A 1,006,427-nucleotide genomic window follows, 5' to 3' on the forward strand; every position below is an offset into this window, starting at 1 on the left:
ATCTTGAGGTCTGTCCCCCTACGCCTTATCACGAAGACCAGACACCATTTTAGTAGCCTTCCTCTGTACCGACTCCATCCTTTTTATATCTTTTGAAGGTGCAGCCTCCAGAATTCATTCTCACATGGGGAAGCTAGAGGCCTGGAAGTTTACCAAAAGGTATCAAATGCCCTTGCACAAGCCCTTCATAAATGGCCAATGCACAAAAATTCTGGCTCACTGTAAGAGTGTGGAATGACTAAATAAATACAACAAACTTTAGCTAAGTATTCTCATGATGGGTTTGTGGCATCCACTTAACTCAGGGGTGTCAAAGTCCCTCCTCGAGGGCCGCAATCCAGTCGGGTTTTCAGGATTTCCCCAATGAATATGCATGAGATCTATTAGCATACAATGAAAGCAGTGCATGCTAATAGGTCTCATGCATATTCATTGGGGAAATCCTGAAAACCCGACTGGATTGCGGACCTCGAGGAGGGACTTTGACACCCCTGACTTAACTTAAGGAGAGCCTTTTGTTGTCCTAGGCCAGGGTTAGGCAATTCCGGTCCTTGAGAGCCGGAGCCAGGTCAGGTTTTCAGGATCTCCACAATAAATATGCATGAGATAGATTTGCATCTCAAGGAGGCAGTGCATGCAAATCCATCTCATACATATTCATGGTGGATATCCTAAAAACCTGACCTGGCTCCGGCTCTCGAGGACCGGAATTGCCTACCCCTGTTCTAGGCTAATTGGGTAGTTGACAAGGTATTGCCAATGAATACTGGTGGTGCCTGGATAACCCCCAGACCAACCCTGGCACTAAGTGATGCTGTTAAAATAAAATACTGAACATATACAAAACGCACAATGTCTTTTCCAAGATAGAAGAAAACAAATTCCAATTTGTTTTGAAAATTTTCTTAGCCACATAAACCTAATTTACATTTTCACAATATCATTATAGAATTCTGGAGGCCGCACCTTCAAAAAGATATAAACAGGATGGAGTCGGTCCAGAGGAAGGCTACTAAAATGGTGCATGGTCTTCGTCATAAGGCGTATGGGGACACTTAAAGATCTCAATCTGCACACTTTGGAGGAAAGGTGGGAGAAGGCAGATATGATAGCGACATTTAAATACCTACGTGGCATAAAAGTGTATGAGGCGAATCTCTATCGGTTGAAAGGAGACTCCAGAATGAGAGCATAGAATGAGATTAAGAGGTGATAGGCTCAGGAGTAATGTAGGAAAATACTTCTTTACAGAAATTGTGGTAGATGCGTGGATTAATCTCCCGGAAGAGGTGGTGGAGACAGGGACTGTGTCTGAATTCAAGGAAGTGTGGGGCAGGCAGATGGGATCTGTTAAGGAGAGGAGGAGATAGTGGATGCTACGGATGGGAGACTAGATGGGCCATTTGGCCTTTAGCTGCCTCCAGGTTTCTATAACCATAAAGCTCTGTAGCCTCTCAAAGCAAGTGTTAAGAGCCTCACGCTTATAACAAAATGCTCCATGATGATTGAGTTGGTATAAACATGTGCCAGTAACATAAGTAGGATGATGGATTATGGCATAATCATGCCGGTATTAATAACTTGGTATTGTAACATCACCACAGAGCTCCATGTATATCAGTATAGAGCTTATATATCTTCACACATCATAGAAGCTCTATGCAACTCTGTATGGCAGGGGTGCACAGCTCCGGCCCTCGTGGGCCAAACCCTATCAGGTTTTCAGGATTTCCCCAGTGAATTTCCTCATATTGAGATCTTTAAGTCTGTCCCCCTATGCCTTATGACGAAGATCACTGACCATTTTAGTAACCTTCCTCTGGACCGACTCCATCCTTAGACCTGGTTTTAGATCACCTAAGTCACAACATATAAGTTCCGTCCAGGCAGTCTCGTAAAACATTCAATTATCCCTGCAGTATGACTAAGTCTAGGTCGGCCCACGTCCCACCCCTCCAAAAATGCCCCTTTCAGCTCTAGGCGCACAGCAGGATTCAGAGGCCTAGAATGTCCCTGGATATGTCTAAAAAGTCATTTCAATTATTGGCACCTGGCCGACCTGTTTTTTTAGGTTGTCCAAGTGCTGACTTGGGCAGGTTTTTAGATATATTTCTGTTTCAATTATGAGCTCTATAGCCTCCAGTTCTTTTCCAATGCCTGTCATTCTCACACTGGCAATGCAGTGCTCCTCCACCCTTCATTACAGATTTTCTGAGTCCTCACTGTCCCAAGTCCTCATTCAATTCCCTATTCACAGTTCTTTCCCTTCCTTTGTATGGACTCTACTTTTGGAACTCCACAGACGCCATTGCTGTTCCTCCTGCCTCCTTTGTCCTCTTTCTTCCTCATTCCCACCCCCTAAATCCTTTCCCCCACTTCTCCTTTTCCTTCTTGAATTTTCCCCTCGCTTGCTTCATTTCCTCCTCCTTTCTTGCCCTCCAGAACATCTGAGCCAGCAACTGGAACAGCCAAACTCTTACCCTGATGATCCACCATTCCCCATAGGGCCCAACCAGATCAGCTGCTTGAACTGCAGTGGGAAGAATAAGGTTGACCCATCCATTAGATGGGCTACGCGGTTGTGTAGGGCTGGAAACGTCAGGAGGTGGCACTGTGGGACAGTCAGCAAGACAGCAGCAGAACACTGCCGTAAGCTGCTGTCAGCATGACCTTAGCACCCATGCATGTACTCTCAAAGCCTGCAGCTCCAGCATTCTCTGAAAGGAAGTTTGCATCGGAGGGTTTGGGGGCCTTACAGGCCATGAGGACTACATTATTGAAATTCCTGCTGCCAAGCTGTTTACTTTTGATGCAGGCTGTTGCTCTGGAGAGGGGGGGGGGGAAGGGAGGATGTCAGTGGAGAAGCAGTACTGGGGGAAGGGAAGGGGGTAGAAAATGACATGGACAGGGACAAATTTTTCCCTGTCCCCGCAGGAACTCATTTTCCCTTCCTGACGAATTCATTTCCTGTCCCTGCCCCATTCCTGCAAGTTCCGTCCTCAGCTACACAAGCCTCATACACTTTAAAATCATAAGTGTTTATGTGGTTAAGGCAGAGCTTATAGGAATGGGGCAAAGACAGGGACTACGACGGGGGTGGGACAAGGGAAATTGAGTTCCTGAGGGGACAAATTTGTCCCCGTGTCATTCTCTACTCCACATCATTCTCTTCTTGGTTGGGCTGAGAACTTTTCAGTGGCTCCTTGTATTGTGATGTCATAATGCCTCACTCCACCAATGCCTAAGAGCCAGCCTCATCAGTGATGTCACAATGGCTTGTTTCCCTATACTTGTTTCCATTTACTAGTGTGGAATAACTTGTAAGTTTCATGGCTTCACCTCATTCTCTTCTTGTTTGGGCTGAGAACTTTTCAGTGGTCCCTCATTGTGTGATGTCATAATGCCTCATTCCACCAATGCCTAAGAGCCAATCTCATCGGTGATGTCACAATGACTTGGTTTCCCTATACTTGGGCCCATTTACTAGATGCATTTGCCTCACTGAAATGAAAAGTGTGGAATATCTTACAAGTTTCATGGCTCCACATTAAAGAATGGCACGGGGACAAATTTTTCCCCGTCCCCACAAGAACTCATTTTCCTGTCCCATCCCGGTGAGTTCTTTTCCTGTCCCTGCCCCATTCCTGTAAACTCTGTCCTCATCTACACGAGCTTCAAACACTTTAAAATCATAAGTGTTAGAGGCTTGTACGGTTAAGGGAGAGCTTACAGGATCAGGACAGCGACAAAACTCACCGGGATGGGACGGGAAAATTGAGCTCCTGTCATTCTCCAGAAGGGGGTAGATGCTAGACACCTGGAGAGATAGGAAAAGGAAGGGTTGCTGCTGGACTATAGTGAACAAAGGGAGTGAGGGGGGAGTGATTTGCACTTTGAGCCATTATTGGTAGAAGGTTCAAACTCAAGGCCCACGGGCCAAATCCGGCCAGCCTGGCCGTTTTATGCGGCCCACAGTCCGATGCCCCCAGTTTCTGGCCGGCTCCCTCCTCCTCACAGCCGTAGTGTGCAAGGAGCCGTGAGCAGAGACTCCTCACGTGTCCTACACCTGAGAAAGAAGGCTTCCGGTTCAGGAGCAGGACGCATGAGGAGCCGGCTCCGTGCACACTATGGCTGTGAGGAGGAGAGCCGGCCACAAGATGACACCAGGGGGCATCGGACCACGGGTCGCATAAAACGGCCAGGTTGGAGCCGGCCAGACGGTTAGACACCCACCGGAGGGAGGCACAGCATGGAGGGAGGGAGACAACAAAGGTAGGGGAATGGTTTTATTTTCAAGCTAGTGTTTGAATTGAGTTTTGAGCATTTTAATCTGCTGCTTATCTTTTGCACTGCTCAGGAAGAAATACATTTGTTTCTTTTTTCTCTAGGGGTTGTACTGCATACAGAATCTTGAATCTTAGGGTGCTTTTTTTTATTATATTAGTAGTTTTATTTTTGGTCCCATATTTGCATAGGTGTTATCTGTGTTCTGGTAGGAATGAATGTTGAGAAGCATACAGTGTGCTTTGTGTAGTTTAATTTTGTGGTTAACCATAATGTATTGTTAATAAGATTATATTAAAAAGGAGGATTGGAAGATAGCCAATGTTACGCCCATCTTTAAAAAGGGATCAAGAGGTGACCCGGGGAATTACAGACCGGTGAGTCTGACCTCGGTTCCGGGGAAAATGACGGAAGCGCTGATAAAAGACAGCATCGATGAGCATTTTGAAAGAAATAAACTTCTAATCACAAGCCAACATGGCTTCTGCAAGGGGAGATCGTGCCTAATGAACTTACTACACTTCTTCGAAGGAATTAACAAACGGATGGACAAAGGGGACCCCCATAGACATCGTATATTAGATTTCCAAAAAGCCTTTAACAAGGTACCCCATGAACGCCTACTTTGGAAACTGAAGAACCATGGGGTGAAAGGAGACGTACATAGATGGATCAGGAATTGGCTGGCGGGTAGGAAACAGAGGGTAGGAGTGAAGGGCACACTACTCAGACTGGAGGAAGGTCACGAGTGGTGTTACTGCAGGGGTCGGTGCTCAGACCGCTGCTATTCAATATATTATAAATGATATAGAAACAGGGACGAAGTGCGAAATAATAAAATTTGTAGACGACACCAAACTATTTAGTGATGCTTGGACTAAAGAGGACTGCGAAGAATTACAAAGGGACTTGAACAAACTGGGGGAGTGGGCGACGAGATGGCAGATGAAGTTCAATGTAGAGAAATGTAAAGTATTGCATGTGGGAAGCAAAAACCCGAAGTACAGCTATACGATGGGAGGGATGTTATTGAGTGAGAGTACCCAGGAAAGTGACTTGGGGGTAATAGTGGATAAGACAATGAAGCCGTCGGCAAGTGCGCAGCAGCCGCTAAGAGAGCGAACAGAATGCTAGGTATAATCAAGAGGGGTATTACAACCAGAACGAAAGAAGTTATCCTGCCATTGTATCGAGCGATGGTGCGTCCGCATCTGGAGTACTGCATCCAATATTGGTCGCCGTACCTTAAGAAGGATATGGCGATACTCGAGAGGGTTCAGAGAGCGACACGTTTGATAAAAGGGATGGAAAACCTTTAATACGCTGAGAGATTGGAGAAACTGGGGCTCTTTTCCCTGGAGAAGAGGAGACTTAGAGGGGATATGATAGAGACTTACAAGATCATGAAGGGCATAGAGAGAGTGGAGAGGGACAGATTCTTCAAACTTTCGAAAACTACAAGAACGAGAGGGCATTCGGAAAGGTTGAAAGGGGACAGATTCAAAACCAATGCTAGGAAATTTTTCTTCACCCAACGGGTGGTGGACACCTGGAATGCGCTTCCAGATGGCGTGATAGAACAGAGTACGGAATTAGGGTTCAAGAAGGGATTGGACAATTTTCTGAAGGAAAAGGGGATAGAGAGGTATAGATAGAGGACTACTGCACAGGTCCTGGACCTGTTGGGCTGCCGCATGAGCAGACTACTGGGCACGATGGACCTCTGGTCTGACCCAGCAGAGGCACTTCTTATGTTCTTATAACATAACATAGTAACTTTATGTTCTTATTGTGTGTGTATATATATGAAAAATGAATAGGAAAAATGGTGTTATAATCAGTATTATTATGGGGGCGGGTTCTGGGGGCGGAGATTGGGCGTAGTCTGGCCCATGACTTAGTCTGTGTTTTGCATTTTGGCCCCTTAATAGGACTGAGTTTGACACCCCTGACCTAGGGCATCAAATACCTTTGCAGGGTGGGGAGTGGGGGAAGAGCCCAGGTGGAAGTCAGATCCTTGGTTCCAAAATCCCGGTGGGGGGGGGGGGGTGGATAGGGTGGTGGATGATAACAGAAGCTCTTTGGTGACTCTTGCACGCTTCTTTCAGATCCACAGATATCACCGTCTCCAGCAGCAGCAACAGCCAGATCAACCTGGCTCTGTAGAGATGCTTCCTTTTAATAAACATGCTCAACACATATGTTACAAGTCAGTTCAGGTCTTTGGCTTTGCAGGGATTACGGTTAGGGCGTGTCCGGACTCTCCCCGGTTCCTGCACTAACATCTGCTCAGACAATTCTCCTTTCTTCAGAATTAAGCTTGGATTTACACATCAGTACACAAGAGCAGAAGCAGCAGGGTCCAGCCCAGGCTATATTACCCTTCATAACCAAAAACTTAACGCCATTGTGTCAGTTTAACAGGGGTGGGAGGGAAAGCGACTTGTATACTGCCTTTTGGGGGTTACACATTCAAAGTGGTCCTTATTTTGTACTCAGGGCAATCGATGATGTCTTCTAGACAAATTTAACCTGTAAACTGTATCACGTATACAGCAAAACCTTGGTTTGCGAGCATAATTTGTTCGAGAAGCATGCTTGTAATCCAAAGCACTCGTATATCAAAGCAGATTTTCTCATAGGAAATAATGGAAACTCAGACGATTCATTCCACAACCCCAAAACTTTAATACGAAATACTATACGTACCCGTATTGCAAGATGTCGCTCGTTTAGAACAGTCACTACACTCCCGCAGCAGCATCAGAGAGAGAAGAACCATCGGCTCAGTTGTGATGACGTGACGCGTGTATACCGTATGTACTCATATTGCAAGACCTCGGTCGTTTAGAACAGTCGCTACACTCCCGCAGCGTCAGAGAGAGAAGAACCATCGGCTCAGTTGTGATGTGTGTATACTGTATGTTCTCGTATTGCAAGACATTGCTTGTATATCAAGTTAAAATTTAATCAAGTTTCAAGTTTATTGGTTTTTAATATACCGACCATCAGCAAGTATCTGGCCGGTGTACAATAAAAGTAATATAAGAAAATTGAATAAATATGTAGTTTAAGAATATTCTTAGTGCACACTGAGGACATAACTAGACTAACTTGAAAGTGAGGCAAAATGGGGAGGGTGGGGGAAAGCTACATGTTAAAAGAAGAAGAAGGGAGAAAGAGGGAAGAGGGGAAAAACAAATGGGATGGGATCGCTTTATAAAAGCGGTTGGTGAAATATAGAAGAAGAAAAAGAAAAAAAAGGTAAGGAGAGGAGAAGAAAAAAAAAAAAAAAAAAAATTTATATGTGTTTAAGGTGAAATCTAAACACAAGAATAAGCATCGCTAAATAGGAAGGTCTTCAAGTTTTGCTTGTCTTGCAATCCAAGGTTTTATTGTATTAGTATTACATGTAGATCCCTAGTATGTGTCCAGTTAGGATAAAAACTTGTTCACCCTCCCTAAAAAAACAACAACAATAAACTTGTACTATAACTATGGCTAATTATAACCTGTTAGCTGTAAATTATATATGTTAACCTGTAACCCTTTTTGAGCTCTTTGGGGAGGTCGGGATAGAAAACGAATTAAAATGCATAAATAAAATTAAGCGACTGGCTCAGGGTCCCAGGGAGCAGCGCTGGGATTTGATATCATAACCTCAGGCTGCGGAGGCCACAGCTCAGGCGGCCACTCTTCACCTCTAAGCAGGGCAGGATTAATTCGTCGAGGGCCCCTAGGCACCCAAGTACACTGGGCCCCCTGCCCCGCCCCACCCCACCATGCGCCCAGGCGGAAACAGGAAGCTGCGTCAGAGGGAAGCTTTGGGCAAGCAGCACCGCTTGCATAATTACAGTTCCCGTTGCCTTTCTTACCCACATTGCATGCTTGTCTTACTTTCCATCGATGGGGGGGGGGGGGGGGTTCCGCGTTGTCGATCGATGCTGGAGGGGCCCATCGCCATTTGGAAAAAACAATGTTGATGCCCTTCTTCATTGGGCCCCCCTGACCATTTCGGGCCCTAGGCACGTGCCTACTTGGCCTATTGGTTAATTCTGCCCTGCCTCTAAGAAAAGCTCTCTCCTCGCCTGAGCCAAAGATATAATTATCAGCTTTCTGTAGCATTGCAGAATCGTACGTGCCAGGAAAACTCTTTAAAAATACAAAATGATGCTTCAAAAAAGCCCTACGCTTGTGTCGGGAGGGTTAAAAAAAAACAACCCTTTAGCGTTGCATTTTGAAATTATTTTAACCTGTCAGTCCAAGGATCATTTTGCAACCCACCAAAGAATGCATATGTGATTACGAGTAACATAATCCGTGCCAGGTTCCAGGCAGCCCCTTACCCCTCCCTATCGTGTTGTCTAGCAGAGCGCACTCGATGGAGGGTGCCGTCAGAGCCCGGCTGTCTCTCCCTGTCCCCTCCCCCTCCCCAGGCTCGGTTGCTGTCGGTACAAGTTGGAGGGATTCCTAAACTTGCTCAGAGACTCCTCCTCTCGGAGTGGCAGCTTGGGATGTCCAGTGAGGCTGCAGGTTAGAGATATGTTTGCTGTATTGATTTTTGTAGACTGTTGCATGTGAGGCTGACAGCTGGGAGTCATCAGAGGAGTCCGACGAGACAGACTTCAAAGGGTAAGTGTGAATGCACAAGAAGAATGAATTAAACTTCCCTGCATGCTTCTGTTAATTTCCTCCTTCTTACTGTAAAGTGTGTATAGACTTTTAATTTTAGGGTCGATAGTTTACAAGTGCACCACAAAGTGGAACGTGCATGAGCCCTCCAGGCCTCTTTGGGATTTGCAGTGACCAGTGAACCAGCACAGCAGTGGGGAATCTTTGGACTGGATGCCACTATGCAACCGCGCTGGTCTGTAGAGGGTAGACAAGGCTTATGATTGGCTCCAGCACATGTAGGCTTTCTGATTTTAGGTTTTAACTGATAAAATATCACCAATGCAAAAAAACAAAACCCTAAACTTACTTAAACTAAGTGTTAATTGGATAAACTCTGGAAAAACACTACTTCCCTAGTACTCTCACCCCTCTCTGGCTCCTCCATTCAGATTCAACCAATTTGTAACCAAGTCCTCTTAAGCCCTACCTCTCCATCTCCATCCGAATTGTTCTCAAGTTCTCTCATGCCTCACCTCCGTATCATGCTGTCCTGTATTTTGATGATCTTACATTGTACCTATATTCGCTGATTGTCCAGCTCTTCTTTGTTGTAAACCGCCTCGAACTACCACGGCTTTAGCGGTATATAAGAATAAAATTATTATTACTATTATTATTTCATGCTTGTTCTGCGCTGACTCCTAAACCATACAAATAATTCACATTAGAGAATGACACGGAGACAATTTTTCACCGTCCCCATAGGAACTCACTTTCCCGTCCCGACGGGTCCCTGCCCCGTCCTCATCTGCACAAGCCTCAAACCCTGTAAAATCATAAGCGTTCGAGGCTTGTGGGGTTAAGGCAGAGCTTACAGGAATGGGGCAGGAACTGGGACAGCGACAAAACTCAAGGAGACGGGACGGAGAAATTGAGCTCCTGCGGGGACGGGGACAGATTTGTCCCCGTGTCATTCTCTAATTCATATTCAATTTCAGCTGAACAACAAAATCAACTATAAACACCAATTTTTATACCCCCCAAGGGAGACCTAATTAAATCCCATGTGTCATACTGTATCTGCTGAAGTGCTTTCCCTTCCTTTGCTTTAGGAAAATCCTCACAAAAGCTGGTACTTATATATCTTGCTTTACATGGCCTTGAGTGAATTTTGTTCAAAAAGGTGGCAAATTAATCCTAATAAATAAATAAATAGATAAAAGTTATTTTTTTTTTTTTAATCTACATTTTGTTTTACTTGAAACTGTCTCTTGGGGGCAGTATCTGCAAATGAGTTTGCCTTGGGCATACTGTAACACTAATGAACCTGACTATGCCAAGGTATGATGGGTACAGCCTTAGTGTCTGGTATTCAATGCAAGTGTTTCCCATAATGGTTGTACTATGCCAGGGGTAGGCACTTCCGGTTTTGATTTTGGTTTTGAATTTATTGAGAGAATTTTAGTGATGAAGATGAGGAGGCGTGGCATTCCAGAGCGTAGAGGCTGTGGCGGAAAAGATTGTATTTCTGGTGTAATAGAGTTCTTTGATTGGAGGAACTCTATTGGCCACCATGAGGATGGGCTACCGGGCTAGATCAGAGGTAGGCAATTCCGTTCCTCGAGAGCCACAGGCAGATCAGGTTTTCAGGATATCCACAATGAATATGTATGAGATGGATTTGCATATACTGCCTCTTCATACATATTCATTTTAAGAAACGTTTGGACGAGTTCCCGGAGTAAAAGTCTATCGTCTGCTATTGAAACAGACATGGGGGAAGCCATTACTTGCCCTGGACAGGTAGCATGGAATGTTGCTACTATTTGGGATTCTAGAACCTTGTTACCCTCTGGGATTTCGGAATCTTGCTGTTCTTTGAGATTCTGTATGGAATGTTGCTACTTTTGGGGGTTTTGCAGGGACTAGTGACCTAGATTGGCCACCATGAGGATGGGCTACCGGGCTAGATCAGAGGTAGGCAATTCCGTTCCTCGAGAGCCACAGGCAGATCAGGTTTTCAGGATATCCACAATGAATATGTATGAGATGGATTTGCATATACTGCCTCTTCATACATATTCATTTTAAGAAAGGTTTGGACGAGTTCCTGGAGTAAAAGTCCATCGTCTGCTATTGAAACAGATATGGGGGAAGCCATTACTTGCCCTGGACAGGTAGCATGGAATGTTGCTACTATTTGAGATTCTAGAATCTTGTTACCCTCTGGGATTTCAGAATCTTGCTGTTCTTTGAGATTCTGTATGGAATGTTGCTACTTTTGGGGGTTTTGCAGGGACTAGTGACCTAGATTGGCCATCATGAAGATGGGCTACCGGGTTAGATCAGAGGTAGGCAATTCCGTTCCTCGAGAGCCACAGGCAGATCAGGTTTTCAGGATATCCACAATGGATATGTATGGGATGGATTTGCATATACTGCCTCTTCATACATATTCATTTTAAGAAAGGTTTGGACGAGTTCCTGGAGTAAAAGTCCATCGTCTGCTATTGAAACAGACATGGGGGAAGCCATTACTTGCCCTGGACAGGTAGCATGGAATGTTGCTACTATTTGAGATTCTAGAATCTTGTTACCCTCTGGGATTTCAGAATCTTGCTGTTCTTTGAGATTCTGTATGGAATGTTGCTACTTTTGGGGGTTTTTCCAGGGACTAGTGACCTAGATTGGCCACCGTGAGGATGGGCTATCGGGCTAGATCAGAGGTAGGCAATTCCGTTCCTCGAGAGCCACAGGCAGATCAGATTTTCAGGATATCCACAATGAATATGTATGAGATGGATTTGCATGCACTGCCTCCTTGAGATGCAAATCTATCTCATGTATATTGATTGTGGGTATCCTGAAAACCTGACCTAGTTCGAAGACCAGAATTGCCTACCCCTGCAAAAAAGAGCTTCTTTTTAGAGTTCATAGGATGCAATAAATATGATATCAAGGTATCTCGGAATTTCTTTTCCATCAGGCTAGTGGCACCCTTTACAGTTGTGACTATTCCTGTATCTTTCTGGTATGTTTTCTTAGGCCCTCTTTTACAAAGGCACGCTAAGCATTTTAGCGTGGATTTAGCACATGCTAAATCAGGGGTCTCCAAAGCCCCTCCTTGAGGGCCGCAATCCAGTCGGGTTTTCAGGATTTCCCCAATGAATATGCATGAGATCTAGGTGTATGCACTGCTTTCAATGCATATTCATTGGGGAAATCCTGAAAACCCAACTGGATTCGGCCCTCGAGGAGGGACTTTGGAGACCCCTGTGCTAAATCAACGTGTGTGCTAAAGCGTCCATAGGATAACACGCACTAAAAAGCTTAGCGCACCTTTGTAAAAGAGGGGGTTAGTCTCTGATTCGTTGAAATTTGGGGGTTTCTTTCTCTCTGTACATTGTACAGAAAAATCACTCAGCACTGACCCTTCAATTAGTAATAGCAAAACTGGTCAAGTGTTTTTCTCTTTTAACCCTTTCTCCTGAGGAGTCTTAACTGATCGAGCAGGACACAGTGATGGAGCACGAATAGTCAGGCCTTCAGCCTTTTGCCCCCTCTATTTTCCAGTCCCTAATCTGCCTCTGCCCTCAAGATATCATAGTATTTGAAAATCACTTGCCGTTCCTGCAGCAAATAGTACACATTGATCTTTAGCTGTCTGTTTCTGTTGTTCCCTGCTGCCCTAGGCAACCACCTAGTCTTGCCTAATGGTTGTGCCAGCCCTTGAAGGCATGCCTCTTTTGCATCTGGATATGTTGCACAAAGTTGAAGCAGCAAAGGCCTGATTCGTTCCAGTTGCAAACACTGTGTTCCATAGTTTGGCACCAGAAGCAGTGTTTTGTCATCTTAACAAGAGATTACATTACATTACATTACATTACATTACATTAGTGATTTCTATTCCGCTTGTACCTTGCGGTTCAAAGCGGATTACATAAGAAGAAGCTGGACATTTCCAGGAGGGTACATGACATTTAGGGTAAGACATAGTTACAGAATGAGTATAGACTTGGTAACATTGGATGAGAGCAGTTATATTACATTACATATCAAATCTTTTTCCGGTTTTTGGTCGGTTGAGGATTTGGTGTCAGGGAGTGGGTAACCTGGTCGGTGTATGTGGAAGAGGAGATTAGGTGTTATGAATATGCTTTTTGAAAAGTAGCGTTTTGAGTTCTTTGCGGAATGCTTTGAAGTCAGATGTTGAGGTTAATAATCTGGTTATGGAGGGTTCGAGTTTTGCTGCATGCGTTGCTATGAGGTTATCGTAAAGCTTTTTACGATGAGTGCCGTTGAGTGGTGGGTATGAGAATGGTGTCAGTGTTCTTCTTATTCTGGGTGGAAGGTTCCGGTGTAGGCGATCGATTAGATAGGCAGGTGCTGTACCGTTGAGTACTTTGAAGATTAGACAGTATAGTTTGAATTGGATTCTGGCTCTGATCGGTAGCCAATGTGAGTCTAGGTAGGCGTTAGTTATGTGGTCATATTTTCCGAGGGAATAGATTAGTCTGAGAGCCGTGTTCTGAATGGTCTGTAGTTTTTTGATCATTTTTGTAGGACATGGTAGATATAGGATATTGCAGTAGTCCACAAGTCCTAGTACCAGGGATTGAACAATGATCCTATAGTGTTCTTTGTCGAAGAATTTCCTTATTTTTCGTAAGTTGCGCATTGTGAAGAATGCTTTTTGGGTAGTTTTGTTGATTTGAGTCTGCATAGTGCAGCATCTATCTATCAGCACTCCCAGGATTTTGAGGGAGGTCTGGATTGGGTATTTGGTAGTTTTGATTTCCAGGTCTGATATGGATGGGATTTTGTCCATTTCAAGCATTAAGAATTTGGTTTTATCCGAGTTTAGTTTTAATTTGTGGTTTGTCATCCATTTTTCTACTTCGTCCAGTATTGTTTCCAAGTGTCCAGTAGCGGAGTTGTCTTGGGTTTCGAAGGGGAGGAGGATAGTTATGTCGTCTGCGTAACTGAAGGATGTTACGTTTAGGTTGTCTAGAGTGGTGCCAAGGGAAGAGATGTAGAGGTTGAATAGAATGGGCGAAAGTGGAGAGCCCTGAGGGACTCCACATGGATTAGACCATGTGTTGGATTTCGTGTCGTTTATTTTAACTCTGTAAGTTCTTGTTTTAAGGTATCCTTGGAACCAGTTGTACACCACCCCTGAGATCCCTATTGCGTCAAGTATCTGGAGTAGTATGGTATGATCAACTAGATCAAAGGCTGCGGAAAGATCTAGTTGGATAATTAGGATCCTGTGACCTTTACTGAGGTGTTGTCGGGCTATGTCCAGTAGTGTTGCTAGTAGAGTTTCCGTGCTGTGGTAAGATCTAAATCCTGATTGGGATGAGTGAAGTATATTGTGGTCTGCTAGGTAGTTAGAGAGGTATTGAGCCACGGGGACAAATTTGTCCCTGTCCCCGAAAGGAACTCAGTTTCTCCACCCCCATCCCCATGAGTTTTGTCACTGTCCCTGCCCCTGCCCCATTCCTATAAGCTCTGCCTTAACCGCACAAGCCTCAAACACTTATGATTTTAAAGTTTTTGAGGCTTGCACGGATGAGGACGGAGCTTAGCCATTGGTGGAATGAGGCACTATGACATCACAATCTGATCTCTAGAATGTTGCTACTTAGGATTTTAAAGTATTTGAGGCTTGTGCAGATGAGGGCGGAGCTTAGACGTTGGTGGAATGAGGCATTATGACATCACAATCTGAGCTCTAGAATGTTGCTACTTATGATTTTAAAGTGTTTGATGCTTGTGCAGATGAGGACGGAGCTTAGGCGTTGGTGGAATGAGGCATTATGACATCACAATCTGAGCTCTAGAATGTTGCTACTTATGATTTTAAAGTGTTTGATGCTTGTGCAGATGAGGACGGAGCTTAGGCGTTGGTGGAATGAGGCATTATGACATCACAATCTGATCTCTAGAATGTTGCTACTTATGATTTTAAAGTGTTTGAGGCTTGCACGGATGAGGACAAAGCTTGCAGGGATAGGAAAAGAGCTTGCCGGGATGGAATGAGAGAAAGACTTCCCACGGGGAAAATTTTCTCCCCATGTCATTCTCTAAATTTAACCTTAGACTTTTTTATTGTGCTTGGTGGGGTTTTCTAATTTATGTCATGGTTTCCTTTGGTTTGGTGTTGTAAAAAGATTCCCAAGCGTGGACTTGCTCAGTCCTCTGATCTGGCTATAAATCTCTTTAGCTCTCTCTTCTTCAAATTCTGAAATCTGATGTGCCGAATTAACAATCGTCATTTGGACTGTAAAATCTTTGGGAAAAAAGCATCTTATGTAACTTGATTTCATAGTGCCAAGTACTTTGTCAAGTTTAAGTCTCTGGAGTACTATATTCTCCTTAAGAGGTTTGAGAATTAGGAATGCAGCTGACTGGATAAGACCATCCTAATTCTTTCTGAAATGTTTGAAGAGATGCCTGTGAACATATTTCATTTCAATTTAACAAGTGTTTTGTTTGCACAATTCTCTCTTTTTTTTTTATTTTTATAATCACCCAGAGTTGACTGGAAAAATAATAGGCTTTGGTTTTGTGGTAAATTTAGCATGTGCCTCCCCAAGTTTCGTGCTAGGATGCTGTGCAAATTCTGTTTTGGCAGTTATGTATTAATTGCCATTATAGAATATTGGGGTTTCAATGATGACACCTAGATCCGTGAATGACCGGGGGAGCACTGTATAAATAGAGTGAAAAGTTTCTATCTCTGGTAACCAGAGCTGATATTGTGATGCCATAATGCCTCAGTCCACCAATAAGATCCAACCTCATCAGTGATGTCACAATGGCTTGATTGTCCTATACTTGGCTCACTTTTGCTACATCATGATTTCTAGAGTGGCGTAGTGGTTAAAGCTACAGCCTCAGCACCCTGAGGATGTGGGTTCAAACCCACACTGCTCCTTGTGACCCTGGGCAAGTCACTTAATCCCTCCATTGCCCCAGGTACTAGTTAGATTGTGAGTCCACTAGGGACAGACAGGGAGTATCTGCATGTAAACCACTTTGAGTGTGATTTTAAAACTACAAACAGGCGGTATTCAAGTTCTAATCCCTTTCCCTATTTTAACCCTTAGGTGCCTCTGTAGTCATGGTTCCGGTGCTGTCTTTTTTTATATATATATAATGAGATTTAAATTGCTTTTATGTTCAAATCTGGTTTATTTTGAACGTGATAAAAACAGAGCAAGATATATCACAAGACCAAAGGAACCAACATCCATCCATACACAATTTTCAGAATCAGTTCAAAAAGCAAGCCCAACCCCCCCCCCCTCAGACCCTTCCCCCCCAACAGTGCAACTACTCCACCGGGGTCCCCCTCCAGCAATATACAAAAACGACCAAAAGGTCTCTCGGATGCCAAAGGCCCATACTCCTGTGGCCCCTGGGCTACGTCAAGAGGAACCCCCCCCCCCCCCCCCAACAAACATGAAAAAAAAAGAAAGAGATAGGCAGTGACTGACCAGGGGAGCAAGCACAGGGAACACTAGTGAAGCTTAAGCAAGAGAATTCAAGATCAATTATTGCATCGATTAAAGGCAATTAAACCGATTAAAAACAGCACCGTTAGGGCGCCTAACGGTGTCTAACTAGTGGCTCCATTTATACAATTTGGGCCTAAGTGGCTGAGATACTGGAAAAGCATGCAGGCAGATACAGAGATCTAAAATCAAAGACAGGAAAATAGAGAAAGCCTGGGACAGAGAAGGAAAATAAAATACTTACCTGATACCCAATTCTGAGGATAGAATTAAGTCTATAGAGTAGAACCTGAAAGACAGAAGGTGGCAAAATTTCAAGTGTCAAGATCCAAACTGAGCTAGTTTAGTTGAGTCAGTTTGCTAAAAAGAATTTACCCCCCCCCCAACACCTTATACAAAACTGCGCAAGAAGTTTTTAGCGCTGCTTTGACGGTCATAGAGTTCTAGAAACCTCTTGCGCAGTTTTGTAAAAGAAGGGTTTAGCTATTTGATTGTGTCACTTATCTAAAGCATCGTGTACCATATTTAGAGTTCTTGCTAATACGAAGAAATATTTTTAAAGTTCTATTGAGGAAGCACAAAAAACATGTGTTGCCAACTGGAGCATCTTCTTTGTTTGGGTAAGCTCATAGCATCTGTGGTACTCTTTACGCTTTAGTTTAAACAAAATAATGCTAAATATTCTGGCTAGTCTCAAATTTAATTGGAGAAACAACTGTGACAATGTAACATCTATTTTCTTAAGTGCAATACCAGGTGTCACCACCAGGGCATTTACATTAGGCGTCTGTATCTTCCAGTTTTTCTTTATACCAGTGGTTCCCAACCCTGTCCTGGAGGAACACTAGGCCAATTGGGTTTTCAGGCTAGCCCTAATGAATATGCATGAAGCAAATTTGCATGCCTATCACTTCCATCATATGCAAATTTCTCTCATGCATATTCATTAGGGCTAGCCTGAAAACCCGATTGGCCTGGTGTTCCTCCAGGACAGGGTTGGGAATCACTGCTTTATACAATATTTTATTTTGTGTTAGTACAAAGGGATTGGAACCACAAAGAAGAACCGAAATACAAAAAAAAAAACAACTTTTACTAAGTTATGAGTTCTTGGAACTTGGACAAACATCTACACGGTTAGGGGGTCTTTTACTAAGGCGGACTAGCATTAGCATTTAGCACACACCAAATCAGCTAGCGTGCCTTAGTAAAAGACCCCCTAACCACGTAAATGTTTGTCCAAGTTCCAAGAACTCGTAACTTGAGGTGAAGGTCAGATTTAAAGGACAGAAGCAGAAAACCTTCAGTCTGCATGATCTTGTGGTTGTCTTTCCTCAGGTATCTAACGGATTGTATAACATAGAAATATGGCAGATAAAGGCCATATGGCCCATCCAGTTTACCCATCCTTATCATCTGTGCTATCTCTTTCAACCACTATGAGATCCCACATGCCTGACCCATGCTTTCTTGAATTCACAAACAGTCCTTGTCTCTACCACCTCCACTGGGAGGTCGTTCCACGCATCCACTACCCTTTCCGTGAAGAACTATTTCTTTAGATTACTTTTGAGTCTATCGCCTTTCAACTTGATTTTATTCCCTCCTGTTCCAGAGCTTCCTTTCAGTTGAAACAGACTTGCCTCCTGTGTAGTTAGATTTATGCAATAGAGATATTTAAATGGCTCATTCATATCTCCTCTCTCTCATCTTTCTTCCAGGGTATAAAGATATTGTTGACTTCTCCCGCTCAGTCTTCTTCTGACCTTGAACAAGTCATTTCACACTCCCTCGCCTCTGATCGTGAGCCTACTCAGGCAGGGAAATAACTTATGTAACTGATTGTAATTCACCTTGTGATAGGGTTTGGAAAAAGTGAGTAATACGTCTGAAGCCCAAATCCCAAAGTGTAACGATGGGGAGAGAGAGAGAGAGAGAGGCAAGTTTCAGTATACCTTCAGTTTGCACTAGAGAAGCTGTTGACCAGGTCAACCCAAAGACCACTCTTGTACCAGATGCTTCTAAAAGAAAGAATTCCAGATTTTGATCAGCCGTGAGAATGACTGTGTGGTGAGGCCAAGCAAATACGAGGACTTAGAGCATTGGACCTTTAGCCCATAAGTAGATTTCCTAAAAGAAAAAGGATTTGATATTCTGCCTTTCTATGGCACAATCAAAGTGATTTATGTATTATAAGCAGGTACTTTTTATGTTGTTGCCCCTAACAATTTAAATTTTTGTACCTGGGACAATTAAGTGATTTGCCCAGGGCCACAAGGAGCTGCAGTGGGACTTGAACCTGGTTGCCCTGTCTCTCAGGTCACTGTACTAACCACTGGGCTACTACTCCACTCCAAGGTAGGAGCATTAACCATTAGCATCAACACACAAGGGTAATCCAGAACATAATGGCCCGTATTTGGAATTAGGGGGCAAAGTAAAACAACAGTTTATTGTCTATTGAAAGGTTTTACCCTGCTACTAATGACTGGGTAGTCAGTTCAGAACAGTTTACATGAGCTTCCGTAATGGTGTTACAATACACGAGCTCCGACGAACTTCAGTAATGGTGCTACAATACCAGTTGTATGTAGGAGAATTTACCATTGGAGGGGACACTCGTACTAGGTTTGATTCCGGAGTGAGAACCAGACTGCAACTTGTCCAGAAGAGGGGGCAAAAATGTATTGTCACAAAGATTCTACTGAGATGGGGGTAGTGGAGTAGAAAATACTCTAGGAGGAACTGCCACCGAGGAAAGAATTTAAATGAATGGGAGTTATATATGAGAACTATAAAGAGATCGGCAAAAAAAGCTCACGGTTTAACCAATTCTGTTGTCTTTTTAAATAATAAATGTATTCCATGCATGGTTTTTCTGATGAACCCCCCTCACCTCCCATGCATTCTTCCCCCACCCCCAGCCGTCAGAGAACAGGAACACCACACAAAGAACTCAGTGATTTAGCGTCCCCGCAGGCAACATTTTTTTTTAAGGTCTAGTATTTGCGCAACAAGGTTAATTGTTAGCAGATTGGATTTAACAAGAAACATACAATGAATGCTGGTTCCAGAGCTTATGCAGCAAAAGCCCCTTAAGTGTACAGTGATTTGCAAAGATGTACAAGGGATCTTCAAAAAAGTTTTTCGCACTTTTATTTTTTTTCAAATATTATTTATTAACTATCTCAAAAGCAAATTACATCACCTTCCCACATGATCGCTCTGTCTTGCGATACATTTTTCCGATGACATTCTTTGACACGCCCTCTGACCACTTCCTCCACCCCAGCCAATTCCCGTGAAAATTTTTTGAAGAACCCTCATAGTTATATAATATAGAGAGAGTTGAATAGTTTGGTTATACTGTAGAAGTCTTCCTTCTGGTTCTCGGTCTACAGAAAATTTGCTACTACTACTATGTGCTTTGTGCAATGGAGGATTAACGGGCAAATTCTATAAGAAGCGCCCAAAAGTTGGGCGCCGATATAGGCACTGTTCAGCGCGATCCAAGCACAATCGGGTGCTGTTTAGTGAATCACGCTGAGCGGTACCTATTTTGGAGGCACCCATTAAATAGGCCAGCTCTAGGCACATTTAAAAGTTAGGCGCCCATGCGAGCGCTTATGCACGCTTAAGAGCAGTGATTCTGTAACAAGGCGCCTAAAACGAAGCCCCGCCCACGCCTAACGGGCATGGCGCCTATTTTTTTGAAGGCCGCCTACATTATCAGAGGCGCCTTGTTACAGAATTGCGCTTTCTTGATAGGCGCCTAGGTTTCAATCAGTGCTGATTAAAAAGCTTCATCGAGCTTGTTCTTCAATTTCGATAGGCGGCTATCTAGGTGGGCGCCTCTGAAATAGGTGTCTAACTTTGGGCACTGGTTACAGAATTTGTGCCAAAGCGACTTACCCAGGGTCGCAAGGAGCTGCAGTGGGAATTGAACCCACTTCTATAGGATCAAAGTCCACTGCATTAACCGTTGGGTTACTCTTTGATCTCATAGAGGTTAACAACAAATTAGGTCCTTGTAGTATGTGTGTTGAAGGCGTGTTTTATCCGTGCCTGTTAACAGCATAAAATATAAAAGAGAGGGCAGCGAAAAGGTGGGGCCAATGAGAAGGCTAAAATTTTCTCTCCTCATGATTAAAATATGTACAAGCTGGTCCAGAACTTTATACAGTACATAGTAACATAGTAGATGACAGCAGATAAAGACCCGAATGGTCCATCCAGTCTGCCCAACCTGATTCGATTTAAATTTTAAAATTTTTTTCTTAGCTATTTCTGGGCGAGAATCCAAAGCTCTACCCGGTTCTGTGCTTGGGTTCCAACTGCCGAAATTTCTGTTAAAACCTACTCCAGCCCATCTACACCCTCCCAGCTCTTTCTCTCTCTATCTCTCTCTTTCTCTATCTCTCTCTTTTTCTCTCTCTCTCTCTCTTTAGTAACATAACATAGTAGATGACGGCAGATAATGACCCGAATGGTCCATCCATTCTGCCCAATCTGATTCAATTTAAATTTTTAAATTTTTTTTCTTAGCTATTTCTGGGCAAGAATCCAAAGCTTTACCCTGTACTGTGCTTGGGTTCCAACTGCCAAAATCTCTGTTAAGACTTACTCCAGCCCTTCTACACCCTCCCAGCCATTGAAGCCCTCCCCAGCCCATCCCCCACCAAACGGCCATACACAGACACAGACCGTGCAATTATGCCCCGCATTTGCATGGTCTGCTGTTACCTCTCCACAAAGCATCAAGGGATTGCCCTTGCTGTACTGTTTTAAAAGCACGTGAAATACCAGCGTTTGTTAGCCGTGTGCGCTTGTGCTCCAATGGTCAACATTATGGACGGCGGTTGTAGGCTCTGATTTAAGCAGGCTGCCCTTTCCCTGGGAGGAAGAGGAGACGATGATGGCGACTGAAGGAGGGAGGACCAGCTGCCACGGAGCAGTCTGATATAGCAAATCTGGCAAATGCGTATATTGTCGCTGTATCAACTGGACTCTTCTGTACACGTGTGAGAGTCGCTCTCACAGTGATCGATCGGACGGATCGAACGGAGATTATGATCGACCTCCGTGCAAATCATTTGAATGCAAACTTGTTTGAGCATCGATCGCTGTTTTGGAATCAGCCCCCCCAAAAAAAATCGATCCACAGCAATCCACACGGTCTTACTGATCGTGTTTAGTGCATCTAGCCCTGAGGCCTCGATTTACTAAACTGTATTAACTGTTTGATGGGGCAGTCCGGACCCACTGTGTGGAAACTGATATTGTGGAGTGTGGCATGGACAGGGACTGCGTCTTAACAGCTAGCACGAAAACTGTTAACACAAAGGCCCTTCTTTTCTCTTTGCTAACTGTTTGGCAGCACATAAAAAGTGGGGACGTGCCAAAATGTTAACACAGAAGTTCTGCATTTCCCCTGGGTTAATTTTGTCAATTGTTGCATGAAAGCTACAAAACCTTTTCGTATTTTTATAAACAGAGGACTTATCATAGGTGGTGCAGTGGTTAAAGCTGCAACTTCAACACCCTGCGGTTGTGGGTTCAAACCTGTGCTGCTCCTTGTGACCCTGGGCGAGTCACCTAATTCCCCCCATTGCCCCCAGGTACATTAGATAAATTGTGAGCCTGCTGGGACAGACGGGGAAAAGTGTTGGAGTACCTGAATAAATTCATGTAAACCGTTCTGAGCTCCCCTGGGAGAATAGAAGAGAAAATTGAATAAATATGATGTGGAGCCATGAAACTTACAAGTTATTCCACACTTTTCTTGACACTTTTTCCATTTAGTAAATGGGCAGAAGTATAGGGAAACCAAGCCATTGTGACATCACCGATGAGGTTGGCTCTTAGGCATTGGTGGAATAAGGCATTATGACATCACAATACGAGGAACCACTGAAAGGTTCTTAGCCCAACCAAGAAGAGAATGGGGAGAATGTGGCACAGTGGTTAAAGCTACAGCCTCAGTGCCCTGAAGTTGTGGGTTCAAACCCACACTGCTCCTTGTGACCCTGGGCAAATCACTTAATTGCCCCAGGTACATTAGATACATTATGAGCCCACCAGAACAGACAGGGAAAAATGCTTCAGTACCTGAATAAATTCATGTAAACCATTCTGAGCTCCCCTGGGAGAACAGTAGAGACAATTGAATAAATAAATATGATGTGGAGCCATGAAACTTACAAGTTATTCCACACTTTTCTTGACACTTTTTGTTTCAATGAGGCAAATGCATCTAGTAAATTGGCAGAAGTATAGGGAAACCAAGCCATTGTGACATCACCAATGAGGTTGGCTCTTAGGCACTGGTGGAATGAGGCATTATGACATCACAATATGAAGCATTGGTGGAATGAGGCATTATGACATCACAATATGAGGGGCCACTGAAAAGTTCTCAGCCCAACCAAGAAGAGAATGGGGAGAGTGTGGCACAGTGGTTAAAGCTACAGCCTCAGCACCATGAGATTGTGGGTTCAAACCCACACTGCTCCTTGTGTCCCCTGGGCAAATCACTTAATCCCTCCAAAGTGACATAAGGAGAAAGCCTATAAATGATGCTTAAAAGTGGACACTGAAAAAAACCAATGCCCAGTGTGTGTGCCCCTTGAAGAATAGCATTTAGCACCAATTTCCACACCCAACTATAGGCGCATTGAGACAGTGTTCTATAACGATGCATGCAACATTTGGAACCTCTTCGACATGTTGGTGGCCACTCCCCTTTTGAGTTACATGTCAGTAGAGTTAGGCACTATGCCTTGTAGAATAGTGCACTGCTTGTTAGTCAATTAATTTGTGCACACATCTTGGGCGTGCAAATCTGGGTGCCATGTATAGAATCCGGGGGCTATATGTAAATACAGAAGGGCCTATGCATGGATGGAGCATGGGCAGGGCTCTCACTTATACATGCAACCTATAGATAATTGTATGTTACATGTATCCCTGTTGCCAGTGGCATAGTAAGAGTGAGCGGTGCCCCCCTACACTGCACACCCCCTTCTCTCATACCTTTGTAACTTCTCTGGCATGAGCAGAATGCCCACGTCGGTGATGGCTCGCCCTATGACATCACTTCCTAGGCGTAGGTCCCGGAAGTGACATCAGAGAGAGCGCCGATGCTGACGCGGGCAGCGACTTCGCAGCAGGGAAGTAAAAAACGCTATGGGAAAGGCAGGGAGGAACGAGGGTGTCGCGCCCTTAGGAAGATCGCACCCTGGGTGGACCACCTTCGTCCCTCCCCCACACGGCAACCCCGTTACTACGCCACTGCCTGTCGCATTGACATGACTGCAGTTAGCCAGTCCTATGGTGGTGTAACTATATAAATGGAAGGGGCACCGTGTCAGATTTCACTTCTATTCTATAATGAAACCTGGGTGCCCAGATGCTGTTATAGAATAAGTTCTTACAATTTATTTATTTATTTTTCCCCAATATTAATTTTATATATGATAAATGTACAAATATTAAATAAAACAAGAAACAAATCATATGTGCAAAACAATAAATACAAATACAGATATTAAATAAGACAAGAAATAGATCATATGTACAAGTCATTACATATTTATATATACTGTATATATATATCTATATAATTACATAAAATGTATATATCAAATGAATAAGGGGGACCAGCACATATATTGTCGGCATATGATACACAGCAATCATATTAAAATATAATGGAACTTTCAAGAAGCATCATCAGCTAGATAAATTAAGAATAGCAATATATTATGAAATTCTGTTTGTCAATGGTCTAAAGCGCAATAAGTTTGAACAGGGCTCCATATTTTGAGCTAGTGGAACGATGTTTTCCTGCAATTAAACTTTCATATTTGTTAGTGATACATACAGTGTTCCACCATGCCATGAACTCTACTTTGGATAGATTCTTCCAACAGTGCAAAATGTTTTTGATGGCCATGAACAATAGTATGTTAACTACTGTATTTTTCGCTCCATAAGATGCACCTGACCATAAGACGCACCCTAGATTTAGAGAAGGAAAACAAGAAAAAAAATATTCTGCACCAAATTCTCTCTGCCAGGCTCTGCACCTAACCCCACACTCCTTGCCAAGCTCTGCACCCTGTCCCCCCCTCCCTGCCAGCTCTGTAATCTGTCCCCCTCTGGTGGTCTAGTGGTAGGCTGGGACAGGGCGCAGGGCAGGCAGGCAGGGCCCCCCCTCCCGTACCTTTTTAAAATCCCAGCAGGGCTCCCCCCCCATACCTGTTTTTAGGTTAAACAATTTTTATTGATGATAATAAAACAGCAGAACAGCATGCTTTAGAAGACGAACAAACATACCAAGAGATTACAAGTCAAACAAGCAGTAAACAGGGAAATCCAGATCATCAAGTTTTCCATATTAACAAAATCCAACCCTCCTGCCCATCCCGCTCCCCCTAGCAGAATATTGTACGTTCCATCTCCAACATGGGAAACACTCCTTAATACCAGCAGAACAAGAATGAAAAACCAAGGACCCCCCCAAAGCATAGAGTAAAGAACAACAAAACAGAACAATGAATGCAGACATCATCAGTATCACAAACCCAACCTCTGCCCACCCCAAGTGCCCCCCTCCCCCCAAGCCAGAATAAAGCTATACAATATAGTATCTAAGACTATACCTAGCACACCAGTGCCCTGGATTCTGATGGGCCCTGGAGACTACAAACCCCCCAGCCCTCCCCACCTCTACAGACCCCTCCCCACCTCTACAAGCAGCCCCTACCATTCCTAGGCATGCCGGGCAATAGAATAAGGAAATGCAGCATGTCGAAGAAGTCAGCGATCTAGCGGTAGAATGAGAATTCCGGTGCTTCCCTCGCTGGACGGCTGCAGCAGTGAGAAGCAGAGCAGTGAACAAGGCGCCGGCCTGGTCCTACGCGCCTGCCTGAATGGCAGGAGTCGCGAGAACTACCTGCAGCCATTCAGGCAGGTGCGCGGGACCAGGCAGGCGCACCTGCCTTGTTTGCCACTCTGCTTCTCACTGCCGCAGCCGTCCAGCGAAGGAAGCCCCGGAATTAAAAGCAAGTACGAGGGATGGTGGCTCACTGCTGGAGGGGGGGCTCACTGCCGCAGCTATTCAGCGAGGGAAGCGCTGAGATTAAAAGCAGGCACGGGGGTGGCGGCTCACTGCCGCAGCCGTCCAGCAAAGGAAGCCCCGGAATTAAAAGCAAGTATGGGGGGTCCTGCCATGATTAAAAACAGATGAGGGCTATGGTATTCGCTCCATAAGACGCACCCTTATTTCCACCCACTTTTTGGGGGAAAAAAGTGGGTCTTATGGAGCGAAAAATATGGTATTTATTTATTTATTTAACACATTTGTATACAGCCTAAAATCTAGGCAGTTTCCAATATCGAAAACTTTCATAAAATCAACAAATGTAGACAACATTCATTATCTGCCTATCTATAAAGTCCATACACATGAACAACATTTGCTGTCTGTGCATATATGGCAGTCAGATGCCCTGAACAGCATGGGTATTATTCCTGGAGGGCTGGCAAGGTTTTCCTCAGGTGATTGGAAACTTCAACCCAGATTGTCAGCAGTTGCTCGCGCAGGAGGGGGAGGGGAAGGATCAGCTATAGTGATGGGAGGTTCCTTTGGTAACATATATAAGACTCTGGTGAGACCTCAGTTAGAATATTGTGAACAATTCTGGAGGCCACACCTTCAAAAAGATATAAAAAGGATGGAGTCGGTCCAGAGGAAGGCTACTAAAATGGTGTGTGGTCTTCATCATAAGGCGTATGGGGACAGACTTAAAGATTTCAATATGTATACTTTGGAGGAAAGGCGTGAGAGGGGAGATATGATAGAGATATTTAAATACCTACGTAATGTAAATGCGCATGAGTCGAGCCTCTTTCATTTGAAAGGAAACTCTGCAATGAGAGGGCATAGGAGGAAGTTAAGAGGTGATAGGCTCCGGAGTAATCTGAGGAAATACTTTTTTACAGAAAGGGTGGTAGATACGTGGAACAGTTTCCTGGAAGAGGTGGTGGAAACAGAGACTCTGTCTGAATTCAAGAGGACCTGAGAAAGGCACGTAGGATCTCTCAGAGAGAGAAAGAGATAATGGTTACTGTGGATGGGCAGACTAGATGGGCCATTTGGCCTTTATCTGCCGTCATGTTTCTATGTTGTTACATAGATGGTAGCATGATGTCAAATGTGTTTTTATAGCATTATTCTTAAAGGGAGAAGATAATTAAGATTGTTTTTTTTTGTACATTTTCCAAAGCTGGGAGGAAGAAGAGGCAGAAACTTCTTTGGACCCATGCCATGGATCTTTTAAATTCCTTGCAAACAGATAGGACTTCTTTTTGGTGAACCCAAGTCAGTAAAGAAGGTTTTGAAAGGCACCGTTGACCCATACAACAATGGTAACATAAAATTACCATAAACATGATACTGTATTAGAATGCAGTAACCCCTTTCCATACTTCATTCACCCCATGTACCGAATGGTAACGCCATTATGCTCCTAGACATTAATCGTTGACCTTGTAATTACAAAATCTTTGATGATAGCTTTCAAATGAAATTTTATTTTTTAAGTAGAACCCCCCAGTTTTATAGCTCTTTTACTGCTGGCTGACAAAATGTAATGAATGACCTTTGAGACCCTGAAAGCTAATGACCAATAGCATCTGTGCAAAGCTAACTTCTTGATGGCCCATTAAATAGCATAATACAAAAAGACATTTTGGTTTATGGCAGAATGATTAGAAAGAGAAACAACAACTTAATTGACATGGTTTTGGCGATAACAGAAGAACTGCAAATCTGTGGGGATACAGAACTTGTAATATATATTATAAAAGAATTTCACCAACGTGTGATGGACACCTGGAATGCGCTTCCAGAGAGCGTAATAGGGCAGAGTACGGTACTGGGGTTCAAGAAAGAATTGGACAATTTCCTGCTGGAAAAGGGGGTAGAGGGGTATAGATAGAGGATTACTGCACAGGTCCTGGACCTGTTGGGCCGCCGCGTGAGCGGGCTGCTGGGCACGATGGACCTCAGGTCTGACCCAGTGGAGGCATTGCTTATGTTCTTCTGGGAGAGGAGGAGATAGTGGATGCTGTGGATGGACCATTTGGCCTTTATCTGCCATCATGTTACTAGGTTTCTATAACCATAAAGCTCTATGACATCACAATGCAGGTGCAAAGAGCCTTAGCCTATAGGAAGAGGAGATGCAAATATTAAGAGCCTTAGCCAATGCGCTTCCAGAGGGCGTAATAGGGCAGAGTACGGTACTGGGGTTCAAGAAAGGATTGGACAATTTCCTGCTGGAAAAGGGGATAGAGGGGTATAGATAGAGGATTACTGCACAGGTCCTGGACCTGTTGGGCCGCCGCGTGAGCGGACAGCTGGGCACGATGAACCTCAGGTCTGACCCAGCGGAGGCATTGCTTATGTTCTTATGCTCTTAAGAACTGCATAATAACATGCAGGCCGGTATTCAAAGGATGCTGAACACTTGAGCTCGATTCCTCAGTGTTATGGATCTAAAGTTTGGTGAAATTTCTGCTGATCTTAAGTTGCTGAATTATAAGAGTTTAGGTCCTAATGCTTCCAACTTATAATACACTATATCTGTTTCTCAAAAAGGTACAGAGAAGGGTGACAAAAGATGGGATGACTTACCTATGAGGAAAGGCTAAAGCGACTGGGGATCTTCAGTTTGAAGAAGAGATGCTCGAGGGGTGATATGAGAGAGGTCTATTAAATACTGAGTGGAGTGGAAAGGGTGGATGTGAATCGCTTGTTTACTTTTTCCAAAAATACTAAGGGCTCCTTTTACAAAGGTATGCTAGGGCCTTAACGCATTAGGAGGCGGTATATTTTTGGCTACTGCTTGCTATAGCGCACGGTAATTTTGTGCGTGCGCTAAAAACCCTAGCGCACCTTCGTAAAAGGAGCCCTAAGACTAGGGGCACTAAGGACATAGGAAGGGGCACTAAGGACATAGGAAGGAGAGAGGGAATAGAAAGGGACAATTGTTGGGCCTGAGTGCGGAAAGAAAGAAAGAAAGGATGCACAGCTAGAAGGAAGTGCAAGCAGAGACTCATGAAATCACCAGACAACAAAGGTAGGAAAAATGATTTTATTTTCAATTTAGTGATCAAAACGTGTCAGTTGTGAGAATTTATATCTGCTGTCTATATTTTGCACTATATTTGTCTATTTTTCTATAGTTACTGAGGTGGCATGTTGCATATTTGAAAGTCATCTGCCTTGACATCTTTGAAAAATCCCCGAATATAAATGATAATTAACATTTTCTCTGCGTACAGTGTGCTTTGTGTTTGGTTTTTTTATTTTATGGTTAACCATTATGTGTTGTTAATAAGATTACATTGCATGTATATATGAAAAATGAATAGAAAAAATGGTATTACAATTAGTACTATTATAGGGGCGGGGTTTGGGGCGGAGCTTTCAGCCCCACTCCTCAACAAAAAAGCATTCCGCTGCCTATTTACTGTATCTTGCATAAATTATGTATATATAGGCATCCCAATTGTGGCTTAATTTTTTAAATTCACATGCTAACTGACCACACCAGTTTTCAGCCAATCAAAAAAAAGCAATTTAAAAGTTTGGCACTGAACTCGTAGGCACCTCCTAAGTGGAGGTGCAATCCAATGCCTAGGGACACCTAACAATGCCTATGTTAAAAATTAGGTTTGGTTATGGGCGGAGAATAGGTGTGCTTGACTTAGGCGTCGTTAGGCATCTAACATAGGTCCCGCCAAATTAGACGAGTGAAAAGCTGGTCTGATGGAGCAGTGCCTATGTCAAGGATGCCTAGCGATTCCTAAGTCTGCTTAGACACCACTAGGCATGATTCTATAAATGGTGTATGTAAAAATATATACAGTAAGGGGTGGAATTGTCCTAAACAGATTGATGACCACAAATTATTGAAAAAACGTCCTTTTACTCATCCAATTGTTCAAATGACTTTATTCATCCAATAGCTCAATGACTCGACATGTACATGTTTCACTTCAGGAGTCTTGAGAGTCTTCTAAATTATATCGAGTGTAGTTTGAGAAACTGTTTAGGTTCTCAAGTTAACGCTACTGTGTGATCTTCCATGACTAAAAAAGTATCGTGGCGCTGATTATAGATCTGGCTCTTAATGCCTACTTAATGGGCGGCAGTAGGGTCTCATGCACTAAGGGTCACACATTAATGGGAAAATTAGCCTCTGGCCATTAATAGGGAAAATAGAAAAAATCAGCCATTTTACCTTGGACTTAGTGCACAGAAAAATACCTGCCTAAGGGCACACTTTTTACTGCAGTTTGGTAAAAGGGCCCCTATATATTTAAGTGTTGATTTGGGTGTAAAAGACAACACAAAAATAGTGGTATATGCAGATATATGACATCACAGCTCAGCAGAGATCGGTTCTGACTCAGCTGGAAGCCCAAAGGAGCCAGAGGAAAACACAGGATGAAAAGGGAACCCCCCCCCCCCCCAACATTTTAAGGTATACTTCAACAAAAGTGGGGACATTGCAAAATCTTATAACAAAGTCCAAAAATAAGGGGGTGGAACCCAAGTTATGCAATGGGAAGAACTGAAACAAAGGGCCTAATTGATCAGGACTTGTGCCCAGAGATGCACAAAGGAAGAAAACCTTTCTGTCAGCAGTCAGAATTTCCATTAGTTTACCTGGGCCTCTGCCAGAACTCAAACTGCTGAACTTTAAATTCTTTCAGTGTAGTAAACAGCAGAACATCACCATATTTCATGTCATAGCCTAGATCAGTGTTCCCAACTGTGTCCTTAGGGGGAATTTATCAATAGGAGCATAGAAACAGTGGGGTACGTAGCATATTTCACACCTCTCTCCTCTATATTAAAAAATATATATCTTTAGTAACAATCCACAAGTCACACAACTGGGGTGCACCTAGGAAAAAGCAGCATTTTAAACACTACAGTGAGCACTAGAGGGAAAAGAAGGGAGCATCACTAAGCAAGCCAGATTAGTACAGATTGATCCTGCATAGTAAGTGTTAACAGAAAACCATATCTTTTTCATACACATAGAACACAGATACACCCTTGCTCAGTATGGTATAAGATATCACAAACTAAAATTAGAAATATGTAGACAAAAGTTAAACTGAAACCACCAAGAAGCCAGACTCTGCATACAGTGCAACACTACAGAAATACTGTGCAAAATATAACTATAAAGTCAGCAGATGTAAATTTGAAAAAAAAAATGACAAATTTGTTACAAATTAACAAACCGAAGTAAAACAAAAGATGGAAAATAAGAAAACCATATTATTGGACTAATATATTTTCCAATTAGCTTTCAGAGGCCAAAACCTTCTTCCTCAGGTCAGTACAGTATATTGCTGTTATGGTATCCTGTCCTGACCTGAGGAAGGAGATTTTGGGTTCTGTTAGTAAAAAAAAAAAAATGTATTAAAATTAGTTCAATAAAAAGATTACCTTATTTCCATTTCCTATTTATAAATGTTTATCTAAATGGCTACAATATTACTTTATTCTAAATTAAGAAAAATATATACGGTATTTTTTTCTACCTATTGTCAACTCTGATTTCTGCTTTCTTCATCTTCACTCTCTTCTTTCAATCCAGTGTCTGCCCTCTTTCTCTGAAATTCCATCCCCTGTCTGCCCTCTCCCTTCCAATCTCTTCCCCTTCCATATTGCATCTTCCTTCTTTCTATGTCCCTTCCATAAACTGTCTATCTTGTGCCACTTCTCTCTTTTATATATAATTTATTTCAGCTTCACCTCATCTCCATTGCTGTCTGTCTCTACTCACTCTCCTATGCTCCAGAATCTTTCTCTTCTCCTTTTCTTCCTTCCTTCCCACCTCACCTCATAATCTAGCATCTCTGTCTTCTTCCCTTCCTTCCCCCATACCTTGGCATCTTTCTCCTCTCTTACCCTTCTATCTCTCCCTCCTCCTCCATGCCCTGGCATCTCCTTTCCTTCCTTTCTCTCCCTCCCCCCTTTCCCCCTGGTTTGGCATCTCTGTCTCCTTTCCTTCCCTCCCCATGCCCTGACATATTTCCCTACCCCTCCATACTCTGGCATCTCCTTTCCTTCCTTCTTTTCCCTTTCTTCCTCCCTCCCTTCCCCATGGTCTGGCATCTCTCTTCCCTCTCCTCTCTGTTACCTGGTCATCCTTCTTCCTCCCTCTCCCTAATCGGATGCAACATTTCTCTCCCCCTCCCTGACATTGACAGCGCAGCCTTTACAACTTGCTGCTCTTGCCAGCTTCAGGTCTTCCTCTCTATTGGGTCCCGCCTACTTCCTGTTTCCATGAAGGCAGGACCCAGCAGAGAGAAAGGCCTGATGCCGGCACAGCAATGAGTCATGAGGCTGCCACTGAGGGGAAGAAAATGACGATGCTGGCCTTTTGACCAAACCATAAAGATTCTGAGGGTAACACTTGACAAACACCTAACCCTGGAAAACCACACAAACCTACTGTTTAAAAAATGTATTTCGGTCCTCTGGAAACTTCGCACTATTAAAAAATTTTTCGATGAAAAGTCCTTCCGTTTACTAGTACAATCATCCATCTTAAGCACCCTAGATTATTGTAACATCATATACCTAAGAGCTTATAAAAAGAACCTCAACAAGCTGAGATTAATTCAGAACACCGCGATCCGACTAATCCACGGTTTAAAAAATGGGAACACATTTCCCCTTATTATCAGAAACTCCACTGGTTACCCGCAGAATCCAGAGTCCTCTTCAAGTTTGCTTGTTTTTGCTACAAAGCTGTCTTTGGGATTCTTCCAGTTTACCTAATCTCCCAGTTTTCCCCCAACGAGTCCAACAAGAGCACTCGCAGAACAAACCTATTTAATTACCCCTCCTTGAAATCTTACCAATACAAAAAATTTCTAGATAGAATGTTATCATTCCAGGCAGCTAGGCTGAACATATGGCTTGGAAAGCCCATACTTGAGGCCACTACATACGCAGACTTTAGAAAATCCCTGAAAACTCGACTATTTAACAAATTCTAAATTCCCATACCCAACTCTTCCTCGCCATGACCCTTCCACCTCGCCCCCTAATTCCAAGGCCCGAAACTAATTATACTTTCCACCTTGAATCTCATGTATTGACATAATGTATCTTTATGGTAACCCACCTGTATCCCTTACACTGACAAAATGCACCTTGATAGTAAACCACTTGTATTGTAAACCACTTGCATCCCATGTACTGACTAAACGTATCTTTATTGTAAACCGTTTCTATCCCATGCACTGTCAAATGTATCTTTATTGTAAACCGCTTCGAACTTCACGGTATAGCGGTATATAAGAAATAAATTATTATTATTATTTTGAGCATTCCCTTAAGGGTTGCAACTGGGGTGGACCGCCTTTCCCACTACCCCCCCCCCCTTCCTTTGGTACTCTACTGCATAGGACTATAGAAACATGATGGCACATAAAGCCAAATGGCCCATCCAGTCTGCTTATCTGCAGCATCCATTATCTCTTCTTCTCCCCAAAACATCCCATGTTCCTGTCCAATACTTTCATGAATTCACACACAGTCCTTGTTTCCACCACCTCTAATGGGAGACTATTCCATGCATCTACCACACCTTTCTGCAAAAAAAAAGTATTTCCTTAGACTACTCCTATGCCCTCTTCTTCCAGAGTTTTCCTTCATATGAAAAAGACTCACCTCATGTATATAAGCACAATGGAGATATTTAAACATCTCTATCATATCCCCGCTTTCCCATCTTTCTTCCAGAGTATACATATTAAGGTCTCTCTGTTTGTCCCCACCTCCATCCTATTTATATCTTTTTGAAGATGCAGTCTCCAAAATTGCACACATTATTCCAAATGGTGCCTCACCAGAGACTTATACCTCCTTTTTCCTACTAGCCATTCCTCTCTATATGCACCCAAGCATCCTCCTGGCTTTGACCATTGCTTTTTCTACCTGTTTTATGAGTCTGAGATCATCAGACACAGTCACCCCCAAGTCCCACTCTTCTTTCGTACACAGACGTCTTATTTTACCGTTGAACTCAGTTATTAGTAACTAGAGATAGGGATAAAATAGCATGTCTTAGAAGTAGTTCGTGTTGATACTTTCCCCCCTTAGTGTGAAGAGCTTCGGTCTCTGGTAACCAGAACTGATAATTGTGATGTCATAATGCCTCATTCCTCCAACTGGCTAGGTGTGGGTTTAGGAGAGGGTTGGGAAACACTGGCCTAGATCTTTAGATTATCTTGAAAGAAAAGCAATGTTTAATGACTGGTCTGTCTTCTTCTTATAGCCCTGAGACCTAAACAATGAGTTCATCTGTGCAACTATTCAAAAACCAGTGCTATCATGAACTCAAGCAACAGTGTGTCCGGCATAAGCAGCTGTTTGAGGATCCTGAGTTTCCAGCAGAGGATAGCTCTCTTTTCTACAGCAGATCTCCTCCAGGAAGAGTGGAGTGGAAACGTCCAAAGGTAAGTCTCTTCACTCTACCATCCTATGGAAGTATGAGTACAGTAAAAGGGTCAGGGTTATTGCTGTGAATCCTCTTCTACAGTCGATACTCAGAGCCAATTACTTATGGTTAGTGTATAGTACTCCTCCGATATTCACGAGGGTTCCGTACCAAGAACCCCCGCAAATTTCGCGCCAGTGAGTGAATAAAATCACTCGCGGTATGCTCTGACCGCCTCTTCCTGTTACTAAAGTAAGGCTGCACCAATCAGGAGCTGCTTTGACACGCAGCTCCTGATTGGTGTAGCATGACTTTAGTACAGGAAGAGGCGGTTGGAGAATACCGTGAATTAGTGAGTCTGTGAACCGCGAATTCGCGGGGGAATACTGTATTGTCTGCTCCACGGCCCACTTTAATCCTGTTAGCTCTGAGGCAGATTGCATACACTGTGAGTAAATGGTTCCATGCAAAGAATTATATATATGATAGAGATATTTTTACGGGTTTGAGATGCAGCTTATTTGCTATCATTACAATTGAGAAACTGTCTGAATTCTATTTTTTTCTCTTCACTCTCCTCTCCTGACCTAATGGTCCACTTATTCAATTTTTTTCAAAATATTTATTCATGGAATTATCCATCATGAACTAGGACAACTCATGGAAGATGGCCGCCTTATATCAGGCTGCATTGGTCAGATGCAGACAAACTTAGATTCTATCCACAGCAAGATGGGGGCATCTTTGTTCCTTTATATATTAGTCTCCTATCAGGTGCCTTCCATGTACTAATTATAGTATCCTGTTGTAGAATCAAAGTTTTCTTCTATAGAGAGATAAACTCAGGCCTTCGAGCTGCAACTCCTCTTTCTTTGGAGAATTGATATTTATTTAAGAGACTTATAGCCCACTGCAAATAAAGACAAGCAAGAAATCAGGGCTGGAAAACACAGTTTCTTCAATGTTCAATATCTGCTGAAGGGCAGTGACATGTGGTCAGGGCCTTCAGAGGATTCTCCCTACCTGTAAAGGCCCTGAGGGCATTGCTCTGAATTTGATTGAGTTCTCTCGGCTGAGGACTAGTCTAGATTTGATCATTATTCTGAAGTGTGGCATTTCCATGCATGTTTGTACACATCTGCAAATAGATGCTGATATTCTAGTCATTCACACGCATTCATGATGCATAAGTGTTGACGTCCTCTGCATGGAAGTCTCCCAGTAATGCAATGACAGGCTTCATCTTGTCTCTTGATTAAGGTTTCATTTGGTTCTGATTTCTTCTCTGCTTTTCTGTTCCTGTCAGTCCCCACTTTCTGCTTCCATTTTCTTCTCTTGCTCCATCACATGCTCATTTGATTATATATGCAACTTTGGTATTAGTTCACGCCTTAGTGGCTCTCATGGTCAGATAAAGAGTCCCTGCTTAGTACTAATCTTTGTCAACGGAATTATAGGCTGGGCTCCGCTGTCAGGCATTAATTAGGGAAATGGTTTTCTTAAACACTCATGAAGGGATAACAAGTTATGCAAAATTCTGATGCATGTTACTTCTGCATACTGAAAAGATTCACATTCTTTTAGGGAAATACTGACCTATTTTGCTTATACATAAGAACTGCCGCTGCTGGGTCAGACCAGTGGTCCATCATGCCCAGCAGTCCGCTCATGCGGCGGCTCATGGGTCAAAGACCAGTGCCCTGTCTAGCCTTACCTCCGTACGTTCTGGTCCAACAGGAACTTATCTAACCTTTTCTTGAATCCCTGGAGGGTGCTTTCCCCTATAACAGCCTCTGGAAGAGCGTTCCAGATTTCTACAACTCTCTGGATGAAGAAGAACTTCCTTACCTTTGTATGGAATCTATCCCCTTTTACTTTTAGAGAGTGCCCTCTCCTCCTTGGAGAGGGTGAACAATCTCTCTTTCTCTACTAAGTCTATTCCCTTCAATATCTTGAATGTCTAGACTAGAAACAGAGAAATATGATAGCAGAAAAAGGCCAAATGGCCCATCTAGTTGCTCGTCCTCAGCATCCACTATCTCTTTATGCTGGAGAATTCTGCCTCCCACAGTATTCAAACCATCTTTGAATACTGTTGGAGGCAGAATTCTCCAACTGGACACAGGAAAACCCACACTCCATTCACGCACCCTCCAATCAAAGAAGTCAAACGGAAAAAACTATATGATGGCCTCCTAGCCACACAAGCAGCAAAACTCGAAGGCCCAAATCTCCAGTCTACTAATTATGACCCCAGACTACAAAACATTCAGAAAAGAAATAAAGAGTCTACTCTTCAAGAAATTTCCTGCAAATGACTTAATAACGCTAGTTCCTTCCACTTCCTAATACCACTTCCCAATACCTTCCCGATTCCCCCAAAGCACCTATCTACTCTTTTATCTCCTCTAGAAATTACCAGATATCTTCTCCTTGTTTGTTTTTTTTAAAGTATCTTTATTAGCAACTGTAACGGGAACATACAACCAATAATGGAATGAGCAGAGAAAACAGAACAAGCACAGAAACAACAAAGGAAACTAGGACAGCAGATGGTTCGTAAGGCAGAAACCCTCGTGGCTGGATGCCCCGCACAGTTGACATTTTATGTGTAATGTACAAAACCCCCGAAAACAGAACACACTAAACCGCAAACACCCGGCCACAAGCCACAACAGTCAAACAACAAACAACCCACAAGCAAACCCCCAAACATCCATCCCATCCAAACACTCCCAAACACCCACGCTCATGCAGCCACCCAGGGGAGTAGCAAAGAAAGAAAGAAAAAAAAAAAATATTAAGAGAGAAACCGTCTCCAGCTCAAAAAGAAATCAGGGTATGGAATCTGTGTGCTCCGACTCCGAGCCAGAACAGAAAGTTAAAGCCCGCCGCCAGAGAGCATGATACCCCCGGAGGGCAAGGGTCCCAGGTGGCAAAGAAGCTCTTTTTGCACCATTGGGTGGTTGATTCAGTGGCCTCCTTTCCACAGTGGCTTGCTCGCCTAGCGGAGGTGGGGCGGTATGAGATATCTTCTCCTTGTAATACGTTTTTTTTATAATTCTTTTGTAATCCGCCTTGAACCGCAAGGCAATGGCAGAATAGAAATCTCTAATGTAATGTAATGATGACACACAGTTGTTCAAAGTTGTTCAATTGCAAGAGGACTGTGAAAAAATGACAAAAAGGATCTGTTTGAGACTTGGAGACTGGATATCAAAATGGCAGATTATGTTTAATGTGAGCAAGTGCAAAGTGATGGATGTGGGGAAAGAGGAACCCGAACTATAACCAAACCCTTAGCTCAGTGTGCAGCGTCAGCGACTAAGAAAGCAAATACGAGAATGAATGTCAGGAATTTTCAGGAAGGAATGGAAAACAAAGATGAAAAATGTTATATTGCCTTTGTATCGCTGGTATGACCGCACCTTAAATATTGTGTGGAATTCTGGGTTGCTGCGTCTCAAAAAAGATTTAGCGAAATTAGAAAAGGTACAGAGAAGAAGAAAATCTGAAGTGGATAGGGCTGTTCAGCTTGGAGAAGAGATGGCTCACGTCTATATAATACTGATTGAAGTGGAAAGGGTAGATGTGAATCGCTTGTATACTCTTTCCAAAAATACTAGGACTAGAGGGCATGTGATGAAGCTACTAAGTAGTAGATTTAAAACAAACCAGAGAATAATGTAATCTCTGGAATTCGTTGCTGAAGACTGTGGTGAAAGCAGTTAGCTTAGCAAGGTTTAAAAAAGGCCTGGATAATTCCCTAAAACAAACGTCCATAAACTGTTATTGAGATGGCTTGGGGAAAATCCACTGCTTATTCCTACGATAAGCAGTATAAAATCTGTTTTACTACTTAAGATCTTGCCAGTTACTTGTGACCTGGGTTGACCACTGTTGGAAAAAGTACAATGATCTTGACCATCCTTCAGTCTGTCATATTATGGCAAATCTTATGTTCTTATGCACTTTGACATCTTTCTTGGACACCAACCTCGGACACCTTCTCGTGCCACGTCTCCAAATAACCTCCATGGGTTATCAATGCCCCCCACCCTGTTCCCACCCTACTGTCCACCTAATGCTTTTCTCCTTGGTCCTTGTCATACACCCATCCCATTTCAGATAACCTCTACTTCACCACAACCCATTCCGGATACATGTATAATCAAACAAGATCTACACCTCACAACCTTCTTACCATCCCCTCATTGAAACATATGAGCACAATGAGGACTGCAATTTTCTCTGTTAGCGCCCCCTCTCTTTGGAACAGAATCCTAAATTACTTACGTGAAGAATCAACTCTTGCCAATTTTAAGGAGAAGTTAAAGACATTTCTCTTTCTCGATGCTTTTGTAACTTAAACTGTCCTTTTAAGGGCGACTTAGATTCAAGAAAGGTTTTTACCTTCAGTTCCCCCCTCCCTTTGTTATTCTTCCCCTTGCGTGTTCTCTTTCTCTCTATCAATTGTAGTTCTAACCCTTCTTTCCTTTTGTTCCCGTTTGTCAATGTCTTTAAAAATTGTCATTTCCCCTGGTCTGTTTCTGTTTAAAATGTATTGTATTTGGCACATTGTTTTGGCGTCTTTTTACACCGCCTAGTAGGCTTGATTGGGCGGTATAAGAAATTTTAAATAAACTTGAAACTTCTTAGAAAATCACACTCCCTTACTGTTCCCCTGACATACTGTACATAAGTCCCCACCATCACCACATCAGTATCTCACCCACTGCAGACAACCTTCAACACACCCTTACTGTCCCAAATATCCCATATACATTCCACATGTCCCCCTATCCTATACACTATACCTCCCACACACTGTATTACCCTTCCCCACATACATAATTGTGCTCCAGATACCTACCCGTCCACCTTCTCTCCCTTAATATCAGCTTATACTCATCCTGCTGCAGACACTCAATCACCATACCTCACGTCTCTTTTCCCGCTCCCTGACTAGAACTTTGAGTGTGACTCCCAATTCAAACTACATTCCTCACTCAATATTCATGGGGGTTAAGGGCAGAGCCGGCCCGCAAATATTGAAAATTTGCAAATAACTTTTGGGCCGACTCTGTCTCACCTCCGCCTCCCTCCTGCCTGCCCCATGCAGATCACTCATCCAAAATGGCTGCCGTGAGTTCCCGTAGGAAGATTGCTCCTGCCCCGAAAGACCGCTAGATCACCAGGTAAGGTCCGGGGAGGTCCAGGAGGCGGGGGTGATTCCGGTTTTAGGAAATCGTGAATAATCGAAATTGTGAGTCCTAAAACCGTGAATCAGGAGGGGGAAGTGTATTTTTTTTATTTATTTATTTATTTAGTCAATTTTCTAGCCTATGTTCCCAGAGGAGCCCAGAACAGGTTACAATTTTACATATACAGTGGAAGGATTCACACATAGCAGATATACAGAACAACCGATAGAGAGGACGAAAAGCAACAGTGAGATAATTCCTATGTACTGCGTGTAGGATTGAATACATGTTTAGGGGGTTGAGCACAGTAGCAAGGCGAAGAATAAGGCAATATAAGTATGGCAGTTAGAACAGGGGTGGGCAACTCCGGTTCTCGAGGGCCGGAATCCAGTCGGGTTTTCAGGATTTCCCCAATGAATATGCACGAGATCTATTTGCATGCACTGCTATCAATTCATATTCACTGGGGAAATCCTGAAAACCCGACTGGATTCCGGCCCTCGAGGACCAGAGTTGCCCACTCCTGAGCTAGAAATACAATACATTCCATGCAAAGGACAATTTTAAGGCACTAGGGAAGGTACATGTAGCAGGGAGACAAAATCTTGTGTAGTCTAGAATCGGGCAGATGGTATTCTTGGGGCCCGCCTTAATTCCTTTACAAGGGGTCCATCCAGTCTTCACCAAGCCACTGACCCAGTTGTATCTGGTTATCAAAATATCTGTACTGAAGCATGTCAACTTTAGTTAAATCAAAACAGAAGAGCAATTATCTTCAATTTCTATAGAAGCTCATAAAACTGATGTATTTAGACATCATGTAACAATCCTGCTGAGTGTATTATCTTTGCATTTCAATTACTGATGACAAATAGCTTGATTTGGTGTTGTAGGAAGAATATGCCAGTGCATGGTAGAGAGATGCTGCCAGGGAATGTAGGAACAGATGCAATCTGCAGGCCATTCCACAATAAAACACAGGTAGAGATTTAGGGGCTGATATGGCTCCCGGCCAGCTAAGTAGCACATAGTCGGCTATTCACTGACTAGGTCAATAGGCCAGGAAAGTGCCTACTTTTAGCCGATTTTATAGGCGCTTATCTGCTGGATTCTGTATAATATTGGGTGTCAATCCAAGACTACACCCAAATAAATTGGTACCCAAATCCCAAAGCGCCCAACCCAAAAGGGGGCATGACCTTGGGAGATGCATAGGTAGCTCATCCTCCCTACATTCAGCCAGTGACGGTCAGCGTTTAAAAAAAAAATGCTTACTATTGCTGGTTCATTAGCCCCTAATATTCAGTGCCAGGCCATGTATGGGGACATATTAAATATTGGGTGATAAGTGTGAGCTTATGTGGGCCTGACCGATATACAACCAGGGCTGCAATAGAGTTATGCAGGTCTTGGCTGAACATCGGGCTGGCACCCACATAACTATTTTTCCTTGTAAAAGCTCTCCTAATGCACCTCCTAGCTTAATACCCCCTCCCCCTCCAATACTCTGTTCCCCCCCCCAAAAAAAAAAAAAATGAGACTGCCACACCTCCTAAATCCCCTATGTCTAGGTAGACTCCCCCCTGGTGGTCTAGCATGGGGGTCACTGGGGGCAGAAGCGCAGTCCCCTCATGTCTGCCCCTTTTCAAAATGGATGCCGTGACATCTTGCAGCAGCTTGCGGTTCTACACAGCTTTTGAGCTGTCCTGAATTAGGCTGCTTAGCTATGTGGGTGCCGAAACTGAATACTGCCAGCGCCCGCATAACCCCAAGCTCCACCCCAGTGCCGCCTTCATCGCCAACCCTGGCTTGCCCACATTTCGATTAGGCATTCTGTGGGGATATTCAGCAGCATTCTGCAATTAAGTGAGCTGAATATCTCCTCATGGGCAGCAGGAAGCGATTTAAGCAGGCAGGAGGGGTTTGCTTTAAACATGAACCTGAATATATATCGGTAAAGGTTTTTTGAGTAAGAATGTACAACCAAAAATAAGAAAACTGTGGATACGAGGTACTTGATGTCAAAGTTTATTGTTGTAATTCTTCATAAATACTCGAAACGGGGCAGGTAGTAAAAAATCCATACAACACACATCAATGAATAGTGGTGTGGACCCAACACGGTCTGCGTTTCGGCTGTGAACGCCTTTTTCAGGGGTCCAAAGGAGATATGTGTAAGTATAAATGCAAGGATTAAGTGAAAAAAGAGGGTGAATGTGGATGAATGTAAAAGATTATCGTGAAAAATATGTGTAAAGTGAATAATGATTATAAGACTTGCAGTAAAAAGTGTGCTCTGAGATAGATAATATCTGGCATTTAAAAATGTACACTGAATATAGTAGAACTGGATGAGACTTCTCAGTATACAAATAAGCAAAATATATGTCTGGCTTATAAAGTAAGTAAAGTGTTCACATACACTCAGAATTGTGAAATTTGACCAAGAGCGTTAGCTCCTGTAGCCAAACCCACCGCCCCATCACTGTGTATGACTTATTTTGAAAAAGAGCTTGAAAAGGACATACTGTTCAAGTGCTCAACTAATTTTCAATGGCAAAAGAGAGAAAGAAGTTCCCACTTAGCTTTCATCTGTGTCAGCAGGTCCCGATATGGACCATGTTTTGAAAGTCTTTCTCAAGGGACCCAGATGTAAACTGCTCAAAATGCCAAGAAAATAAGGGTAGTGTAATACAGGCAAAACACCTTGTAATCATATATATAATGTAACTTTACTTCATATGGGGGGGTTTATCAATGAAGAAAATACATTTATCTATTTATTTCAGTTTGGTTAGTCTCTAAACAAAAATGCTCAAGGCCCCATTTGACAGGTATAAAGACAGGCTTTTCATGATAATGACAGGGAAATTGGAAGAGTTCTGATACTTTAAATTTTCCTTTTTGGTGGGCAAATCTGTGTTCTAGTTACAAATGTACTGTTTCTCTGCCTTCTTCTATTCTGTGTCTATAGTCTAATTAATTATTTCTCTCAAGTACTTTAGCTAGATTGTGAGCCTGTACTTTTCTTCATTCAATTAATCTTACTTAATTGCATCTCTTTTGTATCTTTACTGTAAACCGCTTTGAACCTCACGGTATAGCGGTATACAAGAAATAAAATTATTATTTTTATTATTAAATATGAAAAAATGAATACAGAATTTATGGGGAATAATAAGGTATTGAAGTTCGTGTGGGGTCCATTAGCAGCTTTTGTTGCATCTATTTAAGATATGTAGTTATATATTTATGGCTTATATCTCTTTTAAATTAGGTTTCGTTCCCATACACATCCGGGGGAGTGGAGGGGGGATACCGCATATATATTTGATGTATGCTTACATTTCTGAGTTATACAGGGTTGGGGGTAATGATGTTTTTTAATTTCTGTGGTTCAAAAGTGCTTTGTAATGGTTTGATATGTTTCAGGCGTATATATTTATTATTGCACTGTTCATATTGGAAAATAATAAAAATTTATTTAAAAAAAAAATTAATAAACAAAAATGCCCCTAGCAACAGAAAATACAAGAAACATTTCAGTATTGCTTGAACGAGCTCAGAAGGTCAATCACAAGTTCCCCAGATCTTTACTTTATAAAAGCCCAAAACATTCAATAAACTGATTTGTTAAATCAGCAGTTTTGCTAATTCCATCATTCCACAGCGGCGGCCATAAAAGCTGTAAGCTAGCCGTCACGAAGATGTTGTCTGCACGCTGCGTTTCAGAATGGACCGGCCTCGATGGGGTTAATTTCTCTGCACACTGATCCAGCTGTTGGCTACCTCCCCACCTCCCAGATACTTGTCACAGCAGTGACTCAAGGAAAGCGCTCGCCAGTTGTGTAACCTAGCAACCGCATACGCACGCAGCATCCAACAGCCCCGAGATGCACATAGAAATCCAGAGACATTCTCTTTCAATGAATAAATTGCATTTTCTTCTCAGCCCTAAGGGGCGATGACTTGGTGAAGCAGGTCTTTTTCATACACTGAGGGGGTTTAGGAGAGGAAATCTGCTGTCACATCTCAGGGATTCTTCTGGGAACTGGTGGGCAATTTTGCGGTTATAGACTCACTCTCCTTTCTCCTTATTGTCTCAAAAGAGATCTAGAGGAATGAAACTTAAATGACTTCTGCCTCCTGTACGCTCCTGATGGACTCTATAATCTGCTTATAGGGTAATATGATATACAGTGGAACCTTGGTTTACGAGCATAATTCGTTCCAGAAGCATGCTCGTAAACCAATTTACTCGTATATTAAAGCGGGTTTCCCCATAGGAATGAATGGAAACTCACTTGATTCGTTCTACCTCCTCCCCCCTTCCTGTGGCCACCAGCGCTGCTCTAACTTACTCCTCCCCCCCCCCCCCCCCGAGGCCACCAGCGCTGCTCCACACCTGCCCCCCCTGCGATCTGGCATTCCCCCCACTCACATCGCCCTCCCCTCCGCCATGATATGGCCTCCCCCACTCACCCACCCACTCAAACACATTTGCTTACCTCCATCTGGCACCGGCACCAGCACCAACGCACAGGATATGCCGGTGCCCGAAGATCTTCCCTCTTCCTTGTGCTGGGCCTTGAGCATCTGCGCATGCTCAAGGCCTTCTAGTTCTCGCTCTCTCCGAGATTCTCCCGGGATGCCAGATCGCAGGGGGGGGGGGATGCCGGATCATGGGGTGGGGAGGGCGCTCGTAAATTGAGTCAAGCTCGGTTTCCGAGGCACAGATTTTGCAAATGTTTTGCTCGTCTTGCAAAAACACTCGCAAACCACGGCTTTAGGCTTGAAGAACTCTACCCTCATACATAGCGCTAGAGACTGGGGACGCAAACGAATCAAAGACAGCTGGGAAAATAGGATATAGGATTTTATATAAGTGTGTGTGGGGGGGGAGGAGGGGGGTTCTCCGTCTCTCCTAACAGTTTCCTCTCTCTGGTTGCAATGGTTCATAGACAGTAACACGGAAGACAAAGGCGCGCGCCGACAACTGAGCGCAAGACGGAGGCGCGTGCCGAAAAAAAGACTGTTTTTAGGGGCTGCGACGGGGGGGGGTTTGTTGGGGAGGCCCCCCCCCCCCACTTTACTTAATACAGATCGCGGCGGCGTTGTGGGGGGTTTGGGGGGTTGTAACCCCCCACATTTTAGTGAAAACGTAACTTTTTCCCTAAAAACAGGGAAAAAGTGAAGTTTTCAGTAAAATGTGTGGAGTTAAAACCCCCCAAACCCCCAGAACGCCCCCACAACACGGCGCGATCTGTATAAAGTAAAGTGGGGGGGTTCCCCCCATACCCCCCATTTTGGCCCCTAAAAACAGTCTTTTCCTTCGGCGCACGCCTCCGCGCTGCGCTCAGTTGTTTGCTCGCACCTTTGTCCCGGCGCGCTTTTGACCTGACACCGGTTGCAATACTGGGTCACCAGTTCCTCCCTCCTTCTGAAAGAGGCTTCAAATTTTAAGTGCTCTGCCCAGCAACTACTGATGTCAGTCGCAAGGCCAAATTATACTGCTTTAAAAAGAGGCTCTGTGAATCTCCATGGGAACTCCTTCTTAGGGTTGACAGATTTTACGATTCTAAAATCCAAACCCCCTATTCCCGCCCCCAGGCTTGCCCATCTCCACCGCCCACTGCCTGCTTTAGTCTGGCAGGAGACAATCTGCGCATGCGCGGATTGCCTCCTGCCCAACACGATTGAGAGGAGGCTTTTCAAAAGCCAAAGGGCCAGGTTTTGAAAAGCCGTCCGGACACCCAGACATGTCCAGGGAGATCCAGACATCTAGCAACCCTACCCATACTGCAAGATCCCAGGGTAGGGCTTCCAGGTTTACCTGAACATTTCCTCTATTTAGAGAACTCTCCGGGTGTCCGGACGGTTTCCTGGACTGGCAGGAGTTTATCTGGGTTTTGGACTCACTCTCTCCAGTCCAGCCCCCACCTCTGAGTCTCCCTTATCTCCACGTACCTCCTCCAGCGCTGCAGTTTCCAAAACTTTGGGCAGCTGACAGCAATTAGCGAGTGATCCTGCTGCCGTCGGCCTGCTCTGGAAGCCTTCACTCTGCAGTGCCCACCTACGCGGGAACAGGAAGTGCTCCAGCGCAAAGGTTTAGGTTTATTATCAAAGCGGTTTTACAAAATATTATTAAAAATAAAAAAAATACACTAAAAACGATTTTCAATACAGCAACAGGAATACCCACAGACAAACGACTTACTGGTACGAAATGTAACTGAGCAGAACTACAATATTTAGATTGAAAAGTACGGGAAGGGGAAAAAACAAGGGGAAGGGAGAAGCAGGCCCAAAGGCTTCCGGGGCAAGCCGATGGCACCAGGATCACTCGCTAATGCTACCGGCTGCTCAAAGTTTTGAAACAGCAGCGCTGGAGGAGGTACAAGGAGACTCAAAGAGCCATCCCTGACTCCAGGGTGGGCCAGGTGCACTGGGGGTGGGTGGGGTGAAACTAGGGGAGACAAGGGTGGGCCAGGGCACTGTGGGTGGGCCGAGGGTGGAGAATGGATGGGGGAATGGGCAGGGTATGAATGAGGCTGAGGGCAGAGTCAGGAGTCCTCTTTTTTGACTTACCAAAGCTGGTAACCTTATTCCAATGGTCCTATGTAATTATTATCTTTTTTTTTTTCCATGAATTATATGATCTCTTATTTTCTAATGTTTAGTGTGTTGATAATAGCTGGATGGGTGATCCTGGTTTGGACGCTCCAACCTTGTAAGCTGCTTTACATGACTGTGAATGATGAAACAATAAAGTATGTTGAACCGAAGCGGAGCCATGACCAGAGTAAGTTCCTGAAGACGCCTGGTGGCGAAACACGGAATCGCGTCGCGCTTGATGACCATGATATATGTGTGTGAACTGGACATTATTTTCTATAGAGAGATCAATTGGACACATGCGAATGAAATGATTGACGAGCATCTATAAGTCCAAGCATGGCTTGTGCTGGCTGCTGCTATTAATGTTTCCTGGTTGCTGCTATACCCGGGTGATGGGTGAACATGTTATGAAATTTTTAAAAGGATTATTTTATTGATTGTAACAACTGGGGAGGCTCTGTGTGTGTATGAATTATGGGTAGGTTATGTGAGATATATATAGGAGTATTTTATAACAATTATTTCATACTAGTCTCTAAGCCCGTTATATTAACGGGTGCTAGAATAGATGTGTCTGTCTGTCTTTCTTTCTGTCTCTCTGTCTCCTTAGCCACTGCCTGTCTGTCTTTCTTTCTTTCTCATACTTATAACTTAAGCATAAATTCAGCCACCAAAAAGTAAAACTAAGGCGATCCCAGTTTTTCCGATTGCGAGTAACCATTTGCATGGCTATCCCGGTCATAATAAGGAAAAGCCGACATTTATACCTAACTAATGAGGGTTTAAGATGCAATATCATCCCACATATGACAACTTCATACGTCAATGGAATCGATGATTCCAATATGGTATTAATCTGTCCCATATTGACTTCCAAAAGTTGAGTATCAAAGGCCAATAGAACAGCAGATGATCCAGTGTCCTTATATCAAGATGACATTGCCAGCATCTATTAGATTTAAAACGGTTTAATTTCTGCAAACGAATAGGGGTTCAGAAAAAACCATGTTTGTCTCATAGATGCTGACGCCGTACATCTCATCCTCCAAGTCCAAATTCATGGCCATTGAGACGCAGAAATCTGCTGCTTTATCTCAATGCTCCAAATGTCTCTAAGACTAGTTTTTGGTTTCTTATTCATATAACCAGATATTAATTTATACCACTGGGCGGCCTGATGCCCTAGGAAATCTGTCTGGAAGCAGAAGACCTGCAAGCTATACTGATTTTTTTAAAATTTCGCCAATCAGGGAACCCCTTCTGAATGGCTTGCTTCAACTGCAACCACTTATAAATTTGAGACTTTGAAATACCAAAAGATTGTTGCATGGATAATTCATCGACTTGACCAGAAATAGCTAAAAAAAAAAAGGCATCTACGAACAGCTGTGTCTTAAGGAATTCTCTAAACCTGCCTTTTTCACAGCAATTTCGTATATGTTTCTTCAGCTCTACCTTCACTATATTGTGGACTGCTTATGGTGATACTTTCATTTTCTTAAGTTTGCTTCTTTAATTCTATAGGTTTCTATATAGAGAATGACACGGTGACAAAATTCATCACCGTTCCCGTTCCCGCAGATAACCGCGGGAAACCATCTTCATGTCATTCTTTAAGGAGAGAGGGAAGAATCAGAGTATGAATGGCCACAACCACTGACCCTCAAGCTTTGCTTTGAAGAATGCTGGTGTAGAAGGACTGAGGTTGAGATAGACACTACAGAATGACAGTCTCTGGTATCCAGAGCAGATATTGTGATGTCATAATGCCTCATTCCACCAGTGCCTAAGAGCCAATCACATCAGTGATGTCACAATGGCTTCATTATCCAGAGCAGATATTGTGATGTCATAATGCCTCATTCCACCAGTGCCTAAGAACCAATCACATCAGTGATGTCACAATGGCTTCATTATCCAGAGCAGATATTGTGATGTCATAATGCCTCATTCCACCAGTGCCTAAGAGCCAATCACATCAGTGATGTCACAATGGCTTCGTTATCCTTGGCTCACATAAAAATCAGAGTATGAATGGGCACAACCACTGACCCTCAAGCTTTGCTTTGAAGAATGCTGGTGTAGAAGGACCGAGGTTGAAACAGACACTAGAAAATGACATGGGATTATTTCCCGCGGTTATCCGCGGGGACGGGATCGGTGATGAATTTTGTCACCGTGTCATTCTCTATTTCTATATTCAGATCATTTTTTTCTAGCCAAAAAAGGTACAGGGACTGAATTGCCAGGCCATCCTTTAGGGGTGAGGTGATCGATGAGGACCCTGCCTCACAACGACTAGACCTCCTGCAGTCAGTCACTGAATCTATGAAAAGGTAGAATTGGTTTGCAGAGCCTGGGCTCATTCATTAGCATTTGGGGGATCCTGGATCATTGTTAGCAGGCAATGGAATAGGTGATGGTACTTAGTACCCCCTGGAAAAAAAAGGCCCTGTCTATATTATACCATATTTTCTGTATAAGTGTTTAATGCTTGATTATTGTTATTCTAAACTTTTCTATAATACATTTTAAAAATGGAGTAGCCCAATAAGGAGCTTATAAAAGACGCTGGGCTGCAGTATTTTGTGGACTTGCTGTTGGGTTAAGGAAGTTTGAGTGTGGCCTTTTTTTTAATTCTTTATTTATACATTTTAACTTTTTGACAACCAAAAAGAACAAAAAATAATACAATACTAGTATTTTCACAGATACAAAATATATCTTCACAATTTTAACAAAGAACTAAGTACCCCGGCTTGTATACTTAGTCCCCCAAGTTGCAATAATTCAAAGAACATAACATTAAAGCTTGGGTATGTATAGTGGGATAGCAAGGGTAGGAGGCACCCAGGGCGTTGGCGCCCCCTGCACCCTTCTTTCCAAACCCCTCCCCCCCCCCCGCTCTTTCTGCGCTCCACGCCACACTCACAATCTCCCTTCCCACCCCCGTACCTCTTTAAATCTTTCCCTATGACATCACTTCCTGGCCCCGTGACCTGGAAGTGATTTCAGAAGGAGCCAGGCCTGCGTGACCAGCAGGTTAGGTTAGTTGCTCATGCTGGTGAAAATTTTAAAGAGGTATTGGGGGGGTGGAAAGTTGCTGGCACCCCCACCAAGACGGCACCCAGGGTGATCTGCCCCCCTGCTATACCACTGGGTAAATAGTTTTAGATGATTAGGAAGGAAATATATATATATATATAATTTTTTTTGTTATAAAGGCCGGATCTGCAATAACATTTGGAAAAATAATGATGGTCTTTAAACTGTACAGACCCTAATCCTAACTCATTTCGACCTCCTGTTAATTGTTTTTCCTGTGAGGTTTCTTCACAGCTGCTTCATAGATTGACTGGAAGGAATCTTTGTATCCTGCCCTGTCTTATCTCTCTTTTTAAATTACTGCTTAATTAGCTTTATGTTCAATTACAGTATATTAACTGGCAATAAAGGCAAACGAATCAGGGAAGTATATGAGTTTATAAATAATGAAAGAACTGGACTCTGTTTGACGAGCTCCTTTTTCTATGGAGTGGAGCCATAAGAGCTTGGGCTCTGCTTGTTATGTTGGGATTTGTTGATTCTATTGCTAAGATATTTCGTGTATTTGTTTCTTCAATAAAAATTCTTTGAAATAAATATGAAAACACTTTTTTTTTATGTAAATGGCGATCTGCAGACGTCTGACACTCATTTTCTCTCCCCCTGTCCTCAGAACACATCCAGCCAGTGAGGTTTTCAGGGGTTAACCTGTGAAAACATATCTTAATAATAGCATAATGTTAATATCCCCACCCCCAAGGTATGTGCTATTTTTCAACCTACTTTTACTTAAAAGACTAACAAACCAGAGAAAAAATTTCTTCATGCAACATGCAATTAAACTCTGGAATTCATTCCCAGAGAATGTGGTGAAAGTAGTTAGCTTATCAGGGTTTAAAGAAAGATTTGGATAATTTCCTAAACATCCATAAGCCATTATTGAGATGGCTTGGAGAAATCCACTGCTTATTTCTAGGATAAGCAGCATAAAATCTGTTTTCACTCTTTTGGGTTCTTGCCAGGTACTTGTGACCTGGATTGGCCGTTGTTGGACCTTTGATCTGTCCCTGTATAGCAATTCTTATGTTCTTACGTTTCTTGAAGTGGTTATTCCAGTTATTTGAACTCCAAGTTAAAGTGATCCAGCTACAGTTTTGAGCAATTAAACTGTGTAGACCGCATTACTGCTTGAGAGAAAGGATGTTGAGTGAGTGGATTCTGTATCTGCTGGCTTTCTAGTTTGGCTAGGCTTGGCTCAGCCCTCAACTAGACCACAAAAAATATATTTCTGTTGCCCATCTGATCTTATACCTAATCCAAATTTACGCTACAATGCCAAAAATTTCACTTCTCAATAAAACCATATAGTTCATTAGTTATATTCTGCCTTTAAAGGTTAAAGCGGCTTTGATTCTTCAGCTTGGAGAAGAGACGGCTCAGGGGAGACATGATAAGAGGTCTGTAAAATATGGAGTGGAGTGGAAGGGGTAGATGTGAATTGCTTGATTACTCTGTCCAAAAGTAAGAAATTGAATGGCGATTTCTGCAGAAATATGATCCTCATTTTCTCTCACCCTGCCCCTCCCCCAAAATACATATACTGTATACACACACACTCTATTACTCTGTTCTAGGGATTCTCAACCCAGTCCTCGGAACACATCCAGCCAGTCAGGTTATAAGGGGTTAACAGGTGAAGAAACACATCTTAACAGTAGCCAAATATTCTACTCCGTGGTTTACCAATGACTTAAGAACTAAAAAAATAAAAGAAAGAAAGAAAACTAAGGAACATAAGAACTTAAGAATAACCTTACTGGGTCAGACCAATGGTCCATCAAGCCCAGTAGCCCGTTCTCACGGTGGCCAATCCAGGTCACTAGTACCTGGCCAAAACCCAAGGAGTAGCAACATTCCATACAGAATCTCAAAGAATAGCAAGGTTCTGGAATCCCAAAGAGTAGCAACATTTCATGCTACTGATCTATGGTAACCAGAGGCTTCCCCCATGTCTTAATAACAGATTATGGACTTTTCCTCCAGGAATTTGTCCAAACCTTTCTTAAAACCAGCTATGTTATTCGCTTTTACCACACCTCCTAGTGCAGGGGTGTCAAATGTCGGTCCTCGAGGGCCACAGTCCAGTTGGGTTTTCAGGATTTCCCCAATGAATATGCATTGAAAGCAGTGCATGTAAATAGATCTCATGCATATTCATTGGGGAAATCCTGAAAACCCGACTGGACTGCGGCCCTCGAGGACCAACATTGGACACCCCTGTCCTAGTGGTTGTGAGAGATGCTTTTATAGATTCCATCCTTCTTCTCAACACCTCTCTACAAACAGACATAGCGCCTGCAAAGTGGAAGTCATCAGTCATCAGGCCGATCTTGGAAAAACCCACTCGACCCTAACTTTAGACCTGTCCACTAACCAGACAACCATCTAGGTGAAGTTAGGACGGAATGAAAGAATGAAGACCCTTGCCAGCTCTAGGTCTCTCTGCATCTTCAAAAGGATGTCTCCACCTCCGATCCTCATTGGGGTTGAGTCCCTGTTGGTACACTGCCATCGCACCTTCAGCTCTTCCTCCTGCCCCATGCTCAAACACATTCTGTCGGTACAAACACACTGACAGAACCAATCCTCAACCGTAGTCACTTTTTCGTCTTTGAGAAATGGTCCCTTTTCTTCATTGGATGCTGGAGAGAAAAGTTCCTGGGGAAAGAGCTTCAGCAGATGAGTCTACTCAGAATGTGATGTGAATGTGATGTGATGTGTTGTGATGTATTGTGTTGTGATGTGTTGTGATGTGATGTGTTGTGTTGTGATGTATTGTGTAGTGATGTGTTGTGACGTGATGTGTTGTGTTGTGTTGTGTTGTGACGTGATGTGTTGTGATGTGATGTGTTGTGTTGTGACGTAATGTGTTGTGTTGTGACGTAATGTGTTGTGTTGTGATGTGTTGTGTTGTGATGTGTTGTGTTGTGACGTGATGTGTTGTGTTGTGATGTGTTGTGTTGTGACGTGATGTGTTGTGTTGTGACGTGATGTATTGTGTTGTGATGTGTTGTGACGTGATGTGTTGTGTTGTGATGTGTTGTGATGTTATGTGTTCAGAATTTAGGCAACTATGGCCAGTTTTTCCCTTTGTCGATGCAATAGATAGGTTTTTCCTTTCTCTGATTTTTCTCACTTCATGTGACTTTTTCCTCCATTTTGTGGAGTTGAGCGCTACAATGTCTTTTTTTTTTAGGGTGGTCCAGTTTTTTTTTAAAATTTGCCTTTATATAGGTTTCTTTAATCATGTTGAGATTTTTTTTTTCCCTGTCCAGGAATGCTTATGATTTATTGTTTCAGTGGTGAAAATGGCTCTGGGGCCACATTTATCACGAGTGTAGAACAGATGAGGTTCTTTTACCCTCTCAACCCTGTGTCAGTAAACAGAAAAAAATATTTCAGGTTACTGCAGACCAGTATCATCTCTTGAGCTCTTTACTATTAATAAAGTGTTACAATCAATTGTACTGTAGATCAAAGTGATTTATGACATGAGATTCATTATTATGTTAGCATGCACAACAAGGGTGACTTTTATATTGCATCCCACTGGCACAAATTGATGTCTTCAGACATTAGAAGATAAATAAAACAGACTCAAAACCACAAGCTAAACAGATACGATGAACCCAGGCAGGAAAATAGAGTTACTCCCATTTTTTGCAAAAGCCTTAACCCTGAAGGAAATTTTAAAACCTGAAAACAGGTCAGTTTACAAGTCAGGGAGGACTGAGGTTCCAAAACTGAATTGGTTTAACACTTGACTTAAGTATGGGATTTAGTGATATTAGGTATTAGTTGTCTATAGTGTGACTATCAGGCCCAAGATTTTTAACAGTTCCATAAATAATACTATTACTTTATTATTTTTATTTCTTAATATTCCTAATATTCATAATGCTGCCATGCAGAATATACTGGGCGACTTCTTAATATGAAATAAGGGCTTCTATCTGTACGAAAAGTCTGAAGGAATTTGTGTCTTCCAGTATCCGGTTCAGTTGCCTCTTTGAATTTCAGACACATGAATCAGAGCTTGTTGTTGAACTGTTGACATCCTTCCCTAAGAAAATGGCTCGTCTATAGTGCATTGAGCCCTGGGGAGATGAACTGAGCCAGAACTGGAATCTGCACAGCTGTTGAAACATGTGTCCATTCAGAATTGTTCTCCATTTAGTTCACTAATGGTTTCCTGCCAGGCTAATGAAAGGGAAAAGAGCTCCAGTCCATGAAAAGCTAGTTCAAAGATTTGCTCTTTCCTTCGCCATCCCTATTGTCAAAGCCTGAATCTACTTTTCCTTCCAATAAAAATGTCTTCAGTTGCTTGCACAGATGTTTACTCCTATAACTGGATCAGTTTTACAAAAAATAGTATGGGTCGATATTCAGGGCTAGATAATTGGGTAGGAGAGACTCCCACCTGGTTGATTAACACTGACCAAGACCAGCCATGACATTAGCAGCACTCATAGAGATCTTGGACAACTCATTGCTTGGGTGACTTTTCCCTTGGAATCTGATAGGAACTAGCAGTGGCATAGCTGGGATTCAGTGGGCCCTGGGCGGGATGAAGAAGACCAAGAAGGGTCCTGTCCTCACCCTTGGGTCTTGGTCTGGTACACCTTCCCATAAGAATAGCCTTACTAGGTCAGACCAATGGTCCATCAAGCCCAGTATCCTGTGTCCAACTGTGGCCAACCCAGGTCCCAAGTACCTAGTAGATCCCAAGTAGTAAAACAGATTTTATGCTGCTTATCCTAGGAATAAGCAGTGGATTTCCCCAAGCCATCTCAATAATGGCCTATGGACTTCTCTTTTAGGAAATTATCCAAAACTTTTTTAAACCCCGCTAAGCTAACTGATTTCACCACATTCTCCAGCAACAAATTCCAGAGTTTAATTGCATGTTGTGCAAGGAAATATTTACTCCAGTTTGTTTTAAATCTACTGCTTAGTCGCTTCATAGCATGTCCCCTAAACCTAGTATTTTTGGAAAACATGAACAAGCGATTCACATCTACTCTTTCTATTCCACTCAGTATTTTATAGACCTCTATCATATTATCCTCTCAGCCATCTCTTCTCCAAGTTGAAGAGCCCTATCTGTTTTGGCCTTTCCTCTTAGGAAATTCATCCCATCCTTTTTATCATTTTCATTGTCCTTCTCAGAACCTTTTCTAATTCCGCTATATCTTTTTTGAGATATGGTGACCAGAATCACACACAGGATTTGAGGTGCAGCTGTACCGTAGAGCAGTGGCGTACCTAGGGTATGTGGCACCCGGGGACCATCATTTTTTGACACCCCCCCCCTATGTAAAAAAATATTTTTTGTAATGACCATGAAACAGAATAAATGGTCAGAATAGAAACAGGCAGTGAAAATTTTCTTATATTCCAAACATAACATAACATAAATTATGTCTGAATTGTCATGACATCAGAAGTACATATGGAGTAGTTGCAGGTGATGCTTGGGACAGTTCTGATTGTGTTAGTTCGGTTTTATGTGTTTTTTGAATAGAAGGGTTTTTATTTCTTTTTGAAGGTTTTGCAGTCTGTGGTTGATATCAATTGGTTGTAGAGTTGGGGGTCGAGTGTTGCAGCTCGAATGGCTAGGAGGTTGTCGAACAGTTTTTTTCTTTTGACGTTTTTGGTTGGAGGGTGTGTGAATGGTGCGTGAGTTCTCCTATGTCTGTTTGAAGTGGATTGAATTATTTAGCTGAAGAAATTAGTTACCCCCTCATCCCACACACATTAATTCTCTTCCATTTTTGTTCCCATTATAAAAAACACTGATAAGTTCCCAGAAAAAAAATACATTAAAATAAGAAGTGAAAACAAAGGCCCCTACAGATGAGAACATAACATAAGAATAGCCTAACTGGGTCAGACCAATGGTCCATCATGCCCAGTAGCCTATTCTCATGGTAGCCAATCCAGGACACTAATACCTGGTCAAAACCCAAAGAGTAGCAACATTCCATGCTACTGATCCAGGGCAAGCAGACACTTCCCCCATGTCTTAATAACAGATTATGGACTTTTCCTCCAGGAATTTGTCCAAATCTTTCTTAAAACCAGCTACACTATCTGCTTTTACCATAACTTCTGGCCACTTCATTTTTAAGTTTAGATCTTTCCTTTCAAACAGAGACCTTGCTAGATGTCAAATACAGCACAAGGTAACTTCACATGGACTTAGCTGTGCAGGAAATGTGAATCTCCTCATACACCCACCATATAGTGCAAAAATGTGCAAAGGTCTGTTTTTTTCTTTCAATCACTACATAGCCTAATGCCACACAAGCAGCGCTGTTACAAACATATTCTGTATGTCAATGCTAAGGATAACAAAGTTTCCTTCCTTGGACCAGAAGGAGATAAACCACTGGAAGAGATTCCAAAACAACACCCAAAGACCCACTCAGTGTGTGAACCAGTTGAGTGGAGTGGACTAACTGGGGGATGGAAATGGGCCCGGAGTTTGCTCAGCAGAATTTCCCAGACCACCTCTTCCTCTCAACACATTGACACGCTGCCACCATCACCACTAGGAACACCTCACTGGGTAGGCCAGCTATGCTATAAACTTTATAAAACACATTATTATATTTTCTTATAAAGCACATATTTTAACTGACCTCTCTGACATCCTCAGCCTTTCCATTCACAAAAATAGAAGGAAGAAAAGTTCCCATTTCCTGCTGTCTCATGTCCCCGGCCTATACAATATTTTTTTTCTGCAGACCCTTCAAAAGTCTGACCAAATCCTCGTTTCACTTGCATTATAAAGTACTGAAGATGCCACCTCTCCCCAATCCCAGGTCCTAAAGTCTAAGACAGTAGCGCAAACTAATGCTGCCAGATACAGGAAAAAAAATTTCGATTCGATTCAGCCCTATTGAATTGGTTTTTCAATTCGATTTTCCTGCCCAGTTGGGTGATTTTTTTCAAAACTCCTGGGGGGTTTTATAGCTTTTTCACCCCCTTTGGCTTCTCCTAACCACACTGGCACTGTGGTGTAAATAAAATAAAGAAACAAAAAGGACTTTTCCTCTCTCTGTTAAATCCTAGCTCACGTTTGCAGTCCAACACCAGCTCTGGCAGGATACACATTTCAAATCTGACATATTATAATCACAAAACAGAAAATAAAATTAATTTTTCTACCTTTTGTTGTCTGGTTATATTTCAAATCTTGTTGGTCCAAGGCTCTGGTTTTCTTCTGATAACTTGCTTGCCAGGGTCTCCTTCTTTCTGCATGCTAACCATCCATCTGCCAACTCTGTCCTCCCTTTCCATTTCCCTTCCCTTCCCAGGAAGTCTGGTATCTTTCCTTTTTTTCATCTCCTTCCACAGATCCACCTTTTCTTAAATACCCTTTCATCCGGCATCTCTCCCTCCTTCCCCACCATCCCAGAGTCCACCATCTCTCCCTTTCTTTTCCTAATTACCCTCCTATCCAGTATCTCTATCCCTCCTCCACACCATCCCTTGTGTCCAATTTCTCTCCCTTTCTGTTCCTTCCCTCCCTAAATCCCATGGTCCATCATCTCTCTCTCCCTCTCCTCTATTTTCAGACCCATTATTTCTTCCCCCCCCCCCAAAGTTTGGCATATGCACGTCTCTTTGAACACCCCCTTCCCTCCGTGTACTTCTAAATCATGGTCCCCCCCAAAGGCCTGTCCCCCCTTAAAGGTCTGCCTGTCCCCCCTTGAAGGCCTGTACCCCCCTTGAAGGCCTGTCCCATCCCCTTGTAGGCCTGTCCCCCCCTTGAAGGCCTGCCTGCCTGTCCCCCCCCTTGAAGGTCTGCACCCCCCAAAGGCCTGCACCCCCCCCGAAGGCCTGTCCCCCACTTGAAGGCCTGTCCCACCCCCTTGTAGCTTCTCCCCCCCTTGTAGGCCTGTCCCCCCCTTGAAGGCCTGCCTGCCTTTCCCCCCCTTGAAGGCCTGCACCCCCTTGAAGGCCTGCACCCCCCCCCGAAGGCCTGCACTCCCTTGAAGGTCTGCACCCCCCCCCCGAAGGCCTGTCCCCCCCTTGAAGGCCTGTCCCACCCCCTTGTAGGCCTGTCCCCCCCTTGTAGGCCTGTCCCCCCTTTAAGGCCTGCCTGCCTGCCTTTCCCCCCCCTTGAAGGCCTGTCTCCCCCTTGAAGGCCTGCACCCCCCCTTGAAGGCCTGTCCCACCCCCTTGTAGGCCTGCCCCCCCCTTGTAGGCCTGTCCCCCCCTTGAAGGCCTGCCTGCCTTTCCCCCCCCCTTGAAGGCCTGCACCCCCTTGAAGGTCTGCACCCCCCCAAAGGCCTACACCCCCCCCCGAAGGCCTGCACCCCCCCGAAGGCCTGCCTGCCCCCCTTGAAGGCCTGCACCCCTTGAAGGTCTGCACCCCCCTAGGGCTGGCACCCGGGGCGCACCGCCCCCCCGCCCCCCCCTTGGTACGCCACTGCCGTAGAGTGATACAAGGGTATTATAACATTTTCATCTTTGTTTTCCATTCCTTTTCTGATAATTCCTAACATTCTATTTGCTTTCTTAGCCTCTGCCGCACATTGAGCTGAGGGTTTCAATGTAACCTCAACAATGACACCTAGTTGGCCCTATGTCAACTTTCAATACAATTAAACATATTAAGAATTGGGAATACAGAGACAAGATGGGTAGGACAAAGTCATCGAGAAAAATGAGTGCTTCAGTCAGGGCCGGATTTAGAGGAAAAGAGGCCCTAGGCTATTCCACTTATGAGGCCCTTTCACCCCCCATTTTTAAGTTTGTAAATTACATGAGAGATAATAAAATACATCATTACTGTGATATATATCAATATGTTAAATGAAACATGTTGTTATTGGTACTAACCTTTATAAAAAATGTGACATGGATCTTGAGGCCCTAGGCTGAAGCCTAGTTATCCTATAGGAAAATCCGGCCCTGGCTTCAGTTGAAGGTAAAATATGTGTACTGTTAAGATATGTGAAAGTGGTCTTAGTTATAGTGAATTGAAATGATGTGATAAGTTGAGCACAAACTCCTGCTATCTAGCCAGTCCACTGAAGGGTAATGAAGGGCCTTTTCAGAAATCCCCTACATCCGTATAGTGTGTTTGCTATTTATTTGCTGAACATGAAGTTCTCAATTACATGGAACAAAAGGTTACGTGGGAAGGGAGGAGTGCCAGATATTCCCAGCCCTCCCCAGGAATGGAGTGTTCTTGGGAAGGACAGCCGAAGAGCAAACGTTCCAATTCACTTCACTCATTTTTCTATGCAAAATTGGCATTTTGCAAAATCTTTGCCTCCATGTGTCCTGACATTAATCCCCTGTGATATTTCTGGCCTAAATCGTGCCCCTCATAAATCAAACACTGATATCTGGTTCTATTGAAAAATGATTTTGAGCTTTGAGAGTACACTTTCCGGTAAAGCAAAGAAATAATATGTTTACAGACACATTCCGACCAGAGTTCAAGGTATAAGTTTCAAGTTTCAAGTTTTATTTATATTTGATTAATCGCTTAATTAAAATTGTTTCTAAGCGAATTACAATATATAAAAGTGACATATAATTAAACATAATACTAAAATAGGAAATAACATATAAGATACTATAAAACTAGCAATTTATACAATGAATACAATAAAAAAAAGGGAGAATTTACATAACAAATATATAATGAGCTAATAAATTTATACAATAATGAAAAAGATATCAACATAAAAAAGAATTAGGAAAAGAAGCGTGGAAAAGAAGAAGAAAGGGAACGAGGAAGAGCTCAGAAGTAATTTATAAGTTAAAGGCATCCTTGAATAAAAAGCATTTTAAATTCTTTTTAAAATCGCTTAAGTTATTTTCATCTCTTAACTGTAAAGGTAATGAATTCCAGAGTTGCGGTGCTGATACAGAGAACAGATCTTGTCGGCGGGTTCCAATAACTTTTAAAGAGGGAATCGTTAAGAGTTTATGGTTGGTTGATCGTAGAGAACGTGAGGTACTATATGGAATAAGTACTTTATTTATGAATTGGGGCTCATTAGTATCAAGAGTTTTGAATGTTAATAATAAGATTTTATGAGTAATATTCCATTGGAAGAATGAGTGGGACGTCGAAGTTACTTCCGTGTGAACCTGAAGTTCAATAAGGAGCAAGAGGAATCTGCTGGCCAAAATATCACCAAACATTCAGTGAGTGAGCATTGGCTAATGGACTGTTTGTGATTTAATGCAGAGGCTCCTGTCCCTAATGCCAGTCCCGTGCAGATTTCCATTTTCAGTATTAATGGATCTAGATGGGCTGAGATGGTTCATCTATTCAGGCTTTGCCCTCTACGTATTAAGCAGATTCGTTCTAAATCTATTCGTGGGAACTAATATAGACACCGCCCAAATAGTCACGATCTGGAATGGACTTCTTTTATTTATTAGGGCTGTGTTTTCACTCTCTGAATTTCAAAAAGCTCTTCAAACATCTATTTTATTTATCATGCGGGTCTTGAGAGACTGATTTGTAATTGCGTTTGATCATATGCAGATTTAAAGTTATTATAATTCTTAACAGAAAAATGTTAGCCTGTTAACTTGAATCATTGTTCAAATAGGGTGGAATATAAATACTGGACTGGATTGGATAGGCAAAGCAGGCAAATGTTTCTGGTGCCAAATTTTGATTGGTGCTAGACCAGGGGTGGGCAAATCTGGTCCTCGAGGGCCGGAATCCAGTCAGGTTTTTCAGGATTTCCCCAATGAATACGCATTGAAAGCAGTGCATGCAAATAGATCTCATGCATATTCATTGGGGAAATCCTGAAAACCCGACTGGATTGCGGCCCTCGAGGACCGGAGTTGCCCACCCCTGTGCTAGACTGTTGCTACCGCTGCCCTTGTGCTGCCACCATCCTGTTGAGCAGTGTCAGTAACAGGGTTGGTGTTCTGGGGGCAAACACCTGAGCCCCAGAGCTATAAGGGGTCCCCGATGGCTTGGTGAGGTAAGCTTCCCTCCCTTTAGCTCACTTGCTGCCCTCTCTCCCGCCACTGACACAGCCTGTAAACAAATTTAACACATGCTGCAGGCCTCTAACACTGTGCGTGCCACTAACAACTTCCCTTCTCCTTCTTCACCTCATGACATAACTTCCTGTTTCTTAAAGGGAGGAGGAGGGAAGCCGGCAGTGACACGCAGCATGTTAGAGACCCTTAGTATGTGTTAAAATTGTTTACTGGCTGCAGCAGTGGTGGGAGAGAGGGCAGCAAATGAGTCGACAGGAGGGAAGACTACCTCACCTCTCCAGGCCATTGGGGGGCCCTTGTAGCTGTGGGGCTCAGGAGGAAGAGTAGATGAAAATTTGACAACGGGGTTGGGGGATGGTACCAGAGGGGGCTCCTTACTGCTGGCAGCTCACTGAGTGCTCCTCGAGCTTTGGAGCTGGCAGTGGGACATGCTAGGAGCAGCCTATTCCCTCCAGTAGCAACAGCTTCCTTCCTCTACATGTAGAACTGGAGCACAGCTGGAGAAGCAGCTGGAACTCGGACCATAAAGACACGAGAGGGGAGTAGCTGGCTCTGGAGAGATTTAATGAATATGCATGAGAGGTGAATTGGTCTCATGCATATGCAATGAGCTTACTCCAAATACCAGCCCACTTGGGTGGGCTCAGCAGGGAACGCCACATGCCAGGGTCATGATGTGGGAAAGGAAAAAAAAAGTGGGACAGGAGCATTGGGAAAGAGGCAGGTGATGCTGAATTTAGGAGGGAGGGAGGAAAGACAGACAGGGTAATGCTGAGGATGAGAAACAAAAGGGCATTGTAAATGGGGAAAAAATGGAGAAGATGTTGGATTGAAGGAGTGTAAGAGAGGGAGAGACAGAGGTGATCCTGGATGGCTGTAGTGGAAAAGAGGGGGGGGGGGGAGAGAGAGAGGAGATTCTGGATGGAAGGGGGGAAAAGGGAGACATGGGATGGAAAAGGGGCGGCACTGAATGACAGAGGAGAGAGAGGGGAAACTGGAAGGAAGAGAGAGAGAGGAAGGAGATGCTGGATGGAAGAGGAGGACAGAAAGGATGGAAGGAGAGGACAGGGTGAAATTTTGAGAAATATGAGGAAGAGGAGGTTCAGAGTGAGGGAAAGAGATGGAGACGTTTTAGGTAGATGCAGTAAAAACAGGGAAATTGAAGACTCAAGTAGTCATGAAATCTAGACAGAGGGTCAGAAAAGTAAATGGAAGAAACTGAAAGGAAAAGATCAGTGCTGGGTAGGGATCCTGATAATTGGTCTCATCTCAGTTTGTCTAATACTCAATTAGTCTAATGACAATAGGTCTAAAATTCAATTGGGCTAATAGGACAACTGTATTTAGACCAATTGGACCAAACTCGCTGGAGATGGATGTAATGGAGGAAGTGAAGAAGACAGGAGAAGAAAGAAGGACAAATGGACAGGAAACCCTGGCAAGACAGAGTTAAGAGAAGACAGAGGAAGGCAGAAACTGGAAACTGGAATCAACATGATTAGAAAAATTAAATGACCAGACCACATAGGTAGAGAAAAGAATTTTATTTTTAAATTTATGATAAAGTAGTGTCATAGCTGTGTTATTCTGCTCTAAAAGGTTAATAGATAAAAATACAACATATTTAGATGACAATTAAATGGAATCCTTAAGAAGCCAGACACTGCACACAATGCAGCACCACAGAAAGAGAAACAGTGACTTGTGTCCTCTTGTATTGTAGAAAATATAAAAATAGCCAGTGTAAATTTATTTCTCCTAGGACAAGCAGGATAGTCAGCCACATATGGGTGTTGTCCCAACAGCTCCCAATTTACGGATAAGCTCTCCAATAGCTCAGAGAGATTTTTTTTTTCTCTCTCTGAGCACGTGCAGTGCCCGGGCACCACTGGGCATGCCCGAGCCCTACCCATTTCCCCCCTGCTTCCCCCTAATCCCCAGTCTTTAGTTTCCACCCGTTCCCATCGGTCTGATTTTTTCCACAGCTCTCCACTTTTTCTACAATCAAAACTTGTTCTACTTACCATCTTGAAGATGCCAGAAACATCTAAGAAATGTCCGGGATGCAGGAAAAGGATGAGCACACTGGACCCTCACGACCTGTGCGTTCACTGCTTGGGCACAGCGCACGAGGAACAGTGTTGCGTGCACTGCGTCCGTCTGTCTCCACGGGCACGCAAGCTGAGGAAGAGGGCACTAACAGACTTCTTGAAGAGAAGTGAGACCCGAGAATCTTCCTCCAGCAGCCATCCTTATCGGAGTGTAGGAGCGGGGGATCTTTAATGTAATGTGGCAGAGATTAGTTATGGGACAGTCTGAAGCTAAAGAAATTCTTGCAGGAAATATGGAATGGACTGATTCACCACCTAGTAAAGGTACTCTTTGTGCTCTGTAAATTTGCCATATACAAGTACTCAGTGAATGAAATGAAAGTCCAGCTCCAGTAAATTTTACTTTCTTTGGAACACAAACTTCTGAATGATGTGGCTGGTTTATAAACAAGTGCTAGTTCTCACCAAGCAGCTCTTTTCTTTTTATAAGAACATAAGAATAGCCATACTGGGTCAGACTAATGGTCCATCTAGCCCAGTATCCTAAGCTAAACTAAAGGTGACGGGTCTTAAACGCGCGAGACAGACGCTTGCCGACAAACGAGCGCCGACAATTCAGCGCAGGACTTCATCGCGCTGAAGAAAAACCTTATTTTAAAGGGCTCCGACAGGGGGTGTTGGGGGGAATCCTCCCACTTTACTTATAGGGATCGTGCTGGCGTTGGGGGGGGGGGTGTAACCCCCACATTATACTGAAAACTTAACTTTTTCCCTAAAAAATAGATAAAAAGTTAAGTTTACAGAATAATGTGGGGTTACAACCCCCCCAAAAACCCCAACGCCTGCACGATCACTATTAAGTAGAGTGGGGGGGTTCCCCACCAAGACCCCCCATCGGAGCCCTTTACAAGAAGGTTTTTCTTCAGCGCGATGAAGTCCAGCGCTCAATTGTCAGCGCTCATTTGTCGGCGCGTTTCTGTCTCACGCACTTAAGACTATGAACCAAACTAAACCTTAAGTTTGTATACCGTATTATCTCCATAAAGATAGAGCTCAGCACGGTTTACAGTGGCCAAGCCAGGCCAAAGTACCTGACAAAAAGCCAAATAGCAGCCACATTCCATGCTAGCAAACCAGGGCAAGCAGTGGCTTCCCCCATGTTTGTCTCAATAGCAAACTATGGACTTTTCCTCCAGGAACTTTTGCAAACCTTTTTTTTTTTTTTAAACCCAGCTATGCTAACCACTTTTACCACATCTGCTGACAATGAGTTCCAGAGTTTATTCTTTGAATAAAAAAAACTATTTTCTCCTATTTGTTTTAAAAGTATTCCCATGTAATGTCACTGAGTGTTCCCTGGTTTTTGTATTTTTTGAAAGAGTGAAAAACTGATTCACTTTTACCCGTTCTATAGCACTCAGACCTCAATCATATCTCCCCTCAGCTGTCTCTTTTCTAATTAGTCTAATAGAGTGTTTCTCAAACTGTGTGCAATGGCACAGTGTTGTGCCCTGAAAAGATTCCGGGTGTGCCACGAGAGATTCCACAATTTTACTTTATTTTAAAAAATTCCCTTCATAAGTATACACTAGAATAGATGACATGTATGTCACCTACGCAAGAATCTGTCAATGTTATGAGCGTCTGTGTGCGTTAAGGATACAACTGCCCAGACAAGCATCGTTCTTTGGTGTAATTGGTCCTTGAAAACTATTACTATATTTTGATTTTTTTTTTATGCAGTAGTTATCCTAACTTGAGCAACAAAGCAATCAAGGCTTTGTTACCGTTTAGATCTTCTTATCTTTGCAAACTTTGATTTTCAATTCTGACAGAAATCAAATTTTAAAAAAAGAGAACAACTGCAGATGGTGGCTGATGAAATGCATATTTGCTTGTCAACTGTCGAGCCGCATTTTGAGTTAATTTGCACTCAAAAACAAGCACATCCATAGCATTGAGTAGAAAATTCTATTCCATCTACTTTAGTTTCATCGTTGTTACAATTACCCATACATAGCTGAAAGAACTTTAAGGGCCCCTTTTACGAAGGCACATTAGCGGTTTAACGCGCGTAATACCGCGCGCTAAATCGCCGGGACGCACTAGCCGCTACCGTCTCCTTTTAAGCAGGCGATAGTTTTTAGCCAGCGCGGGGGTTAGCGTGTGTTGAAAAGTCGCGTGCGTTAACCCCGCTAGTGTGTCTTTGTAAAAGGAGCCCTAAATAAATAACTCTCAAATTTAATTTTTTATAATGTGCCAGAACTAAAAACATTTGCTTCAATTAATGTACCAGAACTAAAAATGTTTGAGACACACTGGTATAATAGGACAAATGGGCTAATGTACAGTTTGTCTTCTAACAATTAGTCTAATTCAGTTTGGTCCAATTGGTCTAAATACAGTTGTCCTATTAGACCAATTGCATTTTAGACCTATTGTCATTAAACCAATTGAGTATTAGACAAACTGAGATGAGACCAATTATCAGGCTCCCTATCCAGCACTGATCTTTTCCTTTCAGTTTCTTCCATTTACTTTTCTGACACTCTGTCTAGATTTCATGACTACTACACGGTCTCACTGCAGAGAACCTCACGGCCTTTTGTCACCAGATTGCTCTCACTGCATGAACCAATTTCATAATGTATTGAATTCCTTTTATATCCTGTCCTCCCCAGAGAGCTCAGAACGGGTTACAAGGTAGCATACGTAATAATTTAGACAAAACGAGTTACATTTGATATTCCACCAGAGCCAATACTTGCTGATGGTCGCTCGAGGGTTATTCTCATATTGCTGACAAAACACCTCTCTTCACTTTTGACAGGTGGCTTTCATTGAAAAACATGAAATAGGGAAATAAATAAGGAAGTCACCATTTTTCTTTCTTCGTCATACAAAACAGACTGTGGCAGGAGATTTCAGAAATCCTCTGAAACTTGCCTAATAGATCTCTCAAGCTCACTCAAGGACATTATGCAAATGAAATTATGGTGGATATCCAAGAGGAGAGAGCTTTATTGGATGGAGGTGATCAACATAGGAGCAGCTGCGGGAACCAAGAATTCATAGGTAGGGAGGTTGCCTGGCACCTTGCATAAACCAGTTCATTGTCTTGTCCATTGTTATCTGTTCTTGCTCCTTCCTGGTTTTTAGATGAGTCTTTTGATAGGATATAAGCCCAATCCTTGAGCCACAAGTGAGATGACAGACGATGAAGGTGTAAAAATGCAGTTGACGAGCTTGTAGAGTTGGCATCTCATCTCTCATCATTTTCTTTCGTGCATGTGTTCACTTGATTTTGGATGGGCAAAGCAGCAAAACAACTTCCACCTGATTCTGTCCAAGACCATGTGCTTTCATGATGATAAGGTCAACACCTCAGGTTTTAAGGCTCTTGTAGAGGGTGTCTTTGAATTTTAGGTATGGTATTCCCTGTGTTGTATGCCTAAAAAGAACAAATTTGGGAATTCTGGTTTCCTTCATCTTTATGACATGGTCTTCCCATCAAACCTGAACTTTCTTCACCGTTTCCTGTGCTCTAGAAATTTGACAACTTTTGAGGTCTTTTTTCTGTTGGATTTCTTGACTCGTCACCTCAAATTGCGGACCGATTTCAGGGTATGCTGGTGGGACGGTGAGTACTGCCTGGTACACTTTTATTTTGGTAATGTTGATGCTTCTAAGATAAAAGTTGTCAATTGACTTCAATCGAATGTCCTCAATGAAAACTATAGGTTTTGAGGTAGGACGTAGATGAATCTCCATATTTTTCAGACTAATGGTGAGCCCCTTGTGTGTAGCTGTCTTGGCACCTGGGCTATGATGACCCGGACAGTCTCCTGTAAGTGGGCTACTAGTGATGCAGTTGACGGGAGTGTGTGGCGCAGTGGTTAGAACTACAGCCTCAGTACCCTGAGGTTGTGGGTTTAAATCCCATGCTGCTCCTTGTGACCCTGGGCAAGTCACTTAATCTCCTGTTGCCCCAGGTACAATAGAGTGTGAACCCACCAGGACATATAATAATAATAATAATAACAGCTTATATACCGCAGTACCGTGAAGTTCTATGCGGTTTACAAAAGATTAAGCAAAGATACAAATTGATTGACTTCAAGAGGGGTAGAAGAAAGAGAATTAATAGGACAGGAAATTCATTGTTGAGGAAAAAGTGATCATTAGGACAAGTTAATTGCTATTGGGGGGAGAGAGATGAGTGGATCAATTGTCTAGATGCTTTAGGAACAGGTGTGTTTTCAGACGTTTCCTAAATTCCTCATAAGTAGTGGGCGAAAGCAATTGTTCTAGGTCTACCCCATGATGCTGCTTGGTATGAGAGAAGGTGTTCATGGTGTTTTTTCAGTTTACAACCTCTCACTGGGGGGGGGGAAACGAAGTTGGAATGTGAGCTTCTCTTGTGTCTGTTGGCTGAGAAGGAGAAAAGGTCAGTTATGTATTTAGGGGCAAGTCCATATAATGCTTTCAAGCAAAAACAGGTGAATTTGAACTTTACGCGTGCCTCCATAAGAACATAAGAAGGTGCCTCCGCTGAGACAGACCAGAGGTTCATCTTGCCCAGCGGTCCGCTCCCGCGGCGGCCCATCAGACCTATCGCCTGAACAGTGGTCCCAGACTAGTTTTGTAACTTACCTCTAATCCTATCCTTATAACCTACCTCTACTCCATCGGCAGCCAATGCAACTGCCGGTAGTAAGGTGTCACGTGGCCAAATTTCTTTAATCCAAAAATGCTTGAGTACCTGAATGTAACAATCACTTAGACTAAATGTGGTATATAAATATTTGAATAAATAATTTTTTTAAAATGATGTATTTGGAATAAATTACTATTACTTTTACTGGGTTTTTTTCCCACAACAACAAACTTATCTTCACCACTTATTTTATATTAAAAAGCATGGAGAAGAAAATCATGAACATTTAATTGTTCTTTGGAAATAGAGCAACGTTCTCATTGTCTTGGAGCAATCCATAATGGCCTTTGATCAAACTGTATTCCTATCGGTCTCAAACATGCCTTGATACCGGAAATGGTGCAAATGGCCACGGGCTTTGCCAGCATGTCATTCCTGCTGCTTTCAGAATGAATTACTAAAACTTTCATGTGGGCTTTAGGCTTCCTTAAAAGGCTGTGATTTCACAAATTCACCAGGCCTACCTCAGTTCCGAAGCTTGTTTTGACCTTTGCTGACCTTTGACCTTTGGGGATCTGTCCATCTTTTTCTGCTATAAGCCGTTGACATCCTCGTCATCCCTGAGCGGTTTGGACATTTTATGAGGTTTGTTGTAGGAGTATATTTACCACTTCAATTTTTGCTCAGATTCAGAGGAGACTACAAGAAGAATATCGCTGCCTTTCCGTTCAGGGATTTGTAGATGTACAGCTTGAAGCTTTAAGAGCACTGGGATTTTGAAGTCACTGACGGTAGCTTTTAGCTCAAGAGCAAGAGCTGCGTTAGGAGATACAATGATTAATTTTCTTATTTGTGGGCATCACAGTTAGGGTCTTGGTTGATACAAAATCTTTGGCTAAATTTACTGCTATTGTTTCGGCTTTAAGGATAAACAAACCCTCTATACACAGAGGATGTCAAAAATGGACATCTATTGTAAGCAACAGCCATTGTTGGGAGGGTTATTTCCTGGAAGTAAATGTTCCGATCTTTACATTTAGGGCTTCTTTTACGAAGGTGCGCGCACCGGATTAGCACACGCTAGCTGAAAAACTACCGCCTGCTCAAGAGGAGGCGGTAGCGGCTAGCGCGCGGGGCATTTTAGCGTGCGCTATTCCGCGCGTTAAGACCCTAAAGCACCGTAATGTTGACGGACAACACATTCAAACAGGGAGCACAATTGCTCATACGAACATATGGAAAAATGGTGACGGGACTAAATCGCGCGAGACAACGGCGCGCCGACAACTGAGCACAGACAACTGAGCGCAAGGTTGACGGCGCGCCGATGAAATGCACTATTTTAAAGGGCTCCGACGGGGGGGTGGGGGGAACCCCCCCACTTTAGAACCCCCCCACTTTACTTAACAGACATCGCGCTGCCGTTGTGGGGGTTTTGGGGGGTTGTAACCTCCCACATTATACTTAAAACTGAACTTTTTCCCTAAAAAGCAGGCAAAAAGTTCGGTTTCAAGTATAATGAGGGGGGTTACAACCCCCCAACCCCCCCCCCACAACGCCAGCGCGATGTCTGTTAAGTAAAGTAGGGGGGTTCCCCACCAACACCCCCTGTCGGAACCCTTTAAAATAGTGCTTTTCTTCGGCGCGCCATCAACCTTGCGCTCAGTTGTCTGTGCTCGGTTGGCGGCGTGCCGTTGTCTCGCGCGATTTTGTCTATGAACCGGAAAAATGCTTAAGTATCTGAATAAACTCATGTAAACCGTTCTGAGCTCTCTGGGGAGAATGGTATAGAAATCAATGTGGGGACAAATAAATATAGTTTTAGAATCGGATATTCCATTAACGTATGAAATAATAATCCGTGGTATCATGTTACATGTTACAAGTCTCCTTGATAAATTTAAAAGCCGTCTTTTCTTGATTTTGACTGGAATCGCGATTCAGTTAACATAGAAACATAGAAATAGACGGCAGATAAGGGCCACGGCCCATCCAGTCTGCCCACCCTAATGACCCTCCCCTACCTTTACTCTGTGAATAGATCCCACGTGTCGATCCCATTTGGCCTTAAAATCAGGCACGCTGCTGGCCTCAATCACCTGAAGTGGAAGACTATTCCAGCGATCAACCACCCTTTCAGTGAAAAAGAATTGGAAAGCCACGATAGATTAAATTATACATTTTGGTGGACAAATGTATGTAATACATATCAATATGAGAGGATGAACGCGGAATGTTTAGGATTTAGTGCTTTATTTTTAAAAAATATGGAGTCCATTGACTTTATTTGTTGCTTCACAGTAAAAAGATAATGTATTACCTTCTGAGTCTTTTCATTACACATCCGGGGCGGGAGAGGGGGAAGGGAGGGAAAAATACTGGAAAAATGGATATTAAATCTTTTTTTATTAAAGTAATAAAGCTGTTTAGTATTATCGATAATTGATGGAAGGGGAGGTATAGTTATATTTCTATATATTATTTATATGAAATGGTGTATTCTCTGTAACAATTTGCTATTTTTAATCACATGTATTACACTGTTGTAATTTAATAAAATAATTTAAAAAAAAATTTTTTTTAAAAAGAAAATTGAATAAATAAATACAAATAAATTGTTGGAACATTTTCCTTTTTTAAAAAAAAATAAAAAAATGAATCAATCGATTTCCAGCGGATGGCCACCAGGATGGTCTCGGGGCTAAAGGGTCTCTCGTACGAAGAAAAACTGAACCAATTGCAGCTCTATACTCTCGAGGAGCGTAGGGAGAGGGGAGACATGATTGAGACATTTAAGTACATCACGGGACGGGTCGAGGTGGAAGATGACATCTTTCTTCTCAAAGGACCCTCGAACACAAGAGGACATCCGCTCAAACTCAGGGGAGGGAAGTTTCGTGGAGACGTCAGGAAGTACTTCTTCACGGAACGAGTGATAGAGCATTGGAACAAGCTTCCAGTACAGGTGATCGAGGCCCGCAGTATCCCAGACTTCAAGAATAAATGGGATACCTATGTGGGATCCCTACGAGGGTCATGCCAATGAATAGGGTCGCTAGGACATAGACTTAATAGAGCAGGTCAATAGAGTTAAGGGGGCCAGTAGACTTAAAAGGGTGGGTCAATGGTATGGGCAGACTTGATGGGCTGTAGCCCTTATCTGCCGTCATCTTTCTATGTTTCTATGTTTACTTCAGCCAAGTAATTCTTTCATATCTATCTGTTATGTAGCTCCCATTTGCATTGTCTCCTTGTCTACGCGGAGAAAGAAAATCCAACATTGTCTGCAGTCTGTTCGTTGTTTTCTGGTTGCTCCTTGTCTTCGCTACCTTCTTTGAAAGGTGCATTTATTAACCCTTAATTGGCTTTCTTAAAGACGAACTCCACTCATGGTTGACCTATGGCGCTTTTCGGAAAGAAATGAAGACTCCATTGTTTGACAGATTTATTTCCTAAACAGAAGTTATACTAAGGGCTCCTTTTACGAAGGTGCGCTAGCGTTTTGTAGCGCACGCACTGGATTAGTGCGCGCTAGCCGAAAAACTACCGCCTGCTCAAGAGGAGGCGGTAGCGGCTGGCGCGCGGGGCATTTTAGCATGCGCTATTCCGTGGGTTAAGACCCTAACAAACCTTCGTAAAAGGAGCCCTAAATTTAATAATTGTATACTGACTATCTTTGAGAAATATGTTATACTTTTACTATTTGTACTTTGTAAATTACTGATTGTCCAGTTCTCTTCAGTGTAAACCGCCTAGAAGTCATATGATTGTGGCGGTATAGAAAAATAAAGTTATGTCATGTTATGTTACATGAAAAGCTTAGTAAAGAAAAAGAAATCTTTATCACCTTCCTAAAGTCCATCAAAGCCATATAAGAACATAAGAACATAAGAAGGTGCCTCCGCTGGGACAGACCAGAGGTCCATCTTGCCCAGCGGTCCACTCACGCGGTGGCCCATCAGGCCTATCGCCTGAACAGTGGGTCCCAGACTAATTTTGTAACTTACCTCTAATCCTCTAATCCTATCCTTATAACCTACCTCTACTCCTATCTGTACCCTTCAATCCCTTTGTCCTCTAGGTACCTATCCAAACCTTTTTTGAAGCCCTGTAGCGTGCTCCTGCTTATCACTTCTTCTGGTAGCGCGTTCCATGTATCCACCACCCTCTGTGTGACAAAGAACTTCCTGGCATTTGTTCTAAACCTTTCCCTTTTCAATTTCTCTGAGTGCCCCCTTGTATTTGTAGTTCCCCATAATTTGAAAAATCTGTCCCTATCTACTTTTTCTACACCTTTCATGATCTTGAAGGTTTCTATCATGTCCCCTCTAAGTCTCCGCTTTTCCAGGGAGAAAAGCCATAACCTTTTCAGTCTGTCAGTATATGAGAGGTCCTCCTTTAATCACTAGTCTTATAGCCCGTTACATTAACGGGTGCTAGAATATATGTGTGTGTGTCTGTCTTTATTATTTATTTTTTTTTTCTCTCTCTCTCTCTCTCTCCTTAGCCGCTTTCTGTATTTCTGTCTTTCTTTATTTTTGTCTTTTTTTTTCCTTGGCTGTCCACCACCACCCCTTGCCTGCTCCCCCTGTCCATTCTCCCTTCCTTTTACCTCCCCTGTGTCCTTCTCTGCTCCCCTTATCCAGCAGCACACACACATTCTATTGCCTTGCCTGGTGGTGGAGATGGCCCTGATCACCAAGTCACTCTCATTTGGAAATCAAAATATCAGAAGGTCTATGAGCCAAAATACCAAAGCCACCCGTGAAAACTGTTTCTTCATAGGTAGGTGAGTGGCTCAGTACCACACTACATTGGCCGTGCTACGGATTCTGCCTCCCAAGCTCATCCCATACTGAGTCTGCAGTTGTGCACCATTTGATGTAATGTGAGAATGAAAGTAGCTAGAAATATCATCCATGTCTTACCATCACTCGGTTGAGCAATGTGATTCATTATGTAATGCCTTGATTACCAATTCCCACCAAGCATACCATAGATACGTAAAAGTAAATACCTTTAAATTTATTTATAGATTATGCCTTGACCGGGAAGGGCCGCGGCGGCCTGTAGGCGCCTCAAGCCACTGCGGCCTCCTCCCGGCAGCCGCCGCTCCACACCGCCTTTGCCTTAGCGTGCATGCGCACTCAGTGCCGAGGCCGGGGCTTGCGGGATGGTGGGGAAGCCGGGGTTGTGCGGAGCAGCAACGGCAGAAGACATTGCCGGGTTCGGGCATGGACCTTGTGCCGCCCTGGCCGGCTCCTCACTTTGCTCGAGGAGGCGATCGGCGGCTGGCTGGGGCGATGGTAAGCCCGATGCATGGTAAGCATGCGCATGCGCACTCTTGTCATCGCGACGGATCAGGGAACACGACTTTAGAGTGCGCATGCGTGCTTACCATTTTATTATTGATGATGATGATGATGATGATAAACCCACTGGATGCAGAGATTTGTTTGTTGGTTGCTACCTTAAAATAAAGCATTTTCCTGGAAAAGAGGCTGCCCAGGGTGGAGGTCAGTTACGGATCACCTTTAATCTGTATTGTGATCCTTCACCAGAGCTTGTCGGAATCACTTTCCCGGACATGAGTCACATGACAGCTCTGCAGCCCAAACTTGAGATCAAGTCAAAGCGACCTTTCTGCCAGGCCTTTAAAAAGGTGATTATGCTGACCCGCTTGCTTCCATACCAGGTACCATCGGTAGGGCGCTGGAAACCAGTGGAATTCTGTAAAACATGATCCTGTCACATTTGTATTCTGCTACAATCCACACTGATCTTATGAGGGTTGTATCAGCATATAAGTGTGCTTTTAAATTAAATTCTTTTTTAAATTAAATTATTTTTTAAATTAAATTCTTTATAATTAAATTTAGCATTCAGAGCTGCGTCATTCTGAATTAGTTAAAATATAGACTTCACTGTCAGTTCACTGCAAAAAGCATTACTGTAATTCAGTCTCCCTAAAAGTTTTCTTAAACAATATTACCAGTTTTGCTTTAGCTGCAAATGTTTTGGAAAGTCTTCACCAATTAGACACGTATATTTACCTTTATTTGGTTATTTATTTAAATATGTATATACCACATTTAGCCTAAGTGGTTTTACATGCAGGTAATCGAGCATTTTTCCGGTTGCATCAGAGGAGAAGCTTCCGCCCACAGACACGCGCGACTGCAGGCAGACTCCGGCGGCTTGAGCAAGTTGCTTTCTAAACAAAACACGCCACAAAGGTAAGGGGGAGGAAGGGAGATACAGAAGATAGATTCGGCCGGTAAGGAGGGAGGGGGCACGCACGATCGGTGACCGCGCATGTTCCCTCCCTTAACTGCGAGGACAAGGCCATTCACTGCTCCACAGGGCGGTGGATGGCCTTGTCCCCATATCCGCAGTGAGCACTTTTTCCCCCCTCACCGTTTCGGCGGGTTACCCACAGCTAGCTGCGGGTAACTGCCACCGTGTCATTCTCTACTCCAGAACAGAACACGTGGTGGAGAGGAAAACGGTGATGGAATTTAAAAAAGCATTAGATAAAAATAGAGGATCTCTAATTAGAAAACAAAGGATGTAAATTAAAGAGCTAAGGCCGGTACTAGACAGACTTGCACGGTCTGTGTCCCTTATGTGATGATTTGGTGTTGGATGGGCTGGGGAGGGCATCAATGGGAACTCCACTAACTCGGAAAATGAGGATGTTACTGGCCAGATTTTACGGTAGATATCCTGCAAACAACGGGACGGTTGGATAGGCTGGAATGAGCTTGGAAGGCAACTTTAGCATTTGGAACCTAAGACAATACCAGGTGGACTTTACAGTCTATGATCCAAAAATATCAAAGAAGAAACAAGTTAATTTAATCATGTTTTTTTAATGGATATAACTAATGGGCAGACTGGATGGACCATTCCGGTCATTATCTGCCATCATTTACTATGTTACTATGTTACCTGGCAAAAATCCAAAGAGTAGCAACATTCCAGAGCTGAGATTGTGATGTCATAATGCCTCATTCCACCAATGCCTAAGAGCCAACCTCAGCAGTGATGTCACAATGGCTTGATTAGATGGAATCTAGGACAATGCCAGGTGGACTTTACAGTCTATGACCCAGAAATAATATCAAAGAATAGACAAGTTAATCTAATCATGTATTTTTTAATGGGTATAACTTATGCAGCCCCTCAATATTTATTTTAAAAATGTCTTTTCCACTTAATAACTAAGTGGATAACAGTAAAACATGCATATTTAGATGCATACAAACATAGCAAAATCAGTATCATAAGAACCATTTTCCATATAAGAATATGCTTAATCTAATCTAAACCTTAGATTTATATACCGTATCGTCTCCTGAAGTAGGGGGTCGACTCGGTTTACATAAGACTTCAATAAAAAAGGAATCCGTTTAACTACCATGTGAATTACTAAACAAAAGACAATTAACATGCCTTAGTACCATTTCCCAAAAACTGTTGAAATAGCTTTCACAGTAATAAGCTAATAAAAAGCCTTAACAAATAAAAAGGTTTTTAATTGCTTTTTAAAAGACATTTTCTCCACACTTATCCTCCATGCCCCCCCCCCACATGAACTCCAGTCATCCAGTAAGTCCCTCCTATCCGTACCCTTCTCCTCCTCTGCCAACTCCAGACTCCGTCCCTTCTATCTTGCTGTGCCGTCTGCATGGAACAGACTTCCTGGGTCAATATGTCAGGCTCCGTCTCTAGCAGTATTCAAATCCAAGCTAGAAGCCCACTTTTTCGATGCTGCCTTTAACTCCTAACTCCCACTGCCCAACCCCTATATGTCCTGTCTGTCCAAATTAGATTGTAAGCTCTTTAGAGCAGGGACCGTCCATTGCATGATAGATGTACAGCGCTGCGTATGCCTTTCAGCACCTCAAAAATGATAAATAGAAGCAGTGGCAGTGGTAAATCTTTAGCTACTTGAGCTGCCAAAGATTGAAGAGACTGAAGACATGATGCATGAAATGGATCACGCGGAGCGCCCTGGAAATGGGTCTTATGACCTCCAGGACCCTGGCTAATGTCAACATCTACAGAGCTGAGAGCTCCGGGACTCAGCTCAGTCCTTGGACAATCAGCCAAGCTTTTTGCACTGAGTATCCTCAGACAAAACAAACTTACGAAGCCTCTTAGCATTTAATAACGTCTGGATACGTGACTGGTCATTTTTTAAAGAAATTGCGCTAACCCTGGGAGGACCCTTTAAGTGTGCCAGAACAGCTGGAAATTATTACAGGACAAAATGTTTCCTTGTCTCGGGCAATTCAATTGTCTGTTGATTCAGGGAATAGCTTATAATTGGTGCTTTTTTTTTTTCCACTTTTTACTTTAATGCAAGAACCTTATAAACAGCAAATATTCATTATAGCTGCTTTGCTGTCCACTCAGTCTGTGTTGCGTCTGCTTCTGTCTTTCCTCTCCCCTCTCCTGATGACTTTATTCCTTTTCCTTTCTCTGCTTTTCTCTTGCCTTCTCTCTCTCCTTTCAACCTCTGTTGTATTAGATTTTCTCTTCCCCTCTTTTTCTGCGTCTCTGGTCCCTGCTCTTCCTATACTGTCTCTGCAATTCTTTTCTCTCCTGCACAATGAATTGAGAGCATCAGGTTGGAGCCAATATTTATTTATTCTGTTTTCTATACCGTTCTCCCAGGTGAGCTCAGAACAGTTTTACATGCACTTATTCAGGCACTCAAGCATTTTTCCCTGTCTGTTCCGGTGGGCTCACAATCTATCTAATGTACCTGGGACAATGGGGGGATTAAGTGACTTGCCCAGGGTCACAAGGAGCAGCGTGGATTTGATCCTACAACCTCAGGGTGCTGAGGCTGTGGCTTTAACCACTGCACCACTCTAGAAATCAAAATATAGCAAAAGTGAGCCAAGTAAAGGACAATCCAGCCATTGTGACATCGCTGATTAAATTGGCTCTTATTGGTGGAATGAGGCATTGTGATGTCACAATCTCAGCTCTGGTTACCAGAGACAGTAACTTTTCACATTATTTAGCTTTCTCTATTGTTCTCCCAGGGGAGCTCAGAAGGGTTTACATTAATTTATTCAGATACTCAAGCATTTTTCCCTGTCTGTCCCGGTGGGCTCACAATCTATCTAATGTACCTGGGGCAATGGGGGGATTAAGTGACTTGCCCAGGGTCACAAGGAGCGTGGGTTTGAATCCACAACCTTAGGGTTCCCAAGGCTGTAGCTTTAACCACTGCGCCACACTCTCTCTTATCTTTAACTCTGATAAAATGGGAAAATACCCTAAGTCCTAGGTCAGTTTAATGTGAATGTACCCTTATTCGTATGCATCAATCCTATAGCAATATAATGTGATTGTACCCTATGGCAATGTACTGTGAATGTATCACTATTCGTAAGCCTTGAAATCTTTGTGCATATATCAGTTACCCGTTCTGAGCTCCTGGGGAGGACGGGCTAGAAATCTAAGGGGGGTCTTTTACTAAGGCGCGCTAAATGCGAGCGGGTCCATAGAATATAATGGGCGCGTTAGCATTTAGCGGGCACTAAAACACCTAGTCCCTTAGTAAAAGACCCCCTAAATAAATGAATAGGTGTCTCGAATTTCCTATTCTCATTCTTTTTCTTCACCAAATCCAATCTACTGCGTTCTTTTTGATTTTCCCCGTCTTCTTTTCTTTTACTTTCCATCTATGCCAGTCTTAGGAGGATGTGAAGACAGCTGGGATTAGGAGGAAAAAGTTGACCTGGAGGCATTAAGAACAAGAACATTGGTTTTCTGTCATGTAGCATCATGTGAATGGAAGGGATGGCAAAAACAGGGGGGAAAAAACAAAACCACAAACTCAAATGTGCCAAAGGCTGAGTGGAATAGTCCAGATCAGAATGATGTGCGCTAATGAAAGTGTCCTCCAGTGCATCTGATAATATAGGATTCTTTATTCATCCAATGCCATAAAAATACGTCCAACGACTCAATGACTCGACATGCACATGTTTCGGCCAACAGGCCTTCCTCAGGAGTCTTGAGAGCCACCAATGTGAATATCTAGACCAGTGGTTTCAAACACGCGGTCCGGGGGCCACATGCGGCCCGCTAGGTACTATTTTGAGGCCCTCGGTATGTTTATCTTAATCACAAAACTAAAATAAAAGTTTCTTGATCATATGCTACAGGGCTTCAAAGAAGCTTTGGATAGATACTTGGAGGACAAAGGGATAGAAGGGTACAGAAAAGAATAGAGGTAGAGGTAAGTTATAAAATTAGTCTGGGAACACTGTTTCAGGCAATAGGCCTGATGGGCCGCCGCGGGTGCGGACCGCTGGGCAAGATGGACCTATGGTCTGCCCCAGCGTGTTATGTTCTTATATGACTCTTTAGCTATAAATGACAATATTATTATTAAGACTTAGCCAAAAGGAAAGATTTATAAACAATAAAGAGTTTTTACTCATGCAAAATTGTCATTTCTTTAATAAGACATTAACTATTTTTTTCTGAGGCCCTCCAAGTACCTACAAAAATCCAAAATGTGGCCCTACAAAGGATTTGAGTTTGAGACCACTGATCTAGACTATATTCCTACTCTGATAGGTCTTACCAGACTTCGAACAAAAAAGAAAGACAACTAAAGCTTCTCAAAAAACGAGTAGAACATCAGGTAACAAGCGTATCGCCACTAGGTGGCGCCCAAGACTCCTGAGGAAGGTCTGTTGGCCGAAACATGTGCATGTCGAGTCATTGAGTCGTTGGATGTATTTTTATGGCATTGGATGAATAAAGATTCCTATATTATCAGACGCACTGGAGGACACTTTCATTAGTGCACATCATTCTGATCTGGACAATTCCACTCAGCCGATGGTAGGGATGGGCCAGAAACATTGTGTGTGTGTGGTTTTTTAAAATATAGATTCCAGAATGTATGTTTGTACTCTTTTTGAAAGAGGCGCACTCCTTCCCAGTGACATACACATGTGCAAGCTATCATGCGTGTATGAACGGTTGCGCATGCATGCACTTCACAGATATTGCACACTTTTTAATGAGAGCACCCTCCGTGCACATACCCCCTAATTCTATAAACCTAAAGCTCAAAGTTGTGTGCACAAGTTATATAATAAGGGCAGTTGTGTGTATAATTTAATAGCTTAATTGGCTGCTAAGTGGCAGTAATCACCAATGATTGGCTCTATGTTAACCTGGCCCCTCCCAATCCATCCCAGTTTGCACCAGGCAGGACCGGGTGCTGCCATTTTGACAGGGGAAGGAGGGAGGTGGCTTTTTTCCTGCCTCCAACTACAGGTACAAGGGGGGGAGGAAGGTACAAGGAGAAGGGGGGGAGGGTTTTCTCTAGGCCACCAGGGCAATGCGTTTGCTAGGGGGGTCGGCCTGGTTCAGGTCTATGGCGGGCTCCGTCTCTGGCAGCGTTCAAGTCCAGTTAAAAGCCCACCTCTTCGACAGTGCTTTCAACTCCTAACTCCTTTCACCTTGGGTTCTGCATCCCCAGCCTTATATGTTGTGTCTGTCCAAGTTAGATTGTAAGCTCTTCTAAGCAGGGACCTTCTATTAAATGTCAAAATGTACAGTCTTTCAGAGCTATAGAAGTGATAAGTAGTAGCAGTAGTAGGGGCTCCAGGTGGTGGGGTCATGTCAGTTGAGGGCTGGGGGGATCATAGCTGTCCACTGGACCACAGGGGAATTTTCAAGGTTGGGAAGGGGGTTGGGGGATCCACTAGACTACCAGGGAATTTCAGGCCTCAGAGAGGGATTCGGGGGTCCACTAGACCACAGTTCTTCAACCGCCGGTCCGCAGGAAATTTTTGCCGGTCCGCGCAGGGCCGGCAAGATTGACTCATTTTAACTTCCTGCCGGTCCGCGCAGGACCGGCAAGATCAGCATCGGAAGCATGCGCTGGGCCGGAGAGATCTTGGGGAGCCTCCGACAGTGGCTTTCTCCCCTCTCTGCAGCTCTCCTTTACTTCCCAGCGCAGCGATTCACGAAGGCAGCCTTGGGGCTTTTGCTGAGTCGCGGCTGCCTCTGATGATGCAACTTCCTCTTTCCTCAGAGGCGGCGTGACCCAACAAAGGACCCGAGGCTGCCTTCGTGAATCGCTGCGCTGGGAAGTAAGAAGAGTTGCTGGGAGGGGAGAAAACCCCTATCAGAGTCTGGGAAGCTGCTGGGCAGGGGATAAAAGGGACAGCTGCTACTGGAGAGGGAGAAGGAGAAGGAGAGATGCTTCTGGGAGGGGAGGAGGGAAAGGAATCTGGGAAGCTGCTGGGCCAGGAAAAAAAAGGGACAGCTGCTACTGGAGAGGGAGAAGGAGAAGGAGAGATGCTTCTGGGAGGGGAGGAGGGAAAGGAATCTGGGAAGCTGCTGGGCCAGGAAAAAAAGGGACAGCTGCTACTGGAGAGGGAGAAGGAGAGATGCTTCTGGGAGGGGAGGAGGGAAAGGAATCTGGGAAGCTGCTGGGCAGGGGATAAAAGGGACAGCTGCTACTGGAGAGGGAGAAGGAGAAGGAGAGATGCTTCTGGGAGGGGAGGAGGGAAAGGAATCTGGGAAGCTTCTGGGCAAGGAAAAAAAGGGACAGCTGCTACTGGAGAGGGAGAAGGAGAAATGCTTCTGGGAGGGGAGGAGAGAAAGGAATCTGGGAAGCTGCTGGGCAAGGAAAAAAAGGGACAGCTGCTGCTGGAGAGGGAGAAGAAGAAGGAGAGATGCTTCTAGGAGGGGAGGAGGGAAAGGAATCTGGGAAGCTGCTGGGCATGGAAAAAAAAGGGACAGCTGCTACTGGAGAGGGAGAAGGAGAAGGAGAGATGCTTCTGGGAGGGGAGGAGGGAAAGGAATCTGGGAAGCTGCTGGGCCAGGAAAAAAAAGGGACAGCTGCTACTGGAGAGGGAGAAGGAGAAGGAAAGATGCTTCTGGGAGGGGAGGAGGGAAAGGAATCTGGGAAGCTTCTGGGCAAGGAAAAAAGGGACAGCTGCTACTGGAGATGGAGAAGGAGAGATGCTTCTGGGAGGGGAGGAGAGAAAGGAATCTGGGAAGCTGCTGGGCAAGGAAAAAAAGGGACAGCTGCTGCTGGAGAGGGAGAAGAAGAAGGAGAGATGCTTCTAGGAGGGGAGGAGGGAAAGGAATCTGGGAAGCTGCTGGGCATGGAAAAAAAGGGACAGCTGCTACGGGAGAGGGAGACAGAGACATGCTGCTGGGAGGGGAGGAAGGGAAGAGAGTTACTGCTGGACAGGAGGAGGAGGGAAGGGAGAATGAAAAAAGGAAGGAAACAGCTGGCAGAGAGATTAGAGGAGGAGAAGGGGAGACACAGACATGAGAAAGTAGAGAGATTGATGATAGGAAGGGGTCAGCAGAAAAATAAGCAGAAGGACAACGATGATAGATCTGGTGTAGGAGAGATAAAAATGAAGAGAGCAGTGAAGCTGGAATGAATCATGTAAAAAGGAGAGAGGGGGCACAAGCTGGATGGAAAGGGGAGAGGGACATAGAAAGAAGACAGATACCATATGGAAGGGGGAGAGGACAGACAGTGGATGGAAGGGGCAGATGCTGGATTGAAGAGACAGAGAGGGCATACGCTGGAAGGAAGAGAGTGAAAAAAAGATTGAAAGCAGAAACCAGAGACGACAAAAGATAGAAAAAAATAATTTTATTTCTATTTTGTGATTAGAATATATCAGATTTGAAATATATATCCTGCTAGAGCTGGTGTTAGACATAACTGGGGACTGCAAAACCCAGGCAGTGCTTCTTTAGCTTCCAGCTGGCTTAGGGCGCTCTCTGACCAGGGGGCAGTTGCCCTAGTTGCAATCCCCTAAAACTATTCCTGTCATGTGTTACTTCAGTATTCTGTTAGCATGATATTTCTGTGTAGCATTCTGTAATAATTTGGCTTGTTCAGTTTTCTTGATAGTAGAGGGGATATATGTGAAGGGGAGGGGAGACAGGGGTTTTGTTGATCCTTGCTCTGAATTATTTGTATTTATAAAATGACAATTCTACAGAATATTGTTTCTTTTTATACTTTAATAAAATACATTCAATATAAAATCATAACTGAGGCTTGTGTGGATGGGATCAGATGATTTTTGGGGACCGAGCTCGCGGAGATGGGGCGGAAACGGGGTTTTTAAATTTTAGTCCTAGTAGTTTGCCGGTCCACAAAATAATTATTTTTTTTCTGCCGGTCCACAGGTGTAAAAAGGTTGAAGAACACTGCACTAGACCACTGGAGAATATTTTTTAGAAAGATCTAGACTGGACATAAGCAGTGAAACTTGTAAGCATATGCCAATTAGGCTTGGACCCTTTCACAGACCAAAATTTAACACTTAACAGTGTGCATATGATTTGCACGCTGTTACCCCCCTCTTTTACGAAACCGCGATAGCAGTTTCTAGTGCAGAGAGCCGCGCTGAATGGCCCGCGCTGCTCCCGACACTCATAGACACTCTATAAGCATCGGGAGCAGCGCAGTCCATTCAGCGCAGCTCACCGCGCTAAAAACTGCCATCGCAGTTTCATAGAAGAGGGGGGTTAGTGTTGAGTTTTGCTCGCTAAATACTGTTCCTCTATAGCGTCAGAGTTTTGTGAATCTGCCCATCTGTGACAGAATAAACCAGCCCCCCCCCCCCTTTCCCTCCTGTGCTTGTTTCTTGTCCAGCTGTGTCTGAATAAGCAGCGATTGCGCATGGTTCAAAATGCGATGGTCAGGCTGATTTTTAAGTTGAAGAAATATGATCACATAACACCCTCCTATCGAATACTGCATTGGTTGCCAATGGAGGCGCAGGTGAAGTTCAAGTTTGGTTGCTTCTGTTTCAAGGCTCCGTTTGGTTGATCTCCCAAATATATAATTAGAAACATAGAAACATAGAAGATGACAGCAGAAAAGGGCTACAGCCCATCAAGTCTGCCCACTCTGCTTACCCACCCCCTGTCTATGCCCTAATGACCCAATTTCCTTATCTTGACCCTCGTAGGGATCTCACATGGGTATCCCATTTATTCTTAAAGTCTGGCATGCTGTCTGCCTCGATCACCTGCACTGGAAGCTTGTTCCAATGATCAACCACTCTCTCTGTGAAGAAATACTTTCTGGTGTTGCCATGAAATTTTCCGCCCCTGAGTTTGAGCGGGTGCCCTCTTGTGGCCGAGGGTCCCTTGAGAAAGAAAATATCATCTTCCACTTCGACACGTCCCGTGAGGTACTTAAATGTTTCGATCATGTCTCCCCTCTCCCTACGTTCCTCGAGAGTGTAGAGCTGCAATTTGTTCAGTCTCTCTTCGTACGAAAGACCCTTGAGCCCCAAGATCATCCTGGTGGCCGTCCGCTGAACCGATTCAATTCTGCGCACATCTTTACTGTAATGTGGCCTCCAGAATTGAACTCTTCTCTTTTGCAACCAGTAGACATAAGAGAAATTCGCATTTCAATTTTGTTTTTCCGCCTGTTAGAGGCTGTAAATTTAAAAAAACATCATCACTATCTTTTTTCCTATCAAGCAGCCTTATGGGGTAAGGACTTGGAACATCTGATTATGCTTTCTGATTCCTATGTGGAATTTAGGAGACATTTAAAGACATATTTGTTCATGAAACACTTAGGGCTCCTTTTACGAAGGCGCGTTAGCGGGTTTAACGCACGTGACTTTTCGTCAGGCGCTAACCCCCCCGCGCTAGCCGAAAAACTACCGCCTGCTCAAGAGGAGGCGGTAGCGGCTAGCGCGGCCGGCGGTTTAGCGTGCGCTATTACGCGCGTTAAACCGCTAACGCGCCTTCGTAAAAGGAGCCCTTAGGCAGTTAAATGGCAAGGACTTTGGGCTCCTTTTACTAAGCTGCGCTAGCGGTTTTAGTGCGTGCTTAGCGCGCGCTACAATGCCCTGCGCGCTAGGTGCTAATGCCTCCATTGAGCTGGCGTTAGTTTTTCCGCATAGCGCAGGGGTTAGTGCGCGCTAAAAACGCTACCGCAGCTTAGTAAAAGGAGCCCTTTGTAATGAACCATCGAGATCATTATAGCATTATTTCTAATTGTTTGGTTATCTAACTTTTTCAGTTTCGTATTGTGCACGGAAACCAGTGTCTTATTGACTCCCTTTGGGTTCATTTCAAAGCATCTGATTATTTCAAGATCAGATGTCTCCTTCGTGCATAGTTTGGGATTTTCTTTTCTTTAAAGTCAGGGTATCTAGTTTGGAAAATTGGTTTCCATGGATGTTCTCTTGGTTTTCTGTCACTCACTTTGAACCTCTGAAGGTTTATTCCTGAATTCAATTTCTAGTTGGTGTAAAAGAATTACTCCTTCTTTTCATTTCCTATGTGATGATTATTTTTCTTACAAAATACCGATAGAGATTAACCAATCATTTTTATGTTGTTCACATCTTGGCCCACTTTTGCCAACTTGATGTAGAGGTGCAACTCTTAAAGAATCTAATATAATAAAACGCAAGGCCGCGCATGCGCACTCCCATCGCGTGGGTCCGTTTTCCGTGAGCTGTAGCGACCCATAGGAAGTGCGCATGCGCAGCTTACGGTTCTTTGAAAGACGCAGCGGTGGCTACTCTCACGATCCCTGCCTGCGTCGGACTTTCGACGCAGGCGGGGATCATGAGAGGAGCCACCGCCGCGTCTTTCAAATTTAAAAAAAAAAAAAAGCAAGGCGGCTGTTGGCGGCTGCAGGCCGCGGCAGCGGCAGCCCGCCGCAGCCAAGCACGGAGACGGGCCGAAGTTTTTTTCAATTTCTCAAAGACGCTGCAGCGGCTCCTCTCACGAGCCGCTCCTGCGTCGGAGAAGGCAGCGATCGTGAGAGGAGCCGCCAGGAAGTTACACTGCTGGGGGCTCGGGCTGTTAGGTTCGTGCAGGCTCCTCTCGCGGTAAATAGAGGGAGAGGGAATGCTGCGGCTGCTGGACAGGGAAGTAGGGAAGGAGATAGGAAGAAAGACACAGGGACAGGGGCAGGGAGAGAGAGACAGACAAAGGAGGCCAGGGAGGGAGAGAGACAGAAAGAAAGACAGCGGGAGGAAGAGAGACAGAAAGAAAAAGACAGGGGTATGGAGAGAAACAGAAAGAAAGACAGACATATATTCTATCACCAGGGGGAGGAAGGGAGACAGAAAGAAAAGAAGAAAGACACAGGGACAGGGAGAGACACAGAAAGACAGACAGACAAAGGGGGCCAGGGACAGAGACAGATAGAAAGAAAGACAGCAGGACAGAGAGAGAGAGAGACGGAAATAAAAACAGACAGACAGACATATATTCTAGCACCCGTTAATGTAACGGGCTAAAATACTAGTAGGAAATAAAGTATAAGCACATTTAAAAAGCACACACCATGTGTTTTCTATATTCTGCACTGCCCGGGCTTTGGGTGAGTAGCAGGAGTTAGGAAAATGTGGCTTGCCACCTTCCTTTTTTAATTGTTATTACTTTTTTGATGGTTATAGTGCAAAAATATTTGGCACCAAAATCCAAAAGTGCAAGAAAAGGAAAACCAACCAGGGTTGGTGTCTTCTGGGCAAACTGTTTGGGCTTCAGGGGTCAAGAAGACAATGTCATATAAATATGCCTAATTCTTAACTAAAAATACCTCTACTACTGCTTGACACAGCAAACCGCTTTCTCGCGTTTTACAATGGTGGTTTACTCTGTCAAGCAGTAGTGGAGGTATTTTTACTTAAGAACTGGGCATATGATTTCATTCGTCTTATTAACCCCTGATGTAGGTTCATTGAGCTGAAACAGTTGGTCCTGCGGTATATAAACTGATTATTATTATAATCTGAAATGTATTTTACAAAATCAAAACGAAGCAAAATTTATAACAACCAAAAGAAAAAAAAAAAAGATAAAATCTGCAAATGACAGAAAATAAAACAATTTTTTTTGTCTGCACATCCGTATATACCTATTTATTAGTGAAGTTTTTTTTCTCCTTATCTGAATGTAGAGGTATTTGAGAGGCCTATGATAGAGTTTTTTTGTTGTTGTTTTGTATCTTTCTGTTTATTAAAACTTTTTATAGCATCATCCATTTGACTAGTTTTCCCTAGTTATGCTTGAATTTCGCTGCTTAAAACAACACATGGATGATCGATCTCTCTTTCTTTTGCAATAATCCTCTAATGGTGTCTCATGAGCCGTGTGGTCAACTTTTCAGCCAAATGATTGATGCAGGAATAAATTTTTCCAAAGATCTTTCAGTATGCAGTTGTCTAGAGAGTATTGTAGAATTTGTGGATTTTATTCTTTGACTCCAGAGGTGAATGAACTTGAAAATCTATATGGGTCGTAAGACTCCCCCATGTGGAAGTTTCATAGAACAGAATATAGGAGAAAAATTAACAACATTCCTCTTTATATAAAAATTATGGACCAGATTCAGTAAATGAAACCCAAAATTAGGCACCATTAAGATCCAAGCTAAACTAGTATTCTATATAGGGTGCTTTGCTTATAGCGTTTTTACAGATTATTAGTGTAACATGCTTCCTGTGCGTAACTTTGGGTGTGAGGAACTTATATACCTGCCAAAGCTGGTGCAAATCCTTGCATCCAACTGATGGAAGTTAGGCGGGCAAATGCAATTATTCTATAACATTGCATCTAATGTCTGGGAATGCTCCTGACACACCCCTCCCATGGCCACACCCCCTTATGAGTTGCATGCTATAAGATTTAGGCACTCTTGTCATAGAATAGGGCATAGGGCAGATGCGCAGGTAACTCCTAATTAGTGTCAATTAAACCTAATAATTGATAACACCTAATTGACTAATTACATGTGCATCTGGCACTGCACTCAAGTTTATGTTTCTGTTTATTTAAGATTTATTTAAGACTGCTCCTGCATTTTACTGACCTAAGCAGTGTTCAAAGTATCAAACTAAAATTAATTAGGTACTTGAGAAAAACGACCCTATCTGTCCCGAAGACTCACAATCTAGCTAAAGTACCTGATAAACTAAAAATATGTAATAACAACATATAATACATTGCCAAGATCAAAAATCAAAGAAAGAGAAAATTAAAAATAAAATAAAACAAATTTAAGAGAGAGAAAAGCCTCTGAAGCGGCCTGATAGCAAACAGTAGTACTGCCTGATTTCCGATTCGAATCGATTCACAGATTCACTTTGAGTGAATCGATTCGAATCGATGTGTATTTTTTTAAAAATCGGCATCTTCGATTCAAAGCCCAATCCTCCTCCCCACGCCGCTAACCTAAAGCTGCCGCTCCGGCTCTTGGACAGTTTCTGTCTCTGAGACAGGAGACTGCAGTGCTCTCCCTAGCGCTTTTTAGCTGGGCGCGAATCCTGCTGCCCACCATTCAAACATTTTTTAAAACCCGTCTCACCAGCTTGAGGATTCCCCGACCTGACTCGGCCCTTCCCCTTCCCGACTCGGCCTTCCCCGGCCTGACTCGGCGATTTCAAACCCTCCCCATATCACTAGCCTGGACTAGCATCAGCACCGCTCTCTCCTTATTGTAATTTGCCTGACTGCTGCCGTAGCTTTAGCGAGTCAATTCCCTCCAGCAGCCTTGGGGCCTCTGCTAGGCCATCCCGCCTCCAAGGAAGAAGGCAGTTGCATCATTGGAGGTGGGGCGGCCTAGCAAAATCCCTGAGGCTGCAGAAGGGAATTGATTCGCTAAAGCTACGGAAGCTGTCAGGCAAATTACAATAAGGAGAGAGCGGTGCTGATGCTAATCGATGGCAAGTTCTCACAGTTCATTCTGGGGCCTCCAAAAAGAACTAAGCATGTTGTACAGCCTGAGAGCGGCTGAAACCCACTAAACAGAAATGAGAAGAAAGATCGGCCAGGCAGCTTGCCCCCTCCCTGCGTTTCCTGCTCACTTACTGAAGACCATTTTGCATCCTGGGCTTGTTCCAAACCACTGCGGAGAAGGGAGAGAGAGAGAGTACAGAAGATACTGTTTAGAAAAGAGAAAGCTGTGAAGAAAGAAAGGAGAGAAGATAGAATGAGGAGAAGAGGGAGCATGGAAAGGAGTGAAAAGGGAGAGAGAGAGAATAGCAGAAAAGGGGGAGAAAAAAGATGAAAAGGGAGAATGGAGAGAAGAGGGTGAAGAAAGGGGAGAGTGGAGAGTACAGGAAGGGAAAGGCCTTCCGGGGGGACAGGCAGGCCTTTAGGGGTGGAGTGCAGGCCTTCAGGGGGAGGTGCAGGCCTTCGGGGGGGACAGACCAGGGGATGGGGGGCCGTGGTGTAGAAGTACATGGAGGGAGGGAAGGGGGATTCAAAGATACATGCATATGTCGGACTTGGGGGGGGAAGAAATAATGGGTCTGAAAATAGAGGAGAGGAAGAGGGATGATGGACAATGGGATTAGGGAAGGAACAGAAAGGGAGAGAAGTTGGACACAAGGGATGGTGTAAAGGGGGGGATTGAGATACTGGATAGGAGGGTAGTTGGGAAAAGAAAGGGAGAGATGGTGGACCCTGGGGTGGTGGGGTGGGAAGGAGGGAGAGATGCTGGATGAAAGGGTAGTTAAGAAAAGGTAGATCTGTGGATGGAGATGAAAAAAAGGAAAGATGTCAGACCTCCGGGGAAGGGATGGCAGATGGATTGTTAGCACAGAGAAAGAAGAAAGAAGGAGACCCTGGCAAGCAAGTTATCAGAAGACAACCAGAGCAGGGGATCAACAAGTTCTGAATAATGACCAGACAACAAAATGTAGAAAAACTAATTTTATTTTCCATTTTGTGATTACAATATGTCAGATTTGAAACGTGTATCCTGCCAGAGCTGGTGTTAGACTGCAAACGTGAGCTAGGATTTAAGAAAGAGAGGAAAAGTGTTTTTTGTTTGTTTATTTTGTTTACACCACAGCGCCAGTGTGGTTAGGAGAAGGAAAAGGGGGTGAAGAGGCTATAAAAAGGGCAAAGAGGCTATAAAATAAACCCACCAGGATGTTTGAAAAAAACACCCAATTGGGCAGGAAAATCGAATCAAAAAACCAATTTAATAGGCTGAATCGAATCAAAATTTTTTTTTCCTGAATCGGGCAGCACTAGCAAACAGTCATATTATAGTGCAGGTCTTACTACAACTCCCGGCACAGATCCGTCTCTGGCAGAGCTTGAGAGCATCAAAGAAATTAACATTTCTAAAACATATCCAGTAAAACTGTTATGTGAAATAAATCAATCCAAATCAACACGAATCAGTACAAATTAATACAAATTAAGGCAGATTAGGGGCCCCATTCCATTATTCAATTCGGGAGAGCCATTTAAAAAAAATGTGCTTTTGAATGTCAATTAAAATTTTGAAATGATTCTTCCTTCCTTAACTCTACTGGTAAATTGTTCCACAAAATTGGAACCAAGTAGAAAAATGCACCATTTCTGGTTGAGGCCAGGTGAGCCTTTGAGATATGGGGAACAGCTACTCTGTTGTCATTTAAAGATCTCCACAAGCGACTAGGTGGGTAAAATAACACTAGATATAATGGTTGTAACTCAAAGAATGCCCTATGTGCCAACATCAGGATTTTAAATGTAATTCTAAATTCCATTAGTAACCAATGAAATTTCAAATATAATGGAGTTACATGATCGTAGATATGTGTGCGACCTAACAGCTGAGTTGCCGCATTTTGTACTGTTTCTAAACGTTTCAGTTGCCCAACTGTTATTCCAAGTTATACCAAGTTGCCATAATCCAATTTAGATAAAACAAAAGCATGGATTTAAGTATGTAACTATTTCTAAATCTCGAATAGCTCTAAGTTGTCTTAATGCCCCAAATCCTTTCGCAACTGTAGATGAAACCTGCTTCTGAAAATTCAAATGACAGTCAATTATAATTCCCAAATACAGTAAAACCTTGGTTTATGAGCATAATTTGTTCTGAAAGCATGCTTGTAATCCAAAACATTCGTATATCAAAGTGAATTTCCCCGTAAGAAATAATGGAAACTCCACAACCCAAAAACTTGAATACAAAATACTATACGTACTCGTATTGCAAGACCTCGCTCGTTTAGAACAGTCACTACACTCTTGCAGCGCCAGAGAGAGAAGAACCATTGGCTCAGTTGTGATGTATACTGTATGTCCTCGTATTGAAGACTTTGCTTCTTTAGAATAGTCACTACACTCTTGCAGTGTCAGAGTGTGAGTATGAGTGAGAAAGTGTAAGTGTGAGAGAGAGTGTGAGAGAGAGTGAGTGAGAGAGAGTGTGTGTGAGAGAGAGTGTGAGTGAGTGAGAGAGTTTGAGAGAGAAGAACCATTGGCTCAGTTGTGATGGTGTGACGCGTGTATACCGTATGTATATCAAGTCAAAATGTAATCAAATGTTTTGCTTGTCTTGCAAACCAAGTTACTTGCAATCCAAGGTTTTACTGTACTTGAAAACTATCTACTATCTCTATACGCTGATGGTGTAATGAAAGATCTAGTTGTGGTGTTACCTTGTCACCGGAAATACAACATGCGACTGTTTTTGACATATTCTATTCTAGTCCACCCACTTCTGCTCCTGTGATCTTGGGCAAGTCACTTTTAAAATCCTAAGTAGCAACATTCTAGAGCTCAGACTGTGATGTCATAATGCCTCATTCCACCAATGCCTAAGCTCCGTCCTCATCTGCACAACCCTCAAACACTTTAAAATCATAAGTAGCAACATTCTAGAGCTCGGACTGTGATGTCATAATGCCTCATTCCACCAATGCCTGATCTGTCCTCATCTGCACAAGGCTCAAACACATTAAAATCATAAATAGCAACATTCTAGAGCTCAGATTGTGATGTCATAATGCTTCATTCCACCAATGCCTAAGCTCTGTCCTCATCTGCACAAGCCTCAAACACTTTAAAATCCTAAGTAGCAACATTCTAGAGGTCAGACTGTGATGTCATAATGCCTCATTCCACCAATGCCTACGCTCCGTCCTCATCTGCACGAGCCTCAAACACTTTCAAATCCTAAGTGTTCAAGGCTAGTGCGGTTAAGGCAGAGCTTACAAGAATGGGACAGGGACAGTGATCACATTTGCGGGGATGAGACGGGGAAATTGAGTTCCTGTCCCCGAGTCATTCTCTATCTCAGATGCAAACTTGGCCTGTGAGCTCGCCAGGCAGAGGCAAATATATGGTGTACCTGAATGTAACTGACCTTGAGTTACTACTGAAAAGCTATGCGCTAAACTCAGATACTAATAATTTAGAAAAGATTTCTCTCCTTTTATACATCAAGCCCTTTTATCTTCCAGAGCAGGGCCTTCTGTGGATTAAACACAGTACTTGGAGTGTTTTCCTTGTTCAGAGCTGGGCTGCTCAGTTGTTAGACTTTACGAACTACTCTTGTGTTAATAATTCAAATTGTGGCATGTTTTCTGCTCTTGTCTGGATCTGTGCCGCATGAATGCTACGAAATCTCCTATCATTGGGAGTAGAGTCTGAATGCCACTCTGACATTTTGAGTCTTTGGTGAACTTTGTGGTTGGCTGAACCCACTAAACATTCCCCCCCTCCGATTCAAAAGGGAGTGGAATGGATTTGATTTTATTTTTAAAGGCAGAGGTTAAAGAGCTATAATCCCCCAGCATTTTAATTTACAACGTGGCTGATCCATGTCTCCCGTGCTGTTCCATCATGCCTTACCACTTTTGCCATTTTTCCAGAGAAAGGAAAATGGTAAAACCAGAGGACATCATTTGAGGTTGAGGGGTGGTAGATTCAGGGGCAATGTTAGGAAATTCTACTTTACGGAGAGGGTGGTGGATGCCTGGAATGCGCTCCCGAGAGAGGTGGTGGAGAGTAAAACTGTGACTGAGTTCAAAGAAGCATGGGATGAACACAGAAGATTTAGAATCAGAAAATAATAGTAAATATTGAACTAAGCAAGAAACAAAAGGAATTGACCCCAAAATATCCACAAAAAAGAAAATCCAGAGAAAACCAAAAAAACTCTGTGGAGTGACGATGTTCCTAAATGGGCTTTATTTGAAAGTGTCAAAGTTCCAAAGGTCCACTGAAATCATCCACATAAAATAATCCCATCCACATAAGAGCCTTAAAGGATCTAGTCCGCTAGGGATACAGGCTCTTATGTGGATGATTTATTTTTATATGGATGGAATTATTTTATGTGGATGATTTATTTTTATGTGGATGGAATTATTTTATGTGGATGATTTCAGTGGACCTTTGGAACTTTGACACTTTCAAATAAAGTCCATTTAGGAACATCGTCACTCCACAGAATATCGAACTAAGGCCAGTACTGGGCAGACTTGCACGGTCTGTGTCGGTATATGGCTGTTTGGGGGAGGATGGGCTGGAGAGGGCTTTAATGGCTGGGAGGGTATAGATGGAACCCAAGCACAGAACCGGGTAGAGCTTTGGATTCTTGCCCAGAAATAGCTAAGAAGAAAAAATTTAAAAAATTTAAATTGAATCAGGTCGGGCAGACTGGATGGACCATTCGGGTCTTTATCTGCCGTCATCTACTATGTTACTCTGTTACTATGTTGCCAAGTCATGTCAAACTATGTTTGCCTTGCTACGTCTTACCATACCGTGTTTTGTCATTTTATATTTTACCATACTGTTAACTATTTGCCATATCTGTCAAACAATGGTTTCCGTGCTACCATGCTATAATCTGAGAGTGTGGTGCAGTGGTTAAAGCTACAGCCTCAGCACCCTGAGGTTGTGGGTTCAAACCCATACTGCACCTTGTGACCCTGAGTAAGTCACTTAATCCTCCACTGCCCCAGGTACATTAGATAGATTGTGAGCCCATCGGGCCAGACAGGGAAAAATGCTTGAGGACCTGAATAAATTAATGTAAATCATTCTGAGCTCCCCTGGCAGAACAGTAGAGACAATTGAATATATAAATAGTGTGAAAAGTTTCTGTCTCTGGTAACCAGAGCTGAGATTGTGATGTCATAATGCCTCAGTCTACCAATAAGAGCCAACCTCATCAGTGATGTCACAATGGCTTCATTGTCCTATACTTGGCTCACTTTTCCTACATTTTGATTTCTAGAGTGGCGCAGTGGTTAAAGCTACAGCCTCAGCACCCTGAGGATGTGGGTTCAAACCCACACTGCTCCTTGTGACCCTGGGCAAGTCACTTAATCCCTCCATTGCCCCAGGTACTAGTTAGATTGTGAGTCCACGGGGGACAGACAGGGAAAAATGCTTGAGGACCTGAATAAATTTATCTAAACTGAGCTCCCCTGGGAAAAGAGTATAGAAAAATTGAATAAATAAATAAAATCTCAGTACCAAGTTTAGTTCAGTGGTGGTATCCTGGAGCCTCAACTGCAGGTTATCCAGGCCACTGTAGAGAGTTACGCGGGGACAGAAATCTCACCCATCCCCGCCCGTCCCCCACCAGAATCCTCTCCGTCCCCACCAGGATCCTCTCCGTCCCCACCCGTCCCCATCAGGATCTTCTCCATCCCCACCCGTCCCCGTCACGATCTTCTCCGTCCCCACCCGTCCCCGTCAGGATCCTCTCCATCCCCACCCGTCCCCATCACAATCTTCTCCGTCCCCACCCGTCCCCGTCAGGATCCTCTCCATCCCCACCCGTCCCCAGCAGGATCCTCTCCGTCCCCACCCGTCCCCTTCAGGATCTTCTCTGTCTCCACCCGTCCCCGTCAGGATCCTCTCCATCCCCACCCGTCCCCGTCAGGATCCTCTCTGTCCCCACCCGTCCCCATCAGGATCTTCTCCGTCCTCACCCGTCCCCATCAGGATTTTCTCTGTCTCCACCCGTCCCCCTCAGGACCTTCTGCAACCCCACCCGTCCCCGTCAGGATCCTCTCAGTCCCCACCCGTCCCCGTCAGGATCTTCTCCATCCCCACCCGTCCCCATCAGGATCCTCTACGTCCCCACCCGTCCCCATCAGGATCTTCTCTGTCCCCACCCGTCCCCGTCAGGATCCTCTCCGTCCCCACCCGTCCCCGTCAGGATCCTCTCCATCCCCACCCGTCCCCGTTAGGATCCTCTCTGTTCTCACCCATCCCTGCCAGGATCCTCTCCGTCCCCACCCATCCCAGTCAGGATCCTCTCCGTTCCCACCCGTCCCGGTCAGGATGCTCTCCGTCCCCACCCATCGCCGCAAGGAATTACCTCAATTCCCGCCCGTCCCCATAAAAAGCAGCAATTCCACAGTTTCTTATGTGTTTGCGCTGCTGTTTTCCTTGTGGAATCTCTTTGGTGGAACCCTTTTCTTGTTTTCTGTTCAGGTAATTAACTTATAAACCCGTTCTTTTACTAAGGCTGACGTGTCCATTATATTATATGGACGAACCCTGCTTCCAAAGCCTTCCATCCCCGTGGGAGTCCCATTGGCTAGAGGGGGGTTCCCGTGGGAGTCCCGTGGGCCAGAGGGGAGTCCCCGTGGGAGTCCCGTGTGTTAGGGGGGATTCCCGCGGGACCCGCGGGATTCCCTCGATCCCCGTTCCCGTGCAGATCTCTAGGCCACTGGTACTTTGGGAACTAGATAGAGGCTGTCTCATCCTCTACTGGAAATTTGAGGTCAGGGGAAATTAGCTTCAAATAAGGAATCTTCACTTTTCAAAAGTCCTTGTTAACGAGATTCCTTTCAGCTGAAGCATCATTGAGATACTTTAAGGAGGTGCTAAACCTTCTTTACCCTGAAGCTGTTTCTCCTTTTGAAGTGTTCCTTATCTAGGAATGTATGTTTGGCAAGGAGGGCGCTCAGCCTCAGAGCTTGCTTTGACAGGTTTTCCCGAAACCTCTCAAGAAAATGGTTAAGGCCAAAGCTTCCAGCTGAGAAGGCTAAAATAAGCATATTAAAAGTTTGCTTTACAAAGAATAATAATAATAACTTTATTTTTCTATACCGCCGTAATCTTGCGATTTCTAGACGGTTCACAGTGAAGAGAGCTGTGCAATCAGCGAATTACAGCGTACAAATAGTGAAGGTGTCACTGAGCAGTCAGTGATTATAGAGTACAAATTAGCAAGAAAAAGATATTACAGTATAATCTTAACATGTTACATTAATGGGGCTGGAAAGCTAGCGAATTACAAAATACAATTGGTGACACTGAACAGTCATTGAAAACAGAATACCGTTAGATGAAGATACGTAGTATCAGCATGAAGAGTGAGAGCTTTTTAACAAGAAAGGGGGGCGTTTTTTGACTAGGAATTAGATCTATTAAACAGAGCGGTCTTGATTTCTTTCCGAAAGGCGCCGTAGGTTAACCTGGCTCTGTCCATGAAATTGCCTAGCCAGGTTTGCTGTCTACCAGCTTGAAATTTGAACTAAACTAAAACTAAACTAAACCTTAAGTTTATATACCGCATCATCTCCACAGAAGTGGAGCTCGACATGGTTTACAGGAATTAATAAAGAAAGGAACTCCAATGGAAAGAAGAAGTTCTATCCAGAAAAGTTCTATATTTGCAACCTGTGATTTTCGGGTAGGCAAAGAGGTTGCGATTTCTGGTTGTCCTTGTGGGTGTGTAAAGTTCGAAGTGAGGTGATAGATAATTGGGGGCCATTCCCTACACCAGTTTATAGCAAAAGCAAGAGAACTTGAATAAGATTCGTGCCTCAATTGGCAACCAGTGTAGCAATTTGTAGTAGGGACTAATGAGTTCACTTTTCTTTAGTCCGTAAATTAAGCGGACGGCCGTATTTTGCACTATTCTTAATCTTCTCACGTTTTTTTTTTTAGGTATACCCACATAAATGATGTTGCAGTAGTCTAGGGTGGATAGAATCAGTGATTGTACCAGTAGTCTGAAAGATAGAGGGTCGAAATATTTTTTGATAGTTTTTAATTTCCAAAGTGTGGAGAAGCACTTTTTTGTCATCGAGTTCGTGTGTTCGATCAAGTGGGTGTCTTAGGTGACTCCTAGAATTTTTATGGTTTTAGATATTGGGTGATCGTGACTATTTAGGTGTATTGTTGTAGTGATTTTTTCCTTTGGGTTTGCCAAGAAGATTTCTGTCTTTTCTGAGTTTAGTTTCAGTTTAAAATTGATAGTCCACTGTTCAATTTCAGTCAGATTCTTTATTTTGTGACTAGCATGTCCAAAGGCTCCTTTTACAAAGGCGCTAGCCGCCGCCGCCTCCTCTTGAGCAGTCTTTCGGCTAGTGCGGTGCGTGCGCTAAAAACACTAGCGTACCTTTGTAAAAGGAGCCCCAGGTGTTTCCTGATGTGTTGGGAGTTATCCAGATGATAGAAAAGCCTTGAAAAACTACAGCAAAGAGTGGACAAATTAGAAAACAAAGTGCTGGATGAAGAAAAAAAAAAAAAAGTCTGAGGTTTTGGGAGCACAAAATCAGCTCCTAATTAAGGAAAATGGGAATGTTAACTTTAAGACTGAAGTTTTGGAGAATATAATGAGAAAACAGAATTTAACATTAATTAATTTTCCTAAACTACCTACAGTTACAGCAATAGACAGACTTAAATGATATATTCTGGAGGTTCTGAAAGCCCCACAAAATTCTTTTCCGCCTATCTCAAATATCTACTATATTTCCTTGGGAAAGAAGAAGTGTCCAGAAGATCAGCGAGAACCACAAATAGATTTACTGGACTTGACAAATATACTTGAAACATCAGAGTCAGAACAAATTAGTGTGGCAACCCTCTTTGTTCAATTAGCGTTTGATTCAGAAAGAGAGTGGTTACTAAAAATGTTTTTTAAATATAAAGATGTTACATTTCTAAATCAAAAAAATTAGAATGTACCTAGATGTTTCTAGAATAACGCAAAAAAAGAGGAAACAATTTTTGCTTTTGAGTCCTCAGGTCTTAAAATTGGGTGCAGCTTTTGTATTAAGATTCCCATGCAAGTGTTTGGTTAATTTTAAAGGAATTAGATATATTTTCTTTGAGTCCACACAGTTATCTAGATTTATTGTAGACAATTCAGTGGTGATAGCGAGAACCCCTATCAATAGACAAGTGTAACGCTTGCAATTGGGAATTTTGGGTCCAATTCAGGCTGTCTTTCTTTTTTTCCTTATTTTAATTATGATGAAGTAACAATATCCGACTAATTGTAAACTCCTTCTCCATTTATTGTTGGCTAATGTATAGTGGAAACACATTATATTATCCTTTGTATTGTCTTAAGAAAATAATTCCTGTAATACTGCTATTTTCAATATGACTTGTGATCATAAAAAAGTTGAAATTCAACAAAGAATAAAGAAACAAAAAAAAAGAAAAGTCTTGGTTTGAAGGGTAAGATCTTTGCTGTGGGAGCCACTTGTCTTAAGCTCCCTACAAGTACTTCATTGTCTATGAGGGTGGCAGTGACAATTTTCAGGATTCTGGTCACCTGAAAAGATTTGATAATAAGAAAAAAAATTGCTTGACTAGAGTGATGGAGAGAACTTAAGAACATAAGCAATGCCTCCGCTGGGTCAGACCTGAGGTCCATCGTGCCCAGCAGTCCGCTCATGCGGGGGCCCAACAGGTCCAGGACCTGTGCAGTAATCCTCTATCTATACCCCTCTACCCCCTTTTCCAGCAGGAAATTGTCCAATCCTTTCTTGAACCCCAGTACCGTACTCTGCCCTATTACGCTCTCTGGAAGCGCATTGGCTAAGGCTCTTAATATTTGCATCTCCTCTTCCTATAGGCTAAGGCTCTTTGCATCTGCATTGTGATGTCATAGAGCTTTATGGTTATAGAAACCTAGAAACATGATGGCAGATAAAGGCCAAATGGTCCATCCACAGCATCACTATCTCCTCCTCTCCCATAAGAACATAAGCAATGCCTCCGCTGGGTCAGACCTGAGGTCCATCGTACCCAGCAGTCCGCTCACGCGGCGGCCCAACAGGTCCAGGACCTGTGCAGTAATCCTCTATCTATACCCCTTTATCCCCTTTTCTAGCAGGTAATTGTCCAATCCTTTCTTGAACCCCAGTACCGTACTCTGCCCTATTACGTCCTCTGGAAGCGCATTCCAGGTGTCCACCACACGTAGGGTAAAGAAGAACTTCCTAGCATTCGTTTTGAATCTGTCCCCTTTCAACTTTTCTGAATGCCCTCTTGTTCTCTTATTTTTCGAAAGTTTGAAGAATCTGTCCCTCTCTACTCTCTCTATGCCCTTCATGAAGTAGGAATGGACAGCATGTTATGGTTAAATTGAAAGTAACTTTGAAGATTTTGACAAAACTCTAAACACGTTGTCCTGAGCTACTGGCTTCACTAAACAATTTATTCAAAACGAGCCTCAGAGACACAGGCAACGCACTTCAGTCCTAGCCAGGCACTTCTCGGCCGCAAAGGCTAAAGACCATCAATCATAGGCTCCTCTTACACCCGGCGGGGGGAGGGGGGTAGACACAGACTCGTGCTACACCCGGTTGCAGAGTATAAACACAACAGTGCTCCAACACAAAGCAATGTTCAAAAACGTGGTAAGACAAAACAAAATACCAAAACCCAACAATAAGCCAAGTACTTAGCCGAAAACAGTTGGGGCATCACTTGGAGAGAACTGCCCACCGGCACTGCTTTAACTGGCCATTTTGACGCTTCGAGATATTCTTAGATTTTCTTACATAGTTCTTTTTCTTAGATATTTCTGGCCCAGAGCTCTGCCCAGTATTGTGCATCTACTGAAGTCTCCGTCGAAGTTCGTTCCAGCTCATCTAAACCATCCCAGCCCATCCTCAACTGAATGGCCATATACATAGAAACATAGAAACATAGAAATTGACGGCAGAAAAGGGCTATAGCCCATCGAGTCTGCCCATACCAATGACCCACTCCCTGATTCTTACTCTCCTAGAGATCCCACATGAATATCCCATTTTCTCTTGAAATCTAACACGCTGCTGGCCTCAATCACCCGCTGAGGCAGCTCGTTCCAATGATCGACCACCCTTTCGGTGAAGAAGTACTTCCTAGCATCACCCTGAAATTTCCCTCCCCTGATTTTCAGCGAGTGTCCTCTGGTTACCGTGGGCCCTGTAAGACTGAAGATATCATCTTTCACCTCTATACGTCCCGTGATATACTTAAAGGTCTCAATCATGTCCCCCCTCTCTCTTCGCTCCTCCAGCGAGTACATCCGCAGTTTTTTTAGTCTTTCTTCATATGTGAGATCCCTGAGCCCCAAGACCATCCTGGTAGCCATTCGCTGAACCGACTCAATTCTCAACACATCTTTCCGGTAGTGTGGTCTCCAGAATTGAACACAATACTCGAGATGAGGTCTCACCATGGATCTGTACAGTGGCATTATGACTTCAGGTGACACAGACTGAGCAAGTCTGCCCAGTACTGGCCTTAGTTCTTCAATATGTACCATTATTTTCTGATTAGAGATCCTCTGTGTTCATCCCACACCCTTTTGAACTGTCACCTTCTCCTCTTCACCCCCCCTTGGGAGTGCATTCCAGGCATCAAACACCCTTTCCATAAAAAAAGAATTTCCTAACATTACTCATGAGTCTACCGCCCTTCACTGCCCTTAATTTGCCATATCAGAGTGGTAGTGAAGGCGGGAAATTTGAGAAGGGCCTTGGACATCAAATGACATTGGAAAGAACATAAGAATTGCTATATTGGGACAGACCGAAGGTCCATCAAGCCCAGTATCCAACAGTGGCCAATCGATTGTCCTATACTCAGCTCACATAAGAACTTAAGAGCTCTCCCTCAGCCGATGTTCTAGCAAAATTCTTCAATGATAAGGTTTCTTCCTTGAGATGCTCTTTCCCTCCTTCAGTCTCTTACAACTCCCTAGTGCCCACCGATTCCACTCCCACCCTAATGTGGATTCCACTCCCACCCTAATTGTGGGAGAGTGTGGCGCAGTGGTTAAAGCTACAGCCTCTGCACCCTGAGGTTGTGGGTTCAAACCCACGCTGCTCCTTGTGACTCTGGGCAAGTCACTTAATTCCCCCCATTGCCCCAGGTGCGTTAAATAGATTGTGAGCCTGCCGGGACAGAGAGGGAAAACTGTTTGAGTACCTGAATAAATGCATGTAAACCGTTCTAAGCTCCCCTGGGAGAACGGTATAGAAAAAATTGAATGAATAATGGTCTCCAACCTTATCCCAGCTGACAGATCCTGGACCACCTTTGAGCGCGTATCTGAATCCCTGGTCCTCAAACTGAAATCCTGTAATTGCTCCTTGGACCCATTCCCCTCCTACCTATACGAGAACATTCCCGCTCAGGCTATTTCTTCTATCACCATTCTCCTAAACTCTGCCCTTCAGTCAGGCCATTTCTCCCCAGAAATGGGTCATATTGCCTTGACACCACTACTGAAAAAATCTGACTTGACCCTTCCATACCATCCAGCTATCACCCAATTGCAAATATCCCTCTCCTAACCATCATTTCTTCCCAACTCTCATCATACTTAGAGAGATTCTCTATTCTTTTACCCTATCAATATGGCTTTCGTCCTAACTTCAGCACCAAATCCCTACTGTCTTCCCTGATTTCAAAGGTTCAACAACTTCACTCTCGAAACAAGTTCGCCGTCCTCCTACAATTTGACCTTTCCACTGCTTTCGACGTTGTTTACCATGATATTCTTGTTTACCAACTCCCTGAGATAGGTATCAACTCCACAGTCCTAGGTTGGTTCTCTAAATTCCTCCGTTCTCGTTGTTAACATGAATGGCATCTCATCCTCTCCCTGGAAACCGAATTGTGGAGTCCCACAAGGCTCTCCACTATCCCCTATCCTTTTCAACATCTATATGTCCTCTCTAAAACTCCTCCACCTATCCCCCCTTGAAACAATTTACACTTATGCAGACGACATCCTCGTCCTCCTCGAGACCGATTCGAACCTCACCGACCTGTCTAAGAACATATCCTCTTGTATAATGAACCTACAATCCTGGGCCCACACTGTGCAAATGAAATTGAATGAGTCCAAAACAAGACTTCTTTGGCTCGGTCCAAAACTAGATCACCTACCCACCTCCATCCCACTACCCTCTGGCTCCTCTCTGCAGCTTGAGTTCTCGAGCAAGGTCTTGGGCATCATCATTGATTCCACATTGTCCTTCAATGACCACCTCCAATCCTTGGTAAAAAAATGCTTTTTCAGCCTTCACATGCTGAGGAAAGTTAGATCCTGCTTCCATCAAAAACATTTTACCCTCCTTGTCCAATCCATCATCCTCTCCAGATTGGACTATTGCAACTCTATCTACTTAAGCCTAACTAAGAAAATCTTCCACAGACTCCAACGGATTCAGAATGCCGCGGCCAAGCTCATCTTCGCTAAAAGTAAATTTGACCATGTCTCCCCGCTCCTGGCCAAGCTCCACTGGCTTCCGATAATCGCCAGGGTCTACTATAAATGCGCCTGTTTAACTTTCAAAATCCTATATGGTATCCTCCCTCCTTTATCCCTCTTTCTTGGAATTCCTCATAAGAGGAAAACCCTAATACCACCAGATCCTCCCACAAATTAAAACTATCCTTCCCCTCGCTAAAAGGCATTTCCCACACAGGAAAGCTAGGGACCTCCCTCCACTTCAAAATCACTGAGCTCTGGAACAACCTTACCTCCCCTCTTCGGAACTTGAGCTCTCTCCAAGTTTTCCGCAAACATCTGAAAACCTGGCTTTTCTCAAAAAAATGTAAGTCTCCCTCCAATTTAGGAATCAAGGAAACTCTTATATCTTGGCATCCCAAGTCCTCTAAATTTTCTTCACATTTCTACCTCTAACCCTCTGTTGTAGTTCCTTCCTATTTCTCCTACTGTAAACCGCGTCGAGCTCTACGAACGTGGAGATGATGCGGTATACAAACCTAAGGATTAGATTAGATTAGATTAGATTAAGAGCTGCCATATTGGTACAGTGCAATAGTGGCCAACCAGGTCCCAAGTACCTGACAGAAACCCAAAGAGTAGCAACATTCCAGAGCTGAGATTGTGATGTCATAATGCCTCATTCCACCAATGCCTAAGAGCCAGCCTCATCAGTGATGTCACAATGGCTCGATTGTCCTATACTTGGCTCACATAAGAACATAAGAGCTGTCATACTGAGATATACTGAAGGTCCATCAAACCTAGTATCCTGTTTCTAACAATGGCCAATTCAGGTTCCAAGTACCTAGTAGATCCCAAGTAATAAAACAGATTTTATGCTGCTTATCCAGGAATAAGCAGTGGATTTCCCCAAACCATCTCAATAATGGCCTATGGACTTCTGTTTTAGGAAATTATCCAAATCTTTTTTAAACTCCACTATGATAACTGATTTCACCACATTCTCCAGCAACAAATTTGAGTGGGTTTTTTTTTTGGGGGGGGGTTTTAGTTCAATCATTTTTATTGACATTTTAAAGCATATAACAATCAGGCAGGAATGACCAACAATGTAGGTCAATGGAAACAGCAAGAACTCAGTCTGTCAATCATGCCCTAAAAATACAACAGTAGGAAAACATCCTACAAGTTTTAATGCATATTGTGTGATGAAATAATTTCTCAGGTTTGTTTTAAATCTACTACTTAGTAGAGTGAACAAGCGATTCGCATCTGCCCTTTCTGCTCCACTCAGTATTTTATGCAGGTATCCTGTGCAAAACATGGCTTCAGACCTCACAGTTTAGTGCAGTGTATCTCAAACTGTGTGCCAGGGCACACTCGTGTGCCTCTTGAGATTCCAAGTGTGCCGCAACACACTGAGGAGGAAGAGAGGCGCCTGCCAGCTGACTTCCCTACGCGGTACACCGCCAGCGCTGCCCGATTCGCCAAAGGCCTGCATGTTTCCCCCTTCTCTCTAGCGTCCTCCAGCTTCTTCCCTGGCCTCCTGGTCTCACCTTTAAAGCTAATGACAGCAGCCTGCAGAGGTTCGCCAGTAGGTAAAATGATTTTATTTTCAATGTAGTGATTGAAATGTGTCAGTTTTGAGAATTTATATCTGCTGTGTATATGAAAAATGAATGGAAAAAATGGCATTACAATTAGTAAAGGGGATGCGATCTAGGGCAGAGCTTGGGTGGGTCTAGGGAGGTCTGTGGTTGGGGTACTCGGTTGATATTTATTAGGCTTAGGGGGTACTTGGCTCAAAGTCATTGAGAAACACTGCTGTAGGCAATCAGCTGGCGCCAGTGCCTCTCCTTCTCTCCAGCCCTCTTCCCTGCTGGCACTCTCTACTGGCGTCTCAGGGCCCATCTGGAGGACCTCTGCACATTTGCTCACATCGATGTGATGATATCGTGCATATGTGTGATGTCATCTCGGCGACGTCCGCGCACTTCTGGGTGCCTCAAGCCGTGGCCACTACCTTTAGTGTGCCCTGGCTCCTGAAAGTTTGAGAGATACTGGCTTAGTACATCAGGCTGTATTTCAACGACACTCTCTGCGCAATGATTGTGAAGAGACACGAAAATTGGGAGTGCAAGCAGTACCCAAGAGTAAAACCTCTGTAAACATAACTTGAGTTAATGCTCCTTTCCATTTTGCATTTCATTAATAATTATTTATTTGCTTGTAGGAACTGTGTGAAGATCCCCAGCTGATTGTGGATGGAATCAGTGCTCACGATTTGCACCAGGGGAAGCTGGGGAACTGCTGGCTTGTGGCCGCTTGCTCCTGCTTGGCTATCAAAAAGAAACTCTGGGAAAAGGTCAGTAGCAGCTCTTGCAGGATCTTTGCGATTCAGTCAGCTGCATGGGAATGACTAAGGATCAAACGATGATTTTAAAACTGTTTGTTTCAGTTCCCAGTTTGGCTCTTTGTTTCCCTGGTCTAAATGAGAACAGGGAGGCTGTACTCACATACCCTAGTGAGGGAGGAAGTCCCGGCTATCACTCGGTGGTGACACCTAGTGGTTGAACTCGGGAGCCAATGATCGCAGAGTTCCAACGGATGTCTTTGTGTCTGGCCCCTGGCCAATGATTGTTAATGGAATGAGTGGGTTAAACCTGTTCAGAAGTGGTTCTAACAATGATTGGGAACCAGAGCTCATGGTACAGCCGCCCAACCTGGTCCAGTTACAGAAGGAAGCAAATGGAAAACTGCTGAACCCCCCTAGAATGGGCTTCATTTCATTATTTCAGAACTTGTATTTGTTTGGATTTTAGGTCACATCTTTTTCTGGAAGGTAAAGTACAGTATGTTCAGGGTACATTCCCTGCAAGTAGGGCTACCCGACGTCCGGATTAACCGGGACCAGGCGTCCGGACCGGCTTCTCAAAACCTGTCGCTTTGTCCAGGTTTGGAAAAGCTTTGAGCTCGGGGCCGCGTCTGGAGGGCATCTGCGGATGCAACGCGGTGACGTCAGACGTCATGCTAGGAGGCCTTTCAGATGTGGCCCCATATAATGTCCGTTATCGTGCGGGAAGATATGACGGTTTCACCTTGTCTGAAGTTGATGTTTGTCCATCCTTGTTATGAATGTTTTTATTGTAAGCCCATAGGAATTGAGTGGATTATAAATATTTTAGATACAATCAATTAATAAGCTGTTAAACAATCGATTATTGGAGTTCATTTGGATTTACATGCCTGTCTGCCTACGTACTATTCTGTAACGCTGTGTGCGCAAAAGGGGGTGTGGCCATATGAGGAGCATGGGTGAGTCGCGGGTGTTCCAAACATTGAGGCGTAACGTTACAGAATTCATGAGTTGCGCACCAGGTTTCAGCCAACATAAGGCCTTGCGCCCAAAGTTGCGTGCAGAAATTGACGCTAAGTGCTACTCTATGAAGGGCTTTTGGTGCAGAGTGCGTTTAAAGAACATGAGTTTGGTGTGGATCGTTCCAGTGCTTAAATTTGGGCCCTAGGTGCAGAAGTGGAACGTGGGCGAGACGTGGGCATGGCCCCCACTTACATGTCTACCTTAAGGAATACCGTAAGTTGCGCATAGCCTTGCCAAACATAGGTCAATTAGTTTCCTGCAGTCACTTCAGGGATAATAGTTGAGACACAGGTGAGTCAGAAAAATAATAACTGAATCACCAGAATTAAATCTGACTTCACTAAAAATACTTAAATGACCAGGCTATGGAGGGTGATCAAGAAAATTCCTATTGATTGCTCAGAGATGTGGAACTCTTCAAGGAAGATTGGAAACCTCCTAGTGGAACAAAGTTCACCTTCCAGTCTTTGTAAACGTTATGAACAATGAGCACGCTCCAAGCCAAAAGTCATTTAAATAGATTGAATAAATAGAAAATCAAAAGATGCAAAACATCTTGTAATAGTTTAACTCAATGTTTTTCAACCTTTTTACACCTATGGACCGGCAGAAATAAAAGAATTATTCTGTTGACCGATGGTTGAAGAACACGGGGCTAAGTCGTGGGCCAGACCCCGCCCATCTCTACCCAATCTCCACCCCAGACCCCGCCCCCATAATAGTACTAATTGCACCTTGCACGTCCCGTGCCTCATCTGGAAGCCTTCCCTCTGACGTTGCGACGTCAGAGAGAAGGCTTCCGGTTCAGGCGCAGGATGCCCGTAGGAGCCACTGCCCGTGGCTTTGTGCACTCAATCAGTTAGGAAGAGGGAGCTGGCTCGAAGATAACGCTGCATCGATCGCACCGTGGACCGGCGGTTGAAGAACACTGTTTTGGGCCTGATGCACGTGCTGGCCCTGTGGACCGGCAGGAAATTTCTGTGGACCGGCACTGGTCCATGGACCGGTGGTTGAAGAACACTGGTTTAACTTATCTTGTGAAAAAGACCCCCGGATCTTTTTCACAAGATAAGTTAAACTATTACAAGTCAATATTCACAACGTGATGATTGCTCTATAAGTCCATAAGAATTTAAGAAACTACTTTTTATGAGTGTTTTGCATCTTTTGATTTTCTATTTATTCAATCTATTTAAATGACTTTTGGCTTGGAGCGTGCTCATTGTTCATAACGTTTACAAAGACTGGAAGGTGAACTTTGTTCCACTAGGAGGTTTCCAATCTTCCTTGAAGAGTTCCACATCTCTGAGCAATCAATAGGAATTTTCTTGATCACCCTCCATAGCCTGGTCATTTAAGTATTTTTAGTGAAGTCAGATCTAATTCTGGTGAAACATAGGTCAATGGATGCTACAATTGTAGGTCCAAGATTTTAGGCAGAATCTAAGCACCCGGAAGCCGTTATGCAAAAGATTCACACTACCCAGCATCAAGAGTGTCTGAAAGGAGTTGCTCAGTTTTAGAATTGACCCTAAGGGTCGGATTCTCTAAACGGCACCATTATCGGCAACCGCCTTCAAAAGCGTTTGCTGATCGCACACCAGTCGCGCAGTGGCACCATCTTGAGAATCGCATCTACGTGAAAGGTAGACGCTGGAAATGTAGGCCAGGGTTTCGAAGACCTGTATTCCCAAAGCCTACTTTTCACATGAAGAGCGCCAAAGGAGGCGCCTAACAGTGCCTAAGGCCACTTCTGGCGTTAATCCACGCCTGCAGTGGCCTTAAGCGCCTCAAGGCGCCTCCTTAGACGGGACAATGCGCCATTTTTAACGGCGCTGTTAGGTGTCTTCATTTTTTTAAAACTTTTTCATTGTTTTTTAATCGGTGCAGTCAATTACGGCGCCAATTAAGTTAGGCAGTGGTAGGGCGCCTTCGGCTGGCTAACTAATTGGTGCCGTTTTGAGAATCTGAGCCTAAGTGTATATGCGCTCAATCTGGGAATTTTAAGTAGCACTAGCCCCAAATTCTATTTATCAAGCCCAGACTTCTGCGCCCAACTCTGTGCACGCATCAGAGATGCGCATGCAAATAAATTGACTAATGAGCTCAGAGACATCAGTAATTGGGAGCTAATAACCAATTATTGATTTTAATTGGCAGTCTTAAAACTTTGTACACACATCGCTCTGTTGTTGTTCTACAAAGCATGGTGCATCTGAAAAGAGGGCATGGTCCGTGGCATGGTATGGGGGACCGTGGGGGTGGGCCACCCCAGCTGCCATCTTCACGGGGGCGCCTGCGCCTCTGCACCTCTCTGCCCCTCGCAAATCTCTTTAAACGTTTGCTAGTGTGAGAACCATCTTCCACCAGCTGCTCGTGCCAGCCTCGGCTCCCTTCTGATGTCATTTCTGGTCGCTGGACCAGGATGTGACATCAGAAGAGAGCCGAGGCTGGCATGACAAGCAGATGGAAGATGCTGCTTGTGCCGATGAACATTTCAAGAGGTAGGTAGGGGGCACATGGCAAGGTGATGCCGGGTGCCACCACCCCAGGTGCCAACCTCCCTCGCTGCGCCATTGGGTGTGTCCAGGGGCGTGTCCAAAGTATGACAAAACAATTGCATGCTGATTTACAGAATTTGCCCAAAGCATGGCTAAGTTGGACTTTGGCACTTACACCTGCTTTTCTTAGCAGGCATAAGTATGGTGTCCCAAAGTTAGGTGTGAGATCCGTGCCAAATGCATTTCTATAAAGGACATGTTAGAATAGTGCTTAACACTCAGATTTCTCATTGCGTAAGTCAGTTACACACATAACTAGAGATAATTGACAAAAAATAGTAGTTAACGCCAATTTGCTCTCTTCTATAACTGCATGTCTTAACTTTGAGCAGCACTTATAGAATTTGGGGACAAATGCAAAAATAGTGGTCTCAAACTTGCGGCCCGGGGACCACATGCGGCCCGCCAGATACTATTTTGAGGCCCTCTGTATGTTTATCATAATCACAAAAGTAAAATAAAACATTTTCTTGATCATATGTCTCTTTAGTTTTAAATTACAATATTATTATTAAGACTTAGCCCAAAGGAAAGATTTATAAACTATTAAGAGTTTTACCTCATGCAAAATTGTCATTTCTTTAATAAGACAATAACTATTTTTTCTGAGGTCCTCCAAGTACCTACAAATCCAAAATGTGGCCCTGCAAAGGGTTTGAGTTTGAGACAACTGGTGTAGATGATTATACCCACATTTTTTAAAATATTGCAGCCAGCATTTTTGAGAAATGTGGATTGCGCAGTTTAAATATTGATCTGCAGGTTGAAACCTAGTGCAAGGGAGAACAAAGTGACTGGCCCGAAGTTACAAGGCATCTCTGTGGGAGAAGCAGGATTTGAACTCTGAATTTGCTAGTTCTCAGCACACTACTCAGTCCACTAGGCCACTCTTACACGCAACAAAAAGATGGGGTAGATTTTCACATGCGCACAAACTTCGCTGGAAACGGTGCATGCTTCAAAAATGGATAAATCTTGGTTGACATACTTGAACACCTGTCTTTGTCTCAACTTCGAGAGGGATGCCTTAGGGGAGAACAATATCAGGCCACCCGCCTCTTTTGCATCCTCGTGGATATTAGCAGATGACCTCTGCTCTTCACACAGGTCCTGGTAAACTGGAAAAGCCAAGAGTGGAACCGAACGAAGCCTGAAAAGTATGCTGGGATTTTCCACTTCCGCTTCTGGTGTTTAGGGAAATGGACCGAAGTTGTTATAGACGATCGACTGCCAACGATGGATGGAGGACTCATCTATTGCCATTCCAATATCAAGAATGAGTTCTGGAGTGCGTTGCTGGAGAAAGCATATGCAAAGTGAGGGCATCGATTTATTAATGTGTTTACTGTTATTTGCTGCTTCTCTTGGCCGTATTTGTACCAGTTTGCATAATAAAAACACCCATAAAATAAGACTTGCGATGCAATCAAGTTTCAAGTTCAATATAAATTTGATTGATCGCTTATTCAAAGTTCTAAGCAATGTACAAATCAGTAAAATTACAAAATTTAGGGGGTAACAAAACAGACGACACAAGCTAGATCTTGTAAGACATATTAAAAACTAATATTACAAACATATTAAAACCAAAGGAAAGAAAGGGAAGAGAAATACAAATTGTTTGATAGTACATGAGACCTATATGGGAAACTACACTGGGAAGGGAGAGATCGTGTGCTTCAGAGAAGTAAAGAAATGCAATTGAAATAAGGTTACTAGTCAGGCTTTTCTAATTAACAAAGAAAGCTTTTTAATTTGCTCTTAAATCTGTCCAAGTCACGTTCTTCCCTTAAATAGATAGGGAGTGAGTTCCATAAAACACGGCAGTGTTCGATAGAAAATCAACCGATATCAACCCCAACCACCCTTTCTTACTCAGTTCTCGATACTCATAGCCCCTTTCAAATGGTGTATCCATCTGCCTCTTCCCCAAGCCAATAGCCACCCCTCTTCACAGTACCTAAGTAGCCATGTCTTTGGTCTTTCAAAAACTCGGAAAACAGAAGCAACCACAAGTTCCTATTGCAGAGAAAGCTCGCTCCCTAACGGAGGAGTGCGAAAAGGGAGAAAAGAAAGAAGACAGGTCTATGGGATGTGTCTACCTGTGGAAGGAGTGCACACAGTGGCGTAGCGAGGATGAGAAGTGCCCGTGGCAGTGGCGATCCTCCCCTGCCCTCTACTCCGCCCCCCCCCACCTACCTCTACACGCTCCTACCCCGCCCCCTCCTGCCATGAGCGTGCCGCTTCCCTTCCCCTGTATTTCTGTAACATTCCTGGCACGAGCGTCGGCTCTTCCTCTGATGTCGCTTCTTGGGCGCGAGCCCAGGAAGTGATGTCAGAGGAAGAGCCGACGCCGGCGCCACAGCAGGTTGGAGGGTTGCTGCTCGCGCAAGGAACGTTACGGAGGTACGGGGGTAGGGAAGCAACGTTACGGAGGTACGGGGGTAGGGAAGCATAACGCACACGCAGCAGTGGGGGGGAGGGGCAGGGAAGGAGCATAGGGACGGAGTGGAGGACAGGCGTCTGCGCCCTCACCAAGATGGTGCCCGGGGCAGACCGCCTCCCCTCCCCCCACCTTACTAGGCAACGGAGTGCACACACTTGTTTGCTTCTTCACAAGAATCCAGTGTTGGTGCAACAGGACATCTAAGGCCCTCTTTTACTAAGGTGCGCTAACCGATTAGCGCTCACTAATCGCTAACGCGTGCATGTTAGTCTATGGATGCCTTTGCGTTTAACACACGCTAGTTCGATTAGTGGGCGCTAATCGACTAGCGCACCGGAGTAAAAGAGGGGGGTAAGTGAGAAGTCCAAAAAGCAACTCAAGGTAAACTAAGCTTCTAGAACCAGCTCCGAAGGCACCCACGTTTACACTTGCTCTGAAACAAACCCCCCCTCTTCCGTGAAACTGCGCTATCGTTTTTTAGTGCAGAGAGCGCGATGAGAGCCGCACTGAATGGCCCGCGCTGCTCCCGACGCTCATAGAGTTCCTGTGAGCGTCGGGAGCAGCGCGGGACATTCAGCGCGGCTCCCCGCGCTAGAAACTGCTAGCGCAGTTTTGTAGAAGAGGGAGAATGTGTACATGTGTGTCTGTGTACATTTTATAAAGTATGTTTGAAGATCACAGCGCTGCCTCCACTCTGCCCAAACAAAACCCAGGAACACCTATGCTTAGACTGTGTAAAAACAGCTTTTAAAATTACCCACCCTGCTGCAGGCCAGAAAACTTGAGAATGATTTAAGTGTATATAGGGAATATCATGAAAGACGTCTGCTCTGTCCTTTCCAAACACTGCAGCCTATACTGTGCCTACGGTATATCAAGTTTTCTAGGGGAGCTGGGGGTATGTTTTGTTTTCTAGGTTGTCTGGATCCTACGAGGCTCTGGACGGTGGGAACACTGGCGACGCCATGGTGGATTTCACTGGAGCAGTTGCAGAGCACCTTGACCTAACGCAGGGTAGATACAGGCAGGACATGATCGAACAGACCAAGCTCTTTGAGGATCTTCATAAAGTCCATTCTAGAGGGGGATTAATCAGCTGTTCAATCAAGGTAGGACCCTATCCACTGATCCGACTGTGTGCCATCCTAGTTCCGTTATTAATCACTTTGGAAGAACACTGACTGATAAACAGTTGCGGATTCATGATAACTTTTATGCAACGTTGTACTCTTTTTATCGAAAAGATATAAGACGACATCCCCTTGGCAAATGGCGTTTCTAGGTTATGAAAATAATATTATTATTTTCAAAACCTTAACGTTGGTGTTCAAGGTCATTTACCATGGGACTCCTTGGTATTTGTCACAAACCTATCGACCGCTCTGAACTTTGCGTTCTGAAGGCGCAATGTGTTTGTCATTGACGGACTTCTCAAAAATGCACTATGAGAACACAAGAACTTCTATTTCCATCATGAGAGCAACTCTGTGGAACAAATTAACTGGACCACTGAGGGCTTTATCTGATATTCAGAAGTTTAAAAAATACTTAAAACTACATTATTTTTTTTTGAAGCATTTCAATATTGTTGTTTAATGTTGGTTTTAGGATAAATGGCACTGTGAGGATCTATGAAATCTGGGTTGTTTTTTGTTTTGTTTTGGGTTTTTTATTAATATCTTTATTAGCAATTGCAAGATGCAATTATTCATTTGTAATTTAAGATATTTATATCAGTCTTGTATGTTTTATTTTATGTATGTTACTTTTGTAATACCGCGTAGGAATAGGCGGTTGATAAATTTTTTAAATAAATAAAAATATTGCCCGTTAGGGCATCAAGTGTTGCACTAAACATGGAGGTCCTTGAATCCCATAGAAGGCTGTATCCGTATCAGGGAAGCAATGAGAAGTGTTACTGCTCTTGTAGGACAGGTCATTCTCCGTATCCCTGGTCCTGGGCCCTAAAGAAGCCTCGGCTCCATGTCCTTCGGTTGCAGGACTGCTGCTGCAGTGCCAGGACATGTAACCATAGTAACGAAAATGCATTCATGTGACTTATATTGAAAACGCCAAAGAATGAAGGGAACCACGTGTTAACGTGCTGAACGTGCTCATGGCCTTCGTTCGCCAGGCACCATCTAGGGGCGCGCTGAGTTGTCATTGTGCTCAGTTATCGTTGCGCTCAATTGTCTCACGCTCAGTTATTCTCGCGCTCAATTGCCTTGCGCTGAGTTATCCTTGCGCTCAATTGTCTCGCACGCTATTGTCTTTGCGCCGAGTTGTCTTAGCGATTTTGTCCGTGCGCGATTGTCTTGCACGCAATTGACATGTCACCCCCTTACGGGACCTTAAGAAAGAAAAAGCCCTGGTCTCCTGTGAAGGGAGGTCCCTGGCTGCTCAGCGTCAAATGCCCCTTGCCAGGGAATGGAGACGACGCAGGTTTTGATTGGGTCAGAAGCACTAAGGGCTCCTTTTACGAAGTGGCGATGGCGGTTTTATCACACACACCAGATTAGCGCGCGCTAGTCGAAAATCTACCACCTGCTCAAAAGGAGGCGGCAGCGGCTAGCGCATTCAGCAACTTAACGCACGCTATTCCGTGCGTTAAGGCCCTAGCGCACCTTCGTAAACGGAGCCCTAAGTTGGCCAGAATTTTGTAAATGAACAAAAGGGAATGGGGGCTTGTATACTGCCTTTGGCATTTCAAAGCTGTGGACACTGGAGGGTTAAGTGACTTGCCCAGGGTCACAAGGAGCAGCACCGGGATTTGATCTCACAACCGCTGGGTGCGGAGGCAGCAGCTCTGCCAGTGAGCCACACCTTCAGTCTGTCTAATTTGGTAATTCTTATGTGAGCTGAGTATAGGACAACCAAGCCATTGTGATATCACTGATGAGGCTGGCTCTTAGGCATTGGTGGACTGAGGTATTATGACATCACAATCTCAGCAATGGAATGTTGCTACTCTTTGGGTTTCTGGGTTGGGCACAGGATACTGGGTTTGATGAAAGGGAATGGGGACTTGTATCCTGCCTTTCTGTGGGTTTGGCATTTCAAAACGGTGGACACTGAAGGGGTTAAGTGACTTTCCCAGGGTCACAAGGAGCAGCACCGGGATTTGATCTCACAGCCGCTGGGTGCGGAGGCATCAGCTCTGCCAGTGAGCCACACCTTCCCTTTGGTTCCTTTGTGAGCTGTAGTCATACCCCCAGTGAACCCCCTGTGGATTTACAGACCTACAGAACATTTGTTTTAATAGGTCCTCTTCCCCAGAAAACTGCAACAAGCATGATGCCAGCCACAGAAACCTAAGAGAACATTCAACTTCATTATTTAACAAGCCAATCTGCGCTGATTGTAACTGAAGTTAACTGGAAGCTATAGCGCATTTTACGAAGTTGTGTGCGTCGCACTTCCAGTGCGTGAATCTCAAAAGGGGGCTTAGCCAGGGGAGGAGCATTTGCAGATCATGGGCGTTCCTAAAAGTTACATGCACTGTTGTAAAATATGCCCGTATTTAGGCCTGGTTTCAGTGGGTGTGCCTAAATTTAAGTGATGCGTAAGGCCGCTAAGCACGATTCTACGCACTGCGCAAAACTTTTGTAGACTCCTGCTAAGCGCCGTCCATATTGGCTCCAATTTCTTTGCTGCTACATAGAGTCTAACCCAGACATGTGCAAACTAGGGCCCATTTAGTTTTTTAACCTGGCCCGCCGACCATTCGAACCCCGCCAACCGCGAGCCCTACATACCTCCCTCCAGAGCAGCGTTGGGCTGGCAGCACTCTACACAGGATGCTTCGTGGCCTTCTCTCGTCGGGGAATTCCCTCTGCAACATCGCTGATGATATCATCAGTAACGCGGCACACGGAAGGCTCCGACGAGAGAAGGCCGCGAAGCAGCCTGTTTAGAGTGCTGCCGGCCCGACGCTGCTCTGGAGGGAGGTATGTAGGGCTCGCGGTCAGCGGAGTTCGGATGGGAGGGAAGGATAGAGAGTCAGCGGGGGTTCGGCTGCGTGGCGGGGGCGAGTGCTCAAGCGTTCTGCTGCACAAGGGATGGGAGGGAGGGAGGGAAAGATAGAAGCTGGGCAAGGGTTTTGCTGCACAGGATAGAAAGATGCTCTTGGTCCGGCCCTTCTGTCAAATTTAAGAACCCATCGTGGCCCACGAGTTTGCCCATCCCTGTTCTAAGCTCTTATAAAATGCTATGAATACAGGAAAGCATTCTCCAACTAATAAATTTCACTAGTAAACCCTAAGAACAGCATCAAAAGTTTTCGGCTTTTGTGAACTGCTGTTTTCATAGACTTAAAAATGAAGACTGTAAATTTTTCCTGATTAAATTTCAATGGGACTGAGCTCTTTGAGATGAACCATGGGAAAAATAACAAGTTGAATAATTAAACTAGAAAGTGCTATGCATACTTGCTGACAGTAAATCTTATTCCCCCCAAGGTACAGTTCTAGTTCATGAAATTCATTAAATAAAATACATATTGGTTTAAAAAGCAGTCGAGAACGGAATAACTAATGTTGTGCCTCGTGGCTATGCTAAATAAACACTATTCTGTGTCCCGCTGCGTATTTAGAGCTGTGATGTAAGGGCATAAATCGCTCATTTGTTCAGTTACTTACAAATGAGATGGTTTATTTCCTAGGTTACCCTAAATCCTGGCACTTATGTAAGCTCTCTAATGGCTCTTCTTACAAGCCGGCGCTACCGATTTGCAACACGCAGAATGCGACGAAGCCCACGGGAATAGACCTGGGTTTCTGCGCAATCGGTGCACCGCTAACTAGAAACGTAGCTTTTAAAAGGAGCCCTAAATTTCTTCTTTATTCGTTCTTGATAGACCGCCCAAAGGGCCTGAGAGAGTCGTCACTGTGGTTTGCGGGTTTCAAATACAATTACGATTCAGTTGCAAGTTACGGGAGATCAAAAGGCAAAGGCGAGGTAAAATAATTAAACACAACGCTAATTTCAGGGTGATAGATTAACACAGGTGGGAAGAAGATAAGTTAGTGTTGTGTGACTGAGAAGGTAAACTGCCAAATATTTGAATGGAAAGGTGAGGTTTAAGGGCTAGATTCACTAACTTTTCCGTGTCCGACGAAATGGGGACGATTGTTGGCACACCCCCCACCCACCGCACGGATCGCTAGAGAGCGATCCTTGAGCATGTGCAGACCATCTTCCTTGCCTGTAGATGGTCTGTGCATGCTCTCAGTAGGAAACTTTGTTTTTTGGTTTTTTTTTTTGCAAGCCCGTGGTTTTAACCTGCTTTAAACTTGCAGGTCAAAACCACAGGCTTACACTGTGGGGAAGGGCAGGAGAGTCAGGGCGGCAGGAGAAATTCGGGGCTGAGAGCAGGAGATTGTGGCAGGCAGCAGGTCGGGGCTGAGAGCAGGATATCGGGGCAGGCAGGACATCAGGGCTGTAAGCAAAGAACATGGCGGCAGGCAGGAGAATCGAGGCAGAGAGCAGGGCGGCAGGCAGGAGAATCGAGGCAGAGAGCAGGGCGGCAGGCAGGAGAATCGGGGCAGAAAACAGGGCAGCAGGCGGGAGGTCAGGGCTGAGAGCAGAGAGCAGGGTGGCAGGCAGGAGAATCAGGGCAGAGAGCAGAGCGGCAGGCAGGAGAATTGGGGCAGAGAGCAGGGCGGCAGGCAGGAGATCGGGGCTGAGAGCAGAGAGCAGGGTGGCAGGCAGGAGAATCAGGGCAGAGAGCAGGGCGGCAGGCAGGAGAATCAGGGCAGAGAGCAGGGCGGCAGGCAGGAGAATTGGGGCAGAGAGCAGGGCGGCAGGCAGGAGATCGGGGCTGAGAGCAGAGAGCAGGGTGGCAGGCAGGAGATCGGGGCTGAGAGCAGAGAGCAGGGTGGCAGGCAGGAGAATCAGGGCAGAGAGCAGGGCGGCAGGCAGGAGAATCAGGGCAGAGAGCAGGGCGGCAGGCAGGAGAATCAGGGCAGAGAGCAGGGCGGCAGGCAGGAGAATCAGGGCAGAGAGCAGAGCGGCAGGCAGGAGAATCAGGGCAGAGAGCAGAGCGGCAGGCAGGAGAATTGGGGCAGAGAGCAGGGCGGCAGGCGGGAGATCGGGGCTGAGAGCAGAGAGCAGGGTGGCAGGCAGGAGAATCAGGGCAGAGAGCAGGGCGGCAGGCAGGAGAATCAGGGCAGAGAGCAGGGCGGCAGGCAGGAGAATTGGGGCAGAGAGCAGGGCGGCAGGCAGGAGATCGGGGCAGAGAGCGGCGCAGCAGGCAGGAGATTGGGGCTGAGAGCAGAGAGCTGGGCGGCAGGAAGGAGAATCGGGGTAGAGAGCTGGGCGACCAGAGCAGGAGAATCAGGGGTTTAAGCACAAGCGACTGGTCCTCACCAGTCGCTAGTTTTTTGATTGGCCAGGCAGTCGATAAGTTTAGTGAATCGCGTCTTTCTTGCTTTGCATGCCGATTCCCTTCATTTGCATGCACGGATCGGGATTGGATCGGGAGGAGAGGTTAGTGAATCGGGTCGGAGGGAAATCGGGTCACAAAGGACTCGCGATCCGTTCGGTACACGATCGGTTTGCTTAGTGAATCTAGCCCTAAGTGCTTTCTTAAATTCCAGGAAGGTCTTGCTATGTAACAGCAGATCGGTCTACAGTTTAGAGCCTATATAAAGGAAGTCTGAAAACCGAGAGGATGAAAGTCGAATTTCAGATAGTGATGGAAGAGACAATAGGTTAGTATTATCTGCAGAACGGAGGGCACGGGAGGGAGTGTATGGGATACAATGCAAGGGCACAGAGGGGGGATTGCGATTTGTAAAATTAACCATTTACACTCCCAAAACATCCCAACATACTGCCCCCAAATATCACAGGCAAAGAACAGAAGTTACACTTGATCCTCAGTAAGTATAAGTCAAAATCTACTCGAAAGAGTCCAGAGAAGAGCGACTAAGATGGTTAAGGGGTTGGAGGAACTGCCGTACAATGAAAAATTAGAGAAACTGGGCCTTTTCTCCCTCGAACAGAGGAGATTGAGAGGGGACATGATCGAAACATTCAAGATTTTGAAGGGAATAGACTTAGTAGATAAGGACAGGTTGTTCACCCTCTCCAAGGTAGGGAGAACGAGAGGGCACTCTCTAAAGTTGAAAGGGGATAGATTCCGTACAAATGTAAGGAAGTTCCTCTTCGCCCAGAGAGTGATAGAAAACTGGAACGCTCTTCCGGAGTCTGTCATAGGGGAAAACACCCTCCAGGGATTCAAGACAAAGTTGGACAAGTTCCTGCTGAACCAGAACATACGCAGGTAGGGCTAGTCTCAGTTAGGGTGCTGGTCTTTGACCAGAGGGCCGCCGCTTGAGCGGACTGCTGGGCACGATGGACCACTGGTCTGACCCAGCAGCGGCAATTCTTATGTTCTTAGAAAGATTGTATGGCTGAGTCAGTTTTGATAAGATTTGAACACAATAACCAAGAATCAATCAAGCTTTATCACTAATACCGACTGAATATTGACCTCACTGATTTTATCACCCAGGATCGTAGATGATTTCTGGTTTACCACTATTTCATATGATTGTACAAAGAGTATGAGAATATTTTGTATTGTGGCTGATGCTAATGTGTTCACAGACTTGTACGGTCTGTGTCTGTGCATGGCCGTTTGGTGGGGGATGGGCTGGAGAGGGCTTCAATGGCTGGGAGGGTGTAGATGGGCTGGAGTAAGTCTTAACAGAGATTTCGGCAGTTGGAACCCAAGCACAGTACCGGGTAAAGCTTTGGATTCTCGCCCAGAAATAGCTAAGAAGAAAAAAAAAAAAAAAAAAATTTAAATTGAATCAGGTTGGGCAGACTGGATGGACCATTCGGGTCTTTATCTGCCGTCATCTACTATGTTACTATGTTACATCCACATTAAATACTTTTGCAAAAGTTCCTTATCACAGCACTTCTGGCTTGCTAGATTATTTTCTGGGTGCCCAACCTCCTGAACACAGTCCGGGTTATCGTAGATGCTTTAAGGTGGATAAAATAAGAAGCATGGAAGGCATGTGCTTATCTGTTTGATGCTTCTCTTTCTACACTTGAAGCACTGTGGTTTTATTAAAGAACCGTTCGCTAATAATTTAGAAGTAGGGTCATTCCCTTGATTCTTATATCCCCCAGGGAACCATTATAGGAAGCTGAAAGGCTGCTTTTCTTCCTCTGTTTGTATTTGTTCCAGCCGATCTCATCTGCTGACACCGAGGCTGTAACCGACCTGGGTCTGGTGCAAGGTCACGCATACTCCGTGACCGCTGTAAGGAAAGTGCGACTAGGACAGAGGGCCTTGTGCTCTTCAAAGTCAGAGAAGCTCTTCATGATTCAAATGAGGAATCCCTGGGGAAAGAGGGAGTGGAGCGGAGCCTGGAGTGACGGGTAAGTCTTCTCTGTGCATTTTGCCTGTTAAAAGCTGCATTTTTGAGAGTTCAACCGCAGCCGAAAGCTTTCAACCACTGAAGGCTCTCAAGTGAGCACTCGGAAATATTTGGGAGGGAAAGTTCTCTGTTTCAGTTCTTATGGGAATCTGTACCTAGAGGCCAGGGGTCTCAAAGTCCCTCCTTGAGGGCCGCAATCCAGTCAGGTTTTCCCTGATGAATATGCATGAGATCTATGTGCATGCGCTGTTTTCGATACATGTTCATTGGGGAAATCCTGAAAACCCGACTGGATTGCGGCCCTCAAGGAGGGACTTTGAGATCCCTGCTAGAGGCAATCCAACAGATCTTCTACAATCGCAAGACATTTATGTTATGTTATGTTGTTATTTTATATTAATCAAGTTTTCTGTTCCACCTTTACCTATACAGTTCAAGGTTGGATTGGATTACATTACAAGAGGTTGGGTCAGTTACCCGGGAAGTTACAATGTGCACTTTGACACTGACATTCAATAGAGTTGTTAGTATAGGTAGATCAGTCCAGTTACTAATACAGTTAGGTCATAGTTACAAATACATTCTGGTAGCTCTATCATTCACTGTTGAATCAGTTGAGCACTGATCTCAAGGAATTTAAAACATGTACCAATGGAGGAGTTGCCGTACAGTGAGAGATTAGAGAAACTGGGCCTCTTCTCCCTTGAAAAGAGGAGATTAAGAGGAGACATGATCGAAACATTCAATATAATGAAGGGAATAGACTTAGTAGATAAAGACAAGTTGTTCACCCTCTCCAAGGTAAAGAGAACAAGAGGGCACTCTCTAAAGTTAAAAGGGGATAGATTCCGTACAAACGTAAGGATGTTCTTCTTCACTCAGAGAGTGGTGGAGAGCTGGAACACTTTTCTGGAGTCTGTTGTAGGGGAAAACACCTTCCAGGGTTTCAAGACTAGGTTGGACAAGTTCCTGCTAAACTGGGACGTACACAGGTGAGGCTGGGCTCATTTTAGAGCACTGGTCTTTGACCCGGGGGCCACCGCGTGAGCGGACCACTGGTCTGACCCAGCAGCGGCAATTCTTATGTTCTTATGTTCTTATACCAAATCATCACATATGGGACATCACTCATCTTTCATTCATATTTAATCCATCATATTGCTCATAATCCTTTATTCATAGATATCTTTCCCAAAAGATTTATGTTCAATCTTAGGACCCTTGAGGAAAACGTGTGAGTTGAAACACGGCCCGTGCTGGGTCTGTCCTTTTCAAAAAATATGGATACTGTATAAACAATGTTGACTCTATATAGATCTACATCTGTTGTGTGATAAAATCCGGCATCACGAACATCCACGCCGCAGTTTTCCCGTCTCGCTTCTTGTTTGCATCACTTCACTGCGGATCCGTTGGACTGACATTTTGGCTGCATAAATTGTTGCATGCAAATTGGACGGGGATCTTTTATGAATACACCTGACCTAGCCATGCCCCTTCCATGGCCACGCCCTCTTTTGAGTTGCATGAGATCCAATGTAGGAGCCCATCGGTACAGAATAGCGTGTACCCAGATCAGTGCCCAAATCATAATTGATGCCAATTATGTGCTTGGTAGCTTCAATAATGAAATCATTGGAGTATATTAACTAATGTTATAATGCCATTGTATCACTCTATGGTATAGGCACACCTCAAATACGGTGTGTAGTGCTGGTTGCGGTATCTCAAAAAAAGATACAGCAGAATTGGAAAAGGTATAGAGAAGGGCGACAAAAATGATAAAAGGGTTGGGATGACTTCCCTATGAGGAGAAGCTAAAGCGGCTAGAGCTCTTCAGCTTTGAGAAGAGACAGCTCTGGGGTGATATGATAGAGGTCTATAAAATACTGAGTGGAGTGGAAAGGGTAGACATGAATCACTTGTTTACTCTTTCCAAAAATATTTGGACTAAGGAGTATGCGATGAAGCTACTAAGTAGTAGATTTAAAACAAACCGAAGAAAATATTTCTTCACAAAACATGTAATTAAAATCTGGAGTTCATTGCCAGAGAATGTGGTGAAATCAGTTAGCTTAGCGGGGTTAAAAAACAAAAAAAAAAACCTTGGTTAATTTCCTAAAAGAGAAGTCCATAGGCCATTATTGAGATGGACTTGGAGAAATCCACTACTTATTCCTAGGATAAGCAGCATAAAATCTGTTTTACTACTTTGGATCTAGCTAGGTACTTGGGACCTGGGTTGACCACGGTTGTAAACTGGGCTTGTTGGACCTTCGGTCTGTCCCAGTATGGCAATTCTTATGTTCTTATTCTGCAAATATTGTATAACTTGAATAGCGTGTAGGAGGCGGTGCATGAAAAGGTCATATATACGGCTCCCACTTAAGCACATAACTTATAGAAAACCGTAAGTTACATGGACTCTGGTGGCAGAGAGAAAACCCAAACGGATCTCTGGTGCAGATCGGGGCAGCAAGGCTCTTTCCTTCCCAGCAGCAAGGCTCTCTCCTCTCCTTCCTGACCAAGCAAAAGCGGCAGTAGCGAATGCAATTCACTACCCTGCCGCTACTCTGGGCATCTTCTCTCCATTCGGCCGCCCAAGCGGAAAACAGGAAGTTTTCACTGAGAGCGGGCTGCAGTGGAGAGAAGACACAAGGAGTGGTGGCAGGAGTGGCTGCCGCCACCAGCAGACCTCTTCCCAGATGCATCCCTCCTGCCGGATTCTCTTTGGGAAAGGTGCATGGGTGTGGTGGTGGTGGTGGCTTAGGAATGGAGAGAGAGGGGAGATGGGGAGTTGGTGGACTGGAGGAGAGATGGGGAGAAGATAGATGGGAGAAATGAACTTGGTGGAGGGGGGAGCTGGACTTGGGGGAGATCATGGAGAGGGGCGATGGGAGGAAGGATAGAAGAAATAAGGATCTAAAAACAGGAGAGGGAGATAGATGGTGGACAATGGGATTTAGGGAGGGAAGGAACAGAAAGGGAGAGATGTTGGACCCAAGGATTGGTGCAGAGGGGGGGATAGAGATAGCTCTGTGGCTAATGTGTCTGTTAGGCATGCCAATACTGGATTACGTTAGTAGTCTATAAAGGAACGAGGGGACCCCAGTTCCAATTATAGAATAGTTTCCTAGCACATGTCTTCGGAGCCCCTAAATTGAGGTGCCCAGTTGTAGAGTCACCTCCGTCAAGTTGATTTGTACCCATTAAAAGAAACTTTATTAACACCTATCTAAAAGTACAAGGTGACCACATTCCAAAAAGCCCAAAGTCCACAAAATGAACCGAAAGTTTTTCCCGTTGTATATCCACAGGTAGGGTTCACTTTCTCAGTGTTTTTAACAGAACGATCATCTCGTGCACCCTTTGAAAAGTGTTCCAGTTTCATTCAGGCCAAGAAAACCGATGTGCTGAAGACTGAGGGCGTTATTACTATAACCTATATTTTGAAGACAAACGGCTCAACATTCCCAAATTCACTAGTTAATTAAATATTTTAATCCATTCACTAGTCATATCTTGTCTGGATTATGGCAATGCCTTATACCATGGTATTACCAAAAAAGAGTTAAAACGTTTACAAATAATCCAGAACACAGCAGTAAAAGTCGTCCACAAGGCCAAAAAATACGACCACGTAACTCCTCTTCTGATAAAAGCCCATTGGCTTCCCATCCATCACTGTGTTACTTATAAAACTCTATTATTGACTTTTAAAACAAAAAACACTGGACAGCCAGAATTCATTAATAAATTTTTGATACCGCACACGACATCGTGTTTTCTTCGTTCTTCGGAGCAAAATTTATTAGCAAATTCCAACTCTGAATCATATCAACATTAGAAGAAACTCTCATCTTTTCAGTAGTTGCCCCAACACTCTGGACTTCAGCACCAAATCTTGAGAAATTTAATTTTTTTCTTAAGACATTCCTTTTTAAAGATGCCTTTCAAGTATAAATGTCCTTTTAAGGATTTTAAAAAATTTCTTTATTTTTTATGAGTCCATTTGTATTGGACTTATTTGGGTTTTTTTTAACCCCTCACTTACGTTTATACTTTTATATCTTACTTTTCTTTAACCATTGTAGTTCTACCCTTTCTTCCCACTTGTACCCGTTTGTCTAGTCTAGTATGTTATATATTATGTTATGTCGAGTATGTTTTTTTTTGTTAAAGTTATGTTAGTTTGTATTAATTGTTTTTACCCTATTTTAAAATGAATAACCGCCTTGAAATAAATTGATAAGGTGGTACATCAAATTGTATAAACTTGAAACTTGACATAATTCACCACATTTTACCCATACATACTTTATGAACCAAGCTCTTAATTTCACTCCTGGTTTCCCATAAGGTCTGAAGAATGGAAAAGAGTGAGCCAGTCGGAACGGAAGAGAATGGGCCTTACTGTGGCAGATGACGGAGAATTCTGGTAAGGAACTGTCATCTTTTTCTGCAGGCTCACTATTACCAGGTTGAAAAAAACCCCAATCAGAATCATTCTTCAGAAACCTCCCTATTTAATACAAGGAATTGATATCATCGGTCTACTGCTCTATCATCAATCATTTCGTGAAGCAGTTGTCCTGCAACCTCAAAGCAGTTCCACTTTCTCGGTAGTGAATTCTTTTGCTTGGAAAGGGAGAAGGCTGTTTTTCAAGGTTCATAGACAACGGCGCGAAAGACAAAAGCGCGCGCCGACAATTGAGTGCAGCGCGCGCCGCTCTAAATTACAGTTTTTAGGGGCTCCGAAGGGGGGTTTTGTTGGGGAACCCCCCCCCAGTTTACTTAATAGACATCGCGCTGGCGTTATGGGGGGTTTGGGGGGGTTGTAACCCTCCACATTTTACTGTAAACTGAACTTTTTCCCTAAAAACATCTTGCTGATGCTGACTGATATATTATACTAGAGTTAGCACTCATCGCATGGCATCTAGGCATCTAAATTGCTGCATCTAATTACAGAATTGCCCTCCCAAAGTGTTCAACTAACTATATCTTTGCTCAGGATGACGTTTGAGGATTGGTGTAAGAACTTTACCACAGTCGATATTGGCCGGATGATAAACACATCCTATTTCTCAATCCACAAAACGTGGGAGAAGGAACTCTTGAGAGGAGCATGGAGCCGAAACTCGGACCCGCTCTTAACTCGTTCCGGCGGATGCTACAATAACAAGGTCACATTTCTGCAAAACCCACAGGTGAAGGTCTCATGTCAAGGTTGAGTCGCCGCGACTGTAAGACAGATGTGCAAAATTTAGTAGTTATGATGATGATTTTTGTGTTCACAACTGAGAAATGAGGAGAAAATGAATAATCCCTATTAAGTTAGGAATATAATTTAGAGAATGACACGGTGACAAAAGTCATCACCGTTCCCGTCCCTGCAGATAACCGCGGGAAACCATCTTCATGTCATTCTTTAAGGAAAGAGGGAAGAATCAGAGTATGAATGGCCACAACCACTGACCCACAAGCTTTGCTTTGAAGAATGCTGGTGTAGAAGGACCGAGGTTGAAACAGACACTACAGAATGACAGTCTCTGGTATCCAGAGCAGATATTGTGATGTCATAATGCCTCATTCCACCAGTGCCTAAGAGCCAATCACATCAGTGATGTCACAATGGCTTCATTATCCTTGGCTCCCATAAGAATCAGAGTATGAATGGCCACAACCACTGACCCGCAAGCTTTGCTTTGAAGAATGCTGGTGTAGAAGGACCGAGGTTGAAATAGACACTACAGAATGACAGTCTCTGGTATCCAGAGCAGATATTGTGATGTCATAATGCCTCATTCCACCAGTGCCTAAGAGCCAATCACATCAGTGATGTCACAATGGCTTCATTATCCAGAGCAGATATTGTGATGTCATAATGCCTCATTCCACCAGTGCCTAAGAGCCAATCACAACAGTGATGTCACAATGGCTTCGTTATCCTTGGCTCACATAAGAATCAGAGTATGAATGGCCACAACCACTGACCCGCAAGCTTTGCTTTGAAGAATGCTGGTGTAGAAGGACCGAGGTTGAAACAGACACTACAGAATGACAGTCTCTGGTATCCAGAGCAGATATTGTGATGTCATAATGCCTCATTCCACCAGTGCCTAAGAGCCAATCACATCAGTGATGTCACAATGGCTTCATTATCCTTGGCTCCCATAAGAATCAGAGTATGAATGGCCACAACCACTGACCCGCAAGCTTTGCTTTGAAGAATGCTGGTGTAGAAGGACCGAGGTTGAAATAGACACTACAGAATGACAGTCTCTGGTATCCAGAGCAGATATTGTGATGTCATAATGCCTCATTCCACCAGTGCCTAAGAGCCAATCACATCAGTGATGTCACAATGGCTTCATTATCCAGAGCAGATATTGTGATGTCATAATGCCTCATTCCACCAGTGCCTAAGAGCCAATCACAACAGTGATGTCACAATGGCTTCGTTATCCTTGGCTCACATAAGAATCAGAGTATGAATGGCCACAACCACTGACCCGCAAGCTTTGCTTTGAAGAATGCTGGTGTAGAAGGACCGAGGTTGAAACAGACACTACAGAATGACAGTCTCTGGTATCCAGAGCAGATATTGTGATGTCATAATGCCTCATTCCACCAGTGCCTAAGAGCCAATCACATCAGTGATGTCACAATGGCTTCATTATCCTTGGCTCCCATAAGAATCAGAGTATGAATGGCCACAACCACTGACCCGCAAGCTTTGCTTTGAAGAATGCTGGTGTAGAAGGACCGAGGTTGAAATAGACACTACAGAATGACAGTCTCTGGTATCCAGAGCAGATATTGTGATGTCATAATGCCTCATTCCACCAGTGCCTAAGAGCCAATCACATCAGTGATGTCACAATGGCTTCATTATCCAGAGCAGATATTGTGATGTCATAATGCCTCATTCCACCAGTGCCTAAGAGCCAATCACAACAGTGATGTCACAATGGCTTCGTTATCCTTGGCTCACATAAGAATCAGAGTATGAATGGCCACAACCACTGACCCGCAAGCTTTGCTTTGAAGAATGCTGGTGTAGAAGGACCGAGGTTGAAACAGACACTACAGAATGACAGTCTCTGGTATCCAGAGCAGATATTGTGATGTCATAATGCCTCATTCCACCAGTGCCTAAGAGCCAATCACATCAGTGATGTCACAATGGCTTCATTATCCTTGGCTCCCATAAGAATCAGAGTATGAATGGCCACAACCACTGACCCGCAAGCTTTGCTTTGAAGAATGCTGGTGTAGAAGGACCGAGGTTGAAATAGACACTACAGAATGACAGTCTCTGGTATCCAGAGCAGATATTGTGATGTCATAATGCCTCATTCCACCAGTGCCTAAGAGCCAATCACATCAGTGATGTCACAATGGCTTCATTATCCAGAGCAGATATTGTGATGTCATAATGCCTCATTCCACCAGTGCCTAAGAGCCAATCACAACAGTGATGTCACAATGGCTTCGTTATCCTTGGCTCACATAAGAATCAGAGTATGAATGGCCACAACCACTGACCCGCAAGCTTTGCTTTGAAGAATGCTGGTGTAGAAGGACCGAGGTTGAAATAGACACTACAGAATGACAGTCTCTGGTATCCAGAGCAGATATTGTGATGTCATAATGCCTCATTCCACCAGTGCCTAAGAGCCAATCACATCAGTGATGTCACAATGGCTTCATTATCCTTGGCTCACATAAGAATCAGAGTATGAATGGCCACAACCACTGACCCGCAAGCTTTGCTTTGAAGAATGCTGGTGTAGAAGGACTGAAGTTGAAACAGACACTACAGAATGACAGTCTCTAGTATCCAGAGCAGATATTGTGATGTCATAATGCCTCATTCCACCAGTGCCTAAGAGCCAATCACATCAGTGATGTCACAATGGCTTCATTATCCTTGGCTCACATAAGAATCAGAGTATGAATGGCCACAACCACTGACCCGCAAGCTTTGTTTTGAAGAATGCTGGTGTAGAAGGACCGAGGTTGAAATAGACACTAGAAAATGGCAGTCTCTGGTATCCAGAGCAGATATTGTGATGTCATAATGCCTCATTCCACCAGTGCCTAAGAGCCAATCACATCAGTGATGTCACAATGGCTTCATTATCCAGAGCAGATATTGTGATGTCATAATGCCTCATTCCACCAGTGCCTAAGAGCCAATCACAACAGTGATGTCACAATGGCTTCATTATCCTTGGCTCACATAAGAATCAGAGTATGAATGGCCACAACCACTGACCCGCAAGCTTTGCTTTGAAGAATGCTGGTGTAGAAGGACCGAGGTTGAAACAGACAGTAGAAAATGACATGGGATTATTTCCTGCGGTTATCTGCAGGGATGGGAACAGTGATGAATTTTGTCACCGTGTCATTCACTAGAATATATCAAGATCCACAAGGGTGGAACTTGGAATTATTCCTTTTCTTTACTTATAAATCTTGATTTAAAAGTTTAGTATGTCTCTCCATCTATGTGGGCTTGAAAAGGACTTATGTATGGAAATGATTAAGGTAAATATGCTTAAGAATGCCTTTTTGTTATTATGACAAATGTAAATGATTGAAAAGTATAATAAAAATTTTAAAAAGACAGATGTATGTGCAAAGATAGCAATTTAGTCTTTGGAAGCAGCTTGGCCAGTCTAATTTTCAGATTATCCATACAAAATATCTATGAAATCCATTTAGAAACTTCAACCAAATTCTTAGTCCTAATCTCGTATTCGTGCACATCCATTACCTGAAAACCAGAGAGGCTAAGGTGCTTCCCAGTGTCAAATGGGGAAACACGCCATTAAAATAACGAGCCACAAATGCAACGCCTAAGAAGACTTTACTTTGGATCACGCTAGGAAGATCTCATATGCTTAGAACAAAATCTTTTCCAGAGAAAGGAAAATGGTAAAACCAGAGGACATAATTTGAGGTTGAGGGGTGGTAGATTCAGGGGCAATGTTAGGAAATTCTACTTTACGGAGAGGGTGGTGGATGCCTGGAATGCGCTCCCGAGAGAGGTGGTGGAGAGTAAAACTGTGACTGAGTTCAAAGAAGCGTGGGATGAACACAGAAGATTTAGAATCAGAAAATAATATTAAAGATTGAACTAGGCCAGTTACTGGGCAGACTTGTACGGTCTGTGTCTGTGTATGGCCGTTTGGAGGAGGATGGGCAGGGGAGGGCTTCAATGGCTGGGAGGGTGTAGATGGGCTGATTTCGGCAGTTGGAACCCAAGCACAGTACCGGGTAGAGCTTTGGATTCTTGCCCAGAAATAGCTAAGAAGAAAAATTAAAAAAATAAAATATATTTTCTCTTCTCATGTTCTAAGTAAGCTAAAAGCTTCAGCAGTTTCCTGTGTTATTTAGAGTTAAGGTACAGACCAGACCGTTCAAAATCATTTAAGAATATAAAATATCTTGCAATAGGAGTTGACCGGGCTCCAAATCTTCAAATGATCTTATCTCATAAAAAAAAGCTATGCGGATCGGGATGGTGCAGACAAGTTTGGAAAGGGGGGACTTTTCTTGAAGCAGCCTAAAGGCGAAACATGTCGAAATGACAGGTCCCTTCCCGATGAGATAAAAGAATTAAAGAAAAAGACAAAACTAAAATAAGTTTTTAAAATTAAGTTATTGATGTTGCACATAGCACTTTATATAAAACACATGAAGAAAAAAGGAATATAACGGGGCTAGTGAAGAAGCCATAGCCATAAAATATATTTGGCAGCCATGAAAAGTGTTTTGGTGACCAAATGGTATATCTGAAGCCCGGATAGAATATAATGAGAAATTAAGGAGGTTCAAATGACATTGAATAACATATATTGACTCTATAAAGTATCTGCACACAATCTGTTGTGTGCAAATTCTAGGGGGCGTGGACATGGGAGGGGCATGGGAGGGGCATGGGCAGGTCAGAGGCGTGCCCAGGGTTTGTATGTGCAGGTTATGGAATGCGAACACTTACCTGCTCATGGGTCACGGGCACATAGGCCCAGATTCCCTAAACAGCGCCGTTCTCGGCGGCTGCCGATCTCGTGTCAACATGCGACAGTGCCGTTTAGAGCATTGCGCCTCTGGTAAAGGTAGGCACCAGACACGCAGAACAGGCTTTTCAAGGCCCACATTTCCAGCAGCTAACTTTGATGCGAATTGTATCTACGTAAGCACTTTACAGCGCCTAACTTCACTTCCATCGTTAGCCACACCTACATTAGCATAGGCTAAGGAGGTACGATTCCGGCACTGGTTTTTTAGGCGCCTTGAAAATCAGTTTAAAATGTCATTTATACGGTGTTTTTAATTTAGCTTAGGCGCCAGTAGGGCGCTTACCTACACCTCAAAAACCAGCGCCATTTACAGAATAAGGGTCTTAGTACTGAGCTGGTATAAGTATTCCCGTCTAGTTATGTGTTCGAATGGGCACTTAGAGAGCAATTACGTCATTGCTATTAAAGATATATGCACTTAAGATATATTCTATCACTTTAGGCACTTAAGTGCATAAAATGTACAGATTCCTGATCTACCGTCTTCATCTACGATGTTGATGTCTAAATGACTGACGTTTTGAAGCTCTATCAAAATGAGGAGCTATCCCAACTGGCTCGGTTCGTAATTGTCTCCGTTTGCTCTATCAGTACGTGTTTGACATAAAGAAGGCAGAAGATAAAGTGTTGGTCTCCTTACAGCAGAAGGATCAACGGATTTACAGGAAGGAAGGCAAAGGAGACAACTTCATCATCGGCTTTGAGATTTTTAAGGTCAGTCACTTTAGAGTCCTTGGAACCGATATTCAGAACGCAGAAGACAGCCGGATATCTCCTGTAGTCAATGGTGAAACTAGAAATTCAGTGCCGGAGACGTATTCGGCAACCAGCATTGAATTTCCAGGGTTTTTTGGCCGGTTGAGACACAGCTTGCTAAGCCGATATTCATCAGTTGGCCTGCCAAATCGTAGCACACCTGCTTTTTAGGTGGGTCGATCTGGCTGCTGAACATAGCCAATGAAATGATGAATTTTGGCGTTGACCAGCTATAGTATGTTGCATGACATAGCCAGTCATTAGTCAATCTGTCGAATGGGATATTCAACAGGAGATAGCTGGCCATCTCCCACTGAATATCAGTGAATAGCCTGGACCTGTTCCTGCCAGCCAAATAGCACTGAATATTGTCCAGCTTGTGTTTTACAGGGACTGAGCCTGAGAAAATGCTCACTGTAAAGGTCATTTGGAGGTTCTGGAAATGCCCAATTGCATGTTGGGAATTGCAGTTCCAACTGTGCTGGGAAAGTAGGATTAGAAGTCCATATCTCCAGGAAACACATAGCCATCTCATGAAGACCAACAACCCCCCCCCCTCTTGTCTCTCTCCCTCCTTTCCTCCCCTTTGGTGGATAAATGTAGTTTCTGGTTGCTTGAGAGTTACTATTAAAAATAGGCCTAACTAATACTGTACCCCATACTATGTCATACCATAAACTGTTCCAGACAAACTACTGGACATGTGGTAGGCAAAGCGTGGGGATACACTTAAGTTTACACTTAAATTTCCACCAGAAATTGATTTTATTTTCATTATTATTTAAAGTTTTACAATATTTCTTCGATTTTTTTTCTGGTTGTTTGAGAGTTCTGGTTAATTGAGTTCTGGTTAACAGAGAGCCTACTGTACATATCATAATCTCAACAGACTGAACAAAAATAAGTAAGGAAATGGAAACATGACGGCAGATAAAGGCCAAATAGCCCATCCACAACATCCACTAACTCCTTCTTTCCCTAAGAGATCCCACGTGTTTTCCCCAATGAGAAAAACCAGTTAACACTCAAGTTCTTCTTGTTCATAGAGATTTTTCAGGAAAATAATAATAATAAAAACAATAACAGTTTACATACCACAGGGCCGTGAAGTTCTATGCAGTTTACAAAGATTAAACAAATTGATTGAACTTAACAGAGGTAAAAGCTAGTGATTAACAGCTCTAGGGATCAGTTATTGTGGAGAAAGAATTGTACGGGTCAGCTGCCTAGATACTTCAGGAACAGATATGTTTTTAGGCGTTTCCTAAATTCCCCATAAGACAAAAAAAACAATCTTTCTCAAAGAAGAAAACACAAAACAAAGAACATTACGAGACACAAATCAAATTCCATGACTTTATCTAACTAAATACCCGTTACAATGAGGTTGCAGTCAAGATGAACGACACGGTGACCGTCAGAACTCGCAAGTTCATGACAAGTAGACTTCCGCAGCGCAAGCCAGATGCTCATTGATGGTCTTCATCCTGGAAAGGCCACCGTCCCCAAGACCGAAATCCGAGACAAGCTGGCAAAGATGTACAAGACAACTCCAGATGTCATTTTCGTGTTTGCCTTCAGAACTCATTTTGGCGGTGGCAAGACAACCGGTTTCGGCATGATTTATGATCCTTTGGACTTTGCAAAGAAAAACAAACCAAAACATAGACTGGCCAGGCATGGTCTATATGAAAAAAAGAAGACTTCCTGGAAACAACATAAAAACGTAAGAACAGGATGAAGAAAGTCAGGGTGTTAGCCAAGGCCAATGTTGGTGCAGGCAAGAAGGAGGATTAAATTGTCCTGGAATGATATCAGATATCAAGGTTCCTTTCTATCTTTGCAAGCCCCGAGATTTTTCCCAAAAAAACTCCATAATAGAACCCAAAGCTTGAACTTAAAATAAGGGGTTGGGTACAGGTCACCACTACCCAGTGAGTTTTAAAGAACAGAAAAAATTCAGAAATACTCACAAAATACCGGTGATATCATCTGCCCATCGCGGACAAGCCCCCAACTGAAAAGGATTCAGGTCCCAATTCCTGCCCCATACTTTCTCTGTCTCTGTCATATGTAAGTCAGGTACCTGGGGACACATCTTAAAGACCAGAAACCATCTTTCAAATATGTCCGTCTTTTATTATGAGTTTCACATATTTATACGAATCAGGTTTGCCAGCATGTGTCAGCATGTGACGTAAGGTCACATGAAACTTTAAACACATCAGCATTTTTCCTATCTAGAGATTGAAGTCCAAAAGGTAAGAAAAAGCCTTGACCAGCAGAGCTTCTTAACTAAAGCTGTCTGTAAATACGGCTTAACAAAACAATTGAATTCACTTCACTACAACTCTGTTTAAACATTCATGTCAAAGAAAGAAAGACAAACATAGATGTCCTTATACCATCTTCAAAGAAGGGAAAGATAAACAGGGCCTACCTTTGCATCTTTAAACAACATATGCCTAAGGACACTTACTAAAGTTCTGATACGTGTCCGTTCAGTGCTTCTAATAAAATACATAAAAGTTGAAAAAAAAAACCCCAATGTAAAATATCTAATGCAATCACCAAGGCTTCTTATCTGCTCTTTACTTAAGGTGGAGCTGAACCGAGAGCATCGAATACACAAGCTACATACGCAAGAAAAAGTAGCCACGTCTACGTACATCAATGTGCGCACTGTGTTCCTGAAGAAGGTCCTTCCACAAGGGCGATATGTTATCGTTCCAACCACATTCCAGCCTGGCGTTGTTAGTGAATTCATTCTGAGGCTCTTCACTGATGTACCTTCAAAACTCAGGTACATTCCGCTCTGCAGCGTCTTCATACAAACCTATTGCTTCTGGGTGCACGCCCAGAGCATGTCTCCCTCTGGGAATGCTAGGCACAATGCCTGGAAATCTTGTCCTGCAAAATCCACAGGGATAAGTGGTGTGGCTGATTCTCTACTATAAAAAAAAAAATATCAGTGCAAGATGTATGTCAAATTAATTTATATCTAGTACCACATCAGGTTGACAGTAACTGATGGTGATGATGGTAATCAGTCATCTGAATGCGTGAACCCGAAATTAACTTCCTGACAAAGCCGATAGTCTTTGGCGAAACGGGTCCCGTCGGACATTGAATTTGGGCAGCTACTATCTACAGCTTTTGGAGCCTCATAGCGTTAGATAAGTGGCTTGTTTTTTGATTTATGCAAGGGACATGTTTTAAGTTCGTGGCAATGAACTGTTGATCTACAAATTCTAATATCAACTGGATCCCTTGGGTAGTCCTTGCTTAGTAATCAAGGCTCATAAGTGCCTGTTGATTAAAAATGTAATAATACTTTGAGCAAAGCAAAAATAATTACAAAAAGTTTTTTTAAAAAAATTTTATATATAAAAAAAAGTTAAACGAATTAATAAAAGGTTAGGGTGGAGGTATTTTGATCTATGAAACAGACCTATCATCACTTAAAAAACTATAGGAGAACGATATACGATCCCAACATGATGTTCTGAGATCTTTTCCTTCACTTAGGCAATATAGTTACTGTCAACCTGATGTGATTCTCTACTATACTCATGGAAATAATAGGGCACTGTATTTTATTAAGAGAAAATTTTTGAGGAAGTAATGTGATTTCAGTTTTGCAAAGATGTACATATGCAGTAAAATTTCTCTGTTCTCATACTTTTCCGTTCCATCCCTCAGGGCCTGTTCAAAACAGTGCATTAAAATCTCCCAAATACAGGGAGGCATCCAGGCGCCATATGCCTGGAACAGGTTAGCTGAATCAATACGTCACGCTCCGTCCCTGGCAGTGTTGAAATCCCAGCTAAAGGCCCACTCTTAACTCCCCCTCTCTGCTGTCAGATACTTATACCCGCTATAATCTCCCAGACCCTGCTGCTGTCAGATACCTATACAGTGCTCCCCCGCGAATTCACGTTCGACGGTTCATGGTCCCGGTATTTTCCGACCGTGAACCGTTGACCAGGAGAGGACAACTGGAGAGGCAGGAGAGGGCAGCCGGAGCGCTGGCGAGTAGTAAAGGAAATCACTCGCTGTATGCTCCGACCGCCTCTTCCTATACTAAAGTCGGGCCTCACCAATCAGGAGCTGCTTTGACACGCAGCTCCTGATTGGTAAGGCCCGACTTTAGTACAGGAAGAGGCAGTTGGAGCATACAGCGAGTGATTTCCTTCACTTGCCGGCGCTCCAGCTGTTCTCTCCTTCCTCTCCCGCTGCCCTCTCCAGTCTCCCCCACGAAAAACCGTATTCACGGTTTTTCAAGATTCACGGGAGTTCCTGGAACGGAACCCCTGCGAATATCGGGGGAGTATTGTACCCACTATAACCTCCCCAACCCCTGAAATGTCTTGTCTAAATTAGATTGTAAGCTCTTCTAAGCAGGGACTGTCTATTGTATGTTAGCTGTAGTAGTAACTTGTGCATGCTTTTGTTCTTAGGTGGAATTCCTATGAGCGTCGGAGCTGTTACTGCAGCGGCCAGCGCTAAAAACCATGCTACAGTTTTGTGAAAGGGGAAGTTAGTTACTGTCCAAATTCCGTTGCATTTTTCTCGCAGAGAGCTGGAGCTGGACAAGCCTGAGCTGACGTGCTGGAGCCGCCTGTGTGGTTACCCTCGGAGAATCACTCAGATCGTGGTTCACAAAGTGGAAGGACTTCAGCAGAGAGGTACGGTACAGGATCCCCCTGATTCTACATTCTGGCGCTCACATTTTCACCCTCAGGACTAGATTCAGTAAATGGCGCCGAAATGAATCCGCGTGGAGTGCGGTTCAAGTTTCAAGTTTATTGTTTGTTGATAGCCCGCAAATCACGTGAGTAACTAGCGGCTTACAATCAAATTATGAACAGTAAATTAAAATTTAAAAGGAATTTATTTATTTAAAAATTTATATGCCGCACAACTATGCGGTTTACAGAATGACATGCATACATATTAACAAACGCCAGACGTGTTTCATCAGGACAAACACAGGAAGACATTAGCAAACGGCTGCAGAGGGTCAGGGTAGGGTTGCCAGATTTTGTATCTGGGAAAAGAGGATGTGTGGCCCCGCCCCCTTCTGCTCCCCAACCCCGGCCCCACACAAACCTCATCTTTTCAGGATGTGATGTGATGACGTTGCAGGCATGCATGCACCATTGCCGCGTTGCATCCACGCAGGCGCTGATGCACTCCATACTCGGCCCCGATATCAATAGCTTTTTAAAAAAAAACGGACAAAGTGCCGGGTTTTGAAAAGCCGTCCGGACAGTCCTCAGGAAAGAGGGCATGTCCGGGTAAATCTGGACTTCTGGTAGCCCTAGTTCAGAGAGGAAGCCAGAAGCAGCAGCCGTGGATGGTGTCCGAGTTTACTATGGTTGTCCTGGAAATAGCAGAATTGGGGGGGGGGGCAGAATGGAAAAACGAGTACTGGCTATGTGTTCTGAAGGGAGCAATCCTGACTAAGCCATGAGCCAGTCACATGATGGGGCTAGCAAGGGAGCAATGAAGGGACTATTAGAGCATTTCATTGGAACAGAGCGGAGCTACAGGCTTAGGGCTACCAGATTTTCCATCTGCGCGAAAAGGGTGAGGTGGTGGATTCCGGCACCTCCACCAGATTTCCCAGGTGGGTGTCCTGCGTGGTCCCACCCTGTTACGCCCCTGGGTCTGCCCCAAACCCAGCCCTACACCTTGTCTCTTTGGGCCGGGGCTGGAGTGCCCCGATCTCAACAGCTTTTCAAAACCTGGACAAAGTACTGGGTTTTGAAAAGCCATCCAGACACCTGGACATTACATTACCTTACATTAGTGATTTCTATTCCGCCATTAACTTGCGGTTCAAGGCGGATTACAAAAGGAGTTATCTGGCCATTTCCAGAGGAATTGTAGAGTGGGTTGCTTCAGAGAAGTGGGACGAGTCTTGTGGTGTTAGTTTGTCTTCAAGGATTTCTTGAATACCGTGGTTTTTATTTCTTTTCGGAACGATTTGTAGTCTGGGGTCGTTATCAGTACATTGGAGAGTTGGTGGTCCAGTTTGGCTGCCTGTGTGGCTAGAAGGCCATTGGACAGCTTATTTCGTATGACGTCTCTGATTGGGAGATGCGTGAACGGTTTGTAGGTTCTCCTATGTCTGGTTGAGGTAGTTTGGATTAGGTGGTTTGTTTAGGTAGGCTGGGCTATCTCCGTTTATGGTTTTAAATAGTAGGCAGTAGAATTTGAATAGTATTCTTGCTTGTATTGGGAGCCAGTATGAGTCGAGGTATGCCGCCATGATGTGGTCGAGCTTCCTCAGTGAATAGATAACTCTTAGTGCTGTGTTTTGAACTGTTTGTAGTTGTTTTATCATGGTTGCGGGACAGGCGTTCTTCAACCACCGGTCCATGGACCAGTGCCGGTCCACAGAAATTTCCTGCCGGTCCACAGGGCCAGAACGTGCATCAGGCCCAAAACAGTGTTCTTCAACCGCTGGTCCACGGTGCGATCGATGCGGCGTTATCTTCGAGCCAGCTCCCTCTTCCTCACTGATTCAGTGCACAAAGCCACGGGCAGTGGCTCCTACGGGCATCCTGCGCCTGAACCGGAAGCCTTCTCTCTGACGTTGCAGAGGGAAGGCTTCCAGATGAGGCACGGGACGTGCAAGGTGCAATTAGTACTATTATGGGGGCAGGGTCTGAGGTGGAGATTGGGTAGAGATGGGCGGGGTCTGGTCCACGACTTAGCCCCGTGTTCTTCAACCACCAGTCCACAGAATAATTCTTTTATTTCTGCCGGTCCATAGGTGTAAAAAGGTTGAAAAACATTGGTCTAGAAGACCTAGGACTAGAGACTGGACCAAGAGCTGGAACTGTGTTCTGTCGAAGAATTTTCGAACTTGCCTTAAGTTTCTCATGACCGCGAATGATTTTTGTATTGTCCTCTAAAGAGAAATCCGGACGTCTGGTAACCCTACACAGGCTGAGCATGTGGCGGTGGGGGTAGGGAGGGGCTGAACACTCTGGTGGAGATGCTGGAATCCACGACCTCACTCTTTTCACGCACCTGCCCTACTGTCTTCTTCCCCCTCTCCTCTTGGTTTTTTCTTCTATTATTTAAAGGTCGGAACAACTGCACGTGAGCCTGAGGAATCAAACAACAGCTGTTATCTAATAGCTGGAATAAAAAGCTGTGGTATATATATTATTGGAAATCAATTCATGCAATTTATACCTCCAAATAGAGAGCAGACTCCATATTTACATGTTTTGCCTCTAAGGGCCCATGGTCATATCTTCAACAGACTTCAGTTGAGTGCATACCTACCTGGGGACATTTAGTGTGTGGGTTGGGGGGTGGAGGGGTGGATTTGTGGGTGGTTTATTCCTTTGGGTGGGAGGGGGGTGGCTGGCTGTGAGGGGTTGTTGAAAACTTGATGACGTGTCGTTTGGTTTTTCTCTATGCCTGTGCTTGACATATAACGTTGCTGAGATTTCTTGTTTTTGGTTGGTTGTATTGCCTTTGTCATCAATAAAAATTGTTTTAAACTCTATTATTGGAAATTGAGAGCTGGCGTATAAGAGCTTCTGCTCCTAGTCTCCCTCCTTGAGAAAGGTGGTGGAGTCGAGAATGGCCATCACAGCCTGCAGGATTCAGCTTTAGTCTGGGTGCTTCCGGCCACTTCTCTGTGTTTCCATTCTGACTTTTAATTGGTTCTTGATTCAGAGCATGATTTAGATTTTTTTAAAAGACAGGGATTGGGGGTTGGTCTAAATAAGCTCTTCCCCCATAAGAGAGTAGCATAGATTATCCCTCAAAATTCTTTCCCTGGCTGTTATGACTCCTCATCCTGGGGGAACACTGTTTCATTTAATTACTTCCCCCCCCCCCCCACCCCGATCTTTCTTCTTAGTCTCTTTTTCAGTGACTGGATTCCAGAAGTGACCACAAGCATGTAGGCCATAGGGGCTGTGGCCCATCTCCCCAGGATCCAAGGACGATGGCACAAAGTCCAAAGCGGAAATTGTAGCATGGGAAGAGAGAAGAACATTCTTTGCCATGCTCATAAAATCAACTCTTTGATCTTATTTTTCTCTTGAAACACATTTTTTTAAAAAAGTCTGTAAGTAATTATTAAATGGGGATTTCACTCTCTGGCACAAAGCAGGGTACGTAAACAGATTATAAATGTCCACTTTTCTGGTTAAATTATACTTTTCTGGTTAAATTATAAAGGTTAAATTATACTCATCCTTTCTCCACAATCAGAAGCCCAAAGCAGAAATTTAAGAGAAGGTCCGAACTAGGGAATGACAAATATGTCCCCATCCCCCCCCCCCCCACAGGATCTATTTTCATCCCTGTCCCATTCCTGCAAGTTCTGTCCCTGTCACTGCCTCTCAGTGGCGTATTAAGAGTAGGGGGGGTTTCCACCCTGGGCGCAGTCTTGTTTGGTGTGCTGGTACCCCTCCTGCTCTCCGCCCTCTGCCGTGCGCACACCCCTTCCCTTCCCCGTAACTTCGGGATGCGCAGCCACCAACGTGCTGCCCACGTTGGCTTCAGCGCTCTCTCTGACGTCACTTCTGGGACCCGCGCCTAGGAAGTGACGTCAGAGACAGCGCCGAAGCCGGATAGGTGTGTTGGCCTTGCAAAGACTGCTGTAGGGTTTTGAGATGTTTGGTTTCCCCGGACAAAAATCAAAATAGAAAAGCCACCCGGACTCCCTAAGTCCTCAAAAAGAGGACATATCCTGGGAAACCTGGACAACTGGTAACCCTATACTAGAGCATAACTCAAAAAGGATTTGGTCATAGATGTATCAAAGTTGTTCCAAAAAGTTGCAAATGTAATTACAGAGTTCTGTCTAGCTTGGGAGCCAGCATTTACACCAGGTTTAGCAGATGTAAGTCTGCCACCTACAGTCAGGTATGGGAATTGCGCTAAGCACCATTTTTAAAAATTTCATCTAGGGTACAGGAGTGGAGGCTGGAGCTGGTGGGGGAGAATGGTACAGATAAGAGAGACCTATTAGATAAACAGAGCTCCAGGCAGGGCAGGATTAACCAGTAGGCCAAGTAGGCACGTGCCTAGGGCCCGAAATGGTCAGGGGGGCCCAATAAAGGAGGGCATCAACATTGGTTTTTCCAAATGGCGATGGACCCCTCCAGCATTGATCGGCAACGCGGGCCCCACCCCGATCGGCAAAGCGGGCCCCCCCCCTATCAACAAAAAGTAAGACAAGCAAGCAACACGGGTAGGAACATCGGGAACTGTATTGTGCAAGCGGTGCTGCTTGCCCAAAGCTTCCCTCTGACGCAGCTTCCTGTTTCCGCCTGGGCGCATGGTGGGGTGGGGTGGGGCGTGGCAGGGGGGCCCAGTGTACTTGTGTGCCTAGGGGCCTTCAACGAATTAATCCTGCCCTGGCTCCAGGGGAGAGGTGTAGGAAGAAAGATGAGAGGAGAGATAACTGAGGAGTTGTACAATGAATGCACTTGTGAGGTTTGAAGTGACACCTATTTTGCTGGCTTTCCCTTAGAGATAAACCCCTACCTGATTATTAAGTGTGAGAAACAGAAAGTCCGCTCTCCTGTTCAAAAAAAGACTTCCAGTGCTGTCTTTGATATCCAAGCAGTATTCTTCAGAAAGAACATCAACCAGCCCATCGTAATTCAGGTAAAGAAGATTCCAGCTGTTCAGTCACTGATGCCGTGTTCCCAATTCAAACCTTTATCTGCCCTCTCAAACTAGTGGATTTTACACACCTTATGTTAACGGAGGAACTGGAAATTCTGCCATCCTACTACTAGACTGAGGTGCTGGTTTGGGATAAATATTATGTGGAGTGACGATGTTCCTAAATGGACTTTATTTGAAAGTGTCGAAGTTCCAAAGATCCACTGAAATCATCCACATAAAATAATTCCATCCACATAAAAATAAATCATCCACATAAGAGCCTTAAAGGACCTAGTCCGCTAGGGATAAAGGACCCAACACGGTCCGCGTTTCGACAAAAAGTCTTCTTCAGGGGTCCCTGGGGGTCCTATAAAGGTGAGTACGTGGGAAACAATTGTGTGGTGAGCCGGAAGTGAGACCCTGCTTGCATTTGCCACACAATTGTTTCCCACGTACTCACCTTTATAGGACCCCCAGGGAGCCCTGAAGAAGACTTTTTGTCGAAACACGGACCGTGTTGGGTCCTGTATCCTTAGCGGACTAGGTCCTTTAAGGCTCTTATGTGGATGATTTACTTTTATGTGGATGGAATTATTTTATGTGAATGATTTCAGTGGACCTTTGGAACTTTGACACTTTCAAATAAAGTCCATTTAGGAACATCGTCACTCCACAGAGTTTTTTTGGTTTTCTCTGGATTTTCTTCTTTGTGGATATTTTGGGGTAAATTCCTTTTGTTTTTTGTTTGGGATAAATATTGCCAGGCTTCACATGCACTGTCAGGTTCTTGTGATGATTTACAAATTTGTTCTCACCTCTGAAGTTCCATGTTTGCAGATGGTCTCTCTTTTTTAACACAACCTGTAGTAACCATAGAACCTGAAGGATACATAAAGGATGAACAGCAGTATGAAGTCAAAATTAATGCAGAAGGATTAGAGATACCTAGACTATTACAGAAGGTAAAAATGGCAAGGCTCCCCCATTTCCCCTTCCTACAACTATACCCCTAATACGCAGTTTCAGGGGACAAGGCTATGGAGGTCATATTGATAGTGACATACCTAGTATATTTGATACCCGGGGCCAATTGTTTTTTAACCCCCCCCATATAAAAATATTATTTTTTAGTAATAATCCACAAGTCACACAACAAGGGTGCAGCTAGGAAAAGGAAGTATCTAGTGCTCACTGCAGTGTTTAAGAACGACAATACACCCACTATAAAATTAGACAAGCCAGATTAATACAGATCGATCCTGCACAGTCATTGCTAACAGAAAACCATGTCTTTTTCATACACACAGAACATGGATACACCCTCGCTTAGTATAGCATAAGTAATCACAAATTAAAAATAGAAATATGTAGACAGAAGTTAAACTGAACTGCCAAGAAGCCAGACTCTGCATGCAATGCAACACCACAGAACCAGAAACAGTGATATGTTCCCTAATACTGTGCAAAAATATAAAGATAGCAAAACGGAAAAATACCAATCACCGCTTTAGAAATAAAACAAAAAAATGGAAAATGAGAAAATACCATTTTATCAGAGTAATCCATTTTTCAATTAGCTTTCAGAAGCCAAAACCTCCTTCCATAGGTCAGCAGTATACTGCTTTTACAGTATCCTGTCATGATCTGAGGAAGAGGGCTTTAGTCTACAAAGGTTAGTAAAAAATGTATTAAAATTAGTCCAATCAAAAGATTACCTTTTTTCCATTTTCTGTTTATCCATACAGCTATACTACTACTTTATTCTAAAGCAACAACAAAAAATCTTTTTTCTAACTTTTGTCATCTCTGGTTTCTGCTTTCCTCATCTTCTCTTCACTCTCTTTTCCATCCAGCATCTGCCCTCTTTTTCTGCCCCTTTCATTCACTGTCCATATTCTCTCCCTTGTGTATGGCATCTTCCCTCTTTCTATGCCCCTTCTATAAACTGTCTATTCTGTGCCCCTTCTCTCCTTTATACATGATTCATTTCAGCTTCAGCCCCTCTCCTTTTTTCTCTGTCTCTCCCATGCTCTAGCCCCTCTCCTTTTTTCTCTGTCTCTCCCATGCTCTGGCATCTCTCTCTTCTCCTTTCCTTCCCTCCTTCCCCACTCCACCCCACAGTCTAGCATCTGTCTGCTTCCCTTCCCTTCTTCCTCCCATGACCTGACATCTTTCTCCTCTCCTTCTCTTCCATCTCTCCCTCTCCTTCCCCCTCCATGTTCTGGCATCTCCTTCCTTTCCCTCCCTCCATTCCTTCCTGATGCCCTGGCATCTCTGTCTCCTTCCCTCCTATCTCCCATGCCCTGGAACCTCTCATCTCTCCCTCCTCCTCCATGTTCTGACATCTCTTCTCTTTCCTTTCCCTCCCTCCCGCCCTTCATGATGAACTGGCATCTCTGTCTCCTTCCCCTCCCTCCCCCATGTCCTAGCATCTCTCCTCTCCTTCCTTTCTATCCCTCCCTCCCCCTTGGTCTGGCATCTCTGTCTTCTTCCCTTCCCCCTGTGCCTTGGCATCTCCTCCCCTTCCTTTCCCTCCCTCCCTTCCCCATTGTCTTGCATCACTCTCTCCTCTCCTTTCCCATCCTTCTCCCTCCCCCCTATTGAGCAGCTTTCTTCCTTACCCCACCCCTCCCCCCTTATGGGTATCCCTCTCTGTCTCTCTCATCATCATCGGCAACCTTCACAATTCACTGCTCTGCGGGCGTCAGACCTTCTTCTCTGCTGGGTCCCGCCTAATTCCTTCTTCCATGAAGGTAAGACCCAGCAGAGATGAAGGCCCAACCCTGGCAGAGCAGTGAGCTGTGAAGGCTGCTGCTCCTGGAAGGAGAAGTTCTGGGACTTCAATGTCGACCCTGGGAGCATCTGTACCTGGGGCGGACCACCCACTTGCACTCTGTTGGTACACCACTGGATATTGATGCTTGATAGGGTTGGGGGTGAGGCCAAATAAGAATGAATAGCTAGAATAATTGGAGGCAGTGCTGCCCTCTAGTGGCATGCACTTGTTAATGCACCTTAAATTGATGGCATGCTGAATTGATTTAATGCACTCTAATCGACTTTGCACACCATAATTTCTCAGTATTGCCATTTTAGCACCCACTGAATGTTCTCTATTGAAATAAAATCAGCCAAAAAGTTGATCCCTTGAATCCACAGGAAAACGAAAGTCCAACACAAAATAAACTGTAGAGCCTGATGTTGCTGCCGCAGACTTTATTATATAAAAAAAAAGCATAATCTACATTTGGAATGAAGAGGGTCCGGCTTTTACAATAGTAAAATCTGGTAACCCTGTATATGAGATAATGTTACATGCTTTACTTCCATTGTATGAAAATCTGTCTCATGTGTATTCATTGTGGGTATCCTGAGTGTGTTTCAAGAACTGAGTTGAGAATCACTGCTCTGGGATGATCCTCTTCATTGAATATCATTCATACTGTAGGTCTGGGCCAAGAAGACCTTGTGTGATCAATTCATAGGACAGGCCCTCATAACTGCGTCACCCAGTGACTCCAAGGAGCTGCAGACTCTCCAGCTCCAGGATAAGAAACGTCAACCAGCTGGTGAACAGCCAGGCCGCGTTTGTGTCAAGGTCATCTCCGCCGATAATCTCACAGAGCTGTGAATGTCAACACTCCAGAATCCGGACTGCTCCCAGCAAGAGGCTTCATCTGTGCTTTCACAATGAATGCTACATCACAGGATGCACAAACCCTAATAACAATATTCCCTTAAACGCCCCCAAATGCTCCACCAGAAAACAGTACTTTAGTGGCAGGTAGTCTATGGTGAACAGCTTATATGCAATGTAAGCAGATGAATTATTGGTCTGTAATTGTTAAGAACATTACCTGGATCTTTCTTTGGAGCAAGAATGGACCTTCTGGCACCCCGTATGAAAAAAAACCAGTGGTTTGCAGATTGAGATAAGTTCCTGCTTTTTAGCCATTTCACTTACGGTCTAAAATCGATAAGGCTTAATATCTCATTAGCTTTTTGATTGAACATTATATAGAAGCGTTATTGAATTGTGCACTTTAATTCTCATTTAGATTATTTAGACACCAGGGTTTTGGGCGACTGATAGTTTTTGTAATTAAAATCACGTTTAAAAAAAATGGAAAAAGTAGCTTTAAAAGATTTTATAAATGGTATATCTTTAGATTAGCTTAGCAGAGTGTTTTAAAATGACGCGAGTGGGTAATGTCTGCTAGGCACGCCAGTGGTTTTTTGGCGGTAAAAATCCATCACACAAGTTCCCACTTTCTGATGTAACACTCTGTACTCAACATTTTAGGAATATTTGTTTAAGCAGTTCGGTCAGCCCTATTCCCTACAAGAGTCTGGAGAATACAGAGTAGGTCTTATTTTGTAGTTCTGTGTTATTTTGACCCCTCTCGTTTGGAGTAAGGCCCTCATTTCATAGTTTTGCCTTCTTGGTATTAGCCATTGTGGTGAAAATGCTAGCCACTTGGACTAATCGATTCCTGCAGTTGGCCAACTCTTGGTGGAGTAAAGTTAACTGGTTCAGGCAAAAATCAGGTCAGGACATCTGGGCTGGAACTTTACTGGTCCAATAAAAATTCCTTTAAAGCTCTCCTATGAATATGCTCCATCGGAAAACCAGTTCGTAGGTTACAGCTGGCCACCCAGGAAGAGCTTTAACTTTTAAGACCAGAATAATAAACTGAACCAGCTATGCTGGAAGCGGGATTTGTTAATTCTGTGGCTACGCTGAAGCGGAAATTGTCACATCAGAACATAGGCCCAAATTCTGTAACCAGCGCCTAAATGTTAGACACCTTTCTCGGAGGCGCCCAACTAGTATGGCGCCTATCGAAATTGAAGAACAAGCGCAATGAAGCTTTTTAATCAGCGCTGATTGAAACCTAGGCGCCTATCAAGAAAGCGCGATTCTGTAACAAGGCGCCTCTAAAAATTTAGGCAGCCTTCAAAAAAATAGGCGCCATGCATGCTAGGCGTGGGCGTGGCTACATGTTAGGCGCCTTGTTGCAGAATCACTGCTAATTCACTGTATGCAGATTTACCTTGGCTAATTCAAGTGTTTAGGAGGCCTGTAGCATAAGCAACGAATCTGCACTACAAAATATGGCACTGCAGTGGAAAGAATTGGCCATTTTGAAAGAACTCCACAGCACCTTTTCCCACTAGGTGTGTGGTTATCAGTGAAATGTGTTATTGTATGGTTCACGCCGGTTATTAGTAAGTAGGTCTCTCATTGCATAAATTGAGACTTACCCCCCTCGCTCATAGGATCTCGATGAACGTCGCGAGCGGCATGGGCCATTCAGTGCGGCTCCCCGTGCCAGAAACTGCTATTGCGGTGTCATAAAAGGAGGCCTTAGTGTGAAGAGTTTCAATCTCTGCTAACCAGAGCTGAGCTTGTGATGTCATAATGCCTCATCCCACCAATAAGAGCCAACCTTTTCAGCCTAGACTTGGCTCACTTTTAGCACATACAGTAAAGCAGTGAGTTTGATTTCTAGAGACATTTCTGTTTTCTTAAAGGGGAGAATTGAACATGGCTTTTATCCATGTTATCTTACTGTTAAGCCCCAGTTATTAGTAACTAGGTTGGCGATGACAACGCAGCTCCTGATTGGCGAGGCCCGACTTTAGTGCAGGAAGAGGCGGTCGGAGCATACCGCGAGCGATCCCCTTCACTCACCGTCACTCCGGCTGCCCTCTCCCGGCTCTCCCGCTGCCCTCTCCAGTCTCCCCCATGAAAAAAACGTATTCGCGGTTTTCAAGATTCGCGGGGGTTCCTGGAACGGAACCCCCCGCGAATATCGGGGGAGTAAACATAGAAGATCATGAAGGGCATAGAAAAAGTAGACAGGGACAGATTTTTCAAATTAAGGGGATCAATAAGTACAAGGGGGCACTCAGAGAAATTGAAAGGGGAGAGGTTTAGAACAAACGCCAGGAAGTTCTTTTTCACACAGAGGGTGGTGGATACATGGAACGCGCTACCGGAGGATGTGATAAACAGGAGCACGCTACAGGGGTTCAAAGAAGCTTTGGATAGGTACTTGGAAGACAAAGGGATTGAGGGGTACAGATAAGAGTAGAGGTAGATTTTAGGGATGGGATTAGAGGTAAGTTATAAAATTAATCAGGGACCACTGTTCAGGCACTAGGCCTGATGGGCCGCCGTGGGAGCGGACTGCTGAGCAAGATGGACCTCTGGTCTGACTCAGCGGGGGCAACTCCTTAGGTTCTTATGTTCTTAGAATATGACGGCAGAAAAGGGCCATCGGCCCAACAAGTCTGCCCACTCGAAGAACCCTCCGAGTGGGCAGACTTGTTGGGCCGATGGCCCTTTTTTGTTGGGCCGATGGCTTTTTTCTGCTGTCATATTTTATGTTTCTATGAGTACTGTACACTTTTGAATGATTCCTGTATGTATCAAAATGATTACACGGATAGTTTTATAGCAGGGTGCCTAGGCAAGGAAGGCACATATGCAAATGCATCTGTTGTATCAAAGCAACACATGTGCTTTTCTGCTCTTATAAAATACCCTATTAAAAACCTCTCTGTGCAAGTTATAGCTACTGCCAGGCAAGAGTAACCTTGTTGTGTGCGTGTGCTGGCAAAAATCGGTGTGAATACACAAATTTTGTACAATGCGTGCCAAAGTGCAGATCCCGTCCCCATGACCACCTACATGTATAACGCATCGATGTTCACGCCGAGTACTTTTAGGTACATATCTAGGGTTAGCAGATGTCGGGATTTCCCTGGACATGTGCTCTTTTTGAGGACATGTCCGGGGCGCCGGGTGGCTTTTCAAAACCCGGCACTTTGTCCGGACTGTGAAAAGCTTCCCGACAAACTCGCCTCGTGAAGAGGCATCCACGCAAACGCGGATACAACGCGATGACATCACGTATGCGCAGATGCCGGCTGGGGAAGCGGAACAGGGCAAGACAGAGGCGGAACTGGGCGGTCCGGGGGGGCGTGGCCATGGGTCCGGATTTTCCTGAAGGAAAATCTGGGAACGCTATACATATTCTCTCAAGTCATTTTTGAAGCACCTATTTAGAAACATAGAAACATAGAACATGACGGCAGAAAAGGACCACGGCCCATCCAGTCTGCCCACCCTAATGGCCCACCCCCTAACTACCTCCATGAAGAGATCCCACATGCCAATCCCATCTTTTCTTAAAATCTGTTGGCCTCGATTACTTGTATCGGAAGCTCATTCCAATGATCAACCACTCTTTCGGTGAAGAAATACTTCCTGGTGTCGCCATGAAATTTCCCGCCCCTGATTTTGAGCGGATGCCCTCTTGTGGTCGTGGGTCCTTTAAGACAGAAGATATCATCTTCGATACGTCCAGTGATATATTTAAACGTCTCATAGAAACATAGAACCTGACGTCAGAAAAGGGCCACGGCCCATCTAGTCTGCCCACACTAATGACCCACCCCCTAACTTCCTCCATGAAGAGATCCCACATGCCAAATAGAAACATAGAACATGACGGCAGAAAAGGGCCATGGCCCATCTAGTCTGCCCACCCTAATGGCCCACCCCCTAACTACCTCCATGAAGAGATCCCACATGCCAAATAGAAACATAGAACATGACGGCAGAAAAGGGCCATGGCCCATCTAGTCTGCCCACACTAATGACCCACCCCCTAACTTCCTCCATGAAGAGATCCCACATGCCAATCCCATCTTTTCTTAAAATCTGGCACGCTGCTGGCCTCAATTACCTGTTGTGGAAGATTATTCCACCGTTTCGGTGAAGAAATATTTTCTGGTGTCGCCATGAAATTTCCCACCCCTGATTTTCAACAGATGCCCTCTTGTCACTGTGGGTCCTTTAAGGAAAAAGAGATCCTCTTCCACCTCGATACGGCCCGTGACATATTTGAACGTCTCGATCATGTCTCCCCTCTCTCTGCGTTCCTCGAGTGAGTACAGCTGCAACTTACCCAGTCGTTCCTCATACGGGAGATCCTTGAGTCCTGAGAGTGCCTAAAGGGGGTAATTCATTAAAAATGGTGCTAAGGTTTTATTGATGATTGCACATGTGCATGATTAAAATAACGGGATTCAAGTATGTAATACTAATAGTCGAAATACTGCCGAAGTGCTTTTATCAAGCTATGGTAAGCACTGATGCATGCTTAATACAGCTTGAAACCGAGTACTAGCACCAGAAGGCTTGCTGCGGTGTCCTGCACTACTGTTAACATGTGCGCTAGCTATCAGCTCACTAAAATATAAAATTTATTTTTTTGCCGATGGGATGCATCTGGGCAACTCCATTACTGAATGTAGGACAGTGGCGTAGTAAGTGTGGGAGGGGAAAGGCGGAGGGGGGACTTGCGCCCCTCCGCCACGCCATTGCTCCCCTCCGTGCCACTGTAGATCTTCGCTAGCGTGAACGACTTCTCTTGCCTTTTGCTTGTGCCAGCCTGGTTCCCCTCCGAATCACTTCCAGGTCACGGGGCCAGGAAGTGACATCAGAGGGAAATCCAACGCCGGTGCGCGGAGCATGCTAGAGAAGCCACTCGTGCCGGCGAAGATTTAGAAGTACAGGGGGGAAGGGAGAGTGCAAGTGGGGGGTGGGAAGGAGCAGAGGGCTTGTGAGGATCAGGGACATGGAGGGGGGGGGCGCAGGGAGGGTTCCACCGCGCCAGGTGCCTCCTACCCTTACTTCGCCACTGATGCTGGATTAGCATGCGATCCCTTACTACCCACAAAATAAGTGGCATTAAGGGCTCATGTGCTAATGTTGATTAATGGTAACATTAGCGCATGGCCGTTAAATTGGATATTTTCCAGCTGCGGCAAAAAGCGGCCTAAGCGCATGGGAAAGACCTGTCTAAGGGCGCGCTAAGACCATACTTTTTTTTTTCTTACCAGAGCTTAGTAAAAGAACCTCTAAATATTTTCACTAGTGTGTATTGTACAGGTAGGTGGGCACATGGGCGGAGTCTGGATGGCGTGTGGGTGGGCATACATACCTTACGTGTAGAATACTATAAATTATGCACATATCTCTGCCATTCACTATAGGTGTGTGCATTTTCACTAATTCTATGGCTGGCATTAAGCACTTGCAAGCAGGGCCAGTGTTGGACATCCTGGGGCCCAGGGCAGTAATTAAGGAAGGGCCCCCCCCCCTCAATTCCTCTCCTCCCTGCCCCCTTCCCTGATTTCCCCATCCACCAAATGCAGTCCCATCCAGCATCCCTCCCTTTATTTTAAAATCAGCTGCTCCCGGGGGTCCGATGGACTGGAATATCCTTTCCTTCTCCCCACCCTGTTCCGAAGCCCCCCCCCCCTCACCTGTAAAAATGCAAGGAAGTTGCCGACGTGACAGTGATTCTCTAGCTCTGCCTCAGTCTCTTCAACCCCGTTCGTCTGCTGCGGTTCGGCCAAATGGAAACAAGGAGCTCCATCAGAGAGGGATGGACCAGAACAAAGGGACAGGTCGAGGAGGCTGTACGCAGAGCTAATCACTGACGTGCCAGTGACCTCCTTACAGGTGAGGGGGCTTCAGAACCGGGTGAGGAGACAGGAAGAAAACAAATGGGACACAGTACTACAGGGATACAAACTGTATAGAAGAGATCGAGTAGGGCAGAAAGGTGGAGGTATTGCTCTATATGTTAAGGAGGGAATAGATTCTGTTGAAATGGTTACAACAGAAATGAAAGAGAAGCTTGAGTCACTCTGGATCAAAATTCCTGGTCAATATGGTGCAGATACGAAAATTGGCCTTTACTATCGTCCCCCAGGACAGGCGGAGGAAACTGACTCAGAAATGATGGAGGAAATCAAACAAGAATGCAAGACGGGCAATGTAATTATATTGGGAGACTTCAATTTCCCAGGGATAGACTGGAAACTAGCAACCTCCAACTGCGGCAAGGAAGCCAAGTTCCTGGAGGTGCTAGGGGATTGCTTCCTGGAACAAATGGTAAAAGAGCCGACAAGAGGCAACGCCACCTTGGACTTGGTCCTAAATGGCCTCACGGGACCGATAACAGAAGTGGAAGTCATGGTTCCACTGGGAACGAGTGATCACAATGTAATCAACTTTAAACTTGACATCGGGAAAGGGAAACATGCCAAAACCTTAACCACCACCTTGAACTTTAAAAAGGGTAAATACGATAGCATGAGAGCCATGGTAGAAAAACGACTCGAGAAGATGGTGGACAAACTTGAAACGGTTGATCAGGCATGGACCCTACTGAAAAATACTATCACAGAAGCACAAGATCTCTACATTCCGAGGATTTCCAAAGACCAGAGAACAAAGAGAAAAAGAGAACCGGCATGGCTTACCATACAGGTGAAGGAAGCCATAAAAGAAAAGAAGGACTCTTTCAAAAAATGGAAATGCATAAAGACAACCGAAGCCTGGAACAAACATAAAGATGATCAGAAGAAATGTCACAAGGCGGTGAGGGATGCAAAACAGGAATATGAGGAAAAAATAGCCCAGGAGGCCAAAAACTTCAAGCCCTTCTTTAGATACGTGAAAGGGAAAAAACCTGCAAAAGAGGCAGTGGGACCCCTGGACGACCAGGGAAGAAAAGGGTACATCAAGGAAGATAAACAAATCGCAGACAAACTAAATTCCTTCTTTGCGTCCGTCTTTACGAAAGAGGACACCTCAACAATACCTGAAGCGGAGAAAGTGTTTGCAGGAGAAACAGAAGACAGCCTCACCACAGTTGAAGTGGACTTAGACCAGATATACTATCAGATCGACAAACTTAAAAGTGACAAATCCCCTGGACCGGATGGGATTCATCCGAGAGTCTTAAAGGAATTGAAGGTTGAAATCGGAGAGTTATTGCAAAAACTTGCAAACCTGACAATCAGAACTGGACAGATACCGGACGACTGGAGGATAGCGAACGTCACCCCAATTTTCAAAAAAGGATCGAGAGGGGAACCGGGCAACTATAGACCTGTGAGTCTTACGTCTGTCCCCGGCAAGATGGTTGAAGCACTGATCAAGGATAGCATAGTCCGGCACTTGGACGCACACGACTTGATGAAACCCAGTCAACATGGATTCAGGAAAGGGAAATCATGTTTGACGAATTTACTCCAATTTTTTGAGACCGTGAACGAGCAAATTGATAGTGGGAAGCCGGTGGACATAATATACTTGGACTTCCAGAAAGCGTTCGACAAAGTTCCACACGAAAGACTTCTCAGGAAACTACAAAGCCATGGCATAGAGGGGGATATACAAAGATGGATAGGCAAATGGCTGGAAAACCGAAAGCAGAGAGTGGGCATAAATGGGAAGTTCTCCGACTGGGAGAAAGTGACTAGTGGTGTACCCCAGGGCTCGGTACTTGGGCCGATCCTTTTTAATATTTATATCAATGACCTGGAGGAAGGAACATCCAGTGAGATCATCAAGTTTGCAGACGATACAAAACTATGCCGGGCGATCAGATCGCAGGAGGATAGAGAGAAACTCCAGAGCGACTTGTGTCGGTTGGAAACATGGGCAGAGAAATGGCAGATGAATTTCAATGTGGAGAAATGCAAGGTAATGCATTTAGGCAATAAGAATAAGGAATACGAGTATACAATGTCAGGTGCAACTCTGGGGAAGAGTGAACAAGAAAAGGACCTGGGTGTACTGATAGATAGGACCCTGAAGCCGTCGGCACAATGCGCGGCAGCGGCAAAGAAGGCAAATAGAATGTTGGGCATGATAAAGAAAGGAATCTCGAGTAGATCGGAGAAAGTTATAATGCCGCTTTATAGGGCAATGGTCAGACCCCACTTGGAATACTGCGTCCAACATTGGTCTCCCTACCTAAAGAAGGATATAAAACTGCTGGAGAGGGTGCAGAGACGAGCAACAAAACTGGTGAAGGGTATGGAGAAACTGGAATACGAGGACAGACTTATAACACTAGGATTGTTCTCCCTTGAGAAAAGGAGACTGCGTGGGGATATGATCGAGACCTTCAAAATACTGAAAGGAATCGACAAAATAGAGCAGAGAAGATTATTTACATTGTCCAATTTGACACGGACTAGAGGACATGTAATGAAGCTAAGGGGGGACAGGTTCAGGACTAATGTCAGGAAGTTCTGCTTCACTCAGAGAGTGGTTGACACCTGGAATGCCCTCCCAGAGGAGATTATGACGGAATCGACCGTCCTAGGCTTCAAGAGCAAACTAGATGCATATCTCCTTAAGAGAGGCATATAAGGATATGGTGGACTATAAATTAAGCCAGGTGTACACCTGGCAGGGCCTCCGCGTGTGCGGATCGCCGGACTTGATGGACCGAAGGTCTGATCCGGAGAAGGCAGTTCTTATGTTCTTATGTTCTTATGTTATGTTCTTAAGGACGGCCAGGCTCACGAGGGCCTCTGGAGTTGTAGGACCCAGGGCGGCTCCCCAAACGCTGGCTCTGCTTGCAGCTAAGTTATAGGCACATCTATAACCCGTCGCAATCATATTTTATATAGGAAAGGCAGCGCCTATGTTTCTTTAAGTTAATAGGTACATTCTAGGCTTCTAAACATGGGGCTCCTTTTACGAAGCCGCGCTAGCAGGTTTAATATGCGTGACTTTTAATCGCGTGCTAACCCCCCCCCCCCCCCCGCTGACCAAAAAACTACCGCCTGCTCAAGAGGAGGCGGTAGTGGCTAGCGCGTCCGGTGGTTTCGCGCACGCCATTACGTGCGTTAAACCGCTACCGCGGTTTCGTAAAAGGAGCCCATAGACACACTGCTATAGAGTTACTGCTACTATGAATTATTTCTATAGCGCTACCAGACGCACGCAGCGCTGTGCAGAGTCACAAAGAGTAAGAAAACAGTCCCTGCACGAAAGAGCTTACAATCCAAATAGTTGGCCTCAAAATGCTGTTCTGTACACTCAAATCACTTATTAAATTACCTCCTTAATGTATTTCACTTCTGCTAATTTTATATCCTTTTATACTGATTTTTTATAGCGTATGCAATTAATCTGGTTAATTTTCAGTGAGTTTCCCATTAATAATAATATAACAAAAAAAAATTGCAGTGACAAGATTATTATTGTGATACCTGATAGTGTCAGATCTTTCAAAAATATTTCATGCCACATTAACATTCTCATATCTTTTTGTACTGACCCGGTTAAAATCATAAATCTGTGTATGTATACTGTACATGAAATGATGCATATATACTGTGTAGTTAGCATGTGGTCCGTATTCTACTTTCTGTAAACATTATTTCACATCTGTAATTTGACTTCGACTGCAGAACTAGTCATACATTTAACTGGGTGAGAATCTTACTACAGATGTGGGTCGTCTGGACTCAAAAGCTTTATTTTCGTTCTGGGATTATACAGAAGTGTCCTTCCGTTGAGAACCCAGCACAGCTGGACATAAAAAGCATGGTCTCAAAGCAGTTGAGTTTTAAGCTATTGCTATTGACCGTGCATACAAGTTTTGACTCAGCCTGATCCTGAAGGACAGCTCAGGCAGTCTGATTTTCTGCAAGTCCAGACAGAGTAAAGTTGAGTCAGTGCATAAAAGCATCACATGCAGATTGAGAGCAGTTCTATGATTGGGCATCTTCAATCCTAATACAGTATATGATTTATGAAGCTGTGCTCAGCACTATTTATCAAATATTACCAAGCCTACAGCCAACTTAAGCATTAGAAAATGATCTTATACTAAATACCAAAAACCTGTAGGAATGATTCAAATGTGCCCACAAAACAAATGGGACCACTTCAGATTTAAAATTAATCTCTTATATCACACCCCTCCTTTTAATAATGTAATCATCGCACAGTTATTTCCCACATACAAAACAGGATTTCTTTCACTCTGAAATGTGCACTAGAGAATGACACGGTGACAAAATTCATCACCGTCCCCGCGGGAAACCATCTTCATGTCATTCTTTAAGGAGAGAGGAAAGAATCAGAGTATGAATGGCCACAACCACTGGCCCGCAAGCTTTGCTTTGAAGAATGCTGGTGTAGAAGGACCGAGGTTGAAACAGACACTACTGAATGACAGTCTCTGGTATCCAGAGCAGATATTGTGATGTCATAATGCCTCATTCCACCAGTGCCTAAGAGCCAATCACATCAGTGATGTCACAATGGCTTCATTATCCTTGGCTCACATAAGAATCAGAGTATGAATGGCCACAACCACTGACCCTCAAGCTTTGCTTTGAAGAATGCTGGTGTAGAAGGATTGAGGTTGAGAATGACAGTCTCTGGTACCCAGAGCAGATATTGTGATGTCATAATGCCTCATTCCACCAGTGCCTAAGAGCTAATCACATCAGTGATGTCACAATGGCTTCATTATCCTTGGCTCACATAAGAATCAGAGTATGAATGGCCACAACCACTGACCCGCAAGCTTTGCTTTGAAGAATGCTGGTGTAGAAGGACCGAGGTTGAAATAGACACTAGAAAATGATATGGGATTATTTCCCGCGGTTATCAGCGGGGACGGGAACGGTGATGAATTTTGTCACCGTGTCATTCTCTAATGTGCACATCAATGAACTATTTAAAAAAGTGTCCAAAACCTCTCAACTTATCTTGTAACAGAGGATTCTGGGGTCTTGACATGAACCCCGTTTCGCATTCGCTGCTTCAGCAAACCCAAAAATAAAAATGCTTGCAAGTACTCTGCGAATTCCCCCCCCCCAAAAAAAAAAAAACTTTCACTTCTCCAGTGATAAAGAAGACATCCTGACTTCTTAATTTCCAACAAAAGACTTATTTGATAGGAAGAGCCGACATTGAAGAATCATAAAGCGACGTCGCTATGATCGCTTGGCCTCCACAAGCCGGTTATCCCTGTGGTATCTTTTCTGGCGCCTCCTGCTTAAAATCCAAAAAGTCTAAGGGATCGTGAGGCCCCACTTTCACGATCTATATTCATACTGAAAATCAAGATCGAGTAAGCTTATGCCCTTCTGCTCCACAGGAGGTTTCTGTCCTCCCCGAGCTCGCCTTAGGCAATCACATAAACAAAGAACTTACTAAGATGAAATGAAATTAAGAGCAACCGTGAAGGTCCTGGCTCTGTACAGCTATTATGAGCCTTTCCCTGGATACTTTCATGGAATGTAGTGTGAAAAGAAAATACATTCTTGGGGGTCCGAGGGAAGATTTGTCGATAGAGTCAGCTCAGAGCTCTGTGTCTCAAAGGGACATTTCTGACCCCAAGAGAACACTTTTCCCATGATGTCCTTTTTTTAAAGGTGACCAACTGGGATCCAGACTGCGTCATGAGTTTGAAGGTGGACACATGAAGAATTGAATAAGAGGAAAAATTAACCACAAGTGCCACACCTGATCAAAGATTAGCCTGTGTCAGCTAATATAATTGCATGCCACAGGGTGGCAGTATAACACAACTGTAGAGAATAAAGGCTTCACAGACAGCACAAGAAAGGTGTGCATACGGGTTTTTCATAGAGCATAAGAACATAAGAATAGCCTTACTAGGTCAGCCCAGTAGCCTGTTCTCACGGTGGCCAATCCAGGTCCCTACCCAAAGAGTAGCAACATTCCATTCAGAATCCTAAAGAATAGCAAGATTCTGGAACCCCCAAAGAGTAATAAAAGATTCTGGAACCCCCAAAGAGTAGCAATATTCCATGTTACCGATTCAGGGCAAGCAGTGGCTTCCCCCATGGTTCGCAGTCAGCGGTTCACGGTCCAGAGCTTAACTATTCAGTTTTATTCAAGTTTATTATTAAAAATTTGATGAAACGCTAATCAAAATTTCTAAGCGTTTTACAGTAAAGATTTAAAAAGGGGTTCAGTTAAACTATTAATAACATAACTTTACTTACATGAAACAATAGGTTAGTGGGGAGAAATACAATTTGAAAGAAAGAAAGAACAATTAAGGACAATAACATAGGGAAAGGGAGAAATCAATTTTAGTATAGAAAATAAGCTTAGAAAGTCCCTTAGATCAATTAACAGTCATATACATCTTTAAACAAGAAGCCTTTAAAGCCACCCTTGAATTTATCTAAATTCTGTTCGGACCTTAAATATAATAGTAACGAATTCCATATTGTTGGAGCAGTTGTTGCGAAAGAAAAAGCCCTACGGGTACTAATGATTTTTAGGGATGGGACATGAAGAAGATGCTGTGATGCAGATCTGAGTGAAAAAACATTTGGTAGACTTCCTGGCCCAACAAATGATTTCAATATTCATGGAGAAGGTTACCAAATGTCTTTCTTCTTTTCAAATACAGTAGCTGTTTCCTTGTCCCTGGAGGGTTCACAGTCTAAAACGCATGTTAAGCCCCTAACTCATGCTAACAGGGGTGACAACATTAAGGGATTCTATGATAATACAGTGTTCCCCCGGTGATTCGCGGTATTTTCTGACCACGAACCGCCGACAAGGAGAGGATAGCGGGAGAGGCAGGAGAGAGCAGCCGGAGCTTTGACACCCAGCTCCTGATTGGATAAGGCCCGACTTAGTGCAGGAAGAGGCAGTCGGAGCGTACCGCGAGTGATTTCCCGCACTCGCGGCACTCCTGCTGCCCTCTTCAGGCTCCCCCATGAAAAACCGTATTCGCGGTTTTTTGAGATACGCAGGGGGTTCCTTGGGTTTTTGATTCACCTCTTGGATTTAATTATCTTTAGTGCCAGGCTTTGTTTTCCGGAGCGGACCAGTGATAGCATTGTTAAACTGTCTTGTGGAGTTTTTCGACTCCAGGAGTTATATCTTCTGGCTTTTGAGGTCCATGTGACAGGTGTTTAGCTTGATTGGTGACAAGCCGACATTGAAATAAGACATCTAACGTTAGCAATTTCTTACTACATTTTATAGAAACACGCATAAGTTTAAGGTATCATAGACTGCATAATGAGATGCAAAACACCTCACTATTATGCACGAAATAACAAAGTTTGTGTTGAACTAGCATGTAGTTTGAGCTCTCTAAGAGGGAAGTAAAATAAAACTGTGGTCCAGGTCCTTCCTCCCTGGGAAAGACTCCCCCCCCCCCAACAGAACATATGAAGTACAATGTGGTCAAGCCTCACCCAGACAGGCCCCTTGAACCCCATGAAGACCTTCCCAAGACACATGAGTTATGAAGTATTTATGCTGTGCCCTCATCCTGCTTTGGTCCTCCACAGACCTCCTGGGCCTACATCAAAAAACTGATGGTAGTCTAGGGGTATGGGGCAGGAGCAATCCCTAGTTGCTCCTGTCTGTGCTGGGTTCAAAATGGCACCGGTGACGCCTAGTGGTAGTCTTGCAGTATTACCACTTGGCATCTGACTGCCATACTTCCTTTAAATGGCAGCCTGACCCCTAGTAGTAGCACCACAAGACTACTGCAAGGTCATGGGCTCCGTTTTGAACACAGTGCTGAAATATTTGGATAGATCCTGCAGTTATCTAGATATTTCCTTTTGAAAATTGGGCTCTTGGCTTTTTAATACATACTTTGATGAATAACACCAGGGTGTCATGTGGAAAGAAATAAAGGTAAGCTTGCAGTTAGGGTTCATGGGGGGGCCTATGGGTTTTAATATTCTATGTACTGTAGCTGCAGTGGCTTAGTAAGGGAGGTCAGACTGCCCTGGGCGCTATCTTGGTGGGGGTGCCGGCCCTTCTCCTCCCCACCCCTCCCTGCCCTGGAGCTTAGTGATGTCAGAGGGAGAGCAGAGGCTGGCGCAGGCAGAAAGTTCGAGACGCTTCTCACACTGGGGAAGAGGTACGGGAGAAGGGAAGGGGCGCGCAGAGGGGTAGCGAAGAGGATGGGGGGGGCACCCTCTCTACGCCACTGTGCAGATGAGTAGCTTTCAACCCAGTCCTCAGAGACCACCTGGCCGGTCTAGTTTTCAGGATGGCCACCGTGAGTATGCATGAGATATTTGCATTCAATGGAGGAGGGCATGCTAATACATCTCACGCATATTCATGGGGGCCATTCTGAACGCTCAACTGTTGAAGATTATAAATGGTGATTTTGTGATGTTGTTCTCCGCTTTGCAAAAGCTGAATAAAGGCAATGATATTAAATTGGATTAATTTAGGGGTTCTTTTAACTAAGGCGCACTAGTGCGTCTTAGCGAGCGCTAAATGCTAAGGCGTCCATTATATCCTACGGACGCGTTAGCACGCGTTTGCATTTAGCACGTGCTAATTTTTAGCGTGCGCTAAGATGCACTAACACGCCTTAGCGTGCACAAAAATTAGCACGTGCGCTAAATCGATTAGCACATTTTAATAAAGGGACCCCCTTAGTCCCTCCCAAGAAAAGAGGCTGACTACAAATAGCCTTCTTTAAAACATCACCAACGTCTACGGTAGATTCCAGGAGCTGGAAGCCGGTCCTGTCAGTTCCTGCGAGTGTCCGAGGATCGAAGATAGAGAAAGTTAATCCAGCTCAAGCAGCACAGAACACAAATTAAAAAATGGTATTTATTACCTTTTATTGGAATACTTTAGGTCCAAGTTTCAAACCGCACAGTCATGCACAATCCATAATTCAAGTTTCTATTGCTTCAACCACAATTTAAAATAATTTAACATTGGAAACAAAATCATTTTATGGAAATAAAATAATTTTTTTTTAAAAAAAAAAAAGCCTACCGTAGTCTGAAAGAAGAAATCAGGCCCTCAGCACAGATGCAAAGTAAATAACTTATGAAAGACATTTTTATAAAAACCCGAAACAAATTCTTAAGTACCTCTTCATCCAGTTACAGAAGTTTCACTATACAGTTTTTTGTACAGATAAACGCATCCTAAAAAGGCAAAATGAGATATAATTTACATAACGAGGAATGTGGGAGTCCATTTTTATTTCTCCGAGAGAACGCTTGGGAAAATTCCAGTCGACAGTACAGGGGTCAAAGCGAAACCAGTTCTAAATACCAAATTGTTTTCTGCGACTCTCGCCGAGTTCCGAAAGTACATCTGCGTGACGCACACCGTGCATCGAGCCACCGCTACAACCCCTTAGACTTGCGATGGGCATTTCAAAGATCGCACAGCTACAAGAATAAGCCAGTCTCCCTCTATGAAGGCACGAGTTTAACGGCTCCCCTTACACCATATGCACCCTCTCGCCCACTGTGGTCTTCCCAGAATTCACTGCTTCATTTTGCCTTCGCTTAGCCATCCCCCATGAGACAGCGTTCAATTATACAGGCCCTTAACTCAGGAAGAACCTCTCACTTGATAGTAGATCACTATTTTCCCATATGCGTTTTAAAACGCTCCTCAAAATCTGGTTATTCGCATGAACTTTTTTCTTTTTGTTATTGATTGTAAATTGCCAGAATGTATTATTACAATTGGTGGTATATCAAGCATCAATAAAAATAAATATACTTTCTTTGTCAATGATAGCAATCCAGACACAAGAGTCGTGAGGAAAAGATATCAACCGTACAGCAGTGGCACAGTGGTTGAATCTACAGCCTCAGCACCCTGGGGGTTGTGGGTTCAAACCCCGCACTGCTCCTTGTGATCCTGGGCAAGTCACTCAGTCCTCCATAGCCCCAGGTACATTAGATAGATTGTGAGCCCACCAGGACAGATAGGGAAAACGCTTGAGTACCTGATTGTAAAAACCGCTTAGATAACCTTGATAGGCGGTATATAAAATCCTAATAAACTTGAAACTTATTTAGTCAGCAGCATAGAAGCCTCTCTGGCTTTTCGCTCCTGTATGATATCGACCCACTACTGCTTCCAGAGCTTCTGACAGAGGGCTGTCCCCCTTAACCCTTTCAGGACCATAAGGATCGTAGGCCAATTTTTGTGGTTTTGACGACATTTTTATGGTAAAAAGGGCTTGCAGATGGCAAAAAATTGATTTTTTTTGTGAAATATCATTATTTTTATTTAAAAAAATCACACTTCTGGCTTATGGACAGTGTGGCAAGTGAATCTTCTCGTCAATCTGGCAACGACGCTAATGAATGAATGTCGGAACCAGTTTGTTTACATAAAGGCAGTATCCTATGGGATCCGTACATATCAAATTTAGAACTGTAGACTATCCCAATCAAAATGTATAGGATTTTAAAGTTAGGGGACAAATAGGTCTCTTGGTCCTGAAAGGGTTAAAACGGCCACGCGGCCTCCACTTGCTCTAAGTCTTAGGGCCCGTTTTATAAAGCTGCGCGGCTTCGTAAAGCAGGCCCTTACTTTGTAGAATCAGAGCCCTTCTGTTTTTACTGTCATTCCTTACGCACAGAAACCTTACTGTCGGTTCTAGCGGCTGCATCTCTGCGCACGTGCACAGAAATATTTATGCTGCAGCCAAGTAAGGATGCTCGCTGGAGCCGCAGCTGAAATGAATGGCATTACACGTGTACATACAAAGCAGATGCGCATAGAGGGGCTGATACAGAAAGCAATCGCAGACTTACCCCTCTCTTTTACTAATCGAATTAGCGCATCTTAGTAAAAGTGGGGTTTAGTCGCAGGGTTACGAGCAGAAGCTTAACAAGGGTAGGAGGGGCCCTGGGCGGTGGCACCCCCCCCCCCTCCCTGCACCTTTCTCTCCACTCACCACTCCTTCTGCGCCCCCCCCCCTTCACACGTGCACTCTCCCTCCCTCTGTAAATCTTTGCCAGCTCGAGTGGCTTCTCCAACACGCCGCTCGCGCCAGCGTTGGGTTTCCCTTTGACGTCACTTCCTGGCCCCTTGACCCAGAAGTGATTCAGAGGGGGGACCAGTTAGCAACAGGCAGGTGACGTTGCTGGTGCTGGTGAAGATCTACAGAGGCATGGGGTGGGGGGGAGGGATGGCGTGAGCCCGGCATGGTGGGGTGGAGAGGTGCCGGCGCCCCAATTGAGATGGTGCCCGGGGCAGTCCGTTCCCCTGCCTCTCCTCCCCCCCTTATTACGCCACTAGTTATGAGGGTTGAATGCCGGTTCTACATGCCAAGCAACGCAGAGGACTTGGGTGGAAGGCACAGCTACAAGTATTTAAAAAGCTCATTAGCATACATTTTAAATATTCTGTGCTATGCAGAGAGTTTGCTGCCTATTTCTGACACATGCACAATATGAGGAATTGTCTGCGAGGGTCCAGGGTGGCACAGAAGATTTTGAGGATCATTCACATTTGAGTGCTGGTTTTGTCTTATTATGCAGGCTGAGTGGTCAGACTTGATGGGCCTTGGCCCTTTTCTGCCGTCACTTTTCTATGTTTCTATATCAGAGTGTGATCTCTCACAGGGTAGTTAGAATGGTGGGTGGGTCAATAGAGTGGGCAGACTTGATGGGCCTTGGCCCTTTTCTGCCGTCACTTTTCTATGTTTCTATATCAGAGTGTGATCTCTCACAGGGTAGTTAGAATGGTGGGTGGGTCAATAGAGTGGGCAGACTTGATGGGCCTTGGCCCTTTTCTGCCGTCACTTTTCTATGTTTCTATATCAGAGTGTGATCTCTCACAGGGTAGTTAGAATGGTGGGTGGGTCAATAGAGTGGGCAGACTTGATGGGCCTTGGCCCTTTTCAGCCGTCACTTTTCTATGTTTCTATATCAGAGTGTGATCTCTCACAGGGTAGTTAGAATGGTGGGTGGGTCAATAGAGTGGGCAGACTTGATGGGCCTTGGCCCTTTTCTGCCGTCACTTTTCTATGTTTCTATATCAGAGTGTGATCTCTCACAGGGTAGTTAGAATGGTGGGTGGGTCAATAGAGTGGGCAGACTTGATGGGCCTTGGCCCTTTTCTGCCGTCACTTTTCTATGTTTCTATATCAGAGTGTGATCTCTCACAGGGTAGTTAGAATGGTGGGTGGGTCAATAGAGTGGGCAGACTTGATGGGCCTTGGCCCTTTTCAGCCGTCACTTTTCTATGTTTCTATATCAGAGTGTGATCTCTCACAGGGTAGTTAGAATGGTGGGTGGGTCAATAGAGTGGTCAGACTTGATGGGCCTTGGCCCTTTTCTGCCGTCACTTTTCTATGTTTCTATGTTTCTAAGGAGGCTTGAGCAAGTTTTAAAGGCAGATAGTGAGAAAGAAACGTGCACATGTCCGAACAAAACAAAGTGAAAGCCTGTGGCTCTGGGCCTAAAATATGAGCCTCTCAAAACTTTCAAATGCAACCAATCTGCGCAAGGCCCATATTTAGGTGCAGAAAACCAAGCTTTCGTTTTAGGTTGGGACTCGCGCACAAGAAGTCCCGCTCACCGCAAAACCTCATGCGTCCAACATACGATCCCCCCCCCCCCTGGCATTTGCTGCAGGGTTGCTGTGCACAAAAATTTGCATGCAATTTGTTTCTTGCACACGCGTGGGAGAAACCATGCAGACCTGCACGTGAGGCTCTTCCAGACATGGGCAACTCCGGTCCTCGAGGGACGGAATCCAGTCGGGTTTTCAGGATTTCCCCAATGAATATGCATTGAAAGCAGCGCATGCAACTAGATCTCATGCATGTTCATTGGGGAAATCCTGACAACCCGATTTTCTGCCTCTCCCTCACACAAAATATGTAGACACGTGCAGTAGTGGCAAAAATCTATAGGTGATTTATCACATAAAGTGTTCCTACATGGCATAGTGGAGCAATTCTATTCCAGGTCACCGATACAGAAACACCCTTACTTAGCATGAAAGGAGAACAACGTGCTTATGGGTGTAAAAGTTCTTGTACGTCCATGTTTTATATAGATAGAAGAAAAATGGGGATTGAAAGGATTTAGACAAAGGATCACTTCCAGGTCATGGACCTGATGGGCCGCGGCGGGAGCGGACTGCTGGGCGCGATGGACCCCTGGTCTGACCCAGCGGAGGCACTTCTTATGTTCTTATGTTGGAGACCTGCAGGTCAATTACAGTATTTTATTAGTTATATGGGTTCAAGTCCCACCGAGATTCCACCTGTGTGTATGCCTACTAGTAGAATGCACGCTATGTAAGGTGTGCGTGTGTTTACAATGTAGGGCTTAGGCACTTTTTTGGCATACATATCCATACTTGGATGTGTACATGCCGCTAGGCTAAACATTTACATGTGTACCGGTAATTGGCATTTAATTGTTAGCAGAAAAAACCAAAATAAGAGACCAGATGTTCCACAAAAGCGCAAACAGCAGACGGAAAGAAAGGTGGTGCGATGAATCTGGATAACCAAAAGTGCGTCGACTGGCTGTGGAATAAAAATCACAAAATGAGTCCATGCCGCAGAGAAGGGCGACAAAAGTGATAAAAGGGATGGGACGACTTCCCTATGAGGAGAGGCTAAAGGGGCTAGGGCTCTTCAGCTTGGAGAAGAGACGGCTCGGGGGGTGATACGATGGAGGCCTATAAAATCCTGAGTGGAGTGGGAAGGGTGGTTGTGAATCGCTTGTTTGCTCTTTCCCAAAATACTAGGACTAGGGGGCACGCCATGACGCTACTAAGCAGTAGATTTAAAATAAAACAGGAGAAAATATATTTCTTCACACAACGTGCAATTAAACTCTGGAATTCGCTGCCAGAGAATGTGGTGACATCAGTTAGCGTAGCGGGGTTTAAAAAAAGGTTTGGCGAAGTCCATAGGCCATTACTGAGATGGCCTGGGTTGGCCACTGTTAGAAACAGGATACTGGACTTGATGGACCTTCGGCCTGTACCAGTATGACAATTCTTATGTTAATATCACACTGAGTTTGTGATTCTGTAGACCAGCGGTAGAATAAGACTTTTGGCCATCCAGATTCGTTGCTCCATGTAATTGTTAGCACCCACTTTGGGAAACATTTCCAACATCGGGGGATAATTCTGTAGAGTGACCTATTCGCCGTACACTCTCATTTTGTTTTCTGTGCACTAAACCAGAGCACGGTAACACAAAATTGCACGCTCTGCGTTAGCGCACGCCAACGTGAAAACGAAGAGCTGAAACCTCTTCCCCGGCCCACCCCGAACGTGCCCCAGTCATGGCAGAGGACTGTGCCCCAGTTCTGCATCAGGGCTAGCCAGAGTTCGATTCTGACAGAACCGGAATAATTCTCTCGTTCTCTTTTTAGCGCCACAGCCCACCCCCCATCCCTTTCTTGCAGCGTCGGCCTCATGATGCAAGTTGAATAAAGCATGATACTTGAATATCCATTTCAGACTCCAGCAGCAGCCGTCGTTCTCTACTGCAGTGTTTTTCAACCTTTTTACACCTATGGACCGGCAGAAATAAAATAATTATTCTGTGGACCAGCACTGGTTCGTGGACCGGCGGTTGAAGAACACTGGGCTGTCGTGGGCCAGACCCCGCCCATCTCTATCCAAACTCCACCCCAGACCCCGCCCCCATAATAGCACTAATTGCACCTTGCACGTCCAGTGCCTCATCTGGAAGCCTTCCCTCTGACGTTGCAATGTCAGAGAGAAGGCTTCCGGTTCAGGCACAGGATGCCCGTAGGAGCCACTGCCCGTGGCTTTGTGCACTGAATCAGTGAGGAAGAGGGAGCTGGCTCAAAGATAACGCCGCATCGATTGCACCGTGGACCGGCGGTTGAAGAACGCCGTTTTGGGCCTGATGCACGTGCTGGCCCTGTGGACCGGCAGGAAATTTCTGTGGACCGGCACTGGTCCATGGACCGGTGGTTGAAGAACACTGCTCTACTGGAATCTAATCTAAAATGGACAATTCGATGATGCAATAGTGCCACTTTCTGAACCTTGCAGTTGACTTCATAATGTTTCTGATGGTTTTTTAAAATGATGTCAATCACTACCACTGTACATATTGCTGAAACCGAAACATGCGTATGTGTTGGGGGGGGGGGGCTTCAAACTTCCTCACTGCTCTTCCTGGATAGGTCATAGCATTTCTGCAGCCTGTCTAAAGTTCCTTCCTACCTCACAGAATGTGGGTGACGAGCAATCCGTTTCTTCAGAAGAGGGGAGCGTGAATATTTGTTCTCACAATTAATGACATAGCTCACTATTAATAGGCAGTGTAGCGACAAGCACGCAATGCACGATGTGACAGGCTATACACTCCGTCACAAAGGATGTGTAACCCTCCAGGAAAGACAATACGCTAAGACCAGCTGGGTTTGAGTGGGAGCCATAAGGCAAAGTGAAGAGAATCCTAATTTGCATGTCATTTAGATGAGATGTAAAACAAGAGAAAAGATGTGATTGGAGAAAAGAAACTTATACCTTACCATTGTGGTCACCCAAGTGACCAGAGGTGACCGGAGGCTGGAAGCAGGGCCGGATTTTCCTTTAGGCTAACTAGGCTTCAGCCTAGGGCCTCAAGATCAAGAGGGGCCTACATTCAAATTGTTAGCAAAATTAAAATTACACTATTCTAAAAACAGTGAACACTAAAATACTGAACCGAAAATAAGGAGAAATTCTACGCTTCGGGATTGGAACCGGCTCCGGCCGCAACAGGGCGCCGACTCGGCTTCTCCCTTTCTTTTTCTCGCCCTGGGAGGAGGATCAGGGAGGGAAAGACGTCAGTCCGGAAACAGCTGGGCAAAGCCCAGCCCCGCGGGGAGAGAGGCAAAACGTGGATCCGTCAGGACAGGGCGGCCCAGACTGGCATCGGGGGTGAGGTGGAGTGCGGGGTTTCAGTGGAAGGGGGATGGAAGGCAGGCAGGCTGGCATCGGAGGGGTGTTGGGGGGGTTCAATGGAAGGCAGGCAGGCAGGATGGCATAGGGAGGGGTGGGGTGGGGGGGTTTCAGTGGAAGGGGGATGGGAGGCAGGCAGGCAGGCATGGGGGGGTGTTCAATGGAAGGGGGATGGGAGGCAGGCAGGCATCGGAGGGGGGTGAGGTGAGGAAGGACGCACTGGGGGCACTATGGACATAGGAAGGGGCATTTTTTATAAAGGTTAGTACCAATAACAACTTGTTTCATTTAACATATTGATATATATCACAGTAATGATGTATTTTATTATCTCTCATGTAATTTACAAACTTAAAAATGGGAGGTGAAAGGACCTCATAAGTGGAATAGCCTAGGGCCTCTTTTCATCTAAATCTGGCCCTGGCTGGAAGTGACCCCAGAGTGACCAGCGGTGACCAAAGACCGGAAAGGCCCCAGGCGGAGCCTAAAGCAACGGGATGAATCGCCTAAAAAGAAGACTCGACCAATCAATCATCCACACACACACAAACACTCTCTTCTTCTTAACCTAGAAGCGCATGGTTACCAAATGACACAGACGTAGGAAACCATAAACCAGACTGCACGCAACAAAATGCATGAAATTTGTCTTTTTCTTACAAGCGTTGAATCAAACAGAAAGAGGGGGAGGAGGATTGACTTATGATTAGCAGGTGGATATTTGCAAAAAAAAAATCAGGTCAAATTTCATTCGGTTATGGCTTTCCAGAAGATCACTGGCAAAAAATGAAAAGTGAGAAGAGCTACGGTGAATATGCAAAGATAGCCTTAGCTCAGTCAGGATTGTTTTTTGTGACGAAATAACACGTGGTTTATGATTTATTAAGGCTTCAAGCCAGGCAGACAGAAGAACACCTCGCCTTGAAATATAAGCAGTACAAGAAAAGGCATGGAAGGTGTCTTTTCAACCAATTACTGTCTTTATTAGTAATCAATGACCACTGTTTCTAATGAAGACTTTTGTCATTGGTTGAAAAGACACCCCCCTTGCCTTGTCTTATTAACCCTTCATGACATCTGGAAGCAAATTCAGAATCTTAAGTATTAGGTGGGCTATGGGGCCAACCAAGATGGCTGCATGCCAGTGTACCTCCGTGCTACCCTGGCCTTTAAGGTGACTTTTCAGCGGAGTGTGTGGCACGGTGTTTGAAGCTACAGCCTTAGCACGCTGGGGTTGTGGGTTCAAACCCCCGTGCTGCTCCTTGTGACTCTGGGCAAGTCACTTAATCCTCCATAGCCCCAGGTACGTTAGATAAATCGTGAGCCCACCGGGACAGATAGGGAAAATGCTTGAGTACCTGATTGTAAAACCGCTTAGATAACCTTGATAAGCGGTATATCAAATCCTAATCAACTTGAAACTATAGCTGTCCCATTTTACTTTCCTGTGAAGTTTATAGAGCGGAAGCAGCTCCAATCCTATTTTTGGATGAGCATTCAGATCCCGAGTCTGGATTTATCAAGTTTTTGCCTACGTACCGAAGGAGAGGCCTGCAAAACGCTTGGCTATGTTGGCGTTGAGTAAGGAGCAGGCGGCTGGAGCTTTGGCTGAAGTTCCGCCTTTGGACTCTTCCCTTAGTGTTCCGGACGCTGTAGAGCCGACGCAGGAGGATCCTAGCCGCGAAATCTACGCTTGGACGAAAGAGATTCGGTCGGATCTTAAAGTGGTGCGGGCGGATGTGGCTTCTCTTGGGACAGTACTAAAGGCAGAGATCGTGGAGGAGATGGAACAGCGTCTAGATGAGCATGCCGAGTCTTCGACCATGGTAAACAAGCATTTAGTTACCCTACGTGAAAACTGTACTGCCCTGCAAGACAAAATCGAGGATTTGGAAAATCGCACTCGTCGCCACAATCTGCGCTTTCAGGGTCTCACTGAAGTTCCGACATATAATAACTGGGTAACGGCGGTGCAGCAGATTGTTGGCGCTCTGCTACAGGTAGAAGCAGACGCCGTCCTTTTGGACAGAGCGCATCGGGCGCTGGGCCCGGCGCAGGTCAATCGCGCAAAAGATATTGCGGCTTGCTTTACTAGCTATCCACTTAAAGAGCAAGGGTTACAAGCTACCCGGGAAAACAGATAATTTCTCCTGGGACTCTTACGCTATTGAGGTTTATCAGGCAGAATTTTAAGTATTAACCCTTTCAGGACCATAAGGATCGTAGGCCAATTTTTGTGGTTTTGACGACATTTTTATGGTAAAAAGGGCTTGCAGATGCCAAAAAATTGATTTTTTTTTTGTGAAATATCATTATTTTTATTTAAAAAAATCACACTTCTGGCTTATGGACAGTGTGGCAAGTGAATCTTCTCGTCAATCTGGCAACGACGCTAATGAATGAATGTCGGAACCAGTTTGTTTACATAAAGGCAGTATCCTATGGAATCCGTACATATCAAATTTAGAACTGTAGACTATCCCAATCAAAATTTATAGGATTTTAAAGTTATGGGACAAATATGTCCCTTGGTCCTGAAAGGGCTACACTGAAAACACAGGCGATCAATGCTCCTTCTAAGGATTGGACGGGTGCAGGCAAACCTTTTCTCACGTGAGCCACAAATTCTAAAAACCAACAATTTTCCAGATTTGCGAGTATTTTGTAAAATCGGTGTGCAACGCTCCTAGAACGCATGAGCAATTGCTCAAGCGCTCCGCTTAGAGGGAACATAGTAGTTGACGCTCCCTTGTTGAATTTGCGCTATTGTTAACAGTACGACTCCCACGTGTAAGATGAGAACTAACGACTTCTTTTGCTTGCTTTTGAAAATGTATCTCAATAAGCATTAACAAGGAGAAACACGACTAAAGAGAAAGGGGTGCAAAATTACTCCCCATCCATTGTCTCACCTTTGGTGGCCATGGCACGGTGAGTGGGTTGGGACACTAGGGGGGGTGTTGCACAGGGCGTGATTCCGGCTTAGGACACGCCTGTGTCAGACATCATACCACTTCTTACTTACTACGTAATTAGGAAGACCGACACACTCCACTGGACCTATTTCACAGCCCTCTCTCTCGGTAAAGGAGTTGGGGATGCCGACAGATAAAGCAGGGCAAAAAAAAAACGCTGATAGAAAATGTCGAAGCAACGGAGAGACAGTACAAGCACTCTAATCGGCCTGTCAAAAATATACTTCTACATGGTTACTCAGGGTTATGCACTCAATGGGCTGAAAGTTAACACACATTTAAATGTTCGAACGCATGTTAAAAAAAACATATTTTTATTAATGTGTTAAACTAAGCTGAAGAAATGGCCAACAATTGGGGGAAAGGTGCAGAAACAAGCTGAAAAATGTTTATACACTTCTCCCTCCGTATTCGCGGTTTCGATTATTTGCGGTTTTTAGCTTGCTGGCTCCTCCCTTCCCCTCCCCCCCCCCCATTACATCAGCTTGCATAGAGAAATCGCTGATTCCAAGCGTTTACAGATAAAAATTGTCGATTCCCGGCACTTTCTTCACCGTGTTTTGCTTCTCCTTCAGGAACAGGCCAGTTTCCCACCATGTTATTTGCAGTCTCACCATATTCACGATGGTTTTTCATAGAAAACAGCAAATAACATACGAAAAAGTTATTCGCGGTTTTTCTGTATTCACGGGACTGTTAATCCCCTATCATAACAAATACAGAGGGAGAAGTGTATGCACCCCCCCCCCCCCAACGGTTACAATCCTTGAAGTGTGCAACGGATAAGACAGAAAACCAGCAACTATTTGTGCTGAGTAACTGCTGGATTTAATTAAACTTCTTGCTTGAAATGTATATTCAGACACACTTCTGAGCAAAAATCATGTCCCAACTTCCTTTGTTCCCCGTAATAACCAGCACACTCTAATCTAATCTAATCCTTAGGTTTGTATACCGCATCATCTCCACGTTCGTAGAGCTCGACACGGTTTACAGTAGGAGAAATAGGAAGGAACTACAACAGAGGGTTAGAGGTAGAAGTGTGAAGAAAATTTAGAGTTTCCTTGATTCCTAAGTTGGAGGGAGACTTACATTTTTTGAGAAAAGCCAGGTTTTCAGATGTTTGCGGAAAACTTGGAGAGAGCTCAATTTCTTCAATTCTACCGTACTCTTCAACATCATGTAACGTTTATCGACACATCACATCAGAGACACCACACCATACCTCTGTGCTCAAACAATCATGGCGGGGGGAGGGAGGGGCTGGGGGGGTTGGGTTACAGATTTTTGGATGAAACCTGTGAAACTGATTCTGCAGCGCATTTACTGGGTATGGTTTACGTGCCCTCAGAATATGCATTATCTGTACATTGGAATCCCTCAAGAGGCAACATGCCCGTGTCTTGCTTTCAGGAGCTGAACAGATGTTCCGCAGACTGTGAGTGGAGGCCTAGTGGTTAGAGCTCCTGCCTCAGCACCCTGAGGTTCTGAGTTCAAGTCCCACTGCAGCCCCTTGTGATTCTGGGCAAGTTCCTTCTTCACCCAGAGAGTGGTAGAAAACTGGAACGCTCTTCTGGAGTCTGTAGAAAATCTGACCGATGGGAACGGGCGGAAACTAAAGACTGGGGATTAGGGGGAAGCAGGGGGAAATGGGTAGGGCTCGGGTATGCCCAGTGGGGCCCGGGCACTGCACGTGCTCAGAGAGAAAAAAAAAAAAAAAAATCTCTCTGAGCTATTGGAGAGCTTATCCGCAAATTGGGAGCTGTTGGGACAACACCCATATGTGGCTGACTCATCCTGCTTGTCCTAGGAGAATAGGGGGAAACACCCTCCAGGGTTTCAAGACAAAGTTGGACAAGTTCCTGCTGAACTGGTGAGACTGGACTCATTTGGAGCACTGGTCTTGACCTAGGGGTCGCCACAGGAGTGGACTGCTGGGCAGGATGGACCACTGGTCTAACCCAGCAGCAGCAGTTCTTATGTTCATTGCCCCACGCAGACCGTTTTGATTGTGTAAACTACACAGAAAAAGCAGTATTTCATCCCATCCTCTTTACCGGTTCTAGTCCATTCATACAAGTACGAAACAAGTTAGTGCAAGTACCTGAGCCCTTCTACAAACAATGATCCAAGGATGTCAGCACAACCTTCTCCCACATTTCCCGTCCCTCATCTACACGCGGTGGTGGTCACACTCATTTGAAAGTCCCTAAGAGAGAACAGTACTGCGGAGAATTCAGATTCACCACTGAAAAAGAATTAGTATAACCACACTTGTTCTGGTTGCCACTGGTTATGTGGTGGCTGAGCTGTAATTTGTATTATTTTGGTGTGGCTTTTAATTGTGATTGTAACTCACTCCAAGTGTAATTTTGATGGGCTGTACAGCAAAACAGAAGTAAATAAATACATATACAAAATATAAAAAATGAACCAAAGAGGACAGCTACTCATCTAAACCAGATCAGCCTCTTAATTCTATTTCTCCATCAACAAACTTATGAAGTTGCCATGTTATTCCACCTAGATAAGTGGAGATTTCTACCTATTAATTAAGAACTGAAGTCTAACTTCTACAGAGTATCTACTGTCCCACTGCATTGTGTAACCCTCCACGTCTCCTCCTTAGCATCCATGAATCAACCACATTACTAAACACGATCCACTGATCCCTAGGGTATTTCCAAAGATCGGTCACAGATGTAGAATAGAAGGCCTTTTAAATATAGAGTCCTTTGTGGCAGCAGCTAAGAAAGCAAATTGTCAGGAAAGGAATGGAAAACAAAGATGAAAATGCTATTAACGCCCTTGTATCGCTGTGTGGTAAGGCCACAACTTGAATACTGTGTGCAGTTCTCGTCACCGTTTCTCAAAAAATATAGAGCGAAATTGGAAAAGGTACAGAGAAGGGCAATGAAAATGATAAAAGGGATGAGACGACTTCCCTATGAGGAAAGGCAAAAGTGCCTAGGGGATATGATAGAGGTCTATAAAATAATGAGTGGAGTGGAAAGGGTTGATGTGAATTGCTTGGTTCACTCTTTCCTAAAATACTAGGACTAGGGGGCATGCGATAAAGCTACTAAGGAGTAGATTTAAAACAAACTGGAGAAAATATTTCTTCACACAACCTGTAAACTCTGGAATTCGTTGCCAGAGAATGTGGTGAAATCAGTTAGCTTAATGGGGTTTATAAAAGTTTTGGATAACTTACTAAAAGGGAAGTCCATAGGCTATTATTGAGATGGCTTGGGGAAATCCACTGCTCATTCCAGGATAAGCAGCATAGAATCTGTTTTGCTACTTGGGATCTAGCTTGATGCTTGGGACCTGTTGGCCACTGTTGGAAACAGGATACTGGGCTTGATGGACCTTTGGCAATTCCCATGTGATCCAAGTATAGGACAATCAAGCCATTGTGACATCACTGATGAGGATGGCTCTTAGGCATTGGTGGAATGAGGCATTATGACATCACAATCTCGGCTCTGGAATGTTGCTACTCTTTGGGTTTCTGCCAGGTACTTGGGACCTGGTTGGCCACTGTTGGAAACAGGATGCTGGGCTTGATAAGAACATAAGCATTGCCTCTGCCAGGTCAGACCAGGGGTCCATCGCGCTCGGCAGTCCGCTCCCGCGGCGGCCCTCCAGGTCCATGACCTGAAAATGTTCCCTACCTAACCTAAAAAGTCCATACCCTATTTGCTCAGTGTCCTGTGAGGTAAACCTCTATCTGTACCCCGTTATTACCTTTGCTTCCAGGAAGTCATCCAGTCCCTTTTTGAACCCCAGAATTGTACTCTGGCTTATCACCTCTCCGGGAAGCGCGTTCCAGGTGTCTACCACCCGTTGAGTGAAGAAGAACTTTCTTGCATTCGTTTTGAATCTGTCTCCTCTCAGTTTTTCTGAGTGACCTCTTGTTTTAGTTGCCCCTGCTAGTTTAAAGAATCTGTCCCTTTCCACCTTCTCTATGCCTTTCATGATTTTATAAGTCTGTATCATGTCCCCTCTCAGTCTCCGCTTTTCCAGGGTAAAGAGCCCCAGCCTGTCTAACCGTTCGGCATATGAGAGGTTCTCCATACCCTTTATCATCCTCGTTGCTCTCCTCTGGACCCTCTCGAGTATTGATGGACCTTCGGTCTGTCCCAGTATGGCAGTTCTTGTTTTCTTAAGTTTTTGTTGATGTATTTTGTACTATTGGACCAATAGTTTGAGTTTGCATTGGTGACAGTATGAGAACATGCATTCTTTTTTTTAATCCACTTGGAAAGTGTGTATGACCACTGCCTCCAGCAAGGCCTGCTTTATAAATTGCTCATTAATCATGACTTATTCCCTTAGGGAACAATTTATAACATCAACGCAGATTCAACATTATCCCAAGCGCTTAGCCAAGTTTCTGAAAGAAGTTTCTACCCTCACATGTCGAATCGCTCCTGCACATTTCTCTTGGGTGCTCAATATAATCAGGCAGGTTCCTAAAAGAGTGAAATACGATCCTAGGGAGACCGGCTGCCCCAAATATTCCCAGTGGCGTTCAATGCAGTTTACAGATGAAGAATGGGGCATTCATAGGACTATCCAAATATTTCTTTCATGAATGCAAACTTCAGAAGCTAGATAAAACATATTTTTTGAAAAAAAAGTTTTAAGTGAAATAATCTATGCTGAGCCAACGCTCTAATCTTAAGGGGTAGCAAATTCTAGCATTTAGCTGCCTGGAATTGAACTGTTGCAATGAGAACTGATTATACATGACTCTTTTAGGACTAGGATATGTACAGGTAAGTTCCAAATACCACTAATTATTTCTATAGCGCTACCCGATGTACATAGCGCTGTACAGAGTCACGAAGAAGGCAGTCCCTGCTCAAATGAGCTTACAATCTAAACATACAAAACAAACAAATAGGATGCCACGGATACAGTTAAGGGAAATGGTTAATTGATGGCTAGATTTGTGGGCAGTGGGGAAAGGGGTTATGGATCGAAGGCTATATAAAAAAAATAAAATAGGTTTTCAGGCTGCTTTTAAACAAAGGAAGGAAAGGGGCTTGGCAGACAAACTCAGGTAGCTTATTCCAGGCATAAGGAGCAGCTAGATGAGAGGAACAAAGTCTGGAATTGGCAGTGGAGGAGACGGGTACAGCTAAGAGCGGCTTATCTGAGGAACGGAGTTCTCTGGGAGGTGTATAAGGAGAGAGAAGCGAGGAGAGATATTGAGGGGCAGAAAAAAGCACACTTGTAGGTCAGCAACAGGAGCCTGAACTGTATGCGAAGGCAGTTAAGGAGCCAGTGAAGTGATTTAAAGAGAGGGGTGGACAGGAGTGTAGCGAGGTTGGTAGAAGATGAGTCGCGCAGCAGAGATTGAAAGGGAAGAGGTGACACTGCGGGAGACCAGTTAAAAGTAGATTACAGTAATCTAAGCATGAGGCTACGAGAGTGTGGACAAGGGTCTGGGTAGTGCGCTCAGAGAGGAAAGGGTGAAGTCTGGAGATGTTGTAGAGACAGAAATTTCAGGCCTTAGCAGTTTGCTAGATGTAAGTAGAAAATGAGAGGTCGGAATTTACAGAGACGGAGAATGGAGGGAGAGGAGCAGAGGGTTTAGGAGGAAAGATATATATACTGATCATATATTCTGGATCACCACAGGAATGATCCAGAGATGGCTTTACTTTTACTTTTTCTCCAGCCGAATCATTACATTTGGGGTAATTCTACAAACTGGTGATTGAAAGGTAAGCGCCACTCAGGTGCATCCTAGGCTTCATTAACTGCCTATGGAGCCAATGTTTAGACCGCAGGAAGTAGCCCGGTTACCTCTATGGTTGGTGATGAACCTGGAAATTCAACGCCAGGTCCGTTTGCAGCCGCCAGCATTGAATTTCCAGATCTAAGTTTAGCCACAGTAGATATAGCCAGCCAAGTCAATATTCATTGGTTAAATCAGACCTGCTATTTAGACGGGTCTATCTGGCCACTAGACTTAGTCAGTCAGGCAATGAATATTGGTGCTGACTGGTTATGTCATAAGAACTACCACTGCTGGGTCAGACCAGCGGTCCATCGTGCCCAGCAGTCCACTCACGCGGCGGCCCTTAGGTCAAAGACCAGAGTCTAACCTTACCTGCATAAGCTCTGTCTCCCGTTTACATACGTAGTTTATAGAATACTACAAATTAGGTGCATCACTTGGCATGCGCTGTGTCTTCAAGGGCCTTACACTGGCCTACAAAAACTTCCACCACAAGGCATCATGATACGTAGCCGCCAAACTGCCTAGCCATTCCCTTCGCTCAGTAAAGGAGAAGCGGCTCAGCATACCCCTAGAAAGAGCACGCAAGTGCTCCTATATCCACTTGCTCCTTAAACTATGGAACTTGCTGACCACAAAGATCAGGTGTCTGGACAGCCTAATGGACTTCAGGAGAGCAGTAAAAACCTTCCTCTCCCAATGCCCCAACCACAGTGCTGGGACTCTAAATGTGGACTAAAGACCTACGTGTGAACTGACTCATGCATGCATTCCCCATGATCCTTCACTTGTCTTGCCTGTTTTGCTCTGCTCCTATGTGTGGTAGATACTTTCAATAAACAATGGGGAAGTCATGTATGTTATCTTGTAACCCATCCTGAGCTTTCCGGAAGAATGGGATATAAATCGAAATAAATAAACCTTTGCCTTCCATTGACATGGCATACAAGAGCACGTCAAAACACAGGTGTGCCAATGCCAACTTATGCTCGTAATCTAATCACCAAAATGCCACCATGGAGTAGGAACTAAGTGCAGAGCATTGAGGGGCTTAAGCCAAGATGCCAATTGAAAGAGCTGCCCTCACAGTGATTTGGTTGGCTGTTGGGTTCTTTTGCTTTTGTTTAGGAGGCATCATCGAGTGTGTGGCCCACCATATTAGGTGACCCGTCAAATGCGCACACGACAATAGCGCCCTGACATTTGCGTGCAAGACAAATGCGCACACTGAATGGGAGGTGGCCCGTCAAATGTGGCCCGATGGTGGATACTATTTTGTCTTTTTGAGGGTTACAAAGTAAACCTCTTTTTTGAGGGGAGGGCCTCTCCTCCCACCACATACACACACACTACACTTAAAAGATTCACTTGCTATCTAATGTTAGGGTAAGGTTTACATCATGATTATGGGAACCCTTTAAATAAGTGGATATCTGGAAGGCCCTGATTTGCTCAGACTCCTCAGGCCCCTCCCAAGGGACGGGGCCTGAGGAGTCTGAGTAAATTAGGCCTTCCAGATATCCACTTATGGCAGATTCAGTCCCTGAGCACAATTGTCTTGCATGGATTTGTCAATGTATCCCATATTAAGGCAAAAGGGCACTGCTTTGAAAGGAGCTCTAAACAGCAAAACAAATCAAAAGAACAGATATACCTGCATATGTGATCTGATGTGGCTGTCCAGCAGCCAGACGTGGAAAAGATTATGTGCAATGCATATTTACAGGAAGATCACAAGCCCAGCAGGTCAAGAGACGGCCTCTGCTCAATCCTGTGCTAAAAATATAGGAGAAAAAGAGTCTGAGGGCGCCAACCGTGCCTCAGCTCCCGATATCTGGGGTCTTCTCGATGACTCTGTAGAGTTATTCTGCAGTTATTTCGTAGATTATTTGCACAGCATAAGCCTGACAATGTTCTCTGCTGGAAGGGGCACTAGGAAATCTGAGATCCAATGCTGGTAGTTAGGCCAGGCGATCGGATGCATCTGAGTTGAGAGAGGTAGCTTGAGTTGGTCAAGACGTCAGCATCTAATATAATAAAGCCCTAAGCGCGCATGCGCACTCCCACCTGCGTGCTCCCGTTTTCCGTGCGCTGTAGGGACCCGCAGGTAGGAATGCGCAAGCGCGCAGCAGCGCAGAGCCTGTCGGCCGCAGCGGCTCTTGCCGTCTGAAGGATGTGAACTGGCCAGGGCGACGTCAGCGGTGGCCGGAACAGACTTTAATTCCTGCCTCCCAGGCTTCTCCTCCTGCTCCGGCTGGGCCAGCATGACAAAACCCAAAACCCCCAGAGCTTGCTTCGGGTCCCGCAAGGGCTGCGGGTCCTGAAACCTTCCGATTCAAGCAGCGTCTACAGCACTCTACAAACGCCGCTTCAGGGCCTTCTACTGCCCTGATTTTCTGGCAGTAGAAGGCCCCGAAGCAGCAGTGTGTAGAGTGCTGCAGACGCTGCTGGAATCGGAAGGTTTGTCGGGACCGCTGCTGCACAGGAAGTGGTGTGGGGGGAGGGAAATGTTGGGGGACGGAATGCTGCTGTGGCTGCTGCACAGGGAAGTGGTGGGAGAGAAATGCTGCTGCATAGGAGGCAGGGAGAGAGACAGATAGATAGAAAGAAAAGAAGAAAGACACAGAGGCAGGGAGAGACACAGAAAGACAGACAGACAAAGGGGGCCAGGGAGAGAGACAGAAATAAAGACACACAGACATATATTCTAGCACCTGTTAATGTAATGGGCTAAAATACTAGTGACTTATAATTCCCGTTATCCTAAAAAAAAAGGCAAGCCTACTGGCCCCCATGAGGACTATGAATAGATAAGCACGCACTAGTCTGTTTTCTCTCATATCCTCTTTTCCACTGTTAAAACCGCAATGCAAAGCACAGGCCCATTTTTAAAAGAAAATCTTGCACAAGTGACAAGAGTTGAGCAATCACTGCGGTCCTCCACTTCCTGCCCCCACTCCTCCTCACCCTACCCCAAATGAGTTAGACTTTATGGAAGCAATTTTCTCTTTAGCTAAAGTGATTTGAAATATATCTCCAAAACAGATTCCACATGTGCGTAAACAAAGAACATTCTGAGATATCACACAGGACTGAACTGGAAACGTTTCAGCAAATTGGCCATAAGAAGGGTCACAGATTTGATAGAATGCCTTTCTAAGGTACAACCATAGCAGCTTACATATATTATAAGCAAGTACTTTCAGTGGCATAGCAAGGGTGAGCCCCCCCTCTTCCGCCTCCTCGTCCTGCTCCTTTCTGACCCCCCCGTCACACAAACGCCCCCTTCCCTTCCCCCGTACCTCTTTAATTTTCCCAGTGTGAGCAGCATCACGAACTTGCTGCCCGCATCGCGTCGGCTCTCCCTCCAACATCACTTCCTAGGGGCAGGACCCGGACGTGACATCGGAGAGAGCCGACACCGGAGCAGACAGGAAGTTCGTGATACTGCTTGCGCCGGGAAAATTTAAGAGATACGAGGGAAGGGGAGCGGTGGCAAGTCAGATGCGCGCAAGACAAGTGCGCGCAAATACGCCCAGACATTTCAGCGCAGGACAATTGCAGGCGACACAATTGCGCGCAGGACAAATTTGCCGCAAATACAATCACGCGCACGATAACTGAGCGTAACACAATCGCGCGCAAAATAATCACGCCATGAACCAAGGGGAGCGCGTCGGGAGGGGTGGAGAGGAAGACAGCTGCCGATGCCCCCACTAGACAGATGGCCCCCCCACCCACCACTGAGTATTTTCTCTGCCCCTAGTGGAATCCCAATCTAAGTTTTACTGCCTAGGGCACTGGAGGGTTAAGTAACTTGTCCAGGGGTCACAAGGAGACACACTGGGGATCAAACCCAGTTCCCCAAATTTTCAACACATTCCAAGTACAGGCCAAATAGAGAACAAGAGATGTGAATGGGATGAAATTAAGTTTGGAAAGGTAGATTGTCGACTATGCATGCTAGGATCGGAGCATCAATGATATTTGCGGCTGGCGTAGAACTATGGGATGCCTTGCCTGGTATCCTGCGGTTTTATATGGTGAGGATGAATTTTAAGAAAATGCTGAATAACTCAATTATTTGCCAATGCCTTCTTACGCTAAGGGATAGTTCAGTTGATAATCGCCTTTTAGAATTTTTTTTATTTTTTTTTTACAGCAATGTATGATTTAAAGCTTGCTTGTATTGCTTGTTTCCTTATACTTATCGATTTAAGGTGTAGGGAGGGGGGAATTTTATTATTACATGTTTTATATGATGATGGAATATAAGGGTGGTTGGGATGGGAAAGGGGAAGGGATATGTTTTTATGTAATATATCAATGATTGTTTGTAAGTGAGGAAGTAAATGTTAATCTGAATGAATATTTTTAACACTTAATGTAATTTTGAAAATGAATAAAGAATATTAAAAAAAAAAAGCTTGCTTGTATTTCTGAATTGATTGAATTTGCGCTCTATCCCTATTTATAGCGATTAATGATGTTGTTTAGACATGTCTATGTTATATGTGATAATCGGAGGGATTCAAAATTTTATGTATGTAATATGGAAACTGCATAGTTATTATATGTGGTATATAATTTTTTTTTTTTTTTTTAAATATAATTTTTATTGTAAAAGCAGTCAAATACAATAAATAAATATCCCTCCTGCTGAGAAAATTTATCAGGAATAATGAGAAACAAGCCTCCAAACAGGAAAAGTAATTATGCTCTCAGACAAAATTATATTTTGCACCTAGAAATTATTTGCAGAACTGTTACTGTACCATCAAAGCCATTTAATTCTTGGGATTAACCGTCTTTATGAAGAGATTTTTAAGATCACATGGTGGCTTTAACTTTAGCCCTGCAGCAGCTTTCTGAAACAATTCTTAAGTCTTTTTAAAGTTTTGAGAAGAGTGTGGAGCAATATCACAGGCGAGAACGCCCGCGGTGGTAGGGCAGAAGTTCCTTATATGGCCGGGCACTCCTGCAGTGACGTCGCAGCCATTCCACGTGTGGTATGGCACCCCTGCACCGACAGCGCCTTCATTTTTCTGATTTTGCTTAAAAAGGGTCTGGTGTTTTTAGGTGAAGACAGGGGGCAAGAGAGAAAATGCTGGAGAAAAGCTGATGCAGTTTTTGCACTGGAGAAAAACTAACCAAACTTTTGCTAAATCAGCTCCAGTGTCTTTTCAGGCCAGCGGCTTTGCCGTTAAAACACACGTGGGCAAGGGCGTTGGAGCAGTACTTAAGATAGTCACGGGAAAAATGCAGCCACAGGAGACCCTGGGATGGTTAGAAGCTTCCAGTAACTCAATTTTGAGGAACACAGGTTGATATGGATACCTACATCTTTTTCAGAGGCTTGGCAGTTCAAATACCTAGGAGGTACACTTCTCCCTCCATATTAGCGGGGGTTAGGAGCAGAGCTGGCCTGCGGATATGGAAAAAATTGCAAATAACTTATAGGGCCGACTCTGATCCACCCTCTTGCCTCCTGGACCTTTCTGGTGGTCCAGGAGGCAAGTGGGGCAGAAGTGATCTTCCTATGCTCCTGCCCCGTGCAGAGCCCTCAACAAAAATGGCTGCCGTGAGTTCCCGTAGCCTCACGAGACTACAGCAGGAACTCACGGCAGCCAATTTTGTTGACGGCTCAGCACGGGGCAGGAGCATAGGAAGATCTCTCATGCCCCGCTTCACCGCTGGGCTACCAGGTACAGTGTGGAGAGGTCCAGGAGGCGGGGGCGGGTCAGGGTTTAGAAACTCACCAATAACCGAAGTCATGAGTTCTAAACCCGCAAATTTGGTGGGAGAAGTGTCTATTAAAAGCAAAATTATCAACATTTGCAGGTGGCAGTTTTTCAGTAATATTAAACCAGTCTGAATTTTTACAGCAGAATTTCAGTGCCCCCCTCCCCCCTCCCATGTGCTTAGAGAAAACTACATAGTAGATCTGCCCTGGACAATTTAAATATACAGGAGGGTCATAGCCCACTGGGCATTACACTGCAAAAGAATTCATTGCTGAGTCCTTGTGTGTCCCTACTGCGATTGAAAAATGCCTGGGATACTCAGCCGCTGTTTCTAGAATGGCCGCGCTTGCTATATCCAGCACAGAAAGCAAGTGGTATTCCCAAAACTGGCTATCTTGAAGTTTCTGAGCTGGATGTACCTGTAGTGCTAAGATGAACTGCTTGGTTTTTGTTCTTGCTTGGAAAATCCGGACGTCTGTCAACCCTAGACTTTGGACTTTGGTGTCCGTTTTGAGAATTTATATCTGTTGTCTATATTTTGCACTGTGGCCCCTTTTTACTAAACCGCAATAGTGGTTTTTAGCGCAGGGAGTCTATGAGTGTCGGGAGCTGCGAGGGGCATTCAGCGCAGCTCCCTGCGCTAAAAAACGCTACCGTGGTTCAGTAAAAAGGGAGGGGGTATATTTGTCTATTTTTGTATAGTTGTTACTGAGGTGACATTGCATGAAGTCGTCTGCCTTGTCCTCTTTGAAGAAAAAACCCGGAATACAAATGATAATTAGCATTTTCTCTGCGTACAGTGTGCTTTGTGTTTTTTTTTAAATTTTATTGTTGGTAGATCATTTTGACTTGGTCATTTCAAAAGTAGCTCGCAAACCAAAAGTGTGGGCAGCCCTGCTCTACAGATATATTGGCCTACTCTTTGCCAACTACACAGAACTGTAATGTTTCTCATTTCTCTGACACCAAGCCACCAAAAACGTAAGGAGATTGTAGAAAACCTTTGCGGCTGCCATTTTAACATTTTGATTAACAGTAGAGAATGACACGGTGACAAAATTCATCACCGTTCCCGTCCCCGCGGATAACCGTGGGAAACCATCTTCATGTCATTCTTTAAAGAGAGAGGGAAGAATCAGAGTATGAATGGCCACAACCACTGACCCGCAAGCTTTGCTTTGAAGAATGCTGGTGTAGAAGGACTGAGGTTGAAACAGACACTACAGAATGACAGTCTCTGGTATCCAGAGCAGATATTGTGATGTCATAATGTCTCATTCCACCAGTGCCTAAGAGCCAATCACATCAGTGATGTCACAATGGCTTCATTATCCTTGGCTCCCATAAGAATCAGAGTATGAATGGCCACAACCACTGACTCGCAAGCTTTGCTTTGAAGAATGCTGGTGTAGAAGGACTGAGGTTGAAATAGACACTAGAAAATGACATGGGATTATTTCCCGCGGTTATCCGCGGGGACGGGGACGGTGATGAATTTTGTTACCATGTCATTCTCTAATTAACAGGAATTATAAGTAACATGGCATCTTGTCTACAACTCAGAAAGCCTGGCAACGTAAATTCGCTGATATTTTGTGTATTTTCTCTTTTCCAAAAAGTAAATGCTTCTTGGGCATCGTTTGAAAGAAAGACTTTCCATTGTGTTTCCAGCTATAGGCCGCGCTAAGACCAGCATTTCCCAGGGTCTTCTACAGTTTTCAGAAATCAACTCCATACCACATGCTTGTAAAGAGAGAAAAGCTTGCCTGGGAGATTACATATCCCCCCCCCCCCCCGTCACAGTCTTTACTCCCTAAATCAGACGAACACACTCTACACACATTAACAAGGCCAAGAAATGTGCAACATCTTGTGACGGAGGTCGAGAACAGCCGAGATTCAAGTTATTTCGGGTGACACTTTCATGACTTGTGGGGCCAATATTCAGCCGGTCAGCATTTCTTGAAACACTAAGGCCCTCGTTTACTAAGGCGCGCTAATCGATTTAGCGCGCGCTAAATGCCAACGCGTGCATGTTAGTCTGCGGATGCGTTAGCGTTTAGCGTGTGCTAATCGGTTAGCGCACCTTAGTAAAACAGAGGGTAACTAACGCTGGCTAAATTTGACCTGGGTATTCAGTGAGGCCCTATCTGAGTATGGATGATATTCGGGCAAACCTGCTTAGCGATTTGGGCATAATTTTATTTATTTTTTATTTAATTTAATTTTTTTTTTTTTTTTATTATTTGAATTGTTATATTGAATTTTTTTTTATTTAATTTTATTCTTTTTATTTTTTAAATTGTTATATTCTTTACTATTTAATAATTGTTTTCTCAGGTAACTTAGCTAGATTGTGAGCCTTCGGGACAGTTAGGGAAGTTGTAAGTGCCTAATTTGATTTTATTGTAACCCGTTCTGGGCTCCTGGGGAGGACGGGTGATCAAAATGAGCAAATCAATCAATAATTAGGACTGCTTTTTGAACATTGCCAATGCCTGCATAACTCTTGGCTCTTCTCCCAGACTGGAGACTGCTCGGGCGGTCACAGAAGATACTCGGCTGTACTGTCCAACTCCTGGGCCAGCCCGTGCCATTCAACTAGGCAGAAAACTCTCTTGCCTGGTTAAAAACCATTTTGAATACTAACCTCTTTATTTTAACTTTTATTTAATAATTTTTTTTCGAAAAAAAAAAGCATCTTGAGTCACCCGCCCCTGCATCCTGCTGCTGCATCATTCTCCTCTGCACAGAATTGTACTGGAACCCTGAAAATGCCATTTACATATTAATCTGTTAACATAATTGTGTGCTTTTGTGTTGGAAAGCTTAAGAGGCTCAGTTTAAAGACAAGTACGTCTCTTCTCGAGAGGTCTTGATAGCATGCATGGCGATACACCATCCTCAGAGCAGACTAATCGTGAACAGCCTTGGTAGGGGGAGGAGCCAGGGGAGGGAGGAGGGCTTCTTCCTTCCTGAATTGTTTTTTTTTTTATTGTTTGCAAAAACAACAAACGGAAGAAATCACACCAAAGTAAAACATCGGAAATAGCTATACAGAAACCAGGATGACAAAATCCACCGAGTCATGGCTTGGATGCCACACTGCACCCCTGTGATCAATATTTCCCAATGCACTTTTCTGTGCTTGTGCTGAGCAGCAGAGAGTGGTACAAGGCTAAGAGCTCTGGGGGAGTTCTTAATAGTTACTGTGCCACGTCCCGGTCTTCAAGATAAAGTCTGTGGTTAGACATTCCTGATAGAGTTCATGAAATCACAGTTGAAGGAGATTCTCTCAGTACCGAGGTCTCTACTTTAAAATGTACTTATTCAAAAAGGCAAAGGACCACCTTGGAAAGGGCTTGTGCACCCAATCACTGGAAAGATTGCGCTGAAAATGTTTGGTTAGCTTTGTATTACCTTTCTCTATCTTCAAGACAGTCAAAGGTGATGGCCTGCATCCTACGCTTCCGGTTCCGTGTCTGCAGCTAGTCTCAAGGAGTCTGGAGACGCGAGAAGAACACGTTTGGAGAGACACAGCAATCGGGCCGCTGCCATTTGCTGTCCGTTCTGGTCTGCCTCTCTGCCACGTGGGCGTTGAGGTTTGACAGAATGTGTCCAGTCTGTGGGCGCTGGAACGGGGTAAGGCTCTGTGTGCTAACGGCTGCTGTTCTTAATGGCTTCCTTTGCGGCAATGATCAAGGGAGTGAGGCTGGAGAGAGGCTTGGCTAATTTTAAAAATGAATGCTGGAAAGAATAAAAAAAAAAGAAAATTAATTATTTCCACCCAAAAAAAACCACCACCCAAAATATGCTATTTCATCACATTCTCATCAATTTACAATCTTCACCAACTGTGCGTCTGAACCGCTTGTAACCCCGCTCAATTGATGTAAATCACTTGCAACTCTCTTTTAATTAATGTGAACCGCCTAGAATTCTTATGGGTATGGCGGTATACAAAAATAAAGTTATTATTATTATTATTCTGAAAAGTTATCCCACTGGGGGAGGCAGGTATCCGACTATCCCGCAAGATTTCTGTCCCTTTGAATAGTGTGGCCATATGGCTCCAGAAAAAAGGGGACGGATTGAGACATCCGGGTTTTACTTCCATTGAAAGCAATGGAAGTAAGGAGAGCAGATTGAGACATCTAGGTTGCTTTCAATGGAAGTAAAACCCGGATGTCTCAATCCGTCCCCTTTTTTTCTGGAGCCATAGGGTCACACTACCTTTGAACCAAGTCACGCACTTCCTTTTCCTGTAGATTCTTCCACAAGAACCAATATACAGAAAGTAAGGTTACCAGTCGTCCGGACTTCAACGGACATGTCCAGGGGTCCAGATGGCTTTTTAGAACCTGGCACTTTTTCCGGGTTTTGAAAAGCTTCCAACAAATTGCCGTCGGGCAGGACATCCACGCATGCCCAAATGCCACGCGATGACGTCACGCGTCACGTCCACGCATGTGCAGATGCCCTCTTGCCCGATGAGAGCAGGCAGAGGGGGGTGGGGCTAGGGCGGGATTGAGGGCGGGACTGGGGCGTAACAGGGCGGGGATGAGTGGAACTCTCTAAAGTTGAAAGGGGATAGATTCCTTACAAGTTCTTCTTCACCCAGAGAGTGGTGGAGAGCTGGAATGTTCTTCCGGAGGCTGTTATAGGGGAAAACACCTTCCAGGGATTCAAGACTAAGCTGGACAAGTTCCTACTAAACTGGGACGTACACAGGTGAGGCTGGACTCATTTTAGAGCCCTGGTCTTTGACCCAGGGGCCGCCGCATGAGCGGACTGCTGGGCGCGATGGACCACTGGTCTGACCCAGCAGCGGAAATTCTTATGTTCTAACTGGGTGGTCCTGGGAGGGTGGGTCTAGGGGGTCCGAACTTTCCATTTGGAAAATCTGATAACCCTAAGAAAGAGTTCATACTGCTCTCCACATGGGTTAGCTTAGGGTTACCATATTTTACAAAGGAAAACCACGGACACATAACACCACCCCGTTCCACCTCCAACACTGCCCCATTCCACTCCAGCCCCACCAGGTTCTGTCTCAAGCCCCGCCCAGTTCTGCCTCTGTCCCTGCCCAGTTCTGCCTCCGTCCCCGCCCCCCCAGCAAATCTCCTCTTTCCTGCGACGAGCTCCGGTCACGTCTGAAGGGCCTGGAGCATGCACAGATGTTTGTGACATCATCCACGCATGCCGAGAGGCCCTCCATATGTGGCCGGAGTTCGTCGGGGCTTTCCAAAACCCAGACAAATGCTGGATTTTGAAAAGCCTGTCCGGGAGTCCGGACAATCCTCTAAAAAGAGGACATACCCAGGTTTTCCCAGACGTCTGGTAACCTTAGGTTAGCTTCCTGCCCAATCGACCGCACCCTCAACATTCCTCTTAAGGTGGCTGAATATGTATTGTAAAAAAGCAAAAGCAAAAACAGGGGAAAAAAACAAAACCACAGACACAAATGTACCAAAGGCTGAGTGGAATTGTCCAGATCAGAATGATGTGCACTAATGAAAGTGTCCTCCAGTGCGTCTGATAATATAGGAATCTTTATTCATCCAATGCCATAAAAATACATCCAACGACTCAATGACTCGACATACACATGTTTCGGCCAACAGGCCTTCCTCAGGAGTCTTGAGCGCCACCTAGCAGCGATACGCTTGTTACCTGATGTTCTACTCGTTTTTTGAGAACTTTTAGTTGACTTTCTTTTTTGTTCGAAGTCTGGTAAGACCTATCAGAGTGGGAACATATTCTAGATATTCACACTGGTGGCGCTCAAGACTCCTGAGGAAGGCCTGTTGGCCGAAACATGTGCATGTCGAGTCATTGAGTCATTGAATGTGTATTGTTCCATGATGCACACAACACCCTCTGCCATGTTGAGGGGAGGTGAATTTTCAGACACATAAATGGCTTTGAAAACATGCGCTCTCTTTGGGGTATGGTAGCTTCTCTACACTGTATTTTTTTGAAAACTTCTTTTAAAAACACTGGGGGACCCCATGTGTGTTGGACAGAAGGCAGTGCCCTCTGCTGGTTGGAGAGCTAGTAGGAGCATGGGAGGACTGGAGAAGGGCGGATGTGGTCCCTCTCCACAAAAGTGGAAATACGGAAGTAGGGAATTACAGGTCGGTAAGTCTGACTTCTGTGGTAAGCAAATTAATTGAAGCGCTTTTAAAACAGAGAATGGTCAAGTTTCTGGAATCCTGTGGATTACAGGACCGGAGGCAACATGGATTCACCAGAGGTAGGTCTTGTCAGACAAATCGGATCAATTTCTTTTACTGGGTGACCAGAGAATTGGAGTGCACTAGATGTGGTGTATTTAGATTTTAGCAAAGCCTTTGACAGTATTCCACACAGGCGTCTGATAAATAAACTGAGTGCCCTTGGGATGTGTCCCAAAGTAACGGGCTGGGTCAAGAATTGGTTGAGTGGAAGGCGACAGAGGGTAGAGGTCAATGGAGATCGCTCTGAGGAAAGGGATGTTACCAGTGGTGTACCTTATGGTTCTGTTCTTGGGCCTGTTCTTTTTAACATTTTTGTAAACGATATTGCTGAAGGGTTGTCGGGTAAGATTGGCCTCTTTGCGGATGATACCAAAATCTACAATAGAGTAGACACGCCAGATGGTGTGAATAACATGAAGAAAGACCTGGCAAAGCTTGAAGAATGGTCTGAAATTTGGCAGCTAAAATTTAATGCTAAGAAATGCATTTGAGCTGCAAAAACCCAAGGGAAAAGTATAGTTTGGGGTGGAGGGTGAAGAACTTATGTGTACAACAGAAAAGCGGGACTTGGGTGTCATTGTATGTGATGATCTTAAGGTGGCCAAACAGGTTGAAAAGGTGATGGTGAAAGCTAGAAGGATGCTAGGTTGCATAGGGAGAGGTATGGCCAGTAGGAAAAAGGAGGTATTGATGCCCCTTTATATGACTTTGGTGAGACCTCATTTAGAATATTCTGTACAATTCTGGAGGTCACACCTTCAAAAAGATATAAAAAGGATGGAGTACAGAGGAAAGCTACTAAAATGGTGTGTCCTCTTCGTGATAAGGCGTATGGGGACAGACTTAAACATCTCAATATGTATACTTTGAAGGAAAGGCGGAAGAGGGGAGATATGATAGAGATGTTTAAATACCTAAGTGATGTAAATGCGCATGAGTTGAGTCTCTTTCATTTGAAGGGAAGCTCTGGAATGAGAGGGCATAGGATGAAATTAAGAGGTGACAGGCTCTGGAGTAATCTAAGGAAATACTTTTACAGAAAGGGAGGTAGATGCATGGAAGAGTCTCCCGGAAGAGGTGGTGGAGACAGAGACTGTGTATGAATTCAAGAGGGCCTGGGACAAGCACGTGGGATCTCTTAAGGAGAGGAGGAGATAGTGGAGGCTGCAGATGAGCAGTTTGGCCTTTATCTGCCATCGTGTTTCTATGCTTCTAAACTAGGCCGGCCCATTGTCGGCTAATTAAAAAGTTGGATAACAAGGAATATGTTGAAATTGCACAGAAAAATGCATATTTCTAGTACTGCAATTAAATAGAAATAAAACAGACCAAAAGGATTAACGGTAAAACCTTTTTTATTGTACTAAAGTGCATTGTTTGATTGGCTTTCGAAAGTAATTCTTCAGATCAGAAATAAGCAAATATCAGCAGGGTCTCAATAGCAAAGCCAAAAAGAGGCAGGTGCTGCCCTTCCACTGAATCAGACACCCAGAAAGTGGAGAGAAAAAAAAAAAGCTGAAAGGATGTCATCGCGCGGGGGGGGGGGGGGGGGGAGGGGGGAGGATGGGTATTGTCTTTTGGATTTCTCGAATAACCAAGACCCTATTATATTATGTTTTGACTTTCCTTTACACTGGTCGAAGAACAGGAAATGGACTGGGGAATACAGAATGAGGAGTTACTTTGCATGCATTAGCAAACAGGAAATATTTTTTTTAATGAGCTTCACAGTTTTTCTTCTTGTTCAGTGGAGAAAATGGTGTAACTGAATTTATTAAGCAACAGTTTCCCTCTCTTGTTTCCATCGAGAAAATGTAATTCCTTGAAAGTTCCCTCTAAGGCAGTGGTCTCAAACTTAAACCCTTTGCAGGGCCACATTTTGGATTTGTAGGTACTTGGAGAGCCTCAGAAAAAATAGTTAATGTCTTATTAAAGAAATGACAATTTTGCATGTGGTAAAACTCTTTATAGTTTATAAATCTTTCCTTTTGGCTAAGTCTTAATAATAATATTGTAATTTATAGCTAAAGAGACAAATGATCAAGAAACTGTTTTATTTTACTTTAGTGATTATGATAAACATACCGAGGGCCTCAAAAGAGTACTTGGCGGGCCGCATGTAGGCCCTGGGCCGCGAGTTTGAGACCACTGCTCTCCTTCCTCCCCCCCCCCCCCCCCCACCCCACTACGCTACATCCAGTGAATCAGAGACTGATTTATTTCAGCCTGCTGTGCTGGCTTATGAGATCATCTGAATGCACTGTGTTCTGTGCCGAAATGCTTGCCTTGCATCTAAAAAAGACTCCTCGCTGTGACCCTGGCACTGTCAATCTAGCGACACATCTGGCTCAGTCCAGAGGCAAGGATAATTGCTTATTCAGCCCTAGGCTTCTAGGGACATCTGAAATGACATCAAGACGGCATCATCCTTTTCTATCTGATATGTGTGGTTTGTATGGTTGATCAGTATAATACGAGAGGGATGTCAGATGTGTCTGTTTCTCTAGATTTAATGCCATTATTTACACAATTTATGTCAATCTGCAGCAGGGGGCATATCATAGTTGATTTGCACTGTGTACAGCACTGATGACTGCAGTAGCCTGCAAGATTTCCCATACGTATTTTCCCTGCGTTCCTGAAGGACCTTACGCTGTGCTACAGGTCCTCGCCATCTCCGTTAATCGTATTGATTAAAAACCGCATTAATCTCCCACCTGCAAAAGCTCCTTGGCGGACCCACGCCTTTCCACGTCCATCTCAAGGCAGCAGTTCAGGAAATCTCTGAAAACAGCCGACAGTCTCTCAGGATTCTGGAGCTCTGGAGTTCCGTTCGTGGCTATCAGATACAAGGCCTGAGGAAATTTAAAAAAAACAAAAACAAAAAACACCCCAGGAGGAGATCAAAGGCTTCACGTCTTCTCTCTCAACATTTTCAGCACCTGCTGGCTCATTGCTGTATTCTACAATGGGTCTGATATTCTAAATTATTTAAGTGAACAGGAGAGGCTTCTGCCTGCTGAAATCACACTGAGCAGGTTGAAAAGGGGATATCCAGCTGCACTTATACAAGGCAGTGCCTGCTGTCACTATATTCCCCAGTTAGTGTAGGGGCAAGTTTGGGGCAGAGGAAGAAGTGCTGGGAGCTACTTGAGCAAGTGATATTCAGTACTGATGCCTGTATACCCAACCAGGCCGTAGGACTGCATAATGGAAGATTAGGTTTTCACCTTCGATAATCTTCTTTCTGTTAGTCCCTGGAGGATTCAGTACGCTAGGATTTTTCTGGGTGGATGTGGCGGCTCACTTTGGGGACCTCGGTGTTTCAGGCAGACTCTTCTGTGCCTCCCTAGACGCTGCCATTGCTTTGGTATATCACCTAGCACAGGGGTAGGCAATTCCAGTCCTCGAGAGCCGGAGCCAGCTCAGGTTTTCAGAATCTCCACAATAAATATGCATGAGATAGATCTGCATCTCAAGGAGGCAGTGCATGCAAATCCATCTCATACCTATTCATGGTGGATATCCTGAAAACCTGACCTGGCTCCGGCTCTCGAGGACTGGAATTGCCTACCCCTGACCTAGCATACTGAATCTGGAAGGGACTTAACAGAATGGACAATTAGATTTTCGCCTTCAATAATCTTCTTTCTGCTAGTCCCTGGAGGATTCAATATGACCCGCCCTCTCACTTGTTCTGAATTGCTTGCTTTCTGCCTCGCTTAATAATTCTTCCAGGCTTCAGGATCTTCCAAGCCCTTCGACGGATCCTGTGGGAAGTTTTCCACTTCTGTGAGTATACATTACTGAAGGCTGTCTCATATGGGTGCGCATGGGACATAGCAGATTGGTTCTACATTGTTCCTCAAAGTTTTTCTGTGTTGCCTTTGTGCCTATTTATTGCTTGTTTTGCAGAGCAGACCAGTTCACAAATTGTTTATGTTGCTGGGGAGCTTCCCTAGTACCTCCCGTTCCTTATCATGGATTTGTTCAGGTATGTTGTTTGGTTTTGGGACTGACCAGCAGGGGGCTCTAACTCTCTCTCTCTGAGGTGGGCGGAGAATGTGCTCAGAAAAGTGTTTGGATTTCTGCAACTCCCGGATTGCAGGAAAAGATTGAACAAGAACTGGAAAACTTCCCACAGGATCCGTCAACAGGCTGGAAGATCCTGAAGCCTGGAAGGAGAATAAGTGAGGCAGAAAGCAGGCGATTCAGAACAAGTGAGAGGAAGGGCGGTACTGAATCCTCCAGGGGCTAACAAAAAGAAGATTATCAAAGGTGTAAAAATCTAATCTTCGATTCTGTTGCGTCCCTTCCAGATTGAGTACGCTAGGTGACATACCAAAGCAATGGCAGTGTTTAGGGAGGGACAGAAGAGCCTATACAACACCGAGGTCCCAAAAGCGGCATCAGAGTGTGTCACCACATCCACCCAGAAAAAAAACTAGTGTACTGAATCCAGAAGGGATGTAACAGAAAAAAGGAGTTATATTTTTACTTGATCATCTATGTGGGTACCAATACATAAGAACATAAGAGTGTCATTCTGGGACATATCGAAGGTCCATCAAGCCTAATATCCTGTTTCCAACAGTGGTCAACCCAGGTCACAAGTACCTGGAAAGATCCCATAGAGTAAAACAGATTTTATGCTGATTATGGACATTTAGGAAATTATCCACACTTTTTTAAACCCTGCTAAGCTAACTGCTTTCCCCACATTCTCTTGCATCAAATTTCAGAGTTTAATTACCCATTGAGTGAAGAAATATTTTCTGTGGTTTGTTTTAAATGTACTACTTAGTAGCTTCATCACATGCCCCCTAGTCCTAGTATTTTTGAAAAGAGTAAACAAACGATTCACATCTACCCTTTCCCCTCCACTCAGACCTCTGTTATATCTCCCCAAGCTGTCTCTTATCAGAGTGAAGAGACCTATCCACTTTAGCCTTTGCTCACAAGGAAATTGTCCCATCCTTTTTATCTTTTTTTTTTTTTGCCTGTCTTTGTACCTTTTCTAATTCCGCTATACTTTTTTGAGATGCGATGACCAAAATTGCACACAGTACTGACACTGGCTGGCATTTGGGGATGGGTACCCATGGGGCAAGGATGGGGACAGAGCCCATGGGGATGGATCAAGGACAGAGCCCACAGGGACAGGGTCAAACTTTGTCCCCGTGTCATTCTCTAAAAACTTGAGACTAATATCAATATGTAAAAACTTAACCCATGTTACTTAATTGGCAACTGAATTCAATAATTTAAAAACCTGCAGAAGCTGTTTTTGGATTTCAATGAATTACGGTTAAATGACGTCATTTGTGTCTTGCCTGCCATCTGCAATGTCCTTCCATCATGTGCCCAGCTGCTCAAGCGTCTTACTGTTACTGCAACAGATTCAACTATCTATGCTGGCATCAAGGAACATTTCTAACATTGATTAGACACTTATTTTCCTGTTCATCCACTACACAGTTTAAGTTCTCTTCTACACCCATGAAGAAGGACATGGTACCACTCGAAAGGGTCCAGAGAAGAGCGACTAAGATGGTTAAGGGGCTGGAGGAGTTGCCGTACAGTGAAAGATTAGAGAAACTGGGCCTCTTCTCCCTCGAACAGAGGAGATTGAGAGGGGACATGATCGAAACATTCAAGGTACTGAAGGGAATAGACTTGGTAGATAAGGACAGGTTGTTCACCCTCTCCAAGGTGGGGAGAACGAGAGGGCACTCTCTAAAGTTGAAAGGGGATAGATTCCGTACAAACGTAAGGAAGTTCTTCTTCACCCAGAGAGTGGTAGAAAACTGGAACGCTCTTCCGGAATCTGTCGTAGGGGAAAACACCCTCCAGGGATTCAAGACAAGGTTGGACAAGTTCCTGTTGAACCGGAACGTATGCAGGTAGGGCTGGTCTCATTTAGGACACTGGCCTTTGACCTAGGGGCTGCTGTGGGAGCGGACTGCTGGGCACGATGCACCACTGGTCTGACCCAACAGCAGCATCTCTTATGTTCTTATGGTGATCTCCCGTTGAATACAGGTAGATAGTTAGCTGCGTGCTATTTAGCTGGCTGGGAGTCGGTCCTGGCCCGCTAAATAGTTCTATATCAGGCCCAAGGACTACATCCAAATTCAAGAAGGTCTGAAATGAACACAGAGCACCCCTGAGTAGGGTTACCATATTTTGCTCTGTGTAATCCCGGACACGTGACCCCCCACCTTATTCGATCTCCAGCCCCGCCCTGTTCCGCACCAGTTCTGCCTCTAGCCCCACCCCATTCTGCCCCCAGATCCACCCCCCACAAAGCCTCCTCTCTTCTTCCATATGAGCTCCAGCCACATCTGGAGGGCCTGGAGCATGTGCAGATGCGGCCGGAGCTCGCCGGGTTTTAGAAAGTCCCTTCGGGAGCCCAGACATCTGGTAACCCTACCCCTAAGTAGAGCTTATATACGAGTATGGATGGGCAGAGAGAAAGGCTGTTCCCCCGCACACGCATATTTATTGTATCTGTATTCGCTGACTGTAACATCTCGCTGATTGACCTGCCCTTCTCTGTTGTAAACCGTATTCGCTGATTCTTTGTTGTATCTGTATTCACTGATTGTAACCATTCGCCGATTGTCCAGCCCTTCTTTATTGTAAACCGCCTGGAACTACTACAGCTTTGGCGGTATATAAGAAATAAAATAATAATAATAATATCATCTTTGTGTGTCATTGCTTTCTGTTTCTTTCGGTTGCCTAATTCTTTCATTTTCCAGATGTTCTCATACTACCACTACACGTGATCCTGCACCTTTGATGGCATCTTACACTCGCGCAAAAAAATCACTTACGTTGGGTTTTATTAAACGGCGGTAGAAGTTTCTGTCGCGAGCCGGTGAGGTAAATGCTCCCAAGCTCCTCTAATTCGTAGGTGTCAGAGCATTTATCTCACCGGCCCGTAGTAGAAACCTCTACCGCCGTTTAGTAAAAGGAACTCTTTCTTTTTAAAGATGCATTTGATAGCTAGAAAGCTCGATTAGGAGCCTCAATTGAATCCTATTTCCCAACTTTTTGGAAGCGGCCTGCTCTGCCCTCCTATTGTTTTTTTTCCCATACGTGTCTTATTTACTATCAACAACTTGTATTTCTCGCCCCATCTTTTTCTTTTGTTTAATATGTTTTGTCAGGTTAGCTCTATTCGTTTGTTTTGTTTCCCCCCCCCCCCCCGAAATTTGTAATTTTATCGTTTTGTACATCGCTTAGAATTTTGAATAAGCGATTAATCAAATCTATTAGAAACTAGAAACTTAGGGATTTATTAGCCCGAGTGACCTCAAGAGCAGGAATCCTCACGGGTGAAACCTATTCTTTGCCAATCGCCACACAGAGAATTTTACATTTATTGGGTCACTTAGGCCCAAATTCTGTGACCAGCGCCTCAAGTTAGACACCTATTTCGGAGGCGCCCAACTAGATAGAAATTGAAGACCAAGCGCAATGAAGCGTTTTAATCAGCGCTGATTGAAACCTAGGCGCCTATCAAGAACGCGCGATTCTGCAACAAGGCGCCTCTACAAATTTAGGCGGCCCTCAAAAAAATAGGCGCTATGCACGTTAGGCGTGGGCGTGGCTACAGGTTAGGCGCCTTGTTGCAGAATGGACGCTCTTAAGCGTGCTTAAGCGCTCAGCTAGGCGCCCGACTTTTAGCTGAGCCTAGAGCCGGCCTACGTCTTGGGCGCCTCCAAAATAGGTTTCGCTCAGCGCGATTCATTAAACGGCGCCCAATTTTACTTGAATCGCGCTGAACGGTGCCTAATTAGGCGCTTCTTAGAGAATTTGCCCTTTAGATTCCACTTAAATCAAAGTGGATTACAATAAAAAACACACCTAAAAATCATAAAACCAACAAACAATCATGCAATCTATACCTTTTATCATATCACTCATCTCTTCCTATAGACCGAACTACATGTTCTCAGCTCCATGGCCAAATATTCAAGAAAATAAAGAAATTTATTAGAGAACCCAGTGGCATTATCTTATGATACTGTGATATTTGGTATGGATATGAGAGCAAAAAGTCAGATTTCTGCGAATAACAATAAATTATTACTAATAATGACAGGGGTTGCCATTCAACAAATCACATATAATTGGAAAGACTGGAGAAGACTAAATTATAACTTTTGGTGGAATTGTTTATGCCATATCTATAAAATGGAAAGATTTATTGCGTTACAAAAGGGATATTTTAAGAAATTTCAGGATGTGTGGAAACCATTAACAAAATATTGTCAGGATTAAGTAGAAGTATTTCCCTTATGTTTATCAGTTTATGAGGTAGGGAGGGGGGTATTTTATTATTACATATATCATACAATAATGGAGTATATGGTTGGGGGGATGGGTGAGGGATAGGGATAAGAATATATGTAATATACCAATGATTGTTTATAAGTGATGTATTTATTGTTACTGTGAATGAAAATATTAACACTTAATGTAATTTGTGAAAATGAATAAAGAATTAAAAAAAAAAAAAAAGAAAATAAAGAAAAAACTGCCCAAACTTCTCTCGTTGCATGGACTGGATTTTTCTCTGCACAGCACTTACCCTGAGAGGATTTTCGTTAAGGTACGGGGGTTCTCCTTCCACCATTTCAATGGCCATAATCCCCAAGGACCAGATGTCGACTTTTGGGCCATAGGCCTTCCTGGTCACCACTTCAGGGGCCATCCAGTAGGGTGTCCCGACCATTGTGCTCCGTTTACTCTGCTCAGGGGTGATCTGAGCACAGAAACCAAAATCAGCTGGAAAGAAGAGGGCACGGTTAAGATGAACCGAACTAGGCCAGACAAGTCTTATTTCGCTGCTTTGAAATCAGAGAACTTTACGTAACGTTACACAAGGCGAGGATGATGTGAACTGACTTAGCTTTTGTACAAGCGACAAAAAAAAACAACAAAAAACGGGAGCTAAGGTTTGTAAATTTTACGAAGGTGCTCTAGCGTTTTTAGCGCTCACACTGGATTACTGCGCGGTAGCCTGAAATCTACCGCCTGCTGAAAAGGAGGTGGTAGCGGCTAGCGCAAACGACAATTTAGCGCACGATTTTCCGCGTGTTAAGACCCTAGCCCATAATGTCAAAGGAGCCCATAATGTGTCAATCCCCAGAGCTCTTCATTTGTCTCCAATATCCTATAAGTCCAGGTTTCATATTACTTAAGCTTTAGCACACGCCTTTTTCAGTAGTGGAAACGGCAGTGGGATTTGAACCGGGGACCCCGGGATATCTAACCCCTAAGCTGCTCCTCTGCAACATTATATGCATGGCTTTAAACAAACAGGGAAACATTCAAGTGCCATAAAAAAAATCATCATAATTCTGGCACACACATTGCTATCGTTGGACATTAATCTAATCTAATCTAATCTAAACCTTAAGTTTAAGGGCTCTTTGTCCTAAGCCGCGTTAGCGTTTTTAGCGCTCGCTAAACCCTCGCTACGCGGCTAGAACTAACGCCAGCTCAATGCTGGCGTTAAGGTCTAGCGTGCGCTATTCCGCACGTTAAAGCCCCAAAGCGGCTTAGTAAAAGGAGCCCTAAGTCATTGGTCCAGATTCTAAATCAAGCACGCCTAGCTGATCCATCTGCCTAACTTACCCCCACTTTTATCAAGTTGCGCTTTCGAGCAGCGCGAGCTAGATGCCGAGCCGCCCATTCTAATCCTATGGGAGGGTCGGTATTTAGCTCTAAAAAAGGGTGGGGGGTGGGGGGGGTTATTTAAAAAGCTTAATCGGCACTGATAATTAAAAATTAGCACCTCGTAATTGATACAAATTAGTAGGCACCTAGTCCAGGGCACCTGCCAGAAGGTAGGTAGGGTAGGGGGTGCATTGTGGGGGTGTTTTACATGTAGGCCACGGGGTCACGTGTTTTGGACAAAGGCAACAGTATTTATTAATTTTATTTATTCATTTAAAAAATTTCTATACCATTTTTAAACCAAAACGGTTTACAAAACTGTTACCTAAAATTTTAAATGAATTAAGACAACTTTCAAATACAAATTAAAACAAATAAGGGCAGAAGGATTTAATTCTTTCAGGAAATCAGCAGCCAAAGAAAAATTAAGGGGGTCCTTTTATCAAGCCACACTAGCGGGGTTAACGCGTCAGACATGTCATCACGCCCTAACCCCCGCAGACGGCTAAAAAACTGCTCAAATGCAGGCGTTAGCGGCTAGCGTGGCAGGCAGTTTAACATGCGGTATTACGCACGTTAAACCCCTACCACAGCTTGATAAAAGGACCCCTAAATACTTAAAGGAAGGCATTGACAAATAATTGTGTTTTAAGTAACTTTCTAAATACCCCCCTATCACTGCATTTCCAAATTTGCCCTACAAGGGAATTGCACAATTTTACTCCGACGCATGAAAAAGTCATCGCATTGGTTTCCACATATTTTGGGTTGACTTTTAGTCTTCAGCGGCGCAGAAAATTATTATTATTTTTTTTTTAACTCTTTATTTAGGGCTCCTTTTACAAAGGTGCGTTAGGGCCTTAATGCGTGACAAATTGCCCCGTGCGCTAGCCGTTACCGCCTCCTTTTAAGCAGGCGGTAATTTTTCGGCTAGCGCACGCTAATCCAGTGCGTGCACTAAAAACGCTAGCGCACCTTTGTAAAAGGAGTCCTTAGTTTTCAAATTCAACAAAAAAGTGCAATACATACAAATAATCAGATAAGCACTTATAATCAATCAGTATTAATACAAAAATAAAACTCCCTCTCCCATCCAACATTTTCCATCGGAGAATAATACCAAACAAAAGATACACCCCTCCCCTTCCACCCACCCACCCTCCCTTGGATGTCAACGGGAAATAAAGAAAAGGACAACTATAACAACTCTACAAAAGACGTCAATGGACCCCAAACTAATTTTAATTTCTTAATATGCCCTAGCACAGGGGTAGGCAATTCTGGTCTTCGAGAGCCGGAGCCAGGTCATGTTTTCAGGATCTCCACCATGAATATGTATGAGATGGATTTGCATGCACTGCCTCCTTGAGATACAAATCTTTCTCATGCATATTTATTGTGGAGATCCTGAAAACCTGACCTGGCTCTGGCTCTCGAGGACCGGAATGGCCTACCCCTGCCCCAGCATATCAGCATTCATTTTCTCATACTTATAACTTAAGCATAAATTCGCCCACCAAAAAGTAAAACTAATGCAATCCCAATTTTTCCAGTTACGAGTAATCATTAAAATTTTAAAAAAGGAAACATACCTAGCCAAAGCCAGCACATTATTCTTTGAAACAGGATACTCGTCTCCTAGCGTATGGAGTAAGCACCTAACCTAGGTTTACTCATTTAAGCCAAGAATACCCTGGTATAAATATGAGCGTCGGAGCTAATACCGCCATAGTTGGCTATAAAAAAAGCCTAACGCGGCTTTATAATAAGGGGGGGTTGAAATGCTGTCAAGATTTTTTTCCTATTGAATTATGGTCTGCATTCTCCCCATGATGTGGACTTTAGAACTAATTTTGTTTTCTGGGTAATTCCCATGAAATTTGAACTTTGTATATTTTATTTTGTATATTTTGCATACTTGACATGTATAATTAAAATATAAAAATTTTGTATATTTTGCATACTTGACATGTATAATTAAAATATCAAAATAAAAAACAGGTGCCTGAAAATAGTAGCTCGTTATAAAACTGCTCTCCATACGCTAGGAGAAGGGTATCCTGTTTGAAAGAATAATGTGCTGGCTTTGGCTAGATATCTTTCTTTTTTTAATTTTCTCAGCATCTATTTTGAACCAGGCCTCAAGGTTCTCATTGCTTTGGTTTTAAGCAGCGCGTTCTTCACGATTCTCCGTGTATTTATTATTCCACAAATCTACTACCATAGGACTTTCAGGGACCCCTGAAGAAAGCTATCTTGTTGAAACGCGGACCTACGCTCTCACAATAAATAATCTGAATAAAATAAAAGAAACCATCATATACCGCCATGGTCTTTAACAAACATATCCAATGGGCTCCAAATGTCATTAAATGCCCAGAACTGACCAGTTCGTTCATACCAATAATACAAACACAGTGACTCCCACCAGAATGTGAAGTTTAGACGATCCCAATTTTATAACAGAAAATTTTCCAAAATCTTCAATCAGCTGGAGCAAAGATGGAATACTTTGTTCAGGATCGGTTAAATGCAATAAAATATCATCTGCATATGCCAAGATTTTATACATTTGACCTGCATATGCATATGGAACTTTTACATTTTCAATAAAGTCCATTTCAGGAACATCGTCACTCCACAGTGTTTTTTTGGTTTCTCTTGGATTTTCTTCTCTGTGGATCTATGTTAAGACCATTTTGTACTAGAGTGGCCATGGCCAATACCCTGTATATCAGTGTCTCTCAAACCTTTTTAGCTCCGGCAAACTAGACAGAGCAAATGTTTTTTGCGGCACATTATAATTGAAATTATAAAATTGCAAAACCAACAAAATTTTAATTTGAGAACTACCGGGAAAGATGGTAGAGGCGCCGATATAGACCGCGTCATTGATCACCTTGACGGACACAATCTGATGAGGACCAGCCAGCACGGCTTCAGCAAGGGGAGATCTTGCTTGATGAACTTGCTGCACTTCTTCGAGGGAGTAAACAGGCAGATAGACAAGGGCGAGCCGGTCGACATTGTATATCTAGATTTTCAGAAGGCGTTCAACAAGGAATCGAGGGTGAAATACTCATGTGGATTAAAAACTGGTTGGCGGGTAAGAAACAGAGAGTGGGGTAAATGGACAATACTCAGACTGGAAAAGCGTCACGAGTGGAGTGCCGCAGGGTTCGGTGCTTGGACCCGTACTCTTCAACATATTTATAAACGATCTGGAGTGAGGTGATTAAATTTTCAAACGATATGAAGTTATTCATAGTGAAGATGGAGAAATTAGGTTCTTACCTGCTAATTTACTTTCTTTTAGCTTCTCCAGACCAGTAGAGGTTAACTTTACGATTGGGTATATATCTAATCATGACCAGCAGGTGGAGACTGAAAACAAAACTTTGGGACAGTATATCCTAGCCCCTCCTCTCTATTTCCCTCAGTCTGCCGAATAGCCAAGCAGAACCAAGAACTGGAAAACAACAGAGAGAAAAAACAATACTCCGAAAGGAGTAACAAATAACATACCCAAAAATGCTGTTGGAAAATGCAGAGGAGAAATTCCCGAAGGAAGAAGGTCCCCACAGCTCGCCAGCTAAGCCAGCCGAGCCACAGCCGCTGTTCTTCAATTCTCCCCGGCCCTAGAAAAATACTAGAACCCGCAGCAAAAACCAAAAACTGCCCGCGCAACAGCCCCAACAACAACAACAACAGACAGGGTGGGGACCTCTACTGGTCTGGAGAAGCTAAAAGAAAGTAAATTAGCAGGTAAGAACCTAATTTCTCCTTCTTTAGCACTCTCCAGACCAGTAGAGGTTAACTTTACGATTGGGACGTACCAAAGCAGTCCCTCTCACGGGCGGGACCCCCGAAGGGCCGATACCAGAACACGCTCACCGAACACCGCGTCCCGACGCGCCTGAACATCTACCCGATAATGCCGAACAAATGAATGCAAGGAGGACCAAACCGCAGCCTTACAAATATCCACCGGAGGCACGAGCGACGACTCAGCCCAAGAAGCCGCCTGACCCCTAGTGGAATGAGCCTTGAGAAACTCCGGAACCGGCTTCTGACTCAGAAGATAAGCGGAAGCAATCATCTCCTTGATCCAACGCGCAATAGTAGCCTTAGAAGCGCCAGCCCCCCGACGAGGACCCGCCAGAAGCACAAAGAGATGATCGGAGCTCCGAAAATCCCGGGTCCGCTGCACATAAGCATGGAGGACCCGACCGACATCCAACTTGCGCAGCTGTCGTTGCTCAGAAGAACCCTCCCGACTACCCAAGACCGGGAGGACCACCGATTGATTGACATGAAAAGGAGAAACTACCTTCGGCAGAAAGGAAGGAACAGGCCGCAAAACAACCCGCTCCTTCGAAAACTCCAGGAAGGGAGCCCTACAAGAGAAAGCCTGTAGCTCAGACACCCGTCTAGCGGAAGTAATGGCCACCAAAAAGACCGACTTCAGCGTAAGGTCCTTCAACGAACAGCCATCCAACGGCTCGAAAGGAGGGCGCACTAGAACAGAGAGAACCAGATTGAGATCCCAAGAGGGAATCGAGGGCCTTATGGGAGGCCTGATCAACTTGGCCGCCCTAAGAAAGCGAATCACATCAGGAATGGCTGACAAACGCTGACCTGTCACCAGCCCCCGAAAAGCCGACAGGGCCGCCAGATGAACCCGAAGAGAAGACCAGGCCAGGCCCCTATCCAGGCCATCCTGCAAAAACTCTAGAATGTTAGGCAGAGAAGCGCGAAAGGAGACCACTCCCCGCGCTCGGCACCATTCCTCAAAAAGACGCCAAACCCGTACATAAGCCCGAGAGGTAGAAAGCCTCCGGGACCCCAAAAGTGTAGAGATCACCTTGTCGGAATATCCCTTCTTACTCAGGCGGCCCCTTTCAAGAGCCAAGCCGTAAGACAAAAGGGAGACGGGTCGAACATGGGAATGGGACCCTGCGTCAGAAGATCGCACCCGAGAGGCAGAGGAAGAGGATCCGCCACCAGATGCCTCACCAGATCCGCATACCACGGACGACGAGGCCAATCCGGAGCCACCAAGACCACCAGCCCCGGATGGCGAACAATGCGAAGCAGTACTCTGCCCACTAATGGCCAAGGAGGGAACACATACAACAGCCCCTCCGTTGGCCACGGTTGGACCAGAGCATCCAGACCCTCGGCCAGACCGTCCCTGCGACGACTGAAGAAGCGGGGTACTTTGGCGTTGCCACTTGTAGCCATCAGATCCATCAGGGGCTGCCCCCAAGCACGCACTAGCAACTGAAACGCCTCGGCGCCGAGACACCACTCTCCCGGATCCAAGAAGTGACGACTGAGGAAGTCCGCCTGAACGTTTTCTACCCCGGCAATGTGAGAGGCCGAGAGGTCCAGAAGATGCGACTCCGCCCAAACCATGAGCCGAGCCGCCTCCTGCGCCACCAGAGTGCTCTTGGTGCCCCCCTGACGATTGACATAAGCCACCGCCGTGGCATTGTCCGACAGGACTCTGACCGACTTGCCCAACAAAAGGGAGTGGAAAGCCAACAGCGCCAGCCGGACCGCCCTGGTCTCCAACACGTTGATCGACCAGGAGGCCTCCTCCGTGGACCAGGTTCCCTGAGCTGAGTGACCCAGGCACTGGGCCCCCCAACCCAGGAGACTCGCATCCGTAAGGAGCACCGTCCACTGCGGAAGATCCAGACCCACCCCCTGAACTAGGTGAGGGGTCCGGAGCCACCAACGCAGACTGCAGCGCGCCAAGCCTCGCAGGGGAACCGGAACATCCATCCCGTGCCTCTGGGGAGACCACTTCCGGAGCAGAGCATACTGGAGAGGACGCATGTGGGCCCGCGCCCACCTCACCACGTCCAGGGACGCCGCCATCGACCCCAGGACCTGGAGGAAATCTCGCGCCCGAGGACACCGGGACGCCAAAAGCAGGCGAATCTGAGACTGCAATTTGCTCACCCGGGCCTCTGGGAGGAAGACCTTCCCCAAGGAGGTGTCGAACAGCACCCCGAGGTACTCCAGACGCTGAGCCGGAACCAACCGACTCTTGGAAAGGTTGACCACCCAGCCCAGCGACCGGAGAAACTCCACCACCCGAGCCGTAACCCGGGAGCTTTCCTGCAACGACTTGGCCCGAATTAACCAGTCGTCCAGGTAGGGGTGTACCAGGATGCCCTCCGACCGCAAGGCTGCCGCGACGACCACCATCACCTTGGTGAACGTCCGGGGAGCCGTGGCCAGCCCAAAGGGAAGCGCACAGAACTGATAGTGCCGACCCAAGATCGCAAAGCGCAGGAAACGCTGAAGAGAGGCCCGAATAGGAACATGCAAGTAGGCCTCCGTCAGATCGAGAGAAGTGAGAAACTCCCCCGGCTGAACCGCCAGAATGACCGACCGCAGCGTTTCCATACGGAAAGAGGGAACCTTGAGAGCCCTGTTGACCCCTTTCAAATCGAGGATGGGCCGAAAAGTCCCCTCCTTCTTGGGCACCACAAAGTAAATGGAGTACCTGCCCGTGCCCCACTCCGGGGGGGCACCGGAACTACTGCCCTGAGATCTAGCAAGCGCTGAAGGGTCTGGCGAAACGCCAGCGTCTTCCCAGGAGTCTGACATGGAGAAGCGAGGAAAAAATCCGGCAGAGCGCGGGCGAACTCCAGGGCATAACCGTCCCGCACCACCTCCAGGACCCACTGATCGGACGTGATCTCGGCCCATTTGGGAAAAAAGTCGCGCAGCCGGGCCCCCACCGGAACCAAGGGGGGCGCCGGCAAGGCGTCATTGTGCAGGACGGGAAGCGGGGGAACCGGCGGAGGGATTCCCTGCCCCCCGACGGGCCCCCCGAAAGGGCTGCATGCGCTGGAAGAACCGACCCCGGGAAAACCCCGGAGACTGGAAAGAAGCAGCCCCACGCCCAGGGCGATACTTGCGAAATTCCCGCAAACGCCCCCGGGCCGCACCACCCCGAGACGCCGGGCGGGCACGGTCCTCCGGCAAACGGGGAACTTTCGAGTCCGACAGAGTCTGAATCAACTTATCCAAGTCCTCTCCAAATAAAAACGACCCCCGAAAGGGAAATTTAGTAAGCTTAGCTTTGGACGCAGCATCCGCCGCCCAAGCGCGCAGCCACAACACACGCCTTGCGGCCACGCCAAAAGCCATGGACTTAGCCGAGATCCGCACCAAGTCATACAGAGCATCCGAGAGGAATGAGGCAGCCATCTCAATCTTCGCTACCTCCTGATCCACCAGAGACCAGTCGTCAGACTCTCGATCCAAGACCCGCTCCGCCCACCGAAACACGGCGCGAGCGACCAGTCCCCCACAAATAGCCGCCTGGACCCCAAAGGCAGAGACTTGAAAATTTTGCTTAAGGATGGTCTCCAATTTGCGCTCCTCAGAGTCCCGCAAGGCAGAACCGCCCTCAACAGGCACGGTATGCCGCTTGGAAATAGCCGAGACCACCGCATCCACGACTGGCGAAGCTAACGTAGCCCGATCCCCTTCAGGAATGGGATACAGGCGAGCCATGCTGCGCGCCAGCCGAAACGGCGTCTCCGGCGTTTTCCACTGCTCAAGAATAATATCCCGAATATCCTGATGCATAGGAAAAGAGCGGGAAACGGAACGGATCCCTCGTAACAGAGGGTCCCCCACACGCGGAGTCTCCGGCGGCGCGTCCTCAAAACGCAAAGCCGAAGAAACCTGTTGAATAAGGTCAGGCAGCTCATCTCTCTGAAAAAGGCGCACCACGGACGCCTCGTCACTGGAGAACGGGAAACCCGACAACCCGCCGCCAGCTTCCGTCCCCTCCAGAGGGTCCTGGAATTCCTCAGAAGGGTCCAGGTCCTCCTCCAGACCGACACGTTCCTCCGACCACAAATCCTCGTCCCACGACACCCGCGGACGCTTGGACAAGAGAGGCGGCGGAGGGGACGTCACGTCAGACGAGAGAGGTAAAGCCGCAGGGAGCGCGGAGGAAACCCCACCCCCCGAGACCCCCTGGGCGCAACCGGGACCCCCAGCCGCCTGAAAATAGGCTTTGCATAATGAAAAGAAAAAATCAGGGGAAAAACCCCCCGAGGGTCCCAAGGGACTCCCTGCCACAGCAGGGGACCCAGCAGAAACCTGCCCCTGCTTAGCCAAAACAGGGGGAAGGTCACCTGAGGTGGAAGACAAAATGGAGGGGCCAGACAGAGAAGATGGCGTCTTTCCCGCCAAAACAGCTCCCTCCATAGCCTGCAGCGGCTGAGAGACCTGAATAGTCTCAGCCGCTAAAACAGGCAAGCCGGCATCAGCTGTCAAAAAATCAGCTGAGAGGGAATCCTCTAAAACCCGACCGTCGGCGGCTCGGGGAATCCCTCCGTGGGCGGACGGAGAAGACCGGGCTTCTCCACCGTTCCCTGCCGACTCGCGAGGCACCATCGGCGGGGAGCTCTGGGCGCCTGCAGCCGCTGCCGACGGAGCTCCTCCACCGCACCGGCCTGAACACCGCTTGCACAGGCCGGCCGCGAGTGCCTCGCGTCTGGAGCACAATGAGCACTTTTTCCCTTTAGAAGTGCTCATTGCTCCATACGCGACCTAGCTGTAAAAAAGTGCCGGTTAGTTGAAAAAATACAGTAAAATACAGTTTTCTTAAAGGGATACAACCCTCCAGACCAGCACTACCTCAGGATTTTTTTTTTTTTTTTTTTACAGAACAGACTCCACAGGCTCTCGAAGCAATATGCCTTGCTTGATTTAGGGGGCAAGGCTTACTGCTGAGGCTCCTCTAAAAAAATATGGGGAGGTGGAGGAAGTGGGGGGAGGGACCCCGCTCGTGACCCGCCGGGTTTGACACCCCCGAGGTCGGACGAACCCCCAAACAGAGTCCGTCCAAGCTCCGTCCGGCTAAAAACAGGGACAATAAACCTCTAAACAAATTCCAACAGCCCTACCAAGGGAGATGGGTACAGATCACTCAACACCTGCTGGAGACTGAAAGAAGACTGAGGGAAATAGAGAGGAGGGGCTAGGATATACTGTCCCAAAGTTTTGTTTTCAGTCTCCACCTGCTGGTCATGATTAGATATATACCCAATCGTAAAGTTAACCTCTACTGGTCTGGAGAGTGCTAAAGAAGCAGGATTACGAAGACCTGCAACATGACATAAACATGCTCGAGAAATGGACCGCAACATGGCAAATGAGGTTTAATGTGGATAAGTGTAAGGTGATGCATGTCAGTAATAAAAATCTTATACACGAATACAGGATGTCTGGTGCAGTACTTGGAAAGATCCCCCAGGAAAGAGACTTGAGAGTACTGGTTGACAGTCAATGAAGCCATCTGCAAGTCAATGAAGCACAGCGCTTTGTCGTCAAAAAGGGCGAACAGAATGCTAGGAATGATTAAGAAGGGGATCACGAACAGATCAGAAAAGGTTATCATGCCACTGTACTGGGCCATGGTATACCCTCAACTGGAATACTGTGTCCAGCACTGGTCGCCGTACATGAAGAAGGACACGGTACTACTCGAAAGGGCCCAGAGAAGAATGACTAAAATGGTTAAGGGGCTGAAGGAGTTGCCGTACAGTGAGAGATTAGAGAAACTGGGCCTCTTCTCCCTTGAAAAGAGGAGACAGAGGGGACATGATTGAAACATTCAAGATAATGAAGGGAATAGACTTAGTAGATAAAGACAGGTTGTTCACCCTCTCCAAGATAGAGAGAATGAGAGGGCACTCTCTAAAGTTGAAAGGGGATAGATTCCGTACAAACGTAAGGAAGTTCTTCTTCACCCAGAGAGTGGTGGAAAACTGGAACGCTCTTCCAGAGGCTGTTATAAGGGAAAATACTCTCCAGGGATACAAGACAAGGTTGGACAAGTTCCTGCTGAACCAGAACGAATTCAGGAAAAGCTAGTCTCAGTAAGGGCGCTGGTCTTTAACCAAAGGGCCACCGCGTGAGCAGACTGCTGGGCACAATGGACCACAGGTCTGACCCAGCAGCGGCAATTCTTATGTTATGCATGGGTAATTGTCAGAACGATGAAAGTAAAGTAGATAGAACAGAATTGCTAATCGATGTGATGGATACACTTGTTTTTGAGGGCAAATTAATTCAAAGCTCCATAGTCAATAAGCAAAGACGAATTTCACCATCCACCATCTGCAGTCATTCTCTTTTTTTCTGTCTAATTCCAAATTTGCAACGATAAGAAGATCCAAACGGTAAGAAAGCCTCGATTGCTTTGTTGCTCAAGCTAGGATAACCACTGCATATAAAATCAAGCTAAAATTACTTGCTGTTAGTTTTCAAGGACCAATCGGGTCAAAGAATGATGCTTGTCTGGGCGGCTGTAGCCTTACGCACACGGACGCTCATCATTCAGAGACTTTTGCCAACGCAACGTACACCTCATCTACTCTAGTGTATACTTAGGAAGGGAATTTAAAAAAATTAAAATAAAATTCTGGAATCTCTCGTAGCACACAGTTTGAGAGACACTGCGGAACCTCATTTTGCAATGAATACCACACTGTGTGCAACACAGGACAACCACTAACCCAAAATATACCTACTCAGTTTGACAGAGCCATCCATGCCAAGGAGAATATTATCACTCTTGATGTCTCTGTGGATCACCTGGTTCGAATGCAAGAAATCTAACGCCTGGAGGCACTTGCGTAAAGAAGAAGACAGAAGACAATTAATACGGGACATCAAATCACCTTGAACAGGTCAATTTACTGTACGATGTGGTGACAAGTGGATTAAACTGCTGCTCAGACCCTTATTAGGAAGCTTTTTAAAAAAAAAAATGGAAGATACAGTGGTACCTTGGATTACGAGCATAATCCGTTCCAGGAGCATGCTCGTAATCCAAAATGCTCGTATATCAAAGCAAAGTTCCCCATAGACAATAGTGGCAACAGCAACGATTGGTTCCAGAACCCAGGGTTTGTACCTGTCGGGGCCGGGTGCTGCAGCGCCGTCTCCTCCGTCCGTCATCGGAAGAAGAACCCCACAGTGCCGCTTCGGGGGGGGGGGGGATGCGTGTAATGTCCGCCAGCCGCCGGAGAATCCCGCAGTGCCTTCAGAAGGATGCCTCCTCCATCCGCCCTCCACGTCGGATGCCCCTCACATGCTGGAGAGCCCCCACCCGAGCGCCGCCCCACCCGCACGCCGCACACAACGCCAATGATTGACGCTGTGTGCGTCACACACAACGCGCAGGCGGGACGGCACCCAGCCGCGCAGGCCCAGACAGAGGTCCTCCAACCTGTGGAAGGCACCCGACGTAGAAGGCTGGCCAGAAGACGGAAGAGGAATCCCCCAAAGCAGCGCTTCCTGGACTGTAAGTGCTCGTTTATCGGGGCAGTACTCGGTTTGCGAGTCAAAAGTTTGCTGAGTGTTTTGCTCATCTTGCAAAACACTCGCAAATCGAGGTTCCACTCTATAATGAAGATATTTATTATTCATAGAGACTCTGCAGACACCTTGAGATTTCAGAAGCTAAGCAGAGGCAGACCTGACCAGTGCTTAATGGGACATCTCTGAGGCAGACGGATGTTGCAGTGAATAGTGTCAAGAAAAGTTAGGGTGTCAGGGTTATATGCACCTGGCAGAAACTCAAATAGTAGCAAGATTTCATGCTACTGATCCCAGGGCAAGCAGTGGCTTCCCCCATGTCTATCTCAATATTCAGCGCCAGCACCTGGATAAACAATAAAGTTTATAAATTAAGAACATAAGAAGTTGCCTCCGCTGGGTCAGACCAGGGGTATGGAATGTTGCTACTCTTTGGGATTCTAGAATCTTGTTACTCTCCGGGATTCCGGAATCTTGCTATTCTTGAGATTCTGTATGGAATGTTGCTACTCTTTGGGATTCTAGAATCTTGTTACTCTCCGGGATTCCGGAATCTTGCTATTCTTTGAGATTCTGTATGGAATGTTGCTACTCTTTGGGATTCTAGAATCTTGTTACTCTCCAGGATTCCGGAATCTTGCTATTCTTTGAGATTCTGAATGGAATGTTGCTACTCTTTGGGATTCTAGAATCTTGTTACTCTCTGGAATTCTGGAATCTTGATAGGCTGGTATCTTAATGCATTCTGCTCCATTTTTTTCAATCAAGTTCCTTAGATTCAACTTGATGTATTTTATCTGTTCTATGTATCACTTCTTTCCCTACCGTGCCGGTATTTTCTGCATTATATTATAAATGCTTTCTGGTTTTTATCTGTTTTTAAGTCCATTATTCTAATTGTATTTTATCTGTATCCCATGTATTAGCTCACCTTGTTGTGAACCGCCTAGAACTTTTTCGGTATGGCGGTATATAAGAATAAAATTATTATTATTGACGTGCGAAATAGCATGCGTAGCCGCTACCACCTCCTTTTGAGCAGGCGGTAGATTTTCGGCTAGCGCATACTAATCCAGTGCGTGCGCTCTAACGCTTAGCACACCTTCGTAAAAGGACCCCTAGGTATTGCTACAGTGGTATTTCACTGTTTGAAACCAGCCAAGAGCACTTAACTCCTCTCATAATCCCATGTCAAACCTGACTGTGGTAGCACTTTACATTGACTTTCCTGGATGGAAAATACTAACTTGGCAGATCTCTACATTTTTCTTTTTTCTAAACATGCATGGGATCACCCTGGAAGCTTTGTCAGTATTTTCCACACTAGGGTTACCATATACACCAGTCACACGACCCTGCCCCATTCCACCTCCAGTCCCCCCCCCCCCCCCAAGCCTCCTCTTCTTCTGGATGAGCTCCAACTGCGTCTGGAGGGCCTGGAGGATGCACAGATGCGTGTGACGTCTTCCGTGAATGCTCAGAGGCCCTCCAGATGTGGCCAGAGCTCCACAACAGGGCTTTCCAAAACCCAGACAAATGCCGGGTTTGGAAAATCCATCCGGGAGCCCGGACAGTCCTCTAAAAAGAGGACATGTCCGGGTTTTCCTGGACATCTGGTAACCTATTCCACATCCCCTTCTCATAATTTGGTACAACACAGAGAAAATGAACCAAGATGAGTTCTATCCCAACATGCACCCTGCTTCTTACCTCTCTACAAACAGATGCAATCTGTCCCTCATCCATACACGTCTCTGTAACAACGTCCGTCAAGGAGCCTCCAGCCAAGTATTCCATAACTACCCAAAGTTCATCACCTACTAGGTAACTGAAGAGAGAAAAATAAATATGTTAACATAGGTCACTTGACTATTCTTTATAGAGTCTAGCTAAGACCTTCTCTGATCTGTCCTGGTGATGTCCCAGCTTCATAGGAAAAACAAGATATCCATAGAAAGAAATTTGCCAATGTCAGATGTGTAGTATATGCAAATTTATATCATGCAGTGTGGACGGTGTCAGGTCAAAAGCACGCCGGGACAAAGGCGCGCGCAGACAATTGAGCGCAGCGTGGAAGTGCGTGCCGCAGAAAATTATAGTTTTTAGGGCCCCGACGGGGGGGGGCGTGGGGGGGAACCCCCCACTTTACTTAATAGAGATCGCGCCGCATTGTGGGAGCGTTGTGGGGGGTTTGGGGGGTTGTAACCCCCCACTTTTTACTGAAAACTTCACTTTTTCCCTGTTTTTAGGGAAAAAGTTAAGTTTACAGTAAAATGTGGAGGGTTACAACCCCCCAAACCCCCCACAACGCTCCCACAATGCGGCGCGATCTCTATTAAGTAAACTGGGGGGCTCCCCAACAAAACCCCCCGTCGGAGCCCCTAAAAACTGTAATTTTCTTCGGCGCGCGCCTCCGTCTTGCGCTCAGTTGTCGGCGCGCGCCTTTGTCTTTCACGGGGTTGTCTATGAACCGTGTGGACAGCCTGAAAGTCCACTTGATTTTGGAGTACCAAGGAAAGGTCTGGGAGGCCCCGGTCTAAGTGAAGTCTAAATAAACATTTTCTAGGCCACTGTACGCAGCCGGAATGCTTGAGCCCTCCGGAGGATTTGGCAGGATATAAGATCCCGTATAACATAACATTACATAATTTGGGATGCGAGTCTGAGGTTCCAAGCCAAACGCAGAACAGGATTACATTTTCATGCTAATAATTGACTTAGTTCAAGAAGACTGCAAATCTAGAAATGTGTTTCCCTGAATCATCACTAATAGAAATCTTCCCTTTTATTTCATGGCTGTAAAAAACCAATTGCTTGAGCAACTCTTTCCCATGAATTCTTTCGATATCTTGTTTTCTCTAGGAAGCTTGCTCGGCTGTTGGGAAACGGTGAGCTGAAATTGGACAAATCGGGAAAGCATGCAATAGGATGCCATCATGAATGCTTCCCAAAACATCTACAGAAGGGTTAGTGGAAGGCTTGTGGTGGTGGCGTGTTTCAGGGAAATAGGAGCAGAGGACGTTTGTGGGATTTTAGAAGACTGAAGGGGTAGTGTATGTGTAGATATGCATATGTTGTTGAGGATGAATGTGTGCATGATGGGTATGTACGCAGGTATAGAAGTGTGTAGGTTGTGGGTATGTACACACACATGTACAATGTATGTATGTATATATAGGGGTGTAGAAATATGTGAGTGTAAGTATGTTTGGGCAGAGTCGTCAGCCGGAAACATGCCCCCTAAGCACTCAAGTCTTGTACCTGCATCACGGCTTGCAAGGGAAGCCAATGAAAGGGGTGATTTTTTTGTGCCCCCGCCTCCCATGCAACATGTTAGCTAGCTACGGTCCTGCATGTGGGTTTCAAGTTTATTAGGTGTTTATATTCCGCATATCAAGGTTGTCTAAGTGGTTTTACAATCAGGTACTCAAGTATTTTTCCCTATCTGTCCTGGTGGGATCACAATCTATCTAACGTACCATATACCTCGGTTTACGAGTGCACCGGTTTGCGAGTGTTTTGCAAGACGAGCAAAACATTCACAAAATCAGCGCCTCGGAAACCGAGCGCGCTTCGATTTGCAAGCGCCCCCCCCCCCCCTGCGAACCGGCACTCTCCCCCCCGCGATCTGGCACCCCCCCCTGCCGCCATCGGCCCCCCCCCCGCTGCCATCGGGCACCCCCCCCACCGCGACCTGAGATCCCCCCAACCCACCCGAACCCTCTTCTTACTTTTCTGTAGCCTCCGCAGCGGCACCGGCACCAGCATGTCCTGTGCGTGGTGCCGGTGCCTGAAGATCTGCTTCCTGTGCAAGGCCTGAGAGTTCACGTCGAACATGAACTCTCACGTCGAACGTGAACTCTCAAGGCCCAGCACAGGAAGCAGATCTTCAGGCACCAGCACCACGCACAGGACATGCTGGTGCTGGTGCCGCTGCGGAGGCTGCAGAAAAGTAAGAAGAGGGTTCGGGTGGGTTGGAGGGACCTCAGGTTGTGGCGGGGGGGGTGCCCGATGGCGGCAGGGGGGGTGCCAGATTGCGGGGGGGGGGGAGGGTGCCGGTTCGCGGGGGGGAGGGTGCCGGTTCGCGGGGGGGGCCTTCGGGGGGAGCAATACCAGTTCTCGTGGGGGGGGAGCAGCGCTGCGGCCTCGGGGGGGGGGGGGTGGGTGGTGGGAACATATCAAAGCAAGTTTCCCTTACTTCCTATGGGGAAACTTGCTTTGATATATGAGCATTTTGGATTACGAGCATGCTCCTGGAACGGATTATGCTCGTAATCCAAGGTACCACTGTATATATATATATGCACTGAGTATAGAAGCCTAGGAATGTGTGGGGATATATGGATTGGGGGGGGGCAATATAGGGTTGTGGACGTAGGAATGTGATTTTAGAAGGGTGGGGGGAGAGATGTTTGGTCTGCCTGTGATGGAGGGTGTTTGGAATGGAGCAAAGTCACAATTCTCCACCTTCTGTTTCTCATCAAAAGCAAGGGAGATTTTTCTTTGCAGTCTTGCTGGCCCAAGGTTTCTGCTTTAGAAACACATCCACGATAATTCTATTTTTGTTTTGGGTGAATTTTGGTCCCCATTGTAGAGAGTTACGAGTGCTGAGCTCACGGACAGACACTAATCTCCTTTCTACAACACAATGCTTTCCATCGTCCCTTTTGTTGGGGGAACATAAGAACGGACAACGCAAAATGCATTTGCTCATTTATAATGAAGGCAAAGCGCTCTCTCTTACCTGTCTAAATAATTGACAATATTGGGGTTCTTATTTTCCCTCATGACCAGGATCTCATTAATAATTAATTCCTTTTTGGGCTGCTGTTGCAAGTTCATTTGCTTTATTGCCACCTGAAATAACATTTCAAAAGGTTAGGTGAACAGCAGAACCTGGGATAAGATTCCAGGAGAGAACAAACGCCAGACTGCAAGCCGAGACGCCCTGATTCAGTTTCCTCTTTCTGCTCCTTGATTTCGAGTACACTGTTTCTTCGGGAAGAGGACACAGAACCCATGTCGCTGACCGGCAGGAGGTAATCCGCCTATCTGCGACAACTACCCACACTCTGCCTTTTCAGAAAAAGATTAAAGACATATCTCTTCCCATTCCTCTTCATCCCACAGACTGCCATCCTAAAACCAACCTGGCAATGTTAAACTCACTTATCTCTAAAGCTATATCACAAATGTGACTCGTCTTGCTGTAAGCCGCAATAATTCCCTGCCAAAAATTGCGAGATATAAGAAGTTGTGTTGTATTGTCATCACCACTAGGAATCGACAACATCAAAACAATATTTTTACATCAAGAAGAGAAGACTTCCACTACTTCCCACCTTTTTGATATAGCCTTCAATCCTTAACTCATCTCCTCTGCCCTCCAACCCAGCCAGCTGATTAACCATTCCCCTTAACTATATCCATGACATCCTGTTTGTCTGTCTTGGCGGTTTAGATTGTAAGCTCTTTCAAGCAGGGACTATACAGCGCTGCATGCGTCTGGTAGCGCTATAGAAATAATTCATAATAGTAGTAGCCGTGTGAAGAGTTTCAGTCTTTGGGAAGCAGAACTGAGTCTGTGATGTCATAATGCCTCATTCCACCAATAAGAGCCAACCTCATCAGTGATGTCACAATGGCTTGATTGGCCTGTACTCCCCTCTGCCCTCCAGATTAACCCTTCCCCTTAACTGTATCCATGACAACCTGTTTGTCTGTCTTGGCGGTTTAGATTGTAAGCTCTTTCAAGCAGGGACTATTCAGCGCTGCATGCGTCTGGTAGCGCTATAGAAATAATTCATAACAGTAGTAGCCGTGTGAAGAGTTTCAGTCTTTGGGAAGCAGAACTGAGTCTGTGATGTCATAATGCCTCATTCCACCAATAAGAGCCAACCTCATCAGTGATGTCACAATGGCTTGATTGGCCTGTACTCCCCTCTGCCCTCCAGATTAACCCTTCCCCTTAACTGTATCCATGACAACCTGTTTGTCTGTCTTGGCGGTTTAGATTGTAAGCTCTTTCAAGCAGGGACTATACAGCACTGCGTGTATCTGGTAGCGCTATAGAAATAATTCATAGCAGTAGCACTAAATCCCACATTTTATAAACCCCCCAATTCTATAAAAAGCGCTAAAAAATTGTGCGCACAATAACTGGCTTAACAAGCAATTATTGGGGCTAATTAAAAGCAATTATATGCTATGTGCTTTGATTTTACACCTAAGCCAAAAAAGGGGGCGAGTCATGGGCAGATCAAAAGTATTTATTTCAGTTACGTGCTTTAATTATAGAATTTGGGCATCCACACCTAGATTTAGGATCAAATGGCCATGCCTAAATTTAGTCCCAGTTCCCAGGCGTAAGCACTAGTCTATAAACCGCGCCTAACTTTAAGCAGAGCTTATGGATTCTTTAGGCACCATATATAGAGCTTAGCCCATAGTGTGGATGAGCTACATTCAAACCTGCTTTCCCAATTTTAAAGCCCTCAAAATCCTAAAACATGAGTCAAGTAAATAAAACCAACCAGTGGGCAAAAGGTCTGAATACATTTCTTGGCAAACACCAAGCGGCGGCAGTAAGTCCCGGTGTGACAAATGCGACGCGGCCCTTAGGAACTGATGGGGTGCGTTGCATTTGCCACACAAGAAATCACTCCCGCAGCTTTGTAAAAGGGGCCCCACGAGAACTTTAGGAGGTTTTACTCCTCAGGTTTCTTTAACTCAAGGAGAGGCTCAGAATGTACTAATTTGATCCTGCGACGCCTCTTCTTAATGAAGCTCGTTGGCTTCCAATTGTTCACAGAAACTCCTACAAATTAGCAATATTAACATTCAATATACAGTGGTACCTTGGATTACGAGCATAATCCGTTCCAGGAGCATGCTCGTAATCCAAAATGCTCGTATATCAAAGCAAGTTTCCCCATAGGAAGTAAGGGAAACTTGCTTTGATATGTTCCCCCCCCCATGAGGCCAGCAGCGCTACTCCCCCCCCCCCCCACGAGAACCGGCATTGCTCCCCCCGAAGGCCCCCCCGCGAACCGGCACCCTCCTCCCCCCGCCGCCATCTCAGGCCCAGCACAGGAAGCACATCTTCAGGCACCGGCACCACGCACAGGATATGCTGATGCCGGTACCGCTGCGGAGGCTACAGAAAAGTAAGAAGAGGGTTCGGTTGGGTTGGGGGGGACCTCAGGTCGCGGCGGGGGGGGGTGCCCGATGGCGGCGGGGGGGAGGGTGCCGGTTCGCAGGGGGGGCGCTCGCAAATCGAAGCGTGCTCGGTTTCCGAGGCGCCGATTTTGCAAATGTTTTGCTCGTCTTGCAAAACACTCGCAAACCGGTGCACTCGTAAACCGAGGTACCACTGTATTAACAACTAAAGCTCCATCATTTTTAGAAAGGTACATTATTCCATATATTCCTACTAGAAGTTTGAGATCAGAGGACAAAAACCTTCTAGTAATTCCACCACTTAGTATAATAAATACAAGACAAGATAAGATCTTTGCAGTTACAGCGCCCAGAATATGGAATTCCTTACCATCATTTATTAAAGAAGAAAGATCACTAAGTAAATTTAAAGGACTGTTAAAATGCTGGTTGTACAAGGATGCTTTTGAGACCTAAGTATCGGAGTCTCTATTGATCCCATTCGTTGCTTAAAATCACTTGTCCTCTGTCCTAGGCTCTGAGAAATTGAATTAAAATTTTTTGTAAAAAAGTTTTTAATTTTCTATTATATTTTTATCAATACTTTTAAAATTTCTTACCCTCCGTTTGTAATTTTCCTTTTATGTATCCTTTTCTATACTTATTGTAGTTCTCCCTACTTCCCTTATGTATTGGTACGTCATGTCCGTCGGTGTTGGTTTTAGTTAATAATTAAGACCCTGTTTTAATGGTAAATCGCTTTGAATTAATGATATTGCAACACATCAAAATTTTAATAAAACTTGAACTCCCAAATTCTGTATACTGCGGCGGGAAAAATTCAGCGTGCAGATCTGTGCACACTGCCAATCTGTGGCGATGATAGATAGATAGATAGATAGATAGAGAGATAGAGAGATAGAGAGAGATAATATACTCCTAAGCCATTTCCTTTCATGCAATTCCTGAAAGTGGGAAAATTTCACAATAAAAGCATGGGAAGGAGGTGATATATCCCATGCTTTACATTTAACATTTTTAGAGGCCTACAGTTCTCTAAGAATTGCTTCATCTTTCTATGTATTATTTTTCCACTTCCATAGTACAGGGCATAACATCTTTGGGTGAAAGTCCTGATTTCAAAATGGCGCCAGTAAAACTGACCCACAGACCTTTGTCTCTCTTATTTTTTGTGCTACAATCGCTCATTTGCAGGCAGCCGTTCAGGTCTTTGAAGATGGGGACCCCTACCGTACACTGCCATGTGGCAAACATGGTAAAGATGGTAAAACACCTTGAACTTACCTCTTGCCCTGTGGCGATGTCTATTGCCGTGTAAACAATACCTGAGGCCCTGTAACAAAAGCAAAGTCATAAGTGTAACCAACCCTCCTTCACCAGAAACATTTAAACTTCCACACCAAATGGCCAGTCGGGATTTTCAACAGCATTTATCATTTCTGAGGTGTGACACATTGTAAATCCAGGATGAAAAGGAAAGACAGATTTTCCCTATAATTGACAGATTTACCCTATAATTGAGATGAGAGTTTGACTTGCCTCAGAAACAGACTATGAATAATGAACAAAAGGCTAGATTCACTAAGCAAACCGATTGTGTACCGATCGGTTTGCGACCCCGATTTCCCTCTGACCCGATTCACTAAACTGTGTCCTGATCATCCTTCGATCCACGCATGCAAATGAGGGGGAACATTTAAATGATGGCAGGCAGCGATTCACAAACAAGAACTGACTGGGCTGGCTGATCACAAACAAGCGACTGCCGAGGACCTGTCCAACTGCCCTGCATTCTGCCGCCCTGCTCTCGGCCCTGTTTTTCTGCTCTCTGCCCTGAACTCCTGCTTTCAGTCCCGATCTCCCGCCTGCCCCAACTCTCCCGCCTGCCCCACAGTTTTAATAATAATAATAATTGTATTTCTTATATACCGCTGTTCCGTGAAGTTCTAAGCGGTTTACATTAACCCGTGGACTTAAAGCGGGTTAAAACCACGGGCTTGCAAAAAAGTTAAAAACAGTTAAAAAACAAAAAATTCTTTGCCGGGCTCAGATGGTCTGCGCATGTGTTGGAATCGCTACAGAACGATCCGAGCAGGCGGTTGGGGGCGTGATTCCGATCGCCCTCCTGATTCGTGAATCAGCTCCCCGGACACGGATCGGATCAGATCCCTCGTGGATCAGATCTGTGCCCTTAGTGAATCTAGCCCAAAGGCTTGAACTGGAGGGCACCCTCTTTCGGATTTTTTTTTTTCAAAAGAAAAGCCCCCAATAGCAGGGTGTTTAATCAGGATGCCAGAGCAGAAAGAGCTCTATGCCAAAAGCAGCCTTCCTAAACAAGAAAAGGAGCTGCTTGTTTGAACATGTGAAGCACATTAGATAAAACCCCTGAGGAAGCCAGATAACGCGGTGAAAAGGAGGCCTTCGTTGCCTTTGAAATAAGATAAGTTCTTAGCTAGTACACAGCTCACTCTTTGGTGATGGTTATAAATCTGAAACTGATTTACATGAATTACAAAAAATTACTTAACGATTGTTTAAATGTTATAAATATATTAGTCACTTGTAGCATCACATCATAAATACTTTGGGAGTTTTTTAGACCAATGAATGAAAATTGAATCGCTTTAGAGACAAAAGAAAAAAGTTACATGAAGGCATTTTTGTCTTGCAGTTTCTGAGGTCTTTTTTTTCTCCCATTCAGATTCATCTATATTGACTCTCAGACCTTACTGGAGGCTTGAGATCTCTATCCACCAATCGTAACAATCTCTAACGCAGGAATCAAAGCAAAGATCCCGAGAGCCCTGCCAATTCAAAGAAGCATCAAAGGAAAACATTACCTGCAGGAAGGGGGAACAATTTCTCAAATAACCCACACACCTAGGAAAATGACACATACTCGATGTCTCGGGGAGGAGGGCAGTTTAGAAGCATGAAAGTTAATTGAGTGGGTAAGAGGGAGGTGGGACAGTGAGGGTACCCAATACCCTGGGCTCACCCTGGCCCCAACAGTATGCCCTCTGTAAGCTGATGCCCTAAGAGAGGAGAGCCAGGCCCAAAAATTGTCCTCAAAACCAAGGAACCAAAAACTAACAAGCGACTGTTTCAAAAGCTACAGAGATGAAGGACAGCAATCTTCCTGATCCCTCTCCCAGAAAACACACGGTCTAACGGCGATCCCATATAGGTCGCCTTAAAACCTAGTGTCGATTAACGCGGCACTAAGGGCGATTTTAGAAAAGTTAGGGGCGCTGTATAGAATCACGCTTAGCACTGTCTAAGTGGTGTGAGGCGTTGCTGGGTTTCCTAACTTTACATTTACCATATTTATGCCAGGGTTTTCTAGGCCTAACTGCGTGCATTTAAGGCACAACGGCAGCTAATTCACAAACGGGCAGCTAATTGGAAAACATGCCCACAATCCACCCCTAACCACACCTACTTTTAGGTAAGCACTTTGAACTAGGCGCCTACTTTTTCAAGTTATGTGCCAGTTAATTCACTTCAATTAACAGCAATTATGAGGTGTTAAGTGCCAATTAAGCCCATCAATTAACTTAGGTGCATCAATGTAGTCCCCCCAGGTCCACCCCGCTCTGCCTGAGTCACGCCCTGTTCCACCCCCAGCCACGCTCTCTCAACCTGTTCATTTGTCGGGAGGGCGCAATGGCAGTGGGAACACTAACCAATAAAGTGGGGGGGGGGTTGCCACCCCAAACCCCCAGTCGGAGCTCTTTAAAAATTATTTTTTCCCCCCGCGCGCTTCTGCCTTCTGCCGAATTGTCGGCGGGCTGGCGTCTGGCGCGCAATTATCCCGTCACCCATCTTTTGTTAACCGCATTGAACTTTAAGGTAATTGCGGTTTAGAAATAAATTCTTATGTTATGTTATGGATAGACATCCAATCCAGATAATTTGATGTACTGAGACATTTTTCCCATGCCGTGTCTACAATGAAAAATCCCCGCGTGTTTGGTTCCAGAAAGATTGGCTGCCCTTTGAACAGTAAAGCATATCATATGTATTCAGGTCTTCAAAACACTGGCTAGTACTTACCCTTGACCGATTTTTTCAAATCGTGTGTATTTTTTCTTAGGGTCACCAACGCTTACAATGCTTCCTGCAAAGAACGAACATGTCAGAACGTGACTCAATGGATCAGGATTAAGCTACATTTATAAACATTATAACGGGCTGCCTTATTTGTGCAGCCGATTCTGTTCAATGTATTATAAACCGCTTTGGATGAATCTCTTCAAGAAAAGGCGGTTAATGAATCCTAATAAATAAATATTATAATCAATCTGCAGGGAAAAAAACCCCCCCAATTACACTATGGGGCTCATAATAAAAAAAAAAAACCATCTAAAAAGTGGCCTAAATGGGTACTTGGACGATCAAAAAGCCTGATCGTCCAAGTACTCATAATCAAGGCTGGTTTTAGACGTATCTAAAACCAGCTTAGGCCTTTCCCCTGCCTCTAAACACATAGAGCGAAAAGAGGCGTTTTTAGAGGAGGGGGAAAGGGCGGGAGGTGGGCCGACCTACACCCAGGCATACAGCAGGCATAACCAAACCTTTTGACAGGTTGCCTAGTCGGCACTTATATGTTTTGACTTAGACCAAGTGAAAACAGGTATAAGTGCCAAAAAAGGGTCCACTGAGCTGATGGCGGCTGGTGCAATCAGCTCAGCGGCCCAGCAACCTACACCCCCCTCTCCCCCACCACAACCATCACAGCAGGAGAGATGGCTCATCTCCCCTGCCGCGATGCGATCACCCCTCTACCTGAACTGCCACGACCCGTGGCAGGAGAGATGGCGAATAGAATGCTAGGTATAATCAAGAAAGGTTATTACAACCAGAATGAAAGAAGTTATCCTGCCGTTGTATCGGGCAATGGTGCGTCCGCATCTGGAGTACTATGTCCAGTATTGGTCGCCGTACCTTAAAAAGGATATGGCGATACTCGAGCGGGTCCAGAAGAGAGCGACACATTTGATAAAAGGTATGAAAAACCTTTCATACACTGAAAAATTGGAGAAACTGGGGCTCTTTTCACTGGAGAAGAGGAGACTTAGAAGGGATATGATTGAGACCTATAAGATTATGAAGGGCATAGAGAAAGTGGAGAGGGACAGATTCTTCAAACTCTCGAATACTACAAAAACGAGAGGGCATTCGGAAAAGCTGAAAGGGGACAGATTCAAGACCAATGCTAGGAAGTTCTTCTTCACTCAATGCGCTTCCAGAGGGCGTGATAGGACAAAGTACGGTTCTGGGGTTCAAGAAGGGATTGGACAATTTTCTGAAGGAAAGGGGGATAGAGGGGTATAGATAAAGGATTGCTACACAGGTCCTGGACCTGTCGGGCAGCCGCGTGAGCGGACTGCTGGGCACGATGGACCTCTGGGCTGACCCAGCAGAGGCACTGCTTATGCTCTTATGTTCTGGCCAGCTCCCTCCTCCTTCCAGCCACAGTCATTTCTCTGGACAGCGATTCCTACGGCGGACCTGGAAGCCTTCCCTCTGATGTCAGAGCCTCCGATGTCAGAGGGAAGGCTTCTGGGTCAGCCATAATAGCTGCGTGTAGGAGTCGCTGCCCGCGGCTTTTGTGTTTTAAAACTCTGTATGTAATGTTATCAAACATCGCAAAGTTTTAAGAGATGCATACATTTTTTACGATAAATAAATAAACATAAATTCTGTGCATAATTTGCCAATACAGAATTTGCACTTAGCGCGTAGCATCCCGACACTGGTGACCTGAAGAGAATTATCCCCTCCGTGTCACCTTTCGTGACTGCACTAAACGTCAAGTATTACCTACTGCGTTTACGAGCGATAGGATTCGGAACCACAGCGGAAAGGTGCAGTCCATCTCCATTCCCCGTCCCCTTCACTGCAGGAGTTTAGCGCATGCTAAGTGTCAAAGCCTCCACATTAACTATTAGTACAGCATTCACTAATTCCTGCGTTAACTGCTTAACCCTTTCAGGACCAAGGGACATATTTGTCCCATAACTTTAAAATCCTATAAATTTTGATTGGGATAGTCTACAGTTCTAAATTTGATATGTACGGATTCCATATGATACTGCCTTTATGTAAACAAACTGGTTCCGACATTCATTCATTAGCGTCGTTGCTAGATTGACGAGAAGATTCACTTGCCACACTGTCCATAAGCCAGAAGTGTGATTTTTTAAATAAAAATAATGATATTTCACAAAAAAAAATCAATTTTTTGGCATCTGCAAGCCCTTTTTACCATAAAAATGTCGTCAAAACCACAAAAATTGGCCTACGATCCTTATGGTCCTGAAAGGGTTAATGCATTTTAGGACAGGGTTCCTTTTGTGTTTATTAAGAAAAATGCATCCCTTCTCTGTTCTCAAAGGGTTCAATACTTGGAGAAACCAGAGCAGTGCAGAGCAGCTAAAATGCAGGGGCAGAAAATAATTTTTTTGTAAGAAGGCATTTACCTCCTGCTGTTCTCTGGGGTGATGATATACTGCAATATATATCCATGCTTTCAAACTGAAATAATGACTCTTAGTCCCAGCTGAGCTGAAAAGCTTAAGAAAGAAAAACAAAAAACAAAACCCTCAGCCCTTTGTGTCATTTGCGGTATTTGGAGCATCAGAGTGACAGAGTGATATCTACTAAGCATCAAATAGAGCGTTGTTTTTTTTTTTAAATCAACTTTATGGCAAAGTCATTCTTGGGTCACTTTTAAAAGGCTTTCCTAAAGCCAGCTATGCCAACTTTGCCACTGTGGTCAATAAAGCTGGTTGCAGGAATTCGTCTACCTCCGCTCTTAAAATCAGGACGTTGGCTCCCCGTAACTCGCAGACTTACCCACAAAATTCTACTTCTAGGGCTCCTTTTACAAAGGTGCGTTAGGGCGTTAATGCGCGGAATAGTGCGCGCTAAAATGCCGCGCTCTAGCTGCTACCGCCTCCTTTTAAGCAAGCAGTAATTTTTCGGCTAGCGCACACTAATCTTGTGCGTGCGCTAAAAACGCTAGCACACCTTAGTAAAAGGAGCCCCTAGTGTCCCAAACCTGCCAGTCCCGATCTCCACCTTGTCCTGATCAACTCCCGATTCTATACCGCAGCATGAGTTGCGTTCGGCCACTCACGCTGATCTCGTTATATCAAACGGTGAAACCACTGCGATTGCCTGTGTCTTAATAATATGTTTTAACGCGCGAACCCTTAGGCGCGGAATAAGCTCCCATGGTACATACGACAGCAAACAAATTTGAGCAATTTTAAGAAAATGCTGAAAAACCATCTTTTCTGTAGGATGAAACATGGGACCTAAACTGGTACGTGTCTAAGGGGAGGCGTTGGTAGCCTCTTTGTGGTTTTGCGATAGCCTCTTTGTGGATTTAAAAGCTGTTCGTGCTGAGCTGGCTGCTTTGGCATTGGACCTTCGCAGTGAGTTTCTGACACTGGGGAGCCAGATGGATATCTCTGAGGGCCGTATTGAAGACACCCAGCATACGGATTTACAAAACACTCAGCTGTATTTACTCAACAAAATCGAGAACCGCAGTTGGCGGTCCAATATCAGGATCCGAGGCATCCCTGAATCGGCAGATTATATGGACTGTGCTGCGGTGGTCCGGCGTATTGTCAGCAAACTTCTCTCAAAGGTTTTATATTATTTGTGGGGTTTTATATTATTTGTATATGTTATGATGTTTGATATTGTTGAAATGTATGTGGTTTTGATTACGCCTCGGGAAAGGCGGGTTAAGAATAAATAAACTAGAAACTGTATCTACCATCGCGTACTCTTTGATCTTTACAACAGAATCTGCTTATTATTCCATTCTCCAGACAAATTACTGGCTCGGAAAAATTATTCCATGTGTTTCATCTTATTTTTCTTTTAGAAAATTGGTAAAAACGCAATTATTTGATAGATTTGAACCTAAGGGCTCCTTTTACTAGGGTATACGCTAGTGTTTTTAGCGCACGCAGGAAATTACCACGTGCTACGCTTCTAGAACTAACGCCAGCTCATTGCTGGCATTAAGGTCTAGTGCACGTGGAAATGTAGCATGTACTATTCCATATGTCAAAGCCCTAACGCGGCTTAGTAAAAGGAGTCCTATGTTTTTCTTTATTTTTTTTTTTAATGATCTGTATAAGTTGCCGATTGTTCAGTTTCCTCTTGTTGTAAACCGCCTAGAACTGACATGGTTTGGCGGTATATAAGAATAAAGTTTATTTTAAGTTTTTTTTAGAACTAGCTCAGGGACAGGAATTCTCTCCCCTTCAGCTGGAGTCCTCATTGGAAAGATTTAAAAATGACCCTCAAAACATTTCCGTATAGAGATGGCTTCAAATAACAGCCTCCCTCCTACATTAATTCTTTCTGCCTCTTTTCCCCTTGTCTAGGTTGTGGCTGTGATAGTAGCCTGCAAGCAAACAACATTATACGTCCTTCTTTAAGGCCTATCATTTTAGGTCCTCTCCTCTCCTGTAATTCCGCTAATTTCTTTTACCTCCTTCTAACAAGTTTCAAGTTTAAGTTTCAAGTTTATTCAAATTATTTGATGAAACGCTTTTCAAATTACAAAGCGTTTTACAAAAATAAAAATGTGATTTTAAAGAAATCACTGATACATAATATTTATAACTAGACCAACAGGGGTAATTAAACTTGAGAAACAATAGGAATGGAGGGCAGAAATACAATTTTTCGAGAAAAGTACATAAAAGGGAAGTACATTGGGAGGGTAAGAGAAAGTAGAAAGTGGTTATGAGAGATCGAAAGAGAGAAATACTGGTGAACTGATTTCGTGAATGAGATAGATCATAAGATGATGTCTCATGATATACTTGGTAAATTCAATTGAAGGCTTCTTTGAAAAGTAGACACTTTAAACTACTCTTGAATTTCTGCAAATCTTGTTCAAGTCTCATGAACAAAGGGAGAGAATTCCAAATCGTTGGTGCTGTTACTGAAAAAATAGAGGCACGGCGTGTTCCGATAATTTTCAAGGAGGGAACGTTAAGGGTAGACTGAGAGGATGATCTAAGAACTCTCAATGAACTATATGGGATCAGGAGCCTATCAATAAAAGCCGGTGTATTGGTCTTAATTGTTTTAAAGACTAAAAGAGCTAACCAGCTATGTCCCCTGTGAGCTGAGCACATGAGTAATCATTCATAAATTCTGGGAGCGTCACCCACAGATTTTACATGGTCGTTCACAAAAATACTTGCAAATCTGGAAAATTGTTGGTTTGTAAACTTGTTGCTCACACAAAATAAATTTTTTTAGAAGGAAAATCCAGACCCCTAGCCATAAACATAAATTGAGCTAACACATATGTAGCCACAAGCAACTGGGGACCTTAAAAAAGCCAAGAGGTGACAGAGGCAAAGCCAGTGTTACCATAATGAAAATCCGGACCCATGGCTCCGCCCCCCCCAGGCCCGCCCAGTTCTGTCTGGTCCCGCCCTGCTCCACCTGAGCCATGCCCCGTTCCGCCCCCATTCCGTCCCCAGCCCCGCCCCTCAACCTGGAATGACACAATGAAATCACGCGCCTGCGTGCGATGCCACCGCATTGCATCCGCACATGCCGTCCCGAGGTCGCTGCTAGCTGAAAACTTTTCAAAACCCAAAGTGCTGGTATTGAAATGCCGTTCGGACCCCCGGACATGTCCTTGAAAAGGAAGACTTGTCCAGTGAAATCTGGATGTCTGGTAACCCTAAGACAGGGGTAGGGAACTCCAGTCCTCGAGAGCCGTAGTCCAGTCAGGTTTTCAGGAGTTCCCCAATGCATATGCATTGAAAGCAGTGCATGCAAATGGATCTCATGCATATTCATTGGGGAAATCCTGAAAACCCGACTGGAATACGGCTCTCGAGGACCAGAGTTCCCTACCCCTGCCCTAAGATAAACGCATCCCTGCAGCCTAGGTGAAGAATTATTGGCAGACACTGTTCTGATTTTGTAGAAGAGAGAAAAGTGTTGTTCAATTATTGATTGATTCTTTTTTGTCTAACAGTGAAGACAGAACTAACATAAGACCCGATATTTGTGGCCTAGCTGTAGCAGTAAGAATTATATATAACCTAACAGTATCAGTAAGAGAAGGTTAGGTGCGTTATGGTGTAAGACAAGACACAAGAATGTTTCCAAAAGTGAATTCAATTTAGGGCCATTAAGCCAAATTTGAATGCGAGGGGACAGACTCACTCTATTTCTTCAGTCCAGCACATATAAGAAAATGTTCTTAAGAACTGCCATACTGTATCCTGTATCCTGTTTCCTACAGTGGCCAACCAAGGTCCCAAGTACCTGGGAGAAACCCAAAGAGTAACAACATTCCAGAGCTGAGATTGTGATGTCATAATGCCTCATTCCACCAATGCCTAAGAGCCAGCCTCAGCAATGATGTCACAATAGCTTGATTATCCTATACTTGGCTCACATAAGACCATAAGAGCTGTCATACTGAGATATACTCAAGGTCCATCAAGCCCAGTATCCTGTTTTCAGCAGTGGCCAACTCAGGTCACATGTGCCTGGCAAGTTCCCAAGGAGAAAACCAGATTTTATTTTTCTTATCCTAGGAATAAAGCAGTGGAATTCCCCAAGCCATCTCAATAATGGCCTATGGACTTCTCTTTTAGGACATTATATAATCCTTTTTTAAACCCTGCTAGGTTTAAATAATCATAGCTTCACACAAAAAAAAGAAGGAGAAACTATTTGCCTTGTTTAGGGCTGTCCACACTTTAAAATGCAGATAGTGAGAAGGTGGTATCCCATGATCCTTCTTCACACAGTATTAATTAAAAGGCTGAGAGACAAGCAGGGCAAAGATTCCTATGACTTACAAAGCACTTCACTCTCTAGAAGTAAGTATTGAAAATGAAACTCACTCAGTTTTTCTAGGATCTCCTCATCTGTCATTTTGGATTTCTTGCGTTGCCGGTCTGTGTTTCTATACAGAGTGCTTGAATTTTCAGGCTGCGAGGACACTGGGGAGGTTGGGGTCTCCTTCACCGGTGCTGGTAACGCAATGGGTTCAATTACAGAACGTGTGTAGACCTGAAAAAACATCAAGTTACTGAAGCTATATTCGTCTAAACAACCTATCACTATCTACTACCTGCTATCAATTTCTCCTGGAAAAGTCCAGACTAACAATTGTAACTGGACACACTCTTGATTACATGTACTGCAATGCTACTGGAAATGTCCAGTCCTCTAACTTGTAATCCGCTTAGAACCGCAAGGCACAAGCGGAATAGAAATCACTAATGTAATGTAATGTAATGTATGGGGTAGAAGAGCTGAGGGTCGAGGGGGAGTCTGGAGGTCAATATTCCAGAGATGATGCCTATCCTTAGCAAACTGGTTTCATCTTACATTGTTTCTGCACTCGAACATGTGAGTGTCTCTATGCCCGAGATGCAAACATGTAATGAAGCCTATGCTCATAGTTTTATACAATACCATCTGAACCAGATATATACATATGGTGGCATACCGACAAAGGTTGGCACCCCACATCACCGCGCCTTGCGACTCCCACTCTTCCCTGCTGCTTGGGCACCCCTCCCACTCTTCCCCGACAGTTGAGCGCTCCACCCACTCTTCCCCGCCGCTTGAGGGCCCTTCCCACTCTTCCCCGCCGCTTGAGCGCCCCTCCCACTCTTCCTCCACAGTTGAGCACTCCACCCACTCTTCCCCGCCGCTTGAAGGCCCCTCCCACTCTTCCCCGCCGCTTGAGGGCCCCTCCCACTCTTCCCCGCCGCTTGAGGGCCCCTCCCACTCTTCCCCGCCGCTTGAGGGCCCCTCCCACTCTTCCCCGCCGCTTGAGGGCCCCTCCCACTCTTCCCCGCCGCTTGAGGGCCCCTCCCACTCTTCCTCCACAGTTGAGCACTCCACCCACTCTTCCCCGCCGCTTGAAGGCCCCTCCCACTCTTCCCCGCCGCTTGAGGGCCCCTCCCACTCTTCCCCGCCGCTTGAGGGCCCCTCCCACTCTTCCCCGCCGCTTGAGGGCCCCTCCCACTCTTCCTCCACAGTTGAGCGCTCCACCCACTCTTCCCTGCCACTTGAGGGCCCTTCCCACTCTTCCCCGCCACTTGAGCGCCCCTCCCACTCTTCCCCGCCGCTTGAGGGCCCCTGCCTACCTCTTGAAATGTTTAACTTGTTGCTCACACCAGACTCGGCTCCCTTCTGACGTCAAGTCCTGGTCCCGCAACCAGGAAGTGATGTCAGTAGGAACTAAGGCTGGCGCGAACAGCATGTGGAAGGTGCACATGTGGTGGAGGGAGGTGTGGGAAGGAGTGGGCAGGGTGGAGGAGGGATGCTGGGTCCCTCACCATGACGGCGGCCAGGGCTGCCCTCCCCCCACTCCTTATTTTACCACTGGCCACAGGGACTTATCAAGAAGACTGTTAATTTTCCACAACAACTGAAGGCCTGTGTTAACTTTAGTTTGGTTTATTCAAATTTGCTATACTGCTTTGCCAGGAGGATTGCAGCGGTGTACAATGAAATTTAAATACTGTACTAGAAAATAAAAGAAATAAACTGGGGGTGGACAATTTTGAGCATTCACAGCGACTGCGAACTGTTAATTGTATCATTCGAATGACTTCATTTTACTGTGTTTTACCTTGAACATTTTCAACAGGCAAAAAATTGCTAGGTAGTAAGACTAAACTGTCAGTAAAATCAACATAGCTTATAAGAATTAGATGATGTTTAATAATAAGACATAAGTATGATGACTAAATAGACATAATTTCTCACTGAAATGGAAAGCGTTTGCCGAGAGAATGGCAAAACGCTCCGGGGAGTACTTTTTTCTGTCTCACCCCATAGGTACACCAGGGCCGTGTGGTACGTACCTATCCTATAATGGAATCTAGATGCCTAGGTTCCACTATAGACTATAAGAGTCAGCTGATATCGGTGCACAAACATTTGCACGCCAGCAGTGGAGCTTGCCCAAGTGCGGGCATCTAACTTAGCAGGGACAAAGGTAATTGACAGCATTCGGTGAGTGGGAGCCTCGTCTAAGCCCCGCCCCCTTTGCAAATAAATACACACTATTGAGTATTTTCAGACTAGCGCTTAGGTGCCCTGCCAGCACTTAAGCAGGTGGGTGTGCACATGCGTGTCTGAGTGCTAGTATTTTAAACACAAACGCAACATGAGCAAAGTCAGAGCCCAGTTTATAAAGTAGAGTCACCCTCATAATGGCTCCATCTTAATCAAAGTAGCAAGAAACACAGAAAAGGCTTGAGGACCCAATATCCAAGGATTTACGCTCCTAACTTAGCGTTATGCTCATAAACCTAGGGTTACCAGACAAGCCTCAAACACTTTAGAATCATAAGTAGCAACATTCTAGAGCTCAGATTGTGATGTCATAATGCCTCATTCCACCAATGCCTAAGCTCCGCCCTCATCTGCACAAGCCTCAAACACTTTAAAATCATAAGTAGCAACATTCTAGAGCTCAGATTGTGATGTCATAATGCCTCATTCCACCAATGCCTAAGCTCCGCCCTCATCTGCACAAGCCTCAAACACTTTAAAATCATAAGTAACATTCTAGAGCTCAGATTGTGATGTCATAATGCCTCATTCCACCAATGCCTAAGCTCCGCCCTCATCTGCACAAGCCTCAAACACTTTAAAATCATAAGTAACATTCTAGAGCTCAGATTGTGATGTCATAATGCCTCAATCCACCAATGCCTAAGCTCCGTCCTCATCTGCACAAGCCTCAAACACTTTAAAATCATAAGTGTTCGAGGCTTGTGCAGTTAAGACAGAGCTTACAGGAATGGGGCAAGGACAGGGACTGCGACAAAACTTGGAGGGACAAGACAGGGAAATTGAGTTCCTGCAGGGACGGGGAAAAATTTGTCCCCGTGTCATTCTCTAATCAGGTATTTACTAATCAGGAACTGATCTGGGCTTTCCTTATGACTTCAAGGCTAACAAAATCATTTTATGACATTGGTGTATCAATTCTCTCTCTCTCTCACTTACTCTAGGATTAGCTATGAGCAATGGCTACTACCAGCTTACTGATTTTGTGTGCTCGGGTCGAGGTGCAATAACAGGTGGCAGCTCACTGTCATCCTCTTCCTCCTCCTCTTCCTCATCTTCTTCTTCTGAAACTGGGGGAGCCAATGGAGGCTCCGATGCCGTCTTTGTGCTCTGATGGGTAGGGGAAAAGAGTCCAATGATTAGTCAAGGTTTTCTTTAAAAGACCCACCCATGAGATTTTAAACGAGGGCTGAAGCAGAGGATTCACTTGAAATCCATCGCTGGAGTCTGATCAACGCAATCAAACATCCCTCAAAGAGTACTGAGAGGAGAGGAAAATAGGACATTTCTCTAGTCTTTAAGTCCTTTACATTAACGGGTGCTAGAATAGATGTCTGTCTGTCTTTCTTTCTGTCTCTCTATCTCCTTAGCCACTGTCTGTCTTTCTTTCTTTCTGTCTCTCTCTCTGTCTGTCTTTTTTTCTTTGTCTCTCTCTTTGGCCGCTGTCTGTCTTTCTGTCTGTCTCTATGGCTCCCTGTCTGTCTGTAATTCCTTCTGTCTGTATCTCTCCCTGGCCCCCTGTCTGTCTTTCTTTCTTTCTCGTTCCTTGGCCGCTGTCTGTCTGTCTGTCTCTTTGGCCCCCCTATCTGTTTTGTCATTCTTTCTGTCTGTGTCTCTCCCTGGCTCCTTGTCTGTCTCTCTCCCTGGCCCCCTGCCTATCTCTCTCTGACCCCCCCTGAGCAAACCATGATTGCTGCCTGCCCCCCAGCACACCCCATCCCCCCAAAGCAGCCCCTTTTCCCTCTCCCCCCTCCACTTCCCTGTGCAGCAGTAGCAGCCGGACGCCTCGCAGCACCTCGAAGGACACCTTCCTGGCGTTGCTCTCACCGCCGCACGTGCCGCAAGCCCACGCATGCTGCACACACCGCAAGCCCACACACGCCGCATGAGCCACAAGCTGCAAATAGAACACGGCACGAAAGCACAAATCACGGCAGCAGGGATAACGCCGTTTCAACTGCGCATGCACAGGTAAGGGTTTTATTATAGAGGATTGTCGTACAGCTCATCACATAACTTTGATTTACTGCTATTTTAACTGGAAAGTGCTGTAGAGTCTTTATTATACACCTGGCGGATGCTTAAATAGAGCACATTTGGACCTTGGGGAAAAGAAAAAAAAAAATATCCCCCTCCTTTAATCTGAGAAAAGGGGCCGGTGGGGGGAGGATGTAATGTAATGTAATGTAATTTATTTCTTATATACCACTACATCCGTTAGGTTCTAAGCGGTTTACAGAAAATATACATTAAGATTAGAAATAAGAAAGGTACTTGAAAAATTCCCTTACTGTCCCGAAGGATGTCACAAAATAACTGGAAGGAGAATTAGATGGCTCTGGGGAATGGTCAGGAGAGATGGAAAGAAGGATGGAGCAAGGGGAGATTCATCCAACAGCCAGACTGTACAGTTAGGATGGTAGGGACCGACACCAGTTAGTTTCCTCAGCTATGAATAATTCTGATGCAGGATGAAACCCAAGGTCCTTCGTTATTTTTCTTGTATTTATTCTACACTTCTCCCTCCATATTCACTGTGATAGGAGATTAACAGAGCCGCAAATACCGAAAAACCGTTAATAACTTTTTCATAAGTTATTCGCTGTTTTCTATTAAAAACCATCGTGAATATGGTGAAACTGCGAACAACATGGTGGGAGACCTGGCCTGTTCCTGAAGGAGAGGCAAAACACGGTGAAGAAAGTGCCGGGAATCGGCGATTTTCTCTGTAAACGCTTGGAATCGGCGATTTCTCTATGCAAGCTGATGTGATGGGGGGGAGGGGAGGAGCCAGCAAGCTAAAAACCGTGAATAATCGAAACTGCGAATGCTGAAACCATGAATACAGAGGGAGAAGTGTACCAAAATTTAAACAAATTAGTCTCCTTAAGAGAGGCATATAAGGATATGGTGGACTATAAATTACGACAGGTGTACACCTGGCAGGGCCTCCGCGTGTGCGGATCGCCGGACTTGATGGACCGAAGGTCTGATCCGGAGATGGCAGTTCTTATGTCTTTATTCCCCAGAACTAACAGGGCCTGATCCACAAAAAATTTCTTTCTATCATGTGCATTAATAGACTGGAATCTTTGATGAGACCCAATTTCTTCTATTTGTATGCAGTGCCCTGTGTCTCCATTTATTCAATTTTCGATGCTGCTCTCCCACGGGAGCTCAAAACAGTTTACACAAATTTATCCAGGAACTCAAGCATTTTTCCTGTCTGTCTCAGTAGACTCACAATCTCCCTGAGGCAATGGGGGGATTAGGTGACTGCCCAGGAGTCACAAGGAACAGCATGGGTTTGAACCCACAACCTCAGAATGCTGAGGCTGCACCTTTAACCAGTGCACCACACTCTCCTCCAATATCCAGCTTAAGGAAACAGGAGCCTAAAGGAGAACTACTTCAAAGATAGTTATCGTAACATCTCAGCATCCATTTAGAATAAACAGCAAGAACTAAGCAAACTCTTGGGTCTATCCATATTGTCTACTAGCCAACTCAAAGCTTTTCAGAGTACAAGTATTGACTAGGGTTTAATAATGTCTGTACTGAAACCATCCCAGGAAATGCAAACTTTGTATTGTAACACCTTTACAGAAGCTCATGTATTGTAACGCCATTACAAAGCTCAAATAAACCGCTCTAAATTGATTCCCCCAGTCATTAGCAGCGGTATAGAAGCTTTCAATAAACAATAGAGAGGCTGGAAATAATTTCATGAGACATGCTCTAAGTACTTTCCCTACTGCAGCGCCCCCTGCTGGATTGCCTCTTAATGATTCAGATGGGAATTTCATTTTCTTTCTTGTAAGTTCTACACTGAAACCTAGTGGCTGAACTGAATAGCTTTCTTAATGGTTGCTACGTATATTATTTTCACTTATTATTACATTTATTCTTTCACTATAGAGGAGACATTATGATGTACGGGGTGAACTGATTTAGGTCACAGCCATTAGGTCAGTCAAGCATGCTGCTAGCTGATTGATCCATTGCAGTCTCTCTCTCTTCTTTCATTGGGGTTGTTTGGTTTTTTTTTTTTAATACTTTGCTAAACCTTTTCAGTACTCTCCCCATTTTGGCCAACTCAGTGAGGGCTTCGGCCCTTTCTAAAATCATTGCTGAATTTTTGAGTATTTTGTTAAATCGGTTTTAGCAATTTTAGGTTTCGTTTTCAGGCTTTTTGCTACTTATCGTGACATCTAGTGACTGAAACCACCTTAGCACTGGTTGCCATAATGGTTTCATACACTACCACTCGCAAGTTTGATTATTATTCTTTCCAAACCATAGTAACATAGTAGATGACGGCAGATAAAGACCCGAATGGTCCATCCAGTCTGTCCAACCTGATTCAGTTTAAATTTTTTCTTCTTAGCTATGAATGTTTCATGGTTCCTGCATTCTTCGTATCTCATCTTAACCCATTACTACCTAATGTGCTTCCCTTTTGATGTTAAATTCTAATACATAACAAAATTGTAACTTTCCACCCTCCTCCCCACCCTTTCCTGTTTGTTCAAATTTGTCTGTCTTTTGTTTCTTATTTGTAAATTAAATGTATTACCACATTCTGATGGCTTTTAAATTGTACATCGCTTAGATACTGTTATAAGCGATTAATCAAATGAATATTAAACTTGAAACTTGAATATTAAACTTGAACTGCTCCACGCGCACAAGGGTAAGAAAGAATTCCACGAGCCGCACTCCACATGCTCTCTCTGCTTGTTATACTATGATATTGAAAGCGGGAGCGGAGTACCAGAAAGGAAAATTCAGCCAAAGAACATTAGGGAGATCATTTTGGAACAGTCTGGGGGGGGAAGCAGAAAACCTGACCTAAACAACTAGAATCTTCCCTTGCCAAAAGCTGTTAAGAAGCTCGACAGCCACGACAGCAATTACTGTATGCGAACCCAAGCTGCAAAAACAGAGGGTCTTTTCTTTTTACAAGTCAAAACATTCCCATTGCCAGCAAGCCTATAAGATATACAGTGGTGCCTCGCACAGCGAACGCCTCGCACAGCGAACGCTGCGCACAACGAACTTTATGTCTTAATTCGTACAACGGACTTCGTTTCACACAACGAAGTCCGGGGTTCCTGCGGGGTTGGATCGCAGCGGGGTTGGTCGAGCCGCGAGGGTAGTCTCCTTCTCCTTACCTGCCCTGTCGCAGCACACAGCCGAACGGAAATCTTCCCGATGTCAGCGCTGACGTCGGAGGGAGGGCTTAAGCAAAGCCCTCCCTTCCTCCGACGTCAGCGCTGACATCAGGAAGACTTCCGTTCGGCTGTGTGCGGCTGCGGCAGGGCAGGTAGGAAGAAGGCAATGGCGAACGAAAGAGGGGGGAGGGGGCGGTCCGCCCCGAAGAATGTGCACAGCTGGTCAGGTCCCCCGATCGACCGACAACAGGCCCGGCCGACAAACCTCCCTGCCCTGTAGCCGCGAATCTAAATTACCTCTTACAGCAGCTTCAATAATCCAGCTGCTGTAAGAAGGTAATTTAGATTCGCGGCTACAGGACAGGGAGATTTGTCCGACCGGGCCTGTTCTGTTGTCGGTCGGGTGCAAAAGCGCCACAAAGGTGGAGGCAGGGAGGGAGGAAAGGTGGAGTGGAGAAGAAAAGACGCTTAAGGGGGGAGAAGGCCGCTGAAAGCACATGTTGGAGCAGGGGATGAGAGGGAGGGAGAGAAGGGGAAATATTGGACAAGGGCAGAAGGGATGCTAAATCATAGGGTGACAGGCAGAGAGAACAACAGGAAAAAGAGTGGAAGCAATCTTGAACCCTGAGGGTGAGGGCAGAGAGAGGTGGTGAGATGATTGATCATGGGGAGAGGGACAAAAGGGAATAGAGATGGGATAGGAAGATAGTGGAAGTAAAAGGACAGGGAGATGTATGTTTTTAGATGTATCTAAATAAAAATAATAACAAAAAATTTATCTTTTTTATGTCATCTTAGCATATTTTATGCTGCAGAACGAATTATTTTTTTTTACATGTATTCCTATGGGAAAACGCGTTTCACATAACGAACGTTTCACATAACAAACTTGCTCCTGGAACCAATTAAGTTCGTTGTGTGAGGCACCACTGTATATTTAATGCACACAATTGCCCGTAATTATTAATAAAAATCAAGATGATCATGTCGCAAATGTTACGTTAGGGTCATATGCTGTGATAAATAATGCATACGTGACAATGTTTATTTAATATTATTCCTAATTGCAGATTTAACATAGAAACATAGAATATGACGGCAGAAAAGGGCCGACGGCCCAACAAGTCTGCCCACTCAAGAACCCTTCTTCCCTGGAGTATCTATCGTTTGAGCATAACTCTGTAGTACTCCCACCTGTTTGTCCCATCGACTCTTGAAGTCTAGCACCCAAACTAATTTGCTTGCTGTCTCTCAAATCAGAGCGCACGAGGGATTTAAATTATATTTAGTTGGGCAAAACCCAAGTGTTAAAGTCTGAGCATAGACAAAGGAGCTGCAAGTTTTGTACTGGAGTATAAAGCCTACTTCAATACACGTTCTAACAATGAAGTCATCTGAATTCTATTCTTGAGTCTTGACGACATTCGATTGCCAATTTATTTTCACCATTTCTTGAGTCTCTTCACATCACAAAGAAAGGTAGTTCTTCACAGTTTGATACGACTGTGGCTGCAAGTAAGCTTGCTTTTACACACCTCCAGATATCAGAAAGTGTTGCGTCAGGCTTCCAAGATACCTTGCATTCTACAGCAAACTTGCAAAAGGTCAAAAGTAAGTCATCGAACTCAAATCTTGAGTCAGCTGAAGAAAATGCTTTCAAGAAGCAGGTCCGAGTTGTAATTCCTCCCATGAATCTATCAGATATAGTAGCATACCAAAGCACTATGGAGAGAGACAAAATACCACAGCTGGTGCCTCATGATCTCAGCTTGATAAATGGGGCTCCCAGTAACCCCACAGATATGGGAATTTGGGGGCAATGAAGAGGTGGTGAACACCAGCATACGAGGTCATCTCCATGAACGTTCAGTGCAAAAATCAAATATAATAAAACCCTAAGCTGCGCATGCGCACTCCCACCTGCGTGCTCCCATTTTCTGTGCGCTGTAGGGCACCGCAGGTAGGAGTGCGCATGCGCACGAATCTCTCTCTCTTTCTCTCTTCCCCCGAGGCAGATGTCGGCCGTGGTGGCCGTGACGGGCGATCACAGAGCCACCAGCAGTGGGTGGCGGTCAGCCCAAGAAAACCCTGACCTACAGGCCGGGCCGAAGTTTCTGTTTTAGCTTAAAAGACGCTGCAGTGGCTCCTCTCACAAGCTGCTCCTGCATCGGAGAAGGCGTCGATCGTGAGAGGAACCGCTGGAAAGTTACACTGGTCGGGGCTCGGGCTGTTCGGTCCGTGCAGGCTCCTCTTGCGGTAAATGGAGGGAGAGGGAATGCTGCGGCTGCTGCACAGGGAAGTAGGGAAGGAGATAGGAAGAAAGACACAGGGACAGGGGCAGAGAGAGAGACAGAAAGACAGACAGACAAAGGGGGCCAGGGAGGGAGAGAGACAGAAAGAAAAAGACAGGGGTAGGGAGAGAAACAGAAAGAAAGACAGACATATATTCTACCAACAGCAGGTGGAAGGGAGACAGAAAGAAAAGAAGAAAGACACAGGGACAGGGAGAGACACAGAAAGACAGACAGACAAAGGGGGCCAGGGAGGGAGAGAGACAGAAAGAAAGACAGCGGGAGGAAGAGAGACAGAAAGAAAAAGACAGGGGTAGGGAGAGAAACAGAAAGAAAGACAGACATATATTCTACCAACAGCAGGAGGAAGGGAGACAGAAAGAAAAGAAGAAAGACACAGGGACAGGGAGAGACACAGAAAGACAGACAGACAAAGGGGGCCAGGGAGAGAGACAGACAGAAAGAAAGACAGCGGGACAGAGAGAGAGAGACAGAAATATAGACAGACAGACATATATTCTAGCACCCATTAATGTAACGGGCTAAAATACTAGTTCCCCTATAACTAGCACAGATATCATGAGGGAGGAGTCTAACCAAGATGGAAGCCATTTTCAAGAGGAGCTGTACTATTCTGGGAACTTTCCTGTACTTTAAGAATCTTCCTTTGAAAATACTCAGGGCTTCACAGTGGGTCTTGTAGATGCTCAGCTGTATGCTCCTGCAGCTCATTCCCCTAAGATGGCTCTCAAGAGGAAGTTAGCTATGCATTGATATCACCTTTAACTTTGAGGACTAGATTCTGCCAATACTTCTCTGGGTGCTTCTTTGTATTAAAGAAATGGAGATAGGTTAAATTTTTGCCATTTTAATTGCATTTGGAGAGCCCTGGATCAGTAGCATTGAATATTGCTACTCCTTGGGTTTTGGCCAGGTACTAGTGACCTGGAGTGGCCACCGTGAGAACGGGCTACTGGGGTTGATGGACCATTGGTCTAACCCAGTAAGGTTATTCTTATGTTCAAACAAGTACCCTAGATGTTGGTTGATCAAGGAGTGTGGTACCATCTAATGTCATACTAGTCCCCAGTCCAAAGTGAACGCTCTGATACATCTGGAGTTGATGGGGGACAGTGATGGCAGGCTGTGGATCAGATTTCTAAACCTGCTCCTAGCATAGCCATCCTAGATTGTTCATCCTTGTAAAGTAAGAGCATCCACGATCCTCTTAACGCGCGATGATTTGGGCAACTCATTGATTTGGGTCAAAGGAATTCTGTCTGGGTATGCCGTTAAAGTTTGCAAATTCTCCTGAAAGGCAGCAGCTAATTTGGTATGAGTACACTCAGTAAGTAGTAACTCATGCTCCTCAGATGGACTCATTCTGAACTGGCTAATAAATCCCTTATAAAAGATAATATTGTGTTGTAGAATCATTTGGATGTTATGGAGGCCTTTGCTAGATATAGGGGTCCTTTTATCAAGGCGCGGTAGGCGGTTAACGCAGGGGAATACTGCGCGTTCAACTGCCTGCCACGCTAGTTGCTAACACCTCATTGACGAGGCGTTAGTTTTTTGGCTTGCCGCAGGGGTTAGCGCGTGATGAAATGTCCGACACTAACCCCCGTAGCGCGCCTTGATAAAAGGAGCCCATAGGAATTTAAGGATTTTGAATTTTCTCGAATGCCTGCTGAGATTTTGATATTGCCACAAGCAATTCCACCCGTGCGTAGGGTGTATTTTTTTTTTTTGCAGCATCAAAGTGAGCTTCCACTGAGATAGAGGGAACCCCTGAGGTATCGATCCCTATTAAGGCCTTTTTTATGAAGTTTCTAGCATGGGGAACCGCGCTGAATGACCCGCACTGCTCCTGACGCTCAGTGAGTTCCTATGGGCATCGGGAACAGCACGGGCCATTCAGCGCGGCTCCCCGTGCTAGAAACTGCCATCGGAGTTCCATAAAAGAGGGGGTAAGTCTCCTAATTTTTTTCTGACGGAGACTCGAGATTTCTCAAGAGCACATTTCTACTCTCTTTAAGACTCGTGGTATTTTATTGGTTACATTTGCTTCTAAGATGAGCAGAAATTTTGTCTAAAGACCATTCTTTAGGAATTCCAATAAATTGCTTTAAGGTTAAAAAAAAAAGTTTTGCTGAGTTTCTTGGGCAATGCAGTTAGTAAAGAAAAGTCTTTGGCAAAATTTAAATCTCAAGTTAGAGCCATAGGAGCAATTTTTTTTTTTTAAGATTCCAGCAAAATGTATTATTAACGCTCAGAAGCATCTAATATAATAAAATGGTAAGCCGCGCAAGCGCAGTTCCTAAGTGTGCGCCGCTTTTCTGTGAGCTGTAGCGACACATAGGAAGTGCGCATGCGCGGCTTACGGTTCTCTGAAAGATGCGGCGGTGGCTACTCTCACGATCCCCGCCTGCTTCAGACTTCCGACGCAGGTGGGGATCATGAGAGGAGCCACCGCCGCGTCTTTCAACTAAAAAAAAAAAAGTCAAGACCAAAGTTTTTTTCAATTTCAGAGACGCTGCAGCGGCTCTCTCTCTCTCTCTCTCTATCCGGTCGGCGTCGGCGTCTTCGTTCCTCTCCCCGGCACACCCGAACCCCTGTTCAGCCTCCCATCCGACCCTACCTTCGGCTCCCTTAGTTCCTTGCCGCCGCTCCTCTTCTCTTCCCGCCCCGCGGTTCCAACAAACGACCTTACTCCACCAGGGGCCGCAGCACTCTAAACACGCGGCTTCGCGGCCTGCTACTGCCCTGATTTGCTCTGCCCGGCAGAGCAAATCAGGGCAGTAGCAGGCCGCGAAGCAGCGTGTTTAGAGTGCCGCGGCCCCTGGTGGAGTAAGGACGTTTGTTGGGACCGCGGGAAGGGTGCGGCAAGGGACTAAGTTGGCCGGTAGTGCTGTTTTTCCGTGATGGAGGAACACGCGAAAAGAAAACAAAATAAAGAAAACGTTGGCCCCCGCCGAAGAAGCGGAAGGTGGAGGAGGGGTGCGAGGAGCCGGAGAGCTGTATGTAAGTGTGTGTATAGCCGAGGAGGAAGTGCAGCAGGAGCAAGGAGGTGGGGGAGAGTGGATTTCCCCTACTTGGATGTCAGACATCAAGAGGATTGGAGTAAAAGCTTTGGTCCTGTGATCCTCACTTTTTTCCTGGGGCTACTGCTGGACAGGGGGGAGCAGGACATAAAGGAGAAGAGCTACTGCTGGACAGGGGGAGGAGGGAATGGGAGGGGTGCTGCTGGACAGGGGGAGATAAAAGGAGAAGGGCTACTGCTATATGGGGGGGGGAGGTGTTGCTGGACAGGGAGAAGGTAAAAATAAGGGAGAAGGGCTGCTAGCACCCGTTAATGTAACGGGCTAAACAACTAGTAAATATATATTTTTATGATCCACAATATCTGAAGCAGTTTCTGAGTGAAAAAAAACCCACATTATTTCTCATCCAACTGTGCACTATGGGCAGGGGTGGGGGGGGTGATAAGAATCCAGAATAGTTTGCTTTCGGTCCTTACTTGGTGTTTGCAACCCTTCTCTCTTATAATGGCACCAATATCTGTGTCATTCCCTCTAGAATCCCGTACCCTATCCGCCTCTTCAGTCCTCTTGTAAATCCCTACCTAAGCAGTATGCATAGATTCACCTTTTGTCCTGTGTGTCCGTTTTAATTAGATTGTAAGTTCTTTTGAGCGTGGACCATCTCTTAAGCGTTTAATGCACGGCGCTGCATGTGTCTGGTAGCACTATAAAAATAATAAATAGTAGTGGTAGCAATTGCATTATGGGAGGAATTTATCAGAGTACACTAAACGCTAAAGAAACCCATAGGAATATAATGAGCGTCTTTAATGTTTATCCCTTGCTAACGCGGTAGAACCCTTTTGACGAATTCCCCCCTATATTATCATTTCATTATCAACATTTGTTGAAGGGTTTTTAATGTTTAATGTCACATTCCTTTGTTTTATATCGCGTTGTATTAATGTAAGTCTCATCAGCACGGATACCTTTGGGCCACCATAACCTCACACATTGTACGAATACTCACCAATGGATGGGCTGCTATATATCCATGTGCACTTTTATCTGAAAAGTGAGAGATGAAATTAGTCAGGTCTAAGTACAGAAGGATGGCATCGAGAGAACCCGGATCAACAAATTATTCAGGTTTCAGCATACGCATCCTATCACCATTATCTGCTGGGCTTATGCATACAACCCTTGAAAAAGGTTTAGTTAAATGCTATGTTTCAATAGTCCCAAATAATTCAGTATGCCCAAATTTGGAACATATTTGCACATTTTTGAAAGACAAAGGGACAGTACGCAAAAGCAGGCAATTTTCAGGTCAAATATTTCCATGCTATAAATTTCGATGGATTTACAAGTATTCTTTTGAAGAAAACTACTTTCAAATGGAGGAATAGAGCGGGGAATACTTTGCTTGCTGCGGATGGCAAAATATAAAAGTTTTGCAAAATTAAGCAACAGGGGGATCAGATGTGGCTCGCCAAGGATAAGCTCATGAGACTGAGGCAATGCTATGCCAATCTGCACTCCAGACATGAAAACAGAAGCAGACCAGGGAGATTCAAGGGAGGTAAAGGGGCATCAACCATTCTGCAAATGCAACCTAGCAATAGTTTTCCATTAAAAATAAACCAGTTGATATTCAAAACCATTTAAAAGGCATGAGAACTTTCTATCTGTTGAAATCACTTGTACCGACCCACTTGCCATTAGTCACCAGCCATGTCCCAAGAGGGCAGATCAGAGGCATTACAGGGGATGGAGACAGGAGTTACGCGGGTGCCAATGATATTCAACGCTGGTATCCGCATAGCTAACTAAGTATGCAGGACTCTATAAAAAGTAGTTCTAACTTTGTCCAGTTAGCTATGCAGCTGCCAACACGAAATATTGGCCCAACGTATGCGATCGATACGGAGAACTGGAAAGCCTGAAGAAGCAAGTCAGACTCCTGGAGGGCAGAATACTGGAACTGGAGGCACTTCAAGCAGTGGAGGAGGAAGACAGAGATGCAGAGATCATCAAGACGGAGGACACCATCGAGGAAGAAATCCGGGAGCTGGAGAGCTTAATAGAAGAGGCATACAGGGAGGCCATGGAAAAACACTAGCTACAGTGGAACTGCTGGGATACACCTACAGAGATTGTGGACCACCAGACAGATAGCCACCAGGAGGAAATGGGGGACGTAGCAGCAAGATCTGGAAACAGCGGAGGGAACCTACAAGAAGACAAACGCCAGGATGAGAGGAAATGGATAGGAATGAAGGACACGGACCTACGGTTGGAGAGAAGGGAGTACACCAGGGACACAGACCTGCGGCTGGAGAATCAAGAGAAGATAGAGAGGAAAGCAATCATCGTGGGGGACTCTATCATCAGACAAGTTGACAGCCATATAGCAGGAGGAAGACTAGATCGACTGGTGACCTGCCTACCCGAAGCCAAGGTAGAGGACATAGTGAGCCATATCGACAGGATCGTCAACAGTGTGGAAGAAGAAGATACGGCAGTGATCATCCATGTGGGGATGAACAACATGAGCAACAGGAACTACAACAGAGAAGTACTGAAGGACCAGTTCTAGATGCTAGGAAGGAAGCTGAAGACCAGAACGCAGAGGATAGCATTCTCGGAGATCCTGCCGGTACCCAGGGCTCAATTGCTGCGCGTGCTAGATGCTAATGCCTCCCTTGAGCTGGCGTTAGTTTCCCCATGAAGCCTGGGGGTTAGCGCGCACTAAAAATGCTACTGCAGCTTAGTAAAAGGAGCCCTTAGTTTGTAACAAGATCCCGGATAAAACAAGGTCATATGACAATGGGACAGTATCCTATTAATTAACTGGAGTTAACAGTGAAAACAGGTCTTAATTGCAGGTTGAATTGATAACTTCTTCCCCCTTAAAGAAAAAATAAATGTCTCTAGAAATCAAAATCACTGCTATATAGTGAACCAAGTAAAGGACAATCGAGATTCTGTCTAAATGTAAGGAAGTTCTTCTTCACCCAGAGGGTGATAGAAAACTGGATCGCTCTTCCGGAGGCTGTTATAGGAGAAAACACCCTCTGGGGATTCAAGACAAAGTTAGACAAGTTCCTGCTGAACCAGAACGTACACAGGTAGGGCTAGTCTCAATTAGGGCGCTGGTCTTTGACCTAAGGGCCGCCACGGGAGCGGACTGCTGGGCACGATGGACCACTGGTCTGACCCAGCAGCGGCAAGTCTTATGTTCACTGATGAGGTCAGCTAGTAGACACTGGTGGAATAAGGCATTATGGCATCATATCAGTTCTGCTTACAAAAGACAAACTCTTCACACTAAAAAGGGGGGAGGGGGACGTTATTAATGTGGGCTGCAATTAAGGCATGTTATTTTATCACTAACCCATTCTAACTTTGTCCAACGAGGCCTAGTTACTACTACCTGGGATTAACAATAAAAACATGTCTTAATAGTACCCACACTGATAACTTCCCCCAATCAAAAAAAAATTTAATTCGGAAATATGCATGCTAAAATGCTACAGAAGCATGAACATTTTTCTATTAAAAATGTGTAAAACAGACTAGAGAATGACATGGTGACAAAATTCATCACCGTTCCCGTCCCCGCGGGAAACCATCTTCATGTCATTCTTTAAGGAGAGAGGGAAGAATCAGAGTATGAATGGCCACAACCACTGACCCTCAAGCTTTGCTTTGAAGAATGCTGGCGTAGAAGGACCGAGGTTGAAACAGACACTACAGAATGACAGTCTCTGGTATCCAGAGCAGATATTGTGATGTCATAATGCCTCATTCCACCAGTGCCTAAGAGCCAATCACATCAGTGATGTCACAATGGCTTCATTATCCTTGGCTCCCATAAGAATCAGAGTATGAATGGCCACAACCACTGACCCGCAAGCTTTGCTTTGAAGAATGCTGGTGTAGAAGGACAGAGGATGAAATAGACACTAGAAAATGACATGGGTTTATTTCCCGCGGTTATCTGCGGGGACGGGAACAGTGATGAATTTTGTCACCGTGTCATTCTCTAAAACAGACTAAACACCTTCCCAAAAATTGGAAAAATTAAGACAAAACAAAAGACGAAACCGAATCAAAAATTTTTGTTGCCTGCCTGCACTTACACCTATATACAACTACAGATAAAACTGTGTTCTGGTGGCACAGCGAGACAGACAGGTCTTCTGCTTACCTCCTGATGTAAAGCTCATGTACTTCTGGTTGTTCACAGTCTCTTTGGAATCATAGAATTTGAGGACATCAAGGACAGCCTGGGGGTTTTTCTTCTGCTCTAGTTTGGTGATGTTGGAGGTCTGCAAGAGCCTCGCCCACTGCTCCGGAATTCCCTACAAAAATCCAAAGGGAAAGGATACTCATTAAGGGTAGCCCAGCATCAACCTAGCCCCCAACACTACTGTTCCTTGCCAAGCTACCAGTCAGAGAAGTTGTAAACTACTGCATGCTAAAATGCTACCTGGCGCTACAATTTTTGGGTTAAAATGTGTGAAACAGATGAACCGCCACCCAAAAATTGGGATATCATACAAAAGACAAAACTTAAAACGGTTGCATGTGAGTTTGAAGTGTCGAACGGTGCTTAGATGGCAACTGTGGCTGTGAAGAATCAAGGCTGCTACTGGGCAGACTTACACGATCCGTGTCCCATATATGGCAATTTGATTTAGGATGGGCAGGAGAGTGCTTTGACGGAAACTCCAGTAATTTGGAATGTGAGGACAGAGCCAGGCAGACTTTTACAAGCTGGATCCTGCAAATGGCCGGAGAGGGCTTCAGTGGAACCTAAGAAGAGTGCTGGCCGTGGCGTAGTGAGTGTGAGAGGCATCCGGGGAGGTGGCGTTCCTTCCCCGTCCCTCCTGCTGCGCGCGCACCCCTTCCCTTCCCCTGAACCTCTTTTAAAGTTTGAGGCGCGAACAATCCCAACCTGCTGCTCTTCCTGTGATGTCACTTCCTAGGTCCGGGTCCAGGAAGTGACATCAGAAGAAGAGCCAATGCTGGTGCGAGCAGCAGGTTGGGGTTGTTGCTTGCGCCGCGAACGTTAAAAAGGTATTGGGGAAGGGGGACGGAGAGAAGGGCGGCTGCTGGTGCCCCCACCAAAATGACACCCTCCTCCCCCCTCCCTTACTACTGGGTGGACTTCTATAGTCCATATCCCATAAATGCCAAAGAAAGACAATTTAATCATAATTTAATGAGTGTGACTGTTGGGCAGACTGGATGGTCCATTCAGGTTTTCATCTGTCATCGTTTATTATGTTAGAACAGGGGTGTCAAACGCAGTCACATTAAGAGGCCGAAATCCAAAACACAGGCTAAGTCGTGGACCAGACCCCGCCCAATCTCCGTCCCAGTCCCCACCCCCATAATAGTACTAATTGTAACACCATTTTTTCCATTCATTTTTCATGTACACACACACACAATAATCTTATTAACACCACATAATGGTTAACCACAAAATTAAACTACACAAAGCACACTGTATGCTTCTCAACATTCATTCCTACCAGAACACAGATTACCCCTATGCAAATACAGGGCCAAAAACTAAAATTACTAATATATACAAACAAAATCCTAAGATTCAAGACTCTGCATGCAGTACAACCCCAGAGGAAAAGAAACAAATGTATTTCTTCCTGAGCAGTGCACAATATAGACGGCAAATGTAAATTCTCAAAATTGACACAATTCAATCACTAAACTGAAAATAAAATCATTCCCCCCCTATCTTTGTTGTTTCTCCCACTCCATTTGGTGCCTCCCTCCGGCGGGTGTCTTACCTTCTGGCCGGCTCCCGCCTGGCCATTTTATGCAGCCCGCGGTGCGATGTGGCCGTTTCATTGCCACCCCCCGGTGTTATCTTCTGGCCGCCTCCCCCCTCCTTCCGCGGTGTGCACAAAGTTGCAGGCGGCAGCTCCTCACGCGTCCCGCACTTCATCCGGAAGAATTCTCTCTGACGTTGCGACGTCAGGTACAGGATGCGCGTAGGAGCCGCCTGCGGCTTTGTACACACTGTGGCAGTGAGGAGGAGGGAGCTGACCAGAAGATAACATTGGGGGCGGCAATGAAAATGCTGCATCGCCCCACAGGCCGCATAAAATGGCCAGGCAGGCCGGATTCGGCCCCCAGGCCTTGGTTTTGACACCTGTGTGTTAGAAAACTAGTCAGGCATCAAATGTACATTATTTTAGACCCCCCTAAAGAATTAAATCCTTCTCCATTGAAACCCAAAGTACAGCTGAACTCAAGATCCAGCTTTTAAAATACGAATATTTGACAGCAGAAAAAGTGCATGATATCTTGAAAATCAACTCTCCTCTTTCATGGAACGATGGTGCCAAGGCTTAGGGGGTTTTTTCTCTCTCTCCCTGAGATTCAGAGTTCCTTTTACTAAGCTGCGTTAGGGCTTTAACACGCGGAATAGCGCACGCTACATTGCCACGCGCGCTAGACCTTAGTGCCAGCATTGAGCTGGCAATAGTTCTAGAAGCGCAGCGCGCAGTGGGGTGCGCGGTAATTTCCTGCCTGCGCTAAAAACGCTAGCGCACCTTAGTAAAAGGAGCCCTCAGTGTAAATATAACAAGACTAATCCATTTTGGGAGACAGCGCAGTTTACTTTATTGGTCTTGCACCAGGCTTTTACGGGAAGGGGTAAAACGCAGACCTCACGGACCTGACAGACCTCGCGGATCTAAACCCATACGGCCTTAAAAATCTGAGGTCCGTGTCAGTCCGTGTCCGTAGCACTTCTAGTTTCTGTCGCTGACAGACCTTGATGAGATTTTTGCACTGACGGATCCATCTCAGCATAGGGAGGGAAAAGTGTTGGGATCCGTCAGCGCTAAAAATCTCTTCGAGGTCTGTCAGAGCCAGAGACTCGTGCTGGAGTTTGGAGACTTCTTTTCCATAACGCACGTCCAAAACCTATGTCCCCGCTCTCTTGGCTTCTGCTCTGCCGCTCCAGTCTAGTCTCTGGCTCTGACAGACCTCGAAGAGATTTTAGCGCTGATGGATCCTAACACTTTTCCCTCCCTATGCTGGGACGGATCCGTCAGCGCTGAAATCTCATCAAGGTCTGTCAGCGACAGAAACTACAAGCGCCACGGACACGGACCGACACGGACCTCAGATTTTTAAGGCCGTACGGGTTTAGATCCGCAAGGTCCGTCAGGTCCGTAAGGTCTGCGTTTTACCCCTTCCCGGCTTTTACTGTTAAATCAAATGAGAAACAAAGGGCTCCTTTTATCAAGGTGCGGTAGGAGGTTAACGCGCGGAATACCGCGCGTTCAACCGCCTGCCGCGCTGGTCGCTAATGCCTCCATTGATGAGGCATTAGTTTTTTGGCGTGCCGCGGGGGTTAACGCGTAATGAAATGTCCGACGCGCTAACCCCCGTAGCGCGTCTTGATAAAAGGAGCCCAAAGTGTATTCGAATCAAAATTATGGTTTAAAAAAAAAAAAACACCCCCTCCCAGTAAATCGCGTGGAAAACCAAAGAAAACAGTAAGGGCTCCTTTTACGGAGGTGTGTTGGGGCCTTAATGCGCGGAATAGCGCGTGCTAAATTGCTGCCCGCGCTAGCCGCTACCGCCTCCTTTTGAGCAGGTGGCAGATCCGGTGCGTGCGCTAAAAACGCTAGAGCACCTTCGTGAAAGGAGCCCTAAATGTCGCTGAGAAGCGGAAGTTTTGCAAATGAAACAAAGGCCACCTTTTTTTGTTGCCATTTAGAGATTCTGGTTTGGGGAACACAAGCTGTTTATAACTCTGAGCTGTAGCGCTGATATCACGGAAGCAAATTTCTTGAGCCTCACCCCTACCCCTTGGTGCAAGCTTGGATAAACAAAGGAGCAGTGAAAACAGGCTGGAAGGACCAAAGCGCCCAATAAGCAATGGCTGAGGATGGCACGTCCAATCACAAGAAACACTATGCCAGCCCTGGACAACAATTCGCTTTATTTCACTTGTGTTCTAGCATTCTGTGGGGTTTTATTCTACATCAGAAAGCAATTTCTTTGGAAATCCTCGAATGATTTACAGAGTGATAGCCAAATAAAGACTGAAGGCATATTTCTGTGTTTAAAATGCATCTCCGAGTACCCTTTCTAGATATACATCACATTGATATCTTCTATCCACTAATACCTTTCAGTTCTAGGCGGTTTATAACAAGAAATTAGCCTGGGCATTCCCAAGGAGATTATAAGCTTGATAGCTATAGTTTGCGTCGGGATCTGGGAAGGGTCGATAACAGTTTGGCCATAATGAACCCAAAAAACGCCTAAACCCCAAACGTCCAACAGAAGGGCTTTTAGACGAAGGAGGAGGCAGTCCTTCGCCTAAAAGCTGGATTCTGTAACCGGTGTCTGTCAAAAACACCACCGGTTACAGAATCCCCCTCCCCCCACAATGATCCAGGCAGGAGGGTGCCCAAGCCCTCCTGCCATGTCGAACTGTGAACCCCCCACCCCTCAGACAACATCGAGGCAAGAGGGAGCCCAAGCCCTCTTGCCCAGTTGAACCGTGACCCCCCCCCCCTCCCGACAACATCAGGGCAAGAGGGAGCCCAAGCCCTATTGCCCCGTCGAACCACAACCCCCCCTGACAACATCGAGGCAAGAGGGAGCCCAAGCCCTATTGCCCCGTCGAACCGTGACCCCCCCCCCAACAACATCGGTGCAAGAGGGAGCTCAAGCCCTCTTGCCCCGTCGAACCACGCCCCCCCGACAACATCGGGGCAAGAGGAAGCTCAAGCCTTCCTGCCACGCGGCAGCCGCTGCACCCCTGACGATATCGGGGCAAGAGGGAGCTCAAGCTCTTTTGCCCTAGCGATTGTGCCCCCCCCCCCCGCCGAGTACGAGCAGGCCAGAAGGGAGCCCAAGCCCTCCTGGCCCTGGCGACCCCCCGACTGGATTGGGCCAGGAGGGAGCCCAAGCCCTCCTGGCCCCGGCGACCCCCCTACCCTCACCCCCCACTACAATAAGGGCAGGAGGGATCCCAGGCCCTCCTGCCCTCGACACAACTCCCCTCCCCCAATGACTGCCCCCCAGAACCCCCGATCGACCCGCGACCCCCCCACCCCCCTTCCCCATACCTGTTCAGTTGGCCAGACGGACGGGTGCCAAGCCCACAAGTCCGGCAGGCCAGCTGGGTCCAGAATGGGGCCGGATTGGCCCAGGCGGCAGAAACCCCGCCCACAGGTGGGGCCTGAGGCACCTGGGCCAATCAGAATAGGCCCGGGAGCCTTAGGCCCCTCCTGTGGGTGGGCTTAACTCCCTCTTGCCCCGATGTTGTCGGGGGGGGGGGCGGTTCGACGGGGCAAGAGGGCTTGAGCTCCCTCTTGCCCCGATGTTGTCGGGAGGGGGGTGTGATGTATCGAGGCAGAAGAGATTGGGCATCTCTCCTGCCGCGTTGGTTGCGGTGGGTAGGTTGCCGGGCCGCTGAACTGATTGCGCCAGCGGTCATCAGCTCAGCGGCCCCTTTTTCGGCACTTAGACCTGGTTTGACTTCGTCAAAGTCAAAAAGGTCTAAATGCCGACTAGACAACCTGTCAACTGTTTTGGTTATACCTGTTGTACGCCTAGGTGTAGGTCAGCCCACCTCCCACCCTTTCCCCTCCTCTAACACACCTCTTTTCTCTCTGTGCGTCTAGAGGCAGGGGAAAGGCCTAAGCTGGTTTTAGATACGTCTAAAAACCAGCTTTGGTTATGGGTACTTGGATGATCAGGCTTTTTGATCATCCAAGTAGCCACTTAGGACACTTTTTAGACGTTTGTTTTTTTTATTATGAACCCCTTAGCGTTCTCATTTAACCCTTCGAGTAATATAGCATACACTTCATAGACCATCTAAGAACGAACAAAGTATTAATGCATGAAAGCATCTATACATATCAAGCTACTATATCCTTTCAACAATAAATTGTAATTCTTGAAGAAGGGATGAAATACTTGCCATTAGTGCATTAATACTGTACTGAAAATAAGAGAACAGGGAAGATTAAATTGTCTTCACAAAAAAAGAGCGGATCCCAAATAAGTGTATGGATAAAATCTTTTATTCAATCTTAAGTCCTTAAAACTACTAGGGTAGATAGCTATACTATACCATTAGGATAGTTTTGAGGTAGGGTTACCCTATGTCCGGGAAAACCCTTTTTAGAGGACTTTTCAAAACCTGGCATTTGTCCGGGTTTTGGAAAGCCCCAACGAGCTCCGGCTGCAAGGAATATTGCTACTCTTTGGGTTTTGGCCATGTACTAGTGACCTGGATCGGCCACAATGAGAAGGGGCTAGTGGGCTTGATGGACCATTGGTCTGACCCAGTAAGACTATTCTTATGTTCTTATGATTTACTAGGCCTCTATTATGGACAAAATTGTCTTCATCATTCAACCAATTCAATATTTTGTGATGCTCTATAATCCTCTTTCAATAATTTATTTATATGCAGAATTATATATAAGTATTTTTTTTCATATTTCACACATTGTTACCATAATTCACAAAATATACATCAGGGCAAATCCAAGTTCCTATTAGAAAGATAATGTATCTTTTAGCAACCCTGGGGTACTAAACGGGACTCTAGAGCACCCCCAGTGGTTACAAAGAAAAAAATCCAGATAGCGTGTGACCCAGACCTGAGTCACCCTGCAGTACTGGACTGATCAAAGAAAAACAGGAACCAAAATCAAACCCACTGCTACTGAGGTTCAATCAAAATATATCAGTTTTACTTGTCAATAAATAAAGTCAGGAATGGCATCCACAAACAATAGGCATTGATTCTTGTTCAAACGCAAAACATAAAGCCCCAAACCAAATAGTTCAGAGAAAAGTAAAGTTCAGTTCTCCTAGGACAAGCAGGATGAGTCAGCCACATATGGGTGTTGTCCCAACAGCTCCCAATTTACGGATAAGCTCTCCAATAGCTCAGAGAGATTTTTTTTTTTTTTTTTTTTTTTTCTCTGAGCACGTGCAGAGCCCGGGCCCCACTGGGCATGCCCGAGCCCTACCCATTTCCCCCTGCTTCCCCCTAATCCCCAGTCTTTAGTTTCCGCCCGTTCCCATCGGTCGGATTTTTCCACAGCTCTCCATTTTTCTACAATCAAAACTTGTTCTACTTACCATCTTGAAGATGCCAGAAACATCAAAGAAATGTCCGCGCTGCAGGAAAAGGATGAGCACACTGGACCCTCACGAGTTGTGCGTTCGCTGCTTGGGCACAGCACACGAGGAACAGTGTTGCATGCTCTGCGTCCGTCTGTCTCCACGGGCACGCAAGCTAAGGAAGAGGGCACTGAGAGACTTCTTGAAGAGAAGTGAGGCCCGAGAATCGTCCTCCAGCAGCCATCCTCATCGGAGTGTAGCAGCGGGGGATCCACAGAAGAATCCAGTGAGGAGCCTCCAGGACGTCCTGGCTCAGTCGACCCCCCCGACTGCAACTTGCCCGGTCGAGAAATCTCTCCCGGAGGTCTTGCATGCTGTCGCTAGCCGTCGGCCCCTGCAAGAAGCCGATCGGGGTTTGCCATCCGGCCCCCCCCTCCCGAAGTCATCGGGAACACCATCGGCCTCTGCCCGAATGGGCACATCGCTGGGGGCGCCTCCCGGTCTCGCACCTACCCCCACGTGTGGACCGGAAGAGAAGCCATCTCCCTGCTCCTCCACAGCCCGATCCAGCGTGAAGCCACGCCCCCCAGCAACGAGGGAGCAGCAAATGGAAAGGGAGCCCAGGGAGAAACCAGCCTGCATGCAGCCACGCCTCCCACCAATGGAGGAGCAGCCAGCTACCGGCCTAACACGCCCCCTAGCAACGGAGGAGCCAATCCCCGATCGGCCATGCCTCCCAGCAGCAGGGGATCGCCGCCCAGGTCCGCCCCTCCTGCACAACCAGCCAACCAGCAGCCAGACCCGCCTCTCCGAAGAGAGAACTCCTCGGGGAACCCCTCCTGACATCAGCAGGCAGGGAGATTGCAGGGGCACGCCTCCCCGATCATCTCAGGATGCCGGCTCAGCTACAAGCAGCCTGAGAAAGGGGCACAACTGAGGCACGCTGCAGGGAGAAGAATCGGGGTTCAAAGGTAAGTCCTATCTGCTTGTTTTTGGGAAAAAAACCTCTGATAATCTGTTGCAGCTCCGAGGGCTCTGCCCCACCCTCCTCCCAATCTGAATGTTAAGGAGAAAGAATCTCTCATGCTTCTTTCCCTTGGAGGGGACCTGCAGATCTCTCCCCCCAGTAGGAGACATGCTGCCCCAGAGTTCAGCTTATAAAGGACATGCTGAAAAAAAAAAAAAAAAAAACAACTCCTCGATGTTTCTTTCTCTCTTGGGGTCCTGCAGAGTCTACAATTCACACCTTTCTCTCCCTGCCCCCCTCCCCCTCTCATGTTGGGAATGAGGAGTCGGTTTTTTCTCAGCAGGGTGCTGATATCTTCAGAGATGCGGCAGGTCAGACCTTGCCTCTCCAAAGGTGGGGCTTTGAAACTCCTCAGTCTAAAAAGCTGTTTGCTCTTCATAATACCTAGGCAGAGTGCTTTTCCAGCTAGTATGAGGGACTCTGATACTTTCATGATTTCTATAGCACTGAAAGGCATATGTAGTGCTGTACAGTTTAATATACAATAGGCAGTACAGCAGGAGAAGCCCACGCAAGAGGCATTATCTCTCCCCTTTTCTCTGCCTACAGGCACAGTGGGAAACGCAGCCAGGAGCACTGGCACAGATGAAGGGGTGCACCCTGCCCCCTCTCTGCAGGCCCCCCCCCCCCCTCTCAAGATGGACAGAGAAGGGCGGTGAGATACATGGAGCCACCCAACCAGTCAAGTGGAGCAGCACATGAACCTGCGAACCACCAGGGGTGGGACCAGCAGCCACAGTTAATCCTCCTGCTGACCCACTCCTCTCTCAGCGGGCTACACTCCCCACATTGCCCTTTAGAGGGAGCCACGCACAACAACATGGCGCGGTCCAGCGGCATGCCATGCAACCAAGCAACGGAGGAACAAGCTACACACCAGCCTCCAACCATGCCCCGAGTCACCACCCCCGAAAAAAAAAATAAAAAAAAAATAAAATAAAATAAATAAATAAATAAAATAAAATAAAAACCCCCACAAACGAGGACTCACCCCAAGTCCCTCCAGAATCTCACAGCTTTCTCAAGATCCACGTGGGTGGACAACAAGTACCCAAGGCAGAGTACTACAAGGCCTGAACTACCAGTACCAGTACTTCACGCAGGCAGTGGTGATTCCAGCCCACAAGAACCTCCTGGACTGCAGAGACAAGATTTGGCTGCCTCCCTCCTCAGGGCAACCAACATCAAGGAGACTGGGATTGAAGTACCAGATCTTTCCAGCCCAGGGATTCCACAACCCGCAGCAGCCATACATGGACATTGCGGTAGCTTAAGAGAAACAGGGCAGCACGACCCCCCCCCCCCCCTCCAACTACCGTCAGGGAAGGAACTGAAAAACCCTGGTTTCCACGGGGAAAAAGACCTTCAAGGGCGCAATGCTGAGCGCACGTATTGCTGCGCTCCAGTTCCAGATGCGGCTTTATCAGGAGGCCACCCTCCATCTGACGATCTAATTTTCCCGCAGCAAGGAGAGGACCTGCTTCGGCAAAATCAATAGAGGCGGTGACGAACAGAGGAGATCACCAAGGGGTTTCTACTCCAGGAACCCCCGCGTCACCATGGACTCTCAACGGCTCCAAGAGCGTTCACAAAGTGCGTGGCAGTGGCACATCCTCGCCTTCAAGGGGTGCGCGTCCTATCTTATCTCGACAGCTAGCAGCCCCGTCAACCACCATAACCCTCCTCCAAGAACTGGGGTTCCTCATCAACTACATGAAATCCCACCTGATACCCACCCAGGGGATATCGTTCATCTGGGCAGTCATCGACACCACGCAGACCAAGGCCGTCCTACGGGACTTCCAGATCGCCGCCATGACATCCCTGGCCCAGTGCTTCCCTGCCAGCAGCTCATCGTCAGCACGCTCTGGTCTTTGTTGTGCAGCACACCTGACTACTCATGTGATCCCGGAAAGGGCACCTCAGACGTCACTGGGACCAGTGTACCCAACCTCTGACCACCCACCTACTGTAGCTCAGGGCCTTAGGGAATGCCCGCGAAACCCTCAAACAGGCAGGGCAGTCCTCACCCAAACAGAAAACCAGGTGGCCTTGCACTATATCAACAAACAGGGAGGGACAGGGTCAACCTCGCTATGCAAGGAAGCTTGCCACATGTGGGAGTTCTCCAACTCCATTCAATGCCCCATCCAGGCAACTTACCTCCCGTGGGAGCAGAACGACCTGGCAGAAAGATTCAGCCACCAGCTGGATCCCGATGAGTGGTGTCTCAACCCAGCGGCGATGAAGAAGATCTTCAGCACCTGGGGCACACCGAGTATCAACCTGTTTGCAACCGAACCGAACTCAAAATACTCGACCTTCTGCGCAAAGAGATCAACCCTTCGCCGTCTCAGCCCCGACGGTCTGTCTGTGAGTTGGAACCAAGGTCTCTTATATGCCTACCCGCCACACCCTAAGTCCTGCAGAAGATTCTTCAGGACAGAGCATTGGTGATCATGATTGCCCTGTTCGGGCCCCTGCAACCATGGTTCCCGTTCCGGCAAGGGATAGCGGTTCACCCTCCTCTCCCCCCTCCCGATCAGTGCAGTTCTCATTACACAACGCGGGAACCTTACCCTCCACCACAACCTGCGTTCCTTAGCTTGACCGCATTGATGATGAGAGGATGAACCTACCACAAGACGTGAAGCACACTCTTATGGCAGTCAGAAGACCTTCAACCAGAAAACGCTATGGGTTGAAAGGGAGAAGGCTCCGCTACCAGGGCACAGACACGCAGCGAGACCCCTACAACTGCCCCATACCGGAAATCCTGCAGTACATACTGAGCTTATCTCAGGGGGACCTAAAACCCACTTCCATCAAGGTCCACCTAAGTGCAATCGCAGCATACCACGCTGGCCTAGACAACAAACCAGTGTCGAGGCATCCAGTAATCACAAAATTTCATGAAGGGACTGTCCAATCTGCACCCACCGGTCAGACCACCACCGCCCGGATGGGACCTCAACTTGGTGCCGCATCAGCTCACCTCGACCCCTTCAAACCTTTGGGGGAGGCAGATCCCGTATTCCTGGCCGGGAAAACCCGGACCATCGTCTCTGCCTACACACTCCCCCATGAGAACAGGGTGGTACCCAGAACCACCCCCGATTCTTGCCGAAGGTAGCTTCAGCGTGCCTCCCGGCACTCTACATCTTCCCACAGGGAGGCACACTGCCACCTCAGCAACACCTCCTGACTGTGTGTGGGCCCTGACTATGCAGCAGATTAAACAAGCCTCAATTGTTCGTCTCCTACGACCAAAACAGACCAGGACTTCCGGCCACCAAACGCAGGCGCTCGCGCTGGATATAAGAGTGCATCTCCTTCACCAAGCACTACTGCCTCGACATAGCATTCCACGCTCCAAATGCATTCGGCCGAGCAGTCTTGGAAGTGTCTCTTCCCTCCCAGGAGGGACAGCAACCACTAGCACAGCCTTGACAAACACTGATCAAGTAGGGTGTTATAAATATCGACAAACACTGATCAAGTAGGGGGTTATAGATATTGATTAAGTAGGTCTTCCAGCACTCCTGCCTAGACTGAATGTGGAATAGGCAAGTATGAATTCTCACATGCAAGTACGAATTGCCACTGTTGACCAGTTGGTTTCTCACTGTTCATTTATTGTCATTGACCAGTTTCACTGTTCTATAAGTTAAGTAGGTCTTCCAGCAATCCTGTCTAGTCTGAACGTGGAATAGGCAAGTATGAATTCTCATATGCAAGTACGAATTGTCACTGTTGACCAGTTGGTTTTCTCACTGTTCATTGATTGTCATTGACCAGTTGTCGCTGTTCTGTGAGTTAAGTAGGTCTTCCAGCACGCCTGTCTAGACTGAATATGGAATAGGCAAGTATGAATTCTCACATGCAAGTACGAATTTTCACTGTTGACCAGTTGGTTTCTCACTGTTCATTGATTGTCATTGACCACTTGTCGCTGTTCTGTGAGTTAAGTAGGTCTTCCAGCAATCCTGTCTAGCCTGATTGTGGACTAGGCAAGTATGAATTCTCATATGCAAGTACGAATCGCCACTGTTGACCAGTTACGAATTGTCACTGTTGACCAGTTGGTTTTTCTCACTGTTCATTGATTTTCATTGACCAGTTTCACTGTTCTGTAAGTTAAGTAGGTCTTCCAGCAATCCTGTCTAGTCTGAACGTGGAATAGGCAAGTATGAATTCTCATATGCAAGCACGAATCGTCACTGTGGACCAGTTACGAATTGTCACTGTTGACCAGTTGGTTTTTCCTCACTGTTCATTGATTGTCATTGACCAGTTTTCGCTGTTCTGCGAGTTAAGTAGGTCTCCCAGCACTCCTGTCTAGACTGAACGTGGAATAGACAAGTATGAATTCTCACATGCAAGTACGAATTGTCACTGTTGACCAGTTGGTTTCTCACTGTTCATTGATTGTCATTGACCAGTTCACTGTTCTGTGAGTATTATTGCTCAGTTAACACAGCACTTTATCTAAAACCTTGTTTCCACAACTTTACCTGCTTTGCCTGATTACCCTGCCCGGCTCGGCCTCCACAGCCAGGCGAGGGATGCACAAAGCGCTAAGGCGCAGGTCCAGTCGGTACATCCCTCGGCTAGGGAGTCACCCATATGTGGCTGACTCATCCTGCTTGTCCTAGGAGAAAGTGTAGTTACTTACCTGTAACGTAGGTTCTCCGTGGACAGCAGGATAGTCAGCCACACAACCCACCCGCCTCCCCATACGGCCGACCCGGCCACAGCTAGGAACATCCTGGGGATTAGGGGGAAGCAGGGGGAAATGGGTAGGGCTCGGGCATGCCCAGTGGGGCCCGGGCTCTGCACGTGCTCAGAGAAAAAAAAAAAAAAAAAAAAAAAATCTCTCTGAGCTATTGGAGAGCTTATCCGTAAATTGGGAGCTGTTGGGACAACACCCATATGTGGCTGACTATCCTGCTGTCCACGGAGAACCTACGTTACAGGTAAGTAACTACACTTTTTCTTCTTTTCCAAACCAGCAAGAAAGTACTGTTCATGAGCACAGGCTCTCCTCAGAGCTAATAGATACACTGTGCTCTAAGCCTGCTTCCAAACAGGGAAAACTATTGGCAAAGTGCTCAGCTCAGTTCTTAGCACTGATTATAGTCCTTCCATTGAAGCCTCCTTAGGTAGCACTGCTGGGTGAATTATGAGTGTCTCCAGGTTTGTCTTGCAATAACAGCTTTTAAAGTAGCTATCCAAAAATCCCTTCCCAGGATGTTAACAAACCTCACCCCAAAAAGAGGACTCCCAGCTTCAGGTCTTTAAACACCAAAATACTGCAGGTAGTGCTCAAAAAAGAAAGTCCAAACAAAACAAAACCCAACAGTCTCCAAAACATAAACTCACTGTTGGTTGCAGGTGATTAAAGCTCTCTTCAGGAAGGCTTCCTTCTTAATCCAAAGAGTGGCTTTCTCCACAGCATGCCGATTCACAAAGTTTCCAGATTCAGGTACCTGCACAGGTTGAACTGGCTTTTACCTCTGCCTGTAACAGGGGAGTCCTACTGGGAACAGAACCCGATCCATCCCCACTGGCTTCTCCCCTTGTCCCAGCTGGCTGCCTTTTCTAACAAAGGCCACGCCCTGTTCTAGCCAGGTCAGCAGGAAACACCCCCCCCCCCCTCCTTGGTGGTGACTAGGATAGCTTCAACCTGAAGAGCAACTACGCCCACCGTCTCCCCCTGTTGGAAAGCCAAGAAAACAACATGACCAAGGCAGAGCGGAACCCACTTGGTCACAATCTCCTTCGTTTGTGGCCTTTCTTCAAGGTAACACTTACCAAAATGTTCAGGTGGCTAGAACGTTACAAAAAAAAACAAAATCAAAACCAACACAATAATCTCTTCAACCAAATGGGTCACCCTTTCAAAAACATCTACCTTCAGGTTTGACATGGTATGCATGACCATACTTCCTGTTTTATTAATGAGAGCCCTGAGCACGAGAAGAGACCTACCCACAATACAGGAAGTAAAGGAGATCAGAGAAATTGATAGCCTCCCCAACAGAATAAAGACAACCAAAGCTGCCAAATAAGGAAATATTTTAGGATTCGTCGTGCATAGAAGTTTGAGGTTTCACTGTGAACGTTGGGGCTTCAGTACTAAGCAGTTTTCCACAACCACAAAAGCCCTGTTGAACACTGGCTTCTTTGCTAGTTAGATCTGTACTCTCACCTTTTGCATCTCGTTAGCCTGTCCTGTCTTTGTACTAAGTCACTTTGATCCCCCCCCTGATTTTATTTTATTTTGTACAATCGCTTAGAATTAAGATAGGCAATGTATCAAATGTTTATTAAACTTAACACATGCTTTTTATCCTTCGTCATATTCTCTCTTAGGTAAAGTAGAGAATAACACAGAGACAAGGAGGGATTATTACTACTTTACCGGCTCACCACTGGACCATTAATACTTAGACATGAATATAAACCCTCAGTTTATACTCGTCAACCTTTTTTCCCCCCTTTTTTGGAAGAAAAAAAAAGTTACCTTGGTTTATATTCGAGTATATATGGTACTAGTATTTTAGCCTGTTACATTAAGGGGTGCTAAAATATATGTCTGTGTGTCTTTATTTCTGTCTCTCTCTCCCTCCTGCTGTCTGTCTCTCTCCCTGGCCCCCTTTGTCTGTCTGTCCTTCTGTGTCTCTCCCTGCCCCTGTGGCTTTCTTTTTTTCCTTCTATCTATCTGTCTTTCTCCCTGCCTCCTATGCAGCACCATTTCTCTCCCACCACTTCCCTGTGTGTGTGCATATGCCCAGGCGGTAAGTAATGGACAGGCTGATCGGGTTAAGTTACATAGTTTTTTTGAATCAGTAGGGATTGGTCATTCTGTAGCATGTGTTACATCCAGATCTTAAGGACTTCACTTATCATTCTTCTAAACATAATACTTTTTGTAGAATTAATCTCTGGCTAAGTTGTTTGGCATTTTGGGGGGCAGGTGTTGGAGGTTTCTATTCAAGCTAACACGTGGTGGGATTGTGTCTCCCTTTTTTTTAGTTTTATCCTGTGAGTCTCGGTTTTGAGGTCTTAGAAGTTGGCACTTAATTCTTTTGGCGGAACCCTCACATTTACTGTAGCTCTTGTCCTCCGCGGCCTGCAGCCGCTGTGGCCGACATCCGCCACCGACAGCCACCGCAGCCGACATCCGCCTTGGGGGATGGGAATTCTGGCACATGCGCACTCCTACCTGCAGTGCCCTACAGCACACGGAAAACGGAACACGCAGATGGGAGTGCGCATGCGTGAGTAGCCTTTTATTATATTATAGACAGATAGATAGATAAGCTGGAATGTACACTGTAGGGAAATTCCATATTCAATGTCATGGCAGCTTGAAAGTCGTAACGTCGTGAAAATTCACTGTGGCCTTATCCTTCATGGACTATCCTGAAAAGAAACAATTTACCATTTCATTTGCTACCTCTGCCCCCTGTCCTCTTTCCCCAGTCTTTAATCAAGCGATATATACTACGATACTATGTATATTGACAGCAGATAAAGACCTGAATGGAACATTCAGTCTGCCCAATAGTCACACGCTTTATAAATTTGTGATATTTCAGGGACATAAGACGAATGACACGTCCCCATGAGCTCCAACCCTGCCCCTTACTCCATTCCTAAAGTTCTGTCCTCATGTGCACAACACATGAACACTGTAAAGTCATAAGTGTTTGAGGCTTGTGCTGTTAAGGCAGAGCTTGGAGGAATAGGACAGGGAGAGAACTCACAGGGATATTCAGATAGTGTCATTCTCTATGTAGAAGTCGGCCCTGTACTCAGTGGCACAGCGAGAGCAGGAGGCACCCGGGATGGCGATGCCCTCCTGCTCCTTCCCCACCCCCCACACCACACATATGCTCTCGATTACCCATCCCCTCACCCCCCTGGTACCTAAAATCTTTGCCAGTGCGAGCAGTTTCTCCGGCCCAGTGTTGGCTTTCCTTCTGACATCACTTCCTGGCCCCGCCACAAGGAAATGATTTCAGAGAGGAGCGAGGCCGGCGCGAACAGCAGGATGGAGAAGTTGTTCGCACTGGCGAAGATTTAAAGAGGCGTGGGGGGGGGGGGGGCGGAGAGGTGCTTGCACGCCCACCAAGACGGTACTTGGGGCAGTCCAGCTCCCCTCCCCCACACTTACTACACTACTGCATATACTATTCTTAGGTTCCAATTTAATGGAGTTGCCATCCACGCTTACTCAAGCCTATCCAAACCATCTTATCATTTGTCCACTTAAGCCATGCCGAGCAGGGCGGCATCCAAAGTTTGGTGGCACCTGGCTGGGCACTGCTGCTGAATATCCCCTCTGACTGCCATAGACTGTCTGGTTAATGCCAAGGATAGAGCTGGCAGTTATGGAGCATCAGCCATGTTCAGTGTCGGTGCCCATTCAGCTATGTGGGCAGATAGGACCACACCAACAGCTGGCACCAAATAACTTCCAAGTCTGTGGCTGATGCAGAGGTTCAATGCCGGTGCCCCTGGACATGGTCCAAGTACAGAGTATCCAGGTTAGATACAGCTCACAGCTGTCAGCGGCTTTAAAACCTCTGACCACCTTGGGCTGCGTATCGGGAGGTTATTTTTTACAACTGGTCCTTATTCTTGTCTCAATACACCTTTAGACCCTCATTCTACAAAAAGTGTCTATAGTGAGGTGCCTAGATTGGGGCGCCTAACTTAATTTTTTTTAAAAATTGGCGCTGATAATTGAAAGCGCCATTAAAATATTATTAATTATTTAAAAAATTAATTTGCCGGTAGGTGCCTAACTCTATAGGCACCTACCACTTAGAGGCATGGTTAGGGGTGGGTTTGAAGCAGGGTTTGGACGGGGATTCATAAGAATATAAGCATTGGCATACTGGGACAGACCAAAGGTCCATCAAGCCCAGTATCCTGTTTCCAACAGTGGCCAACCCAGGTCCCAAGTACCTGGCAGAAACCCAAAGAGTAGCAACATTCCAGAGCTGAGATTGTGATGTCATAATGCCTCATTCCACCAAGGCCTAAGAGCCAACCTCAGCAGTGATGTCACAATGGCTTGACTGTCCTATACTCAGCTCACATAGGAACTTAAGAGCCGCCATATTGGGACAGTGTAACAGTGGCCAACCAGGTCCCAAGTAGTAAAACAAATTCAATTAGGCGCTGGTATATTAGGCCAAGAAAACCCTGGCCTAAGGTGTTCACACCTACTGGTGCCTAAGTTGATTTTGGTTCTGCTAGGCATGATTCTACAAATGACACCTAACTTTGATTGACAAGAGTTAGGTGCCGTTTATAGAATCTGGCCCTTAATGTTTCAGAAAAATAACTGAAAGTTAAGTAAAGAAACTTCAGCCCCCCCCCCCCACACCTCAGAGGGAGGCAAGGGGTAGTGGAAAGGGAGGTGTTTTTAATTTATAAATCTTCAGCATAGGCAGTGGCGTAGTAAAGGGGGGAGGAAGAGCACCTTGGGCAACATCTTGGTGGAGGCACCAGCGCCTCTTTGCCCCCTCCCACCCCACCCCTCCCGTGTACCTCAAAACTCTTCACTGACACAAGCAGCATCTCCAACCTACTGTTCGTGCCGGCCTGGGCTCTCCCTCTGAAGTCACTTCCTGGAGATGCTGCTTGGACTGGCAAAGAGTTAAAAAGGAATGGGGGAAGGGAAGGTGCTACATGGCAGTTTGGACAATTTCCTGGAAGAAAGGTCCATAGTCTGTTTTTGAGAAAGACACGGAGGAAGCCGCTGGTTGTCCTGGATCAGTAGCATGGAATGTTGCCACTCTGAGGATTCCGCATGGAATGTTGCTATTATTTGGGGTTCCGGAATCTTGCTATTCTTTGAGATTCTGTATGGAATCTTGATACTCTTTGGGGTTCTAGAATCTTTTGTTACTTTTGGAGATTCTGGAATGTTGCTATTCTTTGGGTTTTGGCCAGGTACTAGGGGCCTGGATTGGCCACCGTGAGAACGGGCTACTGGGCTTGATGGACCATTAGTCTGACCCAGTAAGGCTATTCTTATGTTCTTATGTAAAAGTGGGGACAGAAGAGGATGGGGGGGCATCATTACCTCAGGCGCCGCCTGCTACCCTTATTACACCACTAAGTATAGGATATTTTTTTTAAAAAAACAACTCCAAAAAACCCACACCCACATAAAGTCCATGCTTTTAGATGCAGCAGTAGGTTTGCACCACATCCTCTGACAGGTAGCTTAAAAATCAGCACACAGTGCGTTAGCCTGGAGGACACCTCGTGATACTTCCACCGCTGTGAGTCTGGTCCAGCATAAAAACCACCAATGCATTAGCTCCTGAAAAGAGACACCAGAGGTACGAGAAAGGGCAGATGCTCCTTACCGTGAATTCACCAGTGATGGCGTCAAACCCCACGTGAATTGTATGCTCAAAGTCTGAGGGAAGCGAGATTTCTGGGCGTTCTTTCTCTTTCTTCTTATTGGCTAAAGGCACAAGATTACACGCTTATTTCTGCAATTTTAACATGCAATTTCTACTCAAATGCTTTCACATTTATTGCGACGCTTTCAGCTCTGCCACACATCTAATTTGCAGAGGCCTTTAGATATGCATGAGACCTGCTGAAAGCTCCCAACTCCCTGGCGAATTCCTTGAAGGTTCCTACCTAAGGAACGTATTTTTACTACATTTTCTGACTAGTAGCTGCTCAAAATGTTGACATTTTCTGAAAAATAAGGCAAGATGAATATTTTTAAGCTCGACCCGGGAGGGCTGGGCCCAACATGTTTCGCACGGAGCTCCCGGGTCAAGCTTATAAACAACATTTGAGATAAGTAAATCTTTCCTTAGAAAAGAATATATATTTATATTAAACTATGTGATATTTAAGAAGATAATTTAAAATATTTAATGCACATGAAGGAAAAATTATGTTCTTACCTGTTAATTTTCTTTCCCTTAGACGCAGCAGATGAATCCAGAGACCAATGGGATAGCTCACATCTACCAGCAGGCGGAGATAGAGAAACTGATTAACAGGTGGTCCTATTGGCTGGCACTCCTCCTGTCTCATCAGTATAGCTCCTTGCCCAAGCACACGTAACCATCAATAGGCATAGCATGTAAAAAACTTCTTTCCCAGAACAAATCGCAAAAGGCAACGATACAGAATACAACCATCAACAACAACCAATCACGAAAGTCGCACACGAAAAAACCGACAACCAAATACCAGAAAGGGTGGGGCTCTGGATTCATCTGCTGCGTCTAAGGGAAAGAAAATTAACAGGTAAGAACATAATTTTTCCTTCCCTAGCAACAGCAGCAGATGAATCCAGAGACCAATGGGATGTAGCAAAGCAATCCTCATTCTGGGTGGGAAGCAAACGCCGCCTCCGCAACAACCGAAGCACAAAACGACCCTACCGCATGCGCCCCCACATCCAAGCAGAAATGGGGAGAGAAAGCACGCTCGGAAGACCAATTAGCCGCGAGACAAATCTCCTCCAAGGAAAAAAAAAAACAAAAACCTCTGGGCCGAGCCCAAGAAGTAGCCATCGCTCCAGCGGAATGGTCATGAAGTTCTTTCGCCAACCGCTTCCCTGCCAGCAAGCAAGCATAAAGAATGTCCTCCTGGACCCATTGAGCGATGGAGGCTTCGGACGCCACCAAACGTTTGAGGCGTCCCTTGAAGAATGCAAAAAGGAGATATAAACAACTAAAAGTCGTAAGAAACCGAGCTCACAGAGAACGCTCCGTACATATCAAAAAATGCAGTGAATAAAAGCACTGTTCCCAATTTCCCCTCCCAGGAAGAAGGAAGGAAAAGCGAGCATGACATAAAAGAAAGGATGACACCCCCCTAGAAAGAAATAATGGTACCATCCGAACTGATACCCCATATTTCAGAAATCAGAAATAGGAATCCCCGTTGAACAAGGCCTGCAACATAGAAAACTGCAGAGCTGAAGCCATGGCCACAAGAAACCCCATGTTCAACGGCACAGCTCTTTAGAGTCCCAAAAGACAAGGATGAAATGAAGCCTTCGGTAAACTGAGAAGAAGTACGTGAAGATTGTACTCCAAACCGGGCTTTCTAAGAGGCGCATGAATATACCGCACTCTGTTTAGGAACTGAACTACATGAAGCTGAGAAGTAAGCGAAGAGCAATATACCTAGCCCTTGTAACAAGCTAAGAATGGCACTAGAAGCTGAAGGGAATTGAACGCTAAGCCCTTGGCAATACACCTGTGCCAAAAAGGAACTCTGGAGTGGTTCAAACGTTAAGAAGCACCCAAGAAAGGAAAAACCTCCAAAAGGAAGCAGAAGCCACAGGAGAAGACGTCCGTAGCACCTGGATAAGAGAAGAAACAACCTGCTTCGCATAACCCTTACATGTCAGCCAAGATTTTTCAAAAAACTAGGTCGTAATACTAAAGTAATACAAATATCCATGTTGAACGGACCCTAGGCGAGCAAAGCCGGAGATACCAGGAAACTTCTTAGTCCGGGTGTTGAAAGACTCATCAAATCCGCAAAGTAAGGATGGCGCCGCCAATCCAGAGATTCTACAAATACTGTGCCCGGAAAGCGAGCTCGAGGTGGCAAATCCAAGCCATCGGAAAACACTGAAAAAGAGAAGGCAGAAGCGAGAAAGGAGCCATGCAGCTACCCCCTCTAACTCCCACTCCCTGGGCCTGCCGAAGAAGCTAGGAAGCTTAGAATTGAGAGACGAGGCCATGAGGTCTAGGTCAAGCAGATCTCACTTCCATAAAAAGAGCTAGAACGCTTGAGCCACAAATCTCAATATCCAGGATGCAGAAGATTACACTATTACTAACATGCACACTTTCCAGAGCGTACACAGCGCTGTACACTGTAACATACAAGAAATGGGCCATGCTCAGATTCCGCGGAAAGTCTATCCAAACTCTTATCCTGATCCATAAAAGGATCTGCCAACAGAAGACGAAGATGAGAGTCCACCCATTGAAGTAGAACAACTTCACCTGCCAATGAGTACAACACTTACTGCCCAAGCAGTAGAGAAATACCCCCATCCTAATACTGACCAAAAGGACCCTCAGCGGCAATCCGGAAGAATGATCTGAAGCTCCAGAAAGGTAGCCTGACCCTGCTCAAGAGCAGAAGAATGAACAAGTACTGAGTCGCATCTGAAGACCAGACTCCAGGAGCTGAGGATGGAAGCCACGGAGCCCCCCAACCCGACAGCCCGGGATGGTCGGTGATCATGAGATAGTCCAGCAAAGACCGAGGCATGCCTTGAAAAGAGAAATCGCACGGAGCCACCAAATCATACAGAGTGATGCAGGAGGAGCATACCAAATAATTGGTGCCCTGAGATACCGGGAACCACCGGAACAAAAGCAACTGCTGTAGCGTAAGAAGGGAAAAGCAAGCCGAAGTCCCCAGTGGAGTCAGCAATATGGATCCCAGAAACTGTAGAGAATCCCATACTCTTGGTCATGGTAAGCGAAGAAGAATACCAATCTGAGACCGAGACCCCACGCCCAAGTCTCCGGAAAGAAACACATGTCTCTCCTATATGAATAAAAACATCACCCCGATATACCTATAAATAGTACAGGAGAAAAGAGTGCTGTGCAAATTCAAAGATGCATGTGTAAAGAACTGAGGAAAAGATATCACCCTTTTCATGTCAGTCATATGGCCCGACTGGAAGTCGTCCGAATCAAGCAGGCAGTCAAGAAGAAATTAGATGAATCGCCTGGTAGCGCCAAAACGGTACCACCGCCCACATCACCTAAAACGTTCGTGAAGCCTTGGGTAGGCAAAATGGCATGTGCCAAAACCGAAAGCGCCGCTCCAAGAGAGGCAGGCAAACCAAGTGCCGATTCGGAGTCCATAGAGAAAATGTAAATATACTCCCAGGTTGTCTGCAGAAATGTGTAACCCCGAGAAACTAATTCAGCAGAATGGGATCCAGCCTGCCCAATGCCCCCTATCTCGGGCACCATGCGGTAAGTGGAACAACGTCCCTTAGTTCCCGAAGAACTACAAGAACCGTCCTGAGGACCAGTAACACTGAAAAGGGAAACATAAAACATAGAGACTCCAAGAACGAACTGGAAAACCTGAGGAGAATGCAAAGATGCAAGCATCCTGAAAAATCTTCACAGCCCTCTGACCTGACATTATAGTGTCTTCTCCCTCATGAGAAAGCCTGAAGAGTCATTGGAAGAAGTCAAGATCCCCTCAGAATGAAGTGCAGAAGGTCAGGGAATGGCAGAATAAGACTGTAGGATCTGCAAGAAGATTCTCCTAGGAAAAATCAAGGTTCACAATGTAAAGAGGAATATACTGGAACCATGAAAACAGTACTAACCCCATGCAACATGAGCGAAATACGTATGTCCTTTAAAGTGAATACGTACTAGACTCAATCAAGATGCTGCATCTACCGCCCCGTGGAAAACAACAGCATCCTTACAGGTAGCAGACAAAGCTCACATCGCTAATGAGAGCTTCAGGGATGAGGCTAACAGCCACATAGTGCGTGATCCTCCATGGGTTTGATAGAATAGGTAACTGGCTCCTGGTTAAAAGGAGCTGTACAGCCCTTTCTGTCTGGTTGGGGGGCCCGTCTAGCATGTGCCATGAGAAAATGGTGACAGGAGAAACCAGCGTGATAAGCATGGAAATCTGAAGTCCAGGCCCCCTCAGAAATAGAGAAAGAGAGTCCTGGCCGCAGGAATATGCGCAGTGTCATTATGCCCATAGAGACAGCCCGAACTTGGAAACTGCTTGTACTACCTTTAGGCATAAATATCCTGTGCCACTACTAGACACATGCAGCTCAGCACAGAGGCCCAAACAAGGACAGTTACCAATAGACAAAGGCTCAATCTGCAGGGAACCCAAGAGAGACAATGAGACACCTGTGTGAAATACAGGGCACTATTTTACTGCTGATCTCACTGTGCCGTGAGTTGCCGTATGTCGCCCCAGTCTGGAGACAAACCGAGACTGGGTGACCTAGCACAGGTCAGAGTCTCTCTGGTAAACCCCTTGAGTGCTAACCCCAGAGTCCGATTAAACAAGCAGCTTCCTTCAAGGGAGTACAGCAGGAACACAGACATAGACATATAAAGCTGCCCAAGCTTGTCCCAAAGCTGGTGAAACACATACAACTTGTCTGAACCGGAAAGGAGAGAAGCCCCGGCATACCCTGACCAAAGTCAGCTGGAAACAAACTACCGGAACGCTGCAGCTCTCCCGCCATCGCCGGAGACCCATGCGCACGCCTGATTCTCGCTGACACGTGGCCGCTGCATCAACGCTCCTAGAAACATAGTCGGATTCGAGCCCCGCAAAATTTACCCTGCCACGGCTTGCATAGAAAGAAAATCAGACTCGGGGAATAACCAGAAGAATGGCCCACAGCACCGGAAAAAACATATCCCATCTCATGCGCGCTGCTATAAACCGGCACCTGCACAATCAGCTGCACATGGCCGTGACAAACACTGATGAAAGAGAGCCTCAGAATAAACAGGACTACTGCTGCACTGAAACCCAACAAGGAAACAAAGCGCGTGCATGCAAAGGGCGGGAAGTCCCGGCTCCCTCCATGGATTTCCAGTCATAAAACTTAGCCTCAATAAAATATCCATACCTTAAATGTATGATGACCGAACCCACAGTACTAAGATTCCCAAACAGAACCTGAAGTTCAAACAACTGTAAAAGCCAGTTGAAGCCAGTTTGCAGCAAAAGCATGGCATAATGTAGCAACTGTGGTCTCTTTTTTTTTTTTTTTTTTACAGAGTAGGGAAAGAAGAAAAAAATTGAGACCCAGTCAGACCCTCTAGCAATGGAGGGAGGGTGAGGCAGGGACAAGGGGGGGCCCAAGTGTAACCTCTAAAGCCGGCACCGTTCAGCCGGACACCCCTGTCTCACTGAAGAGAAAATCTCAACAGGAGAAATAGCACTGCCATCTCACTGAAGAGAAAATCTCAACAAGAGAAACAGAATGGCAGTCTCACTGAAGAGAAAATCTCAACAGGAGAAATAGCACTGCCAGCTCACTGAAGAGAAACCTTAACAGGAGAAAATAAAGTTCCAGCCACAGCCAGAATTCAGGAGCTAGTTGAATAGCGACCTTTTCCTGCTGGGAGATAGAGAATACTGAATAAACAGGAGGAGTGCCAGCCAATAGGACCACCTGTTAATCAGTTTCTCTATCTCCGCCTGCTGGTAGATGTGAACTATCCCATTGGTCTCTGGATTCATCTGCTGCTGTTGCTAGGGAAATAATATTAAATACATAATTGAGCCAGTGACGATTAGACACATAAATCTTCACCGCTATGAAAGTTTATTGAGCGGATAGAGTGGTGGCACTGAGGCTCAGAAGAATTGATTCATTTAAGCTGGAGAAATTATTGTTTACTTAGAGAATAACATCGTTCAGCGTCTGACTTTCGGATCTGAGCTAACACGAGTTCATGTTGGTCTCAGTACAAAGCTCAGATCTGTTTACTTACCATATCCAGCCACCCAGAAAGCAAAGGAAACAAAGCAATAAAACAACACCCCCCCCCCATAATCAATGCAACTGGAACAAGACCAAGAAAGAGCCAGCGCTGATGCATTACTTTTGTCGCCCCCTCCTGGGAAGATGGAGCGTAGCCTGGCCTTCTTATTCTTCTCTTCTGGGGCCATGGGGAGCGGTTTGGAGCTGTGGTTCAACGCTGAAGAATCTCGATTGTTGCTGTTCATTCTCAGAGGAGGGGCTGGAGGTTTCTCTTCAACATCCACGCTATCGGACATCTTCAGCAATTCTCACAACCCCCTGTAAAGAAGAGGGGATACGTTTATTCTCTCCTCATCTAACACAGGCCCAGATTTATTTATTTCAAGAGATGTGTAATGAGAGTACACGTTAAGACCATGTTTTGTTCAAATTCACCATTCAAAGTAAAGAGAATACAATATTGCAGCTACAGAGAGAATGGCCCTTCACATGAAAATTAGAAAGCCAAAGAGTGGCATGAAAGACCTTCCGAAAACTCCTTTGGACCAAGAAAAAAAAAAAAAAGTCACCATAATAAAAAGTGTAACTAGCATCAACTTTAATTTGAGCACAGATTTTCTTGATCACATCAAAGATTTGTTCTCTCCGCAGGCAGGACGGGATTAACCAATAGGCCAAGTAGGCACATGCCTAGGGCCCGAAATGGTCAGGGGGGCCCGATGAAGGAGGGCATCAACATTGTTTTTTCCAAACGGCGATGGGCCCCTCCAGCATCGATCGGCAACGCAGGCCCCACCCCAATCGGCAACACAGCCCTCCCCCCATCGACAGAAAGTAAGACAAGCAAGCAACGTGGGTAAGAAAGGTAACGGGAACTGTAATTGTGCAAGTGGTGCTGCTTGCCCAAAGCTTCCCTCTGACGCAGCTTCCTGTTTCCACCTGGGCGCATGGTGGGGGTGGGGCGGGGCAGGGGGCCCAGTGTACTTGTGTGCCTAGGGGCCCTGGACGAATTAATCCTGCCCTGTCCGCAGGTACACGGGACAGGAGTTTATGAATATAGCACTTAACTGGATTATTTTTCAGATGCCAAACTGAGGGCAAATTTTGAACGTGCCTGCCTTTCTTTTATACCAGCAGGGAAAGAAAGAGGAGGGGAGTGCAATTCCTCTAAGGCTGTTAATAGAATTTAATCTGCTGTGTGCAAAATTGCCTTATTATCAAAACAGAGATAAAGAACAAGGGGAAAGGCAGCCAAAAAAAAACCATCAATGTTTAGAAGTCGAACAGGAAACTGGAGCCCACCAGGGTTTCGAGTAATCTGAAAATGGAAAATTCTGACAGTCAATTGGTGGCTTCACGTCTACCAGGGTCGGCTGAGGTGATTCACCATCAGGGGTGCCTGACCCAGTCCTCAGGATACCAAGCGCCAGTCAGGTTTTCAGAATATCACAATGAATATGCGTTAAGACAGAGGCAGGAAGCAATTTCGGTCATGCATGGTTATTACAGCTGTAAATCTAAGTGCGTCCCAACAACTAGGCCGAGAACCCCTGATCTAATAAGATTAGCAATTTTCAAACCAAAAGCCCCACCTGTTCTTCCTCCTAGCACAGTCATTTCTGACAATTCATAGTGTGACGTGTACATCTCAAAATGGTCCTTTAGAATCATGTCAAATTAATTTAATCTAATTTAATCTTCTATTTGTGCATTGCTCATATCTATACAGGCTCAAGGTGACTGTAAAGAGAGGTAAGAGGGGAGAGAAAGAGGAGGGAGAGAGAGGAGGTGGATAGGTAAGAGGGAGAGGAAGGGGAGAGAAAAAGAGGGGAAGAGAGGAAGAAGGGAGGAAGGGAAAGGGATAGAAGAGAGGGTAAAAGAGATTAACCCTTTGTGTGTAGTTTCATAAGTGACTAGAGGGTGTAGAAGAGCATTTGAAGGGCTGAATAAGACCAGGGATATACATGCAAAAAAACAGATGCTCAGAACACATACACTATAATCTCGTTATACCGGACTTCAAGGGACCTGGAAAAACGGTCCGTTATATCCAGAGTTGCATTTTTTAAAAACTTTATTTAGGTCAACTTGAAACAACATTCAATCAACGAACAACAGTCACTGCACAACCGTATCAGCAACATCAAGAACAAAACTCAGCAAAATATTGGTATGGCACGAAACGATTGCAAAACCAGAACACTAAAAGTTATTCTAAAGCATTGTGTCGTAATGTACTGGTAAGAAAAATACTCTGTCATTTTCTTCTGGGCTGCATTTTGATACTATATCACCGGCACGCCACACGCCTTGTAGGCAGAGCCTGCATATCTGTTATAGCCGAAGAAAAGTACAGCTAAAAGCGGCTCTGGGGACCAAATCGGTTGTCCGTTATATCCGAAAGTCCATTATATGTGAGTCCGCTATATGCAAAGATTTTCTGTATCTTTATAAAGGTTCACAGCCGGGACCAGTGGACCTAGTCCGCTATAGACGAGGTTCCGTTATAACGAGATTACACTGTAAAACCTACCCCGGGTGATTCTATCATTAGGCAGAATGAGGTGAATACCTCTGGCAGCAAAGGATCCATGTTTCTTTTAGCAGCGCAACAGACTCGGATAAACATGGTCTAAGTGGTTTACATTCAGGTCCTCAAGCATTTGTCCCTGTCTGTCCCAGTGGGCTCACACTCTATGTAATGCGCCTGTGGCAATGAGAGGAGTAAGTGTCTTTCCCAGGGTCAAAAGGAGCAGCGTGGGATTTGAACCTACAGCCTCAGGGTGCTGAGGCTGTAGCTCTAACCACTGCCCCACACACTCCCCTTATGTACCAGTTTAAATCTGTGCCTGGCCTTTTGTGTGTATGTGTGTTGGTTCATACAAGCAAGCAGTAGTACTTTGTACAGACCTTGAAAATGAATAGTGAGCATTATGAAGTTATCAAAAAGAATGACATCATAGGGAAATTAGGCCAGGAACCATTAATAGGAGGCTTTGTGGGAAATCGTGCCCATGGAGGACCTACTTTTAGAGAGACTTCCCTGTTTAAAAACAGGCAGTGTCGAGAGGCAGCTGTCCCATTCACTCAAGTGGCTGAAACTTCCTTCATGTGACTTTTCTTCTTTTTTTTTTTCATAAGAATTGACTTCTGTTTTCGGACAACAGGTTCTAATCCTGCAGGTTTAGTCTTCTGAAGTCATCGTGCCAGTGTGATCAAAAGCTGAACGCTGTCTTTGGCTTGCTATAAGTCAGGGTTAATGGAAAGAACATTATTGCTATTAATTTGTCGTTTCGGAGACGTCTTTGAAGCTCGTGCAAAGCCGCAGCACCTTCTCACAAGTGTTTTGAGCCGTTTGCTGCAATCCCTCAGTGAGGAAGGAGAATTCTTGTTTGGCGAAGGCTGCTGATGAAGAGTTAATGTTGCAGCCCTTGATAAAGCTGGAGGCGAAACAGGGCCGCTGTTGGGCTTTTATGTGAATGCGAGATAAAGAATACTTTGCTGGACTTTGCTTTTTTTTTCAATTGTTATGGTTGTAAGTTGTGAATGATATGGGATTGTGGGTGTCAGGTCAAAAGCGCGCCAGGACAAAGGTGCGAGCAGACAACTGAGCGCAGCACGGAGGCGCGCACCAAATAAAAAGACTGTTTTTAGGGGCTACAACGGGGGGATGTGGGGGGGAACCCCCCCCCCCACTTTACTTAATACAGATCGCGCCACGTTGTGGGGGCGTTGTGGGGGTTTGGGGGGTTATAACCCCCCACATTTTACTGAAAACTTAACTTTTTCCCTGTTTTTAGGGAAAAGTTACATTTTCATTAAAATGTGGGGGGTTACAACCCCCCAACCCCCCCCAACGCCGCCGCGATATGTATTAAGTAAAGTGGGGGGGCTCCCCAACAAAACCCCCCGTCGCAGCTGCTAAAAACAGTCTTTTTCTTCGGCACGTGCCTCCGTCTTGCGCTCAGTTGTCGGCGCGCGCCTTTGTCTTCCGCGTTACTGTCTATGAACTGGGACTGTGTCTAAGAAAACTGTGCTTAAAGACATATATATATATTTATGTATACACAGTGTTTCCACGTGAATTTGCGGTTCGCGAAACGCAGACTCATTCATTCGCGGTCTGCCTCCGACCACCTCTTCCTTTAGTAAAGTCGGACCACACCAATCTGGAGCTGCGTGTCAAAGCAGCTCCTGATTGGTGTAGCCCGACTTTACTACAGGAAGAGGCGGTTGGAGCATGACTGCGAGTGATTTTCTTCACTCGCCTGTGCTCCAGCTGCCCTCTCCTGCCTCCTCTGCCTTTTAACAGGCGTAAAAACGCATTTGCAGTTTTTCAAAATTCGGGGGGGTTCCTTAAACGGAACCCCTGTGAATTTCAGGGGAGTACTGTATATATATATATATATATACACAGGGTGTCCCAAAAGTCAGTACACACTTTTTTTTTCTGTTTCGTTCCAGGTATCATTCAGAGGTCATCGGAGGCTGCTCCTTGTGACCCTGGGCAAATCACTTAACCCCCTTATTGCCCCAGGTACACTAGATAGAGTTTGAGCCCACCGGGACAGATAGGAAAATATGATAAAGTACCGGAATGTAAACCACTTAGGATATAAGTGATATATAAATAATTAAAAATAAATAAAAATAAGTAAGCCCCATAACCTGTCACAGCTTGAGTTTCATGTTTCCAGTTTATTCAGACTTGATATACCACTTTTACATACCAAAGCTTTTTACAACTTTACAATCTTAAAAATTAAATTGAGGAAAGAATTTGCACAGCCTGCAGCGAGGTCGGGGAAGGGATGCTGCAAACCGTCAGAGAGGCTTGCGTCCGAAGGTGGCTGAAAGTTATCGAAAATGGAGGTGCTCCTGTGGAGGTATACAACTAGTCTTCGAGGCGTTGGAAAGTGATGGCAAGCCTAGCAAGTCAAATTGCAATAACACTGTTGATGGTAAGAAGATGAATAAACTCAGCTTTTAAAGAATTTATTGCAAGTGTGTAGTGACTTTTGGGACACCCTGTATATATAAAATGAAGTTTGGACTTGTTGGAGCAAGATATCTGAGGTCTTTTTTTCTCTACTGTTTGAAACTTGAGCAGTTTTAATTGATATAATTGCTAATAAGATTTGCTAGTAAGATTATATATACTTCCCCCTCTGTATTTGCAAATTCCATATCTATGGATTCAGTTATTCGCGCTTTTTGACCAGAAATTTTTTTTTTCATTTTTCAGGCTATTTATATCCCTGTAAGGCCCCCCCCCCCTTAAGCCTTATCTGGTGGTCTAGCAGGTTTTCAGGCAGGAGCGATCTTCCCACGCTCCTGCCCCGTGCAGATCGCTCACAAGAAATGGCTCAAGAGACTACAGGAGCTCAAGGCAGCCATTTCCTGTGAGCGATCTGCACGGGGCAGGAACGTGGGAAGATCGCTCCTGCCTGAAAATCTGCTAGACCACCAGGTAAGGCTTAAGGGGGGGCTTACAGGGCTAAAAAGAGCCGGGGGATAAGGGCAGAACTGGCCTGAATATTATTCGTGGTTTTTCCATATTCGCAGGCTGGCTCTGCCCCTAATCTCCGCGAATACAGAGGGGGAAGTGTAGTTTATTCCTCTCTATAATTTTAGTGGAACATTGAGATGTTGGGTCAGACCAGTGGTCCATTAATCCCAGCATTCTGTGGGCAATCTGGATCACTAGAATGTTCCATGCTTTGTCAGTTTGGGCTTCCTGACCACCATCCAGTCTGAAGCAAAAATTAGTGAAAAGAATGGCACATATTTGTTAAATATATTATGCTACAAACTGTCAGCACATATCATACAACTCCATATTTTCCTACATGGGAAAAACATTAAACATAAGGGAGTTCCTACTCACGCTTCTCCTCCTAATATTGCATATATTATTCAATGCAAAAAAACGTCAAGAAGGATGCTATGTTGTGGAGACTGGTGAAATACAGAATTAGACAAGGATCAACTCACATAGATATCTCTAAGAGAAAAGACCAACAAAGAAATTATAGGGGATTAAAACTGATAATGAAAAGTGCTCTAACATCAAATAATAAAATGTAAAGTATCAACTAATGATTCCGGTACTCTCATATAGCTTTGTAATTGTGGATTAACACCTTAAATAACTTGAAAAATTAGATGCATGAATAAGAAAACTCCTCTGTGCTCATGAGGTAGTCTACAAGAATCAGTGTACAGAAATAGATTATGTAAACAGAGCTACAATCCTAGGCCTCCAGCCCTATTGAACAGCTTCAATGGATCCAAATGTGCAAAAGGCATTGCAGTATGTAAGTGTGCTTGCAAAATCCAGATAGGCATTCCGACAAGCAGAAGGAATAAGTGAGATTCCAGCTGTACATACAGCAACGGCAGGAACAGAATATGCAAAGCAAGAGAAGAGGCTTTTTAAAGAATCAGATCAGCTAACAAGGAAAAACAAGTGGTGTAAATACACAAACACAGGGGAAAGGGATGGGACTTGATATACCCGCCTTTCTGTGGTTACAACCAAAGCGGTTTACATATTGTATTATAGGGAGGGAGGAGGAGTGCCGACTGTTGAGTGCAGAGTGTTGGTCATGCATGTATTCCATGGTATGGTCTGTTTTATTGGTTATAATGATATTCTAGGGTGAGGCGACTTGTATGTTACATGAAATTTTATACTCTGATATATTGTATGGTCTGGTTTGTTTACTGGCTATAATGATGTTCGTCGTTGAAGCAACATATGTTTCATGTAACTTTATATTTTGTACATAAGTGAGCAATCTGTTTCACAGTGATGTTTGTGTTGACGTGATTTGTATGTTAAATGTAATGCTTTATTTTGTATGTAACATGTAATTCACCCTGGATAAGGGCAGGTAATAAACAAATTATAGTACTACTAGTCTTTAAGCCCGTTACATTAACGGGTGCTAGAATAAATGTCTGTCTGTCTTTCTTTCTTTCTCTCTCTCTCCTTGGCTGCTGTCTGTCTGTCTTTGTTTCTTTCTTTCTGTCTCTCTCTCTCTCTCTATCCTTGGCCGCTTTCTGTCTGTCTTTCTTTCTGTCTCTCTCTCTCCTTGGCTGTTTTCTGTCTCTCTGTCTGTCTGTCTCTCTCTCCTTGGCCACTGTCTGTCTGTCTTTCTTTCTGTCTGTTTCCCTGGCCCCCTGTCTGTCTCTCTTTCTTTCTTTCTCTCTCTCTCTCCTTGGCCGCTGTCTGTCTGTCTTTCTTTCTTTCTTTCTCTCCCTCTCTCTCTCCTTGGTCTGTCTGTCTTTTTTTCTTTGTCTCTCTCTCTTTGGCCACTGTCTGTCTTTCTGTCTGTCTCTCTGACCCCCCTGTCTGTCTGTGTCTCTCCCTGGCCCCCTGTCTGTCTGTGTCTCTCCCTGGTCCCCTGTCTGTCTGTCTTTTTTTATTTGTCTCTCTCTCTTTGGCCGCTGGCTGGCTGTCTTTCTGTCTGGCTGTCTTTCTGTCTGTCTCTCTGGCCCCCTGTCTGTCTGTCATTCATTCTGTCTGTGTCTCTCCCTGGCCCCCCTGTCTGTCTGTCTTTCTTTCTCTCTCTCTCTCTCTCCTTGGCCGCTGGCTGTTGTCTGTCTTTTTTCTTTGGCTCTCTCTCTTTGGCCGCTGGCTGTCTATCTCTCTGGCCCCCTGCCTGTTTGTCATTCTTTCTGCCTGTGTCTCTCCCTAGCCCCCTGCCTGCCTGTCTCTCTTTGTTGCGCCATGCCTGCCTGTCTCTCTGTGGCCCCCTTCTGTCTCCCCCCCCCCCGAGAAAACCAAGACTGCTGCCTGCCCCCTAGCCCACCCCTCCCCCCAAAGCAGCCCCCTTTCCCTCTCCCCCTCCAGTAGCAGCCGGACACCTCACAGCACCCAGTCGGCCTTGTCCAGGTTGAAGGACACCCTCCTGCCATTGCTCTCGGCGGTGAACCCTCCTGCCATTGCTCTCACTGTCGCTGAAATCGCCGCACGCATCGCAAGCCGCCACACGAGCTGCAAATGGAACACGGCCACAGAGGCACAAATCACGGCAGCAGGGATCATGCCGTTTGAACTGTGCATGCGCGGGTAAGTTTTTTATTATATTAGATATTATAGTAGGCAGTATTATATACTATTACTATGTATTACTATTAATTATTTCTAGAGCTCTGCCAGACGTACGCAGCGAAGTACAGAGTTATAAAGGAGACAGTCCCTGCTCGAAAGAGCTTACACTCAAGACAGTCAAACAGGATGCCAGGGACCTAACTAAAAAGACCAGAACAGAACCCAACTACACCACATTCTGGAAAAAAAACTGAAAGCCAACTTCTTTGACACTTGAACTTCTTAAATCTCCCCCTGCCCAAATATTCCCCCTTTTTCTCCTCCCCTTTCTCTCCATTCCTCTCTCTTCTCTTTGTAAGTCGCCTTGAGCCTGCCTAGGTATGTGCGACGCAGAAATAGAAGAGTAGATTAGACTTATTTTGTACCTAAAGCAATGGAGGGTTTAGTGGCTTGTCCGGAATCACAAGGAGGTGCAGTGGGAATCTGGCCATTGTAATAACCATTAGATTACTCCTCCATTCCAGGGAACTGCATATGGATCAAGCCCAGACACATGAATGATTTAAAGAGGACAAAATCCAAGGAAGAAACTAAACTAAACCTTAGGCTTATAAACCGCATCTTCTCTATAACAGTAGAGCTCGGCACGGTTTACAAAACCTTAAAAAAAGAGAGCAAATACAATATGGATTAGGAATCGTATGGAGAGCAGCGGAATTCACATCTTTGAAAATAGCCAAGTTTTCAGATGCTCTCGAAATAGTTGCAGCCCAGGACAACAGATTATGGATGAGATAGTTTACAGCAAATATAGAAAGAACTGATACAACAGACCTGCAGATACTATAAGAACGCGCAGGGAACAATTACTCAGCTAGTAGCTGGATGCAAAGTCCTGATGGCAAGGCGGTATTGTCTCATCCATTTGAAATTTTGTAAAGTTACAACATCACTGTACCATAAAAGCATTGGGGTTATGATCCCAGGAGAATTATGGAGCATAAAGAGGTTATGATCACCTGAGACATCCTATTGCAACCAAAAGAAAGCAAAATGCAGAGAAACTGCACATAGAGGTAAAAAAGAGAAACACGCCTGAGCAGCGTCGATTATAAAGGGTCCCAAGCGATTACTCTGTAAATCTCGGGGAGAGTGGCTTACATTATCACATTAAGCATAAAATTATGCAGACATCAACCAATACAATAAAAAATTTCAACTAAACAGTTGCACTACACTCGCATCTATTTCTATTCCTAAATTTATTTTGTGGAAACCAGGAACTGTTTTCCGTACTAAAGAAAGTGGAGCAAGATGGAATGTAGACTAATGACACTGATATTGGCATTTAAACAAAGGCTAAAGATTCTTTCATTTGCACACACCTCGGGCCCTGAGGACAGTCGATACTGAATGTGGTCTTGATAGCAGCTGACAGTTGTTACGACTTGCTTATTTGAATCAGAGCAGATCTAAGTTTTCCAACTTTTATTTGAAATACCCCTTAAAAAAATTGTCTAAGCGTTGTACAAAGTAATAGCTATTAAAATCAAAGGGGAAGACATTGGACGATAAGACTTAGATGACATATGGAAAACAGGAGGATTAGGGGAAAAATACAATTTGTAATAGGATAGAGAGAGGCATAGAAAGGATGATTAACAAGACTAAGAATGTATCGCTCCATGGTGCAACCTCATTTGGAGTATTGCGTTCAATTCTAGTCTCCTTATCTCAAGAAAGATATAGTGACCCTAGAAAAGGTTCAAAAAAGAGCGACCAAGATGGTAAAGGAGATGGAACTCCTCTTATATGAGGAGAGACTAAAACGGTTAGGGCTCTTCAGCTTGGAAAAGAGACGGCTGAGGGGAGATATGATTGAAGTCTACAAAATCCTGAGTGGAGTAGAACGGGTACAAGTGGATCGATTTTTCACTCCGTCAAAAATGACAAAGACTAGGGGACACTCGATGAAGGTACAAGGAAATAGTTTTAAACCCAATAGGAGGAAATTTTTTTTTCACTCAGAGAATAGTTAAGCTCTGGAATGCGTTGCCAGAGGATATGGTAAGAGCGGATAGTGTAGCTAGTTTTAAGAAAGGTTTGGACAAGTTCCTAAAAATAAAGAAAGCAAAAGTAAGAGAAAAAGAAGGCCACATTGGTTCTCAAAAGTACTGTAGTTGCGGAAAAAGTATGAAAAACGGAGGTTAGCCTTCATAAACTACAAAAGATCACAGAAAAAGGAAAAGAGATAATAATATCTGGAAAAGCTAAGAAAAGCTGGTAAAGTAGTCAGGAAAGCAAAGATAGAAATGGATCGCAGAAGACAAACAAATAGGAATGGAAGTATGGTAGGCCCTGAATGATTTTCAGAGGACTGTGCTCATGAGGAGCTAGCTAAAGGTGGCCAAAGTAATGAGGCCAGATGTCATGCATTCAAGGGCACAGAAAGAACTTGGGGGAGTTTTGGCGGCTCTGCTGGTTGATGTTTTCAATGCTTCTCTGGAGTCAGGAGTGCTCCTGAAGGACTGGAGAAGGGGAGATGTAGCCCCTCTCCACAAAAACAAAAGCAAGGAAGGGGTTGGGAACTACAGACTAAGTTTGACTTTTGTGCTAAGTAATGGAAACCATTTTTAAAACAAAAAATAATACATTTTTTTGGAATCCAATGGATTACATGAATGAGGCAATATGGTTTCACTAGGAGGCATGTCTTGTCAAACTAATCTGATCAGTTTGTATGACTGGATGACCAAAGAATTGGATTAAAGGAGAGCATTCATGTCCCACTCACACATACTCCTCCCCCCAGTTATGCCCCAGAGCACTTAGTTGCTCCCTTGCAGAATAGTGCTTAGTGATGGTGGTAGATGCCTGGAATACCTTCCCAAGAAAGGAGGTGGAGAAGAAAACGGTGATGGAATTCAAAGTGGGGGATGAACTCAGAGGATGGCTAATTAGAATATGAATGGGCTAACTTTTACGGCCTGAATCCCCCAAAGAAGCTAGTTTGGAGTGAGCTTCAACAGCAACTCCAGGAGTTGGAACCTAAGGTCATTACTGGGTAGACGTCTAAGATCTACGGTCCAGAAATAACAAAGAAAAAAAGACAATTTAATCATGAAATTGTGATTGCAGGGCAGAGTGGATGGATCATTCAGGTCTTTATCTGCCATCATTTACTATGCTAATTAAGGTGCCACTTAAATGCACAAGGGACATGTAACCAGGGCTGTAACGCCAACTTTGAAACCCCTATTTTCCTACTGTCTTGACAACAACTCCAGCGCCAACTCCATGGCTACGCCTCCTTTGCAGAACGACACAGAACATTTGATGTGCTATTCTTTAAATGGCCGCATGTGTTTTCGTGCAGAACTGACATTTCTGCCCCATTTTAATGCCTTCCATCTGTTAGAACACTTTTTTTTCGCACTGAAAATTTGGCTCAATGCCATATACAGAATTTCCCCCCACAGCATCTATCTTTATGCCCAAATTTATGTATGCCCCTTGAACTTATGTGCTAAGCAAGATGGGCGCTAGGTGGTAACATAGTAACATAGTAGATGACGGCAGATAAAGACCCGAATGGTCCATCCAGTCTGCCCAACCTGATTCAATTTAAATTTTTTTTTTTTTTTTTTTCTTCTTAGCTATTTCTGGGCAAGAATCCAAAGCTTTACCCGGTACTGTGCTTAAATCTTAGCATGCAACTAAGTACTGGTAGTCCTATGAAACCACGTGGTGGTACCACGTTACACAACGAAGGGGGATTATGCACTTGAACTGATGCAAAGTCTGTAGGATAAAGTACCTTCAGGCTTTGCAACTAACGGCAGACCTTGAAAAACAGGCACCTGCTACTGACACCAATGCCGAAACTCCTTTTTCCTCTCAATGAAACAATTTTCGTCTTAAAGCAAGCAACCTCTCCTTCTACACTTGACGGCAATCCCTGTATCTCTCTTCAACGTCAGCCAAAAAAACCACAAGTATTTTGCACTCTAGCTTAAATAATTGGAATCCTGATCCTCAGGCTTCTACCCACCCCAGGCAACATCTCTGTCATTCCCACACAGCTACTTCTAGAAAACAACACATATCAGAGATGGGGTTACAAGCACAACACATATGGAGCCGAATTTTAGATCTATCATTCATCTTTCTGAAATCTATGCTTAAGAAAAGTCATGTATTAAGGTTCAAGAGCTCCTTCCCTTACAATCTAGGTGTATCTGATGCAAAGGAGGGTAAACTGATGCCCAGGGTTACAAAAAAATCAGGGGGAGCTGTGGAATTTGAGCCCCAACTTCACCGGTTCACAACCGACTTTTCTAGCCATGCAATTACAGTGTAATGGTTCATAGTACGCGCAACTAGGAAAGGTATTAAGTAGTCACAAGGGAGTCATCTGGTTACTAGCCCTTAAACGTAACCAGCAATTAGGAAATTACATTGTAAGAATGAAAACCGTTTCTTCGCTGTTTTGCTAGTCGTTGCTGAGGGTGTCTTACAGCAGTGATGGTCCCATCCCTAACGAGCTTACAGATCAATCTAAGGGAGTAATTCTGTAACTGGGCACCTGATGGGCGTATATTCTAGAAAGGAAAGTAGGTACTTAGGTGAGAACCAGCCATAGAGCTGATATAAATGCTTCTAATAATATAAGATATAAAGGAGAATAACCTTATTGGGTCAGACCAATGGTCCATCAAGCCCAGTAGCCCATTCTCACGGTGGCCAATCCAGGTCCCTAGTATCTGGCCAAAACCCAAGGAGTAGCAACATTCCATTTAGAATCCTAAAGAATAGCAAGATTCCGGAATCCCAAAGAGTAACAAAAGATTCCGGAACCCCAAAGAGTAGCAACATTCCATGTGGAATCCCCAGAGTAGCAACATTCCATTCAGAATCCTAAAGAATAGCAAGATTCTGGAATCCCAAAGAGTAACAAAAGATTCCGGAACCCCAAAGAGTAGCAACATTCCATGCTACCAATCCAGGGCAAGCAGTGGCTTCCCCCATGTCTTTCTCAATAACAGACTATGGACTTTTCCTCCAGAAGCTTGTTCAAACCTTTCTTAAAATCAGCTACACAATGTGTTCCAGAGCTTAACTATTCGGTTCATAGACAACTCAGCGAAAGACAATGGCGCGTGCCGACAACTGAGCGCAAGACGGAGGCGCGCGCCAAAGAAAATTACAGTTTTTAGGGGCTCTGACGGGGGGTTTTGTTGGGGAGCCCCCTCAGTTTACTTAATAGAGATTGCGCCGCGTTGTGGGGGCGTTGTGGGGGGTTTGGGGGGTTGTAACCCTCCACATTTTACTGTAAACTTAACTTTTTCCCTAAAAACAGGGAAAAAGTGAAGTTTTCAGTAAAATGTGGGGGGTTACAACCCCCCACACCCCCCACAAAGCGGCGCGATCTCTATTAAGTAAATTGGCCACGCCCCCCCTCAGAACCGTAAAAACAGTAATTTTCTGCGGCGCGCACCTCCGCACTGCGCTCAATTGTCTGCGCGCGCCTTTGTCCCGGCGCGCCTTTGACCTGACACCAACTATTCTCTGAGTGAAAAAATATTGCCTCCTATTGGTTTTAAAAGTATTTCCCTGTAACTTCATCGGGTGTTCCCTAGTCTTTGTCATTTTTGACAGAGCAAAAAATTGATCCACTTGTACCCGTTCGACTCCTCAGGATTTTTTAGACTTCAATCATATCTCCCCTCATCCGTCTCTTTTCCAAGCTGAAGAGCCCACTTCAGCACTGTCTAAACCACAAATGGTTTGCACCTAAACCGAACGACGTGCTTGCTTAGTTTCTCCCTGAAATTGCACACAGGGTTGAAATGATTGCAAGGTTCACAGATTTAAGTGGTCAGTCCCCAAATCAGCCTATACTCAGGCTGTCACATAAACTCATCTGCCTCTTATTTTTATTAGACGTGAAAAATCCATCACCAAATTATGTCACTTACAGTACCGCTTCTACAGACCTGGCAGAGGATGAGTTGGAAGCATATTTCCCAGATATAATGTCTGATAAAACGTGCATAATATCCTGTGTAATGTTAGAACTGAAGAGATAATAACTCTGCTTCCACTCAGAGGAAGTAAGTGAACCACTCCAGCAAATAGGGAACAGAGAATAAAATGCTCATTATTAAAAATGCATTTTCTTCTAAAATGTTTCTTAAACAAGCACCGCTTTCTCATTTGTGCTTTGTGTGTCTATTAAATTGAATGAGCATTTTCCAGGAGATTCACAACTATCACAATGAAACATTTTTATTTTTTTGCCTGTACTTTTAGGCTTCCAACTCACGAGTCTCCATTCACAAATACCACTGTTATAGACTCACTCATTGAGTGGTAGCCCAATGGCTAGTGCAGTAGCCTGAGAACTGGGTTTCATTCCCACTACAGTTCCTTGTGTCTCTGGGCAAGTCATCTAATCCTTCATTGCTCCAGGTACAAAATAAGTTATCTTACACATTAGGCGTGAAATTGAGAAGATATTTCAGGCTATTGAAAACTGGATGTCCGCAATGAAATTGAAATTCAATTCAGAAAAAGCCAAAACTCTAAATCGCTTCTCCAGGACATACCTCTACTGAAACATCTCTGAAATTAAATAATATAATATTATTATTTATATTCCACATATCCTATGTGGATTACAAATTATTCAGGTACTTGAGCATTTTCCCCTAACTGGCCTGGTGGGCTCCCATTCTATTTAATGTACCTGGGGCAATGGGGATTCAGTGACTTGCCCAGGGTCACAAGGAGCAGTGTGGGATTTGAACCCACAACCCCAGGGTGCTGGGACTGGAGCTCTAACCTCTGCACCACACACTTCATCAGCTCGCAGGTTGGTCAAGGAGAAATCAATATTTCCCTAAAATTTAGGGCCTTAACGCGCAGAATAGCGCACGCTAAAATGCCGCATGCGCTAGCCGCTAATCCGGTGCATGCGCTAAAAACGCTAGCGCACCTTTGTTAAAAAAAAAGCCACTGTGGAAACTCCAGTCTAGCAATATAAGGCAAAGTATCATGGCCTGTTGAGCAGCCATGATGAAATGCGGAGTTTCTTAAGAAGAAAGAATCGACACCTTCAACACTGGCCATCGTCGGTGTGCGGTGGATTCAACAGAAGTACTTTTTCATTTCTATGATATTTCTTTATGGGGTGAATTGTTCGGTACCATAAGCTTTGTTTGGTTTCACTAGAAGTAAAGCCCAGATGTCTCTCTGTCCTCCTTTTTCTGGAGCCATATGCATGGCACAAGGCCTTCTTCGAGTTTAAATACCCACTAGAGGAGGTTTTTTTTTTAAATGCCAATGAGGTAATTTAGTCCCACCCAGTTTCCCCACCTTTAAAATCTAATTGCTGGTTGATGTGGGAGGGGTTCTGGAGCTTTTTCCTACCTCCTGGGATTTTTGCTTTGAAATTTGGACTATACACTGCAAATTTCTTGTGGAATCTCAGTAAGCTCATCACGAGTTTATTATTTTTTGTGTGTGTGTGTGTACTCCCCATGAGGTTTATGTATGCTGTTGTATTTTTCAGGGAGTGGTATTATTTTTTCATTGCTGAAAACTAGACATTTGCTCCTCCATTATACAGACCTGTACTCATTAGCTTTGTTGAATGCATGGCAAACTGAAGAAATGAAAGGGGACATCCTGCCACATGTTTCACACCTTTGTGGTAGAAGAGACAGATCCAGTGGGATCCGTTTTACTCCCGTTACCATGATGTGGACTCTTGCAGCTCCAGAAACAATTCAGACATGCACCGACCTCTCACCGAAACAAATTTCTTCCAGGAGTGAAGAGTTGCTTTTAACTTCACAGTAGAGAATGACACGGTGACAAAATTCATCACCGTTCCCGTCCCCGCGGATAACCGCGGGAAATAATCCGATGTCATTTTCTAGTGTCTATTTCAACCTCGGTCCTTCTACACCAGCATTCTTCAAAGCAAAGCTTGCGGGTCAGTGGTTGTGGCCATTCACACTCTGATTCTTATGTGAGCCAAGGATAATGAAGCCATTGTGACATCACTGATGTGATTGGCTCTTAGGTACTGGTGGAATGAGGCATTATGACATCACAATATCTGCTCTGGATACCAGAGACTGTCATTCTCAACCTCAATCCTTCTACACCAGCATTCTTCAAAGCAAAGCTTGCGGGTCAGTGGTTGTGGCCATTCACACTCTGATTCTTATATGAGCCAAGGATAATGAAGCCATTGTGACATCACTGATGTGATTGGCTCTTAGGCACTGGTGGAATGAGGCATTATGACATCACAATATCTGCTCTGGATACCACAGACTGTCATTCTGTAGTGTCTGTTTCAACCTCGGTCCTTCTACACCAGCATTCTTCAGAGCAAAGCTTGCAGGTCAGTGGTTGTGGCCATTCATACTCTGATTCTTCCCTCTCTCCTTAAAGAATGACATGAAGATGGTTTCCCGCGGTTATCCGCGGGGACGGGAACGGTGATGAATTTTGTCACCGTGTCATTCTCTACTTCACAGCTACATAAATGACTGCACATCTGTAAAGAAGCACGAGGACTGGGAGTCCTTTCAGAAAACAAACAAGGTGAACTTTGCTCCTAAAATGTTTCAGCCAGCTTGAGACGTCCACGTGACTAAAACACATATTCCTAGGGTTTATTTCCAATCCATGTCTCCAGTTTATGTTTGATTGGTTTTTTTTTTTTCTCTTTCCTTGAAAAATAGGTCAGCGTGTGACCTTCAAGAACCAGAATTTGTCATCAGCCATAACACCGAACAGATCTAGACACAGGAAACTGACTCGGAAGATTTAATGGCCAAGCCTTGGCCATCTCTGCTTATGGCTGTGCAGTCCAGACTGAGAGTAAATCTCTACCTAAAACAGGGCGTTTCAGGCCCAGAAATTCATTAAAACCAACAAGCTCGGTGAGTCTTCGCAGCCCGACAAGCTGATTGAAAAGTAAACTGCACTTAATCACCGAAGTATTTGACACACACCTGGCCGAGCGAGAATATTCTTGAACTAGAGTATTTTTTTAAACTTCTAATTGTAGGAGATAATTGCGTCGCTCTCAAATTTAACCTGCTAGGGTTTCAGAAAAGGCTGCGGCTCCCATGACTGCACTTTTTCAATAGGGTCGAAGAGTCATAACTCACCGAATTTGCAACTTTATCACTTCGTTTCATTGCTTGCAAAACAATCTGGATAATTAGCAGTAGGGGAACAGAAAAGGGCACAAAGACAGACATAAGAACATAAGTAGTCGCCTCCGCCGGGGCAGACCAGAGGTCCATCCCGCCCAGCGGTCCGCTCACGCGGCGGCCCATCAGGCATATTGCCTGAGCAGCAGTCCCTGACTAATTTTATACCTACCTCTACATTTATCTCTAAACCTTCCACTGCTCTTATCTGTACCCCTCAATCCCTTTGTCCTCCAGGAACCTATCCAGGTCTTCCTTGAAACCCTGTACTGTGCTATTTCCTATCACGGCTTCCGGAAGGGTGTTCCATGTGTCCACCACCCTCTGTGTGAAAAAAAATTTCCTTGCGTTTGTTCTAAACCTGTCCCCCTTCAATTTCATCGAGTGGCCCCTTGTTTTTGTGGTTTCTTTCAAATTGAAAAATCTGTCCTTGTCAACCTTTTCGATGCCCCTCAGGATCTTGAAGGTCTCTATCATGTCTCCTCTGAGTCTCCGCTTCTCCAGGGAGAACAGCCCCAGCTTTTTCAGTCTGTCAGTGACAAAGAGGAAGGGGAGGAAGGAAAAAAAAGAAAATGTCTTCCCTAGAAGCAAAGAATTTTTGTTAATGCTTTTTGTTAATAATTTTTGTTAATTATCTCCTACAATTAAGAGTAATCTCAGAAAGGGGGGGAGGGGGGATTCTATAAATGGCATTCAAAAATTGGGGGCCAAAAAAATTCAGTACCTACACAGTTCAATAAAGGGGGGTGTACCCTTTATAGAATAGCTCTTGGTGCCAGACATACACCTGCTGAAACATGGTTTAAATCCTGCTGCCGAGGCATAACTTCATAACGTCCATAACTCCACGCACAACTTACATCCTAAGCGGTTTTACATTCAGGTACTTTATCATTTTTTCCCATCTGTCCCAGTGGGTTCAAACCCCATCTAATGGGGAGATTGAAGGGAGATAGGTTCAGAACAAATGCTAGGAAGTTCTTCTTCACCCAGAGGGTGGTGGACACCTGGAATGCGCTTCCAGAGGGGGTAGTTGAGCAGAGTACGGTTTTGGGTTTCAAAATGGGATTGGACGAGTTCCTGAAGGGTAAGGGAATCCAGGGGTACAACTAGAGGGTTACTATACAAGACAAAATGCTCTTGAGTAATAGATCACTACAGGTCATTGACCTGGGGGGCCGCCGCGGGAGCGGACTGCTGGCCATGATGGACCTATGGTCTGACTCGGCAGAGGCCATGCTTATGTGCTTAATGGACCTGAGGCAACGGGGGGATTAAGTGACTTGCCCAGGGTCACAAGGAGCAGCGAGGGATTTGAACTCACAACCTCATGGTGCTAAGGCTGTAGCTCTAACCACTGCACCACACACTCATACTGGTAAGAATTAAAATATGCTTGCATCCCTGGAGAATTTCCAGTCATGACGGAAGCAGCTCATTGACACCGTCAGTCACCTGAATCAACCCTGCAGTGCTTCTTGCACCCATATTCTGTGTAGAAAGCGCCTTCACAAGGACCGGAACGTAAAAAATAATTATAGCAATAATCATTTTGGTAAAATGTTTTCATAGCCTCTGGTAGCAAGATATGTCACAATGGCCCACAGATCTTCAGCTAAATGTTAATGTGATGATCCATTTACGTCTAAATAATAATGAATTATTCACTGCAGGTTCAGTGATTTCCCCAGAGGGACATTTTTCCCTCAGTACTCAGATTATAAGTCAGCCTCCTTTAACCCGTACACCCCATACAGGCGTGACACTGATGGATGTTTTGGTCAGTCTGTCCACCTGTGTATCAAAAGGAAGTCAACGTCCCCCCCTGCACGCTTTTTCTGCAAGACCAGCCCCTTAGAGCAAAGAGAAAAACATTTGAGTGCCTAAGATAAATTAAAAACACACAATTCTTTTAAATGCAGTAAACTCCACTTGTGAACAGATGCTCAGATAATGGGCAAGCTCTGAATTTCCATTTTGATCTGCCTACTTTTGAAAGAGATGAAATAAAACTATTCCACATGTTGTTCCAATGTCTCTCAAAGGGGCACGATGTAATCTTTAGGAGTTAGAGAAAGATGGTCCAAGCTCTGAAGTGAGATACATACTCCACCTATAATTCGGCCCCTTGTTAAAAGTACATTGCCCGATTGCTAGATTATACCACAAAGAGGAAACAGTAACCCAAGAACAGCTTAGGTTCACCGGCTTTTGCCAAAGCTATTCTTAGCCCACTTTATAAAGCAGGGGTAGGGAACTCCGGTCCTCGAGAGCCATATTCCAGTCGGGTTTTCAAGATTTCCCCAATGAATATGCATTGAAAGCAGTGCATGCAAATAGATCTCATGCATACTCATTGGGGAAAGCCTGAAAACCCGACTGGAAGTCGATATGGGGACAGATTAATGTTATACTAGAGTCATCAATTCCGTTGACTTATGAAGTAGTAATATGTGGAACGTTACTACATGTTAAGTCCCCTATGGACCGTTATAAATGCCGGCTTTTCTTAATTGTGACTGGGATAGCCATGCAGATGATAACACGTAATTGGAAGAATTGGGATCGCCTCAATTTTACTTTTTTGGTGGGCGAACCTATGCTCCAGTTATAGGTATGAAAAAATGAATGCTGAAACGCTGGGGCACAGTAACGTATTTGAACTGGTTTGGGGCCTGTTGACATCCTTTATTACTTCTCTGAGGTTGTTTTTGTCTTTAATTTCTGTGCCATTTCCTTACACATCCAGGGTGGGAGGGATTGTACTACTGTATTATTTTAAATAAGTGTAGGTTATTGAAAGAGTACATACATTTGTGTTATTGATTAATCGATGGATGGGTGGGATAAAATGATTGATTTTGAATATCTGTAAGTTGAATGCGCTTTTATTTACTTGTTATATGTTTACTTGTTAATATTTGAAAATTAATAAAGTTTAAAAAAAAATAATAAAAATCATTACAAATTCAAAAAAATACGATCACATTACACCTCTCTTGAAAAATGCACATTGGCTCCCGATCACATACAGAATTGCGTATAAAATAGCTCTAATAATCTTTAAAATCAGAGTATCAAATCTGCCTGCCTTTCTTGATAAGTTATTAATTCTCTACAGCCGGTTATTAACACATGATGTACGCAGGAGTTTCGTCAGCCGTAAGCCTGAAGTCATTATGCCATTGTATAGATCCATGGTGAGGCCCCACCTGGAATACTGTGTGCAATTCTGGAGGCTGCATTACCGTAATGATGTGCTGAGACTGGAGTCGGTCCATAGAATGGCCACCCGGATGGTCTCAGGACTCAAGGATCTCCCGTACGAGGAACGGCTGGATAAGTTGCAGCTGTACTCACTCGAGGATCGCAGAGAGAGGGGTGACATGATCGAGACATTCAAGTATCTCACGGGCCGCATCGAGGTAGAAGAAGATATCTTCTTTTTCAAGGGTCCCGCAACAACAAGGGGGCATCCGTGGAAAATCAGGGGCGGGAAACTGCACGGGGACACCAGGAAATTCTTTTTCACTGAAAGGGTGGTTGATCGCTGGAATAGTCTTCCACTTCAGGTTATTGAGGCCAGCAGCATGCCTGATTTTAAGGCCAAATGGGATAGACACGTGGGATCTATTCACAGAGAAAGGTAGGGGAGGGTCATTGGGGTGGGCAGAGTAGATGGGCCGTGGCCCTTATCTGCCATCTATTTCTATGTTTCTATGTTACTGACATTTTTTCAGTGACAGCGCCCCCAATTTGAAATTTACTACCTATCTATTTACAAGAGGAAACTTCATTAAAAAGATTTTAAAGTTCTCTGAAGAGTTTCAGGTTTATTTAAAAATTTGATACACCGCCTTATCAAAATTCAAAGCGGTTTTACATAATATAAAAACAAAGTATAAAAAGGGCGTACGTTAAAAACAAATTACAAATAATGCTACAAACAATCAAACGCACTGACAAACATTAACTTACCGATACAGAATGGAAAAGGGCAGAAATACAATTTGTAAAAAGAGAAAGCGGAGGAGAAGGACCAAAACAAAAGGAAGGGGAACAAAAAAATAAAGTCTAGTATTTTGTAAAATAGGCTAAAATGATTTAAAAAATGGCAAGGAACAGATTTCCATTACCGTCCTTAGAAGGACTATTATACACCGAAAGCGTCTCTAAAAAGAAAGGCCTTCACATCAAGGGATGTAATTTCCCTTATATAATTTGGTGCTGAATTCCAGATGGTAGGGGCCGTAACAGAAAAAATGCTAGTACGTTTTGGAGACTAAAAAATTACTATTTTGACAGCATTTGTCTCTTTCTTAGTTTAATCAGCCAGGTTTTTATGATTTTAAACATCGTACATATGTTTACCCCGCCCTGATGTTCTCACCTTATATGTTCTCTGTCCTGCTAAGATTTGTAGTTCCTCCCTATATCCTTATGTTTTTTTGGTTAGTTAATTGTTTTTCCTTTGCATATGTGAGACTTTTACTAAGGTGCGCTCGCGTTTTTAGCGCACGCAGGAAATTACCACGCGCTACGTTTCTAGAACTAACGCCAGCTCAATGCTGGTGTTAAGGACTAGCGCGTGCGGCAATGTAGCACGCGCTATTCTGCGCATTAAAGCCCTAGCGCACCTTAGTAAAAGGAGCCCTATATATTTATATTACTGTGTCCCCTCTTTTATTTGTATATCGCTTGCAAATGCTTATAAGCGTTCAATCAAATTTTAATAAAACTTGAAACTTTGCTATCTATCATCGTGAATCACACCCGTTCACTCCGTATGGTACTATCTGCACTTTGCTCAGCCTACCTTGCGCGAAATAGACATGTAGCCTTTTTTTTTTTCTTTAGCACTCCATCTCGGGAACGATCTTCCCCCTTCTGTAAAAGCCCCATGTCTGTCTGTCATTCATTCTGACTGTGTCTCTCCCTGGCCTCCTGTCTGTCTGTCTTTCTTTCTTTCTCTCTCTCTCCTTGGACACTGTCTGTCTGTCTGTATTTCTCTCTGTCTGTCTCTCTGGCCCCCTGTCTGTCTGTCATTCTTTCTGTCTGTGTCTCTCCCTGGCCCTCTGTCTGTCGGTCTTTTTTTCTTTTTCTCTCTCCGTGGCCGCTGTCTGTCTGTTTTTTGTTTTTTTTTTTCCCTTTCTCTCTCTTCTTGGCCGCTGTCTGTCTGTATGTATGTCTTTCTTTCTTTCTCTCTCTCTCCTTGGCTGCTGTCTGTCTGTCTTTTTTTTTCTCTCTCTCTCTTTGGCCGCTGTCTGTCTTTTTTTCTTTATCTCTCTCTCCTTGGACGCTGTCTGTCTGTCTGTATGTTTTTCTTTCTCTTTTTCTCTCTCCTTGGCCGCTGTCTGTCTTTTTTTCTTTCTCTCTCTCTCTCCTTGGCCGCTGTCTGTCTGACTTTTTTCTTTGTCTCTCTCTCCATGGCGCTGTCTGTATGTCATTCTTTCTGTCTGTCTCTGTCGCTCTCCCTGGCCCCCTGCCTGCCTGTATTTCTCTGTTGCGCCATGCCTGCCTGTCTCTCCATGGCCCCCTTCTGTCTCCCCACCAGAGCAAAGCATGATTGCTGTCTGCCCCCCTGCACACCCCTCCCCACAAAGCAACCCCGTTTCCCTCTCCCCCTCCACTTCCCTGTGCAGCAGTAGTAGAATTTTTACCAGCATGGGAAACCTCGCAGCACCCGCACGACACCCTCCTGCCATTGCTGAGACAAACTGCTGCTCAATCCACTGCATGCGCCGCAAGCCGCCACACGCGCCGCAAATGGAATGCGGCCACGGACGCATACATCACGGCGGCAGGGATCACGGCCTCGTAAGAGCGCATGCGGGCTTAGGGTTTTATTATAGAGAATTACATCTGTGATACCATGATACTTTCTTTGTCACAAGGAAAGTAGTACAGTAAGCCTAACTTTAAATTTGAGAGACTGGGATCATACCCCCACTTAGAAATAAGGTTCATTACTGTCATGCTTTGGGTTTTCTATGCACAAAACTAGCCCAATTGAAGTCATGAACACCATGTAGCAGGCATGGCTCAGATCAGCAAAGGAGTGGCTTCCTGTGAGAGACAGAGGGGGAATTCGCAATATGAGAGGCCTAAAATCACCACCAAGTCAAATGCAGATAGTTAACTGGGGGCTACTGTACAAGACGTGAAACCCGCAACTATAGGAAGAGAGAACCCACACAATACTTCTATTCCTGCCTACTGGTAGAGAACAAGACAACCCCCTATAAAGTGTGGGATTTTGCCGAGGCCAACTTGAGTGCCCTAAAATGTGCTGGTCAATAGAAAGAAATGAACCTTTGGTAGAGGGGCACCAGATGCAACATCTCAGCACCATCCCAGAACTTTAATAAAGTGCAAGGCTATGCAGAAAGGTCCTTGGTCTGAGCCCTGAAACAGCTCCTCTACCGCCGAGTCTTCTGGAGCCGAGGAAGCACCGTCCACAGCACTGGGGTTACAGGGAACCATGGTCATTGTCTGCGTAGTGACCGCATTCAGCGGCCAAGATGACAAGACTCCCATAGTGGTCTGGTGTAGGACCTCAGGCTCAGGACTGTCACTGTGGCAACCCAGCTACGTGTCCTGGAGGTGAGACGATATCAAATGGGCAGATCTCAGATCAAAGTACTAAAACCTAGCAGCAAGGTGGAGGTGGGGGTGGGGATGGCCAATGAAATAAAAGCAGCAGAAGCTCATGTGGGATTTCGCTATGGAATTCCTCCTGACGCTACTGCAAGACAGATCCGAATTAGCCAGCCTGCCAAGAGTAGGGACAATGGGCTACTTTCACTGCCCTTCCTAACTGCTCTAGCATCAGCTGTTACGACTCCAAGCAAGTCATCAAGTCCTTAACTACACCATCCTGAGCTGATAAACAAGGTTGGAAATGGGACTCGGAAATACACTGGAGACAAGATCACTCTGAATCTAATGAAAGCAGCCCTGAAAACCATTAATCTACTGATCAGAGGTTAATGGGGGGAGGGGGAGGTTTATAATTTTACCATGAACAAAAGAGACTAACCTTATAGGAAGAAGCATTCACTGCTTGATGTCTTATGTCACTGTTGAACATCACGTTACGAGAAAAAGAGCTGCAGAGGGTAAGGCTGCATTACTGGCCTCTCAGTTTCCTCTTCTTTGCACTCATCAATGCTCTTAATTACAGCTTCGTCTGCCGCTCTGAATCACATTACACGGGATCAGGAAGAGCCTGGAGGTTGCACCTTTTGGGGGGGGGGGGTCAGCGATCGTGCAAAACTGCTGCCTCTATGCTTGCACATATATTTAAAAAGAAAGAAAGATGATTGCAAAAGGAGTGAGAGAGGAGACGAGACCCAAAGCACTGCACGATCCGGACCATGATGTCATTGCTTTCCCAGCTGGCTCACGATTGGCTGCTGGATTGGCCGCGAGGTAGGGCTGGTTGTCGTGACAACCTCCTCTCTCTCCCCCCCCTTGCCCGTGTCATCCCCTGATCACTGAATAAATGAGGTTGTCGTGCAAAGGGAGTCCCACCATCCGAGCGGTCAATTCAATGTCCCTGCAGCTAAACCTCATCAACAGAGGCTGGGTGCACGGAAGGGCTTTCCCGCTTATGTAACTTATCATACCAGGCACTGTTATATATCGCTTTTATTGCTCTTGTGCTTTTGAACCAAAAAAAAAAAGCAAAAGTGGTTGTTGCTTTTTAACAATTCTCTATGTCAGAGAGACTCAGTGAGAATTACATGCACACAGAAACATCCAGAACCACGGAGGAATTACCGAAGGGTTTGCTTACTAGCTTAAAGCAAGAGGCACGAACTAAAAGTTTTGCCATTTTGGAAGAGGACAGGGAAATTGCAGGGGAATTTTCAAAAGGAAAATCCCAATATTGCTTCCTTTGCTTTCCTGCCCTAGCCCTAAACTCCCGAGGGCTGTCAAAAAGTGTCTGAATATTCACCCATTTATCTGCATGAGAATGTATTCAGGAGGTAAGGTCCATTTGCAAATCATCGCTCACTTCTTGGGTGGGGGGGGGGGGGGAAGGCTTAGGATCTCTCACTTATGATATGCTAGCTAAGTAAGAACAAGCAAGCTGCATCACAGAGCTGGCATATCTGATCCTGGAATAAATCCCCAAAGGGTCATTAACTCCTTAGCTCCCAGGCAGAACCATCAACTGTCCCCCTCCCCCCACCCCCAGCTCACAGAATTCAAATGAGTGCTGTTGGTACGTGCTCTTCTAAATATTCATACCGCTTATTGTGTTTCACCAAGACATCATGTCCTCCTGCCTAATAAATCCCCTTACTACTGTTACTATGAATTATTTCTATAGCACTGCCAGACGTACACAGCACTGTACAGAGTCACAAAGAGGAAGACAGTCCCTGCTCCAAAGAGCAAACAATCTAAACAGGCAACACAAACAGGATGTCATGGATGCCGTTAAGGGGAATGGTTAATCTGGAGGGCAGAGGGGAGTACAGGACAATCAAGCCATTGTGACATCACTGAGGAGGTGGACTCTTATTGGTGGAATGATGCATTATGACATCACAATCTCAGCTCTGCTTCCCAATGACTGAAACTCTTCACACTACTACTGCTATGAATTAGTTCTATAGCACTACCAGACTCACGCAGCGCTGTTCAGAGTCACAAAGAAGACAGTCCCTGCTCCAAAGAGCTTACAAACTAAACAGACAAGACAGACAAACAGGATGTCATGGATACCGTTAAGGGGAACGGTTAATCTGCTGGCTAGGTTGGTGGACCACCTCTGGCTCTGTCACACATAAAATATACCTTAAAGTATCTTCTGCAAACCTGATCCTGCAAGTCCCAGTCACCCAGTAGCACCCCATAGCAGCACAAGGAAAAGGAAGTGTCGCACAATTGCCTTTCTTAGTACAGGCACTGAAGCCATAGCCCTACTAATATTTTGCTCATCACAGCATCTACAATTAGAGAGCTGAGGGGAGGGGGGGAGGCTGGAGATGGATTTTGTCCTTCCAACTAAAAACATGCTCCATTACTCCTGCAGTACCTAGTGTGTTCTAGAAAAAAAAACAGTGTAGGTACTCCATATCTAGGGTTGTCACTGCAAATATTAGATATCAGAAAAAGGAGAGGCACATAAATGTTCTCTTCGATCAGTCACACACGCTTAACATGAGTAAATAAACAGTGCTCAGAAACAGATGGGTTTTTTTCAGACCAAAACCTCCGGGAGACCCGGTAGGTTTAAAAAGTGGCGTAACAGTTCTCCTAGGACAAGCAGGATGAGTCAGCCACATATGGGTGTTGTCCCAACAGCTCCCAATTTCCGGATAAGCTCTCCAATAGCTCAGAGAAATTTTTTTTTTTCTCTAAGCACATGCAGTGCCCGGGCCCCACTGGGCATGCCCGAGCCCTACCCATTTCCCCCTGCTTCCCCCTAATCCCCAGTCTTTAGTTTCTGCCCGTTCCCATCGGTCAGATTTTCTACAGCTCTCCATTACAACTTTTCTACTCATCACCTTGAAGATGCCTGAATCATCTAAAGAAACGACTGGGATGCAGGAGAAGGATGAATACACTGGATCCTCATGAATTGTGCACCCACTGATTGGATCCGGCGCTCGAGGTTTCCGTGTTGCTTGCATTGTGCGCACATGTCACCACGTGCACGCAAGCTAAGGAAGAGGGCACTGAGAGACTTCATGAAGAGAAGTGAGGCCCGAGAATCTTCCTCCAGCAGCCATCCTCATCGGAATGCAGCAGCGGGGGATCCACAAGCTACAGCGGATGCCCTGGCTCAGCTAATCCCCCCGCCTGCACTCGGCCCGGCAGAGAAATCGCTCCCGGAGTCCCTGCATGCTGCCGCGTACAGCCAGCCCCTGCAGGGCAGCCGATAGGAGTAGGTTTAAAAACTGGCGTAAGAGTTTTCTATCATTGCACTGAATTATATTGAAAAGCAGCAACTCAAAAAATGGGCAAACGGTTCCAAATATGTATAAAGAGAAGACTTATCTGTGTTTGCTGAAGAAATTGAAATAACTTTGGGTCCTTGAAGAAATTGAGATAACTTACACCATTACCTACAACACCAGCACACTATTTAGTGGGGAAAACAGAACAAGCAGGACCGTGTTCCTTTTCCTCTTTCCCTAATATTTTAATGTACACCATGTTGACCTTTAAGAAAGAAAATGTGGCATCTCACGTCCTGATAATTAGACACGCATATCACAAGGCCATCATAGGACCTGAGAGAGAGGATTGGAAAGTGAGAGGTTGGCGTCAAGGAGTATTCCTAGGCTGCGTGCTTGGTCCTTTGCAGTTACGCTAGTCGAGTCCCAGCGCAGCGAGGGACGGACGCAGATGCAGTGCTCTTGACAGATCCAAAGGAATTCCATTTTGGAAGTATTCAGTTGCAATTTGTTGACATCCAGTTTTTTATTTCCGAGAGGCAGTTGAGGAGTTTTGTGATCTGGGCATCACAGGTTTCACCTAGTGGCAGGTAGAGTTGGTTGTCATCCGCGAAGGAGTGAATCTGTATTTGGTATTTGTGGGCTATGTCTAGGACAGGTCTAATCAGATTTTCAGTACACTTCTCCCTCCGTATTTGCAGTTTTGTATATTTGCGTTTTGTTTGTTTTGGCTTGCTGGCTCCTCCCCCAAATGACATCATTCCAGAGTCAAAAAACAAAAGGAGAGAACCAACACAGTCCGCAGACAAATGTACAAAGATGCAGGCTGAATTTATTGAAACAGAATTTATGAATGTGGTTAATGTTACCACCTTGAACCAAACCAAAGGACCCGGCACGGTCCTTGTTTCGCTAAACACGCCTTCTTCAGGGGTCCCAGATGGATAAGGTATCAAATAGAGCCGTATGGTGGAGTTTTTAAAGCGATTGTTTCATTGCTGCTGTTCTTCCTGGCACATGCTAAGTTTTTCTTTGCGGCTCTAATTGATACCTTATCCACCTGGGACCCCTGAAGAAGGCATGTTTAGCGAAACACGGACTGTGCCGGGTCCTTTGGTTTGGTTCAAGATGGTAACATTAACCGCATTCATAAATTCTGTTTAAATAAATTCAGCCTGCATCTTTGTACATTTGTCTGCAGTTCTCTTCATCATCCCAGAGTCATCCTTCAGCGTGCAGATAAAAAAAGCAAAAAACCCCAAAAACAACTAGTCGCCCGGGTTGAGATCTGAGAGTGGGAAAGTGTGGAGTGTACACACACCTGGAGAACAGAGAGGAACAGAGAGGGACAGGGAGGAGCAGAGCGCCTGAGGCGGCTATGAGATTCACCAGAGCGGGAGAGCTGCTTGTCAATGCCGTGTGAGGGGATCGTCCTTGCCGTGCATAGACCGCGGTCAGGAGCCTTCTGCAACCTGCGATCTGGCTCGGGCACGCGCATCGGTTGCACAGGACTTGTGTTGCCATACACCCCAGGCACTCCGCCTTGTTTGTAAACAGTGCACCCCCCTTCACTGGCCGCCGCATTCCAGAAAAGTGAAAGGACATAACCGAGTTCCGAGTCTGGGCAAGCGCCTAGAAAAGTTATTCGCGATTTTTCCGTATTCGCGGGCGGCCTCTGACCCTAACCACTGCAAAAACAGAGGGAGGTGTGTATATCCATAATGAATATGACCTAGAACTTTTGGTTATGGCGGTATAAAAGAATAAAGTTATTATTATTGTTATTATTACATGACAAGGAGGTAGTGCAGGCAAATTTATTTCATGCATATTGACTGTGGACATCCTGAAAAACCTGATGGGACCAGGTGTGCCTCAAGGATTGGGGTGAGCAGCACTGGGCAACGGAACTGTGCAGACAAGAACTGAACTGGCAGCTCTGAGAAGCCAAATTGTGGATGACATACAACACTAGCAAAGAAGAAACAGAGCTGCATTTCATCCTGTACTGTGCAAATACACAGTGGCACAGTAAGGTGGGGGGGGGGAGGGTGGACAACTCCTGGCATCGTCTTGGTGGGGGCACAGGCACCTATCCACCCCCATGCCATGCTCGCCCCTACCTTTTTAAATCTTCATCACTTCCGGGTCACAGGGCCAGGAAGTGGGGTCACAGGGAAAGCCAATGCCAGCATAAGCAGCAGGCGGAGATGCAACTCGTGCTGGCAAAGATTTAAAGCGGTATGGAGGGGTGGAAGGGAGGGCGCGAGTACAACACTACTTTCCTAAGCAGATACAGGTATATTTGAATCAGTATATCAAAAATACTTGTTGTTTTTTCACCTTTAGTTTCACAACCCCTCCCCAATATGGCTATATATCAGGGATCTCAAAGTCCCTCCTTGAGGGCCGCAATCCAGTCGGGTTTTCAGGATTTCCCCAATGAATACGCATTGAAAGCAGTGCATGCACATAGATCTCATGCATATTCATTGGGGAAATCCTGAAAACCCAACTGGATTGCGGCACTCAAGGAGGGACTTTGAGATCCCTGGTGTAGACAATGACGTTTCTTTAAAAAGTTAAATTTCAGTTAAAATTTGCACAAGTATGCACATAAATAAAACAGAATGTGGTAGGCATGTAAAGTCCTTTATAATAAAGCATATACTGGACCCCAACACATCGCTCTGCTTGCTTCAAGCCATTTTCAGGTTTTACGCTCAAAGACACGTACATTGTTTTGCACATATTTCTATCTTTGTATCCTACATCAGTGGTTCCCAACCCTGTCCTGGAGGACTACCAAGCCAGTTGGGTTTTCAGGATAGCCCTAATGAATATGCATGAGAGAGATCTGCATATAAAGCACAGTTACTTACCGTAACAGGTGTTATCCAGGGACAGCAGGCAGATATTCTTAACGTATGGGTGACGTCACCGACGGAGCCCCGGTACGGACCTTTTTAACTAGAAAGTTCTAGTTGGCCGCACCGCGCATGCGCGAGTGCCTTCCCGCCCGACGGAGGAGTGCGTGGTCTCCAGTTAGGATAAGCCAGCTAAGAAGCCAACCCGGGGAGGTGGGTGGGTCGTAAGAATATCTGCCTGCTGTCCCTGGATAACACCTGTTACGGTAAGTAACTGTGCTTTATCCCAGGACAAGCAGGCAGCATATTCTTAACGTATGGGTGACCTCTAAGCTAACAGAGAGGGAGGAGGGATGGTTGGCCATTAGGAAAATAAATTTTGTAACACAGATTGACCAAAGTGTCCATCCCGTCTGGAGAAGGCATCCAGACAGTAGTGAGTAGTGAATGTGTGAACTGAAGACCAAGTGGCCGCCTTGCAGATTTCCTCAATAGGAGTGGAACGGAGGAAAGCCACAGAAGCAGCCATAGCTCTGACCCTGTGGGCCGTGACAGGTCCTTCCAGTGACAGGCCGGCCCGAGCATAACAGAACGTAATACAGGCAGCAAGCCAATTGGACAGCGTTCGTTTAGATACAGGGTGACCCAGACGATTAGGATCGAAGGTCAGAAAAAGCTGAGGAGAGGAGCGGTGAGCCCTGGTACGGTCAAGGTAGTACGCCAGGGCACGCTTACAATCCAGCGTGTGAAGAGCCTGTTCCCCAGGATGAGAATGGGGTTTAGGGAAGAAAACAGGCAGCACGATGGACTGGTTGAGGTGAAAGGCTGAAACCACCTTAGGAAGGAATTTAGGATGGGTACGCAGAACCACCTTGTCATGGTGAAAAACAGTGAACGGTGGATCGGCGACCAGTGCATGTAGCTCACTAACCCTCCTGGCAGAGGTGATGGCAATGAGGAAAAGCACCTTCCATGTGAGAAGTTTGAGCGAGGTAGTAGCCAGAGGCTCAAAAGGAGGTTTCATGAGGGCTGACAAAACCACATTGAGGTCCCAGACGACTGGGGGAGGCTGAAGAGGTGGTTTGATATTGAAGAGGCCTCTCATGAACCGGGAAACCAGAGGATGAGCCGTGAGGGGTTTTCCAAGGATAGGCTCATGAAACGCAGTGATGGCACTGAGGTGGACTCTGATTGAGGTCGACTTGAGGCCAGCGTCGGAGAGAGAGAGCAAATAGTCCAGTACAGTTTCCACCGCCAGAGAGGTGGGATTGTGATGATGAAGAAGACACCAAGCGGAGAACCGGGTCCACTTCTGATGGTAACATTGGAGTGTGGAGGGTTTCCTGGAGGCATCCAAAATGCGACGGACTGGCTGAGACAGGTTTTCTGGAGAGGTCAGCCCGAGAGAAACCAAGCTGTCAGGTGGAGCGAAGACAGATTGGGATGTAGTAGAGACTGATGTTGCTGTGTAAGAAGAGTAGGAAACACAGGTAGAGGAATGGGATCCCTGGAACTGAGCTGAAGCAGGAGGGAGAACCAATGTTGTCTGGGCCACCGAGGGGCGATGAGAATCATGGTGGCCCTGTCCTTGCGGAGCTTGAACAGGGTCCGCAACATCAGAGGAAGTGGAGGGAAGGCATAGAGGAACCGATCCGTCCAGTCGAGTAGGAATGCATCCGGTGCCAGACGATGAGGAGAGTAGAGTCTGGAGCAGAACTGGGGCAGCTGATGGTTGTGAGGAGCTGCAAAGAGGTCCACCTGTGGAGTGCCCCATCGAGCAAAGATGGAGTGGAGAGTGGGAGGATCCAGGGTCCACTCGTGAGGTTGAAGGATGCGGCTGAGCTGGTCGGCCAGGGAGTTCTGTTCGCCCTGGATATAGACTGCTTTGAGAAAAAGATTGTGGGCTGTGGCCCAGGTCCAAATTCGGAGGGCCTCCTGACAAAGGAGACGAGATCCGGTGCCGCCTTGCTTGTTGATGTAGTACATGGCGACTTGGTTGTCCGTGCACAGGAGAAGAACCTGAGGATAGAGAAGGTGCTGGAAGGCCTTGAGAGCATAAAACATGGCTCTGAGTTCCAGGAAATTGATGTGATATTGACGCTCCTGAGGGGTCCAAAGTCCCTGGGTGCGTAGATCCCCTATGTGAGCTCCCCATGCATAGGGGGAGGCATCTGTGGTGATGATCATGGAATGAGGGGGCGGATGAAGAAGGAGGCCCCTGGAAAGATTTGAGGAGTTCAACCACCATTGAAGAGAGTGCTGAAGAGATGATGTCACAGAGATGGGATGAGAAAGAGGATCCCTGGTCTGCGACCATTGGTTGGCGAGGGTCCATTGCGGTATCCTCAAATGGAGTCGCGCCAGAGGAACCACATGGACTGTCGAGGCCATGTGACCCAGAAGAATCATCATCTGGCGAGCAGGGATGGATGGTTGGATGAGCACCTGTCGACAGAGGTGAAGCAGTGTCCGGTGCCGGTCGGCAGGAAGGAACGCTCTCATGGAGTTGGTATCGAGAAGTGCTCCGATGAACTGAAGGCGCTGCGTGGGAAGCAGATGCGACTTGGGATAATTGATCTCGAACCCCAAGAGATGGAGGAAAGAGATGGTGTGGTGAGTGGATTGCAGCACAAGTGGAGCGGTCGTTGCTTTCACCAACCAATCGTCCAAGTAGGGGAACACTTGAAGGTTGTGGGACCTGAGACAGGCCGCTACCACAATCAGGCACTTGGTGAACACCCTGGGCGAAGATGCGAGACCAAAGGGAAGCACTTTGTACTGATAGTGGTGATTGAGTATCTGGAATCGGAGGTAGCGACGTGAAGCCTGATGGATTGGGATGTGAGTGTAGGCCTCCTTGAGGTCCAGGGAACATAGCCAGTCGTGTTGAGACAGAAGAGGATAAAGTGTGGCAAGTGAGAGCATTCTGAACTTTTCCTTGACCAAACACTTGTTGAGGTTCCTGAGGTCGAGGATAGGACGAAGATCTCCTGTTTTCTTGGGTACCAAGAAGTAGCGGGAGTAAAATCCCTGACCTCTTTGGTCTGGTGGAACTTCTTCGATGGCATTGAGAAGGAGGAGGGATTGGACCTCCCTGAGGAGGAGAGGAGTTTGGGAGGAGTGAGAAGCAGACTCTACGGGAGGATGGTCTGGAGGAAGAGTCTGAAACCTTAGTGAGTATCCGTGACGGATGATGTTTAGAACCCACAGGTCTGATGTGATGGCCTCCCAGCGTCGTAGAAAGATGGTGAGGCGGCCCCCGATAGGTTGAGGCAGAGGCAGCGAGGGTTGGAGACTGGCTATGCCCTGGAGAAAAGAGTCAAAAGGGCTGAGGAGGCTTAGTTTGAGGGAGAGGCTTAGCTGTCTGGTGAGATTGCGAGCGAGCCTGAGAGTGTTGTTGCTGTTGTTGGCGAGGCCGACGAGATTGCTGTTGAGGAGGATTCAGCGGCCTAGCAGAAAAGCGACGTTGGTAAGAAGACTGAGGTCTGTATGGTCGTGTCGGCGGAGTCTTCTTTTTAGGCTTAATGAGGGTGTCCCATCTGGTCTCGTGAGCCGAAAGTTTTTGTGTGGTGGTATCTAGAGACTCCCCAAAAAGTTCATCACCAAGACAGGGCGCGTTGGCAAGGCGGTCTTGGTGGTTGACATCCAGGTCAGATACTCTCAGCCAGGCAAGGCGTCGCATAGCAATTGCCAGAGCAGAGGCACGGGAGGAGAGCTCGAAGGAGTCATAGATTGAGCGTACCATGAACTTCCTGAGCTGAAGGAGGGTGGAAATTTGTTGTTGAAACAAAGGGACCTTGCGTTCAGGGATGTACTTTTGCAGAGCAGAAAGTTGTTGTACCAGATATTTCATATAAAAAGAAAAATGAAATGAATAATTGTTGGCTCTGCTAGCCAGCATGGCATTCTGGTATAGGCGCTTTCCAAATTTATCCATTGTTTTACCCTCTCTGCCAGGAGGGGTGGAGGCATAGACACTGGAACCATGAGATTTCTTGAGAGTGGATTCTACTAGGAGGCTCTCATGTGGCAACTGGGGTTTATCAAATCCCGGGATAGGGATGACCCTGTATAAACTGTCCAGTTTCTTAGGGGCACCTGGAACAGTAAGGGGGTTCTCCAAGTTTTTATAAAACGTCTCCCGCAGAATATCATGGACGGGGAGTTTGAGAAATTCCTTGGGAGGTTGGTCGAAGTCCAAGGCTTCTAAAAAGGCCTGGGACTTCTTAGAGTCGGACTCGAGTGGGATGGAAAGAGCCCCAGACATCTCCCGAAGGAATTTTGTAAATGAGGACTGCTCGGGCTTGGAGGTGGATTCAGCCATGGAGGGTTCCTCATCAGTGGAAGAGGCATCCTCCTCGGTACCGAGGGGGGATTGCTCCCATAAGTCAGGGTCCCTGATGGCCGGCTCAGCATGGCGGGTTTTAGAAAGGGACTTGCCAGATCTCATGGATACGGTGCCGGGGGATGAAGACCGGTGCCGATCTCTGTCCCGGGAGGAGTGGTGTCGATCCCGGTCCCGAGACGATCGATGTCGATCTTGGGTTCGGGATGGGTCCTCCGCCGTGCAGGTCTGTAATGTAGGCTGTGCCGATAAGACCGGCATCGAAGTATTCATCGGTACCGAGGGGGTGGCCACTGGCGTAGTGGTGCGAGGCTCGGGCCGGACCGGTACCGGAAGGAGCGGTGCCAGCAGGGTTGGGAGCAGTTCCTGAAGCTGGTGCTCGAGTTGCTCCTGTAATTTAGTTTGGAGGATGGCCGAGATACGGTCCTCCAATGGGGGCACCGGTACCGTTTTACTTTTCTTCGGTACCATAGGTGCCGCTCTACGCTCCGGTGATGAGGAGGCCGATGAAGAGGCACTCACCGTTATCGGAGCGGAGCGCTTACGGGACTTGCGGGACGTCGGAAGGACCGGTGTCACCGCCGTGGCTGGAGGGCGCTCAAGGGAAGTGGAAGGCTTCTTAGCTGGCTTACCTGGCGCCATCGACCCCGCAGAAGGATCAGGTGGTGTCGATGTTGACGGTGCCGATTTCGGCGGTGCCGTCGACGTCGGGGTCGGATCCATAGCAGAACCGGTGCCGAAGAGGAGATTCTGCTGAATTTGTCTATTTTTAAGTGTGCGTTTTTGAAGAATCGCGCAGCGGGTGCAGGTGTCAGCCCGATGTTCCGGACCCAAGCACTGTAGGCACCAGTTGTGTGGGTCCGAAAGGGAAATCGGGCGTGCACACCGCTGGCACTTCTTAAAACCCGGCTGAGGGGGCATGAAGGGGAATACGGCCTCAGCGAAATCAAAGTCGGAGGCTTGTATGATGGCAACAGGCCCCGCCGGGGCCTGTTGAAAAATAAAGGAAAAAATAAAGTTGTTTTTTTTTTGTTTTTTTTTTTTTTGTAAATTAGACAGAAAGGAAAAACCCGAAGGAAAAAAGCAGAAAAAATCAAAATAACGCGAGCGGGAAGGCAAAAAAGGAGTGTTCAACAGCCGTTGAATACCACATGCGTCTTCTTCGCTCCGCGGAAACGAAGAAACTGGAGACCACGCACTCCTCCGTCGGGCGGGAAGGCACTCGCGCATGCGCGGTGCGGCCAACTAGAACTTTCTAGTTAAAAAGGTCCGTACCGGGGCTCCGTCGGTGACGTCACCCATACGTTAAGAATATGCTGCCTGCTTGTCCTGGGATAATGGAAGTGCCAAGCATGTATTCATTAGGGCCATCCTGAAAACCCGACTGGCCTGGTGGTCCTCCAGGATGGGGTTGGGAACCACTGCCCTACCTCATCCGGACCTCTGAGGAAGGCGGTCTCGCCGAAACACGGACAATCATATGTGTACTATTAATTCAGACTTTTATTTGTATTTTTATTGTGAAGAAGGAATAAAAATCATCTTTCAGGACATCCAGAGTCTGCTGTTTTTATCTTCAAGTGTTTGGAACGTCATTGGTAGATGGCTACACCAAAGTGTGTGTGTTTAGCTATTAACGAAGTACGTTAAATTTCTGTTCTTTTCCACAATAAAGTGCAGATATTGAAGGTTGATTTAATATAATACCCCACTTGTCATAATAACCATATTGGGGACTCTAATGTTATTTCTATACTGATTTATTATTCTTTTTTAATAAAAAGACTTGACATAAAATGTCTTTTTATCAATGTATCACTGCTGAGTGTGGAAACATAAAAGTTATAGCTATACTACCAAGAAATTTGCTCCAATACGCAAAAATGATAGCAAATTTTAAGAAAAATGGAGCTTTATGCATGCAGTGGCTTTGAGGGACCCCTGAGTGGGCTTAAAAAAATTTTTTTAATTATTTTTTGATCAAGCACAATCAAATTCATGGGAAAAACTTCAATTCATACAGTTTTTCTGGACAACCCTAGTGCAACATGTATACTGCAAAAGCAGAGCCTTATCTGTGTTCTGAATTAATATAGACTCTGAGGCTCAGGCAGTAGCTACGAAGGAGAGATATGTCTTCTCATCAAGGGTTTCTCCATGTTTAAGGGGCCCCACAGCCATCTTTTGTGGCTTCTATGCTGGGGCAGAGCTTTTCAGTGACACACCTAGAAATATGATGGCAGATAAAGGTCAAATGGCCCATCCAGTCTGCCCATCCGCATTAACCATTATCTCTTCCTCTCGCTAAGAGATCACTCGTGACTATCCCAAGTTGTCTTGAAATCAGACAGTCTCTGTCTCCACCATCTCTATCTACCACCCTTTCTGTAAAAAAAGTATTTCCTTAGATTACTCCTGAGCCTATCACCTGATCAGATTTAAAGGCACACCAGCATGCCATGGCCTGCTGGGTTAGGAACTGAGCTCCAAATAAACTTCCAAACTATACAGAATCTATCGGTAAGTGTTTTCCTTGTCCCTAGCGAGTTCACAATCTAAATGTTTATCTAAGACAATGAAAAGATGAGTGACCAAGGTCACAAGAAGCCACAGTGAGACTTCTTTGGTTCTTAGTCCAATGTTATATAGCCATTAGGCTACTGGCAAAGTGAAAGACTCGAGAATGGTTTCAGGTAGATCCAGCCCTTCAATAATGCCTGACCAATTCAGCTGTGAGCAACTGTTCCTTGTACACAGTAGATATCTCCCTCAGGGTACCATCTGCAAAGGGGTTAATTTTGTGCATATCTAAACAGGAAAGTCCACATAAAGATCAACAATTAAGAAATAGAAGTGGTTGATAGCTTTGTTTTCCTTGGGTCCCTCACTGGCGGTTTATTTTCCTTGGGTCCCTCAGTGGCGGTTTGACAGCAGAGATCAAGCGTCGATTAGCACTGGGGTGTCCAGCCATGGTGAACATGGATCAAATATGGAAGTGCAAGGATGTCTCACTTCCATATTTGATCCATGTTCACAAAGACTGATCACTGGCCATTGTGTTTCTACACTGCTGCTATTCAGTCAGCCGTGCCAAAATGCCACATTTGAAACAATGCCCATGAAAAAGTCGGAGGCGACCTTTCACTTATCAGGTGTTGTATACTCAAAATCCAGCTACCATAGGAACAGAAACGGAAGAAAGGCCGGACAAAAAGTGTTCCGAGGCAGATAATGCAAATGCTGCTTTCAAAATACAAGGTAAAGCAAAGCTTAATTTGCTCCCGACTGGCAGATCTCTCCATGCTGAAGACCAAGGAAAAGGCTGGGTACTGGGTAAAGAAAGAGGTCACTTCATTTACATAACGAGAGAGGGAAAGACTCCTGAAATAGAATCATAAGCTTCAATTGTTTATGCTTATCTAACCAATGAGCACCTCCGAGAGGATCCCGTTTCAATGACTTGAACTACAGTGAATTTACAAGGATATATCCGCAAGGGAAAAAGACATTCCAGTTAACACTTGCAGTATCGTTTCTTTTATTTAAAAGACTTAGAGTCCACCTAAAATTAAGCGGATAACTACCATGCATATGTAAAATATTAATAAACATAGTAAAATTAAAAGCACAAACAGAATTTAAAATCATACTAGTACTAGTGACCTGGATTGGCCACCGTGAGAACGGGCTACTGGGCTTGATGGACCATTGGTCTGACCCAGTAAGGCTATTCTTATGTTCTTATCCGATAACTATGATATGGATTATTCTTCCCAATGTGCATCATAAGAACATAAGAATTGATGCTGCTGGGTCAGACCTGTGGGCCATCGTGTCCAGCAGTCCGCTTACGCGGCGGCCCTTAGGTCAAAGGCCAGTGCTCTAAATGAGTCCAGCCTCACCTGCGTACGTTCCAGTTTAGCAGGAACTTGTCCAGCTTAGTCTTGAATCCCTGGAGGGTGTTTTCCCCGATGACAGACTCCGGAAGAGCGTTCCAGTTCTCTACCACTCTCTGGATGAAGAAGAACTTCCTTACGCTTGTACGGAATCTATCCCCTTTCAACTTTAGAGAGTGCCCTCTCGTTCTCCCTACCTCGGAGAGGGTGAACAGTCTGTCTTTATCTACTTTGTCATGAGTCCCTGGAGGGTGTTTTCCCCTATAACAGATTCCGGAAGAGCGTTCCAGTTTTCTACCACTCTCTGGGTGAAGAAGAACTTCCTTACATTTGTACGGAATCGATCCCCTTTCAACTTTAGAGAGTGACCTCTCGTTCTCCCTACCTTGGAGAGGGTGAACAACCTGTTCTTTTCCACCAAGTCTATTCCCTTCAGTATTTTGAATGTTTTCATCACTTTGCATTTGTCCACTTTAAATTTCATCTGCCATTCGGACACCCAGTCTTAAAATTTCCTAAGGTCGTCCTGTAGTTTTTCACACTCTGCATGCGTTTTAACGACTGTGAACAGTTTAGTGTCATCTGCAAATTTAACCACCTCGCTCGTAATTCCAATTTCTAGATCATTGATAAATAAGTTACATAGCACCGGTCCCAGCACAGATCCCTGCGGCGCACCACTATTTACCCTCCTCCACTGAGAAAAATGGCCATTCAACCCTAGCCTGGTTCCTGCTATTGGTGTTTTGGAATTTGGCTATCAACAGTGTGAGCAGGATTCCGTGTGTGTGTCCGCAGTGCTGGCGAGCGGAATGGAACAGCTGCCGTGAATGGCGTTTTTCAGCTAAGTGTCCTTTTCAATCTGCTTTTGTTTTTTTTTTTTTGTTGGACTGTTTGCTCTGGTTTGGGGGATTTTTTTGACACTTTTTTTGCACATGCTGTATGGACAGTGGAGAATTTACAGTGTTACAGATTGAAATGAGTTGCATTGAACTGAATTAAACTGTCTTTAACTCAGCCTGCGGTTAGTTGTAGGACCATACTGTATACAGATTTTTTGAACAGCTTGTCTTTCTATGAACATTTACACCAGTAGTGGAGATATATTTTTGATGTAATGTAATGAATGCTTCCCATGCAAACTGGACACGATAGAGATTTGAATTTATTTATTGTATTTATCCAATTTTCTATACCGAATAACCTATAAAATTTTGCTTTCAGTATTTAAAACGCTATCCACCAACGAACCTCAATTTATAGATCGGTTACTCATCCCTTACAACACGACACGTTCACTCCGATCTACAACTCAGGGACTGCTAATGGTTCCTTCTTTGAAAATTATTGGAACCAGACGTCACGATATATATTCAGTAATGGCCCCTCTAACCTGGAACACCTTGCCTTTATATATATAAGAGAAGTTAAAGATCTCAGCAGATTCAAAAATAATTTAAAAACTTTTCTATTTAGAGATGCATTTAATGTTTAAATAATTCATTTCTAACAATCTTAATCCCATTCCATATGTTTTTCCCTTCTTTGGTTTTTCTTATCTTCCCAATTATGAAAAATATTAATATTGAAACTGTCTTCTCTTCCTTTTCCTTTCCCTTATGTATCTGAGTCTGTCTGTCCTGTCAGTTTGTTTTTAACCCCTTTTAAAATTGTATAATGAACTCTAGATCTATCTTATATTTTAATGCTACTCACTTAGTATGTAATAAGCGATTTATCAAATTTAAATAAACTTGAAACTTATACAGAGGGGACATCATAGTAAATTTAAGGAAATTTGGGGCCCATTAACAAAATATTGCAAGTTATGAAATATTAATTTTATTTCCCTTTGATTTATGAAAGATTGTTATATACATCCAGGAGGGGGAGAGGGGGAGGTGGGTTTTAATAACTGTATATTATTTGTTGGAATAGAGAGCAGATTGTGATATTACTTGATTGTTCATATGTTTGCACTTTGCATTTGAATTAAAAACGAATAAAGAATTTATTTATTTATTTATTTTCTATACCGTTCTCCCAGGGGCGCTCAGAACGGTTTACATGAATTTATTCAGGCACTCAAGCATTTTTCCCTGTCTGTCCTGGTGGGCTCACAATCTATCTAATGTACCTGGGGCAATGGGGGGATTAAGTGACTTGCCCAGGGTCACAAGGAGCAGTGTGGGTTTGAACTGCCTACAGCAGTGTGAGGCTGTAGCTTTAACCACTGCACCACTCTAGAAATCATAATATAGCAAAAATGAGCCAAATATAGGGCAATCAAGCCATTGTGACATCACTGATGATGTTGGATCTTATTGGTGGAATGAGGCATTATGACATCACAATGTCAGCTCTGGTTACCAGAGACAAACTTTTCACACTATTTATATATTCAGTTTTCTATATTGTTCTCCCAGGGGAGCTCAGAATGGTTTACGTGAATTTATTCAGGTACTCAAGCATTTTTCCCTGTCTGTCTTGATGGGGCAATAGGGGGATTAAGTGACTTGCCCAGGGTCATAAGGAACAGTGTGGGTTTGAACCCACAACCTCAGGGTGCTGAGGCTGCAGCTTTAATCACTATGCCAATGTGCACCAAAAACTATTTTCTTTTTCCAGGAGTTTGTGGGGATGAACTGTGAACAATATTGATGATGTGTGGAGCTTTTTGCTGACATAAGATTGGTGTGTTCCTTCTTGATTATAGTGGCTTTGCCTCGTTCAGAGGTGCGCTGGGTACACTGAGGTCTTTTTTTCTCCACATTATTGAGATTGCGCTCCTGAAGAGAGTAGTGCGTTCTTTATAAAAGAACAAGAGGGCATTCGGAAAAGTTGAAAGGGGACAGATTCAGAACGAATGCTAGGAAGTTCTTCTTTACCCAGCGTGTGGTGGACACCTGGAATGCACTTCCAGAGGGCGTAATAGGACAGCGTACGGTACTGGGGTTCAAGAAAGGATTGGACAATTTCCTGCTGGAAAAGGGGGTAGAGGGGTATAGATAGAGGATGACTGCACAGGTCCTGGACTTGGTGGGCCGCCGCGTGAGCGGACTGCTGGGCACGATGGACCTCAGCTCTGATCCAGCGGAGGCATTGCTTATGTTCTTATATATTACCTTTGAGTGATTTTTCTGTGGGTAATTGAAATAACCCGTGTCAGCCTAGAGGCCTCTGGGAGATTATATCAATCTGACCCTGGCATGGGAAGGCAGATAGACCCTTAGTGCAGGGAAACTGTTTTAAGTAGCCCTGATTGATATATTTTAAGTTTCAAGTAGCCCTGATTGAATCATGGCTAGCTAAAAGGTGTTAATGTCTGATTAAGAGGGTGCTTAGGACAATGGTGCACAGATCAAGCCAGAGACTTAATTCCATCACCATGCTTACAGGTATCTCACCCTCCTTAGCAATTAAATTAACCATTGTTTCAAACAGTTTACAAATTCTAAACAGAAAGATACTGGGGCATACAGGTTTCTATATTGAGTCAAGGTATAAAAGCCTGCTCTCTGCTCTATCAAGTTATCTCTCTCTTTTTCTATGGAGCTATCAGGAGAGGGGTCTTGGCCCTCTCTCTCTCTTTCTATCTAGCTATCTCTTGGCTCTTGGCTTGACATTTTGGCTCCCCCTCTCTCTGTCTATCCTTCCCTTTATCTATGGAACACGAATCTTCCTAGAACTGCAAGCTTCTATGTCCCTCTTTGCCTCTGACCTCTGTAAGGCAGTGAGACTGCTTGCTCTCTGCTTAAGTGTAATGCTCTCTGCTTAATTGTAATGCTTATAAATATTACTTTTCTGTAAGACTATTTCTATAATATATTCTTTATATAATCACCCCTGGCTGTGCTTCTTATTTGATTCTATCCCTAATGAAACTTCTGTGAAGGAACTGAACCTGGGACCTGGCGTCTGTCAGTGCGCATTTCACTTAACCCCTACCACCTAATATTGTGGGGGCCACTTTCAAACTGACAACCCGTTGTTATACTGCTGCCCAATTTGCCAGCTTTCCTGAAAACCTGACTGGATTGCGTCCTCAAGGATTGACATTGGCCAACCCCGATCTAGATATTCTGCTTGGCTGAGGTAAGACTTCTTTTTGCTGAATACCTTTGAGCTCTGTTCTGAGATCCGTCTGGGGCCAGACCTTATTACCTGGCAGTCATAGGCCATGGACAGTGTTTTAGGTCATCAGCCACAGGCCCATCTCAATAGTTTTGCCTATTGAATAAAGCAGGGGTGTCCAATGTCAGTCCTCGAGGGCCGCAATCCAGTCGGGTTTTCAGGATTTCCCCAATGAATATGCATTGAAAGCAGTTCATGCAAATAGATCTCATGCATATTCATTGGGGAAATCCTGAAAACCCGACTGGATTGCGGCCCTCGAGGACCGACATTGGACACCCCTGGAATAAAGGGAAAGAGAATGGGGACTTGAATACCGCCTTTTTGTGGCTTTGGCATTCAAGGTGGTGGGCACTGGAGGATCAAGGGACTTGCCCAGGGTCACAAGGAGCAGCACCGGGATTTGATCTCGCAACCTCTGGGTGCAGAGGCAGCAGCTCAACCAGTAAGACTGTTTCTTGTATCCCAGCCCTGTGAAGTAACGGGACTCAGGGTTTTGAATTAATAGAGTTGGGTATTTTTACCTTCTATGAGTGCATCTGGCTGTGTTTGCACAGGCCCATACCCAACCTTTACTCGTGCTATTAAAGAGCTATTTGGAACTTGCCCGCCCCCACCTTGTACTAAATGCAAATGTTGATGCTTCCTTGCAGTGGGGAGGCTCTCAGGACCTACCCTGTTACCTTTCGAGTGCAACTGCTCCTCATCACATCCCAGAAACGTCTACCCTAGGCAGCCACCTTTTTTTGCTTAATGGTTGAACTAGCCCTGGGCCTAGGAAATCTGTGTAAAGAGGATGAGGTTGCAATAAAGCCTAGGAAGGATGCAAGTCTTGTGCCGAAGCACAACGACAAAATTCAGTGTCGTAGAGAAGGTGAGAGGTGCCTGGGGCAGTGGCACCTCCCACCCCCACCCCTACATGCTCCTTCCCCTGACCCACTGCCGCACGCCACTTCCCTTCCCCTGTACCTCTGTAATGTTCCTGGCGCGAGCAACAATCCCTAATCTGCTGTCACGCCGGCGTGGGCTCTTCCTCCGACGTCATTTCCTGGGCGCAGGTCCAGGAAGTGATGTCAGAAGAAGAGCCAACACAGGCATGACGGCAGGTTGGGAGTTGCTGCTCGGACACCAGGAATGTTACAGAGGTGTTGTTTGCATTGGCAAATTGGGGAAATCTTTACATTTCAAAATAACGGAGCTTTGGAATAATTTCCCTTTACAGCTGCGTGACTTGGGTTCTTTCTGAATATTTCAAAAACATCTGAAAACTTGGTTATTTTCAAAAATTGTGTAAACTCTTGCTTATCTTTCTATAGTATTTAAATTTTACTGTATATTTCTGTTTCTTTTTCATTATTGTACACCGTGTCGCGCTCTATTTTTTATAGAGCAGAGGGGGCCTATAAGCTTAAGATTTAGTTTAGTTTACGGGGGAAAGGAAGCGGAGTGCATGCGCGGCAGTAGGGGTTGGAGAGGCGCCCGGGGTGGACTACGCCACCGACAACCGTCAATGCCGGTGTCCCGTTTGATCGCCCTCTAGCCCTTGCCCTATGTTAGCCAGAATGCACTCGTTCCCACAGCCTCCCCAAACAGATTAAGGAGTTAACACAAATATGGTTTTTAGGAGCGGGCATACAAAATAACCAACCTGCAACTGTAATAACTCTGGCCGGGAAAGTCTGATTTTGGCGCCACGACCACAAGCTTGTAACGCAGTAGCCCACAGCCGCTCCAATTCCTAATTAAAGAAAAGGCGCGCTGCACCGATGTTTATCCTCGTCAATTCTGTCTTTCGGGCTCTTTTTAGCACTTAAATAGCTTCTCCAATACAAACTGGATCTCAAGGAGCTTTTAGTGATAACCCTAATTTGGCAGAGGATAATGGAACCGTGCCTGGAAGACAGAGGCTCAAGCTTAAATAAGGATATGTGAAAAGTAATCGTTTTCATTGTGCGAGCCTGTTCCCGAATGCGCTTCCAAATTTGCACATTCACAAAACCATTTTGCCCAGGGGAATTCACAGGAAACCGCAAGGCTGAGCTCTCTGTATGCCAGGGACTCAGCTTGTCCAGATGGTTAGCCTAGACGCAACACAAAAGATGCAGGAAACCGACTGCTGGAGGATTGTAGCTTTAAATGACAGGACAATCAAGCCCTTAGCGCCAGTTTTGTCACAAGCTGCTTTTATAATCTGGCAAACTGAATAACTATTTTCCAGCTCTGTTCAGGACACCCAAAAAAAAACAAAAAAACCCCAAACTAATTAAGAAGTAATGAATTCAGAGGCCGCACGCCTGCCAGACGTTGGGTGCGCTGCCAATCACCACAGAAAGAAATGCATTATTGATATTGCCAGTCTTATCTGATTACATGGAGGGCTAGAGGTTAACGGCACTTCACAGTCCCACTTCCCCACTGCTGCTGCCACACACCAGGGGAACAGGATGGAGCATCTCAGAAATTTTGCTTTGCTCCCCAGGTTCAAGGGAAAACTCGCTCCAGGCCTAGGTGCCTGAAGGCCAGAGAAACATTAACAGTTCATGTTAAATGCCTTCCTCACATCCTTCTGTCAATTTAATCACCCTCAGTCTACAGAAAACCACATTGTTCCTCAAAACTATATAGTGTTATTGTATAGTGCTAGGGTCTACGAGAAGGCAGAAGTTATTTTCTTCCAAAATATAATGAGCTCTGGGTTAGAGAATGACACGATTTCTGAACCTGTCCCTGCTCCATCCCTGCAAGCTCCATCCTCATCTGCACAAGCCTCGAACACTTCAAAATCATAAGTAGCAACATTCTAGAGCTCAGATTGTGATCTCATAATGCCTCATTCCACCAATGTCTAAGCTCCATCCTCATCTGCACAAGCCTCAGACACTTTAAAATCCTAAGTAGCAACATTCTAGAGCTCAGATTGTGATGTCATAATGCCTCATTCCACCAATGCCTAAGCTCCATCCTCATCTGTACAAGCCTCAGACACTTTAAAATCCTAAGTAGCAACATTCTAGAGCTCAGATTGTGATGTCATAATGCCTCATTCCACCAATGCCTGAGCTCCGTCCTCATCTGCACAAGCCTCAAACACTTTCAAATCCTAAGTAGCAACATTCTAGAGCTGAGATTGTGATGTCATAATGCCTCATTCCACCAATGCCTAAGCTCCGTTCTCATCTGCATAAGCCTCATACACTTTCAAATCCTAAGTAGCAACATTCTAGAGCTCAGATTGTGATGTCATAATGCCTCATTCCACCAATGCCTAAGCTCCGTCCTCATCTGCACAAGCCTCAAACACTTTAAAATCATAAGTGTTCGAGGCTTGTGTGGTTAAGGCAGAGCTTATGGGAATGGGGCAGGGATAGCGACAACCTCCTTTTCACAGATGCAAAAGAATATGGCTATATATTATACAATACAAAGGAAAAAAAATACAACCCCACGGGCAAACTATAAGAACAGAAAAGGTAGTGGGGAAGGGAGACTGGTCAAACCACCATGTAGACAATTCTCATCATATCATTATACGATTTTAAAATGTTTGAGGCTTCTACAAATGTAGGCAGAGCTTGCAAGGATGGGGTAGGGACAGAACTCACAGGGACGGGATGGGGATGGACAGAGATCCCATGGGAACAGGGACAATTGAAACCTATGCAGTGGAATAGTATGGGGGGGGGGCATTCGCCCTGGGTGCTGTCTTGGTGAGGGCGCTTCCCTTCCCCCAACCTCTGTAACATTCCTAGTGTGAGCAGCATCGACACTTCCTCCGACATCACTTCCTGGACCCGCACCAAGGAAGTGACATCAGAGGAAGAGCAGATGCTGTCACAACAGCAGATTAGGGGTTACTGCTTGAACCAGGAACGTTACAGAGGTACGAGGGAAGGGAAGCAGTAGGGGGCAGGGAAGGAGTGTGTGGAGGCGGCGGGGGATGGGGTTGAGCGCAATCACCACCGGCGCTTCTCACTCTCGCTAAGCCAACTGTACCCATGTCATTCTCTACCTCTGGGTTTCTTGCCAGATGGCACTCAGGCCTCTTCCTGAACCCCATCAATGAGAATCACTATTCGAACTGGTTCCTGATAGAACCCTGTAGAAATTGTTGCTAATAATGTGATTTCTTGCAGCAACCCTGACTTGTCAAAGCAAGTAGCTTCTTTAAATGTTCTTTCTAAAAATAGGTAACACCATAGTGTCACATAACCACAGACATAATCCCTCAAAGAAGCTGACACCTCTACAGTGTTGAAATCCTGACTGGAAACAATAGCACCTTAGCTGATTAAGGCACCTAACATTGCAAGGAAAGCCCAGTTCCTGTGAAATTATCTAGAAAACAGCCAACAGGCCAGAAATCTCATAGTAGAGTTTTTTTTTTTTTTTTTAAATTATTTCCATCGTAAGGGAGGTTGGAAGGAATACAAAAGCAATTGAGAATGTTTCTCTGTCTGGGGGCGAAATAACTCGCGGAAAACTGAATGGAACCAAATAAAATTTGGTGTGGCGAGGAAACCGGTAAAAAGACATCAAGCTCGAAAATGAGCCAATCACATAAGGGATGGCCACCATGAAGATGGGCTACTGGGTTCGATGGACCATTGGTCTGACCCAGTAAGGCTCTTCTGATGTTCTTCCAGACAGTCTAAATCTATCTACACCCATTCTTCTGGAGTATTGCGTTCAGTTCTGGTCTCCTTATCTCAAAAAAGATATAACGGCACTAGAAAAAGTTCAAAGAAGAGCGACCAAGATGATAATGGGGATGGAACGTCTCTCATATGAGGAAAGACTAGAGAGGTTAGGGTTCTTCAGCTTGGAAAAGAGACGGCTGAAGGGAGATGATTGAAGTCTATAAAACCCTGAGTGGTGTAGAATGGGTACAAGTGGATCGATTTTTTTTACTGCATTAAGATTTGCAAAGACTAGGGGACACTCAATGAAGTTACAGAGTAATACTTTTAAAACCAATAGGAGGGAATATTTTTTTCACTCAGAGAATAGTCCAGAGGACGTAATAGGGCAGAGTACAGTACTGGGGTTCAAGAAAGGATTGGACAATTTCCTGCTGGAAAAGGGGATAGAGGGATATAGATAGAGGATTACTGCACAGGTCCTGGACCTGTTGGGCCACCGCATGTGCGGACTGCTGGGCACGATGGACCTCTGGTCTGACCCAGTGGAGGCACTGCTTATGTTCTTATGTTCTTAATAGTGAAGCTCTGGAAGGTGTTGCCAGAGGATGTGGTAAGAGCAGTTAATGTAGCTGGTTTAAAAAAAGGTTTGGACAAGTTCCTAGAGGAAAAGTCATGTCGTTGAGACAGACATGAGTCGGTAGCATGGAAAGCTGCTACTATTTGGATTTCTGCCAGGTACCTGTAACTTGGATTAGCCTCCGCAATGATGGGATGCTGGGATAGATAAACCATTGGGATAGATGGACCATTGGTCTGACCCATTAAAGCTATTCTTATGTTCTTGATACAATACCTATTCCTATGACTTCCTCTCAAAATTCTCGGACTCATTCTTAACAATACATTAAACTTTCAAAAGCTGATCTCAGTTATACAGTGCAGTTTCTTAAAATTATGCTTAATATGCCTTTACTAGAACCCTCAGTCCTTAAAATATTTTACTGTAATGAACTCTACCCCAGTTTAAGATGCAAAGATTTACAACGCTTACAGATAATTCAAAACACAGCAGTTGAACTCATTACAGAAGCTCACAAATATGATCACCTAAGAAGAACATAAGAATAGCTTTACTGGGTCAGACCAAATGGTCCATCAAGCCCAGTAGCTCATTCTCAAGGTGGCCAATCCAGTTCACTAGTACCTGGCCAAAATCTAAAGAGTAGCAATATTTCATGCTACTGATCCAGGGCAAGCAGTGGCTTGCCCCATGTCTTTCTCAAAAAAAGACTATGAACATTTCCTCCAGGAAATTGACCAAACCCTTCTTAAAATCATCTACGCTATCTGCTCTTACCACATCCTCTGACAATGCATTCCAGAATTCTCTGAGTGAAAAAATATTTCCCCTGTAACGTCATCGAGTGTCCCCTAGTCTTTGTCATTTTTGACGGCGTGAAAAATCGATCCACTTGTACCCGTTCTAATCCACTCAGGATTTTGTAGACTTCAATCCTATCTCCCCTCAGCCGTCTCTTTTCCAAGCTGAATAGCGCTAACCTTTTTAGTCTTTCCTCATACAAGAGGAGTTCCATCCCCTTTATCATATCGGTTGCTCTTCTTTGAACCTTTTCTAGTGCTGCTATATGTTTCTTGAGATAAGGAGACCAGAATTGAACGCAATATTCCAGGTGAGGCTGCACCATGGGGCGATACAGAGGCATTATAACATTCTTAGTCTTGTTAACCATCCTTTTTAATAATTCCTAGCATCTTGTTTGCTTTTTGGCCACCGTCACACATGGGGCGGAATGTTTCATTGTATTGTCTACAATGACACCCAGATCCTTTTCTTGGGTGCTAACCCCCCAGGTGGACCGTAGCATCCAGTAACTGTGATTTTGGTTATTTTTCCCAATGTGCATCTTTGTATTTGTCCACGTTAAATTTCATCTGCCACTTGGACGCCCAGTCTTCCAATTTCCTGAGGTCCAACTGCTATTTTTCACAATCCGCATGCATTTTAACAACTTTGAACAGTTTAGGGTCATCTGCAAATTTAATCACCTCACTCGTCGTTCCAATTTCCTCTATTCAAATCAGCACATTGGCTCCATATAAGTCATTGTCTTACATATAAAATCCTACGTTTAGTTTTTTTAATTTGTCAATCCCGCATCCCTTTATATCTTGACAGTTTACTTATTCCATATGTACCTTCCCACACCTTCCAGTCTTCTCAACAAGATCTACTGATTATACCCAGCACAAGTTATATCACCTACGACACCACAAGTCACACTATCATCCCTTTGGAATGTCCTTCCATCACAATAACGCCTAGAGATATTCATGAATAAAATTTAAGACTGGCCTTAAAACGTTTCTATTCAATGACGTATATACATGAATCTCATGTGTATACACATGATTTATACACATGTACTCTCCTTGTCTAAGACTTTCTCCCTAGTAGGAGCTCCCCTAGTGATCTCCGTTGATTGTTCTCACCATCCCTTCTGTGTGAAGCCTATCCTATCAATTATTGCATTTCTGACCCCAATATTTACTTTCCCTATTCTCCTCTATTTCTCTTATTGCCCTATTTTAGGGAATTACAGTAGACTCTCAGTTAACCGGCACCCATGGAGATTGATAGATGTCTGTCATAGGGGAAAACACCCTCCAGGGATTCAAGACAAAGTTAGACAAGTACCTGCTGAACAAGGACATACGCTGATAGGGCTAGTCTCGGTTAGGGCACTGGTCTTTGACTGGAAGACTGCCGGGTGAGCGGACTGCTGGGCATGATGGACCACTGGTCTGACCCAGCAGTGGCAATCCTTATGTTCTTTTGTCAGATAAATGTAGTTTCTGGTTGCTTGAGAGTTACTATTAAAAATAGGCCTAACTATTACTATACCCCCTCTACTATGCCATACCATAACTGTTCCAGACAAACCACTGGACATGTAGTAGGAAAATGTGGGCGTACTCAGGTGTCGCATGCCAAGTTTACACTTAAATTTCTGCCAGAAATTGATTATATTTTTATTTAAAAATATTACAGCGTTTCTTTAAATTTTTTTTTTTTTCTGGTTGCTTGAGTTCCATCTAATAAGAGAGTCTTCTGTATATTGTAAGCCACTTAGGCGTTTCAACAATAGGCAGAATATCAAGCTATAAATATGAAAATTAAACTCGGAAACAGGATTTAGAACATGCTCAGGAGTGAAACATGACGTGCACCACGCTAATTAATAAGCCACATCCTGAAGAAAAGTAGTAAAAAAATAATCTGGTTTAGAAACTGTATCACCGATGTCTCGAAAGCTATAGCACTTTAGTATTAAGCAGACACCTTCACTGCTTCCAGAGAGAGGTAATCTGCGTTCAGCTCAGTAGCCCCAATTGTTTTGAAAAGTTGGCTCCTATGCTTTATATTGCGCCAACAAAGGCTGAGATACACAGTATTACTGTAATATGTTAAAAAGTCAACTATATTGAAAATGCAATCTATTGCATGGCCACTAGGTAGCACTGTTCTATTTTAGAGGCTGAAGAAGTGTGCATCACTTTACTTCCCCCTCCGTATTTGCGAGGGTTCGGGGCAGAGCCGGCTCGCGAATATTAAAAAACCGCAAATAATATTCGGGCTGGTTCTGCCCCTAACCCCCGCTTCTCCTGGCTATTTTAAGCCCTGAATGCCCCCCCTTAAGCCTTACCTGGTGGTCTAACGGGTTTTCGGGACAGGAGCGATCTTCCTATGCTCCTGCCCCGTGCAGATCGCTCACAGGAAATGCCTGCCTTGAGCTCCCGTAGTCTCTCGAGCCATTTCCTGTGAGCGATCTGCACGGGGCAGGAGCGTGGGAAGATCGCTCCTGCCCCGAAAGCCCGCTAGACCACCAGATATGGCTTAAGGGGGGGGGGGCTGACAGGGCTTAGAATAGCCTGAAAAATGAAAATGTATTTTTTGATCTAAAATCGCGAATAAGCGAATCCGTAGCTACAAAATTCGCGAATACGGAGGGGGAAGTGTACTCTGTTCCTGTTCTCACTGATCTTTTCACAGAGGAGATGCTACTGGAGCCCTTTCTCGGGTTGTAACTAGATGAAAAGTCACAAAATGAAGTCGTGTTTCAGGATCCTGCTGCATCTTGTTCCCAAGTATGTTGAGCAAGATAAACCCACCACTCACAATCTGAAAAATTTAAATGAACAAACGTACTGGTAACTTAAAATACTTAGGAACCCTTTTACTAAACCTTACCTATGGGAACCTTAGTATTTAGTGTGTACTAAGCTTTAGTAAAAGGGTCCCTTAATGAGATCCTGTAAAACAAATCAGGAACAGCTCCAATCGGTGTAAGAACAATAAGGCTGCACCATCTAGAAAAAAAAATTACTCTTTGCATCTGTTGCTTTGGGAGTCTCTGCTCTGCACAAAATTGTATTAAGCGGTAAGGACAGACAAGCAGTCTATTTAGCTTCTTACAAAGGATTCCCTGGCTGGTGATGGAAGAATAGCTCCTTTCTTCTAGCTGTTCTTATGCTAGAATGGAGGCGTGGCCTAATGGTTAGAGCACTAGGCTGAAAACCAAAGAAGCCAAATCCCACCGCATCTCCTTGAGATTTCAGGTGAATCACTTAACCCTTCATTGCCTCAGAGACAGACTCATATTCTGAACCTTCTAGGGACAGAGGAATACCTACTGGACCCGAACATAAACCACCTCGACCTGCTACTGAAGCAGCATAAGCAAATTCCAAATCCTTCCGGCACTTAAGTTTAGGCGCGGTTTATAGAATTTCCCTCTATGTTTTTAATTTTTATACTTGCGTTATTTTCTAGCTGGGATTTTTTTTTCTGTCCCATCATATATTAGCGTTCTTTTGTTATATTAGACTGTACAGCGCCTAGAAGGTTTTCCAATTGCAAATGTTAAATAAACTTGAAACTTATTTCATGTTAGCATGCCCCAAAATAAACATGATTTTGAACAACAACAAAAAAAAAAAAGAGCCCTAAAAATAAAAACAAATCTCGCCCGCCACTTCACCTCCCCCTTCCACATGTCTCTAAAACAGTGCTGTACCGATGCATCAAACAGAAACTGTCCCTGCTTCATAAAGATTACACGGTACTAAACTGAAGGTCTCTCCCCGACAGAATTGTCAGATCTTCTGAGGTTGAAAAATAGGCAAACCGAACCAAAAAAAAAAATTAAAAAAATTAAAAAAAAAGAAAAATAGGCAAACCGGTGTCATTCAGCAGACGTCTCTGGAAATAAGGGATGGGCGATGAAGTGCATGAGAAAGACAGACAAGCCAGGGAATGCGGAGGAGGAAAGAAGGCAAGAGATGAAAATGCAGAGAGGGGAAAGTGCAAAAAGGTACTAGGTTCAGACTGAAGTCAGCAGTGATCCGATAATGGCCGGCATTAAAATAAAAATTCGCTTTCACTACCACTGTAAACAAACAAAAAAAAAGGTATTTTATCACAGCTCACTGCCAATGGTCCCCTAGCAACAGCAAGACTTCAGCCTTCTTTGAGAGAGGCAAATCGCATTCCCATTTGCACCTGGTTGCTTGGTATGATGTCCAACAGAATCCCAAGCCGGGCAGAGTTTACAGAGACATTCACTTGCCAGTATGCATTTCTGGTAGGAAACTCTGAGTCAGAATCTCCTAGGACACTGATGCTGGCCATCAACAGTACAAAGACACAGAGTAATTCTCCCAGTTCAGCATTGCTTTAGCCCAGGGGCGCCCACACTTTTTTGGCTTGCGAGCTACCAACAATAAAATTTTAAAAAACACAAAGTACACTGTATGCACAGAAAATGTTAATTATCATTTATATTTGAGGGGTTTTTCAAAGAGGTCAAGGCAGATGACTTTAAAATATGCAATGTCACCTCAGTAACAACTATACAAAAATAGACAAATATACTCCCTTTTTACTAAACCGCGATAGCAGTTTTTAGCACAGGGAGCTGTGCTGAATGTCCCACGCTGCTTTCGACGCTCATAGGCTCCCTGCGCTAAAATCCACTACTGCGGTTTAGTAAAAGGGGGCCATAGTGCAAAATATAGACCGCAAATATAAATTCTCAAAATGGACACATTTTGATCACTAAATTGAAAATAAAATAATTTTTCCTACCTTTGTTGTCTGGTGATTTCTTGAGTCTCTGGTTGCACTTTCTTCTTCTGACTGTGCATCCAATATTTCTTCCCTCCTTTCTGCCTCCTGCATGCTTCATCTCCTCCAGACCTAATTCCATTCCCCAACCAATATTTCTGTCCTTCCATGAGTTCAACTTTTTCTTCCTTTCTCCCTGCCTGCCCCCTGCCACCTACCACACTCCATTCCCTCCCCCTTTTCCTTCCTTTCTCCCTGCCCCCTCCTCTTTCTTCCTTTCTGTCTCCCTGCCCCCCTTTTTTACTTTCTTTCTCTCTTCTGTCTTTCTTTCTGTCTCCCTGCCCCTTTCTTTCTTTGTCTCCATGCCCACCTTTCTTTCCTTTTGTCTCCATGCCCCCCCTTTCATGCTTTCTGTCTCCATGCCCCTTTCATTCTTTCTGTCTCCCTGTTCTTCCTCCCTGTCTTTCTGTCTCCCCTTTTTTTCTCCCCAAGCCACCACCGACTTAGGGGGTACTTATCTTGAAGTAGTTGAGAAACACTACTGTAGGCAATCAATTGGCGCCAGTGCCTCTCCTTCTCTACGGCCCTCTTCCATGCTGGCGCCCCCTACTGGCGTCTCAGGGCCCATCTGGAGGCCCTCTGCACATGCGCGAACGTCAACGTGATGATGTCACGCATACACGTGACATCATCATGGCGACGTCCGGGCACTTCTGGGTGCCTCAAGCCATGGCTACTACCTTTAGTGTGCCCCGGCTCGAGAAAGTTTGAAAGACACTGCAGTAGATCAAGGAGATTTCCAGATTCAAATGTTCGTAATACACTGATGATGCAAGATTTTTTTTGTTAACACTGAATAAGAAGGTGTTTTGCATAGTTCTGGCAGACAGATGAGCTTCTCACTTATGAACGGCAGTATATTAGCTACAACTAACTGTATGAAATGATGATATCCTGGGTCCCTGAGAGCAAGGAATTTCTTTTACTACCCGTAGTCATACTTTTAGACCATTCAAAGGCCACACAATATGCAGTTTAAAATCTCCGTGGCTATATAAGTCATACTAACATTATAAATCACCATTGGTTCTTTATTACGTGCTTTTTCAACTGCAGAGCTCCATGTAAAAGCCAAGAAACCAAAACTGAATGTTTTCTGTCTGTTTGGGGTCTGGAATGAGTTTTGTAATCATGTAAAAAAAAATAAAAATTAATAAATAACATAGTAACAGTAAATGACGGCAGATAAAGACATGAATGGTCCATCCAAAAAGCAGGAGGGGGAGACACGTACAACACTGACGAATTGCTGAGGCTGGCAGATTTGGCGGCGACATCGGACCAACGCCGGAAGGAAAGACTCGCCGGGCTGTGAGGAGAGAGGGACCGGCGCTGGAGGGAAAGGCATGCTGGGCTGTGAGGAGAGCGAGATGAAGGGAGAGAGGTTGGACCTGGGGTAGTGTGGAGGAAGAGGGAAAAAATACTTGAAGGGAGAATCGTTGGGAAGAGAGAGGGAGAAATAGTGGACCTGGGGGGAGGGAGGGAGGCAGGCAGACAGGGAGAGAGATGGGATGGGGGACAGTTGGGAAGAGAAAGGGAGAGAAGTTGGATCTAGAGATGGAAGGGAGGGAGAAATGTTAGGCCTGGGGGTGAAAGGGAGAGAGAGATGCAGCATCTTTTTTTTTTTTTTTCCTTCCATCTCATTGTTCAGCATCAAGGGGGGAGGGAAGAAGAACAACAGAAAAAAATGGGAACAAAATGTTGGACCAAGAGGAGAAATAGAAGGAAATACGAGGCTGGGAAAGGAGTGAGATGGGAAATGGGAGAGCTATAGAATAAGAGAAGATGGAAAATTGATAGGTAGCTGAAAATTTAAAAAGGAGAAGGATGAGAAAGAGGGCAAGATCTGAGTGGACAGAGGGAGAAAAGTAGAAAGGGAAAAATCAATATGTTGGAGACAGGGACTGGAGCAAGAGAAAAGAGGAGAAAAAAAATGGACAGCAGACACTAGAAAGAGAATTAGAAAATAGACAAAATCACAAAGAGAAACTGGAACTAAAAGCAAAATGACCAGACAACAAAAGGTAGAAAAAATAATTTTATTTTCTATTTTCTGAATACAATAGGTCAGATTTGAAATGTGTATCCTGCCAGAGCTGGTGTTAGACAGCAAGCATGAACTAGGACCTAAAAGAGAGGAAAAGTCTTTTTTATTTATTTTGTAGCCGGGGTGGGGTTGGAGAGGTTGCATCCCTATACTTCTACTAAGACTAACCCCCTCCTTTGCTGGCACGCAGCGTGGGTTTTGGCACCGGTGGCGGTGATTATTCCAACGCTCACAAAAGTCCTGTGAGCATCCCACGCTATGCGTCAGCAAAGGAGGGGGTAAGTATCTTAAAAAAAAATCCGGCCCACGACTTAGCCTGTGTTTTAGATTTCGGCCCCTTATGTGATTTGAGTTTGACACCCCTTCCTTAGAGTATTTTGTATGTTAACGTGCATTAAATGGGACCCCTGCCCACGTTCCACACACACATATATGCCTCCATGCTCTTATGCACTTTAGCACTTACACATCCCCCTATAGGGTGCTTCTAAGCATAAGTGCTGCTTTTCTGTGCATTATGTGCACAAAAGGGTGTGTAACCACAGGTGCTTGGAGAACTACAGAATTGCTTTTCACATGGTTAATACCAGGGAAAATTGCTCCAACCACTTCAGCACAGACTCAACAGAGTGGAACATGGGGGCCGACGGCCAGCTATGCATATATCAGCAATACTCAGCCACTGGTCAGATGGATAAGCAATTTACAGTTAAAAACAGTTCTAAATTAGATTTCTTGCCAAGGTGCACAGTGACCGAATCTCACTGCTATACTTATAGCCACAAGCAGTTAGCACATTGTAGATGCATTCAGACGCAGAACGTACACGTTCCAGCACTAAATATATGTATTTTAATTTTGAATATATATATATATATATATATTTATTTTTTTTAACATTTCATAGCCGGCATTGAACTGAAGGTGTTGCTAAATACTGACCCAAGTGCAAGCAACATATAAGAAGCAGTTATCGAGGTGTGCAATTCATATTCATCATATTAAGAATTCTATAAGCATCGGAGCAGTTACCACCGCTGCTAGCGCTAAAACGTGCGCTATGCATTCATAAAAGAAGGAGGACTACTAGACAAAATCTGAAAAGAAAGACCTTTATATTTAAGGCTTCTCAAGACCCTGGTATGAAACGTAGATTGCAAGCCCACTAGGGACAGGAAAAAGTATCTGCATATAATCATTGTAAACCATTGCAGGGATCTCAAAGTCACCTCCTTGAGGGCCACAATCCAGTCGGGTTTTCAGGATTCCCCCAATGAATATGCATTGAAAGCAGTGCATGCACGTAGATCTCATGCAGATTCATTGGGGAAATCCTGAAACCCCGACTGGAATACAGCTCTCAAGGACCGGAGTTCCCTACCCCTGGACTAAGGGATCTCAAAGTCTTGAGGGCCGAATCCAGTTGGGTTTTCAGGATTTCCCCAATGAATATGCATTGAAAGCAGTGCATGCACATAGATCTCATGCATATTCACTGGATAAATCCTGAAAACCAGACTGGAATGCAGCTCTCAAGGACCGGAGTTCCCTACCCCTGGACTAAGGGATCTCAAAGTCCCTCATTGAGGGCCGAATCCAGTCGGGTTTTCAGGATTTCCCCAATGAATATGCATTGAAAGCAGTGCATGCACATAGATCTCATGCAGATTCATTGGGGAAATCCTGAAACCCCGACTGGAATACAGCTCTCAAGGACCGGAGTTCCCTACCCCTGGACTAAGGGATCTCAAAGTCTTGAGGGCCGAATCCAGTTGGGTTTTCAGGATTTCCCCAATGAATATGCATTGAAAGCAGTGCATGCACATAGATCTCATCCATATTCACTGGGGAAATCTTGAAAACCCGAATGGATTGCGGCCCTCGAGGAGGGACTTTGAGATCCCTGAAGAACCCAAGTCCGGTCCTCGAGATCTACGGACAGGCCAGGTTTTCAGGATATCCACAATGAATATGCATGAGAGAGATTTCCATACCAGGAAGGCAGTGCAGGCAAATCTCTCTCATGCATATTCATTGCAGATATCCAGAAAACCTGGCCTGCCAGTAGATCTCGAGGACCGGACTTGGGCAGCCCTGATTTAACCCATAACATTAACCATGCGCAGAACCTTTGTGCCAGGATGTTCTTGAAAGGACTATATCTAAAGATAGGCTCCACTCTGTATTGGTGTCTGATGATCCAAAGACACCAGGGTGTCAAGCATGAGCAGAGTTCACATACGGCGCTCACAGCCTGATTTCAGTAGCCACCGAAGAGGATCCAAATTACAGGAAGAAGTCTTTGGGGTAGGGTTGTGTAACCACAGTCCTTGAGGGCCACAACCCAGTTGTTTTGAGTTTGGGGTTTGTTTTTTTTAGATTTCCACAATGAATATGCGCAATATATCTCTTGCATATTCATTGCCTGACAGAACATTTCACAACTGAAAAAGTACAGCTCCCTTAGGACACATAGAGAATAGGTTTTAAGTGCTGGATGTACAATATTTTCCTGTTTTGTTTGACCACTTGATGCCATTCTACCAAAAACTACATTGGCTTCCTGTCGAGGGAAGTCGTCCACACAATGTGCTGTGGCGGCGAAAAGAGCAAATAAAATGCTAGGAATGATAAAGAAGGGGATCGCAAACAGATCGGAGAAGGTTATCATGCCGCTGTACCGGGCCATGGTGCGCCCTCACCTGGAGTACTGCATCCAGCACTGGTCGCCATACATGAAGAAGGACACGGTACTACTCGAAAGGATCCAGAGAAGAGCGACTAAGATGGTTAAAGGGCCGGAGTTGCTGTACAGCGAAAGATTAGAGAAACTAGGCCTCTTCTCCCTCAAGCAGAGGAGATTGAGAGGGGACATGATCAAAACATTCAAGGTACTGAAGGAGATAGACTTAGTAGATAAAGACAGGTTGTTCACCCTCTCCAAGGTAGAGAGAACGAGAGGGCACTCTCTGAAGTTAAAAGGGGATAGATTCTGTACAAACGTAAGGAAGTTCTTCTTCACCCAGAGAGTGGTGGAAAACTGGAATGCTCTTCCGGAGTCTGTCATAGGGGAAAACACCCTTCAGGGACTCAAGACAAAGTAGATAAAGACAGGTTGTTCACCCTCTCCAAGGTAGAGAGAACGAAAGGGTACTCTCTAAAGTTGAAAGGGGATAGATTCCGTACAAACGTAAGGAAGTTCTTCTTCACCCAGAGAGTGGTGGAAAACTGGAACGCTCTTCCGGAGGCTGTTATAGGGGAAAACACCCTCCAGGGATTCAAGACAAGGTTAGACGGGTTCCTGCTGAACCAGAATGGTGCTCAGGTGGGACTCGTCTCAGTTAGGGCGCTAGTCTTTGACCAGAGGGCCGCTACATGAGCAGATTGCTGGACATGATGGACCACTGATCTGACCCAGCAGCGGCAGTTCTTATGTTCCAGTTTGGCTGCCTTTTCTACAAAACCCTACAGGGCCCTACTGCATAGAACTACCTAACTGCTCAGTTCTTGTTCTCGCCTACAAGACACTCCACATGTTCCCAATCATTTTGTATCTTCCCTTCAGTCAAAGGCTGAACTCAAAAAAGATTCATTAACTGACCCTTTATCATACCATGTCGCTTCCAGTGATCCCGAACTGGGCCAAATGGTTAGAATATCAACATCATATATGCATTTGACAGCTGTTAAAAAGCTCAAAATTCTTGTAACCCCTCCCAAGTAGCAAATTGATATGAAACTATTGCTAACTTGTTGCTGCCAATGTCCTGTCTATTGTAGCTGACTGATAATGGTCAGCCCATCTCTTTCGCAAACCGCAAAGAACCGAAAGGCTTTTGTGATATATACAAATAAAATATTGCTGGAAAGGAACACCATTAAAAGTTTTTTTAAAAAAAGACCTAGAATAAAAGAAAGCACAGAAACCCTTAAACACAAACTTAAGAAAATAAATAAAAGTTATCTTTTTGCTGTGATGTCTACAGGACCCAACCCTATGAAACCCACTGCCGCATGATTTAATATATATGTGTGACATCTTCCAAATTTGAATTCTTCCCAAATGCTTCTTGAAAGAAAAATGTTTTTAGCCTAGTCCTAAAGCAGTGGTCTCAAACTCAAACCCTTTGCAGGGCCACATTTTGGATTTGTAGGTACTTGGAGGGCCGCAGGAAAAAATAGTTAATGTCTTATTAAAGAAATGACAATTTTGCATGAGGTAAAACTCTTTATAGTTTATAAATCTCCCCCCAAAGGCCTGCATGTTCCCCCCTTCTTTGCAGGGTCCTCGAACTTCTCCCCTGGCCTCCCGGTCTTAGTTTCAGCTAATTACCATGCCTGCAGAGAGGATCGCCGGGGCTATAACATTCCTTGCAGGCTGCCATCGGCCTCCACATGTTCCCTCTGCCGCGGTCCTGCTCCTCCTCTAACGTCAGAGGCAGGATCGCAGCAGAGGGAGCATGACGCTGAGGATCGCTACAGCACTGGAAATCCTCTCTGCATGCTACTGTAATTATCTGAAGGTAAGAGCTGGAGGCCAGGGGGGAAGTCGGAGGACGCTGCAAAGAGTGGGCAGCACTAGTACAGACTGCGGGCCGTAAAATAGTACCTGGAGGGCCGCATGTGGCCCCTGGGCCACGAGTTTGAGACCACTGTCCTAAAGGCTTTACCATTAGCCTCGAGCTGCAATTCATATGGAAAATGATTCCATAGTTGTGGTGTCAGGACATAAAAAACCTTTTTCCTGGTAGATTCCTACTTAGCTCATTTTGCTAAAGGGAGAACTAGCCTATTACAGCTCTCCCTCCGGATTCGCGGTTTCCCTACTCGTGAATTTGATTATTCGCAATTTTTTTTCCTTCTTCATTTTGTAGGCTGCCCGAACCTCCCCGGACCTTACCTCACGTTGAAGTTCTTGTTGCTCGCAACGGTGAACCACTAGAGGTACAGTGAAAGGGAAGGGGATGCGCACATGGCAGGGGGGAATCTGGGAAGGAGTGGGGGCGGAGATGAGGGCGGGGAGGGTCGCCTCTCACCCTTGCTACGCCATTGCCCATAGAGTCGTATTTTTTTTTTCAACAACCGACTAATCATATTACCATTAGAACTCGTAGATCACTTCAAAGTACAGCTCTCCTTCCGTATTTGCGGGGGTTAGGTGCAGAGCCGGCCCGCGAATAGGGAAAAATCGTGAATACGTTTTTGGGCTGGCTCTGATCCACCCCCGCCTCCCTCCTGCATCCCTGGACCTTACTTGGAGGCCGAGTGTGCCTCCTGAGATTCCAAGTGTGCCGCGACACACAGGAGGAAGAGAAGCGCCTGCCAGTTGACTTCCCTACGCGGTACAGCGCCGGCGCTGCCCGATTCACCAAAGGCCTGCATGTTTTCCCCTTCTCTCTAGCATCCTCCGGCTTCCCCCCTGGCCTCCTGGTCTCACCTTTAAAGCTAATTACAGCAGCCTGCAGAGAATCGCCAGTAGGTAAAATGATTTTATTTTCAATGTAGTGATTGAAATGCGTCAGTTTTGTGTATATTGTGTGTATATGAAAAATGAATGGAAAAAATTGCATTACAATTAGTAAAGGGGATGGGATCTGGGGCAGAGCTTGGGTGGGCCTAGGGAGGTCTGTGGTTGGGGTACTCGGTTGATATTTGTTAGACTTAGGGGGTACTTAGCTTGAAGTAGTTGAGAAACACCGCTGTAGGCAATCAGCTGGCGCCAGTGCCTCTCCTTCTCTCCGGCCCTCTTCCATGCTGGCGCCCCCTACTGGCATTGCAGGGCACATCTGGAGGGCCTCTGCACATGTGTGGATGTCAACATGATGATGTCATGCATATGCGTGATGTCATCACAGTGACGTCCATGCACTTCTGGGTGCCTCAAGCCTTGGCCACTACCTTTAGTGTGCCCCGGCTCGAGAAAGTTTGAGAGACACTGCAGTAGACCAAAGAGATTTCTAGATTCAAATGTTCGTAATACACTGATTGTGCAAGATTTTTTTTGTTAACACTGAATGAGGAAGTGTCTTGCATAGTTCTGGCAGACAGATGAGCTTCTCACTTATGAACGGCAGTATATTAGCTACAACTAACTGTATGAAATGATGATATCCTGGGTCCGTGAGAGCAAGGAATTTCTTTTACTCCCCATAGTCATACTTTTAGGCCATTCAAAGGCCACACAATATGCAGTTTAAAATCTCCGTGGCTATATAAGTCATACTAACATTATAAATCACCATTGGTTCTTTATTATGTGCTTTTTCAACTGCAGAGCTCCATGTAAAAGCAAAGAAACCAAAACTGAATGTTTTCTGTCTGTCTGGGGTCTGGAATGAGTTTTGTAATCATGTTAAAAAAAAAAAAAAAATTAATAAATAACATAGTAACAGTAAATGACGGCAGATAAAGACCTGAACAGTCCATCCAGTCTGCCCATTAGTTATATCCATTAAAAATACATAATTAAATTAACTTCTCTTCTTTGATATTTCTGGGTCATAGACCGTAAAGTCCACCTGGTATTGTCCTAGGTTCCATCTAATCAAGCCATTGTGACATCACTGCTGAGGTTGGCTCTTAGGCATTGGTGGAATGAGGCATTATGACATCACAATCTCAGCTCTGGAATGTTGCTGCTCTTTGGGTTTCTGCCAGGTAACATAGTAACATAGTAAATGACGACAGATAAAGACCTGAACAGTCCATCCAGTCTGCCCATTAGTTATATCCATTAAAAATACATGATTAAATTAACGTCTCTTCTTTGATATTTCTGGGTCATAGACTGTAAAGTCCGCCTGGTACTGTCCTAGGTTCCAAATGGTGAAGTTGCCGCCCAAGCTCACTCCAGCCTATCCAACCAGAATATCTACCATAAAGTCTGGCCAGTAACATCCTCATGTTCCAAGTTAGTGGAGTTCCCATTGATGCCCTCCCCAGCCCATCCTACACCAACTCACCACATATGGGACACATAGAAACATAAGAGTATGACGGCAGAAAAGGGCCGGCAGCCCAACAAGTCTGCCCACTCAAGAACCCTCCCTCCCTTGAGAATCCATCTTTTAAGCATAACTCTGTAGCAACCCCATCTGTTTGTCCCATCGTCTCTCGAAGTCGAGCACGTTACTAGCCTCGACCACCTGGTGTGGAAGACCATTCCATTGATCAATCACCCTTTCGGTGAAGAAGTATTTCCTGGTGTCACCATGAAATCTTCCCCCCCTTAAGTTTTAGCGGATGCCCTCTTGTCACCATGGGACCCTTAAAAGAAAAGATTTCTTCCTCCACTTCAATGCGGCCCGTGATGTATTTGAATGTTTCTATCATGTCCCCCCTATCCCTACGCTCCTCGAGAGAATATAAGCGCAGTCTGCTCAGACGCTCTTCATATGGGGAGATCTTTAAGTCCTGAGACCATCCGTGTGGCCATTCTCTGGATCGACTCCATTCTCTTCACATCCTTTTGATAATGTGGCCTCCAAAACTGGACACAGTACTCCAGGTGCGGTCTCACCTTGGATCTGTATAACGGCAGTATGACTTCAGGCTTTTGGCTGATTAAGCTCCTTCTGATGCAACCCAGCATTTGTCTAGCCTTTGCTGAAGCTTTCTCCACCTGATTGGCAGCTTTCATATCTTCCCGAATGATTATTCCCAAGTCCCCTTTCTGCAACAGTTCTTGTTAAGTTTTCACCGTTCAAGGTGCATGTTCTGCATGGATTTCCGCTTCCAAGATGCATTACCTTACATTTTTTGGCATTAAAGTTTAGTTGCCAAGTCTGTCCAGTACCGGCCTTAGTTCTTTAATTTACATCCTTCGTTTTCTAGAGATTCTCTATATTTATCCCACACTTTTTTGAGATAAGTTCCTTAGAAATTAGCCTCTGTGGAGTTATATCAACTGCCACTCCAAAAGTGGTACAAAACCAGCCTTGGATTTTAGTTTCAGTTTTCATTAGCTATGTGGAGTAAGAGAGCAGATGAAGCTGGTCTGATAAAACTTTGGTCCAACTGAAAATGTAACAGGTCTATGATGGTGCATCAATATTTATAAAGAGATCTGCATACACTGGGTCTCTAATGCAGTAGTTCCCAACCCTGTCCTGGAGGAACACCAGGCCAATTGGGTTTTCAGGCTAGCCCTAATGAATATGCATGAAGCAAATTTGCATGCCTGTCACTTCCATCATATGCAAATCTCTCTCATGCATATTCATTAGGGCTAGCCTGAAAACCCGATTGGCCTGGTGGTCCTCCAGGACAGGGTTGGGAACCACTGCTCTAATGTATGCAAACCCATGTCATGCACCATTCATTGTGGTTAGGTGTACTTCCAGAACTTAGCTAGGAAATGCTGGTCTATGGCTTTGCACCAGAAACTAAAACTGAGCAGATGCCATATCCTGTGTTGTTTCTCTGTTCAAAGTCTAGTTTAAAACTCCATCTTAATCGCAGGGGTCTCAAAGTCCCTCCTCGAGGGCCGTAATACAGTCGGGTTTTCAGGATTTCCCCAATGAATATGCAATGCATATTCATTGGGGAAATCCTGAAAACCCGACCGGATTGCGGCCCTCAAGGAGGGACTTTGAGATCCCTGTGACTTAATGTAATAAATGAGGTACAAAATGAGACCAAAATAGCACAGTACACTGTAGCATTTCCCTGCCTTCCCTCCTGCAATATGCCTCGACGACCTGAGAAGACACTGAGCAGGCACAGACTGAAAATCTGAGTTTGGAAAGGGTGCACAGTCTAGACCGGGGCTGCCCAAGTCCAGTCCTCGAGAGCTACTGGCAGGTCAGGTTTTCAGGATATCCACAATGAATACACATAAGATGTGCCTGCACTCCCTTCTTGGTATGCAAATCTTTCTCATGCATATTCATTGTGGATATCCTGAAAACCTGACCAGCCAGTAGATCTCGAGGGCCGGACTTGGGCAGCCCTGGTCTAGACCTTGCAGGCTAGACCTTGCAGATTACAATCGAGACTGCTGGGTTTCTCCTAAGCTCAGCTCTCCCGCCTGAGCTGGAAGGAATTCAGTAGAGGCACTTTGCAATGCTCTATGAATTATTTCAAAGCAATTGAGCTTTATGGTTAACAGGGAAACTATGTGTTGCAGACAGATTGCCCTGAGCAGTCTTCCCTTGCCCTGTATCTAACCCTGTACGTGACTTTTTTCTGCAAAGATGGCCTCTCCTATCTCTCTCCTACACTGGCGGTCTGAGCTAATGTTTACTATGAAAGTGCCGGACATCGAGAGGGAAAATGTCAGAGAAATTAATCCACTGGGTGAAAGCTGGAATGTTTTCAACGTCAAACAAAGGGAAAGAAAGAGAAAAACAAACTTACCTTGCAGTCTGCAAGAATTCATGTTGGTCCACGAACAAGGGAGGAATTCAGTACTGCACATTTTCTCGGTTCCTCTTTTTTTTTCTAAACTAGACTTCTCCTTTCTTGAACCCATCCCTCTTACCAGTACTTTCCAAAGAGTGACCGGTCTCGACTCCATCATACGACATTTCCATGCATCTACCTACTATTTGAGAAAGCCTTCTGCAGAGACCCTGCATCTGGAAAAGCAGTCGGTGACTTAAGAGACAGGGGTGCTTTGGAAACAAGCAGGTCATGAATTATAACCATTTCAGACTTGCTGCTGTCCTGCTTTCGGTTTTGCCCTGCAAGTTCCTCTTTGGGCTGCATGAAACGCAACAGTGATCTTTGAATAAGTTGGTATATAATTCCCCCCCCCCCCCCACACACTTCTCAATTTTCTCATGGATTTCATGGTTGAGTATTGAGGTTAGCACAGGAAGAGCGATTTTCAAAAGAATTAGTACAGGAAACTTGTGAGGTTTTAGCAACTTTTGCATAAATTTACCTGTAGTTGCAAGGAAAAAAATGCAATTTGAAGTGTCTATATACAAATGCTAGAAGCCTAAAAAATAAAATAGGAGAGTTAGAGTATATAGCACTGAATGATGAGATAGATATAATAGGCATCTCAGAGGCCTGGTGGAAGGAGGACAATCAATGGGACAAATTATATCACAAGGATAGAGTAGATCAAATTGGAGGGGGGGGGGGGTTGCGCTATATGTTAAAGAGGGAATTGAATCAAATCAGATAAACATTCTGCATGATGTAGATAGCAGTGTGGAATCCTAATGGATAGAAATTCCATGTGTGAAGGGAAGGAATATAAAGGTTGGGTTATACTACCGTCCCTCGGGACAAAATGAGCAGACAGATGAAGAAATGTTTTCAGAGATTAGGAAAGCCGGAGAATTGGGTGACACTATAATACACTTCTCCCTCCGTCTTCGCGGTTTCGATTATTCACGGTTTTTAGCTTGCTGGCTCCTCCCCCCCCCCCAAATTACATCAGCTTGCATAGAGAAATCGCTGAGTCCAAGCATTTATAGAGAAAATCGCCGATTCCCGGCACTTTGTTCACCATGTTTTGCCTCTCCTTCAGGAACAGACCAAGTCTCCCACCATGTTATTCACGGTTTCACCATATTCACGATGTTTTTTAATAGAAAACCGCAAATAACATATAAAAAAATTATTTGCGGTTTTTCAGTATTTGCGGTTCTGTTAATCCCTTATCACAGCGAATACGGAGCGAGAAGTGTAATGGGCGATTTCAATTACTATGCTTTGGCTTAAAGGGATGGTTGATTGGCCTGTCTGAACTGAGGGGCGGAGCTTGGTGGAGTTTAACAGCCTTGGGCCTTTGTGTGTGCTCTGCACGGAGGGTCCCAACTTCTCATTTGTGATGCAGGAAGACCTTAACCCCTGACGCAGCAGAGCGAAACGGAGATTTCCCCATCGGGTTCAACTTGCTGCGGTGTCCGGGTGGTGAAGCACCGATTGGAAGTGCTTTGGGAACAGCCTAGACCAGTGATCTCAAACTCAAACCCTTTGCAGATGACATTAAACTGTTCAAAGTTGTTAAAATGCATGCAGACTATGAAAAACTGCAGGAAGACCATAGGAAATTGGAAGATTGGGCGTCCACATGGCAGATGAAATTTAATGTGGACAAATGCAAAGAATAATCCAAATCATAGTTATCGGATGCTAGGGACCACCTTGTAGGTCAGCGCTCAAGAAAAGGATCTGGGCATCATCGTAGACAATGCGCTGAAGCCTTCTGCCCAATGTGCAGTGGTGGCCAAGAAGGCAAACAGGATGCTAGGAATTATAATAAAAGGGATGGTTAACAAGACTACAAATGTTATAATGCCCCTGTATTGCTCCATGGTGCGACTTGATCTGGAGTATTGCGTTCAATTCTGGTCTCTGAAGGATCCCTAGCTAGCTGACATAGCTGGGTCACGGTGTAGATGAAGAAAATTCCATTTTAGACCAGTGGGTCATAATTAGTACAAAGAACAACTTGTGACTCCATTTTATTGCTCTGAGAAATCACGTATGCATGCAGGCCTGTTCTATGTATCTGTCTTAGTGCCTGGCACGGCCAGGGGGGCAATAGGATGTTAGCCTGTTAGTTAGCCTTGATGTATAGATTATAGGATGGATTTATGGTTTTGTTTTTCTCTCTGCTGTTACCTTTTGGTCAGAGCTGGTTAGAACTGGTTTGAACTGGTTAGGATCCTATATAACTTTGGTGTCCGAGATCCTCAGGGTCTTCTGTTTATGCAGCCAGTTCTGCCCAGAAGTCCAGCATATATGCTTGTTTAATAAAAGCCTTTTTACATCTCTTCAGTCTCTGGCTCAAGTCTCTGCACTACTGACGGAGGGCCTTATCCTAAAAGGTACCTTCATTTGGCGCCCGAACAGGGACTTGATCTACAGACTTGAGCCTGTTTGGCACGATCGTCTCCCTCGGAGGATTTCAAACCTTGCCTCCTACGAGACCCGTAATAGCCGGCATTAACCTGGTGGTTGACCAGGAACGGTTTCTCGTCGAAGACAACGGATTGCACCTCGAGAAGGAACGAATCGGTGGAGATTTCTGGCTCCTGGTTTTGTTGTGCCGGTACCGGACCTGTCTTGGTAAGTGAGAAGTTGATTCCTTCTCTATCCTGTCTCTACCTCTTCTGTCTAGTAACTTCTTAATCCGTTGTGAAGCACAGAGAGGTATATAGGATTCTGGTTTCTGGAAATTGGAACTTTTGTTGGGTGCATATATAGATTGTATAATATGGGTCAGAGCACCACCGACCCCCTTCAGATCATGCTTAAATATTTTACAACTGCCTTTTCTGGCGATTATGGCGACCCTAAGATTTTTTATTGTTTTCTTCATCCTTATTTTTATTGTTGTCAAAGGCTTAGTATTTGGAATTTAATCAACTTTTTGTCATACTTGTCAAATTAATAAAACAAAAGCTCTGGGGACACCTGACAAGACACAGAGAACAAGAAATTGGTGATGTTGAGAAATTACCCGGGGAGATGGAAATAGCATTTAGGTTGGAAACCTGGGAAAGGTTGGTAAAGCAAGCCAGCATGATTGTTTTGCCGAAAGTTGCAGACAGGATAGTGTAAGTTGCTTAACAGGGTAAAATGCATGTGGATCAAGACAGAATTAAGAATGTGAGTTCGCACTGATGAACGAGAATAAAGACTGTGATTTTAGATATATGTTGCGTGCAGTGGATTTGTTACAGACAGTGAGCAATTTAAAGAAAGTTGAGCCAGATAGTTTACGTGTTCTCGCAGTTGTCAAAGTGTGTCTGCTGGTAATAAAAAAGAAAAAAAAAGCAACCGTTTGTCAGACATGTGGGGTTTGTGTTGGGCACATCCCTGCCTTTGTATTCCAGTGTTGGGGGATTAAAAGTACAAGACTAACAATGATAGAGGTTAAGTATCCATATTTTTCTGAAAATTGAAATATTTGCTAAACATGGGCTTGATAATTCAAGTTCAAGTTTCAAGTTTTATTATTATTTGATGAATCGCCTATACAAACATTCTAAGCGCTGAACAAAAAAAAAAAACAAAAACCAATATTTTAGAGGACAAACAATTTTAAGACACAAGTACAAAGTTAAATAACAAAGTTTTTAAGAGTTTTATAAAAGAGATAAGATCTTTTTCTTTTCTGATGTACAGTAGCAGTGCATTCCACGTTTGTGGCGCTGTAACAGAAAACATGTCATTTCTTCTTGTACCCACAATTTTTAAGGAAGGGACAGTTAATAAGTCTTGTGATGATGATCGTAGAGAACGAGGGGCATAATAAGGAATGATCATTCTAGACATGAATTGAGGCTCATTGAAAGCTAGAACTTTAAAAACCAAGAATAATATCTTAAAAGTAATTCGGTGGCTAATAGGTAGCCAGTGGGACTTAATCAATAGCGGTGTAATGTGGTCAACTTTTTTTTTTTTTTTTTTTTTCCTTTATGAATGAGTTTTATTGATAACGGATGGATTGAGATTACTTCTTTTGTGCTAACAGTCTCCCTTGCTTTCCCGTATTGTGTCTTTATCCTGGTGTTCTTTATGAATTCTTTCTTCCCATGCATGTTTGTATAAAGTGTTATTATCAATCTGATTTTAAATACAATTGGAAACAGAAATACCTTTCAAATAAACTTGGTAGCTCAAACTCCAGAGGAAGGGGGTAGTTATTATGTAAGGACAGTGCAGAGTAAAGTAGCTACATCTAGTCTGCAGCAGTGCCCACTCCTCAGAGTGTAGCGGGACCCAGGTGGCAGACAAGGGTTCCAGGTCTGCCTGCAGGGAACATGGCTAAGTGACCTCAGGGGTGGTGTCACGTTAAAATGTCTCTTCTTTGTCTTCGCAGTCATACATACAGAGCTGTTCTGGATCTGTTACAATGAGCCTTTTTCTACCCAGAGAAGGAGGACAATGTTCTGCTTTCAGTAACCTTGAAATGACCTTGCACTTAACATTTAACATGTTTCTTTTTTTCCTTTGAATTGACATTGCCATACTTCAGAATACCTCTATATTTAACATTGTACACTGTATCTTACTTTACCTAGTAAGTTTTGCTTATTTTTCAAGATTGAAGCACACCCTAGCAGTTGCGTCCCTGTCTGCCTTATGAATGTAATTGGCAGGGCACCAAGCCAGAGTGATCACATTCTTACGTTTTCTCTTTCGGACGTTCCAGTAACCATTAATAGATGCCTTTTATTATTATGCCATGTGTTATATCGCACTTTACTTTGCCACTGTGTGCACACAATTATGATTCGTGCTATGATGGACGTTTGTTTTTGTATAACTGTGCATTTCTCTGCAGATCTAAGTTCAGCTCTGAATCCTTGCCAGCTGGAAGAAAAGTTTCACGCCTTTTCTGTTTTCTATGTTTGTTTATGCCCTGTAATCTTTGTGTTGTCTATCTGTTTGGTTTGTGGGGTACCCCGGGGAAACCAACTATACCATTGGCCATTTTTGGAGATTTTTCTCTCCCTTTTTGCATTTTTGTTTTTTTCCTATCTAAATTGCCTTTCTAGCTGTTCACGCCCACGCTGCCTTCTGGCGCCAGCGTTCCTTCCTCACCTCCTCTGGATCCCCTATCCAACACCACCAACTCATCCTGGACCTTTTGGATGCTATCTTGCTACCCTCCAAAGTTTCTATCATGCACTGCCGGGCCCACCGTCGCCTCCGTGATTTCATCAGCCGCGGTAATGCCTTGGCTGACCGCTTGGCTCGCCAGGCGGCCCTCCAAGGTCCGCCCACACCCCCTCTTCTGTTATCCCTTTCCTCCCCTCAACCTTTCCTTCATTCCCTTTCCCCCCAGTACACTGACCCCGAGCGCAAGTGGGCCACGCAGCAATCTGGCCATTGCACCCTCCCATCCGGATGGATTACTATACCCTCCTCCCACACATCCACCCCCCTCCTGTATGTTCCACAACTCCTGGCCCTCACTGTTGTCCAACGTGCACACGATTTTTCTCATGCCGGTAACCCAGCTCTCCGCACTCTTCTCCGACAGAATTTCTATATCCCGAATCTCTCTCAACTCATCTCCCATGTTCTGCTCCGCTGTGTCATTTGCCTCCTACACACCCCTCTTCTGTCAGATCCCCCGTTCCTGGTCACCAGCCTATCGGTTCACACCCCATGCAAGTCCTCTCTACTGATTTTGCCTACTTGCCCCCCTCCCATGGGTTCCGTTGCCTCCTGGTTTTCATTGATTCCCACACTGGGTGGCCAGAGGCCTACCCAGTGTGCACAGAGAAAAGTAGGGAAATAGTAAAGGTTTTACTCCATGACATCATCCCTCGCTATGGCCTGCCCCTAGTGATTGGCAGCGATAATGACCCCGCCTACATATCACAAGTCACACAAGCTGTCTCTCGGGCTCTGCAAATCACCTGGAAATTATATGCGGCCTATCACCCCCAGAGCTCTGGCCAAGTTGAACGCATCAATAGAACTATTAAAACCCTCCTCGGCAAAGCGGCAGAAGAAATCCGCCTGCCATGGCCCAAACTGATCCCTTCTGTTTTATTTCGCATCCGCTGTACCCCAGGTAAACGCAATCAGTTGTCCCCATTTGAGCTCATGTATGGCCGACCCCCGCCGATAGTCAGTCTAGACCCCGAGTCTCTTGAACAGATAGGGAACGCTATCACAGACGCAGAGATAAAGCAGCTAGGAAAGACCATTATGAAATTACAGAACTGGGTCATTTCTAGAGCCCCGCTACCAATTACAACCCCTGTTCACCTCTACAAACCTGGGGATCAAGTGTGGCTGAAAGTATGGAAGAAAAAACCGCTGAAACCCCTTTGGACAGGGCCTTTCACTGTCTTACTTGCTTCCCCCACAGCTGTCAAATTGTCCCGCCACGAGTCTTGGATTCACTACAGCCGTGTGAAACCCGCTGCTGAGTATATTTGTGAAAAAGGGCCTACTGACCTTCAACTGAAAATCACGCGGCTGCCCCACACTCTGGAAGAGTAATCACGCACGTCTGATCCAGAGATCTGTCAAGATATTTAATATGAACTCTGTTGTATATTTACTGCTTGTGATTTACGTCTTGCCAACATTGTCCATGTCCCCTACCCCTCCCACGCCTGGGTGTGCCCCTTGTGTGGCACTAGTGGACAATGGGGGCAAAACGGAAAATGTTATTAGATTTCAAACTAATTATGAGTGTAAGGATCAACTAGTGACCCCTGTATGTATATATAACAAGGTTGAATATTCTATATGTAATAATGGAGATTCACAGATCTGTTTCGACCCCAGAGCTACTAATAGGGATACTTGGATAGAGGTCAGGTCAGTCTGGGATCAGGGCCCCCTGATTCAACAAACCCTGGTCACTAATCCCCATGTCCCGGCCTCAGTCCTCTTTGATGCTTGCTATGCCATGGACCAGAACCCCACCTTCCTTGGACGTTGTGGTGCCCTAGCATAGAGGAGAGAATATATGCACAACGATAAATACATGTGCCTGGCGGGACAGAAGCCGTCCCACTGTGAAGGGTCTTCCGAACACTACTACTGTAACTACTGGAAATGTGTATCCTGGGCTACTTGGGGTATGACCCGACTGCCTACCACCCGAGCCATATTATCCAAAGTGGTGACTACCTCTGACTGTGGCCTCCAGAACTGTAATCCACTTAACTTCACTATCCTACAGCCGTTTAAATGGAACCTCGATGATAGCCTCCGGAAAGCTCGCTATCTTGTGGGCCTACAGATATATGGTAAAGGCACGGACCCTGGTACTGTCTTACACATCAAACTCGTTGAGAGACACCGGATCCCTGAACAACACAGCATTGTGTTTCCTGACTTTTATGAACATATGAAACTTGACCAACAAGACTTTGTGCCCTCTGACACCACTCGCAACCTTTTCATACAGTTCGCTGAAGCCATAGGAGCCACCTTAAATCTGACAAACTGTTATGTCTGCGGGGGCACCCAGCTGGCCTCTGAAAAACTCCATTCTGGCAAAACACTGCATACAGCGTCTCGGACCATCCTTTACCACTCGTGTTGGACACCTGCAGTGCCAATCCTTATGGACTAAAAACAGCACCTCTCAGCCCGGTTGGACGTATTGGACCGGAGATCCTAAGTTAAAAATACCCAGACGATGGAATACTACTGGCAATGCTACCACATTAAATGTCTACCTCAACCTGCCTGCTTCTGCCCCTTGGGCTGCACCAGAAGGATACTACTGGATCTGTGGGAAAACGGCATACCCCACTCTACCCTCAAATTGGACTGGCACTTGTGTTCTGGGCACTATCAAACCAGCCTTCTTCCTCCTCCCGTTATCTGAAGGAGAACATCTGGCTGTCCCAGTATTCGATCAACGGGCCCGTTCTGAAAGAAGCCTGGAAATTGGTAAATGGGAAGACACTTGGCCCCCGGAGCGCATCATTGCTGTCTACGGTCCTGCTACTTGGGCTGATGATGATATGTTTGGACTTAACTCACTGACTGATTGGGCCTCCAAACCGGGACTCTTTAAAGCCCTCACCATAATTTTCCTGGTATTCTCTGTCATATTTTGTGTTCTTCCTTGCCTGTTACCATGTTTATTGAAAACCCTTAACCGTACTATTAGGACTACGATTGACAAAAGTACCACCGCCCTAGTCCTGGCCCTTTCCTCCTATCACCCAGTCCCCACCTCTGATACAGATGACCCTGACCTCCCGTAACCCAGCTAGTCAGCTAGCCTACAGAAGAAAAGTTGGGAATGAAGGATCCCTAGCTAGCTGACATAGCTGGGTCACGGTGTGGATGAAGAAAATTCCATTTTAGACCAGTGGGTCATAATTAGTACAAAGAACAACTTGTGACTCCATTTTATTGCTCTGAGAAATCACGTATGCATGCAGGCCTGTTCTATGTATCTGTCTTAGTGCCTGGCACGGCCAGGGGGGCAATAGGATGTTAGCCTGTTAGTTAGCCTTGATGTATAGATTATAGGATGGATTTATGGTTTTGTTTTTCTCTCTGCTGTTACCTTTTGGTCAGAGCTGGTTAGAACTGGTTTGAACTGGTTAGGATCCTATATAACTTTGGTGTCCGAGATCCTCAGGGTCTTCTGTTTATGCAGCCAGTTCTGCCCAGAAGTCCAGCATATATGCTTGTTTAATAAAAGCCTTTTTACATCTCTTCAGTCTCTGGCTCAAGTCTCTGCACTACTGACGGAGGGCCTTATCCTAAAAGGTACCTTCAGTCTCCTAATCTGAAGAAAGATATACTGGCACTAAAAAAGTTCAAAGAAGAGCGACCAAGATGATAAAAGGGATGGAACTCCTCTCGTATGAGGAGGCCTCTTAACACTACGAGGAAAGACTAAAAAAGGTTAGCGCTCTTAAGCTTGGAAAACAGACAGCTGAGGGGAGATATGACTAAAGTCTATAAAATCCTGAGTGGTGTAGAACAGGTACAAGTGGATTGATTTTTTTACTACATCAAGATTTACAAAGATTAGGGGACACTCAATGAAGTTACAGAGTAATACTTTTAAAAACAATAGGAGGAAATATTTTTTCACTCAGAGAACGCGTTGCCAGAGGATGTGGTGAGAGCAGTTAATGTAGGTTTGGATAAGTTCCTGGAGGAAAAGTCCATAATCTGCTGTTGAGACAGACCTGGGTCGGTAGCATGGAATGCTGCTGCTATTTGGGTTTCTGCCAGGTACTTGTGACTTGGATTAACCTCCACGAAGACGGGATATTGGGCTAGATGGACACTTGGTGTGACCCAGTAAGGCTATTCTTATATTCAGCAAACAAGTGTTAGTGTAAGATCATATGAGAATGCAGCTGTGTTCAGGACAGCCCAAGTGTGTTCCACTGGTATTTGTGCTTCCTTGGACGATGAACGACGATGGAGCCAATGGAAGAATCACGATAAAAGTACTTGTATAAAAGAGTTAAAGAAGCTGCTGTTTACCTTTTGGACTATTTTCAAGCCACCTGTGGCCCCCAACAGACTGTACGTGCAAACTCCTATATGTGCAAACTCCTATATGTGCAAACTCCTATATGTGCAAACTCCTGCATGTGCAAACTCCTGCATGTGCAAACTCCTGCATGTGCAAACTCCTATATGTGCAAACTCCTGCATGTGCAAACTCCTGCATGTGCAAACTCCTGCATGTGCAAACTCCTGTATGTGCAAACTCCTATACGTGCAAACTCCTATATGTGCAAACTCCTATATGTGCAAACTCCTGTATGTGCAAATTCCTGTATGTGCAAACTCCTATATGTGCAGAAGTTCAAAGGAACACTGCCTATGTGTACTTTTGATGATACAGCATAAAGAAGCTGCTGTTTACCTTTTGGACTATTTTCAAACCACCTGTGGCCCCCAACAGACTGTACGTGCAAACTCCTATATGTGCAAACTCCTATATGTGCAAACTCCTATACGTGCAAACTCCTATATGTGCAAACTACTATATGTGCAAACTCCTGCATGTGCAAACTCCTGCATGTGCAAACTCCTATATGTGCAAACTCCTGCATGTGCAAACTCCTGCATGTGCAAACTCCTATACGTGCAAACTCCTATACGTGCAAACTCCTATATGTGCAAACTCCTGCATGTGCAAACTCCTGCATGTGCAAACTCCTATACGTGCAAACTCCTATACGTGCAAACTCCTATACGTGCAAACTCCTATATGTGCAAACTCCTATATGTGCAAACTCCTGTATGTGCAAATTCCTGTATGTGCAAACTCCTATATGTGCAGAAGTTCAAAGGAACACTGCCTATGTGTACTTTTGATGATACAGCATAAAGAAGCTGCTGTTTACCTTTTGGACTATTTTCAAACCACCTGTGGCCCCCAACAGACTGTACGTGCAAACTCCTATATGTGCAAACTCCTATATGTGCAAACTCCTGCATGTGCAAACTCCTGCATGTGCAAACTCCTGCATGTGCAAACTCCTATATGTGCAAACTCCTGCATGTGCAAACTCCTGCATGTGCAAACTCCTATATGTGCAAACTCCTGCATGTGCAAACTCCTGCATGTGCAAACTCCTGTATGTGCAAACTCCTATACGTGCAAACTCCTATACGTGCAAACTCCTATATGTGCAAACTCCTATATGTGCAAACTCCTGTATGTGCAAATTCCTGTATGTGCAAACTCCCATACGTGCAAACTCCTATATGTGCAGAAGTTCAAAGGAACACTGCCTATGTGTACTTTTGATGATACAGCATAAAGAAGCTGCTGTTTACCTTTTGGACTATTTTCAAACCACCTGTGGCCCCCAACAGACTGTACGTGCAAACTCCTATATGTGCAAACTCCTATATGTGCAAACTCCTGCATGTGCAAACTCCTATATGTGCAAACTCCTATATGTGCCCTATATGTGTCCTTGGCCCTTGCAACTATTCACGAGTAAAAACCCTGTTTGCTAGCCAAAAACCTTTCTGATCATCGTTTTGTTTTTGTTTTTAAATGTATCTTTCTGGTAAAGTGACAAACAAACAGCGAAGGAAGACTCTGGTGCTCAAATATCTTTTATTGATATGACGTGACTCGACACGACCGTGTTTCGGCTCCAACTGGGCCTGCCTCAGGAGTCTATTAGCAGGATGATGTAATGCCTACTATCTTCCTAAGAATATCATGCATCAATATTTGAAATGTAACAAATTGGCTCTGCAAACTTGGCGTAGCAATTTGTGATAGAAAACGCTGGCCCCCGTATCCAAATTCACAATTTCCTCCAAATGAACGAAAATGGACTCCTGAGGCAGGCCCAGTTGCGGTCGAAACACGGCCGTGTCGAGTCACGTCATATCAATAAAAGACATTTGAGCACCAGAGTCTTCCTTCGCTGTTTGTTTGTCACTTTCCAAGTTTTGGGAAGTAATCTTCTCCTGTTCTTCAGAGACTTCCTGGTAAAAGTGTCAGAAAGCGACAGACTTTGCGACACGTCACGGATATGATGATCACAGCATCTGTTGTCGACATCAGCCCATCTGGATCTTCAGAAATGGCAGAATTTCTTCTCTCAAAAGAATTTCCAAGCAGAAGTCATGCTTGTGGCTCTGCAAGAACTGATTATGCCCGAGGGCCTGGTTAATAAGGCTTTACTCCGATTCCGTTTCCATAGGGAAAAGCCGACTAAATCAGGCTCTGTGTCCAGTAAATAATTCATTGGGATCTGCCAATGTGACCATCCAGTGTTCTAATGAACGCCCAGGCCGAGAACAAGCACTGCTGCACCGACTCTAATGAGAGGGTATGAATATTCATGATTCCATTAGGAGATGTACTTTATAATTCTAGTCAACGCTCAAAACGTGTTTGATCATGAACTTGTTGAACAGCAGACTTTTGTGGACGACTAATACTTCTTTATTTATTTATTTTCTGATTTATATACCATTTATATCCTCTGGCAACGCGTTCCCAAGCTTAGCTATTCTCTGAGTGAAAAAAAAGATTTCCTCCTATTGGTTTTAAGAGTATTTCCATGTTACTTCATCGAGTGTCCACTCGATGAAGTCACAGGGAAATACTCTTAAAACCAATAGGAGGAAATATTTTTTCACTCACAGAATAGTTAAGCTCTGGAACATGTTACCAGAGGATGTGGTAAGAGCGGATAGCGTAGCTGGTTTTAAGAAAGGTTTGGACAAGTTCCTGGAGGAAAAGTCCATAGTCTGTTATTGAAAAAGACATGGGGAAGCCATTGCTTGCCCTGTATTGGTAGCATGGAATGTTGCTACTCTTTGGGGTTCCGGAATCTTTTGTCACTCCTTGGGGTTTTAGAATCTTGTTACTCTCTGAGATTCCGGAATCTTGCTATTCTTTGAGATTCTGAATGGAATGTTGCTACTCTTTGGGGTTCCGGAATCTTTTGTTACTCTTTGGGATTCCAGAATCTTGCTATTCTTTAGGATTCTGAATGGAATATTGCTACATCATGGGGTTTGGCCAGGTACTAGGGAACTGGATTGACCACCGTGAGAACGGGCTACTGGGCTTGATGGACCATTGGTTTGACCCAGTAAAGCTATTCTTATGTTCTTAAGTGGTTTACATTCAGGTCCTTTATCATATTTCTCTATGGGCTCAAACTCTATCTAGAGTACCTGGGACAATGAGGGGATTAAGTGACTTGCCCAGGGTCACAAGGAGCTGTAGCACTAATCCCTGTGCCACACACATTTCTGTCCTTGGTGCAGAAGCTCTTTCTATGAAAGAGATTTGTATCAACGCTGGAATGTCCAGTCCTCTTATTCTGTGAACCGCCTAGAACTTTTTGGGTGTTGGCGGTATAGAAAAATAAAGTCGTCATTATTATTATTTCTACAATGGTACTGAACCTGTATTTAGTGATGTCAGAAGAAGCATAGGCAGAACAAATTTTTTTTTTTTAAAAAGCTCAAGTCAACTGGTACACACAATCTCCCCTTTCCAAACACACACACACGCAGGGAGTTACATAACTTGTTCCCATTCCACCCTGGAATCTTTGCACCTGTTATTAAGACAGCAAGAACTTCGAGAGGAGTGGGTATCATGGATCCGATATACCACCTCTCTCTGGTATAATCAAAGTGGTTGTACCAGAGTAGGGAAAATGATAAAACTAGAGGGCGAAAATTGAAGTTGCGGGGAGGAAGACTTAGGAGTAATGTTAGGAAATTATTTTTCATGGAGAGGGTAGTAGGTGCCTGGAATCCCCCCCCCCTTAGGGAAATGGTGGAGAGGAAAACAGTGATGGAATTCAAAAATGGGTGTGGTAAACACAGAGGATCTCTAATTAGAAAATGAATGGTTTAAATTTAAGAACAAAGGCCAGTACTGGGCAGACTTGCACGGTCTGTGTCCCATTTATGGTAATTTGGGGTAAGATGGGGTGGGGAGGACATCAATGGGAACGCCAGTAACTCGTATCGTGAAGACATTACTGGTCAGATTTTACAGTAGGTATCCTGCAAATAACGAGATGGTTGGATAGGCTGGAGTGAGCTCGGAAAGCAACTCCAGCAGTTGGAACCTAGACAGTACCAGGTAGACGTTATGGTCTATGGCCCAGACATATCAAAGAAAAAAGCAAGTTAGTTATATACATTATAAATTCATGATTAAATGAACGGGCAGACTGGATGGACCGTAAAAGGCTCTATCTGCCATCACTTACTAGGCTACATTTATGATGTGGAGAAAACAAAAAAAAACTCTGTGGAGTGACGATGTTCCTAAATGGACTTTATTTGAAAGTATCAAAGTTCCAAAGGTCCACTGAAATCATCCACATAAAATAATTCCATCCACATAAAAGTAAATCATCCACATAAGAGCCTTAAAGGACCTAGTCCGCTAGGGATACAGGACTCAACACGGTCCACGTTTCGACAAAAAGTCTTCTTCAGGGGTCCCTGGGGGTCCTATAAAGGTGAGTACTTGGGAAACAATTGTGTGGTGAGACACTGACCCCTGAAGAAGACTTTTTGTCGAAACGCGGACCGTGTTGGGTCCTGTATCCCTAGCGGACTAGGTTCATTAAGGCTCTTATGTGGATGATTTATTTTTATGTGGATGGAATTATTTTATGTGGATGATTTCAGTGGATCTTTGGAACTTTGATACTTTCAAATAAAGTCCATTTGGAAACATCGTCACTTCACAGAGTTTTTTTTGGTTTTCTCTGGATTTTCTTCTTGGGGGATATTTTGGGGTCAGTTCCTTTTGTTTTTTACATTTATGATGTGCAATACCACTTAGCCACTAATTCTCTAATTGCGGCAACACATTTTTCCACTTGCAAATTTGCACATGCAGGTTATAAAATAATGACAATTGCATGGAAAACTTAAATTGTTAAATGAGGTGCTAATTGTCACTGACTGAAGTTAATTGGTGCTAATTTGAAGAACAGGCTCTCCTTCTGTGCCCTCTAAGGCCCTGCCAAGGACTTTCCTTAATCACACCCTCTCTAAAAGGTATCACACGATGTGCAACCCACCAACAAGTCTTCTCCAGAGTAGGCCCCAGTCTCAAATACACTCCCTGAAAGGCTTTGCTTGACATAGGAGAACCTCTGCTTCAGGAAGCAGGTGAAAGACTGGCTTTCTTTCAAGCTCTTAACGGAAGAGGCAACTAGGCGTATACACAACGACAACGACAACCCCAGCTGCACATATGACGGCAGGATTTGCTTATCCACTCCTACTCTAGCCGAGATCATTTTTACCCACCTTTTCCAATTTCAGTGTTTCGTTTAAGTTAGAGTAATAGGATTTCATAGTCATCTTTATTTATTTCTACCTGGCTGACTATCCTGCTGTCCACGGAGAACTTACGTTACAGGTAAGTAACTACACTATACTTTCCACCTCCGTTTACACCCTATGCCATCTATCAAAATGTTTTATGTGTATTGTGTTGAAATATTAAATGGAAACATACTTGAGTGTCCAGAAAAGGATACAGAGATCAACAAACAATGTGGATCACCCGATTATTACATATAATGTAAATTTAAAACAGAGGAAAAAAGACCTCAAAAAACCCCTGGAATATAATCAAAGAGACCATAACCAATTGGGGTTCGTTTTCATCACTGGTCAAAAAAACCCCTGAATAATTTTTAATTTTTTATGTGATATTGAATTTATTTTTATCAAATATGTGCTATATTTATATAATGATAGAATATCAAAATTTTCATGTCAAAATCTCTCTTATTTATGATTGAGCTTAAAAGAACCAGCAGCTCTAAGTAAAAATTCAATGTTGAGAAAACACATTGCTTTTAAATATCAAGCACTTATCTTAGTGACCAGACGGAGGTCCCATCCGTTTCGCTCCAACGGGCTTCTTCGGGGGTAACAATAGAGCTTGTGTAATGCTGGTACAAAAATTTTTTTAATTTGCTCACATATTCCGTATTTCATGAAAAAATTGCCGAACACGCAGCTACATTACGGAATATGTGAGCAAATTAAAAAAATTTTTGTACCAGCATTACACAAGCTCTATTGTTACCCCCGAAGAAGCCCGTTGGAGCGAAACGGATGGGACCTCCGTCTGGTCACTAAGATAAGTGCTTGATATTTAAAAGCAATGTGTTTTCTCAACATTGAATTTTTACTTAGAGCTGCTGGTTCTTTTAAGCTCAATCATAAATAAGAGAGATTTTGACATGAAAATTTTGATATTCTATCATTATATAAATATAGCACATATTTGATAAAAATAAATTCAATATCACATAAAAAATTAAAAATTATTCAGGGGTTTTTTTGACCAGTGATGAAAACGAACCCCAATTGGTTATGGTCTGTTTGATTATATTCCAGGGGTTTTTTGAGGTCTTTTTTCCTCTGTTTTAAATTTACATTATATGTAATAATCGGGTGATCCACATTGTTTGTTGATATGTGTATTGTGTTGACATAAGTACCAGATTATGCTATGGTGCATATGATCTGAATACTTTTACCGCTGTAAATTTACCGCTTATTCTTGCTGTACACTGCTTTGGGTAAATTTCTTCAAAAAGGTAGTAAATAAGTCCTTCTTTGGTGGACACTGAATGGCGGCATTTGTTTAGCATTTCCGTTTTACCTCCACTCGTGACTTTGCTTTCCCGGAACAAGGTTAGCTCAATTAATCCAAAAGGGGACAGGTGCTTGATCAGAACAAATGCCCATGTTTATTAATTAACAGTCTCTAAAGAGCTTGCTTCAAAAACATTGCCCAGAAACAAAGACTCCAAATGACAGCAAATCAAATTGCAATTCACCTTGGAGCTATAAATAATAAGATTGAGAAGACAAAAGCGAGGGATTAAAAGACATTTATAAACAAAGTATAATCTGTTTGCATTTTGAAGTCAGCGTGATTTGCAAATGGAAATAAGCTTTCCAAATCCTGTCTCAAATTAGCACTTGACAGAAAGGGTGCACTGAACAGAAACATAACAAACGGGATAAGAGAGCATTTACTGTCTTCCGCGGCTGCGCCTAAGGAGTTTTGAGCAATTGCATCCATCAACTCAAATGAAGCTTTTGCAAATTAGTGGCTTTACAGTACATAGAAGACAGGAATGGAAACGAATAAAGAATAAAGTGGGCCGGGTGGATAACTTTAAACTGATTCATGCCGAACAAGAGGCCATCGAACAGAAAATAGGAAAAAGAAACCACAGGAGTTTGGTACAGCACAGAACAGAATTAGGAAGCCTGGAGTGGTTCCGAGGAGGACTTCTATAAAAGACGCCCAACGATAGGTAATAAATAGGCACCTTACCCCCCCACTACCACCCTTTTACAAAACTGCGAAAGCGGGTTTTAGCACAGGCCAGCACGCTGAATGCTCCGCGCTGCTCCCGACGCTCGTAGCGTTCTAGGAGCGTCGGGAGCAGAGCATTCAGTGTGCCGTTTTGTAAAACAGGTGGAGGGGGTTAATTAGTATATTGGCTTCAATTATGAGCTTTAATAAGCTGATAATTGAAAAATAAAGAGGTTAGGGAGGTACAGTCCGTATGCTAGCTTATCCTGAAGAATTAGGTGAAGAGGTAGGTTTTTATTGCTTTTCTAAAGCTCAAAAGCCCATCAAGGGATTTGATGTTAGGAAGTAATTGATTCCAGTACTTTGGTAAGACGTGAGAGTTTGACCTTCGTCTGGCAATTTCAGGTTGGAGGCTCTGACCAGGGGATACTTGTAGACGAGTTTCCTCCTGGGAGCGGAGGGGTCTGTTTGGGACGTAAGGTGGGAGTTAGGCACCCAGTTTCAGAATCTGTCCCTTAAGAGTATTTGAATGTAAATATAAAAAGGCATACAAACAGAAATATACTTTTTTTTTTACTAAAGCTTAGCACATGCTGTCGGAATTGGTGCACCCTAAAAGCTGCACATTCTGTTTGATACCTTTGGGCCACATGGAACTTAGCACCCACCAATGTTTAATAAAAAGGGCCTCTTTGTGATTTAGCTTGATGCTGAACTAGAGAATGATATGGAGACAAATTTTTCCCCATCTCCGCAGGAACTCATTTTCCCGTACCATCTTTTTCCTGTCCCTGCCCCATTCTAGCAAGCTCCGTCCTCACCTGCACAAGCCTCAAACACTTTCAAATCCTAAGTAGCAACATTCTAGAGCTCAGATTGTGATGTCATAATGCCTCATTCCACCAATGCCTAAGCTCCGTCCTCATCTGCACAAGCCTCAAACACTTTCAAATCCTAAGTAGCAACATTCTAGAGCTCAGATTGTGATGTCATAATGCCTCATTCCACCAATGCCTAAGCTCCGTCCTCATCTGCACAAGCCTCAAACACTTTAAAATCCTAAGTAGCAACATTCTAGAGCTCAGATTGTGATGTCATAATGCCTCATTCCACCAATGCCTAAGCTCCGTCCTCATCTGCACAAGCCTCAAACACTTTAAAATCCTAAGTTGCAACATTCTAGAGCTCAGATTGTGATGTCATAATGCCTCATTCCACCAATGCCTAAGCTCCGTCCTCACCTGCACAAGCATCAAACACTTTCAAATCCTAAGTAGCAACATTCTAGAGCTCAGATTGTGATGTCATAATGCCTCATTCCACCAATGCCTAAGCTCCGTCCTCATCTGCACAAGCCTCAAACACTTTAAAATCCTAAGTAGCAACATTCTAGAGCTCAGATTGTGATGTCATAATGCCTCATTCCACCAATGCCTAAGCTCCGTCCTCATCTGCACAAGCCTCAAACACTTTAAAATCCTAAGTTGCAACATTCTAGAGCTCAGATTGTGATGTCATAATGCCTCATTCCACCAATGCCTAAGCTCCGTCCTCATCTGCACAAGCCTCAAACACTTTAAAATCCTAAGTAGCAACATTCTAGAGCTCAGATTGTGATGTCATAATGTCTCATTCCACCAATGCCTAAGCTCCGTCCTCATCTGCACAAGCCTCAAACACTTTAAAATCCTAAGTAGCAACATTCTAGAGCTCAGATTGTGATGTCATAATGCCTCATTCCACCAATGCCTAAGCTCCGTCCTCATCTGCACAAGTCTCAAACACTTTCAAATCCTAAGTAGCAACATTCTAGAGCTCAGATTGTGATGTCATAATGCCTCATTCCACCAATGCCTAAGCTCCGTCCTCACCTGCACAAGCATCAAACACTTTCAAATCCTAAGTAGCAACATTCTAGAGCTCAGATTGTGATGTCATAATGCCTCATTCCACCAATGCCTAAGCTCCGTCCTCACCTGCACAAGCCTCAAACACTTTCAAATCCTAAGTAGCAACATTCTAGAGCTCAGCTTGTGATGTCATAATGCCTCATTCCACCAATGCCTAAGCTCCAGTCCTCATCTGCACAAGTCTCAAACACTTTCAAATCCTAAGTAGCAACATTCTAGAGCTCAGATTGTGATGTCATAATGCCTCATTCCACCAATGCCTAAGCTCCGTCCTCATCTGCACAAGCCTCAAACACTTTAAAATCCTAAGTAGCAACATTCTAGAGCTCAGATTGTGATGTCATAATGCCTCATTCCACCAATGCCTAAGCTCCGTCCTCATCTGCACAAGCCTCAAACACTTTCAAATCCTAAGTAGCAACATTCTAGAGCTCAGATTGTGATGTCATAATGCCTCATTCCACCAATGCCTAAGCTCCGTCCTCACCTGCACAAGCATCAAACACTTTCAAATCCTAAGTAGCAACATTCTAGAGCTCAGATTGTGATGTCATAATGCCTCATTCCACCAATGCCTAAGCTCCGTCCTCATCTGCACAAGCCTCAAACACTTTAAAATCCTAAGTAGCAACATTCTAGAGCTCAGATTGTGATGTCATAATGCCTCATTCCACCAATGCCTAAGCTCCGTCCTCATCTGCACAAGCCTCAAACACTTTCAAATCCTAAGTAGCAACATTCTAGAGCTCAGATTGTGATGTCATAATGCCTCATTCCACCAATGCCTAAGCTCCGTCCTCATCTGCACAAGCCTCAAACACTTTAAAATCCTAAGTAGCAACATTCTAGAGCTCAGATTGTGATGTCATAATGCCTCATTCCACCAATGCCTAAGCTCCGTCCTCATCTGCACAAGCCTCAAACACTTTAAAATCCTAAGTAGCAACATTCTAGAGCTCAGATTGTGATGTCATAATGCCTCATTCCACCAATGCCTAAGCTCCGTCCTCACCTGCACAAGCATCAAACACTTTCAAATCCTAAGTAGCAACATTCTAGAGCTCAGATTGTGATGTCATAATGCCTCATTCCACCAATGCCTAAGCTCCATCCTCATCTGCACAAGTCTCAAACACTTTCAAATCCTAAGTAGCAACATTCTAGAGCTCAGACTGTGATGTCATAATGCCTCATTCCACCAATGCCTAAGCTCCGTCCTCACCTGCACAAGCCTCAAACACTTTCAAATCCTAAGTAGCAACATTCTAGAGCTCAGCTTGTGATGTCATAATGCCTCATTCCACCAATGCCTAAGCTCCGTCCTCATCTGCACAAGCCTCAAACACTTTCAAATCCTAAGTAGCAACATTCTAGAGCTCAGATTGTGATGTCATAATGCCTCATTCCACCAATGCCTAAGCTCCGTCCTCACCTGCACAAGCCTCAAACACTTTCAAATCCTAAGTAGCAACATTCTAGAGCTCAGATTGTGATGTCATAATGCCTCATTCCACCAATGCCTAAGCTCCGTCCTCATCTGCACAAGCCTCAAACACTTTAAAATCCTAAGTTGCAACATTCTAGAGCTCAGATTGTGATGTCATAATGCCTCATTCCACCAATGCCTAAGCTCCGTCCTCACCTGCACAAGCATCAAACACTTTCAAATCCTAAGTAGCAACATTCTAGAGCTCAGATTGTGATGTCATAATGCCTCATTCCACCAATGCCTAAGCTCCGTCCTCATCTGCACAAGCCTCAAACACTTTAAAATCCTAAGTAGCAACATTCTAGAGCTCAGATTGTGATGTCATAATGCCTCATTCCACCAATGCCTAAGCTCCGTCCTCATCTGCACAAGCCTCAAACACTTTAAAATCCTAAGTTGCAACATTCTAGAGCTCAGATTGTGATGTCATAATGCCTCATTCCACCAATGCCTAAGCTCCGTCCTCACCTGCACAAGCATCAAACACTTTCAAATCCTAAGTAGCAACATTCTAGAGCTCAGATTGTGATGTCATAATGCCTCATTCCACCAATGCCTAAGCTCCGTCCTCATCTGCACAAGCCTCAAACACTTTAAAATCCTAAGTAGCAACATTCTAGAGCTCAGATTGTGATGTCATAATGTCTCATTCCACCAATGCCTAAGCTCCGTCCTCATCTGCACAAGCCTCAAACACTTTAAAATCCTAAGTAGCAACATTCTAGAGCTCAGATTGTGATGTCATAATGCCTCATTCCACCAATGCCTAAGCTCCAGTCCTCATCTGCACAAGCCTCAAACACTTTCAAATCCTAAGTAGCAACATTCTAGAGCTCAGATTGTGATGTCATAATGCCTCATTCCACCAATGCCTAAGCTCCGTCCTCACCTGCACAAGCATCAAACACTTTCAAATCCTAAGTAGCAACATTCTAGAGCTCAGATTGTGATGTCATAATGCCTCATTCCACCAATGCCTAAGCTCCATCCTCATCCTGCACAAGCCTCAAACACTTTCAAATCCTAAGTAGCAACATTCTAGAGCTCAGATTGTGATGTCATAATGCCTCATTCCACCAATGCCTAAGCTCCGTCCTCACCTGCACAAGCCTCAAACACTTTCAAATCCTAAGTAGCAACATTCTAGAGCTCAGATTGTGATGTCATAATGCCTCATTCCACCAATGCCTAAGCTCCGTCCTCATCTGCACAAGCCTCAAACACTTTCAAATCCTAAGTAGCAACATTCTAGAGCTCAGATTGTGATGTCATAATGCCTCATTCCACCAATGCCTAAGCTCCGTCCTCATCTGCACAAGCCTCAAACACTTTAAAATCCTAAGTTGCAACATTCTAGAGCTCAGATTGTGATGTCATAATGCCTCATTCCACCAATGCCTAAGCTCCGTCCTCACCTGCACAAGCATCAAACACTTTCAAATCCTAAGTAGCAACATTCTAGAGCTCAGATTGTGATGTCATAATGCCTCATTCCACCAATGCCTAAGCTCCGTCCTCACCTGCACAAGCATCAAACACTTTCAAATCCTAAGTAGCAACATTCTAGAGCTCAGATTGTGATGTCATAATGCCTCATTCCACCAATGCCTAAGCTCCGTCCTCATCTGCACAAGCCTCAAACACTTTAAAATCCTAAGTAGCAACATTCTAGAGCTCAGATTGTGATGTCATAATGCCTCATTCCACCAATGCCTAAGCTCCGTCCTCATCTGCACAAGCCTCAAACACTTTAAAATCCTAAGTTGCAACATTCTAGAGCTCAGATTGTGATGTCATAATGCCTCATTCCACCAATGCCTAAGCTCCGTCCTCACCTGCACAAGCCTCAAACACTTTCAAATCCTAAGTAGCAACATTCTAGAGCTCAGATTGTGATGTCATAATGCCTCATTCCACCAATGCCTAAGCTCCGTCCTCATCTGCACAAGCCTCAAACACTTTAAAATCCTAAGTAGCAACATTCTAGAGCTCAGATTGTGATGTCATAATGTCTCATTCCACCAATGCCTAAGCTCCGTCCTCATCTGCACAAGCCTCAAACACTTTAAAATCCTAAGTAGCAACATTCTAGAGCTCAGATTGTGATGTCATAATGCCTCATTCCACCAATGCCTAAGCTCCATCCTCATCTGCACAAGTCTCAAACACTTTCAAATCCTAAGTAGCAACATTCTAGAGCTCAGATTGTGATGTCATAATGCCTCATTCCACCAATGCCTAAGCTCCGTCCTCACCTGCACAAGCATCAAACACTTTCAAATCCTAAGTAGCAACATTCTAGAGCTCAGATTGTGATGTCATAATGCCTCATTCCACCAATGCCTAAGCTCCGTCCTCACCTGCACAAGCCTCAAACACTTTCAAATCCTAAGTAGCAACATTCTAGAGCTCAGATTGTGATGTCATAATGCCTCATTCCACCAATGCCTAAGCTCCATCCTCATCTGCACAAGTCTCAAACACTTTCAAATCCTAAGTAGCAACATTCTAGAGCTCAGACTGTGATGTCATAATGCCTCATTCCACCAATGCCTAAGCTCCGTCCTCACCTGCACAAGCCTCAAACACTTTCAAATCCTAAGTAGCAACATTCTAGAGCTCAGCTTGTGATGTCATAATGCCTCATTCCACCAATGCCTAAGCTCCGTCCTCATCTGCACAAGCCTCAAACACTTTCAAATCCTAAGTAGCAACATTCTAGAGCTCAGATTGTGATGTCATAATGCCTCATTCCACCAATGCCTAAGCTCCGTCCTCATCTGCACAAGCCTCAAACACTTTCAAATCCTAAGTAGCAACATTCTAGAGCTCAGATTGTGATGTCATAATGCCTCATTCCACCAATGCCTAAGCTCCGTCCTCATCTGCACAAGCCTCAAACACTTTAAAATCCTAAGTAGCAACATTCTAGAGCTCAGATTGTGATGTCATAATGCCTCATTCCACCAATGCCTAAGCTCCGTCCTCACCTGCACAAGCATCAAACACTTTCAAATCCTAAGTAGCAACATTCTAGAGCTCAGATTGTGATGTCATAATGCCTCATTCCACCAATGCCTAAGCTCCGTCCTCATCTGCACAAGCCTCAAACACTTTAAAATCCTAAGTAGCAACATTCTAGAGCTCAGATTGTGATGTCATAATGCCTCATTCCACCAATGCCTAAGCTCCGTCCTCATCTGCACAAGCCTCAAACACTTTAAAATCCTAAGTTGCAACATTCTAGAGCTCAGATTGTGATGTCATAATGCCTCATTCCACCAATGCCTAAGCTCCGTCCTCACCTGCACAAGCATCAAACACTTTCAAATCCTAAGTAGCAACATTCTAGAGCTCAGATTGTGATGTCATAATGCCTCATTCCACCAATGCCTAAGCTCCGTCCTCATCTGCACAAGCCTCAAACACTTTCAAATCCTAAGTAGCAACATTCTAGAGCTCAGATTGTGATGTCATAATGCCTCATTCCACCAATGCCTAAGCTCCGTCCTCATCTGCACAAGCCTCAAACACTTTCAAATCCTAAGTAGCAACATTCTAGAGCTCAGATTGTGATGTCATAATGCCTCATTCCACCAATGCCTAAGCTCCGTCCTCATCTGCACAAGCCTCAAACACTTTAAAATCCTAAGTTGCAACATTCTAGAGCTCAGATTGTGATGTCATAATGCCTCATTCCACCAATGCCTAAGCTCCGTCCTCATCTGCACAAGCATCAAACACTTTCAAATCCTAAGTAGCAACATTCTAGAGCTCAGATTGTGATGTCATAATGCCTCATTCCACCAATGCCTAAGCTCCGTCCTCATCTGCACAAGCCTCAAACACTTTAAAATCCTAAGTAGCAACATTCTAGAGCTCAGATTGTGATGTCATAATGCCTCATTCCACCATTGCCTAAGCTCCGTCCTCATCTGCACAAGCCTCAAACACTTTAAAATCCTAAGTTGCAACATTCTAGAGCTCAGATTGTGATGTCATAATGCCTCATTCCACCAATGCCTAAGCTCCGTCCTCATCTGCACAAGCCTCAAACACTTTAAAATCCTAAGTAGCAACATTCTAGAGCTCAGATTGTGATGTCATAATGTCTCATTCCACCAATGCCTAAGCTCCGTCCTCATCTGCACAAGCCTCAAACACTTTAAAATCCTAAGTAGCAACATTCTAGAGCTCAGATTGTGATGTCATAATGCCTCATTCCACCAATGCCTAAGCTCCATCCTCATCTGCACAAGCCTCAAACACTTTCAAATCCTAAGTAGCAACATTCTAGAGCTCAGATTGTGATGTCATAATGCCTCATTCCACCAATGCCTAAGCTCCGTCCTCATCTGCACAAGCATCAAACACTTTCAAATCCTAAGTAGCAACATTCTAGAGCTCAGATTGTGATGTCATAATGCCTCATTCCACCAATGCCTAAGCTCCGTCCTCACCTGCACAAGCCTCAAACACTTTCAAATCCTAAGTAGCAACATTCTAGAGCTCAGATTGTGATGTCATAATGCCTCATTCCACCAATGCCTAAGCTCCATCCTCATCTGCACAAGTCTCAAACACTTTCAAATCCTAAGTAGCAACATTCTAGAGCTCAGACTGTGATGTCATAATGCCTCATTCCACCAATGCCTAAGCTCCGTCCTCATCTGCACAAGCCTCAAACACTTTAAAATCCTAAGTAGCAACATTCTAGAGCTCAGATTGTGATGTCATAATGCCTCATTCCACCAATGCCTAAGCTCCGTCCTCATCTGCACAAGCCTCAAACACTTTCAAATCCTAAGTAGCAACATTCTAGAGCTCAGATTGTGATGTCATAATGCCTCATTCCACCAATGCCTAAGCTCCGTCCTCATCTGCACAAGCCTCAAACACTTTAAAATCCTAAGTTGCAACATTCTAGAGCTCAGATTGTGATGTCATAATGCCTCATTCCACCAATGCCTAAGCTCCGTCCTCACCTGCACAAGCATCAAACACTTTCAAATCCTAAGTAGCAACATTCTAGAGCTCAGATTGTGATGTCATAATGCCTCATTCCACCAATGCCTAAGCTCCATCCTCATCTGCACAAGCCTCAAACACTTTAAAATCCTAAGTAGCAACATTCTAGAGCTCAGATTGTGATGTCATAATGCCTCATTCCACCAATGCCTAAGCTCCGTCCTCATCTGCACAAGCCTCAAACACTTTAAAATCCTAAGTTGCAACATTCTAGAGCTCAGATTGTGATGTCATAATGCCTCATTCCACCAATGCCTAAGCTCCGTCCTCATCTGCACAAGCCTCAAACACTTTAAAATCCTAAGTAGCAACATTCTAGAGCTCAGATTGTGATGTCATAATGTCTCATTCCACCAATGCCTAAGCTCCGTCCTCATCTGCACAAGCCTCAAACACTTTAAAATCCTAAGTAGCAACATTCTAGAGCTCAGATTGTGATGTCATAATGCCTCATTCCACCAATGCCTAAGCTCCATCCTCATCTGCACAAGTCTCAAACACTTTCAAATCCTAAGTAGCAACATTCTAGAGCTCAGATTGTGATGTCATAATGCCTCATTCCACCAATGCCTAAGCTCCGTCCTCACCTGCACAAGCATCAAACACTTTCAAATCCTAAGTAGCAACATTCTAGAGCTCAGATTGTGATGTCATAATGCCTCATTCCACCAATGCCTAAGCTCCGTCCTCACCTGCACAAGCCTCAAACACTTTCAAATCCTAAGTAGCAACATTCTAGAGCTCAGATTGTGATGTCATAATGCCTCATTCCACCAATGCCTAAGCTCCATCCTCATCTGCACAAGTCTCAAACACTTTCAAATCCTAAGTAGCAACATTCTAGAGCTCAGACTGTGATGTCATAATGCCTCATTCCACCAATGCCTAAGCTCCGTCCTCATCTGCACAAGCCTCAAACACTTTAAAATCCTAAGTAGCAACATTCTAGAGCTCAGATTGTGATGTCATAATGCCTCATTCCACCAATGCCTAAGCTCCATCCTCATCTGCACAAGTCTCAAACACTTTCAAATCCTAAGTAGCAACATTCTAGAGCTCAGATTGTGATGTCATAATGCCTCATTCCACCAATGCCTAAGCTCCGTCCTCACCTGCACAAGCATCAAACACTTTCAAATCCTAAGTAGCAACATTCTAGAGCTCAGATTGTGATGTCATAATGCCTCATTCCACCAATGCCTAAGCTCCATCCTCACCTGCACAAGCCTCAAACACTTTCAAATCCTAAGTAGCAACATTCTAGAGCTCAGATTGTGATGTCATAATGCCTCATTCCACCAATGCCTAAGCTCCATCCTCATCTGCACAAGTCTCAAACACTTTCAAATCCTAAGTAGCAACATTCTAGAGCTCAGACTGTGATGTCATAATGCCTCATTCCACCAATGCCTAAGCTCCGTCCTCACCTGCACAAGCCTCAAACACTTTCAAATCCTAAGTAGCAACATTCTAGAGCTCAGCTTGTGATGTCATAATGCCTCATTCCACCAATGCCTAAGCTCCGTCCTCATCTGCACAAGCCTCAAACACTTTAAAATCCTAAGTAGCAACATTCTAGAGCTCAGATTGTGATGTCATAATGCCTCATTCCACCAATGCCTAAGCTCCGTCCTCATCTGCACAAGCCTCAAACACTTTAAAATCCTAAGTTGCAACATTCTAGAGCTCAGATTGTGATGTCATAATGCCTCATTCCACCAATGCCTAAGTTCCGTCCTCACCTGCACAAGCATCAAACACTTTCAAATCCTAAGTAGCAACATTCTAGAGCTCAGATTGTGATGTCATAATGCCTCATTCCACCAATGCCTAAGCTCCATCCTCATCTGCACAAGTCTCAAACACTTTCAAATCCTAAGTAGCAACATTCTAGAGCTCAGACTGTGATGTCATAATGCCTCATTCCACCAATGCCTAAGCTCCGTCCTCACCTGCACAAGCCTCAAACACTTTCAAATCCTAAGTAGCAACATTCTAGAGCTCAGCTTGTGATGTCATAATGCCTCATTCCACCAATGCCTAAGCTCCGTCCTCATCTGCACAAGCCTCAAACACTTTCAAATCCTAAGTAGCAACATTCTAGAGCTCAGATTGTGATGTCATAATGCCTCATTCCACCAATGCCTAAGCTCCGTCCTCATCTGCACAAGCCTCAAACACTTTCAAATCCTAAGTAGCAACATTCTAGAGCTCAGATTGTGATGTCATAATGCCTCATTCCACCAATGCCTAAGCTCCGTCCTCATCTGCACAAGCCTCAAACACTTTAAAATCCTAAGTTGCAACATTCTAGAGCTCAGATTGTGATGTCATAATGCCTCATTCCACCAATGCCTAAGCTCCGTCCTCACCTGCACAAGCATCAAACACTTTCAAATCCTAAGTAGCAACATTCTAGAGCTCAGATTGTGATGTCATAATGCCTCATTCCACCAATGCCTAAGCTCCGTCCTCATCTGCACAAGCCTCAAACACTTTAAAATCCTAAGTAGCAACATTCTAGAGCTCAGATTGTGATGTCATAATGCCTCATTCCACCAATGCCTAAGCTCCGTCCTCATCTGCACAAGCCTCAAACACTTTAAAATCCTAAGTTGCAACATTCTAGAGCTCAGATTGTGATGTCATAATGCCTCATTCCACCAATGCCTAAGCTCCGTCCTCACCTGCACAAGCATCAAACACTTTCAAATCCTAAGTAGCAACATTCTAGAGCTCAGATTGTGATGTCATAATGCCTCATTCCACCAATGCCTAAGCTCCGTCCTCATCTGCACAAGCCTCAAACACTTTAAAATCCTAAGTAGCAACATTCTAGAGCTCAGATTGTGATGTCATAATGTCTCATTCCACCAATGCCTAAGCTCCGTCCTCATCTGCACAAGCCTCAAACACTTTAAAATCCTAAGTAGCAACATTCTAGAGCTCAGATTGTGATGTCATAATGCCTCATTCCACCAATGCCTAAGCTCCATCCTCATCTGCACAAGTCTCAAACACTTTCAAATCCTAAGTAGCAACATTCTAGAGCTCAGATTGTGATGTCATAATGCCTCATTCCACCAATGCCTAAGCTCCGTCCTCACCTGCACAAGCATCAAACACTTTCAAATCCTAAGTAGCAACATTCTAGAGCTCAGATTGTGATGTCATAATGCCTCATTCCACCAATGCCTAAGCTCCATCCTCACCTGCACAAGCCTCAAACACTTTCAAATCCTAAGTAGCAACATTCTAGAGCTCAGATTGTGATGTCATAATGCCTCATTCCACCAATGCCTAAGCTCCGTCCTCACCTGCACAAGCCTCAAACACTTTCAAATCCTAAGTAGCAACATTATAGAGCTCAGCTTGTGATGTCATAATGCCTCATTCCACCAATGCCTAAGCTCCGTCCTCATCTGCACAAGCCTCAAACACTTTCAAATCCTAAGTAGCAACATTCTAGAGCTCAGATTGTGATGTCATAATGCCTCATTCCACCAATGCCTAAGCTCCGTCCTCATCTGCACAAGCCTCAAACACTTTAAAATCCTAAGTTGCAACATTCTAGAGCTCAGATTGTGATGTCATAATGCCTCATTCCACCAATGCCTAAGCTCCGTCCTCACCTGCACAAGCATCAAACACTTTCAAATCCTAAGTAGCAACATTCTAGAGCTCAGATTGTGATGTCATAATGCCTCATTCCACCAATGCCTAAGCTCCGTCCTCACCTGCACAAGCATCAAACACTTTCAAATCCTAAGTAGCAACATTCTAGAGCTCAGATTGTGATGTCATAATGCCTCATTCCACCAATGCCTAAGCTCCGTCCTCATCTGCACAAGCCTCAAACACTTTAAAATCCTAAGTAGCAACATTCTAGAGCTCAGCTTGTGATGTCATAATGCCTCATTCCACCAATGCCTAAGCTCCGTCCTCATCTGCACAAGCCTCAAACACTTTAAAATCCTAAGTTGCAACATTCTAGAGCTCAGATTGTGATGTCATAATGCCTCATTCCACCAATGCCTAAGCTCCGTCCTCACCTGCACAAGCATCAAACACTTTCAAATCCTAAGTAGCAACATTCTAGAGCTCAGATTGTGATGTCATAATGCCTCATTCCACCAATGCCTAAGCTCCGTCCTCATCTGCACAAGCCTCAAACACTTTAAAATCCTAAGTAGCAACATTCTAGAGCTCAGATTGTGATGTCATAATGTCTCATTCCACCAATGCCTAAGCTCCGTCCTCATCTGCACAAGCCTCAAACACTTTAAAATCCTAAGTGGCAACATTCTAGAGCTCAGATTGTGATGTCATAATGCCTCATTCCACCAATGCCTAAGCTCCATCCTCATCTGCACAAGTCTCAAACACTTTCAAATCCTAAGTAGCAACATTCTAGAGCTCAGATTGTGATGTCATAATGCCTCATTCCACCAATGCCTAAGCTCCGTCCTCACCTGCACAAGCATCAAACACTTTCAAATCCTAAGTAGCAACATTCTAGAGCTCAGATTGTGATGTCATAATGCCTCATTCCACCAATGCCTAAGCTCCGTCCTCACCTGCACAAGCCTCAAACACTTTCAAATCCTAAGTAGCAACATTCTAGAGCTCAGATTGTGATGTCATAATGCCTCATTCCACCAATGCCTAAGCTCCATCCTCATCTGCACAAGTCTCAAACACTTTCAAATCCTAAGTAGCAACATTCTAGAGCTCAGCCTGTGATGTCATAATGCCTCATTCCACCAATGCCTAAGCTCCGTCCTCACCTGCACAAGCCTCAAACACTTTCAAATCCTAAGTAGCAACATTCTAGAGCTCAGCTTGTGATGTCATAATGCCTCATTCCACCAATGCCTAAGCTCCGTCCTCATCTGCACAAGCCTCAAACACTTTCAAATCCTAAGTAGCAACATTCTAGAGCTCAGATTGTGATGTCATAATGCCTCATTCCACCAATGCCTAAGCTCCGTCCTCATCTGCACAAGCCTCAAACACTTTCAAATCCTAAGTAGCAACATTCTAGAGCTCAGATTGTGATGTCATAATGCCTCATTCCACCAATGCCTAAGCTCCGTCCTCATCTGCACAAGCCTCAAACACTTTAAAATCCTAAGTTGCAACATTCTAGAGCTCAGATTGTGATGTCATAATGCCTCATTCCACCAATGCCTAAGCTCCGTCCTCACCTGCACAAGCATCAAACACTTTCAAATCCTAAGTAGCAACATTCTAGAGCTCAGATTGTGATGTCATAATGCCTCATTCCACCAATGCCTAAGCTCCGTCCTCATCTGCACAAGCCTCAAACACTTTAAAATCCTAAGTAGCAACATTCTAGAGCTCAGATTGTGATGTCATAATGCCTCATTCCACCAATGCCTAAGCTCCGTCCTCATCTGCACAAGCCTCAAACACTTTAAAATCCTAAGTTGCAACATTCTAGAGCTCAGATTGTGATGTCATAATGCCTCATTCCACCAATGCCTAAGTTCCGTCCTCACCTGCACAAGCATCAAACACTTTCAAATCCTAAGTAGCAACATTCTAGAGCTCAGATTGTGATGTCATAATGCCTCATTCCACCAATGCCTAAGCTCCGTCCTCATCTGCACAAGCCTCAAACACTTTCAAATCCTAAGTAGCAACATTCTAGAGCTCAGATTGTGATGTCATAATGCCTCATTCCACCAATGCCTAAGCTCCGTCCTCATCTGCACAAGCCTCAAACACTTTAAAATCCTAAGTAGCAACATTCTAGAGCTCAGATTGTGATGTCATAATGCCTCATTCCACCAATGCCTAAGCTCCGTCCTCATCTGCACAAGCCTCAAACACTTTAAAATCCTAAGTTGCAACATTCTAGAGCTCAGATTGTGATGTCATAATGCCTCATTCCACCAATGCCTAAGCTCCGTCCTCACCTGCACAAGCATCAAACACTTTCAAATCCTAAGTAGCAACATTCTAGAGCTCAGATTGTGATGTCATAATGCCTCATTCCACCAATGCCTAAGCTCCGTCCTCATCTGCACAAGCCTCAAACACTTTAAAATCCTAAGTAGCAACATTCTAGAGCTCAGATTGTGATGTCATAATGCCTCATTCCACCAATGCCTAAGCTCCGTCCTCATCTGCACAAGCCTCAAACACTTTAAAATCCTAAGTTGCAACATTCTAGAGCTCAGATTGTGATGTCATAATGCCTCATTCCACCAATGCCTAAGCTCCGTCCTCACCTGCACAAGCCTCAAACACTTTCAAATCCTAAGTAGCAACATTCTAGAGCTCAGATTGTGATGTCATAATGCCTCATTCCACCAATGCCTAAGCTCCGTCCTCATCTGCACAAGCCTCAAACACTTTAAAATCCTAAGTAGCAACATTCTAGAGCTCAGATTGTGATGTCATAATGCCTCATTCCACCAATGCCTAAGCTCCGTCCTCATCTGCACAAGCCTCAAACACTTTAAAATCCTAAGTTGCAACATTCTAGAGCTCAGATTGTGATGTCATAATGCCTCATTCCACCAATGCCTAAGCTCCGTCCTCATCTGCACAAGCATCAAACACTTTCAAATCCTAAGTAGCAACATTCTAGAGCTCAGATTGTGATGTCATAATGCCTCATTCCACCAATGCCTAAGCTCCGTCCTCATCTGCACAAGCCTCAAACACTTTAAAATCCTAAGTAGCAACATTCTAGAGCTCAGATTGTGATGTCATAATGTCTCATTCCACCAATGCCTAAGCTCCGTCCTCATCTGCATAAGCCTCAAACACTTTAAAATCCTAAGTAGCAACATTCTAGAGCTCAGATTGTGATGTCATAATGCCTCATTCCACCAATGCCTAAGCTCCATCCTCATCTGCACAAGTCTCAAACACTTTCAAATCCTAAGTAGCAACATTCTAGAGCTCAGATTGTGATGTCATAATGCCTCATTCCACCAATGCCTAAGCTCCGTCCTCACCTGCACAAGCATCAAACACTTTCAAATCCTAAGTAGCAACATTCTAGAGCTCAGATTGTGATGTCATAATGCCTCATTCCACCAATGCCTAAGCTCCATCCTCACCTGCACAAGCCTCAAACACTTTCAAATCCTAAGTAGCAACATTCTAGAGCTCAGATTGTGATGTCATAATGCCTCATTCCACCAATGCCTAAGCTCCATCCTCATCTGCACAAGTCTCAAACACTTTCAAATCCTAAGTAGCAACATTCTAGAGCTCAGACTGTGATGTCATAATGCCTCATTCCACCAATGCCTAAGCTCCGTCCTCACATGCACAAGCCTCAAACACTTTCAAATCCTAAGTAGCAACATTCTAGAGCTCAGCTTGTGATGTCATAATGCCTCATTCCACCAATGCCTAAGCTCCGTCCTCATCTGCACAAGCCTCAAACACTTTCAAATCCTAAGTAGCAACATTCTAGAGCTCAGATTGTGATGTCATAATGCCTCATTCCACCAATGCCTAAGCTCCGTCCTCATCTGCATCAAGCCTCAAACACTTTCAAATCCTAAGTAGCAACATTCTAGAGCTCAGATTGTGATGTCATAATGCCTCATTCCACCAATGCCTAAGCTCCGTCCTCATCTGCACAAGCCTCAAACACTTTAAAATCCTAAGTAGCAACATTCTAGAGCTCAGATTGTGATGTCATAATGCCTCATTCCACCAATGCCTAAGCTCCGTCCTCACCTGCACAAGCATCAAACACTTTCAAATCCTAAGTAGCAACATTCTAGAGCTCAGATTGTGATGTCATAATGCCTCATTCCACCAATGCCTAAGCTCCGTCCTCATCTGCACAAGCCTCAAACACTTTAAAATCCTAAGTAGCAACATTCTAGAGCTCAGATTGTGATGTCATAATGCCTCATTCCACCAATGCCTAAGCTCCGTCCTCATCTGCACAAGCCTCAAACACTTTAAAATCCTAAGTTGCAACATTCTAGAGCTCAGATTGTGATGTCATAATGCCTCATTCCACCAATGCCTAAGCTCCGTCCTCACCTGCACAAGCATCAAACACTTTCAAATCCTAAGTAGCAACATTCTAGAGCTCAGATTGTGATGTCATAATGCCTCATTCCACCAATGCCTAAGCTCCGTCCTCATCTGCACAAGCCTCAAACACTTTAAAATCCTAAGTAGCAACATTCTAGAGCTCAGATTGTGATGTCATAATGTCTCATTCCACCAATGCCTAAGCTCCGTCCTCATCTGCACAAGCCTCAAACACTTTCAAATCCTAAGTAGCAACATTCTAGAGCTCAGATTGTGATGTCATAATGCCTCATTCCACCAATGCCTAAGCTCCATCCTCATCTGCACAAGTCTCAAACACTTTCAAATCCTAAGTAGCAACATTCTAGAGCTCAGATTGTGATGTCATAATGCCTCATTCCACCAATGCCTAAGCTCCGTCCTCACCTGCACAAGCATCAAACACTTTCAAATCCTAAGTAGCAACATTCTAGAGCTCAGATTGTGATGTCATAATGCCTCATTCCACCAATGCCTAAGCTCCATCCTCACCTGCACAAGCCTCAAACACTTTCAAATCCTAAGTAGCAACATTCTAGAGCTCAGATTGTGATGTCATAATGCCTCATTCCACCAATGCCTAAGCTCCATCCTCATCTGCACAAGTCTCAAACACTTTCAAATCCTAAGTAGCAACATTCTAGAGCTCAGACTGTGATGTCATAATGCCTCATTCCACCAATGCCTAAGCTCCGTCCTCACATGCACAAGCCTCAAACACTTTCAAATCCTAAGTAGCAACATTCTAGAGCTCAGCTTGTGATGTCATAATGCCTCATTCCACCAATGCCTAAGCTCCGTCCTCATCTGCACAAGCCTCAAACACTTTCAAATCCTAAGTAGCAACATTCTAGAGCTCAGATTGTGATGTCATAATGCCTCATTCCACCAATGCCTAAGCTCCGTCCTCATCTGCTCAAGCCTCAAACACTTTCAAATCCTAAGTAGCAACATTCTAGAGCTCAGATTGTGATGTCATAATGCCTCATTCCACCAATGCCTAAGCTCCGTCCTCATCTGCACAAGCCTCAAACACTTTAAAATCCTAAGTTGCAACATTCTAGAGCTCAGATTGTGATGTCATAATGCCTCATTCCACCAATGCCTAAGCTCCGTCCTCACCTGCACAAGCATCAAACACTTTCAAATCCTAAGTAGCAACATTCTAGAGCTCAGATTGTGATGTCATAATGCCTCATTCCACCAATGCCTAAGCTCCGTCCTCATCTGCACAAGCCTCAAACACTTTAAAATCCTAAGTAGCAACATTCTAGAGCTCAGATTGTGATGTCATAATGCCTCATTCCACCAATGCCTAAGCTCCGTCCTCACCTGCACAAGCCTCAAACACTTTAAAATCCTAAGTTGCAACATTCTAGAGCTCAGATTGTGATGTCATAATGCCTCATTCCACCAATGCCTAAGCTCCGTCCTCACCTGCACAAGCATCAAACACTTTCAAATCCTAAGTAGCAACATTCTAGAGCTCAGATTGTGATGTCATAATGCCTCATTCCACCAATGCCTAAGCTCCGTCCTCATCTGCACAAGCCTCAAACACTTTAAAATCCTAAGTTGCAACATTCTAGAGCTCAGATTGTGATGTCATAATGTCTCATTCCACCAATGCCTAAGCTCCGTCCTCATCTGCACAAGCCTCAAACACTTTAAAATCCTAAGTAGCAACATTCTAGAGCTCAGATTGTGATGTCATAATGCCTCATTCCACCAATGCCTAAGCTCCATCCTCATCTGCACAAGTCTCAAACACTTTCAAATCCTAAGTAGCAACATTCTAGAGCTCAGATTGTGATGTCATAATGCCTCATTCCACCAATGCCTAAGCTCCGTCCTCACCTGCACAAGCATCAAACACTTTCAAATCCTAAGTAGCAACATTCTAGAGCTCAGATTGTGATGTCATAATGCCTCATTCCACCAATGCCTAAGCTCCATCCTCACCTGCACAAGCCTCAAACACTTTCAAATCCTAAGTAGCAACATTCTAGAGCTCAGATTGTGATGTCATAATGCCTCATTCCACCAATGCCTAAGCTCCATCCTCATCTGCACAAGTCTCAAACACTTTCAAATCCTAAGTAGCAACATTCTAGAGCTCAGACTGTGATGTCATAATGCCTCATTCCACCAATGCCTAAGCTCCGTCCTCACCTGCACAAGCCTCAAACACTTTCAAATCCTAAGTAGCAACATTCTAGAGCTCAGCTTGTGATGTCATAATGCCTCATTCCACCAATGCCTAAGCTCCATCCTCATCTGCACAAGTCTCAAACACTTTCAAATCCTAAGTAGCAACATTCTAGAGCTCAGACTGTGATGTCATAATGCCTCATTCCACCAATGCCTAAGCTCCGCCCTCATCTGCACAAGCCTCAAACACTTTAACATCATAAGTAGCAACATTCTAGAGCTCAGATTGTGATGTCATAATGCCTCATTCCACCAATGCCTAAGCTCCGTCCTCATCTGCACAAGCCTCAAACACTTTAAAATCATAAGTGTTCGAGGCTTGTGCAGTTAAGGCAGAGCTGACAGGAATGGGACAGGGACAGTGACAAAACTCACAGGGACAGGATGGGGAAATCGAGTTCCTGCGGGGTCGGGGAAAAATTTGTCCCCTTGTCTTTCTCCATGCTGAACTGAAAACCAGTGAAATTTTAGTAGGGATTTCAGTTAAAATGGAAGGTGAAATTATCAGCCACAATGTCAGGGAGGAAATTTTCAGAGCCATTTCAGGGGGAATACTGGAAATCTTAAAATTGTACTCCTTCAATACCACACCAAGTACAAATTTTTAATTGCACGGAGAGAAAAACACTCCCAGAGACACAGTCAGAAAATAGACAGACTTTGTTTTCAGGTCTGAATATGTCATTTTTCATAGTAAATCTGCAGAAGTGGTGCATAGGTTTCAAAGAGTGAGTCTGAAAATAGCTCCCCAAAACATTTTTTATTCTGTTGTATTCCTCATTTCAGGCTATGAACCTCCCTCTCGTTTGCATCTTCTGAGCTTTCCCCATGCCACAAACCTCAGCTTAAAATGTAAATCTGAACCTGGAAGCCACAGTTAATTTTCCAGCAATGACGTTATAAGATTAATCTAGTCACCAGGCTTAAATCGTGTTTCTAAAGCCATTCAGATGTGTAATTACATTGAAACCAGATGCTTGGGAGAATTAAGACAAGGGAGGGAGACAGCAGAACACAGGAATTACAGGGTTATATGGAAAAAACATGGCTACAGGCAAGGAATAGGAGACAACAGACACACATGAAGGGCTCAAGCCTACAAACTGGTCCCCCCTCCCCCCTACAATTCTGTAGCCATGGGAAGTGTCACAAAATCCATCCCTACCCATGGAATTTCCACCGTCCTCATCCGACATCACCATATGAGGTACAGGGTAGAGAATGACACGGTGACAAAATTCATCACCGTTCCCGTCCCTGCAGATAACCGCGGGAAATAATCCCATGTCATTTTCTAGTGTCTGTTTCAACCTCGGTCCTTCTACACCAGCATTCTCCAAAGCAAAGCTTGCGGGTCAGTGGTTGTGGCCATTCATACTCTGATTCTTATGTGAGCCAAGGATAATGAAGCCATTGTGACATCACTGATGTGATTGGCTCTTAGGCACTGGTGGAATGAGGCATTATGACATCACAATATCTGCTCTGGATACCAGAGACTGTCATTCTGTAGTGTCTGTTTCAACCTCAGTCCTTCTACACCAGCATTCTTCAAAGCAAAGCTTGCGGGTCAGTGGTTGTGGCCATTCATACTCTGATTCTTATGTGAGCCAAGGATAATGAAGCCATTGTGACATCACTGATGTGATTGGCTCTTAGGCACTGGTGGAATGAGGCATTATGACATCACAATATCTGCTCTGGATACCAGAGACTGTCATTCTGTAGTGTCTGTTTCAACCTCAGTCCTTCTACACCAGCATTCTTCAAAGCAAAGCTTGCGGGTCAGTGGTTGTGGCCATTCATACTCTGATTCTTCCCTCTTTCCTTAAAGAATGACATGAAGATGGTTTCCTGCGGTTATCTGCGGGGACGGGAACGGTAATGAATTCTCTCACCGTGTCATTCTCTAGTACAGGGCCAAGTGATTTCTCTGTTTCACTCCGAGTTGGAGCACGGGGGTGAATGATTCAATCCTGGCAGCTGCCTAGTGTCTCTCCAGGGTTTGAACTAGGGTTACCAGAAGTCCTGATTTTTCCCAGACATGTCCTTCCAGTTTTTGAAACTCTTCTCCTGCGTCAGGAAGGGGCATCCACACATGCACAGATGCAACGTGGTGACATCACCGCATAGCGTCTGCGCACGCGCGGATGCCATCTGGGGGCAGGGCTGGGGGTGGAACAGGGCGTGACACAGGCGGAAGGGGGCGTTACTGGTAGGCCTGGCCATGGGCCTGGATTTTCCTTTGGGAAAATCTGGTAACCCTAGTTTGAACCCAAGATGGCGTGCTGTTGATGGCTGCCTATGTGAGGAGTGAAGCTGCATCTAGACACCAAATGGTTGGCAGTTCCCTGGTCTGATCACTCTCTAATCTCTCCCTAAGGTGACAAGACAAAAGTGCATGAGACTTCAACACGCCAACATTGCAGCGCTAACAATTCGGTGCAAGACAGCAGCGCGCCGCCTAAAAAGTGACTTTTAAAGAGCTCCGACAGGGGGGTGGAGGGAACCCCCCCACTTTAATTCAGACTGTTCGCACTGACGTTGGGGGGGGGATGTGAAGGGTGCAACCCCCCACATTATAGAGAAAACTTAACTTTTTCCTAAAAAAATCAGGAAAAAGTTGTTTACTCTATAATGGAGGGTTCCAATCCCCACAACTCCCCCCCCCCCATGGCAGCGCGAAGAGTATGAAATAAACTGGGGGGGTTCCCCACTCACACCCCACGTCGGAGCTCTTTAAAAGTCACTTTTTAGGCGGTGCGCTGGTGTCTTGCGCCGAACTGTCGGCGCTGCAGTGTCGGTGTGCTGAAGTCTCGCGCGCGAATGACTATGAACCCTCCCTATATATGGGGAGCACAACCAACAAACCTGAAAAACAAAATACACCTTAATATCCCCTGGTATCTGACTCAGGTGCTGAAAGTATATCAACCGGGTTGAGCCCTAAAGTCAGAGGTGACACTGCAGGTAACACAGTAACATAGTAAATGACGGCAGATAATGACCTGAGTTAGTGAAGGGTTAACAAGCTTGCATTACGCAAGAATGAGGGCTTCAGTAATCTCCGTAGCAGGGGTACTATTATGGAATAATCTGAAAGGGTCACTTAGGATGCTCTCTGATATTCAGAGATTTTAAAAAGTGTTATTAATAATAATAATAACTTTGTTTTCTATACCGCCAACACCCGAAGAGCTCTAGATAAGAAGAACTGGACAATCAGTGATAAATATACGCATAAGACATAGATATAATTGCATAGTTCTTAGACAGATAAGAATTTCTTAAACAAATAGGTCTTTACTATTCGTAGAGGCCTTTTCACATCAACCAGGATCCACGGCAAGAACCTGTTAATGCTCCCCCCAACAAATGGAATCAAATTCAAATGAATCCATAACTCCCCATTCTCCCACACAGCCACCAAAACTTGGAATGGTCTCTCAACAATCATTAGGAATGAACCGAACTACTTCAGGTTTCAGAAAAAAATAAAATTTGAAAACTTATCTCTACGACATACCTTTTTTTTTTTTTTTTTTTAATCTTTATTCATTTTTAAACTTATAATAAGTGTGATAACATATCCATACAAATAACCAGAAATATATCACTTAATAATCAACAATGATACATATGATATTCTCTTATCTCCCCCCTCCCTACCCTTATCTATCATATAATCAATACTTATACAACATGTAACAATAAAAATACCCTCCCTCCCACCCCGTAATTGAACTTGTAAATTTAAGGGAAACAAGAGTTTTCTAATCATTACAATACTTTGTTAATGGCTCCCAAATATCTTGAAATTTCCTGAAACAACCCTGTTGTATTGCAATAAGTCTCTCCATTTTATAAATATGACATAAGGAGTTCCACCAAAAATTATAATTTAATCTATTCCAATTTTCCAATTATATGTAATTTGTTGAATGGCAACCCCAGTCATTATAAGTAATAATCTGTTATTATTTGTAGATATCTGACTTTTTGCTCTCATTGCCATACCAAACAGCACAGTATCATATGATAATGCCACAGGGTTATCTAATAAACAGTTAATTTGGTCCCAAATTGATTTCTAAAAATTCATAATGAATGGACAATAGAATAATAAATGATCTAAAGTCCCTGCTTCGAGATGACAGTGCCAACATTCATTAGACTTAGAGCTATCCAATTTTTGTAAATGAACAGGGGTCTATAAAGCTCTATGTAACAGAAAAAACCAAGTTTGTCTCATGTATGCCGACACTATACATCTCATCCTCCAAGACCAAATTCGTGGCGATTGAGACGCATTCATTTCATGCTTAATCTCAATGCTCCAAATGTCTCTCAGACCTGTATTTGGTTTTTTCTTAATAAGTCCAGTTAATAATTTATACCACTAAGCGGCCTGGTGACCCAAGAAGTCTGTCTGAAAACATAGGAACTCCAGACTATATTGATTATTAACGTTTTTCCAGTCAGGGAACCCCGCCTGAATGGCATGCTTCAGTATCTCTACGACATACCTCAACAACCTACAACGCAACTTCCTCTATCTTCCCCAAAAATTCTTTAGAAGCTCCGAGATAATGCTCTGCCTCAAAATCTTTTCTCTGAACTATCGCAAACTAACTCTATATAATAATACTGTATAATAATGTTTGTAAACTTCTAGAACTGTAATTATCATGTAATTCCAAAAAGTCCAACAAAAGATCAAAAAGATCCCAACATGCTCATAGACAGAGATGAAGACTATATATCTCAAGTGCCCAAAGCCAGTTACCAGAGCGAATCAAAGTTACTTAGCTTATAACAGGGCTATCATTGATAAGCGTCTTATTTTCTCTGTGGGGGGTTTTTTTTGTTGTTAGTATTTTTTTAAAATGCCGTGGTACTATATAGTAATTAACTTATTCTGTATAATACTTAGCTCATGGAGTGGAATAGAGCCGGGCAATATACAATACCCGAGCTAAGTATTATACAGCATAAATTAATTACTATATAGTACCACGGCATTTAAAAAAAAAACCAACAGCAACAACAACAAAAAAAAAACACACAGAGAAAATATTGCTCACAGAGAAAATAAGACGCTTATCAATGATAGCCCTGTTATAAGCCAAGTAACTTTGATTCGCTCTGGGCACTTGAGATATATAGTCTTTATCTCTGTCTATGAGCATGTTGGGATCTTTTTGATCTTTTGTTAGCCTTTTTTAAGGATTTTGAGTAGTTATACTGCTGATTGGATTTGTTTGTTAATTCCAAAAAGTCCAACAGGACAGAGAACCCACGGGCATAAAACAGTACAAAAGGAAGTGGAAACGGACAATGAGCGCTCCACTGAAGAACACTGATGGAAAACCAACTTGTTTATTTCAGAAAAGGACACAAGCAGAAGGGATCCTCTTTATTCTATAGCAGTGCACATAAAATTACAGGAACACCTCTGATCCTCCCATAACCTTCCCACAGCCAAGTCCCCTTTTGGGCGCCGCATGTAAAATTTACACGCAAATCCAGGCGCACAACTTTTGGTTCCAATTAGCACTGACAATTGCTCATTATTTAATTAAATTGCAAATGTAAATTAGGCCTGCACCCAAATTTGCATTGCAATTTTTTGGCACCGTTTTAGAATTCTGGGTATCTGTGCATCGCGGGTAAGTAAACAAAGGTTGTGCCTGGGAGCAGCGCATTCAGTGCGCCGGCCTGCACTAAAAACCGCTATCATGGTTTTGTAAAAAGGGGGGGGGGGGAGGTAAATGAGCTCTCCTTGTAATACACAAAAAGGAATGTCTGTCTCTTAACAGGCATAATTTTCAAGGCGGTCTGGAGCTGCCAGTAGCTGTTTGTGCGTCTGTTATATATAGCTGTTAGGCACGGGACACATACTCGCATTACAGACGCATAACAGCTGCGTCCATATCGGGCAGCTAAAACAAACAAACAAAAATTTTTAAACTGCCCGTGAACCCCTGTGATTGGGAGCTGTATTGGTCCTGCGCAGAACACTTCTGCCTCCTGATTTGCTCTTCTGCGCAAGCGCCAAGTACAATTCCTCCCGCTTTTACCAACCTATTCAGCCCAAATGGCAATGCATATGATTTGCATGCTATTTGTTTTGAGCATAGCCCGTTAAATTAAAATCGCTCCCAACCCATTATTTTTTGCCGGGCTGCCGGAGCTTTGTGCATCAGACCCCTAGTTTGTTTTCAAGAGGCCTATTCAATGCACTAATCTCCTCCGTAAAGGTCCTAAATCCTTTGAAAATTCATGCACAAATCGCCTTGATTGAGTTAAATATACCTGTGTAATCAAATGTTTACAGGGAACTCGGTTTTCATATGCAAATACAAGAATCTCATGCATCTTACCCCTGCTTTATCTACAGGTGCGGGGTCATAGAAAGTGGGGGAAGGGAGTTTGAATGTGTATAGTCTAGAGAGTTGCGCGGGGACAGAAATCCCACCCATTCCCACCCGTCCCCGCCAGGATCCTCTCCGTCCCCACCCGTCCCCGTCAGGATCCTCTCCGTCCCCACCCGTCCCCGCAAGGAATTACCTCCATCCCCGCCCGTCCCCATAAAAAGCAGCAATTACTTCTGCAATTCCACAGTTTCTTTTGTGTTTGTGCTGCTGTTTTCCTTGTGGAATCTCTTTGGTGGAACCCTTTTTTTGTTTTCTGTTCAGGTAATTAACTTATAAACCCCCTCTTTTACTAAGGCTGACGTGTCCATTATATTATATGGACGAACCCTGCTTCCAAAGTCTTCCATCACCGTGGGAGTCCCGTGGGCCAGAGGGGGGTCCCCGTAGGAGTCCCGTAGGTTAGGGGGGATTACCGCGATCCCCGTTCCCATGCAGACCTCTAGTATAGTCCCTGTTTTTCCAAGGTAGGAGGGGGAGAGTATGCACATGTATATGCTAGATTCATTTCTACCACTTCCACTAGGAGGCCGTTCCATTAATTTACCCCTCCCCCTCCCCAACCTTTCCATGAAGGGTTGATCCACTCCTACCCAAGCTGAGAATTCTCAAACACCAATCTGACTCCTTTAAGTTAGTCTCTTATTTTCTTCCTCCTGCTACTCTATATGTTCCATTTTTTATTACACCCTATGCTATTAAAATGTTTTCACCATACAGCACTTAATTTTCTTATTATAATTCCTTTATGAGGATCACCAATCTATATCTAAAGTACCATTCATTAGTACAAATCTCAAATACCTCAAATTATAATCAGTGGTCCGGCAAGACGGTGTAAAGCTTAATAAGGGATGATAAGCCTTGAAAAAACTTCTCTCGGGTGAAACATATCCCTGAAAGGAAGACCACAGTTTAAAGCTAAGTACTTTTAAGAATCAAGTACGCTAAAAGGGTGTTTTTAAAAAAAAACAACTAAAAAGTGAATATTAAAGTTTAGTTCAAAAGTTAAACTCCAGTGAAGAGGTAGGACGTAAAGCCTAGGGCAGTGAAAGCTTTTGAGCCCAGGTGGTACGTCTGAGGAGCTGGGGATTATCTATTAGATATGAGGTATTTGAGATTTCTACTAATGAATGGTACATTTCTTGATGAGGATTAAAATGTTTTAGCATATATTGTGTAGACATTGTAATAAAGCTTACTATGCCATACTTTGATTGTTTTTTTTATTGATAAAGCAGCCAACAGCAATACAAGAATCAGAGCCAGCAGCTCTGTAACAAGCTATAAACAAGAGTTCCAGGACAAGATAGCACGCCCGCGAAGGCGGCAGACATAAACTACCAATAAGCAATAGGAACAAAGATTCACTTATGTTTCCTTGTGGAGAGCGGCCAAACTGGCGGCAGAGGCGGCGGTTTCTGTGGCCCCTCCTTGACTCAGTTTTTTGTGTTTTTTTTTTTAGGCAGTGGTGCTTCCAGTCTCATCTCTCAAGCTGGTTTGCATGGGTGGTATGCATGGGTTGGTACGACTGGGGCTGTGTGGGGAGTTGTATGGGTTTCCTGTGCTGAGATTATTATGGTATGGTATGTCTGGGTGGTGTATGCTAGTGGTTTGGTTGTGTGGTGTGACTATTCTGGGGTCGATTTAATTGAAATGTTTATTGCAGCCATGGTTTACTCTCTCACGAGGAGATTTTTTTTTGTTTGTTTTCTTTCCTTTGCTTTCACTGCTGGGAGACTTTTGTTCCTAGTGTCCGGGTTCTGTTGCTGTTGTACTTTTATTTTTATTTTTCTGGCAGTGTACCTGCATACTTTGATTGTAATTTGAATATTTTTACTGCTGTATTTGTCTGACTTATTCTTGCTGTACAAACGCCTCGAGTGAATTCCTTCAAACAGGCAGTAAACAAACCCTAATAAATAAATAAGTATTTCCTCGAGTTACTTCTGAGTTTATCCTCCGAGGAAATACTTCTTCACTGAAAGCATGGAAAATTCATGGAACAGCTTCTCCCAGTGGAGATTAAACTGTATATGAATTTAAGAAAGCTTTAGGTGAGTACATAGGAGGATCTCTGAGGGAGAGGAGGGGACATAAATGGAATGGATGAGCAGACTGGATAGGCCACGTTTTCCCCCTTCTGCCTTCATTTTGCATGTTTCTTCTGAGATGGGAGAGGGAGAGAATCTGAATGTGTATATGCCGAGGTCAGAGCCCCCCCCCCCCCCATGAAATTGCTGCTCTGATCCGGCAGGGCATTCCTTCTGTCCTCCGCCAGCCCACATCTACATTTCAAGCAGTGGACGACGTGCACACGAATCCCATTCTTATTCATCTGTGGATTTTCTGGCCAAGTGTGGCTTGAGGACCGAGCAGAAAACCACCGATAAGACAGTGATTAAGTACAGTGCAATTTGGTTGCTGTGTTTAAGCTACTCTGCCTGAGCCGATGAGCACTCCAGGGAAATGCAACCAAATCTCTCTTTAGTTAGTCAGCTAGACCCCTCTGAAAATGTATCCTTTTAAAGATAAAATTGTGAATTACTGTATGTTCATTTCCTACCAAAGCCGGAGTCATTTGGAATGGAAATATAATATGCAGTTAGTCCCAGCAAATTAATTGTTAGCTGCATTGTGAGATTCTTCAAGATATACTGACCATAATGGTGACGCTCAGCTATAAGGAACTCTCTCATCTCCTTCTGCAGGATACAAAACACGTATTTGGCAAAGGAATGGAGGATGGAAACAATTAATAAAACTTAAGTGGCACTCCCCCCCCCCTCTCCTATATGCAACCTACATGGAGTGTAAGGAAACATTCCCACAAGAATTTTCAGAAAACTGCCTTTTCACTGCTAGGTGAGCCAGAGAATTTAAAAATGGAATAAAATGGACCCTCTAACACTGGTTGGGCTTTTCTTTCTACTTTAAACATCTCAACTTCATACACAATTATTTTCCAGGTTTTGGGGTTTTTTTTTAATCATGCTATTATGCTTATTTTATCATGCTACTTAAGTGACTGATGGAAGGCCGGCACAACCTGTTCTGACCTTCCATCAGCCACCCAATTTGAAACAAAAATTGGTTAAAAAAACAAACATAGAAACATGACGGCAGATAAAGGCCAAATGGCCCATCCAGTCTGCCCATCCACAGTAACCATTATCTCGTTCTCTCTCCCAGGTGCCTATCCCAGGCCCTCTATCATATCACCCCTGGGCCGTCTCTTCTATCAGCTGAAGAGCCCTAGCTGCTTTAGCCATTCCTCATAGGGAAGTCATCCCATCCCTTTTATCATTTTCATCGCCCTTCTCTGTACCTTTTCTAATTCTGGTATATCATTTTTGAGATACGGCGTCCAGAACTGCACACAGTATTCGAGGTGCAGCCATACCATAGAGCAGTGTTTCTCAATATGCGGTATGCATACCCTTAGGGGTACACGGGCCACTTGTTGGGGGTACACAGAGGATATTCCCTGCCCACCTATCCGTCCAAGCTGCCACCGGGAATCCCTTCTTCCTGTCCACCCCCCTCTGATGAAGCCGCTGCCAAGGATCCCTGCCCCCCTCCGAAGCCAACCCACAGGGCTTCCCTCCGATGTCAGAGCTGACGTCAGAGGAAAGACTCCAACAACAAGCTCCCACACAGACCCATGAAGAAGAGAATGGCACACATCCTTGTGGTGTGACAAATTTCAAACTGAGCAAGCACATCTTAAACGATCCCATAGTCTCTCATATGGGAAAAACATTCAGCATAAAGGGTCCTTCACATATTCATCTTCTAATGTGAAAGACATCATTCAGTGCAAAGAGGCATGTTACATCGGTGAAAGAAACCAAATGCTAAAGACAGGAATCAACCTACATAGATAACATACACTTCCCCCTCCGCATTCGCAGTAGTTAGGGGTAGAGCTGGCCCGTGAATAATATTCGGGCCGGTTCTGCTCCTAACCCCCGCTTCCCCCGGCTATTTTAAGCCCTGAAAGCCCCCTCTTAAGCCTTACCTGGTGGTCTAGCAGGTTTTCAGGCAGGAGCGATCTTCCCACGCTCCTGCCCCGTGCAGATCGCTCACAGGAAATGGCTGCCATGAGCTCCCGTAGTCTCTCGAGCCATTTCCTGTGAGCGATCTGCACGGGGCAGGAGCGTGGGAAGATCGCTCCTGCCCCGAAAACCCGCTAGACCACCAGGTAAGGCTTAAGGGGGGGGCTTACAGGGCTTAAAATAACCCCCCCCCCCCAAAAAAAGAGGAAATTTAGGTTTAAAATCACAAATAAGTGAATCCGTAGAAACAGAAACCACAAATAAGGAGGGGAAAGTGTATTAAGAATTGCACTACCAACCAGAATGTCACCTCTGTTGGACAAACACTTTGGAAAAACTACAATGATTTTATGGTGAAAATACTAAAAGGGAGCTTTAAAACAATCCAAGAACGTAAAACTTTTGAAATCAAAATGATGAGGTATTTTGACACCTACTACACTAGGGTATAGTCCCCTAATGGGAAAAATATCACAAAATAATAATTATCACAATATTCCCATATATCTGAAAAAGTGTAAATCACTTGTGTCTTAAAACGTGTCTGTGTAGGAAGAGGCCTCAGTAACGGAGCCCACACACAGTCGTATTCACAGACTGAGATATTTGGCGTGGTTGTGCTGCTCCTTGACTCCAATCATCGGCCTACTACCTATGTTTATATGTGTATTCTAATAATTACTCGATAATAAATATAATAAAAATAGGTATTCTTATCAGTGTCATATGCATCAATATCTTTTTTTCTTTTTTTATAATGCTAGTATCGTTTGTTCTTCTATAGTGTATCTACACTCTTTCATCTCATTACATTCAATAGAGACTGAACTGACAAAAATTTCAAATAGATCTATTTTGGCTGTTATTGAACACTTTAGTTATGAAAAAAGTACTTAGCTTTTAACAGTGCTTGTGTACCAGAGAGATACCAACGTGGCCAGCGTTTCGTGGAACTCAACTTATGTCCACTGCTTCAGGGCCATTTTTACACGTACCAAGCCATTCTTGTGTAACAAACTAGCAGCAGTCTCAGTTTTAAGACACAAGTGATTTACACTTTTTCAGATATATGGGAATATTGTGATAATTATTATTTTGTGGTATTTTGACACCTACCAGACAGGAGTTAACAGAGATCTGGGCTTTCTTTCCCACTATAAAGACATTTAAAACTGCTCTGACACCTGCCCACCCACCCACTCCTCCCTCTTCCTATCCCCAAAATGCTTTCATGTTTTCCTTATATATACTGATATTTGTCAACATTAGCTTTTTTCATCATAAAATGTACTGAGTTAGTCCAATAAAAAAAGGTATCACCTTATTTCCTTTGATTTTGTTATATTTCTTTATACTACCTTGGGAAGTGGACTAACAAAGCTACCACACCATTTCACGTCATGTTATAGCAAATGAAATGAGTAACTGGTTCATTTTTTTTTTTTAAATTACTGATAAAAAGTATAATACAGTGGTACCTCGGAATCCGAACGCCCCAGGACTCGAACGTTTTGGAATCTGAACTTTTTTTTGTAGTAAATTTTGGCCCAGAATCTAAACTCTGCTTTGGAATCTGAACACCCTGCACACTGTATGTATGTGTTTCTGCCCCAGAATCTGAATGCTGCTTTGGAATATGTATTAATATTTTACCTTAAAATCCAGTGTATATACTGTTAAAATTTGAGTTTGTGGGACCCAGGAATGGATTAATCCAGTTTCTATTATTTTTCAATGGGAAAAATTGTCTTGGAACTCTAACGCTTTGGAACTCGAATGGGGTTCTGGAACGGATTAAGTTCGGATTCCAAGGCATCACTGTATATTAATTTCTTTCCACTCTGTGGTCTGTGGCTAAAGATTTGTGATGACAATATTATGTGTTGGAGATCACACCTGACATTTAGAACATGGGTGGGCAAACTGTACACCAAGGCTGCATGAATGGCAGAACAATCCCTAACAGCCACATTGTTACATAATGTTAGGACCAGAAATGCACAATGCTCCATGGACCTTTTAAACTAAGATGGGGGGGGGGGGGGGCAGGAGAGAGAGAAACCTGACAGTTGCCCAGGAGCAGATGTTTTAGTGCGGAGTATCCATGAAGGATACTATTCACACAGGATATTTAGGGAGTCCCAATAGAAAGGTTTCAATACAGCTAGGCCAGAGATCAGGCACTCAAACAGAGCCTTCTCATGAAAGTCCACAATTTTCATTTTTAAAACAGAACAACGGTTGCTGATTGTACCTCTCGTGATTGGTTCCTACAATAAAAATATATTCAAAAAAAAAAGAAAGGTTTCAATAATGGTGAAAGAAAGCCACGAGTGTTTAAGAGGAAGGACTCAAATTATCCCTGTCATCTTCTCAGCAGCCTAAAGATGCAAGGAAAAACACAATTTGAAGTGTCTGTATATATATATATATATATGCTACAAGCCTAAAAAATAAAAAAGAGTTTGAGTATATAGCACTGAATGATGAGATAGACATAAAAGGCATCTCAGAGACCTGGTGGAAGGAGGACAATCAATGGGACACTATGAGTGTCGGGAGCAGCATGGGCCATTCAGTGCAGCTTCCTGCACTAGAAACTTCTCTCGCAGTTTCGTAAAAGGAGGCCTATGTTACCTGGGTACAAATTATATCGCAAGGATAGAGTAGATCAAATTGAAGGGGGGTTGCACTATATGTTAAAGAGGGAATTGAATCAAACAAAATAAACATTCTGCATGACATAGATAGTAGTGTGGAATCCATATGGAGAGAAATTCCATATGGGTAGGGTTATATTACTATCTCCTGGGACTGAATGAGTAAACAGATGAAATGTTTTCGGAGATTAGGAAAGCTAGCAAATTGGGCAACAATATAATAATGGGTGATTTCATTTACTAAATATCCAACACTCAAACATACTCTAAAGCAGGGGTGTCAAAGTCCCTCCTTGAGGGCCGCAATCCAGTCGGGTTTTCAGGATTTCCCCAATGAATATGCATGAGATCTAGGTGCACGCACTGCTTTCAATGCATATTCATTGGGGAAATCCTGAAAACCCGACTGGATTCGGCCCTCAAGGAGGGACTTTGAGATCCCTGCTCTAAAGTAGCTTACTATAATGAACCCCCCCCCCCCACTTGCAAACAATGATACAAAATATTCAAAAGAGATGCCAATCCCTAGCACATCCACACATCAAAAAAGAACTGAAAAGACAAGAAAAAGAAAATAAAGTGGAGAAAAAACCTCAGTTAAAAAAAATTCCACTTTCACAAATCATATCTTGACAGTCAAGCAGTCTTGTGTCAGCAGACTTTCAAACTGCAGGGTCAGTTGCAAAAACCACAAAGAGCACAGTTCCAGCAAAGCGCAATCAGAGGCAAAGAAAGAAGCAGGTACTTAGCTGCTCATCAAACTATCCCGCTTATGCCATAATCCCTGTGTTTCCTGGATTGCACACACAGGACAGCAGTCATGCTAAACAGCCGTCTTCAGCACAGGACCCGACAGGGAACTTCCTTGTTTCGCTGAAGCTGCGTCAGGGGGTCTTACTCTGCCAATTCCAACTATTAGCACTGCTTCAGTGCAGCGACCGCAAACACACAAAGCGCGCTTACAATGGCGCTGGGGATCTCCCCCTACATTGAATGGATTTAATGTTGCATCAAGGAGTGCTAGGGCGATAAAATTTCTAGACGTCATAAATGACTGCTTCTTGGAGCAACTGGTCCAGGAACCAACAAGAGTTTAGTTTAGTTTCAAGTTTAATGTGTATTTGATTAATCGCTTATCTTATTTATAAAGCGATGTACAATATAAAATGATAAAAACACATTTAAAAATTACAAAGACCAAAGACTGACAAACAATGAGAGGGATAAAGGTAGAACTGCGAATAAAAATCAAGAAAAGGGAGAAAACAAAAGGGAGGGGAGTTTTCTTTTTGGATACCATTTCCTTGAGGGACTGAAATCAATGCTCAAAAGCATCTTTAAATAAAAAGCATTTCAGAACTCCCTTGAATTTGTCCATGTTTATTTCCTCTCTGATATGATAGGATAGAGAATTCCATGTAAGCAGGGCAGTAACTGGAAACATTGTTGTAAGTTAAGTGCTGATTATCTTATGTGATGGGACGTAGAAAATATGTTGTGGGGTGGATCTAAAGACTGATTGCACATAAAGGGAGGGTGGGGGGAGGGGAGCCACCGCTCTTTCAGATAGCCCGAAATGGATGCCTGAGTTGCTAGGATAGCAGATGATGCCTAACCAGAAAACCATATTAGCATAAAAATGATGCTCTGTAGCACATTTTACTGGTCCTTCTGGTCTCGCTTTGCCAGCCAAATGGTGTGACATTAGTCCTATTATGTTTTTAACATTTTAGAGTTATCCAGTTTTACACGGAATAAAATACCTATCTTTTTAGCAAACACACTGGAAACATTTACTCATATTTCAAAAGACTCTCGAATTGTTGCCCAATATAAAAATTAATGACACACTAATATGTCTATTTAATTACCTGCACTTCTGATTGCTTAACCCTCAGGCTTTGGCACGTCAGCAAACTGAATATTCAGTGCTGTTTCGCACATTAACCCAAACAGCCTTTCATGCGTTTCCATGCATAGAACGCCTTCAACCTTGCGCGCTCTCTTGTAGATGAAAGATGTACGGAAGCTCACAAGTTATTAGATCAGAAATCGCAGAACCAACATTCTTCAAGGATATTTCGGGTTCAGCTTTTCCGCAAGAAATTTGTCAAAAAACTAAGTTTTTGCCAGTCTCTGAAAATAAACTGCACACAGATTAAGGGTGTCAGGTCAAAAGCGCGCCGGGACAAAGGCGCACGCAGACAATTGAGCGCAGCGCGGAGGCGCGCACCGCAGAAAATTACTGTTTTTAGGGCTCCGATGGGGGAGCGTGGGGGGGAGCGTGGGGGGGAGCGTGGGGGGGAACCCCCCCCCCACTTTACTTAATAGAGATCGTGCCGTGTTGTGGGGGAGTTGTAGGGGGTTTGGGGGGTTGTAACCCCCCACATTTTACTGAAAACTTCACTTTTTCCCTGTTTTTAGGGAAAAAGTTAAGTTTACAGTAAAATGTGGAGGGTTACAACCCCCAAACCCCCCCCACGCCGGCGCAATGTCTATTAAGTAAACTGGGGGGGCTCTCCAACAAAACCCCCCCGTCGGAGCTCCTAAAAACTGTAATTTTCTTCAGCGCGCGCCTCCGTCATGTGCTCAGTTGTCGGCACGCGCCTTTGTCTTTCGCGGGGCTGTCTATTAACCCAGATTAAGATTACAGGAAATGCTGCCTAGATTAGTGGTTTTCAAGAGATCCCTAAGGAATATGCATGAGGCAGATTTGCATATAATAGAGGTGACAGGCATGCAAATTTGCCTCGTGCATATTGATTAGGGATATCCCAAAAACCCAACTGGATGGGGTCCCTCAGGACAGGTTTAAGAACCAGTAGCCTAAATCATATTCTTTACTTGTCAGAACAAAAGGGCCAAAGGGTCCACTGGACCATATGAGCAACTCTCCTTTTGACCTTTCTAAAGGTCAAATCTAAGACTGAAGTCGAAAAATGTAGGGTTTGTGTTAACTGTCAAAATAAGTTTCAGGCTTCAACTCATGTTTACTGTAATGGAATCTTCGTCAACTGGAAGAGCAGGCATCCATGCCACGTTGTTCATTAACGTATTCCACCACTTCCCACTGTTTCTTCAGTAAAATGGTATGATAGCTGTGTTGGTCCACTTTTAAAGATAATATAGAGAAATAAGACATAGCACAAAGGAAATAAGATGATACCTTTTATTGGGCTAACGTAATACATTTTTTGATTAGCTTTGGAAGGTAACCCTTCTTTTTCAGATACGAAATGAGCAAATGTTGACAAATATAATATATAAATGAAACATAAAAGCATTTTAATGACAGTCTCACAGAAAGAGGGAAGGGGTGGGTAAGGTGAGAAACTGGGAGAGTTGGGTGGGGGAGAGACGGATGGATGATAAGAGGATGGCAAAGCAGTATAATTTTCTACTTTATAATGGGCTAGATTCACTAACCTCACGGATCTGAGCTGATCCGTTAGCGATCCAATCCATGAGGTTGCCAGCCGCCCAATTCACGACACAATCGCATGCAAATGGGGGGGTTCGGAATCATGCCCCCCAACCGATGCATGTACAGATCATCCTCTTTGCCTGTAGATGGTCTGCGCATGCTTACAGAGCTTTTGAATTATTTTTTATTTTTTGGCTTTTTTACTTCGCGAGCCCGTGGTTTTAACCCGCAGGCCAAAACCACAGGCTCGCACTGCGGGGACGGGCAGGAGAGTCAGGGCAGAATGCAGGGCGATCGAGAGCAGGGCAGTCAGAAAGAACCTGAGCGACTGGTCCTCAGCCGTCGTTTATTTTTTGATCGGCCAGCCCAGTTGGTGTCCCTCATTTTTTTTTGTGAATCACTGCCTACCTATATTTGTATGCCGTTCCCCCTCATTTGCATGCGCGGATCGGATTGGGAGTAAGGTTAGTGAATCGGGTCAGGGTCGCTAAGTGATCACAAAGTGGTTGGGACACGATCGGTGTCTTTAGTGAATCTAGCCCAATGTGACAGAAAACCCATCTCTTTATTAGGTCCTCTCTAGCGGGTGTCAAAATATTTAATCATTTTGATTTCCAAGGTCTTATGTTCCTGGATTGTTTGTTGGAAAACAGTCCAGGAACATAAGACATTTGAAACCATAAAATTATACTGCTTTGTCACCCTTTTATCAACAATCCATCTCTCTCCCTCTCTCCCTGCTTCTCCCCTTACCCACCCCTTCCCTCTTTCTGTGAGACTGCCATTGAAATGCTGTTATATTTCATTTATATATTATGATATTTGTCAACATTTGCTCATTTCGTATCTGAAAAAGAAGGGTTACCTTTGAAAGCTAATCAAAAAAAATATTAAGTTACCCAATAAAAAAAGGTATTATTTCCTTTATGTTTTATTTTTCTATATGGTCCCCTCTTTCTACAGCTCCTTTTAGCATGAAAAATGTGGGCCTGCGCAGAATGGTACTAGTATACAACCTAAAACTAGTTACCCCAGCAGCATATAATATAATCAGGAAAACAGTATATAATACTGCTCATACTGGACAATACATATCTGTATTAGAGGCCCAACATACTTGAAGGGCTCTGGCCTCAGAATCGGAGCCTACGCACAGCAGTGAATCACAAACTGAGAAGATCCGCGTAGTCCTGGTGGCCCTGACGCAGCGGATGATAAAAATTCCCGCGAAACGTGGCCGCGTCGGCAAATTAGACACTGGTGACTGAACATGGTATAAAGACAAGTCAAGTTCTGAGATAAGTCTTTTTGGTCTCACATTTTTTTCAAATCCTGGCTACTACATATGTATAATACCCCTTTAAAGTTGAAAGGGTTTTAGCTTCATTAAATTGCTTTATAAAAATTTAAAAAAAAAAAAAAAAAAAGATTCAATTACTGGCCAATGATTGGAGCAGGAGCTGTATTAACTACGCGGATCTTCTCAGTTTGTGATTCACTGCTGTGCGTAGGCTCCGATTCTGAGGCCAGAGCCCTTCAAGTATGTTGGGCCTCTAATACAGATATGTATTGTCCAGTATGAGAAGTATTATATACTATTTTCCTGCGCAGAATGGCCCAGAGAATAGGAGATGTGTCTAGTTTCCCCTAATTAATTTTACCCCAGGTCAGGATGGGGACGCTAGTTCTGCACATTGCGGAAAAGAACAGGCTTCTGAGAAAAAACAACCCAGGTCTTGAGCAGCACAAGCATATTTTGAAAAAAAGGGAGGTATTTATTAGAAATGTGTATTTGTTACAAGCGACATTTGTTATGTTATTTCATATCATTTTTTTAACCTGAAATTTCAGGATTTTCCTGTGCCATCAACAGAATGTAACACTTCCAAATAGCTTCAATATACACAATATTCAGTCAATATAATTAGTAATAGTCCAAAATGACCAAATACGTATTATTTTAAGCTTTTTAAGTTCCTCAGAGGGCTAAAGAACCCCGATGGTTCATGCAAATCAAATCACAGAACCCGATCATAAGAACATAAGAAACGCCTTCACCGGATCAGACCTAGGTCCATCTAGTCCGGCGATCCGCACACGCGGAGGCCCAGTTAGGTGCTCCCTGTAGGAGACCCGGATTTCCCGTATCCCTCGATATGATTTGCAAGAAGGTGTGCATCCAACTTGCGCTTGAAACCCAGAACAGTAGTCTCCGCCACCACCTCCTCCGGGAGAGCATTCCAAGCGCCCACCACGCGCTGTGTGAAACAGAACTTCCTGACATTTGTCCTGAACCTGCTGCCACTCAGTTTCAGGCTATGACCTCTTGTCCGTGTCACATCTGAAAATGTCAGCAATGCTTCTTCCTGGTCTATTTTGTCAAATCCTTTTAATATTTTAAAAGTCTCTATCAAATCCCCTCGCAGTCTTCTCTTTTCGAGGGTGAACAGTCCCAGTTTTCTGAGGCGTTCTTTGTAGCTCAAATTCTCCATACCTTTGACTAGTTTCGTGGCTCGCCTCTGCACCCCCTCCAGCAGAGTTATATCCTTCTTGAGGTATGGAGACCAGTGTTGGACACAGTATTCTAAGTGTGGTCTGACCATTGCTCTGTAAAGTGGCATTATCACGTCCTCCGACCTACTCGTGATCCCCTTCTTAATCATGCCCAACATCCTGTTTGCTTTCTTCGCCGCCGCCACACATTGAGCCGATGGCTTTAGGGTTCTGTCTATCAGTACCCCCAAATCCCTTTCTTATTCGCATTTGGCTAATGTCACACCCAATATCCTATATTCATGTTCTTTGTTTTTCTTTCCCAGATGCATCACCTTGCATTTGTCTATATTGAAATTCATTTGCCACTTTATCGCCCACTTTTCCAGCTGGTTCAGATCCTTCTGAAGATCCTCGCAGTCCCTTGGAGAGCCAACCCCCCGACATAATTTTGTATCATCTGCAAACTTGATTATGTTGCATGTCGTTTCCTCTTCCAGGTCATTTATAAAAATATTGAACAAGTTGGGCCCAAGAACCGAGCCCTGGGGGACTCCGCTAGTCACCTTCTCCCAGTCCGAGAATTTCCCATTTATGCTTGCTCCTCTCCATTAACAGTTAACATGATACCTAATGGAGAGGAGCGGTTTCTTAGAGGCACAATAATTCAACTACGGGAGCCTCAACCCTGACGAAAAGTTGCTAATACTAAGCTAAGTATATTATCATGAAGAAGTTGCTAAACTTAAAAAACAGTTTAAAAAGCTATAAAAACTTATAAAAACAAATAAAATTGCTGATCCTATGATGATCGGGTTCTGTGATTTGGTTCTTTAGCCCTCTGACGATCTTAAAAAGCTTAAAATAATACGTATTTGGTCATTTTGGACTATTACTAATTATATTGACTGAATATTGTGTATATTGAAGCTATAATTAGTGTCCAGTCAATGAATAGCCTTCTGTATTAAAGCTATACTTCCAAATAGAGCTTACTATTAGCCATATTACTTCCAAAATGAAAACACTTTTTTAAAACCCACCAGGCCGGAACTAAGATCTCATAAATGACACAGAAAACTAAAGGTTTTGGGATTTTTTCCTAAATTTAGGGTTCCTTTTACAAAGCCACGTAAGCAGCTTTATCGCACGCACATTTTTAGGGGGCGCTAATCCCTGCGCTAGCTGAAAAACTACCGCCTGCCCAAGAGGAGGCGGTAGCGTCTAGCGCAGCCAGCAAATTACCGCGCGCTATTACGCGCGTTAAACCGCTAACGCAGCTTCGTAAAAGGAGCCCTTAATTTGTATTCTTGATTTCATATTACATTCACCAAATATACAATGGTCCCCTTTTATCTAACCGCATTAGGGTGTTTTATCGCCAGCCACTACAGTAAAATCTCCGACGTTCATAGAATTCCTGCGCGCATCGGAGCTTTTACTGCAGCGGCTGGCGATAAAAAAAACCCTAACGCGGCTTGATGAAAGGGGGCCTATGTGAATGAAGGAAACAGAATCAAGAATCCAAAGAAATAACATTATGAAAATCAAAATCATCATCACCTTTTGTCCACAGGTTTGATGGAGAAACCATAAAGGAAAAATAACTTATATCATGAAAGCTGCTTTGACTGTCATTCAGCATGCTGGTTAAGGAATATCTAAGGGTGGCCTAACTATAATAGAAGATTCCCTTGCCACTACAAAATCGAAGTTGTTTGGGGTCAGAAAACAAATAATTATGTCCTCCTAGAGCAGTGGTCTCAAACTCGCGGCCCGGGGCCACATGAGGCCCGCCAGGTACTATTTTGAGGCCCTCAGTACGTTTATCATAATCACAAAAGTAAAATAAAAGTTTCTTGATCATATGTCTCTTTAGCTATAAATGACAATATTATTATTAAGACTTAGCCAAAAGGAAAGATTTATAAACTATAAAGAGTATATATTTTTAGATCCAGCTCATTTAGAGAATTTTCTTATAGATAAACCTAAATTAGATACACTATCTGTTACTAATGCAGAAGCTGAGAAGGAATGAATATAGAGAGATTTATTGCCTGGTGTTATAGTTTACTGACTGATGTTTAGTTTCTTATATTACTTTCTGGAGGATAAAAACTGACAGGATTTGTCAACCCTCAATAATGTGGGCTTGTTTATGTTTATATTTTAATTTGAATTATTTTCTTCATATCTTGTATTTTTTTTCTTGAGTTTGTTATGATGTAACAATAAAAATTTATAAATAAAAAAAAAAAAACAAACTATAAAGAGTTTTACCTCATGTAAAATTGTCATTTCTTTAATAAGACATGAACTATTTTTTCTGAGGCCCTCTCAGTACCTACAAATCCAAAATGTGGCCCTGCAAAGGGTTGGAGTTTGAGACCACTGTCCTAGAGTAACAAAACAACGACAAGGAAATTTCAATAAGAATGAACCTTCCAGTCCAAGAACTCTTGGCTTATATCCCAAGAGCTCCTTTCTTCTGGCTTGAGTCATTCTAGACAAATCAGGAAATATATGAATTATATGACTCAACTGTTTCTGAGATCTGTAATCGGAAGTAAAGTCTTAACACAGTATTCTGGTCTGATTCTACAGCAAAGGTCGCCAGGAGAGTCATTCTAGTTGCTATCGGTTCCAACGATGACTCCAAAAACTCTGTTACATTCAGGAGTTCTCCTTGACCACCTTCAGTTCTACCAGAACTTGGTGTAGAAAAAGACAAATAAATAGCTCTCACTATCAGGGGTAAAATCTGGCCTCCTTATCTCAAGAAAGATACAGCGGCACTAGAAAATGTTCAAAGAAGAGCGACCAAGATGGTAAAGGGGATGGAACTCCTCTCGTATGAGGAAAGATTAGAAAGGTTAGGGCTCTTCAGCTTGGAAAAGAGATGGCTGAGGGGAGATATGATTGGAGTCTACAAAATCCTGAGTGGAGTAGAACGGGTACAAGTAGATCGATTTTTAAGTCCATCAAAAATGACAAAGACTAGGGGACACGCGATGAAGTTACAGGGAAAAACTTTTAAAACCAATTGGAGGAAATTATTTTTCACTCAGAGAATAGTTAAGCTCTGGAACGCATTGCCAGAGGTTATGGTAAGAGTGGATAGCGTAGCTGGCTTTAAGAAAGGTTTGGACAATTTTCTGGAAGAAAAGTCTATAGTCTGTTATTGAGTCAGACATGTGGGAAGCCACTGCTTGGCCTGGATCGGTAACATGGAATGTTGCTATTCTTTGGGTTTTGGCCAGGTACTAGTGACCTGGATTGGCCACCGTGAGAACAGGCTACTGTTCTTATGCACTTACCTTCAGGAAGACACAGAATCTCTCTGAAATACTTCCTCAGCATCTCAAGAGGAGGTACTAATTTGGGGAAATTAAAAATCTCACATTGTTCTTTCTTGTTTTTCAAGATATTCCATCCTCCTGTTCAAAATCTGTAAATTCACACAATTGAGTTTCTAAATTAACCAGTCTGGTGGCTTGCTGTATCTGCTCCTGAGCAAGACCAGCATTCTGTATAGTAAATTCTTCCATTTTACCAGAGATATTATTAAATTGTACCTGAAGGGATTCATCCATGTGAGTCAAAGCCTCCCAAAGAGAGTCAAGTGTGACCACTACTGGCTTGATTAAATTCTCTGCTCCAATCCCAAAATAGGTGATAGTTGAGCTTAATCCGAGGAAAAATCACCCGCAGATACCACTCCACTCTGCAGTGGAGCCAGTGAAGTCAATGCCAGCGGATCATCCACATTTTTGGACAAGGTGAGAGAACCGATCCTGCTCACTGTCAGGCTTAATGACGCCCCTTCCAAACTCCTTCCCGTGGAACCATCGGGACTGCCCAAAGCTGAAGGATCAGTTGTACATTGCTGGATGCTACAGCCATCCAAGATGGTCTGTTTCAGCCAGGTAGGCTCAGCCACGGCTGGAGGGTAAACCTTACGCTTCGCCTTTCTCTTCCCCATTGCTGACAGAAAATGCTCCGGACAGAGAAGCGTTCACAGCCCTGCACTTTCTAACATCATCTTGGTTCCTTCCGACACAAGAAACTAAAGTTTTTAGTTTTTAAGCTGCATACACATGGTGCTCATTGATTCAAAGTTTTAAATGAGTCTAACACAATCTGCCTTAACAAATGTAACCTTAACGGAGATAATAATAGCACCATTTCTCACACATATCACCGCCATCTTTCTCCCCTCCCCCTTTGAGCCTTCCATTAAGCCTGGGAACCTGAAATGTGCCATCAGAGAATCCACTTGGGTGGTGGCTGCAGAGTAACATAGTAACATAGTAGATGACGGCAGATAAAGACCCGAATGGTCCATCCAGTCTGCCCAACCTGATTCAATTTAAATTTTTTTTTTTTTTTTTTTTCTTCTTAGCTATTTCTGGGCGAGAATCCAAAGCTTTACCCGGTACTGTGCTTGGGTTCCAACTGCCGAAATCTCTGTTAAGACTTACTCCAGCCCATCTACACCCTCCCAGCCATTGAAGCCCTCCCCTGCCCATCCTCCACCAAACGGCCATACACAGACACAGACCGTACAAGTCTGCCCAGTAACTGGCCTAGTTCAATCTTTAATATTATTTTCTGATTCTAAATCTTCTGTGTTCATCCCACGCTTCTTTGAACTCAGTCACAGTTTTACTCTCCACCACCTCTCTCGGGAGCGCATTCCAGGCATCCACCACCCTCTCCGTATAGTAGAATTTCCTAACATTGCCCCTGAATCTACCACCCCTCAACCTCAAATTATGTCCTCTGGTTTTACCATTTTCCTTTCTCTGGAAAAGATTTTGTTCTACGTTAATACCCTTTCAGTATTTGAACGTCTGAATCATATCTCCCCTGTCTCTCCTTTCCTCTAGGGTATACATATTCAGGGCTTCCAGTCTCTCCTCATACGTCTTCTGGCGCAAGCCTCCTATCATTTTCGTCGCCCTCCTCTGGACCGCCTCAAGTCTTCTTACGGCTTTCGCCAGATACGGTCTCCAAAACTGAACACAATACTCCAAGTGGGGCCTCACCAATGACCTGTACAGGGGCATCAACACCTTTTTCCTTCTACTGACTACGCCTCTCTTTATACAGCCCAGAATCCTTCTGGCAGTAGCCACTGCCTTGTCACACTGTTTTTTCGCCTTTAGATCTTCGGACACTATCACCCCAAGGTCCCTCTCCCCGTCCGTGCATATCAGCTTCTCTCCTCCCAGCATATACGGTTCCTTCCTATTATTAATCTCCAAATGCATTACTCTGCATTTCTTTGCATTGAATTTTAGTTGCCAGGCATTAGACCATTCCTCTAACTTTTGCAGATCCTTTTTCATATTTTCCACTCCCTCTTCGGTGTTTACTCTGTTACAAATCTTGGTATCATCTGCAAAAAGGCACACTTTTCCTTCTAACCCTTCAGCAATGTCACTTACATACATATTGAACAGGATTGGCCCCAGCACCGAACCCTGAGGGACTCCACTAGTCACCTTTCCTTCCTTCGAGCGACTTCCATTAACCACCACCCTCTGGCGTCTGTCCGACAGCCAGTTTCTGACCCAGTTCACCACTTTGGGTCCTAACTTCAGCCGTTCAAGTTTGTTCAACAGCCTCCTATGAGGAACTGTATCAAAGGCTTTGCTGAAATCCAAGTAAATTACATCTAGCATATGTCCTCGATCCAGCTCTCTGGTCACCCAATCAAAAAATTCAATCAGGTTCGTTTGGCACGATTTACCTTTTGTAAAGCCATGTTGCCTCGGATCCTGTAACCCATTAGATTCAAGGAAATACACTATCCTTTCTTTCAGCAACACTTCCATTATTTTTCCAACAACTGAAGTGAGGCTCACCGGCCTGTAGTTTCCTGCTTCATCCCTGTGACCACTTTTATGAATAGGGACCACATCCGCTCTCCTCCAATCCCCAGGAATCACTCCCGTCTCCAGAGATTTGTTGAACAAGTCTTTAATAGGACTCGCCAGAACCTCTCTGAGTTCCCTTAGTATCCTGGGATGGATCCCGTCTGGTCCCATCGCTTTGTCCACCTTCAGTTTTTCAAGTTGCTCATAAACACCCTCCTCCGTGAACGGCGCAGAATCTACTCCATTTTCTCGTGTAACTTTGCCGGACAATCTCGGTCCTTCTCCAGGATTTTCTTCTGTGAACACAGAACAGAAGTATTTGTTTAGCACATTTGCTTTCTCCTCATCACTCTCCACATATTTGTTCCCAGCATCTTTTAGCCTAGCAATTCCATTTTTTATCTTCCTCCTTTCACTAATATATCTGAAAAAATTTTTATCTCCCTTTTTTACATTTTTAGCCATTTGTTCTTCCGCCTGTGCCTTCGCCAAACGTATCTCTCTCTTGGCTTCTTTCAGTTTCACCCTGTAGTCCTTTCTGCTCTCCTCTTCTTGGGTTTTTTTATATTTCATGATCGCCAACTCTTTCGCCTTTATTTTCTCAGCCACTAGGTTGGAGAACCATATCGGCTTCCTTTTTCTCTTGTTTTTATTGATTTTCTTCACATAAAGGTCCGTAGCCATTTTTATCGCTCCTTTCAGCTTAGACCACTGTCTTTCCACTTCTCTTATGTCCTCCCATCCTAACAGAGGAGCCAATGTTCAGTGGGTCTCAATCCTCTTCAAGGCAAACGTATGACTTATCTAGTTATCTTTACTCCTGGAAGAATTCTGCGCAACTGTGCAGCCCAGAATTTGTGCAAAATTTCCCGTCACAGAATTCTGCTCAGTACCGGCATCAGGTCTCTCTTCCCCCTCCACCACAGAGATTAACATAAAACTTGCCGTACTGGAACAGACCAAAGGTCCATCAAGCCCAGTATCCTGTTATCAACAGTGGCCAACCCACGTCACAAGTACCTGGCTTATGGACTTTTGTTTTAGGAAACTAACCAAACCTTTTTTAAACCCTGCTAAGCTAACTGCTTTCACTACATTCTCCAGCAATAATCTGGAAATTGGAACCTTGAGTGAGGTGATTAAATTTGCAGATGACACTAAACTGTTGAAAGTTGTTAAAATGCCTGTGGATTGTGAAAAATTACAGGCAGACCTTAGGAAATTGGAAGACTGGGCGTTCAAGTGGCAGATGAAATTTAATGTGGACAAATGCAAAGTGATGCACATTGGGAAGAACAACCCGAATCACAGCTACTGGATGCTAGGGTCCACCTTGGGGGTTAGTGCCCAAAAGGATCTGGGTGATCATAGACAATACAATGAAACCTTCCACCCAATGTGCGGCGGCAGCCAAAAAAGCAAACAGGATGCTAGGAATTATTTAAAAAGGGATGGTTAAGAAGACTAAGAATGTTATAATGCCCCTGTATCGCTCCATGGTGCGACCTCATCTGGAGTATTGTGTTCAATTCTGGCCTCCTTAGCTCAAGAAAGATATAGCGGTGCTAGAAAAGGTTCAAAGAAGAGCGACCAAGATGGTAAAGGGGATGGAACTCCTCTCGTATGAGGAAAAACTAAAACGGTTAAGGCTCTTCAACTTGGAAAAGAGACAGCTGAGGGGAGATATGATTAAAGTCTACAAAATTCAGAGTGGAGTAGAATGGGTACAAGTGGATCGATTTTTCACTCCGTCAAAAATTACACAGACTAGGAGACACTCGATGAAGTTACAGAGAAATACTTTTAAACCCAATTGGAGGAAAAAAATTTTCACTTAGGAATAAACTCTGGAATGCATTGCTAGAGTTTATGGTAAGAGCAGATAGCCTAGCTGGTTTTAAGAAAGGTTTGGCAATTTCCTGGAGGAAAAGTCCATAGTCTGTTATTGAGAAAGACAAGGGGGAAGCCACTAATTGCCCTAGATCGGTAGCATGGAATATTGCTACTCCTTGGGTTTTGGTCAGGTACTAGTGACCTGGTCAGGCCATGGTGAGAACAGGCTACTGGGTTTGATGGGCCATTGGTTTGACCCAGCAAGGCTATTCTTATGCTCTAATTCTTATGTTCTTATGTATTCTCAAGGAGGTGGGCATTTTCAAAAGCATTGTGTTTGGATGGGAGTCAAAGTCGCCTGTTTGGAGGACATGTCATTTCTTGGTAGGTGCTGTCCCCTTTCATGAGTTTGAGTATTGGAGCAAAGGGTAACAGAAAAAAGCCAGAATGACGAAGACCATCCCAGAAGTCTTCAGTGGACACCACTAGCCCCCAGGCCTTGAACTAAACATCAAAGTTGTCCTTCACCCCAACCAGCTACCTTCCTCTGTAAATGCAGATTACTGTGAGGTCAATATTAACCTTCTAGTTCCTGAAAAGCACAACCATTCCATTCGTCTCTGGGCTCACTGCGTCTCTCGTACACTGTTGATTAATACCCTGATTACTATTAAAGTTTGAAAGCAGAATATATTATCGATTGAAGTACTTTGTCATGGGCTTTTTAGTACAAGTCACTGGAGACTCCAACTAATTACAGAGTGTAATATGTGTGAGTACTTTTCAACATTAAACGGCATGGGGCTCCCCCTCGAGAAGTTCCAGCTGCCCGTTCCTCATTTCAAAGTGCCAGAGCTGTGCTAATTCAACATATCCCCTTATAAATTATGTTACTCTCAATCTGATTTATTAATAACTTGTTGAAAGCCTGTGAAATCCACAGCTACAATTTTGGCTACCTTGGAGGTCCTTTTTCAAAGCCATGGTGGATATTGGCCTTAGTGAGCCCTTACCCGGGTCTTTCTTTTCCACATGCTAAGGCCATTTTTTACTACATCCATAAATACCCCTCCCCCCTCCAATTTTCTATTTTTTTCTCATTAAGTTTCAAGTTTCAAGTTTATTTAACATTTGATGAATTGCCTATTAAAATTGCTAGGCGATGTACATAATCCAAGTACAGAAACAGAGAAACTAACATATTAACAATAAAATTACATAAAGTACATACTTGAGGTGGGAGGAAAGAAATTAAAAGTTACAATCTTGGGTTCAGAAAATAAGGTAAAAACAAAAGGTAAGGGGTTATAAAACCAAAGCACAATTTAAGAGGTGTCCCTAAAACAAATAAATTTCAAGTGTTAAAAGCATCGTTAAATAAATAAGTTTTTAAAAACTTTTTAAATGTTACAATGTCGTGTTCAATTCTAATATATTGAGGAAGGGTGTTCCACCATTGTGGTCCCATCACTGTAAACATGTCTGATCTCCTTGTCCCTATAATTTTCAAAGAGGGTACGGAAAGTAGATTTTGATCTGATGATCGAAGTGGGCGTTGGGTTTTGTATGGGATTAGTGATCTAGAAATAAATTGTGGTTCGTTAGATGCTAAAGTTTTGAAAATGAGAAGCATTATTTTGAACATTATCCTATGGCCAATTGGTAGCCAGTGAGCGTCTTTTAGTAGTGGGGAAACATGGTCATATTTTTTCGCATTATAAATTAATTTTATGGCCGTATTCTGTATTAACTGCAATCTTCTTTTTTCTTTCTGCGTAATATTAATAAGTAGAGCATTGCAGTAGTCAATTTTTGATATTACTAGAGAGTGAATAAGTATTTTTATTGAAGTTGAATTAAGAAATTTGGCGATTGAGCGAATCTGACGTAATTTAAAGAAGCAGTTTTTAACAATAAGTGAAATGTGTTCGTGGTAAATTAATTTATCATCAAGTACTACGCCGAGAATTTTGACCGAGGATACCAGATTGAGTGGGATGTTATTAAGGATGAACGGTTTTGAGAGTATTATGTCTTTTTTCCAATTGAATAACGTTGATTTAGTCTTATTGATGTTTAACGCTAATTTGTTTGAATTAAGCCAGTTTTGAATTTGTTCCAATTTATGGTTAATGGATGTAATTTCAATGTTATTTTCTGGGTCCAAGGGATAAATGAGTTGAATGTCGTCAGCGTATGAAAATGGAATGAAGCCTATGGACTGAAAGATTCCTAATAGTGGTGAGAGAAAAATGTTAAACAGTAGAAGGGGACAAAATGGATCCTTGGGGTATTCCAAATGATGAAGAATAAGAAGTAGATTCTTCATTGTTGAATCTGACAAAAGAAGTACGGTTAGCAAGATAAGAAGTAAACCCGTCAAGAACTCTCTCGTTTATTCCTATTTCTTCAAGCCTATTTAAAAGCAATGTGCTGATGTTGCCCTCGAGTGCACAGTAATTTTTAAAGATTAATGCAAGAACACTTTTGAGAATCGCTCATGAGCGTCAGAGAAACATAGAAGATGACGGCAGATAAGGGCCATAGCCCATCAGGTCTGGCCACTCTACTGACCCATCCCCAAGTCTACTATCCTAGGGATCCCACTCCTGGTGACAGGTTCCCTTGGCTTAACCCTCTAAGGCACAGTTCTTCAACCGCCGGTCCGCGGACCGGTACCAGTCCGCAGGAATATTTTCGCCGGTCCGCGCAGGACCGGCAAGATTGACTCATTTGAACTTCCTGCCGGTCCGCGCAGGACCGGCAAGATCAGCATCGGAAGCGTGCGCTGGGCCGGAGAGATCTTGGGGAGCCTCCGACAGTGGCTTTCTCCCCTCTCTGCAGCTCTCCTTTACTTCCCAGCGCAGCGATTCACGAAGGCAGCCTCGGGGCTTTTGCTGAGTCGCGGCTGCCTCTGATGATGCAACTTCCTCTTTCCTCAGAGGCGGCACGACCCAACAAAGGACCCGAGGCTGCCTTCGTGAATCGCTGCGCTGGGAAGTAAGAAGAGCTGCTGGGAGGGGAGAAAACCACTATCAGTCTGGGAAGCTGCTGGGCAGGGGAAAAAAGGGACAGCTGCTACTGGAAAGGGAGAAGGAGAGATGCTTCTGGGAGGGGAGGAGGGAAAGGAATCTGGGAAGCTGCTGGGCCAGGAAAAAAAAGGGACAGCTGCTACTGGAGAGGGAGACGGAGAGATGCTGCTGGGAGGGGAGGAAGGGAAGAGAGTTACTGCTGGACAGGAGGAGGAGGGAAGGGAGAATGAAAAAAGGAAGGAAACAGCTGGCAGAGAGATTAGAGGAGGGGAAGGGGAGACACAGGCATGAGAAAGTAGAGAGATTGATGATAGGAAGGGGTCAGCAGAAAAATAAGCAGAGGGACAACGATGATAGATCTGGTGTAGGAGAGATAAAAATGAAGAGAGCAGTGAAGCTGGAATGAATCATGTAAAAAGGAGAGAGGGGGCACAAGCTGGATGGAAAGGGGAGAGGGACATAGAAAGAAGACAGATACCATATGGAATGGGGAGAGGACAGACAGTGGATGGAAGGGGCAGATGCTGGATTGAAGAGACAGAGAGGGCATACGCTGGAAGGAAGAGAGTGAAAAAAAGATTGAAAGCAGAAACCAGAGACGACAAAAGGTAGAAAAAATAATTTTATTTCTATTTTGTGATTAGAATATATCAGATTTGAAATATATATCCTGCTAGAGCTGGTGTTAGACATAACTGGGGACTGCAAAACCCAGGCAGTGCTTCTTTAGCTTCCAGCTGTCTTAGGGCGCTCTCTGACCAGGGAGCAGTTGCCCTAGTTGCAATCCCCTAAAACCATTCCTGTCATGTGTGACTGCAATATTCTGTTAGCATGATATTTCTGTGTAGCATTCTGTAATAATTTGGCTTGTTCAGTTTTCTTGATAGTAGAGGGGATATATGTGAAGGGGAGGGGAGACAGGGGTTTTGTTGATCCTTGCTCTGAATTATTTGTATTTATAAAATGACAATTGTACAGAATATTGTTTCTTTTTATACTTTAATAAAATACATTCAATATAAAATCATAACTGAGGCTTGTGTGGATGGGATCAGATGATTTGTGGGGACCGAGCTCGTGGAGATGGGGCGGAAACGGGGTTTTTAAATTTTAGTCCTAGTAGTTTGCCGGTCCACAAAATAATTCTTTTTTTTCTGCCGGTCCACGGGTGTAAAAAGGTTGAAGAACACTGGTCTAATGGATCCCACAGGTATTCCTGTATAGAATTGTGTCTGTCCTCATGGACAGATGCTTAACCACCCCCGATTCTCTAACCGGCATCCATATCTAAAAGAAGGAATAGCCAACAATTGTTTTAGAGGAGAACGTAAACAGTGCAAGGGCCTGTAGACATGTAATGCAGTTGCAAGAGTCACAGGACCATCATCATTCGAAAGTTTGAAAAATTAATCACAAAATCTTGACGCCAACACACGACTCGCCTGGTAAGGAGTGCAACTTCTGCAAAATCGGTGTAATACGAGTGCTCACTACTCTTAAGAGAGTGCTGGCCTAAAACAATACCAACATGAGGATCACAGATGCGCTTTATACTGAATTTTAAAAGATTTTGTTTTTAACATTTTATGATGTTACGTTGCATCACATTTCAATGTGAATTAAGCAATATACGCCACTTAAGACTGTACAATAACGCGGAGACCAGCTCTGACTAAGCTGCAAGTGTAAAGCAAAGGACCTACTGGCACAAAAAAACCCCACCCTACAAAAGCCTGCAGTCATTTCTTCAGTCCCTGTGCTGAAATCCATGATAAAAGCAGCGTTGTGAGGCCGAGGGACTCTAAGGAATAAAAGACATGCCTTCATCATACTAGCTCGCTAACCTGCCACAGGAAAGCTATGAGTTTAGAAAGCTAGCACAGCGTTTGAGGCAGCTCTGGTCTGAAAAGAAAACAGTGCTTACACCCAGAACGATATTAGCTTAATTCCCGGCTCTCCAGGGGCAATATGTAACTATGCTAACAAGCAGTTGCCATGCCATGGCAAATCGCTCAGGGGAGACGGAACATACTTGAGAGAACGCGTCTATGTGAAACGACTGGAAAGCAGAAGCAATAACCGATCCAGCATCCCTTCTAGAGCCCAATGGATCACCATGAGGCCAGCAAAGAGAGGCACACGGGGAGGGGGGGGTGCTAGAGGCAGCTCCCAGGAGTACCTCACTTTATTGTCTTATTGAACCCCAAAGGGTTTCACGGAGCGGAGGAGATCTGATGAGAGGCACCTGGCAAGACACCGATTTCCTCAGCCTAGCAAGAGTGTCTGAATATCCCTCTCCTTGACGAACCATATGGTAAACATTCAGCCAGTAGTAGCCAGCTGGTGTTTTGAGCTGTTGCTGGCGTTATGCCCAGATAAGTCAATGCCAAGCCATGTCTGGGCACCAGCACTGAATATCCGGGTTTGTGTGACCAGATAAGGGCGATTTTCAGAAAGGCTAGTCATAGAACCACATGTGGATGTCCCAAGTGTGTGGCTTCTACTAATGCATTGTTATCGCAAACTGTGCACCTCCTGAGATTTCAGGTGTTCCACGAGACGCTGGCGCCGCCTCACGGCGAGAGGCACAACCCGTAGGCAATCAGCCAGCACCTCTCCTTCTCTCTGCGCGTATTCCCTGCAGGCGTCCCCACCTCCCCACGGGCGGCTCAGGGCCCGTCTGAAGGGCCTTTGCGCATGAGCGGATGTCGACGTGATGAGATCACAGATCACACATGGGCTTGATGCCAACGTCCATGCACATCCGGATGCCTCCAGCTGCGACCACTACGTTTAGTGTGCCGTCGATCAACAAAGTTTGCGGGACACTTTACTAATATTATGCCTGGCTGATAATGAGGGGGGATGGGGGAAGCATGCTAGACACATAAAAATATATGTGCCTTGGCTGAAATACAAGCCTCGCAAAAATGACATGCCCATAGGCGTAAGAACATAAGAACAGCCATTCTGGGTCAGACCAATGGTCCATCTAGCCCAGTTTCTAGGGTTGCCAGATTTTACATTCGTAACATCATCATTTGGGCTTCGAGTGACAGAGCCAGTTTGATCTCTTCCAGAATCAATTTTTGTTAGTTCTTCTGGCGGTCCACGGCGCGCCTAAAATCTTTCTCCAGCACCAAAGCTCAAATGAGTCAATCTTGTTTCCGTAGTGTCCAGCTTTTGCATCCGTAAACGACCACTGAGGAAGTGAGTGTGTGGACAAGTCTAATCTTCAATTGGAGTGTTACCTCCTTGCCTTTGAATTCTTTGTTCAGAGCCTTCATCGAAGAGCAACCAAGTGTTATTCTACGGAGTATTTCCTCCTTGCTAGTTGCTTCTTTGAAAACCCATCTGTTCAACATTTAATGTCCCGTATCCTCTCCTACTCTCCCTTCCCCTCCCACTTCCTCCCTCCCCCTCTTATCTCTCCTCCTCCCTACTGTCTCCCCTCTCCTCCCGTCCCTCCCCATCCTCTCCCCTCTCTTTAAAGTCGCCTTGAGCCTGTACAGGTATGAGCAATGCACAAAAAGCAGATTAGATTAGATTCTTTGTTCGTTCGTTTGTTCAAGTCACTTACCCCTCCGTTTTTTCAGGTACACACAGACTGTGAGCTCTTCAGGGACAAGGAGGAGAGTGTGGTGCAGTGGTCTGAGCTGCAACCTCAGCACACGGAGGTTGTGGGTTCAAGCCCCACTCTGCTCCCTGTGATCCTGAGCAAGTCACTTAATCCTCCACTGACTCAGGTACATTAGACAGATTGTGAGTCCACCTGGACAGACAGGGAAAATGCTTGAAGTACTGTACCTGTATGGAAACCGCTTTGTGTGTGGTTGTAAAACTACAAAAAAAAAAAAAAAAAAAAGGCGGTATACATGTCTCAATCAAAAAAAACCAAAAGGAAATCCTAGTGCACCTGAATATAATATACTTTCAGTTACAATTGAAAAAAAAACGCCTCAGCTAAAATCCAAAATTCCCCCTATGGCAACTCATACGCCCATCCACCAAGATGGCAGTGAACAAGCACAATCCTGGGAAAAGGACCAATATCCTACCCACAGTCCACCCTCTACAGCCAGCAGCTGTGAAATATCCTTATCGGTGCAGACAAGAATATCTAAGCAGATGGGAATCTGTCAATTGGTTCTTATCTGCCATCACCTACTCACTTGTGATTGTACACTTTATTACAATCCCGGCAACAATGAAAGAGAAGCAGGTCCACAGTGCTTCCTGCCAAGTTAACAGAACCCATGAGGTCTCTGGATAATTTAATATTGTTGCAATGAATGGAGTCACAGCTTGCAAAGAATATTTAAATTCTACAACCAGTTCGGCTACGACAACCCTAATGCAACAAATAAAAGGCACCGAGCCGCAAAGACTAATGTTTTTGTGGATGCTTAAAGGAGTCAAATTACCACACAATATATACAAAGATGATCAAACTGTATAGAATATCTTACTAGCATTTATACTCGTATATGTCTAAATCAGCAATTAGAAAAAGATATATTCAAATAATAAATAAAAAAGAATATTACAAAAAATACAGCTCTTCCCCCCCCAGATTCGTGGTTTCCCTACTCGCGAATTCAGTTATTCGCGATTTTTTATTTTCTTCTTTTTGCAGGCTGCCCAAACCTCACTGGACCTTACCTGGGGCGGGGCAAGAGCATTCGTCCCATGCTCCTGCCCCATGCAGAGTTGTCATCAAAATGGCTGCCGTGAGTTCTCGAGACTACAACGGGAACTCATGGCAGCCATTTTGATGACGGCTTTGCACGGGGCAGGAGCAAGGGAAGGTCGCTTCTGCCCCGCATCACCACTAGACCGCCAGGTAAGGTCGGGGACACAGGACGGGTGGGTCAGCGTCGGCCCCCAAAATTATTTGCGATTTTTCCCTATTCGCGGGCCGGTTCTGCACCTAACTCCTGTGAATATGGAGAGAGAAGTGTAATAAATTCAAATGGATGTTTTTGACCAGTGTTATTACCCTTAAACCCCTAATTAGTGTCTGGACGCCTGGGGTACTTTGAGGTCTTTTTTCTCTCCGTTTGGATGTTATTATACATCATAAGCCTTTTTTAGTGTTCTGCACCATTTGAATGCATTCTGATACAAACATCTATTGCAGTGGTTTTTAAACCTGTCCTGGGGGACCCCCCAGCCAGTCAGGTTTTCAAGATATCCCTAATAAATATGCATGAGAGAAATCTGCATGCCTCCTACATACTTTATAGGCAAATCTCACTCATGCATATTCATTAGGGATATCTTGAAAACCTGACTGGCTGGGGGGTCCCCCAGGACAGGTTTAAAAACCACTGCAATAGATGTTTGTATCAGAATTTTTTTTATTATTATTATGTTACTAGAACAAGGCTTTCTGTGCACACCAGGACACACCAGTCAGGTTTCAGGATACCCACAATGCATATGCATGAGATAAATTTGCACGCAGTCTCCATTTTACGTATGTTTCATACATATGTATTGTGGGTATCCTGAAAACTGAGCAGCTCGGTGCCCTGAGGACTGGGTTGAAAACCAGAGAAGTCAGTATTGAAATCCTAGTTCCCTGTCTGATGCTTCTTGAGACTTTGGGCAAGTCTGTAGCTCTCACTGACTCAGCTATCTATTTAAGACAGATTAGCATATGTTATCTACAGCAGGGTTCATAGGTTTAAAATGTATCCTGTGGCAGATAACATGCGCTAACATTTACTAAAGGGTCCCCTAAGCGGTCTGAGGGGTTCATAGACAAAAGCGCGCGCCGACAACCCAGCGCAGACAACTGAGCGCAAGACGGAAGCGCGCCAAAGAAAAACAGTATTTTAAGGAGCTCCGACAGGGGGTGTTGGTGGTGAACACCCCCCCCCTTAATAGAGATCACGCTGGCGTTGTGGGGGGTTTGGGGGGTTGAACCCCCCTCATTTACTGGAAACTTCACTTGTTCCCTTTTTTAGGGAAAAAGTGAAGTTTTCAGTATAATGGAGCCCTTTAAAATACTGTTTTTCTTCGGCGCTCTTCCGTCTTGCGCTCAGTTGTCTGCGCTGGGTTGTCAGCGCGCCTTTGTCAGCACGCGCTTTTGACCTGTCCCCGGTCTGAGGCATTGACTGCTTGCCCCTTAATTCTATTAATGCTACAGCCTACCTTTACTAAAAGTGTGCTAAAGTTACAAAAATGATAATTGAAGAGGTGAGCTCCAAAACCTTTTGAAATTAAATATTTTTCACAAATCAGTTCATATCAGAAACAGAATGTCTGTATAGATAGCCATTGGATACATGAAATTTGCACCGAAATGCATTTAGCCATATGGTCTACAATATTTAATGAAAACACTTTAGCTTGTGTTGAATAGAATTCTTGAAAATACAAAAATAAAATTGCATTTATCCACCTCTTCCTATCTAATAGGTTTTGGAACTCACCTCTTCCGCTACTGGCTCCAGCAGGCTGCTTCTGTGCCATTTCTTGATTAGGCCAGGGCAGGTGCTTATGTAACCCTGACATCTACCACTTTGCACAAGTCTCCCCAACATTTGGCCAGAGAAGAGAAAGCAAAATACAACCTAAGAGGCTGTGCTGTGGAGCATACTTACTGCACCTGAGATGCCCCAAGGCCTACAGAAATGCACATCTTGGTAACAACCCTGTTTAATATGTCCACACTCTGGGTCTCCCTAGTTTCAGGGGTCTCTTGAACTTCCGGTGCGGAAGTTTCATCACTTCCTCTCTCCTGGGCCATTCAAGCACATGGGTGGAGCAGAGGGACAAAAAGATGAAGCCAGTGATATAGGGAGCTCCGAAACGTCATTAAAGAGGTTACAAGGGGGAAGGGGTAAAACGCAGACCTCACGGACCTGACAGACCTCGCGGATCTAAACCCACACGGTGACATTTTAGCGCTGACGGATCCTAATATTTTTCCCTCCCTATGCTGAGACGGATCCGTCAGCTCTAAATTGTCACCAAGGTCTGTCAGAGCCAGAAACTACCTACAAGCGGCACGGACCTCAGATTTTTAAGAACGTGCGGGTTTAGATCCGTGAGGACTGTCAGGTCCGTGAGGTCCGCGTTTTACCCCTTCCCGTTACAAGGGGTTTAGGTCAGTTGCACAAAGTCTGTTTTTGAAAAAAAAAAAATTATAATAATCAGAATATGTCATATGCCTTTTTCAAACCAGATCAATTGGAAAGATTCCTGATAGACTGAGAAGTGGGTGTTCAAACTAAAACTTAAAATAGAAATATACAGGCTTTATTTTTTCCTGTTGGTTATGTATAAGAATGACTTCTTTCTCTCCCTTGATGTGGACTCATATTACTTTAGAATACTGTATGTACACTTCTCCCTCCCTATTTGCGGTTTCAGCATTCGCGGTTTCGATTATTCGTGGTTTTAAGCTTGTTGGCTCCTCCCCCCCCCCAAATTACTTCAGCTTGCATAGAGAAATCGCTGGTTCCAAGCGTTTACGGAGAAAATCGCCGATTCAAGGCACTTTCTTTACCGTGTTTTGCCTCTCCTTCAGGAACAGGCCAGGTCTCCCACTGTGGGGAAGGGGTAAACACGGACCTCGCGGATCTAAAACCGCACGTCCTTAAAAATCTGAGGTCCGTGCCCCTTGCAGTTAGTTTCTGGCTCTGACAGACCTCGATGACAATTTAGCGCTGACGGATCCGTCTCAGCATAGGGAGGGAAAAGTATTAGGATCCGTCAGCGCTAAAATGTCAACGAGGTCTGTCAGAGCCGCGGACCTCAGATTTTTTAATTTACTGGGGCTGCAGGAAAACGGTTTAAAGGATGCGTTTTAGAGCCACTCCAGCACTAGTCTCTGGCTCTGACAGATCTCGGTGACATTGTAGCGCTGACGGATCCTAATATTTTCCCCTCCCTATGCTGAGATGGATCCGTCAGCGCTAAATTGTCATCGAGGTCTGTCAGAGCCAGAAACTATGTACAAGTGGCACGGGCCTCAGATTTTTAAGGACGTGCGGTTTTAGATCCGCGAGGTCCGCGTTTTACCCCTTCCCCCCACCGTGTTATTCACGGTTTCACCATATTCACGATGGTTTTTAATAGAAAACAGTGAATAACATGGAAAAGTTACTCGCAGTTTTTCAGTATTTGCGGTTCTGTTAATCCCCTATCACCGCGAATACGGAGGGAGAAGTGTACTATAACTTGTTATATTTAAATAAATAAACTGATCATCGACTTAAATAAGTTTCTGGCACCCATGATTATGTTAAAAGCTAATGGCTCATTACTGGCTTTGTATCATTTGCTCATTCATTCGTCCTACAGAAGACCGAGTATAAAACCACCTCTCTTCATCTTAGCCACTTCCCAGACAACAGGAGCGCAGACGGTTCTTCCAAGCTCGACCCGACCCACAATGCAGGAAAAAGGGCCATCGGTACCGATTTCAAGCCAGAACACGAATTGTTCGATTCCGAGCAGAAACAAAGAAGCAATTGCAAGAGGGCAGGGCTGGCAAACTGCCCACCCGACACAGCAGAGTGGCAAACAGCTGGCACTCCATGCAAAGGGTTGCCATTCCCCCCAAAAAAGGGACAAGCCCTCCCCTGGGGACACGTTACACCCGACTAAAATCGAGGAGAGACCGCTGATCGATTGCAGCAGGCGCACAGGAGACAGCAGAACCGCAACGATACCGATGCCCAAAAGGGGCAGCTCCGGTGCGGTGGCATCAGCTGAGCCAACGGGACGCCCAAAGCAAAGACCGAGGCTGGGAATGAGACACCGAGCCAGAGCCCGAGCCAGATCCCGCCCCACCGTCAGAACAGCTGATCGCTTCCCGTGTGGCAGCCCCGATCGAGCCCTGCTGCAAAATGCCAGGCAAATGCCAAGGGCAGGGGAGAAAGCCACCTACCTTGGCGAGTGACAGCTCTTTGTTCAGCGATGGAGGCGGCCGGGAGGATGCTCCGGGCTCAGGATGCCAGATCCAGGCTCGCGCCTCGGCTTTGCATTGCTCCCCCCTCCCCGGAGGGGGGGGGGTTGTATTTTTGAATATATCCTTCAGCTCCTTCTTGTTCCTGCAGCGAGACGGAAGTGAACCTTTCCTGCGGTCGATCGAGCCGAGAGGCCGCTTAATTGCACCTGATGAGACGACCGCAATTCCCCTTGGCCTTTGTTCGCAATTTTCAGCCGTGCAAAAGTTTAGTACATTCCCCCCTGCTCTTCATCGGCGATAACGCGGGAGCGGAGCGGTGCACGATTTCAAGCTCTCGGAAAGGCTCACCTTGATTCTAGTGTGGGGGTGGTCTAACTTCTGAAGCAAAGCCATAGCCTGGGGGGGGAGGGGTCCCCCTCGGTGGTTCAGTTCAAGAGCTGGGGGAGGGGCGGATGGGGGAACCCTTTGCAGCTCCAGCTGGAGAGTAGGCGGAGATGGGGAGTTCCCTGCAGCAAAGAGAGAGAGAAAGAGAAAAGCCATAGGCAGCTGAAGGGAGTGAGCACAATAATGGACTTTTTGCTTCAGCAGGGGTGTCAAAGTCCCTCCTGGAGGGCTGCAATCCAGTCGGGATTTCAGGATTTCCTCAATGAATATGCATGAGATCTATTTGCATGCGCTGCTTTCATTGTATGCTAATAGATCTCATGCATATTCATTGAGGAAATCCTGAAAACCCGACTGGATTGCGGCCCTCCAGGAGGGACTTTGACACCCCTTGCATTATTAGGGCAATTGCTTTGTTTGCCCCACACCCACCCCCAAAAAGGCGTTCCACTTTAGAGGTCCAGAGGTAAAATGAATCCTACGGGAAGGGGTAAAACACGGACCTGACGGGCCTCGCGAATCTAAACCCGCACGTCCTTAGAAATCTGAGGTCCGTGCTACTTGTAGTTAGTTTCTGGCTCTGACAGACCTCGGTGACAATTTAATGCTGACGGATCCGTCTCAGCATAGGGATCCGTCAGCGCTACAATGTCATCGAAGTCTGTCAGAGCCAGAGACTAGTGCTGGAGTGGCTCCAAAACGAATCATTTAAACTGGTTTCCTGCAGCCCCAGTAAATCGGCTCTGACAGATCTCGGTGACATTGTAGCGCTGACGGATCCTAATACTTTTCCCTCCCTATGCTGAGACGGATCCGTCAGCGCTAAATTGTCATCGAGGTCTGTCAGAGCCAGAAACTAACTACAAGTAGCACGGACCTCAGATTTTTAAGGACGTGCGGGTTTAGATCCGCGAGGTCCACGTTTTACCCCTTCCCAAATCCTACCTATAAAACAGAACCCCCCCCCCTGAAATCGATTTTGCAGGGCTTGAACAAAAGGTGTGAGCAAAAGTGTGGGGTTTTAGCATATTTTATGCTACAGAACGAATTATTTTTTTTAACATGTATTGTTATGGGAAAACGCGTTTCACATAACGAACTTTTCGCATAACAAACTTGCTCCTGGAACCAATTAAGTTCGTTGTGTGAGGCACCACTGTATGTGCGAAGTTTGTTCAAAAAGCTCCAAGACTGATTTTATCAAAATTTATTAAACAATCTTACAACTTACTCCATTGGGTAGGATTACCAGATTTTGCAGCTGGAAAAAGAGGACAAATTGCCCAGTCCTGTTCTGCCCCCCCCCCCAACTCCAGCCCCACGCAAACCTCATCGCTTTCGGCCGAGTCTAGAGTGCCATGTGATGACATCGCACGCATGTGCACATGTATGTGATGTCACCGGGTCGCTGCGCGTGCGCAGATGAGATCCAGGCTCGGCCCCGAGTTCGCCAGGTTTTGGAAAGCTGTCCAGATTCCCAGACATGCCCAGGTAAATCCAGAGTGGACGTCTGGTAACCCCACCATTGGGTCCCCTTCAAAGTGCTCTCCTTCCCTACATATGCGAATGGCCACCAGGATGGTCTCAGGACTTAAAGATCTCCCTTATGAAGAACGTCTGAGCAGACTGCGCTTATATTCTCTCGAAGAGTGCAGAGAAAGGGGGGACATAAAAGAAACATTCAAATACATCACAGGCCGCATGGATGTGGAGGAAGAAATCTCTTGTCTTACGGGTCCCACGGCGACAAGAGGGCATCTGCTAAAACTCAGGGGGGGGGAGGGGAAGATTTCATGGTGACACCAGGAAATACTTCTTCACCGAAAGGGTAACTGATCGATGGAACGGTCTTCCGCGTCAGGTAATCGAGGCCAGAACCACGCTCAACTTCAAAGGACGATGGGACAGACAGGTGGGGGTCGCTCCAGAGGAATGCTTAATAGATGGATTCTCGAGGGAGGGAGGGTTCTTGAGTGGGCAGACTTGTTGGGCCGCCGGCCCTTTCCTGCCGTCATACTCTATGTTTCTATGTTTCCCCCAACGTCGTATCCGCTTCTGGAAACGGTCCTTAAATGCATCTTCAGGCATCGCCAAAAATCGCTGCATCTAATTTTGCTTTATGTCTTCAGGGGTGTCTCATCTAATCAGAGAGGTCAGAGCACTCCCGTACGACATTTGTGAACTATTACGAGTTCCTTATTGTCCCCTGAGGAAGGCGACGTTTGTCACCGAATCTTGGATCCTAATAGGGGCCACCTTTTGCTAAGGTGCGCTAAGCGATTTAGCACATGCTAAATGCTAATGCGTGCAGGTTAGTATATGGTCGCGTTAGAATTTAGCGCATGCTAATTTGATTAGCGTGTTAATCGGTTAGCGCACCTTAGTAAAAGAGAGGGCAAATGTCAAGGACTTGTTTTTGAATTTTGGATATATTACCAATAAAGTACCTGTAACTGAAGGTTGGTTTTGGCATCTCATCTGCCTCTTCTTTCGTTGCTTTGGTCTTACCCCGAGGCCTGGGACCTTCTCCTTTTTCTTGATCTATCATCCATTAGCACACTTGATTTTGAAGAGAAGTACTTTCACTTTCAGTTTTGTTTTTCATTATAAAATGTTTTTCATAATGTTGGGCAGTGATTACATCTTCTCTTGATGGTTTATTTGTGCTCATTCTGCGGCCCCTCAGTATCTCTCCACTAAGATGGTTAAGGGGCTGGAAGAGCTGCTGTACAGAGGAGATTGAGAGGGGACATGATCGAAACATTCAAGATAACGAAGGGAATAGACTTAGTAGATAAATACAGGTTGTTCACCCTCTCCAAGGTAGAGAGAACGAGAAGGCACTCTCTAAAGTTGAAAGGGGATAGATTCCGTACAAACGTAAGGAAGTTCTTCTTCACCCAGAGAGTGGTGGAAAACTGGAACGCTCTTCCGGAGTCTGTTATAGGGGAAAACACCTTCCAAAGATTCAAGACAAAGTTAGACAAGTTTCTGCTGAACAAGAACGTGCGCTGGTAGGGCTAGTCTCAGTTAGGGTGCTGGTCTTAGACCAGAGGGCCGCCGCGTGAGCGGACTGCTCTTCATGATGGACCACTGGTCTGACTCAGCAGTGGCAATTCTTATGTTCTTATGTTCTTCTCTCTCCTTATACACCTCCCTGAGAACTCTGTTCTTCAGACAAAATGCTTTTATCCGTACCCTCTCCCTCCACTTCCAATTCCAGACTTCGTTCCGTTCAGCTCGCTGCATTGTAGGCCTGGAATAAACTACCCGAGTCCGTCCGCCACACCCCTTCCCATATTCAAAAGAAGGCTGAAAACTCCCTTTTTTGAGACAGCCTTCAACACATAACCCTACTCCTCTTTGCCCTCTGCTCACCCTGTACCTCTTTAAATCTTCACCAGCAGAAGCAACGTCTGTGGCCTGCTGCGAGTAGCAGCCTGGCTCACTTCTGAAATCACTTCCAGGTTGTGGGGCCAGGAAGTGACATCAGAGGGAAAGCCAACGCTGGTGCGAGCAGGCTGGAGATTTAAAGAGAAACGGGGGGAAAGGAGGGCATGAGTGTGGCATAGGGGGGTGGAGAAGGAGCAGGGGAGCGTGGAAAAAGCAGAGGAGTGGAGAGGTAAGCGACCCTGGGTACCTCCTACCCTCGCTACGCCACTGGTTATAATAGGTTCTATAACAGAATTCAGATGCATAGAGGCTCACCATGTGACATCAAAGCTCCTCCCCATATATTCTAGGATGCACTGGGAAGGCCAACCATTTTGCAGTGGTGGGCATGGAGAGCAGGAGGGACTGGGCATCCTTCCTGCTGTTGTCTATTTTTAAGGTATGAGGAGGCTCAGGGGGTGTGGTTTGGGTGTGGGGAGTGGTTCAGAGGGCAGGGGGGCATTTGGTGGCAGGAGGGAATGGGCATCCCTCCTGCCATTTTTTTTTTTTTTTTTTTTAAACAAAAGGGTGGGGTCTTTTAGGGGGACATGGTGAGGTGAGGACAGTGCAAGGGGGTTGCTTCACAGAGGCAGGAGGGAGTGGGCATCCTTGCCGATTTTGGCTGGTGCAGGGGGCAGGTTTCATGGTGGGTCATCGAGGAGGGTCGTCATTAGGGGGAGGTGGCTGACACAGAATTTTTTTTTATTGGCCAGATATTATTTATGTGTTACACACACATACAAAACATCTGTGCCCATAGAAAAAAATTAAAACATAAATCCCAGGCAGACCTGTCAGTAACACACTAGACCCGTCAGTTTTTTTGGATCGCTAGAAATGATCGTTATTTTTTGTGTATTGTGAACCAGTTTTAGAGCATCAATCGGTCAGCTACATTGCATGGCGTTTTAATATTAATTACCTTATTTGCATTTCTGGATCAGAAAATAAGCAATAACGTGGAAAACACACGGTTGGTAAATACGATCGGTCGCTAAACCGGTCAATCGGAGGCTTTAGTGCATCTAGCCCTGAGATCTTGCAGATTGCCAAATGTCACAGGAAATCAAGGTGTGGTAAAAGGTGATCTTTTATTACACTTTGATGAATTCCCCTTAAACGCACGCCTGCTCATGTATTTCGGGGCAACAGCCCTGTGATGTTATCTTTAGGTTTATTTTTTTCTCGTTATATTGATGTCTTGGATAAACAGTGTTACCCAATTGAATTATTGCTGAAAGAGAATTGGTTTATATGTTTGGTGTCTGTCCTAATAGTCATATATCAATTTTAGATAGAGGGGTGATAGAAGCTTATTCAAGGGGGTGCTGAAAAATTCTCAGCCCAACCAAAAAGAGAATAACGTGAATGTGGTTCAATCAATGATCTGAAACAATGTGAAAACATAGAATTTCATTTCTGCAAATTGGTAACTTTGCAAAATAAAATAACGCTCAAGGAAGTTGGTTGTTTGGGCTGAACTCTTTTCAGCACCCCCTCCTATGCAATAAAAGTGAGCCAAGTACAGGACAATCAATCCATTGTGACATCACTGATGAGGTTGGCTCTTATTGGTAGAATGAGGCATTATGACATCACAATCTCTGCTCTGGTTACCAGAGACTGAAACTCTTCACACTGTGAGTGGTCCTGAAAAGTTCTCAGCCCAACCAAAAAGAGAATGAGGTGGATATGGTTTAACTAATGATCTGAAACAATATCAAAACATGGAATTTCATTTCTGCAGATTGGCACTTAACAAAATAAGATAACACTCTTTCAGCTACAGAGGCAAAAGAACGCTCAGAATTTAGGAAGTTGGTTGGCTGGGCTGAGAACTTTTAAGTACCCTCTCGTATGTAATAAAAGTGAGCTAAATACAGAGCAATCAAGCCATTGTGACATCACTGATGAGGTTGGCTCTTATTGGTGGAATGAGGCATTATGACATCACAATCTCAGCTCAGCGTCCCAAAGACTGAAACTCTTCACACTGTAATGGAATGCTGAAAAATTCTCATCCCAGCCAATATCCTAAATTCTGAGCATTATTTATACCTCTGTAGCTGAAACTTATTTCATTAAGTGCCAATTTGCAGAAATTAAATTCTCTTTTCACATTGTTTCAGATCACTGATTGAACCATATCCACGTCATTCTCTTCTCGGCTGGGCTGAAAACTTTTCGGCGCCCTCTCACAGAAACACAAAAATAAGGTTTCCCTAAGTACTACAGCTGCATTGTTTTGTGGTATAAATATATATTTTTTTAAATTGTCATTATTTTTTTCATACTGGCACTTAGAGGAAAATTTGAGTCATCCATTATTGCACCCATTCACACTAGTGGAAAAATAGTTTTGATTACAAAATGAGAAATGCAGCCCTAGTTAGGCACTGCGGGATCTGTCTGAATGATTTATGCAAATTGTTTCTTTGGGATGCTAAAGTTACAAGTCCTGAGATTCCTGTGGGTTAGGACGGGCAGATCTCTTATTTGGAAACAGATAGAAAACGTAGGCAAGACTGAGCCTCTCGCCGTAAATCTTCACTTCTATCACCTAAGAAATAACCACAAAAGAAAATGAAATTCAGTCTGCCACTTAGCTCCGATCACGAGAATAAGGAATAGCCTGTAGGTAACTTGCTTTTTTTTTTTTTAAAGCAGAGACCAGTACAACTTTTAGATTGGTGAAGAAGATACTGTACCCAGTGGTGGAGCTATGGTGAGAGGCACCCGGGGTGGGGGGGGGCACGCTTCCCCCGCCCTCTTCCCCACCCCTCCTGCCGTGGGCGCGTGCCCCTTCCACTATATCTCTTTAATGTTCACAGTGCAAGCAGTAACTCCACCCTGCTGCTCACGCCGGCATCGGCACTTCCTCTGATGTCACTTCCTGGGCACAGGTCCACGAAGTGACCTCAGAGGAAGAGCCGATGCTGGCGTGAGCAGCAGGTTGGGGTTGCTGCTCACGCCGCGAACATGTAAGAAGGAAGGGAAGGGATGTATGCGTGCAGTAATGGGGGGGGGGAAGGAGCGGGGGGGGCAGAGAGGAGGATGGGTGCCAGTGCCCCCACCAAGACAGCGCCGGGGGAGGACCGCCCACCCCTGACTACGCCACTGACTGTACCATCGTCTCAGTTCTCTTAAAATTAGCAAGATTTTAGGTCTGTATTGTAGCAAAGACAGTTTCATGTGAACATTTATTCTCAGAAGCAAAACCATAGATCATCTCTGCTTCCTGAGAATGCCAATCAACTGTTTTGTCTAAATAACTGGCCTAACGCAGGGGTGTCCAATGTCGGTCCTCGAGGGCCGCAATCCAGTCGGGTTTTCAGGATTTCCCCAATGAATATGCATGAGATCTATTAGCATACAATGAAAGCAGTGCATGCAAATAGACCTCATGTATATTCATTGGGGAAATCCTGAAAACCCGACTGGACTGCGGCCCTCGAGGACCGACATTGGACACCCCTGGCCTAACGGATAAGAACATACTTGGACAGAGCAAAAGTCCATCCAGCCAACAGTGGCCAACCCAGATCCCAAGTTCCTGGCAGAAACCCAAAGAGTAGCAGCATTCCAGAGATGAGATTGTGATGTCATAATGCCTCATTCCACCAATGCCTAAGAACCAACCTCAGCAGTGATGTCACAAAGGCTTGATTGTCCTATACTTGACTCACACAAGACCATAAGAGCTGTCATACTGGGACTGACTGAAAGTATCCCAGTGGCCAACCCAGGTCCCAAGAACCTGTCAAGATCCCAAGTAGTAACATAGAAACATAGAAATTGACGGCAGATAAGGGCCACGGCCCATCTAGTCTGCCCACCCTAATGTCCCTCCCCTACCTTTGCCCTGTGAATAGATCCCATGTGACGATCCCATTTGGCCTTAAAATCAGGCACGCTGCTGGCCTCAATCACATGCAGTGGAAGACTATTCCAGCGATCAACCACCCTTTCTGTGAAAAAGAATTTCCTGGTGTCAGCTCATAGTTTCCCTCCCCTAATTTTCCACGGATGCTCTCTTGTTGTCGTGGGACCCTTGAAAAGGAAGATATCTTCCTCCGCCTCTATGCGGCCCGTGAGATACTTGAACGTCTCGATCATGTCTCCCCTCTCTCTGCGCTCCTCGATTGAGTATAGCTGCAATTTGTCTAGCCGTTCCTCGTATGGGAGATCCTTGAGTCCCGAGACCATCCGGGTGGCCATTCTCTGAACGACTCCAGTCTCAGCACATCCTTGCGATAATGCGGCCTCCAGAATTGCACACAGTATTCCAGATGGGGCCTCACCATGGATCTATACAATGGCATAATGACTTCCGGCTTACGGCTGACGAAACCCCTGCGTATGCAACCCATGACTTCTCTTGCTTTGGATGAAGCTTGCTCCACAGATTATTTTGCCGCTTATTCTAGAAATAAGCAGTGGATTTTCCCAAGCCATCTTAATAATGACCTATGGACTTCTCTTTTAGGAAATTATCCAAACTTTTATAAACCCTGCTAAACTGGCTTGTACTCTCTGCACCTTTACCTAAGGCGCGCTAACAGATTTAGCACATGCTACATGCAATGAACTCCATTTTATTCCTATGGGCTTCTTAGCATTTAGTGTCCCCTAAATCCATTAGGGCACTTTAGCAAAAGGAGCCATAAGGGCCCCTGGTACAAACTGCAGTAGCAAGACCTGGCACAGCAAATAGGAACTGAATGTCCTGGCGAAACCGTTGGCTGAGCTATTCAATCTCTCCCTAAGTAAGGGGAAAGTTCCCCTGGACTGGAAATTAGCTAATGTCGTTCCTCTGCATAAAAAGGGTTGCAGGGCAGAGGCTGCGAATTATAGACCGGTGAGTCTCACATCAATAGTATGCAAACTCATGGAAACACTAATTAAAAGCAAATTGGACACGATCTTGAATGAAGGGAATCTTCGGGATCCCAGTCAGCATGGATTCACCAAGGGTAGGTCCTGCCAATCCAATCTCATCAGCTTCTTTGACTGGGTAACAAGAAAGTTGGACTTGGGAGAGTCTTTGGACGTCGTGTACCTGGACTTCAGGAAAGCTTTTGACAGTGTCCCACACCGCAGGCTGCTAAGCAAGATGGAATCGATGGGGTTAGGAGAGACACTAACTGCATGGGTCAATGATTGGCTGAGTGGCAGACTTCAGAGGGTGGTGGTTAATGGTACCCTCTCTAAAACATCGGAGGTGACCAGTGGAGTGCCGCAGGGCTCGGTCCTGGGTCCACTCCTTTTCAACATATTCATAGGGGATCTGACTCAAGGGCTTCAAGGTAAAATAACACTATTCGCCGATGACGCCAAACTATGTAATATAGTAAGTGAATGCAGTTTACAGAATTATATGGTGCAGGACCTGCTTACATTGGAAAGTTGGTCCTCAACCTGGCAGCTAGGCTTCAATGCTAAGAAATGTAAGGTCATGCACCTCGGAAGCGGAAATCCATGCAGGACGTACTTCTTGAACGGAGAAACTTTAACTAGGACTTCAGCAGAACGAGATTTAGGAGTAATCATCAGTGCAGACATGAAAACTGCCAATCAAGTGGAGAAGGCTTCATCTAAGGCAAGGCAGATATTGGGTTGTATCAATAGAAGTTTCATCAGCCGAAAGCCTGAAGTCATAATGCCGTTGTACAGGGCCATGGTGAGACCTCATCTGGAGTACTGTGTGCAATTCTGGAGGCCACATTACAGTAAAGATGTGCGCAGAATTGAATCGGTTCAGCGGACGGCCACCAGGATGATCTCGGGGCTCAAGGGTCTCTTGTACGAAGAGAGACTGAACAAATTGCAGCTCTAAACTCTCGAGGAACGTAGGGAGAGGGGAGACATGATCGAAACATTTAAGTACCTCACGGGACGTGTTGATGTGGAAGATGATATTTTCTTTCTCAAGGGACCCTCGGCCACAAGAGGGCACCCGCTCAAACTCAGGGGCGGAAAATTTCATGGCGACACCAGAAAGTATTTCTTCACAGAGAGAGTGGTTGATCATTGGAACAAGCTTCCAGTGCAGGTGATCGAGGCAGACAGCGTGCCAGACTTTAAGAATAAATGGGATACCCATGTGGGATCTCTACGAGGGTCAAGATAAGGAAATTGCGTCATTAGGGCATAGACAGGGGGTGGGTAAGCAGAGTGGGCAGACTTGATGGGCTGTAGCCCTTTTCTGCCGTCATCTTCTATGTTTCTATGTTTCTAATGGGCTGTGTTGCATTTGCCATGTGGGAATCACTACCATGTCTTTATAAAAGAGGCCCTAAGTTTTTTTTAAGAAAATTGGAATCAAAGTTATTTTTAGTTAATTTTTAGAAACAATAAGAGGTTCTTTTTCTAAGCTGTGGTAAGTGCTGGTGTGAACTTACCGTAGCTTAAAAGGGCTTAAGGAGAGATGTGCTTGAGGCGTCCTGCAGCAGAATCCCAATGTACATTCACTGCCATCACCTAACATAATTGGTTTTAATTGGTTCAATCTGATTAAAACCCAATTTTTAAAAAACCCAGAGGTGCCTAAGGGCGCCTCTAAAAATGCCACCATTATTCCGCCTACAGAGATGCCTTATGATACCTAACGCCACTGTAGGAGTGGTTATCGTTTATCGTTTATCAAGCTTGATATACCGCCTTAGTTGTGACACCATTCAAAGTGGTTTACAATAAAAATAATATGTAAAAACAGAAATAGAATGCCATTAATAAAAAGGACAGAACTCCACATTCATACTAAAAAAACAGAAAACATTCAAAACCTGTTACTGCGGAGGGAAGGGGGGGGGGAAAGGTGGTGCTCTCCATTAAGCGAAAAGGGTATGAGAGTTTTAGGTTATGAGCACTATCAGGTCATGGACCTGAGGAGCCGCCACGTGAGCGGACTGCCGGGCATGATGGACCGCTGGTCTGACCCGACAGGGGCAATACTTATGTTCTTATTACCGTACTTTTAAAAACTAAGAAAAAACTCATTCAAAGAGATTCGTTTCTAAGAACGTCTGAAACTTAGTGTAAGAGGGTGTGTGGCACAGTAGTTAGTGCTACAGCCTCAGCACCCTGAGGTTGTGGGTTCAAATCCTTGTGATCCATGTCATTTAATCCCCCCCATTGCCCCAGGTAAAGGTTGAGCCCACTGAGACAGATACAGGAATATGATAAAGTACCTGAATATAAAACCACTTAGAATATAAGTGGTATATAAATGAAATGAAATAAATTTGAGGGGTACACCGACAAAAGCGCCCTAGGAACGCATCTGGACAATCTGGGCATAACCACCTATAGTTATGCGGATGACATCACCATCCTCATCCCATACGATCATTCTAAACCTACCATGACAGACAAACTTCACCAAACACTTGAAACAGTCACAACCTGGATGAAAAATCACAAACTTAAACTCAACCAAGACAAAACCAAATTCATCCTCCTCAAAAATGACAAGGTCCAAACCACAACCAACCTAGATATAAACGCAATCAAATATCCCATCCAAACCACCATAAAACTACTTGGCATGACCATAGACAGATGCTGCACTATGCAACCGCAAATAAATAAAACAATTCAGAAATCATTCGCAGTCATAAGAAATCTGAGACAAGTCCGAAAATTCTTTGAAATAACACAATTCCAACTTATAGTACAATCCCTAATACTAGGTATATTGGACTACTGTAACATCCTCTTCCTTCCTTGCCCTGCAACTACGATAAGACAACTCCAAACAATCCAAAATACAGCTTTGAGACTCATCTACTCATTGAAAAAACATGACCACATCACTGAAGCCTTCATCAACTCACATTGGCTTCCAATCCAAGAAAGAATCCAATTCAAATTCTACTGCATATTATTTAAAACCCTACACGGAGACAGCCCATCATACCTGAACAATCGCCTCATCCAAGCACCCACTACCAGACACAGAAAAACGCACTCCCCATTCATACCCCCCTCAATCAAGGAAGTAAAAAGAACAAAACTACACGACGGCCTCCTAGCCACTCAAGCCGCAAGGCTGGACAACCAGATCTCCAACCTTCTGATGACCACCCCAGACTATAGGACGTTCAGAAAAGAAATAAAAACCACACTTTTCAAGAAATTCCTGAAGCAGCAATAACACCACGACCTCTTAGTAACTCTAAAACTGACATTTGATCTACCCATTACTGCACTAATAATAACAAAAGAATCTCCACTATGACCACCTATTAACTCTCTTACAAACCACCTCACCCTCAACAACCCGCTAAATGTTTATAAGATCTACAACTTACCTCTCTAGCTAATCATTGTAACTCTGTTTTTTTTAAATTAACCTTTTGTAATCCGCCTTGAACCGCAAGGTAATGGCGGAATAGAAATCCCTAATGTAATGTAATGTAATGTAATGTAATAATTGTATGCAGGACGACTCATCAGGCCCTGTCCCTTGGGAGGGGCTTGAGGCGCCTGAGGAGTGTCAGCAAATCAGGGCCTTTGTGTTAGGGTTCCCATAATCATGATACCTTACCCTAACACTAGATAGGAAGTGAATTTTTAAAGTGTAGTGGGGGGGTCCCCCCACTCCCCTCAAAAAAGAGGGTTACTTAGTAACCCTCAAAAAGCCAAAAAAGTATCCACCACCGCACTTGTCCCTGTGCGCAATTGTCAGGGCGCTTTTGTGGGAGCACAATTGTCCTGCGCTCATTTGATGGGTTACCATTTGAGGTTAATGAGTTCTATAACGCTGGTGCTGTAGCAAAAAATCCGCTGAGTTTCTCGTTCTCTCCCATTTTGTTTTTCGTTAACACTGGAAGCAACGTTAGACGTCATAAGGTGCCTCTTTAGGCGCAATCCTCGTGAAAGATAGGTACTGGCAATGTGGGCGTTTATAACCCTGGCCTACCTTTCAAGTAGCTGCAATTCAGCAAACGGTGCCGTTGCGTGATCGACACGCGATCAGCGACCGTTTTATAGGTGGCCATCAATAATGGCACCGTTTACAGAATACGGACCTTAGCACATGAGTCCTAAATGCCTACCAAATAGGTGTTGGTAAGAGGGAGAGTGTGGCGCAGTGGTTAAAGCTACAGCCTCAGCACCCTGGGGTTGTGGGTTCAAACCCCTGCTGCTCCTTGTGACCTTGGGCAAATCACTTAATCCCCCCATTGCCCCAGGTACATTAGATAGACTGTGAGCCTGCTGGAACAGACAGGGAAAAATGCTTGAGTACCTGAATTAATTCATGTAAACCATTCTGAGCTCCCTAGAGAGAACAGTAGAGAAAACTGAATAAATAAACAGTGTGAAAAAAGTTTCAGCCTCTGATAACCAGAGCTGATATTGTGATGTCATAATGCCTCATTCCACCAATAAGAGACAACCTCAGCACTGAAGTCATAATGGCTTGGTTGTCCTACACTTGGCTCATGTTTGCGACATTTTAATTTCTAGAGTGGTTAAAACTACAGCCTCAGCACCTTGAGATTGTGGGCTCAAACCCATGCTGCTCCTTGTGACCTTGGGCAAATCACTTAATCCCCCCATTGCCCCAAGTACATTACATAGATTGTGAGCCCACCAGGACAGACAGGGAAAAATGCTCGAGGACCTGAATAAACTCATGTAAACCGTTCTGAGCTCTCCTGGGAGAACAGTATAGAAAATTGAATAAATAAAAAAGGGCTCATACGCTAATAATTTTATTGGACATGCGCTAATGGCAAAATTAGTGTGTGGCTATTAGTTCTGACACTAGAAAAACTAACTGTTTTCCAGCTGCAGTAAAAATGGCCTTAGCACATAGGAAAGACCCACGTAGGGTGTGTTAAGGTCACATTTTACCACAGCTTAATGTGTTTTGCAAAGTTCATCATATGGCTCCAGGAAAAGGAGGATGGATTGAGACATCCGGGTTTTACTTCCACTGAAAGCAATGGAAGTAAGGAGGACAGATAGAGACATTGGCTTGACAGGCCATTCGAACATGAGTCGAAGAGTCCCCTGAAAGCAATAGAACCTGACCTCTTTTTTTGATGGAGCCATATGGTAACCCTAATGTTTCGTATCAAATAGTTTCTGAGAGTTATCTGGGCAGACTGAAGTGCTCAAATATTTCAGGAAGCTGAAAGCAGAATTTTTGTCTTTCTGGTAAAACTGTTAAAATTGTCTACCACAAACCAGAAATATTTTAACTGTGCAAAAAAAATATAGTGCAAACATGTTTGTCTTTGAAACAAATGTATTACCAATAATTAGATCCCTAGTGACCTCTTGTGGTACAAGGTGTAATAGCGCCATGAACCTCGTATTCGTCAAATAGCCAAATCTATCAGAGCTGCGCCTCGGCATTTTGGCACTTAAGCCTGGCAAGTACAATTGTATTTCTCTCCCCTCCCTCCTTCACCAAATTTCTGTCTCCCACTGCCTCCTTCCATTCTGGGGTCTTTTTAACTCTCTCCTTTTTTACCTGCTAAAAGAGTTTTTATAGAGGTCCCTCGCTTTGGAACAGAGAGTGGCCCTGAGAGCGTAAATCAGTTAGCGCAGCTACATTGCTGTGCGCTAAGGGCCCGATTCTAAAAACAGTGTCCAAAATTAGACAGCGGTAAGCACCCCAGTAGCATAGTAAGGAGGGGGTGAGGGGAGTGGTCCGCCCCTTGCGCCATCTTGCGCAGGACGCCGACACCCCTCCTCCTCTCTGTCTCCCTTCCATGCGTGCACCGCTTCCCTTCCCCGTACCTTTTTTTACTTCGGTGTGAGCAGCCACCCACTTGCTGCCTGCGTCGACTTTGGCGCTCTCTCTGACATCACTTCTGGGAAGTGACATCAAAGAGAGCGCCGAAGTCGATGTGGGCAGTAAGTGGGTGGCTGCTTGCGCCAACGTTAAAAAGGTATAGGGAAGGGGTGTGCATGTGCAGCAAGGGGGTGGGGAAGAGGGCAGTTACTTCTGGGTTGGCTCCCTGTCTTGGTGCAGAAATGCTTTTAGAAGTTGTCTGAACCTGAGATAGTATTCACCAGATTGTAGAGTAAATGGTAGTTGGTTCCAGCATTTTGCTAATTGATTTTGGATGGATAAGGTCATTTGCCTGGTAAACTTTATATTGTTGCAATAGTCTTTAAGCCCATTACATTAACGGGTGCTAGAATAGATGGATGTGTCTGTCTTTCTTTCTTTCTGTCTCTCTCTCTCTCCTTGGCCGATGTCTGTCTGTCTGTCTTTCTTTCTGTCTCTCTCTCTCTCCTTGGCCGATGTCTGTCTGTCTTTCTTTCTGTCTTTTTGTCTTTCTCTTTCCTCGGCTGTCCACCACCACCCCTTGCCTGCTCCCCCTGTCCAGCAGCAGACCTTCTCCCTTCGTTTTACCTCCCCCCCTGTCCAGCAGCCCCCTTTCCCTCTCCCCTGGCCCCCTGCCTGCCTGTATTTCTCTGTTGTGCCATGCCTGCCTGCTCCGTGGCCCCCTTCTGTTCCCCCCCTCCCAGAGCAAAGCGTGATTGCTGTCTGCTCCACAGCACACCCCTTCCCCCAAAGCAGCCCCCTTTCCCTCTCCCCCTCCATTTCTTACCCGCACGACACCCTCCTGCCATTCCTGAGTCACACCGCCGCTGAATTCACTGCACGCGCTCCAAGCCGTCCTCCTGCCATTCCTGAGTCAAACCGCTGAATTCTATGCATGCGCCCCGAGGCGGCGCATGCACCGCAAGCCGCCCCACGCGCTGCAAGCCGTTCCACATGCCACAATTGGAATGTGGCCATGGACACACACATCACGGCGGCAGGGATCACGAAACCCTATGCGCACATGTGCGCTTAGGGTTTTATTATAGAGGATGCTGGGAATTTTAATTAGAAAAGATTTCTGATTGGAGGCAGGAATAATGTACGAGTGTGAATGTTTTGGGTTGTTCACTGCTTAGTTCTGTGAGCCAGTACAAGCGGTATAAAACATTTTATAAACACCTATACCGTTTTCCCTTCATTTTCCATCACAAATCTGAAAGAACATCCTATTTTGTTTTTAATTCACGTTAAGTAAGACATACCCAATGAACTGAATTCTGTACAAGGGGCTGCTGAACAGTTCTCAGCCCAACCTACAAAGTTAGGGCGGTCTCCACTGAGGGCCATAGGCGTAGTCCAGCAATTTTTCCACTTTCGTTTTGTTCCATCGGAAAACTATGGAACGAAAATAAGTGGGAAATCGCTGGACTAAGCGTAGGGCCCTCAATGGAGACCGCCCTAACTTTGTAGGTTGGGCTGAGAACTTTTAAGTAGCCCCTCATAAGTTGCGCCTAAAAAATCTGTGCCCAAAAAACCCCACCTACGCGCTAGTCTATAAATGACGCCTAAAGTTATGCGCTGTTCAAAGCATTGTGCTTATGTCTGGGAGCCGCACCTAACTTTAGGCATGACCATTTGCACCGATCCAAATGTGATGCAAAACCGTGCTCCTAAGGTTAGACGCAGACGTCCTTTCAGTGGCGTAGTAAGGGGAGGGGTTGAGGGGGACGGTCCGCCCTGGGCGCCATGTTGGTGGGGGTCCCCCTGCCTCTTCCCTTTCCTCCCCTTCCCCCATACCTCTAGTCAAAGTTGTTGTTCGCGGTGGTCAACAATGTGCTTCTTCGCGACCCCGTCAGCTCTCCCGCTGAGGCCACTTCCAGGTGCCGCGCACACGTAGTGACATTAGAGGAAGAGCCGACAGGGTTGCGAGGAGCACGTTGCTGACCGTCACAAGCAACTTCAACTAGAGGTACGGAGGAAGGGAAGGGGGGAGCGCGCGACAGGTGGGATCGAGGAAGGAATGGGGGAGGGGCAGATATGAGGGCGGGGGAGGGGCGCCACTGCCCCGGGCGCCTCTCACCCTCGCTACGCCACTGTGCCCTTTATTCCATAACTGAATGCGTAACTTTGAGGAATTCCCCCAATTTGCGTATGGTCCTCCCATTGCCTTGCCCTCTTTTTGACGCCATGTGTAAACTTTAGGTACAGATTGTGCACATAAATATATGCATATACATTTAAACTGAAACCAAATTACGCTAATAATTGCTTGTTAAGAAGCCAATAACAGCACTAATTGGTATGGTATTCAATTAAATTGCATGCACAAATTGGGCGGGCACTGAAATTTGCACCTGCAACAAAACGCCATTTATAGAATTCACAGGATTATAAAGGTATTAAGGTAATAATAAAAATGTTATATTTTCTTAAATGTTGCACCTTCCTATAATTATGAAGGTTAATGAAGAGCTTCTGCTGCATAAAATCGCTCATAAGAACATAAGAGATGCCGCTGCTGGGTCAGACCAGTGGTCCATCGTGCCCAGCAGTCCACTCACACGGCGGCCCTTTTGGTCAAAGACCAGTGTCCTAACTGAGACTAGCCCTACCAGCGTACGTTCTGGTTCAGCAGGAACTTGTCTAACTGTGTCTTGAATCCTTGGAGGGTGTTTTCCCCTTTAACAGCCTCCGGAAGAGCGTTCCAGTTCTCTGGGTGAAGAAGAATTTCCTTATGTTTGTACGGAATCTATCCCCCTTCAACCTTAGAGAGTGCCCTCTCGTTCTCCCTACCTTGGAGATGGTGAACAACCTGTCCTTATCTACTAAGTCTATCCCCTTCAGTATCTTAAATGTTTCGATCATGTCCCCTCTCAATCTCCTCTGTTCGAGGGGGAAGAGGCCCATTTTCTCTAATCTGTCACTGTACGGCAGTTCCTCCAACCCCTTAACCATCTTAGTCACTCTTCTCTGGATCCTTTCGAGTAGTACCGTGTCCTTCTTCATATACAGCGACTAGTGCTGGATGCAGTACTCCAGATGAGGGCGCACCATGGCCCGGTACAGCGGCATGATAACCTTCCTCGACCTGTTTGTGATCCCCTTCTTAATCATTCCTAGTGTTTGCCCTTTTCGCCGCCGCCACACATTGTGTGGACGGCTTCATCAACTTGTCGATCAGAACTCCCAAGTCCCTTTCCTGGGAGGTCTCTCCAAGTACCGCCCCAGACATTCTGTACTTTTGCCTGAGATTTTTCTTACCGACATGCATTACTTTAGATTTATCCATGTTGAATCTCATCTGCCATGTCGATGCCCATTCCTTGAGCCTGGTTATGTCACGTTGTAGATCTTCGCAATCTCCCTGCATCTTCACTACTCTGAATAACTTTGTGTCGCCTGCAAATTTAATCACCTCGCTTGTCGTACCTATGTCCAGATCGTTTATAAATATGTTGAAGAGCACAGGCCCAAGCACCAAACCCTGCGACAATCCACTGGTGACACTTTTCCAGTCCGAGTATTGTTCATTTACTTCCACTCTCTGTTTCCTATCCGCCAACTAGTTTTTAATCCAAGTATTTCACCCTCGATTCCATGGCTCGCAATTTTCCGAAGTAGTCGTTCATGTGGAACCTTGTCGAACGCCTTCTGAAAGTCCAGATATACAATGTCAACTGGGTCGCCCTTGTCTATCTGACTGTTCACTCCCTCAAAGAAGTGCAGCAAGATCAAACAAGATCTGCCTTTGCTGAAACCGTGCTGGCTGGTCCTCATCAGACCGTGTCCGTCAAGGTGATCAATGTTGCGGTCCTTTATCAGCGCCTCTACCATCTTTTCCGGTACCGCGGAAAGTTGTGCTCACGGGCTGAAAATGGTGCACAGGAGCGGGAACGTCGTTCTGGATTCACCATCCTTTCTGTCACCTCGTTATCCTGGCCCCCATCCCAGGAAAATCCATCTTCACCCTCACAAGCATCAGTTCTCCGCAGGCATGTTCAGAGAGTCCACTGAATACAAATTCAGCTCTGGGGGTATCGAATCGCCATCAACTCATTCACCCCAGCACTTGCATTTCTCTTGTCACAGAAACAGCCAATTTCCTGAAGCTGAACAGAGCACATACTTCAGCACATCTTAAATTTTCTTTAGAGACAGTTATTAATAAGCCTTCAGCGTAAATGGGTTTTCTTGTCTAGTTGACGTTCCTTATGAATTGTTCCTAGGGTGGTTCTCTTTTCCCCAGACGGCAATCACACCAGGTTTTAAACAAGCGCTCTTGTCACAGCCTTGAACGTAGCCGTTATCCAATATTCTTTTTCTTCTCATTCACACTATCTCATATCACGTAGAGATTTTTTTTCCCCTTTAAGGTTGAGGCAGGGTTTCTCAAACAACTGCTCTAAAGCAGCTTGGATGAATCAAAATAAACGAAACTACAGATTGTTGTAGGTCTGCACACACAGGGGTGGTTTTTTTTTTTTTCTGTTTGACAAACTTTCCACCTAATCAAAGATTTCCCAGCCTCCTTCTCCTTCAGAGCAGCACTTAGGGCTCCTTTTACTAAGGTGCGTTAGGGCCTTAATGTGTGGAATAGCGCGCGCTAGGCCTGAACGCCAGCACTGAGCCGGCGTTATTCTAGAAGCGTACCGCGCGGTGTAGCGCATGGTAATTTCGTGCGTGCGCTAAAAATGCTCGCGCACCTTAGTAAAAGGAGCCCTTAATAAAGCCTTCCCCTTTCTACGCTGTTTCCCAGTTGGCAACAGTGAACGGTCATTAAAGCAATAACAGTGGGATTGGGATAGGCCTCTTCCCCCTTCCACCCCCACCCCCGACTCCGAACTTCCTGTCATAATATAGGGTGCCCACACAAACTCTCCTTGATTTTAAAGGGTTACAAAATCAAAATTTCTAAATAAGATGACAGCAAATACAAGTCCCCAAAAGCACGGTTAGCAAGATCTTACGCAATCACTCACACTTTCACCCTTATAAACTGCAATTGGTACAGAAGTAAGAACGTTCAGATAATGCAACACGACAAAATGACCAGGTGTTCCTCAAGTGGCCCCCGAGATCGCCGGACATTATTGTTTGTGACTTTTTTCCTTTGGGGGTACGTGAAAGACAGAGTGTACGTACCTCCACTACCTGAAACTATGGATGATCTGCAGGAACGCATCCCTGAAGCTATACACGCGATCACGCTGGATATGCTTCGGAGAGTCTGGTCCGAGCTCGATTATCGCATCGATGTTTTCCGAGTAACAGGTGGGGGCGCACTTCGAGTGTATGTAATCAGCAGACACCATATGAAACTTTATGAGTTGATGAAACTGTAGCCTCAAAGATGAAAGAATAGGCCAATACAGTTTGGTTTTGTAACCTTTTAAAATCAAGGAGTGTTTTTGTGGGCACCCTGTACAACCCGGACACTTGTTGGTGGCCCTGTTTACTGGTGTTAACAGTTCAAACAAATATAACAATTGTCATGAGCTACAGTAAAACATCAAAAACATAGCCTTCGACCCAGCCATGACAGCAAGGATCTGAGGGGCGGCATGTCCCCCCATATGCCCCATTCTCCAGAGTCACCGACCCCCGGGCACAGCTCCCCTTCCAGCCAGCAGCTCATCCCCCCTGGTGAGGCCAACAGCTGGTAGCTCAGAATATCGCTCCCAATTCCTACCCTAACCACCCCCCCCAGCCCACATAAAGGGAGGGTGGGCGGCATAAGCCACCTTGGAGGACCAGGTAAACCCTGAGTCCTCCGAGGTCCCAACTCTTGTACCCATCCACCCTTCCCCCCCAGCCATTACTGCCCAATCACGCCCTTCCTCTTTAGCGGTAAAGGTCCCACCAGCCAATAACGCATCGGTGCGGCTCTGAATCTTACAAGAATCCGCTACCAAGCACGCACATGGGCCTCTCCACCCCACATTATTTACATCCGTCGAGACAGACTCTCAGGCTCTCATTTAACTTAACACTAGGGAACCCAGGGTTCAAATCCCACCTCTTAGATAGTGCTAAGTAGCTAGTGTAGGCCTGCCATACACAAAAACAAGCCAATGTGAGAAATATCCTGTGCTAGACTCTTAGCATGGGTAAACTAAACTAAACTAAACTAAATCTTAGGTTTGTATACCGCACCACCTCCATGGTCATAGAGCTCGGCACGGTTTACAGGGAATTGTGAAGAGAGAGGAACTACAAGGAAAGGGGTTAGATGAAGATCAGAGGAAAGAGGAGTGTTAAAGAGCTAGGATGTCAGATGAGGGGGGAGTGATTAAGTTTTTGAGAAAAGCCAGGTTTTAAGATGTTTGCGGAAGGGTTGGAGAGCACTCAGGTTCCGAAGAGGGGAGGTAAGGTTATTCCAGAGCTCGGTGAATCTGAAGAGGAGGGAAGTCCCCAGTTTTCCTGGGTGGGAAATGCCTTTTAATGAGGGGAAGGATAGTTTTGATTTTTGAGTAGGTCTGGTGGTACTAAGATTCGAGGAATTCCAGGACAGTGGGATTAATGGAGGAAGGATGCCGTGGAGGATCTTGAAAGTTAGGCAGATGAATTTGAAGTGGACTCTGGAAATTATCGGAAGCCAGTGAAGCTTGGAGAGAAGTGGTGAGATGTGATCGAATTTACTTTTTGCAAAGATAAGCTTGGTCGCGGCATTTTGAATCCGCTGGAGTCTGTGGAGGTTTTTCGTCGTTAGGCAGATGAAGATGGAATTGCAATAGTCCAGTCTGGAGAGGATGATGGATTGGACAAGAACGGCAAAATGTTTTTGATGGAAACAGGATCTTACTGTCCTCAGCATATGAAGGCTGAAGTAGCATTTTTTTACCAGGGAGTTGAGGTGGTCTTTGAAGGACAGTGTAGAGTCAATGATGACGCCCAGGACCTTGCTGGAGAATTCGAGCTGCAGGGTGGAGCCGGAGGACAGTGAGATTGAGGTGGGTAGCTGAGCTAATTTTGGGCCAAGCCAAAGAAGTTTTGTCTTGGATTCATTCAATTTCATTTGGACGGTGTGGGCCCAAGATTGCAGGTTCGAGATAAAGGAGGATATGTTCTCTGAGAGGTCATTGAGGTTCGAGTCTGTCTCCAGAAGACAAGGATGTCGTCAGCATAGGTGTAAATTGTTTCAAGGGAGGATAGCTGGAGGAGTTTTAGGGAGGACATATAAATGTTAAAGAGGATAGGAGATAGAGGTGAACCTTGCGGGACTCCACAGATTGGTATCCAGGGGGAGGATGAGGTGCCATTCTTTTTGACAGTGTAGGAACGGGAACGAAGGAATTTTGAGAACCAATCAAGGACTGTAGAGGTGATGTAAAGGCATTCATTGCCCTTAAATGCCAGGGTGCCATAGCAGTAATACTCCAAGACTACCACTAACTTCATAGGAGCCATTTTGAACCTGACGCAGCTCCTGGGCAGAAATGTAGGGGGCCTGCTCCTGCCCTGGCCAGAAGACCACCATTGAATCTACCAAGTTGTAGCACGATATGATTAATTTTGCTGAATTTAAAAATTATAAAAAGTATTGCTTAAGCTCCACTCTGAAAGAATCTGGCCCCCTCTGCCTCCAAAAATTGATGTGATCATCCACCTATCTTCATATGCAGCCCAAAGGATTTCACTAGTGGCAGCCAATCGCATATGCTGCCCTGCTGCCGGTACCCGTGTCTTCCCACTACTGCAGCCCACCCTCTCTGCCGTAACTTCCGTTTCATCAGAGGCAGGCCCACAGTAGAGAAGAGATGTCAGCACCGGTAGCAGGGTAGCATATGTAAGTAGCTGCCATCTGTGACGGCCTTTGGGCCGCAAATGAAGGTAGATCGTGGGGCGGGGTAGAGAAGAGTCGGGGCAGAGAGAGCAAACAAGGAGACAGAGAGGGAGGGATGGACTGGAGGGTGGAAAGGAGGGAGAAATGTCACACGAGGGAAGGAGGTGAGGAGACAGAGAGAAAGTGTGAAGGAGGCAGAAAGGAGTTAAAGAGAAATGTCACCCTCAGGAGAAGGGGGAGAGGGCAAAGAGAAAAGTTAGACTCGTGGAGGGAGAGATGTTGGTTGGGGAGGGAATGAGGACTGGTGAATAGGAAGCATGCAGGAGGCAGAGAGAAAGAAATGTAGGACTGCTTGAGGGAAAGGAAGGAGAAATGTTGGACTGCAGGGGGCAGAAAGGAAGGGGGAAATGTTACACTGGGAGGGAGCAGAGGTGTCAGATTCCAGAGAAGGGCTATGAAAGGAGGGAGAGAGAGATGTCAGACCAGAGAATGGAAGAAAAGGGAAATGGGAACTTGTATACCGCATTTTTTGTTGCTTTTTGGCATTTCAATTACCATGCCAATTAAAACCAATTAAAGTAATTAAATTAGGTGGTGGTAGATTTCACCGCCGATCAAACAGGAGCACTATGAACCCAATACCAACTAACCTGTGCACAAAGCAACTTTTGAATGTATTTTCTTTTGTTCCTTCAATAAAATGTTGAAACTAAAAAATCCATTTTTCATTATAAAGAGTATGTTCTTCACTGATAATCAGTACCTTATTTTTACCATTAGGTGTCAGCATTTTCCATGTTATCACTGATTCAACTACAATTCTGTGATAAAAGAGTTAATATTTAATTTTATAATTTTAGTGAGCAGAGAGGGTGGGGAAAAACTGTCTAGGTGTTTTTAAATAGGGTTTATATATTTCCCCCCCTTAGAACAGAATGAATTAGAACATCATCGACTTACCACTAGCTTCACAGTCTTCACCTGGTTTTGATACACTTGGCAACACTTTTTTTTCTGCGATCCAACAGAACTCCATTGAAGGGGAAGCTGAAAGCAGCAGGAGACGTTCCGGGTAATTACGAATAAAGGTTCCGACTGAACTGCAAGTCCCACAGGAGCAGGAAAAACCTACCTGGTCAAAATAAATAACAAGAAGAATTGGTGGCCTAAAGCCAGAAGACTGCTGGAAAATCTGACTTGCAACACAAAGGTGTGGACAATTTTCCAGGACATTAACTGCAGCTGTAGTGTTTTTGATGGCTCAGTTTGCCTGTCCTGGAAATTCTTAGATGCTTACAAACACTGAAGACAGTTGGTATGTGTTACCAGTCTTTTCCCCCAGCCCCCACCTTGCTAATTGTTCACTTTTCTACAATAAAGTGACGCTGTAGAGATAGCTGGAAAAGTAAAACACGTTAACTTGTTCAGAATATTCTGATGATGACCACACAAATTTCAGCTGCTCTGATTATAAAGTCATAGACTGAGGGGATTTCATGCAGGCAGGCCCAGATTGACTAGTGTGGAAAGAGATGTACTGTACAGACACGGTTGGAGTGCATGGCCAATACTCTTTCACTGCCCAGTTTGCCCATCCGTGTCAAAACGTGACAAGGGACAGGAAGGATTGCATTTGTTCTCACTGTTCTGTTACGGCTAGGCTGTCTGAAATGCCAACAAAATAAATTGTCTACTCAATCAGCAAGAGGGGGGTCTGAGCTCGATCTTCCATAACTTCCAAACCACTATCTCAATTACTTAGCGTGAGAGCACCTAGTGGTTCCCAAACCTGTCTCTGGAGGACCTCCAGCCAGTCAGGTCTTCAGGATATCAACAATAAATATAAGAACATAAGAATAGACTTACTGGGTCAGACCAATGGTCCATCAAGCCCAGTAGCCCGTTCCCATGGTGACCAATCCAGGTCCCTAGTACCTGGCCAAAATCCAAAGAGTAGTAACATTCCATTCAGAATCCTAAAGAATAGCAAGATTCTGGAATCCCAAAGAGTAACAAAAGATTCCGGAACCCCAAAGAGTAACAATATTCCATTCAGAATCCTAAAGAATAGCAAGATTCTGGAATCCCAAAGAGTAACAAAAGATTCCGGAACCCCAAAGAGTAACAACATTCCATTCAGAATCCTAAAGAATAGCAAGATTCTGGAATCCCAAAGAGTAACAAAAGATTCCGGAACCTCAAAGAGTAACAACATTCCATTCAGAATCTCAAAGAATAGCAAGATTCTGGAATCACGCTCTCACGCCAAAGAGTAACAAAAGATTCTGGAACTCCAAAGAGTAACAACATTCCATTCAGAATCCTAAAGAATAACAAGATTCTGGAATGCCAAAGAGTAACAAAAGATTCTGGAACTCCAAAGAGTAGCAACATTCCATGCTACCAATACAGGGCAAGCAGTGGCTTCCCCCATGTCTTTCTCACTAACAGACTATGGACTTTTCCTCCAGGAAATTGTCCAAACTTTTCTTAAAACCAGCTATGCTATCCGCTCTTATCACAACCTCTGACAATGCGTTCCAGAACTTAATTATTCTCTGAGTGAAAAAATTTTTCCTCCTATTGGTTTTCAAAGTATTTCCCCGTATCTTCATCGAGTGTCCCCTAGTCTTTGTAATTTTTGACAAAGTGAAAAATCGATCCGCTTGTACCCATTCTACTCCACTCAGGATTTTGTAGACTTTAATCCTATCTCTCTTCCTCTATCTCTTTTCTGAGTTGAAGAGCCCTAACGTTTTTAGTCTTTCCTCAAACGAGAGAAGTTCCATCCGCTTTATCATCTTGGTCACTTTTCTTTGAACCTTTTCTAGTGCAGCTATATCTTTCTTGAGATAAGGAGATCACAAACAGAATACCATTAGCCCACAATAATTGAGAACTCGGCAGAAATATAAATTGGATATAAATTCAATCATTCCCATTTACAAAAAAAAAATTATCTAGACATACAGAATAGGTGGTTACAGCCAGTTTGTGTTAAAAGAATGGATGCCACAAATGAAGCTGGCACTCCATTAATCTCATGAATTTTCATTGTGTACTGTATATTCTGAAACTCAGACTGGCTGGAGAACCCCCAGGATAGTTTTTGGGGAGGCTATAAAAATGGTTGCACTACAGGGCTCATTGACATGTTTTATGCTTGTGATGTGACATCGGCCTTTTATTCTCTGCCTCTCAGCTTGGAGTGTTATGTAGAAGACCTGAGGAACCCTGAAGGGACTTGCACTGAGCACTGATGGCCATATCTGAGTCTGGGTCCAATCAGACTGTCATTCCTCATGATTTACGCACATCAGTATCATGCTCCGACTTATATGTCCCTCCAAGGATCAGTTTGTCGTATATTGGATCTACAGACTTACAGGACTAGATTCTATAAGTAGAACCTAAAAAAATTAGTGCTATTTTATAAATGGTGCTCAACATTAGGCACTGTTTACAAGGGGGTGCTGAAAAGTTCTCAGGCCGAGCAACCAACTTCCTAAATTCTTAGCGTTATCTTGCTACTGCAGCTGAAAAGGGCGTTATCTTATTTTGTTAAGTGCCAATCTGCAGAAATGAAATTCTATGTCTTGACATTGTTTCAGATCATTGGTTGAACCATCTCCACCTCATTCTCTTCTTGGCTGGGCTGAGAACTTTTCAGGACCCCTCACTGCCCTCCCTACATGTTTCTTCAACCTTTATTTAAATTGTAACTTCTTCCCCATCCTTTCCCTTTGTTTCTAGTTTTTGTCAAATTTGTCATTATCCTTGTTAGTTTTATTAATAGTGATTTTGCTTTTATATTGTAATTTTATCATTATGTACATCGCTTTGAATTTAGATAAAGCGATTAATCAAAATCTGTATTAAACTTGAAACTTGAAACTCACAGTGTGAAGAGTTTCAGTCTCTGGTAACCAGAGCTGAGATTGTGATGTCATAATGCCTCATTCCACCAATAAGAGCCAACCTCATCAGTGATGTCACAATGGATTGATTGTCCTGTACCTGGCTCACTTTTATTACATAGGAGGGGGTGCTGAAAAGTTTTCAGCCCAACCAACCAACTTCCTAAATTGTGAGCGTTATTTTGCCACTGAAGCTGAAAAGAGTGTTATCTTATTTCGTTAAGTGCCAATTTGCAGAAATGAAATTCCATGTTTTGATATTGTTTCAGATCATTAGTTGAACCATATCCACATCATTCTCTTCTTGGTTGGGCTGAGAACTTTTCAGGACCCCCTCGTATAGAAGAGCATTGGGTACCATTTGCACCTAACGGAAACCACACCTCAATTAGGCACAGAACCCCCACTTATTCTATAACCACACAAGTAAATTGGAGGAATACCCCTGATCTACCCAAGACCCCTCATGGTCACGCCCCTTTTTGGGAACTGTGTGTAGCATTTACACATGGATCCCGTGCCTAACGATGTGTAAACTTTAATTAATTCCAAGTAGCACCAATAATTGCTAGTTAAGATGCCAATTATCAGTGCGAGCATTGGGAGCATGCCCGATTTTGCACACGCAGGTTTTAGCGCTTTTTATAGCATCAGGGGGATAACGTGTCTGGACTCCTGAAGCAGGCACACTAGCCAAAACACAGCCGTGTTGACTCCGTTTCTCCAAGTGCATTTCATTTCTCCTTAATGTTTGGTTTTATCTGCAATTGAAATAAACATCAGATGCTTATTGTACTCTTGCACTCCACCTAGCACGGACCTCACTTCACTTTCCCTTGGTGGATATTAGTGAACATGGTGGCTATAGCTGGAGTTGCTAAATGTTACTGGATATGGGAGGAGAAATATTTAGATCTGGGGCATCTTATTAATGCAGGTTCAACTCACCAGGAATATCCACCAAATATAGGGGTCCTTTTGCTAAGGCACACTAGCTTCCATTATAGTGATTTCTGTTAAAAGAAACACTCTAAGTCTTCAGACTGATCACCATCCTTGTCCTACCATACGCCATATTTACCATACATACTATGTCTGCCATACTGTGTTGGCCATGCTACGATCTCTTATAACATGTTTGCCGTTTCATGTCTTCCATGCTATGTTTTGTCATGCAGGCTTGCCTAACCGTTTTTCCTAGTTATGTCACACTATATTACTCGTGCTTTGTAACACTATGTTTACCGTGCTATGTTTTGCTGAACTATGCTCGCTATGTCTTACCATACCATGTTTTGTCATAATATATTTTTACCATGCTTGTAAACTTTATTTTGCATCTTTGTCAGACTTGCCCCAGGCACATTAGATAGATGGTGAGCCCACCGGGACAAACAAGGTAAAATTGCTTGAATACCTGAATAAATTCATGTAAACCATTCTGAGCTCCCCAGGGAGAACTGTATAGAAAATTGAATAAATAAACAGTGTGAAAAAGTTTCAGCCTCTGATAACCAGAGCTGGTATTGTGATGTCATAATGCCTCATTCCACCAATAAGAGACGACCTCGTCAGTGATGTCACAATGGCTTCATTGTCCTAGACTTGGCTCACTTTTACTACATTGTGATTTCTAGAGTGGCGCAGTGGGTAAAGTTGCAGCCTCAGCACCCTGAGGTTGTGGGTTCAAATCCCATTCTGCTCCTTGTGACCCTGGGCAAGTCACTTAATCCCCCCATTGCCCCAGCTATATTAGATAGATTGTGAGCCCACCAGGACAGGGAAAAATGCTTGAGCACCTGAATAAATTCATCTAAACTGAGCTCCCCTGGGAGAATGGTATAGAAAACGGAATAAATAAAATTCCTACAGTGGTCTGAATTCCCAGACCAGCAGAGTAGACATTACCTAGTAACACAAGAAAACTTATAATTTCATAAAATAGCTTAGTCGTAACCCCTCGCAGTATTCAGAAAGTAACCTCATGTAACAATTTATTGTAATTCTATGAATGTAATCTGAATATTGTAACACTTTGAACATAAACTGACCTGTTCTGAGCTATCTGGAGAGCACGGACTATAAATCCAAATTATTATTTTTTTTTTAAACTGCTGCCACTAGGATCAGTATAAAAGACACAGGTGGCATGGAAAGTCATTCATTCCTGTGGAAACAATCCTGGTTGGCATAGCCAACCAAAGATTGTGAGATGTGTTTTGAGTCTTGTTGGATGCATCAACCTTGCAGATCCCAGTTTTCCACACGTTCCGTTGCCATGTGTAGCATCAGCATCTTCTTCTATCTGACCTGCAGGGGGCACTGTTGAGCAACAAGTGTAGTATGTTGAATCTCTGCTCAGTTGTCCCAAGCAACTGATCGCTGTGGTTTCTGTGTTAGTCCACTGACCTGAGAAAGAAGGTTCTGGTGTTAGGAAAATAGCTTTAAAATGTTAGTCCAATAAAAACATATCTTATTTTTCTTTTATTTGTATTTATTCAGCAATAGATAGGGAGGGAGGATGGTGTGTTTGCTGAGCAGCAGGAATCTCTTATGCTCATTTCCCATTAGAGTGTGATTTGGGGGCAGAAAAATAAGATAAACCAAACCAGGAGAATAAAAGGAGAAATATAGGGACATTGTAAAATCTTGTCTTCAAATGCTTGTTCAGGCAATTAATCAGAATCTTGGATAAACAAATCAGTGTTTGAAACCTTCAGTGCCCTGCTGGTATGATCAGGCTTTTTCTGCCATTCCTATGCTCTGGAGTGTGAGTGACCATTGGCTTCCTACTATCACTCTTGCTCTAAATAAGGCTCTGGTAAGCCTGGCGGTAGGGAGTGGCTTAGGGGTAGAGCTGCTGTCTCAACACCCTGAAATTGTGGGATCAAATCCCAGTGCTGTTCTTTGTGATCCTGGACAAGTCACTCAATCCTCCACTGCCCCAGGTATGCCTAGATGGGGAAACACAGTCTTGGGTTGAGCTGGACAATTATAAGTTAACTGAAATCTTGAAACATTCATTTTGCCACCAGTAGATTTTGGAAACAAAGATCGCCAGCATTCAATTACATTTGTTTTGAATTTAAGGAGATACAAAGAAGAAGATTGTGGTTTGAAATAGTGTGCAAACTGAACATTTCACAGGACAATTATCTTAGTCATTATAATTAGGAAGGGGGACTCTAATTCTATAGAAAAGTATTTATAAATAATGTTAAGTGGATATTTGAATTATTTATGGGGTATGGTGCAATGATTATGCAGAAAGATTTGTTAAATAAATGAAAATATTTTCTATACAGCTTTTTTTGAGTAAAATATTGTAATGAATATGCATGAGATCTATTTGCATACAATGGAAACAGTGAATGCATGCAAATAGATCTCATGCATATTCATTGGAAAAATCCTACAAACTCAATTGGGTTATGGCTCTCAAGGACCAAGGTTGAAGACCTCTGCTCTAGATCCCCCAGATCCTAGGTTTTCAACTTGAAAAGTGACCAGATATGTGATTAAGAGGATCTGGGACAACACTGCTGGCATTTAAAGTGGAAAGCGTAGGATCTGGAGGATCCAGTTTTTACCTATTTTCCAAGGCTTTGCGCAAGATTAGCTCATATGCAAAGCTTTTTCCTACATAGGGCAAAACCAGGCTAAGCTGTGGGCAAAACCAGGCTAAGCTACATATAAGAGGCTGTCAGAAAGTAGCAGGAGGTAGACAGTTCAATACTGATAGTAAGGATGAGAACATAGCAAGCAATAGGATGATGACTGAGGCAGGAAGCTGGAGAAAGCTCTCTGCTTGCTACAGTTGCTAATTCTCCTCTTGCTATCTCTGATTGGTACTAGCAAGCAGAATGAACCAATCAGCAGCCAGAGGTGGGGGAAACACTTTCTCCAACTCTTGCAGTGATGGGGAAGGGGAGGGATCATAGAGAAGAGAGTGTAAGTGGAGGAGGCAGGAGCAGTGGCGTACCTAGCATATGTATAAACAACACTTCCAATGGGAGACTGGTGTGGTCAAAAGATGTTATAGCACTAAGAATGTACTGCAGAGGCTCAGCGAAACCAATATCAATTCTTTATTGCTCAAAAAGAAGGAAAACGCCTCAGAAAAGGCCCTCCCACCTCCACAATAGTGGATCTCAAAGGTGGTTAAGCGGTAACCTCATAGGCAAAACCTTCTTGCAAAAGTGAGCAATTTGAATCAAAATTTGTGCTTCACATAAATAATGAATTGAAGATAGAAGCAAAAATACTACTTATCTTAGAGCTGATCGGCACACCGACGGAGGCCAGCGTTTCACCGACAGGCTACATCAGGGTGTGACCCGACCGATCAGTCTGCAAAGAGAAGAAAAAACATAGGAACTTAGCAGTTTCACAATGAATTAACTCCTTGCTATAACAAAGCAAAAGCAAAAACGTACCTAAACAAGAGCTAACGCTTCAAAAAGTCCAAAAAATGGCTCCCCTGGGGTGGCTCCGGAATTTCAGTTTTTAAATCTTCCCGGTTAGGTACGTCACCAACCGGAAGTGAATGAAAGGATAGCGTGACAGCTGAGAGAAATCTAGCAAAAACAATAACAGTCACCTCCACTACAACAATATTTATTCTTATTTTTTATTTTGTTTATTATCTTCTTTTCTTTTTCTGTTTTCTTCTGATTTTAATTTAGATGTTGTACTGAAGTCTTGAAGTTCTAATATAACGTACTCCAATCCAGTCTCTGGTTTAGCCCAACAGGCTGGGGTTATCCAGAGCATACCCTTAGAAAAGCTTATAAGCGAGCGAAATATTTAAACAGGGACCTTTTGTTCCTCCCCAGAGACAAAACGACAGAAGACAATATAGCCACATGCATTTTACAATATTCCCCGAGTGTGAATGGTATCACTAAGATTCTGAGGAAACATTGGGATTTTTTGGCAGTACATCCCACATATACTGAAACTCACCTTCGCATAGCATTCACCAGACAGAAAAATCTGAAGGAATTACTAAGTCCTGCTGACATTAGTTTTGTTTCATCTCAAACTAAAGGATTAAGCACCGAATCAACAGGACATTTCAAGTGTGGCAAGTGTCTAACATGTGCTATCACTGCGGAGTTTGCTGATCACTTTGTACATCCAGGTACAAGTAAAATCTACAGGCTCAAACATCTTACATCTTGCTCTACAAAGTTCGTAGTATATATTATTTTTTGCCCTTGTTTAAAGATCTACGTAGGACAAACTACACGAACTTTTAGAAGACGTATTACAGAACATAAGAGTTGCCTGCATAATAACAAGTTACAAGCTCCCCTGGTAGTACATTGTTTGGAACAGAATCACATCTTTGAAGATCTTCGTTGTTTTGGCATAGATCATATAGAAGAAGGAACTAATAATCGCCCTACTCGTTTATTGCGAGCAGAGCAATTTTGGATTCACTTACTCAACAGTGAAGAGCCTGTTGGGCTAAACCAGAGACTGGATTGGAGTACGTTATATTAGAACTTCAAGACTTCAGTACAACATCTAAATTAAAATCAGAAGAAAACAGAAAAAGAAAAGAAGATAATAAACAAAATAAAAAATAAGAATAAATATTGTTGTAGTGGAGGTGACTGTTATTGTTTTTGCTAGATTTCTCTCAGCTGTCACGCTATCCTTTCATTCACTTCCGGTTGGTGACGTACCTAACCGGGAAGATTTAAAAACTGAAATTCCGGAGCCACCCCAGGGGAGCCATTTTTTGGACTTTTTGAAGCGTTAGCATTCGCTCTTGTTTAGGTACGTTTTTGCTTTTGCTTTGTTATAGCAAGGAGTTAATTCATTGTGAAACTGCTAAGTTCCTATGTTTTTTCTTCTCTTTGCAGACTGATCGGTCGGGTCACACCCTGATGTAGCCTGTCGGTGAAACGCTGGCCTCCGTCGGTGTGCCGATCAGCTCTAAGATAAGTAGTATTTTTGCTTCTATCTTCAATTCATTATTTATGTGAAGCACAAATTTTGATTCAAATTGCTCACTTTTGCAAGAAGGTTTTGCCTATGAGGTTACCGCTTAACCACCTTTGAGATCCACTATTGTGGAGGTGGGAGGGCCTTTTCTGAGGCGTTTTCCTTCTTTTTGAGCAATAAAGAATTGATATTGGTTTCGCTGAGCCTCTGCAGTACATTCTTAGTGCTATAACATCTTTTGACCACACCAGTCTCCCATTGGAAGTGTTGTTTATACATACATTGGTTTTCAATACATCTGAGTTATTTATAGTACCTAGCATATGTGACACCCTGGGCCCATTATTTTTTTACACCCCCCCATCTATATGAAAATATGATTTTTAGTAGCAATCTACATATCGCACAAGAGTGTACCTAGGAAAAGGCAGCATCTTAAACACTGCAGTGAGCACTAGAACACCAACACATACATTGTAAAATTAAACAAACCAGATCCTGCACAGTCAATTGATCCTGTACAGTCAATGCTATCAGAAAGCCATGTCCCTTTCATACACACAGACAGATACACCCTCACCCAATATGGAATAATCACAAACTAAAAATAGAAATATGTAGACATAAGTTAAACTGAACTGCCAAGAAACCAGACTCTGCATACAATGCAACACCACAACACCTCAAAAACAGTAATACATGTCCTCTAATACTGTGCAAAATATAAAGACAGTAGATGTAAATTTGAAAAAAAACTAATACATAACAATTACCACTTTACAAATTAACAAATAAAAATAAAACAAATAATGAGAAATAAGAAAATTCCATTTTATTGGACTAATTTCTGTAAGCTCGGTCCTCATCCCCACAAACACCTGATTCCATCCACACAAGCTTTGAATTGTTTTATATTGAACTTATTATATTAAAATATAAAAAGAAACAATATTCTGTACAATTGTCAATTTATAAATCAGTGTCTTCTCCCCACTCTCTCTTCCCCATTTCCCTTCAGCGTCCTCAGCCCACTCTCTCTCCACTTTCCTTCAGAGCATGCACATAAAAACAAGCAAGTAATTTTATATCATTTTCATTCTATTCATTCATAGAAATTAAAGTCTAAATAATGCCAGTCACATAACAAAACATGATTTTACAAAAATAATTCCCTGCACAGTCAAGCTTGCAAGGATTACTAGATGTCTTTCAGCAGCTCCCCTCCCTCCCACCCTCTTATCTTCATGGCCAAATCAAAATGATCTACCAACAATAAAATTTTAAAAATACAAAGCACACTGTACACAGAGAAAATGTTAATTATCATTTATATTCCGCGGGTTTTCAAAGAGGTCAAGGCAGATGACTTTATGCAATGTCACCTCAGTAACAACTATACAAAAATAGACAAATATACCCCCTCCCTTTTTACTAAACTGCGATAGCATTTTTTAGCGCAGGGAGCTGTGCTGAATGCCCCTCGCTGCTCTCGATGCTCATAGGCTCCCTGCGCTAAAAACTGCTATTGTGGTTTAGTAAAAGGGGGCCATAGTGCAAAATATAGCCAGCATATATAAATTCTCAAAACGGACACATTTTGATCACTAAATTGAAAATAAAATCATTTTTCCTACCTTTGGTAATTTCATCAGTCTCTGGTTGCACTTTATTCTTCTGACTGTGCATCCAATATTTATTTCCTTCTTTCAGCCTCCTGTATGCTTCCTCTCCTCCAGACCTCATTCCCTCTCCCAACTTTTTCTTTGTTTCATCCTGTCCCCTTCTTTCTTTCTCTCTACTTGCCCCCTTTCTTTCTGTATGTCTGTCTTTCTCTCTCTCTCTCTCCGTGCCCCATTTCTTTCTTTCTTTCACCCTGCCCCTTTCTTTCTTTCTCTCTCTCCATGCTCCCTCTTTCTCTATGTTTGTCTTTCTCTCTCTCTCCGTGCCCCATTTCTTTCTTTCACCCTGCCCCCTTCTTTCTCTCTCCATGCCCCCTTTCTTTCTCTGTCTGTCTTTCTCTCTCTCTCCATGCCCCATTTCTTTCTTTCTTTCACCCTGCCCCTTCTTTCTTTCTCTCTCCATGCACCCTTTCTTTCTCTATGTCTGTCTCTGTCTCTCCATGCCCCATTTCTTTCTTTCACCCTGCCCCCTTCTTTCTCTCTCCATGCCCCCTTTCTTTCTCTGTCTGTCTTTCTCTCTCTCTCTCTCTCCATGCCCCATTTCTTTCTTTCACCCTACTCCCTTTTTTCTTTCTCTCTCCCCATGCCCCCTTTCTTTCTGTTTGTCTCTCTCTCTCTCTCCCCATGACCCATTTTTTTCTTTTTTTCACCCTGCCCCCTTCTTTCTTTCTCTCTCCATGCCCTCTTTCTTTCTCTATGTCTGTCTTTCTCTCTCTCTCTCCCCCCTTGACCCATTTTTTTCTTTCTTTCACCCTGCCCTCTTTCTTTCTGGCTCCCTGTCTCCCCCCCCCCCCCACACTTTCTTTCTTTCTCCCTGCCCTCTCCCATGCCACCACCATTGGGAAACATGCTGCTGCCACCACCGCCGGTGAAAGGCTGCCACTGGCCATCAGAAACAGGCCGGCGCCGAGTTCACCCAGCTTCTCTTCCCCGCGGGCCGACCAACACTCGCTGCCCAACGTCCATTCTAACGTCAGAGAGGACGTTCCGGGCCAGCCAGGCAGTGATTGGCTGGCCCAGAACGTCCTCTCCAACATCAGAATTGACGTTGGACGGTTAGAGCTGGTCGGCTCGCGGGGTAGAGAAACAGGGAGGGAGAACTCGGCGCTGGCTTGTTCCTGAGGACGGCAATGGCAGCCTTTCCCTGGTGAGTAGCCAGCTGTGCACCCCCTTGGCTGTGCACCCAGGGCGGACTGCCCCCCCCCTTGGTACGCCACTGGGCAGAAGTTGGCCCTGTCTAGAAGCACAGATTTTAGAAAAGGTGTTATCTATAAACATTGCAGCAATACACTGAGATTTAAAGGAGGTGTGATTCAGGTGTATTTTAAAATGGCAATACAAGCACCTCAAAAACACATTCTCATTGTCATTTTACCTGCTAAAATAGTCAGTGGTCTTCATCATAGAGACAGACTCAAATACCTCAGTATATGTACCTTGGAAGAAAGACAAGAGGAGTTATGAAAGAGACATTTAAAATATTGTCAGAGCATAAATGCACAGGAGGTGGATCTCTTGCAACTGAAAGGAAGCTCTGGAATGACAGGATAAGATAAAGTTGAAGAGGGATAGGCTCCAAAGTAATCTAAGGAAATATTTCTTCATAGAAAGGATGATGGATGCATGTAACAACCTCCCGGTGAAGACGAGGACTATGTCTGAATTCAAGACATAAACACGCTTGAAAAATGGGCTGCGACATGGCAAATGAGGTTCAACGTGGATAAGTGTAAGGTGATGCATGTCGGTAACAAAAATCTTATACACGAATACAGGATGTCCAGGGCATTACTTGGAGAGACCTCCCAGGAAAGAGACTTGGAAGTGCTGGTTGACAGGGCAATGAAGCCATCTGCACAATGCGTGGTAGCAGCAAAAAGGGCGAATAGGATGCTAGGAATGATGAAGAAGGGGATCACAAACAAATTGGAGAAGGTTATCATGCCGCTGAATCGGGTCATGGTACACCCTCACCTGGAATACTGCGTCCAGCACTGGTCACCATACATGAAGAAGGACACGGTACTACTCGAAAGGGTCCAGAGAAGAGCAACCAAAACGGTAAAGGAGCAGGAGGAGTTACCCTACAGTGAGAGATTAGAGAAACTGGGCCTCTTCTCCCTTGAAAAGAAAAGACTGAGAGGGGACATGATCAAAATATTCAAGGTACTGAAGGGAATAGACTTAGTAGATAAAGACAGGTTGTTCACCCTCTCCAAGGTAGAGAGAACGAGAGGGCACTCTCTAAAGTTAAAAGGGGATAGATTCCGTACAAACGTAAGGAAGTTCTTCTTCACCCAGAGAGTGGTAGAAAACTGGAACGCTCTTCCGGAGGCTGTTATAGGGGAAAACACCCTCCAGGGATTCAAGACAAAGTTAGACAAGTTCCTGCTGAACCGGAACATAATTAGGTAGGGCTGGTCTCAGTTAGACACTGGTCTTTGACCCTGGGGCCGCCACGGGAGCGGACTGCTGGACATGATGGACCACTGGTCTGACCCAGCAGCGGCAATTCTTATGTTCTTAAGAAAGCATGGGTTAGTCATGTGGGATCTCTTAGAGCAGTGTATCACAAACTGTGTGCCACGGCGAGATTCCGGGTGTGCCGCGAGACGCCGGGGAACAGAAAAGACGCCAGCACTGGCTGACTGCCTACTGGACGTGCCTCTCGTGGGTAGAGACACATCCTGTAGGCAGTGAGCCGGCGCCTGTCCTCTTTCTCTTCCAGCACCTGCCCATTGGCGGCTCAGGGTCCTGTCTGGAGGGCCTTCGCACATTCACAGATGTCAACCGTGATGATGTCATGCACGCACGTGATACCATCGCATCGACGTCCGCACATTTCTGGATGCCCTCAAGCCACGGCTCCCGGTTTAGCGTGCTGTAGTTTCGGAAAGTTTGCAAGACATCTGTAAGTGCACAAACATGCCTTTGTTTTCTTTATTAAAATAGACTTAAATGGAGGTTTTTTTGGTCTTCTCAGGCATCCTGTTAAACAAAATCAGGCCCATAATGTTATCAGCAATCAGACTTGAACTCACAGCTGGCTGAAATCCTTATGAAATTATCTGAGTAATTTATTTGCATATCTTTAGGTTCTTTCGGACCCACGGCACATTTATCTGAGTGAGGGTCTTTTTCAAAGCCATTTCTGCAGGTGAAAAACCGCTGGCAGGCTGCAGGTACAGCATATCCACAGATACGGCAACACCGCGAGTGGTGTGGAAGTCGCCCTCAGCAAGCAGGATAAGAAGAGAAGGAAGAAGGGGGTGGGGTCTGGGAACCACAGGAAGGCTGGGTGGGATGAAATGTTATGAAATTTAAAGGTGCTTCATCTGGACCGTACATCTGCTGTGTGATGTTGCTTGTATACTTTTGCTTGCTGGTTCACTAAACGGACCTTTGGAGAGAGAAAAAAAAACCAAAAACCCCGAACAAGAGACGCAAGGCAAGTGCAAAAATGGAGGCGACCCTTGAAATGTTTTGCTCTCCTACAATCCATGCAAGGCAGACATTGTTTGTTACAGAAACCACAAATTATCCACCATTGGGACGGAAAAACTCCCCCATAATGAACCTAGACATTCAAATTCTGACCGTGGTCGCTGTGCCCTATTTATGTAATGTAATGTAATTTATTTCTTATATACCGCTACATCCGTTAGGTTCTAAGCGGTTTGAAGAAAATATACATTAAGATTATAAATCTTAAAAAATTCCCTTACTGTCCCGAAGGCTCACAATCTAACTAAAGTACCTGGAAATTAATAAAGAAGAGAAAATAAAGATGGTTGAAAAAAGTAAAATTCTATGTGAACTTATAGGATGGAAATTAAACTGACAGTGAAGAACTGTATGAAAAATACATATGGAATGCAGTTAGAGAGGGTAGGTTACAATCTATTTATGGTATTTGTTTAATTGGAAGGTGTTAAGGTGGGTAATTTGGGGGAAGGTTATCTGAAGGTAGGTGAATCTTCTGGAGGTAAAAGAGGAGGGGTTAAGATATTTGGATGAATTTTTTGAAAAGCAGGGTTTTGATTTCTTTTCTGAATGTTTTGAAGTTGTCTGATATTGTCATAAGATTGGAGATGGAATGGTTGATTTTTGCTGCTTGTGTTGCTAGAAGGTTGTCAAACATTTTCTTGCGTTGTGTGCCTTTGAGTGGGGGGAAGGCGAAAGGGTTCGAGGTTCTTCTGTGTCTTGAGGTGGAGATTTGGTTTAAGCGGTTATTTAGATAGGAGGGGGAAGAGCCGTGTAATGCTTTGAATATCAGGCAGTAGAATTTGAATTGGATTCGTGCTTGTATGGGTAGCCAGTGAGAGTCTAAGAAGGCAGTTGTTATGTGATCATATTTTTTGAGTGAGTAGATCAATCTGAGGGCGGTGTTTTGTATGGTCTGGAGTTGTTTTATCATAGTGGCTGGACAAGGAAGATATAGGGAGTTGCAATAATCCAGCAGACCTAAGACTAGGGATTGGACGATTAGTCTAAATTGTGCTTGGTCAAAGAATTTTCTGATTTTACGGAGATTTCTCATGGTTAGAAAAGCTTTCTGGGTTGTTTTGCTGATCTGGGGCTGCATTGTGCAACATCTGTCTATCGTAACTCCTAGGAGTTTTAGTTCGGGTTGTATTGGGTATTTGGTATTTTTGATTTTCAGTTCAGTGATGGTAGGAGTTTGGGCTTTTTCGAGCAAAAGGAATTTTGTTTTTTCAGAATTTAGTTTTAGTTTGTGATCCATCATCCATTTTTCTACTGTGTCTAAGGTTGTTTCTAGCTTTGTTGTGGTGGTGGTCTCTGATGGGTCGAATGGGAGGATTATGGTGATGTCATCAGCATAGCTGAAAGATGTGACATCTAGGGTATCTAAAGTGGCTCCTAGGGAGGAGATAAAGAGGTTGAAGAGCGTAGGTGAGAGAGGTGATCCTTGTGGAACTCCGCAGGGATTTGTCCATGGTTCTGATTTGATATCATTGTATTTTACCCTGTAGGTTCTAGATTTGAGGAACCCCTGAAACCATTTGTAGACCTTGCCTGAGATTCCTATGGCGTCGAGAATTTGTAGTAATAAGGTGTGGTCAACTAGGTCAAATGCTGCGGAGAGGTCTAATTGTATTAATATCATTTTTTTTCCTTTACTGATGTGTTGTCGGGCTGTATCTAGTAATGTGACAAGTAGTGTTTCTGTACTATGGTTAGTTCGGAATCCTGATTGTGAGGGGTGGAGTAGGTTATGTTTTTCCAGATATTCGGTATTTATCTTAGTCCCTGAACAAATAAATAATCAGTGTTCAAATGAAAGGGCTTACGACTGGGAAAATGGTAGGTTGTTTGTTTTGAAAGTGGCATGAAATGTCTGAATATGAAGAAAAAAAAGAATTCATGGATTGAAATGTATGCTGCCTGTCCCTAAGGATAGGTGGAAGGAAGGAATCACTGACAGAAAAAGGAACGCGCAGAACCAGACATGAAATTAGAATCCCTGGTTGTGCATCAGCTTTATTAATGAGAATATATTATCCATAAGAGAGGAAAAAACTTCACAAGCAATGAAACAGTCTTATTTCTAGGTGTTGGACTATGACCACATTGAAATTGCCCACTTTTGAGTATTCCTCATTTGCGCAGAGTTACGATTCACTACCGTTTTCAATTTTTAATCCACGTGTTTTTTATATCAGGACATTTAGGGACCCCTGAGGAAGACAACATTGTCGAAACTGATATTTGGTATGGATATGAGAGCAAAAAGCCAGATTTCTGCGAACAACAATAAATTGCTACTTATAATGACAGGGGTTGCCATTCAACAAATCACATATAATTGGAAAGACTGGAGGAGATTAAATTATAACTTTTGGTGGAATTCTTTATGCCATATCTATAAAATGGAAAGATTTACTGCGTTACAAAAGGGATATTTTAAGAAATTTCAGGATGTATGGAAACCATTAACAAAATATTGTCAGGATTAAGTAAAATTATTTCCCTTATGTTTATTAGCTTATGAGGTAGGGAGGGGGGTATTTTATTATTACATATATCATACAATAATGGAGTATATGGTTGGGGGGATGGGCGAGGGATAGGGAGGGATAGGGATAAGAATCTATGTAATATACCAATGATTGTTTATAAGTGATGTATTTATTGTTACTGTGAATTAAAATATTAACACTTAATGTAATTTGTAAAAATGAATAAAGAATTATTAAAAAAAAAAATAAAAAGAAACTGATATTTCCCAACGGTTTGGATCCTAGATATATTTTATGTGGATTATGAATTTGTATATTTTCAAATGAAGCCTGCATCTTGAACATCACCATCTCCACAGAGTTTTCGCTGGATTTGCATTTTCTGTGGGATTAAGTGTCAATCTCTTGCTTATTTTTGCATTGAAATTGGCAACCTTGCATGAAGTCACATTAGTATTTTTGGTGCAGCAATAAAAGTTCCGATGCTCATAAAAGGGATGGGGGGGGGGGTTAGCGTAGATGTATTGTCCAGATTTGGACCTTTTTCCCCAACAGAATGAGGCAACTCAGGGTTCAAAATCCCACTGTAGCAAACTGGATAAATCACTTGCCATGTTAGGGTATTTTTTATCATCAGTCGCAGCAATATTAGCTTCGAAGCTTAAAGGGATTCTACGAGCGTCGGAGCTAATAACGCCGCAGCCGGCGATTTAAAAAAGCCTGACACAGCTTCGTAAAAAGGGGAGTTAACTCTATATTGAACCAGGTATAGACTTAGACTGTGAGTCTTCGAGGGACAGAGAAATGGTGTCAGGTCAAAAGCACGCCGGGACAAATTGCGCACGCAGACAATTGAGCGCAGCGCGGAAGCGTGCGCCGAAGAAAATTACTGTTTTTAGGGCCTCCGACAGGGGGGCGTGGGGGGGAACCCCCCACTTTACTTAATACAGATTGCGCCGTGTTGTGGGGGCGTTGTGGGGGGTTTGGGGGGTTGTAACCCCCCACATTTTACTGAAAACTTCACTTTTTCCATGTTTTTCGGGAAAAAGTTAAGTTTCCAGTAAAATGTATGGGGGGGGTTACAACCCCCCAAACCCCCCACAATGCCGCCGCGATCTGTATTAAGTAAAGTGGGGGGGGGGCTCCCCAACAAAACCCCCCGTCGGAGCCCCTAAAAACAGTAATTTTCTTCGGTGTGCGCCTCCGTCTTGCGCTCAGTTGTCGGCGCGCGCCTTTGTCTTCCGCGATTATGTCTATGAACCCAGAGAAACACTTGCTGTACCTGACTGGAATGTACCTTGTGCTATAACCAAGTCCCTCTTCATCATAATCCTGGCCAAACAAGGCTGATGTTAAATATGCTAAATAGCAGGGCAGAAATTTGGAAGGGGGATCCAAGAACATAAGACCACTACTGGGTGAGACCAGTGGTTCATCATGCCCAGCAGTTCGATCCCACGGTGGCCCTTAGGTCAAAGAACAGAACCATAATTGAGTCTAGCCTTACCTGCGTTCGTTCTGGTTCAGCAGGAACATGTCCAACCTTGTCTTGAATCCCTGGAGGGTGTTTTCCCCTATAACAGACTCCGGAAGAGCATTCCAGTTTTCCACCACTCTCTGGGTGAAGAACAACTTCCTTACGTTTGTACGGAATCTATCCCCTTTTAACTTTAGAGAGTGCCCTCTCGTTCTCCCTACCTTGGAGAGGGTGAACAACCTGTCTTTATCTACTAAGTCTATTCCCTTCAGTATCTTGACGTTTCAATCATGTCCCCTCTCAGTCTCCTCTTTTCAAGGGAGAAGAGACCCAGTTTCTCTAATCTCTCACTGTACATCAACTCCTCCAGCTCCTTAACCATTTTAGTCACTCTTCTCTGGACCCTTTTGAGGGTTCATAGACAAAATCGCGCGAGACAACGGCGCACCGACAACTGAGCGCAGACAACTGAGCGCAAGGTTGACGGCGCGCCAAAAAAAAGCACTATTTTAAAGGGTTCCGACGGGGGGTGTTGGTGGGGAACCCCCCTATTTTACTTAACAGACATCGCGCTGGTGTGTGGGGGGTTTGGGGGGTTGTAACCCCCCTCATTATACTTGAAACCAAACTTTTTGCCTGTTTTTTAGGGAAAAAGTTCAGTTTTAAGTATAATGTAGGGGGTTCCACCCCCCCAAGTCCCCCACAACGCCAGCGCAATGTCTGTTAAGTAAAGTGGGGGGGGTTCCCCCCCACACACCCCCGTCGGAGCCCTTTAAAATAGTGGTTTTCTTCGGCGAGCCGTCAACCTTGCGCTCAGTTGTCGGAACGGCGTTGTTTCGCGCAATTTAGTCCCGTCACCCTTTCGAGTAGTACCATGTCCTTCTTCATGTACGACGACCAGTGCTGGATGCAGTATTCCAGGTGGGGGTGTACCATGGCCAGGTACAGCAACATGATAACCTTCTCCGATCTGTTTGTGATCCCTTCTTAATCATTCCTAGCATTCTATTCGCCCTTTTTGCCGCCACCACGCATTGTGTGGACGGCTTCATTGACTTGTCGACCAGTATTCAGTCTCAAGTCTCTTTCCTGGGAGGTCTCTCTGAGTACCGCACCGGACATCCTGTATTCGTGAATAAGATTTTTGTAACCGACATGCATCACCTTACACTTATCCACGTTAAACTCATTTGCCATGTCGCAACCCATTTCTCGAGCATGTTTATGTCACGTTGCAGAGTGTCTTCACTATTCTGAATAACTTTGTATCATCCGCAAATTTTATCACCTCGCTCGTTGTACCAATTTCCAGGTCGTTTATAAATATGTTGAAGAGCATGGGTCCAAGGCTGGAGGAGTTGCAGTACAGTGAGAGATTAGAGAAACTGGGTCTCTTCTCCCTTGAAAAGAGGAGACAGAGGGGACATGATTGAAACATTCAAGATAATGAAGGGAATAGACTTAGTAGATAAGGACAGGTTGTTCACCCTGTAGGGAGAACGACAGGGCACTCTCTAAAATTAAAAGGGGATAGATTTCGTACAAACATAAGGAAGTTCTTCTTCATCCAGAGAGTGGTAGAAAACTGGAACACTCTTCTGGAGGCTGTTATAGGGGAAAACACCCTCCAGGGATTCAAGACAAAGTTAGACAAGTTCCTGCTGATCCAGAATGTACGCAGGTAAGGCTAGACTCAGTTGGGGCACTGGTCTTTGACCAAAGGGCTATCGTCGGAGCGGACTGCTGAGCACGATGGACCACTGGTCTGACCCAGCAGCAGCAATTCTTATATTCAGCTACAGTGGCAAAATAAAGCTCCAAATTTAGGAAGTTGGTTGGCTGGGCTGAGAACTTTACAGCACCCTCTTGCAATACCCCCTAGTGGTAGTCATGTGAGATTACCGTTAGGAGTGCCGTTTTATAGCCAGTGACAGACTGGGCAGGAGCGACCATGCATTGCTTCTGCCCAATGACCCTACTGGACCTGGATAAGGTCTACCATAGGAGTGGGGGTGGATCTGGCAGGGCAAGCTTGCTTTTCCACTAGCCTGATGCTTCTGTTGACCTTTCAGAATACACATCCAGGGTGGGTGGGAGGGTGGAGGAGGGGTTTGCATTGGAGTTTAAATCAGGGAACATATGGATAGTTTCTTGTAGGTATCTTCTTTCTGATTATTTGGTGGGGGGTGGGGGAAAATAATTGTTCATTAATGTCTATAAGTTTAATGTGCATTGCTTGTAATATTATGTATTTTGAAATTGTTTGTTTGCACAATGGTAGTTTGGAAAATTAATAAAGATGAAAAAAAAAGACGCACCTTGGTAACTTACCCCCTCAGCCTTGTATTGTGCTTGCAAAGCTATTCCATTTAAAATGCCGAAAGGACGGTTATGAAATGAATTACAGACGATGCCCTTTTTACTGGACTAAAATCAGTGTTTCTCAACTCGGGTCCTGGAGTACCCCTTTGCCAGTCATATGCATGAAAGAAATTTGCATATAATGGAGGCAGTGTATGCAAATCAAGTTTATGCAAATTCGATGTGGATAGCCTGAAAACCTGACTGGCAAGGGGGGGCTCCAGGACCGAGTTGAGAAACACTGGACTAGATAACCTGTCCATTTATTTATTATTTTATTTCTTGAAAATTTTTGGACCTGGTCCAGTCGGTTCATAGACAAAATCACGCGAGACAACGGCGCGCCGACAACTGAGCGCAAGGTTGACAGCGCGCCGAAGAAAAGCACTATTTTAAAGGGTTCCGACGGGGGGTGTTGGTGGGAAATCCCCCCATTTTACTTAACAGACATCGCGCTGGCGTTGTGGGGGGTTTGGGGGGTTGTAACCCCCCTCATTATACTTGAAACCGAACTTTTTGCCTGTTTTTTAGGGAAAAAGTTCAGTTTTAAGTATAATGTGGGGGGTTACAACCTCCCAAACCCCCCACAGCGCCAGCGCAATGTCTGTTAAGTAAAGTAGGGGGGTCCCCCCCCACACCCCCAGTTGGAGCCCTTTAAAATAGTGCTTTTCGTCGGCGCGCCATCAACCTTGCGCTCAGTTGTCGGCGCGCCGTTGTCTCGCGCAATTTAGTCCCATCACCGGTCCAGTCACCATGATACTGTGTTGTTTATGAAAAATAAACCAGAAATGATAATATCTTTCTCTCCGGGAGGCCAATGCTCAAAGCCGCACACTGAAGACATGCGCAGAAATGCCCACAATGCAACCGCAAAGCAAGACAGTAGCTTAACGATGCTCGTAGGAAATTAAATTTAAATTTTGAGACTGATTCTACAAACAGTGGCAGTAAGTGTCTTACTGCTGTCTCACCAGCAAATCAGAACGCGTGTTGTTGTTTTTTTAATGGGCGTGGTGAATGACGCCTATATTGTGTGCGTCCGTCTAGTGCCTGTGGAGATGCATAGGGATGCTTACGGATGCCCAAGGCTGGCGTGGGTGTGGCTTCCACCGGGAAGTGGCCTTGGGCGTCCGTAAGCATCCCTATGCATCTCAGTAGGCGCGAGACAGACGCCTTAAAAGTAGGCCTTTACAACGCTGGCCTACATTTAAGGCGTCTGTTAGAGAAAAAAAAAAGATGTGATTCTCTAAATGGCACGTGATCGATGGCTGCTGCTTAGGCAGCTGCCGAGATTGGCGTCCTTTAGAGAATCAGGCCCTTGATGTGCAGTCACGTCACACTATTAAACAGGAAGTAGAAGGATGCTCGGGTAGGGTTTCCCGGGACATGTCCTCCTTTTGAGGACATGTCCGAGGGTCCGGATAACTTTTCACAACCCGGCACTTTGTCTGCGTTTTGAAAAGCTTCCTGACAAAATTGCATCGGGAAGGGGCATCCATGCATGTAATGCGGTGATATCATCGCATTGCATTCGCCTATAAGCGGATGCCATCTGGGGGGGCGGAACTGGACGGTCCTGGGGCGTGGCCATGGGTCTGGATTTTCCTTTGGGAAAATCTGGTAACCCTATGCTTGGGTGCAGAGGGAGAGGTATGGCCAGTAGGAAAAAAGAGGTATTGATGCCCCTGCATAAGACTCCGGTGAGACCGCGTTTAGAATATCTAATCTAATCTAATACACAACTTGTTAATCGCACTATACCAAAAAAGGTTCAAGGTGATTTGCATTCAAAGAGGCCGTAAAATCTACGGGGAAATGTTGTGAATTTGCATGGAAATTTTGTCACATTAGATTCTTGACGGGCTAATTGATTCATTGCCATATTAATTGGATCTTATTTATATTGTGCCTGCAGAGTGGTTTAAACTGTATGTACTTTCAACTGGTTGAAGCTGAGGCTGATTCCCTCTCTACCCCCCTCATTTTCCCTGCCTCAGTGAATCACACTTTCCAGGTTTTTCTCAATTGTTGAGACACCCATAAATTGGTTCCTGCTGGCTTCAGCCCAGCTCTGATAATTCTGTAGCCTTGAGTTTGCGGAAATTTGACCCTTCACACGTGCAGAAAGATGGCAGATGAAAGGCGCACTTGTCTTGCTGCGATTCAGTCCACACGGTTACTCCAGGAATGAAAGTGTCACACCTTTCTGAATGTTTGCTTTCCCCAAAGAACATTACAGAGTACCCATTAAGCATTTCTTTACAGAAACTGCAGTGTTCTTAGGTGGCTGCGTTCCTTGACTCTTCCTTCTCATGCTAGGGTTTCTCCTGGGCCTCAGATCTTCCTCATCGGATCCCCTTCTCGATCGACGTCCACCTGGACATATCAGTACAATACGATACATTGTCTTATATACCGCAATTCTCTGCAAGGAATCTATGCAGTTTACAATAAGAATTAGATCAAGGTTTGAACGTTATCTTTCAGCTTGATGCATCGTTACGTGCTTGGGACACACAGCTCAATGTTGCTATTTCTTCTAACCAAGAAAACCTTTAGTACGAGAGGAAAATGCATCAGAAAAATTTGCAATAGCATAATTTGTTTTTCTTATTCAGTTTTGATTACTGTAATATTCTTTACTTGGGTCTCAAAATGTGGTTGCCAAGTTGACATTAGGGGTGCTTTGTTCAATCCTCCCCTTTTTTAGTGAAGTTTCATTGGCTTCCTTATAAAACAAGAATTGAGTTTAAATTATAGGCACTGGTGTTTAAAACTCTATACAGACTGGGTCTGGGTTGCTTGCAAGATTATATAAGGCTGTACCAGGGGTAGGCAATTCCGGTCCTCGAGAGCCACAGGCAGGTCAGGTTTTCAGCCTGCGGCTCTCGAGAATCGGAATTGCCTACCCCAATGTGGAGCCCTGAAACTTACAAGTTATTTCACACTAGTAAATGGAAACAAATATAGGGAAACCAAGCCATTGTGACATCACCGATGAGGTTGGCTCTTAGGCATTGGTGGAATGATGCATTGTGACATCACAATACGAGGGGCCGCTGAAAAGTTCTCAGCCCAACCAACAAAAGAATGATGTGGAGTAGTGTAGGCAATTTCGGTCCTCGAGAGCCAGAGCCAGGTCAGGTTTTCAGGATAGCCACAATAAATATGCATGAGATAGATTTGCATCTCAAGGAGGCAGTGCATGCAAATCCATCTTCTCATACATATTCATTGTGGATATCCTGAAAACCTGACCTGGCTCCAGCTCTTGAGGACTGGAATTGTCTACCCCTGGGCTATACCAAGCTAACAGGACTTAGATTGGCAATCCTCTTATCGATTAAAGAGGGCTTCTAGTACCGGCAAATTTACCACAAGATGGCAGCACACTTCCCGCGGTAAGCCTGTTTAATGTGCCCTTAAAGCAGGGGTGTCCAACCTGCGGCCCCGTGAAGTATTTTGTGCGGCCCTAGTCAATGGCGATGCAGTGTTTTCCTCTGCTGCCCCCGGGTGTTTACCATCTTGCCGGCTCTGTCTTGCTGTAGCGCTTGCGCGGTCCCATAAAAAATTTTTTCAGCCAATGCGGCCCAGGGAAGCCAAAAAGTGGACACCCCTGCCTTAGAGGGTTGAAACATGTTTCTTACACTCCTTTCCACTTTAGCTTTGATCGCTGTTACTATAAATCTATTTTGCATTCCAGGACTCGCGCATCTTGCCTTTGCTCTCCATCACTGCATTTTGGACATGTTAAAGGTTTCTGGCAAAAAGCAAGTTTGCGGTAAATTAGTGAAAAATGCTAGACACAGAGGTAACAGGGCTCTGCAGTGGCCTTCCACCTGTCATTGCATTGGGTATTACATTTATCTATGTCATGAACCCTAATGAAATAATGTAAATCCTGGACATAGCCAGGCCCTTCTAAACTGTAAACCACATTGAACTCCTTCTTGGGCATATTAGCAATCCATAAATGCTATTGCAATGTTTAAAACTGCCCAAGGTAATTTTCCATAAAGCAGATTTCCTGCTGTTCAGTGATGTATAAGTATTAAAGAAAAAGGGTGAGATTCGCAAAGTACAACTCAAGGTTCAATACTACGGCTGTTAGAAAAAGGCATGAGGGTTTGTACCAAATGCTGCCTTTAATGAGGGGTCAAGCATCCCAAGTTCCTCTCCCTCAAGGCTAATATTCAGCAGTGTTGGGGGGGGAGGGCAATGCAATTGAGGAAGTGACTGGGCCGAAGGATGCAATGTGGGAAGGGAAGGGGTGATGGGGGGCATGGGGGGCATTAAAATCAGGTCAGGATTGGGTAATTCACAGGGTTTTGATTCAAAATTTTAGCAGCCGGAAAACAGGGAATATGGATGAGTGGAGGGAAGTGGAGAGGTGAAGCTATTGGAAAGGACCAAGGTGCTTTTCCTTCCTTCCGTATGTAGAGAGAAACATGAAATGCATTGGATGGGATTAAAGTTGGGTGCTGGCGGTGGCAAGTGGTTTGGCATGGTTTCTGTGAGGGTTCTGAGCAAGGGCCCTATGGTGAGGCATCAGGGCCGTGGCAGGAGGGATGTGGAGACCCAGTCACAGCGCATGGTGGGTCCATGCCAGCTCATAAGCTTTAGCTAGCACCTGTCCTTTTAGAGAAGTGGTCTCCAACTCCAACCCTTTGCAGGGCCACATTTGGGATTTGTCGGTACTTGAAGGGCCTCAGAAAAATTAGTTAATGACAATTTTGCAGGAGGTAAAATTCTTTATAGTTTATAAATCTTTCCTTTTGGCTAAGTCTTAATAATAATAGTGTCATTTATAGATAAAGACATATGGTCAAGAAACTGTTTCACTTTACTTTTGTGATTATGATAAACATACCGAGGGCCTCAAAATAGGACCTGGCGGGCCACAAGTTTGAGGCCACTGCTTTAGAGTAACTGCATCTCATGTGAGGATAGTTCAAAAGTGGCCTATAATGAAAGTCACAGATGGAAAGAAGAAAGATGCTTTGTTGAACTTTTAATACATGATGAGAAAGCAAATTCAGGAGAGTTACACAAGGGAGATGATGAAGCAAAATAATTAATGGAGTCCTACAGATGCCTTGGAATACGTTAAGTTAGATATAGGGCTCCTTTTATCAAGCCGCGCTAGCGGGGTTAATGCGCGTGACGTTTCATCACGCGTTAACCCCTGCGCGCTTTCCTTGTGTCCTTTTCAACTATCTTCTCCTTTTCACTCCACAGCTAGAAAACTCTCTCACACACACACACACACACTCTCTCTCTCTCTTTTTCTCTCATTCTTACTCTCTCTCTCACACACACTCTCTCACTCTGTGTATGTCTCTCACGCTCTCTCTCTCTGTCTCTAACTCTGTGTCTCTCACTTTCACACTCTCTCTCACACACACACACACACACACACTCTCTCTCACCCTCTCTCTCAGACTCACTCTCTTACTCTCTCTCTCACACACACACTCTCTCTCTCTCACTCACTCTGTGTGTGTGTGTCTCTCTCTCTCAGACACACACACTCTCTCTCTCTCTTTTTCTCTCATTCTGTGTGTCTCTCACTCTCTCTCATTCTTACTCTCTCTCTCTCACACACTCTCTCACTCTGTGTATGTCTCTCACGCTCTCTCTGTTTCTAACTCTGTGTCTCTCACTTTCACACTCTCTCTCACACACACACACACTCACACTCTCTCTCACACTCTCTCTCAGACTCACTCTCTTACTCTCTCTCTCACACACACACTCTCTCTCTCTCTCACTCACTCTGTGTGTGTGTGTGTCTCTCTCTCTCAGACACACACACTCTCTCTCATTCTTTCTCTCTCACTCTCTCTCTCTCACACACACACACATACATACACACTCTCTGTGTGTGTCTCACTCTCTCTCACACTTTCTTTCTCAGTCTCTCATTCTTACTCTCTCTCACACACACTCCCTCAGTGTATGTGTGTGTCTCTCTCACACACACAGTCTCTCACTCTGTGTGTGCCTCTCTCACACACTCTCTCTCATTCTTACTCTCTCTCTCTCACACACTCTCTCACTCTGTGTATGTCTCTCACGCTCTCTCTCTCTGTCTCTAACTCTGTGTCTCTCACTTTCACACTCTCTCTCACACACACACACACACAAACTCACACTCTCTCTCATACTCACTCTCTTACTCTCTCTCTCACACACACACACACTCTCCCTGTGTGTCTCTCACTCTCTCTCACACTCTCTCTCTGTCACACACTCACTCCCTTTCTTACTCTCTCTCAGACTCTCTCTCACACACACACTCTCTCTCTCTCTCTCTCTCACTCTCAATCTCTTTCTATTTTTTTTTTTTTTCAGACAGACTCTGCTGCTGGGAAACTTGATTTCTGGCTCCTACTAATAACTGCAAGAAGCAATCCATCGTTTCCCCCCAGGAGGTCATCGGAAGCAGGCTACTGGAATCAGTCTCATCTGAAGAACGTAGGGAGAGAGGAAAGGTTCTCTCTCTTTAATTTGGTTCCCAGCCCAGGGTGGAAGACGAGAAGGTAAGTTTTGACAGTACTTTCTTTCCCCTTTGGACACTCTGCAGTAAGATCGGTGTCAGAAGCTGTAGGGTCTGCCACACAGAACGGAGAAATGTACTCAGTACTTCTTCCTACCTCTGAAATCCTCGGATCAGATAGGATTGGGATGGTGAGTCCAGGTATCTGAGCACTTATTAGAATGATTGTCTACAGGGGAACGTGAGGCAAAGAAGGAAGAGAAATTTCCCCAACTTTATTCTACAGATGGGGGAGGGGTCCGGAATAATAATAACTTTATTTTTATATACCGCAATACCACAAACAGTTCAGAGCGGTTTAAAGAGGAAGAGACTGTACTGTATACAGACAGCGATATTACAAAAAACTTTCAAAATTACATTAGCATGTTAAGGTTAATCAAATTTGTCTGGAAGTGTTTTAGAAATACATCAAGTTTCTAGTGATTAGAAATAAAACCGAAATCAAAGGAAATAAGGCGATACCTTTAAAAAAATAATATTGGATCAGAGCATCAGTCTTGTGCTCTGTAGGGAGCGTCTCTGGGGCACATTCCCAGTCTCAGGACTTCTTTGGCAGTGAACTTCCATATGATGTCCAGGATCCGGGCAGCGAAACTCTCTCCAAATCCATCTTCTACGCACGTAGGGTTTCCCCAGTGGCAGAGTAGATACCACTCTCCCGATAGGCAGAGGTAAAGTTTAGTTACTTCTGTGCTCGGTTTATGTTGGGTTTTTGTTACAGAAATTAAATACCCAACATCTTTATGTCCCGCGTGGTAAGAAACTGGAATCCCAGTAAGTCAGGAAACAATTCTGTGGAAATCTCGATATCTTCCAGTGAAGCATTCTATGGGTCTCAGCCCAACCAACGAACTTCCTAAATTCTGAGCGTTATTTTATTTTGCAAAGTGCCAATTTGCAGAAATGAAATTCAATGTCTTTGACATTGTTTCAGATCATTGGTTGAACCATATTCACATCATTCTGTTCTTGGCCGGGCTGAGAACTTTTCAGCACCCCTTGGTAGCAACATTCTAGAGTTGAGATTGTGATGTCATAATGCCTCACTCCACCAATGCCTTAAGAGCCAGCCTCATCAGTGATGTCACAATGGCTTGATTGCTCTATATTTATTACATACAAGGGGGTGCCGAAAAGTTCTCAGCCCAACCAACCAACTTCCTAAATTCTGAGCGTTCTTTTGCCACTGTAGCTGAAAAGAGCATTATCTTATTTCCTTAAGTGTCATTCTGCAGAAACGAAATTCAGTTTTTTGGAAATGGTTTCAGATCACTTCTTGAACCATATCCATGTCATTCTCTTCTTGGTTGGGCTGAGCACTTTTCAGAACCCCCTCCTACCACAAGGCAGATTTTTCTCCGGTCAGAGATTTCTTAGAAGGAAGGAGATAAGAGCGAATAGGATAGATGGAGTTTAAGTTTTCTATTTCACCTATCGTTCCAAGCAAACTTTTTCCTTCACTACGACTCGAGCAAGAGTCAATGGCACCTAGCACACACATATTGTAACCTGTTCTGAGCTCTTTGAAAATGAATTAAAGATATAAATAAAGGTGATGTCCGTCTTATTGCAAAGAAAAGCATCTCATACAGGATTCCTGATTGTGAGTTTCTGGGTCAGAAGCAAAATGCAAATAAGTGTAATTTTCCATAAGAAGGAGAAACAAGTCTTTGAACCAGACAAAAAAATGTACTGCTTCTTGCAACATTTCCACCTCCCAGCTTGTCTTGATGTGTGAGGCATTTTCATATTTTTATGGCGGTGTGAGGGGGGAGGGTCAGTGATGACTGGGGGAATGGTGTCAGGTCAAAAGCGCGCCGGGACAAAGGCGCGCCCAGACAATTGAGCGCAGCACGCGCCGCTGCGCCACTCTAAATTACTGTTTTTAGCACTCCGACGGGGGGGGGCCGTGGGGGGGAACCCCCCCACTTTACTTAATAGACATCGCGCCGTGTTGTAGGGGCGTTGTAACTCCCCACATTTTACTGAAAACTTCACTTTTTCCCTGTTTTTAGGGAAAAAGTTCAGTTTACAGTAAAATGTGGAGGGTTAGAACCCCCCAAACCCCCCATAACGCCGGCGCGATGTCTATTAAGTAAACTGGGGGGGTTCCCCAACAAAAACCCCCATCGGAGCCCCTAAAAACTGTAATTTAGAGCGGCACGGCGGCGCGCGCTGCGCTCAATTGTCGGCGCACACTTTTGTCTTTCGCGCCGTTGTCTATGAACCGGGGGAATATGGGTGTGGGGGGGTACTTTGTCCCTGCAGTGGTTATCATTTTGGATACCTTCTGGGCACTTAGACCTGTTTTAGATCACCTAAGTCACAACGTCTAAGTTCTGTCTAGGCAGTCTCGTTAAACTTTCAGTTATCCCTGCAGGACAACTAAGACTAAGTTGGCCCCCATCCCGCACTCACTGAAAAATGCCCCTTTTCGCTCTGAACGCACAGCGGCAGTCAGAAGCCTATAAATCTCTGTATACGTCTAAAAACCCATTTCGATTATTGGCACTTGAACGACCTATCTTTTAGATTGTCTAAGTTGCAGGTTTTTAGACACATTTTGTTCCGATGAGACCCAAACTCATCTGACACAAGTTACTTTAAACACTAGACAGAACTAACAATTATTTCTATTTCTGTCTCTCCTTCCTTCTAGCATCACTCAGAAGTAAATATGCATGTTTACCCATATAGGGCCAGATCCATTAAGTCCAGTATCCTCTTTCCAACAGTGGCCAATCTAGGTGATAAGTATCTGGCAGGAATCAAAACAGCAAATAGATCCCTTGTAGCTTACCCCCATGGATATGCAGTTGCTTTCCCCAAGTTAACCTTACTAGTTTATGGACTTTTCCTCCAGGAACATGCCCAAACCTTTTTAAACTCAGCTGTACCAACTGCTTTTACCACATCCTCCAACAATAAAGTCCAGAGTTTAAATATTCACTGAGTGAAAAAACTAAACTAAACTAAACCTTAAGTTTATATACCGCATCCTCTCCATAAAGATAGAGCTCGGCACGGTTTACAGGAACTTTAAGAGAAGGAAGGAAAAACATAATAAGAATTAGTGATTATAAAGAGGGTAGCGAGATTTACATTTTTGAGACTAGCCAAGTTTTCAGATGCTTTCAGAATAGTTGGAAGGAGCCCAGATTCCGCAGCAGGGCAGGAAGGTTAGTCCAAAACTCAGCGATTTTGAAGAAAAGTTTTCCCTAATTTTCCTGCATAGATGATGCCTTTTAACGAGGGAAAAGAGTTTTACCTACTTGTTTTAAATGCACTGCTAAGTCACTTCATTGTGTGTCCTTGTAGTTTTGATTTCTGGTAACTCATTCCACTCAGGATTTTATCACATCTCTCCTCAGCTTTTCTTCAAGTGGAAGCCTTAATGCTTTAGCCTTCTTCACACAGGAGTCAATCCATCTCTTTTATCATTTTGCGAACCCCTCTCTCTACCTCTGTACCTCTCTCTGTCTAGATCTGGGAATTAGAGGACACACCTGTTGAAACTCTTGTAGTGGTTGCTTGTAAGCTGATATCACCTGAGGGCCTGTAGTTAGTCCTTCTTTCTACCCAACAGGTTCAGTCAGTGTTTGTTTGCGAAGAGGCCTGAAATATTTGAGAAAAATGAGAAATCCTTGGGGGCTGGAAGACTTTCGGTTCCTCTTTTCCTGTTTGCTACTTCTTCTTTACCTAGATGGAGGGAAATCAGAGCCAGTAAAACGTAAGTGGCAGCTTTTTTTTTTTTTTTAACTTTATTTAGTTTTTAATGCCAACAAAAAGTGCAATACAATTTACATACAAATAATAATAATCAAATAACCAATCAGAATCTATAAAGCATTTGTCTTTTATGTGACTGTTTGAAAAATTACGTGTGGTGTTTGAACCCTTCACGAACAAACTATCTCAAGAAAAGCAGGGATTTTCAGACCCAAAATGTTCCGTTTCTTTTGTTTTCCATGTCGTGTGCAGCACTGTTCATTTGTGGTGTTTTGGGTAGTCTTCAGCTGCAATGTTATTATTAAGAGAGCCCGCCTTTTGAAATAGTGCACCCTCAATGCAACGGTTCACACATCTGTGCTCTATCTGGAAAGAGTGCACAATCTTTCTGAATGAGTGCATCTCTCTGCAAACAGTGCACACTATGGGCTAGACCAGTGGTCTCAAACTCAAACCCTTTGCAGGGCCACATTTTGAACTTGTAGGTATTTGGAGGGCCTCAGAAAAAAATAGTTAATGTCTTATTAAAGAAATGACAATTTTGCATGAGGTAAAACTCTTTGTGGTTTATAAATGTTTCCTTTTGGCTAAGTCTTAATAATAATATTGTCATTTATAGCTAAAGAGACAAATGATCAAGAAACGGTTGTATTTTACTTTTGTGATTATGATAAACATATCAAGTTTCAAGTTTCAAAATAGTACCTGGCGGGCTGTGACTTTGAGACCGCTGCTATAGGCTAAGGCTCTTTACACCTGCATTGTGAGGTCATAGGGCTTTATGGTTATAGAAACGTTGTAACATGATGACAGATAAAGGCCAAATGGCCCATCCACAGCATCCACTATCTCCTCCTCTCCCTATTGGCTAAGGATCTTAACATTTGCATCTCCTCTTCCTATAGGCCAGTGGTCTCATACTCAAACCCTTTGCAGGGCCACATTTGGGATTTGTAGGTACTTTGAGGGCCTCAGAAAAAAGAGTTAATGTCTTATTAAAGAAATGACAATTTTGCATGAGGTAAAACTCTTTATAGTTTATAAATCTTTCTTTTTAGCTAAGTCTTAATAATAATATTGTAATTTATAGCTAAAGAGACAAATGATCAAGAAACGGTTTTATTTTTCTTTTGTGATTATGATAAACATACCGATAAAGTACCTGGCGGGCTGCATGTGGCCTCCTGGTCGTGAGTATGATACCACTGGACTAGACTCAGTAAATGATGCTCAAGAAATGGCACGAAAAATCAATGTGGAGTGCTATTCTATAGATGACACTCTGAGGGCTAGATTCTCAAAACTTTGCGCTAAAAACCGAAGGCCCACTGTCGCAGCCATTATTGTAGTGATTTCAAAAAGGTGAGTCATTCTCGAAAAAAACCTGCATGCAAATGAGGTTGGTGGAGAGAGTAGCGAAGGTTCGCTAAATTTACACGAGATGAGTCACTGGTGATCGGCACTTGCGCAGAATATGCCACGAAAGAGCCTAAATGTGCGCATGTGCCAGGAAAAAGAACGCCATAAGAACACGTCGCGTTCATGCCTTATTTGAGCTTAATATATGCCCACGTCGTAGGCGTGTGACACATGCGGCTGTAGCCGTTGGGCGTTCATGTCGTAAAAACTGATAAAAGCCCAGCGCTTGTAATTTGTTTTTAATGTCAAATTTTATCATGAACCACAGCCAGAAACACACGAGACACGGCTTTAATACATGCGCTCAAGAAGCGTGCTTTTGCCCACCCCCACCCTAAAAATAAAAGACTATGGGCTCCTTTTACAAAAGTGCGCTAGCGTTTTTAACGCACGCACCGGATTAGTGTGCGCTAGCCGAAAATCTGCCGCCTGCTCAAAAGGAGGAGGTAGTGGCTAGTGCACGCGGCAATTTAGCACGCGCTATGCCGCGCATTATGGCTCTAGCGCGGCTTTGTATGAGGAGGCCTATAATTAATTTTGTTTCATTAGTCGTAACACACTCCAGAGATGCGATTTTCACAGTGCTGGCACGGTACCGGCACCCCTGGACCAGTTGCTGAGTTTTAGTTGCCAAAAGCCGACGCCGTGCTTGGAGAATCATTCGGCGATGGCGAAGAATCACCCGGGGTGCTCATTTAAATACTGACGGGCCCATTTGCATGGCAGAATCAGAGACTGCTAGGAAGCTCGGAAGAGACCACGGTAAGCCGTTTTGATAACCCGCCGCTAAAATCCATGCACGCTGAACAGGCTGGAACCGGTTTAGGGCCCGCGTTCAAGGGAACCTTAAGTTTTGAGAATCTGGCCCTGAGCCGGACGCTGTGTTTTAGAAGAGTGCCTAGAGCCGATTTCTGCGCCAAACTTAGGATGTGAGGATTTAAGCGGGCTTTGGTAGCCTGCTAAGTCAAGGAGGTGAGGCTCAGAGAGAGTAGGACGTTAAAAGCTCTCTGACCCTGAAGAGAGAATAATAATAATAATAATTTATTTCTTATTTACCGCTATACCGTGAAGTTCGAAGCGGTTTACAATAAAGATACATTTGACAGTACATGGGATAGAAACGGTTTACAATAAAGATACGTTTAGTCAGTACATGGGATGCAAGTGGTTTACATTAAAGATTCATTTTGTCAGTACATGGGATACAAGTGGGTTACAGTAAAGATATATTTTGTCAGTACATGGGATGCAAGTGGGTTACAATACAAGTGGTTTACTATCAAGGTGCATTTTGTCAGTGTAAGGGATACAGGTGGGTTACCATAAAGATACATTTAGAAGTCCTCCACCCTGGGCCTCCACCACAGAAGTAAGCTGCAGACGCTCCATTAAAGTGAAACTGGCCGATAATAACTTTGCCAAGTGTCCAGGTTTATTTTATATCTGATATACCGACCATGTGATCGGTTTGCAGAGTAAAGAAAAAAAGAAGGTCATCAACTAAGGCCTCCTTTTACGAAACTGCGATAGCAGTTTCTAGAGCGGGGAGCTGCGCTGAATGTCCCGCACTGCTCCCGACACTCGTAGAGTTCCTATGAGCGTCGGGAGTAGCGCAGGACATTCAGCGCAGCTCTCTGCGCTAAAAACTGCTAGCGCAGTTTAATAGAAGAGGGGGTATTTACATAATTACATAATTTACATAATTAACGGACAGGACTTAGACTGAGACTGGTTTGCTACTTAAGGTAGTGAGGTTAGGGTGGGAGAATAAACTACATCAAAGTAAAAAAAAAAAAAAAATTAAATTAAAAAGAAGGTGAAAAGGGGAGGAAAGGAAACAGAAGGAAGGGGGTTGCTTCTTAAAAGTGGTTCAATTTCTTCCTCGATTAGAGGAAGGGTGGGAGAAGAAGGGCTGTGGAGTCGGAGTCGAGGAGTCAGAGTCGGAAGAAAATTTCGGGTACCTGGAGTCAGAGTCGGAATCTGAAGTACAAAAAACTGAGGAGTCGGAGTCGGAACATTTATCTACCGACTCCATTTTTGAACTTGGCATACCAATCATGAGCGATTCTTTCAGCTATAGCACCCACTATATACACAGCACAAATGTTGCGAGCAGCTTCTGCGGCCTTAGAACCTTGATTAAAAGCAAAAAGAAGGTGGTGTCGAAAATGCTTATTTCTCTCAACTTGACATTCCATTTTAACGATCTGAAAATTAACCAGTGCTGTGGAGTCGAGGAGTCGGAGGAAATTTCGGGTACCTGGAGTCGGAGTCTGAAGTACAAAAAATTGAGGAGTTGGAGTCGGAACATTTATCTACCGACTCCACAGCCCTGGTTAGAAGTTAGCAATGCGTCTCGGAATAAGAATGTTTGCGCTCTTAAATTTGTTCGAGAGAGAATTCCAAAGTGTGGGTGCTGGAGCGGAGAAGACTTTGGACCTTATGTGGCTAAGTTTGGCTCAACTGTTTTGAATACTGAGGGACAGAACTATAACTCCGGAACTCCAGACCAGAGAACAGCTGTTTCGGCTTCTTTTTCCCCCCCCCCCCCCCCGAAAAACATAATAGTGAATGCTGTGTACTGAGAGAATTCCTGAGAACAAAGACTGAATTATTTTGCTTATTTATTTGTCCTCACCTGTGAAAGGAACACATTACCCCTTCCCTGTACATCAATAAAGTGCCTTGTTTAATTTTTAACCCTCTGTGTGGCTGTGGTTATAAAGGGCCCAAGCCTGTCCACTAGCCACGCTGCCGCACGCAGCCACGGAATTAACGTGGTACTACGTAGCAATTCTTTGTAGTTCTGCTGTTCGCCTTAAGACCTTCTGGATGATAAAATGATGTCGCTTTGGTCCCATATTTATGGGCACTGTAGATCTGGAAGAATCTGTTTTATGTCAGATGCCCCGAGCTGAGCCCAGTTTAGAAAACAGCATATAAACATCTTGACATTTTTCCTGGACCGGATCCCAAACCTGGTGCTGACCTGCTGAGAACTTTCCCCAGCTCTTTGTACTCCCCCCAAAAAAACCTCACACAATCCAGATCTGAGATGAAATATCCTTTGAGGAAATGAAGGATCCAGGCGCAGTCACGGGCTTCGCTGTTTATTGTAAAAGAAGCTTGCGGATGTAGTAAGTTTAACAAAGCCATTGATGGCTCCAAGGCGAGGATTGGAACGAAGGGCTCTCACCCGCGCCTAATGGAAGAGTGTAAAACCGAATGCTTGATATAACATAAAATAATATGTCAAATGCTTTAGACCAAGGGTTTCAATTTCCCCTCCTCGAGGGCCACAATCCCGTCGGGTTTTCAGGAATTCCCCAATGAATGTGCATGAGATCTATTAGCATACAATGAAAGCAATGCATGCAAATAGATCTCATGCATATTCATTGGGGAAATCCTGAAAACCCGACGGGATTGCGACCCTCGAGGAGGGACTTTGACACCCCTGCCTTAGACCAAGGGTGGGCAATTCCAGTCCTCAAGGGCCGGAATCCAGTCGGGTTTTCAGGATTTCCCCAATGAATATGCATGAGATCTATTTGCATGCACTGCTGTCAATGCATATTCATTGAGGAAATCCTGAAAACCCGACTGGATTCTGGCCCTCGAGGACCGGAGTTGCCCACCCCTGCCTTAGACGTTTAAGACAAAGCACAAAATCCTGTCTTGGATACTTTCTCATTCTGCAACTGAGTGTCACTCCTGAACAGGGCTGGATTAAGGGTCAAAGTGAGACACTTTCTCAGGATACTGAAAAGCTCTGGGACAGTTGTGAAATGAGGCTAAGTGAGGTTATGGAGCCGCGTGCTCTCTGTGCAACACTAATGTTCCTTGATACAGCCTTTTGCTGCCTGGACCATGGAGCACAGAAGCCAAGTACTGGTGGGCATCCCTAGGTCTTGCAAGCTGAATATTTGTAAAAGGCGTGGCTTCCCTCCCCCACGGATCAACTTGGTCCTGGAATACCCACCTTCCATCAGGTTTTCGGGATATTCACATTGAATGTGCATGAAGAAATTTGCACCTAATGGAGGCAGCGTATGCAAATCAAATTCATGTACATTCATTGTGGATATCCTGAAAACCTGACTGCCAAGGAGGTACTCCAGAACCGCGTTGAGAAACACTGCCCTCCTGCCCGACCAGAGCGAGGGGCAGGGCAGGATTAGAGGCAGAACTGGGATATAACAGGGCGGGGATAGGCGGGTCTAGGGGGGGTCTGGATTTTACGAACGTAAAATCTGGCAACCCTATGTGCCACCAGATGTATTTGTAAATCCGAGGTGGTGCCAACTGAAATAAAAAACCTGGAATCACTCTGGCTTGGAGTTCAGAAGGACTAACTGTCCAAGAAGGAGTATGATTTGCCTCTCCCATGGAGGGGAACATCCTGGCGGAATGGGAGGAGTGCTTGAGGGCAATAAACAGTCATTGACCTGGGGTCACCTTATTCCCTCTGCTGGTTAGCTGAGTCTAGACGCGGGAAGATCTGAGGTCATTTTGGACCAGCTAAAGAAACCTTTCAGATAGTGGACTCTTCTCGACATCTTTAATTATCTACTTCTTAATTATGGCATTACTGCCAGTCTTGATCTGGGTGAGCATCCAGCGTTTGCATGCCTGCAAGAAAGTCAACATAACCCATCCCCCTTTTACAAAACCGCAATAGCGTTTTTTAGCGCAGGGCGGGGCACTGAATGCTCTGCACTGCACCTGACATAGAGTCCCTATGAGCGTCGGGAGCAGCACAGAACATTCAGCGCCACGGCCTGCGCTAAAAACCGCTATTGCGGTTTGCTAAAAGGAGGGAGGGGTGACTTTCTGGATCTGAGGGTTTCTTTGTAGAACTCCATGGAGTTCGTGACTGCTCTGTTGGGACCTGATTGGATTGGGATGTTGGAATTATGCCTTGGACACGTCAGGGATCTGTTTATGGGCGCATCGTTCAGTGCATTTTCCTGTTCCTTTTCTAGACCCGACTCAAAAGAAAGGACTTATTGGCCTTAAAATCTTGGGTCCTGGTTTTCAACAGAACAGTTGATTTTTGATTTCCTTCTTTTTTGTTTTGTACTTGATGGTCAATAATGCTCACTAATGCTGGCTTTTACAAAGCCGCGGTAAAGGTTTCTACTACATTAGACCATTTACCTCGCCAGCCTGCTTTGTAAACATGTTTTGGCAGTTCCCGCAATTAATCCTTAACCAGCTTGATCTATTTAGTCCATTGCCTCTATGTTATCATATTTTTCCTCTTTTCTTATATCGATTTACCTTATTCTTGGTCCTTCTGTTGTGGGCTAATATTTGATTACTTCCTCTTATATATATCTAATATAATAAAACGCTAGGCCGCGCATGCGCACTTCCTATGTGTGCGCCGGTTTTCCGTGAGCTGTAGCGACACATAGGAAGTGCGCATGCGCGGCTTACTCTCTGTCCTGCTCCCTGTTGAAAGACGCAGCGTCTCCCTTACACTAACTTTGCCGTCGCCGCCTCTCCGCTCTCTCTCTTCCTCGCGCACCACTGCCTCTCCGCTCTCTCTTCCTCACGCACCACTGCCTCTCCGCTCTCTCTCTTCCTCCCCCCCCCCCCCCAGAGATGGATGTCGACCGCGGCGGCCCGAGTCAGATGTTGGCTGCTGGCTGCGGCAGCCAAACCTGAAAAAAAATAACATAAGTAGGGCATGCAGTTCAAGAGGAAAATACTGCACAGGGAAGTGGGGTGGGAGGGAAATGCTGCAACACACGGAAATGGAGGACAGAAAAGGAGTTGATGGACAGGGGAAGAGGTGCTGATGAACAGGGAGGGGGGGCAGAAAAATAAAGACAGGCCTACTGCTGGACAGGGGGAGCAGGAAGGAGGTGATGATGGACAGGGGGAGGTAAAACAAAGGGAGAAGGGCTTCTGCTGGATAAGGAGAGCAGTGATGGGGTGGTGGAGGACACAGGGGAGGTAAATGGAAGGGAGAATTGACAGGGGGTGCAGGCAAGGGGTGGTAGTGGACAGCCAAGGAAAAAAAAAGGCAGACAGAAATACAGAAAGCGACTAAGGAGAGAGAAAAAAAAATAAAAACAGACACACACATATATATTCTAGCACCCGTTAATGTAACGGGCTATAAGACTAGTATATATATATATTTCCTGTTTGTTTTGAAAAATTGCAAAAGAACCTTGGGAGTCAAAATGGCAGATAACATTTAATGTGAGCATGTGAGAAAGAAGAATCCGAACTATAGCTATGTGTTGCTAGGTTCTATGTTAGGAGGAACAGGATCTAGGTGTCGTTGTTGAAAATACGCTGAAACCCTCAGCGGCGGCAGCAGCTAAGAAAGCAAATAGAATGTTAAGAATTATCAGGAAAGGAATGGAAAGCAAAGATGAAAATGTTATATTGCCTTGTATCACTTTATGGTACGGCTGCACCTTGAATACCGTATGCAGTTCTGGTCGCCGTATCTCAAAAAAATACAGAGAAGAGCATCAAACATGATTAAAAGAATGGGACAATCAAAGGAAAGGCTAAAGCGGCTAGGGCTCTTCAGCTTGGAGAAGAGATGGCTCAGGGGAGATATGAGGGAGGTCTAAAAAAATACTGAGTTAATTGGAAAGGGTAGATGTGAATCGCTTATTCACTCTTTCCAAAAGTACTAGGACTAGGGGACATGCGATGAAGCTACTAAGTAGTAGATTTAAAACAAACCGGAGAAAATATTTCTTCACACAACATGTAATTAAACTCTGGAATTAATTGCCAAAGAATGTGATGAAATCAGTTAGCTTAGCGGGGTTTTAAAAAAGGTTTAGATAATTTCCTAAAAGAGGCCATAGGCCATTATTGAGATGGCTTGGGGAATTCCACTGCTTATTCCTGGATAAGCAGCATAAAATCTGTTTTACTACTTGGGATCTAGCTAGGTCAGTGTATCGTAAACTGTGTGCCATGGCAAGATTCCGGGTGTGCCGCGAGATGCTGGCAAGGAGGAGAGGCACCAGCGCCAGTTGACTGCCTACAGGATGTGCCTTTCATAGTGAGGCACATCCTGCAGGCAGTCAGCCGATGCCTTTCCTCTTCTCCGTGCACAGATGTCCATGTGATTATGTCACACATGCATGTGATGTCATTACGTCGATGTCTGCACATTTCGGGGTGCCCTCCAGCCACGGCCCAGAGTTTACTGTGCCACCAAGATGATATTCATTGAGAACAAAATCCAAGTGATGACATTTAAATTGCAATACTAACTTCCTGTCAGTATAGCTCCAATCCTGAGGCATGATTCCCAAGATCTGTTCAGCTTATATTGCATGACTGGCCCCATAATGGCACCAGAATCCCTTAATCAAGCCATACTATTGAAGCACCCCTTCTGGGACTCGCTCTCTTTCTAGAGATTACTAGTGTGTCTCATAGAGTGCAGACTCTGCACAGCTCACTGACTAAAATTACTTTAAATTCTCCCTCACTGGTCATGCAGATGTTTCCTTCTCTACTTAATGTTGGCAGATGCTTTGGCTCCACTCACTGAACGGTGACTGACCCAGGGTATGATGTTGCTGAGACTCACAGTGCAATCGCGGTAGGCAGAATGTAGAATTCGATATCAATTCCAAAAAAATAGTGAAATGACAATGGTCTCCAATGTGTGGCCCCTGAAGTCCTCCATTGTGGACCTCAAATAGATGGTTGAAATGCTCATCAAAGCCTACAAATGCATTCATTTCAATTTTGCCCACACAGATAGTGCATTTCATATGTTAAGAAAGGATTGCCAGGCATGTTCATAAGTTGGTGTAGGACATAGAATTGGCTACTGTTGATGAGCCAAAATAAAGTGAGTTTTTTAAAAATTGTCCTCAGTGAGGGTGTTGGGGAAGAAAATTAGATTAACTGTTTGGGTTGGTGGGGGAAACACCTTCTTAGTGGACATGGCGGATTCGCCTTCATGTCCTTTTGGCATTGGAGCATAGAGCTGCGAAACTTACACCCAAACGTAAAAAAATACTTTCTTCCGATTCGGGGCCATTACATTCAGTCCTCGCCTCCTAGGGCTCGTAGTGGTATACTTACAGTAATTCTCTGTGAATCTGAGGATTTAAAGTGGGGCACTCCTGTGTTGGAAGTTGTTAAGTTGGGAGGGGGGGGGGGAAATATTAACGAGATTGTTTCTCTGACAGTAGACCCTGCTATCGGGGTGCATTGTTTCAATGTCCTTCTTCTGCTCTTTGCATAGGTTCAGAAACATACTGTGTGTTTCAAGAGAAGAAATACCGGATTAGAGAACGGTGGCATCCTTACCTTGAACCCTACGGACTGGTTTACTGTGTGAATTGTCTCTGTTCAGAGGTACTTCCAATGGACTCCAAGTTCTTCCAAGTTGGCAAAGCACATATGGAGCATTTTTTTTTTACAGCTTTGGTGAAGGCGTGACCAGTGGTGTAGTGAGGGTGAAAGATGCTCCTCCCATGACCTCTTCTCTACTCCCCCACCCCCATCCGCTCCTTCCCCACTCCCTCCTGCCACATGCACCCCTCCCCTTGTGGCATGAGCAGTAACCTCAACCTGCTGCTCGCACCAGCGTCAACTCTTCCTCTGATGTCACTTCCTAGATGCGGGTCCAGGAAGTGATGTCATAGGAAGAGCCGACACTGGCGCAAACAGCAGGTTGAGGTTGCGGCTCGAGCTATGAATATTAAAGAGGTGTGGGGGAAGGGGAGGGATGCACGTGTACAGTAGTGGGAGGGGGGCAGAGTGGAGGACGGGTGCTGGCGCACCCTTTGCGGACCCCTCCCTTACTACGCCATTGGTTGATACACATGGTTGGTGTTTATAGCAAAGCAAAGGCCGAAGTTTGATGTTAGAATCCAGGGGCACGATATTCAAAGGATTTACAATCTTAACTTTGAGTTATGCTCCTAAATTGGCCTCTTTGAAAACTGACTAGGGACTAAGGCCCAGATTCACTAAGGGCACGGATCAGATTCGATCCATGTGCGATCCGATCCGATCCGTGTCCGGGGGGACTGGTTCACGAATCGCCCTCATGCAAATCAGGGTGATTGGAATCACGCCCCCAACCGAGCGCCCAGATCACTCTATAGCAGTCCCGACGCATGCGCAGACCATCTGTAAATGGTCTGCGAATTGCATTGAAGAGCAGCGACCTTTTTTTTAAAAAAATAACTCCTTTTTAACTTTTGTGAGCTCAGCGGGGGAAGGCCGGGGCAGAAGCAGGGCAGCGCTCGGGGCAGAGAGAGCAGGAGAGTCGGGGGCAGAGACCGCAGGAGAGTCATGGCAGAAGCAGGGCGGCGCTCGAGGCAGAGAGCTGGAGAGTCGGGGGCAGAGAGAGCTGGAAAGTCGGGGCAGAGAGAGCAGGAGAGTCGGAGCAGAAGCAGGGCAGCGCTCGGGGCACAGAGAGCAGGAGAAGAGAGCTGGAAAGTGGGGACAGGCATCAGGAAAGTCAGGGCAGAGAGCAGGAGATGCATTTGGAAAGCAGTGAACGACTGGTCCCCAGCAGTCGCTTGTTTGCTGATCGGCCAGCCCAGTCGGTGTTGCAGTTTTTGGTTAGTGAATTGCTGCCTGCCTACATTTGAATGTTATTATTTTTTGAATTATTTTTATTATTATTATTTGAAGTTATTACTTTTGTTATTATTTTTTGATTTTTTATATTTTTGTTGACTTTTGAAAAATTTTTTTCACTTTTGTTTGAGTGTTCTTCTGGATGGGCTTTTTCTTTAACTTCCTGTTACACTTATATTTTCTTCCCCCTATTTCACTCCGGACGTGTGTTAGCACTTCATTTTTACCAGCTTATTTATTAACAGATATAAAGATACAATGATGTACGGGGCAGGATTCATTTAGACTCCGGTCTAAGTGCTTGTCACTTCATGAATACCTGCCCGGGGCTGTTGGTTACTGCGAGGGATGAATTAGGCCCATACTGATTATTGCCTTTTGCTCCTTTAAAATATATTTTTTCCTTATTTAAGGATTAAGCTGGAGGTGCATTTTTCACGCCGTTGGCATTCTGGTTGGGAGAACAATATATTGTAGTACCAATTTTTGTGACATGGATCAATCTCCAGTATTGGTATTTTTGGGGGTTCTTTTTGGCTGCTGGAGTAATAAGGAGGCCAGGAAAGTGTGTGATAAGCACCAGGATCATCAGCAGTGGAGGGGGGGGGGAGGGAGAGGTGTTAAGAAGTAGAATCTGTGCCTCTGCATTAATATAGACAGAAAATATGTCAGACTAGACTGACGAAAGTGTCTTTATCAGATGTCATGCTCTCAAAGATATTCCCAGTTAGGGTCACCAGAAATCCGGATTTTCCCAGACATGTCCTGATTTTGAGGACATGTCTAGGGGTCTGGACTAGAGGTCTGCACGGGAACGGGGATCGCGGGGGTCCCTTGGGAATCCCCCTAACCCAAGGGACTTCCATGGGGACCCCCCTCTGGCCCATGGGACTCCCACGGGGATGGAAGGCTTTGGAAGCAGGGTTCGTCCATATAATATAATGGACACGTCAGCCTTAGTAAAAGAGGGGGGTTTATAAGTTAATTACCTGAACAGAAAACAAAAAAAGGGTTCCACCAAAGAGATTCCACAAGGAAAACAGCAAAAGAAACTGTGGAATTGATGATCCTGTCAGAAGTAATTGCTGCTTTTTATGGGGACGGGCGGGGATGGAGATAATTCCTTGTGGCGATGGGTGGGGACGGAGAGGATCCTGACAGGGACGGGTGAGGACGGAGAGGATCCTGGCGGGGACGGGCGGGGATAGGTGGGATTTCTGTCCCCGCACAACTCTCTAATCTGGACGGCTTTTCAAAACCCCGCACTTTGTCCGGGTTTTGAAAAGCTGGGTCGGGCAGGGAGGAAGTCCGCGCTTGTGCGGCCGTCACGTGATGATATCACACAAACGTGCCATCATCACATAGCGTCCGCGCCTGCGCAGACTTCCTCTCTGCCCGACAAGAGCAGGCAGTGGGGGCGGGGCTAGGGGGCGGGATTAGGGCAGGGGCGGGCGTAACTAGGTGAGCCTAAGGGCGGGGTTAGGGAGTCTGGATTTTCCGAAAGGAAAATCTGGCAACCCTATTCCCAGTCACTGATAAAATCAACAACTCTCAATCTACCTCTTTATGGGCTATGAGATTGCCCATATTTAGAGTGCAAAAGAGATCGACTGGTGTACATGGTGTTTTGGAACTGCTCTCTAAGCTCCATTTCCATTAGGGTCATTTCGATATCTCTAGCTCAGTGTCCTATGAAACTAGTTCCTTGATTCTGTTATTGATGGTCAGTCCTGCCTCTTCCTTCCCCCTTCCCCTACACACTTTGTAAATGTTACCTTACTTCAGTGTATCCCAAAATATTGACTGCCCTTTTGCTTCTTCTCCTAGAATGGCAGTGTTCTCTGCAGCAGGGTGAGATGTCAGAGTCTCTCCTGTCCAAACCCTGTGCATGTACCGCACCTGTGCTGCCCCCGGTGCCCAGGTAGGACAATCACACTTAAGTTAAAATCACACTCTAACTGCTGTGGGATAATGAGAAGACATGCGGTGCCTACATCCAATAAAGCAAGCTACACCTAAAACTCAGGGCTAGAGAATGACACGGGGACAAATTTTTCCCCGTCCCTGTGGGAACTCATTTTCCCATCCCCGTGAGTTCTTTTCCTGTCCCTGCTCCATCCCTGCAAGCTCCGTCCTCATCTGCACAAGCCTCAAACACTTTAAAATCCTAAGTAGCAACATTCTAGAGCTCAGATTGTGATGTCATAATGCCTCATTCCACCAATGCCTAAGCTCCGTCCTCATCTGCACAAGCCTCAAACACTTTAAAATCATAAGTAGCAACATTCTAGAGCTCAGATTGTGATGTCATAATGCCTCATTCCACCAATGCCTAAGCTCCGTCCTCATCTGCACAAGCCTCGAACACTTTAAAATCATAAGTAGCAACATTCTAGAGCTCAGATTGTGATGTCATAATACCTCATTCCACCAATGCCTAAGCTCCGTCCTCATCTGCACAAGCCTCGAACACTTTAAAATCATAAGTAGCAACATTCTAGAGCTCAGATTGTGATGTCATAATACCTCATTCCACCAATGCCTAAGCTCCGTCCTCATCTGCACAAGCCTCAAACACTTTAAAATCATAAGTGTTCGAGGCTTGTACGGTTAAGGCAGAGCTTACAGGAATGGGGCAAGGACAGGGACTGCGACAAAACTCACGGGGACGGGATGGGAAAATTGAGTTTCTGCGGGAATGGGAACAAATTTGTCCCTATGTCATTCTCTGCTCAGGGCATTCACTACGTCTGAGAAGAGCCTCCACTGTGCATTGTGACACTAGGGTAGCTAGAGCCAGCAGGGGTTTTGATGAGGTACTTGAGCACTGAGGTGGGAGGGTAGATGGTTGCCACTGGTGCCCATTAGCAGAAAGGCAGTTCTGAGAAGAAAATAAACAACCCTGTTTTTGGCCATTAAGGAAATTTGAAGTGCCTGGGCATACTACAGGTAAGCGGATTTAAAATATCTAAAGACAATACATGATAATATTTGGTGTCCTCCTTTTGGTAACTCCTTTTTAGAAGTTATTTGCACCCCTCTAAATAACAAGAGACATATCTTTTAACCTAAAAAGTGCCATGTTATCATTAGCAAGACCAGAAGTCCTTGTTTAGGCAGATTTTGGGCTACTTAGTCCCTTTCATTCAGACTTGACTCACTCATGCCATTCTCTTCCAGTCCAAAACCCTCTCAGTACTGCTCAGTTTAAGCAAACTGTCTCTGTCTCTCACGCCTGCTCTTTTCCCTTCTACCACATTTTCTGCCTTGTGTTCAAAGTCCTTCAGTCCAGCCCTCAGAGTCAGATCCAATTAATTTAGGCATATTGATTAACTGAAAAAAACTTTTAATTTGGATTCAAACTAGTATTCTGCTTATATTTAATTCTAACATCTGTCTACTCTTGAAATACAGCATATTAATTGCACCCTCTTCACATGCCAAAGACTAGAACAGTGAGTGTAGAGGAAAAGTAAGAATTGTCCTCTTCTACCTTTTCAAATACAAAATGTATTTTTTATTTCATTTAATCATTTATATACTACACAGCTCCAGCCTTTGGGATTATTCACAGCAGTTCCCAATAAAAGTATAGATAATTTTCAGCACCGTTTAGCCCCACCCTGACCCCACTGCAGTCAATGTAAGTCAGGGCCGCTGAGAGGGGGGAGCAGGGAGAGCAAGATTCCATGGGCCTGGCCTCCAAGAGGGGGGGGGTGGCAGCCCAGATGAGATCCAATTCCTTCCCTTCCAACCCCCCTATTATCCTCTACTTGCCTGGAATCATTGAATGGCAGGCAGCAGCAATTGAGACAGCTCTGCCATCCACTGGTCTTTCTTCCTGTCATGTCTCTCCTATACGGAAACAGGAAGTTACTTCACAGGAGGCAGGATGCAGCAGGAAGAAGGAAGCATGGCTGACAGTGCAGTTTCTGTCAATTGTTGCTGCCTGCCATTTAATGACTCCAGGCAAGTAGAGGACCAGGAGATGGGGATGGTCCCCTCAACATTTGCCCTGGTCCCAACTTTGTCTCTTGGTGACCTTGGTGTAAGTGCTAGAGCAGGGGTCTCAAAGTCCCTCCTTGAGGGCCGCAATCCTGTCGGGTTTTCAGGATTTCCCCACTGTGCATGCACTGCTTTTCTTCTTCTCAGCCAACAGACACAAGAGAAGCTCACATTCCAATTTCGTTTCCCCCCCCAGTTCGAGGTTGTAAACTGAAAAAACACCATGAACACCTTCTCTCACACCAAGCAGCATCATGGGGTAAAGACCTAGAACAATTGCTTTCGCCCACTACTTATGGGGAATTTAGGAAACGTCTAAAAACACACTTGTTCTTAAAGCATCTAGACAACTGATCCTCTCTTCTCTCTCCCCTCTCCTTTTGATCACTCTCTCCTCAACAATGAATTTCCTGTCCTATTAATTCTCTTTCTTCCTCCCCTCTTAAAGTCAATTCAATTTGTTACCTTTGCTTAATCTTCTGTAAGCCGCATAGAACTTCACAGTATTGCGGTATATAAGTTGTTATTATTATTATTATTATTCATTGGGGAAATCCTGAAAACCTGACTGGATTGCGGCCCTCAAGAAGGGACTTTGAGATCCCTGTGCTAGAGGGTGATAACTAGGGTTGCCAGATTTTCCAAACAGAAAACCTGGACCCCATGCCTGCCCAGTTCTACCCATCCCCACCCCGTGGAGGGAGACCTTAATTAATAGCTTTTATGCTAAATCTGTATTAGTGCAATAGGTGATCCATTGGATAAATATGTGGTGGTGATAATGTATGTGAAGAATCATTTTGATATAATAAAACAGTAATTTGTGATATGACAGGCTTCTTTTATGTATTTGTATAAGGTTTATATTAATTGGAAACTATTTAAAAGTAACTGAGCCCTGAAGTGTATTGATTGGTTTTACCAATAAATATGCATGAGATAGATTTGCATCTCAAGGAGATAGTGCATGCAAATCCAATTCATGCATATTTATTGTGGATATCCTGAAAACCTGACCTGCCTGTGGCTCTCGAGGACCGGAATTGCTTACCCCGGCCTATTCTAGAATGACATCTGGGTGCCAGATTCTGTTTTGGAATACTAGCATAACTCAGTATCAGCACATGGCACATGCATGTACCTGCAGTTATAATAATAATAATAATAACTTTATTTTTGTATACCAGAATAGTTTGCAGTACCAGAATAGTTCAGAGCGGTTTACATGACAAGCGAAATTTACATCTAAAGCGAAATTTACAAATAAGTCAATCAATCAATATAACTTAGCAAGTCGGGAGCAGGCAAGAAGGAGATAGAGAGGTTATAAACAAGTCAATTGGCATGGCTTAGGAAGTCGGGTGCAGGTAGGTAGGAGGTGCAGGTAGGGAGGAGCCAGGTAGGTGGGAGGTGCAGGAAGGTGGGAGGTACAAGGCATAGTTAAAAGTAGAGTTACAAGGAGGGCGGGAATCAGAGATATTTGTCAAAGAGATAAGTTTTGATTGACTTCCTGAAAATTTGGTAGGAGGGAGAATTAGAGATGAGAGTGGATAGACATTTGTTCCATTTGCATGCCTGGAACGCCAGGGATCTGTCAATGAATCTCTTGTAGATGCAGCACTTTAGGGACAGGAAGGCAAACAAGAGGACATTATGTGTGCGGGTGGGGCCAGCCATAGACCTGATGTCACCACGGTCCTGTGAACAGAACAGGATTGCACTTCATTTACTGTTTATCATTTATTAAGAACTTTATATATTGCCAAATTGTAAGTTATCTAGGTGGTTTACAATCATAAATATTGTAAAAGAATTAAGCATCCTAATGCCATTAACTTAATTGTTTTAATTGGTTCAATTAGCGCAGTAATTGACCACCAATTAAAAACTGATTAAAACGCTGTTAAAAAAATATGGAGGCGCCATTCTTCCATCTCAGTAGGTATCTTACAGCGCTTAAGGCCACTACGGGTGATTAAGGCTGGAAGTGGCCTTAAGCGCTGTTTGGCGCCTCCTTAGACGTGATTCTTATGAAAGATACGCACCAGAAATGTAGGTCTTCAAAATCCTGGCTTACATTTCCGAGGCCTGTGTTTCACGTAGTCACGATTCTGCAAACGGTCTCGTTGTGCGATTGACACATGAACGGCGCTGTGTTTCCGATAACGGCGCCGTTTGCAGAATCTGGCCCTTAGTGACCTGCTGGCACTTCCCTGGGTAAGTGCGCTCTTCGGTGTATAACTGATAGGGAATTGCATTTCACATCAGCTCGGCACGCATTAAAATTTATAAGGCACACCAGTCAAATGTGCATCCCTAGCAGACAGAGAGAAACCCTTCTTTTATTTATTTAAAATTTTTCTATACCGGTTAAGAACTAAATGGTTCACCTGAGTTAAGACAAACATAATAATTATGATAAACTAAAATCTTAAAATCAACAGGGGAGAACTATCTTTTCTTTTCCAAAAAGCTGTTAAGTCATAAGAATGCGGTGACAAAGAATTGGGTTTCAGCTGTTTCTTGAATTGAAACCAATCAATACATTGTCGCAACTGACCCAACTTTCGCAACTGATCATTCCACATCTTAACACCAGCTCTGCAAAATGTCTGGACAGACAAATCACCATTCTATTGTCATCGACCACAGACTACAAAACCTTCAAGAAAGAAACTAAAACCCTACTCTTCAAAAAATACATAAAACCTATTTAACACAACCAGTTCCTACCCAAACCCCACCTACCCACTCTATACCCTTAATATACTCTAATATGCTTCTAATTACCCACATTTATCACCTTAAGATCTCGACAACTCTTTGGTAATTCTTATGTAACTCTTATGACATCTCTTACGCTATGTCACAATTCCTGTAACCTCTTGAAAACCTTTATGTAATCCACCTTGAACCGCAAGGTATTGGCGGAATTAAAGTCACTAATGTAATGTAACGTCATTGCTTTGGTGTCTGCATAGTAACCTTGCTTCCTTGAGGTTAATAGATTTTTATTTTCGGATCGGAAAGATTTGCCTGGTTTACAGTTCGCAACAACTTGTTGAAAATACCACGGTGTTTGATGGATCACAGAAATAACCTTGTGTTTTACTCAAAATTTATATATCACTTATAGCCTAAGTGGTTTTACAATCAGGTCCTCAAGCATTTTTCCCTGTTCTGGTAGGCTCAAACTCTATCTAATGTACCTGGGGCAGTGGAGGATTAAGTGACTTGCCCAGGGGCACAAGGAGCAGTGTGGGATTTGAACCCACAACCTCAGGGTGCTGAGGCTGTAGCTCTAACTACTACACCACAAACAAAACAAAAAGAATAAAGGGAATACCTTTTTACTGGACTAAAAAGTATTACCTTCATCCTTTTTGTTTTGTTTTATTTCTTTTAATTCTACATATTATCTCATATTATGGCCACCACACCATTTCACTCCACGTGGAATGGAAAGGCCACTGCTCCTCCAACTCCCTAGAGCTCTGGACAGCCGTTGCTCTGGACCCGTTGCTCTGGTTGATCACCTCCTCAGGACTTTGTGAGTCCAAACTCAAGCAATGGGCAGCATCTCTGTCTTATTTTACTGCCCAGGAACCCTCTGGGCTCTAGGAAATGTCCTGGTTGAAAATATGACCTGAATGTTACTGAGTCTTCTTGATTATTGCAACATTGTCTACCTGACAAGTACTAAGAAAGACATGGCCAGACTCGTATTGATCCAGAAATGAGCGGTCAGATTGATCTATGGTCTGAAGAAGTACGACCATGTGACGCCGTTCTATTGCGAGTTGCATTGGCTCCCGATGGAGGCACGTGTCCTGTTTAAGTTGGGCCGTCTTTGTTATAAGGTTATGTATGGCCCTGCTCCGTTCTATATGGTTAATAGATTTTCTATAGTATCGTATAAACATAGCAGAAGATCTCATGCCCTGTTTACTTTTCCATCCGTACAGGGTTGTAAAAGCAAGAAATTTCTTGATCATACTTTACCATTTCAAGCAGCTTCCCACGATAAAGAATTTCGATCGTTAGAGCTTGTTCTTATAAACATTTTTAGAACTCAGTTGAAAACCTATCTTTTCTCAAAATACTTGGCCAAATAACTCTTCTTGTTCTTCACGATATCATTTATAATCTTTTGTAAACCGCGTTGAACTTACGGTTACGCGATTAAGAAGCACAATGTTATGTTATGTAAAGGGGGGGGAGGTCTGCCCAGGGCAGGATTAATTCTTCGAGGGCCCCTAGGCACACAAGTACACTGGGCACCCCTGGCAGTGCCCCGCCCCCACCCTGCCCGTGACCCGCCCCCATTTATCTGTTTTCTTCTTTACTTCTTTATTTCCACTTGTATTTCTTTTTTTTTTTTTATTCAAAACAAACAAAAATTAGTATACCAGTGCATAGTTTTTCTTCTATGCAACCCCCAAACATCTCTGAACAAATCCCCCTTTCTTCCCTTCCCACCTACTTACCCAGGAATTTAACTCTGAACCCTTTCCATGCATATATGAAAGTATTCAAATATTTGTAAAGCAGTAATACTATCCGAAATATAAGTCTATATTAATAACCAAGTTTACAACGCCTCTCAACTGCCTCACTCTATGTCGACCAACTATAACCCATATGTATGTATAAACAACCAAATCTGTAACTCCTCTAGTACGTTCCACTCCATGTATGTTAACTTGTAACAAAACAACAAAGCAAGCAGTCCACCAAAGAATCCAACATGAAACAAAAGAAGATCGACAGACAATAAGGAAATTCAAATCAGGTTTATTCAAGGTGCTCCCAAGAACCATGCCCGATGCATTTCGCCAAACAAGTCAACGCTAACAGAAAACCATGTCTTTCATACACACAGATACACCCTCACCCAGTATGGAATAAGTAATCGCAAACTAAAAATAGAAATATGTAGATAAAGAACAAGAAGTTGCAAAAGCATCAAAAGGTTTCAAAGGTTTTAGGAGTGTACCTCTGATCTCCTCAGAGCATCTTTCACTCTTGACAGACAATTGTTAAAATTCTCTACGTGATGCTTTGCCTCTCTCCTCTTTATCAATCATTCAGTTATAATCTAGCTTCTGGGCATAAGCCAAGACCTGAACTCTTCTCTCACCATATTTCGAAAGCTCCAATCTCTCTCTTTCTCCCTCCGTCTCCTCCTCATTTCCCCATTCCCCAGTGCTCCTTTTCACTTAGACCAAGCACATTAGGCAGCACCCAAGACTTGGACCCTCACCTCCCCTCTCTTTCAGCAGCATCCAGTCCTTTTCCTGTAAGGACTGTAGGCCAGAAATAGCTTCGCTCGGTTACTTTCTGTTTTCTGAAACTCAGGATCAGGTCTCCCTATTGAGCTATCCCCAATCAGTTTAGTTTCTTTGCAGACCTCTCTCCTTACTCTATACACTTTCCAGGATAGAGCCCTGTGGTGCCCAGCAAGTAGTGGAGAGGGAAGTTGGTGGGCACTAGGCCGTGTGGAACCAGGTGAGAACAGCAACAGATATCCCTAAGTCCTGTAGCCTGGAGTGAAGACGGGTCACAACATCTATCTGTTACACACACTCACTCATACTCACTCTCCTTCAGTACAGACCCTCAAACCCTTTCTCATAAACACATATTAAGGATGGGTAGCCAAAATATTTTCACTTCATATTATTTCCTGTGTCTTCTAGGGGAATGTTCATTTTGTTTGGGGAAGGTGGGGGGTTATTGGCTCTTGGAAGGTGGACCCTGAAAATTATTTTTGGCAACAAAAGGTGGGGGGGGGGGGGACCTTAGTCCTGCAACCTCCACACTCCGCATAGGTCCCCCAAAGCCTACTTGAATCCCTAATGGTCTAGTCGGATGTTGGGACAGGAGCAATGCTCATTTGCTCCTGCCTATGGCTGCAGCCACACTGAATTGGGTGGCCACAATAGTCTCATGTTACTATCATGACCCCCTAGTGATACCATAAATCTGTGGTAAAATTTGCAGCTGCCATATTGGATGTAACTGTGGCCATAGGCAGGAGTGAATGGGCATCACTCTTGCCCCAATTACACCTTCTAGAATCATCAGGAATTTTGTTAGGGAGGGGGACTGAAATAAGGGGCCTAGTATGGTCGGGAAGGGCCTTGGATTGGGGTGTGTGGATCATTGGGCAGCCTCCTGTCACTGGCAAACAAAACCCTGTCCATTTTCCTTTGCTGACAGTTGCAAAAGATTGCTTTTAAGTGAAACGTACTTGCCGTCTCCATGATATTTTATTTTCCCACATCACCTTCCTCTCCATCAGTTAAAGCTCCTTTCCCCGCACAGATCTGGACCAGGAGCCCCAGCAGCAGCAGAAAGGCGGGTGCACTGGAGGACTGGAACTCACAAAGGCCGGTGGGGATGGGTCTCGTCTTTTCTGATCTGAGCGGAAGCACGTGCGGCGGAAGTGTGGGCAGCGTTATCCGGGAGGTACATTTTCAGAAGGGTCCGGCATGGCGGCATTTCCCACAAGCTGCCGACGGCTGCTCCGAAGTTTTCTCTCTGCTGCAACTTCCTGTTTCCGACAGGGCAGATTGCTGCAGAGAGGGAAAGCTTTGGGGCAGCAGCCGGCAGCTTGTGAGAACGGCTGCCGTGTCGGGCACCTCTGAAAAGGAAAAGGTAGCGTTTTAATAAAGCACTTCAGACTGCGGGGCCCCCTGGATCTGTGGGGCCCAGGGCAGCTGCCCTGTTTGCTCCCTATAATGCCAGCCCTGGGCCCTCCTGACAATGTCGGGCCCTAGGCATGTGCCTCTTGGGCCTATTCTTTAATCCGGCCCTGGGTCTGCCCCAGGTGTGGTCTTCTTCAGGGGTCCCTGGGGGTCCTATAAAGGTGAGTATGTGGGAAACAATTGTGTGGTGAGCTGGAAGTGAGACACAGCTTGCATTTGCAGATAATAATAACAGGGTAAAACAGGCAAGTATATTTCTGGTGCTTTGGTGGGAGAGAACTAAAGTTCTGGTATCTTATGGCTTCATTCTCCTTATCTGGGGATGCACTGCTGATCGTTTGGGATGGTTGGGGGGTGGGTTGGGTGAAAACTTGATGGCTTCTGGTTTGATCGTTTTCTCTGGTGTTGTTTTCTGCTTTGTACTGCTTTGTTACATTGCCTTGGTTGTGTGTGGTGTTTGTCATCAATAAAAATGGTTTCAAATGAAAGTTCTGGTATGTTTGTTGAGGGGGGGGGGGCATTTTCTAAGCCTGGGAACAGGTGACCTTGAAAACTGCACTTTAAAAATAGTTTCTGGACTTAACCTTGCCAAAAATGCAGAATTTGAAAAATGATCGTTCCCAGAAATTCAAATAAGCAGCGGGAGGCTGATGAAGAAAGTATAAGAGACATCACAACAGGGTCTCTTGAAACAGAGAGAGTGTGTGAGTGAGAGGGACAGAGAAAGACACGATAGGAAGAGCCACAGAATACAGAACAAAGCGAGCGTACAAGAGACTAATATGGCAGTCATAATGCATAGTTTGTAATTTAAAAAAGAAAAAAAGAAAAACAGCACAAAAATAGGATTAAAAAAATGTGAGGGTCAAACATGAAAAGCAGGAAGTTAACCTGAGTCAGCCTCTCACATGCCAAGTAAGAAAACAACATCACTGGCAGGCATGTGCGATATTTACAATACAGAATGTCAAAGTGCAGACTGCACTCATGGGGGTTTTCTGTTGGGTCTAAAAATTCACATGCTGGGAATAGCTTTGAACCAGGCAATCTTCCTGAAGGCTGTATAACGTGAGAGGAAGGGAGCTTTGTGAAAAACTGTCAACAGCTAACTAAAGACAAAAAGAAAGGGGTAGGAGACATGGCAGTCTTCGTCCGGATGACTTTCATTGTCCAAAGTCTCGATTGCAGTTATCAACATATGCACAGAATCAACAGAAGTGGAAGAAGTTGATGTGTAAAGGATCTTTAAGGGCCTGTGGGCATCCCTACCGCAGCTTTGTAAAAGGGGCCCTATATAAGATTTCTGATGTGGGTAGGACCTCAGCATCCTTCTCAGTAAAGACTGCTCAAAAAATTCATTTTGTTCTTCTGATGTTAACTTTGCCCTCTCTGAGTAATAATAATAATAATAACTTTATTTTTGTATACCGCAGTACCAGAATAGTTCAGAGCGGTTTACATGACAAGAGACTGTACATCTACAGCGAAATTTACAAATAAGTCAATCAATCAATATAACTTAGCGAGTCGGGAGCAGGCAAGAAGGAGATAGAGAGGTTATAAACAAGTCAATCGGCGTGGCTTAGGAAGTCGGGTGCAGGTAGGGAGAAGGCAGGTAGGTGGGAGGTGCAGAAAGGTGGGAGGTACAAGGCATTTAACCTCATAGTCATCTAGTGATCCAACTCCAAGGTGTTTTTTTTGCTTCAAATATGCTTATTTTTGCCTCTTTGGCAAACTTCTCTTCAAAGTCTCTCCTGGTCTCCCTTATTACTGTTTTACATCTATATATGTTGCCAGTGCTTGTGCTCATCCCTAATTTCCTTATTGGGATCTGGTTCCATTTTCTGAAGAATGACCTGTTGGCTTTCACCACCCCTTCCACCTCTCTATTAAGCCATGTTGGCCGACATTTGGACATGTTTCAACCTTTCTCAATGTAAGGAATATATATTTTCTGTTCTTCTGATATGGTGTGTGTTAGGTGCCATGGACTCGTGTTCAAGTCCTAGCGACTTGATGAATTACAGATCTAAAAAGAAATTGGTTTTGCACTAGTCTGGTAAGGTCCTCCAGCACCATCTGCATGGTTGTTTTCGACGTGTCCAGCCATCTGATTGTAGGTCACCCTCTTTGTCTGGTTCCTTCGACCTTCCCAAACATCATGTCCTTGAATGATCTTTCTCTTCTGACAGTGTGACCAAAATAAGAGTCATAAATTCATCCTTTGGGCTTTGAGTGACATAGACGGTTTGACCTCTTCCAGAATTGATTTGTTATTCTTCTGGCAGTCCATGGCACGCATAAAATCCTTCTCCAGCACCAAAGCTTAAATGAGTCAATCTTCTTTCTGTCTTGTTTCTGTAGTGTCCAGCTTTTGCATCCATAATTGACCACTGTGAAAATGAGTGCGTGGACAAGTCCGATTTTCGTTTGGAGTGATCTTTCCTTGCCTTTGAATACTGTGTCAAGAGCCTCCATTTGAAGAGTGACCAAGTGCTCTTCTGCGGAGTATTTCTTCCCTGCTAGTTGCTTCTTTGTTATGAAAGAGCCCTGGAGACTGAAATCCTTTACAACCTCTATTCTATTTCTTTCATGCTCAAAATCTTCATCATTTCCTTCGTTCATGATCTTTCAAGTTGGTTCAGACTTTAACTGATTCTAAAGTGCCTTGTTTGCCTGAGGATAGGCCTAAGCCACTGGCTCAAGGTGGTACTGCGTGTGGACATGATTTCCGCCCTGGTCGATGTTCAGTTCTAATCCCATGTTATGACTTTCAGCTCTTCTCAGTAGATACAGGATATCTTCTTTGTTGCTGGTGATGAGCATTGTATCAACTGCCTAGCGCAGATGCCAGGGTCAAAAGTTTGCATGAGGCATGGACAACTGCTCCTTTTATTATTTATGTTAAACTGTATTTATGATTTCATTGCTGTCATCAATATTACTGGAATTTGAAAGAGAGAATATTCTTTTCAATGCATGAGACAATTTTGGCAGACAGCTATTGTCCCGAACAGCTACAAAGAAATGGGCATCTTGGCAGGTACAGTTTGGAAAATAATTCATGAATAGTTGGGCATGTCCAAGGTTAGTGCAAGATTGGTTCCAAGAATGCAGACGCCATGTCAGAAGGCCATTAGGCTCCAGGAGAACTTGGAGATGCTCCGTGAAAACCAAGTGAATTTTTTGGGACAAATGTTTAGCATTCTCCTACTCACTGTCTCTCTCAGCCTCTTTTTCCCTAACTATGGGGTCCTTTTACTAAGGCGCGCTACCCATTTTAGTGTGCGCTAAAATGGTAACGCGTCCATGGACTATAATGGACATGTTAGCGTCAGCACATGCTAAAATTTAGCGTGGGCTAAAACATCTAACAAACCTTAGTAAAAGGACCCCTATAACTGTTAAGTTTCTCTCTGCCTCTGTCTGTTATTCCCTTCCTTTCTGTAAAGCAGGGGTGTCCAACCTGCGGCCTCGTGAAGTATTTTGTGCAACCCCGGTCGAGGGCGATGCAGTGTTTTCCTCTGCTGCCCCCTGGTGTTTACCGTCTTGCCGGCTCCCTCTTCTGTCTTGCTGAAACATTTTTTTCGGCCAATGCAGCCCAGGGAAGCCAAAAGGTTGGACACCCCTGCTGTAAAGTTTTCTCTCTGCCTATCTCTTGCTTTCTGCTTATCTCTTTCTGCCTGTTTCTCTCTGTATGCTTCTGGGTCTCTCCTTTTTTCTTCCTGTCTTGCCTCTCTGTCTCACTGCCTGTCCTGCTGCCTTGCCCTTACTTTCTCTCCCTGCCCAGCTGTTTCTTTGTCTCATTCTCTCTCGTTTACCTCTCTGCCTCACTATATTTCTAAGCCTTTCTGCTCATCTCTCTGCCTCATCATGTCTTTTCTTTTGTCTCTTTCTTCCATTTGTCTCTGTCTCTCTCATTTTGCCTTTCTTTCTTTCTGCCTGTCTCTTTTTTTTTTTTCTTTCTTTTCTCCCCTTCTAGATAGATCTAAAGCTGTCAAAACAGAAGTCAGAGAGGCCAAACTCCGAATGGAGGAAGAGCTAGCACGGAAAATTAAGAAAGGGGATAAATCTTTCTTCAGCTATATTAGCGACAGAAAAAGAAACAAAGATGGGATAGTACGCCTGAAGCAATCGGACGGTAACTTTGCAGAATCAGACTCTAAGAAGGCAGAATTACTAAACCAATACTTCTGTTCAGTGTTCACCCGCGAAGCGCCGGGAGCTGGTCCACAGCTGCAGACGGGAGATAACCGGAAAGACCCATTTCAAGATTTTGAATTTACGCCCAGTAGTGTCTACAACGAACTATCAAGACTCAAAGTAAACAAAGCCATGGGACCAGATAACCTACTCCCCAGAATGCTCAGGGAGTTAAGGGAAGTCCTGGCAGAACCATTATCTGTTCTTTTCAATCTTTCCCTAAGCACAGGAAGGGTCCCATTGGACTGGAAAACCGCCAACGTAGTCCCACTCCACAAAAAGGGCTGCAGGACAGAGACAGCAAACTACAGACCAGTGAGTCTCACGTCTATAGTGTGTAAACTCATGGAAACACTGATCAAACAGAATATTGACACAATCCTAGATGAAGAAAAACTGAGTGATCCACACCATCACGGGTTCACCCAGGGCAGATCTTGCCAATCTAATCTGATTAGCTTTTTTGACTGGGTTACTAGACAACTGGACGCCGGAGAGTCACCGGAAGTGGTATATTTGGACTTCAGTAAAGCATTTGATAGCATCCCTCATCGAAGATTACTGAACAAGCTGAAATCGATAGGATTAGGAAACACTCTAACTACATGGGTTGGGGATTGGCTGAGCGGTAGACTTCAGAAGGTGGTGGTGAACGGTACCCCATCCGAAGCATCGGATGTGATCAGTGGAGTGCCGCAGGAATCGGTCCTGGGCCCGATTCTATTCAACTTATTCATAAGAGATATGACGCAAGGACTTAGAGGAAGGGTATCACTGTTCGCCGACGACGCCAAACTTTGCAACATAGTAGGCAGATGCTTATTACCTGATAATATGACACACGACCTACTGCTACTGGAACAATGGTCAAATACTTGGCAGCTAGGCTTCAATGCTAAAAAATGCAAGGTAATGCACCTGGGCAAAAGAAACCCGCGTAGAACTTATGTACTAAATGGTGAGACCTTGATCAGGACCACGGCAGAACGCGATCTGGGGGTGATCATTAGCGAGGACATGAAGGCTGCCAATCAAGTGGAGAAGGCTTCCTCCAGGGCAAGACAAATGATGGGGTGTATCCGCAGAAGTTTCGTCAGCAGGAGACCATCAAGTCATGATGCCGTTGTACAGAGCCATGGTGAGGCCCCACTTGGAGTACTGTGTTCAGTTTTGGAGACCACACTACCGAAAGGACGTACTGAGGATCGAGTCGGTTCAGCGAACGGCCACCAGGATGGTCACGGGGCTCAAGGATCTCACGTATGAAGAAAGACTAAAGAAATTGCGGCTGTACTCACTTTAGGAAAGAAGAGAACGGGGAGATATGATTGAAACGTATAAGTACATCACAGGACGCATTGAGTCAGAAGATGATATCTTCTGGCTCATAGGACCCTCAACCACCAGAGGGCACCCGCTGAAAATCAGGGGAGGGAAGTTTCATGGCGACTCCAGGAAGTACTTCTTCACCGAAAGAGTGGTGGATCATTGGAACAGACTCCCACTCCAGGTGATAACGGCCAGCAGCGTGACGGATTTTAAGAAAAAATGGGATACTCACGTGGGATCTTTAAGGGAGTAAATTCAGGGGGGGGGATACTTGGAATGGGCAGACTTGGTGGGCTATAGCCCTTTTCTGCCGCTTTTTTCTATGTTACTATGTTTCTATACCAGAACTGTTCTACTATTGTTTGGGACTAAAATTAATACCAGGAACCTGTTTGTCTCTGCAAGAAATTTTATTCACCACAAATAAAATCTAACGTGTATAATAAGATCATCAATATTTATATCATGAGTATATAGAGTGCTGGATAAGATAAATCAATTGATTGCAAGCCAAGGTCCCTTCCTCATTTAAGGTAACAAAGAAAGTTGCTCTAAGTGACAAGACAGTGCAAGGTATGAAACCTTTAGGCCAAATTTAAATAATTCAGCGCTCGAGACATATCCCTTCCATTGCACAAACTGTTTATGAATACTGCTTGAAGAACATCGCTTATGTGTATGTTTAATTAGGGGTTTTTTCAAGTACAGTATAGTAAAGGCAACAAGCATCAGAGATGTAAACAGTGGCATAATAAGGTGGGGTTGGACTGCCCCGGGTGCTGTGTCAGTGGGGGCACCGGCACCTCTCCACCCCATCCCACCACACCACACCAAGCTCACACCATTCCTCTCTCCCACCCCGTACCTCCGTATTATCTTCCCTAGCGCAAGCAACTTCTGCCTGTTGCTCGCGCCAGCCTGGTTCCCCTCTGAATCACTTCCAGGTCACGGGACCAGGAAGTGACATCAGCGGGAAATCCAACGCTGGCGCAAGGAGCATGCTGAAGTCACTCGCGCCTGCAAAGATTTAGAGGTACCAGGGGGGAATAGAGAGTGCAAGTGTGGAGTGGGGGCAGAAAGAAGTGGGGGTGGGGGGGCAGGAAGGTGCAGAGGTGGAGAGGAGGGGGGTGTGCCTCTTACCCTTACTACGCCACTGGACGTAAGTCTGTCTCTAGAAATTGGGGGTAGACAACCTTGGCATTCAGGTTTCTCTAGCAATCCACTAGGATCTCAGGTCATTCCTTTGAAAAGAATGGAAAGGGGATGGGATTTGTACACCGCCTTTTTGTGGTTAAGCATTCAAAGCAGTTTACATATATACATGTACTTATTTTGTACCTGGGGCAATGGAGAATTACATGACTCGCTCAGGGTCACAAGGAGCAGTGCTGGGATCTGATCCCACAATCGCTAGCTGGACTAAATCTGCTTCTCTGGTCTTTAATGACATTTTCTTCTCTGCTAGGAGATGGAGAATTGTCCTGGGAACATCCTGAAGGTGATATGTTTCGGCAGCCTGCCAATCGAGAAGCGGTACGTGTGTATGGTTTAACAGAATGCGATGTGAAACCTTCTGTACACCGAGCTATTAAACATTTGAGGTGATGACAGATGAAATAAACTCCCTAGAACAGTCTCAAAGGAAGAACTCATAGTTTGACTCTGGGCATACTGTCAGCATTATGTTAGAAAACATTAGGACACCGAATATATTTCTATACAAGGCTGACTTTAGTTTTGGCCTTGGATTTGGATGGAAGACCTATTATAGAGCTGAAAAAGCTGTGCTCCTAAACAAAATGATTTAAATAAGTGATAAACAGAGGAAAGCCTGAATAAGAACTGGGTTTGATTCCTCGACTTGGCTTCTGACTCTAGGGGTGGTAGTGCTGAGGATACTCCAGGGGCAACGTTCACAACAATTGTCGTGGATGATAGGGGAAGATGGGAATCCAAGTCATTGCATAACAGCGACACCTACTGGCTGTTCACTTGTGCTGACTTTCTAGTGGAACCCATACTTCTTTCCACTTAGTCAGAATGCTGCTGTCGTGTTGCCTCTACCTGATGGGAGAAAAGCTGGAAAATAGGGATGGATCTAGTTTCTCTACCATTCATGACACCTGAAGCTAGGTAACCAGCAGATAAATCTCCTCTTTACCCCAATGTTGGTATCTAAAGTTGTTTCTGCATCAGCTCTCCTCTGTTCCTCATAAAAAAATGAAGGGAGAGCTTGAGTCATACTTTCAACCTTCAACCATGGGTTAATTAGGTGCTTGAGGGATGTCACTTTTATTGTCGCTGGCATTGGGTCATCAATGGGTAGATCTCTTCCATCAAGAGCTAGCTAAAAATCGGCCTGCTTCTTCCCTTCATTGTCTCTTTTTAAAGATCATACCTCACTCTAGGACCTGGTCTACTTAAACAATGCAGTCTGCTGAGTCTTAGGTTAGAAAGGAAGAACTTATTTTCTTAATAATATATTTGTGTTTCTATGTAACAGAGACATTCATACCATCGCTCTCATCATGACCTTCCAGTCAGTTCCAGTAGACAGGCATTGAGCATCCCACGCTCTTCCAGTGCTCGGAGTAACCGCGAAGTGCTTCCAGACCCTTATCAAGCGTCGGGAACGATCGTACAAATTGTCCTCAACAACAAACAGAAGCATGGACGAGGTAAGGAATAAGTTCATCCCAGGAATCTTTAGACGAAGGCTCCAAATGTATGGCACCAACTTCTGTTAATACATTCCCTGCATTTGACACCTGCTCCATAGGCCAGCTGGGGATGCTATAGGAGAGTCACAGCTACCACATAGTAACAAAGGCTAGTGGCCAGACTTAGGGTGCAGCATTGTGTGAAACGCTGGCCACCGTTGGTGACCCGACCGTGCTTTACAAAAATTTAAACATTGAAAAAGTTCGAGTCACGTTAGTACCTCATTTTTGACCACTTTCTTATTTATTTGCATTGCATAGCACAGAGCCCCACGGGTGGTTTTTTTTGCCAATGAGGTTCTCCGCCTGAACACCTTATGCCACAGCTGTGGCGATGGGAGGGCTTCGTCCAAGGCTTTTTCCTCCCAGCGGTGGCATATTTGGCTTGAGCTGTAGCTATATCACTTCATTGCACGATCCATGTGAATGTATTTTTGTATATTTACATTGGATTTTCACTACTTCTCAGTGGTCAATAGGCATTTAAATTTAAACATAATTGCTGTTTCAATAGGCATTTCCCTGTTAACTTAGGCACTGGTAGGGCGCATACCGGCACCTAAGTAAAGGCGCCGTTTGTAGAATTTCCCCCTATGCGCTAATATTCAGTGGCCATCTTGCCTTCAACACCTGCGTTCTCCTCTCTTTCCAATCAAGGACTCCTTTCGGAACAGAATAACAAACGCTTCCACCCCTTCCCTCCTGTATTTTCCCTTTCCCACTCATTCCCTTTTGTATTTATTTTGAACTCCATGTATTTTTTATTCTCTGTCTGGAAAGTTTTGTCTGTCTAGTAATTCCCCCCTTATACTTAAATTTAACCATCATTGTTTTTATTTTAAATTGTGTTTTTTATGTGATACTTATTGTAAACCGTTTAGCCAATTCTTTATAGATGGTATATCAGATATCAAATAAACTTGGAAGCATTTAGCTGGCTTGGCGCTCTTTAATTGGCCAGCAGCCATTCCTACTCAGTTAAATAGTGCTAAATGTCTGGTGGACTGAATCTCACACGAGTTGCTCTGTGTTTTGCAGTTTGTGTCTCTAACGGAAAGACGTACTCCCACGGGGAATCCTGGCATCCACATCTCCGGGCATTTGGAGTCATCGAGTGTGTGCTGTGCACCTGCAATATCACCAGACAAGAATGTAAGAAAATCAACTGTCCCGACCAATATCCCTGCCGATACCCTCAGAAAATAGAGGGCAAATGCTGCAAAGTGTGTCCAGGTAAAGGAAACCAAACCCCTGTGTTGTTGTGTAACAGGTTCAGGGGGTTGCCCTCAACTTGGGCTCAATTCTTTCAGTTCCTCTGCATCATCACACTTGAAAACCATTTCTAGTTCAGGTAAATCTCTTACTTCATCTTATATAAAGACCGAAGCAAAGAATTCATTCAGTCTTTCTGCTATGACCTTATCCTCCCTGAGCGCCCCTTTTGCTCCTTGATCATCCAACATAAGAACATAAGCAGTGCCTCTGCCGGGTCAGACCACAGGTCCATCCCGCCCAGCAGTCCGCCCCCGCGGCGGCCCAACAGGTCATGACCTGCCTTAATCACCAGAAGGGGCCCCCTTGCCCCCTCATCGAAGTCCTATCTTCCCATCAATGTCCTAACCCTCCGGCCTTGCACCTGCACGACCTGGTGAGCTGTCTATACTTATGCAACACCCCAGCACCTCCTTCAGTACCCCACGATCCCCTTTTCCCTCAGGAATCTGTCCAATCCCTGTTTGAATCCCTGTACTGTACTCTGCCGGATCACTTCCTCCGGGAGCGCATTCCATTTGTCCACGACCCTTTGGGTGAAGAAAAACTTACTTGCATTTGATTTGAACCTATCTCCCTTCAGTTTCTCTGAGTGCCCCCTTGTACCTGTCGTCCCTTTTAGTCTGAAGAACCTGTCCCTGTCCACCCTTTCTGTGCCCCTAAGTATTTTGAAGGTCTCTATCATATCCCCCCTGAGCCTCCTCTTTTCCAGAGAGAAGAGCCCCAGTTTATCCAGCCTCTCAGCATATGGGCAGTTTTCCAGCCCTCTTACCAGTTTCGTTGCCCTCCTTTGGACTCTCTCAAGAACTGCCATGTCCTTCTTGAGGTGCGGCAACCAATATTGAACGCAGTATTCCAGATGTGGGCACACCATCGCTCGATACAGCGGCATGATGACTTCCCGCGTCCTGGTTGATATGCCCCTCTTGATGATGCCCAGCATCCTGTTGGCTTTCTTCGAGGCTGCTGCACACTGTGCGGATGGTTTCATGGATGGATCCACTAGCACACCCAAGTCTCTCTCAAGTCCGGTGTCTTCCAGCAATCTCCCCCCCCATTTTATACTCGAACAACGTGTTCTTTTTCCCTATGTGCATGACCTTGCATTTATCTACGTTAAAGCGCATTTGCCATTTGTTTGCCCAGTCCTCCAGCTTATCGAGGTCCCTTTGCAGTTCCTCACACTCCTCCCTGGTCCTAACTCTGGCGCAGAGCTTGGTATCATCTGCAAATTTTATAACCTCACACTTTGCGGTTCCACAGATTCCCTCAAAGGTTTTCTGCTTTTGATGTACCTAAAAAAATTGTTACGATGAGCTTTTGCCTCTTTGGTAAGTTTCTCTTCATATTCTTTTTTAGCTTTCAATATCAAGGTGGTTAATAAATCCCAATAAATCCCACGGTCATTTACATTCACTCAAGGACTGTAAGTATAAGTGATCACACCATAAATTATGTATGTTTCTGGAAGATTGTGCTAATATTTTATAAAGAAAGTAGGCATTTTGGCCCGGATTCTCTTTAGGGTGCCGGTATTGATGGCTGCCTAAAAAGTGGCTGCCGATTGTGTGTCAATCACGCAACGGCATCCTATAGAGAACTGAGCCTCTGTGAGATAGGTGCCAGAAATGTAGGCCAGGGTTTTCCGGTGTGATTCCGGTGCCAATTTTTTAGGCGCCTTGAAACTCAGTTAAAAAACAGTGGTTGAATGGTGTTTATAACTGTGTTTAGGCGCTTTCTGGGGCCTAAAAAATCGACACCAGTTAGAGAATCCAAACCTTTCTCAATAAAATAGGCTTAAAACAGGTGCCTTAGGGCCCCTTCTATTAATCTGCGCCAGAGTTTTTAAATCACGGGCCAACACGGTAAATACTCCAATGCTCACAGAATTTCTATGAGCATCGGAGCACTTACCTCACCGGCCCATGCTAAAAACCCTAGCACAGCTTGATAAAAGGAGGGTGGGGGAGGGTTAGATAGCATTTTGAGTAGGAGCCCAGTCTTCAAATTACCCTTGTAGAGTCCACAGTGATATTTACAACTTCTCTGAGGCAGCTGCAAGATTTTTGAGAGCATTTCTGAGCTACTGGTGGTTGTTTATGAAGACACCTAGGGTGTCTGTTTTTGTTATGAAACAGGTGTGAAATAGGTGCCTCTGTGGACCCTTTTCGCATAGGAGCTTTGTTAAATAATGAGGTCTAAAATGGCGGTAGGGCAGTGAAGATCTATCATTGGGTGAGGTGATTCCAAATAGAAGCTCTGAGATGTGTTTAATTGACTTCCACAGGGGTGGAAAAGAGTCTCAGGTAGCCACTTTCCTGAACATGATGTAATATCCCCATTGGCTGTTGTATCCGAGAAAGAACCGGGAAAGTTCAGGCTGATACATTATTTGTCATGCTCAAAAAGAAGTTACATTACACAACATTACATTAGTGGCTTTTATTCTGCCATTCCCTTGCGGTAAGTTATCTGGACATTTCCAGAAGAGTTACAGAGTTGAACGCAGAGCCGGATTTTCCTATAGGCTAACTAGGGCCTCAAGATCAAGAGGGGCCTACATTCAAATTGTTAGCAAAATTAAAATTACACTATTCTAAAAACAGTGAACACTAAAACACTGAACCGAAAATAAGGAGAAATTCTACGCATATGACTAATAAACAAACATAAAAATGTATTGGTTAAGATCAACGCGTTCGGCTCATTGGATCTGTTCATTTGTATATACTAGATTGCACCAAAGTATAGTTCATACGTTCACTGATTGCTATGGAAAATATTGACGTGCCTTTTGCTACTAAGCTCTGGTTTGTTCTTGCATAAATAAAGTGCAGATTGGTGTAGATTGGAACAGACAAACGAACAGACCTATTGATATCCCGACGTTCGGTTATATTCGTGTTACTTCGATAATATGAAACACGTGTTAATGTTATTAGAAAAGATTCTTATTTTAGGATTGCGTACACGATCATTTGATTCTCGCCTTTTGAGTTCAGTAGGTTCAATACTTTAGTGAAGTGTTTATAGACTATTGAAAAATTTTTTTGTGACAATATCTTCATTTCGCGGAATTCTAAGTAAGTTCTTAACATATGTTTTAATTTGCATATTTAAAAATGTATATTACGTGCTTTATTTTATATTTTCATGATTATATCATAAATAATAAAATCCTAGAGCGCGCATGTATACTTGGATTGAATCAGTTCTTAAATAAAATAACTATTAACATAAAATTTAATATGATATACAATTTGATATTTTCTTTTTTGTGATCTGGATTTTGTTTGAATAAAGTTCCATTTTTGGTTTAGTTTAAGACTTAAAATTCATAATAATTCATACTTAAACTTTAAATGTGAATTATTATGAAATAAATTTATCTGAATTGAATTTGGTTTAATCTTCAATGTATTGAATATATTTAATTTAATTTGATAGAAAATATGATAATTTTTATTGCGTATTTTATTTTCGTAGTCACAGATTTTGAATTTTGTTTCTTTGTAAATGTTGTGTGTTATGTTTGATTAGTTATTGTTACAAGTACTATATATGGTGCTGAGAATAAATGTCCAAATAAGTGTTCTTGACTTTTTTTTATTTATTATCCATGTCACATTTTTTATAAAGGTTAGTACCAATAACAACATGTTTCATTTAACATTTTGATATATATCACAGTAATGATGTATTTTATTTTCTCTCATGTAATTTACAAACTTAAAAATGGGAGGTGAAAGGGCCTCATAAGTGGAATAGCCTAGGGCCTCTTTTCATCTAAATCCGGCCCTGGTTGAACGGGTTACTTTGGGGGACTGAAGTGCTTTCTGCGGTGTTAGTTTGTTTTGATGGATTTCTTGAATAGCAGGGGTTTTATTTCTTTTCTGAAAGTTTTGTAGTCTGGGGTCGTGGTCAGTAGATTGGAGAGTTGGCAGTCTAGTTTCGCTGCCTGCGTGGCCAGTAGGCCATCGTACAATTTTTTGTGTTTGACGCCTCTGATTGGGGGGAGGGAGCATGAATGGTGTCTGTCAAAGATTTCCTGTCCTCGAGGCTTGCTCTGTGTGATGTGCCTCTTTTGGCCTGGCCATTAAAGAATTTTCTCCTCCTCACACTGTTTGGGATGATATCAGTATAACATTTCTTTTGGGTTATTCCAGAGGAGAAGGTGTCTGAGCAGCAGCTGGACAGCAAAAGTTACTTCTGTGGGGAGGAAATCTTGTTTGTGTATGAATCTGTTTTGCTGGAGGAAGGAAGAACTGTTAGAAAAATAGCCGCTGAACCAGCAAAGACCCCACAGGTGGAAATCCATGTGTGGACAATCCTAAAAGGTACGGTAAGAGGGTATTGTAATGTTTCTGTGTTAATTTTATTCACGTTGTGGCTCACTCAGAAATGTGGGAGGCATCCTATCAGCCAATGAAATCAACCTTTATTCAAACATGTGATCCCATGCATTTGAATAAAGACTGATTTCATTGGCTGATAGGATGCCTCCCTTGCCTCTTTTGCTGTACCATTTGTATTTTGAGGCGAGGTGTTTCTTCTTTCGTTTCATCGCTTAGAAATGTGATAATAGGCAAGACATTAATAATACTGTAATGACAATAATAATAATAACTTTATTCTTCTATACCGCCATAATCAGACGACTTCTAGGCGGTTCACACCTAAGAGAGCTGGACAATCAGCGAATTACAATATGCAAATTATTAAAATACAACATTTTACACAAGAGTGGACATAATAGCAGTATTAGATTTAATGAAACTTCTGTTTAGGAGATAAATCTATTAAACAATGCAGTTTTTATTTCCTTCCTAAAGGCATCCTCAAATGCAGAGGGAAGATGCAAGGCTCAGCCTAATTTCTCTGTTCTATGAATTGTATGGAGCACTAAACTCAGGTCTTCAAAGCCACAGAAACTCTAAGGGCCCCTTTTACAAAGCCACGATAGCGACTCCCGGCACGGCAAATGCAACATAGCCTATAAGAACTGAACGGGCTGTATCGCATTTGCCGTCCCAGGATTCACTACTTTGTAAAAGGGGCCCTAAGCTTGTTCACGATGTTCATAGTGTATATTTAAGAGCTGTATTTGCGTAAGTTTAATCCAGTGTATCGCAAACTGTGTGCATCAGCAGATGCCAGGTATACCCCAAGATGCCAACGAGGAGGAGAGGCGTCAGTGCCAGCTGACTGCTTACAGGACATGCCTCTCGCAGCGAGAAGCACATCCTGTAGTCAGTCAGCCAGCAACGGTGCCTCTGCTCCTTCTCCTTACCTCTCCTTCTGCAGCACCCCTCCCCCCACCGGCGGTAATAGGAGGCTCAGGGCCATGGCTGAAGGACATCTATGCATGCATGGACATCATTGCATCGACATCTGCGCATTTCCGGGTGCCCTCCAGCTGCAGCCCCGAGATTAGTGTGCCGCACTTTAAAAAGTTTGCGACACTGGTTTTAATCCACGATCTTGACAAATTTGCATATTTTGTGATCATGCCAAGTTCTTGAGCAATGCAGGAGCTCTCTTTGGCTTTAGAGCCTTCGAAAGAGTTCCTGAACTCCAGAGAGTCCCTTTGGGGCTCCTGGTGTCCCAAGTTGGTATTGTGCTCTGTATGACACACTCCCTAGCACCCCAATCGCACCACTGCACCATGGCCCCACAGGGGAGACAATGGACAGGGAACAACTTTTGTGCCCACATCTCCCTTGCACCCTGGGTGGCCGCAGTGCTTGACCTTTTATTTCAATGACTTATCTGCCCAGTTTTCTTACTAAAATTAGATCTCTGCGTTCATTTTGAAACAAAGTGGAAAACCTCAACAAGACAGGCTTAATTCATTTAGTTTCAGAATAAATTTATATAAATATAATCGGATGTATCTGTGCATGTATGTATGTATGTTCCAGCATAACTCTGAAACACATAACTCTGGACAGATTTCAACCAAACTTGGTATCCATATGACTTACTATCTGGGGAAAAATACTGTGGGGTTGGGAAGGGGGTGATATATACAAATTACTGAAAACGATAGTTTTCGGTCTCGCTGAGATGAATACTCAGCAAAACTCTGAGACACATGGAGAGATTTCAACCAAACCTGGTACACATATGACTTACTATCTGGGGTGGGAAGGGGGAGACGTAAAAATTATCAAAAACAACAGATTTTAGGGTCTACCCCATAGTTTTTGGGCTCGCTGAGATGAATACTCAGCATAACTCTGAAACGCATGGAGAGATTTCAACCAAACTTGGTACACATATGAGTTACTATCTGGGGAAAAATACTATGGGGGTGGGAAGGGGGCGACATGTTAAAATTATCAAAAATGACAGATCTTAGTGTCTAATCCATAAACGCAAGGAGAGATTTCAATCAAACTTGACTTACTATCTGGGAAAATTGGGATAAATAAATATCTGGGCAACGCCGAGTAACCAGCTAGTTGAAAATAAAAACCAATAGAATTAATTTAATGCGTGTTGTTTCCACATAAAGCACACTAAAATCAAAATTTTACACAATGAAGAAAACTTTAATTAAACAAAACCAAGAAAAAAAGGTGGAGGGGTAAAAATAGCTGGTGTGCACATCCCTATTTGGCATCATTTTCCACTTGTTTTCAAGCACTGCAGAGTGAAAGTGGATTGTTCAGCTCAGGCTGTGTTCTCTCTGGGGCCCATATTGCAGGCGCCTAGATAATATGTTTGGGGTCAATATTCAGCCTTTGGCGGTGAGTGTTTTGCTCACCACTGTTGGCATTATTCCTGCATATTAACAGTGTTAAAAACATGGGGCTGATAAAGATACGTAAGCTCTTCTTTCATACAGTGTTGTAGGTAGGATATTGTGACTCCTCCGTGTCCCGGTATCCACCCATGTAATTAGAACCGCAAAAGGCTTCTTATGGCTAATTTATGAACTGCAGACTCCTATGTACCAGATGCAGGCAATGTTTATTATACCAAATATTTTGTGCAGTTGAAAATACCACCTTATAACAAACCAAGGGACCTGACAAGGTCCGTGTTTCGGAAAACACTCCTTCCTCAGAGGTCGGCTTTTGTTTTACTAGTTTTGCATCGCACACTCTAAGTGGAGAAGGATACCATACAGACGGCTGTTTTATACCTTTTATTGCGGTTTACTTTATACCTTAGCAACCGTGGACCTCTGAGGAAGGAGTGTTTTCCGAAACACGGACCGTGTCAGGAACCTTGCTTTGTTATAAGGTGGTATTTTCAACTGCATAAAATATTTGGTATAATAAACATCTGGTACATAGGAGTCTGCAGTTTGGTTTTGGTTTTTGCTTTGGCTGGTGATACTGCAGTTTTCGTTGGATTCCTTTGTGTTGTTATGGCTAATTTATGAACATGCTGCTTTGTCTTAGGCATTTTAAAAGGTTTTCACACTGAAAGAATATCAAAGAGAGAGTTTGAAGATCAGCAGGAATTTAAAGAAGTAACCTGGACAACTCCAAGTAAGTGTGAGACTCCATTCCATGCTGCCAGTGCTGATTTTCTGCCAAGTCACAGTGAGGCATCAACCTGGAATCTTTTGGAATGAATTGGAAGCTGGTACAGCAGCCCAGCAACTTCACACTGTACATGCACAAGTCTAGGGTTACTGTACATCCAGATTTACCCGGACATGTCCTCTTTTTAGAGGGCAGGTCCAGGCGTCCGGATGGCTTTTCAAAACCCGGCACTTTGTCTGGGGCATCCTCCGCACATGTGCATCCACAATGCGGTGATGTCACGCGCGCATGTGATGTCATCGCGTTGCATGCGTGGATGCCCTCCCGACCAAGACGAGCAGGCTGAGGAGGCGAGGCTAGGGGTGGGGGTTGATGGAACTGGATGGGTCTGTGGGTCGGGATTTTACATACGTAAAATCTGGTAACACTACACAAGTCCTTCTTTCATCTAGCAGACTGACAGAGGACTGGGCCCCTGGAAATAAGGATCATAGGCCCCTAACCACCTATCAAACGTGATTAAATTAGATGGAGCAGTGGAGTAGCTACGAGGGGGGAGGGGGGCTTGGGGGGGCCTGGTCCCTCTCTGCTTTCATGGCTGGTGGGGCTGCAAGGGTCCTGGAAGTGATGTCAGAGAGATCGCCGATGCGAACAGCAACCTTGCGCCAAGGAAGTAAAAAAGGCAAGGGGCAAGTGTGGCAAGGAGAGGAGCAGGGGAGGCGGATAGAAGGTGGGGTGCCGCACCCTTAGGAAGAGTGTGCCCCGGGTGGACAGCTCCCCGTACCCCCATAACCACGCCACTGTCCTGGGACACACTTCTAAAGACTTAGAAATGAACTTGAATGTGACTAAGTGGTGGAGATGACAGAGGCAAAACCTAGTATCAAATTCAAATTCCGGGGGAGAGAGAGATGTGGTAGTTCCAGAGCTCAAACAGAGTCCGACACAGATTAGATGGGGTTTGCATTTGTCAAGATACTACAACCAGTAGATAGTAAAAGACAAACCTATGTGGAGGAAAATATTTCAGATTAGGGAACATATGCATTTTCTCCCTGTAATATTGTGGTGTAGGGTTTCTTTCATTGGTTGTAGTATCTTGTTTGACTTAGAGTAGATATACATCTTTCACTATCCTGTTTGGTTTGCAACTTCCGAGTGTTGTGCCTCACCAATTTTAACATTCTCTTTGATTCGAAGGTCAGTGGAAAATCTTCACTGAGGGGGAAACTCGAATCAATCAAATGTGTGAAAGCAGAGTGTGCAGGACCGAGCTGGAAGATCTGGTGAAGGTTTTGTATGCGGAGAAACCGGAAAAGAGCCTCTGTTAAGAAAGAAAGAGAACCTGTATGGGAGAAGTGAGAGAGACCCTGAACTCGGGACTTGCAGCTGGACTGCAGAATTACGCTGAGCCTGTCAACAGTGCCGGAAATAGCCAACACTTCAGTATCCTCACCAGCCGGCAATCTGTTCCCCACGGAGTAACTTGGTGATGAAGTGCGTGGATTGCAAATGTCTATTCTGTTGCTTTAAAACTCTGAATTATTTCTTTCTAAGGATGACCAGACCTGGTTAATTAGCTTGGTTGAACTCGGTTTGCAAGTGCATGAGGATCTCCTAACTCTGGTTTTCTGCCTGTAAGGTTGAGACTCAGAAGACTTTCAGGTGGGGCAGCAGATGTAACTCCACTGTGAAAGAGAGAGCTTAGGTCTTAGTATCCTGTTTCCAACAGTGGCCAACCCAAGTCACAAGTACCTGTCAAGATCCCAAAGAGTAAAACAGATTTTATGCTATCTTATCCTAGGAAAAAGCAGCGATTTCCCCTAGTGGACTTTTGTTTTAGGAAATGATCCAAACCTTTTTTTAAACCCTGCTAAGCTAACTGCTTTTGTTACGTTCTCTAGCAACAAATTTCAGAATTGAATTAGTGAAGAAGCATTTTCTCTGCTTTGTTTTAAATCTACCACAAAGTAACTTCATTGCATGCCCCCTAGTCCTCGTGTTTTTGGAAAGAGTAAGCAAGCAATTCACATCTACCAGTTTCATTCTACTCAGTATTTTATAGACCTCTATCATATCTCCCCTGAGCCATCTCTTCTCCAGGCTGAAAAACCCTAGGCACCTTAACCTTTCCTTATAGGAAAGACATCCCATCCCTTTTATCACTTTCGCCACCTTTCACTGTACCTTTTCTTATTTCGCTATATCTTTTTTTGAGATACAGTGACTAGCCCGACGCATAAATAGAAGACAAATGATCTACCCTTACAACTTTAATAATGACAAATGTTCTTCCATTGTAACCCCCTTTCATAAATCTTTTGTAATCCGCCTTGAACCGCAAGGTAATGGCGGAATAGAAATCTCTAATGTAATGTAATGTAATGTAATTGTTCACAGTATTCAAGATGCAGCCATACCATGGGGCGATACAAGGGTATTATAACATTCTCATTTTTGTTTTCCATTCCTTTCCTGATAATTCCTAACATTCTATTTGCTTTCATAGTCACGTTGCACACTGAGCTGAGGGTTTCAACCTCTCCTCAACGATGCTTTTCCTGAGTGGTGACTCCTAACCTGGAACCCTGCATCGCATAGCTATAGTTTGGATTCCTATTTCCCACATGCATCACTTTGCGCTTGCTCATGTTAAACATCATCTGCCATTTTGATGTCCAGTCTCACAAGATCTTCTTGCAATCTTTCACAATCTTCTTGTGATTTAACAACTTTGTGGCATTAGCTAATTTAATTATCTCACTAGTTATTCCCATCTCTGGATCATTGATAAATATGTTGAAAAGCAGCGGTTCCAGCACAGACCCCTGGGGAGCCCCACTATTTATCCTTCTCCGTGGAGAATATTGGCCATTTAACCCTTTCAGGACCATAAGGATCGTAGGCCAATTTTTGTGGTTTTGACGACATTTTTATGGTAAAAAGGGCTTGCAGATGCCAAAAAATTGATTTTTTTGGTGAAATATCATTATTTTTATTTAAAAAAATCACACTTCTGGCTTATGGACAGTGTGGCAAGTGAATCTTCTCGTCAATCTAGCAACGACGCTAATGAATGAATGTCGGAACCAGTTTGTTTACATAAAGGCAGTATCCTATGGAATCCGTACATATCAAATTTAGAACTGTAGACTATCCCAATCAAAATTGATAGGATTTTAAAGTTAGGGGACAAATAGGTCCCTTGGTCCTGAAAGGGTTAACCAGTTCTTATTCCATAATAGGACATTACCTTCTTTTCCATGACTTTCTAATTTCCTCCAAAGTCTTCATCAGATGCACAATATCAATTGGCTCATCTTTATCCACATGTCTATTCACCCTTTTGAAGAAATGTAGTAGATTAGTGAGGCAAGATTTCCTTTGGCTAAGGGCTCCTTTTACGAAGGCGTGCTAGGGTTTTTAGCACGCGCTACAGCATGTGCTAGCTGAAAAACTACCGCCTGCTCAAGAGGCGGTAGCGGCTAGCATGCGTGGCATTTTAGCGCGCGCTATTCCACGCGTTAAGGCCCTAACGCGCCTTCGTAAAAGCAGCCCTAAATCTATATTGCCATTGTTTCATTAAGTAATTTAAAATGCATTATAAGTTATATGTTGATTCTCTACTAAATTAATTAAAATTAGATTTAAAGTTATAAGTTATTTAATTAATTAAAGTAATGAAATAAATATTTTGGTAGGGAGGTGGGGAATTAGCCTGTGATGTTAATAGTTCCAGTTGGAAAGATCTACTCCTAAGTCTGAGGCATTTCCCCGTAATAATTAATTAAGAATTGAAATAGTTTAAACAATTAGATTTAAGGTTTATAGTAAATTTTAACAAATTATTTTGGAATCGGTGTCTCTTTTTTGAGTTTTGTGAATGGTTTTTGTTATTTGTTTTATCAATATAGTACCATTCGAATTTTTGTTGTTTCATTAGGCCATGTTTATGTTTATACTCTATAATTTTGTTCTTTATAACAGTCTCACGGTCTATAATTTCCCAGATCACCTTTGGGACCCTTTTTTAAATTATTATTTATAAGTTTTCAATTTATACAATCACGATAAACTTGTACAGAAAGATGATTCATGAAAAGAAAATTATCAAAAGAAAAGTAAACAAGCAATTAAAATAACCTGACGTAAATCTTCTCAAGTCCTCAAATGGATCCAAGATGTAAATCAAATGCGAGTACATCAAAAAGAAACAATCTTTATAGAATCATAAGCTATCGGGGAGTAAGGACCTCTAATCTATTTAGCACTCTCCTTCTCCAGTCGGGACAAGGATAGGAAGGTCGTCAGTTGGGGAGGGTCGAAGAAAACATACTTCTCAGTTTTAATAATTAATTACACATTTACAAGAATGTCTAAGGAAAAAAGTCGCCCCTAAGGCCAGAACCCCAAGTTTTAACAAAAGAAATTCTCTTCTACGCTTTTGAGTCTCCCTTGCCAGATCTGGAAATATTTGTATCTTGTAACCAAGAAATTCTTTTTGTCTATGTTTATAAAACATTTTCTTTAACCAACTCTTATCAGGGGTAAGTGCAAGCGTTAAAAGTAAAGTGGATGGAACAGACATTTCTCTATCAGATAAATCTAATACAGCTGAGATGTTTATAGGGTCTTGATTTATTACTTGTTGAATATCTCGAGTCTTAGTCGGTAAATAATACACTTGCGTAATAGGTGGTAATGCAGGTTCAGGTATTTCCAATATCTCTTGAAGATATCGTTTCAACATATCTTTAGGTGTTACCGTAGAAACTTTTGGAAAGTTAATCAGTCTTAAATTATTATTCCTAGAAAGGATTCAATTTTCCTTCTTAGACTTATATTATTTTTAATCAAAGTCTCTTGAAGTTTCTTTGATAATCCTATATCTTCTTGAAGAGTATTCATTAAAGATTTAGAAACTTCTAAATCTTTTTTCAAGTTCCCAATTTCAATATAATAATTATTAATTTTTCATAGTAACATAGTAGATGACGGCAGATAAAGACCCGAATGGTCCATCCAGTCTGCCCAACCTGATTCAATTTAAATTTTTATTTTTTTTTTTCTTCTTAGCTATTTCTGGGCGAGAATCCAAAGCTTTACCCGGTACTGTGCTTGGGTTCCAACTGCTGAAATCTCTGTTAAGACTTACTCCAGCCCATCTATACCCTCCCAGCCATTGAAGCCCTCCCCTGCCCATCCTCCTCCAAACGGCCATACATAGACGCAGACTGTACAAGTCTGCCCAGTAACTGGCCTAGTTCAATCTTTAATATTATTTTCTGATTCTAAATCTTCTGTGTTCATCCCACGCTTCTTTGAACTCAGTCACAGTTTTACTCTCCACCACCTCTCTCGGGAGCGCATTCCAGGCATCCACCACCCTCTCCGTAAAGTAGAATTTCCTAACATTGCCCCTGAATCTACCACCCCTCAACCTCAAATTATGTCCTCTGGTTTTACCATTTTCCTTTCTCTGGAAAAGATTTTGTTCTACGTTAATACCCTTTAAGTATTTGAACGTCTGAATCATATCTCCCCTGTCTCTCCTTTCCTCTAGGGTATACATATTCAGGGCTTCCAGTCTCTCCTCATACGTCTTCTGGCACAAGCCTCCTATCATTTTCGTCGCCCTCCTCTGGACCGCCTCAAGTCTTCTTATGTCTTTCGCCAGATACGGTCTCCAAAACTGAACACAATACTCCAAGTGGGGCCTCACCAATGACCTGTACAGGGGCATCAACACCTTCTTCCTTCTACTGACTACACTTCTCTTTATACAGCCCAGAATCCTTCTGGCAGCAGCCACTGCCTTGTCACACTGCCTTGTCCTTCTAATTGTTGGAATTGAGAATTAAAATGTCTTGTTAAAATGTTTATTTTATTTTTATTTTTATTTTTCCTCTAACTCTACTTTTCACTTCTCTATTACCCTCCAGGTACTTTAGTTAGATTGTGAGCCTTCAGGACAGTAAGGGAATTTTTCAAGTACCTTTCTTATTTCTAATCTTAATGTATATTTTCTGTAAACCGCTTAGAACCTAACGGATGTAGCGGTATATAAGAAATAAATTACATTACATTACATTACATTAAAAGTCTTTCCCAGATTAGAAATCAAATCGCAAAGGGATTCTAGTGTAACTTCCTGGGGTTTTTGAGGTAAGAAAACTTGTTCCGTCTGGGCTGTTCTTACTTCATCAGATGTTGAATCCTCAGTTTCTAAGTTCAGGCTCTCTTGTGAAAACTGAGAGCCTAAACTCCCGCTTGGGACCCTTTTTAAAAATTGGCATTACGTTGGCCACCTCCAGTCTTCCAATACCATGCTAGATTTTAAAGTGAAGTTACAAATTACTAACAATAGCTCTGCAAGTTTATTTTTCAATTTTATCAGTACTCTGGGATGTATACCGTCCAGTCCAGGTGATTTGCTACTGTTCAATTTGTCTAATTGCCCCATTAAGGGCTCCTTTTACTAAGCCGCGTTAGGGCTTTAACGCGCGGAATTGCGCATGCTACATTGCTGCACGTGCTAGACCTTAACGCCAGCGTTGAGCTGGCGTTAGTTCTAGAAGCGTAGCGTGCGGTAAGTTCCTGCATGCGCTAAAAACGCTAGCGCACCTTAGTAAAAGGAGCCCTAAGTCTTCCAGTTTTACAGAGGTTTGTTTCCGTTTCTATGAGTCATCAGCATTGAATACCACTTCTGGCAGCGGTATCTCCCCCACATCTTCCTCAGTGAAGACCAAAGTACTTATTCATTTAATCTCTCCACTATGGCCTTGTCTTCCTTAACTGCCCCTTTTACCCCTCAGTCATCTAATGGTTGAACTGATTCTTTTTCTGGCTTCTTGCCTTTAATATACATACAAAAGGTTTTTACTGTGTGTTTTGCTTCTTTTCAAAGTTTTTGTTTGCCTTCCTTATCAGTACCTTGCATTTGACTTGCCATTGCTTATGCGATTTCCATCCAGATCCTTCTTCCACTTTCTGAAGATTTTTCTATTAGCTCTAATAGCGTCCTTCACTTCATTTGTTAATCATGCTGGTTGTCATATGGTCTTCCTTCCATCTTTTTTAATGCATGGAATATATCTGGTCTGGGCTTCCAGGATGGTATTTTTGAATAACATCTATGCCAAATGTAAATTTTTGACCTTTCCAGCTGCTCCTCTAGGTTTCTTTTTTACCATTCCCCTCATGTAATCAGTCGCCTTTTTTAAATCTCTGGAGTAAGTATAAACTGCATTTCCTGTGTGAATTTATTCCAGGGATTATATTAAATCTGATCATGTTATGATCACTGTTATCCAGTGGCCCCAGCACCATTACCTCCTGCTATAATTCATGCGCTCCACTAAGAACTAGGTCTAGAGTTGCTTCACCTATTGTCAGTTCATGATGAAATCAATGACTGTTATAAGGAGCAGCTCCTTATAAGAGTCCTTGATTTCATCATGCAATTTTACCTTCCTAGCATGTCCTGATGTTGAAATCACCCATTACTACTTTGTTATCCAGTTCATAGGCATCAGAACGGGGGGTGTCCACAGGGGCCATGGCCTCCCCTAAAATTGACACTGCCCATCCCCCTTCCCTCCCTCCCCTGTCAGGCTCTTCACCTGTGGGATTGACTTTATTCTGCTGCTCAGTGGCAACGAGCAGGAACGCACTTTGGCACTGAGCGGCTTGTTGACTGGCTCCCGTGAATTCTCTCGAGAGAAATAAATGCTGCCTGTGGGGGAGGGAAAAGGAACGGAGAATTTTTGGACATAGGTGTGTGGAATGAGAGGGAAAGAGAGATGATGAAAGGAAGAAAGAGGGAGAATTGTTGGACATGATAGTGGTGGAGAGGAGGGAGGGAAAATGTTACACTGGGAGGGAGGAGAGATGACCCAAAGAAGGGAAAGATGTCAGACCACTGGAATGGGAAGGAGAGAGAGAGAGATGCCAGACCACAGAATGGAAGGGAAGGAGGGGAGACAGAGATGCCAGACTGCAGAAAGGAGAGGTGAGAGATGTTAGACCTCAGGAAGAAGGAGGGAAGGAGAAATAGATTCCAGACCTTGAGAGAGGAGAGAGATTCCAGGCTATGGGAAGGAGAGGAGAAAGATGCCAGACCATATGAAGGGTGAAGACAGAGATATCTGACCATGGGAGAGGGAGGAGATGGTGCATAGGGATGGAGGGGAAGGGGAGACAGAGGGAGGAGATGGTGCACAGCAATGGGTGTGACAGGGAAGAGATAAGAAGAAATGTTTCTTATGGATAGATGGGAGTAGGGGAGAAGAAAAAGGAAGGAGATGGTACACATGGATAGATGGGAAGGGAAGGCATGGAAAAGTAGGTTTTGAGAAGAAAGCAGAAAAACGGAAGAAAGTTGAATGTTAAAAGTTAATGCTAAAGATGTATGTATGACAGAAAGTGAAGGAGAGAAAAACAGCAAATGGATAAGGTGGCCCTGGATACACAGTTAAGAGCACAGACAGAAGGAAGTGCAGCCAGAGACTAGGAAAGATAGTTTGAAAACCAAAATCACCAGACAACAAAGGTAGGGGAAATGATTTTATTTTCAATTTAATGCCTTGGGGGAGGAATTGCTCCTGTGTTTCTTATCTAACGAAGGTGCCTCTGTCTCCCAGATTGTACGAGATTCTATACCGAAAGGCTATTCATCTAAGTTATGTTTTCTGGATTGGTCCGGGGAAGTCATCTGACGAGATCCAAGTGAAAGCGTGCTAATTATAATTTAGTCTGTGTAAGGATGTGGGTGAACTCACATCTTATCATAGGTGTTCTCCGTGCACTTCTTTTATTATAATTAAGACCTGAAAAGTTACCTCTTGTGACTCCCTGGGAGAGTGAGAACCGGACCTTTGAACAGATCTGGATTCCATCACATAAAGGAAACCTTTGCTGCCAACCTACATTACAGCTTCTCCAGTGGCTGATGAACTCTTGTTCTGGTACCAAAAGAATGCTTATCTTCAGTGCTGAGTAGAGGACGACTTCCCTTTCACCTGATTTTGTGCCAAAGCCTAATTGGATGGTGAGAATACGGAATTCTATTATCTTATCAGCTGGGGTTAGATAAATTGATCCTATTGTGGTTCGGGATAAGGAGAAGTGAAGCTACTCTTGGTGATAATCTGTAATATTTGCTGCTAATCAGGAATTATTATTATAAGGAATTATTTAGAGTGTAAGAATTAGTTTTACTTATTTATCTAGCAAGAATGTTGTGATAATTATGTACTGAGTTTCATATATGTAATCGGATATTTTGTGAACAATATTTAGTTATTGCTGCTGGCTTTTGAATTATATTTTTCTATTTTCATAATAAAAGTATTTCTCATTAGCCTGGGTCTGGTGTCGTGTAAGTAGGCAAAGAAAGCTGAACCTGGCGGAGATATTATGGTTTTCCCTAGAATACTAACAGGCATGTATTTGTTTATGTAACTGATTAGTGGACCATAAATCTTTCTACAGCATCTGAATTTAAAAAAGCTTGAGTCAACTACAGGGGAAGGGACTGTAGAGCTTAGTAGTTGCTATGGAGGGGCATACTGAATAGTCGTCATCTTTTTTCTCGGTTTCCATGGCTGGGGTAGCACCCAAGGCCCAAGGCACCATTAATCCATCCCTACCCACTGGCCCTTTTCAAATGTCTGTGGCTTACTCCCATCCTTGCTGCCATTCTGATAAACCATTACCACAAAAAGAGAACAAGAATTGAACGTTTTAAAGTTTACAAAATATTTTTTTCTAAAGTGGTAGTTCTTTGTTATTGAGAAAGACATGGGGGAAGCCACTGCTTGCTCTGGATCGGTAGCATGGAATGTTGCTACTCCTTGGGTTCTGGCCAGGTACTAGCGTACTAGCATTTTTTCTGTTATGGCCCCTACCATCTGGAATTCAGCACCAAATTATATAAGAGAAATTACATCCCTTGATAAATTTAAAAGTAACTTGAAGGCCTTTCTTTTTAAAGACGCTTTCGGTGTATAATAGTCCTTCTAAGGACGGTAATGGAAATCTGTTCCTTGCCATTTTTTAATCATTTTAGCCTATTTTACAAAATACTAGACAATTGATTTTATTGTTCCCCTTCCTTTTGTTTTGGTCCTTCTCCCCCTCTTTCTCTTTATACAAATTGTGTTTCTGCCCTTTTCCATCCTGTAAGTTAATGTTTGTCAGTGCGTTTGATTGTTTGTAGCATTATTTGTAATATGTTTTTAACGTACGCTCTTTTTATACTTTGTTTTTATATTATGTAAAACCGCTTTGATAAGGCGGTATATGAAATTTTCAAATAAACCTGAAACTTGAAACCTGATCTGGATTGGCCACTGTGAGAACAGGCTTCTGGGCTAGAAGGACCATTGGTCTGACCCAGTAAGGCTATTCTTATGTTCTTATGCTTATGGATGTATGATTACCAGGTTATGCACTTTGCCCTCCATAGTAAACTCTCACTTTCCACTGAGAATGCTTAATATAGACAGTAGCTAAGTGAGGAAGACAGGTGATCAGACAGAAAGAAGAAATGAATGTGGTCTATATTACTTTTGTGACTTACAATGCTATAGTTAACTAGACTGAGCACTAGGGAAATGATATCACAGAAACAATGTGAGAAATTCAGAGAGTCAGGAGCGACAGCACAAATAAAATCATCTTTTAATAAAAGCGTGAGATGGAATCTTATTTTCAGACAAGAAATTACAATCCTGAGACACTCTAATTTTTTCAAATTAGAAAAGTACGTTTTGAGTTACAGGTGATTCGTTATTAACCGTAAATTACAATTAAAAGTGGGAATAATAATTGTGGTGTGTAAAAAGAGAGTATCTATAGGTTGTGCCTTTTGTACCTCTCACAGAATGAACAGATGGAATATTCCCACTGCTTATTTATGTGATAAATATGAGAGAAATGACGATGTTTTATAATTGCTGTCTAGCATTTTCCAGTCTTTTCACATAGCCAGTGAAATATGTCTTTACACTCGCAGAGCAAGAGACGGGCGGGGACTTTGCATTAGAGAATGACATGGTGACAAAATTCATCACCGTTCCCGTCCCCGCGGATAACCGCGGGAAATAATCCCATGTCATTTTCTAGTGTCTATTTCATCCTCTGTCCTTCTACACCAGCATTCTTCAAAGCAAAGCTTGCGGGTCAGTGGTTGTGGCCATTCATACTCTGATTCTTCCCTCTTTCCTTAAAGAATGACATGAAGATGGTTATCCGCGGGGACGGGAACGATGATGAATTTTGTCACCGTGTCACTCTCTACTTTGCATGTACACTGCTACTACTTTAGATCATTTCCATAGTGTTGCCAGACGCACACAGCGCTGGACATTAAACATGTCCTTTATTACACAGACCTGTTTTCTTTTCAAACCAATAAACAGAAAATGATCTGCATATACCGTGTGCTGACTGCTGCTATTTCTGTAGTTGCTCATATCGGCTTTATGGTTACCTTGCATATTTTTATGCCTAAATGTGCACTGCAGCTTTGAGATTCTTGTTTTTTAATTGTTGCTTTCTAATTTTTTTTCATATCATGTGCTTTTCCCTGCAGGTTTAGCTGAGGCATTAGGTAGCACACATTTGTGTCTAATAAATTAGGTCATATTAATACTGTAAAGAACTCCCAGATAAACAAGAATAATTTTAATACCATAGAAACATAGAACATGACCGCAGAAAAGGGCCACGGCCCATCTAGTCTGCCCACACTAATGGCCCACCCCCTAACTACCTCCATGAAGAGATCCCACATGCCAATCCCATCTTTTCTTAAAATCTGTTGGCCTCGATTACCTGTATCGGAAGCTCATTCCAATGATCAACCACTCTTTCGGTGAAGAAATACTTCCTGGTGTCGCCATGAAATTTCCCGCCCCTGATTTTGAGCGGATGCCCTCTTGTGGTCGTGGGTCCTTTAAGACAGAAGATATCATCTTCCACTTCGATACATCCAGTGATATATTTAAACGTCTCATAGAAACATAGAACCTGACGGCAGAAAAGGACCACAGCCCATCTAGTCTGCCCACACCAGTGACCCATCCCCTAACTTCCTCCATGAAGAGATCCCATATGCCAATCCCATCTTTTCTTAAAATCTGGCACTCTGCTGGCCTCAATTACCTGTAGTGGAAGATTATTCCAGCGATCAACCACCCTTTCGGTGAAGAAATATTTTCTGGTGTCGCCTTGAAATTTCCCACCCCTGATTTTCAACGGATGGCCTCTTGTTGCCGTGGGTCCTTTAAGAAAAAAAGAGACCTTCTTCCACCTTGATACGGCCCGTGACATATTTGAACGTCTCGATCATGTCTCCCCTCTCTCTGCGTTCCTCGAGTGAGTACAGCTGCAACTTACCCAGCCGTTCCTCATACGGGAGATCCTTGAGTCCTGAGACCATCCTGGTGTCAGGACTCAAGGATCTCCCGTATTATTAGGAGATTCTATACTTTGTCACATACACTCAGAAAAGTGTGATTCAGCCAGAAGCCAAAGCTCCTATAGCCAAACCCACCGCCCCATCACTGTGTATGGAAATATTAAATAAAATGCTAATGTGCTGATTCTGTGATAAAAATAGTCTAGCAATGGCAAAAAGGAAAAGAAAAACTACACACTGAGGGCTTAAATAGTGAATTAGAATGGCAAGCGTTTTTGTAGTTTTTGATAAGGCTCTTACAGTCAGCCTCAGCACTAACTTCACTATCTTATGGTTAGTTTTAATACCAACTTCACTGTTTCACTGTTCTCATGGTTAGTTCCAGTATTAGTTTCATCTGACAGTCGGCCAAAGACCTAGCTGGCGGGATGACGTCATCGTACCTTATTTTAAATCTAAGTCGGCGTTCTACAGCCATTACATGAGAATAGAAGTTGAGGAGTTGCTGTGGATCAAATACATATGGCAAGTACCCTTTACCTATGCAGCCTTTATAATGGTTTTTATTTAGTTACTAGTCTTTAAGCCCGTTACATTAACGGGTGCTAGAAAGCAGCCCCCTTTCCCTCTCCCCCTCCAGTTCCTCCCTGTCTCTCCGTAGCCCCCCTTCTGTCTTCCCCCCTAAGCAAAATGATCTGCCTCCCAGCACACCCCTCCCCCCCGAAGCAGCTCCCTTTCCCTCTACCCTGCCAATTCCTCCCTGACAGTGTCTCCGTGGTCCCCCTTCTGTCTCCCCTCCCAAGCAAAACTGTCTGCCTCCCAGCACACCCCTCCCCCCCAAAGCAGACCCCTTTCCCTCTACCCCTCCAATTCCTCCCTGACTGTCTCTCCGTGGCCCCCCATTTTTTCTCCCCCCCCAAGCAAAGCTATCTACCTCCCAGCACACCCCTCCCCCAAAGCAGACCCCTTTCCCTCTGGCCCTCCAGTTCCTCCCTGACTGTGTCTCCGTGGCCCCCCCTTCTGTCTCCCCCCCCAAGCAAAGCTGTCTGCCTCCAAGCACACCCCTCCCCCAAAGCAGGCCCCTTTCCCTCTCCCGCTCCAGTTCCTCCCTGTCTCTCTGTGGTCCCCCTTCTGTCTCCCCCCCAAGCAAAGCTGTCTGCCTCCAAGCACAGCCCTTCCCCAAAGCAGGCCCCTTTCCCTCTCCAGCTCCAGTTCCTCCCTGTCTCTCCGTGGCCCCCCTTCTGTCTCCCCCCCAAGCAAAGCTGTGTGCCTCCAAGCACACCCTTACCCCAAAGCAGGCCCCTTTCCCTCTTCCTTCTCCCCAGTTCCTCCCTGTCTCTTCGTGGCCCACGCGATTTTCTCTTCTCGCGGTCTGGCCAGCTCCCCTAGTCCCTTGCCACCGCCGCCACCCCCTTCCTTTCCCGCGGTCGACAAACCTCTTGCCTCCAGCAGCCGCTGCAGCACTGTAAACACGTTGCTTCGCGGCCTCTACTGCCCCGATTTGCTCTTCCATGTCCCTGATGACGTCATCAGAGAAACGGAAAGAGCAAATGAAGGCAGTAGAGGCCGCGAAGCAGCGTGTTTACAGTGCTGCGGCGGCTGCTGGAGGCAAGAGTTTTGTCGACCGCGGGTAGGGAAGGGAAGGGGGGTGGCGGCGGCGGCAAAGGACTAAGGTAGCCGGCCAGACCGCGAGAAGGGTAGGCTGAGAGGAACCCGGGACCGTGGCAGAGGCTCGTTGCACAGTGTAAATACAGTTGCTCAGTGTGAGGCTTCCTTCGCTCTTCCGGGTCTGCATTCCGACTCCTCAACGCGCCAGCCTGAGCCGGCATAGGCGGTTGAGGGGGGAAGGTTGTGGTCGGAGTTGCTAGGCTGCAGCGGATGTGTGAGTTGCGAGTGTGGGGCCTGCAGCGGCGCGAGGTGGAGACGGAGAGCAGGCTGTGGTGACGTTGTAGGCGCGCATGCGCACTCGTATTTTCCCGACGGACCAGGGAACACGTTTTTTTTAGTGCGCATGCGCGGCCTATCATTTTATTATATTAGATTTGTTTACCCCATTAAGAAGATGTGATATTTAAGGCTTTTTCTTTATTCAACAGAACAAGTGAAAATTGCACCATTACTGACCCTTTTGGCATCTGAATTGTTAAGCCTTTTTTTTCGGGTTCCTTGAAACAGAACCGTGAAACATGGTCCATGTCAGGACCTGTTAAGAACTTTCAAAAGATAAGTGGAAGAGTTTTTCTTTTCCTTTTTGCCCTTGCTAAACTATTTTTATCACAGAATCAGCACATTAGCACTCTATTTAATATTTCCATACACAGTGATGGGGCGGTGGGTTTGGCTACAGGAGCTTTGGCTTCTGGCTGAATCACACTTTTCTGAGTGTATGTGACAAAGTATAGAATCTCCTTATAATACGTATTTAAAACTATTCTTGTTTATCTAGGAGTTCTTTACAGTATTAATATTTCAGTCATTTTTGACCTCCTATCTCTACAAAATTTGGTAACTCAATCCCCCTACCACCCACTATATTTTTAAATAAATTAGGTCAGACAAGTTCATGGCTTTGCTCTTCTCTTATTCGGTCCATGAATATTCTTTTGAGAATCTAATATTGGGCACTGTCAATGCTTTTTTGTTTTGCTCTTCTCTGCCACATTAGCACAATTGGTACACCAACTACCAAGACGGGCACTTTCTGAAGGCTGAGGGGCGATAAACATTTCGGAAATCAGTCACATTAATATTTTTTATCTATTTTCTTTTAGTTCCTGTTAACTGAGTCGAGCTCCTTTTTGGTAGAAGACCCGCTATACAAAGCTAAGATTTAGTTTAGTTTAGTCTACAAAATCCTGAGTGGAGTAGAAGGGGTACAAGTGGATCGATTTCTCACTCCATCAAAAATTACAAAGACTAGGGGACACGCGATGAAATTGCAGGGAAATACTTTTAAAACCAATAGGAGGAAATATTTTTTCACTCAGAGAACAGTTAAGCTCTGGAACGTGTTGCCATAGGTTGTGCTAAAAGTGGATAGCGTAGCTGGTTTTAAGAGAGGTTTGGACAAATTCCTGGAAGAAAAGTCCATAGTCTGTTATTAAGACATGGGGGAAGCCACTACTTGCCCTGGATCTGTAGCTTGGATTGTTGCTACTCTTTGGGGTTCCGTAATCTTTAGTTACTCTTTGGGATTCCGGAATCTTGCTATTCTTTAGGACAGTGTTTTTCAACCGCTGTTCCGCGGCACACTAGTGTGCCGCGAGATGTTGCCTGGTGTGCCGTACGATCAGGGCAGTACCACCAGTCTAGGGAGAGGGGCGGTCCGCCCCACGTGGACAGGAGAGCGCTGGACGGGGGACCCGCGGAGTTCAATACATCTCGAGCCGCGAGGCTCGTCTTCTGTTCCTGCCTGCCCTGCAGCTAACATATAGCCGATCGCAAGCGTTCCCCGATGTCAGCGCTGACGTCGGAGGGAGGGCTTAAGCAAAGCCTGCCCTCCGATGTCAGCGCTGACGTCGGAGAATACTTCCGTTCAGCTATTTGTGCGCGGCAGGGTAGGCAGGAAGCAAAAGACAAGCCTCGCGGCTTGAACTTCGTTTTGCTGAGAAAGTTGCAAAGATGGGCTGGGAGGCAAACACGGAACACAAAAGGGGGAGGGAGTGCGTTTTGGACACAAGGCATGAACTTGGGAGAGAGGAAGGGAGGGAAAGAGATGCTGAGGTGGGGGAGGGAATGGGTTTTTGGACACAGAAGGCATGGACTTGGGAGAGAGGAAGGGAGGGAAAGAGATGCTGAGGTGGGGGAGGGAATGCGTTTTTGGACACAGAAGAAATGGACTTGGGAGAGAGGAAGGGAGGGAAAGAGATGCTGAGGTGGGGGAGGGAATGAGTGTTTGAACACAGAAGGCATGGACTTTGGAGAGAGGAAGGGAGGGAAAGAGATGGTTGTGTACACGGGGAATAGAAGAAAGGAGAATTTTTGGTCATAGGGAGGGAGTGAGGTACAGATAGTGGCATACCAGGGTGGGGGGGGGGCGGTCTGCCCCACCCCGAGTTTACGTCCCAAGGGGGTGCACAGCTGGCCACCCTCCAGTGTTGTCCCTAGGCCGGCAAACTGCGGCTCTTTAGCCACTTGAGTGCCACTGCCGCCAATGGTGTTGTTGGCTGTGGCAGCATTATAAAATACTTTCTTTGTGTTTATTTGATTCCTATTCAAGAGAATTACTTTATATATAGTCAATATAGGCACAGATTTTTTAACATTTTTTAACATTTTCTAATGGTGGTGTGCCTCGTGATTTTTTTCATGAAACAAGTGTGCCTTTGCCCAAAAAAGGTTGAAAAACACTGCTTTAGGATTCTGAATGGAATGTTGCTACTCCTTGGGTTTTGGCCAGGTATTAGTGACCTGGATTGGACACCGTGAGAATGGGCTACTGAGCTTGATGGACCATTGGTCTGACCCAGTTAGGCTATTCTTATGTTCTTAACCGTCACACTTCCTCACATTCACTTTGGACAGAATTTCCTCACCTCTTCAGCCTGTTAGTACATTTCCAACACTGTTTCTAATATGGATTTTCCACTCCTTACCTTCTCCATCAGCACACCATCACATAGCAGCCTATCTTTCAAATCCTTTTTTTTTAAATTTCCATTAATTTTTCCACTTTTCATGTTATTATTAGGTCCCATCTTTAATTTTAGTTTTAATGTCACTTACCCCCCCACCCTCCTTTTTACTAAACCGCAATAGCGGCTATTAGCTCAGGGAGCTGCGCTAAATGCTCCACGCTGCTCCCGACACTCATAGGAACTCTGAGTTTTGGGAGCAGCGCGGAGCATTCAGCGCGGCTCCCTGCGCTAATAACCGCTATCACAGTTTAGTAAAGGGAGGGTTCTTTTTTTTAATGACTCCTGAGGAAGGCTGATTACACACCGAAACACGGACCGTGTAGGGTCCAAGTCTCACTTTTGTGAGCATGTACAATCAGCGACACAATTTGTATCTGTTGATCCAGAGGTTGCTTTTATGTTGATTTTAAACTGATCATTTTGAATAAATTATTTCACCTGGACATCCAGACCGCGGTTTTTGCCTGTGGAACACTGGTCCTTCTTCTTTGTTTGTGTTTGTTATTTCTTTATGACATCCCTTCCTTGTTTCCAGTTGTGAGAAACATGTGGATAAAGAGGAACCATCTTACGGCAGAAGATCAGCTCTTTCTAAGACGTGTCTTATGTGTACATATCATATGCCTCGTCACAGCCAAAGACAAGCATTCCCCTCATTTATGTCTGATACATCAAAGGTTAATCTAATCTAATCTTCCATTTGTGTGTCACTCATACCTATTCAGGCTCTAGGCAACTTACAGAGTAGAGTTAGAAGGGGGTCAGAGGGGGAACTTAAAAGGAGGGCCTTAATTGAGAGGGAAGAGAAGAAGGGAGCCAGAAAACTCAGTTCTCAGGGAGAAATCCAGAGTTTCATCCAGAATAAGATGTGGTTAGGTTCTTTTCTGAGAGAGGCATGTTGGCTCAGCTGTCAAAGAGGTAGGTTTTCAACTTCTTCCGGAATGATGTGTGGTTAGTTTCTTTTCTGATCACTTCTGGTAGGTCATTTCAAGCTTTTTCGCTAATCTTACATGACATTACATGGCAGCACCTGCTGTATTTAGCACTGCAGGGAATATAGTATGGGCCTTTGCAAAAATATAGAATTACCTCACAGCAATACTGTAGCGCTGCCCCTCCTTTCCATGGCTCCCCCCAAAATCCAATCCCCCTTCCTGACATCTGCCAATCTCAGCCCCTACTCTCCAAGATACCTCCCAATATCCGATCCTTTGTTTGAAGGCATCCCTTCCCCCCATATCTGATTTCCCCTGAAGGCCCCCTATATATCCAGCCCCTCCATATCCTCCCATACACATTCAATCCCCCATGAAGCCCCCCCCATCATTCCCATCCTACCTCTGTTCACAAATTCTGCACCATCCTAGTGAAGACATTGGGAGTGATCATTAGTGAAGACATGAAGACTGCCAACCAAGTGGAGAAAGCTTCAACCAAGGCTAGACAAATCATAGGTTGTATCCGTAGAAGTTTCGTCAGCCGTAAGCACGAGGTCATAATGCCATTGTACAGATCCATGGTGAGACCCCATCTGGAATACTGTGTACAATTCTGGAGGCCACATTACCACAAAGATGTGCTGAGAGTTGAGTCGGTTCAGCGAATGGCCACCGGGATGGTCTCAGGACTCAAGATCTCCCATACGAGGAACGGCTGGGTAAGTTGCAGCTATACTCACTCGAGGAACACAGAGAGAGGGGGGACATGATCGAGATGTTCAAATATGTCACGGGCCCTATCGAGGTGGAATAAGATCTCTTCTTTCTTAAAGGACCCACAGCAACAAGAGGGCATCCGTTGAAACTCAGGGATGGGAAATTTCATGGCGACACCAGAAAATATTTCTTCACTAAAAGGGTGGTTGACCATAGTAACATACATAGTAACATAGTAGATGACGGCAGATAAAGACCCGAATGGTCCATCCAGTCTGCCCAACCTGATTCAATTTAAATTTTTTTTTTTTTTTTTTTTCTTCTTAGCTATTTCTGGGCAAGAATCCAAAGCTTTACCCGGTACTATGCTTGGGTTCCAACTGCCGAAATCTCTGTTAAGACTTACTCCAGCCCATCTACACCCTCCCAACTATTGAAGCCCTCCCCTGCCCATCCTCCACCAAACGGCCATACACAGACACAGACCGTGCAAGTCTGCCCAGTAACTGGCCTAGTTCAATATTTAATATTATTTTCTGATTCTAAATCTTCTGTGTTCATCCCACGCTACTTTGAACTCAGTCACAGTTTTACTCTCCACCACCTCTCTCGGGAGCGCATTCAAGGCATCCACCACCCTCTCCGTAAAGTAGAATTTCCTAACAATGCCCCTGAATCTACCACCCCTCAACCTCAAATTATGTCCTCTGGTTTTACCATTTTCCTTTCTCTGGAAAAGATTATGTTCTACGTTAATACCCTTTAAGTATTTGAACGTTTGAATCATATCTCCCCTGTCTCTCCTTTCCTCTAGGGTATACATATTCAGGGCTTCCAGTCTCTCCTCATACGTCTTCTGGTGCAAGCCTCCTATCATTTTCGTCGCCCTCCTCTGGACCTCCTCAAGTCTTCTTACGTCTTTCGCCAGATACGGTCTCCAAAACTGAACACAATACTCCAAGTGGGGCCTCACCAATGACCTGTACAGGGGCATCAACACCTTCTTCCTTCTACTGACTATGCCTCTCTTTATACAGCCCAGAATCCTTCTGGCAGCAGCCACTGCTTTGTCACACTGTTTTTTCGCCTTTAGATCTTCGGACACTATCACCCCAAGGTCCCTCTCCCCGTCCGTGCATATCAGCTTCTCTCCTCCCAGCATATACGGTTCCTTCCTATTATTAATCCCCAAATGCATTACTCTGCATTTCTTTGCATTGAATTTTAGTTGCCAGGCATTAGACTATTCCTCTAACTTTTGCAGATCCTTTTTCATATTCTCCACTCCCTCTTCGGTGTCTACTCTGTTACAAATCTTGGTATCATCTGCAAAAAGGCACACTTTTCCTTCTAACCCTTCAGCAATGTCACTTACATACATATTGAACAGGATTGGCCCCAGCACCGAACCCTGAGGGACTCCACTAGTCACCTTTCCTTCCTTTGAGCGACTTCCATTAACCACCACCCTCTGGCGTCTGTCCAACAGCCATTTTCTGACCCAGTTCACCACTTTGGGTCCTAACTTCAGCCCTTCAAGTTTGTTCAACAGCCTCCTATGAGGAACTGTATCAAAGGCTTTGCTGAAATCCAAGTAAATTACATCTAGCATATGTCCTCGATCCAGCTCTATGGTCACCCAATCAAAAAATTCAATCATGTTCGTTTGGCACGATTTACCTTTTGTAAAGCCATGTTGCCTCGGATCCTGTAACCCATTAGATTCAAGGAAGTACACTATCCTTTCTTTCAGCAACACTTCCATTATTTTTCCAACAACTGAAGTGAGGCTCACCGGCCTGTAGTTTCCTGCTTCATCCCTGTGACCACTTTTATGAATAGGGACCACATCCGCTCTCCTCCAATCCCCAGGAATCACTCCCGTCTCCAGAGATTTGTTGAACAAGTCTTTAATAGGACTCGCCAGAACCTCTCTGAGCTCCCTTAGTATCCTGGGATGGATCCCGTCTGGTCCCATCGCTTTGTCCACCTTCAGTTTTTCATGTTGCTCATAAACACCCTCCTCCGTGAACGGCGCAGAATCTACTCCATTTTTTCGTGTAACTTTGCCAGACAATCTCGGTCCTTCTCCAGGATTTTCTTCTGTGAACACAGAACAGAAGTATTTGTTTAGCACATTTGCTTTCTCCTCATCACTCTCCACATATTTGTTCCCAGCATCTTTTAGCCTAGCAATTCCACTGGAATAGTCTTCCACTACAGGTAATCGAGGCCAGCAGCGTGCCAGATTTTAAGAAAAAATGGAACTGGCACGTGGGATCTCTTCATGGAGGAAGTTAGGGGGTGGGTCATTAATGTGGGCAGACTAGATGGGCCGTGGCCCTTTTCTGCCGTCAGTTTCTATGTTTCTATCCTGAAGAAAATGTCCTCTCTCACCACTCCAACCCCCCTCTAGGACCTACCTGGGGGGTCTTCTTTGATAGCACAATGGCTGGAACTGTCCCCCTCCACTCTCCCTGGGTCTCAATCATGCTCCGAAATGGCTACTATGAATCCTAGCAGTAGTCTTCCAGTATTACCATTAGGGGACATCCTTCCATATAAGGGAGGGGGAATCGGGGGAGATTCAGGGAGGATTGCATGTGATGGGAATATCAGGGGGGGCCTCCACATGCTAGCTGTCTGTAACCCATCCAAGTCATACCTGGTTCCCACCACAGACTCAACCAAAAATCCACAGATGAAATAAAGAATCCAAAACAAAAAGCTGTGGAGACTGATGTTGCTGATGTGGACTTTTTGTTTAGAATTCTTCCCAACACAGACTCGCCCTAAGCAGCTAGCTCACGTTTTCTCCCATTCTGCTAGTTTTAACACACAACAGATGTTTGTGTGGATCTACGATAACATTTAACACTTGGTCAGGCCCATATTAGCTGTTTAATGCAGCTTAGTAGAGCAGCCCCTAAATTCACTACTGCAAGGCGCGTTTTAATCTAAGCCCACATCCACTTGCAAGGAGGCAGAACCAGGGGACACTGCTTTTTCTAGATTGGCAGTTTTAAAGAATAAGCGCTGACCTTCACAACAGAAATGAAGAACTTGTTTTGCTGAAAATAAGATGCTTTTAGACCACTCAAAAGTGTATGAAAAAGTAATGCATGAAATTCACCATTCCAAGTTTATTCAAATCTTACTATCCCGCACCAAGGGTTAAAATCTTCTGGGTTAGGGTTGCCAGATTTTCCAATTGGAAAATTCAGACCCCTAGACTCGCCCCAGGCCCGCTCAGGTCCGCCCATCCCCACCCTGTAATGCCCAAACCCCGCCCTAGGCCCGCCCCCTGTTGCCTGCTCTTGTCAGGCAGGAGGACATCCGTGCATGCGTGGATGTCACGCGATGATGTCACACATGTGCGGATGCCCTCCTGCCCGACACTGATTTCGTCAAAGTTTTTCAAAACCCAGACTAAGTGCCGAACTTCTGGTAACCCTATTCTGGGTGGCTTACAATCCATTCACACAGAGTGCCAGCAAACAAATCTTTGTTCACCTCCACCAGGCCACCCAAATTATCTTGTGAATTGTATACAGCAGAGTACGTCGGCATATGTGGAGATGAGCAAAGGTTTCCGTTTGCTTGTATTTTTTTAAATAACGTATCCAATTTGGTTTACTTGTTTTAAAGGAAATCCTGATAAATTTGAATTTACTCAGTGAAATTGGATGATCTCAGTTTCCACTTTCCACCTCCTGTCCTTGTCGCCATCTAGTGACAACTGGGGGCAAGGGCCAGAAGAAGACAAGAGAAGGAAGGAGACCACTATTTCCTGTTTCAGGGAGAATTCCTGCTGTTTTCACAATCCATCAATCTATTTGAAGAAGCCTTCAAGCCGAATAAGTACAGTTTTAGAGCAGGTAAAAATCAGTCATTGCTTTCAAAACTAATAGGATTTATTTAATTTTCTATACTGTTCTCCCAAGGAAGCTCAGAACAATTTTACATGAATTTATTAAGATACTCAAGCATTTTTCCCTGTCTGTCCCAGTGGGGTCACACTCTATCTAATCTACCTGGGGCAATGGGGGGATTAAGTGACTTGCCCAAGGTCACAAGGAGCAGTGCGGATTTGAACCCACAACCTCAGGGTGCCAAGGCTGTAGCTTTAACCACTGTGTAAGATGAGTCCTGGATACTATAAGAATGACTACTTACATCGATTATTATTGGTTCAAGATGAGGGTTGGGACTGATAGAAGCTGGGAGACCATAGGCAGTTTCCCCACAAATGCTGTATTGACCTTTTGGTCAATAAGGCAGACCAACAAAGGTCTGGTGTTCTCGCAAATGTACTTTAAAGTCTATTTATTCAATTAATAGGGACAATAGTTACAGCAGAGGCAGCAGCTTTGACAGAAGCAATATTCCGTCAGTGTTTATAAAGTGAGAAAAGGAGACTGCGAGGGGATATGATCGAGACTTTCAAAATACTGAAAGGAATTGACAAAATAGAGCAGGAAAAAACATTATTTACAATGTCCAATGTGACACGGACAAGAGGACATGGGACTGAGGCTGAGGGGGGACAAGTTCAGGACAAATGTTGGGAAGTTCTGCTTCACGCAGCGAGTGGTGGACACCTGGAATGTTCTCCCAGAGGAGGTAATTGCGGAATCCACCGTTTTAGGATTTAAGGGTAAACTAGATGCACATCTCTTATGAGAAGCTTAGCGTGATATGGGGACTAAATCTATGCCAGGGTATACCGCATGTCTTGATGGACCTAGGGTCTGTTCCGGAGATGGCACTTCTTATGTTCTTATTAAATTTGCAGATGACACTAAACTAATTATTCATAGTTGTTAAAACACTTGGGGACTATGAAAAATTGCAGGAAGACCTTATGCAAAGTGGGGCACATTGGGAAGAATAATCCAAATCATAGTTACCAGATGCTAGAGTCCATCTTAGGGGTCAGCACCCAAGAAAGATCTAGGGGCAAGATTCTCAAATCTTTAACGCCGTTGCTAAACTGTTTTCCGGCAGTTTAGCCTGCACACATTTTAGCAGTCTCCGACAATGGCATGCAAATGGGCTCTTTAACATTGATATGCGCCCTTCGGTGGATTCTTAAAAATCACTGAGGCATTTTCGAAGAACGGCGTCGGCTTTTGGCGACAAAAAGCAGCGACTGGCAGGGGGGTGCCTTTACGGTGCCAGCACCTGTGTTTTGAGTGTGGCTAATGAAAAAAAAAAATAAAAAGTGTATCTATATATTTTTAGTGGAGGGTAGTAAAATCACGCCTCTTTTGCGTTTTAGGGAGAGACAGGCATGTTTCATGCGCGCTTGTTAAAAGTAAATGTTTCTTCTTGAGCGTGTTTATGATACCCTTGTCTTGTGTGTTTCTGGCTGTGGGTCTTGATAAATTTTACTTTAAAAACAAATTACAAGATTTACCTGAATTATAGTAGTTTTTTTTGGAGAGAAAGGCGATTAATAAAAGTCTCTCCTGCTGTCAGCGGGAGAGTGGGTTTTTTTAAAACAGTGTTTTTCCCGCGCATGTGCCCATCAGCGAAGGGCACATGAAAATGTAGGAAATCTTTGCTGCTATCCGCCGATCTTATTTGCATGCACGATTTTTTAAAGAATGTCTCAGATTTTTAGATTCGGTATCAAAACAGCTGTGTTAGCAGACCGTCGCTTTTTAAAGCGGGTTTTTGAGAATCCTGGCCTAAGGTGTCATCCTAGACAACACACTGAAACCTTCTGTCCAATGTGAGGCAGCAGCCAAACAAGCAAACAGTATGTTGGGAATTATTATTATCTGGTCGCCACACACGAAGAAGGGCACGGTGCTACTAGAAAGGGTCCAGAGAAGAGCGACTAAAATGGTTAAGGGGCTGGAGTTGCCGTACAGTGAAAGATTAGGGGCCTCTTCTCCCTCGAACAGAGGAGAATCAGAGGGGACATGATTGAAACATTCAAGGTACTGAAGGGAATAGACTTAGTAGATAAGGACATGTTGTTCACCCTCTCCAAGGTAGGGAGAATGAGAGGGCATTCTCTAAGGTTGAAAGGGGATAGATTCTGTACGAACATAAGGAAGTTCTTCTTCACTCAGAGAGTGGTAGAAAACTGGAACGCTCTTCCGGAATCTGTCGTAGGGGAAAACACCCTCCAGGGATTCAAGACAAGGTTAGACACGTTCCTCCTGAACCAGAACATACGCAGGTAGGGCTAGTCTCAGTTAGGGCGATGGTCTTTGACCAGAGGGTCGCCGCATGAGCGGACTGCTGGGCACGATGGACCACTGGTCTGACCCAGCAGCGGCAATTCTTATGTTCTCCTCTAGACTTTCTGGCCCTTAGAACCAGTGGTGTAATAAGGTGGGGGACGGGGGAGGGAGGACCTCCCCAGGCGCTGTCTTGATGGGGGCACTGGCACCTGTCCTCCTCTCCGTCTCCCCGCTCTTTCCCAACAGTCCTGCCGCGCGCACGAGCGTGCCTCGTTAATTTTCCCGGCGTGAGCAGAATCATGAACTTGCTACCCATGTTGGTGTCAGCTCTCTTACGTCACTTCCGGGACCCGCACCTAGAAAGTGACATCAGAGGGAGAACCGACACGACGCCGGCAGCAAGTTCATAATGCTAATTGTGCTGGGAAAATTAAAGAGATACAGGGGGAAGGGGCAGGTGCGCGGGCGCTGCAGGAGGGGGTCGGGAAGGAATGGAGGGAAGGGGGCAGACTCTTTTTGGAAAATCAAAATGTCCAAATGCAAAACGGACCAAACAAGCCCATTTGGACATGGGAGGGGCCAGCATTTTAAAGGACTGGCCACACGGATACGTCAACAGAGCAGTGGGGCACCTTAGGGGCACTGCTGTGAACTTCACATAATGGGTGCCAGGAGCATATTTCATCATAACTCCCTGGATGGTGAGCCCTCTAAACCCCCCCCCCCAAAAAACCTACCATACCCACCTGTCTACCACCCCAATACCTTAAGGCTGCAGGTGTCACCTACAGTAGGTTTGGATGGGTTTTGGTGGCCTCACACTTTCCACCTTAAGTGTAGTGGGTAGGGTGGGATATGGGCCTGGACCCCGTCGCTATGGTTCACTATACCACCCACCAGGCTACTCCAGACACCTGCTTTCTGCTCTACTAGGATTCCCATACTATCTACAACTGTCATAGAGGCTGGTGTGTATTGTTTCTTTCACATCTTTGTGGGGGTGGGAGGGGGGTCAGTGACCACTGGGGGAGTGTGTGTGTGGTCATCCGGTCATTTGGGGTACCTTTTTGGCCCTTATGCGCTTTTAAAACAGGTCTAACTCTGAACGTCTAAATGACGCCTTGGACGATCTCAAAAAGGTTTCATTACCCCTGCAAGATATCCAAGTCCTAAGGCCGCCCTAATCATATTCCAAACACGCCCCCTTAAGATTTAGATGTACTTGAGGGAAAATGACCTGCAAGATGTCTAAAAAGTCAGTTTCAAAAATCAGCTCAGGGACATTTGGGCGATTAAAATGTCCAAGGATAGGTTTACCAGATTTTACTTTAGTAAAATCTGGCCCTTTTGCCCCGCCCCATTCCAGCCCCCAATCATGCCCTAGCCCCACCCCAGTCCCATCCCCCGCTTCCTGCCCGATACGATTTTGAGGAAGTTTTTCAAAACCAGGACAAAGCGACAGGTTTTGGAAAGCCATCCGGACCCTCAGACATGCCCTCGAAATCCAGATGTCTGGGAACCCTATCCAAGTACCTCTTAATGCTGTTTTTGGACATCGTTCTGTTTTGAAAATGACCCCTTACTATCCATAAAGGAATAGGATACTGATTTCTCTTAAAATGACGTTGCCTTAGAAGACATTTCCATGCAATTAAATCCAAAACTCAGAACTGAGCTGCAAGATATGCTTAAAGCACTGCTACTATCTATATACGCCGATTATTCATTATCCAAGGAAGCCATCAGACGACAACAAGAAAGAGAGCAGATGAGAATGCTCTTGGTGCTGGTAAACCAGTGCATAACATGGTCATTTGAAAGCGTTCAGTGCGTGTTTAAACTGCTCCAGTATTGTTCTGGCCTAACACAGAGATCCCTGTTGTGGTACGGAGGTACCAATCTGTCAGTGAAACATCTGCTGATAACAGATTGTGTATTAAAACAAACCATAATATGCAGGTAACATTAACATGTCAATGAGCTGTATAAAACTGGTATTCGGAATTGAAAGGAAAACTGCCTCTCAATTTCCAAGTCATGCTCTGCCACATGCAAACTCATTTGTTTTTCTTGCTTTCTTATAGCCTTTAATGTCTCGTTTGTTTTCTATTAACATAGGTCACGGTGAAGGTGTTTTGCTGTAAAATCAATGATAAATTGTGTAGGGATTCTGAAGGCTTGCAGGCTTCATTTCGTTCAAGCCTGCCTCTACGGCTTCAAAAAATATTCCGATATGTTTTGGCAGCCAAACTGTTTCTTTTTTTAAAAAAAAGAAATTGCACTGCAAAACTGGTCAACAATCTGCCTTTGCCCAAACACACCTCGTCTGGGATTCAGTGACTTGATGTAAGTGGTCGTGATGGAATCCTACTGCCCTTCTTAATCAGTTTATAAGGTGGGGGACAGCGTTATAAACAGCAGTTACTGAATGCTTGATGGACCATTGGTCTGACCCAGTAGGGCTATTCTTATGTTCTTATGAGGTTCACATAAGAATAGTCCTACTGGGTCAGACCAATGGTCCATCAAGCCCAGTAGCCCGTTCTCACGGTGGCCAATCTAGGTCCCTAGTACCTGGCCAAAACCCAAGGAATAGAAACATTCCATTCAGAATCCTAAAGAATAGCAAAATTCTGGAATCCCAAAGAATAACTAAAGATTCCGGAACCCCAAGGAGTACCAATATTCCATTCTATCGATCCAGGGCAAATGGTGGCTTCCCCCATATCTTTCTCAATAACAAACTATGGACTTTTCCTCCAGGAAATTGTTCAAACCTTTCTTAAAACCAGCTGTGCGTCTCTTTTGAATTATGCCAATAACAAATGATATAAGCTACTATACTACTGCTAAGTTCAATCTTTTTGGATTTTAAACTGTTATAGGAAGACTCTACCACACTTGTGAAAACAAGTAGAACGGGTACAAATGGATCGATTTTTCACGCCGTCAAAAATTACAAAGACTAGGTGATACTTGATGAAGTTACAGGGAAATACTTTTAAAAACAATAGGAGAGAAAAAAAATTCACTCAGAGAATAGTTAAGCAGTGGGTTTTTCCAAGTCCATCTTAATAATGGCTCAAGGACTTCTCTTTTAGGAAATTATTCAAACTTTTTTTAAAACCCTGTTAAGCTAACTGCTTTCACTACATTTTCCGGCAACAAATTCCAGAGTTCAATTACACATTGAATGAAGACAATTTTTCTCTGGTTTGTTTTAAATCTACTACTTAATAGCTTCATCGCATACCCCCTTCTCCTAGTTTTTATGGAAAGAGTAAACAAGTGATTCACATCTACCCTTTCCATTCCACTCAATATTTTATATACCTCTATCATATCTCCCCTGAGCCGTTTCTTTTCCAGGCTGAAGAGCCCTGGCTACTTTAGCCTTTCCTCATAGGGAAGTCACCCTTCTCTGTACCTTTTCTAATTCCGCTATATCTTTTTTTTAGATACAGCGACCAGAATAGCACACAGTATTCAAGGTATGACCATACCATAGAGTGATACAATGGCATTATAACATTTTCATCTTTGTTTTCCATTCCTTGCCAGATAATTCCTCACATTCCATTTGTTTTCTTAGCCACCACCACACATTGAGCTGAGGGTTTCAACATATCCTCAACGATGACACCTAGATCCTTTTCCTGGGTGGTGATCCCTGCATCACTTAGTTATACTCGTAGTTCAGGTTCCTCTTTTCCGCAAGCATAACTTTGCATTAGTAAACTGTTATTATTGCAGTACTGATCCCTGTTTTGATTACTGTAATTCGCTTTATCTTGGTTTACCTGAATATGTAATTCATGCTTTACAGCTGGCACAGAATGCTATGGCACGGATTATTATACATGCATCAAAATTTAACCATAGAGAGAGCTGGACATTTCTGTTCTTATGTCCAGAGGCTTCAGTTCAGCATCCCTTGTCCTAACTACGCTACCTATGGTATCCTAACACCTAGGGTTACCACATATCATCTTTTTAGAGGACTATTTGGGTGCCCAGATAGATTTCCAAAACCCATCAGTTTGTCCGAGTTTTGGAAAGCCTGAACTCAGGGCTGCATTGGGGGAGGCTGATGTGATGTCATTGCGTGGCATCTGCGCATGCTCGGAGGCCCTTCCAGATGACGGCTCATGCAGGGGCGGGGCCAGGGGGCAGTACAAGACAGGGCCACATATCCTCTTTTTTAACTTTAAAAATCCGGAAACCCTGTTGTTCACCCAAGCTCTAACAAAACACTGTCAGTTACGCATCTCCAAAGGATCATTCTGGGATAATGGTGGTGCAGGGTTCATGAAAGCAGAATTTAATTATTAAATTGTTAGAGAGGGCCTGGGAGCCTGAAAGTAAATAGACAAAGGTACAAGACTGGTGGGACACCTAGGACATCCCTGTTTGTTGGTAGCCTAGGGATTCATCTGCCCTTCCGATGGTTCTGAAGAGGGCATTTGTGCAGAAACAACACAAGACAGGTAGCTTCAGTTCACTTGTGCTTTTATAGTACATTTGTGCTCTTCTGTTTAATTCCTTGAACCTCAGAGACCTGGAACGCTCAGGATGAAAACACAAAAGCCCCAAGTATGTTAGAAGTGCTTCCTTTAGTAGGGTTGCCAGACGTCTGGAAAACTCCCAGACATGTCCTCTTTTTAGAGGACTGTCTGGGCTCCTGGGCGGACTTTCCAAAACTCGGCATTTGTTCGGGTTTTGGGAAGACCCGACCAGTTGCTGTGTGCATGTGCGGATGATATCATACACATCCGCACGTGCTCCAGGCCCTTCAGACAAGGCCGGAGCTGGTTGTGGAAGAGAGGATGCTTGCCGGGGGCGGTAATGGGGTGGAGCCAGAGACAGAACGGGGCAGCGCTGGAGGCGGAACGGGGTTTTCTTTTTCAAAATATGGTAACCCTATCCTTTAGGGAAATGTATTATATACTGTAATTAAATAATTCTAGTCACTCCGGCAGGGCTATAGCAAGCTATGTGCAGGCAGTTCAGCCACAGAGGGTGCCAGAGAGTCGGGGGCTCCAAAATTGTGTTCTATGCAATTGTTTCGAAAAACCTTAAAAACCCTGCTATTCTCACAATACCTGCAGAATCTACTAATCGCTAACATTACAAGATCTACTTTTATGATAAGACTAAATTAATTTCTACTATCCTTACTTCTTATTTTATATATATTCTGGTCTCCTGACTACTTTTAAACCGAGTCGAGCTCCAATGAGAGATGTCCCAGTATATAAACCGAAGACTAGATTAGATTATGTGTTGTTTTCCCTGCTTGGGTGCAATGTAGTAGGTGAGATAGGCGCTCTGGGGGGGGGGGGGGGTGTCGCACAGAGTGCGTTTCTGGCTCGAGACAGTCCTGCACTCTGGGTGTGAGAACGGTGATATTGTTTACACAGCAAAACCAGGCTTATTTGAACATTAGACATCTCCTCCAGCACTTATGACCACAAAAATTCCAAAATAAGTGACTGAATTCCAAATTGGAACTTTGCACTTCCTCCATCACCTAAAAAGAAATGTGAAAATCTAGGATTCCTATCTTACTACTAATACCATTTATCATTTCTACAGTGCTGAAAGGCATACATACTACGCAGCACTGTCCGTGTGCATTTAAGATGTAATAGATGGTCCCTTCTCAGAAGAGCTTACAATTGCCATACCACAGACTGAACAAAGCAGAGTCTTAGATATTCAGGACAGAGGCAACATGCCCCATGCCATATTTCTTCACGTGATTTCAATATTTCCAGGCACTATCCTATGCTTAGTCCATTCTGTTTTTTGTTATTTACTGACACTATGTCTGTCAATGCAGTTTAACCTATTCATTGCCAGCACAGTGCTGAGCTGAGCTAAATAGAAATGATTTTCCAGGTAAAAATCAGTTTATTTCTGTTCTCTGAATTGTGCCATCTAGCACTTCCATGATTTAAAGGGCAGGCAGTTTAATAAAACACAGAGAGAGCCAAAATATGCCTACGGTGAAGGGGAAATTATGGCAGTGAGATCTCAAACAGAAGATTCTTCGCTCATAAGCAAATGCCAACAAAGCAGAGCCCGCCAGTTTATTCTTAAGCCAGGCGCAGTAAAAGTCAGTTGTGTTGTGAAATTCTTGGATTCGATATGGGTATCCAGTTGCACGCCAGCCAAGCTGTGTGGAGCTCAGAACTTCTTAGCTCGTCGTGCCTCTCGCCTCTGCTGACGCCGTTCATGAACCTTTGAACCAATGCATGAAACCGTGAGGGGAAAAGAATCTGAGCTCTGGTGGCATGATTCCTCACATCAGCAAAGCCTCTGGCTTTATTCAGCAAATTCGGTCTGATATGCTTGCACAGCTGTCAAGCTCTTTTTCACTACGTTTCATTTCCTGAAAGGGGCCTGAATTTTGGTTGGGGTTTTTTCCCCCTACATTGTTTTCATTAAGTTTTATCATTAGAATGTGATACCCTGTTTCCCTGAAAATAAGCCCTATCCCGAAAATAAGCCCTAGCATGATTTTTAAAGATGTTCCTAATATAAGCCCTACCCCCAAAATAAGCCCTAGTTAAGATCGACCCATGAAGCATCCCCCCCCCCCCCCACAAATGTCCTCGGCACTCCCCAACTCCATCCCTGACACCAGTGCTGCCCGATTCGCTGAAAAAAATGGGACTCGTCAATTCAGCCACCCCCACCCCGGTGAAACTTGACATACCTCCGCTCTGAGGCCTCCTAAAACAGCAGCGGTGTCAGCGCTTTCTCCCCCATATGTAGCATCTTTCCTCCCCTCTTACCCATTCCCTCCCTTCCATTCCCCTGTGCAGCAGAACCCCACCAACCCTCCTGCCTTGAGACTGACATACTGTACCTCAGTGATGTGTCAGAGGGAAGGCCCCGTGGGGAAGGCTGTGAAGCAGCCCATTCAGAGTGCTGCCGCCACTGCTGCTTTTGGAGGCCTCAGAGTTATGGTAAGTCAGTCTCACGGTGGGAGGGTTGGTGGGGTTCTACTGCACAGGGGGATGGGAGGGAGAGATAGAAAGATGCTGCACATGGGGGGGGGGAAGGAAAAAGGAAGAATTGGGGTGGAGAAGAGGAAGAGAGAGATTGTTGTACATGAATAAAAATAAGACATCCCCCGAAAATAAGCTTTAATGCGTTTTTTGGACCCAAAATTAATATAAGAGACTGTCTTATTTTCGGGGAAACACGGTATATAGGTGGGTTTTGGGGTTTTTTTTCCAGTTAATTTAATATTCCTAGTCACCTAAAGTTCATCATTTATCACTAGACCAGTAGTACTCAATCGGTGTACCAGTACACAATGGTGTGTGTCCCCAAATATTTGGTGTAGACAGGAATCTTGTATTTCCTTTACAACCATCCATGCCTGCGAGCTGGGAAGACCAGCACTCTTGAGAGTCAGGTACTAGAAATCCCTGTAACTGGTCCCCATCTCTGCAGTGCCCCGCCCATGGAACAGGAACAGGAAGTCACAAAAGAGAGAAGGCTTCCAGGGCAGGCCAAAGACATCATTTTTACAAGGGAACGCTGCTGGCGGCCCGAAAAGAGTGAAGAGCTGCAGCATGGAGGGAGGGAGAGAGTGATACTGAATCCTGTGGGGAGGAGGGTGCCATAGGAGCAATGCCAGAGTTGGAAAGCCATTTGGGGAGGGGGAGGGGAATGGCTTCCCAAACTACGCCCATGCTCATAGCTGTGCTCATTGTTCTGTAGTTCTTATGTCCTTTGCAACCTTCATCTCTTTTTGCTGCACACTTCTTATATTTTCTTTCAGAGCCTACCTGTCCACTAGGCAGACTAGGCATCTACCTGAAGCAACACATTTTAAGGGGTAGCACTGATGGGGCAATCATAGTATCTACAGAAGAGCCATTGAGCACATGCTCAAGGCCTGCCAGGTCCCATCCATCTGAAAAAGGAAGTTCAAAGGATAATGGACCCAGAAGACCTTGAGCATGCACAGATGATCAAGGCTCCATGCCTGCCAATATGAATCTTTTATACATACCATGACTAGAAACTAACCAAATTTCAGTTTTGGTGTTGACATAGCCTTCCGCCCTCCAAAAGACCCAACCGGGGACTATTTTTAGAAGCCCTGATGATCTAGTAGCCTCTTCAGGCAGGAGTGACTCTAGCTACTGCTGTAAGTTGCAATACGTCTGTAGAAGGTCGCAGCAGCCATTCTGAGTGTAGAGCCAGCAAGGACAGGTATGACATGGGATTGTTCCTGTCTCGAAGAGGCTACTAGACCTCCAGGGCTTCTAAAGATAGGCCTGGGGAGGGCCTTCAGGTGGTGGCAGGATGAAGCTTAAGGATGGGAGTGGGCAGTCCAGGGGGGACCTGCTCTCTGCTGTGGATCCACTCTGCTTGAAGAATCCACCCTGCTTGGGGGGGGGGGGAACAGTTTCAGCTTCAGTTTTGGCCAGAACCAAGTGGTGAATTTTGGCCACAGATTTGGTTTTGGCCACCCTATAACCATGACTGCTCCCATCAGTGCTGGTGCTGCTCTGGAGATGGCAGGGAAAGGAGGGAATCTGCTAAACACATCAGGGGGAAGGGGGAATTTTGAACACTTCAAGGAGAGGAGGTAGGAAGAAAGAGATGGGAGCTGGATGTGATGTTGGACCATGGGAGGGTAAGGAAGGGAAGAGGAGAGGAGATGCTGGGCATGACAGGAGGAACACCTTAAATACCCCTTGGTGAGGGGGGTAGCACATGGCTGTAAGTTCACCTAGAGTGTCAAATACCCCTGGGCCAGCCCTGCTTTCTTTGTACATATAGCATCTCTCTGTTTTGCAGATATTTGTAGTATTGGGAAACGAAGATTATAAGTCAGGTATTACCAGCTTTGTAAATAACTCAACAGAATGCTATAGATAATGGTTTCAGTACACATATCCAAAGAAGCCCTAATTTTTTAAGGAGTGAGATAATCACCCAGAGGTCTCTTTCCTGTTGTGCAGACCTCATTACTTTTGAGGATGAAGTGATTATGTCTCCATAAAATCAGGGATCAGTCTTAGAGTATTGTATCCAGTTAAGAGCATAAAAACATAAGAGCTGCCATACTGGGACAGACTGAAGGTCTATCAAGCCCAGTATCCTGTTTTCCAACAGTGGCCAACCCAGGTCCCAAGTATCTAGCTAGATCCCAAAGAGTAAAACAGATTTTATGCTGCTTATCCTAGGAATAAGCAGTGGATTTCCCCAAGCCATCTTAGTTATGGCCTCTTTTAGGAAATTATCCAAACCCCACTAAGCTAATTTTTATCACATTCTCCGGCACCGAATTCCAGAGTTTTATTATGCATTATGTGAAGAAATATTTTCCCCGGTTTATCACATACCCCCTAGTCCTAGTATTTTTGGAAAGAGCGAACAAGCGATTCACATCTGCCCTTTCCACTCCACTCCATTCTAGAATCTTGGTTTTGAGGGCTGTCAACAGTTCAGGTTTTCAGGATAACCCTACTGAATATGCATGACAAGAATAACTGGCAGTCCTCATTTACATAGGAACATAGTAAATGATGGCAGATAAAAACCTGAATGGTCCATCCAGTCTGCCCAACCATACATGCTCTACAGATTAATACTTTAATTTAAATGGTCCTTTTTCTTAGATATTTTTGGGCCAGAAACCCAGAGTTCTGCCACTCTTCTGGAAGGATTTAGCCTATACTTTGCAACAGTGAAGACTTCATTTATCTCTCTTCAAGTTTGGAATGTTCTCTCTCTCTCTTATTTCATTGTGCTCCAATGGATTCTGAGGGGAAAAATGTTTGCCAACATCTCACTATATAGTATTAGAAGGGACTGTGATAATCTTCCAAGAAAATAAAAATGCACAAGTAAGTAGGACAGTAAACATCATATATGTAGTGTAGTGTATGAAAGAAAAGCATGAGGATCACCTACATCCATCCAGAGAGTCTAAGCTGTCTCAAACCTTTTCCCCAGATAAAATATCATATGGAATACATTGTTCCCATAAAATACGAGTAATAATATATAGGCAGCACCCAAAGATATTTGGAGTGGGGCCAGGAACTAGTTTTTTGGTTGTTTTCTTTTACTCCAATCAAAAATATGTTCTGCTCAGAGCAGTCCTTTGGTGGACCCTAGGCAAAACCCCCCACATTGCAATATAAATACATTTTAATACTTCCAGAAATGGGGTCCTGTGTGGTTCTGGCCAAAGAAGAAAACCAGCAGAGGAAACAGAAGGTAAGAACCTCTGCTCACCAATTCCTGCTGGCTGGAGGACAATGTAGCTGTGACTATGGTTCATCCTCCAACCTGTACTACTCTTTCTACCAATGACAGACTTACCAGAAAAAAAAACTCTGCCTTGGGAGCCATTGAATTAGCACATCTTGAGAATGTTATTTCTTAACATTTGGGCCCTGGGCACATGTCTAGTTTGCTAACACCATTATCCTGCCCTGGTTCCATTGCCCCTGTAATAAAGCACCCAATGGGTGCTTTTCATGAATAGGGTCGGGAGGGCTGGAAGAAGGATCAGGACTTCACTCGAGTTCTTTAGGAAATACAAAATTGTTTCTGAAAAGGGAATCATTTGGAAGAAAGACATTTGGGTGACTAAACCTGCAATGCAAGGCTCTTGAAAAGTAGCCAAGAAGAGGAAGAAATCTGTTCTAGAAGAGGACTGATCTCAGATGTTTTCCTGGTCTATTTCGGACATGAAACACAGGCTAATTTTGGTACTTCCCCCCTTCCCCATATTCCTTTAAGACCTCTGCACTCCTCAGTCTCCTGCTGGTGGGACCAGGCACTTTCCCTGAACCGAGTCTATCAACAGTTCAAAAGAAGTCCTCGGTGGCATCCCAAACAAGCTATCAAATGCAAAGATATATTTTCTAGCATGGAAGAAAGCTCCAAGGGGCTAACCTATCCAAATTCCTTTGGTCTTTGAATAGTGAAGAACATAGCGTAAGCCAGGTAATCATCAAAATAGAATATATTTTTATCCCTGTCGAAAACAGCTCTTCAAAGCAGCCACTGTAGTAACTTTATTTACACTCTCTCCGAGAACAAGCAAGCATAATATTCTCACACGTGGGTGACATCATCCACAGAACCTGCCAAATGCACTGTCACTTTAAATCTTTAGATAGTGCCCATCCCATGTGCGTACAGGTGCCTTCCCACCCAACATTGGCACTTGGGACCGGCAATTCTAAGTTTTCCACAGAGATGAGAAGCTGTGTCTTTGGTCTAATCTAATCTAATCTAAACCTTAAGTTTATATACCGCATCATCTCCATGAGTATGGAGCTCGACACGGTTTACAAGAACTTAAAATAGTAGGTAGAGAGGAAGAAAAAAAAGGATTACATGAATTTATATGAAGAAGGGGGGGGGGAAAGGGGGTGAAGGATAGAGTTACAATTTGCTGAAAAGCCAGGTTTTCAGTTGTTTACGGAATAACTGAAGGGAGCTCAGGTTCCGCAACGGGGAGGTGAGGTCGTTCCAAAGACCTGTGATTTTGAAGAGAAGGGATTTTCCCAGTTTGCCTGCATAGTGGATGCCGCGTAGGGAGGGGAAGGCTAGTTTATACCTTTGGGCAGTTCTGGAGGAGTCGGGACTGGAGGAGTTGAAAGACAGTGGGATAAGAGGAGGGAGGATGCCATGAATGATCTTAAAAGCCAGGCAGGAACATTTGAAATGGATTCTAGGGATTATTGGGAGCCAGTGAAGTTTGGCAAGGAGTGGTCTCTCCTCAGCGTTTCAAATTTTGAAGTCTTATTTTGTGCCTTCCTATTATTATTTTCTTTTCTTCATCATTTTTCATTTCTGGTTTTTAGTGCTCTGAGTTTTGTTGATTTGGTCAATTTTTGGCCTTCAGGCCACTTCAATGCCCTTTTCGCCTCTGAGGGCATATTGGTACTTTTTAACACGACTGTTTTCGGCATCCTAGTTAATCAACCTCCTTTGAGCGTTTTGACTTCATATTGGCAGTTTTTCCCTCCATGTCAAAGAGGGTGCCGAGTGGCTTTAAGAAACGTACTCCGTGTAACCAGAACATTTCAGGCTCTGACCACCATAATTGGTGTGTTCCATGTCTAGGTCCTGAACATTGGGTCAGCTGCTCACTACTGCTAGCTGTGAGAGTGAGCTCTGAACTCTTGTTTGAGATTCTACTTACACAAGATTCTATCATGACAGACTAGTCCTCCGGACACATCCCAAATTCCTTCCTAAAGTACATTACATTACATTACAGATTTCTATTCCACCATTACCTTTCGGTTCAAAGCGGATTACAAAAAGAGTTATGGAAGAAGGGTTACAACGTTAGATCAGAGAAGGTTTCCAAGAGAAGGAAAAGTAGGATCTGGGGTTAGGGAGGGGATGATAAGAGGGGGGTTAAGCTTTATCATGGTATTAAGCTTTATTAAGGGATTTCTTGAAGAGTATAGTTTTTATTTCCTTTCTGAACATCTTGTAGTCTGGGGTTGTTGTCAATAGGTTGGAGACTTGGTTGTCTATCTTCGCTGCCTGAGTGGACAGTAGTCCGTTGTATAATTTTTTCCATTTTACTTCTTTGATTGGGGGGTAAGTGAATGGGATGTGTGTTTTTCTCAGAATTCTATCTCAACCAATCCATAGTTCGGCCTGTTTTCTTTCCTACATCTCATTCCCATCCTGGAGAAGCAGTGCTTCACACCTTAGACTGCAAGTGTGCTCTGGCATACTACTGGACTGGACAGTGACCCGTCAAATGAGTGCAGGACAATTGCGCGCACAGATCACCAGCCAGTCAGGTTTTCAAGATAGCCCTAATGAATATGCCAGATTTGCATGCCTGTCACCTCCATTATATGCAAATCTCTCTCATGCATATTCATTAGGGCTAGCCCAAAAACCCAACTGGCCGGTGATCCTCCAGGACAGGGTTGGGAACCGCTGGTTTAGAACACAGCTCCAGAAGAGACAATCAGTTTGTGCAGTTCTTGCAGGATCTATTTTCTTCCTGAAGCCAACTTTCCCTCTATCCCTGTTGGATTTTGCAATGCTCTTGTTTATCCTATGTCTTGTCCTCAAAGAAAGCAAAGATACTTACCAATAGCAGGTGTTCTCCACCGACAGCAGGAATGTATTCTTACCACCTCTTCTAGTTGGCTTCTTAGCTTTTTTTACTGAACTGGTGGCCCCACGTGCCAGTGTCGGGTGGGATGGTAACTGCATGGGCATGATATGGGCGCGGCCTCAAATTTAAAGCGACAGCACACTTGGTAGTGTCTGTACCAGGTTCCGTGGATGACATCACCCATATGTGAGAATATATGCCTGCTCTCCTGCTACAGATAATTATCTTTGCTTTCACTCTGCCCTCTGACATGCCTACACATGGGTTTAACCAGTTGCATGTGCAGTTCATTTCCAAGAGTCTTCGCATCCAAATATTCCACACTCAGACGTTCCTTGTTCTCTTTCCCTTCAATAAAAGGTTTGCCTATCAAAAAGTTTTTTAGAAAAAACACTCATTTCAGGCAGGAAAATGGATTAAGTGTTTTGGCGATTTGCTAATGATTTCTTCATTTTATCAGACTTTTAGAGAATCATTGAAAACTTATCTTTTTGATAAATATGTATAACTATACTTTTTATGTTTTTTAATGTATGATACTCTCGTGTAATATCGCTGTGCATTTTGCAGTTTTTTCTTATTGTAAACCGCACTGAACTGTGAGGCACTGCGGTATAAAAATAAAGTTATTATTATTAGAGCTGGCCATCGATGCGGAATGCCCTGTCCGGAACATTACGCCATTATAGGAATCTCCTGCAATTCAGAAAGTTGCTTAAAACCCATCTGTTTGTTCAAGCCTTCTTTAAGTGAATATAAAACTTCTTTTGAGTTATGTTTTTATTGAAAAACGGTGTGCTAAATTGAAGAATGGTGATTACTTGATAATTAGTTTGGATACAGTCTTGTCGAGGACACGATGATATAATACTGTGACTTTGTATTTTCCTCTAATTGATGTATGTCTCCTTTTAAAATGTTTATTTTATTATGTATGGAAATTTGTGAGCCACCTTGGATAAAGGCAGATTAAAAATGTTTTAAATAAATTATTAATGCTGGTGTAAATCTGGACACTACACCACTGTCCTTCCTACCCAGTTCCAATACAAAGAAACTGGATGCAGAAAAACCAGACATAGTGGTTATAAACACCAGAACAGCATTAATCATAGAGGTTACATTCCCAAATGATTGCTCTGTGGATCACAAGGAGAGAGAAGACCCTGAAATACGAAGAAATGCAATCCGAGACCAAGAGACTGTGAAAGAATGATACAGAAATATTTCTCATCGTTCTGGTTGCCTCGAGCTTTATCAAAGAGAATTCCAAGCACGCCTGCCAAGGAAAGACAGTCTGATCTGCAGAAGAGAGTCAGATGTGGAGAACAGCAAAGAGATGGGGAGCCAAACCTGCATGGAAAGGGGGTTGGCATTTTGAAATTGCTGGAGAGCACAGGGAATCACATGGCTGGGCCAAGGGAAGTGAGGGGCAGAGAGACGGGATACAGGCATTATGATTAAATATTATACAACTGGGATTTAGTATCTATGTATTGGGGAATATGCATTAACCCTTCGTTATAAACATGCTCTGCAAAATAAAGAAGGATGAGATTCTTCTTCATACACTGCAGAGCAGTTTTATTTAAAGAAAATTCCTAGCTTATGACAGCATTCATCTATATATAAATATATAGCAGATAATTCTATAAGACAGGTGTTAACATTGATACACCAGTAATGCACATGTTTAGAATATTGACATGTATGCCAGAAGTTACGTGTGTCTCTGTGGCACTTAGACATAGGTACTTACATGGATCCGTGCCTGGCGCAAGTGCCCCCTGCTCACACCTAGTCATAATCACATATAGAGCCAGTTACGCTAGCATTCTGCAAAGGAAAGAAGGCATCTACTTTCCTTTATAGCACATGTACCACAATATAGGCTCACTTAGGGTCTCCTGTACAAAGCCGTGCTGGCATTTTTAGCACCAGCTGTGCATAGGAATTCTATAAGCATCAGAGTCTTTACAGCTGCGGACAGTACACTGTGAAAGAGGCCTAAGATTCCAGCTGGCCCAGGAACTTAAGGCCCCTCCTACGGGAGGGGCCTTAAAAGCCTGGACCAATCAGGACCTTAGGCTCCTCCCTGGTGCATCCCACGATGCACCAAGAAGGGGCAGGACCGCCATTCCAGTGAAGGCAGGCCAGCCAGCTGGAGGCAGGAAAGATGCTTTCGGCCAGCCATCTCAATATGGTAGGGGGGTTCTGAGTGGGCTTGGGGGGTCCAGGTGGGCTACTTTTTGGGGTGGGATTGGATAGGATTGCTGACCATGTTTGTTGGGGTGGGTGGTGGGTGTTCAGCAGGAGGGAGTGGGCATCCTTCCTGCCAGCAATTTTTGTGGAGGGGTGGGGTGGGGGGTTCCGGCAGGAGGGACTGGGCATCCCTCCTGCCGATGATCTTTGGGGGGGGATTCTGGCAGGAAGGAATGGGCATTCCTCCTGCCAATGATGTAGGCGGGGGGGGGGGGAAGGTTTCCGGCAGGAGGGATTAGGCATCCCTCCTGCTGGTAGTCTTCATGGGGGAGAGGGACGGGTTGCCATGGCTGCTAAACTGCTACTTCTGCCCCAAATCTTTGGTATGAAAAAAACACTCTAATGGATGCAAGGTGCCAAACTAGGGCAGAAATGGAAGATTTCCCAAGAAATCTTCCATTGGCAGATCTGGAAGATATGTGGGTACAATGATATTCAGTGTTGGTACCTGCCTAGATAACCATGCAAAGATTGGGCTGCTTTTTGTGTAATTCTATATGTCCATTTAATTATGCGAACACCAACCCAACTCTGAATATTGCTGTGTCCACATATCTTCTGGCTCCTCCCACAATATTGCCAGGATTGTACCAGAGCAATCGGAAGCCAATATTCCATGACACTGTGCGGCTGAATAGGCTAACATCACCCCAATTAATTACAGAGAATAAATCATACAGTCAAAAACATAACATACTGCTGTGGATTCAGAAAAGAGTTACATTTTTATAAGCTTGAAACGTGCCAATAACTAAATCTCATCAAAAAAATCAGGTTTTTCAATCCCATCTGTTTCTTCTTTGACTACGCTAGAATTTTGTTTGGATAATCACAAACGGGTTCAATGATTTCATGCTGATTCTTAAATTGGTAACATATTCTAAAAAGCAACATGATTCAGGAGAAAGAAAGCTGGAGGCTGCAGAGTAAGGGAATTGTCCTATACGTGCTTTTATAATTGAAGAACCTTCATGGGTCCACTGAACATTTGTATTAATTGCATTTAATTATTAAAAACAAACAAACTATATATTCTGCATCATTTATAGTTCTGAGCAGTTTACAGTAGAAACAAACATACCCCCCCCCTTTATGAAGCCGCATTAGCAATTTTTATCACCGGCTGTGGCGGTAAAAGTTCCAACACTCATAGGAATTCTATAAGTGTCAGAGCTTTTACCACCACTGCCGGCGAAAAAACCCCACTAACACGCTAGCTTTCCCTCTGATGTCACTTCCTGGCCCCGCAACCTGGAAGTGATTTCAGAAGCCACAAGCAGCAGACTAGAGTAGTTGTGCGTGCTGGCATAGATTTTAAAAAAAAGTATGGAGGCAGGGAAGGGAGGGCACAAGCATGGTGTGGGGGGAGGGCAGAGAGGTGTCAGCACCCCCACCAAGATGGCACTCGGGGCAGTCCACCTCTCCGTCCCCCCTTACGCCACTGAGTAGGATACCTATAGCGCTGTTTACAGAATCTGGGCCTGGGTTTGACTGGGGTACTGCTTGCACATGGACATTTTAATATGTGACCTATCAAAGAAGTACTGGGCAAATCCTAAACAAGTGTCCCAGTAAATCTGCAATTACCACATAATAATTGCTTGCATAAAGGTACTTAACTTCAAAGTTTGACGGCCTTTAGTAAAAGGATCCCTAAATGTAGACCTTTGATTGGATGAATGAGCTTTGCGTTGCACTTAAACTCAGGTACATGTGCCAACATACTTTTTATGCTGTACGGAGCAGCACAGGGTTTGAGCCCACAACCTCAGGGTGCTGAGGCCGTAGCTCTAACCCAGGGGTCCCCAAAGTCCCTCCTTGAGGGCCGAATCCAGTCGGGTTTTCAGGATTTCCCCAATGAATATGCATTGAAAGCAGTGCATGCACATAGATCTCATGCATATTCATTGGGGAAATCCTGAAAACCCGGCTGAATTCGGCCCTCAAGGAGGGACTTTGGGGACCCTGCTCTAACCATTATGCCATGCTCTCCTCCATATATGTAATGGAGGACATCTGGAAACAAACTAGTTAATGGTCAGTAAGGAGAGCTGTAATAAGAGTGTGTAGTATGGATCCTCCTGCTTGCTCTGAATATCTATTTTGGCAGTGCCAACAGTATATAATTTTTGAGCACCCTACGACTCATAACACAAGTTTCTTGGCTTCATGAGATCAGGGATAATTCAACATGTCATCTCCAACAACCTCCATGTACCCAATATGGCCGAGCCAATGGGAAGGGGACTGCTACAATCGACTAATGGGAAGAAATACATTGAACTACAGCTGAGTTGAGAATGATATAGACCAGGGATAGGGCACTCCGGTCCTCGAGAGCCGTATTCCAGTCAGGTTTTTAGGATTTCCCCAATGAATATGCATGAGATCTATGTGCATGCACTGCTTCCAATGCATATTCATTGGGGAAATCCTGAAAACCCAACTGGAATACGGCTCTCGAGGACCGGAGTTCCCTACCCCTGATATAGACTATAGTACTAATGTGTTTCCCTGAAAATAAGACAGGGTCTTATATAAATTTGTGCTCCAAGAAACGTACTAGGGCTTATTTTCAGGGAAAATCTACCTGCATCGCTGATGACATCATCAGTAACGAGGCAGAGGGAAGGCCGCGAAGCAGCCCGTTCAGAGCGCAGACACCAGTTTTGAGGCTTCGGAGGTATGTAGGCGATCAGTGGTGTTCCAGTGCACAAAGTGATGGGAGGGAGGAATCTTAACTAGGGCTTATTTTGGGAGTAGGGCTTATATTAGGATCTACCTTGAAAATCATGCTAGGGCTTATTTTCGGGGAAACACGATAGCAGTTATTGACCACTTCCTTTCATTTCTGAATGGTTCTGCGTGTAGATTTCTGCCCTTTCCAATAGGGGCCCCACAAGGCCTCATATTATGGCAGCCTTCTCCATTGCTTTGAGTATAGGTATAAGTAATCTGAAACTGAATGGTAGCAGCTAAGATTAGTAATGAAGCCCAATCCTATGAAATCTGGGAATATGTGATCTGTAAACCCCCCCCCAAGAACCGGCATCGCTTCCCCCTATTCGCGAACGTCCCCTCCCCCCCCCCCCGTTCGAACCGGCATCCTCCACCTGCCCAAACAAAAGCCTTACCCCATCTGGCACTGGCACGCAGCCCACAGGACATGCCGGTGAATGAAGATCCTTCCTGTTGCCTGGGCCTTGAGCATCTGCACATGCTCAAGGCCTTCTGGTTCTCGCTCTCTCTGAGAATCTTGGAGAGAGCGAGAGACAGAAGGTCTTCAGCACGCACAGATGCTCAAGGTCCAGGCATCAGGAAGGATCTTCGTTCACTGGTACCGGCACATCCTGTGGGCTGTGTGCCGGTGCCAGATGGGGTAAAGCTTCTGTTTGGGCAGGCGGGGGATGTCGGTTCACACAGGTTGGGGTGTTCGCAAGCGGGGGGAGGGAGCAGCGCCAGTGGCCTTGGGGGTGGGTGGGAACGAATCAAGCAAGCTTCCCTTACTTCCAATGGGGAAACTCGCTTTGATATATGAGCAATATGGTTTACGAGCATGCTTCTGGAACGAATTACGCTCGTAAACCAAGGTTCCAATGTATATATAAACAACAACTTTTCACCATGCAAAAGATGCCAACATACAATACCAGTTAAGGAAAAAACTGAATGCTCATAAGCTCTTCAATTATTGGCAGTAAAACCTTTTACAGACATACTGTTATACTAAGCAAGTAGTTGGAAATAAAGCAAAATCGTTTTTATCCACACAGTGAAGCCAATATAGATCCCAAAGACACACATATTAAACAGGAGAGCTATTGCAGGTCTCCAGCCCACCCCACCCCAAACAAATTTTCTTTCCTTAAATCGAACTCCCTTCACACATTCTCCAATCTTTGTTCCTCAGCTCCTCTTCCTCACATACTCCTCCAACTCCATACCAGGTACTCCCAGTCTCCATCCCCATTTCTACTTCCAGCCCATTCAAGCTATCCTCTATCCAGTTTTTTAAATCTTCCTATATTTGCTTCATAGATTTGTTGGCAGCAGTGCCACCTCTGGGGCATTTGATCTGTTGTCTTCTAGCTCCATATGACTCTCAGCAAGCTGAAGCTTGTCAGTGCCCAGTCTCCCAAATTGCTCTCTCAGTCCCATAAGAACAGCGAAGGAATTTGGGCAACATGTTAATCAAATGTTCAGAGAGCTGAATGATGCGAGAACAGATATGGATGGAGTGCCAGTAGCAAGATTAAGTTGCAAGTTAAGCTCTGGAATACATTGCCAGAGGTTGTGGTAAGAGCGGATAGCATAGGACAATTTCCTGGAGGAAAAGTCCATAGTTTGTTATTGAGAAAGATATGAGAGAAGCCTCTGCTTGCCCTGGATCGGTAGCATGGAATGTTGCTACTCCTTGGGTTTTGGCCAGGTACTAGTGACCTTGATTGGCCACCGTGAGAATGGGCCAATGGCTTGATGGACCATTGGTCTGACCCAGTAAGGCTATTCTTAAGTTCTTACATGAGCCAAGTATAAGACAATTAAGCCATTGTAACATCACTGATGAGGTTGGCTCTGAGGCACTGTTGAATGAAGCATTATGACATCACAATCTCAGCTCTGGAATGTTGTTCTCATTGGGGTTCCGGAATCTTGCTATTCTTTGAGATGGTGGAAAGTTACTACTCCTTGAGTTTTGGCCAGGTACTAGTGTCCTGGATTGGCCACCATGAGAATGGGCCACTGGGCTTGATGGACCATCAGTCTGACCCAGAAAGGCTATTCTTAAGTTCTTACATGAGCCATGTATAAGACAATTAAGCCATTGTAACATCACTGATGAGGTTGGCTCTTAGGCACTGTGGAATGAAGCATTTTGACATCACAATCTCAGCTCTGGAATGTTGTTCTCATTGGGGTTCCGGAATCTTGCTATTCTTTGAGATGGTGGAAAGTTACTACTCCTTGAGTTTTGGCCAGGTACTAGTGACCTGGATTGGCCACCGTGAGAACGGGCTACTGGGCTTGATGGACTATTGGTCTGTCCCGGTAAGGCTATTCTTATGTTCTTAAGATTCAGGGAGAAATTGGGGGAGGGGAGAGAATCAGAGTGCCACATGTAGAGTTGATGTGGTCCGCATAACATGTACAACGATACAGGCAAAGTTTATTAAAATAATTGCAGTTAAAAACAACACCTTAAAATTAAACCAAGGGACCCAACACGATCCGTGTTTCGGTAGATGCCTTCTTCAGGGGTCCTAGGTTGGAAAGGAATCAAACTGAACCGCAAAAAGCATGCTGAAGCCTGTATGAAGACGAACGTCGAAGAGCAGCTTGTATGTGGGCTGATAGATTTTTTTTTTTTCCCCAAAATCTATCAGCCTATGTACAAGCTGCTCTTCGACATTTGTCTTCACACAGGCTTCAGCATGCTTTTTGCGGTTCAATTTGACTCCTTTCCAACCTAGGACCCCTGAAGAAAGCGTGTACCGAAACACAGACCGTGTGGGTCCCGTGGTTTAATTTTAAGGTGTTGTTTTTAACCGCAATTATTTTAATAAACTTTGCCTGTATCATTGTACATGATACTGCAGTTTTCCTTGCTTTGTTTTGTCTTCGACCCTTTTACTGCAGATTTTGTTGGCTCTTCCTTTTTTTGTTTGGGTTGATATGGTCCACCATTGGCTCCTGGGCCTTGCAATGAAGAAAAAAACAGCAGTTAGTAAATACAAAATAAAATGTAAAAATGTACTCGAGCTGCGTGGGCAAAATACTGGATGACCCATTTTTGATCTTTATAGGTCGTCATGTACTAGGTTACAGCAATACTGCTGAGGTTCACTAGAGGTTTCTTAGAAATTATGGAACTATGACTCTATAGATGCTGGACCGGATCAGCACGTCTAAATAATCTGGAGCCGGTGAGCAACCGTAAAGTAAATGCTTTCCAGATCAAAAATAGTTGCAGAGTCCTACCTCCTCAGCAAAATTCAACATCTACATAAGAACCGCCATCACCAGATCAGACCTTGGTCCATGAAGTCCGGCGATCCGCACACACGGAGGCCCTGCCAGGTGTATACACCTGGGGTAAATTAAGTCACCCATACCCCTCTTTGCCTCTCATAAGGAGATGTGCATCTAGTTTGCTTTTAAATCCTAGAACGGTGAATTCCGCAATAACCTCCTCTGGGAGAGCATTCCAGGTGTCCACCACTCATTGCGTGAAGCAAAACTTCCTGATATTTGTCCTAGACTTGTCCCCCCTTAGCTTCAGTCCATGTCCTCTTGTCCGTGTCACATTGGACATTGTAAATAATTGTTTTTCCTGCTCGATTTTGTCGATTCCTTTTATTATTTTGAAGGTCTTGATCATATTCCCTCACAGTCTCCTTTTCTCAAGGGAGAACAATCCCTGGCCTGGCCTCTCATTCTGATATTATATGGGTATTTGATGTACCCAAAGAAGATTATAATTTCTTTCATAAGCTAAGCACAGAATTCTGTGTGCCTTTTTTTTTTGTTCTTCAGAGGCAGATAATTTTACTTATAAACAATCTTCTAACCTTTAAAACAAATTACACATAAAAACCTCAATGACTCATCAGAAATAAGTGTGACTGGGGTGAGGTTATTTTGGAGTTTATTGTTCCAAACTGAAACTCTATTCCCATTCTTCAAAAGGCTAAAGGATTTTAATCTTCATTCCTCCACTTTTCCCCTATCTCTTGCTTGGGGAATTTGATCAATTCGGTTGATCTGTGGAGGGAGCAGATTCGATCATATCTCACCTTTACTGAAACTGAAACGACTTCATTGGTTACCAGTGAAATATCGGATTGTTTATAAAGTTCTTTTTGTTGATTTTTAAAGTGATACATTTTAATATCCCCTGGTATCTGACTCAGGTGCTGGAAGTATATTAACCAGATTGAGCCTTGAAGTCGGAGGGGACATTACGGGTAGTTAGTGAAGGGCTGAGAAGCGTACATTAGGCAAAAATGAGGGCTTCAGTTATCTCAGTGGCAGGGGTGCTATTATGGTTTAATCTGACAGGATCACTTATAATACTCTGACAGAGATTTTTAAAAGTGTTAAAAACAACTTTATTTAAAGAAGTCTTTTCTTGAAAGCTGCTTACTTAAAAATACTGTTGGAGAGGTTTTTAAAAAAATATTTGTTGCATTATTTTATAAAACTGTGTATGTATCTCGTGAACTGCTTAGGTTTAAGTGGGGTATGTTTTAAAATAAATATTTATTTATTTCCAAAGATAATAAACGGCTCTCCCAAGTCTACTTGGCTATTAAATTTTTATGGACTTTTCCTCTTTTGTACATCACCATCTTGGGGTAATTTGAAATGCTGAGCTTCGTGGACTGCTCCCTCTCTTGGAAATTCAAAGAAATGTGTTAATTTTTGTTATCTGTGTAATAGATCACCCCTTCCTCCTTGCACATCAATGGAATGCCACAGGTATAGCAAATAGGAACCCATGATTTAACCCCCCCCCCCTACATCAAATAATGATACAGTAAAGCAGGGGGGCCCACACTTTCTGGGCTTGCGAGCTACTTTTAAAATGACCAAGTCAAAATGATCTACCAACAAAATTAAAAAAAAAAAACCACAAAGCACACTGTACGCAGAGAAAATGTTAATTATTTATATTCCGGGTTTTTTTTTCCAAAGAAGTCAAGGCAGATGACTCTATGCACTGTCACCACAGTAACAACCATACAAAAATAGACAAATATACCCCCTCCCATTTTACTAAACCGCTGAATGCCCCGCGCTGCTCTCGACGTTCATAGGCTCCCTGCGCTAAAAAACGCTATTGCGGTTTAGTAAAAGGGGGCCTTAGTACAAAATATACACAGCAGATATAAATTCTCAAAACGGACACATTTTGATCACTAAATTGAAAATAAAATCATTTTTCCTACCTTTGTTGTCTGGTGATTTCATGAGATTCTGGTTGCACTTTCTTTTTATGACTGTGCATCCAATATTTTTTCCCTTCTTTCAGCCTGTATGCTTCCTCTCTCCTCTAGATCTCATTCCCTCCCCCAACTTTTTCTTCCTCTCTCCCTGCCCTTTCTTTTTTTTTTCTCTTCATGCCCCCTTTCTTTCTTTCTGTTTCCCTTCTTTCCTTCTGTCTCCCTGCCTGCCCCCTTTATTTCTTTCTCCATGCCCTCCCCCAAGCCGCTGCCACCGCCATCTTGGCTTGGGGGAACAGGCCCCCCAAGCCACCGCCACCTCAAGCTCTCCCTGCAAAAGCGTCGGGCCGACCAGCCTTCCTCTCCCCAACATCAATTCTGCCGACAGAGAGGAAGTTCCGGGCCAGCCAAGCATTGATTGGCTGGCCCGGAACTTCCTCTCCGACAGCAGAATTGACGTCGGGGAGAGGAAGGCTGATCGGCCTGGTAGATTGTGAAAGCAACGCGAGTCTATCACGCGATCAACTCACTTTGCCTTTGCAATCTACCGATCGATCGCGATCGACGTACTGGATACCCCTGCAGCAAAGGGTAAAGTCTCTCTTATGAAGTAAAGGGTAGAAAGGAATGCTGATGGTCTAATCTGCACTCGCATCTGGTACCAGTTTAACATATTTATAGGAGAGTTTCCATTCTTTGTTCACATATCTGAATACAAGAGAAAGAAAATTTAAAAATAAATCTGGATAACATCAGAATCAAACAAACAGACCTTTGGCTGGAGACTGCCCGATTTGACTGGTGTGAAGCAACACTAGATTTACATCCTAAAACTAAAGCAAAGTTACCAGACTTTTACTGTATTGTATCAATAAACAACTTCAAAAACAGCCCTGCATGCCTGCAAACTTTCTTCCCACTATGCTGAAATATCTCTGCTTTCATTACTAGAGTGACTAGTACAGTCTGGTTCTGCTGTGTAAATATGCTTGCCCTAGATCAGGGGTGTCAAAGTCCCTCCTCGAGGGCCGCAATCCAGTCGGGTTTTCAGGATTTCCCCAATGAATATGCATGAGATCTATTTGCATGCACTGCTTTCATTGTATGCTAATAGATCTCATGCATATTCATTGGGGAAATCCTGAAAACCTGACTGGATCGGTAAGACTGTGTGGGTCTGCTCCGATCCGATTTTTTGGCTGATTCAAAAAGAACTATTGATGCACTAAAAAGTTTGCATGCAAATGATTCACACGGAGGTTCATCATAATCCCCGACTCTCCAGCCCGATCGATAGCTGCACATGCACAGAGCCGGCAGGGGAAGCCCAAACAGCTGAGAGAGAGGAGAAGCACCAAAAGAAGCCTCCTGCCACTCAGCTATTCAGTATATAAACAAAGCAGACTGACTCTGTATGTTAGCACAACCCAAGAGCAGAACCTGCTATGCAAAAATATGGCTCAGAAAAATGTAACTCTAAAGAGGGAGAAGCAACCCCCTCTTAAGAAAAGAGTTTTATCTTATAATCATTGCTTAATAAATGCAAAAGCAAGTCCCACTCAAGGGTGTGAGTTGTAAAAAAACTGAATAAATGTCTTAATATAAAACATTTTATAAAAGTTACACCATAAAATATAAAAGTTACACCATAAAATATAAAAGTTACACCATAAAATATAAAAGTTTTATATTAAGACATTTATTCAGTTTTTTTACAACTCACACCCTTGAGTGGGACTTGCTTTTGCATTTATTAAGCAATGATTATAAGATAAAACTCTTTTCTTAAGAGGGGGTTGCTTCTCCCTCTTTAGAGTTACATTTTTCTGAGCCATATTTTTGCATAGCAGGTTCTGCTCTTGGGTTGTGCTAACATACAGAGTCAGTCTGCTTTGTTTATATACCAAATCGTTTTTCTGACTCCTTAGTTACTTTGTCCCTGCTACAGTGGAAACACTCAGCTATTCAGGGCAGAAAACCATTTTTTCCCTCTTTGTTTTAATGGGCACATATGGTGTGCGTGTTACACATGCACAATATCTGCCCCATTAAAAAAAAAAAAGAAAGTAAGTACCCCTGCCGATGATGGCCCTCCCAACAAACCGGCACAGCGAATCGAACCCTCCCTCCCCCTACGGCAGTGAAAATTGCAGGAAGAATGCCCACTTCCTCCTGCCATGGCGTCTCCCCCCGTGTGAAATAAAATTGGCAGGAGGGAATCAACCCCTACCCTCCCCCACTCTCTCAAAAAAGGCAGGAGGGATGGCCATTCCCTCCTGCCACTGGATGCTCCCCGAACTCCCAAAAAAACCCGTACCTTTGTCTGTTGGAAGGAGGGAAGTATGATCCCATCTCCTTCAAGGCCCACCAGTCCTAAATGGCAGCCCTTCCCTCCTTGGTGTATCATGTGATGGATGGGGAGGGGCCTCAGGCATCTGAACCAATCAGGGCCTTGGGTCCCTTCCCATGCATCACATGATTCCCGAGGAGAGAAAGCCCGCCATTTAGGACTGGTGGACCTTGAAGGAGGTAAGTGACTGGTCTTGACCAGTCGCAATTTTGGGATTGCTAAAAGTGATCACTTTTCTTAGTGCATCGGGAAGCCATGTTAGAGCATGAATCGCTCTACTAGTTTTTTCTTCAAAAGAATTTCAATGAGCTTTCCTTGTGATGCACAAAAGGGACACCCTTCCTCTTTTATGGGGAAAATTTTCCAGCAGGTAGCTGTTGTGTGTGTTCAGTAAGTGCATATCCCGCACCTATGCATGGGACATACATGCACACAACACATGCACAACTGTTTTATGTTAAAAAAACAAACCTCTGAACCAGTTCTCTACTGCCCACCGGAACCACAATCAGCTGAGCTGTCACGGAGCCATGATCAGCTGATCACGGCTCTGGTGCTGGCTTAGCTGATTGCAGCTCTGTGCTGGCTCAACTGATCGCAACTCTTCTCCCCTGCCAGCTCAGCTGATCACAGCTCTGGTGCTACTCAGCTGATTGTGAGTAGGGGAGAAGAGTTTGCGGGCAAAGGACAGGGGAGGAGCATTGCCTGCCAACATGCTCTTCTGAGCAGGCACCAGGCACAGTTCCTCTCCCTTTTACCGGGGCTGCTCCACACAAATAGCATGCATACAATTTGCATGCTATTGTACTGAGCATCACCTGTTAAATTAAAATTGCTCCCAGCACGGTATTTATTACCTTGTTGTTGCTTTGTGCATCCTGCCCAGAGTCCCTAAGGCCAGTATAATGTAAGAGGTTAAAAACCAGTTTTTGTTGGATTGCAATGTTCAAGCCATGTTTATTTCGTGTATAACAGTGCCCCCAAGTGACCATTCAGAAAAATTCAGAATGCAAACTGGTTCCTAATTACATCATTTTTCACACAAAGAAAGATAATGAAATACCAAAGAAAAAAAATGTTTTAATAGGGCAAATTCACAGGGAGATGTAGCAAAATTACACCTGCAGAACTGAGGAGAGGGAAGTGAAAGGAAAAGCACAAGACATGAAAGAAATAAGATCGAGAAAACAAAAAAAAAAAAGAAAAGAAATTAGAATAGGCAAGGAAGAGGAAAGCAAGAGTACTGAGACAAACTGGAGGGAAAGAATGTACAGGGGTGGGAATGGGGATGTGTGTATGTGCATGTGGGGATGGAGTGTTTGTATGTATATGCACATGTGAGAACGGGGATGTGAGTTGCATGTATGAGGGTGGGGATATGTGGATGTATTGGGGATGGGTAAAATGTGTGTTTGCCTGTGGGGAGGTAGAAGAACTTGTATTGATGTAGCAACCAGGGTATGGGGCTAGGGCAGGAAAGGGTTAGGGGAGGTAGCAATACCCTCAAAGGAAACAAAGCATGGGTACAGCTCAGAACTATAATGTGGGGTAAGATTATAACATGGGATGTTGGAAGCTGGGGGCCTGGCTCATAAGAACATAATAGCCTTACTGGGTCAGACCAATGGCCATCAAGCCCAGTAGCCCGTTCTCTCAGTAGCCAATCCAGGTCCCTAATTCCTGGCCAAAACCCAAGGAGTAGCAATATTCCATGCTACCGATCCAGGGCAAGAAGCGGCCTCCCCCATGTCCCTCTCTATTAAGGAGAGAGTGTGGCACAGTGGTTAAAGCTACAGCCTCAGCACCCTGAGGTTGTGGGTTCAAACCCACGCTGCTCCTTGTGACCCTGGGCAAGTCACTTAATCCCCCCCCATTGCCCCAGGTACATTAGACAGATTGTGACCCACTGGGATAGACAGGGAAAAATGCTTAAGTACCTGAATAAATTCATATAAACTATTTTGAACTCACCTGGGAGAACAGTATAGAAAATTAAATAAAGTGTGAAAAGTTGTCTCTGGTAACCAGAGCTGAGATTGTGATGTCATAATGCCTCATTCCACCAATGCCTAAGAGCCAACCTCATCAGTGATGTCACAATGGCTCGATTGTACTATACTTGGCTCACTTTGAATACATTTTGATTTCTAGAGTGCTGCAGTAGTTAAAGCTACAGCCTCAGCACCCTGAGGTTGGTTGTGGGTTCAAACTCACACTGTTCCTTGTGACCCTGGGCCCCCCCCATTGCCCAAGGTACATCAGATAGTTTGTGAGCCCACCAGCACAGGGAAAAATGCTTGAGTACCTGAATAAATTCATGTAAACCCTTCTGAGCTTTCTTGGGAGAATAGTAGAGGAAACTGAATTTAAAAATTCAATAAGTCCAGCAATTTGGAAGCACATACGTCTCAGCTCTGGCGGCACTTTTTTTTTCAAAAATTTATATTTGGGGGCAAGTCCATTTAGGGTTCCTGAAAAAGAGGCTCACTGCCTCGAAAGGGAGCTTTGTTGAACTGGCAGACTCTGCGAGTAAAGGAACTCATTTTACTTCTACTGGATTAAAAGCTGAAACGGCTGCCTGAAAATCAGTAGCAAAACAACAGCAGATGAACGTCAAAGATAAGTGCTCAATTTAATTCTTCTTACACTCACTATTTCACTCATTTCAGGAGATAGCGTGACACTACACACACATTTAGGGCTCCTTTTACAAAGCTACGCTAAGAACATAAGAATTTGCCTCCGCTGGGTCAGACCAAAGGTCCATCGCGCCCAGCAATCCGCACTCGCGGTGGCCCATCAGGTCCATGACCTGTCAGGTTATCATGATTTAGCCCTATAGCCCCCTTGTTTTTATCAATACTCTTTCCATACTAATATCTACCCCTATCTGTATCCCTCAATCCTCCTATCCTTCAGGAACCCATCCAATCCTCCTTTGAATCCCCGTAGCATACTCTGCCCGACCACTTCCTCCGGGAGCGCGTTCCATGTGTCCACAACCCTCTGTGTGAAGAAGAACCTCCTGGCATTGGTTCTAAACGTGTCCCCTTCCAGTTTCTCCGAGTGCCCTCTTGTGTTTGTGGTCCCCCGTAGCGGTTTTAGTGTGTGCGCCACGCCAGACGCTAACGCCAGCATGGAGCCACGCAGCACGGGTTTAGTGCACGCTAAAATTCTGTGCGCGCTAAAAAACGCTATCGCAGCTTTGTATAAGGAGCCCTTAATTTATTCACAATTTAGGGCAAAATGCACACTTGGTGTGTTCCAGGATAGTGTGCGTCACAGAGCAAAATTAGCTCTGGAGACTTTATATTATAAACACAGAGCTTCCACGTCATGGTGGCTCACAATCCCCCCTCCTTTACTAATGCGTAGCGTGGGTTTTAGCACCGGCAGCGGCGGTAACTGCTCCGACGCTCAGAGAATTCCTACGAGTGTCGGAGCAGTTACCGCCGCTGCCGGAGCTAAAACCCATGCTATACATTAGTAAAGGAGGGGGTATATTAATCATTTTTTTGTTAAACTGATTAGAAGTTTTGGATGGAGATGCCCAGGTGTTCAATTTCCTAAGGTCTTCCTGCTATTTTTTTTACAGTCCTCATGTGTTTTGACAACTTTGAATAGTTTTCTGTCATCTGCAAATTTAATCACTTTGCTTGCCATTCAAATTTCCAGATCATTTATAAATAAGTTAAATAGCACCGGTCCTAGAACAGACCCCTGCGGCACTCCACTGTTTACTCTCCTCCATTGAGAAAAATGGCCATTTAACCCTACTCTTTATTTTCTGTCCGAAAACCAATTCTTAATCCACAGTTGAGCATTGCCTCCTATCCCATGACTCTTTAATTTTCTCAGGAGTCTCTCACGAAAAACTTAGTGAAAAACTCTCTGAAAATCTAGAAACACTATATCAATCGGCTCACCTTTATCCACATGTTTATTCAGCCTTCAGAAAAATGCATTCCCAAGGAGTGTTTCCCAGCCAAAATATACATTGGTCCAATCCTAAGATCAAGTTCCAAGTCTAAACAGCTGGTGGGGGTGGGGTGAGTACACAGTGAAAATGTCTGTATTGAATGGAAACTGGTCATTACCACTTCTGCACGAACAATGCTGAAATCTGTTTATTCTCTGGTGACTTCGGCTGCTGGAACAGATGAGCTGGTTAACTTGCACAACCTGAGCACATTCAGCACTCTAAAATGCTCAAGGTCAGAACACACTGTATACTGTTCCTTTCAAAATATTGTTGAAAGAGCATTTTGTCGGCAGCCTGCTGACATTTTTCTAGCACATTCTAGTGCTATTTTAAACTCCTAATTATTCCAGGGCCTTGCTGGCGTGGCTCATGATCACATCTCCCCTTATTCTACAAAATCTCCAATAAAGCATGAAATAATTTTGCCTTTTGGTTTTATCAATGGTTCCCAAAATGCACGTGATGGTCTCATATCACTGTCTGCTGCTTCAACAGCTGAAGAGAATAGTTAGCATTGCCTTGAGACACACCCTGATGCTTTTCTTCAGAGAGCAAATACCACACCTCTAAGCAACAAATAGCTCCCCTTCAACCCACTAAACTGCAGAATTCTCATCCAGCTGGCTTAAAGCTCATTTGTTTACAGCTCTCTTAATACATAGTAACATAGTAGATGACGGCAGATAAAGACCCAAATGGTCCATCCAGTCTGCCCTTCCTGATTCAATTTAAATTTTTTCTTCTTAGCTATTTCTGGGCAAGAATCCAAAGCTCTACCCGGTACTGTGCTTGGGTTCCAACTGCCAAAATCTCTGTCAAAGCTCACTCCAGCCCAACTACACTCTCCCAGCATTGAAGCCCTCCCCAGCCCATCCTCCACCAAACGGCCATATATAGACACAGACCGTGCAAGTCTGCCCAGTACTGGCCTTAGTTCAATATTGAATCTTATTTTCTGATTCTAGATCCTGTGTTCATCCCACGCTTCTTTAAACTCCGTCACCGTTTTCCTCTCCACCACCTCTCTCGGGAGCGCATTCCAGGCATCCACTACCCTCTCCGTAAAGTAGAATTTCCTAACATTGCCCCTGAATCAACCACCCCTCAACCTCAAATTATGTCCTCTGGTTTGACCATTTTCCTTTCTCTGGAAAAGATTTTGTTCTACGTTAATACCCTTCAAGTATTTGAACATCTGAATCATATCTCCCCTGTCCCTCCTTTCCTCTAGGGTATACATATTCAGGGCTTCCAGTCTCTCCTCATACATCTTCTGGCGCAAGCCTCCTATCATTTTCGTCACCCTCCTCTGGACCACTTCAAGTCTTCATACATCCTTCACCAGATACGGTCTCCAAAACTGAACACAATACTCCAAGTGGGGTCTCACCAATGACCTGTATAGGGGCATCAACACCTTCTTCCTTCTACTCGCTACGCCTCTCTTTATACAGCCCAGCATCCTTCCGGCAGCAGCCACTGCCTTTGTCACACTGTTTTTTCGCCTTTAGATCTTCGGACAAAATACAACTGAGCACTCATAAAAGGCAATCCAGTTTATTAGGATTTATTAATTGCCTTTTTCATGAAGAGATGCACCAACAGCTGTTTATAATACACTGAGTAGTAATCAGGTACTCTCAAGTATTTTCCCTATCTCTCCCACCAGGCTCAAAATCTAGCTGTGATGCCTGGGGCAATGGAGTTAAATGGCTTGCCCAGAGTCACAGGGAAGACTGGGATTGAACTCAAAACCTAAGGGTGCTGAGGCAGCAGCTTTAACCACTGGGCCATCCCACCACTCCACTCCACAGTGCCATGCAAATTCTGTTCAGCTAGTGTAAGGTCAGAATTGGCGTGCCTGTGTGCAGGCCCGCCATTCCAATGGCCGGTGTAAGTTGGTATGTTTAGATCAGGGACCTCGAGGGCCGCAACCCCAGTCAAAAGTTTTCAGGATTTTACCAATAATACACATGAAATCTATTCGCATGTGCTGCCTTCATTGTATGTAAATAGATCTCGTGCGTATTCATTGAGGAAATGCAGAAAACCCGACTGGATTGCAACCCTCAAGGACTAAGGCTGCTCACCCCTTATCATTTATGGCGATTCTTCCAAACCTCCCTCACAACCTGTTTACCACCCCAATAGCACTTATGGCTGCAGGTGAAGCTTATATGACAGGATAATAGGATTTGGGTGGACTCAGACCCCCCCCAAAAAAAAATTCTGACTAAAACAGTACTTACCTGTCTGTAGAACAGCAGCGTCTTATAAGGAAAAGGTCAGCAGAGTATCACACGGGTATCTTAAGTAGCCTGGTGGATGGGCTAATGAGCCATAGAGAGGAGAAGCCAGGCCCTTAAGACACTCTAACCACAACATTTATGGTGGAAAGTGCGAGTCTACCAAAACCCTACTGTATGCCCAAGAGGATTCTTAATATTTTTAAAGTAGAAAGAATAACATATTGTACCCCTTGCAATGACAATGACAAACAATCCTCAGTACGTTTAGGTGGAGTAGCAAAGAACAATTTGGTTTTATTCAAATTTAGTTTCAATTTAAACTCCCTTGTCCACTCCTCGACAACCAACATCACCCTTGAGATTTCCTTGCAACGTTCTGGGGGAATCGACGCAATCATAATTACAACAATAATGTCATTTGCATAGTTAAACCATTTAACCCCCAAAACTGATAACCTAGTGCCCAAAAAAGGATAAATAAATATTAAAAAGCAAAGGGGAAAGGGGTGACCCTTGTGGACTACAAGGGTTGCTCCTGGGTTGAGAAAGTGCATTGTCAAATAATACCTGGTAAGAACGCAAGCCCAAGAAATAACAAAGCCAATGAAAAACACGGCCAGTGATTCCCATGGAATCCAAGCTTTGAAGTACAGATGCTGTGATCAATAAGGTCAAAGGCACAGCTAAGATTGAACTGTAAGATTAAACCCTAAAACCCTGAGCCTGCTGTAGGTCCCGTGATAACATTTTAGGGTTTTTAGAGACTTCTTTTAGCATCTTACGGTCTGCTCTGGGGGTCAACTTGCTTGGGCAGCCAGACTTGGGCATGTTGGCAGTTGTTTGGAAAGTCCTCCACTTCTACACTATTTTCCTGACCATGGAATGGCTAATGCCAAATTCTTTTGAGATCTTTCTAAATCCCTTACCAGACTTATCAGCTGCTACAATCTTCTTTCTGAAGGCCTCAGACAGCTCTTTTGATCTCACCATAGTGTTTATTCTCACCACAGCAGACATGCGCATACCAAACAAAATGTCTGAGGTTTGAGTAGGGCAAACTTCCTTCAAAATGCTGAGTAACGATGTTCTAACCATGTGCACCTGATGTGATACACCTGTGTGTGATTTGAACCACTTTAAGTGAGAGGATATGTGGGGGTGTCCTAATTTATTCCTCAGTTAGAATACACATTTTTGTGGATATCTTTTGTTTCATGAGTAAATCAAGGAAAATTTTTGTTGTTTACCTGCAATTACATCACTTTCTTTTTCAAAGATAAATAAAGATTTGACATCAATATGTGAACATTTCTTAAGAAAGAACTGAATATTTCATGGGGTGTCCTAATTTTTTCACGACTGTATTTCAGCAAACCATAGCATGGCAAACATTGTACAGTATTACAAAGCATGGTTAATATTGTATGACATGACTTAGCAAAATGTTTAGGCAAGTGTGCATGACAAAACATAGCTTGGAAGACACAGAATGGCAAACATGGCATGAGAGATCATAGCTTGGCAGACAGTGTGGCTCCTGCCCTCCTCCAGAGAATGCACATTCAGGTCTTCCAGTCTCTTCTCGTACATCTTTTGGTGTAACATTTCAGCATTAAGCTCTGGAACGCATTGCCAGAGGTTGTGGTAAGAGTGGAAAACGTAGCTAGTTTCAGGAAAGGTTTGGACAATTTCCTGGAGGAAAAGTCCATAGTCTGCTATTGAGAAAGACATGGGGAAAACCACTGCTTGCCCTGTATCGGTAGCATGGAACATTGCTACTCCTTGGATTTTGGCCAGGTACTAGTGACCTGGATTGGCCACCGTGAGAACTGGCTACTGGGCTTGATGGAGCATTGGTCTGACCCAGTAAGGCTATTCTTATGTTCATGTCTGTTCATCCTGGTCAGTCAGAAGGTAGTAAACTCCTCACTATACTTTTCTCTGCTACACATGGAATTTCTATCCATAGGGATTCCAAGGTGTGTTTTGGCTCCTGTAGAATTTTTAGTCTATTCAAGGTCCTCCTTAATATAGAACACCACTCTATCACTGCGATTATAATTTGTACTCCAGCAGTGGTGTAGCGAGGAAAACGACGAGCTTAATGCAGTGGATCCATGTTTGGAACAGACTATGAAGCTAGATGTAACCTCGACTCTGTAGCTCAGCCCTGGTGGGGAGGAAAAAGACGCACCTCTTTGACCTCGTGAACAAGTTTTGGCACCACTTACATAAGAACATAAAAAATGCCTTCACCGGATCAGACCTTAAGTCCATCTAGACCAGTGACCCACACACGCGGAGGCTAAGCTAGGTGTTCCCTGATGAAGACCTTGTTTACCCGTATCCCTCAATGTGATTTGCAAGAAGGCGTGCATCCAACTTGCCCTTGAATCCTAGAATGGTGGTTTCCGTCCCAACCTCCTCCGGGAGAGCATTCCAAGCGTTCACTACTCGCTGTGTGAAACAGAACTTCCTTATATTTGTCCTGGGCCTGATGCCCCTCAGTTTCAGTCCATGACCTCTTGTCCGTGTCACATTTGACAATGTGAATAACGATGTTTCTTGCTCTATTTTGTCGAATCCTTTTAGTATTTTAAAAGTCTCTTTCATATCCCCTCGCAGTCTTCTCCTTTCGACGGTGAACAAACCCAGTTTTCCGAATCGTTCCTTGTAGCTCAGATTCTCCATACCTTTTACTAGCTTCATGGCCCTCCTTTGTACCCTCTCCATTAGGGTTATATCCTTCTTTAGATAGGGAGACCAGTGTTGATACAGTATTCCAAGTGTGGTCTGACCATCGTTCTGTAAAGCGGCATTATGACGTCCGCCGATCTGCTCGTGATCCCCTTCTTTATCATGCCCAACATCCTGTTTGCTTTCTTTGCCGCCGCTGCGCATTGAGCTGACGGCTTCAGGGTCCTGTCTATCAGTACCCCCAGGTCCCTTTCTTGTTCGCTCTTGCCCAAAGTTACACCTAACATTTTATATTCATGCTCCTTGTTTTTCCTGCCCAGGTGCATTACTTTGCATTTTTCTATATTAAACTTCATCTGCCACATTTCCGCCCATTTCTCCAGCTGGTTCAAATCCTTCTGCAGTTCTTCGCTGTCCTTTTGTGTCCCAACTGCCCAACCTAGTTTTGTGTCATCTGCAAACTTGATAATATTGCTTGTGTTCCCTCTTCCAGGTCATTTATGAAGATATTGAATAAGATGGGCCTGAGAACCGAGCCTCACCACCACCTAATTTCCTACACCGTTGCTTCTACCGCAAACTAAGCTCAATTCGGAACTAGCAGTGACCTGAGCTTTGAGGATATTTTCATCAGGCTAGCACACACTCAGGCCCTGATTCTCCAAAAGTGCGTCCCGATTTTAGGCAGCTGTAGACGTCCTACAACTGTCTAATCAGCCAATCGGGATGCACGTTTTAAAAAAAAAAATGCTCCCCAGGCAGGCCTGAAGGCGCCTCCGGGAGCCTAGGGAGACCCGCAAGATGCCTAAGCTCGCCTACAGGCCTTAGGCGAACTTAGGCGGCCCTACGCGTCTCCCTAGTAGAGGAAGAGACGCTTAAAATGTAGGCCAGCAAAATGCTGGTCTACATTGTAAGTAGACGCGGCCGCTATACTGATCGCAGCAAGGGATCTCCCTGCTGCAATAAAGTATAGCGGCCGCGGCCGCCTGTCCCATCACCGACAGGAGGATGCCTAACTCCTCCTGTCGGAACCCCCGAACCCCGGAACCCCCCCCCCCCCCCCAAACTCATAATCGCCGACAGGAGGATGCCCAACTCCTCCTGTCGGAACCCCGGAACCCCCTCCCCCCCAAACTCGTAATCGCCGACAGGAGGATGCCCAACTCCTCCTGTCGGAACCCCCTCCCCCCCAAACTCGTAATCGCCGACAGGAGGATGCCCAACTCCTCCTGCCGGAAAGCCCAACGACCCCCCGCCCCAACTAATCTCCCTCCCCCAACTAACCTTTCAATGTTGGATTTAGCTGGAAGGGTCTTGCTGCCGTCCAGCCGACGGGTCTGCCTCGTGGAAATGAGACGACACGCCCCTTCCCGGCCCATCCCCGCAAAATCTAAGGCCTGATTGGCCCAGGCTGTAGAAGCCTGGACCAATCAGGCCTTAGGCATAGCGGGTCCGCCCATCCCCACTAATCCTAAGGCCTGATTGGCCAAGGTGCCTAGCCTGGGCCAATCAGGCCTTAGATTTAGCAGGGATGGGCCGGGAAGGGGCGTGCCGTCTCATTTCCACGAGGCAGACCCGTTGGCTGGACGGCAGCAAGACCCGTCCAGCTGACCAACATTGAAAGGTTAGTTGGGGGAGGGAGATTAGTTGGGGCGGGGGGTCGTTGGGCTTTCCGGCAGGAGGAGTTGGGCATTCTCCTGTCAGCAATTACGAGTTTGGGGGGGAGGGGGTTCTGGGGTTCCGACAGGAGGAGTTGGGCCTCCTCCTGTCGGCGATTACGAGTTTGGGGGGGAGGGGGTTCCGGGGTTCCGACAGGAGGAGTTGGGCATCCTCCTGTCGGCGATTATGAGTTTGGGGGGAGGGGGTTCCGGGGTTCCGACAGGAGGAGTTGGGCATCCTCCTGTCGGCGATTACGAGTTTGGGGGGGAGGGGGCTCGGGGTTCCGACAGGAGGAGTTAGGCATTCTCCTGTCGGTGATGGGACAGGCGTCCGCAACAACCGCGGCCGCTATACATATTGCAGCAGGGAGATCCCTTGCTGCCATAAGTATAGCGGCTGCGTCTAATTTAACCCGATTCTCTAAAGACGCCGGTTACAGAATCGGCATTTAGTATAGGACGCCTCTCCCGGGCGGCCTGCCTGGGGAGCATTTTTTTTAAAAAAACGTGCATCCCGATTGGCTGATTAGACAGCTGTAGGACGTCTACAGCTGCCTAAAATCGTGACGCACTTTTGGAGAATCAGGGCCTCAGTGTCAATTCTAGTCTACTTCATGCCTTTCGGCAACCACCACACGCTCCGCTATTGCCTACTCACTGCGAGCTCCTCGCAACAGCCACCCGGAAACACGCGTGAGGTAACCAGAAAAACATCGAATGCCAACAGGAAGTACGCCAGACATGCACGTAGCTGTAGCCACTTACCACAAATTCTCTCTCAGCTGGAAATTTACCTTGCAACCCAGAGAAAAGGCAAACCAACCTTAAATGTAGCCCTGGCAGCAACTAGATATTGAAGGTAGAACACAGATTGACAGAGGTGATTGAGCAGCTCTCCTGCTTTGCATTAAGTGAACTTGTTTTTTTTTTGCGACATTGTGCCAGGAACATTACCCATGATGCTATTTTCACAAGCACATCAGGAAGTTGTGGGTGGGCTTGTATTTTCCTGCTGCGTGCTCGTCCCTTGCCATCTCTGCAGATCATTAGATCTGCCTATGCCTGTAGTTTCGTGGCTGTCACCCCACAAAGTCAAGCGAGATGACAGCCCGGGTGCTCACTTAAATTAGCCGGGCGAGGTGCCCGGCTAAAAGACACTAGGAAGAACACTGCATTTGTATCTTTGCTTTCTTGAGTACTCGACTAGCCTCTCTTAACTTTTCCAGATATTTTTGCCCATCTTCCTTTTTCTGCTATCTTTTGTAGTTTATAAAAGCTAACCACTTTTCCTTATCTTCTCAGCTACTACTTTTGAGAACCAAAGCGGCCTTCTTTTCCTCTTACTTAACTTGCCTCACAAAAAGGTTTGCCACCCTTACAATTACTCCTTTCAGTTTTGCCCACTGCACTTCCACTCCTTCCAGACTTTCCCATCCAGACAATTTTTTTTAAGTCTAGAACCTTTGCTTTTGAATGAGCCCTCTCTATACCTGTCTCAGTATTAAACCATACTATGCAGTGATCACTGGATGCCAGATGATCACCCACTGTAACATCAGAAACACTTTCCCCGTTTGTAAGCACTAAGTCCAGTATGACTCCCCCCCCCATCCCACGTGGGTTCCATTACTAATTGCTGTAATAATTCTCATTCTAGAGAATCCAGGATCTCCCTACTTCTAGAAGACCCTGCAATAGGGATACCCCAATCAACAATCCAGCATGTTAAAATCACATATTAGTAAAACTTCCCCTTTTTAATAATAATAATAATAATAATAACTTTATTTTTCTATACTGCAATACCACAAAACAGTTCAGAGCGGTTTACAGGATAAGAGACTGTACATTTACAGCGAAGTTACAGCTTAGTTATAGCGAAGTTACATCGAGGTTACAGCATATCGAAAAACAGTTCAGAGCGATTTATACAATGTAGGTGCAGAGAATTAGTTAACAATTATATGGTATAAACCAGTGACAATTACAAAATGATCCAATAATTGTTGCATGGGGGGAGGGGAAGGGTAGGGAGGAAGGCAAGGGATTATTAGTTTGGTCGGGGGGGGGCGGGGGTTAGAGGAATTTATCAAAGAGGTATGTTTTTAGAGATTTCCTGAAGGATTGATAAGTTGGGGCGCCCGGCCCGCCGCCGCCGCCCGGCCCCGAAAGTAGCTGAGCAGGTGTCCTCCAGCTGCATTGCTACCACTAGGGGGTGGAATATTTTCAGTCGCTAAGGACAGGTATGTTCCCTGGAGTCCTGCAGAACTTGCATGTCCCTCACAATTGAAAAATGTGACAGTAAAACAGCACCCTCTATTGGTGAGACTGTGGGTGGAGGACTCCTGCTCAGCTTAGAGGGAACCTAGAAAGATATATTCTGAATGTCTACTATTAAATCTCTGTCCACTTCTTCCATCTGTGAAGGAGGCCTGTATATCACACCAATGTAAATATATTTACCATTCCCTTTTACCAAATTGATCCACAGTGCCTTTTCCTTACCCTGCGGATCCTGCAATTGTGTGGCTTTAATATGATCTTTAACATATAACGCTTACTCCCCCTCCTTTTCTTCCTACCCTCTCTTTCTTTAACAATAATAATAATAATTTTATTCTTATATACCACCATACCCTTCGAGTTCTAGGCGGTTCACAACAATTACATTAGGATCCGCATTGACATGCCGATTTACAACAATTTATTAGATTAGCAACACCATTTAGCCAAACTTGGCTGATGAAGAAGGGAATGGGTAGAAGAGAGGGAAGGAAGCATTTAGGAGGGGGGGAGAGGGCCGCACGTGGGGCCCGGTAATGTCGGAAGGGGGGCGGTTACGGGTCTTGTTTGTTGAATAGGTAAGTTTAACAGATTATAGCCCAGTATAACTTTCCAGTTATGGTTCTCCGTGATTGCCACTATATTCAACTCATCTTCTTCCATCACAGCTTCTAGATCCAGAGTCTTGTTTCCCATACTTTGAGCATTAGTATACACTTCTCCCTCCGTATTCGCTGTGATGGGGGATTAACAGACCCGTGAATACAGAAAAACCATGAATAACTTTTTCATATGTTATTCGCTGTTTTCTATTAAAAACCATCATGAATATGGTGAAACTGTGAATAACATGGTGGGAGACTTGGGTGTTCCTGAAGGAGAGGCAAAACATGGTGAAGAGAGTGCTGGGAATCAGCGATTTTTCTCAGTAAACGCTTGGAATCAGCAATTTTGCTATACAAGATGACATAATTTGGGAGGAGGAGCCAGCAAGCTAAAAACTGCGAATAATCGAAACTGCAATTGCTGAAACCGCGAATACGGAGGGAGAAGTGTATACTGATTTCCAGACATTGCTCCCTTTTCCCATCCGTGTAGAGGGATTGTGATTTACTTACCTGTCATTCCTATTTACAATTCGCTCAGCAGTTGACGTAGATAAAATTTGCAATCTTTAAAATCAGTCTGCTCTATATTTAAGGAAACCTGGTCTACTGTGGCCTTTATTGCAACCTCGCTATTGGAATACTCTTTGTCTTCCCTTTTATGGTGATATCTTTTAGAGACACCTTATTTCGAACTAGCCTTTTTTAAGCGACTGTCGGCCTTCCCCCAGTTTCTAGTTTAAAAGCTGCTCTACCTCCTTTTTAAATGTTGACGCCAGCAGCCTGGTTCCACCATGGTTAGGTTGGAACCCATCTTTGCCGAATAGTTTCCCCCTTCCCCAGAATTTTGCCCATTCCTAACAAATCAAAAACCCACCATCGCCTCATCCACACATTGAGACTCCAGCTCTACCTATCTCTTGGGTCCTACACGTGAAACTGGAGGTTCTAGATTTTAGTTTCCTATCTAAGAGCCTAAATTTGGCTTCCAGAACCTCCCTATCACATTTCCCTATGTCGTTGGTGGACACAACAATGAAGTCAACGGCACAATGCGCAGCAGCCTCGAAAAAGGCAAACAGAATGCTGGGTATTATTAAGAAGGGTATTACAACCAGAACGAAGGAAGTCATCATGCCGCTGTACCACGTGATGGTACGACCACATCTGGAGTACTGTGTCCAATATTGGTCACCGTACCTAAAGGACATGGAGATACTTGAAAGGGTTCAGAGAAGAGCAACGAAAATGATAAAAGGTATGGAAAACCTTTCGTACGCAGACAGGCTAGAAAGGCTGGGGCTCTTCACCCTGGAGAAGCGAAGACTCAGAGGAGACATGATAGAGACTTACAAGATCATGAAGGTGGAGAGGGACAGATTCTTCAGCCTATTGGGAACCACAAGAACAAGGGGACACTCGGAGAGATTGAAAGGGGACAGGTTTAGAACCAATGCTAGGAAATTTTCTTCACTCAGAGGGTGGTAGACACCCGGAATGCACTTCCGGAAGATGTGATAGAACAGAGCACATTAAGGGGATTCAAAGAGGGATTGGACAAGTTCCTGAAGGATATGGGGATTGAGGGATATAGATAGAAGTAGAGATAGGATTATGAAAGGGTATAGATAGAAGAAAAATGGGGGATTAAAGGGTTTTAGACAAAGGATCACTTCCAGGTCATGGAACTGATGGGCCGCTGCGGGAGCGGACTGCTGGGCGCGATGGACCTCTGGTCTGACCCGGCAGAGGCAACTTCTTATGTTCTTATGATAGCAGGCTCCTCCCCAGCACTGTCTAAAATCTCATCTAGGTGACCCAGGAGGTCTGCCCCCTTTGCGTCAGGCAGGCAAATGGCCAAGTGATCCTTATGTTCACCAGCCACCCAGTTATGTATATGATGGAGAGGGGAGGGCCAGATATTGGACTATTGGTTGGGGGTAGGGCCACAGGGGTGAGGAAACAGTTGAAGGTTCACTTAGGGCAGGGGTAGGTCCTCAAGAGCCAGAGCCAGGTCAGGTTTTCAGGATATCCACAATCTCAAGGAGGCAGTGCATGCAAATCCATCTCATACATATTCATTGTGGATATCCTGAAAACCTGGCCTGGCTCCGGCTGTCGAGGACCGGAATTGCCTACCCCTGACTTAGGGCATGGGAGAGCCCAGGGTCGGCCCTGCCTGCAGCTGATTTTCATCTAGAAATGCTTATTTGCAGTCAGCGCACCCCAATTTTTTATCAGTTGCTGAGAGATAGCGCTACAATCGCTTGAGCCTCCTGGGAATCAGCAGTAGAGAATGACACAGAGACAAATTTTTCCCTGTCCCCGCAAGCAGGGCAGGATTAATTCGTCGAGGGCCCCCTGCCCTGCCCCACCCCACCACGCGCCCAGGCGGAAACAGGAAGCTGCGTCAGAGGGAAGCTTTGGGCAAGCAGCACCGCTTGCACAATTACAGTTCCCGTTGCCTTTCTTACCCGCGTTGCTTGCTTGTCTTATTTTCCGTCGATGGGGGGGGGGGGGGGCGTGCTGCCGATCGATGCTGGAGGGGCCCATCGCCGTTTGGATAAAACAATGTTGATGCCCTCCTTCATCGGGTCCACCTAACCATTTCGGGCCCTACTTGGCCTATTGGTTAATCCTGCCCTGGCCGCAATTTCTTTCCCTGTCCCATCCATTCCTGCAAGCTCCGTCCTCAGCTCAAACACTTTGGAAAATCATAAGAGTTGGAGGCTTGTGCGGTTAAAGCAGAGCTTACAGGAATGGGTCAGGGGTAGCCCCAAAACTCATGGGGATGGGGCGGGGAAAATTGAGTTCCTGCGGGGATGGGGGACAAATTTGTCCCCTATCATTCTCTAATCAGCAGCACTAGTGACATTTCTTTAAAACCCTTGAACTGAGCAAAAATCTTGGGCCATGTCCCAGGTTTCATTAGCACCCAATGCGGGCAGCCCAGGAATGGACGCACAACTAAGGCCTCTGAGCTCGGGGGGAGCTGTCCAGAGCCAAAAAAAGGTGCCAAAAAAAGCATCAACCGTTTTCTAAATAAAATGCAAAGCGGGCCAAAAAGCGCGACGGAAGAAGGAGGGAGCCCTAGATCCGGCGGCCGTGCCTTCGAGCACAGCTCCCTTTCAGGCCGCTGACCTTGCCAGCCACTCGGGAGACACGTGGCGGTCGCCTCCCCCGGCCCCTTTGCACCCCGATCCTCGCGGTCCAGCTATTTCGGGACATTTTTGCCTTTCGAGAGCTCGGCAGCTTTTTTTTTGTTTGTTTTTTTTGTACCCTGCGGGAGCCGCTCCCTCCGCTCAGCACCGTCTTTCAGCCGGACTGAAGGCGCCCGTCAGCCGCAGCACGGTAAGGAGGAAAAAAAAAAAAGAGAGAAGGGGGTTTGTGGCCGAGGCTTCGCGTGATCGCTCCCCAATCTAAAGCTGCCGGAGTGGCAGGTAGTCTCCGGCGTTTGATCTTCCATTTTACCCCCCCCCCCCCCCGGCTGGGTTTTTGTATTTAAAAAGTACTGCCGAATCCAAGGATTCTCCCTACCTCAGCACACTCCAGGAGATTAGGCAAAAGTATGAATCCTCCTAATACAATTCAGCCGCAAAGAGCTCGCTTCTCCCCCCTCCCCCTCGCTTTTTCCATGACCGCGATCTGCAGTTGTCCGGAGAGACCCGGGGCCCGGACTGGCAGAGGCGATCTGGTTGAGAAAGGCTCCCCGTGGAAATGCAGAGGCTCAGCCTGGGTGGCCTCCGGGGACTCTCTTCAAATACCCAGCACGAGTGCAGGCGCGCGGATAGGCTGGGGGAGGGGGGGGGTTCCCTGTTTAAGAGGAGATAGGGTCTGGAACCAGAGGAGGGGGGGGGGGGGAAGGGGGAGTTCAAATGGGCTTGACACTAGCTGAGGAAGAAAGGGAGTGTTAGGGCCCAGGACAAAATTAAGGAGCCTTCTTCAGCTTAAGGCAGGCTTGGGGCCCCAGGACAACACCTCTCCCTCTCTTTTTTTGAGGGGGGGGGATGGGTGGGTTTAGTTTTTCTGGCCTCAGCTGTACAGAAGGTTACTTGTGGTGGGGAGTTAATCATACCCTCTTTCTGGGGGAAGGAGGAATTTAGTCATCTGCTGGGACTGACAGACATATCACTTGTATTACAGACAGTATAGATAAAGCACCAACAGGATGGAAATTTTCAGAAGTGAGGTGCAATACAGCACCTTCTCTTCTTTCAACGTCTACCAGGGATCTCAAAGTCCTTCCTTGAGGGCCGCAATCCAGTCGGGTTTTCAGGATTTCCCCAATGAATATGCATTGAAAGCAGTGCTTGCACATAGATCTCATGCATATTCATTGCGGAAATCCTGAAAACCCAACTGGATTGCGGCCCTCAAGGAGGGACTTTGAGATCCCTGATTTTGCAAATAGTTCTCATGCATATTCATTGGGGAAATCCTGAAAACACGATTGGATTGCGGCCCTCAAGGAGGGACTTTGAGATCCCTGATTTTGCAAATAGATCTCATGCATATTCACTGGGGAAATCCTGAAAACCCGACTGGATTGCGGCCCTCAAGGAGGGATTTTGAGATCCCTGATTTTGCAAATAGTTCTCATGCATATTCATTGGGGAAATCCTGAAAACCCGATTGGATTGCGGCCCTCAAGGAGGGACTTTGAGATCCCTGATTTTGCAAATAGATCTCATGCATATTCACTGGGGAAATCCTGAAAACCCGACTGGATTGCGGCCCTCAAGGAGGGACTTTGAGATCCCTGATTTTGCAAATAGATCTCATGCATATTCACTGGGGAAATCCTGAAAACCCGACTGGATTGCGGCCCTAAAGGAGGGACTTTGAGACCCCTGGTCTAAACCCCTGCCCATATGAGCTCTTTGCAATTATTTAAGCCTCACACACCCAAAACCATCCCTATGTACACTGAATCATTGTGGTGTATTTTTCATTACACTTTATATAGATAGATAGATACTGTTTGGCATAAATCAGGTCTCTTTCAGAGCAAAGGATCAGATCTAGGGTTTGCATACATCTCTGGGAGAGCAGTACGGGGGTGGGGGATGGGCAGCACTTTGGGAGGAAATGGTATGTTTCTTTAAAATCTTATTGGACAAACTTAGAACACAATGTTCCATCATTTTCCTGTTGTGAAGTTGAGCTACTTGAATGGCCTGTATTCATGAGAGGGGATAGGATTGCTCATTTCGTTGCTGCAGGGAATTTTCTAAGCATTAGACAGAACTGCTTTCAAAGATGCACTCCCAAGGGAGGTGGTGGAGAGAAAAACGGTGAGTGGTTGGAGAAACTGGACCTCTTCTCCCTTGAAAACAGGAGACATGATCGAAACATTCAAAATACTGAAGGGAATAGACTTAGTAGATAAAGACAGACTATTCACACTCTCCAAGGTGGGGAGAATGAGAGGGCACTCTCTAAAGTTGAAAGTGGATAGATTCCGTACAAACGTAAGGAAGTTCTTCTTCACCCAGAGAGTGGTAGAAAACTGGAACGCTCTTCCGGAGTCTGTTGTAGGGGAAAACACCTTCCAGGGTCTCAAGACTAAGCTGGACAAGTTCCTTCTAAACCGGGACGTACACAGGTGAGGCTGGACTCATTTTAGACCACTAGTCTTTGACCTGGGGGCTGCTGCATGAGCGGACTGCTGGACGCGATGGACCACTGGTCTGACCCAGTATCAGCAATTCTTATGTTCTTATGGGATGACCACAGAGGATCTCTAATCAGAAAATAATGGGTCTATATTGAAGGAACTAAGGCCAGCACTGGGCAGGCTTGCACGATCTGTGTCCCATATATGGCCATTCTGTTGAAGACGGGCTGGGGAGGGCTTTGATGGCTGGGATGGTTTAGATGGGCTGGAGTGAGCTTTGACGGAGACTCCAGTAGATGGAACTTAAGCACACTACCGGGCAGAGCTCTGGGTTTCTGGCCCAGAAATACCTAAGAAAAAGGACCACTTAAAAGAAATGATTAATATATAGAGCGTGTACGGTTGGGCAGACTGGATGGACCATTTGGGTCTTTTATCTGCCGTCATTTACTGTGTTACAGGGCAAGAGAGATCTCATGGACGTGAACAGGGTGCCAGCAAACACTGCACTCATTGATGGGGTGGATTTAGCAAACATAAGGATCACAGGTGTCGATGAAATACTGATGACCCCTGCTGGACACAGTGAAGGAGCTTGCTCAATGTGTGTGTGTGTGTGTGGGGTTGCTCAGTATCGCCCACAGAGTTGGCACCGTTGCAAATGTGGTGCTTGTCAACCGGCTTCTGCGGAGAACTCTTAGCCTTTGCTATAAGGTTCAGTGAGCGATGTCTAATACCGAGGAGAGTTCAGATGCGAAATATCCACATTTTGGAGGTGGGGGTGGAAGACAGGAAGCAGAGTGGGTTCAGGTTTTCAAAACGTTTGATGGCATTGGCATTAAGTATCATAGCCCACTACCATGAATAGTTCTTATGGATGAGGAATGTGATTCTGCCAGACTTCATAGGATCCTTTGAGGACCTTCACCAGCCCAGTGTGCAGCTGGATTCAGGACCATGCCAGCTCAGTATAGAGAAGAGGTTTCCAACAGGTAATAAAACCTGCTGATAGTTCATTTGTTCCAGTCGGCATGTTGGTACAGCTTGTTAGAAAGTGTAGCAGTGTTGGGTCATTATAAGGGATTAATGATACATTTCCCCCTCCATATTTGCGGTTTCCGTATCTATGGTTTTGATTATTCGCTGTCAAAAAAATCATTTTCATTTTTTGGGCTATTTTAAGCCCTGTGAGCCCCCCCCTTAAGCCTTACCTGGTGGTCTAGTGGGTTTTTGGGCAGGAGTGATCTTCCCATGCTCCTGCCCCATGCAGATCGCTCACAGGAAATGGCTCGAGAGACGACGGGAGCTCAAGGCAGCCATTTCCTGTGAGCGATCTGCACGGGGCAGGAGCGTAGGCAGATTGCTCCTGCCCGAAAACCCGCTAGACCACCAGGTAAGGCTTAAAATAGCCGGGGGAAGCGGGGGTTAGGGGCAGAACTGGCCCGAATATTATACACGGGCCGGATCTGCCCCTAACCACCGTGAATATGGAGGGGGAAGTGTACTTGTATTCCGCCAACTCCCTGAAGCAGGTTCAAAGCTTAAAAATCTTACAGAATATCAATCTGAGATTTTTCAATTTCAGCTGTGGACTCTACCATCCCCTAAGACACTTCAATTTTCTCTCTCTGCTTTTAGGCTGGTTTTTTTTCTGTGTCCTGTAGAAACTTTATAACCTTTCGTCAGAAATTATTTTAAATTATTGAAAAGTGCAACATTGGGAGAGAAGGTACCGAATTAGAGTGAACCAAGTGCATGTCAGGTTAAGAGAAACCGGGCATAGCTATAAAAAAACAACACGCGGATTCACTGGCGTAGTAAAGGGTGGGGGAGCAGTCCGGGGCAGGCACGGTCTTTGTAAAGGGCACAGGCACCCGTACTCCTCCACCCCTTCCTTCCCAACCCCCTCGCCACATGCGCGCGCCCCCTTCCCTTGTACCTCTTTAAATTTTTCCTGCGCGAGCCACATTACGAACGAGCTGCCTGCGTTAGTGTCGCCTCTCTCTGACGTCACATCCAGGCTCCGTGCCTAGGAAGCAATGTCCGAGGGATAGCCGACATGACACGGGCAGCAAATTCGTGCTGTTGCTCTCGCCTTAATTAAAAAGGAACGGGTAAGGTTAGATCTGTAGAGGAATGTAAAGAACTTCAAAGGGATCTGAACAAACTGAGTGAGTGGGCAAATAAATGGCAGATGAGCTTCAATGTGGAGAAATGTAAAGTTATGCACGTAGGGAAAGGGAACCCGATGTACAACTACACAATGGGGGGATGGTACTGGGGGAAGGCAACCTAGAAAAGGACTTGGGGGTTTTGGTGGATAGAACAATGAAACTGGCGGCACAGTGCGCAGCGGCCTCAAAAAAGGCGAACAGAATGTTGGGCATTATCAAAAAAGGTATCACTACCAGAACCAAAGAAGTTATCCTCCCGCTGTATAGGGCGATGGTGCGACCGCATCTGGAGTACTGCGTTCAGTACTGGTCGCCTTAAGAAGGATATGGCGAGACTCGAGAGGATCCAGAGAAGAGCAACAAAAATGATAAAGGGCATGGAAAATCTCTCATATGCTGAGAAGCTGGGGCTCTTTTCCCTGGAAAAGCGGAGACTTAGAGGGAATATGATAGAAACTTATAAGATCATGAAGGGTATGGTGAAGGTAGAGAGGGACAGATTCTTCAGACTGGCGGGGGCAACAAAAACTAGAGGGCACTCAAAAAAATTGAAGGGATTTAGGTTCGGAACAAATGCTAGGAAGTTCTTCTTCACCCAAAGGGTGGTGGACACCTGGAATGCGCTTCCAGAGGGGGTAGTTGAGCAGAGTACGGTTTTGGGTTTCAAAATGGGATTGGACGAGTTCCTGAAGGGTAAGGGAATCCAGGGGTACAACTAGAGGGTTACTATACAAGACAAAATGCTCTTGAGTAATAGATCACTACAGGTCATTGACCTGGGGGGCCGCCGCAGGAGCGGACTGCTGGGCATGATGGACCTATGGTCTGACTCAGCAGAGGCAATGCTTATGCTTATGGGGGAAGGGGGCGCATGCACGGCGGGGGGGACGGGACAGGAAGAAGCGGGGGTGGAGAAGAAGGGAGGGGAGGGGGCAACACTTACCCTCGCTACGCCACTGCGAGGATTTATTTTCCAACTGTACTGCCATGGCTTTGGTTCCTAAGGGTACAGTACACTCCTCTCTCTGTATTCGCGGTGGTTAGGGGCGGAACATGACCGCGAATATGGAAAAACCGCAAATAACTTTTCATATGTTATTCGTGGGGGTTTTGTAACAACCGTCCTGTCCTGGAGGACCATCAGCCAGTCAGGTTTTTAGGCTAGCTCTAATGAAAATGCATGGAGCAGATTTGCATGCCTGTCACCTCCATTATATGCAAATCTCTCTCATGCATATTCATTAGGGCTATCCGAAAAACCCTACTGGCTGGTGGTCCTCCAGGACAGGATTGGGAACCACTGCTTTAATATATTAAAATTGTGAATAGCAGCGATTGTGAAAGCTGGGAAGCAGCGATTTTCAGGGTGAAAGCTGGGAAGCGCCAAACGTTTTATCGGTACAGTACTTTACTCGTGATGTAATTTGGGGGGAAGGAGTCAGCATGCAAATAAGCAAAACCGCGAGTGCTGAAACCGTGAATACGGAGGGAGAAGTGTAATCACATGTGCAAATCCAGTATATGGCGTCCTAAGCTGTGCATGCAAATCGGTGCACACAGCTGATTTGTGTATGCAACTTAGGGCTCCTTTTACAAAGCCTTGGTGGGGCTGCTGCAGCAGCAATTGCTCTGACACCCGTAGGGATTTAATGGGCATCAGAGTGTTTGCCACGCGACGACCGCTACCCTGGCTTTATAAAAGGAGGGGCTAATTGTTTAACAAGCTAATTGGCGCCAATAATTTGCAATTACGCCTCCAAACCCCTCCCAGGCTGTGCCTCTCAACTACAGAATGCCAGACGCCGATCCTACGCCCTCTACCAAACTACTGGCACCAACTACCCCCACAGATCAGATCTCTCAAAGGGATCCCGAGCTTTAGGAAAGCAATAAAAACGTACCTTTTCATTTAATCCCTTGCCTACTACCATATGTTTAAAAAAAGAAATATATACTGGAACCTGACCATCTGTGTTTGGCTTACAAGGACATTCACATTGTTGATTGTAAGCTCTTCTGAGCAGGGACTGTCTATTGAATATTAAATGTACAACATTGCATATGCCTTTCAGCACTAGAGAAATGATAAATAGTAGTAGTAGCATTATAAACATGACATATTGTAACCATTTAGAGCAGGGATCTCAAAGTCCCTCCTTGAGGGCCACAATCCAGTCGGGTTTTCAGGATTTCCCTAATGAATATGCATTGAGAGCAGTGCATGCACATAGATCTCATGCATATTCATTGAGGAAATCCTGAAAACCCAACTGGACTGCGGCCCTCAAGGAGGGACACCCCTGGTTTAGACTGTATATACCAGGGCTGCCCAAGTCCAGTCCTCAAGATCTACTGGCAGGCCAGGTTTTCAGGATATCCACAATGAACATGCATGAGAGAGATTTGCATACCAAGAAGGCAGTGCAGGCAAATCTCTCTCATGCATATTCATTGTGGATATCCTGAAAACCTGGCCTGCCAGTAGATCTCGAGGACCGGACTTGGGCAGCCCTGGGAGTGACTCTGGACCGCCACCTTACCCTAAATATACACACAGATTTACTGGTTAGAAAATGCTTCTCGATATTATGGAAACTCAGAACCATCAGAAAATATTTTGACGCAGTCTCATTCCGCTTACTAGTTCAATCTTACATTCTTAGCATACTTGACTACTGTAACATCATTTATTTGGGAACCTTCAAAAAAGCCCTCCAGAGACTCCGAATCATTCAAAATTCGGCAGTTCGTCTGATTTTTGGGTTGAGAAAATGGGCACACGTTAGCCCCTACTACCAGAAACTTCACTGGCTGCCCCTGGAAGCTCGTGTTTTGTTCAAGTTTTTCTGCCTTTGTTATAAATCAATTTTTGGCCTGGCCCCTACGTACCTGGTTTCTCAATTTAATCTGCTCAGTCCTATTAGGCCCACACGCAGAATTCACATGTTCTCCTTCCCATCCTTAAAGGACTGCCGCTACAAAAGATTCCTGGACAGAACTCTTGCCTCCCAGGCAGGAAAATGGAATGACTGGCTGGGAAACATCATCATGCATTCCTCATCCTACTTCAATTTTAGAAAAGCAATAAAAACACATTTGTTCAATCGATTGTAACCTAATTATCTTATATTGCATCACTGTACCTCAAATATGATGACTTTGTATTGTACCACTTCGCTGTTTGTCTAGCACCTCTTTTTGTAAACAGCCTCGAACTATCATGGCTTTGGCGGTATATAAAAAAATAAATTATTATTATTACTAGTGTTTTAGCCCGTTACATTCGTTACAGTAACAGGTGCTAGAATAGTCCCACCTATACCCTGACCCTGACCCCACCCATGCCCCGCCTCTATCATGCCCGGACCCTGCCTCCCACTGATCCCAGTCCCACCTCCTCACCTTTCACCATTTCCTTTGTACCCTTTTGGCCCTCCTGACAAGGTCTTTATTTACCCGAGGCGGCAGCAGCAGTCCTGACGTACCAACCTTTCCACCCTCAGTGCCCCAAAGCAGCAGTGGTCCTACCATTTCCATCTCTCCCTTTCCCCCTTTCACACCCTCTAATATCTCTGTCTGACCCTGTTTCACCTCTTTTGCCATCTTTCCCTTTCCTGTCCCCCTCTGTCCTTCCACAAGACCATCTCTCTTTCCTGCCCCCTCCACACTCCCTGAAGTCAATCTCTCCCTATCCCCTACCATCTTTCCTCGTCCCCCTAGTAGCCCCTATGTCCTTCTCATCCATCTGTCTCTGTCTCTCTCTCCTCACCTCCTGTCTCTGCGGAGCTCTCGCAGCTCCTCCTCGTCCTCCTCCAGCCAGGCTTCAGCCATCTTCCGCCGCGGCCTGCAGCCGCCGACATCCGCCTCGGGGGATTCTCACGCATGCGCACTCCTACCTGCAATGTCTTACAGCGCACGGAAAACGGGAGCACGCAGGTGGGAGTGCGCATGCGCGCTTAGGGCTTTATTATATTAGATTATTATATGTATGTTTAACCTGTAAACCGTCTTGACTATATATTATGTATGTTCAACTTGTAATCCGTTCTGAGCTCGTTGGGGAGAATGGGATAGAAAACAAATTAAATAAACAAATATATTTACACCTAATAATTGATGCTAATTAGCATTAATTAGAAGTTATGCACATAACTTTGGGCTCCTTTTACTAAGCTGCGTTAGGGCTTTAACGTGCGGAATACCGCGCACTCCATTATCACACGCGCTAGACCTTTACACCAGCATTGAGCTGGCGTTAGTTCTAGCCACGTAGCGCGCGGTAATTTCCTGCGTGCGCTAAAAACGCTAGCGCACCTTAGTAAAAGGAGCCCTTTGTAGACGCATTCTACAAACTGGGGCACATCACTTCCAGCGCGCGACTCTCAAAAGGAAGCATGGCGCATTGCTTCCATCTCCCAACATATGATTATTTTTTATCCAATATTTATTTATTAAGTTTGTAATAAGTCACAAGTAAACACTTGTTAAAGAAAAACAAATGAATTAAATGAATATGAAAATTATTAATAGAAATATTTAGAAGATCTTTTTTTTCTTAGACCACATTTGAGGGGAGATGACCCCAAATCCTATGGAGAAGATTTTCAAAAAAGAAAAATTTTTAAGAGGAAAGCAGATTATGATTAACAAACCCACAAAATCGATTCATAGACAACGGCGCGAAAGACAAAAGCGCGTGCCGACAATTGAGCGCAGCGTGGAGGTGCGTGCCATACAAAATTATAGTTTTTAGGGGCTCCGACGGGGGGTTTTGTTGGGGAGCCCCCCCAGTTTACTTAATAGACATTGCGCCGGTGTTATGGAGGTTTGGGGGGTTGTAACCCTCCACATTTTACTGTAAACTGAACTTTTTCCCTAAAAACAGGGAAAAAGTTAAGTTTTCAGTAAAATGTGGGGGGTTACAACCCCCCACACCCCCCACAATGCACCCACAACGCGGCACAATGTCTATTAAGTAAACTGGGGGGGTTCCCCCCCACGCCCCCCCCGTCGGAGCCCTAAAAACAGTAAATTAGAGAGGCGCGCATCTCCGCGCTGCGCTCAATTGTCTGGGCGCGCTTTTGACCTGACACCACAAATCATTATTTACAATTAAGCATGTAAATCACTAGAAATCTTTTTAAGGTCAAGAAAGGCTATTATTTGTGTTAGTATAAAAAAGGTGTACTTAATCCCCAAATATCGGATCAACCCATCGGATAAGCCATTAGGAAAGAACCACCTAATGCTTTTACTTCTTCTTGCATTGACAAAAATTCCTTTCTACGATCTTGAGTAGCTGTTGATACTTCTGGATAAATCCAGATCCTCTGTCCGCAAAAAGTCCAATCGTGAATATCGAAAGTATAATTTCATCACAGCATTCAGATCTTGTTCAGATACAAAGGAAACTATTAATGTTGCCCTTTTCTTTACATCAGAAAAAGATTCTTCCAAGACAGCAGACAAACATAGAAACATAGAAAGATGACGGCAGATAAGGGCTACAGCCCATCAAGTCTGCCCATACCATTGACCCCCTTTTAAGTCTACTGGCCCCCTTAACTCTACTGACCTGCTCTATTAAGTCTATATCCTAGCGACCCTATTCATTGGTATGACTCTCGCAGTGATCCCACATAGGTATCCCATTTATTCTTGAAGTCTGAGATACTGCAGGCCTCGATCACCTGTACTGGAAGCTTGTTCCAATGCTCTATCACTCGTTCCGTGAAGAAGTACTTCCTGACGTCTCCACGAAACTTCCCTCCCCTGAGTTTGAGCGGATGTCCTCTTGTGTTCGAGGGTCCTTTGAGAAGAAAGATATCATCTTCCACCTCGACCCGTCCCGTGATGTACTTAAATGTCTCAATCATGTCTCCCCTCTCCCTACGCTCCTCGAGAGTATAGAGCTGCAATTTGTTCAGTCTCTCTTCGTACGAGAGACCTTTTAGCCCCGAGACCATCCTGGTGGCCATCCGCTGAACCGACTCAATTCTGAGCACATCTTTACGGTAATGTGGCCTCCAAAATTGCACACAGTATTCCAGATGAGGTCTCACCATGGCTCTGTACAATGGCATCATGACCTCAGGCTTCCTGTTGACGAAACTTCTCTTGATACAACCCATCATCTGCCGTGCCTTAGATGAAGCCTTCTCCACTTGAGTAGCAGTCTTCATGTCTGCACTGATGATCACTCCCAGGTCTCGTTCTGCTGTAGTCTTGGTCAAAGTTTCTCCATTCAAGGTGTAAGTTCTGCATGGATTTCCATTTCCGAGATGCATGACCTTACATTTCTTGGCGTTGAAGCCCAGCTGCCAGACAGAGGACCAGCTTTCTAAAGTACGGAGGTCCTGTTCCATAGTATTCTGCAGATTGTAGCCGTTTATGATATTGCATAGTTTGGCATCATCAGCGAATAAGGTTACCTTACCTTGAAGCCCTTGAGTCAAATCCCTAATGAATATGTTGAAGAGGAGTGGGCCCAGGACTGAGCCCTGCGGCACTCCGCTGGTCACTTCCGACGTTTTGGAGAGGGTGCCGTTAACCATCACCCTCTGAAGTCTGCCACTTAACCAATCTTTAACCCATGCAGTTAGTGTTACTCCTAACCCCATTGATTCCATCTTGTTCAGCAGTCTGCGGTGTGGGACACTGTCAAAAGCCTTGCTGAAGTCAAGGTATACGACGTCTTAGGACTCTCCCGAGTCCAGCCTTCTTGTTACCCAGTCAAAGAAGCTGATAAGATTGGACTGGCAGGACCTACCCTTGGTGAATCCATGTTGACTGGGGTCCCGGAGATTCCCCTCATTCAAGACCGTATCTAATTTATGCTTAATTAGTGTTTCCATGAGTTTACACGCTATTGAAGTGAGACTCACCAGTCTATAGTTCGCAGCCTCAGCCTTGCAACCCTTTTTATGCAGAGGAATGACGTTGGCTGTTTTCCAGTCCAACGGAACTTTCCCCGTGCTTAGTGAGAGATTGAAGAGTACGGCCAACGGTTCCGCCAGAACATCTCTCAATTCTCTAAGCACTCTTGGGTGTAAATTGTCCGGTCCCATGGCCTTGTTCTCCTTGAGCCTTGTCAGCTCACTGTAGACGTCTTCAGGTGTGAACTCAAAATTCTGAAACGGGTCTTCCGCAATTTGTTTTGCCTTCAGCTGTGGTCCGTGTCCCGGTGCCTCACAGGTGAAGACTGAACAGAAATATTCATTTAGTATTTCGGCTTTTTCAGAATCCGCCACTGCGTAGTTTCCGTCCGGTCTTCTAAGGCGTACTATGCCGTCTGTGTTCCTTTTCCTATCACTAATATACCTGAAGAAAGATTTGTCCCCTTTTTTTAATGTTTTTTGCCAAAGTTTCTTCCACTCGAAGTTTGGCCTCCCTAACTGCTGTTTTGACCGCTGCAGACCTGGTCTTATATTCTACTTTGGTTTCCCTTCTCTGCGTACGTTTGTAGGAAAGAAATGCTGTTTTCTTCTCCTTAATGAGGTGCGAGATCTCCTCAGTGAACCATTGGGGTTTATTGTTTCTTTGCCGTTTGTCTACCGATTTTATGTAGCGATTAGTAGCTTCGTGTATGGATGATTTCAGGTACGACCACATAGCTTCCACATTACCGGTCTCTGCTTGGTCCTGCAGCGTCTGATGGACGAAATCTCCCATGCGTGTGAAGTCGGTGCCCCGGAAGTTAAGTACCTTTGTTTTTGTGATTGATTTAGGGAATCCTTTCCTAAGGTTGAACCATACCATGTTATGGTCGCTGGAGGCTAGCGTATCTCCTATCAAGACCTCTGAGATGCTTTCCCTGTTGGTGAGTACCAGGTCAAGGATCGCCTGGGCCCTAGTGGGCTCCGTTACCATCTGTTTTAGTTGTGCACCATTTATGGAGGCCAAAAGCCTCTTGCTGCTACTGGTGGTTGCTGAAAATGTGTTCCAGTCTGCATCAGGCATGTTGAAGTCCCCAAGCAGTACAGTGTCGCCCCGTAGAGTGATATTCTCTATGTCCTCAATTAATTCCGTGTCCATGTCTTCCATTTGTCTTGGGGGTCTGTATACCACACCAAGATACAGGCATTTATTGCCACCTCTTGCCAGGTTAACCCAGAGGGATTCCCCGATGTATTTGACATCTGTGATCCTGGTGGTTTTGATGTCTTTTTTAATGTATAGTGCTACCCCACCACCTAACCTGCCCTCTCTGTCACGACGAAGTAGATTGTACCCCGGTATAGTCATATCCCACCCATGTGAGTCCGTAAACCATGTTTCGGTTATTGCCACCAAGTCTAGGTTGGCATCCCTTATTTCAGTTTCCAGCTCTAGAATTTTATTGCCTAAACTGTGAGCATTAATATACATGGCCCTCCACACATTGTGTTTGCTAGGTCGCTGTAAGGCTTTTTCCACCTGAGTCTGGGTGGCTCCTAGAGAACTGTTTGCTATGTGTGCCCTTACCTTGGAAGCAGAGTGTCGACTCATCCCATCAGGATAATTCCTTTCCGCACCAGTACATGAGTAGGTACCCTCCCCCAACTTACCTAGTTTAAAGCCCTATGAAGTAGGCGGGCTAGTCGGTGTCCGAAGATGTTCTTACCTCTGCTGGTCAAGTGGAGTCCGTCTGGTCCCAGAAGTCCTTGTAGCGCTTCTCCATGATTCAGGAATCCAAAGTTCATATCCCGACACCATCCTTGTAGCCATTCGTTGGTTCTTAGGATACATTCATCTCTGGCTCTTCCCTTGCCTCTCTTAATTCTTAAATCTCTTAATTCGTCCTTTTCTCTTGTGCTGAGTTTCCCTCCGTAAAACCAGCAGCTTTGCTAGAAGCATTTGGAACATAATATATCTTGTTAAATGGAGGAATTGCTTCATCTCCCAACATTAAAGGTGTATGGGAGGGTATCAAGGGGGCATGGGCACTTGGGTCCCTGTGTATTTTAGTGGGAGAGGGTGCAAGAGCCCACTCGGAGCCCCAGGGAAATCTGAAGGTGAATGGTAAGGGATGCAAAAGCTAAAGTCATTTTTTGATGTTGTGTATGTGGGGATGTCTGGTAGAGAATGACACGGTGACAAAATTCATCACCGTTCCCGTCCCCGCGGATAACCGCGGGAAATAATCCCATGTCATTTTCTAGTGTCTATCTCAACCTCGCTCCTTCTACACCAGCATTCTTCAGAGCAAAGCTTGCGGGTCAGTGGTTGTGGCCATTCATACTCTGATTCTTATGTAAGCCAAGGATAATGAAGCCATTGTGACATCACTGATGTGATTGGCTCTTAGGCACTGGTGGAATGAGGCATTATGACATCACAATATCTGCTCTGGATAGCAGAGACTGTCATTCTTTAGTGTCTGTTTCAACCTCAGTCCTTCTACACCAGCATTCTTCAAAGCAAAGCTTGCGGGTCAGTGGTTGTGGCCATTCATACTCTGATTCTTCCCTCTCTTCTTAAAGAATGACATGAAGATGGTTTCCCCCGGTTATCCGCGGGGACGGGAACGGTGATGAATTTTGTCACTGTGTCATTCTCTAATGTCTAGAGAGTTGGGGGTTGTTAGGAGCATCTGGAGAGGGACTGGGAAGTTGAGAAGAGATGCAGTAAAATGAAGGATGCAAGGCTTCCAACTGCTACTAATTTTGGGTCCATTTCTATATAAGTTGCCTAAAAAACTGGCACTGACTAATGCAGTGCTAAGTGCAGTTCTATAAGTTAATCGCCCCGTATAGAATCATGCTTTGTGCTGCCTAAGTGGCATTAACCATCGCTAGGTGTTCTAATACCGTATTTTTGCCAGGAATTTTTCTGCCTAAATACCTGTGCCTAAGTGAGGGGCCTAACTCAAAATCATGCTCATGATCTGCTCCTGGCCCTAACTACACCCACTTTTAGGTAGGCACTTTGGACTAGGTGCCTAATTTTTATAGGATCGTGGTTTTTTTTAGTTAGGCACCTAACTTTCAATTACGTCCAAATTAACAGCAATTATGAGCAATTATTTCTGGTCTCGGGTTCAGGGTTCAGGCTTCAGAGGCAGTGGGAAGTAAATTAACCAGACAGCAGCCAGGATGATTTGGAAAAGCCATATAATAATAATAATAATATAGTCTTATTACAAATATAGAGCATAAATTGGATTTAGAACTGCTTCTGTGTATGTTTTAAGGAAATGTGGCTGTCCTGAAAATGGTGTACAGATGTGAAAAGCTGAAGGAGGAAGAGAGGAGAAGGGGGCAAGGAGCAGGCGGTTTGAAGTCTGTCTTTATAGATTAGAGTTTGCTCTAAAAATAGTTATCTTCCAGTTTCTGGCTGTATTCCATACCCAAAAGACTTTTTGTTCACCTTTAGTACTGGTGTTAACCTATTTTCCAGTATCCGTCCATGTCACAATTTGCTATTTGTTTGAAACAATGGCCCTCAATTGACAGGGAGCACCTGATTTTTACCATATTTTTTTTGAAAGTCCAGGGCTTTGTAGGATATTCCCAAGTACTAGGCAAGAGGGCTTTTGTTAATCTTAAGAACTAGTTGTTTAGTCTGCTTGCAGTGACATTCTGAGTACCTGAGTGGCATGTTTGAGTACCTGAATAAATTCACGTAAAACCGTTCTGAGCTCCCCTGGGAGAACGGTATAGAAAATTGAATGAATGAGTAAAAAGGTCTTTTGTTAGAGGAGGAGGGGCCAATTCAGTCTACCTTCACTAACATTCCCAGAGCCAGAAAGGGTCACATTGTTTTAATATAATATCCCAGAATCCTTTGCTTTCACTCTGGACCTGCCAGCACACTAATGGTGACACCTATATCAGCTAGGTGGACCAGCATAGGCACCTAGCTTTAGGGGCTACATAGAATTTGCCAGCTTGTGCTCAGCCTATTTGCATCGCTATTTGTTAGTCACCGGGGAGCTAAACTTTTGCATGAATCTTGTGTTAGGAAACCATGCTGAGTTCTAATGCACGGTTACTGCAAGCCTCAGAGTTTGTTTTTGTGACTTCTCTGCAAGAGTTCCCACAATATGGGGCCATAATATTTACCATATTTTGCCTAGCCCCACACACCTACTCAGCAATTACATGATGTAAAGGGACTCCTCCTGGTCTGGTCTTCCCTGGTATTAAACTGTCCCTAACTACTGTGCTTCAATATTATGGAAATATGTTGTGAAGCTCATTAGTTATAGATTAGTAAGCAAATGAAAGCTTGCTTTTTTTTTTTTTTTTTTTAAGTGCTTCGGTTAATGACATGCTGTATTTTGATGTTAATTGCATAATGATGTTTAAATTGCTTTTCGTTGTACTTGTTCTTGGGCTTTGCAAGCTGTAGGCAGAATAATAAGGTTTCATAAATACTTATACATTGACAGGCATTAATTCACAGACCAATACTTTTCAAAGGAAGTACGTAAAGTTATAGATGTAGGAAACATGATAGGAGGCAATCTCGACACCAAATATCAGGAAATACTTTTTCTTGGAAATGGTGGTGGATGCCCGGAATGTCCTTTTGGTGAAAGAGGTGGGGAGAAACACAGAATTAAAATGGATGCACACAGAGGAAGAATAGGAGTTTTAGTTAAAAGCTGCAGTGAAATGACTTTTGTACTTTTAAGAAGGTTGGAGAATGACGCGGGGACAAATTTTTCCAAATCCCCGTGGGAACTCATTTTCCCGTCTCCTTGAGAGTTCTTTTCCAGTTCCTGCCCCTTTCCTTCTAGCTCCATTCACATCTACACAAGCCTCAAACACTTTAAAATCCTAAGTAGCAACATTCTAGAGCTCCAGATTGTGATGTCATAATGCCTCATTCCACCAATGCCTAAGCTCCTTCCTCATCTGCACGAGCCTCAAACACTTTAAAATCATAAGTAACATTCTAGAGCTCAGATTGTGATGTCATAATGCCTCATTCCACCAACACCTAAGCTCTGTCCCTCATCTGCACAAACCTCAAACACTTTAAAATCATAAGTAACATTCTAGAGCTCAGATTGTGATGTCAGAATGCCTCATTCCACCAACGCCTAAGCTCTGTCCCTCATCTGCACAAGCCTCAAACACTTTAAAATCATAAGTGTTCGAGGCCTGTGGTTAAGGCAGAACTTACAGGAATGAGACAGGGACAGCAATAAACCTCATGGGGACAGGATGGGAAAATTGAGTTCTGACGAGGACAAGTTTGTCTTTGTGTCATTTTCTAGCACTAGTTACAGCCCTTCCTTACTGGGTAGGCTAGATCAGTGTTCTTCAACCTTTTGATACTTATGGACTGGCGGAAATAAAATAATTATTTTGTGGACCAGCACCGGTCAGCAGACCGGCAGTTGAACAGTGAGCTAAGTCATGGGCCCATCTCCACCCAATCTCGTCCCCATAATAGTACTAATTGTAACACCATTTTTCCCATTCATTTTTCATATATAGAAACATAGAAATAGACGGCAGATAAGGGCCACGGCCCATCTAGTCTGCCCACCCCAATGACTCTCCCCTACCTTTCTCTGTAAATAGATCCCACGTGTCGATCCCATTTGGCCTTAAAATCAGGCACGCTGCTGGCCTCAATAACCTGAAGTGGAAGACTATTCCAGCGATCAACCACCCTTTCAGTGAAAAAGAATTTTCTGGTGTCCCCGTGCAGTTTCCCCGCCCCTGATTTTCCACGGATGCCCCCTTGTTGCCGCGGGACCCTTGAAAAAGAAGATATCTTCTTCCACCTCGATGCGGCCCGTGAGATACTTGAATGTCTCGATCATGTCACCCCTCTCTCTGCGTTCCTCGAGTGAGTACAGCTGCAACTTATCCAGCCGTTCCTCGTACGGGAGATCCTTGAGTCCCGAGACCATCCGGGTGGCCATTCTCTGGACTGACTCCAGTCTCAGCACATCCTTATGGTAATGCGGCCTCCAGAATTGCACACAGTATTCCAGGTGAGACCTCACCATGGATCTATACAATGGCATAATGACTTCAGGCTTACGGCTGACGAAACTCCTGCGTATGCAATCTATGATTTGCCTTGCCTTGGATGAAGCTTGATTGGCAGTCTTCATGGTTCTCACTGACGATCACCCCTAAGTCTCGTTCGGCTTCAGTACACACACAATATAATCGTATTAACAACACATAATGGTTAACCACAAAATTAAACTACACAAAGCACACTGTATGCTTCTCAATATTCATTCCTACCAGAACACAGATAACCCCATGCAAATAGGGGAACAAAAACTAAAAGTACTAATACATACAAACAAACCCTAAGATGCGAGACTCTGCATACAGTACAACCCCAGAGGAAAAGAAACAAATGCATTTCTTCCTGAACAGACAACAGATGTAAATCAATCACTAAATTAAAAAATAAATAATTCCCCCTACCGTTGTTGTCTCCCTCCCTCCATAATGTGCCTTGCCTTCTGGCCTGCCCACCGGTGTTATCTTCGGGCCGGCTCCCTCTTCCTCAGTGCTGCAGTGCACAAAGCTGTGGGCAGGGCTCCTTGCGCGTCCCGCGCCTCATCTGGAAGCCTTTCCTCTGACATTGTGACGTCAGCAATAAGGCTTCTGGTTCAGGTGTATGGCACGCTTAGGAGCCTCTGCCCACGGCTTTGTGCACTGCAGCACTGAGGAAGAGGGAGCCGGCCCGAAGACAACGCCGCATTAATCGCACCGTGGACCGGCGGCTGAAGAACACTGGGCTAGATGGTCTGTTTTACTCTTTATCTGCTATCTATTGTCTGTATTACGGGTATATTGTAGGTCAGCGTGTACCATTTCTGTTGTGGCAGTGACACCATGTTAACAGCCAAATAAAACATTGTGATCCCTGGGGATGCAGAATAATGAAGCGCCTATGGAGAAAACCAGAACAGAGTACTGTGGAATCGATGTTCTTGATGTGAAAGTTTATTAAAAAATATATCCTACAGAAAGCAGGCAGTGCGCATATGCGGCACGGAAGCACACATCACGGCAGCAGGGATCACGGCATTGTAAGTGCACATGCACGCTTAGGGTTTTATTATAGAGGATATTTTTAAAAATGTGACTTCTCTCTGTTGTGGTCAGAGGTTCTGGCTATACCCTGATGTCACTAAATCTACTCAAGAGAGAAGATAACGGTTCCTAGTAATGAGAGAGGAAACAAAGAAGCTAGGTGCCCGTTACCTCTTGGCAAATGCGTAATTAAATATCTAGGACTGAGGGCTCCTTTTATGAAGGTGCACTAGCATTTTCAGCACGTGCTACAATGTTGTGCACGCTAACCTCGTGCTACACGGAAAATACGCCAGCTCTATGGAGGCGTTAGCATGTAGTGCGTGCTAAAACCGCTAGCGCACCTTCGTAAAAGGAGTCCTGAGATGTCTTTTTTTCAGCCAGAACATCTGAGGTCATTCCTGGACCTCAAGAAGATAACAACAACTGACACTACTTTTCAAAAAATGTATCCAGATATCTTAACCCAACCCTTCCCCCTCCTCCTAGATAAATTCTCCCCCAAAACCTCCACTTAAATAATCTCTTCCTCCCCAAAACACCAACCAAGTATTCAGATCCCTGAAATGTAACGTAATCTTATTTGTACTCTAACTGTAATCTATTTGTTATATCACACAGTAACGTACAGTCAATTTAATGTCCAATTTGCAAGTTCTTCCAGAATTAATCCAGCTACCTCTCCTCCCTTGTAACCAAAAAAACCCCCCAAAAAACCCCAAAACTGTTGTAACTTCACTGGAAATGTCCAGTTAGCTCTTTTGTAATCCGCCTTGAACTGCAAGGTATAGGCGGAATAGAAGTCCCTAATGTAATGTAATGAATGATAAGTAAAGAAGACAGCCCCGAGTTTTTCGTTTTTGCTCTTTTCTTTTTATTAATTTTGGTGTATAAAAGGTTCTCCCATTACCTTTATTATGACTCTCCCCCCACTGGTCTTATAGTGGTCTGAGGAAGAGCATTTTTCTTTGATCTTCAAAAATTAATTGTCTTAATATTTCTTTTCTTTGCACTGTATTTCATTAACAAGTGGTGTCACTTGTAAACTGCTTAAAATAATAAAAGTCAAAGAAATAAAAGATCTTGCGAATTAACAGTAAACAAAAAATGCAACCTGTATCTTGTTAAAATTTAATGCAAAACATTAGGGATTACCTTTTTTAAATATGCAAGAAAATAATAAGAATATGGCTGACATTCTTTTCTAAAATATCAAAATCCCTAATGTTCTCATAGTCCATCAGGTAGACATAATAAACTGTCCATGGAGTTAGAGCTTAGATCTGTTCTAGGTTTCTCAAATATTTGTTCTGCGACTGAAAAAGAATAATCTGGTGGCAGGAATTTCAAGCAGAGGTGTGAATGGAACATAATCTGGTCCTCGTCCCCAGCCCCCACCCCACCATTCCCTTGGACTCTGTCGTCCTGCCCACATCTATTGAGAATCTTATCCTTATTCGAGACCCTGCCTCCTCGCAGGTCTCTTCAGATGAGACTTCCTAACCTTAACAAGAACAAAAAGCACCCTGCTGAATTTAACAGCTAATTATTATGGCAGCTCCTCAATCTGTGCTGTAACTGAGGTCACATGTTGTCACCTGGAGTAAACTGACAGTGTTGTGTTGTGGCATTCTCACTGTTGGCCTGTTTCTGCCGGATGCCAGCATTTTCTCAGAGCATAGAAGAACAATTCATGCACATTTTTGTTCTCCATGAGAAACAGAGGCGTACTGAAGTAGTTTAGATCAATAATCTTTGTGTCTTGGTGATTCAGCAGACAAGAGTGGGCTGTAAAGTGTGAATTTGACTTGGCTTGCAGTCCTTTTGATCCGTTTAAGTCGTTGTGTCTGATTGTTTTGGATACTAACATAGTTTGCATCTTAAATTTATATGATTTGTTTACTGACAATAAATGTATGAGCCTCTGTGAAATTTGGACCCATTGATTCAAGTATTCAAATCAAATCCAGTCTTCAGGTCTTCCATCATTTCTTGCCAGCTTCCTTATACCCTATTCTAATGCTCCTATCGCAAACTGTGTGCCGCCTGAGACTCCAGGTGTGGCACGAGACACCGGAGAGGAAGAGAGGCCCTGGCGCTGGCTGAGTGCCTACAGGACGTGCCTCTCACAGCGAAGTGCCAGCACCTTTACTTCTTTCCGTGCCTCATCCCTTCCAGCACCCCCTCCCCCATTGGCGGCTTAAAGCCCCATCTGGAGGGCCTTCACGCATGCATGGAGGTCAACATGATGATGTCACGCAAGCACATGATGTCATCGCATTGATGCCCGTGCACTTCCGGATGCCTCAAGCCATGACCGCCAAGTTTAGTGTGTCGTGGCTTCACAAAATTTGTGAGACACTGCTGTACAATGGGAACTCACGGCAGCCATTTTGGATGAGTGATCTGCGAGGGGCAGGAGTGTAGGAAGATCACCCCTGCTCCGAAAGACCGCTAGACCACCAGGTAAGGTCCAGGGGGAGGCGAGAGGGGTGATTCCGAAATCGCGAGTCCTAAAACCGCGAATAGGGAGGAGGAAGTGCACACCCACTCTGCGGAATAATTTACCATTTCTACCTTAGGCTTGAGAAAACTCTTGCTAAGTTTAAATCTCTATTAAATATTAAATGCTCTTACTCACATTTCTTACCCAAACTTTGGCACACAATCCCTCCATCTGTCAGATCACTAGATGGACTCTGGAACTTTAGGAAGGCCGTGAAAACCTTCCTCTTTACTAACCCAGTGCCTTAAAATCATTCACCCTGAAATGGCACCCAGTCAACGCACCTATGTCACTTAATCTCACCAGATGCTACTTAGTACATATGTTTTATTGTCTTGTCTATATTGTAATTTATGTAAACTGTCATCTCTGCTCTGTCTGGATTTTTATGGATGTACTTTGTAACCCGTTCTGGGCTCCTTTGGGAGGACGGGCTAGAAAATCAAATAAATAAATAAATGATTTTTGTTTTTCCACAGCTTTTTCAATAACTTCCTATGATTGAAACTTTTTATTGATCCTGTGACCCTTCCATGGAAATTGTCTTATGACTTCAAGAAATCAGGGCAGTCATGCCCTCCACCCCACACACATCTCTGTATTCCTCTTAACTAAATTTGTTTCCCCATTTCTTTCCTCTTCTGTTCATCCTATGTCATGTTTTGTATTGACTAGTCTCTTGAGTTTCTTGTTTCTTGTCGATTCCCTTCCTCCCCTTTTTATTGAACATTGTAAAGTACTTAGATTTTTATCATACAGGCAGTATATCACAAACAAAACTTGAAAATTATACATTTTTTTTTAACCCAACATGACAATTCCTTATCCTGTTGTTTCTCTACCTGCCAACACCTTTTCTCTTCCACCTCCATAATTCAGTGATTGGTTGTTTGAACTGTTTGAACAAAATAACTATGAAGACAGTCTACATACATACCCCCTCCCCAACTCTACCATACATTCCTCAGTTCTTAATTCTATCTCGGAGGAGTTCAAAGAAAGAAAGCTTTCACAAAAGTGTGGTTAAATTGTCAAAGCTTTGAGGAGTATTTGACTGCTTACTGAAATTAGTAAGGCTCACAGTCAAAGTCTCATCGTATTACTGGTCATTTTATTGGGAATTGACATCATTAATTAATTCATTATTAAACATACGTAGGTGGTACACCTTCCAATTATAATCTATTTACAAATTGCATACTTCAACAATATTCTATTGGTTCTATTTAAGTCACATGATTTTCTGTTAATTTTAATTCGTTAGTACTTTTCCTTAGCAACAATGACTTAACTCATCACATGCTATTGATCTCACCTCTGTCAGCAATAGAAGGAAGTGGACAACTTGCTTACTAAGGTCATACTGACCTTGCAAACATGTTCTCTTCTATTGCAAATATCTCATTTACAGAAACAATCACATGATTTTCTATAACTACAAGCTCATCAATATTTGCCCTAACTATGTAAGTGGAAGAAAAATGTTCTTATAAACAGATATGTTTTCTCTCTAAACCATCTAAACAACTAATGATATTCTAGGTCAGCCTGCCCCCCCCCCAGCCTATGTTTTAGTCTGTTTCCCTAGAAACAATGATGGCACATTTATCACTTGCTATAGGTTCCCCCATGTCAGCACTAGAAGAGGTTAACAAACATGTGCAAAGTTAGTGTGACTTTAAGCTTATTTTCAGGGCCCTGTTATGTTATGGCTCCATCTTGTTCCAAACATTAAACCAACATATTTTGCTCTATTAAGGAAAAATATGTACTCTGCATGCTGTGTCACAAGTTTATGAAAGATTTATATTATTCAGCTACATCTTTCATATAATATTAGTGTCTTTTAATGTCTTAACTAAAATTGTATCTAATACATATTAGTTATGGGGCCCTCCTTATATTCTGCATAATACAGTTATCACCATCAGAACCATGTGGTGTTCTATAATGTGGAGTTTCTTATTTTCTTTTACAAAATGCTTGAAACATCCTTAACTTGCAGTAAAAGGAAGCCTGCCTTTCAAAAGCCAAGATGAAGGCAGTGCAGTTCATCTTGGTTTTTGGATTCATTCCTCCTTGTTGGAAGAGACACTGTTCTCCTTCCTTTATTCTATGTTCTTAAATAAATTGTTAGTGGAGCAGAGGATTGGATTTTTTTTTTTTTACAGCTTTACTCTGCAAATCCAGGTCTGTAAACATACACTGTATTCACATTAAAATCCTCCAATAATGAGCACATAGCAGAACTAGGTCATTTCTCCTTGCTACTCATTAACCCTCCCCTCCAAACCCCCCCCCCCCCCAAAACCCCAAAACAAAACCCAACAAACTGTTGCCACCTCAGTAACAAGATTAGAAGTAAAGTATAAGAAAACAAAAACCCTGCAAAAAAAGTGTACAGGAAATTCTGAGTTTCCCTAAACAACACTCCCTCACAGCAGTCACATTAAGAATCCAGGGCCTGTGCAAGAGAGCAATGGCTCATTCAGGTCAGAGCAGGGAAGGCTGGGAGATAAAACTCCTGAGCACAGTCAAGCTGAGGAGCCTCAGGGAAGAGGCTCAAATCCTTTGTAGGGCCACATTTTGGATTTGTACGTACTTGGAGGGCCGCAGAAAAAATAGTTAATGTCTTATTAAAGAAATGACAACTTTGCATGAGGTAAAACTCTTTATAGTTTAAAAATCTTTCCTTTTGGCTAAGTCTTTATAATAATATTGTCATTTATAGCTAAAGAGACATATGATCAAGAAACTGTTTTATTTTACTTTTGTGATTATGATAAACATACCGAGGGCCTCAAAATAGGACCTGGCGGGCCGCATGTGGCCCCCGGGCCGCGAGTTTGAGACCACTGCTCTATAGTATATGCCTCCACTATGAAGGAGGAATCTACCAGAAATCTGGCTAAGGTAGGTAAAGCTTTATCTTAGTGAAATCCCCAATGTGAGCGGGTTTCTGAGAAAAATTTGAAAAGAAGTGTTTGTGTACAGCGGGTTTAAAATCAGCATTTATTTGTCTATGTTTAATCTGAAAAATGAGAGGAGTTTTGACTGCGACTTATCTGACTACAGGAGAATTGTATCAAGTTGTTAAAGGTTACATGGCTAAGTGTTTGCATGGGGGGGGGGGTTAGGTAACACCTTATGCAAATCATGCACTGAGAGATGAACACATAGATAGTTGCGAGGAATTTTATACTTTTTAGGAAATTATTTCATGAAAGTGAATCAAGCTTGTGGGCTTAGGATAAATGTGGAGATATAAATTGAGAAGAGCTGAATCCAAATAGGGGAAGTGAAAACCTACTTCCCATTAGTTCAAAAGAGAGAAAAAATGGTTGCGGAAAACAGTGAGGCCAGCTTGAAAAGAGAAAAAGAGGGAGTTTAGAATCGATGAGTTTGCATTATACATAGTTACATCTGTATGTAAATCTCATGCAGAATGTCTGGGGCGGTACTTGGAGAGACCTCCCAGGAAAGGGACTTGGGAGTTCTGATCGACAAATTGATGAAGCCGTCCACGAAATGTGCGGCGGCGGCGCCAAAAAGGGCGAACAGAATGCTAGGAATGATAAAGAAGGGGATCATAAACAGATCGGAGAAGGTTATCATGCTGCTGTATTGGGACATGGTGCGCTCTCACTTGGAGTACTGCGTACAGTACTGGTCGCCGTACATGAAAAAGGACACGGTACTACTCGAAAGGGTCCAGAGAAGAGCGACTAAGATGGTTAAGGGGTTGGAGGAACTGCCGTACAGCGAAAGATTAGAGAAACTGGGTCTCTTCTCCCTCGAACAGAGGAGACTGAGAGGGGACATGATCGAAACATTCAAGATAATGAAGGGAATAGACTTGGTAGATAAGGACAGGTTGTTCACCTTCTCCAAGGAAGAGAGAACGAGAGGGCACTCTCTAAAGTTAAAAGGGGATCGATTCCGTACAAATGTAAGGAAGTTCTTCTTCACCCAGAGAGTGGTAGAGAACTGGAACGCTCTTCCGGAGTCTGTCATAGGGGAAAACACCCTCCAGGGATTCAAGACAAAGTTAGACAAGTTCCTGCTGCACAAGAACATGCGCTGTTAGGGCTAGTCTCGGTTAGGGCGCTGGTCTTAGACCAGAGGGCTACTGCGTGAGCGGACTGCTAGGCATGATGGACCACTGGTCTGACCGAGCAGCGGCAATTCTTATGTTCATATGAGAGACAGCTCTCTAGAAGAGAAACCCTGTTATAAGAGCCCTGTAGCATTCGGTAACCTTAGCAACCTGGTATGTCCTTAGCACCAAAAAAGCAAAGGAGTAGGGGACTGGCACAAAGTCTTCCAGCCAATATAAAGTTTGAACAAATCGAGACTCTTTTTCATCCAATATAATATTGAGTCAAATTAAGATTCAACACAGAACCGTGTTTCGGCAGACACCCGCCTGCATCAGGAATCACAAATTCTACAATAACAGAAACGACTACATAAGATACAAATAATTAAACACAAGATATGGAATATTAATAACAATTAGATACAAATTTACCTGATATTTATTTATTTTTTAAAAATTTATATCCGTTTTATCAACATTTCTAGGCGGCTTCCAGCAGACAAACCAGACACTGTAATCAATCAGTTCCTTTCTGGTTTGAATCTGTGTGGGTCGTCTATAGGCTGCATGAAATGACTAGCAAGAATGGAAGAGGGAGTGAAGAATGTGATCACAAGATCTAAAATGTTTTCTATCGCAGGGGGTGTCCCTCTGGAATACGTTGTCAGGACACCTGAGATTATGCTCTGACCTAATTTTTAAAAAACAGTTAAAAAGCAAAGTTGTTTGTCAATGCCTATACTGTATATAGAGGCAATACAGTTTAGGACAGTGTTTTTCAACCTTTTTACAGCTATGGACCGGCAGAAAAAAAAGAGTAATTCTGTGGACCGGCGGTTGAAGAACACTGGGCTAAGTCGTGGGCCAGACCCCGCCCCCATAATAGTACTAATTGTAACACTATTTTTTCCATTCATTTTTCACAGATACACAATATAATCTTAATGGTTAACCACAAAATTAAACTATATAAAGCACCCTGACAGCATATGTAAATTCTCAAAATTGACATAATTCAATCACTAAATTAAAAAGTAAAATCATTCCCCCCTACCTTTGTTGTCTCCCTCCCTCCATGCTGTGCCTTACCTTCTGGCCTGCTCCCGCCTGGTCATTTTATGCTGCCTCCGGTATTATCTTCAGGCTGGCTCCTTGCGCATCACGTGCCTCATCTGGAAGCCTTCCCTCTGACGTTGCAACGTCAGAGAGAAGGCTTCCGGTTCAGGCGCAGGATGCGCGTAGGAGCCACTGCCCGTGTCTTTGTGCACTGAATCAATGAGGAAGAGGGAGCCGGCTCAAAGATAACGCCGCATCGATCACACCGTGGACCGGCGGTTGAAGAACACTGTTTTGGGCCTGATGCATGTGCTGGCCCTGTGGACCGGCAGGAAATTTATGTGGACCGGCACTGGTCCGTGGACCGGTGGTTGAAGAGCACTGGTTTAGGATACAGTGCTCCCCCAGTCATTCACGGTTGGCGATTCGTGGTCCCAGTCATTCGCCGTATTTTCCGACCTCGAATGACCGGGCAGGAGAGGGCAGCCGGAGAGGCAGGAGAGAGCAGCTGGAGCGCCGGCAAGTGAAATCCCGCCCTCTTCCCTGACCTCCCCTGCCATGTGCGTGCCCCCTTCCCCCTACCTTTTTATCCTTTGGCACGAGCAGCCACAAAGTAGCTGCTCGCATCAGGTATGGCACTCTCTCTCTGTCATTTACTAGGTGCGGGTCCGGAAGTGACATCAGAGAGCGCCCAAGCCAACACGAGGTACTGGGAGGGGGAAGGGGCGTGCACGTGTGGCAGGGGGGGCCGAGAGCAGGAGGGGTGCCAGCGCCCCAAGGAAGACCACACTTGGGGTGGACCGCCCCCCCCCCCCCCCCCCCCACAGTATACCACTGGCAGAGAGTAAAGCTAGCAATCCCTGTTTTATTCCTCTCTTGGGGCAGGGAACTAAAGCTCTGGTGGACAGCTGTATAGGGTTTCCTAATCTACTGCCCACAACTTGTTCCTCCCTTGTATTTAGGTTTTTATGTTTTTGTTCCTCCCTTGTACTTTTAAGTTTACTTCCTGCCAAAAGCTCAAGATAAGATATTATTAGGCCGTGTCTCAGAGTAGCCTGCCTACTCTTCTATTGATTGGAGCAGGGATCCAGAATGCTCCTCCTGTAACTGCCGGGAACGTACATTTGGAATCTTGCTATACAAGCAGAGTATGTTTCATAGATCAGTAAAATAATGGACCTTTTTTTTTTTTCAGATAGCAGAATATGAAAAATATACATGGGCCTGGAGATCTTTACAAGGCACTGTGGGTGCAAGTATGTTGAATGAATGGATCTAGCTAGAATACAAATCCCTCCCCCTCCCCACGCTTTTTATCAAACTGCGCTAGAGGTTTTAAGCATGGGCTGGTGAGGTAAGCGCTGAGATGCTCCTAGGAATTTTATGAGCGTTGGAGCATTTATTGTGCTGGTTTGCGCTAAAAACCCTCTAGCGCAGCTTGATAAAAGGGGGCCCTTGTAACTAGAAATTCAGTAAATGTGTTTTATTAAAGGAAAGAAACAGGGATGAACTGAAACCTTTGATTCAAAATGAATGTTTCCTGTTTTTGTTGAGCTACAGTGAAACCAAATTGGGCACTTCTTAGAAAGAGAAAAAGCATCTCAAAGAAAGAAAAAACCTCCTGGGTTTTGGGTTTTTTTTTTTTGCCTAAACGAATAAAAGTTCAAGTCTGTATGTGAATCATAAACAATTAATCCCAATTTGTTCAAGGCGTACTGAGAGTCTAGGATTTCATGCACACTGTAGCAACGAGGTTTGTTCTTAAATGACAAAATAATAGGCTGAAGTCATTTTAATTACAAAGAGTGGCATAAATGGAGGCTGTTATTATGTTGAATAAGTTTGCTCTTAATTATTGCTTTATAAAGCGAAGAACCGAATTTCCTTACAGAAAAGGGCAGGACAGATGAGGAAATTGGTACACTAGTAGGATGTCGGTTTTTGTGTTGGTTTTGGGCATTTAGAAATGAAAAATCAATCAAGCCCCCAACAATGAAAGGATCTTTTCCAGATAAGCCCCGCCAAAAAGTTAACCCCCGCCACCCAAAAAAAATTATAAAAAAGAGGCACGATCTGTAGAAAGTAAAGTGTGGGGGGGGTTCCCCCCACACACACACCCCCGTCAGAGCCCTTAAAAAAAATGGTCGACAGTTTATCCTATTTTTTTATGTTAAGTTTCATATCCTCTTTTTTATAATCTTTTTTGATAATGTTAAGTTTCATATCCTCTTTTTTTATAATCTTTTTTGGGTGCTCCGACGGGGTTGTGTATGGGGTGGGGCGCGTTATGGGGCCGTTGTGCTGAGAACTTCACTGGTTAAGGTTGCTTGTGCTGGCAAAAGGTGGCGGGGCTTAACTTTCGGTGCGTCCACTTTTTCCATTAGTGGCGGGGCTTATCTGGAAAAGATCCCAATTAAATTCCAATGCTAAGTTCAAAGTCACGGAATTTTGCATTTGCTGGAACTAGGGTACCAGACGTCCGGTTTCCCCTAACATGTCCTCCTTTTGATTTTGGGTAAATCCGGACGTCTGGTAACCTTACTCTTTCATTTAAAAATCTTTTCTGCTGCTTACAATCAGTAGAAAATCTCAGCTGGTTTCACCTTTGTTCCTCAGACTCAGAATACCCTGGAATGTTGCTGTTCTTTGGGGTTCTGGAATCTTTTGTTACTCTTTAGGATTCCAGAATCTTACTATTCTTTAGGATTCTGAATGGAAAGTTGCTACTCTTTGGGTTTCGGCCAGGTACTAGGGACCTGAACTGGCCACCATGAGAACGGGCTACTGGGCTTGATGGACCTTTTGTCTGACCCAGCGAGGCTATTCTTATGTTCTTATCTAGAGAATGATACGGTGGTGGTTACCCGCAGGTAGCCACGTTTAGCCGAGGGTAATCCGCCAAAACGGTGAAAAAAAAAAAGGTCACCGCGAGTTCAGGGACGAGGCCATTCACCGCCCCATGGAGCGGTGAATGGTAGCACGGGGCGGTGAACAAGGAGTGAATGCGCGGTGAACGTGCGTTCAAACCGGCAGCCCACTCTCTCCCACCGGCCATCCATGCATCTCCCTCCCTCCTTTTCCCTTACCTTTTCTTCTTGAAACTGGCGATTTCTATAAGGCTACGAGCTGTGTTACAGCAGGAGCCTTGAAGTCGCGTCACGTTGCCTGCTGGTAAAAGTCTCCTCTGTCGCAACTTCCTGTTTCCGGTTGCATCGGAGGAGACTTCTAGTGGGCAACCCGATGCGACTTCAAGGCTCCGGCTGTAATACAGCTCGTAGCCTTATAGAAATCGCCAGTTTTAAGAAGAAAAGGTAAGGGAAAAGGAGGGAGGGAGGGACATGCATGGCTGGCTGGCGGGAGGGAACTGCTGGACCGCGTGAAGGGTGCTGGGGGTGGGGGGATGGAGAGGAGAAGACGCTGAAGACAGGGCCGGGGCGGTGAAGGGGACGGGGCGGTGCAGAGGATGGTGGTCCGGGGACGGGGTGGTGACGGGGACAGAATTTTTCCCCCGTGTCATTCTCTATTCTTATCTCTAAAACTGAGATTTATAGAACAAGTTAAAATATTAAATGTAATTGTCTTTAATCATTTCCAAGAGCCTCCAATCTGGCGTGGGTTCCCAAGGAATCTTTAACAGCCTTGCCCGCTCCAATTGTTCCGCATGGGACTGAAGTGTAGTTTGATCAGTTGCTACCACCGATTCTACTGTGGAAAATCCTGCTAAGTCCTTCAGACCATTAGTCACTAGCAGCTCAAGTGGTTTCCAACATTACCATCTCCCGATTTCAAAATGACTGGACTACCAAACTTTTCAAACCACCCTTGTACTTCATCTCCTATACTTTACCACTGCTTTGGGTTGTTGCTGCCAAATGCATGAGCTTGTAAATTTTTAGCATTAAAATCAACACCAGCCAAGTGGATCTAGAAGAGAAGGAAGATGGAAAGAGACCTGGAGAAACACACTTAAGAAGGATCTATGCGATGGAGACCCTACCTGGGAGGAGATGGAAGATGCTGTGGCCAATCGAGACAAATGGAGAAAGCTCGCTGCTTTATGTGCATGCACAAACGTGTAGCCTAGGGGTAAATTCAAGCACCAAGGGATGTGAGATTGGGTGCAAAAAACATTAGCAGTCTGTATTTTAGGGCTGCCTGTGTGTTAAAGGTGGTTAGAGTAATGTGAACTGGGTAACAGCAGCTCAGGATTGGAGTTGCTTCCTGTTAGTACAGGTTCATGAAACCTGAAATGCACTGTTACTGAACAGTAAACATTTTGCAAGAAGGCAGTTGGAAATCCAGCTTTTGGCTTGCCAGCAACTTCTAGAATTGTGCAGTGCATGAGACTAGGTTTACAGGATTTTGTTAGCTGAAATTCCAGACGCATGGCCATGCCCCGTTCTGCCTTCAACCCCACCATGTTCAGCCCCCTAGCCACGCCCCCACATGATCCTCTGTGGCATCAGGGAAGCATATGAAGGACCTACGAACACTTTGTCCGGGTTTTGAAATCGCGTCAGGAGGGTGAATCCTTGCATGCAACGTGATGACATCATGTTTACACATGCATGCGTATAACGTCATCGCGACGCATCCGTGCATACGCAGATGCCTTCTTGCCCGACCAACGGGCAGCGGGGGCGGAGCTGAGGGCGTAATAGGGCAGGGATTGGTGGAACTGGGCAGACCTGGGGGCGGGACTAAGGGTCCGGATTTTACTGATGTAAAATCTGGTAACCCTATTTCTCAAGATTCTGGCTTGGGCAGGAGATTGTCTTTTGGGCTAACTCTACCATAAGATCAGCTCATACCAACATGGGGGGATCTTACAATTAGGAGATATTTACAACATTTGTACCAACTTTACTGAAATGGACTCTGTACATAGTTTGTTGTTTTAAGCTGAAACTGTACTGTTACAAGAAGAGCCTCTCTCCTATTTGGAGGGAAGGAATAAAGTTGGAGTTCAGTTTGTTCATAACCGCCTGTGTGGTCTGGCACTATTCAGAAGAGATGTGAGAAGAGGGCTTGCTGCGGCCTGCCAGGAATGTCTGGTCCCGGCTCACGGCCCACCAATATAAGTAACTTGTGAGGGTTTCCCACCCAGCAGCCAGGATAACCAACGGATCTACCTTACAAAAGGAAAAAATATTTCTTCCTTGACTTTTGTACATGGGATACATCATTTTGTGACTTTCTTCATAAAACAGTGACACTTGGTAACCTTGAATTCCATTTGGTGATCTGTAAAGCAGAAACCCTAGGAAGTTGAATTTGTCTTCCCTTGCACTTTTCAGGTTTTGACCACCAAATTTTGATTGGTGATGGTTGTGACCTTGGCATGTTTCCGTTGTTGAGAAGGGACATTTTGCTGTTTTGACCCTTTCTCTACAGTTTCTCAGAAGTTGTAGTGGAGAGACTGGTCTGCCATGCAAGAGATCCAGCTTTCATTTCTGGCTCTGCAAAATCTCTTTTTTTTTTTTTTTTTTTTTTAAATCATTGCAAAATTTGGCCAGCTTTCAGACTCCTGATTCCAATTAATCAGTACTGTATAATCTTCCTGTAGATATATAAAGATATAACACTGATTTTAAGTAGGGTTACCAGATTTTACATGAGTAAAATCTGGACACGTGGCCACGCCCCTCGGCTCCACCCAGTTCTACGGAGCCCTGCCCTATTCCGCCCAAGTCACACCCCTAAATCCTCCTTTTCCCGAGCTCGGAGCCACGTTTGGAGGGCCTCCGAGCATGCGCGCATGCATGTGACATCACCGTATCGCATTCATGCATGTGCAGATGTTCTACAGACGTGGCCCTAAGCTCAAAGCTTTTTTAAAACCAGGACAAAGTGTCGGGTTTTGAAAAGCCATCCAGACTCCTGGACAGTCCTCTAAAAAGAGGACATGTCTGGGTAAATCCAGATCTGGTAACTGTAATTTTAAGCCTAGCCAGTAGGATAAAGCTCTCTATGAAATACATTTTGATTGCATAGAATCGACTAGAATGAACACCTATTGTTATTCCTTTCTAAACTTTTTTTTTTAAATTGTACATATATCCTGGGCAAATGAAGATGGCACATGTTAGAGCTGTATTTCAGTGATTAATAGTTATGTATCACTGCATCTAACCACTGTTATCACCTTCAAGATGTGAATATAATTAGAATTCTGGAAAGCAAGTCCTGACTTCACTTATTTATGTGCAGAAGAGAGACTGACTGACTGACCAGAATCCAAATTACCCAACTCTGTGTTGTCTGACTGACAGAATGAATAACCCATTACAGTAAGTCCGGAATAAGACAGAAGTTAATTGGTAGACTAGTTCGATCACACATGGGGGGTGGGGGATGGGGGGAGCGAGGGTATTATTGATTTAGCCTCTGGCTCTCTGTGGTACTTATAAATCACTTCATCACCCTGTGTGCTTCTGCTGTATAATTATCTGTAAAATAGCCAGTAGCCCTTGCTCAAAATTAAACTCCTGTTCTGTGAGGTACATAGTATAGTGCAGAGGTTCTCAACCAAGACCTCGGGTCACACAAAACCAGTCTGGTTTTCAAAATATCCAGAATGAATATGCATGAGATAAATCTGCATGCACCATCTCTCTTGCATGCAAATATACCCCATGCATATTCACTATGGATGTCCTGAAATTCTTACTGGACTGGGTTGAAAACCCCTGGTCTTGAGGAGTCATTTATATGCATTTGTTTTTTTTTAATTTATGTACAGTGGAACCTCGGTTTGCGAGTGTTTTGCAAGATGAGCAAAACACTCAGCAAACTTTTGCCTCGCAAACCGAGCATGTTCCGATATGCGAGCAACTCCCCCCCCCCCCCGCTCTAACCGGCATTGCACCCCCCGAACCGGCATCGCAACCCCTCCCCACGAGAACCGCATCGCACCCCCGTACTGAAAGCGGCATCCGCCCGCCCATCCTCTCAAATACGCTCCTTACCCCTTCTGCTGGTTGTGAGAGTGAAAGCAAACTCCCGCCTCACAACCAGCAGAAGGGGTAAGGAGCGTGTTTGAGAGGAAGGGCGGGCGGATGCCGCTTTCAGCACGGGGGTGCGATGCAGTTCTCGTGGGGGGGGGGGGTTGCGATGCCGGTTCGGAGGGTGCAATGCCAGTTAGAGCGGGAGGTGGGAGGGGGTGATGGAGCAGCACCGGTAGCCTCGGGTGGGGGGGGTTTGGTGAAACAAATAAAAGCGAGTTTCCATTCATTCCTATGGGAGAATCTCGCTTTGATATACAAATAACTTGATTTATGAGCATGCTTCTGGAACGAATTATGCTCGTAAACCAAGGTTCCACTGTATTTATTTTTAGATTAAACATTATTATCAAGAACACCTTCTTGTACAGATTATTGAGAAAGATACATTAAGTAACACATAAACTACAAAATAAATTTTTACTTAATAATTATAGTCTGAAATTTTTGGATCCAAGAATCTAATGAGTGAAAAAAGTAAGCAAATCAAAGTAGGCTAGTTATCTATGGTTACAGGCGCATTAATAACACATTAACTCATTGTTGTCATCTTCCCTTCTAGCCTTTTCATAGAGAGAAACCCAGTTAATTGTGACGGTTCAAAGAATACATATGTACACTTCTCCCTCCATATTCACGGGGGATGCGGGCAGAACACAGCCGTGAATACCGAAAAACCGTGAATAACTTTTTGCATGTTATTTGTGGTTTTTTGGTAAAATAGACCTGAAAAAGATAATAAACCATGAATAACCCGACCTGTGATTTGCTCTGTACAATGCCGGGAGTAGCGATTTCCTTCAGGAACCACCGGGAGCAGCGATTTCCAATGTGAAATGCCGGGTTCAGTGATGAAAATTAGGGGGCGGAGTCAGCAGCCAAAAAATCACGAATAAGCGAATCCGCAGATACGGAAACCGCGGATACGGAGGGAGAAGTGTATGAGATTTGTATTTAACAATGCATTTACACGGATACCGTAGCAAAAATATACCACTCATCGCTGTTACCCCTGATTTTAGAAGCAAAAATTGTCGTCGACGTTTCTGGGTTTCCTTTGTCACGTCTGGGAATATCTGAACTTTTTGTCTTTTATATGCATTTGAGTGGGTGTATGCACCCTAGCTCTCCTTTGCTTCCCCGTAAGTTTATTTTTTTTCCTTTCCAGATGCACACAAGTGACTGCGACCAGAATGTTTAATATTAAGTGAATTGTGGTTTATTTGACTTAATGGACCAAATGCTAAATAAAACTCCAGATAACAGTCTGAGGATATGTCTAAATGCATAAAAAATCCCCATAATGTGATTTTTGAACATGTTCTGAAATAGAGAATGACACGGTGACAAAATTCATCACCGTTCCCGTCCCCACGGATAACCGCGGGAAATAATCCCATGTCATTTTCTAGTGTCTATTTCAATCTCAATCCTTCTACACCAGCATTCTTCAAAGCAAAGCTTGCGGGTCAGTGGTTGTGGCCATTCACACTCTGATTCTTATGTGAGCCAAGGATAATGAAGCCATTGTGACATCACTGATGTGATTGGCTCTTAGGCACTGGTGGAATGAGGCATTATGACATCACAATATCTGCTCTGGATACCAGAGACTGTCATTCTGTAGTGTCTGTTTCAACCTCAGTCCTTCTACACCAGCATTCTTCAAAGCAAAGCTTGCGGGTCAGTGGTTGTGGCCATTCACACTCTGATTCTTATGTGAGCCAAGGATAATGAAGCCATTGTGACATCACTGATGTGATTGGCTCTTAGGCACTGGTGGAATGAGGCATTATGACATCACAATATCTGCTCTGGATACCAGAGACTGTCATTCTGTAGTGTCTGTTTCAACCTCAGTCCTTCTACACCAGCATTCTTCAGAGCAAAACTTGCGGGTCAGTGGTTGTGGCCATTCATACTCTGATTCTTCCCTCTCTCCTTAAAGAATGACATGAAGATGGTTTTCCGCGGGGACGGGGACGGTGATAAATTTTGTCACCGTGTCATTCTCTATTCTGAAGGTAATTCTGTAATCTGAAGCCTTTAATTGGGTACACCAATGCTGAGTCTCAGAAGTGGCATTATGCCGTTTTGAAGGTTTATGCTTGTGGACCCACATAACGACCCTGAAAGCAGGGGTGTTTGATTCAAATGGCACGGCTGCTGTATGATCCCCTTTTCTTATAGAAAGTAGATTTAGAGCGCCTTTTACCAAGGTGCGCTAGCGTTTTTAGCGCATGCACCGGATTAGCGCATGCTAGCCGAAAAACTACCGCCTGATCAAGTGGCGGTAGCGGCTAGCGCGCTTGCCATTTTAGTGCGTGCTATTCCGCGCGTTAAGGCCCTAACGCGCCTTCGTAAAAGGAGCCCTTATTGAATTATTTTGAATACATTTATTTTTAATAATGATATTGGTACTTATTTTTGGAGGAAGGTGGTTTTAGACAGGTGACATAACTTTTCTCTGGGTCTCTAGATCTGGAAAACCTGTACATGTAGGAGGCCCTATGACCTGTTTAACCCCCCCCCCTCCCTTTTATAAAACTGTAGCACGGTTTTTAGCATCGGCCGTGGTGGTAACAGCTCTAACGCTCATAGGAATTCTAGGAGCGGCCGAGCTGTTACCGCCATGGCTGACGCTAAAAACTGCGCTACAGTTTTGTAAAAAAAGGGGGGGGTGGGGATTTAAATTATTTATGGATGTCTTTCTCCCTTCTTGTTCACTGCACATATTGGTAGTTTGATGTGCAGATTTATTAAGCGATTTGTTTGCTGCAAGACCTTTTTTTTTTTAACTTTCTTTTCATTTTTTTGTACGATTGTTTTTGAGAGAGGTGGTGACGTATGTTCCTGGACGTCCTCTGTGTTATTAGTTTTTCTAGTTTATTATTAGTTTATTTAAGCTTGATACACCACTTTAATTACCTAAGCGATGTACATTGTACAGAATTTATAATAAAAGAAAACATTTTTTTAAATAAAATGAGGAAAAGACAACACAAAATACAATACGTAATACTTGCTACAAAAAGAAATGGATGAGATACATTTCATACAAATAAAAGGAGGGAGGATAGGAAGAACGAAAGGGAGAGGGGAATTATCTGATATGTAGCCATTGTCTAAGTCTCATATCCATTTAGTCCTAGCTATAAATCTCATAAACATCTTTAAAAAGAAAAGTTTTAAGGCTGAATTTGAACTTGCTAGGATTATTCTCCTGTCTCAGGCCGAAAGGGACGGGCGTTCGTCTTGTGTGTGGTATCATAAAATAATTATCCAGAGATTTTTACCAAAACGGTAAGTTGGTCTCAAATCTTTGAGGTGGCAATGCCCCTATTATGGAACTCACTCCCTGATTCAATTTGTCTGATCCCTGGTTTGTTTTTTTTACTTTTCATAAAAGTTTGAAAACATTTCTTTTCAGAAATGCCTTCCCAGAGTCGGGCAGTTTTTAGTTTAGATATAGTTTGACTTTGTTTTAAGCTATAAGATTGGGGTAGTATGCTGATATTATGTTATTATTTGATTATATTGTTTTAATTATGAATGTGCTGTTGTAACCCACATAGATTTCAGATATGCAGGATATAAATGTTTTAAATAAATGGTCACCCTGTCTATATTAATGGCCAGATGTGTACCAAGATGCCATTATAGAATACTAATGTAAGTTGACCTGGGTGCTCCTAAGTTAAAGCACCCATGGGTGTGCCTAAATGTGCCAAATGATACATATAGCTTGAAGATTTGCCCATGGCCCTGTCATGCTATGTCAACAAGTATGCCCCTGCAGTTATATACTTTAGCACATAGATATCTCCTTTCTTATTACTCCCTATACTCCCCACCCCTCCACCCCCAGAATTCCGATCAGCAGACAAGTCCCTCCTATCGGTACCCTTTCTCCTCTACTGCCAACTTCCGTCTCTGTCCCTTCTACCTTGCTGCGCCCCATGCCTGGAACAACCTGCCTGGCTTGTTACATCAGGCTCCATCTCTGGCAGTATTCAAATCCAGTCTGAAGGCCCACTTATTTGAAGCTTTGTTTAAATCTTATCCCTACATATAATAAAATGGGAGACCACAAAAAATAAATAAATCAGGATTTCCCTACTTCAATCAAAACCATAAGGAAATCCTAAACAGTGCTCAGTCAATTAACCCCATCTACACTGGCAATGGTGTCTCATAATGGTGCTATGTCCAACATCATTGCACCCACCTGCCACCTAATGATTATAATATGCAGTGCTTTTCAAAAGATTGTATATATATATATATATATATATATATAAATATCACACTTAGCTCTTTCCTGAAATGGTATTTCGCCAAGTGGGTAGAAGATTAATGATCAATGGAATATCTTCCTCTCCATTGCCGGAAAATCCCTATGTGAAAAATCCAGTGTTCCAAAATTAAGATCCCTCCACTGTCCAGAAAAACAAAATAACTATTACAAAAATATATATCCAAAAAAGTCTTTAGAATTGTTCTTTGAATAGTCCTTCCGAAGCGTGCTCTTCCTCAACACCGATTGTGTTTCACATTTGCTTCGTCAGGAGGAAGACTTCAAATTTTTAGGCTCCTAATCGGACTGGAAAAGAAAGCACGGGTACGTGCCCCAATTAACAGGCCAAACAGCACTCCTCCTAAATCTTAACCCTACCAACATATCTGTCTGTCATCTCCTCAAAGTTCCCCAACCACCTCTTCAGCCCCCTCCTATTCCCTTCTTGATCACTAAGTTCAGACTTCCTTTTGTCCTATGTGATTCTACCTCATCAGCCCCCCCCTTTAATTCCCTACATGAGCACTTGTTCTGACTCCACTTATGTCCTGTGTCAGTCATAATTAGATTGTAAGCTCTTCTGAGCAGGGATTGTTTCTTAATGTACAGTGCTGCATGCACCTGGTAGCACTATAGAAATAATAAATTGTTGTTGTTATTGTGCTGACTTTCTTGTGAACCTGTTATATGAATGTTTACTGTGCTGTTTTAATGTGCCTATTTCTGATGCTGCATCATATTTAATCTGTTACTACAATTTAATTTGACTATCTCCAACTTTACTTTTTAAGAACATAAGAATAGTCGGATCTTTTCCAGATAAGCCCCGCCAAAAAGTTAACCCCCGCCACAGTTTTAGCTAACACCATGCTAAGTGAATACTTGGGGAAAGTGATATACAAGGGGGGGGCGGAGCCCCCCCTTGAACCCCCCGAGTCATTATTCAAATCATGTGAATAATTTCCTCGGAGGGCTTCAATAGTTTAATAATTTATAAGGTGGCGGGGCTTAAGTTTTCGCCCGTGCACTTTTTGCATTAGTGGCGGGGCTTATCTGGAAAAGACCCAAATAGTCTTACTGGATCAGGCCAATAGTCCATCTAGCCCAGTATCCTGTCTTCGCGGAGGCCAATCCAAGTCACAAGTACCTGGCAGAAACCCAAAGAGTAGCAACATTCCAGAGCTGAGATTGTGATGTCATAATGCCTCATTCCACCAATGCCTTAGAGCCAGCCTCATTATTGATGTCACAATGGCTTGACTGTCCTATACTTGGCTCACATAAGAACATAGGAATAGTCTTACTGGGTCATACCAATGGTCCATCTAGCCCAATATCCCGTCTTCGCGGAGACTAATCCAAGTCACAAGTACCTGGCAAAAATCCAAATAGTAGCAGCATTCAGTGCTACCATCCCATGTCTGTCTCAGCAGCAGACTATGGACTTTTCCTCCAGGAACTTGTCCAAACCTTTTTTTAAAACCAGCTACATTAACCCCGCTCTTACCACATCCTCTAGCACTTTATTATCATTATGCTGTTAACACAGTTTAAGTCAGTGGTTCCCAACCCTGTCCTGGAAACCACCAGCCAGTCGGGTTTTTGGGATAGCCCTAATGAATATGCATGAGAGAGATTTGCATATAATGGAGGTGACAGACATGCAAATCTGCCCCATTCATATTCATTAGGGCTATCCTGAAAACCTGACTGGTTGGGAACCACTGATTTAAGTTGTTTATCCAGCTACGGCTGTTGCAGATTGTCTTGGGTGAATCTCTTCATAAAGAGGTTAATAAATTCTAATAAATAAACCTGTGCCACAGATATCAGGCAAAGCACTGTCCAAGATATTTCCATTATTGGCACACACTTGTAGACTCAGTTTATATGGTTCCAGAAATGTGCAACTCAGTCATGCGTAATGTTCATCTTTTTGCATGTGAATCTCAAATCACTCCCATTAAACTGAATAGATGGGCTAGTTTGCCCTGGGTTATTTATTCCAATAAGAATACAATTATGCACTTATATCCCACAATTTCCCAGCAGAGTTTAATGTGGTTATAAATAAAGAAACTGGACATTACTCTGGGAATTATAGCTTAAACAGGTAAAAACATTTAACCGAGCTGTAGCAAAAAAAGATTTAAAAGATATGTGTTTAGTGCTTTCCTGAATGTCATATACCCCCTCCCCCTTCCTTTTATCAAGCTGTGCTAGAGGTTTTAGGCACAGGCTGGTGAGGTAATTGCTTCGATGCTCATAGTCAATTCTATCAGAAAACCATGTCATCCATACACAGAGAACACAGAAACACCTCTTTCTTCTCCTCTCCTCTCCCCTCCCATCACTGGTCTTCCTTCTCACCAATTGGGTGCAGTATTTCTTCCCACTCTCTCTCTCTCTGTCATTCTTCCCTCCTCCTTCTGTGGGCAGCACAGCCTTGACAACTCACTGCTCTGGCTGGCTTCAGGCCTTCCTCTCTGCCGGGTCCTACCTACTTCCTGTTTCCGCGAAGGCAAGACCCAGCAGAGCAACGAATTATGAATGCTACCACTGCCAGAGGCAGTTCATGCCGTTGGCCCTCAGAGCACCCCCTTATGGGCTGCACTCGGGGCAAAATGCCCCCCCCCCTTGGTACACCACTACCTAGTGGCATTTTTCCCCTGTGAAATCTCTTCAGTTGATTGCAAAAGTACTTTCTCAATGTCCGAGTTCCCGCTAAGCTGCGCTGGCCTGCGTTCGCGCACAAAATATTACATCGCAGCGCAAAGTTTCTCTTCACAGCGCACACACGCGTCGGTAAGGTAAGGGGACGCATTGGGGGGATTGCACTTCCCCACAATTGCCATGCTTCGGTTCCTCTTCTTCCTTCCTTCCTCCCCCCCCCCCGCGGGACCCTGCGGCACCATCAACTCTTACTCCCTCTAATGTCGGCCCTGCAGCTCCAGACTTCCTCGCACCTTCTCCCCTCCCCCTTTGGATCGCTATTATTTTAAATGTTATAGCCGCGGAGCTGTATCCATCAGTGGAGATGTCTAACCTCGGCCTGCCCCGGAACTCTTACTGCAACAGTGACTTCCTGTTCCTGCCTAGACGGGCGTCTGCTGCAGTAAGAGTTCCGGGGCAGGCCGAGGTTAGACATCTCCACTGATGGATACAGCTCCGCGGCTATAACATTTAAAATAATAGCGATCCAAAGGGGGAGGGGAGAAGGTGCGAGGAAGTCTGGAGCTGCAGGGCCGACATTAGAGGGAGTAAGAGTTGATGGTGCCGCAGGGTCCCGCGGGGGGGGGGGAGGAAGGAAGGAAGAAGAGGAACCGAAGCATGGCAATTGTGGGGAAGTGCAGAGCTGCAGGGAAGAGTGTTGCGGTACCCAGCTGGAGGGAGAAGGAAGATGAGGGAGGGAATTAAAGGAGATGCCAGGGCTTGGAGCGTAGGAGGAAGGTATGCCAGTCTAAGGGAAAAGGAAGGGGGAGATGTGAGAGCATGGAGGGGGAGCGAAAGATGGAAGAAAAGGAAAGGAGAGAGATGCCAGAGAATCAGGGAAGGGGAGATACCAGACTATGAGGAGAGGTGTGGGAGAGGGAAGGCGAGGAGAGAGATGCCAGACCAATGGGGTGAAAGGAGAGATGGAAGGGGGAGGCATACAGTTTCTGGAAGGGGCATAGAAGGAGAGAAGATGCCATATAGGGGAAGAGAGACGGCAGACAGTGGATGGAAGGAAGAGAGTTACAAGAAGATGAGGAAAGGAGAAACCACAGAAGACAAAGGTAGAAAAAAATTTCTATTTATTTATTGCTTTAGGAGACATGTGTCACTGTTTCTGTGAAGCATTGTATGCAGAGTCCAGCTTCTTGCTGGTTCAATTTAACCTTTGTCTATGTATTTTTATTTTATCCCCCCTTTTACAAAACTGTGAAGCGTTTTTAGCACCAGCCTTGGTGGTAGCAGCTCTGATGCTCAGAATTTTATGAGCATCAGAGCTGTTACCTCCGTAGCTAAAATCCACACTACAGTTTTGTAAAAGAGAGAGGAGTTAGTTTGTGATTACATATTCCTTACTAGGCGAAGGTGTTTTCTGTGTTCTGTGTGTTCGAAAGACATGGTTTTCTGTTAGGATTGACGGTGTAGGATTGATCTGTGCTGGTCTGGCTTGTTTAGTTTTACAATGGGTGTATTGATGTACTGCTCACTGCAATATGTAAGATGCTGCCTTTTCCTAGGTACTCATGTGTGACGTGTGGTTTGTTACTAAAAATCATGATTTTCTTACAGATGGGGAGGGGGGGTGCCAAAAAATTATGGGTCCCGGGTGTTACATATGCTAGGTATGCCACTGTATGTAAAGATACCAGAAAGCTGGCGTAGCAAAAACTTCTAAGTTTTGAGTATTTAACCCTCCCACAATCTCACGGGCACTCGTTTCAAGTTTATTGAGATTTTGATTTAAACGCAATATCAAATATTTTCAATGCGTATAACAAAAATAAATTTGGGGAAATAAATAAAACCATTTGAACCAGTGTTCCCGCTAAGCTGCGCTGGCGTGCGCTGGCGCACAAAATATTACATCGCAGCGCACACGTTTCTCGTCACAGCGCACGATCGGAAGAGGCGTACGGCAGATGGCAGGGCGGCGAGAGGAGAATCGGGCGAGTTGGCTCATAACTTGCTGGCGCCCGATATTTTTGGCTCACGGTGAAAAAAGTTTGCTCACAACACCCGCCCGCTTAGAGGGAACACTGCCCCCATCACTTCATGTATCTCCAAGACCATTCTACTTCACATATAATCCTAGGAATGTGCTTGAATAAAGTTGTTCTAAGATAGGTGCTTCAGCAGGAGCCATTAACATGTATTGCAAAACACTAGCCTAAAAAAATGCCCTGACCATGTTTATGTCAACTTTGTCTGCAGATGAAGAGGGCATCCTGAGCAATTAAATGGTTGTGTAAATACAAGATCATTTTTGTCGTAATCACTAACAACCTTGTGCTGAAACAAAACTACAAGTTCTAGAATGACTTGGGGCAAAAGTTAAAAAGAAAGCAAGAAAAAAAAAATACCCTGGCGACAAGACATTGAACTTAATGGTCTTTATTTTAGAAGACTGATTTGCCATCTGGAGGTATAAATACCAGTACAGTAAAACTTTGGTTTGCGAGCATAATTCTTTCAAGAAGCATGCTTGTAATCCAAAGCACTCATATATCAAAGTGATTTTCCCCATAGGAAATAATGGAAACTCAGAGGATTCATTCCACAACCCAAAAACTTTAATACAAAATACTATACATACTCATATTGCAGCATCAGAGAGAGAACCATCGGCTCAGTTGTGACGTGTGTATACTGTATGTACTTGTATTACAAGACACTGCTTGTATAGCAAGTTAAAATTTAATAAAATGTTTTGCTTGTCTTGCAAACCAAGTTACTTGCAATCCAAGGTTTTACTGTATTTACATGAGAACATAAGAACTGCCCTACTGGATCAGACCAATAATCCATCTAGCCCGGTATCCTACTTTCAACAGCAGCCAATTCAGGACACAATTCCAAAGAGTAACAAGATTATGGAATCCCAAAGAGTAACAAGATTCCATGCTACCCATCCTTGGGCAAACAGTGGTGTCTCCTATGTCTCTATCAATAGCAAGTATCACATACAAGTGTAAAGCCTAAGACAGTGGTGGGCAACTCTGGTCCTCGAGGGTCGGAATTCAGTCGGGTTTCCAGGATTTCCCCAATGAATATGCATTGAAAGCAGTGCATGCAAATAGATCTCATGCCTGACTGGATTCTGGCCCTCGAGGACCAGAGTTGCCCACCCCTGGCCTAGGATTACCAAACACCTGAATTTACCTGGAAATGCCCTCTTTTTAGAGCACTGTCCAGGCATCCAGACGGCTTTTCAAAACCCAGCACTTTGTCCTGGTTTTGAAAAGCTTTGAGCTCGGGGCTGCGTCTGGAGGGCATCTGCACATGCAACGCAGTGATGTCACTGCATCGCATCTACGCATTTGCAGATGACCTCCAAACGTGGCCCAAAGAGACAAAGTTTGTGTCGGAGTTGGGGGATGGAACGGGGTAGGGCTGTGGGCAGAATGGGGCGGGACCGCGCCTTCTCTTTTTGCCCAACAAAAATCTGGAAACCCTACTAAAGCCTAATTTCAGAAAGTAGTATTTACGTATGTAAACCTGCACTATGTGTAAACTGTAAGGAGCATAGCTTGGTTGGAACTAAAACAAACATATGTATTCTCTATTTCTTAAAGGAAATGCATGTGTATATATCAATATAACAATGGTCTGATTTACAATGTATAGGTCTGTAAAAAACACTCATTTGGGCCAGCCCTTTACAAGAAGGAATAAGGGGTTTTTTTTCCTCCTTAACCCCCCTTCACTTATTTGCCCATCTAAAATTAAATACATAAGGATTGCAGCTTCTGTTTTTAATTAATGGCATGTAAATGTGTCACTTTGCAAATTAGCAGGCACAGGTGAGTAATTTATACGTGTAAGTTGTGACATACCAACTCATGCATTTAACACATGTAAGTTCCTCTGTTCAGTAGAATCTCTGTTAACCGGTACTTGGTTAACCAGCACTCTCATCCAACCAGCAAAAAAATGCCAGTGAAAAAAAAAGTCCCCCAAAGCACCAGCTAGCAATCCTGAGCCACGAACCTCCCTCCCCCAAGCCCCAAAGTAGTAGAAGCGGCGGCAGTCCTGAGCTGTGAACCCCCACCTCCCTCCTGACCCAAAGCACCAGCATAGCAGGGGTCCTGAGCCGCAAATCCCCCCTCCCTCAAGCCCCAAAGTACATAGTAGATGGCGGCAGGCCTGAGCCACAAACCCCCTTCCTTCCCGCCCCAAAGCATAGTGTGGCAGCGGTCATGATCCGCAAAGCCCCCTCCCTTCCTCAAGCTCCAAAGCAGAAGAAGCAGGCGGTGGTCCTGAGCCGCACACCCACTCACTCACTCCCTTCCTTACCCGAAGCAGCAGCAGATTAGCAAGAGGCAATGCTCAAAACAGGCTGCTTGCGGCCAGCCCTGGCAGGAACTTTCCTCTGACACAGTTGGGGGGGACTTTGTGGCTCAGGACCGCAGCCGCACTTGTGCTTTGGGGTGGGAGAGAGGGAACTGATATCTGTGTTAGACAAGGTTTTTTACACACCACTCTTAATCAATCAGAAAAACAGTTAGCCGGCATCCACCAATCCCCATGGGTGTTGGATAACTGTAATCTTGGTAAAATGGCTGTTCCCACTGCACAAGCAGGCAAATACATGCACCTTCCTGCATGTATTTTAGGAAAATGTCTATGTTGGTGGATCCCTTCTTAAAATATTACATCCCAGCCTGGAAATATCAATTCCAATTTCTATGTTCTATCTAAAATGGAGCTTCATGTGTTGAACAAATATGGTGCATTCTCTTTGCTACCTCTGGGAACCTTATTACTTTCTATGACATGGCTGGTCACTTACCTCTGGGAACCTTATTGCTTTCTATGACGTGGCTGGTCACTTACTTCTGGGAACCTTATTTTCTATGACATGGCTGGTTACTTCTTATTTCAATCTAGAAAAAAACCCTGATCATTGTGAATTATTGACTGTAGACAAGGAAAAGAGGGTTCAGTTCTCTAGTTTTGCTTCTTAAAAAAGGGATTATGCCAAGACTAGAAAACTAAAGAGTGCTCATTTTTAAGCACCGTATGGCTCAAAGAAGCCTTGCATTCAAGTATTATCTATATTGGAAAAAAATAAAAATAAATAATAGGACACAGTGCTTGAACAACGGGATCTCCCCTTGTGCACCTCTAAGGTCATTAAGGTCCTCCCAAGGAACATCTCTAACCGCACCCTCTTCAAAGAAAATCATGCCATGTGATACCTGCCAACAGCCTTGGAGAAGCCTCCACACTATAGCAAGCTCTCCCAGAAAGGTTTCCCTTAAGGCAAGACTGTCTCTACTTCAGGGAATAAGTGAAAGCCTGGCTTATCAACCAAGCCTTTAATTGAAGAGGCGAGAAACTAGTTACCAGAATCACACATGCATAGAGTAACATCAGCTGCACCTACTGCAGCAACACTCCCCATATAGCAGTGGTCTCAAACTCAAACCCTTTGCAGGGCCACATTTTGGATTTGTAGGTACTTGGAGGGCCTCAGAAAAAAAAAATAGTTAATGTCTTATTAAAGAAATCACACACTAATATGGCATTCACTAAATATCGACAAACATACAACTCTTCACTCTATCATGCTGATATATTATGGGCTTCTTTTACGAAGGTGCGCTAGCGTTTTTAGCGCACGCACCGCATTAGCACATGCTATAGTGCGCACTAGCCGAAAAACTACCGCCTGCTCAAGAGGAGCCGGTAGCGACCAGCGCGTGGGGCATTTTAGCATACGCTATTCCGTGCTTTAAGGCCCTAACACGCCTTCGTAAAAGGAGCCCTATGTATCGCAATGGGGATTCTCAGAACACTTCCCTGTCCAAACAGGAACAGTGTGGCAGCACTCTTCACTGATTCCACGATTAATTTTGTGCTTTTAATTATTTTTTTGTATAAATTTATCTTAATTTCATATTAAATACTGAATTCTCCATATAATCTCATTTATTTTTGAACTACTTAGCTCATTTCCTAAATGCTAATCATAGTTAAGCTTTTATGCTGTTGTTGATGGGGACTAGTGCAAGATAAGGGATTACTCCATACAATATAAGAATGCATTATAATTATAACGATCATGAAAAATGAATAGCATTGACACCCTTGAGAAAACTTATGAGGATCGATGAAGACTATAGCCAATATAGAGTTATGCTACTCTAATAGTAATCTGAGGATCCTCTAGAGCAGGGGTAGGCAATTCCGGTCCTCGAGAGCCACAGACAGCTCAGGTTTTCAGGATATCACAATGAATATGTATGAGATGGATTTGCATGCACTGCCTCCTTGAGATGCAAATCTATCGCATGCATATTTATTGGGGATATCTTGAAAACCTGAGCTGCCTGTGGTTCTCGAGGACCAGAATTGCCTAACCCTGCCTAGAGAAAGAAAAAACAATCTAAGAATAAGTACATCAGGTCTGCCATAGGAACAGCTTATGCTTTTTTGTGTTCTTAAAGGTTCCATACAGGACATCTGGTATGAAATTCTGAGTAGCTGTAATATAATTGATAAGGTGTGACTAATTTTATAAGAGCACGTTTAAGTGTGTTAATGGTTTGTAAAGTTACCTCCTAGAGAACATGCACACTTTTATACCTGCTCCAAAGGAAATGGAAATGTATGCGTTACCATTTATGCACTACAGGGGCTGAGTTCCGGGAACCTTTTTTGCAAAGGCACATAAGCATCTATGGTGCCTTTATAAAATAACAAAAAAAAAAAATCGGGAAAATATACCCAAAATTTTCTATAGTTTTCCAAAACCAAAAATCTCAAATTATAGTCAGACCTGGAATAAATATCACTGTAGTAGCCAAAAGCTCGGCAAAAACATTTGATCAGAACAGTGGTTCTTAACTCTGACCTGGGGGACCCCCAGCCAGTTGGGTTTTCAGAATATTCCTAATAAATATGCAAGAGAAAAATTTGCATATAATGGAGACAGACATACAAATATGTCTCCTGTATATTCAATAGGGAAATCCTGAAAACCCGACTGATTGGGGTTTCCCCAGGACAGGTTTAGAATACTGCACTGTACATGGACAAGGTGGATCAACATATTTAAGAACATAAGAATTGCCGCTGCTGGGTCAGACCAGTGGTCCATCATGCCCAGCAGTACGCTCACACGGTGGCCCTCTGGTCAAAGACCAGCGCCCTGAGACTAGCCCTACCTGCATACGTTCTGGTTCAGCAGGAACTTGTCTAACTTTGTCTTGAATCCCTGGAGGGTGTTTTGAGCGTTCCAGTTTACTACCACTCTCTGGGTGAAGAACTTCCTTACGTCTGTATGGAATCTGTCCCCTTTCATATATTCACTGCACACAAAGAAGTCACAGATGCGGGCTTTTACAATGCTATATTGCCAAGCCACCCATAGGGCCTCTTTTACAAAGCTGTGGTAGTGAATTCCATAATGGCAAATGTGACGTAGCCCATAGGAATTAAATGGGCTACTTTGCATTTGCTAAATGGGAATCACTACTGCAGCTTTGTAAAAGCTCAGCATTTAATGTGCACTGCTCGGCAGCACAGCTTTATAAAAGGACCAGTGTTGTACCTGGGAGGGTGGGAACCTAGGGCTGAGCACCCCCTGTGTGTGGCCATTAGCTCTGCCGGTCCCCTGCCCTGGAACAGGAAGTTCACGTCACAGGGGGCGGGGGCCAACAGACTCATGACTGCTCCAGCACCTTGGACTCCCCCCAACCCTGCCCATATGCCACTGAAAAAGACTCAATATTTTCTTGTTTTAAGGCTTTTTCATGTAAAGTGATTATATGATCCACCTTGTGAGTGGTTGCTTCAGTACTGTGATTTTTTTTTTGCCTTTTTTGACTAATATAATAATATACAGTAACATGAATGATACAATTTTTCCAAGCCTATGTCATTTGGACCTTTGCAAAATAACTTAAAAGTCACCTTTTTAGACATATTTACATTGTTGTCCTCCTGTTATAAAATTACCCTCCACATGTATTTCCATCAAGGGTAAGCTTCCTTTGTGCTTTAGAAACAGCTGACAAGAGTACACAATCTGAAACCTGTTACTTATGCTTAGCAGGCATCCAGGTACATTTAGAAGTCAAAATATTCCCTTTGAAAGTAGTCTTATGATTTTGGTATTCTAATAAATGCCCTTTTCAATAAAATTACATTTGAGGTTTGGCTTACCTAAAGCCTTATTGTACTGCTATTTTAAATCTTTTCCTGAAAAATTATGCTATAATCACTGACGTATTCTTTCTTTTATTTTTCTCTCTACTTTTCTGTGCTCTTGCTTATTCCTCCCCTTGCTCTTTACCTTTTTAATCCCCTTCTCTATGTACATTTTATTTGCTTCTGCCTTTTCCCCATTTCTTATCAATTTATATTATTTCTCCCTTTTTCCATTTTATACCTTTTTGACTATATTTTTGTTCCCCACTTTCTATTTCTGGCCTTTCCCTTTTTTATCTGTTTCCTTTTTCTCACTTTCCACCTTTCTTTTTCTTTTTTTTTTCCTCTGGCCCTTTTGTGCTTTTCCTCTCTCTTTTAATTTTTCGTTTCCTCTCTCATTTGGCCTCGGTCTTTTTCTTTAATTCTGGTTTCCTTTTTAATTTTTCTATGGTTTGTTTCTGTTCTGAATTTCTCTTTGCTCTATTTTCTCTCTCTACTTGTTCCTGTCTTTTTAAGCGTATTATGTCGGGTGTTCCCCCTTTTCTTTCTTTTTTTTCCCTCTTTCTCTCTCTCTCTTTGTCTCGTTTCCTCTCGCCGCTTCTCCCTTTCTCTCGCTCTGTCGCTTTGTCTCCCCCGCAGGCCTCGGATTCCGGCGGGGCGCCGCCGTCCAGCCCGTGACGCCATCACGCCGGGGGGCGTGCGACGCGCCGACGTCAGACGCCTCGACACGATGGGTCGGAAGCGGTGCGTGGGGGACTGTTCCAAGATGGCGGCGGGTTGCTGCGGGGTGAAGAAGCAGAAATTGTCCAGCTCTCCTCCGTCCAGCTCGGGCGGTCCGGGCGGGCCCCACCGCAGCGGCGAGAGCCAGTGCCGGGGGGAGCTGGGGCTGGGGGGCTCGGCGGGCGGGGCCGGCAACAGCAGCAGCAGCCGCGTCAACGGCCTGGGGCTGGGCTGTGGAAGCACCCTGTCCCCCACCTGCGGGACCCTCTCCCCCGGCTGCGGCTCCAGCCTGAGCCCCGGCTCCAGGAAGATGGTGGTGTCGGCGGAGATGTGCTGCTTCTGCTTCGACGTGCTCTACTGTCACCTGTACGGGTACCAGCCGCCCAGGACCCCCCGCTTCACCAACGAGCCCTAGTAAGTGGCAGCCCGGGGGGGGGGGGGGGGGGGAGCTCGTGCTTCCTGTTCGTGACTCGGGAGGGCGGGAATAACCGTAGAAACTTCCACGCTAGTGCCCTCCACAACTTCCTCCCCTCCCCCGCCTCCGTCCTCTGCTTGCATAGCCATGATTCCGGGCAAACCCCTCCCCCCCCCTGTCAAATAAAAGCCCCCCTCTCCCTCACCTGTTGTTTCAAACCCGGGAGCTGCCGTCTACCCCAGCAGAAGGGCAGAGCCGGTTCACTAATGCCACCCCCCCCTTAAGTTTGACCTTTATGCCAATTCAACCCCTCCCCCTTTTATTTGGAGATGGCAACTTGCAAACTGGGCTGTGCTGGGGAGGGAGGAAGAGGAGGAAGTTGTCCTGTCCTGGGAGGAGGGGGGGGGGGTAAGGAAAACCTTCAGGATGGTGTGAGCGCCTTAGTTTGCATTTCTTTGTCTGGTAATAACTTCTTGTGCATGTGTGTTTGGGGTTGGGTTTTTTTTTTTCCCCTCTTTTGCTCTCCTAGAAATCCGGTGTTTATAAAACAGGTTGACGTGACTGCCAAAAAAAGGAAGCGTGGGATTCCTGCTACTCTCTTTCGTTTTTATTGAGTTCTCAAAGAACTATAGGAGTTTTTCGATTTTTTTTTTTTTTTTTGCTAGCTTTGCATGTCACAAGTTAGGGGGGAAATTATATACTTCCACTGTTTGATCAACGAAACAGCGCACGCATACTACTGTATTTTCTTCGATACGTTGTTTCTATATACAGTATTCTATGGAAAAGTTCTTTTGGGTGTGCAGTGTGAGCAGAGAACTAGTTTTGGTGTGCCACTTTGAAAGGTGGTATGTTTGGTTTTCCAAAACTTTTTTTTTTTTTTAACAGATTTATAGCTGCTGTGTACTTGAATATTAGAGAGAAAACGTGGTTCTTAGGTCTTTGTGTAGTTTGAGTCTTGTGAGTATTAAACAAACTTACATGAACAGAATGGCTTATTGTCTGTTTTGGTGCTTTAAGTCAGTCTTTCTATATCGGGGCTTACCATACTGTAGAGATCCAGACTCCAAATGGGGTTGCACCTATGGAGAGCCTGCCCAGGTCATATTTTGCATTTCTAGAGGGGTCGCACAACTTTTATTTGGCAGTGTCGTTGGGTTACAGCAGTCTCTCTCAGACTGTGTGCCAGGGCACAGTAGTGTGTCCTAAAAAGATTCCAGAATTGTACTTTATTTTTAAAAATTCACTTCATACACTAGAATAGATGACATGTATGTCACATACGCAAGACTCTGTCAATGTTACGAGCGTCTGTGTGCATAAGGATGCAACCGCCCAGACAAGCATTATTCTTTGGCATAATTGGTCCTTGAAAACTAATGGCAAGTAATTTTAGTTTTATTTTTTAAACAAGCATTTCATCATCCACCATCTGCAGTCATTCCTTTTTTAAAAAATTTAATTTGTCAGAGCTGAAAATCCAAGTTCGCAAAGATTAAGACGATCCAAACAGTAACAAAGCCTTGATTGCTTTGTTGCTTAAATTATGGTAACTATGCTTGTCGACTATCGAGCGCTTTTTGAGTTAATTTGCACTCAAAAACAAGCACATCCATCACATTGATTAGCAATTCTATCTACTTTAGTTTCACTGTTGTTACAATTACCCATATACTGTATAGCTTAAAGAACTTTAAATACAGTAACTCTGTTTTAATTTTTTCTTGGTTTTGCAATTTTATAATTTCAGTTATAATGTGCCACAAAAAAACATTTGCTCTGTTTAGTGTGCTGGAACAAAGTTTGAGAGACACTGGGTTACAGCTACAAAAAGTTTAGTAAGCTTTGTTCTGTTACAGGCATATACTGTAAGTGTTGTCGCTGGAACACTGTGTGCATATGGGGTCTTATTTGCTAAATTGTTTTCCTGCAGTTATAGAAGGAGAATAAGCTTTAACAAAGTAGTCATTATAATATATATATATATTTTTTTTAAATATGTGGTTCTCTTCTGGCATGTATAGTAATCATAAGTGCATTCTAATCTTTAGTGTTCATGATGTGCAATCAGATATTTGTTATAATTCATGTAGTTTTGGTTAATAATATTTCCTGGTAGATTTAATCTTGAAAATATTTGCACCAAGTTCTCCTCAGTTTATGAGTGAGGATTTGAAAAAGTCATGTTTACTTTATGAACCTTTTGTGGATGAAATGGGGAAAGGAAGATACTTGGTATTGAATGAGGAAACAAATAATGCTACCAGAGACTTATTAGAGGCAGTCAAGAATGAATTTAGCAACCAATGAATGCAAGATGAAAAAGCCATTTCCTCCAAGACTAGTAGTACAGTAGATGTCAGTATACAGCTGAGGAAAACCTATTATGGAATGCTTTGTATTCAGTTTATAATACTGTACTTAGAAGGAAACATTTTGAGATGAGCTAGAATACAGAAACTTTGATAAATAAATGGACGTTTACAGGATAAGAGTGGCTAATATATTTGGGTGAAACAACATTTTCTCCACTCTTTGCTATAGAAACTATATATTTGGATGAATCTGAGCGGATAGAGATTTCTTCAGTATAGAAATCTTGTGGGATATAACTTTGCTGTATCAATTTGGAAAGAGAAACGATTCATACAGGCTTACTTTTGTAGTGCTTGAATATTTAAGTTTCATATTTAACACATCACTATTAAACTATTTTTTTACTCGACAGTTTTTCTTCTCTGTTGGGCTTTCAGCCGAGTTGGAACCAGGGCTGGGAATGGTGTATCATGCCATGAGCCTTCATTTGCAACTACTTGGAGATGTTTCCTCTATTCTGTGTTGCATCTCATCTTACAGTTGAGACATAGTAGTGTTAATTCTTGGCAAAGGCCCATGCACTAGAGCACCTTGTGAGGTCCTGCAATAATCAGCTTGAAATCCAAAGATTAGGGGTTGCTGTTGTGTGATGATTGTGATTCCCTCCCATCATTCTATGATTACTCCCTCAAAATAGAAATACTGAGCCATTTTGATTATGGTATATTTATTCCTTCATTTGTCTGTTAATGGCCAGACTGCTCAAGTTCTATATCTATTGTGTTGCTGAAACTTGAGTACAGAGTTCTCTGTACAGTCTATATTTGACCAGGTACTGGGCAAATGTCTCACATACACCTATAGAGAGAAACCTACATTTGTGTTAATATATAAAGCATTTTTGTATTGCAGCATGACTGTATAAATTCTCCAGGATAAATACTTCCAGATATTTGGGCATCAACTTAACTTGAAAATTTGGTGAAATTCATCTTGTCAAAGTGATAACAAGCAGCTGGAGAGGGCTGTCTTGGTAGTTTGTTGGTATTGCCGTGTACTGCCATGCAGGAGATCCAGATTCAGTTCTAGAACCCAACTTCCGTTTCTCGCATCAGTGCTGCAGAGACAGCATACTCTTTGGGGTGAAGTACAGGTAGCTGGGAGGGAAGGTTTTGTAAAAATGTGCCTACCGCCTTACTGATAAACTACTATCCAAAGCAGTTTACAGTCAGTTCACACATAAAACCAGTAAAATAACCCTAATAAATTAAAAAGCAACATACAGCACAACAGATAACATCTATTTGCTGGATCACAGTTGCAGCTGGGGTCTCTCTATGTTGTATTTCCCCTTCGGCCCTAAGTTGGTAATGCTTTTCGTTGTTGCCTCAAGCACAACAGATTAGGCTCTGTACCCGGTCTTAACTGATGCCACAAGAGTACGGCTACTAACAAAAAAGTTCTAGCCCACCAAATAAGTTTTCTCATTATTATAGAAGGCAGAAACAGCAACAAGCTTTGCAAACATTGCAGCATTGCTGTTCTGGAAAAACACTAGGATCATGACCCATAAAGAATTATGGAGAATGAAGAGGATATTATCACCTCTGATATCTACTTTCCAACCAACCAGCTGGGTGCATTGAAGAGACATAATTGTAAAAGAAAAATACCAAAACATCATTAGAGATGTACAGTCCAAGTTATTACTCTGAATTATATGGAAAGATTGAAGATCCTCAAGTACCAAGAAAATATGGCAGAAAGATACAGAAAATACTTCTCATTGTTATGGGTGCCACAGGCTTGATTGAAAGGAATTTTTAAAGCACACCTGGCTACTTTGCCTATACAAGTTTATATCTTTTGAACTCCAGAAGTGACACCCCTTCCTACCTTGCCTTTCATCTCCTGTGCCCCACCAAAGCTCTTTCATTCCTTGAACAATTAGAATATCCCTTCTAGGAATGTTCAATCTTCCTCCTTACGGTTAACTTGAAGCTTTCCTATCCCAAATTTCATGCTGCTCTTAAGTCACATTTGTTTGAAAAAGCTTATGGAGAAATTGTAGCCAGCACTAGCGGGATGTTGGCGTTTCCACTGACCCACATTCCTTTTGCCCATTACGTTTTAGGCTTATTTGTTTTCTTTCCTCCTTTGACATTTCTTGTGTGGTATGATTTTCTTTTCTTTTTAAAAATGGTGTTCTTTTCCTTATTATATATTTTATTATAATGTAAGCTGCCCTGCTATGTTTCCAGGAAGGATGGTGTATAAAATTTTAAATAAACCATAACCTTTTTTGTCCAGTGCGAGTACTGCAGTAAGCATTAACTAAATTTGAGCCTCTGAAATTGAACCTCACTCCTAATCCAAGATATGTGAACGTCATGTTATGCACAAGATAGCACCCAGCCAATGAAAAGCTCTGTACTCTGGGGAGTATGAGCTCAACTTTTTCCATATAAACATAAACTTAGAATTACGTCATGCCTTAAACATTAACGATTTTAAAAGGAGTCTGTTTTCTTACCAGAAGTTAGTGAAATCTGCAAATAAATGGACATGCAGTGTGCTAGTCAAGAAGTTTTGCAATATTTGCAGCCTTCTCAAAGTGGATGCCAGCAGCTCAACATAAAATACATTACAGTAATTCAGTACTGAGTCACCAATGTTTGTACTACTGTACAAAGTGCATTGTTGTCCAAATGAGGTTTAAGCTGCTGGATCAGCGGCAACATATAGTACGGTAGGTACGCTGAGAAACTTTTGTAATCTGTGTCTGAAATGTCCCTAAACCATCCAAACATATCCCAAGATTCTGTACTGCATCCTTGATTTGGATAACAAACTTAAAAACACTATGTACAGTAGACTCTTAAACCAGAACTCTCAAGCAACCAGAAAAAAATATCTAAAAAATACTGCAATACTTTAAATTAAAATGAAAATAAAATCAATTTCTGGCAGAAATTTGTGTAAACTTGGCACGCCACACCTGAGTACGCCCATGCATTGCCTACCACATGTCCGGTAGTTTGTCTGGAACAGTTTATGGTATGGCATAGTATGGAGTATAGTTTTAGTTAGTCCTGATTTTAATAGTAACTCTCAAGCAACCAGGAACTACATTTATCCAGCATCTATCAATCCCCATGGATGCCGGTTAACTTGAGTGTACTGTAATACAATTTTTTGTTGTTGTTGTTCCTGGGTAATAAGTGTTCTTTTTATAATGCCTATGCCACATATAGAAAATAGCTATCGTTCCCCTCAAACTTTGCTTTTTTGATCAGGATGTTATTTTGAAATTTACCTTTTTTAGCAGAACATTCTAGATTGATTCAAAAGTGAGTAAACTTAGGGCCCTTTTGCTAAGGGTATTAGAACTTGTTAGGTGAAAGTGTGCAAGTCACAGATCAGAGGAAGTGTTAGCTTTTTCCACCTTCACCCATCAAGATGAGGCAATTGACAGCTCTTCCAGGAGCATCAAAGCTATGCAGCTCCATAATGGAAACAAGAACCCGTGTCTTCTACTGGCTCACTTAGTGCACCTCAAAGAGGTTTACAACAGCATCAAGACCTTACTAGGCATCTTAAAGTATGATTAATAAGGCTCAGAGGTAGTGCTGCCCGATTCACTGATTCAAATTGATTCATTGATTCACTTTGATGAATCAATTCGAACTGTTTCATTTTCTAAAAAAAATCGGGCTCACCAATTCAGTGACCAACCCTCCTCCCTGTACCTTCAGGCTTCCTAAAGCAGGAATGGCAGCACTCTGGCAGCAAACAGCCTGTAAGCGCTGCTTCTTGCTGGACGTCCATTGCTGCTGATGCTCCAGCTTAAGGGGGGAAGGTCAGTCGGGAAGTGCTGCATAGGCACCAGTTCTGGGTACCCTCGGCTCAGCAGATTTAGGGCCCCCCCCCCCCCGAAGGCCGGCATGTTTCCCCCTTATTTCTAGCGTCCTCTGGCTTTCTCCCTGGTCTCCTAGTCTCACCTTCAAAGCTAATTATGGCAGCTTGCAGAGGATTGCTGATGCTGTAGCGATCTTAGCAGGCTGCTGTCGGCCTCCGCAGCACGTTCTCTCTGCCGTGGTCCCACCCGTCCTCTGACGTAGAAATATATTGATGGAGGGAAGGGGGGTTTCTAAGAGACGTGTATGTGCCAGACTGAGAGTGGGGGTAGGTTAAGGAATAATTGGTCTAAAAATACTGGTGTAAAAATACACTGAGGGACAAAAGGGGGGGGTCCAAAGAGACGTGCATGTGCCAGACTGAGAGGGGGAGGGGAAGAAATAATGGGTCTAAAAACAGGAGAGGGAGAGAGATGGTGGACAATGGGATGGAGGGAGGGAAGGAACAGAAAGAGAGAGAAGATGGACACAAGGGAAGGTGTGGAGGAGATAATAGAGATACTGGATAGGAGGGTAGTTGGGAAGAGAAAGGGAGAGATAGTGAGCCCTGGAGTGGTGGGGAAGGAGAGAGAGATACTGGATGAAAAGGTAGTTGAAAGGAGAGATGGTGGATCTGGGGATGGTGGGGTCCAGCTGCGGGGGTGGAGACAATAAAAAAAGATGCCAGACCTCTGGGGGAGGGAAGGGAAACAAACAGAAGGGAAGGACGAAGATGGATTGTTAGCATGGAGAAAGAAGAAAACAACAAATGAGCAGGTGACCCTGGCAAGCGAGTTATCAGAAGAAAACAACAAATGAGCAGGTGACCCTGGCAAGCGAGTTATCAGAAGAAAACAACAAATGAGCAGGTGACCCTGGCAAGCGAGTTATCAGAAGAAAACAACAAATGAGCAGGTGACCCTGGCAAGCGAGTTATCAGAAGAAAACAACAAATGAGCAGGTGACCCTGGCAAGCGAGTTATCAGAAGAAAACAACAAATGAGCAGGTGACCCTGGCAAGCGAGTTATCAGAAGACACAACGAATGAGCAGGTGACCCTGGCAAGCGAGTTAGAAGACAAACAGAAACCAGAGCCTGGGACCAACATGATTTGAATAATGACCAGACAATAAAAAGTAAAAAAAAATCATTTTATTTTCTGTTTCATGATTGCAATATGTGAGCTAGGACTTAACTGAAAGAGGAAAAGTCTTTTTTGTTTGTTTATTTTGTTTACACCACAGCACCAGTGTGGGTAGGAGAGGGCAAAGGGGGTGGAGTGGGTGAAGAGGCTATAAAATAAACCCACCAGGATGTTTGAAAAAAACACCCAATTGGGCAGGAAAATTGAATCGAAAATTTTATTTCCTGAATCGGGCAGCACTACTTAGAGGTCATCAGAGACTTCAATTCTAATGGGTCTCCAAGACGGTTTTATGAGGGGTATTCAATAATTTATCTACGCAAGTATGAACGAAAGTAGCAAGTGTGTTGAAACAAGTCTGTGAATATTCTGACATGTCTCAAGGTTAGTCATGCACAGTGCGAGTCTTAACATTCCAAATGACAGGATGTCGGGAGAGTCCTCATGCGAATCAAGTAAGACACTGCAAATTTGATAAAATTTCTCACAAAAGGGAAAAAGGCAAAGGAGATACATGAACGCATGACTGCAGTTTATGAGTTGGGTCTATCACAGAGATCATGAGTCCAAAATGGAGTCAGTGCAGTGGAAGCACAAGTCATCCCCCACCCCAGAAAGTTCAAGACAGAAAAATCTGCATCAAAGTCATGGCAACTGTCTTCTGGGACGATGAAGGACTTTAGCTTCTGGAGTTCATGCCACACAAGACATCCATAACCGGGGAGAGTTACACCACCACAATGATCGCTTTGCATGAGTCAGTTAAGGAGAAAAGACGAGGAAAACTCAAAGCAGACGTGCTGCTGCTTCACTACAATGCACCAGTGCACATGTTGCAACACTCACAGGCTATGCACTGTCACCTCAGTAACAACCATACAAAAATAGACAAATATACCCCCTCCCATTTTACTAAACCGCTGAATGCCCTGCGCTGCTCTCGACGCTCATAGGCTCCCTGCGCTAAAAAACGCTATTGCGGTTTAGTAAAACGGGGCCTTAGTGCAAAATATAGACAGCAGATATAAATTCTCAAAACGAACACATTTTGATCATTAAATTGAAAATAAAATCATTTTTCCTACCTTTGTTGTCTGGTGATTTCATGAGTCTCTGGTTGCATTTTCTTCTTCTGACAGCATTCAAAATTTCTTCAGCCTCCTGTATGCTTCCAGACCTTATTCCATCCACCAACTTTTTTTTCTTCTCTCCCTGCTCCCTCCCCTTTCTTTCTCCCTGCCTCCCTTCTTTCTTTCTGTCTGTCTCCCTGTCCCCCTTTTCTTTCTTTCTGATTCCCTTCTTTCTTTCTGTCTCCTGCCTGTCCCCTTTTTTTTCTTTCTCCCTGCCCTCCCCCTAGCCACTGCCGCCGCCATCATGGAACAGGCCCCCAATCCATCGCCGCCCCAAGCTCTCCCTGCTTCCTAAGGCAGAAGTGCCGGGCCAACCAGCCTCCCCCCCACCCCTCCGACATCAATTCTGCCATCGGAGAGGAAGTTCCAGGCCAGTCTGGAACTTCCTCTCCGACGTCAGAATTGATGTGAGAGGGGGGGGGGGGGAAGGCTGGTCGGCCTGACGCTTCTGTGTAGAGATGCAGGTAGAACACAAAGGCAATGAGAGTCTTATCATGGAGCCCAAGATGGGCTCCGCAATCGACTCACGTTACCTTTGCGATTGACCTTTTGGGCACCCCTGGCCTAGACCATCTAAATTCCCAAGACATGGTAATGTTTACATTCTGGATTCAGCTGTAATTGTGGTCCCTGGCCATGGATTGGGGCTACAATTGCATGTACATGGAGAAACCCACAGTAGTTACATCCTATATAATAAAATGCTAAGCGTGCATGTGAACTCCTACCCCGTGATCGCTGATCTGTCGGGCTGTGGCAGGTAAGAGTACGCATGCGCGTCTAAGAACCGGCGGCAGGTAACATGCCGCAACTCCCCCCCGTCGCTGACCCTACCTGGCATACCAGAAACCCCCGTTGACCCTCCCAGCCGGCCCACTACGAGACGAACAGAAACCTCCCAGCTTCAGCAGCGTCCGAGGCACATTAAACATGTTGCTTCGCAGTCTTCTACTTGTCTAATTTCCTCTGCCGCGTCCCTGATGACATCATCAGAGACACGGCAGTAGAATACCGCAAAGCAGCATGTTTACTGTGCCTCAGACGCTGCTGAAGCTGGGGGGTTTCTGTTCGTCTCGCAGTGAGTCGGCTGGGAGGGTTAACGGGGGTTTCGTGTGTGCCGGGTAGGGTCGGTGCGGGGGGGGGGGGTGTTTAAAGGGATACATGCTGCTCAAGGGGATGGGAGGCAGGCAGGCAGGCTGGCATTGGGAGGGAGTAAATGAAAACATGCTGCTCAGGGGGATGGCAGGCAGGCAGGCTGGCATCAGGGATGGGGGGTTTAAATGGAAACATGCTGCTCAGGGGGATGGGAGGCAGGCTGGCATCGGGGGTGGGGGTGGGACAAAGTCTGGAAAATAATGATGGGGACATAGGAAGGAGGCACTGGGGGCACTAAGGACATAGAAAAGGGCACCAAGGACATAGGGGGCACTAAGGACACGGAAAGGAGGCACTGGGGGCACTAAGGACATGGAAAGGAGGCACTGGGGGCACTAAGGACATGGAAAGGAGGCACTAGGGGCACTAAGGACATAGGAAGGAGGCACTCAGGGCACAAAGGACATAGGGAGAGACACAGACAGACAGGCAGTGTGCAAGGAGAGAGAGACAAAGACCAAAAAAAAACCCCAGACAGACATCTACTCTAGTACCCGTTAATGTAACGGGCTTAAAGACTAGTACAGTATAAAACTGCTTATTTGAATGAGGTGATCAAATTTTAAATGATACCAAATTTATTCAAAGCTGTTAAATCTTGTGCAGCTTGTTAAACATTCCAAATAGCAGATAAAATCATTTTTTTATATGCATTGCACTTGCCTACATTAAATAAATTATAGCTACACAATACTGGAAAAGGATATCGGTATTATTGTGGACGGTATTTATTTTTTAAAATTTCTTCTCCTCTTAATGCCTAAGCAGTTTAAAATAAAAACATACATAACCAAAATATACTCAGACATACTATAAGACTACATCATCCTGTCCTGTTCTTTAATAAAAACTAGCATAATGCTAATAAAAAGTTTGCACAATGCAAACTATAAAATACATTCATCATCAAAACTAATAAAAAGCTTTAACGAATAAATAAGTTTTTAGCTGCTTCCTAAAAGACACTTTCTCTCTGCACAATCTCAAAGACCCTGGCAATGCGTTTATAAATGTGGAAATTGCTGTTTGCGCTTTTTTATAATGAGTCTCGCTTAGCACTTCAATCGATAACCTTATAGTGGATTGTGACCTCAAGTTTCTGGGAGGTATACAAGTATATCTTTTAGTTCTCTTTTAGGTATCAAAGTGTCACCCCAAAAATCACTTGATGTACAATTTTCAGTATGTTGAAATCCTATGCTCAGTATTTGGTGGTAGCAAAAAATGCAAACTGGATGTTAGGAATTATTTTTTTATTTCATTCTCTATTTCTTTCCTAATATATATAAAAATTATAGTCTGAGCATGTTGCTTCAGCAGTGATCTTATTTAGAACTGAATGAAAGTGATTTGTTTAGAATTGATTGAAAGTGAACAGAATGTGCTTCGAGTGTGACAGCGTGAACTAAGAGGAAGAAATAATGTTAAAAGAAAAAAAGTTTCCTAGATTTCAGTTGGTCCACTTCCTAATTTCAGTGAACCTTCAAATGCCTACAATCCCTGTTTTCATAGGAAATAATGATTGGGGGAAAAAAGCAGCTGTAAAATGCACACAGAAAATCTTAGTGCCTTGGAACATAGTTTCTCCACATATAGCACACACGAGACCTCTTCAGAGGTTACATGGTGTCTGTTAGATTCTGCTACATGTTGAGAACCTGTGTGGTAAAGGACCTTCCTTTCCTCTCTTCCACAACCACCCCCACCACTGCTGCTTCTCCTTCAGACCAGCTGTTGCCAGTCCATACCCTTATCTCTCACTTAGACTACTGCAACCTGCTTCTCACTGGCCTTCTGCTAAACCATCTCTCTCCCCTTCAATCTGTTCAGAACTTTGCTGCATGCCTCAATAAAATTCATAGTGCCCAAGAGATACCTCATATCTGAATGGAGATGGTGAGGTCAGTGGTGCCTGGGGAATTTCTTGCGTCGCTAGATTTGACAGAGGCCTATCTGCACATTCCCATTTTCCCAAAGCACAGGAAATTTTTGCGATTTCATATGCTGGAACAACATTTCCAGTTTGCAGCTTTGCCCTTTGGGCTGGCCTCAGTGCCATGGATCTTCACCAAAGTAATGGGGTTGCATTATACCCGTGCAGATCCGTATCTGGACGATTGACTGATAAGTGCCCAGTTGAAATCCGAAGGCAGACTAGTGATTCAAAGAGTGATTCAACTGCTGCAGAAGCTGGGCTGGGTGATCAACTTTCAGAAAAGCCACCTGGAGCTGACACAGATCTTGGAGTATTTGGGAGTCCAGTTCAACACAAGGGAAAATCCAGTGTTCCTCCTGGAAGCTTACAGAGGGAAACTTCTGCATTGGATATGGGAGTTTCTGAATGAGACTGCTCCAACGATCTGGTGTTATCTGGTGGTGCTGGGATCAGTGGTTGTGACCATGGACTTAGTCCCCTGGGCTAGGGAACACATTCATCCGCTCCTTATGTAGAAATCTGTGTAGTGTCCTCGGTGTTACTGTGAAGTCCTTTTCTTGATTTTAAACTTGCTACCCCTTTTGCTTGTGTGTGTCCTGTGTCTGCTGTGATTGCCCTCTGCTACTACTGTGTTTGTTTATCTACTGCTTGTCTGTCCTGTTGCCATTGTGATACTTGCCTGTGTAGGTGTCCTTCCTTAGTGTTTCTTCTTTGCTCGTTCCTTCTTAAGGCCCTTCGCAAAGGCGCTCTCGCTAAGGCGAGTGCCTTTAACGCTCAACTTCGCGTGCTGAGCGCCGTTGGCCCCTCCCCTTTTAAGAAGGAGCTCCGGTGGATGATGGGGAGTGGACGGATCTACCTCTCGCCAATGCCCTTTGCTCTCTTGCTCCTTCTTTCCCTCTCCTGTTCTCTTCTCTGCTTTTCTCTCCTACTTTCCTGCCTCATGCTTGCCTGCCCAAGCCTGTTTAACTAAGCTCTGTTGGCCCATTCCCTTTTAAGGAGGAGCTCTAGTGGATGACGTCGGGGGTGGTCGGAGCCAATTTGGTTCGGCTAGAGCAGTTCCTCTGTGTCTACTACTTGGCACATTTTATAGTTTTTTTTTGATCCTTGTGTACAGGTTTCTTTAGTTCCCTTTGGCACTCAAAGCCACAGTTGTATAAGTTGAGCCATTGCCATATGTGAGGTTCTAGAGAGCTGAAATTTGCATTTTATAATCATTTCTCCTGGTATTTGGCTGTAGTTTGGTTGTAAGAATTTTGCATTTACTAAGCTCCTTTTCCAAATGATTCTCAAGGTAGCCCAGAAACTCCCAATCTGAATAGGTACCTAAAGCAGTGGGGATAAATGGTGCTACATTACTAGGCTGCTTAAGAAATGGGAATAGCATGCCCTTAAGCAGGCCTTTCTTGCATGCTTAACCTATTTCTTACATGACTGTCAAAAAAGGCTTATTTCTATTTGTTTCATTAATGGCCATATGTATTAATATTGGCACACAGCCATTTAAGAAAATTACCACAGGAACACTTACCACTACCACCACTAGGGAGAGGAGGAGATAGTAGATACACCATATGGTCTTTATCTGCCTTCATTTTTCTATGTTTCTTTTTAGGAGGCATTAAGGGCTCCTACAATATTTACATGCTGAGTAGTTAGTGTGGTGGTAATGCCTGCATTCTAGCCAATTAGCACATTTCTCTGCCCCTGCACACCCCTCCGGAAAAAAAAATTACTATGCACTTAGTTTTAGCATCTGCAGGTGCCAACACAGAAAGTTTTAGTGTGTCTTGTGATAACCAGGAAGCAACCCGAGCATAAGAAGACATACGACAACACTATCAACATTTGCTCTTTCCACAGCCCTTTCCAACCTAGTGTAACATCAAAACCCAACTCTAAATCTGTTGATGAAGCAGCCATGGATTGGCACACTGAGATTAAAAAAACCCTATACAAAGAACTAATGCTAGCCAAAGAGATCAAATACTATCCCCGCAAACACTCCTCTCCCTTGTTTACCAACGACTTAAGAACTAAGAAAAGAGAACTAAGGAGAGCAGAAAGGAAATGATACAAATCCAGATTTAGCAGTAACAAGTCCAAGTGGAAGGAACTACATGAATATAAAAAAGCCACCCTAGAGGTTAAAAATAAGTACTACTCTGAACAACTATTAAAAACCCCCAACAGATCAAAAAACCTTTTCAAACAAAAAAATACAACATTGCAAAGAGACAACCAACACCTCAACATCGAACTCAACAGTGAAACGCTCTCAGACTACTTCACTGACAAAGTAGACACAATTCGGTCTCACCTCGACACTACCACACTGCAGGCATCATCCCCCCACAACTCAGACAAAATAATGAAAACTACAACCGAGAACCTAACTCGCTTTGAAATTGTCTCCCACGACGACATCACCAAGATACTAACTAGATGGTATTCGCCTTACCTGCTCCAACCTAGACCCCTGCCACACCTCCTAGTGGCAGTGAAGGATACCCGTGTACACTATTCTTTCTCTCATCAACACCTCTTTACAAACAGATGCAGTCCCCGCAAACTGGAAGTCAGTGGTATCAGACCAATTTTTTTTAAAAAACATGTTTGACCCCCCCCCACCCCCCAACGTGCCCAGGAACTTTAGATCTGTCCCCAAGATCCTGGAAAAAAACAGTGTTAAACCAATTGTACCCCTTCATCGACAAACAAGGAGCCCTATCCACCTTCCAGTCGGGATTCAGGAAATTCCACAGTACTGAAACCATCCTTCTCGATATCAACGACTTCTGGAAACTCATGGGCAAGGGTAATGATGTCCTTCTGGTGTTGCTGGATCTCAGCGCACCGTTCAATACTATTGACCATCCTCTCCTCATTGAACGGCTCTCTGAAATCAGAATCTGAGACACTGTGCTTGGATAGTTCTCCTCCTTCCTGAAAAACAGATCTCAATGCGTCCAACTCAACGATGAGCTATCAAAACAGAGAACAATCAAATATGGTGTTCCACAGGGGGCTCTGCTATCATCCCTATTATTCAATCTTTACATCAGACCTGTCCTAGACATAGCCTGCAAATACCAAATACAGATCCACTCCTTTGTGGATGACATACAACTGTGTCTACCGCTAGGAGAAACCGTGACGCCCAGATCGCGAGACTCCTAAACTGCCTCTCAGAAATCAGAAACTGGATGTCTTGTCAACAGATTGCAACTAAATGCCTCCAAGATGGAACTCCTTTGAACCCGCAAAGAATGCTGCGACTGCCCCATCCCTCGCTGTGCTGGAACTCGACTGCCATAACTGCGAAAGACCAAGTGTGCAGCTTAGGAATACTGCTTGATGGCAACCTATCGCTTTCCAATCATCTCTCTCAGGTGGTATTCTCATCATTCTACTACCTATGACAACTCTGAAAAATAAGGATCTACTTCTCAGAATCTGACTTCACCCAACTACTATATGCCTTAGTACTCTCCCGCATGGATTACTGCAATGCGTTATTCAACGGTCTTAGAGTGAAGAATGTACATCGTCTTCAGCGTGTACAAAATGCAGCGATCAAACTTTTTAAAAAACCCTTCTTGCCTATGACTGTCTCCCAGGCTCTAACATCAGCTCACTGGCTACCCTTAGCCAAACGCTGTGTCTTCAAGGGCTTGATGCTAGCGTTCAGATGAAATGGCACTGAGCTACATGACAACCAGCTTCCTCCATGTTTGAGTTCTTTTAGTACCTGAGGTGTACATCAGTCTAGGTCAGGATCTCAAAGTCCCTCCTCTAGGGCTGCAATCCAGTCGGGGTTTCAGGATTTCCCCAATGAATATGCATTGAAAGCAGTTCATGCACATAGATCTCATGCATATTCTTTGGGGAAATCCTTGCGGCTCTCAAGGAGGGACTTTGAGACCCCTGGTCTAGGTGATTTACAATTTGGCTCAGTATGCCATCTAGGTTTATTGAGATTTGTTTCAGTTCCTCCATATCACAAATGAAAACCATTTCAGGCTCAGAGAGATCTTTTACATTCTCTTCAGGAAAGAATTATTTACTTTAGTCTATCTCTCCGTTAAGGCCTTGTCCTCTGAATGCTTCTTTCACTCCTTGATGATCTAACAACCCCTTTGATTATCTCACAGGCTTTCTGCTTCTTTTTGCCTCTATGGCAATTCTCTTGAACCTAATTAAGGAAGCTGGCAGGTTATAAGTCCATTATAACATAACTTTGTAAACCTCTTTCCCCAGTATCCCTCAACTAACCTAATAAAGTAAAACCACTGTCTTTTAGGGTTACAACTCTTGTCCTATGGATCAGATTCACCAATTTTAGGAAACTATATTCTTATCTGACCTATATTCTTATCTCTTATCTGACCTTGAAATGCCTTTTGAGAACTGTGGGGAATTTTTAGACAACCAATTTTTCTCTAAGATCATTTTCAAACTATTTACTTGCATAAAATGCTTTATCAGTGGCAGTCCAATGCTTGTAATATTGTGTGCTACACTAAAGGAGCTAAACTACCATCTGTCCAGGCTGGTTGAACCTATGTACACTGAAGATGTGCTGGCCACATCCTAGACCTATTCTTTATCCGAAAAGACAGTCCGCTTGCCACACAAACCCTTGGCTGTTCCACCAAGCCATTACCCTGGTCTGATCACCATCTACTAGAGGCAGAGAAATACTTGTAAGGTCTATGGCTATGTGGCTCCTAATACTACCGATGAGGTTGCTAAAATGTCGAAGTGTTGTGCCTCCATCTGCAGGTTAGGGAACATAACCTACTCATCAGCACTGGTCTAGCATGATGATAAGGAAGGTTTCATTGCTTGAATCTAACGTACCATGCAGTTTCAACTTAGTACACCTTATTGCAGGGGTAGGGAACTCCGGTCCTCGAGAGCCGTATTCCAGTCAGGTTTTCAGGATTTCCCCAATGAATATGCATTGAAAGCAGTGCATGCAAATAGATCTCATGCATATTCATTGGGGAAATCCTGAAAACCCGACTGGAATACGGCTCTCGAGGACCGGAGTTCCCTACCCCTGCCTTATTGGGTAATTTATGAAATGTAGTTTTGCTGTGGTAAGGCTTGAAAAAAATCATGTTTTTCCTGAGAATGCCAAGTCCCTAACTTTATAAATAAAGGGAGATTGCTGGATCTTGTCCAACCATTGGAAAAAGATTAGCCAGCTGGCTTCTTGGACAGCAAGAATTGATTATAAGTAGAGGACTGCCTGGCAGGAAATAATTACTGAAGGTCTAGAATTTGTTCCTTTTATAGAATATGCTTACATTGATTTTTTTAAAATAAAATATGAATTGAATTGCTTTATTATAGACTTTTGTGAATAGGCAATGTGCTTATTTTTTGGACAGCAAGTATTTTTAGTATGATTGGAAATGTGTAAGAAGCACATTACGGTACTAAGTTACAGCATTGCTACATACCAGTATGCTTTGTTGATTGCAGGTTCCATTTTTATACAGTAAGTAATGCGCATTAATAGCGTTAGCACATGCTAGCATCATAGTTGGCATTTAAGTTTGATCATTCCAGTCCCTCTTATTTATTTTAAATTTAATTTCGGATGCGATACAATTCCAGACATTTTGAATTAGATAACTGGTAGGTGCCGATGTTACCAGGACACTCTCAGAAAGTAAAAAGTAGCTGTGGATGCCACTTTGGGCACTTAAGCCATAAGTATACCCTCACTGTTGTAATATTGTCATTACTTTATCTGAAACTTGGGGGTCCTTTTATCAAGCCGCGCTACCAGGGTTAGCGCGACGGACATTTTATCATGCGCTAACCCCTGCAGCCGGCTTTAAAACTAATGCCTGTTCAATGAAGGCGTTAGCGGCTAGCGCGGCAGGCGGTTTTACGCGCGTTAAACCCCCCTACCGCAGCTTGATAAAAGGACCCCTTATTTTATAATCATGGAAGTCACAGATTTATCAAATGCTTTTCCTTCAATTTTAACAATACAGCCCATATAATTATGAAATTTTGAAGATTAGTAGTAAAAGCAAAATGGTTCTACAATCTCATAAGAACATAAGAAGTGCCTCTGCTGGGTCAGACCAGAGGTCCATCGTGCCCAGCAGTCAGCTCATGCTGCAGCCCAATAGGTCCAGGACCTGTGTAGTAGACCTCTATCTATACCCCTCTATCCCCTTTTCCTTCAGAAAATTGTCCAATCCCTTCTTGAACCCTAATACCGTACTTTGTCCTATCACGCCCTCTGGAAGCGCATTCCAGGTGTCCACCACCCGTTGGATGAAGAAAAACTTCCTAGCATTGGTTTTGAATCTGTCCCCTTTCAATTTTCCGAATGCCCTCTCATTCTTGTAGTTTTCGAGAGTTCCTCCTTCATACAACTGAACCCAAAAATATCTGCTCCCCTCAAGTGCATCACTATAAGCAGATTCTCACCAATCAAGTAATAGAAACTTGGTATGGGCTCTATGGGCTTCTCTGGAGGGGCCCTGTTTTGGAGTAAGAGATAAATGTTATCCCTGGAGAAGGAAGAAACCTCTCCAACTTCTCCTGCAGGGGTTTTGCTTCTGACCCAGCTGACCTCCCCTTAGAAGGAGAAGAGTGAGCCCTGGATATTGTCTGTTCAGGCACATAGAGTTGGCCTGCTTTATTGACCTGTATAATTAATTTAACCCAAGGATACAGTAAATAAGTTGAATCATAAAAGGATGCTGGGTGAGATTTACTTTTGTCACGAACCACTAATCATGGAATTATAAATGGGTCATACACGGTAGATATTGAATGGAATGAGATCAGTGTATTACAATGTTATAATAGTGGCTTGTGTTTTACCTGGTAGCAAGATCTTTGTTTACTTCCAGAAGCTGCAAGTATTGTTGTAACAGCCAGAGTAAAATAGCTTGAACTAATGCTTCAGTCTTATAATATGACCCACTCTGTTGGTACATCAGAATTGTCAGGATTTAAGATTTGAGCATATACCTTAGTGTGGAGCTTGGATGAAGAACAGTTTTGCATATAAATTGCTTCAGAGCTGAGCACTTCAGGAATACCCCAGTGTCCTTTCATGTTTCTCATATGTGCAGAAAGTTGAGACTGTGAGACTGTTGATCTCTGTCGTTATAATTACTTATGAAAGTGCATTTAAAAGGCCCTAAGGATGGTAGTTGTTTGAGCTCATGAGACATGTGCTATTAGAAGATACTCTGATCTTGCTTCACACTTTAAGCTAATTCTCTCTTTTGAACTAGTCTGTCTTAAATAGTATCTAGTGATGATTAATTGCTTTGAGGAGGGGTTACAATTAGGAAGCTTGCTGGGGGGGTGTTCTCCCCTTACTTGGGGCTAGATTCACTAAAGTTCACAAATCTATCCGATTCATGTCCTATCCGTTTCCGAGTCATTCAGTAAAACTTATCCATGCAAATGATCAAATCGTAAACACGCCCCCATTCGCGCACACGTCTTGCTGTAACATCAATCGGCGTGTGCACTGTATCCTTGTTGGTTTTGAAGTACACAATGCTTGCGCTAGCTCTTTAGGACTTATCTTTGTAGAAATGGGGCGGGGTTTAATTGTGGAAGTCATTGGCGGGTTCCGAATGCCCCTACCGCAAAGCATTGTTGTCGTAAAAAATGTAATATACGAACTGTAGTTTTTACCAACCTCTCTTTTTTCCTTAAGTGCTGTTGCAAGCTGTATAAACTGTGGCCGTAGCTTTTTGAAAAATTTGTTGAAGAGGTTTAAGGAGAAATGGCATCGAAGGTTTGTGAGCGAGCTGTGGAATTCTTTAAGTTCATCCTTTTTTTACGGATCAATCTCGAAGTTTATTGTGCGTTTCCAAACAGCTTAACAACTCGGGAAAAGAACTGTTAAATTGCTAGAAGGCACAACAGTTAAAAGCAGGTGAATGCGCTGGGATTACGCGCTGTTATAAACAGACTACGAATCCCAGGAGGCTGTGCGGCTCTTTCTGCCTTGAAGCAGACCTTGTGACGTTAGATGCACGCGACAATCTAGCTGGAAGGAAGGGGGGAGGGATAGCTGGCCCTTAAAAGCTATTTTTGATTTTGTTTTAAATTTGGCATTGATATATGAAATGTACAATGCGCAAGGAGAGCACGGGGTTAATCCGCGATTTTCTCGCCATGCACATTACAAATCCGAGATTCACTCCCACGCTCGCTATGTGCATTCCAAAAAAATAAAAAAAGATTTCTAATGCTTATGTACATGAAAGTTTACATATATTTAAAGTTTAGATATATTTTGGATTTTTTGTAAGGTAGATATATATTTTTAATGGGGTTCTTAACATGCACACGGCAGTTGCTAGGCAGGAATAGTCTGCGATGATGTAAAGCGACTGGTCCTCAGCAGTTGAAAATTTTTGGATCGGAAAGGCCAGTCGGTTTGGACGGAATGGTTTCATGAATCAATGCCTTAAGAAATTTACATCCCTTTTTTACTCATTTGCATGCGCAGATCGGATTGGGTGCAGATGGGGTCTGGAGGAAGGTTAGCGAATCGAGCCGTAGTCGGAAAGTGATCGGTACATGATCAGTTTGCTTAGTGAATCTAGCCCTTGGTCTTGTTACTGGTCTGATCTTTTCCCATGGCACAAAACAGAGTTAGTGTGTGAACACGTGATTTCCCAGACAAGCTGCAGACAATATTTGTTTGCCTTTATGCTAACTTGTGTGTAGTAAACTACCAGAACTAGTACAACTGAAAAAAATCATCCAGCCTTGTTGAAGTTGAGCTTTTGATTAGAGAATGACACGGTGACAAAATTCATCACCGTTCCCGTCCCCACGGATAACCGCGGGAAATAATCCCATGTCATTTTCTAGTGTCTATTTCAACCTTAGTCCTTCTACACCAGCATTCTTCAAAGCAAAGCTTGTGGGTCAGTGGTTGTGGCCATTCATACTCTGATTCTTCCCTCTCTCCTTAAAGAATGACATGAAGATGGTGTACCGCGGTTATCCGCGGGGACTGGAACAGTGATGAATTTTGTCACCGTGTCATTCTCTACTTTTGATTAAATCGGTTTCCCATTGGAATTGATTTTAAAAGTGCACTAGATATCTTTTGGTTAATTAGAATAACTGTTTCTAAGCATGATGGAAAATATGTTGCAGCAAAAATAATGGAAGCCTGTGAATGCAGTATTTATGACTGGAAGAATTTGCATTGATGGTCCTGTTGAACCTCTTAAGTGCTTTTAGCTTGGTAGATGACGGCATCCTTTGTATTTTCCTTTTTGGCAGGCTGGGAGCAAATGATCTCTTGGAAGTGTGGCTGTGCATCCCCAAAAATATTATTTGGTGTTCCTTAGGGTTTATCTCTTTGCTGCTCATCAGCATTTTGCTGGCCCTGTGGGTGAGCTGGTCTAGAGCTTTGAATTATTGGACCATTGTTATGCAGGTAATACATATCTGATGGTATCATGTGCAAAAAATTCTATGTCCAGGTTGAATAGGCGCTTGGTAGAAATAAACTGGCTTTTAAGGCATACATTGGAAAGTGCAAGGAAAAAAGGGATCCTAAAGTAAAGAATGTGATTGTTCAACTCATGACTCCTATGAAAGATTTGGGTGCAATATTGGATGGTAATTTAAACTTGGAGACCTTTTTAACATCAGTGGGTGAGTGGATCTATGTGCACTTAGCATCTGGTGAAACGATTTAGGCCTCAGGCCATTGTTGTAATATATTCTCTAGCAACAACACAGTGCTCCCTCTCTCTGTGTGGGTCTCTTGACCAAAATGACTCATTGACTTTCATTATTGCACAATGCTTTGATAGACTACATTGTCAGGGCACAGACTTGTTTTTATGCCATTTAAAGTCTTAAGCTGCTGTCTTCAGAGATGAGCAGGACCTTTGTACCTTGCTAAGAAGTTGATGTGGGTATATCCCAGTATGTGAAGTGCCAGGGGACTCAGTTCCATAAAAGAGGGAGCTATGTTTGGTGTACTTTTTGCTGCTCTCCCCCTGGTGGATTTTCTCTACCTCAGCAGATGGTAGGTCTGGTGTTCTCTCGATCCTGGCCTAGCTCCCCACTGTGCTGACCACAGCAATGGTTGAGCCTAATGGTTTTCACCAGGTTACCTGGTCCTGGACCTGACCTAGTTGAGCACAGGGCTCCACTGCCCTCCGTTGCGCTGCTTAGCATCCACTGGATGAGGTTTGTTTCTTGATCCTGTGGGACCTTGCCTGAAAGTTCAGGGTCACCATTCCTTCATCCCTCCTTGCCTACTTACCTTGTGAGTATAATTCTCCGAGGTCCCCTACAGCTCTCAGACATTGAAAATAAAAGTAAAAACCTCTAATTAGGTTTGCCTGACTTAAAATTATTCTCTTTAAGTTTTAAAAGACTAACAAACCAAGCACCCAAGAAAGCAGGGGGGTGGGATGATGGAGATGCCGGAGTCCCGGGTTGGAGTTGGCTTGAGTGACAGGGCAGATCTACATGCACTAGCCATGTGGCCAGGTATGCCTGTTGGCAAATGCTGCTGTGGTGTCTGCAAGAGCTGCAGATTGGCGCATCATCTAGCTCCATTGCCACTGATTTTTCTCTACTGCTTTGAATGGATATCATCCAGTATAGTTGATAGATAAAGTCTCAAGGAATACATCCTTTGTGGCACTGGGTTGGCAGGAATTGCCATATTAACAATTTCCGTTTTCCCTTCCTCAGGGTATCCTGTGGTCCTGAAGGAAACTAAGCCAACCTATATATTTACAGGAGAAAAGTTTTACTACAAGGGATCTTCAAAATGTTTCCGCACTTTTATTGTTTTTTACACTGTCTATTAAATATCTGAAAAGCAAATTACAACACTACCTGCAAGGTGAGCCGGCTTCCCTGACTGACTAGTCACATTCTGTGACACGCCCTCTCACCACTTTTCCCACCCCAACCATTTCCCGTGAAAATATGAGAGGTCGGAAACTTTGGGAAGAACCCTCATATCTTGTAGAATCCAAGCTTAGTTTTAAATACTGTAAATTGAAAAAACATTAAACTAATTAGGAATCCAACAGTACATGAGATGGGTTGAGGGGCTGTTGTAACAATAATACTGTGTGCAATTCTGGAGGCCGCATTATCTCAAGGATGTGCTGAGGATGGAGTCGGTCCAGAGAATGGCCACCCGGATGGTCTCGGGACTCAAGGATCTCCCGTAAGAGGAACGGTTAGAAAAATTACAGCTATACTCACTCGAGGAGCGCAGAGAGAGGAGAGACATGATCGAGACGTTCAAATATCTCACGGACTGCGTCAAGACAGAGGAAGATGTCTTCTTTTTCAAGGGTCCCTCGGCAACAAGAGGGCATCCGTGGAAAATCAGAGGCGGGAAACTGCGAGGTGACACCAGGAAGTTCTTTTTTACTGAAAGGGTAGTTGATCGCTGGAATAGTCTTCCACTTCAGGTGATTGAGGCCAGCTGCGTGCCTGATTTTAAGGCCAAATGGGATCGACACGTGGGATCTATTCACAAGGTAAAGGTAGGGGAGGGTCATTAGGGTGGGCAGACTGGATGGGCCGTGGCCCTTATCTGCCGTCTATTTCTATGTTTCTATAATGATCTGATATACTGGTGATAATCACACCGAGACCCTTTCTAGCTGTCTTAGTTTAAGAATACTGGTAGAGCTGTGATACAATAGGAGAAATGTAATAAAACTGTTAGTTAAAAAACCCCTTAAAACCAGTAGCCTTCAAATCTGAAATGTTTAGTTGACTGCTTACTTTATCATTTGTAAAACTGCTTATGTTAGCAGAATTTCACTTGAATGTTTCTAACATATTTCATGTACTTTTCTGAAAACACTAATTGTTAAAATTATAGCAGCAGTAGGAAGATTACTATAATAGGTGTCAGTATACACTTTGAGCCATAAGTCAGAGTTGCAAGACTAAAGATCTGCCAAGTATGGGCAAATGTATAAGCACAAGTCCTTGGAAGCTAGCTAAATATGAGAATTATGAGGTCAGTATTCAAAGAGCATTTGCATGTTGGGTGCTGTGCCAAATGTCTAAATGCATTCTAAAACTGATCCGCACACTCGTATGTAAAATATAATACCTCAAGAAGGACATGGCGGTACTTGAGAGAGTCCAGGGAAGAGCAACTAAGCTAATAAAGGGTATGGAAAACCTCTCATATACTGACAGACTGAAGAAGCTGGGGCTTTTCTCCCTGGAAAAGCGGAGACTTAGAGGAGACATGATAGAAACCTTCAAGATCATGAAGGGCATAGAAAAAATAGACAGGGACAGATTTTTCAAATTAAGGGGATCAATAAGTACAAGGGGGCACTCAGAGAAATTGAAAGGGGAAAGGTTTAGAACAAACGCCAGGAAGTTCTTTTTCACACAGAGGGTGGTGGATACATGGAACGCGCTACCAGAGGATGTGATAAACAGGAGCACGCTACAGGGGTTCAAAGAAGTTTTGGATAGGTACTTGGAAGACAAAGGGATTGAGGGGTACAGATAAGAGTAAAGGTAGATTATAGGGATGGGATTAGAGGTAAGTTACAAAATTAATCAGGGACCATTGTTCAGGCACTAGGCCTGATGGGCCGCCGCGGGAGCAGACCGCTGAGCAAGATAGACCTCTGGTCTGACTCAGCGGGGGCAACTTCTTATGTTCTTATGAGCATTGTCTGCTTTAGAGGTAGTATTATTACATGTTGAGAAAAATGGGTGGAGAAGGGACGTTTGGGGACTGTGCTTACTATGTACATTCTCTATTCATATTGGCCCTGATTTTAGATACCTATATTATTGGCCAAAATTGTGGAAGCACCTGGCATTTTTAAGCATTGCGCTTTAAAAAAAACACATGGTTTTGACATATGTATTTACATGCATGCATTTTTGACTAATAACAGAAACTTTGTAATCACTTACTGTATATACTCGAATATAAGTCAAGACCCCTATTTTCCCCCCCCCCAAAAGGAGGAAAAATTATAAGTTAATATTCAAGTGCCCTCCCTGCCAGGATCTACATCTAGTGCCCCTTCCCACCCTTCCAGGCTCTCTACCTGCTGCTCGGATCTGGGTGGCTTCTTGAATGGCTCCCGCGAATTCACTGCTCTGTGATCCAGCTGGCCCAGTTAAACATTGCATCGTGTGCATTGTCTGCAGTTTTTGTTTGGTTTTCCAGTTAAACATTCACAATGCTGAACTGCGTTGCGGAAGGGCTTTTTCCTGGGAATTCTTGCTCACAGGCTTCTTTCACTAGTCTCCGATGAACTGCCCTACCTGACGCCAACACCCCTGTTTTCGCCAGTGACTTATTGATATTGGCATTAATTTCCAGTTCTATAGAGTTATTCTCACTATCCTTCTATCAGTCTGAGGTGTTACAACCTATTTCTGGCCCCTTCCAGTCTTGTTTTTGATGCTTCTAGTCTCTTCAAAGCACTTGCAGAGTTTCAGTACCCCAGCTGTTGACCTACCTTGACCAATTTTAGCTGCAATCTCTCAGTAACTCTAGCCTTCATTTCTTAAGCTTATGGCTGTTGCTCTCTTTTTAGGCAACCAGTCAAGTCTCTTCTGCAAAATTTAGTATACAGCTGTAATTTTAGTGTATTAGACAATTAATTCTAATTTAATTAAATCACAATTAATGAAAAATAGCAATTCAAAATTTTGTCATATTGCAAAACGGGCCTTTAGACAACATCCACAAGCTGTGACGACATCAGAGCATCATAAACAACCTTCTGTACTGTATGCGCTCAAAATCTAAGCAGTGCATATCAAAAGAAACACGATCAGTTGCTTACCTTTATTGATGTCAAATCATTAAGTCATTCCTAATCACAAAATAAAATTACAACACAAATGTTACCAGTAATGTTTAAAAACAATCAAAGAATGTTTATAAATATCATACATTGCAGGATTAAATAAGTAACTGGAGCAACAGTTGACTAAAGTTCTGTGAACTCAATAAACTTGAAGTATTTCCACAATTTTGACCAATAGTGTACTGTATATGTCTAGCCTGAGCATTCAGGCCAAAAGTATGTTTCAGTTATAGGCAGGGCTGTGGAGTTGGTAGATAAATGTTCCGACTCCGACTCAGTTTTTTGTACTTCTGACTCCGACTCTGACTCCCTGACTCCGACTCCTCAGTTTTTTGTACTTCTGACTCCGACTCTGACTCCCCGACTCCGACTCCTCAGTTTTTTGTACTTCTGACTCCGACTCTGACTCCCCGACTCTGACTCCTCAGTTTTTTGTACTTCTGACTCCGACTCCGTGTGAAACAAGATCTTCATCCGCGTAAAAAGATGTGGTGCGTATGGTGGGAGAGCTTGGTTGGATGAATTTTTCGAGTCTACACCAGGTGATTTCTACCAACGAGGTATTGAAAACCTTGTTGAACGTTGTAAATAAGTTGTAAACAACAACAAGGGAGAATACATTTATAAGTATTAGTGCTCCGAATTGTGCGTTGCGTGCCATATAGTGAAGCACGTGTTCGTTTTGCGGTTACGTAAGGCAATGCATGCATTGGTCTTTATTCTTACAGTAGAGAAGTCATTAATTATAACTTTTTGTGAATTGGGACATTTAAACTTGCTTTTTTTAAATTCCAATCTAAATTTAGTCGGAGTCGGTGCATAAATGTTCCGACTCCAGGTACCCGAAATTTCCTCAGACTCCTCGATTCCGACTCCACAGCTCTGGTTATAGGCGCTATAGCGGGTATCTGTGCTAATAAGAGTGCACATAATTCCACCCATTCTCAGCGGCACACACCATTATGTGTACAGTACTAATGAAAATCTGCATAAGCTATTTGTTTTCTTATACAGTCATGTGAAAAAAATTAGGACACCCCCATGAAATATTCAGTTCTTTCTTAAGAAATGTTCACATATCGAAGTCAAATCTTTTTTTTATTTATCTCTGGAAAAGAAAGTGATGTAATTGCAGGTAAACAACAAAAATTTTCCTTAATTTACTCGTGAAACAAAAGATATCCACAAAAATGTGTATTCTAACTGAGGAATAAATTAGGACACCCTATACCAGGGGTGCCCAACGCGTTGATCGCGATCGACCGGTAGCTCAGGAAGGCAACGTGAGTCGATCGCAGAGCCCATCCCGGGCTCTGTGATAGACTCGTGTTGCCGTCCCGATCTACCGGGCCTATCAGCCTTCCTCTCCCCGACGTCAAAGACGCCGACGCTGGGCATTAGGCTGTTTTTGTCATTTCGGGGCGGGGCGTGGTGGCGTGGCGGCGGCGGCAGCAGCAGCAACAGCCTGAAAAATAAATCATCCTGGCCCGGGTCGGGTCATGCTCCGGAACTTCTACCTCTTCCAGCAGCCCTCTACCTGCTTCCGGCCACACCCCCTGCTCCGCGGCTCTCTTCGGCAATTCAGCAGCAGCGATCGACACAAGCTTCTGACGTCGGGGCCTACCCTTTGCGAGTCCCGCTTGTTTCAACTTCCTTTTTCCACAAAGGCGGGACTCGTAGAGAGAAGGCCTCGATGTCGGCAGCTTGTCTTGATCACCGCTGCTGACGAGTTGCTTAAGAGAGCCGCGGAGCAGGGGGGTTTTGCCAGGTGCAGGTAGAAGGGAGAGGGCCAGATGCAGGACTCGTGGGTTAGGGAGCAGAAGAGAGAGAGAAAGAGAGAGGGGAGGGAAACAAAAGGAAATATTTCATACTGGGCTGGGCCGGAGTGGAGGGAGGGTGGAAAGATTCTGGCTATAGGGTGCATTAAAAAAGGAAAAGGGGGGAAAGCTGAAAATGGAGATAGTGACACAAAGAAGAGAAAGAGTAAGCAGGACCTACTGAATAAGGATAGAGATACAGAGGGGACATGAAGAGGAGGTGAAATAGAGACATAGAAGTAATGCTGAAAAAGTGTGGGGGGGGAGATAAAGACATTGAAAGGGCAAATGGTGAACATGGGGTAAAGACAAGGACAGAGACAAATGAAGACTTTGAAAAAGTGGTGAGATAGGGATATAGGTGAGATGGACACAAAGAAGGGTGATGCTGGAAAATAGGTGGAATGGTAATTCTGACAGACACAGAAGGGAAATGCTGGATCAAGGAGAGATGGGGCTCAGGTTGGATGGAATGAGGAGAAAGGCCTTGTTGGCCCGGAACTTCCTCTCCTACGTCAGAATTGACGTCAGTGAGCGGAATGCTGGTCAGCGCGATGCTTCTGCAGGGAAAGCTTGGGACAGCAGTGGCTTGGGGGCTGTTCCCCGATGGCGGTGGCAGCAAACCGAGTGGCTTGGGGGAGGGCATGGAGAAAGAAAGAAAGGGGGCAGACAGGGAGACAGAAAGAAGGGGGAACAGGGAGACAGAAAGAAAAAGTTGGGGGAGAGAATGAGGTCTGGAGGAGAGGAAACATACAGGAGGCTGAAAGAAAGGAAGAAAGATTGGATGCACAGTCAGAAGAAGAAAGTGCAACCAGAGACTCATGAAATCACCAAACAGCAAAGGTAGGAAAAATGATTTTATTTTCAATTTAGTGATCAAAATGTGTCGGTTTTGAGAATTTATATCTGCTGTCTATATTTTGCACTATGGCTCCCTTTTACTAAACCGTAATAGCGTTTTTTAGCGCAGGGAGCCTATGAGCATTGAGAGCAGCACGAGGCGTACAGCGTAACTCCCTGTGCTAAAACCTACTATTGTGGTTTAGTAAAAAGGGAGGGGTGTATTTGTCTATTTTTGTATTTTGTTACTGAGGTGACATTGCATAGAATCATCTGCCGTGACCTCTTTGAAAAAACCCGGAATATGAATAATTAACATTTTCTCTGCCTTTCAGTGTGCTTTGTGTTTTTTTTAAATTTTATTGTTGGTAGATCATTTTGACTTAGTCATTATAAAAGTAGCTCGCAAGCCCATAAAGTGTGGGCACCCCTGCCCTATACCCTAATAGCTAGTGTTACCCCCTTTGACTGAAATAACTGCAGTGAGACGCTTCTTATAGCCATCTAACAGTCTGAGGAAAATTTGGCCCACTCCTCAATGCAAAATTCTTTCGGCTGTCAGCTGTTTGAGGGGTTTCTTGCATGTACAGTCTGTTTCAAATCGCCCCCACATCATTTCAATAGGATTAAGATCAGGGCTTTGACTTGGCCACTCCAGGATGCTCCATTTCTTAGTTTTCAGCAAGTTCTTGGTGGATTTACTGGTATGTTTTGGGTCATTGTCATGTTGCAGGGTACAGTTCCACTTCAGTTTTCTTACAGATAGTCTCACGTGTACCTCAAGCACCCTCTGATACACAGTAGAATTCATGGCGTATTTTATGATAGTGAGCTGGTCAGGTCCTGCTGCATAAAAGCATCCCCAAACCATGACACTTCTACCTCCATGCTACACAGTTGATATGAGGTTCTTTTCCTGGAATGCTGTGCTTGGTATACGCCAAACATGTCCTCTATTCTGGTGTCCAAATAATTACATTTTAGACTCATTTGTCCATAGAACACTATTCCAGAAGTCCTGGTGTTTGTCTGCGTTCTCTCTGGCAAACTTCAGTCTGGCCTTGATGTTTCTCCTAGAGAGCAAAGGTTTCCTCCTTGCACACCTCCCATGCAAGTTAAATTTGTGCAGTCTCTTTCTGATTGTAGAGGCATGCATTTTCACATCAACAGTAGCAAGAGCCTGCTGTAGGTCGCATGATGACATTTTAGGGTTTTTGGAGACTTCTTTTAGCATCTTCTGGTCTGCTCTGGAGGTCAACTTGCTTGGACGGCCAGACCTGGGCATGTTGGCAGTTGTTTGGAAAGTCCTCCACTTGTAAACTCTTTTCTGGACCGTGGGATGGCTAATGTCAAATTCTTTTGAGATCTTTTTAAATCCCTTACCAGATTTATAAGCTGCTACAATCTTCTTTCTGAAGGTCTCAGACAATTCTTTTGATCTCACCATGGTGTTAACTTTCACCACAGCAGTCATGAGCTCACCAAACTAAATGTCTGAGGTTTAAGTAGGGCTAACTTCCTTCAAAATGCTGAGTAAACCTGTGTGCGATTTGAGCCACTTTAAGTGGGAGGATTAGTGGCGGTGTCCTAATTTATTCCTCAGTTAGAATGGATATCTTTTGTTTCATGAGTAAATCAAGGAAAAATTTTATTGTTTACCTGCAATTACATCACTTTCTTTTCCAGAGATAAATAAAAAATTTTTTACAAAAAATGATATGTGAACATTTCTTAAGAAAAAACTGAATATTTCATGGGTTGTCCTAATTTTTTCACATGACTGTATATGCAGAGGTATGTTGCTGGAGATCTCATTTAAATATTGAGCTGTATATATTTGCAATTCAACATGTAAATACACTGCATCAATAATACTAGGCTGAGTGATGTAGTCAGGAGAGAAAACAGGACAAAAAAAGTGCTTGGATAAAATACTGTACCTACAAACAGTTTCTTCTTCCACCCCCACCTTAACTTTCTGCAGTTTCCTGAATATGGGATACATGCATTGCTGCAAAATTCAATGCTCTATCCCTGGCAGCATGAAAAGCAACGTTATCGTGTTGCCTCTTTATTCTGGCAATATCTCACTAGTGGTTTTGGTTTAATTATTTTGAGCTGCTTTTACAGGGATGTACTTCTGTGGCTTCAAAGAACCAATAAAATTGCTCCTAATTACAGGCAGCTTCAGTTCAAGATAATTGGTAGGTTATATGCTACCTCATCTCTACTGTACAAAATGATGACGTTCATATGGGAGGTGCTTCAGAAGTTACCTATAGTGGTACTGTTTATATGAATAAGAAACTTCTGAATTGGGGTGTTGGGTAGAATTAGGAGTATAAGCTAGCTTCCTATTCTGGTGGATCCTAAACTATGGTGGTTATATATAGGGTTGGAGAAATGGAGTAAAGAAGACAACTTCATGCAGATCAACAGCTGCCTTCAGGCTGCTAAAATGATCATGGCAGAGAGAAAGTTGAAGTGAGAACAAATTTTGTTGAGAATTTTGAAGTATTCAGATTGTGAACAGTCTAAAGCAGGGGTGTCAAAGTCCTTCCTCGAGGGCCGCAATCCAGTCGATTTTCGGGATTTCCCCAATGAATATGCATGAGATCTATTTGCATGCACTGCTTTCATTGTATGCTAATAGATCTCATGCATATTCATTGGGGAAATCCTAAAAACCTGACTGGATTGCGGCCCTCAAGGAGGGACTTTGATACCCCTGGTCTAAAGCCACTTGGTTTAAAGTCATGTATTGTACTTTTTGACAGGATGACCAAAGGGTTCTTACTGGGTCTGGAGAAGTCTTGAAATCTGAGACAATTTACTGAAACTTTCTAGACCAGACATGGGCAACTCCAGTCCTCGAGGGCCGGAATACAATCGGGTTTTCAGGATTTCTCCAATGAATATGCATGAGATCTATTTGCATGCACTGCTTTCAATGAATATTCATTGGGGAAATCCTGAAAACCCGACTGGATTGCGGCCCTCGAGGAAGGACTTTGACACCCCTGGGAGCCACTTGGTTTAAAGTCATGTATTGGACTTTCTGACAGGATGACCAAGGGGCTCCATACTGGGTCTGGAGAAGTCTTGAAATCTGAGACAATTTACTGAAACTTTCTAGACAGAGTGAAGGCAATTATTGACAGTTATTGGTAGTATAACTGTACTACTACAATTTTAGCAAAATTAGCAGTTAGCACTATTACAGGTTTTAAACTGAACTTATTTTATTAAAGTATAAAAAGAAACAATTCTGTACAATTGTCATATTATAAATCGGAGTTCTGGATGGCAAACTAGAGGAAGAGATCTTCAGCTGGCAGGGTTACAGTTATTTTATTTGATATATTGCCGTTTTTAACAAAAGTCAAATCAAAGCGGTTTACAATAAATAAAAACAATGGGCAGTAATTAAAATCAATACAATAAAAAAACAAGGAAAATATAGCAAGGTGATACCTTCCTAACCAGAAGCAACAGGGAGGAGAAGAAAAAAGAAGCAAAGATAACATCCTAGTCATAAGCAGTGAGATAAAGTCATGTCAAGGTAGTGACTACCTAGTCACTAGTGATGAGAAAAGTTGCAGAGTATCAATGTATTAGGAACTGGGTTCAAACACCCTTTTGTAGTAATAAAATTTCAAGTGGGATTTAAAGGACTTTGTTTATAAATGTTTATCAACACAGCTACAATACTACTTTATCCTAAAGAAAAGAAATATAATTTTTTTTTTCTACCTTTGTTGTCTGGTTTCTGCTTTCCTCATTTTCTCATCATTCTCTTCCTTCCATCCACTGTCTGTTTTCTCTTTGCCTCTTCCATATGGCATCTGCTCTATTTTTATGCCTTTACCAAAAACTGTCTGCATCTCCCTTCCATGTCTGGTACCCATCTTCTTCCTTCCACTCTCCCCATGATCTGGCATCTGTCTTCTTCCCTTCCATCTCTCACTTCCTCCCCTAGGTGGTCTTTAGCATCTCTCTCCTCCTTTCCTCCCTTAAGATCTGGTATCTTGTCTCCTCCCCCAATGCTCTGGTATATCTATTTCCTCTCCCTTCCTTTTCTTTTCTGCTCTTCCTTCTCAATTTGTTTTCTACCTCTTGTCTACTTTACTTTCCAGTTCTCAATTTCCCTTTCATTGTGTCTACCTACAGCTTGCCACCTCTTTCCCTCACCCCTTCCAGTATCTCACTAACTCTGTCCTCTTCCCCAATCCAGCATGTGCCCATTTTTCTTTATCACCTCCTTCCAACCAGTATGTGCTTCCCTCTCTCCCCACTTCCATCAAATGTTTGTTCCTCCCTTTCTCTTTACTTCCTTTCAGCATCTGCTCCCCTCTCTCCTCTCCACTTCCTTCCAGCATCTGTTCCCCTCTCTCTCCTCCCCATTTCATGCAGTCTCTGCCCCCCTCTCTTCTCCCTATTTCCCTTCAGCGTCTGTTCCTCTCTCCCCTCCAGCGTCTGCTCCCCTCCTCACTTCCCTTCAGCATCTTGTTACCCTTTCCCCCTCTCTCTCTACTTCCCTTCAGCGCAGCCCAACCTCTTCCCCTCATCAGGCCATCTTCCTCCCTTCCCATTGCCTTCGTGGCGCTTTTAAGAACCAAAGTTTTTTCCGAATGGCTCAGACACTGCAACCTTCTCACAAGTCGTGTGCAGCTGCCCCGAAACTTCTCCAGCGCAACTTCCTGTTTCTGCCTGGGTGGCTCGCCTTAGAGGAGAAGTTTCAGGATAGTCTCACGCAATTTGTCAGAAGGCTGCAGTGTCCAGAACGGGGGCAGGTCTAGGGGGTCCAGATTTTACTAAAGTAAACCAATGATGATCTTCAATTTAGGCTGCAGTACTTAGTCTGAGCTACCAGGATACCCTCATTTTCCTTCAATTTGCATCTCTTTTTGCTTCCCTCTCCTTGCCTTTCAAAAGTCCTTCTCCCTTTTATCATCATCTTACCCCACAGTAAAGAATTTTGAAAACTACAGATAGCTTCATGGGGATAATATATTCTCTACATGTGGGTGACATCACCGGGGGCCCCCTAGCGGATGTTTTTGCAAGCAGACTTGCTTGAAGACATTCAAGCTTGTGATTGGCCCAAGCATGCGTGCATGCCCCTCACGCCCGGTATAGGACATGCGTCTCCTCAGCGTGTCCTCAGTTCTCTGTTTTCCGCGGAGCCAGAAGCACTGCTCCCTTGCTTCTCGCGATATCGTTGTCACTCTTGCACCGCGGCTTGTTTGGTTAGTTTCTTTTGAGTCGCTGTGCTCGCGTCTGTGGTTTTTCTTCTTTTTATTTGTTTTTCGGTTCATACCTTTTTGACTGGGTTCCCGGTTTTACTCTGGCCACGGGGCCCTGGCCGTCTTTTTTCTTATGTCCCGGCCTCGTTCTGGGTTTAAAAACTGTACTAAGTGCAACCGGGTTATCTCCATCACCGACCCTCATCGTTGGTGTATGGAGTGCGGGGCTCTTCGTCGGAGGGTGGCCAAGATTCTCCAACTCTTTGGCCCCATGGATCCTGCAAGACAGGCCTCGAGCTCAGCCTCGGTGCCCTTGTTGGGCGCTTCGGCCTCGAAGTCCTCAGCCTCGAAGGTTCCGGCCTCGGCCTCTCCTGTTACTCCGGCCTCGGGTAAGTCTCCACTTTCCTCCTCAGGTGTGCCGGCAAAGAAGCCTACCTCTGAGTCTCATGCCAGTGCCGCCTTGTCGGCATCTTTGAGACATCACTCTAAGCGTGCCTCCTCACGTAGGTAATACTCTTCCTCGAGGTCGCCCCCGAAGGATCGTACGCCTGCACCTAAGACCCAACCACCTTTGGTCTCTGTGCCTATGTTCGAGGATATGCTTAAGGCTATTCTTACCACGCAGCTTTCCTTGGTGGTGAGCCAACTGGTCCCGACTTCGATGCCTCTGACCTCGGTCTCGATCCAGTCTCGGACTGATCAGCCTGAGCGTCCCCTCGTTTCTCGAGGTCCTGCCCGCAAGACTCGCTGGGTTTCCTCGAGTGATTCTTCATCCCCCGAGTCACCTATAACTTTTCGGGTTCCAGACCAGGAGGTCGTTTTTTCCCCCGCTACTTTGTTGAGGTTTGCCCCTCCTAAGAAGCCCCGGGCTTCTCTGCCCCTTCGGGGCAGGTCTCCGCCCACAAAACTTTCTAGACACACGCTTGTCCTCGAGTTGGACTCAGGGTTGTGTTCCCCATCGAGGCAGCTACCAGCCTCTAAGGGGCCTTCTTCGAAACTGGGGGAGGACTTCTCCTTTACCCAGTCTTCCCCAAGGCGTCACCAGTTACTTCCTCAGACCCCGGGGTCTTCCCTGGCCTACCTAGTAAGGGGTTGTTCCTCGACGCCACCCAGACACTTTAGTAGGGCATCTTCAGTCTCCCATTCACGGGACTCCAAGGCCCCAGCTTACTATTCGAGGGAAATTTTTCCCTCTTTCTCGGCTGTCCCCAGATCTTGCTCGGGGTCCCCTCAGGAGGATGAGTCGTCTTCTCGACACTCCTCCTTTACTTGTTTCATCTCTGACATGGGTAGGGCCTTGAAACTGGATCTCAAGTCTGAGTCCCGTTATACCCAGGAATATCTGGAGGAGATGGGTGTTGATCATCTACCCCGCGAAGCATTACGCTTGCCTAGGCATCAGGTTCTCCGGCAAACCTTTCTCCGGAACCTGGAGACCCCCTATGCGGTCACGGCCATTCTCTCCAAGTTGGAGTCCTGTTACCGGACGATTCCGGTTAAGGGGTTTGAGAGTTCTCAGCTTTCTCATCAGTCCTTGTTAGTTGAGTCTTCCTTGAAGAAGTCCAACCCCTCTAAGGTCTACTTTGCCGTCACTCCGGGCCAAGAGGGCCGTACAATGGACAAGTTTAGTCGCCGTCTTTACCAAAACCCAATGATGGCGAATCGTGTCCTCAACTATAACTTTCTCTTCACGTCCTACCTCCGTTTCTGTGTGGATACTCTCCGCTCATTCCGGGAGGACGTTCCGGAATCTCGGCGTCGGGAGTTTCACCTCATTGAGAAGACTCTTTCCCAGCTCCGCCTCTATATGTTGCAGGCAGCCTATGATGCCTTCGAGTTGTCCTCGCCATGAGTCGCTTGGCTTGGCTCCGTCTTGTGGATGTGGATCCGAATCTACAGGATCTTCTTGCCAATCTCCCGTGTGTGGGTCATGAGCTCTTCGATGAATCTATTGAAGCGGCCACCAAGCGCCTATCGGACCACGAATGGTCCTTTGCCTCTCTGGTGAAACTTAAACGAAGGCCCCCCCGGCTTGGCAATACAAAATTCCTCTCCGGAGGTATCCACAGAAATCTACTCCTGCGTTCTCCCGGCCTCCTCCGAAGCGGCCTCAACAACAGCAGCAACGTCAACCTAAGGCCCAGCCACCGGCTCCGGTGAAGCCTGGGCCGTCTTTTTGATAATTCCGGTCTGAGCTTTCGGGCTCCCTTCCTCATGGAGCCTTCCCCCCTCCCCATCGGGGGTTGTCTCCATCATTTCTATGCCAAGTTGGGTGCTTTCCATCATCCGGGAGGGGTACTCCCTTCACTTCAGTCGCGTACCCCCAGACCTAACTCCAAGAGAGTTTCCTTCTGCTCGGTCTCAGCTGCCTCTCCTTTTGCAGGAAGCTCAGGCCCTTCTTCACCTTCGGGCGGTAGAGAAGGTTCCCCCGGACCAATGGAACACCGGATTTTATTCCCAGTACTTTCTGGTACCCAAGAAAATGGGGGATCTGTGTCCAATCCTGGACCTTCATGCTCTGAACAGGTTTCTGGTCAGGGAACGGTTCAGAATGCTCACCCTTCCTACTTTGTACCCCCTCTTGGACGAGAGGGACTGGCTGTGCTCACTGGACCTCAAAGAGGCGTACACGCACATTCCAATACACCCGATCTGTCGCCAGTATCTGAGATTCTGGGTGAGGGATCTCCATCTCCAGTATTGTGTTCTTCCCTTCGGCCTGACGGCCTTTCCGAGGGTCTTCACAAAAATGTCTCGTGGTGATTGCTGCTGCCCTGCGTCTCTGCGACCTGCAGGTGTTTCCCTACCTTGAAGACTGGTTGATCAAAGCATCCTCTCGCCACGAAGTTCTGCGAGCGACGAATCAAACCATCTTGCTCCTTCAGAGCCTCGGCTTCGAGGTGAACTTCCCCAAGTCTCAGCTCTGTTCGTCCCAGTCTCTGGAATTCATCGGAGCAGTCCTGGACATGGCTCGTCTCTGCTCCTTCTTGCCTCAGCCTTGACAGGAGGCCCTTGTTCGCTTATGCCGGAGGGTAGCCCATCTGTCTTCGACCCCGGCTTGGCTCATGATGGTCCTCCTAGGTCACATGGCCTTCACAGTTTGCCAGACTTCACCTCCGTATTCCTCAATGGACTCTAGCGTCCCAATGGAACCAGGATCGGGACCCTGTCTCTCGATTCATTGTCGTGACTCTTTTGAGGCAGTCTCTCCGTTGGTGGATGCTCTCTTCCATCTTTCCAGAGGTTTTCTGTTTCATGCTCCTCCTCCGCAGAAGGTCCTGACTACGGACTCGTCGACCTACGCTTGGGGGGCTCATCTGGACGGTCTTCGTACTCAGGGTCTTTGGTCCAGCGATCTTCCTCGTCCTGAAAGCTTTTTGTCGCCTGCTTCGCGACCGAATGGTGCTGGTCCACACGGACAACCAGGTCGCCATGTATTATATCAACAAACAGGGGGGAACAGGGTCCCGGTCCCTGTGCCAGGAGGCAATGCGGCTCTGGGATTGGGCCATCCGCCACAACATATTCCTTCGAGCAGTCTACATTCAGGGCCAGCACAATTGTCTGGCGGACAAGTTGAGTCGTCTTCTGCAGCCTCACGAATGGTCCATCCATTCCTCGACCTGCGTCAGATCTTTGCTCATTGGGGGACTCTGGACATCGATCTGTTCGCGTCCCCCCACAATCACAAGTTACCCCGCTTCTGCTCCAGGGTCTATACCCCTCTCAGACTCGAGGCGGATGCTTTCCTTCTGGATTGGATGAACCTGTTTCTAATAATAATAATAATAACTTTATTTTTCTATACCGTCATAGTCAGGCGACTTCTAGGCGGTTTACATTGTAAGAAGGCTGGACATTCAGCGAATAACAAAAGGTCTTAATACAATACAATAAGTCTACCTAATGAGTCTAAATAACAATACAATACATTACAATGAGTCTAAATACAATACAATAAGTCTAAGTACAATACCATACAATGAGTCTGAATACTAAACAATAATCTAAAAGGGAAACTTATGTATTAATTGGAGTTCTATGGGTAGAGAATACATGGGAGAGGGGACAGTTTTAGTCAATGAATTTGGCGAAAAGGGCGGTTTTGATTGATTTTCGGAATGCGCTGTATGTCAGATTGGGTTCGTTTATGTAGTTTTTCAGCCAAACTTGCTGTCTGTTCGCTTGGAACTTAAAGGTTCTGTCCAGGAATGATTTATATCTGCAGCCTGTAATCTTTGGGTATGCAAAGATGTTTTTGTTTCTGGTTGTTCGGGTGGGGTTGTGTAGGATGAAGTGAGTTTGTAGGTAAGAAGGTGCTAGTCCCCAGGCTTGCCTGAAACAGGTGCAAGCAAATTTGAATAATATTCGCGCTTCTATCGGTAGCCAATGCAGCTTTTTATAGTAGGGGCTGATGTGGTCACTTTTTCTTAGTCCAAAAATTAGGCGAACGGCGGTGTTTTGTATTAGTCTCAGTTTTTTTATTGTTTTTTGTGGGATACCCAGGTAGATGATGTTGCAGTAGTCAAGGATGGATAGGATCAGTGCCTATACCAGCAACCTGAATGATATTGGGTCAAAGTATTTTTTTATGGTCCTTAGTTTCCATAGTGTGAAAAAACATTTTTTCACTAGTGAGTTTGTGTGGTCAGTCATAGTTAGGTGTGTGTCTAGAGTGATACCGAATATTTTTATGTTTTTGGATATTGGGTATTCGTGATTGTTTATTTTTATCGATGTTCTCGTAATTTTGTCATTAGGACTAGCCAGAAAGACTTTTGTTTTCTCTGCGTTTAGTTTCAGTTTGAAGTTGGTGGTCCATTTATCGATTTCGGTCATTATGTTTGAGAGGTTGTCTACAATTTCTTTTGTGATGTCGTTTAAGGGGATTAGAATGGATATGTCGTCTGCGTAAATGTAGTGTATTAAGTTTAGTTTTTGTAGGAGGTGACCTAAGGAGGCGATATAGATATTGAAAAGGGTGGGCGATAGTGGGGAACCTTGAGGCACACCTGATGGGTTTTTCCATGGTTTGGAGTAGTTTCCATTGCTGATTACTCGGTAGGATCTGTTTGTTAGGAATTCTTGGAACCATTTCTTTGCCTTTCCAGAAATTCCCATTACTTCAAGGCAGAGTAGCATGATTTCATGGTCTACCAGGTCGAACGCGCTGCTGAGGGCTAATTGTAGAATCAGTGCGCTTTTGCCTTTGCTAAAGAGATCATAGAGGTGGTTCAGTAAGGAGGCTAAGACAGTTTCTGTGTTGTATCCTTTCCTGAATCCTGATTGGTGTTCACTAAGGATGTTAAATTTGTCCAGGTAGTTTACTAGTTGAAGGTTGACCAATCCTTCCTGTATCTTTGTGAAAAGCGGAATGCTTGCTATGGGTCTGAAGTTGGATGTCAGTGCTGACGAGGTTTTCTGATCTTTAGGGATTGGAGTGATTAGTATGTGTCCCATTTTTTTGTTTAATGTTCCGCTTGTAAGAACGGTTGTTAGCCATGCGAATAGTTCCTTTTTAAATACTGGAGGGGCAACTGTCATGATTTTTGGGGGACATGCGTCAAGTAGACAGTTAGATGTGGTGTACTTGTTGAATAAATTTAGGAACTGATGCCAGTTTGGGTATTCGAGGTGGTCCCATACCATGTCTACTCTGGTGTCTAGGTCATGGGGTTCGAGGTATTGAAGAGCATTTGTTGTGGTTGTGGGTAGAGTTGCTCTTAGTTCAGCAATTTTATTTTGAAAGAAGTTGGCTAGGGTTTGTGCCGATGGAGTGGGCTCGTTGTCCTTTTTCAGTATTTGTGTTGTATCGGTTATTGTTTTTACTAGTTTGAACAATTCTTTGCTGTTTATTTTTGAAGTACCAATTTTTTTTGCATAATGCTTAGTGCGTTTTTCTTTGATCAGATTTTTGTATATTTTCATTTTTTGTTTCCAGCTTGTCTTGTCTGACTCATTGTTTGTTTTTTGCCAGATTCTCTCCAATTTTCTTAGTTCCTGTTTGGTGATTAGTAGTTCACCGTCAAACCATTCATTTGGTGGTCTATTTTTCTTTTTGTATGTTTTATATGGTGCTATTTGGTCTAGGAGTTCTTTGCTGTAAGTTTCCCAACTTGTGGGGAAGTCCTGAATTTCATTGGTTATGGGCTGTAACTCGTAGTGGGTCCAGAATTCGGTTGGGTTAATAATGCCACGGCTGGTTATTGTGTTCGTGTTGACGTTTTTGTGTTTTTGTTGTGTATTCTGTTTTAGCCAGTGTAGATTGAACTTGCCAATGTAGTGGTCTGACCAGATGCATTTTTCCCAGGGTCCTGGGTAATATTGTATTTTGGGGTCTATTGTTTCTTTGTGGGAGAAGGTGATTAAGTCTAGTTTGTGGCCTTTTTCATGGGTTATTTCTGCGTCGGGATTTGGAAAGTCCAGTGACATTAGGAAGTTGGCGATTTCAGATATTTCTGGTTTTGTCTTTTGTTCTAGGTGAGTGTTTATGTCTCCCAGAAGCAGGTTGTATGATCCTTTTAGGGTAGATAAGGTAAGGAATTCGGCAAATTCCTCTTTTGCGTTTGACCATTTTTTGGGTGGGATATAGAATAAAGTTGTGGTTAGTGATTCTTCTAACTGTGCGTTAGTGATTTTGCAAGTTAGTATTTCAAGGTTTTCTGAAGATTTGGAGTCGGTCTTGATGTACCGTATTTTCACGCATATAACGCGCGCGTTATACGCGTTTTTACCTACCGCGCATACCCCTCGCGCGTTATATGCGTGAGCGCGGTATACAAAAGTTTTAAAACATAGTTCCCACCCCGCCCGACGCCCGATTCACCCCCCCAGCAGGACCACTCGCACCCCCACCCCGAACGACCACTCGCACGCGCTCCCACCCGCACCCGCATCCACGATCGGAGCAAGAGGGAGCCCAAGCCCTCTTGCCCGGCCGACTCCCCGACGTCCGATACATCCCCACCCCCCCGGCAGGACCACTCGCACCCCCACACCGAACGACCGCTCGCACGCGCTCCCACCCGCACCCGTATCCACGATCGGAGCAAGAGGGAGCCCAAGCCCTCTTGCCCGGCCGACTCCCCGACGTCCGATACATCCCCCCCCCCGGCAGGACCACTCGCACCCCCACCCCGAACGACCGCTCGCACGCGCTCCCACCCGCACCCGCATCCACGATCGGAGCAAGAGGGAGCCCAAGCCCTCTTGCCCGGCCGACTCCCCGACGTCCGATACATCCCCCCCCCCCGGCAGGACCACTCGCACCCCCACCCCGAAGGACCGCCGACTTCCCGACAATATCGGGCCAGAAGGGAGCCCAAACCCTCCTGGCCACGGCGACCCCCTAACCCCACCCCGCACTACATTACGGGCAGGAGGGATCCCAGGCCCTCCTGCCCTCGACGCAAACCCCCCTCCCCCCCAACGACCGTCCCCCCCCAAGAACCTCCGACCGCCCCCCATCCGACCCGCGATCCCCCTGGCGACCCCCACGACCCCCCCACCCCCCTTCCCCGTACCTTTGGTAGTTGGCCGGACAGACGGGAGCCAAACCCGCCTGTCCGGCAGGCAGCCAACGAAGGAATGAGGCCGGATTGGCCCATCCATCCTAAAGCTCCGCCTACTGGTGGGGCCTAAGGCGCGTGGGCCAATCAGAATAGGCCCTGGAGCCTTAGGTCCCACCTGGGGGCGCGGCCTGAGGCACATGGGCCCAACCCGACCATGTGCCTCAGGCCGCGCCCCCAGGTGGGACCTAAGGCTCCAGGGCCTATTCTGATTGGCCCACGCGCCTTAGGCCCCACCAGTAGGCGGAGCTTTAGGATGGATGGGCCAATCCGGCCTCATTCCTTCGTTGGCTGCCTGCCGGACAGGCGGGTTTGGCTCCCGTCTGTCCGGCCAACTACCAAAGGTACGGGGAAGGGGGGTCGCCAGGGGGGTCGCGGGTCGGCTGGGGGGGCGGTCGGAGGTTCTTGGGGGGGGCGGTCGTTGGGGGGTTGGGGGGGAGGGGGGTTTGCGTCGAGGGCAGGAGGGCCTGGGATCCCTCCTGCCCGTAATGTAGTGCGGGGTGGGGTTAGGGGGTCACCGTGGCCAGGAGGGTTTGGGCTCCCTTCTGGCCCAACTACCAAAGGTACGGGGAAGGGGGGTGGGGGGGTCGTGGGGGTCGCCAGGGTGGTCGCGGGTCGGCTGGGGGGGCGGTCGTTGGGGGGAGGGGGGTTTGCGTCGAGGGCAGGAGGGCCTGGGATCCCTCCTGCCCGTAATGTAGTGCGGGGTGGGGTTAGGGGGTCGCCGTGGCCAGGAGGATTTGGGCTCCCTCCTGGCCCGGTATTGTTGGAGAATCGGCGGTCCTTCGGGGGGAGGGATGTATCGGACGTCGGGGGGGGGCATCAGGCTTTCAGGATGGGGACAGACCTTCAAGGGGGGACAGTGCACGGAAGTCAGGGGGGGTGAACGGAGAGTCGGGACAGCGCACGGAAAGTCAGGGCGGGCGAAAGGAGCGTCGGGCAGCATGCGCGGTATACCCGTGAGCGCGGTATACCAAAGTTTTTGTACATATCAGCGTGATTTCTGCGCGCTATACCCGTGTGCGCGTTTTATACGGGTGCGCGTTATTTGCGTGAAAATACGGTAGTCGAAGTGTTCTTTTAGGATGATTGCTAGTCCTCCTCCTTTTTTCCAGTTTCTTGATAGTGGGATAATTTTGTATCCCTGAGGTAGGATTTCTTTCATGATGGTGTCAGTGTCAGAGATCATCCATGTTTCTGTCAGAAACAAGAGATCAGGTTTTGTTTGTAGTATCCAATCATTTAATATGTGGGCTTTGTTTCTCACGGAGCGAGTATTTAGGTAGTATCCCTTAATGTTTTCGTAGCTGTTTGCTGTAGGGATTTCGGAATATGGTAGCTTTTTTATGTTTCTGTTGCAGGACTTGTTCCTGAGTGGTTTGTGGTGTTTGCGGGTGGTGTTTAATACTGTGATTTGATGAAGGCCTTGTTTTGGCTGGTTTTGTAGGAGTTGGAGGGGGTTGGAGGGCTTATTTGGTTTGACTGATCTGAGCCAGGAGATGGGGTAGGTGTGCATAGGTTGGGGGGGGTTGTCTTCGTTGCCCCAGCATTTGGAGCATAGTAGGTATAGTATCCCTAATAGTAATTGCTGTTTATTGCAGATTGCCATGTTGTGTGATGGGGTGAGCGGTTCGGGTTGTGAGAAGTAGGGACTGATTGTCTGACTGGGTGTTGCAGATAGGGACAGTCCGCGATCAATAGAAATGGGTAGAGGTAGAGTGAGACTGGTTGTGTTGTCAGTGTAATCTGAGTGTAAGGAACTTAGTTAAATTGCGAGAGCAGGTTGAGCGTGGGGAGAACTTACGGTGTGAAAGTAGGGAAGGATTATATCTGGGGTAGAAGGATAATCATATGGTACATAGTGGTAACAGGTTAAGTTTATGGAGAAAGACAGCTGTGACTGGTTATGCAAATAGTACCAGATCATGCAGTAATAGCCAGTAATTGGTCATGCAATAATTGGTCATGCATTAACCGGGCAAGTCATGTAATAACAGGTTGTACATGCGGTCGCAGGTTTTCATGCAATAGTAGGTTACATGCAATATACGGTTACGTAATATACCTATTATACATGCGGTAGCAGGCAGTACATGCTGGCTATACGTACTGGACAGGCAATATACGCTTGTACATGTAGTCTAAACATGCAGATTCTAACTGTAAGGAGTACTTATCGTTTGTTTTGGAGTTGGGCTTTTCGCTTTTCGCGCAGGTGCTTCACGAAGGTGCGTGCAAAGGTGCACGCGCCTTTGCCGTGCGCCTTAGCCGGCGCGCTGTTCTCTCAGGCAGGATCTTTTGGTATCGCCGAGGGGGGGCGGAGCTGGCTCACATGCCCGGGTTGGAGGGGGGCGGCGGTTTCGCTGGAGGCTCCGTGGAGGAGCCGGCCCCAAGTTGAAATTTGCTGCCGATTGCAGCTGTGGGTGTCTGCCGAGGACTGAGGAGAACCGGCCCGAAAGAAAACTTGAGAGCTCTGCCGATTGCAGGCTCAGATCTGGGCTCCCGTTCTCTCAGGCAGGATCTTTTGGTATCGCCGAGGGGGGGCGGAGCTGGCTCACACGCCCGGGTTGGAGGGGAGCGGCGGTTTCGCTGGAGGCTCCGTGGAGGAGCCGGCCCCGAGTTGAAATTTGCTGCCGATTGCAGCTGTGGGTGCCTGCCGAGGACTTAGGAGAACCGGCCCGAAAGAAAACCTGAGAGCTCTGCCGATTGCAGGCTCAGATCTGTATGGTTTCCCTCCATTCCCTCTGATTCTGAAGACTCTCGTCAGGCTCAAGTCCACGAGTGCTACCATGATTCTGATAGCTCCTCGGTGGCCCCGACAGCCGTGGTTCTCCCTCCTGTTACAACAGAGTTCCGGGGAGCCTCTTCTTCTGCCTGTTTTTCCTTCACTGCTTACGCAGAGTTGGGGTTCTCTACTTCATCCCAACCTACAGTCTCTACACTTAATGGCTTGGTTCCTCAAGACTTGACGCCCTCGTTCCAGTTCTCTCAGCCTGTGCTGGTTGTCCTGGAGGCATCTCGAAAGGAGTCCACTCGCCAGTGTTACCATCAGAAGTGGACCCGTTTCTCTTCCTGGTGTGCTACTCGACAGCAAGAACCATTCTCTGCCTCCTCGTCTGCTGTCCTTGACTATCTGTTACACTTGTCTGGCACTGGGCTCAAGTCCTCCACGGTTCGAGTCCACCTTAGTGCCATTGCTGCTTTTCATCAGCCGCTTGACGGGAAGCCGAACTCTGTTCATTCTGTGGTTTCCCGCTTCATGAAAGGCCTTTTCCACGTCCATCCGCCCCTTAAACCTCCTCCTGTGGTTTGGGATCTTAACGTGGTTGTTGTTCGCTTAATGAAACCCCCGTTCGAGCCGCTAGCGCGGGCTCTCTTGAAGTATCTTACTTGGAAGATTGTGTTTCTTATTGCTCTCACTTCTGCCCATCGGGTCAGTGAGCTTTAAGTAGCGGACCCTCCTTTCACTGTCTTCCATCATGATAAGGTGGTTCTCTGTACCCATCCTAAGTTCTTGCCTAAGGTTGTTTCTAAGTTTTACATTGTTCTCCCTGTGTTTTTTCCGAAGCCCCATTCTCACCCTGGAGAGGTAGCTCTGCATTCTCTTGATTGTAAGCGTGCGCTGGCCTTCTACTTGAAGCGCACTGCTCCTAATCGTACTGCTCCCCAGATGTTCATCTCTTTCAATCTTAATCGCTTGGGTTGTTCTGTTTCTAAGCGGACCATTTCTAACTGGTTGGCCGCTTGTATCTCTTTTAGTTACGCTCAGGCTGGTCTCTCCCTCCCGGGTCGAGTCACTGGCCACAAGGTCAGAGCGATGGCGGCGTCTGTTGCTTTCCTTTGCTCGACTTCACTTGAGGAAATCTGTAAGACTGCCACTTGGTCCTCGGTTCATACGTTTACCTTGCACTACTGTCTGGATACTTTCTCCAGGCGTGATGACCATTTTGGCCAGTCCGTTTTGCAAAAATCTGTTCTCCTAAATTGCCAACTCTCCCTCCATCCCATTTTGGTTAACTTGGAGGTCTTCCACATGTAGAGAATATGCTGCCTGCTTGTCCTGGGATAAAGCACAGTTACTTACCGTAACAGGTGTTATCCAGGGACAGCAGGCAGATATTCTCGCAACCCACCCACCTCCCCGTGGTTGGCTTCTTCGCTAGCTATCTGAACTGGGGACACGCTGAGGTGACACATGCCCTAGACCGGGCGGGAGGGGCACGCGCAGGCCAATCGCAAGCTTGAAGGTCTTCAAGCAAGTCTGCTTGCGAAAATGTCCGCTAGGGGGCTCCGTCACCCACATGTAGAGAATATCTGCCTGCTGTCCCTGGATAACACCTGTTACGGTAAGTAACTGTACTTTATCATTATCTTACCCCACAGTAAAGAATTTTGAAAACTACAGATAACTTCATGGGGATAACATGAGGCTAAATGTCCTGGGCTTTATAGCCTTTGTCTATCCCCCATATTAAGGAAGCATGGGAGAAGAACAGCTAGGGGCACTCAAGCGATGTCCTCAAAACTTTTGAATTTCATGTTAATGGTAGGGATTTTATGTGATAAGCAGTGAAGGAATGCTATCCGTTGCACATACTTCTCAGTGAGGTGAAGTGATTGTCAGTCCAAATCACTCTGCGATTTGTCACATGCTCTTGCGAAATTTCCATTCCTATGTAATACCATGTCTGTTTTATCATTCCCTCCATAAGCAATTCTCTAATACCTTGTGTGTCCTGTTTGTCTTGATTAGATAAGTACTCTGTCGAGCAGAGACCATCTTGGTGCTATAGAAATGATAAGTATTAGTAGCAATATCGAATTCCAGTAACCATGCAAGGCCTAAAGAAAACTGAACTCTTTGTGGTTGTGATAATTGTGAAACAGTGACAAAAAATGAGTTTTTGAAAGGTATCATAGCCTATAAAAATTGAACTTTAAGCCATTTTCTTCAGCCTTGCATCTGAAATAAGTTGAATGCATTCACACAAAAATAGGTAAATACCATGACGTGACCTGGTAAAAGTTTTATTTATGAAAAGTTTTTTCTCTTGACCTAATGCCAAATTGCAACTAGTGTATAACTGAACTTTACTCTTCTAAAAATCCATTTGCACCCCATGTCTGTCCTAAAGGAGATTTTTCCCCCCTCCCCCCAATATTGCATAACCCATATTTAGCTTTGTTTTTCATGCAGTAAAATAAGCAATTGTCATTTGTTCCAGTTTGGGGATTTAACAATGCAGGTTTATTATTAATTTCAAAATTAAAACTTGATTTTACAGAGTGATTGGATGGCTCAGTGGATTGGCCCAGGGACACAGAGCCTTTCACCTGTGGGTCACCGATACAAATCTGACTCAGGTTGGTAGTGACTGAAAGACATTGCCATCTGAAAGCTCTTCTTTGAACTATGTGTAATGAGTAGATTGTTTCCGTTCAGATACAATAAGATCATACTTACATTTGGCACTACAGAGCCCCATAAGAAATGCAGAGTGAATTATTTTCTTCAGCTAGAGAGTGGCTTCAGAGCAGAATCTAGGCACGCGTAATGAAAAGCATATTTTTCTACTACCCCTACTATACATTTTCCATAGTCAATTCTCTCTCTTAGCTTTATAATGGACTGAATTCAGTACAATTTATTTATTAATTTTAAATATTTATATGCTGCGTATAGCCTAAGTGGTTTTACATTCAGGTACTTGAGTATTTTTTTCTTATCTGTCCTGGTGGGCTCATACTCTTATCTAATGTACCTGGGGCAATGGGGGATTAAGTGACTTGTCCAGGGTCACAAGGAGCATAATGGGATTTGAACCTACAACCTCAGGGTGATGCAGTTGTAGCTCTAACCACATTGTCACATTTAATAGAAAAATAACCCTTTATTTCCCAACAGACATAAAAGTTGAATTAGTGCAGGTTTATAGGTTGTAAACAGTAGCCCCAGTTGTCACATCTTCAAAACCAGCTACTGTCCACATGTGCACCTGTCTTTTATTCAATAATTCCATTAATTAAAAATACTCATATCTTATATGAGTGAATCTTAAATTCACTCATTCCTTGCTTGGATTAGAAAAGGCTGGGTAGGCATGGATTGAGTGAATATGAGGTATCCTTACTTTAGAGATTTTGTTGTGAGTTCTTTATGAATGTAATGAATTTTGTATATGAAAGATGCCTAGGGTTGAAATAGAAATTTGGTGCTCCCGATTCGCAGTTTCCCCTTTAGTGAATTTGGTTATTCACTATTTTTTTGCCCCTTGTTTTTTAATGCAGAAATGCTGCCCTGGACATCCCCCAGAACTTACCTGGTGGTCTAGCGGTGACACTGGGCAGGAGCAATCTTCCTACGCTCCTGCCCTGTGCAGAGCCATCATCAAAATGGCTGCTGTGAGTTCCCGTTGTGAGTGCTTAAACAACTGTCCCATGTCCCTGCCCTGTGCCTTGTCTCCCTCTGGTGGTCTAATGGTAGGCCGGGACAGGAGGGATCCATCCCAGCTGACTAACAATTTTATACCCCCTCCCCCCCCCCGTACCTTTTTTAAATCCTGGTGGTCCAGCGGTGTATCGGCAGGAGCAAGCTTTCTGTGCTTCTGCACTGTGCCCCTCCCTCGCTGGACCATCCAGCCATCCAGCGAGAGAGGAGCTCAGGGCAGGAGCGCGGAAAGCTCGCTCCTGCCGATACGCCGCTGGACCACCAGGATTTAAAAAGGTGAAAAAAGGGATGTTTCCCTGGCAAACAGCTGGGCGCTCCCCTAAATTAGCCGGGCGGAGCGCCCGGCTTAAAGATGCTAGGGAAAACACTACACATCACTGTGATGCAATATTTGCTCCATAAGACACAGACATTTCCACCCACTTTTTTGGGGAAAGAAAAGTACGGTAATCCTTTGATTTTTGAAAATAGTTTCCGTTTGACTACAGTTCAGGTCTCCTGTTTCTTCTTGGAAACTAATCTTAAATTTCAGCGACTCTAGTCTCTTCATTTGGATTTTAGTTAATTATATATATTTCTCTTATGGATTGAAAACTGGCTAAAAGGAAACCAAATAGGTCTAAATGGGCACTTACCGACATGGAAAATGGCCACTAAAGCAGTGGTCCCCAACCCTGTCCTGGAGGACCAATAGCCAGTCAGGTTTTCGGGATAGCCCTAACGAATATGCATGAAAGAGATTTGCATGTAATGAAGATGATAGGAATGCAGATCTGCCCCATGCATATTCATTAGGGCTATCCTGAAAATCCAACTAGCTAGTGGTCCGCTAAGACAGGGTTGGGGACCATTGCACTAGAGGACTGTCTCTAGAGGTCAATGCTGTTTTGTTTTGTATTTTAAGTTTATTTCATGAGAATAGCACACAACAAAACACAAATACAACAAGCCAGCTTAGAAACAAAGCATCATAGCCAAATACACAAAACTCAAGAAGCAAAAATACCATTCTCAAAAATTTTTTCATCCCTCCCCCTCTCCCAAAAGCCAACCCCCATCCCAACCTCCCCTTCCCAAAACCCCAACAAAATAAGAAGAATAAAGATATTTAAAAAAAAAAAAAAGAATAACAAAAGGCCATCAAACTGGACATTAGTGACATGGAGTAGCTCAAATAAAGCACAAGACTAAAGTACTGACTATGCTGCCCGCCTCTGTCCATAACTATCCCATTCCTTGTGATAAATACCCAAAGTATTATGGCGAATAGCTGTCAACTTAGACATCAACTGGAGATAATCCAGCCGACGATATATTTCACAGCCACCAGGAATGCCCGGTGATTGCCAACGTTGAGCCAAGGCTAGCCTGGTGGCCGTGAATACACAAGCTGCAAACTTCTGTTCAATTTTAGTAAAGCCAGGGACACCCACATTCAACAAACACAACGGACAATGTTTTCGTAAGACACTCACCAACATACATCCTACCAATTGCCAGTATTTCTTAACCAATAGGCACCCCCATCAAATATGTAGGAAATCCCCCCCGCTTCCAACAATTTTGCCAACAACGATCTGATCCACGCCCCCAAAATACGCTGTACCATATTAGGGGTAAAATACCACCTATAATACATCTTATAGCCATTCTCTACATAATTAATAGATAGAGTAGGCTTAAATATGCCCTTATAAAGAACCTCCCAATTCAACAATCTATTTCCCCCCTTGTAATACCCGCTCCCACTCTACTCTATAAGGGTCCCAGGGATCCTACTGATATAATAATGCCTGATATACTCTTGAAACTCCTCCATGCCCAGACCCCATTTTTAAAGGAGCTCAAGCCGCGTGTCCCCTAAAGATATCTCCCAAAAAACCTCCTTAAGTATAAAAGAACGCAACCGAGTATACAGAAAAGAGTCCTGTGCCTCCAATCCATACTCATCTCACAATTCCTCAAAAGAGAACAATTGCATGTGTCCCCCCCATAGGTGCCCCAAAAACCATAAACCCAATCACACACATCTATAATTAATCACCTCCTCCCGAGAAGCAGAAAAGTCAGGCAATGCCGTAAGGGCCATTTGGCCAAAATATTGGCGCTCTGGAAAAATCCGCTTCAGGAGCCAGTACCATACTGTTAAGATCGTATGAAGAAAGGGATTGGGGTTCCAAAGACTGGTACATAAACGTTCCATAGGTTCCCAAGGTAATTTCCATAACGAAATGCGGATAGAAAATGCTGCTCCACATGTATCCATGGTCGATCGTCAAGACACCCACATAACGATTTCTTGCAATAATTCTGCTTTATAATACATACTAAAATCAGGAAACCCTATACCCCCCTGCAATTTAGCCCGATATAGCACACTAAGCCGCACCCGGGGAGGCGTTTTCTGCCATATATAAGCAAAAACTTTACAAGAAAGTCTCCCAAAAAATCCTCTGGAAGTGATATAGGCAAAACCATAAATATATACAGTAATTTCGGCAAAACCATCCATCATTTTGATGGCAGAAATACACCCCATCCAACTGACAGGCCCTCTCATCTTTCCAATTCTTCAAAAATATGATGCAACCTTTCGGGATAATTCACCGCATATAACTGGCGATAGTCTCCTGTTAAATTAATACCCAAATATTTAATAAAGTGAGGTGCCCAAGAGAATACAAATTGATATTGTAAAGAGTGCACTTTTGAATCAGAGTTTTGGATTTTTCCATGTTCACTTTGAACCCAGACAGGCTACCAAATTCCTCCAATACTCCCATCACAGAGGGCAAAGATTGTTCCGGATGCCTCAACAATAACAAAATACCCGCATATAACAAAAATTTTATATTGACGGCATCCCACTTCAATGGGGGTATGTATATTTGAGGCAGAGGGATTTGGGTAGCATGGGGATCTTAGCAGGGCATGGCCTGAAAAGCATAATGGAGGCATAAGAGGGGAAGACAAGCAGTGGAGTCATTTTGTCCTTATAGCTGATCAAATTTCTGTTCGTCAAATTTGAGGATTTCATTGACAGTTCCTTGCAGTCTTTCGGGTCCAGGGCAGTTAGCAGAAGAGGAATAGCAGCGACAAGTGAGATGATCAAATTTCCAAAGATAGGAAATTATTTAAAAGAATAAGAGGGTAATTTCTGTGGGCAGTGAACCCCTAGTGAAAGTAAAACAGAGGTGGTCAAAAGAAGTGATGGAAAAAAACAACCATCACCAAAGGCTTTAGTGTGGAAATGACCCAACACGTCTCTAGAGTAGTTATTTTAAGTAAGGTGAATGACCACCTGTGTATACTATCAATGCTCTTGTGAAATAATGCGAGAAACTTTGCCCCTGATACAGGGGATTTTGCCAAAACCCAGCCACAATAAAGCCCTTAGTGACAATCTGGTTTGTTTGGGGGGGGGGGTTGTTATCATTCATATGCTTGATATACTGTGAATCGCATGAAAAGGCAGCAAAGTGTTCTCTGTTTTAATTGCACAAATGAAATTATTGAATGCCGTTAAAATAGCAGAGTTGCGAGGGTTTGCAGAAGGATCTTATGAACCTAGGAGACAGAGCATCTAAATAGATTAAATTTCATGTGGACAAGTGCAAAGTGATAATCTCAACTACAGATACAAACTGATGGTTTCTGAGTTAGGAAGGCAGATTCTCTCTTTTTTTTGTTGTTTTTGTTTAAAACTATGCTAAAGACCCACCTATTTTGAGCTGCTTTTAATGTATGGCCTAGCTGATCTTCAGATGAGCTGCTTTCTCCTCCCAGGGTTTGGAAGAACACACTGAATTTGTTGCTTTTTCTTTTTTGGTGTATTTCTTTTCTATGTTTAAAGATCATTGCATTATAACCCACCTTGTTGGCTTGACCCTAGGATAGAGGTTGCAACCTGCGGCTCATGAACCATATGCGGCTTTTTGACCATATAGCTGCAGCTCATGTGGGGATCCCAAGGTCTGTGCCTGTGTCCTGGTGACTGCCTCCTCCTTCCAGGTAACCACACACATCAGAGGTAAACCTAGTTTGGCCACAGGCAGCGTGTTGCTGCGGCTTGTGAAAAAACATGTGCAGCTAGCTGCCTGGCAGGAAGGAGAAAGAGGCCGCCAGGAGACAGATGCATACTGTAGGAAGAGGGCAAGAACTTGGGGCACAGAAGGAAGGGAGGATGGAAGAAGGACAGAGGAAGGGAGGGAAAGAGATGCTGAGGTCAGGGAGAAAATAGGGATAATTGTTGGACATGTGTTTCTGAATGAGAGAAAGAGAGAAGGTGCACATGGGGAAAAAAGAGAATTATTGTGCAAAGGAAGAAATAGAATTAGACGTGGTGATGAGAGAGGGGTGAGGTAGAGATGAATGGGGAAGAGATAAGAGGGAGAAATGTTGGATGTGGTGGTAGAGAGGGAACAGTGGGACAGATGGAAAATAGAGGAAATGATATGTAAAGAAAATGGAGGGAGAGAGGCAGCATTAAATTAGTTTTCTTTATTTGCTATAAATACTTTTGTTTTTGTTAAATACATATATACCCATATCACATTCAAAAAGTCTATCTCAAACCGCCTTCTCTTCCCATTGTGGCTCTTTGTAAATCTTGGGTCAAACATTTAGGATAAAATGGCTCTTTGTTTTAAAAAGGTTGCTGACCCAACTGCCCTAAGAGGTATATCAAATAAATTGAACCTTGAACCTCACCGTCCCCAAGAAAAAGGTCTTGGTCTGAACATTTCAATATAATAAGGAAGAAGTAGGGAATTATAGGCTAGTAAGTCTGACTTCTGTGGTAAGCAAATTAATGGAAGCGCTTTAAAAGCCGAGAATGGTGAAGTTTCTGGAATCTGGTGGATTACAGGACCAGAAGCAACATGGATTCACTAGAGGTAGGTCTTGTCAAACAAATCTGATCAATTTCTTTTACTTGGTGACCAGAGAATTAGATAGAGGGAGTGCGTTAGATGTGGTGTATTTAAATTTTAGCAAAGCCTTTGACAGTCTTCCACACAGATGTCTAATAAATAAACTGAGTGCCCTCGGAATAGGCCCCAAAGTGACTGGCTGGGTAGGAACTGATTAAGTGGAAGACGACAGAGGGTAGTGGTCAATGGAGATCGCTCTGAGGAAAGGGATGTTACCAGTAGTGTGCCTCAAGGTTCTGTTTTTGGGCCTGTTCTTTTTAACATTTTTATAAACTATTTTATTTATTTATTTTAAAAATTGATATACAATCTAAAACTAAACAGTCTACATGGTTTACATACACAGTGTTAAAATGATGACAAAATAAAAACAAATACATAGAAAAATACTCATCTAATAAAAGTAAAATTACATACAATCCTCAAGATAATACCATAGAGTAGATAGCAGGGCTCTTGGATAAATCATCATTTTTAGCTGAGATAACTAAAAAAAGGCATCTACGAAAAGCTGCGTCTTCAGTAATTTTCTAAACCTATCCTTTTCATAGCAGTTTCGTATCTGACCTACTAAGGAGTTCCATAACTTAACTCCTGCACAGCAGAAAGCCCTTTTACCCATCTCAACAAGTCTTGGATTCACAGACGTCTTCAGTAAGGCCGAATTCTCAGAGCGCAGAGATCTCATTGTTATATAGCTGAGTATATTACTTTTAAGCAATTCTGGGATGTTGCCATACAAGAATTGATGACAAATCATTACTGCTTTATATTGGACTCTGAAGGCGATCAGAAGCCAATGGAGTTTTTTGAGATATGGTAAAATATGGTCATATTTAGACACACCCATTATCAAATGTACTGCTGCATTTTGTATAATCTGTAGTGCTCTATATCATCCTTTTGCTATTCTGAGATAAAGAGCATTGCAGTAATCCAGCTGTGACAAGACCATGGCTTGAACAACAGTTCAAAAATCAAACGATGCAAGCATTGGTTTCAATCTGTGCAACAAGTGCATTTGTGCAAAGCATGCCTGGATGGTCTTAGTTACTTGCAAGTTCATTACACCTAAGATAGTCAGTGATTCGTGCACGGAAAGAACATCATCCATAACTTTAACCTCGGTAGGCCACTGATAATCTGACTTCCTGATGAGCATTATTTCAGATTTATCTACGTTTAGTTTCAAATCTTGTTCTCCCATCCACTCCTCAATCTTACACATGTATACAGACAGTGATTGTTCAACATTATCATCCCCAACACCTATTGGGAAGAAAAAAATAATATCATCTGCATATGCAGTATTTGGTATTCAACTCCCAAGGACTCAAATAGGACTGTCAGGTAAGACTTGCCTCTGCAAATGATAGCATAGGCCATAGAGTAGACACTCCAGTTGGTGTGAATAGCATGAAGAAAGACCTAGAGCAGCTTGAAGAATGGTCTAAAATTTGGCAACTAAAATTTAATGCTAAGAAATGCAAGATCATGCGTTTAGGCTGCAAAAACCCAAAGGACTAGTACAGTTTAGGGGGTGAAGAACTTATGTACACAACAGAAGAGCGGGACTTGGATGTGAGTTTGTGTGATGACTTTAAGGTGGCCAATAAGGTTGAAAAGGTGATGATGAAAGCTAGAAAGTTGCTAGGGTGCATAGGAAGAGGTATGGCCAATAGGAGGTATTGATGCCCCTGTATAAGACTCTGGTGAGACCTCATTTAGAATATTGTGTACAATTCTGGAGACTGCACCTTCAAAAAGATATAAAAAGGATGGAGTAAGTCCAAAGGAAGGCTACTAAAATGGTGCATAGCGTTCATCATAAGGTGTTGGGGGACAGATTTAAAGATCTCAACATTGGAGGAAGGGCGGGAGAGGGGAGATATGATAGAGATGTTTTAAATACCTATATGGTGTAAATGCACATGAGTCGAGTTTCATTTGAAAGGAAGCTCTAGAGCAGTGTTTCTCAACTCAGTCCTAGTCAGGTTTTTGGGTTATCCATGTTGAATTTGTATACATTGCCTCCATTATATGCAAATTTCTTTCATGCATATTCATTGTGGATATCTTGAAAACATGACTGGCAAGGGGGTACCCCAGGACCAAGTTGAGAAACACTGCTCTAGAATGAGAGGACATAGGATTAAGTTAAGAGGTGATAAGAATCAGGAGTAATCTATGGAAATACATTTTTACAGAAAGGGTGTCAGATGCGTGGAACAGTCTCCTGGAAGAGGTGGTAGGGGACAGACTATATCTGAATTCAAGAAAGCCTGGGATAGGCACGTGTGATCTCTTAGAGAGAGAAAGAGATAATGGTTACTGCAAATGGGCAGACTGGATGGGCCTTTTGGCCTTTATCTGCCTTCATGTTTCTATAATCAGAAAGTTCTATGACATCACAATGCAAGTATTAAGAGTTTTAGCCAATAGGGAGAGGAGGAGATAGTGGATGCTGTGGATGGGCCATTTGGCCTTTATCTGCCATCATGTTTCTGTGTTTCTATAATGACTCAAAGATGCCACAGCTACCAAAACAAGCAAATAGAATGTTAATCTCAATTTTGTTCTCAATTCCTTTTCAAATAATCCATATTGTTGTGCCTCTATATAGGAAGTCCCTGGTGTGACCCTATTCCAAAGAATATAGCAGAACTAGAAAAGGTTCAGGGAAGGTCAACCGAAATGATAAAGGGGATAAAACACCTCCCTAAATAGGTTGGGGCTCTTTACCTTGAAGAAAACCAAGAGGGAATATGATGAAAAGTGTGTAAGATCATGAATGAAGTGGAATGGTTAAAATAGGGAGCAACAGAAGGATTAGCCTTATATTTGATAGATTGGATTTTATGGTATACACGCAGTCCCCGAGTACAACTTGTACTTAAGAATGCATTTGAAACTTCATTTGATTTCAATGAGCAGTATTTCCAGTGGCATAGACTCCTACACAGATTCATTTATGATGCATGGCATTCTGTACCTTAGAGGGAACACTGGTTGGAGCAGTTGGCCCTTTTGTCAGTTTCATACAAATCTGACTTAAGAACAGCTTTAAAAATATAACCCTTTCTTCTTGCCTGTGTACTGAAGTTTTGATGATCCAACACTGCCTCACTATTGTATAATTGTAACCTGTCAAACACCACAACTATCCCCTCCAAGAAAATGCTATATGAAACTATTGACCAGCAGATTGAAAACAATTCATAGAATGTATTTGGGGTTTTTCATTCAGTGCATAAGCTGTGGAATTTGTTGCTGGAGGGTGAGGTCAAAGTGACTTAACATAGTGGGAAAGCTATAAATTATTAGCCAGACAGAGTTGGCAAAACCATTGCTTATCCATGGAAATAAGTAATGAAAAATTTTAGGGATCTGCCAGATACTTCTTGTTCAGACTTGTCACTGTCTGGGACAGGATGCTATGTACAGTAAACCTCGGACTGAGTCATTATGCCTTTTATGTTCTTGGCAGCCTCAAACTAAGGCCTGTTTCTAAAAAGGCGGACTGATTGTAGTCTGTGGTAAGCATCCTACTGTTGTCTAACAAACCAATCGGGATGCACGTTTAAAAAAAAAAATGATGGTTTAAAGGACACCTACAATGTAGGCATTGTTCATGTGCGTACAGAGATGTCTAGGCATACCTACAGACGTCTAAGGACGGTGTAGGTGTGGTTTACATCGGAAGTAGCCTTAGGCGTCCATAGGCATTTCCAGGCGCTACTCGTAGGCGCGAATAAGATGCCTTAAATGTAGACCTGTGAAATGCTGGCCTACATTTAAGGCGTCTGTAGAATAAAACAGACGTGATTCTGGATGCAGGGCCTACCAGTGATTGATACATGTTAGGCGCCCATTTTGCAGGTGCCATTTCCAGAATAAGGCCCACCATGTGCACACAGGACAAGCATAGTTGTACATCATTTTTCTTTACCTTACTGTTTGTAAGGATAAGAGTGTGCCATGTTTGCCAGTTATTCTTTGGAAGTGCCTTTCATCCATCATGACAGAAAGATTGATCTTTTCCTAAGAAGAACTTTGTCCTGGCATATGTTAAAACTCTCAAAAATGCAACAACATTTCTCACAGTTGATGGAAGTCAGATGTTAGTAATTTTTGAAGGAAGTTTCAATACTCTTTAGACTGTAGCTGCTTCACTTAATATAGTATATGAAACTTATAAAATGGTTAGTTGTCTTCATTCCATTAGACTTTCACGGCAGGGTAGTAACATACTCATGGACTTGAGAACATTTCTTCAAACAAAGCTTGCAAATTTGACATGGTTTTTTCATGTTTTCATAAAGCATAGGCTAGATATGTGTATCAATGGGAGAAGGGCTTTTGGACGAGTTATTAAATAGTTTTATTTTGCCTGCTTTCATAACTCATTTAATGTGGATGACTGCAAGCCAGACTGGAAACCTTCTCATCTAATCTAAATCTTTGACTTATATATTGAGTCATCCCTGATACACAGGGCTTGACTTGGTTAACAATAATTATAATAATATAAAGGAGATATCATCCATTAAAAGTTACCTGCTAAAAAGCATTGAAACAGAACGGTCTTCAAGATTTTTCGGAAGAACGAACGTGATAAGCAAGATCTTAATTGAGAAGGTAAATCATTCTAAATCACAGTTAATAAGTAATGCAAAGAAAGGGCAACATCACGTGTTGTGTATTTTAAATATATTTCAGTTAGCAAAATGATGTAGAGGGGAGGGGAACAGGGTGTAGAGTCTAGCAGAGAATGAAGGAGGCTGGGTGCAGAGCCTAACATATATTAGTATACAATTTGGTTTAGAATATTTTTTTCCTTGTTTTCCTGCTATAAATCTAGGGTGCGTCTTATGGTCAGGTGCGTTTTATGGAGTGAAAAATACGGTATATCACTCTCAATTCCATGGCTCGCAATTTTTCGAAGTAGTCGTTCATGCCGGGACCTTGTTGAAAACCTTCTGAAAATCCAAATAGACAAAGGTGACCTGGTTGACATTGTATATCTGCCTGTTTACTCCCTCGAAGAAGTGCAGTAAGTTCGTCAAACAAGATCTTCCTTTGCTGAAGCCGTGCTGGCTGGTCCTCATCAGATTGTGTCCGTCAAGGTGATCAATGATGCGGTCCTTTATCAGCGCCTCTACCGTCTTTCCTGGTACCGAGGTCAGACTCACCAGTCTGTAGTTTCCTGGATCTCCCCTCGAACCTTTCTTGAAGATCGGCGTAACATTCGCCACTTTCCAGTCTTCCAGAATCCTTCCTGATTTGATCAACAGATTGGCTATTAGTTGAAGCAGTTCAACTACAATAACCCCTTTCAGTTCCTTGATTACCCTCGGATGGATGCCATCCAGTCCCGGGGATTTATCATTTCTAAGCCTATCAATCTGCCTGCATACCTCTTCTAGACTGACCGTCAACCCTGTCAGTTTCCCGTCTTCGTTTCCTGCATATAGCCTGTTGGCTTCTGGTATATTGTATATATCTTCTTCGGTAAATACAGACGCAAAAAAATGTGTTCAGTTTGTCAGCGATGGCTTTGTCCTCCTTTAGTACTCCCTTTATTCCATGGTCATCCAACGGCCCCACTGCTTCCTTTGCGGGTCATTTCCATTTAATATATTGAAAGAACGGCTTGAAGTTTTTTTCCTCCTTGGCTATTTTTCCTTGTAGTCTCTTTTGGCCCCTCTTACCGCCTTATTGCACCTGCTTTGATGTTGTTTGTTCTTTTTCCAGTTTTTGTCCTTTTTTGACATTTCCATTCCTTAAACCAGGGGTGCCCAATAGGTCGATCGCGATCGACAGGTAGCTCACCAAGGCAAAGTGAGTCGATCACCCAGACTCACTTTGCCTTGGCGATCTATCGGGCCGATCAGTCTTCCTCTCCCCGACGTCAATTCTGCCGTCGGAGAGGAAGTTCGGGCCAGCCAATCGCTCCTTGGCTGGGCAGAACTTCCTCTCCGGCAGAATTGACGTCGGGGAGAGGAATGCTGGTCGGCCCAAAGCAGGGAGAGCATGGGGCGGCGGTGACGGCTTTGAGGCCTGTTATCCATTGGTGGCGGTTTGGGTCCTGTTCCCAGATGGCAGTGGCAGTGGCTTGGGGAAGGGCAGGGAGAAAGAAAGAAAGGGGGCAGGCAGGGAGACAGAAGGAAAGAAGAGAAACAGAAAAAAAGAAAGGGGGCATGAAGAGAGAAAGAAAGAAAGGTCAGGGAGAGAGGAAGAAAAAGTTGGGGGAGGGAATGAGGTGTGGAGGAGAGGAAGCATACAGGCTGAAAGAAAGATTGGATGCACAGTCAGAAGAAGAAAGTGCAACCAGAGACTCATGAAATCACCAGACAAGGTAGGAAAAATGATTTTATTTTAAATTTAGTGATCAAAATGTGTCTGAATTTATATCTGCTGTCTATATTTTACAATATGGTCCCCTTTTACTAAACCGCAATAGTGGTTTTTAGCGCAGGGAGCCTCTGAGCGTCGAGAGCAGCGTTGGGCATTCAGCACAGCTCCCTGCGCTAAAAACTGCTATTGTGGTTTAGTAAAAAGGGAGGGGGTGGGTATTTGTCTATTTTTGTATGGTTGTTACTGAGGTGTCAGTGCATAGAGTCATCTGCTTTGACCTCTTTGAAAAAACCCCGGAATAGGAATGATAATTAACAATTCTATGCATACAGTGTGCGTTGTGTTTTTTTTTAAATTTTATTGTTGGTAGATCATTTTGACTTGGTCATTTTAAAAGTAGCTCGCGAGTCAAAAAAAGTGTGGGCACCCCTGCCTTAAACAAAGTCTTTTTTGTCTCTGATCATTTCCTTCACTGCTTCAGAGAGCCACGCTGGTTCCTTGTTCTTTTTCCTCTTGGATCCCTTGTTGATACGCGGTATATATAGATTTTGCGCCTCGGTGACTGTGTCCTTAAAAAGGGACCATGCTTGCTCTAGTGTTTCTACAGTGCTTATCCTCTTTTTCATCTTCTTCCCCACCATGATTCTCATTCCTTCGTAATTCCCTTTTCGGAAGTTCAGTGCAGTGGCCGTCGTTCTGGATCGATGTTTTGTCCCTGTGTCCAGGTTGAAGTGGGTCATATTGTGATCACTGTTTCCCAGCGTCCCTTCTACTTCTACACCTTGCGCCAGTCCTCCTAGTCCATTTAGAATTAAGTCCAGAATTGCATTTCCTCTTGCATTTTCCTTGACAGGTTGTTCCAGGATGCAATCACCTACAACATCCAGGAACTTGGTCTCCCTACTGCAACCGGAGGTGCTTAGGTTCCAATCTATCCCCGGATAACTGAAGTCGGCCATGATAACTGCGTTGCCTCCCTTGCAGTTGTGTTTAATCTCGTCCGTCATTTCTCCATCAGTTTCTTCAAACTGCCCGTCATTCTGCTTATTGTCCTTGCTATCCCATATACCCCTATTTGCTCTTTGAGATCTGTAGGTTTCATACAATTTCTTTCTTTCAAATCCAAAACAGGCACACTATTAATCCACCCATTAATCTGCTTTTCTTTTATTTGTTTTTGCCTAGCTCTGAAATTATGAAACAAATTTCTATTCCCATCCACAGTGAACAATCATAAGAAATTTAAAACTTTGTTAAAAAAAACCAAACATCTTTTTTTTTTTTTTTTTTTTTTTTTTAACTGCTACCTACGAGGGGCTGCCTATGCTGAGCTCCTGTTAGGTTGCTGGATATCCAGTATGCAGTGTTGACTTTAATAACAGCAGTGTCACATTCACATGTTTATATTGGAGTTCCTTTCCTGGTTTTAAATATTTTATGTACACCGCTGTGATCTGCTCAACATCCCAGGGGTATCAGGTCAAAAGCGCGCCAGGACAAAGGCGCGCGCAGACAACTGAGCGCAGCGTGGAGGCGCGCACCGAAGAAAATGACTCTTTTAAAGGGCTCCGACGGGGGGGTGTGGGGTGGGAACCCCCCCACTTTACTTTATACAGGTCGCGCCGCGTTGTGGAGGCGTTTTGGGGTTGTAACCCCCCATATTTTACTGAAAACTTCCCTTTTTCCCTAAAAAACAGGGAAACAGTTAAGTTTCCAGTATAATGAGGGGGGTTACAACCCCCCAAACCCCCCACAATGCCGCCGCGATCTGTATTAAGTAAAGTGGGGGGGGGGGGGTTCCCCAACAAAAACCCCCGTCGGAGCCCCTAAAAACACTCTTTTTCTTCGGCTCGCGCTTCCATCTTGCGCTCAGTTGTCGGCGTGCGCCTTTGTCTTCCGCGGTTTTGTCTATGAACCCATCCCAGGCACTATAACAGGGTTTTAAATAAACATGTCCATTCTTTTGTCAGTCTCTACTGGGCAATAATCTGCAAAATTGTGTTAAAAATGGTACACTGTTTGGGAAACCCCTTTTATAAGAATGCCGACTTACTGCCTAATCACTGCTATTTCTTACTAGATTAACAAAATCTGTGCTGAATAAAAAATATATATGTGTATTTTTTTAATCTAAAAATTTTCTAACATGCTTAAACCTAAGCGGTTTACATAAAAATAAATATAATTAGCATGTAACTAACACATACATAGGTAAATAGATAAACACATCTGAAGCATTTACAATCTGAATCATAATTCAATCAAGAGAATGCCTCCACAAACGACATTGTTCTCAGCAGTTTCTTAAATTTTTGAATATCATAAAGTATCCTCAGCTGTCCTGTCAACTTATTCCATAATGTAGTTTTACTAATTAATTTGGTGATAATAATAATAATAACAGCTTATATACCGCAATACCGTGAAGTTCTATGCGGTTTACAAAGATTAAGCAAAGGTACAAATTGATTGACTTTAAGAGGGGAGGAAGAAAGAGGGTTAATAGGACAGGAAATCCATTTTTGAGAAGAGAGTGATCAATAGAACAAGTTAATCGCTATAGAGGGGAGAGAGAAGAGATGATCCATTCACTCTTATCTTAACAATCTAGAAGGCTGGTAAAGCTTCAGTTGTGTCAAGTACCAGAGGATGTTCTAGTGAATAAGGTCAGAACCAAGACCTTGAAGACAGTGTGAAATTTAATAGTCAACCAGTGGAATTTTCTCAAACTTGGGGCTCCTTTTACAAAGGTGCGATAGTTGATGCCTGAGCACTGGCCCTGAAGCAGCGGACAAGAATAAACTCCGCGAAACGCTGGCCGCATCGGCATTTTTAGGAACAAGCATTGCTGAAGATAAGTAGTTTTTGTCAATGTTTTTCAACCAGCTGGGTAAGGGCATGCTAGCATATTGTTGAATTGTGGACACTGGTGTAGAGATATGGTGAAGAAATATTGCTGAGAATAAGACTTTTAAATCGGTTGTTGCAATATTTATGAAGTTTGAAAATATAAAAAACTAAAAATTGGAGCAGGAGTAAGAACAATACGCTGATCGTTTCAGTTAGCGATATCACAACTGTGCGTAGGCTCCAACTCTGAGGCCTGTAACTAACACCTAAAAGTTAAGCCAAGAGTTGTTAGCTGTACTTTCTAAAATGAGTGGTATGTAATAGTTTTTGCATTTTGGGAACCCTAAACAGAGGTCATCCAAGTTTGTGGCAGATTTTGAGAGAATGTACTACATTTCCTTTTCTGAGAGCCTCTGATATCGCCTCCTGTCAGCAAGTTTCAAAGACTGTTTTTTAAATTAGCACAGTTCTGTATACCGTATTTTTCGTTCCATAAGACACACCCTAGATTTAGAAGAGGAAACAAGAAAAAAACCATTCTGAACCAAATTCTCCTTGCCAGGCTCTGTACCCTGTCCCCCCTATGGTAGGCTGGGACAAGGCAGGCAGGCCTAGTGACAGAGAGGCAGGCAGGGCCTCCCACCCTGAGGCAGGCAGGCAGGCCCTCCTTTTTTTTAAATTGCTGCTATCCAGCACTGCTGCCTTTACTTCCGCTGCGTACGTCTGACAGCACCATAGAAGGGATTAGTAGTAGTGGATCAGCCTCTCTTATCTGCAGGTAGCAGAGCAGACTTGGCTGGGGATAAAGGGAACGCTGAAGTTGGTGGTGGAGGAGAAGAGCATGGTGGTGGTGGAGGAGCCATTTGCTCTCTTGTCCGCCATGTCTGAACCGCTCTTGCATGTCTCCATGTCAGAGCCAGAAGCCTGATCCTGCGCACATGCAGCGAGCCAAACAGCCAATCTGACACCGGCTCTCAACGCATGGGGGCCGCACAACAGGAGTGCATTCGATCCAATAGAATGGCCCACGGCAGCAGCTCACTTGAGCAGCAGAGGCGGAAGCGTTTTATCGAATTTATAATAAACTTGGAAACTTGGAAGAGCGTCCATCCATGAGGGAGAATGCCGAGTGACGGGGATTGGCTGCTGAACCCCCTCAGCGTGGTGCAGGAGCTGTTCGGTGAGCGTGAGGCAGTAGAAATCAGGAAGTGGGACCTGGAATAGACTTAGGCTGTTTCAGTCGGGAGGGGTTGGGTATTCGCTTCATAAGATACACCCTTATTTCCACCCACTTTGGGGGGGGGGGGGTAAAAGTGCGTCTTATGGAGTGAAAAATACGGTAGGTTCAAATGTTCTTAGTTTGTGTGTGTAGCTGGCTGAGTTCTTGTATTCTGTTTTGAACTTGAAACATGGGGAATTTTCTGTCTGCCAGTGTCCTTCAATAAAAGTAAGCCAGTCTTATGGAAGATTCTAAAAATTAATATACAGCTTTCCATTCTTATTTTGTACTCTGCTTCTGAAAAATATCCAGGTATTCTTCTAATCAAGGGGAAAAAACCACACTGTACACATGTGCACTTCTGTAATGTCATCTTTTTCTATAAATTAATATTTTTCTTAATTTCCTTTGAGCTTCCAGATCAGTTGGAATTGGCATTCATTGGATTACATCAGGGCTCAACAAATTCCAAATGTCAGGTTGCCTTAGCACCTTAAAATTTCATCCTGGTGCCTGCAAGTTTTGTATTCCCTAATATCAATGTTCTTAGCATTAATGACAACAGATATCAAAGAAACAGCACGGCTTCTATAATCCCACTGCACATTTCAGTTTTCATTATGTGAGAGTCCTGCAGGGCTGGAACTTCAGCTGATCTTGCAAGACTTGAGTCGGCAAAACCACCCAGATATTCTGCATTGTGTAACTCAAACTTGTAAGAACCAAGAGAAATGCTGCATGGCAACAAACAGCAAGGTGAAGGGGTAACAGATGGTGAACTGCATCTGTTAATATGGGGTTGATGGATGGCTGGTTTCCTGGAAGAGGGGAGGGAGTATGTATGTGTGTATGTCATATATACTTGTGTGGGCAAGACTATGACAGAAACTGAATGAAGGATTGTCTTTGAGAGAGATTCGTTGAAGTCTAGGAGAGAGGGATAGATTTATATGAGAGATGGGTGAGAGACCCTGAACATGGTGATATGTGGTAAACTTAATGTTGGGGGAGAAACCACTGCATTTTGTCTGGTGCTACCTAGATGAACCATCATAGAGAAGAGAGGAGGCTGCTATCTGCTGAGAGGAGTCCTTCCTGGACTTTTCACCACTCTTATTGCAGTAAGTGATATCAACATTGCTACAGGATTGCCTTATAAAACTTAAGAACATAAGAATTGCCATACTGGGACAGACCTAAGGTCCATCAAGCCCAGTATCTCCTGTTTCCAACAGTGGCCAACCCAGGTTCCTAGTGCCTAACTAGATCCCAAGTAGTAAACAGATTTTATTCTGCTTATCCTAGAAATAAGCAGTGGATTTTCCCAAGCCATAAGAATAGCCTTACTGGGTCAGACCAAAGGTCCATCAAGCCCAGTAGCCTGTTCTCACACTGGCCAATCCAGGTTATTAGTACCTGGCCAAAACCTAAAGAGTAGCAACATTCCATGCTACCAATCCAGGGCAAGCAGTGGCTTCCCCATGTCTTTCTCAATAACAGACTATGAACTTTTCCTCCATGAAATTGTCCAAGCCCTTCTTAAAACCAGCTACGCTATCTGCTCTTACCACAACCTCTGGCAGTGCGTTCCAAAGCTTAACTATTCTCTGACTATCCTATTAGTTTTTAAAGTATTTCCCTGTAACTTCAAGTGTCCCCTAGTCTTTGTAATTTTTAACGGAGTGAAAAATCGATCCATTTGTACTCATTCTACTCCGTTCTCGTTTAGAAAATTATCCAAGTCTTTTTTTTTGACCTTGCTAAGCTAACTGATTTCACCACATAATCCAGCAATGAAGTTCATAGTTTAATTACATGTTGTGTGAAGAAATATTTTCTCCAATTTGTTTTAAATCTACTACTTAGTAGCTTCATTGCATTCTCCCTAGTCCTAATATTTTGGGAAAGAGTGAACAAGTGATTCACATCTACCCTTTCCACTCCACTCATATTTTTTATAGGCCTCTATCATAACGCCCCTGAGCCATCTCTTCTCCAAGCTGAAGATAACTTAGGCCTGTTGTGGAATGCCAGAAGAGAAGGGGATGGTGTCCTAACTCATTACATGGCAAGAGAGCTGAAAAGCTCCTCTTAGACTTTTGTGGCTTTTGATACATTGGGTGACATTGGGTAGCGGATCCTGCCTAAAGTTGTGCTTGATTAAGCTTCCCTTTAGGGAATGCCTTCTTTTCGGAGAAGACCTGGAGAAATTTAGTCAAACAACTGGGAGACTCTAAAACACAGTGCCTCCCTGAAGATCGTCCTAGAGGGGCAAGGAAGCAGGCACAGAGCAGATTGCACCTACAAGATTCAAAGAGATACCATCCAGGATGACCAACAACTTTAGAGATCCCGTTTTTCGCAGAAGCAGCTCTTTCATTCGGACAAACGAGGTCCCCCCTCAGGCCAACCACTCTGCCACAGTTTCCAGAGCAGCTCAGTGTCAGGCTGCTGGCCCATTTTCAGGTCACTTCTGTAGGAGGTGTCTTCTCCCTTTTTTATAGGGAATGGGTCAAGGTGACATCAGACCAGTGGGTCCTAGAGATCATCAGAGACGGCTACAAGAGCTAGCCTCTCCAGTCATCGATTCCTTTTTGGTCTCCCCTTGTCATGCCCCATGAAAATGGGAAGGCAGTTCGATGTCTGCAGCTTATGCGAGCATTTGAACATTCAAGACCTGAAGTTTGTTGTGGGGCATCTCTCCTTTGTCATCTTCCTTATCACAGATCTTAGCCTTTCTACAGGAGGGCTGTGCAAAAGGATTGGCCTTGGTCTCCATCAGGTTCAGGTGGTTGCATTAGCCTGCTTTCAGGGTTGGCTATTGGGCTCGTTGCTAGCGGCCCATCTTGGCGCCGTATATTTTCTTAAGGGCATGGGTCGCCTTTGCCTTTCGGCTCTTCCTCTTTGCTCGGCATGGAACATTAATCTGGTCCTTCGGGCATTTCAAAAGGCTCCATTTTGAACCTCTATAGTCGGCCACATTGAAGGACCTGAACACCTGAAAGCGGTTTTCTAGGGGGCATTATTTTTGCATGTAGAGTGTTGGAGCTGCAGGCTCTGTTCTGTAGAGATCCCTTTCTTTCTCAGAGGGAGGAGTTTCCATTCATACGGTTCCTTCCTTTCTGCCAAAGGTAATGTTCTCCTTTTGCGTTAACCAGCCTCTGCTTTTGTCTTCCTTTTGTGAGGAGGATTATCCAGACCAGTTTCTGCACCATCAGTGACTGGTTGTCAGAAGGGTCCTGTGGCAATACATACAGAGACCTAAGTTTTACAAGTTGGATCATCAATTTGTACTGTTTGGGGGTCCTTGCTCAGGGTCCACTGCATCGAAGCCCACAATCGCAGGATGGATTAAGGAGGCCATTTCTTCCACATGCATACTGGCAGGAAAGCAACCTCTGCCTTCCCTCAAGGCATACTCAACCAGTCCGTAACAACTTCATGGGTGGAATCTCGATTCCTTTCTCTGAAAGACATTTGTCTGATGGCTACATGGTCTTTGCTGCACACTTTCTCGAGACACTATCACTTAGATGTTGCCGTTAGGTCGCTGTACATGTTCTCCAGACACTATTGTGTGGATGTTGCTGCTCAGTCCGTGGCATCATTCGGCTCATCTGTGTTGTCGGCAGCACTGGGCTGAATATCAACCTCAGTAAATAGAACTTCATTGCTGCATCCCATTTTTCTGGATTCATCTGTTGATGATGACAGGGAAGGTAAAATTATGTCTTATCTGATAAATTTATTTTTCTTAGTTACAGCAGACTGATCCATTGTACACATGATATTGCTGAGGAGGGAGAACCGTTGATGCTGTTTACTCCTTTTCTTTCTGCTTTGATACTGGGCAGAAGTGAGCGTACCATCCTATATATATCACAGTTCAGTGCTCTCTATCCGCCTGCTGGTGGATGGACACAACCCATTCATCTGGATTTGTCTGCTGTAACTAAAGGAAAGAAAATTATCAGGTAAGACATAGTTTTACCTTATGTGCTACATGTCCCATAGGTATAAAATAGAGCACACTAAGCTATATTAAAAAGGCTTCTTTGGTTAGTTATGTGTCTTAACTGTTTTTATCTTAAGCTTTTGAGGGGGTTTCCAAATTAATCTTATAATTTTATATATACAAATGGTTTATACTTTTTGTGTGTGTTTTTTTTTAAACAACTGATGCTGTTTCTGTATGAAGCAGCATATAATATGAATAAATTGGATCAAGGATGACAACAGACTAAAATTGCACTGTCCTCTGGGAAAACCCTTTTACAATGGTGCTTGTCTATTTGTTGTCCTCCATTTTTTTTCTCCTGACTCTCATTCAGTTCTTTGGTGTTCAGATTCTTTTTAGCATGCAAGTTGTATGCTGTTCAATATGTATGTAAGTGACATTGCTGAAGGGTTAGAAGGAAAAGTGTGCCTTTTTGCAGATGATACCAAGATTTGTAACAGAGTAGACACCGAAGAGGGAGTGGAGAATATGAAAAAGGATCTGCAAAAGTTAGAGGAATGGTCTAATGCCTGGCAACTAAAATTCAATGCAAAGAAATGCAGAGTAATGCATTTGGGGATTAATAATAGGAAGGAACCGTATATGCTGAGAGGAGAGAAGCTGATATGCACGGACGGGGAGAGGGACCTTGGGGTGATAGTGTCCGAAGATCTAAAGGCGAAAAAACAGTGTGACAAGGCAGTGGCTGCTGCCAGAAGGATTCTGGGCTGTATAAAGAGAGGCGTAGTCAGTAGAAGGAAGAAGGTGTTGATGCCCCTGTACAGGTCATTGGTGAGGCCCCACTTGGAGTATTGTGTTCAGTTTTGGAGACCGTATCTGGCGAAAGATGTAAGAAGACTTGAGGCGGTCCAGAGGAGGGCGACGAAAATGATAGGAGGCTTGTGCCAGAAGACGTATGAGGAGAGACTGGAAGCCCTGAATATGTATACCCTAGAGCAGGGGTGTCAAAGTCCCTCCTCGAGGGCCGGAATCCAGTCGGGTTTTCTGGATTTCCCCAATGAATATGCATTGAAAGCAGTGCATGCAAATAGATCTCATGCAGATTCATTGGGGAAATCCTGAAAACCCGACTGGATTCTGGCCCTCGAGGACCGACTTTGACACCTGTGCCCTAGAGGAAAGGAGAGACAGGGGAGATATGATTCAGACGTTCAAATACTTGAAGGGTATTAACGTAGAACAAAATCTTTTCCAGAGAAAGGAAAATGGTAAAACCAGAGGACATAATTTGAGGTTGAGGGGTGGTAGATTCAGGGGCAATGTTAGGAAATTCTACTTTACGGAGAGGGTGGTGGATGCCTGGAATGCGCTCCCGAGAGAGGTGGTGGAGAGTAAAACTGTGACTGAGTTCAAAGAAGCGTGGGATGAACACAGAAGATTTAGAATCAGAAAATAATATTAAAGATTGAACTAGGCCAGTTACTGGGCAGACTTGTACGGTCTGTGTCTGTGTATGGCCGTTTGGAGGAGGATGGGCAGGGGAGGGCTTCAATGGCTGGGAGGGTGTAGATGGGCTGGAGTAAGTCTTAACAGAGATTTCGGCAGTTGGAACCCAAGCACAGTACCGGGTAAAGCTTTGGATTCTTGCCCAGAAATAGCTAAGAAGAAGAAAAAAAAAAAAAAAAAAAATTTAAATTGAATCAGGTTGGGCAGACTGGATGGACCATTCGGGTCTTTATCTGCCGTCATCTACTATGTTACTATGAGAAATGCTTTTTTTTTCTTTTTCTTTAATTGAATTGGTATTTGAGCAAATGATTTTACAGTATTGGCACTGAAGGAATGTGTGCATCCAGTTCTGGGGCAAAGAGCAGCTTTTTGTGAGGCCTGCACTAGAGAATGACACGGGAATTTGTTTCCCCCATCCCCCGCAGGAACTCCATTTCCCCATCCCGGTGAGTTTTGTTGCTGTCCCTGTCCCATTCCTGTAAGCTCTGCCTTAACCGCACAATCCTTGAACGCTTATGATTTTAAAGCATTTGAGGCTTGTGCAGTTGAGGACAGAGTTTGCAGGAATGGGACAGGGACAGGTATCCCTGTGAGGGTAACCAGGAATTGTAACTTGTTTGCATACCCGAAGATTTTAGGCTGTAAAGTTAGGTCCTCTTTGGACAGGATGTTAGCATTTCAAGCAAGTAAACAACAGTCCTGGATGGGTAACTATATCAGCGGAGCCTTCCAAAAAGAAATTAAGACAGCATTATTTGATAAATTTATCTCATAACATGATGTTTTTAATCCTTAACATAATAATTTTACTGTATAAATTTACATTTACTGATAGATGCTCACTGGCTCCCAATCAGTCACAGAATTACCTACAAAATAATACTTCTCATTTTTAAAACTCTAACCTTTAATGAACCTCTATTTATATCCAGACTATTAATACCTCACACTTCCCAACGTTCCCTTCGCTCTTCCGACCAGAACCTTCTCACAGTCCCTTCTCTCAAAATCATTGGCACAAGAAGAGCAGATATATTCTCCGTGACGGGACCCCAATGGTGGAACACAATACATTCGAAATGAAAAGGACATTTTAACATTTAAAAAACTTTTAAAATCTTACCTATTTAAGGACACTTTTAATATTTAAACTTTCAACTTGATTCCAAATCATGCTGCGGTTTATTTCCCTTTTCCTTTTGTTTTTCCCTATTTTTTCTTCCCCAATTGAAAATTGTAACTTTTATCCTTCCCTTCCTATCTCATGTTTGTTTATGACAATAGAACTTTGTTAAAAGTTTACCTCTTCTATTTTTCCCTATTTTTTTATTTGTACATCGCTTAGTAATTCTAATAAGCGATTAATCAAATTTTATTAATAAACTTGAAACTTGAAACATTTTATCCTCTCTTTAGTCAATATGCTGTATTCTAATTTTAAAATTTTGTACTTTGCTGATTGTCCAGTTTTATTCTTTTGTGTAAACCGCCTAGAATTCTTTTGATTGTGGCGGTATACAAAAATAAAGTTATGTTGTTATGTTATGTAAGGAACCTGCAGGGATGGGGAAAAATTTGTCCCCATGTCATTCTCTACTGCACACATTATGCTAGGATTTGTATGCTAAGAAACCAAACTGTTAGTGGCTTGTGTTCATTGCCTTGTGATCAAATAAAAATGTATTGGAACTGAGAAATGTGGTGAACCCACGAGCAAAGACTAGTTTAACTAATTCCCAACTGCTGGGAACAAAATTTTCACCTAATTTTAGTGCCTCAAAAATGAGAATTCAGGATTTTGAATGCTGCAGAGCATGAGTTTCAGGTAAGCCAAGACACATGCTCTGGCCTTGACTGGCATATATTTAGATAAAATACCAAATGTTTTGTTGGAAAAATAGTTCATAGCGTGTTCTGTTTAAAACTTAGTTTTTTTTTATCGCCGGCCATGGCAGTAAAAACTCTGATGCAGAACTTTTACCGCCATGGCCGACGATAAAAAAATGTTAACATAGCTTCATAAATGGGGGAGGGGGTTAATCAGCTGAATAATTTGAGCTGCTTCCTGCAGACGTTTGCAGTGAACCTGACCCTCTAAGAAGCGTTGTTTTCTTTTCTTTTAAAACAGCCCTCTGTTTGTAACGTGGAAGATTGGTCGTGATAAACGATTGCGTGGATGCATAGGTACTTTTTCTGCCATGAACCTGCATTCAGGACTCAGGGAATACACACTTACCAGGTAAGAGGGTGTGTTCTTACATGGTTTGATTAGAAACAATCTATAGAATACTTGTGAAATTATAATTCTTGATTCTTTATTATTGTAGTAATAAAGCAATACTTTCTGTAGCTTTGGCCTGCCAGTTTAACGATAGTTGTAGTTTTTTCTAAAAATAAAAAATAACTTTATACAAAACATTTATTCTGAGTTGGAAGTGAAGTTGTCCATGCTGCTAATTCCTATGCTTTCAAAAGTACAATGAATAGATTTTTTTCCCCTGACTAACAGTGGCGGCGTAAGGGGGGTGGGGGGACAGACCACCCTTGGCGCCGTGTTGGTGGGGGTGCTGGCACCTGTCTTCCCCACTCGTGTCGTCCCCTTCTCTACCCCCCCCCCCTGTAGGTCTTTTCTAGTGCTCACAACTTCTGCCTGTTGCTCACACCAGCCTGGTTCCCCTCTGAATCACTTCTGGGTCACAGGGCCAGGAAGTAACGTCAGAGGGAAATTCAACACTGACGCAAGGAGCATTCTGGAGATGCCACTTATACTGACAAAGATTTAGAGGTACGGGGTGGAAGGGGAAGCAGAAGTTTGGGGGGCGGAAAGGGTCAGGAAGGAGCACCCTTGCTATGCCACTGCTGACTACTATGAGAAGTTTTGATGATAAAATAATTTCATAGTACTTCCATTAATTTTAGTCTAGTCTTCCTTGTGCCTGGATTTTACTGATAAACCATGGAGATAAGCCCAGGTGGTTTTCTGTGCTTTGATTTTTCCATTTAGTAATTGACTCAGCAACTCTAACCTACACTTAATCTTCTGGAATTAGAGAGGACAACCAATAGATAGATGAGCAATTCAATTCTATAATACAGTTCCTCCTAAATTGGGGACGGGGAGAAGTCTTGGCAAGAAATGCTGACTTCTTTTTATATCTTGTGTTCTCTTCAGTTTATTGCCACAGATTGAAAAAATAATTCTGTAGGACAGTTTTCTAGCTCTGATCATCTAGTTCAGGGGTGCCCACACTTTTTGGGCTTGCGAGCTACTTTTAAAATGACCAAGTCAAAATGATCTACCAACAATAAAAATGCTAAACATATATATATTTATATATATATTTTTATACATATACACATATACACACCGAGTGTACTTTGTATTTATGTTCAAATATTTTTTTATTATACAGCCCCCCTCCCCTGAAGGTCTGCACATTCCCCCTCAAAGGTTGACTCCCCCCCTGAAGGCCTACCCTCCCCACATCCATTTACCTAATTCCAGCAGGGAGCAGTCTGCAGAGAGGATCGCTGGTACTTTAGCGATCCTTGCAGGTTGCCATAGGCCTCAGGAGCTGTCTTCCCTCTGCCCCAAGCCTGTCTCTGACTTAGAGGAGGGGCAGGACCACGGCAGAGGGAAGACAGCTCCTGAGGCCTATGGCAACCTGTAAGAATTGCTAAAGTACCACCTGCCACCGGCCGTCTCCCATTCGTCCCCTTTGGAGATCCCCACAGGAATAAGGAAGTTAAATTAATAGAATACTTAGACACAGAAAAACAAAGAAATACTTCCAAGAACTGCCCCATAAGAACTGCCTGTCACAATGCTCATTAGTGGAACTGAATAAAAGACAAGTACAATGGATTTAGAAAGGGGACGATCCGTCCGGGTGCACGGCTTGGAGGGGTGCACAGCCATCCAGGTCCGGGTCATCCTGCCTTTCTTTTCCCCCGGTCCGCGCTCGGGGCTTGCGCCTGCCTGGTCCCGCGCCGACGCTCGAATGGTGCCGTCAACTCCCGCGAGTCTCGCGATAACCAACAGCACCATTTGGGCGGCGGGTGTGAGCCCCGTGTGCAGACCGGTGGAAAGGAAGGGCAGGAGGACCCGGACGGCTGTGCATCCCTCCAAACCGTGCACCCGGGGCGGGGGCGGACCGCCCCACCTCGGTACGCCACTGATTGGGAGGCTGATTTTGGGGGTTTTTAAATTGTATATCGGGCAGCATTAGGCCTCGCTCTTACCTCAATCATTACAGGCGCTTCTATTTCTTGTGATGCGCTGAGCTCCGTCCCCCACCGACCTTCACCCCGCCCTTCCAGCACTCTGATTGGCCAGCGTTCTTTAAGAGGCGGGCCAGTCAGGAGGGGGAAAAAAGAGAAGGGAAGAAGGGAACCTGCTGTGCGATCGACTGGGGTCGCCTGAGCGAACGACCTGTCGATCGCGATCGACGCGTTGGGCACCCCTGATCTAGTTGCTTCCAGAGCTCTCGATTTTTCCTCGGGTAAAGACAGACCCAAGTGTTTTCAGACCTTGGAAGTAAATAGATAAAGAATCTATGGTTCGCAGCTGCTTTTTGTTCCCTTTAAAATGCATGCTGTGGCTATTTATTTTTAATTAGCAGATTTCCTGGCGTTGCCCGGATATTTATTTATCCCAAAATGTCCCACCCCCCACATGTCCCACAGGAATGTCCCTCTCTATGGGGCTGAACTTGGACTTAAACAGCATCGGGAGTGTCAGCATTCATCTCAGTGAGCCCGAAAATTATGGGGTACACTCTAAAATCTATTGTTTTCAATAATTTGTACATGTCACCCCCTTCCCACCCACACAGTATTTTTCCCCAGATAGTAAGTCATATTTGTACCAAGTTTGGTTGAAATCTCTCCATGCGTTTATGGATTAGACACTTAATACCTGTCATTTTCGATGTTGCCCCCTTCCCACCCTCTTCCCCCACCCACGTCACACACACACACACACGCCCCCCAGTATTTGTGCCCAGATAGTAAGTCTTATGTATACCAAGTTTAGTTGAAATCTGTCCATGCGTTTATGGATTAGATACTAATATCTGTCGTTTTCGATGTCGCCCCCTTCCCCTCCCCACCCATATGTCATCCCCATCTCCTTCCCCTCACAGTATTTGTCCCCAGATAGTAATTGATATGTATACCAAGTTTGGTTGAAATCTGTCCATGCTTTTCGGAGTTATGCTGGAACATACCCACATCCGATTTTATATACAGTATATAGATTATGTTCATGCTCCAGAGGATCAACTTACATTTCTAATAAACAAAGTACAATGTGGTTAAACTAACTGAAAAGTATTTTTTTTTTAAAGCTGATTTTGCTTTTCCCAACAGCACTTGAAATTTTAAAAATGAAAAAGCATGTTGTTCTGTGCCAAGTACCTTATGAATACTGAGGAAGTACCTACTGTGAGATAAATGAAAACCATCAGAGAATAGTAGATGGAGATGAGATGTGAATATCTTTGATTCAAAGACCTAATGCCAGGATACCATGTTTTGCACAAGATATTCACATTCCTTTTTTCCTATGGAAAATTAACAGTTACAGGTTTTGGCATTAGTTCTCTTGGACATTTTTTGTCCTCTTTTGCTTTTGTGGGGGTTTTCATCTGTTAATTTTGGCTTATCTTTTCTGAAGTTTCTTCTTTTAGAAAGGATAACTTTTCTATATCTATATGATTTTATGCAACTTCTGAGCTTATTGCTTTGGTTAAACTGGTAAACAGATTAACTGACACCGCCCAAATCATGCTACAGGATAATGAATGTATGCCCTCGGCAGAAACCCTAGCCACCTTTTTCAACAATAAAATCTTAGACGTAAGAGCAACCATACCATCGCCTTCACCCAACCTCGACTTCCAATTTGAACCCCACGAAAAAGAAACCAGAGTAGACATGCTCTGGAACCATTTTGAACCTCCAACCTGCCACCAATTTCTAACCCTATTCAATAAATATACTAAATCAAACTGCCTACTGGACGCATGTCCTTCCAAAATCTTGAAAGCAGCTACACTAGACTTTAAAAAGGATTTATTTAACTGGATAACATCCACTCTCACTGAAGGAACATTCCACGAGGAAATGGGACATATACTAATCACACCCATCCCAAAAGACCAAAAAAACTCTCTAGCCCTGAAAACCAACTAGAGACCGATAGCAAGCATCCCCTTATTCACCAAACTACTCGAAGGACTGGTCAACTTAGAACTAGTGGACTATCTAGACAAATTTAATATACTCAATGATCACCATTCAGGATTCAGAAAGGGTTTTAGCACTGAGACAGTCCTAGCCTCGATCCTTAATCACCTATACAGCTTATTCAGTAAAGGAACAAGTGCTCTGATCTTGCAACTAGACTTCAGCAGCGCTTTTGATCTTGTTGATCACGATATAATGCTATGCTGCCTAGATGGAATAGGAATTACGGGAAGAGTAAGGGACTGGATACAGGGTTTCCTAACAAAGAGATCATACCAGGTGATTAGTGGTGGGATGTACTCAAACACCTGGAAAAACTCCTCGTGAGTACCACAAGGTTCAGCACTATCACCCACCCTATTCAACATCTACATATCATCCTTAGGTCACTTCCTGGAAAAGCTAAACCTAAACTACTACATATATGCAGATGACATTTCCATTTTAATCCCAGTGAACAGCATAACAAACGAGACCTCAGAATACATTTTTCATATTATGACCGAAATAGAACAGTGGACAATAAATTTCAAACTGAAACTAAACACAGAAAAAACAAGTCTTCCTTGCAAGCCCAACAGACAAAATTACCAAAACAACGTTACGTGTAAAAGATCGCGACTACCCGATTACCAAAACAATAAAAATATTGGGAATCACATTAGACACACATTTGACAATGGTTGAACACACGAACATAGTGGTAAAAAAGTGTTTCCTGACATTATGGAAGTTAAAGACCATCAAAAAATACTTTGACCCATTATCATTTAGACTACTAGTGCAATCGCTAGTGCTTTCTACACTGGACTATTGCAGTATCATTTATATGGGTATACCCCAAAAAACAGTGAGGAAACTTAGAATTGTTCAAAACACAGTGGTTCCTTTGATATTTGGATTGAAAAAAAAGCGACCATGTTAGCCCCTACTACAAACTGCTTCACTGGCTGCCAATGGAGGCGCGAATAATATTCAAGTTGTCTTGCATATATTTCAGGTTGGTTTGGGGACTAGCTCCTACCTACCTGCTACCTCACTTCGTACTATACAGCCCTACAAGACAAACCAGAAACAGCAATCTATTTGTATACCCAAGCATTACCGGCTGCAAATACAAAACCTTCCTGGATAGAACTTTTATGTACCAAGCAAACAAACAACACTGGTTAGACAACTACATTGATGGAGCAAGACTGACCTACGATGCCTTTAGAGAAGCCATAAAAACTGCTTTATTCGACAGAAATATCACCTAAAAAGTATCTACACAAAACACTAAATCAATTTCTAATATTTCAAACATGTCCACTCCTGTGTTTAAGACAAATTTATTCTACATGCTGTATTTCTCTTATCTCTGCATATTGTAACTCGCTGACTGTCCAGCTCTCTTCAATGTAAACCGCCTAGAAGTCTCACGACTATGGCGGTATAGAAGAATAAAGTTGTTATTATTATTATTAGTCTGTGGTTTAGGTTCAGCTATGTTAAAAACCCTATTTCAAAATATGATGAAACACACAACCACTAAGAAAGCCATGTTGTGCAGTTATTTAAGTTTCATAGAATTTACAACAAAGAAAATAAAATTCAAATCTGAATCACTAAAAGGGCTCGATGCACAATACTCCATCGCCATGGTAAAAATTACCGTGGGGGGAGCAATTTTTCCCCAATGGATGATGCTCAACAATAGTAACATGTAAATGATATAGATGCTATTTGTGTGGAGCAGCACCATAAAAGGGGGAGGAACTGTGTTTGGCACTTGCTCAAATGAGCAATCACAAGCACAGCACCTCCTTAAAAAAAAAACCCAGCTGATGTGTCTTCCCCTGCCGGCTCTGCAGCCACAATCGGCTGATCGGGGCTTCTTCCCCTTTTGGTTCTGAAAGCTATGTTGTGCAGTCACTAAGTTTCATAGCATCCGCCAGCAGGGGAAGATGCGAGTCAGCTGATTGGGAGCTTCCCACCCACCCCCCTTTGCTGATCCCACCAGCCCTTCAAAAAAAATTCCTAGTGATCTAAGTGGGCTGGGCTAAGCCCCTCTCAAAGACCCGGCATTCCAATTCAAGGAGCCGATCCTCCCTCCCACCTGGTTGTATAGCCCCTGTCACAGCAACCCCACCTCCCATATCTTATTTGGAAGACAAGCATTCCCTCCTGCCAGCAGGCCCGCCTCTTAAAAATGGTGGGTCTTCCCCTTCCCGATGCATCGGGAAGAGCATAAGGCTCTGCCCAGGGGAGAGAGACCTTAGGTGCCTGTGCTTCTCCCAGTGTATCCCAGGATGCACCGGCGGCGGCAGTTACAAATAAGTGAAGGCCAGTTGGCGATATCTGAATAAGTTGGACCAGTGAAAACGCTATGTTCACAGATAAGTTACCAATACAAAAGAACTTAAGAAAAGTTTAAATGAATTAAAGAGAATTGAGCCGATGAGGAAGCATAGCGGCATTTTACTCTAATAGTAAAGATTTAAGTTAGAGTGCCGCTACTGAGGGCTCCTTAAATATTTAGTATGAATGATATGTGAGATTTGAATGAAGCTATTTGTTACAGCTGTAAGGTGCTGTATTAAACTGTAACCTGGTTTGAAACAGTGACTGAAATATTTTGACAAGCCAGATTGAACTGTTTGTGACCAGTTTAAGAGGTTCAGCAGAAGGGAGTGAGCATCCCTCCAGCTGATCTTCTAAATAAGGTATGAGAAGTGGTGTTGGAAGGGGGTTGGGATTTCAGGGGCTGTACAGTCAGCTAGGAGGGGGGAGGGTGGTTCTTGGGGGGGGGGTCTGGGTCTTTGAGGGAGGAGGCGAGTTCTTGAGGGAGTCTTGGCCCAGCCAATTAAGGGGATTTTTTTGGGAGGGCTGGCGGGGACCGGGGGTGGGGGGAGCTCCCCATTAGCTGATTTGTAGCTTCCCCTGCTGGCGTATCTGGGAGGGAAGGAGAATGGTAGCAGGTGCTTTTTGGTTTTATTTTTCTTTAAAGGGGCACAGCTGTTGTGCATGTGATGTGTGCTACAGAGCTGCCAGAAATTAGCAACACTAAATGGAGGGGGAGGTGTTTCCTTTTGAGCATCACAAGGAGAGCTCATTTAAATATTAATGAGCTCTTAGTGATGCATGTGCATAGGGTTCTTGGTGGCTACTACCAGGATCAGTAGCAGCCAAAGAGAACCCTTTTGAGCATTAGCAGGAGAGTTTCCTTGCAAGTAAGACTGGTTAAAACCAGTCTTACTTGCAAGGAAACTTTTTGTGCATCTGAGCCTAAGAAGTAGGTGTTATTGGATTTGGTAAGTCTGAAAAGAGGTCACCTAGCCCTGCCCCCTGGCCCCGCCCATGCTGACAGCAGCAGGATCACTCAATAATGTCACTGGCAGCCTGAAGTTTTAAATTGCATCACCAGAGGAGGTACATGGGGACAGGGGAGACTCACAAGAGCCATCCCTGCCTCTGAAGTGGGGGCTGGACTGGAGAGAATGAGTCCAAAACCTGGACAAACTCCCTCCAGTCTTGGAAACCGTCCAGACATCCAGACAGTTGTCTATAAAGAGGACCGAACATCTGGTAAAACCCTACTAAGAGGCAACCCAGCAGGTATATGTGTGTGGCAACAATAGGAGGGTGCTTGTGAAGAAAGCATGTGGGGTATGCTTCATGGAATTACAGTGGTACCTTGGTTTGCGAGCATAATTCATTCCAGAAGCATGCTTGTAATCCAAAGCACTCGTATATAAAAGCGAATTTCCCCATAGGAAATAATGGAAACTCGGACGATTCATTCCACATTCTAAAACCTTTAATAGAAAATACAGTATTTGTACGTACTTGTATTGCAAGATCTCACTCGTTTCGAACAGTCACTACACTGCAAATGAATTGGGTGTGATGCTTTTATTACGATCAGCCATGCTCAGCGTAAGATGTGCGTAGATTGTGCGTGCTTGAACTGCGGGTGCATGTATTACGGTCAGCCGCACATATATTGTGCATATTTGACGTGACACATATATGTGCTCATACTGCAAGACAACACTCATTTATCGTGTTAAAATTTAAGAAAATGTTTTGCTCGTCTTGCAAAACACTCGTAAACCACGTTACTCGCTATCCAAAGTTTGACTGTATTTCCAATCTTCATATTGACTAGAGATTAATGTCCATAGACCAAAAGGAAGTGAAACTGTGGAGCTAGGGGAAGGGACAGGCAGTGTAGGGCAGGAGCAATAGGGGAAGGGCTGAGTGAGTCTTTTCTGCTCTGCCTTAGATTGAACCCTCCCCTCAGCCTCTTGCAGGCTGCCCGGAGCACACCTCTTGCTGTTCTTCGGTCTGAGAATAAGTGGTGGAACTGGTTCAGACTGTTTCTCTTGAAATTAAGCTATGTAAGTGGGAGATTGGATTGACAATCAATTTTAAAGAAACATCACCCTAACTACTGTGTTTTTATGTATCCAGGTTTTCTATGCTGCAGAAGCTGGAACTGCTTCTCCCCATAGAAATACATGAGAACTTTCTGGGGTGCTTTTCTATGGAATCCGGAGACTGATCTGAGTATTTTAGAACTTGATTTGAGTCTTCACAATTTGGTCCTGTTCTGTTAAATTTTAGGAGAGTTGGGGTTCCTTTTACAAAGCCGCGCTAGGGCCTTAATGCACAGAATAGTGCGCGCTAGCCGCTACCACCTCCTTTTGAGCAGGCGGTAGATTTTCGGCTAGCGTGCACTAATCCGGTGCATGCGCTAAAACGCTTAGCGCACCTTCGTAAAGGAGCCCTTAGTTTTGCCTGTAGACATGCAGGTATTTTCAACCTCTTAGTATAATTTATTTTCAATATGTTGGATTGGAAAGAAAAATAATATGTATAGAAAAATATATAATGATCGTCAAGAACAGCAGGAGTACAAAAGGAATCTATTCTTAAGGATTTTTTTTGTAAAATAGGGCTCTTTGAAAGTTGAAATCTAACAATGGCTCCAAGTTCAAAGTTTGTATGAATCATGTTATTTCAAGGATATTGCAATATTTAACACTCCATAGAACTACAGGTTCAGAACTAGAAGGGAATATTGTTCTTCCTTCTGACTTATAAATGGAGGAATTCCACCTACACATATCAGTCTGGGTATGGAAAATTGCCTTGTTTTCTAGCTGCAGGAAAGCATTGATTTAAGTTATAGTTACCACATTGTTGCTGAACGGGGTGACAAATTATCAATCATATATTCTATTTAGTATTTCAGTATGAGTAGGAGTCATGAAACCTTTTAAAGATCTTTTGAGTCATAAATACCAAACATCACTGGAGTATTACGCATAGTGGAAATGAAAAGACTCCAGTAATAATCAGGAACCTGGTGTAGTATCTTATCTGATATGTATCCTCAATGCTATTTATAGATTTTTGGAGGAGGTTTGTGCTTTTTTAATTCATTCTGTAAAGCAGTGGTCTTCAGTACAAGGCCTTAGGGCCAATGGTGGCCCCCCAGAGACCTCTTTGGTGGCCTTCATTACCTTTCTCTGTGTTTTTTTTCTGCTTCTTTGCCTCTCTACCCAGGATCAGGACAAAAAGGGGAAAGTAGATGAGGGGAAGGACACATGCTTGAAAGACAAGGCATTTCTCAATAGGCAAAATCTTCTGCTCAATATGCGGCGACAGCCAAAAAAGCAAATAGGATGCTAGGAACTATTAAAAAAGGGATGGTTAACAAGAATAAGGATGTTATAAATGCCCCTGTAGCGCTCCATGGTGCGACCTCACCTGGAGTATTGCGTTCAGTTCTGGTCTCCTTATCTCAAAAAAGATATAGCGGCACTAGAAAAGGTTCAAAGAAGAGCGACCAAGATGGTAAAGGGGATGGGAACTCCTCTTGTATGAGGAAAGACTAAAATGGTTAGGGCTCTTCAGCTTGGAAAAGAGACGGCTGAGGGGAGATATGATTGAAGTCTACAAAATCCTGAGTGGAGTAGAACGGGTACAAGTGGATCGATTTTTCACTCTGTCAAAAATGACAAAGACTAGGGGACACTCGATGAAGTTACAGGGAAATACTTTTAAATCCAATTGGAGGAAATTTTTTTCACTCAGAGAATAGTTAAGCTCTGGAACACGTTGCCAGAGAATGTGGTAAGAGTGGATAACGTAGTTGGTTTTAAGAAAGGTTTGGATAAGTTCCTGGAGGAAAAGTCCATAGTCTGTTATTGAGAAAGATACAGGGGAAACCACTGCTTGCCCTGTATCGGTAGCATGGAATATTGCTACAACTTGGGTTTTGGCCACCTTGAGAACGGGCTACTGGGCTTCAGGGACCATTGGTCTGACCCAGTAAGGCTATTCTTATGTTCTTAATGCATTTGGAAATGGTCACAACCTTGAGAATAATTCCCAATGAACTCTGTAGGGATGGATGTCATTGACACACACTGGTCTGCAATGTCATGGCCCCCATGACAAGATATTTAAGGGCTCTTTTTCAGCTCATTAGAATCCAAAGTGGCCCAGCTTAAAAATTAATGAAGGCCACTGCTCTAGAGCCTTATCAGGGTAGTTCTAAAATTTAGTTAAATTTCTTGCTGCTAAGATAAAACTTTACATAGTGTTTATAAAATTACTTTTAGATGTGCCACATTTTAAGTATGGCTTTAGATTGACTATGTGAAGGAGATGGTACCTAAAGATAAGAATTTATTACTTGCCTCCTAAACCACTAATAGTTATTTAAAGTATCTTAAGGATGCCAAGTCTCCCTACTTCACTACTCCTAGTGAAAGCTTCATTGGGGTTCTAATGCTTTTTGTCCTATTGGAAAACTACTCCAATATACTTTTTATCCCAGGACAAGCAGGCAGCATATTCTTTACGCATGGGTGACGTCACCGACGGAGCCCTCGGTACGGACCTTTTTAACTAGAAAGTTCTAGTTGGCCGCACCGCGCGTGCGCGAGTGCCTTCCCGCCCGACGGAGGAGTGCGTGGTCCCCAGTTTCTTCGTTTCCGCGGAACGAAGAAGACGCGTGTGTTTTTTCAACGGCCGTTGAAATCACTTTTTGCCTTCCCGCTCGCGCTTTTTTCCATTTTTTCTTCTTTTTTGCCTTCGGGTTTCTTTTCTCTTTGATTTGTAAAAAAAAAAAAAAAACTTATATTTTTTTCCCTTTTTTCCGACTTTGCCCCAGCGGGGCCTGTTGCCATTATACAGGCCTCGGGGTTCGATTTTGCGGAGGCTGTTTTCCCCTTCATGCCCCCGCAAGTCGGTTTTAAGAAGTGCCAGCGGTGTGCACGCCCGATCTCCCTCACTGACCCACACAATTGGTGTTTACAGTGTTTGGGTCCGGAGCATCGGGCGGACTCCTGCACCCGCTGTGCCACTCTTAAAAAGCGGACGCTTAAAAAACCGACAAATCCAACAAAATCTTTTGTTCGGCACCGGGTCGACGATGGACTCCTCGGCATCGACAGCGGTACCACAGAAATCGGCACCGTCTACTTCGACGACGCCCGACCCCACATCGGCGTCTCTGGCGCCAGGTAAGCCGGCTAAGAAGCCTCCCTCTTCCCTCGAGCGTCCACCAGCCACAGTGGCGACACCGACATTGCCGGCCTCGCGCCGACCCCGAAAGCGCTCCGCCCCGATTTCGGTGAGTGCCTCGTCATCGGCCTCCTCATCGCCGGGGCGTGGAGCGGCACCTAAGGAACCGAAGCAAAAGAAAGTGGTTCCGGTGCCACCCCTGGATGACCGTATTACGGCCATCCTACAAGTTCAACTCCAGGAACAGTTACAGCGTCAGCTCGAGCACCTGTTACCCACTATCCTGGCACCGCTCCTTTCGGTACCAGACCGGCCCGAGCCCCGTACCGAGCCCCCGGTATCCACCCCATCGGTACCTATCAACACCTCCATGCCGATTCTTTCGGCTGAGCACCTTCATGCCCATCCGGTGGTTCACTCCCATACCACGACGGATCCTCCTTGGGACCGAGCAGGGCACCATACTTCCCGGGACCGGGATCGACGCCGGTCCTCTTCTCCCGGTACCGTTTCGGTGCGCTCTGGAAAATCTCTATCCAAGACTCACCATACCGCACCTTCCACCCCGGTGTCTAGGCATGCACACCCAGAGGTCCGGGACCCAGACCTATGGGAAGAGTCCCCCCCCCCCGGTACCGAGGAGGATCTCTCCTCGTCTGATGAGGATCCATCGGCACCCGATGCCACCTCCAAACCTGAGCAGTCCTCCTTTTCAAAATTTCTCAGGGAGATGTCTGCAGCCTTGTCCCTTCCTCTGGAATCGGACTCTAAAAAATCTCAAGCCTTCCTGGAGGCTTTAGATTTTGAACAACCTCCTAAGGAGTTCCTCAAGCTCCCCGTACATGACATCCTACGGGAGACCTTTTACAAAAATTGGGAGAACCCCCTTACGGTACCGGGGGCCCCCCGTAAACTGGACAACCTCTATCGAGTAATCCCTATTCCAGGGTTCGACAAGTCTCAATTGCCCCATGAGTCCCTTCTTGTTGAATCCACCTTAAAAAAGACTCAGGGCTCCAGTGTCTATGCCTCTACCCCTCCTGGCAGAGAGGGTAAGACCATGGACAAGTTTGGCAAGAGGCTCTACCAGAATGCCATGCTGGCCAACAGGGCAAACAATTATTCATTCCATTTTTCATTTTACATGAAACATTTGGTTCAGCAGCTGTCCGCCCTTCAAAAATACCTCCCGGAGCGCAAGGTTCCACTTTTTCAGCAACACATCTCTGGCCTCCTTCAGTTGCGAAAGTTTATGGTCCGCTCAATATACGATTCATTCGAGCTCACCTCCCGTGCCTCTGCCATGGCCGTAGCCATGCGCCGCCTGGCCTGGCTGAGAGTCTCAGACCTGGACATCAACCACCAGGATCGTCTGGCAAACGCCCCCTGTCTGGGGATGAGCTTTTTGGAGAGTCCCTGGATTCCACCACCCAGAAACTCTCCGCCCATGAAACCAGGTGGGACACCCTGATTAAGCCGAAGAAAAAGGCTCCACCTGCACGACCTTACAGACCTCAATCCTCCTATCAGCGCAGGTTCTCAGCCAGGCCACTCAATCCGCCTTCTCAACAACCTCGGCGACCCCGTCAGCAACAACACCATACCCAGGCTCGTTCTCAGCCCAATCAACCCAACAAGCCTCTTCAACCTGCAAAGCCTTCTCAGCCCTTTTGACTCTTCTCTCCAGGGCATAGCCAGTCTTCCGCCTTTGCTGCCTCTTCCACAACCAATCGGAGGTCATCTCCGCATATTCTTCAGCCGTTGGGAGGTCATCACATCGGACCAGTGGGTCCTCAACATCATCCACCACGGCTACTCTCTCAACTTCCAGACTCTTCCACCGGACAACCCTCCCGTAGAGTCTGCTTCACACTCATCTCAAACTCCCCTCCTCCTAAGGGAGGTTCAATCCCTCCTCCTTCTCAATGCCATCGAAGAAGTACCTCCAGAACAAAGGGGTCAGGGATTCTACTCCCGCTACTTCCTGGTACCCAAAAAGACGGGAGACCTCCGTCCCATTCTCGATCTCAGAGACCTCAACAAGTGTCTGGTCAAGGAGAAGTTCAGAATGCTCTCCCTTGCCACGCTTTACCCTCTTCTCTCTCAACACGACTGGCTATGTTCCCTGGACCTCAAGGAGGCCTACACTCACATCTCCATCAATCCGAATTCTCGCCGCTATCTGCGTTTCCAGGTGCTACACCGCCACTATCAGTACAAGGTGCTACCGTTTGGCCTCGCTTCATCACCCAGGGTATTCACCAAGTGCCTTATAGTAGTAGCGGCCTTCCTCAGGTCTCACAACCTCCAGGTGTTCCCCTACTTGGACGATTGGTTGGTGAAAGCACCTACGTCTCAACTTGTGCTACAGGCTACTCATCACACCATCTCTCTCCTCCACCTCCTGGGGTTCGAGATCAACTACCCCAAGTCGCATCTGCTTCCCACCCAGCGACTTCAATTCATCGGAGCAGTTCTGGACACCACTCTAATGAGGGCTTTTCTTCCCTCCGATCGTCAGTGGACCCTACTCCATCTCTGTCGTCAGGTCCTCAGGCATTCTTCCATTCCGGCCCGACAGATGATGGTCCTCCTGGGTCACATGGCCTCGACAGTACATGTCCTTCCTCTGGCACGTCTCCACCTCCGCACACCTCAATGGACTCTCGCCAACCAATGGTCACAGACTACGGATCTTCTTTCTCATCCCATCTCTGTGACATCATCTCTTCAGCAATCTCTCCAATGGTGGTTGAACTCCTCAAATCTTTCCAGGGGTCTGCTCTTTCATCTGCCCCCTCACTCCATGATCATCACCACAGATGCCTCCCCCTATGCGTGGGGAGCCCACCTGGGAGATCTCCGCACCCAGGGACTTTGGACCCCTCAGGAGCGTCAGCATCACATCAATTTCCTGGAACTCAGAGCCATGTTCTACGCCCTCAAGGCTTTCCAGCATCTTCTCTGTCCCCAGGTTCTTCTCCTATGCACAGACAATCAAGTCGCCATGTACTACATAAACAAGCAAGGCGGCACCGGGTCTCGCCTCCTTTGTTTAGAGGCTCTACGGATCTGGACCTGGGCCACGGCCCGCAATCTCTTCCTCAAGGCTGTCTATATCCAGGGCGAACAGAACTCTCTGGCCGACAATCTCAGCCGCATCCTTCAACCTCACGAGTGGACGCTGGACCCTCCAACACTCCACTCCATCTTTGCTCGCTGGGGCACTCCGCAGGTGGACCTCTTTGCAGCACCTCACAATCATCAGCTGCCCCAATTCTGTTCCAGACTCTTCTCTCCTCATCGTCTGGCCCCAGATGCATTCCTGCTCGAATGGAGGGATCGGTTCCTGTATGCCTTCCCTCCACTTCCTCTGATGTTGCGGACCTTGTCCAAACTCCGCAAAGACAGGGCCACCATGATTCTCATCGCCCCTCGGTGGCCTCGACAACACTGGTTCTCCCTTCTGCTCCAACTCAGCTCCAGGGAGCCCATTCCTCTTCCTGTGTTTCCTACTCTACTTACACAGCAGCATCAATCTCTACTACATCCCAATCTGTCTTCGCTCCACCTGACAGCTTGGTTTCTCTCGGGCTGACCTCTCCAGAGAATCTATCTCAGCCTGTCCGTCTCATTTTGGACGCCTCCAGGAAACCGGCCACCCTCCAATGTTACCATCAGAAGTGGACCAGGTTCTCCTCGTGGTGTCTACGGCATCATCATGATCCCACCTCTTTAGCGGTGGAATCTGTATTGGACTATTTGCTCTCATTGTCCAATGCTGGCCTCAAATCTACCTCCATCAGAGTCCACCTCAGTGCCATCACTGCGTTTCACGAGCCTATCCTTGGAAAACCTCTCACGGCTCATCCACTGGTTTCCCGGTTCATGAGAGGTCTCTTCAATGTCAAACCACCTCTGCAGCCTCCTCCTGTCGTCTGGGACCTAAATGTGGTTTTATCAGCACTCATGAAACCTCCGTTTGAGCCTCTTGCCACAACTTCGCTCAAATTTCTTACCTGGAAGGTGCTTTTCCTAATTGCCATCACCTCTGCCAGGAGGGTTAGCGAACTGCATGCACTGGTCGCCGATCCACCATTCACTGTTTTTCACCATGACAAGGTGGTCCTGCGTACCCATCCCAAATTCCTTCCGAAGGTGGTCTCAGCTTTTCACCTCAACCAGTCCATTGTGCTGCCCGTCTTTTTCCCTAAACCCCATTCTCATCCTGAGGAACAGGCACTGCACACGCTGGATTGTAAGCGTGCCCTGGCCTACTACCTTGACCGTACCAGGGCTCACCGCTCATCTCCTCAGCTCTTTTTGTCATTCGACCCTAATCGTCTAGGTCGTCCTGTGTCCAAACGGACGCTTTCCAATTGGCTTGCTGCCTGTATTGCGTTCTGTTATGCTCGGGCCGGTCTCTCACTGGAAGGTGCTGTCACGGCCCACAGAGTCCGAGCTATGGCTGCTTCTGTGGCTTTCCTCCGTTCCACGCCCATCGAGGAAATCTGCAAGGCGGCCACTTGGTCCTCAGTTCACACGTTCACTACTCACTACTGTCTGGATGCCTTCTCCAGACGGGATGGACACTTCGGCCAATCTGTGTTACAAAATTTATTTTCCTAATGGCCAACCATCCCTCCTCCCTCTTTGTTAGCTTGGAGGTCACCCATGCGTAAAGAATATGCTGCCTGCTTGTCCTGGGATAAAGCACAGTTACTTACCGTAACAGGTGTTATCCAGGGACAGCAGGCAGATATTCTTATGTCCCACCCACCTCCCCGGGTTGGCTTCTTAGCTGGCTTATCCTAACTGGGGACCACGCACTCCTCCGTCGGGCGGGAAGGCACTCGCGCACGCGCGGTGCGGCCAACTAGAACTTTCTAGTTAAAAAGGTCCGTACCGAGGGCTCCGTCGGTGACGTCACCCATGCGTAAAGAATATCTGCCTGCTGTCCCTGGATAACACCTGTTACGGTAAGTAACTGTGCTATTTTGCCACCAAGGGTTACGCAGGGCACTTGCACCACACATGGTTTTAATCAACAGTTGTCTACACAGATTGTAACTATGCACTAAATTTAAAGCAGCACCGTAATCAGGTGGCCAGTATTAATTTTCCTTTCTGGTATTTTAGATTTTATCATCCAGTTCAGCTCATATGACAAACAGTTTTGTTTTAACAGTGGCAGGTTTGAAAGTGCCCATATAGAGAATGATACGGGGAAAAATTTTGTCCCCATCACTGCCCTGTCCCCGCGACCACCGTCCTTGTCCCTGCCCCATCCCCATGACTACTGTCACCACCCCGTCCCCACCACCACTGTCTCCACCCCGTCCCCATGATTACTATCCCGCAGAATCCATACAAGCCTCAGTACTGCAATATTTAGCTTATTCCTGCCTTATAAATCAAAGTTCTGGCTGCTGAAATAGAGAAAGATGTTCAGCTGGCAGGGCTTTGTTTATAAATTTTTATCAACACAACTAATATACTACTTTATTCTTTTTTTTATTTTTTTTTATTTATAATTATACAGTCTTATTTTACAAGAATTAATTCTTGTTTCATTGAATACAGGGAAGAAAATTTTAACACAATAATACTTTTACAACAATCATCATAGTGATAAACCCCTTCTTAGACCACAATAAACAGGGGGTGACCAAAACTAAAATTAGAGAGAAATTTAGAGGAATAGTACAAAGAAGAAAGGCATAATGTATCTAGCGCCCATTACTATTATTATCCCTTAATCCTTAATGATCTGCTTAACATCTAGAAATTCCTTCAGATGGTTAGGAGAGAAAAAAACATATTTAACACCTAAGTACCTAACCAGGCATTTGCAGGGATACACCAATAAAAATGTTGCTCCAATATTTATAGTCTGTTGTCGCATTGCAAGAAATTCTTTCCTCCGTTCTTGTGTATTCTTAGCTACGTCAGGATATATCCATATTTTCCGTCCCCCAAATAATTTTAGGGAATTTTTGAAAAACAATTTCATAATCATATTCACATCCTGTTCAAAGACAAATGATACTAGTAATGTTGCTCTGTCCATTTTAGATGATATCGTTTGTTCCAGTAAAGCCGTCACATTTGCAAAATCTATCACATTTGTCTCTCCTTCTCTTACTTTCCCAATCTCATTTCTATTTACCTTTCCATTTCCGTCGGGCATCTTTTTATTTGGTAGGTAATAAATTTTGTTAATTGGAGGAATACAGTTTGAAGAAATTTCCAAATTCTCAATGAAGTATCTTTTCAACAAATCAATAGGTAACATTCCTGAAGTTTGAGGAAAATTTAGAAAGCGGAGGTTCAAACGCCTATTAAAATTTTCAAATTGTTCGAGTTTCTTATGAATGGTGGAGCTATCTTTAATTGAAGCCAATTTGAATTGTTGCAATTGTTGTATATCCACCTGCATTTGCTTGGCTTGGCCTGTATACTCTAACTTCATAGATTCAACTGACCCAGTCAATAATTCCAATTTCTCATTTAATTTTGTTACCTCTTCAGTTGATTTTTCAATTTTCCCTTCCATCCTTTGCAGCAATTGCCAGATGCTATTCATGGAGACCTCCGTCTGGGAGAGAGAAAGATCCCCTCTCTCTGCTGTTGTTTCCAACTGCCGTTCCGCCGACAACGCTGTGCCCTCGCCGGGAGACCCCATGCTTTCACTTCCGGAAGCGTGTGACTCTCGCCACAGCATTTCGGCTGTTGCCGGACACGAAGGCGTCATGGGAGCCGAAGGAGACAGCGATGTCTCAGTGCCCGAAAGGGCCAGTGACTCCCTCCCGTCACCGCCCAACGCCGAGCTCTCCACTCCAGCTTGTGTGGGCGCCGGAGAAGGCGCGAAGAAACAATCCATCGTCTGTTGAATCGGGGTGGACGTCAGGGCCGACGAGGCAGAGACCCTAAGCACCCCTTTCCTCTTAGAAGGCATCAATATCAGGTATAATGAAAATACAGGCTAGGAGCTTGTTATCAGCGTCTCTCGCAGCTTCTCTACATCGCCGCCATCTTGGTCACCATTATCATACTACTTTATTCTAAAGAAATAAAAAAGAAAATAAATATAAATTTTCTATCTTTGTGGTCTGGTTTCTGCTTTCCTCATCTTCTCATTCAATTCCTTCCATCCACTGTCTTTCTTCTCTCTGTGTCTTCCATTTGCTTTGTTACTGTGCCTCTTCCTTCACCCCCCCCCTAATTGGTTTGGCACCCATCTTCTTCCCTCTGCTCCCCCCATAGTCTGGCATCTGTCTTCTTCCCTTCCAACGTCTTCTCCCCAATCTCTGTTCCCCATTTTCCTTCAGCGTCTTCTCCCCACTCTGTCTTTCCCATTTCCCTTCAGCGTCTTCTCCCCACTCTCTCTTCCCCATTTCCCTTCAGCGTCTTCTCCCCACTTTCTCTTCTCCCATTTCCCTTCAGCGTCTGTTCCTCTCCACCCCCCTTCAGCGTCTGTTCCTTTCCTTTCCACCACCACCCTTCCCTCTCGCCATCTCACTGTCTTTCAGCACCCCTCGCACGGTCCGAGCATCTCCCTCTTTCCCCCTTACCTTTGCGGTGCGTTTTAAGTTTACAGAGTAACTTGCTGAAGCCACCCGAGCCTGCCTGCAGTCGCGTGCATTCTATTCCTCTGTGGGCGGAAACTACTCCTGACGCAACTTCTGATTGCGTCGGAGAAGAAGCTTCCACTCACAGACACACACGACTGCAGGCAGGCTCCAGCTGCTTCTGCAAGTTACTCTAAACTTAAAACGCACCACGAAGGGGAGGGAGGGAGACAGATTCAGATTCGGCTGGTAGGTAGGAAGGAGGGAGGGGACCGCACGCGACTGGTGACTGTGCGCATTACCTCCCTTAACTGCGGGGACAAGGCCATTCACCGCTCCACAGGGCTCCACAGGTAACAGCCACCGTGTCATTCTCTATGCCCATATTCTAGTTCAGTATGAGCTTTCTTTTCAGTTTTACTTATGTTGTATCCTTTGATATCTACTCATTTGACATGCATATACTAGGAGAAGGTAATGGAAAGATTCCAAAGGTTTATACTGAGACATAACTATTGCTAGTCAACAAAATAAGTCTCCTTATCCCAGGACAAGCAGGCATGATATTCTCACATGTGGGTGACGTCATCTACGGAGCCCCGATGCGGAAGCATTTTCAAGCAAACTTGATTGAAGATTTAAGTTTGCTCTGCTGCTCCACGCATGCGTGCCTTCCTGCTCCACTAGGGGGTGCATCCCCTCGTGGTCTCCAGTTCAAAATTTTCCGCGAGCCTAGAAGCCGTGTTTTTCAGGCTCTGCCCCAACTGCCTTCTAGCACCGCGATTTTTTCTTGTTTTTTCACGATTAAGTCGCTGTGCGCGAATTCCTTACCTTTTTACTTGATTCCTGCTTCGTTTTCAACGACCCGGAGGCTTCCGGGTCCCCGTGGCCGCGTGGCTAATCGAGCCGCGGCTACTTTCGATTTAATGTCCCATAAGAACATAAGAACATAAGAAGCGCCATCTCCGGATCAGACCTTCGGTCCATCAAGTCCGGCGATCCGCACACGCGGAGGCCCCGCCAGGTATACACCTGGTTTATTTATAGCCACCATATCTTTATATGCCTTTCTCAAGGAGATATGCATCTAGTTTGCTTTTGAAGCCTGGGACTGTCGATTCCGCAATAATCTCCCCTGGGAGAGTATTCCAGATGTCCACCACTCTCTGTGTGAAGCAGAACTTCCTGACATTAGTCCTGAACTTGTCCCCCCTTAGCTTCATTTCATGTCCTCTTGTCCATGTCAAATTGGACAATGTAAATAATCTTCTCTGCTCTATTTTGTCGATTCCTTTCAGTATTTTGAAGGTCTCGATCATATCCCCCCGCAGTCTCCTTTTCTCAAGAGAGAACAATCCCAGTGTTTTAAGTCGATCCTCATATACCAGTTTCTCCATACCCTTCACTAGTTTAGTTGCTCGTCTCTGCACCCTCTCCAGCAGTTTTATATCCTTCTTTAGGTAGGGAGACCAATGTTGGACGCAGTATTCCAAGTGAGGTCTGACCATTGCCCTATAAAGCGGCATTATTACTTTCTCCGATCTACTCGAGATTCCTTTCTTTATCATGCCCAACATTCTATTTGCCTTCTTTGCCGCTGCCGCGCATTGTGCCGACGGCTTCAGGGTCCTATCTATCAGTACACCCAGGTCTCTTTCTTGTTCACTTTTTCCCAGAGTTGCACCTGTCATTTTGTACTCGTATTCCTTATTCTTACTGCCTAAATGCATTACCTTGCATTTCTCCACGTTGAACCTCATTTGCCATTTCTCCGCCCATTTTTCTAACCGACACAAATCGCTCTGGAGTTCCTCACTATCCTCCTGCGATCTGATTGCCCGGCAGAGTTTTGTGTCGTCTGCAAACTTGATGATCTCACTGGATGTTCCGTTTTCCAAGTCATTGATATAAATATTAAAAAGGATCGGCCCAAGTACCGAGCCCTGGGGTACACCACTAGTCACTTTCTCCCAGTCAGAGAACTTCCCATTTATGCCCACTCTCTGCTTTCGGTTTTCCAGCCATTTGCCTATCCATCTTTGTATATCTCCCTCTATGCCATGGCTTTGTAGTTTCCTGAGAAGTCTTTCGTGTGGAACTTTGTCGAACGCTTTCTGGAAATCCAAGTATATTATGTCCACCGGCTTTCCACTATCAATTTGCTTGTTCACGGTCTCAAAGAATTGGAGTAAATTCGTCAAAACACGATTTCCCTTTCCTGAATCCATGTTGACTGGGTTTCATCAAGTCGTGTGTGTCCAAGTGCTGAACTATGCTATCCTTGATCAGTGATTCAATCATCTTGCCGGGGACAGACGTAAGACTCACAGGTCTATAGTTGCCCGGTTCTCCTCTCGATCCTTTTTTGAAAATTGGTGTGACGTTTGCTTTCTTCCAGTCGTCTGGTATCTGTCCAGTTCTGATTGACAGGTTTGCAAGTTTTTGCAATAACTCTCCGATTTCAACCTTCAATTCCTTCAAGACTCTCGGGTGAATTTCATCCGGTCCAGGGGATTTGTCACTTTTAAGTTTGTCGATCTGGTAGTATATCTGATCCAAGTTCACTTCAACTGTGGTGAGGCTGTCCTCTATTTCTCCTGTAAACAGTTTCTCCGCTTCAGGTATTGTTGAGGTGTCCTCCTTCGTAAAGACGGAGGCAAAGAAGGAATTTAGTTTGTCTGCGATTTGTTTATCTTCCTTGATGTACCCTTTTATTCCCTTGTCGTCCAGGGGTCCCACTGCCTCTTTTGCAGGTTTTTTCCCCTTCACGTATCTAAAAAAGGGCTTGAAGTTTTTGGCCTCCCGGGCTATTTTTTCCTCATAGTCCTGTTTTGCATCCCTCACCGCTTTGTGACATTTCTTCTGATCATCTTTATGTTTGTTCCAGGCTTCGGTTGTCTTCGTGCATTTCCATATTTTGAAAGAGTCCTTCTTTTCTTTTATGGCTTCCTTCACCTGTATGGTAAGCCATGCCGGTTCTCCTTTGCCTTTAGTTCTCCGATCTTTAGAAATCCTCGGAATGTAGAGATCTTGTGCTTCTGCAATAGTATTTTTCAATAGGCACCATGCCTGATCTACTGTTTCAAGTTTGTCCACCATCTTCTCGAGTCGTTTTGTTACCATGGCTCTCATGCAATCGTATTTACCCTTTTTAAAGTTTAAGGTGGTGGTTAAGGTTTTGGCATGTTTCCTTTTCCCGATGTCCAGTTTAAAGTTGATTACATTGTGATCACTCGTTCCCAATGGAGCCCTGACTTCTACTTCTGTTATCGGTCCCTTGAGACCATTTAAGACTAAGTCCAAGATGGCGTCGCCTCTTGTCGGCTCTTTTACCATTTGCTCCAGGAAGCAATCCCCTAGCACCTCCAGGAACTTGGCCTCCTTGCCGCAGTTGGAGGCTCCTAGTTTCCAGTCTATTCCTGGGAGATTGAAGTCTCCCAATATAACTACATTGCCTGTCCTGCACACTTGTTTGATTTCCTCCATCATTTCTGAGTCAGTGTCTACCGCCTGTCCTGGGGGACGATAGTAAAGGCCAATTTTTGTATCTGCGCCATTTTGACCAGGAATTTTGATCCAGAGGGACTCCAGCTTCTCTTTCCTGTCTGTTGTAATCATTCCAACAGAATCTATTTCTTCCTTAACATATAGGGCAATACCTCCACCTTTCTGCCCTTCTCGATCCCTTCTATATAGTTTGTATCCCTGTAGTACTGTGTCCCATTTGTTTTCTTCATTCCACCATGTTTCTGTTATGCCAATGATATCCATGTTCTCATGTCTTGCTATCATCTCTAGTTCTCCCATTTTGTTTCCTATACTTCTAGCATTTGTATATATGCATCTAAGTTCCCTTCGTGTTACCTTTTTGGACCTTCTACTCTTGGCTGTCCTTACAGTTTTATTTACGGTATCCTTTACTGCTCCTGTGTTATCTTCCATGTTTGCTGTGTGGTCTTCCCCTCCTGTGTCTGAGTTGTCCCTTCCTGCTTGTTCTCCTTTGTTAGCTGTGAGGTCGACCTCTCTTATGTATGAGTAGTAGTCCTTTGTTCCTACATCGGGGCATCCTGTTGTCCATACCATCGACCGGTGGTCGACTGTCGGCTTTCCCCTGTCCTTCAGTTTAAAGCCTTCTCTATTGCTTTCTTCATGTTGCCTGCCAAAACTCTTGCTCCTTCCTTGTTGAGGTGTAGTCCATCCCTTCTGTAGTACTTGCTTTTTCCCCAGAACGCCGTCCAGTTTCGCACGAAGTCGAAGCCTTCGTCTTCGCACCATCGTCTCATCCAGGCGTTGATTGCTTGCAATTCCCCTTGTCTCTTTCCATCCGCTCTTGGTACAGGGAGGATTTCAGAGAAGGCCACCTTCACCTCCCTGATCTTCAGTTTTCTTCCGAGTGAGCGGAACTGACCCTTCATCTCTTCCCTGTCATACTTCCGCCCGCTCACATCATTTGTTCCCACGTGGATAAGCACAGCGGTGTCCACTCCCCCTGCGCCATCTATGATCCTGGAGATCCTGTTGGTCACATCCTTTACTCTTGCTCCAGGCAGACAGGTGACGACTCTGTCCTCTCTTCCTCCTGCGGTGTGGCTGTCCACGTGTCGTATAATGGAGTCTCCTACGATGATCCCCATCTTTAAAAAGTGCACCCGGTGCGAGCGGCTCCTTTCTCTTACAGATCCGCATCGCCGGTGCATCCTCTGTCTGGGGGCGACTCATCCAACCGACTCCTGCCCCCAGTGCGCTATTTTCCAAAACCGGGCCCTCCGCCGAAGAAAAGCCCGCATGGCGGATCTCTTCACCCCGGACCAACCCTCGGCCTCGAGGTCGGCCCCGGCCTTGACCTCGGCCCCGGATACCTCGGCATCGCCCCGAGACTCGACCCCGAAGTCCTCGGGACAACAGAAAACCTCGGCCCCGGGTAAGACCCCTCTTCCCTCTTCAGGTTCTATAACAGCGAAGAAGCCAGCCTCGGGGACAACGGCGACGCATGGCGGAAGCCCCATGCTTACAGCCCCGTCTAAGCCCTCCAAGCCATCGGGCCGTGCCTCCACCACACGGGAATACTCTGATACGAGGTTGCCCCCGGTGGAGCGCACCGAGGCAGTGGACATGCCTTTGATGCTGTCCGTGCCCGTCTCCCAGGACCTACTCCGAGCGATGATCACGTCGGAGCTGTCCACTGCAATGGCCCAGTTTCAATCGGCCTCGACCTCGAATGTGCCAGACCAGCCTGGGCCCCACACCGAACAACCTTGAGGAAAGGTGCGCAATCCTCGCCGCATCCCATCCTCCTCGGACTCCTCGCCGAGACGCCCGAGACGTTCCCCCTCCGCGGACCGCCGAGGGGCAAAACGTCGGGCTAGAACGACAGAAACCTCGAACCGCCGTACCTCCAAGAAGGCCCAAGGTTCACCAACCCTACGAGGCCGTTCTCCCACACCTCGTACGGGACCACTAAGGGTGGCTGAGTTATCACTCTCCAACCCGCGCATCCTCCGAACTCCCCCTCGGATGTATTCTCCGAGGGAGTCCGGATCGAGGTCACCAATCCGACATCGATCGGTACCCCTAACCCCGGCATCGTCTCCGAGGGGCTCCTCGAGACGCCGAAGATGACAACCCCGGAACACTCTCACAGTGCTTCCCCAACCTCGGAGCATGGATCAGAGCATGAACCTCGATACTCGAGGGAAGCCTCCTTATCCTTCTCCACCCGACGAAGGTCTCGCTCCCCGACCCCGCACGGGGCCCCAGGGACATCCCGCCCATCCTTCACTCGCTTTGTCCAAGACATGGGCCACGCATTGGACTTAGACCTCCAGTCCGACTCCAGATACTCGAAGGAGTACCTGGCGGAGCTGGATATGCCATCACTGCCCAGAGAGTCCCTTCGCTTACCACCTAACCCGGTACTCCAACAGGCCTTCTTCAGGAACCTGGAGACCCCCCACATGGTCACGGCCGTACCCTCCAAAATGGAGGCCAAGTACCGCACAGTACCTTACCCGGGATTCGAGCAACCACAGCTCTCCCACCAATCGCTGCTAGTGGAATCCTCCTTGAAAAAGGCTCACCCGTCCCGGGTCTCAGCAGCGGTCCCCCCAGGCCGAGAAGGCCGAACCCTGGACAAGTTCGGCAGGAGAGTATACCAAAACGCAATGATGGCCTCTAGGGTGCAAAGCTACACTTTCACCTTCACATCATACCTCAAACACCTCATTGGACTATTGAGAGCCTTTGAGACTGACCTACCGGCCTCCCGGCAGGGAACGTTCAGCCTGCTTTTAGAGTCCCTCTCCAACCTGCGCCTTCATCTATTCCACGCGGCCTACGATGGCTTCGAACTCTCCTCCAGAGAAGCAGCCTTCGCTATCGCCATGCGCCGACTAGCTTGGCTGCGCCTGGTCGACATGGACCCCAACTTACAGGACCGGTTGGCTAACCTCCCCTGCGTGGGAAAGGAATTGTTCGATGACACTATCGAGGCGGCGACAAAACGCCTCTCCGAACATGAACGCTCATTTGCCTCCCTTGTCCGGCAAAAGCCCAAACCGCCAGCGCCCAGGCCATACAGGGCCCCTCCGCGTCGCTACCCACAAAAGTCCACCCCTGCTTTCTCGCGGCCCCCACCCAGACGTCCGCAAGCCCATCACAGGGCCATGCCCAAGTCTCAACCGCCCGCGACCACCAAACCATCCCCGTCCTTTTGACGGGACACGCGGAAGGGGGCGGGCCCCCTCCGCCATAGTCCCAGGCCGCCTTCCCATCGGAGGTCGACTCAAAGCCTTTTACCCTCGCTGGGAACAACTCACGTCGGACGCATGGGTCCTTGGCGTGATCTCATCAGGGTACTCTCTCAACTTTCGGGCCATTCCCCCGGACAATCCCCCAAGGAATTGCCCTCCCAACCGGACTCAGCTATCTCTACTCCTCTCCGAAGCTTGAGACCTGCTTCGCCTGAGAGCAGTGGAGAAGGTCCCCCCCGACCAACGGGGGAAGGGCTTCTACTCCCGTTACTTCCTGGTACCGAAAAAAACGGGAGACCTACGCCCAATACTAGACTTGAGACGCCTCAACAAATTCCTGGTACGGGAAAAGTTTCGGATGCTCTCACTACCAACACTCTACCCCCTGATCGACGAGGGCGACTGGCTCTGCTCCCTCGATCTCAAGGAGGCGTACACACATGTCCCAGTGCACCCCGCTCACCTCAGGTTTTTGCGTTTCCAAGTAGGGGACTGGCACCTACAATACCGAGTCCTCCCCTTCGGACTAGCATCATCACCTCGGGTCTTCACCAAGTGCCTCGTGGTGGTAGCAGCAACCTTACGTTCCCAGGGCCTCCAGGTATTCCCCTACCTGGACGACTGGCTAATCAAAGCCCCGTCCAAGGAAGGGGTTATCTCAGCGACCCAACAGACTATTACCTACCTACAAAGTCTGGGGTTCGAAATAAACTTCCCAAAATCTCAACTACGCCCCTCACAGTCCCTACAGTTCATCGGGGCCACGCTGGACACGGTTCGCCTCCGTTCCTTCCTCCCCCTTCCGCGCCTGGAGGCGTTAGTAAGTCTGAGCCGAAGGATCTCTCGGCTGACCTCAGTATCAGCTCGACAGATGATGACCCTTCTGGGCCACATGGCCTCCACCGTCCATGTCACACCATTCGCCCGCCTCCATCTGAGAATCCCTCAATGGACCCTGGCGTCCCAATGGCGTCAAGACCGGGACCCGATCGACCACTCCGTGACAGTGACTCCTTCATTGCAACGATCGCTCCGCTGGTGGGCCGACTCTTCAAATCTTTCCAAAGGTTTGCTCTTCCTCACCCCACCCCACAGCAAGGTACTCACCACGGACTCGTCGGAGTACGCTTGGGGAGCCCATCTGGACGGCCTACGCACCCAAGGAATGTGGTCAGCACAAGACCGTCGCTGCCACATCAACGTGCTAGAACTTCGGGCCATCTACCTCGCAGCTGTAGCCTTCCAACATCTGCTCCGCGACCGAGTGGTTCTCATCCGAACCGACAACCAAGTAGCGATGTACTACGTAAACAAACAAGGGGGCACAGGGTCTTGGCCCCTTTGTCGGGAAGCCCTACGCCTCTGGAAATGGGCAATCTCCAACAACACCTTCCTTCGGGCGGTGTACATACAAGGAGAACAAAACTGCCTGGCGGACAGACTCAGCCGCCTCCTCCAGCCACACGAGTGGTCACTACACTCTCAGGCCCTACGAGGAGTGTTCGAACGGTGGGGGACGCCTCAAATAGACCTGTTCGCGTCCCCTCACAATCACAAGCTGCCTCTCTTCTGCTCCCGGATATACTCCCCGGACCGACTCGAGGCCGACGCCTTCCTCCTCGACTGGGAGGGAAGGTTCCTGTACGCGTTCCCGCCGTTTCCTCTGATACTGCGGACCCTTGTCCACCTGAAAACAGTACAAGCCACCCTGATCCTGATTGCCCCTCGCTGGCCACGCCAGCCGTGGTTTTCCCTTCTACTTCAACTCAGTGTCAGAGATCCACTGCCTCTGCCTCTGTTTCCCTCTCTACTGTCACAGGGTCAGGGTTCACTGTTACATCCCAATCTTCAATCTCTTCATCTGAATGCTTGGTTTCTCTCCCCCTGACTGCTCTCCCCGTGTCTCAATCAGTCAAGGAGATACTGGAGGCCTCTAGAAAAACCTCGACGAGAACCTGCTACTCCCAAAAGTGGACCAGATTCTCAACCTGGTGCTCCTCCCACAGCCAGGACCCGGTGTCGGTCCCCGTCCCCCTGGTCCTTGACTATCTACTTCAACTATCTCATTCCGGCCTAAAGACCAACTCCATTCGAGTACACCTCAGTGCGATTGCGGCCTTTCATCAGCCCCTGGAAGGGAAAGCCCTCTCGCTCCATCCCTTAGTCACTCGCTTCATGAAGGGTCTGCTGAACGTCCACCCCCCTCTCAAACCTCCCCCAGTGGTTTGGGACCTTAACGTGGTTCTGGCTCAACTAATGAAACCTCCATTTGAGCCCCTAAACAAATGCCATCCAAAATTCCTCACTTGGAAGGTAATTTTCCTACTCGCGCTCACGTCCGCACGGCGGGTTAGTGAGCTACAAGCTCTGGTAGCGGACCCACCCTTCACGGTATTCCATCACGACAAGGTGGTACTCCGCACCCATCCAAAGTTCCTACCTAAAGTAGTGTCTGATTTCCATCTCAATCAGTCCATTGTCTTACCTGTGTTTTTTCCCAAGCCCCACTCTCACCCCGGAGAAGTGGCGCTACACACTCTTGACTGCAAAAGAGCGTTGGCCTTTTACCTCCAACGCACTCAGCCACACCGGAAAGTCCCACAACTGTTTTTGTCCTTCGACCCAAACCGGTTAGGTCACCCAGTTTCCAAATGCACCTTGTCCAACTGGTTGGCCGATTGCATCTCCTTTTTCTACGCTCAGGCTGGTGTCGCGCTGCATGGTCGAGTAACGGGACACAAAGTCCGAGCGATGGCAGCCTCCGTAGCCTTCCTCAGGTCCACACCTATTGAGGAAATCTGCAAGGCTGCCACGTGGTCTTCGGTTCATACCTTCACCTCCCACTACTGTCTGGACTCCCTGTCCAGAAGCGATGGCCGGTTCGGCCAATCGGTGTTGCGAAATCTATTTGCTTAAATTGCCAACTTCCCTCCATCCCTCTTCAGTAAGCTTGGAGGTCACCCACATGTGAGAATATCATGCCTGCTTGTCCTGGGATAAAGCACAGTTACTTACCGTAAGAGGTGTTATCCAGGGACAGCAGGCATATATTCTCACAACCCGCCCACCTCCCCGAGGTTGGCTTCTTGGCTAGTTAAGTGAACTGGAGACCACGAGGGGATGCACCCCCTAGTGGAGCAGGAAGGCACGCATGCGTGGAGCAGCAGAGCAAACTTAAATCTTCAATCAAGTTTGCTTGAAAATGCTTCCGCATCGGGGCTCCGTAGATGACGTCACCCACATGTGAGAATATATGCCTGCTGTCCCTGGATAACACCTGTTACGGTAAGTAACTGTGCTTTATGTTATCTTTTGGCCTCAGCATTAACATGGACTGTCACATTGCCTATATGATAATTTTCCTTCATGGCACCAAATTTTCATTGATAAAGAGCTAGTCTGTACAAATTGAAATAAATTAAAACACACGCGATTCTGAGGAATAGGAAAATGCTTTCATTTGATTGCACAATTATACCTCTGTTACTGCTTACTGCAGCGGCAATTGTGGCTTGATAACTTTCCAATTAGTCCATTTCACCATTTGTGATATATTTCGATCAATTACGTGGTAATATAATTTATCCCAGGACAAGCAGGCAGCATATTCTTGACTGATGGGTGACGGCACCGACGGAGCCCCAGTACGGACAATTTTAGAGTGATTGCACTCTAAGAACATGGAAAGTTCCAGTAGGCCGCACGCGCGAGTGCCTTCCCGCCTGACAGAGGCGCGCGGTCCCCAGTTTCTTAGTTTCCGCGGAGCTAAGAAGTCACATTTTTCAACGCCTTCCCGCTCGCGAAGGTGGCTGCCTTTCTACGCTCTCACCACCTTCAGGTCTTTCCTTACCTGGACGACTGGTTAATCAGGGCCATTTCATCTCAGTCAGTACTCCTGGCCACCAACCAGACCATCCTTTTTCTACAACTCCTGGGATTCGAGATCAATCTACCCAAATCTCATCTTATCCCCACGCAAAGACTTCAATTCATTGGAGCGGTGTTGGACACAGTCCTGATGAGAGCGTTCTTGCCGTCCAACCGTCTTCAAACTCTTCAATATCTTTGTCAGCAGGTGCTTCCACAACGTTCCATCTCTGCCAAGCAAATGTTGATACTCTTGGGTCACATGGCCTCGACAGTTCATGTCACCCCCCTTGCACGTCTTCACCTGCGCACTCCTCAATGGACCCTAGCTACCCAGTGGTCCCAAGCGACGGATCCTTGCTCACGACACATATCTGTGACATCATCTCTTCGTCAATCTCTTCAATGGTGGTTGATATCCTCAAATCTCTCCAGAGGTCTTCTGTTCCATCTACCTCCTCATCAACTTGTCATCACCACCGACGCCTCCCCTTACGCCTGGGGAGCTCATTTGAACGAATTTCAAACTCAAGGACATTGGACAGTCCAGGAAATGAAGCACCACATCAATTTCCTGGAACTCAGAGCGATGTTTTATGCCCTCAAGGCCTTCCAACATCTTCTCTTTCCTCAGGTTCTTCTACTGTGCACAGACAATCAAGTTGCGATGTACTACATCAACAAACAGGGTGGGACAGGCTCTCGCCTCTTGTGCCAGGAAGCCCAGAAGATTTGGTCTTGGGCCACAGCTCGCCACTAATTCCTGAAAGCTATCTACATTCAGGGGGAACAGAATTCCTTAGCGGACAAACTCAGCAGAATTCTCCAGCCCCACGAATGGACTCTCGATCCTTTGACTCTCCAGTCCATTTTCGCTCAATGGGGCACTCCTCAGGTGGACCTCTTTGCAGCTCCTCACAATCATCAGTTGCCCCTATTCTGCTCCAGACTCTCCTCTCCTCACCGTCTGGCAGCGGATGCATTTCTCCTGGATTGGTCCAATCTGTTCCTGTATGCTTTCCCTCCTCTGCCGCTCATGTTACGAACCCTGTTCAAGCTCAAGAGGGAACGAGCCACCATGATTCTGATTGCTCCACGGTGGCCCAGGCAGCATTGGTTCTCCCTTCTACTTCAACTCAGTTCCAGGGAACCTTTTCTTCTTCCACTGTTTCCTTCTCTGCTTACGCAGCATCAGGAAACCCTTCTGCATCCCAACCTCCAGTCTCTGCACCTGACAGCTTGGTATCTCTCGGGCTGACTTCTCTTCTGTCTCAGCCCGTTCGGTCTATTCTGGATGCTTCCAGGAAACCGGCCACTCTGCAATGTTACCATCAGAAGTGGGCACGGTTTTCTTCTTGGTGTATTCTTCATCATCATGATCCCACTTCCCTTGCAGTGGAGACCTTGTTGGATTATCTTCTTTCCTTATCTGACTCTGGTCTCAAGTCTACGTCCATCAGAGTCCACCTCAGTGCTATTGCTGCTTTTCATGAGCCAGTTCAGGGGAAACTTCTCTCAGCTCATCCTTTAGTGTCCAGATTCATGCGGGGTCTTTTTCATGTAAAACCACCTCTTATGCCCCCTCCTGTGATCTGGGATCTCAATTTGGTTCTGTCTGCTCTAATGAAGCCTCCATTTGAACCCTTGGCTACCGCCACTTTCAAGTTTCTTACTTGGAAGGTACTTTTTCTTATTGCGCTCACCTCTGCCAGGAGGATCAGTGAGCTCCATGCACTAGTTGCTGATCCACCTTTCACAGTCTTCCATCATGACAAGGTGGTTCTGCGTACACATCCAAAGTTTCTTCCTAAGGTTGTCTCTGAATTCCATCTCAACCAATCCATTGTTCTGCCGGTTTTCTTTCCAAAACCTCACTCTCATTCTGGAGAACAGGCTCTTCATTCTTTGGACTGTAAGCGGGCTTTAGCTTACTATTTAGACCGTACTAAGCCCCACAGATCATCACCCCAACTCTTTCTGTCCTTTGATCCGAATAAATTGGGACGTCCTGTTTCTAAACGTACGCTGTCAAATTGGCTCGCAGCGTGCATTTCATTCTGTTATGCTCAGTCCGGACTGCCACTGGAAGGCCCATAGAGTGAGAGCTATGGCAGCATCTGTAGCTTTCCTCCGTTCCACTCCTATTGAGGAAATCTGCAAGGCTGCTACTTGGTCCTCAGTTCATACTTTTACATCTCATTATTGTCTGGATGCATTCTCCAGACGGGATGGACACTTCGGCCAATCTGTTTTGCAAAATTTGTTTTCCTAATGGCCAACCTTCCCTCCATCCCTCTTTTTGTTAGCTTGGAGGTCACCCATCAGTCAAGAATATGCTGCCTGCTTGTCCTGGGATAAAGCACAGTTACTTACCGTAACAGGTGTTATCCAGGGACAGCAGGCATATATTCTTTCGTCCCACCCACCTCCCCGGGTTGGCTTCTTAGCTGGCTTATCCTAACTGGGGACCGCACACCTCTGTCGGGCGGGAAGGCACTCGCGCGTGCGCGGTGCGGCCTACTGGAACTTTCAAAGTTCTTAGAGTGCAATCACTCTAAAATTGTCCGTACCGGGGCTCCGTCGGTGCCGTTACCCATCAGTCAAGAATATCTGCCTGCTGTCCCTGGATAACACCTGTTACGGTAAGTAACTGTGCTATACGTTTCAGTAGTGAATTTTTGTATTTGAAATATGTTTTCTGCATTCACAAATTTTCATGTAACACTTTTCCTTTTACTACATGTAGAAATAAACCAGGAAGCTACCAATGGGTATTTTTGTCAGCCCTGATATAAAATTTGTTGATGCAAAAATTACCAGACAGTTAAATTGCGGCATCCATTAGTCTTCTCCTGCCACAGGTGGGGGTTGTTCTCAGTCATAGCACACATATACTCTGCAAAAAAAAAAAAATGTTTGCAAGACAATGGGGATGAGAGGAAAGCAGAAAGACATATGAGTAGGAAGGAAGAGGAGTTCAGAAACTGGGCCAGATAGGAGGGGGGGGGGGGGGGACATGCTGGCATGTGCCTGGCCAGAAAGGGGACACATGCTGGGCATGTACTAGAAGTTTGAAGTCAGTGTGGCATCATTCTGGAAGAGATGGGAGCCACATAGCTGCCTCCTGAATTTTTAATAGGTTGCAGCTAGTTATCAAAATTTTTAGTCTGTAGTCTGATCATTGGATACCACCTCATCTCTGAAAGTTCAGATTAATGCCATAGTAAAGACTCTGTTTATAAGTTGACAGTTTAAAAAAATTAATTTGCTTTTCACTGAGACACATTTTTCTGTTTTGTTTCAGTCAATGATTCTATCTTATTGGGATTATTGTAATAGTCTTTTTTTCTTTCAATAATTTCTAGACTAGATAACAGGTTTTACAAAATACGGCAGCCAAAATAGTGTTTGGGGAAAAAAAACAGTTTGTCCATAGTTAAATTACACTGATTGCCTATGAATGCTCATATTTATTTTAAGTTAACCTACTGGGATTATAAAATGGTTGAAGGTATATGTCCAGAATATTTGACCAGTTATTTTTTTTCTATTTGTCTCCTATGTCTTGAACTGGGGATTTCTGCGTTATTTTCAGGCGTTAAACAATCTTTGTAGGCATCTTTTCCTGATCAAGCAGTCCACATTTGGTGGTGTTTGCCCATTGAACTTGGGTCCTGGGACTTTTCTGGGATTCCTATCTTGGGACTGTACAGGACTTTTGTTGGACAATTATTTATTGTTTTAATAAATGTAACTGGTGGTTGATATAGACATCTCTCTTGCCTCTTTTGTAGTTCTTTATTGTATCTGGCTTTTCAGAAAATTTGAAGACTTATCTGTTTCAGAAATTGTACTTTTAATTTGTTTTCTTCACTTTTGCTATCTACTTTGAACCTAAGGCAGGGGTGTCAAAGTCCTTCCTCGAGGGCCACAATCCAGTCGAGTTTTCAGGATTTCCCCAATATGGATGAGATCTATTAGCATACAGTGAAAACAGTGTATGCAAATAGATCTCATGCATGTTCATGGGGGAAATCCTGAAAACCCGACTGGATTGCGGCCCTCGAGGATGGACTTTTACACCCCTGACCTAAGGTATGGGAATTGGCAGACTACAATCACCATTTCATATCTATCTATCTATCTATCTATCTATCTATCTATCTATCTATCTATCTATCTATCTATCTATCTATCTATCTCAACATCATATATCTAGTCACCTATATATAGTATGTTACATGCTTTCTCTCCCCTCTAAGAGTCTTCAAAAAGAGAGATTTGCTATCTAAGTGGGACATTTTGTCCATCTGTGTATCAAACCTGTGGACTTATATAAAGGATAGCACAGACCCTTTTCTCCTAGCTTTCATAATGGACAGCATGCTGCTAATAGTTGCTTTCAAGTCATTTTGTGCACTCTTTAAGATGACTTTGATTGTTCATAATGCATTACTGTATTTTAAAGTTTGTTACAGTGCTGAAAAGTGGTGTATTGCTTAATCTATAGGTCCAGGCTCGACACAGCCTTGAATGATTTTCTTCAAAAAGGCATTACATAAATCCTAATTAAAAATAAATAAGTGATCTTAGGGGAGTTTGGAGAAGACCGGCAGGGTATTTTATGTAAGCATATTCATCAGTCTAGAAACAAAGTAAAAATAGGCATATGTCTTCCTTTAACATTTATTCAGAACACAGAACAGTAGAAACAAATTGCCAGCTGCTAAAAAAAGACTATGCTAAATCAAACTGGGACATCTGTTCATAGATCTGGAGACTAGTGCACAAGGGATCATTACCAAATTAAGAGCGGATTCTGCTTTGTCAGGTTTATGTATTGAATATATAATGAATTGGTGCACGTATCTTAACAAACATGGATGTCTGCAATAATTGTGCTCTTGGGAGAGAACTAATGTCTCTCTCTCATTCTTCTTTGGTATATTCTGCTGGAAGGCTAAATTTATGCTGTGAAGGTTCTATATTAGACTATACCACTTGAGGCTAAAGTAGTGGCAGAGCAAGTACCATATATACTAATGTATAGATCACCAAAATATTTACCCTTTTTTCCACATGAACAGCCCTTTCTGGGCACCTGCAGGGCCCTCCAAGTCGGGGTCCTTTCATGGCCCCTAGAGATTAGGAGAGCCTGGGGTGCCCAGATGCGTCCAAAGAACTGTATGCCAGGCCTCTTGCTGGTTTGGATAGGGCTGGTTCTTTTCAGCCCATATCACCTCAGATCGGTGGGTCCTTGAGGTGATTAATCAGGGCTTTGTCCTAGAGTTTGATCAAGTACATCAAGTAATCTCACCATGTGGGTCAGCTGCAAACTACCAAACTGTCTCCGTCGCTCTCCAGCATTTGCTCACATTGGGCACAGTAGGACCAGTGCTGCCATCAGAGAGATCAAGGCTTCTATGCTGTTTGTTTAATGGCCCCAAAAATGGGAGGCTTCTTCCAGCCCATCAACATTTTAAAAGGGTCATTGCTTGTCTCAAGCTTCTATGCTTTGGAGGTGTTTCAATTAAGTAAAACCCAATAAGGAACTAGGTGGTAATAATGCTGCTTGTAAAGTTCCTTCCTGTTTACAGGCAATATTTATTCCTTTGTGACAGACACAGGAAACAGTGCAAAATATTTTTACAAACTTGTAATAATAATATTAATAATAGTGTGCAGTATGTCCTCGGTGAGTAGCCATAAGTGATAGGCCATAGTGGGAGTGTGTGGCACAGAGATTAGAGCTACAGCCTCAGCACTCTGAGGTTGTGGGTTCAAATCCCTCACTGCTCCTTGTGACCATGGCCAAGTCACCCTCATTGCCCCCAGGTACACTAGATAGAGTTTGAGCCCACCAGGACAGATAGGGAAATATGATAAAAGTACCTATGATAAATGGTAAGGTGGAAGCTTTGTGCTTTTGGTAAAGACTCTCCCACAGGTCAACAACATTGGGGGGGGGGGGGTCTCAAATAAGGTCTTGAATAAGGTTTAACATTCATTTAAGGGGTGTTATGGATATACAGTTTTGAATATTCAATAAGTACTATTAGCCTCCCTTCCCAAAATCTAGCGGTGGTGTCGCCCATATATCGTCACTATCAGCTAGTTGGGGTTATTTCTAACATAGGAAAGACGCCGTGGCCATCTTGTAAGAACATTCAGTGATCGGTTAGCATGGCGAACAGCTAAACGAAGGTATGAGTAAGAAAATGCAGTCGCTATTTATTTGATGTGATTTTATAGTTTGCAGTAGTGTTTAACATTATTTGAGAGAGAATGATCACAATATCACTTATATTCTCTAGGGATATCAGCCTTGAGGGCATTATAATCCCCGAAATTTAGACCACAACACAAGCTAAGTACTTAACATCTCTCATAAAATTAAGTGGTGGAAGTTTAACACTTGATAATTAATAATAAGACCCGGTGAGGAAGTAGTACGTAAAGCCTGATACAGTGAAACTTTTGAGTATTTAGGTGGTACTTCTGAGGGTCTTCACAATGAATTTATTTTAGAAGTGTGACTATGGAGGGTGATTTATATTGATACACCTTTCAATTGATATGGATTGAATTATTCTCCCACATAAATCTACAAAATCTCAGTGCTGTACAAAAACTGTATTAGAGAATGACACGGGGAAAAAAATTTGTCCCCTCTCTGTTCCGTCACCTTGAGCTCCATCCCCATTCCGCCACAGTGAGCTTGATCCCTATCCCTGCCCCCACATATATTCCCCACCAAAGTGTACAGTGTCTGTTCCTCTCCACCCCCTTCACCCGGTCCAGCAGCCCCCTCCCTCCCGCCACGGTCCAGCAGTTCCCTTCCTTCCCCAGCTTACTTTAATTTTCATCTTAAGCCGCCGGAACCTTGAAGTCGCATGTGGCTGCTGGAAAGTCCTCCTCTGACGCAACTGGAAACAGGAAGTTGCGTCAGTGGAGGACTTTCCATCTTCAAGGCTCCGGCAGCTTGTTAAGATGAAAATATAGTAAGTCAGGGAAGGGAAGGGAAGGAGGGAGGGAGATGCCTGGACCGCGATTGGGAAGAAGGAGGGAGGGGGCTGCTAGACTGCGCAATCTTCAGCACGATCCTCGGTTAACTGCAGGGACAAGGCCATTCATCGCTCCAAGGAGTGGTGAATGGCCTTCTCCCCGTCCCCATTTCGGCGGGTTACATGTGACTTCCAATGGGTAACACTCACTGTGTCATTCTCTACACTGTATCACTGGTTCCTGCGCTAGAATAAAAGTCTGTTTAAAGAAAGCTTAATCCAGCACTTATCTTTAATGCTCATCTGCTGTTGTTTTTCTTCTTGTTTAAGTCATAGAAATATAATGGCAGATAAAGGCCAAATGACCCATCCAGTCTGCACATTCAAAGCATCCATTATCTCTCCCTAAGAGATGCCATGCCTTCTTTAACTCCACCACTTCTACTGGGAGACTAGTCCATGCATCTTCCATCCTTTCTGTAAAATAATATTTCCTTAGATTAGGAATGGGCAGGGGAGGGCTTCAATGGCTGGGAGGGTGTAGATGGGCTGGAGTAAGTCTTAACAGAGATTTCGGCAGTTGGAACCCAAGCATAGTACCGGGTAAAGCTTTGGATTCTTGCCCAGAAATAGCTAAGAAAAAAAAAAAAAATAAAAATTTAAATTGAATCAGGTTGGGCAGACTGGATGGACCATTCGGGTCTTTATCTGCCGTCATCTACTATTTTACTATTTTACTCCTAAGAACATAAGAACAGCCTTAGGTCAGACCAAAGGTCCATCAATCCCAATAGCCTGTTCTCACAGTGGCCAATCCAGGTCACTAGTACCTGGCCAAAACCCAAAGAGAAGCAACATTCCATGCTTCCAATCCAGGGCAAACCTATCACCTCTTCATTTCATCCTATGCCCTCTCATTCTGGAGCTTCCTTTCAAATGAAAAAGATATGCCACATAGTTATTTAAACATGTCTATCATATCTCCCCTCTCCCACCTTTCCTCCAAAGTGTACATATTGATATCTTTGTCTGTCCTCATATGCCTTATGACAAAGACCGCCAGCCATTTTAGCAGCCTTCCTGTGGACTGACTCCATCCTGTTTATATCTTTTTGAAGGTGCGGTCTTCAGAACTGTACCCAATATTCTAAATGAGGTCTCACTTGAGACTTATACAAGGATATCAGTACCTCATTTTTCCTACTGGCCATACCTCTCCCTATGCACTCTAGCATTCTTCTAGCTTTTGCCATCACCTTTGCAACCTGTTTGGCCACCTTAAGATCATCACATACTATTACACCCAAGTCACGCTTCTCTTTTGTGCACAAAAGTTCTTTACCCCTAAACTGTACTGGTCCCTTAGGTTTTTGCAGCCCAAATGCATGACCTTGCATTTCTTAGTATTAAATCTTAGCTGCCAAATTTCAGACCATTCTTCAAGTTCACTAGGTCCTTCCTCATGTTGTTCTTACCATCAGGGATATCTACTCTATTGCAGATTTTGGTATGATCCGCAAAAAGGCAAATCTTACCTGACAGCCCTTCAGTAATATTGCTTACAAAAATGTTAAAAAGAAGAATGGAACCTTGAGGCACACCACTGGGTAACATCCCTTTCCTCAGATCTCCATTAACCACTACCCTCTGTCACCTTCCACTCAACCAGTTCCTGACCCAGTCTGTTACTTTAGGGCCCATGCCGAGAGCACTCAGTTTATTTATTAGACGCCCATGTGGAACACTATTGAAGGCTTTGTTAAAATCTAAATACACCACATCTAGCACTCTCTCTCTATCCAGTTCTCTGGTCACTCAGTCAAAAAAATTGATCAGATTTGTCTGACAAGACCTGCCTCTAGTGAATCTGTTGCCTTAGGTCCTGTAATCCACTGGATTCCAGAAATGGCACAATTCTCTTTTTTTAAAAGCATTTTCATTAATTTACTTACCACAGAAGTCAGTCTTACTGGTCTGTAGTTCCCTACTTCTTCCACTTTTGTGGAGAGGGACCACATCTGCCCTTCTCTAGTCCTCCGGTACCACTCCCAACTAGAGACTCGTTAAAAAAGTCAGTCAGCGGAGCTACCAGAACTTCCCTAAGTTCCTTCAGCACCCTCGGATGTACACCATCTGGCCCCATCACTTTGTCTACCTTTAATTTAGCTAGCTCCTCATGAATAAAGGGCTAGATGCACTAAAGAGGTTCGGTAAGACCAGTCCGATTTTTAGCTGATTCAAAAAGAGTGATTGATGCACTAAAAAAGTTTGCATTCAAATTATTCACACAGAGGTTCATCGTAATTCCTGACTTTGCCATCCGATTGATCGCTGTGAGAATGACTCTCAAACATGCACAGCACCATCAGGGGAAGCCCTGAAAGCAGCCTTCTGCCACTTAGCTGTGCGGGGCAGCAGGGAGTGGACATATCTCTTGCCAATTTTCTGCTGGGAGGAGGGATGGTGATCAGCATGACAGAAGAGAGTGGGCATCCCTCCTGCTGTTTTCGCTACTGTGGGGGGGGGGGGTCAGTTCCTGGTGCCGGTTCGTCAGGGGGGATGTCGGGGAGGGCTGTCATTGGCGAAGGGGGAGTGATTTTTTTTTTCTTTTTTTTAATGGGGCAGATATTGTGTGTGTGTAACACGCACTGCATCTGTGCCCAATAAAAATAAAAAAAGGTTTCCTACCCTGAACAGCTGAGTGGCAGGAGGCTGCTTTCAGGACTTCACCTGCCTCTCAGCTGTTCGGGTTTCCCCTGCCAGCTCTGCACATGTGTGTGAGTCGCTCTCACAGCGATCAATCGGACAGTAGAGTGAGGTTTATATAACACATTAATTAGCAAGCAGATTCATTTAAATATACTCAAGGGATATATAACGATTTGCAAAACTGAAATTATTGCCCATATCTTTACACTCGCATGTTTTTCTCATGGCAGCTAAAATTTAGCAGTTCTTTATTACTAAATATCTAAATTTGTTTTCCCAAACTAATAACATAACAAACCATTTATACACTACAAAATCTCTCAGTTCTATGTGGTTAACAAATGCTAATACTATACATGCACAGAGAATTACAAGCTTAAATTACAAAGTACTTATCTATGAAATCTAGCATAAACATGGTTAAGCTAGTCTGGTTTTCAAGATACCCAAAGTGAATATGCATGTAAGATATTTGCATGCACTGCCTTTGTATGCAAATATATCTCATGCGTATTCATTGTGTATTCATTGTTAGTCCAATAAAAAGTATATCTTATTTTTCTTTTGTTTTGTTCTGTCTATGTATTAACATGGCTAAGGTGTTGTCAACTTTCTACCTTAACCAGTCAACCATTTTTCCAATATGCTTTTCCAATCCACAGGTTTATTATAGTAACTGTGCTTTGCCTCCTGTTTGGCAAGGACTAAAGTACACCGAGATTATTAGCTAAGGTCTTCCTACATTGGATTGCAACTCCAAGGGAGCTGCAAAATCCAGATGTGGGATTGGCAATATGTTTGGTGGGGGGGAGGGGGGGAAAGAAACACCTTGCATTATTGGGTTATGTAGGAATGCTGTCGCTCCTCCTGCATGAGCTTGGGGATTACAGCAGCTTGACAGGAATTACATATTTGTCTTTCCCCATTAAAATGGGTCCTGGCCAAGTAGTTTAGGAAACACTGTAGTTAGTTTTGGTCCCAGCAAGCTTGAGTTTGTTATTGCCAAGCAGGTCTTATCTATGACCAAGGAGAAGTCAAAGCTCCATTGTACCAGCAATGGCAACATCAGTGGCACACTTAAGTTTGCTCCACACAAGGGATGCATTAATAATAATAATAACAGTTTATATACCGCAGGACCGTGAAGTTCTATGCGGTTTACGATGATTAGAAAGGTGCTACAAATAAGAGTAGAACTTACATAGTTGAAGAATAGTGGCTAACAGATTAAGGAACAGTTATGATGGGGGGGATTGAGGTGGGAGATTGTGATGGAAAAGAAGTGCAGATTCGCTACCTAGAGACAAATTTTTCCCCATCCATGTGGGAACTCATTTTCCCATCTCGGCGAGCTCTTTTCCTGTCCTTCCCCATTCCTCCAAAGCTCTGCCTCATCTGCACAAACCTCAAACACTTTAAAATCATAAGTGTCTAAGGCTTGAGTGGTTAAGACAGAGCTTACAGGAATGGGACAGCGACAAAACTCACAGGGCTGGGGAAAAATTTGTCCCCGTGTCATTCTCTAGGATGCACTCCTTCGCATCTACTTTACTGTTGGGAGAGGAATTTCTGATGAGATAGTAGCATGGTCTTTCTGGCTTCAGAAATTTCTTTAAGGTTTGGACTAAAACTCAATATCCCCTGGGCTCATTTTTGTTTAAGTTTGTCGTCATTTAAAAAATAATAAATTGTTTTGCTCCTTTATTATAAGAAAGCTGATAGCAAGGGGACCTGTTCTCATATTTGAGGACTTACTATCTTGCTTGCAGTTAAGAAACTGTCCCCTTGTATGCTTCTATCGGTATCCTCTCTTCCTTTTTCAGTTCTTTTGTCCTCTGTAGTCTTTAGCTTCATGTCCTCTCCCTACACTGTGAATGTCCTTTTGTAACCCGTTCTGAGCTGTTGGGAGGATGGGATAGATCGTATCAGGTGTACAATAAGGGTAAACTCTCCTCCCCCTGGACCTCTACTTGTGGAGTACCACAGGGCTCAACGTTGGCCCCTATTCTATTCAATATATACATGACTACATTACAATACCTGAAATTATTTCAATTGGAATCAATCTTTACTTACAGACGATATTTTTGTTCTGCTCGAAATTGACCCTTCTTTAAAAAGTTTAACATCTAGTATAAAGTCCTGTATTTCAAAGATTCAGGACTGGGCCTCATTGGTACGTATGAAATTAAACACCACAAAAACAAAACTTTTATGGTCTGGCCCTAAAACAGAAATGCTACCCTCTACAGTACTATTAATTTCAGGTGATTCATTGAAAATTGAATTTACATCTAAAATCCTGGGCTTTATCTTGGATTCTTCACTTTCTCTTTCTTCTCAAGTTAGTAACGAAACAAAAAAAATCTGTCATTTTCAATGGGCCGAGGTGTCTGGGTTGTCAGACTTCGATGAGTTGGCTGTGATTTTTTTGTTCTGCATTTAAAAAAAAAAAAAAAATTAAATTAATTTATATTTAGATATTTAGGACGCCGTTCTTGGTCTCGGGGGGGGGGGGGGGGGGGGTTCTTTTTACTTTGCCTTGTGTTTCTGGTACGTGCTTGTGTTTAGGTGCCCACCTTGTTCGGTTTGACAGGGTGTTGCAGGGAGCTTTTAATTTGGTCTTTGCCAGCTCAGTTCAGGGGCCTTCCGCACCGGATTGGCACAAGGCTCTTCACGGCAGAGTGTCATCAGTGATTGGCATTTACCCCGGGCTTTATGTGAATTTCTCCTGGTCTCTATCGGAGTCTCTCTAGAGGCTGTACCTACTTGGAGGTTTTATTCCCTGGGTCACTGGATAGCGCTGCGGGTGTTTAGTAGAGCTATGGTATTATTTCATGGTGATTTTAGTGAGACTTTCTGAGGTGCAGATGAGATAAGGGAGGAGCGAGGTGGCCGGATGGCGCTTCTCCTCTTCATGTGGCAGGATTGTCTTCCTCTATTTTTTTTTTTTTTTTGAGTTGCCCAGTTTTTTTTGAGTCCTCCCAGTTTTGGCGTCTATTAGCAGTAGTCTAGGAACACCATCTTCTCAGTTGGCATTTTGGACGGCCCTCTGGGCTGGCAGCACGTGCTGTGCAGCTCCTTGTAGCCCGGGGTGCACTTTTGGTGACCGAGGGTAAGTCGATTTTTCCCCTGAACCTACCTCTTTGAAGACCGGACACAGTTGAAAAGGACTGTCTCGAGTACCCTTTCACTGATTACTCCAGGTTCAGAGGTTTGTGCTTCCTCTCTTTTTGACGCAGGTAGCTTTTGAGAGGGGTGTAGGATATCTGGAAGTTGGTTTCATATCTGAGATTCTCTTTTGGGATCACAGCTTTGTCTTATAGGCATAATGGTGCAATTTGTTTGCCATAGGGTGCTTAATGCAGCTTCAAAATTCTGCCTAGTGCGTCTTCCCTTTACAGGCAGTTGGGTTTTGTAAATGCTTCCGTGGACTCATTCTTATGTTCCTTCTTTCGCCACGAACTGGATTTTTTCATAGCAGTTTCTATACTCTATCTGGAACTTCCTGGTCTTGTCTAGCCCTTGCCACATCCTTCTACACTTCCTTTGTTGGGATCTTGGCTCCCTCTGCCAGCTCATACGGCTTTCTCACATAGGGGGAGACATGACACTGTATGGTCAATGGGTTTTATGGTCTTATTTAGGTTGATTGCATCTTTGCATCCCTCTCTCCTTTTACAGATTCTTTCTGGGGGGGTCACCATGTATTGTGCAGCCAAAGGTGTTGTTGGTGTTAGGCCACTCCAGCGGTTCATGGAACTCGAGACAGTGGTTCCAGTTCCTCTTGACCACTAGGGCCAGGGCAGTAATGCTTGTTCCTTTCTGGTTCCCCTGGTGACACGTTTGGTTAGTCTGGTACTGGATCTTTTTTAGCTCACTTACTTATTCTACATCAGTTATTTCGGGATGACAACTGTGAGATTGTTCAGTACAGCAGTTCAACTGCGGCAGTTCCTTTCAGCGTTGATTCTTCGCTTCCATGTTGATTTATTCCACAGTATCGGTCTTATCTTTGCTTTTCCGTCCTCGGGCGACATTGTCACTTCGGCAGATGCCATTTGTCATAGCCACAACATCTTCCAGAACTTACATTTCTTATCCAGCCGTTTCCTGACCTTCTGCACTTTCCACTAACTCTTTAGGCTTTCTCATGAGGAGGAACACGCTATGATGTCTGGTCAGGGGGCTTTGGACATTTTCAGGATGCTTGCCACTTTGCATCCTCCTCCGATTTCTGGTTCGTTCTTGGGGTCTCTATGTATTGAGCTTCCCTTTTATGTGTTACTGGTTCTCTTGCAGTTCTGTCAGTTCTTCAGGAACTAAGGGGAGGTTCTTCCACTTACGTCATGGTGCCCAGGATGAGGGAATTGGTCAGACTGGGGACTGGATCTCTTTGTGCTGAATTAGTTTCTCTAAGTTAAACATTTCTGAAGAAACACTGGGAGAATATTTCCATGTTCGCTATGGACACCGAATCAGCACTAGGTTTGCTTGCTTCTCTTTGAGCAGCGCTCTCAGTTTTGTCACTTGCCATTTCACCTAGCCAAGGCTTCACGAACCTTTTGGAACATGAGGGCAGTAGTGGCGTTGTGGCACGAACAGGGGATTCACCTACTTTCTTTCTTAGCTGATTGCTTGATTTGGGCGTCTTCCAGCCGGGTCAGGTGACATACACCTCAAAGAGTAATTTCTTTTCTTCAGTTCTTTGGACGTGACTCTTCACATTTGCATGGTGCTCTTTTATCCTGTACTGATTATTTGAATATCGGGAAGCTGTTATTCTTATTGGAGAGCGATGTGTTTCTTCCCTGAGACTAGGACGACGGGTTTCGGTCTCATGTTTGCCTTCTTCTTCAGTCACCAAGAACAACAGTTATGGGTTTCTGTTCAGGTTCTGGGCTACATGGTGCTGCCTCCACTTTGGCTGGCTTTCGCATTGGAACGCTACGGCAGTCGCTTTTGTTCCCATGGTTCCCGCTTTCTCTGGGCTCCAGTTGTATTATTTCATAGGCTCCTCAAGCATCGCTCAGTATAATTTCGTGGCTCAGCGAGATTACTCTTTTCAAAGGCATGCCTCGGTCGTTGCTGGCCTTGCTCGCAGTCACCAAACATCCCAGGCTGTCGGGTTGAGGGGCTCAGTGCATTCATTCCTCAGCTCATGGAGTCTGGTCTTAAGAGACGACTCGGTACTTGTTCTTTCTGCAACTCTGACTCATGATCAAGCTATCGTTTTTCGAATTTCAGACCATTATTTCAGAATGATGCTGACGATTTTTTAGGTCAGGATTAGAATGGTGGTTGTTCTCTACTGCCAGGGCGGTTGGCGGGTGATATTATGGTTCTACTTCAATGGGTGGAATCTCATTTTCCTCTTCTGTTGGCAGATTATTTTATGGGAAGGAAATGAGTTTGGATGGACTTTCTCGCCGCAAACTCTTAGCGTGGACCATCTATTGAATGTTTAAATGTACAGTGCTGTGTGTGCTTTTAGGTGCTTTAGAAATAATATTTAGTAGCAGTACTACATTCTTTTGCATCCTGCTCTCTGTATTAGGGTGAGATCTCCTGGACCTAGACCTCTTGGCCTTGTCTCGATATTCAAAGATTCCTGACTTCTTCAACAGACGAAGGGAGTGGCAGTCAGAGGGGATAGCAGCGTTGCTTCTTTCTCTTCTCACCTCTAGTTTCTCTTTTTTCTGTGTTTTCCCCTGGCTAATGATTGGATGGATGGGCCATCTCAAGCTCACTTTCAGGGCGCAGTTCTTAGTCATGGCTGTGAGGCTTTGATGAGTTTTTCGTCGGTTGAGCAGTTGAGCTTCCTGGTATCTCTGGAATGATTCACCACGGGTCCGATCAACCTAGGGCTTCGTCCTACTTTGGTATTACGACCTAGCTTTTTGCACAGTCAGGGGTGACGTGTAAGGGTTATGCGATGCAGATTCTTTCTTCACTTCTCCAAGCGATACAGACGTCTTCACCTGTGCTGATGTTTCCTTTGGGTGGTTTTTCCTTTCTTGGATTCTTCTAACCATTAGCTCCCTTCCAGAGTTCCAGTGAAGCAGCCTTTGATGTAAGATCTTACTGCTCATTCAGCGGGAGCTATGGATGCTTCTTCGGCTGAGCCCAGAAGGTTTTCACCTTGGGGAGGTCTGTCTTGAGGTTAATTACTCTACTAAGCATTCCTTTTCTATGCATATTTGGTTGCATGTGGCAGCGCGTGCTAAGCCCGATGTTGTTTTGGTCATTGTGGAGATGGTGTTAGCTTCCTGCCCAGATTTAGTATTGCTTTGCTACATCCCACTAGTCTCTGGATTCATCTGCTGCTGTTGCTAAGGAAGGAAAAATTATGTTCTTACCTGTTAATTTTCTTTCCTTTCGACGCATTAGATGAATCCAGAGCCCCATCCCTTTCTGGTTTTTGGCTCAAGGTTTCTGTTTTGGGGGTTTCAGTAGTTTCATTGTGGCTGTTAGTGGTCTTCTGTGTTTCTACCTTTGCATTTTCTTATGTTTTTTCATGCTAAGTATTTTCTAGTTCCGGATGCTTGGGCAAGGAGGTGTGCCAGTCAATAGGACCACATGTTAATCAGTTTCTCTAGCTCCGCCTGCTTGTAGATGTGTGCTATCCCACTAGTCTCTGGATTCATCTGCTGCGTCTAAAGGAAATAAAATTAACAGGTAAGAACATAATTTTTCCTTTGTATTGCGCTTCATTAAACCAATAGTATAATGCTGTCTTACTGATCCTCATCCAGGCCACCAAGCACTCAAATGTCTTTCATAGTGCTTGGCTTTATGCTCCAAATCGTCATCGGATCATCAGGTTTTAATAATTTATTTATTTTACTTATTTAAATCTTTTAAATAGATATGCACTAAAAAGTACTTAGCTGTAAAGTGAAGCTTCAGATGGGGGTAGATTCTAAAACAATTTAAAACAAAACTAAAAACGTTCTTGTTCCAGGACGCCTTTAGATAACAACTGTCCTTTTAAGGACATCATTTAGATTAAATTGATAATTTTTCCCTAACCTATTGTACTTTCCTTTTATGTTGCACTTTTCTTCTTTTGTCTTCTCATTTGTAAAAATAAGGAATGAGCTTCCATCTGAGATTAGATTACTCTTTCAAATACCATTCTTCTGGAAAATGTTAACTTACTTTTTTCAGAAATCTTGGATAGATTCACCTGCTTTAAATGAATGGTTAGAGTAGAGACTATTTTTCTCTCTCCACTTGATTAAGGAAATCTTGCTAACCAAGTCGAGCCCTTTCTGAGGGAGGAATCAGTATATAAAACTAAAAATTGGATTGGAAATCTAAATAAATAAATTGTGTTTTGGAGAAAGCAAAGTTACTTACCTTTAGCAGATGCTCTCCAAGGAGAGTAGGATGGAAATCCTGTGCATTAATAATCCATCTCCTAAACAGTTGGTGTCTGTCAACTTCAATGCTAATAATGTTTGTAGAACAGATTATTATAATGAGAACTTTCTGTCAACAAGCAGGATCAAGTTGGTCACAGAAACAGGTGACGTTGCAGATATTAATGCAAAGTTCTGCGTGTGTCCACGTCCTCCCAGTACTTCTAAGAGGTTTTTATCGTTTTTTCTTTTTTTTACTTTCCTTTTGAAAATAAAAATAACTTTTTTTTTTTCTTTGGCATCTTCCTGTCAGTCTTGGGAGCTGCCTGCAGTATGATGAAATGTTTTCTTTTCTTGGATTGCACATACCTCCTGCCTGTACAGTTTGACCCTTGTGGTCCTGTTGTGAAGGAATATGGCCCTCCTTAGGTTATGGAAGTTGCTTTCACAGCTCAGAAAGGGATGTCCTGTTCGACCCCCGTAATGCAGATTATCCCAGGACAAGCAGGCAGGTATTCTCACTAGTGGGTGATGTCATCCGACAGAGCCCCGATACGGACATCTTGCAAGCATGTCTTGCTTGAAGAAACTCAAAAGTTTCGAGATACCCGCACCGCACATGCGCCAGTGCCTTCCCGCCCGATGCTCCGGGCGTGTCTCCTCAGTTCTTTTTCTTCCGCGGAGCTGAGAAGTCTATCTTCAATTTGCGCCCATTGAATCTCTTTTTTTGCCTTCTTTTTTGCCGTGGGTTGAGTTCTTTTGGCTCTCCTGTGCATTTATTTCTTTCTTTGATTTCTTTTTTTAAAAAAAAAAAATTTTTCCTTCCGATACCGGGTCGGCCGCGTGGCTGGGGCCCCGCGCCTTTGACCTTGTGGCGGAGCTTTTCCGGCCTATGTCTCGGCCCATCACCGGTTTTAAAAAGTGTAGCAAGTGCCAGCGCTCGATTTCGCTCATGGACCCTCATCGACGCTGCTTACAGTGTCTGGGACCGGATCACTTCCCGAAATCGTGCCGGCCTTGCTCCACTCTGACGGCGAGAGCGTTTAAGCGTCGCTGTCTGCTGTGGGAGTCCATGTTCAAGATGGAAGCTTCATCGGATCCTGCAGCTTCGATATCGACAGGTGCTTCGACTCTTTCTGCGAAGCCCTCTGCCTCCCCGGCTGCTTCGGGCCTCCTGAAACTTGCGTCGTTCACACCGGTTTCGGCCCTGGCTTCGGCGCCGGTGCCTTCATCCGTCTCCTCGGAGCAGGTATCGACCCCGACAGTTCCTCCGGTGGTGCTCAAGGTGCCGAAGACTGGCAAGCAGAAGCACGTAGCACCCAAGGAGCGCGGAGACCGTGCGGAAGGGCCCCCTTTTGGTGCGGATCCCTCCATATCGGCTTCGTTGCGGTCCATCCTGGAGGCTCAGTTCGTGGAGCTCATGCAGACTATGGGGCCTCGGCTGATTGCCACCATCCAGGGTGACCTTCCAGCTTCGGCTTCGAGGGGCGGTCCGCCTCCTCCTCCTCCTCCTCCTCCTCGCCGCACTACCTCGTTACTCGGCGAGGAAGAGCGGCGAGCGGTGTCCGGGTCCTCGAGGAGGTCCTCCGTTAGCGCTATACCTCCTTTGGAACCGATTTCCTCGAGGAGGGCCTCCCTTAGTGATATGCCTCCCTTGGAGCCCATCCCCTCGAGGAAAGCCTCGTTTAGTGACCTGCCTCCCTTGGAACCGATTACTCCGCCCCATGACTCAGTGTGGCGTCCACCTTCGGGGCCACCCAGTCCTGGGCATAGCAGGAAGCAGACGAGTTCTTCCGAACCCCCTATCAAACCTGGGCGGCATCAGGGGAGCCTCCGACTCTGCCGCCTCTGCGATCGACAGCATCGAGTCCAATCTGCTCTTTGGAGGCATCTGACCCAGTTTCTCACTGACGGGCTCGATCCCCTTCCAGGCATCGGGAGGGGCATCGATCCAGACATTCTTCGAAGCATTCCTCTCGACACTCGACCGTCTCGCCTCAGAAGAAATTGCCTCGGTTGGGGTATGCTGCTTCGACTGGGTCTCCTCCTCCGGGCCCGGAGTTCGAGGACCCTGAGGTTTTCTACTCGTCCTGTTGCTCACAGGCCTCTCTGGAGCCTGAAGCCTCTTCTTCTTCTAGTCTGTCTCGCAGACCGGCGACGGTGGACCAACTGTCCTTTTCATCGTTCCTCAGGCAGATGGCGGATGACATGGACATTACTCTCGATGCTGGGTCTCGATATTCCAAAGAGTACCTTGATACCATGCACTTGCCTCGTCCTCCGGCAGAGTCCTTGCGGCTTCCCCTGCACAAGCTCCTCGACCAGACCTTCATGCGATGCTTCTAGTCTCCTTACTCTATCCCGGCGGTCCCTGGCAAATTGGATGCGCGGTACCGCATGGTGCATCATAAAGGTTTCGAGGGTCTTCAGCTTTCTCACCAGTCCCTCCTGGTCGAATCCTCGCTCAAGTGGTCTCATCCTGGCCAGGTCTATGCTTCAGTGCCTCCGGGCCGCGAGGGCAGAACCATGGATAAGTTTGGTCGACGCATCTATCAGAATTCGATGATGGCGTCTCGAGTCCTGAATTACAATTTCCACTTTGCAGCCTACTTGGAATTTTTTCTACCTGTGCTTCGGAAGTTCACACCATACATCAAATCCCAGGCTAGGTTTGAGTTTGAGGAAGTGGTTGCTTCGCTGTCCCAACTTCGGCTTCAGTTAATGCAATCTGCCTATGATGCGTTCGAGCTCTCCGCCCGAGCGGCGGCCTGCTCGGTGGCGATGCGCAGGTTGGCCTGGTTGCGGACCATTGATATGGACCCGAATCTTCAGGACCGCCTGGCGAACGTCCCGTGTGCTGGGGCGGATCTTTTTGACGAATCCATCGAGACTGTCACGAAGAAGTTGTCTGACCACGAAAAGTCCTTCCAATCTATCCTTCGGCCGAAGCCTAAGCCTCAGCAGTCTCGACCTTCTCGTCCGCCGTTGATTTATCAGAGGCGTTATCAGCCGAGGCAAACTCCTCCTGCGAGGCAACCGGCGAAGCGTCAGCCTCCCCAGAAGGGTCAGCCTAAGTCTCAGTCGCCTGCTGTCCCTAAGACCACTCAGCCTTTTTGACTGTCTCGTCGAGGGCATAACCAACCTCGTTCTGCCTCCCCCTGTTTTTCCCATCAGAGGGCACCTCCATCATTTTTATCATCGCTGGGAGGCCATCACAACCGACCTCTGGGTCCTTACTATCATCAAGGATGGATACTCTCTTCATTTCCATCGGGTCCCTCTGGACCACCCTCCAAGAGAGTATCCTTCCAACTTGACTCAGACCGCCCTTCTTCTCCAGGAAGCTCAGGCTTTGCTCCGGCTTCGTGCCGTGGAGCCGGTCCCGACGGACCAACTGAACCAAGTGTTTTACTCCCGGTACTTCCTTGTTCCGAAGAAGACGGGCGACCTGCGACCCATTTTGGACCTCAGGGCCCTCAACAAATTCCTAGTCAAGGAGAGGTTTCGCATGCTGACACTTGCTTCCCTCTACCCTCTCCTCGAGCAGAACGACTGGTTATGCTCTCTGGATCTCAAGGAGGCCTACACTCACATTCCCATTCATCCGGCCTCCCGCAAGTTCCTCAGATTTCGGGTGGGACATCTACATCTGCAGTATCGAGTGCTTCCATTCGGCCTGTCCTCGTCTCCCAGAGTCTTCACGAAGTGTCTGGTGGTGGTGGCCGCTGCACTCCGGAACAGGGGTCTTCAGGTATTTCCATACCTCGACGACTGGCTCATCAAGGCCCCGTCAGCTCCAAAGGTCATTTCGGCGACCTTGACCACGATCTGCTTCCTGCAGAGCCTGGGCTTCGAGATCAATTTTCCCAAATCTCATCTGCCGCCTACCCAGTCCCTTTCCTTCATCGGGGCGGTACTGGACACCATTCAGCTTCGAGCATTCCTTCCTCCTCAGCGCATGGATGCTCTTCTTCATCTCTGCCAGTCTGTGTCTTCTCGCCAGTCCATCTCAGCGAGACACATGATGGTCCTCCTGGGCCACATGGCATCTACAGTTCATGTGACACCCTTTGCCAGGCTCCATCTCAGAATTCCTCAGTGGACCCTAGCTTATCAATGGACTCAAGTGTCAGACCCGTTGACTCGACACATCATAGTCACTCCTGCTCTTCGGCAGTCTCTACTTTGGTGGATGACCTCTTCGAATCTATCCAGAGGTTTGCTGTTTCACAGTCCTCCTCATCAGAAGGTTCTCACAACCGATGCCTCGACCTATGCCTGGGGGGCTCATCTGGATGGGCTTCGCACTCAGGGATTCTGGACCGGTGCGGACCGCCTCCATCAGATCAATCTTCTGGAGCTCAGAGCCATCTTCTATGCTCTTTAAGCTTTTCAACATCTGCTTCACGGCATGGTGATCCTCATCCGTACAGACAACCAGGTCGCCATGTATTATGTGAACAAGCAGGGGGGCACGGGATCGGCCTCCCTCTGCCAGGAAGCTCTCAGAGTCTGGGATTGGGCAGTTCGCCACAATGCCTTCCTCAAAGCTGTCTACATTCAGGGGAAGGACAATGTCTTGGCAGACAACTTGAGTCGTCTCCTCCAGCCTCACGAATGGACTCTCCATTCCAACCCCCTTCATCAGGTCTTTGCACAATGGGGGATGCCTCAAATAGACCTCTTTGCGGCTCCCCACAACTTCAAGCTGCCTCAGTTTTGCTCCAGGATCTACACTCCTCATCGACTCGAGGCAGATGCCTTTCTGCTGGATTGGGGGAATCGATTTCTGTATGCGTTTCCTCCATTTCCTCTCATTCAGAAGACTCTGGTCAAGTTGAAATCAGACCAAGCCACCATGATTCTAATAGCTCCTCGGTGGCCCAGGCAACCTTGGTTCTCCCTTCTGCTTCAACTCAGCAGCAGGGAGCCATTCCTTCTTCCAGTGTTTCCTTCACTGCTTACTCAGCATCAGGGATCTCTACTTCATCCCAACCTGCAGTCTCTCCACCTGACAGCTTGGTTCCTCTCAACATAACTCCCCACCAGTTTTCCCAGGCGGTGAGGGATGTCTTGGAGGCTTCCAGGAAGCCTGCTACTCGTCAATGCTGCTCCCAGAAATGAACCAGATTTTCTTCATGGTGTATTTCCAATTCTAAGGAGCCTCAGCGAGCCTCCCTATCCTCTGTGTTGGACTATCTTCTACACCTGTCTCAGTCCGGTCTCAAGTCAACATCTATACGAGTCCACCTGAGTGCTATTGCGGCTTTCCATCAGCCTCTACAAGGGAAACCTCTCTCTTCTCATCCTGTGGTTTCCAGATTTATGAAAGGACTTTTTCATGTCAATCCTCCTCTCAAACCGCCTCCAGTGGTTTGGGATCTAAATGTTGTCCTTTCTCAGCTTATGAAACCTCCTTTTGAGCCTCTGAGCAAGGCTCCACTAAAGTTTCTCACTTGGAAAGTGGTTTTTCTGGTGGCCCTCACATCTGCTCGCAGGGTCAGTGAGCTTCAGGCCTTGGTGGCGGACCCACCTTTCACAGTTTTCCATCATGACAAGGTGGTCCTCCGCACTCATCCAAAATTCCTACCTAAGGTGGTCTCTGAATTTCATCTCAACCAATCCATCGTGCTTCCAGTGTTTTTTCCAAAGCCTCATTCTCATCCTGGAGAATCAGCTCTGCACACTCTGGACTGTAAACGTGCTTTGGCTTTCTACTTGGATCGCACCAAACCACACAGAACTGCTCCTCAACTTTTCGTCTCCTTTGATCCAAACAAGTTGGGACAGCCTGTATCGAAGCGCACCATCTCCAACTGGATGGCGGCTTGTATCTCTTTCTGCTATGCCCAGGCTGGATTACCCCTTCCCTGTAAGGTCACAGCCCATAAGGTCAGAGCAATGGCAGCCTCTGTAGCCTTCCTCAGATCGACACCGATTGAGGAGATTTGTAAGGCTTCCACTTGGTCCTCGGTTCATACATTCACCTCTCATTATTGTCTGGATACTTTCTCCAGAAGGGATGGACAGTTTGGCCAAACAGTGTTACAAAATTTATTCTCCTAAGTTGCCAACTCTCCCTCCATCCCATTGAGGTTAGCTTGGAGGTCACCCACTAGTGAGAATACCTGCCTGCTTGTCCTGGGATAAAGCAATGTTACTTACCGTAACAGTTGTTATCCAGGGACAGCAGGCAGCTATTCTCATGTCCCACCCACCTCCCCTGGGTTGGCTTCTCTGCTAGATACCTGAACTGAGGAGACATGCCCGGAGCATCGGGCGGGAAGGCACTGGCGCATGCGCGGTGTGGGCATCTCGAAACTTCTGAGTTTCTTCAAGCAAGACATGCTTGCAAGATGTCCGTATCGGGGCTCTGTCGGATGACATCACCCACTAGTGAGAATAGCTGCCTGCTGTCCCTGGATAACAACTGTTACGGTAAGTAACATTGCTATCTGGATAATCCTAACAGCATTTAAGTTTGCTGCTGATGTCCTCTGCCCTTTTTTTTTTTTTTACCATAGCCAGCCACGTAATCCTCCTCCTCCTTGGTGCAGCCACATTGGTCAGCCAAAAACCCTTCCAGTCCTGCACACCATACCACAGATGTCACATATAGAAATCCAAGAACTTGGCAGCCAACTCAATCCTTCTTGTTGACAGGAAAAAAAACACTTGCCCACCTGTAACGTATGTTTTTTTTGTTGTTGTTGTTTTTTTTTTTTAGGCTGCAGGATTGATCAAGCACACAATTCCATCTGCCTTCTGGAGTTATTGCTTCCTGAGCTATGGAACTGAGGAGCCGAGGGACACTCCTGCATGTTTAAAACTTTATACTAAGGTGTGAGTTTTTGAGAGAGCTGTTCATCCTGGCAGTGTGCAAGGACGTCACCCATTTCTGTGCCTGATTAATCCTGCTGTCTAGAGAAAATCTGTTGAGTCAAGCAACAATGCTTTAGATTACCAATACTCTTATTTAATTGAAACTGTTTTTTTCTCACTTTTTTCTTGATACTATGTACAAAGTAAGAACAATATGACTGAGAATCTGTGTGTGAAATAGGGAAATACTCGGTTTCTTAGCACAATTAATTGACTAATTATAATCAGATGTCTGACTAACTGGTGAAATATTGCACAGTAAATCTACATAATTGAATTCCTTTGTAAAGGTTTAAAAGGTTTTGTGATTGGTCTTCACCATTAAAGTGAATAGAAACTCATGCTAGGATCAGATTTTTTCTGAGGGCCTTTGTAAAAGGTAGTTAATGCTTATCTGTTTGGACAATATTACAAGACTTTGGGTGCCACTAAATTCATTGTCAGATAGGTTCATAGTCTAAAGCGCGTGAGGACAAAGGCGCGCGGACAACTGAGCACAGGACTTCATCGCGCTGAAGAAAAACCGTATTTTAAAGGGCTCCGACAGGGGGTGTTGGTGGGGAACCCTCCCACTTTACTTAATAGAGATTGCGCTTGCGTGGGGGATTTGGGGGGTTGTAACCCCCCTCATTATACTCGAAACTTAACTTTTTCCTTGTTTTTTTAGGGAAAAAGTTAAGTTTTCTGTATAATGTGGGGGGTTATTCCCCCCACACACCCCCAACATGGCAGTGTGAGGCAGCGCAATCCCTATTAAGTAGAGTGGGGGGGTTCCCCCCATACCCTCCGTCAGAGCCCTTTAAAATACGGGTTTTCTTTGGCGCGATGAAGCCCTGCGCTCAGTTGTTGACGCGCCTTTGTCCTCGCGCGCTTTTGCCCCGTCACCGTCAGATAAGTATACAAATGGAAGAAGTTGAAGACCACCACCTAGGACAGAGGTGTCAAAGTCCCTCCTCGAGGGCCGCAATCCAGTCGAGTTTTCAGGATTTCCCCAATGAATATGCATGAGATCTATTTGCATGCACTGCTTTCATTGTATGCTAATAGATCTCATGCATATTCATTGCGGAAATCCTGAAAACCCGACTGGATTGTGGTCCTCGAGGAGGGACTTTGACACCCTTGCCCTAGGAGCAGTTGTCCTGGAGAGATCACCTAAGCAGCAAAAGTGAAAAATCTACAAATTCAGAAAATAACCCAGTGTGATTTCTAAAGATTTGCTGGCCTCTCATGAAAAAAACAATGGGAATAACATTCATGAGATGAAAGCTAGAAAGAAGCCAGTGCTTTTTTTTATTTAAAAAAAACAAAACAAAACTTCTTTGCTGTCTGCCTCGGCTGAAAGCATTTGGATGACCCACAAGACTTCTAGAATAATGTTCTCTGGATACATGAGTCAAATTGAACTTTCTGGTTACAATAATAGTGTTTAGTAAAAACAATGCCTTCCAAAATAAGAACCTGTAACATGGTGTAGGTAGATGCATCATGGGCCCAAATTCACTAAGCAAACCAATTGGTTTGCGAGCCCTTTGCGACCAAATTTCCCTCCAACCACATTCACTGAAGCCTGTAGCGATCCTTCCATGCAAATTTGCAAAACCCCATGCAAAATAGCCAAGCAATTGATTCACTAACAATTGTTTGGCTATTTTGAGTCGGGTTTTACTACTGACAAACCCGACTGCTCAGACCTGTCAGTAACTGAGTTACTGTCTGGTCTGCAGGTTTTTTGACAGGCCTGCCTGTCTTTTATTCATTTTTTTCCATGGCACAAATATTTTGTGTGTTACATATGCAAAATATCTGCCCCATTAAAAAAAATGATTAAAAATGACAGGCAGGCCTGTCAAAAAAATGTACCCCCACACACAAGCGCGCCCCTCCCCAGCACGGCCACCCCCGACCGGCATGGCCCTCACCCTCCCTCCCTCCCTGCGACCGGCACGGCCCACCCACCCCCGACACCAAAAAGTTGGGAGCAGGAGGGGTGCTCAATCCCTCCTGCTCCTAGGCCTCCCACCTCCCGGCCCACCCCCTGGTCAGCCCAGACGGTTGGCCCAGCCCACCCACCCTGGTATCTTTAAAATAGTTGGGAGCAGGAGGGGTGCCCAGTCCCTCCTGCTCCTTCGGATAAGACTCTCATCTTCGGGAGCATGAGGTGTGCCTGGACCTTCCTGTTCCTACGCCGATCTTCGGGAGCAGGAAGAAAGTCCTCCTGCTCCCCTGGCCGCCGCCGCACAATAGCAGCTTTAGGCCCCGCCCCGGCACATCATCTGATGCATGGGGAAGGGCCTAAGGCTCTGATTGGCTGACAGAAGCTTGGGCAGCAAGGTCCAGTTGGGGTAAGGAGGGATAAGATGGCCCCCTTCCTCGGGGTAAGGAGGGATAAGATGGCGGCCCCCTTCCTCCTCACCCTGCTGGATGAAGAAAGCAAAATGTTCCTGTTGGGTTCGGCAGCCCTGTAAGGACAGAAGAAAACCCGATCTCGGGAAGGGGAGGACTAAATTCCAGTAGGAGGTTGGGCAGCAAGGTCCAGTGGAATAAGGAGTGATAAGATGGCAGCCCCCTTCCTCCTCACCCTGCTGGATGAAGAAAGTTATAGGTTTTCTTGGTAAATTAAGCCATTGCACAACAGGATGATTTAGTACTATGGACAACTGTGGTGTTTCAGGGAATGTATTTACCATAGTGTCAATGTTCATAGTGATAAACAGAAGCATTCTTAGTGTCTGTTGCAGTATTTATTGTTATAGGCATTTTCATGTTGATTGTGAAGTGAATTGAGACTCAGAAGTAAATTTTTCACACAAGTGGAGAGAAACATATGAAGAGTTGGTATATTTTTTTCCCAGTGCCTATGGAAATGAAATGAGGTGGCTTGTCTCAGGATTAGTTTCCTATATTTTATAGGATTATGCACTTTTCTTCTTAGGGTTACTTTGAACTTGAATTGATTTAAATCTGTTCTGGTTTTCTACAGTGCCCTTAAAGATAGCCGTTTTCCCCCAATGACGAGGGATGAGCTGCCACGGCTTTTCTGTTCAGTGTCTCTGCTTACTAACTTTGAAGATGTATGTGATTACTTGGACTGGGAGGTAAGAGAGCTTTGTGAATATGTTCAAGTAGTACTGCTATATTTGAGATGTAGGGTAGAGAATGACACGTCCCCATGGGAACTCGTCCTGTCGAATTCTTTTCTTGTCTCTGCCCCATTCCTACAAGCTCCGTCCTCATCTGCACAAGCTTAAACACTTTGGTTTGTGTGGTTAAGGAATGGGGCAGGGACAGTGACAAAACTCGCAGGGACGGGATGGGGGAATTGAGTTCCTGCGGGGACAGGGGGAAAAATTGTCCCCGTGTCATTCTCTAATGTAGGGCACTAAGAAGATCTACCATTCTGGTATATTGTATTTATGTTTAGGTACCAAAATTGTATTATATACTGATAGCACTATATTTTAGACCCAGTGTTCTTTTATAAAGATGGATGGTATCAATCTGCTGTGTGCCGACTTGAGAATGTTCATGTTTCAGTATGGCACTGGCCTGTATAGTAGTTCTCAGGAGTGATGAAACATACTTCATGAATATACATAAGAGGTTTCATATTTTTTTTAATGCTTTGAGTTGTAATATCTGTAATTCCCTGAAACGCCACCTTATTTTGGGGAACTCTTGTGCTCTTTTATCTGTCTTTTCTGAAGACAAACGGTACATGTACTATATTTATTTATTTATTTAGATTTTTATCCTGTCCCCCCAGAAGCTTAGAACGGGTTACAATAAGACATTCACAATGTAAGTTAAGGATGTGAGCGGTTACAAACAGGAGTATGTCTGCTGAATGCATTTTTAGCGGAACAGGAAGATCTTCACTGCTCTTCAGAAGGCTATCAGTGAGTTTGGTGACCTGAGTAGGCAATTTGTTCCATAGTCAAGGAAGAAAGTGGCTGTAGGAGCATTTGCTTGCAGTTTCCATTCTGAGAGATCTTCCTGGGGGGGGGGGGGGAGTACTGAGTCATCTTTCTTATTCTGAGCAAAGAGGATGGTTGGGGGTGTATAGTTACAGCTTGTAAAATTTGTATATGAGATTGCAAAAGTGTATACAAATGCTCAGGCATCACTGGTCAAATTATATATTTGAGAATCCCTAAGTAAAGAGATGATGACAGAGCTCTGCACAGAAGAAAGTTAAAGATGGCTTTCTGGAGAAGTAGTTAGAGCATTGAACCAAAGACCAGAGTTCAAATACCGCTACTGCCTCTGCTCCTTGTGACCTTGGGTAAGTCATTTATCTCCTATTGTCACAAGTACACAATTAGATTGTAAGCTCTTTGGGACAGGAATCTACATGTATTGTACCTCCACGGTACAGTTCTATGTATGTCCAGTACTACATACTCTGCAGTGTTAATCAGCACCAGTTACATTCAGCCAATTCTGAAATCTGGGACTCTAAAAATGCAAGGTCAGCTCTTAAAGAATCCTTGTCTGGTAGCCAGATATATATTTGGACATTGTCTACATTTTTCTGAGCAGACTGATGACCACAAACTATGGTAAAAATGTCCTTTTACTCATCCAGTGTTCAGATGACTTTATTCATTCATCCAATAACTCAATGACTCGACATGTCCATGTTTCGACCAAACAGGCCTGCTTCATGAGTCTTGAGAATCTACTAAGTTATAACGGATAGTGTCTTAAATAAATGTATAGGCTCTCAAGTCAACGCTATGGTGCTGTGATAAAATCTTCTGCCACAGTGCTTAGAGCCAAAAAGTCCTGGGCGTTCCAGAAAAGCCTACTGAGGTGAGATAGCCAAATCTATAATGGTTTCCCTCAGCAGTGTAGTTCATTGATACCAATAACAACAATTTAAAAATACCTCTCCAACCTGCCCTAGACCACCTCCCTTAACATCCATCCACAAATGACCAAGTTTCAAGTTAATTTAAAATGTGATAAACCGCTTATCAGATATCCAAGCGGTGTACCTAATAAAAATTATATTAATATGGGTTTACAAATAGTAACTGACAAAATGAATTATTCACACAAGCGGAAAAAGGGAAGAAATACAAAATTTGATAGGACAGAGATACAAAAAAAGGAATGAACAGTAAGGAAGATAAATCTGATTAGTAGTAATCATATCTGAATGAAAAGGACTTGGTATTATCAGGATGATTAGGAGTTAGTATTGAGAAATCAAATGCATCGTCAAATAAAAATGTTTTTAAGTTTGAGTTAAATTTGATGGAGCAGTTACAGAAAATATTGATTTGCGTGTCGTATCATATACTATATGGCGTAGTGATAGAACAACTAAAAGATTTTGATTGCATGACCTTGTATAAGGAATGATTAATTTATCAAATCTGAGAGAGTTAGTTATTCAGGTGTCATTCTGGATTTAAATTTTTATAAGTTATTCTATGGGAAAGCGTTAGCCAGTGAGTGTTCTTCTAAAGAGGTGTTGCATTCATCCTAAACAGTTGGGTAGCTAAGATCTCTAGACAAGTGCATTTCATTTCATTTCTTCCATTTGTGCGTCGCACATACCTATACAAGCTGTAGGCGACCTTACAGAGGAAGGGGTTAGAAGAGGGTAAGGAGGACTAAGGAGGGCAGGAAGGAGTGGAGAGGAGAGAAGTATGTAGAATATTTCATAGATAGAAGTACCATCTATGTAAATGATATCGAAATGAATTAAAGAACTATGTAAAAAGGAATAGAAGGGAGGAACCGTTAAACAATAGAATTCAGTTAATAAAATAAAAAGAATAGGGGTAAAAGTGCATTGACCCTCCTAAAAAGATAGATCTCCAATCCCTCCATTCACCTTGCTTTGTATTTTCAGCATCTTCAGCCCATCTCTTTATTTAAGTTCAGTTCCTCTCCTAGACTCGATGCTGTAGTGATCTTTCTAGTTTTGTTTGTTTATTAAAATTTGATATTCCGCCAAATCTTACAAAAGTTCTCAGCGGATTACATTAAAATTACATAAAATAAAAACTGAAAAGAACTTCATAATGTAAAGAAAAGATCTATTCTCATCATTAATATCTAAGATACAGTGCATTCAAGTCCATCCACACAATAAAATAAAATTAAATAGGTCAGTTGCCCGTGAACCTCACAAATTAATGAGTGTGATCATTCGGAAAGGAATCAATTCCAAAAGCTTGTTGAAAAAAGTATGTTTTTAATAACCTTTTGAACGCTTTATGCTTAATTTCAGTATGAATAGTATGTGGAAGTTGATTCCATTGACTAGGTGCTAAGAGAAAAAATGCCTTATTACGTGTTGATTCCCATTTCTGTAAATTTAAGTCATCATCAATATCTTCTCGCACATCAAGCAGCATTATGGGGTAAAGACCTTGAATAATTGCTTGTGCCTACTACCTATGGAGAATTCAGGAAACGCCTGAAAACACATCTATTCCTGAAATACTTAGGAAACCAACCTATTCAATCTTAGTCCTTAACAACCGAGCGCAAGAACCACCTGTCGCTAAATCTGTACTTTGTTTGTTCACTCAACCTGTAACATTGTTAATCATTGTAAACTGCATAGAACTTCATGGTCCTGCGGTATATAAACTGTTATTATTATTATTTAGTTAAGAACATAAGAATAGCCTTATTGGGTCAGACCAATGGTCCATCAGTCCCAGTAGCCCGTTCTCACGGTGGCCAATCCAGGTCACTAGTACCTGGCCAAAACCCAATGAGTAGCAAGATTCCATGCTACTGATCCAGGGCAAGCATTATCTTGGAATATTGCTACTCCTTGGGTTTTGGCCAGGTACTACTAGTGACTTGGATTGGCCACCTTGAGACCGAGCTACTGGGCTTGATGGATTTGTATGTATTCCTGCATTTTTATGCACCTATATTACTCTAGCCTTCCCTTGAATGTTCTGTTTATTTCACTTTGATCCAAGGTCTGTATAAAGAAAACCTTTTTTAATGAAGCATAAAGCATCAAGTTTGATTCTTTCTATCATAAATCTTAATATTCTGCAGTTTTTCCTCTCCCCATTTCTTATGTGTTCTGTTTTCCTGCTCCATTTCTAAGGATATTATGAGAATCCAAGTTAAGCACTGCTTGCGCTTACTCTATAGCTAGAAGCTCTGCAGCTTAGTTGATTCAAATCAACTAAGTTGAACGCCACCTCATCCCTCTCTAATTGAAATACACAAAAGCACTTTGGGGTTCATAATCAAAACTTAAACACATCTAAAAACCTGCCCAGGTCAACACTTGGATGACCTAAAAGACAGGTCGTTCAAGTGCTGATAATCAAAACAACTTTCTGGACGTGTCACAGGACTTTTTATGAAGCTGAGTGCCCAGAGCTTAAAGGGGGGGGCATATCTGGAGGAGTGCTAGGTAGGGCAGGATGGGGGCCGGTCTAGACTTAGTCGTCCCGCAGGGATAATCAAATGTTTTACTAGACATCCTGGAGGAAACTTAAACATTGTGAGTTAGATGATGTAAAAACGGGTATAAGTGCCAAAAAGGATAACCAAGGCAGAGACAAAGTAAAGACCCCCACACACTCCCCCAGTGTTCACTGACCCCCTCACACCCCTATAAATATCAGAATAAAAAAGTACATACCTGTCTCCAGAACATCAACACCTTGTATAGGAAAGCCCAGTACAGCTACAAACAGGTGTCTTAGATAACCTGGAAGGTGGGCTAATGAACCATAGAGAGAAGGACCCAGACCCATAAGCCACTCTAATCACTACATTTATGGTTCAGCATGAGCACCCCCCAAAACCCTACTCTACTACCAAATAGGTGCCACCTGCAGCCATAAGGGCTATTGGAGTTGTAGACAGGTGGGTATAGTGGGTTTTGGGGGGCTCACCATAATCTATAAGGGAAGGGAGTTCTGGTGAGATCTTTATGTTGGAGATGGTGCGGTATATAAACCCAAGATTTAGTTTAGTTTAGTTTATGTGGCATCCTTTATGTGACGTTCACAGCAGTGTCCTGTATGATGCCCCACTGCTCTGTTGCCATGTCTGGGTGGCCAGTCCATTACAAGATTGACCCCTGCCACGTCCAAATGGTCTTGTTCTGGGCATTTGGGACTTGGATGAAATTTTGGTCAAAAATGTGGTATAAATATAGATGTCCTGGCGGTCTGGACGAACAATAGCCTGGACGTCCAGATAGACAATTTTCAGGGGAAAAAAATATTCTAGGTGTATTTTTTTGAAAATGGGCATTTTTCCACTGCTGTCTTTGAGTATCTGAGGAAAATTCTCCCAAAACCCCAAGAATGAAACTAGATGAGGGAGGGAGGCAACCCGACTTACACCTAATCACTATCACGTTAAAAAAAAATATATATGATTGAAATTTGAGTGGTTAAGGGGGCCCTCAGTCACACAGCCTGCAACGGGGACAAGCCCCAGAAGCTCTGGCTGTCACTGGCTTACACCCAGAAAGGGTGTTAACTGTGAAACATCCCCGGGCACCCCGTAATGTGAATTTTCGTGATAAACCAGTGCATAGAGTGCTAAGGGTGCAACCATAAATCAAAATACACTCGCAAAATATAAAAGTGCAGGTTGTCTCTCCCCCTCATCCAGGGTGCCAAATAGCAACGTCCAGATTCAGCAATGCAAAACTAGCAACCAACTGGAAGTACTTGGCTTCTCTATGGACAAATCAGCCAGCAAGAAACTAGTTCGTCCAATGGGACTCCGTTTCGGGAGTAAAAACCCCCTTCTTCAGGAACCGGCTGTGCTGTTCTCTTACAGATCTCAAATCATCAGTCTTCAGTAGTGAGCAAGATTGAAAATGGCGCTGAGCCAGGGAGAACGCCTCCAATGTTTAAACTGCTGTTCCAAGTTACATCACAATGCTGACCGGTCACATTCCTGAAGAAGGGGTTTTTTATTCCCGAAACGGAGTCCCATTGGATGAACTAGTTTCTTGCTGGCTGATTTGTCCATAGAGAAGCCAAGTACTTCCAGTTGGTTGCTAGTTTTGCATTGCTGAATCTGGACATTGCTATTTGGGGGAGAGACAACCTGCACTTTTATGTTTTGCGAGTATATTTTGATTTATGGTTGCACCCTTAGCACTCTGTGCACTGGTTTATCACAAAAATTCACATTACGGGGGGCCTGGGGATGTTTCACAGTTAACACCCTTTCTGGGTGTAAGCCAGTGACAGCCAGAGCTTCTGGGGCTTGTCCTCGTTGCAGGCTGTGTGACTGAGGGCCCCCTTAACCACTCAAATTTCAATCATATATATATTTTTAACGTGATAGTGATTAGGTGTAAGTCGGGTTGCCTCCGTCCCTCATCTAGTTTCATTCTTGGGGTTTGGGGAGAATTTTCCTCAGATATCTTATTCCCCCTTCCATACTTGGGTTTTTTGAATCTTTTGTCTTTGAGTATCTGACATTATACACCCAAATCGGACTTAGATGAATATTTTGATTCTGCCCCTCCTCATACACAAATAGAGAAAATAATTTGCTGAAAATTAAAAGGAAACAGCGAAGTTGTTAGAACTTGGGCTATTTTAAAATTTTCTCATGATATGTTTTGCTTAAGTATCCTTGCTTATTCTAAGCAGTGATTGCAACCAGTAAAAGTCGTTTTTAGTGTTTTACATTTAAACTTAAAAGTGGTTTGAGACTTGTCGCATAGCATTTTGATTCCTTTCTTTCGGTACTTGGGCACCCTGAAGAGCCTCTTGAAAAAGGCTTGTGCTTCTGCTGCCACTCTTTGTTGGGCTTAGCATTGTGCTTGAAGGTAGCTGGGTTCCAAGCACAAAGCCAAAACTACTAGACTGCAGTTCATTATATTGTTGTGCTGTACAGTTCCTCAATTTTATTTTTGTTAGTCAAACTGAAGTACGGTACTTTTTAAAAGTACCAAAATTAAAAATTATGTTTTGTTTTGGCCATTATTTCCATCACTGAAACATACGTACTTGTGTTTTGGAGGTGAATTGGGCCATCCTCCAAATCTGTGATTATAAAGCAAATTATTCTGGGAACTCAGAAAAGAAGATGGAAAGAACAAAGAGAAACACAGTTTTCAGTAATAGACCGAAACATCTGGTATGAATGCTGTGTTGCTTTTAGCCTGGTCCAGTGCATGGAAGCAGCATTGAAATACAGCATACACTGGCACCTCGGTTTGCGAGTGTTTTGCAAGACGAGCAAAACATTTGCAAAATCGGCACCTCGGAAACCGAGCGTGCCTCGATTTGCGAGCGGCGCCCCCCGCGATCCGGCACCCCACCGCCGCAATTGGGCCCCCCCCCCCGCCGCTTCTTACTGTTATCTGGGCACCAGCATGTCCTGTGCGTTGGTGCCGGTGCCCGAAGATCGGCCTCCTCTTCTTGCTGGGCCTTGAGCATCTGCGCATGCTCGTGAACTCGCAGGCCTTGAGCATGTGCAAATGCTCAAAGCCCAGCAAGAAGAGGAGGCCGATCTTCGGGCACCAGCACCAACGCACAGGACATGCCGGTGCCCAGATGACAGTAAGAAGCGGCGGGGGGGGGGGGGGGGTGCCAGATTGCGGGGGGGGCCTACAGGGGGAGCAATGTCAGTTCTCGTGGAGGGGGGGATAGAGCAGCGCCGCGGGGGGTGGGAACGTATCAAAGCCAGTTTCCATTATTTCCTATGGGGAAACTCGCTTTGATAAACGAGCATTTTGGATTACGACCATGCTCCTGGAACGGATTATGCTCGTAATCCAAAGTACCACTGTACTTTAAATTCTGATATTTAAAGTGTGTTTTGGAACTCCAGGAAAATGAATGATGACTATAATACAGATGTAGAGATATGAAAAGATGCGCACACACCTACAGAAAACAATAAATTTCATCCTTCGTTTTTATAGAGCTTCAGTAAATTAGGATGGTTATACCTTCGGACAGCACTTCATCTTAGCAGTTTGATGCAGTGTAGTTTGTAGGACCTTAACTTCTTCCATACATTTAATTCCATATACAGTGTTCCCCCGGTCATTCGCGGTCGACGGTCCTGGTCATTCGCGGTATTTTCTGACCGCACACCACCAACAAGGAGAGGGCAGCGGGAGAGGCAGGAGAGAGCAGCCGGAGCGCTGTGAGTGCAGGAAATCACTCGCGGTACACTCCGACCGCCTCTTCCTGCAATAAGTCGGGCCTTATCCAATCAGGAGCTGCTTTGACACGCAGCTCCTGATTGGAGAAGGCCCAATTTAGTGCAGGAAGAGGTGCTCGGAGCATACCACGAGTGATTTCCTGCACTCGCAGCGCTCCGACTGCTCTCCCGCTGCCCTCTTCAGGCTCTCCATGAAAAACCGTATTTGCAGTTTTTCGAGAGTACTTTAATTCATGGTATGTTGCTAACTAAATTAAATTCTATTGGGATTGTAGAAATGGTATGGAATTGGTTTTTTGTTTTTTTTTTTAAAGGAACTGTCATTGTAGAGTAAAGAGACAAAATGAGACTTTATTTTCTTTTTAAAAACCTATATTCTACCTAAATACTAAGCAGATTACAATAAAAGCATCATAGCCAATTTCCACATACAAATATTAAAACATAAGAGACACAGCTACAAAGTCCATAGAATATAAAAACTTTATGCCAGCAGGAAGGCTAAGCAAAAAAGTGAGTCTTCAGTAATTTCTCAAACTGTTCCATATTGGAAATAAGGCATAGATAAGTAGGCAGACCATTCCAAATTCTAGGACCCATAATGGAAAGCATAGTGTCTCAGCGTAGCATACTGCCTTAGACTGTGCAGTTTCTAAGTACTGCAAGTCAGCAGATCATAATGCACAGCACAGGCAGGTTGATGGACTGTCAGAACTTGTGAAAATGCCAGAGAGCTTCCCCGTAGATCACCTGATGAATTAACTTCAACACTGTAAATAAAACTCTACTAGACTGTTTCAGAATTGGAGTGTTATGTATGTACCTGAGGGGTTCCAATAATCAAACAAGCTGCAGCATTTTGTACTACCTGTAATGCCTCTCAGTGGGCAGCAGAAATCCCCAGGTACAGTGCATTACAATAATCTAACTTCTTTTAAGACTAAACTGTACACAACAAATTCTAAAGTCATAACCTGACAACAAGGACTTCAATGTGCTCAGCAGACAAAGCTGATAAAAGATGGAACAAATCATCTGTTAAATTTGACTGTGCATACATACACTCAAGTTGTATTAGATTCTAGTTTAACAATCCAGATGTCAGACACATTTTCTTTTCAGCTTGTCTGTTGCTTTATACTCTTCTCCAGCCTCTAACAGCATTCACAATTGTAACTACTGTAAATCTGTCTTTCCACTGCTGTTATTCAGCAAGTCAAGCTTCTCTCTTGAGATCACAAGATATCATGGACTATCAGCTAGGAACATCAGTATTGCAAAGCAGTTTATCTAGAGCAGTAGTATCAAATTCATACCCTTAGCAAGACCACTTTGTAGGTACTTGGAGGGCCTCAGAAAAAAAATAGTTAATGTCTTATTAAAGAAATGATAATTTTGCATGAGGTAAAACTCTTTATAATTTATAAATCTTTCCTTTTAACTAAGTCTTAATGATAATATTATAATTTATAGCTAAAGAGACATATGATCAAAGAAGCTGTTTTATTTTACTTTTGTGATTATGATAAACATACCGAGGGACTCAAAATAGTATCTACCAACAATAAGATTTTAAAAAGCACAAAGCAAGTTTTCAAGTTTCAAGTTTATTATGGTATTTGATATAATCGCAGTATCCAAATCCAATTCGATTTACAAAATTAAAAGTAGGTAAAATTAAAAATTAAAAAATAAGAATTTTTCAACAAACGGGATAAAAGACAATTATGACATAAAAACACTAAAGAAAATGAGGGATGGAAAAAAAAAAGGATTAAATACAATATAAAAATAAATGAAAGGGTGGGTAAGGAAACAGAAGGTTAGGGGAAAGTACCATCTTAATCTCTACTTAAACAGTGTTCCTGGTCCAGATAAGTTTAAAGAAAGAAGTAATGAGATTAAGAAAGATCAGTTAAAGGCATCCCTGAACAGCCAGCTTTTTAGTAAGCCTTTAAATTTAGTAAGCAATTTTTCTTCTCTTATATTGAGAGGAAGAGAGTTCCAAATTTGGGGAGCTGTGACCGAAAAGATCATATCCCTCTTTGAGTAAATAATTTTCAGCGAGGGAATTACCAGCAAGGATTTTTCTTCTGATCTGAGAGATTTTACGGGCGTGTAAGGTATTAAAAATCTTTCTAAAAATGCTGGAACTTTATTTACTAATATCTTGTGTGTCAATAAAGCTATTTTATAAGTAATTTTGTGGTTTACCGGTAGCCAATGATTTTCCTTCAACAGTGGGGTTACATGATCAAATTTTTTCCTGTTCCTGTTCTCTGTATGGAGAGAAAATGTTAATTATAATTTTATGTTTGTTTGTTTTTTTCAAAGAGGTCACAGCAGATGACTTTAAAATATGCAAGGTCACTTCAGTAACAACTAAACAAAAATAGACACATATATTACCTCCCCTTTTACTAATCCGTGATAGCGGTTTTTAGCGCAGGGAGCTGCGCTAAATGCCCCGCGCTGCTCCCGACACTCATAGGCTCCCTGCGCTAAAAACCACTATTGCGGTTTAGTAAAAGGGTGCCATAGTGCAAAATATAGACAGCAGATATAAATTTTCAAAACGGACACATTTTGATCATTAAATTGAAAATAAAATCATTCTTCCAACCTTTGTTGTCTGGTGATTTCATGAGTCTCTGGTTTCACTTCCTTCTGACTGTCATCCAATCTTTCTTTTTTTCTTCCTTCTGCATGCTTCCTCTCCTCCAGACCTCATTCCATTCCCCAACCAACATCTCTCTGTCCCTACATGAGTCCAATTTTTTCTTTCTCTCTCCCTGCCTGCCACCTGACACACTCCATTCCCTCTCCCAACTTTTTCTTCCTTGCTCCCTGCCCCCCTCCCTTTTTTTTCTTTCTTTCTCTCTCTCTCTTCCTGCCCCCCTTTCCTTTTGTCTGTCTTTCTTTCTCTCTCCTGCCCCCAAGCCACCGCCGCCAATTTCCTCCTGCTTCCCCGATGCCACAAAAGCCTTCCCCCCGACGTCAATTCTGATGTCCAAGAGGAAGTTCTGGGCCAGCCAGGCAGCAATTGGCTAGCCCAGAACTTCCTCTCTGACGTCAGAATTAATATTTGGGGGAGGGGAAGGTTTGTGGGCCTGGTGCTTGCACCTGGCTTTTATGGCATCAGGGAAGCAGGGAGAACGCAAAGTCAAAGCGAGTCTATGGCCTCTACGATTGACTCGCGTTGCTCTTGCGATCTACTGATCGATCGCAATCGATCTTTTGGGCACTCCTGTCTTAGAGGTATTCAAATATTTTTCTCATATCTCCACAATCTTGTTTCCCTTCCCCCCCACCACCCAACAAGTTTATAAATTTAGATCTTCAAGTCTGTTCCTGTATGCTTTATAGTGAAAACCATGAATCATTTTAGTAGTTATCCTCTAATTTATATCCTTTTGAAGATGTAATCTCAAGAATTGCATTATAGTCCAACTGAGGTCTCACAAGAACCTTATACAGAGGTATTGTCACATCCTTTTTTATGCTGACTATCCCTCTCCTTGTGCACCTGTTTTTCTACCTTAAGATCAGAAGATACAATCACCCTCAGATCTTCTTCTGTACACAGGTGGTCATGACCCCCCCCCCCCTTAATTCCTTTACATTGAGATTTTGTAGCCCAAATGCATGACTTTGCTGCTTAAAACATTAAATAATAGCTGTCAAATTGTAGACTATTCCTGAAATTTTAAAAATCCCTTCTTAACCTCCTCTTATGTTATCACTATTTCTAGAGTTTCAATCTTGTTGCAGGCTTTGGTATGATCCAGAGAGAGGCATACCATTTCCAAAAGCTCTTCCACAATATCCGTTACAAAAAAAATGAAAAGAATTGAACCAAGGACCACAGGTTAATGCCTCTTTCCTCAGAATGAACTTAATTTACCACTGCCTTATTGTCTCGTTACAGAGAATCAATTTCTAACGCAGTTGATCTCTTTAGGCTTCATACCAAGGGTGCCAAGTTTAAGTCATCTTTGTGGAACCATGTCAAAAGCCTTGCTGAAATACTAAGTACAGCACATTTCTCTTGACTCAGGCCCCCCCAAAACTGGGCTGCTGGCTATGCCCCCTAGATCTTAGGATCTTGATATTGCTATAGTTCAGTGGTCTCAAACTCAAATCCTTTGCAGGGCCACATTTTGGATTTGTAGGTACTTGGAGGGCCGCAGAAAAAATAGTTAATGCCTTATTAAAGAAATGACAATTTTGCATGAGGTAAAACTCTTTATAGTTTATAAAACTTTCCTTTAACAGTTAAAAGGAAAGATATATAAACTATAAAGAGTTTTTCCTCATGCAAAATTGTCATTTCTTTAATAAGACATTAACTATTTTTTCTGCGGCCCTCCAAGTACTCTATTTTTTTCTGCAGCACTCACATTTAAAGTTCAGTATCTTTTCTTTCTCAAAACTGGCACATTTCAATCACTAAATTGAAAATAAAATCATTTTCCTACCTTTGTTTGGTAATTTCATCAGTCTCTGGTTGCACTTTATTCTTCTGACTGTGCATCCAATACTTCTTCCCTTCTTTCAGCTTCCTGTATGCTTCCTCTCCTCCAGACCTCATTCCCTCCCCTAACTTTTTCTTTCTTTCTCTGTCTTTCTTTCTCTGATTCCGTGCCCCATTTTTTGCTTTGTTTCTGGTTCCCTGTCCCCCCCTCCTTCTTTCTTCCTTCCTCCGTGCCCCATTTTTTGCTTTTTTTTCTGGCTCCCTGTCCCCACCCCACCTTCTTTCTTTCTTCCTTCCTGCCCTCCCCCATGCCACCGCCACCGCAGAATAGGCTGCTGCTGCTGCCGCTATTGGGAACAGGCCATCTCCCTGCTTCTCTTCTGCACGGGGCCGACCAACTCTCGCTGCCCGATGTCAATTCTAACGTTGGAAAGGACGTTCCGGGCAGCCAGGCAGCGATTGGCTAGCCAGAACGTCCTCTCGACGTCGGGCCGCCAGAGTTGGTCGGCCCTGCAGGGAAGAGAACAGTGGACCGCCCCCCCTTAGTACACCACTGGAGCAGCAGTGTGTCTGGCCGGCTCGTTCGTTCAAAGCCGCGGGTGGCGGCTCCTTGCGAGATCCGCGCCTGCGACATCAGAGAGGCTTCCGATGCAGGAGTGGATAGCGCAAGGAGCCGCCAACCCGCGTCTTTGAGCGAACGAGCTGGCTGCTGCTCCAAAAGGAAGAGAATGATGGCCTCCAGACCGCGGGCCGCAAATAAAACCTGGAGAGCCACATGTGGCCCTCGGGCCGCGTGTTTGAGACCGCTGCTATAGTGCAATACTTACAAGTTTGATATAAATGGGTACATGATGTGGGGGTGGAATGAGATTGTGGTAAGTGGTGATTCAGCTCTTTATCTAATTTGTGGCTTCAGGGAAAGGCAAGCAATTGAGACAAAACTACAAAATGCATCTGTGCTTGTGTAAACTTTTGTGTGTTAAAATGTGATTGCTGGCTAAAGTTTGGGTAGACCAATCCACACATGCTGCAGCAAGACTTGCTAGTATTCAGTGTTTAGTTTTACAGTAATGGGAGATCAGAGAAAAAAATAGAAATATTTCAGTAAGTGTCTGCTGCAGATCATAGTGAGGTAGTATGTACTTAAAAATCACTTCACTGGCTCTCTATCCGCCTTCACATACAGTTCAAGCTGACCTACAAGTGTGTTCATTCTGCTGCCCCTCAATATCTCTCCTTATAGATAGAGGATTATTGCACAGGTCCTGGACCTGTTGGGCTGTCGCGTGAGCGGACTGCTGGGCATGATGGACCTCTGGTCTGACCCAGTGGAGGCATTTCTTATGTTCCTCCCAGAGAACTCCGTTTCTCAGATAAGCCGCTCTTTGCTGGACCCTTCTTCTCCGCTGCCAATTCCAGACTTCGTTCCTTTCATCTAGCTGCCCCCCATGCCTGGAATAAATTACCCGAGTTTGTCCGCTAGGCCCCTTCCCTTGTTTAAGAGCAGACGTTTTGATATAGCTTTCAATCCATAACCCTACTCCCCACTGCCCTCCAACCCAGCCAGCAGATTAACCATTCCCTTTAACTGTATCCATGGCATCCTGTTTGTCTTGTCTGTTTAAAGTGTAAGCTCTTTTGAGCAGGGACTGTCTTCTTTGTAACTCTGTACAACATTGCGTACGTCTGATAGCGCTATAGAAATAATTAATAGTAGTAGTAGAAGTGGCTGTGATAATTGTGGGAGGAATGGGGAGGCTGACATCTAATAATACCTGAATCGGTCTCCAGTATTGTAAAGTACAAATAATTCAATTTTACATTCCTGAAGAGTGATTGATTATAGCTATTGGGGGCGAGGGGAAAGTAAAAATGAGGCAAGAACATAGAGAAGTAGACATTGAGAATGGCTAGAGAAGTATTTTATGGCTAAAAGAGTACAACCAAATTAGAATTTCATAATCTACTGTTTTACAGCCTTCTACAAGTTATTGTTAGCAGTCAAATGCTGCCCAATAATTGTTAATAGTCAGCTAATAGGAAATTGAGCCCAAGACTTGTGATTGGCCAGCTTTAAAAGCTACAGCCAGGCCTGTGTTTTTTTCGCCTAGTGCGTCATATTCCTCTCTCCCTTTTATGCCACAGGTTGCACCATAATATGTTTGACCATTTGCTTTTCCACCCCAAGCATACCACCTCATTAAAATTTTTACAGACAGTTTCCAGATTTTTTCTTTTTTTCTTACTGTTTTGGACTCTGTTGGACTCTGTGTTTTTAGCATTCAGTTTCTTATGCACAGACATTTAGTACATGACTTCCAAAGTATTTCAGCCTCAGCACCAGAGACAGGCTGCATCAATCATTCTTTTACTGACTTTAAATTCTTTAACAGAATTTTTATTGGAATTTTTCATTGTTTGCTGTCAGTTGGCAAGTTCGTTTCTGGCCTAATTCTGAGCTTAGTCACTCAAAGAGAAAACGATTTGGAACACCGCTGTTAGAATGTAAATGTGCCCATTTCTTGACTCTCCTCATTTGACCTTTCTAGGTCTCCTTGGGGTTTTTTTTTGTCCCAATGTATGTTTTCTTAAATTGGGAAGAAAATGTTGATCTCTTAATACTCTATGTTTAGAAATTTTGAACCTTGGTTTGTTGGTTTTCCTTATCTCTTGGAGTACTTTTGAGGGATCAGTTTGGTTGCTCTCAGATTTATTTGTAAGGGTCGTATTAGCTAAGTTAGGAGAAGCTTTCAAAAACTGAAGTGCTGCTGCCTTCTAAGAATTAGATTCCAGAACAATGGTGGTCTTCATGAATTTGTTCTTTTAAATTATTTTAAACGTATTTTGACAGTGCTGATTTTGGGCAAGTCACTTAATCTGCTATTGCCCCAGGTACAGTAGATATAGACTGTGAGCTCACCGGGACAGAGAGGGAACATGCTTGAAGTTCCTGCATGTAAACCGCTTTGAGTGTGGTTGCATAACTGCAGAAAGCCGGTATACAAGTCCCAATCCCTTTTTCCTGTTTGAACCGAACGATCTTGATCACTTACTTTAGGTTCAGTGTGAGTATTTCTTCAGGACTCTGAGATAAACAGTGCTCTCTATCAGAAGCATAACAACTGAACAGAAAACTTAAAGCGCAGTGTTCCCCTTTTAATGGTGGATTCAGTTTCTATAAAATTGCAAACACTAAAGAGACACATCATCAATTCTGGTCTTACTATGTCTCTTCCACTGGCAAAATTAATCTGTTTCTTCTTTATTTGTACAGTTTCATAGTTCCTGCGTATTCCTGTTTTCAAGATGTGCACTTACATGATTGGGATCCTCCAGTCGTGTTTGCTGCTAAACTCCCTCCCCCCCAATACACATCAATGTCCCAGCCTTGCTTCCTCCCCTTCAGCAAGATGAGACTCTGCTCTATTTCACTAGAATGCGTCTGAGAAAAACTTGAGGGATGAGATCAAGTTGCATTGCAGATGGCAGGGGGACACTGGGCAGCAGAAAGACAGAGCTGGTCCGTCGGCCATGTTTAACTCCATTCCAAGAGCACTTGGTGAACAGAGAAGATTCAGAAGAGGGATTTGAAGGGAGGGAGTTAAAGAAATGAGGAACTAACGAGGTAGGAACATCAATAAAAACAAGATGTGTAGAATGAAAAGATTAAAAAATGGAAAGTTAGATTCATAATGCTACAAAAACGAGAGATATATTGATGCAAAGCATAAGGAATAGGAGAATGGAGGAAAGAGCAAGTAAAGAATGTATCTCTTGATAATATTTTATAGTTCAGAATAACCTAATTGAAGTGCACAGGATGATTTTGAATAATAAAAGCAAGTTATAGAATAATATAGCTAATTACATACAAATGAAAAAGACAGACTTAGAAACCATTAAGCCACAAATATAGATTCACGTGAAAAGGAATAACCAGGGAAAAATGCAACTATAAAGAAAAAAATAAAAGTAGCATTCTAATGAAAAAATGACAGTATTTACCATTTATTTGATTTAGCATTTGTTCATAAAACTCAACACATAATTCATGATTAGAGTACCTACCTTCGGAAGTCTGTAATATAAATTGTAGTATAATTGTGCGATGGTATTTCTAAAATAATATCTAAACATAGTAGATGATACACGACCTACTCCTACTGGAGCGCTGGTCTAGGACCTGGCAACTCAGCTTCAATGCCAAAAAATGCAAAGTTATGCACCTGGGCAGCCAAAATCCATGCAAGATCTATACCCTTAATGGCGAGATCCTAGCAAGAACGGTAGCAGAACGAGACTTGGGGGTGATTGTCGGTGAGGACATGAAGGCTGCCAATCAAGTGGAGCAAGCTTCATCCAAGGCAAGACAAATCATAGGTTGCATACGCAGGGGTTTTGTCAGCCGTAAGCCGGAAGTCATTATGCCATTGTATAGATCCATGGTGAGACTCCACCTGGAATACTGTGTGCAATTCTGGAGGCCGCATTATCGCAAGGATGTGCTGAGACTGGAGTTGGTACAGAGAATGGCCACCCGGATGGTCTCGGGACTCAAGGATCTCCCGTACGAGGAACGGCTAGACAAATTGCAGCTGTACTCGCTCGAGGAGCGCAGAGAGAGGGGTGGACATGATCGAGACGTTCAAGTATCTCACGGGCCGCATTGAGGCTGAGGAAGATATCTTCTTTTTCAGGGGTCCCGCGACAACAAGAGGGCATCCGTGGAAAATCAGAGGCGGGAAACTACGAGGTGACACCAGGAAATTATTTTTCACTGAAAGGGTGGTTGATCGCTGGAATAGTCTTCCTCTGCAGGTGATTGAGGCCAGTAGCGTGCCTGATTTTAAGGCCAAATGGGATCGACACATGGGATCTATTCACAGGGCAAAGGTAGGGGAGGGACAGTAGGGTGGGCAGACTTGATTGGCCGTGGCCCTTATCTGCCCTCTATTTCTATGTTTCTATGTAGATATGAAATCAAAACTGTCCCCCACCCTCTCTGGACATAGTCCATAGTCTATTATTGAGAAAGACATGAGGGAAGCCACTGCTTGCCTTGGATCGGTAGCATGGAAAGTTGCTACTCATTGGGGTTCTGTAATCTTGCATACTCTCTGAGATTCTGAAATGTTGCTACTCCTTGGGTTTTGGCTGGTACTAGTGACCTGGATTGGCCACCATGAGAACGGGCTACTAGGCTTGATGGACCATTGGTCTGACCCAGTAAGGCTGCTGTTATGTTCATATGTTCTCCATAGGTATCAGAGCAGTTTACAGACATTTATAGACTTTATTGACATTAATTTAGCTGACAAATCACCATTAAACATATATTTTTCATCCAATAAGAGTGAAGAAAAAACTTTGAGCCAAAACATGGTTTGCAATGGACAATATGAGACAGTAACCAACACCTTTGATATAAATGATTAACATTTTCCAGGCCAGTTTATGAATATAAACTTGACTGCCTGTAGGATACTTCTCATGATCTAAGTACTTTATTTTTCGCTCCGTAAGACGCACCCTAGATTTAGAGTAGGAAAATCAGAAAAAAAACATTCTGAACCAATTTGTGTACTAATATATACCAGGCTCTGCACCATGCCTCTCCTTCCCTGCCAGGCTGTTCATTTCATTTTTCATATACACCCAGCAGACATAAATGACGACACTTTTTGATCACTAAATTGAAAATAAAATCATTTTTCCTACTTTTCTTGTCTGGTGATTTCATGAGTCTCCCTTCCTTTCTTTCTTACTTCCTTCCTTTCTTTCTTTCTTCACTTAGGCTCAAGAATTGTCCCTTTCTATTCCCTCCCTCCCATGTCCCGAGTTCATGCCCCCTCACTGCCTTCTAGCCTTGTCCTTCATTCTCCCTCCCATGTCCCGAGTTCATGCCTCCTTGCCCTCACTGCCTTCCAGCCTTTGTCGTTCATCCTCCCTGCTGCGCCGGAAACTACCTTCCTCCCCCCCTGCGTGCTGAAACCTGCCTACCCTCCGCCGATTCCTCCTCCTTTGGCCCCGGTCCGCCGCCGCTGCACTGCAACTCAAAGAAGGGAAGGGCCAATGTGCAGCAATTGCACATCGCCGGCCCACAAGCCTTCGCCCGACGTTAGAACTGTCATCAGAAGGCTTGTGAACCAGCGACGTGCAATCGCTGCACGTTGGCCCTTCTCTTACCTTCTTTGAGTTGCAGCGGCAGGCAGCAGTCAGCCCGCATATTCCTAACGAGTGGGTCATTTTTAAAAAGTACACTGGGGTGGGTGGGGGGGTGTTTAAAAAAGTTACCTTTGCTTCATAAGACGCAGCAGAATGAACACATTTTTAGATCAGCAATAAGATCTTGAACTGTATGCGTTGGCAGATAGGGAGCCAGTGAAGTGACTTAAGGAGAGGGGTGACATGAATGTAGCGAGGTTGGTAGAAGATGAGTCATGCAGCAGAGTTTTGCACAGATTTCAAGGGGGAGAAGCGAAACTGAGAGATACCAGTTAGGAGTAGATTAAGCGTGAGGTTACAAGAGCTTGGACAAGGGTCTGGGTAGTGTGCTCAGAGAGGTTTTGGTGATACTGAAGAGATAGAAGCGACAGGTCTTAGCTTGTTGGAATATGTAGAAAAGGAGAGGTCATAGATCCATAAATATAAAATGGAACCATATATAAAGAAAAGATAATTCAAATGTGTCAATTGTAAGCAAAGTGCAGGTGGGCAAAAGTGTTAAAGAGCACAAGATGATCAGGTGAGGGGCGCTAGCGAGCCCGATGAGCTAGGGAGCTGACCGCGTGAGCTCCGTTCACTCAGGCTCGATAAACAATCGATTAGGCTTCATTATCAAATATTTCAAAGCGCGTTTCACTCCCACGGGTGCCTAAATGTCAACCGGCAAGCCCCATAAGCGCAAAAGCGCTGAACCATCGACGCCGACTAAGGCAGATGCCAGCAAGCCCGACGACGCGGCTGCCGCGGCTACGGCGGCCATCTTGAGTGAACTTCGCTCAATAAAAGAATTGCTATTAGAAACTAAACAAGATGTTGGAGATCTGAAGACAGATTTTGTTGCCTTAAAAGAAGAGCTAGCAGCGTTACAAACTTCAACTACGCTGCTAGAAGCTAGAACAACAGCAGCCGAATCGGCTATAAAATCGCTGACCAAGCAAAAAAGCCGCGTGGCAGCGCTGGAACAAGCGCTGGAAAATGCTGACAATCATGCAAGACGGACCAGCTTTCGACTTCTAGGACTTGTGACCTAGTGGATTTCTTGGCTGTGCTGTTACCTCAGCTCCTACAGATGAACGACGAGCTCAAGTTGGATTTTGACTGTGCCTTCAGACTACCTCAGCCAAATGTCTTTCACAAAAAATATCCCAGACCTATTTTGGTTACCTTGCTGAGGCATCAACAAGTACTAAAAATAATGCAACAGGCTAAATTGCACTCTCCTATTACATTTGAAGGAAATAAAATCTTATTCGTACCAGATTTAGCCAAGGAAACTGCGAAGAAGAGGAAGCAACCGCTCTCATACAGACCTCAACTGAAAAATCTTGGTGCTAAGTTTGGTATGTTATACCCGGCTCGGTTAAGAGTTACTTATAATAACTCTACCAAAGATTATCTTAACCCTGTTGAACTCGCTGATTTTATTGAGCAAGTAAAACCCACTGCTATTGATAAAACTTAATAGTATTGGTATTAATGTGCTGTCTGTTCACATATCTCACTGTATATTTACAGTGCACAGATCACAAGTTACTGATTAATGTTTTACCACCAAATTTCCACTTTATCTTAATGATAATGAAGTCAATGTTTTCATATGTTGCCTGACCAGACGGAGCCTGCTGTTTTGGCTTCCCTCTTATCAGCTTACTAACCCATAGTGTTTTCACCACTGTTAGTTACAGTTTTATATGTCATTGCAGTTGCTGATGATTCTGGTCGTGCAGTTCTTACTTCATTCTTTTATTTCAGGTATTATACTATCAATAGATGGTTTATTGAATCTCTGTCATCTATAATATTTTGTATTGACTCAAGATATAACTGTTTTGATGTATTTCAATGTCTTTAACATGCTTTTCCTTAAATGTGAAAGGATTTCACAATCAGGTGAAAAGACAGAAATTGCTCCGCTACACTGAACTACACAACCCTGATCTCGTATTCTATCAAGAAACACACCTTACTGACGCTGAGGCTCAAAAAATAGCCCCCAAAATGGGCGTATGCTCCCTTGTTTTCTCCCGCAAGTGGCAGGAGGAATGGTGTTATTACTCTAATAAGAAAACGACCTGACATCAACATAATTTCCTCCTCCCATGATATGGAGGGCAGATGGGTACGTGTCACACTTGGAATAGGGAAATTTGTCATACACGCATACAATATTTATGCTCCTAATTTGGATTGTCCTGCCTATTTCGAAGCTTTGGCTAATGACATCAGCACTGTCGCTTCCCAACCAATACTTATAGGAGGTGATTTTAATTTGATTTTGAATCCGGATAAAGATAGGAAATCTAGGTCCATATATAGGAAGTCCAGAGCTTGGTATTGCCTGCAAGACCTCTTATATCAGTTGAAATTAATAGATCCCTGGAGGTTGCAACACCAAAATGATAAATCATATACTTTCTTCTCTTCTTTTTGTTAAGTTATTCCTTACTTCACAAAGTGGATACGACAGATATTCAACCAATCACTGTCTCAGATCATTCTTCCATTACACTGGTATTGAAGGATATTACTATGCCGACAACTACAGGTATCTGGAGATTTAATTCCTCGATGTTCTTTGATCCTTCATTCAAAGAACATGTCAATATACATATCAATGAATATTTCACCAATAATAAAGTTGAAGACACCTGCTGGCAGACCACGTGGGATGCATTTAAATCATTCATTAGAGGAATAATCATCTCATTTGCTGCTAGGAAAAAATCTGAACGACGTAAACAACTAAAAGAGATGGAATCCTGTATTTCATCTATGGAATCTGCATATATAACTGACTCTTCTAACATCGCTCTTCAAATTGCTTTGAATAAAAAGCGATATGAATATAACCTTATTTTGAGTACTGCTGCTGCTTCCGAGGTCCTTCTTCAAGCATCACATTATTACGCTACATCTAATAAAGCGGGTCATCAACTGGCACAATATTTGAAATTGAAGATGGAAAAAACATCTATTCCAGCCATTAAAACACCCACTGATGTACTTGTAATGTCAGACAAGGAAATTTGTCAGCAATTTTATTCCTTTTACAATGATCTTTACAAATCTGAGGATCCGGCATCACAGGATATAGACATATACCTCAATAATCTCACTGGACCTAAGTTAGATGACTGTGATTACGAAATATTAACCTCGCCGTTAGACCTATCTCATCTCAAAGAGACTCTAAACTCCATGGCCAAAAATAAAGCACCAGGGCCAGATGGTTTAACAGTGAAGTTCTACATGGCCTTTCAAGACATATTGTTGCCATTTTTGTTAGGCTACTTGAATTATCTAGCAGAACGAGGTATGGCAATGGGATCTTTTACGGAAGCTTTAATTATAGTGTTACCAAAGCCCGACAAAGACCCTATATATGTTTCCAACTACAGACCTCTGTCGCTGATAAATATTGATGCCAAGCTCTATGCAAAACTCCTGGCTACTAGACTGCAGCTGGTCTTGCCGAAATTAATTCATCATGATCAAAATGGGTTTTTGAAAGGACGTCTAGCCAGTGATAACTCCCGCTTATTCTCACATATCATATCGCTTACATCAAGTTCACCTTTACCATATGTCACAATAGCCTTGGATGCGGAAAAGGCTTTCGATAGGGTGGAATGTTCATTTTTATTTAAGGTGTTTACATGGTTTGGATTTCAGGAATCCTTTCTTCAAATGATTAAAGTTTTGTACTCATACCCATCTACCAGACTTCGCATTAATAATGTTCTATCAGCGCCTTTCAAACCATCGAGAGGTACAAGACAGGGTTGTCCACTGTCACCTTTATTGTTTAATTTAGCTTTGGAACCTTTACTAATTGATATTAGAGCTAATATCTCTATCACTGGATTTCAACTAGCGGGCATACATTTTAAACTGACTGCTTATGCAGATGACATTCAAATTTATACTCATCTGGACTCTATACCAGCTGTGTTGGAAACTATAGCTGCATACTCCTTGGTCTCTGGTTACAAACTTAATTCAACCAAATCTGAAGTTATGCCACTTTCTGGTCTGCCGTGTGGGGAAGAAGTAAGGTCTCTGGGATTGAAATATGCTCCTACTAAACTGAAATATTTGGGAATTTATTTCGGAGTCTCAATGGATGAAACTATGGACTTTAACATTTCCTATATAATGGACATCATCATCACCACTACCTCTAGATGGTCACCTTTGAAATTGTCGTGGTGGGGTCGTCTAGATTCCATCAAAATGGTTTTGGCACCAAAAATTACGTATATACTATCTATGATACCGTTTTTGTTTCCTCCTACAGCATACAAGAAATTTGAAACTGCACTGGTCAAGTTCTTATGGAAAGCAAAAACACCTCGCATTGCTTTAAAGAAATTGAAATGCACAAAAGAAAATGGAGGGGTTAACTTTCCTAGCTTATACGAATATCATTTAGCCTTCTTATGTAGACAAGGCTCTAAATGGATTGATGATACCAATAACTCACAGCAACCTGCATGGTTGAGATTAGAAAATGCATTATTACCGGAAGAAAAACTCAAATTCCTTCCCTTTGCTCAAAAAGAGGATACATCAAGTAACAATATTATATTATCCTCTACTATAACTGCTTTGCGTGAATTGGACAAACTTGCTCCCATAAAGTGGAATAACACAACTAGTTCTCCTATATGGCGTAATCCATGTTTGCAGATTCAGGGTCGCTATATAGAGTGGAAGTCATGGAGAAGGAAGGGCATACGGTCCATAGATCAACTATTAGTGGATCTTCAATGTGTGGACTTTGCAACACTTGTCAAGTTTTATGATCTAGAACAAACCCATCACTACAAGTGGCTTCAATTAAAACACTGCTTATCGTCTTATCTTAAGAAGTTTAAACTAACTACTGATTTACCTACTTTAATGCAATGGGCTGCAACTATTAACTCTGCAACTGGACAGGCGTCGGCCTGGTACAAATTATTACACAAACATATCTATACTCCACCTACGGTGTTATATGACATATGGGCTCATGATATCTCAGTTCCAACAGAGCAGTTTAATTGGACTGAAAATTGGCTCACATCATTTAAGGCCCTAAAATCAACCGCCATTTGGCATACTATACTATTTTTATATCACAGAGCCTATTGGTCACCTTCAAAACTCTTTAAGATTGATCCTACTATCTCTAATAAATGTTGGTCTTGCATGGCTGCTGTAGGTACACTAGACCACATGATCTATACATGTACTCAATTGGTGCCGTTCTGGACAGATGTATGGTCTATTATCAGTAAGATTTTGCATTTGAGTGAGGATTTGTCACTTGCTATTGTCATTTATGGTGCTAGTGCTTTGAAAAACTGTCAACCAGATAAATATGAAGCTAGATTGCTTAAATGTTTGATTCTTATAGCAATCAAAACCATTTTATCCAGTTGGAAGAACTTCTCTGTGTTGCATTGTAATTCTTGGTGGAATACTGTGTGTCTTTTTTCCAAATATGAGTCGTTAGCTGCGGAAAAGACTAATTCTAAGTACACCTACAACAAAATGTGGAGTCCTGTTTTGACTTATTGTAAATCATAATACTTTCTTTAATAGATGCCAGAGTGGTTACTATGTATTTAGTACAATATAATGATTACATCTTGGTCTTTATTTATCTTTAATATCATTTCCATGCACGTCTTAATGTTCACTGTCTGTTTTACTGCAATGCATATTTGTAGTTATCTGTTTTATGTTTTTGTACTGTTTACAAAATTCAATAAAACTGATTGAACTTAAAAAAAAAAAAAAAGATGATCAGGTGAAAATGCAAGCTAAGTTATAAATTGCAAAGGAGTGCTTAGTTATAAATTTCAAGTGCTAAAAGCACTAAGCACATGCCTAGAGTGGAAAAACAAGTTTCTCATGTAACAGCTTACCAAACAATCTAATATATATATACATACATACATACACACACACACAAGTGAATTGATAAGTGATAGAAGCCCCTTTAAGAACAACAAAAAAAGATAAAAAATTAAAAGACTACATAGCCAGAGTATTTACAGTAAACACAAAGAATACACTTCTCACTCGTGCAAAAATTCAGCAGCAGTCTAAAAAGATAAATCACAAGTTAAATGCAAAAAGCACACTTCTCTTGCACCTAAAAACAAGCAGCAGGAAAAACTCAAATCCAGGGGAAATCCAGGCTGCAATACTCCTTCAACCATTTCCTACATATCACCATTGAGTCTCAAAGAGGGTCATATATTTAAAAGTTTAAAAAATCCTTAATTGATTTTTCTTGTAAACACAAAGAAAACACTTCTCACTATATTATTGGTACCTGCATGTACCAAGACAGCCTGCTCCTCCGCAACACTGTCTAAAATCCTGTCTAAGTGACTAAACTAAACTAAACCTTAAGTTTATATACTGCATCCTCTCCATAATTATAGAGCTCGGCACGGTTTACAAGAGCTTAATATTGGAAGGAACAGCATAATGGGGTTGGAGGATGAGTATGGGGGGTAAGAGAGCATTGCATTTTTGTGAATAGCCTAGTTTTCAGGTGCTTTCGGAATAGTTGGAAGGAGCCCAGATTCTGTAGTGGGGCAGTAAGATTATTCCAAAGCCCTGTGATTCTGAAGAAGAGCGAGTTCCCCAATTTTCCCGCATAGAGGATACCTTTTAGCGAGGGGAAGGATAGTTTAAGTTTTTGGGTGGACCTGGTGGTATCGGGACTTGAGAAGTTCCAAGATAGTGGAATTAGGGGAGGGAGGATGCCGTGTAGGATCTTAAAAAGTTAGGCAGGCACATTTAAAACGAACCCTGGAAATTACTGGAAGCCAGTGAAGTTTGGACAGAAGTGGGGAAACCTGATCAAATTTGCTTTTTGCGAAGATCCAACTTGGCCGCGGTGTTCTGAATTAGCTGAAGTCTTTGAAGACTTTTTTTAGTTAGACTTGGATAGATGGAATTACAGTAGTCTAGTCTTGAGAGGATGATAGATTGAACAAGGATGGTAAAATGTTGTTGGCAGAAGCAGGATCTCACTTTCCTCAGCATGTGGAGGTTAAAAAAGCATGATTTTACCAAGGAGTTAAGATGGTCATTGAATGAAAGAGAAGAGTCGATAATGATGCCTAGAACTTTGCTTGAGAACTCAAGCTGCAGTGTGGCGCCAGAAGGCAGTGAGAAGAGGGTAAGCAGCTGCTTTAATTTTGGGCTGAGCCAAAGTAGTTTCGTTTTAGACTCGTTTAGTTTTATTTGTACTGAGAGGTACCAGGATTGGAGTTTCCCATGAGGATTGGAGTTACCTGTGAGGTCCACCATCTTTGTGCCAGGCAGGCAAGTGACCAGGCGATCCTCACGTCCATTAGTCATCCAGCTATCTACATGCCTAATGATCTAATCACCAATTACAACAGTGGTTCTAACCCTTCCCTCCTGAGCTGAAGCCTCTGGAGAGAGACATTCACAGTGTGAAAGGATATTGCATCCCCTAGTGGGCAGGTCCTGTCTACAGGATTATTTCCAACTTCACCAGGAGACCTCCCTCCTCCAAGGCAGCACAGGGGCTGCCAAACTGGAGGTTGGACTTCTCTACAACATCCTTCTAGATTTCCTCTATCTCCTTCAGCTCCTCCAAGACTGCAACTCTAGCCTCAAGGGAACAGACTCGTTCTCTGAGAGCTAAGAGCTGTTTGCAGCCAGCACACACATATAACTTCTCGCCAAGTGGGAGATAATCATACATTTGACACTCGGTACAAAAATCTATATAGCACTCCTCTTGCTGCTGAATACTGTCTGCATCTTGTTTTTGAGCTGATTAACTTTCCTAGAGCCTTAATAGATTTTAAATAAACTAGTATAGAGATCCTTAAGATTATATTGTATTGTTTATCTACTATTTGATTCTTAGCAAGTAATGATATGTAATAAACAGTCTTCCTGTTGTCCTAATTAGAATAAATGGCTAAAAATTAAGACTATAAGTCTTTCGCTGATTGTCCAGCTCTTCTTCACTGTAAACCGCCTCGAACTTCTATGGCTTTGGCGGTATATAAGAAATAAATTATTATTATTATTATTATTATTATTGTACTATATGAATGGATTTTATAATGTGGAAACTAGCTGAGTAAAGTTTGCTCTTTTAAGATCTAAACTGTCTATATAAAGGAACCTATAAATTAGTATTTATCCCCTAAATTATCAAAATAACATATATACTTACCCAGAGAATTGTCATCCTCGCCTCTCAAAAGAGAAATAGCCTCTATACTCAGAAAGAACCCTGCAAGGCAGAAAAATGGTTTTACTTGGCACAGAACAAGGTAATTTTGGACACTTCTGCCAACTGACTGAAGTAAAATAACTCAAAAGTGTTTCCCATGCCTTTTTGCTTTCTAGGAAATTTGACCAGAGAGCTCATTTAATTCGCTCTGCATTTGGATCATTTGATTCAATCTTAAGTATGTGAACCTTTTATAGCTATGAATAAAATAACAGGATTTTTTCAGCAAAGACACTCTGTGTGGCTCTTTGACAGCATAGGTGTGTTAAAATAGAATCAAATAAACTAGAAATAGTTCTTAAACAGGCTAGTTAACAAGAAAATAAGGGTTTTGTGTTCTAAGAAAGTGAGGCTTATTGACAGAGTAATAATGGTTCATAGACAACCCCGCTAAAGACAAAGGTGCGCGCCGACAACTGAGCGCAAGACGGAGGCGCGTGCCAAAGAAAATTACAGTTTTAGGGACTCCGACGGGTGTTTTTGTTGGGGAGCCCCCTCAGTTTACTTAATAGAGATCGCGCCGGCGTTGTGGGGGGGTTTGGGGGGTTGTAACCCTCCACATTTTACTGTAAACTTTACTTTTTCCCTAAAAACAGGGAAAAAGTGAAGTTTTCAGTAAAATGTGGGGGGTTACAACCCTCCACAACGCCCCCACAACGTGGCACGATCTCTATTAAGTAAAGTGGGGGGTTCCCCCCCATGCCCCCCCCCCCGTCGGAGCCGTAAAAACTGTAATTTTCGGCGGCGCACGCCTCCACACTGCGCTCAATTGTCTGCGCGTGCCTTTGTCCCGGCGCGCTTTTGACCTGACACCGTAATAATATTTGCTAGGTTTTCCTGTCTTGAGTTGAAGTTTAATCATGCTTTTTCCCTTGTTTTACACTGGATGTCATTGGGAATCTAAATACATTTTTCTCTGTTGGGTATCATCGTTACTTCTCAAAATGAAAGAGTTTTACTCAGGGTTTTACTCTGTTTTGTAGATATGTTTTATAAAGTAGCTATGTCTTAATAAGTAGATTGCATATAAGGAAAAGTTAACAACTGATCTTCAGACAAACTGGCCAGTTGGTGATTTTGGGCATTATTTAAGGACACAAAATATTAAATTATTATTCCTTTTCTTCCTGCTAGACCAGTCCAGTCCAACACGTACTAGCGAAGGACAGTGTAACTCAGGAAGGTGGGGGCCTGCTCTCTGGAGTTATTAGCCTTAGTATTGGAAATGCATTTGTCATGGAACTATAGAAAGGTCAGTTTTGGCACCAGGTGACGTCACGTTTCAGTATGGCTCCATGATAGGTGTTTACACCATATAGCCAATAAAAAAGCAAGTATGTAATCTGTATCTTAGGCTACTGAGCTAAAGTGTATAAATGTTATGCTGGCTGGCATAAGAGAGGAAGGAGGGGAGGAGAAGAGATGAATCCTAAGACAGAAGCCAGCTACATTGTATGTTATCCTTATCTGCCCTGAGTGCTGCATTTCAGTGTCTTTTGCTAACTTTCATTTATTGCTAATAAATATATTTCATACCAGTAGCCAAGGAGTGCGAGGTCTATTTATGTGACACGATCAGCAGTTGTCGCTGTCAGTCCAGATTGTTGAGATTGAGAATGTCAGGTGGATTTCATGGGTCAAAATGCCCTGGATCCAGGGAAATGGGAGCCGAGCTCCAGAGGGCTTACACTAGTGATAGATCACTGCAAACACCCTTGCTGTGATCTAATGGCCTGGAAGCAAAATGAAACCTCTTCTTTAGCTGAAGAAAGGAGTTGGGTTCAGTGGGATGCTTTGTTCAGCCCTGACCCAGGCAGGAGCCCTTTTTGTCTTTCCTCTTGGACCACTTATGGACAGGGTATTAATGAAGAATGGTCACACTACCCAATCCTGGTGGCTTCATACTGTTCTTATAAGCTATGGTGTGTGGACCTGCTCTACCTGCTAGAGAGGTCTCTATGTGTATGGGAGTGGGGAATCCTAAAGCAGGATCCCAGATCCTTTCTGGCTTAGATTGACCCTTATAAACCACCACCTATCTGGGAAAGGATTATTCAACACAGGTGATAACCACACTGCTCTAAGTATGACTGCAGTCCATGTTGTTGGCTTATGTCAAGTTTCAAGTTTATTTAAAATTAATATTCCGCTTATTAAATATCTAACCAGTATACAAAATTATAATAATTTTAAATAAATATGGGGTATCAAGTGCAGACTATCAGATTAAGACATACAATGTCATACATGTGGTAAGGTGGGGAAAATACAATGATTGATAGGACAGAGATACATATGTTTTTCATATGTCCAGGTGTGAAAGCTTTTAGGTGATGTGCCAAGTGGGAGCTCTTCTCATGGATGAATCAAGTGACTTACATTCTGGGCTTCCAGGAGGTTCTAGAGCAGGGCTTAGCACTCAACTCACTGAAAATTCACATGGCAGCTCTCTCCTGTTTCTAGAGAAAGCTTGGAAAAGAGACAGCTGAGGGGGAGATATGATCGAAATCTACAAAATCCTGAGTGGTGTAGAATGGGTACAAGTGGATCAATTTTTATTTTTTTAATATTTTACAATAAAGTGGTACAAGTAATAACACTTGATCCAGAAATACAGACTATCATATTTTACCAAGAAATTAAACAATATTAAGAATTAAGTAAGCCTTCTTTAGACCACCAAATCGAGGGGCTTATCTAGCCAAGGGGGGGGGGAGTACAAAGGATATATTAAATAAAAAAAGAAAAGGCTATCAATTGACCAATGTGTTCCAATTATACACAAACTTTCAATTTCTGGAGAGATTATTTAGGTCCAAAAAAGATCTCGGTTGCTCTGATAAGAAAAACATATATTTGTTTCCTAAGTAGCAAACTGTACATTTGCATGAGTATGTTAATAGAAAGGTGCCCCCAATTTTTTTTACTTCATCTCTCATAAGAAATTCATTTCTCCTATCCTGTGTCACCTTAGCATCATCAGGATTTTTTGACCACAAAACTTTTTTTGAGAGTTTCGGAAATAATTTCAATACAGCATTCAAGTCTTGCTCAAATACAAAGAAACTATCAAAGTTGCTCTTTCTGCCACTTCTGTAAGTGAAGTCTCCAAAATGTGGGAAACATCCTTCAATGGATTTACATGTTGGATTGAATCACTACTCAAATTCTGTCCAACATAATTCACTCATACTGATAAGTAATATATCTTATTGATAGGCAGAATAGCCTGAATGAATCAGAATAGACAAAATTTCTATTAGGTATTTTTTTGAAGAAATGCAATGGGGGGAATAAGGATGGATTTGGGAAAATTCAATAGTCTCAAGTTTAACCTTCTGTTTTAGTTTTCAAATTGTTCCATTTTCCAATGTATCACATTCTTATCATTAACAATCTCAAACACTATTTCTTTAAGGTTTTTCACTTCAGACTGGACTGAACTAAAGATTCAGATTTCACAAACTCCAGTTTACTAGATAAAATTTCAATTTGTTTCAATTTTCCCAGATAACTGTGATATCTCTTGCACTGATTTTTCAACCATACCTTCCAATTTATAGAACACCTGCCAAATCCCTTCCAGTGCAGCCGCTGAGGAAACTGTTGGAGATCCAACAGCTCCTTCACTCACAGCAACAGAATTAGATTCCTTGGGTCTTCTCTCGATTTTATGCGTTGGTAGCGCCTTCCGTGATCCCGTACTTGTGCTGGACAGGATGGGTTTAAAGTTGCTTGCGGGGACAGAGAAACATGTCCCAAAGAAGAGCCTGTTTCTCCCTCACCAGACTTGACAGTAGGATCCTTCTGGCTCGGCATTTGTGGAACGGATCCAACGGCGAAGCGATCGAATGTGAGTTAGAGAGGAGATGAAGTACAGCCCAAACAGTCCCTTTTTTTTTTGTGTGCAGCATCTGGAAAAACAAAACTAGTAGCAGTTAATTCCAACCCAAACTCTTAGCGTCCAACTCCGTCAGCAGTCAATCTGCCATTTTGATACACCTGATCCAATTTATTTATTTTTTTTACTGCATTTAGATTTACAAAGACTAATGGACACAGAAATTCATGCTCCTTCCAATCCTTCCGCAAACACTTGAAAACTTGGCTCTTTTCAAAAATCTATTCTCCTCCCGCTCTCTGGTACCCTTGTCCCTCTCTATCTTCTTAGTTCCTCTCCTATAACCCTTCATTGTAGTTCCTTTCCTCCTAACTCTGTAAACCGTGCCGAGCTCTACGCTTGTGGAGATGGCGCGGTATACAAACCTAAGGTTTAGTTTAGTTTAGACACTCGAAGTTAGAGTAATATTTTTAAAACTTAATAGGAGGAAATTTTTTTTCACTCGGAAAATAGTTAAGCTCTTGAATGTGTTGCCACAGGATGTGGTAAGAGCGGTTAATGTAGCTGTGTTTTTTTGTTTTTTTTTAAGTTTGAATAAGTTCCTGGAGGAAAAGTCCGTAAACTGCTATTGAGACAGACATGGGAGAAGCCACTGCTTGCCCTGGATCGATGGCATGGAATGCTGCTACTATTTTTGGGATTTTACCAGGTACTTGTGACTTGGATTGGCCTCCGTGAAGATGGGATACTGGACTAGAAGGACCATTGGTCTGATCCAGTAAGGCTATTCTTATGTTCTTAAGATCCTTAGGGTGGCCTTAGCCACCTAAGCAGAGGTAGTCCCCACTTTTGGCTAGTTCTTCCCCAATAGGGCCTTAATCTGGTCCTCATTGCCTTAATTGGCTTTCCATTTCATCTTCTGAATTACACCTCTCTTAAAGATTTAACCTTGAAGACAGCTTTTCTGGTTGTCATTTGTTCAGCCAGAACAATCTGTGTTGGGGGTCCTCTCTTGCAGAGATCCGTGCCTATCTTTTTTTTTGCATGGTACAGGAATGAGATAACTGTCCTGATGGAGTCTAAAGTAGTGACTGTTCCCTTGAATCATGGTCTGCTTTCTACCTTTGCTGAAAAAAAGGGTTCCAACCTCTTTCAAAAGGTACACAAGTTAGTGTGTAGAGTCTTGTTCCACTACTTGGAGGCCAGAAACCCTTTCTGAAAATCAAATAGCTTGTGTATGTTTCATGGGCCACGCAGAGGGTATGTGGCTTCTAGATCCTCTATAGAAGAGGTAATAATAATAATCAATAATAATAAAAGGCTAAGCGCGCATGCGCTTTTCAAAGATCATGATTCCTGGTGGCGTGAGGTGTGCTTCTGTGTCACACCTCACGGCGCCTGCGCTAGCTGGAAGCGCATGTTCCAAGGACTCCTCCCTCCCACTGCCGCTGCTCTTCAAAGCGGCCTGCTGAGGGAGAGAGAGGGTGGGTCAGAGGGCGGAGTAACTCAGAGCAACGCCCCCTATTTCCCGGTGCCCGGGCTGCTGCTACTGGTGCTCCAGTCTCCCCGGTAACCGTCTCCAGGGGCAGTAAGCAGAGCGAGAGAAAGATCCCGGAGTGCTGCTGCTCAGGTACCGGGGAGGGGGCCGAGAGGGGGGGGTCGCAATAACCACCGAAGCCCGGGATCGGCTGAACCGGGCAGCTGCAGGGTGCGGTCGGGGCTCGGTCTGTCTCTCTGGCGGAGCTTCAGACCCTTCCCGATGCAATGTAAGAAACAAAAAAGAAAAAAAAGCAAATCCAGGTAGGCGAAGGCAGGACGGAGGCTGCGATCGGCAGCGGCTGCTGCTACTCCTCCAGTTGCCTAGCTCCTCTCCGCCGGCCCTGGCTGGCAGCCCCCTCCACCCCGTCCTCTCTGCTCCAGTGGCCCGCACAGGAGAAGGAGCGGATGAAGTTTATCCAAGTTTCCAAGTTTATTAATATATTTGATAAATCGCTTATTAGAATTACTAAGCGGTGTACAAAGTCAAAATATAATATAGTAAAAAGAAACAAAGAATTTAACAATACATTTTCATATAAAACAAACATGAGTCGGGAGGGAAAGAGTAAAAGTTACAATTTTCAATTTATGGTAGAAAGTGGAAAAAACAAGAGGGTAGGGGTAGTTAAACCACAGCATGATTTAAAATCTCACTGGAAATTAAATGTTAAAAGCATCTTTAAATAGGTAAGATTTTAAAAGTTTTTTAAAAATTATGACGTCTTTTTCGTTTCTAATATATTGCGGTAGGGCATGATCACAAGGGAGACCGCGCAAAGGGAAATGCAAGGGGGTTGAAAAAGCGAAAGGTGGGACGGGAAGGGAAAAGGGAGGGGGGAGGAAGCCTAAAATGAAAAAAAAACCAAAAACCTTTATACAGGAAGAGGAGTCTCTAGCACCCGTTAATGTAACGGGCTTAAAGACTAGTCAGTTTATATACCGCAAGGCCTAAAGTTCTATGCGGTTTACAATAGTTAAAAAACAAAAACAATAAAATAAGTTGAATAGAACTAAAAAAAGTTAAAAGCTAATAATTAGAGACACTAAAATGATCAAAATAGTGCACAATAAATTTTTTACGAATTAGCTGCCTAAATACTTCGAAAACAGAGATGTTTCTAGATGTCTCCTAAATTCCCCATAAGTGTCAGTAAGCAAAAGCAATTGTTCTAAATCCTTATCCCATAATGCTGCTTGATATGAAAAAGATTTTGATAACGGGCGGGAAAGCAAAATTCAGATGTGAGTTTCTCTTATGTCTGTTGGCAGTTCTAGTCCTTAAGAGTCCTAGGCAGGTTAGATTTTCAGTTTAGCCACAATGGATGTGCGGAAAATAGCTTTGCATGCACTGCCTCCCTGGTATGACTTATCTCTCTCATGTATATTCATGGAGAATGAATACAAATAGAGATGTAATTTTATATTATGAGTGCTACATTGCTTATGGTTCAGTTTTAGTTAGAGAATCAGTCTTTAATTTTTTTCAGGTAGCTTTAGATTGTAAGCCCTTTGGGGACAGGCAAATACCTCTTACCCCCACCACCACCACCCCCCCTTTTCTTTTACAAACTGCGTTAGGCTTTTTTATTGCCACCCGTGGCGGTATTAGCTCCAACGCTCATAGGAATTCTATGCACGTCAGAGCTAATATTGCCACAGCTGGTGATAAAAAAGCCTAACGCAGCTTTGTAAAGGGGTGGGGGTGGGGTTAATGTAACTGATGTTAAAATACTACTGAAAAAGGTACGAGCTATACAGTCCTGAGTCCTTTCTGGAGCTGTTTCATACTCTACATACTTTTGTGAAATCCGCGGCTTGGCAGGAGACTCAATTTAAAATTCTACATAGGGCATATATCACTAGAGCACAGGGGGCCCGCATGGGACTGTGGGAGGACCCTTTGTGTATCAAATGTTGGGGGGCTAGGGGGCCTTTAGGCACTCTTTTTTGGAATGTCCTGAACTGTCAATCTGGAACTCTTCCTTTGCGCAGCTTCGACGATTTTGCAACGAGATATTGATTGGGACTATAAAACCTTACTTCTTGGGGATCAGGCCTTGTTGGAGGAGCAGGGCTTCACGGTGCCTCAGCGGCGTTTTATTTATTTGACTTTATTGACGGTCAGAAGAGCTATCTTACATTATTGGACTCAGGAGGATCCTGTTCCTTTATCATACTGGATCACCCAGATGAGCGCCTTGGCCCGTTTTGAATTGTGCTACCACGCCCGCTCAGCTAATCCTGAGGTGTTGGCCTATTTGGCTTTATGGAAGGTGTTCCTGGGGTTGCCTCTGGTCTCCCGGAGTGGGGGGGGGGGCTTGGGGGGCGGGTGTGAATGAATGGGATGTGCAACTGGTGGGTGTATGTTTGTTTGTCTGGGTTGCGTTGGCTGGAGTGTTTGTTCTTCCTATGGGTGTGGTAGGGGGAGGGCTTGCTCTGGTGATATGCTACAACATTGAAAATGTGGGGAGCCGCTATGGGAGAGAGGCTGTCTCTGGTTTTCTTCTCTAGCACAGCTTTGTGGTTCTGGGCTGTATACTATTTGCTTGTTGCCCTTTGCTGTTTTTTGTTATCACTATGGCTGCCGTTGTCTGCCTGTATTCCAATTGTATTTGCTTGTCTCCCTTGTTGACTCCTTAATAAAAATGATTTTCAAAAAAAAAAAAATAGAAAAAGGTACGAGCTAAATCTAAAATCACTTCCCTTACCCTCTTTGGGCATCTGCTTTAGAGAAAACAAGCATGGACATTGTTCTTCAGTTGGTTCATAAAGCTTGTTCCCATAATTGTTGAATACAGGATCAGAGCTATATTCACTGTTGCCTCCTCCCCAGAGCCTTCTGCATTTATGTTTTGCTAATTCTAAATGTTCTGCCAGCACTGGCCTCCCATCATTAAAACGTATACATCATTTTGAGTGACCCTTGTGCTTTGGGAAGGTGGTTTAAACAATTTTTAAATGGTTTGCCATTCTCAGGCGGAAAACGTGGAAGATCTGTGGGCCCTCTCTTGACTTTGGGCCCTAGGCATGTATTTAGTTGGCCTAGCCCTAGCTGAACGCTTTCCTTTTTGAAAATATAGAAGCCTGTTTCTTAGACCATTCCAATGACAGCAGTTAAAAAGTGCAAGTGATGATGTAGACTTAACTATCTAGAGATATTTGTATCCACTAGATTTTGTTTAACATTGACAGAAAATGTGATGGGAGATTTAAAAAAGAGGGAGGATGGTTTTTTAACATTTTTGACAAGTTAGAGAATCGCTGAACAAGCACAGTTCTACTCAGTCTTTATATCACATGACAGTTCTTTGTTCTCAAATTGAAGTAATGATTAAAAAAACTAACAGTAGTAATTTTTTTTAAAGAAACTATAAAATTAAAACTTGTATCCTTTGTAAATGAGCAATCAGTATGCCTATAAATTCATAATATTTCCATAGTCTTGGTTACATCTCTTATCCACCACTATAATTACATTGTCTGGCTTTATTGGTCTGAAACAAGATGATTTTAAAGCTGTTAGGAGGATAACTTTGAATTTGAATATTGAAAAAATAATGCTATAAAGGATGACTTTAGCTTGCATCTAAGTTTCTCTTCAATTTGGCTAAAATGTTCCTTTTTATGTGCAAAAATATTTGAAATGTTAGAAAATGGAGAATGTTTAAAGTGTATATGTTCATATATTGGGAATTTGTTGAGGTATATACCGTACATTTGCTGCTTTTGTGCTAATCAAGCTGCCGATTTCTTTCAGGTGGGTGTACATGGCATTAGAATAGAATTCATCAATGAAAAAGGATCAAAACGCACCGCCACCTACTTGCCGGAGGTTGCAAAGGAGCAAGGTCATTATTGCACTTTATTTCATAAGATCTGGTTAAAGACTTAAACATACATATAAAACAAATTGCAATATGTGACCTTGCACTGATGATGTCAGATGGTGGAGCAATAATTAATTGTAAGGAATTTTTCTTATATACATGACAGTTTTGTATATATGTTCTCACAATACAAGTTGAATATCTTTGAAGATAATAACCACACAGAATGATATTCATAAAGTCCTAATATCAGAAATAAAGTACTTCTGTTCTTCAATTTATGACTGCGGAAGAGACCTCAGTGTTTCTCAGGAAAATTCCAGTGAAACTATCTATGGCAATAATAATACGGATATCTCCGTGTGAAAGGAGGTTGATTTTTCCAAGTGTGATAGCCTGTTATCGCGCTGGATTTGTAACTGCATACTGCGGTGATTTTATAATATCAGAAGAAACTATCAAGATAAGTGCTCTTTCTTTCTTCACAACATTTTGAAAAACTAAGAGTGAAAAAGTGATAAAAGTGGAAATAGTGAATTTGAAGCGGGGCTATAAGAGACCAAGGATGTATTTCTCTATGGAACTATTATTATTGCCATAGATAGTTTCACTGGAATTTTCCTGAGAAACACTGAGGTCTCTTCCGCAGTCATAAATTGAAGAACAGAAGTACTTTTTTTCTGATATTAGGACTTTATGAATATCATTCTGTGTGGTTATTACTTTTGTATATATGCAATCAAATGATATAATAACAGAAGGTTCTCAAAATTTTACTTAAGCAGACTAGTACTATAATTAAATGCAAAATTAAAGTGCTCTTTTGTTTTTTTTTATGACTGTATTTTTAAACATCTATTGAGCTGGATTATAATTGCACCTGGGTTGGAGGAACATTTTAATAACTTAAATCTGAAACGTTACTGTGTCTTTGGTTATGTCTGGCACACTTTTCCTCCAACCAAAAAGATTTGCAAGCCATTATTACTTTGGATTTGCTTCATAGTTGGAAACTTTCAATCTCCTCTTACAACCGTTGGCCTAGTGACATGTCAGTTTTTGTACATAAATACTAGTCTGTTATACTAAGTTGAGTTTTGAGTACTTATTACTCATAAGTGAATCGGCAAGCAATTGAGATTAGAAATTGGGCAGGGATTGTCTCTTTCATGTTTAAAGTACGGGGCTGTATACGTCTAACAACATTATAGAAATAAGTAGTAGTAGAAATATTAGCTCAGTTAATCATGAACTGATTACCATACTAAGAATCCAGGAAATGGGGGGTTAAACAATTTTCACCCAAAACTAAAGGAGCATACTTTCTGGGATATGCATAAATCTGGAGAATAAAATGCCTCCCCTCCCCCACTCCCAAAAATCAGTCTTCATATTTTGAAACTTTGGGAGGGGAGCACAAATAGATTCCAGAATCCTCATTTCTCTTCAGAAAGTAGGATAATAACATGGCAGTCATTTATAGCCCAATTACATGGAATTTTTTAGTATTGCAATGGTATACACACAAATTTTTTTTCAGTATTTATGTACCACTTAAGTGGTACTTGAGCAAAGTTGAGGACTGAGATAAACCAATCACAGATTTGGCCTGTATGCTATCTTTTATTTTTTTATTCCCCTTGACAAGCAAGATCAAGTTGTGCACAAGTGGTTGTCATCTAGTGACTCAGGGATAGAATTTTTCTCCCATAGTATGGATGCAATAGTTCCTGCACCAGACTGTGCATCTTATCCACTGTGACCATATGCCTGTCTTTAAAACTTCTAATTCCCACCTATTAATATTGATTATCTCTTAGCCTTCTATAGTCATTTTATCCCAGGACAAGCAGGCAGCATATTCTCACATGTGGGTGACGTCATCCACGGAGCCCCAGCGCGGACAGCTTTTCAAGCAAACTTGATTGAAGTTTCAAGTTTGCACACTGCACCACGCATGTGTGTGCCTTCCTGATCCACTAGAGGGCGCATACCCTCCTCATGGTCCTCAGTTCTTAGTTTTCCGCTGAGCCAGAAAGACCTTGTCTCTCTTCTCTGCGTTCTTCTAAGTGCCTTTCTGGCACCGCGGCTTCTTTATTTTGTTAGGGAGTCGCTGTGCGTTTGTTAATTGATCGTGTATTTCTTTGTTTCAAAAAAAAAAAAAAAAAGAGGACTTTTTATTGTGTTTTTCCTCGGGCAGGCCCTTCTTGGGCCTCAGCCATGCGGCTAGGCCTCATTTGCCTGCAGCTGTATTTTCTTCTTCCCCGGCCTCTCTCTGGGCTCACCTCGTGTGAGCAGAATGGCCGGGACCCTCTTTCCTTCGTTGGAATCGGACTGTGCAGCTTCGATCCCCGGTAAGTTTTTCTTTCTTTCTTTCTTCTAGGTGCGTTACCTCGGTAACGCCACCGGCTGAGTCTCAGGCATTCCAGGCATCGAGTGCGATCGTGCCCGCCTCTACGAGACCTTCAAAGCGTGCCTCCTTTCATGGGAATACTCATATCGAGGTTGCCCTTATGGAGTGCACTGCTGCACCTTTATTACCAGTTTCATTGGTACGGTGCCGACTTCTGAAACTCGATGTGCCTCGACGTCGACTGGAGCTTCGTGCCTCGACGTCGACTGGAGCTTCGTCCCTCGACATCGACTGAGGCTTCGTGCCTCGACGGAGGCTTCGTGCCTCGACGTCGACTGAGGCTTGGTGCCTCGACGGAGGCTTGGTGCCTCGACGGAGGTTTGGTGCCTCGACGGAGGCTTCGTGCCTCGACGGGGGCTGTGTGCCTCGACGTCGACGGGGGTTTCGTGCCTCGACGGAGGCTTCGTGCCTCGACGGAGGCTTCGTGCCTCGACGGAGGCTTCGTGCCTCGACGGAGGCTTCGTGCCTCGCCGTCGACTGAGGCTTGGTGCCTCGACGGAGGTTTGGTGCCTCGACGGAGGCTTCGTGCCTCGACGGAGGCTGTGTGCCTCGACGTCGACTGAGGCTTGGTGCCTCGACGGAGGTTTGGTGCCTCGACGGAGGTTTGGTGCCTCGACGGAGGCTTCGTGCCTCGACGGAGGCTGTGTGCCTCGACGTCGACGGGGGTTTCGTGCCTCGACGTCGACTGAGGCTGCGTGCCTCGACGGAGGCTGCGTGCCTCGACGGAGGCTTGGTGCCTCGACGGAGGCTTGGTGCCTCGACGGAGGCTTGGTGCCCCGACGGAGGCTTCGTGCCCCGACGGAGGCTTCGTGCCCCGACGGAGGCTTCGTGCCCCGACGGAGGCTTCGTGCCTCGACGTCGACTGAGGCTTGGTGCCTCGACGGAGGCTTGGTGCCTCGACGGAGGTTTGGTGCCTCGACGGAGACTTCGTGCCTCGACGGAGGCTGTGTGCCTCGACGTCGACGGGGGTTTCGTGCCTCGACGTCGACTGAGGCTGCGTGCCTCGACGGAGGCTGCGTGCCTCGACGGAGGCTGCGTGCCTCGACGGAGGCTTGGTGCCTCGACGGAGGCTTGGTGCCTCGACGGAGGCTTGGTGCCCCGACGGAGGCTTCGTGCCCCGACGGAGGCTTCGTGCCCCGACGGAGGCTTCGTGCCTCGACGTCGACGGGGGCTTCGTGCCTCGACGTCGACGGGGGCTTCGTGCCTCGACGTCGACGGAGGTTTCGTGCCTCGACGTCGACGGAGGCTTCGTGCCTCAACGGAGGCTTCGTACCTCGACGTCGACGAAGGTTTCGTGCCTCGACGGAGGCTTCGTGCCTCGACGGAGGTTTCGTGCCTCGACGGAGGCTTCGTGCCTCGACGGAGGCTGCGTGCCTCGACCTCGACGGAGGCTTCGTACGTCGACGGAGGTTTCGTGCCTCGACGTCGACGGGGGCTTCGTACCTCGACGTCGACTGGGGCCTGGTGCCTTGACTGAGGCTTTGTGCCTCGACGTCGACTGCGGCTTGGTGCCTCACCACCGCCTGAGGCCTTGTGCCTCGACGTAGTATGCGGCTGGGTGCCTCGACGTCGTCTAAGGCTTTGTGCTTTGATTTTCTGACTCACTGTCGACTGGGGCTTGGGGTCTCGATGTCGACTGAGGCTGTGTGTCTTTGTACCTTCAACGTCGGCTGCGGCCGTGTGCTCCGCGTCATTTGACGCTGGTGCTTTGACGTCGCCTGAGGCTTGTGCCTCGACGTCGACTGAGGCTGAGGGCCTCATCGTCGGCTGGAGCTCGTTGCCTCGTCGTTGCCGAGGCTTCGTGCCGTCGACGGAAGCTTTGTGCCTTGACGTCACTTGGGCCGTTTTACCTCGGCAGCGGCTGAGGTATTGGGCCTCGGCGTCGACTGCGGGTTTGCGCCTCGGCGTCTCCAGCTCCGGTTTGAGAGGCTTCCCCGCTTTCTCTTCGGTTCATTCCGGGCAGCCGTGACGGAATCTTGTAGTGCGGAGTTTGGTTTCCTGGAGGAGACTCTCTCCCTGCTCCGGCTCTATTGCTCCCGCCATGCGTCATCTCGCTTGGCGCAGAGTGTGGCTGAGGATCCGAACCTCCAGGGTCGTCTCGCCGCTTTTACTTGCGTGAGTTCTGCGCTTCTTCAGGCCTCTCTTGCGGTGGCCACTAACCGCCTCTCAGACCGCGACCGGTCCTTCGCCCCTCGGGACGCCTCCAGCTAAATCCCGTCTGCCTTGGTGGGTTGGTCTCCTTCTCCGGAGGGGCCCTCTGGATACCTTTCTTGTGTTATCTCGGCCTCCTTCGCAGCAGCCGCAATAGCTGCAGCAGCGCCGGGTTAGGGTTCAGCCGCCGGCTTCGGCGACTCCTGGCCGTCCTTTTGACTATTCTCGCATAGCCTCTGGGTTGCTCCCCTTCTGGGGATTCCTCCCCTCCCTTCGGGAGGGGTGTCTCTGTGTCTACGCACCGGGAGTATTGCCTCTCTTCTGTCGGTTGGGCATTCCCATCCTCCCTTCTGCGTCTAGTCCTGGCCCTTCGTGACCTGCACTAGTTTCTAGTACGGGAGTGGGTCAGACTCTGCCCACCCCGGTCTCGGGAGTCCGTCGGGGCGGACCTGGACCCAGTTTGTCTGCGCTCCTTCTTGTCTCGGCCTCAGGGGGAGGCCCTTGTTTGTTTATGCCGGAAGGTGGCCCCTCTGTCGTCGGTCCGCCTCCGGTCTTTTCTGCCTCTGCCTCGGCAGGCTGCCTGTCGGCGCTTGAGTCAGCTGGTGTCTCAGCGGTCTTCGGCCTCGGCTGAGCTGTTGCTGATCCTTTTTGGATCAGGGGTCTCCACGGTGATGTCCCGCTGTTCGTCTGGTTTCATCTTCGTGTTCCCCGCTGGACCCGAGCATCTCAGTGATGGCAGGATCGGGATCCCGCTTCCCAGCACATTGTGGTGCCTCCCTCCTGGACACGCTCGTTTCGTTGGTGGGCCACCACTTCGTATCCCCGCATCAGAAGGTTCTGCCGATGGACTCCTCGGCATGGGCTTAGGGGTGCACCTCGACGGCCTTCGGACTCAGGGTCCTTGGTCGGGTGCAGACTGTCGCAGCCGCATCAATCTGATGGAGCTCCGGGCCATTTACAATGCCGTGGTGGATTTTCGTTATGGGTTGCAAGATTGCGGGGTCCTGGTGCGTCCCGACATCTCGGTGGCGTTATTTCTGTGACCAAGCCAGGGTGTACAGGTTCCCTGTTACTTTGCAGGGAAGCCCTTCGTCATTGGCAGGGGACGTTACACCACTGCTTCTTTCTTCGGGCGGTGTTTTTCCAGGGCGTGCAGCATTGTCTGTTGGACACGTTGAGTCGCCCTTTTCGACCGCATGAATGGTTGCTCCATTCTCGGACTCTGCGGCATGTGGTTGTTCGGTGGGGAACCCAACAGGTAGTTCTGTTCGCTTCGCCCCTCACTCACTGGTTGCCTCGATATTGCTCGAGGATGTTCTCCTGGGTTCGCATCGAGGAGGATGCTTGCCTTCTCGATGGAATGGGCAGGTTCCTCTATGCGTTCCCTCCCTTTACTCTGATTCTCGGGTCTTTGATACACCTCCTGTCGGTCTGCGCCACCAGGATCTTGATGGCTCCGCTGTGGCCCTGGCGGCCATGGTTCTCCCTGCTCCTCCAGCGTGTCAGGGAGACTCAGCTTCTACCTATGTTCCCGTCTCCGCTGTCTCAGTGTTGCGGTTTCTGTTGCATTCCAATCTGCAGTCTCTACACTTATCAGCTTGGTTCCTCGCAACGTGCCTCCCTCCTTCTGTTTCTCTCAGTCGGTGGGGGTGTTCTCGAGGCCTCTCGAAAGATCTCCACTCGGCAATGCTTTTCCCAGATATGGTCCTGATTTGCTGAGTGGTGTGCTGAGCACCGCATGGATTCGCTCTCTGCCTCCTTGCCTTCAGTGCTGGATTTTCTGTTGCACTTGTCTCGGTCTGGTCTCAAATCTACATCTATTCGAGTCCACCTCTGTGCTTTTGCTGCCTTTCTTCGGCCGCTAAATGGGACGCTGCTCTCCGTCCACCAGATGGTTTCCCGTTTTATGAGGGATTTCTTCATTGTACATCCCTCCGGTGGTTTGGGATCTTTGTGTGTTCCTGGCTCAATTGGTGATACCTCCATTTGATTCCATTGATGAAGATCTTTTGAATTACTTCACCTGGCAGGTGGGTTTCCTGGTTGCTCTCACGTCTGCTCGCAGAGTCAGTGAGCTGCAAGCTCTGGTTGCGGACCCGTCTTTTCCTGTATTTCATCATGACACGGTGGTCCTGCGTACTCAACCCCAGTTCTTGTCCAGGGTGGTTTCGGACTTTCCTTTCGATCTTTCCATTGTTCTTCCGGTCTTTTTTCCGAAGCCCCACTCGCCTCCTAGCGAGGTGGCGCTTCACACAATTGACTGTCAGAGGGCGTTGGCTTTTTGTCTTCAACGCACTCAGTCTCCTTGGACGGTTCCTCAATTCTTTTTGTCCTTCGACCCTAATTGGTTGGGACGCCCAGTTTCCAAGCGCACCTTGTCCAACTGGTTGGCTGCTTGTTTTTCCTTTTGCTACGCTCAGGCTGGTCTCGCGCTGCAATGTCGAGTCACGGGACATAAAGTCCGAGCGATGGCGGCTTCTGTAGCTTTCCTCAGGTCGACGCCTATCGACGAGATTTGCAAGGCTGCCACTTGGTCTTCGGTTCATACTTTCACCTCCCACTACTGCCTGGATACTCTGTCCAGGAGCGACGGCCGGTTTGGCCAGTCGGTTTTGCGTAATCTGTTTTCTTGTATTGCCAACTTCCCTCCGTCCCTTTTTGGTTAGCTTGGAGGTCACCCACATGTGAGAATATGCTGCCTGCTTGTCCTGGGATAAAGCACAGTTACTTACCGTAACAGGTGTTATCCAGGGACAGCAGGCAGATATTCTCACAACCCGCCCGCCTCCCCGAGGTTGGCTTCTTTGCTAGCTATCTGAACTGAGGACCATGAGGAGGGTATGCGCCCTCTAGTGGATCAGGAAGGCACACACATGCGTGGTGCAGTGTGCAAACTTGAAACTTCAATCAAGTTTGCTTGAAAAGCTGTCCGCGCTGGGGCTCCGTGGATGACGTCACCCACATGTGAGAATATCTGCCTGCTGTCCCTGGATAACACCTGTTACGGTAAGTAACTGTGCTTTATAGTCATTCTCCTTCACTGAACCAGAATCCTGATAGCATAGGAGAGAGAGTCCCAAAATGGTCAGACCAAGAATCAGTCTGATGCAACTGGGAAAGGATAAATCCCACCTACCCTTTTTCACAAAACCAAATCAAAACCCATACAAGAATGCTTTTCACATGCTGCACTGTGAACACGCTCTCACATAATACTTTAAAAGAACCAAGTCAATCGTAAAATCTATGCAGTTGTTCATCTTCTTTGATCCCAGTTGCAAAAACAAAAAACCTTTAGCAAATTGGCTATCTTCCTGCATCAAGCTGTGTGAACATACAGGTGTCCCTCCCAGCTTCAGAGTGAAGTCCTCTAATATTTTTACAGCTTCTCCGCTTGGTCTCATTCAATCTCTTGACTTGACTCCCTGGGCAGGATGCACACAGCTCCAACCCAGTAAAAAATACCGGGTACTGAGGATTAGTGGGCTGCGTACAAATTTTTTCTTATGTGAGCAAGAAATTCTAAAAACCAACAGTTTTCCGGATTTGCAAGTATTTTTGTGAGCAACACTCGTAGAATGTATGAGCGATTGCTCAGGTGCTCCACTTAGAGGGAACATAGGTTGAGAGTGATTTTCTGTTGCTAGGAAATGCTCAGCACAAATAGCATGCAAATCATATGCACGCCATTTGTGTTGAGTATCCTGGTGAAAAGGGAAGGAACTGTGCCTGGCGCCTGTGCACAAGAGCTGAGTGATAGGCGTAGCTCTTGGACACAGGCCCAGTACAGTTCCTGATCGCTGGAACTCTCCAGTAAGTTTGCTTTTGTAGTGTATGTGTGTCCCGTACCCTCAAACAGCTGCGTTCTAACATAGGCAAGGGACTCATAATCACACAAAACTACCGGCAGCTCCAGACATGCCGGAAGATTTTATATGGTAAGAGGTGGGCATTCCCTTCTGTGCATTACAAGGAGTGCTCATTTTAATACTAAGGAGCTCCTTGTAATGCATTTGCATAGGGTTCTTGGTGGCTGCTACTGCGATTGGTAAAAGCCCTCGAGAACCCTTTTGAGTCTCAGAGGCTAAGCTGCCCTGCAAGTACTCCAGTCTTCCATTGCAAGCTTTTGACCCCCCCCACCCCACATTAATGTCCAAGTGAATGATATTCAAATCCTTACCTGCCTGAATCAAATAGGCTTATTACCATTGCGGAATGCCTTACTTTCATTAAGAGAAAACTCTGTTTTGACAAATCCAAGGCTCTTGTTTTCTAGAAATGAGCCTTTGACACCATCTGATCCTGTTTACACAGCTTGCTCCCAGGTACCCATTGTTTCATCACTAAATGTCCTGGATAGAATAATAGACGGTATCCAGCATTTTCAGTCTTGTATCTCTTCTGTCATTTGGCATTGCTTCCTTAAGCTGAGAATGATCTGGTCAATTTGACATCTTACTTCACCAGAATTCACTTCAGATTTTAGTGCATTCCTTGGTTATTAGTAACTGATTATTGCAATGCTTTATTCCAAGGTCTCAGGGTAGCTGGCATCAGATGCTGCCAGCTTATCTAAAATGTAGCGATTAAGTTTCTAACAGAGGCCAGAAAACTTATTGTGATTCTATTACGTATGGAGGTACACCAGCTGCACTTATCACACAGATTTGCATTCAAAATCCATCCCACAGACCTTCCATTAACCTACTCCTCAAGAATTTAGATCCTCCAACCAAAGATCTCTAGTAATCCCATCTTTCAACAGATCAGGTTAGATACTGTTTATATCACTATCTTCAGTATCATTGTCCCTACCTTATTCATACTTGGAAACCTCTTTTGAGAAATTCAAACTTTCAATGATGCATTTTATTGACAAGCTGCCTCCTTACCATTAGGCTTTCCCTTCTTAATTTGAACAGCTGCCTGCTGCGCATGCCCTTGGGGGTGTGTGGATTGCTGGCCTCTGGTTATGCTTCTTCTCCTTGCTGTTCTATTCAAAGGTAGTAATTTTCTGACTTCCCCTTATTTTTTAGCTACTATTTTATATTGTTACAACCCCTTGTAAACCACACACAAGAAGACTTGATGGGCTGGATATCAAATGCTTGAGTAAACTTGTTGAAATTTATCAGATTAGGGCTACTGCATTGAAAGTAGCCCTGCCAAAGTTTGTATTGCTAGCATGGTCCTTACTCCACACCTTTACTTCACATTGATGGATGGATCAAAGTTCAATGGTGGACAATGCCTTCAGTCAAGCTGTTCAGGCCAATCTGTCCTCAGCTAGCGACTCTAGAATTCTTCAGGGTGGGCTGCTCTTGAAATTCAAACATATCAGACGTCTGAGCAGCCCTAAGCTTTGGGAGTCACTCACTTGTTTGCCTGACTTGATCCTGTTTGTTGACATAAAAAGTAATGTTTACTCGCTTGCAACAGATGTTTTATGCAGACAGTAGGACTGATGAGGCACATAGTCCTCCCATCTCCTTGAGAGCTGCCTAATTTCTTAAGCTTCAGAACTACTGAGGAGACTGCTGTGCATGAGAAGAGCCACTTGTGCTGTTGTCTCTGAACTGAACTTCTGAGCTATGGGAGAGCAGTTCCATCCTTGTGCTGTCTGATGTCACCCACTTATGTGCCTGATCAATCCTGCTGTGTACAGAAAACATCTATTCTCCGAGAACAAGCAGGTATAATAATCTCACATGTGGATAACGTCATTCATGGAACCAGGTATGGATACCGTCAAGTGCATTGTCACTTTAAATCTTTAAGCAGTGCCCATTTTGAGTGCATGCTGGTGCTTTCCCCACTCGATGTCAACTTGCAGGACCATCAGTTCTTAGCTTCTCGGCTCCGCAGAAAATTGAGACTTTGGTTACTCCTCAGCTCGTCAAACTTAAAAATCATTTTGTGCCTTCCTGTTTTTATTTCATTGTATTTTTCTTCATAAGTCTTAATTTTTCTCATTTTTTTAGTTATTCCCTCAAATTAGGTTAAATTTTCTTCAATTTTGATTTTTTTTTTTTTTGCCCTAAGACGTTTTTTGCCCCAGGCAGCATCAACAGTTTTTATTTATATTTGTTACATACATAACAAAATCCAATCAAATATTAGGATATTAAACCAAAAGGAAAATATATTCATAAAGAAAACATTATTCATTATTTTAGTCCACATTATCGGAGCTATCTTGTTCCTGAATAAGCAAAAGAAAATAACTAAGGATATATTCTCAATAATAAAATCACATCAGGCAGGAGGAAAAAAAATCTAAAGTCGCTTATCAACCACAATATTAGTTTCTGAAACTTTCTCAAGTAAAGGTTTATCTTTAAGAAAAATCTCTAATTGGGATGGATCCACAAATATGTATTTATTTATTCATAAAAATTTATCAACCGCTTATTCTTAAGCAGCATTACAAAAGTAACATACATAAAATAAAACAAACAGATTTTATACAAATATCTTGAATTACAAATGCAATAGTTACATCTTAAAGCCCAGATTTCATAGATCCTCACAGTGCCATTTATCTTAAAACTAGCAGTAAACAACATATCTCTTATTGAAATGCATCTAGAAATAATGTAGTTTTAAGTATTTTTTTTTATTTTTTAACTTCTGGATATCAGATAAAGCCCTCGGTGGTCCAGTTAATTTGTTCCACAGTGTTACTCCATGATGGAAATAGCAGAAGTTCTTGTGTTCTCAAAGTGCATTTTTGAGTAATCCGTCAATGACAAATGTATTGCACCTTCAGAACGCAAAGTTCTGAGCGGTCGATAGATTGCCATGGTTTGTGACAGATACCAAGGAATCCCATGGTAGATGACTTTGAACACCAATGTTAAGGTTTTGAAAATAATACGTGATCGCACAGGTAACCAGTGCATTTTCTTTAACCACAGTGTTATGTGGTCAAATTTCTTAACTCCACAAATTAACCTTGCAGACACATTTTGGATCATTTGCAATGCTTTACACTGTACTGTTGGAACCCCTAAATAAAGGTCATTACAATAGTCCAACTTTGATAAAACTATCATCTGAACCATATTCCGGAAATCATGTATCTCTCATCAATTTTAGGCGACTTAACAGTCATAACTGGAAAAAGGTAGATTTAATTAAGGTCAAAATGTGGTCCTTCATGCTAAGCGTTGAGTCTAACCACACCCCTAGAATTTTCAACTTTCATTGTATCAAGCTTTTCCCATTGAAATAAAGACAGAGGAAGAACCTCATTCGGAGCTTTGAGCTTCTTGACTATGAATTACCACCGAATGACTCTTATCAGAGTGCCTTTACAAAGAGTCATGAGAGATTTAAGAACTGGGAGACCCCTCTTTCAGTCCAGGTAATTTCTAAAAAGATTGTACTTGTTGTTCCCATAGGATACTAAACATTTACATGGCAATCTGAAGAAGAAAGTGGCTCCCACAGCTAAAACCTTAGGCTTAAGCAGTAGGAACTGTCTCCTCTGAAATAGTGTCCGAATGGCTACATCAGGAAAAACTTTTAATTGCTGACCACAAAACAAGTAAACTGACCTCACATTCAAAATGGTAGCCTAACCATGGACCATGACCAACAAATTTTAAGTCACTCAGAAACGTGAAACTCTTCAAGGAGGGACCGCACCCCCTAGAGATGAACCAGAGTTTGCCTTCCAGTCATTGTAACTGTTTCAATGCTGGTCACGCTCCATGGTTGGTTACAAAAATAAATAAATAAAGATTGTTACAGTTTTTCAAATACTTGTGTAAAAGTTCTTTCTTATATTTTGTCAAACGAACATCACTCTGAAATGAATAAGTTGTGATATAGTGACTTAACTTTATGAAGGGTTAGGGGTCTCTACGTGGCCCTGTTTCGATTTCTTCTTCAGGAGACCCAATCATAAATGCAGTAAAAGTCCTTTTCAATGATTGTATAATTTTAGACTTCGTGATGTAGCAACATCTAAAAAGCACAGTATATAAAAAGCTGGTTGTGAGGAAAGGTTTCACTATCCACACTGCGGCAATGTTTAAACAGACTTTAAAGGCTATTTCATGGGGGGAGATTCTGCAAGATACATACCGCCGAAGAACGCTGTCGGTGCAAAAGATTTCAACTGCCAGAGGAAACACAGCCAACACTACACTCAAATAATATGCCAAAAATCCTAATATAGTAACAACAAAGAGGCACAACCAGTCACAACAGGGTTTGGATGGGGGACGCTCAGGAAAAGCTACTACTAGCCTAAAACAGCTCCACTCAAGAGGTAAAGGGTGCTCTCAGTGTGAACCATCAGCAATGGGAGCAGAAGCTCCGATGCTTCACTTCCGGGCTGAGGCAGGAAGCCTCCTCCACCACACCATCATTGAGCCCCCTATGTGTGAATAGTAATGAAAACCTACAATAAGGCCCTAAATAAATAATGCAATCAAACAACCCGTGAGCGATTAAAACTCAAACGGTGAAACTACAACCTGAGCGACCCCCACACAAACCCTGCCAGCCGAAACACAGCGGCACCTCCCCGGTTTAAATGTAAAATGGGGGAGGAGCTTCCTAAACGTCAGAGTTATGACTTTTTTGGATCCAAGCATTTTCTGACTTCCACTAGTTTCTAACTAGTATTATCCCTGCGATTTCAAAAGGAAATTGACCACAAAACAAGGCCTGTTTCTTAGCAAAATACAATTTAAGAATAGCCTACTTTTCCAATTCTGTCTTAAATGTAACCAACAATGTAGCTCACTTTGCTATATAATTCTTAGAGGATTCCAAAAATTGAGATATATATAGGTTATCAGGACATACTAATTGATCCATTCCCTCCTCTTCAGCAACAAATTTTGAGCTTCTGGGGATATATTAAACATTATCAGGTGTAAAATCAACCTGAGAATATTGGAGAACATCTCTCAAATACATCCTCAGCAGCTATAATGGTGCCAAGTAATGGGAGATAGGAAAATTCAAGAACCTAAGATTCCTAGTTCTCATTAAGTTTTCCATCTTCTCCAATTGAAAATGCAGTAATGTACTATCCTTAATATTTGACGTTGCTGATAATTGTAAAGTATAAACTGAAGAATCTAATTTATCCAATCTATTTCCTATCAAAGTTAATTGAGTCTCATGTTCAGTTACTTTTGTAGTCATCTTTGATGAAAATTGACAAAGCTAGCGTCAACAGTTTTTGGCATACTTTCACTCAAGCTCCCCAATCCATTGAGCCTTTTGACTTTGTGTTGGCCTTTTTTCCTTCCATGTCAAAGAGGGTGCTGAGTGACTTCAAGAAATATATTCAATGTAATTGGGCCATTTCAGGTTCTGACTCTCATAATTGGTGTGTTCATTGTCTAGGTCCTGACCATTGGAACATTTGTTGTGACCAGTGTTCCCTCTAAGCGGGCGGGTGTTGTGAGCAAACTTTTTTCACCGTGAGCCAAAAATATCGGGCGCCAGCAAGTTATGAGCCAACTCGCCCGATTCTCCTCTCGCCGCCCTGCCATCTGCCGTACGCCTCTTCCGATCGTGCGCTGTGACGAGAAACGTGTGCGCTGCGATGTAATATTTTGTGCGCCAGCGCACGCCAGCGCAGCTTAGCGGGAACACTGGTTCAAATGGTTTTATTTATTTCCCCAAATTTATTTTTGTTATACGCATTGAAAATATTTGATATTGCGTTTAAATCAAAATCTCAATAAACTTGAAACGAGTGCCCGTGAGATTGTGGGAGGGTTAAATACTCAAAACTTAGAAGTTTTTGCTACGCCAGCTTTCTGGTATCTTTACATACAGTGGCGTACCTAGCATATGTAACATCCGGGGCCCATCATTTTTTGGCACCCCCCCCCATCTGTAAGAAAAACATGATTTTTAGTAACAAACCACACGTCACACATGAGTACCTAGGAAAAGGCAGCATCTTACATATTGCAGTGAGCAGTACATCAATACACCCATTGTAAAACTAAACAAGCCAGACCAGCACAGATCAATCCTACACCGTCAATCCTAACAGAAAACCATGTCTTTCGAACACACAGAACACAGAAAACACCTTCGCCTAGTAAGGAATATGTAATCACAAACTAACCCCTCCCTCTTTTACAAAACTGTAGTGTGGATTTTAGCTACGGAGGTAACAGCTCTGATGCTCATAAAATTCTGAGCATCAGAGCTGCTACCACCAAGGCTGGTGCTAAAAACGCTTCACAGTTTTGTAAAAGGGGGGATAAAATAAAAATACATAGACAAAGGTTAAATTGAACCAGCAAGAAGCTGGACTCTGCATACAATGCTTCACAGAAACAGTGACACATGTCTCCTAAAGCAATAAATAAATAGAAATTTTTTTTCTACCTTTGTCTTCTGTGGTTTCTCCTTTCCTCATCTTCTTGTAACTCTCTTCCTTCCATCCACTGTCTGCCGTCTCTCTTCCCCTATATGGCATCTTCTCTCCTTCTATGCCCCTTCCAGAAACTGTATGCCTCCCCCTTCCATCTCTCCTTTCACCCCATTGGTCTGGCATCTCTCTCCTCGCCTTCCCTCTCCCACACCTCTCCTCATAGTCTGGTATCTCCCCTTCCCTGATTCTCTGGCATCTCTCTCCTTTCCTTTTCTTCCATCTTTCGCTCCCCCTCCATGCTCTCACATCTCCCCCTTCCTTTTCCCTTATACTGGCATACCTTCCTCCTACGCTCCAAGCCCTGGCATCTCCTTTAATTCCCTCCCTCATCTTCCTTCTCCCTCCAGCTGGGTACCGCAACACTCTTCCCTGCAGCTCTGCACTTCCCCACAATTGCCATGCTTCGGTTCCTCTTCTTCCTTCCTTCCTCCCCCCCCCCCGCGGGACCCTGCGGCACCATCAACTCTTACTCCCTCTAATGTCGGCCCTGCAGCTCCAGACTTCCTCGCACCTTCTCCCCTCCCCCTTTGGATCGCTATTATTTTAAATGTTATAGCCGCGGAGCTGTATCCATCAGTGGAGATGTCTAACCTCGGCCTGCCCCGGAACTCTTACTGCAGCAGCCGCCCGTCTAGGCAGGAACAGGAAGTCACTGTTGCAGTAAGAGTTCCGGGGCAGGCCGAGGTTAGACATCTCCACTGATGGATACAGCTCCGCGGCTATAACATTTAAAATAATAGCGATCCAAAGGGGGAGGGGAGAAGGTGCGAGGAAGTCTGGAGCTGCAGGGCCGACATTAGAGGGAGTAAGAGTTGATGGTGCCGCAGGGTCCCGCGGGGGGGGGGGGGGGGGAGGAAGGAAGGAAGAAGAGGAACCGAAGCATGGCAATTGTGGGGAAGTGCAATCCCCCCAATGCGTCCCCTTACCTTACCGACGCGTGTGTGCGCTGTGAAGAGAAACTTTGCGCTGCGATGTAATATTTTGTGCGCAAGCGCAGGCCAACGCAGCTTAGCGGGAACACTGGTTGTGACCTCTTGTCTCCTTTTCCAAAAGAGGAAACTTAAAGCTCAACAACTTCAGTGTGAAAGACTTTTTGGTTTGGCATCGACATCAAGCATGGTGGGAGATTCAGGATTCAGTGCACAGCCTGCATCAACACTGCATGCACTGATGCTGCATAGAGAGCGTAGAGCATTGGGCTATCTCCAAAGGTGGGACTTGAAGTCTTACTTCATACCTTGAAAGGGGAGAGGTTTAGAACAAACGCCAGGAAGTTCTTTTTCACACAGAGGGTGGTGGATACATGGAACGTGCTACCAGAGGATGTGATAAACAGGAGCACGCTTCAGGGGTTCAACGAAGCTTTGGATAGGTACTTGGAAGACAAAGGGATTGAGGGGTACAGATAAGAGTAAAGGTAGATTATAGGGATGGGATTAGAGGTAAGTTACAAAATTAATCAGGGACCACTGTTCAGGCACTAGGCCTGATGGGCCGCCGCGGGAGCGGACCGCTGAGCAAGATGGACCTCTGGTCTGACTCAGCGGGGGCAACTTCTTATGTTCTTATGTACCTCATCCATCAGGGGAGGCAGCACATAAGAAAGCTAAGAAGCATAAGCATTCTTCCTCTTCTAGGCATGACACAACATCATCCCAGGCATCCACTTCCTCAACGCATAGTAAGCTTTGATGCACCATACATCACTCTCCATCGCAGCAGATTGTGTCTTCTCCCAAGCGTGCTTCAATATCGAGGTCTCCCAACACCCAGACAATATGCACTGCAGATTACTGTCTTCCAATGCAGATGCCAGCTCTCTAGGAAGAAATCTGGGCTATGCTCAAACAAGAACATTTTGGGCTACTACAGATGCTTTAAAGGTGTCCATGCCTACCTCAGCCCAGCCTAAGGATGACGCAGCCAAGCACCACTGCTTGATGTCTAGCATTGGGGTTGGCACAGACCCATTCCATGCATGCGTTGTCATCGGCAGAGACACACCTCAATAGTCGTTGCTCCTCTCAATGCACTTTCTCTGATTCACCTAAAAGGGAATCTTATTCAGATATCTCTAATCACTCAGAAGAGGATTTATCAGATTATTGGGTATTGATTATATTTGATGGGGGGTTTTGTTTGTTTTTTTCTAAGAGTTCAAGGCTGACGACTTTTTTTTTTTTTTCAAGAGTTTATTGAAGAAATGCAAAAATATACACAACAATAAACAATACAACCAAAATCCCATACATTCATGCCCTCCCATCCAGCCGAAAGTCATACTGGGATTCTTCAATACGAGATGAAACAGTCCAAGCCAAAACAGAACCCACCCACAGCCTCCCATCCCCCACCCCATATGTGTGCGGAGAGCAAAATATGAAACTCGAGAGCAGCTGGGTGAGACCACTAGGGAACTGACGACCACTTAATGTAGGGATCCCAAACCTTCAAAAACAGAGAGAAGCGATGGTACATTAGAACTGTCAATTTAGACATATAAAAATAAAAGCTAATTTCCCCAATAAACGCTGCCTAGTGGGTGGGTGGACCTGCTTCCACTGCGCAGCCAGCAGTAGTCTGTGAACACATGAAAAGCCAAGGTCTGACAAGAGCGCAGCAATGCCCCATGTGGTATATGCAATAAAGTACTACCCATAGATTTACATATGGGCTTGTGAAAAATTTCAGAAAGAATATCGAATATCATAGACCAATAGGGGACCACTCTAGGACAATCCCACCAAATGTGCAAAAATGTACCTCTTTGCCCACATTGCCTCCAACACAAGTCAGATGTCTGTGAGTAAATACAGTGCAAGTGAACTGGTGTAAGATGCCATTGGTAAAGCACCTGATATCCATTTTCCACCAAGGAACTAGCAATTGAGGGGCATAGCAAGTGATTGAAAAGATTGGCCCACCATCTAGGACAGGGGTAGGGAACTCCAGTCCTCGAGAGCCGTATTCCAGTCGGGTTTTCAGGATTTCCCCAATGAATATGCATTGAAAGCAGTGCATGCAAATAGATCTTATGCATATTCATTGGGGAAATCCAGAAAACCCGACTGGAATATGGCTCTCGAGGACCGGAGTTCCCTAACCCTGATCTAGGAGCAAAGATCCGCCCCAACAAAGTCTCCCAAACCTGGATATATTTAATAGGTGGGGCATTTTGGGTAGTAAGTGCCTTATAAAACCAAGTAACACAGCCATGACCACAACTTCTACTCATGGCCCATTCCAACAAGGTCAAGGCTGATGACTTTAAAATATGCAATGTCACCTCAGTAACAACTATAGAAAAATAGACAAATATAGTGCAAAATATAAACAGCATTTGTAAATTCTCAAAATTAACACATTTTGATCACTAAATTGAAAATAAAATCATTTTTCCTACCTTTGTTTCTGGTGATTTCATGAGTTTCTGGTTGCACTGCCTTCTAACTGTGCATCCAATATTTCTTTCTGTATGCCTCCTGCACTCTTCCTCTCCTCTGGACCTCATTCCCTTCCCCAACCAACATCTCTCTCTGTTCCTCCGTGAATCCAACTTTTCTTCCTCACTCCTCCACCCCTAATGACATCATGTCTCTCTCACTGTCCATCTGTCTTTTTCTCATTCCCTCCCTTGCTACAGAGTGGGGAAAGAGAGAGATCCAGGGTGCATCTCTCCCACCCCCTCTACTGCCATATCCAATATTTCTCCCTCTCATCCCCCGGATCATGTGCAGCATTTTTCACCACTACCCACCAGACCCAGCCCCATACCCATTTCTCCTTCTAGCATCTCTCTCCAGCACCATACCACCTCCTCCATCACTATATCCAGCATTCCCTCCCCTTTGTATCCGCTTCAATCTGTCCCTCTGTTCCCTCTCCACAACCATATCCAACATTTTTTCCTCTCATCCTTCTCTTCCCCATGCATCTCTACCTCAGTCCTCTCTCTCTCTATGCCCATCAATTTTCCTCTTTCTTCCTTTCCCCATGTGTACCATCTCTTTCCTCTCACACACTCATGTCCAACAATTCTTACTAGTTGTTGCTTCTTTTCTTCCTCCCTTCTGTATCCCGAGTTTGTGCCCCCCTCCTTTGTCCCACGATCATGTCCCCTCTCTCTCTTACTTGCTACGACGCGCTCGCTTCCTTCAGGGCCGTCTAGTTGGGCTGCTCCTGCAGCCACATAGGGACACGTTGCGAGCAGCGGCTATTAGACACTGCATGAGGCTGACCCACAAGCCTTCCCTCTGATGTCAGTAAGAAGGTTTCCGGGTCAGCCACATGCAGCGTACAAAAGCCGTTGCCCGTGACACGTCCCTGTGTGGCTAAAGGAGGTAACTGGGATCTCCCGCTGACCTGGAAGGCTTCCCTCTGACATTGGGGGGGAAGTATTCTGGGTTGGCTTCGGCGGAAATGCAGGAAGGAGGGCATGGGATCCCCAGCAGCAGCGATTAAAAAAGAAGGGGGATGGGAGACCCAAGCAGTTCCACGTCCCTCTAACAAGAGGCTTGCGTACCCCTAAGGGTATATGTACAGAGTGTTGAGAAACACTGTTCTAGAGAGAATTGCCAATGCTCCCACAACTCTAACTCCCATTCTCCACCTTTGGAGGCAGATTGATATACTTTCGCCAATGTTGGATAGTTACCACACCCTTCCCAACACCCCAGCCCCCTCTCAGCTCATGCAACAAATATTCTTCCTTGTCTTCCCAACACCAACCCCAGCCTCCCCCTCAGCAGGATCCAATGGCACAACTTCTCTTTCCAGCATCTGACTCCCCCACCTATCATTTTCCTGACAACTATAATTTTAAATTTTTGGGTAGCGGCAGCAAAGTGAGCCCTAAAAGCCTTCATTTTTCAGTGACTTCCTGTTCCCGCATATGTGGGATGCTGCAGAATAAAGGCTTCCAGGACAGGCCAGCAGCAGCAGGGCTCACCTTGCTGCTGCCAGCTGCCCAAAAATTTAAAATTACAGCATCTGGAGAGGAGGTAGGGAGGAAGTTGGGAGAGCCATAACTAACTCATGAAACTGGAAGTTACATTAGATGCAGACTGGAACACATTTTCAGCAACCACCAGTAGCAGCAAGAGGCTTTTGGCCTCCATAAACGGTGCACAACTAAAACAGATGGTAACGGAGCCCACTAGGGCCCAGGCGATCCTTGACCTGGTACTCACCAACGGGGAAAGCGTCTCAGAGGTCTTGGTAGGAGATACGCTAGCCTCCAGCGACCATAACATGGTATGGTTCAACCTTAGGAAAGGATTCCCTAAATCAATCACAAAAACAAAGGTACTTAACTTCCGAGGCACCGACTTCACACGCATGGGAGATTTCGTCCATCAGACGCTGCAGGACCAAGCAGAGACCGGTAATGTGGAAGCTATGTGGTCGTACCTGAAATCATCCATACACGAAGCTACTAATCGCTACATAAAATCGGTAGACAAACGGCAAAGAAACAATAAACCCCAATGGTTCACTGAGGAGATCTCGCACCTCATTAAGGAGAAGAAAACAGCATTTCTTTCCTACAAATGTACGCAGAGAAGGGAAACTAAAGTAGAATATAAGACCAGGTCCGCAGCGGTCAAAACAGCAGTTAGGGAGGCCAAACTTCGAGTGGAAGAAACTTTGGCAAAAAACATTAAAAAAGGGGACAAATCTTTCTTCAGGTATATTAGTGATAGGAAAAGGAACACAGACGGCATAGTACGCCTTAGAAGACCGGACGGAAACTACGCGGTGGCGGATTCTGAAAAAGCCGAACTACTAAATGAATATTTCTGCTCAGTCTTCACCTGTGAGGCACCGGGACACGGACCACAGTTAAAGGCAAAACAAATTGCTGAAGACCCGTTTCAGAATTTTGAGTTCACACCTGAAGACATCTACAGCGAGCTGACAAGGCTCAAGGAGAACAAGCCATGGGACCGGACAATTTACACCCAAGAGTGCTTAGAGAATTGAGAGATGTTCTGGCGGAACCGTTGGCCGTGCTCTTCAATCTCTCACTAAGCACAGGGAAAGTTCCGTTGGACTGGAAAACAGCCAACGTCATTCCTCTGCATAAAAAGGGTTGCAAGGCTGAGGCTGCGAACTATAGACCGGTGAGTCTCACTTCAATAGCGTGTAAACTCATGGAAACACTAATTAAGCATAAATTAGATACGGTCTTGAATGAGGGGAATCTCCGGGACCCCAGTCAACATGGATTCACCAAGGGTAGGTCCTGCCAGTCCAATCTTATTAGCTTCTTTGACTGGGTAACAAGAAGGCTGGACTCAGGAGAGTCCTTAGACGTCGTATACCTTGACTTCAGCAAGGCTTTTGACAGCGTCCCACACCGCAGACTGCTGAACAAGATGGAATCGATGGGGTTAGGAGTAACACTAACTGCATGGGTTAAAGATTGGCTAAGTGGCAGACTTCAGAGGGTGATGGTTTACGGTACCCTCTCCAAAACGTCGGAAGTGACCAGCGGGGTGCCGCAGGGCTCAGTCCTGGGTCCACTCCTCTTCAACATATTCATTAGGGATTTGACTCAAGGGCTTCAAGGTAAGGTAACCTTATTCGCTGATGATGCCAAACTATGCAATATCATAAATGGCTACAATCTGCAGAATACTATGGAACAGGACCTCCGTACTTTAGAAAGTTGGTCCTCTGTCTGGCAGCTGGGCTTCAACGCCAAGAAATGTAAGGTCATGCATCTCGGAAATGGAAATCCATGCAGAACTTACACCTTGAATGGAGAAACTTTGACCAAGACTACAGCAGAACGAGACTTGGGAGTGATCATCAGTGCAGACATGAAGACTGCTACTCAAGTGGAGAAGGCTTCATCTAAGGCACGGCAGATGATGGGTTGCATCAAGAGAAGTTTCATCAACAGGAAGCCTGAGGTCATGATGCCATTATACAGAGCCATGGTGAGACCTCATCTAGAATACTGTGTGTAATTTTGGAGGCCACATTACCGAAAGATGTGCTCAGAATTGAGTCGGTTCAGCGGATGGCCACCAGGATGGTCTCGGGGCTAAAGGGTCTCTCGTACGAAGAGAGACTGAACAAATTGCAGCTCTATACTCTCGAGGAGCGTAGGGAGAGGGGAGACATGATTGAGACATTTAAGTACATCACGGGACGGGTCGAGGTGGAAGATGATATCTTTCTTCTCAAAGGACCCTCGAACACAAGAGGACATCCGCTCAAACTCAGGGGAGGGAAGTTTCGTGGAGACGTCAGGAAGTACTTCTTCACGGAACGAGTGATAGAGCGTTGGAACAAGCTTCCAGTACAGGTGATCGAGGCCCGCAGTATCCCAGACTTCAAGAACAAATGGGAAACCTATGTGGGATCACTGCGGGAGTCATACCAATAAATAGAGTCGCTAGGATATAGACTTAATAGAGCAGGTCAGTAGAGTTAAGGGGGCCAGTAGACTTAATAGGGGGTCAATGGTATGGGCAGACTTGATGGGCTGTAGCTCTTATCTGCCGTCATCTTTCTAGAAGGAAGGACTCCGGCAGAGGGAAAGCCGGTTGGGCCCGTGCAGAATAGATTGGCGATGAGGGGGCTAAGAAAACTTCAGTGCTACTGCTGATGAATCCGTGAGTTCATTTTTTATTTTTTTTTTTTTTAATGAATTTGATTCACCTGAAGTGAATCGGTGAATCAATTTGAATCAGACAGCTCTAGTAGTAGCCCTATGCACATGGGGTTTCACACATTTATCTACTTGGTTGACTGGTTGATCAAAGCTTCATCGCCGCAAGTAGAGAACCCGCCGAAACGGGGAAGTAAAAAAAAAAAAAATGGTCGCCGAAGGGATGGGGAGAAGGCCATTCACCACCCTGTGGAGTGGTGAATGGCCTTGTCCCCGCAGTTAACTGAGGATCGTGCTGAAGATCGCACGGTCCAGCAGCCCCCTCCCTTCCTCCCAATTGCAGTCTAGTCATCTCCTTCCCTTCCCCTTACCATTGCTGGCTTACTTTAATTTGCATCTTCGCATACGGCTGCCCGGAAAGTCCTCCTCTGATGCAACTTCCTGTTTCTAGTTGTGTCAGAGGAGGACTTTCTGGCATCTACATGCGACTTCAAGGCTCCAGCGGCTTGTTAAGATGAAAATTAAGTAAGCCAGCGAAGGGAAGGAAGGGGAGGGCGGGAGCTGCTGGTCCGCAGCAAGAGGGAGGGACGAGGCTGCTGGACCAGGCGAAGGGGGGTGAAGAGGAACAGACGCTGTACACTTTAGTGGGGGATATATGTGGGGGCGGGGACAGGGACCAAGCTCACAGTGACGGGACGGGGATGAAGCTGGTGGAGACGGGGACAAATTTTTCCCCATGTCATTCTCTAGTCGTAAGCAGCTCAGCATGACATAAACTCAACAGTTCGTCTCAAGCTTCTAGAGCTTGTCATCAACTACCAAAGTTGCATCTAGAGCAGTGGTCTCAAACTCAAACCCTTTGCAGGGCCACATTTTTGGATTTGTAGGTACTTGGAGAGCCTCAGAAAAAAATAGTTAATGTCTTACTAAAGAAATGACAATTTTGTATGAGGTAAAACTCTTTATAGTTTATAAATCTTTCCTTTTGGCTAAGTCTTAATAATAATATTGTAATTTATAGCTAAAGAGATATATGATCAAGAAACTGTTTTATTTTACTTTAGTGATTATGATAAATATACTGAGGGCCTCAAAATAGTACCTTGCAGGCCGCAAGTGGCCCCCAGGCCGCAAGTTTGAGACCACTGATCTAGAGCCATCTCATTCCTTGGCATTCATAGGAGCACTCTTGAACACTATTGAAGGTCAGGCTTTTCTACCCAACCAGACAGTTGACAGTCTCATTCACCTGTGTTAAACAATCTCCACCCTCAAGCGTACTGCACACTAAATGTTACACCTTCTCAGTCACATGGAATCGATGGTTCATGTGACACATTTGCACACCTTCAATTCAGGATTCCACAGTGGACTTTACAACACAATGGTCCCAAACTACAGGATCCCTCTCTGCTCCAGTTCATCACCCCAGATCTAAGGCACTCTCTCCAATGGTGGATGGTAGAACAAAATCTTATCTGAGCTCTCCCTTTCCAGGCCTCTCCCCACTAAAATCTTCTAACCACAGATACTTTGATGCTAGGCTGGGGAGCTCATCTAGTCAGTCTTCATTCACACTAAGGTAGTGTTGTTTCATCATGAGTAGACCCTCCATATTAATCTGCTAGCGCTACAAGCAGTAGGGAATGCTCTCAAAATAGTCTAGGACCGCTTCCTTCAAAACGTAGTTCATGTCTGTACAGACAATCAGGTTACCCTGTTCTGTTTGAACAAACAAGGAGTTATGGGATCTGATCCCCTTTGTCTGGAGGCAGTCAAGATTTGGAACTGGGCCACTGCTCATAGAATTCTTCTCAGGGAGGTTTACTTGGCGGAGAAACAAAATGTGTTGGCAGACGAGTTGAGCAGACATCATCAGCGTCATGACTAGTCTCTCAGCACGACAGGCTTACATCCAATTTTCTCTCAATGGGGAATGCCAGACATAGATCTCTTCGCTTCCCTTCAAGACAGCAAATTTTCACAATTCTGTTCAGCCTCTTTGCCCCTGATTGTATTGTCAGATGCCTTTCTACTTCACTGGGGGTCAAGTTCCTCCACATAATTCCTCCAATCTCTCATATAGGAAATCTCAACTCAAACTTCACAAAGATCAGGGCACCATGATCCTCATAGCATCCCTTTAGCTATACTAGGTTTGGTTTCCACTCCTCCTAGAACCCTTGATCAGGAAACTGTGGAAACTGCATCTGTTTCCAACAATGCTAACTCAGAATGAAGGTTTTCTACTTCATCTCAACCCCCACTCATTAGCACTAACACCATGTTCTTGTAAATGCTTTCTGTCTGTGGGCTGCAGTATCCTGTGTCATTGAAGCAACTAGGAAACCTTCCAATCAGCACTGTTATCACTTCAAGTGGGCATGATTCATTTCATGGTGTGCATTGCATTCTCTGGAGCTTGTCTCATAAAAACATGATGGCAGATAAAGACCAAATGGCCCATCCAGTCTGCCCCTCCGCAGCATCCACTGTTTTCTTCTCTCCCTATGAAATCCCTCTTGCCTGTCCCATGTTTTCATGAATTCAGACAGCCTTTGTCTCTACCACCTCTACCGGGAGACTATTCCACACATCTACCACCCTTTTTGTAAAAAAAAGTATTTCTTTAGATTATTATTGAGCCGTTTGCCCCTTAACTTCATCCTTATCCCTCTCATTCCAGAACTTCCTTTCAAATGAAAGAGACTTACCTCATCCGCATTTATGCCACAAAGGTATTTAAACATCTCTATCATAACTCCCCTCTCCCACCTTTCCTCCAAAGTATACATATTGAAATCTTTAAGTCTGTCCCCATATGCCTTAGGTTGAAGACCACTGACCATTTTAGTAGTCTTCTTCTGGACCAACTCCATCCTGTTTTTCTTTTTGGAGGTGCAGCCTCCAGAATTCTACACAATATTCTAAATGAGGTCTCACCAGAGTCATATACAGGGGCATCAGTACCTCCTTTTTCCTACTGGCCATACCTCTCCCTATGCACCCTAGAATTGAAGGAGTCTGGGACTGGTTTTCCTAAGTGTTGAACTACGTTTTCTCTTTAATAAAATGCTGAATTATGTTTCATTGCAGACCTAATTTATCTGATTTTCTAGCCTGCCTGCACTGGGTGTTTTAGCTTGGGCATTCTAGCTTCTTATGGCTATCTCAGCATACACGATATTGTATTCCGCCCTCCTGGACATGTAACAGAAAGACTGCAGGGCTTAGATAAGTGACCTGCTAGTTTAGGACCAATGATTGTTAAGAAAATTAACACGTGAAAAGTTTTTTCTAGAATTCAGTTGTATAGCCAGAAGAATGTATAAATATCTCTGTAACTTCCTGGTTTCGGGACTTCTGAAGCCAGCTTGGGGCTCAGGGGTCCGCATTTGCTGAATAAACATCTGTGCTTTCTTCAAGTCTCTAAGTTTTGTGGCTGCCCAAAGTGACCTTTCAGCATCATTCTATTTCTTGCCATCGTCTTGTCCACTTTTGTCCATCTTCAACTATCTTCTCTACCTTTCTAATTCTGGTCTAAAAACCTATTTTGGTTAGAGTTCATTTCAGCACTATCAATGCATTTCATTCCTGGACAACAAACCTCTCTCTGTACATCCTTTAGTAGCCAGTTTCATGAAAGGCCTATTCTACACAAAACTACCTTTCAAACCACTTCATGTGACTTGGAATCGTAATTGATTCTTTCTGTTCTTATGCCATCTCCTTTTGAGCCGCTTACATCTTGCTCATTCAAATTACTGACTTGGAATCGTAATTGATTCTTTCTGTTCTTATGCCATCTCCTTTTGAGCCGCTTACATCTTGCTCATTCAAATTACTCACTTGGAAAGTCATTTTCCACATAGCCCTCACTTCTGCAAGCCCTTGTACTGGATCCTCCCTATACAAGATTGTATCATGGCAGGGTAGTTCTTTGAACACATTCCAAATTTCTCTCTAGAGTAGTCTCAGAATTTCACCTTAACCACTCCATCATTTTGCCTGTTTTCTTTCCAAAACCACATTCCTATCCGGAGAAGCACCTTGGACTGCAAATGTGCTCTGGCATGCTACCTGAACCAGAATAAGCCATACAGTGTCCTTCTAGCTCTTTGTCGCTTTTGACCTTAATAGGCTAGGAGTTTTTGTTTTCCAAAGACCCATCTCTACTTGACTAATGGACTGTATTTCCTATGGCATTTACTCAGACTGGATTGACACTACAAAGCCATGTGATAGCCCACAATGTACTGGCTATGGCTGCCTCTGTAGCTTATTTTCACACTGCATCTATTGAAGAAATCTGCAAAGTGGCTACTTGGTCTTCAGTCCACACATTTACCTCTCACTACTGTGCAGAACACAACTGCAGAAGACATGGTCGGTTTGGGCAAGCAGTTCTGCCCAATTTATTCTCTACTTAAAGCCAACTTTCCCTCCAACCCTGTGGAGTTTTGCCAGGTTCTTATATATTCAATGTTCAGGCTCTTCCAGAGATCCTGGCATGCTTGGGAGTCCCACACGTGAGAATATTATGCTTGCTTGTCCTCGGAGAAAGCAAAGGTTTACCTGTAGCAAGTATTTTCTTCTCACAACCCGCTCACCTCCCCTAGTTGGCTTGTTTCTTAGCTTTGTTACTGAACTGATGGTCCCGCAAGCTGACATCGGCCGGGAAGGCACTGGCATACGCATGGTATGGGCACTGCCTAAAAATTTAGTGACAGTGCACTTGACATTGTCCATACAGGTTCTGTGGATGACATCACTCATATGTGAGAGTATATGCTTGCTGTCCTTGGAGAACATCTGCTACAGGTAAGTATCTTTGCTTTATAGATGACCACATTGCATATCATCCTGGGCAAATTTCATCACTGGTTAAACATTTTTCTTTCTTAGTTCCCTTAAATTTTACAGTCAAATGTATCATTTGAAATATTTATATTCCAAAAAAATAAAACCATACACACAGAGAAATGGAATTTTGTTAAAAATATATTTTATCTTTATTTAAATTGAAAATTACTTTCAGATTTAAATGTTTTATTGTTGCTTTGAATTGTGCTCCTTGGCTACAGTTTTCAGTTTTTATCAGGAACAGTACTGATCTAGATTAACTGATTAAGGATATACACAATTTGATTTGGCTTTGAAAAATGTGCAAGAAATTATGGGACATTTGAGTTCATCCATTTTCTTTTGGCTCCTCTGACTGATCAACAGTATGAGTTGAACTGGATCTCTCTTGTTAGAGCCCATAATGAGATGAACAGAGACGTTAAAAACATCACAGAACATTTAGGTGGCTGTGGTAGTGCAGACTTCACTGATGTTTTCCTGAAAGTTTGGATGACTAAAAGCATTGCTATAGTGGGAAGCTCTTATAATTCAGAGCCAACTTTAGTTAGTAAGTTAGTTTTAAAGGATATCCTTCCCAGGAGCCCACAAGGGGTTACAGAAATGCATTAGACCGAAGACATTAGCCAACATAGGCAACCATTAAAAAGGCAAATGAACATAAGAATTGCTTAATACCACGAATACCCCCTTCTTACCTTCCCCTCCCTTACCCCAGATCCCACTTATCCCTCTCTTAGAAACGACCTTTGATCTAACTTTGTAACCCTTCTTCCATAACTCTTTTGTAATCCGCTTTGAACCGAAAGGTAATGGCGGAATAGAAATCTGTAATGTAATTGCCGCTGCTGGGTCAGACCAGTGGTCCATCGTGCCCAGCAGTCCGCTCACGCGGTGGCCCTCTGGTCAAAGACCAGCACCCAAACCGAGACTAGCCTTATCTAAGTACATTCTGGTTCAGCAGAAACTTGTCCAACCTTGTCTTGAATCCCTGGAGGGTGTCTTCCCCTATAACAGCCTCCGGAAGAGCGTTCCAGTTTCCTACCACTCTCTGGGTGAAGAAGAACTTCCTTATGTTCGTACGGAATCTATCCCCTTTCAACTTTAGAGAGTGCCCTCTCGTTCTCCCTACCTTGGAGAGGGCGAAAAACCTGTTCTTATCTACTAAGTCTTTCTCCTTCAGTACCTTCTTGTCCCCTCTCAATCTCCTCTGTTCGAGGGAGAAGAGGCCCAGTTTCTCTAATCTTTCGCTGTACGGCAGCCCCTCCAACCCCTTAACCATCTTAGTGGGGACTTGTATGCCACCTTTTTGTGGCTTTAGCATTCAAAGCAGTGGGCATTAGGGGATTGAGCGGCATGCCCAGGGTCACAAGGAGCAGCACTGGGATTTGATCTCACAAACTCTGGGTGCAGAGGCAGCAACTCTCCCAGTGAGCCACACCTTCCCCTCAAAGGAGTACATTAGACGGCATATAAGTTACGTGTCCAAGGCAACCTTATGCAATTAGGGTATGCCATGACTTAGGGCAGGTAGGGTCATAAATCAGGTATGTGCTGATTGGATAATAACATTGTTTTCACTGCTTTTCAAAAGAGTAACAGGCTATCTATTGCTCTGGTGGCATGGGGGAGCTGATGCCACAGTTTGAATTTATAAATAAAAGCTGGAACTTAAAAAAGGAAATCCATCACTTGTGATTCATAGGTCACCTTTTAAGTTATGATCTGCTCATCTGAAAAGAGCCTCCTAAATTAGTTTTAAATTGAAACAGTCTAGTCTTACTAGTCTTGAAAAACAGTTGACTGTAGCCACCCATTCTGTGCTAGTGTGAACCCAGCAATGCTGTGAGATTTTCTGGCTGTTGTATTGCCGGGATAGTGTTAAATTTTACCCGTCAGCGGTAAAAAGCTCTCTTCAGCATAGATTTTAGATCTATAAGATAGCTTCTTTCATGTTTCAGCACTATATAAGTGATAAGGAGGAGCATGAGATAAGGCTTCATGTCTGTTTGTTAGATTTTCTGTAGCCTTAGATCTGTGCAACAAAACTCCCTTCTTAGTATCAGACAAGTTGTAAAAGTGATTGTGGTTTGTGAAGCTCATGAGTACTTGATTAACTGCTTAGTCACTTCATAATTAAAAAGAAAAGATATGAAGTGTGTTTTTGGCATTAATATATACAGCCTTTATAAGCAGTCAGGTTAGAGCTGGTTACAAACTTGGGGAGGCATGCAAAAAATTAATGTGTGATATTTATTCATAGAAAGAATATTATATATTCATCTTAGGGGAACTCAAGATACAGTAATAAAAGCTAAACTGTGTAAGTTGTGACATTCATTCACTTTTGGTGCCTTGGCAAGCTGTGGATCAGAGCTTGTGGCATTAGCTGGTCTTCAGCATCAGATTCAAAAAGACTGCAGAAATCTTGGTATTTGAAGCTGCACTGCTAGCCTTTTTCAGGGTAGGCAAGGAGTCCATTTGATTTGTTGACATTTAACATAAAGATGAATCTTATTTTGTTTTGTGCCAGTGGTCCTGACTGTTTAAGGTAAAATTTAGTGTTGATGCAACCTGAACCACTTATTTGATGTGTATCTGTTGGGAACATGCATGGTAAAAGAGTTAAGGTGGGCTTTGACACAATGCAGAATGAGCTTTAGTTTGTACACGAAAGGGTACATCTAATTTTTTTTTTTCTAAACCTTGGAAACATTTAAAATACTTTCATGTGAAGAAATGTTTGTAATGGGAGTGAGCATAGGGTTATCAGACAACCGGGAAAACCTGGACATGCCCACTTTTTAGAACAGTGGTTCCCAACCCTGTCCTGGAGGACCACCAGGGTTTTCAGGCTAGCCCTAATGAATATGCATGGAGCAGATTTGCATGCCTGTCACTTCCATTAGATGCAAATCTCTCTCATACATATTCATTAAGACATAGAAATAGACGGCAGATAAGGGCCATGGCCCATCTAGTCTGCCCACCCCAATGACACCCCCCCTACCTTTCTCTGTGAATAGATCCCACGTGTCTATCCCATTTGGCCTTAAAATCAGGCACGCTGCTGGCCTCAATAACCTGAAGTGGAAGACTATTCCAGCGATTAACCACCCTTTCAGTGAAAAAGAATTTCCTGGTGTCCCCGTGCAGTTTCCCGCCCCTGATTTTCCACAGATGCCCCCTTGTTGCCGCGGGCTAGCCTGAAAACCCGATAGGCCTGGTGGTCTTCCAGGACAGGGTTGGGAACCACTGTTTTAGAGGACTGTCCAAGTACCCAGAGGGATTTCCAAATCCCGACCCTCCAGATGAGGCCACAAGCTCAGAGAAGGAGACCGGAGGTTTGTGTGGGGGTGAGACTAGGGACAGGGCTGGGCTGGGACAGAACAGGGTGGGGCCAGGTGTCTTTTTTTTTTTTAAGAGGAAATCTGGCAACCCTAAGTAAGCAGAGTGAATTAGAACAAAAAATGTGATGATATTTTAATAGAATAGTTTTTCTGCTTTATGCCACATCAGGCTCAAGAAGTAGATGTGTGCTTTTGACTACAACTGAGACATTGTTAATGCTTGCCATCTCAAAATCTTATTACTCAGCAGGGGTGTCCAAACTTGGACTTCACCAGGTCAGGTTTTCAGAATTTACACTAAATATGCATGAGATGTAGTGAAGGCAGTGCAAGCAAATAGATTGTGGATTTTGATCCTTGAGGACCGAGGTTAGACACCCGTGCTGTAGAGTTTATGGCACAACATTTTTCTCCTCCACCTTACATATGTTCCTATGTGTAAAACCAAACTGTTTTGGCCCATTGGAATTAATATAATAATGAAAGGACCCAACATTTAAGCTAGGCTCTGAAGTCTGGCTGAAAAGGGGTCACAAATTTTGGAGCCTAAGTGTTTGCCTTTAATTTAGCTCAAACACTTGCTTATAAATTGAAGCCATGAGCCTAGTGTTAAAAATCAATGCTAATCATCTAACTTGTTTTCCTTACTCCAGATCCACCCCGGTATCCACCCACTTTTTACACTTTTCAAGTTTTAGGAGTTTAGTGAAATTCTGAACATAAATTTAGTCCTAGTAAATTTTCAGAGGCCAGTTTAATAACATAACTCTGTTAGGAGGATAAGTTCTTTGACTAGTAGGCCCATAGTTGCTATTGGTTGTATAGTGTTCCTAGGTGTATATAATGCTTCAGACAGTCACTGCTTATTGAAGATTATAAGTTAATAGTTCAGGCAACTCTGACCTGTTTCACAAGTCTGCTTGTGGGGACATTTCCCTCATTAGCAGACATTCAGGAAGCTTGATTGTTATAAATGTCTTGCTCTGGGTGTCCTTAAAATATCTTCTGTGGTGAGATTAGGGAAGCATGTGTTTCAGTATGCAGTTGCGTAGACTAGATATTGGCATAGTTGATTAAAAAGTTTCAGGTCTGTATGTTAAAGAGCCTTAAAACATGAGGTTTACTAATATTTCCTCTAATTTCACCTTCACAGGATGGGACCACATTCAGACCATAGATTCCTTACTGAGGAAAGGAGGATACAAAGCTCCAATCACTAATGAGTTTAGGAAAACTATAAAACTGACCAGGTATTGACATTTACATATTGTGCTGTCATTTTCTTCACTAATCTGAAATGGGGCTCCTGCAACTTACAAGCATGTATTCATGCCCCTACCCACCCTCATTTTGGCTCAATCTTTTTTTATATTGGTAAGCCTAGTACTAAGATGCATAAAACCTGATAGTGCAACCATAAACCTAAAAGCAGGAGTGACATAGTGATCAGGGAGACCTGGGTTTAAATGCAGCTTCTCTCCCTGACTCTCCTTATGACCCTGGACAAGACACTGTTTCTTCTTTTGCCTCGGGTACCCATGTAGACCATATTTTGAATTTGAATTTTGTAGTAGTCCTGAACCTGCAAGTTGATTACAGAAAGATACCCTCATTTTTCAATTCTTCCCAGTAGGCTTGCTCTTGTCCCTTCACTTTTTCCTTCTGCAAGAAAGTTGAGAAGGTGATTTTTCCGATCTGCTCTGCGGGTTTTTTTTAACAATTGGTTGAGGCTCTGTGCCCTGAGGTTTCCTCACTTTTGGGACCTCTGCCTGGGAGAAGATGCAGACTTGTTTGGCAGAATTCTGCTGCTAGCAGAATCAGCCCTAGGGGACGCCTGTCTAGCCAGCCTGCTTTAATATTTTAGGAGCTCAGGGTCCAATACCCTTGTAACTAGCTCGCATCCCTGATTTATCAGGAGCTTGTGTGCAGGCTGTTTGGCTCCATCCCAGCTTGACCAAGCTTAAGAGCCAGCTGCGAGGTCTTCCCACCATTGAGGTGCAAAGATTTTTTTTGGGGGGGTCAAGGTTCAGTCTGACATCAGTCCAGCTGGCAACCTGAAGATCTCATTCTGTGAAGTTAAATTGAGGCAAGGGTCTTCTCCAGTTCCCAATTGCAGTTCTGAGCTGAAACGCGGGCAGTGAATAAGGCTATTGCAACCTATGGGGAAAACCAAGGGGGGAGGTCTGAATTTCGAGGTTGAGGGTTCTTGGGGCCAGAGATAGGGTCTCCCACCTCTAGAAACCTCTTTTTGACATTTTTTTGTCTTTTAATTTTCCTCTCATGGGCCATTTTTAATGCCAAAATTGCTGCTGTGGTGGCCATCTTGAATTTCCTGATTTTATTTTAAAAGCCTCTATCTACCTCAAAACCCCTCAATTTTGATTAAAATTAATAGGAATGGACTCCTCAAGCCTTTCTACCCATATATCATGCCAGGTTTGCACTGGATGGTCTGCTGAGGAATGTCTGTGTCGCGGGTCATGGGCTTAACCTCCTCTGAGTCCTCCAGGACTGGGAATCTGCAGATGGTTCAGTCTCTGGAAGAGATCCTTTCCAGAGCCCTCTAAACGTGACTTGGCGAAACACAGAATGTAAGTGCCACGGAACCCAGGAGGCCACTAAGGAAGTCACTGGAGGGCTTTATGCTGGATTATCCCAGGACAAGCAGGCAGCATATTCTTTACGCATGGGTGACGTCACCGACGGAGCCCCCGGTACGGACCTTTTTACTAGAAAGTTCTAGTTGGCCGCACCGCGCGTGCGCGAGTGCCTTCCCGCCCGACGGAGGAGTGCGTGGTCCCCAGTTTCTTCGTTTCCGCGGAGCGAAGAAGACGTGCGTTTTTCAACTCCGTTGAAATCCTCTTTTTGCCTTCCCGCTCGCGTTCTTTTTCGTTTTTATTCACCTTCGGGTGCTTTTTTCTTTCATTTAAAAAAAAAAAAATATATATATATTTTCTTTTGACTTCGTTTTTCGTTCTTGCCCCGGCGGGGCCTGTTGTCACGATCCAGGCCTCGGGGTTTGATTTTGCGGAGGCCGTGTTTCCATTCATGCCCCCGCAGCCCGGTTTTAAGAAGTGCCAGCGGTGTGCACGCCCGATCTCCCTCACTGACCCACACAATTGGTGTTTACAGTGCTTGGGACCTGAGCATCGGGCGGACTCCTGCACCCGCTGTGCCACTCTTAAAAAACGCACTTTGAAGAATCGTCAAATCCAGCAAAGTCTACTGTTCGGCACTGGCCCGACTATGGACTCGACTTCTTCAACTGCGGCACCATCAAAATCGGCACCGACCACTTCGACACCGCCTGAAACTACATCGGCGCCACCGGCGCCAGGTAAGCCGGCTAAGAAGCCTTCCACCCTTGAGCGCCCTCCCACCTCGGTGGCGACACCAGCTCTTTCGGCTCCACGCCGAACCAAAAAGCGCTCCGCTCCGATATCGGTGAGTGCCTCGTCATCGGCCTCCTCATCGCCGGAGCGTAGAGCGGCACCCATGGAACCAAAGCAGAAAAAAGTGGTTCCGGTGCCACCCCTGGATGACCGCATTGCGGCCATCCTCCAGGATAAGTTGCAGGAACAACTCCAACAGCAACTTAAACAGCTCTTGCCCTCTATCCTGGCACCGCTACTTTCGGTACCAGACCGGCCCGAGCCCCGCACCATCCAACCGGTATCCATGCCATCGGTACCTATGGACTCCTCCATGCCCATTCTCTCGGCGCCACATCTCCAGGCCCATGCCGAGGCTGTCGCCTTGACGACGACCGATCCTCCTCGGGACCGAACGGAACACCGGTCTTCCCGCGAACCTGACCGGCACCGTTCTTCCCGGGACCGAGACAGACACAGGTCTTCATCCCCCGGTACCGTCTCGGTACGCTCAGGCAAGTCTCGGTCTAAAACTCACCATACCGAGCCTTCCACTCCAGTCTCTCGACACGCGCACACCGATGTCAGAGACCCGGACCTCTGGGAAGAATCCCCCCTCGGTACCGAGGAGGATGCATCGTCGTCGGACGAAGAGCCTTCGGCCCCCGATACCACATCTAAACCTGAGCAATCTTCCTTTTCTAAATTTCTCAGGGAGTTATCGGGGGCCTTATCTTTGCCTCTGGAATCTGACTCTAAGAAGTCACAGGCTTTCCTGGAGGCATTAGATTTCGATCAACCCCCTAAAGAGTTCCTAAAGTTGCCCGTGCATGACATCCTACGGGAAACTTTTTATAAAAATTGGGAGAATCCACTGACTGTCCCTGGGGCGCCCCGTAAACTGGATAGCCTTTACAGGGTTATTCCAATCCCGGGATTTGATAAACCCCAGCTGCCCCATGAGTCTCTCCTGGTAGAGTCCACTTTAAAAAAGACTCAGGGCTCTAGTGTTTATGCCTCCACCCCTCCTGGCAGAGAGGGCAAAACTATGGACAAGTTTGGCAAGCGGCTCTACCAGAATGCCATGCTTGCCAACAGGGCAAACAACTACTCTTTCCATTTTTCTTTCTACCTGAAACATCTGGTAATGCAACTCTCCGCCATGCAAAAGTACATGCCGGAGCACAAGGTTCCACTATTCCAGCAGCACATCTCCAGCCTGCTTCAACTGAGAAAATTTATGGTGCGCTCTATCTATGACTCTTTTGAGCTCACCTCCCGTGCATCTGCCATCGCTGTGGCTATGCGCCGCCTGGCCTGGCTCAGGGTCTCTGATCTGGACGTCAACCATCAGGACCGACTAGCCAACGCCCCATGTCTGGGAGACGAATTATTCGGAGAGTCCCTGGATACCACCACACAGAAACTCTCCGCCCATGAGACCAGATGGGATACTCTCATTAAACCAAAGAAGAAGGCTCTTCCTGCTCGTCCTTACCGACCGCAGACTTCTTATCAGCGCAGGTTCTCCGCTAGGCCGCTCAACCCACCTTCGCAGCAACCTAGGCGGGCCCGCCAACACCAACACACCCAGGCTCGTGCACAGTCTAATCAACCTGCCAAGCCTCTTCCTCCTGCCAAACCTTCTCAGCCCTTTTGACTCCTCTCTCCAGGGCTTAGCCAGTCTTCCACCCTCATTGCCTCTTCCTCAGCCAATCGGAGGCAGGCTCCACATCTTCATCAGCCGTTGGGAGGTCATCACATCGGACCAGTGGGTCCTCAACATCATCCGCCACGGCTACTCTCTCAACTTCCAGACTCTTCCACCAGACAATCCTCCCGTAGAGTCTGCTTCTCTTTCAACTCAAACCCCCCTCCTTCTGAGGGAGGTCCAATCCCTCCTTCTTCTCAATGCCATCGAAGAAGTACCTCCGGAACAAAGAGGCCGGGGATTCTACTCCCGTTACTTTCTAGTTCCAAAGAAGACAGGAGACCTACGTCCCATTCTCGATCTCAGGGACCTCAACAAGTGTCTAGTCAAGGAGAAGTTCAGAATGCTCTCCCTTGCCACGCTTTACCCTCATCTCTCTCAGAACGACTGGCTATGTTCCCTGGACCTCAAAGAGGCCTACACTCACATCCCAATCAATCCAACTTCACGTCGCTACCTCCGATTCCAGGTGCACCATCGCCATTATCAGTACAAAGTGCTACCTTTTGGCCTCGCTTCATCACCCAGGGTGTTCACCAAATGCCTCATTGTGGCGGCGGCCTTCCTCAGATCTCACAACCTTCAGGTGTTTCCCTACTTGGACGATTGGTTGGTGAAAGCACCTACGTCTCCGCTTGTGCTACAAGCCACTCATCATACCATCTCTCTCCTCCATCTTCTGGGGTTCGAGATCAACTACCCCAAGTCGCATCTGTTTCCCACACAGCGCCTCCAATTCATTGGAGCAGTTCTCGACACCACACTAATGAGGGCGTTTCTCCCCTCCGACCGTCAGCGGAATCTGCTCCGCCTGTGTCGTCAGGTGCTCCTTCATTACTCCATTCCTGCCAGACAGATGATGGTCCTCCTGGGCCACATGGCCTCGACGGTGCATGACTCCACCTCAGGACACCTCAATGGACTCTGGCCAACCAGTGGTCACAGACCTCGAATCTTCTTTCTCATCCCATCTCTGTGACATCGTCTCTTCAGCGATCTCTACAATGGTGGTTGAACTCCTCAAATCTTTCCAGGGGCCTTCTTTTTCATCTGCCCCCGCATTCCATGATCATCACCACGGATGCCTCCCCTTATGCATGGGGAGCTCACCTGGGAGACCTACGCACCCAAGGTCTTTGGACCCCACAGGAGCGTCTACATCACATCAATTTCCTAGAACTACGAGCCATGTTCTATGCTCTCAAGGCCTTCCAGCACCTTCTTTGTCCTCAGGTTCTGCTCCTGTGCACGGACAACCAAGTCGCCATGTACTACATAAACAAACAGGGCGGCACCGGATCTCGCCTCCTTTGTCAGGAGGCTCTTCGCATTTGGACCTGGGCCACGGCCCGCAGTCTCTTCCTCAAGGCTGTCTATATCCAGGGCGAACAGAACTCCCTGGCCGACAATCTCAGTCGCATCCTGCAACCTCACGAGTGGACTTTGGATCCTCCCACGCTCCTCTCCATTTTTGCTCGCTGGGGCACTCCGCAAGTGGACCTATTTGCAGCCCCTCACAACCATCAGCTGCCCCAGTTCTGCTCCAGACTCTTCTCTCCTCACCGTCTGGCCCCGGATGCATTCCTTCTCGATTGGACGGATCGGTTCCTCTATGCCTTTCCTCCTCTACCTCTGATGTTGCGGACTTTATCCAAACTCCGCAGGGACGGAGCCACCATGATCCTCATAGCTCCCCGGTGGCCTCGTCAACACTGGTTCTCCCTCCTGCTTCAGCTCAGCTCCAGGGAGCCCATTCCTCTACCTGTGTTTCCTACTCTACTTACACAGCAGCATCAGTCTCTACTACATCCCAATCTGTCTTCGCTCCACCTGACAGCTTGGTTTCTCTCGGGCTGACCTCTCCAGGAAATCTATCTCAGCCTGTCCGCCTCATTTTGGACGCCTCCAGGAAACCGGCCACTCTCCAATGTTACCATCAGAAGTGGACCAGGTTCTCCTCTTGGTGCCTCCGTCATCATCACAATCCCACCTCTTTAGCGGTGGAAACTGTTCTGGACTACTTGCTCTCCCTGTCCAACGCAGGCCTCAAGTCTACCTCAATCAGAGTCCATCTCAGTGCCATCACGGCATTTCATGAGCCTGTCCTCGGAAAACCTCTCACGGCTCACCCTCTGGTTTCCCGATTCATGAGGGGCCTCTTCAACATCAAACCACCTCTGAAGCCTCCTCCGGTCGTCTGGGACCTGAATGTGGTTTTGTCTGCCCTCATGAAACCTCCTTTTGAGCCACTTGCCACAACTTCACTCAAATTTCTGACATGGAAGGTGCTTTTCCTCATTGCCATCACCTCTGCCAGGAGGGTTAGTGAGCTTCATGCACTAGTTGCCGATCCACCGTTCACTATTTTTCATCATGACAAGGTGGTTCTGCGCACCCATCCAAAGTTCCTCCCCAAGGTGGTCTCAGCTTTTCACCTCAACCAGTCCATTGTGTTGCCTGTTTTCTTCCCGAAACCTCATTCACATCCCGGGGAACAGGCATTGCACAGTCTTGATTGCAAGCGTGCCCTGGCTTACTATCTTGATCGTACAAGGGCTCACCGCTTGTCCCCTCAGCTCTTCCTGACCTTCGACCCGAATCGTTTGGGTCGACCGGTCTCTAAACGGACGCTATCCAACTGGCTTGCAGCTTGCATCGCGTTCTGTTATGCTCGGACCGGTCTGTCACTGGACGGTGCTGTCACGGCCCACAGGGTGAGAGCTATGGCCGCTTCTGTTGCTTTCCTCCGTTCCACACCCATAGAGGAAATCTGCAAGGCGGCCACCTGGTCCTCAGTTCACACATTCACTACTCACTACTGTCTGGATGCTTTCTCCAGACGGGATGGGCACTTCGGCCAATCTGTACTTCAGAATTTATTTTCCTAATGGCCAACCATCCCTCCTCCCTCTTTGTTAGCTTGGAGGTCACCCATGCGTAAAGAATATGCTGCCTGCTTGTCCTGGGATAAAGCACAGTTACTTACCGTAACAGGTGTTATCCAGGGACAGCAGGCAGATATTCTTACGTCCCACCCACCTCCCCAGGTTGGCTTCTTAGCTGGCTTATACTAACTGGGGACCACGCACTCCTCCGTCGGGCGGGAAGGCACTCGCGCACGCGCGGTGCGGCCAACTAGAACTTTCTAGTAAAAAGGTCCGTACCGGGGGCTCCGTCGGTGACGTCACCCATGCGTAAAGAATATCTGCCTGCTGTCCCTGGATAACACCTGTTACGGTAAGTAACTGTGCTTTATGTCAGTCTGATGTGGAATGCCTGTTTAAATTGCCAGGGTCCTCCTACATCTGCTTCATGTGTGTTGGTGGGGACAACTACGGGGATTTTCTTTGTTCCAGGCCCAGACAGACACAGTAGTGCCGTAGAACCACCAGTCTGGCAATAGCTGGGTTGATTGGGGGTCGGATTCTGTGCCATTATTGTTCCACGGAGAGGCATCCTCCCTGGCAGATTCTCTTTCTGAACATGAGACCAGAGGTCAGGAGGCAGTATTCGCCCTTGACCCAGGGGGGAGGACTCAACAGTACTTGTGTCACCTGTTCAAGGCAGCCTCACTTCTAAACATTATTACAAGGTCGCTTTGAGAATTAAAATTGGAATCCCCGCAAGCTTCATGTCATAATGCTCGGTTATGAGCAACTCCATCTCTCAGATCACGTTCTTTCCCTCGCATCCAGACAACACCAAACTGATTACAGAGCACTGGGAGTCCCCAGAGAGGGGGGTTACTTTGAGTGGCTAAAACTGTCTAAACTCTACCCGAGGGCTCCTGAATTTCAACAGATGTTTGTTCAGAGTAAGGTAGATTCACTAGTAGCCCAGGTCACCAAGCAAACTTCCTTACCCAGTGAAGGGGGCATGATGTTAAAAGAAACACAGGATTGCAAGGTGGACGTGGTCTTCAGGAAGCAATTTGAAATCCTGGCTTTAGGAATTAAGCTGCGACCATGGCTTCTTTTGTGGCGCACGTGTGCCACATGTGGTTGAGTTGAATTCCAGCATTGGAGGACGACGAGGACCCTCAGATGGTTCTTTCTGGGGTGAATTATGTGGAAGACACCCTACATGACATTCTTAGTCATGAGCAACGTTTCTGGACTTGCTTCAGCAGCCGCTTCCATGGAAGCTGGAGGCAAGGAACAGCTAGCTTCTGGTGGATGCAATCAGCTTCCCTCTCGAAGGGCATGCTGCTCCACATCTCCTCCTGGGTGATAATGCCAACTGATGCCAGCATTTATGATGGGGGAGGCATTGCAATGGACACCCAGATAGGCGTTTCATGTTTCCGAGCACGGGGGGAGAAAATTTCTCTGGCTTCTCATCTTGACATGACAAGATTTTTCAAAGAGGCTATCGGATTGCACCCTCCGGTGTGGTTACTGTTTCTATCCTGGAATCTGAACATAGTTTTGCAACGTCTCAGCATGACTCCTTATGAACCCTCACAGGAGGCTTCCATTCTAGATCCTAGTCAAGATGGTATTACTGGTAGTGACTGCTTCTGCAAGAAAGATCTCTGAATTGCAAGCGCTCTCTTGCAAGGAGCTGTTTCTGAGGATTACGGAAGCAGGACTTTCCCTGCGTATGGTCCCGTCCTTCCTACTGAAAGTAGTTTTGGCTTTCCGTGTCATTCAAGAAGTCTGGTTGCCTGCTTTTCATTCCACAGGCTCAAAGGAAAAGGACAAAATATTGCAATTACTGGGCATCCAGAGAGTTCTTTGTTATCTTGAAGTTGCCTATTAATATCAAATCTCAGATCATCTTTTTTGTCCTGACCAGTCCGGCCAAGCGAGGAACTATGGCATCTTAGGCCTCGATCTCCAGATGGATTAACATGGTAACTTCTTCCATGTACATTGGCTATGGTAAGCAGCTACCAATTTTGTTGAAAGCACACTCCACCAGAAGTTGGACTTCATCCTGGCTCAGGCAGTTTCACCTGAGGAGATTTACAGGGTGGACGTGGCTGCCAGGAAGGATGCAGCTTTTGGGTTCTCTGTGTTGAACACAGGCTCAGTAATCCTCTAGATTCAGGGAACTGCTTTGATACGTCCCTGTGGTTCAGTTCTACTAGATACATTGTACTAGAAAGAAAGATTAGGTTCTTACCTCAATAACCTTCTTTCTTGTATATGTGTCTAGTAGTCCTGAAGTCCTGCCTTGTGAGTGGGCTTTGCCTGCTTTCTGCCTTGGTAAGTGTATGCCAGGATTTGGGAACTTCCTTGTCTCTCAGCTAAGAGGAAAAAAGAAAGCAAAATGCTGTGCCTCTTCCTGGTGATAGGACATGGTAGTAACTATGAGCTCCATAAATGTTAGTGCTGTTTGTACATAATTTATTTTTGAAAGAGTTTTCTAACATTCTTTGTTATACTTGTTACAGAGCAGAACAGAAGTATAGTGTCAGGGAGTTTCCTTGTTCCCCTCTTTCCTGTTATGTCTGCTATTATAGGGGTTCTTGACTGCTTTTGTACAAATTGAGGAGGCAAGAGCAAGCCTACTAGGAAGGAGGAGGAGTTGACTTCCTTTTGCAATCAACTTACAGGTTCAGACAGATAAGCAGGACTACTAGACTCATTTACAAGAAAGATTATCGAAGTAAGAACCTAATCTTTCTTTAGTTCACATCTTTTCTGTAGTAGCTTAAGTCAAGTTACATTCAACTACTGTAGATATTTTTCTCTCTCTAGAGGGCTCACAATCTCCTAAGGTAATGAAGAGTTAAGAAACTTGCCCAGTGTCTTGAGGAGTGTCAATGAAATTAAAAGCTGCAAGTCACAAACCTATTTAGCTTCAGATGTGTGTATTGATTATTTTATACAGTACCATCTCCTCTCTGAACATAAGAAGTTGCCTCCACTGGGTCAGACCAGAGGTCCATTGCGCCCAGCGGTCCGCTCCCACGGCGGCCCATCAGGTCTGTGACCTGTGAAGTGGTCCCTGACTATTCCTATAACCTATCTCTACTTCTATCTGTACCCCTCAATCCCCTTATCCTTTAGGAACCTATCTAAACCTTCCTTGAACCCCTGTAGCGTGCTCTGGCCTATCACAACCTCCGGAAGCGTGTTCCATGTGTCCACCACCCTCTGAGTAAAGAAGAACTTCCTAGCATTTGTTCTAAACCTGTCCCCTTACAATTTCTCCGAGTGCCCCCTTGTACTTTTGGTTCCCTACTGTCTGAAGAATCTGTCCCTGTCTACCTTCTCTATGCCATTCAGGATTTTGAAGGTTTCTATCATGTCCCTTCTAAGTCTCCGCTTTTCCAGGGAGAATAGCCACAGCTTTTCCAACCTGTCTGCGTATGAAAAGTTTTCCATACCTCTTATCAATTTAGTCGCTCTTCTCTGGACTCCCTCAAGTACTGCCATGTCCTTCTTGAGGTATGGCGACCAGTACTGGACACAGTACTCCAGACGCAGGTGCACCATTGCACGATACAGCGGCATGATGATTTCCTTCGTCCTGGTCGTGATACCCTTTTTGATGATACCCAACTTTCTGTTCGCTTTCTTTGAGGCTGTCGCACACTGTGCCGATGCTTTCATTGTTGTGTCCACCATCATCCCCCAGGTCTCTTTCAAAGTTATTTACCCCTAGCAATGATCCCCCCATTTTGTAGCTGAACATCGGGTTCTTTTTCCCTACATGCATGACCTTGCATTCCTATTTTAAAGCTCATTTGCCACTTCTTTGCCCACTCTTCCAGCCTCGTTAGGTCCCTTTGCAGGTCTTCGCAATCTTCCGTGGTTCTAACCCTGCTGCAGAGTTTGGTGTCATCTGCAAATTTAATAACCTCACATTTTGTCCCCGTCTCCAGGTCGTTTATAAATATATTGAACAGGAGCGGTCAGGAGAGTTTAAGTATGGGTTCCTGTAAGCCTTTATCTGATTTTTTTTTTTGTTTGTTTTTTTTAATTCATGAGCTGCTTTGAACTTTTCTTGGAAAAAGCAGCCTAAAAAATTGACTTATTTGTTTATACGTTTCTTCCTGTTTACTAAAACAAATCCAAGTCTTACTTCATTACTCTGACACATGCACTCTCCCTGACATTCTCTGATTGGGTGAAACAGATTATATCTGTATTATGCTGCTTCTGATGTCATGAAAAGGAAGAAGTCTGCACATCAAAACTTAAGAATAGCCTTACTAGGTCAGACTAATGATTCAACTAACTCAATATCTGATCTTCATGGAGGCCAATCCAAGTCACAAGTACCTGGCAAAAATCCAAATAGCAGCATTCCATGCCACCAATCCAGGGCAAGCAGTGGCTTCCCCCGTGTCTGTCTCAACAGCAAACTAAGGACTTTTCCTCCAGGAACTTGTCCAAACCATTTTTTTTAAACCAGCTACATTAACCGCTCTTACCACATCCTCTGGCAATGCGTTCCAGAGCTTAACTATTTTCTGAGTGAAAAAATATTCTCTCCTATTGGTTTTAAAGGTATTATTGTGTAACTTCAAATGTCCCCATGTCTTTGTGAATCCTGATGCAGTAAAAAATCAATTCACTTGTACCCGTGGTGGGGACGGGTGGGATTCCTCACGGGGATGGGTGGGACTTTGGCGGGGACGGGTGGGATTTCTGTCCCCGCGCAGCTCTCTAAACGAGAGCAATAGTGCCAACAGGTATTTGGATGCAGATCTCCCTTAAGAGCCATAGAAGAGACATGTTGCTTCTTAGCAACAATGCCAAATAAAGGATTAATCACCTCACTCATAGCTCCAATTTCCAGATCATTTATAAATAAGTTAAATAGCACCAGCCCCAGTACAGATCGCTGCGGCACACCACTATTTACCCTCCTTCATTGAGAAAATTGGCCATTTAACCCTTGTTTTCTGTCCAATAACCAATTCTCAATCCACAATTGAATATTGTCTCCTATCCCATGACTCTTTAATTTTCTCAGGAGCCTCTCATGAGGAACTTTGTCAAAAGCTTTTTGGAAATCTAAGATACACTAAATGAACTGGATTGCCTTTATATTTATTTTAATTTTTATTTATTTATTTTAGGTATTTATATACCGCCTATCAGTTATCTACTTGGCAAGACGCCCGTTGGCTAAATCCATGTTGGCTCTGCCGCATTAAATCATGTTTGTCTACATGTTCCACAATTTTATTTTTTATAATTGTTTCTACTATTTTGCCCGGCACTGAGTTCAGGTTTATCGGTCTGTAATTTCCCAGATCTCCCCTGGAACTCTTTTAAAAAATCAGCGTAACCTTGGCTGCCCTCCAATCTTCAGGTACTACAGACAATTTTAGCAACAGGTTACATATCACTAACAACAGATCAGGAATTTTTATGTTTGAGTTCTTTCAGTACACTGGGATGTATACCTACCAGTCCAGGTGATTTATTACTCTTTAACGTGTTGATTTGGCTTAGTACGTCTTCCAGGTTCACTGAGATTTCTTTCAATTCCTCTTCCTCATCACCCTTGAAAACCATTTTCAGTTCAGGTAGATTTCTTAAATCATCTTCTGTAAAGACCAAAGCAAAGAATTAATTCAGTGTCTCCGCTTTGGCCTTATCCTCCCTGAGTGCACCTTTTACTCCTTGATCATCCAATAGTCCCACAGATTCCCTCACAGGTTGTCTACTTTAGATGAACCTAAAAAATTGTTACTCTGAGTTTTTGCCTTTTTGGCAAGTTGTTCTTCATATTCTTTATCAATGCTTTGCATCTAACTTGCCAGTGCTTATGTCACTTATTTTTTTCATTGAGATCCTTTTTCTTTAAAAGATGTTTTCTTGGCTGTAATAGCCTCTTTCACATCACCTTTTAACCATGCCAGCTCTCGTTTTCTTTCCACCTTTTTTAATATGTGGCATACTTCTGATCTGGGCTTCCGCAATGATATTTTTAAACATCCATGCCTGGTTTACACTTCTGACCTTTGCCACAGACACTTTTAGAGCTCCTTTTATGAAGATGCGGTAGCTTTTTAACGCGCGTAATACCGTGTGCTAAAGTGCCGGCTGCACTAGCCGTTACCGCCTCCTCTTGAGCAGGTTGTAATTTTTTGGCTAGCGCAGGGGTTAGCGTGTGATTAAAAGTCGTGTGCGCTAAAGCTGCTAATGCGGCTTCGTAAAAGGAGCCCTTAGTTTCTTTTTAACCATTTTCCTCATTTTATCGTAGTTGCTCTTGTGAAAATTAAATGCCACTACAGTAGATTTCTTTAGCGACATAACTCCAGTTATCGGCTTAAATTTGATCATGTTATGATCACTGTTTTCCAGCAGACCCAGCACAGTTGTTACCTCCCTTACTATATCCTGCATTCTGCTAAGGACCAAATCTAAAATAGCTCCCCCTCTTGTCTGTTCTTGTACCAGTTGCTCTAAGAAGCAGTCATATATGACTTGTAGAAATTTTAGCTCCTTAGCACTCCCTGATGTAACATTTATCCTGTCAAATTTGGGGCAGTTGAAATCACCCATTATTGTACTGCTGCCCAATTTGCCAGCTTTCCTAATCTCTAAAAACATTTCTTCATCTTGTCTGCTCATTCTGTTCTGGGGGACTGTAGTATAGCCACACACATATATTCCTTTCCTTCACAGATGGAATTTCTCTCCATATGGATTCCACACTGCTATCTGTGTTGTGCAGAATGTTTATTTTGTTCGATTCAATTCCCTCTTTAACATATAGTGCAGCCCCCCCCTCCAATTTGATCTATTCTATCCTTGCAATATAATTTATACCCAGGTAACAATGTGTTCCATTGATTGTCCTCCTTCCACCGGGCCTCTGAGATGCCTATTATATCTACCTGATTATTCAGTGCTATATACTCTAACTCTCCTACTTTATTTTTTAGACTTCTGGCATTTATATAAAGACACTTCAAATTGTGTTTTTTCCTTGTATCTACAGTCTGCTGAGAAGATTGCAGGGATAACTTGACATCTTTATTCTGCTTCCCACTTAAGCACTCTTGACTTTTTCACTATTATTGAAACCTCTCTAATTGGGACTCCCTAAATGTTCTGATTCAACAGTATCCCTCAAGGATACTCCACACTGAACCATCTGCTTCTGGGCAACTATTGGCTTTCTCCCCCATCTTAGTTTAAAAGCAGCCTGGTTCCATCCCAGTTAAGGTGGAGTCCATCCTTTTGGAATAGGCTCTTCCTTTCCCAGAAGGTAGCCCAGTTCCTAACAAATCAAAATCCTTCAACCCTTCACCATTGTCTCAACCATTCATTGAGACTTCAGAGCTATGCCTGCTTCTTTGGGTCCTGAGTGTGGAACAGGGAGTATTTCTGAAAATGCTACCCTGGAGGATCTGGATTTCAGCATTCTACCTAAGAGCCTAAATTTGGCTTCCAGAACCTCCCTCCCATATTTTCCTGTCATTAGTGTCTACATGTCCCAAAACTGCCAGCTCCTTCCCAGCACTATCTAATATCTAAGTGATGCTTGAGGTCCGCCACTTTCGTACCAGGCAGGCAAGTGACCAGCCGATCATCGCACCCACCAGCCACCCAGCTATCTACATGCCTAATGATATTAATCTCCCACTAGAATGGCCATCCTAACTCCTCCCTTCTGGGCTTGAAGCCTCTGGAGATAGATCCTCAGTTCAAAAAGATATTGTAGGTCATGGCTACAGGATCATTTCCTGTATCACCACGGTGATGATCTCCTTTTAGGAGATCTCCTTTTAGGAGACCTCCCTTCTTCCAAGGCAGCACAGGGGCTGCCAGACTGGAGGTGGGACTTTTCTGCATCATCCCTGTTGGTCTCATCAGTGTACCTCTCTGTTTCCCTCAGCTCCTCCAAGTCTGCAACTCTAGAAACGGACTCGTTCTCTGAAGGCCAGGAGCTCTTTGCAGTTAGTGCACACACACAATTTCTCACCAGCTGGGAGATAATCATACATATGACACTTGGGGCAAAAGACCGGATAGCTCCCCTCTTGCTGTTGAGTTTAGCCTGACAAGATAAGCCAAATATCACTTGAGCCAGCCTGAATATATCCATTGGCTGGAAATAACAGAGTGCTTATATGACCCAGAAATTGTCAAGATCTGAGGCTAAAATTGTTTTAGCAGGAGGTTTAATCCTGCTGCTTTGGCAGTATTTATAACATTGTTTTACCTTTATTGGGGTAGGGAGGTAGGGTGTTAACCAGCAAGTCAGAAACGAGAAGGCATTTTGGTGTCTGAGGAGGATGATTCCCCTTTAGTGTGCAAGGGAAGATACTTTCTTTCTGCTTCAGTGGGCCTGGCCTTGTCCTCCTGTGACCCACAAGTGGTTTAATTTGAGACACCAATCATAATGTTTTTCACTGTGCCAGTCATACCACACCTAGTCAGAGGTTCACTTTATTAGAACTAAATAACATTCTCTAAAACAATTGGGACAGTGAATGGATTAAGACAGCACATTCAGAAACCACTGTATTTGTATCCTTCCTGCTTCAGTTTGTGGGGATGTACTGTGGTAACAACAAAGCGGTTGAGGCTTTTTAATTTTTAATCCATGTAATTAAAGAGCGCTCTAGATGGAGATTGACAGTTTAAACTTGAAAATATTTTACCATGTCCAAAAATGTGCGTTTGAGTTTGGGCAAATTAGAACCTGTTTGTCAAAGTAAGGTTTATTTTCTGAAACTTCTAATTTGAATAAAATATGTCCAAATGAATTTTGAAAGATCATCTGAGAGTGATATCTATTATTAATGTAACTGAATAAATAGGACAAACCAGTGAACCTATGCTACTAGTTTTGATGCTAGTAGGAGTGAAGGAGTCGCCTAATGGTTAGGTCAGTGCCCCGAGAACCAAAGGAATTGAGTTCAATTCCCCCTGCAGCGCTCTGTGATTCTGGGCAAGTCCCTTTTTTCTCCATTGCCCCAGGTGCATATTAAATACTTGTATGTAACATGTAAACTGCATTGATGTAACCGCAGAAATGAGGTGCGAGGGTCGTTTCATAAATAATGCACACTAATTTTTTTTAATTTACTTTTTTTTTTTTTAAAAGTATTTCTTTACAATCCTTCAATATAGTCTCCATGTTTGCAATGACAAGAGTCCCAACGTCCGGGAAGCTTCATTATTCCATCCAAGACACCGTTTTTGTTCAGTTGCCCAATGTTTCAGATACCGGCGGAAGAAAGCTCTTCCAGAGATGCAAAACGATGTCCACGCATAGGTTGTTTCAACTTTGGAAAAAGGTCGAAATCTGGTGGACTCATGTCTAGACTGTAGGGAGCGTGAGGTAACACCGACATTCCCTATGTGCGGGCGAGCGTTGTTGTGAAGAGCCAAGCGCAATAGAGGTTGGTTTTGTGCATTTTTCTGCACTTTCTTTTTTTTTTTTTGCAAAAAATCATGATAATACGCTGCTGTGCCACTTCTTCCACATGGAACTTTTTCTGTGACGATGAAGCCTTCCTGATCATAAGCAAAAATCTAAATTTGTTTGACTTTTGATTGAGCTCATCAAATTTTTTTTGGTCGTGGGGAAGCAGGAGCTCTCCACTCGTCATTGAAAAACTACGCAAATACGGTTGGGAGGTTTTATTTCACAATCCCTACAGTCCAGACATGAATCCAGTAGACTTCGACCTTTTTCCAAAGTTGAAACAACCTATGCTTGGACATCGTTTTGCATCTCTGGAAGAGCTTTTTTCCGCCGGTACCTGAGTCATTTGGCAACTGAACAAAAACAGTGTCTTGGATGGAATAATGAAGCTTCCCGGATGTTGGGACTCAATCATTGCAAACAGGGAGACTATATTGAAGGATTGTAAAGAAATACTTGGAAAAAAATTTACATGTAAATAATAAAAAAAAAAAAGTGTGCATTATTTATAAAATGACCCTCGTGTATTAAATCCCATTCTCTCTCCCTTTTGCAATTGCTGTATCTTCACTAGTGGATGTATTGTGCATACCAGCAAGGTGCCCGAGATCGTTACGGGATCTCAGGATAGTAAAGCCCCAACTCTCTAAAGCTATATAATTTTATCTCTGTAAGCCGCTTAGAAAATGGATAAGCGGAATAGCAAATTTCAATAAAACTTGGAAACTCACTGGGTGGTAACCAGAGAAAGAGCTTTCTTCTGACTTGCGCCAGCATTGGGGAATTATCATTTAAAAAATTTAAAGCAAATCTGAAGGTGCATTTCTTTAAGCAGGCTTTTCAGTTATGATCCTATCAAAAAGCAGTAATGGCGGTGCTACAGTCTTTTAGGAGTGATTGTATGGACAGTGGGGTCAGATCTGAGGTTTTTCTTTACAATTGATGGAATTATTTTCATGTGTATTTGTGAAATTATGAACCGCTTAAGTCTGACCAAGGAGATGCAGTACAGTACTCTCCCGAAATTCGCAGGGGGTTACATTCATGAAATGCCAGCGAATTTGGAAAACTCGCGAATATTGGATGCAGTTTAAAGCATGAGAAGCCAGTTGTCCCACAGGAAGCGCTTGCAGTCGCATCCCCTCGTCACGGCCAGAGACCTAAACCTCATTCTCTCGGCACGCCCCCTCCTCCTCTGGCTCCAGCCCGCCCTCTCACCTCGCACGGGACTCAGCCGTCATTTGCGGTTCTTCTTCCGTCAGGATTGGTTGGGGAGATGTGAACTTTCCAGCTATTGGCTGCTGCATGGGGAAAGCCTGTGAATGACTGAGTCCACGAATTCTGATCTGCGAATTCGCAGGGGCATACTGTATATCAAGTTTTAAATAAAGATAAAGATCATTAACAGTTTTTAAAAGGTGAATCATATTTCTCCCTCTCTCTCTCTCTCTCTCTCTCTCCAGGTACCGTAGTGAGAAAATGACTATGAGCTACGCTGAATACCTTGTCCATCGTCAGCATCATCACTTCCAGAATGGCATCGGGCACCCCCTTCCACCATACAACCATTATTCCTGACACTGAGCTGCGTGACCAGTCACTAGACCTCTCTGCAGACCTCTTTCCAGGAGAGCCGGCCCCCTCCTGGTCTAGTTATCTCTATTACTGTACCATTTTATGATGATAGTTTCCGTTGCTTTGGCGATGCTCCTTGCTTGAGTGAGCTCATCAGGGCAACGGGTGGAAAAGCTGCATCATTATGGAAACCGCCATAGTTTTTAGTAGGTTGAGTTACAGAAATTTTTTTATTTTGCAGCTCATGTAATTTTTTTTTTTTTAATTTCATTTTTCTTCAATTTCTATTTTTTTTAACATTGAAAATTATCAATCAGGGTTTTCTACGACTGTGGATGGAAGGAAATGTTTAGGAAATATTTAAGGGTTAGAATTACGGATTTATTTTTTTTCCCAAGGCAAAATATTTGTGGTTCTTGAATTGCTTTATCAGTTGCAATAGTCTTAAAACATATCAAATACGGTATCAAATGTCACTGAACCATATCCTCAAAATGAATGTTTCCTTATACTTGTACTGTAATAGGCCCCACAGTATTCAAGAGTGGACCTTACCACATTAACCCCAAGCAACCAAAGGAGTTGGCTCCATAAGGCAAAGATACAGTCCAAACGGGTTCTTCAAAATGTCTACCCATGCCTTACAGCCTGGGAGCCATTCCCCCTATAGATATTTCTCATTTCCCTTCTCCTTTACAGCCAGTAGGTGTTTGTTATTGCTGTTTCTCTGGAGACCGACAGGTTCACTGGGCACGAGAGTTTGATATAAGACTAAGCCTTTATAGCTCTTGTGCAGGGCTGGGGAAGGCCCCAGCCTCCAAACAAAGCCTAATAATCTCAGGGCAGCTGCTAGGTAGTGTGCTGATATGGTAGGCTGCTGTCTCTGCCCCAAGTATGCAAAAGCAGCATCCTCTCGAAGATGCTCATGTCCTTAAACCACTGCAGAGAAGCAACAGGCCTCAGCTCATTCCTCTCTCCTGTGTGAAAGCCCAGAGTGCTATCCACAGGGCCTTTGGGCAAAAAGAATTTTAATTGTGTGAAGCATCCAGTCATGCCCCTCAGAAGGTGGCAGTGTTTTATTTTGCAAGCATTACTTCTAGATGGCTCTGATGTTACCCTCCCGCGAAGGGCAGTACAAGGCTTTGCAAAACAGGAGAAGTCTGTCCTTTTTATTTCATTTTACAAATTAGCTTTGTAATTCATAAAGGAACTGCCCTTCAACTTGGCACTTCATCAGAAATCTGTGTGGACATGTTTGCTAGTGAATATTGTAGTCAAAGGGAAACCAAGTCAGCATACTGCCCTAAGTTCGTAGACCTAGTGAATGCAGTTGTTTTAACAGAAGTAAGGTTACAGCAGCTGACGTTTTGTCTGCTAGGAGCAGTGGAAAATTTTAGAAGAATCTCTGACAAGTGTTTCTCCCAACTGTACTTTGAGCCACTCTTATCCTTACCAGGATAATCTGGGAAACTTGCAGGGGTCAGAGTACTCGTAGCGGAGTAGTAAAGTACTTGCAAGTTTGGTGCTTGCAAGGTACGTATAAAACCTTTGCCTAGGATTTGAAATCCACTTTTATCCTTGTTCTTGTTACAAAGATACAGAGCCATATATTTGCAACCCCCCCCCAGCAGAACCAAAACAAAGGCTGTTGAACTAGTCTTTGAAGTTAGACCTCGCGAGAAGTAATGAAAAGCAGTTTGAAGACATTGTTCCCATGAATAATTGGAAAAAAAAAAATTTGAATTAGGTTTTAAAACTCAAGATTTATTGACATACAGCCAGTTTGGCTTTCCCGTGTTCATTTTGAGTTCTTGTTGCGTGAAAGGCAATATCTTTCCATTGCAAGGCTGGTGAAGGAGAGGCAACAGCCCAGGTGGTCAGTTGTCCATTCTGCCACTCCTCTGAACTCATACCAAGCTGCCAGTTTGCAGCTGCATCAGTGGAGGGAGGTTCATAGCATGGCTGACAGCAACTCAAAAGAGCGACGGAATAAGGCACCTGGTTTTAGTAGAGGGTAGTAGTTGCAGCTACTCTTTTCTGTACAGCTTCCCCTTTAGAAGCAGTTACTTATGAATTCCGAAGATACTTTATTCACAAAGGGATTCTTTTCATTTTTATTTCTTTAGGAACAGCCCAGAACTCTTTAGTGAGGCTGGCAAGAGAGATCGCTAACTGCTGTTATAGGAACACTACAGAGTGAACAGGAACATTGTGCGCTTAGCTGAGATCTGTTTGGACTGGAGAGTCTTGACGTTTTTTTTTGGTCTAGAAAGACTGCCATGTTCACATATACTTGCCTCACACAATGCACAAAACTGAGTCGCCTGTTCTAAGACTGGTTACGACATTACAGGCTACTAAGTGAGACTGACACATTCGGAATATTCTCCATTTGAGAATAATGATATAATTTATTCACCACTCATCCCTGAGGAAAAGTCATTTTTGGGTTTTTTTTGTTTTTTTTGCTGCATTACATTGTGGTTTTTAGAAATTCTTAGGATTCCTTCATCCACAGCATTTACATCCAAATATTTTTTTTTTGTTGCGATGCCTTAATTTAAAGCAAATTAAGGGCCTGAAAATTTAGCAGCTAAGCAGATGCTGAGGTGATCATGGGAAAATGCAAATCTACATCCAAAGAATTGTGAATTTTGTTGGTGTGGAAGACATCCGGGGAGACCATGTTCTCCCTGTGTCTTGCCACAGTTCCAGAGGGCAACGGTCGGGTTGTGAATGTTGCAAAAGAGCAAGTATCTGCGCTGGGATATTTTCTTGCCCTCACAGGGAAACTGAGCACAAGCTGAATATTGTCTGCTGCAAAAAAATTCCTGTTTTTTACAGAAATGTCTCACAAAACACCATCATATCTATCATCTCGTTAACAAGCTCGTTCTATAAATTTTTTTTAAAGAAGAAAAAAATATATTAAAAGGTGCTAATCATCCTTGCAGGTCACGTGACTGGTCATGCGGACTCTAAAATCATATCATATTTTATTAAAAAAAAAAAAAATCCTTGATATATGCAGATGTTATACAGATGTTTCTTACCAGTGTAATAATGATATGCTGATGAAATAATCCTGCAGGTTTGAAAGGACAAGGTTTGCAATACTTCCCACCATGGCTAGGGAGTAAAAAAGGATAAATCTTGTTCCTTTTGTATACAGCATAATGCACAGTGCATTTGTCTCAACCTTTCCATAGGGCATTATACAAATCTGAGGGTGTGCTTAAAATGAACTTAACGCCAGAGCCTGCAGGACCCAAATATCAGAATATATTCTCCTTTAAAACTTTGTATTTAATCAATTTTTCTTCTAGCACATTCAAAAGAGTGCATTCAAGCAAATAACAGTTTTTTGTTATGTAAATATAATTTTTTTAAATTATGGAATAAATTATGGGTTTATTTGTGCAGACAACTAAAGTTGCACAAGTATTGTATGTGTGCGAGGTATGGTTTAATCTACCTACAATGTCAGATCAGGAACACTGCTCTTAGCGGTAGCACCGATTTCAGTGTTAAGATCCAGCTTGTACTGGTTTTATTTTATTTTATTTTTTTTTAATAAGGCATAGACTAGTTGCACTTTTTATATCGCATAGTGTTCAAAATGGATTTCTCTTCTCATTTTAACTTTTTTAAGTGGCAATCTGCTTCACTTTCGTGTTTTTCAACTTTTATTTTGGCGTGTTTAAATGTTATTCCTAATTTGATAAATTGTACCATAGGCTTAATTATTTCATCAAGTATTGCTGTTACATTTCAACAGACCTCTTAAGTGCACTAGATTATGTGATGTTAATAGCTTTTACAAATGAAAACTGATCATTTTGGTCCTCTGGCCAAAAGGCACAAGGAAGTGTTTTTTTCTTCCTTAATTCAGGAATATTGCACACTTTGGCACACCTGAGGGTTACGTATGATCCCCTTTACTTGTCCTAGTATGTGCAGGTTTCTAAAACAGTTGTGTGGAGTAAGTTGCATCTCTTGTGTGTGTTTGATTCTACCAAAGAAGCCTCTAGCCATGCACAAATGCTGCTCCGAAAAGCCTGCCTTCCAGTCCTTACAAAAGTCCTGCAGGAATAAATGTGTTAACTTTTTTTTATTATTATTTTTGTACAGTTTCTAACTGATTTTTTTTTTTTTGCTAGTGATGTTAATTAAGTTTGAGGAGTCTGAATGAGTACATCCTCCATTTAAATAAACTGGTAATCTTTCTTTTTTTTTTTTTTTTTAACCGAAACCCTAATGTGTGCCTCTCAGATTTAGGGGTTTCTTGTTACATTCATTCTTAAGACCAGCAATGACTCTTTTATATACAAAGATGTGTGTTTCTTGATTTATTTTTTTTTTTATTACAGTTTTCAGAAAAGAAGAAAAAAAAAAAACCCTCTTCCTTTGCGCTGGGCCCAGTAGTTGAGCTGGGACGTAGACGCACTGAGAAAACAAACTTTTGTAACAACCTATAAGACTGTTTTTGTATATCAAAGTTGATTCTTTTCAAAATATGTGGATCTAGTTTCTAAGTTATTTTAGTGTTTTATATGTTACAGACAAAGAATTACTTTGAATTTGTCACCAGCATAATGAGATGTGCAATGCAATGGTGATTAATTTTATAGGCATGCAGCTGCCTGGAGTAGTGTGCACTGCCCCTGTTTTTTTTCTCCTTTCTTACAAACTTGATTGAATACAATAATGGCTTCACAAAATACCTGATTCCCCCACCACCTGCCTTCCCTCCCTGTTCTATCTAGATCAGGGGTGGGCAACTCTGGTCCTCGAGGGCCGGAATCCAGTTGGGTTTTCAGGATTTCCCCAATGAATATGCATTGAAAGCAGCGTAAGCAAATAGATCTCATGCATATTCATTGGGGAAATCCTGAAAATCCAACTGGATTCCGGCCCTTGAGAACCGGAGTTGCCCACCCGTGATCTAGATCCTCTTTCCTTCTACATTTAATTGCTATTAGTGTGAAGAAACTGTTCAAATGGGCATTTTATTATGATAAGACTAACGAGGAAAAAGAAAAAAAAATGCATAGAAGGTAATCTGTGAGTTTGTGAGATATGGCCGTGGAAAGATATTGTAGTAGTTTTAACACTATTGTTATTACCTTTTAAATCATTTACCCAATAAAATATAGAAAGACTTATTATTGGTTGTCAAAACATGACGCTGCAGCATACAGACCCTGGTAGGATGACGTCAGCTATGTGCACATGAAATGACAGAATAAAGCAAAGATGTTTATTGTTTGCATTATACACCTACAAAAACCACGTGTATGCAAATTTGAACTTATCACAGTTTCAGGGTTGGTGCTATTTCTTCCTTTTCAGATTGATGCATATTTTCTGGCTTTATCTTGTGGTGTGACAAAGACTACACAGAGATCACACCAGAGTTGCAGGTTAAGCACACTTTGGCATTACACTCTTATTTTGTTGGTTCCTGCATAAGAATAATAGAGTTGAGAATTTCGGACTGCAGTAGACTCTCTGTTAACCGGAACTCAAGCAACCAGCAAAAATAAAATCAATTTCTGGCGGAACTGTAAGTGTAAACTTGGCACGCCACACCTGAGTATGCCCATGCTTTGACTACCACATGCCCGCTAGTTTGTCTATAAGTTTATGGTATGGGGTATAGTATTAGTTAGTGACACTCAAGCAGCCAGAAACTACATTTATCTGTCATCTATCAATCCCCATTGGTGCCAGTTAACTGAGAGTCTAGTGTATTTTGGCAAAAATGAACACTTTGAGATCATTCACTAACATCCCCTGCTAATGCCATTAAAGCATATCTATCAGAGTGGGCCGCCTGTAAATAATGCATATTAACAGCATAAGGCAATAACTTATTAGCTGCTATTCTGTACTTGTCACAACAGTGAATTTAGGAGGAGTCCAGTTATTTTTCTCTGGTAAAAGACCTTGATGAATTGGGCACTAAAATGATAGAAAGAAATAGACTACCAATCATCCAAAGTTTCAAGTCAGCCTGCTGTGTAACGGGTCAAGGCACCATCTGCCCTCTGTTGGAAGAACAAAAAACAACTCATACTTAAAGTTGCTCCTATAGACAACTTCAGCGATAATCCCACAAGGAGAGCACAATGATAAGGTAGTGGAAACTGCTAAATGAAAAATTAACAATTGTCACTATTAAATAATAAATTTTTCATTTTGAAATGTATCCTCAGTGTGTAGTTACAAGCTATAAGAGCAAATTAACCCTAGGGTAAGACATGGGAGGGAAAAGCCACTACTTGCCCTGGATCGTTAGCATGGAATGGTCCTACTCTTTGGAATTCCAGAATCTTACTATTCTTTGAGATTCTATATGGAATGTTGCTACTCCTTGGATATTGGCCACTGTGAGAACGGGCTACTGGTCTCTATGGACTATTGCTCTGACCCAGTAAGGCAGTTCTTATGTTCTCTTGTGCTTTCCAATAGCTCAGATTTCCAATAGGCTTATTTTAGCCCTAAACTGCACACCACTACTTTATTGTATGCTCCTTGTGGGATTAGCAGTAAAGTTGTTTATACGAGGAATTTTAAGTACTAGTTGTAAAACTTCAGTAGGCAGAAGTTGCAAAGCTGTTGAATGATCCAAGACAGGGCTACAACCCAGTCTTTTGTCACAGTGAATATGCATGTAACCTATTAGATTTACATGTGCTATTTCTTTTCTTTTTTTTTTTTTTTTTTTTAATCTTTATTCATTTTCAATTCACTCAACAAGTATATAATGTTATAAAGTATAATATACAAAATTCACTTGTTCATTCTTAACCATAACTCTAAAATATTGCAAAAATTCCCTTCCCCCAACCCAAACCTCCCTCCTTCAACAAAAATTCTCTCACGTTACATATTATACCCCTTTATATTATAAATTTCAAGCACATAAAGGTGTCTAATCATTTGAATATATAATCAATGGCCCCAATATCTTTTTAAAATTAACATAATTCCCCTTCTGTAAAGCAAGAACTCTTTCCATCTTGTATATATAACATACTGAATTCCACCAAAAGGTATAATTAAGTCTTGTATAATCTTTCCAATTCCTAGTGATGTGCTGAATGGCAATTCCTGTCAATATTAATAATAATTTATTATTAGACATTGAAATTTGACTTTTAAACCTCCTTGAAGTACCAAATAAAATTGTATCGTATGACAAAGCCACAAAGTTTTCTAATAACAAATTAATTTGGGGCCAAATTGATTTCCAAAAGGCATTAATACAAGGACAGAAAAAAATTAAATGATCTAAAGTCCCTGCATCCTTTTTACAATGCCAACATCTATTAGACTTGGAACTATCTAATTTTTGTAAACAAACTGGGGTACAAAAAGCTCTATGTAACAAAAAAAAACATGTTTGTCTCATAGATGCCGACATTGTAGATTTTATTCTCCAAGACCAAATTTGGGTCCACTGAGATGTTGAAATTTGATGCTTGATCTCAATGCTCCAAATATCCCTCAAACCAGTTTTCTGTTTTTTATTCAAATATTCATATAGTAATTTATACCACTGTGCGGCTTGGTGACCCAAGAAATCCGCCTGAAAGCATAGGAATTCTAAACTATACTGATTATTAAGATTCTTCCATTCAGGGAACTACATGTGCTATTTCTATTGTCTGCAATTCATTGTGGACATCTTGAAAACCTGTGGCCCTGAAGGATTATGGTTGCCTACCCTTGATAGATGACCCTTCCCGAATTCCCAACATCAGAAACTAGAACTAATGGCTAGAGCTGAAGTGTTTATAATAATACATAGCTCAGTTTTATCAAATATCATGGTCTATGAGGAGGAATCCATCTTGTGACTTAGTGTAACTAATCTTGGAGCAGAGCTCCTAAAATACAATCTGAGTAGATTCAGTGTTGAAGTGAATGGCCAATTTAAGTGGTAAAAAATTGATGGTTCTTAGTTTCTATAAATGGCACCTATTGGCGTGCTTATCAATCAGTGGCAAGGTGCTATTTATAGAATCCCACCTAGGCACACTTAGGCATCCTGGAGTTAGGCACTTGTATATTAGGCCAGGTTTTACCAAAGCCTGAATCAACCACGCATATTCTCCACCCTTAACCATGCCTACTTCTCAGGTTGGCATCAGAAGGTGCCTCAATTTAGGCATTGCTAGGCATCACATGGGAATTCCATGCTTGGCTTTTAAATTTGATTTTTAAAATCATTGCATTAACTTTAATGGTGCAGTTAATTACCACACCACCTGTGCTAATTGATTTAATTTAGGTTAGGCGCAGATTTTAGTTTGGCGTTGACGGCCTCAACTATGGTGCCTAGCAGAGTCTAACTAGTCTCTCGTTTATAGAATCAGGCCCTTAGTTGCTTAGCATCAAATGGATTGATGAAACAGAAGCCTGATAAATCAAGATAAAGGTGTAGCCAAAAATATATCTGCTTACTATGTGCCATTAACAAATTACTAGAACACCACCTTATGTTTTCATGAAAATCCTTTTATGACTTTTCATCATTAATCTTCTCTATATGTGAATGTAGTTTTCTTGAAAAGCTATTGAGAAGGCTGCAAAATTGCAGGTAAAGACTGCGGATGGGACAAAAAGTGGTGTTTGCAGGTGAAAAGGCCATCATAGAAAGCTAAACTATTTGCTTCATTTTCACGGATGAGGTTAAAGAGAAACTAATGGCAAAATTAGTGGAGCATCTGTAGCGAGAGCTTTGGCTTGGCTGTGAGCAATGCTTCCTCTAAGAATTGGCCTGGTGTATGCAATTATTTTCTCACATGAGCAACAAGTTCTAAACCCCAATTTTCCAGATTTGTAAACCACTGCTTGCCCTGGATCGGCATGGAATGCTGCTACTATTTGGGTTTTTGCCAGGTACTTGTAACTTGGATTGGCTTGAGGGACCATTGGTCTGACCCAGTAAGGCTATTCTTATGTCATTTTTGTGAGCAACCATGCAAAACCTGTGAGCAACACTCCTAGAATGTATGAGCAGGGAGCATAATCCATGACTAGTTTCAAGGAAGAAGATCTAGAACCCCTACTGGAGACCAAAGTGACTTTGTTTGGAGAATCATACCAACCTAGGTCTTAGATAATATTTTAAATAAAATATACACTTCTCCCTCCAAATTTGCGAGGGTTAGGGGCAGAGCCGGCCTGCGAATAACTTTTAGGGCCAACTCTGACCCACCACCGCCTCCCTCCTGTGTCCCGGACCGCCCCATACCTTACTTGGTGGTTTAGCAATGGCGCGGGGCAGGAGCGATCTTCCTACGCTCTTGCCCCTTGCAGAGCCATCAACTAAAATGGCTGCTGAGTCCCGTTGTAGTGGGAACTCACAGGAGCCATTTTTGTTGACGGCTCTGCATGGGGCAGTTGAGTAGGAAGATCGCTCCTGGGGAGGTCTGGGAGGCAGGGATGAATCAGAGGCAGCCTTTAAAAATTAGAAGGCAAAAAATCACGAATAACCGAATTTGCAAGTTCTAAACCCACGAATTCGGAGGAAGAAGTGTATCGCCAGCAGATCCCACAAAGCAGTCTGATACATGCTTGCGCTTCATGCTGTTGAAGATGCCAGTGTCGCTACTGAAGCTGGATCTGTGATCTTGAGAGTCCCAGATAAAGCAACTGATTTAACAGAACTGTATGTCAAGGAGCACTGTTGGCATTTGGAAGCAGCAGATCCAGAAGGAGTTAAGTAAGTTGGTTTTTGGCTGCTTTTTTCTTTCCTTAAACCTCCACTAATAACATTGGACATACTATGAAAAGATAAGCTGTTGGATAATTCAATTTTTCAAGACTGCACTATATTGTCTGCTCAAATTCAGATATCAATGGAGAACATTAAGGCATTAGAGCAATTAGCTTCAGAGCACAAGTGAAGTCAACTGTTATACAGCTTTCAAAGGGTTGAGCAGCCATAATAAACAGCAATGTTCTAGTTCCCTGTAGAATTGAAATCTGTGTAAATTATTGTGCAGGAGAGGAAAAGGATGGGGGACGGCCTTGTGAGGTACAAAATCAGAAACAGCAAAGCAAGGTAGTGACTTCATCAAATCCAGCAATATGAGGCACAAATGGCTTGACTCAACACAGTTGTGTTTTGGCAAAAGTTTACCTGTGTCAGGGGTCTTAGCAAGTTGAAATAAAATGGTGATGCACACAGCCACAGATGTAATGTGCCAAACTTCTAATGGCGAAAATTAGCCAACTTAAGAATGAAAATATACATCACAGTTCATACTCTGATTACTGTGAATCTGCACAATGTAGAGCTGCTAGATTTAACAAAGTCATGTTGGATATATGAATTTGAAGTCACCACCTTGCTGCTTTGTTCCTAAAATATAGTGCAGGCCAGGACTTTGTGTTAATTTTCTTGAAATTCTGACTGCTTCTCATCTAATCGTCAAGCTTAAGCTTTTGAAAATTCCTGGACCATAATGTCCACCTATATCTGGAGCTAGATGGATTCAGGCTAGCCATTGGTGATTTTGAGATATCCATTTGCATTTTCCAGGAACTTAAAAATATAAAAGTTGTGAGATATATATTAAACATTATCCTACTATGAACTGGTAACTGGCTAAAGAATAGGATGGACTGGTCAATTTTCCCAAGGTACAGGGATGAAAAGTGACACATACCAGATGCCTGATGATCAACATATCAGTGGTCTAGAAACAGCAGTCTGAGGAAGTGGAAGACCTTTTGAAAACGGACATATCAAATGCAGATGAAACTTATTGTGGACAAATGCAAGTGATCATGGAGCAGGAGCAGATTATTATGAGGATAAATCAAAAAGTAAAGGCAAAATACATTTAACGGCTTTAATAGAAGTAACTGTGAGCAATTGCACATACCGCTTTTCCACATCGTCCTCATGCAAGACGATGCATTTGTATCATTCAACAAGCTTCTGTATTCCTGCATAGAAGTTTTTTGACTGCCCTCGAAGCCAGGTAAGCACAGCTTTCTTTGCTTCATCATCAGAGGTGAATCTACAATCTTGCAGCGTCTTCAGTGGACCAAACGTGATAATTACTAGGCACCAGATCTGGGCTGTAAGGAGCATATGGAAGACATTCAAACCCAAGCTGTTGCACTGTTTCTTCTGTCACTGATTCTGTATGAGGATGTGCGTTGTAATGTTGCAGCAAGACAGTTTTAGACAACATTCCTCTTCGTTGTTGCAAATTGCAAGTTTAAGTTCATTTCACAGCAATGTACAGTAATTTTCAATTTGCCTGTGCACTTGAAAATATGCCCAAATAGGCCCTTTCATGTCCCAAAAGAAGGCTAACATGACTTTCTTGTTGATATTTGAATTTCTTTGCTGGAGAAGACTGATGTCTCCACTCCATGCTTTGCCTTTTGCTTTCCAGATCGAAGTGATGCACCCATGTCTTATCGCCAGTAACAATTGTCTCCAGAATACTTGAATCATCTTCATATTGTCTCAGGAACTGGGTTGCAATGGCCACACGCTGTTCTTGTGCAGATCAGTAAGCTGTTTGGGAACCCATCATATGCAGTCTTTCCTGTATCTCAAGTCTCATCATGTGTTATGGCATATGCAGATCCATGGCTGATAACCAAATTTGCAGTCAATTGAGACAGCGTTATCCATTGGTCTTCAATTAAGGCATAAGCCTTGCCAATGTGCTCTTGTGTGCGATGTTGATGAGCTACCAGGATGACCTTTGTCAGTTACACGTGTTTTTCCCACTCATAAACCTTTTGTTGATTAATGGTGCTCTGTCCATATTGAGTCAATATCTGATGGTGAATTTTCACAGGTATCACTCCATCCTGCCCAAAGAAACCACACTACTGCAAGTTCATCTTGCAATGGAGCATCCATATTTCTGACCTGGCTGCCGCACAACTTAAGCCCGAGCGCTGCACTGCGTGAACGAACTATCCAACAGGCATTGTATGAGTACATATGTTGCATTTTGCTAGCTCTGTTCCAGTTATCATGTAATTTAACAATTGCCTTTAATTTTTGATTCACTCTCGTAAGTCTATGTATGAAATACTGGGTTCCAAGGAAGACCAACTTGGAGTCATTGCAGACCATATATTGATCTATGAATGGTATGATTATAGAAGAAAGGTATCTATGAAAAACAAAGTGAAAAAGCCATGGGACTAGTTACTATTAATGAGATTGCAAGCATTTAGGATGTCTGGACAAGTGTTGAAATGGTTTACATCATTTTTACAAGATTAGCATTTTCAAGTGAAACTAGGGACTAGGTGTTCATCCTGGCAGAAATCCAGTTCAGGAATTCTGCAAGGGTCTTTGCATTGCTGTTCAATATATATATTGCACCACTTTGTAAAATCTTGAGTTATTTGGGCGTATATTACTGGCTATATGCTGAATGATCAGTTTTATTTTCAAGTTCATGAGTCGATTGCTTATACATTCTCATTTTTGAAATTAGGTATGAATACAATTAAATCTTGGTCATTGGCTAATAAAGTAAGGTTAAATCCATCAAAAACACAGGTTCTATTGCTTTCAGGTAGAGTGAATTTTCCATTCCTGGATTCTCTTTCGTTTGGAGACACTGATTAGAGAATGACACGGGGAGCGATCCCCGCAGGGAGCTGCGGTTTGGCTGCGGGTTATGGAGACTCCAAAGCCAAATCGCCGCAGACACGGGGACAAAAGTTTTCACCGCCCGCAAAAACGGTGAAAAGATTTGTCCCCGCAGGCCAATGTACCCCCTTCTAGGAACCGCTATTTACCTGTGTTTCACCGTGCTCCTCATTTGTCAGATCAACCCTTCCTGCCAATAGAACCCGCCCCCCTCGACGATCGCCGGCAGGAAGGTGCTCAGCCCTTCATGCCGACAGAACCAGCCCTCCCCAACGATCGCGGCAGGAGGGTACCCATCCCCTCCTGCCTACCCCAACAGCCCCCCCGACGATCGCAGCAGGAGGATATCCAACCCCTCCTGCCAGCTCCCCAACAGCCCCCCTATGATCACTGGTAGGAGGGTGCCCAACCCCTCCTGCCGGCCCCCCCAATGGCCCCCTATATCGCCAATAGGAGGGTGCCCAACCCCTCCTGCCGGACCCTCCCCCAACAAACCCCGCCATCCCGAAACACCACCCTTAGTCTTACTTTCCAAGTTGGACCGGACAGCTCCTCGCTTGTCTGGCCAGCAGGCCTGCCTCCGTCCAAATGAGGCGGGCCCGCCCCTCCCCTGCCTAACCCACAGGATCCTAGGGCCTGATTGGCCCAAGCACCTAAGGCCCCTCCTATAGCGGGAGTGGCTTTAGGTGCCTAGACCAATCAGGCCCTAGGATCCTGTGGGTTGGGCAGGGTAGGGGCGGGCCCGCCTCATTTGGACGGAGGCAAGCCTGCTGGCCATACGTGTGAGGAGCCGTCCGGTCCAACTTGGAAAGTAAAACTAAGGGGGTTCCGGGGTGGGAGGGTTCGTTGGGGGGGGGGGGTCCAGCAGGAGGGGTTGGGTACCCTCCTGCCGGCGATCTTAAGGGAGGCCATTGGGAGGACCGGCAGGAGGGGTTGGGTACCCTTCTGCTGCGATTGTCGGGAGGGCCGTTGGGGGGGGTCTACAGGAGGGGTTGGGTGCCCTCCTGCCGTGATCGCTGGGGGGAGGGGAGACTTGCAGCCGTAGCCGCGGTCACTATGCTAATCACGGCAGGGAGATCTTTGCCGCGATTAGGTACAGCGGCCGCGTCTACTTACCATGTAGGCTAACATTGTAAGCATTAAAAGTACATGTCGTGTTTGTTTTTGTATAGTTATTAACTAATATTTAACTAAGTTTTAAAGAATGTTTCCTTTATACGTAAATAAAGAAAAGTATATAAAATCGTACCCGTTTGAGGCTTTTATGTATGCAACGGTGACGGGGTGGTGAATGGGGTTGCAGTGGCGGTGACGGGGCGGTGCAGAGGATGGTGGGACGGGGCGGTGACGGGGACCAATTTTTTCACCGTGTCATTCTCTAACACTGATCCCTATTTTAGGGGAAATGAAGTATCTTGGAATACTTCTTGATTCTTCATCATCAATGAAGCCATATATAAAAGTAGTGAGTCAAAATATTCTTTAACTTGAAGCTGATATGTCTTTTAAAGGAATTGACTAATTAATTTTTGAACAGTGCAGGCCTATGTTTTCCATTATTTGATTACTGCAATTCACTGTTTGTTGGCCTACCAAAGAAAGATCTAAGAGCTGCACGGATTGTGCAAAATGTGGCTGCTAGGCTTATCTCAGGATGCCCTTATTACACCAATTCTTAAGCAACTACACTGGTTACCTATTCATTGGCGTATTGAATTTAAGATTTTGACATTAATTTTCAAATTTCTTCATGACCAACATCCTCTGTGTCTTGTTGCTACTCTGAAAATTCATGTTCCAGGCCAACCTTTGCATTCAGGTTATCAGGCCTTACTCATGTCCCCAATTTCAAACAAATAAGACAGAGAGTCAATTTTTATGATGGTGGGACCTCTGTTATGAAATTTCTGAATGAATTTAGAAAATCTGTAAAACATGTTTTTCAGACATTCCAATGATAACTGTTTTTGATTTGACTAATGTGTATTATTGATGTTGTATTAGTATGTTTTAAGAAATGTATGTATGAGATTATATATTTTATGTGTGTATCTTGTAAACCACTAAGCATTATAGATTGGCGCTATATAATTTTTAAAAATTTAAATGAGATTGCTATTGGCCAGTAGCCCCACATTGGTACTTGGCAAAGTAATAGAAGCGCTACTGAAGGAAAGGATAATGAGTGGGGTAGTGGAGCACAGCTGGTGGTCGAATGAGATTAAGGCAAGCAACAGAGGCACAAGTGTCAGGGAGATCGTCAATGTGAATGTTAAAATTACTAAGGAGAAGATTTCAGTGAAGTAAGCTGTTTCTGATGAATCTACACTCTTATTTGGCTTTGCCTTGATCTACAACTTTGTATTGAAAATGTTTTATGAAATACTAACAGGAATGGTTTTTGCAATCTACTGTATTACTCCCAATAGACTTGTTTCAGGTAGGGGAGGACATTGCCTAGCTCTTGCGACTTGGGAAAAGATGTTTCAGCATGGCTTTGATTAGCTAGTTAGTAGCGTACATACAATCTCTTTGGAACCTAGGTTGACTGGACTGCCAACTGCAATCCATCAGTGAAGAACAGCTGGGGACAAGCAATATGCCCTCCTGTCCCATATTACATCGCCAGCATTGGTGGTTGCTAGGAAGCTAGCCTAACATTTTAAGAATAAACCTATGATTGCATTTTAAAATGTCTTTTTAATTAAAATGTTCCACAAAGATAAAGATCACGTTTACAGAGGGAAACGTGACAACATCCCATGTCTAAATCAAAAATAAACTTTACAAATGATTTCTTATATGTAAAGATTGCCTAGAGACATAGCTTTAAAACACTTAAAATTCAGGGGTAAATATGAAGGCTTACCACAACAAGGCACAGAAAGTATACCTAAAATCCCTTACCATGTCCCATATAGGTGAGGTCTCCATTATGGGCTGAAGTTGATAGAGGAAGAGTGTAGGGGGCTAGAACATAAGAATTGCCATCTCCAGATCAGACCCTGGGTCCATCAAGTCCGGTGATCTGCACACGCGGTGTACCCTGGCCTAGTTTTAGTCCCCATATCACCGTATGCTTCTCAAGGGAGATGTGCATCTAATTTACCCTTTCCCGTATCACACTCTGCCACTCTTAAGGAGATGTGCATCTAGTTTGCCCTTAAGTCCTAGAATGGTGGATTCTGCAATTACTTCCTCTGGAAGAGCATTCCAGGTGTCCACCACTTGCTGCGTGAAACAGAACTTCCTGATATTCGTCCTGGACCTGTCCCCCATCAGCTTCAATCTATGTCCTTTTGTCCGTGTCATACTGGACATTGTAAATAACTGCTTTCCCTGCTCTATTTTGTCTTGGGTATTGTAATTACCCCTAAAACTCAAGAGAGTGAACTATGTCAGTATAAAAAAGCACTCCAAATCTGCAAGGAAGATCACTTTAAAAATATATATATACAGTAAAACCTTGGATTGCAAGTGTTTTGCAAGACAAGCAAAACATTCTCGCAAATCTTGTCTCGCAAACCAAGCATTGACTCGATTTGCGAGCACCCCCCCCCCCTGAGAACCTGCATCGCTACCCCACCCCACCCCACCCCGAATAGCATTCAGCCTTACCCCATCTGGTACCATTACACAGCCCACAGGATGTGCCAGTGAAAGAAGTTCCTGCCTCTTGCCTGGGCCTTCTGGTTCCCACTCTCTCTGAGATTCTCCGAGATGCTCAAGGCCCAGGCAAGAGGCAGGAACTTCTTTCACCAGTGCCAGATGGGGTAAGGCTGATTGCTATTTGGGGGGGGAGAGTAGCGATGCTGGTTCTTGGGGGGGGGGGTGGAAACATATCAAGCGAGTTTCCCTTACTTCCTATGAGGAAACTCGCTTGATATACCAGTAATTTGGTTTACGAGCATGCTTCTGGAATGAATTATGCTCGTAAACCAAGGTTTCACTGAGTAAAACCTTGGTTTGGAGCATAATTCATTCCGAAACCATGCTTGTAATCCAAAACACTCGTATATCAAAGCGAATGTCCCCATCAGAAATAATGGAAACTTAAAACGATTTGTTCCACAACCCAAAAACTTTAATACAAAATACTGTATGCACTTTTATTGCAAGACCTCACTCGTTTAGAACAGTCACTAAACTCTTTCAGTGTCGGAGAGAGAAGAACCATCAGCTCAGTTGTGATGTGTGTATATTGTATGTACTTGTATTGCAAGACATTGCTTGTTTATCATGTTAACATTTAATAAAATGTTTTGCTTGTCTTGTAAAACAGATGCATACCAAGTTACAGTATATATATATTAAGACCTGAGTGCCATTAGCCTGTAAATTACAGCTGCTTAGCTAGCTTCTCACCCAGTAACCATTATTTTATTTACCACTTATCAGTGAACATTGTGCATTTATAATAAATGACTATACAATACCTTTTTAAAAAAAGGCAGCTATTGAGACATTTTGCTAAAATTATAGCGATGTTGGAATCTGCTGTATTCCAGGTGGCAATAAGTTCCACAATCAAAGTCCTGCAATGGTGACGTCTAACAAACCATGATTGGAAGACCTTAATAAATTGGCTTATAAATTTTCAAGAGCTATGCAATAACCAGTGGGGCTTCATTACTTAATGCTTTGGAGACCGGTGTCCTAATTTTGATTTTCAATGGTGCAGTGCGAGTTGTCATTCAAACTAAGGCATGCTAGGCAATTTGCAACAGCACATAGGGAAATATAAATACAAGGCACCACCAAAGCATGACCTACAGTCCAAATGACGAGTTTAACACATCCTTGAAAGGATAGAATAGCCACAGTTTTGAAGGTTATTGGCAAGGAGACGACTCCAGTGGTTCTCAGGTCTATATATTCACATTTATATGTATTACTTTTGATACAAAAGAAAGAAAAAAAAAAACACACTCCAAAATCTGCAAGGACTATCATTACATTACATTAGTGATTTCTATTCCGCTTGTGCCTTGCGGTTCTATCACTGTTTTGTAATTATCCTTGGGCATAATCAGTGGAAACATATTTTAGGCCACCGCCTTTAGAAGCTAAGCATTGCTCTGCTGTGTCAGGTCAAATGACCATGCACATAAGAACAGCCTTACTGTGTCAGACCAAACGGTCCATCAAGCCCAGTAGCCTGTTCTCACGGTGGCCAATCCAGGTCACTAGGACCTGGCCAAAACCCAAAGCTCACTATCCTGTTTCCAACAGTGGCCAGTCAAGGTCAGAAGAATTTAAAAGGATCCCCCAAACCATAAAGTTTGCTTACAGGCCCCCCTTGAACTAAGGCAATTAGCACTATAACTACACCAAAGCCTTTAAATCCCTGGGGGCATTGGTACTTGCTTAAAAGGGGACCTTTTTACCCCCAGGGATAAGTAGTGGCTTTCCCCAGGCCTCTCTTTATAATGGTTTACTGATCCTTCCAGGAATTTGAATTAAACCTTTTTTTTTTAACCCAGCTATGCTCCTTTTACCACTTCCTCAGGCAACAAATGCCAGAGGTTAATTGTGTGTTGAGTGGAAAATAAAAGAGGCAAACCACTTGTTGTTTTTTTTTAATGTGCCACTGCGTGTACTTTTTGACGAAGTAAACAGTCGCTTGTTCCACGCCACTCAGGATTTTTATAGGCTTCTCTTCTGTCTCCTGTCAGCTGTCACTTCTTCAAGATGAACAGTCCCCCACAGCAGAAGAAAAGTGTGTGCTAGTGCTTGATGAGAGCAAAGATAAAGAGTTTTCTTCTTAACTGTAATCCACACGGGTTTTAAATGAATTCTTGGCCCACTGAACGCCCTCAAAATCAGGGCTGCATGTTTGATCACAATTTTAATTTGCGATTAATGCAGTGAGAACAAAAATAACTAGCATATCTTTAATCAATTAAAATTGTAATTAAATCTGTTTAGGGTTGTGTTTTAAAGAATAAAAATATAAGGAATACAAATAAAAAATTAATCCAAAAGAGCCTAATAGTTTCCAGAGCTTACTTCAGAAAAGTTAAGTCCACTCCTACATAATGTATATTTTAGACTGTGACCTAGGTACCTATTGGCGCTTTTAAATTCCTGGAATCATCTATATTACCATAGGCCCAATTCTGGCCCCCTTACATTCAGGGGAAAGCCCTGACTTTCAGGTTGGGCCCTTTGCTTTTTGATGTTCAGTGATCTCTGCTTTGTAGCTATAGTGCTATATAGCTGCCCTAAAAAGAGACAGCTGGGCCATAGCCAGAAGCAAATCAGGGCATTAAAACTGGAATGGATATATGCTCGCTAACATGATTGGAAGATACTACGAGTGCACACCTTTGAAAAGTCTGATGGGACCTCGCCTATGAAGTAGATGTATATATTACTGGAAATTTAAGGGGTCCATTTATTAAGGTGCGGTAGTGCATCTTAGCATGTGCTAAATCAGGGGTCCCCCAAAGTCCCTCCTTGAGGACCGAATCCAGTCGGGTTTTCAGGATTTCCCCAATGAATATGCATTGAAAGCAGTGCATGCACGCAGATCTCATGCATATTCATTGGGGAAATCCTGAAAACTCGACTGGATTCGGCCCTCAAGGAGGGACTTTGGGGACCCCTGTGCTAAATGTTAACACATGCTAACGCATCCATTATATCCTATGGATGCGTTAGCATTTAGTGCATGCTAAGATGCACTAACACGCCTTAGTAAAAGGACCCCTTAACCAATAGAGAATGACACGGTGACAAAATTCATCACCGTTCCCGTCCCCGTGGATAACTGCGGGAAACCATCTCAATGTCATTATTCAAGGAGAGAGGGAAGAATCAAGAGTATGAAAGGGCTCAACCACAGACCCTTAAGCCTTGCATTGAAGAATGTTGGTGCAGAAGGACTGAGGTTGAGATAGATACGTAAGAATGACACAGGATTGTTTCCCACGGTTATCCACGGGGACGGGAACGGTGATTAATTATGTCACCGTGTCAAGAGAACACCAAGGCTAGAAGGAAACTCCAGTGGTTTAGAAGGATCTCTCCCCCACACCTTCTCCAGACCATTGCGTATACATAAAATACTGATGCTATGACAACGTGCTGATTTCAAACATAAAACCATTGCAAAACTTTTATTATCAAAACATAGATCACACAAATATCAAAATCCTGAATTCAACCGCAGCACCACATCTAAATAGAGGTACAGTACTATGAAACTGGTCAAATACCACAAGCTTTCTCCAAAAATGCTTCCCTAAATCTAGCAAAATAGGTAATGTTATGAAGTTTTCAGTTAGAAAGTGAGGGCTAAGTAAGCAAGCTTCGATGTCTATGAGATATTTATTTACAAAGTCTAAGGTTAATTTTGGGACAGAGTATTGTCTTACTCTTCCTGCCTGGCACATTTTTCCTACCTCTCCCCTAATAGGACAGGTTTTATCTTTAAAAAAAAAAAAAATTGGAAGAGAATCAGAGCCAGTGTTTTTCTCGATTTTGTAGAAAAAAAAACAAAAAACAGTAACCTGAAATCCGAGATCTTTTGCAGTACAAAATCAGGTTTCTAGCTGATCACTGGGGCCACAGTATATCCAGCACTGACCAAAAATAAAAAAGAGGTTTGGAATCAGCTTCCATATAAATATCATTAAATAACAAACAGCAGCAATATTTCTTGTTTCATTGCAAAAGTAGAATTAAATTGAGTTGGTTTCACATCCTGCTCCCTTTAGCTAAGCCAATCTTTTGCTACTACACTCTATATTATGAGTTTAGCACCCAGGAAAGGCCCATGTTAAAATGTGCTACACCCATATTCAAGATGCTAGTATTTTAATAACAACTTTATTCTTTTATACCGCCATAACCAAAAGTTCTAGGTGGTTTACACTAAAAAGAGCTGGAGAATCAGCGAAATACAATAATACAGTAAAAAAAAACAACAACAAATATTTATCAAATAGAATTTCAATAATAAAACTCATTAAGTAATAAACTTATCGAACAAAGTGGTCTTAATTCGTTTCCAAAAACTGCAATAGGATACCATAGCTTGCTGAATACATTTACCTAACCAAGATTGTTGCCCAGCTCCTGTGCTAATTTTCCCATTAGTAAGGGAGAACTATTTAGGAAGTGCTCAGTACTCTTGTGTTAAATCTGGGTTGTCCAGTTAATCAGAATGTATTAACTGATTAACACTTGCACAGTCATATAGGGTTACCAGACATCCGGATTTCCTCAGACGGCTTTTCAAAACCCAGCACTTTGTCCGGGTTTTTTAAAGCTTTCCTTCATATCACGTCAGGCAGGATGGCATCCGCACAAGCGTACATGTCCTACCCAATCAGAGCAGGCCGGGGGGGGGGAGGGGGGGCTAGGTGGAACTGGGTGGGCTTGGGGGCAGGTCTAGGGGTCCGGATTTTCCAAACGGAAAATCTGGTAACTATACAGTCAAACCTCGGTTTGCGAGTAACCCGGTTTGCGAGTGTTTTGCAAGCCGAGCAAAACATTCTCGCAAAACGTGTCTCACAAACCAAGTGTTGACTCGATTTACGAGCACCCCCCGATAACCGGCATCGCTCCCCCCCCCCCCGCTCGCAAAGGGCCCCCTCCCGCTCGAATCGGCACCCCCCTCCCCCCGTGAGAACAGGCATGCTCAAAGTCGGCAGAGACAAGGAAGATCTTCAAGCGGCACCGGCACTTGTGGGCTGCGTGCCGGTGCCAAAGAAGGGGTGAGATAAAGTTGGTCGGGCAGGGGGTTCCTGTTCTCGCGGGGGGGGGGGCCTTTGCGAGCGGGAGGGAGTGGTTCTCGTGCCGGTGCCAGACGGGGGGGGTGAATTAAAGTTGGTCGGGCGGGGGGTGCCTGTTCTCACGGGGGGTGGCGGATCACGCGGGGGGGAAGGACTTTGTGAGCGGGGGGGGGGGGGGAGAGCAGCGCCCTGGCCTCGGGGGGGGGGGGGGGGGAACGTATCAAAGCGAGTTTCCATTATTTCCTATGGGGAAACTCCCTTTGATAAACGAGCATTTTGGATTACGAGCATGCTCCTGGAACGGATTATGCTCGTAATCCAAGGTACCACTGTACATATATATTTTAAAAAACATGATTTGCACACAAACACTGCAAAACACAAACCTTTTTTTGATGCAGATCTGTGTCTTAGGGCTGAACACCGTTTAGGAAAAGTGCCCCCTAAATGTGCTGTCACAGATTTTTATTTTTTTTTTTAAATAAAAAGAAAGAAAAGGTCCTTTCTTCCTCCTACAAATTATCCCCTCTATGCCATCACATTGTAGATTGTTCCTGCCTACATTTTACTCCCCAAAATGGGGTACAAGACAATCATTTAGAATAGAAGGCAACTGAATTTCAAATTTAGCACCAAAATCTGGGGTCACATTTTGGCTGAAAATACAGCGTATTTTTAGAGGAAACTGGTACTCTTTTCCCTCCAACCTCAGGCTGCTCAACCACCTGAAGGTCCTACCCTGGGCCTACCTCTAAATGCCCTGGCAGTCTCTAGCGGTCTCTTCTGGGCAAGTAACCCCCAGGCACTCTTTCCCCTGCTGATTCTTCAGACAAAATGGCTGCTGAGCGTTCCCATGGTAACTTCTGAAGAATGCTGGGCGTTGCTCCAGGAGAGAGTCTGGTCTACCCTAGTCTGAAAGAGCAACAGGGTAAGGTTTCAAAAACTGGTACATTTTGTAATGCTGTGGCTGCTACTGCTGGTCTTACCAGTAAGTTGCCGTGCCAGTGGAGGGCGGGTACTTTTGTAAAGTGTTTTGTTAACTAACTGTTGCTAATTTGTTCGTGACCACTAATATAGTGGTTCTCAACCCACTTGGTGGAACATAGCCAGCCAACCAGATTCCACAACACAAGCAGTGAAATTGCATGTCTTATTCAGAATGGGTAATCTGAAAACCAGTCTAGCTCAAGAACCCAGAACCAACAGGATATGAAAGATAAGGTGACGCTTCCACTGGTACCCGAGGCTATTATAAAGCACACAGTTCTTCTCTTTAGTAATGTGTCTTGTAGACCGTGTAAATCAGATCCTCTCCCAGCCTTTCAGGACAGTTGAAGCATGTATGCCTAAGATCACAAATATAAAAATCAAGCAAGATGCTTGCCCATCACCATTCTATAAGCCACGAGACCCGGCAAGAACAAGGGACCGAGGGGAAGATTCTCCAATATTCTTGGTAAAATCCAATGGGCTACTGTCACAGCTGTTATTGCAATGACAAGTCATTCTCAAAAAACCGTGCATGCAAACGAGGTTCATGGAGGTTTGTGAAGGCTCGCTAAATTTACATGCGACGAGTCGCTGGTGACAGTGATCGGCACATACGCGGAATACACGAAGAAAGGCTTAACTGTGCAACGCATACCTTGCGGCAGGGGTGTCCAACCTGCGGCCCAATGAAGTATTTTGTGCGGCCCCGGTCGAGGGCGATGCAGTGTTTTCCTCTGCTGCCCCCGGGTGTTTACCGTCTTGCCGGCTCCCTCCTGTGTCTTGCTGCGTTTGCACATTTGTGCGGCCCCCAGAAACATTTTTTTTGGGCCAATGTGGCCTAGTGAAGCCAAAAGGTGGGACACCCCTGCCTTTCGGCATTTCCCTGCCATAAAGCAACACGGGAAGGGAGCAGTGGCATAGTAAGAGGGTGTGTGTGGGGGTGGGGAGCGGTCCACTCTGGGCATGGTCTTCCTAAGGGTGTGGTACCTCTCTGCCTCTCCGCCCCCTCACGTGCCTGCCCCTTGCCTTCCACCGTACCTTTTTATTTCCCCAGCACGAGGTTGCTGCCTGTGTCGGCATCGGCGCTTTCTCCGAGTTCACTTCCGGGACCCACACCTAGGAAGTGATATCAAAGGGTGAGCAGACACTGGTGTGGGCAAGCATGTTGCTCATGCCGGAGAAATTAAAAATATGGGGCACACACATGGTGGTGGGGGGTGCCACTCACCCTTACTATGCCACTGGGAGATGCGTCGGCTTTCAACAAGCATGCAAATGACATACCATCAATACACGCATTCAAGAAGCATGTGAATCTTGTAATTTTTTTATGTCAAATTTTATCATGAATTGAAATGAAAAGCACCCCACTTATTAGAGAAAAAGGCGATAAATTATCATAAACTCCAATATATAAGGGATTATAAACCTTATATATATAAGCCTAATTCATTCAAAAGTTTCTAAGGTCATACGATCCTCAGCGAGGCCACCTCCCCACTCAATATATGTTCACAGTAGGCGGCTTTACACCTACACTCGTCATTGGATCCTTATATTTTAATTTCTTTTATGCTTTTTATATAAGCTTTTGTTCTTTTTTACTTGAATACTTTATAAATATCAGCTAAAATAAGTTTACTTAGCTTTAATCAGCTCAATTTCTGGTCTCAGTTCACAGAACGGGGGATAACCGACATGTTTCACCCATATGTTCTACAACGGTTTTTTCAAGGCTATCACTCCCCATAACTTTCAGTCCATTCCGAACAGACCAATTTCCTCCCCAGAAATCTGGAAAGAAATTAAAATATAAGGATCCAATGACGAGTGGAGGTGTAAAGCCGCCTACTGTAAACATATATTGAGTGGGGAGGTGGCTTCGCTGAGGATCGTATGACCTTAGAAACTTTTGAATGAATTAGGCTTATATATATAAGGTTTATAATCCCTTATATATTGAAATTTTATCATGAGCCACAGCCAGAAATGTGCTCAGGAAGCGTGCTTTTGTTCACTCCTCCCCCAAACCCCCCCCCACCCCCATCCTACTGCAATTCATGTGAATATTGTTATACAGTGGTGCCTCGCATAACGGACGCCTCGCACAGCGAACGCTGCGCATAACGAACTTTTTGTCTTGCTCCCTATAACGAACTTCGTTTCACACAACGAAGTCGCCCGAGGGGCCCGGGGGGGGGGGGCGGAACTACTCTCGCCGAAGCCGGGAACAGCAGCACCCTCCTGTCTGAATGCAGTGTTCCATCATCTCCCTCCACCTTACCTTAGATGCCGAGTTTTCCGGCTTTCTTTTTCGGCCAGCCACACACTTTCAAAGAGCAGCACATGCGCGCATGCTCTGTTGTTCAATCTTCTCCTCTGACGCAACCGGAAACCGGAAGTTGCAGGAGAGGAGAACATTGATCAACTTCAGCAGCTGCACGTGCACAGCTTTTTGAAAGCGTGCGGCTGGGTGAAAAAGAAAGCTGGCAAACTCTGCATATAAGGTGAGGTGGAGGGAGGGAAATGTAGGGCTGCAGAACGAATTATTTTGTTTTACATGTATTCTTATGGGAAAACAGGGCTGCAGAACGAATTATTTTGTTTTACATGTATTCTTATGGGAAAACGCGTTTCACACAACGAACGTTTCACATAACAAACTTGCTCCTGGAACGGATTAAGTTCGTTGTGTGAGGCACCACTGTATTTTTGTTCTAATGTCAAATTTTATTATGAGCCACAGCCAGAAAAACGTGCCCGAGATGCGATTTTCACAGTACCGGCACCCCCGGAGCAGTCGTGATTTTTGGTTGCCAAAAGCTGACGCCACAGTTGGGGAATCACACAGCAATGATAGAGAAATTGTCCGGGCTGCTCCTTTGAATATTGATGAGTCCATTGTACTACCATTTTAATGTTAATGACCTCGGTGGACTGCACTTGCATGGCCGAGAGTCGGAGAGTGCTAGAAAGCTCGGAAAAGACCACATTCGGCCATTTTGATAATTGGCCACTAAAAACCATGCACGCGAAACCTGTTCCAGCGTTACGGGCAAGTTTTGAGGATCTTCCTCCGACCGCTTTGAGATCTGTCAAAAGGGATTAGCAACGCGACACCTTGGTGTAACACAAACATCGGCATGGTCTCTCACAGTCTCATACACTTTTTAATTAACCCAGTAATAAAGCAGAAGCATCTTTTTTATATATAAAATATAACTTGGAATGCAGAATGAGGATTCTAGCCGTCTGTACTCTTCTATACAGAGGGGTATCAGCAAAGAGCATCTGATTGGAAATAAGTTATTGACTGTGTTCAATTAATACCATGAATTAAAATTCTTAAGAAAGCTTTGTATATGTCAGATAATAAAAATAGACCATTGTAACAGTCAGGGCTGTGGTTAAAACCATAACAGGGGCAATTCTGAAACAGGGCACTTGGTACAGGCTCTGGTTATGGTACTCATTTCAAACCTATAGAGACTATTAGCACAAGTGGCAGAGAACCTGCTTAAATGTGGGCATTGCTAGTTCCACCAGCTCTACAGCTGGCATAAAGGCCCCCATGTAGGTAAATTATAAAATGCATTCAGGCATAACTTTGCCTACATGTCTGATCCACCCATGTACATGTGTACTGGCAAAGTGCATACCATCAAAGGCTGAGGTGAACTTTGACCTCTTGTAGAATACTGATTTGTGGAATTTGCAATTACCTTCACACACCCCCCCCTGTATCTCACTAAAGCTTGTCTCCCAGTTATTAAATACAAAATACTCTTTTTCTTGTATAAACATTAGGGCAGAGTTCTGGTGTCATAAATGGACCCAGAAGAAAACCAGGATGTTGGGAGTGTTGGCAGTGGCATAGTAAGAAGGGGGAGGGGCAGTTCACTCCTGGCACAGGCACCCGCCCGTGGGTGTCGATTCCCTTCCCCCGTACCTCTGTAACGTTCCTGGCGTGGGCAGCAACCCTCAACCTGCTGTCGCGCCAGCATCGGCTCTTCCTCCGACGCCACTTCCTGGACCCGCACCGAGACGTCAGAGGAAGAGCCGACACTGGCTTGACAGCAGCTTGGGGGTTGCTGCTCGTGCCAGGGACGTTACAGAGGTACGGGGAAAGGGAAAAGGGCGTACGCCGTGGGGAAGGATCGTGTACAAGCGCGGGTGCTGCCGCCCCTCGCAACCCACTGAGTGTTGGAAAATACCATTTATGACAAGCCTTCATCTCTTCAACAAAGGCTGTAAGTACAACACAATTATTGGCTCATTTAACGGCTTGATTTCTCCGGGTCATGGCTATGGGCAAGAAAGACAAATGGAGCAGAAATCCTTCATGGAATCAAACCCCTGAGTTTAAATTTGAGCATTATATCTTAGTCTCTTTTTACTAAAAGAAGGGTCAGCTCAGCTTCCACTTCCACTGCTCAAGCTCGGGAGATGGTACATTTCAGCATGTGAAAAGAGATGAAGCAGGGGTGGAACAGGTTCCCCCACCCTGTGAATAGAAGGGTGGGGTTGTGGTTAGTAGGATCAGGATGTCACAGCTGGCCTGTGGCCTCTTAAATAAAGCCTCATGGCTTCTGCAACTATAGTACAAATGTTCCTATTCCCCCACACCCTGGAAACTGTGCCCAGAGCTGTGAACCCAAAGCATAGCTACATCAGCCTCAAGTATTAAATTTATATAAAATACTAGCTGATCACCTGGCGTTGCCCGGATATAAATTCCCTTCAGGAACATTCACTTGAGGATTAACATCACACAAATTTTCAGTTTCGGCTTCACCACACCACACCACAGCGGCACTTCCTTATATACTGTTGACTGTGACATCATTCTGAGTGTGTGACATCATTCCCCAAGCTTCACACCATTGGTCAAAGCAATATCTGTCTTTTTCGATGAGTCTTTACATGTCACCCCCTTCCCACCCCCACAGTATTTTTTTTCCCAGATAGCAATTGATATGTATACCAAGTTTGGTTGAAATCTGTCCATGCGTTTCGGAGTTATGCTGGAACATACATACATACATCCGATTTTATATATATATATAGATAGATACTTGGAATGCAGAATAAGGTTTCTAGCCATCTGTACCCTTCCAAGAACAGTCAGGGCACTGGTTAAAACCATAACGGGGTAATTCTAGAACAGGGCACTTGGTACAGTCTCTGGTTATGGGAAGGTGTGGCTCACTGGTAGAATTGTTGCCTCTGCACCCTGAGATCAAATCCCAGTGCTGTTCCTTGTGACCCTGGGCAAGTCACTTAATCCTCCAGTGCCCACCGCTTTGAATATCAGCTTTGAAATGCCAAAGTCACAAAAAGGCAGAATATAAGTTCCTATTCCCTTTCATCAAGCCCAGTAACCTGTGGGCAACCCAGGTCCCAAGTACCTGGCAGAAACCCAAAGAACAGCTGAGATTGTGATGTCATAATGCCTCATTCCACCAGTACCTAAGAGCCAGCCTCATCAGTGATGTCACAATGGCTTGAATGTCCTATACTCAGCTCACATAAGAATTGCCATACTAGGACAGACTGAAGGTGTGGCTCAGTGGTAGAGTTGTTGCCTCTGTACCAGAAGTTATAAGATCAAATCCCAGTGCTGCTTCTTGTGACCCTGGGTAAGTCACTCAGTCCTCCAGCACCCATCATTTTGAATCCCAAAGCCACAAAAAGGTGGTATGGAAGTCCCCATTCCCTTTCCCCTTAAATTACAGAGCAGCTATGGCAATATAGAAATCCAACTTATGATTACTTTCTATAAACTCCAAGCTATAGCAGCAGCCTGAAATCAAGGCCACCTCACATTGCTAATTACCTAATTGTACTTGATGGAACATAAAAGGATTGGCAGGACCAAGTGAAGCTGCGCAAAGGAAGAGTTCCATAAGGATAGTTCAGGACACTCCAAGAAGGAATGCCGAAACGTCCCAGGAGCCTGGAGGTCCAGGCATACCTGGCTTTATGGAAAGCGTTCCTGCGGCTACCTCTAGTCTCACGACATGGGGGGGGGGATGGGGATGGGGTCTGAATGGGAGTATGCGTGAATTGCTTGACTGACTGTTTGTCTGGATGTGTTGTATGGTGTGGATGTTGCCCCTCGCGTTGGGGATTACTGGGGAAGAGTCATACATACAGAAATATTTATGGGGGTCACTGGGGGAGCCAGGATGTTTAGCTGCTGGATTATCCCAAGACAACAGTTTGGAGCTTTCTATCCATCGCTGCTTTCCTCCTCTTAGCCTGAAGAGGGAGCTCTGCTACGTGATCTCCCACACTCTCTTCGATTTTTGCCCTTGATTTTGTGGTTTATTCTGGGTGGGGGATCTTGGGCATCTCCTCTTCTTTTTCTCTTTCTTTATTACATATGGTTGTTATGTTGTTCATATCTCCTATGCTCATGCTGCTTGTTTTGCATTGCTCACAGCTGCTTCTGTTATGCATCTGTTTATCCTGTATCCTGTTTGTTCCTCTGGTTGACTTTAAGAAAAATGATTTGCAAAAAAAAAAAAAAGGATTGGTAGGTAGGTCTCCCTGTCCTCACGGTTTTCACAAGGGTGGAGGTTTCAAAAAAAATAGCCAACTAAATGCATTGAGAGTATAGGAAAAGCTGAGCTGGCCACCCCTTTTTCATCTTCATGTCCGAATTATGTGTACCATCTTAGATACAATAGCCCATGCGCAAGTCAATTTTCCCACTGCTTACAGTTTCGGGGGAGGGATATTTTACAAGGTTTCCAGTCTCTGGCAGCAGAATACATACACCCAAGAAAGTAATCCAGGTTAAAAAAATATTTCTAAAGTTCATCGCACAAGAGCTCCCCCTAAGTCTAAAAGGAAAAATTACATGATTACAAAATACCACATGTTACAAAATACGCACTACCACCACAGGATAAGGCCGTTAAACATTCTGCCAGTGGCATCGGGCAGTGACCATGAACTATTGAAAAGCTGATGCGGTAGCTCATGCCATCTCGCCACACCAAAACGCAAAGACAGAAAAAAACCCTCTCTCTTCCATAGGAAAGCAGGTGCTGTGATCCTTTGATGGGGGGGTTCTTTGAGGAGAGAAACAAAACGTCAGTCTATTTTCTTAGCTGGAAATCGAATCAAATCCACAGTCCACTGGTGCACAGGAGCAGCCAAATTGAACAATAAGGTGATGAGTTTGCCGTGTACTAGGGTCATGATAGTCTGATGTCCTGAAGCCCATATCCGATACCAGGGCCCATAAAATGGGTCAGAAATCGCCGGGCACAACATGTTGTTCAGGTTGACCTCTGTTACCTGGGAAGAAAAGAGAATTGCAATGACTAGAATTATTTCTTTTCTCTTGCTTTTCACCACACTTCTAAGCGAGATAAAAATTTGTGTTGATAAAAGATAAATGACAGGCCAAAACTATAAAGAAGATGATTTCCACTTACACAGTCAAAGAAGTGCTCTGACCTAGCCAGTGGCAGGCCTTCCCTTCCCTCAAAACTAGCTTGTCATTGAAATGTTATTTTCAAAGGAAAGAATTCAATTTTCATCTCCGGTCCCAACAAGCTGCCAAAATCTTGCATCTCTCTCTAAGGCTTGGCAGCAGGAATCGCATTACACTAACGTCCCAAATGCCTGACAAACCGGAACGACGAGTGGCTGGTAACCTAAACTATTGGATAATCCACCAGCACCCCCTTCCTCCCCTACCTACGTAGTAGCAGCTGTGCCTCCCTCACCCCCATCAAGTGCTTTCCCCCCTTCACTTACCTTATAGTCCCTGGTAGTCCAGAGGTGAAATCAGGTCAGGAGCAATTCCCAGTCGCTCCTGCCATTTTCAAAATGGCTTACACTTTTGGAGGCGGGGCAGAGCCAAATTATCTGACCATTTACATGAACTGCAACACTGGATAACCAAAGGCCAGACAATAGCTAGTAATGTGGCAAGGGCGAGAGGCACCCGGGGCGGTGGCGTCCCTCCCCCGCCCTCTTCACCGCCTCTCCTACCCCATCCGCTCCTTCCCCGCCCACACGCCTTTCATGATCCTATCTCTGCCTCTATCTATATCCCGCAATCCCCGTATCCTATTTTGGTTGTCATGAGAGTTTTCCTATACTAAAATGGGACCAGGCTAGCTAAAAACCTAGACAGAAGATCCTACCTTCAACATATTATCCGCAGGTCCTGTTCCACTCACTGTGGAAGAAAATCACTTTCTCCTAGTCTTGCTGTCTAGAACAGGGATAGGCAATTCCGGTCCTCGAGAGCCACAGGCAGGTCGGGTTTTCAGGATATCCACAATAAATATGCATGAGATGGATTTGCATCTCAAGGAGGCAGTGCACGCACATCCATCTCATACCTATTCATTGTGGATAGCCTGAAACAACCTGACCTGCCTGTGGCTCTCGAGGACCGGAATTTCCTACCCCTGCTCTAGAACAAGGGAATCACTCACAGCTCTTGGATAAACAGAGGTGGACAGTTTGCTAAGGAGTTGCCTTCCAGGTGCAAGTAAAGTACAGAGCAGTTTACAGGGAAAAGGACATTATACTTACCAAGCCCAGAATCTGTAGGATGCTAAAGTGATAGACAAACATGAGGCCTGTGGATAAGACAGCCCACCAGAAATTGGAGAGTGGCTCAGGAGTGTACACACCTGCAATTTGATAAAAGGACAAAACAAAAAGGGCATCAATATTCATCTGTCAAGGCTTCTGCAGGACTCTTTACCAGTGGTTCCCAACCCCGTCCAGGAGGACCACCAGTCAAGTCAGGTTTTTGGGATAGCCCTAATGAATATGCATGAGTGAGATCTGCATAGAGTGGAGATGACAGGCATGCAAATATGCCCCATATGTGTTCATTAAGGCCATCCTGAAAACCTGACTGGCTGGTGGTCCTCCAGGACAGGGTTGGGAACCACTGCTCTATTTCTATTTCTATTTATTTTTATTTAATTTTTCAATGACGTATCAAGTATCCACTTGTACAGAAAGGTAAAGTTAAGCCAAAAATAAATGTAATACACAATACAATACTAAACAGATTATCTGCTATCTTAATAAGAAATGTATATAAAGCTTAACTTTAACTCAAGTCCTCTACCACTGCTCTATATCCTAATCCTCATCTTTCTCCTGCTAACCTCAGGGCAGCGACAGCGTGTCTGTCCTCGGCTGATAATCTCCGGCTCTGCACAGCTGACGGTAATCTGTCCGCTGTCAGTGCTTTTTCTGCTTTCACAGAGGTTCACTTTGGTCACAATTACTCCATTTGCAGATGTAGGAACAGGACAGGACCGGGCCAGCTGGCCAGAGCCCCATCATCAGGCACCTTGAGGTAACTGCATGCTGTGGACGTCTCAAGCATCATAAATCTGTTATCTGTCCCCGTGCCACCATTTTCTCTAGTCAAAATTCTCAAGTAGGGCTGTATGCCTGTGATAAATTCCAGGGCAAAGTGGAGCGAGGCTCTTTTAACATACTCACGAGATGCAATTAATCGTAGACTAATAGAGAATGAAAAGGATTGCAGGAGTCGTGGGAAAAGGAAATGGACTAGAATGGAGGAGGAAGATGTAAAAGGCTGTTGTAGGCATCTAGAAAAAGGGGACCAGAGGTAGACTGTAAGCTCTTCTGAGCAGGGACCGCATACTAAATGTCAAAATGGACAGCTTTGAGTACGCCTTTCAGCGCTAAATAAGTGATAAATAGTAATGGTAGTTGGGAAAGGTATGTGAATGCCCAGTGAGCTGGCTGTTTTCCAATTGAACTACCAGAGTTTTACTGTTTTCTTTTGCTTCTTATATTTTTCATTTGATCTAAGCCAGTGCTCTTCAACCTTTTGACACCTATGGACTGGCGGAAATAAAATAATTATTTGGCAGTTGAAGGGCACTGGGCTAAGTTGTGGGCCAGTCCCCGCCCATCTCCGCCCCCCATAATAGTACTAATTGTAACACCATTTTTTCCATTCATTTTTCATGTACACACACACACAATAATCTTATTAACACCACATAATGGTTAACCACAAAATTAAACTACACAAAGCACACTGTATGCTTCTCAACATTCATTCCTACCAGAACACAGATAACCCCATGCAAATAGGGGAACAAAAACTAAAAGTACTAATATAAACAAACAAAACCCTAAGATTCAAGACTCTGCATGCAGTACAACCCCAGAGGAAAAGAAAGCACAGTTACTTACTGTAACAGGTGTTATCCAGGGACAGCAGGCAGATATTCTTAACGCATGGGTGACGTTACCGACGGAGCCCCGGTACGGACACTTTTAACTAGAAAGTTCTAGTTGGCCGCACCGCACATGCGCGAGTGCCTTCCCGCCCGTCGGAGGAGAGCGTGGTCCCCAGTTAAGATAAGCCAGCTAAGAAGCCAACCCAGGGAGGTGGGTGGGATGTAAGAATATCTGCCTGCTGTCCCTGGATAACACCTGTTACGGTAAGTAACTGTGCTTTATCCCAGGACAAGCAGGCAGCATATTCTTAACGTATCGGTGACCTCTAAGCTAACAGAGAGGGAGAAGGGATGGTTGGCCATTAGGAAAATAAATTATGTAACACAGATTGGCCGAAGTGTCCATCCCGTCTGGAGAAGGTATCCAGACAGTAGTGAGTAGTAAACGTGTGAACTGAGGACCAAGTGGCAGCCTTGCAGATTTCCTCGATGGGCGTGGAACGGAGGAAAGCCACAGAAGCAGCCATAGCTCTGATCCTGTGAGCCGTGACAGCACCTTCCAGTGAGAGACCGGCCCGAGCATAACAGAACGCAATGCAGGCAGCAAGCCAGTTGGAAAGCGTCCGTTTAGAGACAGGGCGACCTAGACGGTTAGGGTCGAAGGACAAAAAGAGCTGAGGGGACGAGCGGTGAGCCCTGGTACGGTCAAGGTAGTATGCAAGGGCACTCTTACAGTCCAGCGTGTGCAACGCCTGTTCCCCAGGATGAGAATGGGGCTTAGGGAAAAAGACAGGCAACACAATGGATTGGTTGAGGTGGAAGTCTGAGACCACCTTGGGAAGGAATTTAGGATGGGTACGCAGAACCACCTTGTCATGGTGAAAAACAGTGAAAGGTGGGTCGGCAACCAGTGCATGCAGCTCACTAACCCTCCTGGCAGAGATGATGGCAATGAGGAAAAGCACCTTCCATGTCAGAAATTTGAGTGAAGTAGTGGCAAGAGGCTCAAACAGAGGTTTCATGAGGGCTGATAAAACCACATTCAGGTCCCAGACGACTGGGGGAGGCTTCAGAGGTGGTTTGACATTGAAGAGGCCTCTCATGAACCGGGAAACCAGGGGATGAGCCGTAAGCAGTTTTCCGAGGATAGGTTCATGAAACGCAGTGATGGCACTGAGGTGGACTCTGATTGAGGTGGACTTGAGGCCAGCATCAGATAGAGAGAGCAAATAGTCCAGTACAGTTTCCACCGCCAATGAGGTGGGATCGTGGTGATGCAGTAGACACCAAGAGGAGAACCTGGTCCACTTCTGATGGTAACATTGGAGGGTGGCCGGTTTCCTGGAGGCATCCAAAATACGACAGACAGGCTGAGACAGATTCTCTGGGGAGGTCAGCCCGAGAGAAACCAAGCTGTCAGGTGGAGCGAGGACAGATTGGGATATAGTAGAGACTGATGCTGCTGCGTAAGTAGAGTAGGAAACACAGGAAGAGGAATGGGCTCCCTGGAGCTGAGCTGGAGCAGGAGGGAGAACCAGTGTTGTCGAGGCCACCGAGGAGCGATGAGAATCATGGTGGCTCTGTCCCTGCGGAGTTTGAATAACGTCCGCAACATCAGAGGCAGTGGAGGAAAGGCATAGAGGAACCGATCCGTCCAGTCGAGCAGGAATGCATCTGGGGCCAGACGATGAGGAGAGAAGAGTCTGGAACAGAACTGGGGCAGCTGATGGTTGTGAGGAGCTGCAAAGAGGTCCACCTGAGGAGTGCAAAGATGGAGCGGAGTGTGGGAGGATCCAGAGTCCACTCTTGAGGTTGAAGGATGCGGCTGAGATTGTTGGCCAGGGAGTTCTGTTCGCCCTGGATATAGACAGCCGTGGCCCAGGTCCAGATGCGGATGGCCTCCTGACAGAGGAGGGGAGATCCGGTGCCGCCTTGCTTGTTTATGTAGTACATGGCGACTTGGTTTTCTGTGCACAGGAGAAGAACCTGAGGGTAGAGAAGGTGCTGGAAGGCCTTGAGAGCATAGAACATGGCCCTGAGTTCGAGGAAGTTGATGTGATGTTGACGCTCCTGATGGGTCCAGAGTCCCTGGGTGCGAAGATCTCCCAGGTGAGCTCCCCATGCATAAGGGGAGGCATCCGTGGTTATGATCATGGAGTGAGGGGGTAGATAAAAGAGTAGACCCCTGGAAAGATTGGAGGAGTTCAACCACCATTGAAGAGATTGCTGAAGAGACGATGTCACAGAGATGGGATGAGAAAGAGGATCCGTGGTCTGTGACCATTGGTTGGCCAGAGTCCATTGAGGTGTCCTGCGGTGGAGTCGTGCCAGAGGAAGCACATGGACCGTCGAGGCCATGTGGCCCAGGAGGACCATCATTTGCCGAGCTGGAATGGCGCGACGAAGGAGCAGCCGACGGCAGAGGTGGAGCAGGGTCCGTTGGCGGTCTGAGGGGAGAAACGCCCTCATCAGAGTGGTGTTGAGGACGGCTCCAATAAACTGAAGTCGCTGTGTGGGAAGCAGATGCGACTTGGGGTAGTTGATCTCGAACCCCAGGAGGTGGAGGAAGGAGATGGTGTGCTGAGTGGCTTGTAGCACAAGAGGAGACGTAGGTGCTTTCACTAACCAATCGTCCAAGTAGGGGAACACCTGGAGGTTGTGGGACCTGAGAAAGACCGCCACCACAATGAGGCACTTGGTGAACACCCTGGGTGATGATGCGAGGCCAAAGGGTAGCACTTTGTACTGATAGTGACAGTGCTGAACCTGAAATCGAAGGTAGCGACGTGAAGTCGGATGGATTGGAATGTGAGTGTAGGCCTCTTTGAGGTCTAGGGAGCATAGCCAGTCGTGTTGAGAGAGAAGAGGGTAAAGCGTGGCCAGGGAGAGCATTCTGAACTTTTCCTTGACCAGACACTTGTTGAGGTTCCTGAGATCGAGGATGGGACGGAGGTCTCCAGTCTTCTTGGGAACCAGGAAGTAGCGGGAGTAGAAGCCCTGACCCCTTTGGTCTGGAGGTACCTCTTCGATGGCATTGAGAAGAAGGAGGGATTGGACCTCCCGCAGGAGGAGGAGGGATTGGGAGGAGTGAGAAACAGACTCTATGGGAGGATTGTCTGGTGGAAGAGTCTAGAAGTTGAGAGAGTAGCCGTGGTGAATGATGTTGAGGACCCACAGGTCTGATGTGATGACTTCCCAACGGCTGAGGAAGAGTTGAAGGCGTCCTCCGATCGGCTGAGGAAGAGGCAATGATGGTGGGAGGCTGGCTATGCCCTGGAGAAAAGAGTCAAAAGGGCTGAGATGGTTTTGACGGAGGGAGAGGCTTGGCAGGTTGGTGAGACTGTGAGCGCACCTGAGTTTGGTGCTGTTGACGAGGTCGGCGAGGCTGTTGTTGAGGCGGGTTGAGAGGTCTGGCCGAGAACCTGCGTTGGTAGGAAGACTGCTGTCTGTAGGGGCGAGCAGGTGGAGTCTTCTTCTTAGGTATGATCAGGGTATCCCACCTGGTCTCGTGAGCCGAGAGTTTCTGGGTAGTTGAGTCCAGGGACTCCCCAAAGAGTTCATCACCAAGACAAGGTGCGTTAGCCAGGCGGTCTTGGTGATTAATGTCGAGGTCAGAAACTCTCAGCCAGGCCAGGCGCCTCATGGCAACAGCCATAGCAGATGCTCGAGAGGTCAGCTCAAAAGAGTCATAAATGGAGCGCACCATGAATTTCCGGAGTTGGAGTAAACTGGAAATTTGTTGTTGAAAAACCGGGACCTTACGCTCAGGGATGTACTTTTGTAAGGAGGAGAGTTGTTGCACCAAATGCTTCATGTAGAAGGAGAAGTGGAAGGTGTAATTATTAGCCCTGTTGGCAAGCATGGAATTCTGATAAAGGCGCTTGCCAAATTTATCCATCGTTCTGCCCTCTCTGCCAGGAGGGGTGGAGGCATAAACACTGGAGCCCTGGGTTTTCTTTAAGGTGGACTCCACTAGAAGGGATTCATGGGGTAGTTGAGGTTTGTCGAACCCCGGGATAGGAATGACCCTGTATAAACTATCCAGTTTTCGAGGGGCACCCGGTACCGTGAGAGGGTTTTCCCAATTTTTGTAAAAAGTTTCCCGTAAGATGTCGTGGACGGGTAACTTCAAAAATTCTTTGGGGGGTTGTTCGAAGTCCAGGGCGTCAAGGAAAGCCTGGGACTTCTTAAAGTCGGATTCCAACGGGATAGAAAGAGCCGCCGACATTTCCCTTAGAAATTTTGTGAATGAGGACTGTTCAGGTTTGGAACTGGTATCGACCATCGAGGGTTCCTCGTCCGTTGATGAAGCCTCATCATCGGTACCGGGTGGGGATTCTTCCCATAAGTCCGGGTCCCTGACGTCGGTGTGCGCAGGACGGGACGGTGGTGTGGATTGCTCAGTGTGGCGAGTCTTAGAGAGAGATTTGCCAGAGCGCATCGAGACGGTACCGGGGGAGGAAGACCGGTGCCGGTCCTGGTCTCGAGGGGACCGGTGTCGGTCTTGATATCGGGGAGGGTCGGCGTCAGAGCGTGGTTGCACAGGAGGATTGAGTGGTTCAGCCGCGAGCACCGGCATGGACGTGTTCAACGGTACCGATGGTGTCGACACCGGTGGTATGGTGCGAGGCTCGGGCCGGTCCGGTACCGGAAGGAGCGGGGCCAACATTGCTGGCAACAAGTGTTGGAGTTGTTGTTGTAGTTGCTCCTGCAATTGGCTTTGGAGTATGGCCGCAATGCGGTCATCCAGAGGAGGCACCGGTACTGCTTTTTTCTTTTTCGGTACCATAGGTGCCGCTCCATGCCCCGACGATAAGGAGGCCGATGACGAGGCACTCACCGAAATCGGGGTGGAGCGTTTGCGGGGTCGGCGTGATGCCGGGAGGACCAGCGTCGCCGCTGTGGCAGGAGGGCGCTCAAGGGAAGTGGAAGGCTTCTTAGCCGGCTTACCTGGTGCCAGCGACCACGAGGAAGGATCAGGCGTCGTCGAAGTAGTCGGTGCCGACTTTTGCGGTGCCGTTGACGGCGCGGCCGATTCCATGGCAGATCCGGTACCGAAAAGGATATTCTGTTGGATCTGTCTATTTTTTAATGTACGTTTTTTAAGAGTAGCACAGCGGGTGCAGGTGTCAGCCCGATGCTCTGGACCCAGGCACTGTAGGCACCAATTGTGCGGGTCAGTGAGAGAGATCGGGAGTGCACACCGCTGGCACTTCTTAAAGCCCAGCTGAGGGGGCATGAAGGGAAACACGGCCTCCGCAAAATCAAAACCGGAGGCCTGTATAGTGGCAACAGGCCCCGCTGGGGCTGGCCTGAAAAATAAAGAAAAAAGAAAAAGCAAAGTTGTTTTTTTTTTTAGAACGGAAAAGAAACCCGAAGGGAAAGGAACAAAAAGGAAGACAATTTCGCGAGTGGGAAGGCAAAAATCAGATTTTTCAACAGCTGTTGAAAACACATGCGTCTTCTTCACTCCGCGGAAACGAAGAAACTGGGGACCACGCTCTCCTCCGTCGGGCGGGAAGGCACTCGCGCATGTGCGGTGCGGCCAACTAGAACTTTCTTGTTAAAAGTGTCCATACCAGGGCTCCGTCGGTGACGTCACCCATGCGTTAAGAATATGCTGCCTGCTTGTCCTGGGATAAACAAATACATTTCTTCCTGAACAGTGCACAATAAAGACGGCAGATGTAAATTCTCAAAATTGACACAATTCAATCACTATATTGAAAATAAAACCATTCCCCCTACCTCCATGTGCCATCCCTTCATCACGGCAGTTGGGTGAGGCTGGGTGTCCTGCCCTCTCTTGTTTACAAACAAAGCCTTGAGAAAGCCAGTAGTCTCTCTTGTCTTCTTCCCCCTCTGCAAGAAATATATCTGCGCTCCCACCTGGACGTTTTATGCTGCCCATGGCCGGCTCCCTCTTCCTCACTGCCGGTCCTCGGCCGGAACGTACCTCGGGTCTGAGCAGATCAGTGCACAAAGCCACGTGCGGCGGCTCCTCACTCGTCCCGCGCATCATCCAAAAGCCTTCCCTCTGACGTTGCGACGTCAGAGAGAAGGCTGCCAGTTCAGGCGTAGGAGCTGCCACCCGCAGCTTTGTGCACTGATCTCCTCAGGCCCGAGGCACGTTCCGGCCGCGGACTGGCAGGAAATTTCTGGGGACCGGCAGTTGAAGAACACTGATCTAAGCTGTTGTTCTGTACAATGAACTAACTAAAGTATAGCGGTATATAAGAAATAAATAAATAAATAATAAATAAGGAAGTAGAGAAGGTGAGAGCATCCCAGGGAGAGGAAGAACCATATCTAGATATCCCCCAAAGTTGCTGGTTCATGATTATATTCAGAGGGATATAGAGTTGTCAATCTGAAGACCAGACATTATATCCCAGGAGCTGTGCTGTCTGCCTGATGCCAAAATGCATTAAGTACCCGAGTAAATTCATGTAAACCGTTCTGAGCTCCCTGGGGAGAACGGCATAGAAATTTGAATGAATAAATAAATAAATAAATTCTCACAATCCCTTGATCCCTGGTGGCCACTCCACTTGCTGACAGCTGTGGACTACGAGGCCAGATCTAGCCCACAGTAGCATAATGAATTCAAAGACTTTTGCCAGACATCCCTTGCTGCTCTAGACTGCCACTTACTGTAGTCTGCCTGTTGGATCATGCTAACCCTGCCACCAGTTCATACTAGAGAGTTGCGCGGGGACAGAAATCCCACCCATCCCCGCCCATCCCCATCAGCATCCTCTCCATCCCCACCTGTCCCCGCCAGGATCCTCTCCGTCCCCACCCATCCCCGTCAGAATCCTCTCGGTCCCCACCCATCCCCACAAGGAATTACCTTCATCCCCGCCCGTCCCCATAAAAAGCAGGATCATCAATTCCACAGTTTCTTTTGTGTTTGCGCTGCTGTTTTCCTTGTTGAATCTCTTTGGTGGAACCCTTATTTTGTTTTCTGTTCAGGTAATTAACTTATAAACCCCCTCTTTTACTAAGGCTGATGTGTCCATTATATTCTATGGACGAACCCTGCTTCCAAAGCCGTCCATCCCCGTGGGAGTCTCATTGGCTAGAGCGGGGTCCACGTGGGAGTCCCGTGGGCCAGAGGGGGTCCCCGTGGGAGTCCCGTGGGTTAGGGGGGATTCCTATGGGATCCCCGTGGGACCCACAGGATTCCCGTGATCCCCGTTCCCATGCAGACCTCTAGTTCATACACAAATGAAGTAAGGGGCTAATTATTTTCAGAGACATGAACTAGAATTTTCAGACGGCTTTTATTATATAATTTTAGATTGTACACAGATAGTGTGCTCTATGAAACTGTACCATGTGCTGAAATGTAGAACTACTGGTTGGGCAGTATACAAGAAAATAAATTATTATTATTATTAAATGGGATGCAAACAGGAAAGGACAGCAAAAGGGATGATGACCTTTAAACTTCTCTTGCTTGAAAAAATTAGAATTTAGTGAACAGGCTGCAGGTGGTACCTTTTTACTGAAGTAATTCCCGACACTCGTGCAGTTATGGGAGTGAATGGCATAATATGGCAAGCAAAAATACTTCATCCAAAGGTTGAAGAGTCACTGCTCGGTGTTAACACTAGAGGGCAGCAGTCAGCTATAACCTGGCGGTACCTGCTCAGAGGCCCATGGAACACAAGACATTTCAACAAACAGGTCTCGGCTTCACTAGCTTGTGAATCACCCACCGGGAGTGCTCAAATCCAACCAGTTTTTCCTGGGGGGCCTATTTTCATGTGATCTGTGTTACTGCAGAAACACAGGAGGAGAGTGTGGGTTCAAATCCCGTGGTGTTCCTTGTGACCCTGGGCAAGTCACTTAATCCTCCACTGCCTACTGGGACAGAAAGGGGAAATGCTTGAGGACCTGATTTGTAACCTGTTCTGAGCTCCTTTGGGAGGAAGGGCAAAAAAAAATAAATAAAAAAAATCAATCAATCAATCTGGATTGTTTCCCAGTCACTAAGGGAGCTCAAAAGGGCTAATCAAATTAAGATTTCATGCAGTGAACCTGGGCTTGCTGCTTCTTTGTACAGCTTAATGAGGACTGAGAGGGTAATTCAAAAGAAGAGAGTTCTATAATGCAACACGCTGGGAGCACAGCTGATTATTTCTGCCGCACAGACTGACGGGCGATCTCTCTTTGCCTCAGCCGTCCGTAGCCTGCAATGACTTTGTGATAACAGTGTGGGCAGCTATGTTAAGTCTGCTATAAAGGTAACACATTGGACCCAATATTTAGCACTATTTTAGATGGTCAAGAATGGCTCCTGGCCTTCTAAATAGCACATAGTCAGCTATCTGTTGATGTTCAGCAGGGGCGAGGGTAGCTGGTTGGTAACCTGTCAAATACATGCAGGACAAACGCAGGCTGACAACTGCGCCCCGACATTTGCGCGCAAGACAAATGCAGGCAATGAATGGGAGGGTTACAAAGCGGGGGTGAGGGGACCCCCCCCCCCACTTAAGATTCACTTCCTATCTAGTGTTAGGGTTAGGTTTACAGCATGATTATGGGAACCCTTTTGGTGGATCAATCAAGGGACAGGGCCTGAGGAGTCTCAGCAAATCAGGGTCTTCCAGATATCCTCCATGGGCCGCACTTGTCCATGCGCGCAATTGTAGGGGCGCATTTGTCCTGCACGGATTTGTCAGTGTACCTAGCTGGTTATCTCACACTGAATATCCTGGTCTCTGGATCGACTGGTCACTGTAGGATTACCAGATTTCGTTGGCATAAAAAAAAGAGGACATGTGGCCCAGCCCTGCCCCACTCTGACTTGTTCCACCCCTAGCCACGCTCTGTTCTACCCCCAGCCCCCCAGCCCCGTACCCACAGAACTTCATCTTTTCTTCCCCGAGCTCAGGGCCGCGTCTGGAGGGCCTCTGATCATAGAAACATAGAAACATAGAACATGACGGCAGAAAAGGGCCACGGCCCATCCGCCCACCCTAATGGCCCACCCCCTAACTACCTCCATGAAGAGATCCCATATGCCAATCCCATCTTTCTTAAAATCTGTTGGCCTCGATTACCTGTATCGGAAGCTCATTCCAATGATCAACCACTCTTTCGGTGAAGAAATACTTCCTGGTGTCGCCATGAAATTTCCCGCCCCTGATTTTGAGCGGATGCCCTCTTGTGGTCGTTGGTCTTTTAAGACAGAAGATATCATCTTCCACTTCGATACGTCCAGTGATATATTTAAATGTCTCATAGAAACATAGAACCTGACGGCAGAAAAGGGCCACGGCCCATCTAGTCTGCCCACACTAATGGCCCACCCCCTAACTACCTCCATGAAGAGATCCCACATGCCAATCTCATCTTTTCTTAAAATCTGGCACGCTACTGGCCTCAATTACCTGTTGTGGAAGATTATTCCAGTGATCAACCAACTTTTCAGTGAAGAAATATTTTCTGGTGTCGCCATGAAATTTCCCACCCCTGATTTTCTACGGATGCCCTCTTGTTGCCGTGGGTCCTTTAAGGAAAAAGAGATCCTCTTCCACCTCGATACGGCCTGTGACATATTTGAACGTCTCGATCATGTCTCCCCTCTCTCTGCGTTCCTCGAGTGAGTACAGCTGCAACTTACCCAGTCGTTCCTCATACGGGAGGTCCTTGAGTCCTGAGACCATCCGGGTGGCCATTCGCTGAACCGATAATGTGGCCTCCAGAATTGTACACAGTATTCCAGATGGGGTCTCACCATGGATCTGTACAACAGCATTATGACCTCGGGCTTACGGCTGATGAAACGTCTACGGATACAGCCCATGATTTGTCTAGCCCTGGATGAAGCTTTCTCCACTTGATTGGCAGTCTTCATGTCTTCGCTAATGATCACCCCGCGGATGCGACGTGACGGCATCATGTTGCATGCATGCTTGCTCAAAGGGACTCCAGATGCAGCCCCGAGCTCAGGATCTTCCAATACCTGGACAAACTGCCAGGTTTTGAAAATCTCCCCGGGCACCTGGATAGAAAATCGAGAATCGACGCAAACGGTCACTGGCAATATTCAGCTGCTCCCCGACTACATTTGGCAGCTTAAGGCAATCGCCTTAAAAAAAGTGTAGTATATCTCTGGCCGCTGAGACTTAGCTAGCTAGCCACTGAATATTAGCATAGCTGTCTCTCTTGGCCGGCCAAAATTAGATCAGAAATTGGCATTTAATTTCCGGTATCGCTGGCAATTTCCTAAGGTCTGAATCTGAGCCCGATTGCAATTAAATACAAACCTGCTGATATTTGACTCATGTTTAAAACTGCTATATAGGAAACTTTTTTTAATGACATTTTTGAACTTATATTGTGCTCATAAGTCCTTCAGCAGGGTGCCTGAACAGCGATAAGTAGTCGCTGACACTTTACGTTAATTCTATAATCACAGCAGAACGGCTTCTCTTGTATATATATTATTCACGTAGCTTCAAAAGGAGTTAAGGAGAGAGACACTTATCTGAAAAAAAAATGGTGTCTCGGCTCCAACACAGTCTGTGTTTCGCAACGGAAACATCAGGAAGCCGAAAGTTGAAGACTTTTTTCTTTTGTTATTAGAAACTGCCTAAATCCTCTGACTCCGACACTCCTCCTATCAAAAAGACGCCCCAGCACTGTTTTCCCTGAAAATAAGACCTATCCCAAAAATAAGCTCTAGTTAATATCGACCACCAAAGCCCCCCCCCAAAATGTCCCCGACACTCCCCGACTCCATCTCTGACACTAGTGCTGCCCGATTCCCGAAAAAAATCAAACTTGTTAATTCAGCGACCCCCCCACCCCGGTAAGACCTGACATACCTCCGCTCCAAGGCCTCCTAAAGCGGCAGCAGCTCTCTGAACAGGCTGCGTTGTGGCCTTCCCCGCTGGGGCCTTCCCTCTGCTGCATCACAGTCAGTTGGGTTCTGATGCACAGGGAGATGGGATAGAAAGATGCTGCAGAGGGAAGACCCAGCTCCGGCGGGGAAGTCAGTGAAGCAGTCTGTTGAGAGCGCTGCTGCCGCTGCTGTTTTTGAAGGCCTCAGAGCTGAGGTATGTCAGTCTCACGGTGGGAGGGTCGGTGGGATTCTGCTGCACAGGGGGATGAGAGGGAGGGATAGAAAGATGCTGCACAAAGGGAGGGGGGGAAGGAAAGAGGAAAAATTGGGGTGGAAGAGAGAGAGAGATGATTGTTGTAGATGAAAAAAAATAAGACATCTCCTGAAAATAAGCCCTAACTCGTTTTTGGACCCAAAATTAATATAAAACACTGTCTTATTTTTGGGGAAACACAGCAGCAAAAGAAAAAGAAAAATGCCTTCAACTTTCGGCTTCCTGATGCAGCCGTTGCGAAGCACAGACTGTGTTGGAGCCGAGACACAATTTCTTTTCAGACCCAAACTTATTTCCATGACAACCTAAAATCAATGACTTTCAGGTCAGCTGTTCATCCTCCCCTCTAGGCATATTACAATAAACAATGCGACAAGCCTTGTGTTCCAGGGGAAAGAGCCCATCGCCTTCTAGACTCATAAGAGCACAGGGCAAATGTTTCTTAGATATCCCGTCACCAAGTCCACCTTGAAGATCATGTTCATGGTTTTTTTGATTGCAGGCCCAACTATGTGGAACACTCTTCCCTTTGGAGTTAAGGCAGATGAACTCACTATTTAGAAAACATCCTAAAGTTTTTTTTGGGGTTTTTTTTTTTTTTATTTCAACAAGCTTTGACTGGATTTTTATGTGATTAAGGTATTATAATTCAAACTTACTCCCCCCTCCCCTTTTATGAAGCCGCGTTCGCATTTTTTATCGCCGGCTGCGGCGGTAAAAGTTCCGACGCTCGTAGGAATTCTTATATCGGAGCTTTTACCGCCGCGGCCGGCAATAAAAAAAAACACCGACGCGGCTTCATAAGTTTGTTTGAATTTTTATCGATGTTTAAAATGCTTCAGTCTGTCTTAACTATGTATGTGAAGCTGTAACCTGAAACCCCCTTAGGAGCGGGATATAAAAGCTTTAAATAGACAGCCGGACATATTACCTCCTTTGCAGAGCAGGAAGAGTGGAACAACATAGAGCATGATGTGTTGAATGTAATACACCTCCATCTCAAAGGGCAGCTGAAAGAGGAAGAAAAACGTGACATGTTATTTTTGAACGTAGCATGGGCGGTTTCACGCCAACACAACTGTGTTTGTGTTTCGATGTCTCGCAGAGTCGCCAACACTGGCATGAATCATTGTTTTCAAAACACCCACAAACAGTAATTTTCTTTCTGAATTTGTTGATTAGGGATTGTTAGCAGCGAGGTTGCTGACAGGCAGCTCAGAGAACCTGCCCAAGGTCAGACAGCTCGTGGCAAAGGGGGGGAAAGCAGTGGAACGGAGCTTATGGGCTACCCATGCTGGACAGTTTTACCCCTTCTGCTGGACCCTGTGACAGGCCGCAGAAGGAAGAAGAAAGCTGAAACCAATGGAGCTGCTCTCCCTAATTTGGTTCACTTCACTCTTTCCCACTGCTCAGCAGCAGTAGCTGAATTTCACAGCTAAGGTTGGGTTCTGCCTCCGGGCCACCTTTCCTGCTGCATCATGGGCTGGCCTTGGGTCTATAGGAGTTCATTGTGAGTCGGTGTGGGCCAGGGACTAAGCTAGCTCGTATTAACCCTGTTCCACCCCAGCTTTCATAGGTTTCTGACCCAGGCATGACTTGCATTAGTTGGGGCTCTGGTAGAGAGGAAGTGGCCCAGTGGCTTTCACCATCACCCTAACCAGGAAAGCCAGGGTTCAATTCCTGTTTGTACCACCAACACACTTTAGGGAAGTCACATTCTCATTCCGACCAGTAAACTGTTCGGAGCAGAGGACATAGTGTACCCAAAATACAGAATTGTGCAGCAGTGCTGACATCCAGTAAACTAAACTAAACCTTAAGTTTATATACCACCATCATCTCCACGGATGTGGAGCTCGGCACGGTTTACAAGAACTTAAAATATAGGAAGAGAAGGAAAAAAAGGTTTACATGAATTTATATAGAGAAGAGAAGAGTAAGGGGGGATAGAATTACACTTTAATGAAAAGCCAGGTTTTCAGTCGCTTGCGGAATAATTGAAGGGAGCCCAGGTTCCGCAGCGGGTTAGTAAGGTCGTTCCAAAGACCTGTGATTCTGAAGAGAAGTAGCACTATAAAAACAGTGTGTATTGGTAAAGAGGAATTTGAACCCAAGTCCCAGATTTTTCCTGGTCCACAGCCCCTTTTCTCCCATCACTAAATACAATGCAATTCATGTGTCTTTTCATAGGCTGGGGTAACTTATTACGTTTGAATTTCTTTCATTTTAACTGTCCAAGGGCAAAGCAAACCACACTCTCTGTTAAATAAGAATTTCTCGGACTCCTGCAAAGAAGGGGATATTAATGTTTAACACATCACAGGCAGTACACCCCCCCAAAAAAAAAAAAAAGTGCCATTACCAACTAACAGGAAGCTCATAATCCCTTTCACATGTAAATCAAATGGGCACTCAAAAAGGAACTGGTTCTCTTTCGGTCATGAGATACCTTTTTAAAAGTACCGACAAGAGACCGCAGAAAGGAGATGTGAAAATTCAAAAGCTCACACGTTACAACCTCTTCTGTATTAGAAACATAGAAACATAGAAATAGACAGCAGATAAGGGCCACGGCCCACCTAGTCTGCCCACCCTAATGTCCCTCCCCTACCTTTGCCCTGTGAATAGAAACATAGAAACAGACGGCAGATAAGGGCCACGGCCCACCTAGTCTGCCCACCCTAATGTCCCTCCCCTACCTTTGCCCTGTGAATAGAAACATAGAAATAGACGGCAGATAAGGGCCACGGCCCACCTTGAACCTTTAAGGCCGCTAAACCCCCAAATGGTTTTACGCAATGATTTTTTTCCACACACCCAGAGAGAACAAAAGCACAGAGAACCTAAGAATTATCATAAGATTCTTTATAAACTTCCTTTTCAGGTACAATCGAAGTGGTTTGCATGTTGCATTCAGGCACTTCCTCCGACCGTAGCGGGCGGAACGGAGGTTAGGTTGACTTGTCCAGGGTCACAAGGAACCCAATTCCCTAGGTTCTAAACATTTTGAAAATTAATCTCTTTTGAAACCTCTGTTCTTTCATTTTTCAGTTTGTTATTTAATTGTGGTAAACCGAGTCGAGCTTCCTTAGGTTGATGACCCGGCATACAAAGTTAAGCTTTAGTTTAGTTTAGTCCAGTGCCTTGACCATAAGTCTACGCCATAAGAACCTACGCGTTTTGGCTTTCCTCAAATCTACGTTAACAGATTTATGGATTTTTCCTCTAAGAATTTCTCCTCTTCCTCCCAACAACCACTCCACTCTAATAATGCAACTTCCAAACTTGATCTAATTCTTATTGTAAAAAGCATAGATTCCTTATAGAGAACTGCGGTATATAAGACATCTATTGTATTGTATTGGTCTGTCCCCGTATGCCTTATGACGTAGACCACCAACCATTTTAGTTGACTTCCTCTGGACCGATTCAATCCTGTTTCTATCCTTTTGAAGATGCGGTCTCCAGAATTGTACAGTTCAAGTTTATTTGATATGCCACCAATATAAAATGAATTTAAAATTAAACAATTTACAATAAAAGTATCTAGGGAAAGGGGCACACAAGACGCAAACAAAAAGACACCACAGGATGAACCAAAACACCCTGGAATGAGAGGAAAAGAAAAGGATACGATATTTTAAAAAACAAGGGGGGGAGGGAAATATTGATGTAAACCATTTAGGTTTTTGTAAACGGTATAAAATTTTTTTAAATAAATAAATTATACAGGGGCATCAATACCTCTTTTTTCCTACTGGCCGTACCTCTCCCTATGCAACACAGCATCCTTCTAGCTTTTGCCACTGCCTTTTCAACCTGTTTGGCCACCTTTAGATCATCACATACAATCACACCCAAGTCCCGCTCCTCTTTCACGCATAAAAGTTCTTCACCCCCTAAACTGTACCGTTCCCTCGGTACTGGATGAGTTTTTGACTCCTTATGTGCTTTGATTTTCTGTGTTTCTAAGATGCATTCCAGGGAGGCCGAGTCTACGTTTGTCCACAGATGTAAAGTAATAGTGAACAGAGTATTCAAATTGGAATAAAAATCTGAAAATACACTAGAGCAGTGTTTTTCAACCTTTTTACACCTATGGACCGGCAGAAATAAAATAATTATTCTGTGGACCGGCATCAGTCCGTGGACCGGCGGTTGAAGAACACTGGGCTAAGTTGTGGGCCAGACCCCGCCCAATCTCCACCCCAGACCCCACCCCCATAATAGTACTAATTGCACCTTGCACCTTGCAACGTCAGCGAGAAGGCTTCCGGTTCAGGCGCAGGACGTCCGTAGGAGCCACTGCTCGTGGCTTTGTGCACTTAATCGGTTAGGAAGAGAGAGCTGGCTCGAAGATAACGTCGCATTGATTGCACCGTGGACCGGCGGTTGAAGAACACTGTTTTGGGCCTGATGCACGTGCTGGCCCTGTGGACCGGCAGGAAATTTCTGTGGACCGGCACTGGTCCATGGACCGGTGGTTGAAGAACACTGCACTAGAGCACTCTAGCGAGACTCTTCAAACTACAGACCATGGGCCAGATGTCACTCGTTCTTCCAGAAAACAGAAGGGGAAAAAAAACCTATTCCTTAAACCCTAGTAAACATGCACAGATCGAGACAAAAACCTGATGCTAATGTGTATTTAATCCTCTATTTAATTCCACAAACTTGTTACAAGGGAAAAAGTGATTGGGTCAAAGTAGAGCAGCTGTTTTATCTCTGTACTATATCACACTCTTGTTTAGAGCTGGGAGCTTTATACATGCTTGAAATAGATGGATTCTGCTAGGATAAAATGATTTAAGCTTTTTCTAAATCAGATAAGGCCAAAGGCACTCAATATGCATGTCAGCTCTAAGCTGTGTTTTGCCTTTGTCCCCTGTATAAAAAAAAACTCTGGTGAGACCTCATTTAGAATCACACTTCAGTTAGTACTGTATACCATATATAAATCATATGTCTCATTAGACTCAAATATTACAGATTATATTATCTACTCTTGTGCTTCCATTGAGACTTAGCTTTAAAAATAATGGCTGTTCATTGCATCTTCCATGATAAATGTGAAACTCCCTTCACCGAGTTAATCGAACTTCAGGAAACAAAGCTGCTATTTGCATCTTCCATAATGAGATGGAAACTCCAACGTAGCTTGTTTTGCCCAACAAAGGCTGCCTCAAAGAGAAATGCCATAATCACAGCTTAAAGTTGTTATTCATATTGTAACACTGAGCCATTCAGCAAAGCCTAAATTCATAAGAACATAAGAAGTTGCCTCCGCTGAGGCAGACCAGAGGTCCATCTTGCCCAGCGGTCCACTCACGCGGTGGCCCATCAGGCCTATCGCCTGAACAGTGGTCCCAGACTAATTTTGTAACTTACCTCTAATCCTCTAATCCTATCCTTATAACCTACCTCTACTCCTATCTGTATCCCTCAATCCCTTTGTCCTCCAGGTACCTATCCAACCCTTCTTTGAAGCCCTGTAGCGTGCTTCTGCTTATCACATCCTCCGGTAGCGCGTTCCATGTGGCCACCACTCTCTGGGTGAAAAAGAACTTCCTGGCGTTTGTTCTAAACCTTCCCCCTTTCAATTTCTCTGAGTGCCCCCTTGTACTTGTGGTTCCCCATAATTTAAAAAATCTGTCCCTGTCTACTCTTTCTATGCCCTTCATGACCTTGAAGGTTTCTATCATGTCCCCTCTAAGTCTCCGCTTTTCCAGGGAGAAAAGCCCCAGTTTCTTCAGTCTGTCACGGGGGACAAATTTTCTCCCGTTCCAGCGGGAACTCATTCTCCCCTCCCTGCGAGTTCTTTCGCTGTCCCTGATCCGTTCCTGCAAGTGCCGTCCTCGTCTGCACAAGCCTCAAACCCTTTACAGTCGTAAGTGTTCAAGGCTCGTGCGTTTTAAGGAACAGCTTACGGGAATGAGGCAGGGTCAGCGATGAAACTCACGGGCATGGGACGGGGAAACTGAGTTCCTGCGAGGATGGTGGCAAATTTGTCCCCGTGTCATTCTCTACTGAAAAATCACTTCCAGGCCATGGGCGAATCCTGCCCAGAGTGAATTTTAGTTTTCTCCATGTGTGGCAGCAAGGCTAGTGGGATCCGTGGGGTCCAGTAGCTAAAGATGACAATTGGCAGCCCAACATTAGAGGAAACTCAGCAAGCGTCCGGCAGGACCTCATATGTCAAATGGCAAACTGAGGAGGACCCTTTCCCACTATCTTTCTCTTGAAAGGTTTGGTGACATTGGCATTGGTTTTATGAACTGACTAGCTGATGCCCCGGCGTTGCACGGGTATTTCATTATAGCAATAACACTGTAAATGGATTCAAATAAAGATACTTTGTAGTGGTGAATGAAAGTATTTTTTTACAGCTTAATAAAAAGTACAATATTCAAATTATAATGTGAAATATTTGACAAAATGAATACAATACAACTAACGCAAAACGTGATTATAAACAACAATTTTAGTTTCACCTCCTGGAGCAAGAACATATAAATTCTTGGTTGAACCCACCCTTGAGCAAGCAACATAGAGTTGTGGGCCGCGAGACCCCCAGAACATATCACCCCAGGTAGTGAGGGATCTGCATACCAAGTTTCGTTCAAATCGGTCAAGCCGTTTCTGAATTACTGTGAGAATGGCAGCTTTTTACATTTTTTCCATTGACATGAATGGGTGAAATCTTATTTTCTGTTTGTAGCTCTGCCTACGTGTGCAGGTGGGCCGCGAGACCCCCAGAACATATCACCCCAGGTAGTGAGGAACGCCCCGACGTGAGAAGGCCCGAAGCAGCCCGTTTAGATTGCTGCCGCGATGCTGCCTTTTGGAAGTAGGTAATGATATGTCAGTCTCGCGGTCGGCGTGGGGAGGGAGAGATGGAAGGGTCTTCCGAGGCGTTTAGGAAGTTCCCGGTACCAGCAGTGGACTTTTATTTTGCTTTCCCCTACCCCAAAAATAAGTGCTTCAACTTAGGGCTTATTTTTGGGGTAGGGCTTATATTAAGACCTACCCCGAAAATCATGCTAGGGCTTATTTTCGAGGTAGGTCTTATTTCGAGGAAACATGGTAGCTACAGCAAACAGAGTTACGACTGCCTAATCTCTGAACTGTTATCAGGTCTTCAGGAACGTGTAACTCACTGTACCAATGCCAGGGGCACAGGAGAAAAAGAGTAGCTTGGTATAGCTGCGTATTTCCAGCAGGTTGACCAAGACCACCTATCGCCCACACAGCATTCCGGAATTGTTCCAGTGGCTGAGGAAAAAGAACCAAAGCACATCATACCAGGATCGAGTCACCTGAATTTCTGCTTTGGAGTCCCAGAGTCTGCGTGCCTTTAGCACCTCTAACAAAAATAAGTGGAAAACCACAGTATCTAAGAGATTCATTATTTTATAACATTTTATTGAAGGAATCAAATATATATACTATAAAATAAAACAAGGAGATTTTCATTACAATTTGATTCACAATTATAATATATCCATACTAATTTCTATCATTCCTCCAAAATATTTTTCCATATGACCTATTTTATTCCTCTCTATATCCTCCCCGTTCCCTTCCCCCCTCCCATTCCTTTTATTACCAATTATAACATTGTATTGAATGAATTAAACAAATATACTATTCAAATATTTCCAAACAAATTACAATCTTCCCCCCTATTCCCTCCCCCTAAATGGAAGGTGACACCAATTACCAGATGTTGGAATGCAATGAATGTTTCCAAAGCTTCAATGTAAAACATTAAGAATCATACTTCATGCTCTAGAGCAGGGGTGTCAAAGTCCCTCCTCGAGGGCCGGAATCCAGTCGGGTTTTCTGGATTTCCCCAATGAATATGCATTGAAAGCAGTGCCTGCAAATAGATCTCATGCAGATTCATTGGGGAAATCCTGAAACCCCGACTGGATTCCGGCCCTCGAGGAGGGACTTTGACACCTGTGCTCTAGAGGAAAGATTTTGAATATAGGGGTCCCAAATTTTCAAAAAGAGACGAGTTTGTCTAGGAAATCTACGAACCTCCCAAACCTCAAACAAAATGAAACGATTCATTAAAAAGGGAAATTAAGGAGAGAGGTACTACTGAGAGAGGAAAGGAAAAAAGGAGCAAAGTTGAGAAGGCAATAAAGAGACTTTGTAAATACCATTTGAATATTGTCTCAGTTATTTGACTAAAGTGACTACAGAGTGAACTCACTGGCACATTCAGCTACAGAGAGAGTCCTTGAAATGCAGGCGGACTGGAAGCCTTTACGCTGTGCTGCTCTAGGAGCTGTTTAAAACAGCAGACGAACTGGACAAGCTTTATTTTATACTGGGACAACTTTTTCTAGAAAAGCATCGCGAGACAGACAATTCTAAAGACCCCTGATGCAGGCCGTGGGCCGAAACACCGACAGTGTCGGGTCTTTGTTAAATAAAGAACATCTGGTCCCAATTCTGCAGGCTTGCGCACTTTTGGGGGGTGTTATTTGCTTTTTTTGTGTATTTGTAGATCCCTTTCTTTGTGTTGTCAAAGACAGTGAATGCCATTACCACTGTTATGGAAATACTTTCAAAAACCAGGCCTGGAGACTCAGTGGCCATGCACAACGATATCTGGATGTCCTTAGAAAATTGAGAGTGGTTCATCACACTGCAGGCCGACTGATTTTTGGCCTAAAAAAAATGGGAGCACGTTACTCCCTATTATCAGAAACTTCACTGGTTGCATTTGTTACAAATCAATCTTCAGTATGTCACCAGGCTACCTTGTTCCTCACTTTTCTTGGAACCATTCTAATAAGCCTACACATAGAGTTCATTTGTTTGCATACCCTTCTATTAAATTATGTCGTTATAAGAGGTTTCTTGAGAGAACCCTCTCTTTTTAGGCTGCTAAATTCAATGTTTGGTTTGGAAAAATCATGCTAGGACCGCCTTCTTATTTCTGTTTTAGAAAATTATTAAAGACACAACTATTTGATAAATTTGTATCCTAATGCACTCTTTGCTTTTAAAATAATTAAGTATTTCTTGTATTTTACAATTTGATGTATTTCTATTATGAATTGTATTTTTTTGCTGCATGTTCAGCTCTATTTATTGTGAACTGCCTAAAACCATTTCTGGTCTGGTGGTATATAAGAATAAAATTATTATTATTACTTCTTAAGTCAGGACTTCTGCTACCAGATTTAGTTGGGGTTATGGATGTTGTATAAGTACCATGGTGGGAAGGGAGAAGGGATATCCCAGTCACCATGAAATGTGAACACCATGACCAGATTTAGTGTCCACAATTGCAGAAAGCTGGCACACCCTCTAGAGAGCTGCACGGGAACGGGGACGACGGGAATCCCGCGGGTTCCCCATTCAGGTCACGGGGATCCCGTGGGGACGCCCCCTAGGGTCGCGGGAATCCCATGGGGATGCCCCCTAGGGTCGCGGGAATCCCGTGGGGATGCCTCCGAGGGTCGCGGGGTTCCTGTGGGGCTGGATGTACTCAGTCGCGCGGCTCTTCTTCTCCCTACCTGCTCTGCTTGCAGCCCAGAGCCGAACGGAAGTCTTCCTGACGTCAGCGCTGACGTCGTAGAGGAGGGAGGACTTAAACAAAGCCCTCCCTCCTTCCGAAGTCAGTGCTGACGTCGGGAAGACTTCCGTTCGGCTCTGTGCTACAGGCAGGGCAGGTAAGGAGAAGGAGACTCGAGTGACTACCATGGGAGGGGTGCGGTCCGCCCCGGGTGCAGCACAGCCGGCCTGGTCCCCTTACTTTTGTGGCGCTTCCCCGAACGAACGACCGACAACAGCCCCGGTCCGGTTCTTACAGCAGCTGTAAGAAGGTAATTTAGATTCACGGTTAAGGGCAGGGAGGTTTGTCAGACCGGGCCTGTTCTGTTGGTCGGGTGGAGAAGCGCCACGAAGGTAAGGGGGCAGGGAGAGAGAAAGGGAGGAAAGGTGGAGTGGAGAGGAAAAGACGCTTAAGAGAAATGGGTAAAACTGAGGGGGCAGAAGGACGCTGAAAGCACTGGGGAAGACAAAGGGGTGGAGAAGGACGCTGAAAGGACATGGGGAAGACGGGGGGGGTGGAGAACGACGCTGAAAGGCCATGGGGAAGACAGAGAGGGAGAAGGACGCTGAAAGGACATGGGGAAGACAGAGGGGGGAGAAGGACACTGAAAGCACATGTGGAAGACAGAGGGGGGAGAAGGACGCTGACAGGACATGGGGAAGAGAGAGTGGGGAGAAGACGCTGGCAGGGAAGAAGACAGAGATGCCAGACTATGGGGGGAGCGGAGGGAAGAAGATGGGTGCCAGACTAATTTGGAAGGGGGGAGAAAGGGAGAGGCACAGTAACAGAGCAAATGGAAGACGCAGAAGGAAGAGAGACAGTGGATGGAAGGAACTGAATGAGAACATGAGGAAAGCAGAAACCAGGCAACAATGGTAGGAAAAAAATTCTATTTCTTTTTTGCTTCAGGATAAAGTAGTATATTAGTTGTGTTGATAAAAATTTATAAACATTAGAGGCTCTGGTAGAAACCCGTTTACAAAGTATATATTCTTCCCAATTAATATTTCCAAATTAAAGTCTTTTTGCTTATTTGTAAATGGGTTTCTACCAGAGCCTTTAATTCAGTAGCATAATTAAATGAAATAACTATTTCTGAAGTTTATAGGGACGGGTGGGGACGGAGGGATTCCTCAAGGGGATGGGTGGGGACGGGTGGGATTCCTCACGGGGACGGATGAGACTTTGGTGGGGACAGGTGGGGATGGGTGAGATTTCTGTCCCCGCGCAACTCTCTAACACCCTCCCCCCTCCCCCTAGCGCTGCTTAAAGATGGAGCGAGTGTGACACAGTGGTTAAAGCTACAGCCTCAGCACCCTGAGATCATGGGCTCAAACCCACACTGCTCCCTGTGACCCTGGGCAAGTCACTTCATTGCCCTAGGTATATTAATAATAATAATAATAATAATAATTTGCTGATTGTATAGCTCTCTTCACTGTGAACCGCCTAGAAGTCGCAAGATGATTTTTTATATACTGCCATAATCTTGCGACTTCTAGGCGGTTCACAATGAAGAGAACTATACAATCAGCGAATTACAATGTACAAATAGGGAAGATGTCACTGCGCATTCAGTGAATACAGAATACCATTACTGGGACTACGCAGTATCAACATGATGATACTGTTTAAAAAGTTGTCAGACTAGGAAATAAATCTATTGAACAGAGCGGTCTTAATTTCTTTCCGAAAAGCGCCGTAGGTCGACCTGGCTCTATCGATTGAAATTGCCTAGCCAGGTTTGCTGTCTACCAGCTTGAAACTTAAAAGTTCTGTCCAGAAAGGTCCTGTATTTGCAATCAGTGATCTTCGGATAGGCAAAGAGGTTGCGATTTCTGGTTGTCCTGGTGGGGGTGTATAGTTCGAAGTGAGGTAAGAGACAGGTGGGGGCCCACAGGGAAAAAAAATGCTCGAGTACCTGAATAAATTCATGTAAACCATTCTGAGCTCTCCTGGGAGAACTCCACAGAAAAACGAATGCATGAAGAGGAACTATAAAGCAGAGTAGAGAATGACACGGTGACAAAATTCATCACCGTCCCCGTCCCCGCGGATAACCGCAGGAAATAATCCCATGTCATTTTCTAGTGTCTATTTCAACCTCAGTCCTTCTACACCAGCATTCTTCAAAGCAAAGCTTGCGGGTCATTGGTTGTGGCCATTCATACTCTGATTCTTATGGGAGCCAAGGATAATGAAGCCATTGTGACATCACTGATGTGATTGGCTCTTAGGCACTGGTGGAATGAGGCATTATGACATCACAATACCTGCTCTGGATACCAGAGACTGTCATTCTCAACCTCAATCCTTCTACACCAGCATTCTTCAAAGCAAAGCTTGAGGGTCAGTGGTTGTGGCCATTCATACTCTGATTTTTCCCTCTCTCCTTAAAGAATGACATGAAGATGGTTTCCCGCGGTTATCCGCGGGGACGGGAACGGTGATGAATTTTGTCACCGTGTCATTCTCTAAAGCAGAGGTCAATCCCTGGAAATATCATGGTACTTGATCCAGTCCAAGTTCAAACTGAGCTGGGAAAACTGGCAGGTCAGAAAACCAAAGGCACAAAGTGGAGGAGGAGGAAGAATAAGAGCACAACGGTTACTCACCAGCCGCGTGTTAAGCACTGGGAAAAGCAGCGCCAGGAGAGCCCCATTCAGCATGTGCATCTGTAGCCTGAAGGAAGAGAGGAAACAGGGCGTGACCATCCGGAGCTCAGCTTCCGAACAACTTTCCAACGAGAGGCTGGGCATTTCAGAATAAGCCAATGAGCGTTTTTTTTAGCGCCAGCTGTGGCGGTTAACAGCTCTGCCGCTCACAGAATTGCTCTTACTGCCACTGTCTGTGCTAAAAAACGCGCTACGGTTTTGTAAAAAGGGGGGAGGGGGGAAGGATTAGTTTTCCACTGTTACAAGCCCCAGTCACGTTGAAGTTGACTGAATTTCAGTTTCGGCACTGAAACTGGGCCCAAAATCCAAGTTCATGTTTCATTTTTGGCAGAAACCAAAACCCTTCTCCCCCCCCCCACCCCACCACAATCACACCTTCCCCCTCAGGCTGCCTGACTGCAAGAGACACCCCCCTCCCCTTGCAGAAAGGACATCCCTCTGGTCAGATATATCAGCAAACAAGAAAACCAAGTCAAATGCACAAATACAGGGGAATACAGATCATTCCAGGAGTCCTATATCAATTCAACCAGGCACCCACGTGGCTTAAGAGGGTGACAGATTGATAGCTGGAGCAGTGTAGACCAGGGGTGTCCAACCTGCGGCCCCATGAAGTATTTTGTGCGGCCCCGGTCGAGGGCGATGCAGTGTTTTCCTCTGCTGCCCCCTGGTATTTACCGTCTTGCCGGCTCCCTCCTCTGTCTTGCTGCAGCGTTTGCGCGGCCCCAGAAAATTTTTTTTCGGCCAATGCGGCCCAGGGAAGCCAAAAGGTTGGACACCCCTGATGTGGACAGTGTTCACATCATAAAAACAGTACAAACAAACACATGTGGACTGCATAAGAAACAGCTGGAAACGATTACTCATCTCATAGCTATACGCTGTTACAGATTTGGTAATGTGAGAAAGACCCCTCCCACCCCCTAAGTTCCCTTACTGTTCCATATATGTCACACTGAATGGTTTTTCATATTTAAACAAAATACGACATGTGCAATAACAGGGGAAATCAGGAGGGTGGTGGTGGAAAACTTTCACATCACTGCAGTATCTGCCTATATAAAGATCTGATGTGAGAAAATTCTAAAGCAGAAAGGCACAATGAGGAGACACGTGCTACCCACTGGAAACTTTGTAACCACATCGTTGTAACAATGAAGCACTGTGGATCACGACCCCCAAGAGAATTAGGGAGACTGACAAGCTTAAGAATAGCTGGAACATTCCCATTCAAATCGCTTGGAAATTCAACGCAAGGAAACTGGATGTAGAGGTGAGCGAAAACACGAGAATGACGTAACAGAGTGATTTTTCGGTGCATCATGTGGAAAGGGAGACGATGGTCCTTAAGTACCAAATATGTGGTAAAAAACAAACGAAAAATATTCTTTATTGTGTTGGGTACTGCAAGTCAGGGCCGGCTCAACCCATGGACCAGATGAGGCTTTGCTCCGGGGCGATGGCTAGAGAATGACACGGTGACAGAATTCATTACCATTTCCCTCCCCGTGGATAACCATCCTGTGTCGTTCTTTAGTGTCTCTCTCAACCTCAGTCCTTCTACACCAGCATTCTTCAATGCAAGGCTTGAGGGTCAGCAGCTGTGCTCTTGATTCTTCCCTCTCTCCTTACAAAATGACATGGAGATGGTTTCCCATGGTTATCCATGGGGACGGGAACAGTAATGAATTCTGTCACCATGTCATTCTCTAGCACTGGCATTAAAGGGCACCAAATGCCTGGGCCATTATGTCACCTGGCCCACAGGCTGACATCGGCAAGGCTTGCTTCCTCCCTCCCTCCCTCTCACCTTCCTTCCCTCTCTCTCTGCCTGCCCTCCCATCCTCTTACCCAAATGAAGCTGCTCATTGCCACGAGGGACTCAGAATGCAGTTCACAGTTCTTTCCTCCAGTCTTTAAGGCCTTGCCCCTGCAAGGGAGCAGGCCTATGAGAGTACTTAGGCCCACCCCCTTGCTGGAGAAGGCCTCCGATTGGTGCAACTACAGGCCAGGTGCAATGCAAAGCATGTTGCAATTGGATGTTCAACATCTGATCCCAATTTTCCTTTCAGAGAGGCAAGACTTAAGTATTTGAACAGTACCTTCAGTGTCTACCGCGGCCTCTCTTTGCTGAGCTGTCATTGGAGGTGCTCCCATTTCTGCCCCTTGCCACCAACCACACCTTGGTGCTTGGAGTTCTAGCTTGCATCGTGGTGCTTCCCTGCCTGCCTGGACAAGTTTTAGGTTAAGGGGGCTGGTCTCTTGATCTGAGCCCCAAGCTAGAAGAAGGAGGGGAGTAGTGGAAACTGTTGTTTGGGGGTAGGACAAGGGGGAAGAGTGGAAGCTGGAAGCTTGCTGACTGCTGGAGGGAGGCTAGATGGAGAAAATATTCAGGGGCAGGGGCTGAATAGAGGAAAAGGTGGCAAGACACAGAATGTTGCTAAGAAGCGAGAATGAATTATTTTAGGGGGCGGGGCTGTAAAATAGAGGAAGATACTGTAGTGGGGATTGTTACAGATCAGAGGGACGGACGCTGCTATGCCTAGTGGAGGTGGTGGTGGTGAGATTTCCGTTCTGATAGTTCCTCATCTAGTTCTTGGGACAGTGACCATTCCAGTTTTCTGGATAGCCACAGGGCGTGATGTACTGGAGGAAAGGGAGTAGCATACACCATCCACGAGATGCTGGATTGCATGCATTGCCCTCGTTATGTGCAAACCTCCCACACGCCTTCATGATGGATGCCCAGAAAACCCGAATGCCAAGGTATGTCCTGGGGTCTGGGTTGAGGAACACATGGTTAAATTATGGTATTGCATTTGGCTTGGTTTCTGTTTTGAAACATTTGATTTTGCTTCTTGTATTCGATTTGTTTCCTCACCTACTCCTTGGGACACACGAGAGGTTTGCATTCATTGCCCTTGCTCTATGGCTATGCAAATCTCCCATATGCCATCATGATGGATGCCCAGAAAACCCGAATGCCAAGGTATGTTCTGGGGAGTGGGTTGTGGACCCCGGCCACGGGCCCAGACTTTTGCTGCATAGCAGTGCGCCTATAACCTCCGCAGACTGGTGTGGGGCAGAGGCTGTAATTTAGAAGGGGTACGGTGCCTGGGTTTGTTATTGCTTGGATTGTATTTTATTTCTAGTTTTTATTTTTATTTTAATATACATTTTATAATGATGCTGTAGTTGTGTCGAACCTTTTGTTATGAAATAGTAATGCTTTATGTAATTTATCATTATTATACTTGTATATATGTATATTTTTGTGTTAATTGGAATATATATAATCTATATAATGGGAAGACTAGATGAGCCATTTGGCCTTTATCTGCCATCATGTTACAATGTTTCTATAACCATAAAGTTCTATGACCTCACAATGCAGGTGTAAAGAGCCTTAGCCTATAGGAAGAGGAGATGCAAATGTTAAGAGCCTTAGCCAATAGGGAGAGGACAAGATAGTGGATGTTGCAGATGGGCAGACTAGATGGGCCATTTGGCCTTTATCTGCCGTCATGTTTCTATATGACCCCCCGAACGCATGCAATTTTTGCCAAAACACTGCTGTTGGGTCCGGATAGCTCTGCCACTTATCGTTGGATGACTGGTTAATAAACAGAATTTGGCTGTGCCTGTTCGTGATCGCTGCCTTGCTTTGCTGGACAACCTCTATATTTAGCGTCAATATCTGAATGGGTAATAGTGGATACCACACTGGCATTTTCATCTCCCCCCCACCCCTTTCCAGTCTTCCATGTCACCTTGACCCCTGTGGAGACGGTAAAAAGCCTTGTGCCCACAGTGGAGGGTGGGGGGGAGTGAATTATGAGAATAATAATAATAATAATAACTTTATTCTTATATACCGCCAACAATCTTGCGACTTCTAGGCGGTTTACAATAAAGAGAAACTGTACATACAGCGAATTACAGAGTATAGCAGTGTACTTCTGATAATGGGAACATTAATGATAATAACAACAGTTCGTATGCTGCAGGGCCTTGAAGTGCCATGCGGCTTACAAAGAATTGGAAAAATTCCATAAATTGAATGGGGTATTCATAGTTTGTGATTGGGGGTTAACAGTTTACAAATTCAGTTTTGGGAATGATATTGCGAAGGGGGCTATTGTCCTGGTTCGTTACCTAGGTGTTTCGAGAACAGGTACGTTTTTAGGTGTTTTCTAAATTCTCCATAGTCTGACTGAGGAAGACTGAGGAAAACAAAACCCAGAGCCTGGGACCAACATGACTTCAAAAATAAAATGACCAGCCAACGAAAAGGTAGAAAAAATAATTTTATTTTATATTTTGTGATTATTTATTAGATATTTATATACAGACTATCAAGGTTATCTAACATAGTAAAATAGTAGATGACGGCAGATAAAGACCCGAATGGTCCATCTAGTCTGCCCAACCTGATTCAATCTAAAAATTTGTTGGTTTTTTTTCTTCTTCTTCTTCTTATCTATTTCTGGGCAAGAATCTAAAGCTCTACCCGGTTCTGTGCTTGGGTTCCAACTGCCGAAATCTCCGTCAAAACTGACTCCAGCCCATCTACACCCTCCCAGCCATTGAAGCCCTCTCCAGTCCACCCTCCCCCAAACGGCCATATACAGACACAGACCGTGAAAGTCTGCCCAGTAATGGCCTTAGTTATCGGTTTAAAATCAGGTACGCAAGTATTTTCCTTATCTGTCCTGGTGGGCAATAGAGGATTGAGTGACTTGCCCAGGGTCACAAGAAGCCACACATTCTCCAGAAGTTCAATCAGATGATCTCAAATGCGAGTTAGCAGAGAAGTTGCATCAGCGGAAGAAACTGAAATTTCCTTTGAAGGTCCTTTCCTTTGGCACTGGGATGGGAAAATGTTACCTGACATTGATGGATCCAAGGCAAGTGTAGACCGACTTGCTATTCTTTGTCACTGGGAACGGCCAGGAAATGTTGGCAGGCATTCCAAAGCAGAGAAGGCTGGTATTGATGCTATCCAGAAATGGAACCTTAGTTTCAAAATTAAAGGACTTGTCTTTAATATGAAGCAAGCAATACCGGACTTCACAAAGGAGCTAGCGTCCGAATCGGAAAAGCTCACCATAGACTGCTGATTTGTTACATGCACAAGAATTACAATATATATTCCTGGTGGAATTCAGGCACAAAAAAAATTCAAATTCTGTAAGTTTGACATTTAAACAACATATTTCCTAATTATCCAGAATTTTAGTACAATTCAGTATTTTCATTATATTTTACTAGAGCTTTCAATTTTTTTTCTTACTTAGTTACTTTCTTCTAGCAGAGGGTATCAAATTGAAGTGAAAAACTCTCTCTGTATCTCTGAAGCTGGCATTTATACAAATGAAGCCAAGACTACATTGTCAACCAAAAAGAACCCCAGATACCTGTTCCTCTACCCCCACCCCTCCCCGAGCCAGCATCTCTCCCCCCTATCCTCTCTCAGCCATCCAGTCAGCATCTCTCACCCTGTCCCCTCACAGCCAGCATCTCTCTCACCCCTGTTTCCTCCCAGCCAGTCAACTTCTCTCTTGCCCTTGTCCCCTCCCCTCCCAGTCTGCCAGCCAGCATCTCTCTCACTCCTGTCCCCTCACAGCCAACATCTCTCATCCCTCTCCCCTCCTAGCCTGCCAGCCAGTAACTCTCTCACCCCTGTTTCCTCCCAGCCAGTCAACTTCTCTCTCGCCCTTGTCCCCTCCCCTCCCAGCCTGCCAGCCAGCAACTCTCTCACCCCTATCCGCTCCCAGCTAGCCAGGATCTCTCTCACCCCTGTCCACTCCTAGCCAGCCTCGCTCATCCCTCTCCCCTCCCAGCCTGCCAGCCAGTAACTCTCTCACCCCTGTCCCCTCCCAGCCAGCATCTCTCTTGTCCCTCTCCCCTCCCAGCCAGCCAGCATCTCTCTTGCCCATCCCTTCCCAGCCATCTCTCTCACTCCTATCCCCTTCCAGCCAGTCAACCAGCTTCTCTCTTGCCCCCTGTCCCCTCCCAGCCAGCCACTCGCTCACCCACTGTCCCCTTCAACCAGCCAGCATCTCTCCACCCTATCCCTTCTGAGTATTTCACTCGCCCCTATCCTTTCCAGCCAGCACTTCTCATTCTTTCCCCACTGTATCTCAGAGATGCCGATTCCACTTATTGGCAACCTGTCGCCGGCTCTGCAGGATTCCCTCTACTGTGGCTCTGCCTGTGAAGAAAGAGGAAGTGACATTATCCAGAGCAGGACCACGGTAGAGAGAAGCCTGCAGAGCTGGCAGCAGGTTGCCCAAAGATGTGCCAGCAGCGATTTGGGTCACACAGAGGCGAGTGCCAATGCCTCAGACCTCACAGAGGGGAATGCTGACGCCTCAGGCTGCAGAGAAGGAGCGTCGATGTCTCGGGCCGCACAGAAGGAGTGCCGATTCTGCGCAGATCGGTGTCAGGTCAAAAACGCGCCGGGACAAAGGCGCGCACAGACAATTGAGCGCAGCGAGGAGGCGTGCTCCGCACAAAATTTAGAGAGAGATTTATTTTACGGCTCCGACGGGGGGGCGTGGGGGGAACCTCCCCACTTTACTTAATAGAGATCGCGCCGCGTTGTGGGGGGTGTGGGAGGTTGTAACCCCCCCACATTTTACTGAAAACTTCACTTTTTCCCTGTTTTTAGGGAAAAAGTTAAGTTTACAGTAAAATGTGGAGGGTTACAACCCCCCAAACCCCCCCACAACGCCGGCGCAATCTCTATTAAGTAAACTGGGGGGCTCCCCGTCGGAGCCCCTAAAAACTGTAATTTTCTTCAGCGCGCACCTCCGCTTTGCGCTCAGTTGTCGGCGCGCACCTTTGTCTTTCGCCGAGTTGTCTATGAACCGCGCAGATCATAGATAATTCTGGGTGTCTGGGGAAGTCTGTGCAAATTCTGCATTGCATAGTTGGGCAGAATTCCGCCAGAGTAAATACGCTGATAAGTTTAGCGGTAGTTTAAAAAAAAAAAAAGTGAGGTACGACGACCCCTAAACCTTGTTTAAGTAAAATTTTGTGTATTTTTCATTTTTATATAAAAGGAATAAAATTAGCTTCGTGGACAAACAAAATGTGTTAAATTTTATTGGACCACCCTAATGCCCCATGTTACACAGGTAATGCACGTGTGTAGGGAAACATTTCCATGTCAGGATTTAAGCCTACTCAAAGGAATCTATACGTTTAAAAAAAAAAAGTACTTGTTTCAGACAGGGCTTCATACAAGAGATTAAGGGAATCATTCCGCAAGTAATCGGTTCCACCCCAAAATGAAACCAAGGGGTAGCACTTTCACGCCTAGGCTTGTAAAATGGCGCACCTGGCAGGTAGACGATGTGAAATCACGACGCTCCCCTTTAAGTGTCGACACCTCTACCCAGAAGCTGCCAGGTTCGCGAGGCTCATTTATTTCCACACGTCCTTTTATGAAAGAGCTGCTCTTGCTGCAAACGCCTGAGGATACACCCACCCACCCTGTAAAGCTCTGCATCAGCAAATCCTCTCTCAAAAATACCAATCCAATCCTTAGGTCTATATACCGGGTCTTCTCCTAAGTTAGGCGCTCGACTCGGTTGACGTAAAGAAGTGAGAATAGAGACAGAAGGTAGTTTAAAGGATCTCGATATCGCAAAAACACATTTCTAAAACCTTAACAAAGTTACTCGTGTAATGATTGTTGAAGAAGTCACGTTTTTAAAGATTTTCTAAAAAGGAGAGAGACAGAACTGAGCAAAATCCAGACTGAACTTCGGTGCTGAAATGCCAAAGTCTCTGGGAAAATCACTTCTTTTCAAAATCACAAGTCTCTGGAATGACCTTACTATCCCGCTGCGGAACCTGAGCTCACTCCATTTATTCCGCAAGCAACTAAAAACCTGGCTCTTCTCTAACATGTCATTTCTTTTCCCTTACTTTTCCGCTCGATTTATAAACTTATGTAAACCTTTTCCTACCCTTTCTCATTTTTAAGTTCTTGTAAACCGTGCCGAGCTCTACTTCCGTGGAGATGATGCGGTATATAAACTTAAGGTTTAGTTTAGTTTAGTTTGAAGCTTCAGTGTGCAATTTAGCACATAATTGCAGATGTTACAGTGGAATAACATAACAATAACTTTATTCTTCTATACCGCCATAATCAAACAAAGTTCTAGGCGGTTTACACTGAAGAAGGCTGGACAATCAGCGAAATACAATTTATTAAAAATTCAACAATTTCTTAACTATGTTCAGTATAAAATTTTTATTAACCATAATATCCACACTTTGAAATGAATTTATCAAACAGCGCTGTTTTACTTACTTTTCGAAATGCACCATAATAATAATAATAATAATTTTATTTCTTATATACCGCCAAAGCCATAGTAGTTCGAGGCGGTTTACAACGAAGAAGGGCTGGACAATCAGTGAAAATGATACAAACAGAGAAAATAGGAACAATCAGCGAACAGTGGAACAATCGGCGAAAAATGGTACAATCAGCGAAGATAGGTACAATCATGGCAAAAAAATGGTACAGGGAAGAAGGTCAAGACAATCTGCGTAAAGGACATGGTGAGATAGAAGGGGTCAGGGAAGGGCAAAGGGGTCTTGGGGTGTGAATTGGGTGAAAAGATTAGTTTTTAGTAGTTTCCTGAAGTTTAATAAGACAACATAACGCCACTGATACAATTACTCCACCAGGACTGCTGCTTACTTGCTTGAAATACAAGAGTCTTATCCCAAAAAGTTTTGTATCTGTAGCCATTAATTTTTGGATAGGCAAATAGATTAGTTAACAGGCAAGTTGGGGCAATTCCCCAAATCAACTTAAAACAGATACGAGAAAATTTGAATAGTACTCGTGCCTCTACCGGGAGCCAATGTAATAGTCCATAGGTAGGCAATAGCCAGAGCCGGGTCAGGTTTTCAGGATCTCCACAATAAATATGCATGAGATAGATTTGCATCTCAAGAAGGCAGTGCATGAAAATCCATCTCATACCTATTCATTGTGGATGTCCTGAAAACCTGACCTGGCTCCGGCTCTCGAGGACCGGAATTGCCTACCCCTGTTAAATAGTCAGTAGTAGGGACTAATATGGTCGTTTTTCTTCAATCATATGTTTTGTTTCAGTGTTCACCCTTCTTCCAAATGCAACTACTTTGTACATAACTACAATACTGCAGAAAGTGAAGTGGGGAAATATAAAGTAGTGCAAAAAAAAACTCCATTTAAATCAGGGGTGTCAAAGTCCCTCCTCGAGGGCCGCCATCCAGTCGGGTTTTCAGGATTTCCCCAATGAATATGCATGAGATCTATTTGCATGCACTGCTTTCATTGTATGCTAATAGATCTCATGCATATTCATTGGGGAAATCCTGAAAACCTGACTGGATTGCGGCCCTCGAGGAGGGACTTTGACACCCCTGATTTAAAGGTAGCTGAGAGTCTGCTCAAATGGAAGAAAAAACTTCAGATTTTATTGGCAGAGCTCAAGCTCAAACCACCACCTCCACATCATTGGCTAAAAAAACTTTCATAGAGTGGCAACTCACTGTTGAGGTTTAAAATGATTGAGGACCGAGATATTTTGCAACTGAAACCACTGCGAGTGTTTAAAGCAGTCTGTTAAAATGCCATCGTTTCACAGCACTAAGCCGTTTCTTCAGGACTAATATGACCTTGCTTGAATTTTTACAGAGTGACAGTGTTGTGCTCACAATTAGAGAATGACACGGTGACAAAACTCATCACCGTTCCCGTCCCTGCGGATAACCGTGGGAAACCATCTTCATGTCATTCTTTAAGGAGAGAGGGAAGAATCAGAGTATGAATGGCCACAACCACTGACCCGCAAGCTTTGCTTTGAAGAATGCTGGCGTAGAAGGACCGAGGTTGAAACAGACACTACAGAATGACAGTCTCTGGTATCCAGAGCAGATATTGTGATGTCATAATGCCTCATTCCACCAGTGCCTAAGAGCCAATCACATCAGTGATGTCACAATGGCTTCATTATCCTTGGCTCACATAAGAATCAGAGTATGAATGGCCACAACCACTGACCCACAAGCTTTGCTTTGAAGAATGCTGGTGTAGAAGGACTGAGGTTGAAACAGACACTACAGAATGACAGTCTCTGGTATCCAGAGCAGATATTGTGATGTCATAATGCCTCATTCCACCAGTGCCTAAGAGCCAATCACATCAGTGATGTCACAATGGCTTCATTATCCTTGGCTCCCATAAGAATCAGAGTATGAATGGCCACAACCACTGACCCGCAAGCTTTGCTTTGAAGAATGCTGGTGTAGAAGGAGCGAGGTTGAAATAGACACTAGAAAATGACATGGGATTATTTTCCCCGGTTATCCGCGGGGACGGGGATGGTGATGAATTTTGTCACCGTGTCATTCTCTACTCACAATCTCACTTTGTACATTGCACACATAGTAAATGACAGCAGATAAAGACCTGGATAGTCCAAATGGCAGATGAAATTGAATGTGGACAAATGCAAAGTGATGCACATTGGGAAGAATGACCTGAATCACAGTTACTGGATGCTAGGGTCCACCTTGGGGATTAGCGCCCAAGGAAAGGATCTGGGTGTCATCGTAGACAATATGATTAAATCTTCCGCTCAATGTGCAGCGGCAGCCAAAGAAGCAAACAGGATGCTAGGAATTATTAAAAAAGGGATGGTTAACAAGACTAAGAATGTATTGTTCCATGGTGTGACCTCATCTGGAGTACTGCGTTCAATTCTGGCCTCCTTATCTCAAGAAAGATATAGCAGCACTAGAAAATGTTCAAAGAAGAGCGACCAAGATGGTAAAGTGGATGGAACTCCTCTCGTATGAGGAAAGACTAAAACGGTTAGGGCTCTTCAGCTTGGAAAAGAGACGGCTGTGGGGGGATAGGATTGAAGTCTACAGAAATCCTGAGTGGAGTAGAACGGGTACAAGTGGATCGATTTTTCACTCGTCAAAAATGACAAAGACTAGGGGACACTCGAAGTTACAGGGAAATACTTTTAAAACCAACAGGAGGAAATAGGAGAATAGTTAAGCTCTGGAACGCATTGCCAGAGGATTTATTAAGAGCGGTCTTAAGAAAGGTTTGGACAAGTTCCTGGAGGAAAAGTCCATAGTCTGTTATTGAGAAAGACACGGGGGAAGCCACCGCTTGCCCTGGATCAGTAGCATGGAATGTTTCCACTCTTTTGGGGTTCCGGAATCTTTTGTTACTCTTTGGGTTTCCGGAATCTTGCTATTCTTTAGGATTCTAAATGGAATGTTGCTACTCCTTGGGTTTAGGCCAGGTACTGGGGACCTGGATTGGTCACCGTGAGAACGGGCTACTGGGCTTGATGGACCATTGGTCTGACCCAGTAAGGCTATTCTTATGTTTTTATGCATTATAATTTTCATGATTTTCTTCGTTATTCCTGGGCCATAGTCCTTAGAAGTCCGCCTGGTTCTGTCTTTAGGTTACAACTACTGGAATTGCTGTCGAAACTCACTTCAGCCCAGTGGTGTAGCAAGGGTGTGTGGCGCCCCTCCCTTGCCCTCTTCCCCGCCCCATCCCCCTGTCGCACACACACCCCATTCCCTTTCTCTGATGTGAGCAGCATGCTGCCCACGTGAGCATTGGCTCCCTTTGATGTCAGCTCCTAGATGAGGGGTCCCAGAAGCGACGTCAGACAGCGTGCCAAAAAGGGGGCACACATGGCAAGGAGAGGAGTGGGGAAAGAGCGGGCAAGTGTGGGAGGGTGGAGAGGAGGAGGGGTGCCACTGCGCCCTTAGGAAGACTGCACCTGGAGCGGACCGTACACCCACTCCCGTCCTATGCCACTGCTTCAGCCTATCCAAACCATCGCATCGTTTGCGGGATTCAGACCCATGAAAGTCTGCCCAGCACTGTCCTCATGTTCCAAATTGCTGGGGTGCCCATCGAAGCCCTCCCGAGCCCATCCTAAACTTAATCGCCATATATGGAACACAGACCATCCCAGTCTGCCCAGTACCAGCCTTAGTTCTTCAATTTATAACATTACATTAGCAATTTCTATTCCACCTTGCAGTTCAAGGCGGATTACAAAAGAGTTATAGAAGGTGGGCTACAAACGAAGATCTCTGGTCATTTCCAGAGCGAGTAAAGAGTAGATCAGATTGATTCAGGGAGGGGTGGGGGGGTCAGGAAGAAGATGGAAGGAAGGTGGATTACAAAAGAGTTATAGAAGGTGGGCTACAAACGAAGATCTCTGGTCATTTCCAGAGCGAGTAAAGAGTAGATCAGGTTGATTCAGGGGGGGGGGGGGGGGGGCCAGGAAGAAGATGGAAGGAAGGCAGATTACAAAAGAGTTATAGAAGGTGGGCTACAAACGAAGATCTCTGGTCATTTCCAGAGCGAGTAAAGAGTAGATCAGGTTGATTCAGGGGGTTGGGGGGGCAGGAAGAAGATGGAAGGAAGGAAGGTACTCAAAGTGTTAAGACTTTTTCAGGGATTTCTTGAAGAATATAGACTTTTCCTTTTCTGAACGTCTTGTAGTCTGGGGTCGTTATCAGTAGACTGGAGATTTGATTGTCTAGTTTTGCTGCATGAGTGGCTAGGAGGCCATCATATAGTTTTTTTCCCCCGTTTAACTGCTTTGATTGGAGGGCGTGTGAATTTATTCCATCCATATTCTAATTGAAGATCCTCTGTGTTCATCCCACGCTTTTCTGGATTCCGTTACTGTTTTCCTCTCCACCACCCTGTCTGTGAAAAAGAATTTCCTAACATTACGCCCGAGTCTGCCACACCTCAATCTCAATTTTTGCCCTCTAGCTTTATCAATTCCCCGTCTCTGGAAAAGGTTAGGTTCTGTATTAATAGCTTTCAAGTATTTAAATGCGTTATCATATCACCCCTGTCCCTCCTCGCACCTCTTTTGCTGCAGGTCTTCAGCCAATCAGTCATGCAATTCTAAATGCAAGCTCACCTCAGCAACTCAGGCAGTGGTTCGACAACTGTCGAGTGTCTACAGTGGGTAGAAGATGCCTGGAATGTGGGCTACAGAGATGTAAAGCAAGAAACCGCTGTTGACAGAGGCACAGAGGAAGTGCCGAGTCAAGTGAGCAAAGAGGTACTTGAAAGGACTTGAGAGATGTAGGAAAAGGCTCAAGCACATGTTAAGGCGATTTCACAGAGAGACTGCGCGATTCCGTCAGCAGAGAAACTTTTGCCGTTTGCCGGCGACTACTTAATATTTCAGGACCGCAAGGGCCCATGCCACTGAGCGAAAGCAGTTATTAATAGGAAGAAATTCAAGGTGATCTCTAACCTCGATTGGCTCTAACCCAGTCACCAGGCTTGAACCCAATCGACAACGTGGTCTGCGAGTACTCGATTTGTGGCCATGAAACAGTGCTGAAAATATCAAAGCAGTATCTTACCTTAAAAGCCGGGGTGTCAAAGTCCCTCCTCGAGGGCCGCAATCCAGTCGGGTTTTCAGGATTTCCCCAATGAATATGCATGAGATCTATTAGCATATAAAGAAAGCAGTGCATGCAAACAGATCTCATGCATATTCATTCGGGGAAATCCTGAAAACCCGACTGGATTTGCGGCCCTCGAGGACCGACTTTGACACCCTTAAAGAAAGCTTATAGGAGCACAGGAATCAAGTGGTCACCTACTGTCTACTAAAGTTGGTCTTGCACGGTTTTGGCACCGAATGGGCCATAGTAACATAGTAGATGACGGCAGATAAAGACCCGGATGGTCCATCCAGTCTGCCCAACCTGATTCAACCCAAATTTTTTATTTTATTTTTTTAATTTTTCTTCTTAGCTACTTCTGGGCAAGAATCCAAAGCTTTACCCGGTACTGTGCTTGGGTTCCAACTGCCAAAATCTCTTTTAAGACTTACTCCAGCCTATCTACACCCTCCCAGCCATTGAAGCCCTCCCCAGCCCATCCTCCACCAAACGGCCATATACAGACACAGACCGTGCAAGTCTGCCCAGTAACTGGCCTAGTTCAATATTTAATATTATTTTCTGATTCTAGATCCTCTGTGTTCATCCCACGCTTCTTTGAACTCAGTCACAGTTTTACTCTCCACCACCTCTCTCGGGAGCGCATTCCAGGCATCCACCACCCTCTCCGTAAAGTAGAAATTCCTAACATTGCCTCTGAATCTACCACCCCTCAACCTCAAATTATGTCCTCTGGTTTTACCATTTTCCTTTCTCTGGAGAAGATTTTGTTCTACGTTAATACCCTTCAAGTATCTGAACGTCTGAATCATATCTCCCCTGTCTCTCCTTTCCTCTAGGGCAGGGGTGTCCAATGTCGGTCCTCGAGGGCCGCAGTCCAGTTGGGTTTTCAGGATTTCCCCAATGAATATACATGAGGTCTATTTGCATGCACTGCTTTCATTGTATGCTAATAGATCTCATGCATATTCACTGGGGAAATCCTGAAAACCCGACTGGACTGCGGCCCTCGAGGACCGACATTGGACACCCCTGCTCTAGGGTATACATATTCAGGGCTTCCAGTCTCTCCTCATAGGTCTTCTGGTGCAAGCCTCCTATCATTTTCGTCGCCCTCCTCTGGACCGCCTCAAGTCTTCTTACATCTTTCGCCAGTTGCAAGAGTAAAGGCTGGCCTACTAAATAACAACCATCACCAACACACCCAAATGGCAATTTTCTTACCACATTAAGGCCCCCTTTTAGCAAGCTGCGTAAGGGATTTTTATTGCAGACCGCTGCAGGATAAGCTCAGATGCTCATAGAATTCCTAAGAGCGGCAGAGTTTTTACCGCAGCGGTCTGCGATTTAAAAAAAACACCTTGCATAGCTTGATAAAAGGGGGTCTAACTTTTTTTTTTTTTTTTTAATCATATATTTCATGGACACAGACTCCAGATAGCATCTCAACAACTCTGAAATTGCAATGTATAGATCAGGATCTGGGTTTTAAGCTTTTTCACATATTTAATATGAATTTATGCCTGATACAGCAGTACAGAATCATCGCAAAGGCAGCCACAAAAAAAAAAAAAACAAAAAACATTAAATGAGCATAAATTTAAAAAATGGAAACGCTGGCTTTCCCTCTGCTGTCAACTTCCTGGCGCTGGAGTTGATCGCGGCTGGCGAAGATTTAAAAAGTGAAGGGTGGGTGTGAGTGTGGCGAGCAGAGAGGCGCTGGCACCCCCACCAAGAAAGCACCCGGGGCAGACCACCCCCTTACTATGCCATAGTGGTTTGTGGAAAGATTCGGCTTTTTTGTTTTGCGCTTTGAGTTCCTAATTATTTAATTTTTTTTCCCGTACCACTGTGTTCTTTTTGTACAAGCGTATCACTGAACCTAATTTAAATTCTATAAATAAAAGTTTCATTAAAAAAAAAAAAAATTCCTTTTGTTTTTCCCAGGGAACCATTTATAGAATATGGGTTACAGAGAGCAAAGGTGATTTTCTGGAGACCGAGCAGCACATGGGATCTCTTAGGGAGAGGAGGAGATAGTGGATGCTACGGCTGGGAAGACTGGATGAGCTATTTGGCCTTTTATCTGCCATCATGTTTCTATAATCATAATGCTCTATGACAGGGGTGTCCAACCTGCGGCCCAGTGAAGTATTTTATGCGGCCCTGGTCAAGGGCGATGCAGTGTTTTACTCTGCTGCCCCCTGGTGTTTACCGTCTTGCCGGCTCCTTCCTCTGTCTTGCTGCAGCGTTTGCGCAGCCCCAGAAACATTTTTTTCCGGCCAATGCAGCCCAGGGAAGCCAAAAGGTTGGACACCCCTGCTCTATGACTTCACAATGCAGGTGTAAAGAGCCTTAGCCTATAGGGAGAGGAGGAGATAGTGGATGCTGTGGATGGGCTATTTGGCATTTATCTGCTGTCATGTTTCTATAATCATAAAGCTCTATGACCTCACCATGCAAGTTTTAAGAGCCTTAGCTTAAACAATAATGCTCTATGACCTCACAATACAGATATAAAGAGTCATAGAGGAGGCATAATCAAAAATGTACCTAAGTCTGAAGTTTGATGTTTTGTGCAAAACATCCACAAACCCAGCAGAAAAAAATGTCCATTTTCAAAGTTGTCAAACATCTATCTTTTATTTTTTTAAATGTGCAAGGTAGAAGTTTTGGTCCTTAGGATGTCTACCTTTTTTTGCCCATTTTCAAAAATAAAAACATCCACGCGAAAAACCTACAAAAGCAAGTTTTGTAGATGTACCCACCAACTACCTTGCCTGATTGCGGCAGAAGGAATCCCCATCAGCTGAGCTGGTTTGGGAGGATTCCTTATGGGGATTGCCCCTACCAGGATCAGCTGAGCCACAGAGCCCTACACTTCTCCCCTTGACATCCTGTCCCTCCTCTGACATCTCCACCACCCCACACACACACATTCCTGGGCTCCCCCCGCCCCCCGTACCTTTGGAAGGATAAACGGCAGGAGGGAAGCTCACTCCCCTCCTACCTACAGGGCCGCATGCTGCAATGACGAGGCTTCCCCCTCCTAATGCATCTTGGGATGCAGTGGGAGAGGCTAAAGGCTCTGATTGGCTCAAAATCGTCATTTTCAGCCAATCAGAGCCTTCAGCCCCTCCAATGCATCAGACTGCTTCAGAAATTTCTTGGAAATGTACGAATTGCTGCCTTCCAAATACACATAATAGTCATCAGTGGAAAGATTGGGTGGTTTTTTTTTGCAGGTAAAAAATTGTTATGTATAAAAGAGCATCAACATAGTGTGGCAGTTTAAAAAAAAAAATAGATAAAGCATATGGATCATTTCCATAAATTTGACAGGGAAGATGAGTGGCCTAGAGCAGTGGCTTGTGCTTCAGATCGGGTGGTGGGAAACCAGTTCAAGAGTTCTATAGCCACCAACTCTATAGGACCTTGAGCAAGATGCTTTGATCACTCTGTGTTGCCAGAACTCCGCTGAGAATATATTTGTCTTAATCTGGTTTTGCAAGTTAACAAATTACATTAAGGCCAACAGAAATTAGCATCCCAGAGATCGGCCCAAAACAAATAAGTGACGATGGTCTTATTTCACCCTGAGGGAGCAGCAAAAAAAGTGTCACGACAGACTGCAGAATTACAGCAGGAGCACAAGACCCAAGCTGCCTCACAAATTCTCTCATGAGGAGACGGTCAAGGTCTCTTCCTGGACGATGAGCAGGCATGAAAAGCGCGATTCAAGAATTCTTTTATACATATATTAGGACTGCATTTCATTTTTAAAGCATGTTTAAATCACACAATTAAAAGGTATTTTATTTATTTCAATCCAAAAAGAAAGAAAAAAAAAAAAAACCTCACGAATAGACATGGCAAACCAAAGGAGTGGGGAAGGACCTGAACATAATCAACCCAAGCAAATATAAACATCAAATCAAATCATATATGTAAAACCAAGCCTTATTAAAAGTCCAAGTCTTGTGGGTTTAATGGACCCAACACGATCTGTGTTTCGGCTTCTGTAGTAAAGCCTTCCTCAGGGGTCGGCCTGTGGTTTGAAAAACATATACAGAAATATGAACAACATATACAAACCAAATAAACAACATATACAAACCAACATATACAAAACAAATAAAACATATGTATCAATTAAACAATCATAGCTGATGTCAAGATAAGAAATTGATTTTATACCAGGCACGTCAATCTCAAATCATACATTTTGGGAGAAACTGTTAGAAATCAAATCTTCAAGACTCAGCTTATAAGGTTATAGCTATATCCTTTAGGTTTCTCTCTATCGTTTCTTCCACCACGGACTCAGTAAGTTTTCATAGTCCCTGGCTTTGCGTGTCAACCCTTCATCAGACCTACTGAATTTATTCAACTCTTAATTTTAATATTATTATATTTATAAATAATGAAAAGTATTTAGCTTGGTGGTCTGTTTCAGGGATATTAGGCCAACATGTTTCACCTCTACAGTTTCCTCAAGGCAATAATCCTTTCCTGCTTACAGCCACAAATTTTGGACCACTAAAGCCAGCGACAGTCCGACCAGTTTTGCCTGGTTTAGCAATGATCGCACTTACCAACCCGATGCAGAAAACGGCTCACCGTGTGGATTTCTGTACGATCGCTCATTCTCCGATCCAACCATGCAAATAAGCTCATAAATATTGAAATGCCATGTAAACTAACCGAGCAATTGATGCTCTGGCATGGCTTCCCGATGCACAAAAAAAAGTGATCGCTTTTAGCGATCCAAAAAAAGCAACTGGTCAAGACCAGTCGCTTACCTGTCTAACCATAGTGTAGCCCTTCTTTTTTTTTTTTAAATGGGCACAAATGCTGTGCGTGTCATGCATAAAATCTGCCCATTTATAAAAAGCACCACCTCCCCCGCCAATGAAGGCCCTCCCCGACATTCCCCCTGATGCATGGCACCAGGAATTGACCACTCCCCCCCACCCCCGAAGCAGCAAAAAGGGCAGGACGGAGGCCCACTCCCTCCTGCCATACCAACCCCACTCCCTGCATGAGAAAGAAATGGCAGGAGGGTTACCCACTTCCTCCTGCCAACGGTCAAGCGAATCAGGGCCTTAGGCTCCTCCCTCTGTACCCTAGGAGAATCTGGTGGCAGGAGGGAGTGGGCATCCCTCCTGCCAATTTTTGCTGGAACGGGGGTGGGGGGGGGGAATCAGTACCCGGTGCCAGTTCATTAAGGCGACATCGGGAAGGGCCCTCATTAGCCCGGGGAGGGGAAGGGCTTTCTTTTTTTCTTAAGGAGGCAGATATTTTGTGTGTGTGTGTAACACACTGAATTAAAAAAAAAAAAAAGATTTTCTGTCTCGAACAGCTAAATGGCACGAGGCTGCTTTAGGGCTTCCCCTGCCGGCTTTGTGCATGTGTGAGAGTCGCTCTCACAGCGATCAATTAGATGGGAGAGACGGGGATTATGACGAACCTCCACGCAAATCATATGCATACAAAATTTCTAGTGAATCAATTGCTCTTTTAGAATCGGCCAAAATTTGGATTGGAGCAGATCCATACCAATCCTGTTTAGTGCATCTGGCCCATAGTTCTCTGGCTTTAACCAAAGAACATGAAGGCTCAACCAGCAGAAAACAATGAAAGTGAGGAATGAGGAGAAATGCCGACATGAAAGAACGTGGAAGAAGTTTCAACCTAGAGATCATACTGCTAAAATTTCAAATCGAGCTTAAAGAAGCGAGGTCAAAACTGAGCTGGGAGGGCAGGACAAATAACGCAAGGCTGTTTTAACTGCAGATAAAGTCTTTCATTAAATTGTGCATCTGTATAGCACAGGGTCTCGCAAACTTTCCGGCCGATGGCACGCTAAACCCAGTGCCCCAGCCAGAAGGCACCGGGAAGTGTGTGGTCATCGTGACGTCATTGCGTCAACGTCTGTAAATGCACAGAGGCCCATCTGGCTGCGACCCACTTCCATGGAGGGTTCTGAGAGGAGGAGAAGTGCAGGGAGAGGAGGAGATACGCCAGTGAGGAGGAGAGTCATCCGTGCCAGCTGCCTACAGGATATGCCTCTCGCTGCGAGAGGCACATCCTAACGGCAGTCAGCAGGTACGGATAACGCTCCTCCTCGCCAGTGTGTCACAGCACACCTGAAATCTCAGGCAGCACACACTTTGCGATGCACTGGCTTAGTCTCTGCATGCCCTGTGCAAGACTGAAGTTGTAATGCACACGTAAAAATTTATATACCCAATATAAATACAGTAAAACCTTGGTTTGCGAGCATAATTCGTTCCAGAAGCATGCTTGTAATCCAAAGCACTCATATATCAAAGCGAATTTCTACATAGGAAATAATGGAAACTCAGATGATTCGTTCCACAACTCACAACTCAAAACCTTTAATACAAAATTCTATATGTACTCATACTGGAAGACTTCACTCGTTTAGAACAGTCACTACACTTCCGCAGCGTCAGAGAGAGAAGAACCATCGGCTCAATTTTGATGATGTGACGCGTGTATACTGTGTGTACTCGTATTTCAAGACTTTGCTCATTTAGAACAGTCACTACACTCCTGCAGCGTCAGAGAGAGAAGAACCATCGGCTCAGTTGTGATGTGTGTATACTGTATGTACTTGTAATGCAAGACTTTGCTTCTTTAGAACATTCACTACACTCTTGCAGTGCCAGAGTGAGAGAGAGAGAGAAAGTGTGAGTGTGAATGAGAGAGTGTCAGTGTCAGTGAGTGTGAGTGAGAGTGTGAGTGAGAGAGTGAGTGAGTGTGAGTGAGTGCAAGAGTTTGAGAGAAGAACCATCGGCTCAGTTGTGATGTGTGTATACTGTATGTACTTGTAATGCAAGACTTTGCTTCTTTAGAACAGTCACTACACTCTTGCAGTGCCAGAGAGAGAAAGTGTGAGTGTGAATGAGAGAGTGTCAGTGTCAGTGAGTGTGAGTGAGAGTGTGAGTGAGAGAGTGAGTGAGTGTGAGTGAGTGCAAGAGTTTGAGAGAAGAACCATCGGCTCAGTTGTGATGCGTGTATACTGTATGTACTTGTAATGCAAGACCACATCACCAATGCCTACCTAGACTCACACTGGCTACCGATTCGAGCCAGAATTCAATTCAAACTATACTGTCTACTCTTCAAAGTAATTAACGGTACTGCACCCACCTACCTAGATGACCGCCTAAACCGTAACCTTCCAACCAGAACAAGAAGAACACTGACATCATTCGCATACCCACCACTCAAGGGTACTCACCGCAAAAAGCTTTACGATAGCCTCCTGGCAACACATGCTGCAAAACTCGAACCCTCCATCACCAGATTGTTAACCACAACATCAGACCTCAAGACATTCCGTAAAGAAATCAAAACACTGCTGTTCAAAAAGCATATACAATCTACCTAACCTCCCTCACCCCATCCCCCAAGAAACCAAAACACTGCCGTCCAAAACATCTTCCGATGTCACTAAGTCTTTACTATCATTCTGTTATTAAGTCTCTATCCTCAAACTGTATTCTCTATTGTCATGTACCATCCTGGAAATGTCCAGTTCTCTTCTTATGTAATCCGCTTTGAACCGCAAGGTACAAGCGGAATAAAAAATCACTAATGTAATGTAATGTAATGTAAGACTTTGCTTCTTTAGAACAGTCACTACACTCTTGCAGTGCCAGAGTGAGAGAGAGAGAGAAAGTGTGAGTGTGAATGAGAGAGTGTCAGTGTCAGTGAGTGTGAGTGAGAGTGTGAGTGAGAGAGTGAGTGAGTGTGAGTGAGTGCAAGAGTTTGAGAGAAGAACCATCGGCTCAGTTGTGATGCGTGTATACTGTATGTACTTGTAATGCAAGACTTTGCTTCTTTAGAACAGTCACTACACTCTTGCAGTGCCAGAGTGAGAGAGAGAGAGAAAGTGTGAGTGTGAATGAGAGTGTCAGTGTCAGTGAGTGTGAATGAGAGTGAGAGTGTGAGTGTGAGAGAGTGTGAGTGAATGAGAGGGTGTGAGTGTGAGTGAGAGAGTGTCAGTGTCAGTGAGTGTGAATGAGAGTGTGAGTGAGTGTGAGTGAATGAGAGGGTGTGAGTGAGAGTGAGAGAGTGAGTGAGAGTGAGTGCGAGAGTTTGAGAGAGAGAAGAACCATCGGCTCAGTTGTGATGCGTGTATACTGTATGTACTTGTATTGCAAGACATTGCTTGTATATCAAGTTAAAATTTATTAAAATGTTTTGCTTGTCTTGCAAAACACTTGCAAACCAAGTTACTTGCAATCCAAGGTTTTACTGTACAGAGTAAAGCCTCAAGGCAGGTATTAATGCTTCTAGGCATGTCTGCATGATTGGGGCTGGATTTGCGAGCCTGTTTCATTAAAGACAGAAAAGGTCCCTTTCAGGACTTCACATTTATGAACTGAATGATATAACATTGTCTGGAGCGAAAAATACATAATCTTTGCAACACTGTTAGACTTGGTATGATACCGACCAAATTCTGCAGCACAATTAACATCAATCGCATGTTCTCTGCATCCCTAATTCCTGCCAGCTGCAAAGACCACATACTTACAGTTTTTGTTACCACCTACAAAGCAATGACTCTCTGGGCCAACAAAGCGGTTTATAGCTGAAGAAAGATGAGCGTGTGGAGGAGAGATAAGGCCCAAGCCTGGCTTGGCAATTATCGTATTTTTCCTTTCTGCGTACAAGCTCTTCTGGCCCACCGAGTAGCACAGGGACTTTCTAAAGATGAGACCTTTTCAATTTAAGTATTCTAAAAAAATAAAAAAATCCCACACATTTTTATTGAAATTCTTTGGACTCCACTAACACGTAAGCCCACAAAAGGGACTTTTCAGAAGAAAGTAAACAAATGAGCCAGCAGATTAACCGTTCCCCTTAACTGTGTCCGTGACATCCTGTTTGTCTGTCTTGGCTGTTTAGATTGTAAGCTCTTTCAAGCAGGGACTATACAGCGCTGCATGCGTCTGGTAGCGCTATAGAAATAATTCATAATAGTAGTAGCCGTGTGAAGAGTTTCAGTCTTTGGGAAGCAGAGCTGAGTTTGTGATGTCATAATGGCTCTTCCACCAATAAGAGCCAACCTCATCAGTGATGTCACATTGGCTTGATTGTCCTGTACTCCCCTCTGCCCTCCAGATTAACCGTTCCCCTTAACTGTGTCCGTGACATCCTGTTTGTCTGTCTTGGCTGTTTAGATTGTAAGCTCTTTCAAGCAGGGACTATACAGCGCTGCATGCGTCTGGTAGCGCTATAGAAATAATTCATAATAGTAGTAGCCGTGTGAAGAGTTTCAGTCTTTGGGAAGCAGAGCTGAGTTTGTGATGTCATAATGGCTCTTCCACCAATAAGAGCCAACCTCATCAGTGATGTCACATTGGCTTGATTGTCCTGTACTCCCCTCTGCCCTCCAGATTAACCGTTCCCCTTAACTGTATCCATGACATCCTGTTTGTCTGTCTTGTTTAGATTGTAAGCTCTTTGCAGCAGGGACTGTTTTCATCTTCTTTGTGACTCTGTACAGCGCTGCATGCGTCTGGTAGCACTACAGAAATAATTCATGGTAGTAGTAACAAGCCATTCTGGCATCCTGCCTTAAGGTTCCTGCTTATTTTATTTGTATTCTTTCCAACCAAAGAGAATACCTCAGAAGTGGCCTAGTGGTTAAACATAGAAATATGAAGGCAGATAAAAGCCAAATGGCCCATCCAATCTGCCCATCCACAGATGTTGACGCGATGTCATCACACATGCGTCGACGTCCAGGTGCCTTCTGGCAGGGGCACTGGTTTTAGTGTGCCGCTGGCCGGAAAAGTTTGCGAGACACTGAGCTACATCGTGCAAACTTGATTATATTGAAACATAACAGAGATAGTATTGTAAGGAGAAAGTCCCTCTCATCTCATCTCTTAGATTCTGACACACAGAGAACATACACAGATACAAACATGCATCCATCCACATACAGACCAACCCTCTCCCCCCCAAACAAAAAAAAAAATTACTCACCTCTCACACAGCTGAACACAAGACAAAATAGCTAAATGCATACAAAGAACAGAAGAGTTGGAAAAAGTTCCTTAAAGCATGCTCCACCCATTTCTCTACTGGACTGCCTCTTAATTCAAACGTGTGCTTGATTTTTCCAAGTCCTAAATTCTGCATTAAAAGCAGTGCATGCAAATAGATCTCAACATATTCATTGGGGAAATCCTGAAAACCCGACTGGAATACGGCTCTCGAGGACCGCAGTTCCCTACTCCTGCGTTATCCCAACTGCTCCTTCCTTGTCAGAGGCAACGGAGAATACAAATACCCAGACACAGAGGGATTAGAAAGAATTCCTTAAGCCAAGTTGTGCACGCAGTCCATTCTCATTAGCCACGCGTTCACGATACGCGAATTCGCATCTGCGGTCACATCAACTGCAACCAATATTCCCCATTTGCGCCGGTGTTCATATATTCGTGGACTAGCATGCCCTCCCCCTCCGACAAGAAAAGGCTGCGTTCCCTCCCCTCCCTCCTTGAATAGGCACCACCAACCCCCCCTCCCAGACCCAGATGAAGGACCGCAAGGCCTACCTTGACTCCCTGGTGGGCTAGCGGCGCATTGAGGCAGGAGCAATTTCTTCTCTCCTGCACTTGCTCTTTCAGGAGGTAGGTTCAGAAGCAATGTTATGAAATATTTCTTCACTGAAGTATGGTGACCTCACCTTGAGTATGCCATTCTGTGTTCCATTCTGGTTGCCATATTTTTTTAAAAAAGATATAGCAGAATTAGAAAAGGATCAAAGAAGAGCGACCAAGATGATACAAGGGATGGAACTCCTCTCATAGGAGCAAAGACTAAACCAGCTAGGGTTCTTTAGCTTGGAAAAAAGAAGGGTAAGGGGCAATATGACTGAAGACTACAAGATCCTGAGTGGCATAGAATGGGCACAAGTGAATTGATTTTTTTTTTTTTCCATCAAAAAGCACAAAGATTAGGGGGACACTCAATGAAGTTACAGGGAAATACTTTCAAAACCAATAGGAGGAAATATTGTTTCACTCAGAGAATAGGTAGGCTCTAGTACGCATTTGCCAGAGGATGTGGTAACAGTGGTTAAGGTTTTAGATGAGGTTTAGACAAGTTGCTGGAGGAAAAAGTCCACAGTCTGCTACTGAGACAGACATGAGAGAAGCTACTGCTTGCCCTGGGATTGGTAGCATGGAATGTTGTGACCTGGATTGACCACTGTGGAAACAGGATACTGGGCTTAATCCTATCGTTCCAGTAGGTCCTGTACATTTTAATGTATGTTTCCCATTTCACTATTTTTATTATGTACAAACCGTTTAGAAGACTGATAGGCTGTATATCAAATTTTTATTAAACTTGAAACTTGACTATTGGTCTGACCCAATATGGCTATTCTTAGGTTCTTCTGGCGGATGACTGGAATGCCCTCCAGAGAAAAGAAGCAGCAGAAAAAAAAAAAAAAAGGAGCAAAATACATACAGAGGATGCCTGATCGCCAGAAGATGGAAACCAAGCAGTGAATGCGTCAGCTCAAAACTCCACTTTCTGCACGTCTACGAAGGCATTTCCTAAGGAGGAAGTAATCTTCATGGAGGGGTCGTTACAGATCTTACCACTTAGATGGGGGCCACTTTGGTCTCATTTGCTCTGCATTTGCCCCATCTCGGGGAAAAAAAGTTTAGGCTTTCCCGTCGGACTGCCCCCACACCCACACCCACAAACCGCTTCTGGCGCTGCAATTTCCAAACTTCAGACAAGTGACAGTTGACAGTGTTATCAGCCTGCCCCGGAAGTTTTCACTTAGCAGAGACTTTTTCTTCCCGTGTAGGCGGGACGCTGCAGAGCGAAGGCGTACAGGGCAGGCCGACAGCAGCAGGGTCATGGTGCTAACACTGTGGGTTGTCAGCTGCCCGAAATTTGAAACTGCAATGTTGAGGAGGTACATGAGGACATAGGGGAGACTCGGGTAGAAAGATAGAGAGAGGCTGCGATAGGGGGTGGAGTAGGGTAGGGGCAAGACCAGTGGGGCAGGGTACCTTGGAGGAAGCAGAGGCAGGGTCATGTGTCTTTTTTTTAAGTTTAAGAACATAAGAACAGCCTTACTGGGTCAAACCAAAAGTCCATCAAGCTCAGTAGCCCGTTCTCACGATGGCCAATCCAAGGAATAGTACCTGGCCAAAACCCAAAGAGTAGCAACATTCCAGCATCTCAAAGAATAGCAAGATTCCGGAACCCCAATGAGAGCAACATTCCAGAGCTGAGATTGTGATGTCATAATGCCTCAGTCCACAAAGCCTCAGAGCCAACCTCATCAGTGATGTCACAATGGCTTGATTGTCCAATACTCGGCTCATGTAAGAACATAATAGCAACCATACTGGGTCATACCAATGGTCCATCAAGCTCAGTATCCCGCTCTCACGGCATAAGAATTGCCACTGCTGGGTCAGACCAGCGGTCCATCTCACGGTGGCCAATCCAAGTCACTAGTACCTGGCCAAAACCCAAGGAGCAGCAACATTCCAGCATCTCAAAGAATAGCAAGATTCCGGAACCCCAATGAGAGCAACATTCCAGAGCTGAGATTGTGATGTCATAATGCCTCAGTCCACAGTGCCTCAGAGCCAACCTCAGCAGTGATGTTACAATGGCTTATTTGTCCTATACTTGGCTCATGTAAGAACATAATAGCAACCATACTGGGTCATACCAATGGTCCATCAAGCCCAGTATCCCGTTCTCACGGTGGCCAATCCAAGTCACTAGTACCTGGCCAAAACCCAAAGAGTAGCAACATTCCATGCTACCGATCCAGGGCAAGCACTGGCTTCCCCCATGTCTTTCTCAATAACAGATTATGGACTTTTCTTCCAGGAATTTGTCCAAACCTTTCTTAAAACCAGCTACACTATCCTAACCCTAAGCAGGGAGAGAATAGCAGCTTTGGGCTTTAGCAAAAGCTGCAGTTCCACAAATTTGATTGTGCTGAATGGTAGAATGTATAGATGTGCTTGCCTAAGACTGAGCCTGAGTGATTGGCTTGGTGGCTGTGAGTGTGAGTACTGACCTGAGAGGGGGGTTAGGCCGGGCTTGCTCTCAATTATCTTTTGTTTTGCTGGGGTTTGCTACAGTCACTTTCGGATCCTACAGAAAGTGACTGTAGCAAACCCACACTGACACTGTGAGTCAGATTTTTATTTGTTTTTTTTTTTTTATTTAAGAAAGGAAGTCGTTATTTGTTTCTCCTGGAAAGGTGGTTCCTGATTCGGAGGCAGCAATTTCTGTACCTGCAAGCCAACACAAAAAAGCAGCATGGGCCCGAAGCAAGAAAAAGGGGGGGGGTTATTATTGGGGGGTTTGTGTGTACAAAGCCGTGTTAGCGTTTTTAGCGCCGGCTGCCAGGGTAACAGCTCCAACACTCGTAGAATTCCTATTCTAAAGTTAAAAGGGGATAGATTCCGTACAAACGTAAGGAAGTTCTTTTTCACCCAGAGAGTGGTGGAAAACTGGAACGCTTTTCCGGAGGCTGTCATAGGGGAAAACACCCTCCAGGGATTCAAATAGGGGAAAACACCCTCCAGGGATTCAAGACAAAGTTGGACAAGTTCCTGCTGAACCAGAACGTACGTTGGTAGGGCTGGTCTCAGTTAGAGCGCTGGTTTTTGACCAAAAGAGCCGCCGTGTGAGCGGACTGCTGGGCACGATGGACCACTGGTCTGACCCAGCAGCGGTAATTCTTATGTTCTTATGTTTTATGTGCGTCTGCGCTGTTAACACGGTGGCCGGCAATAAAAACACTAGTGCAGCTTTGCAAAGGAGGGGCTATATTTATTTTAGTTTAATTATTTAAAGGGCGTTGAGGTTTTACTAACCTCTTTCTGGGTTTTGGAGATATCTATTTCTTGGTATTTATTATAATATACCTCTTGCACGTAAGTATTCAGCGGTTTACAAAAACTAGAACATTCGGCACATTAACTTCCCTCACTGTCCCAAACAGGTTCACGATTTAACTAAACCGACTATTATTTGAATAAAAGATAAAGGGGGAAACACCCCCCCCCATCAGAATATCGGAACGTTGAATCTAGTAAAATAAGTCCAGTGTGCCCCCGCGACTTTGCGGTCTGCTCCGACCGCCTCCTTCCTGGGCTAAAGTCGGGCTTCATGCGCCGGCGCTCCAGCTGCCCTCTCCTGCCTCCCCAGTTGAAAAAAACCGTATTTGCGGTTTTTCGATATTCGCAAATATCGAGGGAGTACTGTAAACGTATAAGTTGCATCCTCTTGGTTGTTGATTCTGTGGAGACACAAAGGGGAAAAAATCAGTGTGGCACAAAGCAACTTAGCAAAAGTTAACCAAAACCCGAGTAAAAGAAAAGGGTACTTATCTGAGCCAATGATACTTGACGGGTCACACTAGGTTGAGCCTGGGAAGAAAATAATGCATGCATATGATAAATGTTATATTTTTTGGGACTGAAGTTTAAAGAATGCTTTTTATGTCCGATTTCAGATTATATTTAAAGAAAAGCACTTTACATTGGTACCCGTTTTTAATTAACGTAAGCACTTTATTAAATGCAAGGCTTTTTAATTGTTCAGCATTAAAGCCCTATTTAATTTTATTCCACTTTGGGCAATAAATATTTGATACTGCTTTGTTGCAAAACTGTGCGAGTCTCATCCCACCAGGTGCTTATTTACACACACCCAGGTATTTCATGCTAGTTTCATAAACAACCGCAGCGAGTTTGGGTGGAAGTGCGCTCTGATACCGTCCAGTGCTGTAACCAACAGCTAACTTGCTGTTGACATGGGTCAGAATAACACTGAAGCCTAGGGGGCGCTGCAGGGGTTTTCATTTGGTGTCATGGGACAGGATAGCATTTTCCTATTTTTTTTTTCGCCTCCTGTGGTGTTTGTAGAAGTGATCCCTGAGTGGTGACCGATCTTCCCTGAGGGTTTGAGACCTCCTAGGAGGAAAGATGCAATACTGGACAGGGATATTGTGGGACGTGGAGATGATGCGGTATACAAACCTAAGGATTAGATTAGATTAGATTAGGCATGGAATGCCTACAAGGAGTTGACAGGGAGGCGGCAATTCACCAACCGGGTACCTAGAAGATTCAAGGCCCGATGCAGGAAGAGAGGCAGAGGAAGGCAGCGGCAGACAGATGGCTCCTCCCTGCAGCCATAGCAGTCATTCTCGCCGTTTACCAGGGAGAAGGGAGAGTGGTCCAGCAAATAAGAACATAAGAAGTTGCCTCCACTGGGACAGACCAGAGGTCCATCGCGCCCAGCGGTCCGCTCCCGCGGCAGCCCATCAGGTCTATGACCTGTGAAGTGGTTCCTGACCATTTCTATAACCTACCTCTACTTCTATCTGTACCCCTCAATCCCCTTATCCCTTAGGAACCTATCCAAACCTTCCTTGAACCCCTGTAATGTGCTCTGGCCTATCACAACCTCTGGAAGCGCGTTCCACGCGTCCACCACCCTCTGGGTATAAAAGAACTTCCTAGCATTTGTTCTAAACCTGTCCCCTTTCAGTTTCTCCAAGTGACCCCTAGTACTTGTGGTTCCCCACAGTCTGAAGAGGCCGTGCATGCGTAAACAAAAAGGCGAGCCAGAGAGGAGGCCTTGATGGCATGGGATCACGTGAAAGGCCAAGACCTGGCTGGGAAGAGCAAGTCAACAACCGGGGGGAGGCTCTAGAAGGAATTCTTGTGTCCGAGGCCTGGCCAGGTCCCAGAGAGGCAGGCTGCGGCAGGTTGGGGAAGAGAACTGGCAGCGGCCTGGTGTAGGTGCAAGTGGGATAAAGCCCAGGGGGAGGTCCAGGATGGTGAGGGGGGGCCTCTTAAAGCCTCTGATGGTGGAGAGTGTTATGTGGGGCTCTGACCTGGGTCTAAAGAGATATAGCAATAAACAAAAGTAGTCCGACCAGCTATATATGCTCATCCCCCACTTCAATTTAAGTGTTAATAAAGACAGACAGGGTCTAAAGAGGCCATATAATCCTGGACTAGCCGCAGGTTGCATGGGCTAAGCATGCACACATGGGATCAAAAAGAGATGCAGAAGAAGAAAGCAGATCAGACCCAGGTTAGGCCAGTGTCCTAGATGACATGGAGGCATGAAAGTCATACCCCTTAATTGGTTAATGACCCCAGCAACTGGGGGGGAGGGGCCCTCAGGAATAGGTCCTGGCTGCTCTCATGCTCTGAAGCATGAGAGAGGAGCGAGCAGAAAAAAAAAAAATCAGACAGAGCATGACTGTGGCTGCATTTGATCAAGTCCCCACGAGCTTTAAAATAGCTCAGGAGCAGTTTTTAGGTGCAGCCAAATCGTGGAGAGGCAGGTAAGCCTGTTGTCTGAGTGTATAAGTGTGCCTAGGTGTGTTAACGTGGATGCATGCATGAGCTGAGTATGAGTGTTCCATGCACCTATACCTGCTAGACAGGGCATGAAAAGGTGTTTTTAAATTATTGGTTTTATTTTTTTTAGTTTAATTATTTAAAGGACATTGGAGTTTTACTTACCTGATTCTGGGTTTCGGAGATGCTCTTGGATGTTGATTCTATGGACACAAAAAAGGAAAAAAAATAGTGTGGCACAAAGCAACTTAGCTTTGAAATAATGCAAAAGTTAAAAGGTGTACCTAAGGGGTGATGGGTCACACTAGACCAGGGGTCTCAAAGTCCCTCCTTGAGGGCTGCAATCCAGTCGGGTTTTCAGGATTTCCCCAATGAATATGTACGAGATCTATGTGCATGCACTGCTTTCAATGCATATTAATTGGGGAAATCCTGAAAACCCGACTGGATTGGGGCCCTCAAGAAGGGACTTTGAGATCCCTGCACTAGACTGAGCCTGGGAAGAAAATAACGCACGCATGTGTTAAATGTTTTATTTTATAGGACTGAAGTTTAAAGAAATGCTTTTAATGTCTGAGTTCAGCTATTTTTAGAGAAAAGCACTTTACATTGTTACCAGTTTTTAACCGATGTAAGCACTTTTATTAAGTTCAAAGCTTATTTGTTCAGCATTAAAAGCTATATTTAATTTTATTCCATTTTTGTGCAATAACTATTTGTTACTGCTTTGTTGCAAAACTGTGCGAGTTTCTTCCTACCAGGTGTTCACTGAAATTTGCACACACCCAGGTATTTCATGCTGGTTTCACAAACGTCTGCAATGAGTTTGGCTGGAAGTGGGCCAAGACCCTTGAGAAATGTACTTACCACCCAGTGCTGTTGCCGATGGCTAACTTGCTGTGGACACGGGTCAGAGTACTGCCGACGCCTAGGGAGCGCTGCGGAGGTTTGCACTTATTTCAAGAAGGTTTGACCAAATCATGCCAACCACATCTTCCGTCAAGTCATGTCGTGTGCTACTAACTCTTCAAAAGTAATTATTTATTTAAAAACATTTTTCATCCGCCTTTATCCAAGGCGGCTCACAAGTTTCCATACATAATAAAATGAACATTTTTAAAAGGAGACATGCACTTCTCCCTCGTTATTCGCGTGGGATACGGGCAGAGCCGGACCGCGAATGGCGAAAAAACGCGATTATCCGGCTCTGACCCACCCCCACCTTCCTGTTGCCTACCCGGCCTTAACTGGTGGTCAAGAGGGCTTTCGGGGCAGGAGCGATCTTCCTACGCTCCTGCCCCGTGCAGATCGCCATCAGGAAATGATTGCTGTGAGTTTCCATAGTCTCGCGAGACTACGACGGAACTCCGTACAGCCATTTCCTCATGGCGATCTGCACAGGGCAGGAGCATAGGAAGATCGCTCCTGCCCCGAAAGCCCGCTAGACCACCAGGTAAGGCCGGGAAGGCGGCAAGGAGGTAAAAAATATGTTTTTTTTTAAATTTTCCCCCTCCCCAGAAAAAAATCGCGATTATGTGAAATCGCGAGTGCAGAAACCGCGAATGGGGAGGGGGAACATCGGATAGTTTCAAGTTTATTTAAAAATTTGATTTGATCGCAAAATCATAATCCAGTGCGATTTACAAATAACAATAAAATCGGGGAAAAAAAGAAAAACACACTGATTAAACCAGATAGAAGAAAATATAAAGTGACAATATTATATCATCACATCTTCAGCAAGACTACATCTGAGCAATTATGTAACATCATTCTTCAATTTAATACAGTTTTCCAACAAAAACATAACTCAAAAAAGTTTTATATTCACTTAAAGATATAGGGTAGAGAATGACACAGTGACAAAATTCATCACCGTTCCCGTTCCCGCGGATAACTGCGGGAAACCATCTTCATGTCATTCTTTAAGGAGAGAAGGAAGAATCAGAGTATAATTGGGCACAACCACTGACCCGCAAGCTTTGCTTTGAAGAATGCTGGTTTAGAAGGACCGAGGTTGAAACAGACACTACAGAATGACAGTCTCTGGTATCCAGAGCAGATATTGTGATGTCATAATTCCTCATTCCACCAGTGCCTAAGAGCCAATCACATCAGTGATGTCATAATGGCTTCATTATCCTTGGCTCATATAAGAATCAGAGTATGAATGGCCACAACCACTAACCCGCAAGCTTTGCTTTGAAGAATGCTGGTGTAGAAGGACTGAGGTTGAAACAGACATTACAGAATGACAGTCTCTGGTATCCAGAGCAGATATTGTGATGTCATAATGCCTCATTCCACCAGTGCCTAAGAGCCAATCACATCAGTGATGTCATAATGGCTTCATTATCCTTGGCTCATATAAGAATCAGAGTATGAATGGCCACAACCACTGACCCGCAAGCTTTGCTTTGAAGAATGCTGGTGTAGAAGGACTGAGGTTGAAACAGACACTAGAAAATGACAAGGGATTATTTCCCCCGGTTATCCGTGGGGACGGGAACGGTGATGAATTTTGTCACCATGTCATTATCTAATATAGGGCTAGATTCACTAAGCAAAGCGATCACATACCAATCAGTTTGCAAGCCCTTTGAGACCCGATTCCCCTCTGACCCAATTCACTAACCTGTGCGCCGATCCAATTCCGATCCATGCATGCAAATGAGGGAAACGGCATGCAAAGCAAGCAGGGACATGATTCACAAAACGAAAATCTTGGAATACCGACTGGGCTGGCTGATGAACAAGAAGCGACTGCTGGGGACCAATCGCTCACCTCCTTTCCGACTGTCCTGCCAGCCCTGCAGCCCTGAAATAAACTGTCTCTGCAACAACCTGCTCTCTGCCCCGCTTCTCTGCTCAGCCCCGACTCGCCTGCCCTTCCCCACAGTGCGAGCCCGTGGTTTTAACCCACAGGTTTAAAGTGGGTTAAAGTAGAAAGTAGAAAAAAGTCAGCTAAAAGTAAAAAAAAAAAAAAAAGTAAAAATGTTCTGCCAGGCACGAAGGGCCAGCGCAGGAGTTTCGTCAGCTGGAAGCCTGAAGTCATAATGCCATTATACAGAACCATGGTGAGGCCTCATTTGGAATACTGTGTGCAATTCTGGAGGCCACACTACCGAAAAGATGTGCTGAGAGTAGAGTCGGTGCAACAGATGGCCACCAGGATGGTCTCGGGGCTCAAGGATCTATCGTACGAGGAAAGGCTGAAAAATTTGCGGCTGTACTTACTCGAGGAACGTAGAGAGAGAGGAGACATGATCGAGACGTTTAAGTAAATTACCGGCCGTATCGAGATGGAAGAAGAGATTCTCTTTCTCAAAGGACCCTCAGCCACAAGAGGGCATCCGCTCAAACTCAGGGGCGGGAAATTTCATGGCGACACCAGGAAATATTTCTTCACCGAGAGAGTGGTTGATCCTTGGAATGAGCTCCTGGTGCAGGTGATCGAGGCAAACAGCGTGCAAGAATTTAAGAGCAAATGGGATGCCCATGTGGGATCCCTTAGAGGGTTAAGCCAAGGGAACCTGTCACCAGGAGTGGGATCCCTAGGATAGTAGACTTGGGGGTGGGTCAGTAGAGTGGGCAGACCTGATGGGCTAAGGCCCTTATCTGCCGTCATCTTCTATGTTCTATGTTTCTATGTGCAGGCCATCTACAATCAAGGAAGATGGTCTGCGCATGCTCAAGGATCGCTCTCCAGCGATCTGTGCGGTAGGTGGGGAGGGCGTGCCAACGATCGTTCCCATTTGCATGCAGGCCTTTAGTGAAATTTGTCGACCTGCATGCAATCGGGCACGGCTCGAGAATGGAGAGGCAGGTTAGTGAATCTAGCCCATAGTTACTGGGATAGTGAAATAGTTAACTACTTTGATTACTGCATGAAAGTAATAAACCATAGCAATTAATAAAGTACTAGCTTTGCAAGTAATGAAAAATACATCAGCATCCCGATATCAACATATTTCCCCGGTGTTAAAACACTGGTTGCCAATTGCAGTATATCGGGAGGCGCCTTGGTATCCGACACAGGTTTTGAGGAAATATTTACCATCTTGCTCTTTGCGATCGCAATGTTTTAAGAAAACGCGGGCAACATGAATATCACTGGCCATTCCACAGCTATGGAATGCCTTATCAGGTTCTTTAAGACTATCCTCCACTTCTACAAAACTGCGCTAGCGGTTTTTAGCGCAGAGAGCTGCGCGCTGAATGGCCCGCGCTGTTCCTGATGCTCATGGAGATCCTATAAGCATCGGGAGCAGCGCGGGCCATTCAGCGCTAAAAAAAAAATGCTAGCACGGTTTCATAGAAGAGGGGCTATGTAAAAATTTGAAAACATTTGTAGCATTATTGAAAACGTCTTTTTGTTCAGGCATTCCATTAGGCCGGGAGGATTTTCTGAGGTACGTTTGCATGACGGATTATCTGAGAAGGATTGCAATTTAGACATTTCTGATGTTTTGATGTCCTGCTAACTGGATTTATGCAAGTTTTATTACAATCCACTTAGATTTTAAGTGGAATCAAATTTTTTTTTTTAAAAATTAAAAATACTGGTTAACTCAATATCACACAAGACAGAGTAGGTAAGATTTTTGTACAACCAATATTTGCAACTGGCCTGACCAGACTAACTTGGCATCAAAACCACCACATCTGCACGCAACACATTAGGTAACTGAATTGTAACCAGATGACAGACTGCAGAGCGGTCCCTTACTCTGTGGCATGGGCTTCTATTCCAGACATTGCTGGTAGAGAATGATGCGAGGGGAGGAAAAAACAAAACAATAAAAACTGACCCCAACCCTGCAGACTGCCTCTGTCCCCACGGACTCAGTCTGATCCCATCCACCCAAGTCTTGAATAGCTATTTTATATTGAAATCATTTTATTAAAGTATAAAAAGGAACAATCTGCTGTACAATTGACATTTTTATAAATTACAAATACAGCACTCCCCCGATATTCACGGGGGTTCTGGTCCAGGAACCCCCACGAATCTTGAAAACCCTCGAATACGGTTTTTCGTGGGGGAGACTGGAGAGGCCAGCCGGAGCGCCGGCGAGTGAAGGAAATCACATGCTGTATGCTCCGACCGCCTCTTCTTGTACTAAAGTCGGGCCTCACCAATCAGGAGCTGCGTGTCAAATCAGCTCTCGATTGGCGAGGCCTGACTTTAGTACAGGAAGAGGCGGTCGGAGCATACAGCGAGTGATTTCCTTCACTCGCCGGCACTCCGGCTGCCTTCTCCTGCCTCTCCAGCTGTCCTCTCCTGGTTGGCGGTTCACGGTCGGGAAAATACCACGGATGACTGGGACCGCAAACCGCCGACCACGAATTCGCAGGGGAGCACTGTACAGAAAAAGGATCAACGAAACCCATCTCCCCTCCACTATCAGGAAAACTGAATGCTAATCTAATCTAATCTAATCCTTAGGTTTGTATACCGCATCATCTCCACGTTCGTAGAGCTCGACGCGGTTTACAGTAGGAGAAATAGGAAGGAACTACAACAGAGGGTTAGAGGTAGAAGTGTGAAGAAAATTTAGAGGACTTGGGATGCCAAGATATAAGAGTTTCCTTGATTCCTAAATTGGAGGGAGACTTACATTTTTTGAGAAAAGCCAGGTTTTCAGATGGAGGGAGCTCAAGTTCCGAAGAGGGGAGGTAAGGTTGTTCCAGAACTCAGTGATTTTGAAGTGGCTTTCCCTAGCTTTCCTGTGTGGGAAATGCCTTTTAGCGAGGGGAAGGATAGTTTTAATTTAATGCTACATAGAAAATTCATCCTAACAGAATACCTCGGTCACACATAGAACACAAATGCCAAATACCTAATAACTGACCAAAAATGATAAACATAAATTAAACCAAAATCCCAAGAAGCCACACCTTCCATATAGTACAACACCAAATAAATAAAGACTCATTTCCTTTATACATACGATAAGAATTCTCTCAGAGCATTCTCAGATCTCACAGAATATATTCAAAATCTCTGCATATCCGCAGCATGCATGCACGCTTCCTGCAATGAATTCGGCATTACTTAACGAGCGTACATGCGAATTACGTGACTCGACACTTTGCGCGTCTTCTGATCGAAACAGTTTCCCATCTGAACACATGGTGGCAACTTGCACGCGCTGTGCGACAGCTGGAATGGGGAAATGAAGCCGCACTTTGCGTTTCATGGCGCAGCGCTATGCCCAAGATATTTCCATGCCTGCTTTTTTAATTTTTTTTTTATTTATTCAATTTTCTAGACCGTTCTCCCAGGGGAGCTCAGGTTGGTTTACATGAATTTATTCACGTAACTCAAGCAGTATTCTCTGTCTGTCCCGGTGGACTCATAATCTATCTAATGTACCTGGGGCACTGGGGGGATTACGTGACTTGCCCAGGGTCAGAAGCAGCAGAATGGGGTTTGAACTCACAACCTCAGGGTGCTGAGGCTGTAGCTCTAACCACTGCGCCACTCTAGAAATCAAAATGTAGTAAAAGTGAGCCAGGTATAGGACAATCAAGCCATTGTGACATCACCAATGAGGTTGGATCTTATTGGTGGACTGAGGCATTATGACATCACTATCTCAGCTCTGGTTACCAGAGCCAGAAACTTGTCTATACTGTTCTCCCAGGGGAGACCAGAATGATTTACATGAATTTATTCAGGTACTCAAGCATTTTTCCCTGTCGGTCCTGGTGGGCTCACAATCTATCTAATGTACCTGGGGCAATGGGGGGATTAAGTGACTTGCCCAGGGTCACAAGGAGCAGCGTGGGATTGAACCCACAACCTCAGGGTGCTGAGGCTGTAGCTTTAACCACTGCACCACACTCTCCCCCACCATCACTCTTTTTACTTTGTTTATTTCATCCAATCTGATTTTCTGATATTCTAATTACCAACATTTGGGACCCCTGAGGAAGAAGTGTTTCTTCGAAATACGGACCGTATCAGGTCCGGTCCACATGAATTATTAGGACCAGTTCTTTGGATACATTTTATGTAGTTTAGGCATTTGTTTTTAGATTTTTTTTGTCACTTAAAGAAATTCTTGTACCCTGTATATTTTCCTGCAGTTATGGTTTCATTTCATGAAATTGGAAGGTCAACGTTTCTTATTTATTTTTCAAAATAACAGAAAAAGTGAATGAAATGCTATTCATTTTCATTTTGTTCACTTCCTAGGCGTCCTTTTTTTTTTTTTTTTTTACACTCGGCAACACTTTCTCCCAAGTCCCTGCAGGCCCCCTAATCCTCCTCCCAGATCTCCCTCTTGCCCCATCGCATCTGCCATTTTCTATGGGCGGCAGCAAACCCATCCAACCCACCCCTGCTGCTTCTCAAAATGGCACTGACCAACTCAGGCCCTGTGCCAGTTTCTCACACAGCAAGTCCACTGAAAATGGCAGATGGGGTAAGATGTGTTTCAGGACCTAGGGAGAGTGGGACTTTTCTTTTTAAATAAATAGAAGGCACGTGTACGGAAGCCAAACTGTCTTTTTACTTTTTTTTTTTTGGGGGGGGGAGGGTGTCCAATTTTCATTTATTTCCTTTTAAAGAACAAAAAACTACAAATGAAAGAAAAAAAAATACGCCACTGGCAATCTGCATGGAAAATGCCCATGCTTTGGACAGGAAGGACAAGCACAGATCGAGGGGAGTCAGCAAGGCAACGTGGACAGAAAACGAAACAGCAGCGTGTCCAGCTTTTGCCAATGACAATTTCTCTACGTTCAGAATCACAACCAAAGGAACTCGTCTAATTTCACAGGAAGCCCCAGTGATAACATTCTAGGACACACACAGTAGGGCCGGCTTAACCTTCGGACCAAGTGAGGCTCTGGCCTACGGCGCCAAATGCCGGAGCTGTGACATCACCAGCCCATAAATTAAGCTGTCGTGTGGCTTAAACGCTTCCCTCCTCCCTCTTCTGCCACTGCTGCTCCGTCCCTGCAGGGTGTAGCTTAATAAGTCAGCTGTTGCTAGGGGGAGAGCCAGCGTCAAGGGAGGGAAGTGGAGCATTTCCCTCCTCCGATGCTACTGCTCGACACCAAAGCTGGCCCTCTCCCATCATGACAGCTGGCCTGTGAAGCCACATCCGCCAAGACTGGGCACAGCATGGGCCAGGGGTGCATGATCTCATCATATAAATGCCAGACGGCTTATGGACAAAATAAAAGAGCAACTACTTACCTGAAGACCACTGTCGCAAGCTTACAAGGAGGACAGGCGAGAAGGAAAATCTGAAAAATAGAAAGGAAAATAAAATTGATTCTAATTCGTGCCTGCCTTCCACCTTCTGATCACCCATCGCACCCTCTTCCCTACACCTTTCTCCTCAAGATTAATCATTGGAAGACTCTGATTTATACTTTCTGATGCCATAGGCTGTCCGTCATGTTCTGATGTGAAGAAAGAAGTGTTAACTCCTCAAAAGCCTGTCAGGAAATAAACTAAGTTAGTTCAGTGTGTTTTTTTAAATCGTTTTGTTATCCTTGATAACACATCATTGCCCTCTCCGTCTTCCAGAAACTAGCAATTAAATACACATTACACATATTATCTATAATCTAAAACCACACAGAAATCCAATAGTACAAACACAAGATTAATTAAAAAAAAAAAAGAAAAAAAGCATCAAGTGGGATTTGAACCCTGGCATCCCCAGTTCTCAGCCGCTGGTCTAACCACTAGTAGGAGCATAATTTTAACAAAAAAAAAAGCACTTGCACACCCTAAATCGCCAGGATGTCCCAAGTGCCAATAATCAAAATAGTCTTCTAGCGAGATATTCCTTCCGCTGTGCGTCCAGAGTTCTAGGGGCCATATTAGGAGGCATTTAGCTCCGAACATCTAAGTGCCACAAAGGTACCCAAACTGAGCAGATGACCACTGGCTATGTTAAATATGACCCCACACACATTCTCCCAACTCCTCACTAACCCCCTTCCACTCCCCAAAAATCTGAATGAAAAAAAAAAAATAAAAAATAAAAGAGTACATGCTTGTCTCTAGAACAGCACTTGATATGGGAAAGCCTAGTAGAGGATCGCACAGGTGTCTTAAGTAGCCGGGTGGGTGGGCTAGTGAACCATAGAGAGAAGGACCCAGGCCCAAAAGCCACTCTAATCACTACATTTATGGTGGAAAGCATGAGCCCACCAAAACCCTAATACACATCCAGATAGGTGGCACCTGAAGCCATGAGGGCTATTGGGGTGCAGAGCCGCTATCTGAATGGCAGCTATTCAGTTCTGCACGGGGCAGGAGCATATGAAGATTGCTCCTACCCTGGTTCACTGCTGGACCACCAGGAATTGGAGAGACGGGAAGGAGGTAATAATTGTTAAGAGTTGGTCAGGAGAGGAGGCGGGAGGGATCCCTCCTGTCCTGGCCCACCGCTGGACCTCCAGGTCTTACGGCAGGCCCAGTGGAGGCCTGCAAGGCATTGGGAGAGAGGGGGGTACAGGGTGCAGCATAGAATTCTGCTACTCTTTGGGTTTTGGTCAAGTACTAGTGAGATGGATTGGCCACTGTGAGAACGGGCTACTGGGCTTGACGGACTTTTAGTCTGACCCAGTAAGGCTATTCTTATTCTCTCAGGGCTCGATTACAGCAACTCCAGTTATCTAAGCCTAACCAAAATCAGCTTGCAAAGACTTCAGCTGATCCAAAATACTGCAAATTCAAGCATGTATCGCCACTTCTTGTGAAGCTACACTGGCTCTTATTATTCCCCAGAATACAATTCAAATGTGCTTGTCTAACGTTGAAAAATGTAAAGTATTACATGTGGGAAACAGAAACCCGAGGTACAACTATACGATGGGAGGGATGTTATTGAATGAGAGTACCCAAGAAAGGGACTTGGGGGTAATGGTGGACATGACAATGAAGCCGACGGCACAGTGCGTAGCGGCTGCTAAGAAGGCAAACAGAATGCTAGGCATAATCAAGAAGGGTATTACAACCAGAATGAAAGAAGTTATCCTGCCATTGTATCGGGCGATGGTGCGTCCGCATCTGGAGTACTGCGTCCAATATTGGTCGCCATACCTTAAGAAGGACATGGCGTTACTCGAGAGGGTTCAGAGAAGAGCGACGCGTCTGATAAAGGGGATGGAAAACCTTCCATACGCTGAGAGATTGGAAAAACTGAGTCTCTTTTCCCTGGAGGAGGAGACTTAGAGGGGATATGATAGAGACTTATAAGATCATGAAGGGCGTAGAGAGGGACAGATTCTTCAGACTTTCAAATAATAAAAGAACAAGAGGGCATTCAGAAAAGTTGAAAGGGGACAGATTCAAAATGAATGCTAGGAAGTTTTTCTTCACTCAACGTGTGGTGGATACCTGGAATGCGCTTCCAGAGAGTGTAATAGGGCAGAGAACGGTACTGGGGTTTAAGAAAGGATTGGACAATTTCCTGCTGGAAAAGGGGATAGAGGGGTATAGATAGAGGATTACTGTACAGGTCCTGGACCGCCGCGTGAGCGGGCTGCTGGGCACGATGGACCTCAGGTCTGACCCAGTGGAGGCATTGCTTATGTTCTTATATGGACTGGTCAGAAGTATGCAAAAGCTTAAACTATCTTTTCCCTCCCTGAAATGCATAGCTTCTACAGAAAGTCTTTCTGTTTCAAACTAACTGAATAATCTAATATAACAAAGCCCTAAGCGCGCATGCGCACTCCCACCTGCGTGCTCCCGTTTTCCGTGCGCTGTATGGCACCGCAGGTAGGAGTGCGCATGCGTGAGAATCCCCCGAGGTGGATGTCAGCCGCGGTGGCTGTCGGCGGCTGCAAGCTGCGGCGGAAGATGGCTGAAGCCTGGCTGGAGGAGGACGAGGAGGATCTGCGAGAGCTCCGCAGAGGCAGGAGGTGAGGAGCGAGAGACAGACAGATGGATGAGAAGGACAGAGGGGCTACTAGGGGGACCAGGAGAGATGGTAGGGGATAGGGAGAGATAGACTTCAGGGAGTGTGGAGGGGGCAGGAGAGAGAGATGGTCTTGGGGAAGGACAGAGGGGGACAGGAAAGGGAAAGATGGCAAAAGAGATGAAACAGAGTCAGAGAGAGATGGTAGAGGGTGTGAAAGGGGGAAAGGGAGAGATGGAAATGGTAGGACCACTGCTGCTTTGGGGCACTGAAGGAGGAAAAGTTGGTATGTCAGGACTGCTGCTGCCGCCTCGGGTAAGTAAAGACCCTGTCAGGAGGGCCAAAAGGGTACAAAGGAAATGGTGAAAGGTGAGGTGGTGGGACTGGGATCAGTGGGAGGCAGGGTATAGGTGGGGCTATTCTAGCACCCGTTACTGTAATGAATGTAACGGGCTAAAACACTAATGGAATAATATTCCTTTATGGCTGAGAGAACTAGGTTCCTTTCAAATCTTCCGCAAACATCTTAAAACTTGGCTTTTCACCAAATTGTAAATTTTCCTCTTTTTTTATATAAAGATGACACGGTCTATAAATTCACGTTTTAGTTTACTTTAGTTTCTTATGGCACTTGAATATAAACCCCCTCCAGTTTATATTCGAGTCAACTTTTTTCTTCTTTTTTTTTGGGGGGGGAATAACAGTTTACCTCGGTTTATATTTGGGTCAGTTTATATTCAAATTTATACAGTAACTGTTGATATCATAGGAGCCTTCAACACACCAGCACAAGCCCAGATGCACTTTGGGGACATAAAAATGATTTAAATACCCATATGGGCTAGTAGCAGATGAAAAGTCAGAATGGGCACCACTGTCTTTACCATCTGGGGTGTGGGTGGGAGGAGGGACCAAAAAATAGAAGAAATCTGCCATAACCCTTATGAGTTCATGGCAAATCTCAATAAAGGGGAACAGATGCCTAGTTACTGCTCTGGCTCTGCTTTAACACAAGCCTCAGACACTTACGATTTTAAAAAGTGTTCGAGGTTTGTGTAGATGACAGAAGTTGGAGGAAAGGGACAGGGACAAAGCTCACTGGGACGGCGAAAATTTGCCCCCGTGCCATTCCCTACATCCTAATTCTAAGGCTGGAAATGAGAGCCGTAAATGCACTCCTCTTCCCCCCCCCCCCAAATAAAAGCAGAGCTGGCCTATCACTCACAACTGTAGCAGAGCAGTGCTAGCAAGAGAACCAAATGCAATGTCTTTGGAGAGAGGTGTCAGGACAAAGGCGCGCCCAGACAATTGAGCGCAGCGCGCGCCGCTCTAAGTTACTGTTTTTACAGCTCCGACAGGGGGGCGTGGGGGGGGGAACCCCCCCACACTTTACTTAATAGACATCGCGCCGCGTTGTGGGGGCGTTGTGGGGGGTGTTGTAACCCCCCACATTTTACTGAAAATTTCACTTTTTCCCTGTTTTTAGGGAAAAAGTTCAGTTTACAGTAAAATGTGGAGGGTTACAACCCCCCAAGCCCCCCATAACGCCGGCGCGATGTCTATTAAGTAAACTGGGGGGGTTCCCCAACAAAACCCCCCCCCGTCGGAGCCCCTAAAAACTGTAATTTAGAGCGGCGCGCGCTGCACTCAATTGTCGGCGCACGCTTTTGTCTTTCGCGCCGTTGTCTATGAACCTTGGAGAGATGTAGGCAATGAGTTTCTCTCTGCTCCTTTAGGTTGGCGGCAAAACAAAGAACAGCCGAGCTGTAGGGCCATGGGCCTGGATTACCAAAGCCTTAAATACTATTTGTGGGAATCCAGTTGCAACAGCTTTATAAACCAGTACTTTAAAATGGATTCTAAAAAGGTAACTGGTAACCAGTGGTGCAATATGGTCATAATACTGCAATTTATTTTTCAGTAAAGCTGACATTCAAAGCGGTGGGCACTGGAGGATTAAGTGACTTGCCCGGGGTCACAAGGAGCAGAACCGGGATTTGATCTCGGACCTCTGGGTGCAGAGGCAGCAGCGCAACCAGTGAGCCACAGCCCTTCCTGCGAGAACTCGTGACAGCTAATCACTAGTGACTCTCCTTGGGGCAGGAGCGCAGGAAGACTGCTCCTGCTCCTGCTCTGGTTCACCGCTGGACCACTGGGGATTGTAAAAGGTCCGCAGAGGAGGTAGGAGGGAAGTAAAGGAAGGCAGTCGGCCGGGACAGGGGGGCGGAAGGGATCCCTCCTGTCCCGGCCCACCAGGTCTCACGACAGGCCTTGGAGAGGAGGGAGTGGGGCTGGGTGCAGAGCCTGGTAGGGCAGGGTACTTGAATATTAACCCCCCCCTCCCACTGGTTTATATTCGAGTCAACCTTATTTTCCTCCTTTTTGGGGTGAAAAAGGTTACCTCGGTTTATATTCAGATTGGCTTATATTTGAGTATATACAGTATCAGAGTCCATAATGTTCGCGCTGTTGCATCGAGTTGACATAGTCTGGGCCCCGTCCCCAGTCAGTTTAGATCTATCTCCAGTCTATTCTTTTCCACCCCCATCCCATCCTCGTCATAAACGGATCATTCGTCACCAATACCACAGATTCCAGAGAAGAGCAACTAAGCTAATAAAGGGTATGGAGGACCTCTCGTATACTGACAGACTGAAAAGGCTAGGGCTTTTCTCCCTGGAAAAGCGGAGACTTAGAGGAGACATGATAGAAACCTTCAAGATCATGAAGGGCATAGAAAAAATAGACAGGGACAGATTTTTCAAATTAAGGGGATCAATAAGCACAAGGGGGCACTCAGAGAAATTGAAAGGGGAAAGATTTAGAACAAACGCCAGGAAGTTCTTTTTCACACAGAGGGTGGTGGATACATGGAACGCGCTACCGGAGGATGTGATAAACAGGAGCACGCTACAGGGGTTCAAAGAAGCTTTGGATAGGTACTTGGAAGACAAAGGGATTGAGGGGTACAGATAAGAGTAGAGGTAGATTATAGGGATGGGATTAGAGGTAAGTTACAAAATTAATCAGGGACCACTGTTCAGGCACTAGGCCTGAAGGGCCGCCGCGGGAGCGGACCGCTGAGCAAGATGGACCTCTGGTCTGACTCAGCGGGGCAACTTCTTATCTTCTTATGTTCTTATTTCCTGTGGCTCCCCATCCTCGGGCCCACTTCGAGGCTCGGTCCAGCTGCACCTCATACAATGCCTGTCTTCCTACCAAGACACACTTTACCACGCCATGTTCCTGAACAGACACGAGAAAGTGTGTCATTTTTAGCACACTATTCATGTGAACTTTTCAACTTGCTTTCTCATTTTTTTTTATTCATTTTTTGTTTAATAGCTCAAGGCAAGTTACTGTATCAGCATAAAAGTATGTCCCTGTCCTCGGAAGGCTTACATTCCAAGCCCTCTATTTACCATCACACACCGGAGTGTTATTCTGCTATGTCAACATTTAGCACGGGATTCAGGAAGCCGAGGTTCCTCCGTCCATAAAGCATGCAATAAAATGTATTTCTGTGTTGCTGTAGTCAGGAATATTACAGATTTCTACCACAGGATTCCGATACTAAAACGCATTGACGTAAACCATGAAAGCAATCAATGACTCAATTTTTCAACAGTTATTTATTCCTGATGTTCTGGGGGGAGGAGAACATTACCATAACCATTACATTTTTCTTCTATATCACAAATTTCAGATAGGATTCAATGTGGATTACAACAAGATTAAGAACTAAGGACATGAACATTGAATGAAGGATAGGAGGCATCAGATATACGCAGCACTGTACAGAGTCACAAAGGAGACAGCCCCTGCTCCAAAGAGCTTAAAATCTAAACAGACAAGACAGACAAACAGGATGCCATGGATACAGTTAAGGGGAACGGTTAATCTGCTGGCTGGGTTGGAGAGCAGAGGGGAGTACAGGACAATCAAGCCATTGTGACATCACTGCTGAGGTTGGCTCTTATTGGTGGATTGAGGCATTATGACATCACTATCTCAGCTCTGCTTCTCAAAGACTGAAACTCTTCACACTACCACTATTATGAATTATTTCTATAGTGCTACCAGATGCACGCAGTACTGTACAGAATCACAAAGGAGACAGCCCATGCTCCAAAGAGCTTACAATCTAAACAGAAAAGATAGAAAAACAGGATGTCACGGATACAGTTAAGGGGAACGGTTAATCCGCTGGCTGAGTTGATGGTCAGAGGAGTAGGGTTAAGGATTGAAGGCTATATCAAAAAGGTGGGCTTTCAGTCTGCTTTTAAACAAGGGAAGGGGCTTGGCAGACAAACTTGGGTAATTTATTCCAGGCATAGGGGACAGCTAGAGGTAGGCTCCTGAGATTTCATTATACCTCAAAAAAGGCCAGCTTGGGGCCCACAAAAAATTTATTCTGAAAGACCATGTATAGTGCCACACATATGGGACGGCACCGGCACAGCTGTGGATCAACTGTCATGCACTGCTGTTTTCAGGCGGCACAAGTGTTGGAATATTCTCCCAGAGGTTCACAACAAATAGTCCAAACTGTCCACTTTGATATATATTCACACAAAACGTTTTCTATTCCTAAGAAAATCTTAGATATTAAATTGTAAGGGGCATGTGCAGACAACCTACTACTTACTATGTGCTTTCTTCAATGACCTGGCGGAGGCGACAGTCCTGTAAGCTAGTCACAATTGAGTGCAATAACCACCTCACGATGAAAGCAGCAGGCTGAGAACCAGGGGAGGCCGGTTCAAATCCCATGTCAGCTCCTTCTTATCTTGGGAAGACACTTAACCCTCATTAATCATCATTTTTATAATGCTGCTAGGCATATGCAACACTGTAAATGAAAACATTCAAGAGACAGTCCCTGCTCACTAGAGCTTACAATTTAATCAAACAAACAGGACAAATAAGGGATTAGGTTGTTTCTTAGGCATGGGTGCTTTACAAGCGAGTGGGGGTTAGAAGTTAAAAGCAACCTTGAAAAAGTGGGCTTGACGGAGCTTGACGTAATGACTCAGGCAGTCTGTTCCAGGCGTAAGGTACAGAAAGAGAGAAGGAACGTAGTCTGGAGTTGGCAGTAGAGGAGAAGGGTACAGATAAGAGAGACTTGGCTGATGGACGGAGGAGTATAGGGAGAGATATGAGGAAAAATATTGAGGAGCCACAGAATGAATGCACTTGTAAATCAACAGGAAGAGTTTAAACGGTGACGGGACAAAAGCGCGTGAGACTTTGGCATGCCGACACTGCAGCGCAGACAATTCGGTTCAAGACCCCAGCGCACCGCCTAAAAACTTAGTTTTAAAGAGCTCTGACAGGGGGTGTGGGGGGGGAACCCCCACATTATAGAGAAAACTTAACTTTTTCCCCCCAAAAAAAAAAATTCAGGAAAAAAAAAAGTTTACTCTAACTCTATAATGGAGGGTTCCAACCCCCCATCCCCCAACAGCTGCGCGAAGAGGATGAAGTAAACTGGGGGGGGGGTTCCCCAATCACACCCCGCGGCAGAGCTCTTTAAAAGTAACTTTTTAGGCGGCACACTGGGGTCTTTCGCCGATTTGTCTGCGCTGCAATGGTCGGCGCGCTGAAGTCCCGCGCATGAATGAACCGTTTAAACTAGGGAGCCAATGAAGTGCCTTGAGGAGAGGGGCAACGGGAGCTTAGCGACGCTGGTGGAATGAAAGGCCAGGCTCATCAGCCCTCAAGTGGGATCTTTCAGAGCTGAGACATATCGTAACATAGTAAGTGACGGCAGATAAAGACCCGAGTGGTCCATCCAGTCTGCCCAACCAAACGTGTCCATGAATTAATTTAGTTTAAATAGTCCTATTCCTTGGCCAGAAACCCAGAGCCCTGCCCGGTACCGAGTCTCCGTCAAAGCTCACTCCAGCCCATCTTAATCATCACCAACCATCGAAGCCCCGCGATGCTGGCGAGGCGCCAGAGCCGGCCGACTGCTCGCCGCGAGGGGCACATCTTGTAATCAGTCAGCCGGCGTCTGTCTCTCCGCTCCTCCCCCCCCTCCCACCAGTGGTATTAGGAGGCTCAGGGCCGTGGCTGGAGGACATCAGTGCATGGGCGGAGGTCAAAACGATGATGTCGGCACATTTCCGGCCGCCCTCCAGCCGCAGCCCAGAGATTGGTGTGTCAACAGCCTAAAAGGTTTGCGACTCACTGCTATATGAGAAATTTAAACACACACACAATTCTAAGATTTTAAAGACTGAGCAGATTACAATCTAGGAGAGACCGACTCTTGTGCTCCTTAGTACAGCACTCTCTTATCTATTTGTACTGCAGTTCAAATCAATTCTCAGTTCTTAAATTGTCTCTGGCCTCCATGTTGATCTCATCTTCTACACGTTCCTTAAAAACACTCTCGGTACCGCCTTCAGCACTGCAACTGGGAAAACAAAAGCTCTTTGCATCCACACCACTGTCCCCCCCCCCCCCCCAACACTGCCGTCCATTGTGTTCTGCCGAGCGCTAACACAGCATCTCGGCTCTGAAGGAGCCACTCGAGGGCCGATGAACCACGGCCCGTGGCTCAAATGCCTCATTCACAGGCTGCAGCTTCTGGGCCGAGCAGCTCAGGAAAAGCAAGAGATTCACAGGTGAAGCCATGCAACCGGGTTTCCGGGTTTGATTTTTGGGTTCTCAGAACTGGTTTGCTTAACCTAGAATTTCTTCGGTTGTGGGCAGTCTTCCAGAGCTGCTTGTTAACGAAGGAACTGGTTACATGACGTAATAGCTAGGGAGAAACCTGCATTTTCTCGATCACAGTGGCCTGAAGAGGTTTTTAGAATCGAAATGAAGCAAGTTTCAAGTTTATTTATTCTTAATGAATCGCCTATTTTAAATCACTAAGCGATGTACAAAGCCTTAATACATACAGATTGAAACCTTAACACATGCAAATTAAATGTTAATGACAATATAAAGTAAAATTTTCTTAAAAATTAAACATACTTAATTACATACGTATATTAAAATGTTAGTTAGGGTATAGAGACATACTTGAATTGTGAGGATAAATAGGGAAGAAATTACAATAATCGGATAGGAAAGGAAGAGTAATAACAAAGGGAAAAACAAAAAGGAAGGGGAAATAAATTTATAGATAAATAAAAAAGCATGATAAACTATTAAAAATCATATGCATCTTTAAAGAGAAACGTTTTTAGTGTTTTTTAAAAATGGATAGATCTTTTAATTCCCTAATGTGTTGCGGTAAGAGATTCCAAGACTGAGGGGCAATAACAGAGAACATGTCGTTACGCCTAGTTCCAATCACCTTCAAGACACCCCTGCAAGTTTCACTGTAGTTGGGTTTTGTTTTTTTTTAAACTGGAGAGATCTTAGAGGCAGAATATTTTATGTAGAACTAACTACAGGAAATTGCAGAGTTTTATCTGAATCCTTCTCCACTGCCAATTCCAGACTTCGTTCCTTTCACCTTGCTGCCCCGCACGCCTGGAACAGGCTACCTGAGTCCGTACAGCACGCCCCTTCCCTGGTTCAAAAACAGACTGAAAGCTCACCTTTTCGAGATTGCCTCACCCTTTTCCCTCTAGCCAGCAGTTTAACCAATCCCTCACTAACTGTAACTCCTACCCTGCCATCTTGTTTGTCCGTTTTGACCGATTAGATTGCGAGCTCATTCGAGCAGGGACCGTCTCCTTCACGACTACGTACAGCGCTGCGTACGTCTGGTTTCATTCTAGAAATAATTAATAGTAGTTACTCTTTTACAGAGTAATAAAGGGTTTGTCAAACTAGCTGTTAAGGGTGGGGGGTGTTTGGCAGCCACATACTTTTAAACAGACAAATGGCTTTACCCAAGTGCACTTCTGCTCTTAAAGTCAAGCCAAGGTCAGATCCACTTTGCGCATGTTAGACATTCTGAACTGAAGTACTTTCATAACTTTCATAAACGCACTTCCAGTGTATATAAAGCATATTACACTGGAGAAACATTCCGACTTAGTATTTAAGAAGAGTATCTCAGTGCTTTGGAAACTTTGCACCATAAAAAAGTACTTCAACGATGCCTCCTTTCGTTCGTTAGTACAATCTTCCATTCTGAGTACTCTTGATTATTGCAACATCATATATCTGGGCGCCTTTATAAGAAAATTATCAGGAAATTGAGGATGGTCCAGAATACGGCCGTCCGCCTCATTTTTGGCCCGAAGAAATGGGAACATGTTACCCCTTTCTATCAAAAGTTACACTGGTTGCCATTGGAATCCAGAGTTCTGTTTAAGTTCTCATGCATCTGCTACAAAATAGTCACCGAGTTATCTTAACCCTCACTTCACTTTCAGTTATAACAACAAGAGCTCTCGTAGAATACATTTGTTTGCTTTTCCCTCATTAAAATTATGTCATTATAAAAGGTTCTTTGAAAGAACCTTTTCTTTCCAGGCAGCTAAACTAAATTCATGGCTTGCCCAAATTGTGCTTGATGCATCTTCTTTACTTGATTTTAGAAAGCAGATTAAAACTCAATTATTTAACAGGCTGAGTTCTTAATATATTTTATTATTATAATCTTTATTCTTTTAAGATTGTTGTACCCTCCTTTTAGGGCAGGGATGTATTTTTCTTATATTATATGCATATAACTTGCTGATTTCAATGATTTGCATTGTTTGTATTTCTATTAATTGTTGGGAACTGCCTAGAACTTCCTGGGTATGGCGGTATATAAAATAAAATTACAGTGGTACCTTGGATTACGAGCATAATCCGTTCCAGGAGCATGCTCTTAATCCAAAATGCTCGTTTATCAAAGCGAGTTTCCTCATAGGAAATAATGGCAACTCGCTTTGATGCGTTCCCCCCCCCCCCCCACGAGAACCGGCATTGCTCCCCCCGAAGGCCCCCCCTGTGATACGGCACTCCCCCTGCAATTGGGTACCCCCCCGCCACTTTCCGGCACCCCCCCCCCCGATGCGATTGGGCACCCCCCCCCCGCCACGATCCGAGATTCCCCCGCTGCTTCTTACCCTCATCTGGGCACCGGCATCGGCATGTCCTGTGCTTGGTGCCGGTGCCCGAAGATCGGCCTCCTCTTCTGCTAAGCCTTGAGCATCTGAGCATGCTCAAGGCTTGCGAGTTCACGGATTTGCTAAGCCTGCGCAGGAGGAAATTTGGCTAGAGACGGATGGGAGGAAAACTGAAGGCTGGGTCAAGAGAAGTGAAGCGTAAACCAAGCCGAGAATTATAAAATCCCCTAAGCAAGCAAGAGAATTAAAATTGCAGAATGAAAGGGGGGAGGGGAGGAATAGGAGGAGGAAGAAGAATGTGACCGAGGGGCTGATGCAGAAAGGCTCACAGCAGAGCCGTGTGTGGACATCCGAGCGTGTCCCTGTTTGTCAGTGTAAGCTCTTTTGAGCAGGGACCGTCTCTTGCAGGATCAACGTACAGTGCTGCGTGCATCTGGTGGCGAGACAGAAATAATAAATTGTATGCCGTCAGTATCGTTAGGCTTACATTACCTCTCTCCTCGTCTGTCTCCACATACAGTTCAATCACCTTTTACTAACCTACAAGTGTATTCTTTCTATAGCTCCTCAGTGTCTCTCCTCCCTTGTCTTTCCCTATACTACGCCCCGGAAGCTCCGTTCTATCAAGTGAGTCTCTCTTGTCGATGCCCTTCGCCGTCAACTCCCGACTCCACCCCTTCTGCCTTGCTGCGCCTTCTTCCTGGAACATCCTGCTCGATTCAGTGCGTCAGGCCCCCCTCTCGTTCAAATCCAGGCTAAAAAACCACTTTTTTTGAAACTGCGTTTGTGCACTGGCGTAGTAAGGGTAAGAGGCACACCCTCCTCACCGTGCCCTCCCGCCCCTTCCCACCCCCTATTCCACACTTGTGCTCTCCCTCCCCCCTCCCCCGGTACCTCTAAATCTTTGGCAGTACACTCCTTGTGCCAGCGTTGGATTTCTCTCCGACGTCACTTCCTGGCCCCGTGACTCAAAAGTGATTCAGAGGGAAGCTAAGTTGGCATGAGCAACAGGCAGAAGTTGGTCATGCTAGCGAAGATAATACGTTAAGTACAGGGTGCAGAGGATGGATGGTGTGAGTGGGGCAAGACAGAGAGGTGCCAGCGCCCCCACCAACTCGGCGCCCAGGACAGTCCACACCCCCACCCCTTACCATGCCACCGTGTTTATGCCCTATCCCGACATCTGTTGTCATTCCCTCTTTCTCCAGACGTGGGCAACTCCGGTCCTCGAGGGCCAGAATCCAATCGGGTTCTCAGGATTCCCCCAATGAACATGCATGCACTGCTTTCAATGCATATTCATTATGGAAATCCTGAAAACCCGATTGGATTCCGGCCCTCGAGGACCCCAGTTGCCCATGTCTGCTCTAGTCCCTTATATTTACCCCACCTAAGTAACATGTGTAAGTCACCTTTGGCCTATGTCTATCTTAATTAGATTATAAGCTCTTCAATCAGGGACCATCTCTTGCATGTTTGTTGTACAGCGATGCAGGCGTCTGGTAGCGTTTTATAAATAACTAGTCTTTAAGCCCGTTACATTAACGGGTGCTAGAGACTCCTCTTCCTGTATAAAGTTGTTTTTTGTGTTTTTTTTTCATTTTAGACTTCCTCCCCTCCCTTTCCCGTCCCACCTTTCGCTTTTTCAACCCCCTTGCATCATCCGCTCCTTCTCCGCGCGGGCCACCAAAATGTGTCAGCACACATTGGAGTCTGTTCTTGTGCACCTAAATATGAGCCTTACAAAATTGTTTGCACTTGAAATTTTTGAGAGACTCCGTTTTGGCACAGAAGAGGCACCAACTTCCACGTTTGTTAATTACCATCTGCCTTTAAAAGTCACATAGGCTTCCTTCCACTTGCAAAACCAGCACTTCAATGTGAAAAAGACCGAGGTGAAGAGTTGAAGACTTCTTCGCAAAACTTCCCAAGCAGCCCTGGACCTGGTGAAAAAAAAATGTGCCTTGTCCACACACCAAAAGTGGACAGCATACTCCCTGCATTGCACAGAATACCCCAATTAGCTTGTTGGCATACACGTTAATACAACTTGTGCGAGCCCACACCTGCACTGCATCATTCGGTGCATTCAATCCGTGGTAATCCCGTGGTTGCTATCTGTAAAGGTCCCGGAACGTGCTATAGATAGGCTGAGGTGAGAAAAACAGCTGGAGGAGGAAAGTGTGGTATAGACAGGCAGTGTGTGTGTGTGTGGGGGGGGAGAGAGATGAGAGAAAGGAAAGACTCCTTGAAGAATGTTGCTCGAGCCAACACCTACACTGCATCATTCAGTGCATTGAATCCGTGGTAATCCCGTGGTTGCTATCTGTAAAGGTCCCGGAACGTGCTATAGATAGGCTGAGGTGAGAAAAACTGCTGGGGGAGGAAATTGTGGTATGGACAGGCAGTGTGTGTGTGTGGGGGGGGGGGAATGAGAGAAAGGAAAGACTCCTTGAAGAATGGGGGGTAAATGGTTACTTAGTTTTGATTCTCTGTGTTCTTATTTCCTCCTCCACTGGGGTACATGACGGGCATTAATTCACAAGTTCAGCACCCCCAATCATTTTTAGAAACTGTCTCTCGTCTCGCCCTGGTTCCTTTAGTTTTTAATATAATTTATACAGGGGGAAAGAGCACAGGCTCCGCCAGAGAAAAGGAAACCTGTTGCCATAGCAACACTTCTCACCCTGAAACAGCTGCTATCAGACTACGTGTGGAGCCGAAAGGCAGTCATTAACTGCTATCGCTTCTAGAAATAGCTTATTGCATTTATCTCTCTCTTATCAAAAAACCTCACACTGCAGCCAGGTTTGTCCAACTCTGTTTGTGCTGCAGGGTTCCTTCCATTTTCTCCGAGGCGAGGGGGAAATGCAGAGTGGCCAGGTGCACGCACGGCTCAGAACGGGAAGCAGAAGTTCCAGATGTGCATTGGTCCTAAAATAGGCCTCGCCTGTTATCTGAGCCAGCTGCAGGGTGATTAAATCCCTACGCGCTCTCAGCCCCTGCAGGCCACAGACCTAATTCGGCAGCTTCATTTCTCCCATTCCTGGTTCTTTCCCCCTCTTTGTTTGAGGGAAGGGAGCAGGAGTAGGGTCCAACTCCAAACCCTAACAATTACAAAATCACAGTTTTCTTCTGTTCCTTTGGACATCCAACTTAATCCATGCCAAGGCATGAATTTCACACCCTACTGCTACTATTTATCACTTATATAGTGCTGAAAGGCATATGCAGCGCTGAACATTTTGACATTTATACACAGTCCCTGCTCAGAAGAGCTTACAATCTAACTTGGACAAACAGACATGACATATAGGGTTGGGGGAGGGAGAACCCCCAGGTGAGAGGAGTTAGGAGTCAAAAGCACCCGGGCTTTTGTTTCATGCCACCCCCCTTTAAAATCATCATGGTCTCTGCAGCAACAGCCCTAAAAGATCCTCTCAGGACCCTGTATAGGGTTACCAGATTTTATTTGCGTAAAACCCAGACCCATAGGCCCGCCCCCCCAGGCCCGCCCCATTCCACCCACGCCACAGCCTCATCCCTTAGCCTGTTCTCATCAGTCAGGAGGGCATCCGCACCTGTGCGGACGCCCCCTCCCCACATAATCGGAAGAGGAAGCTTTTCAAAGCCCGTACAAAGTGCTGGGTTTTGAAAAGCTGTCCGGACGCCCAGACATTTCCTTAAAAAAAAAAAAAAAAAAGCGGACTTGTCCGGGTGAATCTGGACATCTAGTAGCCCTAACCCTGCAGCCACAGGTCCTAAATTTCAACACAGAGGGATATTGTACCTTTCTTCTTCCCTCCAGGGGATGTCCATAGACCAGTGGTCTCAAACTCAAACCTTTTGCAGGGCTGCATTTTGGATTTGTAGGTACTTGGAGGGCCTCAGAAAAAATAGTTAATGTCTTAGTAAAGAAATGACAATTTTGCATGAGGTAAACTTTTATTTTACTTTTGTGATTATGATAAACATACCGAGGGCCTCAAAATAGTACCTGGCGGGCTACGACTTTGAGACCGCTGCTATAGGCTAAGGCTCTTTACACCTGCATTGTGATGTCATAGAACTTTATGGTTATAGAAACGTTGTTGTACTAATCACCTTTGTTTTACTTCAAGCACTAATTTCAACACAAGGCTGATGTGGTTAAGTGAACACTCAGACCCACAGCTGAGGTCCGGTGAAACAAGTTCACGGGGCAGCTGTTAAGGAGACCATCATAGTTGTTCACAGTCTCCTCCACCAAACAAAGACTAAATAACAGAAAATAAAACTTAAATAAAAATAAAATCATAAATTTCACAACAACTTAACTTTGAATGGTGTAGATGGTACACATAACTGCTCCGGGCTCCTCCGTTTATTCACAATACCGACCCCCCCCAACCTAGGTTTCACCCGCTGGCTTCTTCAGGAGGGGTACTACAATTACAAGATAACTCAAATCAACACTGCACCACACAGCTTGCTAACTTAATAAACACTACATTTGAAATACTCAATGTACACACTCTCTCTACAACTTACCGGCACAAACACTCCATACTGCTCACACACGCACTGCTGACAAGAGGAACTTCCCAGCAGGCCACGCTTTAAATACACTCCCCTTTTACTACCTACTACATCATCACTTCTGACATCATGATTGATTATAATTGAAACCATTCAATATCATTGTTTAATCCTGTGGGGGCCAAGGTATGCCATTGGAATATAAACTTCTGCTCCAAATAAAGAAGATGTTGAGTGATATTTCCAGATTCAAGTTTCAAGTTTCAAGTTTATTATGCAATTTGATTAATCGCCTATTCTACATTCTAGGCGATATACAAACAATAATGAATAAATAAAAACTTGGGGTAAATATTACATAGACAAATAATATGACATAATTACAAAAACTTACAATCATGAAACACTAGGAAAAGTATATTTAAAGGGTTACATTCTGTATCAAATTCTATATTTCAGGATTACAACAATAGGGAGGGAATAAAAGCACAAATAAGAAAATAAAAGGTTAAGAAGGAATGTAAAGTTATTTATTAACTAAAAACGTCATTGAAAAGGAAACTTTTAAGCTTAGTCTTGAAATTAGCTAAGTTCTTTTCTTCTCTTATATAGATAGGGAGATTATTCCAAGATTGTGGGGCGGTCACTGAAAAAATAGTAAGCCGTCTAGTGTTAATAACTTTCAATGAGGGAATAGCCAATAGATGTTGATCCTGAGATCTCAGTGTTCTTGTAGTTATATAAGGAATTAAAACTCTGAAAATAAGTACACATAAGAACAGTATATTGTAATTCCTCAAGAGTGTTGTTGCTCAATCCAATGGCTCACCAGGGGGGCAGTTACACGTTTGCATCTTATATTGCTCAAGTGTTCGGCAATGCAGATTTTAATAGCACGCCGGGTATGTCCTATGTAATACAGCCTACAAGGGCAAATAATGCAATATATTACTGCAGATGACAAACAATTAGTGCCTGTTCTTAAATAAAATTTCTTACCCCCTGTTTGAGGAATTACCACTTGGTCAGTGTTGAGGACATGAGGGCAATACACACACGGATGACAACGTACGTGAGGACCCTCTCTGTTCTGTTGGACAGGGTCACGATGTTTCAAAATCTGACCTAAATTCCGGCCCCCTAGTATGGGCAAATAAAGGGCCGTCATTCAAGCTCTCATGTACCTGCAGCACTGGCCAGTGTTTCAAAATAATTTTTCTAATTTGTTGACTTCGATTGGAATAAGGCAATACACATACCACGGCTCCACTATTCTCCCTTCGTTGGGGACGAAATAGCCACTCCCGCTGACAGTTACGGGCTCTCTTCCATGCCCGTTTAACTACCCGGGGAGGATAACCTCTCTCCATAAACTTTGTGTATAAAAGCATGGCCTGCTGCTGAAAATCCCACTCGTCAGAGCAGATCCTCCGCAACCTTAAAAATTGTCCCACCGGGATACTATCCCTAAGGGGTTTTGGATGATAACTGTGATAATTAGTCTTTGTTTGGTGGAGGAGACTGTGAATAACTATGATGGTCTCCTTAACAGCTGCCCCGTGAACTTGTTTTACCGGACCTCAGCTGTGGGTCTGAGTGTTCACTTAACCACATCAGCCTTGTGTTGAAATTAGTGCTTGAAGTAAAACAAAGGTGATTAGTACAACAGTGATTTATAAGCATCACCTTGGATAAATACATTCCCTTGCTGTTTTTTGATTATAGAAACGTTGTAACATGATGGCAGATAAAGGCCAAATGGCCCATCCACAGCATCCACTATCTCCTCCGCTCCCTATTGGCTAAGACCCCTTAACATTTGCATCTCCTCTTCCTATAGGCTAAGGCTCTTTACACCTACATTGTGATGTCATAGAACTTTATGGTTATGGAAACATAGTAACATGATGGCAGATAAAGGCCAAGTGGCCCATCCACAGCATCCACTATCTCCTCCTCTCCCTGTTGGCTAAGGCTCTTAACATTTGCATCTCCTTTCCCTATTGGCTAAGACTCTTTACACCTACATTGTGATGTCATAGAACTTTATGGTTATGGAAACATAGTAACATGATGACAGATAAAGGCCAAGTGGCCCACCCACAGCATCCACTATCTCCTCCTCTCCCTATTGGTTAAGGCTCTTAACATTTACATCTCCTCTTCCTATAGGCCAGTGGTCTCCAACTCCAACCCTCTGCAGGGCCACATTTGGAATTTGTAGGTACTTGGAGGGCCTCAGAAAAAATAGTTAATGTCTTATTAAAGAAATGACAATTTTGCATGAGGTAAAACTCTTTATAGTTTATAAATCTTTCCTTTTGGCTAAGTCTTAATAATAATATTGTCATTTATAGCTAAAGAGACATCAAGAAACAGTTGTGATTATGATAAACATACCGAGGGCCTCAAAATAGGACCTGGTGGGCCGCATGTGGCCCGTGAGTTTGATACCACTGCCATACAGAAAATAACTAAGGGCCTCTTATAAAGCTGAATAGCGCAGACCAGTACAGTAAAAGCGTAGGGATTGAATAGACTTGGGTATGTTGGCCACACAGCACTTGCTACCATGGCTTGATAAGAGGCCCCAAGGCCAGGATTCACTACAAACCGCGCCATTGTCAGCAACCAACTTAAAAGCAGCTGCTGACCATGTGTCACTCACGCGACAGTTTAGAGAATCGCGCCTCCGCAAAGATAAGTGCTGGAATTGTAGGCCAGGGATTTCAAGGACTACCATTTCCGGTGCCTACCTTTTGACGTGAATTGCACCTCTGGATGCACCTACTGACGCCCAACGCCACTTCTGGTATTAGCCACTCCTAAAGTGGCATTAGGCACCAGCAGGTGCGATACCGGTGCCATTTATTTATGTGCCTTAATTTTATTTACGTTATCATTTGGAGGGAAGAATATTGATTATGCATGTTAGGATTGGAGCATTAATGACGTCTGTGGCTGGTGTAGAACTGCGGATTGCCCTGCCAGATATCCTGCGATTCTTTATTGTGAGGATAAATTTTAAGAAAATGCTGAAAACGCAATTATTTGCTAATGCCTTTCTATGCTAATGCTTATTCCATCTGGAAATATCTTCTTCAGAATGCGCCGACAATAATGTATGATTTAAAGCTTGTTTGCATTCCTGAATTGTTGGAATCTGATTTGATTTGGTATATTGACATTTTATATTGGGGGGATATTAATGACATTGTCTAGTTATGTTTATGTTATATGTGGGTCTGACAAGAACAAAAACACTGTGGAGATGCAGATTTTTAAGAACATAAGAATTGCCGCTGCTGGGTCGGATCAGTGGTCCATCATGCCCAGCAGTCCGCTCCCACGGCGGCCCTTAGGTCAAAGACCAGTGTCCTAACTGAGACTAGCCTTACTGCGTACGTTCTGGTTCAGCAGGAACTTGTCTAACTTTGTCTTGAATCCCTGGAGGGTGTTTTCCCCTATGACAGACTCTGGAAGAACGTTCCAGTTTTCTACCACTCTCTGGGTGAAGAAGAACTTCCTTATGTTCGTACGGAATCTATCCCCTTTCAACTTTAGAGAGTGCCCTCTCGTTCTCCCTACCTTGGAGAGTGTGAACAACCTGTCCTTATCTACCAAGTCTATTCCCTTCAGTACCTTGAATGTTTCGATCATGTCCCCTCTCAATCTCCTCTGTTTGAGGGAGAAGAGGCCCAGTTTCTTTAATCTTTCACTGTACAGCAAATCCTCCAGACCCTTAACCATCTTAGTCGCTCTTCTCTGGACCCTTTCAAATAGTACCGTGCTCCACTTGATTGGACATGAAGACCGCCAATCAAGTGGAGCAAGCCTCATCCAAGGCTAGACAAATCATAGGTTGCATATGCAGGAGTTTCGTGAGCCGTAAGCCTGAAATCATTATGCCATTGTATAGATCCATGGTGAGACCCCATCTGGAATACTGTGTACAATTCTGGAGGCCACATTACCGCAAAGATGTGCTGAGACTCGAGTCGGTCCAGAGAATGGCCACCTGGATGGTCTCGGGACTCAAGGATCTCCCGTACGAGCAACGGCTAGATAAATTACAGCTATATTCACTCGAGGAACGCAGAAAGAGGGGAGACATGATCAAGTATCTCACGGGCCGCATCGAGGCAGAAGAAGATATCTTCTTTTTCAAGGGTCCCACGGCAACAAGAGGGCATCCGTGGAAACTCAGGGGCGGGAAACTGCACAGTGACACCAGGAAATTCTTTTTCACTGAAAGGGTGGTTGATCGCTGGAATAGTCTTCCACTTCAGGTTATTGAGGCCAACAGCATGCCTGATTTTAAGGCCAAATGGGATCAACACGTGGGATCTATTCACAGAGAAAGGTAGGGGAGGGTCATTAGGGTGGGCAGACTAGATGGGCCGTGGCCCTTATCTGCCATCTATTTCTATGTTTCTACAGCGACCAGCGCTGGACGCAGTACTCCAGGTGAGGGCACACCATGGCCTTGTACAGCGGCATGATAATCTTCTCCAGTCTGTTTATGATCCCTTTCTTTATCATTCCTAGCATTCTGTTCGCCCTTTTCGCCGCCGCCGCACATTGTGTGGACGGCTTCATCGACTTGTCAATCAGACCTCCCAAGTCTCTTTCCTGGGAGGTCTCTCCAAGTACTGCCCCAGACGTCCTGTATTCGTGCATGAGATTTTTGTTACCGACATGCATCACTTTACACTTATCCACGTTGAACCTCATTTGCCATGTTGCTGCCCATTTCTTGCGCTTGATCATGTCACGTTGCAGATCTTCGCAATCCAATGATCCACATGAATAAATATCTAGCACCCAGAGCATTGGGGGGCTATGGACCCAACACGGTCCATGTTTCGACAAGACTGTCTTCTTCAGGGTCCCAAAAGGCCCCGATACATAAACTCGTGGATCAGAGGCTAAAAACAATTATAGGCGAAACTCTGTGCGGATGAGAAGTCCTCGCGGAAATCGCAGGGAAATAAGATTTTATGTATGTGATAAGTACACCGCATAGTTGTATGCGATATATACATTTTTAAATAAATAAATAACTTTGAAACAGAATTTCCCTCTTAACTTTGAAATAGAATTTCCCCCTAAATGCCTTCAACTGGGATTTCTACAATTTGATTATAAAAATAAAAAAAACGCATGAAGAAAATGGGAAGTAACGCTAACCATGGGGCGGGTGGGGGGGTTATTCATTAGGGATATCTTGAAAACCTGACTGGCTGGGGGGTCCCCAGGACAGATTTCAGAACCACCGTAATACACAACCATGCAGAGGAGCTGGGTTTGAGACTCTTGCAAGACGGTGTTCATATTGTCTGGTGGGGGGGTACGGACAGAAGATAATCAGACACTGATTGATGGCAAAACCTATTGGCTGGATTCAAGATACACATGTGCCAGGTTGCAGAGGTCCACAGTCTCACTCTTTCTTTTTTTTAAAAAAAAACCTATCACTGCAATTACAAAAATTAGGGGAAAATGCCTTGAGCAGTTGTGAGTAAAGGCTTATGGTACCACAGTCCTGAAGGAGGACAGTTCTTATTGAGCTGGCAGTTATAAAAATGAGCCCAAGGAAACTACCAGGCCAAGAAGAACCCCGGGAGAGCCAGTTCAAATCCCACAGTGCCTCGAAGGACAGAAAGAAATACCTATAGTGCAGGGATCTTAAAGTCCCTCCTTGAGGGCCACAATCCAGTCGGGTTTTCAAGATTTCCCCAAAGAATATGCATGAGATCTATGTGCATGCACTGCTTTCAATGCATATTCACTGGGGAAATCCTGAAAACCCGACTGGATTGCGGCCCTCAAGGAGGGACTATATAGTGCATGAATGAAACGCATCTTGCACAATCCAGAATCCCTTCCTCCTCTTCCATACACCACCCAGTGTGCGCTAACCACACACTCATACACTGAACTCCATACAATTACTCTTCAGAGAGGATGGTAGGAGCAGAAATGAGAAAGCAAGTCAGAACAAACAGAGGATCCTTATAAAACTGGTTCTGCGATCTGCCCCTCATCCTCGTGCGTTTGTATGGAAGATGTTCAATTCCTCAGCCGGGAACGGTCTGCCGATACTCCTGCCTGGTGGACCAGGCCCTAGGCATTCGTTAGCTCAGGGCGGAACAACCTGCAGCCCCACAAGGCCAGGGGACGTATACAGAGAAAACAGATGGCATCAAGTTTTTGTTAGTGGAACCGCTGAAGGATGCCACAGGACAAGACTCGACAGTGGTAGCAAGTGTTTGAAAAACAGAAATATTAGCAGAACGTTCTGGTAGCAATTTATACCCGGTCAGTTATCACATCAGGTTTTGCTGGCAGTGAATTCCATGGCACACTTGTTGCTAATTTTAGGTGTGTGACCTGCTAAAGACGACGAGAGTCACGCAGCCCTCTGTGTTAAAAAAAAAAAAAAAAAAAAGTTGTCCACTCTCGCATTAGCCTGAATAGTTTAAATTCATTTTGAATCCTACAAACAGAACTAAAGATAAATTAAGATGCCAATTTACGTGTCTTCTTTTACCATTTTAAAGGGGGTTAAAACACTGGAACAAGCTGCGTTTCAGATTTTCTGCAGTGGCTCGTCACGACTGCTTGGGCCTTCCGAGTCCACAGCGCCCCCCCCCCCCACCTCTCCTCCCCAGCAAAGAAAAAACAGCATTTAGGAACCAGCTGTTTCAGACCTGCTGCCCACTCATTATCATCACCCCGTCAGCTTTCCCTCCGACGTCACTTCCTATATGCGGCACTTGGAAGCGATGTCGGTAGGAGAGCCGAGGGGAGTGGCAAAGAGCACATTGTTGACCAACACAACAACTTCAACTAGAGGTATGGGGGAAGGGAAGAGGGGTGCGTGCCCCCACCAACATGGCGCCCAGGGTGTACCCCCCCCCCCCTCTTACTACACCAGTGTCTCCAAGACCAGGTTTGGGAACTACGGTACTATAGTGTTCTACTTTGACATGGTTAAAGCTACAGCCTCAGCACCCTGAAGTTGTGGGTTCAAACCCATGCTGCTCCTTATGACCCTGGGCAAGTCACTTAATCCCCCCCATTGCCCCAGGTACATTAGATAGACTGTGAGCCCACTGGGACAGACAGGGAAAAATGCTTTAGTACCTGAATTAATTCATGTAAACCATTCTGAGCTCCCTAGATAGAACAGTATAGAAAATTGAATAAAGTGTGAAAAAGTTTCAGCCTCTGATAACCAGAGCTGGTATTGTGATGTCATAATGCCTCATTCCACCAATAAGAGCCAACATCAGCACTGATGTCAGAATGGCTTGGTTGCCCTTCACTTGGCTCATGTTTGCGACATTTTAATTTCTAGAGTGGTTAAAGCTACAGCCTCAGCACTCAAGAGGTTGTGGGTTCAAATCCCCAACTGTTCCTTGCGACTATGAGCAAGTCACATAATTGCCCTAGGTACATTAGATGGATTGAGTACCTGAATAAATTCATTTAAACTGAGCTTCCCTGGGAGAACAGTATAGAAAATTGAATAAATAAATAAATTTAGTGTGACCTTGGACAGCACAGTTCCTCCCGGTCTAAACTGTAAAAACATTCAAATGCAAATATTTGTCTCTCCCTCCCTCCCCTCCTTCACTGTCCAGAGGAAACCCCACAGCAGGAAGGAAATGCTCTGAATCCGACAGCAAGAGGAGAGAATGTCACTATGAAGCAGATTCTGGTCCCGCAGACGCAAGCGACAGTGGAATCAGAGTACATTCATGTTGTATGCACCCGGCCAATAGATAGGGGTAGATTGGTTTAACACAGCAAAACCTATAGCCATGTCTGCTTCGTTTGGATATTTGCCTAACACATTAAGGGATTTAAGGCACGCTAATTGCTAAGACCAAGTTTCCAACGTTATTTAAAATTGGTTGTAACGCCTAATCAGGCTTCTAGGCGGTGTACATTACAATAAAATACATTAAAAACAGTTAAAAACTGACGAATAAAGATGGCGCTGGGAGCTTATTGTAAAGCAGTACATTTTTGGATGTACATAAACATAAGGTAAAAAAGGGGAGAACTACATAAAAGGGAAAAACAAGAGGAAGGGGAGAAAAGTATCGGATGTTCCAATTGTCCTGAAAAGGACATTCATGTTCCAAATGCGTCGTTAAACTGGAAGGTTTTTTTAAATTTGGACTTGAAATAGATTAAAGGTAGATTCTTCTCTTAAGTAGGTAAAGAATTCCAGAGAGAGGGAGCGGTAAATAACCGAAACGATATTGGAACGCATAGGGATGGAATAACAAGACATCCGTTATATTCCTATGGGCATCTTCGCATTTAGCAAGCGCTAAATGGATTTGCGCACCTTAGTAAAAAGGACCACTAACTGAATTGCACGAGGTCACAGATGCCATGAGTGGGGGAGGCTAAAAAGTTCTCAGCCCAACCCCCGTTGAAGAGAGCGTTACTTTGCAAAGTGCCAATCTACAGAATTGTATGCTAGGTTTTGGCATGGTTTCGGATCATCGATTAAAAAGTGTCAACGAAAAAAAAAAGTGTAGCATTTTCAAGCGTGGAACTCCACGCCATCATGAAGCTCCTCGTCTGTTCACTAAAGGATTATGGAGAAAATGCCAAATGCCTACGCTCCAAGACGATTTGAGTCATGAAATCGGAACAGGAATCTCTTAACCTGGAAGAGACAATGTTTTTCCCACTTTTTAAAATTCAGGTCCAAGTCCTCCCCTCGACCCTGAGCTGTAATGCCAACACACAAGGTATGAAACTCAATTTGCTGCCAAGCCACATTGGAAAGACAAAAAATACGCACTAGGCCAGACATGGGTAACTCCGGTCCTTGAGGGCCGCAATCCAATTGGGCTTTCAGGATTTCCCCAATGAATATGAAGACAAAGAGCTATGTTTGTTACAAATTTATAAACTGAAATTCCCACATATCCATCAATCACTTCTTTTATTTTATACTTTTTTTAAAATTTACCTACGCACCACACATGTGCTAATACTTCATATCATATAAATATACATATAAATACCTTACTGAAACCTTAACAACCTACCCAACCAACCCACTAAAAGTTCATTTCAAAACTCCTCTCTTGCAGTACTGTCCATATACTGGCCAAAAAAGTTCTTCATATTGTGCAAACATCACTTCTTGAGTATGTTATTCCAATAGGTTTTCTCTTCATACTCCTTGTTTCGATGTTCACCACAAACTGAGCACAAACGCCCAACACAATCTGTGTTTCGCCCGTCGGCAGCGTTGGGGGCTACAGGCTGTTCAGTTCTTGTTATTCATTATACATTGTATATGTGTGTCACACACCAGTGGGAAAAATCCAAACCAGGACCTCTCAGGTGTCAGTTCCTGTTCAGCTTGTGAAGTGAGAGGTCCTGGTTTGGATTTTTCCCACTGGTGTGTGACACACATATACAATGTATAATGAATAACAAGAACTGAACAGCCTGTAGCCCCCAACGCTGCCGACGGGCGAAACACAGATTGTGTTGGGCGTTTGTGCTCAGTTTGTGGTGAACATCGAAACAAGGAGTATGAAGAGAAAACCTATTGGAATAACATACTCAAGAAGTGATGTTTGCACAATATGAAGAACTTTTTTGGCCAGTATATGGACAGTACTGCAAGAGAGGAGTTTTGAAATGAACTTTTAGTAGGTTGGTTGGGTAGGTTGTTAAGGTTTCAGTAAGGTATTTATATATATACTAGTCTTATAGCCTGTTACATTAACAGGTGCTAGAATATATGTGTGTGTGTCTCTCTTTATTTATTTTTCTCTCTCTCTCTCCTTAGCCGCTTTCTTTCTTTCTGTCTTTCTTTTTCCTTGGCTGTCCATCACCACCCCTTGCCTGCTCCCCCTGTCCATCCTCCCTTCCTTTTACCTCCCCTGTGTCCACCACCACCCCTTCACAGCTCTCCTTATGCAGCAGCAGCCCTTCTCCCTTTGTTTTAGCTCCCCCCTGTCCAGCAGCACCTTCCTTCTCCCCCTGTCCAACATTAGGCCTCCGTTCCTTTTTCTTCACCCACCCCCTGTCCATCAGCACCTCTTTCCTTCTCCCCCTGTCCAGCAGTAGGCGTCCCTTCCTTTTTCTCTCCCCCCTCCTCCTTCTTATCCCTATGATACAGTTACCTTGCTCTGCCCCTGATCAGAGGTTCCCGACAGCCGCCCAGTTGCACCCATTGGAAAAGTTCCCTCTGCGGCATCCCGCACCCCTCCTGACGCGACTCCCGTTGTCTTTCTTTCTGTCTGTCTCTGTCCCTGGCCCCCTTTGTCTGTTTGTCTTTCTGTATATCTCCCTGCACCTGTGTCTTTCTGTCTCCCTTCCTTCCTGTCTGTGTGTCCAAAGCAGCATTCCCTTCCCCTCCATTTCCCTCCCCCCATACCAGTTCCCTGTGCACCTGCCCCTGTGTCTTTCTTCTTGTCTTTCTGTCTCCCTTCCTCCCTCTGTCTGTGTGTCCAAAGCAGCATTCCCTTCCCCTCCATTTCCCTCCCCCCACACCAATTCCCTGTGCACCTGCCCCTGTGTCTTCCTTCTTGTCTTTCTGTCTCCCTTCCTCCCTTTGTCTGTGTCCAAAGCAGCATTCCCTCCCCCTCCATTTCCCTCCCCCCACACCAGTTCCCTGTGCAGCAGCATTATTGTTTCCTCTACCCCCTTTCCCTTCCCATAGTCGCGACTACAAACGGGTGCCCGAGTCCTTTGCCGGCGGCCCCCCCTTCCCTTCCCTTCCCGCGGGTCCGAGTACACATGGCGATTCAAGCAGCGTGTCCACCAGTCTTCACACGCTGCTTCGGGTCCTTCTACAGGCCTGATTTACTCTGGCACGTCCAGAGCAAATCAGGGTAGTAGAAGGGCCCGAAGCAGCGTGTGAAGACTGGTGGACACGCTGCTTAAATCGCCAGTCGGGGCCGCGGTAAGGGAAGGGGGGGGGGGGCGGCAGAAATCTTCTTCTACCTTGCCTCTCCTCCACCGTCGGGAGTCAGCGCCAGGAGCTTTAACGGCTGGTGGTTCCGCGTTGAAACAATCCCGCGCCTCTTTGAAAACTGTGACGCCGCTGGAGCCGGGAGACGACGGAGAGGGCAGGGGGTGAGCCGCGCATGCGCACTTCCTAGCTACAGCTCACAGAAAACGGACCCGCGCTTAGGAAGTGTGCATGCGCGGCTTACCGTTTTATTATATTAGATTTATATGATATGAAGTATTAGCATATGTGTGGTGCGTAGGTAAATTTTTTAAAAAAGTATAAAATAAAAGAAGTGATTGATGGATGTGTGGGAATTTCAGTTTATAAATTTGTAACAAACATAGCTCTTTGTCTTTATGAATTATATTTTAATATAGTAGAGCTATTGAATTGATATTATATCTCCCAAAATTGTTTAGTGTGTGGTAAACCAATGAATATGCATGAGATCTATTTGCATGCACTGCTTCCAATGCATATTCATTGGGGAAATCCTGAAAACCCGACTGGATTGCGGCCCTTGAGGAGGGACTTTGACACCTCTGCCATAGAGAAAGAATGTACTCATTATCACCTATTTTCCGAGGCCCAAAATTTTCCGGCTTTTACTTGAAGGCCGCAATCTAGTCGGGTTTTCAGGATTTCCCCAATGAATATGCATTGAAAGCAGTGCATGCACATAGATCTCATGCATATTCATTGGGGAAATCCTGAAAACCCGACTGGATTGAGACCCTCGAGGAGGGACTTTGAGACCCCTGACGTAGACAGACTGGTTAAGGATAATCTAGTATCACATACGAATAAATGTCCTCATTGGGTCGCTAGGGAGATTGGCACCCCCCTCCCCGCCACTTGAGCACTTCCCACATATCTCTTGAAATGTTCGCTGGCATAAACAGCATCTTCCACCTGCTGCTAGCGCCAGCCTTCTGACATCACATTCTAGTCCCGCCCCCAGGATGTGAAGTCGGAAGCGAGCTGAGGCCGGCGTGAGCGTGAGTAGGTGGAAGATGCTGCTCCCCGGTGAACATTTCAAGAAATACGCCAGCGGGGTAGAGGGGGAGGAGAGGCACCGGCACTTCCGCGAAGACAACGCCCAGGGCGGTCTGCTCCCCCCCACCCCTTTCTACGCCACTGAATGTACAGCGTTGCTTGCGCCTGGTAGCGCTATAGAAATCATAAATTTATTGTTGGTTTTCAATGTTCCAGCACCAGCTTGATTATTTCCCCTTGAGACTTTTCTAGAACCTCATGAACAGGCAGAGAATATTTCAAAATCTCTCAGGCTTTCTACAGTTAGCAAATATTTCTTGGAATGCGTTTCTTAATATGCACTTATTACCAAGCTTATATTGTGAAATCACCACAAACAGCTGTGTGATGTCAAGATTTAAATCGCTATCACCTTGAGTTTGCGAAGAAGGGATGAAGAGAAAGCAATACCACAGTGGAGCAATTTGTAATTTGCTTAACAGACTGCCAAATTTCCAGCAAAAATGAATGAATTGATGGCTTTTATAAAAAATCTCAAATGCTTAAAAGGTTCCCAAGGAGGATATGCAGTGCCAGCCTGGGATTTAGCTTTCCACAGAAGAAAAATAAAAAAGTATAAGGACTGAGAAATTCCAGTTGAGCGTAGAGGATGATTGACTTTGGACCAAAGGATCAGACCAATTTAGATGTCTTGAAGGGTCTTCTAAGTCCATGAACTAACTAGATGTCAAACTTTTAAAGTAATGACAGAAGTATACGAGGTCTGTTCAAAAAGTTCCAGGACAGTTTGAATTGCGCGTCAATGGGAAGTTCTTTTGAGACACACTAGGTGGCGTTACGTAGATTGAAACTTCACGAGTAACCTCCTTTTTTCCCCCCGTTTGTTGATATCTGTTTTTGTCCGAGCTACAGCAGTTTTTGTAAAAGTGTGTTTTTACAATCGGCAATCGGCCGTTTTTCATCATGTGCGACCTCAATGAGCAGCGCTGCAGCGGGAAGTTATGTTTTAAATTGGGTAAGACCGCGACAGAAACTTATGAAATGTTGAAAGTGGCTTATGGCCAACATGTCATGAGTCATGGAAGATGTTTTGAATGTGTCAAAATTTGCGAATTTTGCACAAAAACACGACGACAGTTCTTCCCCAGCCACCTTACTCTCCTGACTTGGCCCTTGCAACTTCTTCTTGTTTCTTAAACTTAAATCCACCCTGAAAGGAAAATGATACGACACCATTGAAGACATAAGTCTCCTTGACTACTGCAACATCCTCTATCTCCCCTGCCCTGCAACAATGATAAAACAACTACAAACAGTACAAAACACAGCCCTGAGACTAATCTATTCACTAAGAAAACACGACCACATCACCGAGGCATATCTTGACTCACAATTCAAGCAAGAATATTATTTAAATTCTACTGTCTATAAATAGTCTATAAACTGTCCATAAATGGTGACAGCCCAGCCTACTTGAACAACCACCTAATCCAAACTACCACAACCAAATACAGGAGAACCCAGACACCATTCACATACTCTCCAATCAGAGACATCAAACGGAAAAAACTATATGATGGTCTTCTAGCCACACAGGCAGCAAAACTAGACCACCAACTCTCTAATCTACTAATCGCGACCCCAGACTACAAAATTTTCAGAAAAGAAATAAAAACCTTGCTATTCAAGGAATCCATGAAGACTAACACCATATGAAACATTTCAATCCTCTGAAGCAACCCGCTCTACTCTGCAGTGTTTTCCTCTGCTGCCCCCGGGTGTTTACCGTCTTTCTGGCTCCCTCCTCTGTTTTGCTGCAGCATTTGTGCGGCCCCAGAAAAAAATTTTCGGCCAATGTGGCCCAGGGAAGCCAAAAGGTTTGACACCCTTTAAACCAGGGGTGCCCACACTTTTTGGGCTTTTGAGCTACTTTTAAAATGGCCAAGTCAAAATGATCTACCAACAATAAAATTTTAAAAAACACAAAGCACATTGTACACAGAGAAAATGTAATCATTATTTATATTCTGGGGTTTTTTCAAAGAGATCAAGGCAGATGACTTTATGCAATGTCACTTCAGTAACAACTATACAAAAATAGACAAATATACCCCCTCCCTTTTTACTAAACCGCGATAGCGATTTTTAGCGGAGGGAGCTGCGCTGAATGCCCCGCACTGCTCTCGACGCTCATAGGCTCCCTGCACTAAAAACTGCTATTGCGGTTTAGTAAAAGGGGGCCATAGTGCAAAATATAGACAGCAGATATAAATTCTCAAAACGGACACATTTTGATCACTAAATTGAAAATAAAATCATTTTTCCTATCTTTGTTGTCTGGGTATTTCATGAATCTCTGGTTGCACTTCATTCTTCTGACTGTGCATCCAATATTTCTTCCCTTCTTTCAGCCTGCTGTATGCTTCCAGACCTCATTCCCTCCGCCAACTTTTTCTTCCTCTCTCCCTGCCCCCTCCCCTTTCTTTCTTTCAGTCTCCTTGCCCCTCTTTCTTTCTGTCTGTCTTTCTCTCTCCTTGCCCCCCTTCTTTCTGTCTCCCTGTTCCATCCCTGCCTGCTCCCAAGCCACTGCCGCCACCATCGGGAAACAGGCCTGCAAACCACCACCTCCCCTCTTCCCCCTCCCCCTAGGAGCCACAAACACTACCTGTTGCAAACTGCTGCACGGGACAGGAGTTTTCTGCAGGTATTTCCAAGGACGGACCCTCCCAGGGATATCAATGAAGCTGAAGCCGGACCGATGTTATCGATGTCTCCAAGTGTGCAAACAGGCGTTCGATCGGTTTTCTCCCCCCCTCAAATCTGTCCTTCGTCCCACTTCCACCCTCCACACCGCCGTCTCTGAAGGTGCTCGCGACCGACACCCCCCCCCCCGAAGCTTGCGCTCTCTGCCGCTTCATGCCCCCCAGTCCCCCCCACTTGACGCAACTTTCTACTTCTGGTGGGGTGGCCCTTGGCAGAGGGGAAAGCTCCAGGACTGGCCTGGGAATCCCTGTGAGAAGGGGGGAGGGGAGGGAGACTGACTGACTGACTGACTTTTCAGCAGGTAGTGAGAAGAGCTGCCGGGTGCGCAGGGATCGTCAGGATGCTTCGGGTCCATCTGGCTCTTGAAAAGCAAGTAGAACGCAAAGGCAACGCGATCGACTCGTGTTGCCTTCGCGATCTACCAGTCGATTGCGATCACCCCTGCTTTAAACCATCTTGCAGCCCCCTTTAAGAGTGACGGTATAGAAAAAAATATATATATATAATATATATATAACTATATATATATATATATATTATGGTTACAGCAGTATTTCGCAAACTTTTCCAAGCCACGGCACACTAAACTCGGGGCCGCGGCTGGAGGCACATGCACAGACATTGAAATGACGACATCATATTCAGGTGCGACATCCGCGCATGCTTGGAGGTCCTCCAGACGGGGCCCTGAGCTTGTTAACCCTAAAATAGACTATGCCGATGGGGAGGAACAGAGAGCAGGAGAGGCGCCGGCTGACTCGCCTACATGACGTGCCTTTGGTGGCACACACGGAATCTCGCCACGGCACACAATTTGCGATACACTGGGTTAGAGGGATGACCTTCCTTCATTTTACTAAGGGCGGTTTGACTTTTTAAGCTTTAAGAGAGGGTCAGGAAATCTTTTGAGCCTTTGCGACTGTATTCACGTTTATTTGCTGCTCAGTATTTTCAAATGCTCTGGAGTACAGCTGAAGCTAAAAAGAAAGAAGAATCCTCGCATCGCAACATGATTTTTTTTTCCCCTAGCATGTTTCACGCTGCAGGGAGTAAATTCCTTCCCCACCCAGGACTCGGTACTAAACATGATTTAGGAACTCAAAGATTCTTCCCCCCATAGCAACCCATTTTCCCTCTGGTTACAAAGGGAAAACAACAGTACAGCCAGCATAAGGAAGACAAAAGGTGTATTCTTTTTTTTTTGGGGGGGGGGGGACGGAAAATCAGACAAGCTACATCTCCACGCACTGTGCTAAAAGTATAATTGGTCTAACAATCTTTACTGCTTTTCAATGCTTATATTAACTACAGAGGAATTGGGGTCTTCGTTCATGCTTCAAACGGTAGTGGCATGTTTGTGAGCAGAATACCTAGGAAGTATTGGCAATGCTCACATATCCTTTTTAGCAGAATTTTATTTATTTATTTTTTACTACAGAGACCTGCTAAATTATTTAGCTGAGCGATCAATGTGCAGCATCCAGACATGACCTGGTCTTACGGCGACATGGAATTATGACTTGAGGAGATTCAGCTTCAGAGGTTGGCTTTCTCGGTCTTCAGGCCTCAGGAGGATACCAAGTTCAGCCAATTAAACCCACAAAACATCCATTCTTCTCCCTCACTCTGAGATACCAGCTGGAAACTGGACCTTGTTGCCACCCAGGAGTGGGATTCTCTGAGCAAAAGATTATTATTATTTTTTTTTTTTTTTTTTAAAAGGATCTGAAAATTCCTCCAGGAATAAAAAGTGGATCCACTGTCAAATTTGTTTGGCTGAACTACAGGATGACTGCATTCCTTCCCTGGAAAATGCATGTCCCGCCCAATTTGATTCACGTGTTTTCCACCTTTCACAGGTGTGGCCTCAACTATCCTCCTTGCTCATTTTATTCCCCTCCCTAATTTCCTTATCCCAACTGTGGAAATGTGAGGGAGATATTGCTCTAAAGCAGTGGTCTCAAACTCGTGGCCCAGAGGCCACATGCGGCCCAACAGATATTATTTTGAGGCCTTCGGTATGTTTATCATAATCATAAGTAAAATAAAACTGTTTCTTGATCATACGTCTGTTTAGCTATAAATTACAATACTATCATTAAGACTTAACCAAAAGGAAATATTTATAAACTATAAAGAGAGTTTTACCTCATGCAAAATTGTCATTTCTTTAATAAGACATTAACTATTTTTTTCTGAGGCCCTCCAAGTATCTACAAATCCAAAATGTGGCCCTGGAAAGGGTTTCAGTTTGAGATCACTGCTCTAAAGGCATCTTCTACCATCCTTCACCAGCTGGGTCAGGTATTCCACCCCTCCCTCCCCCATGAATTTCTGTCTCTTTTCTGAGGGGTTATTTTTACCTATAGACATGTTGACCCCTTTGGAATGGCATAGCCACCTAATGGTTAGAGAGGCTGGGCTGACAACCAAAAGGAGCCCAGTTGAAATCTCACTGCTGCTCCTTGAAATAGAAACAAAGGCCATTTGCCCATCCATTTCATCTACTATTCCTTCCTCTCCCTTAGAGGTGTACTTGTCCCAAGCTCGCTTGGCTAGAAACATAGATGGGACCTTGGGAAGTCACTTAACCCCACCTTTGCCTCAGGTGCAAACTCAGATTGTGAACCCTCCACGGACAGAACCTAAGAATTGCCGCTGCTGGGTCAGACCAGTGGTCCATCGTGCTCAGCAGTCTGCTCACGCGGTGGCCCCCGGGTCAAAAATAACTCATTGTACCTAAATACTGTACATACTACTTTGAAAGTTTTCAGGTGGTATATAAGAAATTATAAACAAACATTTTATAAGTCTTTCTCGCCAACATCCCATATGTTTTGGAAAAGACAAAAAAACCCTCAAAAACCAAAAAGGGCTTCAAAAGTTATGTTCTCTCTCTGAACCACCTTCCTTTATATGGAAATGCTCGTGGACATTTTCTGTACAATGTTTACCATACTGAGACAGAGGGAGCCCTCCCTTAACGGGCCACAGTTGGCCTGGGTGTTTCACTGCACTGCCACTGCTCTATATAAGACATGTTAGAAAATACACCGGTGGGGAGGAAGGGGGGAAAGAGAGAGAGAGAGAGAGATGCCAAACTGCAGGGTGGTGGAGGAAGGCGAGGGACAGAGAGAAAGGATTAATGCTCCCGACTGATAAGCAAAATTTCTCAGGTTGTGAAATCGCCTTTCTTAAGACTTCACGAAGGCTACTCAGGAGAGAAAGTCCAATAAGTCCAAAAGGGCGAACAGAATGCGAGGAATGATAAAGAAGGGGATAACAAACAGATCGGAGAAGGTTATCATGCTGCTGTACCGGCCATGGTGCGCCCTCACCTGGAGTACTGCGTCCAGCACTGGTCGCTATACATGAAAAAGGATACGGTACTACTCGAAAGGGTCCAGAGAAGAGCGACCAAGATGGTTAAGGGGCTGGAGGAAATGCCGTACAGTGAAAGATTAGAGAAACTGGGCCTTTTCTCCCTCAAACAAACAGAGGAAATTGAGAGGGGACATGATCGAAACATTCAAGGTACTGAAGGGAATAGACTTAGTAGATAAGGACAGGTTGTTCACCCTCTCCAAGGTAGGGAGAACGAGAGGACACTCTCTAAAATTGAAAGGGGATCGATTCTGTATGAATGTAAGGAAGTTCTTTTTCACTCAGAGAGTGGTAGAAAACTGGAACGCTCTTCCGGAGTCTGTTGTAGGGGAAAACACCCTCCAGGGATTCAAGACAAGGTTAGACACGTTCCTGCTGAACCAGAACGTACGCAGGTAGGGCTAGTCTCAGTTAGGGCGCTGGTCTTTGACCAGAGGGCCACCACGTGAGCAGACTGCTGGGCACGATGGACCACTGGTCTGACCCAACAGCGGCAATTTTTACGTTCTTATGTAAGTTCTGATTCACACATTTCTAAATTTGATTACCATAATGCTGTTTAATTCCGGTATCACCAAGGCTCAACTCTTGTCTCCAAACTCTTCAGACTTCTGCAATTCCACTCTTGTACAAAGTATGCAAACTTAACTATACTATACTATACATCTATTTCTAAATTTTATGCGTCATTCAAAGTTTATAACAAATTGGTTACACATTTCGTTCTCCCTACTAATGAATTCAACCAAATTATACCAGTTTGTCCAAGCCTCTTCCGTAGATGGCATTTGGACATCTACAGAAGAGGCTTCACTCGTAAAACCCTACATTTGGGTGAGATGATTACATTTGCAGATGACACCAAACTGTTCAAAGATGTTAAAACTCACGCAGGCTGAAAAAATTGCAGACAGACCTTAGGAAACTGGAAGACTGGGCATCCAAATGGCAGATGAGATTTAATGTGGACAAATGCAAAGTGATGCACATTGGGAAGAATAATCCAAATTATAGTTATCAAGTGCTAGGGTCCATCTTAGGGGTCAGTGCCCAAGAAAAAGATCCAAGTGTCATTGTAGACAATACGTTGAACCTTCCACCCAATGTATGGCGGTTGCCAAAAGAGCAAACAAGATGCTACAATTAGAAAAGGGATGGTAAACAAGACTAAGGATGCTATAATGTCCCTGTATTGCTCCATAGTGCAACCTCACCTTGAGAACTGCATTCAGTTCTGGTCTTATCTCACAAAAGATATAGCGGCACTAGAAAAGGTTCTTATGGGGACAACAAAAACAAGAGGTCATTCAGAAACACTGAGAGGAGACAGATTCAAAACGAATGCAAGGAAGTTCTTCTTCACTCAGCGGGTGGTGGACACCTGGAACGCGCTTCCAGGAGAGGTGATAGGACAGAGTACAATACTGGGGTTCAAAAAGGGACTGGATGACTTCATGGAGGCAAAGGGGATTGCAGGGTACAGATAGAGGGTTACTTACAGGACATTAGGTGAATAGGGTATGAACGTTTTAGGTTAAAAGCACTTACAGGCCATGGACCTGGGGGGCCGCCGTGGGAGCGGACTGCCGGGCACGATGGACCCTTGGTCTGACCCGGCAGGGGCAATGCTTATGTTCTTTTGTTCTTAAGAGCGACCAAGATGACAAAGTGCCATTTGGAATAGGAGCATTCTGAGCCAAATCACACCCTGTGCACCCAACCAATTTTCACACCCCGTGCAACCCACCACTCCGTATTCTTCATCCCATTAAACCTCTATTACACTCTTCAACTCTTAATATTCTAACTCTCTCGTTGGTATTGGCCAACTGGTCTACTGCAGCACTTGCATGAAGGGCTTAGATGCCTACAACTAGTATAAACACACCTCCGTCATATTACAGGAGCCAAAAAATACAATCTCGTCACCCCACTTCTGAATGCAGCTCCTTGATTTCCTTTGTTAAACCAAAATTACTTACAAATTACTATTACTAGTTTACAAAATCTGTACTACTGGAGAACTTCTGTTCCTCTCATGCCTTTTGACACCCTACTTTCCATCTTGGACGTTAAGATGGAACCAAGAGCAGTTAGTAGCTCCCTCTTTTAGAGAGATTGTCTATAACAACATTCAGCATTCAATTTTCTCATTCCAAGGCCCATTTGGAATGCACTGTCTCAGCATCTTAACCCATTAATTGGCAGATGGTGTAACTTGATATTGAACGAGAACAACCGTGCCAAGTAGCAAGCATCTGGAGATGCAGATCTCCCATAAGAGCCATAGAAGACATGTTGACGTGAAGAGCAACAATGCCAAATGAAGCGTTAAACTACAATGTACCCTCAGCACTTCAATAAACATTGTTTCCTCTAAGCATGGAAGCAAAGGATACAAGTTGTGATCGCAATCTTCTCTCGCCCCCCCCCCCCCACTATCCTGTCATGAATTATATAAATTCTTCCCTCCTATTTTCTTATCTAATCTAACTCTTAAGATTTATATACCTGATCATCCCTAAAGATATAGGGCTCAACTCGGTTTACAAAAATAAGTTGATCTTGAGATAGATCATTAGGAATTACATTCTAAAAAAACGTTGAAACCATAGTAGTTTTTAACACAGACTTTGTAACTTCTCCATTGATTACCAACAACCCTCTTACAAAAATAACAAAACAAGAACCAAAAAAACTCACACCACTAGAGGGAAGATCAACCCTGAAGAATTCTGGTCCCGCTATGAGACTATCAAAAACCAAAACGAAGAAACAGAACTATTCATGACCTCCTGGATCAAAGACAGCACTAACATCCTAGATGAAATAGCCCCCTTAAAATCCCACAGAATCAGATCCTCAAATCTAGAAGGTTGGTTCGACGCAGAGTTGCTACTAATAAAAAAGGACCTAAGAAAATCAGAAAGACTATGGATTAAGTCCAGTACCCAGGAGCATAGAGTTGCCTGGAGACTAAAACTCAAAAACTATAAAAACCTCACCAAGGAGAAACGAAAAGACTTTTATGCCCACAAAATTGGTAACATCTCCACCAACAGTAAAAACCTTTTTAAACTGGTCAACGACCTCTACAACCTCGAGACGCTCATCGACAACCATGAAGAACCCACTTTATCCTGACACCCTAGCAGATTTCTTTAATTCCAAAGTACAAAATCTAAGATCTTCGATAACATCCTCAACCAATCCCCATGGATACTTTCCTATACTCGTAGACTCCGACATCTAATCCTGACTCTGGATCCAGAACGAACCTAAGCTGGAACCACTTTACTACCATCGACTGGCAAACCTTCAATAAATATTACAATAAATATACCAAAGCCTTCTGCAGACTGGACACCTGCCCCCCAAATATCATGAAAACCGCACCAACTCATTTCAAAGTCAATATGTTGGCATGGATAAACAGTTCACTATCCACAGGAAATTTCCCGGCAGAACAAGGCCATATAATAATAACCCCTATTATAAAAAACACAAAAGAGCCACTCAACACCCCGTCTAACTACAGACCGATCGCAAGCATCCCGCTGTTCACCAAAATAGCTGAAGGGCTAGTTAATGCCGAAATCACCACATACCTAGAAAAATTCAGTATCTTAAACGACAACCAATCAGGCTTCCGCCAGGACCACAGCACCGAGACCATCATTGCCGCTCTACTCGACCACCTTCATTCACTTTTCAGCAAGGGCACAAGCGCCTTGATAGTACAACTTGATCTTAGCAGTGCATTCGACCTCGTAGACCACTCCATCCTCCTAGACTGCATTGCCTACATCGGCATCTCTGGCCAAGTCCTCAATTGGTTCCGCGGATTTCTAAAAAAATAGATCATACAGGGTATTCAAGAATGACTCCCTCTCATACAGCTGGGATAATGCCTGTGGGGTCCCACAGGGCTCCCCCCTCTCCCCCACCCTGTTTAACATCTACCTCGCCTCCCTGGGAAACCTCCTGCAAAACCTCAAGCTCAAATTCTTCATCTACGCAGATGACATTACAATAGTCATCCCACTAATCAGCTTCTCTCCAGAGTTGCTCACCTCTCTTTCAAGCTCACTTACTCAGATAGAACTCTGGATGCTATCCCACAGACTAAAATTAAATCCTGACAAAACCAAATTCTTCCTAGCTACCCCCAATGACAAAATCAAAGACACCACAATCCAAGTGAAAGGTATGGCCTTCCCCATCGAACAAACCTTAAAAGTATTGGGAGTCACCCTAGACAAACATCTATCCCTGGAAAAACATACTGATATTACGGTCAGGAAATGCATTTCAGTTCTTTGGAAACTACGCACCATAAAAAAATACTTCGATGACACCTCATTCCGCCTGTTGACTCAATCCTCCATTCTCAGCATCCTAGACTACTGCAACATCATTTATCTGGCCTCCACGAAGAAAACCATCAGGAGACTGAAACTTATCCAGAACACTGCCGTTCGCCTTATATTTGGCTTAAACAAATGGGACCACATCACCCCTTTTTACCACAAACTACATTGGCTACCCCTTGAATCTAGAATCCTATTCAAGTTCACGTGCTTCTGTTACAAAACTGTCTTTGGGCTATCTCCGAGCTACCTCACCCCTCATTTCATCCTGAACTGCAACAAAAAGAACTCCCGCAGAATCAATCTTTTCGCCTTCCCCTCCCTAAAACTTTGTCACCTCAAAAGGTTCTTCGACAAAACCTTCGCCTTCCAGGCAGCCAAACAGAACACTTGGCTAGCCCAAATTCTGCTCAAGGCCCACTCCTACCTTGATTTCCGAAAAACACTCAAAACGCATTTATTCCACGCTCAATATCCTCAATCCCATCTCTTCCATTTCTCTCTCCCCTCCCTCAAACGACCCAACTCGCCCGGTCCCCTCCCCCCTCTTTTAGATCTCCCCCATCTCACTAACTCCAATGACCTACTCATTCCCCCCCCTCGCATGCCCATCTTTATCACCTCATTGCCTGTAATTATGATCAACTGTAACCATGATCAACTGTAATTTCTTGTTAATTTTGTTCCAATACCTTCTTTACTTGTAAAGATAGTTTATTGTAATTTCTTATTAAGTTTTGTTTAATTGATGTGAACCGCCTAGAACTCCCTGGGTATGGCGGTATACAAAAATAAAGTTATTATTATTATTATTATTAACATTTTAAGGAAAACCTGAAAGGAAATACATGACTTGTATCTGAACGTGAAGGTCATTCCATAGTGCAGTCAATAGGAAGGAAAAAGATCGAGCAATTTTGCTGGTTGATCGAGAACCTTTGACCAAAGGAAAAGATAACTTTCTGTAGTTTTAGCCTGTGTGTGGCTCAGCTGGCTTATCCAATGAGTGGGATAAGAAGCCCTTAATAAACTCAGAAACTTGCAAAGCTCAAGGGACAGCCCCGCAAGGGAGCTTTATCATGATCAGAGTAGAGGACCAGAGTTCACCATGTCATCCAGAAGACAGAACTTACAGCAATACTGAACCTCTTCAATCACATTGGTCACCCCCAGATCATAGAAGCATCCAGTGCATTCCTCAGAGATCTTCTATCTACACACTCTTAGCTTCTGACACTTGACAGGGTTCAGAGGCCTGACTAAGGGTAGGAACATTTTTCTGGATTCTCGGGTCACTCATAAAACTATGGCACTAAGCCATTCATTCATTCACACCAAGAAATTGTACCTTATTATAGGTATACATTTAATATTTTCCAAAAGATTTTTTTTTTTTTAAATTTAAGCACTGATTGCCACAGACACCTGTTAACACCTGAACTTTATTCTAATACAATTGGGCAGATAGGATCGAAATAGAATACTGCTGACAAGTAAGAATCAGAGCCTATATCAGTGCTGGTATGGGATCACTGCATTTCTGCACCGTCATCTTCCTGGGCACGGAATGATCTACTGGTGGAAATGATGGAGGCTGGCTTTGTATCAGAATTGAATATGCTTGGGATAGAGAGGAACAGAGCCGAGAAGCACAAAAAAAAAAAAAAAGACATAGGAATGGAGAGGCAGCTGGCATTATTTTTTATGATGAGAATTTATACTCTTACCTGCCCAACCTGAAAGAGCAGCGGGTTGGAACCAGGGAAGCCAAAGTCCAAATTACACTGATGGTCCTTGTAACCTTGGGAAAGTAATTTAACGTTGCTATTGTCTCTCAGTACAGATAGACGGTAAACTGCCTGGGGACAGGGAACTCTCTTGAATCTTGACTACAACACTTACTATACCACTTTTATTGCTAAGCAAAGCAGTGTACTTCTGAAATAGAGAAGGACACGGGGACAAATTTTTCCCCGTCCCCGTGAGTTCTTTTCCTGCCCCTGCCCCATTCCTGCAAGCTCCATCCTCATCTGCACAAGCCTCAAACACTTTCAAATCCTAAGTAGCAACATTCTAGAGCTCAGATTGTGATGTCATTATGCCTCATTCCACCAATGCCTGAGCTCCGTCCTCATCTGCACAAGCCTCAAACACTTTCAAATCCTAAGTAGCAACATTCTAGAGCTGAGATTGTGATGTCATAATGCCTCATTCCACCAATGCCTAAGCTCCGTCCTCATCTGCACAAGCCTCAAACACTTTCAAATCCTAAGTAGCAACATTCTAGAGCTGAGATTGTGATGTCATTATGCCTCATTCCACCAATGCCTAAGCTCCGTCCTCATCTGCACAAGCCTCAAACACTTTCAAATCCTAAGTAGCAACATTCTAGAGCTCAGATTGTGATGTCATTATGCCTCATTCCACCAATGCCTAAGCTCCGTCCTCATCTGCACAAGCCTCAAACATTTCAAAATCATAAGCGTTCGAGGCTTGTACAGTTAAGGCAGCGCTTACAGGAATGGGAGAGGGACAGAGACAAAACTCACGGGGACAAATTTGACCCCTTGTCATTCCCTATTCTAAAACAAAGTATTGGAAATGGACTCTATTAAAGTGATAGGAAAGGGGGGGGGGGGCACAAATCCAGCAACAAAAAGGGGGAAAAAAGCACACAAATGTTCCGGCAGAAATTCCTAGGCCAGACTCATCACTGAGCGTCCAGCCTACGCCCTGTGAAAAAGCTAAGTCTTCAAGGAGCTCCGAAATTGGATGCGCGAGATCTCAAAACTGAGCGGCCAATAGGAGCAAATGCCACAAAGTCAGGACCCCTGACACGTTCGGCCCTAGCCGCACCTAAAAACAGAGGGAATGGCCATTAGCAGAGTGAAGATTTACTCAAAGGAACACGGGAGGTAGCGAGAACTGCGAGAGTCAGCTAGGTACAGCGCTCTGTGGGTGGAAGGCCAATTTAAGCCGGACTCTCTACCGCAGTAATGCCAATATGATCATATCACTTTCCTATTATATTTCTCAGCATGACAGAGGAAACGAACAGCCCTGTTTTGTACTGTTGGCAAACATCTAAGCTTTGCATAAACCAGGTTACAATAATCTTATGTAACCTGCTATGAGATTCCAGTGGAGAAGCATTAGCTACATGTGAATACATGGCAGAAACCTGGACAGACTGGAGAAGCCAGCCAGTCCTTAGCTGCTCTCATTCACTATTTACTCTGTACTCCCATGTAACGTCACTGAAAAGATAAGTCAGAAGGTGGGGGGGACAGACCTTGTAAAGAAAAAAAAATTAATCAAATCACCCTCAAAGGCTCCATATGGGGGGAAGGGGTAAAACGAGGACCTGGCAGATCTTAACTGCACGTCCTTAAAAATCTGCCTTTATTGACAGCTGCGATTTCAGATTTCACGTCTGCAGGTCTGCGTTTTAGCCCTTAAATGTTGCCGTTTCTGACCCCCACGGGATCTGTGCTGACAGTCTTAATAATTAATTTGAGGAAACACTTCAGAGCTGCGGCAGGGAAACCGTATTCTCACTTGGTTCAAGCCGGTCTTGAACCCAGATCAGCAGGGCCCAAGACAAGACAGCTACCCTAAACTCCAGGCTACTTTGGCAGCTTGTGAAATAACAAAGTTTTGCTACTTTTAGTCTCGGCATAGGTCATGGCTCCGATAAGACCTCCATGACAATTTAGCTCTGAGAGATCCTAATGCTTTTCCCTCCTTAAGAGGATGCTAAAAGTGGCAAAATTTTGCTCCGAGGTCCGTGCCACTTTTAATCTCAGCATAGGAAGGGAAAATCATTAGAATCCGTCAGAGTTAAATTTTCATGGAGGTCTGTCAGAGCCATGACCTATGCCGAGACTAAAAGTAGCAAAATTTTGTCATTTCACAAGCTGCCAAAGTAGCCTGGAGGTTAGGGTAGCTGTCTTGTCTTGGGCCCTGCTGATCTGGGTTCAAGACCGGCTTGAACCAAGTGAGAATACGGTTTCCCTGCCGCAGCTCTGAGGTAAAACGCAGACCTCCCATAGCTGAAGCGTTTCCTCAAATTAATTATTATTAATTAAGACTGTCAGCACAGATCCATGGGGTCAGAAACGGCAACATTTAAAGCTGTGGAATGAGAGGCTAAAACGCGGACCTGCAGCCGTGAAATCTGAAACCTCAGCTGTCAATAAATGAAGATTTTTAAGGATGTGCAGTTAAGATCCGCCAGATCCGTGTTCCCCCCCCTTCCCCCATATGAAGAAAGCTGAAAAGGTTTATAAATGTCTAACAAAAGAACTTTGTTTTAAGGCCTGAAGACTAAATTTAGCATGTCTATGCTAAAGAAACAAATGAGAATTCTGAACATGACCTCAAAGTCTCACATGCACTGCTAGTGCTCTTCTGAATATCGTCGTCTTTCTTCAGGGACAGCAATAAAAAGAAGCTGCAAACAGGAATCGCCATTCTTTTCCACGAAATAAAAGTACTAATGTCAAGTAAGCAAGCAAGTACTTTGAACAAGGGTGTCAAAGTCCCTCCTCGAGGGCCGCAATCCAGTCGGGTTTTCAGGATTTCCCCAATGAATATGCATGAGATCTATTTGCATGCACTGCTTTCATTGTATGCTAATAGAGCTCATGCATATTCATTGGGGAAATCCTGAAAACCTGACTGGATTGCGGCCCTCGAGGAGGGACTTTGACATCCCTGTTTTATAGCCTAAACAAGAAAAGAGAAAGTAAGGAGGTCTTTGAAAAAGCCGCAATCGAAACCACACACCTACGTTTAATGCAGTGGTTCTCAACCCTGTCCTGGGGACCCCCCCAGCCAGTCGGGTTTTCAAGATATCCCTAATGAATATGCATTTGAGAGATTTGCATACCTGTCACTTCCATTATATGCAAATCTCTCTCGTAAGAACATAAGCAATGCCTCCGCTGGGTCAGACCTGAGGTCCATCGTGCCCAGCAGTCCGCTCACGCGGCGGCCCAACAGGTCCAGGACCTGTGCAGTAATCCTCTATCTATACCCCTCTACCCCCTTTTCCAGCAGGAAATTGTCCAATCCTTTCTTGAACCCCAGTACCGTACTCTGCCCTATTACGCTCTCTGGAAGCGCATTGGCTAAGGCTCTTAACATTTGCATCTCCTCTTCCTATAGGCTAAGGCTCTTTGCACCTGCATTGTGATGTCATAGAGCTTTATGGTTATAGAAACCTAGAAACATGATGGCAGATAAAGGCCAAATGGTCCATCCACAGCATCCACTATCTCCTCCTCTCCCAGAAGAACATAAGCAATGCCTCCGCTGGGTCAGACCTGAGGTCCATCGCGCCCAGCAGTCCACTCACGCGGCGGCCCAACAGGTCCAAGACCTGTGCAGTAATCCTCTATCTATACCCCTCTACCCCCTTTTCCAGGAGGAAATTGTCCAATCCTTTCATTAGGGATATCTTGAAAACCCAACTGGCTGGGGGGTCCTCAGGACAGGGTTGAGAAACCACTGGTTTAATGAATCTAGCTAGAGATATATTTTATTAGGCTAATGGCTGTTTTAATTTTGTAGACTTTCAACTCTGCCGAAAACTTTCATCTTTGCGTTTCACAACATCCTCTTAAAGATGCAGAGTAGAAAACGACACGGAGACAAATTTGTCCCCGTCCCCGCAGAAACTCAATTTCCCCGTGAGTTTTGTCGCTGTCCCTGCCCCTCCCCCATTCCTGTAAGCCCTGCGTTAACCGCACAAGCCTCCAACATTTATGATTTTAAAGTGTTAGAGGCTTGTGCAGATGAGGGCACAGCTTGCAGGGATGGGGCAGAGACAGGAAAAGAACGCGCCGGGACGGGAAAATGAGTTCCCATGGGGGGGGGGGGTAGTCGAGGAAAAATTTGTCCCCGTGTCATTCTTTAATGTGGAGCCATGAAACTTACAAGATATTCCACTTTTCATTTCAGTGAGGCAAATGCATCTAGTAAATGGACACAAGTAGAGGGAAACCAAGCCATTGTGACATCACCGATGAGGATGGCTCTTAGGCATTGGTGGAGTGAGGCATTATGACATCACAATACAAGGGGCCGCTGAAAAGTTCTCAGCCCAACCAAGAAGAGAATGATGTGGAGTAGAGAATGACACGGGAACAAATTTCCCTGCAGGAACTCAATTTCTCCACCCCGGCCCAGTGAGTTTTGTTGCAGTCCAGTGTTTGAGGCTTGTGCTGATGAGGACAGAGCTTGCAGGGATGGGGCAGGGACAAGAAAAGAACTGGCTGGGATGGGAAAATGAGTTCTCGCGGGGACAGGGAAAAATTTGTCTCCATGTCATTCTCTAAAGCAGAGTTCTTACGTTACACTTCCCACCCTGCGAGGCCCACTCCCACTCCATGTACCTTTGCCACATTTCCTTTCAAGCTGCAACTATACAATGTGAAACAACAATGTTTTCCCCCCCCCCCCTTCTGAGCCGCACCGCAGGATGGAGGGAACAGCCGCTGGCTTGGGGCAGAAACTGCTGAAAATGTGGATCTGTCACCAGTGAGACAAAGTGGGGAGGGGGGATCTCACAAGCTAAAGCTTCCACATTATATCTATCCCTCAGCATAATCTCTATTTGTGCAAAGAAACAAGGGAGAGCTTGAGGGGGAACCAAAAGCGAGTCTGGCCAAGGGGGAAGGAGGGTAGAGGGAGACCGAGAATCTCCAGAACTGCAACACAAAGCATCCACCAGAACCTGGCGATCAAAAGCGAAACTACACAGGACTTCAGAATTAGGTCCACAACCCAAGCATCTCTTGCCTAAGTGTGAACTCACTAGTGGGGGTGTGAAATTCGCACCACAAGTGATCCGTGGGTGACATTTTACAGCGACAAGACTTTCTCTACTTGGCAAACACCTGTAGCACCCCCAAGCCAGCTCTCTCGCTAGCAAGATTTGGGGGCCAATAAAGCAGCTGCGGTGGCCGGGCCGGGCCCACCCGACTCACCTGCATCACGGTGGCGAGGTGGCACGGGTTGAGGAGGTAGATGAGCGTCTTGGTGGCGAACTTGAAGCCCACTTCCACGCCGAAGGTGAGGCAGACGGCCACCAGCAGCAGGCTCTTGGCCAGGCTCTCCGGGGGGCCGTCCCGCCGCCGCTCCGCCCGCTCCGGCTGGCCCCCGGCGGCGATCCGGCGCAGGGCCACGGCGATCTCGAGCAGCCCCAGGGCGAAGAGGACGAGGCTCTCGAGCAGGCGCTGGGGCGGCGACAGGAAGGCGGCGCACTCGGGCCCCCCGTTGCCCGCCAGGCTGGGGTCGACGCCGCCGTACAGCCAGTCCAGGAGGCTGCGCACGTCGTAGCGGGACATGGCGGAACAAAGGCGCCCCGATCGCCCCCAGCTCGGCCGCCTGCGCCAGCCCGCCACTAGGCGTGGCTCTAGGCGCCTGAGCCCGCCTCCGGGTGGGCTCGCCCAGATTCGAATGTGCGCCAGAGCCCGCCTCTGGGCGTGGCTGCCGAGGCCTGAGCTCGCCTGGCGCCCGCCCCCTGGGGGCGTGGCCATAGCCCGTGGCTCCGCCTTCTTCGGCGTGGGTGTGGCTCCTGCCAGAGCGATTGGGCTCCCGGGACTTCGGCGGGCCGGAGATGCAGTCCAGCACCACGGACAGTAAAGCTTTGCAGCTTTCGAAGTACAGCTCCCTCACCCCCACCACCACCCAGTTTGCTCTACCCAATTTCAGAATTCTTAATTTCCCTGGAGATATGCTAAAAAAAAAATACATGATGGAAAACAGAGGGCTCCTTTTACAAAGGCGCGCTAACGGGGTTAACGCGCGCGACTTTTCATCAGGCGCTAACCCCCGCGCTGGCCCAAAACTACCGCCTGCTCAAGAGGAGGCGGTAGCGGCTAGCGCAGTGGTTCCCAAACCTGTCCTGGGGGACCCTCAGCCAGTCAGGTTTTCCAGATATCCCTAATGAATATGCATGAGAGAGATTTGCATACCTGTCACTTCCATTATATGCAAATCTCTCTCATGCATATTCATTAGGGATATCTGGAAAACCTGACTGGCTGGGGGGTCCCCCAGGACAGGTTTGGGAACCAGTGGGCTAGCGCGTCCGGCGGTTTAGCGCACGCTATTACGCGCGTTAAACCGCTAGCCCAGAGTCTTAGTGAAATAAATCAAGGGAATTTGCCAGTACTGGATGTAAATAATATAACAGCGATTTTTGACTTCTCTGAAGTTCACATCGACTCTAGATACCTTTGCTGATATCTTTTCTGTTTGAACAGGATTGAAATGCTGTTATGAGAATGTTTTTTGGCTTTTCTCAAATGTTATTTCATGGTGAAAAAGTATGGATATTTCCAGATGTTGCGAAGGTAACACAAGAACGAAGAAAATCCTTTCTTGGTATGAGACAAGATGTAAAAAATCTGGGAGCCACTTTTATGTTAAGCTAGCCCTGTAAATGCTGGATCAGATATATGGGGCTAGCAGGAATCTCAAAATCCCTCCATGAGGGCCGCAATCCAGTCGGGTTTTCAGGATTTCCCCAATGAATATGCATTGAAAGCAGTGCATGCACATAGATCTCATGCATATTCATTGGGGAAATCCTGAAAACCCAACTGGATTGCGGCCCTCATGGAGGGACTTTGACACCCCTGCTTTAGTAGTTAGACGTGTTTTTGTCTAAAAAGGATGCTTTAATAGCAGAGCGCTGATAAACGCTTACAATAGTCGAGATGAAAACATTTACGATTATTTCCCAAACGTTATCGATCTCTTGCTTTCTGTATACTGGACCAAGAGCAGAACCACCCTAATTTCTTTGAACTTGCAGGGATCTCAAAGTCCCTCCTTGAGGGCTGGAATCCAGTCGGGTTTTCAGGATTTCCCCAATGAATATGCATTGAAAGCAGTGCATGCACATAGATCTCATGCATATTCATTGGGGAAATCCTGAAACCCGGACTGGATTGCGGCCCTCAAGTTGGGACTTTGACACCCCTACGCTAAAGTATGTCTTTTTTGCTCCTGGGCACATTGATTTCGAAGTACAGCTCCCTCACCCCCACTCCCTCTCCCACCCCCACCAGTTTACTCTGCAGAGTGCTCACTAGTTTTCACGTGTGTCCTTCCTGTGCGGATGATCCCTTTGAAGAGCCCAGGTGTAACTGTAGTCAGTGGCGTACCTAGGGTATGTGGCACCCGGGGCCCATCATTTTTTTGACACACACCCCCATGTAAAAAAATATTTTTTGTAATGACCATGAAACGGAATAAATGGTCAGAATAGAAACAGGCAGTGAAAATTTTTTTTAATTGAACCTCATATATTACATTACATTACAAGCAGCGCTGTTACAAACATATTCTGAAGGTCAATGCTAAGGTTAACAAAGTTTCCTTCCTTGGACCAGAAGGAGATACTGACAAACCACTGGAAGAGATCCCAAAACAACTACCCAGGAACAACACCCAAAGACTCACTCAGTGTGTGAACCAGTTGAGTGGAGTGGACTGATTAGGGGGTGGAAATGGGCCCGAAGTTTGCTCAACAGAATTTCCCAGACCACCTCTTCCTCTCAACACATTGACACGCTGCCACCACCACCACCATTAGGAACATCTCACCGGGTAGGCTAGCAATACTTATAAACTTTATAAAACACATTATTATATTTTCTTGCAGTGCATGCAAATAGATCTCATGCATATTCATTGGAGAAATCCTGAAAATCCGATTGTATTCCGGCCCTCGAGGACCGGAGTTGCCCATGTCTGGTCTAGAAAGTTTCAGTAAATTGTCTCAGATTTCAAGACTTCTCCAGACCCTGTCAAAAAGTACAATACATGACTTTAAACCAAGTGACTTTAGACCAGGGGTGTCAAAGACCCTCCTCAAGGGCCGTAATCCAGTCGGGTTTTCAGGATTTCCTCAATGAATATGCATGAGATCTGTTAGCATACAATGAAAGCAGTGCATGCAAATAGATCTCATGCATATTCATGGGGGAAATCCTGAAAAACCGACTGGGTTGCGGCCCTCCAGGAGGGACTTTGACACCCCTGCTTTAGACTGTTCACAATCTGAATACTTCAAAATTCTCAACAAATTTGTTCTCACTGCTGCCTTTATTTTATAATAAATCTATACTTTTATGCAGCAGCATTGCTGGTGTGGCCTGAGTCAATTTTTATGGAAAGGGTTAGCAGCCACCCTTTTCCATCTATGAATTTATACAGAAAACAAGCTTGGCCTGCCTTTTGTAAAGTCTTGTTTTTAAAGTCCTGTAGTCATATCCCGAGGATCCGCAGGAGAGGAGTCCAACCGGAATTCAAGGCCCTCAGTATCTCTCCTCTTGTCTTCTTATACACCTTCCCGAGAACCTAGAGAATGACATGGGGGACAAATTTTCTCCGTCCCTGTGAAATCGATCTCTCTATCCCCGTCCCGAGTTCGGTCCTTGTCCCTGCCCCATTCCTGCAAACTTTGTTCTCATCTGCACAAGACTCAAACCCTTTAAAATCATAAGTGCTTGAAGCTTGTGCAGGTAAGGCAGAGCTTGGAGGGATGAGACGAGGATAGGGACAGCACTTGCGGAGAAAGGGGTCCAACCGGAATTCTCTTTGGCACCTGAGGCATTGTACTGCAGTCTTGGTTCAAGCAGTTATTGTCCGATGGCCTCGTAACGCATCTCAGCAGTTCTCTTATTCAGTCTCACAAAGCTAGCAGCATTCCCGGCAAACTTCTTGTTGCCCACCGATTTTGCCGTCATGGCAATCTTGTGTAAGTCCAAGGGGTTCTTGTGTGATGATGTGAGAAAGTTTCCGCCCGGGTCCCTGCGAGTTCTCTCACAGCCCCACAAGGGCAGTGGCACTTCCAGTCACATAGCAAGCTTCCCGTCTCCCAGCTATTCATCTTTGGTAGGCCAAACTACAGTGGTGCCTCACACAACGAACTTAATTGGTTCCAGGAGCAAGTTTGTTATGCGAAAAGTTCGTTATGTGAAACGCGTTTTCCCATAACAATACATGTTAAAAAAAATAATTCGTTCTGTAGCATAAAATATGCTAAGATGACATAAAAAAAGATAAATTTTTTGTTATTATTTTTATTTAGATACATCTAAAAACATAATTGTTTTTTAAAACAACACACATTTTTTAAATTTAAAGACAGACTAAGTAGAGTCTAATTTTACAGTGAGAGAGGGCAGAGTCTCAGCGGCAAAAACTGGGACTTAACTGTTCATTTTTTTTTTTTTCTAGCATCGGGGAAGCGGCGAGAGTAGCTCCGCCCCCCCCCAACGCATCAGCAGTAGGCGCCGGGCCCCTGCGAGCCGACGGTCCGCCACTGCACAGGGAGCCAGGCGGAGAGAGGGCAGTTAAGCGCAGTGCCTGCGCGGAAGGATGCAGCTCGGGCGACTTCGTTGTGTGAAACGAAGTTCGTTGTAGGGAGCAAGACATGAAGTTCGTTGTGCGCAGCGTTCGCTGTGCGAGGCGTTCGTTATGCGAGGCACCACTGTATTTGTTTCTATCAGAAGGAGATTTAGCATATCTCACACCAGCCATGCTGAGATTTGTTAGAACAGAAACATGATTATTACTATTTTCTTACCAAATGTATTTATTTCGTTTTAAAATTTATATACCGTTTTATTCCAAAACGGTTTACAAATAATTACGTACATAAAATATTATAACATTTAGAACAAGATAAAAACAAAACAAACAGATTCAATCCTTACATAAAATCAATTTCTCAAAGAAATGCATCTACCTATAATTGTGTTTTCAGCATTTTCCTAAATGAGCTCTTATCTCTACATTTTCGGATTTGACCAACCAGCTTAACCCCTGCACATGTAAAAGTCATGCCCTCCATTTCCGTTTTCAGCAATGCTGCACTTTCAGAGCTCAATGATCTTAATGGCTGATACTCAGACATCAAACCCTTAAAAAATTCAGGGATCGTACCATATTAAAATCGGTGACATATCATAATGGCTTTGGTTTGGATGCTGAATGCAACTGGCAGCCAATGCAATTGTCGGAGGTATGGAGCAAGTTGCTCATATCTTAATGTTCCAGTTATCAATCTAGCCGCGGCATTCTCTACCATCGTAATTTTTTTTTTCCAAATTCTTTATTCATTTTAAAAACCAACACAACGTGCAATAAATTTACCAACAATTGGTATAAGAATAAAACAGCACTTGTTACAATCAAATAATAAGATAAGTACATATCTCCCCTTCCCTCCCACCCACCCATCCTGGATGTGTATAACCTTTATTCAGAAATCAAAGGGTGATAATAATAATCAATTCTTACAAAATTTTGTTAATGGATCCCAGACCTCTTTGAATTTATTATACTGTCCCAATTGTAATGATTTCATACGTTCAAACCTATAAACTTGACATAAGATTTCCCACCAAAAGTGATAATTTACCCTATCCCAATTTTTCCAGTTTTTCGTGATAAGCTGCAGAGCAACTCCTGTCATGATAAGAAGTAATCTATTTTTATTTGCATCAATTGGACTCTTGGGTATTAAAAGAGTTTCAAACAACACTATGGGCTCCTTTTACTAAGGTGCGCTAGCGTTTTTAGTGCACGCACACGATTAGAACGCACTATAGCGCGTGCTAGCCGTAAAATTACCGCCTGCTTAAAAGAAGGCAGTAGCGGCTATAGCCGAAAAATTACCGCCTGCTTAAAAGAAGGCGGTAGCGGCTAGCACGCGGGGCAATTTAGCGTGCCCTATTCCATGCGTTAAGGCCCTAACACACCTTTGTAAAAGGAGCCCTATGTCATATGACAATGTCAGTGAAGCTTCTTTTTTTTTTAAGTTCAATTTGTTTATTGAATAATTAAGAAAAGGAAAAGAATAATATACATCATATAACATGGAAAAAAAACAGGTTACAGAAATTGGCAGAAAATATCATAATAATACAGAATATAAATTTCCGAGAGAATTTGTACAGAATATATATATTGACTTGACCCTATGTGGATCTCCAAAATCTAAGTATCGAGGGACAATAGAATATCAGATGATCCAGTGTCCCTTTATCAAGATGACAATGCCAGCATCTATTAGACTTAGAACTATCTAATCTTTGCAAACGAACAGGGGTCCAGAAAATTCTATATAACAAAAACAAAACAAAACAAGATTGTCTCATAGATGCTGACGCTGTACATCTCGTCCTCCAAGTCCAAATCCGTGGCCATTGAGTAGCAGAAATCTGATGCTTTGTCTCAATGCTCCAAATGTCCCTTAGGCTTGTTTTTGGTTTCTTATTCAAATATTCCGATATTAATTTATACCACTTGGCGGCCTGATGCCCTAGCAAATCTGTCTGGAAGCACAAGCCCGGCAAGCTATTGTCCGCAATTTTTCTGAAGTATGACCTGCTTTGGGTCTTGCCAAATGGAAAGGAAGTTTAGAAATAAAAGACGACAAGGATAGTGATATCAGAAAATAAGATCTTGCTGATGGTTGAGAAATAGCACAATGAGTCAGTGCATGTGAACAGCCAAACAGCCTGCAAGAGAGAGAGAAAGTGCTGGAAGAACGCCAGGCTTATCATTTTGCAGGCAATTATCTACATGCCAGGACTCCACATTCCACGCAAGCTCTAGAACTGGGGTGTCAAAGTCCCTCCTCGAGGACCACAATCCAGTCGGGTTTTCAGGATTTCCCCAATGAATATGCATGAGATCTATTTGCATGCACTGCTTTCATTGTATGCTAATGGATCTCATGCATATGCATTGGGGAAATTCTGAAAACCCGACTGGATTGCGGCCCTCGAGGAGGGACTTTGACACCCCCTGCTCTACAGGAATTCAGGAAGTGGCATAGTGCGGGTGAGAGGCGCCCCTCCCCCCTCCTTCCCTGTACCTCTAGTTGTTCACCTCCGCGAGTAACAACTTCGACGTGCTCCTCGCGAATCCGGCGGCTCTCTGTCTGACGCCACTTCCTATGTGCGGCACCCGGACGTGACATCAGCGGGAGAACCGATGCGGTCGCGAGGAACGGGTTGGAGTGGTGAGGGGAGGAGTGGAAAGAGACAGAGGGGAGGAGGGGTGCCAGCACTCCCACCAACATGGCAACCAGGGCGGACCTCCCCCCTCCCTACTACGCCACTGAATTCAGGTCCCTCTTTATGACAGAATCAGCAAAAAAGATTCAGAAATATCACTCAGTACAAGACTGGGTCAGACAATGACAATTTTCACTATATAAACATATATTGGGAACTATGAGCTATTCTTTAGGCATTCAACTATAGTAAGATACCATCATACTAATGCCATTTCTATTTTTATTTTTAATCTGGTTTCTGTGAATTACTACCCTGAACCTATCTAGATCCCTCCCACACACCCCCAGATGATTTCATTCATAATTTATTTTGATCCAAAGTTTTTTTTCTTTAGAAACAGTCCAATATCTCAACTGGCAAAGTTCAATCCGGCTCTACTAAGCCTAGTTTTGGGTAAGTCCCTTCCTCAGGAGCCTTCACCATGTCACCATGCCCGAAACTAGGCCTAGTAGAGCCGGATAGGACAGGGGTAGGCAATTCCGTTCCTCAAGAGCCGGAGCCAGGTCAGGTTTTCAGGATATCCACAATAAATATGCACGAGAGATTTGCATTTCAAAGGAGGCAGTGCATGCAAATCCATCTCATACATATTCATAGAGCAGGATAGGACAGGGGTAGGCAATTCCTACCCCTGTCCTATCCTGCTCTACTAGGCCTAGTTTCGGGCATGGTGACATGGTGAAGGCTCCTGAGGAAGGGACTTACTTGAAACTAGGCTTAGTAGAGCCGGATAGGACTTTGCCAGTTGGGATTTTGGACTGTTTCTAAAGAAAAAAACTTTGGATCAGAATGAATTATGAATGAAATATGGACATTACTCTTGAGCTAAGTATCATTTTGAAATTTTTGATTCCGTAGTGGAGTAATACATTGGATGAGATTTACTGGAGAGATTTTTATATATTTATGAAATTCATTTAGTCTTAAAGCAATTTTGCGTTATTGCACTTCACACACGTGTATGCCTGTGATGGTGTGGGCGTGGCTTGCAAAATAGCCTGCCGATCGATTTAACCTTGGATTTCTGCTGTGGCAGTTGCCACTATAGCTTAATAATCGCACTGAGGATACACACACACTTATTTATTAAGTAATAGTGATTAGTTGAATATGTGGTATATATCCCTATGAAGAAGGGCTGGTAGAAGCCATGGAGCTAGCTTAAACCTCTGGGCTTAGTAATGAAGACATTTGCTACTGTGTGAATTATTGTTTAAAGCTGCTCTCACAAAAGCCAAACTGAATAGAAGCCTTGGCAGAAAGCTGTGCTCAAGTAAGCTAATTGGCTGTAGCACCAGTGTGAAACAGTTTGAAGTTTTGGGCATTTTCCCTGTGGTTTTGAACTTTGGGACTAATATAATTATCTGTACCAGGAGGTACTTCTTTTGCCACTGGTCAAGAGCTTTGGAAGCTGTGTAGGGAGTGTTTTCAGAAGGATTGATGCAACCTGCACTTTGATGCTGTGGTTTCCCTTTTTCCTTTTTGAATGGCTTATTGCTTTAAAATAAAGTTTCCAGCTGAGCCATTTTTCTGAACTGGAATGTTTTCAAATACCTACCTGTTTTTGGATAAGAACAATTACTAGAAGCTTAAGCAATGAGCTAAGAAATGCATTTAAGTAATTATTGATTTTTGCTTTGCTTTATTGTGGAGAAAACCCTGAAAGTTACCACAAGCTGGAAACTGGGCGTGGCCCAGCAACAAGCTGCCAGAACTACAGCGGCCATTTTGGAACCTGGCAGATCCTGAAAAGTCTCTCCCTATTAAGGAGTGAACCACATCATTTGTTTTCTGCTGTTATTGTTTCTGGGGTTTTCTCAATATGATTTACCTTGTGCAATTACTCTGAGTGCAAAAGACTTGTAAAATAAACTTTTGATTTTTACTTTTGAACCAAACCTCTTTTGGTGCTTTTGTATCTGTGTGCCTCGGTGTGTCTGGGTTGTCTACGGTCCTGCGGTATATAAATTGATTGTTATGTGTTATAAGGAGGAGTGCTCTAATGTTCAAACCAGCACCCCCTGTAGGGCTTCTGCCTCATTGCAGAAGAGTGCCTTGTTCTTTCATTTTACTGCCACCTGGTGGAGAGCCACTGTAGAGCTAGTATGGACCCGGGCTGGTAACAATGCACATACATATACCCAAAAAATTAGTGTACTGTAAAAAGCAGGAGTAAAAACATCTGCTTTGAAAATTACCTCAGGAAATTTATATGCTTACTTGTATACTCAGACTTTGAAAGACTCTCTGAAATGTAAGGATATATTCTTAACACTGTTAATATATGTTACATTAGGGGTGTCCAATGTCGGTCCTCGAGGGCCGCAATCCAGTCGGGTTTTCAGGATTTCCCCAATGAATATGCATGAGATCTATTAGCATACAATGAAAGCAGTGCATGCAAATAGACCTCATGTATATTCATTGGGGAAATCCTGAAAATCCGACTGGACTGCAGCCCTCGAGGACCGACATTGGACACCCCTGTGTTACATGCTGCAGTGCCCCTCTTATATTTATCTATCTATCTAGAGCAGGGGTCTCAAAGTCCCCCCTTGAGGGCCGCAATCCAGTCGGGTTTTCAGGATTTCCCCAATGAATCTGCATGAGATCTATGTGCATGCACTGCTTTCAATGCATATTCATTGGGGAAATCCTGAAAACCCGACTGGATTACGGCCCTCGAGGAGGGACTTTGACACCCCTGGTCTAGAGAGCCTGATGCCTGGACTGGAAGCTTGGTTTTTAATTAATTGTCTAGCATAGTTTCCAAAATAAACCCCAAGTCGGCCGTTGAAATGTCATGGGAATCCCTTACTCTCCATGTCTGCAGTTCTTGGCTTAACGTCCCCTTGACACATTAAAACCACTTTGAGTGACGCACTCTGGTGTTGGCACCGCCGAGCCCTCGGCCTTCCCTCAGCCATCACACATAAATCAAACAGGCCTAATTCTAGTTTAGAACTTATCGCTCGCAGCTGAATTGAATCTTGTGTTGATCTAATAAAGAGTGGTCAGAATTCACAGTCAAACCACCTGACGTGTTTCTTGGCTATGGGAGGCTCTCCCATGACCTGCACCCCACATCCTCTCAGATTACTTGTTACGCATCCGGAAAATACTCTTTACGAAGACTTCAGATGCTTCTTGCCAAAGATGACTGCTAAGAAAGGCCCTGATTAAATATGCACAATTACTGCAGCTGTGTGGATATCCCATCACTCCCTCATCCAATCCTGTGACAGACTGGATGGATTTGGCCAGCGGTGCATTGATTTTGTCCTTGGAGGATATTCAGTACCTGTTTCTCTACAAACAGGGGCAGCGAATATTGTTATAAACAAGGATGGAAATAAACATTTCTCTGCAGCGCCAGTAAAGTAAAAGGATACAATATTTTTGGTGTTACCCTTTTTTTTCTCATTTGCTACTAAACAAGAATTCTTTCCCTTCTCATTGAAAGACAGATTCTCAAAACTAAAACGTGCCTTTCATGTGCTCGCTAAACCGGTTCCAGACGAATTAGCGTGCATGTATTTTAGCGGCGGATTGTCGAATGGCTTACCGAGGTCTTTTCCAGGTTTTCTAGCAGTTTCAAATACTGCCATGCAAATGTAGTACAATGAGGTCATTAATATTAAAATGAGCACTCCAAGCGATTCTCTTGTAATCGCCGAGTGATTCTCTAACCTCGTTGTGCTACATTTGTGGCCAAACTTTGCCAACAGGTCTGAGCTTTCATCGCCTTACTTTCTGATCAGTGCCTGAGCGCTGATTGGCTCGGGCACTGACAAGAAAATAAGGTTTTGACAGCACAGAACCCCAACCCCCTACACATAACACAAATTAAAATTTAAAAAAACCATTTGAAGATCAGTAGGAAAGATGCCCACTTTCTCCTGCTGCATCGCACAATCACCTGACACTGCTAACTAACCCCCCTTCGGAGTGGGAGAGATGCCTGCTGCCAAGCAACACCCCACAGGGCAACTCCCCCCCCCCGGCAGTGGAAGAGATTCAGAGTACAGGTTTAGGTAGATCTGCCAAGTCTTCTGCATTCAGGGGGAACTCCGCTCCGCAGCCTTCCCTTCTATTTGCCCTCCCATCTGTTCGCCTTCCCCTCCCTAAAACTATGTCATTTCAAAAGATTCCTTGACAAAACCTTCTCCTTCCAGGCGGCTGAACTGAACCCATGGCTAGCCCAAATTGTGCTCGACGCCCCCACCTACCTTGACTTCAGAAAAAAGCTCAAAACACACTTATTCCACGGATAGAACCCTTAACACACCCTCTTCTTCTTCTTCAACTCCCCTCAATGCAAGTGAATCTCCACCTACTCCTTCTTACTGTACTCACCTAACTTGTTAACTTCAATGACCTGTATTTTTCTTGTAAATAAATATCACCTTCCTATTGTACACTCTTGTATATTTCTGTCAACTCAATGACCTGTACATTTCTAAACTGTTAACACCAATGACTTCATTGTTTGTAACCTAATTAATTGATGTGAACCGCCTAGAACTCCCTGGGTAAGGCGGTGTACAAAATAAAGTTATTATTATTATTATTATTATTCTATTGGCAGCAGGAGATACATTATGTGTTAACAAAAGCTCTTTTTGCAAATCTAGTACCATGGCAGCAGGAGATTAAGTTAGGGCAAGTTAGGAGGGGGGGTGGCGCTATACACTAAAGAAGACATCAAAACTACCAGAATCACAGATGTCAAGTACACCGGAGAATCCCTCTGGGTCAGTGGTCTCAAACTCGCGGCCCAGAGGCCACATGCGGCCCGCCAGGTACTATTTTGAGGCCCTCGGTATGTTTATCATAATCACAAAAGTAAAATAAAACAGTTTCTTGATCATATCTCTTTAGCTATAAATTACAATATTATTATTAAAACTTAGCCAAAAGGAAAGATTTATAAACTATAAAGAGTTTTACCTCATGCAAAATTGTCAATTCTTTAATAAGACATTAACTATTTTTTTCTGCGGCCCTCCAAGTACTGACAAATCCAAAATGTGGCCCTGCAAAGGGTTTGAGTTTGAGACCACTGCTCCGGGTGAACCTGACCAGAGGTACCGAAAAATGCCTGTACCTCGGTGTAGTATACAGGCCTCCAAGACAACTGGAAGACAAGGACTTGGAATTAATCGAGGACATAGAGAACATCACTTTACGAGGGGACACTGTACTGATAGGGGACTTCAACATGCCCGATGTAGATTGGAACACACTTTCTGCTACAACCAGCAGCAGCAGAAGGCTATTAACATCCATAAAGGGGGCACAACTTAAACAAATTGTATTAGAACCCACAAGGAATCAGTCGATACTGGACCTAGTACTCACAAACGGAGAGAGCGTCTCGGAAGTCTCGGTAGGCGCTACGCTAGCCTCTAGCGACCACAACATGGTATGGTTCAACCTCAGGAAAGGTCACACTAGATCATACACGTCAACAAAGGTACTCAACTTCCGGGGCACTGACTTCAAACTCATGGCAAATTTCGTCCGTGGGGCACTGCAAAACCAAGCTGAAACCAAGGACATGGAGGCGATGTGGTCAACCCTGAAATCTACCCTACACGAAGCAACGAACCGCTACATAAAAACAGTGAGCAAACAACGAAGAAACAACAGACCCCAATGGTTCACTACGGAGATCTCGAACCTCGTCAAAAGTAAGAAAAAGGCATTTATTTCCTACAAACAATCTGGGACAAGGGAGGCTAAAGCAGAGTATATAGCCAGATCTAAAGCGGTAAAAACGACAGTCAGAGAGGCCAAACTTCGAATAGAGGAAAATCTAGCAAAGAACATTGAGAAAGGAGACAAATCTTTCTTCAGGTATGTTAGCGACAGAAAAAGAAACACAGACGGGATAGTACGCCTTAGAAAACCAGAAGGGAATTATGTTGAATCAGATTCCGATAAAGCAGAACTTCTAAATGAATACTTCTGCTCAGTCTTCACCTGCGAGGCACCGGGGTCCGGTCCACAGTTGAGGAAAAGGCAAAGCTCTTACGACCCGTTCCGGAATTTTGAATTTACACCCAGCGATGTCTACCATGGATTATCAAAACTCAAGGTGAACAAGGCCATGGGACCGGACAATCTATACCCTAGGGTGCTCAAAGAGTTGTATGCTGTCCTAGCAGAACCGTTATCCGTGCTCTTCAATCTCTCCCTAAGTACGGGAAGAGTACCCTTAGACTGGAAAACGGCCAACGTCATTCCACTGCACAAAAAGGGTTGCAGGACAGAAGCTGCAAATTACAGACCGGTGAGTCTCACATCAATAGTGTGTAAACTCATGGAGACACTAATTAAACATGAAATAGATATGATTCTGAGCAAAGAGAATCCACGGGATCCCCACCAACACGGATTTACCAAGGGTAGGTCCTGCCAATCCAATCTAATTAGTTTCTTTGATTGGGTCACCAGAAAACTGGATTTGGGAGAATCCTTAGACATTGTGTACTTGGACTTCAGTAAAGCTTTTGATAGCGTTCCACACCGTAGGTTATTAAGCAAGATGAAATCACTGGGATTAGAAGAAACACTAACTGCATGGGTCAACAACTGGCTAAGTGGTAGACTTCAGAGGGTGGTGGTTAATGGCACCCTCTCCAAAACATCGGTAGTAGCCAGTGGAGTGCCGCAGGGCTTGGTGTTGGGCCCGATCCTTTTCAACATGTTCGTAGGAGACCTGACTCAGGGGCTTCAAGGTAAAATAACATTATTCGCAGATGACACCAAACTGTGTAATAGCACTTTGCCCGACGGTATGGCACAAGACTTAATCTTGTTGGAACGCTGGTCCTCGACTTGGCAACTTAACTTTAACGCTAAGAAATGTAAGGTCATGCACCTTGGCAGCAGAAATCCGTGCAGAAATTACACCCTAAATGGTGTAATTAGCAAGGACCACAGCAGAGCGCGACTTAGGAGTAATTATTAGTGAAGATCTGAAAGCTGCCAATCAAGTGGAGAAGGCTTCATCCAAGGCTAGACAAATGTTGGGCTGTATCCGTAGAAGTTTCGTCAGCCGGAAGCCCGAGGTCATTATGCCATTGTACAGAACCATGGTAAGACCTCATTTGGAATACTGTGTGCAATTCTGGAGGCCACACTACCGTAAAGATGTACTGAGAGTCGAGTCGGTTCAGCGTATGGCCACCAGGATGGTCTCAGGGTTCAAGGATCTCTCATACGAAGAGAGGCTGAATAAATTGCGGCTGTACTCTCTCAAGGAACGCAGGGAGAGAGGAAACATGATTGAGACATTTAAGTATATCATCGGTCGTATCGAGGAGGAAGATGATATTTTCTTTCTTAAAGGACCCTCGGCCACAAGAGGGCATCCGCAAAAATCAGGGGCGGGAAATTTCATGGCAACTTCAGGAAGTATTTCTTCACCGAAAGAGTGGTTGATCATTGGAATAGACTTCCTGTGCAGGTTGTCAAGGCCAGCAGCGTGCCAGATTTTAAGAATAAATGGGATGCGCATGTGGGATTTCTAAGAGAGTAATAGTGGGGGGAGAGTCATCGGAATAGGCAGACTCGATGAGATATAGGATATCTGGGAGAATAAATTTAGGGAAGGGGATCTTTAGTGTGGGCAGACTAGATGGGCTATGGCCCTTTTCTGCCGTCATTTTTCTATGTTTCTATGTTTATTAAGGTTCTCCTGCTGCCTGTTCCTATTGGTGCTGCAGCTGTGGATTTGAGGTCAGGGGGTGGAGACAGGAAGTAGAGTGGGCAGGGCTGTGGTGTGGTTGGGAAGGGTGGAACAGGGCTGGGGGCATGTCTTAAAATCTCCCTCTCAGAGATTGGGCCCCCTTGGCAAATCTAGGTTTAGGCCTGCATATATTTGTGGTTAGGGTTACCAGATTTGCCGATGGGACAATTTGGATGCATGGCCCTGCCCAATTCTGCCTCCAGCCCCACCCCAAAAAGCGAGTCTCTTTTTCTCTGGATCTCTAGGCCACGTTTGGAGGACCAGCATGCGCAAGGTGCATGCGACATCATCCGTGCATGCTTATTGGAAGCCCTCCAAATGCGGCCGGAGCTCTGGGCATTCCAAAACCCAGACAAACTACCATGGTAACAGCTCTGACGTTCACAGAATTCCTATGAGCGTCGGAGCTGTTACTGCCATGGCTGATGCTAAAAACCGAGCTATGGTTTTGTAAAAGGGGGGTAAATGTTGGTGTCCTTATAATATATGGACTACTGATAATAAACTTTTCCCTCCGAATCCGCGGTTTCAGTATCCGCGGATTCGGTTATTCACGACTTTTTTTTTTTTTTTTTAATTTTAAACGAAACGCTGTATCCTGGACCTCCTCAGAGCTTACCTGGTGGTCTAGTGGGCTTATGGGGCAGGAGCGAACTTCCTACGCTCCTGCCCCGTGTAGATCACTCGTGTTTTTATTCCCCCGGTGCTGCAAACCTCTTCCTGCAGATCAGGGCAGAGAGCAGGGCAATGGAGCAAGAGAGTCGGCAGAGACCTGTGCGACTGGTCCCCAGCAGTCACTTCTATTCTTGATCGGCCAGCCCAATCAGTGTCCCAAATTTGTTTGATGAATCGCGGTCCTGCCTACTTTGCATGCAATTCCGCTCATTTGAATGCACAGATTTGAAGGCGGATCGCTGGAGAAGTTAGCGAATGGGGCCAGAGGGAAATCTAGTCGCAAAGGGGTCGCAAACCGATTGGTACGCAATCGGTTTGCTTTGTGAATCTGAGCCCAATACTGCATGCACAATCCTTAGCACTTTTTACAGAATTAGGGGAATAGTCTATCCCAGTGATTCTTAAACCGGTCCTGGGGGACCCCCAGCCAGTTGGGTTTTCAAGATATCCCTAATGAATATGCATGAGGCAGATGTGCATGCCTGTCGCCTCTATTATATGCAAATCTGTCTCATGCATATTCATTAGGGATATCTCGAAAACCCAACTGGCTGGGGGTCCTCCAGGACAGATATAAGAACTATTGATCTATGTGATAGCTGCTAACTGTACTTTTTCTCTGCTTCCTTGTTTCTCTGACTCCAGCTATGGAAAGAGATGTAACATTTCAGTGCAGTTCTTTAGAGAGAAACAGCAGTGAAAGAGGAAGAGATTTTGTCCTAGAGAGAAGGATTTGGCTTCGCATGTACGGATCAAATCCAACTAGGGACAAGGTCACAGAACACAGACAAGCCCAGAAAAACTTTTCTGCTCTGTGGTAGCCAAGAAATCCACAGGTTATGACCTTTGTTATGGTGTGCAAGGGCATGCAATGCCCTGCGATTTCCTGGCACCATTCCATGGTGTCTGAGCAATAGTGCTGCCCGATTCAGAAAAAAAAATTTTGATTCGATTCGATTCAGCCTACTGAATTGGTTTTTTCGATTCGATTCGATTTTCCTGCCCAATTGGGTGTTTTTTTCAAACATCCTGGTGGGTTTGTTTTATAGCCTCTTCACCCCCTTTGCCTTCTCCTAACCACACTGGCGCTGTGGTGTAAACAAAATAACCAAACAAAAAAGACTTTTTCTCTCTCTGTTAAATCCTAGCTCACGTTTGCGGTATATCACCAGCTCTGGCAGGATACACGTTTCAAATATGACATTGTAATCACAAAACAGAAAATAAAATTAGTTTTTCTACCTTTTGTTGTGTGGTCATTATTCAGATCTTGTTGGTCCCCCGCTCTGGTTGTCTTCTGATAACTTGCTTGCCAGGGTCTCCTTCTTTCTTCTTTCTCCTTGCTAACCACCCATCTGCCATCTCTATCCTCCCCTTCTGTTTCCCTTCCCTCCCCCGGAGGTCTGGCATCTTTCCCTTTTTTTGTCTCCATCCATAGATACACCTTTTCTCAACTACTCTTTCATCCAGCATCTCTCCCTCCTTCCCCACCACCTCAGGGTCCATCATCTCTCCCTTTCTTTTCCCAACTACCCTCCTATCCAGTATCTCTATCCCCCTCCACACCATCCCTTGTGTCCAACTTCTCTCCCTTTCTGTTCCTTCCCTCCCTAAATCCCATTGTCCACCATCTCTCTCCCTCGCCTTTGTTTTTAGACTCATTATTTCTTCCCCCCCCAAGTCTGGCATATGCAAGTCTCTTGGAATCCCCCTCCCTCCCTCTGTGTAATTCTACACCAGGGCCCCCCTGAAGGCCTGCCTGTCACCCCCCCCACAGGCCTGTGCCACCATCTCTGAAGGTCTGCCCCCCCTTGTAGGCCTGCACCCCCCTGCCCAGGCTATCCTACCATGCCCTTCCCGCATGTACCCATTTTCTTATTTATTTCTTTTCCCCTTCTTGCTTTTCTACTCCTCCTCTTTTCTGTTCTCTTTCTTTCCCTTTCTCCCACCAGATCTTTTTCTCTGCTCACTCCATCCATAGAAACATAGAAACATAGAAGATGACGGCAGAAAAGGGCTACAGCCCATCAAGTCTGCCCACTCTGTTTACCCACCCCCTGTCTATGCCCTAATGACCCAATTTCCTTATCTTGACCCTCGTAGGGATCCCACATGGGTATCCCATTTATTCTTAAAGTCTGGCACGCTGTCTGCCTCGATCACCTGCACTGGAAGCTTGTTCCAATGATCAACCACTCTCTCTGTGAAGAAATACTTTCTGGTGTCGCCATGAAATTTTCCGCCCCTGAGTTTGAGCGGGTGCCCTCTTGTGGCCGAGGGTCCCTTGAGAAAGAAAATATCATCTTCCACTTCGACACGTCCCGTGAGGTACTTAAATGTTTTGATCATGTCTCCCCTCTCCCTACGTTCCTCAAGAGGGTAGAGCTGCAATTTGTTCAGTCTCTCTTCGTACGAGAGACCCTTGAGCCCCGAGATCATCCTGGTGGCCGTCCGTTGAACCGATTCAATTCTGTGCACATCTTTACTGTAATGTGGCCTCCAGAATTGCACACAGTACTCCAGATGAGGTCTCACCATGGCCCTGTACAATGGCATTATGACTTCAGGCTTTCGGCTGACGAAACTTCTATTGATACAACCCAATATCTGCCTTGCCTTAGATGAAGCCTTCTCCACTTGATTGGCAGTTTTCATGTCTGCACTGATGATTACTCCTAAATCTCGTTCTGCTGAAGTCCTAGTTAAAGTTTCTCCGTTCAAGAAGTACGTCCTGCATGGATTTCCGCTTCCGAGGTGCATGACCTTACATTTCTTAGCATTGAAGCCTAGCTGCCAGGTTGAGGACCAACTTTCCAATGTAAGCAGGTCCTGCGCCATATAATTCTGTAAACTGCATTCACTTACTATATTACATAGTTTGGCGTCATCGGCGAATAGTGTTATTTTACCTTGAAGCCCTTGAGTCAGATCCCCTATGAATATGTTGAAAAGGAGTGGACCCAGGACCGAGCCCTGCGGCACTCCACTGGTCACCTCCGATGTTTTAGAGAGGGTACCATTAACCACCACCCTCTGAAGTCTGCCACTCAGCCAATCATTGACTCATGCAGTTAGTGTCTCTCCTAACCCCATCGATTCCATCTTGCTTAGCAGCCTGCATTGTGGGACACTGTCAAAAGCTTTACTGAAGTCCAGGTACATGACGTCCAAAGACTCTCCCAAGTCCAACTTTCTTGTTACCCAGTCAAAGAAGCTGATGAGATTGGATTGGCAGGACCTACCCTTGGTGATTCCATGCTGACTGGGATCCCGAAGATTCTCTTCATTCAAGATCGTGTCCAATTTGCTTCAAATACTCTTTATCCTCTTTCCAACCCTATATTTCTCTCCTTGTCTCCTTTCTCATTCCAATCCTTCATCAGAACTTTTTCACTCCTTGCCTCCTTCCCCTCAGCTCTCCTCTCAGACTGCCTACATTTGATCTCTTTTTTTTTTTTTTTTAATTCTTTATTCATTTTAAAACTGACAAACAAGTGATTAATATTAAAACATTACATTACTAATAAAATATACAGCACTTGACATTCTTATACATATAATCCATTAAAGTAGAAATTATAACCCTTTCCCCCCACCCAACAATTCTTCAACAGAAATCCAATCATTAAATAAAAATATTAATCATTCAATTTCCCCCCTCCCTCCAATAAAATACATGTATCCATCAGAAAGGAAAACGATGTTTATTCATTACAATAATTCTATAATGGCCCCCAGATCTTTATAAAGTTGTTATAATTACCTTTCTGTACAGCAATTGCTCTTTCCATTTAAAAAATGTGACAAAGTGAATTCCACCAAAAAGAATAATTAAGATTTGTATAATTTTTCCAATTAGCTGTAATGTGCTGAATTGCCACCCTGTCATTATTAATAGAAGTTTGTTATTATAAGATGAAATTTGACTTTTTTTCCTCATAGCCATGCCAAACAGAATAGTATCATAAGACAAAGCAACATGATTTTCAAGTAAACGATTAACCTGCGTCCAAATTGAATTCCAAAATAATTTAATACAGGGACAGTAAAAAAGTAAATGATCCAATGTCCCTTCTTCCAGATTACAATGCCAGCATTTATTAGACTTAGATCTATCTAACTTTTGCAAACGAACTGGGGTCCAAAAAGCTCTATGCAACAAAAAGAACCAAGTTTGCCTCATAGATGCTGACACTGTACATCTCATTCTCCAAGACCAAATTTGTGGCCATTGAGATGCAGAAATTTGCTGCCTTATCTCAATACTCCAAATGTCACTAAGACCATTTTTTGGTTTTTTATTCATATATCCAGATAACAATTTATACCACAAAGCGGCTTGATGTCCCAGGAAATCCGCTTGAAAACAAAGGAACTCCAGACTATATTGATTATTCAGATTTTTCCATTCAGGGAACCCTACCTGAATAGCCTGTTTTTTTTTTTTTTAATCGTGCAGCAGTCTGATGGTAGCAGAAGAAATGCTGTGCTGCTATGGATCCAGTCATGGCCTCCCTTCCTTCCCCTGATGCCTGCCTGCCTTCCCCCAAGCCGACCTGCCACCAATTCGGCCTCCCGCCACTCACCCGCTGCCCGCAGCCGCTGCTAGCAGAATCCATTTAGCACACCTCCCCCCCCCCGCTGCTGCCGCAACTCCAAAAAGGCCAGGCGTGTGCAGCGATTGCACCCGCCGGTCCATAAGCCTTCCCCCGACATCAATTCTGACGGAGAGAAGGCTTATGGGCCGCGGTGTGCAATCGCTGCACGCGCCTGGCCCTTTTGGAGCAGCAGCAGCGAGTGGAATTAAATTGAGCCGGCGGGCAGGTCGCAAGCAGGCAAGCAGCAACAAAGAAACACCACTGCCGCTTGCACTCATCGTAGAAGGCATCGGGCCCACCCTTTAATCCGGTCCTGGATGCACGGGAGGCTAGGGGAGAAGCCAGAAACCAGCACTTCCCGACTGACCCTCCCCCCTTGCCCTCTAAAGCAGTGGCCAGCCAGCAAGAAGCAGTGCTGCCAGCTCCTGCTTTAGGGGGTGAGGGGGGAGGGTCAGTAAGCGAATCGGGAGGCCGATTTGTTTTTTGTTTTGAATCAATTCGAATCGATTCAACCGAAGTGAATCGGTGAATCGATTCGAATCGTGAATCGAGCAGCACTACTGAGCAGACTGTCAATTGGGATCCAATACATGGAATTAATGGACAGTGACGCCAGCGATAAAAAGCCATCAGTCTGTCTAGCCAATGTGGGCGTCTAACTTACCCCCAGCTCCGACACTCATATAATTCCTATGAGCATTGGAGCTGTTACCTCCATGGCCGGTGCTAAAAACCATGCTACAGTTTTGTAAAAAGGGGGAGGGGCTAATTGATTCATAGACTATTGCTGTCGATAATTGGCAATTAACAACTCGTAATTGACGTTAACTGGACTTAACTGAAAGTTAGACACACAACTTATAAAGTGCTATTCTATAAAAAGTATACACCTAGTCCAAACTGTGTAGTTCAAAGTGGGCTTGGTGATTAGGGGATGGAGGGGGGGATGGAGATGGGAGGGGGATCTTTTTCTTGTTTTGTGAGACATGATATAAGAACATAAGAAGTGCCATTTCCGGAACAGACCCTGGGTCCTTCAAGTCCGGCGATCCGCACACGCGGAGGCCCCGCCAGGTGTACCCTGGCATAGTATTAGTCCCCATATCACTCTAAGCTTCTCATAAGAGATGTGCATCTAGCTTACCCTTACCTATGTCACCTTATGCCACTCATAAGGAAATGTACATCTAACTTACCCTTAAACCCTAGAACGGTAGATTCCGCAATTACCTCTTCTGGGAGAGCATTCCAGGTTTCCACCACTCATTGCGTGAAGCAGAACTTCCTGATATTTGTCCTGGACTTGTCCCCCCTTAGCTTCAGTCCATGTCCTCTTTTCCGTGCCAAGATGACAGAGGGGTCAGAACGGCTTTCCTGTTAGTAAATGCTAAGCTTTCTAGTGCTCTTCACCTTGAGAAGGGTCGCCTCAGAGACTGAGGTTATGTGATAGAGGTCTAAAATCATGAGTAGGATGCAATTTAGCAGAGGAGGTCAAGGCAGTTAGTAGAGCTTGGTTAGACAACTCCTGGAGGAAAAGTCCATAACCCGGATAGATCTGAGAAAGTCTCCTTTTATTCCGGGCCATGAACAACAAGGAAGTGAATCTGATGTCTGGAATTCTGCCCAGGTACTTGTAAGCCAGATTGGCCATTGCCATAGTCAAGGATTCTGGGCCTTTGCTCTATGCCATAACCATTTTATGCCCTATGGCCTTGGTCTTCACCCTCAAGGGCCACCACAGGTCAAGTTTTCAGGCTATTTCTAATAAATATGCATGATACAGATTTGTATGCCTACTTCTGCTATGCATATTTCCCTCATGCATAGTTAATAGAGGTGTCCTGAAAACCTATCCTGTTGGCGGTCCTCGATCTGAAAGACAAAGGCTAAGGTATTGTATGGGACAAAATTGTCATCAGATAGCAAAATCTCTTAAATCAGTCACATGGGAGAGAGTTTGGCGCAGTGGTCAAAGCTATAGCCTCAGCCCCCTGAGGTGGTGGGTTCAAACCCACACTGCTCCCTGTCAACCTGGGCAAGTCACTTAATCTCCCCATTGCCCCTGACGTCTGGTAACCCTAAGAAACTCCAACCTGCTGCTTGTGATGGCCTCAGCTCTCCCTCTGAAGACAATTCCTGGTTGCGGGACCAGGAAGTGATATCAGAGGGAGAGCCGAAGCCAGCGTGGGCAGCAGGTTGGAGATGCTGCTCGTGCCGGTTAAAGAGGTATGGTGGGAGGGAAGGCAAATGTGTGGTGGGGGAGGTGAGGAAGGAGCAGGGTGGGGGTGGAGAAAAGGGCAGGGGCCACCTCCTACCCTCACTACATCACTGCTTGAAAGACAAGGCTATTTTTCAATAGGTGAAGAGAATGTATTTGGAAATGCCCACCTACTTGAGGTTTGCCCAGTAAAAAGTTTGATGGTGAACTGGTAGGGTCATTGACACACACTAATCAGCAATGTCATGAGCTTTGTTGGTTCTCCTTCAGCTCATTAGATCTAAAGTGCCCCTTACTTAAAAATTAATGAAGACCATGGGTCTAGAGCAGTGGTCTCAAACTCGTGGCCCAGGGCCACATGCGGCCTCCAGGTACTATTTTGAGGCCCTTGGTATGTTTATCATAATCACAAAAGTAAAATAAAACAGTTTCTTGATCATATGTTGCTTTAGCTATAAATTACAATATTATTATTAAGACTTAGCCAAAAGGAAAGATTTATAAACTATAAAGAGTTTTACTTCATGCAAAATTGTCATTTCTCTAATATGACATTAACTGTTTTTTTTGCGGCCCTCCAAGAACCTACAAATCCAAAATGCGGCCCTGCAAAGGGTTTGAGTTTGAGACCACTGGTCTAGAGGGTTACTTTTTTTGACTCATCCTGTAGATGTGCAACCAAGATTTACTCTATTATCAAATATAAAGGAATAGTCTTCCTAAACATGACTTCCGGCATGCTGAATGCTCTACGCTGCTCCGATGGTCATACAGTTCCTATGAACACTGGAGCGGCCTAGAGCATTCAGCGTTCCAGCCAGTGCTAAAAACCTCTTGCGCCGTTTTGTAAAAGGGAAGGAAAATGATAAATGTTTTATGCTCTGGGTTGCTAATTGGATGAGTCAGGTAAACAGAAGTGTTTCACAAATTGACTTTGCTTTGTAAGGCCAAATTTAGCATGATAATTTTGTGCTTAAAGTCTGCATGAATTAAAAAGAAAACTTATTGCTAAATTAAGATTTATTGTAAAAGCAGAAACAATTGTTTGTACAGTAATGCCATTGTTCTATTTAAGGGACTGAACTTGTGTTTTATGTCCAAGCCACTAGAGGGAGCTCATTGCAAAGTGATGGCTGTTGGGCCACTAAATGCGTCCGATGCAGTTTTCAAGAAGGCCACAGCATCTGTAGACTGATAGAAGCTGCCCTTATGAGCACATTTGTTCTGGCCTGTGGAGAGTTCTAATCTGATTTACTTGACATGGAGCTGACAAAAGAAGCACTGAGATGTTGGCTTTCATTTATAGTACTGCGGAATTATACTTCATTTTTCAGTGTATTTCAGCAATTTATTTTTATTTTTTTAGCAAAACAAAAATGTCATTTAAAATATGAACCTCAATAGGTATATCCTTAAATATCTAGCATTTTAAAAAAAGTTAAGATCTAAAGTAGATAATTCTATAAATAGTTAGATCGTCTGTGGCAAGGAGTTAAGACCTCAGACCATATGTCCGTGTTACATGCCAGCCTGATGGCCGTTCAGCCAAAAAGGACAAAGATTTTAATCACTGGCCTTCCTCCGCCACCTCCAATTAATGTGCAAAATCACGCTATGGTATATAAATAATACAAAATATAAAAATCCACTTCTCTGAGCGGTGTTAAGCAAGTCATAATAGGAATTGATTCTGATTCTGACGAGCTTGTTTCGCTATATCTTCAGAGAATCAGAACACACATCATAATGCATACTACAACGGAGCTGCGTCTCAAGGGCCCACTTAGCCCATATTGTCCTAGGAAAACGCCATTCCAAAAAGGTTAACTCACTCACTTGACACCACTCAGATCAGTAGATTTTTATATTTTGTATTATTTATACACCATGGCGTGATTTTCCACATTATTTGGAGCTGGCGGAGGAAGTGCCTAACGGTAGGTGCCTTTTATAAAATCATGACCTTACTCTCCTAGTTAAATGGCCAAATTAGACCAGGGCTATGGAGTTGGAGTCAGTCATGGAGTTGAAATCAATGATTGGGTTACTAGAGATGGAATTGATGTTGGATAATTCCAGTTTCACAGATACTAATTCAATTAATCTATTTTTTCTTTTCAGGAAATAATTTAATTTATATTGAGTGTTAACAAAGCCATCAGTTTTTGAACACTTTAGAAGCACGACAGTTGGGAAATATTGTTTGTGTCAATATGTTGCAGATCAGTGGTTCCCAACCCTTTCCTGGAAGACCACCAGGCCAATCGGGTTTTCAGGACAGCCCTAATGAATATGCATGGAACAGATTTGCTTGCACTTCCATTATATGCAAATCTCTCTCATGCATATTCATTAGGGCTAACCTGAAAACCCGATTGGCCTAGTGGTCCTCCAGGACAGGGTTGGGAACCGGTGTTGTAGATGACGATGATGGAGAAGAGGCATGTAATGCAAAAATCTGCCGTTTTACTGGTTCCAAAACAAATACACCTACAAGAGAATCCAATTTCAAAAGACACTTGCAGCGTTTTCCATCCTAAAGTGCCAGAGGCTGCATTTGATAGAGAACGGAATTCAAATATTCCATTTCCAGCTACTTCAAAGCTTGAAAAAGCACAGAAATCCACCGGAGGGCAAACACTGTCAAAATTCCTCATAAAACCCTTCACATAAATACCATTACCATATCAATGACATCAGAAAAGTTCAAAAATCACATCGTGGAAATGGCAGCGCTTATAGAGCCTTTAAACCCAGCCTTTGATGGGTTTGGGTGCTACAAAGTAGCCTGATGATTCATACTGGCGGTGACAAAATGCCTTGTGTGCCTTCAATCAGAATAGGAAATCTGTAATTAGTCTAATTACACTTAGAGGAGTTGGAGTCAGAAGTACCATAAATTAAGGAGCTGGAATCAAAGGTTTTTGTGTACCAACTCCACAGCCCTGAATTAAATTAAATTAAATTATGGAATCAGAGTTCAAGGTTTTGTGTACTGATTCCACAGCCCTAAATTGGACCAGCATTGTAAAACTCAGGGCAAGATTCTCAAAACATTAACGCCGTCGCTAAACTGTTTTCCGGCGGTTTAGCTTGCACGCATTTTAGCGGCGGATTATCAAAACGGATTATCTCTGTCTTTAGCAAGGTTTCTAGCAGTCTCCGACAATGGCAGCTCTTTGACATTGAAATGAGTCCTCCAATGGATTCTTAAAAGCAGCGGCTGGTCCAGGCGTGCCGTTATAGTGTATCTATATATTTTTAGTGGAGGGTAGTAAAATCACGCTTCTTTTGAGTTTTGGGGAGAGACAGGCATGTTTCAGGCGCGCTTGTTAAAAGCAAATGTTTCTTCTTCAGCATAGAAACATAGAAGATGACGGCAGAAAAGGGCCATAGCCCATCAAGTCTGCCCAGTCTAATGACCCACCCCTTGATTTTACCCCTCCTAGAGATACCACATGTGTATCCCATTTCCTTTTAAAATCTGGCACGCTGCTAGCCTCAATCACCTGAAGTGGAAGTTCGTTCCAATGATCGACCACCCTTTCGGTGAAGAACTTCCTGGTGTCGCCATGAAATTTCCCACCCCTGATTTTCAGCGGATGCCCTCTTGTGGCCGAGGGACCTTTAAGAAAGAAAATATCATCCTCCACCTCAATACGGCCCGTGATATATTTAAACGTCTCTATCATGTCTCCTCTCTCTCTCTCTACGTTCCTCGAGTGAGTATAGCTGCAATTTATTCAGCCTTTCCTCATACGGGAGATCTTTGAGTCCCGAGACCATGTGTATGATACCCTTGTCTTGTGAGTTTCTGGCTGTGGGTCTTGATTACATTTTACATTAAAAACAAATTACAAGATTTACCTGAATTATGGTAGTTTCTTGGAGAGACAGGCATGTTTTATGCCCAATTGATAAAAGTCGATGTCGCTTCCACCCTCCTCTCCCTTCCATTCGTCCAATAGTGCAGCAGGAGAATGTTTTTTTTGTTATTTTATGGCGTTTTTCTGCGCACGGGCACATGCAAATGTAGGAAATCTCCGCTGCTGTCCACTGATCTTAATTTGCATCCGCGATTTTTTAAGGATGTCTCGAGTTTTTGGATTCGGTATCAAAACGGCTGTAGTAGCAGACCGTCGCTTTTTAATGCAGGTTTTTGAAAATCCTGGCCTCAGTCCTATCTTTCCCCCCCCCCCCCTTTTACAAAAGCGTAGCAGGGTATTTTAACGTCGGCCATGGTAGTAACAGTTCCTTCGCTTATAGGAACTCTATGAGCGTGGGAGCTGCTACCGCCATGGTTGGTGCTAAAAAAAGCACTACGCTTTTGTAAAAAGGGGGGGTTATGTGGTGTTGCTTATGTGGTTAATGCTGAATATTGCACTTAACCACATCATAACAGATAGTCTGCTGCATAAACCTAGATATTCAATGCCTCTGCTTGGACATGGCAGTGAGTGAGTTAACACCCTGATTTTTGGTTGCAAGGAAGTGTGGGAACTTAAGGTTCTGAAAGAGAGAGATTGAGAGTGACAGGACCCAGCCCAGGAAGGTGAACAGAGAAAAAGAAGAAAGTAACCCAGTATATGATGGCAGAACAAGACCCTCATGGCCCATCCAGTCTGCCCAACAAGGTGACCAGAGCCTTGCCCACCACTCTATTTAGGTCCAGGCCACCTGTGTTTAAAGTAGAGAATGACACGGTGACAAAATTCATCACTGTTCCCATCCCCGTGGATAACTGTGGGAAACCATTGCCAAGTCATTCTTTAAGGAGAGAGGGAAGAATCAGAGTGTGAAAGGGCCCAACCACTGACCCTCAAGCCTTGCATTGAAGAATGCTGGTGTAGAAGGACTGAGGCTGAGATAGACACGAAAGAATGACATGGGATAGTTAGAACATAAGTCATTCAGCGTTGCCATACTGGGACAGACCGAAGGTCCATCAAGCCCAGGTCTCAACTACCTGGCAGAAACCCAAAGAGCAGCAACATTCCAGAGCTGAGATTGTGATGTCATAATGCCTCATTCCACCAATGTCTAAGAGCCAGCCTCATCAGTGATGTCACAATGTGATGTCATAATGCCTCATTCCACCAATGTCTAAGAGCCAGCCTCATCAGTGATGTCACAATGGGCTCACATAAGAATCAGAGCATGACTGGGCCCAACCACTGACCCTCAAGCCTTGCATTGAAGAATGCTGGTGTAGAAGGACTGAGGCTGAGATAGACACGAAAGAATGACATGGGATAGTTAGAACATAAGTCATTAAGCGTTGCCATACTGGGACAGACCGAAGGTCCATCAAGCCCAGGTCTCAACTACCTGGCAGAAACCCAAAGAGCAGCAACATTCCAGAGCTGAGATTGTGATGTCATAATGCCTCATTCCACCAATGTCTAAGAGCCAGCCTCATCAGTGAAGTCACAATGGGCTCACATAAGAATCAGAGCATGACTGGGCCCAACCACTGACCCTCAAGCCTTGCATTGAAGAATACTGGTGTAGAAGGACTGAGGTTGAGATAGACACGAAAGAATGACACAGGATGGTTTCCCGTGGTTATCCATGGGGACAGGAACGGTGAAGAATTTTGTCATATGTCATTCTTTAGTTTAAAGTGATTCGAAGGCTTTTCATGCATGGTTGTCCACTGCTGACTTTTCCCAGCCAGCGAAATGGACCACCATCAGGTAAAGGACAAGCTGAGAGGTCCCGGTCCTTCCTGAACTGTTCAGAGCTAGTGGGGGTGGGGGTGAGGGGAGAAAAAAAACCTCAAGCAGACTGAGGGCTGGATTCTCTAAAATCGCTGATAAAATCCAACAGGTCGCTGTAGCAGCCGTAAATCTAATGACTCAAAAAACACGAGCCATTCTCAAAGAACTGCGCGTATAAATGAGGTTCACAAAGAGTCGCCAAATTTACATGAGGTCAGTCACTTGTGATAACGATTGGCACATGCGCAGAATAGTCCACGGAAAGAGGTATGGGTGTATAAAAAGCTACCAGCAAACGCTATGTTGCTATGTCAATTATAGGTGTGCCAGCGCTGTTGTATGGAGGGGAGGCGCGATCTTCGGCTTTCAACAAGTGCGTATAAGACATGCTTTTAATAGATGTGCTTGAGATGCATGCTTTTGAGATGATTTTTTTCCCCATCACTATATTATATTACTAGAATACAAGTGAAGAATGTTTTTTGCTTTTTTTGTAATCATGAGCCACAACCTGAGATGCGTTTTTCACAGTACCGCTACCCCCGGACCAGCCAGTAATTTTTGCTCGCTAAAAGCCAGCGCTTCATTTGAAGAATCACCTGGCAATGATAGAAAATCGTCCCGAGTGCTCATTTAAATATTAATAAGCCCATTTTACTACCATATTAATAATAATAATAATAATAATAACAGCTTATATACCGCAGTACCGTGAAGTTCTATGCGGTTTACAAAAGATTAAGCAAAGGTACAAATTGATTGACTTCAAGAGGGGCAGAAGAAAGAGAATTAATAGTAATGACCTGGTTGTACTACATTTGCATGGTAGAGTCAGAGGCTGCTAGGAAGCTCGGAAAAAAAATGTGGGGAGCCGTTCTGATAATTGGACGATAAAATACTGGCACGCTAAACCGGCTGGAACCAGTTTAGCGATCAACGTTAAAGGCACGGTACGTTTTGAGCATCCGGCCCTGAGAAAGGATCCCCTCCTGCCGGATGAAAGTCGCCAGTGACGGTTTTGCAGAGTCAGAGGGCTGGGGGAGGGGGAGAGCTCTTCTTGCCAAGACTGGACGAGCGAGGTTTACATCCGGAGCTTTGCTCCGCAGACTTTGTTGGAAAAGCACTATGTGTTCACATCGAGAGCCTGTTTAGTTGGGCAGAAGTGGATCCGCCTCTCTTAATAAAACCCTTGCTGAGTGACTCAGTCCCAGGAGTGGTTAAAAGTTTAAAAAAAAACAAACAACTCTATCGTAACAACACAGAAAACTCAAAGGCACGGAAGCCTGCGCCTTTTTCAGTGACATAGCAAGAGTGAGAGGTGCCCCACCCCCTCTTCTTTGCCCCCCCCCAAGCTCCTTCCCTGCCGCACATCTAGTTATTCACCGCCGTGAGCAATGAGAACTTCCTGTGCCGATGTCACTTCCTGTGCACAGTTAGACAAGTTCCTGCTGAACCAGAACGTACGCAGGTAGGGCTGGTCTCAGTTAGGGCACTGGTCTCTGATCTAGGGGCCACCACGGGAGCGGAATGCTGGGCACGATGGACCACTGGTCTGACCCAGCAGCGGCAATTCTTATGACATCAGTGGGAGACATGAGGTAGTCACAAGGAGCACGCTAAACTTGTCGTTCGTGGCAGTGAACAACTAGAGGTGGAGGGGAAGGGGAAGGGAAAGGGGGGGGAGCGCATGTGGTGAGGGAAGGAGTAGGATGAAGTGGGGGAGGAAAGGAGTTGGGATGCTGCCCCCTCCCTTACTACACCACTGTCCTTTTTTGTACATTGGTACTGTTTTAGCCTTCTGACTTTCTGGCAGGATTTTCCTTTCCCGCCTTTTTTTCTGACACAGAGTTGGGGGTTAATAGAATAATATCTGGTCAGATCGTCACATGGGATCTATTCACACGGCAAAGGTAGGGGAGGGACATTAGGGTGGGCAGACTAGATGGGCCGTGGCCCTTATCTGCCGTCTATTTCTATGTTTCTATGTTTACCCCCTCTTTTTACGAAGCCACGGCCACTAACTGCCTCATTTACAAAGCTGCGTTAGCGGCCCCGAAGCCCATAGAGATTTAAAGGGCTTTGGGGGTTTTGCTGTGCGGCTTTGTAAAAGAGGCTGTTAGTGGCAAAGGGTGAATCTAAATGGAAGTTTTTTTGGCCAATGATGTGGGCGGAGGTGGTTTGAGCTTTAAGCTCTACCAGATAGACCTGAGGCTTTTTCTTCCGTTAGATGTAACCCATCAGCTATCAAAGTGGAGTTCTATATCAATTTATATTCTGACAGATCCTACCACATCCACAGTCACATTACTGCAAGCACTTTAAATCCTCCAAATGGCAATAAATCTACTGATATCAATTTATTAAAAAAATAAAAAGGCTGTGTGAATGTAGCTGAAAGACTGGACTGTAATATATAATATTATTTTTGCAAGCAAACTGGTGCCTAGATGATTAGATGATGATATTATGGGAAACACACATTCATGGCCTGGATAGAAACAGATTTTTTCACTCAGTGCTCAGTCAGAACCGCTTGTGTTTTTGTTTTCAGGAAGCACTGAGGGAAAACTGCCTCCGGACACATCTTTACTTAGTTGCCCTTTAACCTTGCACACAAATAGAGAAGAATAAGAAAAGCAAAGCCATGACGTTTAAAAACATGCCAAGTCTTAGTTTCATAGGTTTCATTTAATGAAAACTTTCCCAGATGAACTTGCGATAGAAATCTCTCAATGTCAGATTAGTAAAATGTGTGTGGGGGGGGGGGGGGAGAACCTACAGAAAGAGCTGATGAGATGCAAAAGCATAGGAGAAGTGATCCAAGCTGAAACTTGCAAGAGGCATCCAACAATTCAAACTCTCCCTTCCATCTAGAAAAGGAATTAAAGGAGTTAAGATCTTCAGTCAATCTCTGGCTTTTAAACTATCTCAACTGTGGAGTGAACTCCCCTTAACTCTGAGGAGTCCCAGTTCTTTCCAATCTTTCCGTAAATTTCTAAAAACTTTTCTTTTTTGCCAAACATTTTGAAAACTAATCTCTTTGAAACTTTTGCTATTACAGTACTTTCTTTCGTTTTTATCTGTTGTAAACCGAGTCGAGCTTCCTTAGGTCGACAACCTGGTATATAAAGTTAAGCTTTAGTTTAAGTTTAGAGATATGGCAACCGATCTATATGTAAGGAAAATAAAAGCAAGAGAAAAATGAAACATGATTTTCCAAATAAGTGAATGAAAAAAAATAAAATATAAAGGCTAATGAGACAGCATTCAAGAAATACAGAGCTGAACAAGAGGAATACAGAAAAGGTTACTGGGAAACATTTCCATCACTTTTGCATTTTGTATTTTCCAAAAATTAATAAAAATTTTGAACTAAAAAAAAAAAAAGAAAAGGTTACTGGATAAAACACAAAGAAGCAAAGAGGGAATTATGGCTAGCAGAAATGGAAGAAAATTGGCTAAAAATGTAAAGACTTTTTCAGATATAATGGGGAAAGGAAAGTTAGAAATGGAATTGTAAGACTAAAAGATGCTGAGACCTTCTGTGTGAAGAGTGATGAGAAAACAATTCTTGGAGAAGGACCATGGCTACCTGCCAAGGGTATAGAAACATAGAAATAGACGGCAGATAAGGGCCACGGCCCATCTAGTCTGTCCACCCTAATGACCCTCCCCTACCTTTACTCTGTGAATAGATCCCACGTGTCTATCCCATTTGGCCTTAAAATCAGGCACGCTGCTGGCCTCAATAACCTGAAGTGGAAGACTATTCCAGCGATCAACCACCCTTTCAGTGAAAAAGAATTTCCTGGTGTCCCCGTGCAGTTTCCCGCCCCTGATTTTCCATGGATGCCCCCTTGTTGCCTTGGGACCCTTGAAAAAGAAGAAATCTTCTTCCACCTCGATACGGCCCGTGAGATACTTGAACTTCTCGATCATGTCTCCCCTCTCTCTGCGTTCCTCGAGTGAGTAGAGTATATGTGGGAATGGAGTAAATTAATGTTGCCTCACCCATGGAAGAAAGTGTTTATGAACAACCTGAAAACCTGAAAGTGGACAAAGCTGTGGGAGTGGATGGGATGCAGCCAAGGATAAGGAACTCGGAGAAGTCCTTGCAGAGCCTCGTAAGGATTTATTTAATAGATCTGTGGAGATGGGAGTAGTTCCACAGATTGGAGATAAGCGGATATGGTCCCTCTTCACAAAAGTGGTACAGGGAAGAAGTGGAAAACTATAAGGGGCCGCTGAAAAGTTCTCAGCCCGGCCAACCAAGTTGGGGCAGCCTCTATCGAGGGCTGTACATTCAGTCCAGTGAATTTCCACTTTTTTTTGTTTCATCATAAGAACATAAGAAGTTGCCTCCGCTGAGGCAGACCAGAGGTCCATCTCGCCCAGCGGTCCGCTCCCGCGGCGGCCCATCAGGCCCATTGCCTGAGCAGTGGTCCCTGACTATCCCTATGACCTACCTCTACTCCTATCTGTACCCCTCAATTCCTTTATCCTCTAGGAACCTATCCAAACCTTCTTTGAAGCCTTGTAATGTGCTCCGGCCTATCACAGCCTCCGGAAGCGCGTTCCATGTATCCACCACCCTCTGGGTGAAAAAGAACTTCCTGGCGTTTGTTCTAAACCTGTCCCCTTTTAATTTCCCCGAGTGCCCCCTTGTACTTGTGGTTCCCCGTAATCTGAAAAATCTGTCCCTGTCTACCTTTTCTATACCCTATTTCTATATCAGAAATATATGGAACAAAAAAAGTGGAAAATCGCTAGACTAAGTGTATAGCCCTGTGGAGACTGCCCCAGCTTTGTTGGATGGGCTGAGAATTTTTCAGTGGCCCCTTGAACATGCTGGTAAGCCTCATTTCAGTGGTTGGAAAAATGATGACAATACCGCCAAAGCAAAGGCTAGTGAAATTCCTTGAATCCAATGGGTTGCAAGATCTGAGACATGATTTTTACCAAAGAAAAATTCTGCCAAACAAATCTGATCAATTTCTTTAATTTGGTGACCAGACAACTGGATAAAGGACATACTATATGGACTTCAGCATAGCCTTTGATACAGTTTTCCATAGAAGATTCATGAATTCACTGAGTGTGTTGAAAGAACTGGAATGGTTTTTGGGAGGCTAATCCAAAGGTTCAGTGTAGTACTATGCACTGCCAGCAGAGACGCTCTAGGTCTTCTGTTTCCCCTGATTGGTTAATGTTGAAGATGCTACAAAGAGAATATTCACAACCACTGAGTAGAGGGTGTTGCAACCATTTCTTAGTGGTGGTATCTAGTGGTTGGATTTAGAATTCATGACTGCAGCCCAGGAGTGTCACCTCAAATAACCAGGCAGAAAGAAATCAAGAGTGGAAGTGAGGATATATATATAGAACAGTAGGAAAAAAATCCTCTAATATTTGCAATTGAAGTCTAAAAGTGCAGGTTCCCAGCCCTGCTTCCAAAGCTGGAATCCCAAAGGAGGAGGAGGAGGAGGAAATTATTATATAAAAAAAGGATTTGTCTTTCAACCCATACATCCCCTCTGACCTGGCTGGAATGCCAAACAAGTGGATAAGGAAGACTCAGAGCAGATGAAGACAAAAGAGTTCTGCTTCTTCTTCCTAGTGGAGAAGACCACCATACACTTTCAAAAGACACCCCCTTCCCCTTTTACAAAACCGCAGAAGTGTTTTTTTAGCGCAGGCCGGTATGCTGAATGCTCCCAGGATCAGCGAAGAGCATTCAGTGACCAACCGGCTCAAAAAAACCACTTTTGCGGTTTTGTAAAAGGGGGAGAAAGATAGCTAAGTAGCAGGTGAGCACAAACCAGATTGGCACCGTGTAGGGGAGAAAAGGCGGCTGGTAGAGCTTCATCTCTCCTCGATCCATTAAAAAATGTCAGTTAATTGAGATCTGAAAGAACAGACCCAGTGAACCATGTACATTGGAATATTTAGCAGTACAGAAAATGATGCACTGTTTCCCTAGACAAAAGGGATTTTTGTTGATGTCTTACTGAATATCTTTTGATGACAGAAGAAATGCCTAAGCTGTACTCCCATCTGGTGCTTTGATTTGAAATGTTAGAATCCAGTTTTAGCTGTTAATAACTTTTGAAGCATGCCCTGACACACAGGCTGCCAGTTTCCCTGAAGGAAGCACATGTCAAGCTCTGACAGGGGAGGGAGGGATGGCCCTCTCAGGTGCTTATCTGATTGACCACTTAACTCCAGCTGGCTAGCAACCAGAGAAATGGTATTGTAATTACAGGGTGTCACCATTTGTTACACATGAGAAATAAAAAAAAAAAATAATTGCATTTCTTCCACAGTCTTTGAAAGAACCTTGTGCTCTTTCAGCAATAAGCCATATGGAAACATTTTTAACTTGGCTCCCTAGTGGCTATAGCTCTGCATTAGATCACACTATTAATACATTGAAAAGAATTATTTGAGCATTAAGGAAACATGTTATCAGTGAATCTTTAGATAGGATTCCTGGCTGAAGACAAAAGCTGCCCTTAAATTGCCTTTCCTTTGGAGATCTTCCAGATTTTGACAGGTTGACTCAACAATCATCGGGGCTGGCTCGAGGGCGGTGATCTTCCTTGTTCCTCCATTAGGGGCTACATTGGCAAAAAGAGCCAGAACCAAGGCCAGACAAAGTGGCGGCACACGGTGCCCCAGGCAGTGGAACAAAGGGAGGTCCCTTTGCAATGATGCGTCCAGTCCAGCTGTTCGAAAACACTCCGATCGATATGTGTAACTAAGATGAAGTCTGATTCCCCAGGCTCTTTCTCTCTCCATGAGCCCATCTCATTTCGCCCTCCTGTCGCTTGCAGCCAGAGCATCCTCTCCCCCTGAGGAGCCCTGACCCCCCTCCTTTGCGGGTTTTAGTGCCTGCGTAAATGCTCCGACGCTCATAGGAATTCTATGGGTGTCGGAGCAAGTACTGCCGCTGCCAGCGCTAAAACCTACGCTATGCGTTAGGAAAGGAGGGGGTGAGTTAGTTGCAGGGCAGAATCCCCCGAAGAAGCCATCAATGTGCGGTGAAACAGCCAAGTTGGGCTGTGAGAAGTGAAGATTTCATATCAATAATGTAGAGGGTGCAGACTCCACCAGAGTGAGGAGTCAAGAAAAAAAAAAAAAAAAAAAGAGAAAACCACACACAAAGATATCAGAACAATACAAAAAACATAAGTTTGTGTTGCCTATCTATTTTGATCGTAAGTTTTATGGAGGTTTTTCATACCAGTGAAAGAGAATGTGGACCCTGAATTTGTGAGAGAAGCAGTACAGTTGTCAATTTTCCTCACCGTGGGTCTCTGAAGTCTTTTCCTCCATATTAATTGATATATGAGTATTATCAGATTTTTCTTTGTCTTGGTACCCATCTCATTTTCCCCAACCCTGTTTTTAGCCGGGCTTAACAACTATGATTTTGTCCCCTCTCCAGGGCAGATCTCCACCTAGTTTGTCTCCTCTCCTTTCAGTGTGTCTTTCTGCCGATGCCTCCTCTGGGACAGGCACACAAAGAAGCTATTGAGATGTATTAGCAGCCAGCATTCTTAGCAAGGAAGATAACCAATGGGATATGGTCATACTAGGGTACAAATTATATTGCAGCAATAGGGTGGATTGGAATTGGTGGAGGGGTAGCATTATGTGTTAAGGAGGGCCTTGAATTGAAGAGGCTAAAAATTCAACAAGACCCAAAACCCATCTTGGAATCTCTATGGATAGAAATCCCATGTGTAAAGGAGAAAGGAATAGTGATAGGAGTGTATTACCATCCACCTGCAAGCAGTGGAGATGTCCACACATGAGTGTGCTCATAAAGGTTTCAAAACTCTGCTTTATTTTAAGAACATAAGATTTGCCGCTGCTGGGTCAGACAAGTGGTTCATCGTGCCCAGCAGTCCGCTCACACAGCAGTCCTTAGGTCAAAGACCAGTGCCCTATTTGAGTCTAGCCTTACCTGTGTATGTTCTGCTCCAGCAGGAACTTATCTAACCTTTTCTTGAATCCCTGAAGGGTGCTTTCCCCTATAATAGCCTCTGGCAGTGCGTTCCAGATTTCTACCACTCGCTGGGTGAAGAAGAACATCCTTATGTTTGTACGGAATCTGTCCCCTTTTAACTTTAGCAAGTGCCCTCTCGTTCTCTCCACCTTGGAGAGGGTGAACAATCTCTCTTTCTCTACTAAGTCAATTCCCTTCAAATATCTTGAATGTTTTGATCATGTCCCCTCTCAGTCTTCTCTTTTCAAGGGAGAAGAGGCCCAGTTTCTCTAGCCTTTCATTGTATGGCAACTCCTCCAGTCCCTTAACCATTTTTGTCGCTCTTCTCTGGACCCTTTTGAGTAGTACTATGTCCTTTTTCATATACAGCGACCAGTGTTGGACACAGTATTCCAGGTGGGGGCATACCATGGCCCGGTACAGCGGCATGATAACATTCTCAGATCTGTTTGTGATCCCCTTCTTAATCATTCCTAGCATTCTGTTTGCCCTTTTCGCCGCTGCCGCACATTGCATGGATGGTTTCATTGATTTGTCTACATGTACCCCCAAGTCTCTTTCCTGGGGGCTCTCTCCGAGTATAGCACCGGACATCCTGTATTCATGCATATGATTTTTGTTACCGACATGATTCACCTTGCACTTATCCATGTTGAACCTCATTTGCCATTTTGCGGCCCTTTCCTCAAGTGTGTTTATGTCTCGTTGTAGGTCTTCCCAATCCTTCGGTGTCCTCACTACTCTGAATAACTTTGTATTGTCCGCAAATTTAATCACCTCACTCGTCATGCCAATTTCTAGGTCGTTTATAAATACGTTGAAGAGTATGGGTCCAAGCACCGAACCCTGTGGCACTCCACTCATAATGCTTTTCCAGTCCAAGTATTGTCCATTTACCCCCACTCTCTGTTTCCTATCCGCCAACTCTTGAGATTTGTTGAATAAAAATTGTTATGTCTGTAGACGATGATGCACTAATTGATTTTAATACTGTACTTTGTATTTTAACAACTTGTAGACTCATGAGGCAGGCCGTTTGGACCGAAACATGTGCGTGTAGAGTCATTGTACAAATAAAGTAGAGTTTTGAAACCTTTGTGAGCACACATGTGTCTTTGGACATCTCCACTGTTTGCCTGTTTACCATCAAACTGGCCAGGATGAATGGCCAACAAACTGGGTAACACAATAATACTGGGTGATTTCAGCTACTCCGATATTGACTGGGTAAATGTAACATCAGGGCATGCTAAGGAGATAAACAAAACAGCAAAGAAAGGCAAGGGGGATGTCTTTCCAATCCCAAAAAGTCTTTATTTAGAAACAGTAGGTCCCAACAAGAATCCCAGTTTTGGCGTATGGAAGACATCTTCTTTGGGGAAGACTTGGACGGTGAAACCGTGCTGTGCAAAATGCTTTTACAGCCTTTTTCACAGGACAGTTTCACTGTCCAAGGCGAGGGGCTCGTCTGTTTGCCTGCATGCTAAGAAGATAAAATTCCTGCTTTATGGAGCAGCTGGTTCAGGATCTAACAAGAGGGAAAACAATTCTAGACTTAGGCGGGCTTTTACAAAGGTGCACTGCCAAGCAATGCATGCTAAACGCTGAGTCAATCAAAAGGAACTGAATGGCTTGACCCACTAGTCCTTAGTGGAGTGCCCAATCTAGTGCTGGAGGTAAAGGCTGCCTGATTCTTGATTCAAATCGATTCACCGATTCACTCTGACTGAATTGATTCAAATCAATTCTATTTTTTTTTTAATTGACCTTACCGATTCAGTGGTCAGATCTCAGATCCTTCTCTCTCGCAGCAGCAACAGGACCACAATCGGAGTGATGGTACAGAGGAGGCATTTCCGGCTGGCAGATTGACCTAGAGAGGAGATGAATCGGTCACCCAGTCAGCCGGTAGTGCTAGCATGTAAGGCAAAGCACTGCAGACTGGGAAGGTAAGAGTGTGGAAGAGGGCTGAGGAGGTGGGAATGAAGAGAGAGAGAACAACAGCTAGGGACGGAAAGTAGGAAAGAAAAGCCTGGACTGCAGGGGGCAATGCGTTAGAAAAGAAGAGATACCTGACTTCCGGAGGGGGTGGGACTCCACAAAGGAGGGAGAGAGAGAGAGAGACACCCATGGAGAGAGAGGGAAAGAAAGACAAAGACCCATGGAGAAAGAGTGGGAGGGAGGGATAGAGATGGTAGAGAATGGGAAAGAAACAGAAATGTTGGATATGGCAGTAGAAGGGAAGGTACAGAAATGGAAGATGGATGGTGAGCACAAAGAACAAAATATCAAAAGGGCAGGAGACCAGGACCGGATTAAAGGGTAGGCCCAGTAGGCATGTGCCTTGGGCCTGAAAATATCAGGGGGGCCCCAGGACCGGCATTAGGGGGGAGCAAACAGGGCAGGGGCCCCCCGATTGTCTAGTAAGGTCAGCTTCCCTCCCTTCCACTCCATCGCTGCCCTCATGCCCACCGCCGCAAATGAACTGAATCCAGGCAGCGAGGCTCGAACACAGCGCAGCCCGGCTTCCCTTCTCGTCCAAAACATGAAGTTACGTCATTCCTGTTTCAGACGAGAAGGGGAGTCAGCGCACGCAGTGTTAAGAGTCCCTCCGCCTGGGTTCAGTTCGCTCAAACACTGTGCACGCCGGCTTCCCTGAATCAGGCAGCACTAGTGTGTACAGTAGTTCTGTTGTGATTTTTGGAAAATCCCCTTTATGAGGGGGTGTTGAAAAGTTCTCAGCCCAGCCTCCTAACTCCCTAAATTCTGAGCATTATTTTGCCACTTTAGCTAAAAGAGTGTTATTTTATTTTGTTAAATGTCAATTTGCAGAAATGAAATTCTCTGTTTTGACATTGTTCCAGATCATTGATTTGACCATATCCACGTCATTCTTTTCTTGGTTGGGCTGAGAACTTTTCAGCACCCCCTCATGCTGTATAAGTGATTTTGCATGGTTGATGTATATAAAATCTTGCATAAATAAAAAATTTAAAGAGAAATATTTTACTATTCCTTCTTCCTTTAGTCTAGGACAGGGGTAGGCAATTCCGGTCCTCGAGAGCCAGAGCCAGAGCCAGGTCAGGTTTTCAGGATATCCACAATAAATATGCATGGGATAGATTTGCATTTCAAGGAGGCAGTGCATCCATCTCATACATATTCATTGTAGATATTGTGGGTAGATTTATGGTTATAACAAGGTTACGTACATATCTCGTTGCTAGGATGCACCATAAATTCCATTCCGGAAAGATTGCTGAATCCGGAAAGGGGTTTATGGTGTAAATAGCCTGAAAACCTGACCTGCCTCCGGCTCTCGAGGACTGGAATTGCCTACCCCTGGTCTAGAACAGGGGTAGGGAACTCCGGTCCTCGAGAGCCGTATTCCAGTCAGGTTTTCAGGATTTCCCCAATGAATATGCATTGAAAGCAGTGCTTGCAAATAGATCTCATGCATATTCATTGGGGAAATCCTGAAAACCCGACTGGAATATGGCTCTCGAGGACCGGAGTTCCCTACCCCTGAGATAAAGAGAGGCCAAATGCAGTACGAATTAACACAGGAGTAGGCAATTCCGGTCCTAGAGAGCCGGAGCCAGGTCAGGTTTTCAGGATATCCATAATGAATATGTATGAGATAGATTTGCATGCACTGCCTCCTTGAGATGCAAATCTATCTCATGCATATTGTGACAGGGCCGGTACCTGTATTTACCGTAACCCGGCCTCTGCTCACCCGAGCGCAACTCCGACGTGCTTCCGATGAAGGAAGGAAGTCCTGCTGGAATATCTTTTCTTGTCAGGAAGCAAAATAGCAGAAATAAACAAATCAGTTCACTTGTTCAAAGTCCCTTTATTCCTTGAACCGAAGTTGGGAGCAACGTCTCCCTTAAGCATTCATAAAAAAAAAAACCCCAAAGTCCAAATAGAATGCTGCACACAGATAACCAAAAATAAAGTCTGGAGTGGACCCACTGGAATGGGTTGCCACTGCTACCTTCAATCAGGCAATTAAGGTAAGTATCATTTACATCAAAAAAATAGCAAACAGAACTGTAGTGGGCTTGTCTTTACCTTAGGGAAGATAAAGCAACCTTACACACTCTCACTCAAGTTCTGGGCCTCTAAGCTCAGCAAGTTTAAAGCTGGGCTGAATCCAACAGAGAAACTGTTGGTGGGGGAGGGGAGTAAAGGAATTCACTTATTACTTTTCTGAAGTATCAGAATGCCAATAATGGCCCCACTATCCCGACCTGGATCTTAAGTGAATTCTCCCCAAAAGTTATGACATTTACTTCCCTCACAGTCACAGAAATGCATCCCCAATTCAGGCCACTTGAGTTACAAAACAACAATAAAAAAAACGTTTTTTTTTTCAGCACAAGTCCCTGCACTTTCTCACACACAGCACAACTGCACAACAGTGTTCTAATAAACAGAGAAAGGCTCCAAACCTTCAGACCTGCCACTTATCTTTATTGCATGAGCGTATCTTCAGGCAGTCCAAGGCTCTCTACCCATTCCATGGGTTCAGGTGGGGCTGGCTGGTTGGCAACAAGGTCAGTGTCAGTTTC

At 44.6% G+C, this 1,006,427-nt stretch overlaps 5 protein-coding genes and 1 long non-coding RNA gene across 15 annotated transcripts; 3 read left to right on the forward strand and 3 right to left on the reverse strand.

The window, feature by feature from the left end:
* Nucleotides 1-8,687: 8,687 nt before the first annotated feature.
* On the forward strand, nucleotides 8,688-142,936 carry CAPN6 (calpain 6). Of its 4 annotated transcripts, none has more exons than XM_033946392.1 (13): nucleotides 8,692-8,916; nucleotides 33,800-33,980; nucleotides 102,090-102,221; nucleotides 106,904-107,112; nucleotides 109,159-109,351; nucleotides 116,446-116,639; nucleotides 120,999-121,076; nucleotides 121,653-121,848; nucleotides 127,324-127,446; nucleotides 130,089-130,291; nucleotides 132,067-132,176; nucleotides 137,003-137,139; nucleotides 140,591-142,936. In XM_033946392.1, exons 2-13 carry the CDS (start codon nucleotides 33,816-33,818, stop codon nucleotides 140,771-140,773), a joined length of 1,923 nt encoding a protein of 640 aa, XP_033802283.1. In that variant the 5' UTR covers nucleotides 8,692-8,916; nucleotides 33,800-33,815; the 3' UTR covers nucleotides 140,774-142,936. The 4 variants fall into 4 exon arrangements, 3 of the variants coding, with proteins under 3 accessions (XP_033802283.1, XP_033802284.1, XP_033802285.1); XM_033946393.1 differs by having other exon boundaries at nucleotides 8,700-8,817; XM_033946394.1 differs by lacking the exon at nucleotides 8,692-8,916 and adding an exon at nucleotides 18,155-18,293.
* A 36,616-nt stretch (nucleotides 142,937-179,552) lies between these two features.
* PAK3 (p21 (RAC1) activated kinase 3) lies at nucleotides 179,553-403,326 on the reverse strand. Of its 4 annotated transcripts, none has more exons than XM_033946560.1 (15): nucleotides 402,998-403,326; nucleotides 264,102-264,298; nucleotides 257,844-257,944; nucleotides 239,488-239,641; nucleotides 236,305-236,342; nucleotides 225,765-225,896; nucleotides 222,593-222,761; nucleotides 215,733-215,796; nucleotides 212,961-213,009; nucleotides 209,242-209,354; nucleotides 206,208-206,325; nucleotides 203,708-203,807; nucleotides 192,043-192,239; nucleotides 186,158-186,295; nucleotides 179,553-180,948 (listed from the first exon to the last, which is right to left on the reverse strand). In XM_033946560.1, exons 2-15 carry the CDS (start codon nucleotides 264,274-264,276, stop codon nucleotides 180,859-180,861), a joined length of 1,638 nt encoding a protein of 545 aa, XP_033802451.1. In that variant the 5' UTR covers nucleotides 264,277-264,298; nucleotides 402,998-403,326; the 3' UTR covers nucleotides 179,553-180,858. The 4 variants fall into 4 exon arrangements, with proteins under 4 accessions (XP_033802451.1, XP_033802452.1, XP_033802453.1 ...); XM_033946561.1 differs by lacking the exon at nucleotides 402,998-403,326 and adding an exon at nucleotides 328,681-328,863; XM_033946562.1 differs by lacking the exon at nucleotides 402,998-403,326 and adding an exon at nucleotides 288,315-288,545.
* Nucleotides 403,327-431,300: 27,974 nt separating this feature from the next.
* LOC117361361 lies at nucleotides 431,301-611,824 on the reverse strand. Its single transcript, XR_004539636.1, has 4 exons — nucleotides 611,287-611,824; nucleotides 608,159-608,252; nucleotides 456,614-457,040; nucleotides 431,301-431,735 (listed from the first exon to the last, which is right to left on the reverse strand). It is a non-coding gene; the product is annotated as an uncharacterized LOC117361361 (long non-coding RNA).
* On the forward strand, nucleotides 453,155-498,217 carry CHRDL1 (chordin like 1). 2 transcript variants are annotated; one of them, XM_033946565.1, is made up of 10 exons: nucleotides 453,155-453,321; nucleotides 456,928-457,071; nucleotides 466,735-466,847; nucleotides 469,911-470,004; nucleotides 485,796-485,863; nucleotides 486,834-487,008; nucleotides 488,089-488,283; nucleotides 492,489-492,659; nucleotides 495,735-495,824; nucleotides 497,022-498,217. In XM_033946565.1, exons 2-10 carry the CDS (start codon nucleotides 456,975-456,977, stop codon nucleotides 497,150-497,152), a joined length of 1,134 nt encoding a protein of 377 aa, XP_033802456.1. In that variant the 5' UTR covers nucleotides 453,155-453,321; nucleotides 456,928-456,974; the 3' UTR covers nucleotides 497,153-498,217. The 2 variants fall into 2 exon arrangements, with proteins under 2 accessions (XP_033802456.1, XP_033802457.1); XM_033946566.1 differs by lacking the exon at nucleotides 453,155-453,321 and adding an exon at nucleotides 453,353-453,469.
* On the forward strand, nucleotides 562,986-831,076 carry AMMECR1 (AMMECR nuclear protein 1). Of its 3 annotated transcripts, none has more exons than XR_004539635.1 (7): nucleotides 562,986-563,255; nucleotides 612,163-612,657; nucleotides 682,966-683,076; nucleotides 739,737-739,851; nucleotides 776,019-776,225; nucleotides 808,057-808,153; nucleotides 825,800-825,828. XR_004539635.1 is itself a non-coding variant. In XM_033946567.1 (7 exons), the coding sequence occupies exons 2-7, from the start codon at nucleotides 612,254-612,256 to the stop codon at nucleotides 825,912-825,914; spliced, it is 933 nt and encodes a 310-aa protein (XP_033802458.1). In that variant the 5' UTR covers nucleotides 562,986-563,255; nucleotides 612,163-612,253; the 3' UTR covers nucleotides 825,915-831,076. The 3 variants fall into 3 exon arrangements, 2 of the variants coding, with proteins under 2 accessions (XP_033802458.1, XP_033802459.1); XM_033946567.1 differs by having other exon boundaries at nucleotides 776,019-776,109; nucleotides 825,800-831,076; XM_033946568.1 differs by lacking the exon at nucleotides 808,057-808,153 and having other exon boundaries at nucleotides 776,019-776,109; nucleotides 825,800-825,953.
* A 24,049-nt stretch (nucleotides 831,077-855,125) lies between these two features.
* On the reverse strand, nucleotides 855,126-966,205 carry TMEM164 (transmembrane protein 164). The gene is made up of 6 exons (XM_033944228.1): nucleotides 965,754-966,205; nucleotides 920,014-920,063; nucleotides 881,824-881,890; nucleotides 870,566-870,644; nucleotides 856,857-856,957; nucleotides 855,126-855,602 (listed from the first exon to the last, which is right to left on the reverse strand). Exons 1-6 carry the CDS (start codon nucleotides 966,111-966,113, stop codon nucleotides 855,396-855,398), a joined length of 864 nt encoding a protein of 287 aa, XP_033800119.1. The 5' UTR covers nucleotides 966,114-966,205; the 3' UTR covers nucleotides 855,126-855,395.
* Nucleotides 966,206-1,006,427: the final 40,222 nt, after the last annotated feature.

The sequence above is a fragment of the Geotrypetes seraphini genome, chromosome 5 (genome assembly GCF_902459505.1).
Source record: "Geotrypetes seraphini chromosome 5, aGeoSer1.1, whole genome shotgun sequence".
Classification (NCBI taxonomy): Eukaryota; Metazoa; Chordata; class Amphibia; order Gymnophiona; family Dermophiidae; genus Geotrypetes; species Geotrypetes seraphini.

Excerpts from the sequence above, each read along its gene's own strand:
- CAPN6 (XM_033946392.1), top strand. The coding sequence starts at position 33,816 with ATGAGTTCATCTGTGCAACTATTCAAAAACCAGTGCTATCATGAACTC. Across the intron at positions 116,640-120,998 it reads AGCGGAGCCTGGAGTGACGG|GTCTGAAGAATGGAAAAGAG; the intron begins GTAAGTCTTCTC and ends GTTTCCCATAAG. Across the intron at positions 121,077-121,652 it reads GCAGATGACGGAGAATTCTG|GATGACGTTTGAGGATTGGT; the intron begins GTAAGGAACTGT and ends ATCTTTGCTCAG.
- PAK3 (XM_033946560.1), bottom strand. The coding sequence starts at position 264,276 with ATGTCCGATAGCGTGGATGTTGAAGAGAAACCTCCAGCCCCTCCTCTG. Across the intron at positions 257,945-264,101 it reads CCCAGGAGGGGGCGACAAAA|CCAATAAGAAGAAAGAGAAA; the intron begins GTAATGCATCAG and ends TTGTGCCTTTAG. Across the intron at positions 236,343-239,487 it reads CATGAGCTTTACATCAGGAG|ATAAAAGTGCACATGGATAT; the intron begins GTAAGCAGAAGA and ends CTCACTTTTCAG.
- CHRDL1 (XM_033946565.1), top strand. The coding sequence starts at position 456,975 with ATGAGAAATCCTTGGGGGCTGGAAGACTTTCGGTTCCTCTTTTCCTGT. Across the intron at positions 457,072-466,734 it reads GAAATCAGAGCCAGTAAAAC|GTTCAGAAACATACTGTGTG; the intron begins GTAAGTGGCAGC and ends CTCTTTGCATAG. Across the intron at positions 488,284-492,488 it reads ATGCTGCAAAGTGTGTCCAG|AGGAGAAGGTGTCTGAGCAG; the intron begins GTAAAGGAAACC and ends GGGTTATTCCAG.
- AMMECR1 (XM_033946567.1), top strand. The coding sequence starts at position 612,254 with ATGGGTCGGAAGCGGTGCGTGGGGGACTGTTCCAAGATGGCGGCGGGT. Across the intron at positions 612,658-682,965 it reads CGCTTCACCAACGAGCCCTA|CCCTCTGTTTGTAACGTGGA; the intron begins GTAAGTGGCAGC and ends CTTTTAAAACAG. Across the intron at positions 776,110-808,056 it reads GGAGGTTGCAAAGGAGCAAG|GATGGGACCACATTCAGACC; the intron begins GTCATTATTGCA and ends TCACCTTCACAG.
- TMEM164 (XM_033944228.1), bottom strand. The coding sequence starts at position 966,113 with ATGTCCCGCTACGACGTGCGCAGCCTCCTGGACTGGCTGTACGGCGGC. Across the intron at positions 881,891-920,013 it reads CTTGCGACAGTGGTCTTCAG|GCTACAGATGCACATGCTGA; the intron begins GTAAGTAGTTGC and ends CTCTTCCTTCAG. Across the intron at positions 870,645-881,823 it reads CAGTGCTTAACACGCGGCTG|CTGCCCTTTGAGATGGAGGT; the intron begins GTGAGTAACCGT and ends TTCCTCTTTCAG.